Raw genomic sequence first — 1129027 nt, 5'->3', positions numbered from 1 at the left:
AGCTGTAAATAAATGTACTGTAGCATTTGTACATGTGTGTGTATATCTCCCTTTGCTGTATATATGTAAAATATGGTTGTATATATAATTGTCTGACTCTGTGAGTCTTCTCACATGGCACTTCCCAGGTTGCTATAGACCCCGTGTCCCTCCTGTCCCGCCAGCTGAGCGGAGTCTGCTGTCAAACACCAAGGCGTGACACGTGTAGTCCGTCAGCCTGCCCACGCTAACCCAAAGACCAGCTAGCCAAAGAAAAATAGCGTTAAAAGCTTCTTCCACACGTTGGCCTCTTATTTCTGATGTTTAAAAACTGGAGTGGGGGGTGTTGAGATAAACTGAATGAAATAATACTTGCTTCTCTCTAACACAAAGCAACAGATAAAGAGTTTACTGCCAAATCCAAGGCTAGATTGTGCGTTGCCTTCGGGCCCACTCTGTGAAATTTGAGTGAGATGTCAGGTGACTGCTGGAGTTGGCACCAGGGACTGAAACAGAACTGGTACCCCCCACCCCTACATCGGGGTGAACAGTGGAGCCCGTCCACAAAGCTAAAGGGAGCCCCCACATCCTCTCAAGACTCAGAGAGTTCTCATAATGCTGTTTAGTGATCTATGTGACCAGTGGCCGATACAGCCACAGTGATTCAACATGTTCTTGCACTGACCTTGACTCTGGACACTAGACAAAGTGAGATGATGGTCCGTCAAGTGTCCAGAGTCATCACAGCTTCAGGGAATTTAGAGTTATCCTATAGATGACGCTCTTAAAATCTAATCCATTAAAAATCTTGCAATTTAAAAGACAGGGTTTTAAACTAACAAAAGACCAAAACTGTATCGTTATCTGTCAGAATTACAGGCAGATGTATCAATCCTATGTTTCTTCATTAGCCAGCTCCAGCACCCATGTGTTTGACCCCCAACCTTATTTATTATTGTACAGACTGAGCAAAAGTGAGAATGGATTTGCTTTTTTTATTGTAATGCAACATCTGTAGAGAGATAACTTATTATGTCTGGCTTCCAGGGGAGATTTTCTTAGGTTGTCTGGACAGAGACTGATAACCCAATTCAGCAACTGTTGTTGGAAGAAAAGCAAAAACAAATGTGTCTTTTCAGGGTGGTTGTTGTATTATACACACTAATTCAGTGTTTTATCTGTGGTGTGCAATCATTTTATTGGGAGGACTAAAGATGTTTTCTGTATGTCTGGTGTGGCACAAGGAAAATCAGGGTAGGAATTTTTCATTCTCATGTCTACCTGGGAGAGTGTCAGTCAGACCGCAGGTCACTGGGTAGTGCTCTGTGGACTGGACAGTTTCATCGCTGCCATTACGTCATGCACACCATGCTGGATGACCTTTTACGTACTGGTAAGATCATCAGTGGAGCTTAGTTGGCTCCACACTGTTCCTGCTCCAGCGATGGGCACCCGGGATGAATGGCATTGTTTCCCAAGGAGCATCTTTGCTTAGCACGCACTGGGAATCACCTGAAGACCTTGTTAAAATGCTCTGATCCAGGCAGTCTGGGTGGACCTGACATTCTGTATTTCTAATGAGCCCAAGGGATGCAGGTTGCTGGCCTCAAGGACACACTTTGAGAAATAAGGACCCAGGGAATGCTGAAAACTGAATAAAATGATGTGATTGTGTTTCTCACCCCCTTTCTCTTCCAGCTAACCTGACTTTTCAATTTTATGCACATACTAATCACATCACCTCTGCTAACCACAAGACGCGTCTTTAAAATAAAGGAAAAGGGAGTGGAGAAAAATGATGCAGCGAGCTTTGTTTGTCAAAATACAATGCCACAGTATTTTATTCATTGTTATCTTGCCGATGGAAATAAAATATTTGCATTTAAATATTATATTTATACCTCATGTATATTCTTACCTCAATTGTTGGTATCAATCATCAGTTGTAAATAATTGCCAAGGCAGATAAATTTATATACATTAAATATTTCCTATTTTCTATAAAATACATGTGGGTTCTCATGATTCATTCTGTCAGTAGAAAGCGTGCTTCATGAGGAAGACTTCTCTAGAAGACAGTTTTCCATGAGGTTAGCTCCTTCGGCTCCAAACACAAAGATGTCAACAGACAATTGACAGGTTAGATGTTCGGTGTCAGAGCTGGAGAGATGACTCAGTGTTAAGAGCACTTGCTGCTCTTCCAGAGGACCTGGGTTTGGTTCCCAGCACCCACACAGTGGCTCTCAACTGCCTGTACCTCCTTTTCCAGGTGACCCAGTTCTCACCTCTGGCCTCCAGAGGCACACGCACACAACAGACACATGTACTTTAAAAAAGGAGATCTGGGAAGAGTTGGGGGAGGAGATAGAGTACGATTTAAAAAAAAATCAGAATATATGGTATGAAAAAATTAACAAAAATTATTAAAATAATATAAATTAATCTTTAAATACTAGGTATCTTGGGTCTAAGGCATTAAAGTAACATAGATGTCATTGTTCTTTAATCTGAAGTTTGTTTGTTTTTGAGACAGGATTTCTCTGCATCCCCTGTCTTAGAACTTGCTTTGTAGACCAGGCTGACCTTGAACTCAGAGACCCTGCCTGCCTCTGCCTCCCTAGTGCTGGGATTAAAGTCGTGGGATACCACTACTCAGCTTAATCTGGAGGTTATAAAACAAATTTGTTTTATTTTAATCAAGTAGTAAACTCATTAGTTATGTTTTACTTTTGTTAACTGGACAAGAAATGAAGCATACATAGTCACTAGCAACTCTGAACCTTGTACCTGTTCCTTCTATAAATACGTACATACATACATACATACATACATACATACATACATACATACATGAATATTCTTAGCTAAGTCAGCAGGCACTTCAGCCTGATTTACAGGTTTCTTTATTTATTGGTATTTATTTTTAAATTAATGCATATGTGTGTGCCTGCATAGTTTATGTGCAGATTCCTGTGAGGGCCTGTGTGCATTGGGACCTCTGGGACTGGAGTTACAGACAGTTGTGAACCACCCAATGTGGGTGCTGAAATGTGAACCTAGGTCCTCTGCAAGAGCGGTAAGCACTCTTAACCACCGAGCCATGTCTCCGGTCCCTCTACTACAAGCCACAGCAGGTTGATGACACAGAGCCCATGAGAAGAACTGACCCCACCCCTGCTGCGACCCTCCATAGGCACACATTACTCAGAGGTTCCGCTCCCATCAGCAAGGAAGAATTCAGCAGCCCGTTTTTGTCTTCCAAGTGGGAAATGGTAACACAGACTGCATCCTCACTCTCGCAACCACAGGGCACAAATGTTTCTTGGGAAGCACAGGTCACAATGTTAGTTCTAACCTCATTCTAACCCTGAAGCCCTGAGGCATGGAACTGTTGGTCTTTGGATATTTGGTCACCAACAACCATGAGTTCTCAGGGACCTAATGCAAAGGGTAAAAAGAGGACCCCCTCCCCAGGCCACGAATGCGTGCTGTTGTGCTAACAAGAGGAATAAAAGCCACCGTTGAATCCTGGCGCTGTTGGAAAGCCGTGGATCACGTGCAGCTCCCATCAGATAATCCCAGCCACCACGCCTCGTCAGAGATTACCTCACATCCTCCCGGCACACAGTTGATGCTCCCTTCCCAGTACTGTTACTGAAAATGTGAGGGAGTCTCAAACGAGACTCACCACACGTTACTGGAGAAATCTGGGTCCCCTCCAGGACTCTCAGTCTTCATAATAAAAGAATTTAAGAATGAATGCAAAAGGTCGCTTGAGGATACTTTAGAAAAACCCCAAGGAGGCAGCTATAAATCTCAGCAGCTGCCCACGGCCCTCCCCCCCTCCCGCCCTGGGGTTTAGGGGGGTTGGAGGTTGGAAGGTGAGAAGATGGAGGGAAAAAAATAAAAAAGAGAAAGAGCCATGCCTTTCTAAAGCTGGCTTGGAGGTCAGCCACTTGGCATGTGGTGGGGAAGAAGCTTTAGAGAAAAAGCAAACAAACAAACAAACAACAAAAGCGCCCGAGAAGGCGCATCTAGGCTCTGGCAGCTTCTGAAGAGAAAGTTACAGTTTTCTGAGAGGCAAGCAGCCCCAAGAGAGCCCCGTGGTGGCTCTGGAGGACTGTGCTGAGGCTGGGAGTTCTTGGTAAGGAAAGTACAGTATCTCATTAAGCGATAATGATCCCTCCTATCGGTTTAGCATGGCCAAAGGGGGTCCTGCTTTCTGGGGGAGAGTCCCTTAGCCAGGTGACTGACTCGCCCAACTAGAATGCCAGGCCCCTGCCAGGCCAGAGATTTCATTCTGTTTACTGAAAGGAGATATCTCTCCCGATTGGCCTCTGACGCCTTCACACACCTGTGGCTCTAAAGGACGTTGGGTGGCAGAAAGCGCCGGTTCACCAGCACTGAACGGGAGTGGAACTGTCTACAACCGGAGATAAAAACCAGCCAGGTAGGGCAGGTACCCCAAAGCAGCAATTCCAAAAATAACCTTGCAGCAGGCCAGGAGCACCAGAACAGAGTTGTGGTTCCCTGGTTGTGGTGGTATTATGTTCCCCAAAATATTGTACACCCTAATAAACTTATCTGGGGTCAGAGAACAGAAAAGCCACTAGATACTTAGGCTAGAAAATGATGGCACTCACGCCTTTAATCTTTGCATTCCAGAGGCAGAAATCCCTCCGGATCTCTGTGAGTTCAAGGCCACATTGGAAACAGCCAGGCATGGTGACTCACGCCTTTAATCCCAGAAAGCGAGCCTTTAATGCCAGGGAGTGAGGGCAGAAAGCAGAAAGTTAAATAAGGTGTGAAGACCAGAAACTAGAAACATTTGGCTGGTTTAGCTTTTAGGCTTCTAGCAGCAGTTCAGCTGAGATTCATTCTGGATGAGGACTCAGAGGCCTCCAGTCTGAGGAAACAGGATCAGCTGAGGAACTGGCAAGGTGAGGAAGCTGTGGCTTGTTCTGCTTCTCTGATTTTCCAGCATTCACCCCAATAACTGGCCTCAGGTTTGATTTTATTAATAAGACCTTCTAAGAGTCATGCTACACCTGGTCTCTTGTGACCTCTTATGCCTACCTGGAAGTGATGTGTGAGGAGGTGACCTACTTAGAGGAGACACCTGGACACCTGTGGCTGGGCCAACTGGACTGACCGGCTCATCCTCCTCCCTAGTTTCTGCCGTAAGTCTTTAAAAAAGCTCCCAGACCGACAACTCAATGGTCCCTCGTCCTGCATCCCTGGGGCCCTGCTCTCTGCCAGCTCTTTCCCTCTTTAGTCCCCACCTACTGATCTGTAACAAACATCTCCTTAAAACTTACCCTCTGTGGTCTGTGAATTTCATTCTTCAAATTAGCGAGACAAGACCCTGAAGGCCACTGACTCAATGAAAGTTTTGCGAATGTGAGCAGCCAGCACCCTAATTCTTGACTTAACACCCATCTGAGGCAAGAGCAAAGGTCTCTACCAAACTCAAAGACACCCCACATTTCCCATGCCAGGACACGCGCATACAGACAGACATAGCACAGAGACGGTCGCGCACCACCGATGCTCATTATTTTTTGAGATTGTGTTTGCAAATGCTCTGCAAACCTTGGATTACTGAGTATCAAGCCTGTTCTGAAGGGAAACACGGGGCGGAATTCCTACGAGTCTCTGGTCATATGTGTCAACCCATCAATGGCTAACCTTGTTTTACTGTGTTTCTAATAAGACATTATTTGCTGTGGATATCACTCTATATAAATAAAACACTGATTGGCCAGTGGCCAGGCAGGAAGTACAGGCGGGACAAGGAGAGAGGAGAATTCCTGGAAGTGGAAGGCTGAGAGGGAGAGACCTGCCAGCCACCGCCATGACAAGCAAGATGTAAGGTACTGGTAAGCCACGAGCCACGTGGCAACTTATAGATTAATAGAAATGGGTTAATTTAAGATAGAAGTAGATAACAAGAAGCCTGCCACGGCCATACAGTTTATAAGTAACATAAGTGTCTGAGTGATTATTTTATACGTGGGTTGTGGGACTGCAGGGCTTGGTGGGACCTGGAGGGAAATTCTCCAGCTACAATTATTTAATATATATCCTTTGTGTACTGACTGTATCTGCAGGGTTTCTTTATTATAAAGCAATGGCCAAGAAAAACTGGCCCTGACCAATGAGCTAATGGGACTGTAAAATTCATGGGATGTGGGTAACCTAGCAGATCAAATCCAGTGCTTCACCATGCTGGGAGACAGCTGCCCTGGTACCCTCACCGTCAGCCCCTAGTCCAGCAACAGTGCTCCTCTCTTCCCCGTCCCTTCCCCCGCCCCCCTTCTTCCCATGCCTTTTGTGTCTGTGTGGTGGTTAGAATAGGTACGTATGGCCCGCATAGACTCCTGTGTTTGAGTGCTTGGCCCATAGGGAGTGGCACCATTAGGAGGTGTGGCTTGTTGGAGGAAGTGTGTCACTGCGGAGGCGGGCTGTGAGGTTTATGAGTTCGAGTCTGGCCAGTGGGACACAGACTGTTTCTGCTGCCTGTGGATCAAGATGTAGAACTCTCAGCTCCTCCTGCACCATGTCTGCCTGCACCCCACCATGATAATGGACTAAACCTCTGAAACTGTTACCTAGCCCCATTATACGAGTTAAAACAGTCATGGTGTCTTTTCACAGCATAGAAACCCTGACTAAGACAGTCTAGTTGGCTGGGTGCTTTGTTGTGGTTTGTCCTGTCTTGTTTTTAGGACAGACCAAGTAGCACCCCAGTCTGGCCTTGTACTTGTGATTCTCCTGCCTTGACCTCTTAAATTCTGCAGATACAGGCTGGGCGGTAGTGGCACACACCTTTCATCCCAGCACTTGGGAGGCAGAGGCAGGTGGATCTCTGTGAGTTCAAGGCCAGCCTGGTCTACAGATTGAGTTCCAGGACAGGCTACACAGAGAAACCCTGTCTCGAAAAAGAAAAAAGAAAAAAAAAAAAAAAACTCTGCAGACACAGGTGCATACCCCCACACCTCCTTACTACGCTTCCTCAACTTGATACTGTCATCTTCTGAACTGAAATCTGGCTGCTCTTCCACATTTTCCACGGCTCTCTCGTCCACAGTAGATGTTGCTTCTGGAGCAGCCTTGCTTCACAGGTTAGCAAACCTCTTCTTTTGTTGTCTGTGCTCGAGTGTTGATTTATTAACACTGAACTTGTGGCCCACAGCACCTGGACTCTAGTCTGTAGGGATGCTTATCTAATATGCATAGTTTTCCATCTAAGGCACATTATAACCTTCTTGCATGTAGCAACATCAGACAGCACTTTAGATGTGTTGGTCGCTGATATTACCAACAAAAAAAAATTGGGGTGGGGGAAGAACAGCATTAAATAGAACGCATTTATACCATGAAACCTAAAAACCAGAAGACCCATAAAAAGCAGGCAGAGCATGAGTGTTTGGGCTGACTTGTGTGTGTTTGTGTGCTACTGTGTGAGTGCCCACGTGTGGCTGCTGGAGGTTGGACTCAAATCTGTATGCCTGCATGGCAAAAACTTCACCATGCGCACTTCCTCCTCAGCTTGGGTGAGGAGCTTTTTGACACTCTGGGGGTCGCTGTGAATGTCCATGAAAGCACTATTAAGGAACTATAAGACCGCTTTAGCAAGCAAAGCCCGCGGATAACGAGAATGCTTCCTGTGAGGTTTCTGACCACCTAGAGGTGGGGGTGATGACTAGGAAGGCGGGGACAGGATATCTTACCTGTGTCAGAGCAATCTGGAGCCAAGACACAGAAGTGAACACACACTTGCTTTAATGGTAGATATTTAAACTGGACTAAAAGAAATGCCTCCGACTGCCATGCCCACCTGTGCAGGAACAGGGGCATGAAGCCCCACCCATCCCGGCCAGGATTTTTCCCCCCTGTGGTCACTGGAGAGACTGTAGATGATGCTGTCCATCTCTCATTGCCTGCCTTCCCTGCACTGATACTAATCCACAGTAACCTCTGTCCCTTTGCTTTAGGACATGCTATTTTCTCTTATTCTCCATTTGATGGGGAGTAAGTGTATAAGTTTATAATTTCATCTAACCAACCTAAGGGAAGGCACTTTCAAAACCAAAACAGTGCCCTTAATGCCCAAAACTACAAAGCACCGTATCTGGGTGCTGCCCGATCCAGGGTGGCTGAGCACTGGCCAAAAGGAGGACATTGACGTGGTCCCCAAGAACACAGCCCAAACAAGCATGGAACAGGCAATTGCCAGGATCGCTGCTCCCTCCTCTGAGCATACAGGTCTGTGAGAGTGCACTCTCTGTGAATCTGAGTGGACCGCAGTGTGGCCAGATGCACCAGAAGAGTCGGTGAGGTAGAGGGCCCTCCCCAATGTGGCTAGGCATCACCCAATCAGGTGAAGGCTCAAACAGTAAAAACAAATGAGGAGGACTTTGCCCTTGCACTTCTCTCACTGCTTGAGCTGGGACAGTTCACGTCTTCTCCTGCTTTGGGCTCGGGTTTCATAACAGCAGCCTCCATCAACCCTTCAGACTTGGGCTGGGCCCCAACACCAGCAACCCTATGTCTTCAGCTTGCACATCATGAATTGTGGGCCTTTTTCAGCTTCCATAACTCCATGAATTAATATAATATAGACCCAAAATGCATACTTATATAATGTCTGACTGTTAATATTGCCTACATAATAACGGCAATGATATATAATTAGTTATATATCATATAAATATACCAAACACACACACACACACACACACACACACACACACACCCCTTTTATTGGTTCTGTCTCTACACAGGTCTGAAATTCAAGAGCATGACCAGCATGCAAGACTGGAGATATGTCGCTTGGCTCATTTGGATAGTGCCATTGAATCCTTCCCTGTCCATGCACTTAGTGCTATAGTGGTAACCATACCATTCTTTCCTGCCTCTGTAACTTGAAACTGACCTGTCCACCCTGGTGGTCACTCATTCCCATGTATTCCTTAAGGTCCTACTCAGCCATTTCTCCCATGACCTTTCCTGATATTCCCCATCATATACACTTGCTTCTTTTTATACTTTTTTTAAAACTTACATTTATTTGCTTATTTAAAGTGAGAGAGTGTGTGTGTATGCTCCTTCACTACTATGCATGTGCATACATGTATACCCCCTGTGGCGGTCAGAACTTGCACAAGTCAGTTCTCTCCTTCCACCATGTGGGTCTCAAGTGCTTTTACCCAAGGTCCTAAAAATCCCTTTATTGTAGGAAACATAACACATTTACCTATGTGTCAATAACTCCCGTTTGATCCCAACGCCAAGGACTTGGACGGTGCTTTCCCTGGCTTCCCCACACTGTGTGGAGCATTTTCTGATGCATCACTCATCTGTATGTCCAAATGAATCAGGCACGTGACCACGCATAAAGATGACAGGTGTCATAAACACACTTATGGAGTGTGTCCGGTCCAAAGGAAACTCCATCTCCCCAAATCCAAAAGGCAGAAGGGACATATGGCTCCTTGTGCTGCCTATTAGCATATCAAAGCCCATACCAGCCTCCAGGCTCCCTCAGTATCACAAGTACATGTTACACATTCAAAGTCCATGCTATTACACTTTTGAAGGCGGGGCTGGGGGTGGGGGGCTGGGAGGGAGCAGGAGGAGGAATGAGAGGGAATCTGTGGTTGGTATGTAAAATGAATAAAACGAATTTCTTTTAATTTAAAAAAAGTCCATGCTACCAGCCTAGTTCTTCTCTCTCTCTCTCTCTCTCTCTCTCTCTCTCTCTCTCTCTCTCTCTCCCTCTCTCTCCCTCTCTCTCCCTCTTCGCCTCCTCTGCTTCTGCTTCTCTCATGGCTAGGTCCAGCCCAGGCTGAGTTCAATCTACTTCTTTCTCTCTCTGCTCTGGACTCTTCCAGATCTCTCTCTCTCTCTCTCTCTCTCTCTCTCTCTCTCTCTCTCTCTCTCTCCCTCCCTCCCTCCCCTCTCTCTCTCTCTCTCTCTCTCTCTCTCTCTCTCTCTCTCTCTCTCTCTCTCTCTCTCTCTCTCTCCTATCTACCTTCTCCTTAACCATACTATGGAGCAGTCATGTTGTCGGTTTATATATAGGAAAACTGCAGAAGACTCTAGAACCAAGAAAATAACTTATATTTTGAGTTTTGATGACTTCAACACAACCCAATAGTGCAAAGACTAGAGAATTAGTTGGTATTCCAAAAAGCTAACTGGGCTGTTTCTAAAATTTTCAAGTACCGAAAACTTGTTTTCAACAAATAGGAGCCTAAAGTTAATTCATTCATTGAGAAATATCCATGGAGGAGTTGGGGATTTAGTTCAGTGGTAGAGTGCTTACCTAGCAAATGCAAGGCCCTGGGTTCAATCCTCAGCTCCAGAAAAAAAAGAAATATTCATGGAAAGCATGTGAGACACCAAACTTAGGTGTTCGGTAATCTTATCAAATTTACTGTCTGTATTAGTTATTTTCACTACTGTGATATGTAGATGGAAGTTTTCCTATGTTCTGCCCAGTCCTGCAGGCACTTGGTCCCTGCACACAGAGGCTTATATTAATTACAGACTGTATAGGCTTCTTGCTAGCTAGCTCTTTCATTTTAAATTAACCCATTTCTATTAGTCTATGTGTTGTCATGTGGCCATAGTGTTAGCGATCTGCTGGCATCTTGTTGCTCCTTGAGCAGCAGGCTAGCATCTCTCCTGACTCTACCTTTCCTCATCTCCATCTTCAGTTTGGATGTACGGCCTAACCTTATTCTGCCTCACCATTGGCCAAACAGCTTTATTTATCAACCAATGAGAGCAACACATATTCACAGAGTACAGAAAGACATCCCACAGCAGTGATAAACACCATGACCAACAATTTGGGAAAGAGGGGATTTATCTGGCTCATACTTCCATGGTAGTGCATTGTCAAGACAAGTCAGGGCAGGAACCTGGAGGCAGGAACTGAAGCAGAAGTCATGGAGAAGAAAACACTGCTTACTGGCTAGCTCCTCATGGCTCACTCATCCTGCTTTGGTACAGCACCCAGGACCACCAGCTCCAGGGTGCCACCGCTCACAGTGGGCTGAGCAATCCCACATCAATCACTGCTCAAGGAAACATCCCCACAGACTTGCCTACAGGCCAATCTGATGGAGGCACATTCTCGGTTGAGTTTCCCTCTTGCCAGATGACCCTCACTTGTGGTAAATTGACAAAAAGTAGAAACTACAATGGAATAAAAATAAATCTAACCGGCACTTTGTCTAATGAGAAAATGGCCAAGAAGCAATAAAAATAACTAATGAGATAAAGACAGAGGAAAGAAACAGGCAGTGCAAAGTTTGGCAGTTACAGACTGGGCAAGCAGGAGGGGGGTGTAGTAGGGACCTAGTCAGCATGTCTGTTACCTCAGTATTCATCCTTCATCACACTGGAGATGCTAAAACTGCATGAAAGGGAGTTGTCATTTAATCAATGTGCTGAGTACCCATCCCTTGTGGGAAAAAGAAAAGGACATACAGCAGCTCAGGGAAATAGCTGCTCTGAAAACTGTCCTTGCCAATGCCAGATGGCTACGTCCTCTGGCCAATCAGAAAGCAGGCTAAGCCATGACGATGTTAGGAGCCTGCCTGCCCCAGACCTTAGCAGGCAATTATTCTGTCTAACGACAAAAGAGCAAGCCCCTGGCTATCTCTCTTTCAGAAGCTAAACCCTCTCAGAACTCTGCTGATGCTTTGGGCGTTCACACACACACATTTCCCACTGACCAGCTTTGATATTTTCATCTCTTACCTGAAACATCGGGAAGTTCCACCTAAGATAACACATGTGACCAGGAAAACGGGGTCTCCTCTTGGGTTCCTAGTCTCGTTAATAAAAGAGCTTAAGAAAGGGTTCAGAAGGAAGCTCAAGAACAATTTAATTAGAATTACCAAACAAAAACACCCCAGTCAGTCCGTAAATCTCAGCACAGCCCGGAGAAGAAAGCCTGTCTTTTTAGCGAGGCAGGCTTGAGAGCTTAAGACCAGCAAGCAGCTACATGGCAAAGGAAGGGAGCGTTGGAGAAAGAGTGAGGAATCCAAAATGTCAAGGCTTTGCCCAGTATTGAGAGAGGGAAGGAGGAAGAGAGGGAGAAGATTACATTTTTTCTGAGTTAGTATTCACACAAGCTCAGACTTAACAGAAACACGCAGTAATTCTGTAAGCAGTCCACTGAGGCCAACTTTCTAGAAAGGAAGAGTACATTATCTCAGCAAAGGGATAATTATTCCTCCCATCGCCTTAGTAAGGCTTAAGGTGTATCGGCTTTCCCAAGCAATGGTCTACACCAGGCAGCTCACCAGCCCCGCTGGATTAAGGGGGAAAGACAATGATATGGTAACAGGATTCGACATTCTGAGAAGAGAAGGTACACCATGTGGGACAGAATTAATGTCTGCTCACAGAGCCCCCACACTGACCTAGTTAATCCCCCCCATCTCAATACTCACAGCCTGCCCTGTCTTAGAACTGACCTCAGGCTATGATTGGTTACCAGCAGTTGGAGGGAAGGGCCCTAAGGAACCCAAGCCCACATGGATCTCAGGCCCAAGAACACCTTGTCTTCAGAATATGAGGTTGACCAGTTCACCTTTGGAGAAGACTGGGTTTCACCTGTTTATCAGAGGGGTGTGGCTCACCTGACACAGATAATCACACAATGGGCCAGCATTGACTCATTTCCCTACATCTGGGTTATCTCACAGGAAACAGCACCACATTGTTTCCTGCAGGCGGGCATGATTGAGGCACCAGTCCCTCCAAAGTCCCTGGGAAGTGGGTGGTGCATATGGGTGTGGCTTGCCTGCTTTCCCTCTTGGGGGTCCCCTATTTTCAGCACGGCTGGACAAGGTTTCTCTGGAGTGTCCCTGTCTTCTGTGGCTCTCTCTTGCTGTGACGAACACTGGGACCAAAAGCAAGTTACAGAGAAAAGGGTTTAATCCATCTTACAGGCTACAGCCCATCATCCAGGGAAGCCAAGGCAGGAATTCAAGGCAGGAGCTGGAAGCAGAAAACACAGAGGGGCTCTGCTCACTGGCTGGCTCCCTCTGCCCTGCTCAGACAGCCGAGGCCCCCTGCCTAGGGACAGGACCTCCCACAGTGAGCTGGGTCCTCTCTACATCAATTAGCAATCAAGAAAATGCCCCACAAACATACCCATGGCCAATCTGTGGAGGCTGTTCTTCTGAGGTCCCCTCTTCCCAGGAGTGACAATCAGCCATCGGTCCCTCTGATCTAGAATGCCTTCCCCATCCCAGTCAGTATCAATCATCCCACCTGCCGAAAAGCTGACTGATGACATTTTAATATGAATGAGCTGCTCCGCTATCTATTTGCATAATTAAGCCTTTTTTCCCTTTGCAGGGAATCAGGGCCTTTGTCTCCTGAGACTTGGGTTTCTGGCATCTGCAGGTAACTAGGAACTATTTTCAGGATGAAGAGAAACCTGAAATTACAGCAAAGCATAAAAGAGCCTCAACCTATAAAGCAAGATGACCTTGTCTTCCATGCTATCTGGGGTGGGTGGGTCGGTTTCTATGCCCCCTACCCTGCCACACCCCAGAACTCCTATTTCCACGGAGGCCTGGAAAAGCTGTACTTTTCCAGAACACTCCAGGACGGAGAGTTTTTGCCTTGATATCAGAAGAGCACTTCCTGGAAGCCTCCTCCCACCCGACCCTTCCTTCTTTTTTTTTTGAGACAGGGTTTCTCTGTGTAGCTTTGCGCCTTTCCTGGAACTCACTTGATAGTCCAGGCTGGCCTCGAACTCACAGAGATCCGCCTGGCTCTGCCTCCCAAGTGCTGGGATTAAAGGCGTGCACCACCACCGCCCGGCGACCCCTCCTTCAAATGTATTAGTTTTATCATCCCTATAAGCACCCAGCAGAAATAACCTATGGGGAGGAGAGATTTTTATTTTTATTTTTGGCTCTAAAGTTTCAGTCCATCATGGCTGGGGCGGGGTGCCTAAGTCATTCACCTCAGGGTGGAGCGGAAGCTGAGCAGGAGGAAGAGGCCAGGATTACACTCAGTTCAAAGGGCACGCCCCGACTTCAGCCAGGACCCACCTTCCGCAGTTCCCCCAGTCCTCAATAGTCCATTCAGTCACCGAGCCCATCAGTGAATTAAATTGTTCATTAGGCTAGCGCCCAGGGAACACAGCCAGAACTCAGAAACACACCCAGAAGTGTTTCACTAGTCCACCAGGTGTTTCTCAGTCCACTCAAGGTCACAATTACGATTAACAAGAGAATGTTACTGATCTCTCCCATCCCTCTTGCCTTAAAGCTGCCCAGACCTCCTCTTTTCACATAGGAGCATCTTGACGCCTTTGCTGTGCGAAGTCCTATCTGCTTAAGGACTTGAGGGGTCTGCTCTGCCTCAGTCCTAGGGACACAACCCTGTCAAGTTGTTTTCGCCAGAGGGAGACCAAGGACATGCCTGTTCCCTGGGCCAACAGGACACCCACCCCCACAGCAACTTGGGGGTGGCACATCCCCAGCTTTCCGTCAGTTTTGAGGAGTTCTGGGATAAACTCTGCAGTATTTATACCCAGCCTCTGTCTAAAGGAATAGAAACACCCAACCAGCTCTGCAGTCTCTCAAAGGCATGCAGGTGTCAGCTGCAGGGCGACCACTTGGAAGGCTGAGAAACTATTTTGATTTTCCCCATGAATCCCAAGGTCTATTAGGGCCCCACCCCTGTCCAGTCCTGGCACACTAGCCGCGGTCCTGGCCTCAGCTTGATGCAAAGCAGACGCCCAGCAGGGGACTTGGACACACACCGGCTCCGGAGGGATTTTAAACAGCAGCTCACCCCACGGGCTCCTGCATGGTGGACCTCACTGGGAAGGGGTGGGGGACCTGCTTTCCCAGGGAAGACAGGAGAACACGCTGTAATTCCGGTTCAAGGATCTGGGAGTGTAAAACAAACAGCGTCTCTAGTTCCCACATTCCAAAGTCAAGACGTTATGCAGAGATTGAAAATAGGCTGTTCAAGGTGACATTGCAGCTCTGCGCCGAGGAAGAGTCTCTGGGGCTAAAAGTTCTGGTCCCGTGGAGGGAAACTGACCACAACCGCACGCACTGAGGCGTCGTTGGATGTATGAGCACATGGCAGACGACCAAATCCATCATCTCCACATCCCTATAATTTAAACATACACGTAATTTATGCATTAATTCAATACCACTCCTGTTGTGTTTTAAAGAATAAATTGAGGCACAGGAAAAAAAAAAAAGCCTCTCCTGAAATTACCCGCCCAGGACAGAACCCCTGGCAACTGAATCTTCTGCTGCTCATTGAGAAGGAGGCTGCTCTCCAGAGGGGCCGTGACAACCACCCAGAGTAAATGTCCTGGAGTTTTCTTGCTGAGGCAGGAGCCAGGGTCCTCGACAGAACAAACCGCTAAGTGTAATTTGCAGATAATCTCCATAATGAAGGTACTGCAAACTTGAGACCCGCAAAGCAAGCTCCTTGAGGAACTCAGGTTTTACAGAGGGGTGGGGTGGGGCAGCTGAGAGAGAATGGCTTCTGTGTGCCTCAACCTTTAGGCAAGCCAATTCTGCAGAGCACCCTCCCACCTCCAGGCTCCAAGCCACCTGGTGGCACGTCTGGGTGTGGCTAGTCTTAAGACTTTTTTCTACGTCCCCATCTGAACAGCTGTCAACGGCGATGCCCCGAGGTTCCCAATTGTTTCTCTGGAGGTTATCAACCCCTAGTGGGAGGGGTTGATTAAGAGGCCACTGAGAACTCTACGTTTCTGGGTCTCCAGCCACATCTTGCGTCTTTGTAAGAAGATGAAACACTAAGAACAAGTTCAAAGGTGGCGATAACAGCCATGCCTGAGGGTGGGAGGCCTGCCATGAAGAATGTGCCGAGATTCTGAGAATGTACAGAGAACGGCACAACAAGAAAACAGTAATACAAAGATTTTTTTTAAAAAATCTATTCAGTACAGAGTAAAGAGAAGAGGGAGGCCAACGCTGATCATGCCATTAGGAAGCGGAGAAGAGACAAACAATTCCTTGCTTCTATGAGCTATAACCCTCTCCATCTTAAAAATGTGTGAAAATCCTGTGCAACTGTAACAAGTAGAGGCTCCCAGTCTCAGGATGAGTTAGGATGATGGGGCGCACCTGGCCTGGCTGGAGGAAGGGGAGTCCTCAGCCCACAAAGGGCCTCATCCTCTGAACCCTCAGGAGTCCTCCATTCGGGGCTTTGGCAACTTGGTTACAAAGACTATTAGTTAGACCCCAGGGCACGATGGTTTCAAAACACAACAGCTATTATTATTTAATGCCCCCGCCTCAGGCCAGGCTGGTAACTTGCTTTTAATATTAGAATGTGGCAGAAAGACCCAACAGTGACTGACTGCCCAGGGTGGAAATGAACTTTTGATAGGTTCTCAGCCATGGACTTACAAAGTCACGTGATTCATTCAAGCTTAATACTTTGAAGCAGTTGCCAAGCTAATTTCCAAAGTCTTGGTGCTATCTCATGCTCCTGCCAGCTAAGCCTGAGGATTCCAGTTCCTCACTTCCCTCCTCAACACTGACATTCACCATCATCACTTTCTGAAGGACGCCCACGTTAGCGGGTGTGAGTTGTTATTTCAATACCACGTGCAGTTTTAATTTTTTTTTAATGTTTATTTAATGTGTATGTGTATGCTTGGGTGGATGTCTGTGGCCCGTGTGTGTGTGTGTGTGTGTGTGTGTGTGTGTGTGTGTGTGTGTGTGTGTGTGTGTGGACTGTGTTTAACACTTCTTTGTTATAGACTGTCAGAAGACTGTGGCCGCTGGAAAGGCTCTACCAAGCAGTGCTGGGGTGAAGTGCCCAGCCTTGTTCTGCTCCGCGGCAGGTTCTGCCCAGGCTTGGAACTGGCCTCTCTGGACACTGTCTTCCTCTTTAAGCTCCTACCCTAATTAAGGAAGAGGAACTTCGGAAATCCATTTTCTTCTCCAACTGGCCAGAATTGGGGTACTCGGACACCCTCAAACTTAGGCACCTCCAGAGGCAGGACGGGGACCAAGCAGAAGAATACTGCCACTTTAACGTGTGTGCGGAATGGCTTCCACTTCAGAACTACTGAAAGCTGGTTCTGTAAACGATGAAGATAGACAGCAGCAGTCCTGAGAGCAAAGGAAAGAGCAGCTTGGAGGTGAATGCTGGGAAAGAGGGAGCCTGGCAATGGCTGCCAGGGCCTGCTCCCCTGTCTGGAGTCCTCTCTGAGGAGCAGGAAGCGTCAAGCATCCCTCCGCCCTACCTCACCGAGCTCTATTCTGTGTTTCCCACAGCAACCATCTGGGAGCGTTTCCCTCCAGAGAGAGGCAACGTGAGTGAGCATTATTCCAGGACTGTTTCCTCCTCACAGCCACCGGTGCGGAGTGGCAGATTAGAGGGTCAGGGAAAGGGGTTAGGAAAAGAAAGATCAATGATACAGCCCCCCTCCATAGGGCTTCTGGGTTACTGAGAGCATTGCCTGCTCCAACCCTCCTCCAATGCCTCCCTGAGGCACTTCGTAAACACCCCTTGGGTGGGGTTGGTAGGCAGGACCGCAGGAAGGCCATACATAACGATAAACAGCAATCATTTTCAGCTATAGTGTATGTTTGCAAGACTGCACATGCTCAAAAATAAGAGTCCTACATGAAGGTAGAGTCTTCAAGAGTGGGCATCCAAGGGCACAGGAGCTGCCTGCTGAATCCCCGTGACACCACCAACCCCGCACTCCGGCTATCTCCAAAGAGCTTATGCTCAGAGCAGCATTATGCAAATTAAAACCATGGTAGCTGTTCTGATTGGTACATTAACACCTCTGAAATTTAGATTAAGGAAGGTCACACGAAGTGGCAAAATTCACCGGGGAGTCTTTTCTCATTATTGTTTAATGCGGCCATTCTAAAAATTGCTTTCCCATAATCACCCACCTCTGCAGGAGCTGTTCTTGGCAGCATGCTACGTACAGTTTCTAAGCAGCCAGCAACCTCACAAAAGCCGTGTGTGTGTGTGTGTGTGTGTGTGTGTGTGTGTTCCTTTTAAAGGACAAGCTATAAAAGATCTGTTCTCAAACATTCTCTCTAGAAGCAAATGGAGTGAACTCCAAGACTGAGCTGGCACATGTAGCTTTGAAAGGAGTCATTTAAAGGGGGCACTTGCCTTAAGAGTTAGTTAACATAAGATGTGCATTTATCAATAAAGATAAGAAATGATTTACCAACAAAGAAAGCAGGTGGGTCTTTAAAGTTCCTAAGAACTAAAAAAAAAAAAAAAAAAGATTTATTATTTTTATTTTACATATAGGAGTGTTTGCCCGAGTGAATGTGTACCACATGCATGCAGTGCCCACAGAGGCCAGAAGAGGGCATCAGATCCCCCTGGAACTAGAGTTACAGGGGGTGTGTGTGTGCTAGGAACCAAGCCAGGTCCCTGTGCAAGAGCAGTGAAGTGCTCTTAACCACTGAGCCATCTCTCCAGTCCCTCCTAAGACAGGAGAAAAGTTAGAGGACGCAGGTAGCTAGGAAGCTGTGTTTGAGCAGCTTGCAGATGGAGAAGGAAGTCAACTCCACCACAGGCACTTTAGCCCCCAAGTGGGGAACCGGACTCAGGAGAAGTTTGAAGACTCGGTTCCACTACTTCATATTTCATAGATTCCTGTTTCTCCTAAAGCCTCGAGGAGATTAAAGAATTGTGGCTACATAAGATCACCTTTTCTCCACAGAATTAAAGTATTTTAAAATATAGAGGTGGTAAAAAGGCTGGCTGGTACATTAAACTGCCAAGTTCAGCAAAATGGTCGTATAATGTTCTAATTCTTTCCGTGGCAGGAACTCAGCCTCCTGACAAACGATGCCATAAAGAAATCCAGAGCTCCTGTGTTTATTTAATGGGTTGGGAAAATGAAGAAAGAAAGGAAGAAAGAAAGAAAGGAAGGAAGGAAGGAAGGAAGGAAGGAAGGAAGGAAGAAAGAAAGAAAGAAAGAAAGAAAGAAAGAAAGAAAGAAAGAAAGAAAGAAAGAAAGGAAGGAAGGAAGAAAGAAAGAAAGAAAGGAAGAAAGAAAGAAAGAGAAAGAAAGGACTCCTCCAGCATGCCGGGCGGCAAATAACTGTGGAAGGTAACAGCGACCAGAACAATGAGCAGGAAAGTGAAAGCTGGCCTTGGGCAGCTGTGTTTTATTCTATTTCTTATATTCCAAGAAGAGCATGCAAATGAAGGTCACACCACATGTGCCGGCTTTTCCAAGAATTTGGTTCTCTCTCTCCCTCCCTCCCTCCCTTCTCTCTTCTCTCTTCTCCTCTCTCTCTCTCTCTCTCTCTCTGTGTTCTTCCCTGCTGTTGTGTGTAACAAGACTTTTTCTGGGGAGACTCAACACATGTCCACTCACCCCAGATGCGGAGCCCATGACAGACCAAAGTGTGGACACCACCGAAGTCCAACCTTGAGAACCAGTGAGTTTTATTGGGGCTATTACAGGAATATGGGTGAGGGGTCACTTACAGGAGCAGAAATGACCCAAAGACAGCTGCATCACCAAAGCCCACCCCAGCATGGTGACAGCTCACAACGCTGGGGACCTGAAGCACACTGCACAGCCTGCAGGTGACCCACCAAGGTGGAGAGCGTCCTTTCCAGGTGCCTCAGTTGGTCTAAACCTCTTCCAGGCAGCTGGTCTGTTCTCAAGAGTCTTTTTCTTTCTCCAGCTTTGTTTGTCTGAGTCTTCTTTGTGGCTCGGCTTGTCCGGAGTCTTTTGGGCGGTTGTGTTTCATTAATCTTGGAGGGACCCTTAATTGCTTACTCTGGTAGGGAGGGGCCTAGTGAATCTAGTCAGTTTCAGGGACTGCCTGAAGCTATTTTGAGTTGTTTACCTTCCTGCCTAAGGCTCCCCCTGCTGGACGGAATGCTTCGATCATTTCTCTAACAGAGAAAACTGTTAAGACGTCACCTACCTTTCTCCTTCCCTCCTGAATTAGTTATTTTCTCATTGCTGTGACAGATTCCTCCCTGACAGAGGACTCGGGAGGAAGGATTTATTCTGCCTGCCTCAGGGTGTCAGAGGACTTGTTTGTATTTATAACTGTGCTGGCTAGTTTTACGTCAACATGACATCAACTATAGTCATTTGAGAGGAGGGGAGGAAGGAACCTCAACTGAGAAAATGCCTCTATGAGATCAGGCTGTAGGCAGACAAACCTGGAAGACATTTTCTCTTATATATATATGGAGGGAGGGGGGTTTCGAGACAGGGTTTCTCTGTGTAGTTTTGGTGCCTGTCCTGGAGCTAACTCTGTAGACCAGGCTGGCCTCAAACTCGAAGAGATCTTGGTTCTGCCTCCCAAGTGCTGGGGTTAAAGGAGTGTGCCCCCGCTGCCCAGCTTGGAATGCATTTTCTTAAACAGTGATTGATGGAGGAGGGCCCAGTCCATTGTGGTGGTGCCGCCCCTGGGCTGGTGGTCCTGGGTTCTGTAAGAAAGTAGGCTGAGCAAGCCAGGTGGAGCAAGCCAGGAAGCAGCACCCCTCCATAGCCTCTGCGTCAGCTCCTGCCTCCAGGTTCGTGCCTTGCTTGAGTTCCTGTCCTGACTTTCCTCAATGGATGTGACTTGGGATATGTAAACCAAATAAACCCTTTCCTCCTCAAGTTACGTTGGTCGTGATGTTTCATCACAGCAATAGTGACTCCAATAAGACAATCACTGTGTCAGAACTGCATCACTGTGTCAGAACTGCATCACTGTATCAGAACTGCATCACTGTATCAGAACTGTGTCACTGTATCAGAACTGCATCACTGTGTCAGAACTGCATCACTGTATCAGAACTGCATCACTGTATCAGAACTGCATCACTGTATCAGAACTGCATCACTGTATCAGAACTGCATCACTGTATCAGAACTGCATCACTGTATCAGAACTGTGTCACTGTATCAGAACTGCATCACTGTATCAGAACTGCATCACTGTATCAGAACTGCATCACTGTATCAGAACTGTGTCACTGTATCAGAACTGCATCACTGTGTCAGAACTGCATCACTGTATCAGAACTGCATCACTGTGTCAGAACTGCATCACTGTGTCAGAACTGTGTCACTGTATCAGAACTGCATCACTGTGTCAGAACTGCATCACTGTATCATCAGAACTGCATCACTGTATCAGAACTGCATCACTGTAGTATCAGAACTGCATCACTGTATCAGAACTGCATCACTGTATCATCAGAACTACATCACTGTAGTATCAGAACTGCATCACTGTAGTATCAGAACTGCATCACTGTAGTATCAGAACTGCATCACTGTGTCAGAACTGCATCACTGTATCAGAACTGCATCACTGTATCAGAACTTCATCACTGTGTCAGAACTGCATCACTGTATCAGAACTGCATCACTGTGTCAGAACTGCATCACTGTATCAGAACTGCATCACTGTAGTATCAGAACTACATCACTGTGTCAGAACTGCATCACTGTAGTATCAGAACTGCATCACTGTAGTATCAGAACTGCAGTCTGATAAAGATCACGATGGTGGGACACTACGGTGGAGACTGTGCACATTACAGCAGGTGAGCAAGCTGTAAGTGAAGTCAGAGCCAGTGCGGTGAGTACCCCTTCAGAGGCCCGCTCCTAGTGGCCTGCTCTGCCAGCTGGGCCCCACAACCTCTCAACAGGGCACCACCTGCTAGGAAACACGCCATCAAAACACGAGTTGGGGAGAAGTTCAATTAGTACCATATAAAAAGCTGTTCTTTGTGCAAGAAGAAAAGGCAAACACTACAGATTGGTGCCTTATGTGATATGTCCGTTGTAATCAGTGCCGTGACGTATAATGTGGCTAAGAATAAAGACTCTGCACTCTGCCTCCCCCAGAAGCCAAATCCTTTGCCAATCTTCATTTTGGTGTCCATGGTCCCTTCAACCCTGATCTTTCCCATGCCATATGTATCTCTACAGCTAGACTTTCTCACTCAATGATGCTCCAAAGGATTCCTGACTAACTGGTTTGGCTGTGATTAATTTTTTTTAACGGCTGAAGATACTATGTAGTAAAAATTGATTAAATTATTTCTCTGTGGGAACTATTATTCAACTATGAATAAATAATGCTGATAAAAGTATCACATGTATTCTTATGACATTATATTGCTATGTATTTTTAAAATTATTTTACTTTTTTGGTTTTTTTTGGGGGGGGGCAAGGGGAGAAGGCTGATACAGAATCTCCTGTAGCCCAGGCTAGCCCTGAGCTCACTTGCAGGAACTGAGAACGACCTTGAACTTCTGATCCTCCTGCCTCCACTTCCCAGCTGCTGGGCTGACATGTGCTGGTGGTGCTGTTGGTTTACAGATTTCTTCTTTTAATTTACCCAACTGTCTGGCACTAGATCTCCGAACCCTAGCCCTTCACCCTTTCCTCTACACAGAAAGGTGAGTGACATCTTCAGTGTGTACACGGATGCCACATCCCAGAATTCCACTTGAGGCGTTGCACATCAAATATCGCCTGAGTCTGCAGCTCTGAGTTTCTGCCTGGAAGTTTGTTGTGTTTTCTTTTCATTCTTAAGGTTTGAAAAGTTTCCCAGACTAGCATCGGTGACTGTGCTGTTGTCTCATCCCTTCTGCTTGGAACTTCATGAATGGTTTCACTCTGCACGGTGGGATTGTTCTTGATGCTGGAGACATTTTCTTACTCTTTCAGCTTAACAGTCACTTAACCTCATCATTCCCCTTTCCCTGGATCTTCTTTCATATTTGTTTATTCGAGAAGTAGTCTCAGAAAGAGTCAAACCATAATCCTCTCTCCTGGTGGTCTCAGCTTTTTTCTCTCTTGAGCTGTTACCTAGACTGTTAATTCCGGTTTCAAAAGAGACTTTCTTCAATCCATTTACTAGCATTTCTTTGTTGTTCTTGGTTTTGAGACAGGGTCTCATTATGCAGCTTGGAACTCTTTATGCAGACCAGGCTGGCCTCAGACTCACATTTCTGCCTGCCTCGGCCTCCAAAGTGTAGGATTAAAGGTGTGTGCCACCAAGTCTGGCTGTTTATTAGTATTTTTCAGTGCAATTATCTGTCAATAATCAATTATCATTGTATCAATGTTTTGAATATTTGTTAATTACTCTTGGATGTTTCTCAGTTTGGTTCAGGTGTAACCAAGCCATCTAAGATCTTGCCAGATTGCTCCCCCTGGCTTCCATCTCAGACAACTAGGCCTTGCTGGACACTGAGGCCAGGTGCACATGTTGGATCCCTTCAGATGGATAGGTGCTTTCCAGGGTGGTCTGCATAGATTTTAGGGTCTGCAAGGTCACAAATGTTTTTGTACTAATGTTGACAAATTATACGATGTTTCCATCATTTTGAAATCTACTCTAATGATTTTTTTAAAAAGTAGGTAAACTGCTGCTTCTTTAGTATGAATCAAGGCAGCTTCGTGCAAACTTATCAACTGTTACCGTGTCCTTCACTGTCGCATACTGAGAAAGTGAAGAATTAAAGACTCAGCTTCACTGAAAAGGTCACTGTTCTAAAATGCAAAGCTGGCCTCCCTCTCCAGCACAGTGGTAGCCAGGTTGCTCTAAGATCACCCTCTGTCCGAGTTAGGGTTTCTATTGCTGTGAAGAGATACCACGACCATGGCAACTCTTATAAAGGAGAAACATTTAATTAAGATGACTTACATTTTCAGAGGTTCAGTCCATTATCATCATGGTGCAGTATGCAGGCAGACATGGTGCTGGAGAAGGAGCTGAGAGTTTTACCTGTTGACTCACAGGCAACAGGAAGTGGTCTTTTTCACTGTGTGTGGCTCAGGCATATATGAGACCTCAAAGCCCTTCTCCACGGTGACACACTTCCTCCAACAAGGCCACACCTCCTCATAGTGCCATTCCCTTTGGGGGCCATTTTCTTTCAAACCACCACACCTTCCCTGTAATAAGCCAACTCTTGACTTTGGAGAAAGAAAAGAGGATGGAAATGATAGCACGTGTAATACGCACCAGCACTTTTACAAAAGCTGTAACTGAGGCAGAGGAGAGACACCCACCCCACCCCCAACTGTCAAAAAGAAAGGGATGCTCTGGACCCACCGCCCGGCCTGATGGCATGCCAGCTGTTCTGAACAAGTCCCTTCTTCTCTCATGTCGTGGTATGTGTGTCTGTGTGTGTGTGTGTGTGTCTGTCTGTCTGTCTGTCTCACTGAGTTTCATCAGGGCTGCTTGCATGAGCGCAGGTGGGAGGTTGTGACTGAAGCTTGGTTACACCACTGAAGGCCATGACAGTCCTTCCTCCGGTCACCACTGTCAACACCCCATTGGGAGGTGGGGTGTCTCACCCCCTTCCATGATGAAACAGTGAGGTGCCCAATCTTAAGGGTAACCACAGAAATGAGTCAAAAGTCCTCGCTCTAAGAAACAGGAAATCTGGATTTTTGTGCTAGGAAGTAAGCTCAGGTCCCTGGAAGAGCAGTGCATGCTCTTCAACACTGTTCCATCTCTCCAGCAACACAGCTAAGGTGAAACGCAAAGGCACACAGTGATTTCATGAAATATTCTAATTTTGCCTCTGACATGTCCCTGTGATTTGGGAAGCTTTGATGGTGATTTCCGAGCCTGCTGCTGAAATCACCACCAGGCACTGGCCTGGCTTCCACCTGAGGAAGCACTGGCCTGCCTCAAGGCAAGCGTGTGATACCTGGGTCAGGCCCTGTGCCTGTGGGCTGCCGCCCATCCACGGTTATCCATGTCACACTGCAGCAGTGTAAGGAAGGCATTCTATACTGGCCCATCAGATGTCATTAGAAATCAAAAGTCCAAAGAGAAGATGTCCTTAATTTTGGGACAGCTACAGAGGGACGTTCATTCAGCCAATGGACACTGGAGAGAATGCATGGGCAGGGATCACAGTACCTCGAAGCTGCCCTGCCTGGGAGTTGAGAGGCATACCGTGGGAACATTTGCTTTCCCGCCTCCTAGTGGTATGGGATGAAGTGCTTATCGTGGTTTTTGTTGTTGTTGTTTTAATTGCCCATCTGGTAAATAATTTACCTTATAAATCTGCTGTTTACAACCTCTTAGAAATGGCTGAGGTTGTCTCTCCTCTCCTGGTAAGTCAGTTGGCCGTCTTCCCTGGACCACAGACCTTTGAACAATCACTACTGAATCGAGGAGGTTGTGGGGCCTGAGTCCCAGTCGCCTGGCTTGGAGAACTTGCTGGCCATGAATGCAGCCCCCCCACAGCAGGAGTGCTGGAGTGTTCCTACTCGGTTCCCAGCTCCCCACCCGCCTGTACTGAACCTTCTGCATGGTATTAATATCTCCAGACCCCAGTTTTCTTGTGTGTAAAATGGGGATAAAACACCTTTTGAAACAGGGTGTGACAAATGCTTGCTGCTATCCAGTTCCAAGCACTTGGGTACAGTCTCTTAGCTTACAGCACTCATGCTCCAAGAAGACAAAATTCCAGCTCTCTGTCCAGTGTTTGAGGAAGCTTACCACCATACCTGTCAACAACAGTAAATAAAGGTGACATATGACCTAGTGAAATGGAAAAAGACAGTTCTGGTATTTATAACCATGAAACAAAGTTTTGCAATTGTGCTTTAAACTTCCCAAACAAGCTCTGTATTTAACCCCAATTTTTGAAAATTAAGATTTTTCTTTTTAAATAAATGCTTTAGCTGACTTTCTGCTTTCTTTCTGAAGGGGCTCACCCAGGAGCAGAAACTACTCCAGAAGGTCATGAGAATTTGAAATTGAGGAAAAGCTGCCTCAGCGTTAGCTGAGGGTAAATATCTTTGTGTCACACACAGAGAAAGAAGCCGCTGGGCCTATAGATGATGAAGCCTGGCCTTGGAAAAAAAAGCCACGAGAGTCTCTGTACACAAGCACCACACGCGGCTGTCATTGGACGGCTGGGATTGCTGTGTCTGAGTCTAGCACTTCCTCCTACCCACACAAACAGAGCACAGGCATTTCTCGAAATACCATGCTTTATTTGTGAGATGAAGCTTTCAGACATACATGATGCCTCAGCCTGATTTTGAGACATAAGTCAACACTGGGGTTCTGCAAAATGGAATTTAGGATAGAACCAGTGATTTCACATTAAATTACATCAACTTCATTAGGAGATACAAAAAGATTAATTAGGGTTAATTAATCAGTCCTATATGACAATAGATGGCCATTTAAAAATCTTTCTTTCTTTCTTTTGTTATTGTTGGTTTTTGTTTGTTTGTTTGTTTCTGAGACAGGGTTTTTGTATGTAGCCCTGGCTATCCTGGAAGTAACACTGTAGACCAGGCTGGCCTCGAACTCAGAGATCCACCTTTCTCTGCCTCCTGAAATGCTGGGATTAAAGATGTGGGCTACCACTGCCCTGCCAAATATCTGTTTGTTTTTTGACAGACTTTATAAACTGTAAGTATGACCTGTTAAGAGGAAATCAAAACATCAAAATGATGAATTCAAGGCTGGGAAGCAGAGACCAAAGGTGTTGGTAGACCAGGCAACCGACATACTAAAGAGTCTCTGTGAATTGGATCTGTTTTGTCGATGTTTATTGAATAGATAACTTGAAAGTAATTACTCTTAATACACAGTGCTCCTAGTTTACTTTCAAAAGCAACTTGTGAAGAAAAGGATTCTCTTACTTACATGTCCTAGACACACTCCATCACTGAAAGAAGCCAGGGCAAGAACTCAGGCAGGAACCTGGAGGCAGGATCTGAAGCAGAGACCATGGAAGAACGCTGCTGACTCCTTGACTTGCTCAGCCTGCTTTCTTGGACAAGCTGCCCAGGGGTGGGAGGCACCACCTACAGTGACCAGGGCCTCCCACATCAATTGTTAATCAAGGAATGCCCCCACAGCCTTGCCTATAGACCAATCTGATGGAGGCATTTTCTCAACTGAGGCTCCCACTTCCCAGGTGACTCTAGCCTATGCCAAGTTGACAAAAAGCTATTCAGCACAACACTATTTTATTTTATTACTATTTTTATTTGTTTTGCCTGTAGGCATGATTGTGTACCAAGTGTACATCTGGTACCCATGGATACCAAAAGAAGTCATCAGATCCCCTGGAACTTGATGAACTACCAAGTGGGTGCTGGGAATTAAACTTGGATCCTCTGTAAGAGCAGAACCACTGAACCAGCTCTCTAGCCCCACACAGCACCATTTTAAAGAACCGTGTTTTGCTGAATGTCTACTGAGAAGATGACTAAATATCACACTGTATATAAATTATCTAGCACCACTGCTAACCAAGGCTTTTCAAATGTGTCTAAATTGGCTAGGGAAGGACATTATGTTTGATAACTCTAGCATCTTGCACACATTAATTATGTGTTAATTATTTGTTGAATGAACTAATTAAGGTCAGTGTGTTATTACGGTTATTTTTATTATATTTTAATTCTCAAAAAACTGCAGTCCACGAGGATCTGTTAAAATGAAATAAATATTCTAACATCATTTTTAAATGACTGAGACAGAAGCTAAAGACATTTTACAGCCTGGAGGTGGTCACCATGAACACCATTACCATCATAAATATTGTTAATGCGATGTCAAATTGGCAAAATGCCAGTAAGAATCCCACTGGGCCCCAGGTAATTTGGGGAGGAGAGGAAAAGCAGCTACCTGACCTGTAATTAAAGAACCACCTGTAATATATTTCTATGTTCTGCTCGTTAAGTATTCATTTACATAAGGTATGTTTATCGAGTGATTAATAAACCTCCTACAGAGTAACATGACAAACAAGATCAAGATCTTGCTTTGGAGAACCTTATCTAATGGAAAAAAATCAACCAGGCAAGTCCCAGTAGGGTGTTCTGTAAGGTTTCCAGATAAGCGGACTGGAGGGAGAGAGGACACTTTATGTAGTGAGTCAGGTCTGCTCACTGAAGTCATCAAAGACAGAAATGACCTCTAGCACACAGAGAGGACTGGAGAAGTCTAACCAAAGTATCCGAAGGGAGAAACTGCTGTAAGCATGAAATGAAGTGTGTGTGTGTGTGTGTGTGTGTGTGTGTGTATGTGTGTGTATGTGTATGTGTGTATGTGTGTGTATGTATGTGTGTGTATGTGTGTATGTGTGTGTGTGTGTGTGTGTGTGTGTGTGTGTGTGTGTGTGTGTGTGTGTGTGTGCGCGTGCTAGAAAGAAGCACTGCAGTGAAGACAAGCTGTCGAATTTTGCGCTGAAGCAGCTCTGAGGTTGCCAAGTCAACCGGGGAAAGAGAGGGGTGCTCGGAGGGAAAACGTAACCAACATTCCTGTGTTCACACCCACCAGCCGTGGCTAGATAGGCAGTCTAGGAGATACATACCATGCCTATCAGTTCCTTTTCTCTGTTGCTGTGATAAAACACCATGACCAAAAGCAACTGTCTTAGTTAGAACTTCTTTTGCCGCAAAGAGACACCATGACCACAGCAGTTCTTATAAAGGAAAACCTTTGATCGGTGGCTTGCAGTTTCAGAGGTTTACTCCATTATCATCATGGTGGACATGGAGTCGTGCAGGCAGACATGGTGCTGGAGAAGTAGCTGAGAGTGGAGAAGGAGCTGCATCTTGATCCCACAGGCAACAGGAAGTGAACTGAGACACTGGGTGTGGCTTGAGCATATATGAGACCACAAAGTCTGCCCCCACAGTGACAGGCTTCCTCCAACAAGGCCACACCTACTCCAGCAAAGCCACACCTCCTAATAATGCCACTCCCTAGGAGCTTCTGGAGGTACTTACATTCAAATTACCACAGCAATTTAGGGAAGAGTTTATTCTGGCTTATGGTTCCAGAGGAATGCAAGTCCACCATGGTGAGTAGGCATGGCAGCAGGCAGCAGGCAGCAGGCGGGGAGGCAAGAGCAGGGAGCCGAGAGTGCACACCTTAACTGCATGTGTGAGACAAGCCGGTGAACTGGAAGTGTGTGACACTTCAAACTCCCAAAGCCTGCCTCTACTAACAAACTTCCTCCAGCAAGGCCACACCTCCTAAATGTCCCTCAAAATAGTGCCATCAACTGGGGACCGAGTGTTCAAATGCCTGAGTTCAGGGGGCCCATTGCTCATCCAAACTACCATGCCCAAGTAACACACGTGTGTTTTGAAGTTGGTGCTGGCATGATCCCAGCACTTGCAGAGTTGACCCAGAGGGTTGCTCCAGGACAGCCTGGGCTATATAGCAAGTACCAGACCAGGCTGAGCTACAGGGTCAGCCTCTGTCTCAAAATATTCAAGGTTGGAGAAGCCAGGACGACATGGACGTTTTGGCTTCCATGGTAATCCCACCCTCAGAGAGGCTGCTCTAATGGGCCTGAGGACTTTCAAAACCTCAGGGTGACTGGACTGTGTTACCAAGGTTGGAGCCCGCTGGTCATAATCAACTCCATCTCTTCATAGACAAAAGCAGTGCCCAGGTGAAAAGATGTCTTGCTCCAGGTTATAAAGCCACCTTGCAGGTAGAGCTAGCAATTCCAAGATCCCTATCAGATTTGGGACTGCCTCTGCTACATGAGAGCCTGATCCTTCCGCACTCCAAGTCCTCTACTTCCACATGTAGGAGTGGGCAGAATCCTTTCTTTTCAAGAGTGTTTTCCTGGGGCTGGGATTGTGGCTCAGTTGAAAGCGGGCTTACTAAGAATGCAAGAACCCTCAGTGCCCAGCACCACAGACACCAGGTGTGGCCATTTATGTTTGTGATCCCAGCTCTTGGAAGGTACAGACAGGACGATCAGAAGTTCAAGGCCATCCTCTGCTACATAGTGGTTCAATACCAGTCTAGGATACGTGAGACCTTGTCTCAGACAGAAAACAACAAAAACTTTGTGGTTGGGGATTTAGCTCGGTAAATAGTGGAGCATTTGCAAAACGAGTAACAAGCATAAGGTTTGAGATTCAGTCCAGCACTAGGGGGAAAACACGCACGCACGCACGCACGCACGCACGCACGCACACACGCACTCGCACACGGAGAGCTTGTTCTGTCGTTCTGACTTCCTGGATGCTCTTGAATATCTTCCTGAAAGATTTGTCTGTACTCTGGCTTCCTCACCTTCTTACACAGACAGAATCAGCTCTTGCTCATCTTCCATAGGGCCCCATGGGTCTCAGAGAACAAGCTGCCAGAACTACTCCGACAGCTCCTTGCCAGCCATCCTGCCAGCCCACAGGCGCTGCCACCGTCTCCCTAGGCACTTCATTAGAGACCAAAGTCACCTGCATCTTGACACACCCAGGCTCCGAAACCTGTGGGTGCCACTCTGTTCAGGATCCCCCAGAGCGGACCCCTCACCCGCTTTCCTGCTTCGTCCCTGGTCTTCCTTCTTCTCTGGTGGAATCATGTGTCTCCAGGCCTGCTGGAATCGTGCAGCTCAGCTTCCAGTCTGACAGGATGACTAATCTGCACTGTGCTTGTGACGGTGGGTTGGTAAGACAGGCAGGGATAAATTAAAGTCATTTTATCATGATACCAATAACAATAAAAGCTGCTTGATTTATCATCTTGTCTACATGCTCATCTTAACTGTCAATCTTTCTCTAATTTTATGCCCATTACTCTCCTTTCTGGCTTAGCACTTCTGCCCCACCCCCACTCCCAACCCCATCCCCCCACCTCCATTCCCATCCCCACCCCACCCCCACTCTGTCTATTGAAACATTTCTATTTGAGGCCTTGGGACTATTTATCAGGGATTCATGACAGCCTGTAGTTTAAAGGGGGAAACAGGTTATAAAGCCTTTGTGTCCTAAACATAGCATGATGGCCTTGAACACTGTACACTTTGCTGGCTAGTAACTTGGACGTGATTAGCCAAAGCTTTGAGTCACTTGCAGTGAAATTTCACTATGTGAAATGCTTTAGGCGACATTGTGCTCAAAGCTGTGCTTAGACAGCAGCCAAAGGAACAGAATTTTCCACACTCATCAATTCTAGGGATTTATTAAGGGGAAGAGGGGGTGTTTCTATTGAAAATAGTTTATACAAAATAAATGAGGTCATTTACTGTTAAATTGTTTTACCATAAAATAGGCATATTAGAAGACTGTGCTAAACTCAGAAACTCCACTAAAGGTTTTGGAAATACATGAAAAATGAATCTGTAGGCCGGGTGGTGGTGGCGCACGCCTTTAATCCCAGCACTTGGGAGGCAGAGGCCGGCGGATCTCTGTGAGTTCAGGGCCAGCCTGGTCTACAAAGCGAGTTCCAGGAAAGGCACAAAGCTACACAGAGAAACCCTGTCTCAAAAAACCAAAAAAAAAAAAGAATCTGTAACTATTTACCAACTAAATAACAAATAGACAAATTGTAATGTCTGTCTGTGTCATTAGACTGTTTCAGAAGAGCAGATGGCCCAATACACAAACAGAGAAGCATTTTCTCCCGAATGGTCTTCGGGATTCTACCAATAAAACATTTGTATAATTAAACAAAATAACACAACAAAATCATTTAGTATCACAAAGTAAAGGTAAGAACTGAGGTTTCAGTTTTACTAGGGAGTCTATCTATGAACGTGTCTATGAAAAGTCACAGATAAAATAACTAATGCTCCAGGGTAAATAAACCATTTTGACAGTAACAGACTTTGTTTTGCAATATTATGCTCTAAATATTGAGTTATCAACAAATCTGAAACATGTTGAGAATAAGTGGAATTAGTCTAGAAAACACTATGTCGGAGTGTAATATAGGCTTTTCATCACTGTGATGAAATAACAGTCCCCCTCCCCGCCAGAAAACCCCAAACACCTTTAGGAGGGAAGCTATCTCCTTAGCCTAAGACTTTGGACTTTTGCTCAGTGTTGGGACTATTAAAGATAATGAGGGGCTGGAGAGATGGCTCAGTGGTTAAGAGCACTGGCTGATCTTCCAGAGGATCTGGGTTCAGTTCCCAGCACCCACATGGTGATTGGTAACCATCTGTAACTTCAGTTCCAGAAAATATGACGCCCTCTTCTGGCCCTCATGGACACTGCATACACATGGTGCACAGACATACATGTAGGCAAAACACTCAAAAAACACACACAAAAAAATATAATCTCAAAAAACAAAAAAGGACAATAGAGAGCTTTTGGATGCATGTATTTTGTGCTCCGAGATGGCCACGAGCCTATAGGAGCCATGGGTAGAATGTAATCGTTTGAACGGAAAAGCTTCCCATAGGCTCCTGTGTTTGAACACTTGGTGTCCAGCGGATGGCCCTGTTTGAGAGATTTTGGAGACAGTAGGAGGTTGAAGTAGGTTACTAGGGGCAAGCCTTGAGTCTGGATAGCCTCGTCAGCATGTCGTACAGCAAGAGGCCTGTGCCAGATGCCAAGACCTTGACATCGCGCTTCTTGGCAGACGTTTGAGCTAAATGAACGCCTATCCTTTATGAGTGGTCTAGTTTGAAGTACTCAGTCATCACAGTAGAAAAGGAGGGCAGCCCCACTGGCCAGAAAGGCCTGCTCCCTAGCCCGTCTCTGCTTGCCCCCACCCCAAGTCCCCAGGTCTGAAATGAGAGGCTCCTTACCTCCTCCATCTGCCCGTGGCTGGCATGCTCTGAAGTTCTGCTGGACACAATGTTCCCATGATGCCCTCATTCGGCTGAAAGGTTTTGAGGTGTCCTTTCTCCTCTTCCTAAGAACTTGGCCGTTCTCTTCTTCTCCTCTTTGGCTTTTTGTCTGTGTTGTTTTCTCGGATCTCACCTCCTGTGGTCATCTGAACATCCCTATTGCTCTGGTCACCTCTTGGGTGCCTTAGCTAACTTGTTAATACTTTTTACTTTATTACATTAAAAAAAAAGTCTCAGGCTAGCCTTGACCTCCCAGTTCTCCTCCTGTCTCAGCCTTTCAAGTACTAGATTATAAGCACAAGCTACCATGCCTGACAAAGAATTTCATTTAAAAAAAAAAAATCCATGCCCGGTGGTGTTGGTGCACACCTTTAATCCCAGCACTCAGGAGGCAGAGCCAGGCGGATGTCTGTGAGTTCGAGGCCAGCCTGGTCTACAGAGTGAGATCCAGGACAGGCACCAAAACTACACAGAGAAATCCTGTCGCGAAAAAAAAAAATCCACTAGCAATCTACAGCCGCATGATTATGGCTGAATATAAAGATGCACAAAGATTGATTATAACGCTTCATCAAGAAACAGAATTACTTTTCTTTATACTCAAGGAATAGAGTAAATGATGCAGCAAGAAAATTGTTTTTAAATGATATTTATTATTGAACTAATCAATGGGAAATTGGCCCAACAAACAAAACAGTTTTGAGCTATTCTAACAATATTTTCCATAACTATTAAATTTTGACTCTTGAAAACTAATGACAGAAAAATGAATAAAGAAAATGTATACCTACTTGTAACATGATCTGACTACATAAAATACAACACATGGGAACTGTCAGTGGTGTCTCTGTATTATATTAGACATGATCATTTTCTTTACATATAGTTTTTCTCTTTTAAATTTTTACAATTAATATATATTACTCTGTAATCAAGAAAAATAGAGACATAAAATAAACTATTGATTCTATAGCATTTGATTTCAATAACAAGTCCAGTTGTATAAAGAACATCACAGCAAAAGCTGGTTGTTGATGAGGAAAACGATACCGCGTCACAAGATGAAGTATGACATGGTAATGAGTTATGCATTGTGACCCTGCGTCAACAGGGTAGCTATGCTGCTCTGACTGGCTTATCTTGCCTGTCTGGGATCGGCTTATCTCTAAGACCACTCAGGTGTAGCAAGAAAACGTCCCCATGTGAGACTCAGTAAGACTTAGGGTAGAGGGTGTTGAAGGAGAAGACCCAATTAGCCCTTTCAATACATGTCAGTAGTGTGGTCGGTGTCAAAGCTCCAAGTGGGACTAACTCAAAGCTCATGCCCAGGTGCTCAGAGCACAGAGTGTCTCTCAGCGACCACAAAGACAGATGTCCGGCGTCTTCACACCGGGTTGCTCTTGGATCTGCTATGAAGTTTGAAAACTATTGTGTCAAAGCATTGACAGCGTATCCTGAAGAATGCAACAGAGTCATTCTTCACAGGCTGAGTGAGAGTTCATCTTTCTTCATGTGGGAAAGGTCATTTCATTCATTCCAAGGTCTGCTCAAAGATAAAAGAATGTTCAATCAAATCACTCATGTTGCTCATTAAAAAAGAAGAGAAAAAAATATCCCTCCTTTCTCTTCCCTAGAACGGCTGCAATGTTCTGCATTCCACAGTCAGTTTCAAAGAGGCCAGCAGCTCATGACTCATCTTGATTTTTTTCGAACATTATCAAAAAAAATCTCCAATGTGCAGGCTCTCAAAGGAGAGCCAGTAAGAGAGAACCCTCAAGGATCTGTGGTTTAGAGGACACTTCAAAAACATTCACAAAAAAATGTAAATTTCCATAATGTGCTCTCTAAGTATATTCATAAATTAATATTAGCAGCATTTGATAAAAACAGTGCTCTTAAAAGGACTGTTTTAGCCTAGGATCTCTTGGCCATCTCTACTATATATTATTCCATCATTGCCTTGTGAAAATGAATCAGGGAAAGTCACAGCTCTTAGGTATTAACTTGGCAATTGAGAGACTGTTACTTCCAAAAGCATGTAAAATTTAAAAATGGGCACAGACACATTTTTATCTGTGTTCCTAATGTTGTTCTTCCAAATCTGTCCAGGTAGTTATCGCTGTTACAGCTACCATGTCTCCTGCCTTCTGTACAGGGATACTGTAGAAACTGTGCTGGGTACAGTTGCATAATCGCCCCCAAAGAGAGCAGATTCAGGTACTAGTTACCTTACCAATACTTTATAGTCACCAATGCCTGTCACAAAACCTCTCCCATCTGTAATAAAAAGGTTTTCTAGAATCCAAATGTGTGTAATGTGGCTTCACAACATTAAGCAAACAGCCAGGCAGACGTTCACACTACTTATAACTTCTCCTGCCTTTCCTGGAGTAGTAAAAAATAAGAGAGAGAGAAATAATAAAAGCAAAAACCAGAAATGCAACAAAGACTAATAAAGACTTCCGAGTGTGGAAAAAGCTGCATTCGGTGCACACGGTGTATTCCTCTGGACAAAATCTCCCCTGTGCTTCAGAACCCAGGAAGCCATTGTTGTCGATAATTTTCCTATAATGTCTCATAGATGGTTTGGGCTCAAACTGATTGGCCGCGTATCGATAAAATCCAAACTTCGGAGCTGAACGATCATTAAGCGAATAAGCAAAGTAGCCACAGAGGTTGATTCCGTCCAACACGTAGGCTAGGGAAACAAAGGGTAGGGAAGGATTTACTGAATATTTTATACACAACTCTGCTGTGGGATGTTCTGTATGGCAAATGTGTTGCTCTGATTGGTCAATAAATAAATCACTGATTGGCCAGTGGCCAGGCAGGAAGTATAGGCGGGACAAGGAGGAGAATAAAGCTGGGAAGTGGAAGGCTGAGGAGAGAGAGGCACTGCCAGCCGCCACCATGACAAACAGCATGTGAAGATGTCGGTAAGCCACAAGCCACGTGGCAAGGTATAGATTAATAGAAATGGATTAATTTAAGCTGTAAGAACAGTTAGCAAGAAGCCTGGTATGGTCATACAGTTTGTAAGCAATATAAGTCTCTGTGTGTTTACTTGGTTGGGTCTGAGCAGCTGTGGGACTGGCAGGTGAGAGAGATTTGTCCTGACTGTGGGCCAGGCAGGAAAACTCTAGCTACACAACTCAGCCTTTTTATACAGCCTTGGTGGATAAAGAAAAGCCTCAATACGATTCAATAAAACTTCACACTCATCAGAGTTCACTGGAAAAAGGTTTTCACATAAGAACAAATAGGCAGATATCAAGGCAATATGGAAGTTCACTACAGAGTTAGTTTTACACAATAAACCTATGGTTGGTTTATTTTTAATGCATCAAGGAAATAAAATGGCTGTGGGGGCAGCTGCATCATCGCATCATTGTGTCACACAATAGGTGTGACATATCTATCAACAGATGAAAGTATAGAAGAATTGTGGCACACGTACGTGGTGGGATTCTGTTCAACCATGGGGAACGAAAGGATGTTGTCTGCAGGAAAATGAATGCAGAGAGATCGGTATGTTAAGCAAAATAACTGAGACTCGGGCAAGCATTGTCCATTTTTCTCTCATGCTCATACGTGACAGACACAGATACATACATACACACACAGAGACACGCACACAGACATGCTCGTACACACACAGAGAGAGGACACGGAAGCAGTTACAGGATTATGAGTGCTGAGGAAGAGGTCTAAATTGAGGAGCAGGGAGAACAAGAAAGTAACGGAGAGAAAGGAGCAAAGGAGAGCAGTTTCCTCACACATGAAGAATATACACACACACACATATGAGGTGTCCTGGTACTCTGGTCCTTACAATCTTCTGTGATTTTCCCACAGCCTTAGGTGTGGGAATTGCGCTGTGGATGTATTCATTGAGGCTGAGCACCCCACAGTCATTTGTTCTAAACATGACAGCAAAGCTGTACCCATGAAATCTTAACAACATGGCTGCCTGAACAAGACCTGCACAATAACACCACGAGCTGACGCCCCAGCTTGGATGGGGATGTCTCACAAGGCCCACCCCTAGATGAAGAGCTACAGGCAATCAATGGCTACCGAGGAAGAATCGGTTCCCCTGCCCTAAGAAGCCTCCTGACAAATCCAGTTCCAAGTGGTCAGCCCTAAATACATGTACATGCCAGCAACATTAAATGGGCTTGGTAGTGTGCACATGTGCGTGCGCATGCATATGTGTGTGTGTGTGTGTGTGTGTGTGTGTGTGTGTGTGTGTGTGTGAACAATAACAAAGAAGAAGTTATAGAATTTGAGAGGGAGTAGGGGATACAGAAAGAGTTAGAAGGGAAAGTGGGGGACAGAAAGGTACAAATACAGTAGTCATACAAAAATAAACAATTTAAAAAGTTTAAATGTGACAAGAATGAAGGCATTCTACAATGACACCACCCATGTGAACAAAAATCTCATAAGGAACTCCGTTATTTTGTGTGCTCACAAAAAGTAATTTTAAAAACTAGGAAAGAAAAAATTTAAAAGAAGAGCTAAAAAGAAGAGAAGGAAGGAAGGAAGGGAGGGAGGGAGGAAGGGAGGGAGGGAGGGAGGGAGGGAGGGAGGGAGGGAGGAAGGAAGGAAGGAAGGAAGGAAGGAAGGAAGGAAGGAAGGAAGGAAGGAAGGAAGGAAGGAAGGAAGGAAGAGCAGATGTGGCGTCCTCGGAGGCCGAAGACAAGAGGCTAGGCTTTGATTAACCTCAGGGCAGTGCTAAGGACTCCGTTTCACCACAGCGAAGATGCTGTCTTTAGTTCTACTTGAGGATGGGGAGAGTTTCCCTCTCCATCAGGAACCACCCGCTCTGATGGTGATGGCGTTTCTGGGAGCAGGGGCAGAGAAGGCTCACCTTTCAGGGCCTCGTTCACGTAATTCTCAACATAATACATCCTCAGTGCGTCCTGCTCGACGTGGGGATCGTCATCGACGCCGTTGGCTGTCACGTACACAGGGAGGTCTCCGTACTTGAACCTCAGCCAGCTGAGCACTTTGCGCAGCCCCCAAGGCACCACGGCCACCTGACTGGGAGAGTTGAGCCACGTGATGTCGGTCATCTCCTGTACCTCCAGGTAATCGTTGTATTTTATCGGATCCTCCCTTTCCCAGTCCACAAGGATGGTGGTGTAATGGCTCACCGCCAGGAAGTCAAAGGAACCCTGGATTAGCTTTTCTTCGTCTTCCGTGAAGTAAGGCAAGAGGAAATTGTTTTTTTGGTTCAGCCAGTCTCTCATCACACGTGGATAATCTCCGGAGCCGAAAATGGGCTCTGCCAGCCAGCCAATATCAAATTCCAAAACTCTCTCGGCCACTTCTTTGTCCTTTTGGGAGAAAGGGCAGGCGGGTTCTATCCAGTCGGCCTGCAAGGCAATGGATATTTTGCCTTTCTGAGCCGCCCTAAACTTCTCATCGTACAGGCGCCAAGCCAAGGCATGCGCTTTCAGGAGGTGGTGCCCGGCACGGTAGGTCATGTTCCGTGTGTTGGGCTCGTTTATGGTAATCCAGAACTTGACCCAGTGGCCCAGCTCTTTAAAGCACAGACTGGCATAGTCTGCAAACGCCAGGGCGGTGTGCGGGTTCTCCCAGGCCCCATGTTTGGCCAGGGCATGCGGCAGGCCTTGGTGCAGGGCCGCTGGTTGCCACAGGGCCACCACGGGGGTGACGTTGGCGTGCATCAGCTCGCTGATGACGCAGCGGTAGAAGTGCAGAACTGTGCGGTTGACTTGGGTCTGGTTACCCAGGGGCAAGATCAGGGCCCAGTCCAGGGAGAAGCGAAAGTGGGTGACATGCATTTCTCGAAGTAAGGCTATCTGAGGTCGGATGGCGGAGAAATCAACACAATAGGGTTTTCTCTTCTTGGCTACAACCCCGTCCACTTTAATAAGCCTCTTACTGTGATGCACATCCCACAGGTAGATGTTTGGGTCGGTAAACTGAGAGAGAGTGGTGTCCACCTACAAAGAGCCAAGCAACTGTTACCTACCTGGGCAGGACCCAAAAAGCTCAGGTAATAATTTCAACGTTAGCAAGCAAGAGATGCACAGTTAGGGTTTCATCCAGTTGAACGCTTAAACTGTTGTTTATGAGAAAGAAAACATTAACCCACCTCCCTTTCTAAATGCATGTGCATATTACCATAGTTCTTGCCAATTCAAACCCTTATATTAAGATAGGTTTTTAAGTCTGAATTTTGTCTCTTCAGATAACAGACACTAGTGATTTCTATACACGGGAAGTCTGTGAAATACAAGCAGAGAATTTTTATTTATTTATTTATTTATTTGTTTATTTATTTATTGGTTTTTCAAGACAGGGTTTCTCCGTGTAGCTTTGTGCATTTCCTGGAACTCACAGGAAAACTCACAGGCTGGCCTTGAACTCACAGAGATCCGCCTGGCTCTGCCTCCCGAGTGCTGGGATTAAAGGCATGCAAAAAATTTATGTAGCCCAGCCTGATTTCTCCTGCCTCAGCCTCTTGAATGCGGCAATTACAGGTATGTATCCCTGCAACTAGCATGGATGTTTTGCTTTTATTATAAGAAGCCACTGATGATATAAGGCTGCTCTTTATTTGTGTTTAAAGGTGTATTTATTTTTTGCTTTATACGTATGGGGGTTTGCCTGCAAGTGTGTCTGTGTACCACATGCATGCATTGCCCATAGTGGCCAGAAGAGGGCATCAGATCCCCTGGAACTGGAGTTGTGGATTGTTGTAAGCGGTCATGTAGGTTCTGGGAATCAAATCAGGCCCCCCTGCAAGAGCAGCCAGTGCTCTTAACCACTGAGCCATCTCTCCAGCCCTAAGACTGCTTTTTAACAACAAAAACAAATTTGTTTAAAAAAAAGGAAAAGAAGAAAATTTGCTTATAAGTAGGTTAAAGTCAGAAAACGAAGTGGCATGCATTACTAAACCGTGCTTGTATTGAGGCTTGCTCTGGGTGCCAAATACGTGTAACCACTGCCTTTTGCTGGTTTGAAAGACAACTGAAAAACTTAGATAACACAAGGTGATGATTAAAAAGTCCGAGAGAAAGTATGCAAAGAAGCAGTATTGCCATTGACCCACAGGGGTAATTTCTAAGTAGTTTTAGGTTTTGAGTTTTCTAAATTATCTTTTCTGTAACAACATTAACAATAACTTCTCTCAGCCATGAGATATGTTAGCCTCCAAATCGAAAATCGTCTCTAGGAAAAGCACGCTAAGTGTGAGAACAGCATCATAAAATCTTGGGGCTTGCACAGAAAGGAAAAACCCACCCGGCCCTGGCAACCAGCGTAAGCAGGGGTTTGCTCGGAAATAATTCTCTGAGGACAGGGGCCTTCATCTGACCTGCCTATAAGAGCAGGGCTTGGATGAACCCTGGACTTGAATCTGTGGCAGAGGCTCTGTCAGATGTCAGCATGCGGTTCTCCAGGGGCGGGGCAGGGCCAGCGCTGGGTGGATAAAGGAGAGCGATAAACAGCCTCCAGTCTGAGGGAAACTACCTTTCTGGAGACTGGATCCGAGGCTCACCCACCAGCTTCTCCCACAATGAGGGAATGTGTCAGAAGCCCCCTTCCACCGCTGAATGCCCACAAATGCTTCACAGTTTCAGTTTCACGAGAGAAAATATTCACTTGCATGCTCTTTTGCTGTTCAGTCTTCAGAGCGTGAGACAACTCTTTTGGATTATTTTTGTTCAGCTCTGAATGGGCTATATTCACAACTTCTCTCCCAGAATCATCCCAGAATAACAGTTTCTATTCAGTCTAACTAAAAACAAATACGAAAGACCCTGGTGGTGGGATCAGTTCTCCAAAATATGGGAGACTTAGAAATGAGTGTTTAGGCAAAAGTCCATCTAACTTACAGTCATTTATTAACTTAGGTTTTACTCAAAAGTGGAAAAAAAAATCTGTGAGGAGGGATGGGTACAAAATATGTATTTAATTTGTTACTGATGAAGTTTCTCCTCACAGGGGCATACAGCAAAGAAGCTCCATGTTGTATGTAACCTATTGTATGTAACCTGTTAGTGGCGATAGGCAAACAAAGTCATGGTGAGCTGAGTCCCTGGGTCTAAGCAAAGTGACAGCCCTGTAAATGCACCCAGCAGCAAACTTCCAGCGGGTCAGGTCGTATGTAGCTAGGGGGGATATTTTTAAAGTCATTTGGGTGAAAGGTATGCCTCAATTCTTGAGTTTGAAGGGAAAAGAGATACTTCAGTGGTTTAAAAAAAATCACTTCTCAAAGTTTCTTGGTGCAGTGGACAGCGGTTAATGCAGAAACTCACAACTCATGGACCATCTGGGACAGGTAGAAAGCTTGCAAGAGCAGAGTTTGGGGAGGATCAGAGGTACCCAGCATCTTCCAGCCACGACAGGGATGCACTCATGAACTCACAGCCACTGTGCTGTCTTCACAGAATCCAACCAGTCAACATCTTAGCATAAAATTTAAAAAGCACCCACTCCTGAGAAGTGATGGGTAGATGATGGTGTCTAGGGGAGGGAGAGTCCACTTTCTCTAAGGGGGTAACCATGTTCCAGTGGATGGCCCTGCACCAGGATCACACAGGTATAAATCGGGGTCAATGCCTCTGTAAAGAGGGGGGAGGGTGTGACGTTTGGGGATTTGGGGAGGTATGGATGGATCTGGAAGAAGTTAGGGGTATAGTAGGAGGTAAATATGATCAAAATGCACTGTATAGAATTCTCAAAGAATTCACAAAAATATGCTAAAAAAAAACACTTCTCGAGACATTAATATAACACTGTAAAAGTGCTGGGCACCACTTGTCAAGAAGATGCCCAGCTTGTGCTGAGAGAACAGAGAACATCTTGTCTCTGTCAGCCAGGGAGGTGCCTTGAGAGGAGCATGGACACCATAACGGAAAGCCAGCAGTGTGGGCAGAGAGAAGCAAGTGCTAGCTGGAGCCCTGTTCCCACCAGGGAGCTTCCAGAACGTTCACAAGCACAGCAGCATTCAGAGTGACTTTATGTTGGGTTCACAGAGGACACAAGGGGCTTGAACTTGTAGAGGGACAGACACCCTGAGTGGATGATCTCAAAGGACAGTATAACGTGAGAAAAGGGTTTGGGGACATTCTGGTCCATAATTAATGGACCTCATTGTTTGGGGGCCTGTGATGAGCTGGCACCCCACAGTGAGGGGCACAGAGTATGACAGATGCTCATGTCCTGGTTAAATGGGGGGAAAAGGAAGAGGAAGTGGTGGAGGTCCCACTGTTCTCTTCTAGGACATGTCCTCTGTGACCTAAAGACCTCTCCTAACAGTCCCCACACCTCAGTCTTCAACCAGCTGCCCATAGCACCAAGCTGGAAAGCAAAACCCTAACGAGAAGCCCTGTGGAGCCACTCCAGGCCCATCAAACGTTGGCCGATTGTCTTTTGAAGGTGAAGAGGGGATTTAAGTCCAAAATCACCTCTAGAATGAGCTACGTAGTCTAAAAGCCAAAAGAACAACGTACAGCAGCAGAGACAGAAATGCATCAAGGATATACTATGTACTTCCTAACAAAAGAAAGAATTTCGATGTCTATAAGAAAACAAAAATCTATTTCAGTAAGGAAGCTTCTCCTTGGGCCTGAGCATTCTTCCAAATGTTTCTTCTGAAGATACAACTTGTAGGAAGTGGCTAGCATAGCGGTTCTCAACCTGTGTGTAGTGATCCCTTTGGGGGTCGAATGATCTTTCCACAGGGAAAAAAAAAACACAGATAAGACCATTGGAAAACACAGATATTTCCATAACAATTCATAACAGTAGCAAAATTACAGTTACGAAGTAGCAACAAAAATAATTCTGTGGTTGGGGGGTCACCACAGAGTGAGGAACTGTGTTAAAGGGTCGCAGCATAGGAAGGTTGAGGACCACGGGGCTAAAAGAATCCAACATGCTAAACCTGGAGATCTGACTATAGACTCTGAACTTTTGTCTTGATCACTAGGGTGACCCAGCAACTTGCACAAGGTTTTGTACACAATCGGCAACCAGTAACTGCCTACATAGTGTATTCAGTCAAACCATAAGAAATATGTCCCTTTAAAAATGGAGAAACTAAAGGCAGTTTTGAGGACTAGCTACACAGTTGGTACTCAATAAATACTAAGTGGTCATTTAGAAGTATCCCAGTGCTACCAATAAGCCACTGAAGCAGTGGTTTGCTATCTTGAGGTGTTTTCTACGAGCCAGGAGCGGGACATGAACAGGGAAGAGGGATCTGCTAAATGTTCCAGCCTCATTCTCAGCAGCTTCCCTGAGGTTCTCTGGACTTCCATGCTGTATCTTATTTAAGAAAAACTTAGACTGGGTGGCGGTGGCGCATGCCTTTAATCCCAGCCCTCGGGAGGCAGAGCCAGGCGGATCTCTGTGAGTTGGAGGCCAGCCTGGTCTACAGAGCGAGATCCAGGACATGAACCAAAACTACACAGAGAAACCCTGTCTCAAAAAACAAACAAACAGGCCGGGCGGTGGTGGCGCACGCCTTTAATCCCAGCACTCGGGAGGCAGAGCCAGGCGGATCTCTATGAGTTCGAGGCCAGCCTGGGCTACCAAGTGAGTACCAGGAAAGGCGCAAAGCTACACAGAGAAACCCTGTCTCGAAAAACCAAAAAAAAAAACCAACCAAACAAACAAACAAACAAACAAAACAAAAGAAAGAAAGAAAAACTTGACTTCTTAAACAGAAATGTCAACCATAACACTAAAGGCCTTATCTTTGTATTGTCTCAACAGACCTTAAATTTTTGGACCTAATGGAAAGTGCAAGACAAAGATGTTTGAAGAGTGAAGCATTCAGGACTATGTGCTTCACATGCTCACTAGGGAACCCTCTTTGGCTCAATGTCCAGACCCTGTGCCATGGCAAGAGCCTGGTGAGGATGTGCTACCCACTGGCAAGAGGCTTACTGATATTGCGGTGGGTTTTGTCAGCTGACTTACTTGAACATAGTTGTCAACAACTCCCCAAGCAAAGCCACAGGGAAACGTCCCTTCTAGGGCTTGGTTCTCAGGTAAAGGAGGGAAGCCATTGTTCTCTATCAGCTTTTGGTAGAACAAGGCCGAAGACTTCGGCAACAGCTCCTTGTCCTGACTCAGAAAGTCGACGTAGAAGAGTCCACGTCGGATGCTGTAGCCCCTGTGCCACTCGAAACCATCCATGAGGGACCATGCGGTGTAGCCAATGACGTTGACCCCATCCAGCCTGATGGCTGCAGAGGGAAGAGAGGACAAGAGCAGTGTCATCTTCCACTGGGCTTTGTGTGACTCAAGAGCGTGTGAAGGGTTTTCCACCAAAAGAAACAAAACAAGGGCTGGAGAAACGGTTGCTCTTTCAAAAGACCCAGGTTTGGTTTCCAGCACCCGCACGGTGGCTCACAACGGTAACTCCAGTCCCAGGGGGTCTGATGCCTTCTTCTGTGGGCATTGAATGCCTGTGGTGCACATACACACATGCAAGCAAACATTCGCACACATAAAATAAAAATAAATAAAATCTCGGAAAAAAATTAAAAGAAAGAAACAAGTCAGGTTAATGCTTCTTGTGTGGTAAACAACTTTTTTCCTTGTTCACAAATGGCTCTCATTAAATCTAGATAACTCTACCAATCAGTGTCTTCATAGACAGTTTCACCTCCACAGTAGCAGACAGTTTCGCACTCCCAGAGGTGCTAGGATGTCTTGTTCTCCCTAACCTGGGCACTGGACATTGTGACTCGTGTATTTTTCTTATTTCTGTACTATGGACAGAACCAAGGGTCTTGGGGTGCCAGGCACACACTCTATACCTGACCCACTTCTTCAATCTTTAACCCTCAACCTACTAATTTATCCAGATCATATGAATATTCCTCTTGCTTTGAAAAGCATTTTATTGTTGATAATGGTGGTTATAAGTGATCAGTATACATTGTATAAATGTATGGAAATTTCAAATAAAAAAAGAAAAAGCGTTTTATTCAGCTGAAACAAATGAACTAGAAACATGTACAGAGAGCTAGATAGCCTGTGATTTGTAATATTATATTTTATAATCTAACAATGTAAATGAGAAACTGTGAGTCAACTAATTTCAAGTATTAATCCTGTTTTGTTCTTTTATCAACAAATTATCAAAGTTCCTTTTATGGGACTTTGAAAATTAAGTTTCTGAAGGGCCCAAATGAGAGAGGTGATACATAAATACGTTCTTGCTACTGCTCAAATTATCTACACTGTGACAAAAATCATATGTCTACATTTTGCAGATAGTCTTTAAAGGTGTGTGTATGTATAGTATGTGTGTGTGTGTTGTATTGTGTGGTTTGTGTGTGTCGTGTATCTATAATGTGTGGTGTGTATGTGTGTGGTATGTTTGTGATGTATGTGTGTGTGTTGTATGTGTTGTGTGTGTGGTGTTTGTAAGTGTGTGGTGTATGTGTGGTGTGTTTGTGTGTGTGATATGTGTGGTGTGTGTGGTGTATTGTGTGTGGTGTGTGTGTGTATGATATGTGTGGTGTGTGTGTGTGATGTGTTTGTTTGTGTATGTGCTCTGTGTGTGGTGTGGTATGTGTGTGTGATGTGTATGGGGGAAACTGAATTTTGGCAGGAAACAGAAATTTTACTTGAAAGCGCACCTTTTAAGGTTTCCATTATGAACTTCTTGAGGTAATACATGTACTTGGCATCATCTCTTTTGGTGGTCCCTGAGACAAACCAACCATTTTCCACAATAAATATTGGAGGGTGGTTATATTCCAGATCTATCCAAGACAGGAGCTGCCTCAGGCTGGGAGATTCCAATTGTCGGAACTTCATGTGAGGGTCCAACAGTTGAAAACTCAGGGTTGGTCCAAAGGAAAGAGCGAAAAAGTCAGCGGTGCCTCTGATGAACTTCTTCTCAGATTCGGTAAACTCGGGCAGAAGAGAGGAGAGGTTGCTCTTCATGCTCTCTGGGTAGTCCCCGTCGATAAATATGGGTTTGGCAAACCAGCCTAGCACAAAGTCGAGAGACTTCTGGCATTCTCGGATGTTATGGTCAGTCATTCTTCGTGGACTGATCCAGTGGGAACTTAAGGCAATAGACACCTGGCCTCCCTGAGAGGGGCGGAAAGAGGTATTGTAGAGATGCCAGATTTTGGCATGAGCCTATGGAGAGAAACACACAGTGAATTTCTCCCTGATTGTGAGGAGACATGCAACGCTTACTGGATTTCCCAGCCCCGCTGATACCTCACTTCCATAGGGCCTAACACAGTGACAAGTCCACAGTACAGCCATCAGCTACAGCCAGCAAGTCATTTCAAGGAAGGTCACCCTGCAGAGAACTGCCACCATGGTCACAGAGATTTCCAGTGTGTTCTAGCAGCCAATGGAAATATGTAAAGTTGTTTGTTGTATTGAGTGTATAATTATGATTCACATTGGAAAAATTAATAAAATAAGAATGTGCTATAATATCTTACTGGTAAGTTATCTTTGGATTATGTACTTTTCAATTAATGGGCTTGATCAAAAGAACCAAGATCCCATCTGTGGCCATACCAGGAATTTCTAAATAGGATTATATGTTTTATCCTAAGAGACTGGGAGTTTCCAAATGGACTCCAACTGTTTGAGTCAATCGACTGTTCCTCATCTGTCTCTCACTGCCAGAATCCTAACACATGCTCTCACAATCTCTGTTTTTCCCGATGAATCAGCCCCACAAATTGAAAGATGAGCCTTGGTGTCCTGGCGCATCCTCCAGAGTGCTGAGACAATGCCGGCATCTTGAAGTGCAGGAGACAAGCCAGGAGCAAGAGACAACTAAATAGAGCTGTGAGGCCAGGGGCCGGGCAGACTCGGCCGGGAGCCCCTTGAACTGCTGCTTCACACAGCCAACTGCGCTTCCAGAAAACGCTGCCGGCTCCTGATAGCTCGTTTCTTTCTTTTTCACTTAACACTGAAGCTAATCTGGGTGTTATTCCCTCCTTACCTTTGAACTCCTTGACTAATTCTTCCTATTCTCCTACAAACACAAGGGCTATTTGTCAACCTTTTATGCCCCCCACACACACACATTTGGAAAACCCTACTCCCATTTGCTGCTGACTCTTCGTAGTTTCCAGAATGACTGATCCAATTTTCCTCTCACCACATGAGCCAGAGGATCTTCTGCTCACCACTCCAAAGATCCCTTTCATTTTCCTCCAGTGTTCTTCTGGTTTGTCTCAGCACAGGCACCCAATGGTCTCATCACCCACCTTCCAAGTTCAGCGAACCATTCAATGAAGTCAATTTGTTTCTATCTCTCGGGTTGACCTTCTTTAACAATATTCCTCATTTCACTGAGTGCAATATTTCAGTGATCTGAAGTAGCCGTCTATAAGCTAAGAAAAAATAAAAACTAAACTGTTGACCAAAGCAACAATGGCTTTGGCCTGTATGGCTGGAGAGTGCTAAGACAGTCCCTCCTCATCGCTGCTTGCTCAGTGTTAACTCTTCACAACTTCCTGTCCATCGCCACACTTGCCCTCCCTTCCCTGTTGACAAGGAAACCTCATGACCATCTGAGCAGTAAATAGAAAAGCCAGTGAGCAGGCTGTGCTCATCCTCAGGAGGCGAGACAGGATGCTCCTACCTTGGCCCAGATTGCGACCTTTGAACACTGGTGTCCTGAATCTAATAGGCATTTATCCACAGAACAGGGCGGAACTGGAAGAGCTACTCGGGAGGATGAAACCGAAGCACCACACTGTCCAGGCCTGCCTGGGCAGTAGAGCAAGGCCTGTCTCCACACCTTTACAAAGCGGGAGCGGGAGGGGAAGACAGAGGGCAGGCACACTGAGGATACAGCTCAGTGGTAGTGCCTTACCAGCACATAAAGGCCCTCAGTTTCATCTGGGAGAGAAACAAACAACACCAAAGAAGAAAATGAACCCCCTTTCATGCAAGAACAGAGTCTGATCCAAAAAGATGTTTTCTAGCGCAGAGAGTCGGGACACAAAGGACACGCACATGGTTGTGTGACTCCGTTTTCGAGCCTCCAGACCAGTGTCTAGGGGTTGCCTGTGGAGGGTGAGGACCCATGAGGAGTCACGGGAAGTTTTGTAGGATAGTGGGAGGATTTGTCACATGGATGGGCATTGCTCCGGTTGGCTTCTATGTCGCAGTGACAAAATACCAACCAAAAGCCACTTAGGGAAGGAAAGGGTTTATTGGCTCTCGGGTCCATTATTGAGGGAAACCAAGGCAGAAACAGAAGCAGAGAGCCCAGAGGAACTTTCTGGCTTGCTCAGTTAGCTTTTTGATAGAACCCAGACATACCTGCACAGAGACGCACTGGGCACTGGGCCCTCTTACATCAATGAAAAAATGCCACACAGATGTGCCCACGGGTCACTCTGATGGAAGCAATCCCCCAACTGAAGCTTCCGAGGGGTATTAAGTTGACAAACAAGATTATCCACCACACATGGAGTTGCCAAAACTCATCAGATTGTGAGTAAAATATTAAAGATTTAGAAGGAAACAGATTGTGAACATATTACTAGTCAGAAAGATACTCAGAGTTGTACATTAGCCAGGATTTATGTGACAAGAAACATCAATTTTTCTCTGAAACATAAACTCAAATCTGCAACTATGGGGATAATTTATTACTTTTTTAAAAAAAATCCATTATTTTGTTTTTAGTTACAAGAGTCTCAACACTCATTCATTTGTGCAACAAATATACTCTGCACTTTGCTGAGTGTCTTTTCATGGAGCTTATATCCCAGGGAGGAGATGGACAGTGAGAGGAGGGTTAGCAGATGGCAGGATGGGGAGGGGGCAGTTAGATTGGAAGGGTTGGCAGGGCGTCCTTTGAGGAGAGGCACAGCCAATAAAAAGTGAGAGACATTAACTACAAGGGTCGGGGATGACGGCATCCAGGCGGAGTTGACCAGTCGTCTAAGGGAATGGACTCGGACTGCCCTAATTCTGCACCCTTCCAAGCCTCATCACCACAGACAAACTTAGGTACCAGCTCTGCTTACCTATTTCTCGCTTCTGTTTAAAATAAGGAGAGCGGGCCAGAGAGATGGCTAAGTCGCTAAAGGCTAGGCTCATAACCCAAAATATAAAATAGGGATAGCAATTTTCCATTCCCATCCTTAGGAGAATTGAGGAAGTTGATACTGGTGGAATATGCCTAGCCCCCAACACCCCAACTCTGAAATGCTCTGAAATTTATTGGAGACTCAATTTGTTGAGACCCAACACAACCACGGCAGGTGACAAAGCCCATCAGCCCTCACTTCAGGGTTCTCAGTCGAAAGGCAGATACCCTGTAAAAACTGACCATGTAAGTGTCTGCCTGAGGAAATACACTGCACACAACATATAAATGAATCTTGTGTTGACTTGGGTCCAAACCCAAGACATCTCATTGTGTATATGAAAACGTCACAAAGTCCAGGATCTGAAAGACTTCTTCTCTCAGACTCGTGGGATGAGGCTTACTCAGTCTTTACCTGGATGGCTGCAGTTGTGACTGTCACCTAGTAAGCACCATGTGCTTATCCTTCGACTGCGGTCATAATGTCATTTGGTTTAGGATGATGAAAGATGACTGGATATGAGGTGGAGAATGGGGAGGCAACCGGGGACCCAACAAACCAGTTAGGCAGCTCCTGTAATAATGATAGCGCCAGGCAAGAGATGATGGCAGTTTGGACCACTGGTCCAGGTGAAACGTGATGATAGACAGGGCATACTGACAAGCGGCCAGACTTCAGTTATCACCGACGGTGGAATCAGTGTAGCAGACTGATGTACTGGATGCTACCCGTGGATGTAAGAGAGGAAAGGAATCGCAAAGGAAACCCCAAATCAAGGAGACCAGATTCTCTTCAAGCCACAGAACCCTGTCTCAAGGAGGATGCCGGGGAGAAAACCAGACGTCTAAAAGTAAAGGTAAAAAAAGTCCCAGCTGATGTTAGCACTCATTCTAACACATCTCGGGGACCACACTCAATGGGTCACTTTGTTGGGACTCTTCCTTAGATTTAAAAATAAAAATTAAAACGGAATCATTCTTAAAAGATTAATTTAATCCTATGAAAACTAATTTAAAATCTTAATTAAATTAACTGAGACCAACAGTGAAAGAATTGAAATGCAGCCCATAAACAGAAAATAATTCGGATACCTGTGTGTGTCACTCTGCATCCAAGAGTGGTGGTGTAAGGTCCAGAGGGAGCTTCTTAAGAAGACGAACAATTGAAACATTTTAAGGGAACATAGGGTTGTTTTTTGGTTTTGGTTTTGGTTTTCAGTTTTTTTCCCTCTTTGGCATCCTTTACCTCAACTTCCAGAGCCATGACACGTTTGGGGACGTTCTCAAGGTCACTGCTGTGCTGAGTGAGTTACACGAGCTAGCTGACTGGCCTGATGCCCATGTTTATAGACCAAATTATCCTCTTATCTGTATCAGCACAATTCTGTGGATTATAAACTACCTCCTTAACAGAATTTCAATCAGTCTCCCACAAAACACTCATCTAATGATTTCCCCAGAATAACCTTCTGTATTTTCCATCCACAATACAGTCAGCCGTCTCCACACAGGGTTCCTTAAAAGTTGCCCAGAGCCAAACCTGACACTCGGGTAGACAGACAGAATAGAATCCTGGCACCTAGGATGACTTCCTTGCCTTTACTGAGGACCTGTGTGTGTGTGTGTGTGTGTGTGTGTGTGTGTGTGTGTGTGTGTGTGTGTGTGGTGTATGTTGGTGTGTATGTGTGTGTGGTGTGTGTTGGTGTGTGTGTGGTGTGTGTGTAGTGTGTGGGGGGTGTGTGTGGTGTGTATGTGTATGTGTGTGTGTGTGTGTGTGTGGTGTGGTATGTGGTGTGTGTGGTGTGATGTGTGTGTATGTGTGTGGTGTGTGTGTGTGGTGTGTATGTGTGTGTGTGTGTGTGTGTGTGTGTGTGTGTGTATGTGTGTGTGTACTAGTGTGTATCTAGTATCATTCCTCAGGAATTTTTGATCTTGTTTTTTGAGACAGTGTCTGTCATTGGCCTGGAACCCACCAATTAAGCTAGGGTGGCTGGGTTTGTGACCCCGGGGGCCAGCCTGTCTGCTTTTTCAGTGCTGAGATCACAAGAGCATGAACTGTGACCTTTTCTTTTTCCACGTGGGTTCTACAGACCAAACTCAAGAAAGCCCCTTGCTAACTCCAGCACCCCTCAGCCTTCTGCTTAGGGCTCTGTTCAGTCACTTCTTTTTGTTGCTATGATAAAGATACCAACACCCGACTTGTGGAGGAAAGAGTTTATTTGGCTTACATATCCCTATCACAGTCCATCATCGAGGGAAACTAACCAAATGATACTCACCTACAGACAACTGTGTAGAGTGTTGGCCAGTTCATGGGGTCAGACACATGTATAAAACAGTCACACATGGGACAGGTGTCTCAGTTTGCTTCTGCGGCTGTAACAAAACAACTTGTGGGGAGAAGGGTTTCTTTCGGCTTATCCCTCCGGTCACACTCCATCACTGAGGGAACTCAGGGCAGTAACTCCAGCAGGAACTGAAGCAGAGACCATGGAGGAATGTGGCTTACTGGCTTGTCCCCCGATCCCCCACCCCCGCCAGCTTGTTCTGTCTACCTCATTACACAACCCAGGACCACTTGTCCAGGGGAACACTGCTGGCCGTGGGCTGGACCACCCCACATTCATCCTTAATCAAGAGGACACACCGCAGAACTGCCTACAGGCCAGTCTCATGGGGGTATGTTATCAGTTGAAGTTCCCTCTTCTCAGATGACTCTTCACATGTCAAGGTGACAGGAAACCACTCGGGATAGCATTTTCAAGGATGTGAACCAAGGACGTGACTAATATCTATTGTCTCTCCTAGAGGAACACAGACATTTCTAATGCTCTCCTGTTTCTCTGATTTCTCTGACTCTTGTGTAATGAGTACATATTGCTCATCACGTGGGGGAAAAAAGCATTTTCAAGCCCTGGATTTCCAAGTTTATAGAATTTCCACTACAAGTTCCCCACTGCTCTGTTTCTCTACCCTGATGCTCATCTATCCTGATTGGTTAGCTGTTTTCAATTTCTCGCTAGCTGGAAGCCTTGGATCGTATGACTAATTAAATCCTTGCCATTCAGCAATTATTGATTTGCTGATCTCCTCTTCCTGCACCTTTCAGGCAGCCCCAACTCTCACAAATGTGAAAACAAGACGGTTTCATACATCTTAACCTTCTAATGCCTGAAAAATATTATAGCTAGAAATGCTTGATTTGTTCTCAGAATTCCTAAATCATCAACACCGGAAGGTTTAGTGTGGAGGTTCTCAATCTGTGGGTCGCGACCCCCTTGGGGTCAAATGTCAGATATTCTGCACACCAGACTTTTACATCACGACTCATAACAGTAGCAAAATTACAGCTATGGAGTAGCAATGAAATAATGTCATGGTTGGGCATCACCACAACACGAGGAGCTGTATTAAAGGGTCGCAGCATGAGGAAGGTTGAGAACCACGGCTCTAGTGATTACTGTTTCTTGCCTATCAAGTGGTCTCGTTGATAATTGCTCTTTTTGACTGGGTTTTATTTCACCCAGTCACCTGGAGCCCTCAAAAGCAACATAAGATCATAGCGTTTAAGTCAAACAGCGGGGCTCTCTTCTCGAGCCTCCACCACCTTTTAGAGAAGACATGTTGGGAGCAAAAAAATCTTTACATCTTCTGTATTAGTTTCATGATCAGAAACTATAGATCGAAGATATATAGATTTAAGAATGTACCCAGTATGCTGTGAAAATGATGCTACCCACATAATCAGCATAAAGGATTAACAGTTTGTGGAAATAAATTTACAATAGAGACTCTGGGAGCAGAATATGAAAAGGTGTTTGCTTGCTTATATATTTCAAAATGTTGTTTTTGTTTTGTTTTGTTGCACACAGGCTCTTACTATGTAGCCTTGGCTGTCCTGGAACTCCCTCTGTAGACCAGGCTGGCCGGAAACTCCCAGGGATCCACCTGCCTCTGCCTCCCAAGTGCTGGGATGAAAGGTGTGTGCGCTACCACACCTGGCATGAAAAGTTTTCAATATGAAGTGATGTGGATTTGACAGGAGTACCAAGAGACGAGCTGAAATTCTGACATGATAATCAAAGTCTCAATACCATCTGCTGCAGAAAACGTGTGAACCGCTGGAAGCTGGGACGGTTTTTCTTCCCAAAATGTAGACACTGCTACAGTCCTGACCAAGATGACAGCTGGAGGACTTCTGAGAGGTGGCTCGAAGCCCAGGGTGGAAGGAACATCGCTCCCATGCCCACCATCAGGCGTTGCTTGGGAGGCAGGTTGGGCTCCAGCAAACAACATCTGGCTTCCCGTGCCTGATGCAGGATGCTGTTGTCTGGGACAAATGTGGCTCTGCTCCACAAGTCTCATCCTCTGTGCACCAGTCCTGACATTTTCACGGTAATTACTAAGGAGGAGTGTGTATGTGTGTGGGTGAGGCTGTGTGTGCACACTCCCATGTGGTATGTGGTAAGCGTGTCTGCTTGTAGGAGAAAGACACTGTTTCACATACATGGAAGTAACATCCTGAAGTCAGGTCCTCGAAGCCCTTTTTCAGTCCTGTATCCTCATAAAGCCCATCTTTTCCTCCAGCTGATTCCAGACCAGGTGCAGCCAATGCATATATTTGCATATATTTGCATATTTACTTGTAGTTCTCCCGTTTGGTTAAAGGCGGGCTCCAGCAAGGCACCATAATCATAACGAAAGCCAGGGTAGGTTTTTAAATCAAGTTGTAGCTTTGGAATTTTGTCACTTGAAGTCATCTTGTCTTAGTTTTGCTGAGTGGGGTATGTAAAAGGTCTTTTTCACTCGCTTCAAAATTCTTTAAAGGAAGCCAGGCATGATGGTACACATCTTTAAGCCCAGCACTCAGGAGGCAAAGACAGTGGATCTTTGTGAGTTGGAGGTCAGCCTGGTCTACATGGGGAATTCCAGGACAGCCAGAGCTATATATACATATCTTCAAAGGAGGGAAAAGAAATTTCATAGCTCACATTAGGCAAGCACATCAGTAAATCTTTTGACTAAGATTTGTGCCTCAGTATTTATCTGTGCAGAACTTGACAACATCTGTTACATTCTACTTGATACTAAATCACATTGCTACAAAAATCCTTTCGGGGCTGGAGAGGTGGCTCTGTGGTTAAGCCGCTCTTTCGGAGGGCGTGGGTTCAGTTCCCCGCACCCACATGGTAGCTTACAAGCATCTGTAACTCCAGTTCCAGGGAGCACAGCGCCCTCTTCTGGCCTCCTCAAGTACTGCCTGCATGTGATGCACAGACATACATGCAGGCAAAACCCACATACATAAAAATAAATAACTTAAAATAAACCACTCCCAAATCACTGATGTTAGATTGTTAATAAAATATCCCAGCTCATGGCCAGAATTGTCACTGGGTTAGATAGCAAGCCCACTGTCATTACTGGAGACATGGAGGAGTGCCAATATTCCTGTTTGTACCTCTATTTTTCTAATACCAGGCAACCATGAACCAGAGGGAACCATACCAGAGAAACGTGAAGGAAGAGCGAGGGAAGCACACGGTTAGATGAAGAATGGAGGCAAGACCATGAGCCCTGAAATAAATACCATCTCAAGGTCAGCAAAGGCCACTCGCAGACCGTCTGTCAAACAGGATCTCTCACGTCACCGCCTATCACTATCATCGCCCGTGACATTCTGGAACACTTTCATCAAACAGCTCCTTTGCGCTTTCAGCAATGCTGAGGCAAGTGTTTCTCCACTGTCTACGCCGTCCTTTCTCACCAGGTTCTCCTGCGTTGAATCACCTGAGCAGTCCCACTCTCCCTGCGCCTTCCTGGTGATCAGCCCATAGGCTCACTTGTTTTTTAAATAACTCACTTCCACTGACAGGCGAGGGGGAAAGAATGAGATGTGGATGTATTTCTCCATCAACAGACAGGGTAAGGTTACAGAAAAAGGTGATGTGACTTACGGATTCGTGACCAGTAAAAAGCAACCTGTCTGCCCTCCCACCCTCTTCCCGATTACCTATTTGTGGCAGAATGTTACTCAGGCCACAGGCTATGGAGCCATACCAAGGGTGGCCTTGATGACGCTGACCACTGAAGTAGACAGAAAAACATGACATCGTACAATGATAGTGGCGCTGTTCCTGGGACCTTCTGTGTTCTCTAAGCAAGAGGAGTGACCGGCGGCGTCAACAAACACCGCCAACATGAATCATAAAGAACATTAGAATGTGACAGGTGCTTCGAGGGGGAGGAGGGAGGGGGAGAGAAGGAGGAGGGAGGGGGAGAGGAGGAGGTGGGGAGGAAGAAGAGGAGGGGAAGGAAGAGGAGGAAGAGGAAAAGGAGGGGGAGAGGGAGGAGGGAGAAGAAGAGAAAGGCGAGGGGGGAGGAGGAAAAGGATGGGGGAGGAGGAAGAACACAAAGACCTGGGGTGCCAAAGAGGGGAGCTAACTTTTTAGAGACGTGTGCTTTTGTTTTGTTTTGTCTAGGGGTGGGGGTTGTCTGGTGGTGCTCACCAGGCTTTGTTTTCCATCTGTTGCTATGACGTGGTTTTAACGTCTTTATTTGTACCTCTGCCGCGGAGACTCCACATGTACCCCTACCAGCAGCATCTCCATCACTCTCCATTTTCCACAAGGTCATGTCCACCTTCAGGGATTTTAAATTCCCTCACCCACGGCAAATAGCACCTCTGGAGAATCAGAGCACAAGACTGGCCAGGCAGGCCCGCTCTGAGGCCTCAGCCCCAGACACAGGCCATCCTGCTGCCCCGTGTCCAGACCCAGGAAAAGTGTTCCTCACAACCTGCCTTTGTGATCGGAAATAATTCCCAAGGGTTATTTTTATCCTTAATTTAAAAAAAAATTGCTGATGTCCTTGGTCTTTGCCCAGATTCATTTTCAAACACTTATCCAGTGGTTTTAATATCAGCACATGAGCCTCTTGGCTTCACAGTGTTGAATGGTGGTAACATACATAAAGTTGGCTTCTAATTGGGGGGTTCACAAGAACCCTCAGATTGTATTTTCGGGAGCCATTGTCGTCCCAGAGGAGTCTGGGGTTTGTTTTCTTTTTAAAAGCAGGTCCTGTTGAGTCTTCTCTTCAGAAGCCGAGACAGCAAGCCCATGAAACTTTCTGCCGAGTTTCACCAGCGGCACCTGTAAGTTTCATGTTGCCTGGTCTCCCAGAAGCGCCCCCTCCTCCACCTCCCTGGAAATAATCTCCTCCACTTCCTGTTAGGCTGAGATGCTGGGAGAAACTGTTTTAAACGGGAGGTCAGGATTTGTCTGGTGGAGAATGCGAGCACAAAATTAAGGTTATAAAGCTGGTAGTCTGACAGGAGAAGATATTCTAAAGAGAGACACCCTTGCTCCTCCCCTGGGCGACTGGACTATTAAAACAATGGTCCTCAAAGAAATAAATCCCAGCTCCCAGGAATTCAGCCTTGGAAGGAGGAAAGTGAAGCACTGGTACCAGCCAGAGGGGAGCTTGCCTTTCTGGGGGAGATTTCACAGCTTTGACGACTCATTAACATATGCAAATTTCTGGGTTTTTTGTTTTTTCATCTTTTCCATGAAATTGTAACGCTCCTGCAGAAAAGAGAGAGAGAAAGGTAGGCATCTTTCTGTCTCTGTTTGGGCCAAAGTGTAAATATGTCCACTTTCCATTATCACCTGGCTTCCTAATATCTGTGAAGATGCACTGGCTTTATGAAACTGAATGCCTCTCTGTACCAAGGTCTCTGGTTCTGCCCATGGCTAGAGAAGCAGGGTGAGGCAGGGAGACTGGTTCAAGAAGAGAGAAGAAAACAAGACACCTCCCCCCAAACACAACAGCAGGATCCTTGGAGTGGCTAAAGGGCTGAGTGGGGGACCAGAGGCAGGAGGGAGGCCAAATGGTACGGTGAGAGCAGGACAGCGGCTTCCTCTGCCTTTCCCTGGCACACAAGGGACATGTCAAGCATGAAAAGAAAGAAAAAGAATGCACATTTGAGCTCTACAACCCAGTGTGCTTCTATGGACCTGCCTCCCTTTGGATGTGGTCTCTAGTCATCAAAGACAGCAAGTCTCTAGGAGTCTGCATCCATTCCAAACCCATCAGCTCCAAGAGTGGCCTCACAACTGGCATTAGGCCATGCAGCAGCCATCAGACACCCTGAAGGATCACAGAATACTGGGCACTTAAAGGATGACAATCTTCCACTTAAAAGATTTTATTTAATTTTATGTGTACGAGTGTATGCCTGCATGTATGTATGTGCACCACATACATGCAGTTCCAGAGGATGCCAGAAGGTGGCGTCAGATCCCCCGAGAACTGGAGTTGCAACAGTTGTGAGCTGCCATGTGGGTCCTCTTGGGTCCTCTGTAAGAGCAGCCATCTTAATCACAGAACCACCTCTCCAGCCCCAAACTTCTTAATTTTAAAAGGAAGTAAATGTAGAGCTGATAGTCATAGACCCAGGAGCAAAACGCAATGTGGTAGTTAAAAAGAACGCGTTGGTACCAAAGAAAAGACCATTGGAGGCCAACACAAATGAACAGGATAAGCCTGGCAAGTTCGCCTCAAATGATTTGAGAGTACTGAAGTGCGCCTCTAGCAACACGGTAGTTAAATGTCTCTATGTCATAACTTTATAGTTGATAAACCTTTGTGTGCTGTGGTTGGGCTTAGAAAGAAGAAACGCAGGATAGATACAACATAGTACAGTTTCTGTTTAAAGTGTGGTGTTCTGAAGGCAGTCAATGGCTAAACAAAAACTTGACGGTTGCTTCTTAATGACAAAGACTGCAAGAAATTTGAAACACTAAGGGGAGGGTTTCACTTGAAAAGGTGACTCACGCTGTCCCACAGGGTGTACTCACAGCTATATTTCCCTTTCACTGTTTGTAGTCAGACATGAAAACTCACAAGACATTATTCTGAAAACACGGAAATGTTCCAAAGCTTGACTCAAAATGAGTTCTACAACTGGAATGCTATAAATGTTATGACTAGCCAAATTAATTTTTAAAGTGATGGTTAAAAAACACCTATTTCCTTTTTATTTTTATGGCAGTAATATACGTTTATACTTTAAAAAGACAAATACTGGGGCTGGAGCGATGACTCAGCAGTTAAGAGCACTGGCGGTGTGTACAGAGGACCTAAGTTCAATTCCCAGCACCCACGTGTGTTGTGGAATAATCTTTTTTGGAGACTGTGAAGATATATCATTCCAATTGGTTTAATAAAAAACTAAATGGCCAATAGCTAGTCAGGATTTTCAGGCGCACAGGATGCTAGAAAGAAGAGAGGAGATGCCAAAGGATGCAGACTGAGCAGGATGGGCACTACCCAGATGAGGTAATAAGGCCATGAGGCAGAAAGTGAATTAATAGAAATGGGTTAAATTAAGTTATAAGAGCTAGTGGGACAAGCCTAAGCTATCGACTGAGCTTTCATAATTAATAAAACGTCTCCATGTGGTTATTTGGGAGCTGGCTGGCAGGACAGAAAAATCCACCCACACACATGGCAGCTCACAATTGCCTGTAACTCCAGTTCCAGGGGATCTAACATACCCCCTTTTGGTCTCGGTAGGCACTGCATGTACATGGTGCATATACAGACATATAAGCAAACATACACAGACATAAAGTAAAAATAAATCTTTAAAAATGTCAAATATAATCCTGAGAAATCTAGATGAAAAACTACAGTCCTCCTCACTCCCTTTCTCCCTAGCTCTCCTCCTCCGCAGAGGAAAACCCTCGCTGTGCAATCCTGACTTTCTATTTTTAATTTACACTGCTCACACTCGCTTGTTGTGGACAGTATCCACTGGCTTCCTGTTTCACGGAAGCTAACAGTTTAGCCCTCTTATCCTGACAAATTAGCCTTGCAAGGTTTTGGTTTCACTGCCATCCAGTGCAGACTTGTGCTACCATTGGAACTGTTAGTCACAGACGAGTGTGTTGGATCCCCTGGAACTGGAGTTACAGACAATTGTGAGCTGCCATGTGTGTGGGTGGATTTTTCTGTCCTGCCAGATGTGGCACAGAAGCCCGTCCTCCTAAGTTTTGTTTTCTCTGAAGTTAGTAGCCACACGGCTTTCTCATTTGCCTGGTCTTCGCTGTGCCTGTGGCTCACTGGTCTTACTATTCCCAGCATCCTTCCAGTATAAACTCCCCCGGCTCACATCCACCTGGAGACACACGTCAGGAATCTTCCTCCTTTCTTCCTGCTCTGGCTCTTCTACATCTTCAACACAGCTCGCCTCCCGGCCAGAACGTCATCATTACATTCCAGGCTTAAACATGGTCTGTGCACACTGTTTTCTTCCTTTTTTTCATGATTTTACATGGAAGCTATTGTCTAGACCAGTGGCTCTCAACCTTCCTAACGCTGCGACCTTTAATACAGTTCCTCATGTTGTGGTGACCCCCCCCAACCATAACATTATTTTCATTGCTACTCCATAACTGTAATTTTGTTACTGTTATGGATCGTAATGTAAATATCTGATATGTGACCCATGTGGGGGTCTAGACCCCCAGGTTGAGAATCACTGCTCTAGAACGTTCCTGAGACAGGACTCATGGAAGAGATTTTTTTTGTTGATGTGGTGGTGGTTTCTGTTGTCTACCTGAGAATTTCTGTATTTTACCCTCATGAGTAATTGATAGTGTAACACGAATTGCTAAATCATCTTATTAATAAAAAACAAACAAACACGGAGCCAGATATTGGGGTGAAAGCTGAAAGATCAGAGGAATACAACAAGCCAGCCACAAGTTCTTACAGCTAGAAAATCCTCAGCCCAAGAGAAAGCTACTTCCTGTATACAGCACCTATGTGCCTTTCTGTGCCCTGCCATCTTACTTCCTCTCTCTGCCTAGCTACATCACTTCCTGTTTCTGCCCAGCTCTATCACTTCCTGTCTGTCTGTACAGCCCTCCAGACATCTATGGTTAACTAGTGCTGGGATTAAAGTGTGTGCCACCACTCCTGGCTCTGTTCCCAGTGTGGCCTTGAACTCACAGAGATCCGGATGAATCTCTGCCTGACCTCTATGTTTAATACAGTGGCTGGCTTTTCCCTGTGATCCCCAGACAAGCTTTATTTGTTAGAGCACAAACAAAATATCACCACATGATAGTATAGGTAAGTTCTAGGTTGGAAATAATTTTATTGATTGATTGATTGATTGATTGATTGATTGATTGATTGGCTTTTCAAGACAGGGTTTCTCTGTGTAGCCCTGGCTGTCCCGGAACTCGCTTAGTAAACCAGGCTGGCCTCGAACTCACAGAGATCCACCAGCCTCTGCCTTCCAAGTGCTGAGATTGCGGGCATGTACCACCACTGCCCGGCTGGAAATAAATTTCATTGGGATGGCACTGCTCACTGGTCTTTGTGGTGGCCATGAAAATATGTCACCTGGCCTCCTGCCATAAGGAGCACTTGCCCAACGGCACCAGCTGCTGCATCATTGGGGGCACTGCTGCAGCTGTGCTGTGGCTGTGTTTCTCATTGGCTGTTCCCAAATGGCAGACAGGAAATTTGCCACGGCAAGCCACAAGTCTGAACCCATGGTCCTCATGTGTTGTGGGATATCTGTACACTGGGTAAAGGTGTATTTGCTGTGATTGGTGTAATAAAGAGCTGAAGGGCCAATAGCTAGGCAGGAGATATAGGCAGGATTTCAGGGCAGAGAAAGGAAGAGGAGGAGAATCTAGGTGCACAGGAGACACAGAGAGGAAACAGGAGGTGCAAGATGGAAGAGAGATAATGCCACGTGATAGAATATAGATTAATATAAATGGATTAATTTGTTATAAGAGCTAGTTAGGAACAAGCCTAAGCTATAGTCTGAGCTTTCAAAATTAATAAAAAGTCTCCGTGTCATTATTTGGGAGCTGGCTAGAGGGACAGAGAAAGACTCTTTACACTCAAGAGAGGAAACTCCTGAGAGTTTGGACACTGACGGGCATGCTCCAGTGTGTGCTTCAAGGACAGACAGCCTTAGGGCACACCACACACTCTCTACTCCACCAGCTGAATGGTCCCTCCCTCCTAGCCAGAGACCTGCTGGAGAGAAACAAACCATTTCAACACGTTGAGATTTTATCAGACACTGACCTAGTTTCCTTCTTTGCTGCTGTGATAAAACACAGACCAAAAGCAACTTGGGGAAGGAAAGGGTGGGTTTATTTGGCTGACACATCACAGTCTATCATGGAGGGAAGTCAAGCCAGGAACCTCAAGGCAGGAACTGAAGCAGAGACCACAGAGGAACACTGCTGACTGGCTTTACACCCCTCCTCCACCCCTGGCTCACTGGGATACCTTTCTTCTACAGCCCAGGACCAGTTGCATTGGGATGGTACCGCCCAGAGTGGGCTGGGCCCTCCCACATCATTAGCAATCAAGAAAATGCCCCACAGACGTGCCCACAGGCCAATCTGATGGAGACAATTCTTCATCTAAGACTCTCTCTTCCCAAGTGTGTAGGTTTGCTACTGCAAGTTGACCCAAATCAACCCACACTAATGGGGAGTGCAGTATTTGGAGGGGAGAGATGGGAAGACTGACTTTACTCTTGGATCTGCATGTCAGGTGGGGTTCCTGGGAAAAGAAAGGACACCCCAGTCAGAGAACTGTGAAGGGTCCAGGGTTATTCACAAATGACTCTACAGCAGAGACACAAAACACTGTCGGGGGCCAGCTCCTCCCTTCTCACAGTAGACCACAGGCAGCATTCAAACAAAAGCCAGTGTTTCAACAGCTAGTAAAGAATATTCCACTAAATTCGTGTAACACTACTCCTTATGCTGATCCAGAAATGTTCCTACATTTCTATTATTTTCAGTTAAAAAAAAAATAACCTTCCACCTATGGGAATCTCTGTCTCGATGGCATTTAGTAAGATTGTGAATTCAAAGATAAATTCCCACAGGAGACAATGGGCACAGTCTGGCTTAACAGCAATGCACGGGGAGTGGAGGGCCTGCGAGGATTTTAGCTGACTATAGACTAATCCAAGCCTCAGTGAGGCGGCAGCCAAAACTACCAATGCGGTCTTGTAGGACAGGAACAGACAGCTGCGTGTTCTGTGCATCTGGACCACGGCTCTGCTCTGTACAGCAAATGTGGCAAGAAGCCTTGAAGATACCCAGGCCCCATCCCTCCGGCTTCTGGTCCTTTCCCATCCATGGTTTCCAAATACTGAGCCTTGAATGCACTGTCCTCTTTGGCTTGCTAGTCCGGACTGTGAGAAGCTGCCTCACAGACCTCCACCACGAGCTATTTCCATACAAAAAGTGTTACAGGAGCCCAGCTGTGCCCATCCCAGGACACACCGCCTGGGGCTCTTCTCTCTGCTGCTGAGTATTTCCCACCCAATAGACACTGCGTGGCTCAGAAAGCCCACAGCAGCCTCCACAGAGAGCCCGGCTGCCCGTGCTCTCCCCTAACCACTCCCTCCCACCCTCCAGACCTGGCTCGGCTCCCCTTGATGCCTACTATCGTCAGTACTTATTTCTTCTAAGGCCTTCGAGTGTTCTAGTGTGACTGCCTGACAGTTGTTACTTCCCCCGATTAATCTGTAGGCGAGGTAGGACAGGAGCCTTCCCTTGTCCCTCTCTGTCACTTTAAACCCCTGCCATACTGCACCCAGCCCCTCCCAGAGTGAAGGGTGAAGTGGAGGAAAAACGTGCCTGTTGTCCTGTGTCAGGTAATACAGGCTTGGACATGTGGCCCAGTTCAGGAAGAGATGCCAAGCCCCCCATGTAACTGCACCTCCCAAGACCCCATGTTACATACAATGGAAGACCAGGGATCTTCCGGGCATATCAGACAGTGAGAAAGAGCCATGCTGTGAGCGGCGGTTTGACTTCAGGAAGAGCACTTACTAAAAGGTCACTCCCTTCTACCCCTACCTCCTGGCAAGCAAGGCCTTCCAGTGTGTAGAGAAGCACATGGCATCCCGGGAGATCTTAGGACAATAAGTGGGGAAAGGGCTGAAGGGGGAGGGCCTGGGATTGGGATCAGAGAGAAGTGGAACCAAGGGTGGGGATAGAGTGTCCCCACAGACTCTACAAGGGCCTCTTGCCCACTGAGGCTGTGGAGGCACCACCCTACAGAGAGAGCCATAAGCCTGCAGAAAGCGCTATAAATGCACACTGGCACCAGGAGTCTGTCCTCTGCTGGGGCCTGTGCTGATTCCATGCCCCATCTCCAGCATCCATCACATCCTCTCCTGGAGCACTATGGGGAGGGGTGGAGCCAGACAACACAGACCGCCTTTTCTGCCTAGATCACGAGGCCCATCCAGCATTTACATTTGTGCCCCACACCTTCCTGCTGCTGCTGTGAGCTCTGGGGGAAAAGTCCGTAAGAGTCACGGTCCCAGCATCTAGAAGCAGACTTTTAGCACACAGGGGAAAGACTCCGGAAGCACACACTGCCTTTTCAAATATTTAGAAGCTGTTGCCCCTGTCCATTTTCCGTTGCTATAACAATATCATGGTCTAGGGAATTTTTAAAAGAAAAGTTACTTCTCACGGTTCAGAAGACTAAGAAGGCCGAGGTCAAGGAGCTGCATACAGCCTTCCCAATGCATCATGGGACTCAGGGCCCCATGTGGCCAGAGACCATACTCAGCAGGGACAGCAAGCAGAGGACAAACTCTGTTTTGCAACAGAGCCAATCTCGGGATGCCTCATCCACTCCACCAGCAACGCATAAAAAGCCTCCCCCAGGCTCCATCTACTGCAGCAGCAATTAATTCTCAACCCGAGTTTTGGAGGGCGACAAGCATTCACCCCACAGCAGCTGCCCTGTGCAAACATGATTTATTTTATTCTTTGAGAGACAACCAGGGACTGAGCTCTGCAGGTGTCGATTCAAAACAAAAGATGAAACCCAGAGTCAAATTGAGAGGTGCGGAGGTAACACTGAGAGATTCTGGCAGAAGTGAGAGGACCCCCAGAGGGTTCATCCTGGGAGGAAATTTGATGTGGATTTCCCAGACCCTTCCCAACACTACCATTCTATTTGGCAACTAAAAAGGCGCTTATTGACACGAAAATAAGTTTGATAGAAGCACTACATTTAAAGTCTATGTCCCTTAGTGCATTCAGCTTGAAAAGTGTACTAGGCCAGAGCTGTGCTGTTTCGTGGATGATATTCTGACAGCCATACATCAAACAGTCTACTCGGACTCTGGCCACACACTTCACCAAATACTTGGGTTTTCTGTAGCCCTCCGTCACATTGTATCAGTCAAACTAGGACCAGCAAGACACTTGCTAATACATTTTATATGAGGATAGATCGTTTCAGAGATCCAAAGAAGTAAAATTCTATTAAAATAACCTCCAGAAAGACTTCATTCTGTTTTAAGTTCCAAGTTAAGAAGTTAAGTGAGGGTCTGGAGAGGTGGCTCAACAGAGAACCTAGTGCTCTTGCAGAGGGCCCGGGTTCGATTCCCAGCACCTACATAGTAGTTTACTTCCATCCATGACTCCAGTTCGAGGGTATCTGACACCCTCTTCTGACTTCTGGGGGCACCAGTCATGTGTGTGACCACATACATACAAGCAGGCAAAACACTCGTACACATAAAATAAAATAAATACATCTTTAAAAAAATAGAAATATTACATACAGATTATCACCTCAAAGAGTCATAACTGTGAGAAAGGTCTCTCCGTCTGTCTGTCTGCCCAACTCACAAATTGTGGCCATGGCGTTAAGTCTTTAAAAGGTGAGTAAGAATGTATCCCAAGACACAGCATTAACTAACATCACACCAGAAGCACTCGACGTGGCACAGGAGCACATGAAAAGCACACTGTGTGCCCACGTAAGTGTGTGGTAGAAGGATAACTCCGGGGGCATTTCTGCAGAGGGCGCAGGTCTCAGAGCGTGCAATAATTAAGGGCACTGCTGCTCCTGCGCTCTACCTCACCCCCTCCCAGCAGGCATGCATTCCAGTCTCACCCTTCACCTAAATGCTTCAGAAACAGTATTCAGGGAAATAAAGCACCTTTCCCACAGACTAATTATGACGAACTGTGGGGCACAACACTGGCATTTTTAAAAACGATGAGTTAACTTATGTCCTGAGTGCAGAGACGCCATGGCTGACTACAGATCAGCTAACTACAGCTCCGCTCACTGTGCCCAGAACATGGACACTGACATTTACTCCGCAGTTTTCATTTCCTCTTTCTCTCCACCTCAAAGCAACTGACACTTGAACGATTTGTCTTTACTACTTTTGAATTATGTAAATGTGGGAGTGGGGGGTTATCACCCATGCCTGAGGAGGCTAGAGGCATTGGATCCTCTGGAGCTGGAGTTGCAAGTGGTTGTGAGTTACCCAGTGTGGGTGCTGGGAACCCAACGTGACTGATCTTCTGCACGAGCAGCGTGTGCTCTCAACCACTAAGCATCTCCCCAGCCCCGCCATCGCCATTTCAAGAACATCAGTATGATTTGGAAATCATTTCACTGGTTCTTTTCCTTGGCCTTGACTTTAACCTCCAGAGAACATTGTGTTTAATCAGGTATGCATCGAGATGCAAGTCAAGTGCCTTGAGAGGCAGTTTAACTGTTTCTGATTTAAGTGCACACTGAATTCACCATGTTCTATAAAATACCCAGTTGATACTTCCAAAAGCATTTTTTTTTTTTTCCAAGACAGGGTTTCTCTGTGTAGCTTTGCGCCTCTCCTGGAACTCACTTGGTAGCCCAGGCTGGCCTCGAACTCACAGAGATCCGCCTGGCTCTGCCTCCCGAGTGCTGGGATTAAAGGCGTGCGCCACCACCGCCCGGCCCCAAAAGCATTTTTATAAGAGGGAAATTCCTGAAGTGTGGCTTGGAAGTACACATTGTGTATCATTTGAATGCGTGCACGTTAATTACTTGGGGGATGAAAATTCAACTAGATGGCAAAGTTTTCTGCAATATATACCCAAGTTAACACAGACTTCACTACTCACCCCGTTCTGAAAACATCTTTGTGATGCAAACTTCTGGTAGCTTCTCACCAGAAGTGGTTATGAAGGAGCCACAGGGCAATGACCTTTAGCAGCTCGCTCTGACTGCCAGATTTTACCTGCTTAGTGTAGTTTCAGATTAGGCTTGGTTTCCCCCATCCCACCAGAAGGTGGCTACTAGACAGACACACAGACACAAGGCACAGCTTCCCCAAGAGCAAAGTTATAAAAGCAAAGCTAAGCCACTGACTAGCTGGAATGCAACTCCAGCACCCATCAAGAGCAAATTAGGTTGTTTTTTGTTTTTAAGATTTTTTTTCATTTATTTGTGTGTGATCTTACTGAGGTTATGTGCATCATGATCATAACCCCACAGGAGCCCACAGAGGCCATAAGAGGGCTTCAGATGGCCTAGAACTGGAGTTACAGGCCATTGTGAGCTTCCCTGTGGGTGCTGGGAACTGAACCTCGGTCCTCTGCGAGAGCAGTAAGCATTCACCCCACAGAGCCATCTCTCCAGCCCCAGGTTGACATTTAAGAAAGAAGCAGATGAAGGGAACAAGATTTTCCTGCTTAAGAAATTGATCAGCAATTGGGGGGTTGGGGTGGGGGGAGAGGTGAATTAAACACAGAGACTGTGGTAAGAGGCACCAGAGCATCATGGAAGAAAAGAACGATGTTCAAGTGTGAGGCCCAAGGGGTATGCAAACTGGTTCTTAGGGAGTGGGCAGGATTCTAGACAGCAGGGATTTGTGCCTTTCACACACAACGATGCTCCTTCAGAATACACCCATCAGGCCACATGGCAAGGAGCAAAGGATTAAGCCAGGGCACTACTGAGGCAAAATCCCAGGGTAGCCTGAGCCCCAGTCATATCATAGATAAAGATCAGTGGTGCAGTGCTTGTCTAGAAAGTTCAAGGTTCTGGAGCCAATCCCCAGTGAGACATATGGAGAGGTGAGAGGAAGGGAGGGAAGGAGCAGGGACAGGGAAGGGAAGAGTTAAAACTGGGGCCCGACCAATTGGAAGAGCAGAGTACCACAACACACATGGTGTGGTAGTTTGAATGTAATTGGCCTCCATAATCTCATAGGGAGTGGCACTGTTAGTAGGTGTGGCTTTGTGGAAGCGGGTGTGGCCTTACTGGAGGAAGTATGTCACTGTGGGGGGGGCGGGCTTTGAGGTTTCCCATGCTCAGGATACCGCCCAGTGTCTCAGTTCGACTTCCTGTTGCCTGCAAGATGTAGGACTCTCAGCTCCTGCACCAAGTCTGCCTTCACACTGCCATGCTCCCCACCATGATGATAATGGTGAACTGTAAGCGAACCACCCCAATTAAATGTTCTCTTTATAAGAGTTGCCATGGTCATGGTGTCGCTTCACAGCGACAGAAACCCGAACTGAGGCAGATGGGGAAATGGGAGTTTGGTCTCGGGCATGTTGCTTGTGACTGCCTTGCCTACTAGCTAAGTAGACAAGACTATCAGAGTCAGATGCTCAGAGAAGTCCCAGCTGGAGACTGAATCTGGCTGCGTGGGATTGCGGGGCTGGGGGCGTCCCAAGACTCACACGGAGGGCTTCTCCATGGGAGGCCCCAAGACGGAGCTCTGGGTCTTCTACCAGGCACAGTGGAGGTGAAAGGAACGTCCAGGGTATCAAGAAAAGACGCACGGGAGAACGGGTGTGCTGGCTGCTTTTATGCCAACTTGGCACAAACTAGAGTCATCAAAGAGATGAAACCCCAACTGAGAAAATGCCTCTCTAAGATCAGGTTGTAGACAAGCCTGTGGGCATTTTCTTATTTGGTGACTGACAAAGGAGGGTTCAGCCCACTCTAGGTAGTGCCACCCCTGGGTTGGTGGTCCTGGATGCCATCAGAAAGCAGGCTGAGCAAGCCATGAGCAGAAGGTCAGTCAGCAGCACCCCCCACCATGGCCTCTACATCAGTTCCTATCTCTAAGCTCCTGCCCCGACTTCCCTGGATGATGGACTACAAGCTGAAACAAACCCTTTCCTCCTCAGGTTGCTGTTGGTCCTGTGTTTCATTCATCACAGCAATAGAAACCATGAGGCGGTGGGGGATCTGAGCTCAAGAGTTGATCCAAGAAAGTAAGGGCAATGGTTTAGAAATAGGCTGTGGTAGATCAGCCAAGATGTGAGCTTCGATACCAAGACATGTAAGAAATCCACTCTGAATGAGGAAGGGTACCTTCGACCTGATTCTGGACCTCTCGGAAATCCATAGGCATAACAGAATCTCAGAGGCACCCTCGGGTTTGACTTCCCAACTACAGACTTTGGGGTGGGGGGGCGCGGTTATCAAGAGCCTTATCTCAAGAGCCATGAAAACTGAGATGTCTGACTGCCAGCAGAGGAAGAAAGCTTATCCTGTTGTAGAATTCAGACGAGCAAAGTAGCCAGCCAGCTCCATGCTCTGCAGGGAGCCCCTTCCTTCATCCCATCCCACCCCACCCCACCCCACCCCACCCCTTCCTTCATCCCATCCCACCCCACCCCACCCCACCCCACCCCAAACCATGTCCAAAGTCCAAGTTCGCACCAGGAACCTGAAAAATAATTTGCAGAGACCTCCACTATGAGCAGGGCCTCCAAACTTGCAGGAAGTTTGCCCAGACTCAGGCTCAAGTCATCAGAAGGGGATTTAAATCCCTATGAGGTGGAGATCCCAGCCTCCAAAGCCCACCTGGAGATTAGAGGAAGCCCAGGGAGAGATGTTGGCTCACCATATCCTTTCCCAGCATTCCACTCTGAAATGCAAATTAATACTCCAAGGGCTCAGGGCCCCTAACTCTTCCCCAAACCATCAGTATCTAAACCGAAAGTTCCTATTACCAAAATATGCGCATTTTAACTTTTTCAGATATAGTAACCCCTCCATCATACAAACACCGAGAAACAGCCCCCAAAGCTCAATAAAATCATCCTACACAATGGCATGCATTTGCGACCCCTCACTTCTAAATAAGGTAACAGGATGACTAAATTCTAAACCCAAAGGAATTAAAAAATAAAATTAATATTTTACAGTAACTGGGGTTTCATGTGTGACATCAGCAAAAATGAGCCACGTGCCTGTGGGTTACTGATTTCTCATGGCTACAAAGTCCACTGCATTTCTGCAAAGGACAGTTAGTGTTTGGCAACCTTTTTGTGTAATTCCTCAAAAACACAACTGCAAAGTTAACCACAGGACTGACAGGGAGCAGGAGAGAGTGTTTATGCCATCCTTCATGTTATAAATGATCATTAGCCCCAGAGTAACAGTTACCCACTTGCACAGACACAGAGTTTATTGTATGTTCTCTAAAAACTAGAGTTTGCATGATTTAAATTATAAGGAGTGAGTCTTAAGCTGGACACTAAGCTACTTCTGGCGTGGACTGATAATTTGTTTTTTTTTTTTTTTTCTTCAAAAGGTGGTACAGTCGTCGGTCCCGTGTCTCCCGCCCCCCGCCTTAGTTTTTGTAGACCAGTCTGTCCACTGAGCTGATCTGGTTCAGGGCTTGTTGGTTCCCTGGTTCCCTTAAAAGATGAGCATATTGACAACACTTAGGAATCTCTATTCTAAAAGTGCCAGTATAAAAAGATACACACCTACACGAAACCAAGATCACAGGCAAACCCAGATTTTGTAAAGCTGGTTTACAATGTCATTTAGCCAATATGACATGACCTGCAGCTCATAGCAAGGCGTCAACTCAACAGGCCAGCACTGTTCTGCCTCAACTGTCTAAGAAGCGTACTTTAGAGGGGTTTGATTTGTTTTGTTTTGTTTTTAATATGAGAAAGTATTACTTTCTTGCTAACAGAAACTTTCATGTGTTTGGTCGGTTTTTGTTATATTTGTTCTAAAAACAGGATTTCATTTCGTAGCCCACACTGTCTAGAATTCACTGTATGGCCAGACTGGTCTGGAGCGCATGGCAATTCTCCTGCCTCTGCCTTCACAATGCAGATTATGGCTGAGTGCCACCATTCCTGGCTTGGGTTGTTTTTTGTTGTTTGGTTGTTTGTTTGTTTGTTTGTTTGTTTTTGAGTGGAAGATTTGTATAGACATTTTAGTAAGGATGGGTTTAGAAATGTAAGATCTTATCCATGGCTGTTTTATGTTAATTCAAATAATCCCTTTAAGTCTTTGGAAAATAGCTCTTAAAAATGAGTACCGATATGATTGGCAGTTTACAGTATTCAGCAAACACATGAAAAGATCTTTTAGCTCCACCAGTAACGAAATGTGAGTTTTAAAATGACAAAACTATAGCCGGGTGGTGGTGGCACTCGCCTTTAAATTGAAAGTGTTTAGAACAGGCCTGGCTTAGAGGGGTAATGTGCGTGTCGGGTTAAAAAGTGTTCAGAACTAACCTTTAGCTTCAGGGTATTCAGAACCGCTGGCTAAACCTGGTAACTACTTCACCTGTGAGGAATGCCTTCAACTAGAGACAGCACTGTGACAACACAGGATGTTGGTGAAACCACAAGCTGTAGTGAGTTGGTCCTGTGTTTCTGTGCCCATCTTTCACTGTGTAAAGGACGTCTTCAGTCCCATGGTAATTACTATGGTGGAGGCAAGCCAGTCCCTATCCTACCCTGCCTCAGAAGGGACCTCTAAACACAGCTTAAGCCCAAACAGCTCAGGAATGAGGTTTCGACACCTTTGCACTAGATGCAAAGTAACCTGTGGCACTAGCAAGACGGATTTTACTGGATTAACACGAAGTTCTTGCAGGGTGCAATCAATGTCAGTCTACAGTTTGTGGACAAACGCGTTGCTTTCGCCCACCCTCTTTATTCTGTCCCCGCAGCTACTTCTAACAAATCTTCCCCGCCCTTATTTCTAGAAACGTCGTAACACCCAGGGAAAGGCACTGGCTTATTTGCTCACTAAAGAGAGTCCTGTGTCCTTTTCTAGGGGCCCTAACACGCGCGTGCGCGCGGACCGCCAGATTTCCCTCCAGTTTCTAACTCCACTTCTAAGGGGGAGCCCCGGAGCTGCCGAGGGGCGTCTCCCTGCGAGGTGTAGGTCCTGAGTGATCTCGTAATGGGGTACAAGTGTGGCTTCCTGGAAGTGGCCCTGGTACTCCTGAGGCCCTCTGTCCCCCAAGGTGGCCCCCTGCCTGGCCCCTCGCACTCACCAGAAGCAGGTTGTGCGCAACGAGGTACCCGAGCCTGGAACTGCCCCGCACACCCGGGGCCAGGCGCCCCGTGGCGTACCCGTGCCAGGCCACCACGTACGGGTTGTCAATGGTGATCCAGTACTTGACCTGGCCACCGAAGTGGCGAAAGCAGAGCTCGGCATAATCCCTGAAGTGGTCGGCCAGGGCACGATTGGCCCAGCCGCCATAGGCGTCCTGCAGGCGCTGCGGCAGGTCCCAGTGGTACAGGGTGACCACCGGCTGCACGCCCAGCTCCCGCAGCCGCTCCAGCAGCCGCCGGTAGTAGCGCAGCCCCTCGCGGTTGGGGGCGCCCGCGGTGCCATTGGGGAGCACCCGCGCCCACGAGATGGAGAAGCGATAGTGGGTGACCCCTAGCTCACGCAGCCCCTCCGTGTCGCGGTAGACGTTGTTGTAACTGTCGCTGGCCACATCTCCAGTGGAGGGTAGAGGAGGCGACGGGGCACCCGACGGCGCCACAGCGATCGGGAAGTCGCCTGGGGTGACCGGGGGGTGATGGGTGAACGTGTCCCAGATAGACGCGCCTTTACCGTGCTGCCGCCAGCCGCCCTCGGTCTGGTAGGCGGCGCTGCCCACCGCCCAGAGGAAGCCGTCGGGGAAGGTGTCGTGGAGGAGGCCGGCGGCCTCTGGGGCGGGAGGGCGCGCGAAGCGAGCCCAGGTCTGCGCGCCCTGACCTGGCTCAGCGCGCAGGCACCCGGCCCGCAGGGCGAGCAGCAGCAGCAGATGCAACGACAGCAGACGGAGCAGCAGCAGCAGCCGCGGCAGGCGGCGAGGAGGGGCGCGGGCTGGCATGCTGCGGGAGCGGGGAGGGCACCGCGCAGCGCCCCTTTATGTCCGCGCCCGGCCGCCCGCCCCCCGCGGTGCCCACCCCCGCTCCTGCCGCCCGGCGGCGGACAATGATTACCCAGAGCAGGCGCCGCCCCCCCCCCCGGCCTGGTAAGGGGGGGCGAGACAGGGGCTCAAACAGCCAAGGTGCCGGAGAGATCACCACTGATGTCCTCGGGGACGTCGGAGAACAAGCACCTGCTGCGCCCAGCTCGGGGAGCAGTGCATCCCACAGCCCACAGCGTGCATCCCGCATCCCACAATCCCATGTCCTCCATCCTGGGATGTTCCCACGTCGCCCACTCCCCCACACCCACGCCCTTTACCTTCCCGGGACTAGTGTTCGTGAAGGACAGAGGCGGCTGCCCAACTTTACAGGACGTTTAGAGCCACAGGGGAAACGCCTGCTTTCCCCTTTCCCCCATTCTGAGCTTTCTACCCAGGGGAAGCTTCTTGATGACATCCCTGGAGAGCTTTGCCAGTGTCTGAACACAGCGGGAAGGCTGAGTGGGGAATTCAGGTTGGAACTTTGCCGGGTCTGAGAGAGTTCTGGCAGTGGCCTTCTGATGAGGGAGTTCTCCATCCTATCAGAGAAGGCAAGAGTTGGCCCTGCCTCAGACTCCAGCCTGGGAAGCCTTCAAGAGCACACAGTGGGGCTAAGATTTCCGGGTTGAATGGGGCTTCTGTTCTTCTCCCCTCCCCTGCCCTCCCCTCTCATTCCCTCTCCTTCCCTACTCTCCCCTCCCCTGCCCTCCCCTGTTATCCCCTCTCCTCCCCTGCTCTCCCCTCCCCTCCCCTGCCCTCCCCTCTCTGTTACCCTTTAACCCTTTAAGTCATCAGTGTTTCTTAATTAGACACTCCCCCACCCCGGATTCTCTGGGGGAATTTGTAGTGATGGCTTGTTTTCTGAAAGAAAGAAAAACTCCAAACCACTCAGATTTCAACTGCCACGACACTGAATCCCACTTATTATCCTTTGTCATCCTTCTTACCACTATCCACGTTTTTTAGCTTCCAGCCCTGACTTAACAAATGGGGTCTCTGTACAAGACCGCTGGGTGGGAGACCTCTACCCCACCACACACACACACACACACACACACACACATTGTGGAGGGGAAGTTAGCCCAAACATTCCCATGCCTAGAATGAAACAGAGTCAGCACATTGTTTCCAGTTCTCTCAAACAGAAGTTTCAAGCCACAGAACCCATTGTATGTCTCTCTGTATGTGTGCATACATCATATACATGTGCATCCATGTGATTTGTGAACAATGTTGTTTGTTGCGGAGCTCAAAGGACAAAATGTACACTAAGGTGAGTCCATAATGGGAAGCCGAGAAAAATGAAGGATCCCACCATCCTCTTCAGTAAGTTACAACTCAGCCTCTGCCACCCGCCCACAGAGGGATGAGTAACATCCTTGCAGAGTACAGGAGCTCTGGGAGTGATGTCTTCGGAATTTCATACAAATTGAAAGTCAGTGAAGTTGCAAGTGTTACAGTTGGCGATGTTACAGTGTGTCTCAGTGAACTCATTCCCGTATTTCATGAAATAGTCTCAGCCCCAGCTAGCATACATTATCACCATTAGTGAGATGAAGCCACCAGACAGGAACAAAGACACTGCTATTCTGTTCAGCATGGCATTTCGATACCTCAATAAATGTAAAATTAACAAACAATGATGCCTGAGCAATTAAAAAAATCACTCCCTTCCCACTCATTGTCTCTTTCCCGGAGATTAAGCAGCACACACGTCTGCCTGCAGCATTGAGGGCGCCTTCTAGACCTGAGGCTTCGTGAATCGTAAGGAAAACAGTTGGGGCTGGATGTCTGCTTACTTTCTGATGTTTAGTCTGTGTGCTCAGAGCAGACTCCATCTATTCTTTTTGTTTGTTTTTTTTTAAAAAAATCTTTTACCAACAATACAAGAAAGAAAAGGGAATTTCTCTTATTGGAGTTGTTAAAAGGATGATTAAATGCTTCCCATTTGAAATTCATCTGCAAGAGAGACATGCGATGTGAATATACTAGACGGACCCCAAGGCTACCAAACTCGATAGCAGGGCTCCCAGATCACAGTTAATTCAACCCAACAAAAGTGATTCCATGGTAATAAAACTTGATTTCCAGAACTTTCTTTTAAATTTTTTTTTCAGATTTATTTTTACTTTATGTATGTGTTTGCCTGCATGTATGTATGTGTACCACATGTGTTCAGTACCCACAGAGGCCAGAAGATGGCATCCAACCCTCGGAGCTACAGTTACAGCTGGCTATGAGCTGTGTGGGTGCTGGGAACTGAACCCGGTCCTCTGTAAGAGCGACAAGCGTCCATCACTGCTGAGTCATCTCTCCAATCCTCGATTTCCAGGACTTTCTGTTTATTGAGGTTCTGCTTGTGGTTAGTGAGTTCAGGACTCCCACAGTATGAGTAAAGACTCCTGTATTCCTTCTCACATTTGAGGGGCTAGATGGGGTAAAGTAAAACATGAAGTAAATAAATCACTAATTCAGAGAAGTACCAGAAACCCCAGGATAAAGTGTATTTTCTGTTTAGGAGACAAGAATATAAAAATGGAGGCATGATCATACTATTTATTTATTTATTTATTATTGCAAACATGTAGGCTTCAAATGCCCTGCAAGCTGAAATACTGCAAGAGACCGTTTCTCTTCTCTGATGTGAAGAAAATGTTGCAACCACAGCCAAGGAAAAGATGCAGTAAATTTTGCTTATTGACTTTGGTCATGGTGCTGAGATTGTTTTCAACAGGCAAACTGAGGCCAGCAGGGGATGGAGAGATGGCTCAACAGTTAAATTGCTTGCTTCACAAGTTCAAGGACCTGAGTTTGCATCCCTAAAAGCCCTACAGAAATGTCTAGTGGGCGTGATGGCCTGCGTGTAATTCCAGCCCAGGGCAAGCTGGATAGCAAGACTATGCATGTCTGGGAGCTCTGGGCTTCATTGAGAAGTCCTGCCTCAATGGATAAGGTGGGAGAGCAATGGAGGATGACATCCTGAGAATATCCTCATGCATACATACATATCACGCAACACACTCATGAAACTGGAAAATGAGATCAACAATCTGATCATCTTTTTCTCCATCATCTCCATCTCTTTATCCCCTCTCCTCAGACCTGTTCTCCTGTGCGCACCTAGGACCACAGGGACCTGCCTCTACAGCCAATGGAGCAGAAGGATTTTTCTTGATTCTCGTACACCCAAGCACAATGTCATCCTCATACGCTCTCAGTTCACCAGTCACCGACCTTCATCCTCCATGGGAATGCATTTCTATCCACAGCAGCAAGCTCATGGCATCAAGGTGGGAAGTAATGCGACTGAGAGGTTCTCGGAGACATCAAGGCAGCACATCCCTGCTGTGGGATGTTCTGTATGCCAAGTGTGTTGCTGATTGGTCAATAAATAAATCACTGATTGGCCAGTGGCCAGGCAGGAAGTGTAGGCAGGACAAGCAGGAGAATAAAGCTGGGAAGTGGAAGGCTGAGTCAGAGAGACACTGCCAGCCACCACAATGAGAAACAGCATGTGAAGATGCCGGTAAGCCACAAGCCACGTGGCAAGGTACAGATTAATGGAAATGGATTAATTTAAGCTGTAAGAACAGTTAGTAAGAAGCCTGCCACAGTCATACAGTTTGTAACCAATATAAGTCTCTGTGTTTACTTGGTCGGGTCTGAGCGGCTGTGGGACTGGCAGGTGAGAGGGATTTGCCCTGACTGTGGGCCAGACAGGAAAACTCTAGCTACAAATGCGCCCAACGTGGTGGCAAGAGTTTCCACCTAAAAACTGAGAAAAAAGATTCTAAAACGGAGCTAAAAACAGTTCCTAATTGTCTCTCTCAAACGAGCGGCAGCTGCCGGTTTGAGCTACTGGCAGGTGAGAGAGATTTGTCCTGACTGTGGGCCAGGAAGGAAAACTCTAGCTACACATCCCTGCTCTCAAAGGCAATATGGAACCAGAAAACCAGGATCAAGTTCAAAATAAGCTGTTTAATTTGCTAGGTGTCAATAAATGACAGCGAGAATTTAAGAGAAAAGAGAAATTGCCCTGTTTTAAGTTTTTCAGTAGAGACAACAATAAATAGCCCGTCAATTAATTTGGCAGTAGTATACAGAATTAGCTGAAAGAGAAGATGCCAGAATCTGAAGGATCACCCGGAAAGAAGCCATAGAAACTGGACAATGAAGTAAGTATGCCTCGTGCCTAGCATGGTGAAAACGCAAAGGTGAGGATGGAAGAAACACAGGAATGTTACCTGAATACGGGAGCCTGGAGAGGACAGAAGACCGAGAACCACTTAACTGGAGGGGGAAAAAAAGGATAGACCCATAACTACACTTAAGTACATAAAGTATGGTTCATTTGGAAAAAGATGAATTCAATGTTAAGTAGGGTGTGAAGTGTTTGTCAAGGACACCCATTGAGATATACAATCAAAGCTCAAGGTATAGACTGAAGAAGTGGACAAGGAATTTTGACTCTAAGATATAGGATGAAATGACTGTAGTATTGTTTCTCAACAACTAAAAGCCAAGGGCTGAACGCTGGTCTATGTCTCTGTCTGAGGAGATGAATGAGATGACAGGCAGTGAGCTGGCTTCTTTCCCCATCAACTTGACCCATCACGTCATCTGGAAAAAGAGACTCTCAGTGGAGAAAATGCCTCTATAAGATTGGCCTGTGGTCAAGCCAGTGGGGCATTTTCTTGATTAATGATTGATGTGAGAGGCCCCAGCCCACTGTGGGTGATATCACCCATGGGAAGGTGGTCCTGGGTTGTATAAGAAAGCAGGCTGAGCAAGCCACGAGGAGCAAGCCAGTAGGCAGCACCCCTCCATGGCCTCTGCATCAGCTCCTGCCTCCCGCCCCTGCCCTGCTTCAGTTCCTGTCCTGACTTCCCTCAGTGATATGACCTGAGAGTTGTAAGCAGAAATAAACCCTTTCAAAGAAACAGCTTCCTCCCCAAGTTTCTTTTGGACATGGTGTTTAATCATGGCAATAGAAACCCTGACTTTGACAGATGAGAAACATCTGTCAAACAAACAAACAAACAAATAAATAAATGAATAAAAGAATAAATGAATGAATGAATGAATAAGTGAGTGAGTGAGTGGAAAAAAAATGAATGAATGAATGAATAAACAAACAAACAAACAAATAAATAAATAAAGCTCAGAGAAGGACCAGGAACCCCAGGATGAAGGGTTTTTGCAGCTTAGGAGATCACAATGGGGGAACAAACAAACAAACATAGTTACACTTGTTGAGGAAGTGCAGTTGATCTAGAGATTAGCTCTTTTGGTGACTTTGGGGACAGACTTTTATCAATTGTGGTGGAATGAAGCCAGGCCAAATTGCAAGGCGTTAATGAGAATCTACAGGAGGCAAGAAAATACTGTCCACAGAATATAGTCTTCTGAGAGGTTGGAAGTGGAAGAAAGAGCAAATATGTCACTTGGGGAGCTACAGAATGCAGAAAAACATTCCGGATGATAAACTTGCTATATATTTGTGTGCAGATACAGGAGGGCGAAGGAGAAGACGATCTGAGGCTTTCGGGAGAATCACGAAACAAAACAGCATGGCAACACCAGCTGTGGCCCAGAGTAGCTCACTGTGGACTTTTAAAGCCCCTTGGAAATACCAAAAGGACCAGAAAACCAGGCGTGCACAGCTGGAATGCACAACACAGGGTAATGAGCACACTGGGAGGTGAACAAAAGGCTGAGCTGAGAACAACAGAGAAGAGCTTTGAGAAAGTTCAAGGCAGTTGCAAATGACTTCTCGGGAGGGTGACGCTGCAGGGTTTCCCAGAGCAGAAGCAGATTGCAGGACTCATTAGAAAAATCTCAAGAAAAAAAAATATGAAAGAAAAAAAAAGTGTAAAATCAGAGAGCTGGTGACCTTTACTAAGCCTTCAGCACTCTTTGACATTCCAGCTTGTGTTAAGGGACACACACAAATGTCAATAGGTCTTGGTCCAAAGTGCAGAAGGCTCCTCCTAGAAGGAGAAGAGTCAGTGAGTCCGAAAAAAGAAGCTGACATGGCTAATTTCCTTCATAGTTTGTGAAGCTGACTGAAGCATCGCTGAGCAGCAAGACCCAGGCTTCAGTGCCTCATTTTAAAATCGTTGGTTTGGAACTGGAGAGATGGCTCACATGGAAGTTCACAACCATCTGTAACTCCAATTCCAGAGGATGCAACACCCTCTTCTGGCCTCCACAGGCACCGCACGCACATGGTACACATACACACATACAGACAAACACTCATCCATGTAAAATAAAAACAAATCTTAAAAATACTAAAATTATCAGTCTGTATAAACCAATTTACCTCAACTCCCTTACTCAGCTGTTTCAGGTCCTCTATATGTGCTGTTTAAAATCCACTATTTTGTAGGCTCAGTGAGATAATAATACAGCCATATTTCTTGTGCCATTAAACAACAGATTTGCTGTTTCCTCAGATATAATTGGTGCCTTGATGATTAGGATTAAGGCCAATAGTTCATGATTTAAACAGTCTAATGAACATCCAGGTCATAGGCTTTTTCTTTGGGCTACCAGCTCACAAAAAAAATGACAGAGAGACTTATTATTAATTATAAAAGCTCAGCCTATAGCTTAGGCTTGTCCCATTAGCTGTTGTTTTTGTTGTTGCTGTTGTTGTTGTTGTTTTGTTTTGTTTTGAGAGAGTGTTTCTCTGTGTAGTTTTGGTGCCTGTCCTGGATCTCACTCTATAGACCAGGCTGGCCTTGAACTCACAGAGATCTGCCTGGCTCTGCCTCCTGAGTGCTGGGATTAAAGGCGTGCATCACCACTGCCCAGCTCCCACTAGCTCTTGTAACTTAAATTAACCCATTTCTATTCATCTATGTGTTGGCATGTGACTTGTGGCTTTTACCTCTCCTCCTGCATGTCTTGTTCCTTCTCCATCCAGCTGGTGACTCCCCCTTTTTTCTTCCCCGAGTCCTCTCTACCCCCAGAAGTCTTGCCTGACTTCTTCCTGCCTAGCTATTGGCCATTCAGCTCTTTATTAAACCAATCACAGTGACACATGTAGGCAAACTTTTCTGTCTAGATCGCCGGCCAGCTCTGTCCCATCAGCCGCTCCCCAAATAACAACACAGAGCCCTAATTTTAATTATAAATGCTCGGCCTATAGCTTAGGCTTGTTTTTAGCTAGCTCGTATAACTTAAAATAACCCATTTCTATTCATGTATGGGCTGCCCTGAGGCTCAGTTACCTAATGTGTGTACTTCCCATCCTGCTCACTCTGCATCTCATGGTGTCTCCTCTGACTCCGCCCTTTTCTCCCCCAGCATTCTCTCTGCCCTGAAAATCCTGCCTAGCCATCGGCCAATCAGCTTTTTATTGAAAAGTCTTTACAGTGTACAGAAGGATTATTCTACAGCAGACACATCTTCACACAGTGTAAAGGAATGTCCTGCAACACACCCATCAGGCCCTTTCTCATAATTATCATCCTGTGCCTGCCACACCTTTGAAACTGGTACCCTGGGTCATCTGGGCATTGGCTGGAACAGAAAATGAATTAGCTGTTTGGAGTGTGTTTGCTTGGCAGACATAGTATGTTTTCTATGGCCTAAGTCTTACGTATCTAGCTTTGGGGTTCCGGTTCGGTTGTCTTCATTGTTTATTGTCCCCATCACTTCACCTTGACCCTCTTTTAGCTCTCTCCTGACATCCTTCTGAGAGCCAGCTTCTCCTTGATTTCACCTGAGAGAGTGAGCCATGTGTTTAAACTACTGCATCTGCCATGCATTTTGCCTGGAACATTTCAAGCCTCCATTAAAGCCAAAGGATTTGATTGGCAAGCACACACAGAAGTTACAGGAGAACATCACTTGGGTACAAAGATCCAAAACATCCAACATGATCAGCAAGAGATGATAGAAGCTGTACAAAAGAGTCTAGGAAATTATAGAAAGAAAACTGTATTCCTGGAATAGAAATGGTGAAAAAAAAATACAGGAAAAATACAATGTTGAAAACAGCTCTGGGGAGATAAGTAGTAATTTAGTGTGTGTGAAAATGTGGGAAGGGAATCCTTTTTTAAAAAAAAAAAGGAAAATGAGCTGGGCAGTGGTGGCACAGGAAAAATAAAAAATAAAAATATAAATAAATAAATAAATGAAAATGGTTGCTCATTAAGAAAAAACTAAAAAGACAAAACTGGATTCCAAATTCACATGCCAATAAAGCATCTCTAATAGACTAGAGAAGCAAAAATTTAAATGCAACAAAGTAACAGGGAAAGAGTGGCATGCTTTTATAATCTTTTGGTTATAAAATCCTTTCTGAGTATCAGAAACAACCTGGAAATCCTAATTATAATTCAAGTGAGTGATAGTTAAAGGTGCTGCTAAGAGCGCTGGATACAGAACGGGCGGCAGTTATGTGGAAAAGGTTGACATCCACGACCATAACTAGTTCTGCTAAATAAACAAACTCATTGTGTAACTCATCAAAAGACACAGACAGGCGAGGCCCACAGGGAAAAAAAAGAAGGAAACAAACCCATAAATACAGCAAAACGGACCTACTAAGATCATAGAAACTGTTAGAGAGATGCCATGATTCATCCCAAGATGAAAACCTTAGAAAGCACAAAGGTGGAGTCAAGGGAGACACCGAGGTGATGGACCGGGTAAAATTTATCAGGGAAAGAAATTAAACAAGATTCACTCACGAAACAGAACCAAGTAGATGCTGCTGCTAATCCCACTGTCGTTGTTTGCAGTCTGCCCAAGGGCCGTGAGAACCAACCACAAACCAAACCAAACCACGCCCTAGGGCTTGTCACCCCAATACCATTGGCTGAATGGATCAAATTCTCACAATAATGGAACCAAGCAAGGACTGACGTGTAGTGTTAGATACAGGGAGACACGCACATACGTGAAAGCTGCAATTCTAAATCCGACCCCTTTAGGGGAGAGTAATTTGCCCTTATTTAGAAAAGTTCACATGTTCATGCCTTATGATCCAGAAGCGTTTCTTACCACGGCAATTGCAGCAGCCCATGAATAAGGATGTGTGTGCACAAATGTCCTGCCTGTGACAAAAACAAAAAACCCCCATTGTCCACCAGTAATGAAAATTACATCAATTATGTTCAAACTCAGATTCTTAATGATCCCTGTGGTGGAAGACAGGCCACATGCTTACCTCTGAGGCATGGAATTGGGAGTGAATTTTTTCCTTTTTCCTATTGTTTTTACTTTATGAATTATTCCGATTTTTTACACCTCAGGAGAAAACAAAACAAGAAAAGCAGGTGGGGGAGGGGCTCATATGGGATGAACTGCTCTAAGTGCCAGGAGGTGCAGACACCAGCAGAAATCAATGCTGTACAAGACTGTAGCCAGTGGCTCTTCTGCTTTTCTCTTTACCAACTCCGTTTTCAGAGAGAAGATGTGGGAAAAAAGAGAGAAAAACAAAAACAAACTAAAAACAAAACAAAACAAAACCAGAATCTCAAACACATTCTTCATTCCTTTTAATTTTTGTAAGTTTTATTTTCTGCATGTGTATGTTCATCAGCAGCATGCCTGGTTCCTGTGGAGGCCAGAAGAGGGTGCCAGATTCCCTGGAACTGGAGTTACAGATGGTTATAAGCTGCCATGTGGTGCTAGGAACCAAACCCAGGTCCTCTGTGAGAGCAGCTAGTGTTCTTAACAGCTGAGCCCTCTCTCCAGCTTTTATGTTCCTTTTAAAAAGATTCTAAAATCATTTTTAAGTGTGTGTTGCGAGGGGGGTATGTGTGTACACATGAGTGCAGGAGCCCACAGAAGCCAAAGGTATCAGATTCCCTGGAGCTGGAGCTACAGCCTTATGTGGGTACTAGAAACCTCTGTAAAAGCAGTATGTGTTCTAAACCTCTGAGCCATCCAACCCCACAAATCTACATTCTTTTGTTTGTTTGGTTGGTTTGGTTTTTGGTTTTTATTTCTATGTGTAGTCCTGGCGAGTCCTGGAACTCCCTCTGTAGACCAGGCTGGTCTCAAAGTCAGAGATCTGCCTGCCTCTCGAATGCTGGGATTAAAGGTAGCATCACCACTTCCCAGTTTAGGAATCCACATTTTTTTTGAGACAGGGTTTCTCTGTGTAGCTTTGTAGACCAGGCTGGCCTCGAACTCACAGAGATCTGCCCCGGCCAGCAGGGTCTCAACAGGGGCGACCCACCTGCGGGAGATGAAAGGGACAGGAGACACAAAGGAAGACAGCAAGACAGGGTTCTGATCAAGCTGCAAATTTTATTCTCCTCAGCAAGGTTTATATAGCATGGGATGGGGAGGGGGCAGGAAGGAGGGAAGGGGTGCAGGACATGCAGGACATTCAGGACGTGCAGCTGAGAGGGGACGTGCAGGTCATGAAGCTGCAGGATGTTGTGCTAGGTGATAAGGTCACTGGTCAGGGCCCATTATTCTGTTGCTATGCTACCTGACTGCGGGATGTTCTTTATCTTTGAGGGCATCTGGTTTAGGGCCTGTGGCTTGTTTTCTGGCCTAGCTAGTACTTTTCCATGGTTCATGTTTGGTCCCTGACAGAGATCCACCTGCCTCTGACTCCCATAGCCTGAATATGTCCTATGACGGAAAGACAGTTGTCATTCAGTGTCACTATGTCTGTAGAACATGCTTCCTGTCTTAGCCCAGATTATCTGCATCTCAATTGAGGAATTGCCCCCATTAGATTGACCTGTGGGAATGTCTGTGGGGCATTTTCTTGATCATTGATGTGACAGGGCCCAGCCCACCATGGGCAGTGTCATCGATAGGCAGGCAGTCCTGAACTGTGTAAGAGAAGTGAGCCAGGGAACCAGCCAGAAAGCAGCCTCCCCATGGTCTCTAAGTGCCTGCCTTGATGTCCCTCACGGATGGACTGTGATCCGTAAGCTAAAATAAACGCTTTCATGTCTGAAGCTGGTTTATCACGATGACAGAAATCCAACTTCATTCTGTCCCAAGAGCCACGCAAAGCCTCTACCTTAGGGTGGAAATCCCCTGTGCTTTGTAAGAAGCCAGTGCCAATCTTACTCCACAAAGTGTCCAGGGACATTGGGATAGTAACGAACGAGGGACACTCCTCTGTAAGTGTACTGAGGACGGCAGTGTGACTCAGCTTATGCTCACACTTCTTATAAAACCCGTTCTTCCAATTCTCCTTCTTCCAGCATCTCAGCACTGGAGGAGCACCTTGGAGGAAAGCGCTCCCCTGCCCTGGGGATGGTCTCAGCTGATATCAACTGTAAATCTCCAGGGTGCAATACTGAGGCCCGGAGAAGTGTAAAGACTGGCCAACCTGAAAAGCAGACATGGAGAAGAAAGTCTGAAGTATTATTCACACACAGTCTATAGTAAACTGGTAAAGCCCCTTGAAGGGAGCTCACAGCAATGACCCAGAGAGGCTAACCTGGGGCTCTACCCCACTCTAGGGTAGGTAAGTCCATGGCCAAAGTCCTAAGGGAACATTGGTATGCCAGAAGACGGGGACAGCCTGGCCTGAGCTGGAAAACCTTCACAACAAGCAGGCCAACACCAGGAATGTATTGAACATTCTATAGTGCAGTGATAGTAGGCAAAGTGATGACCATGCCCTCATCCCTGAGACCTGTGCTCGCCCAGTTACAACCTGAACTTCCCATCTCTCCCTGGGGAAACACAAGTGACTTCATTTCTGCTGCTATAACAAAATAATTTACAGAGAAATTTCTTACAGTGTGTGTGTGTGTGTGCGTGAAAGTCCGAAGCTGAGACGCCACATTGGATGAGCGGCATCTTACAGGTGGGGATTCTGCAGAGTCCCAGTGACATGCCCGGGAGAGACAGGACAAGAATGCCAGAAAGGTCTTGTTATGAACCACTCCTGAGAGAACTCCACTAGTCTCCTAACCCCTGGATGGATCCGTCATGACTGAGTCACCTCTCAAAGGTCCCAGATCCAAATATTATTAGCATAATACTATTTACAGGATCATGTCTCCATCTTGAATTCTGGGAGGCAAGCATTCATGACAGCCAAGACAAAGGGTACCACAGCGGTTGCACATGGCAGCCCTTCCTTCCACTGGTTTGTGGAATAAAACCAGAGTACAGAGAACAAGCGAGCTGACTAAAGAATCGAGTCTATAATTTTAAAAAAACAAAAACTAAGCAACTTAAGATACACTCAGTAATTATTAAAAGCCCTCACAAGTTTATATATTGAGTTAGTTAACTGGCAGAACTCTGAAGATTCAGACCCATGGATTTGCCACCGTGGTTCCACAGTGAGATACCAAACTGTCCATAGAGACTTTTAATTAATTTTGCCTACCCTGTATTAAAACTGGTGATGTGGAAAATCTCTGTTTGGCTTGGGTTTTTCTCCCAGATGTTTGTAATTGTGTGGTTATGACCTCTGTGTTTGACAACTTAGTTTCTAAAGGAACTATCCAGCATGTCCATTGTCAAGCATGACATTGACTATATAACAATATTTTCCCACTAATGCAAATTCGGATGATGTGGGTGTATAAAATCTGATATATGTGTATACCAGATATTAATGTAGATTTTCTAGTCTCTGATACAGACCCCACTTGAAATCAAACTGTCAAATTAATAGTTTTGAAGGTTTCCTCAAATATTTAAATGAGTATAGGAGACAAAGAATACATATGAAAAAAGCCACTAATTGATCTTTATAAATATTTAGCAGGGGCTGGAGGGATAGCTCAGCCGTTAAAGCCTAGGCTCACAACCAAAAATAAATATTTAGAAGATGAACTAAGAGTTCAATATAAGTTGCACTCCACATGAAAAAGGATATGAGTGAAATTTGCCACTATTAACGCAATATTACAGACAGCTCTAAGTGCAGGCCAGTAGTTCTCTTTCTGTAAAGCCTATCATTTATACATACATTCATTCATTTATTCGCACGGTAAGTATTTACAGAAACCTGCTGTGTGCCTGACAAATGAGAGAGCTGCAGGTTGTTTCTTCTCAAAGCACAGACTAGTCTCCCAAGAACACCTTGCTGACCTCTCTCCTCCCTCGGGAGTAATTCCCTGTGGATGTCTGTGAAGCGATGGAGATCTAGATGGTCCTTTGCTCATCTGTATTTCACCATGTCTGTGGCTGAGTTTCCACTTGTCCTTTTGAAGCCTGTCCCAATCCTTTGTTCCCAATCCTTTGTTATTCAGCTTTCTGTTACTATAAGCAGCCATCTGAGAAAAATCAACGTCTGCTCCAGTCGCAGAAATGTTGGTGTGTAGAGGGTGAAATCCCCACTTAATTCTGAGGCTTACAAGGGTGATTTGACTGAGAATGTCCCACACAGGCTCGGGGATTTGGATACTTGGTTTCCAGTTGGTGGCGTTGTTTTGGGGGAGGGGTGCAGCCTTGCTGGAGGACGAACAGCTATTTGAAGGCCAAAAGGAAACATATAAAAACACTAACAGCACCCCCTCTGAGTGATTACAAGTCATTTAATTATTTTCCTTGTTCTTTTTATAGTTTTCAAAGTTTCTGGATTATCAATTTTGTAATGAAGCCACATACGAAGGTAATTAAGACCATCTGTACCATGTTTTCGAGCTAGGCTGGCAGCAACTTCTGTGCGTTCCCAGCAGAAGCCAGAGAGCAGAATCAGAGAGAGACCATAGGGCCAAGATGGTGTTGTTAGCATTACAGAGCTGATCCTAAAGAACAGCTCCCAGACAACGCAGGAGCGGCTGGGGTTCTACCGTTATTTTAGTTCACCAAGAGTGGAGGGCACGGAGCCAAACTGATTCTGGTTGTCTAATGAAATTCAAGATTTGCAAAGTTCATTTTAGAGGGGAAATCTGTAAGCTGCACATTGCATCAACAGTTTCGGAACTAACTGAACTCATGTGGGGAGCACCTGAGGAGCCATCACAGCCAATGAAGACATCTGCCTAGTGAGAAAGTCAGCCAGAGGTAAAAAGACATCAGACCGAGTTACAGAGAGAATATAGAGCACCTCTGTGGAAAGATGAATAGTGTGTGCGTGCTAATGAGCAGTTTATCCTCACTGCATTTGCTAGAAGCATTCTTCGTCAACAGGAGCCTCCTGGAGCATAAAAAGCAAAGAGAAGCCAGTTCATGCTTGGGGTAACAGCAGAGTCCATGAATATGTGGTAACTCTGAAGTTACTTTGAAATTAGAAGCCGTCCATATCATCTATTCAAATTAGATTCAAGTAGATTCGCTTTATGCCTTCCCCGGGAAATAAGCTCCAAGAAGTCAAGCTGGTGATCTGTGAAAACACATCATACACAAGAAATAGTAATAACACATCGACACTATGTGAGTGTGCCTCTCAAGGTCTAGAATGACATGGATAGATGTGTGGACATTGAGCTGTGCGGGACAGAATGGAGTTGGTCCCACAGAATGAGAAAGAACACAACTGAGTCCAAGGCAATCATATAGACAGATATTTTTCAGACATGGGTGAGAAAAGAATTGGTCTTTTGTACTTTATAATCTGTTAAAATCACTATCTAAGCTACTGCGTGGAAAGTCACTTGCGGAAATAAAAATACAAAGAAACTGAAACCCACTTTGCTAAAAGCAGTTTCTTCAGATACACGAAACTGTAGTGATGATCACTCTATGCACGCAGCTCCAGCAGCTCCTATCCCAAGCACATTGCCTTAACTTGTTCCTCAGAGATGAAGACCCCATTTGACTGTACTTCCCTTTTTATCATGCTTTGCATGTACTGCCTAGAACACGCGCTCCCCCCCCCACACACACACACAGCTGAAGGCTTGTGGCAGCCTGCATTAAAAAGGGGCGGGACAAGAGAGGCTGAAGAGGCAATCACTACCTTGCAGAGGACCCGGGATTCAGTTCCCAGCACCCATAGAGCAGCTCACAGCCATCCACAGCTCCAGTTCCAGGGGATCTGACACCCTCTTCTGACGTTTGAGGGCACTGCACACATGTAGTGCACAGATACATGGAGGCAAACACTCCAACACATAAAATAAAATAAATAATTTAAAAAAACTGTTGGCACCTTTTCCATCAGTGAAGATAACTGTTAGTATTTTTTTAGCAATAAAGAGATTTAAATAGGAAATGTCATTCTACATATAGACATGCTGCTTATTCATTTGCTTTTTAAAAAGGTGCACTAGCCGGGCGGTGGTGGTACATGACTTTAATCCCAACACTTGGGAGGCAGAGGCAGGTGGATCTCTGTGAGTTTGAGGCCAGCCTGGTCTACAAAGTGAGTTCCAGGAAAGGTGCAAAGCTACACAGAGAAACACTGTCTCAAAAAAACGAAATAAAATAAAATAAAAAATAAAAGGTGCACTAGAAAACCTAAAACTTGGTGTACTGCCTTATCCTGATTGGACTTCATTATGAGCATCTGGAGCTGAACTTGCAAGACTCCAAGGGACTGGGTTGCAAACTAAGAAATGATGCGATCAAAAGACCTGCGGAGAGGAAGTAGTGGCCTGGGGAGGAACTGTACGTGCTGATCTCTGTTTCAAAGTAGTTTCTAAAGAGGAAAGGTCACCCCATGTTTTAATTCTATTTACTACTCATTAAACCCTTGATACAAACCATTTCTGGTATGTGTAACTTTGTGTCTGCAGAATACGCCTCCGGCAACGCTGATGAGGAATCAAGACTCAGTGCAAATGAGAATGTGCATTAGTTTGTTCCAGACCACCTAGTGGCTGGTGACAAAGTTAGTATTTAGTATTCCTGGCACCAGAACCCCTGGAACTGGAGTTACAGATGGTTGTGAGCCAACACGTGGTTCTGCGAACCAAACCCAGGTCCTCCGCAAGAGCAACAAATGCTCTTGTTCACTGAGCCTTCTCTCCAGTCCAGTGCTGACAGTTTTGAGTTAGTCACACAGGTCCAACTGAAACTGAACAAAATGCTTTGCCGGGATGTAGCTCAGTGGTAGAGCACTTGTTAGCGTGCTCCATATTCATTCCCAGCCCTGCAAGGAAACCAGCATGGTCACCCTCTGCCTTCCTGTCTCAGCTTTCATACCAAAAACAACAGTCCATTTTGCAGCTTATTTTATACCATGATTTCCTGGTTGTTTTTTTTTTTTTCCTTTTGTTCAAACACAGAGTACAGTGTTTAAATGTTATCTATGTATTGCTGTTTGGCTTTGGGTTTGTTGTTGGGACAAGACCTTAGGTAGCCCAGGCTGTCCCACACTCACAACATAGCTCAGTATGATTTTAAACTCATAATCCTCCTACCTCCACCTCCCAAGTGCTGATATCGCAGGATGTACCATTTAATGTCCTTACCCCAGGAAGGTTGCAATGTGCTTATGGAGAAAATGTACACGTTCATTCAAGCATGGATTCAAGTGCTGTTTGTTGTGAGCTCAGTGTTAATAATCAATAATGCAAATTAGATAAGGTTTATCTTAAGAGAAATACACCAACAGCAGGGTTGCATATTGTTTGATCGATACTGTGTCCAGAGGCCTCATGGGAACCTAGTCCTGGATTGCATCCAAGATTGGCAGTGCTTGCTGATGTAGTGTTTTCGGTGCCTTTACAGACCAAAGCTTCCTCAGAGAATGAGATCTGGGGCATTTTGTCCTCGATGAGTAATTAATATCAAGTAATTTGTGTAGTAAGCTTTCAGATCATGGTGTGTATTTGGGGCCTCTAGGGAAGCCTTTAACATGTTCAGCGGACACCTGTTGAGTGGCCACTAAACCGAGCAATAGAGTTCTAGCCTGGGACTCAGCTCCCAGCCACTGCCACTCCCTTGGCTGTCCCATCACAGAGGTACAGAGCTCTAACCCATTGAGTTCCCACTCGGCACTGATGTCTTCTTTCTTAGACCGTCTCCTCTCCCCACTGGTTGTTAATTATATACTGGTGCCTGCTTTACCATTAAAAGCTAAGAATAGGGGCTGGAGAGATGGCTCAGCGGTTAAGAGCTCTGGCTGCTCTTCCAGAGGACCTAGGGTTCAGTTCCCAGCACCCACAAGGCAGCTCACAGCTGTCTATAATTCCAGTTCAAAGCTTCTGACACCCTCACACAGACATACATGCAGGCAAAACACCAACGAATTAAAAAAAAAAAAAGGTAATAACAAGGAATCCTATGTGTCCCTCCAGCCCCTGTGACACTTCTAGGCTAGCGTTCTCTCTCTCTGGTGTGGCCTTTTCCATTCTTCACTTCACTCAAGGCGATGACTATTTTCTGTTCACGTTTTATTCAGTCAGTGAAGATTTGTTATATTGAGCATAGTCATGGTATCTTGAAGGGTAAAAGTAGACACGTTCCTCTTCTGAAAAGCCTTGAGACTCATGAGTGAATCAGATGTTATTCAAACAAGGCCTCGAATAAATGAATCCACAAAAGCCGTGGTAAGTGTCAGGGAGGTGACTTGGTCGAGTTTATGGGATCTGACTGTCCTGAAGAAGGAATGTTGAGCTAAATCAATCATTCCACCAGCGTCAAGTTCAGCTGTCAATCACGATGAAACCTCCAATCAGGCAGGGGGTTATTTAATCACTGAATGAATATTCATCGCCCAAATCAATGTTAGAATAAGTGAGCAAAGGGCAGAAGTATGTTAAAAAGAGGAAAAGGCAACTCGGGGCCCTTTGAACAGAGGGAGAGCAAGGGAAGGAAATGAGGACAGAGTCACTGACAAGACAGACCACAAGTGTGTCTCTGACCACCTCTGGGATTTGTCTCTTCATTCAGAGACACACATCAGAGCAGAGGGCAGCTGGGAGCTGGCAAAACCATATTTGGGTTCAGCATAGAGTGAGGTGGAGGGCTGGGCAGATCCGGGGCCTGGGGGCAACAGAGGCGCTAGCTGGAGTCCACCTCACATTGATGTCACCTGAAGGAGGGAAGTGACAGGCTGGGGGGCATTTACAAGATGAAAGGTTGGCAAGATGACGGACTAAGAGGTGTAGAGGAGGACCACCCGGTGTCCACTTTGTGTCAATTAGATGGATGCTGGGGCAATTCTCAGGGAAAACCAAGGCCACACAGTCTGCCTTGATGAACCAGAATTGACTGGGGCCACAGCGGATTTGAGGGACCCTTGAGATGGTCAGTGTGAAGAGAGTTGCAGCATGGGTTTGGGACTCAATAGAAACCTGATGCCGAGAGAGCAAGTTGGAACTCTCCACGTGAATTTTCATTGATCCCAGGAGCGGGCCTAGGGTTGGTGCTTCCTAAACATTTGAACCAACGAGCAGGAGGCAACCTATAAGTGCTTGTGGCTTTATGGTAACTAGAAACCAATTAATAGACACATCGTAAGAGCCTTCTAAAGTGTTAATCCTCCACGGGAATTAGCTCTGCAGATAATCAAGTACTGTTTGATTGTCTTTGGAACGGTCATGTTCTTTTATGTTGTAGTTTATCTTAATTATATTTCTTGGATTTTCACAGTTTCTAGTATTATGTGAGGTGAAAACTATGCCAAAGATAGAGTCTCTTTTATCTCATATCATTTTACTTTGCCGTTTAAGCACTCAAAGCAAATCTTTTTCCAGGAATTAACTTTTTTTCTCTCTATTCTTTAGGCACATTGTACTTTTCTGCCTCAAATTATAAAGTCTCATTTTCTTGTGTTCATAAATCATATTTAGGCTCATATAGGATCAGAAAGCACAGATTCACACAGAAGATCTGGAGCAAGACGCCAACCCTTAGCAAATGCTTATCAAATATAATTAAATTGAAGAATCACAGGCATGGGTTCCATTACTTTGGTGGGGTTTTTTGTTGTTTTGTTTTTGTTTTTTTGTATGCTGTTTGTTATTTTTTTTTTTTTTTTTTTTTTAGGTTTTTCGAGACAGGGTTTCTCTGTGTAGCTTTGCGCCTTTCCTGGAACTCGCTTTGGAGACCAGGCTGGCCTTGAACTCACAGAGATCCGCCTGGCTCTGCCTCCCGAGTGCTGGGATTAAAGGCGTGCGCCACCACCGCCCGGCTGTTTGTTATTTTTGTGTTTTGAGGGTCTCACGAGGTAGCCCTGGCTGGCCTGAAATTCACTCTGTAGACCAGTCTGGCTGCAAACACATAGAGACTCACCTGCCTCTGCCTCCCTAGTGTAGAGATTAGAGGTGTGTGCCGCTAGCCTGGCTTTCCATTTACCTTTCTATTCCTCTGTATCTCTGTACAAAACTCCATCTCCTCTCATAAGCGCTCTAGTGGTTTTAGACATTTTTTCTTAGCGTAAGTTCTTTTGAAGTACATGTATTTGTTTGACGCAGACATAATGTTTTAAATTGAAATAGAATTATATGACATCATCTCCTCTTCACCCCGCCTCCAGCCCCTCCTAGCTATCTTCCTTCTAACCCCTCCCACACCCTCCAAGTCGATAGCCTCTTTTTCTTGTTACACACAACACACACACACACGCACACACACACACACACACACACACACACACAGACAGAGACAGAGAGACACAGAGAGAGAGCTCAGACTTTTTGGTATTCTGGCTCTTACAATTTTCCTAGGAGGTGGATGTATTCTTAACTGATATAAATGGAGACAGGGTATGTATCTTTCTTTACACTGCTGTAAGAGAAGCTGAGCCTAGGTAATTTACAATGAGTAGGGGTTTTGAAGTTGGAAAGCCCAAGCTAACGGGCACGCAGTTGGTGAGGACCCGCTTGTTACATCATCCCATGAGAGACGGAGGAGGGTACGTGCTTGCCTACATCCGTAAGTGAGCGATTGCTTGGACATGCAGCCTCCAGCCCTTTCCTACCTGCCGTCCATCCATTCATGAGGGGAGACTTCTTGTGACCCATTCTCATTGTCTGTTGGGCTCCACCTCCCAACGTGGTGGTGTTGGGATTGAGATTCCAGCCCAGGAATTAAAGGGGGCACGTTCACCCCACAGCACTCCTCCTGTTTCTTGCTCTTTCACTCAGCAGCAGTTTAAGGCACATCGGTGCCACCATATGAAAACTGAACCTGTTCTTTTGATTCTGGCTTAATCCTCGCTGGTTGTTGGTCCCTCGCCTGTCTACCACTCCCAGTGACAAATGTCAGAGAGCCAGCTTGCACCACACATACCCTGCAATCCATACTGGTGTACGATCCCCTCATGGCCGAGCAATGAGAACTTCCTCAGGAACACTCCACATAGGACAGCCAAGAAGGCCATGGAGTTGGTGTCCACACAGGTGGGCTGAGAACTGTCATTGCCTCTGGGCTAGCTGGACTCGTCTGAGAAGAAAGAACATCAATTAAGGAATTGCCTCCGTTAACTGGCCTGTAGGCAAGTCTGTGGGGCATTGTCTTGATCAATGATTGACATGGGCAGGCCCAGCCCACTGTGGGAGGTGCTGCCCTGGGCAGGTGGTCCTGGACCTGTAAGAAAGCAGGCTGGGCAAGCCATGAGGAGCAAGCCGGAAAGCGGTGTTCCTCCACGGCCTCTGTGTCAGGTTCCTTCCTGTCTTGAGTTCCTGCCCTGATTTCCCTCAAAGATGGACTGTCTCAGGGAAATAGAACCAAATTAAACTCTCCCCTCCTCCAGTTGGTTTTGGTCAGTATTTCAGTACAGCAACAGGAAACCAAACAATTCTCTCTCCGTCAATAGGGCAGGAGAGAACCTACCCACCCTCACCCAAGGGGGCACCTACCCCACCCCCACCCTCACCCAGAGGAGGGCACCTACCCTACCCCCACCCTCACCCAGAGGAGGGCACCTACCCTACCCCCACCCTCACCCAGAGGAGGGCACCTACCCCACCCCCACCCTCACCCAGAGGAGGGCACCTACCCTACCCCCACCCTCACCCAGAGGAGGGCACCTACCCTACCCCCACCCTCACCCAGAGGAGGGCACCTACCCTACCCCCACCCTCACCCAGAGGAGGGCACCTACCCACCCCCACCCTCACCCAGAGGAGGGCACCTACCCCACCCCCACCCTCACCCAGAGGAGGGCACCTACCCCACCCCCACCCTCACCCAGAGGAGGGCACCTACCCTACCCCCACCCTCACCCAGAGGAGGGCACCTACCCTACCCCCACGCTCACCCAGAGGAGACTTCCTCTAGACCTTTGATAACATTTCAAGTAATAATTCAAGGTTAATTTTCATTTATTTATGAGTCTCACTATCTCACATGTCGGTCAGCCCCCAAGAGCTCTTTTCTGTGATGGGCCTCTCTCTGTGGCTCGTTTTTTTCCTTTAGATATTTTTCTGCTGATGCCAGAAATTCCTTTTATGTTTCAGACATTAGCCTCTTTTCAGATTTAGGCATTGCAAATATATCACCCCTTTGTCTTACCATAATCTATTAGACCCCAAATGCATTCTATTAATTTTATTTACTTAGTAATTCCAGGTTTTAAAATTTTGATTAGCTTGGCCAAGAATCAAAGATATATGTTTTTATGTGTGTTCCTGCTCTTTAATTAAATCAGCTAATATCATTTCTTCCAGGGTGGCCTGGCATGTATGAAGCATCCACCACTACCATTTCCGTTTGCTGTCAGCATATGTAACATAACCGTTTTCTTCTGAAATTGTTTGTATTGCCGTAAGATACATCTGAACAACTGAGGCTGGGGTCACTGTGTCTTCCTTATCAGCAAGATGGTTCAGAGGCATCTAATGACATTATTAGAGACAAGAAAAATCAAGCAACGCATGGACATGTATTCGCTTCGGGAGCTGGAGCTGACTTTCGGGAAGACCGACTGTCCTGAAGCACGCTTCCAGCCTCCTAGGAGTGATGTCCCCCCACTCTCTCACTTCCCGTCACTTTACGATGACTCGAGAGTTAAATTCATCAGAAAAGGTGATAATTCAGTCTTTGGGAACAGCCTGTCACCAAGGAGAGAGGTGCCCATGAGAAGTTGGCCTCCTCGGGGAAGAAGTTCTCTGTCCTCCTTAGGAAAGACAGACAAGTCCTCTGTGGCCCAGGCTTCCCTCTGTGTCTTACAAAGCCCACGATCATGACAGGGTAGGGACATGCCCGGCAGAGGGTGACACCCTATACCTGGGCTCCCGTGGACCATGGCCACAGTGACACCCTATACCTGTGCTCCTGTGGACCACGGCCACAGTGACACCCTATACCTGTGCTCCTGTGGACCACGGCCACAGTGACACCCTGTGCCTGTGCTCCTGTGGACCATGGCCACAGTGACACCCTGTGCCTGTGCTCCTGTGGACCATGGCCACAGTGACACCCTGTACCTGTGTTCCTGTGCACCATGGCCACAGTGACACCCTGTACCTGTGCTTCTGTGGACTGTGGCAGCAGCAGCAGGGACACCCAGGCCTTTTGCTATGACACAGCTCCTCAGGACAATTTAGGCATAGCACAGAATTTCTCTTTTTCTAATGCTTTCTTACAAAAAGCTACTTCAACCAACTAAATTATCTAAAACATGAATTGTTTGTGAGCCCAGGAAGCTATTTTCTACCTAGATTTCTTATTTCTATAATTAATGGAACATTTTCACTAACGTTTCAGGCTTTGAGTATCATAGGATTTGGAAACATTTGCGGATACATAATAGGGTAGTTGGGGTTGGAACTTAAGACTAAACACAAAAATCATTTCGAGAGACAAGATAGCTGTAATGTGAAGGTCATTTGACAACAGTGTGGGAGGCTGAGTTAGACGCTAGTGGGTTAATTCGGACTAACTCAACAAAGATTCGTGGAGTGGACTTTCCCACTCACGGTGTCGTGTTGCCATTCCACCCACCCTCCCCCCACACAGAAAGAAACTACACTGAACGGTTTAAGTGGAATATTGTCTACTGTTGCTTTAAAATTATTTTAAGGTTTATTTTATTTTATGTGCATGAGTATTTTGCCTGCATGTGTGTATGTGCACCATGTGTGTGCAGAACCCGTGGAAACCAGAAGAGGGCATCAGATCACCCTGAAACTGGGGTTACAGGTAGTTGTAAGCTACCGTATGGGTGCTGGAAACTGAACCCAGGTCCTCTACCAGGGCAATAAATGCTCTTAACTACTGAACCATCTCTCCAGGGCCCTGTTTATGCTTCTAAAATTATTTCCAATGCTTTTGTTTTCCACAATAGAAAACTGTTAAGTGTAGATGTAACCAACCTTCTTATTAAATAAGAAACATAGAACCAATGCAAAGAAGAAAGCCAAGAGGTCAGAGCTAAGAGCTAAAACCTTACCCTTCCTCCTGCGGTGGTCCTACCTCTCCGAACCAGAGCTACTTTCTGTGTTAAAGTCCTTATATAGAATTTCTGTTCTGTCTTCTCATTGGTTGTAAACCCAACCACATGACTGCCTCAACACGGCCTGTCTGTATAGACCTCCAGGTTTTCCATGATTGGTATTGAGATTAAAGGCATGTGTATCCAATACTGGCTGTATCCCTGAACACACAGAGACTTACCTAGCTCTGCCTACCAAGTGCTGGGATTGCAAGCGTACGCCACCACTGCCCTGCTTTCCTATGGCTTGCTAATAGCTCTGATCCCGGGCAACTTTATTTATTAACATACAAATAACATTTTAATACAAATAGAATATCACCATAGTTAAGAATCAAGATTTGTAGGGAAAAAAGTTTCAGTGTTAACTGTGGTCTTTGTTTCACTATGTGAAGATATTTTCCTAAGCCAGGTGGTGGTAGTGTACCCCTTTAATCCCAGCACTCAGGAGGCAGAGGCAGGTGGATCTCTGTGAGTTTGAGGCCAGCCTGCTCTACAGAGTGAGTTCCAGGACAGTCAAGGATACACAGAGAAACCCTGTCTGTGGGGGGCAGACGTTTTCTTAGTATTTTGTAAACTTCAGCCATTTATTGTTGACTGCTAGGTCCATATATATAGACATATATAGATATATAGATAGATAGATATATGTTTAACTACTTTATTATAAGACCAACCATCTAAAGCATCTAGAAGAAATTAAAATTAAATCGAAGTCCCAAAGTCAACACTTTAGCCATTCTCCTAGAGATGTTCTGCAAACAGCTTCAGGGCAGTTTTGCGCTGTGTGACTCGGGGACAGCTGAGATTAAAAAGATGCATTCTGTGTGTATTTAATGTAAACTCCTTGCTGCCTTTTTGGCCTGTTTTTATTCTACACATGGAATCCCACACTAAAAGAGGCTAGGCTAAAAGATCCTCACCCTGGGTTCACAAACAGAACTGAGCCTCTGGAATCAAAGTGCTTTCCTTGTTTATAATAATAATAATAATAATAATAATAATAATAATAATGTCATGAACAATACAAAGCATTTCTAGCTTCTTTTATGATATGATCCCAACACATCATTCATATCACAAAGCTTGAAACTTAACCAGCAGCTTAATTGTACCACCCACTGTCCCACGAGTTCAACAGAGTGATTCCTTTTAGAACAAAATGCTTTTACTCGAAGGAACAGGTATGTGGAGGAACGCTGGAGCATTTTTTGTAAGTAATCACTATTTCATTAATTTACATTTTTTATACTTGCTGCTGTTGGCCTGGTTTGCAGCTAAATGCTTGGTGTCTGGGGACAATAAAAGGCTTGACAACTTGGGACAAGCCTGACCTTGACTCCTCCCAGCTCCTCTCACTCCCTCTGGCAACAGCCCGGGGGGGGGGGGGGGGGTCTATTCTATCCTGTCCCATCGTCCAGGGCTGCTCCACAAAGTTCCTTCCACCCTTTACAGACATTTCTCCTACATCTAGTGAACACTATCATATTGAAGTCTGTGTAGAGGGAGTGAGTCCTCCCAGGCTTCTAAACAAGCTCAGTACTTCCTGAGAGGGACTGGCAGCCTGCAGGGGTGGAGGGACCAGGCCACCGGCCCATGAGGTTTAACATTCAAGGGTGTGTCCATGCCCCATGCAGATTCTGCATTTGTGTGGCCTGAAGAATCCAGGCCTTAAATCCTATGCCCAGGCTCCTGCTCCTGCCCTGCACCTTTACTTCCTCTTCTCACTTTGAAACGCCTGCCTGCCCGCCTACCCGCCCCGCCCGATGTCAGTTTGAAGGCAGCAGTAGTAGACAAGGACCCTGACATTGATCACCCTGGACATGATGCTGTTGAGCTGGCAGACCTCTCTGCCGAATAAAGTGAAGATTGCCGCTTGGACTCCATTCGGGATTTTGCATAGAGGTCTCCCCTAAAACATTAGGAAATAATTGATTTGTTTATTTATTTTTTAAAAATCTTTTAAAATGTTTTTATTAACACCTATCCTGGTTAATTTTTGTTAACTTGACATAAGTTAGAGCTGATCGGGAAGAAGAATCTTGATTGAGAAAATGCTTCTATAAGATTGGCCCGTAGGCAAGTCTGTGGGACATTTTCTTGATTATTGATGGATGTAGTAGGGCTCAGCCCACTGTGGGTGGTGCCATCCCTGGGCAGATGGTCCTGGGTGGTTTAAGAAAACAGGCTGAGCAAACCATGAGGAACAAGCCAGTAAGCAGTGTTCCTCCATGAGCCGGGCTTCAGTTCCTGCCTTGAATTCCTGTCCTGACTTCCCTTTGTAGCTAGAGTTTTCCTGCCTGGCCCACAGTCAGGACAAATCTCTATCACCTGCCAGTCCCACAGCCGCTCAGACCCAACCAAGTAAACACAGAGACTTACATTGCTTACAAACTGTATGGCCATGGCAGGCTTCTTGCTAACTGTTCTTACAGCTTAAATTAATCCATTTCTATTAATCTATACCTTGCCACATGGCTCGTGGCTTACCGACATCTTCACATGCTGTTTGTCATCGTGGCAGCTGGCAGTGTCTCTGACTCAGCCTTCCACTTCCCAACTTTATTCTCCTCCTTGTCCCGCCTATACTTCCTGCCTGGCCACTGGCCAATCAGTGATTTATTTATTGACCAATCAGCAACACACTTGACATACAGACCATCCCACAGCATCCCTTAGTGATGGACTGTAACATATAAGCAGAAATAAACACAAAACAAACCTTCACAACTGACACATAGACCTGGCCATCCCGGGAGCCTGGCTGCTTTATAAACTAGGTAGGAAGCCCCACTGATCAAAAGCAATTGAACCGATTATAAATTATCGGTGCTGGAGCAATGGCTCAGCAGTTGAGAGCACTTGTTGCTCTCACAGAGGACCCAAATTTAATAACCAGCGTACAGGTGTTGGTCACAACCACCTGCAACTCCATTTCTAAGGAATCCATCCCCACTCCTTTTTTTCTGGTCTCCAGGGGCACCAGGCACACACATGGTGTACGTACATACATGCAGGCAAAACACCCATACACATAAAATAAATAAATATGAAAAAATTAATTATTTTTACTGTTACCACTCTAGGTAACAGTCTCAATTTTGTTAGTGTTTTCTCTGCTTTTGAACACATATGGGATACATCTATCTCTAGATGAATTTATGCACTCAGACATCAAAAGATGTTTCTGTTTTTGCCTGACGAAAATGAAACATAAATACAATCAAGCATGGAAAAAAAAACAGAACAAAATCAAAAGCTCCAATTTGAACGTTTTATATTTGCACCACTTAAACAGCTTAGGCTGGATGTCTCTGATGTTGGCCAGTCCCTGGTTCTGGAGGTAAGTGTCACTGTGCTTCCACAGTGGCCGGACTGCATGTGCTGTGCCTGGCTAGCAACACCGAGCACGTGGCAGGCTTCGTTCTGTGAGATCTGGACTCTTGACAAGCACTCAGAAACTCACTAAGCATCAGGACAAATGTACTTAATTCTCTAAGTGCCTTGATGAAATGAGGCCCAGTGGCTTTGATCTTATAATTATAGCAGCCAAGAACACATTTTTAATATTCTGAATCAAATTTTCTCTGGTGTCATAGGCAGAAAAGAGTCCTTTCCAAAGAATAAAAAGAAACCATCTGCTCATGTGGGAAAACTACATGATGACCCTCTTGGGGGTAGGGATTGGTGGAGATGATCTTCTTGCGGGGTAGGGACTGGTGGAGATGACCCTCTTGGGAGTAAGAATTGGTGGGGATGACCTTCTTGGGGGGTAGGGATTGGTGGGGATAACCTTCTTGGGGGGTAGGGATTGGTGGGGATAACCTTCTTGGGGGGTAGGGATTGGTGGAGATGACCCTCTTGGGAGTAAGAATTGGTGGGGATGACCTTCTTGGGGGGTAGGGATTGGTGGGGATAACCTTCTTGGGGGGTAGGGATTGGTGGAGATGACCCTCTTGGGAGTAAGAATTGGTGGGGATGACCCTTTTGGGGGGTAGGGATTGGTAGGGATGACCCTCTTGGGGGGTACAGATTGGTGGGGATGACCCTCTTGGGGGGTAGGGATTGGTGGAGATGACCCTCTTGAGGGGTTTGGGGATTGGTGGGGATGGACCTGTTGGGAGGAGTAAGGATTAGCGGGGATGACTGTCAGGGGTAGGGATTGCTGGGGAATGACCCTCTTGGGTGTGGGGATTGGTGGGGATGACCCTCTTAGGTAGTATATAGGGAGTGGTAGGAATGACCCTAATAGGTGGGAGATAGTAATTGGTGGGAATGACCCTTTGGGGTGTGGATAGGGATTGGTGGGATGACCTTTTTGGGGTGTGGGTAGGGATTCAAAGAGTTAGTTGTTAAAGGCTCTGTGTAGGAATAGACTGTCTTCCCCAAAGTCCTTTCCACACTGCTTGATCTCATTGGCCAACAGCACAGGTGGTATTATTTATCTCAACAGGATTCAGAACACAGCTCTCTGCCTTGTGTTCTGTTCACTGTCCCAGTGAGCCATAATCCATTTTTTCCTTTGAAATAGAACTAATGGGGGGGGGGGGTTTGTAATTGTTTATCTAGAAATAAGTTGTAATTATTTGGCCTACAATGTCTTCTCCCCAGATGCTTATGCAGAATTCAATATTTTATATATTTTTATTTATTTTGGGGGGAATTTCATACAATATATTTTGATAATATTCTTTCCTCTCCCCTATACTTTCTCAGATCCTTCCTACCTCCCTACCCACCAACTTCATGTTCTTTCTCTCTCTTAAAAAACAGCAGATCCAAAGCCAAGATAAAACCAACACACACACACACACACACACACACACACACCATGAAGTCGGCTTGTGTTGGTCAACGACTCCTGGGCACTCCTGGAGTGTGGTTGACATACCCAGTGTCACTCCGTTGGAAAAAACTGATCTCCCGCCTCCCAGAAGCTATCATCAGCAGGCAGCTTCTAGGCTAGGGGTGGGACTTGCTGGCTTGCATTGTGAAGTTCTTATGGTTGCTGTCACAGGCCCTGGGAGTTCATATGTGCACCAGCCCTGTGGTGTATGGAAGACGCTGCTTCCTTGCGGCTGTCCACCATCCAGCTCCTCTTCCACACCGATGGCTAAGCTTTGGGGGAAGGGATGTGATACCAACAAGCCATCCAGGGCTGAGGAGCACTCAGTATTTAGTAGGCAGGTGCAGAGACCCATAGGAGAGGAAGGAACATTAGACAGGACTCAACCTCCCCACCTCATGGGACGGGATATAAGCACCAAGATGGCCGCACACCGTAAGAGAAGAACAGGGGCAAGGGACAAGCTGCACACAGGAGAGGAAGTGTATGCTCCAGCCACAGCTCGGTGTCCTGCATCTACACTTCTCATAGAGTAAAGCTCAGATCATCCACATTTCAAATCATGTCAGCCATATCCAAGTGTATAACATAAACACTACACATTTAAATTTTAAAGATTTTTTTATTTTATGTGTGTGTGTGTGTGTGTGTGTGTGTGTGTGTGTGTGTGTTGACCATGGAGGCAAGAAGGAGGCTTCATATTCCCCTGGCGCTGGAGCTATAGGAGGTTGTGAGCCATCCAACATGGGTGCTGGGATCTGAGTCTGGATCCTCTAGAAGAACAGAAAGCACTCCTAACCACTGAGCCATCATCTCTCCAGCCCCAAATTTTAGAATTGCAATGCTTAACATTGGATACTAATAAATATTATCCAAAGCTTATTTTATCAGAGAAATGGCCTCCAAGTGTTCCTACATAATCATCTTGATTAACTGGGAAAAACTGAGTGCTGGAGGGAGAGAGACAGAGACAGAGAGAACAGGGAGGAGGAAGCAGAGAATGCAAAGAGAACATCTTGTAAACCACTAGTCTGTTGTCAGGGTTAGAACTGATGGGTGTTCATACGCAAAGGTAATTAAATCTACACACAGATCTGATGCCCTGTTCAGTAATTAATTAAAAACAGATCACAGACATAAATGTCAAGTACAGAACTGTAAAACTCACAGAAGATACCACAGGGGAAAAGATCTAAGTGACTGTGGGCTTGGCGATGACTGGCTAGGTCAGCACTAAAGGCAAGTTCCCTGGAAGACATAGTTAGCAAACTGGATTGCAGGAGAATTAGAAACTTCTGTTCTATGAAAGGCATTGTCAACAGAGGAGAAGACACACCGCAAACTTAGAGACAGTATTTGCATATCTAAGTGCCTGATGAAGGACGACGATTAACCAAACTATAAGACTTTTCAAAATTCGACGATTAAAAAAAAACAGGCCAGCCTGGACTACCAAGTGAGTTCCAGGAAAGGCGCAAAGCTACACAGAGAAACCCTGTCTCAAAAAACCAAAAAAAAAAAAAAAAAAAAAAAAAAAAAAAAAAAAAAAAAAAAAACAAATCGACTGAACAGACACTTTACCAAAGTAAAGATAGAAAACGAGCGCAAGAGTGCAGGAGAGATGGCTCAGCAGTTATGATGATCACTTGCTGCTCTTGCAGAGGACCCAGGTTCGATTCCCAGCACCCACATCAAATAGTTCACAACAGCCTGTAACTCTAGTTGCGGGGGAACACAGCGCCCTCTCCTGGTCTCCATGGGTACTGCATGTACACAGTACACATATAGACAGGCAGGCACTTACACATAAAATAAAGCATTTTTTTTGTTTGTTTGTTCTTTGTTTTTTGGTTTTTGTTTTTTGTTTTTCGAGACAGGGTTTCTCTGTGTAGCTTTGCGCCTTTCCTGGAACTCACTTGGTAGCCCAGGCTGGCCTCGAACTCACAGAGATCCGCCTAGCTCTGCCTCCCAAGTGCTGGGATTAAAGGCGTGTGCCACCACCGCCCGGCTAAAATAAACCATTTTTAAAAGTAAGCGAAACACGTGAGAAGATACCCATCATATCGCCAGTGTTGGCAGGAGCTGCCACTTGACGGTGCCGGCCATACAGCCCAGATCCTCACTCGTGCCCCAGAAAGGATGACAAAATGTGAAGCCAGGTTAGTGTTTATTAGGAAAATGAAGGCACACACAGACAGAATAATACTTGTTTTTTCTTTCTTTTTTTTTATTATTAAGAAATTTGCTGTTCATTTTACATACCAACCACAGGTGCCCCTCCCCTCCCTCCTCCTGCCTCCCAGCCTTCCCCCCCACCCCAGCCCCCATTCCCACCACCTCCAAGGCAAAGACTCCCGTGAGAAGTCAGCAGAGCCTGGCACATTCAGTTGGGGCAGGTCCAAGCCTCTCCCCCTGCACCGAGGCTGTGTGAGGTGTCCCACCGTAGGCACTGGGCTCCAAAAAGCCCGCTCATGCAGCAGGGACGGATCCTGATCCCACTGCCGGGGGCCCCTTAAGCAGGAATAATACACGTTATTAAGGCAGTGTCGATGACTTAATGGCTGCCACACATGTGAGTTTGTGGGGTTTGCACTGACATCGTTTAAAGGGTGAAATTTATAACTACCTGAAAGTAAGTGAAGTTTTAAAATTAAGTAAAAGGTGAGCTCGTTACTTACTTCTCTCACGTTAACGAACTTCCCCCTGTAGGCAAAACTACAGTGGGATTATAACGCGCAATGTTCAGGTTTACAAGTGAGACTGGAGTGCTGATGGAGTTAAAACCACAGGTCACAAACCCTCAGCACAATTCATCGGGTGTTTTAATATTCTCATTTAAGATGCCTCTCAGAAGAGGGACCACAGTCTCCGCCAGACAGTTTTGTACAGGCTTGGTCGTCTGTGCCGAAATTCTTGACTTTCAGCCAGTAAGAAGCATAAACCAGATCCCGGGGCATGAGGGCCTCTTGGACTCTTTTTCCTTCCCGTGTTTCCTCCATTTTCCTGTCTTTCCATCTTGGCTGAATACGCCATTAAAGACCTGCAAATTAAAACAGTAAGAGGGAGTGGGCGAGATGGCTCAATAGTGACCGGAGGACCCACGCCGGGCTGCCAGCACCTACGTCAGGTAGCTCACAGCCGCCTGTAACTCCAGCTCCCGGGAGTCGGGGGTCCCACACCCTCTGCTGGACCCCCAGGGCACCAGAGCACACATACACATACCCGCACACAGACACACACATCAACGTCTTTGAAACCGTAAGAGACCCTTACCCATCTGTCTGAGTGGTAAAAATCCAAACCCAGGAGCCGGTGGCAGTGAACCCGCTGAGGCTGTGAGCTGTGGGAGCAGGGCAACAGCGGACTGACCTGACTCATGGCTCCCTGCACCCCAGGGCCCAGCGCAAACTAGGCCAGTGTATCTCTTGCTTTCCGGCTAGACCCAGAGCCCCTGCAGAATGAGCAAACCCAGAAAACAAACTTCTTTCGGTCCGGAGCAAGGGCCTGGGATAGCTCATTGTTCAAAGCTCTGACTGTGTTATTCACCGTAGTACTCAGTGGTGAACAAGGGCGCGTGGAGGGCTCTGAGGGCAGCCTAGCTATGGCGTGTGACAGAGTAACTGTGGCACATGTCCTTGCACATTAGTCAAAAGTCATACCACATGTCACTCCAAGAGTGAAGGCCAGTGTAAAACATGGACTGTGAATGATGATAATGTCAGTGCAAATTAGACTCTCCTGGGTGTGCTGCTGTGGTGGGGGACGTTGGTGATGGAGGAGGCCACACACTCACGGGTCCAGGAGACAAATGGAAAGTCTATTTCTCAATCTCACTGTAAGTCTCAAACTCTTCTAAAGTCTACTTTTAAAGATTTGTCTATTTTTATTGTGCGTGTGTGAGTGTTTTGCCTGCGTGTATGTCTTGCCCCACGTGTGTTTCCTGGTGCCTGCAGAAGAGGGCGTCGGATCCCCTGGAACTGGAGTTCAAGGCAGTTGTGAGCCGCCGTGTGGGTGCTGGGAACCGAACCCGGGTCCTCTGCAAGAGCAGCCAGTGCTCTTACCCAGGGAGCCATTTCTCCAGCCCCTATGTCTACATTTAAAAAGTAAGAAAACAGGGCAAATATTCTTGTGCAGTATTTCACCCTGGCTCTCTTCAACTTCTTTGCAGCTAAATCCCTCCTTGCGGCTCTCCTGCCTCGGCCTTCGGGGCCCCACTACCCCCCCCCACCCTCCCTACCCCCCCACTATCCCCCCTCCTGCTCTCACCTTCTCCTTTCAAAAATTCTTATTCTGTCTTCTGTTGACCCGCTGTCGGCCCTCAAATGTTCTCCTCAGCCAGCTCCCCTCCAAGCTTGCTCCCTGAAGGGAATGTACTCACTCAGTATCCCATCACAGTGGCCCTGGTGCCAAGGATTCCCGGGCTGGCCACTCAGCTCTGAACTATCACTAGAGTCGACAACAAAATGTCTGCCAGATGTTGTTCGAGGGACACCTGAGGTGGCCATATCTCAAGCTCATGGCTGTCTCCTCAAAATTTGCATCTGTTCCTGTTGAGAAATTATTGCTGGCTGCCCCCAGGCCTGAGGCTGTCTCCGCCTTTTCTGCCCTCCACATCCAATCTGCCGCCGAGTTCTGCGGATTCTTCAATTTGTGTCTTACACCTGAACCTCCCTGTCAACACTCAGGCCCCTTCTGTCTTTGATTGGGGACTTTGGCTGACATGTCTTAGCGCCATCGGGACTCTGGCCTCTCTCCCCTTCATCCCGACTCCAGCCTGTGACTAAGTCTGTCTTCAGGGCATCCTTCTGTGTCTGTGAGTCTGTCTTCAGAGCATCCTTCTGTGTCTGTGCGTCTGTCTTCAGAGCATCCTTCTGTGTCTGTGCGTCTGTCTTCAGAGCATCCTTCTGTGTCTGTGAGTCTGTCTTCAGAGCATCCTTCTGTGTCTGTGAGTCTGTCTTCAGGGCATCCTTCTGTGTCTGTGAGTCTGTCTTCAGAGCATCCTTCTGTGTCTGTGCGTCTGTCTTCAGAGCATCCTTCTGTGTCTGTGCGTCTGTCTTCAGAGCATCCTTCTGTGTCTGTGAGTCTGTCTTCAGGGCATCCTTCTGTGTCTGTGCGTCTGTCTTCAGAGCATCCTTCTGTGTCTGTGAGTCTGTCTTCAGGGCATCCTTCTGTGTCTGTGCGTCTGTCTTCAGAGCATCCTTCTGTGTCTGTGCGTCTGTCTTCAGACCCAGCACTTTGCCTTGTCGCCCACAAGCTCCCTTCTTCCTTTCAGACCCCTCGCTCGGGCCTCTGGTTTGGCTTCTAAATCACACTGCCTTAAATAATTTCTAGCCATCCTCTCACCTGCAGCTGCACCCCCTCAGCTAGATTTTAATGCAGAGTAAGCAGTCGTGGGTTCTCTGGAAAACTCACAGATACAATGGGCCCCAGCCCACAAGCTCCCTCGGGGCCCTGACAGCATTCTTTTGCTTCTCTGGGGCTGTAAGGAACCATGCAGGCAGCACTCTACCACGAGTTAATGAGGATGGAGCCAATGTGAAATCACAGAACTAATCAGGCTAGACGAGGCCGGTGGCCATATTGATTGCTGGTCGCCTCTCCCTGCTCATTGGCTTTTAGCTGGCTGCAATGGCTCTGTTTAGATTTCTACAACTGTTTTCTCCCCACGCACCGCGTTTAAGCCTAACCTTTCTAATGCGTGCATGCCTCCCAACCCCCATTCTCCTCCTTTGCTCCGCCACCGTCCCCTCCCACAGCTAGTCGCTGCCAGCAGGCTTAATGTCACATAATTGTATTATTGGCTTCAATTTTCCCAAACCCCAGCTTATTAGCTATGACATCTGCACTACACACTGAAAACCTGTATTACCTTTAAAAACGTATATGTGGTCTTGGATATAAAAATATGTCTACCTGTCTATTCTAAAGACCTTCCTTCTACACAGATAGCTTGAATACAAGAGGAATAGATCAAGCAAATCCCAGTTCAATGGCTGTATTTTAAGTAATTATCACTGTAATAAAGGCTCTGGTCTCCCAGCTAGCTTTCATTTTATTAACCTGAACATGTATATTTGTATACATCTCTTCATCTATACAGGCAAGCCCTTGTTCCGTGAAGACAGATCAAATGAGGCTCTTGGCTTCATCCCACTGGACATCTGAACTAGCAAGCTCGGGTACTCCTGAGTTGTGCAGCCACCCAGACACACAATTCAGACATGACACCAGTCGGAGAAAGGTAAAGGTGACTCCCACGGCCACCACACCCCTTGGGTTTGGCTGTAGTTTAAACCTCTCCAGGTAACCTGAGTTAGTCCACCTTTGATGGGCAGTGGAGTTTCAGAGCAGAATGTCATGCATCGTGGGGCTTCGGTAAATTTGCCAGTTTCTCGCATCTCCACTTCAGGCAGTTAGAACCAGGGAGTCACCGGGGCTTCTCTTGCGGAGGGAGAAGGACATCTGTGCACATGTCATGCTGGGCTTGCTCAGAGTTCTGGCTGCAGCCACCCTGGAGCCAGGGAGCACGTGGCACCGTGTCTGGATGTGAGCAGCAAACTCGTTTCAACCCTCCTGGCCCCGCACAATGATCCAGCTCCCTTCAGCCATCTCTGCCCTGGGCACCCACAGTGCAATTATTTGTTAAAAGCATTTCCCCTCTCACCACTGTGTGCCCATGGCTGTTGGCATCCAACCAGCTCTACAGTGTTCTATCAGCTTCTCTCTTCTGGGTCCCTTCATGTTCACCCCTTAACGTACATCTGTCCTGCTCGACCTCAGGACATTGTGGTGTCACTTGCAAATGTGACTGCTCCTAAACCCATAGCTGTGGCTCACTGTTCCATGGATTTGTATATTTAAAAATGCATCCAACCTTGTCTTTTACCGGTGAACTGCCCGACCTCCTCTTCAGAACCACACTGGGCTTCCCAGCTGCCACCTTTGGACTTTCTGATGAATCATCCCTGTCCCTGGCTTGTCCTGGAGCGTAGTGAGGAGGGAGAAAGCTGTGGAGTGATTGGATCAGCCAATTTGTTTTAGCTCCCCGGTTGGTTGCTGGCCTGATTCTCTCTGTGCCCCTTTGAGAGCTTCAAAAGTCACCATCCTGCTTCATGTCCACATGCCTATACCCCCTCCCACACATGAACAAATGTGAACGCCATAGTTAGTCTCAGAGAGTTAAAGGACTCCCAGAAGTTGCTAGACTCTCTCCTCAGCCCCCTGCCTCTCTAGTCCCTCCTCCACTCATGAGGTCCCTGAGCAGCTTCTAACTGCAGCAGGTGGCAATAACGGTGGGCGACACTCTTCAGTTTTGTGCTTTCCTTGGTTGAAGGCAATGTCTATATCCTCCCTTTCGAGGACAGTGGCTCCTGATATTCTTTCGGAGCATTCCTTATCCAGGACTTAGGGGGTTCCAATAGTTCCCCTATCCCCATCCTGTGGATGGCAGTGTTCTGAAAGACCCAACAAAGAGAGACATTGTGGTCGTGTTTCCCAAACCTGTGGGTCTCAGAACCCATTACCACCAGAAAGTTTTGAAGACACCAAGGGATTTTGATTAGGTAAGTTAGGTTTGCAGGTATTTACTCTATTTGCCATTTCAACTCAAGACAGGGCAGGAGTAGACATCACACATGGGCCCAGCCACGCAGCCTTTCTCTCACCGTATTTAGGCACTGCCAGGCTGAATGAAACCACATCAGCAACACAAATCAGCACTGTGCCCCAGTGAGGCCACTTCCTTCGAGGAAGCCTGTCATCCTCCTGTAGAGTGGTGGCATGTTACCCCTTCCAAGTTAGAAGTGCCAGCAATGGATTTTGACAGGATGGGCTGTATTCTGAGGTAGGTTGGCCTTACTCACTCATGGGGCCTCAGGCATCAGTCCTCTTGGACCCCCAAGTGTCTGCTTCATGTTCTCCTGTCCCAGGCAACCCATCAGCCTGTGTTACATTGAAGAGCCCCATTGACAGCAAAGGAGCCATGATGCGATTCTCCGGCATCTCACATGCCTCCAGCCTCCTAAACGGCGGGGAGAGCAGAGCCATAGAACCATCGACTACCAGCATGGCTGAGCCGCCAGTTTAGATAGGGCCCCTGGCATAGATGGGAGACGCGCTGCAAGGCACAGTTTCCGTGTTCAAACAGAACATCCTGTAGTGCTCTGTCCTCTCTCGGAAGAGTACATGTTCCAGGGGCAGGCGTAGGAGCAGGGCACCCTCACTCGCCTCAGATCCCTGCACTCTGAGCTCTCTGAGTGAGCAGGGGCTGGCATGTAAGGGATCAGTATCTACTGGTGGGCATGACAAGAGACCCGGCAAACTTTCAGCACTCCGCCACCAGGGCAGCCTGGGTTCCTTATGCCAAGATGCCAGACACGAAAACAGGATCACTTTTTTGACACAGGCAACAGACACCAGTCAGCAGAAAGGGATCAAGTTGCTGTTATCAGTAGAGGCAAGAAGCAATGTGTTTGGCATCCAATTGAGCCACGTGAGCATCTCCAATTGCCAGTCTTTGCCAACGGACAGTACGTGGGTAAGTTCATGTCCTGCTTGGGGTTCTGTCAACTTGGTACAAGCTAGAGTTATCTGGGAAGAGGACCCACAATTGAGAAAATGTCTTCGTCAGACTGGCCTTGGCAAGTATGGAGGGCATTTTCTGGATCAATGATTGATGGGGGAGGGCCCAGTCCACTGTAGATGCTGCCATCCCTGGGCAGGTGGTCCTGGGTGGTATAAGAAAGCAAACTGAACAAGCCGTGAGGAGCAAGCTAGTAAGCAGCATCCATCTTAGTCGGGGTTTCTTTTGCTGTGATGAGACACCATGACCACGCCAACTCTTATAAAGGAAAACATTTCATTGGGGCTGGCTTACAGTTTTAGAGGTTTAGTCATTATAGTCATGACAAGAAGCGTGGCGGCATGCAGGCAGACATGGTGCTGGAGAAGGAGCTGAGAGTTCTACCTCTGAATCCACAGAGCTCTACATCTGAATCCAAAAGGAGACTGTGTCCCACAGTGGCCAGACTTGAGCATCTGAGACCTCAAAGCCTGCCCTAGTGACATACTTCCTCCAACAAGGCCACACCTACTCCAACAAGGCCACACTTTCTAACAGTGCCACTCCCTTTGGGCCAAGCATTCAAACACATGAGTCTATGGGGGTCATACCTACTCAAACCACCACAGCATCCCTCCACAGCATCTGCTTCAGTTCCTGCCTCCTGAATTCTGCTTTGAATTCCTGGGCTGACTTCCTTCCAGGATGGATTCTGATGTGTGAATCAAATTAACCCTTCCCCACCCCACCCCAGGTCACTTTGGCCAGGGTCCTTATCACAAAAACAGAAACTGAGTTAGGACAGTGTAACACCCACAGCCCAAGAAGCAAATCCAAGGGAGGAGTCGCCTCCCCTGGGTGGAGGCCTGGGCTGTCCCTGGGTTTGCCAGTTGGAACAGCAGAGGTGCCAGCTGGGGCTCACGGTAGGTGGGACAAGAACAAGAAATAAGAGCATTGCAGCAGCAGGGCCCATGAGCCTCCATTACATCCCCTTCAGTTTTCTCCAGGAAAAAAGACTCACTCTTTTCCTGGAGAAATCAGGAGGCAGGAACTGAAGCAGATGCTGTGGAGGGATGCTGTGGTGGTTTGAGTAGGTATGGCCCCCATAGACTCATGTGTTTGAATGCTTGGCCCAAAGGGAGTGGCACCATTAGAAAAAGGCTCCAAAAGATGGAGCTGAAACAGCTGGAGAGTGCTATCCATCAGGGATGGAAGGACGGCCACTCACTTTCTAGGAATGTGACTGGCTGATACTTCTTAGCTGGCATAACCCTTAAGAATGATTTTGGCTGGGCTGACAAAATGGCTCAGCTGGCAAAGGAGCTTGCTGCCAAGCCCAACAACCTGAGTTCGATTCCTGGGACCCATATGGTGAAAGGAGAGAAATTACTTCTAAAAGTCGTCTCCTGACCTTCACATGTGCTCTCTGGCACACACACACACACACACACACACACACACACACACACACACACACACACTGACTGACTTCGTCTGAAGAATACTGCTTCACTCACGATCCTGCCTCTTTTCTGAAGCAGTTCAAATCTTATGACAGATCAACATGGGGACAAGCCTGTGGCCAGCCCAGCTTCGGGACCCCACATGGGCTGGCTGTCAGATCTCTCCCTCTTTCTGTCCTGCTTCCTTCCCTCATCCTAAGAGTGCTGTCTTGTAGCTTCCCTGGGCACATGTTCCCATCTCATGTCTCCTCGCCAGGAGAGTCCACTTTGTACAGGCATCTCAGTCTCAGGGGACCAGCTGCAAGATGAGTCAACCCCGCCCTGCCTTGCAGACCTCATTCCAGCCGGGGAGGCACTGGGGCCCCTGTGAGCCTCAGACGCTCACTTACCTGAAAAGGCATTAGCTAACACCCACTGGACACTCTCTGCTACTTCTATCATAGGTTGAAAAGGTTTCATTGTGGAGCTAGAGAGATGGCTCAGGGGTTAAGAGCACTGGCAGCTCTTCCAGAGGTCCTGAGTTCAGTTCCCAGCAACAACATGGTGGCTCACAACTATCTGTAACTCATTTCAGGGCATCTGAGGCCCTCTTCTGGCCCCCAAGGGTACTGCATACACATGATACATATATACACATGCAGGGGGAAAAAACACCTATACACACAAAAATAAATGAATAAAAATTAAAGATCCCATTAACAAATAAGATGTGGATGGAGAGGAGCCTCTCACTGTAGCTTTACTGTAGACTTTTGGGAGGTTGGGTTTGAAATCCTGGGAGATACTAAGGTGGAGAGGTCAACAAAGCAACGGGTTCTGTAGCCTGGGCTAGCCTTGAATTCTCTCTGTGGCCCAGGCTGGCCTTGAATTCTCTCTGTAGCCCAGGTTAGCCTTGAATTCTCTCTGTGGCCCAGGCTGGCCTTGAATTCTCCCTGTGGCCCAGCATGGCCTTGAACCTGTGACTTTCCTGACTCAGTCTTCTGGGTAGCTGGGACTACGGTGATGCACCACCATGCCTGGCTTTTCCTTGATTCTGACTCATGTAAAAGACGCTGAATTCCGTGTGCTACTAATACTTTAAGATTAAATCATCACCTCCTTCCTCCCTTCCCATTTTCCTTAGTGAGATAAAAATGTTATTTTAAGTGACATACCTAAATAAGTTAAAAATTAATTTGGGGAAATGACTCCAGAATTCCAGGAATCAGTGAAGCCGACAAACCACATGCACAGCCCAGGTGACCTTTATGTTTTTTCCAACTGATGGTCCAGATGGTGAGTTTTTCCCAGGGTCATACTTTGCGGGATGTCTGCATGATTGTTTTTCCAAACTTGGGAAAGAGAAAAGATACATATTTCCTTAAAATAATAAAACCCAACGTCTTCAGTTAAAAGTGAGACCTGCCCTTGCTGTGAGAGCTAGTCACTGTGTATTTGCCTCGATTTTTTTTTATTTTTATTTTATGTGTACGGGTGTTTTGCTTGCAGGTATGTATGGGCACCATGTGCACTCAGAGCCTACAGAGGCCGGAAGGGGACGTCAGATCCATCCCCTGAAACTGGAGTTATAGACAGTTTGTGAGCTGCGATGTGGTTGCTGGGAATTGAACTGAGGACCTCTGAGGACCTCTTAACCCCTGAGCCACCTGTCCTGCCCCATCACCTGGGTATATTTAAGGTGACATGAGAGTCCTTGTATCATCAGGGAGTGAACCAAATGGCACACAAGAGACCTGAACCCAGTCCCCAGCGCTCCCTTCAGTGTGTGACCCACGTTACAAACCTCCCTGTCAGTTGCTCACTTGTGGGTAAAAGGATTAGGCTAACCGGTGACCGCAGGCTTCTCTGTATCGTTACTTCCTTGTGGTTTCATATTTCCATGTAGGCTTAGGCATTGCCCATGACAACGGTCCTCAAGGACTGCCGGGTTAAAAAATCACTGGCAGTGGCTGCCGATCCTTGAGTTACTTGCTTGAACATCTGGATTTGGTCTGGAAAGAGTCCTGCAGAGTGGCGTGCACCACATGTTTTCTAGGTGATGCTGACGCAGGTGATCCACCAACCAGAGCTGAGAGATGCTCTGGGGCACAGTGGGTACCAAAGACACATCACTGGATGACTGTCAGTTCTTACACCCACACCCTGCTTCACCTCATCGAGGTTACCGTATGTCCCTGAGTGCGAGTCTTCAAAATGATCTCTTTTTAGGCTTTAGAAACACACATCTTCCCCGTGTATTGATGGTGAGAGTCGTGGATGACTTTGGTTTGCTGTTTGCTGGTCCAGTTTTCCTTATACTATCAAGTGCTAGAAAAATAAAGTGGATTTTTTTCTTTTTATATTTGTGTGTGTGTGTGAGTGTGTGTGTGAGTGTTGTGTGAGTGTTGTGAGTGTGTGTGAGTGTGTGAGTGTATGTGTGAGTGTTGTGTGAGTGTGTGTGAGTGTGTGAGTGTATGTGTGTGAGTGTGTGTGTGAGTGAGTGTGTGTGTGAGTGTGTGAGTGAGTGTGTGAGTGTGAGCGTGTGTGTGTGTGTGTGTGTGTGTGTGTGTGTGTGTGTGTGTGTGGTGAACACCACAGCAAATGTGTGGAGGTCAGAGAACAGTTTGCAGGCATCACTTCTCTCGTCCACCATGTGGGTTCAAGGACTGAACTCGGGTCGTCAGACTTGGAAGCAAGGCCATCTACTGCCGGACCATCTCACTGGCGCCTAAGCTGGATTTCAGGAGTTAAATAGCTAAATTTTGCCTTATCTCTCATTCTTTATGATTACTGAGGAGTCACTCGAGTGTGGCTGTTGTGTGTTTATTTGTTTTGATTTCAGGTAACACTTCAGCCGGAAGCAGACAGAAGCGAGCGTTTTTTTGTTTCTGTGGCCTCTGTCTCCCAAGCGCTGGGTCTGCAGGTGTGCCCCACCACACCCAGCGGCGTGAGAAGAGAGATTTCCATTGTTTAATCGCTTGTTCTTTCTATGTTTGCAGCCCAAGCAAACCATAAAGCTGCTGCCTCCTCCCCTCCTCCTCTCTACCCTCCCCTCCCCCCTTCCCCTCCCCGCTTCCTCTTCCTTAAGAATGGATGTGAAGGGTCAGGGAAATGAGCGGGATGGAGATGCATGATGTGAAAGCCACAAGAATAAATAAAAAGGAGAAAAAAAAAAAAGAAAGAACAGGCATACTTAACTTCCAGGGTCTCCTTTCCCTCAGAACAGAAGCCTGGAGCCTGAGCACAGCCAATGAGGCCATGATTCGAGGCCCCCACCAGACCCCTCTGCCCCCTGTCAATGCCCAGCTTCTTGTGACAGCGCCGTGTCCCTGAGCATCTTGAAATGTGTTCCTCCTTCATTAAAGACACTTTTCCCTAAGCGCCTCCTCAGGCCCTTGGCTGGCAGCTGGCACCCCCACCTTGAGTTCACTACTGAGGTTCCTCAGTTCACGGCACAGGCCTGTTCACATACTCTTACGGACCCCAGGCATTTCCTTCACGGTGTGTTCAGAGTTCTGGGCAGTGGGTGTGCACTGATTTGGTTGTTGCCTTCATGTCTATCTCCCCACATCACAGTGAGCCTCGAGAGACTGGGGGCCATATGTGTTTAGCCTCCTGCAGGCATCCGGCCTTCACATGAGGCCTGCCTGGCAAAGTGAGGCAAAGAACTGTGCCATCAACAGGTGGCCACAGTGAACTTTCACTGTGGTCATGTGCAAGCGTCTGAGCGTCGAAGGGAAACCAGCGAGGTTGTAAGTACAGAAGGAGCGCAGGCAGGGATGTGAAAGCCAGCCTGGGAACATCTTACTGTTATGCCCAGATCACGGGGACCCCCAAAGACCACCACGGAGACTAAATCCCACATGTAAAAGCAAAGAACCTTTATTTCAAGCTCCGGAGCTTGGTCCCTCGGTCTGTCCGACACAGCAGTGAGAGCAGAGAGCCCCAAGCTCAGGTGGGGCAGAGTTTTTATCATAGCAGAGGTTGGGGTGAGGGCATTTCCAGAGTTCAGGACCCTGATTGGCTGACAATTGTCTGGGGGTATCTGTAAAACAAAAAATAGGTGTGTGCTAGACTCAAGGTCATCTGGCCACCTTATCTAATGGCTGGAATGTTTGGGATGTCAGGTACTTCCTCATCCCTGGGTGGTATCAGCTTAAGGCTTTTTCTGGATCTGGGTGTTGCCTGCCAGTAAGCCTGTCACAGAAGCTGTGTCTAGGCCCCTAAGCCCCACACTTACCTCTGTCGATAGAGGGTTTTCTATCACCATGACTAATAAATAGACTCTTTCACATAGAGACACTAGTCACATCTGGCTCTCTGTTGCAGATGGAGTTCTACAGTCTCTAGTCTTGACTTCTCCATCCTAACTCAACACTGCCCAGTTTTCTCCAAAGCTCGACATCCTCTGGCCATCTGCATCCCTTCTAACCACTTGCCCTTCCAACTCTAACCCTACCACATCCACACAAGCAAATCTCACCCCTAAACTTGTCACAATTCCTGGACCTGGTGAAACAATCACATAGAGACATTTTTAATACCACCATTCGCAGGCTTAATCCCCAAAGATTCCAGAAGGAAACTGTAGTCTGGTCTTAAGAGATAAAACACGCCGGGCGGTAGTGGCGCACGCCTTTAATCCCAGCACTCGGGAGGCAGAGCCAGGCGGATCTCTGTGAGTTCGAGGCCAGCCTGGGCTACCAAGTGAGTTCCAGGAAAGGCACAAAGCTACACAGAGACATCCTGTCTCGAAAAACCAAAAAAAAAAAAAAAAAAAAAAAAAAAGAGATAAAACACACCATCCAGGCGAGGCTTAGTGCTAACATCCATGATGTTTTGCTGGGGATATCAAACCCAATAAATGTGGAGTGAGGTCCTAGACTTAGATAGCATTCACAGATTGGCTTGGAGTTGCCGACACATCTTCCCAGCACTCTTCATCTGCTTCTCCTAACCCAGCAATTCTAACTTCCGAAGGAAAAACCTCAGTATACCAGAGGTGTGGTTTCAACCCCACATTTATTGTAGCATTGCTCACAACAGCCAGGACCTGGAATGGGCTAAGAATCCATCGACATATGAGTAAAGAAAACAGACAGATGCCCTATGGAATACTGTTTTAGAAAGAAGACTATTGTGCAGCTGGAGAGATGGCTCAGTGGTTAAGGGCACTGGCTACTCTTCCAGAGGACCCGGGTTCAATTCCCAGCACCCACATGGTAGATTACAACCCTCTGTAACTCCAGTTCCAGGCAATCTGACACCCTCTTCTGGCCTCTGTGGACATTACACCCATGTGGTGCTCATATAGACATGCAGGCAACACACTCATACACGTAAAATAAAAATAAAATTAAAAGAGAGAAAGGAATTCTGCCCTTTGTGACAATGTGGGTTAACATGGAGGGGTTAGATTGAAATGGAAAAGCCAGGAAAAATCAGTACCATATGCTCTTACCGTGCAGGGCTCTGACCATGGTAGGTTCACAGAAGTAGAGAGTAGAATGGTGCTACCAGCAGGTGAGGGAGGTGTGTACCCAGCATAGGGCACACATTTTTCAGTTAGGCAGGAGGAATAAGCTTATTGACCTCATGTTTAGGATGGTAACTGTAACAAATCATGAGTTGCATGTTGTTGTGGGTCAATCTTTTTATACAATGTGAAGATGTGTGTCTGCTAAAGCACCTTCAGATTGCTTTAATAAAGAGCTGAATGGCCAATAGAGAGGATAGGTGGGACTTCCAGGGAGAGAGAGGAACTTGGGAAGAATCTGAGGCGTGCGGGAATAGGGCAGTGGGGGGTGGGGCTGGACATTCAGTATATGGAGGAGAGGTAACAAACCACATGACAGAATATAGATTAATATAAATGGGTTAATTTAAGTCATAAGAGCTAGTTGGGAACAAGTCTAAGCTAAGGCCAAGCTTTCATAATTAATAAGAAATCTCCTTGTCATTTGATTTGGGAACTGGAAGTCCAAAGAAAGTCTGACTACAACATGTTCCTATAGACTCTCCTACCCCTCAAAAAATGAAAGAAGGGAGCCTTGAGTGTTCTTGCCACTAAAGGGTCTTCTAAATTGTTTTGTTTAATACTCAAAGTCTAATAAATACGTCTGCATATTATAAAACACTACCCAAATGCTTTCTGAATTCAAAATTAAGGCTAATACTAAAAGAATCTGGTAATTCTTTCTGGAACATTGGCTGAACACTGGTTACTCTTCTAAAAGCTGGAGATGCCTAGAAGCAAGCCGATGAGATGCCTACCCAACCAGCAATGCTTTCTGATAGGCAAAACAAATCCCTTTTGGAGGAGTCTGCTTACATGCTCAAATCTGGGGCAGACATGAACCTATCAATGGGAAAAGAATTTCTTGAGATAGTTTATCCTTAAGCTAACACACACACACACACACACACACACACACACACACACACAGCACACATGCACACACACAGCACACAACATACACATACACACACTCACACACACAGCACACATTTCCTCTAAAAACAAGAAACATTTTTAAAGTGTAATTTTCTCACTTCTTTGTGCCTCTAGATGAAAAGAAACAACAGACTGTAGACTCAAGGGAACTCGTAAGATTTCTAGACCATCTATGCAGCAGTTTGAGTAAGAATGTCCCCCCGAGGCTCAGATGTTTGAACACTTGGTCTCCAGTAGGTGGCGCTGTTTGGGGGAGGTTTAGGAGCTATAGCCTCATTGGAGGAGGTATGTCACTGGAGAGTTTATGACTCCGTGCCACTTCCCACTGACTCTCTGCGTTGTGCTTGTGACAGAGGGTGTAAGCTCTCAGCACCCTACTGCTGCTGACACACTGCCCCGTCTCCCTGCCACAAAGGACCATAGGCCAAATCAACTCTTTTTTTCTACAAGGTGCCTTGGTTTGGTGTTTTAGCACCGCAACAGAAAAGTAACCGGTATAACTTGCCGTTCACATACATGATGCAAGCCACCTCCCTGCCGCATTTTTCTATGTTCAGAATTCACAAAGGCACCTACTTTGTCTTGTTATTGGGAATAACGTGTTACCATTTCTAACATGCCCAGGATGCACCTGGTGCGCGCACGTGCATACACACACACACACACACACACACACACACACACACACACACACACACACACACCAACCTCTGAAACCCTTAGTATTTCTCTTCTCCTGTTACTGTTGAATCCTATTTGATTTTTTACTCATCAAGGGGCCTTAGTTGCCTTTCTGTCTTCCCTGAACTTCACAATCGCTTCCAATTTAATCTCCACCGTGAATTTAATTAAAGTTCTGTTAGCAGCTACCTCTTGTAGACCATTAATGAAGCCGCTGGGTCAAATGTAATAAAAGTCCCTGGAGCAGACGTCAGACGTTCTATTAATAACTGTTTGCTTCTCTTTGTCTGTGCTCAGACTGTACGGCCGCTCCCCCCAACTTCCTCACTGGGAAAATAAAAATGAATAAAGCGCCTGAGAAAGCTGTGGCAAGGACCCCGGAACCACACCACGGCATCAAGGCAGAAACTTGCTTCTGCTAGGGAGGAAAAAAAGAATAGTTGACATCAGTAAGGAATTTTCCAGAGAACAAAGAGAGGTTTCCAATACTAAAATCAACAAACCTGGTGGGCTGGATTTAGATATCATTCTGATCATATATACCATCTGTAAGTAGGGAGGGACTCATGGGTCTTAGGGCCCAATTTCTAACTCTAATCAGATCCTCTGCAGCCTTGGTACTCAGAGTACGGTGACCTGGAAGTCTGTCAGAAAAATGGAATCAGGGTTCCTACTCAAGAATTTGCATTTTAATATGATAATTTATGTATTTTTTAAAGATTAAGAATCATTATCTTAGCTGATCAACTTACAGCTGATCTGAGAACCAGTAGGTAAATAAACCCATGGTGTGTGTGTGTGTGTACATATATGCGAATGTGTTTGTGTATGTGTGTGCATATGTGTGTATGCGTGCGTGTATGTGAGGGGGTATGTGTTTATGTGGGGATATGTGTGTTTATGTGTGTGTATGTATGTGTATATGTATATGTGTATGTAGGTGTGTGCACATGTATGTGTATGTATGTATATATGTATATTGTATGTGGGGATATGTGTATGTGTGTATGAGTGTGTGCTTCTGTGTGTGTATGTATATGTGTATATGTGCATGTATATACATGCGCACATGTGTGTATATGTGTTCGTATGCCTGTGTATTGTGTGCCTGTGTATGTGGGTATGTGTTTATGTGTGTGTTGCATGTGTGTGCATATGTTTATATGTTTATGTAATGTGTATATGTATGTGTGGTGTGTGTGTGTAAATGTGTATGTGCAGAAGATGTACATGTATGGGAGGGGAAGAGTGTGTCCAGGTACAGAGTCTCCAAATCTCAGAAGCAGAATGAACTTTTTAAGAGATTGTTGTAGAAATGAGGGGCGTGCTCATGTTCTCCTGGGTTCTCCCTCACTCACAGATTGTTGTAGAAATGAGGGGCGTGCTCATGTTCTTCTGGCTTCTCCCTCACTCACAGATTGTTCTAGTCTAGAAATGAGGGGAGCGCTCATGTTCTCCTGGGTTCTCCCTCACTCACAGATTGTTGTAGAAATGAAGGGAGCGCTCATGTTCTTCGGGGTTCTCCCTCACTCACTTTGACCTTGACAGAGCCCCCTGATTCTTTGCTCCCCTTTGATCTGTGCACTTGGTTTCCCGCTCGGTTTCTAACTCTTACCTGGGAACTGGACACTGGGAGGCCACAGGATTAATGTTTAATCCCAACTGCAAGATGGTTTTTGTACAAGTAGATGTTTGCGCCACAGCCAGGGCCTGTGGGAGGAGGCGACTTACACGGAGACCCGGCATTCCAGGGCTTGTGAGTTCAACTGTCACTGAGGGTCAGAGTGCGGTCTGGGCTCACCTGCGGCTCCAGTTTCTGCACAGCTGTCTGAAAATCAGACAGAGATAAAAACCAAAGGTGCCATGTTTGCATGAGTCAGCTGGAAAGAGGTCCAGCGGCAGTCTCCTCCATTCTTCAACACGTCCAGGTTGGTCCCTGCAGGGAGCCCAACCACAGATGTTCCCTTCAAAATCCTTCAAAAGTACACATGGTCTTCAATTTAAAACAAAAAAAGTACTAATTAAAAATCATTGTATGTTTCCTAACCAAATTAGAGTCTTCCCCATGAACAGAGCCCACGTCTCTTACACCATTAGAGCCACCAAGGAGCTGTGTGTCTAGATGCGCAGACTCCCTGAGCTTCTGGCTCCTCTGCTATGGAGTGGAAATAATAACTGAAGAATTTAAAAGAAACAAAAGGGTAAGCACAAAGTCAGCTCCATAAAGACCACCGAGTTCTCTGCCGCCAAGTCAGATGAGCCTACAGCCCACACACATCCCCCCACCCCCTTCCCCCCACCCCGCTCCCGTCTCTCCATATCAAAGGAAGGAGGCCAGGACAGGGCTGCCCCCACAACAAAACAGGAGGCCTGGTTCCCCTGGCACCCATCAGTTGGTTCCTCTTTACCTTTAACAATGTGTGCGTGTGTGTGTGTGTGTGTGTGTGTGTGTGTGTGTGTGTGTGTGTGTGTAAGCCTGGGAAAATGACTGCAGCAGAGTGACGTAATGAAAAGTGAAAAACACAACACGTTTTCACCTCCTTGTTTCCTGGAATGGAAGCAGTTTCTCTCCGAGGCTTGAGTTCTCTCCTGTGAGACAGGAGCCTTGAGCATCATGGGGGTGGGGGGGTGGGGGGGTGGGAGGGGGAGACGGTGGGATGCAGATAAGATCCCCAATATACACAGTAACGTGAATGAAACAGAAGATAATTAGATGCTTCTGAAATACCTATGTGTCTTCTAAAAAACGGGAGAAAATGCCAGTCGAATGCAGCTGACAGATTGTATCTTGTTGCCTAGCACCAGCCTGGAGTGACTAGGTGTTGCTAGGCAACCCATCCTCCTGGGCTTGGTGATGCAGCAAACACTAGACAGATGCTTTACCTCCGTTGCCCTGCAGCCCTCACGATGTTCTCATCTGCAAGATTCACACCTGATTAATGTCTCCTAGGGACTTTTTTTTCCCATTCAGATAGGGTGCTGCAGGATTACCCGTGCTCAGGCAAGCCTGGCTGCTTAACTGAAGAAAACCTCACAGAAAAAAAACCAAATGGTCCTCTGAAGACTAACCTGCCATGCTGAGATGGGAGCCTGGGCTCCAGAGTGGAGGGCAGGAATCTGAATCATTTCTCCCAGAAGTTACCAAATGGCCATCGGCGCACCAAAGGCAGGTTAGCCTGGTACTTATTAGACTGCCCTGAGCCAGAATGCAGTGTGACCAGGTTCATTGTCATTGCCCTAAACTATTTGGGGGAGACAGGTGTTCCTCTCCAGCAGGGAGCTTCCTGTATCTGATGATGAGGTGTCTGGGTTCAGAGGAAGAGCCCAAGGTAAAGAGAAATGACTGATGACGCCCTCCTCTTATGCAAGGAATTTCAGAATAAGAGGAAAAAACACAATTTTTATTCTGCCTTCCTTCTGTGGATTCCTGTTTGCTTACCACAAAGTCTAGTGTGGATGTGAGGGTCTATCTAGCCAGGCTTTGTACTAACTCTGACTTTCCAAGAAGCTCTAGTGATAAAAAGATACAACCACATCAAACTAACATTGGTGGTGTGCAAGAGAGAGACATGCTCGGCTTGGAGCAGGTGGCAGGTGTGTGGGCGATTCCTGGGTTACCCGGCGGCCATTTTCATTCTGACCAGGCCATGCCTGTGTCTCCCCTCCTGCTTCCCTGCTGTTCACAAGCTCTCTACGCATTCCCACAACCTCATGCTTCAAGTTAGTGTGCCGCTTTAGGGAGAGCTGCAGAGCCCAAGGGGAGAGAGAGCTTCTCATGCCAGAAGCTCAGTGGCCAAAGAAATGAAACTCTATTCGGATCAACTCCAATTGTTCATTGAGGGTTCCTGCCAGCTGGTGGGAAGAAAAGTCGTTACTGCCCTGGAACCCGGGGGGGGGGGGGGGGGGGGGGCTCCTGAGAACCTGGGAAGAAGAGTCTTTATGTTAGCCAGCTCTCCATCACCATGACAAAGCACTTGATTTTATTTTTTATTCTTGCCTCCTACATTCAGGGTTTTCCGTCAGTCCCTGCTCGGGGACCTGTGGTGACATGTATAACATGACAGAGTGTGGTAGAAGAGGCTGTTCACCTCATGAGATCGGAAAGGAAATGGCCGGGACATGTCCCAGCGACCTACCTTCCTTCTACTGGGCATCACCTCCTAAAGGCTCCACTACCCTCCAGCTGCCTGTCAGCTTGAGGCTGAGCCTTCAACACACGGCCCTTGGGGAGCATTGGAAGTCCACGCTACCGCCACCCCAGCTCCCGGCTATGCTGGAGCTGGGCGGTTCTCTCCTCCTCACCCTCTCTACTCCTTGAAGCTCCCGCCTTCGGTCCCACAGACGAGGTACTGAGCCCCGAGGCCTCAAGCCCCCGTCAGCCATTTCCATGTCCATCAAGGCCGGTGGAACTCCTCCATTTTCTGATCCCCCGTGTCCAACCCCAAGCAGTATTAAGTTGTGGTTTTCTTGTTTCAGATTTCCAAAATGAGTCAGAAGCAACGTCCTCGGCTGCTTCTTCTTCTTCTAGTCCTGGAAAATGCCTGAGCAAAGAGAACTGTCAGTTGGTCTGTAACTGCAGAGAACTACAACTGTCAGTCTCAAACTCCTAAAAAACAAAAAACAAAAAACCGTAATTCCCCCTCCCCCAGGCTCTTCTATGCTGTCCTGGCCAGCCTGGAACTCCCTATGAACACAGGGCTAGCCTATGTAGTGAGTTCCAGGGAAGCCAGAGTTACATGGTAAGACCCTAAGTCAAGAAGAAGAAGGAAGCCAGGCGGTGGTGGCGCACGCCTTTAATCCCAGCACTCGGGAGGCAGAGCCAAGCAGATCTCTCTGAGTTCGAGGCCAGCCTGGGCTACAGAGTGAGTTCCAGGAAAGGCACCAAAGCTACACAGAGAGACCCTGTCTCGAAAAATCAAAAGAGAGAGAGAGAGAGAGAGAGAGAGAGAGAGAGAGAGAGAGAGAGAGAGAGAGAGGAAGAAGAAGAAGAAGAAGAAGAAGAAGAAGAAGAAGAAGAAGAAGAAGAAGAAGAAGAAGAAGAAGAAGAAGAAAGAGGAGGAAGAAGTCTTCTGACACATGCTGTAAAACAGACATGCTAAGTAAAATCAATCACGTGACTCCCTGACAGCAGGTACCTAGTGAAGTCCAGTTCGTAAGAACAGAACCTGCATTGGTGGTACCAGGAGCTGGGGTAGGGAACTGTCAATGGCTATAGAATTTCAATTTTACAAGTTAAACACCCTGCATAAGAACGAGGCGTTGTCCTCACAAAACCAGCACATCGGTCTTCTTCTACTGTCCTGTCCACCTGTCCCCCTGTCCCTCCCACTACAACCCATCTCTGCAGGCAGGGGAGTGACCATGACTATTTGAGGCAAGATGTGACACGTGTGCAAACAGAGGCACAAAGAAAGCCTGAGGAGTCCCGGGGGAAGTGTGGTTCAACCCAGCAAGAAAGACTGGGATGGAGTCCTTTCCTTGCACAAGCCTGAGACTCCCGCACACACGGTCCCTCTCCAGAACCCAAGATTGCTCTGATTTTCAGATCCCCTGGGGACTGGGGCTGCGTGAGTTATTTGTCTCTCTGCTGGCACAAAACACCTGCTCAAAGCAGTTTAAGGAAAGCAACGTTTGTTTGGGCTCACAGTCGGAGGGCAACATCCATCTGCAGGAAGGCACAGCAGTGGGGGCTCGGTGCGTCTGCTCACACTGTCAGGAAGCAGAGAGAGGCGACTTCCGGTGTTCAACTTTCTTCATGTTCAACCTCAGTCAAACCTCTCTGCAAATGCCCTCACAGCCACGTCCAAAGGTAGGTCTCCTCAGAGACTCTAAGCAGGTGAAGCAGTCACTAAAGATTAACCAGGGACCGGGGTGGGGGAAGGGGGGAGGGGGGAGTGAGGAGCTGATTTCTACGTGTCTGAAAATGACCCACATATCTGCTGTCTCCCCAAAGACTGCAGAGTGACCCTAGACCCAGGACTAAGGTCCCATCAATGCATGTACTCAGCATTCCCAACAGCAGGTAAAGCGAGATCTAGTCCAAACATTCAGCCCACTAACTGGTCAGAACCCCCCTGGACCAATGCCAACGTCTGGCTCCCACCCAGTTTCCTGCTGGGGCAGGGCCCAGACAGCTGTATCTAAGAGCTGGGCAGCTCCAGGTTCAAGCTGGGTGGTCTGATCCATTGCCAGCAGCAGGCTAGAGGCAGACTTACTCACGGGCTCAGTCTGTGTGCAGAAAACAGGACACAGTTAAAAAATGAATGAACTGACCACAAAGTGTGGATTCCCCCCGAATGTTTGGAAGAAGAACGGTCCCTAGGCTGGCCATTTGGCCTGGGACTTGGTGCTTAGAGATGGAGGGGACAGAGGGAGTTAGGTTCAAGCTCCTGTGCTCCCAGGTGTGGGAGCAGAACCTCAGGGAGACACCTGGTACAGACGATGTTTTTCCAACGCTTATGGCCACCTTGAGTAAGAAGTAAATTTTACATCTTAAATATTCTACTAGTTTGTTTTATGTTGTGATAGAACAGTGACCAAAACAACATGAGGAGGAGAGAATTTGTTTCATCTTAGACTTACAAGTCACAGGTCATCATCTGGGGAACTCAAGGCAGGAACCTGGAGGCAGTAACTGAAGCAGAGGCCGTGGAGGGGTGCTGCTCACTGGCTTGCTCCTCACGGCTTGCTCAGCCTGCTTTCTTAGACAACCCAGGACCACCAGCCCAGGGGTGGCACCAAATCCACATCAAACATTAATCAAGAAAATGCATCAAAAACTTGCCTACAGGCCAATCTGATGACAACATCTTTTCAAGTGGGGTTTCTTCTTCCCAGATGACTCCAACCTGTGTCAAGTCGACAAAAAAAAAAAAAAAAAAGATATTCACATATAATTGAAATTAACAACTCATAAAATGACACATGCTTAGAATGTAGAATGTGCTCTGATGGTCTCACTTCTGGGTTAACCTGTTGTTCTCTTAAACACTGGTTGTAATCCACTCAGTTTAGTTTTTAAGAAGCCACCCCTAAGTCATAACCCATGGTTTGAAAAGCATTAACTTAAACCTACCTGAAGGAGATGTTGGGTTTTCTGGGAGACGGAATGCAAAGAAGTCCACCATTTCAGATTCCAGGTCATGGCATTGCCCAACTCTCCAAGGGATTGCCTATAGAAGCGGAAGTCTGTAGACCCAGACCTCAGAATCTCGAGGCTCAGCCGGCTAGTTCAAGTGTTCTCGCCAAGCTAGAGTGACCAAATCCTCAGCCTCTAAAGGCCTCCACTCACCCACTCAGAAAACACATGTGGGGCACCTACGATGTATGCCAGGTTCTGGAGCTGGTTCTGGGAAGGATGGAAGAGACAGATGGGACAGTGGAGGCCACAGACCCACCTCTCAGAAGGGACCATATTGGTTTGGGCATTTGGGGCTACAAGTAGCAGAAGATTCGCACCAAAATTATTTAATTTTTTAAATTAAATTATCAATTATTTAAAGAAGAGCACTGATCCTCTTGTACTGTGGACTGAGGCTGGGGAGTTCCAAGGAGGCTTCTGCAACAACTGAACCACAAGGGCTCTTCTGATATCCCCGTCGCCTCAGCATGCTGGCTACCTGTGACTACGGCCTCTATGGTAGCTCCGGGAAACATGCTTCTCAAAGCTGAACCTGGAAACATTGAAGCATCCTCCCTCCCTCCCTCCCTCCCTCTCTCCCTCTCTCCCTCTCTCCCTCCCTTCCTTCCTTCCTTCCTTCCTTCCTTCCTTCCTTCCTTCCTTCCTTCTTCCTGTTTTTATTTCAGACAGGATCTCACAATGTAGCTCAGACGGACCTTGAACTCTTGCGATCCTTCTGCCTCAGCCTCCCAAGTGCTAGGATTGTAGGTGTGCACCACCACCTCCGCCACGTGCCTCTTTTGGAGGGAAGAAAGTGAACTGAGCTAGGTGTGGTGGCCACACTTGTCACCTCGGCTCCCAAGTTTGACACTAGTCTCCTCTGGCAAGACGTACAGGACGTGTGTATACTAAAGGCGAGGCATATGATACTGGAAATGTGAGGAGTTGCTTCCTCTGGCAACCGTAGCCCGAGTTCACACGGCTTCATGCCAGGGAGGAAGTGACAGTTATTATGATAAAATGGGTGAGAGGCCTGTATTAGTTGTCTTTCTGTTTAAAAAAAGGTGATATTTTATTTGTATTAAAATGTTATTTGTATGTTAATAAATAAAGTTGCCTGGGGGTCAGAGCTATTAGCAAGCCATAGGAAAGCAGGGCAGTGGTGGCGTACACTTGTAATCCCAGCACTTGGTAGGCAGAGCTAGGTAAGTCTCTGTGTGTTCAGGGATACAGCCAGTATTGGATACACATGCCTTTAATCTCAATACCAATCATGGAAAACCTGGAGGTCTATACAGACAGGCCGTGAGGAGGCGGTCATGTGGTTGGGTTTACAACCAATGAGAAGGCAGAACAGGAACTCTATATAAAGACTTTAACACAGGGGTAACTCTGGTTCGGAGAGGTAGGACCACTGCGGGGAGGAAGGGTAAGGTTTTAGCTCTTAGCTCTGACCTCTTGGCTTTCTTCTTTGCATTGGTTCTGTGATTCTTATTTAATAAGAAGGTTGGTTACATCTACGGTGGGGGGGGGGTGGAAACAAGGAAAACCTGCTTGAACATGGGCAGTAATTTTGTCAGTTTCCAAATTCACCAAGAATAAAGCAACTTAGACTCAAGTAACGGCAATAAAATAGTTTATAAGACAATTAAAATGTATTGAGGTCCCAGCTTGCGGTAAAAGTGAAATTCAGGTGACTCCAGCGAACTTGGGGACCCAGACTCCAAAGATTTTGACTTACTGAAAGACTTCAGAGCCCCAGGCAGAACGATTGTGAGAGTTTACTGCATTCTGGCCCCATGGAGATCCGTGCTGGACAGGACAGGTGTGGCCTCTGCCTCCACAGAGCCAAGAACCTTGCTCTAGGACAGTGGTTTTCAACCTTCCTAATGCTGTGACACTTTAGTAAGGTTCCTCATGGTGTGGGGACCCCCCACCACACACACACACACACCATAAAACCATTTTCTTAGCTACTTTGTAACTGTGATTTTGCCACTGTTAAAAAATGCAACATAATGGGCTAGAGAGATGGCTCAGAGGTTAAGAGCACCGATTGCTCTTGCAGAGGTCCTGAGTTCAATTCCCAGCACCCACATGGTGGCTCACAACCATCTGTAATGAAATCTGGCACCCTCTTCCATATACATAATAAATAAATAAATCTTTTAAAAAAATGCAACATAAATATCTGTGTTTTCCAATGGTCTTAAGTGACCCCCTGTGAAAGGACTGCTTGACCCTGGAGGGGGTCGAGACCCACAGGTTGAGAACCAATGCTCTAGGACCTTGAGAGGGGCCAAGATGCTAGAAGCATCCCACTTGGACAAAGCCAGGCCTCGGAATCAAGGCCAAATCTACCTGAGCACCTTGGTGTTTGCCCTCAGGCTGCCCCCTGTCCTCCACAGATGGCATCCCAGGGGACAGAGGGGGTAAGAGGAACACAGAGGTGATTCCCTGCCATTTCCAAAAGCATGGACTGCTCGGCAGCTTTGCATCCCACACACCTCACAAGGAGAGATTCCTCCTCCCTCCCACGCTGCGGCTGCTGCTGCTGCTGCTGCTGCTGCTGCTGCTGCTGCTGCTGCTGCAGGCTGCGGCCCAGAAGAGAGGAAAAACACGGCAAAGCCATTTTGAGAAAGATCGTTCAGAAGTCCTCGTGTGAGACCCTCCAGGAACACTCGAGCAGACTTGGGGACAGGAGAAGGCAAGAGATAATGAATTGCGCGCTACTGGGGTGCTGTGGCCCCCAGTAGTGCCACTGGCAAGTGAGTGTTCAGAGCCTTAAGCTGCACAAGACAGGCATTTACCCCAAGTCGTCAACCGCTTCATTTTGGGATGTCACCACGTCCAGTTTTAACCACGACAATACCATGTGCATGCAGGCTGCCGCTACGGCTGCTGCCGCTGCCGCCTCCTCCTCCCTCTCCTCCTCCTTCTCCTCCTCCTCTTCCTGCCAGGAACTCACTATGTAGATCAGGCTACCCTTGAACTCATAGGGACTTGACAGCCTCTGCCTCCCAAGAGCTGGGATTAAATGTGTCCTTCCGGCTTCTTTGTTAATCTTATCTTCCTAAATTTACTTCCAATAGTTTAAAGCATTTTTAATTATCCTAATGCAAATAGTTTTTATAGAACCCTTTAAATTAAATGACAAAAATAAAACATGAAAATTCCTTTGGATAAGACAAGCTCCACATTCATAAACACTATACCACAACAAACCAGAAATATAACAAGAGGGCCCTAGGAACTGAATGCAGCCAACCCTTCTTAGGTTTTATCTAATAAGCTGATTGAGTCTTCGCCTTGTCCCTTGCTGCTGGCATCTTCCAGCTGATTAGAGGCAATTTTTTGAGCCACAGAATGGTACATTAGGTACAAGTTTCCCCAGGAGCGACAGACACAGAGACCGAAGTAGAAAGCACATCACTTGCTGGTGTTTAACAAGGAGGAAAATTAAAACAGAATTTTCTAATTCTTCCCCGAAGTACAGGTTGTGCAAAACACGGTTATGTGTCTCTCCCACAAACTGAGACCTTTCTTAGCACAGCGATCGAGCCGGGCCCCGTGTGTCAGGCAAGCGCACCAGGCCAAGCCTCCGGGCCCTTAGACTGGACTTCCTCATCATTTCACTTCCAATCTCCTCTTCCCCACTTATTTTATTTCCTCCTGTTTCACCCTATAAATGTCTCTGGGCGTTTTGGCTGTTTGATTTTTCTCGAGCTCAGTGTACTCTCAGGTATAAAATAGTCAAAGTGGCTATAAAACATACATTTTTTATTTTGTATCAGCACAATGTTGCGCATTTTACGGGTGAATAGGGAAGCGTCCCCACCTTCCCTTCCTCCCAGAGGCCGGGTGGTTCTCAGGTGCTCCAGCTCCAGCTGAACCTTGGGTTTTTCTTTTGGCAACAGCATTCCTTTTTCATCCTCCACAACCAACGTCCTGCACCTCCTCCTCCTCCTCCTCCTCCTCCTCCTCCTCCTCCTCTGTCTTTCTATAAACCGGCATGTCTGATGCCACATCACGTGCTCTCCCCGCTTTATTCCAGAATATCTGAATAGGGAAAAGGCCAGCGTCTGGAGAGAGGGCTCGGTGATTAAGAGCACTGGCTGCTCTTGCAGAGAACCCAGCTTCAGTTCCCAGCACCCACATGGTGGCTCCCAACCGACTGTAACTCCAGTGCCAGGAGAACCAGCGCCCTCTTCTGGCCTCCGTGGGCACTGCACACACTATGCACAGATACACATGAACGCAGACCATCCAATCATGTTACTTTTCAGCTAGAGAGTTAAATAAAGACATTTTTCAAGCTGACCTACAGAGATGTTTGGTGACGCACCACCACACAGATGTCTAAATCAGTGTTCACATGCAGCCTGTGCTCTTAATCAGTACTCCCCTGCCTCTCACTTAGCCCAAAGCAGACCATGATTTGAGGAAGCCAGAGCCACTTCAGAGTGATCCTTTCACAGACACAGGCCTGCAGCCTGGGATGCCCTGGATCAGTCAGGAAGCTTACTGAGCACAGCAATGGAGATGACTGCGACCTCCAAAGGATAGCCAACCCCTCTTGAATGTTAGATGCTTAATCCTCCACTGACTCGCTATCCCAAGCAGGCAGCCTGGGTACCGTGTGCAGCAAAAGCAGGTGAGGGAAGAGATTTGTAATGTCGGGTCATGAAATGTCCCTGACGTCACGCAGGGAGGTTAACACGGGAGGGTGAGCAGAGCCTCTGTATTAGACGGAAGGAGCGTGTTCCCAAGAGACAGGGCACTTCAGCAGGGATGTTGTCCCCATGTGACCTTTTATCGGCAGCAGGAGTATTTCTCACCCCAGAGCTGAGGCTATCGGGTGAGAAATCCAGGATGCCTGCTCTTTGCTGTGGTGTCGCACTTCATGTCTGGTGCTTTATCTATTCAACGCACCGTGTCAGAGAGACCAGGTTTCCTTCATATCCACGTGGGCCAAGTGGCTCAGAGGAGGTGGCGCCAGCTTCTGTTCTGAGAAGGGCAGCATGGTGGCCTTAAGTCAATCCTGGCAACTCCTTCCCCCTTCCGCTGTGCCAGGATTTGCCTGTCCCTACCAAAACTCAAGTTGAAAACCTCATCCCCAGAGATGTGTGCTAGTGTATTTCGATGACAGGACTTCAAAGAAGTGACTGGGTCCCAGGGCTCTGCCCTCCCTGAGGGATCTGTGGACCGATGGATTGTGAGTAACTATCACAGCACCTGTCTTTGTCAAGAAGTGAGCTTCCCCCGTCCCCTTGTCCTCTGGTGTTCCATGATACCCTCACTACGCCGTGGCCCTGCCTGCTCACGGCACTGTACCTCCAGAACCATGAGTGAGAGAAATCCCTGTTCTTTATAAATTACCCAGTCCTTGGTATTCAGTTACAGCAACAGAAACTGTCTAAGACACAGTGTGAAGCTTGGGCGGGAACAGCTCTGTCTCCCAGTGGAAACAGAACGAGAGAAGGGACACTGCCGCCGCTGGGCATCGCCGTGTCTCTCGGGTCTGGACCCTGGCAGCCGTCTTAGCACCAGGCTAGCTGCCACACCAAGGACCGCAGAGCGGTGAAGGCGGGAAAGGAAAGGAAACCGAACTGAACCCCGGAAGAGGCCGTGAACTTCTAAGCAGCCCAGAATCTGGCCATAACGCTTAAGAGCACTCAACTGTATTATTTTAAACTATTTTTTGTTTTTGTTTGTTTGTTTGTTTCCTGTTACCTGCAGACTAAAGCGTCCTGTCTGATTTTATCCTCATTTCTGAAGTTGGAGAAGCACCCGATACAGCAGCATGGTGAGCAGTCTGGCCTAGCTTTGCCCATTTGTGGCGAGGAGGGTTTGGGGCACACGGTTGACGGCGTCATTGGCAGATTGTTTTTTTGATATCTCTAGCATTCTAGAGTTGGCCCCAATGTTGTCACCGAGACTTACCCCCCTGCCTGTGGGTGCTCTGCCACACACGGATCCATTTCTTCCCACACTCCACTCCCCAGGCCCGCATGGCTTTCAGGATTGATCAGCCAACCCCTAGTGGGGTCATAAATGTGTTTAAGGTATGACTCTCTGAAAGTCACTCCCAAACAGAGTAAAGATGACTAAACCCCAAAGACTCGGGCATCCCCGTGGACTCTCTGTGCTTCTCTGCAACATCAGCCCCCTGTGAGCAATTAGGAGAGCTCCCCCATGCTCTGAATCCCCAGTGCCGCCCGCTCACCGCCACGCCCAAGGCTTTCTAGCAACCCCACGGTGGCCTTCCAGCCACAGTTATTCCGGCCTCTTCTTAGCCATCTACTCTCTGGGCGCCAGGGTCCCTGAAACCAGCTTCTCTTCAAGGCCTCTGAGGACCGTGTCTGCTTCCCGACATCCTGGCTCTCAGCACAAGGAAGAACAGCGGGCTGTGGCGTTCGCCTCCCTGAGCCATTCCTGCGCCCAAGTCCCAAGGGTACCACGTGAACCGCAGATGCAGCTCATACACCCCTCCACACTCTCATGGTCGCGAGCTGTGAGCCTGCTTTGGTCACTGTGGCCACACTCTAGTTTCTCTTCTTTGATTCTGGACCTTCTCCCTCCCTCCCTCCCTCCCTCCTTTCCTTCCTTCCTTCCTTCCTTAGTGCCAGAAATCTGATCCAGTTGAGATGTCAACATCCCCAGCTGGAAGACTGCCCTATCCAGGCCCCAGCACCTGAAGGGAGCCGCTTCACCAAGCTACGTCTGCCCTGCTTCAGTCCAAGCCTAGGCTGGTCGTTCAGGGGAAGACGGGAGGACACCAGAGTTCTCTTCCACAGCTGGGCCTGCACTTGCAGATCATCTGTGCCTGAGGAATCACACGTCTCTGTTTCCATGGCAATGGGAAAGCCTTGGGACAAGAAGTGCAGAATGTGGTCAGGAAGCCAGACACTGACAGGCTGGTTCTGAGGGCTTTGACGGTAGGTGAGGTAGGGGGAGGCAGTGAGAGTCACTGGACATTTGCATGTGACTCACCACCCTGCTTCCTCTCTGGAATGGAGGTGTGATGGCTTCGTCCATCTCATACCAGAGGCAAGTCTGAGGATGAAACCGTCTTGCAGGAGATGGAAACGCAGGACGCTACAAGGGTCTTGCATTCTTGGCACTCCGTGGAGCCACTTGGCTTGGAAATCACCACCTCTGTGGGAGATTATCTTGGATGCATTAATTCATACAGGAAGACCAGCCCACTGTGGGTGGCACCATCCCCTAGCTGGAATCCTGGACACTAGGAGAAAGGGAGCTGAGAAGCAGTGTGCACTCATTCATCTCTTCTTTCTGATGTGACAGGAAGGTGTGATGTGATGTGATCAGCTGCCCTGGGCTCCTGACACCACCACAGTGAACTGTACCCTTAAGCTATGAGCCAGAATGAGTCTTTTCTTCCTTAAGTTGCTTATCACCACAACAGAGATCAATACTGTGCTATGAGTGCCTCGCCCTGTGCTGATAAGCAAGGTGAATTTATGACCTAGAAAATGAAACAACTGAAATAAAAATATCTACTGGCCAATAAGGTGACCGTAAGTTTGGGCTGAGGAGATAGGCTAGGAAGTAGATACTTGCTGCACAAACCAGAGGACCTGAGTTAGATCCCCAGCACCCCAAAGAGAGCCAGCGTCAATGGTACACACCTGTAATCCCAGCACTGAGGAGGCAGAGACAGACAGATCCCTCCAGCGTGCACATGCATGGGCTCTCTCTCTCTCTCTCTCTCTCTCTCTCTCTCTCTCTCTCTCTCTCGTCTTTTGTCTTGCACAAGTCACAGGTTTCTCCCATTCCTTCTGTGGTGGTTTGAATGGGAAATGTTCCCCCACAGGCTGTGGAGTTTGAATACTCAATCCCCTGTTGGTGATGCTGTTTGGGGAGATCATGGAGCTGTGGCCTTGCTGGACAAGTAAGTCACTGGAGAAGGGTTCTTAAGTTTCAAAGCCTTACACCATTCCCAGTTTGCTCTCTCTGCTTCGTGCATCCTGCTCCAGCCACCACGTCTCCCCTCGATGACAGACGTGTGCCCCTCTGGGACTGCAAGCCGAAGTAAACTCCTTCTTCCATAAGCTGCCTCGGCCATGGTGTTTTGTTACAGGAACAGAAAAGTAATGAAAACACCATCCAATTTAGAGAGAAGTTATTTTGCCATAAAACCCCATCTTTACCCTATTGTTTGTTCATGACGATTAAGGTTTATGAAACAATGTTTAAGCTGATAGTGAGAAATCACGAAACACGGCTAATCTCAGTTAAGGGATAATATATGCATTTCATTTGATGGGAATTGTTTCATAGATAATTAGCTTAAATGAACTCACCGATTTCCTTTTCTTCTTCCTGCCTAAAACTGAGTCACTCATTTTATACTTGCCGCACAAATTCTAGTTGAAGTCTGGATGCTTGGAGGAGGCTATTATTTCCTACTCAGTGCCTGCCACCGTTATTTTAACAATCTCAAATCAAATAAAAACATGCACCAAACAGACGCAAAACCTAAGTCAATGTGATATTTACTTCTTCCAGACTGGTGTAGAGACAAGAGCAAACCATGTCTCTTTGCAGATGTCTCTAATCAACTATTACATTTCCCCCCAGCTTCACAATTCTGAGTACTGACCTCAGACTGATGTGGGCTGACATCCTGGGTAACAGCTGTTTGCCATCCCTGGTGTGTGGGGGGGAGGGAGAGGGTTGTGGGCACACGTGTGTGCGCGCATTGTGTGTGTGGATTGTGCATGTGCATTGTGTGTGTATGTGTGAATTGTGTGTGTGTGCATTGTATGTATTGTGTGTGCATTATGTGTGTACATCCGTGCATTAAACTATATGTATTCACACATATACACGCATGTATGTATATATACATATATATAGTCATTAAACTATAAGTCACTAAACTGTAGCTTTTAAAGCAGAGGAATGAAAACACAGCCCTGTAGTGTTAGTCAGGGTTCTCTAAAGGAACAGAACTGACAGAAAGCATATATCCATGTATATGGGGTTCATTAGATGAGATTATCGCATATAATCCAGGTGGTTCAACAGTGTCTGTCTCACACTGGAGAGGCCGGTAGTCGCTCAAGAGCCTCGCTCTCCAAAAGCCCTCCTGTCATACTTCAGCCCTTGCTGTAGCTTTTCATTTGTCCTGACTGCCAAGAAGCTGTGCGTTTTTAAGCCAAGCTAATTGGCATTTGGCACCGCCTCGGCCTCCAGCCATCGAATGAGACAGCTAATCATTTCTGATGTATCAGGTGCCTGTCGCGGGGCAGGTCAAAGGTCCAACCGCACTTGATGTTCATCCTGAGGCAATGAGCCTCACCCCCACCCCCAGTCCTCAGAGCACTGCTAGGAAGGTTCTCAGAGGGACAGCATGCCTCTGGTACAGGAACTGCCTTTGCACCTATAACTCATGCACCACACTCTCTGCAGATGTGTGCTGACATGCGCCAAAACTGGAGATTAGAGCAGTGAGTCCGGTCCCGCTCCATCCCCACTCCCTGTCGTCTGGAATGCTGGCTTCCTGTCTATTTGTTATTCTTAATAAGAAATCACTCATGAGAAAGAATAAATACCAAGTCTCTCCCCTTGGGGTGACTTTAGCACTCCTTTAATTTGACAAATAAAGCAGTTAGCAATCCAGAAGAGAATTTAACGGCTCCGACTCACCCATCCACGTCACTGGTTCCTAACAGCATTCATCATTCCATGGCTTTCTGGAAGTGTTTATAAGCCTTGAGTTGTTATCATCTCTCAAGGGTCACCTTGCTTTCTAAACTCACAAACATCATTGCAGACAGGAAACGGATTGTAAACACAGGAAGAGTGGGTCAGAAGCAGGATTTAGAACTCTTGGGGCACCTTGTGCATAGACCTGGAAAGAGGTGTGGTGGCAACTGGAGGTGTCCTGAGAATGCTCTACAATGCTGCTATCATCCAGGTGACGCGTGGCTTGTTTCTAGCCAGCTTTTCTTAACTAATTATCCCATCTACCTTTTGCCTCTGGGCTTTTCCCTTTTCTTACTTCTCTATATCTTACTTTGACTTTTACTCCGTGGCTGGGTGGCTAGGTGGCTAGGTGGCTGGGTGGCTGGCCCTGGTGTCCTCCTTCTTTTCTCTTACTCCTCCTTTCCTCAAATGTCTCCTTCTATTTATTCTCTCTGCCCATCAGCCCCACCTATCCTTTCTCCTGCCTCGTTATTGGCCATTCAGCTCTTTATTAGACCACCAGGTGTTTTAGACAGGCACGGTAACACAGCTTCACAGAGCTAAACAAACACAACATAAACAAAAGTAACACAACTTAAAATATAATGTTCTACCACATTGATGTATTCTGACCCCCTCACTGTCTCCTGGTACAGTGTTACCAGAACACAGACTTGGGAAACCTTGGTTCTTCTTGGACAGCATGGAAGATGTTCTCGAGGGAAAGCACAGCTATGCAAATCACGAAAGATCAGCCAATGCAGTAGGAGAATGAGGGTGAGAAACACGCTGAGCAAAAGGAGCAAGCGGAGGAAGGTAGTGTGTGAGTGCAACGCTGGTGTGCTGTGAGGGAGGGCTGCTCCACGCCACAGGTCAGGGGAGGCTCCAGGGACACAAAAGAAGCCTGGCCCGTGAGTGGTGGAGATGATGGAGCACCGAGAAGACAGGAGAGCCATGCTGTGGGTGCTGGGGAAACAGCGAGAAGCAAAAACAGAATAGCAAATATGAGCCACTTTCTCAAGAGCTTTGGTTAGGGAAGGAATGGATTCCACTGTCTACACACATAGGGTTGTCTGCATGTATGCATGAGCATCACATGCATGCAGTACTTATGGAGGCCAGAGGAGGGCGTCAGTTCCCATGGAACTGTCGTGATAGTTGGCTGAGAACTACCCCGTGTGCTGAAACACCAAACTTCGGTCCCTTGCAAAAGCATCAGGTGCCTTTAGCTGCTGAGCCATCTCTCCAGCCCTGTGGTCTTGATTCTTTAACACAGTCAGAAGGGCAAAACAATAGCAACTTCTCATTATTGTAGAATTCGGTTTTTAAAAACACAATTCACAGGCTCAGTTACCAGTTTCCACTTTCCAAGAAAATCGATTTTAGAGTTTGAACTTGGCTCTTACCGGCTCAATAAAAGTGAATTTTATGATGCTACAAAATGTGTGCGAGGTAAGCCAAGTGTGCACACTGCTTTTACCAGTCAGAGAAGCTGAAGAAGGAGCGGCATGTGCTGAAAGCCGAGAGCCGCATTAGCGTGCCGCGTTTTCATCACGACCAGCTCTCCTGGTCCCAGGGGTCGTGGAATGACAGAAATTAAGCAAAGTAAATGACGGTGTCCTTCTTGAGTTTGAGCTCTGCACAGACCATTGGGGTCCACCGCCAGAGGCACTAACCGGAAGGGTCCCCAGAAAGAGCGACAGAGTAGCTGGAGACAGGATTGTTTTGGTGACAGTTATGACTCCAGGGGAGCTGGCTGTGTGGGTCGTCACATGCTGTCAGAGCGAAAGTGAGCGAACAGAAAGTATCCTGTGTCCTGGGCTTTGATTCTCTCCTCGGGCCTCTCACAGTTGGCTCACATCAGGCTCTTCACCCGGTTAAGTACATGTAAAGTTAACCTATTCATTTTTAAAAATTGTTTCAAAAATATTGGCAGACAACAGAGTAAAAATAGTCCCCATTATGCTACCATTTCAGAAACTACCACATAGAGGCAGATGTGCAAATCTCCCAGGTACCCCACAGAGACCATTTAGGAAATAAATCTATTGTTTTATTTATATTTACAATTAAGTTATTTATAAGTTTCCTTAGTAGACATCTAAAATATTCTAACAAACATTAAAAAGAAAACTAGACACCAACTTTTTTTTTTTTAAACAGGGTCTCACTATATAGACCAGGCTGGCCAGGAACTATGTAGCCCTGGCTGGCCTGGAACTCACTATGTAGACAAGGATGGCCTCAAACTCATGGAGTTCTACTGTGTCTGCCTTACGAGTGCTGTGTAAGACGAATCTTAAAAGGCCTTATTAATACAAAAAAAAACCTGGAGCCAGATATTGGGGTGAAAATTGAGAGACCAGAGGAATAGGACAAGCCACAGCCAACCTCACCTCACTAACTCCTCAGCCTCCATCGAGAGCTACTTTCTGTATCCTCACGCCTGTGTGCCTTTCTGTCCCTGCCATCTTACTTCCTCTCTCCACCCAGCTACATCACTTCCTCTTTCTGCCCAGCTCTATCACTTCCTGTCTATCTGTACAGACCTCCAGACCTCTATGGTTAACTAGTGCTGGAATTAAAGGCGTGTGCTACCACTGCCTGGCTCTGTTCCCAGTGTGGCCTTGAACTCACAGAGATCCAGATGAATCTCTGCCTCCTGAATGCTAGGATTAAAGGCGTGTGCCACCATGCCTGGCCTCTATGTTTAATATAGTGGCTGGCTTTGTCCTCTCATCTCCATGCAAGCTTTATCTGTTAGAGCACAAATAGAATATCACCACAGTGCTGGAGTTAAAGGTGTGTTTTAACAGTTCCACATCAGTAGTCAAACCTGGGTTTTTTGGCTAATTTACTCTTTTATTTGACATGTCTAAATATCTTTCTAGAAAATTCTATAGATTGTTTCTCTATGCAGATGATTGCACCATTTTCTGTAATACGAATCAAATCATCTATTCCTCCATGACATTAATGATGATTATTTACATTTATCTGCTTCAGTGTTGTGCTAACCTACCCCACAGCAATGATCAACCTTGCAAATGAGTGTCTATCACACCAGGAAAGTGGGAAGGAGATCCCAACCTGAAGTCACTGCTCAGTCTCCCCAACCCCAAATCCAGCATCCCTTCTCCATCCCTTTGCCCTCCCATCAACGTTATCGATGGATGCCCACCTTCTCCTTCTCCCCCTCCTCCTCCTCCTCCTCCCCCTCCTCTTCCTCCTCCCCCTCCTCCTCCTCCTCCTCTTCTTGCTGTGTTGTTTTGTTTCGTTTTATTGATTTTTTGAGATAGGATTTCTCTGTATCCTTGGCTGGCCTGAAACTCACAGAGATCCTCCTGCCTCTGCCTCCCGGGTGCTGGGATTAAAGGCGTGCGCCACCGCCGCCAGGCGGCTTTCCTTCTTGGAAGCCTTTCTGTGACTGCGCCATCTCCTTGCTGTCTTCCTCTTCACACCTAAGACTTCTTAATCAGCTCTGTATTCACTCTCAACTACCTGTCGGAGGTCTCGCGAGAGCCAGCACTGCTAGGCACTCGGAACCCGGCAGCGATGAAACACAAAGTCCCACTCGTCAGACTGTGTTTACTAGTACAGAGAGGGGTCAGACTGTGTTTACTAGTACAGAGAGGGGTCAGACTGTGTTTACTAGTACAGAGAGGGGTCAGACTGTGTTTACTAGTACAGAGAGGGGTCAGACTGTGTTTACTAGTACAGAGAGGGGTCAGACTGTGTTTACTAGTACAGAGAGGGGTCAGACTAAGTTTACTAGTATAGAGGGCTCAGGTGGCCAACGCGTAAAGCAACAAGAAAACTAAAGTAGGCCACAGGAGAGGGTGCTGGGGGGAGGGGAAGGGGTTCTCTGTGGGGTGTTGGTATTGGGATGGGGATCTGCACAAGCCAATAGATGGAGCCCTGGAAACGTCAAGAGAAGCACATCCCATGCATCTGCATTGTGGTTTACATTTTAAAAGGTCCACGAAGGTCATGTGCGGAAAGATTTTGTCCCCAGCTAAGGGGATCAGGAGGTGGTGGGGGCCTTCAGGAGGTAGGTCATTGGGCATGCCTTCCTTCTTCAACCTTTCTTCTCTATGTTGATCCCTCACACTCGCCCCAGACATTTCATCACAGCTACAGAAAGCGGAATAGAGATGTCAAGTAGTAAGTGCGGGTGCTCTGAGGAGTACTCCCATGTTCGGAACAAGAGGACATGCACCGCATGAGCTTAGTAAGGGGGATGGGGCAGCCGGAGAGGAGACAGAGCAGTCTGTGGGGAGGTGGGGGGAGGGGCCCCTCCATAGTGACACCGTCAGCCAGGACAATTGTGGCTGAACGACGGTAAGCAGGGTGTTGTAGGACATGTGCACACTGTGCGAAGATGCATTGCTGTGATTGGTGTAATAACAAGCTGAACGGCCAATAGCTAGGCAGGAGAGTACAGGCGGGACTGCTGGGCAGAGAGAGAGAGCTCTGGGAAGAAGAAGGGTGGAGTCACCAGCCAGACATGGAGGAAGCAGGATGGACAGTATGGAGGTGAGGTAACGAGCCTTGTGGAAGAACATAGATTAAAAAATGTGTTAATTTAAGTTATAAGAAGTCGTTAGGAACAAGCCTAAGCTAAGGCCAAGCTTTCATAGTTAATAATAAGTCTCTGTGTTGTGATTTGTGAACTGGCCGCCCAAAGAAAACTCCGACGACAGAGGGGTGAGAAGACTTGGTCCACAGAGTTGCTTGAAGCCCCAAATGTAAGGTGTAAAGGAGGGGAAGGGTCACTTGCATCCTTTGGTGACTCACTGACTTCAGGATGTGGAAGGATCCGTGAGTGTCTTCCCCTTTTCCACTTACACATCTGCGAGGAATGATTCTATTGGATTTCGGGATTGACACACCACGCGGGAGCTGACGATGTGAAATTAATACAGAAACTCCTCTTGGAAGCGCTTTTCAGGTTCCCAGTAGTCTACCTCAAGTATAGCACGCTTTTGACAATGCCACCTTGAAGCTTCACCCACATTGGTTAGAGAGGTTTGAAAGAAAAGGTTGAAAGCATGGGATTTGGCATCCAACCGGCCTGGGTTCCCACCCGGGACACTTGTGTCCTCCTGTGTCTGTGTTTACATCCTGCCGCCCTTCCCGTCTGGCTGTTTTCCGTTGCTGTGATAAAACACTTCAACTTGAGGGAGAAAAGGGCTTCTGCTGTGTCACAGTCCATCACGGAGGAAAGTCGAGGCAGGAACCTGGAGGCAGGAACCTGGAGGCAGGAACTGTGGCAGAGCCCCTGGAGGCGTGCTGTTTACTAGCTTGCGCGGTTTCCTTTCTTATACAGCTCAGAACCACCTGCCTAGGGGTGGCATCGCCCACAGAGAGCTGGGCCTTCCCACATCAGTCAGCAATCATGAAAATGCCCCCTAGACAAGGTCACCCGCCAAACTGACTGAGGCAGTTCCCCAGCGAGGTCCCCTCTCCCCAGATGTGTCCAGCTGAAAATGAAGCTAAGACAGCCCCAGAGTACAGGCTACAATCTAAGACCCTTGGGAGATGATTAAGCACCGAGAGAAGACTGTCATGAACAGGATTAGTGCCCTTATTTTATTTTTTAAAAAAATCAGTGCAAACCTATCCCTCATTCTATGTGAGGACAAGCTAAGGAGGTGCCAGGATGAACCTGAAGGCAAAGCTCTACCAGAAACCAAATCTGCCAGGGCCATGAGACTGGGCTCCGTGACTATTACTCATAAGCACCTGCTCCACCTTATTTTGATCTAGTAGCCTGAATGGACTAAAATATTACATCATGGGGCTTAGAAGTGAAGTGTCCCCCAACATGTTTCATGGATTCAAGGCCTGGTCCCTTATACAAGCAGTGTCCTGAGAAAGAGCTGGAGAAGTGTTTGGATAAGGCGGTCTCTAGCCTTTATCAATGGATTTTTTTTTCTACTGGATTTAAATGTAAATAGAGGGCTGGGGAGAGGGTTCAGGTAAGTGCTTGATGAGCAAGCTTGAGGATCTGAGTTCAATCCCAGGACCTACGTAAAATCCATGCATGGCAGCATATACCCATGATGCCAGTGCTGGGGAAACAAAGTCAGAAGGACCCCTGGGGAATCACCGACTCATCAGTTCAGGCAGTTGATGAGCTCCAGGTTCCGTGAGAAATCCTGGCTCAAACACCAAAGCCAGCAAGATGACTCAGCTGAGGCACTTGCTTCCATGACTCATGGCGTGAGTTCGACTCCCAGGCTTGCATGCTGGAGAGGCGTGTTAATTCTGAGATCCACGTGAGAGAAACCAATTCCACCATTTTGAGCCAAATTTGATGCAAGCTTTAAGTAAATACTGGCCAAGACGGACTTTGTCAGGACCACTCCCTGGAATTCCCAGATGAGCGGCCCCGAGACGCATGTTGTAGGGCTTTTTATGGACAAACCCTGATCCATGCAGGTGGGGCTTACCAACTCTCCCATCGGACAGTGGCAAAAGGCAAAGCTTGGTTGGAGGAGGCAGGTCTTGGGAGATGCGCCTTTGAATGGAGTCCTGCTCCGGCTCCTTCCTGTCTGTTCCTGTCTCCACCTCCTAGCTGCCATGAGGCGGGCAGCTCTGCTTTGCCTCGCTCTCAACCTCCTGCATCACCAAAGGCCCACAGCCATGGTGCCAGACTGCTGCCATGAGCCAAAATCAATCTTTCCTCCTTCTTCAATACTGATGCGAAGGTGAACTTGGTAAAGATTACTGTGGGGGGTGACCCAAAAGTTCCAGGAAAGCCGTTCCTGCCGCCCAGGCTTCCTCTGCAAGTCTGATTGCCTCAGAGAATTTTAGTGAGTGTGGAGCGGTGGCGGCAAAGTTCCAAGGCCAGAGCCAAACTGGAGCTACCTGTGGCCCTCCTAATGGATGTTTCCTTTCCTCCTCTGCACATGCCCTAGCACATCTGTGACCATCAGGTAAATCCCTTGGGGTGGACAAACAGATACTCAGGCCCCACAAACCAAAGGCTCCGGGGACCATCTGAGAGTTTCTAGGCCTGTAGGGTACGTTTCCCTCTTGCTTTATAACCCGCCCACTTAACATTTCCACCGATGTGTTTCAAAGTGCCTCGCCTGTTGACCTTGCTCTCTTACCAGAAGGACTTTAAAGACTTCGCAGCTTGGAACATGGACTTTGAAGTGACCTAAATCTGTGTCCCCAGGCCACAGTCACTCACATTTAGCTCCAGAATAAATTATCTTTTATACCTGTTTCTTTCACCTACAGAGGATTCCATGATTTAACACGGATAAGATGCCTGAGACAATGGCCGGGACTCAGTCAAGCCCAGTGCAATTGTTTTTTGTTTTTGTGCTGAGGTCACTACTCCCCGTGACCCACGCTCTCCTTTACACACCACGTACTCAAGAACAAAATGCAGGTTTTCCAACAAGTAAACGCAAGTCTCTAGGGGCTCTGTCAGTCAGGTCATGGTGATCTCGTTGGTCACCAAGGCAGTAAAAGGACTTATTATTTGAAAACAAAAAAACTATTACAAATCTTCATTGCAAGCTGTCCTTAGAAAGCCAACGTGTCTAAACCTGGATCCCTCATATTTAAAACAGGAATTTTATGGCATAGACCTCAGGATACTTGGCAGACTTTAAATAGAATAACATATACGAACGTTAGCTCACTGCCAGACAGCAGCTACTGTTACTGAGAAGCGGGGCGGGCGGGCGGGGGCTTTCTGAGCCTTGGGGTAGTGTCGAGGTATCAAAAAGAAAAGCAATCGACCACAGATTTCTAACCGATCCATCAGCCATTTGAGACAAACAAAATTTCAAAAGCCGCTTTCAAAATAATGAAGTCTCTGGTTGCTAGGAGAGGGGTGCAGCCCAAGACCCGATGAGAACAGTGTGCAGAGGGGTGGGGTGTATCCAATCCTGATTGAATGCCTTTTCTCAAAGGTCACCTTAGTCATCACCTCAGACCCCAGGGCAGAGCGTGTTGTGAGCCCATTTCCAACTGTCTGACTTGGGTCCTTAAGAGCAGAACAAAACCATTAATGTTTAATATTTAAACAAAAACTTTCCGTCATAAATCACCTTACAGCCAGTGAGGATTATTAAAACATGATGGATAGGGCCTTTCTTTAAAGCCTGAATTTTAATGGCTGAGATAGAAATCAGAATGAAAACTAAACGTAGCTCACTAGAAATTGTTCCGTCTGCCAATCCCAGCCCTGGGGAGCTTTCCGGCTCCTGTAGGAGTAGAGACAGCCTTTCTAGCCCCAGCCTCTTTCCTTTTTATCCAGCTTGGAAGGATGTGCCCAGGAAGGATTCTGAGAGCTTCCCGTGAGGCACACCAGCAGATTCCCTTGGCCTGGAGCCCCTGAAGAAGCCCCCAGCCTCAACTTACCTTCCAGGCTGGCAGGGCCTTGGGACACCTAACCCTAACAGGCAAAGCTAAAGCCAGGTACAGGGTGCCAGTCACCTAGAATCAAGCCCATTTTGATGGCTGCTCACTTCAGAGCTTTGTGAATTTGGCTGTTACTATTTCCTAGTGAGGCCGGCGGGGTCACCCCCTGCAGGGTGACAGAGAACAAGGATGGGCGCCTGGACAGGAGAGTCAGAGCCTGGACCATGACAGCTCTGCCACCTGTCCTCAATATGCTGTTGACACGAGGAACAGTGTAAGCAGAAGAAGAGATTTATTCAGTGTGTTGGAACTGTGTGGAACCTCTTCCGGGAGACATGTTCCTCCTCTGGCTGAGACGCAGCTCCAGCTTCCTTCAGCAGGAGACTCCTGGGGGATTCCAGTTCCTGGAGGCTGGGGGGGGGGGGCATTGTTAGAGTCCCAGAGCCTCAGATGTTCTCTTTAGAATATCTCCCTCCTGCTGGGACAGTTGTCAGGGGAGTGGGGTGACCCAGAGCCCTCCCACAGCTGTAGTGCTCAGGCCTGAGCTGGAGTGGCCGGCCAACTAGAGAAATCAAAACTGGGTAGCTACACCCATGTCAATGAAGTGAGCTAGAAAGCTGTAAGCTGGGATGCAAGATCCCTTTGATAACAATAATCAAAGCATGTTCTATCCCCAGCCATCCTGGTGGTGCATGCCTGTAATGCTACCGCTGAGAAGGCTGAGGCAGGAAAGTCACAAGTTTGATCTAGCCTGGACTACATAAGACACTGTCTAAATTAAAAAAACAAAAACAAAAAAAGTTTACACACACATATACAATTTTATACACATATAAATATATATATATTTTTAAAATATAAACTACAGATAGATGATAAGTTAGGTAAGGGACTAATATGAAGACAACAATACTGACCTTGCTCTGCCATAGTGAAATACAGTCTGGGGGGTGTTGTTGGGGTGAACCAACTACACCCAAAAACTCCCTCCAGAACACTGGTAAACAAGAAAAACCTTCAACAGCCTGGGAGTAGTTGTTATCCTGGCTCACACCTGTTTTCCTGGCTCACACCTGTTTTCCTGGCTCACACTTGTTATCCTGGCTCACACTTGTTATCCTGGCTCACACTTGTTATCCTGGCACTAGAGAAGCAGAGGCAGAGACACCAGAAGTTGAAGGTCATCCTCAGCTACATAACAAGTTTGAGGCCAACCTGGGCTACATGAGACCTGCCTCGAGCCCTCAACCCTCAAAAGAAAAAAAAAAAATCTATCTTTGACACCTGCAAATAGAATACAGTGACAAAATCCCTGGCCGTGAAGCCATGTAAAGATGCCATATGGCAACTCAAAGTGAGGTACAGGGTGGCTGTTCTGGTGGACGTTCCACCTCAGTCCCCTCCTCCATCTCTCCCCAAACCCTGCCCTATCTCAAGCCCACCAAATACCACTCCTCCCCCAGAGATGCTCAAGACCAGCTGGGCAGTGGTGGCGCACGCCTTTAATCCCAGCACTCGGGAGGCAGAGCCAGGCAGATCTCTGTGAGTTCGAGGCCAGCCTGGTCTACAGAGCGAGATCCAGGACAGGCACCAAAACTACACAGAGAAACCCTGTCTCGAAAAACCAAAAAAAAAAAAAAAAGATGCTCAAGACCACTCCCACAGGTTATTTAAACTGCACCCCAGAAAACAGACATGTGGTTTTTTGGTCTCTCTTCTCTGCCTCCTCTCAAGGGGGTCAGAAAAATCATCCAGGAATGCTTTACCCATTAAACCGGGGCTTTTTCTAATTCAGTCTGATTTGGTCTGATTTGGATTGCTGCGTCAGCAGAGGGGCTTATGGGGCACAGGAACTTTTCAGTGGCCTCTTAAAATGGACAAGGACACTTACCTTTTTTTTTTTTTCCAGGAGGAATGGAGGGAAAACAGTCTGGCAGGCTTGTTTAGAACTAACTAGAATGCTTTGCAATAAGGGGTCCCACCTTGGAACAGAGTTAGGACATAAAGTCATGGGCGGTCACCTCCGAGTGATTTTTATTTTCTTGTTTACCTCACTTGTCCAGCTCAAGAAAAAAAGAAGGTATGGGAAACAGAAGGGTGTGACTAACTCTTGTAAACCTTCAACGTGTGTGAGTTCAGGACTAAGCATGTTGAGCCTGTCATGCTGTGAGAAAACCTATTCTAACTCACTAGAGAGTAAGAAACCTGTGAAAGAACCCCCAGACACCCACACATGTACACACACACCATAAAGCGCAACCCCAACACAACCTCCCACACTTACACACACACACACACCAGCACCCCCCACACATACACTCAATCATCCACATATACCCCACACACACACCACGCACACCCCTCAATACCAGCCCTCCCACTCCCTCAACACATACACATGCACTGCCTCCCAGAATCCCTACCCCCCCCCCCGACATACATATATACCCAAATACCCACACCCATACCTCAGCCTCAGCCAGAACCAACCAGCGATGGTGACTCTCCAGCTCAGTGGGTCAGGTGGCAACAGCCACGAACCAACCCTGAGCACACAGGAGGTGGTTGAGCAGGATGTTAGACACCAGCTAACACATCAGCCAAGACCTTTTACAACCTCTACAAAAGGTTGAAGCCGGGCGGTGGTGGCGCACGCCTTTAATCCCAGCACTCGGGAGGCAGAAGCAGGCGGATCTCTGTGAGTTCGAGGCCAGCCTGGTCTACAGAGCAAGATCCAGGAAAAGGCGCAAAGCTACACAGAGAAACCCTGTCTCAAAAAACCAAAAAAAAAAAAAAAAAAAAAAGGTTGAGAGATTAGCAGCATTAACATCAAGGCACTGTGGAGGGGCCCCAAAACAGCTTGACCACACAGCAGCCATGACAGGTTTAGGGGCCTAGACACAGCTTCTGTGACAGGCTTACTGGCAGGCAACACCCAGATCCAGGAAAAGCCTCCAGCTGATACCACCCACAGACCCACCCAGGGGTGAGGAAGTACCTGACATCCCAAACATTCCAACCATTAGATAAGGTGGCCAGATGTCCTTACTTTTTGTTTTACAGATACCCCCTAGACAATTATCAGCCAATCAGGATCCTGGACCCTGGAAATGCCCTCACCCCAACCTCTGCTATGATAAAAATCCCACCCTGCCTGGCCTCAGGGCTCTCTGCTCTCACCGCTGTGTTGGACAGACAGAGGGACCAAGCTCTGGGCATAATAGGCACCAATTGTCTCCCAGTCCCAGCACCTAGGTAGGAGCGTTACCATCTATGTTCCAGAGACCCCCAAAAAATCACCACGAAGACCGAATCCCATATGTGAAAGCAAAGAGCCTTTATTTTCAAGCTCGGAGCTTGGACTCTGTCCAATGAAGCAGTGAGAGCAGAGATCCCCAAGCCCAGGCAGAGGTTGGGGGTATAGGGAATGTTTGGAATGTCAGGTATTTCCCCTTAGATGCAGGCCCCACTGGGGGCGGGGTGGGGGGGTCAGCTTACAGCTTTTCCTGGGTCCAGGTGTTGCCTGTCAGAAGCTGTGTCTGGGTCTCTAAGCCTGTCATGGCAGCTGTGTGGTCCAACTGTTTTGGCCCCCCACAACAACATGACACTAGGTACTCATTCTGGGCAGCCTTTGCTCTGATTTGTCTAGAATCATCAAGAGAAGCCATCTTATGCTCACACTTCTGCCAGTCCATTCCTTAGTATTCGTGTTGCTATGACCAGATACCTGACAGGAAGTAGAGAGAGGGAGGGAAGGAGGGAGGGTTTATTTTGGCTCATGGTCTGAAGGGGTAGGGTCTATCATGGTGTGGAAGGTGTGACTCCCGGCCAGCAGAAGAGTGAAGCCGGGACTCCAGACCTCCTTCCGTGTTGGAGGACCAAGAGGCAGAGAGCCAGCGGGAAGATGAGCCAGGCCACAGAGCCTCAAAGCCCACCTCCAGTGACCAACTTTCCCTCTTGAAGGGTCCATAACCTTCCAGAACAGCACTGCCAACAGGGGACTGGATGTTCAAATGTATCAATCTACAGAGGACATTTCACATCAAATAACAACAGCCTGTTACCAAATGTCTGGGGGAAGGTATAGCAATTTATTTTATCGCTTTATTAAAAATAATACTTGGAAATAAATATTAGGAAATAAACCTGAGAGATTCACAGAGCAACCAAGACACGATCCTGCCTCTCTCCACTTCCAGGATCAAAATGGCCATGCAACCTCTCGGCCCTTCCTCTTCCTCCTCCGTGTGTCCTTCTATCTCCCTCTGAGTCCTCCAGGAAACTTGATGGTCTACCCTGGCCAGCTGGATGTGGACTCTGCTCTCTGAACCGAAGTTGGACTCTATTGGTGGTCTCGGAGCAATCAATACAAACAGATCCAACAGAAAGGAAAGAAGAAAATGATCTGAGTTGCAAGAACAGAGGGAGTGCATCCCAATGCCATCTTCTAGGTGCCCAGCAATGCCACCCACAGACGGTGGAAACAGTAAGAGGCAAGGCCACTATTAGAGACATTGGGCCTAACAGACCACACGCAAAGCATTTTTCATTTTATATCAAGAGACAAATTCACTAAAAGGCAGAGACAGAGGCAGAAATGAGATTGGTTTGAATAGCTGAGGCTATCACAAGGAATACATCAAATAGACTTTGTTATGTGTTCAATATATTTCCTTCCCGAATATGAAGTACATTAGTAATCTTCCAATGGGGAAAACAAATTATAATGGTATCTTGAAGTGGGTGGAAAGTGTTCTCACCGGGAAAACACAGGATGTTTCTCTTATTGAGGCATGATGTTCGGGACTCAGGTAATTCCCCAAGTTCAAAGTTGTGCTATAGAAACCCTGATTAAAACAGAAGTCTCCCACGTTGTATAATAAGACTGGGAAACAAGATGAGCTAATAATTGGGGGGGGTTTCTTTTGAGACAATTTGGGTTTCCTATCACAAGAACTGAGCAGGTACAGGCCCTGCCTAAACTAATTAGATTTTGTAGCGTATGTGGTAAATAATTAAGAAATAACAAGTGTTTTTTGTAGAAATCGTAACTTCTGATCCTTATCAGTTGCTAAACTTTAAATGTTAAATCACAGATGCCCCCCCACACACATCTAGAAGCCGTGCTCAAATCTAAACCACTGTGAGGACTGGCTCGGTGCAGTTGAAAGAATTCCTGACTGGAAATGATGTGACCTGGGAAGTTCTCTGGGGTTGACTCTGGCGTCCTGTCGGACGGAGGATGTTAGTCATTGCTGCATTCTTGCTTTTTGGTTGGGTTTCCGTCGGCTTGGGGTTGCATTTTGGTTTTTTAGTTGTTCTCCGTGTTCAGAAGCTCTGACGGGCTGCAGGCAGGTAGTAATTGTTAGTTAGTGTGACTCCCCTACAGAGCCCTTCGGAAGTAAAATGTAGACCTCCAGCGCTACACAGTAATAAAAATAAAAGCCAAGTTTATTAACTTGCTGGGCACGGAAGTGCGTGCCTTAAAGGTGACTGAAGGGGGATACTGATTGGTCGGCTGTGCTTACAACAAAAGAACTGAAGCTGGGCAATGTAAAGAGGACATTTCCTTAGCTCACACGTTCAGAGGCCAAGAGTGTGAACAGCATGGGGTGGCTTCGGAAAGGCCCCTCTACTCGCCGCCTGCATCGCACTGTGACAAATGGCTTCGTGGCAGAAGAATGTGTGTGTGAGTGTGTGTGTGTGGCGGGGGGATTACGGTTTCAAGCCACTACACCTAGCATGAAACTCCATTCATGACAAGCAAATGCCTTGGATAATTTGTGTCCTCTTACTGGAATCTTCCAGCTCTCCTCTGCAAATGTAAAATGTACCTCAGATATTAAAGGGGGTGGGCTCAGAAATTGTGACCAGTGACAAAAGTCTGATGTTGTGTGATGTTTTGTTTGTGACAAATAAAGCTTACCTGGAGATCAGAGAAGCAGAGCAGTCAGCCCCTAGAGACCTCTTACCTCTATGAAATCTCAGACTGAATCGGGAGAGATCCTGTCTCTATGAATCCTCAGACCGAATGAGTGCTGAGATCCTGTTTCCACCCACCTTATATTCCTGTCTCCATGTCCCCAGAGCTGGGATTAAAGGTGTAAGCTTCCCAAGTGCTGGGATCAAAGGCTTGAGATCCCAAGTGCTTGTAATAGCCAATACGAGAATGCCCCCAAACAGTGGCTCAACTGTGCTCCCCAAACAGTGGCTCGATTGTGCTCCCCAAACAGTGGCTAGACTGCACTCCCCAAACAGTGGCTCGACTGTGTTCACCAAACAGTGGCTAGACTGTGCTCCCCAAACAGTGGCTAGACTGTACTCCCCAAACAGTGGTTAGACTGTGCTCCCCAAACAGTCACTGGACTGTGCTCCCCAAACAGTGGCTAGACTGTGCTCTTTGGGAAGAGTGATGAGAAAAGCAAAGTCTGTCTACATTCAGGACACTTTTTTTTTTTCAAACATTTTCCACGTGCAGCTGACTAATCCACAGGCCTGGACACAGCAGATACTAAGAGCTGAGACTGTGAGAACACAGCTCAGGTGTTCAGCTGGCTTCCACTGTTCTGCCCTGGCTCTGCCTGGTGTTCACCCTTCTTCCTGAATCCCACTTGTCTTAATCACTGTTTCATAGCTGTGATGAAACACTATGACCAAGGCAACTTTTTAAAAAAAAAATGCCTTTAGCCAGGGGCTTGCTTACAGCTGCAGAGGATAAGTCCGTGGTCATCATGGCAGGGAGCATCGTGGCGGGAAGCATCGTGGCAGGCAGGCAGGCATGGTGCTGGGGCACTAGCTGAGAGTGCACATCCTAATCTACAGGCAGCAGGCAGAGGCAGGTGGTGGAGGGAGACTGCGCCTGACATGTACTTCTGAAACTTCAAAGTCCACCCCCAGTGAGTGACACACCTCCTTCAACAAGGCCACACCCCTAATCCTTCCCAAGCAGTTCTACTAGCTGGAGACTAAGCATTCGGACACACGGGGGCCATTCTCATCCAAACCACCACACCACTCTTTCCAGTACAGAGCTAAACATTAAACTGTGGACTACTCTGTGGAAAGCAGAACAAGAGTGTAGCTGTGAACTACAGTCTGAGGAGCGAGAGGCAGAGGTTAAAATACTTGCTTGTGACTCTATCAGACAGTGGTGACCGAATTCTCGGCAGGTTTCGGGGACAACAGACAGAGCTTTCCTAACAGAGTACGTGAGCAAGAAAGGAGAGAGCGACCTCGGAGTCTGGAGGAAAAGGATGCAGCAGTGGAAAGTGAGAAGGACCGAAAGAAAACGAGTCTGGGGGCAAGCAATAGTACTGAGGACATCTGGTTGAGCGGGAGGGAAGAGTGGGAAGGCAGAGAGGAGCGCTGAAACCTAAGGAGGACACCGAGAGCAGCAGTTTGATTTGCAGGGTCTGGGCAGGGGGCACTGATCATTGAAACAACAGGAGTTCTGGGCTCCTGCCAATGCTCCCTTCTGCAGAGTCAGAGGCTAAATGGACTCATTCACTCCCATGGATCCCCTGTAGTTCTCTCCTGAGAATAGTGCCAAACCTGCCCAGGGTCTCAGACATTTGTGGCCATTTGGATGACAAGGCATTAGCCGGCATGTCTGCCCCACAACACCTGCTCCCAGATGGAAAGCATTTGCTTTGCACATGCACACGGTTTACGTAAGCGAGATATCCCATGAGTCTTCTCAAAGTGTTCCCAGAGCAGGAAACACGGGAGAGGCACAAAGTCCGAGGAAAACAAGAAACCCACCACCTCCAAGTCCAGAGCAGAGCACTGGCTATAAAACAACCATTCTCTCCCCTTTCCAAGAGTAATTCAATGTCTTTCAAAACCATTGGTGAATATTTGCCCAGCTGTGGTACAGGGAGCCCTGCCTGTGTGTTCAGAATCACGAGAGATCTGCAAAACCCCTGTATGGTGATATTTTATTTGTATTAAAATGTTATTTGTATGTTAATAAATAAAGTTGCCCAGGGTCAGAGCTATTAGCAAGCCATAGGAAAGCAGGGCAGTGGTGGCGTATGCTTGTAATCCCAGCACTTGGTAGGCAGAGCTAGGTAAGTCTCTGTGTGTTCAGGGAAATAGCCAGTATTGGATACACATGCCTTTAATCTCAATACCAACCATAGAAAACCTGGAGGTCTATACAGGCAGGCTGTGACGAGGCAGTCATGTGGTTGGGTTTGCAACCAATGAGAAGGCAGAACAGAAACTCTATATAAAGACTTTAACACAGGAAGTGGTTCTGGTTTGGAGAGGTAGGACCACCGCAGGAGGAAGGGTAAGGTTTTAGCTCTTAGCTCTGACCTCTTGGCTTTCTTCTTTGCATTGGTTCTGTGTTTCTTATTTAATAAGACGGTTGGTTACATCTACAGCCCTGGAGATACCTAGCTACATGGCTCTCCTCTCAGAAGGCATTGCAGTCTGTAGAGGGCTCAAGGCAGAAGGTTCTTGAGTCCCAGAATGACATTCATTTCCCCACAGCCTGACATGTCCCCTCACTCACCACCCACACTGCTCTTCTCCATCTTCAGCACACCCCGTGTTATCCACAAATGCGTTTGACTGCCACACACAATGGAAATGTGACCATTGGGGGTTTAAGCCGTAAGGACAGTCCCAGTTTCTGTAGTGAGGGAATGGAGGAAGACAGTCTCAAGGTTTGTGCTAATCCTCAACTATACAAATTAGATCTCAGCCTTCTTCAGCCTTCTTGAGTATCCAGAGCATGTGGAACTTTCCTCTTTGAACCTAGAACCTCATGGTGACAAGATGGCTACCACAGTCCTGGTACCACACATTCATTCACTCCAGTGTCCCCAGAGAAAAGAAAGGGGGAAAAAGGGGGGTGTGGTGGGACTTTGGTTCCATCAGGGAAAATGTTTCCCCAGAATTAAGACTTTTCTTTATATCTTACCACCCTAGTTAGAACCATGGTTCCCTCTAGCTGCAAGGAAGTCTGGGAAAGACGGTGTCCGGTAAAAGGGAAACAAACCTGACTTGACTGGGCTAACAGATGACAGAGTTGACAAAAACCACTTTGGAAGTTGGAGGAAAGGGTTAGGAAAGAGGTCATTGGACACACGCAACCAACACCCTCCAAAACTCAAACCAGACTCACTGTCCCTCGGGGGTCAGAAGCCACCTGGGTGGCTCTGCTCCCCTCAGCCGTGGACGGCTGGGGTGCCCAAACTCACGTAGGCTCTGCTCCACATGCCTGTCTGTGGTGTGACACTGTTCCTGGGAAGATATGAGCCAAAGTCTACTCGCTCCAGACAGGGAACCCATGACAGACCCAAGGACGGGACACCACCAAAGTCTAACTTGGTGAGCCAATGAGTTTCACTGGGGCTGTTCACAGGACTCTGGGTGAGGGGTCGCTTAGAGAAGCAGAAATGATTCAAAGGCAGCTGTGCCATCAGAGCCCACCTCACAAAGCTGGGAACCTGGTGCACACTGCACAGCCTGCAGCCGGCTTGACAGGTTGGAGGGTGTCCTTTCCAAGTGGCCCAACTGGTCTGAGCCTTTTCCAGGGAGCTTGGCTGGTGTCTGCTCCTTCCAGGCTGCTCCTCTTCTCTGGGAGTGACAGCAGTCTTCACTACCCATACACTCTTGGGAAGGGAGGGGCCTGGTGAGTCTGGTCAGTTTCAGGGACTTCCTGAAGCTATTGTGAGTTGTTTACTTCCTGTCTTAAGGAGCTTCCCTGCAGCAGAGGGTGTCCCCACCCCTTAGAGCATCCTGCTGTTCACCTCCCTGTAAACACACTGTCATAAAATACCCTGCTGCTTCACCTCCCTTGGCCCACGTATCCTGTCTTAAAGAGCTTCCCTCCACGATGGAAGGAAACTGAAACCTAACACCTTGCAGTGAGGGTGACAGTCACTGTCCTCACAGCCTAGGACAATGGTCTGGTGCAGGAAGGCAGGAAGAAGCCCATCCTCAATCACAGTGAGGGCCTTCCTGCTCTGGTGCATTGCATTGGCCCGCCATGTGGTCACCCCAAATCAAGGCTGAAGAAGTATGCCTGTGGAAGGAGGTGAATTCTCAGGACACAGGATGTGGGTGCAGGGAAAAGGGAAGCCCCAGTCCGCTGCAGCTCCCCGATTGTTCCCTTCCCCCCTCCACTCTCTGTGCCCGCCCCACCTCATGCCCTCCACTCCCCCCTTGTCTCCTTGTTGATCCCACACAGGCCTCTACATCGCTGCCCCTCCTGTCTGAGCTCACTGCGGGGTATGCAGAAATCTTGGTGTGGAGGAAGGCACTGGGACATGTCCAGAACTGCCCTCCACATTGCCAGCCCCAGGGGCATCACTCTGTCCCTACAGTGTGCAGGAGACACGAGGGTGAGCTGCGACCTCAAGCCTCATCATCTGGAGGCGCGGTCTGGCTGTGGACGGCCACAGGGACTTTGCAGAGTTCACTCCAGCCCCGAGTCTGTCCAGACTCACTTGGGCTATGTGCGGCTCTCTGAAAACAGGAGTTGGAAGCCAAGCTTTGAATCTTACCCACGCTTCATTCCTCCTCAGTGCACTTGTCAAAGGAGAACATTTTCATGAGGAAGATGTCTTTGGCAGGATCTGTGGGCTTTTCTGTTCTTCAAACAAGCCGATAGTGAATGCAGCCCCAATACAACCTTGTCACCCTTTGCTGACCTGAACAATTGCTAAGCAATGTTTTCTCTATGAATGCAATGTGTGTGTGTGTGTGTGTGTATGACACAGCTCTCATTCCTGCCTCCTGTTCACCTTCAGTTCTTCTTGCTATCACCCCACCCAGCCACTAACTAGCAAAGGGAACAGGCTTTTAAAGGCCTTCATCACAAGCTCATATCTCAGACCTGCCAATCCCACCCAGTCAGGGTCAGAGGACCTGGGTTCCAGGTCCAGCTCCCCCTGCACCTTCGCATCCTCACCAGCATGTAGACTAGGAAGGAGAGAGAGGTCCTCACCAGCCACAGCTCACTGGAGCAGGACCTCTTCCCACCTCCCAACAGCTTGTTTGCTGAGCAGCTGTTGAGAGCTAGGAAGCCCCCAACATCAATCCTTGCTGTGATCAATTCGCCCTAAGGCAGAGTGTGTCTGCAACTCCGTGTCCTTAGACAGCCATGGTTATGAGATGGGCCTTCTAGCAAACAAGAGGACAAAGTCAACAGTCCTTTCTTTTCTTTTCTTTCTTTCTTATTTATTTATTTGGGCTTTTTGAAACAGGGTTTCTCTGTGTAGCTTTGGCGCCTTTCCTGGATCTCACTGTGTAGCCCAGGCTGGCCTCGAACTCACAGAGATCTGCCTGGCTCTGTCTCCCGAGTGCTGGGATTAAAAGCATGCACCACCACCACCCAGCCAACTGTCCTTTCATTTGAGAGCTGGAGCTGTTCTGGGACGTGGTGGAAGTGCAAAGACTGTCGGGATCTTCTCTGTGGGGTTAACACCAAAGAAAAGGAAAGAATATTCAACAAGAGATAATCGGTGCAAGGGGCTGAATCGTACCCCGCTCCCTCACCACGAATTCCTGAGTTAAAACCCTAACCCTGGGGCTGAAGATATGGCTGAGTCGGTATAAAGTGCTTGCCATGGAAGCATGAGGACCCAAGTTTGGATCCCCAGTGGGGGGCGGGAGGACAGGTGTAGCAGTAAAAGCCTATAATGCCAGCACTGGGGAGGTAGAGACGAGAGTTCTGGTGGTTGATTGCTGGCCAGTCCGTCTAGCTGAACTGGCATACTCCAGCTTCAGTGCACAGGAGGAAGATACCCAACGTGGACCACTGGCCTGCACGTGTGAGTGCATATCATACACACACACACACACACACACACGATAGGACCTTACAATGGAATAAGTGACCCAATAAAAAAAGATACCCGGAAGCTTTGCTTTGGTCTCCATGTGACGCCACAGAGTAGGTGTGGCCATCTGGAAGCCAGAAAGAAACCTTTCCCAGGGAACTAAGTCAGCCAGCCTCGAGCTTGGACTGCCTAGCCTCCAGGCCCGTGAGAAATTAAATACCTGGACTGGTGTTTTGATACCTAGAGCAGGCTGGGATGCCCTGTACTGTGGATGGTGTGACCGAGAGGAGAGGATGTAGTCACAGGAAAAGCCTCAATGACCCCCCCCACACACACACACACAATGTGTAGACAAGGACTGTGAGCCCAGTGTTTGGTAGGTGAAGGAAGAAGAATCAGGAGTTAGAGGCCAGCCTGGTCTATGTAATGAGACCTTGTCCCAGATAAAAACAAAACAGGAAAAAAGCAGAGAAAAACAACGTCATCCTAACTCCTAGGACCAGGGAGTACGTCAGATCAGGAAACCGAGAACCATGAAGGCAGGCAGTGGAATTCAGTCTGCCAAGGGCCTTACCTAAAATAAGACTGTGGTCGACAATCCAGGTGCACCCAGTGCAATCTCTGAGGCTTCCGTGTGTGGACCAGGGAGGGAGAAGGGAGGCTAGGGTTGTGCATCGACAGAAGCGGCTCTCTCAAGACGGAAGGGGGCCAAGAGCCAAGAAACGTGGACAGACTCTGGAATGCAGCCCTGCCCACATCAGTGCTAGCCTAGTGAGACACCCAGAATTCCAGCGCCCCCCCAACCCCTCAATGATGTTTTTTTTTTTTTTAGTGGCGCTCTTGACTCCAAGGAAAAGTCACAACACAAGACAGAATCCACTAACAAGAGTTTCATCAAGACAGAGAGAAAGGGATAGATGGGATCAGGTCTGTGGAAGGACACGTGCAAAAAAGTGAGCGGGGAAACATGGAGCCCACTTTATATAAAGGCCAGGACGCACCTGCGCACACAGGCCCACATGGCCATTTCACGCATGCGCATAGATCACGTGGTCACGTCCACACAGCTGTGTGACCATGTAACCATGGGTCACGCAGAACGTATGACCCGGAAATGACTAGGCAGAGATGACTAAGTGTCCCGCCGGGTATGCACGACCATGGGGGCGTGGTTGGAATTCCTATCACTCAACGCCCCCCCTAAACCCCTCAGCCCCCCCCAACCCTCCCCCAGCCTGGAGCTTCGAGTTGATATATTTGGGCTGTGTTGAGCCACTGGATTTTATTACAGCATGAACTGACTTGCTATCAGTGTTTGGTGGTGCGCCATGGAGAGTCATCGAAGAGACACAATGTGTAGCCTTGACCGCTGATCTTACTCCCAGATGTCCTGTACCCTTCCCCCATCCTTACAGGACTTACTGAGACCGACAGAGAAGACCAGCTATGCTAAAGTCATTCCCTCCAGGATTAATTGGTGAAACTGAATCTCTCTCCCTCATTCTATCAGATGACTCAGATGGGTCACTTCAGGCTAATGCTCTTTCCTCCAAAATAAGGTTATCATTGAAAAGACAATCATTTCATGGATGCCCTGAGGGTAATTTTGAGAGCAAATCTTACTTCATGGTGATTTTCTTTTCTGCAGTAATTATAGCATAAAGCGAATAGAAAGGCTGGGGACGCCCCCTCCCAAACTCCTCCTTGTCCCTCCTCCTCTGGCCACCACGCTGCCTTTCTTGCTCTGTGCCTACTGAGTTCCCATGATACCTTTATTTTAGCAGTGCCTCTGACCGGGGTATCATGGCTTCTCCTCTCAGGAAGCTGTAGCTCCTCTGGCTCTGTCATATCTTTGTCTCAGCCACTCAGATAGCAAAGCTGTATGTCCTGTGTGTCTCCAGGAGAGAAGGGGTCACCACCTGACATCATGAGATTGTCCCCAGATCTGTTCAATATCTACTCTTGTGCAGCAAAAATGGCTTGCAGCTTTCTCTCAAGAGAAAACAGTCTTGATTTCATTTCAAGGGGTGTCCTGTGGTCAATCAGCTGTCCAAAGCTATTCTCCAACTTGTCAGTCTGCGTTGTGTAAGAGCCATTTATGAATGAAAGAGACAGGATGCTGGGGACAGCGTGTTCTTTCTCGTAGATACTATTTATTTATGTTCTAGGCACTTGACAACACTATTTCACTCATTCCTTACAACCCCATACAGATATGGAATTGAAGTTGGAGTTCAAACAGGAGAGATGATTTGTGCATAAAAGCACTTGGAAGGTAGGTGGTGCCTGAAGAATGACCCACCTCCCCCCACCAAGACTATGCTCTGGCCTATTCTCTCTCTCTCTCTCTCTCTCTCTCTCTCTCTCTCTCTCTCTCTCTCTCTCTCTCTCACACACACACACACACACACACACACACACATACACACTTGCATGTATATTTGCACACATACATCATTTATGTGCACACACACAAGCCTTTGGTTAGTAAATAGCGGAGTCAGGATTCATATTCAAACCTTCCCAAGCCTATTCACATTGGATGATACACGTGTGGTGTGCTATGTGTGGCACCTAAGGAGAAGAAAAAAGAAATTATATGGCCCCCAGCATCTTACACTTATTGCACATAGTATTGAGCCCCGTATGCTCCATGTATCCTCAATCGAACTACACTAAATTGCCTTTTGTACACTGAAAAGAGCCCTATGCTGGAATCCTGTGGAAGAAGGATGTTGTGATAAACATATCTGTTAGGACCTGGGGCACTAAGAGCAGGATCTCTGTGGCTTAAGTATCTAGATTCAAATCGTTCCTCTGCTGCTTGTTTACTGTGTGATCTTGGGCTAGCCACTTAGCCTCTCTGAGGCATGTTTCTTCATCCATAATCGGGGGCAATATCATCTAGCTCACGGGGCTGTTGTGAGGTGTTGTGGAGGACTGTTCTCCGGGCCAAACTGCTGCCACCTTCAGGAATTCTGCCGGGCCTGCTCACAGAAGAGCATTGTACCCTGTTGACTGTTGGCCTTCCCTCATGGATAGGGAGGGTCATGGACCTCACCTGAGTATACGCCCGCCCCTTCCAGCCAGTTGTATATGCTTCTTCCTAATTGCACACGGTCTTGTGGAAGGGGCTAGAGGACACAGGTGGAGAAGGATGGGGGGACGGGAGGGGGGGGATGGTTGATCACCCAGCCACGGGGAAGCCACCGTCCCTTAAGGTTACCCCTTACCCTTGGATCTGTAAGTGAGCCCAATAAACTCATGGATTCCAGCCTGAACTGTAATGAGTCCTGCCTCAGTTTGCCTTTGAGACCTCAGAAGGAATGTGTAGTGGGTAGCCATTCCAGCTTTGATCTGGAAGTTCCAACCCCCATTGAGACTTCAGCAACTGTCACGCCTACAAGGCGGGGCCAAGGGAGGTGCCTGGAGACCTGAGATCTGTTCTGGGACCCTGAACGGTGGAGGTGGGCCAAGCAGAGCTCCAGAGAACACCGCTGGACTGCAATACACCTTCCCCAGACCCCGGGACCTACCTATCCCTTAATTTGTAAGTTACGCCACTAAATAAATCTCCTTTTAACTAGGTGGAGTGGCCTTAATAATTTCATCAATAGGAATGAAAGGTGGTGTTTCTGTCTCCCCTAGAGAAGGAATTTTAGCAGCAATACCTCTTAACAAACATTAGCTATTGGCATCACAAGAGTATGATCAAATTCTATGCTTGGGGGTGGGGGGGGTGGCAGCTGAGGCTGGGGCTGGGATGGAGAGAACAAGGAGGAAAGCTGAGGCAGGAGCATGACAGAGTTTATAGGACATAGCTGTTTATCATGGTGCCCTAGACCATTTCACTTCCCATCTTCACAGGACTCCAGAGAGCAAGGCTGGAACAACTTCCACACCACCCTCCCCGCCTCTCCCACCTGTAGGGGCGTGAGACAAAGATGCCTGTGCTGGCCTTCCATAGTTCTCCGAAATGCCTCCTGAGCAAGATGAAGAAGACAAGGTAGCCATGGGAAGGGCAGGCAGAGAGAGCCCTGAAAACAACTGGGTTTGTGGTCCAGTGACGTGAAAACCTGGGAGGCTGGAATGCCGGCCTGGGAGCTGGTGCTAAGGAAGACTGTACAATACGGCGGCTTCCTCCCCTTTCCCGGAGCAAAGCCCAGCACAAACAGCAACGTGCGCGTCCGTTCCTGCGGCTCCCTTACCACCTGCCACACACTGAGCAGCCTAGAAGAGCAGTTCTAGAGGGCAGAGGCCCAGAGTGGTGGTGTCCCAGGGGCCCACTCCACGGCAGCTCCAGGGAAAGGGCCTCCTCGCCTCTCCTCAGTTCCGACAGTTGGTGGTGCCACGCATGCGCCTCTGGCTCTGTCTTCTCTTACCGCTAGGACCCTGGATCAGCAGCGCCCTTAATCCACTCCAGCCTCATCTTCATGAAACGCATCAGCAAAGACAGTTTCCAGATAAACTCCCGGTCTTTCACGTCTGCACCATTGTGATTTAACCAGTTGTAATTATGCAGACTTACAAGGAATGAGGTCATGTTATAATAGTTGTGTACAATTTAAAATTATTTAATCAAACTAACCGGCGTCTCCTCACGTACTTATTAAGATAATAACATTTGAAATTTAAACTCTTCGTTTTAAAGAGGGAAGCAGTTCATCGCTATTAACGATAGCCACCACACGGGGCAATGGATCTCAAACTTCATTATTTTATTTTTTTGTTTTGTTTTGTTTTTCGAGACAGGGTTTCTCTGTGTAGCTTCGTGCCTTTCCTGGAACTCGCTTTGGAGGCCAGGCTGGCCTCGAACTCACAGAGATCCACCTGGCTCTGCCTCCTGAGTGCTGGGATTAAAGGCGTGCGCCACCACCGCCTGGCCATTATTTTATTTTATGTGTCTGGGAATTTTACCTCCATGTATGTATGTCTGTATACTACATGCATGCAATGCCACTGGAGGCCAAAAGAGGGCACCAAATCACCGGGGGCTGGAGCTGCAGGTGGTTGTGAATGGCTATGTGGACGACCTTCTCTTGACGTTCAGCCAGTGCTCTGAACTGTGGAGGTCCCTCTCCAACTCCAACTTACTCCTTCTCTCTAACTGCAGCTTTGAACCATGAACCAGTATCTTCCCGTCAGCCCCCAAGCAAGGCAGGCAACGTTAGGGGCAAATTCCTATATTAACCTTCAAAGTGGGTTTTCCTTTTTCTCAGCTAAAACTTTTTGGAGAAAACTGAGCAGTTTTTTGTTTTTCGAGACAGGGTTTCTCCGCGTAGTTTTGGTGCCTGTCCTGGATCTCACTCTGTAGACCAGGCTAGCCTCGAACTCACAGAGATCCGCCTGGTTCTGCCTCCCGAGTGCTGGGATTAAAGACGTGCATCACCACCGCCCGGCTTCTGTCATCTTCATATATGAGCTGGGCATGCCCAAGTGTTCCCAGCCACCATTTTAACCTTTCAAATATGATTTTGAGTTGTACATGCCCCCAAATGTGTCCAGCATCATTCCCCCTTGAACTATGACTTTTAACCGGGTATGCTCAAGAATGAACTCACTCATAAAGGACTTTCCTATAAGAACACATAGTTGCCTCAACAACATTTCCCTTTCCTTTGTCAAGGGTCAGGGGACATTCTTTTGGAAGTAACTCTCATGTTCCTTACCTCACAAGCTAGTTTTTCTCTGTTTCTTGGCTACCGCCAAGGTGTGAACCCTCTCCACTGAATTACATTCCTTTACCCCCTTACCTTCCAGCATCCGGTGACCACCATTCTACTCTCTTTAGAGTCCACATGTAAGTGAAAACATGTTCTAAGTGTTCCATAGTGGAGCAGTTACCCAGCATGCAGAAGGCCCAGGGTCCATCCCCAGCACTACACAAATGTAAAGAAACAAAAGTGAACAGCATTCACTGTTTTTGTGCCTAGCTTATTTCATTTGGCATGATATCCTCCAGGTTCATTCGTGTCATTGCAGATGATGATGGAATTGCCCTCGTTTGTAGGTGAATAGTCTTCCATTTTGCTTCTACACAATGCTTTCTTTGCCCACCCCTCTGCTCATCAGTGAAGTTGGGTCTGTGTCTTGACTACAATAAATGATGTCTCAATGAACGTCAGACTGCAGATCTCTCACCAGCATTCTTAGTTAATTCCCCAAGTAATACCACATTCTCAAGTACCCCTGGATTTTAGAGGGGCACTGTCTTAGTCAGGGTTTCTATTGCTGTGTAGAGACACCACAACAACTCTTATACAGGAAAACATTTAACTGAGGCTGGCTTACAGTTTCAGAGGTTCAGTCCACTATCATCACAGCGGGACGTGGTGGCAGCAGGCAGACATGGTGCTGGAGAAGAAGCTGAAAGTTCTACATCTTGATCTGCAGGTAACAGGAAGTGAACTGACACTGGGCATAACTTGAGCATTGGAGACCTGAAAACCCACCCCTACAGTGACACACTTCCTCCAACAAGGCCACGCCTACTCCAGCAAAGCCACGCTTCCTAGTAGTGCCATTCCATGAGAGCTTATGGGGACCAGCTACATTCAAACTACCACAGACACCACTAAACACAACACAAACAAGCACATAAGAAGCAGCAGGGATCTCCAGCTGCCACCTGCCCCTTTACAAACCAGGCCCAAGAGGGGACAAGGTGGCACAGGAGATGGAGAAAGCCTGGAACACAAACGGAGTCTTCAATAACCTGGGCACAGTGAGGGAAAAGGTGGAACGGCCATCGACGACACCTATGTCCCAGCGAGGGAAGTGCACCCTGAATTCAGAGAAAGGGGGTAAGACCACTGGTGGGACTGGCCATGAGAAGTTCCTAATGGTGGCACTTCATCCGTGGTTGGCCATTCCTTCAGTCTCTCCATTCCCGTGCTAAGCAAATGCCTAGTGCTGAGAAGTTAACACCATTGAGAACAGTTCTGCCCGATCCAAGGTCAGCTCTGTCTCTGTGACCTCACTCCATAGCTAGAGGGGAGAAGAGACAGGAACATTCAAACAATCCCAACTGAGCCAGCTGCCTAAAGTGCAAATGTTAAAAAGTGAGCATGAGAGGGACTGCAGAGAGGACTCAGAAGTCAAGAGCACTGGCTGCTCTTGCAAAGGACCTGGATTCCATTCGCAGCACCCACATGGCGACTCACAACCATCTGTAACTCCGGTTTCAGGGCATCTGCTGACCTCTCCTGGCCTCCAACAGCACTGCATGCATGTGGTGCACAGACACACATGCAGGCACACACTCAAACACAAAACAAAAATAAATAAACATAAAAAAGAAAAGTAGTCATTTGATGCAGAAGTTTGTGGGACTTGAGCCTGGCAATGAGACAAGCCACTTATAGAGTTTCTATAAGAAATTCCCTTCTCTCTGCATGAGAAGCTGCTCTTCCTTCAAGATCAGTGTGGTGCTCTGTCTGTTGGTGCATGTCCCTCACTAGAGCATGCGCCCTCCAGGGCAGGCCACCTCCTTATCTCGGACTGCTCCCTTGGCAAATTCTGGAGGTATATGGAGTGCAGAGCAAGCCAGAGGCTTGTACCTAGGAAGACCATCTTTTATAAAAGATGTTTGACAGCCAATGAAATGTCAGCAGAGATGACGTCATTCTCCAGGAAAGGTGACATCATCCTCCAGCAGAAGCTTCAGATTACATGACCTGTCACATTCTTTTCTCCCTCTGTCCTGTTAACCACCCACATCAAATGATGGTTTTCTCCATCAGCCTGAGTTCCAGAGAGAGAAGGTGTAGGGCAGAGCTCTCAAATGACCCATCAAGTACAAGTTACATTTGTTAGAATGCTGGGGTCTTAGTTAGGGTTGCCATTGCTGTGATAAACACCATGACCAAAGCAGCCTGGGGAGGAAAGAATTTACTAGGTTTCCACATCACTGTTCATCACAGAAGTAAGTGAGGACAGGAACTCACACAGGGCAGGAACCTGGAGGCAGGAGCTGATGCAGAGGCCATGGAGGGGTGCTGCTTACTGGCTTGTTCCCCATGGCTTGCTCAGCCTGCTTTTTTTTTTTTTTTTTTTTTTGGTTTTTTTGTTTTTCGAGACAGGGTTTCTCTGTGTAGCTTTGCGCCTTTCTTGGAACTCACTTGGTAGCCCAGGCTGGTCTCGAACTCACAGAGATCTGCCTGGCTCTGCCTCCCGAGTGCTGGGATTAAAGGCGTGTGCCACCACCACCCGGCTCAGCCTGCTTTCTTATAGAACCCAGGACCACCAGCCCAGGGATGCACCACCTGCAATCGGCTGGGCCCTCCCCCATCAATCACTAATTAAGAAAATGCCCCACAGTCTTGCCTACAGCCTAAATTATGGAGGAATTTTCTTAATTGAGGTTCTCTCCTCTCAGATGACTCTAGCTTGTACCAAGTTGACATAAAACTAGCCAGCTGGCCTGCACTTTCAGGCCTGACTCCACGGCCTTCGTCAGAACACACCTCTCCCAGCTCTCTCTGGAACAGAATTAAGAAACGGTCTGTGCTGTGACTAGACAACGTCAGTTTATGGTTCCTGGATTCCCCATGTTCCCGGTCACAAATGCTACAATGAACCAACTCACATAATGTGGAACTTCCCACCATCTCTAAAGGTTGTAAAGAGTCAGATCTTTCCTTTGTTCAGGGAATTCAGTCCTCAAGGGGATGTGCTGGGCCTGATGCTTTGAAGGGTGCGCTCTGAAGAGGCCCCTCTGCCCTCCTTCCCCATCATCACTTTCATGGCAGCCCCCCCATCCAAGCCGCCATTTTTTTTTTCTGTTTCCTTATTGTTTTTATTTTGTATGTGTGTAGTTGGGTTTCAAACCCAGGGCCTGAAACACACTAGGCAAGAGTTTTAATATTGACCTGTACTCCAAGCCCTTTATGGTTTCTTTTTTTTTTTATGCCGAATGCCATTTATTGAAGGAGGGAAGGGGTCTTAAATACAGGCTTACAGCACAAAGAGAGAACCCCAGAAGGCAGAAGTTCGCTACCGATGTTTTACAATCTTGCATCTAAACTGTTAACACCATTATGCAGGATATACAGACAAGGAACTTCCCTTAAGCATTCAGGAGGGTGAAACCAGGGAGGGAATTAGCATAGGGAGGACATCAAGGTCAAGGTCAGCAAGCAAGGCAACAGTTACCCAAAATGGGGGCCGTGGGAGCCCGTTCTCGGGTTCCCCGTGGCTTTACCCAGCAGGACCGCATAGAGGATGATTAGGACCAGGGCCTGAGTGCAGGTGTCTGAGATGGTCTGCACTTGGCTGTGCTGGGGGGGAGATCTTTTGCTCCACCCCTTGGTGTCTATAAAAACCCTGGGGCAGAGACAGTCGGGCCGTTGGAAAAGGTTCTAGGCCCTCTCGAGGCTATCCTTTATTTTCTATCTGTTTATCTCCGCAAGATTCTCCACAATAAATCTTTCTATCTAATATTTCCTGCTGCTCCCACTCAAGAAAACTCTGGGGAACTGTGGGGGTGGTGGGTAAACACCCCACAGGGGGCCAGGGCCCTACAGGTCCCCCTTTTACTAGAAAATGAGCTTCTGATTTAGGTTGCGTGGGAAGTCCACAGGTCACCTTACCTGTTATGGAGACGCCTGCCCAGGCCACACAGGCGCTCTGTCTTAGGTTGGTGAGCGCCCCCCAGGAATTACCCGTCTTTGAATACTCATTGTCATATGGGCTCAATTGTGTGTGAGCTGCAGAGTTAACTGCTGCCAAAGATCTCAAGTGGCACTGGGCTTGCAATCTGTGTGTTCAACACAGAAAAGACCAACAGAAGTCCTAACCCATCCATAGCCTAAAGGCAACTGAGCCATTCCCTTCCTTAACGAGCCTTCTGCAAATTGGAGTCCTTGTAAGATGGTATCCCAAAAGCAAATGGAACTTGAGTTTATAAATTTATAATTTTCAAAGCCAATCGAAATGTATATAACTATTGAATTAAATTTATCATGCCCAATAGAATGAAAGATTAATTAACTGTGGTAGCTACTTTTGCTGCCAGGGTCTCCACTGTGCTAGCTGTAGTAAGCAATTATGAGATGGTAATCCCAGAAACTGTGGCAGTGGTGGCCACCTCTCAAGCCACCATTTTTAATTATTGTACTACCAGGTGTTGTCTAGCCTGTCTTCTCCCATCATACATACTTGCTTTGGTCCCCACTAGGACTGTGGAACAGCTAATGTGTTCTTGTTCTTTGCCAGTCTTTCCTTCTAGACCTAGAATGCGAGTGAGGTCAGAGGTCACAGGCTCAGTCACCTGTGTATCTTCAGCACTAGCATGGGACAGGCACAAGGCAGAACTGAGATGACCGCTCTAGGTCTAGGCCAAAGGGTGTCCAAGACAGAGGTAAAAGCAGACAGGCTTAAGGAACAAATCCCGCCAAGCACCACAATCAGAGAGAGGGAAAGGAGGAGCTGGCGAAGAGGACTAAGAAGAAAAAGGAAGAGAAACGGAGCATTGAGAGACAGAGCTTCAAACAGAAGAGCAGAGAGCCAGGGGTGAGGAGATGCTGTCCTGTGGGAAATGCCACAGAGATGCTCTACAGGACGAGGGTCACAGAGGTCACCACTGACTTTGGAAAGGACAGATTAGTGCCCTGATGTAGGCTAAAGGAACAGAGAGGCCACACAGATGGCACCAGTAGCTTTTCTGCTTCAAACTCTTCAAGATAAAGGAAGGAATCCAGGCAATGGGAGAGGAGGGTGGGTGAAGAAAGCTGCTGGGTCTCGTGGTGTTCCTACAACCTGAACCAGCCGAGAGCTGCTCAGCATTGTGGGAGCTTCAGGGGAGATCAGTAAACATGGTGCCTGTGCTCAAGGCTAAGATCTGCACCATAGCTAATTGATCCCATGTCCAGGTGAGCAGTTTCTGAGCTTGGGCCACCTGTTCCAGGACACTCTTGTAAGACAAAGAAGAAAATGTGCCATCAGGGAGCTATGTCTTTGACCAGCCCAGCAAGTCTCAGTCACTCCAACCAGGACAACATGGGTGGTGTTTCCTTATCTAAGCCCTGCTTGCATCTCTACCCAGTTTAATGGAGAACAATAAAGTCACCAGAACAAAATATTCCTTTTTAAAAAACCCCTCCTATGGATCCGTCAGCCCTCTGACAGTCTGGAAAGTTCTGGATGCCTGTGCACACTGAGACACTGAAGGCAGAGGTGAACTTCTGGAAGGCAGCAGCAGCGTGGCAGGGGTGAAGCCCTAACTGGCTTCTCTCCCTTAGCTGATGAACCTCCTGCCTCTGAGGAAATACTTCAGTCATTTTTCTCCAAACAGCCTAGAATTAGTCATTTCTTCCCATTTAAGATGATATACTATTAAAGCAATCTCTTGAGTAGTTACTGAAATTATCCAAATAGCACCAGATAGAAGTGTGATAACACATTATCCATGTGTTCCTTAGCAACCGAAGAATATAGGCACTCTTAGAAATTACAGTAAAAAAGTGAGGCGACAGCTTTCATTTGAAACTGGTTTTACAATGATCCCTGAAAGCAATCAGTAAATCTCAGTAATGAATAAGGTAATAGCAACAAGATTAACTTCAATTACGTATTTAGACTCTGTGCCCAAGTTCTTAAACAAGCCTGAGCCCAGAAATGAACAGCAGTTCCCCATCTTTCTAGATGATTCTAGTTGAGCCAGAATCAGAGCTCTTTGATTTTTGAGCAGGAGAGAAGTCTGTTTGTCTTAATCCTTCTTCTCAGGACCCTCATCTCAAGTTCTTCTGTTCACAGAGGCTTTCTTACCATGTTCACCACCACCACTACCCTCTGTCTTAGTCAGGGTTCTACTGCTGTATAGAGACACCATGATCACGGCAACTTTTCTTAGAAAAGGAAACATTTAATTGGGGGCTGGCTTACAGTTCCAGAGGTTTAATTTAGTCCATTATTCCAGGAAGCACGTGGCCTGCAGGCACACGTGGTGCTGGAGAAGGAGCTGAGAGGTCTACATCTTGATCTGCAAGCAACAGGAAGTGAACTGTGTCCCACACTGGGCACAGCTTGAGCATATGAGTCCTCAAAGCCCACCCCCACAATGACACACCTCCACCAACAAGGCCACACCTCCTAATAATGCCACTCCCTATAGGCCAAGCATTCAAACACATGAATCTATGGGGCCCATACCTACTCAAACTGCCACACTCTGCATCATTGTGCAGCTGCCCCCAGATGGTAGAGGTGAGGATCTAGTATGCCTGACTTCAGAAGGTCATAGTCACCTTCACCAATGCTGGTTAAGGGCCAATCTTTGGGAGGGGTTTATCTCCACCACATGTTTTATCAGTAGCACCCTAGGTCCAAAGGGAAGACTGCAGAGTTATGCATGATGGATAAATAGTTCAAAGCTCACGCCTCATTGGTGGGGTACTAGGAGTGGCAAGTGTGTGAGCATGCGCATATGGGTCTATTCTCTGTGCTGGACACTGACCTTGCTGCATTCTTCTCTACTCTGAATACCCTAGCAAAGCAAAAGTTCATACATTTTCACTTTGGATTAATTATACACAGATCATGGAGGACTATACTTCCAGGAAGTCCTGCACACTCTCCCTGCATCTTACCCAACACAGCAGGAAGTCACAGTCAAAAAACCAACATTGCTGCAACCTATAGACTGTGAGGATCTCTCCAGCTAAATATGCACACACCAGACAGAGCTCAGAATTCCTCCTGGACCACAAATTAGTGTGGGGACTTATGGAAGCTGGTGTTAGAAGGGGCCGTGGTCTTCGTCCATCTAACTCCAGGACTTGTGGAGCTGTGGGCATAGATGGTGGCTCTATCCCCAAACCAAGATGTACTCTACAGTGGAAACAGGATAACAGATCAATCAGCCAGACATCTGTCTAGTTTCTTCACACATGGAGGAAAAGCTAGAAGGGCAGGCATGAGTGCCACCATCAAAGACTTGAGAGGGGAAAGGATGGTGGTTCCTAGTTCATCCCTAATTACTCTTTTGGTGGGAGCAAAGGTCAGATCAGTTGTGAGGAATGACTGTGGGTTGTGCTGTGTGTCCCCCACTGTTACAAATAATTTCCACAGTTTTAGTTTGATCTGCAGGATCTTCATTGACAGGACCAACAGTTAGCTCTACCTACTCAGCTCCCAAGATGGGGTTCAATGCTGATATGCACCTAAGATTGCTGCGATGTGTCAGATCCTTATGTGCTTCCAATATACAATGATTGGTCATGGTGAGAAGGTTGTATCAAGTAACTTTCATGTCTAAAGCTATAGCTGCATTACATATCTCAGGAGAGAATCTATACTGGTTTCTATGAGCCTAGTGCAAGGAAGGGTATGGGCCTCTGTCTGTCTGCTGTCTGCCTCTCTCTCTCTCTCTCTCTCTCTCTCTCTCTCTCTCTCTCTCTCTCTCTCTCTCTCTCTCTCAAGTAAGAGCCAATGTGTTGCATCCAAACCACTTACTAGGAGGAAAGAAGCATGAAGCTGGATCAACCTTTGTTGAGGGTAGCAAGTTATGTTTCTTTTACTAAGAAACCAGAATTTCAGCAGTTGTGAGTGTAGCCATCAAGAAAGGGTTCCTCAGCAGATTTAGGCCGTGGTTCAAGCCACCCTACCATTATTTAAATCATATAACAGCAGACTGGATGGTGTAGAAGTATCAGAGGAGACCCAGTGCAGTGGACAGAAAGCCCAATGCCCCCACCCCCTGGCTCTCCATCCTGAAAGCAAGCCAGTTCTGGCTACTGGTCCTCAATAGAAGTTTAACATCTTGCTAGGGAAAATTGAGTTGAATGCAACCCACTTTCCCATCCTGATTTCAGTCCACCAAACTGTTGAATTGAACACTCACATCAACACTTGCTTGTAAACTGCTAATGCCACACAGGAAAGTCTGTCTTAGTAGAAGAAGAAGACACAGGCATAACTGGTGCTAATTTTATGACCCTAGCTCTGCCGCTTCCAGGCTCCCCTAAACCCATGCCCATGGCTCTGAGGGGAGTCTAGTATGTCTAGATATCAGAAGATAAAGCATTGGCCTTATGTAAGGGTGAATCAGGTGGCTGTGTGGTCACCATCCAGAAGCGAATACCTACAGCACCACAAGACCCCGGGGGCTGGGGGTAAGATGGAGATGAAGGGTAATTATCCTGGTGGGCAGGATGTTGAGTGGTACATCCAGTCACCCACTCCATGCAGAAGGAGAAAAGGGCTCGGGAACAAATCCATAATGACTCATCAGACTGCCTGCTCAGAGACTTGGAAAGAACAGATGACATCGAAGCCTGGGTGAAGACACGTGGGTGGCTGTTTCAGAATGAGCATGGAGCACGAACGTGTCTACAGCCCACGTACATGCCTGACAGACCCATCGGTGATGGAGGACATTTGTGATCGTCAGGTAGGGAGAAGCATACTTGGTGCCTTGCCAGTCAGCTGAGCAGGACTGGGACATGCTGCACATGTGGCCTCCTCTTTTAACACCTTCATTCATTATAGCGGCTCCTGAACAACCAATATCCAAAACAGAAGCCAACACCGAGCCCCCCAATATGGCATGGCCCTCCAAGGTATCTAGTCACTATCACAAGAGGAGCCATGCTTTGATGTCACAGGAAGGGCATGCGTTCTCCTCTCCTCTCTCAACACTTTTGGACATTTACCCCTCTTAGAAGCACGGAAAGCTTTCTTCATCCTCTGCTCCTCTCATCTGGAAATGTGTACGTGCATTTCAACCAAATATTTTTAAAAGGAACCATCAATGGCCTCTATTTTAATCAAATATTTCTATGAGAAAAAAAACTCAACAACTACATTGTCTCTCTCTATTTTCAAGGTTTCATCAAATGTCAGTACTGCAAAGTCAAAAGCTGTCTTTTGATACAGAACATAAATTTTTAATTAAAGTGAGAGTACCATCAAAAATTTCTGTGCAATTCAATACATTCCAAGGTGAAAACAGAGTAATCCAAAATTAAATTATAAAAACAGTTTGAGATATCATTGTCTAGTTTGTTCTGTGTTTTCTTTAAAGGGGCATTTAAGATCTATTTGTAAACTGTTTTCTCAGTAATTACAATTCACCAAAAGTTTCATGAGAATAAAGTTTTTCATGTGTCATCCTTCAAATAAAGGAATCAAAAATGCCAAGTAATTGTGAACAAAATCCAGAAAGTTCAATGTCACTGTAACACAAAGCCATCCCTCAAAGGCACAGATGTAACCAAACACTAGCTCATAGTTCGAAGCAGAGATGCAGTGCATCCATTTTTGATTAATGCGGAAAAAAAAATGTAATAGTCACAAAAGTTTTATAGCTCAATTACTATAATTGTGATCATGTATAAGCATTAACATTGTAACATCCACAGCTTCTATTTCAATTAGCAAAGCATTACAACTTAATTGGATGAAGCAATATAGTATGTGTGTCTGACAACCCATTCTGTTCATGCTCCGTATGTTTTCCATTAGTAAGAGTCATTGTAGGGCTGGAGAGATGGCTCAGCAGTTAGGAGCACTGGCTGCTCTTCCAGAGGACCGGGGTTCAGTTCCCAGCACCCACATGGTGGCTCACAACCACCTGTAACGCCAGTTCCAGGGGATCTGACGACCTCGTCTGGTCTCTGCCAGCAATGCACACACATGGTGCACTTACACACAGGCAGGCAAAGCACCACACATGTAAATTAAAAATAAAATCGTAAAGAAATAAAGTAAAATAACAAACATTTCTCTTGCCACAATACTTAGACCCACTAAAATTGCTATCGTCATTATCACAGTAAAAATAAATGATTTCACCTCTGATGTTAAATAATGGTCCCTTCACGACAGGGAACTTCAGGAAGCTTTCCTTTGGTGTCATGGAATGGATGGTGAGTCTGATGTTTTGGAATGAGCCAACTTCTTGAAGCTCTGATGACGGTGACATGAAAACGTCTTTGTTTTTCTCTTTGTTAGAGTCTTTTACTAATGGCATGAACATTATCAGCCCAGACCACCCTGGGAATGAGGCAGAAGTGTACCCATCGCTCCACTCTACAAATGACCAAGACATTTGGGATCGACAAGGAGAAAAGTTGAATCTGGAGGAAATTTGATCTGATGAAAAGTTGTTACCAGTCAAGTGATGGAGTGGAGGCTCGTCTTGTGACTAGAGGTAAAAACGTCATCTTCAGACAGGATCTTCTCAAAATGCTCATTTCTGAAGCCAATACTGATGCTTCTTCATGAATTCCCTGTCTCTTGTCTTTATTGATTCCTATTAGCACGATGGGTCCCATGATGGGCAATAAATATTGACAAACACTTAGGGACAAGGTTTTTGTTTTGTTTGTGTGTGTGTGTGTGTGTGTGGTGTGTGTGTGTGTGTGTGTGTGTGTGTGTGTGTGTGTGTGTGTGTGTGTGTGGTGTGTGTGTGTGGTGTGGTGTGTGGGTGTGTGTGGTGTGTGTGTGGTGTGGTGTGTGTGTGTGTGTGTAGGTGTGTGTGTGGTGTGGTGTGGGGGGTGTGTGTGGTGTGTGTGTGTGTGTGTGGTGTGTGTGTGTGTGTGTGTGGTGTGTGTATGTGTGGTGTGTGGGTATGCAAGTGTGTGTGTGTGTGTGTGTGTGTGTGTGTGTGTGTGTGTGTGTGTGTGTGTGCATGTCTATGTGGAGGCTAGATCCCACTGTCAGATGTCTTCATCAATCACGGTCTATCTTTATTGTGAAGACAGACCCTCCAGCAAACCTAGAGCTCTCACTGATTCAGCTGTGCTGCCTGGCCGGCAACCCCGGGCATGTTCCTCTCCCGCCTCCCTAGCACTGGGATTACAGACAGGTGTGTGCCACCGTGCTCTGCTTCATAAAGGAGGGCTGGGGCTCCTAAGTCAGGTCTCCATGCCTGGAGAGAAAGCATTTTACCAACTGAGCCGTGCCCCAGACCCCGGCATGCGGCCCCTGAAAGAAAACCTCTCATTTACTTCCAACATGATTGCATCTGTAGGTGGGTTCTGTCTGGTTGCTTCCCGGTTAAAGGACTCTGCCATGCATCGAACGGCACACACTGAGGCCGGAGAATGATGGAAGCTGGAAACAGCACAGAATCCTTCTATGCCTACGCTAATTACTAATAGCATTTTAAATGAAAAATCAAAAACAGAGGGCAAACCGGCCCAGCTATCCACACAACCATCTGAAGTAAGACTGAGCCCAGGGAACTCTATCACCCTAGCAATGAACAGCCTACCAAGGCCGGCTTGTCTGTCGCCATCTGAAGACACTGGTTGCCCTAAAGAGGGCAGACAGACTACACAGTGCCTCCTGAAATGTGACCACCCATCCCCGTGGTCTTCCTGGAGCTCTAGTGAGGATGTCTGGGCTGCTGTGTACTTTTGATCATATCACTCCAGGTTGCAGCCACAGTCGTGGGAAATAACCGTAACCGCCAGGGCTGCCCTAGGCTGTCTTACTGACCTACCGATCTCCTTTCCTCGGGTTTCTGGGGTCCGACTACCCTAAGTTTCACTTACCAAGCCCGAACGGCTTCCCCCACACATTCAGCTCTTCCCAGGCCACGTCTGGCTCTTCCCCATCGGCAGATGGCTCTTTCAAGAGTGATTGGTACTTGCTGACAGTCAAGCGTCACGATCAACACGTCAGCGCTCTTCTCTCCTCTCAGGGACACAGCTCCAGTCCCTGTAAACGGCACCTGTTTGTTTAGAATTCACTCTTTTCCCTGTTGGTCCCAGCCCACCCTTCCTGTCACGACAGTTTCCTGGGGCTTCTAAGTCTACACGGCATTATTGTGGTCATCATCCATGTAGTCATGTAAAATCGTCTAAGGCCAGAGGTGTTTCTAGTTGTTGGCTCTTGTTAGAGCTGGAAGCCCATGCGTCATCTCTTTCTTCAGCCTCGTGTGAGAAACTTTTTTTTGTGGTGAGAGCAACATAGCACACATGTCCACTGACCCCAAAAGGGAGCCCAAGACACAAGAGTAACGATTGCACTGAAGTCCAGCTTGGTGAACCAGTGAGTTTTTATAGGGATGCTAACAGGGGGATGGGGAGAGGCGGCTAATGGGGGGAGAGGCGGCTAACAGGGGGAGAGGCGGTTAATGAGGGGAGCGACTAATGGGGGGGTGGCTAACAGGGGGAGAGGCGGCTAGCAGGGGCAGGGGAGCAGAGCTGACTCAAAAGCAACTGCATCACCAAAAAGTCCACCCCAGCACAGGTGGTGACCCACAAAAGCATCCCTTGAGCACTCTGTGACTTGCAGACAGCTCCACAGGTCAGAGTCTCCTCCAGGCAGCAGCCTGCTCCTCCCAAACTGTAGACTGTTTCTACAAAGCTGGGGAGGGGCCTTGGAGAGCCTTGCAGGCTTCAGCTTTTCCAGACACAAGACCTTTGTTTACCTCTTGAGCCTAAGAGCCTCCCCTGCCCTGGGAGAGTCCCCCTATGCCCTGGGCCAGCTCCCCTGCCCTGGGAGAGTCCCCCTATGCCCTGGGCCAGCTCCCCTGCCCTGGAAGAGCCTTCCCTGCCCTGGGAGAGCTCCCCATTGCCCTGGGAGAGCCACCCCCCTTCCCTGGGAGAGCCCCCCTGCCCTGGGAGAGCCCCTACTGCCCTGGGAAAGCCCCTCTATGCCCTGGGAGAGCCCCCCTGCCCTGTCCATCAAATGTTTCAATTTGGAGGAAGCTGCCATCCACAACGTTTGTTTCTTCAGAGGGTCCCAGAAGCCACTGGTCCATAGCAAATGTTACACCAATGTCTTTGTGATAAACAAAGTTACTGTGCATGCCTTCAGTTCTCAAGCATCCAAAATCAGAAATAGTTTCTATTTCTCCCCAATAAATGCTAATTTCGAACTACTGGAATGTAGTTGGCCAGTCTCCAATCAACTGCAGCAGGAGTTCTCAACCTGTGGGTCTCAAAAATAGATATTTACATTGTGGTTCATATAGTAGCAAAATTACAGATACGAAGTAGCAACAAAAATAATTTTATGGTTGGGGGGTCACCAAACATGAAGAACTGAATTAAAGGGTCGCAGCATTGGGAAGGTTGAGACCCACTAAACAACATTCTCCCTAATCTATGGAGCGAGGTTTTAACCAATAGCCTACCTGGACCCCACCCTTAAAATTAATCATGTGATTGGATCAACTTCTCTGTGCCTTGGTAGGGGAACTTGGAACAAATAACATCCACCTCATAGAAAATCAAATGAGTCAGTCTGTCTGTGTCTCAAACAGGAAGTCTCCAGCAGACGCTAAATATTATTATTCATGCCACTAAGTTGTTGCTGATCTTAGACTCCAGTGTTTTAGTTTCCAATGATGTTGAATTTCTTTTTAACAACAAAGATATGTTAAGGTAACGGGGCAAAAGAGCCAGATCTAGAATATGGAGGCAACATTAGCAAAATTCCGGGACGAGGGCCAACAGAGCAGCAGCCGCACCAGCGTTTTATCCCTATTAAAAGGCCTGCTAATCTACAAAGGGAACCTGTGGACAGCTCAGAAAGCAGCCATAGGTCAGGGCTCAGAGCTAACGGTTACTTGGTGATGGGGACACCCTCCCACCCTACCCCCCTCACCTGGTCCCTGGACTCAATAGTTAGGAAGGTATGGTAAAGAACAAACAAATCAAAGAGCAGGGGGAGGAGGTTTTTTTAACTGGTCTAAAATGAGAATTTTAATCATCACTTTTCCGGCATGCTATTTCTCCAAGATAGAAAGGATTGTCTAAGTGTTGTGATGCCAAAAACCTAGTACCAAAGGTTTTGACATACACAGTGAGAAAAATGTGCAAGAAGCAGGCATGGCTTTCCAGACACAGAACTAGAAGTGTGAGGAATCAGATTATTAGAACAAGAGAGTGCCTTTGGGTTGTCTCGCTCATTTCCTACACTCACGTTTGAGGAAACTGAGTCCCAGATTTCCTTCAAGTCCCTCTTCTTGCTTTGAGCAGCCAGTGATGTTTCCATCAGGGCAGTGGTTGTCAGCTTTCCTAAGGCTGCGACCCTTTAATGCAGTTCTTCATGGTATGGTGACCGCACCATAACATTATTTTAGTTGTTACTTCATAGTTGAAATTTTGTTACTGTTATGAACTGTAAATGTGAATATGTGTGTTTTCCAATGGCCTTTGGTGACCCCTATGAAAGGGTTGTTGGATCCCAAAGGGGTCATGACCCAGAGGTTGAGAATCACTGCATTAGACCAAAGGTACATTCTTGCATAACGCTATTTAATCCTTAGTGGAGAGAAAGCCTCTGCAAGCTCCGGGAAAGAAAAGATTCAGTACTTCAGCCAAACGTGGTGGTGTACACCTTCAGTCCTCGCTCTGAGGAGGCAAAGGCAGGAGGATCTCTGGGAGCTCAGTGCCAACTTGGTCTACAGAGCCAGTTCCAGAACAACCAGGGCTACACAGAGAGACCCTGTCTTAAAAAAAAAATACATAACTACAAATTAACACATAGAACAGGATGGAGAAAACTCTTCCTTCCCAATATGGCTGATTCAAAAAGCAATGGTTTCGGGGTTGGGGATTTAGCCCAGTGGTAGAGCGCTTGCCTAGCAGGCAGAAAGCCCTGGGTTCAGTCCTCAGCTCTGAAGAAAAAAAAAAAAAAGCAATGGTTTCTAGAACATTCAGTTGTAAACAGATCAGTATGTCCCGGACATTCCTCACCAGGCATGTTTTTACTCCTCACCAGATTAACAACTAAGAACACTAAAAGATTTAATGTCAGCCGGGCTGTGGTGGCGCAAGTCTGATCCCAGCACTCGGGAGGCAGAGGCAGGCGGATCTCTGTGAGTTTGAGGCCAGCCTGGTCTACAAAGCCAGTTCCAGGGCAGCTAGGACTGTTACACAGAGAAATCCTGTCTCAAAAAATCAAAAATATAAAAGAAAAAAACATTTAATGTCTTTCTTTCTTTTTTTTTTCAGAGCTGAGGACCGAACCCAGGGCCTTGCACTTGCTAGGCAAGCGCTCTACCACTGAGCTAAATCCCCAACCCCATTTAATGTCTTTTTTAAAGCCATGGCCATTTAAAATAATCTATTTTTTTCATAGGGGGCTTAGATTATGATGGGTGAGTAGATGGGTGGGCATGTATTTAAAATTATTTAAATTCTCCTATAGCATTTGAATTAAGAGCATGACCCACAGAGCCAGATAATCTAAGCTTAAATTTATAATTCCATAATTGGCTTGCCATGTCTCCTGAGCACAGTATTTAATATCTATACATCCACAGCTCCACATCTATAAAATATAAGAAATTTAGCTTCACTTGCAATCCTTGACATCAAGTGAGTTACTGCACACACAGCCTGCAGAATGTTTTCTGTCCAATAACTATGTAATTAAATCTCACGTCATTCAAACAGCAGCCACTATGATCTGAGAAAATGCTGAAATAAACCTTCCACACACCTAGGCACAGAGCAGGATCGCTAAGGTCCAGACTGGCTTGTTTCACAAGATCTTGTTTCACAAGAGTCCTCGTGAGTATATCTGTTCTTCGCGCACAGGTGAGAAGTCACAGCTAGACATCTTCCTCCAGATGTCAGGCCCAGAAGCACGTGAGACAGTTTCCACAGCACAGCCAGTCTCTTCCACATCAGGCAGTCTTTCTGCACTCGTGGAGACGGCAAACACAGACAGCAACACAAGAGCCGAATAAGAGGGCCCGAGAGAAGCAGCAGGTCGGTGTGCTACGAGGGGACACATTAATGAGGCAATATGAGAAAAGGCAAGCGTCACTTTCGGGAGGGGAAGCCATTGATGTTTACATAAAGATAGGAGAAACTTACACAACCCAACCACTACACTCGGTGTCACAGTCAAGGGTACCTTGAGGTTCCATGGGCCTTTGCAGGCCCCTCTGAATTCTGGGAATCCTCCTGAACTCTCAGGTAATACACAGATCACCCCGCCGCCCTGCCTGGCTCTTCCTGCCATGGAGGCTGTGCGTCCCCTAAACTGTCGACTCATTCCTTCAACGATTTTTAATGCCAATTTATTCCGCAGTCTGTGCAGCAATTTATGGCTGAGTAGGAGGCAGAGAAAAGTGAAGCAGGCTGAGTAAGTTTTCCCAGAACTCCCTTTGATTAGCTGAGACTGGCTGGGCAAGGCTCAGGGAAGGCTTTATTTATTTTATTTATTTTGTTGCTGTTGCTGCTGCACGGCTTTTGAGACAGGTCTTGCCATGCATTCCAGGCCATCCCGAAACTTACAATCCTCCTGCTTCAACCTCCAGAGTGCTAGATGACAGATGTGTGCCAACATGCCCGCTCTGATGGTTTGAATGAGAATGTCCCTATGGGGTCATATTAGAATGCCTGGTCTCCAGTTAGTGGACCGTTTGGGGAATGCTTAGGTGTGGCCTTGATGGAGTAGGTGTGGCTTTGCTGGGTAAAATGGGTTACTGGGATGAGTTTTGAGGTTTTAAAAGCCCACAGTGGGCCTAATCTCTCTCTTTCTCTCTGCCTCTTACAGGACCTGTAGATCAGATGTAAGCTCTCAGCTACTGCTCCAGCTCCATGCCTGCCAGCCTGCTTCCATGCTTCCTGCCATGATGGTTATGGATTCACCCTTTGAAACTGTGAAACTGTAAGCAAGTCCCCAGCCAGGTGCTTTCTCTTATAAGTTGCCTTGGTCATGGTGTCTTTTCACAGCGATAGAACAGTGACTAAGACACCCATGTCCCCATGCAGGCTTTAAAATTCATGATGAAATGAATGATTTTCTTTCCATAGTCCATTGGAGAAATAAGAATCGTCTCCAAAGCTATTTTGTAGAATTAACCCACTGAGGATGGCACATCAAGGTCTCCACGAGCACCAGCTGCCATGAGCTCTGCCCTTCCCCTGCCATGATCACCAGCACTGAGACTTGTCAAAACATGATGTCATCATGAATAGACTAGAGCAGCTGAAGATCCAGGAGGGAGAATGGTGTTCCCAGAGGCTATAGACAAGGAGGGTGGTGTTCTTGGAGGCTATGGACGGGGCCACAAGATCTGGACCCATAGGTAGCACGCTGAGCCTTAGCTTGGAGAAGAGACATCTTTTCTCGTATGACACAAGAAGAAGGGGTGTAGCTGGGCAATGGTGGTGCACGCCTTTAATCCCAGCACTGGGGAGGCTGAGGCAGGTGGATCTCTGTGAATTCGAGGCCAGCATGTTCTACAGAGTGAGATCCAGGACAGGCACCAAAACTACACAGAGAAACCCTGTCTCGAAAAACAAAACAAAAAGAAGGGGTGTAATACTTCAGATAAACAAGTCTGAAGACAGTATAAGGAAGAAACCAAGGGGATTCTTCTACGATTGTTACTTAGCATACATGCGTAAGACTGTGGCCACAGAAAGATAATACTAAGATGCAGCCATTATAGCGCATTCAGCTAGATCAAGTTAAACATATAGTTCCATTGTTAGTTACATTGTTTATTGGTTACTTGGTATTCTTCTCACTAATTCTTTCTTCGTACTAATTGTTGTGGTATAAGATAGGAAGAGCCTTAATTCTTTTTTTTAATATTTTTATTATTATTTATTTATGTATACATGTGTATGTATCTGTATATGTGCATGTACCTGAGGTTAGGGCCATCCTCTGGAGCTGGAGTTACAAGCAGCTGTAAGCTGCCTGATGTGGGTGCTGAGAATCAAACTCAAATGCTCTGCAAGAGCAATACATGTTCTTAACCAAATTCCTCTGCAAGAGCAATACATGTTCTTAACCAAATTCCTCTGCAAGAGCAATCCATGTTCTTAACCTCTGGGCTATCTCTCCAGCTCCTCCCCCACTTTTTTTTAAAATGGTTTATCAAGATAGAGTTTCTCTGTGCAGCATCCTGGAACTCACTCTGTAGACCAGGCTGACCTTGAACTCAGAGATCCACTTGTCTCTGCCTCCTGAGTCCTGGGATTAAAAGTGTGTGTTATTATATCCAGCTAAGAGCTTTAACTGTTTTTTGTTTTTTGGGTTTTGTTTGTTTGTTTGTTTTGTTGTTGTTTTCATTTTTGTTTTTATTTTGTTTTGGTTTTTTTTTTTTTTTGTTTGTTTGTTTTTTGGTTTTTCGAGACAGGGTTTCCATGTGTAGTTTTGGTTCCTGTCCTGGATCTCACTCTGTAGCCCAGGCTGGCCTCGAACTCACAGAGATCCACCTGCCTCTGCCTCCCAAGTGCTGGGATTAAAGGCGTGCACCACCACCACCCGGCAACTCTTTTTTCAAATGATGGTGATGATGATGAGGATGAGGAGGAAGGTCCCAAAAGCCAGCTAAAAGAGCCAGAGCCAGCCCCTGCTCCCACTGGTAGGAGCATACACAACTGTAACATACATGCAGAAGGCCTAGGTCAGTCCCACGCAGACTCCCTGGTTGTCGGTTCAGGCTCTTGAGCCCCTGTGAGCCCAGGTTAGGTGATCCTGTGGGTTTCTTAGTGTCCTTGACCCTCTGGCTCCTACAATCCTTCTTCCCCCTTTTCTTCAGGATTCCAGGAGCTCCGTCTGTGACCGTCAGTTGCTGGATGAAGCCTCTCTGATGACCACTGGGCTAGGTACCAGTCCATGAGTACAGCAGACTATTGTTAGGCATCACCACCTTGACATTTAATTCTTAAACCCAGGTCAAAGGATGAACTACCAGCTACATGACCCTCCCCTTCACAGTGAGCAAGACAGGAGGGGAAAGCTGTTGGTTTTGTAAAAATGGGAGAGTGCCAGGTTTCAGACTTCCAAAATTACTTCTAATGAGCTCTCTACCAAATCAAGTGAGCTTCTCCGAGCCCCACAAATGAGCGGTGGTGGGTCAAGGTCTGGGTCTCAGGATTCTCCCTCTGCCGTGGAAAGAAGGGCAGGCTATCCAGAAGGAGGGCGGGCAGTGGGTGTTTCTGACTCACAGCTGCTCGGTGCCCTGCATCCTTCCTCACATCCCTCTCTGGGGCCTTCAAGCTGCCCTGCTCCTGAGCCACACCTGTAACGGGCCAATGGGCTCAAGAAAGTAGACAGCAGTGATGAGATACCCCAGGCCTGCATTACCATCCTGGGCCTTTGTAAAACAAGCTTAGAAAAAATAGTGCTGGAAAACTGGCCCTCTGCCTTTGTCCCTCTAGGAGTCGATTGCTTCTGTGGGGGAAAAGATGTATTAAAATGACAAGGAGCACACTTGACTTGGCCCCCGCGATGGCCAGTCAGGCATCCGTGCAGACAAGGCGTGGGAGGAGAATGATGCTCCCGTAGGAAGAACCTGACCCCAGGGCAGTAAAACCAGAGAGAATCTTGCTTGGAATTACCAAGGTCACTGACACCCACGAAGAACACTCAGCTGCCTCCTACTCTCTTCATAAACTAATCTAGCTCTTCTTAAGCTTTGATGAAAAAGTTGTCTTCCTCGTGATGGATGGTCAAGCCTCATCCTTTTTTTTTTTTTTTTTTTTTTTGGTTTTTCGAGACAGGGTTTCTCTGTGTAGCTTTGCGCCTTTCCTGGAACTCACTTGGTAGCCCAGGCTGGCCTCGAACTCACAGCGATCCGCCTGGCTCTGCCTCCCGAGTGCTGGGATTAAAGGCGTGCGCCACCACCGCCCGGCCAAGCCTCATCCTTTATACCTGCAGTGGGATGACACTTTTCCCCAGTGAAAAGACCCTCCGTAGCTTGGACAACACCTTGTCCCGTGTCCTCCTCTCCCTGGGCTCTGAAAGCTCCACAGCTAGTAGCTACAAGTAGAGGGCTATTCTCCCAGCCGGTGCAGGGCCCTTGTGGTGGTCTGAATAGCAATGGACCCCATGGGCTCTTATATTTGAACACTTGGTCATTAGGGAGTGATGCTGCCTGACAGGGTTAGGAGGTGTGGGCTTGTTGGAGTAGGTGTGTCTGTGTGTGTGTGTGTGAATGTATGTGTGCAAGAGTGGATTGTGTGAATGTGTATGAGTGTGTCAGTGTGTATGTGTATATGTGTATGAGTATATGTGTGTATATTTGTGAGTATATGTGTATGAGTGTATGTGTGTGCATGTATGTGAGTGTGAGTGTATGTGTGTGTTGTGTGTGAGTGGATGTGTGAATGTGTGTATATGCATATGTGTATGTGTGTGTTGTGTATGAGTGTATGTGTGAATGTGTGTATATGCATGTATGTATGTGTGAATGTGTGTATATATGTGTGAGTATGTGTGTTTTATGTGTGTGTGTAAATGTGTGTGTATATGTGTGAGTGTGTGTGTGTGTGTGTGTGTGTGTGTGTGTGTGTGTGTGTGTAGGCACATCACTATGTCTTCTTCAGTCACTCTTTACTGTGTTTATGAGACAGTCTCTCATGGAGCCTGAGTTCACTGACTCAGCCAATAGTTGGCCAGTGAGTCTTCTCCTCAGGGTTAGGACTACAGGGGCTGCTTGGCAATGCCCGGTGTCTTTACATGGAGCTGTGATCCAAACTCAGTTCCTCATGCTTACACGGCAAGCACCTGACCACCTGACCCATCTCACAACACCCCAAAACGTGTTAAATAAAAAGAGAAAACAGCAGCCTGCCAGTGGGGAGACGCCATTGAACAACCGACCAGATCAGACATATTAAGACATGTCAACAGCATCTGCCTCTTGAGCTGATGGACAGAAAAGGTCACGGTAGTTTGGTGGTATCTTGTCAGAAACTCATAGTTTTGATCTAACCACAAGGCAATATCTAAAAGCCTAAACTGGGGGATATTTCTCAAAATAATTGACTAGGCACTTTAAAACCGCCAAGCCTGGGACACAGAGGAAGGCTGAGATATTAGCTGATACTGTCAAACACAGGGAACATGACCACTGAGAGAAAACTGGGGCTTGGGGTTGAACTCTGGCCTAGAAAAAAGGACCTTAACTGGAGAAGGAAATTGTACTATAAATATTATATCAATATCAGATTTCCCACTTTCCATAACTATTCTATAGATATATTAAGTAATTAATATTAGGGGATTGCCATAAAGAATTTGTGTAAAATAGCTGTTAATTTTTTTTTTTTTTTTTTTTTGGTTTTTCGAGACAGGGTTTCTCTGTGTAGCTTTGCGCCTGTCCTGGAACTCACTTGGTAGCCCAGGCTGGCCTTGAACTCACAGAGATCCGTCTGGCTCTGCCTCCCGAGTGCTGGGATTAAAGGCGTGCGCCACCACCGCCCGGCTAATTTTTTAAATCTTTTCTGAAAGTCTAAAATTGCTTTGAAATGAAAGTAAGAAAAATGTTGAAGTTGGGCAGTGGTGGCGCACGCCTTTAATCCCAGCACTCAGGAGGCAGAGGCAGGTGGATCTTTGTGAGTTCGAGCCCAGCCTGGTCTACAGAGACAGCCAGGGCTACACAGAGAAACCCTGTCAAAATAAAAAAAGAGGGAGGAGGAGGAAGTGTTGAATATAATTTGGGTTTCTTAGTTGAGGTGATTGCTAACTATTATGAGACATTCAACCATTACAGCAGAGTCAAAGGGTATAGTGGCCTAAAGAATAAACTTTCCTCCCATGCATGATGCCCTGGGCCAGATTGTCAGGGCAACTGTCTTCCAAACACACACACACACACACACACACACACACACACACACACACAAATAAGTAATAAATAAATAAATGTAATTAATTTTTTTACATTTATTCCTGCAAACTGCTCTAATTATGTGCCCAATCTGGGAGATACTTTCATGAAAATTTTTGGAATTGGTGACTGCTGGGCCCTGTGTGGTATAAAGTCATTAATCAAAGCTCAGATGTGACACAGGCCTGTGGTCTGGAGTTAGGGGAGAGAGAGAGAGAGACAGACAGACAGACAGACACACACACACACACACACACACAGTTGTATTCTGAGCCAGGGCACAGATGTGCCTTGTCACCTCTCACTGAGGACACGTTCTCGGGAACATCTGGGCTAAAAGGAGGAGTTTGGTTCTGTTACAGGTCTCTTTCCTCAGCTCATGTCCTCTTGCCAAGTGAGGATTAAAATCCGAGGTCTTAGCTACGCTTTTCCCTGACCCAGGAAATGAACATGATGACCTTAGCATTGTGGTTTTTCCTTTTTCTCTGATTCTAGAAGCAGGGGACTTCCCCTCCTCCTTGCAAAGCCAGTTTACTATTGAAGAGGAATCTGCTGTGTTATGTCAACAGTTTCTGCTCATTTTTAGAACTTGGGGTTCTGTAGTTTCACATTGTTTTTATAACACACATTTTTATTGGAACAGGAATATTCACAACACACTCCTGCACGCTTCTGTTCCCAGGTATAACAACCCGGCCTCTACTCCCCTTGTTCTGAAGCACTCCATTATAAGAACTCCAGTCATCGGTCTGGAGAGATGACGTCTCAGTGAAGAGCCCTGGCTGCCACATGATGGCTCCTGACCACCTGTAACACCGATTCCACAGGACCCAACGCCCTCTTCTTGGTCTCCACGGGCAGTGCATGCACATGGTACACATACATACATGCAGAAAAACACTCATACATATAAGATAGAAAATACAAATCTTTTTTTTTTTTTTGGTTTTTCGAGACAGGGTTTCTCTGTGTAGCTTTGCGCCTTTCCTGGATCTCTCGCGCTGTAGACCAGGCTGGCCTCGAACTCACAGAGATCCGCCTGCCTCTGCCTCCCGAGTGCTGGGATTAAAGGCATGCGCCACCACCACCTGGCTGAAAATACAAATCTTAAAAAACAAACCCACTGAGCCAGGTGGTGGTGGCGGTGGCGCATGCCTTTAATCCCAGCACTCGGGAGGCAGAGCCAGGCGGATCTCTGTGAGTTTGAGGCCAGCCTGGGCTACAGAGTGAGTTCCAGGAAAGGCTCCAAAGCTACACAGAGAAACCTTGTCTCAAAAAAACAAACAAGAAAGAAAGAATGAAAGAAAGAAAGAAAGAAAGAAAGAAAGAAAGAAACCCCACTAAACTGACCCAACTGCCTGAAATGCACCTGCTCATCTCTTGACATGTCAATATAATATAACCTGCAGATCACATTTCATCTGCCCCAAGAAGCCCTTTCTTTGAGCCTGGTTAACCCCACAAATCCTAGTGCTTACACATATGGTACTTATTATTACAGTAAGTGTCCCTATGAGATTCCTGAGGTCTGGAACCATTATTTACTTTCTGGGCCTCCTTAACATATAGCACATATCAAGTGATTCAGATATTAAATCGCTACATGAACATTCTATTACTGTTGTCTTTTTTTAAAGACAGGATCTCACTATGCAGCCCTGGCTGACCTAGAACTATGTAGAGTAGGCTAGCCATGAACTCACAGAGATCTGCCTGCCTCTGCCTCCCCAGTGTTGGGATTAAAGGAGTCAGACCCAAGGACAGGAAGGCACGCTCCCCAGATGAGGTTCGGGTGACATCACGGAAACTTAACTGGGGTAGGGGAGGGGGGCAGGTGTGAACAGTGCTTTCTGGTAGAAGGAAGAGAGGAGGGGTGAGTTTTCATCCAAGTCACGAAGAGCCCAAGAAAACCAAGGAAGGGCCGAAGGACCTGTTATGGGTCTTGGCTTCTGAGGTTTTAGCCCATCATATGCCAAAGCATGTGGTAGCTCACACCAGAACAAAACAGCCAGGAAGCAGAGAGAGAGGATAATCCTATGATGCCAAGCTGGTGGGTCTCTTTCTTCCCCCTTCTACAGTATCTGGTCCCCCTGCCTGTGAGATGCCACCGCCCACACCCTCTCTGAGTTAAATTCCCTCACAGACACGCCCAGAGGTGTGCTTTTCCGATTTCTTGGGCAGCTTCTCAGTCTAATCAAGTTGTCAATCAAAAGTTACTGTCGTGGAGGGAGAGGCGTGGGGGCGGGGCAGACCTGGGAGGACCTCAGAGGCAGGCCAGTCGGTGGAGGAGAAGAAAACAGCTAGTCGCTGAAGGATCTTGATAGACTCCTCCAGAGACAGTGGTACTGGATGATTAGTTTGGCATCTTGACTGGGGGAAAAAGCCTGTGGAAGTCGAGGTGGGCAGGAGGTGTGGGTCTGGCCTGGGAAAGGGGAGGAAGTCTCACGTCTGGTGGAGATCTCTGTGGCAGACAGGCCTTGGAGAAGAAGCAGGTACACCACTGAGTGTGAGCAGGACTGGAGAGTGAGGGACCGAGAGGGAAGAGCTCCCGGGTTCCCCAGCTCCCCGGCTCCCCGGCTCCCCGGCTCCCCGGCTCCCCGGCTCCCCGGCTCCCGGCTCCCAGGTCCAGGCTGAGTGCCAGGCTGGCCGGGAGGCAGGCACCAGCAGAGATTCATGTTAATCAAAACTAAACTCCACACTTGCACCCCCTCCTTCCCATCATCACGTGACCTCCCTCTTGCACTAAAATTAGTGTGTTTAACATGAGCTTAGGAACCTGGGTCTTGACACTGACATCCAAAGAAAGATACAAAAAGTATCTTCCTAGCAAAGAAATGGAGTCATTCCGGGAGACCTAGAATAGAGGGAGCGTCTACAGGCCCAGTTTTTTAATTATCATACAAAAATATTAGGTTTTGCCGGGCGGTGGTGGCGCACGCCTTTAATCCCAGCACTCGGGAGGCAGAGGCCAGCCTGGGCTACCAAGTGAGTTCCAGGAAAGGCGCAAAGCTACACAGAGAAACCCTGTCTCGAAAAACCAAAAAAAAAAAAAATTAGGTTTCAGTTTGTCATTTTCAAACAAAATCTGCTTGGGTTGATCTTCCTTCCCCACTTTCTCTCTCCCCTCTTCCCCTGCTTCCTCCCCTCCCCCCTGCTCTCTCCCCTCCCCCCTGCTTCCTCCCCTCCCCGCTCTCTCCCCTGTGGGAGCCCGTTCTCGGGTTCCTCGTGGCTTTACCCAGCAGGTCTGCATAGAGGATGATTAGACCACGGGCCTGAGTGCAGGTGTCTGGGATGGTCTGCACTTGGCTGTGCTGGGGGAGGAGGTCTTTTGCTCCACCCCCTGGCGTCTCTATAAAAACCCTGGGGCAGAGACAGTCAGGGCCTGTTGGAATAGGTTCCAGGCCCTCTCGAGGCTATCCTTTATTCTCTATCTGTTTATCTCCATGATATTCTCCGCAATAAATCCTTCTATCTAATATTTCCTGCTGCTCGCACTCAAGAAAACTCTGGGGAACTGTGGGGGTGTTTGGGTAAACGCCCCACAGAATGGCGCCATGAACAGGGACTAAAGAAAAAAGAAAAAAAAAGAGACTAAAGAAAAAAAGGGGGACTAAAAAAAGGGGGACTAAAGACAAATGAACAGGGACTAAAGACAAAGTAATAGGGACTAAAGATAAAGGAAAATAATAGTTTTTTTTTTTTTTTTTTTTTTTTTTTTGGTTTTTCGAGACAGGGTTTCTCTGTGTAGCTTTGCGCCTTTCCTGGATCTCGCGCTGTAGACCAGGCTGGCCTCGAACTCACAGAGATCCGCCTGGCTCTGCCTCCCGAGTGCTGGGATTAAAGGCGTGCGCCACCACCGCCCGGCTGAAAATAATAGTTTTATTACAGAGTTTTTGGCGAAAGTGCTGAGTTCAGCCCTGCCAGTGGATAAGGCATGCCGGTGTTATGGGAAATATATATATTTTTATATATATTGAGAGGCAGGGGTTTTATCCTCGAGAGAAAAGGAAAGCGGACTGGAAGGATGTCTGATGCTGCAGCGAAATTCTCTTCTGTCAAAATTTTCTATCTTCTATCCCTTTCTCAATTTCTATCTGAAAAATAAGTATAAGGCATAGGGTAGTAATATAGTATAGGAAAAACTTAGAAGTGTAAGATTGTGTAGGAAAAAATAAGTAAGGCAACTAGACAGAAAAACTCTCCAATTTTCTAACTTTGGGGGCTATGAATGCAAACTGGGAAAAAAAAATCTTTTTTTGGGCTTTTTGGGTAGTAAAAAAGCTCTTTGAGCTTATGGGGAAGAAAAAGTTTCCAATGGAAGCTTTTGACAGCTGAAATGTCCAAGCGGCAGGAGAAAGTGATTTCTCCCTGAGGCAAAAATGGGGGTGTAAAAAGCCAAAGTTTAAAGTTGGGGAAAGTTGGTCTTTCTCCTGGGGGAAAAAAAACTTTCTCAAACTATAAAGCTTTTCTTGGAAAATTTGGGGGGAAAAACTCTCTAAAAAGCCTTCATCTTTCTCAAAAGCTCTCAAACTTAAAAACTAAAGCCTTTCAGAATTCACTCTCAGAAGGACAAAAATTAGAATCACCTGAAGATATTAGTATGGGGACCACCTGTGATTAGCTTTAAGGGAAAACAACAAACCTCTTAAGACAGCAAAACCTCTCTAAGTTCTCTTTCAAGCTTTAAAAATCCTCCCTGCAATGCAGGAGGCAGGGACAAGTTCCTAAAAACCTCTTCTAAGCTCTGTCTCTTCAAGCCAGTAAAAGACAGTGGGTCAGTACCCTGAGGGAAATGCTTGGGAGAGTGTGGGTAAAGAGCTATGGAGAGCCGAAACTTTACCTGAGAAAAGCAAAAAAGCCAAGCTTTTCAGTTACAGCCCAGCTGAGGCATCAAGGGTTTTGTTTCTGAGTGAGCGTCTTTGAAAAGGTGCTCCTAATCTTCCTAACGCAAAGATCCCCTGAAGCATTGTATCCTTGCTTCTTTCCAAAAACCCAGAGGCGACTGGCCAGCGTCTCTGAGTTGGAGTGCATTTCGGGGATACTAGGGTTCCTGCAGTTGTAAACTTCCCGGAGCACAGAGCTGAGGCAGGAAGGTGCAGGACCCAGGGGAAGATTGCTAATGAACAAACAAAACTAAAGCCAGTGGGAACGGCACAGTTGTCTGCTTTCCTACAAGTCCCGGGTTGATAGATCCACAACTGCAAAAAGACATCTGAGAAAAACTTTCCTATCAGAGTAAGGACCTTTCTGGGAAAACAGTAAAGCTGAACTGTGTCTGAAGCAGTTGTGCTGCTGAGTCAGAATGCTGTCTGGGGAAAGAGCCCAGCCAGGGCAGAACAGAACTATCCAGGAGTAAAGCTTTCTTTTCTGTCAGAGAAAGCACCTCTTTGAGAAAAGCTTTGTTTCAACTGACTCCCTGAGATGAGGGAGTGTGGCCCTAAGGGGTGATTGCCTCTGGCATAAGCTCTGCCCTTGAGCACCCGGACAAATGCAACCCACTGGGGGACTGGGTCAGGTGAAGGCCTAATAAGTCAAAAAAATCTGTCTTAATGTGAGTTTAGAGATGGCAAAAACCTCCCTTGTTAGATTTTCAGTCTGTACGTAAACCACACAGACCCCGAAAACAAACGGACAAAAAAACCCTACCTTCAGCAGCAGGGAAAGCCACCACTGTATTGTTGGAAACTGTTTCTGGGGTAGAGGGGATAAACTGAGACCAAATTGGATACTGTCAGGGAGAAAGACTCTGAAGAAACAGAGGGGACAGAATCCTCCCCAGAAAATATATGACCTGTGAAAGCTGCTAGAATTTGAGGCAGATTCGGGGGGAGAAAAAAATCCCCTACCTCCAAAGGCAGCTAGCAGAGGTACAGAGCTGCAGACAGATACCTGAAGCTCTGCATCTGGGGAAGGAAGGAACAAGCAAAATGAGATAGATCAGTGGGAGAAAATCTCTGAAGGAGCTATGGAAAAGCTGTTGTACGTGATCTTGTTTTTCACTGACTGGCTAAGACAAACACAAGCCCCGAGGAAAGTTGCTATCAGAAATGCCAGCCTCAATGCCGGCTAATGAGGCAGGTGCAGTTCTGATTTGGGGGCCAGTGGCAAAAGGAGAGACACCTGTTAAAGCCAGCTAAGGAGAGACCAGAACCCTCCCAATGTCCCATAATTGAAAATGTAAAATGCTTGTTCAAATCTCTCGTTGTAAAAGCAAAAAACTTTGTTCAAACCTCCGGGGCAAGAATTTGTAAGCAAGTCTGGTAAAAGAACCAGTTGACTCTCAGACCCAAAAAGAACTATGGGAAATGACTGATATAAGGGAAATGATATAAAGGACTGATTTAAGGGACTGAAATGGGACAGATATAAGGGAAATGCATTCTGGGAAAGGTAGTTTTTCCGCTAAAGATGGCGACATTGCCCTGAAACACGTTTGTCAGCTCGAAAATACGTTCATGGTAAACTTAAAATACAGCTTTTAAAAGAATAAGGAGGAAAATCATCTAAGAGTTTAAGTGTCAGTTCCATTGGAAAAATTGAAAGGATATGGAACTAGGTGCTTCGCGGTTTGGGGCTCCATTGGTAAAATGCCTTATTTACCCTAATAGCTTTGCAAAGTTTTTACGGTAGCTAGATGACAGAAAGCTACCTATAAGAGCAAACAAGCCACTTTAAAATCCTTAAAACAAGAGAAAGCAGTCTATACACTGAACGTTGTCTTAGATATGAAGAAACTTATGTGAAATTAAAAATTATTTACGTCTTGAACAAACAGCCTGCAACGAGTGATTCCTTTGCAAATCTAATTAAGGGGATAAGAAACAGGCATTCAAAAAGAAATGACTGCTTTATAGATGGGAAACAAACTTTAGATAATCTAGCTGTTTTACAAAAGAGTTGCTTCACCTGAAAGTTCCTTATAAAAAAAATCAATGCTAAGTATTACAGCTGCTAATAACATCAGGAGTAAAAGCTAATGAAGTGAAAATACTAAATACAGTTCGGAGCTGTGCTACTTGTGACTTTACTAGCTCCTTTAGAAAAATACTTTATATCACCTAATAGCTGTGCAGTGTTTGGCGAAGAGCTTTACAGCAGCTAAATATGGTAATTTCACCCTCAGTGTGTAGTGAAGTTTTTCCATAGAACAAACCAAAAGTACTGCTGTAATAGAAACGTTTGTCTGAATTGAAGCACTTAGGGGAACTACTATGAATTTGGGTGAAGGGACAGCCTCTAGTTAAAAACCGTTTACCGCTGACAGTGCATCTCTGCCGGTTCCGGAACGGCTTGAGAGAACTGGCAACTTTGGAGTGTGGCGTCATCCCGGGAAGGTTACAGTCCCCTAGCAACTATCACAATTCTATAACAACAACACTCACTAAATCCCAGTGCTTTATAACAACGCTGACTATAAACTCTAAAATTTAGAAATGGTGTACATAATTCCTGTCTAGTTAAGAGAATCTTTCTAATAGAGATAGTGATAATAATTAAGAGTAAGAAGTAGAAAAAGATGAAAATAAGATATGTGAGTTTGTAAAAATTCTCTTGTTAGATCTGTTAAGAAATCTTTAGGTGTTTGCTAAGTTAAATATATGCTAATGGTAGCCCTATATAAGTTTGTAAAATAGATCTATAAAGTTCCTTTAAGAATATAAGCTTGCAAGAAATATCTAAGGTAGTCTTAAGACATGTAGTAATAAGCTTGTAAGAAGTAGAGATGCTAGTTGTAAATGTAAGTTTAAATAAGAAATAAGATGGAATGAATATAAATATATAAGTAATAAGAAATATATTTGCTAAAGTAGTTCTATAGTTTCCTTAAAGAGTATAAATAGTAGATGATAATATGTTATATGTAAGTTTGTAAAAACATGTAAATGTTGAATGTGAGTCTAAATGCTTTCCAAAAAAAAGTTATATGTGAGTTTGTAAAAAAGTGTAAATGTTAAGTGTGAGTCTATTCTTAATGTATATGGTTGAAAGAACCTGAGACACAGAAGGAAGTGTCCTAGTAGACTACAAAGCAGGCAGTCTGAGCAGTTTTCAAAAGCTCCAGAAGCCGCTAAGAAGCTAAGAATGGCGGACGCCAGAACCAGCACAACAAGGCATCCGCAGCTGAGATCCGTGGAAAATCAACGCAACACAAAAAACCTGAGTTAACAGCAAAAATGGTGCAGTTTAAAATATTACTATAACTAAAAAGGTCTCTGGCTTGAGAATAAAAGTTGCAGAGATGCTTGTTTGAATGAAAATTGTCAAAAGTTTTGGTTGTAAATCGTCTCTTCATATTTGGAAGTGAAAGCCTGATACCAGAATTTATTTCTTGTTTGAACTTTTTGAACTTAAAATGAGAAAATTACAAAATGATTTTTGTTATGGATTTCTTCATATTTGGAAGGCTAGTACCAGAATTTATCATTTGAATTTTGGGACTTAAGAAATGAAATGAACAGTAGAGATTTCATTGCACTGGGACAATTTTGAGTTTACTTATAGTGATGACCTAGGAACTGTTTTCTGGAATTGGGTTAAAAATGGAACTGTTTAAATGAAGAAATTTATTATTTCTACCTAGAATCAAGATGCAGTTTTGTGTATGCATATATGCTTTATTAATTGGTGATTCATGAATTGTTTTGTGGAACTGTTTATGTAAAAATGGAATTACTTACGGAACTGGTTTTGTGTTATAAATGGAACTGTTTAAATGGAAAAGTTTGGGTTTTCTAACTAGGCTTGAGATTTTGCTTAAATTATAAAGAAAAGGGGGAGAGTTAATATTTCTTAGTCTAATTTCAAAAGTTGTTTGAGTGGATTAATGTCATGTTTTGTTAGTAAGAAATGCAAATGGGGTATACTAAGAGACTACTTTTAAAGTGTGTAAAGAGTTTTATTAAGAAACTGCTTTTGGATGTTTTGCTAAAAGTTTTCAAAGTGTCAATGGTTAGATTGAAAATATTGCTTTTCAATATGGGTTTGTAGGAGTTGTATAAGTTTGGGTTCCTCTAACTAGGTTTGAGATTTTGTTTAAAAAATTATAAAGAAAAGGAGGAGTTATGAGGTTGAATTATGTTTGCAGAAATTATATTTACCCTATTGATATTAATGCACCCTGGTTTTGTGGAGTTAAGAAATATTTAAGTTTGATGTGAATACATCGAAGTTTTTCCTATGTTCTGTTAGCAAGGAAATTCAAATGATTAAGAGTTTAAGTTGTAAGACGGAGAAAATTGCTAACTATATATAGCACCATATATGCTAATTCAAATGGTTCTGTTAAGAGTTTGCTTTGAGTTATAAGATTGAGGAAATTGTGAGTATGTATAGCAATATTTATGTTAACCTGTTAATGGTAATGATGAAGCTAAGGGATTCTTTAAGTTTGTAGTCGCCTTAAGAGTTTTTGGTTTAGAAAGGGCTTGAGGCCGCTAAGACTGCTATAGTCACCTTGGACCTAATTCAAAAGAGAAATGCCTTCTTTATCATCCTCTACTCCCATATTGAGAGGTATAACAGCTATGGAGATTGCTGTAAGCCATTAATAGTTATTTTTTTTATATATTAAGAAAGGGGGACCTGTGGGAGCCCGTTCTCGGGTTCCTCGTGGCTTTACCCAGCAGGTCCGTATAGAGGATGATTAGGACCACGGGCCTGAGTGCAGGTGTCTGAGATGGTCTGCACTTGGCTGTGCTGGGGGAGGAGGTCTTTTGCTCCACCCCTTGGCGTCTCTATAAAAACCCTGGGGCAGAGATAGTTGGGGCCCGTTGGAATAGGTTCCAGGCCCTCTCGAGGCTATCCTTTATTTTCTATCTGTTTATCTCCGCGATATTCTCCGCAATAAATCCTTCTATCTAATATTTCCTGCTGCTCGCACTCAAGAAAACTCTGGGGAACTGTGGGGGTGGTTGGGTAAACGCCCCACACTCCCCTCTCCCCCCTGCTTCCCCCCCTCCCCCCTGCTTCCCCCCCCTCCCCCCCTGCTTCCCCCCCCTCCCCCCTGCTTCCCCCCCTCCCCCCTGCTTCCCCCCCTCCCCCCTGCTTCCCCCCCTCCCCCGCCTTCTCCCCTCCCCCGGCTTCCCCCCCCTCCCCCGCTTTCTCCCCTCCCCCCCCCCCGCTTTCTCCCCTCCCCCACTCTTTTCTTCTTTCCTACCTTGACATCCCATGAGCGCTTTCGCCCTCCTCCCTCACCCAACACCTCTCTTTCCCATCTCCTGGCTGCCCTTCTGCTTCCGTGGTCTGTACCCACACTCACGCCTATCTATACTCATGCATACAAATATTAAAAGTTCGGACAGACACGAGAGGGGTCACATGTGTTTTGTTCTGAGCTTGGGTCTCCTTGCTTCACATAACACTTTACAGATCACCCGTTTCCCTGAAAATTTCATGGCCTTCCGTTTCTCTACAGCTGAATACAATCCCAGTGTAAATGAACCACAATTTCATTGTCCGTTTATCTGCTGACATCTAGGCCGATCCCACTTCCCGGCTATGGTGAACAGAGCCGCACAGAACACGGGTGTGCAAAGGACTCTGTGGTGGGATGCAGACTCCTGTGCTAAACCCAGTTCTTTCAGCTTTCAACAAGACGGATCTTTCAGACCCCATTCTCTTCTGCCAGATGTAAATATAACAAACCAGCTGTCTTGAGATAACCGGGGCCCAGGTCCCCTTCCCCCCAGAGAAGGACTGTCTTACAGTATAATTTGCATATGCTGTAGCTCTGGTCTTGGGCTCCCATCCATAAGGATAGCCTCGGACTGTGGGGAAGAAATTGGGCTTTGCTCTTCTCTACCAAACTATAAATAAATCCATTTTCCTTTATCGATTTCTATTTCCTAACTTATTTCTAAATGTGGGGAACCCATATGTCGTGTATGTATGTGCCGGTAACGAGTAGACAGGAAGCTGTGGGGGATTCCGCAGAAAGAGCGGCAGCCTGGGCAGAGTGGACAGAGCGGCTGACTCAGTCTGGATAGCCCATGGGTGAGAGTCACGAGGTGTGTGTTACTCCTCTACGGCTTTGTAACAATTCGTCCTAAAAGCCAGTGACTTAAGACAATGGTTTACTTCCTCACAGTTTGTGTAAGTCGGGAGTCCGGCACAACTTACAGAGTCCTGCTTCTGACTTCCACCAGGCTGTGGCTGAGGGCCCAGCTGCTCCCTCGTCTGAAGGATCAGGCAGATGGGTCCACTCCAAGTTCCGTCTAGGTTTATCTCGTAGTCTCCGGGGCTTATCTGGTAGTCCGCTTGGGCTGTGGCTACTCTCTCTTCCTGGAAGATCTCCTCAGAGGAACACTGCTTCCTGGCTTACAGTCCAGGCCCACCTGCCCAGGGACGGCATGGCCCACAGTGCTGTGCTCTTCTACGATAATTAACAAGAAAATGCCCCCCCCCCCCCATGCCCACAGGCCAATCTGATGGAGGCAGTTCCTCAGCTCAGAGTCCCTCTTGCGGGGTATGCCTAGGTCTGTGTCCTCGCCAGCACGTGCACAAAGACTTTCCAAGTTGAACACAACCAACAGAGTCGCGAAGAAATGTACAACTCAGGAAATTAAGACAAATTCCTAAATAACTTGCTTGAAGCTGAAAAGCAGGAGACAGAAGTCAGAACTCCACAGCCGGGGAAGCTCAGCTGCTGTGGGTTGAGGCAGATCTTGTCTGTCTGTCTGTCTGCTCTTGTCAAAGTTCTGCCCTTGAGTCCCCGAGCCTTTGATGTGGCTCTGGTTTGTGTCCCAACTGTGTCACATCCTCGCCGGGAGCAGCAAACCCCACTGCCCTGGAGAGCTCTCTTGTACCCCTGCCGGCCCCGTTGGGGTCTGGTGTCTGAAGAAGGCGAGCCTTCCCTCAGGCAGCAGAAGTAGCCGAACTCGGGGGGGGGGGGGGGGGGGGGGGGGGGGGGGGGGGGCAGGATGGCAGCCAGCCAGAGAATCAGCCCTGCATTTGAAGTGCTCTGAGTCGTCTTCTCTCTGCCTTTAGCCTTCGAGGAGGGAGTGGTCCATTTTCTCCGTGGCTGAGGGATTCCTTCCTTTGGCCGCACTCAGGAAATCATCTCTTTTGTAGCACGAATCTTAACAGGTCTTATTAATAAAATCAAACCTGGAGCCAGGTATTGGGGTGAATGCTGGAAGATCAGAGAAACAGAACAAGCCACAGCTTCCTCACCTCGCCAGTTTCTCAGCTGATCTTGTTTCCTCAGACTGGAAGCCTCTGAGTCCTCATCCAAATGGATCTCAGCCAAACTGCTGCTCAAAAGCCTAAAAGCTTAACCAGCCAAAAGCTTCTAGTTTCTGCTCTTCACGCCTTAAATACCTTTCTGCTTTCTGCCATCACTTCCTGGGATTAAAGGCGTGATCATGCCTGGCTGTTTCCAGTGTAGCTTTGAACTCACAGAGATCCAGGTGGATCTCTGCCTCTGGAATGCTAGGATTAAAGGTGTGAGTGCCACCATTTTCTAGCCTCTGTATCTGGTGGCTGTTCTGTTCTCTGACCCCAGATAAGTTTATTAGGGTGCACAATATTTTGGGGAACACATATCACGACACTCTTTTATTTCTTTTTTCTTCTTCTTTCATTCAGTCCTGTACACAGTAACGAAGCTGATGAGCCTATGTATCTGGGATAATCCAGGTTTCTAGAAACATATTTAAAGATACCCTTGAAGGGTGAGATTTGACTTTCATGGTGAGTTGTGACTTCTTCCCTTGTCTATGCAATGTCTAAAGTCCCAGCTTCTAGGTGTGAATGTGTGTATCCCCCAAATTCAGGCCTTAAATCTTACCCCACAATATGATGGTCGTAGAAGTGAGGACTTTGCGATGTGAGTTATTAATGATGTCCGTATAAAAGATATCTCAGAGAACTCCTTTACTCTGGCACCATACAAAGAGATAGTGTGTGAGCCAGAAAGTGGGTCCCCACCAGACAACCAATCCATTGTCACCTGAAACTGAGACTTTCAAGCCTCCACAACTGAAAAAGACTGTAACAGAAGTGTGTTACAGTCACTCGATTGGTCGGGCAGCCCAAAGGACTCAGACCCTATTAGACAGAGCTGGGCACGCAGTGCAGTAGCAGAGACTGTGTCTAGGATTGCTTGGTTTTTCCCAGGGATATTAATAATAGTAATAATAATACAATAATAATAAAATAAGAAATTTAATCAGTTGGGTATGGTGTTGTATGCCTTTAATCCCATGGGAGGCAGAGCTAAGCAGATCTCTGTGAGTTTGAGGCCCATCTGGGCTACATAGAGAGATCTTGTCTCAAAAAACAAAAAGAACAAAGAAATGTCATGAGTGCTGTTGGACATTCTGAGAAGGGACAGGAAGAGGGGCAGCAAGAGGACAGAGACAGAGCTCCAAGGAGAAATTTGAGTTTGTAGAAAACTGGATCCTCACCAGCTGTATGGGGGAAAGTGGCAGAATTCAGGCTGAAAACCAAGTGGCCCCAGATGGTGTTTGGGAAAGAGCAACAGTAAAGTCATCCTGGAATTCAGAGATGTACAAATGTCCGTGTGTCCTTCTTTCGCCTTTAAACTAATTTTAAGCAATTGTACAAACTAACGTATGTATTTATTATTGTTATTGGGCCCATAATGGCGTCATGGATGACATAAACGTCTTGGAGTGATAGAACACAACAACTGACCGTTAAAGAAGCTCACTGAGGAGAGGGGATCACAGAAGGCAATTTCAGTCAAGAAAGCCCTGGGATAGGAGAAACGGCTCCGACGTCATGGGCGTAAGTGACGCGAACACTTGGGGGCAAAGGGTCTGAAGCCCGTCTAAGCTTCCACTGTCCTGCTCTGAGTCACTTAAAGCCCACAGCGAAAAGTCACCTCTGGACTTCCTGTCTACGACACTTGACCTGTCTATGGTGTACCCAGTTTGTCATAAAGTCTCCAGGGAAGAAGGAGAGGGCAGAAGCTCAATTCCTGTCTGTCTCCTTCCAGAGGAGAGCACCCACACATCACACTGGGAAGCAACGGCCTGAAGTTCCCTCCTTTTTCCATGTACAGTCTGGGAACACTGAGTGGATGATATCCGCTTCTTAATGATTCATCTGCTATGAGAACCGAGGGGCTTTACACACACACACACACACACACACACACACACACACACACACACACACACACGACACACATACACCCCCACACACACCACACACATACACCCCCACACACACCACACACACACACACACACACAACACACACACACACTTGAGTCCTGGCTTTAAAGCCCTGAATAGCCTGAGATTAGGAACCATCTGTAAAATGATTCAGGAACCATTTGTAGACAGAAAGGAGAAAACTCTGAACTTTGAGGCCAGAAAACACCCATTCTGCACTACCAGAACACTCCCCCACACACAGGTATACACACACACACACACACACACACACACACACACACACACAGGTGCCACGCAGGTGTGAATACACAGGCGCCCCACCCAGCACTTTCGCATCACAGTGAGATGCTGCCGGAGAAAATGGGTCCAAGTTTTTGATTCTGACATGTTGGCCATCATGAGATTCCCAGACATGACCTAGAATTGGGTGGGTTTTTATTTATTCTATGCAAGTTTACTGACTGCTCCACATTTGTCCACAGTGATCCTAGGAACAGAAAATCAGGCCTTTACATGCATATTTCATGAGTAGATAGTGGTGTGCCTTATAATTAGTCTCTAAATCAGACCATTTCACACACTTATGGTATTTTCTTTGCTTATTCAGTCAATCAAAAAGATAGCAAGAGAGCCCTTTGTTATTGAAAGGGCACGTTCTTAGCCTCTGTTGCATGGTGAGGAAGATAAACGTAAATAAAAACACGACTACTTTTGCATTCATAGACCGCTCTTTGTTAAAGTGCATCCCAGATTCAGGAGACAGGAGAAGATGACAAAGGTGTTTCTAAATATATAAGGATAACAAAACACCATAGAAGAGTTTGATGATGTGGAGAGAAGCTGAAGAATCAATAATGTACTCATGACATTTAAATGCCAAAATCATCTTTCACCTAAATAAGAAAATTGGACTTTAATGAAAGTCACAAAATAATTACTAACAAAGGGCTACATATGAGTCCAGTATATTTTTCTCATTGGCTCAAGAAACACACCGTAAACAGTGTTCTAGGTACAAAGGAACGAACAATAAACAGAAAAATAAAACCGCATACATTCACGCATGCATACACAATCATTACGGAGTGCCTTCAAGACGGCTGATCATGGTGTAAGGGACATGAAGTAGAGAAGGCGTGGTCTTCATCTGCCTTCACGGAGGATGAGGTGCCAAGAGATAAAAGCCAGACTTCAAGCAGTGGCCACTTAAACAAGAACAGGATAAACTTCGGGTACATGAGACTAACCCAGAACGCCAAAGTCCTGTCCCAGAGCAAGTTCTGAAGACACGGATTAGAGGAATGCAGGCAAGCGGCCCTAGGAGACCGGAGACCGGAGACCAGAGACCGGAGGGGTGTGCCTGCGGGCAGGGCCAGGTCGGGATGAAGCCGGAGAGGAGGGCGACCGAGCACAAGCCAACTTTGCATCCTTGACTCTTCCCAGAAGTCTTCTGATGCGAACTGAAATCTCCAGCTCACTGATTAAACAAAACAAACACGCAAACAAATACAGGGTGGGTGCTGAAGGCTTCAGTCCTCACTAGTCACATACCCTGTAGGTAAGAACTTACCCTGTCGCTAAAATGAATCTGTTCCCCCAAGTCTTTAAAGACCTGCAGGGGCAGAGACAACGTTGCAGACATTTCAGTAGCTCCTCTTGTACAGCCAGCAGAGGCGGAAGTAAGTGTCACGGCCACAGGCTAGTCACTGTCACATTTTTGACATTTTTGTGGTTTTTGTTGGCAATACCACTGTTTAAAATGGCCCCAGGCACCTCGGCGGAAGAGAAGAGAGTATTGTTAAGACGTTTGGGAGGACCAGATCCAAACAATGGCTTCCGGACATGACAGGACCACTGCGCTCCTGAACCCACAGCTGTGGTTACCTGCAAAGGGCCTGGACAACGCCAAGGTACTCAACATTCTAGCCTGGACTGGAGAGGGATTAATGAGCCCCCCACTCCTAACTGACTGGCTATTGATAGCTGGCTTCTTGGGGAGGGAGAATCAGTTTTCTCTAAGGGTATGACCCCTGCTAGTCAAGCGTGCTCCTGTGAATGGCCCCACACCCAGTAGTACCACGGAACAAAAAGCAAAGGAGGACACAGGTATTTGGGGAGGCAGTGTAGGCAGGTGGGGGTGGTTCTGGGAGAAGTTAGTGGGAGGGGTTGGGGATGAGGATGAGCAAAATACACTGCACGAAGTTCTCAAAGATTAACCAAAAATATTTTTAAATGTCCCCCAACCACAGTGCCTCGTGCTTCTAAGTGCAAGAAAGTTAGGGTGTGCCTAGTGGAGGTAAAGTGTGTGTTCTAGAAGCTTCATTCAGGAATGAGTGGCAGTGCCATTGGCCTGAAGTTCAACCTTAATGAATCAGTAACATGTATTAAATAAGGAGTCTTATAGAGAAAGACTCAAGTAAATGGAGGCTCACGGGAACGGAGTCTAGCCGTGGTGGAGGTTATACCTGGAGGGTCACGGGATGGAATCTAGCCGTGGTGGAGGTTATACCTGGAGGGTCACAGCAAGTTTAAAAAACATTGAGTGCCAAGGTGTCGATAACAGAGTATTCTTGCCAGATTCAGAGCCATACGGGCTGAGGATGCAATTCACTGGTAGAGTGCTTGCCTAACGTGCATAAGGGCCTCGAGGAAGGGTCAGAAATCTTTTTTGGGTCTTTGCTCCAGGTCTTGGCTCTCTGCAGGCCACCTGAAAGGAAATGTGCTACTGTCCATTTATAAATACACCAGACGGTGATTCTCTACAATGCACTATTTTCAAGTATCTGACTAAAACAGAAAAGTCACTTTTATTTAAAAATCAAAAGAATACGAGCCTGCTGCACTGGTTGGAACTGGTTGCTTCTTCTGTCTTTCAACTCCATCAGAAGTCTGCCAACCTCACGGGCAGTTTCTAGTGTGCTCAGATATGGTCTCCGCTTCACAGAGCAGCAGCCTTGCTCAGTAGTCACAGTTCAGGTTCATTGTTTACCAAAAAAAAAAAAAAAAAAAAAAGCCATTGCCGTTCAGGCTGTGCTGGGATCCGATGCAGGCAAGAACGTGACTTTTCCCTGGTACCAGAAGACCGAGAGGAACAAATCCTACCGGTTCACAGCAGCAATGGCTGAACTGAATTCAGGAGGAGTATAGTCCTTAAGTTATCCTTCCCTCCTGGGAGCTGGAGACATGGCTCAACGGGTAAGAGCACTGGCTGCTCTTCCAGAGGTCCTGAGTTCGATTCCCAGCAACCACATGGTGGCTCACAGCCATCCATAATGAGATCTAGTGCCCTCTTCTGGCCTGCAGGCATACGTGTAGGCAGAATAAATAAATAAGCCTTTAGTATAAAAGAGCGCTGGCTAGTCTTCTAAAGAACCTGGGATCGGGTCCCTTCACCTTCATGGCTGCTCACAAGCATCTGTAACTCCAGTTCCTCGGTCTCTGACACCCTCTTCTGGCCTCCCTAGGAACTGCATGCACATGGTACACATAAACATGCACATAAAAAATCTTTATAAATTAAAAAATAAGAATCTTGCCCTCCAGGGTTAATCTAAATTATGCTGAATAATTTTTTTTTCTTTTTTCAGCATGTGACGCACCTTTGCCATGCAAACCCAGTGATACAGAAGCGAAACTGTGTGTCTGAGTGTGAGTGGTAGACATGAAGAAACCGCTTCAGGAAGAGGAGAGACGTGCATGCACAGCATGCACTATAATCTCATGCTTTCATAAATTTAAGCTTCTTACTTAACCAGGCAGTGGTGGCGCACACCTTTAATCCCAGCACTCAGGAGGCAGAGGCAGGTGGATCTCTGGTGAGTTCGAGGCCAGCCTGGTCTACAGAGCGAGATCCAGGACAGCCAGGGCTACACAGAGAAACCCTGTCTCAAAAAACCAAAATTACAATCATAACAATAAGCTTAGGGTTCTTACTTTAGCGTCAGCTTCTGCCATATCTCTCCTCAGCAGAGACATTCGAAAGTGCTGGCTGGGAACCCATGCTCCCTTGAGCCGTTACAAGCCAATTTCTCTGCATTAAGATCCCTATGGAGGAGAGGGGAGGTGGGGGGAGGAACTGGGGGGAATGGAGGGAGGGGAAACTTCAGCCGAGATGTAATATGTGGGGGAAGAATACATTTTAAAAAGATTTAAGGAGAAAACTCAGGCATGGTAGTGCATGCCTATAACCCACATACTTGGGAGGCCTGAAGCAGGAGAACCACACATCTGACGTGTGGAACACACATTGAGATTTCACCTGAAAAACCAACAGGAATTGGAAAACTCATTATTGTAAAGATCCCAGTACTCTTATGTTAATTAATACCTAGGTCGATGTAAGGCTTTTAATCACCAAATAAAATAAAAGGCCATAAATGTATGCATATATATTTTTTAAAACCTGCTGGGAATGTACCTAGAAATATAAAAAGATAATCATGCCATGACCAGTAGAAAATGTACATTCTGGATACCAAGGTAGCATTAAATACATCATGGCCTCCCGGAACAAACACACACACCAACAAATTTTATTTAATCAGTTTAATATTTCCAGTACACTAAAAGATGACTTAAAATCAAAGTGTGTATGTGTTCCCCAAAAGACCTGTGAGGATTCACTCACAAAAGGGAACCATCATGCTCCCCTGCTGGCAGGGTCACCCCACTTTTTGAGGGCCTCGATTCCAGCAATACCTGTAATCACTTATTCGTTACTGGCTACCGACCATGAGTTAGCTCATGAAAGAGTTAAACCCTGAGTAAGATGTTGGTTACACAGAATACATTGTCTTTGTTTAAGCCAACAAAGTGGGGGTTTTCTAGGATCAAATTTGCCATTTCACATATAAGGACCCGGGACAGAGAAAAGTGTTGTATATTTTCAGCGTCTCAAGCCATCACTATGGAAAGACCCAAATGCAGAATATTCCGGATTGATCTAGCTTTATTGGTTTGCCAACAATTCATCTCATGGATACTGTTTCAAATTTGAACATTATAGTCTAAGATTCTAACAATTATCCTTTTGTTTTTGCCACAGAGTCTCACTATGTAGCCCTGGCTGTCCTGGACTCACTCTGTAGACCAGGCTGGCCTCGAACCCACAGAGATACGCACACTGGTCTCTGCCTCCCAAGTGCTAGGGTTAAAGGTGTGCGCCACTACACCTGGCTAATAATTCTGCTTTTGACCCACTGGGAACGGACTTGATTTCCAGCCTGCACCTTGTCATGGTTTGGTTGTTGGAATATGATGGTCTCTCTTAGTCTTCAACTTTACTGGACTAAGAGCTAAGCCATTGGCAACACCTGTGTGTGTGTGTGTGTGTGTGTGTGTGTGTGTGTGTGTGTGTGTGTGTGTTGGGGGGCAGGGGTTCTTGATAAGGTTATTTGAAGGCGGGACCCACCCTGAATGTGGGCGGGACCTTCTGAGGGACAGGCTCTGTTACCTGCTCGACTTCCTGTGTGTGTCCTGCATCTGCTCTGCCGTCTCCGCTACTTGCAGGGATAACACTGTTGCATGCCTTCTTCCCTGACGTGGAACTCAGCTTCTTCAGCCTTCCAGCATGGACCCAACACCAGTGGCTCCCCATGAAGCCTCCAGGCCTTCAGCACCAGATTGGGACTGCTGAAGCACTTAGTCTTGGGGACTGAGAAACTACTGGCATTTCTAGTGTGAAGACAGCCATTATTGGACTACCCGGACTATACAATGGAAGGCAGTCTAATAACCCCCTTTCAATATATCCATTCTCTGTTCTGTTCCTAATACATGGAGGAGAGCACAGAACCCCCTCCCCCCCAAAAAAATCACAAAAACCTAAGCCTAACTAAAGCTACAACTTTAAAGAACTATGTGTTTTCTTCATGCCAGACTCTTTAAAACGGATTGAGAAGTTTCAAAAGCAGTGTCAATATTAAAGCTATACCCACATCAATTATCCCTATTAAGACCCGAGCTGTTCTTACCACACATGTATTATTTATGATCAGAGCATTCATCCTCCAGCTCCTCAGAGATCAGACACCAGTCACTATTTGTGTAATGTTGACAACAGATCTAATCATGCTCTAATAGGTAGCCCAACAGAGCTCGGGGACTAACGACGCCGCTTTTCTAGAAGCCGAGGGTGTCTACCTGACTTTACAGAATGCCAGTTCAATGCTCACAGCTGTAACTGCCGAAGTGTCAACGTATTGACTGGTGGTCACTCATTCATCTGATCTGAGGAGACCTCTCTCTGAGAGCCACGGTGCCAGCTAGAGACAGGCACGTGTCCATATATGACAGAATAACCCGCCTCAGGGTCTTGGAAACACCCTCATCGCTTCCCATGCAGCCTGCAGCTCAGCACAGGTTGCTACCGGGCCCCTCCCCAGCAGCCTTAGCAACACCGAGGTCTGCATTGTTGAATTTGATTGAATCTGCATAATTTGAATCTGTTCATACGTGCTCAGTATCTCTTGAGTTCCAGCATCAGATGACATCCTCTTTATATGTAAATATATTTAGGAGCAAATGAAATGCCACTTCTCAATTTTCAACTAAGCATATTCAGTTTTTAATTAAATTTCTCAGAATGGTTTGTCAACCTTGGCATTTACACAAAGAACATAGATAATTATATGAAGATTCTTAAGAGATTTGTTCAGTGTGTGTCAAGTTAAGAAGCACAATACCAGAGAAAGGGCAAAATGGAAGCACTAATATCTTATTCATACCGCGGGAACAAGACACAGTGGGAAACAGGCGTGCTCCTTGGACCAGGTAGGTGAGGGGGCGAGGAAAGCGTGACATCCCGCTGCGAAGATGGAGGGCCCTGAGCAGTACCGGGGGCCGAGCAGACCGGAGTGGAAGGGAACGGGAGAGAGCAGTCACCGGGACCCCACACGTGAAGCCACAGCATGTATCGATCTTTCTCTTTGATAGAAATGGCTCCTTTGTTATGGATATAGACCAGACAGAAAAATCCTGTCTTGAGTACCAGATTCAGTTTCCCCAGCTTCTTCTCACAGATTGAGGGTGCACATGAAAGGTAAAATGCTGTTCTTGCTAGACAGGTTTTGATATACATATATGATGTAAAGTGAGCCACAAATCACAAAGTAACTAATACAGCCAGTACCTCACCTAGTCAGTGTGTGTGTGTGTGTGTGTGTGTGTGTGTGTGTGTGTGTGTGTGTGTGTAACAGTTCTTGGCCATGTCACAATCCAACATTACGTACATGTTCCATGCTGTATGTTAGAGCTTCAAGGCACATTCATCAACCATAACTGACTTTTGCCCCCTACTCCCAGGACCCATAGCCCCCTAAATTTCCCCCCTGCCTCCTGGCACTTGGAAACAGACATTCTGCTGTCTGTTCACCTAAGGTCGACTCTCTCACATTGCACACGGAAGTGAGATCATGTCCTGTTTGACTCCATGTCTGGCTTATTACACTTCTGTTCATGTCCCCAGGTCAATCACTGCTGTCAGCACAGGCAAGGGTTCCATGCTGTTGAAAGCCACTAACAGCCCATCATGTATCTGCTGCATTTTCTTTATCCGTCCATCTGCTGGTGGACATGCAGGTGCCCTCCAGATCTTGGTTGCTATCAATAATGCTGTATTGAGCATGGGAATATCCAGAAACCTCTTCAAGAATTCATTTGCTATGTATGAGTACCCAGGAGTAGTATTTCTGAATCAGAGTAGTTTTACCTTTTTTAAAATTTTTATTATTTTTATGTTTTTGAGGACTCTATATATTGTTTTTTTCATCATGGCTATAGCACCTTACACTCCCATCTCTCTACAACCTCATCAACTCATCTTTGACTCTCTAGTAACAGCCATCCTCAGAGGTATGAGGTGGGCACAACTATGTATTTTGATTGGCATTTCCCTCGAGACTAGTCCAAGCCTCTTTTTCTGGCTTGTTGCTCGTTCCTTTTCCTTTACTTACTTTAAAAATTTTTTAAAAAATATCTGTTTTATTTTATGTGTATGTTTTTTGTCTGACTATAAGTATGTGCACCACGTGTGTGCAGTGCTCTCACAGGCCAGAAGGGGCATCATATCCCCTGGTACTGGAGTCACAGGTAATTGTGAACCACAATGTGGGTGCTGGTAAGAGCAGCCAGTACTGTTAACTATGGAGCCATCTCTCCAGCCCTGTGTTGCCCATTCTTATATCATCTTTTAAGAATTGTCTCTTCAAGTCCTTTGCCCATTTTTAGTTGGAGTGTTTCTTTGCTGAGTTTTTTTAGTTATATTGTAGCTAGAGTTTTCCAGCCTGACCCACAATCAGGACAAATCTCTCTCACCTGCCAGTCCCACAGCTGCTCAGACCCAACCAAGTAAACACAGAGACTTATATTGGTTACAAACTGTATGGCCGTGGCAGGCTTCTTGCTAACTGTTCTTACAGCTTAAATTAATCCATTTCTATAAATCTATACCTTGCCACGTGGCTCGTGGCTTACCGGCATCTTCACATGCTGTTTGTCATGGTGGCGGCTGGCAGTGTCTCTCTGACTCAGCCTTCCACTTCCCAGCTTTATTCTCCTCCTTGTCCCGCCTATACTTCCTGCCTGGCCATGGGCCAATCAGTGATTTATTTACCAACCAATCAGAGCAACACATTTGCCACACAGACCATCCCACAGCATTATATTTTTCTAATACTAACTTAACATTAGTTTGAAAATACTTTCTCGTGTTCTGTGGGTTCTTCTGCTGTCTCCATGGCTGCGTCAGTCTTTGTAGATCGACACAGCCTACTTGACCGTTTTCGTTTTTATTTCCCATACTGTGGGAAAACAGTCATGACCAAGACCCCTGAAAAGACTTTCCCATCTTGTCAGGAGCACCAGTTTCAAGTCTTACATTGGAGAGCATTTAATCCACTTCCAGTTTGTGTGTGTGTGTGTGTGTGTGTGTGTGTGTGTGTGTGTTATGATATTTTGTTGGTGTTCTGACAAATAAAGCTTGCCTGAAAGATCAGAGAAGCAGAGCAGCAGCCACTAAAGAGACTACTTACCTCTAGGAATCCCCAGACTGAGAGGGCACGAGATCCTGTCTCTGCTGGCCTTATATACCTCTCTCCATCTCCCTAGTGCCGGGACTAAAGGTGTGTGCCACCACTGCCTGGCCTCTATGGTTAACTAGTGGCTAACTCCACCCTCTGATCTCCAGGCAAGCTTTATTTGTCAAAACACAAACAAAATATCACACGTGTGTGTGTGTGTGTGTGTGTGTGTGTATGTGTGTGTGAGAGAGAAAGAGAGAGAGAGAGGAGAGAGAGAGAGAGAGAGAGGGAGGAGAGAGAGAGAGAGAGAGAGAGAGAGAGAGAGAGAGAGAGAGAGAGAGAGAGAGAGGAGAGGGGGGGGAGGGAGAGGTGGGGGGAGACCTGGGTCCCATTTCATTCTTCTTCATGAGGACATCTGGCTTTCCGAACACCATTTTCAAAGGAAGGTATTCTTTTCCTGTTGTGTTCTTACACCTTCATGGAGACCAGACAGTAGGCCTGTGGGTTTGTTTCCAGGCTCAATCCTCTTCCATCGACACGTTTCTGCTTTGGCACCACATTATTCCGATGACTAATACACTTGGAGATGAGGATGGGCACTTCCTTCAGCTGCGTTCTTCTTGTCCGAGCTCTGACTAAGGAGCCATGAACGCACATACCACCTTCCCCTTCCCCTCTGCCTCCACCCTACAGTTTGGCAGCACCTACGTGTTTAAAGGGCACTGCCGTGTGGAAGGCTCACAAGAGCCACCTACACGCTGTCGCTTCCACTCGGCCTCCACAGGAAGACATGGCTGCCTTCCCTCAGGTAATGCTTGCTTACAAGTGTCCCGAATCTGAGTGCCTTTTATACTGTGACTCGCAGTGCAGTAGATAATAACACTTGTCTCTTTTTTATCCATAGGCCTCTCTCTCCTCAGGACAAAGAGTTGGGCCAAGCCCTCATCACATGAGAAAAACCGTAAGCTGTTTTCAGAATGTCTCTTTTCTTCTAGAAGCCAAGGAGTGGGGATGGTGGGCCAGGGGTGGGGCAATTGGCTCTTCCTAATGCACTGGGCACTGAGCTCCTGCAGGCTGCCCCTCCGCCCAATGCCAGCACAGCGTATGCACAGATAGAGCTGTGTCCAAACTTAGGTACTCCTCGTTCATCCTTTCTCTTCCGTGTCTCATTTCAGTGCATCCAGTCTATAAACAGAAGTACATGGAACTTACAAAACATATATTCTCAAACAAAGCAGGATTCGTTTTGCATGTTGGACTTAATCAAAGTAACCCAGACTGATTTCTCTGACTCGATGTTCTGGAATGCAGGTTCATTCACGGTCACTGTTTTTGAGAACAAGGCTCCTTTGGACATTCTCTTACATATCATGATACTTTATTGCAAGAGTGGAGTCTATACCTTGAAGCGAGTTACTCTATCACTTTACATGTAACTTTATGGTATGTCCTCCTGTTGGGTCAGGCTGGCTCGGCTCATATACATTCTTTCAAGGTTCATCCACGTTGCAGCATGAATCAGGCCCTCGTTCCTTTGGATTGTAATTGTGGTGGTTTGAAGGAGAATGACCCCACAGGCTCACATGTTTGCAGTGCAGAATCCTGCCAGGCACCTTTCCTGTGTTTGTGTGCTGTTGTTGCTTTGTGACAGGCTCTCTGTATGTAACCCTGGTTGGCCTGGAACTAGGCAAATAAACTAAGCCAGACGAGGCTAACATCGAACTTGCGGCAATCCTTCTGCCTCTGACCCCTAAGAGCAGGGATTCCAAGCATGAGTCACAAGGCCCAGTCCTCCTTGCATGGATGTCACCATCTGGAATTTCCCACACTGCCTTTGGTCATAATGGTATCATGACTTCCATGATGGCTTGAGGCGCATTGTTGATGTCCCTCTAGTCTACAGAATCTCAAAGGTTTGCTAGGACTCACCTGTGACATAACCTGGAGCCAGCAGCTTATTTTTAGGAACACCATACCTTACTGATTCCAGTGAGATTATCCAAGCTTTATTTTCCTCTCCCTCCAGTTTTGGTGACTTTTTTTTTTTTTAAAGAAAAATTGTCATTTCACTAAAGTTTTCAAATTAAGTGATGTAAAGTTGTGACTTTCTTGTTTCTGCTTCTCTGCATGCGTCTCCTTTGTTAAGACAACCTGTACCTTCCGTGTGTTTTTTTCTCAATCTGATCACGCTCTCCATATGTGTATCTAATATCTATAGGTTCTTTGGAAAGAACTATTTTCCCGTCTGTCTAGTGTGCCTTTGTTTCCAATTCCTTTGGTTTTTGTCCCCAATGCTTCTTCTCTTTCTAAATGATTGCCCTAATTTTTTGTTTTCCAACATCTCAGTTGCTTAACTATTAATTTTCAGCCTTGTTTCCTTTATATGTAATGTGTTTAATGTTATAGCATCTTTCCCAAGGATGGCTTTCGTCCCAACCGTAACAAATGTCAAATACTTGTCATTTCTCAGTTTATTATTGACATCTCCCCTTGTGACACAGTCTCTCCATCTCTGCAGGGACATGTAACTATCTCTGTGACAGGGCTGTCAGAATATACAACATTTTTCATGGAAGTCCTTCTAACTTTGTTGAGAACTGTTTTATGAGCCAATAGTACATCATTTTTTGTGTGCTTGAGAAATATGTGCATTATCAGGGCTAGCAAATTGGCTCAGCAGGTAAAGGTACTTGCCTCTAAGCTTGATGATCTGAGTTTGATCCCTAGAATCTACATGAGTCTTGGAAGTTGTCCTCTGATCCACAAATACATGGTGACATGTAAGCTCGCTCTCTCTCTCTCTCTCTCTCTCTCTCTCTCTCTCTCTCTCTCTCTCTCTCTCTCTCTCTCTCTCCCCAAATGCCAAGGAAAATGTGCATTATCTAAGTTTGGTACCCATCATATTTACTATTAAATGTTAGTATTCTTAATCTTTGCTACAGTGTTTAACTAGATAATAGAAAGGAACCCAACTCACATTTCCATTTTAAATGCTTAGCCTCTACTCCCTTCTCCCATCCTCTCCTCTCTCTACAGTCTCTACTCCCTTCTCCCATCCTCTCCTCTCTACAGTCTCTACTCCCTTCTCTCATCCTCTCCTCTCTACAGTCTCTACTCCCTTCTCTCATCCTCTCCTCTCTCTACAGTCTCTACTCCCTTCTCTCATCCTCTCCTCTCTCTACAGTCTCTACTCCCTTCTCCCATCCTCTCCTCTCTCTACAGTCTCTACTCCCTTCTCCCATCCTCTCCTCTCTCTACAGTCTCTACTCCCTTCTCCCATCCTCTCCTCTCTCTACAGTCTCTACTCCCTTCTCCCATCCTCTCCTCTCTCTACAGTCTCTACTCCCTTCTCCCATCCTCTCCTCTCTACAGTCTCTACTCCCTTCTCCCATCCTCTCCTCTCTACAGTCTCTACTCCCTTCTCCCATCCTCTCCTCTCTACAGTCTCTACTCCCTTCTCTCATCCTCTCCTCTCTCTACAGTCTCTACTCCCTTCTGCCATCCTCTCCTCTCTACAGTCTCTACTCCCTTCTCCCATCCTCTCCTCTCTCTACAGTCTCTACTCCCTTCTCCCATCCTCTCCTCTCTACAGTCTCTACTCCCTTCTCTCATCCTCTCCTCTCTACAGTCTCTACTCCCTTCTCTCATCCTCTCCTCTCTCTACAGTCTCTACTCCCTTCTCCCATCCTCTCCTCTCTACAGTCTCTACTCCCTTCTCTCATCCTCTCCTCTCTACAGTCTCTACTCCCTTCTCTCATCCTCTCCTCTCTCTACAGTCTCTACTCCCTTCTCTCATCCTCTCCTCTCTCTACAGTCTCTACTCCCTTCTCCCATCCTCTCCTCTCTCCACAGTCTCTACTCCCTTCTCCCATCCTCTCCTCTCTCTACAGTCTCTACTCCCTTCTCCCATCCTCTCCTCTCTCTACAGTCTCTACTCCCTTCTCCCATCCTCTCCTCTCTCTACAGTCTCTACTCCCTTCTCCCATCCTCTCCTCTCTACAGTCTCTACTCCCTTCTCCCATCCTCTCCTCTCTACAGTCTCTACTCCCTTCTCCCATCCTCTCCTCTCTACAGTCTCTACTCCCTTCTCTCATCCTCTCCTCTCTCTACAGTCTCTACTCCCTTCTGCCATCCTCTCCTCTCTACAGTCTCTACTCCCTTCTCCCATCCTCTCCTCTCTCTACAGTCTCTACTCCCTTCTCCCATCCTCTCCTCTCTACAGTCTCTACTCCCTTCTCTCATCCTCTCCTCTCTACAGTCTCTACTCCCTTCTCTCATCCTCTCCTCTCTCTACAGTCTCTACTCCCTTCTCCCATCCTCTCCTCTCTAGTCTCTACTCCCTTCTCTCATCCTCTCCTCTCTCTACAGTCTCTACTCCCTTCTCCCATCCTCTCCTCTCTACAGTCTCTACTCCCTTCTCCCATCCTCTCCTCTCTCTACAGTCTCTACTCCCTTCTCCCATCCTCTCCTCTCTACAGTCTCTACTCCCTTCTCCCATCTTCTTCTCTCTACAGTCTCTACTCCCTTCTCTCATCCTCTCCTCTCTACAGTCTCTACTCCCTTCTCTCATCCTCTCCTCTCTACAGTCTCTACTCCCTTCTCTCACACCTTCCCCGCTCACCGAGGCTCTTCTTAGCCACCCTTTTCCTCCTCCTCTCACATCTTCTCCACGTGTGAGACCCGCTGGGTTTACCTGGGCTTGCTTGCAGGACAGCAAGTGGGAAGTCAGTCAGTGGAGCATGGGCACTTACTCGTGGCTACACCACTGATAAAAATGACATTTTCAGCTAGCTCGTGGTGATGCACGCCTTTAATCCCAGCACTCGGGAGGCAGAGCCAGGCGGATCTCTGTGAGTTCGAGGCCAGCCTGGTCTACAGAGTGAATTCCAGGAAAGGCACAAAGCTACACAGAGAAACCCTGTCTCGAGGGGAAAAAAAAGAAAAGAAAGAAAAATACCTCTATCAGGTTGCCTATTTGCTAGTCTGTGAGGTGTTTTCTTGATTACTAGTTGATAAAGATGGGGCCCAACCCACTGTGGGTAGTGCCATCCCTGGGCAGGTGGTCCTGGGTTGTTAAAAAAAAAAAAGCATGCTGAGTAAGCTATGGGGAGCAAGCCAGTGAGCAGTACTCCTCTATGTCTCTGCTTCAGTTCCTGTCTCCAGGTTCCTGCCCTGGCTTCCTTCAGTGTTGGACTGTGATAGGGACGTGTAAGCCAAATAAGTCCGCTCTAAGTGGCTTTTGGTCAGTGTTTCTTCACAGCAGTGAAAACCTAACTGGGACATCCAGCAACCATTCACTTCCAGTCATCTCTCGGGCTCTCACGGGCTCCTTGTCCATCGTGAGTAAATGCGGACAGGTAACCAGAGCATTAGAGAGTTCACGGGCGCAATGGCTCTGTCATGTCCAGAGGACATCCTGGTACTGCACATCCACCCCATTCTCTGGCTCTACTCCTGTCTTCTATGATGTTCATGGAGCCTTGGAGGGGACGACAGAGACGCCCACCCAGGGCATTCCAGCGTCACTTTCTGGCGCTCTGGCTTTTGCAGTAAGAAGCTTTTCTGGTGGAGGATGAGTGCAGCACTAACCTCACACATTTTGATGCCAGGCTTCCTGGTTCTCTTCGTTACCCACCCCTTTTCGTGTTGAAGCTACTTTATTCATGCACGGACAGAATGAGCTATAGCCCCAGGGAAATGAACCCTTTATTCTAAGTGATAATGCTGTATTTATAAATATAAATATTGTATATTTAAGTATTTATAAACATAAATACTATAAATGCTGATGCTTTGTCTCCAGAACACCTGCTTTCCGTTTGTAACTCTATTTTTCTTCTTGTTATTTGCTATGTGTATTTCCTTCCTTTGCTTTTCAATCTTCTCCTTGAACACAGTACCCCTGGATGGTGTTTTATTTATACAACAGCTTTGTGTAGCTTTAGTTTAAAAGGTAAAACATGAAGATATGGTACTCGTTCAAAGTCTGCACCCTTCTATCCTCCAAATACAGATTGAGATCCAGGAAAGGCGCAAAACTACACAGAGAAACCCTGTCTCGAAAAATAAATAAATAAATAAATAAAATATGAAGCTCTGTTTGTGGCGGGAGGTGCCAGGACTGTTTCTGGGCACACTGACAAAGTAAACAAGGTCAGGAGAATTATAACATAATGAGTACTACGTCTCAAGTGGGAAAAACACCAAGAAAAAGGGAAAAGAGACAGCCAGGGATATTTAAAGGAACAATAAGAAGCCTTTTAGAGTTGAGGCCCATTTTTGTGTGTGTGTCTATTTTCTTTTTGTTTTTTGAGACTGGGTCTTATAATGTAGCCCTGGCTGGCCTCGAACTCACCAAGATCTGCCTGCCTCTGCCTCCCAAGTGTTGGGACTAGATGAGTGCTTCACTATGCCCAGCCTGCTTTTGGTTTGTTTGTTTGTTTGTTTGTTGAGACAGTGTTTCTCCGCGTAGCCTTGGCTCTCCTGGAACTCACTCTGCAGACCAGGCTGGCCTGGAACTCAGAGATCAACCTGCCTCTGCCTCCCAGGTGCTGAGATCAAAGGCATGCACTACTCACTGTGTTTTTCAAAGGGAATTTTCCTTGGCATAAAATACTTCACTCCCGGTATCAACGAGAGAGAATCACCAATACATTGTGGACACCTTTGGCAATGCAAACCCAGGGCCTTCCTTTTTCACAAAGTAAACTTGAACATGACGACTGTAACAAATGGTAAGAGGCGAAGATACAAACACATTTCAGTAATTTTGAAACCAAATTGTATCCAAACCAAATACAACTTACATCACAAACATTTCCGATTAAGAACATGAGTGGGACACCCTTAACCCTCACCCAAGGTTCCCAGGCCTTTCTGCAAGCACATCCTCAGGCCCACTGAATTCCCCCCTCAGGCTCTGGTCCCTCCTTCTTCCTGTACCAATGGGCAGGTCATGCCGCATCTAGTTTTTCTTTTCCTGTGTATTGTGCTTTTGACCTTTTTATGTTTCTCGTCCTTCTTTTCTGTCTTCTCATTTCTACCTTCTTCTTGGAGTCCAAATTGCCTGCCAGTTGACAGGTCTTAGTCTTTTGATCTGAAGTGCTGGGGGTCAATTGTGAGGCAGGTGGAAGGGTGGGCCTTCGTTACCTACCAGGGTTTAGTGAGCCGACCACTGGGGGATATACAGACCTAAAGACTCTCCCTTTAGGAAGAGGGGTTCCCTGCTTTGAAGTGATGCTCCTCTTCCAGTAGGCAGAGGAAAAAAGAGAAAAAGCCCAAGACATTTGAGGCCACAGCAAAAGCAAATGCAATTGGTTTGGCCATGGTTGGAATTAAAACCAAGAACACACTTTCCCGTGTTTCCATGGTATGAAGGCAGTGCAGTGCCTCTTGGTGACTGCAGAGATGCGTTTGGGGGTGGAGAATGTGCGCCATGTTTTGATGGTGGAGATGACGATGTCTTTTGCCTGGTGGCAAAAGTGGAGGAAAGCTGTTTGTCCTCCTGGAAGCCTCTTTAATAAAGAGGACAATGAGTTCCTCTGACAGAAACATAACGCACAACCCCTGGCCTTGCTGGAGACCCACTCCGAGGCCTTGGGGAGGAAGCATTAGTCTTGGTAGAGTTCTAGGAGAAGTCCCCGGGGGTGTGATGAGAACTAGAGAGAAAGTGGCCTCTTTCCTGGCCTTGACCACCTTCTAATTGAGTGTGACCTCAACCAGGACCTCTGGTACCATCTAAGTCCAGGATGGGAAAGAGAACTGAGCACTGAAGACAAAGAAATCTGAGAGGCGGATCGGGCAGCATGGTGAGGCGTGGGAAAGGATGTAAGACTTTACCATCTTTGAAAGTCTACAACGTATTTGACTGGGGAGGGCAATCTTTTTTTTTTTTTTTTTTTTTTTTGGTTTCCAGTCAGGTCTATAGTTTTTAATCTAAGTTTTAAAACTCTAACAAAAATTACTACTGGCTCCATAACGATCTGGAGGCAGCTGCGGCAGCAATGGAGGAAGTTTGTTTTGGGGGTCTTGCTCATGGTATTTGCCACACAGATTAGAGATTAATTAGAGCGATTAGGGCAGAAGACAGGCGTCAAGTGGGAAGGAAGATGTGACCGTATACTTCCACTAACACGTGTACCGGTGTCAGTACAATAACGAAAACGTTTATGTCTTGGTTACCGTTACAAAGGCCTTTGAACCAAGGCTGCCTTGGTTCATCTCCTAACGCTGCTGCCAACTCGAGAGTTAATGCTTCTTTCTTCTCAGGTGAGCACTTACAAGGTGAAATTCCTTTGTTCACACTGCACACATGCAGGCTGCCTGCCAGGACTCTCCTATTCAAGCAGAGGGTGACAGGCAATAAAATGTGAAATTTACACCATCTACTCAGAGGGGGTGAGTCTATGGAGGAAAAAGTCAAAACTGGAAAGAGTAACAGGAATGTGGTTTTAAGTAAAAGTCAGGGAAAGGGCTGCTGGGTCAGACGAGAGCATGACATCTCCTGGTATTTTAGAGGGATGTTGAACACGTTTGTGAGGAGGCAGAGCGTGCGGAAGAGAACAGGAGAGGATGAAATCAGAGACATCACAGAGGCCAGATGGCAGGTCTCTACAGCGCACTGTAGGTACCCTGGCTTTCATTCTAGTGCTGATGTGCTAGGAGATTTTAAGCAGAGCAGCGCTGGCTCCTATGTGGAGAGGCTGGAGAAGAACGGGCCAGGGCCCCTGAGTCTTAACACAACTGACTCCATGATGGAAGTACCATTCAGGCTGTAAAACTCAGCATGTACACAGAACCACCTGCCAAAACTAAAACACCTATTCCATCCAAGTCCATAGCTCTGGGAAAGTCTCTAAATGTACTAACCTTGCTTTTTGGCTTCTGTAGTTCCGCTTCTAGCTAACTGCTCATTAACTGAAGTATGTCAACCCAGGACATGGTTTTTGTGCTTAGAAGCTCACCCTAAGAAAGGCTCAGGGCTACACTGGGATCCTGAACACCCAGTGTAGTTGCCGGCTGGCTAATACAGACTTAAACCCATGTCTTAGCAGTCTTCTCCAGTGAATATCCCCCAACAGAGACAAGCAGAAGGCAAGGCGCTTCTGCAGTGACCTGTGTTGGGCTCAACTGTGTCCACTCAAGTACACAGACTCCTCTGTCCAATCTCTCCAGGTTCTGGAGGGAACATTAGAGTCGAATGAAACCAGGAATCCACATGTGTCGGCTTAAGCTCCTCATGTTAAGATCTGGGAATAGGCTCATTCCAACTGAGGCCACGTGACTTCCTTTCATAATGGTTTAGCGGCCCTCTGCTAATGTTAACTCCATCCTGCTTGGTCAGGTGCCTTCTCTTACGGCTCATACCCAACAAGGCATCAGAGAATGCATCAGGCACCTGCGGCCTCTACATTTAATGACTACCCCGATCCAACTGCTTTTGCTACATCCATCTTCTCCCCAGTCCACTGAGGCCACTCCAGTCATTTGTTACCCGTATTAGCACAGCAGCCCCCTGAATGAATCTTCCGGCCTCCGTTCTTCTTTCAGTCTGTCCTGATCACAACTGTCAGAGGGTCCTCTGCATAGGACTACTTTGCTTCCTCTTTCAAGAATAAGGCCTCCCTCGTCCTTCTGGTGGCCAAGGCCACGTCAGCGCTGTGGCTGGGGCTCAGGGAGTACACAGCTCTCCCTCCTTTACTGCGCTCTAGTCACAGTGACCATCTTGGAAAACAGCCACACTTTCCTTCCAGCACTTCAGTGCCCAGTATGTTCTTATATGTATGCAATCTGTTGGCACTGGAGAGTTGGCCTTTTTTTTTTTTTTTTTGAGACAGAGTCTCATCATGTGGCCCTGGCTGCCCTGGAACTCCTATGTAGAGCAGGCTAGCCTTGAAATCAGAGACCCAACCTGCCTCTGCCTCCCAAGTACTGGAATTAAAGTATACGTGCCACCATGCCTGGCTGAATCTGAGAAGTTATGTAACTTGGTCAAGGTTATTTACATGCCTGAGCAGCAGAAAAACTTGCAGCACGTTTTGGGTATTCACCTAGGACGCCCCTGCCCCCACCTCCCACTTGACCTGGGAACACCAGAAAAATTTCTCAAGCAATTCGATTTTAGCCAGGCGTGGTGGTACACATCTTTAATCCCAGCACTCGGAGGCACGGGTTGGGGGATCTCTGACTTTGAGGTCAACCCGGTCTACATAGTGAGTTCCATGACAGCCAGGGTCACCACGGAAAACCCTGCCTCAGAAGAGGGGGTGCCCGTGGCGGCCAGAGAGGGTGCTGTTTCGTGGACACAGGACTTAACATGATTTGCTCCTTCCCATGCTCTGAGCTCTCTTTGTAGCTCGTTCTTTCTCTAACAATCATTTCTGTGAGGTCTTTTCCAGAACCCAAGTCCTGCAATTCCCTGAGGACGAACATCTCAACTAAACCCGTCCCTGATGCTGTCTTTCCTTATTCTGCCCCTTTAGGGGGGAGGAGGTAAAGGGGGTAGGAAGGACCCGGATGTCAGGTTGGGGTGACTATTCACAGCCCCTGCAATGGTTCATTTCCGCCCCTTACTCATCTTCTGAGAATGACAGGTCTACCCAGACCTGCCATCTGCAATACCCAGAGCACTGTGGGAGAGACTGGCTCCTGGTCGCATGAAGCAGCTGGCAGTTTCAATTTGGGTTTCACAATGGTCTCACGCAAGGTGGCGGGGCACATCTGGGGGAACCTCTGGACTCAGCTTCTGCATCACTCCACCCACGCCCGGAGACCCATCTCAACGCTTCCCTTAAGCGAATTCAGCAGACAACTGCAAGTGAGGAATGCGGCTGCGGCTCCCCTTGGCGAGTTCTCGCTCCCAGATCAACTCTCCCTCCATTTGAAGGATGGAGAAAAGATAAGTGATTCACCAAAGGCCCTCTCAATCTTTATCATTGTCACAGGGGATGTGAACCGAGTCCTTACATGGACTTTTCATGGTGGTGACATTTTCAGATTTCCTTTCCAAGCTTGTGCCACCTATTGCTTTGGGGGTTCACTTGGTTCAGGTCCAAGTAACTTGGCAAATATTCTTCCTCATTTGTGACATCATCTTAAGGCTGCTTCTTTAATAGAATATACAATTTTCGGCTTCTTTTAGCTCTTTTGTTTTCAAGGGCTGCAGTGACGTGGAAAGTAAAGCCAAGTTTACTTTGAAAGCCTTAAACGATTAAGTCTTCTACGTAGGTCCCTTTCCCAGAAGACTGGAAGAATGAAAGTATGGCCACAGTGATGGCAGATGGAATCGATTTGGGCAGGAAGAGAGGTCGCTGGAACCCAAACTAATGGGTGGAGAGTCCCGCAGTGTGAGTTAGGAGGTCACTTCTGGAAAAGACACTGTGAAGCCGAGTCGACTTTTGGTTCTGTGAAGGGCTTTCAAAAGTCACTTTCAGTTGTAGCTGTAGTGTGAACCACTCAAGCCCCGAAAAGGATCTTCTTCGTTGTTGGTTTTTGTCTGTTTGTGGGGTGGGTATTTTGTAGGGGACAGGTTCGCACTATGCTGCTCTGGCTGGCCTGGCACCATCTATATAGACCAAGCTGGTCTCCAAGTCACAGAGAGCAGTCCAGGCCTCCCTGGGTGCTGAGATTAAAGGCATGCACATCATACCTGGCCTGAAAGGATAAGCTTAATGAGTCACATAGGGGTTTGAATGAGATGTCCCCAACAGTCTCAGGCATTTGAATATCTGGTCCCCAGTTGACGGTGCTGTTTGGGGAGGTCTAGGAGGTGTGGCCTTGTTGGAGGAAGTAGGTCTCTAGGGGTAGGATTTGGAAACAAAGGCTTGCACCATCTCCAGTTTATGCTCTCCACTCTGTGCCTGTGGTTCAAGTGAGAGCCTTTGGCTTCAGCTGCCATGTCCACTGTTTGCTGCCACACTTCCCACCATGATGGTCTCTTATTTGTCTGGAGCCATAAGCCAAATCAACAGATGTAGGTCGTAAGCAGACAGTGAAGATGAAGCTTGGATAAGAACACAGACAGGCTATATAATAAACAGGAAATAAAGCAAGTAACAGGCCAGACTAACTATAGTCTGGGTAATGTGCAATTGTTCGGGGTTTGAAAAAATACCAGGGGTGGATGGATACCAGAACACAGCAACATAGTTTAGGTATCACTTACCTTTGGCACAAATACTCTCAGTTATATGTCAAGATGTCAACCCAACTGAATTTGGAATAGCCTAAAGACATGCCTCTAGGCATGTTTGTGAGGGCATTTCCAGAGAGGCTTAAAGAGGAGGCTCAACCCGGACTGTGAGCCTGAGTCACCCACTGAATGAAGAACCAGAGAGCAAGCTGAGCACCAACACTGATCTCTCCACTTCCTCCTGTGGACTGATGTGCCCAGCTGCCTCACAGTCCCACTGCCACAGCCAGGGGTTCGCTTCCTGCCAACTGCGCAGTAACCCCTCCCATCTTTACACTGTATCCGTCAAGTCCTTTGTCATAGCGACTAGAAAAGCAATGATCCACGTTTCTATCTTTTCTTTTCTGTTAAGTGCTCTAAGGACTATTACCCTCTTGTCTGGAAGTGGACAGCATCACTGGATCAAGGATCCCACCACTGAGTTTATGACACATGCTTTGACAGCACAATCTCAAAGGTAAAACACAAATTTCAAGATAAAGGCATTTTCTGTGAAAATTTAAGACAAATTGCGCTAAAGATTTTGAAAAATCTGCGTAAAATAGAGATGCAAACAGGCATGGGGATGACACACATGAATGTTTTGATTTTAAAATGACGTGAGAACGGGGAGTGGCTATAAGCACTAGGTGCACTTTTTAACATTGCTCATATTACTAAAAGTAAGTTCTTAAAAACAGACAAGCAGAGGAATTGTAGCTTTCCATAGATATTCTATTTGCTAAAGGTGAGTTTACCCTCTCCAACAGACAGGGACAAACTTGGTCATTCCACAGTCACTGTGACATCTGCACACAGGAAATGTTCACTAAGCAAAAGAACCATAGTTTGTTAAATGTTCCCGAGAAGATTTTATTGCTCACCTATAGGGACTGGGGAGAACAAGGAGGGCAGACTTTGTACACACTATAACAAAGAACGAAATGCTAACATCCTTTAAATTGGAGAACAAGACTATGCTTATTATACTATTCCTGGTTATGTGAACTATTCTAACTGAAAACAATTATATTAACAAAGTGCAATCTTAGGGACATTTGCAAACAGCTCAGTGGTGGTGGCACACGCCTTTAATTCCAACACTGAGGAGGCAGAGGCAGGTGGATCTCTGTGAGATCGAGGCCAGCCTAGTCTACAAAGCGAGTTCCAGGACAGCCAAGGCTACACAGAGAAACCTGTCTCAAAAAAGAAAAATGTTCAGAAACAATCCTATACTATATTATTTCACAGAAAACTACAGATGGATCTCCCAATTACATTCATTCTAGACGACCCAATCCTGGAATACACCAATCCTGGAATAAGAACATAGGAAATTATAATGTTTCTGAACTTGACATGCACGTATGAACAGTGACATCTTCACAAACTGAATCTAACAGCTGATAGAACTGGTTAATTTGACAAGGGTTACACGTGCAGTTTACTAATGGAATTCATTATGTTAAATTACAGTTTTAGAGGGCAGCTTGATACTCTGTCCATTTCTACTACTATTTTCAAACTAATACTAGTAGGTTCATCCCTGGGCCAGTGAGCTCAGCCACGGCTCTTGGCCAAATGTACAGCATCAGTGACACCATGGATTAATCTGACTCTCAAACCTCCTCAGAGAAGCTTCTCTGTGTAGTGAATGGCAGTTGATAGAGAAAATGCAGAGCGTAACTGTCTATGGAGTGCTCTGTCACAGTGAGACACTGTACACCCCCACAACCATCCCCTGGGGGCAAGCACGAAGACTTCCAGTCTTAAGTAGTTTATATATGGAAGGCCATTTCTAAAGCTATCACCTGGATCTTCAAAATGGAAGTTAGCAAGCAGTTTGTCTGAAAAAGGACTAAGATTAGCTAAGAATCATCAAGGTATTTTTAAAATCAAAACTGAAACAATTCTTCTAGTAAGTATAAAAACACATAAAACTCAAATCCAGGCCGGGCAGTGGTGGCGCACGCCTTTAATCCCAGCACTTGGGAGGCAGAGCCAGGTGGATCTCTGTGAGTTCAAGGCCAGCCTGGGCTACCAAGTGAGTCCCAGGAAAGGCGCAAAGCTACAGAGAAACCCTGTCTCGAAAAAACCAAAAAAAAAAAAAAAAAAAAACTCAAATCCAAGTGGATCAAAGACCTCAACACAAATTCAGCTACACTGAACCTAACAGAGGAGAAAGTGGGAAGTAGCCTAGAAAGCATCGGCACGGAGATCACTTCCTAAATATAATACACTGAGAGCAACACTTAATAAATGGGACCTCCTGAAACTGAGAAGCTTCTATAATGTGAAGGACACTGTCACTAAGACAAAACAACAGCCTACAGAATGGGAAAAGACCTTCAACAGACCCACATCTGACAGAGGGCTCATCTCCAAAATATATAAAGAACTCAAGAAACTAGACAGCAAAATACCAAACAATCCAACCAAAAAATGGGCTACAGAGCTAAACAGAGAATTCTCAACAGAAGAATCTCAAATGGCTGAAAGACATTTAAGGAATTGCTCAACATTCTTAGTCATCAGGGAAATGTAAATCAAAATGTCTCTGAGATACCATCTTACACCTGTCAGAATGGCTATGATCAAAAACACTGAAGACAGCTTATATTGGAGAGGATGTGGAGCAAGGGGAACAATCCTACTGTTGGTGGGAATGCAAACTTGTACAGCTACTGTGGAAATCAGTATGGCAGTTTCTCAGAAAATTGGGAATCCATTTTCCTCAAGACCCAGCTATACCACTCTTGGGCATATACCCAAGGAATGCTCAATCTTACCACAAGGACACATGCTCAACTATGTTCATAGCAGCATTATTCGTAATAGCAACACCCTGGAAACAACCTAGATGCCCCTCAACTAAAGAATGGATAAAGGAAATGTAGTACATATACACAATGGAGTATTATTCAGCTGTAAAAAACAATGGCATCATGAAATTTGCAGGCAAATGGATGGAACTAGAAAATATCATCCTGAGTGAGTAACCCAGACTCAGAAGAACAAACATGGTATTTACTCACTCATAAGTGCATACTAGATATAAAGCAAAGGATAGCCAGACTGAAACCCACAGCTCCAGAGAAGCTAGCCAATAAGGAGGACCCTAAGAGGGATATACAGATCACCTTGGAAAAGGGGAAACAGAGATCTCCATGAATAAACTGAGGATGGAGGGGGGCAACAGAGGGAAGGGGATGGGGAATGAGAACATGAGGGAACAGGGTGGTCAAGCTGAGGGAGGGATGGAGTGGGAGAACAAAGAAAGAGATATCTTGATAGAGGGAGACATTATGGGGTAAGGGAGAAGCTGGTACTAGGGAAATTCCCAGGACTCCACAAGGATGACCCCAGATTAGACTATTAGCAATAGTGGTGAGGGTGCCTGAACTGGCCTACCCTGGTAAACAGACTGGTGAATACCCTAACTGTCATCATAGAGCCTTCATCCAGTAACTGATGGGAGCAGATGCAGAGACCAAGCACCAGGCTAAGCTCTGGGAATCCAGTCGAAGGGAAGGAAGGATTCTATGAAAAAGAGGCATCAGGATCAAGATGGGGAAACCTAGAGACAACTGAACCAAATTCATAGGAACTCACAGACTTTAGACTGACAGCTGTGGAGCTTGCATGGGAGCGGACTAGACCCTCTGCATACAGGAGACAGTTGTGTAGCTGGGTCTGTTTGAGGGGTCCCTGGCAGTGTGACCAGGATCTATCCCTGGTGCATGAGCTGGCTTTCTGGATCCCATTACCTATGGTTGGAGAGCTTGCTCAGCCTTGAGGCAGGGGGAGGGGCTGAGTGCTGCCTCAACTAAATGTACCAGCCTTTGATGTCCCCCCATGGGAGAACTTACCCTCTTGGAGGAAGGGATGAAAGGGGGATCTGTGGTTGGTATGTAAAACAAATTAAAACAATTTTTAACTAAAAAAAAATAAAAGAAAGAAAAAACAGTACAATAAAATATTATGTAAAAAAAAACAAACCACCACATAGATGTAGGAAGGTAGTGTTGACATAAGCGTGAAGAGACCAATGACCTAAGTTCAGAAACAGATTGAGGTGGAGGGAAGATGCAGTTCCTGATCTGTGTCATTTCTTACTACAGTGACATGCATCATGCAAAAATAGTCCAGAAATTAAGTAACAATGTAGAGTCAAAGTATCAGAAGAAAATAGGAAGGTATTTTCAACATCTTATAATAAACATGAAACAAGAAGTCAGATGAAATATGAACACCACTGAGTTGCTAGTGACAAGATGGAGCCGGGCCTGGAAGTGCCGAGTTATACTAAGGGACTTTGGAGGATGCAGGAAGACTTCAAACTCAAGGTTTGCCTGGAAAGCAGTGAGTCCAGGGCTAATCTAGACAACACAGTCCATTTTATTTTTCAAAATAGAGTAAAGATGGGGATTGGGTTGGGGATGTAGTTCAGTAGTAGTACACTTACTTACTTCAGCATGCAGACTGATCCCCAACATCTCAAAAAAAACCAAAAAGTTTAAAAGTAAACATTTCTATAGTGTGTGATTAAAAAAAAATTCTATCCTGGAAGAAAATTTAGTATGTAAAGAACCCCAGGAAGGTGATGCACTCACACAGCATATGTACAAACCCAAAATACACTATCTTTTAAAATAGGAAATGAAGCCGGGCGGTGGTGGCGCACGTCTTTAATCCTAGCACTCGGGAGGCAGAGCCAGGCGGATCTCTGTGAGTTCGAGGCCAGCCTGGTCTCCAAAGCGAGTTCCAGGAAAGGCGCAAAGCTACACAGAGAAACCCTGTCTCGAAAAACCAAAAAAAAAAAAAAAAAAAAAAAAAAAAAAAAAAAAAAAAAAAAGGAAATGAAACATCACAAGTTGTGGTGATCTGAATTATACTGCCCCCATAGTCTCATATGTTTGAATGCTTGGTCCCCAGCTGGTGGAACTGTTTGAGAAGGATTAGAAGGTTTGGCCTTGATGGAGGAGGTGTGTCACTGGGAACAGGCTTTGAGGGTCAAAAGCCCACACCATTCCCAGCTCTCTACCTACTGCTTGTGGATCAGATGTAAGCTCTCAGCTGCTGCTCCAATGCCATGCCTGCCTGTCTGTGGCCATGCTTCCTGACATGATGATCATGGACTTACCCTCTGAAACTGTAGCCTCCAATTAACTCATTTTTCTGTAAGTTGCCTTAGTCATGGTGTCTCTTCACAGAAAATAAGGTATGACTAAGGAAGAAATAAGCTATGACTAAAATCAAAACCCATTCTCAAAAAAAAACAATAATTAAAGAACAACAAACAAAAAACCAGGTGGTGGTGGCGCACACCTTTAATCCCAGCACTCCGGAGGCAGAGCCAGGAGGATCTCTGTGAGTTCAGGGCCAGCCTGGTCTACAGAGTGAGATCCAGGACAGGCACCAAAACTACACAGAGAAACCCTGTCTCGAAAAAAAAAAAAAAAGAAAAAAAAGAAAAAAGGACTCAGGGAAAGTAGACAAACAGGAAATATAGACAACACAGAAAATGAATTTTTTAAAAATTTGAAAACACTGGACAACGCTGCTTCACTTGTAGCGATGAGAATGAACAATGAATATCTGTGTCACAGAATTAGCAAAAACCAAAGCCAGTATCGGGCTTTTTCAAAAGCAATATATAATTACTTCAAGGGGTCTCTCCACGCCCCTGCACAGGACCAGCACAAGAGCCACAGGCATTATTCCATGCAGGGACCTGGCTGCAACAGTGAATGCCACAACAGCACAGTGACAATAACCCTGGCCTGCCTGTGCCACACCATGTAGTTTCTACAAGGGACGAGTCACACGAGCGTGCGCTGACAAGAGTATGAAGGCAAAAGCTGTAGACAGATAGGTTTTGCTGGGCATACTGGAGCACACCTTTAATCCCAGTTCTGGGAGGCAGAGGCAGGCAGATCTCTCTGAGTTCGAGGTCTACAGAGTGAGTTCCAAGACAACCAGGGCTGTTACACAGAGAAACTCTGTCTTGAAGAATCAAAAACAAGGGCTGGAGAGATGGCTCAGCCGTTAAAGGCTAGGCTCACAACCAAAAATATAAGAATCAAAAACAAAACAAACAACAACAACAAAAGAAATACAGGTACTGAGTATGGCTTAGGTCTAAAAACAAATAGATACGAATAAAAACAAGCACCCCAATCTTCATCTCAGGAGTTATTTCCTTACTTTCCTTTGAGTTGCCTCTGAGTTTGTTTTTTAAAGTTTGACTGGCTTCTACTCAATGTGCACAGCTTTGCCATTTGAATAATGGCACTAAAGAACTTGGTTCTAGCAATTTCTATTTGCAAACTTCTGAAGACAATCTTGAGGCAGTTAAGCTGCTCCTTATATACGACAGCTATCTAACGGCACTGCCCAACTCTGTCCCTCAACATCCCAGTCCCATCTCTCTCTCTCTCTCTCTCTCTCTCTCTCTCTCTCTCTCTCTCTCTCTCTCTCTCTCTCTCCCACAGTGGCGCCTCCGCCTCACACTCCCGTTCTTCTGTTCCAGAAGCTGCTGCTGCTCCTTTGGTAGCTTAGCCTCAAAGCCCCACACAGTGCTCTTCTCCTACACCCCTTCTCCAATTAAATTTGCTTCAGTCACGCTGCTCTCCATTCCCAAACGAACAAAGCCACTAATGTTCAGATGCTATGTTATGGCTTAGATGTCAAATGTCCTCAACATGCCCATGTGTCCCAACACATGGTCTACGGCTGCTGGCAGTGCTTTGGACTCTTTGGGGGGGAGGAGGAGAGTGACCTAGGGGACATGACTCAGAATGAGGATAGGAAGGAGGTTTGAAATTTATAACCAGGCTCTGCTTCCTGTTCTGCCCAGATGCAGAGTCCTAGCTGAATGTTCTACTATCAGAGAGCCATATTCCCTGCCATGATGGACTTGGGAGTCTCTCAAACTGTGAGCCAGGAGATAGACAGACAAACAAAAACTACTTCCTCCCCTACATTGCTTTCATCAGACTTCCTGTCAGAGACATGAGACAAGTTACCAATACAGGTCATTGGTATCAAGAAGTAGGGCCATTGCTTCACAACCTGACCATGTAGTTCATAGTATCTTGGAAATGGTCTGCAGGGGAAATGTTGAAGAGGTTGGAGCTACACGCTAGAGAAACCCTAGAATGCTGTAAGAAGATAAACAGATGCACAAATGGGCCACTCTGGTGGGGCCTCAAAAGATCAGCACGCCAAACGAACAAGACAGCACAGGCCCCAGCCCAGCAAGTTCAGAGATGGAACCGTCTATAGCAGTGGTTCTCAACCTGTGAGTCTCCGCCCCTTTGGGGGTCAAATGACCCTTTCACTGGGGTCACGTAAGACCACTGGAAAACATCGATATTTATATTATGATTCATAACAGTACCAAAATTACGGTCATGAGTAGCAATGAAAATAATTTTATGGTTGAGGGATCATCACAACGTAAGGAACTGTATTAAAGGAACTGCATTAGGAAGGTTGAGAACCACTGCTCTAGAGGAACTGAGTTAGAGGGTATTCATGTTCATTACAGCAAAGAATGTGACTGTATTCTGCTCATGTCCTGGAACTGTGACCGTGGCTGAATTAAAAAAGCCATAGACTGAGCCGCTTGGCAGAAGAAATCTTAAGACAGAGTAACAGAAAGTCTACAACGTGGTTACTACTCATTCACGCTTAAGTTAGATCACAAAGACATGAAAATGGTGTAATTTGCTAGGGAAAGGTTTACAGCCACTGTTAAAGTTGTAGACAGGAAGACATAACAATGGAGCTGTAACTGCAAAGAAACTGATGCCATTAAAGAAACACTGCGCTGGTTAAGGCCTCACCCAACAAAGGCTCCTCCAGCCTCCCCTATTGGAACACTGCCTGTGGTTAGCCAGTTAGGCAGTTGCTCGCTGACTGCCACAGAAAGGGACTAGGCTACATCTGAAGCCAGGAGAACTTGGTGCTATTATCTACATGGTGCTGGTTTTACAGGTGAAGAATGAGTGAAGAGGTCATGGAAGCTTGTGCCAGTCTCAGAAAGGCACCAAGGGTGGACATCACGTGGGAGGACCTGATTCTTTGCAAGGAAGCCAAGAGATCCAGAGAAGCTAGACTTGCAGGGGAGACCCAACAGCATGAGCACTCAGTGAGGAAAACAACAGGTTCCAAGCGGAGAGGTCAATGTGCTGCAGGTGAGAGCCGGGAGCCACCAAAGCACATGTCGGGGACAACCGTAGGGCTTGGGGTTGACCTGCTGCTGTGTCTAAGGTCTTGCTATGTCCCACTTCTCCTGAGATGCTGACTCTGCTCCCTCATGTGCTGTGTGCATGTTAAGTTGGATTTTCACTTCTTCAGGACTCAGTTCTGAGAGACTGGCCCGATTCTCAGAAGAGACTTTGAACTTTTGTTCAGTATTGGAACTGTGAAACTATGGGGACTTTGGAAGCTGGATATTGCATTGAGGACCATAAACCTAAGCAGGCACAAGTAGGAAGTTATGGTTTGGATATTAATTGTGGGCCATAGACTCATGTTTAAACATCTGGCCCCCAGCTGTTTGCTTGGTTTGGGGAACTGGTGGCCTTTGGGAGGTGAGGCCTAGCTAAAGGAACTGGCTCTCTGGGGCTAGAGGGCCTTGAAAAACCAACTGCCCAACCTGCTTCCTGTCTCACCAAGGTATCTCCAGAGATCTCAGTAAAGAGTCTCAAGACTCCCTTCACCATGACGGTGTCTGCTGCTCTGAGCTCCTCACCCCAGTGCAGGTATATGCTCTTACATCCCAAATACACTCTTCCTCCCCAAGCTGCTGCTGTCAGGCATAGAGTAACGCAAAAGTAACCAACACACCGAGCATGCGTACACAGGGACTATTGCACACAATAGTGGTGAACAGCTCAACTGTTAGGAACTTCCCACCTGTGGTGAAGGTGGCAAACGCAACAGTGTGTGAACCTACAGGAAGTCAAACATCTACTGTAACCTACAGGGAAACCACTAAAGAACACAACCAAATATAAATTAAAAAACGACTGCAAGAGATCAAAGAAAACAGAAGCATTTTATAGAGCTAAAAGGTCTAAGATGATGAAGGACAGATGGAGGAGAGAAACCCGAGTTAATAGTTCATAACTAATGCAAAGGATTCCTCCTCTTTAGAGGATCAGTTAGAGGACAGGCCCCCACATCAGCAAGTGCCATCGATACACACATTCAACCTGAGGATGCAAACACAAGAAACAAACAGCAGCCAGAGCAGACTGCCTCAGCACCAGGTCCCGACAGCTAGCACACTCGTAGGCCCAAGATACCCTAGAGTTACAGATCCCAGTCGGCACACAGCAGCTCCAGCCTCACTTCTGAATAACTCAACTATTTAAGTCTACGTAAGTGGCTTCTTCCCAAATCGCTTCTTCACAGCATTTTTCACAATTTTTCTTTCTTTCTTTTTTTAAAGATTGATTATGTATACAGTGTTCTGCCTGCATGTATGCCTGCAGGCCAGAAGAGGGCACCAGATCTCATTACGGATGTTGTGAGCCACCATGTGGGTGCTGGGAATTGAACTCAGGACCTCTGGAAGAGCAGCTAATGCTCTTAACCACTGAGCCATCTCTCCAGCCCTCCAAAGAATCTTTTTTTTTTGGTTTTTTGAGAGAGGGTTTCTCTGTGTAGCTTGGGAGCCTTTCCTGGAACTCACTCTGTAGCCCAGGCTGGCCTTGACCTCAGAGAGATCCACCTGCCTCTGCCTCCCGAGTGCTGGGATTAAAGGCATGCACCTCTACCACCCGGCACAACTTTTCTTTTTTAACACACTTACTCCCAAAACAACATAAATACCACAAAGGCAGGGGACTAGTCTGTCTTGATCAAACTTCAACTTCATCCTGAATAAAAACTGAGTGACTGGCATGCAATAGGTTCATAATGTTTACTGAATAAATAAGCTGTCTAGCAACTTATTTTCATAGCACTTAGTTTCAAAATTTACATTATTTCTTAGTTCTGTAATTCTTTAACTTAGGTTTTAGTAAAATTTCTGGCAGCCAAGATATTGCATGAAAAGTTTAAACATAAAGTTTAGAAAAATGTCACAGAGGAACAAAGACTCCAAAATTAAAAATCACAAAACATGACTTTCTCTGGTAAATATATATTGAGTCACATAAAAATATAATTACATGAGCTTTTATGTTTATTTAACTTCACAGAAAACCCAAAACTGTCTGAAAATTGGTTATCTAAGAACCATTCATTCGTTATGGTAACATAATACTATGTGGTAGAGAGATGCCTACATTAAACACATCATTAAACCCCCAATAGTCTTCCAGTAGGCAAAAGGAACTCTTGTAAGAAGAAGACACAGTCATTTAAGCTTTCATGTCAAGTACAGTTCTACAGCATGTTTCTAACTCACACACAGTGGAGAGCACTGAATCCGCTTAGTGTTGTACATAACAAGCAAAGCTCACCTGGAAGTCAACAGATCCCACAGGCTGCGGGTTACAATGAGCTACACAGGTCCTCGATGTCAGATATTCTCAAAGGGAGTATGATCACTGCAGTGTGCTAACAACTGTTGGCAAATAATGTCGTATACACACCTAGCTTTACTGTAAAGTATGTGGCTCTCCAAATATTAGTGCATGAAGTGTTAATATTTAAACATATAGTAAGTCCCTAAGATGAAGATTCAGGACAAAAACTTTGATCATTATTGCACCTATTTCTCTACACAAAAATGAAAACTTTAGATCATAATCCTCCCAAAAAGTGAACAGACACGTTAAAAAATTACAGACTTATTGGCAAAGAACACAAACGAAATCTACAATGACCGTGTTTTGTCATGAATCGATGCACAGCATTAATGTGCAATGAAATTTGGTGAACGATGATCATGCAAATAAAAATCCTCCATAATAATTTTTGTATGTTTTATAAAATGGCTTTAAAGATATATTTCCATAAATATTTCCAATGCAGTTTAGTTGATGACAAAAATACAAAGCTATCCTTTATTATCTGTGGCATAGATTTAAAAACATGCTTTTGTACTGTTGAAATTGAAACAGCATTGTTTCGAGAGCCGAGCTAAGGAAACACTGAAACTCCCAAGTATCATAATCCAATGTGAGCTGCCCACAGACAGCAGCCTCCCGTCCCCATTGGTGTCAGTACTGTTCAACACTGAAAGATTAAGACACAATTCACACGTCTTTTTAAAAATAAAGTGTTTCATAAACATAAGGAGATATTTAAAAGAAAAATAATCACATCATCTGCGATACATACAGAAAAATAGCAAAGTGTTGTTTTCTAAAATAGTCACTTCTTTATTGCATCCCCAATCTACTATAGCCAATTCTGGAAACACACCTTAAACATGAAGGTATACTCTATGAAAATGCTCTGTATCTGATATAGTAAACCTGGTAACTTAGAATGTGGTTTTCTCTTCTGTTGTTAACAATGTGCAAAAACAACTCAGCACCCATAAAAGTAAATTCAGGTGAGCATAAGATGGTAACCAATACATTTCGGTTCAAAACGCAGTTCATACAACTACATAACCCATTTTTAGACTTTGCAGATAAAATGACAACAGAACAGATCTCTAAGATGAACTCAGGCAAATTTCCTTTTCTCCTGCTCTGGATGCAGTGGACTCAGTGTCAGCAGAGTGTGACACCTACAGTGTCAGCCCACACCAGATGTCACTGCCACCCCCACCCCAACCTCCCACCAAACAAGTTTTTTTGGCTCCAAAATAAAGTACAATTATAAACTCTTGATGAAAAACTATGTTAAGGGGTCATCTATCATATACTATGGCTAAGTATGAATTTACAGAAAAAGCACATCTCATGATCAGCAATTTTTTTCATGAACATGCAACTCACTATAAAATACAAAACACTTGGCTTTCAAGAACAGATTTATAAAGATACACTGCATCAATAAAATTTTTTGTTTCTGATTAACTTTACATGGTTATGGAGAGAACTTTTCTAATGTGTATACATCAGATTTTATATTATAGTGTAATAATTTGCATTTTCTGAACATAATGTTCAAGAAGTAGTATCTATACACAATAACATTCTAGACTATTAAAAGCCCATCAAATTACAGAATTTTATTGATACAGTAGATTAATATAAACTGAAAAAAAGATGATAGAATGGAATAAAGAATTTAGTACATTATTTTATAACACACTCTTTAAAATTAAAATATTTTAAATCTCTTTCTTAAAATTTTCATTGCCATGAAAGGCCAGAAAATTCTGGGACCAATACTGAGGTGTAAAGTCATCAAATAACTCGAGGACTGTTCCACAATCTGCGTGGTGTCCTCCCGACAGGCGCTGCTCTAGTGTACAGGCAGAGAGGCTCTAGCACCTCTCCAGACGAAGGGTGCCCTGGGTAAACACAGCTGGGATACAAACAGGGGAAGAGACTATTTAATGCCAACAAAGAGTGACATCAGGAAAATGACACCATTGTTGAAAAGCAAATTTCACAGTAAAGTTGCAGAGAATACAAACACAAACACTGACTGACCAGTGCTCGAGATCCGTCCTAACAGATGCTCTTCAGATGAACAGGTCCCGTGAGCAGTGGGCCTGTCAGTTTAAAGCCGCAGACAGAAGCTATACAAGCACTTCAGAAGTCAGAATGGGGCAGGGTTATTTACACGCTTCTTCTTTCATATGTCTACACAGCCATCCCACATGAAACCTTCACAAGACTCGGCAGTCAATGCTATCACCATGTGAATGGCCGACACATGTGACCACAAACTCATGGCCATCAAAGGTCCAACTGTCCACACTTTGGCAGTCCCGTTTTGTGCATCAAAGGCTTTATTTAGCCTCATACTTGACAAAAAATGTTTTTTTTATTTTTTTCCCCAAAGCTTTCACAATGAAAGTCAATGACATGTGTTCATCGTCTCTCTCGTTTGGAACTTCTCCGTCGTAGCTGAAGAGAAAAGTCAATAGATAACTAATGTGAGCATATTCACATTTACCATAGTAACAACCATTGCTTTTTACACAATGTTTATTCCTGCACGTTTCTGAATTTCTTCCCCTAAACCTGTCTCCTCCTTTCTTCCTATCTTCAGGTACTTAGGCTTGTATGATATCTGGACAAGCCCACAACAATTACTCTCAGATTCATCATCTCTCTCCTTACTTTCTGCGGCAAAGAAAATACTTGACTCTTGGACAGAAGTTGGTGAGTTTGGCTCCCAACCGCTGCAGACACATCTACACAACCTCAAGTTCAAACATACTACCATTTACTGGCAAGGTCTAGAGGAAGCCTAAAACTCTGATTCAAAAACAAGGTCAGGAGCTGGGTAGTGATGGCACACGCCTTTAATCTCAGCACTCGAGATTCGTGGCCAGCCTGGTCTACAGAGGGAGATCCAGGACAGCCAGGACACAGAGAAACCCTGTCTTGAAAAAAAACAAACAAAGAAAAAAAAAAAAACATAGAAAACCCCCAACAAGGTCAGTCTAAAACAGCGTAAGTAAAAGGCACAGGGGGTAACTGACTCGACCTCCTGCACGGTTAGCTGTTCCCCATTACTATGGATGATGATTCAGTCTTACTTTCAAATCCCTCTCCTCAGTCTTTATGAAACAAAGCAGACCAGCTCTGAGACACTTTAGAGCAATTCATATCAACGCACCTTGGGCAGATGGGATGCTGAACACACTCAAGAGAATCAACCCACAGAGGCCAGCTCTGGGAATGTGGGAACTGACCAAACTCAAGTTTCCCAAATGAAGAAAACTGACTGAACTGACCTAAAGTTCTGTGTCCATGTGTCAAGAAAACAGTCCCTCTGTGTATTAATTCCCTCTTTCTCCAGTGAGAAATACGCAGTAACTAGCAACACCATTTGTTATCTAAAAGAAGAAAGTCCCTGTAAAGCACCAGCTCCTACTTCTGTAGAAGCAGCACCCAGGGCCAAAGCCAGTTGACACTTCAATCCCAAGGCTGATTTTACTTCAAGATTCAGTTTTATTCTGTGTGGTTTTCTTCTGGTTTCTATCGTTAGACTCAAAACAGAAACATCAAAAACATCTGTGAAATACAAATAAACAGTTCGTGGATCCCAGTGCCTGGACTGGCAACACGACGCCGCTACACTCCTGGGACCACTCAGCACTCAGCTGACAGGTTCACTGGACATCACAACACCTATCGTTCTCATGGAAGTTCAAGCACCCCTCAAATTTGTTTCTTCCGTTATTTAAGCTGGTAAGTGAGTAACATAAAACTAATGAGCAAAAGCATGAATATCTAGAGTTAGAGCCAACAGCAAGTGCTAAATGGAGCTGACTGAAATACTTCCTGGCTCTCTTTTTGCATCTGTAACCCCCCCACACACACACACAACACTCCAATAAGCACGTACATTTCCTGCAGAGATGTCCTCCTCTTCTGCTCCTTCCTGTGCAGTGTCATCACTGACAGGAGAGCTGGCCTGAAGGACATCCATTTCTTCACTCGAGTCATTTTCTTTAGTAGCTGTCTGTTTGGAGCGTCCTACACGGCTAAAGCAAAACACACCAAATAAAACGAGAATGCCAACCCTAGGTTGTGGATTAACTCACTGGAAGAAATGGTTTAAATGACCCATGAATTCTTGTCATTTTATCCTCAATTATGTCATAAGAGATGAATTTCCATCTTGACTCTCAAGCATTGCTCTGAGAATCTTACAAAGATTATAGAAAAGGAAGGAAGGTGTGGCCAAGACTGTTACCACAAAGGACTTCACCACAGCCTGAAGCTGATGCCTACTCCATCTCTCCTCCTCATCACAGAACATCTGTCCCACTAAGCCACTCAGGGCGGCATCCTCTGAGTAGAGAACTGGGCACTTTTCCTCTTACCTCCTTAGATTGTACAGAGAGGAATCTGAACCCATCACTCCTCCCCACCATTCATTCCTACCTCTGGGTTCTTCTTACAAAGTGACCCTTGAAAAACACAGAACAGGTAGTATCACTCCAACAAACCCCTGCACTAAACCAATAACCCTGGAAATTCCTTCACATTGTCCCGGCCTACATGTCTATTCCTGACAGTTACAATCCAGTAAATCTCTTGCCTTTTCCAGTTTCTTGGATTTACCAATTTTTTCACACTTCAGAAACTTTAACTATAGTATTCTCTGAATGGTCTTTTCCCTACTCTCTCCTCTTCTGTTTTATATCTATATACTATGTGTTAACATATGTGTGCTTCAGTGCACTTGTGGAAGTCAAAGGATACTTGAGGGAGTTGGTTCTCACCTACCATGTGAGAACTGGAGATTGAACTCAGACAGGCAGGCTTGGCAGCAAGTGTATTTACCACTGAGCCATCCCATCATCCCACCCCATCCCACCTCACCCCATCCCATTTCACTTCATCTCATCTCATCTCACCTCACCCCACCCCATCCCATCCCATCCCACCTCACTCCATTCTATCCCATCTCATCCCATCCTATCCCACCTCACCTCACCCCATCCCACCTCACCTCACCCCATCCCATCCCATCTCACCTCATCTCATCTCTCTCTCCTAGTATTTTCATGTAATCAATTCACTGTCACATTCCAAAAAGAAAACTTTCCGAACTCCCAAATCCTTCTTAGGATTTGTCTGTATTAGAATATTAGAATATTCTCTTCTAAGGCTCTAATATTTTCAGGACACATATCAGAGTTATAGTTCCACATTCCTATATGACTACTTAGTGTCTGCCTGCCCACTGGAGAGAACGTCTCAAGAGAATAAAAACTCTTGTCTGTTCCGTGCTACCATACAGAATTACATGGATGATGATTATAATGTTTTTCAATTATATTACAGCTAGAACACAAAATACAGACAAATTATAACACATTATTACTCCAGCTCTGAAAAAGAACTGTCCAGAAGTGTAAGGTAAAACAAAAAGCCTCCTTCTGTACTGATTTTGTAAGATACAGTTAGGTTTTGAATGTTCACAGAACACAGGGTTATAAAATTTGAAGGGACATCACAACCATTTGAGCCCTTAACTTTATGATGTCCGCATTAAAAAAAAAAAAAAGTAAGTTATAAGGGTGAGAAATTGAAAAGTGTTATCTGACTGGTTTTGCTCTTTGGACCAAACACATTTTGGAAGCAGTCACAATAATACACTTACCTTTACTTGTAAGGTTACAGAAAACTTACATGGAAGAAAGCAGGAAGCACTGACTGATACTCAGGCAGCTTTTCCTCTTCCTGTGGAACACACAGGAACAGGAAAAACTCTATGATACCCAAGCATTTAGCTAAGACGTGCTGGAAGCTCTGAAAAGTCAAGCAAAAGATCAGGTCTTGGTAGACTTATTACCAAGACTGTAATTATGTTTGATTTTGAAGGTATCCAACAGTGAACTCCAATTTCAGTGCCAATTTTTCAATAAAGTTTTAATTATGCAAAAAAAAAAAGTCCAAGTACTGGGTACAGTTACATACTGAGCGTGCTCAGGAACAGAGATGACACTTCTGGCTAACAGGACATGATACTCTGGTTCTACTTTCATAACAGAGGACAGCCCTGCCTGGTTCGCAGCCGACAGTGCTGGTGCTCACATTATGGTGGTGACTTTGAGTAGATTCACTGCTCTCTCTCGTGAATGTGCAAGTGCCAACTACCTTAAAGCTTAAGAACAACCTGCAGTCATTTCTATGGACAGAATTTAAGAAAAGTGCTGCCTATTGCTTTATACGAGTTCAAAGGATGAAAACCAAGGTGTAGTACCATTTCTTTTTCTCCAAATGGAAACGCTGATGAGAGAAATGATTAAGAAAAATCATAGTCTGCAGCAATGAGGAAACCTGGCTGATGCATAGTGATTATTGAAAAGTATGTTTTTATACCATAAGTCCATATAACTAACTATTCAGCATTTGTTTATGATTTCTCTAGACCTATAAAAATGTACAACTATTAACTGGGCCATTAATCCCCTAGGTAAGTTTATAAAAATATCTTACCTAGTATAATGGGACAAAATATTTGGAATTTAAATACGGCAATAATTATGCTTATAAATTTATGATTTTTGCAAAATACTTTGAAATTGGTTTGAAGTTTAATATTATTTACAACTTACACATTTTTTTTGGGTTGTGATGGTGATGGCGTTTTTGATGGTCTTCCTCGTCCTTTCTGTGGTGTGGACTGTGTGGATTCAACTGCACTAGTTTCAGGAGATTCTGCTCTGCTTTGGGGAAGACCCAAATGTGGATAGCATCAAATTATGATTTACACTGTGGTAAGTATATTCACTGCATCGATGGCCACACGCAGTTTAGGGTCACACATACTCACCTCTGGTGTGCTCTCTTCGATGTCCGGTGCTGTTTGCTTTTTGACTTCTGCTCTGGGTTTCCAATTTGTCTTTCTTCTTCCTCCTCTTCGTCTACCACAGGAGGGACAGTTTTTTTCTTGTTTCCTTTTTTGGATGTTTTCACTGATGGCTCTTCCTTTGACGACCCTCCACCAGGTTTTGGCGGCCTGCCTCGTTTGCCCTTTTTGGGGGGGCTGTTCTGCTCATCCTCGTTTTCGAGGAGCTCCTCTTTGTGCCTCTTCTCCTCAGGCCACTGCTGCTCGTCTGACTCCGAAGCCACGTGGCCTCTCTTCCGACCTCGCTGACTGCTTTTAGGTTTCTGTTCCTGTACCAGCTTAGTCAGCTCATCCATCCCTAACTTCTCTTCCGGGTCTGGGACAGATGCTTTTTTCCGACTTCTAGGCTTCTCCAACTCAGACTGGAGGGAGGAGGATCACAATTTTTAAAATTAAGTTTTGAAAAATAAAACTTTAGGGCTCAGGGTGTGGTTCATAGAAAACTTCTTGCCTAGCATGTGCAAGGCCCTGGGCTGAAGCGCCAGCGTGCCAAGCAAACACACTGTTAGCATTCTGAATGTGATAACTCCTAAACCTCTGCGATCTACTTTGGTCACGACTATCTATCGAGATGTGCAGCTCTAAACAGACTGCAACCACAACTCTGTACTGCTTTTCTCATATTTAGTGTGCAGACTCAAGGCCTCATCAGGTCACCTAGGCTGGCATCAAACTCTCTTCTCATGTTAGAGTTCAGAGTGGCTGGGATGACAAACATGTGCAACTTCACCAGGCTATTCACTGGAACTTGATTTTTAAAAGTCCTTGGAGTAAGAGTAGAATTCCATTTAAAACAACACTTTGTATTTGTTCCTGGAGAACTTGATGCAGTGTATTTTGATCACACTCACCCCCACTCCTCCAAGATCCCTCCAACTTCCTAATTCTTAAAAACCCAAACTCTAGTTTGTGCTGCCCATACACTCCTAGGTATGGGCTACCTGCTGGTATGCAACCCACAAGTCTTTATTCTTAAATTTAGGATGCAGAGCTTCAAAGGGAGCCGTCGTCTCAATCAGTACTTTATTATATGTGTGCCTCTTAGTTAAGATGAGCACCTCAACTCAGTCACTAGGTAGACAGGTGACCCTCAAGCACCTGTCCTGAGTGTGCTCGCCTAGCTGTGATTAGACCACACACACGGTGGGGGTGTGATATAAAGTAACCATGTGCTCTGTGTGTCTATGATGTCGTAAAGAACTATTTTTATTTTCTAAATGGAGGCTACAGGATACACTAAAAACCCAGAACATCTCTGAGCCAGAGACCTTCTTTCCAGATTTAACTAATTCAAAACAGAACAGTATAAAAAACAAAGAAACAGCCGGGCGGTGGTGGCGCACGCCTTTAATCCCAGCACTCGGGAGGCAGAGGCAGGCGGATCTCTGTGAGTTCGAGGCCAGCCTGGACTACCAAGTGAGTTCCAGGAAAGGCGCAAAGCTACACAGAGAAACCCTGTCTCGAAAAACCAAAAAAAAAAACCAAAACAAAACAAAAACAAAACAAAACAAAACAAAAAACAACAAAAAAAACCAAAAAAAAAAAAACCAAAGAAACAAAAAAGACCAAGGTTTTCAAATTTAAAATAAAATCTTACTTTATCTTCAGAGAATTTATGTATTAATGAGAAAATGGAGACTGAGAAAATTCTTTAGAGACTTAAGAATGAGAGGGTATATGAACACTTAGAGGTACGACTTAACTTCCACAAAGTCTGTGCAAATTTATACTCTTAAAATTTTCAACAGAAAGAGGGGCTGGAAAGACAGCTCTGTGGTTAAGAGCACTGGCTGCTTTTCCAGAGGATCAAGGTTCAATTCCCAGCACCCACATGGCAGCTCACAACCATCTGTGACTCCAGTTCTAGAAGAATTCAATGCCCTCTTCCAGCCTCTGTGGGCACCAGGCACACATGTGATGTAAAACACCCAAACACATAAAATAAATACTAGTAAGTAAAATTTTATTGTTTAAAAAAAAAAAAATCAACAAAAGCTGTAACTTGGAGGAAGTGACTGAGCGGGTGAAGTGCTCATCTCAACTGCTCCTTAGCACTTCATAGAGTCGGGCGTGGTTGCACTCAGCAGCAATCCAGTATGCACAAGGGGAGGCATCAGAAGCCCAAGGTCATCCATCACTGGCTACATACTGAGTTCAAAGCCAGAATGGGGGATGTTAGACTCCATTGCAAAAAGAAAAGCCCCCCAGGGGATGTTTCTTGGTATTATTTCTTCTGTCTGGATTGTTTTCTGGGAAACCTAGTACTTTACCTATATTCATGTACTCTTTTAAAGATATTTAACCTTTATTTTCTTTTTGGTATTGTCTGAGTTTGTAGCCCTCGTGTGTTGCAGACTTTATATCCCAATGTGAGATGAGGTTTTGAGGGTATAATCTGAAGGAGGGGAGTCAGGAAGATAGAATCCCCTCTTCCTTCTAGGAACTTAATTTCTAAGATTATAGACTCTCCACCCTAGGAAATAGTGTCTAGGGGCTGTGGCAGCAGTACACTATATCTCACTGGCCACAGCTAAACAGATCTGTGTCTTGTTGGGCCGGTGCTGGTTATACTGTGCCTTTTCAATTGTCCACTAATTTTTCCACATTGGGGAAAAAAATTTTAAAAAAATCACTAAAATTTTATTACATATTCACTTGGGAGAAAACTATCACCATTCCAACCTTTTCTTTCTCACAGAAGAACACACAACATTCTGAGTCTGCCAAGTCTCTTGGTTGTGAGATTTCCCACACAAGTGCTCTCTACTTCTTTTAGATTCTGTTTCAGACTGTTACTATGATGAACAGAATCCATCTGATGTGTAGCAAACTCACCAGAGAGAAGTGAGCTATATGCATGAACACAGACATACATGGACACCATATGTATGTTTTCGTTCTTTCTACATCTTCCTTTCCAGTGCTGGGGATCAAACTTGGGGCCTTGTACAGGATAGACAAGCACAAACTACAGCCCTAGCCCTGCTTGTTGCTGTTGTTGTTGTTGTGTGTGTGTGTGTGTGTGTGTGTGTGTGTGTGTGTGTGTGTGTGTAAGAGAGAGAGAGAGAGAGAGAGAGAGAGAGAGAGAGAGCGCGAGACAGCCTCCCTGTGGTATTCAGCGTGGCCTGGAGCTCACTATAAAGCCAGGACTGGTCTCACACTTAGAATACCCTTGTCTCTGCTACCAAAAGAAAGAAATCATGAGCTGATCAATCACTCTGTTTTTAAGCATGATTACAGAAATTTTCCTGATTAAGACGTAGAATTAAAAAATATAAATATTTTTGCCGGGCGGTGGTGGTGCACGCCTTTAATCCCAGCACTTGGGAGGCAGAGGCAGGCGGATCTCTGTGAGTTCGAGGCCAGCCTGGTCTACAAAGCGAGTTCCAGGAAAGGCGCAAAGCTACACAGAGAAACCCTGTCTCGAAAAAAAAAAAAAAAGAAAAAAAGAAAAAAAGAAAAAAAAATATATAAATATTTTTACTAACTTAAGTATTATCTCTAGAAACCCAGCAATAGGACTCCTTTCTTTTACTGATCCTACATTTCTCTAAGTTATCAAATTTTAATTCTACTTGGGTAAAACTTTTAAAACTGTGTAAAGGTGTTTTTTGCCTGCATGCATATCTGTGCACTGCACATGTCTGGTGCTATGGAGGTAAGAAGGGGACTTTGGATGCCCTGGTACTGCAGTTAAAGACATTGCTGGGGATCAAACCTGGGGCGTCGGGAAGAACACCCAAGCACTGTTAACTGCTGAGCCAGCCCGCTGGGTAAAACTTGGCTAGATAAATTAAAGAAACTCGAAAATACTGGAAATATGCCAGTGGGAGACAAGAAGGGCAAATACAATTCCAAAGAAAGCAAAAGTAACTATTTTATTGATAACTCCCATCTCTGCTTCTGAATTAGAGTCAGACATACTTGTTTTACGGTCACTATTGCTCAACAGCATGAATCATTGTAACAATGACACAGCATCAACAATTTATTTGGGCTAATTCATTTATTCAGTTAATGAATAATAACTCATTATTATTAGGCTGACAAGCCTAAACTATCCAGTTCACAGACAAGAAAACGAATTCAGAAAGCTCAGTCAGTTATTCAAGAAATGGTCAGAGCTCAGGGGCGTGGACTTGCCTAGGCTCAGTGTGCTGGGCTCTGCTGATTCCCCATGGGAGACCTTGATTTCGGGGATGTTGTGGGGTGGCTTGGGAAAGAGGGCTGGGGGTGGGAGGAGGGAGGAGGGAAGAGGGAGGGGGCTGTGGATAGTATGTGGAGTGAGTAGAAAATTTCTTAATAAAGAAAAATGAAAAAAAAAACCAAAGAAAAGGTCAGAGCTCAGCTGGGGAGCCGAGGGCCCAGGCACCACAGACCCACCGGGCTGCACTGGAGCATCAATTCTGATCTCACCAAATTTCACCCAATCTGTCTGTCTTCAAGTAACATTTACAAGTGACAGCCACTTGTATTAATATTTAAAAACTTAACAAGGACTTTCTAAAAGGAAGAGGTAGACTTTGGGACCTCATTCCACTCTCTTTTCCTAAGGCCATGACTAAAACACTGTTTAAAAAGAAAAACGAACAATTCTGAATATGGAACTAACATGTTTGACTCTAAAGACAAAGAATTAAGATTATTTACCCAAAGACAAGAATCACATAAACTCAAACTAAACTATAATATCACATTTGAAACTAAAATTACAAAAAGCATATCACATCCCAAATTTGACTTTGATTGTAATATCCGGCTAAAGAGCAAAACCGACTAAAACTATGACTATTAACAGCATCACACACTCAACCAAGAATCTCACCCTTACAAGATCAGGGTCGTCTCTCTTGTCACTTTTTTTTCCTGGCAAAGGTGAAGATATTGTATACTCTTCATTTTCACTGTGATCCATTTCAGAGCTATCAAGCCTTTGAAGAGAGACATCTGCAATTATTTCTACAATCAAATAACCTTAAAAGCCTTCTATGATTGTTTCATTGTATAGATTTATAACTTCATAAGCAAAGACTTCATTCATTTTAAAGATAATTTTTCCTATTGTATTTAGTTCCAAATCAGTAAGCAATGTAGCCCATTTAATGAATTAAGGAAATAAATAATAAATTCATTTTACCATATGATGTTTTGAAAACTAGATTCCATCTTGGAGCAGCAGCTCGGACACTGAAACCTGCTGTTTTATGTCCAGCTGGCCCACGTGGTGCAGCTTAAGCCTGCCCTGTCCTCTCCTTACCCCACCTTCACTTCCTCTGCAGCAACAACATGCAAAGTCATCACATTCCCTATCTGACTCCCCGCCTGTCACCACGCGTAAGCAAATTTTACTTAGTGTGGAAACCTGTGCAGGGCTCAGAGCAGGCACTTAACAGACTTGCTGAATGAAGTAAAGCAAATGCTCTTGTGCTCTTAGAAAGTTCTAGCTTTCTGCATCAACTTTATCTACGTATCCCAGCACTCGGGAGGCAGAGGCAGGAGGATCGCTGTGAGTTAAAGGCCAGCCTGGTCACAACAGCGAATTTCAGGATAGCCAGGCCTACAAAGAGAGACCCTGTCTCAAAACAAACAAACCAATCTGTTTACAAACTGCTAAACTCATAAATCTCAAGCTCTGGCCAACAAGAAGGTACATTTTTACAAGAAAAAGAAAAAAGAAGAATCCTTGTTTATGGTGGTATTTTATTTGTACTGAAATGTGATTTTAATTGTATGTTAATAAATAAAGTTGCCTGGGTGTCAGAGCTATTACAGCCATAGCAAGAGCGTGGTGGTGGTGGCGCACGCCTTTAATCCCAGCATTTGGTGGACAGAGCTAGGTAGATCTCTGTGTGTTCAAGGATACAGCCAGCATTGGAGACACACGCCTTTAATCTCAATCCCAACCATAGAAGACCTAGAGGTCTATACAGACAGGCAGTGACGAGGCAGTTATGTGTTTGGGTTTGCAATCAATGAGAAGGCAGAACAGAAAGACTATATAAAGACAAACACACAGGAAGTAGGTCTCTTTCAGAGAGGTCTCTTGGCTTAAGAGGCTAGCTGCAGGGTAAGGCTCTTAGCTCTGATCTCTTGGCTTTCTTCTTTGCATTGGTTCTGTGTTTCTTATTTAATAAGACGGTTGGTTACATCTACACTTGTTAAAACTACTTTTTAAACAAACAACTAAGTTTATATATATATATATATATATATATATATATATATGCATAGTAAAAAGAAATTCAAATAGTATAAAATACACACCCCATGTTAAGTTATTATGAACATTATTAAGATGATCTATGTTTTCCCAAAAAGTTTCTACTGGGTGCAAACCAATGTGATTATGAAGCCATTCCAAAGTAAAGGCCCTGCAACTCTGCTCTACACAACTGATCTCATGCACTGACTCCCATCAGAGTGCAGACCTAATGGGTAATACATTTTTTTTAAAAAGCCAACAAAACACTTTTCGTTTACTTTGCATGTGCATGTGCATTCAAGCACCGCATGCAACCGTGTGGAGGACAGAGAACACCCCAAGGAAGCTGGTTCTCCTCTTCTACCAGCTTCTACCAGGTCAGTCCCAGGGACCAAACTCAGGGTATCAGTCTTGGTAGAAAGTGCCTTTACACACGAGCCAACCCTCTGGCCCCTGAATTCTATGTGTATGCATGCTTTGCCTGCATGTATGTCTATACATTACATGCACACAGCGCCTGCAGAGGGCAGAAAAGGGTGTTGGATCCCCAAATCTGGTGTTACAGATGGTTGTGAGCCACTATGTGTGTTCTGGGAACTGAACTGGAGTCCTCTACAATAGCATCCAGTGCTCTTAACCGCTCAGCCATCTCTCCATCCCTGATCATTATTTCTAGTGATTCAGGTATTCCACTGTATGAATGAACCGTAAGTGAACAACTAACCATAAAGTGGTATGAACAATGAGGTCAAATATTTACTGTGTGTACTAGCAGAGATCACTCCAGTAAGCTTACACATGAAAAGCTAAGTATTTCCTCCTCGTCAGTAACTACCAACTCATCTCTATTCAGTGGCATCAAATATTATAGCTGCATTACTCTACATCTTACAGCCTTGTTGGAATCAAACACAAAACGTGACATCTCTTGTGCACTTGCCTCCCTTTTATTCTTCCAGGAGAGCTTGGATTTGAACTGCTGCTTGCATTGCTCACAGTTTCCATTCTTGATGATTTGCTCTGAGACTGTTTGCCTGCTGATGAAAGCGGCTTATTAACTGCTCCTAGAACATTGGCTGTTTTAGGCTGAAACGAGAAATATGTAACTCTTCCTATTTAATTAAAAGAAACTCAAATATCAAGAACTCATAGCAACAACTTCAACATGTTTACACACAAATTACAAAAAATTTATCTATCCTTAAGCAAAATAAAGATGATGAACTGAACTATTACTTATACAAATTAAAACCCTGTAACAGTGCATGTCTACAACTCTAGCACTTAGGAGGCTGAGGAAGGACCACTAACTCAAAGCTAGCCTGGGCTACCTAGCACGGTCATTTCAGAACAAACAGCAAACCCCCAAAGACAACAGAGCAACTGAGTTTTAATTATTTGTAGGAAAAGGTTTCCACTGTAAGACAACAAATGAAATATAGACCAATCATGAAAAAAAGCCTTGCTATGGAAGGATGTAAGACACTGTCTTTAAGATTTGTATCTAGACTGGTATAAGATGTCTATAGGATAAAGGTCTTCATAGTTTTGCTATCAGCTTTTTTTTTTTTTTAAGTGCATCTTAGTTGGCATCTACATAGTAAGAACAATTAATTCTTTAATCAACAAATGGAAGATAGCTAATTATATTTCCTACCTTGAGACACAAAAATTATTTAAGAAATAAAACAGCACAATTAGGCCAATAATCACACTAAAATTAACTAGCACATAGATACTAAAACAATTCTCAAAACATACTTTTCCAGGAGTGAAAAATGATTTCATTTCTGGAGGCAGGTAATTTTTGGTGTTACTGAAATTCTGAAAGCAAGAGAAAAAGCAGTCAGTGAGCACCGAGACAGCTCTGTGAGAGACAAGAGCCAAGCAAGTTCCTGTTTGTTTCAATTAGTCAGTCCAAACATGAAATTTCGGGCTGTGGTTCTGACAGACTAACCTCATAGCGTTTCCAATAGCAAATGTGCCGGACAACACACATTCCTGCACAGCACTCAAGAGATGAAGCCACACAGTCCCTGGCTCTGCTGCTCATATCAAAGTGAATGCTTACAAAAGAGACAAGCCCTTTAACTTTATGGAAACCCACAAGGCCATTTGAAATCTCAAAGAGGACGATGTGCTTTCCACCTGTCACTCAATCAGCGCAGAGGAGAGTCTCTGGCAGGGCCTGCGTAGCACTGTACTGGGACATGGTTGGTGAATACTCTTGCAGCGCTCCCAGAGCCTTGGGCCTATCGAAATGCCTGTGCTCTCTGTGTTTCCTCATACCACCTTCTAAGACCTCATCCAGGGCTTGCAACTTCAGACTCTACAGATCAGCATTCCAATTTCCATTCTGGATCAAAGGCTATTAATTCACAAATTCTCTGGCAAAGTTTTGCCTGTGCTTTTGGCATGGCTTCAGACTTTGAAATAAACTCTAGATCACCCCATCGTGGCCTCCACTCTGGTCCACACCTGGTCTAGAGTCACATTCTGAGCCTGGTGCCCTTCCCATAGTGCTGGTAGCGGGGCAGCTCTTACTACTGATCCCCCTTGTCTTCCCACAGCCCAGTGAGGAGCACACACTTCATTTCACCTCCCACCAACAAATTCTAAAGTAACTACCTTGTCAGGCTGGGTGAAAAACCGAGCTGGTAGCACTGGGTCTTTAGGAGACTCCAAACTGTATGTAGTGCTCTTCGACATGATGATGTTCATGGCAACATCACACACAGTGTATAATTTCTGAAATGGTATTTTTTTAGTTAGTTATTAAGATTGGCATCTTAGACTCTGTTAATTAGGGGTAATTCTAGAACATGTATTTAGATCAAACAGTAAACTAATGAAAGCAGCCTTCAGGATAAATATTGTGGCTTATATTACTGTGTATATTAGTACAAGATCAACAACATGATTCAGCATTAGAATTACTACTAAATTAACACTAGTATTGGTATAATAATTCTATGTTAGCAATGATCACTAATAGAAAAACTAATACTGTTTAAAATGTTAAAGAAGTTGTACCCTATACCAAAATATTTAAATCAGCATGGCATCAAAATACTTATCGTGAATTACATACTTCATTCATTTTTGTATCATCTGGTCCTTGAGCATCTTTGGTCTGTTTAATATTTTCTACCATCTTTCTGATAAATGCATGGCTGTTGTTTTCATTTTTAGCCATCAGTATCTCCAGAACAAACCAAAGACATCTAAGAACACAAAACGAAAAAATACAAAAAAGAAGAAAACAATCTTTTGTTAAATACAGATACAGTGATTCCCAATATTAACATAATGGACATTCTGTAATTCCAGAAGAGGAAAAAAATTTGAAAGCAGCAGCTACAAAGTCAAAATGAAATAGCAGGAAAAAGCCCAAGTTACACACAGCAGTATAATCTACTACAATAGGTCAGCAATGCAGATGTGAGCTCAGAATCTCGGCAGAGTCTACATGAGGGGTTAAAGAAAACACAGAAATGGGAAGGATGGAACCACTGAACTCTGTGCTGTGACAGTGGAGAAAGGCTGGCCATACAACACTGAGGTGACTCGGGCCCTAGGGGACGCTTCAACAGGACACCTAAGCCAGTGGTCAGGAACAGGCGGGCAAATGAGAAAGGCAGGCAAGGCTGACACCCGTCCACACTGCATCTGCTGACTGAGGAAAAAACAACTTAAATGCCCCTCTCCATAAGAAAGGAACGGAATTACGGTTGATCTATAAAGGAGGGCAATAACAGAAAAGGGAACTAACTGTCCAGAGAAAATGCGATCACCCAGGCTGTGCTCCACGAATGAAGACAGCCAGGCAATCAAGGAAGGGAACTAACTGTCAAGTGCATTTCTAAGGTAGTCCACTTGTTCAAAAGCCAGTGCTCTCAGAGAAAGAAAGGCAGCCAGGGTTCCTCGTTACTGATAATCACTCTAACATAGGATTCATTTTCAGAGATAGCATCTCAGAAAGAGATATGGCAAATAAAAAAGACACTGGATTTCCCCCTTTGTCACAGTAAGCTAATGGTAATTTAATTTTATTTTCCTGCAATATCTTAAATAACTATATTTCTATGAATCAAGAAACTAACCATTTTTACTAGTGTATTTACATACTAAATTAACTGATTCAAAATCACAGTAGTCACCTTTTATTATAACAGAACTGAGCCCCGGGTGGTCTCAGGTTTACTCTAGGAATTACGCTGGTCTTAAAATGTCTCTCGGTGTCATATTCCCCTATTCTCTCTACACAGGCAGTAAGTAATCTTTACTCTACTCAGAGAGCAGTAATGAAGTTATAACCAAGACTACTCCCCTGGTTGTGAAATGTGGCCTATTAGGAAGAAACTACTCTTTCTTTTTATAGAGACAGCTACTGCAAAGATAAATGTGCTCACTACCTGGTGAGGAGATTACCTACAATTAGAAGGAAATGAAAGATGAGAATGGGAAGAGAAAAGCCCGGGTGCATCATTATTGCAGTAGAAAAGCAGCGCCGCAGCCACAGAGAAACAACCCAAGTTTGGTAGTGCAAGGGACATTTTTGGAAATTAGGTGAGAAATGCAACGTGAAGAGATGAAAAAACAGATGACTAGAAAGTGACTAAATGAAACACATACCAACTCTAATCATTACCCCATCAGCAGCGGCAGGAAGGAGGTAAAACAACATTCAGAAAGTAGGAAAATGGGATGAAAAGTCTTACTCTTTCACATCTTTAAGTTGTTCAATATCCTGTACTTTGACATAATCTGGGTCATGTGCCAAAAGGTGAATTGTATATGGAACAACATACTCTGGTAGAAGAGACAATAATTTTTCTGAAAAACAAAAAACAAAACAAAACAAAAATAATAAAAGGAAGACAAAAAGCAAACAAAAGCATCCAGGTTAGAAAGATCAATCTCATGCTCTTTTGTCTATCTCCTCCACCCCAGCGATTTACCACACTATGGCTGGCAGAGCAACACACTCGGGTACCCTGTGCCGAGACGCGGAGAGCAGTTTAAAACGCCCAGTCACACGCCAGGTACTGAGCAACGAGGACCAAGAGTTCAGTTTTCAAATGCACACGGAAAGAGTGAGCCACACAAACTATTTAAGACTGAGATGTAAGATCTTTTCTTCCTTATGCTAAAGGCAATTGTGTGTTGGTATTCTCTGACAAGCTATCCAAGTGGACATAAGGACAGAAGTAATGGTGGGTTTTTAACAGAAGGACCATACAAAAGAACAGAGCTCCTAGGACAGTGTAAATAACAAACAACTTTTCAGTTTAAATCCAAGTATCTTATCTGTTGACTGAGAATAGCAAATTATATTGTAGAGGTCAGAAAGGCATGCAAACTGTATTTGGGAAACAGTATACAAAAAGACTTGGACTCAGTCTTCTAATTCCATTTTAGCCAGATGTTCAACCAGGAGTATAATGCATGCCAGTAAGTATCAGACTGTCTTTGAAGAGTTTCTGTGTGGATGGCCAAGAACAAGCATGAGAGAAAAAAACAGCAAGGCTCAAATTTCAGTGATATTTAAGTTAAATTAAATACTTACAGAGTGCTTACTACGTTGTATCCATACAATATAAAAATATAAAGATAATAAGACCAGATAAGGCACTCACACTAGATGTGTGATGGAAGTGAGATGGAAGCTATGGGGAAAGTACCTAAAATAAGAACAGCTACTGTTGCTGATGACTCCTCTGGCCATTTATTTTATGCTAGGTGCTTCATACACATCATTTTTCAGTCCATGTAACAACCACAACCAGTGAGTATAATTATATCAAATTTACAAACAAGCCAACTAGGCCATGAACTACATAACCTGGCCAAACACAGCCCATAAACTGCAGAGGTGGGATGTGACTTCACAGCCTTCACTTTTTCCAAGGTGAGAAAAAAGAGAAAGAGGATCATAGTGGCCAACTGACCACTAAAACTGTATCTCAAATGACTCAAAGGGGTAAACTCTTATCTATTTCCCAGCTCTGTCGTCTAGAAGACAAGTGATTTCCAGAGCTCAGAACAGAGTAGGGAGAGGCAGGCTGCACAAAACTTCAAGTAACCTTGCACACTGAGCATAGGCACATAGGAGGGAACAGCAGTGGTAAGTAAACATGGCAGAATTTAAACTTGAGCTGAGTATAAATATGAACAGCCATCGGTGCGTCAATGTGATTCGTGAGCAGTTGAGAACCTACATGTATTTCAACCTACAAGGAAGGGATGACTGGTCTGTTCTGAAGGGTAGTGTACAGTATGGTAGGGTAGGAGGGCAAGGGAGGGACAGAAGCAAGGCATTTACAACAGGGTGTGAACTCAGAGTATCTACAAACATCCATGTCAAGTACAGCTGCTAGGAGAGCAGGTGACATCTGGAAGAAGGGCCAACACGTGCACAAAGACTGACTCTCATCGGCTGTGGATACCTGGGAGGTGCTGATGCGTGCTGTGTGGTAAGGCACAGAAGTGCAGGGCACACCAACTGCTCTGGGAGGCACAGGAGCACAGGGAAGGCAGGCACACAAGCACCCGACATGAATGTGAGCTACACGTAGAAAAAGACCCAAGGCAGTGCTGACACAGCACACATAAACATGCAAACCCGACTGTTTTCCTGAGACCGCCAGTGTCAGACTTACTTTTCTGTTCATTTCACTATTTACACAGAAAATGAAACTCAAATACTCATGCATTTATACATATATATTTAAATATAGTAAGTGAAAAGTAGCTCTTGAAAGATGCTGGCGTTTTAAAGAAGTCTACACCTGTATAATAAAGAACAGTTGTAAGGTGTTTTGCTCTATGAGACCGCAACTGGCAGACTGGAAGTTGCATTTTGCGCCACCCAGGCACTCACCACTAACAGCGGCATGCTGTTTCAGGTACTCCCGCCTCACAGTGATATTCTTCACGAGGCACTGTCTAGCATGAGCTCTTCTCTCCTTCACCGGGTCTTTGGCACAAAGTGCACAGATAGCCATATACTCAAGTGGAAGTCGTAATCGAGAAAGTCCTTTGTGAAGTTTCTGAGCAAACACCTGCCTGACTTGATAGCACTCATCCTGTAAAGATAAAATTATTCCAGGTATTATCTACAAAGCAGTAAGAAGTTACAACTCTTGATATGACTAAGTTGATACACACCCCGAGTCAGCATTCGTAACAGGGTGTGACTCCACCTCAAGGCTGCAGTATTCAACTGGACCCAACAGCTGCCAATTACATTGTTAGACAATAAATACACTCTTAGAACAGATGAAACCAGTACACGTTCTCCAACTTAACTGAGTATGATTAAAACAACACTAATAAAGAAAGAGGCTGAGCATACAGCTCAGCACAGCACTGGCATCTTAGGCAGACTACCTGATGACCTTACGACTTGCTTCACCCAACCCATCTCTCTCCGCAAACTCCTCCTTGTTCTTTAGGGCGACTCATCTTCCTTCTTCAAAGCTGCATATAACCTGGATCCTGCGCTGGCCTATGCTCTGAGCACTCTGCAGATCTTTAGCACAGATCGAGGCTGGTTAAGGTGTCTACCTTATTCATTTGTTGGTTCCTCAAAGACAGGAACAATGTCTTTAAGACAGGAACAATGCTTTATGCACCCTTGTATCTAGGACTAGCACAGTAACCAGCACACAGTGGATCAGAATTATTCCTCCTCCTCCTCCTCCTCCTTAATTTTTTTTTAATGTATTTATTTTAGGTGCACTGGCATTTTTGCCTGCATGCATGTCTATGTGAGGGTGTCACATCTTGGGAGTTACATATAGTTGTGAGCTACCATGCGGGTGCTGGGAATAGAACCCTGGTTCTCTGGAAGGGCAGTCAGAGCTCTTGAACCACTGAGCCACCCCTCCAGTCCCCAGAATTTCTTCTACAAAGGAAACAGGTCCAATTTGTTTCCATGCATACAGACACTTTCAAATTATACCCTCTCAACTTTGTGTTGTCTTAGTACTACAACTTTAGGTACCTCATTTCTTCACAGTCTAAGTCATTTATAGTCCTGCACTGATCTTTACTATCCCTCTATAGCACAGGGATTGATCTAGACAAGAGCTCGACACTAGCTGGGCTCTCCCTGCAGCACTTGGACATTTTCTGATTTTGTTCTTTCAGAGTTTTATTTTTATGTGCATATATGTTTTGCATGCATGTATGTAATGTGCATCAAGTGGGTACCTGGTGCCTGTGGAGGTCAGAAGTGGGAGTAAGGTCCCCTGAAACTGGAGTTACAGACAGTTGTGCGCCTCCATGTGGGTGCTGGGAACCAAACGTAGGTCTTCTGGAAGAGGAGCCAGTGCTCTTGCTGGGTGAGCCTTCTTGTCAGCCCCAACACTTCGTTTCTGGGTTTGTTGTTCTTGTTTTTGACACAAGGCCTCAATGTCCTACCACTTGAGGCTCCTTAATGCTGAGACTATATATAGGCAGGTACCCTTATGCCTGGTTAATGCAGCTGGGGTAGGGGCGTGTCATATGCCAGTCTTTAAGCTCTTATGGTATGTATTCCCTTTCATTTACTTTCATTTTCAGTAGATCTACTACTTTAAAAAAGTATTCAAGTGTCCACAGAAATTCCGTCTTTCTACTATCACACTCAATAGCTATCCTTCATCAGAACTAGTGAGGAACAAATACATACATCTATCATGAAAATATCCAATTTACTACCAACTTCATAATCAAAGTCAACTTATTTTAAACATATTCATCAGTGTGAGACCATTCTTTAAAAAGGACCCCACCCACTCAGACACCCCACCCTCTTACTGAGACACACTTTTAATAACAGTTCTGTCCCTCTCACCAACAGCTCAGCATTTAATAACCTGATGCAAACTTGTCACAAAGCCAGCTTATCAATCACTTCAAAACTACCAGCCTTCAGTTATTAATAACAGAAGACTGTTAGCTCATAGACAAGGAGCTAAGGATTAACCACAGAAGAGACAAACTGAATGCAGAGGGTGTCTCAAGAGGTGCCACTACTAAGGGATTGAGGTCTCACAAACTTAAGATGGGTACCTTACTCACATGAAAATGTACAATACAGAATAGCAATACAGTTTTACCAACAACAAACTCTCACTTATACTTTCATAACTATGGTCATAAAAAATAACTGGTTAAGAATAAGAAAAAAATTACACATTTTTTTGCCTCATAATATAAAGTTGGAGTCCAAGCTAGTTCACTGCTACAAACTTGATTTAGTCTTCCCATACCTCGGTCTACTCTCAGAGGCCTTCTGAACACAAACTATTCTCAGAACTTCTTTAGCACCTCAGAAGTAGTTGAGCTACTCCGTGTACCTCATTGTATTATCAACACTTATCTGTGCTTTCTATTCTAAGAGGCTGTTAGCTTTTGGACGACTGCAATCATGACTTATTCAGCCTTGCATTTCTAGTATCTAGAACAATATATAGCTCAAAATAACACAAGGTACATTTTTTCATGAACTGAATTTCAAATTCTAAATACCTAAGCAATTATGAACTGTGTTGTCATATTATTCAGTCTTTATCTATTCCTGCACATTTAATGTCTGTTCAAATATACAACAATACTACATTTTTAAAACTTTTATATGTATTAGTGTTTTGCCATGGGAGGTTTGGGGTCCCCTGGAACTGGAGTTACAGACAGTTGTGAGCTGCCATGTGGGTGCCGGGACTTGAACCAAGGTCCTCTGAAGAGCGCCGGGCCATCTCTGTAGCCCCACACCAATACTTCTTTCACAGAGGCCCAACTCCAGGAAGCAAATAAAGCACATGCGCAGAGAAGGTGACCGCACGGACAGAGAAGGCGACCGCACGGACAGAGAAGGCGAATGCACGCACAGGCTGAGGCTGTATGTGGCAGGGTGAGACTAAAATCTGCAGGGGTTCCAACACAGAGACTGCATCCAGCAAGGAAAACTGGGCAAATCTTGTGGGAAAGATCACACCTGAGCCTTCCTGTAATAGGTGAATGCCGGTGTGTGCAGATGGAAGGAGGAGAGGAAAACAAGCAACAGAACACAGGATAAATAAAAGTGCTCGCTTCCACTGAAATGAAGGTGATGAATGGTGCTTTCCTGATGCTGCGGCCCTTTAGCACAGTTCTTCATGCTGTGGTGACCCCCCCCCCCCCACCGTATCTTAGTTGCTACTTCGTAACTACAATTTTGCAATCATCATGAATCGTAATGCAAACAGCTGTGTTTTCCAATGGCTGTGCCCCACAGGTTGAGAACCACAACTGTAGAGGCAGCATTAAAGATGTCCAAGTGTGTGTTTAGATCCGAACAGTAGAAGAGGGAGGCTCCAATGTCAGGTCATAAAACACGCGTGTGTCCCCCCCCCCCACACCCCACCCCATTTCAAGCACATATGGGCTCTTAAATGTGTTTGACCAGGAGAATAACAGGATGAGAACTGTGGTTAGGGACATGTATCCAACAATGGACAAGGTCTCCGAACAACAGTCTTGGTGAGAGACTGTTAGGAGCGTGGCAGAGTGTAGCAGCAGGACAGTTACCGCATACCAGAAGGCAGCTCTGAGCATCAAGGCTTCTGCAACAAGTGGGAAAATACGCAAGGAGGCGGCTTAGGCTAGGTCTTAGATTCACTGATGCGTGTGTTTATGTATTCTCACTTTTAAAGATTTATTTTATTTAAAAAATTTATTTTGAATACTTCTACCTTGAAATTGTGTACTCTATGTCTTCAAAAATGAAAAGCCAGGATCATAGCTTTATAAAATATTGGTAATAGTTGTTCCTCCTTATTCACAGATTCCGTATTTAGGAATCTGCCTGATCCTTTATTTGTAATCCAAAATCAACACCTGCATCAATGATAGAGTCATTAGCGAACAGATGTGCAGGGCATCCCACACAGAAGGAGCCTGCTGTGCCCATCCCTAGAGAGAAGGTCAGCCTCGTCTCCGTGGTCTACTTGGTGACACACTGTACCCATGCTCTTCTTGTTGGTGACCGACATTTAAACAGCTCCCAACAAGTGATGAAATGCCGCAGCCTCAGCACAGGACCACACTGTGCCTTACAGAGAAAAATGCATGTGCTACAGTAAAGCCTCACTGAGGAATGAGCGGTGGTGCGTTTGCTAAAGAGCTGTGCACATAAATGAGGTGTTCTTAAGCAGATACACAGAGAACAAGGCTGTACACTGACCAGAGTCTTAAAGCAAGTTCCCTGTATCTCCTTGCGGAGCAACAGTTCAGTCAGTGCAAGGCTCACTCAGTGCTTGTGGGAAGTGCAGACTAGAACAATGGTGTAGTTACACACTGTGCTGCACAGGAAACCAAATGCCAATTTTAGACTGTGCGGTGTTTCTCATGACAACATTCAAGGCTCTGAAGCTACTGCAGCAATCTCTTCCTGTGCCCAAGAGCACACAATGACATCCCCACGAGCCGCTGCCCTTACATTGATGGCCAGTGCGCAGAGCTGGTACTGCTCCAATGTGATGATCTCGTGGTAGCAGGGCTCCTGTGCCAACTTCACAATGGCACTCCCAGCAGCGAGTCTCAGGCGTGACATATCCGGTTTACTAGAAGAGAGCAAACCGATGTGAACAAGACTTCTATGTGCAGGGTGGGGGACCATTCTCACCCCACTCATCTAATGCTTAAGACAACCCTCTGTAAGAAGAAAGCAGACAGTCCTAGGCTCTGAACACTCACCACCTCCTCAGAATGCATACTCTGAAATCCTAGGCCAAAGCAGTGCTCCAAAGGAGTTTCCTGGAAGGGCATGAGGTCGAGAGGGCAGAACCCTCAGGACTTACAAAGAGGATGGGGCATGGAGCTTGTTTGTACTTGCTGCCATATGGGGTCACAGCAATCAGTCTACACACAGCACAGAACTCTCACAACTACTGCACCAAACATACAACAAGAATCATGAGGGGGCTGGAGAGACGGCTCAGTGGTTAGGAGCACTTGGCTGCTCTTCCAGAGGACCTGGGTTTAATCCCCAGCACGCACATGGCAGTTCACAACTGTCTATAACTCCTGTTCCTGGGGGTTCAACACTCTCACACAGACATACATGCAGGCAAAACACCAATGTACATAAAATACAAATAAATAATTAAAAAAAAAGAATCATGAAAGCAGGTGGAGTAGCTCACATACTACCATAGGCATACACAAGTGAAATAGTTCACAATAAAGCAACTGATAAATGGTAGATCTGAATCTGAATGTGTGTCGTCTGCCTGCAGCCTGTCAGTGTTCTTAACTTCTTAAGTATAGCCAGGAATAACATAAGCAACTACGTACAAAACAATGTAATTAATAAACCGTATTAGTTCCAAAGATTTTCTCTGCCAGGCTGAGCTAACCAATGCAAATTTATCTCAAATGCGGCATGAATTTTAAATCAAAACAGTTTTATATGTAATAGACATGTCTAAATTATTAAAGAAAAGCAACAAATTAGAATAAAAATGGTAAACTCATCAACTGTCTATAGTACTAAGTTTTCTTTTTATTATTTCACTTCGGAAATATGTACTGTTAAATTCTCGGCACAGTGGACACTATGAATAAAACATACAAGGAGAACAGATTGGGGTGGAAGTGGTGGCTCAGTGTTAATAGTGTTTGCCTAGCATGCGAAGTCCTAGGTCTGATGTCCAGTACTATCAAAGTGGAGAGTGAGATTGGGGGGTGGGCTGGAAGAAGAGAATGAATATGGAAAGGTAGAAGGCAGCTGACACTCACCGTCTGGTTTTTTCATTAAAGAACTTAGATGTATTAAGGAGGGAAATTATTCTATTTTTAGATTGCTAAGAAGTGTCTGTCACTAAACAGCATCTGAAACCAACTCTACATTTATCTAATGCTGATAAAAATAATCCCTACTATCATCCATGTTCCTATATGCTATGTAATGCTGGGAATACTTCAAATACCCTAACGTATTTAACTGTACTACAGTGGTACACTAAGTTGGTGTGTGGGGCACTGAGAAGCTGAAGTAACTTGGTAAAGTTCAGCCAACTAGAAAGTGCTAAGAGCCAAGGTTTGAATCTGCCTGGAGTATATAGTTTCAGGATCTGAATCTGAGTTTCAATCACAGTACAGTCAGGTAGCCCTTAAAACACAAAATCAATACTTCAGTCCCCCATAGAAAAATGGCATCATTTTTGCATGGATCCCCACATACCTTCATTCAGCTCTGGATTACAATGTGAACAGCGGCTACGCTGCATGGTGCAGGAAATGGTAAGGGAAGTCCATGCACTCTCAACACAGAGAAAATAATTGCTTTCTGGGTATTTTAGATTCACAGGTAGCTAATTCCACAGATGTGGACTTAAGAACAGGGAGCACTAAATTATGTTTGATCATACAAACAAAAACAGTGTGTGCATTTTAAAGGACATGCATCAAGCATATTTTTAAATTTTTTTGTTTTCTGCATTCTAGAAACAGATTCACTAACTTGTTTTTTCCTGTGAGACACTAGCAAACCTGTCAAACATTAGTTCTAGATCTCCGCACTAGCAGTTATACATGGACTGTGACAGAAAGCAAGAATCTACCACTTAAAATACTTGCAGTGTCTAGATGGCAGAACCCTATCAGACATGTGATATTATATTATCCATATTATATTATTATATTGCAATAACCACCATGTAAAAGCATATTACAATAAAACACATGAATACCTACAAAATAATACTAATTATCTTTTTTTTCCCAACTTTGAGTCAGGGTTTCTCTGTGTAGTTTTGATGCCTGTCCTGGATCTCGCTCTGTAGCCCAGGCTGGCCTTGAACTCACAGAGATCCGCCTGGCTCTGCCTCCCGAGTGCTGGGATTAAAGGCGTGCACCACCACCGCCCAGCCTAATTATCTTTTAAAAAAGAAATTCTAACATATAACAGTTACACCAGGAGTTGAAGTATTACACAACCCAGATATCTGGAGACAATAACTACATACCTAATTTTCCCCTGTTCTGTCAAGTCTCCATCACTATGCAGTATGGTTGTTAGTAATCTGAGGGTAGAAGTTCCTGATTTACTGTGGTTATTTTTCATTCCAAGTAGCCATCGAACCATCATTTTAATAGCCTGAATCTATTAAAAAAAATTGACCAATAAGCATTGTTATGTTTAAAGAATTTCCACATCAACTTTAAAAACTAGAAAAAGGAGGGAGCATCTTAAGAAAAGACAAAATGAATTACTCCTTTCTATGTACAGGAAGATAACAGTGTTTTAAGTCAGAGTTGTTTCAACCTCCAGGAAAGTGGTAAACAAAACAAAACAAAAAACAAAAAACCAAACCCATTTCCCTAAAGATGAGTTCTTTTGTTGCTGTTCTTGAATGTTTCCAAAGCATGCACCTTATTCTTTAGGACCAGAATTAGAATCATGCTAACTCCCCTAAACAGAAAGAGTTCCCAACTGCCTGTCTAAGAATGGACATCACTTTCATACACTTTATGATGATGAAGCATGTGAGTACTTCTGCACTTATGACAGTCTTTGACATACCTTTCTGTATTGTTTTTTTGACATATCTCAACTTTCAAAAAAACAAAGGAAACAATAACTGAGCTTGAAGAGTGCCAGCACACAGCAGTCCCAAAGATCCCTTTCCTGGGTACCTGGTGAGCACACACTCGGGCCCAAATGGCCTGTCTTCTCATCCAGTGTTGCCTCTATGATACAGGACTGCTGCTTAAGACTAATGCTGAGACCCAAATGCAGCCAGTATCACCCAGTGATCGAACCACAGATGTAAAGGAAGGGCTACTCTACAAGTGTGCAGACAAATCGGAATCTGAGGCTGCGACAATATGCTATAGCATGATTCAAGATACGGAGCACAGACAAATACACACAAAGAGAAAGATGGCAGGAAAGACAATGTGCGAGTGAGCCCAGAAGAGCGGTAAGAAATGCCAAGAAAAACATGTCAACATTCAGTTTATTTGCTCCTAACTTTTAAACCTTCACAAATACACTGAAATAAAGTTGACATTTACCACATGACTTTAACAAACCAATGCTCTGTATTTTAGTGACAAGTAATTCCTTATTTATAAACCCAAATTCAAGAATTATTAAATGTTTTTTAAAATAAAAACTTTGATTAAATCCCAAGGAAAAGATAATTTTAAAACCTGGATTAGCATCATTACTAAACAGAAGTACATCCAAGAGATAACACTAGTTAGTCCATTAAAAGGCTAATTTCTAAGAAGCAGAAATATGGAAGCAGATTTCAAATCTTTTCCCCTCATCCTAAGTTACATGCTACTGCCCAGAAGGCCCTGGGATGCACGTCACTGTCCTACAATCTCGCAACACATGAAAGAAACACTGTACCACAATAAAGGCAAATTCTCGACCTTAATAGCCACCCACATCTATTACTTGATAAAGTGAGTGTACTAAGAAAAACAAATCTATGTATGTTACTCACTTTGACCATCGTCTCAGGAGACACTTCTTCATCTGGAACCCAAAGCTTAGTTGTCTTTTTTCCTGGTAGCTAGACAAAAGGTGGAAACATTAAAACGTAAGCATGAATTCTTATGTTCAATTAATATTTTCTGAATAAGAGAAGAGCAGGTGAGTCACTCACCTGCCAGGTGAACTATCCCACTCCCTGGACTCTGTCCCCAAACTCATCACACAGCCTTGCCCTTGCCCTCCCACCTCATCACCCCCGCCTCTGATGGGCACTGCCCCTAACCAACCCCAGCAGACTTCCACTCCTGAGATACAAGCAACACCAGTCAGAACAGAGACCCCTGCTACAACAAAGGCCAAGCCAACCACCAGAAGAGCTGCTCCCAACCTGGACAGAGACTCCTCACTGGATCAGAGGTCATGCCAGTTGCCAGAAATCCACGTCACAAAGACTAGAAGACCAAAGAAGAAACAGAAACTAAGGAGCAAAACACCCATCCAACAAAGACAAACTACAAATCAATCATCGCAAACCCAGATGCCTAACTGCCAAAAACAGCCAGGGCAAATATGTCTCCAACAGAGCCCAGAGATCCTATGACAGTAAGACCTGAAAATTCCAGCACAGCCAAAGCATAAGAAACAACCGTAAAACCAACTTAATTAAGATGACAGAGGTCCAGCCGGGCGGTGGTGGCGCACGTCTTTAATCCCAGCACTCGGGAGGCAGAGCCAGGCGGATCTCTGTGAGTTTGAGGCCAGCCTGGGCTACCAAGTGAGTTCCAGGAGAGGCGCAAAGCTACACAGAGAAACCCTGTCTCGAAAACCAAAAAAAAAAAAAAAAAGATGACAGAGGTCCTTAAAGAGGAAATAAAAAACTCCCTTCAAGAAATTGAGAAAAAAGACAACCCAAAAATTGGAGGAAATCAATAAACACCTTAATGCCAAGAAAACCAAGAAAAACAAGCAGGTAAAGGAAACTATTCAAGACCTGAAAATCAAAATAGAAGCAATAAAGAAAATACAAATGAGAAAATTCTGGAAATAGAAAATCTGGGTAAGAGAACAGGAACTACAGACGCAGGCATAACCAACAGAAGACAAGAGATGGAAGAGAGAATCTCAGGTGTTGAGACACAATAGAAAAAATAAATTCATTGGTCAAAGAAAATGTGCAATCTAAAAAATTCCTAACACAAAACATCCAGGAAATCTGAGACACTATGAAAAGATCAAACCTAAGAATAATAGGAATAGAAGAAGGAGAAGAATCCTGACTCAAAAACCCAGAAAATAATCTGGGCATTGGTGGCACAATCCCAGCATGTAGGGGGCAGAGGCAGGTGGATCTCTGTGAGTTAGAGGCCAGCCTGGTCTACAAAGAGAGTTTCAGGACAGCTAGAGCTGTTACATAGAGAAACCCTGTCTTGAAAAACAAAAACAAACAAACAAACAAAAAATTCCAGAAAATATATTCAACAAAATCATAGAAGAAAGTTTTATTAACCTAGAAGGGCATGCCTATAGAGGCACAAGAAGCTTACAGAACTCCAAATAGATCGGACCAGAAAAAAAAAGTCCCCGTGCCATAAAACATAAACACAGAATAAAGAAAGAATATTAGACGCTGCAAAGGATAAAGGCCAAATAACACATACATGCAGGCCTTTCAGAATTATACCTAAGTTCTCAACTGAGACTCTAAAAGCAGAAGAACTTCAACTTGCAGACTCTAAGAGACCACAGATGCCAGCCCAGACTACTATACCCAGCAAAACTTTCAATCACCATAGATGGGAAAACAAAATATTCCATGATAAAGTCAAATTTAAACAACAGCTATCCACAATTCCAGCCCTGAAACCAGGTACTAGAGGGAATACACCAGCCCAAGGAAGTTTACTACACCTACAAAAACCACAGGCAATATATAATCTCACACCAGCAAAATCCAAAGGGACTGTTGCTAGAGTTTTCCTGTCTTGCCCACAGTCAGGACAAATCTCTGTCACCTGCCAGTCCCATAGCCGCTCAGACCCAACCAAGTAAACACAGAGAATTATATTGCTTACAAACTGTATGGCCGTGGCAGGCTTCTTGCTAACTGTTCTTATAGCTTAAATTAATCCATTTCCATAAATCTATACCTTGCCACGTGGCTCGTGGCTTACCGGCACCTTCACATGCTGCTTGTCATGGTGGTGGCTGGCAGTCTCTCCCTCCACCTTCCTGTTCTCTCAATTCTCCTCCCTGTTAGTCCCGCCTATACCTCCTGCCTGGCCACTGGCCAATCAGTGTTTTATTTATTGACCAATCAGAGCAATTTGACATACACACCATCCCACAGCAAGGGACACATACACACACACACACACACACACACACACACACACACACACACACCACACCACACCACACCACACCACCACCAAAACAACAGGAATTAACAATTACTGGTCATTAATGTCTCTCGATATCTAGGGACTCAATTCACCAATAAAAAGGCATAGGCTAACAGAATGGATACGAAAACAGAATCCATCCTTCTGCCGCATACAAGAAACACACCTCAACACTAAAGATAGACATTACCTCAGAGTAAAGGGTTGGAAAAAGATTTTCCAATCAAATGGACCTAAGAAGCAAGTAGCTATTCTAATATCGAACAAAATGGACATCAAACCAAAGTTAATCAAAAGAGATAGAGAAGGACATTTCATACTCACTAAAGAAAAAAATCCACCAAGATGACATCTTAATTCTGAACATCTATGCCCCAAATGCAAGGGCACACACATGTGTAAAAGAAACATTACTAAAGCTTAAATCACACATCAAGTCCCATATATTAATAGTGGGAGACTTCAACACCCACTCCCACCAGTGGAGAGGTCTGCTAGACAGAAACTAAACAGGAAAAAAAATGGAACTAACAGACATTATAAATCAAATGGACCTAATATAAATCTACAGAACAGTTCACCCCAACACAAAAAAAAATATACCTTCTTCTCAGTACCTCATGGAACCTTCTCCAAAATTGACCACATACTCAGTCAGTTGCAAAGCAAGTCTCAACAGATACAAGAAAATTGAAACAATCCCCTGTACTTCTCAGACCACCACGGAGTAAAGCTGGAATTCAACAACAACAAAAACAACAGAAAGCCTACAAACTCATGAAAACTGAAGTCTCTACTGAATGACCACTGGATCCAGAAAGAAATAAAGAAATTAAACACTTCCTAGAATTCAATGAAAATGAATGCACAACACACCCAAACTTATGGGACACAATGAAAGAAGTACTAAGAGGGATGTTTAGAGCACTAATTGCCTTCATAAGGAATTTGGAGAAATCTCACACTACCAACTTAACAGCACACCTAAAAGCTCTAAAACAAAAAGTAACAAACATATCCAAGAAGAAATGATCAAACTCAGGGCTAAAACCAATAAAATGAAACAAAGAGAACAAAACAAAGAATCAATTAACAAAGAGTTGGTTCTTTGAGAAAAATCAACAAAACAGACAAATCTTTACTCAAATTTATTAAAAGACAGAAAATGTACGAATGAACAAAATGAAGATTGAGAAGGGGAACATAACAGACACTGAGAAAAATCCAAAGAATCATTAAGTCATACTTCAAAAACCTGTACTCCACAAAATTGGAAAATCTGAAAGAAATGGACACTTTTCTCCATAGATACCACTTACCAAAGTAAAGTCAAGATTATATAGACAATTTAAATAGACCTATAACCCCTAAGGAAATAGAAGCAGTAATTAAAAGTCTCCCAACCAAAAAAAAAATATATATATATCAATCAATCAATCAATCAATCACTGGGCCAATGATTTCAGCACAGAATTCTACCAGAATTTCAAAGCGCTAATACCAATAGCCCTCAAATTGTTCCACACACTAGAAATAGAAGAGATATCGCCAAATTCACAATAGCCACAAATAATATAAAATATCTTGGTCTAATGCTAACCAAGCAAGTGAAAGACCTGTATGACAAGAACTTCAAGTCTTTGAAGAAAGAAATTGGAGAAGATAACAGAAGATGGAAAGATCTCCCATGCTCATGGATCGGTAGTATTAACATAATAAAAATGGCCATCTTACCAAAAGCAATCTACAGATTCAATACAATCCCCATCAAAATTCCAACACAATATTTCACAGACCTCGAAAGAACAATACTCAATTTTATATGGAAAAAAAAAAAAAAACCCAGGATAGCTAAAACAATCCTGCATAATAAAGGAACTTCTAGAGGTATCACCATCCCTGACTTCAAGCTCTACTGTAGAGCTATAGTAAAAAAAAAAAAAAAAAAAAAAAAAAGCTTGGTATTGTCGTAAAAACAGACACGTGGATCAATGGAATCAAGTCGAAGACCAAGAAGAAAATCCACATACCTATGGACACTTGATTTCTGACAAAGAAGCCAAAATTATACAATGGGGAAAAAAAGAAAGCATCTTCAACAAAAGATGCTGGTATAACTGGATGTCGGCATGTAGAAGAATGTAAATAGATCCATATCTATCACCCTGTACAAAACTCAAGTCCAAGTGGATCAAAGGCCTAAACATAAAACCAGATACACTGAACCTAATAGAAGAGAAAATGAGGAATAATCTTGAACACATTGGCACAGCAGACAACTTCCTGAACAGAATACCAATCTTTTAGAGGCACTAAGATCAACAATTACTAAATGGGACCTCATTAAACTGAAAACCTTCTATAACACAAAGGACACCATCAAAAGGGCAAAATGGCGGGCTACAAGAATGGGAAAAGATCTTCACCAACCCCACAACCTACACATGGCTCATCTCCGAAAGAACTCAAGAAACTAGACATCAATAAACCAAATAATACAATTAAAAAATAGGTACAGATCTAACAGAATCTCAACAGAAGAATCGCAAATGGCTAAGAAACACTTAAAGAAATGTTCACCATCCTTAGCCATCAGGGAAACGCAGATCACACTGAAGCTGAGATTCCATCTGACACCTGTCAGAATGGCCAAGATGAAAAACACAAGTGACAGCTCATGCTATTAAGGATGTGGAGCAATAGGAACACTTCTCCACTGCTGGTGGGAGTGGAAACTTGTACAGACACTTTGAAAGTCAATATGGTGGTTTTTCAGAAAATTGGGAATCAATCAACCTCAAGACCCAGCGATATCACTCCTGGGCATATACCCAAAGGACGTTCTACCATTCCACAAGGACACTTGTTCAACTATGTTCATAGCAGCTTTATTCATAATAGTCAGAAACTGCAAACAACCTAGATGTATTTCCCTCAACTGAAGAATAGATAAAGAAAATTTCGTACATTTACACAATAGAGTATTACTCAGCTGTTAAAAACAATAACATCATGAAATTTACTGGCAAATGGATGGACCTAGAAAAGATCATCCTGAGTGAGGTAACCCAGACCCAGAAAGAAAACGTGGTATGTACTCACTAATAAGTGGATATTAGCTGTTTAGCAAAAGATAACCATGCTGCAATCCTCAGACTCAGAGAAGCTAAGTAACAAGGAGGGCTCAAGGCGGGGATGCATGACTCTCACTGTGAAGGGGAAATAGAACAGACATTGCTGTTGAATGGATGGGGGAGGGGTCTGGGTAGGGTATGTGTGGAACAGGAGGGATCAGGTACGGGGAGGATCGAGGGAGAGAGTTCTGGGAGAGACTACTGGAATCTGGGGTCATCTCTGGGAACAGCTAGAAATATAGTGCAATGGGAACTCTCAGGAATCTGAGGGTGACCCTAGCTAAGACTCCTAGCTATGGGGTGACAGAGTCTGAATTGATCATCACCTGTAACAAACAAGACGTCCAGTGGAGGGACTAGAACACCAACCCACCCACAAAACCTCGGACCTACAATTTGTCCTGCCTACAAGATGTGCTGGGGTAAATGTGGCTGAGGGAGTGGCCAACCAATAACTGGTCCAGCTTGACACCCATATCATGAGAGTAAGCTCACCCCTGAAACTGCTTGGAGGGCCAGGGCTCAGAGGTGAGATAGCCCAGAGAGAGGCGAGATAGCCCAGAGATCCAGGACACAACCATACTCAACTGGCAAAAAAAAAAAGTCAATAAAATGATTCCTAATGATGTTTTGATATACTCATAGATTGGTGCCTAGCCCAATGGTCATCAGAGAGGCTTCACCCAGCAACTTATGGAACAGATGCAGAGACCCCAGCCAAACATTAGGTGGAGCTCAGGGAAAACTGTGGAAGAGGGGAGGAAAGATTGCAGAGGCCAGATGGGTCAAGGACACCACAAGAAAACCCACAGATCAACTGACCTGGGTTCACAGGGGCTCACAGAGACTGCAGTGAAACCCAGGAAGCCTGCCTGGGACTGACCTAAGCCCCCTGCATGTATGTTACAGTTGTGTAGCATGATCTTCTTGTGGGACTCCCAAAAGTGGGAGCAGGGGCTGGCTCTGACCTTTAGGACTGTTTCCTCCTACCTACAACTTGATATACCATGGCTGGCTGATATCCATGGAAGCTTATCCTCTTCTGAAGAGAAACGGAGGAAGAGGAGGAGTGGATGGGGGTAGGGTTGGGCTGGGAAAAGAGAAAGGAGGGGAAACTTCGGTAGGGATGTAAAAATAAAAAACCAAATATAAAAAAAATTACTGAATAAAAAAAAGATTTTACCTTCCTAACAATAACAGACAACATTTATGATTCATCTAACCCCATTTACTAAATAGCCCTGAAAGCAAAATTCTCACCAGCACCTGGCTGGGGCATTTGAATATCCTTTGGAGGTGTGGGCTAATCTATTCTGTAGACTCTTTTAAAAGATTGATGAGTTCATTATTTAGCAAGCAAAGACAAGGATAAAACCCCAGCATTAAGAAGAGTGTGTGCATTTGTGTATATGCTGCACTTGAGTATCGAGAGGCAGGGAGTCAACCCTGAATGCTGTCCAACTTGTTATTAGACACAAGGTCTCTCTCCATGGGACCTGGGCCTCACTGACTTAACAAGGTCTACTGGCTAGCAAGCTCCAGGGTCTACCTATGTCCCGAGTAGCTAGCTCTGGGATCACACCAGCTCTGTGACCGTGAACACAAACCAACACACTTGGTTGCCATGTGAGTCTGTGTTAGACTCTGCTCTCCAAGCTGTGCAGTGAGTATTCACTGAGCTCTCTCACCAGATCCAAAAAATGTAGTTTTAAACAAGAGGAAAGATACTTTAAAAAAATCTTAGCCAGGCTTTGTGGCATAAGTCTGTAATTCAGCTCATCAAAAGACTGAGACAAGAGAATCACAAGTTTAAGGCCTGCTCCGGACATAGTAGTTTAAGACCAGCCTGGACAACTCAGTGAAATAAGATGCCAAAAAAGAAAAAAAAAGGGGGGGGGGAGACGTAGATTAGTGGGGCAGTGCTTTCATGACATGGGTATGTAGGTTCAACTCCAACTGCAAAAGTCAAAATCTTTTTTTGTTTTGTTTTTTCAAGACTGGGCTTCTCTGCGTGTAGCCCTGGCTGTCCTGGATCTCACTCTGTAGACCAGACTGGCCTTGAACTCAGAGATCCACTTGCCTTTGTCTCCTGAGTGCTGAGATTAAAGGTGTGAGCCACCACAGACACAGACACACACACAGACACCACAACACAGAGGGGCAGCAGAAAGAGCAGAATCATAGAATTCTGGAAAATACAAAAGGTATGGTACAATGTTAACACAGTTTAAGGGCTTTACTTTCTGAAAGGCAGATTCAACATACGCAAAAGAGAAAAGAAAAACAGTTGGATTACTTCCTTTCAGCACAACCATATTAACCCTGAGGTACGATGCAGGTACTGTGACATGTGAATTTACAAAGGCAGTCAGTACGTAAGATGGTCAAGAGTTGACGCCATCCTGGAACAACTGATATCTTACTTTCATCAACAAACCAGAAAGTGAGGATTTCAGGGCTGGTGAGATGTCTCAAGGGGGTCAAGGCTGGATTCGATCCCGGGAACCAAGTGGTCGAAGCAGAGAACCAATTTGCTCCAGCTGTTCTCTGACCTCCACAGGCACACCGTGGCATGTGTGCATAACCCCCCCCCCCCCCGTGTTGTTACATAAATAAATGTAAACAATTTGTTTCTCAAAGAAAAGAAAGAAAAGAGGAAGTAAGTATCAGCTCAGGTAAGGCCCAGGCAATGTGACAGATAACCCCCAACACCCAGAAAAGCGAACTTCCAGAACCAGAGAGTCAGTGGTTGGTAAGTGTCTCAACACATGGCACTGAGACCAGGAGAAGGGAGTCCCGTTAGGTTCACTCTGATGAAATTTCTAGACCAAGCATGTTAAGAGGAACCCCAGGGCTCAAGACTGTATCTTCGAAGAAGCAAGAATCAAATCACTGCCAGTTTCTCAGTCGCAGAATTGGATGACAAAAGGCAGTGCTCTAAACCCTCCGTGCTGAGGGACTGAGTTCTACTGCTCAAGGGGCAATACCAGAACTCAAGCCTCAAGGTTTGCAAACTGGAATATAGTTTCAAATACTTAACTAAAGATAAAGTATACTATGATACTCAACTTACAAGATAATTCAATCTCCATCAGTAATTACAAATCTGAGAACTTAAAACAGATTATAAACTAGGTCGACAGAGGACAGCAAGATGTTAAGCTTTAACTATGATCACAGCAGCCACAAGAAAAGTCACTGCTGTGGCAGAATGAGATCTACATGGTGGAAAAGCAGGTGGACAGAAACGACAAACCAGACACGGGTTTCATTGTGGTACGGACACAAGCAGGACACTAACGTACATCCTTTCTATCACTACTATATAAAATCTGTTCATTTATGCAGCTATAATTAAACAATTAACTAAAAGACCATTTTTCAAAAAAGAGTTTAAAAGCTGTAAGCAGAAGACCTGAGGGTATATACCTTTTAAAACCTGCAAGATGAAACCGAAATAAAATATTCAAATTTAGGAAAAACTTCACAAATAATTAAAAATAGAGCAGTTTTTGCAAGAAATGGATATAAAGTCAGAACACAGACTATAGTATCTAATGTCTAGAGAGCACAGTATTCTACGGTAGTAGAGAAAACTACGGTGTGCTAACGACAGACTCTCATGGGTGAACAAAGGGATGACGAGGAGAAGGTAAGACTCCATCAACTGTGAAGGGAAAGCAGATGGTCCCCAGGAGGACACAAAGGGTGGGAGGTTCCTCTGGGGTGGAAACTCAAAACTAGTTCTAGACGGACTAAAAATGTACCAGAAGGCAAGCCTCAGGCTCAAACCATGGGGACTATTTATGACACTGGGGCAGAGTAAGCTTCTTACAGAGGATGTGAAAATAACAAGAAAGATCAACCAATTCAAAGAACAACACAAGGAGAGTGAAAACGTGCATTTTAAATAAGACCTTCAGACTATTCTGAACATGTACCCACTACAGGAAAGATGACGAACATGCAGAGGACATTGTGAGCAGTTGCAGAAACAGAAAGAGAGCAGCATGAATGGTAAGGAGGAGCAAAGGGACAGCAGGGACAAAGGCAATGCAGAGGAAGAGTGTAACTTTGTATCTATGAGGCGGGCAGCAGGTCAGCCATCTGATAATGAGGTCCGGTAGCCAACAGCAGCAGTAACCGAGAACCGTACAGCAGTGGACCCAGAGGTAAGGACATCTGCACAGGGCACAGGACAGAATTGTTGCAAGACTCCAGAACAAACAAGATTAAAGAAGCATGCTAGTCAGACATGTGTGAAATGAGGATGAGGAGATTAATATGAAATAATTTTTTCTAGATTGAGGAACAAACTCCAAATTCAGAAAAGTGGGTATCCAAAACAGGAAGGAAATAGAAAGTAAGGATTACTGTGTAATAAAGCCATGCATGAACAGTATTATTACATACAAGGGGGATAAGTGTAACATCCTTACATTTGTCCATATCTTATATGACATAAAACAGGACAAATTGTTAGGTTAACGGTGGCATGAAGGAATTTAATCTCTGACAAGACAGAACTAGATTATTTTTAACAATTTTCCTACTGGAACAATTAGAAAGAGTAGACCAAATGGTTATTTAAAGTCAGTATGCAAGCAATAATGAAGAATTACCAAAGCAGTAACAATCAGCAGGGCAGATGCTCAGACGAAGGAATACATCAAAAGAACTGAGTCTGGCACCAAGGTTACTTTTCTGACTAAGGTGATTTCTTGTTCTACGAGTGGAAGAAGAGGCGGCTGAGAGGTCCACCAATCCTGTCATCATGTCACAGGCCGTAAGGGAAAAATTGGGAATCATGGACCCAGTAAGTAACAGAGGCCTTAATGAGTATCTGAGAGATTAGGGAGCTCCCAAACAAATGAACCCTAGAGACAAAGAAAAGACAGCAACCTACCAGTAACTGAAGCCAAGGATAGGTGAAGTTCAATGGTACCAGCACACATGAGCTCCTGGGTTATATTCCCAGCACCAGAAAAACAAAACTATCAATCAAAAAAGTCTGGAGCCCAGTTTCCAACTCGACCAAAATGGCCTGACAAAAGTTTAACTATTTGCCAGGATCGAGAGTAAATCTTCATCGCCAAATATAAATTCTGAGAACCTCAAATGATCTCTACTTTTCATATTAAAAAGTCAGCCAGGCTAGGATATGCTCAGTGGCAAAGTGCTTGCCCCACGAGATCTAGGTTCACTCTGCAGTATCCCCCTCCACCCCCACAAAAGAACTGTCAGGTACGGTGGTCTACAACTTTAATTCCAGCACTCAAGAGGCACAAACAGCAGACTTCTGTGAGTTCAAGCCCAACTTGTCCATATCGCCAGTTACAAGCCAGCCAGGGCTACACAGTAACACCCTATCTGTCTCCTCCCCAAAAGTCTACCACTGAATCAAAACTTCATGTTCTTATATAATTTCATTTCATGGAAAACTGAAATAGCCACAATTGGGTATTAATTCACAACTCCCAAGAGGGTCTACTTCAGATCAAATGCCTGCGTTCAAACAAGATGTGCCAATGTCACTGTATTTCCGATGAAACCTTAAATGAAAGCAACCAAGTACAAGTGTCATGATGCATTCCACCTCTCTTTACTATAAACGACATGTAGAACACTACGAAGATAACCAATCTAAAAATGGAGCTCACCCGGTCATTCATGAGAAGGTCCTTCACAATGAAAGTTGCTACCAAAGACTTCAGAGGAGCAGCAAACTGATCAGGTGCAAGAAGAGCAATATGACCAATAGTGACCAGTGGTGTTATAAGGTGTTCCAGGTTGCTTGGATCTAGGCTCTTATGTAGAGGCTGAAAATGAAGGATAGGAAATATATTCAGTTCTCTACAGACACAACAAATAAAACTGCTCCTGTTTTTCACCTTTGAATTATGAACACTACAGAAGTTTAGATCCTGCGTAAGCAGCAACTCAAGCTTAAGTGTAGACTTCTATAATTAACCTATGTTTAGACGACATTAAGTTTAAACATTTTCAGTTCTGCCCAGCTCACATTTTATAAGTAAAAGAGCATTTCAGCATCAATCTTATTACATAGCATATCACTTATGACCATGTATACGAATGTGAAAGATTGCTAGGGCTAATCAATACCCACTCCTCCTTCCGAAGCATAAAGAAGATTCCACCTTGCAGCTTCATCTGCAGTTGGAGGAGGACATGTAAGATCTGGTCAAGGAAGTGGGAATGAAAAGGAGGTAGGCCACACTGGCTCACAATGAGTGTCTCTCCAGGTACACGCTGTACTTACTTGACTTAAGTCCGGCAGGCAGGACTCCAGGAGGAACACAATGAACCACTAGTCAGAAAGAATATGTGCCCCTAAGCCTTTTGAACACCAAAATCCAATGTTCAGTAGCAAAACAAAGCTTTCCTATGTATAGCTAACTGAATTTTGGGTGTCTTGAAAAATTATACCATCAAATACTAAATTCCCTAATAAGACTATTTTTCATTTGATTTAAAACCAAACCATCAATAAGTATCTTATTACAACAAAACAATGTCATACTCATTTTTAGAATGATAACTGAAAAGTGTTGTTAAACTTTAAAAATGAGAAGAGTGACTAAACTGTGCCATCATTAAGCGTCAAGGGGACGGACACACAAAATGTGTGATTGCTACATCCTTACATGTGTATGAATAAAGTACCTCTGGAAAGTCCATTACAACAACTGACAACACTCAGTGATCTGCAGAAAGTAAACACCTGGCTAGAACAGGAAGAGGGTACACAGCAGAAGCACCAATGCTTCATTTGAATAAAAATACGAGGACTTGGGAACTGGCTCAGTGGGCAAAGTGCTTAACGCACCAACATCAACAACTGAGTATGGACCCTGTGATTACAATGCTGTGGGGGCAGGGACAGCAGCAGCCCTGAGGGTATCTGGAGAGCTAGTCTAGCTGAATGAACGAGCTCCAGATTCAGGAAAAGACCCTGTGTCAAAAGTCAGAGTGCAAAGCAATTGAGGATGACATGCAGTGTTGACCTGTGGTCTCTACAAGCATGGCCTACACATATGCACACATGTAAACACACAGGAACACATACAAAAAGCAAATGTAGGTTCTATGTTCTAACACTGAACATCAACTATTACAAACTTGACAAGCATTTTAACTATGATTTTCCAACACACATGGGCAATACGAGGTTTCAGCAAGCAAACAGGAATGTTTGCTAACTTGACCTTTTGCTATTCCTGGTCATTTCTCTCCATGCTTCCACTGTGTCCATACCTAAGTATCACTTTGCTGATCACATTATAAACAACAACATGGTGGCATAAATATACTGTCAGTTATTTTATTACTACTAATTGATAATTTTCCACAATACATTAATGAAATTATTTTTGACAAAAGAAAAATTAATGGCCAGATCATGGAATACTGGCAACTGCAAAAAGGCTAGTGACCACTAGGAAGAATTCTCTCAGAAAGCCAGCAAACCTTCCGCATTATGGTAAGGGCAATGCAGCAAACATCTTTACAAAGCCAAGTTTATCAGTATTTTCTCGCAGTGACCATCACTAAAGGAAAAAAAAAGATTAATAAAAACAAATTTTCCTGTAAGTCAACACTAACTAATGAAGTCATCTGTATAAGTAAAAAGAGACATCCCCAAATGAATACAAATTAAGGTAAGTTACTTGCCATATAAACCAAAGTGCTATTTGGAAGATGCAGAATGTAACCTATTCGGGAATTTTAACATGATACATGAAAATATGATAAAATAACCATAAAAGTTTGTACCTCAGGGATAAAATGTCAAAATATTTATGGTAGGAGGTTTAGTATGATCTCCAAAATGCTTTGACTTCCATTCAAAGCTCCAGACATAAAATTATAAATCATTTTTTTTTACAGACTTTTCTGCTAGCTTCTGTTTTAATAATAACGTTAGACTATTCTCATACTTGGCTGCAATAAAACACCTACTCAAGGTGAAAGTTAATTAACGTGTAGAGAAAATAGGAAGAAACATTAAAAATATACTTTTATGTTAGCAGGGTTAGCTCCGTCATTCAATCTAAACTTGTTTACATGACCATCGGGACCAATTTACATTGGGAATTCAAACTGTTAAACCTGTGAACTGACAGGGTAAGTTCATTACATACTGTCATTGACTGTGATTATATACAATCATCACACCATGAAAACTCTCCAAAAATCAATACATCTAGCAGTGTCAAAAAGTATCATGCAGTGTTTGACTTTTGAAGTAGCCTTAAACCTATGGAAAACTAGTTTTCCTATTTTAACTACTGTTGATGTTGATTTTACTGATTCAAATCCTGATAATACACAATATGATACATCTCCAATTGAGAATATTCTGCAAAATCAGTATTTTTTAATGAATTAAAATTTTTTCATTACCTCAAATATCTGTGCAAACTGGGTCTCTTTACTAGAGAATATGGCATGAATACAATGGATGGCATATTTGGCCTGACGAGGTGGTCCTTTTTTGGATTTGTGATGCAACACAGGAAGCAAGGCTCTAAAAAAACAGGAAAGAAAAGCAATAAACTCAAAAAAAGGATAATTTATGTTTATACCCACAGATTAGTACTATCTCAACCAAGGTTGGAGAAGCTTCTGTGTGTAGCGGGAATAGGTAATACTGAAACTCATAATTTGTCAAACAAGTGACTGCTGAGTGCTCAGTCTCAAACAGGACATCTAGATCACCCTCTCTAAGGCTCAGTGGACAGTGCAGAGGAAGGAGGGGGCAAAGGGAATGAAATATGGTCTTCCAGACATGACATGTCTGTTGTGTCCATGGAGCCACAGCAGGGGTGGTTACCTGCCTAAGACTGAACTCATCCACATCCTAGCACTGGGAGAAAGAGACTCTCAAAGGTCCTCCCCCTCCCCAAGTAGCCATAGACAGTCAGTAAACGGTTGCCAGTGATGTATCATCCTCTTCAGTGGTTGCAGTCACTGATAAGTTGTCTTTGTCAAGTACACAACACAACCCATGTTCATTTCAGGGAAGAGGGACCAGACACTCTAAATGAGCTAAAAGTAGGCAGTGGCTGGGGCACTGCACTTAGGAAACACATCCAAGCTCAGCTATCAGCCACCTCCATGCTGACCAATTCCCTTCTGGGCAGATTGGGATAATCCACTCAGCCCCCGCCCCCTGCAAACCAAATGAGGTCACGCCCCCACTATTCACAGGGAAAGGACTACAGTGAGGTGGCTCTGGCAGACATCCCAGAACTGTCTAGTAGAACAAGAAGCCATTCCAACATGTTGTGAGGTTCCCTGTGTCTCTCATTTTACTAGACTTTGGTGTATTCACCCACACTTGCTCACTTTCCCACTGCTGGTGAGGTCTTTTCCCTTTCCACCTGTACTTCACCCCAGTGGATGTTTAGTACGATCTGCCTTTATCTTACTGTTCTTAGAAATAGAATTCTAGATTTTTTACTTTTTGTTCTCTTATACTTATGTGTGGTATTTTTCATTATTGAGCAATCTTCTTTCCTTTTTCTGTTCCTTCCTCTTCACCATCACATTACTTCCCACTTTTTTTTCCTTTTTTTAACTGAAAATTTTTTTCATGCAATATACTTTGATCATATCATTCCCACCCAACTTTATGGTTTTTTTTCCTCTCTCTTTAAAAAAATAAGCAACATACACACAAATGGAGACCTAAATACACAAGCGGAAGAGCAGCCAGACAAGAAGACCCACATGAAGCAGAAAAGTCTATCCAAAAGCACCAATGACTTGATTTTGTCTTGGCCGCCTTCTGGGCACGGGGCCTAGCTGTCCTGGAACGTGCTAGGGTAGATCAGGCTAACCGCAAACTCAGAGGTCTGGCCGTGTCTGCCTCCCACGTGTCACCATGACCGGCTGCTTCTTTCCTTTCAGTTGGCTCTGCTTCTGTTCTACTTGCTCCCTTTCCTTGGCTCCTTCCTCAACCCACTCAACTGCTAGTCTACATCTGTTTAATGATTTAGCCCCATTGCACACTCCTGCCAGCTGTGCCATCTTCAACTGTATGTCACTGATGGCTGGTGTAGCTGCTCTAACAGCAATTTGCTTTGGCCTCTCTGAGCAGTGTTAGGGAGTGAGCCTTAGGGAGCAAGCTGCTCACTAAGTAGGTCCCCAGGTTACAAGAGAGCCAGAATAACAGATATGTCTATCCTAACTCAGAAACAGGAAACCTAAAAAAGCAAGAGTCCTCAAAAAGATCATAACCCCTCCACTGAATTCAAGGATACTAAGATGAGTAAATACTGGATGAAGAATTCCAAAGTTTACTTGCAGACATTATCAATGACTTCTAAGAGGATATAACCTGGTGAATGAAGTTATGCAATCAGTGGGGGGCATGAAAAAGAAAGCCAGCAAAATGGATAAGAAAGCCAGTAATATGGAAGAGAAAGCCAAAAAGGAAACTGGAATTCTGGGCAGGAGGAAGAGGGTTAGAAATGTAAGAAATGAAAAGCCCAGGAATCAGTCAAGCAGTGGTGGTGCACGCCTTTAATCCCAGCACTCGGGAGGCAGAGCCAGGTGGATCTCTGTGAGTTCGAGGCCAGCCTGGGCTACAGAGTGAGTTCCAGGAGAGGCTCCAAAGCTACACAGAGAAACCCTGTCTTGAAACACCAAAAAAAGAAAAAAAAAAAAAAAAAAGAAAGAAAGAAAGATAAAAGAAAAGCCCAGGAATCAAATAATAACAACGAACAGAAAACATCACCACTAGACTAAGTCACACAGATCAAAGAACACAAGAGACTGTGAAAAGGCCAGAAAAACACTATATTCAGACATTCAAAAGAAAACAAGTAAATAAATGATCCTGACAATAACTTCCAAGAGATCAAGATGCCAAACTTAAGGGTCCATGCAGAAGTCAATACAAAGTAAAGGCAGAGAGAATCTATTCAGTAAACTTGTAGACTATTTCCCAAACCTAACAAAATGGGCATCCAAGCCCAAGAGAGATTTAAAACCTCAAACAGACATGACCAGAGAAGAACCTCTTCAGGACACACCACAGTCAAGACATAGCAAGGGTAAAACAAAGATGATACAGTTGAAGCATTAGGAGGAAAACACCCACCCACAAATACAAACACACAGGAATTCTTCAGAGCACCCCACAGAGTCCCTGAAAGCCAGGGCAGTGGATCCATGTATTTTACTGCCAAACAGATTCCTAGATCCAGCAAAGGTATCTTTCAAAATACCTTTGGAAATAAGGATGGTCCAAAACAAGCATGAACTAAAGCAATACCTCATCACCAACCCAGCTGCAGTGTCGTCATTTCACAGAACTGAAACCTTCCCTCCTGGAGGGAGGGGAGAGGGAGGCTGGGGCTAGAACTCAGAAAACTTACAAAGATGGGAACCTAACGAAACCCAGCAGCTCAGTAAGGTCAGAAGATGTACACTCCTGAGAGCTCTCCACAGAGCTGAAAAGCAGGGGACATTATAGAGAAGACTCCCCAGCGGTCCGACACGAAGAAGGGGCAGGAAGCTCCAGGCATACTTTTATCAGTTGTCTCCCATGCTGGCTTTGGCGAGGCAACTGCCTTTGAATCACTGGAGCGCCTATAAATAACCTCTCAGCCACACTCCTATAGATAACCCTAATATATTCAATGGTTCACCAAGTTAAACTTGGGTGGAATTTATTTTTTCTGTCTATCACTGATGTCCTACCTGAGGTAAATAGACAAACATTCACATATCTCAAGGAAAACTCACACAATAGTACTGGGGGAAAAAAAACCCCCAAAAAAAAACCAAAAAACAAAAAAACCCTGAGGAACACGGTACACAGAAAAGGAAGTCTCAATCAAGAAAGCAGAGAAAACCAATTTCATGAGCGGAAAAATGCAGAGAGACAACCTGGGAAGCAATCTATCACACTCAACATGTAAGCCCTCAGCACCTAAAACTACTGTAGGGAAGAGATAAAGAAATGAACATTGATCCAACCAATTAGAAAAATAACCAAGGGCTGGAGATATGGCTCAGAGGTTAAGACTGCTCCTCCAGAGGTCCTGAGTTCGTTCGTTAGTTCGTTCGTTCGTTCGTTAGTTAGTTAGTTAGTAAGAAAGAAAGGAGGGAGGGAGGGAGGGAGGGAGGGAGGGAGGGAGGGAGGGAGGAAGGAAGGAAGGAAGGAAGGAAGGAAGGAAGGAAGGAAGGAAGGAAGGAAGGAAGAAAACCAAAAAAGTTCAGGAATTAGCAAACCTCTCTCATTGACCAAATTGCAAATGTTGTTAACGCTGCAATTTGAAGACATAGACTAGCTGACTGATAAAAAATAGCTATCTGCTGTATCCAAGAAGCATACTTCAATCGCACACACTCGCAGACTCAAGAGTGAACGGAAGCAAATCTGGCCCGCATCACTATTCAGAAAAGTACTAAAGCAAACCTGAAGGCAACTTAGTCACAGGAGAATCTTTAAGTGGCAAAAGCGTCCACTGGGAAAGGGCCAGTCTCTTCAACTGTACAGGAAAACCTGGGTTTCCTCAGCATGCGGAAAAATCTCACTCTCAACAAAAGGGGATCAAAGCCCTTAATGTAAGATGTTGAAAGTTCTAGAGGGAAGCAGCTTCGAGATCCAGGCATAGGCTAGGACTATTAACAGCTCAGGAAATAATCCCAAGAATCAAGAAATGTGATTGCATAAAATGTAAGGCCTAATATCCAACAAAGGAAACAACTAACAGTGATAGTATACAGAATGGGAAAATTTACTAGCTAGGTATCCAATAGGAAACTGCTATTTAAAATTTATAAAGTATCCCAAAACTTAAAATACCCAACAAACAAAGATCTCCACCCCCAAAATGAATCAGTGATGGCCAAATTAATGGAATAGACATTTACCAAAATAAGATTTAAAAAAAAAAAAAACCAAAAAACACTTGGAAAAGTGCTCAAACCCCTTAGTCATCAGAAAAATGCAAAGTAAAATTACAGTGTGGTGATATGAAAGAAAATGGCCTCCAAAGGGAGTGGCACTATTAGGAGTGTAGCCTTGTTGGAGGAAGTGTGTCACTGTGGAGGTCACGCCCAGTGAGAAAGACCACTTCCTGTTGCCTGCAAATCAAGATGGAGGACTCTCGACTGCTTCTCCAACACCATGTCTGCCTGCAGGCCACCATGTCACCTCATGATGATAATGGACTAAACCTCTGAAAATGTGAGCCACCCCAATGAACTGTTTTCCTGTATAAGAGTTGCCGTGGTCATGGTGTCTCTTCACAGCATTAGAAACCCTGACTGTGACACACCGAGACTCCGTCTCATCAAGAAACAACACGTGCTGTCAAGGGTGTCTGAGACATGGACCTTAACCTGGCTGGTGGTGTGGGAACTCAAGGGCTGCTACGGGAATCAGTAAGCAGTTTTCTCAAAAAATCAAAAGTACAACTACCAACTGATCCTGTTCTATCTCTCTCTCCTGGGTATATACCAGAAGGAATCTTAAGTATGTCATAGAAGCATTTGCAAATTCATTTTACTACTACACTACTCATGATAGCCAAGATGCTCAACAAGAGTTCACAGTGGACCAAAAAAAAAAAAAAAGTTTGTTAAGGAATGGGCAAATCTAAGCAAGGTAAAAGAAGATACGTACTTTTCATACATATATGTGCGCAAGTATGTGTAATAAAACCCATTATCTTGCATGCTAACTAAAAAAGTCAGTAAGAAAAAAAAATAAGGCTAGGCGGTGGTGGTGCATGCCTTTAATCCCAGCACTAGGGAGGCAGAGCCAAGTGGGTCTCTGTGAATTTCTACAGCGTGAGATCCAGGACAGGCACAAAATTACACAGAGAAACCCTGCCCCCCTCCCCAAAAAAAAGAAAAAAAAAAAAAGAAAGAAGAAGAAAATAGAAACTATTCCCAAAGGTATAGCTCCATGGATAATCGAATCAAGCCTAAATTCAAATCACAGATTTGCTACTTGCTGCTATGACCTAGAACTATTTGCCTATCTGGATGTTAGACTCCTCACTCACAATAATAACCACATTCTGTTATCAGGTGAACGTACAATACATGGTATATAGTTACACACAGTTCACTCTGCTCTCTGATCTGATTTGTGTAGCAAGAGCATCATCCCATAGAGAAACACACATCATGAACTCATTTAAACAATAGTGTTACTTATTCTTATCAAAAAAGACTACTGTTATAAAATCCTGGTAGGTTTTTTGCTCTTTAGATTGATTTCATGTGTTTGACTGTTCGTCTGCATGTTTGTATGTATAACGTGCATGCCTAGTGCCCACGGAGAGGGTATCAGACTCCCTGGAACTGGAGTTACAGATGGTTGTGAGTAAACATGTGGGTGCTAGGAACCAAACTCAGGTCCTTTACAAGAACAGCCAATGTTCTTAACAGCCATCATCTCTCCAGCCCCCAATTTTGGTAGGTTTGGATTACCACTGAAATAATACCTCTGTGCTATTTACCAATGGCTTCTTCACTTCACTTCAGTTCACATGTCCAGAACAGAAGAGCAAGTTACACCTCCCTCTAAAAGTTACTTAATGTGGACTGAAGAAAAAGGCTACAGGCCAATTCTGAAGAAGCATCCAACACTGACCACAACTCCCTGGAAGGGTAGTTCTTAGCCAGAAGTGAAACCAATCACCTGTAACATCAGGACCACACATGGATCTTCCCTCCAGAAACTGGGGAGAAAGATGTGCAAGAAACAAATGATGACAGAAAGAATGAAGATATATTCTGTTGGGAGATTACAGACTCTTGAACACTGCCAGCACTTAATAGAAACTCTCTACAGCCAATCCAGGAACTACCATGAAATGGTTTTTAAGTCTTTAAGCAACACTGAAGCATCACAAAGATATACCATGCTTATCTTCTATTTTATAAATCTAAAATACCAACCGATGCTTTCTCACAAAAAAAGAAGTCTACATTCTAGTACAAATAACACACAATTTTCCTCAAAACTCAATTACTACAGAACTCAAGAGACAGTATATCCAAAGTATTTATTAGAAAAAGCCCAACTCACGATCTGATGTGTGGGAAATCCTCTTCAATTTTGCTCCCTGTGTTTTTGAAAATCTGTAGGGCAGCTTCTGCTACCTTTTCATCATCCATCTTCAGACAAGCCAGAAGGGATTCAAATGTTTCAGCAGAATGAAATGAGATGGGATGTGTAAAAGAGAGGACCTACAAAGGGTTTATAAACGTCATCTGTAAAATCTCTTCGTGTTTGTAATATACACCTAAAGTACATATTAGAAATAACACTAATCAATAATCCAAGATTAACTACGCTATGTTCCTCTGTGGAATGTCAATATATTTCTAGTCAAAATAATTTGGACATTGATTGATGATTATTTTTTTCATAACAAGGGCATGAGAAATAGGAACATATAGAAAATAAAACAAAACATCTCTTTTTTTTATAAATAACCATTAAAAGAGACTAGGTAAGAATTATTTTTAAAGTAAATTAGGAAATGTATACTTACCAGATCATAAAACGCACTATAAGTACCACAGCCAAATCAACATTTAAAAAAAAGCAGTAGAGAAAATCATCAAACAAAAAGATAAAGCAACAAGATCAGCATTTTTAAGAACCTAGACACAGACAATAATAGACTTTCAAGAAGGCAACAGCATGCAGCTCAGCTTGCATGCCTAGCAGGCACACAGCCTGGGTTTGATCCCCACACTGCATGGAGCTGAAACTGGCGGTGCATGACTGTGATTCCATCATCAGGGAGTGGACATACGAGGATAAGACCGTCAAGGCTATCCTCAACTATCTGCAATGTTACATGAGAGAGACCCTGTCTCAAACACAAAAACTACAAACAAAACACTGCAACTGAACTGGGCCTAGTGGTTTACATGTTTGATTCCAGCATTCAAAAGGCAGGCAGATCTCTGAGTTTGAAGCTAGCCAGCTCTACATAGTGAGAGCTCTTAAAACAAAACAAAACAAACAAAAACAGGCAACAGAAAAGTAATCATCCTGAGAAAGCCACGTATCTATAATGAGAAAATCATATCAAACACTCCTTTATAAATTCTTTCAAAATAATAGGTTGTGTTTAAATTAAAAAAACAAACAAACAACAAAAAAAAACCCTCTGGACATCTGTGTGTCTGTCTGTATGTGAAGTGTGCATATATATAAGTGTGCTCATCTGTCTGTGAGCATGAAGTGCTCAGAGGTCACTTTGGGTCTCTTTTTCTATCACTCCCAACCTTTGTTTGTTCAGATGAGGTCCCCCACTGACTCTGCAGCTCACAGGGCCAGCTGGTGGAGGCTCTTACACTGAGTTGAAGGCAGACACCCACCATCCTGGGGTCCACACTCGGGTCCTCCTGCTCACAGAGCAGGTACTTCAACCACTGAGCCATCTTCTCAGCCCCATTACAGGATTAGAGTGGAGAATAATAGAGTTCAAATACAGAATGTAGAAATACTAAATAACAACAACAACAAAACTGTAGTGTCATAGTTCAAAGGTTTATAAATGATCAAAATAAACAATGTTATTAGAGATATATACAAAGATGCAAATAAGAAAGCTAAAAGTTCAATAAAACAAATAGAAATTTCAGGGAAATACATGATAGATTTGATTGCAGGGATAAAAATCACTCAGAAAATATAGCATTTTAAATAATCAACGTAATTTGAGTAAACACAGTTTATGGTTTCATATGGTTGAATATAAAACGTAGGTAACTGGGGGTGCACTTCTGATTCCTGATGCTGTAAGATAAGCAGCTATAGTTTGTACCAGTCAGAGATACACAGCAGTGAGGCCCTGCCTTGAAAACACACACACACACACACACACACACACACACACACACACACACACACATACACACACACAACACAACCAAACAACACAAGCCAGTTGTCTAATAAGAAACAGGTTTAGACAAGCATTTACCTTCAGCAGCTCAAGGCCTGCCCTAATAGCTTGGTCAGTTGGGACACCCTCATCCTCATCGTCTGCTGTTCCATCTATTGACTTATTCACTTGCTTGATAAGAGCACTAGAGTATGACAAGAAAACAAAAGGGCGATTTCTTTCAACTGTAATATGTTAGCAGTATCTGAGAAAAGTTCCTAAATATTAAATAACTACACAGTGTATAATATTTTATATGGTTGTTAGCCAAACATTATTGTAAAACAAATCACAGGAAAATATCTTTTCAAAATCAGTTCTTTTCCTTCACCCATTCAAATGAAACCAAAAAGTTACTTGATTTGCCCTTTTTGAATGCCATCTGTACCTTTATTAGTGTCTTTTCCAGAGAAGGCCTAGCATCAAACATACGATTTTTTTTTTTTTTTTGGTCTAAAATACATGTCAATCAAAGATCAGCATTAAGTACTCTAAAAATGCAACATGGATTTGTGTCAGACAAAAGATCCAAGAGTTAGAAACCACAGTCCTGCTGCTAAAACTGAAACAGATGAAAAAAAACCTTATGAAAGAGAACACCAGACAAAGAACAGCAATGTTTTCCAGTTTTAGAGAGAGGCTGATCTTATTGCAAATGAACTTTAGTAATTCACTGATAATGAGTTAAAGCAATCAATCACACCACTGGGCAGTTGATTTTTACAAATTTCAAGTAATAAAGTAACAGTATGGACATAAAACATACCAAAATAAAAATTTATGCAATACTTCTCGAAATATTTAGTAGAGCTGTTTCTTCAAAAAATATTTTATGCTGAAACTTAGCACCAATCAAGGAATGAAGTGCGTCTGTCTAATTTTCTTACCTACAATTCTGGCTAACAAGATGGCTCAGGGTTTATGGGCCCTTACCACCTAGCCTGACGGCCTGAGCTTGATTCACAGGACCCACACAGTAGGAAAGACCCGATCCTGCAAGTTGTCCTGACTTCCAAACGTGGGTCTTCACATGTGCACCACTCTATGCACATACACATACACAACCATGCACACATTAAAAACATTTATTTCTATCAAGTGTTCCCATTTATTTAGTTTTCCTAGTGTTTCCTATTTCCATAAAACAAGTTTTTCCTATTCTCATATGAATTTTTTCCAATTACCCAAATGAAAATCTCCAACCTAAATCTTATTCCCAACAGTACCAAGATTCCTCTGTACAGTAGGAACATTAAAAAATTTAACTTTTATTTTCTTCTGTAACAATGGGAAGGAAGGCCACAAGCGAGTGAACACACACGTTAACAGTATCAGCTAACTAGGACTGCAAAGAGAATCCTGAGAGAAAATGAAGCTCCTTCTCTGTGGCCGCTAAGAACGGACGGAGCTCTGTGACAGAAAGCAGCGGCAGAACACGAGCTAATCACTCACACACGCACACGGCCAGAAAGATAAACAATCGGAAAACTACCTCAAAAGCTATTTAAGAATTCGATGAGGAACAAATGAAAAGACAGCATCAAACATAATAAAATGCACTCCGTATGTTAGCCTAAGAGATTAACCAGAGAATTCAGCAAGGTGACACAAACAAAGCTCTCAGAACAGTGATTTTTTCTCTATCAGCAAAAGTCAGCTAAAAAGCACATAGGGGAAATGTATTCACACTGAGAAGCCAAAACACACAAGTAACTAGGAATACAAGTCACACAAAGAACCCTCATGTCCTTGGGGAAAGGAAAGTCTGAATCCATGTACACTCCTGCCCATCTTATCATCAGGTACTACCTACCATTCACCCATCTATAAAATGCAGAGACTGAGAAGGCCCTGGTCCAGAGTCTGATGGCCTGAGGGGACTAATGTAGCCTCTCTTTGGTGGCTCTGCAGCCACTTCCTGAGTCCAATTTAACATCCAAGCCATTGTCCTGTACCTGTCAGGCAGTTCCCATTCCATAAAGTTACCACTGTTTAGAATTCTCCCACATAGATTATAAGCAGAATCTGCTACTTCTTGCTGCCATTTATGCGCTAACATACCTTCTGGATCACTGCTAAGTTCCTGATTGCTGAAACCAAGGGCCCACTCTTGGTCATCAGTCTGTCAGCTCATACCATATACCTTATTTGTGAAAAGTTTCACCATTTTTTAAGTTTTAGAATTCTGCAACAACTTGGTCTTCTTACATCTCTCTGATTTCCCTACTGTAAAAAGGTTTCCATATCTGTCTATAATAGTTTTCATTTTCTACTTAATTTTAGCGTATTAGTCAGTTCTCATAATTTCATTTTAAACTCAATGTCATTTGATTTAAAAAAAAAAAAATGTAGCCAGGTGTGGTGGTTTATTCCAGTGATCCTAGCACTTGGAAGGTAGAAACAGGAAGATCAGGAGTTCAAGGTCACCCACAGCTACAAGGTTAATTCAAGGACAACCTGAGCTACATGAGAACCTATCTAAATAAGGATACGATAGACAGAAAGAGACAGAAAAGAAGGGGAGGAAGGAGGAAGGAGAGGAAGGAAGGAAAGAAATTTTGTCATGTCCAACTAATAATTACATGTTGTCTTTCTCATCTACTTAAAAACAGGCCCTTTTTATTCTCTTCAAGGTTCCAGGATTCATTTTCTGCACTTGAAACCTTGTACTCTGACTCCTTATCTCATATGTGTAGCCAGGAAGCAGTCTCTTAGGGATGCTCTTTGAAAACCTTCCTCAAATATGTTCTTTCTTTCCCATCACACTAGCATCTATGCACAGGCGCCACAACCAAGCCTTAAGGAAGCTCTCTCTTCTCCCCTCCTCCACTCACCACCTCAGCCTGTGGTTTCCAAAGACTAAGGGTGTAAATCAAGAGCCCCAAAGCTCAGTGGTAATAGCAGTCCATATCTGATCCCGGGAACAAAGCACTCACACCTCTCCAGTCTATAACGGAACAGACAGCAGTTACTTTCAAAACACCCACACCCTATCTAGGGAGTTTGGCTTATGATAATCTCAATTCCTACAATACTCTTTCTTCCCTATCTGTAAAAGCAAAGTCTTACCTACGCTCCCTTCTTAGGTAAACTCGTACCTCCTCCCAGAGATAGCGTTTTGAGCTCTCTGAAGTAAATAATGAAGTGAAAGCAGAGTGAGAAGCAAGAAAAGCGGCCCAGCTGAATATGAACGACACAAGCTGTCTGCACAAACACAGCACAGATGACTGCACATACAAACACAGATAAGAAGCTGGTGTGGTGCCTGGGACTGACCTACGACATGCATGACTGGAAAACACAAAGAAACCTTAATATTTTTAAGGACAAATACCTGATAGACTCAGTATCTATGTGTACAGGTGCTATCCTCTCCAAAAGAAACTTGATCATTTCCAAGAAAGGATTTGTAGGCTGTTTAGGGTTGCCCAACTTCTTAGTTATTTCACGCTGAAATGCAGATTTGTAAATTATTAAAAGAATATATTTAAACACAGTGTAACTTGAAAATGTTAAGAACCTCTAACATTCTGAAGTATTGGTGCTGGAAAACACAAATCAAGAGGAGCTAAGTAAGTAACAAAAATCAGATTAAGAATTGAGCACATTCTAAGTAAATAAGATGTACATTATCATTAACATTCTAAGCAAATAAGATGTCCATTATTATTAACAACCTAAGTAAATAAGATGTACAATATCCAATATGACAAAGAAAAAACTGAACAGGTATTTTAAGTAAAAACAAGGTTAGATCCTTATCTCATGTCATACATCAAAAATAGTTCAAAAGAATAAAAATGTAAGAGTAAAACCAGAGGTGGAGACAAACCACCAAGCAAAACTAACAGAGAGAACTAGATACTAAATTCCTGGGTGTCACTCTGAAGACTCTCATTCAGCCTATCTGGGAAAGCATCATGAATCATCCTTTTTTAAAATATGTATCAAGATATATGAGTAAAAAACACTAATAAATATTTCTAAGATGTCTTAGTGTCTTTCCCATTATGATAAAATACCCTGATAAAAACAACTTAAGGGAGGGAGAATTTATTTTGGCTAATAGTTCCCAAGTTTTGTCGATCACAGCAAACTGAGCTAGAAGGAGCTAGTCACACCACATCCGTCCTCAGTTCTTTCTCCATCTTCCAGGATGCCCTGCCTGGGGACTGGGCCACCCACAAGTGGGTAGATCTCTCTACCTAAAATAATCAAGATAATTCCTCACACACACGTCCAGAGACCGTATTATGGGTCCAGCTGATAACTAACACTATTGTAACTTGCAACTGAATAGAATTTCATAATTAGACACCAAAAGCAAAACCCATGAGGTGTACATTTTATCCACAGCTAGGCAAAAATAGAAATCATGACATAAAAAGGGTATCGCCAACAAAACAAAAGGGCAAAATACAGCTGACAGAAAATGATTTGCAACTTAACAATGACATACTACAGCCAGGAGGTGGTGGCACACACCTTTAATCCCAGCCCTCAGGAAGCACAGCCAGGTGGATCTCTGTGAGTTCCAGGCCAGCCTGGTCTACAAAGTGAGTTCCAGGACAGGCACCAAAACAACACAGAGAAACCCCGTCTCAAAAAAAAAACACAAAACAAACAAAAACAAAACAAAAATAAAAATAATAAAAGACATATTAAAAACTAACCAGTTCTAAGATACAGAAAAATATTTTATATAAATAAAGATTATAAACATTCAACTCACAAAAGAAATACAAACGGTTAAAAACAACTTGGAGAAAGGCAGTCAGAAACCAAGCAACTAAAAAACACAACTCCTATCAAAATAACTTTGTTTTTACTTGGGTTCTGCTCCTAACAATGAGTGGACAGCATATGATTGAGAAATACATGTTAAAGGCATTAAAAATGTACCTTTAACCCCATGTAATTAGAATCTGTAGGAATGGAGATGTAAAAATATTCAGCAATGAAAGTGTTACCCAGCAGAGCCAGAGGCATGGGTATGAAACTATAGTCTCTGTTTCCTTAGGACACTAAGGCAGGAGCATATGCTCCGGTCTAGTCCTGGCAGCAAGACCCCACTCTAAAAGAAAGAGAGAGAAAGGGGGGTGGGGAAGCCCCGAGGGCTAATGTCCAGTAAGCTGCAGTGCACACACAAATGGCATGCTATGAACTATGAAATTTAACACTATAAAAAATGGATGAGCCGGGCTTGGTGGCACACACCTTTAATCCCAGCACTCCAGAGGCAGAAGCAGGCAGATCTCTGAGTTTGAAGGTAGCCTGGTCTACATAGCAAGTTCCAGAACAGCCAGGGCTGTCACAGAAAGAAACCCTGTCTCAAAAAAACCAAAACCAAAACAAACCAACCCTAATGAAAATGAAATGTGTAAAATTCATTTATAACATGATCTCATTCTCCCCATTCCCCACTTACCACACAGCCTTCAGCCTGCTTGCAGGAGCATGTGGGGCTAACAAGGGTTTCCAGCTGTTTCCGTATTTTCTCATCATCTTCCAACACTTGTGTGAATTTCTTCATGAAATCCTGCGCCTTACCAGGATCTGGCAAATTTCCTTAAAATGAAATGAAGTTTCATAATTTCTCAAATTGATTTTTTTAAAAAGGGTACTTTCTATTTTGTGATTCTAATCAATAATCCTTATCTACAAACTGCCCTTAGTTTAACAAATTGTGAAGCATCATTTATAGTCAAAATCTGGGAGAGAAATCTGCTTGGAGAAAATATGAAGAAGTCTCTGAGTGAAGCCACGTCTGCAGACGAAGAGAAGTTTGTTCTAAAGGGTCCCTTACAGTATTGTAAGACACTAAGTGTCAGCCTAAGTAGAACCATCTGTTCCTCAGACGCTGCTCACACTGTCCCTCAGGAGTCCCCAGGAGGCCAGTTCATTACGTCTTGTGTTCCCCGATTATCCACAAAGATATGCAGCACAGGCTGCTGACAGACACTGTGCAGACCACTCCCGGTGTGTGTGACTGCTAGCTTAAGTCACTCTCTGCAAAAACCTCCACAGCATTCTGCTAACACGTGCCCCACAGCTCTCACAGCTAAGGAAATGCTGACTTTAACTGGTTTTGTTTTTCCTGGCTGTTTAACTGCTTGGAAAAACACTAGACTAGGGTAACTAATAAAAGAAATTATAAATATCTGTAATGACAGCAAATTTATTCTTTAAATTAACACACAATTCTGAAAACCTTTAAGTCTTGGCAAAAATAACTAACCACTAATTGTGGTAATGATACCACAATCACATTAAACACTAATCATATTAAACACTTGCTACATTGCCTTTTCATGCCTCTCTATATAAGAAAAAAACTACCATAAATAAAGGCAGGCCTGGCTTTTAATCCCAGCACTTGGGAGGCAGAGGCAGATGAATTTCTGAGTTCAAGGCCAGTCTGGTCTACAATGTAACTCAAGGCCAGTCAGAGCTCTATACTGAGATCCTGTCTCAAAAATAAATATATAAACATGATGACTTACAAAAGACAAATATCTGCATAATCATCTTAAAACAGTAAGATTTAGACAGAGAAGCACTTGGGGACAAGCTTTTAAAAGTTCTAGTGTAGAACTTTCACAAATTATGTTCCAAAGATTATTAGCACTTCACTGGAATTTAAAAGTACTGAGGATTTAATATTGTTGTTATATAATTTTAGAAAATGACATTTAAGAGGCCCTTTAATCATAGACAGGCATCATATTAAAGGCCTATTCTTTAGAAAAATTTAAAAAAGGGTGGTACTAGAGAAAGAGAAAACAGCACCAAAAAACAAAACACACAAACAAAACCCCAGCATTTTATCAATGCAGAGGAATCCTTTCTCTCCCTGTCTCTCACTGTGAACACCTTCAGGACACTACCACTCCTGGAAACAGAACCTAGAAAAGCCTGCAGTGATCTGATAGACACTGAAAAAGAAACGGAGAAGACAACAAAGAATGAGGTCCTCCAGAGGACAGCACCCACGGCCAGCCGCAGAGGACAAGCCTGGATGCTGGTGAGCCCCAGGAAAGGGCCGCTGAGACTGCTCTACTCTCAGTGGCACCCTAGTTCTGAACGCTCTCTTCCAACCGGAATTTAAGTGAGCAACCAAGGTACAGTCACTAAGGTACTGTTCTCTAGTGCCCTGGTGTTCGTTCGAATGCAGCTGCAGTGTGTAGCTCAGCCCACGACCTCTTCGTTATCGCCAAGTGAAGTGTGGCACACTCACTCAGGCAGGTGTTCCCGATGATTTTGTCAACAAGTGCACAGACTCAGTGTCAACAGTCAGCTCGGGGTACGACAATTCTCAAAAATAAACGCACACACTACTTCTCAAGCTTTCTCATGTAAAACACTAAAGAAAGTTTTAAATTCTGGATAGCACACAGAATAAAAAAAATCAGGGAGAAAAAGGAAAACTGAACTGTCTGGTGTGTATCAAGCAAAAATACTTTAATAATTTACCACAATCTAACAAAATTTAAATTACATAAAACCTTCAATTAACTTTTAAACTTAAAGATTCAAAACAACTTACTTGTAATGACCATCACTTTAGAAAATATGGCCTTCACACTGGCATCTGTCTGTAAATCACATACAAAAATGCACAATTAAAATCCCTAAGAAGAAACCCACAGGCGCCTTCAACAACGCTCCCACATTAGTATCTTTCTTTAGCTCTCTCTAAATCCTAGATAATTGGGTGGAGGGAAAAGTACAGAAGCCATGTGACCAGGTAGGAAGAGGAGCTCCACAGTGAGTCTTCAAAGCAGGCACGTTTGTTTGAGTCAGTCAACACCTGATCTAAGCTCCGAACACACTGCCTGGATCCTATTCCGACTGCAATGGCTCCTAAAATCCAGACTAAGGCTATCCATGTGAATACAAGAACATGCCATACTTCAGTAACACTTTTGTGCATTTACACCCCAGTTAATGAATAAAAAGTTGGGTAACAAAGAGAAGAACTTTCCAAGGCTTCTGGCTGCACTGTAGCACTGAAGCCCATGCCTACTGACAGCAGAAGCCACTGAAGAATTATTGAAGAAAACAGATCCCAACAGGTTCAATGTACTCAGTGACCATAGGAAAAAGGTTAAATTACATTCAATAAAAAAATATGGCATGGCAGTGCACGCCTTTAATCCCAGCTCTCAAGAAGCTGAAACAGGTGGATATCTGTGAGTTCCAAGCCAGTTCAATCTACATGTCCAGTTTCAGGCCAGCAAAGGCTACCTAGTGAGACTACCCAGTGAGACTCTAACTCCAAAAAAAAAAAAAGGGCCTGATGGTGGTGGTAGTGGTGGAGGTGGCACATGCCTTTGATCCCAGCACCCTGGAGGCAGAGGCAGACAGATCTCTGTGAGTTCGAGGCCAGCCTGGACTACAAAGTGAGATCCAGGACAGGCGCAAAACTACACAGAGAAACCCTCTCTTGAAAAACCAAAAAAAAAAAAAAAAAAGTTTATTTAAAAATCAGAAACAAAAAACCTTTCAAATGTAAACTTCAACTATGCAAACAATTCCTTAGTAAAATTCTGTAGTTTTTAAAATCTTCACATCACAAAAGTTTTCAAAAAAAGTGAGAAACAGACTGTTGAGAAACAGCAGCTGAGAAACAGCACTGATCCCCTCACTCCTGTCCTAGCCCAGGAGTGCATGTGACGGAGGAGGTCAAAGAAGACAACTGTGAGCTATAATAAAGAACAAACTGATTTGGGTCCCCTGAATGTAATTTAAAATGATCAGATACACTTTCTAGATTAATATATTTCACAAGTAATGTTTTCAGAAAGGGAGGGGACTTAGAATCATTCTAAATGCCCCTAATTAAAATATGTCTTTACTGGATGAGTATCACAATTTCAGGGACTCGGAAGATACTCCAGTTAGCAAACTGCTTGCTGTGCAAGTACCAGAACCTGAATTTCATCCCTCGAACCCACAGAAAAAGCTAGGCTTGATGGCACACGCTAGTAGGCCCAGTGCTAGGTGGGAGACGGAGACAGGGACAGCCAGGGCTCAATGGCCATCCAGCCCAAGCTACCTGGCAATTTCCAGATCAATCAGAGGCCCTGTCTCAAAACAAAACAAAACTCACAAAAGAACAAAAACATAGACAGCACTGAGAAAAACACTTGAGACTGTTCTCAAGCCTATACACACACACACACACACACACACACACACACACACACACACACACACCACCACCACCACCACAGAATAAAAATCACCACAATATTCATTCTAAGTAAACTTATATAAAGACATTAAGCTATAGTTATGGTAATGATTATACAAACTTTCTAAAAGTTTTTCTTTAAAACTTAACTTACTTTTGGTTGTTTAATTAAATCAAGCAAATCCTTTACTTGATGTCGGAGTAAATTTTGACATTTCCACATTTCATTTAATGCTCTGAAAAACACAAAAACATACAAAACAGGATAAAAGTCCTTTCCGAATATTCCAACTATTTCATTTTAATAAAAGAGTGTGGGAGGTAAAAAAACAGGACGGGAGAAATGAGGTCAAATTCACAGATGAAATAACCGGCAACCCAGAGGCGAAGACTCAAATATAAGAGCAGCGGCAAGGACGTTAGGCAGGGATTTTTGATGCTGCATTGGCTTTGTGGAAAGATAGATTAAGTGGGGCCTATTTGTAAGTTAAAGGTAGGGCTGACAAGACTGTAAAATGGAGAAATGAAGAACTGACAAAACGTCTTGTAAAAGGTGCTGATAAGATGGAATCTAGGGGAAGCAGAAGAGTGAGACCCATGAGAAAAAGGGTGTATGTGTCTGTGAAGTATTTATCCCATTATGTGTCAACTCCAAACTGAAATTATCTATTGTTATGAATATATCTCCCTAATAACTACATTGTTAGAGCTTCCGCGCCACATTATTTCTAAGGAAATTTTACTAAAAAGTATTTTTCATCAGTTTACTTTGTGTGCATGTATGTACACAAATATGTATGTATGTTCATGTGTGCAGAGGTCAGAAGACAAGCTCAAGGGTCATTCTTCGGGCACCTTCCTCCTTCTGTTTGAGACAGGGCCTCTCACTGGCCAGTGAGCTGGGCGAGCACCTCTCATCTCTACACTGCGGTGCACCAGGCCTTTTCTGAGTTCTGGGAACCTAAACTCAAGCCTCACAACTGCAGAGCAATGGCCAAACTGAGGTGCTCCCCTGATGGAGCCATCTCCTAAGCCCACCACTTGTTTCCAGTGGCCTGCGCTTCCAATCCCAATCAGCTTTCTTACATGTACACCTGACAAATGTATCAATTAGCTAATATTTCTGTCCTAGTGTTCATAAGATAGAAAGATATTAGAATACTTTAATGTCGGGAGGTAGAGGCAGGCTGATCTCTGTGAGTTCGAGGCCAGCCTGAGCTACAGAGTGAGTTCCAGAAAGGAGCCAAAGCTATACAAAGAAACCCTGTCTTGAAAAACAAAACAAAACGCAAAAAAGAAAACTTTAATGTTTTTCCTATTTTTTATGTGTTATCTGACAATATTAATTTCCCTCCCACAGAGGCATGACATCAACCAGTCACAACAATGGGTAATGAAGGTGCAGGAGAGGGTTCCGGGACACCTGCAAGAATGTCCATGGCTGCAGTTTACGTCCCAGCCCACACGCTCCCTACTTCCTCCTTCTAAAGCCACATTCCCATAATCCTCGGTTCTTTAGATTTACAGAAATATTTGAAACTGTTTTTGCTTCTTGAACACAATTCCTTCTTTCTAAACCTGCCTTTCTCTAAAATAAAAATAAATATACAGACAGACTCATATTCTTTTTTTTTTTTTTTTGGTTTTTGAGACAGGGTTTCTCTGTGTAGCTTTGCGCCTTTCCTGGAACTCACGTGGTAGCCCAGGCTGGCCTTGAACTCACAGAGATCCGCTTGGCTCCCCCTCCCGAGTGCTGGGATTAAAGGCGTGCGCCACCGCCGCCCGGCTTCAGACTCATATTCTTAAGTACTTTCATATAGAATCTCTGAGTGCTACTTCTGGATTCTTACTTGAAAGCATCTTCATTAATTTACTCTTAGGTGGTATACGGTCAAGGCCAGACTGAGACTTCTAATTGGCATGTGTTCTAGGAGGACACATGTCAATCATGTCATCCACTCAAACAGGCTGTCAACTGCACCAAAGGAGGAGGAGGAGGAGCAACTCAACGGAAGTGAACCAACAGTTTGAGAACACACTCCAACCCGGGAAAAACTTCCAACATAATAAAGGAGAGAAAACAGCAGTATATATGCCACTACTTATCGTCAGCACGGACTTCAAATCCTGGCTGTCTTACTACTTCCTGAGCATCAAATCCAGCTCTGTATGGCTGCATCTATCTGTCTTAAACGCACTCTGTCTGTCCACTGCTCCCTTTCAGTTGCAGTGTAAGAGCAGAGACAAGGCGCACACACATTCTGGCACTCCAAACCACAACTCCACATAAAAGAACAGGAGCGCATGGAACTATGGCAATGAGACACAAGTCCATTAAAAATTTCAAGTATCCTTAGACTTCCAACTTCAGAGCGCTTACTCCTTTATAGCTCTAATTATATTTACTGGAATATCATGAGCCTAAATTTCTAAACCTACAGGAAATCTCCAGGCCTTAATATGATTCAGTTAGATGAGAAGTATCTCTACTATAGATAGAATGCCAACTCCCTTCCCAGACATCCAAAGGTTCTTTCTGAATGACACCTGGGAATAAAAATGTATCTGTAAGGCTTGCCCTAATGCTAACCTACAACACCATGTTGAGGACAAACTGTAGAAATTTGTACTCTACTGCACTACAGAATAATTTAAATTAGTACCGTGTTAAGAGTAGGAAGATAGTATTTTCATAATGTGGACCTTTTTAACACCTGGGGGGTGGGGGGAATAGGTATATCACCTTTCTTGAAATGCCATCAACATGAAAATCTAGAGAGAAAGAAAAATCAAATCCTTAATGGTTTCATGCCAAGTAGCTCTAGCCAGCTTTAACTGTTTTTGTATCTGCTTAATCAAATGTTGGTGACAGACCTTTCTAAAAAGAAAAAGAAATAGCCCAGTAATTTATTGTGTCTTGAACCTTTAAACAATGCCTGATTATTAAAACGTTTACATTACTTAAGGTTTATCCCCCACACCCATTCTATACACTCCAAGACAGAAGAAAGAGCACATGACACTGGAGACCTACTTCACAGCATTCAAGTCCAGTGTAGCATACAAGTAATACAAGCACTTCATCCGTTCCGTCGTTTCCAAATTGTGAGGAACCATGTACTGAGCAAAGATCCGCTCAACAAGCAACCTGTAAAAGAGAAGCTCTTTAAGTGTTCTAAGTTTGCAGTTAGAATTATACAAACTGTACAAATCACCAATTAGTAAGTCTCTCTGTCAAGAGCGGAGAAGAAATGTATGTCCCTCTAAGAGGGTCCAAAGGAAGGACTTGGCTCTGTATGTCTGCAACAATCCTACAGGTTGTAAACTGTGTATCAAAGACTACATGTCCATATCTGTACAGGAAAGTTAAAAAAAACCACACCAGGCCCCTCTAAAGATCCAAATATCATTTTTTATGAGTTAAAGCTACAGATTCCTTTGATTTTCATCACTATGAACCAAGGTCGTTGTGAAACAAGGCACAGCTGACCTAAAAGCACAGAGAGAGATAGGCCAGGAGCTGCTGTGGCCCTGCCCAGCTCCTGCACACACTAGGGCAACACTCACTGCCACTGTGTCCAGACTCCCGGACGGGCACAGAGATGTCTTATCAAATCAGAATAGGAATCTGTGCACTGGTGCCACACACTCAAGGGTAAAAACTGACTTAACAAAAGCACTCCCTAAAACACTTCATAACATTTTAGCACAGTCTATGGCAGTAGCTCTTAACCTGTGGGTCATGACCTTGGGGGGGGAGGGCGCGAACAACCCTTTCACAGAGGTCGCTTAAGACCACCAGAAAACACATTACAATTCATAACAGTACCAAAGTCATAGTTATGAAGTAGCAACAAAATAATTTTATGGTTGGCATCACCACAACATGAGGAACTGTATTAAAGCACCACAGCATTAGGAGGGTTGAGAACCACTGTTCTATGGCTTCTTTTTCAAGTGGCTTGCTACAGACATACACATGTGGATACACTACCAACTTGTTAACTCAGATTCTAAACAGAACTGAGGGATCTAAGGGCTAACTGGCTCTTATTGATATGAGAACCATCTACTTTTAGGGCGATAACATCTTTTTTTAGAAATTTACAAACTGCTTTTATTCTCGAATGGGAAGAGAGATCCCACTGCCTCTGCCTCCCAAGTGCTGGGACTAAAGGCGTGCGCCACCACTGCCCAGCTTTGAGTGGGACTTAAAACTTCCAAATGATTTTCATTTGAACTATGTTTAAAAATTTAACAGCCGGGAAGTAGTGGCACACGACTTTAATCTTAGCACTTAGGAGGCAGAGGCAGGAGGATCTCCGAGTTTGAGGCCAGCATGGTCTACAGAGCAAGTTCCAGGACAGCCAGGAATACAGAGAAACCCTGTCTTGAATATCAAACAAAACATCCTTCTAATGTGTTTTTCTATAAAACAAAACTTTAAATTATAACAGCTATATTCCTACTTTTAGATATTCTCCTGTAAAAAGTTAAATGTATGAAAACAAATGAGAAAGTTCTAGTCATCCAGTATGTTACCTATGCAGGACTGCTTCATCTGTGGCTTTGCTGGCAAGAAAACTATGCATCTCATTTGCCATGTACTAAGACAGGAGGGTATTTAAAGCCATAAAGAAAATACAAAGAATATGTAGCATCCACAACTTACCAAATCACTGAAAAGCGCGTCTGCACGTGGGCCCCGACTTACCGATCATCGATGCTGTTCTGGTAATAGATGTGGAGCAGCTTGTCCTTCACCCAGGAGATCTGCTTTGCAGCGTCTTTGCCAGCTGCCGACTGTAAAGCATATTTCTTATAAATCTGGGCAAGTCCCATCATGGCTTCTTTTCGTACTCTCCACTTAAACAAAAACAGATAAAGTTCTCTTTATAAGGAAAAATGTTTCCATTACTGGAGGGCATAGTGGCGCACACCTTTAAACCCCGCCCTTGAAAGGCAGAGGCAGGCCAATCTCTGAGAGGTCAAGGCTGGCCTGGTCTACACAGTGAGTTCTAGAACAGCCAGAGCTACAGTGAAATACTGTCTCAAAAAAAACGAAACAAATGAAAAAAGCAAAAGCTTCTATTACATAAATGCATTAGAATAGCTTGCTGGTTCATCTTCATCATCAACCCCAATAGATTTAGACTTGCAAAGAAACAAACTAGGCACATTTATGAAGAGGATTTCCAGGCACATTTAACATAATTCTTCTTTATGTGAGCAGAAGCATCCCATAGAGTAGGGACCCTGACTGAAGAAAAAGAAAGCCAACTCAGCATCAGTATTCAACTCCTCATTTTACACCCTAATTTATCCGGACCTCAGATATTTTCAATTTATAATTTATTTAGGAAAAAAAAGTATTTTCAAATGTAATACTATTAAACTTCAAGTATTAAAAATAAAACTCCGCTGGGTCTGTTGTTATACATCTTTAATCCTAGCACTCATGAGGCAGACAAGCAGAGCTCTGTGAGTTCAAGTCCAGCCTAGTCTATATAGTGAGTTCCAGGACATCCAGGACTATTAGAGAGACTATCTCAAAAATAGAATTTAACAACAAACAAACACAAGACAAAGCCACCGGGATTTACCTACTCTCCTACTTACCCGCTTGTCCAATGTTCGCTCTCTCACAAAATGAAGTAAGTGATCATTGACAAGAAGAATATCCTTCTTAGCAGCTGTTACTATAGACACAATAACATCGTGTCTAATAGCTTCCTCAGGGTCATGGGATCTCACCTTAAGATACTCTGAAAGGCAATAGTTTCTTATTAAAATGGAAACTTTAATAATTATCATATTGTATAACAGGAATTGCTAAAGTCTTATTAATAAAAAAAAATGGAGCCAGATATTGGGGTGAAAGTTGAAATATCAGAGAAACACAACAAGCCAGCCACATTCTTGCCTCTACAAAATCCTCAGCCTCAAGAGAGAGACTTCCTGTTTACTCACGCCTTTCTGTGCCCTGCCATCTTACTTCCTTCCTAGTGCTAGAATTAAAGACCTGTGCCACCATGCCTGGCTCTGTTCCCAGTGTGGCCTTGAACTCACACATACGGATGGTTCTCTGTCTCCCGAATGCTAGGATTAAAGGTGTGTGCTACTACTGCCTGACCTCTATCTATGTTTAATATAGTGGCTGGCTTTGTCTTTTGATCCCCAGGCAAGCTTCACTGGGGTACACAATATATCACCACAATATTGCTTTAGAAAATTAGAAAGGCCTTCGCAAATCAACAGAGCAAAAGCAAACTGTGGGAATAGTTTATTTGTGCTCTAGCAAATAAAGCTTGCCTGAAAATCAGAAGGTGGAGCTAGCCACTAGTTAACCATAGAGGTCTGTACAGACAGACAGGAAGTGATAGAGCTGGGTTGGGAGAGGAAGTGATAAGGCGGGGTGGAGAGAGGAGCTCGCTCTCTTTCAGCAGCGGAGGATTTCTTAGGAGTAAGAACTAGTGGCTTGCTGATCTGCCTCTCTGATCTTTCAGCTTTTACCCCAATATCTGGCTTTGGGTTTTTTATTAATAAGCCCGTTTAGCAATTCATGCTACAGGAAACCCTATGTAGAATGTTCAATATTCAAGAAAATGAAGAGCAAGGGAAGGAAGGAGGGAAGAAGCAAGGCTGGCTTCCTCACAAACTAAATGTCATGTACAACTGAAGAGTGAAAGTCTGCTCCATTTCCAGGGCAGGAAAGTTGACAAGGCTGTCTCTAACTCATTAAGCTAGTCATATACATTAACAGATGTATTACTGTTAAGGATGTCGTTATCATTTTCTATATCAATGAATTAAAATATTCAACTCAGCTGGTGTTACTGGGAAATAATGTGTATTATCGTTTCTATGCTGTAATTAGTGAAACTCTGAATATGGTTACTAAAGGAATAAAGCTAAGATTCTGGCTGACAGGACCTTGTTTCCATGTGATCCAACTGAAGTACAAGTATCTAAATTAAGAATCTGGAAAACAACTCATCACAGTAAGAAAGTCTTAGCAGTTACAGACCAAATGCTTACACCTAGCACTTTTTCAAATGGCTTTCTGTTTAGTGTACACACACTATTACTCATGAGCACATGGCTATGAATTACCAAGATTTCTGAGGAAAGAAACTAACGTATAAAAACAAACAAAAGCAAATAAATGGTGAAAAAGAAGTTAATTTTTTTAAAAGAAAAACCCTCCCCACCAAAACAAACATTAACAGTTTCAGAAAATACTGCATCCGTAATACAAGAAAAGGATGTGACAAGTCCCCTTCCCAAAAGAATATCCACAGAGAGAGGAGTGGGGATGGGAGAGCAGGAAGTGAAAGAAAAACATAGACACCCCCCCCCCCCCCCGACACACACACACACACACACGGCAGAGGGCCAAGGAGTAAAGAAGCTAGATAACCCCAGGAGCACCACAGTACAGCAGCTATAAAGAGGTGATCCAGATGTAAGTAGGAAGACAGAAGGTCCAAGTAAGCTGTCTCTATAAAAAAGGGATGACACTGGCTTAAAAACAAAACAAACGAAAAACAGGCTGTTAAAAATCTGACTGACAGACTCCTCTTCCAGAGGTCCCGAGTTCAATTCCCAGCAACCACATGGTGGCTCACAACCACCTGTAATGAGATCTGGTGCCCTCTTCTGACCTGGTGTCATACATGCTGTATACAAAATAAACAAATAAGTCTTAAAAAAAAAAAAGGAAAGAAAAATAAAAATGAAATGAAAAAAATCTGACTGACAATAAATAATTCAATATACTTGGAAGGATTACTGTGACAAGCTACTGTTTAAAATACTACAGATGGATATAATTTATGGTGTTCTTCAGAAGGAGAAACTCGGAAGGAATAGAAGGCTTTAAGGAGCACTGATAAGCAAAAGCAGCCTGAAATGTACAACTTGGGACTTACATAAATAACTGTTTAATGCAAAAGAATAGAGTGAGAAAACAGAGCAAGAAAAATGAGAACAAAGAAAAATTATGAGACACAAGGGAAGGAAATAGGCAATAAAAAAAACTTAATAAAGACAGAACTCCATCTAAGTCACATGATTCCAATGAGATGCTTTCCACAGGACAACACTAAGTCAGCCACACACAGGTAACAAATGAGCAGATGACTATAAAACCACAACACCACACAGACCAAACTCAAGAGCAGCCCAGGAGAGCTGCTGCAAGGAGGGTTCTGCAGGACTTACCGTTCGCGCGCTTGCCTAGCTCCTAAGCACTTCAGTAAACGCTAACATTTGTACAAAAGACATGCATGCTATTAGAGTAACCTTCATTTCATGAACTATCTCATAATCTAAAAAATTAAATAGGTATATGGTATTCTTATTACTTCAAAATTTGGAAGTGAAATACTTAATGCTTATACAGAGTTTAAGTTATCTCCATTAACTATGGTTAACTTAGTTTAGAGTTAAATGACTTTCACTAAGTTCTTAAAGTATAGAGCATTAGCATTTTCAAAATTTTCAAAGTCAAGACCCATTCAAACTCAAATATGTGAGAATGTGCACAGCTATTCTTAAACAAAAGAACTACTTTAATTCATGAAGTTACTTCCAAAAAACTGCTTCTAGTGTGCACAAGGAACTACATGGTAAAAATCGTCGCTTCAGAAAGTAAGTTCCATGATGATGAATGGAAAGAGAAGACAGCTACCAGAAACACCTAAAAGAAAGGGTTTCACTACAAAGCTTATTTTTTTTCCCACTGAAGAGCATCCAGAAATATGTGCTATTACCTGTTAAATCCTTTGCTAAATCAGGATGGTTCATGAGACAATGGCTAGCAAATTTCACACATTCCAGGCGTATTGGCACATGGATATCATTAAACCTGATAAAAGATTAAAAAGAGTACTCTAAAACAATCAAAATGGACAAATTTAATCTATACTCAATTTGTATTTATTTCTCTTATTCATTAATAAATGTTTACATGAAAATCCAAAGTGGGGCCTGGGAAGATAATGGGATTGGTAAAGTGCTTGGTAAAGGATTTGTGTTGAATTCCCAGCATCTGCATAAAAAGATGGGTGTGGTGGCACACCCTTTTGACCCCACAACTGAGCAAGTAGAAGTGCCTGTCCAGCCAGCCCAGCCCAGTCTCCAAGCTCAGGTACTGCTGGGGTACCCTAGCTCAGGCACTGCTGCAGTACTCACCATCAAGTAGATGTCAGCCTCTGAAGGATGACATCCAAGGCAAACATCGGGCCTCCATGTGCACAAGCACATATCCACGGGTCTACTCGCATGCATGCAGACACATACACATACTAAAGAAAACGCAAAGTCTAACAAGACTAACAGTTTGGGGCCATACATAAACTAGAGCAATCTCAGTCAGGTCCTCTTAGGACTGTAAAATTCTAGGGAGGCTCTGTTTTCCACTGGAATAATAGTAACAAATGTTTTCCCATCAGTACTGTATTTCAAATGTGTCTGTTGAGTAAGTGTCAAAGTATGTCTGCATATGTCATGTTTTATAAATATACGTGTGCATATGTTTATATTTCAGAGAAACACTTCAATTTCATATCATGTCTGAGAAGAGATTTCCTTGAAATGTTTTTTCCTAATTATAGGACATAAATTAACATGTGGCAAATCTTACACTGTGTTAGTTTTATCCTATGATTCTAAACTGTATCAAAAAATTGTTCTTATCCAATTAGCCATCAGAATTATCTCATTTCTAACTAATAACAAGGCCATCTTTTTTTTTTTTTTTTGGTTTTTCGAGACAGGGTTTCTCTGTGGAGCTTTGGAGCCTGTTCTGGAACTCGCTCTGTAGCCCAGGCTGGCCTCGAACTCACAGAGATCCGCCTGCCTCTGCCTCTGCCTCCCGAGTGCTGGGATCAAAGGCGTGCACCACCACCCGGTTAACAAGGCCATCTTTATACTCTATCTACAATTTATCTATAAAAACTAAGCACTCAAAGAGTGCTTTCCTACGATTTAGATATTCTTCATGTTTTTTTTTTTTTTTTTTTTATGTCAATTAGCAGGAACCTTTCACTCCTAACCTTAGAAACTGGTAGTCAAAGTTTGACACATGACTGTATTGGGTATTGGGATTTGAATTTCTTAGCAAAACTATCTAATAGACAGCACTGTATTCCTCCATTAGCATGCACATGACATCTAATTGCCCTTCAATTAGCAATGTTCAACATCTATACACAGCAGCTCATCCAAGACTTTTCAATTTGGCTTAAGTGTCAGTAACACTAGAGCCAAGGGTTTCCAGTCTATAAGTCTGTGTCTTACTTCTGTAAAATCAAAAGGCTCAAGTATTTTTATCGCTCAACACCGAAAGAAACAACATCTAGGGCCGGCAGACAGCTCAGCAGGTAAAAACACCTGAAGATCTAATCCCTGGACTCCATGAAAGTATAAAGATGAAGCTGAGGACGGAGCTCAACAGTAGTGGGACTGCCAAGCACGCACAAGACTCTGGTTCAATCCTCAGTAGCCCTCGCACCCCTCAAAGCAGTATGTTTTTAAAAGAAGACATGTTTTCAAAGCCAGCAGCAGCACATTACTTAAGTTGTTCTCATCAGGAAAAACCATTTACTCTAGGAAGTACAACACTCTCTCATGGCCCTGGTAAGGCGTGTTTTGAATCCAGGTGTCCAACATTGCAACACTCACCATTTCTTAAACAAGCCTGTAACTTACCATCATTGTATGTAACTAAATCTGTTAAAATACTTTCAGCTCCTCTAGTTTGATGGGCACTTGTTTTTGTCGTTTGGTTTTGTTTGAGACCAGGTCCCAGCTGACCTAGAACTCACTATGTAGAACAGGCTGGTGTCTGCCTGTCTCCCTAGTGCAGGGATTAAAGGTGTGCATCACCACACGGGCTTTAGAGGCTTTTTTGTTTCTTCCCTTTTGTGGTGGTAAGAATCGAACCGTGGGCCTTACACATGCGAGGTTAGTGTTCTACCATGGACCTCCATTCCCAGACCAGATGCAGTGATATTTAATTTGGTGAGAAGTTTGATGTCCTTAAATTAAAAGCAGCAGCTGCAGTGGATCAGAAAGGGAATACGTGTTGACAGCAGGATTTTCCAGGAGAGTGTGTTACCTGGATGGCCTGGCTAATCTAATTCCTAATTCGAAAGTACAGCAAGTGCCTACACAACCACTTCAGTGCCAGCACATGCACAGCAACAGTCGATCTTGGACTCTTCTTGCTGGCAATTCAATGCCATCCTAGTTCTTGAAGGTGCACGGAGATATTTGCAAAACAAATTTCCTATGGAGACGTCTTAAGATGTATCCCTTTCAACTACACATAACTAGCTGTACACTGACCATATATTTTTTTTTTAATTATAAAGTGGAGGTGATGACACACGCCTTTAATCCCAGAACTTGGGAGGCAGAGGCAGATGGAGCTCTGTGAGTTCAAGGTCAGTCTGGTCTACAAAGCGAGTTCCAGGACAGCCAGGGCTACATAGAGAAACCCTCTTAAGAAAGAAAGAAAAGGAAGGGAAAGGGAAAAGGAGAAAGGGAAGGGAAAAAGGGAGGGAGGGAGGAGCGAGCGAGCAAGCGAGCTGTATTTGATAGAACACACTTAAAGGATGGAGCCTGAGCACTGGAGAGGCTAAGGCAGGAGAAGCAAACACTCTGGACCAAGGGAAAGGAAGGAAGAAGGGAGGCTGGGTGCACCAGGCTGGTCCAAACACTCTCAAGAGGTCTGCCTGCCTCTGCTTGGAGTGCTGGAAAGATGGACACCACCACGTTCAGCTCTACGTCATCTGTTGCTAATTTCATCAGTATCCTTACCTATCCAGTAGAGCCAAACAATCCAATTAGATACGGCTTTGGGGGAGGGACTGCATCACTGCAAGCTGCACTTTCAGTTGCTTCTATTATTATTTTATGGTTGTAACAAAAACCATGAGTTAGCTTTTAAAATGTACCATCTTTCAAAAAAAAAAAATCACCAAAGACAAAATAAAATGAAAAGATAAAAGAAAATTTTAAACACGACAGTTATAATCAACACTGAAAACTACAAAATGAAAAATCCTTTCTTTCTTTTTTTTTTTTTTTTTTTTTTTTGTTTTTTTCTTTCTTTATTTTTGAATCAGTGTTTCATGTAAGGCCAGGCTGGTGCAAAGACTGGCCTTCAGCTTCTGATCCTTCTGCCTTACTTACTGGTTTATGGGGTGCTAGGAACCCCTACCTAGGGCCTTGGACACACTAGGTCAGCACTGTACCAACTGAGTTATATTCCCAACCCCAAAACCCTTTATTATGACTTAAGAACATAGCTTAAATGTGTGCAGAATTTTAAAAAAACAATAGAAATAGATATAAACACATATTTCTTACAAACAAAAAAACCAAAATCATATACCTGCCCAAGTAGCACTGCCAGAGTGGTTTATTTTGAGAGGCCAGTTCTGAATCCTTTGCCCCAAACATTTTTGCTAGAAGTTTAACAACCTGGAGGCGTTCTTCATTATCATTGCTCTAAAACAAAGCACAATTTGTTTAAACTTCAAAGTAAACACTGAAAACGTGACCTATTCCTAGGATTTCCAGGCCTCTCTAATTTACCAAAAAACTTCTATGAACCCAGATGGTGATGTGTGTAACAATACTCAGAAAATGTTTCACAAAATGGAATGTTACAATAAATGCTTTAATCACCTCAAGTCACATTAAAGCAGTACTGTGATGGGAAAACGTGTCTCAAGATTCCTACTAACTACTGAAAAAGCCTCTGCTACAATTAAGGTTCTTTTCTAGTCAGAGTCAATTTAAAGACCTACTAAGGACTCTTGAAAAGAGATGGCTGTTAAGAGCAGCCACTGTACAAACATCAGCTTCCTAAAGGAAGTTCGACAGTGTGACGAAGCGCTGAGCACGCCGCAAGCACACTTCTGCTTTATCCACTGTGTGACAGGTGTCCTCCAGGTGAAAACACAGTTTTATTGTTGAGTTTGTTACCAACAAATGACCAACTCCAATGCTAGACTTCCAAAGAGAGTGCAACAATCAGGCCTATCAAACAGGACCAAATTCAAGGTGCTATGGGTGTCGCTACATAAGGATTTCTTACATTTTACAACAGTGCCTCGGGCTAGCCTTCAAGAGCCCCCAACATATGGCCTATGTCTTTTTGGTCCGTGTTTATCTGCTCCACAAATGGAGGTCTAAGTAGAGCCTTGCATGACATACACTCTGCCCTTCAAATGTTCCCAGCTCTGACTTCTCTTTTGCTGCTGTCTGCATCTCTTCTGATCTCACAGCATCTAGTCTCTTGTTTAACAGCGCTCACTGTCCCTCGCCCTCCCATACTACATGCTAAATTGGCTGAAAGCAGGGATAAGAGTTTACTTATTTTGATATTTCTCATAGGGTACAGGGAAATGCAATTAGGGTTTTCTAGAGAAAACCACATTAACTAATAAGTAATTAGAAACGTTGGTTGTCTGGCCTAATCAAAATTACTAATCACATTTAAAAGGCAATAGGAAGGCCACTTAATCAAAGGGCTCACTTAAGAAATATACCAAAAATACACTCTAGACTAAAACAAGAACAAGTTACTGGTTATTTAGTGACCATATAATACCAATATAAACTGCATGCTTTATTTTGGTTTTGAAAGTAATAGATCAAAATTTTTAGAAATAAGAAAATGCTACATGAAAATCTACTTTTCTGGGTTATGTACCAGGATCCATCAAAAACTAGAAATTATAACTAGCTGTATTTAATCTTGTAATGAGTTGGGAGAGAAACCATACTCCCCAAGTCTTCAAATAAAACTCAATTTGTAGCATCATTTAATGTCAGGGTAATAGAGACATGCTAACAAATTTCAGATGTTTTCCTACAGAGAGAAAACTTAAAGCACAGGTAGCTATGTAACACAAGAGAGACAGAGCAGGCCATCCAGACAACGAGGTCAGCTCTTTTAATGCCCAATCAAGAGGTCAAAGAGAGGGCTACAAACTGTGTTTGAAAACAGAAGCTTTAGCTTGCCTCAAAAGTTAACCTAAGCCCAGATCCATCCTAGAAAATATGCGGAGGATGATGTCATACTGCTGTTCGTTTTGTAAGTGGGAGTTATTAAACTGGCAGACATCATGCCACACACCAGAGATCCAGAGAGAGACAAACCCATGAACGAACAATAACAACATTCCTTCTCCTGTTGTCTTCAGTAAGGCGAGGATAAGAATTAAAAGGCAACAGCAATGCTCTTTGTTGAACCTGTTGGCAGCTGTATTTTTACAGTAGTTACCTTTAACTTAAACTCAAGCTGGGGTAGGACAGAGAGTAGCAAGTGGCTGTCAATGTTGTAGAGTTCCAGAATCAAATCAAAGACATGCTCAGACAAGTCACTGATAGACGTTTTCCCAAGCATCAGAACCTGGTTAAAAAACTGTTAAGAAAATCTGTCATTAAAAGAAATGCCACAGACAAACTGTCTGAAGTTTTGATTATTAGTCAATTAAATTTTTTATTGTTATAAATGAAGTCAAACAAGCACACAGAAACATTTCTACATGAGAAACTACTCCCACCTAAAACAGAGAATTCATCTTGTAGACAATGACGCAGATAATCTGTATTGACTCACTGATGATCAACATCAGCAAACACCTTATATTTTGTTCCTCCACTAAAATACTCAACTATATCCTAACTGTGATATTTTTGGGTCAACTCAAATGGTAAAATGTTATTTTTGGTTTTATCCTCAAAGAAGTTTTCAGAGAAGACTGTGAATCCAGAGTAGAAGTAGGGATATTAGTGTCCATATGGGCAAGCACCATGCAAAGGCAGAGAGAACTGAGCTCCTCCTTCCTTTCTAGAAATAGGGTAACCTCCCTCTCCTGCCTATGAACATCAGAACTCCAGGTTCTTCAGGCTCTGGTTACAAAGATTTGCACTAGCAACACTCATCTGTGTTCTCAGGCCTCTGGATTTGGACAGAGAGTTAAATCATCAGCTTCCCTGGCTCTCAAGCTTCTATCATGGGACTTCTTCAACCTCCAAAATAGTATGAGCCAATTCTAGTAAATTTTCTCATATGTGTTCATGTATACATACGCACACACACACCCTCACACACACTTTATCAGTTTTGATTCTCTTAAGAAGCCTAAGAAAATGATTTAATCACATCATTACATAAATTCCTTAATGACAAGAGATCATATCTTGTTTACATTAGCATAAGGAAAATTGCAGCATTTAAAATCGAGCTTTCTTATACCTTCAGAGCAGCGCCTACTCTATTTTTCAACTGCACAGATTTATATTTTCATTATAAAATGTCTTTCTAATCCTTTTCATCTTCCTGTGCATTCTGATAAATGATGTGTACACTTATAAAGTTTACAACACTAATTAAAATCCAACCAAGAATAAATACAACAGGCTTTTAACTTCCAAATCAAACCAATCATCACACTACAACTCAAAAGAGCAAATATACCAAGCATAATGACCAAATTCCTTTATATTTAAAATCTTCCAAAAATGAATCCAGGTGTGGTGGTGCATGCCTTTAGTCCCAGCACTTTGGAGACAGCAACAGAGGGAGGCAGATCTCTTCGAGTTCAAGGCCAGCCAGGTCTACATAGCAAGTTCCAGGCCAGCCAGAGACTCTGTCTCAAAAACTTAAAATAAATAAAAACTTCTCAAAATGTGTAAAATTGACCCAGAATATATCTCACACATTCTTAGCAGCTTCCTATGTCTTCTCAGAGAAAGAGTCAAGGATCTGTATCACACAAGGTGCTCTGATTGCTTGCCTCTGCCAATTAACATATAACTTGGCTTCTTTTGTACTTCCATATTGAAGGTACAATGACTAAGACCTCACACCTCCTTGGCTTACTTCAAGCTCTTGGCAGTTATAAATGAATACTATGAACAGTGCAGACTGCCCAACCCAAGAAAGAAGGCCATGGGGAAAGAAAGGAGAAAATCGAATACACTGTATGACATTCCCTGGGGGGTTTGAATAAGAATGACCCTATAGGCTCACACACATGAACCAAGAGTCACCAGGGACTGAAACCCTTTAAAAGATTAGAAAGACTAGGAGGTGTGGCCTTGTTGGAAATTTGTCACTGGGGTGAGCTTAGAGGTTAAAAAACCCAAGCCAGGCCCTGTGGCCCTCTGCCTGGTGCCTGGGGATCAGGATGGAGCTCTCAGCTACTTCACCAGCACCATGCCTGCCATGCCTGCTGCCATGATTCCCAAAATGGTAGTAACGGACTATCCCTCTGAAACTGTAAGCCAGCACCAATTAATGCTTTTTTATAGGAGTTCTCGTGGTCATGGTGTCTCTTCACAGAAATTTAACAATGACTAAGACATTACCAAAGAACGAAAACTTTTTTTTTAAAGGACAAATTTCTGTCCTTTATTTATTGGTTTTCTAAAACAACTTGGTTTTTTTTCCTACTCATCAATTTTGTGGAAAAGAAACAAAGATATCAAGATACTAAATTCTTCAGGTTAAATTTTATTATCCTTAAAATTTGTAGTTATAAATTTTTCTCCTGTTCATAAAAAAAAAAAAAAAAAAAAAAGTAAGGAGGCTGGAGAGATGGCTCAGTGGTTAAGAACACTGGCTGCTCTTCCAGAGGACCTGGGTTCAATTCCCAGCACCCACATGGCAGCTCACCAATGACTTTTGAATCCAATCCCTGGGGATCTGATGCACTCTCCGACCTTTGGGGGTACTCACTGCATACATGTGATGCACAGATATACATATGGGCAAAACACTTACATAAACAAAATAATAAAATTAAATTTAAAACCACTGAATTAAAATCCCTCAATCTACCTTTTCCTTAATAAAGAACAATAATCCTCTGCCAGTCTGGCCACCCCATTGGTCAAACTATCACTACCTTCCCTACTAGCCTGGAAAAAAACTTGCAAACTAGAAGGGGGGGATGTGTCTCACACATTCCATCAAAAACATTAAAAAATGCAGCATAGACTCCCCATGAGGCCTTACCTTCTTGTAGGAGGGAATGGGAGATGGGTTGAGGAGGGGGAGGCTGGAGGGGCAGGAGGAGGGAAGAGGGGGATCTGTGACTGGTATGTAAAATGAATAAAAATAAAAATACAAAAAATGCAACACACAGATGAGAATATATCTAGAGAAAATATACATACAGACATACATACATATATATGGACAGAACAAAGGAAAAAGAAGAAACAGAGGGAGAGATTTCTTCAGTGTTCATGTATGTAGGAACAGCACATAAAAAGCAGACCTCAGCTTGTTAGTGTGCACAAGAGCATACATCACACCGTGAAAGGAGGTCAGCAGGACCATCACCACCTCTGCTGCTCCTGTCAGTGCTGCGTGAAGAAGGTAAGTAGTGTCACTTCACCTAATCCTACCACTGCACCCGTCTGCTACTATCATATATGTATGTATGTATATGTATGTATGTATGTATGTGTACACGTACACACACACACACACACACACACACACACACACACACACACACACACACAAAACGCTATTCGGTTCGTTCCAAAGTGATTCCACATGTAAGTACACAAAACTCAAGTGGAAAGTAAGATTTATAAGGGGCTGACTTAGAGGGGAAGGGCAAAAGCAACTGCCAATGATGTCATTACTGAGCCTCAAATAAAGCAAGGAATAAAAACAAAGGAAAACATAATCATGGAGGGCTGAAGATGGCTCGGTGGACAAAGTGTATGCTGAGCAAGCCTGAGGAGCTAGACCTGACTATCCAGCACCCATGGGTGCACTGGCATGCATCTATAATCCAGTGATAGGGAAGTGGAAATGGAAGAGTCCTGGTGGCCAACTGCCAGCCAGTCTAACACAACTGTCATTCTCCAGGTCCTTTGAGAAAGCCTGCCTTGAAAATAAGTAAATAAGTCATCTTTAAAAGCTGGAGAGCTATACAAGATGATCTCCAACATCAATCTCTGCCTCTACGTGTGCACACACCATGCACACTAACATCCACACGGGTGGGCACATACACATGTATACAACACAATCTACATCTGTGCACATGTATAGATATGCACACACGCTCTCTAAATAAATAAATGGAATGGCCATTCAAGATAAAAAGAGAAAACAATGGACAAGGTTCCAGAAATAAGTACGTTACTGAAAATATGCTGGGGCAATGCACTAGTCTACTGCCTTTGCCCACTCCCAAACTCTAAAGAGCACAACAAAACTACGGACATGGGGGAAAGGGGGTCACTTAGTTCTATAGGCAAGAACAGCAGGAAATTAATGTAAGTGTCAGAGGAGTGTTTCTTCATCCATTTATCTGGGATTGCTGAAAACATTCCCTTGGGCCTTTTTTCCTTCCTTATCTAACATTGCGTTTTCAAACACACCCTCAAGTTCAAAGACCAGTATAATCATCTTAAATCATGCAGTTCCAGTAAACATTGTTTTACTCACTTTTCTTTCTTTAATTGCTCAGTCAAATATTTATTTTCCTAAATCTTAGAAAAAGGCATCAAAATAAGGTAAGTGTTCTTCTGAAACACATCTGACTTGAGGCAGAGTTCACCCTGTGTGCTAGACTGGGTGTGCAAATCTTCACTCAGAACCACTTCAAACAAGCAAAGGCCAGAGATGACTAGAAAGCCTGAATCTGGGTCTTCATACCAGGAGGGCCACGAGTCAATAATGACAAACTCAATTCAACCAATGAATGTCAAGCAATACCCAAGTGTCAAGACTGCAGAAACCAAATTTGGAACCTGCTGACAACCCTGGAGCTCTTAAGGTAAGTCACAGCATTAATCTTCCAGATTTTGAAAGTTCACTTCAAAATAAATTTTGTTTCTAAACCAAAAATTTTGTTTGAAATCAAAAACAAAGGCAGGATTTACCAAGGCTCTGTCTTATGGTGTGCTTTATCAGGACGTCACTTCATAGCATCTTTATAACCTGACCTTAAATTTTTACGTACTACAAAACAATTCTCTTCTAATAAACTCAGAATAATGAAATACATACAAACAAAAGACTGTCTCCCTTTGCTCAAGCAGACAGATTACATCCTTCAAGCTGCTGAGGGAGGGTGAGAGCAGAAGGCAAGGGGGAAGAACTGTTACACAAGTCCGGCTACCATTAACAAGAGGCAGCACCATTCACGTCAGTGTGGCGTGGATGGTGGCCCTGCAGTGACACACCTCAAAGAGCTGTGGAGAGGAAATCAAACTCCTATGAACGACGGAGCTAAGAACGACTTCTTCTAAGACCAATATGAGATGGTCGATATAAGTGGCCAAAGCTGGGGCAATATTCAAAAGGGTTCATCTCACCGCCAATCTCCCTCTTCCTCAGAAAAAGCACGTTTACATAAACCTCCCTCAGGGCTGACAATGTGTAAGTAACTTCCACCAAACTGCTATGGCAGTCAAACTTGTCTACAATTTCTACCTCCTGATAGTGGTTCCTATTATTAATTTAATTAAAGATTAATTTAATCTCCAAAAAGATGTAAGCAACTTCCCTGAATAGCAGAAAGTGCCATATGTTTTATCTAATTACCTTTAACTCCATTGCTAATATTAGAAACTATATTTTGCTAACCCCTCCCCTCCAAAAAGCTATTATCTCTAGGAACTTCAAAGAAGCAAATAAAGGCACAAACAAGAGAGCTAGCATTCCCAAAAACATTAAGCAAAAGTAACTAAGAAAGGAGAGAAAGGAAATGAAACTGTCACTGGGAAAACAGCAATAGCAACGTAAGTAGTGTGGGCTACTTGCTGAGATTTGCTTCCAACAGTCTTTAAAATTTCACTTAATCCTTCTAAAACCAAGTGCGAAACTTACATTGGTAATATATGGTTCAATAGCTTGAGCAGTCCTCTTCAGCAAAGCCTTTGCCAAGTCATATGCTTGCTTGTTTAAGTTCTGGAAAACACAAACAGTTATCTGAATTGCATACATACATATGCATATTGTGTGTGTGTGTGTATATATATATATATATATATATATATATATATATATATACACACATACATAAATACACATATTTACAAAGCTAACTAGCTACATTTGTCTGCAATGGTGGAATCTCGTATGTGCTGGGCTTACAGAACTCTCCCACTGAATTATAACCCTAGTCCTGTACCTCAACTATGAAAAGCAAAATATTATTTGTATTTTAAAAGCCTCTTGAATAAATAGAATGAGAGAGCTATCCATAAAAGAAAAAAAGTAAACTCACTTTTCTTAGAACAGTCTGGCCTACTGGATCACAAATTCTCTTTTCCAAGCAAAAAGAACTATATTCTTTTCAGATTTTGTTCATAACAGATTAACCATACAGAAATGGTCAATGAATGTTTACTAGATAAAGGAAGTATTTAGTGATCCTAAATATCATCCCCAATTCAAGTATGTTCAGGTGGATACAAATATAGACCACAACATCAAAAGACATCTTAGAGTTACGGCTCAGGGGTAACAACAGTTTCTGATCTTTCAGAAAACCCAAGTTCCCAACACCCACATCAGTCAGCTCAGAACTCTCTTAACTCCAGCACCAGGGACATGGGTGCCCTTTTCTGGGACACGGACTGACGGACAGACAGACAGACACACAGACACAGAAACACACACAAACTGTGAATGTGTTGCTCTGATTGGTTAATAAATAAAGTGCTGAGTGGCCAGTAGCTAAGCAAAAAGTATAGCAGAGAAGAGAATTCTGCGAACAGGAAGGCTGAGTGAGGAGATGCTGCCAGCTGCTGCCATGAGTACCAACATGTAAGATACTGGTAAGCCACGAGCCATGTGGCAAGGTATAGGTTTATAGAAATGGGTTAATTTAAGATATAAGAACAGCTGGCTAGAAGCCTGAGCCATGAGGCCAAACAGTTTAAATAATATAAGCGTCCGTGTGTTTATTTTATAAGTGGGCTATGGGACTAACAGGGCTTGGCGGGACCCGGAGAGAAACTCTCCAGCTATACACACACACACACACACACACACACACACACACACACACACACACACACACACACACACACACACACACTTTTTAATGCAGCTTGAGCTTAATTTTAAAGTTAGATCTTTAGCTGTAATGTTTCTATACAATTTGGAATAATGATTTTATTTTTCATATGGGTAGTCAACTACCTTAACACAACTATAGTCCAATATCTCCCATTGACTTACAACACACTCTAAGCTTCTAAAATAACTGTGCATTCCATTACCTCCAGATACCCTTTTGTCCATTACTGCCTAATTATAGGAGAAAGACATGGGGAAAAGTCTTAATAGCAAGTCCCCACTTTCTCTACTCTTCTTCAAAATTACTTGGCCACTGGCCCCTTTGTGTGAATTTTAGATCCTATTTGTTAAATCAGCTGCTCTATTTATTATGGATCCATATGCAGAAAACTGAAGTCCCACACTGTCTTATACTCTACAAACAGCAAATCTCTCAACATATTCCGCCTTCTACTGTGTTTTGTCACCGACTACAATGGTTTGACACAAAAGTAGTGCATAAACTCTAAGGTCATGGGCTAAGCTGCTAAGTATATCAAATCTCTGTTAAAGTTACAAATGAAAACTTGTTATACTAACTGATTTGTATCTTTTTTCTGATTTTTCTGTATACTATGTTGTACTTCTCTGGACAATATCACTTACAAATAATTTTAGGGCTTTTTATCTTTCTAATCTTTTTACTTTTTGCCTAGTTTTATATACTAAGACCCCTAGTAGAATCATGATTAGAAACAACATACCTGTTGTTATTCAAAATTGAAGCAGCATTTTTCACATTTCTGATTCCATAGAGAATATTTCAGTATATTAAAGCTGCTTTTTATTTCAAACTGATTAAAAGCTTTTATGGTGAGTTACAATGATTTTTGTTCCTAGTCATAACTATTGGAAGTCTTTTCTTTGGCATGTTACTAATAATTATTCTATCATTACCATTTTGTAATGTTAGTCTGTCTTTGCGTATCTAAAACAAAGCCAATTTGGTCTTTATCAATATAACTTTCCGCCACTCTGGAAGCTGTTGACTGTTCTAGTGGGTTAGCTATGGCTAGTTTCCCCAGGAGACAATGCCTGTTTCACTGGCTCGCTCTCTCCTCACACACTGTGCTAACAGGCTGTGTGGTACCTCTCCCTCTCCTATGCTCTGGAACTCTGGTGACTATATAGTAGACTATTTGCCCCATGACTAGTCAATGGATGTCTCTCCAAGGTCGGCTTAGGTTCTTTTATTGCTTAAACACTTTGCTGCTGCTGCTGACTTACACTCTGAGTAGAGTTTTAAGAGTCAACTAATTTTTATTGCTTAGGGCACTGGGCAGATAATATTTTTCTGAGAATTAGTTTATTCTAATTTCAAATGTATTCACAGAGATTATTATTCATGTAACTGTCCTTTAATGGCCTTTGTATTTCTTGCTCATTTTAACTGTATATTGATATCATCACCCTTTCTTTGATTCAATTTGCTGTTTGTCTATTTACTATATTTTTCAAAATATGAATGTGCATTTTCAAGCAATGTCACTGTTTCCTATTTCATTTCTACTCAACTGCTTTTATTTTACTTGTATATTTTATTCTGATAGTTTTATGACTTCTTACACCAGACAGCTGTCATCATAATTTATCAAATTGATGATGCTTGACATTAAGCTTGTAGTATTGTGTTCCAAACACTCAGTATTTCTACAAATCCTTGGTCTGACTTATAATCACTAGGAAGCACCTTAAAATGACCCAATAAATAGTGACTGTTTCATTCTCTTCATAATTCATTAATTTTTGCTTTACCTACTTTACCGGATAAACCCTGTCTTTATCCAATAAAGACTACATGTGGGCTCAAGATAAAGACCAGGGGTCTGGAGAGATGACTCAGTGGTTAAAAGCACTGACTGCTCTTTCAAAGGAGCCAGGTTCAGCTCCCAGCACCCACATGACAGCTCACAACTGTCTACGCCAGTCCCAGTGGACCCGACAACCATGACAAAACACCAGTGGACATCAATTTAAAGTAAATAAAGTGTGTCTGTCCAACAGGGGAGACAGCTTGGGTTAGACCTCCAGCACTCTATAACTGGGTATGGTGACACACACCTGTAATCCCGGAAGACCTCAAGAGGTTGAGACAGGAGGATCAAAACCTCAAGGTTATAGTCAGTTACAAAATGAGTCTGAAGTCAGTCTGGAATACATGAGCTCCTGCTTCAAAAGCCTACTCTGTATACTATTTTGTGTGGGTGTATGCACATACATGTTCTAGACAGGAGGGAGTGTATACACATATGTACGCACATGCATGACGGAGGCAGAGGACAGCCTGGGGTGTCACTCCTTAGACACCGATCATCTTTTTTCTTCTCCTCTTTCTTTCTTTTTTTTCCTTCAGTAGGCTAGGGTAACTGATTCATCTGGCACCAACTCCCCAGCACTCAGATTACAACTCACAAGACTACACAGGGCTTTACTTGGGTTTGGGGGATCAAATTTAGGTCCACAATCAGATTATCAACGGAGCTATGTCCCTGCCACTAATATTAATATAAAGTAACCTGTCATGTCTTTTTCAGAATTGTCCAAATCAGCCTTTTCCATGGCTATATTATAACTGTTTGTCTTCTTATCATCAACAAACTGGACTAATCTTCAGCTCAATGTGACAACCTATGTTATGTGGTAAACTCAGTAGTCTACATCACTGCCAAGCTTCCTTCTCTTAATCCTTATAAGTTTAAGAACACACTTCAGGCCACATTCAACTAGCCCCATGATTAGATTTCACTCCTAGTAAGCTTTTCTCCTAATTTTATTTTTATATGGCCACCTACTGTGGACTTTTTTTGTTGGTGTTTTTGTTGTTGTTGTTTTGTTTTGTTTTGTTTCTCGAGACAGGGTTTCTCTGTGTAGCTTTGGAGCCTGTCCTGGAACTCTCTCTGTAGACCAGGCTGACCTCGAACTCAGAGCTCTACCTGTCTCTGCCTCCTGAGTGCTGGGATTAAAGGCGTGTGTCACCAGCGTTCAGCTGACTATGGTTTCCACTCTTATTTTTACTCTATTTGTCTAGAGAGTGTGTGGTGCGCACACACAGGCCACAGCAAGCACAGGATGGCCAAAGGACAACTTCCAGCGAGGATTCTCTCCTGGGGACCCCAGGGGTCACACTCCAGGTCACCAAGCTTTGATCACTGACCATTTCAATGACCTTAACTCTCTGTAGATGCCTTGAATTAACTGAAATATACTCCATCTTTAGTCTGTTTAGATTTGTTTGCGTGACTTCAACTTCAAGTGTTATTCAGTACCATAGCATTCACTAAGCTATAAAGAACTACAATTATATAAAATGGATGACAACAGAAATTGCCCCCAAATTGTTCCATCTACGTTAAGCAGGCTAAGCCAAGGATTAAACTGTAAGGAGCTAACAAGATGAGCTCAGCTGCTCTCACAGAGAAGAGGTCAGATCCCAGCATTCTTGTTTCTACACGTGTCTGTGCAGTGGGCCAAGGAACACACAGGCCTCGGAAGTATCCATTTGTATACACTGTTATTTCAGTGGCTCTATGAAGTACACTCAGGATCTCACACACACAAGGCAACCTAGCTACCCCTGAACTACACCCTCCATAAATAGTGCCTATTTATTTCCCCTGACAAATGGACTTTCTCATGACAATAGTCTGGAGAGACAGAGGTCTAGGATTCCCTGGCAGTCACCTGCCGAGTGCAGACAACAAGCTGGTACTTAACCTGTGTCTGGAAAAGCCCTTTCTCCCAGGTATTGGCATGGATGTGGGTTCCTGAGGGCTAACTAAGAATCTGGGGAGCCTGCTTCATCAACTCTTGAAAGCCTTCCTAAGATGCCCTACGGTAGAGTTCTTGACACTGGCCCTCCTCCCTCATTAGAGAGCGAAGAGCTTGAGACAACAGACCAAGCTCCTGGTGGCCTGCCTCAAACAAACAGGTTGGGGCCCTACCCTTTAGGCAAAGGAGGTGCTAGGAGCCTCAGGAAGGGGTGCAATGTGCCTGGGGGCGTGTACAATATGCCTCACTGGAGTCTACTCTACTTCCTGCCTCCCTTCTCACGGTTGTTATTTATCAATGACAGGTATATAGCTGAACTGGCAGAATTAGCAAGAGGCAAACCAGACACCTGCATAGCAACAGAATAGATGGAGGCAATCAGAGCCCACATCAACACCTCCGTTTTTTCATTTAATAAATACAGCATCTGAATTTTTGAGGTCTAATGCTAATTTACTGTTGAGCCTGCTTACTCTTACTTAGCATTAATAGATTTCCAATGTTTTAAATTTTTAGATTAAGAGTTCATTTCTGCCAGTGGCGGTGGTGGCGCACGCCTTTAACCCCAGCACTTGGGAGGCAGAACCAGGAGGATCTGTGTGAGTTCCAGGCCAGCCTGGTCTACAAAGCAAGTTCCAGGACAGCGAGGACTGCTACACAGAGAAACACTGTCTCAAACCACCAACCCCCCGCCCCCGAAAAAAATCCAAAAATGGGGTTAATTTCCAATGAAGGATTATTTGTGCCAATGTTATGTAACTGTAGACTAAGACAATATAATGCTACAGCGTCCTTAAATTTAAATAGAAAAAAATTAAATAAGTGTTTGTTTATATTGGTAATTCCTAGGTTCCTCTTTTGAAATCCAACCCCTTCTCAATCATACAACTGCCATTCCAACTACTTACCGGAGTCAGAGACTCCCCAGGGTCAAAGCACACACACACACACACACACAGGTGAAATGCACACTCCTCCTGGTTGACAGCACTCAGGTGAAAACCAGTGGTCTCTAACCTCTGTCTCTACATCCGTCCAGTCTTTCAACTGATCCCAGCTGGTTCCCTGTGCCAGCACATGGTCCTGTAACAGTATTTAAGCAGCTAGGACTCACTGCTGTAGAAAGTGGCGGTTTGGGCAGGAGAAAAGCAAAGCTAGGACCTCTCTAAGGTGTGCTGAGGGGAAGGTTTTTATTGTAGGTAGGAAGGAAAGCACAGGCAGAGGCATCTGGAAGAGTCCAGAGCAGAGAGACAAAGTAGTAGACTGAACATAGTCGGCAGCCTGGACCAGGCCATGAGAGGAGGGAAGAGGAGCACGAGAGGAGAGAGAGAGAGAGTCAAGAGAGCACACGGCCAAAACGTGGGATTGCATAGGAGTGGGAAGGCCATGAGCCGAGCACGTTCAGGGTGGAGGCAGGGTGAGAAGAGTCAGAACATCAGTCGGCATGTGCTTTGGTATGCTAGTAGGCACCACAGACTGCCATGGGTCCCAAACGTCTTTGGACCTGACATTGTAAAATGCACCCTACACAAAACTCATTGACCACAAATATTTTTATCGTATGAGTTAAATCCATTAATTATTCACTTAATTGGAGACTAAGAAATGCGATGAGTTTGTTATACCTTAAACAGTAAGTATTTTAATATCAAGAGTCTACAAAACTAAGATTAAAGCAGGATAAATTCTATTTACAACATAAGCATAAATTTTGAATATTCACTTAACAGGGTTTAGACACATTTCACATACCTTATGGGCAGGTACCAGATTTACTAAAACTGTATCTAAGAGCTCCTGAGATACTGTATCACCTTCACAAATGATAGAGCTCATGAGGTCCACCATATGCATATGAACTTTCTGATTGTGGCCATTGCTGAAATCCAAAACAGTTATTTTATTTCAAATGTATCTGAGATAGATATATGATACTAGTAAACATTATACTTTATAAAAAGGGTGAGATAAAACTATATTACTGTCAAGCTTCTTTCTCTCTGCTCTTATGGTAATAAAAATTAATTTTTAAACTAAGCCTGGTGGTGGTGGCACACACCTTCAATTTGAGCACTCGGGAGGCTGAGGCAAGCAGATTTCTGAGTTCAAGGCCAGCCTGGTCTACAGAGTGAGTTCCAGGACAGCTGGGTCTACACGGAGAAACCCTGTCTCAAAAAACCAAAAAAAAAAAACACCAAGGTGGAAAAAACTACACTAAATTATTTGCCCATAATTTTAGCATCTCACAACCAAAGTAGTTAAATGAAATGCAATCTCAGTTTCATCTTAAATTTGGACAAAGTATTTTGAAATGCTATTCAGTTTTATAGATACACAAAAATTTCAAACAATCACATATATTAAAAAGTCAATATGAGCTGGAAGAGGTGGTACAAAGCTTTAATCCTAGCATTTGGGAGGCAGAAGCAAGCTGATCTCTGTGAATTCAACACCATCCTGGTCTACAGTTAATTCCAAGACAGCCAGGGCTACACAGACTATGTCAACAACAACAACAAAAGTCAATATAGTATGTAAACAAGTAATAATACCAAAAAAATTAGTCTAATTTGCTCTTCTAACCAATAAATACATAACAATAAGTTCTATCCATTTAGAACTATATAGAGAATAAATGTAAGTTAATTTATAATCTTAAGCCACTATCACAACAATTTATGTGGATCCAGTGTAAACTGAAAATCTTTACAATTAAGAAGTGTTAGCCGGGCGGTGGTGGCGCACGCCTTTAATCCCAGCACTCGGGAGGCAGAGCCAGGCGGATCTCTGTGAGTTCGAGGCCAGCCTGGGCTACCAAGTGAGTTCCAGGAAAGGCGCAAAGCTACACAGAGAAACCCTGTCTCGAAAAACCAAAAAAAAAAAAAAAGAAGAAGTGTTACTTATTTGAAGATGAACTTACTTTATAACTGAGAATAATGTTCTGTATAGTTGAGTAAAGATTTCATTGCTATCTTCTAACTCAAAGCATATGTTGTATGACTTAACCCATGCAATGTTCTAAAAGAAAGAAGTAAAAGGGAAAAAGCAAATATTTTAGTTGCTAAAGTATACAAGAACAAACACTAAATTTAAGTATTATCTCAAGTTATAATATATTGCTTACCTCAAGTAAATAAAAATACCTATTGAACTGGGGGCTCTTTGTATCTTCCAGTCCCTTTAATTGCCTCGTTATGAACATAAATATATCCTTTAAAGAAACAGAGTTGTGCTTAGATGATGGGCACTGAATGGACACACACGTTACACTAGCAGGACTAACCACGGCTACTCACCAGCTTTGTAAGCACAGAGGGGTAAAGTGTAGTAAAGAACAAAAAGAAAGGCAGGTGTTTACAGTACAACTTTACATAAAGATCCTGGTCCATGAAAACCATGGTGCACTTGCTATCCTTCATAGGAAATCATTACATAGATCATATAACGTTAATATACAAAAAGAAAATGTTCATCAAACAGCAAATTAAACAAATAGGCTCAAAAAGTGAGTCAAATAAAATCCATGCTACTATTAGAATAAAGGAATTGCAATAACTGAGAGCTGAGGACTCCCTTCAAAAAGCACTATACATGAAACAACACAATTACATAGCAAGAAACAATTTAGGAAACATAAAATCCTCAAATTCCCAAGTAACAACACAATACATCACTATAGAAGCTCAGACATTTGAGAAGGAGAAATTGAAGTCAGTTTGTCTAGCTTCTTAATCATCATTACATTGGAGTCAATTGCTTCCCCAAATCATTTCTCAATCTCTCCTTATCCTTATTTTAGCCTTTTTTTTTTTTTTTTAATATTTCCCTTTGTACCTACCTGGGTCTTTAAAGACAGACAAAAAAATTCACTTTCAGTTAAATTTTCCTGAGTTTCAGTTTTTGAAAACTGCGAAAAGACTTAAAAAACTAATAGTAAAAACTAATTCCTCAAAGGAATTTTGTTACCAATCAATAACAAAGACATTCCTCTATAAGTAAAATAATATACATTTGAAAAGGCAAAAATATTATATGCAAATGACTTGAGTCGTGTTTCAAGAAAAGCACTATAAAAAGTACATCCTTGAAAACTGGCTGCTTTGATAGTACTAATGTATAAAACAATCTCCATTAATGAGCTTTTCAGACAATCTCCCTCTATTGTCTGAAAGAGAGTACTTGGCATACTAGATCTCTCAGAAGTTGGAAATAACTGTCGCTTCACTCCTAACTCATAACAAGCCAAATGTCCAATCAGGGTTTGTTCACGACAGTAACAACCTGAGACTGAAAGGGAAATTTTTCTATTCTGTAATATTAACCAACGTGGCACTAATACAGACAAAAATATGGCCTTGGAGCTAGTCATAATTAAAAACTACCCCACAAATATTTAAAAAGCATCCTTAAAAACACAGTGATTCTTCAGTTCTATCCCCAAGACAGAAAAAGGAGGTATGTAAAATGAGACCAAAAGATTGATTCTAGAGACAGAGAAGCAGACCGACTGTTTTAGTGTTTCGGATAGTCCACACAGGCCTTTATTTATCTCCTCTACTGGATAGTCCTCTCCTAACTGTCCTGATACAGAGAACAGATCTATACCTGTTCTTTCAGGATTCCTTTTCACCACTCCTAAGCCTGCAGCTAGGTCACTTCTCAGTTGTTTACACCAACTGAGAGGTCCACAAGAGAGGTAAATTAAGTTGCACAGTGGTGCTCTTTATAGTTCTTGTTGAGAGAACGTCAACAAAACACCTGGTAAGGAAAAGCCTTGGCTTCCACCACACAAAATATCATTCTCTAACCCATTCAAGTATCATGCAATCCAGAGGAAAAGTAACTACACAGCCAGTTCACATGACCTACTACTCTAAGTCTGACACTTAACCCGAATTTACTGACCAATAATACTGTCCTCTACTTCCCTCGTGTTGATATTCCTTGTAATACTACCATCCCAAACCAGACTGGGGATGCTGCCCAGTTGGTAGAGGTGGTCAAGGGTCAAGAAGAAATTACAGAAGCCCGAGGTCCGTGTCTGATTTGAGTGTTATTGCTTTCCCTTAACCCTGCACTCAGTTCATTGAAAAATAACTAACAATACCATTTCTTAAGTGAAGCAAACTCTCTACTACTTTTTCTTACAATGGATAAATAATCATACTAAGGAAAGTAATTTTCTGACCAATAGTTCCAAAATCATTTACATGACTTGTCACACAGTCACTTGGTATCTTTTGAACAGCTTTCATTCAGGTTTCTAGTAGTGCTATCTTTGAAATAATGAACATGGTCTTTATTATAAATTTTCAAAAGGAAAAGGAGCATCCCAAAATCATAATGGAAAACCACAGCATCATGGTTTTATAATATGAAAACTACAGCATTCACTGTATAAGCCAAAGTTCCCAGAAAAAAAGCCTTGGTGGTGCTGGACATTCTACAGAGTGACTGCCGTAACAAAAGTCCTGTGGCGATGGCATGGCTGCGTGCTGCAGGTCTACAGACAAATCATCTTGGGTTCTCTTCAGCCCTCCTCATAACCCTTCATGTCCAGACCTCCGAGTCTGACCTAACAACCTTGTGCTTCTGGAATATGTGAATGGACTATATGCTTCCACCAAGCCAAAGGCTCTATGACATAGGCCTGTAGCAGAGATGTCTCCACACTGCTGTAATCCATCTACCTGGTGTTTCCACCAATGTATTAAAGAGGCCTTGACTCATGACTTCTATTGTTCTGTTACTATAGACACCTCATGAAACTGTTACCACCTGGAGAATGTGATATTTTGGATAACCTAAACCCATGTTCTTGGGCCAAAGTCATTCATATTTGGCTCCAGAATAAAATATGAATTCATTTCTTCTGAGGTTAAGAGCTGGTGTGTGTGTGTGCGCGCGCCTGCAACTGTCTTAATCTGCTTACTCTGGAAATGAGAAGTTGTATTTCAAAAGTTAAGTGTCACAGGAAACAGAAGTTTAATAATAAAGATTGATCCAGCCAATAGAGCAGAATTCAAAGAAATTACTTAACTATTTCATTCAATTTAATGCAAAGAAAAGTGTCAATGTGGCAGTGCTTCCCATCAGTACTTGCCTTTAGTTTATCAGGAGATGTGTAAGGAGCCTCAGGAGCATAAATCCTGAAAATATCAGCAAGGCAGCAAGCTACCAGTAAACGAACATCTTTATCAGGGTGTTTGAGGAAAAAGTCAGAAGCAAGATGTAAAGCTAGGTTCAGGTAAAGTTCCTTTTCCTCTTCAGAGTCTTGATCCATGTCCATGAACGTTTTTACAACCATCTATACACAAACAAAGATCATCAAATAGTCAGATGTTTCCTGTAAACCAGTCATGTCAGATGAAAGAGACAGTACTTACGAAAGTTCACTCAAATACACTTTCATCAGAACAGATTAGAGTGAGATCCTTCTACAAGGGGAGGGTGAACAATCTTGAAAATATAACTCAAGTATAAAGTATTTTTAACCAAGAACGGTAGCACATGCCTGTCATCCCAAGTCTCAGAAGGATAAGGCAGGAGGAAAATGATTTCAAGTTTAGTTTGGGCTACAAAGCAAAACCCAAAAAGAATATATATATATGTGTGTGTGTGTGTATATGTATACACACTTAACTTTAGCAGTGGGTCTCAACCTTCCTAACGCTTCAACCCTTTAATACAGTTCCTATGTTGTGGTGACCCCAACCATAAAATTATTTCATTGCTACTTCACAACTGTAATTTTGCTACTGTTATGAATTGTAATGTAAATATTTGTGTTTTCCAAGGGTTTTAGGCAACCCCTGTGAAAGGTTCATGTGACCCACAAAGGGGTCACAACCCATGGATTGAGAACCACTGGTTTAAAGCAAGTATTTGTCATTTGTCCATATCTTTAAATTTCAAATTCCCCCTATGCTGTGGCCATTATTCAAGGTCTATATCTGTGGAGATTTGTTGTCTCACTTGTACAAGTATAGTAAGAGTTCTATAGTGCTTAAAAATCACATCCCTTTCTCCTTTTTTCTAATAGTCCTAATCCTAAGAAAACCCTAGTATGAACATTTCAGTTTCCATGTGTTACGGTTAATCTTCACTATCAACCTGACTGGATTCGGACCACATGGAAACATACCTCTAGCAGTGTCTATGAGACTATTTCCTACAGACATAAGACCCATTGCTGAGTGTGGGTGGCCTGGGCTCCTGACTAAATGAAAAGGAAAAACAGTATAGAGCTATATTCATCTCCCTGCTTCCTAAGTGTGGAAGCAATGTGACCAACTGCCTCACATTCCTGTTTCCAGGCATTCCCTTGCTATAATGGACTGTACCCTCAAGCTGAGCCCCAAATAAACTCTCTTTTCCTAAAATTGCTTTTGCCGAGTATTTTGCTATAGCAACAATATATCATTTTAGCCACTAACCCACACAAGCTGTGACTTTTCTATTTCAGCCTCTCCACAAGACTATGAAAGCAGAGTCAAGAAGGAATGTCTGGGGCTTAAGGCCGGCTCTACAATCCCAGCATGTGCTGCTCCTCCCGAGCTCCCACATGAGGTAGCTCACAATCACCTGCAACTCCAAAGCCTAAGGATCCAACGCCCTCTTCTGGCCTCTGTGGGCACTGCATTCTCATGTGTGCTCATGCTCAGCTTAGAGACACACATAATTTAAAAAATTAAAACAACAACACTTGTTTTAAAGGATTTCAAAGATGTATTCGTAAGCAAAAATGCATCCTTCAGTTACCATGAAGTGATTCAGTACAGCATAGGTAAAAAAAATATTTCTGGGCCACAGTAAAAGAAAATACAACATGGACATCATTGGTTCAATGAGATAACCCACGTATGTGTTACACAGAAACAGGTTGCAAGAAACAGATCTGTCTTCATAATTATTTTTATAAAAGAGGTATTGAAACCAAATTAAATAAGAATTTATAGAGCTTAAATTCTATAACATTTTCTCTAACTTTAGTATTAGTAGAAATGATTCTCTAAAGCTGTCCTATCCTTACTTCAAATAAAACTCAACAAAATGTATTCTTTCTTCAAATGAGAATCAAGAAAATTGTAGAACCTGAAAGAACACACTTCACTCTCACTCCGACAAAAAGGTAGCCACACAGCATCCACTAGGTGGTGCTACACATACTAAATGCTGAACAGGGCCACTGAGCATCACAGCCTGTGGTTTCCACTTGCTGGAGGCCTGGAGTTCTGCAGTAAAAAATGCTTTATTTACACTGAACACATGGAGCAGTCGTGGGGACAATGCTGTTAGCAACCCTCTGCTTCGCCATGCCCAATGCCAAATCCAACAGAACAACATGGACAAACTGTACTATTCTCAAAATGTAAGCTCTCAACACCTTTGTACCTATAAAAAGACACAGGAGGGGATAAAGAGTTAGGTGCATAGAACTAATTATTTTTCCTAACAATCTCTTGAAACAAGAATGGGAAATGAAGTGTATTTTAATAAAATGGTATAGGAAAACCCAGAAATTATATAACAATGACAACCTATATGTTAACAAATTATAATTTATAAAGCTTATATAGGTATTTATAAATAGCAAAAAGTATTATCATCCAAAATTAAATCTATTTTCTATTTCTTTGAGGAGGAGGAGGAGGAGGAAGAGGAGGAGGATGCTAAAAATCACAAAGGCAGGTGTAAATACAGACAACGATGAAAATGTGCATTAGCCAGCTTGCTGATGCTATAAGCAACTGACAATAAAAGCACATTACACAACACTGAACGTGAAGACAATGAAACACTCCAATTTGCTGAGCCCAGATAACAGCAATTTTTCACTATTGTGTACTCAAATAGTGTTGAAAATCCCATTAACAACGATCACTAATCCCAGCATTCAAGAGGCTTAGGCAGGATTATAAATTCAGGCCAGCTTGGGCTACATATGGAGTTCCAGGCCAGCCTGAGCTACACAGCAAGAATGGCCTCAAAAGGGGAAGGGGGGCCCTAAATTATAACTCAGATGAGACCTCTAAATTTTAGATATATCTGAGACAATAGTATGCATAAAAGTTACTAAGTGTTAACCAGCTTGTATGTGTATGCTGTCTTCATAACACTTTTTCCACAAGCATGACAGATAAGTAAATATCATTTCTAGGATAAACCTGAGACAATAAATGTATTGGTTTCACAAAACTTCAACAGGTCAAGAAAAGATAAATACATAAAAGAGTAAACACTTCATACATAAAAAGAGTTGAGCTTGGCTCTACTGAATGAGACAGACACAAGTTCCTATTAGACTGAGCTTGTCAGGAAGTGGATGGGTATCTTATCTGTGATAAGGTACCTTTTCTTTCAGTACTATATTTCTGACAGCTAAATTCTAATAGCTGAAGGAAAAGTAAACAATATCCAGACCTCATGTGAAGTTTATGGTAGTATTAGCATCACTTACATGTGCATACACCACACAGCAACCTAACATATCACTGTTTTGTAAGGTTTTCTGGACCTTCAGTGATGAAGAAAAGTTTTCCAACACTGACAATCAGAATACAGATCAGTAAACATTACAGAATGTACATGTTGAAATACTACATATGACCCACTAATAAGTATAATTTTATATTTTGCATCAGTTCAAAGAAATGAGTATTATACAAGACAAATGTCTAGATAATACAGAAGGGAAAAAAGCGCTCAAGTTAAAAGTGATCTTGTGGGGTAGGGGATTTAGCTCAGCGGTAGAGCGCTTGCCTAGCAAGCGCAAGGCCCTGGGTTCAGTCCTCAGCTCTGAAAAAAAAAAAAAAAAGAAAGAGAAAGAAAGAGAGAGGGGGGGTGGGGGTGGGGAGAGAGAGAGGGAGAGAGAGAAAGAGAGAGAGGGAGGGAGGGAGGGGAGAGAGAGAAAGAAAGAAAGAAAGAAAGAAAGAAAGAAAGAAAGAAAGAAAGAAAGAAAGAAAGAAAGAAAGAAAGAAAGAAAGAAAAGAAAGAAAGAAAAGTGATCTTGAGCAACTGGTCAACCAGGTTCACATGTACCTTGTCTGTTAATGCTACTTTAAACATGGTAACAGTCTCAGGGACCGTTAATGCACTAAATAAAAAGGTGAAGCATTATTCAAACATAATCTAAGAGGCCCTGGTCAAGGAGAATGCCTCACGCAATGGTAAGCATCCATCGTGGTTTGTTACTGTGTGCCAGAAGCAGAGAAAACCGCTATCAGTCAAGCTCTGACTACTCTAAAACTAAGCTACCAGGAGGTGACCTACAGCCGAGGACTCCTAGAAATACCTAAAATTCCTTTTCCCATACTTGAAGAGTTGTGGGGGCAGGTGACTTCAGTGAGCATCAAGTGGACAGGATGAAAATATCATGGGACACATATGTGCCAATCACTCTCCCGGTAGCAGTAGGGTCCCACTGTTCCTTACCTGCCCTACTCCTACAAACTCACGCTCTGCCATTGGTTGCCTTTAATTTTTTTTACCCTAGCAAAGCAAGTTGCATGGCCCTGCAGGACGACCCCCAGGAAAGCCCCCACTGCCCGGCTGTCGGAGCCACACACTGTTCACATACCTTTAAGCGCCTCACCATCTCCTCTTTAGAGATTTTATCGGAGATCTCCTTGACACCAGGAGGGTAAGTAATCTTCCCATCGTTGGTCCGTGTCTTCGAATGAGCCATGATGGAAATGTCTGTACCCCTAAAGCAAGAAAAGTATTAGGTACAAGTAAAAACAGACATGTACTATAATAAATATAAAAGATAAGTTGTTCCTCCACAATTTGTAATTGCCTCCGAATTTAGTCATCGAATGAAAACTACTTTACTGAACATTTCCCAAAATTACTGAGGAAAACAAATTTATTTCCATTCGTAGCAAGCTGTATAATTTGTACTAACTCTCACCAACAAAACACACACAATAGAAAAAAATAACCAAAATAAATGTTTAAAGTGGGGGACAGAAATGAGGGTGACTATGATCAAACTAAGTTGTATGAAATTCTCCGAGAATACAAATATATTATTTAATAAAAAAAAGTATCATAAATGATTCAGATAAAAAAAATCTAGGAAAAGCAAGAACCCAGAGAATTGAACATTACAGCTTCTACCTCTCTGGTCTCTGAAGTTCTCTGCCAACACCGAGAAAACCAGAATTCGGCTCCAGTGTCCACATGCGACAAAAGGGACACAATATCTACACCCGTCAAGAGACTCTCCTGAAATTAATATGGACTTCTCCCCTAGCCCCTCACCCCACCTGAGGAAGAGAATCACTTACAACAGCAAGAGGGGTCTGACCAGAGACCAATCTGGTCCCCCAGAAACCAGAGAAGGCAACAGAGTGAAGCAGGAACGGACAGAGGGCGGGAGCCGCTGACTTTGGTCATGACCCTGCACACGGTCCTGAGACCCTCAGAACACAAGCCCATCCACAGCAGCCAAGTGGTAAGAATCCCAAGAACCCAACATAAGCAAATTCAAGTTCTGTCTGCGAGAAAGCATCTTCATCCTAGGCACAGAAGAAACTCAAGCACAGTGTTTCTAAGAGAGCATGAAGTCAAAAATAGGCAAGCACCTGAGGAGACAGGGTATCCTTCTTATAACAACAACAAAAAAAAAAAAAAAAAAAAAAAAAGGTATCAAACAAAACCAGAATCCTTCAGTTTTTTTTTTTTTTTTTTTTTTTGGGTTTTGTGAGACAGGGTTTCTGTGTAGCTTTGCGCCTTTCCTGAAACTCACTTTGTAAACCAGGCTGGCCTCTGCCTCCCGAGTGCTGGGATTAAAGGCGTGCACCACCACCGCCCGGCTCCTTCAGCTATTATTACATTTATGGAAATCATAAAATAACTAGACTTACGAACTTAAATAAAAGACAATTTTGAAAATCTGTAAGGAATAATTATAAAAACAAAAGCTCGAGCATGCAAACAGAGCAGCAAATAAAAGGTCAACAGACAAGTTCATTTGCAGATAGTAAAAATATTAGAATTAAGAAAAAAGAAATTATCACTGTGAGTTTGAGGCCAGCATGGTCTACAAAGTGAGTTCCAGGAAAGACGTAAAACTACATAGAGAAACCCTGTCTCAAAAAACCAAAAAAAAAAAAAAAAAAAAAAAAGAAAAAAGAAATTATCCAGGGCATAACACAGAAACATGAAAGTAAAATACAGAGGAAGGGTGAGTCTATCTTATGACTCACAGAAGAGTGAACAGTCCACATAACTGCATAAGTATCCTAAGACAGCAACTGAAATTCAAGAAACCAAAGACAATAAATTCAAAATAATAGGGATAATAAATCAAGAAAATAAAATCTCAACACACTCAGGTCATATTAATATATGCTTGTGCACACACATACATACAAACAAACGTGTGTACGGAACAAAAAACAAAGGAAAAGGGTATGAGAGGTGGGGCATGGAAAAGGTACCAGTAGGTAGCTGGAGGAAGCAGGAGGGGAGGAGAGAGAGGGAATTCTATTTCAGTTAAACATTTTTAAAGAGAGCAAACTCTCAAAGCCAACATACTCACTGCCTTGAAAAGAAGCGCATTTGAAAACAAACAGGTAGCAACAACATAAGCCAAGAGACAATAAACCTCATCTTCAATATGCAAACCTAAAGTTTAAATCTAAGGAATGTGACTGACAAGAACAGGTGAAATAAGGACACATTAGTCAAAAAAAGTTTGATAGGTGTCTGCATGGGCATATGTGTAAAGCACTCAGGACACTGGTTAGCACATGTTAAATACTTTGTGCATATATAATACATGTGATCAACTGAAGAGTAATATAAAGGAGACAGAGGCAGGTGGATCTCTTGTGAGCTTTAGGCCAGCCAGTGCTATATAGTAAAACTCGTTTGTGTGAGGTTTTAAAATGTACACAGAAGATTTTGTAAGTAAAATATTAGAAAAATAATTCTCTAGAAAACCAAGCAAAAGAAAGTACAATCTAAATATCACACACACACACACACACACACACACACACACACACACACACACACAGTCACAAGGCTCCAGGGTTCACTTCTTTGTATGTGTTCAAGAGAAACAAACACATGTCTAGTGTAAGACATATACTCAAACATTCACAGCAAACACATGTCTATCAACTGTGGTATAGTCATACAACAAAAATACAATTATGGAGTCAATCAATTATTGCTTCAAACAATAAGGTAGATTAGCCGTAGAGTTAACTAAAGGATATCAAACACAAAACCCCACAGATACATGCTTATATAAAAATTCTAAACCAAAGAGACAAACCTCTACAGTGTTAAAGCAGTAGTCAAGTCAGAAAATACCTGTAAAACACCTATCTGATCAGTGACTTGTAAAACTAGCATTATATATATATTAAAAAAAGAACTTGGGGGTGGAGAGAAGGCTCAGAGGTTAAGAGCACTGATTGCTCTTCCAGAGGTCCTGAGTTCAATTCCCAGCAACCACATGGTGGCTCACAACCATCTGTAATGAGATCTGGTGCCCTCTTCTGACCTGTAGTCATACATGCTGTATACAAAATAAATAAATAAACAAATCAATCAATCAATCAATCAAAAAAAAAAAAAAAAAGAACTCGCCAAAGGACACTATGAATATCCAATTATACTGACTGGAAAGGAGGGCTTTACAAGCTGGGTAGAAGCCTGATGCAAGGGAAACTTGCATGAGTCTACAAAGACGGCCTCAGCTAAGACTCCTGGCAGCAGTGGATGCACAGCCTGAACTGGCCATCCCGAGATCGGATTAGTGACGGCTACTACTATGGTTGTCATCGAAGAGCCTTCATTCAGTGACTGATGGAGGCAGATTCAGAGACCCACAGCCCAGAGCTCGGGGAGTCCTGCTGAAGAGGGAGGAAGGATCATAGGAGCCAGGCGGGTCGGGCCATCACAGGAAAACCCACAGAAACAGCTAGTCTGGCTCACGGGAACTCAGAGTCTGAAGCAATGAGCAGGGAGCTGCATGGGACCAACCTAGGCCCTTTGCACATATGACAGTGTGTACCTTGGTCTATCTGTGGGACTCCTGGCAATAGGAGCAGGGGATGGGAGAGCTGGGTAGAGGGAAGCTAAGAGATTTTGAATTAATTTCCCTCCGCTTTTGGAGTATTGTTCTTATCATCAACATATCTAGATTTTTCCACTGTGTTTCTTGGTTCGGAGATGCTTTCCTTGGCGGCTGTCCCTAGTAATTTGGCTGGCTCTTGGGAACCTATTCCTCATTCTGGATTGCCTTGTCCAGCCTGCACACAGGAGAATCTCGGTGCTTGATCTTCCAGCACTTGTGATATATAAATGCCTTACTGATACCCATGGGAGGCCTGCCCCTTTCTGAGTGAATGTGGAAGAGGAGTGGATGGGGTGGGGTGGAGAGGACCGGATGAACGGGAGGAGAGGAGAAAGGGAAGGGGAGGCTGCAGTCGGGCTGTAAAATAAATAAATTAAATTGAAAAATACAACAGAGTGACCAAAGAAACAAACATGCTGGAAAGCACAGAAGCAACAGGTAAGTGCAGGCAAATTTAAGATTCAGCAGTATTTCTCTTCTCTAAGAGCGAAACTAAACCTCAATCATACTCCAGACAAATGACCGAATGAAATGACAGTGGCAGTCATGTGGGCAGGGTGTGAAGAAGCTTATCTGTCAGACATTACTGTTGTAGAGCCGCAGTAAAATAATTCTGGCACTTTCTCATTAAAATGAAAAAACAAGTATTTAACCAGAGCCAGTAAACACATTATCAGACATTCTCTAAGAAAAATGAAAACTTACATTTATAGAAAATATCCCCAAACTGAAGGCATTCTAAATGTGGTTTTCTTTTCTTTTTTTTTTTTTGGGGGGGGGGGTCAAGACAGGGTTTTCTGTGTAGTTTTGGTGCCTGTCCTGGAACTCACTCTGCAGACCAGGCTGGCTCTGCCTCCCAAGTGCGTCACCACCGCCCGGCTCCAAATGTTTTTTGCTCAGTGAAAACTGATATTAAAAGAATGCTGATACATGCAATAATTTAACAGTCCCTATGCAGTCAGGCGCAAAGGGTTGGTTATACATGGTATGGTTTGTTTTGTTTAACAGTCTTGAAATGATAAAAACCTAGAAACAGAAAGCAGGTGAGCAGCTTCCAGGAAACAAAGTGGAGGAGCGAGGAAAGAGGCAACTGTGTCTATCTACTGAAGCTCTGCAGCAGTGGTTCTCAACCTGGGAGCTGGGACCTCTCTGGGGTCGTCAAGACCATCAGAAAACACAGGTATTTACATTACAATTCCTAACAGCAGCAACATTACAGCTAAGAAGTAGCAGCAAAAATCATTTTTTGGTTGAGGGTCACTACAACATGAGCAACTGTATTAAGAGGTCCCAACATTAGGAAAGCTGAAAGCCAATGCTCTATAGGATTCAGGCACACAGAACTACACAGATACTGCAAAGAATGTTGAGCAAAAACTTAGAAATAAGGGAACCAGAGACATGGTTCAGGCGTTAAAAGCACTGGTTGCTCTTCTAGGACTCAAGTTCAACTCCTAGCACCTACATAACAGCTCACTATTTGCTTTAATTCTAGTTCCAAGGAATTTGATGTCCTCTTCTGGTCTCTGCAAGCACTACCCACAAAAATTATTTACATACTACATACATGCAGGCAAAAACACCCAAACACATAAACTAAAAACAAAAAATTCACTGGGGGTGGTAGTCCACAACTTTAATCCCAGCATTTGGGAGGAAGAGGCAGGCAGATCTCTGAGCCAATCTGGTCTACAGATTGAGTTCCAGGACAGTCAGGGCTATACAAAGAAACCCTGTCTCAAAAACAAAAACAAATTCAAGAGTAAATTATGTGAAATCCATACCCATGTCAACTTCTTGGTTTTGCTATAGTTACATAAGTGTGCAGGGGACAGATGCATGATGGGTTCAAAATATTATTTTTGCAACTTTCTGTGTTTTGTTTTGGTTTTTGGTTTTTCAATTTGCTCTGTAAATCCAGAATGGCCTCTAACTCAAGAGATTCTCCTACCTCTGCCTCCTCAGTGCTGGGATTAAAAACCACCACCTGGATAATTTTGCGTTTATAATTATTCCAAAATGAAAGTTTTTCAAATGAAAAAAAGTAACCTTTAGTCACATAAACAACAGAAGTTTAAAAACACAATCTACAGACAGAAAAGCACAAAGGAAAGATGCCCTTTCCTGAAGCCTGAGAAATTATGAAAACTCTAAGTATCTGAAAAGATACTGAAATCATGAAATAAAGAACTAAAAGTCAGAAACACTGCGAAAATACATCTTCCCGCACAGATGAATCAGTCAATGACATCATCAAATTCAGCTCTGGTTCTGAACTGAGGATGCAGCTCCGTAAGTGGAGCCTGGGTTCAATCAAGGAGGACCTGTGGCTGGGGGTAGAGACATGACAGCTGGGCACAGGGGACACTCCTGTAATCCTAGACACAGAGGATCAGGAGTTCAAGACTAGTCTGATAGGTAGCAATTTCCAGGCCAGCCTGAGCTATGTGAGGCTTTGTATTAACAAAAAAAAAAAAAAAAGAGCAAACAAAAACCATGAAGGTATGTATACATTTAGAGTGTGTGTGTGTGTGTGTGTGTGTGTGTGTGTGTGTGTGCAGCCTTACAAACAGACCAAGCGACACAACTGTCACTGTCACACACACACACACACACACACACACACACACACACACACACAATAACAAAGGAAGAGATCATGATTTCAAGAGAGAGTAAAGGTAGAGGCTGGGGTGTCAATTGGGAGATAGGAAAAAAAGAAAAAGGGGGAGAATGATCTAATCATATTTTAATTTATTTAACATTTTTTTGTTTATTTTACATACTAACCACAGTTTCCCCTCCCTCCTCTCCTCCTGTTCCTTCCCCACCCACCTTCCATATACCTCCCTCGCCATCCGCTCCTCCGGCTCCATTCAGAAAGGGGCTTGAACAAAGCACAGCACATCAAGGTGAGGCAGTGCTGGGCGAAGTAATCCAGCATGGGGACCAGGTTCCCAAAAGTTAGCTAAGCACCAGGGACAGTCCTGATTCCACTGCTAGCAGCCTTACAAACAGACCAAGCTACACAACTGTCACACACACACACACACACACAGCCTAGGTCGGTCCTATGCAGGCTCCCTAACTGTTGGTCCAGAGTCCGTGTGCTCCCACGAGCTCAGGCCAGCTGTCTCTGTGGGCTTCCCCTGGCTCCTACAATCCCTCCTCCCTTTCTTCAGGACTCCCAGAGCTCGGCCCAGTACTTGGCTGTGGATCTACTCCCATCAGTTACTGGATAAAGGCTCTCTGCTGACAATTAGGGTAGTCACCAATCTGATTACAGGAGATGACTAGTTCAGGCAATTCCTCCACTATTGCTAGGAGTCTTAGTTGGAGTCATCCTAGGGCTGGAAGGATAGCTTAGTGGTTAGAAGTGCTAGCTGTTCTTCCAGAGGACCCAGGTTCAATTCCCAGCACTCACATGACAGATTACAATCATCTGTAACTCACATATGTATGACAAATATATATATAAAGGTAAAACTCATATTTTAATTTTTAAAAATTAACTACAATATGAAAAAGGTCAAAACAGGAAGGAGACAGAAAAGGGACAAAGAAGAATGGAGGGAAAGACTGGAAGGGAAGGAGGAGGAGGAGGAGGAGGAAAGGGGAAAAAGAGGGAAAAGAGGCTGAGGCCAAAAAAAAAAGTTGGAAAATTTATTCTAGAAATACACATAAAAGGCCTCAAATACCAAGACATTAAAGGAATTAAAGATAGTGAATGGACTTGGTCCTACCAAATATTCAAAGCCAATACAAAGCTAAAGTAAATTAGACAATGTGGTATTGGTAAGGGGAAAGAGATCCAATGTAGCGTAAGAGAAGGCCTAACAGATTCAAGGAGCCCGAGAGATGGCTCAGAGGTTAAGAGTACCGACTGCTCTTCCAGAGGTCCTGAGTTCAATTCCCAGCACCCACATGGTGGCTCACAACCATCTGTAATGAGATCTGGTGCCCTCTTCTGTATACATAATAAATAAATCTAAAAAAAAAAAAACAGATTCAAAAACATGAAACTTATGTGAAAACAGTGACAAGATAATACAGTACCAGCCGGTAAGGACAGAACAGAAAGTATTGCTGTTCCCATACTTCACACAAACAGCAGATGAATTCTGGGTAGATGAAATCCAGGTATCAAACCCCAATGTAAAAGCCTTTAGAAGGAGATGATAGAATAAGCACTGTTTGCCAAGATCCAAGCTCATAGGTGTGCTCCTTTACACAAACAACAGAGTCACCAAAGGGGAGCATATCTAAATGCAGCAGGCGTCACAAATCTGCACTACCAGAGTCAGCACAGAGGAGCTGTGTAGACAAGTGTAGACAGCACAGAATGCACGTAGCCATGTACTCAAGTTACTGTGCACCTGCTTTTTGCATAATATATCAGCAGTAACTGTAGGAGAAATGAGTTAAAATGAACCTCACTCAGAGTCTACCAAGAGAAACACATAACCCTAAATAACTAAACCACAGTCGATTTTTAAATCGTCCTAACAGAAACAGCAAACACGAAGCCTAGAGAAAGGATTTAAGCAAACAGAATCTATAAAGGTATGAGAGGATGGTATAACTGAGAAAAAGACTGGCAAGGTTCAGAATTTATCACTGAAGCGGGGGGGGGGGGGGGGGGGGGGGGGGGGGGGGCGCACAGGACTATGACCCATGGAAAATGCAGGTGAAAGAAAAGGGAGCTAAAAAAGAAAAGGTAAGAGCCAACAAGGGGGCAGGTTTCTGAGCTTGCACTGAGTCTATTCTCAAGAGCGAGACACACTTACCACTCCCTACCACTAAACAAACTCCATGAACCTGAAAGGTCTAAGTGTACATGTTCTCTTTCTCGGACCTCCACTTGGCAGAGCTGTGTTCCTCCCCCAATACCCAGTCACATTCTGAGCCTATACAAACGGCATTTATCACACTGTACTCACTATACTTCTTTCTCCCCTCGATATTAACTCCTTAAGACAAGCACAGGTATCACTGCATGCTACTGTTATTATATATCACAGGCATTACCAATGTAAGTACTCAGAAAGTACTTGCTGAATGAATGACAACTATTTTGAGAAACTATAATTATAATAAACTGTACAGAGTAGACAAGGAAAGAAACCAAACAGAACCATATTCTCAACCTTCCTAATGCTGGGACCCTTTAATAAAACCCCTCATGTTATAGTTGCCCCCAACTAAAAAATTATTTTTAGATCTGTAATTTTGCTACTGTTATGAACCATAATGTAAAATATCTGTTTTCCAATGATCTTAGGCAACCCTTGTGAAAGGGTCATTTGACCCCCAAAGGGATCACAACCCACAGATTGAGAACCGCTGAAACAGAGTGAAACCAGTTAGGAAATAATGATAAAGACACAACCACAGCCGGGCGGTGGTGGCGCACGCCTTTAATCCCAGCACTCGGGAGGCAGAGCCAGGCGGATCTCTGCGAGTTCGAGGCCAGCCTGGACTACCAAGTGAGTTCCAGGAAAGGCGCAAAGCTACACAGAGAAACCCTGTCTCGAAAAACCAAAAAAAAAAAAAAAAAAAAAAAGACACAACCACAAACACACCTGCACAAACACACATACTTGCACACAAGAAGGGAGAAGAGGGAAGACAGATGAAGGGAGAGGGGAGGGAGTGATGGAGGGAGGACAGACCACGTGAACTCCAGCACAGTGGCAGGCAGGTGACAGAAGGAAGGTTGTCACAAGGCCAGGGTCAGCCTTGTCTGTGCAGCAAACTCCAGGCCAGCCAGAAGTAAGACTGTCTCAAAAGATGGGGTTGGAATGAGCTGAGATTCCAAGACTGAACTCTGAGGAGATAAATATACTGATTGATGGGGAGAAATCAAGAAAGAACGTCAAGAAGCATAACAGACACAAACGCCTGGAGACAAGGATATCTGAAGACAGGGTGACACACGGTGGTGAGTACTTCAGTGAAGACACACAAAATGACCTCAGCAAATACTGCCTTGAACTTGGATGATATTTTTAAAAAATGTTCTTGGAAGATAAAACCAAATTACAAGGCAAATAAAAAGGTGGAAAGGAAGCAGAAAGGAAACAAGACGGAAGAGAGAATGTAGGAAACGGGATCTACACCTGCTGGGGGAAATGAGATAGACATGCTCCTCCCGACTGACAGACCCAAGGGGATCTGCTAGGGCTCATCCCAACAGAATTTCAACTATTCACCTGATAAACATAAAACAAAAGTGAAGAGTAACTGCTTTACAAAGAATTTATATAAAAATGTACCCTACTAGAGCTATTTTATATACAATACATACTAGGAAACAATGTACTAATTTACTAACTTTCTTCTCTGTTTCGAAACACAAATTTTAACTGTGGGTGACGGTACATGCCTATGGTCCCAGGACTTAGGAAGCGGAGGAAGGAAGATTAGAGCTCAAGGCCAGTCTGGGCTACATAGTGAGGCTATCTCCAAAAGATGAACAATAAATTAGTAAAAACCAAATTTAAAAAAATACAAACTTTGTGGGCTGGAGAGTATAGTTGGCTGTTTTATTATTCTTTACTCTTTTAGGAGTCCACCACACAGCTCCCAATTAAATATAAATGAAGACTTATTCTTTCTTATGAATGTCCAGCCTTAGCTTGGCTTGTTTCTAGTCGGCTTTTCTAACTTAAATTATCCTGTCCATCTTTGGCCTCTGGGCTTTTTACCTTTCTCTACTTCTGTGTACTCCGTGGCTGTGTTGTGTAGCTGGGTGGCTGGCCCTGATGTCCTCCTCCTCTTTTCATTCCTTCTTCCTCTCCTTCCAGATTTCCCTTCTTATTCATTCTCTCTGTCGGCCAGCCCCACCTATCCTTTCTCCTGCCTTGCTATTGGCTGTTCAGCTCTTTATCAGACCATCAGGTGTCTTAGGCAGACAAAGCAACACGGCTTCACAGAGTTAAACAAATGCAACATAAAAGAGTGAAACACATTTTTGCATCATTAAACAAATATTCCCCAGCATAAACAAATGTAACACATCTTAAAATAATATCCTACAACAGGAGCGTTGGTTCAGCGTTAATAACACTTGTTGCTCTTGCTGGGTTGCATTCCCTGCACCCACATGGTGGCTCACAACCATCACTAACTCCAGTTCCTAGGGATCTGATGCCCTCTTCTAGGCTCCTCGAGCACCGCATGCATGTGGTGCACATACACACATGCCAGCAAAACATTCATACACACTTTTTTAAATTGTGCTGAAAAGTGGCTCAGTGGTTCAGAGTACTAGCTGCTCTTACAGAGGACCTGGGTTCATTTCTCATTACCTACTAAACAGCTCACAACCAACTGTAACTCCAGTTCCAGGGGATCTGATGCCTCTCTTCTGACCCTTGAAGGTACAGCACACATGTGGTGTACATACATACATGCAGGCAAAACACCCATATGCATAAAATAAAAATAAGTATAAAAAAATCTCAACTGAATTTATAGTAAAAAGATGACAACCTGGGATTCTCCTACTTTTCGTGGATGATTTGAAAGGTTCAGAAAGCACTTAAATTTAAAAATTATATGTATGTTGTTGCATTTACATTTTGTGTCTGGTATAAACAATAGATATAAGGAAATAATCTAAATAGTATAATCTTTGTAAAACTCAGTTATTTAAAAGAAACATGTATTTTATTTTTAAAGCCAGGTGTGGCAGCAAACACCTTTAATCCCGGCACTGGGGAAGCAGAGGCAGGAGAATCTCTGTGAATTCCAGGACAGCCAGAGCTACACAGTGAGATCCTGTCCCAACATACACACACACACACACACACACACACACACACACACACACAATAAGTGTACTTTGTTTTTAAAAAGTAGTTTTATTAATACTTAGAGAATTTCATACAATGTATTTTGTTTGTTTATTTGTTTTTCAAGACAGGGTTTCTTGTGTAGTTTTGGTGCCTGTCCTGGATCTCGCTCTGTAGACCAGGCTGACCTCAAACTCACAGAGATCCACCTGACTCTGCCTCCTAAGTGCTGGGATTAAAGGCGTGCACCACCGCTGCCCAGCTCATACAATGTATTTTGGTCATAGCCACATCCCTCCTCTTCACCTCCCAATCCATCCAAGTTTGAGTTTTGTGGGGGTTTTGTTTGTTTGTCTGTTTGTTTTTGTCTTTTCTTTTTTAAACCCATGGAGTCCAAGGTGTGCTGCCCAACAACTCAGAACAGGGCCTTGCCCTCAGTATGGTTGGCCTACTAGGGTAATACCATTAAGAAAACTGACTCTTCTCTCCCAGGAGCTATCACATGTCACAAGGTCCTCAGCTATGGTGGGATTTTGTGCCCATCTCAATTGCTGTGAGTTCATACATGCAACTGCCCCCACTGTGTCCACAGGACACTGTTTCCTTGAAGCTATCCACTTCCTGTGGCTCTAAAAATCGCTCCTGCCCCCTCTTCCTCAAAGATCTCTGAGCCTTAGGGATAGAAGTGTGATAGGCATAGTCTATTTAGGGCTGAGCACTCTACCATCTACAAGAAACATTTGTCCCTTTTACAAACACACCAATAGTCCTAAGAAGAAGGAGGGGAAATCAATTTAATCATTAATTCTTGACTCAAGATATATAAGATCTTTCCACTGGATGAAACAGAAAAATAACACTGAGAGGAATCAAGAGCAAGATAACAGCTTATTTTTTTTCAGAAGATTTAGTTAGAAATGAATCATGACATTTTAATGATTTTTCTTAATGAGTCACAATGTTTCATTTAGTTCACTATTACTGAATCAAAACAAGCTACTACTAGAATCCCTACATGGTCGTGTTTATTAAGAGATGTTTTTCCTCCTGGGATTTCAACTCCAGGTTTAAGGCAGAATTAGGACAACTATAGAGTTTGTAAAGACTCTAAACCAAAGTCTTCCCCAACACTGTACATCTGAGAACCAGCAGGTGGCACACTCATTAAAAGACAATCCATATAGCAATTAAACAGAATGAGAAATTGGGCTTATTCTTGTCAAGGACAATGGAAAAATCTAATAAGAGAAACTCCTAACGGGGGAAAAAAAGACAAATAAATGAAGCTATTCTCCCCTAAATACATAACTTTCCAGCAACATTTATTTATATTCCAAGTGTTTAAACAAAAGGCTGTTTCCGCACAGTGGAAACTCAGCTAGCATCAAATTCAAACAGCACAAGCGTTGTCAGAACTCCTTAAGGCTTCTATGACGACAGTGTTAGCATCATCCCTCATTATTGAAAGAGGATTACTTCCCAGTGTCAGGAGTATGTGCAATGCCCTGTCTGATGAAGAGAGAAAACCCACCACTATCACACACCTGGTTTTAATTCATTCTTTTCAGGGAAAACATGTTCATTTACTGATAATTCTTATTAATAAAGTAGAGTTGTTCCCTCTGTATTGGTGCACATTCGTAACTCAATTAAATGTTCTGTTTTACTTCTGTGCCGTGTGCAGACTTAACATTATTCTCAAAGCAATACAGCTTTAACAAATCTTTACTTAACGTATTCACTGTATTAGGAAACAAAGTCATCTAGACATCAAAAAAAAAAGGATAATGTACAAAGTCTATGTGTACATATTTGGTCATTTTAAGTAAGGGACCTGAACATCTGCAGATTCTGGAATCCAACAGGATTCTGGAACCAATCCAACAGACCCTGGGAAATGGCTGCAGTTTCCAATAGTTCTTTTAGAAAAGAGACCAATTTTTGAGTTTGTGTTTTGTTAATGTTATATTTTAAAAAGGCATGGTCATTATCTCATATTCATCTTTTTTAAAAAGTCGGGCATGGCACACGCCTTTGGTCCCAGCAGAGGTAGATGGATCTATGTGAGTTTGAGGTCAGCCGGGTCTACCCAGTTCAAGAACAACCAAGACTACATAATGGGACCTGGTCTCAAAAACAGTGTTCCATTAAATCTCATTAGAGGTCGTATGTTTTATATAAACAGGGCAAACCTCTGTCATTTACTGAGAGCCATTCATTTCTCTAGTCACAGAGTAAAATTTCTGAACCTCTCTACTATCACATCTCAGGCAGACATTCTTGCACCCCTTCTCTTAGTAGACGACTCCACTGAGAATATGGAAGCTCAAGAGGAACTTCCTTAGCCTCCTATCACCAAATCAAATGTCTAGACACATTTGCACCCATCTTCTACCGTTCCCAGAAAGGAACAAGCCCACTGTGGAGCCCACTGTGGTGCCCACTGTGGAGCCCAGGCTCGTAGGCTCTGCAGCTGCCTGAGAGCGTCCCTCAAGTTCTCTTGTCTCTCCACAACCTATCCTACTCTATCTACTAGGTCCCTTCAACCTATCCTACTCTATCTATCTACTATACTAGGTCCCTTCAACCTATCCTACTCTATCTATCTACTATACTAGGTCTCTTCAACCTATCCTACTCTATCTACTATACTAGGTCCCTTCAACCTATCCTACTCTATCTACTAGGTCTCTTCAGTATTAAACACTGCTCTTCGAAGAAGGCAGGCAGGCGTGTTCACAGAAGGAAAGACAAACAGCACATGTGCTTAGACTACATTTCTCATACTGTTCCAATACAGCTTCTCAAATCCACTAAAATCAGCTGTAATGTTTTCACCATCATCATCATTGTGGCAAACTGCAGAAAGGGCAACCATTTCCCTCTCTACAAACATGCAATGTGACTTGCTTTTCCCATCAAGAAGTAAGGATGGGGAACTGGAGAGATGGCTCAATGATTAAAGAGCACTGGCTGATCTTCCACAGGACCTAGGTTCAAGTCCCAGCACCCACATGGCAGCTCACAAATGTCTGTAACTCCAGCTGCAGGGGGTCTGACACCTTCACACAGATATACATGCAGGCAAAACACCAATGCACATAAAATAATAAAAAAAAATTAAGAAGTAAGGATGGACTAAGGGCATAGCTCAGTGGAGCATCTGCCTACCATGACTGAGGTCTTTGGGTTTGATCCATAGTACCACCAAGTTAAGAAAGGTTTCTAGCCTTGAATCTAAATCTGACCAGGGTTTTACCTAACCTGACCAGAAAATGGCAAACTCAATAAGGTCCTTGGTGTTGAGTTTACTAGCCTCGGGTTCTGGACAGTTGAGTGAGCCTACAATATCCCTTTGTAATTATCCATTAATTAAATGAGACTAGAGAGCCAAGCATGGAGAAATATATCTGTATCCAAACAAGGTAGACAAACTAGGGAGTTCAAGGTCATCCTCAGCTACATACCAAGTTTGAAGACAGCTTGTTGGCTATATGAGACCCCATTTCAAAATACCAAAATTAAAAAACATATAAAGAAAGGAGCCAGTTAATCTACACATGGTCATCCAAAAGTCAGCCCTAGGCAAACCACCAAGAAATCACATATACATACCTACCTGGAGAAGCCTTACCCAGATCAGCAGAGCAACCCTGATCATCCAACTCTGTCCAAACACAAACTGTCAATCTGTAGAACTGGAACTGGGAATTAAGGCATGGGTGATGTGCTGCACAGCCCAAGTTGAAGGAAGTCACAGGTTTCTAAGTTACTAAATCAAATGAAACACTTTCTGACCCTTACGTACTCCATGTGAGCAATATGTCATAGAGCTGATCAGAGCTTCCTTCTTGAGACACTACTTTCCTTACATCTCTAGTAACTTTTACTTTTTACTGATTTTTTTTCTCCTACTTTACTGGTCACACTTAGCCCCTTTACTTCCTTCCCTGCTACCCAGCTTCTTTTTGTATGGCAGCTTTCTCTGAGATTGGAACATTCTGAGATTGAAACATTCCATCTCCCAGGGAAGCTCCTCAATACAAAAGTAAACTATTCCAATTAGCTTCAGGAAGTCCCTGAAACTGCCCAGATTGACTAGGCCTCTCCCCGCTAGAGTGAACAATAAAGACCACTGAGAGTCACTCTCAGACAAGATAAGCTGCAAAGAAAAAAAGACTGAGACCCGAACAGCTGCCTGTAAAAAGCAGAAAACAGCCAAGCTACATGGAAGAGGTCTAGATCAACTGAGCCACCTGGAAAAGGATACCCTTCAACATAATGAGCTGCCTGAAGGCTGTGCAGCATGCTCCAGATTCCCAGTTTTTATGAGCTGTTACCCATGTTGAATGGGTTTTGATGATACAGCTGTCTTTGGGTCTTTTCTGTTCCTCTAAGTAACCCCTCGCCCTCAGTTCATTAAGTAGCCCCAATAAAACTCATTGGTGCCGGGCGGTGGTGGCGCACGCCTTTAATCCCAGCACTCGGGAGGCAGAGCCAGGCGGATCTCTGTGAGTTCGAGGCCAGCCTGGTCTCCAAAGCGAGTTCCAGGAAAGGCGCAAAGCTACACAGAGAAACCCTGTCTAGAAAAACCAAAAAAAAAAAAAAAAAAAAAAAAACTCATTGGTTCACCAATGTAGACTTTGGTGGTATCCATATTTGGTCTGTCATGAGTTCCCTATCTGGGATGAGTAGATGTGTATGTTGAGTCTCCCCAGAAGTCTGTCCTGCAACACTCTAAATATCAACAGTCTACCAGTGCTTAATTCATCTACTCTGCTCTTTTGACTGTACAAATTTCTCTCCCATGGTGACAAGCTTTGTTATTAAACCCTCGAAACAATGAAGAAAACAGATCAAGTTATCTTCTCTGACTACAGAGCCCATGCATACAATAGCCTCCTTAATTCTGACATTTGGATAGTCAATGACATGGAGAATTAAGAGACCTGAACTAATCAATAGTCTCCAAACTTTCTCCTTCCCCACAAAGTTCTCATTTTGTCTTCTCAGTGTTACCTTTGTGTATCTTACTTCTATCTCCCAGAAAACTAGAAATGATCCTTGGCAATTTCTTTTCAATATTGAAAGTTAATAATCAAGTCATATAAATGCTACCTACAAAGCAAACTAAACCCACCACCCTTACTTAGCCGTCACTTCATCACAAACTAGTCTGAGCTACCTCCGATTCATTATTCACATAGCAGCTAGAAGACCTTAGTATGCCAACATCTTCCTATCACTTCCTTATTGAAATTTTTACACAGTTCTGTTACCAGAATATGTTCCAAATATACCAGTCTGAATGCTTTGTCATTACACTCTAGTCACAAGTCGATCCCTTAAAGGTGCCAAACCAAGACCTTTCTCTCTGGGGATATGCTATCCTGCTGCATGGAGAAACTTCTCATTGGTCCTCATGCCTGGCTAGCACTGATTTTTCAAGTCTTTTAGGTTGCCTGGCTAACTCTGATTTTTTTAAGTCTCATAGGCCAATGAAGAAAGCTGCCCCAAATCTGAATCTAAAGTAAAACTCTACATGTTCTCCTACCACTCCTGTGTGACTCTTTCAAATCCCAAAAAAGTATTAATTCTCTAATGTCTGTTTCACAAGCCAAGAGCCTGAGAAGAGACTCAACCATACTTTTCCTGAGCAGGAAAAACCATCAAGAAACAGTCCTTGAAATTGTATATGCTAGTACATGCCTGTAATCCAAGCACTTGAGAGCTAGAAGTAGGAAGATGAGCAGTCAAAGGCCAGCCCCCACTTCAATTCATAGTGAATTCAAAGACAACCCAGGCTATCTGAGACTCTGTCTTGAAAAGAGAAAAAGAAATTACAATGGAGCATGGGGCACAGGGGTCGCACACAAACCCACAGGGTATTAAGCAACAGGGAAATCTAGCTATGGAAGCATGGTGGTTGGTGACTGTGCACTCTACTACAAAGAGCAAGCTCAAAGGCTCTGAACCCATGACCATCAATTTCTAGGCCTTAAGAGGTGCCTCCCTGTCATCTGTCGTTTGCTGCCAGGCAGAATAATAGTCTGGGCAGCTGCTGATTTTCCAGCTTGTTCCAATTAAGCAGCTATGGCTAGGGAAAGTCTGAAAGCACTAAGAGACCCACAGCAGGCAGAAAGCTTGGTTCCTTCGGTTCCATACACACATACCCCACACCACTCTAGTTGAGAGCTCAATGCTGTTTGCTTCCCCAATAAAGAGATACCCTTCAGTTTAGATATTTGCTGAAGGGGAGGGGGGAGTGTCTCTCAAACTAGTAGTACCCAGACAACAGGCTGTAAAGCTCACTGTAGCTGGTAACAGCTACCAGTACACACACAAAAAAAGGGAAATGTCTAAAGTGAATGCATCCCAGGCTCTTACTGATCTGGGTCCACAGTCATCATAAACAGCTTGTATAGAGAATGCAAATAACTACAGCAGAACTCAATGACAACCTACTGGCAATGGCTAACTTTACCCTCTTCAAGACTGGAGAGATGGCTCAGTGGTTAAGAACACTGGCTTCTCTTCCAGAGGACCTGGGTTCAATCCCCAGTATTCACATGGCAGCTCATAACTGTCTGTAACTCCAGTTCCAGGGGTTCCAATGCCCTCTTCTGGCCTCTGTGGGCACTGTATGCATGTGGTACACAGACATGCAGGCAAAACATTCATGCATGTGAAATTGGAAAAAAAAAAAAATGAAGACTATCTTACCCTCTTCAACTAGCAGGTTCCAGTATTATGGCTCCAAGAAGAACCTCCCCTAATTCTTTATCTTCTTTTTCTGTTTGTGTTTTGGTACTTTTTTTCCTTTTTACTGTTACTTTTTAGTACTATTTTTATCTTACTCTTTAAAATCTTAATGTTTTTATTTTTTCTCACAGCTTTACTTTTGTGTTGGCTGAATATGAAGTTATGATAAAAGAGAATGCAAAGTCTTGCAAATGCTAAGGAAAAATTCTTCAAAGAAAGAGCTTGAACTTAGAGGACCAAGTAGAATGTAATGAATCAAAACTAAGCATTCATTCAAAGAAAAGACTGTGAAGAAGGAAAATTTGTCGTAACACATAGATGGTAGGCAGGACAAACGAACAATAACTGACAATGAAATTTCCTTGAAATGAAGTTCAAGGAAAGGATGCTGTCTCTGATCAAGTAACCAGACTAATCAAGGAAGCTAGGCCTGCTGTGCTAGGGTAAATGGAAGAACAGCTAAGCTGAGATTCAACCTGCTCAACACAATCATGTATTTGCAGGAAATGGTTTGCTGTTTTCCAATGTCCACTCAGGAAGGATAGTAAAAGAGAAGCTAATATGAGCATCAGAAGCAACAATGGTGGCTCAATCAATGTTAGTATGCACTCACAGGTGGCAGATTCCTAAGATATATATTTAATATACTTTTGTTAAATTACAATTAAGAGAATCTAAATAGCCGGGCGGTGGTGGCTCATGTCTTTAATCCCAGCATTTGGGAGGCAGAGCCAGGCGGATCTCTGTGAGTTCGAGGCCAGCCTGGTCTACAAAGCTAGATCCAGAACAGGTACCAAAACTACACAGAGAAACCCTGTTTCAAAACAAAACAAAACAAAAAAAGATCATCTAGGAGTTGACATTAGTGGAGACTGGGACGGTGTTGCTCGAGAGTGAGCAGTTCCTGACGGAGCTGACCAGGCTCTTCCAGAAGTGCAGCGGGTTCATCACCCTGAAGAAGTATGATGGTCGCACCAAACCTACTCCACGGAAGAGTTCTGTGGAGGGCTCCGAGCCTACAGAAAACAAGTATCTGTTGAGAGCCACAGATGGGAAAAGGAAAATCAGCACTGTGGTGAGTTCCAAAGAAGTGAGTAAGTTTCAGATGGCCTATTCAAACCTACTGAGAGCTAATAGGGATGGGCTGAAGAAGAGGGACAAGAAGAACAAGAGTAAGAAGACCAAGTCAGCACAGTGACAGCCGTGGCCATTAGCAACAGCTGAAGGGCAGTTTCCTGTGCTTGCTGCTTTTGGTGCCCTCTGATGTAACTGTTTTCATGGAAGGGTCAGTCGTCAAGAGAGAAGGGTTGGCCGATCATAGGGTAGTTGTGGTAAGAAGCCTGTTTGTCTTAGATCTTCCCCGTATGGCTGCATATTCTTAGATTCCAGCCTTAAAGAGTCTAGTCATCTCTGAAGAGCTGTGCGTCATTAACTCCATCCACACTAGCTGTTTCTTTGCCTACCCTGTTTCTACAGTTGTTGTTTTTGTTTGTTGTTGTTGTTGTTTTTGCTTTGTCTTTGAGAATACTGTAATAGAAATCTGACAGTTTTATTAAAAGTCATGTTATCCTAAAAAAAAAGATAATCTAAATAGTTTTTGTCTCTTCTCTTCTCTATCTCTTTATATATATATTTACATATATGCTAATTGGTATGGAGGGCAAAAAAGAAATAATAATCCATGTCCATTTAGAACCTCAGACAGACATGACCAGAAATATGCCTTCCCATGTCATATTATACTGAAGAGCCAGGAGTGCAGAAAGGTACACAAGAAGCATGTCAAGTTACTTACAAAGGCAAACTTAACAGAGTATCAGCAGACCTGTCAATAGAAACTCTAAAGGTCAGGAAAGCATGGATTGATGAATTGCAAGTCAAGTCACAATATAACTACCAACCAAGATTTACAACATCTGACAAAGTTACCCCTTAGGCAAAAGGTAAAAGGAAGATCTTCCATAAAAGCATAAGAAAGAAAGGAAGAAAGAGAGGGAGGGAGGGAGGGAGGGAAGGAGGGAAGGAAGGAAGGAAGGAAGGAAGGAAGGAAGGAAGGAATTTATGCCCATTAAACTAGCATAGCAGAAGATACTCTAAGGAATGCCACACTTAGAAAAACAGATAAGATAAATAGAGTCATGATGCAGAGGTCCAAGAAAACACTGAAGGAAGACCCCAGATTCAAACAGTATACAAGAGCAAAGAGCGTTTATTTACCAGCATATGTGGGGTCATTCACCTGTACAAAATGGCAATGACCTGGGACAAAGGCGTGCAGGTCTTTTTAAGCACAGCTAGGGGGATTTCACGAAGAGTTCATTTAAAACATGACTAGTTAAACAAGCAGCAGTTACATTCATATATTTTTAATTGGCTGAAGTTTTAGTTTTTCTGTCTTTGGGCATACTGAAGCCAGTCCAGGCCTGTTTCAGAGGGTTACAGAACTGTCCTTTTTGGTCTGTCTTGTGATACTGTGGAAGCTGGCTCAGGCCCTCTATGTGCTTCCCTCCTGGTCTCTCTAATGTTGGGGGGCGTGTTGACAATGGCCCTTCATTGGAAAAAAACTTGTTTGCTCTTAAAAAAAATAAAACCTAGATCCGGCTGTAAAATGGGGAAAATTTAGACCTCTCAATGAAAGCCCAGGAAAGAAGTAACCTCTCTACAAGAATGAGAATTAGGAAAAGAATTAATTCCATTAACTTAGTAAACCAACAAGCCCCTAAGATGAAGAGGGGAAAAAAAATCTTTCAATAACAGCCATAAATGTAACCATTGTCTTAACTCTCTAAGACACAGGAAGGCAGAACAGACAAAAAAAAAAAAAAAAAAAAAAAAAAAACCAAAAAAAAAAAAGAAAGAGAGAGAGAAGAGAAAGAAAAGCCAGAAGCCAACTGTTTGTTGGCTACAAGAAACTCATTTCACTGACCAAGACACACATAGACTAAAAGTAACCACAAAGACGTTTAAGGAGATATCTAAAAAGGAATGAGAATAAACTATACAAAATTATAGGAATAATAATTAAAACCAACTGATACCCAGTGATTACAATTGCAAATTACCTACCACTCAACTATAACTAAAAGAGCTGAGTAAACAGTTGTTCTTAAGTATTTTTCAGAGATCTAATTCATTTTTTTTTCAGATTTTTGTCCAGAATTTCTTGTTTTGCATAGGGATCAAGCATTTGGTGTGCTACAGGAATTTAGCAGTGGCTTTGGCTTCTGCCCACTAGATACCAGTAGCACTTTCACATCACTACCACTCTGAGTTGTGAAAACCTAAAGTGTCCCCTCCTAAGCAAAATCACCCCAGATTGAGCACTAATGTTCTAGGTCAGCTCTTAAACAGATGCATAGCAATACAATGACTTCTAATGACACACCACTATACCAGTGCCTCGTTCAACCCATATCAGAAAAGCTTTGTCTTGCATTAGATGGCAACTAACAGAGAAACTCACAACTGGACAATGTGTAAAGAATGAGAGATTTGAGCATGCAGCCCTAAATCAGATGCCTCTATCAAATTCCTCCTCTCAAGGCTCAGGGATCTATGTGGAACAGGAGTGGAAAGATTGTAAGAGCCAGATGATGAACAGCCACCCCAAAAAAAGTTTATGTAGGAAACCCATCAATGGTCTATAGAAGGTCTATCTAGACATGTGAAAGAGTATATAAAGTTTGCATACATAGGAACAGTGTACTTTTTCAGAGATAATCCATAGCTTATATATATTCTCTAGAAAGTTCATGATCCCCAAATGAAAAGTTAAGGATCATGTTCAATTTGTTTTTATTTTTTTATATGTCATTATTATGTATGCAGTATGTACGTGTACACACACACACACACACACACACACACACACACACACACACACAAGTCAGAGGACAACTCTTTAGGAGTCTATTCTCTCCTTCCACCAACGGGTTCTAGGAATCCGCACGGTAAGCACTTTTTTGGTGTTTTGCTTGTTTGTTTGTTTGTTTGAGATCTCTGTGTAGTTTTGGTGCCTGTCCTGGATCTCACTCTGTAGACCAGGCTGGCCTCGAACTCACAGAGATCCACCTGGCTCTGCCTCCTGAGTGCTGGAATTAAAGGTGTGCGCCACCACTGCCTGGCCAGTAAGCACTTTTAACTGTGGCCCAGGAATGTGTTGTTTTGTGTGTTACTATTTAAAGTTATAAAGAGCAACACTGCTGTGGAATAATCCTCTTGTACACTGTAAGTATTTATTACTGTCATTGATTAATAAGCTGACAAGCCAGTAGCTGGGCAGGAAGTTAGGTGGGAAGGCCAAACTGAGAATGATGGGAAGGAGGGCAGAGTCAGGAGTTGCCAGCTAGATGCAGAGGAAGCAAGATGAGAATACAATACTGAGAAAAGGTACCAAGCTACGTGGCTAAGCATAGGTAAGAATTATGGATTAATTTAAGTGTAAGAGCTAGCTAGTGATAAGCCTGAGCTACTGGCTAAGCATTTGTAAGTAATTTTAAACCTCCAAGTCAATTATTTGGGAAGCGGCTGCTGGGTTATTTGGGAATCACTGGCAAGACAGAGAAAAGCCTCTGATTACACAATACCAATAAACTCCCTTTCTGAGCTACTTGCCTTCCAAATACTCACTTAGAATTGATTACACTTTTATCATTGCCTTACTTTATACTTCTTTTTTTCCCCCTCTTTTTGGAATACCACATATAGTCCTTGAATTTGCTGAAAGTTCTTTTGGGGAAAGCAACTTTTAATTATTTCCTCTGTGAATAAAATGGACAGCCAAGAGAAGGTCAATGACTCATCTAGCATACAAAAGCTCCTGAACAGCAGAATGAGAACTATACCCTATCTGCTGCTTATGTTGTGCATGACTAGAAACAAGAATAGTAGTTCCCAACTTCTGGCTTTATAGATTTCAAAATAAAATATAAAGCACTTTAAATAGATAACTAATAATCTAACAAGCTTCAAAGATCTTAAAATAAGTAAGACAGAAATATCAACTATAAGGTCAACATCATCTACAAGTTAAAAAATAAGAGTTTTTTCCTGACAACTGAGTTTTTACTGAACTCCTATGGGCATAAAACAAAAACCTGCACTATACTAGAATTAAGCATAGGAGTTCATTTTATTCACTCATTTTTATATCTTAATGCAAGCCAAAGTACAATTCAGACTATTCAAGTCATGCAGCAATGTGTAGCAACATAAGATACCCAAAGGCCAGTGATCACAAGGTATGGTTAATCTAGGGTATGTAACTCTGCAGAAGAAGGCTTCTTCAAACTCACTTCACTCATGAAGCTCATTTCTAACCAAAACCTGGTTAACAATGCCCAGTGCTTGTCTGAGTGAAGAGCAGTTCAATGAACACACTCCTTGTATGTCAAGAAGGTACTCAGTGAATATTCTGAAAACTATTCATCTGTCAGATATTCAAATGCAATTATAACCTTTCTTAAGGGGGGAGATAGTGTATAATAGTTAAAATTTTTTAATTTAAAAAATATTTTTATTGTAAAATGAGAAAAATCTGGCATCAACAAGGCTATAGCTTCATGAAATGTAGAATATTATTACTGTGGAATACAGTATACAACCATTACACAGGTGTATATCTGGCCAGTGAAATGACTTACAGGGTAAAGGCTCTTGGCGACAAGGTTGGTGACCTGATTTTCCTACACAGTAGGAGAACCTACTTTCCCCCAAGTTGTCCTCTGACCTCATGTGTCCCCACACACATAATACATATACACAAATAGAATAAATAACTGTAAGAAGAAACTTTTTTTAAAAAGAAGTTGTGCTGGCATAGCCAATATACTGTGATCTGCGCTTAAATGTATGTGTAATATATGAATAATATGAATACAAGACGGCATTTTCTATAAAGCAAGCACCACCAATACAAATCAAAACAACAAAATAAAACATGCTAGGGGTCAGTTAAGACGGCTCAGCAGGCAAAGGCACTTGCAATCAGGCCTGACAATAGGAGTTCGCTCCTTAGAACACACATAGTAGATGGAGAGAAATAACTCCCACAATTTGTCCTCTGACTTCCACAAGCATGTAGTATCTCACTATACAAATACATACACACAAAATAAATGAATGGGTTTTTTTTTTTTTTTTTTTTTTTTTTTGGTTTTTCGAGACAGGGTTTCTCTGTGTAGCTTTGCGCCTCTCCTGGAACTCACTTGGTAGCCCAGGCTGGCCTCGAACTCACAGAGATCCGCCTGGCTCTGCCTCCCGAGTGCTGGGATTAAAGGCGTGCGCCACCACCGCCCGGCATGAATGGGTTTTTAAAACTGTGTTAAGCACATTAATCCCAGCACTCTCAAGGCAGAGTAAATTCAAGGCCTATCTCTATGAATTCAAGGCCAGCCCAGTCTAAAGAGTTCCAGGTCAACCAGGGCTACATAGTGAGAACGCCTCTTAAAAAAAAAAAAAAAAAAACTATAAATACATACAAAATCAATCACTGCACATAAAAACAAGTATAATTTGGAAACAAAAAAAAACTAAAATAAAATAAAATACTAAACAACTTTAACATGGATAATGGAAGAGGAGAGTGATCAGAAAGGCCTTTGTGCTTATGTCAATTTTGTTGTTTTGTTTTGAGACAGGGTTTCTCTGTGTAGCTCTGGCTGTATTAGAACTCACTCTGAACCAGGGTAGCCTTGAACTCAGAGATTTGCCTGCCTCTCCCTCCCCAGTGCTGGGACTAAAGGCATGTGCTACCACAGCCCAGCTTTAGTGTCAATTTTTTTAACAGTGAGAATGCCAAAGGTAACAGTTTCTTTAAAGAAAAAGGACTTTGTTGACTGTAGGTAACTTTCCTACCAAAAGAAAAAGAAAACATGGTGGACAAATGCAAAGAACCATTTTAAAGCATGCAAGTAAACACAGAAGACAGACATGGTAGACAAAAGCAAAGGTAGCCCCTAAAATTCTAGCATTTTGGAGGCTGAGGCAGAAGGATGGTAGGTTTGATGCTAGTCTGGGCTACACAGAAAATTCTGAGCCACCTTAGGCTACTCAGCAAGATTTTGTCTTAAAAGGCCAAGAAAAGGAAAAAATAAACTAGAAGCCAACAACAAAAATCAGGTACCTATATTCTTTTCGTAACATTTATTTTCAAATATGTGTCTATGTGTCTCGATATGTGCATTTAAGTACAATGCCCAAGGAGGCCAGAAGAGGCTATTCAACCCAGAGAGATGCAGTTACAGTCAGTTGTGAGCTGCCTAATGTGGGTGCTGGGAACTGAACTCAGGTCTGCTTCAAAAGCAGTATGCACTCTTAACCACTGAGCCTCGGTGCCTCTGTGTGTGTGTGTGTGTGTGTGTGTGTGTGTGTGTGTGTGTGTGTGTGTGTGTGTGTGTATTATGATATATTTATGCATGTATCATATATATTTATGCATATATCATGTTTATGTATATATAATTTTTTTGTTTTGTTTTGAGACAGGGTAGTCCTGGCTGTCCCAGAATTTGTTCTGTAGCCCAGGCTGGCATCAAACTCAGAAATCCGCTTGGCTCTGCCTCCCAAGTGCTTGGATTAAAGGTGTGTGCCACCACCTCCTGGCTAATGCCTGTATTCTTAACAGACCAAGCAGCTTTTAAAACACAAAGAAGAGCTGGAGAGAATGACTCAGTCAGTAAAGTGCTCATCTTGAAAACTAAGTATGTGAGTTTGTGCTCCAGAACCTGTGACACACACACACACACACACACACACACACACACACACACACACACGTAATCCTAGTGTTGGGGAAGTGGAAATAAGAGGATCCCTAGGACTCTCTGGCCAGCCAGGCAGCCTAGCTTAAGATTCCATCCAGAAATGATTAGGATTCAAGCCACAAGCAAAGTGATTCAAATTTATGTAAACTATTAAACATGAAAATTAATCAACCTAATTTATGTCAGATACAAACATCATACAAATTTTGGGGGTGTTTTTTGTTTTTCATTGTCTCACAGTACAAGTTTAAAATATCTTTCCCACTACTGATAGATTATACACTAGAAAAACTAGAGGTTATAATTAACAAATCTGATTAATTTTTAGAGCACAGCTTCTTAAGCTATGGATCACAAGTCCCATTTGGGGTCATGTAATTGAATATGAGGGTTGTAAAAACTCTGGCAGTACTCAAATGTTACTTAGCACATAATGACCAAAATCAGATAGGTGTACAATGACTATACAACATAAATAAGACCAATTCTGCACTACACAACTTCATGCAGCCTTGGTTCTAAACACACAGCACTGTATGTAAGATCACATGACACACCACCACCACCACCACACAGCACCTGGGCCCAGCTCTGAGAGGTGTGCAGTAGACTGTGCTGTTTTCACTGGACACGCAGTCTTCTGTTCTTATAGAACTTAGTGGTGTAGTTACTATTTCCTACTGTCATTCCTCTGCATGTCAATAAGAACTCATCTTCAGACTGTACTGCGTTAGCATGCGAGATTATAAAAACAGCCCTTCTGAGTTGCTAACTTGAGTTTCATTATGAAAGTGTTAACTACGGAGCTGGAAAACTGGCTTAGTCAGCTGAACAAGCATGAGGACCTGGTCTGGATCCCCAGTGCTCATGTCAGAGCTGAATGTGTCAATGCTGTCTGTAACCCCAGCTGGAAGAGGAGACAAAGGCGAACCCCTGGAACTCATTGACCAGCCAGTCTAATCATATCAGTGAGCTCCAGGCTTAATGAAATACATATCTCAAAAATAAGATGGAATTACCAAGGAGGACATCCAACACCAGCCTCTGACTCACCAACATACACACACAAACACAGGCACAAAGGCACACAGGCACGCACTACAACACACACAATGGCCAAAACAACAACAAAAATTATATTTTGGCTTGTGATTAAGACAGAAATTCCAACAATTTCTAAAACAGCCCTAAGCATGCATCTGCCATTCCGTACTACATATTTAGGTGAAGGCTATTCTCAGCATTGATGACTATTAAATTAAAATAGATTGCTGAAAAATGTTGAAATGTTTAATTTTGCAGTATCAAATACTCAGCCAAGATTCAATTTGTTTTGTTTTTTAAGACAGGGTTTCTCTGTGTAGCTTTGCGCCTTTTCTGGAATTCACTCTGTAGCCCAGGCTGGCCTCGAACTCACAGAGATCCACCTGGTTCTGCCTCCCAAGTTACTGGGATTAAAGGCATTCGCCACCACCGCCCGGCCAAGACTCAATTTTTATGTTTTAAAAAAAGGTCTATTTTGCTAGTATGCAGATGTATTATTTTCTTTGATAAATGGTAAAATTATATGAATACCAAAAATTGTTTTAAAATAAATTTCTTTATAATTATCAATAAATAGCTGGGCGGTGGTGGCACATGTCTTTAGTCCCAGCATCCAAGGAGGCAGAGGCAGGTGAATCTCTGAGTTCAAGGCCAGTCTGGTCTACAGAGTGAGTTCCAAGACAGTCAGGACTACACAGAGAAACCCTGTCTTGAAAAATGAAAAAAAAAAATTATATATAAATATATATAATTATCAATAAATATTATAATTGTACATCTGCCTTTACATCTATACCCTAGGTCAAATAAGCATTTCTCAGGCAAGATGGGGTCATGAGTAGAAAAAGTTTTAAGAAACTCAGATTTACAGAACCCAGAGCCCTTGCTGAACCTTTTCAAACAAGCAATCTAAGATTCACAAAAATTGATGACCATCTCTATACAACGCATGTCTTAACAAATTCAAAAAGACCCAAACCTTAACCCACCCTATCTTCCTAACTAAAATGCAATTTAATTAATAAATCAAAAAGACATACCCTGAACTGGGCAGCGGTGGCGCACACCTTTAATCCCAGCACTCAGCAGGCAGAGCCAGGCAGATCTCTCTGAGTTCGAGGCCAGCCTGGTCTACAAAGGGAGATCCAGGAAAGGTGCAAAGCTACACAGAGAAACCCTGTCTCAAAAATCCCCCCACACACACACACACACAAAAAGAGAGAGATACCCTATGTTAAATGTAAAAGGCAAACAAATCATAAAATAATTCTAACTGGAGAGATGGTACAGCAGTGAAGAGCACTGGGACCCAGGATCAGTCCACCCCCACACGGCAGCTCTCAGCCATCTGTAACTCCAGTTCCAGGGGACCCGAGCAACATCCTCTTTTGGTCTCTGTAGACACCAGGCACACATGTGATGTACAGATATTGAATCAAAACACCCATACACATAAAACAAAATAATTTTAAAATTAGCATATTACATATAAAACACAGGAATAAGAGACAGTCATACACTTAGAAACTCTTGGAGTGTAAAACATTCATATTGAAAAGAAGAGAGGTTCCAAACAAGCAGTAAAAATGCCAAGAGTTAAAATTAAATAGGCTGCATAAAAGCAGCCGAAAGAATGGACAAGTCTCTAAAGTGGATGATCAATAGAAAAGAAAGAAAGAACACTGGGAATAAAACGGAGACTGCTGCACTAGAAACTAAAGAATTTAAAGAGGAAAAAATAGTACTTCAAACCAGGAGTCGGTATCTTTTTTTTTTTTAAAGAAAAAGATCACATAGCACAGGTTTTTTTCTGGAGCTCATATCTTCTTTCATAACTACACATCTCAACCAGACAATATGAATGAATATGTTTCAATATAATTTTATTAGCAAAAAAGCAGACACCCTGAAGGCTCTCTTTCCCCCTACCCCTCTTGGTTTTTTGAGACAAGGCTTCTCTGTATAACAGCCTTGGCTGTCCTGGATCTCGCTCTGTAGACCAGGCTGGCCTGGAACTCACAGAGATCCACCTGCCTCTGCCTCCCAAGTGCTGGGATTAAAGGCATGTGCCACCATGCCTGGCTGAAGACTCTTAATTTATGTCAATAAATTTGATATCTGTGACATAATTTCCTAGAAAAACTTAAGTAACAAAAACTACTCAAGATGAGAAAATAAAGTCTTGAATATCACTGAAAACTTAAATCTTCCCACAAAGAAACACTAGGCTCACAGAAATTTCCAAAAATTCAAAGAAGAAAACTGTTTCATTTCATTTGAACAAAAAAGAAACAAAGGGCTGGAGAGATGGCTCAGCGGTTAAGAGCATTGACTGCTCTTCCAGAGGTCCTGAGTTCAATTCCCAGCACCCACATGGTGACTCATAATCATCTAAGATGAGATCTGATGCCCTCTTCTGGCCTGCAGGCAAAATGCAGACACAGCACTATATATAATAAATAAATAAATCTTTAACAACAACAACAAAAAGAAATAAAAGCAAAACTTTTCCTTGTTTAAAAGCTAACAAAAATATTTCAAATCTATATAAAGAAAATTATAACATTTTACTAAACAGCATTAAATAAAATCTCAATGATTAAAGAGATGCTGTGTTCGTATCTAAAGATGTTTAGTATTAAAAATGTCCGTCCTCCTCTCAAAACATCCCCAGATCTATACAGATATCAAGGGACCTCAAAGAGCTTCCAAATTATCTAGCACCTCAAAGCACCCCAAATATAAATTCAAGGCCCCTTAAAGATATTTTCATTTATATGAGCAAACAGCCAAGATTCCCTGTAGTGACTCACTGCCTTAATAACTATAGCTTATTCTGGTCTTGCTATCTATCTGGGAATATACATGGCATATACACACAAAGATTTTTAAATAGTAGTGTGTGGAACAACTTCACATCATATACAAACATTCACTGTGGAAAAAATAAAGGTTTAATCTAAGATACACATACACACACACACACACACACACACACACACACACACACACACACACACACACACACACACACACCCTCTCAGAGGAAAACAGGTTTAAATCTTGATGACTTTGCATTAATTAGGCAGTGCAAACAGTTCCCAGCTATGACAGCAAAAAGATGAACAAAAATAAACTGATTAAAATTTGTATGAAAAAGAATTCCATCAAAAATGAGAAAAACAATTTGCAGAATGGAGGAAATTTTATACAAATCATGTACCCAATAAGGAACTTGCCTGTCCCTAAATTGTAATAAAGAACTATTACAATTTAATGATTAAAGAGACAATCTAACTTTGAAAAGGAAGAGTGGGGCTGGAGAGATGGCTCAGCAGTTCAGACTTAAGAGCACTTGCAGCCCTTCCAAAGGACCATAGTTTCCCAGCATCTATACTGGGCATGTCACAAACCGCCTGTAACTCCAGCTCCACGGGATTGGATACCTTCAGCTGGCCTCCATGGGCACCTGCACACAGACATACACATAAATAAAAATAAATCTTTACAAGCTGGAGAGTTGGTTCAGGGGGTTAAAAGAGTTGGCTGCTCTTCCAGAGGTCCTGAGTTCAATTTCCCCACATGGTAGATCAAAACCATCTATAATGAGATCTGGCTCCCTCTTCTGGCCTACAAGCATGCATGCAGGCAGACTGTTGTATACATAATTAATTAATTAATTAATTAATTAATCTTAGAGAAATAAATAAATAAATCTTTACGAGATGTTCAAAGATCCTGGTACTCAGGAGACAGAGACAGGAAAATCTAAACCACTGAATGTACACTTCAGTGTATTATATGGCAAGTGAGTGAGTCATAACTAAATAAAGCTGTTTCTAAAAACCCATGCAGAGTCAGGGATACAGCCTAGTGGTCAGTATTTAATTAACATGTACAAAGCCATAGGCTCGATTCCTAGCACTGCCAAAAAATAATACACAGACTAGGGAGGGGGAGGGGGAGGGGGATGGGCATGCATACATCTCACTCCTGTGTATTTCCCAGGAGACTCCAAGTCAGTACAATACAGAGACACTTGCACATCGGTGTTCACTGAAGCTCTACTTATTATAGCTAACTTACATGACCAACCAAGGTGTCCAACAAAGGGATTGATGAAAAATATGTGGCCCACCATTGGCTAATTGTGTTTCTCAGTTGGTGAACTGTTCGGGAAGGATTAGAAGGTGTGGCTTTGTTGGAGAAGGTCTATCACTGGGGGTGGGCTTTGAGGTTTCAAAAGCCCAAGCCAGGCCCTGTCTCTAGGTCTCTCTGCCTATGCTCCCCACCACCTCTGCCTACAACATACAGATCAGATCAAAGATTTTAGCTACTGCTCCAGTACCCAGTCTGCCTGCCTGCCTGCCATCATAATCCTGTCCATGATAGTCATGAAATAGCCCTATACACTGTAACTAACTCTCCAATTAAATGCTTTCTCCTCTAAGCCGCCTTGGTCATGGTGTCTCTTTCACAGCAATAGAACATTAAGACACAGAGGTACCATGTCCAATGAATTTACATAATGAAAAAATTTTAAAGCATATACTAGAGATACTGTGTAGCTATAGATATATATCCAGTGTGATTTGACTGCTATAATGAACAGCATGTACCAGAGCAAGTCCAAACTCCAGGAGTCTGAATGCCCTTGGGAAACCACAGAGCGAAATCTTAAAGACTACCAACAGAACACGCTGTGCAGGCACATGCACAGAAGTGGAGGGAGCATGACAGACCAACCATCTCAGACACCACAACTCAGAAATCCTTCTCAGAGTAACAGAAGACCCTGCTAGAGAATAAAGCAGATTATCAAAAACCTTGGCTGCTCAGATGTCTTTTTTTTTTCCCCTTAGAAACTTTGGAAAGGTTTTAAGGGGTGGGGGGTGTAAAATGATCAAATGTCTCTCACAATAACTGTCTTGACAGTATCCTAAATGATAGAGTAGAAGAGGTAATACAGAGTTGGAAGGCTAGTTAGGAAGCTACTAAACTAATGTTGTGGTTGGGGGTCAGCACAACATGAAGAACTGTATTAAGGGGTCACAGCATTAGGAAGGTTGAGAACCACTGCTTTAGTATCTCAGGCACCCTGTCTCCTCAAATATAAGGAAATAATGAAAGTATTACAGGATTATTATAAGAATTTAGTCATAAATAAAAAGTACAAATTAATTAAGCTGCTAAAGTAATTTAATAATGGAATTATTTTATTAGAAATGATAAAGACTTTGACTAAACCAAGAGCAGCAAGCCTAAAGAGGAAGAGATGGTCTAAGGCATACATAGAAAGAGAAGAAAAGGGAGTGAGAGTCACAAGTGAAACTTGAGGAGCTGACTCTGGAGCAAACACCACGGGATCCACGGATGTTCCTCGGAGAGTGCAGGAAGGGGAGGGAAAGAGAAAATACTATGGGTTCATTCTCCAAGCCGAAATGCCCTGATGTAGCAATTTCACATTAGTAAAATAAAACATTATTACATTAGGGAATTTAATCATATTTTTTTTACTATTTTTTAAAAACTACCACTTAATAAAGATTTAATTAAAAAGCTACTACTTCAAAAAAAAATTTTAAACTACTACTCATTAAAAACTTAGATGGGGGCAGTGGTGGTGCACGCCTTTAATCCCAGTAACTCGAGAGGCAGAAGCAGGCGGATCTCTCTGAGTTCAAGGCCAGCCTGGTCTACAAAGCAAGTTCCAGGAAAGGCGCAAAGCTACACAGAGAAACCCTGTCTCGGAAAACCAAAATAAAAAAATAAAAAAACAAAGGAAAAAAAAAGAAAAAAAAAAACTTAGATGGGGGCTGGAGAGATGGTTCAGTGGTTAAGAGCACTGACCTGCTCTTCCAAAGGTTCTGAGTTCAATTCCCAGCAATCGCATAGTGGCTCACAACCACCTGTAATGAGATCTGGTGCCCTCTTCTGGCCTGCAGGGGCACATGCAGGTAGAATACTGTATTCGTAATAAATACATCTTAAAAAAAAAAAAAAACTTAGATGGCACTAAAAGGGTAACAATTTTGGGTTCACTTAAACTTTTCAATAAGGAAGAGGTTTTAAAAGGTTTAGATAAGTCAGGTAATGGTGCACGCCTTTAATCCCAGCACTGGGAAGACAGAAGCAGGAGGATCTCTAGGTTCAATGCCAGCCTTGTCTACAGAGCTAAACCCTGTCTCGAAAATAACATACTGAGCACTTAGTCCCAGCTCACAATTCTAAACATTTAATATAAACTAATCCACTGAGCACCCTCTTTTCTAGACAGAGACATGGATTTGCTGTTTGTCCTAAGCTCAGTAGCTACTAAAGGCAGAACAAGACTTAGTAAGGTTCCAGAGCCCGTGTATTTAACAACTGAACAAGAACTTTGGGCCAGGCATTGTGGCACATGCCTTTAAATCCCAGCACTCAGGAGGATCTCTGTGAGTTCAAGGCCAGCCTGGTCTACATAGTGAGTTCCAGAACAGCCAAGACTACACAGAGAGACCCTGTCTTAGGGGGAGGGGGGAAAAACATTATATTTAAAGGTGCAGGGGTGTGTAGGTGGGTGTGTGTGTGTATGTGTGTGTGTGTGCAGCAACTTATTCAAATGTAGAGTTTACATTAACATTAACTAAAAGAAAAAAATTTTAACTAACAATTTAGTATAGTGATTCTCTACCTGTGTATCACAACCACTCTGGAGATCAAATTACCCTTTCACAGGGGTTGCATATCACATATTTACATCACGATTCTTTACAGTCATTAAGAAACAACAAAAATAATTGTATGGTTGGGGGTCACAACATGAAGAACTTTATTAAGGGGTCACAGCATTAGGAAGGTTAACAACCACTGCTTTATTAACTTAGGCACCCTGTCTCCTCAAATATAAGGAAATAATGAAAGTATTACAGGATTATTGTAAGAATTTAGTCATAAAAAGTACATGAGTAATTCTTTTTTGTTGCTGTTGTTTTGGTTTTTTATTTTTCGAGACAGGTTTTCTCTGTATAGTATTGATGCCTGTCGTGGAGCTCCCTCTGTTGACCAGGCTGGCCTCGAACTCACAAAAGATCCACCTGATTCTTCCTCCCTAGTACTGGAATTAAAGGCATGTGCCACCACTGCTCAACACATGAGTAATTCTTATTACTCTTATAATAAATGATGCTTCCCATGTTGATGTGGAGTATTTGTTTAACTATGTAAAGATGTGTTGCATTTGCTTATGTTGTGGAATATTTAACTATGTAAAAATGTGTTGCATTTGTTTATGTTGAGGAATATTTGTTTAACTATGTAAAGACGTGTTGAATTTGTTTAATTATGTAAAGCTGTGTTGCTGTTTTACCTTGCCTGCCTAAGGGACCTGATTGCAGAACATTCATAATGAATAAAGGCAAAAAGCCACAAAGCAAAAACGTACATGAAGAAAAACAGGTTAAATTAAGTTGAGAGCTAGTGAGACAAGCCTAAGCTAAGGCTGAGCATTCATAACTAATAATAAGTCTCCATATTTGGAAGTTGGTTGGCAGCCCAAAGAAAATGCCAACTGCAAATGGCGCCCAACCTGGGGCCCAAACTGAATTTCCACATAGAGCCTAAGAAAGCTGAAAAAGAAAAGAAAAAAACAATAACCAGATACAGCTCCTTTGAGAGGTACTACTGTGCCAGGCAGCGGTAGCGTACGCCTTTAATCCCAGCACTGGGAGGTAGAGCCAGGTGCATCTCTGCAAGTTCGAGGCCAGCCTAATCTACAGAGCAAGATCCAGGCACCAAAACTACACAGAGAAACCCTGTCTAAACAAACAAACAAACAAACAAACAAACAAAAGGCTCAGCTGAGATCCATTTGGGAGAGGTTTCAGAAGCCTACAGCCTGCAGTCTGAGGAAACAAGATCAGCTGAGGAGTTGCCAAGTGAGCAAAACACAACCTGAGAACGCCCAGCCACTGAACAAGATCACCAGAAACCTTTCCTTTTTTTTTTTTTTAAAGATTTACTTATTTATTATGTATATAGTGTTCTGCCTGCATATATGCCTCCAGGCCAGAAGAGGGCACCAGATCTCATTATAGATGGTTGTGAGCTACCATGTGGTTGCTGGGAATTGAACTCAGGACCTCTGCAAGACCAGTCAGTACTCTTAACCTCTGAGCCATCTCTCCAGCCCCTGGATCACCAGAATCATAAGCCCACCCTACACCGACTGGGAACAGGCAAGGCCCCATCTCCAGTCCAGCAGACCAGGTCTCTAGCCCCTAGGCCCCAGCCATCAGAGCCCCAGGGACCAGACAGCTTCCTTTCCCTGCTCCCTCACCAAAAAAAACCAGTCCCTGTGAACCCAACAACCACTGGAGCCATAAGCCCACCCTACACCAATTGGGAACAACGCTGAGACAGAACCCACTAACACTGATTGGACTAAGCTGCTCCCGGAGAAACAGAGCCCAACAGCACCAATTCGACCAAGAACTCGCAGTGGACCAAGACTATCAATTAGAAGAACAAGAGAGGCACCTTCAGACACAGACACTGCCTACACCGAGCAGAGGAAGAGATGAGTAGACAACAGTGCAAAAATACAGGCAACAACATAAAGACCTATGGCAACATCAGAACCTAGTGATTCTACACCTGCAAGACCTGAACATACCAAGGCAGAAGAAGCAGAAGAAATCAATCCTAAAAATGACTTTAAGCCTGGTGGTGGTGGTGGTGGTGGTGGTGGTGGTGGTGATGGCGGCGGCGGCGGCGGCGGCGGCGGCGGCGGCGGCGCACGCCTTTAATCCCAGCACTCTGGAGGCAGAGCCAGGTGGATCTCTGTGAGTTCGAGGCCAGCCTGGGCTACAGAGTGAGTTCCAGGAAAGGTGCAAAGCTACACAGAGAAACTATGTCTCGAAAAAACAAAACAAAACAAAAAAAGACTTTAAGATGATAGAGGCCCTTAAGGAGGAAATGAAAAACTCCCTTAAAGAGTAAATAAAAAAATCCCTTAAAGAAATGGAAGAGGGCTGGAGAGATGGCTCAGAGGTTAAGAGCACTGGCTGTTCTTCCAGAGGTCCTGAGTTCAATTCCCAGCAACCACATGATGGCTCACAACCATCTACAATGAGATCTGGTGCCCTCTTCTGGCCTGCAGGTCGAATACTTACTGTATACATAATAAATAAATCTTTTTTTAAAAAAAAGAAAGAAATGGAAGAAAAAACAAACAAAAAATTAGAAGAAATCAAAGAAAGCCAAGAAGAAGTAAGTAAACTGATGAAGGAAACAGTTCAAGATTTGAAAATTGAAATGGAGACAATAAAGAAAACACAAACTGAGAGAATGCTGGAAACAGAAATTCTGAGTAAACAAACAGGAACTACAGATGCAAGCATAACCAACCGAATGCAAGAGCTAGAACAGAGAATCTCTGATGTTGAAGACACAATAGAGAAAATAGATTCGTCTGTCAAAGAAAACAGTGAAGCCAAAAAAGTTGTAACACAAAACGTCCAAGAAATTTGGGACACCATGAAAAGACCAAACCTAAGAATAATAGGGATAGAAGAAGGAGAAGAAAGGCACAGAAAATATATTCAACAAAATCACAGAAGAAAACTTTCTTTTTTTTTTTAAGATTTATTTATTTATTATGTATACAGTGTTCTGTCTGCACACATCCCTGCAGGCCAGAAGAGGGCACCAGATCTCATTATGGATGGTTGTGAGCCACCATGTGGTTGCTGGGAATTGAACTCAGGACCTCTGGAAGAACAGCCAGTGCTCCTAACCACTGAGCCATCTCTCCAGCCCCAGAAGAAAACTTTCTTAACCTAAAGAAAGAAATACCTATGAAGATACAAGAAGCTTACAGAACACCAAATAGACTGGATCAAAAAAAAAAAAAAAGTCCCCTCACCACATAATAATCAAAACACTAAACATACAGAACAAAGAAAAAAATATTAAAAGCTGCAAAGGAAAAAGACCAAGTAACATATAAAGGGAGACAGACCCATCAGAATAACACCAGATTTCTCAATAGAGACTATGAAAGCTAGAAGGTCCTGGACAAATGTTATGCAGACACTAAGAGACCACGGAAGCCAACCCAGACTATTATACCCAACAAAACTCTCAATCACCATAGACAGAGTAAACAAAATATTCCATGATAAAACCAGATTTAAACAATACCTATCCACAAATCCAGCTCTACAAAAAGCACTAGAAGGAAAAATCCAGCCTAAGGAAATTAAACACACCCATGAAAACTCAGGCAACAAATAATCCCACACAAATACCAAAGAAGGAAACACAACACTACCACAAAAAAAATAACAGGAATTCGAGGCCAGCCTAGACTACCAAGTGAGTTCCAGGAAAGGCGCAAAGCTACACAGAGAAACCCTGTCTCGAAAAAAAAAAAAAAAAAAAAAAAAAAACAGGAATTAACAATCACTGGTCATTAATATCCATCAATATCAATGGTCTCAACTCACCTATAAGAAGACACAGGCGCCAGGCGGTGGTGGTACATGCCTTTAAGCCCAGCACTCGGGAGGCAGAGGCAAGTGGATCTCTGTGAGTTCGAAGCCAGCCTGGTCTACAGAGCAAGATTCAGGAAAGGCGCAAAACTACACAGAGAAACCCTGTCTCGAAAAAAAACCAAAAAGAGAAGAAAAAAAAAAAAAAAAAGACGACACACGCTAACAGGATCCATCCTTCTGCTGCATACAAGAAACACACCTAAACTTCAAAGACAGACACTACCTCAGAGTAAAAGGCTGGGAAAAGGCTTTCCAATCAAATGGACCTAAGAAGCAAGCTGGTGTAGCTATCCTAATATCTAATAAAATAGAATTCAAACTAAAATCAATCGAAAGAAATCAGGAAGGACATTACAAATTTATCACAGGAAAATCTACCAAGATGAAGTCTCGATTCTGAACATTTATGCCCCAAATACAAAGGCACCTACATTTAAAAGTAACATCACTAAAGCTTAAATTGCACATCAAACCCCACACACTAGTAGTGGGAGATTTCAACACACCACTCTCACCAATGGACAGATCTACCATACTGAAACTTAACAGAGAAATAAAGGACCTAACAGATGTTACGACTCAAATGGACTTAATAGATATCTATAGAAAATTCCACCCTAACACAAAAGAATATACCTTCTTCTTAGCACCCCATGGAACCTTCTCAAAATTTGACCACATGCTCGGTCACAAAGCAAATCTCAACAGATACAAAAACATTGGAATTACCTCCTGTATCTTATCAGACCACCATGCCTTAAAGTTAAGATTTCAACAACAACAAAAACTATAGAAAGCCTACAATCTCACAGAAACTGAATAATGCCCACCTGAAGCACCAATGGGTTAATGAAGAAATAAAGAAAGAAATCAAAGATTTCCTAGAATTCAACAAAAATGAAAGTACAACATACCCAAACTTATGGGACACTATGAAAGCAGTGCTAAGAGGAAAATTCATAGCACTAAATGCACACATAAAGAAGATGGAGAAATCTCATACCAATGACTTAACAGCACAACTGAAAGCTCTAGAACAAAAAGAAACAAACTCACCCAGGAGGAATAGATGCCAAGAAATAATCAAATTGAGGGCTGAAATCAATGAAACAGAAACAAAAAGAACAATACAAAGAATCAATGAAACAAAGAGTTGTTTCTTTGAAAAAAATCAACAAGAAAGACAAACCCATAGCCAAATTAACCAAAAGGCAAAGAGGGAGCATCCAAATTAACAAAATCAGAAATGAAAAGGGAGACATAACAACAGACAAGGAGGAAATCGAGAGAATCATCAGGTCATATTTCAAAAACCTATACTCCACAAAATTGGAAAATCTGAAAGAAATGGACAATTTTCTCCATAGATACTACATATCAAAGTTAAATCAAGACCAGGTAAACTATTTAAATAGACCAATAACCCCTAAAGAAATAGAAACAGTCATTAAAAGTCTCCCAACCAAAAAAAGCCCAGGACCAGATGGTTTCAGTGCAGAATTCTACCAGATTTTCAAAGAAGAGCTAATTCTAATACTCTTCAAATTGTTCCACACGATAGAAACAAAAGGAACATTACCAAACTCTTTTTATGAGGCTACAGTTACCCTGATACCCAAACCACACAAAGATGCAACAAAGAAAGAGAACTACAGACCAATCACCCTCATGAACATTGATGCAAAAATACTCAAAATATTGGCAAACCGAATCCAACAACACATCAAAAAAATTATCCACCATGACCAAGTAGGTTTCATCCCAGGGATGCAAGGATGGTTCAACATATGAAAATCTGTCAATGTAATATACCATATAAACAAACTGAAAGAAAAAAAACCATATGATCATCTCATTAGATGCTGAAAAAGACTCTGACAAAATCCAACACCCCTTCATGATAAAGGTCTTAGAGAGATCAGGAATATAAGAAACATACCTAAACATAAATAATAAAGGCAATTTACAGGAAGCCAAGAGCCAACATCAAACTAAACTGAGAGAAACTCAAAGCGATTCCACTAAAATCAGGAACAAGACAAGGCTGTCCACTCTCCCCATATTTATTCAATATAGTACATGAAGTTCTAGCTAGAGCAGTAAGACAACAAAAGGAGATCAAGGGGATACAAATTGGAAAGGAAGAAGTCAAACTTATACTATTTGCAGATGATATGATAGTATACATAAGTGGCCCCAAAAATTCTACTAGAGAACTCCTACAGCTGATAAACTCCTTCAGTAAGGTGGCAGGATACAAGATTAACTCAAAAAAATCAGTAGCCCTCCTATACACATATGATAATAGGACTGAGAAAGAAATCAGAGAAACATCACCCTTTACAATAGCCACAAATAATATAAAATACCTTGGGGTAACACTAACTAAACAAGTGAAGGACCTGTATGATAAGAACTTTAAGTCTCTAAAAAAAGAAACTGAAGAAGATATCAGAAAATGGAAAGATCTCCCATGCTCATGGATAGGCAGGATTAACATAGTAAAAATGGCAATCTTAGCCGGGCGGTGGTGGCGCACGCCTTTAATCCCAGCACTCGGGAGGCAGAGCCAGGCGGATCTCTGTGAGTTCGAGGTCAGCCTGGGCTACCAAGTGAGTTCCAGGAAAGGCGCAAAGCTACACAGAGAAACCCTGTCTCGAAAAATCAAAAAAAAAAAAAAAAAAAAGGCAATCTTACCAAAAGCAATCTACAGATTCAATGCAATCCCCATCAAAATCCCAACACAATTCTTCACAGACTTAGAAAGAACAATACTCAACTTCATTTGGAAAAACAAAAAACCCAGGATAGCTAAAAGAATCCTATATAATAAAGCAACCTCTGGAGGCATCACCATCCCTAACCTCAAGCTCTACTATAGAGCTATAGTAATAAAAAACAGCCTGGTACTGTCATAAAAACCAACATATGGACCAATGGAATAAAATTGAAGACACTGACATTAATCCACACACCTATAAATACCTGATTTTTGACAAAGAAGCCAAAACTATACAATGGAAAAAAGAAAGTATCTTCAACAAATGGTGCTGGCATAACTGGATATCAACATGTAAAAGATTACAAATAGATCCATATCTGTCACCATGCACAAAACTCAAGTCCAAGTGGATCAAAGACCTCAACATAAATCCAGTTACACTGAACTTGATAGAAGAGAAAGTAGGAAGTATTCTTGAATGCACTGGCACAGGAGACCACTTCCTAAATATCACACCAGTAGCACAGACATTGAGCACAACAATTAATAAATGGGACCTCTTGAAACTGAGAAGCTTGTGTCAATAAGACACAATAAGATGGTCAATAAGACAAAAAGACAGCCTACAGAATGGGAAAAGACCTTCACCAACCCCACATCTGACAGAGGACTGGTCTCCAAAGTATATAAAGAACTCAAGAAACTAGACATCAAAATACTGAACAATCCAATTAAAAAATGGGCTAAAGAGCTAAACAGAGAATTCTCAAAAGAAGAATCTTAACTTTAAAATGGAATTCAGAAAATGTATTGAATTGAGGGAGAGGTTATGCTCTTATTTCCACAGGAAATGCAAGGCTGTGGATTCCTTCAAAATTAATAGAGACCAGATTTGACTGGGGGAGACCCCCTGAAAATCTTGGCTACAGACATAAAGAAATAAACCTAGAAAAACTGCAAGACAGGTGACATATATGCGGATCTCTTGACATGAGAACAGCTCTGAGAATAGATGAGACATAAGTCTTGTTTGTTACAGAGTCCTTATGACTTATTATTACATGCCATCCTTACACATGGCATGGATAGAGGTTTGGTTATACAGTCCAAACAAACGTATAAAGTTCACAGATGTCTTTTACTGGCTCAAACAAACAAACAAACAAAAATCATCTTTGGCTGGCTTGTGTACAACACACAGTCCATATTGTGTTAATGCAGATACGGATATTACCTTTGAAAGTTTGTGTGTTTTCAGAGAAAGGGGACCAGACACCAATGAAAACGGGTGGCCCAGGTGATCTAGCCTCTCAGAGTACCTCTGCTGCAGTTTCCTCAGAGTTCTACATTCAAAACAACTTCAAGGCTGCTGGCTGAGATGGTCCAGCCTCACAGACTATTGTAGCCAGGACTTCAGATAAGCCTTACACTTCCCATTACACAGAGAATGGACAGCAAATGTTATAACTAGTTTTCTCAGGACTTGACCATTATCTCCATTCTCTCAGGGCCCCCTGCGGATGCTGTCATCCCCAGACAACAGGAAGCAGTCTAGAGTACACAATGCCCACATTCCTAAGAGGTGGGATGGGTGGTTTTTGGTCATTTGGTCAGTTATAAATGCTTGTCTTCCAGTTGTGTAGCCTGGTCTGTTTGTGGAGCCCCTAGCAGTGAGATCAGGAACTGTCCCTGGCACATGAGCTAGCTTTATGAAACATATTCCCTATGGTGGGATGCCTGGCTCAGCCTCGATGCATTGAGGAGGAACTTAGTCCTGCCTCAACTTAATATGCCACACGTTGTTGACTCCTATGGATGGCCTGATCCATTCTGAGTGGATGGAGGGGGTAGAAAGGAGGTGGGGAAAGGGAACATGTAGATGTAGCCAACCATCTTATCAAATAAGAAACACAGAACCAATGCAAAGAAGAAAGTCAAGAGGTCAGAGCTAAGAGCTAAAACCTTACCCTTCCTCCTGCGGTGGTCCTACCTCTCCGAAAGAGAGCTACTTCCTGTGTTAAAGTCTTTATAAAGACTTTCGGTTCTGCCTTCTCACTGGTTGTAAACCCAACCACATGACTGCCTCGTCACTGCCTGTCTGTACAGACCTCCAGGTCTTCTATGGTTGGTATTGAGATTAAAGGCATGTGTCTCCAATGCTGGCTGTATCCCTGAACACACAGAGATCTACCTAGCTCTGCCTACCAAGTGCTGGGATTAAAGGCATGGACCACCACCACCCGGCTTTCCTATGGCTTGCTAATAGCTCTGACCCCTGGGCAACTTTATTTATTAACATACAAATAATATTTTAGTACAAAATAAAATATCACCATAGGAACAGAAGGAGAGGAAGGGGAAACTGGTTGGTATGCAAAATAAATTTTAAAAAGTTTCAAGAAAAAATGTTTGTCTTTGTTTGGAGGATACAGGAATATAGGATAAAAAGACAACTATTCATCTCAAATATTTCACATTGCTGTGGATTTTTGTATACTGATAGAAATTTAAGGTTATTTTTATTATACTGTATATATGTTTCTATTCTTGTTTAAGGTATTGTACCTATGCAGCTCATTTTAATATGCAATATAAAGTTCTAGTCCTTGAAAGTTATTATTTCAAACTGTTTAGAATAATTAAAAAATGTAGGTTAGTAGTTAGGCATCTATAACAATCAAACTTGTAGTCATGTTAGGTATGTTTTCAAGCCTAAACAGATATATTTGAGATAAATAGATGACCTTCAAATGCTTCAGAGACCTACAGAATACGGCATTTAAGATGGTTAATACTTCCTAAGAGGATGATGGGCATAGAATAACCTCCATGTGGACTTGATTTTCACTGTGGCAAAGCTAGTCATTTGGGCAGGAAACTGCCCATCCTCAAAGCACAAGTGACCCTGGCATCAATGCTGCAGTAGCATTTTCCTTTCTGAAAAGATCTTACCCAAAGCATTGCACATTAATTTAAAATTAACTTGTAAAAACTCTAATGTAATTGTCTGCCTTAAGCAAACAAACCTCCCCCCAAAAATCAGAATGTCTACCAGATTTACCTAGAAGAAGAGTTTAATTGCTAACAGCTATACCTGTGCACTAATTTAGTCTGTACTTTTCAGGGCTAACAATGTAAGTAAACACTGTTGTATTAGGTACAATTAACTTGAGAATGGATATTAGCTTGTACTGGTTAGTTCACTCATGATCTGTTTATATATTCCAGGCATGCACCACTACTCCAGGCTTTCATTCTCATTCTAACTGCCAGCTTTGCTTCCTGAGTCACTGAGAGCTATAGATCACATCATCTATCACATATGTATGCTATGATCACATATATCTCCTCACACAAGAAAGGGTCAGCACTTCCAAATAAAACCACCACTGCATTGATAACCCTTTCTTCCTCTAGGGTATTACTCCAGAAAACCATAAATTTCTATCTTCATCATTTGTTTTCCTTTATCAGCTTATTTCTACCTGCATATATTTCTTCCACCTTTTTTTTTTTCTTCCTATTCTCACAACTTAAGACTCCTGTTAATCTAGATCCTAATCACAGCTGGGGCTATGGCTCTGTGGTAACTCTTGCCTAGCATCCCCAGTATGGGGTGGAGGAGAGCGTTCAGGAGGGTGCTCTCTTGGCTCCTAAGGAAGGGATGCTGCAATAGTGTCACTAAACTGTAAACGGAGACCACCACCACCTTGCCTTCAATCAACCAACTACCTAGAGACACTGGCTTGCCACTGCACAAGAAGACTGACAAATACCGTCTGGACTGCAGACGCTCCTCTAGAATGCATTGACATTCCGTGTACTGTAATTAAAGTAGTATTCAAGAATACGTCTGAGTCACCTCACCACACGAGAAACCACAAACAGCTGGAATACCTGCCAAAGACAGAGGGACTGGGGAATGACAGTGGAAGAAGGTAATTATAGATGACAATAACCACATAACTAGCTGCAGAAATAACTGAGTATTTCTGCTTTAGTTTAATACAAAAGTATGTATATATTAACCAAATTACAGTTTTATCTCCCTTTCTATATATCCACCTACTAACACCTAACCTCATGGTACGAAATTTAAGTTACAAAACAGTGAGTATTCATTGTGACTTATGTAAAGAGAAACTATTTTAAAACTGGAGAGCATAACTTTAAGCTTGTGTGCTATCTGAACAAACATCTGTATAATGCACAGCAAAGGTGTAATTAAAAGGACAGACTATGAATGACAATATCAATGTCTTTAGATGGTAACTACATTTCTCCAAATTCTTTTCTCTGCATGGCTATGGGTTAGGGATGGCCTCAAAGAAATTCCTGAGACAGAAAGTGATGAAGTAGCCATGCTTCTGTTCAGAAGATAACAAAAAAGATCAGAAACTGTCACCATCTAGGTCTCTGGTTCGCCTGGCTCACCTGGGCCCGCAGGTCTTTTAGCTTCTGTCAGATCTCCTTTGGTTCCCTCAAACAGTACTGAGACATCTGTGTCCACCTTCAAAGCAAAGTGTGTTCCGCCTATTATGGGTTCAAATCTCAAAGTTACAGGTTTGGGCTAATGGCTCAGCCCATTTCCATGACTTGCAAGTCCACCTTGCAGATTCTAGTTAGCTCTCCTCAGCTTCATGTCTACGTTCCCTTCCAAAATGTCAGTCCTACACACTTCAAGCACCAGCAGACTGAGCAGAGAGAATGAATTCTATCTAATAAAGGTAAATAAATCAATCCCCCACCTAATCACAACAATTCCTTCTCTGACCAGACTCAAATTGGCAAAGAAGAGACTACAGCTGTGAATCAGGCTACTCTCTACAGCACATACACTGCCTATCTCCAGCTACTATACCTCGTGCCCACATAACCTTGGACATGTGCTCATTTCCTGTTATCAGCAAAACTATCTGAGGACTTAAGTTTAAAGACAACAAACAAACCAACACTACGGTTCAAAGGTATTTATTTCTTAGAAGAACAAGTTCCAATTTTTAAATGTACCTTCTTCACCAATGGGATGGCCCAGCAGGTGTGGAATACACACACACACACAATCTATCTATCTGTCTGTCTGTCTTTTTTTTTTTTTTTTTTTTTTTTTTTTTGGTTTTTCGAGACAGGGTTTCTCTGTGTAGCTTTGCGCCTTTCCTGGATCTCACTCTGTAGCCCAGGCTGGCCTCGAACTCACAGAGATCCGCCTGGCTCTGCCTCCCGAGTGCTGGGATTAAAGGCGTGCGCCACCACCGCCCGGCTTGTCTTTTTTGAATATAGTTATAACTATGCCTAATGGCTGACTTGTGTTGATTTGTGGCACTGTATACAGAAATAAGGGTGTACAGAAATCCTAGGATGTTTATTAGGCCTTGGTCATTTGGCTTAATAAATCCAGAAACCACTTGGTGGAAGGAAAAAGTACTCCTACAAGTTGTCCTCTGACTCTCACATATATGCCAGTGTGTGTGCGCACGTGCACACACAAGCAAATAAATGTGGTAGTCTGAATGTAATTGGCCCCCATAAGCTCCGAGGAAGTGGCACTAATTAGGAGGTATCTTTGTTGGAGTAGGTGTGGCCTTGCTGGAAGAAATGTGTCACTGTGGGGGCGGACTTTGAGGTCTTCTTTGCTCAAGCTTTACTCGGTGTTACACGCTCAGTTGACTTCCTGTTGCCTGCCAATCAAGATGTAGGACTCTCAGCTCCTTCTCCAGCACCATGTCTGCCTGCCTGCTGCCATGTCCCACCACAGTGATAATGGACTAAACCTCTGAACTATAGGCCACCCTATTTCTTTTTTATAAGAGTTGCCGTGGTTATGGTGTCTCTTAACAGCAATAGAAAAACCAACTAAGACAGTAAATAAATGTTAGAAGGTTTTAATATACTCTTCTCACAAGTGATTTACTCCAACACAATGGAGTGATTACTGTCCACAATCTAAAAGAATTAAAACTTATCAAACTTTAATATATGTGTTTGATGATACTAATGTCTCCCCTTATATCTGTGCTAACAATACAAAACAAATCCATTTAAAGAAATATGTACCAAGCTGAAGAGATGGCTCAGAGGTTAAGAGCACTGGCTGCTCTTACAGAGGTCGTGAGTTCAATTCCCAGCAACCACATGGTGGCTCACAACCATCCATAATGAGATCTGGTGCCCTCTTCTGGCCTGCAAGCATACATGCAGGCAGAACACAGTGTATATAATTAATTAATTAATTAATTAATAAGTCTTAAAAAAAGATTTATAAAAACATATATACCATCTCTAAAACTCGCTCACTTAGTTCCCTCTTAAATACACTGTAATATCTCTATAGTTAGAGCAGTCCATAAACTTAGTGGGCAACGACCCTGAAGGATCTTATGTATGGTCCTCTGGACTTGAGCTAGTCCTGGCTAACCATTTTAAAGATAAGCATAAAACCACCCTATCAAGTTTGAAACAGAAACCACTCAGATAAATATTTACATTTTAGTGATTTTTTTCCTCATAGTACAAATACCAAAAGAATTAAAAATAAATTTTTAAACATGAAAAGTGCTGCCTTTTCCCTGTGTCATCTAGTAACATCATGTGTAAGTCTGCTATGTATGTGGTGCCTTAGTCATGTATGTGGTGCTGTAGACATGCAGCTGCCCCTTTCACCAGACATCTCTGAGTGCTATATATCTACTATATTACCTGTGCAGACCAAGAATGTGCAAGAAAGTGATAGTGAGTTTGTATCATGTTCTAAAAACACACAACCCTAAAACATGCTGCATATAAAATCAGCAATGGTTTTCAAGACATACTCTTACTATAAATGAATCTGTAAAAAGTTCTCTGGATATGGTAGTACAGCACCCATTCAACTCATTAAATTAGCCTTTCCCACTCAATTGTAGTCTAAAAAAAATATTTTTAAGGGAAATCTGAAAGCAGAAGCAAGCAAGCCTGAGAAAGAAAACAGCAGAGGTTTGAGCACCGGAAGAAAAGAAAGATGGGGCGGTTCACCAGGTTCACCTGTGTACAACCAGCTTTTCCTGCAAGTTCTTTGCAGAGTCTGCAGCAGTATAGGACAGCTGCGATTCAAGTGGAAAACCACCTTGTTCTGGAAGCACAACTACAATGTAGCAAATTACAAGGTAAAATTCAAAATGGTCAGAGCCACAAGGACAGCATTAATTTAAAAATCCCTCCGAGTTCTTCACTGATCCTTGAACCTCACACACCATGGGATCTCAGGGAGCCCCCCAAAGAGCAACAAAGGCTCAGGAAAGCACTAGCTCAGCTCCACTGCAGAACAGAGGAGCTGGTCAGGTGAGCAAGGCCGAGTGGATGGCCAGGCTTCCTAGACACCTATAGAAAGTAGAGCCAAACAGCCAGCCGCTAAGTGTAGTCCTAACTCTATTCAGAACAGGAAGACCGAGGGGACTGGGAGATGTCTCAGAGGTTGAGGTCATGTACTGCTCTTGCGGAGGACCCAAGCTCAGTTCCCTGCACTCCCTCAGACCGCTCACAAGCTCCTGTCATTCCAGGGCATCCAGGGCAGCTGATGCTCTCCCTTGGCCTCTGAAGGAAGTCATATGATCATACACACTCACACACATAATTAAAAATAAATGTTTCAAAGAGGAAGAGAATTTAGAGATACATATGATCCAAAGTCCACTCTACAATTAGACCTCTCTAAACATGAAAAGAAACAACTGTAACCCAATGGTAAATGAGAGGATGGCAGCCAACAGAGAAAGACTGTTTCGAATAACCTTGGTGAGGAACTTGACAAGGCTTTTAAAGCAGCTGTTATTAATACATTCAGTGCATAGAGAAAAGCACGGCCACAATCAAGCATCTCAGTAGACAGAGTGTTTAATGAAATACAGAAACGAAAAGGTACATTATTTGAAAATGGCCTTAACGGCACACAAGAAATAACACAAAAAAGTTACGTAAATGACGAAACAGCAGAAATTACTCAAACTGAAAAATTGAGGGAAAAATTTTATACATTTAAAAGATAACTGTAGGACAGCACACAACATGAATCCTGGAAAGAACAATAAAAGTGAATAGGGTAGGAAAGGTGTTTTCTAAGTAATGGTTACAACGTCTCAAACTTGAAGAATATCAATTACAAATCAAGTTCAGCAAACTCCAAATTGAATATTAAATACATATCAGATTGTTTAAAACTGAATGGAAACCTGAAAAAAAATCTTTTACACTATTAAGTTACAATTATACAACCAGAAAAACAATCAAAACAAAAAACTAGAAAAATAAGAGTAAACTATGTAATCACTTAAAAGCTGTTGTTGCAGAATGTACATCATTAAAATGTACATTCTGCAACAACATTTAAGAGTATTTCCTTGGGTGTGCTGGCTAGAGGCCAGCCTATTCTCCATAGCATGGTCCAGGCCAACCAGAGCTACACAGTGCCCTGTATTTAAAAAAATAAAATAAAATAAATGTTGACAAGAAATGACTCAAATACAAGATAAAGAAAACTTGAATAACAAATATGTAATTACTTACAAGAGTCTTTAAATCTGCCAAGCAGTGGTGGCGCACGCCTTTAATCCCAGCACTCGGGAGGCAGAGCCAGACGGATCTCCGTGAGTTCGAGGCCAGCCTGGTCTACAGAGTGAGTTCCAGGACAGGCACCAAAACTACACAGAGAAACCCTGTCTTGAAAAACAAACAAACAAAACAAATCTCTCTTAACTCTTTAAAAGGAAACTACTTAAAGAAAGTCACATGTAAATAGCACAAAGGCTGAACGTAGTCCTACTGTGAGGGTTTTGATAGGCAGTGACCCAGCTGAGAGTCAACGGTGAGCAGGGACTTCCTAGAGCACCACTACAAAATTATAGGGCAGAGCTTAGAAAGCCACCAGAGGAAGGTGTGAACAGCACTCAGCAGGCGGAAGCCAGAAGACCACTTTGAGCTCATGGCCATCCACACCACCTGAGATACTGCCTTAAAGAGAGTAGGAAAGGAGACGGAAGGGAGGAGTCCACCAACAGGCTAGGCATGCAGCTCAGTGGCGAGTGCTTTGCCCAGCATGTGCAAAGGCCCAGTTAGCTCCCCAATGGTTCCATTCTCTCATGAAGACACAGCCAAACTAAGTTAGCTAGGTCTGTAGTCAATGGAAAACTGGAGGAGCCTTCGACTCCTAACCCAGGAGTCTCCCGTCCTCCCTAAGCATATATGAAACAGCAGCAGTACAACCTGCTAGGAAACAAGCAAAGGAAAATCTCAAACGTTTCTAATTAGTAGCAACTGCTTTCCTTGGAATGACCACTGATAACCAATACACAAGTCATGATTTTTCTTTTATAATCTGTTAGCAAGAATAGAGCTTTCTTGCTACACAAACCAATGCTGGTACTGTGTACAAGGTGGCTACAAAAGAGCGCAAATTACCAGGAGGCAGGGATTACTAGGACCATGAAAGAGGCTGACTACCAAATTCAGTGATGTTAGGGAGGCAGTTATACCTATATCTACTAATCAACACAACCACACTCAGTGCCCCCAAAGACTTACTTTGTTAGAAACTGACAAAACTGACTTTAAAATATATGCTGAAACACAAGAAAACTAGAGTGGTGATAAAATGTTAAGAGGATTCATGTGGTGTGATTTATATTATTTGTGGTGTGTGTGTGTGTGTGTGTCACAGAGCAGGAGAGGGAAGAAGAAAGAACGAGTTCACATGCATGCAAGTGCCTAGGGAAGCACTAAGGGGTCACTGAAGGGGTCATCATCGGATTCCCTGGAGCTGGAGTTACAAGACAGTAGTGACTTTAATCCCAGCACTCGGGAGGCAGAGCAAGGCGGATCTCTGTGAGTTCGAGGTTAGCCTGAGCTACAGAGTGAGTTCCAGGAAAGGCACAAAGCTACACAGAGAAACCCTGTCTCGAAAAAACAAAAAACAAAACAAAACAAAAAAGCAAGACAGTAGTGAGCCGCCTGACAGGAGTGCTGGGAACCAAACTCTAGCCGTCTAAAATAGCAGTAAGCACCCTGAACTGCTGAGCCGTTCCCCACCCTCAGCCAATTTTAAAGCTCACTATATAGCTAGCCACCTATCAATTTGAAACTAGAGACAGGAGAACCTCCAAGTTTGAGGCTAGCCTGGTCCACACAGCAAGTTCCAGGCCATCTAGGGCTACATAGAGCAACCCTGTCTCAAAACAAAACAAAACAAACCTCTCCATATAATGCCACAGTAATCCAGATAATCTGATTCCTTCATAGAACAAAAAAACGAATAAAATTCAAATAGAGAGGCCACAAAGAAACACATGTAAGGTTCAAATATTTAGGGGAAGGGGACAAAGGCGACCGACCGACCGACCGAGTACAGGAAAGCTAACAATGGTGCTGGAATGAAGACGCCTTGCTTTTCTTTTAATGAATCTTAACCCCCTAGTCCCACCCTCCCTCCCTCCCCACCACACACACACACACACACACACACACACACACACACACACACACACACACACACACAGAGTTTGAAGTGGACCAAATCTCTGTATGGAAAGACTGCATTTTGGATCTTGAGTGGTGTCCAAAGGCCTACGTGATCCCCAAGTGTTAGTGGAACCTATCAAAGGTGCTGCCCATCGGAAGGTCTTCAAGTCACTGGGTAGTCCCTCAAAAGGGCCAGGCCATGGGACTCCAGGTCCTTCCCTCCCCCTCACACTCCAGCCACACCCCATCCACCAGCAATGGCTACCAGACCACAGAGAGGAACCTCCAAATACACAGACGGCAGCTGAAGAAGGACATAAATACAACATCAAGCTCACGAATACATTAATAATTATTTTTACTTTTATTGAGGTGTAATCAAATGCAACCCAATTCTTTTTTTTTTTTAAAGATGTATTTATTTGTTATGTATACAGAAGAGGGCGCCAGATCTCATTACAGAAGGTTGTGAGCCACCATGTGGGTGCTGGGAATTGAACTCAGGACCTCTGGAAGAGCAGTCAGTGCTCTTAACCTCTGAGCCATCTCTCCAGCCTCGCAACCCAATTCTTTACTGCTAATTATCTCACTTATTTGGTATAGTAAAGGAAACACAACTAAGAATCTTCTACACAAAAAAGTAGTGTGACACACGCCTTTAATCCCAGCACTCAGGAGGCAGAGGCAGGCGGATCTCTGTGAGTTCAAGGCCAGTCTGGGCTAGAGTAAGACCCAGGAAAGGCGCAAAGCTACACAGAGAAACCCTGTCTGGGGGGGTGGGGGGGGGGGGACAGTTAACACAGCAATTTTGTTTTGGTTTGGTTTTTTTGAGACAGGGTCTCTCTGTGTAACACTCCTGGCTGTTCTGGAACTCATACTGTGTACACCAGGCTGGCCTTGAACTCATAGATTCACCTGCCTTGGCCTACCAAGTGCTGGGATTAAAGGTGTGGACCACCACCCACCATCCAATACAGCAACTTTTTATTTTTGTTTTCTGTTTTGTTTTGTTTCTCCGTGTAACAGTCCTAGCTGTCCTGGAACTCACTTTGTAGACCAGGCTGGCTTCGAACCGCCTGCTTCCCTTGTGCTGGGATTAAAGGTGGCAAAGCAATTTTTTAACAAATAAAAAAATGTGAAGAAAACTTCTACCACAGGTTGAGAGTGGTGGTGCACATCTTTAATTCCAGCACTTGGAAGGCAGAGGCAGGTGGATCTCCATTAGTTCAATGCCAACCTACTCTAGACAGTGAGTTTCCAGAAAGTCAGAGCTACATAGCGAGAACCTGTCTCCAAAAAAAAAAAAAAAAGGAAAGGAAAGAAGGGAAGGAGGGAGGGAGGGAGGGAGAGAAATTCTACCAAAACAAACACAGTAACTGTCAGTAACTATGTGACTACCTAACGATCATTACCAATGTCAGTATCAAAGCTACCCAAGCTGAAGGATGGGGGTACGTAACTATAGGAGACAGAAGCAGGTGCACTGCTGCAGATTAGAGGCCAGTCTGTCTAAATATCAATCAAGCTCTAAGCCATCCAGGGCTACATGGAAAAATTGTCAATAATAATAATAATAATAAATATAAATAAATAACTCTAGGGCAAGGAAGCACAAACATCCTAAATAACATGAAGTGTGGAAGTTCCCACTGACACAAGTAATACATGAGAAGAAAGCTCTGTCCATTGCCTAAGTAAGAGTGAAATCACAAAAACCTGACCATCTGAAGTCAATGTTAAGTAATATGCTCAACTTTAGATGTGTGCACAAGCAGAAATGAGCACCGGGCAGTCAGCCGAAAGACGCATGGGAAGATACAGCCAGCACAGGGTCTACCATAGTGAGGGGGCTACAACAGCTCAGTGATCGGGGGGCTTAAGGACGCTAGAAGGAACCAGAAGGAGTAAATGTGGCGCCATGCTCATGTAAGGATTCTCAACCAGAGGAATGAGCGACTCAAATATGTGCTCAGAAGGACTGAGAACAACGTCACACAGGGAGTGACACTGCGGTAGGGAGGCCACCGAGACGACAAATGCAGGGCAGTGAGCAAGCAACCTTTTCTTTTTAGCAGACATGAAGGTACAGGGGGAGGCCTGAAATGTCCAAAAGAGCCATGCACACAAAGAGAGAGGAAAATGAGAAACACGCTGCTCAGAAAATATAAAAATGACTCAAGCACAAGAAACAATGCTCAGGTTCATGCACCAGGAAAATGTAAGTTAAAATACAGGCGATACTGTTTTTCATCTGTCAGACTGACAAAGTTCCTGAAAGGTTGATTATGTACTGTTAGAACACTACAGAGAAACAAGTATTTTCACAGATACAACAGTGTTACAAGGGTGTTTATGAAGTACAACATGACACTATGTAAATTTTATCTGTTGCATTCTGGCTCAGCAATTCCATGGCTAGGAACCTGCACTACCAACAAACCTTCACTTGTACAAAATAATAGCAATTTTATAAGAGTAAAAACTGGAAACAATCAATAAGCTAGTCAAAGTATGGCATAAAAATGAACACTGTAGTTGTCCAGAGGGAGAGAAGTACTTTATATACAAGTAAGGGGAGATCTCCAGGGTATATTTTTCAAAATAAAAGGCAGAGAAGTTAATGGTTCCCAGTATTAGGTAAAAAACGAGAGAAGACTAAGGTGGGATATATCTGTACGCAGCTGTTATTACTAAAAGATCATTAACAGAGAGACAGCTCAGTGGTTAAAAGCACTTGCTGCTCTTCAGAGGACCTGAGTTCGGTTCCAGCACCAAGATTGAGGGGCTTACAACCCCCTCAATCTAATACCACCTCTGGCCTCCACAGGTACCTGCTTCTCGTGTACACATACTACATACAGATACATACACACACACACCCCTAACATGCAGTTAAAAATAATAATTCTTTAAAAAAAATAAAGAAATCATTAACATGTACAAATTATATAGGCACCTGGAAATGACACACATGAAAAGAAAAAGGCTGCCTTTTACATATGGGTGTGGTTTCCTAAAACCTGCTGGGAGAGATGGAAGAAACGGAGGATCAGGATGACAGCCACTCCGGTTCCCCACCTGAGTGTGAAAGCAGTCACCCAGGACAACAGATGTTGGGGGTCTGTTACTGACCTGAAGCGAACACTGGGAAAACGGTAGAGAAAAGGAAGGAAACTGAGTTTGGAAACATTACACCAGAGACAGCACATCCAAAAGTCCACTAGAAAAAGGGCATTTGGAAGAAGCCACAGGATGCAATTAATGGAGGGAGACAAAGGGAAATGTGTATAAGAACCCAATTAATTTAGGAATTACTTCTCCTATAAAAAGCCAATTAACCTGGGGTGAAACCAAACCTCAAGAGCATAAACTAAAAGGCAAGTTCTCAGTCCCAAGAATGCAGGTGGCTCCTCTTCTTAAAGACAGCAAGCACTCACTTAAAGCTTGGTGAAAACACTTACTTGCCCAGGTCCACAGTAAACTAGAAACATCTAAGGTGGGTGGAGCTGCCAGAGGCAATCTTTTAAAACAACATAAGGGGAAATTAAGACCCGTCTTCAAGTGGTCATCACCGGGACCAAAAGGCCCATCTCTGCAGGACCTGACTGATGCCTGACCAAATGTCTCTCTTTGACAAGAGTCTTTCATGACTCCTACACAGAATAACATGTTCACCTTGGTCAGATTCCTTCCTGTCGCTGAATATGCATTCCATATTCTACCTTGTTTTATGATTTTCTTTTTTCGGTTTTACAAGACAGGGTTTCTCCGTGTAGTTCTGGTGCCTGTCCTAGATCTCGCTCTGTAGCCCAGGCTGGCTTCAAACTCACAGAGATCCGCCTGGCTCTGCCTCCCGAGTGCTGGGATTAAAGGCATGAGCCACCTCTGGCCAGCGTTTTATGATTTTCTTAACAGCCCCTTTTGCAATGAATATATATGTGGGGGGGCATATATTTTTATTACAAGAATATTTTCCATCTTTCTATCTCTAGCCAGAACTGAGAGCAATTTTCTCCAACAATAAAACATGCAAACATCCATTCATCTTCCATAAAGTGATGTAGTTAGACCTTTTATCACCAATAGTCTCTCTGCAAGCAGTTTGGTTATTTCTGTTTGATTGAAACAGGGTATTATATGGAGCTAACAGTGGATTCAAACTCCCAATTTTCTTGCCTCAGCACTGCCAAGTGCTGGGATATACAGACATGCACTGCAATACCTGCCACCCCACAAAAAGTCACAAGAACGTTTGACTTCGTCCTTACCTAATTGTCCCCACTCTAAACATTGTCCTGACTCATCCCAAAAACTAATGGCATAAGGAGTAACGGAAAGTAATGCCTCCTAGCTTTGGAGTTCCTTTGTAACAAGATGTTCCAAAACCAGGCTGTGGTGACGGTTATATGGACCTTTAAAGATACTGGAAAACAATGAATGATATATTTCCAGTAGGCAAAATCATATGATATGTGAATTATACCTCAGTAAAGCTGTTTTTAAAAATGAGTTATCTGTTATTATTCTTAGTTACAGATGGTAAAAAATTGAGATTTTTCAAAACTGAGTGATTTGCACATGGCTAGTTAGTAACAGAAACAGGACACAAACTCTAGCAGTCCTGACTTGAAGTTAAATGAGTAACAGTCAAGCTCCTGATGCTGTCCTCAATCATTAAGCAACTTATCAAATGCTTAAATATGCTATAATTGTTCAATCCTTCAGTTTAGTTGGTTTGGAGACTTTTGTTTTTGTTGTTTTGAAACAGGTTCCTTGTGTAGCCCTGGCTGTCCTGGAACTCGCTCTGTAGACCAGGCTGGCCTCAAACTCATAGAGATCCACCTGCCTCTGCCTCCCGAGTGCTGGGACTAAAGGCGTGCGCCACCACACTGGGCTGGATGTTCAGTCTTAAATGCTAGAACTTTGAGAGACTATGAAGACCTGATCTAATCATGACACATCATCAAGCTGGGGAGGAAAAGTCAAAAGAAAGGTGCTGAAAATAAAGAAGAGACTCCCCAAAAGATCCAGTGTAAGGCTGTGAAGCACCACTACCGGTTTGGTTTCCATGACTTAAGTTGTGGGGATGCCTAATTCAGCCAAGAGTGAATACAAGCCTACCAGGCCAATTCTGCACAGACAGGGGTGTCTCAAGCTTGGCACACCTGACATTTTTAGGCTAGGTAACTTTTTGTGGTAGGAAGATGTTATAAGTACAGAATGTTCAGCAGACACCATGGCAGCCTCTACCCAGTAGCAGCAAACCTATCCTGTCCCCTATTTGTAGTAACTAAATTCAGACACTGTAAAATGTCTTCAGAGTAGGACGAACTACTGAGGGCCAAAATCATCCCTTTGAAAACCATAGCCTAGACTAGGGATAAACATGACCAAGGTACCAGCATTTGATAGTGATGTGTACACATATGAAAAGTAGAGACAAGAGTATTTTAAATCAACCATCTCCTAGGCTAAAACAAACAAACAAACTTGCCCCCCCCAACACACACACACACACACACACACACACACACACACACACACACACACACACACACTTTTTTAAGTGAAATTGGGGCTGCCAGATTGCTTGGTAGGTAAGTGTTTGCCATAAAAGCTGAATGTGATGGCTTGTATCTCTAACCCCAGCACTCCTGTAGGGAGATGGTGGAGACAAGCTGGCTGCAAGCTCAAGGGTACAGTGCAGCAGCACAAACAGAAAGAGCCTGCCTTAGCTGCTGCTGGTGGTCCACACCTTCAGTCCCAACACTCAGGAGGCAGAAACAAGCACATCTCTGAGTTGGAGGCCAGCCTGGTCTACAGAGTTACTTCCAGGACAGCCAGGGTTGTTACACAGAGAAACCTTGTCTTGAAAAAAAAAAAAAAACCAGATCCTGCCTTAAACACAAGGTGGAAAGTGAAAACCCACTCCTGAACACTTGTATGTCCCTGACCTACACCACTCACACTGTGGCACACATGCACCTGCACACACCTGCACCCGCAGGGGAGGAGGGGATGGGAATACACTCTGCAGGAACTGAACAGAAGCCAAAGCTTTTACAGACATACCAACGTCCCACGGTTTCTACACACTTCAGCATAAGAGGCAGAAATTTACAGTGAGGTCCTAGTAAGGACTAGGAACCAGAACCAACGGATGCTGACAACTGCTACCATTACTGCTCTGACGGAAACTCAGTTTCTCTTCTAAGAAAGTTAAGCCCTCAAATTTGGAAAAGCAAGGTCCAGATTGTCACCCATGCCATGGCAGAGTAATGACTCAAATGACAGTCTGAGTAGACGTAACAACACTTGAAGGTGGGGAGTGAGTGACGGGACAGTGCAGAGCAGCTGACTCTACACAGAATGCATCTCTCCTGGCTCCCACATCCCCACCCTTCCTCTGGGCTTACAACACCTCAGCCTGACTCTTCGCTGTTCAAAGCCTAGCACAGCAGCCTTTTCCTTCAGAACATCAATCCCCCTCAAGGTGCCACTATCTCCAAATCTTATTCCTCTTCAAAAGTCCAAAAGTCTCACCTTTCTTTCTCAGATACCTTAGTTCCCAGGTAAGGAGGAAGAGTCAGCAAGTAAATTAAACTACTGCAGTGACTTCCCAGTAATGAGCACAGAGACAATGTTTATACTCTCTTAGAAGTGGGAACTCAAAATAAGACAGGTGCGGGGCCTTCATTAGGATTTCTATTGCTGCAATGAAACACCATGACCAAAAAGCAGGTCAGAGAGGAAAGGGCTTATATGGCTTACACTTCCACATTGCTGTTCATCACCAAAGGAGTCAGGACAAGAACTCAAGTAGGGCAGGAACCTGGAGGCAGGAGCTGATGCAAAGGCCAAGGAGGGGTGCTGCTTACTGGCTTGCTCCCCATGGCTTACTTAGTCTACTTTCTTATAGAACCCAGGACCACCTGCCCAGAAATGGCCCCACCCACAACGGGCTGGACCCTCCCCCATCAACCACTAATTAAGAAAATGCCTTACGGTGGATCTTATGGAAGCATTTTCACAATTAAGTTCCTTCCTTTCAGATACCTCTAGTTTGTGTGTCAAGTTGACATAGAGCAGCCAGCACATGTGGCACTTCAAATTGGCAATAACAAAATGTTGAATAAAGCTCCAATGATGTCTAGTCCTTGCTGACTAGTATTACTCAGGTATGATATGCACTTGAATAAAATACTCTATCTTCGATTCTGGTGATATCTATATGGCAGTATGGAAAGAACTCTTTAGCAGAAAGGGGGAAGTGTCTTTGTTTCTTGTTTGTTTTTCAAGACAAGGTTTCTCTGTGTAGCTCTGGCTGTCCTGGAACTCACTCTGCAGACCAGGATGGCTTCAATCACAAGAGATCCGCCTGCTTCTGCCTCCTGAGTGCTGGGATTAAAGGCGTTCGTCACCACCGCCCGTCAAGAGTTTCTCTAGAAATATTTTAAAGTGAATATTCTGGCATTTGTTAGCAATGGGTTACTTTTCCAAAAGAACTATAATTTTTATTTTCAGTTTTCTGTACCACTAGAAGGACTTGGTTCTTCTTTACATGCATAACTTTTTAGCTTAAAATATACAATTCTTTTTTACTGCATTTACTTTACTGTGTGTGTACACACATGTCTATGTGGAGATCAGAGGACAACTTGCCAGCGTTGGTTCTTCCTCCATGGGTCCCAGAGGTGGTTGTCAAGCTTGGCTACAAGTGCCTTTCTTTACCGACTGAGCCATCTCACCAGCACCGACCTCCACCCCAACCAGTCTCCAGTCTGAAGGCCAGCTAACTAGAACTGCCTGAATCTCAGTAAGAGACATACTTCGGAATACGGACGTTTCCTAAAACCACCTCTGCCACACAACAGGAGGGAGGAAAACACACACTTTGCTGCCTCCAACTCTCTTTCCCTTTCAGGGCCCTCACCATTGGCTACAGGACACTGCTGAGACTGTAACATCTCGTGGTCATTATTTACAGTCCCTAGTCTTGGCCTATTTCCCTCTGCTACAGGAACAGCAACCTCACCTCATCCATGCAGCAGGGATGCTACTCCACTCAGCTCTCATCACTTCGGTACAGGTCTGCAACCCTCATTCCCTACTGCTACAGGTCAGGTATCATTCTGTTTGCTCTATCATCCCTAGAATGGGATGTACACCAAGTGGGTATTTATACATTTTCAATGAATCAGTTCACAGCATTCTCTTCAAAAAGAGGTGCAGCAGAGCAGAGGAGTCCTTTCAGACCTAAAAGATGTCTCAAAATAGCTTCCTGCTTTGCTCAGTTTGTCCTCCACACTTTTTCAGTTTTATGAAACTCAACCAAGACAAGCTGCTTACTATTCATGTGTAATCATTAAAGTGCAATAACTATTATAGATATTTTTAGATACCTCAGATTGATGGCTTTAAAGCATTAACTTTTTATGCACTACGCTTTATCATCTTAATTTTCTCATGGCACATAACAATCTGTGCCAGTAAAAACAGTAACTCTCAATGTTGCAAGCTTATTAATTTTGAACTAATTAGTGAGAAAGGATTATAAAGTATATTCCAAGTACTGAGGGAAATGGTGACAATCAGGTGGCTCATGAAAGAGTAATGAGAAGAAAGGGCTCACTCTCCAAGGTGTCAGGACCGCAAAGCACTTGGCAGCTTTTAAGTAAACTTAGAAAACAGCGGCAGAGCATGCTGGCTCCCACCTGTAATTCGAGCACTCAGGGGGCTGAGATGGGAGGGTTGATTCCTGAATTTGAGGACAGCCTGGGCTACAGAGTGAGAGAGTGTCTCAAAAAACCAAAGGCTAACATTCTTGGGAAATCACTCGCTTTATTTTTAAACGACATTACTTCTGGAATCTTTAACAACGCCAAGCAGGAATACACAAAACATAAAACGTGTGTTGTAAATGGCAGTGAGAGACGACTTGGGTCGCATAACTGAGTTTGTTTGAGTACGAGTACACTGTGTGTGTGTATAAACAATATGTGTGTGTGTGTGTGTGTGTATAAACAATATACTTATATACACCATAGTCACAAAACAAGCTCAATACTAACTTTTTCAAATCAGTTTGGCTTACAAGTTTAAAAACTGTTATTCACATAGAAAGACAGACAAATAAATATCAAACAGTGTCAAATAACCAAAGAGCAAGCAGTTTCAGGGCACAGAGGCTGCAAGACAGTCATCTTCGGAGAGCAGCTAGGTGGACTGAATCCTGCCTGCATAGCAGTTCTTAAAGCTGCAGTCTAAAACAGACAGCTAACTTTGAAGCTTTACGTCCATGGCTGAATGAGTGAAAGTGAGAGCAGGATGGAGACTAAGGTGTTCTATCCCGATGACTGCAGTTCCAGCTAAGTCCGAAACGAAGCCACACAGACCACCAGGGAACTTCTTGGCTTCCGAAGCTCTAGGACTGCTCACTCCCCCACTTGGTATGACTGTGACCCTGCTAATTTCAGGTACATTATAATCTGAACCTAATTTCTCATCCATTAAAAAGGCTGGCAACCATCCCCAAGTTTCTCTAATTTTCTACCACCTACAAAGGAAACATAAATTTCTGCTTTTATAGTGTTATATATAGTATGTGTCACCTACGACTCTGTAACCCATCAGAGTGAGCTCTCCTCTTAATGCTAAGCAAATGTGATCCAAGAGGTAGCATGGTGGGAGCCGAAGGGCAGTCTCGAAATGTGCCGAGGGAAATGAGGAAAAAAACAGCCCCACATCACCCCCTTCTCCTCAAAGTTTAGGCAACCCACCACCTCTCTGTTCACCTGAGCAAGACCTGTCTAAAACAAGGTGTCACTTTTCTTAGACTCAGCGAGTGACTGACAAAGCTTAGTCCTCAGAATATTCTGTCAAACAAAGCTCAGAACTTCAGGATAAACGTAAATGAAAACAGTGATCATCAAACAGCCTGGTCCTCAGACTGTTCTGTCAAACAAAGCTACAGAACTTCAGGATAAACTTAAACATGAACACAGCATCCTATGACAAGAATCACCATCACCACACAATCTCCTGTAACTGAGGAGAAAAGGAGGGGACCAAAGCCGGGGGTTGCAGGCAACTGCAAGCGTTAACAAAAGCTGCAGTAAAAGCAAAGTTAATCACGAGCCTTCATTAAAACTACAACCAAAAGACAAAGTTCTTTTAAAAAGAAAGCAAGCAAAAAGACCAGCATTACCTTCTCATCAGGGGCGCTTCAAACAGAACCCAGCTAAGAGGAAAACATCTGTGCCTTAAGGGAAAAAAGTTACTACTTTAGTAGTAACTTCAACACATCTTTTCTATATTTATATATATATATATTATATATAGAGAGAGACACATTTGTAAATTTACATCATATGCAAATGTAAGTTCAAAGAAATAACGTTTTGATTCAAGATGTGTTTTATGAGCTGGGTGTGGTAGTGTAATCCCAGCGTATCAGGTCAGGAGCACCGCCAGTTCCAGGTTACTCTGGGCTACCATAGGGAGTATAAAACCCCCAAAAAGTGTTTTATTTTATACTTAAGTTCTGAGAATAAATTTATCTTATTAATCTTATGTGCCATGTAACTTTTACCTCCAAATTCACCGCTGGAAATCCAGTTCGGTTCTATGCTGTCACCATGAGGTGGAAGATTAACTGTTCCACAGTGACCTGCCATACCACACAAGTATTCATTTTACTGTCCCGAAACACTCACATCTGACATGACTTCTGCACAGCTAAGAGATGAAACCCGAGTGTGTGCTATTCTACTTGACTTCTACGAGAGTTAACACAGAAAACTCTTATCTACATGTGTTGGGAACAATGCTTACACTGCCATTCAAGATTTCAGTCACGATTTAGCTACAGTCCACCTCGTACATCTAAACACACATGGCTGGTTAAGGGTTATTAGTGAGGTAGACAGGACTCCCCAACTCTCTCAGGGCCCCAGACCAACCTTCAAAATGAAACACTACATTCAAAGCTTCCACAACTACTCAACAGAGAGACCGCTCCTAGGAGCCAGTACTGCCACCCATCAGTTCCTAACACAAGTATCAGAGGAGCGTTCTTTGAGATCAAAAAGGGGGGGTGGGGGTGGGGGGAGGAGACTGTTAACTCTTGGTCAGGTTCCTGAGGATGGAGCGGGTGGCTCACTCCTCTTTCAAACCCCTCCGGAGCTCACACCGGAATAGCACGCAGCTCCGAAGAGCAGGTGCTGAATTTCGGGGTTCAGAGTCAGCCCTGCAAACACCTGTCGGCTGCAGGGTCCATGCCTGCTACTACGTGCAAACAGCAGTCTTTAACGTACAGGGCAAAAAAAAAAAAAAAAAAACCGAAACAAAACAAAAAGCAGACCCACACAGCCACCGCCGCCGCCGCGGGCTTCTCCCGAACGGCAAACTTTTCAAGTGTCAGTGGAATAACGGTGCAGAGGCGGGCGAGCCCGCACCGCTCGCCCTCCGCACCGCCGTGGGGCTGCACCCGCGCTCGCCCAAGGACTGACTCGCCCGCCCGCCCGCCCGCCCGCTCGCCCGCCCGGCTCGCCGCGGCTCCCCGACTCCCGAGCAGCGCGGCAAGCCAGCGCGCCTCCCCTCGGGCAGCCGGAAGGGGGAAGCCAGCCGCGCGGGGGGCTTCTCGACGGGAGGCGGGGGAGGGGGAGGGGCGCGGCCGCGGCCCCCGCAAAGGTCACTCCCGGGCGGCCGGCGCCAGCGGCGGCCCGAGGCCTCCCCCGCCCCCCGGCCCCGGCCCCCGGCCCCCGGCCCCCGGCCCCCGCCGCGGCCCCGCGAGGACACCGGGACACGCGAGGCTCGGCGGGCGGCGGCTCCACGCGCGCACGCCCCGCTGGAAAATGGAGCGTGGAGCGCCGAGGCGGGGAAGGGGCGCTCCCTTTCCGTTACCCGAGTCGCTCCTACCTCCGGCTGCCCGGCTCCTACACGCCTCGCGCTCCGCCGCTCTCGGGGATCCGCCGCCCTCGCCGCCGCCGCCGCCGCCGCCGCCGCCGCATCCAATCGCCTCCTCCTCCCCCCCCCCCCTCCCCTTCCGCAGCCAGTCCAGGCCGTTCCTCCTCCTCGCCGCTTCAAAATGGCGCCAAGAGCTGCTCCGCGGCTGCTCCAATCGAACCGCGGCGGACGGCGCCCGGGGGGCAAGGCAGAGCGGCGCGTGGGCCCCCAGCGCCCCCTGCCGGCCGGCCGCCGGGCCGCGCGGCGGGCCGCCCAGGCAGGCGCGCGCGCGCGCGCAGGCGCCCCTTGACCCGCGCGCCGGGCTCCGCCCCCGCCAACCCGCCCCGCCCCCCCCGCCCGCCCAGCGGCGCGCACGCGCAGGCGCCGGCCGCCGGCGCCGCCGTCTCCCTGGCAGCAGAGGGATGGGCAGCTGTCATTTGCGTCGTCAGCCTTGACACGGCCTCCCAGGCTTTGGCGGGAAATGTGTAGATTGCCGTAGGCCGCTGGCTTTTGCCTTTTTTCTTTTTTCTTTTCTTTTTTTTTGGTTTTTCGAGACAGGGTTTCTCCGTGTAACAGCCCTCAGCCCTGACTGTCCTGGAACTCGCTCTGTAACCAAGGCTGGCCTCGAACCCACAGAGATCCACCTGCCTCTGCCTCCCGAGTGCTGGGATTGAAGGTGTGCGCCACCACCGCCCGACTTTTCTTTCCTTTTTTTTTTTTTTGACAGAGTCTCCCTATGCAGCCCTGTGTTCACCAGGCTGGCCTTGAACTCACTGTGTAGACTAGGCTGGCCTCAAGTTCAGAGATCTAACTGCCTCTGCGTCCCTAGTACTGGCGTGTGTCCTATGCCCCGCTTTTTTTTTTTTTCCTGGGAAAAAAAAAGTATAAAGTATTTTATTTGAGAATAGGGTCTCATATGCAGCCCTGACTGGCCTGGAATTCACTATGTAACCCAGGCTGGCCTCAAGCCTCCTGGCACTACCCCCCGAGTGTTTAAAGGCATGTGCCACCACTCCTGGCTTTTTTTGTTGTTGTTTAGTTAGACAGAGTCTCACTATGTAGCCCTGGCTGCTCTGGAACTCACAGAGCCCCACCTGCCTCTGCCTCCCAAATGCTGGAATTAAAGGTGTGTGCCACCTTGTGTGATATTTTAAACGCTGGGATGCAGCACGGATCTTGTGCTGTATAAACGAAGTGAGCATTAATGTCTACTTGGCTCCTTACTAGGTGGCTGACCTAGGGATCCAGTGTTCAACCTGTAACAAAGCATCTCATTGCTCACAGAACTCCCCTTATTGGGGAGGAATGTGATGTGAAGGCCACAAGGATGGCATCCAGAAAATGAGTTTTGTCCACCCCACCCCCCTTGCCACTTGTGGCCTCCCTGCCAGAGCTGACCAGAGACGTGCTCTCTTTTTGCTTTGCTGGAGCGCATCCCTGCAGTGAGCACCAGCTCCCTGCCAGAGTGTCTGGTACTAGGACTGTGTTGGAGGGTGAGTTTCGACAATGAACAAACAAAAGGTGAATTAGTAGTGTATACTAGGATATTTATCATTCAAAACAAAGCATAGGCAACACAGCGTTATAAGCCAAGGTTATTGTGCTAGGAAAGAAGAGCCATAAATCCTGGCAGGTCAAGCTCCTCCAGACACTCACACCTATTCATTTCCTCTGCAGTGGGTTCCCTAGGGCAGCTCTGCTTGTCCTCACCATCCACTCTTTTGACAGGCAGAACTACAGGCTTCTACCCATTTTACACATCCACTAAGCCTGGAGAAGTTCCCTATACACCTTCAAAGTTTCCCCTCGAGGACAGAATAGGAGACCCATGTAAGTCTAAAAACACTCTGGCTCTTTGACTTGGCATGGTGCCACACACCTTTAATCTCAGTGCTTGGGAGGCAGAGGCAGGTGGATCTCTGTGAGTTCAAGGCCAGCGTGGTCTACATAGGACAGTAAGACCCTGCCTCAAAAAAAAAAAAAAGTCGCCGGGCGGTGGTGGCGCACGCCTTTAATCCCAGCACTCAGGAGGCAGAGCCAGGCGGATCTCTGTGAGTTCGAGGCCGGCCTGGGCTACCAAGTGAGTCCCAGGAAAGGCGCAAAGCTACACAGAGAAACCCTGTCTCGAAAAACAAAAACAAAAAAAAAAAGTCTAGCTCTTTGTTATTTTCTTTCCTCTCAATTCTGAACCCCCTAAAGACACAAACCAAAGGCCGGGCAGTGGTGTCGCACACCTTTAATCCCAGCACTCAGGAGGCAGAGCCAGGCGGATCTCTGTGAGTTCAAGGCCAGCCTGGTCTACAGAGTGAGATCCAGGAAAGGCACCAGAACTACACAGAGAAACCCTGTCCCGAAAAATCAAAAAAAGAAAAAAAAAGACACAAACCAAGTAAGTTTCTTAGGAGCAGCAGAATGAGAGCAAGAATGTTGAAACTACTCACTGCCATGATCCCTGTTGTTTATACACAACAGGCGCTCAGCACAGAACGAGTGCTCAGTAAATAGTCCTGTTTGGGGTGCAACTGGTTAAGAATGTTGTTTTTCATTTCACATGTGCGCGGGGTAGGGCCTCGAAAGTTTTAGAGTCACTTTCTGAGGTGTTGCCAGTTTTAATGCCAGGCATTAATCAGTTTTCAACACTGTGCCAAAATACTTGATGAAGAGAGATGGTTTATTTTGGTTCATGACTTCCAAGGTTTCCGTCTACGGTTGGCTGGCTTCTTCTTTCTGAGCCTGGGTGAAACAGAGCATCATGGTAAAGCAGGTCACCTCCTGGCAGCCAGAAAGCAGCTAGAGAGACATCTCTGAATACAGTTTACACTTCAGAGCCTGGCCCCTGTGCCTCCCGAGTGCTGGGATTAAAGGTGTGCGCCACCACTGCCCGGCCCTCTTTCCAATCCTGATGACTCAGGTTCAGGTGAATAATCCAGAATAATCTCCCTACTCTAAAATAATCTGATAAGAAAACTTTATTCAATCTTTAACTGTGATGTCCCCTCACATATTAAAAGGTTCTACATGAGTATCTTTGGGAGACATCATTCTGCCAAACACATCATGCCAATTTTGGTTATCTAGCTATTTTTGATGGGGTCCAAAACTAAGGTTAGAGAGATTAGGAAGTTGGAAGATACCAGGTCTACCCTAAATAGACCTCCACTGTGCTATTGCATTTTGAATGCAGCCTATACATACTATAATTGATTTCTCAACAGCAGAACATTTACTAACATCACAAAGCAGGCTGGGCTTTGGGAAACGAGGAGACCAACCTAACGCAAGGCATGTCCCAAAGGCCAGTCAAATGATCCCCGACAGTCTGCGGCAGGACTTAAATTCCCAGGAGACCATGAAAGGATGCCACACTTATTATGTGCAGTCCCAGAAAGTGGGTGTAAACTGCAGGGAGTGGGAGAATGACAGATTCCACCTGGAGACTTCTGCAGACTCTGTGTACCTTTTCTTCCCATGATACAAAAATTATACGTACAGTTAAAGTAATCAAGAATACAGTATGTGCTAAAGAAAAACAAAAGCCAGGCCCAGGGAGGCAGCTCAGTAGATGACAGCATTGGTTACTCTTGCGGGGTTGCATTCCCTGCACCCACATGGTGGCTCACAACCATCAGTAACTCCAGTTCCAAGAGATCTGACACCCCCTTCTAGGCTCCTTGAGTACCGCATGCATGTGGTGCCCATACACACATGCCAGCAAAACACATTTTTTTAAATTGCACTGGAAAGATGGCTCAGTGGTTAAAAGCACTGGCTGCTCTTACAAAGAAAGGACCTGGGTTCAATTCCCAGCACCCACATGGTGACTCACAGCTGCCTCTAACGCCAGTTCCAGGGGATCTGCTGCCCTCTTCTGGTCACTGCAGATACAGAAAAGAAAAATAAATAGAACTTTAAAGAAAAAAAAAAAGCAAACCAAGAAAACCAAATAGGTTCCCCCTGTCTCTATAGCCATTCATACTTTACAGATTTTCTTCAATGTCTGGAATATCTCAAACGATTTTCTTAATTCTACATTTTCATTTGCTGCTTTGATTCTATAATCATAACCTCAGGGGGTCCCCTCTCATGAAACACACACACACACACACACACACACACACACACACACACACACACCAAAGACAAGCAAGTGAGAGGTAGAATTGTCTGGAGAAAGAAGTTCAGTGACAGGGAATGGATGGAAGAGGTTAATGTATGAAACTATGAAATAAATTTTATTTTATTTTATTTTAAGGATATATCTATTTTTACGTGTGTAAGTGTTCACCTGCATGTATGTTCATGCACCACACACAAACTTGGTGCCTGTGGAGGCCAGAAAAGCACATCAGATCCCTGGAACTGGAGTTACAGATGGTTGTGGTACCTCATGGGTACTGGGAAAGATTCCCAGATCCTCTGCAAAAGCAGCCAGTGCTCTTAACCACTGAGCCATCTCTCCAGCCCAGAAATAAAAACGTAAAACCAATTACCTTACCTAAAGGAAATAAGAGAGTGTTAATTCTGATCCAAACATGAGGACTCATGGCCCAGGATTGCCTCAATCAGGTTGCCCTCAATACCACATTTGGGTTTTTGGTTTTGTTTCTAGTTTTTGGGGTTTTGTTGTTGTTTTGTTTGGTTTGGTTTTTGTTGTTGTTGTTGTTTTTGTTTTGAGACAGGGTCTCATTATGTAGTCTTGGCTGGCTTGAAACTCATTCTGTAGACCAGGTTGGGAACGCATACAGATCTGCCTGCCTCTGCCTCCCAAGTGTTGGGATTAAAGGCACGTGTACCACACTGGCCAATAACCACATTTCAGCATAGAAATGGTTACATGCAATTTAGTGTGTGTGTGTGTGTGTGTGTGTGTGTGTGTGTGTGTGTGTGTGTGTTGGGTGTACTTACCCATGTGTGCATATGGAGGGGAATGTCGGGTGTCTTCACCTATCATTGCTCCACACACATTTTTCTGAGACAAGGTCTCTCACTGGAGTGGAGCTCACTGCTTTGGCTAGACTGACTGGCCAGTGAGCCCGCAGGATCTGCCTGTCTTGATCCTCTAGTGCCGATGGTACAGAAACATACTGCTATGTCCAGCTCTCATGGTGATGAAAGGGGTGGAATTAAAATTACAGAACACAAAACCAGAAATAAAAGTATTTTTCCAGACATTCATGGGGAACTGCAGGAAGGCGGATCACAGCAAAGGTGAGAATCTCTGTTCTGTGTCTCAGATTGCATATGATGCAGTCCTTAGCTCTTTGGCAGTTTGCTAAGTAGCTACGTTCCAAAGGTTTTCCTTGATAATTGAAAGGATGTTAGCTCAGAGATAGAGAAAGGCCTGAATGGCTACTAGGGGACTAAATGGAGCCCAAGATAGCCTTGGTCTAGATTTGCAGCATTCCAAGTATGTATCATCACAACGTCATGGTCAGTCACCCTTTTAGAATCTCTCTCTTTTTTTAAAACAGAATCTGACTTGGTAGCCCTGGCTGGCTTAGAACTTGCTATGTAGATCAGCCTGGCCTGGAACTCATAGAGTTCTGCCTGCCTCTGCCTCTTGAATACTGGGATTAAGGGAGGGGTGTCACCATACCCAACCCCCTTTTAGAATCTTTAACACATGCATTGTTTGTTGTTTTTTCTTTTCTTTCTTTTTCTTTTTTTCTGGGAACATGAGTTCACAATGTAGATGTGGGTAAGTCAGATGGAGTATATAAAACAAGATAGTCAACAATGTGAGCACTACCTAAAGTAGATTGAATCAAATATATAATACATTTACAAGTGTTTCTTAAGTGCTCGGGATTGAGAACCCATCATTTATGAATATAGATTACAGCAACGGAGTCTTCTGAAATACGCTGCAGTAGTTCTGAAAATCTCAGTAACAGATTGTACAAAATGACACATCAAACTGCTATATATTGTGAATGGTGATAGGTTGTAGCAGCCAGGATTCTATAGCATCACAGAACCTATGTAATGAATGTGTGTGTGTGTGTGTGTGTGTGTGTGTGTGTGTGTGTGTGTGTGTAAAGGGGGGATTTATTGGAATGACTTCCAGGCTGCAGTCCAACTAATCCAACAATGGCTGGCTGTGAACGAAAGCCCAAGACCCCAGTAGCTGCTCAGCCCCACAAGGCTAGGCATCTCAGCGGGTCTTCTGTACGTGCTGGAATCCCAGAGAAGTAGGCTCCAGTGCCAGTGAAGGGATGGATGGGCTAGCAAGGCGAGGGCAAGCAGAAGAGCAAACCTCTCTTTCTTCTGTCTTCGGTTTCCAGCAGAAGGTACAGCCCAGATTAAAGGTGTGTCTTCCCTCTTCAAGATCCAATTAAAGGCCTGTGTCTTCCTGCCTCAAGATCCAGATCAAAGGTCCAGACTAGAACTGGATTCACCCACTTCAAACTAAGCAGAAAATCTCTTATAGGTATGCCCTCCATTTTAGGATTGTAGTTCATGACAGATCCAGTCAAGTTGACAACCAAGAATAGTCATCACGTCAGTAGTGGTGGTGCATGCCTTTAATTCCAACACTCAGGAGGCAGAGGCAGGAGGATCTCTGTGAGTTTGAGGCCAGCCTGGTCTACAGAGTGAGTTCTAGTACAGCCAGGGCTACATAGAGAAACCCTGTTTTTTAAAAAAAAACACACAAAAGAAAGAGAGAATGAGAGAGGGAGATGTGGGGGACCAGCCCCCACCTTTTACAGGGTTCCTATGAGGAGGAGAGAGGAATAAGGAATGATAGAATGATAGGCCTAGCTGACAACGAGGAAAGACAGAAACACAGGGTAGCTTTGGGAGGACCTGGATCAATATCCATCAGCCCAGAATGTTATTCAAAAGGGCTTTTCATAACAATGCCAAGGGGTGAGGCAAAAGACCTCCCCCTGCTAGATACAGCCAAGTGCAGACCCTTCCAAACACCTGGTACCCAGGCCCGTGGTCCAAGCATCCTCTTATGCAGTCCTGCTGGGTAAAGCAAGCTCAGATCTCACTAGGAAACCTCTGTGGGCTCCAACGGGGTGGGGTGGGGGCGGGGGGGGGGGGGGGGGGGGGGGAAGGGATAGCCATCATAGATGTGATCTCTGACAACTACACCAGAAGCTTTGTTTATAAGGGCGTTTTTATTCAGAGGATGCTCTCAGCTCCCAGTGCTCCATAGTAAGCATAAGCTGAGCATAAACTGAAGAGGGTTGCACATATACTTTTATGAATATCAAATATGTTACAAGATGTCAGTGGAGAGTGGAATGGGTGGCTCGGAGGTAGAGGCCTTGCTTGCCACACTTGAGGTCTTAGTTTCAAGTCTCAGCACTGAAGAAAAAAAAAATTCAGTGGCTGTTAAAGGAGTATGAACAGTCTGGCATGTTTCCAGCTGCTGCGGGATGATGGGATGTAGGGGGGTGTTAGGGGTACAGAGGTATCAATGTGCCAAAGAAACAATAGGTTTGGTGTTGCCTTCCAGAAAACTCCACCAGATTCTTCACAACCGAAGCGTAGAGATGGGGATCAAACACAAGCAGGGCAAGGACACTGGTTGTAGCTTTGCATTGCTTCATGAAGTCCGTGGGTTTTCTCTCTTTTAGATAATGGCCTTTCTCTGCCACCCCCACCTCTTCACTCTGACCTGTCTATAGCATCCTCACTCTCAACAAGTGTCAACTGTCACTGGCCCCTCACTCAAGTCCCCTTCTAGGGCTCTTTATGACACTTGCCTCTTGAGACCTCACTCTGCTTGGGGACTCTTTGGATCCTCTCCTCTCTGGGCAGAGACGTTGTCTAGATGTGTGTCCCTCCCTTCATATTCAAAACTTAATCACCAGTTGACAATACTAAGGGTGATGAACTTTATTGTGGAGCCCACCTGAGTGAGTCTAGGCAGCTCAGGAAAGAAGTGTGGGGCCTGATTGAGGACCTGAGTTCAAGCGCCAGAAGCCGTGATAGGAATCTGGATGAGGTGGCAACATCTGTAATCCTGGCAGTCCTACAGCAAGATGGGCCATTCAGACAGGAGAATGAGCCAGAAGCTTACAGGCCAGCCAGCCTAGAACACATGGTGGAACAGTGAAACAAGAGAAAGCCTGCACCAGAGCAAGGCGGAAGGAGAGAACCAACTCCTGAAAAGTTGTCCTCTGACCTTTCCACAAGTGCCATGGAATGCACACACACACACACACACACACACACACACACACACACACACACACACACACACTGAATTTAAGAGAGGGTGCTGCTGTTTTCTCAGTCTGTCATGTGAAGAGACACACCTAGAATATGCAGTCTATGTTCCAGAAGATGCCCTCACTAAACAACAAATACACTGACTCACCTTGGACTCTCTACCCTCCCCCCGCCAGAAGTATGGAAATAAAAAAAGAAAGGCATTTTACCAGCCTAAATGGACTAACACAAGAAGTACACACAAGCTTCACCTTTCAAATTTTTTTTTTTTCTTTTTCCGAGACAGGGTTTCTCTGTGTGCTTTGCGCCGTTCCTGGATCTCGCTCTGTAGACCAGGCTGGCCTCGAATCACAAAGATCCGCCTGCCTCTGCCTCCCGAGTGCTGGGATTAAAGGCGTGCACCACCACCGCCCGGCCACCTTTGAAATTTTACTTGGGATGGCAGGATGGCTCAGTGAATAAAGACACTTGCTGCTAAGCTGGACAACCTGAGTTCAATCCCCAGGACCCACATATGTGACAGAATACTGGCCTGGAGGTATGGCAGTAGAAAACTGCCAGCCTATCATGTACAAGGTGCTGGGTTCAACCCCTAGCAACGCAGGAGAGAGAGAGAGAGAGAGAGAGAGAGAGAGAGAGAGAGAGAGAGAGAGAGAGAGAGAGAATATTTCTTCTATTTAACCTTTCATCCCATCTCTAAATCCAAACAAATAATACACTATCAAGATGTAAAGTATTACAATGATATGATATCACCGTGAATGACGGAAAAAAAAAAAGATCATATTTCTTAGTGTGGGGGCATGGTGATCCCAGCAAGAGAATCGGGAATTCCATGAGTCTCCTTGCTCACAGGAAGTTTGAAGTTAGCCTGGGCTCCAGCCTCTTCTTGCTTCCCTGAGCACCAGACATGCACATTGTGCACATTTATACATGCAGGTAAAACAGTCACACGTGTAAAATAAAATAAGTACTTATTAAAGAAAAAAAAAGATGCATAACCCGAAGTTAAACACGAGGAAACAAAGGTTGCAGTGAAAATTTCAGGAAGACTCAGCAAGGGGAAAGATAGATTGTGAGCCCTCTGGGTCACAATGGTGTTAAGTATTCTGATGTAAATATCCTACCTTGTGGTTTTTAACTATTATACTTATAAATTAAGACATTATTGTGCTGTAGTCAAGAATTATTCACATATGAAGAGACTGCCGATTTCCTTGTAGAGACTCAAATGAAACATGGCGGGGGGGGGCGGTGGAGAGGGGCAGGCTAATGGTAGTGGGAAAGAGGGGAAAAAAGGTCGATAATTGAAGTTAGTCATTGTTTGGTTGATATTTATTTTTAATTCAATACACATTTATATAACAATGTTTTTCTTACCTGGCAGTAAGATCCTTTATAATTTTCCCCCCAAGTGACACCTCTCTGTTACAGGGTTCTGCGGTGCAGGCTCTCTATCCTTCCACAGAAGTTCAGGAGCTCAAAATTATACTTGGTAGCGTTTCTTAGAAACCACAGCCACCCAACTCTGCTATACAAAATGTTTTTTTCTTTGAAATGTAGGTTGATTTTTTCTGTCTCCTAAAAAGAACCAGAAAACCGTTCACTCTCTGCGAGGGGCTTAAGCATCCACCTGGAGGCGCCAAACACTATTCCTTCGGAGGAGAACGCCAGAGATGGTCGCTTTTTTCGGTCAAAGTTAGTGTGTCTTTAAATAACGTCCCCACTCCAGGGCGGGGAACCAACCTGCACCTACGTTGATTGCCAAATCAGCGCATACGTCACGCAAGGGACTCTGGAAGACCGAGTCTTGGTGCCACGAGGTAAACTAGCATGGCAGGGAACGCTGGACTTCAATTCCCACAATGCCCGGCGCAAGCCCCGCGGCTCTGCATGGGAAATCTGAGCGGCGGCCATCTTGCGTATGGAGCTGCTCCAGCCCCGCGTCTCTCCTGCTCGGCTTTGTAGCTGCCTCTCGGACGGTCTTTCGCTCCCTCGGAGGTTCGTGTCTTTGCGGGAGTTTTGTTTTGTTTTGCTTTAGGGGGTGGGTGGGCGTACACGCAGAGCTGCGGTGAGCAGACGCCCCGGTGTAGTTGGGGGAGGTGCTTCCGGTGTCGTCTGAGGCGAACGGCTCAAGTGTTCACTCGCGGCTTTGGCCCGACTCCTTCGTTTAACTGTGAGCGTGGACGCCCGAAGAGAACCTTTCAGCCTCGGGGGCCCCCGCAGATTCTAGACGGGACCTTGTCGTTTTCCTTAAGGACGGAGAAGCTGGGGGGCGGCAGGCCGGGCCGCTTGCCTGGCGGTCAGGAGGCCTTGAGGCGCAGCTAGGAGGCTGGCCGTGTCAGTGCACCCTTCGCTCTTCCTCGGCGATCTCGATGTTTGAATGGGGAGACGGGAACATGTGACTGAGGTGGGGGCTGTTTCCGGGAGAATGGCTTCCTCCACTGTTGGACTCTGCTAATGGCCTGTCTGCTTTCTTCTCTGGTTTGTGGGGTTTGGGTTTTGAGTCCAAGAGTGGCCCGAGTGAAGTACGGGATTTTTGGTTTCTTAAGGGTTCAAAGAAATTTAAAGAGACGCGAAGGTGTGTTTTGTTTTGTTCTGTAGACATAATCTCACTCTGTAAGTCAGGACGCTCTGGAACCCAACTGTGTAGTCAGTCTATACTGGCCTGAAGTCGCCTATTGATAGGATTACAGGTTTGAGCCACTGCCTGTCAAGAGAAGTGTAGTTTTAATTAATTTATTGACGGGTCTTGTGCACTGCAGACTGACCTTGAACTTAACTATGTAGTCCAGGCTGGTCTTGAACTTCTGATCTTCCTTCTCCCAAATGCTAGCATTTTTAAGTTAGAGAAACTGCTAAAAAAGATGAATGCTTTGATTTTGACGAGTTTTCTGATTATTTTTCCTAAGCATAATTTGTATCCTCAAACTCTTATTTTTTTCTTTTAAATAATTGCACTCAATTTGGAACTGCTTTATACTACTTGGAGGAAAAAGGTTCACAAAGACTGATTTAGTTCATCTCGTATCGATGCTAAAGACAGATGATGGAAGTATGGAAACTGAAGCCCGTATTCCAAAAAGACAGTGATTTTAAACAGGAAGGGATTCATGATACAGTGTACCTTAGCCAGTTTAGAAACAAATGCCAGTGATATATCTGTACACACACATGTAGATACATGAGATATGGACTCAGGTTTCCAAACGTAGGTCCTTAAACTCTGGAATGGATTGTTTAAAGACAGGACTGTTAGCACGGACCTGTAATCTCAACTACTCAGGAGGATGGACAGGTAAGACCTCACTGAACTCTACACAGAGAATTCAAGGCCACACTTGTCAACTTAGTGAGACACTGTCTCAGCAGGAAAAAGGTGTTCATTTAGCATGCATGAGGTCATAAGTTCATCTTCTGCACCTCCAAAAAATGAGGTGCACATATATTTTTAAATGATACTAACTTCAGTGAGACTCCTCCTGTAAATTATTATGAATTAAAATAAGTACTTAAAATAGGTGGTTATAAAATTACACTTTGACTTTGGTTATTAAATGCTTATGTCACAAAATCTTTTTTCTCACACTCCTTCCTTATGAAAAAGCTTTTTTTTAAATTTTTAAAAATATGATCTAATAATTGTGTGCTTTACTCCTCAGATGCCCTATAGTGAAATTGAAGCTAAGTTTTTGGGACCTGGAAAAGAACTAACAAGGGAACCATGCTCTAAAAAATTGAAGTCAGCTGCAGATGATTGTGTTTTGTCCCATCGAGGTGGTCCTGAAAGTCACAGACTCCAAGAGAAAACCAGAAATAATAGGATCCCTGTGGCCACCATTAACTTCAGAAGGCGAATTTGTCCTGAGGAAGACAAAACCAGAACTACAGATGTGTTGAAGCCTTTGTACAAGGAGATGCCTGGTGATAAACTAGGTGGTGTTGAATCCATTGGTTCGAAAGCTTTGCAGGATGGAAAGCCTTCATCACTCTCCAAGGATGACGAAATCTATAGCACAAGTAAAGCATTCATAGGCCCCATTTACAAACCCCCTGAAAAAAAGAAATGCCGAGAAAGGAAGCATGAGACGGACAGTTTCAGTAGTGTAGATGACAAAAGAAGACGAGAAGAAAAACAGAAATTTATCTCCAAAAAATTGGAGATTGACACGGAATTATCCCAGTTTTACAAAGAAATTGAAGAGCTGGAAAATGAAAATGATGCTTCACAAGGCAGTTGTAAGGTACCAGAGCCTTCCCCGGAACAAACTATTCCTTATGACCAGGCCTATGGTACCTTAAAGTCAGAGGAAGAGAGTAAAGACCTCAGTGACGCTCTTCAGTCACATTGTGGTTACCAGCAGTACTTGGAGAATGAACCAGGCAGACATCCCTGTGATGAACAAGTGATGCCTCCGTTTTGTGATACTTCATTCTCTTCCTTCGGGCCTGAATGGCAGTCAGTACATCCTTTTGTCATACCCCATGGTCCTCCTCTTCCCAGTTTTAATTATCATTTTAATATTCCAAGATTCAATGGCCCACTAAATCCACCACCAAATATTTTCCATGGGCAAGATGACTCTCAGATGCAGAACGGGTGTTACGTAGATAGTTATCAGGATAGCTGGAACTGTTTAACTTTTGATCAGAACGATGAGTATGCTCATTATGGTGTGACTAGCAGTACTGTTCAGCCCTTCAGAAATGGCTACAGTGTGCAGGAGGAAAGTGTGAGGGATGGTTTCTGTGAAATCAGAGAGTGCTGGAGAGAGCCTCTTCTGGGAGAGCGCAATGGAGCAGACAGGTTGGTGAGCCAGTGGTTTCCAGAGGAGAAGCTAAACAAACTGCAGAAATTACTTATTCTTCTGCGAGGCCTCCCTGGGTCTGGAAAAACAACATTGTCTCGGTAAGTAAAGGATACCAAGAGAATACTTGATGATTCCTTACTTAAATGAGTGGTCAGTGCTAAACACTCTCATGTTTCTAGTAGAAAATTTATCCACTGTGTTTGGGAGTGACATCTGACTGGAAATGCTTTAAAAGATGTATTCTAGTGGAAAAGGGAGAATTGCTGTATGTATATTTAGTTTCTTATACGAGCTTTAAAAGTAAACTCTAAGTAAAACGGCAACAAGCAATGCTACTTAAGAATTGCGTAGCCGGTATAAGTCAGCTATTCAAGAAAAGCTGGACTCGGCACTAGGAAATCTGGGCTTTGGTACTTTTTCACTCTGCTGTTGGGCAAGTTTTGCTGCTTGTTAATGGAATGAGGAATATTTATTTTCTTAGAATTTATTGAGCATTATGCCATGTTCGTACCTAATTAGGATAGCGATTTTTTTCTTTTAAGGTTTATTTTTATTTTGCGTGCATTGGTGTTTTGTTTGGTGAGGGTGTCAGAGCACTTGGAGCTGGATTACAGATAGCTTTGAGCTGCCATGTGGGTGCTGGGAATTGAACCCAGGTCCTTTGGAAGAGCAGCCAGTGCTCTTAACCGCTGAGCCATCCCTCCAGCCTGGGATAGTGATTTAAAAATATATATATATTTTATGTGTATGGTAGTTTTGTTTACATGTGTATCTGTGCACTACTTCCAGGAGGCCAGAAAAGTTCCCCTGGAACTGGAGTTACAGTTGTGAGCCACCATGTGAGTGCTGGGAATTGAACCCGGGTCCTCTGCAAGAGCAGCCAGTGTAGTGCTCCTAGCCACTGAGCCATCTTTCCATCCCTGTGGGACTGAATTGCTATTTAGTTTTAAATTTTTACTGTGTTGAATTGAGCACTCTGATTAGTGGTGTTAGAACTGGTGGTGTTTTTTTGTTACAAAATATTTCAGATTTCTAATTTTCTTTACAATTTAAAGACAGCATTGTCACAGTTTGCTCAAATGTGGAAAATAACTCAAACTATAAATTTCTTGTAGTTTATATAGGAAAGGTTAAAAAAATAGTATCTTTGTGTGAAGACTAGTATCTGAAGAATTTACAGATACTTATATTTATTTGTAATATGACCTAAATAAATAAAATTTCTTTAGACAACAACAGAAATTCAGTTTATAGTATAGATTTCCAAGCAAGTTAAGCTGTTTTAGTTTGATGATTCATGTTTTTGTGAAGGTTTTGTAGAGAATATGAAGTTGAGACTCAGAAGAGTGAAGTTGTCTTACAGTGTTCTGGAATTAGCCTTTATCAGAGAAAACAGATAGTTGAGACTTGGAAATTGGTTGAAGTAGGTCTACTAGTTAGAACTGAATATTGAAAAAGAAAAGAAAATTAGGACAACAGGTTGGAGAATGTTGGAATGGAACTCAATAGAATTTCAAGAAGGCCTGAGAGATTAGGTAGAGGTGATTATGTCTGTGGGTATTTGCTTGAGGAGAAGGTGGAACATTTGAGACTGGAAGGATGCAGCAAGATCTCAGATTCAAGGCCAGTCTGGGTTAGGGACCAAGTTGTGGGCTAGCCTGGGCAACATAGAGAACCAGTCCCCTAAGCGGGTGCTTAGTAACAAGGGCCGTTTGTGTCAGTTTTCAGTTTAGAGAGTACTTTGACATAGGAAAGTTTGGGGAGCTGGGTTGTTTTCATTTTATAGGCGCAAAGCCTAGAGGAAATAGTTGAGGTTAACAGAAACTACTATTAAAAACCAAACCCCTTCCTCCCCCAGAACCGAAAATAAGAGATCAAAATGGTAATGTGCTTTCCCCATGTTTTCATTTTTAAAGGCTTTAAATTTTTATTTATCTGTCTGTCTGCTGTATTTACGTGTGCATGCCTCGGTGTCCCGCCGTCATTTCTAGTACCTCCTACATACATACTTTATGTGTGATTCCTCACTTCAGGGAGCTTGATTAAAGAGCTAGGAAAACACACACAAACACACAGGAACACCTCTTTAGATTGACGGACATTGTTTAATGAAGACAGCCTCCCCTTTTTGTTGTGATTTTTGTTTTGTTTGTTTGTTTGGTTTGATTTTGGTTTTTTTGGGACAGGGTTTCTATGTAGCCCTAGCTGTCCTAGAACTCACTATAGGCTAGGCTGGTATTGAACTCACTGCCTCCCAAGTGCTAGGACTAAAGGTCCACCACCAGCCTGGCTTGACTCCTTTACTTTTAAGTCTCTAACCCCTGAGTTATTTGGCATCGAATATAAAACCATATACAACTTCATAGAGGTGTTAGCTTTCACAACAAGGTTTGAAGAAAGGAAAGAATACAGAATTGTTGGATCAGAACCCTGCTGATCTGGAGAAGTAAATTAGCTTCCCTTTGCTAATGAGCCCCACTCCTAGTTTAGTCCTTATTTCACCACCTCCACACTACCTGTGTGCATTGTTAGTTTGCTCCTGTTGGCGTGCAGTGGCTTCTTTAAAGGTTGCTTTAGATGCCTCCTGTTTGTTTTGAGATACTGGCTTACTATAGTAGCCTGAGCTAGTCTGGAACTTACTGTGTGGTCCAGCATGTCCCGGAACCCACTGAGGAGCTCTGGCTGTTCTGTGACTCATGCTTTCTGGTGCCTCGGCTCCCCAAGTGTTGGGATTGTAGGCATATGCCATTACTTTTGAGGCTTTTCTTTCTCTTGTGCATCCTTAGTAGTTTCTGAATTTATATAGCTTTTACCTTTACTGCTTTGTGTTCAGTATAAGCTATACAAGACAGCATTATCTTTTTGTTCATTAACAGTTGACCTAAGCCATTTTAGTTATAAGAAGGCAAGAGTTAGTTGTTTCTGGGAAACTCTACCAACCATTTGGGGCTTTTTTGGTTTTGGTTTTGGTTTGTTTGTTTGTTTGTTTGTTTGTTTTGGTTTTTCCAGACATAGTTTCTCTGTGTAGTTTTGGTGACTGTCCTGGATCTCTCTCTGTAGACCAGACTCGAACTCACAGAGATCCGCTTGGCTCTGCCTCTCAAGTGCTGGGATTAAAGGCATGCACCACCACCACCACCACCACCACCACCACCACCATTTGTTAATTTTTATTATTTATTATTATTTGTTTTTTTTGGGGGGGGTGTGCTGGGGATAGAACCTGACTTGTGCATCCTATGCAAGTATTCTCCCACTTAACTTCATCCCCTAACCCCTAGGGTTTGTTTGTTTGTTTGTTTGGTGTTTTTTGTTTTGTTTTTTGTTTGTTTGTTTGTTTGGTTTTTTTTTTTTTTTTTTGAGATAGGGTCTTTCTAGAAAACGAAGGCTTGCCTGAAATTTGCCGTGTAGCAGAGGCTGGCCTCAAACATAGGATCATCTGGGTGACGGATTACACGCTTGAATCACTACTACACTTGGCTTGCTGCTAGCTTTTTTTTTTTTTTTTTAAGATTTATTTATTTATATGTATACAGTGTTCTGCCTGCATATACAACTGCAGGCCAGAAGAGGGATTATCAAAGATAAAGGGAGGTTGAGACATTTTTAACAGTTTGTAGTCCACATTTGGAGACTCATCCTTGCTTAGTTAGCAAGGGATATGATTTCTCTGATTAGACAACTGCCTGGGCCATAGCTTAAATCATCCAAATGGTCTCATATCTGTGCTAAAATATTTTAAGGTAAATTATAACAGTTATGTTGGATATAGTATATACTTTATATTTCAAATTTATTCAGTATTGTGAGCAGAGAACCAAGCTTGGCAACAGCAGCTGTAATTTGTTCAGTGTCTATATACAGAGCTACTACTCTGAGAGGAGGTATTAATAATTATACAAATGAGGATATAGAATGGTTTAGTAAGCTTATGACATGCCATCTCCAGAACTAGAACTTTAGATTTCTAGAGGTAACTTCAGAACTTGCCTGTTTTTTTCTAAAACCATGTAGTCTCCAACATGATACATGCCCTAGACATTTACTGATGGCTTCATTCATTTATTCAAGGTCTCAGTACGTAGTACAGGGTGTACTAAAACTTGTGAATTTCCTGCTTGCACCACCATATCTAGCTTTTGCTGAGGATTCTAAGGCAAGAGACTTTGCAGTTGTCCCTTGGTTCTTGAGTGAGTTGGTTGTGGGCTCCTGTACAGGTATCAAACTCCTTTGATACTTAAGTCCCTTGAATAAAAGGGTATCACATTTGTATATTTCTTATACATATATTCCCACATGTGTATTTAAATGATCTCTGGATTCCTTAAAATACCAATGCAATGTAAACGCTGCATATTTAGTTGCTGTACTGTGAACTGGTATTTTAGAGCAGTTGGGAAAATGTGCTGCAATGGTAAGAGGATATAATTGACAGTAGATGAGAAAAATGTAAAACTCTGCCTTCTGTCATTCAAAAAGTAACTACTAGATGGATAAAGGACTAAAGTAAAATATATATATATATATATATATATATATATAGAGAGAGAGAGAGAGAGAGAGAGAGAGAGAGAGAGAGAGAGAGAGAGAGAGAGAGAGAGAGAGAGAGAGAGAAGGTGGCTGGAGAGATGGCTCAGTGGTTAAGAGCACTGGCTGCTCTTCCAGAGGTACTGAGTTCAATTCCCAGCAACCACATAGTGGTTCACAGCCATCTATAGTGGGATCTGATGCCGTCTTCTGGCTTAAAGGTATACATGCAGTTAGAGCCCTCATACACATAAAATAAATAAACCTTTAAAAAATACCTTGAAGAAATATCGTAATTTGGGCTAACAAGATGATGGCACCTGCCGTCAAACCTGATGACCAGAATTTGATCCCTGGAACCCACATGCCATGTGTGCCCTCACAACACACACACACACACACACACACACACACACACACACACACACGAAATAACTGTTGCTAAAGAGTAAAGAGCTGCTAAAAATACCTAATAATTTACCATCTAGGAAATTAAAACAAAACAAAAACAACAACAACAACAAAAACGTTTGGTGTTAACTTTTTTTTTTTTTTTTTTTTTTGGTTTTTGATTATGTTTTTTCCAGACAAGTGTAGCCCTGGCTACCCTGGAACTCACTCTAGATCCTCCTGCCTCTGCCTCCCAAGTGCTGGGATTAAAGGTGGTCGTCACCACCTCCTGGCTGGTGCTAACATTTTTATTTAAACCATTTAGTGTGGTAAGTGCTGTACATGTAACTTTCTGAGGAAAGGGGGACTTGGGGTTAAATATTTGAGATGAAGTGATTATCCTGTGTGGGCTCAGTATAATCACAAAGCTCCTTTTTTAGATTTATTTATTTATTTATTTATTTATTTATTATGTATACAGTGTTCTGCCTGCATGTGTCCTTGCAGGCCAGAAGGGGGCACCACATCTCATTATAGATGGTTGTGATCCACCATGTGGTTGCTGGGAATTGAACTCAGGACCTCTGGAAGAGTAGTCAGTCAGTACTCTTAACCGCTGAGCCATCTCTCCAGCACCCACAAAGCTTCTTAATAAGAAGGTGGCAGGAAGGAAAGTCACAGATATAAACACAAGAAGCAGGGGTCAGAGAGGAGAGAAGACTCCACATTGCCCACTTTGTACTAATGGTCAAAGGTCCCACAAACCAAGATAGTGAGTGTGCCTAACCTAGAAACTAGAAAAGACAAGACAGCACTCTAGAGCACAGAGAAAGACAGATTGACCTTCAGAACCGCAAGATAAGAAGTTCTGGTTGTTTTCAGATCATTTGTTACAGTAACTATAGGAATTAAAAGCACTGTTTGAAGTGATGGAAGAGATTTTTTTTCCTACCTTTCTTTGGAAGAGAGTGGTCTTAGTTGAACTCAGTAGGAGATACTTGTTTCTGGTCTTAAGTTCTTTATGTGTTACCTGAGAAAATAAGGTAGATGCTCCAAAGTGCTTGAGTATGGCCATTCTGCGTTAGGGTCTCAGCCTGTGCCAGGTTCACTTAGATTGTTTGTTTTGGCTGTTTGGAATACTAGACCTATCTGGCCTAGAACTTACTGTGTAGATCTCATGGCTGCCCTGGAACCCAGAGATCCACCTTAAAAGCTAGTAACCAAATCTATTCAGAAGCCTCTCGGGGAAGAGACTGTACAGGATCATTACAGGCCACTGGTTTGGGAGGCAGAGGTATCCCTTGCCCAGCACTGAGAATTTGATTTCATGACCCTTGTTTGCTGCTGCATAGTCAGCTTCACTAGCAGAACTGCTGTATTTATTTTCTTTCCTGGACTTGTTTAATACCAGATTGTCAGGGTTTTGAGAATTGAATGAGATCATAGAGATGTGTGAGTCATGGTAAGTTCTCAAAAGATAGCTCTTTTGAGAAACTGTGACTCAAATGGCCACTGATAGTGTTTAATTAGTTGTTTGATTTACTTAGTTCCAAGATACTAATATTTTGAGAATCCATCTAGAAGACTTGATGAGATAATTCAAGTATAAGAATTTTGAAAATACTGTTCTTTTGGTTCAGATGCTTGATAGAGTATCCCATTCCCCTAGGTTGATAAGCTCTTTTTTAATTTCCTGAAGTGAAGCTTCATACCTGAGATAGTTGTGGAGTTTGAAAAGGATGCATGCACACTTCCTGCTGTCTGGGAAGAAAATGTCTCAAGTCAGCCTCAACTGTTACTCATTATGATTTATGTATTTAAGAAGGTCTTCAGGGCTGGGCAGTGGCGGCGCACACCTTAATCCCAGCACTTGGCAGGCAGATCTCTGTGAGTTCCAGCCTGGTCTACAAAGCAAGCGCCAGGACAGCCAGGACTGTTGCACAGAGAAACCCTGTCTTGAAAAAACAAAAACAAAACAGAAAAAATGTATGTGTTAAGTGTTTTGCCTGTGTCTGCATGCCTGGTGCCTTTGGAGATCAGAAAGAGGCATTGGATTCCCTCCATAGTTGTCAGCTGGGTGCTGGGAATTGAACCTGAGCCTTCTGCAAGAGCAGTCAGTGATCTTAACCACTGAGCCATCTCTATCGCCCCAACATTTAGCTTTAAAAATTGTTTTCCTGGCTGGAGAGATGGCTCAGGTTCAGAGCACTGGGCTGCTCTTCCAAAGGTCCTGAGTTCAATTCCCAGTAACCACATGGTGGCTCACAACCATCTATAATGAGATCTGATGCCTTCTTCTGACCTGCAGGAATACATGCAGGCAGAACACTGTATACATAATAAATAAATCTTTAAAAAAAAATTTAAAAAAATAATAATTTCAAAAAAATTGTTTTCCATTCACAAAAAAAGGATTAAAAATCTTTTGTAGTTTTTTTGAAATCAGCCTTTCTAGACTAACATACAAACTAATCAATTACATTGTGGCATTTCATGAATTATTGTTCACTCCCCGCCCCCACCCCACCTGGCTTCCTTTCTTCCTCAGCTAATTCTCCTGCTTTCTCTCACATGTGGTATGTTACCTTTATTTCTCTCCCTCCCTTAGCATCTCTGTCCTCTCATGATCCTTTTCTGCTTTTCTGAGCTAGAAACAGCACATAGATAAATACACATAATTGAAGCATTTTTTTATATCTCAAGTTATCTACTTAAGCAAATATAGATATGTCAGCTATAGTTCAGAAAAAACTGTAAAAATTGAAATCCGGCACTGCGGTGGCACACGCCTTTTATCCCAGCACTTGAGAGGCAGAGGCAGGTGGATCTCTGTGAGTTCAAGAGCTACAGATGAATTCCAGGAAAGGTTCCAGAGCTACACAGAGAAACCCTGTCTTGACAAACCAAAAAAACAAAAACAAAAAAATACTTGAAATCCAACTCTATTTCCTCCAAAGAAATACATAGACAACACAAACCTTAACTTCCATTTAGTTTATTTAATGTAATTTGCTGTAATTCTGCTATAACTTACTACAAAATCCACTATAATTCAAATTTAAAGTTTGCCACTTTGATACATGATACTATTTTTATTATAAGGTCTTAAAAACTGTGGGCGGAGCAAAGGCATTTGTCATGTTAATAGTTGAAGTCCTCCCTACTACTTTTTGGTAGGAGGTACTCTTGACTCATCCTAGGACTGGATTGTTTTACTCTTCAGTTACTTCTACCAACTACCCCTTCCACCTCCTTCACATGGTCCCATGTTCCCTGGTTGTTGATTGAGAGGGAAGAGTGAGACTGCAGGATGTTTTCTGTAGGGTCCAAATCCTTGTCTCACCCCCAGTCTCGCTGCTGATGGAAATTCTCTTGATAGTCGGAACTTTCATGACTGCAGACGGCTTTTCTTATCATCACTCCTTAAACAATGTGGTGGACATGGCTGTTTACACTGTATTAGGTAATATAAGTAATCCAAAAATGGTTTAAAGTATGTGTAAGATGTATGTAGTTCATATGCAAATATCACACAGTTATATACTCAGGGCTTGAGCATGTTTGTTTGTTTGTTTGTTTTGGGGTGTTTTTCGAGACAGGGTTTCCTCTGTTAGTTTTGATGCCTGTCCTGGATCTGGCTCTGTAGACCAGGCTGGCCGCGAACTCACAGAGATCCGCCTGGCTCTGCCTCCTGATATGTAAAGTAAATTACTTGTACAGGCCAAGGTAAGTGTAGTGGATTTGGTTTCCTTTTGTTTGTTTGTTGTTTATGAAAAATACTGTGGTTGAATAGCCAAGAACTTTAGAACTGGTAGTCTAGGATTCTGAATTCTTTTCAGCTTCTGTTGTTTGTCTTTCTGTCCACGTATCCCCACTTACTGTATATCGTAAGATGGCATCATTTTTTTTTCAAAGCAGAGCTTACTTGTTACTGATCTGATCTGAGACATTTTTATTTAGTATTCAGGGATTAATTTCATGTAACAATCTCTAAAGTTTGTTATACTTTGGCAGAGCACGGGTTGTTTGCAATCTTATGTCTTAGGCTATTTCTTACTCTCACGTGTGGATCTTCTATGTTTGTGCTTAATGGAAATGAGTTTGTAAAAGCTGTTTTGGATCAAATATGTTTCTCCTAGATGGATCTCTTACTTAATCTTACCTGGTTTTTAGATTACTTGTACCAGAGAGAGACAGTTTAGGTATTCAGTACCAATTCACACAAAGTTAAAACATGCATAATTGTTAGCTGATGTTATTTGGGAAGCAATGCATGGTGTTTTAAAGTCACAATGCAAATGCTGGTCTAGAGTTTTCATATTTGTCGTTGGATAGAGTGAAGTTTGAAGTGATGTTTAGAATCTGGACAGTCTGAAAGGATTGGCTCCTTTACTGTTCTGCCTGCAGTGGCCTTAAGGAGTCAACGCCAGGTGTCCATTGCTAGCTTGTCATAGACCTTATGATTTCTTTTGTTAACAGAATTCTGCTTGGTCAGAGTCGCGATGGCATCGTGTTCAGCACTGATGACTATTTTCATCATCAAGATGGGTACAGGTACAATGTTAATCAACTTGGTGATGCCCATGACTGGAACCAGAGCAGAGGTTTGTTTTGGGCCAAGGCTCCTGGGATGGAGTATTTGACCTTGAGTCGTACCTGGGTTTTATTTTAACTTAGACTTTTACCGCTGAATGACTTTAACAGACTGTTAATAACCCAGAGTCCCAATTTCTTATGTAAGACATGATAGTAATTATATTTGCCCTCTCGGGTAAAGTTTGTAAGAATCAGTGAACTTAGATAAAATGGGATGGCCTGTAGAAAATGTAAGCTGATAAAATACAGGTGGGGGACATTTCAATATGCTTCCTGGTTTTGCACCTTATAACTAATTCATAGAACTATTATACCTGAAAGCTGTTTCCACCTTGTATAATGCTGATGTCCTTAAATCTTAAACAATGCCTGTGTTAGTTTTCCTCATTGATATTATGAGAACCCTGTCAAATACTTCAATTTTAGAAGACATGGGTCAGTTTCTTTCCATTGTAAATAGTGGTCTCAATCCTGATAATCCATTTGAATCATATAGGGATGCCCTCACCTTTAAAAAAGAGATTCTGCTTCAGTTTGGTTTAGAATGAGGCCTAAAAACTGGACCTTTAAAAAAAAATTTTTTTTAAGATTTATTTATTTATTGTGTATTCAGTGTTCTTCCTGCATGCCAGAAGAGGGCACCAGATCTCATTATGAATGGTTGTGAGCCACCATGTGGTTGCTGGAAATTGAACTCAGGTCCTCTGGAAGAACAGCTAGTGCTCTTAACCTCTGAGCCATCTCTCCAGCCCCTAAAATAAATATTTTCATTAAAAATTTTTATGATTTACTTGGATGTAGATCCCTGGAACTGGAATTGCAGACAGTTCTGAGCCACCACATGGGTGCAGGGAATTGAACCTGCATCCCTGAAGAACAATCAGTGCTCCTAACAGCTGAGCTATCTCTCTAGCCCCAGGTTTTTTTGTGTTTGTTTTTGTTTTTAATCCTCTAAATGATTATAATTTGGGATAGATCTAGAACTATCTAAAAAATACATGTGCTATAAGTTACTTTTAAAAACCTACTTTTGGCCTGACAAGATGGCTCAGTGAGTAAGGCATTAACTAGGTTCTAGGATCTGCCTGCCCTAAACATATCTGTATTTGGTACTTCCTTGTTGCTGAGACCCAATACCCAGCAAGAAGCAACTTAAAGAAGGGCTTGTTAGCTGGGCGGTGATGGTGCATGCCTTTAATCCCAGCACTCGGGAGGCAGAGTCAGGCGGATCTTTGTGAGTTTGAGGCCAGCCTGGACTACAGAACGAGATCCAGGAAAGGCACAAAGCTACACAAAGAAACCCTGTCTCAACGCCCCCCAAAAAAGAAGAAGGGCTTGTTTGGGCTCACAGTTTAAGAAGGGATACCTGGCAGGGAAGGCATGACAGGAACGTGAGTGATGCAGCTGGTCATATCATTATCATCATCATCATCATCGTATCTGCTGTCAGGAAGTAGAGGACCCCTTTCCTCCAGCCATGCCCCCACCTCTCACAGGTACCTCAACCTTCCAAAACAGTGTTACAGTCATTAGGGGATTGATTGTTTGAACATGTGAGTCCATGGGGGGCATTCCCCTTTCATACCATAAACAGGTGCGTCCAGTCCTTTGACATTGCAACCCAACCCTGTGCTCTGCAAAGTTCACTCTTGAGAACTGTTGAGCCTGGTTACAAAAAAAAAAGTTGCGGAAAGTAAATCTCATGATGTTTTAAGTGAGTTTACAATTTTGTGGTGGGCCACAAATCATGACAATTCTCTGCCACACGTGGCCTATGAAATGCAGGTTGGACATGCCTCATTACATTATATTGAATTTAGTAGTTTGAATCCTGTATATCGAGAAAATTTCCATCTTTGCATTCAACTGATCATTTTTCAGAAGTTAATTTTCTTGTCTGCTATCCCTGAGGTATACATACACTGCTGTCATTAACAAATGGCTCTCTGTGACAGTGACTCTTCCCTCGGGGTCAAGGAATGACATTGCAATAAAGAGAGTTTAGAATTACAGTTGCATTCCCTTCAGTCACACATTTGAGAATCATGATTCTAAGAAATCCACAAAAATCAGCTGAACTGTGGTATTGAGCTACTTGACAAAGGAAATTTTACTTGTGGGTAGTGCCTTTCTTTCTTTCTTTTTCAAAAGCATCACTTAAAAAGTTTTTTCTTTCCTTTTTTTTTTCTTTGAGATTATCACCATTCCACTCATGACTACCAGAAATTACCCAAGGAATCCCACTCCACATAGGCCTAATTCTCCTTACATGACAAAAAAATTGTCCCCCCTTTCAGTTCTTTTCCAAATTAATGAACTCATAGACCCAAATATCCTCATCACATCAGCAACCCTTTCGGTCCTTACTGGAGCATGAAATGAACTCAGCTAGACACAAACACAAAAGAATTACAGCATATTCATCTATTACCCATATGGGATAAGTACTTTCTGCTCTCCCCTACACCCTCTCCCTCACACTTCTAAAGTTGTGTATGTGTATCCTCCTCACAGTTTCATTCTTCATTATGCTCCACACCTGTTCATTTATGTCAGTCAACTCCATGTCACTTACAGGAAACAAAACACCAGTCATACTACCTGTCAATCATACTACCTGTCATCTCCCTAACTCTCCTTTCTGGGGGAAGCCGCCTTCCACTAACAGGGTTTCCACCCAGTGAATTATTATCACTGAACTACTGAAAAATAACAACTTCCCTTAGTCACACTAATAGCAGTTACAGCCCTAATCAACTTACCTTCTATACACGCCTAATTTTCTCCACCTCACTAACCACCTTTCCAACCAATAATCACTCGAAAATATTTATCCACCAAACAAATCTAAAAAACAACCTTGCTATTTCCCCATTAGTAATTCTAAGTATATTTACCGTACCACTCTCTCTGTAGCCCTGGCTGTCCTGGAACTCTCTCTGTAGACCAGGCTGACCTTGAACTCATTGAGATCCACCTGCTGCTCCCTCCCAAGTGCTGGGATTAAAGTCATGCACCACCATGCCCAACTTTCTTTTCCATTTTTATTTAGTGTGTGTGTGTGTGTGTGTGTGTGTGTGTGTGTGTGTGTGTGTGTGTGAGAGAGAGAGAGAAAGAGAGAGAGAGAGAGAGAGAGAGAGAGCGAGAGAGCGAGAACGAGAGCAGGTGAACATGTGCTCGGTGTGTGTGGAGAGCAAAGAACAACTTTTTTTCAAGAGTGATCTCTCCTTCCATCTTGTTTTGAGGCAGGATCTCTCTTGTATCTGTTGCTGCACTCTACTCCAGGCTAGCTGGACTGGAAGGTTTAGACGCGTTTTCCTGTTTCCGCCTCCATCTTGCTGTAAGAGTTGTGGAATTGTAGATGTGTACCATTGCCCCTGCTTTTTAACATAGCTTCCAGGGAATGGGCTCAGGTTTCAGGCTTGCATGGCAAGCGCTTATCTGTCTGAGCCATCTCTCACATCATATTTATATTACAGAAAAACTGTTTTGACCTATAAAAGATCTTACTTATTGCCTCAGTGTTGTGTTACACTTTTCATGTAAAAATTTCCTTCTGTGTAAGTAAATCTCTGCTTCTTGTACTTTGCTCTTTATCACCTTTATTTCCTGTTAATGAAATTTGGGTCTAGACTGAAAACTTCATTAGTTGTAAGTGGACAAAATACTCCAAGATGTGTTTTTGTAGTTTGTTGGGGTTGGTTTGTTTGTTTTGTTAAAACCAGCATCCAGTTCAGAACATATCTTGTATTTTATCTATTTCATGGCACTTACTGAAGAGCTACTACAGTTTTCATTTTAAATGCAAAGATGTATTGTATTTCTTAATATCAAATATTTAAATTTTACTTATATGTTTTTATTTCAGCAAAACAAGCTATTGATCAGGGGAGATCTCCAGTTATAATAGACAACACTAATACACAAGCCTGGGAAATGAAACCATATGTGGAAATGGTAAGTAATTGACGTGCAAGTTTTTGTCTTTTTATTTTTTATTTATTTTTTTTTTAATTTTTTTTTCTTTTTTCTTTTTTTAGTTTTTCAGCAGGGTTTCTCTGTGTAGTTTTGGTGCCTGTCCTGGATCTTGCTCTGTAGACCAGGCTGGCCTTGAACTCACAGAGATCCACCTGGCTCTGCCTCCCAAGTGCTAGGATTAAAGGCATGCGCTACTGCCGCCTGGCTTGTCTTTTTATTCTTAACAGATTTTCATATTCTGAAATTTTGGTCTATTTGTCTTTATTATTAAGATATTTTCCCTTGTTTTCTAAATAGTTTTGTTGGGGGTTTTTTTAGCTTAAAAATTGGGAATGGTGTTTATGATGGTTGAATGTGCCCTTCTTAGTTACTCCTGGACTTGAAGATAATAATTGGAATTCATCCAGTTATATAGTCTTAACATTTTCCTAAGCCACATTTTGCCAAGAAGCATTTTTCTTGGTTGAGCGGCCTTCCTGTTGTCAGATGAAACACCTGTCTGTATGCCTTCTCCTTAAGCATGTTCTCTGGATTTGTCTTCTCCCTCCCCTGTGTAGGCCATAGGAAAAGGATACAGAGTAGAGTTTCATGAACCGGAAACTTGGTGGAAGTTTGATCCTGAAGAATTAGAAAAGTAAGAGCCTCTTTTTTATTGAATCCTTGTCTTGTTTCTTTGATTTGTCTTTGTGTGTTTGGTTTCTTTCTGGCTTTGATTGACGTCTTTGTTGGGAGCAGGGACTATTTTTTTTTAAGAGGAACAAGTTTTTGAAGAGCTTTGCCTTGTCAAAATTGTATTAACTATCTTTTACTAAACGTGCTTGGTGCTTTGTCTTAATGTGAATTCTTTTGTTAAGTTTATTGACTGGTAGTGTGCATTAGAGCGTCTCCCTCCCCTCCACCATCTCTGTCCCTGTTGTAGGTCCCGTCATCAGCTTTGTACCTGGTGTTTTCACCTTGCTCTGACTTTTCCCTCTTCCCATAATTCTGTCCCAAGAGTCTTGGGATCCAGGATTTGGGAATTCTTTTTTCACTTTTTCTAGGGTGGTAACATGCATTTAGCTTGTTTTATTATCCCATCGGAGTCTGGGCAATATGTCATTTCAGACATCTTAACATTTCTCCTGCAAATTACAACCAGTCATTTTAAAGAAGAAAGAGTCTGCTGCGTGCTCTAGTTCTGTGAATGGGTCGTTTCCTGCCCAGGAAGACTAAGGGTTTGTGGGGTTGTTCTGGGTTGTTTGGAGGTTTGGCTTTGTTTGGGTTTTTTTTTTCGTTTGTTGTTTGTTTTTGTTTTACTCACATTGGGAAAATAAGTCCAGAGTTTCATATACACTAGGCAAGTACTCTTGAGAGCTTTCTAGATTTCAGACTGAGAGTCTTGTGAGAGACTGGATCAGGACTGGGAGCCTGGCTCCTCGTTTGTGTTTGCCAGTGTCCTGCTCGTCACGTCCCTGCTTGTCTGGTCCCTCCTTACTTTCCCTGTTTGGATTCACTCCCTTTTAGTAACAATTTTATTGAAGTATAATTCGTATAGCTTACAGTTGACCCATTTCAAATAGACTTTCCCTGTTTGGATTCACTCCCTTTTAGTAACAGTTTTATTGAGGTATAATTCACCTAGCTTACAGTTGACCCATTTCAAATAGACAATTCAGTTTTGTTTTTTTTTTTCCAGAGCTGAGGGCCAAACCCAGGGCCTTGTGCTTGCTAGGCAAGCGCTCTACTACTGAGCTAAATCCCCAACCCCGACAATTAAGTATTTTTTAGTATGTTCATAGAATTATATAAATATCACCTCCCCTTTTATCTTGCATCAAAGTTTGCCCCTTTCTGCTTCCAACTGTTAGTGTTTATTTTCTGGTACTGTTGAAGGAGCCCTAATATGCACACAGTAAACACATTATTCTGCCGTTAGCCATATCCCCGCCTTCAGGCTATTATTCTGTGTATGGGGCCCAAATCATTTGTTTCCCCAACTTTCATTCCTTTGACTACTCTCTATGTGATTTGTGTGCTATCCCCTGATAATAGTATCTGACTGGCGTTGTTTGCTACCAAACTGGGTATGTTACACTCAAGGTGGAAGAGTGGAAATTTAAAAGTAAAGATAGTTGAATGGTGGCATATAAATGTCTGAGTGATTAAACTGTCCTATACTTATGGCTTCATTTATGTTTGAGATACTGTTGTGACTTAATAATTTGGTTTTTTTGTTTGTTTGTTTGCTTGCTTTGTTCTGTTCTCACTATGTAGCTCTGGCTGTCTTAGAACTCACTGTGTAGACCAGGCTGGCCTCAAACACACAGTGATCCACCTACTTCTGCCTCCAAAGTGCTGGGATTAAAGATGTACACCAGCATGGCCAAGAAAATAATTTCTTAATATAAGTTAACAGCCCACTGTATTTTAACTGATATGTAGCATAATTTGAATTTTGGAAGAATTGGGTAGAATCAAATCACTGATTTTGGCATCTTTTGGGTTTGGTCATATTTTACTGACTTTTTTAAGTTTTATTTTTTTGTGCTGGGGATTGACCCCAGGGTTTCAAGCATGCCACACTAGTGGGCTAACACTGGTAAATTCCCCTAGCCCATTTGTTACCCTTTTTTTTTTTTTTTTTTTTTTGGTTTTTCGAGACAGGGTTTCTCTGTAGCTTTAGTGCCTGTCCTGGGAACTCACTCTGTAGACCAGGCTGGCCTCGAACTCACAGAGATCCGCCTGACTCTGCCTCTTGAGTGCTGGGATTAAAGGTGTGCGCCACTACCGACTTCTTACCAATTTTTAACCTTGGATCTGTTTTATTTTTTTCTTCCGTCTCTATTGTTGTTGTTCTTAAACCATGAGTGTAAAACATCAGATTAGAAAAATAGATGTGTCTGTATGGCTTATTTCTAGGAAAAATGAGTTAGTAAAGCAAGAACAATACTACGAATGTAAAGCCTGTTCCTGTGTGTTGTCTTGGAGTCTCACAGAGTCAGAGTCATATTGTAGGAAACTCTGAGAGTAAATAAACTGTCCAAAGGCCTGAGTGTCAAGAACTGTTTTTAAATCACTTTTCTTGTCCAAAACTCACATAAAGAAAATTACAGGAAGAGTGAGGCTTGGTGGCACATGCCTGTAATCCCATCACTAGGGAGACTAAATCTGAACAAGGACTTTGCATGGCACACGTACTTAGCTGTCCCTCAGCTGCTCGTCACAGTTCAGTTTTTGCTGTTGTTTTTGTTGTTGTTGTTGTTGGACCTGATAGTCTCTTACTGTCTATGTTTTTTGGAAACTTTGCTATGTAGTTTTCTTGTCTTAATATCATGGCTTAATGTTGCCTTTTTTTCAACTTACATATGCATTATAAATAAAGTCATGTATTATATATTCTTTATATCTAATTTTTCAATTAACAACCTATTGTATTTCTAATAATAAGGTACTGGTAATATGAAATTTTAAAATGCAATAGGAAAAACTGGGCATGGTGGTGCACGCCTTTAATCCCTGCACTTGGGAGACAGAGACAGGCAGAACTCTGTGAATTCTCAATGCCAGCCTGGTCTGCAGAGTGAATTCCAGGGCAGCCAGAGAGATCCTGTCTCAAAAAACCCAATAATAATAAATAGACCCTGTCTCAAAAAACCAATAATAATAAATACAAGAGGAAGTGTCATAAAGTAACTGATAAATAATTTTCATTTTTGGTAAGTCCTGGGAAATCCATTCATTTCTTTGTATTAATTAAAAAAATTTCCCTTTTAAAATGTTTAAAGAAATTTCATGTGATATATTTTGATCATATTCTTTTCTGTCCCTCAATTCCTCCCAGATTCCACTCTCCAACTTCATGTTCTTTCTCTTTAAGGAAACAACTTCTGTTTTGCTGTATACCTAATGTTTTCAATGAGCCATTCTCTGTAAGAAGCTGTAATTACTTAACTGTGTCCTCTGAAAATAGCAAGTATCAGTTTTCTTGAAGAATGAACAGTGTGTCTTCTCATGTTGGTGAAATACCATTTAGACCTTATACTGTTACTGTAAAATAACTGAATCTCTAAACTTATGCTTTCTAAAAAAAAAAAAAAGAAAGAAAGAAAAGATGTAAAATCCTTTTCTTTTTTTGGTAGGAGGAATAAACATGGTGTGTCTCGGAAGAAGATTGCTCAGATGTTGGATCGTTATGAATTTCAAATGTCCATCTCTATTGTGATGAATTCAGTGGAACCACCACAGAAAAGCATACAAAGACCCCTCCCTCTCCCGGGGGAGCCGAGGTGGGGAGGCCCTGTAGACTCACACAGTCAAGCTGCTATCACAGATAGCTCTTAAGTTGACTGGGTTAGCTGACAGTGCTGAGTACTTTAGAGCAAAGTAGTGAGCCTGTCTTGAATTTGAATAGCTTCAAATAAAAAGAAAACCACTTTGTGCTGCCCCACAAGGGCGTTCCCTACAGTTGTTTAGATCCGAAAGTACAAATAAAAGTCGCATAAAATTGTATTTTAAATGTTTTTATAATCTTTTGTGATAATGCTTTTGGTTATTATGAATAGTAGAATGAAAAGGGAACTAGGATTTTTTTCTAAAATTCAATTTTAAACTAATCTATTTTAAATACTGTTGAACTGCTTTTTTAATAGTTCATACTTTAAATTTTCATAAAAATCAACGTTTTCCCTTTATTACCCTAAATATACAGAAACACCAGCTTTTTATACAATACTTTATAGTTGGTTCCTTTAATTTGGCATGCTAGTGAATTATGTTTCAGCAAATTCATAAGTGTGACAAAATTAGCGCTAAGCCATAATTAGCATCTCACTTAGTTCAAACAGAATTTCCCAGCAAATGTTAGTCAGTAGGTGTATTAATCATCTTGTGGGTCATATATTTACATTCAGATCCCTTCCTTTCTGGGGGACAAAGGTGGGAAGCTCTCTGCTTTCTAGGCTCACATAATCAAAGGAGATATCCGTCTTAGGCCATCTCCCTACTCCTTCCTACTTGGAGTTCTAGGAAGGCTAGAGGCAAAGCAAGTCATAGAGTTTAAAAAGCCTGTCAGACAGTTCTGATAATGGTTCAGCTTTTTTGCTGCTGTTAAATTTGATGCAATATAATTCTGATATAAAAATACTTTGGAGAATTGCTTAGCATTGGTAAAGAACATTTGTCTTGTGCAGTTTTATTTCTCTTGGTTCTAATTCTTACCGTGGAGCCGTGTTTCACTGAGTAGCTTCCTCTATTAGATTATATTCTTTTCTTGGATTTTTAAAACTTAGATGTATTACTTCATTTCAGAGTCTTGTAATTCATTTCCATCGTCAAACACTGCTTTTCCTAGTCTGTTCCTATTGAGCAGTACAAGTAACTCCACCACTTCTTACTAGAATACCTACCTAGTTTCCAGTGTTGTATAGAAAGTGTTTCTTTACTCTCTGGTTTATTTTTCTAAGAAAAATTGCAGCTAGTTAAAATGTAATTTCAAAAAATTAATTTATCACGATCCTGTGTATGCTTTGCATGTTAATATGTCATGACCCTTAATTTTTTTACTAAATAGCCCATTTTAAATCATGTAATCTTGGTGTGTTATTTTAAAACCTTCAAGTTGTGAGACTGAAAACTAGATAAAGGATTGTCAGCCAGGTCTTTTAGTTTAGTCACGTCGCCGTTGCTAAGATTGTGACTGCTGCTGTTGTTGGCTTGCACTTTTCTTTCGTGCTGTTAATATTTGAGTAGATCCTGACTTCTATCTTCTTACTTTGTTTAACACATGTGTGTTTGTATGTATTTGTTCATGCTAACTAAACATGTAGTAGGAATATGCTAACACATGTTCTGTGTGTAGGTGTATCTATATATGTATACAGACATTATACATATCTTTTTAACATAAGATTGCTTTTTAATTTGGATTTGTGTTTTCCAGTATATTATTTAAATGAACACAGTTTGGAAACCATACTAAAAAGTTAAACTTAGGGATAGGTGAAGTAACTTTTAGATATGCTGTGTCCTTAAGAAACTTTACTTAGTGTAAAGAAACCCTGTCTCGAAAAACCAAAAAGTGGAAGAAGGAAAAAAAAAAAGGAAGATATTATTTACGACTGGAGAGGTGACTCAGCGGTTAAGAGCAAGGGCTCTTCCAGAGGACCCCATTTGATTCCCAGCACCCATAAAAGGTGGCTCTTGACCACCTGTCACTCCAGTTCCAGGGACACCAACACCACTAGCCTTTGCTTGCACCTATCCTCACGCACGCACATAGACTCCACGTGCACACGTGATCTAAGGAGCTTCATTTAAGCTGCAATGCAGGCGGATCTCTGTGAGTTTGAGGCCAGCCTGGCTGGCCTACAGAGTGAGTTCCAGGACAGCCCAAGCTACACAGAGAAACCCTGTCTTGAAAAACCAAAAAAATAAAAATAAAAAAGGAGAGGCTTCATTTGGAGTCACAGTGCCATGAGTCTCTGCTCATGGATAATAAGCTCTTAGTTATCCAACTGTGTTTTTTGACAGAATAGAGGATTGCCTTTCGGAGGTATAGACTATGAATAAGTACATTTCTAGGTTTCTTTTACAGACTCAACTTTATCTTCTTGTATTTCTGAATAATAACAATCATTCAGAGATCATTAATCATTGCTGTGTAATTTTTAAAATTATAAACTCTCTTGGAGGAAGGGAAATCTACATTCTCAAAGACTTTTGTTTTGTTTTGTTTTGTTTTTTGAGACAGGGTTCCTCTTTGTAGCCCTAGCTGTCCTGGATCTCACTTTCTAGACCAGGCTGGCCTCGAACTCAGAGATCTCCTGCCTCTGCCTCCCGGCTGCTGGGATTAAAGGCGTGCGCCACCAGCGCCTGGCCTCTCAAAGACTTTTTAAAGGTAGAAAATTACTGAATTCTTCAAAGCATTGTGCCTCATTTTTTAAAGAAGAATAACAATAATGAGTGACTATGACATGAAAGATACTAATATCAAATAATTATTGGATGCTAAAAGCTAATAAAAATGTAAAATTTACCTGTTAGTTGTTTTAGCCTTTTTTCCATTTATTTGGATGTAGTTTTAATGCCCCTAATGCCACACCTCACTGTAGTGTGGTTTCCGTTGGAAAGAACTGAGTAGCCGTTTGCTGCTGTATTTAAGATGTGTCACAGCTTGTGTTCTAATTCTGTAAGAACAAATTAGAGTTATTTTGGGTTTTGTTTTGTTTTTAGCCTTTGAGTAAAACTGACTACCTAACTGATAAGCACATTTATGATTATCTTTGTTATAACCTGTTAGTAAAGCTCTCAAGTTGAACTTGGGCGCTGCTTTTCAGGTGGGACATTTTATTTCCATTATTCTCCCCTTTAAAGAAAACATTGTTTCATATATTTATGTTTAAAAGTAAAATTATAAAATAAAGTCATTGGGTTTGTTGTTGAAGTGACAATTGATTCAGGTACTTGAAGTTTGCTTATCTCTAATGTAGATTATTGAACTTTCTAGATTTACATATGGATTCATAATTTCAAATGAAATTTAATAGTGTCTAAATTTTTTTGAAGTGTTCATATTTTATTCAAATTTTTTATTACAAACTTGTCAGAAACTAATTTTCTAAGTAAAGGTAAATGACATGAACAGTGTGTTGTTACCATTGAAATGTTGGAGATGTACCAGTAGTTGTTGTTGCTGTCATTAGTAGTGCCTTAGAACTGTGTGTTTACCTCTGAGTCCATTGGTGTGTAAGTGTGTGCTGACATGAATCCTCTAACTGAGAAGGGCTAAAACTATAACATGTTAATCTACACTCCACATGCAGTCATACATTACACTAGAGCTGTGGAAAAGAATTAGTTTCATTTTGGTACTATGATCATTCAGAAGAGATAATTCAGTGATTGTATAAAGGGTAGATTGCTAGTAATTTTAGAGTTAAGTTTTATGGGTTGCATAATTTATGAACATTTTTTCTTGTTTTATTTTATTTTTTTTCTCCCTTTTTTCAGAGCTGAGGACCAAACCCAGGACCTTGCACTTGCTAGGCACTGAGCTAAATCCCCAACCTTGAATATTTTTTCTACTAAAATTATTAGCTATATTTTTGTAAGTTTACTGTGAAAGAGAAACTAAATTAGGTGATTGACAAATATTCTGCTGGAGATGGCTTTACAGAATAATATTGACATGCTAGGCATGCCTTTAATCCCAGCACCAACAGAGAGAGGCCAGCAGATAGCTTTGAGTTCAAGGCTAGACTGGTCTACATAGCAAGTTCCAGTGAGACTATGTCTCAAAAAACAAATAACAATTTTTATTTTGTGTTTAAAATAAGGTACCATTAAAACAATGCCTTCTAGCTGCCTTTAATCCCAGCACTCGAGAGGCCGAGGCAGGTGGATCTCTGTGAGTTCGAAGCCAGCCTGGTCTACAGAGCAAGTTCCAGGACAGGTTTCAAAGCTACACAGAGAAACCCTGTCTTGAAAAACCAAAAAAAAAAAAAAAAAAAAAAAAAACCAACAAAAACAAAACAAAAAATAATTGCTTCTTTATATATGAGCCAGATTTTTTTCTTTAAACTGTCCTCAAGGTAGCAAGGAGTTAAGATTTGTTGAAAAAGATTGTAGAAGAGCCATTAGTAATGATCTGTGTCTATTTTGTTCTTTTTTTTGTTTAGTAAAGCAATAGTTAGATTGATTTCAGTTAGTGTATTCAGATTGTCATGTTTTGTTTTATGTGTGTGACCATTTTGCCTTCATGCATGTGCACCAATGCATGCAATATCTGAGAATGGCAGAAGAGGGCGTTCTCTGGAGTGGAACTGGACTCACAGACAGTTATGAGCAGCCAGCCTTGTGGGAGCAGCCAGTGCTCTTAACCACTGAACCATTTCTCTGACTTCCAAATTGTTTAACCTAAAATATTTTCACAGTTTTGCGCTTTGTAAATTTCAGAGGAAACATTGATAGGTATATAAGTATTGATTGAGTGCCTCTAAACTATAAAAACTTGTGACGGTGTCTAGATATAGTGAATGGAATATGTGTGTAAATGATGATTTAGAACAATCTCTCTGTGGAAAATTCTTAACTACATTGTCACGGTCAGGTTATGCTCAGGAAAAAGGGGACATTGTGTCACAAATAACTCTTAGTGTTTGTTTGGGTTTTTTTTTTTTTTGTTTTTTGCATTTTTTAAATCATGCCAGTATGTGTATGCATGCACACTTACGTGTCCCTGTGGCATTGCACTTATGAGGAGGTCAGAGAACAGCGGACAGCTTGGAAGAATTGGTTCTCTCTTCCATCATGTGTGAGTGTCTAGGATCAAACTCAGGTAGTTGGCTTTGTTGGCAACTGTTTTTACCCACTTGCAAGCCCACAAGATAATTCTTGGGAAAAAGATCAACAGTAAAGAGAATGATTCTTACCCTTTCTTTAAAAAAACACCAGACATTGTTTGCTGTAGCCCATGCTGGCTTCAAACTCATTGTGTAGCTGAGGATGACCTAAACTCCAGGTCCTTCCTGCTGCCCCCTCCCAAGTGCTGATGTTACAGGCAAGTAACCACCATTCTTCCTTGGGTTGGTAAATTTTAACTGATGTTTTTTAGACATTTAATGGAAGGTTTAGTCATTTATATTAGGAATAATCTGGTTTTCTCTAAAGGTTTCTTACTAGTAATCCTTTCACATTTCAGGTATAGTATTGTAATGATTATATACATAATACACCTCTCAGTACATGGTTTGTTAACTCCAATAATCTGCATTAAAAATATTTGGGTTGGGGATTTAGCTCAGTGGTAGAGCGCTTGAGGCCCTGGGGTCAATCCTCAACTCCAAATAAATAAATAAATAAATAGATTATGTAGTTTGGACACAGCTGTAGTATAGGCGCTAATCGTAGAACCAGACAGAACCACATTAACCAGCATTACACCTGTTGGTGGTAACTGAAGACTTGGTGTTGAGGGTATTGGTCTAGCTCTCTTTTTTGGGCTTTTAGAGACAGGGTTTCTCTGTGTAGCCTTGAGTGTACTGGAACTTGCTCTGTAGACCACACTGGCCTTGAACTCAGATCTGACTGCCTCTGCTTCCCAAGTGCTAGGATTAGCCATGGTCTAGCTCTTAATAATTCTTTTTCTTGCTTGTTTTTAAGTTCAAACACATTTTGTAAACTAATGGGAAGATTGAAAAGTGTTAGAGAAGTTCCTAGGTTGTTCTCTCAATTGTATTTATGGTTAAAACTGTTTACATTTAGTAGAGCTTGTTAAACGGCTGGGGCTTTAGGGGGTGGGTATTGTAGTCTTATTTGTATTTTCATATGAGAAATCTAAAATTAAAGTTTTACTCTTACGGTTAATGAATTCATCCATGGCTATTAATTATGAGTATACCATCTTCAGTTGTCATTCTGAACTCTGTTTTTATTGTTTGGTTTTTGTATATCAAAATGAAAGAAAATTTGTTTAGGAAAGGCTTGTAGGTTCTTCCATGTAGTTTTAGTGTCTGGAGCTCACTCTGTAGACCAGGCTGGCCTCAAACTCACAGAGATCCGCCTGGCTCTGCCTCCCGAGTGCTGGGATCAAAGGCGTGCACTACCGCTGCCCGGCTCTTCTTTTTCTTAGTGGTCTTAGAAGTCATGTTTCTTTTCATTCCTGTGGTCTTTCTGTGTGTGCTTTCCTTTTCCTCTGCTTTCTGCTCAGCAGTCCTCCTGTAACCACATGACATTCTTAGTGAGGATGATGGGTAAGTGCCCGGCAAAACCAGGTAACTGCTTTTTCCTTCCTGTGTTCCACTGAACTCAGTGTCTGCATGAACTTCGCCTGTGGCACACCTCAGCAGTTACTCTCTTGGCCCTATGGGTTGGTACAATTTTGATGTGAAATGGTTATTTGAAAGGCTTGTTTAAACAAAAATCCACTGTTGTGATACTCATTGGTTGAGATTCTCATAAACGTGGTGTAATAATTCGATGTATGGATTTTAAGGGGAAAATTTTCAGTAACTGAATTACAACACTGGGAGATTTCACTGATGGACTGTAGTTAAAGGCTAATGTTGCATAGACAAGTGTTACAGAGAGGTAAGCTGCCTCCAGAGCTGCAAGCCTTAGCTTACTAACATTTGTGTAAAGACCACTGTCGGTTTAATGTCTATCAGTGTTGAGCCGTAGTCCTAATGGGCTTCTATAAAAAGGAACAAGATTCTTCAGTCCAACGGTTCTGTATATTTCTCTATAAGGGATGGAAAATCCAGATCTAGGGAGGCCTGTAGCCCGTATTATCACAATCCTCTTTTCCATTTAGATTTTTTTTCAAGGCAGAGAAATTCCGGTGAAGAATTGAATGCATCTTTACAGTACTTTTCACAGGACTAGAAGCTATATTGAGGTTTCATTCAAGTTGAGTGATGAAATCTGTAAGTAGTTATTTAGAATTCAGTTTTTGAAAAGTCAAGATTGAAAATAGAGAAATTTATATCATTTAATGTTTAAATGTTTTATACAAGTTATATATTGATATAAAAATGTTCATATTTGCTGTTGTGCTTTAGTACTTAACATTTATTTTAAGAATTTCTCATTTTAATTCACATTTGAAATGTATAATATTCAATAAATGTATTATTGATTTACATAATTGGGTTTTTTATTCATGCTTAATTTTCAGACAGTATCTCCTAAAATAGATTAGCATTTTTATACATGGTCTTATTTATTTTTCTGTTATGCCTGCTTACTCTCTTAGCTGTATCAACTGTGGGTGTTGTGGAAATTGCATCCACTCTCCTTTTGAATGCTTTAAGTTTTCCAAAATTAAAGAATAGAGGAGGCAGTTCAAGTTTGCTTTATAAATCACACAATTAAATTATAAGGAAAATATTTATACAGTGGAGAATTCTTTTGAGTATTTGACTTTGTTTTAACTAGAAAAATTAATGAACTGGGTCTCGCTTGTTTTTTCTTTTTCTTTTTTTTTTTGGTTTTTCGAGGCAGGGTTTCTCTGTGTAGCTTGCACCTTTCCTGGAACTCACTTGGTAGTCCAGGCTGGCCTCGAACTCACAGAGATCTGCCTGGCTCTGCCTCCCGAGTGCTGTCGCTTGTTTTTTCTTAATTGCTTAAGAGCAGTTTGTGTTAGTTTTGTGTCATTCATTGACAACAGTTGAGATTTGGCTTTGAGTAGGAAAGGCCAGTGAAAGAAGAGGTGGTATTGGCTTATGGCTGGATTATGGTTACTTTTATCAGGAAACTGGAAAGCAGTGCATGTTGTGTTCTTGGGAAATAGTGAATTATAACACTGGCTACAGATCAAATGCAAGCATAGAAATGGGCTAACACTTTTAAATCATTCAAAGTCTGAGAAATGATAGCCTTAAAATTCTAAGGAGCCGGGCGGTGGTGGTGCACGCCTTTAATCCCAGCACTTGGGAGGCAGAGGCAGCCAGATCTCTGTGAGTTCGAGGCCAGCCTGGTCTACAGAGTGAGTTCCAGGACAGGCTCCAAAGCTACACAGAGAAACCCTGTCTCGAAAAACCAAAAGAAAAAAGAATGTTAAAATTCTAAGGAACAATATCTAAGGGTAGTTGTTGAAAATGGTATATCTCCCACTCACCCACCTGCCTTTCCATTTGCTGTTCAGAAACCAGCAGATACTGGAATGACATAAGGAAGCTTGTCGTAATGTCAAGAATTTCCATGCCTCAGACGCTTGGATCTCGTTCCCTTTGTATCTGTGGCATCTGTACGGCTTTGTTTTCTAATAGAAGTCAATAAATATGAATGAGATCTAGGCCCCAGGCTTCTCCCTAAAACAATCAGATAGGAGGAAACATTGATCAAATAGAGCAGCTTTACAGGGAGTTTGTTGTGTAATCAGTCACATTTGATACTGCATGGTGTGTCTGGTGTCATACCAGAGCCTCTTCTCCTGATTGATGTTACTAGGAGTCTCTAGAGGTGTTCATGAGCTATGATGAAGGCTTAGAATACCAGTGAGGAGAGTGATGTTGTTGCTTTTGATTATGTCTTTCAGGTCATTTCTGGTTTTTAGCACTTCCTAGACAAATCTGAAAAACATCCAGGTACTTGTTATTTTAATCTTAAGTGATCCACCAAAAAGGTCATGAGCACTTTCAGAAGTTCTTCAAAGGACTATGGACTGTGATCCTCAGTATAAATTTCAAAACATTCCCTCTACCCCCACCTCCCCCAGAATCCCAGACATGAAGTTTGAACATAAACTTGTGTGACATTGAAGGGTGGGTGTTTTCCAGTGCATGCGTGTACATAATTATCTTTAAAACACATATAATTAGTTTATTATTTAACTGATTCAAGCTAGTGAATCCCAGTTTAACTTTTTTTGGGGAGGGGAGGGAGTCGTTATTTTATTGTTTTAGACGATTTTCAAAATGTTCGTGAGATGCGATTTTAGTAGCCAACGAATACTGTATTACTAAGAGTCATTGGTCTGAGGCCCCCCCCCCCCCCCCCGTTTATCCTGTGTGCACTCCTTTTCAGTGGAGGGGACTAAGGCCTCAGTACTGCAGGTTGTCCCTGGCCTGTCAGCGACCGCAGGTGTCCCGGGTCTTACTCCTCTCTGCCTTCAACCTCACTTGTCCTGAGATTTTCCCTTCAACAATTAGACACAGTCAGGTTTCTGTTGAGGCTTTTGTTTTTCTTGGTATAATTCACTTACATCTAACCCTCATAAACAGTCTGTACTTAATGTCTTATCTCCTCGTTTCTCACTGACTGTATTCAGCCCATTCCTACTCTTTCATTTTATTTGATTGACTTAGAAGTCTCCGGAGTGTTCATTTGTGTGGGTAAATCCTGTTTGGCTGGTTTGTAGCATCTGAGTTTTGAACCTTTTCATTAAAGTGCTTAGCCTTAGTTGGGCCGGCTCAGCAGGTGAAGCACTTTCTGCCCAAGCCTGAAGGCCTCAGTTCCGTTTCCAGGACCTGTCTAAAAGCGGAAGAGACCAACTCGGCTCTGTTGTTCTCTGTTCTCCACATGTGTGCTGTGCCAGAGCCTACCCACCTCCACTATAATACAAACAGTTGGAGCTTGAGAGAGGGGGCTCAGCAGTTAGAAGAGCTTGGTACTCATCGGAAGATGAGAATGCGGTTCCCAGCACCCACATCAGGTGGCTCACACCCACCTCTTACTCCAGCTCCAGGGGACTGGACGACTTCTGGCCTTCACCAGTCCACACACAGTTACACACACCAATGAAAACTAGAAACTGTGTGTTTCCCACGGATTATGCGCTTCTTTGACATTGTGGTTTCTGTTCACGATGGCTGTGTTTCTTACTCTCCTTTGCTGCTGGCTATTGCTCTTACTCTTTTCAAATTCCTTGCATTTCAGTTCTAGACAGTGTCTATTCTTTTTTTTTTTTTAATGTATTTATTTATTATGTATACAGTGCACATATCCCTGCAGGCCAGAAGAGGGCACCAGATCACATTACAGATGGTTGTGAGCCACCATATGGTTGCTGGGAATTGAACTCAGGACCTTTGGAAGAGCACGCAGTGCTCTTAACCTCTGAGCCATCTCTGCAGCCCCGACAGTGTCTATTCTTACTCTTAGCTTCTCCAGTGATCTCAGTAGTTCTCGTTTGGATGGAGTGGCCTCCCCCTTTTCTTTGCCGCCCTATAATTTTATCTACACAGCAACTAGTTTAGTCTAAGTATGTGTGGAGGGGCGGGGGGCTTGGAGCTGTGACTCAGTAGTAATGTATATTTACCTACATATTAATTAAAACTCTTCTTCGGTTCTACATAATCTGGCTCTTGGCATTTTTTAGCATCATTTTAAAGCAGTCTTCATTACAACATTACTGTCCATCTGTACTGTTCTTTTTGGACGTGTTCAACTTGTCTCTGCTTGAAGCACTAGCTGTCTCTCTGCTTGGGACGCTCATCTCTACTCTTCCCATGGCTATAGCTTCCTCAGCATTGAATTGTAATCCACAGGGAGACCTTCCGGGACCCATTCCAGAATAAAATGACCCACCCCCTTTCTCTTTACACTGTCCTCTCGTCATAATACTCTTAAATATTATTTAGTTTTGAAATAGCTTTTCACTATGTAGCCCTGGCTGGCCTAGAACTTGCTATGTAGAACAGGTTGTCCTAGAACTCACGGGGATCTGCCTGTTTCTGCCTCTAAAGTGCTGGTGTTCAAGAACTTGTTTAGTTCATAGCTGTATCCACAGAAATCTAAAACAGTGCTTATAGTGTGGGATGAACAATATTGGCCCCAAATATATTTTCTTATACCTGTCTTTTGACCTCTGGTTTGTACTGAATTATCCAACTTTTCCTTTTTTAATCCTGAAAGGCTCCTGTAAACCTGTGGTCTCTCTAAATCTTTTTCTCCAGGATTTCCTGGAATAATGTGTAGATTTTCCTTCCACTGGTTTTTGCAAACGAAAAACTTGAAGTCTTCTTTGATATTTAATTTTCACTTTCAGTCCATCAAAAGGGATTTGTGAATTTTGCCACCTAAAACATCTCTTGACTCTGTTTTTAAACAGCCAGCGTTCCACGGGTTTTATAAAGGGAACACGACGAAGAGACATTACCAGCAGCCCCCGTGTCTCTTCCCTGCCAGAAGTCTCTTCATAATATGATAAAAACATAATTGTGTTTAAAACTTCAGTTGTTTCTCCGTTGTTCTTAGGACAATCTGTTAACTAGAATGTGGTAATTAAGATACTGGATTATGTCATCCTGCTTTCTCATTCAGTGCAAACCTTATGTCTTACTTCTCCTTTCCTTTACTATCCCTTGAATGTACTGGCCTGTCTCCTCTTTCTGAAAGTTTCTGTGCACACATTCCCCTTCCATACTCGTGTGTACAGTCCAGAGTTGGTGAGTCCGAAAGTATATCAAGTGTATATTCTTATATACACTTCTTCCTTCACTTGCCTGTGATCAATACCACCAAACTGTCAGTTACTTTTAACGCTATGAGACAAAAGGTTGTATCTGTCTTGCCCTCCCATTGCATGATCAGCTAGCATGTTGGCTGGAAAACGTGTTATTCAGTATTCAGATAATAGGTGAAAATAAGTTGTTCTACCTTATTCCAATTTGTTTGGGGCTGAAATGTGATTTCCTAAGTGCGTACATTGAAATTCTAGCCTCTAGTGCTCAGAATGTGCCTGCATTTGTAGATAGCATCATAAGTAACTAAGACCATGTCCTTCAAAGAGAACAGGCAATTGATTCACAGACTCACTCAAAGGGCTGAGCATATGAAAACACCAGAGGAAGGTGGTCAGGTCGTTTACAAGCAAGAGCAGTATTGTAGCTAGAGTTTTCCTGCCTGGCCCACAGTCAGGACAAATCTCTCTCACCTGCCAGTCCCACAGCCTCTCAGACCCAACCAAGTAAACACAGAGACTTATATTGTTTACAAACTGTATGGCCATGGCAGGCTTCTTGCTAATTGTTCTTACAGCTTAAATTAATCCATTTCTATAAATCTATACCTTGCCACATGGCTCGTGGCTTACCGGCATCTTCACATGCTGTTTGTCATCGTGGTGGCTGGCAGTGTCTCTCTGACTCAGCCTTCCACTTCCCAGCTTTATTCTCCTCCTTGTCCCGCCTATACTTCCTGCCTGGCCACTAGCCAATCAGTGATTTATTTATTGACCAATTAGCAACACACTTGACATACAGACCATCCCACAGCACAGTATGTTCTCTTAACCATTGGGCCATCTCTTCAGACCCCAAATTATATTCTTAGGTTTTGTAGAAAATAAGTGAACTCAATGGGTGGTGGTGATACACGCCTTTAATCTCAGTGCATGGAAGACAGAGGCAGGTGGTTACCAGTGAGTTTGAGGCCAGCCTGGTCTGCAGAGAGAATTCCAGGATAGCCAGGGATACACAGAGAAACTCTGTCTTAAAAACCAAAAAAGAGCCGGGCGGTGGTGGCGCACGCCTTTAATCCCAGCACTCGGGAGGCAGAGCCAGGCGGATCTCTGTGAGTTCGAGGCCAGCCTGGGCTACCAAGTGAGTTCCAGGAAAGGCACAAAGCTACACAGAGAAACCCTGTCTCGAAAAACCAAAAAAAAAAAAAAAAAAAAAAACAAAAACAAAAAAGAAAAGAAATACACTCATAAGTGATAACTTTGGCTATTTAGCTGGACCTTTTGAGCCAGGGCTATCTGTAAGAGAGGGGAGAATAGTGGGGGATAGAGAATAGAGAGAACACGGTGTGAGAAGCGGATCAGAGAGAGAACAGTGAGACTAGCAGGGTTATAGGAAGAATAAGTAGCTGGGGGGAGGGAAGCCTGTGATCTGGAGGGAGGTAAGAAGGGCCTACTAGCATGAACTTTGAAATGTGAAACAGGCACTGTGATACTGAGGGAGCCTGGAAGCCAGGATGTGCTTTAATTTGTCATAGGTAAGGGAAATGACTCTTTTTAGTAGACAGGAACAAGTTTCACAAGTTCCTGAGGAATGCTGGCTTTAATCTACAGAAATCCTCCTCTAGTCCAGGTTGAACCCATTTCTGGACATTTGGATTGCTTTTTGGAGTTTGAGGAATTGGAGTTTCCTTTGGACCTGACACTTGTACCCTGTGGGATCAGGGGATGAAATTCAGATTGTCCAGTTGGTGGCAGGCACTGTTAACTGATCTCCTGAGTCAGATGCCAGCTCCTTAAATGAAAATTCTAAGGAAAATATTAATGGTGTGGCCTTACGTCTTTTAGTTACTTACAGTAAAATGTGATAGAGGTAAGTTGAGGAAGGACTTGTTAAGCCCAAAAGAACTGAGACATGGAAGATTTCGAAAAATAATCAGACCATATTTGAGAAATTACAAAGAACATTCTGGAAACAACAGCAGGTTGTGGCTAGATACTTGTTTACTAAAGAGATTAGCTGATACTTGGTTTGTGAATCTGAACAGCCGTGTTAGCAGAAACTAGTGAAAGAATAGAGAAGGACTTATATTAGTAGGATTGCTGCCAGCTGAAGCCTAAGGGTCAGTTATGAGACAAAATAAAGCATGTCTTTGAGAGTTCAGTGACTCCAGCAGATGGGTCTAGAGAGCTAGCTGTGAGTATGTGGTGATATTCTTCAATAACAGAAGGGAAGAAGGATCAAGAACATGTCATCCAGGCCACCATTATTACCACAGGATCCTTGTTATAAGTTAGGCCACTCCCTGTGTGGAAGAGGGTTTGTTACTGCCCTGGCCACAGTTGCCTCTCAGTAGACCAGATAATATAGTGTGGAACCAAGAAAGATTTTCCTTCCTTCTTTCTAAACAGACTTGCTAAGGAGCCTAGGCTGGCCTCAAACTTAGCCAGCATCAGTCTCCCAAGTCCTAGGTTTATGGGTGTTATCCATTATACCTTGCTCAAAGAGGGTTGAAAAATCTGAGGGCTAAGGGTGTAACTCAGTTGATAATGCTTGCCTAGCGTGCCCAAGGCCCCAGGTTCAGTCCCCGTTGTACTGGGCTGTGGTGGTGGATGGAGTCCCAGCATTCTAGAGGTGGATCAGAAGAAGCTCGGGGCCATTCTTAGCTACATAGCCTAGGTTACAAAGGCCTGTCTCGAAACCGTCACCACCATAAACCATCTAATGGCGTTTGTCTCACCAGATTGCAGGACTTACTGTGGCCTGCCATCATCTGATTCTTGCTTTTGGAATGGGAATGTCTCTCCCATGTTTATCTCACCATTGGAATTTTGGAAGGAGATAATTTTTCACAGCCTCATAGCAGGAGGAGAATTCTGCCTTGGGATGAATCATGAGTCCAGCCATACCTGATTTTAATGGCATTTAGATGAGATTTTGGATGTAAAAGTTGATAAAATGGGTCAAAATTTGGGAGCTATTTGGATAGAGTCCTATGCATTTTGCATGGAAGAAAGACAAATTTTATTGGGCAGAGTGTTGTATGCTAGATGGTGTCCAACCTTAACCTCATTTCCTACATGGAGGGCCTAATCCCTGTGCTTAGACGGTGACTGCGTGTGGAAAGCCTTTGAAGAGAGGATAAATCAGAGGCGCTCGCTGGCCTGGAACGCAGCATTTAGGCTAGGCTGGCTGGCCAGTGAGCCCCAGGAAGAACTGTCTCCCTCTCTCCAGCACATACCAGGTTTTTGGTTGGGTTTTTTTTTTTTTGTACACACACACACACACACACACACACACACACACACACACACACACAGGGTCCTGGATGTGGAACTCAAGTATCTTTGTGCTTATAAAGCATCTGAGTCATCTTTCCAGCCCTAAATTCAGTTTTTAAAATGTCACTTCAGTGTTTCTAGACTTGCATGAACTTCGGAACACATTGTACATACAGTGGTGGGAACAGAGAAAAGGGCAGGTTCTTACACGTGACTGTTGTAAGAACCTGATGGCTCTCAGATGTGGAGGAGTCTGTTTTCAGTATAGCAACTGTTTCGTCTTTGTCTTCGTATCCTTTGGGTCTGGCTCAGTGCTGACATGCATCCCCTGGATAAACACATTAGTGAGTAACTCCTCAGCAGTGACACACAGGTGGTGAGTTGAGGGAAGAAATAAGAGAACGTGCCCTGGGAGTCGTTTAACCAAAAGGAGTCCAGATTTGAATTCTCTGCTGCTTGTCTTCATCTCCCTCACAAAGGGCGTCACGCTGTGTGTCCTGAACAGCACAGAAAGCATCGTGTGGAGCATATGGGAGGTTTTACGGAATTTTTATCTATTTATTTATTTATTTTGGTTTTTCAGGGCAGGGTTTCTCTGTATGGCTTTAGTGCCTGTACTGGAACTTGCTCTGTAGACCAGGCTGGCCTTGAACTCACAGAGATCCACCTGGCTCTGCCTCCTGAGTGCTGGGATCAAAGGCGTGCGCCACCACCGCCCAGCTCAGAAAATTTTGTTTGTTTTTTGAGGCAGAGTTTCTCTGTGTAGCTTTGGAGCCTATCCTGGAACTCACTCTGTAGACCAAGCTGGCCTCAATCTCGAGTGCTGGGATTAAAGGCGTGCACCACCAACCACCACCTGGCACTTTACAGAAATCTTTAACAGAGTTTTACAACAGATTAAGTCACTGGCTGCAACTGCCCCAGATGACAAACATCATTGTTTATCAACCATTAATCTATACATTTCAACATTTAAGGTAGTTTATGAAGTTACTTTTCAAGCAAATGATACACGTGCATTGTTCTGTGTCAGGAGCATGGAAGAATACATAATTTAAAATTACAGCTATGTATTAGTTTAGGTTGTATAGGTTGACTACATGGGAAATCCAAGGCAATTAAGGTTGATTGTTACCTTGTTCTGGTAAAGGCTTGTTAAAAACAGGCTGAGTACACACTAGGATAGCAGCCTTAAGTGACTTCATGGTGTATTATTAACTCTGACTGTGAGGTCCAGCTAGAGTTCCAGTCTGTTAGAATTTAAGAAAGCTTTTCATAATATTGCATCACTACAGCATGTAGTAAACAATACCTGTGGTTTGCTTTGTTTTGTTTTATCTTGGAGATCAAACCCAGAGCCTCATGCATGCCAGGCAAATACTACCACAGAAGTACATCTCTAAGTCTTGATAGTTTGATGTAAGAGTGAACAGTTTCCTACCTGCAGTCATTTCTCAGGCCAACATGGAGAAGTAACAGTAATATACAGGTGTCCCGTGTTTCACCGTGCAGCACTTCAGTGCCTTCCACAGATTCTGCATCTTGTATGAGTTGAGCAAGGCTATTTGTCTTTTTTTTTTTTTAAACAAACTATATGAGCTCACTTTTTGCAGGGGATGGGGACGTTGTTTGGTTTTGGTTTTTCAAGACAGGGTTTCTTTGTGTAGCCTTGGAACTCATTGTATAGACTAGGTTGGTCTCAGAGATCCACCTGCCTCTGTCTCCCAAGTGCTGAGATTAAAGGTGAGCGCCACCCCTACCCCCTTTTTTTGATGTGGTTTTTTGAGACAGGGTTTCTTTGTGTAACTTCCCTAGTTGTCCTGGACCTTGCTCTGTTAGACCAGGCTGGCCTTGGAACTCAGAGATCCACTTACCTCCACTTCCCAAGTGCTGGGATTAAAGGCATGCGCCACCACCACCTGGCTCACAATTTGATATTCTTAACAGTATTTTAAGCCTCTGTTAAGGTGATAGGTAAACCATGATCTTGGATGATGCTACCACCAGCGGTTTGTGGTACCTTGACCTGTGCCCAGATAAGATGTTAAGCATGCTGGTGAATGTGTACATTCTGAGCCCACCAAGCTTCTGTTCTTTTGCCAGCTTTTTCTTCAGCCTCCCTCCATCCTTGGAATCAGGCTAATTCACCCCAACAGTGATCTGCTTCAGTGTTCTAGTGAAAGGAAAGTCTCTCACTTTCTATTAAATGTTAAAACTAATGGCCCCAAGAAGGCAGAGTGAGTGAAAGCACTTGCTGCTCCTCTGCAGACCTGAGTTTCAGCCCCTAGGGCCCACACAGTGAGACCAAGCTGTGCTCTGACCTCTATACCTGCACGATGGCATGACCCTCCACACGCACGCGCGCACACACACGCACACACGCACATGCACACGTGCTCAAGTAGTCACAAATAATTGTTATAAAGTGAGAGATAAGACAGGGATGCTTCAAGCTGAGATAGACCAAAAGCTAGTCCTCCTGTGCTGAGCAATCAGCCAGGACTTGAATGCAAAACAAAAGATGTTTTTGAGTTTTAAGGTATTTTATGTGTATGAATGTTTTGCCTGCATGTATGTCAGTGTGCCTGAAGAGAACATCGGATCCCCTGGCACTGGAGTTAGAGTCGTTAAGCTATCATGGTTGGGAGTTGAACCCAGCTCCTCTCTGGAAGAGCAGCCAGTACTCTTAACCTCTGAACCATCTCTCCAGCCCCTCAGAATAAAAGTTCTTGAAGAAAATTGCAAAGTGGTACTCCAGTGTACTCATGAATTTTAAGAAGTAGACTTTCTGATGATAAAATGTGTTATGGATAGATCAAACTAGCCAGAACATGCCTTTGAGCGATGGCCCTGGCATGCTTCAGTTCTTCAAAAGCCAAGGGAAGTGAGGTAGCTACAGATGGAAAGTCTGAAGCCAGCAGAGGTCGTTCATACGGCTAGAGGAAGACACGATCTCTAACAGAAGTGCAGACACAGAAGCAGATGTTGGCACAGAAGCTGTAGCACATCATTCAGAAAACCTAGCTAAGGAGTTATGAGGAAGAGGCCATGTAGAACTTGGATGCTATTGAAGACCCAGGGAATTGATGATGGTGGCCACAAGAAATAGCTTCCACTGTAAAATAAGATGTTTTCTATTGGAGGAGGATACAGCCATTGAGAAGCCCCGGCTTCAGAACTGCCACGACAAGCTAAATGTGTCATTAGGGTCGATGCGACTGGTGACTTACAGTGAACCTGGTGCTTGCTTACTAAGTTCAGAAGTCCGAGGGCCATTAGTCACCCGAAAGCTACCCTGTCTGTGTTGAACCAATGGGTCAGCACAGCCTTGACTACAGCACATCTGGTTATAGTCCAGTACCCAGACCTGCTGAGGAAAAGCACTCCTTGCCTATAAACCTGGTCGGTCGTCCATGAGAGCCACGTTCTCGTGCCTGCTCAGAATCCATTCTAGAGCACAAGAGTCGAGGAGTAATTCAGCTTTGGAGTCTGACTCAAAGGGGCATACTGAGGGCTCTAGCTGCAGTAGTGAGCCCTTTGGGGCATCTGTCAAACCACAAAGGTGGAAGGACTCATCACTTGTAATTCACAGGAGAACAGAATTCACAGGTGGATTTCTGTCTTCCCGAATGACTGAGCAGTTAGACATCGGGGCAGACCAACTACAGAAGTGATGGGGTAGAGACTGACCACAATCTCACTGCAAAAATCAACAGTGGGGCCTGCAGGTGCTTCCTGTAGATTCCCTGAGAGATCTGTCCCTCAAGAAATAGGAGTATTGGTAAAACGACAGCAAACAATTTAGAATATTGTATCAATTTAGATGGTAAGGAGGCCCTCGAGAGGATAGATTTCAATTTTGAACTACATCATGTGAACAGAATGCTGTCAAACAGCATTGCATATTAAACGGCAGAGTCAATCAATGCAGACACTTTATCATTTTAAGACATTGACACAGATCCCACAACCACCAGCAGCCAGTACCCTGGTCAGTCAGCTGCTGATCAGTATCAGGCAGTACTGTCAACAGCAAAAACAGAAGTTGTTCTAAGTGTAGATGATCTTTACTAAGTTTTTTTAAGTCATGAAATACTCTCAATTGATATACATTAAACAACAACATCATTATGTCCTTGAAGATTAGCCCTCACAGCAGAACCCAGGCACAAAAATGAACTGGTATAGTGTAAACAGGATAGACTGCTATGCAGTATAATTATGTCTTATGTATATGGCAAAACCAAACGTTGGTGTGACTTGCTCTCTTGGAAAGGTACAGACAGAATCAAACCTCAGGAGCTCTGAGACGGATGTCACCGCGAGTGTTCACCAGACATGCATAAGAGGGCGCCAGATCTCCCTCCAGATGGTTGTGAGCCACCATGTGGGTGCTGGGAATTGAACGTAGGACCTCTGGAAGAGCAGCCAGTGCTCTTACCCACTGAGCCATCTCTCCAGCCCCCATGATTACTTTTTAGTGCTTGAAATGCACTGACTGGACAAAGAGAAACTAGGTAGACATGCTGTGAAAAGCCCAGAAGAGTAACATTTGATTTCTTTCATTATATTTATCATAGTTACTTATCAAAGTTGGGGACTGACCAATAGGATAATTCAATTTCTAATACATGTACATTTTTTGAAAAGTTTTGTTTTTATTTTATGTATATGAGTGTTTTGCCTGCCTGTATGTAAATGCATAACATACACATGCTACCTGTGTAGGCCAGAAGAGGGCATGGGATCCCCTGGAACTGGAGTTACAGGCCATTGTGAGCTACAGTGCAGGTGCAGGGAACTGAACCAAAGTTCTCTGAACGAGCAAGTTCTCTTAACTGCTGCACCATCCCTCCGGCCCCTATGTGTCCCTTTTTATGAATACTGGCAAGGTTTTTTTCACCTATGTTGTATGGATTCTTAGTAGGGTTCAATAAAATTGCTATCTTGTTTGAGGTTGGAAAGTTCATATGCCTAATTGTTTATAATTTAGTATGATAGAAAGAAAAATTACCTAGGCTGTCGCTTGTGTTACAAAGTATTTTGTTGCAGCTTTTGTGGACTGTGGGTTTGATTTACCAATGAGTAGTAGGTAATGGTTAATAAGCCTATTTGTGACAAAGTGGTAGGATTTGTTTCATGAGAATGGTCTATTGAGCAAACCATACAAGTTCTTAAAAAAATTTTTAAAGCAAGGTTTTGTTTTGGTTTGGTTTTTTGAGACAGGGTTTCTCTGTGTAGTTTTGGTGCCTGTCCTGGATCTTGCTCTGTAGACCAGGCTGACCTCGAACTCACAGAAATCCACCTGGCTCTGCCTCCCAAGTGCTGGGATTAAAGGCATGCTCCACCATGGCCTGGCTAAGCAAAGTTTTGTTTTAAAGTCAAATTTTGTATGTCATTCTCTTTAAAAAAAAAAAAAAAAAAAAAAATGCCGTGTGGTGGCGGCACATGCCTTTTAATGCCAGCACTCAGAAGGTAGAGGCAGGTGGATCTCTGTGAGTTTGAGGCCAGCCTGGTCTACAGAGCGAGTGAGTTCCAGGACAGGCAGGGCTACACAGAGCCTACCTTGGGGTCAGGGGGTGGAGGGGACTTAAAAAATAAAACTTACTGAAAATAGTAAGCCCTCTTTTCCTGTCTCTTGTTTTCATGGAGGACCACCACACACACACAGAGTACATAATGTTCTGTGTGATGCTCATGTACCCATGTGAAATTGCTAGTTAATTGCAGCCTGGGCTCCTGGGAGTGAGTCATTCCAGAAAGGAACATCAGATTGAGCAGACGCAGGCTCTTTTTCTATAAACAGCTCCGGAAGTGACACAGTTGTCAGAGATTCGTAGACAGGTGAGCAAGCGTGTGCAGGAGGGGCAGGGGAGGTGTTCGTAAGGTACCAGAACGTAATCGCTATCAGCCCGGTCACTTCTTAAAATTAACTCTGCTCTGAGTGTCTTAGGATGTGCCAGTGTTCTTGTTTTCCTCGTAGATTCTCATACTCAGAAGTAGAAAAAATATTTAGAAACGGTTTATAGAAACATGGCTTTATTTGCTCAGGTGTGGTGTATACATTTGCAGTCCTGTATTTGAGAGGTGGAATTAATAGAATTGTAAGTTTGAGACCAGCTTGAGCTACACAGGGAGACCTTGTCTCAAAAAAAAAAAAATCTTATTAGTAGGCAGGATACATATGGCATTCAGTAGAGAAAGGAAAGCTTATCAGTTTTTATTAGTCATTAAGATCTTACAAGCAAAATGTGGATCTGTTCTTGTAGTATAGAATTGATACAGAACTCTCTCAAGAGAGAGACAGAGACAGAGAGAGAGTATGTACATGCAGATGTGTAGTTCTGCAAACATGCAGATGTGTAGTTCTGTGAATTAACTCCAGGGCTCATGCATGCTAATGACACACTCTACCACTGAGCTACATCCCCAGCACATGAAGAAATGTATGTGTGTGAATTCATCTATTTTGGAAGCTAGGTAGACTTGCTGAAAACACAGAGCTCAGAGTGGATCCTCAGGCCTGAAGCTCTGGTGGGCGTCTGTCTAAGGCAGCCAGAGTAAAAAGATTAACACCAAATGTGCTGGGGAAACCTAAGCTGAGAAAATACAGGAAGAGGGCATGAGAGACAGTCTGAGGTCAGGAACCAAGCTGGAGTTGAACGAGGTTGGATGGAGCAAAGAATGAGTCTTCCATGAGTGCTCTGGGACTCTTGCAGGCTTGCTTTATTTGGCTGTACACTGTGGTTTTATGGTAAGGATTTAATTACTGTATTTTTAAATTAGTATTATTTTTAATTATGTGCATTATGTCAGTGAGAATATGTGCACATGTGTGCAAGTGCCTGCAGAGTTTGGAGATGTTGGGTTCCCCCGGTGCTGGAGTTACAGGAGCCTGTGACCTGACTGATGGGGTGCTGAGAACTGAACTAGGATCCTCTGATAGAGGGAAAGGCTCTCATCTATTGAGCTCTCTCTAGGACCTTTCTTTTTCCTTCCTTCCTTCCTTTCTTCCTTCCTTCCTCACTGTCTCATGTAGTCCAGGCTGGTCCCATACTCACTGTGTAGCTGAGAATAACCTTGATCACCTGATCCTCCTGCCTTCATCTCCTGAATACTGACCCTGCAGGTATGCACCAAGACACCCGGCCTTGGAGGGATAATTTTTAGATTGGACCTTCCTTCTGTCTTGATTGTCCTTGACAGACATGGAGCTTGATAGGAAGTCAGCACAGGAAAATTCCCTCAATTTATTCTGACTCTAGTTGTAAAAGCTTAGCAGAGGTGTAGAGATTGAATCCATATGCCAAAAACAGGGAAGAACACAGTAAGTCTAGACTGAGTTGAAACTGTGGGGAAATGGCTCAGGGCCCAGGAAGAGGGAGCCTAGTAACTCTGCCTTCGTGGTTTGTTTCTGTAGAGTCTCACTATGTAACCCAGACTCCCTGGAACTTAATGTATAGCCCACAGTTGCCTTGAACTTGTGGTGATCCTCCTGCCTCAGCCTCCTGAGTGCTGGGATTACAGGCGTTGACTACGTTGGCTAAGAATTAATACTGTAGAAGAGTAGTGGGTGGAAGCTGAAATTTGTGAGCAGAAACGAAACAAAACAAAACGAGAAAACCTTTTTCCTGGTTGGAAGAATGTGAACCGTAGTGAAGAGACGGTGAAAGTTTGTTTTGTGCACAAATATATAGCAGCAGAATTATGTTGCCACTATTTAATGGATGGATAATTAACAGATAGAGGGGAAAGTGAAATGTCAGGTTCAGGGGAAGGATTTCCACCAGAATTGATGACTAAGCTTCATCTCCAAATGGGATTTAGGATTTAGCAAGTGGACAAGAATATAGAAAAAGGTACAGGCAGTGGCAACTGAATGATCAGAACCTTAGTGACAGGAGCTCAGAATTATTCATGCTACAGTAGTTCTTGAGTTCTGGGTGGTAGAGATGTAGCAGTATGCAAAATAAACAGTATTTGCCCTTTCCCCTGCTATAGAGCAGTAAGTCACGTGGTCTGCCACGAAGGGTGGTAAAGCAGTGTGAATATGAGCACAAAGGCAAAACTTAAGGAAATGACCGACCGGGCAGTGGTGGTGCCCGCCATAATTCCAGCACTCAGGAGGCAGAGCCAGGTGGATCTCTGTGAGTTCGAGGCCAGCCTGGTCTACAGAGCAAGATCCAGGACCAGCTCCAAACGACACAGAGAAACCCTGTCTCAAAAAACAAAAAAGAAAAAAAAACAAAAAAGAAATGACCACCACTTTACTTGGAGTGACTGACGCATCTGAGCAGAAACTTGAGAGCAAATTGCAGAGAGCAGTGCAGGAGCAGGGGCAGCATCCTGCAAGTAAGGGTCCTGATGAGACTGGTGTGGACAAGGAAACCAGTTCGTTTGTGGAGTCAAGTCAGGCTAGGGCAGAGTGGCCGAAAAGAAGCCAGTCGAACAAGTAATGAGATAATATGAGGCCTCAAAAATTATTGAAGGAATATGGGCCTTTACCTTGCTTGAGAAGGAATGCCATTGGGGAGTTCTGAGCAAAGAGATGAGATCACTGCCTTCAGCGAAGCAAGAATGCAGGCAGGACTAAGAACTTTTGCAGTAACTCATGTAATGTAACTGTGACTTAAGTCCAGAGTTGGAGGCTAGGGGGATGGCCCAGCCGGGAAGAACAGACACTTGCTGCACATACGTAAGGTGCTTAGTTCAGATCCCCAGAACCCATGTAAAAAGCCAGGTATGGTCATGTGCACCAGTAATCATGAATTATTGTAGCTTGCTGCCTGCTGGCCTAGCTCCAGCTTCAGTGAGAGACTGTCTCAAGGTAGTATGGTGAGAGAGAGAGGGGAGGACACCAGTGTCCACTGGATTCTGTACTTGTGCACAACCACACACGTACATATATGCCACACTCATACACAAACAATTTTTAAAGACTGGTAGAATGAAATTAAGAGGTAGAAGTCCAGTCGGGCAGTGGTGGCGCACGCCTTTAATCCCAGCACTTAGGAGGCAGAGGCTATCAGATCTCTTGAGTTCAAGGCCAGCCTGGTCTACAGAGTGAGTTCCAGGACAGCCAGAGCTACACAGGAAAACCCTGTTATCGAAGGACCAAAAGGAAAAAGGTGGAAGTGTGAGAAGAGGGGACATGTTATTGAATGAGACAAATAATAGGTATGAACAATAGCGAATTTGGGGTCACTGTGGTAGACGTGTTCGGAAGGAGGACACATTTGGGAAGAAAAACATAGTTTGGGACATGTCAAGCTTGAGGTACATTCTAGACATCCAGATGCACGTGCTGAATATGTTGTGTGTTCATAGTTCAGAGAAGGCTGAGCTGGAAATACAAATGGGTATGTGAGGACAAGACAGGAGCATACTAATGGACATATCAGTAGGGGGCAGCAGTGAGCCTCAGCCCCTTCCGCTTAGTTTAAAGTCCGCCAGAACTGACAGAAGAGGCTTTACTTCCCAAAGCTTGGGAACTCCCCTTAGAGGTTCTGTTTGTCCCCATTTGAGAGATCAGGTCAAGAGCCAGACCGCGGGAACCACCTAGGAAGTCCTTGAGACCTCCGGCAGAAGTGAGGCATGGTCTTCTGTTTTAAATGGGCATTTCTAAGTCTAGTTGAGAGTGGTTTCTTAAAATTCCCTAGGGACTAGAGATGTAACTCAGTCAATAGAGGGCCTGTCTGTCATGTGCACAGCCCCACCTACAAAGCCAGCGCTACACAAAACTGGGGGCGGTGCGTGCCTGTAATCCCTCACTTGGAGTACAAAGGCAGGAAGATCAGAAGTTCACAGTCACCCTTGGCCACATAGCAAGTTTGAGGCCAGCCTGAGTTACCTAAGAACTTGCCTTTAAAAAAATCCACCCATGGTAGTCTAGTTAAAGGACACTGAAAGTGAGTTACTAGAAAAAAAGATTAAAATACAAGCCATACACGAAACTGTAAAACACTTTACCCAGCACACATAAAGTCACTGTCAAATTCTATAATGATTTTTTTAAGCAGTGCAACCACAACTCCTGGATCTTGAAAACAAGTAGCAAACTCTTCACATGTTAACATCTGTATGGAAGCAATTTAAGTTGCCCTGTTAGCACCTCTGGATAGCTTCCCAATTGGGAGGCTAAACACATCAGTACTGCAGAACAGCCTGAGATATGGAGGCAACCTATCAGCACTGGTTTGGCAGTTGCATAAGATTAAGGGGGGGGGGGGGGGTAACTCTAATCAGTACATGTATCTGGGCATTTTAGTAGTGTGGTTTCCTGTTTATCTGCTCGTACTCCGCTTTGAGGGGTATTTAGTGTACTTCTGATCTTGGTCAGGTATGACTAACTTCAGCGACTTCATGTTTATTCAAATTGATTATTTGTCTCAATTTTGGTGCCTGTAAAGATCTCAAGGTACTGGGGTGAGATATCTCTCAGGTAGAGTGGTTTCTGTCACCTAGTGTTCAGGTCCTGTGACAGAGAGCCAGCTCTTAGTTTTCAACTGTCCAGCATGTAGGTTAGGAGAAACTAAACGTGGCAGGGTGTGGCCCGTACCTTTCAGCTAGCACATGGGTTACACAGTGAGTTCAAGGCCAGCTTGGTGGTCCTCTCAGTAATAGGGTTTATCTAGATTGTGCACGCCCCTGAACTGACTTCTCAGTACTGGAAAAGAAAACAGGCAAACTGAAAGCTTCATAGCATGGGAATTGGTGCGACCGTTAGTGGAATCCTTAGTACTTTGCCTGTAAGTACTCTGCCCCGGTCCTGAGAGCGCCACCATCCCCTGGTAGCTGTTCCTGTTTCCTTCTGTTAAAAAGCACCAGCATGAAAGGCGGGCTTCTCCTCACTTTCTGTTCCCCTTTCTATTTTAGAAGACATGAGGTTTAAGAAATGGGTTCGCCCATCTGCCAAGGGCGTCGGGGCCCCAAGCGTGCTGCTCCTTTTCCCTGTTTGTCTCCGAGAAAGAAGTAGGAGTCCTCTTCAATTGCTTTGCCCTCCCCACACTCCCTAGCCCAGCATGGGCTGCCTCGCCGTGTCGTGGAATACCCCGAGAGGAGCTGGCAGATTCAAGAGGTATCGTGAACTGAGTGAGGAGCCTGACAAGATGGCTCTTAGGAATTCGGTGGTGTTTCTGCTTATTAACCCAGCCCTTTGGTACAGTGAACAAGTGTCTGACGTTCTCACCACAGCAGTCTATAGACATGTCACAAGGGAAGTCACAAGGGGTAGCTGGCATATGCCTCTCTGGAAAGGTAATACCAAGATTATCTAACAGCATAGGGGCCTGTCTGCCAGCCAGCACATCTGTTCTCTTCCTGGCTGCTTCGTTCACAACTCCAGGGAGGCTGCAGGTGCTACAGCTAACTACACAAGGACACGGGAGTCAGTGGTCAGCAGTGACAGCCTCAGGTTTGCCTCAGCAGAGCCAGACACGATCCTTTTGAGAGCCTGGGGGACCAGCCTCCAGCAGCGCAGGGCTCAGGGGGAAGCCATGGAGTCGGCGAGTTCTATGGCTTTTTTATCTGAGGGGTTAGGGGAAAAGACACACACTCTCTTGATAGTTTCCTTCTTTATTCTTCTGTGTTCTATATTCTCTTCTCTCTCTCCAGAAACAACCCTTCTGTCTCTTGCTGTTTTCCTTCTTCTCTCTTGATGCTCTCCTCCTAACTCTCATTCTTGATGCCTTCCTTCTGACCCATTTTAACTCTCTCCAACTCTATCTCTGTTCTTTCCCTTACAGCTTATATACCCCAGCAAAATCTTTCAGGCAGTATAAAATTACAGTGTGCTTACATTCTGTTTTGTAAGTGAATGATTACAGTGAAAACAGCATGTTTTCCAGATCCCTTACATGATTAAACATTTAAGTATTGCAGGTGAAAAACATTATCCCAAGAACCCACATACATTCATTCATACCCAAGCAACTTGTTATAGGTTAACCATGTGGGCAAGCAAGGTATCCTTCTCAGTCAGGACTTTACTGGCAGGCTGTATTTTGCAGTTACAAAGAAAGGGCCAAATACTTTATTACTTATCTTGAAAGGTAATCTTATAAGGAGTCTTAAAGGAATCACAAACCTAAACTTTTATATATGAAAATCAGCTCTACTTTAAATCTTTAGGGTACATACCCACTCATCCATAGTTTTTTTTTTATATGAGGAGGTTGAAGGCAGAAATGGGTATGAGGAATTAATTATCACCTTTGGTCATCAACCAATGCTAGCAAGAAAAGTGCGTCAGCTAGTAATAATTGGGCTGCTTTGTTCTTGTTCCCTGACCTTAAAGAGTTCTTCACTCAACGCTGTGCCTTTCTAAAACTTTAGATTATCTTCTTGGGTTTTTCACCTCAAAGCTATTTGATGAAAACATCTTAGACTAACTTTTAAGTAATTTTCAGAGCTTTGTTTCAGCTATGTTGCACCCCAAAACCTGAAAACATCTCCCAACATTAAGGTTAAAAGAATTTAAGCTAACTGGGCTACTGCGACTCAACTGTTTTTCTTAATCATTAACCTAAGCCACAATTGATGGCTCTTCAATAGAAACTCATGTGTTCTAGCTGTGTGACACTTCCTTATAATTATTTTTATTCATCAAAACTCTGTATAAACTAACATTATTATTATCAATTAGATATTACAGCTTAGGAAGAAATCATCTTCATAATAATCCACAAGTAAAAATGCCCAGTAGAACGGGATGTTTCCGTGAGTTAAACGCACTACATTACAGGCAGTTGGGATCTCCCCCACACCCATTCACACCATGCCAGATACCAGAGAAAGAGCAGCAGCAGCAGAAGCCAAAGACATTCCGGGGTCTGGGGTCTCAGGGCCTCGCCTATCCGAGAGTGACCCATCAGAGAGTTCCCTCCTGGTGGGCTGACACCTTGAGCCTCAGTGGCCACCAGCACCTTTGAGATGTCCGTCCTTTGGGGTTTATATTTGAGTTAGAGGGCAGCTCTGTTGCTGCCAAGACCCACTAGTTTCTGCAGGTCTGGGTGAGAGGAAGAGTGCAGGCTAGCTATGGGAAACTCAAGGGGACAGAGGCATGGCTCGAGAAGCATGCTTTGGAGGGGTGTAAGGGAGGGTCGATAGCATGAAGAGTAACCAGTCAGGGTGCAGCTTGGTTACTATACTAGAAAAGGACTCCGAGGGCTCTTTGGAGTCCCAGTCTTTCCCCTGTTAGTTGAAGGGTCTGTAGAAATTCTGAAGGACTGGGCTACGTAATTAGAAAGGAGGAGGCTCCATCTGCCTAATGATAAGTATTTCAGTTTTGGGTCGTTTTTTGTTGTGTTTTGGTTTTTTGTGGGGTTTGTTTGGTTTTTGGTTTTTTTAAGACAAGATTTCTCTGTGTAGCCCTGACTGTCCTGGAACTCACGCTGTAGACTAGGCTAGCCTCGAACTCAAAGATCTCTCTGCCTCTGCCTACCGTGTGCTAGGATTAAAGGAGTGTGCCACCACTACCCAGCTTTTGCTTTCTTTCTTCCTCCCTTTCTTTCTTTTTTTTAAAAAGATTTATTTATTTATTTGTTTGTTTGTTTGTTTATTTATTTATTTATTTATTGCGTATACAGCATGTATGACTGCAGGCCAGAAGAGGGTACAAGTCCTGAGGTAGATGATATACTTCCAATGATTGCTGTTTGGTCAAAACATTTTAATGATAATGTTAAAATACTTAATAGAGAATATAAAAAAAATTAAATACTTCATGTATATATCTGAAGAAATTTTCATCAATCTGAAAGAGATGCAATAATTTGAGTAAATCAGTAATCAACTGTATATTTCACAATATAATTTGATTATATATACATATATATTTACTATGTATATATTTTTGATTATATATGCATATCTATTTTACTATGTATATATATATTTGATTTCTCAAAATTCAAGCCTACATGCTTGCTTTCTATTACATGAACCAATTCATGATGGATAAAATCCTTCAGATGCACCAATACCTGTGTTTCAGGAATTACAATAGAAAAATATTCATGATAGGAAATTAGTTTAAAGATTTGTTTTAAATGTATATCATTTGAGGTTGCATGCATCTTCATGTCCTTATCTGTTATCCATTTGGCACTTTCTTGAAGTATTGTCTTCTAAGGTTATTATCCAGTGATGCCACATAATGTAATAACAGTGAGATTTATATTAATTTTTTTCTGCTCTGTGTGTGTGTGTGTGTGTGTGTGTGTATATGTGTGTGTGTGTGTGTGTGTGTGTGTGTGTGTGTGTGTGTGTGTAATGTAGGCCATGACAGAAATGTTGAGAATAGAATATAACTTTATGGGGTCTACTTTTATCCATCTTCATATGGTGATCAAGATGAGGTCACAGCCTTGCACAACACGGACATTTCTAACAGAGCAATCTCATTGGTGCTCAAATAAGATTAGTTGAAACATTAAATGAGTAAAATATTGTCGTTTTGGGTTGTAAACATGCTTTATTGAAATACAATGGAAAATAGGAGAAATTAAATAATAAATCTTATTTGCAAATGAAAAAAAAGATTTATTTATTTGTTTGTTTATTTATTTATTTATTTATTTATTTATTTATTGCGTATGCAGCATGTATGACTGCAGGCCAGAAGAGGGCACCAGATCTCGTTACAGATGGTTGTGAGCCACCATGTGCTTGCTGGGAATCGAACTCAGGACCTCTGGAAGAATAGTCAGTGTTCTTAACCTCTGAGCCATCTCTCCAGCCCATCTTTCTTTTAGTGATTTATTTTATGTGCATTGATTTTTTGCCTGAATGTGTGTCTGTGTGAAGGTGTCAAGTCCCCTGGAACTAGAGCTACAGACAGTCGTGAGCTACCATGTGGGTGCTGGGAACGGAATCTGTGTCCTCTGGAAGAGCAACCAGTGCTCTAACTGCTGAGCAGTCTCTCCAGCCCTGGTATTTCAGTATTCTTACAGGTCAGGACCACATGGTAGTTCTTTGATGTCTGGGATGCTTATATTCTTGAGTATCCACTGCTGTTCCTGGCTCCTTTATATATCTAAAAATTATATGTATATTTTTCCCTCCTAATTCTTGGCTGGAGCAAGTGGAGTCTCAGAGAACTGAGACGACAGTAGCTGATATGAGTGAATAGTGCCCCTCTCACCGACCGAAGGTAAGAATTACACCTTTAACCTTTCATGGGTCCGGGAATAGAGGATGGCTTCATACTTGTAATGTTAATGATTAATAGATGTATTTCTATGTCTCCCAGTTTTAACGGCAACTGGAACAAAAGTGTCGGGGGCAAATGGACTTGGTTGATGCTGTGGTCAGACATATTAGTGGTAGGGCTGAGGTCCCGAAGGTCACAGCTGGGCAGAGTGATTACATGGGAAACCCAGGGGGATTGCCTAAGTCAGTGTCTTTAGAGAACAAGAGAATTCAGTTTATTCATTTCTAGGGTTAGGAGCTAAGAGACCTCGGAAAGGAAATGAAGGGACAGTCACAGAGGAAGGCACAAACTATTGTGGCAAATAGTGCAAAGAATCTGATAGTTTGAGCCACTTGATGCTTTATATCCACTTAAAGGAATTATATCCACTTAAAGGCCTCAAGCAAGTGTTGAATGCAGAAACGACAGGGACAGTATTGGGGGTGAAAATTGTATGAAAACTTAATACAGATATGTTGAAAATGGAGGTGGGTCCTTAGGAAACAAACAAGATGGTATCATCGATAATTACTCTAAGGTAAGAACTAAAGGCAAGAGAATATTGTGGAGACGTCACACTAAAATTTGAGCAAGGGGAGAGAGGACACTAGATGGCAAGTGGCTAACTGCAGTGAGCCAAGTTCAATCCTTGCCGGGTGTAGCAGAGGAGCAGTGACAGCGACCCTTCCATCACAGTCAAAGCAGGAGACGCTGTTCTCGTGAGGCCACAGGTGCGCGGCTTTCACAGGCTGCTGCCCGAGTCATGACGTTGGCATCGTGCTGTGCTGACTAGGGTGGTGTGGGAAAGAGAAGACAGACAGACAGAAAGCTGAGATCGAGTTGTGCAGACTCGTGGCTGGAAAAACCACATCTCCCTGAAAGCTCAATGCGTTTACTGTAGAGTGAACAGAGGATCGGTTACTGCATTCAGCTGGGCAAGCAGCGGCACTTACTACTACAGCTAGACACCGAGACAGGTTGTCTAATTCAGCAGGGGGAGTCTCGTAGGGGCGCAGTCTTTAGGCAGTAAACATCCAGGAGAAGAAAGCTAATGTGGACCTTTTCTTTCTTTCTCTTTCTTTCTTTCTTTCTTTCTTTCTTTCTTTCTTTCTTTCTTTCTTTCCTTCTTTCCTTCTTTCTTTCTTTTTTTGTTTGTTTTTGTTTTTGTGTAGCCTTGGCTGTACTAGAACTCAATCTGTAGACCAGGCTGGCCTCGAACTCACACATATCCACCTGCCTCTACCTCCCAAGTGCTGGGATGAAAGATGTGCTCCACCACTGCCCAGCCCATGATGCTATTTTTTTTTTTTATAGATATCAATACTAAACATTATTGCTTCTGTTTGGTAGTATGTGACAGGCTACAGAACTGGGCTATTAGTGCTAAATGTGTAGGGCATCTCCTTCAGGGCTCATCGACAGGAAAGGGAAGTCCTCAGAGTTGAACCCACTCACTCCTAGAGCCAGTGGGAGGGTGAAGACTTAGAGCCTCCAGGACGCCTGCCTTTCATTCTTCCCATGCCTGAATCTTGCCACTGAGTATCATATGAAGTAATGGTTGGTAGACTTTTTTTTTTTTTTTTTTTTTTTGCTGAATGTCGTTTATTGAAGAAGGGAGGAGGTCTTAAATACAGGCTTACAGCACAATGGGAGAACCCCAGAGGGCAGAAGTTTGCTACCATGTTTTACAATCTTGCATCTAAGCTGTTAACGCCCATTATGCAGTATATAAGCATTCAGGAGGGTGGAACCCGGCAGGGAATTAGCATAGGGAGGATATCAATATCAGCAAGCAAGGCAACAGTTACCCAAAGGGGGGCGGAGGCAGGACCCTACATGGTTGGTAGGCTTTAATGATTCACCAGTGTCAACCTGCCTGGAAAGAGAAATTCATGGGGGCTCTAAGGCAGTTATGTGAAGGTTGATTTTCTTTACATGTTAAAAACATGGAACATGATTGAAAATAGACTCACTGTTAGCCACTTGGTTTTGTACCTACATTTTACATAAGAAACCTTGACATGAAACTTCTTTATAATTTGGCTTTTGAAGGGCCAGGGAACTCACCCAACTCATCAACACCCAGAAACTATTAATGTTGTAATATTTTATAAGTGGTTTTGTTGAATGTATGTGGTGATACTGGCTGCTGATAAAGCCCACGGAAGACGAAGGCCATGAACATAGCATTCACAGGGTGTTTTTATTTTCTACAATTGGGAGCCGGCTTGCTGTGTGTGTAGCTCAGCAGTCCTGGAGCATCTCTAATACCAAAATCGCAACAGCAGCAGCAGCAGCAGCAGCACTGCACAGCTCCACATGTGTGCCTTCATAAAGTACACGGAGACAAGAAGAAGTCAACGCTGGAACACCGGACGACCAGGAAACAAGTGTGGACCACCTCTGCAAAAAAAAAGAAAAGGAAAGGAAAAAACCTAAAGAAAATGACACTGTCTGATTTCCATGGCCAGTGACTTCAGCCTTTGAACTTAGAAGATACGTAAAGCTACTGGCCAGATCCAGGAAGTCAGCTGGCCCAGCACAGACGTCAGTTTCAAGATCATGTCCCTGGTATGTATGTGCTAGGGTCTTTGTATGAAACAAACGGCCAAATCTGCTAACAGGAAAAGAAAATACAAACCAGATGTATGGCCGTGTGGTGATGGCGCACGCCTCTAATCCCAGCGCTCGGGAGGCAGAGGCAGGCAGGTTTCTGAGTTTGAGACCAGCCTGGTCTACAGAGTGAGTTCCAGGACACCCAGGGCTACACAGAGAAACCTTGTCTCAAAAATAGCCAACCAAACAACAACAACAAAACCCAGATGTATTCTGAAGCGTGACTTAAAGCTGTGTTGCTCCATCTGTGCCATGAGAGAGGAGGAAATAAAAAACAGCAGTGTACTGAGCAGCTTCTGCAAATGGAGATGCTCCATCTGAGCATTGCTGGGGGCTGGAAGAAGTCAGTCAGGTGTGATTGACACGTGAACAAGATGACCAAACACCCCAGGAGCACGCTGTGGAAGAGCTGTTGGCCTGCTGTATCTTTAACACACCAACCTGTGTGTAAGTTCTCTACCAACAGTCTAAATAATATGCAAGAGGGGGGCAAAAGTTCTTACTTTTCTGGGTCTGGGTTACCTCACTCAGGGTGTTTTTCTTCTAGTTTCTTCTATTTACCTGTAAATTTCATGATTTCATGTTTTGAATGACTGAGTAGTACACCATTGTGTAAAAATGTCCTGCATTTTCTTTATCCATTCTTCTGTTGAGGGACATCTTGGTTGTTTCCAGTTTTGGTTGTTATGAATAGAGCAGCAGTGAACATGGATGAGCATGTGTCTTTGTGGTAGGATGAAGCATCCTTTTGGTATATGCCCAAGAGTGATATGTCTAGGTCTTGAGGTAGATTGATTGCCATCTAGCTGAGGAACCACCACACTGATTTCTATCGTGGCTATACAAGTTTGCACTCCCTCCAGCAATGGATGACTGTTCCCCTTATTCCACATCCTCACCACCATGAGCTGTTATTTCTTTTATGCGTCTTAGCCATTCTGACAGGTATGAGATCCCAAAATAGTTTTGATTTGTATTTCTCTGATGACTACGGATGTTGAACATTTCTTTAGTGTTCCTCAGCCATTTGAGTTTCCTCTTTTGAGAATTCTGTTTAGATCTGCACCCCATTTTTAATTGGGTTATTTGTTGTTTTGTATGTGTATTAGATATTAGCCTTCTGTCAGATGTGTAGTTGGTAAAACTCTTTTCCCGTTCAGTAGCCTGACACTTTATCTGAATGCTGATGTCCTTCGCTTTGCAGAAGCCTTTCAGTTTCATGGAGTCCCATTTATTACTTGTTGAACTTGGTACCTGTGTTAATGGTGTTCTATTCAGAAAGTCTTTTCTTGTGCCATTGAATTTAAGGTTATTCCCCTGCTGTGCTGGCTAGCCTCATGTTAATTTGACACAAACTAGAGTTACCAGGAAGGAGGGAACCTCACTTGAGAAAATGCCTCCATAAGATCTATAAGGCATTTTCTCAATTAGTCATTGATGGGGGAGGGCCCAGCCCATTGTGGGTGGGGCCATCCCTGGGCTGGTGGTCCTGGCTCCTATAAGAAAGCAGACTAAGTAAGCCATAGGAGCAAGCCAGTAAGCAGCACCCCTCCATGGCCTCTGCATCAGCTCCTGCCTCCAGGTTCCTGCCCTGTTTGAGTTCCTGTCCTGACTTCCTTCCTTCCAGGATGAACAGTGATATGGAAATGTAAGCTGAATAAACCCTTTCCTCCCCAACTTGCTTTTTGGTCATGGTGTTTCATTGCAGCAACAGATACCCTAACTAGACACCCACTTTCTCTTCTATCAGGTTTAGTATATCTGGTTTTATGCTGGGATCGGTCTTTGATCCATTTGGAGTTGAGTTTTTGCAGGGTGGTAAGTGTGAATCTATTGAATTCTACATGACCAGCACCATTTGTTGAAGGTGCTGTCTTTTTTCCCAGTGTGTATTTCTGGCTTCTTTATCAAAAATCAGGTGTCCATGGGTGTGTGGATTTACATCTGGGTCTTTTTTTTTTTTTTTCTTTTATGAACTCTGAGGTATGACTGATATCCCTGGGAAGCTTCTCATTTTCTATAGAAGATGCTACATGCTCTGCACACCAAGTCCCTGTGGAATACCTTTCAAATCCCCTTCTATTGGAGGCAGGTTAGTACAGTGGCCTCCCTGTCCTATGTACTTTTTGTCATAGTGTGTGGTAGAAGTCCAAGTTGGGACAGCTCCTTAGAGAAGAGTAAAAGATTCAATCAAAAAGTTTGAAAATAGACCAGGCAGCGGTGGCACACGCCTTTAATCCCAGCACTTGGGAGGCAGAGCAAAGCGGATCTCCGTGAGTTCGAGGCCAGCCTGGTCTACAGAGTGAGATCCAGGACAGGCACCAAAACTACACAGAGAAACCCTGTCAAAAAAACAAAAACAGCCAGGCGGTGGTGGCGCACGCCTTTAATCCCAGCACTGGGAGGCAGAGCCAGGCGGATCTCTGTGAGTTCGAGGCCAGCCTGGGCTACCAAGTGAGTTCCAGGAAAGGCGCAAAGCTACACAGAGAAACCCTGTCTCGAAAAAACAAAAAAAAAAAACCAAAAAACAAACAAACAAAAGTTTGAAATAGTTGATTGTTGGAGTCCAGTTCCAGTGGGGTTCAGGTCCCAAAGAGGAGGTGTGGAGTTGGTGAGGGAAGGAGACAATACAACCTGAGGTGAATCACGGTGGCTGCCCATCTATTGAAAATAGCCTACACCTTATATACTCTATAATTGCATTATAGTTTAACCACAAGGAATTTTGAAATCATACTTAATGATTCCCGGATGAAAGCGGCCATCAGCCTCGTTACAGTATTTTTCATGAAGCAGAAAACAATAAGTTGCGCTAGAATCTGAGTGCCTACTGTCCTCTGAGGTTCAGTGACTCACCAGGTACCCTTTTACATTTCCTCCTGCACGGTCTCAGCCCTCGTCAGGAGGTGTCCTGAGAAACAGACCCATAGGAGCGATTTCCGCTCTTCAAGGGGCATGACGTGGTGTTTGTAACATGTAGCACAACATGGACAACAACACACACTGAGCTGTTTCCTGATTGCACTCCTTCGTGCCTTAGTCTCAGGACCTGTCGCCCTCCTACGCTCCCAGAAGGGAAGGTCCTGACATCTTACTGTTTCCATTATACACACCATTCTGAGCCCTTCAGTCTATGCTCCTGTATATGGCAGAGGCGGGGCAAGGCAGTCTAATTTCTTAACAAAATCTGCTCCCCGTGGGGCAGACCTGATTGACTTTAATCCAGTAAGCCACCAATCCTGGGCACTATTCTATACCTCTTAAATGAACTCTTGCCCTGAATGGCCTCAGGCTTTAGATCTGGGTCCATTTTTTCTCTTGATTGTGTGTTTTTCGTCGCTGGGACCAGCTGTGCCCAGTTATTTAACTTCTCTATTCTTGGTATAATCAGGGGGGCACAATGGGGATTCTTGTGTGGGGAGTAAGAAGATTTATCACGCTATATGGTTCCACAGTAGTGGAGAATTTTCCAAAGAATTGTTAGTTTAAGGAGACTGCCGTTGTATTCTACATTTTCACCTTCAACCAAAGCCCACACAAAATTTCCCAAAAGAGGAGGCAGAAGGGAACTCCCATAACACATAGTGAGAATCGTTAAAAATGAAAGTAAAAAGGTGCTGGAGGATTGTGACCTGCAATGTCGTGATGCTGGAACTTGGTCAAGCAGCAGTGGTCACCCTGTCAGCCGTACAGTTGATGATAAACACTGAATGCAGATAAACAAACAAACAAACAAAAACCAAAAAAACCGACATGGAGCTACTGGAAACAGCCAGAAAGTCTCTCTCCTGGTCCGAAAGCAAACTCTTTATGGTACAACAGTGGTGATACATTTAAAGTGACAGTACATTGAAGACAGTCTCACGTACATCAAAGACCTAGAAATGTCAGCAAGTTCCCAGCGAATAAGATTATTGTCGATCAGATGGCTAAGTTTTATGTTAGCTTTTTTTTTTTTTTTCTTTTTTTTTTTTTTTTTTTGGTTTTTCGAGACAGGGTTTCTCTGTGTAGTTTTGCGCCTGTCCTGGAACTCACTCGGTAGCCCAGGCTGGCCTCGAACTCACAGAGATCCGCCTGGCTCTGCCTCCCGAGTGCTGGGATTAAAGGCGTGCGCCACCACCGCCCGGCCTTTATGTTAGCTTTTTAATAATGTTAAAATAAGGACTACAAGGACCATGGCCACTGGTAAGTTGTCCTTACCCAAGTGAATAATTCTCCGTGCTCATGCAGGAAACTGTAATAATACAGTGGATCACAAAGAGAAAGAAGGGCTGGAGAGATGGCTCAGTGGTTAAGATCACTGGCTGCTCTTCCAAAGGACCCACGTTCAATTCCCAGCAACCACATGGTGACTCACAACCATCTATAGTGGGATCTGATGCCCTCTTCTGGCATAAAGTCATACATGCAGATAGAGCACTCATATACATAAAATAAATAAATAAATCTTAAAAAGGAAAAAAAAAACAAGAAAAAAGGCAGGGAAGGAGGAAGGTGTTTGGGGAAGAAAGGATTTGGCAGGAGTGGAAGGGAGAGAAGAGGGATGGATAGGTGTGGATATGGTCAAAGGACTTGCGTGAGTTTGGAACTGTAAATCAATAAATAAAAATTTTAAGATGCATTTTCTTTTTACTGTTGCTTTCTTTTGCACTGATGGTGGGTCTTAGAAATTAGAAATAGCATTTGTTTGTTTGTTTGTTTTCGAGAAGTTTCTCTGTGTAGTTTTGGTGCCTGTCCTGGATCTCGCTCTTGTAGCCCAGGCTGGCCTCGAACTCACAGAGATCCGCCTGGCTCTGCCTCCGGAGTGCTGGGTTAAAGGCGTGCAACACCACCTCCCAGCTAGAAATAACAAAAATCTAAGCATAGGCAATGTTAACAGTTTTTAGGCCGTCTACTTTTGGACATTTTTTATAGCTTGAGAACATGATACTTCTGAATCGTATGTTCGGGAAGGCCTGGAAGTACAATTGCTAGGTTTATCATTTATTTTGAGGTAGAGTTTCATGTGTCTCAGACTGGCCATGAATTTGCTGTGTAACTAAGGATGACCCCGAATCCTAGTCCATCAGCTTCTCCTTCACAGTCCTAGGGTTACAGGGTTGTCTGCAGATTGACTCTGGTACTCAAGCATGCTGGTAGGCATTTTGTCACTGAGCTATAGCCCCAGCTAGTTGCTGAATTATTAAGACAACAGCTATGACAAGTCAAATGCCACTGTGCTGCTATTCCCTGTTCCGTGCTTCCCAGTGTCCACACAAAGCTCTTCGCAGCTCTGCCCAGTCTTTGCTTCCTGCTGGAGCAGTCTGTCAGCCAGAAGTGGGAGTTTAGGGACTGGTCAGTCCTTTTTGCGTCGACACTCACTACCAAAGCTTTGGCCTTCCGCATTCCCAGAAACAGCCAGGAACTGCCCCAGCCCTCATCCCTACCCTTCCTTATAAGCTTTGCGGCTTGCTGACTGTCTGCCCCACTGTTACCCCAGTTGCCCAATGTGTGTGTCTTGTAGTGTGTTCAGCAAATGCCTCTTGCCCTGTTCTCAAGCTAGTCCTAATGGAAGCAAGCCAGCTTTGTGTGGTGGCGTACTCCTTTAATCCTGGACGGGGCAGGCAGAGGCCGGCAGATCTCTGTGAGTTCCAAGTCAGCCTGGTCTACAGAGTGAGTTCTAGGCCAGCCAAGGCAACATAGTGAGATCCTATCCCAAAACAACAGCAAAAAGAGGCAATGGATGGACCTAGAAAGGTTGAAACAACCATAATTATTGAGAATAAGGTCTTTCTGCTGCCTCTTGTGCTCATGCTGAGATGTACTCTGTTGTTTGGGGGACCAACGCCAACACAGGCAGCATTAGATGGGGCTCCAATGAGCTAGGAACAACATGAAGCCCTCTTACTGAGATGTTCTGGGTTTTTCTTGATTACCTACCAGTTCTTGTAGCGCTCTGACTTGTTTTTGGAGTCCTGCAGCTGCTGGTTCTGAGAGACCTACCAGTTGCTGCTGTGGGGGAATGGCATTTTGGGGCTTGTCACTCCTCCATATGGTTTCCTGGAATGTTGCTTTTCTAGCTTATAACATTTGCCAAACTTTCTTACTAATGCTATTAGACTTAGAAGTTTGTATACTCAGAAAGTTATGCCATCCCCCAGAATGACATTTTTTTTCTTCTTTTCCATTTAGTTCACTGAAAAAATTAATTTAAGAATTCAGGGATCATGATATTACCAAACACTTGATTGACATGTATCAGGCTTTGGGTTAGGTCCCAACCACTGTAGGAAAAGCACTGAGCTAAATCCCCAACCCCTGAAATAAATTTTATAGTGATCCTGACCACAACTAATTTAACAATTGCTTTAACACCTCATCTTTAGTGAGATAAACCACATCATTATCCTATCAGTTATGACTAATGTAGACAGATTTGGGGATAAACTCATTGACTCCTTGTAAACACACAGTTCTAAACACTAGGAGCTAAAAGTTATAACAGAAAGCAGCCATCTAGCTGGGAACATTTGATGTGCCATTGATATCTGTCAATATTATATAGAAGAGGAGGAAAGATTCAGTCGTATGTCCTGTCAGTTAAATGGATGTCATTTAAGGCACATTTAAGGCACAATTAATAAGTCTGTATAGCTATTCCGCAAGAAGGAAACGTTACCCCCATTTTATAAAGAAGACACATTTATGTGTGATCCTGTCTGCCAGCAGATTACTGAACCAGTGCCCAGGCTGACCTGGGCTATCCCAACTGTAGTCATTCCACAAAGCTGAAAGAGTGTTTCTTTTTCTTTTTCTTTTTTAATGCTAACTGTTTGTATTCACATAGAGACACAATGTAATCTCTGAGCCCACTATATGGAGAAAGGAAAAAAGCTAGAATTCTATGCATTTCTACACAAGGGCCTAGCACCCCCCAACCTCCAGCAGAGCCAAGGAGGTCAGAGGGCTTTTCTTCTTTCCCACAGAGCACGGTGGCGGTGTTAAATACACAGTTTGAGACAAGGAAGGGTAAAAATGAATTTAGGAGAGAATAGTGGAAATTCTTTTGCTGTCGTATTTTGCTAAGCTATTTCCCCCAAATAGATTGAGAATCATACTGTTGAGAAGAGAGCACGAGAGGGATTGGGGAAGAGAGGGAAATGACTGCAACTTGCTCCCAGAGACTGGAGAAAACCGAAAAAGAAAAAAAAGAAAATTAAAAAAATAAACAGGGGAGTTTTGTCCATGCTAGTCATGCCCTCCCTTGTCCTCCTCTCCTTCCTCCCCTTCATCATCATCTTCTTCGCCTTCATCTTCATCCCCTTATCAATAACATCCGAGCCTTCCTCCTCCTCTCCTCCTTCATCATCCATATCAGGACCCAAATAGTACTGCAGGGGGGTTGGCCAAATATCTCTGCTGACCTAACTCTGCACCTGCATCACAGTGGTCGGTGAACTGGTAAAGCAGCTCTCCAGCTCTTCAGGCTGCCTCTTCCTGGGGCCCTATTTTGCATTTGACTTGAGTGTTTTGTCAGATCCTTTCCAGATTTCCATTTGATTTCAGTGGACTTTGAAGATGGGTCACCACTCTCATTCAGATAAAATTCTTTGGGGAGAACGTTATTTTCAAAGTAAGGATTTTCATGGAAATAAAAATCTATTCTGTAACCTGACTTAATGTCTTCCAATTCTGTCACTTCAGCTCTGGTTAAGTAATGCAGAGTCTCTTCATCTTCCTCCCCAAGCAGTGCAGACACTGTGGATGGTTGACAAATGTTGTTACCCAACATTTTGGGATTTTGGCGGTCAATTCTGACCTCCTCTGAAAAAAATGGTTGGCGGAGTTTGTTTCATTTTTGTTCTGCTTTCAGAATGTCCTCGCTGGCTCGTGATTAAGTATTTCATGTTGTACTTCGCCCCTGTGTTCACTTCTTCTTCTGTTCTTCTCCTCCCTTCGCAGGCCGGGAGAGGCTGACTTGTCCTCCAGCTTCCGACAGAAGCCCATTTGGGTTTCTTGGGCTGAGGCGGGAGCGCAGATTGCCCTTTTGGGGCCATGGCAGGAGGGGAGGCCAGGAGCCAGAGCCCACAGGGCTGATGCTCGCAGCAGGAAGAAACTCACAGGAACTGGAGCTTTTCTAATCTGCACGCTCTTTGATCTCCGGTTGGAAAGGGCGCACACTGGAGATGCTGGCGCATCGCGTTCTGCAGGAGGAGACGGCGTGTCTGCCCTCTCCCCTCGTTACTCTTTCTCGTGGAATCATGACTTACCATGCCTTTGCATTTGTTCTCCCTTCCCCTGCTTTTCTCCATAGTCAGTTTGGGCTTCACCATCTGGATGCTCTCCCCTTAGTGTCCTGGTCAAGTTCCCTTGATCAGGTTAGCTCGCCTCTGAGAAACATCCCTCCTAGTTCTTGAGAAGTACATTGTGCTCCTGCCCACAGGCTTGGCTTCTGAGCCATCATCTAGTCTTACTCACCACAGATGTGTTTCCCTTGCTTATTTCTTGTTTCTTCCTTCCTTTCAAGGCTTCAGTCCGTGCCTTTAGCTCTCCCGACTTCCTGCTTATGACTCACTCTTACTTAGTGAGGCTTTTCTTTCCTAACAGGACCATTCATCCTCAAGTGAATCAGCACAAATGAGATCAGGTTTTACAAGCCTTGATACAGCTCTGATGAGCCTCTTACACTGTATAGATCTATGTTCCTGATGAAAATGCATCTACTGATCAGCTACATCAGGGTGAATGCATTCCAATGGAAGTGACCACCACCGCCACCACAGCTCTTACGTCACAGAACCCTTACAAGGTTGCTGGTTTAGGGGTGTTTCCAGAAGGCCTGGCTCACTAGAAAAAGGACAGGAACTCCAAAGAGCATCAGTGGATTCAGGGTGTGGTAGCTCACACCTCTAAACCCAGCACCTGGGACGCTGAGGCAAGGATTATTGCTGAGAATTTAAGGCTAGCCTGGGCTACTGAGCACGCACTGTCACTGTCTCAAAAGTGTCATCGACAAAGAATTGGTACACATCTCTGCCACACTTCGATTTTCACGTACCTTGCACCATATTCTGTGTTCATCCAGATTCCAATCCTTACAGACCCCTTTGATAACACCATAGTAAAACGCTTCAGTAAGTTGCCCGATGTTCCAGATTTAGAGCTGGGTTTTGTTTGCCTGTTGTTTTTGAGCAACCGCCTTCTTTCCTGAGCCCTGTGGGTGTTTCTCCACAGGCATGGTGGGTTAGTATCATCGATCATGTCCTCAGTTTATTCAGAATAAAGCCTACGCAGGACCCTGTGAATATAGGCATGTGTTCCACCACCAACTACATCCACACCTGACTGTTACCATTTACCATTTATTTTCTTTAAAAATAATTGTCCTAGTTAGGGTTACTGTTGCTGTGATAAAATACCATGGGCAAAGCAACTTGGGGAGGAAAGGGTGTATTTGGTTCCCTTCCACATCCTGTTCATCCTCGAAGGAAGTCAGGGCAGGAACCTGGAGACAGGAGCTGATGCAGAGGCCATGGAGGGGTGCTGCTTACTGGCACACTCTTCATGGCTTGTTTATCTTGTTTTCTTATAGAACCCAGGGCCACCAGCCCATGGATGGCACTACCCACAATGGGCTGGGCTCTCTACCATCAACCACTAATTAAGAAAATGCCCTGAATGCTTGCCTACAGCCAGATCTTATGGAGGCTGTGGTAGTTTGAATGTAATTGGCTCCCATAAGCTCATAGGCAGTAGCACTATTAGGAGGTGTGGCTTTGTTGGAACAGATGTTGCCTTGTTGGAGGAAGTGTGTCACTGTGGAGACGGGCTTTGAGGTCTCTTTTACTCAAGCTTCCCTCAGTATGACACAGAGACCACTTCCTATTGCCTGCAAGCCAAAGATGTAGGATACTCACCTACTTTTCCAGCACCATGTCTGCCTGCACACCACCATGCAAACCTCTGAACTGTAAGTCTCCTCAATTAAATGTCTCCCTTTATAAGAGTTGCTGTAGCCGGGCATGGTGACACACACCTTTAATCTCAGCACTTGGGAGGCTTTCAGTGGATTTCAGTGAGTTTGGGGCCAGCCTAGTCTACAAAGCAAGTTCCAGGACAGCCAGAGCTATTACACAGAGAAACCATGTCTTGAAAAAAAAAAGTTACCATGGTCATGATATTTCTTTTTTTTGTTTGTTTGGTTTTGGTATTTTTGAGACAGTGTTTTTCTCTGTAGTTTTGGTGCCTGTCCTGGAACTCGCCCTGTAGACCAAGCTGGCCCCGAACTCACAGAGATCTGCCTGCCTGTGCCTCCTGAGTGCTGAGATTAAAGGAATGCGCTACCACCGCCTGGCTTTAATTAATTATTTCATGTATGCGTGTTACCTGCATCCAATATATGTATTACATGTATGCCTGCTGCCTTCAGAGGCCAGAAGAGGGCATTTGATCCCCTGAAACGAGTTACAGCCGGTTGTGAGCCACCATGTGGGTGCTGGGAACCAAACCTGGATCCTCTGAGAGCAGTGCTCTTAACCAGTGAGCCATCTCTTCAGTCCCATCACCCATTTCTGTTGTTCTCCTTCTAGTGGGTTTTCTGTGCTCTCATTGGTGCCTTGTCTCTGACTCTAACCATTCACTGTGGGAGGGGGAAAACTAGCCTTTATGGGAAAACTTAGAAAGTTCACTAAACCATCAAAAAGGACCAAATACTGTCCTTAGCATCAACTTTCGGGAGTGTCACCCTTTGGACATGAGACATGATGTCATCTGTAAAGTTTACCGCTGAGAACTGTGCAGTTGAGTTACAGAAAATAGAATCACACACTCAAAAATCTCACAGTGGTTTGAGTAAGTTTGCAGTTTTGTGTTGGTCTCCATTCATAACTATTCTGGGATGCCTGCAGCTCATGGGCCATAGGTTGGACATGCCCAGCAGTATCAAGTATTGTCTTCACTTACAGCAGAGCTATGTGTAAACAGATTTTTCTTTGGGCCACCAGCTCACAAAAAAAAGACATGAAGACTTTTTTTTTTTTTTTTTTTTTTTTTTTTGGTTTTTCGAGACAGGGTTTCTCTGTGTAGCTTTGCGCCTCTCCTGGAACTCACTTGGTAGCCCAGGCTGGCCTCGAACTCACAGAGATCCGCCTGGCTCTGCCTCCCGAGTGCTGGGATTAAAGGCGTGCGCCACCACCGCCCGGCTGAAGACTTATTATTAATAATGAAAGCTCGGCATATAGCTTAGGCTTGTCCCACTAGCTCTTATAACTTAACCCATTTCTATTAATCTGTGCTTTGCCTGGTGGCTTTTTACCTCTCTTCCATCTTTCACCTCCTGTGTTCTTTCCTGTGTCCTCTGGCATATCTCCTGCATCTAGATCTGTCCCTTCTCTCTATCTGCCCAGAAGTCCTGTCTAACCTCTTCACTTCTGCTGTGAGGGGTGAGAGTCCTGTTTCTCTCTTGGGAGTGATATCTTGTCACTGTGCATCATAGAATGGTTAGCATACTGGCTTCAATACCATATGTCATAACACACTGCCAGTCACTGTGACCACCAAAAATGCCTTCACACATTTCCAGCGCCTCACATAGTAGTGGCATCGCCTCTGGCTAGGGTCGCCGCTTGCCAGACAAGTCCAAATACGTCACCAAATCCTGGACTCAGAGTGTTCATTAGTAAGTACTACATATAATGTGATGGGACAACTTAATTGTCAACCCCATTATCTAAATAACCCAGTCATTAAAACCACTACAAAATCTGCCATACTGAGGCTATTCCAGCAATTTTTTTTTTTTTTTTTTTTTGGCAAGATTTCTTTGTGTAGTTTTGGAGCCTGTCCTGGAACTCACTCTGTAGACCAGGCTGGCCTCGAACTCACAGAGATCCACCTGGCTCTTCCTCCCAAGTGCTGGGATTAAAGGCGTGCGCCACCGCCACCCTACTCTAGCCATTTCTTATCTTTCAAATCTAAAGTATTATTAAATGTGTTTCATTCTAAGAAAACTGTTGTTGAGGTTCTAAACAGGATTATAATAAATGCATCAATTCCTTTAAGATGTAAAGTATCACAAAATACAACATTTTTCTGTACACATGGAACATTTTCTTCAGTATAAATACTAGGTTTTCATAAAATTGTTGGCTTACGAGATGTGTGTGTGCATGTGGGTTTTAACTTCCTCAGTGTGTACTAATATTTAGAGGAGTGGATTTAAGATCTCATTAAAAGTGATTGTAAGGCGTGCTGAGGCTGAAATCTATAGATCCTGAGAATGAAGATTTGAAGACAAGGCCACGGCTAAACTTCTGAAGTTCATTGTCAGGACTGTGATGGTTCAGGAGGGGAACACAGACAGTGCATACAGGATCCTGAACAGAATCCTCACCACCGGTGGGCAGGCTGACATCTTGAAGCAATGATGATGCTCCTGTAAGAAGCCTTGCCTCCCCCACCAGCGGGAGAGCTATGAAACATGCCCAGGGTTCTACAACATGGGAATGCCTGGGAAGATTAACTTTAGATACAAAACAACAGGACAGATCCATGGCTGGGTTGCTAAGGCCTGTGGATAGAAGGCCCCCATTCATTTTATGTCCAAGTCTTCTTTATCCAACAACAATTTCTGTTACCTTTCTCTACAATAAACCCAGTCACATGTGAACAAGAAAAAGAAAGTGGATGTAAATACAGTAAAAAGTACACAGGCACTCTTATACTAATGAGTTTTGCACAGTGATATTTTCGAGTGTGCTAATATTACATAAACTAAGTCATGCATTTTGCTTGTTCTTTATATTTCAGAGGGAGAGTTTTGAAGAAAAGTGGGTACAGGTTTGACAAACCCAAACAGAAGAGAAACAGAAAAGGAAAGAAAAGGAACAGCAGTTTCAGTGGGAACTCCCCTGCAGCCTTAGGTCACCTTGCACCAGGAGGTCAGGGCCCGTCTCAGAGTGAGGGGGAAGGTTTCCAGGAGACCAAGAGGGACCCGGGACATCGCTTTGCTGGCGGCCTGCAGAATGAAGCAGCAGCGGATTGTGTAGATGGCTCTGAAGAGCAGAGCTGGAGAGACAGGGAGAACTCTAACAGTTTCCAAAATGTTGTGTCTGCAGTTGAGTTGGACCACACACCTAAGAACTGCTTCCCCGAGGAGGAAGAGGAGGGGGAGGAGGAGGGGGAGGGCCTGTTTCTAACTTTACCATCGGCACCAAGTGAAGGTTCTGCCTGTCGTCACACAAGCACTCAGCATCGTCCTTGTGTAGTGAAGGATGGCCGCGCGGACGTGAGGGCGGAAAGCCAGGTGAGAAATAGACGTAACTCAGCCGTAGACACGCAGGACACAGTTGCTAAAACTCCACGTCCATTTATGCCGAAGACAGAAACGGCAGGTCAGAGTTGCCCTGATGAGTTTGCTCCACATCGTCAGAGTGGAACCCGAATGTCGGAGGAAATGTTACGCGAGGAGCATGGAGTTAGAAGCGATCACTGGGCTTTTTTTACAGTTTGTTTGTTTGATGAAGAATTAGAGAGAAAGTCTGAGAGTCAGCCATATTTTGGTGGTTGGCCCCAGGGACCCCATAAGTTTGTGTGTGAACAGAGACCCAAGAAAGACAGATCTCGGAGACTGACCCGTCCTGACAGTGAGGAACAGTGCATTAAGTTGATTTCCACTCCTGAAGGAGCAACAGGCTCGGGAAGCGGCCCAGAAACGCCAATGAAGAAGCAACCAGGAGATTTGTCCCCTAAAGCTGAAATGGTGGATTTACCCAGAAACCCAGAAACAGATATCTCCGGCACCCGTGACCCCCATCCCAACTCCCCAGAGCACCCCTTAGAACCAACAAAGGGTATACAAGGGGTGCAGAGGAGGATTTGCAATTTGTTACCAAACTTTAAGTTACTGGGACAGACTCCTATCAACCCAGAAACAAAGGAGAAATGTGACCTCTTAACAGAAAATCATGGGCTGAACACTTTTTTATCAGGGGAAGATATTTCCAAAATAATCAATAAAGACGAGACAAAGCCAAAAATGATGGTCTTTGACTGTCATCTGCCACGGTTTTACCTTGACTCTCCTCCAAGTATTGTCCAGCAGTCTCGCTCCTACCGTCTGTCATTTAACAGAGTAGGGTGTGCTGTGTATGTTTACAAAAACCCTGTTCCTTCTCTCTTGCTACATTATCTGTCTAGCTTTTGCGTGCTATCTTTTAACGACAGAAGAGCACTTTTGACATTCGAGTCTCAGGAAAGCCTGGCTAGGACACTAGCCGACGGAGGGTTTATTCCCTCGGACGAACTAAGTGGCCAGCCTGCTGCTCATTGCTCTTTGCGGATTTCCTCCGATACTCAGTTTTTAAACGAGAGGCTGGATGAAGAGCTGAAGACATGCGGAGCCTGGGAGCCGGTGCACTGCTTGGCAGCTGAGGACAGCCAGGACTTAATAAGCAGGACCCGTCGGAGCTGTGGGCCATTATCACAGAGCTGCTTGCCTTCCACCCAGCCAAACGTGGATCTCGCAGAGTCCCAATAGGTAAATTGGTTTATTTATGAAAAATAGAAGTCCAAGCTCAGCATGGTGATGCACACCTTTAATCCCAGCACTGGGGAGGCAGAAGCAGGCAGATCTCTGAGTTGGAGGCCAGCCTGGTCTACAAAGAGAGTTCTAAGAAAGCCAGGGCTGTTATACGGAGAAACCCTGTCCTGAAAAGACAAAAACAAACAAAGAACCAAAAGTCTAGTTTAACATATGCAAACACGTTCCGTCGTGGGGCCTCTCCTGTGTTAGTGACATCATGTAGTGTTGATCTGATGAATCACTGCAGCAGTGAGAGTGAAGACCCGTGGTGAACAGTGCTTGACTTAGCAAGCTGCCATCCCCTGCAGCGAGTCCTTGTAAATGTCTGAGTCCCGTGCTGGAGAGATGGCACAGCAGTTAAAAGCATTTGCTGCTCTTGCCGTGGACCCAGGTTGGGTTCCCAGTACCCATATGATGACTCACAACCATCTACTTCTCCAGGTCCAAGGGGTCTGACGCCCCCTTCTGGCCTCCATGGGTACCAGGCATAGATGTAATATACATACGCACATTTTTGTTGTTGTTTATTGCGTTGATATGTAGGAGTGTTTTGTCTGCATGTGTGTCTGTGCACCGTGTGTGTGCCTGGTGCCCACCGAGTGGGTGCTGAGAACCAAACTCAGAGCACTATGTGTTCATCACTGCTGAGCCATCTCTCCCGCCCCTAGATAACATTTCTGTAAAAATAAAATGGGGGGGGGGGTTGTTTTCATGAAAATTAGAAAAAAAAAGCAGGATGGTGGTGGTGCACATCTGTAATCCCAGCACTCTGGGGGCAGAGGCAGGTGGGTCTCTGTGAGTTTGAGGCCAACTGGTCTAGAGTGAGTTCCAGGACAGGCAGAGATACACAGAGAAACCCTGTCTTGAAAAACCAAAAAAAGAAAAAAACGATAAGAAGAATCTGTGTCTGTACATGCACATTTTATTTCAGTTAGTCCTGAGAGAAGCTTGCATTTGATGCTCTAGGTGTACCGAAGGCCGTGCACTCTGAGGTGGCCGTTTAGGAGAGTCATTCACAAAACGTGTACGTTTTGTGTCCATCCCTCAATTGGGTTAGACTCCTATTTGCTTGACTTGAAAGCATCTCGTCCATGGCTGGTGTCCTCCTTTGGTCCACAGTGGGAATCGCTGTTCCTGAGGGCTGGGCACCTTCTGCAGGTAGCTGGTGGAGGACGGCCTGGCCTGTTACACAGTAGACGCTAATAATAGTGCATGGCCGTTTCTTTGGTTTGGTTTGTTGTTGGTTGGTTTTCTCTGTGTAGCCCTGGCTGTCCTGGATCTTGCTCCATAGGCCAGGCTGGACTCAAACTCACAGAGATCCTCCTGCCTGTCCCTCCTGATTAAAGGTGTACACCACTGCCGCCTGGCTTTTTTTAAAATTATTATTATTAATTAATAGTGATGTAAGTGAAGCTGGAGGCACTCTAGGGCACATTTTGGAATTAGTAGTAAAATTTAAGTTTAAAGATAAAATGTAGAGCTGTTGCTTAAGGGTAGCAGGTATTTCTTACAAGCACATTTGTGTCTAAAACCAAATGTACATTTTTATAAGCTACTTTTTTGTTTTGGAGATGAGGTCTTGCCTTGTAGACCGGTGTCACCTCAAATGTGTAACAATATTCCTGCCCCAGTCTCTCATGGGCTGGGATTATGTTCTTGTACCACCATGCTCTGCTCTCTGGTATAAACATATTTCTCTCCTTAGTCCTTGGGGAGGCCATGTTGTCATTCACGCACACACAGAGAGCAGTGCTTAACATGTTCGGACTGACAGTGTGCTTGTAATGTTTCTTTTGACATTTGAGGACTGCCTGCACAGGAGAATTAATCCTTTTATGTGTCTCAATTATCATTTCTAGAAAAGGCGGCAGAAGAATCTTGGTAAAATTGAAAATCCTGTGAGCTGTAAGTACTTCTTGTTGCAGAGACCTCAATATGGTCAGGAGGAAATGAGTGTTGACATCGCCTGGTTGTAATAGCGCAGATGTACTGCAGTTGAAGAGTTGTTACCATAGCAACCCTGTCTGCTATTGCGTGTTCAATGCTTCTCCACAATCGCACATCTTTCTGTGAACTACAACAAAGCTTGGATTGTTGCTCCCAAGATTTGTTCCCCATTTCATTAGTTAGAATGCATTTCCGAGCATCCTGTCGACAGTGTGTGAGATCCCACACACATGCCACTGGTATGTGACCAGAGCCAGGAGTTAGGGCTGTAGGTGATGCGTAAATATTGTACATTAGCAGATGCTCTAAGGAAAGAGATAGCACAGATAGACACTTGTGTCACATGCTGTACTTGACATCGAGAGTGACATTGAAACAAGCATGTGACGCTCTCCTTGGAATCGACGTTATGAAGTAAATACATCTGCTGGGACTGTCAGCGTGTGCATGTCTGTGCCCAATAAGAATGGATCGCACGTGTGTTTGGCATGGCTTCTCTTCATTAATGCATTTCTAAGGGTAATCTGTTTGATCTCAGTGAGAAATGCGTGTGCTCAGTAGAAACGGTTTCCTTTTCGCCTGCTTCTGCTGGAAGACAGCAGTGTGCTCAGGAGGAATGGAGAGATCTGGAGAGACCTGGAGTAGGAGAAGACTGCTAACAGACTGTGCAGACTCGAGAAAGGGATCAGACTTCTGTATTGTTCCTCGGTGGACTGCTTTGCCTCTCATTAGACATGGTTCCACATATTAAGAGGAAAGCAGTAAGACCCTCCCAGCCCTCCCGTGCTTTGTATGACAGATCACAATTCAGGAATGTTCTCCCTCAGCTGTGTGAGGTGGTCCTAGCGTGGCTCAGGAGGTCCCTGTGCAGGTAACGTGCAGCGAGCTCGGCTGAGTCTCTCTCCATGCTGGACGTGAATATCTGTGTTGAGGACATGCTGTGTATGTTCTTTCCGTTTTAAAGTCACCGCCCCTGCTCCAGCGCTCTTCATGGCTCTGGCCTTCCCACCAACAGCCTGGTTCCGATCCTTTTTTTTTTTAAAGATTTATTTATTTATTATGTATACAGAAGAGGGCGCCAGATCTCATTACAGATGGTTGTGAGCCACCATGTGGGTGCTGGGAATTGAACTCAGGACCTCTGGAAGAGCAGTTGGTGCTCTTAACCTCTGAGCCATCTCTCCAGCCCACCCCGATTCTTTTTTTTTTTTTAAGATTTATTTATTTATTATGTATACAGTGTCCTGCATGTATCCCTGCAGGCCAGAGAGGGCACCAGATCTCATTACAGATGGTTGTGAGCCACTATGTGGGTGCTGGGAATTGAACTCAGGACCTCTGGAAGAGCAGCCTGTGCTCCTAACCTCTGAGCCATCTCTCCAGCCCTTGTTCTAATTCTTCATCTCATCTCACCTGAGCACTCCCCGAGGCCTGTAACGACGTGTGTAACTACAAAAGAGCCTTCCCTTTTGGTTTGTCAGAATGTGCTGACAAATGGAAATGTCGGAAGAGGCAGGTAGGAGGGGACCAGCCGCTGGGCTGTAAAGTCGCAGGGCTCTCTCTGCCTACTTCACAGCAGTCCTTTGTAGAGGCTGAGGGAGGCCGAGGGCGTGTTCCCGTGTGCCTGTCCTCCAGCTGCTGCCTGCTTTGTGACCCGAAAAACTTCATCTCTTTACAGCCTCAGTTGTTTTATGTGTAAAAGTAAGTTGACAATCTCACTTTCTAGTGGAGATTTTAAAAGGGGATTAAATGAAGTAATGTGTGTAAAGTACTTAGAATGGTGCCTGAAAAGCACTGGGCTCTTATCACGGGTTCATCTGCCCGCTCTCAACACCTCCCTGGGCAAAGCCCTCTGGCAAAATAGACCTCGTGTGATCCTGGGAGAGGAAAATATTGAGCTAGGAAACTTGCTTACAAATTTGCATAAATTCTTGTAATGCTCATTAATAACGTTTGTACTGTGAAGTGCTGTACCTCAGGGACTGAGAACAGGAGGTAGATGGGATGGGCAGAAGCAGGCAGAGGGGACTGAAGGGACAGTGGGGATCCTAGATGCTAGAAGAGTGACCAGGGTAGCAAAGAGGACCTGGGAACAGACTCTTTCCTGCAGCCTTGTGTCTGGACGTGTCTGGGGGTGTGCTTGTTTGCAGCGGAGATCTCTGCTTCCTGCCTGCTGCTGCTGACAATCCTCATCAATGAGGAAAGCCAGGATACCCAGTGCTGACCCTCAGAGGTCCTCGCAGCGAGTGCCTACTGGACGCCAGCACTGGCGTGGATAATCACCCCAGGTGTTGCTCTTGATAAGTTGTGTCAATTAAAAAAAAAAGGGGGGGCATAACAGTTGGGACACTGCACGGCCTGATGCCACAAATTTTGTCACAGCCTAATTTGGCAGAGGAAAATGAGGCACAGAAAACTCTTGAGTTACTCCAAGATCAGGATGGTAGCCTATATGCAAGCACTGGACTGTGGCCACAACCCTAGAATTCTGAAATCCCAAAGGACTCTAAAATCCAAATGTCATTTTGTTTATCCAATCTTTAAAAATGGTGAAATAGACAATAAACTGATTACCTTAGCCATTCTTTTAAAAAATATTTACTTATTTTATGTGTGTGTGCATGAGTGTATGTAAGTGCATAAAGGAGCTTGTGGGAACCTGAAGAGGCATCAGATCCCTTGAACTGGAGTTACAGACAGTTGTGAGCCACAGTGTAGATACTGGGAACCGAACCCTGGCCCTCCACAAGAGCAGAAGGTGCTCTAAACCTCCGAGCCTTCTCCACAGCCCCACCGTCGCCATTCACAAGTGTGTTTTAGTTTATTCTTCGCACACCCACCGTCACGACCACCACCTCCAGGACTGCCTTCAGTCTGTGAGGCCCCGCTGTCCCCATCCAACCCTAGCTGCCCATCCTGGCCTTCACCCCGGCATCCGCTTCCGGTCTTTGAATTAAGTGTGACATTAAAATTAACTTGTCAGTAAGTCTGACCTAAACAGACAGGACATGCATTTTATTTCTTACTTACTCACTTGGCATGTCGTCTTTAAGTATTTGTACATCTCACTGCAGAAATAGTGTGTTTTCATTGCCATGCCCCTCCTCCACTCAGAATACAAAGCAATATTTGTTCCTGTATTCTATTATATCAACAAACATTTTATGAGTTCTCAGACTATCTGACCTCCAGGCATTTGCTTAGAGATCATAGGACCTTTAATATAACTAGAGGTTATTATTGGTATTTTATTCTGTTTTGATATAGTTGTACTTAAAATAGAAAAATATAATTTTTGAAGAAATGTGATTGTCCACTTCCTCACAATTCAACATGCAGACATTTGCTTAACCCCACTGCCTTCAGAAAAGGCCCTTCCTGCTGGCGGCGGCGGCAGCCCACACCTTTAGTCCCAGCACTTGGGAGGCAGCGGCAGGCAGATCTCTATGAGTTCGAGGCCAGCCTGGTTTACAGGAGAGGCACCAAAACTACACAGAGAAACCCTGTCTCAAAAAACCAAACCAAACAAAACAAAAAGGCCCTTCCTTTGCAGCCTCCTGTCTGACCTTCTCCAAGGAATGGGTGTGTGTGTGTGTGTGTGTGTGTGTGTGTGTGTGTGTGTGTGTGTGTGTTTCTATTGCTGGGAGAGGTGGGGTGCACAGCCACACCTCCAGCCCTCAGCCCTGTTCTTTACTGGACTCTGAACTTACCTCCAATCTAAGCTCCACCCACAGCCCCACGCCTGCCAGTGCCTGGACATATGGGTTCTGCTGGATGAATTTTGGCCCTCTCTAACTTAGGGCACTTTTGATCAAATCAATCAGCATTTGACCTCTTGCTATCTAGTTTCTGGGATCCTGTTGTTATCACCCCTCCCCAGCTTCTGTTTAAAGTGATAACAAAACACCCAGGGCCTCCAGAGGAACCCCGAAGCAGCCTCCTTTGCACTTCAACGAGGCGGCAAGGAAGGGCAGAAGTGGAAGTTGGCCTTCAACCTGCCATCTCTAGTGGGCATCGATCACTCTTCCGAGTAGCTCGGGGCCTCCTCTGCGGTCGCCTTGTGCAGCTTTGAGTTTTTATTACTAGAATGAAGGTCTAGAGAAGAGCCTGAGTTGGTGGTGTCTTTTTGTACTCTGAAGTCCCACAAGGCCAGGAAAACCAAAGGTCGTTCCCAGAGCCCTATCGGGCCAGGGCACAGGACTCTGGCAGCACAGACCTGCCTCCTGCTCAGGGGGCTGACGGATTCTCCTGTCTGTCCTTGTTCCCTTCCTGCAGTCTTGTTTGGAGACAGGGTTTCATTAAGTTCCCCAGGCAGTCATTGAACTTCCAGTGCTCCTGTCTCAGCCTCCCAACTAGCTACGACTAAATGTGTGGAATTCAATTTAAACTAGCCCTGTGGTCCCCTAACCTCCCCTGCCTCCTACAGCTTCCCAGAGTCATCTAGAAGAGGAATGAGGGAGAGTCAGGAGGGAGGCAGAATTAGGAGGAGGGTTAGACAGCCAGCCGGGGAGGAGACGGGCATCCGGAAAATTCTTTCTTTGGTGCCTTAACAGCAAAACATTCGTGGCTTTCTAGTGAACGCGTTAGAAGCTACTCCACTGTAGCTGTGCCTAAGGATAACATTGGAAATCTTTAACAGTGGGCATGTTAAAGCCCCCACCAGTCTGAACCGTCTTCATGGTTTAATGCTTCCAGCTCTCTGGCCGCAGCCTTATGCTGGGGTCCACACTGCTGCAGCTATCCCCACATTTATCACCTTCTCATTTCCAGAAAGCTTTAGGAAAACGCGCTAGGACCACTCCCTCCGTGGGTATCTTCCTCAAACGTGTGCAGTCACACCAGCTGTCCTTGTGCCTGTGGCAGACATCAGGTGCTACTGAACCGGGAGATGCAGCCCTTACCTCTGTGGAGGTGTCTGACAGCAAGGGAGTGAGATACGGTGCTGGGGTGTGCGCACGCTGGGCATGCCATGGTGCTGTGGGTCCCTGGAACCCCGTAAGCTCACATAAGAGTGAGTGGGGGTGGGACATGCTGGAGAGGGGGTGGGGCCAGGTAGGACGTCCGTCCATCTGTATCAGGCTTGTACAGAGGATTTGTGTGCCCAGCTTCTCTTTTGCACTGTACTTCTTGTTTTTCTCTGCATCTTTTTTGTTAGTTTGTTTGTTTTGTTTTTTGAGACAGGATTTCTCTGTGTAACAACCCTAGCTGTACTAGAACTTTCTCTGTAGGCCAGGCTGGCCTCGAACTCAGAGATCCACCTGCCTCTGCCTCCTGAGTGCTGGTGTTAAAGGCGTGCGCCACCATACCTGGCTTGTATTTTTAACTCATTTGTGTGTGTGTGTGTGTGTGTGTGTGTGTGTGTGTGTGTGTGTGTGTGTGTCTGAGTATATGTATGCCACACATACTGAGGTGCCCTTGGAGGCTAGAAGGGCCTTAGATCCTGTTGCTAAAATTCCTTCCCTAGGGGCAGCATAAGCAACATCTATTCCTCCTCTTAATATCCTAACAACAGACTGAGGCACAACTCCACCAAAGTTCATTCTGGAGACCCAGTGAGTTTATCGGACTTTCTTTTTTTTTTTTTTTTTTTTTTTTTTTGGTTTTTCCGAGACAAGGTTTCTCTGTGTAGTTTTGTGCATTTCCTGGATCTCACTCAGTAGACCAGGCTGGCCTCGAACTCACAGAGATCCGCCTGGCTCTGCCTCCCGAGTGCTGGGATTAAAGGTGTGCGCCACCACCGCCCGGCCTTTATCGGACTTTCTTACAGAGAACAGATGAGTGGTTTCCTGCTGGGTGTGAGTGCAACTTCCCTAAAAGGCCACACAGGAAGTGTTCACCCAGCAGCAATTAGGGCTTTCCCATAGCCACACAGATGCTGAGGTCCACACTGCTGCAGCTATCCCTGCATTTATCACCTTCTCATTTCCAGAAAGCTTTAGGAAAACGCGCTAGGACCACTCCCTCCGTGGCCTGTGTGTCCTCCAGCCCCTCCCCAAGGGTGCATGTTGTTAGGGCAGAGTTGCATACAACAGGTGTTAGGGGGATAAATACACAGGTGAGTGTCTCATGACTCTCCCCACCCCTCTATTGGGGATATAAACAGTCAACACTACCAGCTGGAATTTTTGCAAGCTGGAACAGCTGAATACCTCAAGATAGGGGCTGTTTGGCACAGAGAATAGTCCTGCACGACAGATCCCCTGGAACTAGTGTTAAAGGTGCTTGTGAGCCACCTGATGTGGGTGCTAGGAGCCAAAATCCAGGCCTCTGGAAGAGCAGCAAGTGCGCTTAACCCTTGAGCCGTCTCTCCATCCCTGTGTGTGTGTGTGTGTGTGCAGGTGCATGCCTGTGGGACATCAGGTGTCTTGTGCTCCCTGTCTTATCCCTTGAAGACAGGGTTTCTCACTGAAGCTGTAGCTGCTGGGCCGCTTGGTGAATGAGCTCCGTGAGCCACCTGTCTCCAGGCCTCTCAACACCAGGGGTGCAGCGTGTGCAGCCATGCCCCTCTTTACACGGGGGTTGGGAAATTGAACTCATGCCCTCGTGCTTGCTCACAAAGCACTCCGGAGCCATCTCCTCAGCCCTCCATGTGTGTTTTGGTGCCAGTTTGTACTATCCACATGCTCCATGGACAGAGGAGAATGTGAATGAGAAAAGCCGTGTTTGTAAATGTGTGCTGAGGGTGTGCTCAGTGTGTGGGAAGTCCCAGGTTCACTTCCCCACATGTGAGCTCCGTCAGGGACCTTTAGACACTAAAGGTGTCATTCGTCACTCTATGACAAATGTATCTTCCCTGTTCCTCACTCTTCCCTCAACATTCACAGATGCCCTTGCAGTAGTCCTAAGAAGGACCAAGGAAGCATGCTTCGTGCTGGGAGGGGAATTCCCGGGGAGAGCAGCCTGCCTCGCTCCTACACCCCAACCCAGGGGAAGCCCAAAGCTAGTGAGGCAGCTCCCCTCCCTGCTTGCATAGCCCCCTCCTAACGCTGGTCGGGAAATCTCTGGTCTTTAGATTCTAAGTCTCAGAAGGACATCATTTCTTTCCCCACGCTTCCTTTTCATAATGTCCATACCTTAAGTGCCAAACATAAAATGTTTTTTATTTTACAATAAATGTAGCCAAACTCACCAGTATCTCGGATTTTCTAGGATGCAAGTTTTGAACACTGTTTCGTTCCGAAAACCAGGATCATCCTATTGGTTCTATAGGGAAATACTGGAGAGTCACAACCGGTGCCTACCAATGGGTGCCGCCAGCTCCTGCAACTTGAACTTGATTTTGTGCAAATGGTCCCAGGACAGTCTCCCCTGCTGTGTGGCAGCAGAGAGGCATCTATGCAGCCTCCCAAGTCCACCGGGACCTAAGGAGCAAGAAGAGACTTCAAGTTGCATAAAGCTTTCTAAGGATAGTTTTGACAGGCCGATAAAGGTACTAAGAAACCGTCCAGCATCCTGGAGGAGTGCGCCCCAGTCCTTGGGACGCCAGCCAGGTACTGGTACACAGGCAGAGGGGGAGACAATGGCCTTTTCTGTTACAGCTCAGATGTGCCTGTCACATTCTTTAATCGCCAACGGAAACTATTTACTTTCAAGGTCTAGGCCTGTCTGAAGTGAGACGAGGCAGAGCTGTAGCAGAGGGTTGGGCTTCCACTGTGGCTGCAGGGAAACCTCCCACTGTGTCCCCGGGCCGGGCCCCTTCCCTCGGGAAGGACAGCGGAAGACAGTGGGAGGCAGGAGGGAGCGCGGAGGGGGCTGCGTCACCCGGCACCCACGCTTCCCGGGCTGTCAGTCTCCCTGCACCCCGGCCTCGCAGGTAGAGACGCCCCCTCCCGCGGTTCCCGCGGCTGGGAAGGAGGGGCTGGGCTCCGAGCGCCCGCCCCTCCATCTATCACATGGCCGGAGAGTCACAAAAACAACAGCTTTGGCCAAGACCGTGACTTCAGGAAGGGAACCCAGGGCCCTCGCCGCCAGCCCCCTCCCCATGGAGGACAGTTTTCTGGAATCGTTTGGGAGGCTGAGCCTCCACCAGCGGCAGCAGCAGCAGCAGCAGCCGCCTCCTCGGCCGCCGCCCGCGCGGGGGCCACCTCCGCGTCGCCACAGCTTTAGGAAACACCTCTACCTCCTGCGCGGCCTCCCGGGCTCGGGGAAAACCACGCTGGCCAGGTAATGACAGCGGCCTGGCGCCCACGCGCGCCCCTGCCCCGAGCGGCTCCGCGCGCCGCCCCTGCCCTTGCCCCGCGCGCGCCCGGGAGCTTTGGCGCTCGCCGGCCCGGGAGGATGGACCTCGCTCGGCGCGGCGCCTTGCGCAAAGCCCCAGACGCCACCGGCCCTTGCCCGCTGCGCCCGGCCTGGTGCCCGCCGGGGCCGAGGTCGCCTTCGCCCCCGCAAGCCCCGGGTCGGGGAGGCCCGCGGCGGGGACTGCTCTTCGGGAAAACCTGGTGGCGACTGCAGAGAAACCCGCTCCCCGCCCGCTGGCGCGCAGGCAGCCGCCACGGTGCGTCAACAGGCGCTGTCACCGGAGCGAGTTCGGGGGGGTCCGGGACGGGGTCGGGAGGGTGGGGGTGGGTGGGGGAGAGCGCGGCGCTGGCCGGGGCCGGGGCCCGCTTTGAGATCTGGTGGATCGGCGCAGCCTGCGTCTGCTTTGGCGGCTGCGAAGGCGCACAGGTGCTCTGGGGAGGGGGGCCGGGGGTGCTGGCGGCGCCTCTCCGCGGGCGGGCGGGCGCCCAGATTCGTTCACTCGCGAATTGCGTAAGCGGCCCTTGCCGGTACCGGGTCAGCGAGAACCGCGCGGGCTTGCTGCCTGCTGCACCTTGCTAGGCCCAGCGCTCCAGCCTGAACGCCCTCCACTCCCTGCCCTGCGCTTGGTGTTCCAGCAACGTTGGACGGTTTCTCTCCTTGCTGTGCTTTATGACGCTGGCCCTCCTGCCTGGCTTGCCACCCTTTGCCCGACTGATGTCACTAGCCTTTAAAAACCGGTTCTGTTACCTCCCCTCGCAGCTGCCTCACTCTGCCGCTGAAGCCGCTCTGCTCCGCGCCTTGGCTCCTGTTCTCAGCGCCTTGGCTCCAGTTTACATCTCTGTGACTGCGCTTAGTTTTGCACAGGATTGTTTTTCCTTCCGTGAGATACTTGAAGATAGGGGCCATGTCTTAACCCTCCATCGACATTGTCTGGCACACATTAGTCGATAGAAGCAGTCACTTGCCACCCGTGAGCTTTCCATCTCATCAGATAAGGCTAGCCGTAGGACCCTGGAACCGCTGAAGAATCAAGGTGGCCTGCGGTCACATGCTGATTTCCATGGCATCAGGTAGTGATCGCAGGGGGAGGGCCTGAGTCTTGGATGGGGAAACTGAGGCGGCCGATAAGGTGCTGACATTTACCGTTGGGGTTCTAGTTGGTTTGTGGAGCAGAAGCATCCAGCCAACTGCTGAATACCTTTGCAAATTGAAGGGATAGGTGACTTGCGAAGGCCACACTGGTACCCCTCCCTAAGACACACTTCTGTAGGTCCTTTCCAGAGGCTCCTGGCGGTGGCAGGGTGGTGTGGTGTGGAGAGCCTCCTTGGAAAACCCGGCACAGTTGGTTTTTTTTTTGTGATACAGCAATTCACGGTGGGTACATGTGTTACCAAACGTTTCCAGGATGCCGAATCTTGTTCAATTTCACTTTCACTTTGCCAGTCATACGTAAACCATCACACACTGAAAGTCAGGACAGGAAGTTACTCCTATGGCTCTGTCAGCTCTAGCCGTGTTGGGAAAGGAAGTAGAAGTAGTGTGAGGATGAGAAGACTGCAAAGCCAGGGCCTTGGCTGGGGTGGGCTCTAAGGTTCCTCTCTGTCTCTAATTTTCTATACTTTTAAGATTTTAATTCCTCATGACATTTGACTAAGCTGAAGACACTGGACAAGAGCACATTTCATTAAACACCTGGAGAGACAGATGTGGTGAGCATCTCATTAAACACCCCGTAGAGACAGATGTGGTGAGCGCTGGCCGGAACAAGGGAAGCCTGCTGTACATCTATCTACCTCATCACTAGCCAGCTGCTGTCTTAGCAGTCCTTAGGCCTCTCTGCGGCTGCTAAGGGGTGATTAAGTTAGAGGGTTTCATGGGGATCCTTCTCTTAGCTTCCTGTTGCCAGACCTGAAAGTGATGGCCTCAGGGTTCCTTCCTATCCAAGCTCACTCACTGGGTCTCACACCTCCAGAAGCCCTCCTCTTCAGTCGGGACACCGACTCTTCCTGCCTTAGAGGGGGTTGTGAAGATGGAATCAGTGAGGATGCCCTCTGAACCGTTAAGGTGGTAGCTATATAAATTTCAGGAGGTGTAGGTAGGAACATGAAAGGCTGTTGAAATGAACTCTGAGTTACCAAGGCAAAGCCTGGCTGTGCCCTGGAGGAAGCATGCTGTGGACTGGGAGGCCCGGGGGCTGGGTACTGTCAGCCTTGGGGCTCAGGAGTCTTTGCATGCTTCTAGATGGATTTATATAAAGTTCAGTGGGGTTGGATGTAGCCCAGAGCAAGTAAGAATGGGTCAGGAAGTCACAGCCTGGCTTCTTCCAACCATGTTTCCCAGGGTAGGAATGGGGGAGAGGAGAATGGAAGACTGTTTTAAATACACTTGTGTAGAAAAATAGAAAACTGTAAGGTTATTATGTATTTGCTAGATTCTGAGAGTCTTTTTCTCTCTGTTTCCCACATTTTCTATAATGAACATGTATTTCTTAAATCAGACTAATAAAACTTGTCAACATTGGAGGAAGTTAGTGTCTGCAAATATGGGCTTATCTTTTCATGCTTAACTTTTATATCTCATCTGACTAAATAACTAATAAAAATCTCTTTTAAAAATAGGATCTGTTTTGTCTTTCAAGTCAATGTTATATTCTAGAATATTCACCTATGTCTTTTCATATGTCCAAGTGGCTGGGATATAGAAAGTATCTTTCTGAATTCGTTGGATTTCCTTTAAAAAAAAAAAAAAGTTGGATTTTTCTTTTGTTTTTTGTGGTTTTTTTTTTGTTTTTGTTTTTTTGTTTTTGTTTTTTGTTTTTGTTTTTGAGACAGGGTTTCTCTGTGTAACTACTATGGCTGTCCTGGAATTCACTTTGTAAACCAGGCTGGCCTCGAACTCACAGAGATCTGCCTGCCTCTGCCTCCTGAGTGCTGGGATTAAAGACCTGCCGCCACCACTGCCTGGCTTAAGTTGGATTTTATCGGATTTAAAAATGTACCCGCATCGTAGTACTCCAGCCAGCGCGCTCTCTAAATCTACGTTCGTACCTGCATTCAGTTAAGTGTCATCTGGGGACGGGTGGTCGTTCCTGACTGGGAGTTCAGTTCCGGGAACTCATCCTGAGGAAATGCTTGGACAAGCGTGCAGACACAGAAGAATGTTCATCAGAGACTTCTGTGTGGCAGAAAAAAATGCAAGACAACCTAAGTATCATGTATGAAATATTAATTAAATAGTAAATATAAGAATAGATTGGTTTATGAGTCACTGATCGAAACAGAGATGTATATTTGACCTATAAATGTATTCTTTCCTGTCTTAAAGACACACACAGGTCTGAGCATCTAGCTCAGTGGATATTTTGCCCGGCATGCACAAAGCCCTGCATTCAATCCCTGGCATGGCAGAACCCAGCTGTGGCGATGCCCATCTGTGATCCCAGCTCTCGGGAAGTAGAGGCAGGAGGATCAGGAGTGTAAGGTCATCTTTGGCTACATAGTGAGTTCAAGACCAGCCTGGGATGTGTGAGATCCTGTCTCAAAAATGAAAAACCAAATAAGAAGGAAGGTACACACAGTCACACATACCCCATTTTGTGCTCAAAGAAAGAGGTCTGTATAGATTCTTAGAAGAAGAAAAAAAAACCGTGTGAGGAGATAAGTACCCACCCATAGGTGTTGACTTTTAGTAGAGGGATCATGGACTTTCTCCGACTTGTCTTCTAGTTTTCAGCAACAATTATATGTTGCTTGGTAACTTAAAGAAAAACATCTTAAAGATACCTGTGTATGATGGTTTTGCCTTCATGTACGTGTGTTTACCACACGTGTGCCCGATGCTCAGAGAAGTCAGAAGCCACAACACCTTCCAGCTCTTGAGTTACAGAGGGTTGAGGGCCATTCTGTGGGTGCTGGGAATCAAACGTGGGCCCTCTGAAGAGCACCAAGGACCCTTGACCTCTGAGCCACCTCTCCAGCCTGCTTGGTAACTTTTAAAAGGAAAAAAAAAACAAGGCCCAGTAGAGCAAAAGTTTTGTTTCATGACCTGGCTGACTGACGATGTCATTCTGTCAACGAGAGTCTTTCATGGGTTAATTTCCCGTTGGACGTATGCTAGGAAACTCACTCATGAGGAGATGAACTTTGAACAACAATGACATTTTTTTCTTGATTCTTTAACTCCTGAGTTTCTTCTCTAGTAACACGAGCTAACACTCACAAATACACTCATTGTGAGGATGACAAACAGCTTAGTGAACAGACGCCGTGGGATGTGTGAGTACCCGCTATGGCCAATATTAGTCAACCAATAATCGGTGGTAACCGGGTTCCCTTGCTTACTGAGACTTAGACTCACTAAGGCTACAGAAGGTGCCTATTTCAGATAACCAGTGGGAACAAGTAACAGTCAGCAATCAGTTCTGTCCTGTAGGCAAGTAGGGTGCAATGGAACAGTACCTTGGCGCTGATAGCCTTCAAGGCTAAGGGAGCCTGTGCAGAGGGTCAAAGTCAGTTAAGGACAGAGTCCTCTCCACATGGAGGTGGTTCTTGTCTTGGCCTTGAAGAGGAGGCAGAGTGGAGATGGAAAAGAGCCCGTTGATCTGCTGGCTTAGCTAAAGGGGAGCTTTCATAGCAGCGCATTCACTGGTTAGGTAGGCCCAGGGCTAGATCTGGAGATGACTGAACGTTGGATGTGGGGCCCAAGAGAAGACTCAGCAGATGAAGGGCTGGCTGTGTAGGCCCGACTGCCTGGGTTCAATCCCCAGAGCCCACAGAAACGTGGCGGGAAAGAGCTGACTCTACAGGGTCGTCTTCTGCCCACCACAGTCTCTGTGTTCACCATGCCGCACGTACGGCTCACACACACGTAATAAAAATCATTTTGAAAAGTTGGGTGGGGAGGTAGAGCTCCAGTCCTGAGACCCTTTTGCTCTTGGCCTTGTGGTCCAGGACTGGTGGCGTGACCCAGCCATCTGATTCTGCACCTGTCTCTTCCCCCAGCCTCAGCAACAGATCTGTGGATGAGCCTTGGGCATTTCTTGTTGTGTGTGCCTGTGCGTGCGTGCGTGCATGGTGGGAGGAGGGGTTTAAACGTCTCTGTTGTGGTTATTTTCACCTCTTTAGAGGGTTCAGACCAGTACACATGCGGCGATTTTCACTGTATTTCTTTCTGTTTTCAATTACCCCAAACAGAAGCTGTGCCCCCTCGGCAGTAACGCCTTCTCTCTCCTCTATCCCTGCAACCTTTGAGTTACTTGGTGTCTCCATGTTCTTGCTTGTCTAAGTACGTCATGTACGTAGGTCTTGAGTGTCTGTCCTTTGTCTCACTTAGCATATGTTTCAAGGTTCATGCTTGCACCAAATATGAGAACGCCATAATTTTTATGTCTGAATAAAATATTCCATTGTGTGGTTATACAGCTAACGTGCCTTTGTGAAATGCAATAGGAGTCTCTTTATTCGCTTGTTTGTTCGAGTGGCCTTGTTTGAAAAATTAAACGTCTCCGTTCTGTCGGTTCCCTGGAATGGTTTTGTTTCTGTTTTTGTTTCGCATCTTTCCCTTTACCAGTCAAAGCCAGATCTGGCCCCCTCACTGTGGTACATGCTGGTCCCTTTGCAACCTTCTTCCATTCGGCACCAACACAAATGACTCCTAACGTGTATTCAGTTAGGCTCAAAGGATGCTACCTAGTGGCGGTCCTTCCTCCTCATTCACACCTCCAGATACGTGTCAACACATGGAAGGATGCTCTTCTAATAAGACCCAATGATAGACGGAGGGGAGTGGGGGAGAAAGGCATGCTAACAGTAGACTACAGGGGCACTGAGAACAGAGACCAGTTTATAGATGAGATATTGGCTCTCCTAAACAACAGGAAGACCAGGACAGAAGTTTACAGCAGTCCATTCTTTGCATATCAAAATACAGTAGTGGGCAGCTGACATCTCAGCTCTCTGGTCATCTAGGCCACCTTGGAAAATGATAACTAGTGTTTCAGATTTCTCATGGTTTTCCTAACTAGGGTCCTTGCATCTCTTCCCTCTGGAGGTTTGGTGAGTCCAGACTAACTGCTTTATGCATTTGATAAGGAGTAGGAGTTCACAGTACCATGCGGGTTTATAATCACTCGCTGAAAAGCATGTGAGGGAAGGTGGCCTCCACTCTACAGGAACCTCCTCACCATGTTTCCTGGCACTGCTGGGACCATGGGGGAAGACCCAGCTAATGTGGCATGTAGTGCTGCAGGTGTGCTTGGAGAATTGGGTGTGATGTTGTGTAATGATTTGGAAGGAAGTAGGAGTGGAGGAAGAAATGAGAGAGAGAGAGAATATTTTTATAGGAAAAGCGAAGGAGGTGCCCAAGAAGCTCCCGTAGTGTTCATTCTAACTCAAGCCCAAGACTCGAAGCTCTGCCGAGGAAATACCTTGATCAAGGCTGCAGGGCTGGGGCCACTGCCACCGCTGTTTTTCAATACCTTAAATCTAGGGCCCCAGCCATGACAGGCAAGCCTTACTACCAAAAACCTACCTACATCGCCAGGCCTGAACCAGAGCCCGGGAAGTGGGAGGGGCCTGATAAAAGAGTCTGATGAAACACCAATCCAAAGCGGTAGAAAGCCCTTCAGGCCCTGTTAGAGGTCTAAATTCACCTGGATTGCAAGTCTGGGGTAAGGAAGCTACATTTTCCTACTGTCAGTATTAATGAGATGTTCCTCCCAATTAAAGACATTACCAAGGAATTTCTTACTTTTGCTAATGCATTCATTGTACTGGGAGATGATTTTTAGATCTTCAGTGTTTGTGTTTATACTGAGTATGGTGTACCAGAGAGGAATGTCAACTCCCAAGTTGCTAAATCGGCTCCTTTGACAGGATGTTTATGATTCAACTTACTTCCTTGGTGCTCCAGTGAAATCAGTATAAAAGGGTGCCTTTCCAGGGCCATTTGGACTCTAACAAATACAATAAGACATTATTTTTTTTAAGATGTATTTATTTATTATGCACACAGTGTTCTGCAGGAGTGTATGCCTGCAGGCTAGAAGAGGGCACCAGATCTCCTACAGATGGTTGTGAGCCACCATATGGGTGCTGGGAATTGAACTCAGGACCTCTGGAAGAACAGCCAGTGTTCTTAACCTCTGAGCCATCCCTCCAGCCCCAAAGGCATTATGTTTTGGTCCCTTCAAGTCATCTAAAATCTACCTAATCCTGTGGGACTGGGGAGGCAGTGTGAGGGACAAATGAGCTTGATTTCTAACTGTTCTTTCATAAGGCTTTGTGTTGCATCTTGCACATGGCTGGGGGAGAAAGCTTTCTGCTGTATCAAGGTAAGACTCTGGGAGACTTGGAGAAGGACTCAGCACACGGTGAAGAGGTGCTCCTAAGATGTATTCATTTTTATTTTATGTGTATGTTTGCCTGCATGTAAGTATGTGCACCATATGCATGCAGTGCCCACAGAGGCCAGAGGAGGGCGCTGGATCCCCTGGAACTGGAGTTACAGATGGTTGTGAGCCACCCATGTGGGTGCTGGGAACTGAACCCTGGTCCTCTGCAAGAGCAGATAGTGCTCTTCACTGCTGAGCTGTCTTTCTAACCCCAACCTTGTGGTTTTTATTTCATACATGGAAACGTTATGTGATGGTGAGCTCATGGGGGTGGGGACTATTCAGAGACAAATGTACCTCCACCCACTTCCCAAAGTTACCGGGCACCCTGTGGAAGTGTGATTGTAGAGTTGGGAGGGGAGGAGGGTTTTTCTGCTATCTAAGGAGACCCTGCAGTGTTTTTAGCTTGTACTGGATTCTCTTTTCATAAATAGATGCCCCCGCTACACACACATGTTTTTTACTAGAATGTGAGTTTCATGAGATATAAGTTCTTTTTTTTTTTGAGACAGGTTTCTCTGTGTAACAGCCCTGACTGTCCTGGAACTCACTGTGTAGACCAGGCTGGCCTGGAACTCAGAGATCCACCTGCCTCTGCCTCCAGAGTGCTGGGATTAAAGGCGAGTGCCACCGCCAGGCCTGATGTAAATTCTTTGAGTCAGGAACCATATCTAAGCTAGGTGTGTTACATACCTGTAATCCCAGCACTTGTTGAGGCTGAGGCAGGAGGATTGCTGTAAAGTCAAGGCCAGCCTGGATTGCATAGTGAGACCCTGTCTCAACAAAGAAACTCTATTTTCTGTCCTGCCTCTGAAAAAAGTCCTGCATCTTGTAGGCATTCACTAGAGAGTTGACCAGTGGATCTGTTAACCAAAGGCGCCACTGGAAATGTCCCCGGAGACTCAGCTCAGATGCTAACGTGGCTTTTGAGAAAAGAAGGAAGCAAAGAGGAAGTTGCTCACATGAGCAGACATGTGAGAGAATGAGTGTGCAATGTAGAGAATCCACAGTGTGAAGAACAGGCTACGCCACTCGCCCCAGATGCCGTCCGATGCACGAAAACATTGGCTATGCCAGCCCCTGTATTTGGTATTTATATTAAAAATAGACTTAAAAATTAAGATCACAGGTGTGGCTACTGCTGCCTGTAAACAGCAGCCAAGCAAGAGCCTTGAGTGGCCATCTGCCTGGACAGCTGCCCTCTAGGCTGCCCCTGACCTATGACATCTGGGAAGAATACAGGCCAGAACTCCGAGTCTTGACTTTAGTTCCCGATTCCTTTCCCCGGTTCTGAGAATGAGCAGACATGGTTGAGGAACCGGGCACAGACACGGGGAGCCGGTCCCTTCGTGAGATGGCAGGCTGTCCACACGAGAGCTAGCGAGAAGAGCTTGTCTAGAGTTAAGTGGTGAGGACCTCGTGGGGGACTGTTACCAGAGTTCCCGCGGCCTTTGTGGCCCGGTGACACAGTCGAGGTTTCTCAGGGAGTGGAAGGGCCGCTTTTCTAATGACATAGTGATAAACAGATGGGGCGAGGGGTACGGTGGCGACAGGTGCCCGAGGTCAGGGCTCAGCCCTGACGTGGGGCGGGCAACAGCAGACCTCAGGAAGCTGCCCGTGTGCTGCACAGTGTTCCTCCCTGCTCTAGGCTGCTGGGTGCTGCTGGGTAGAATACACCTCCCTCCCAGGCCTCTTTGGAGGCTGACCTTGAGAACGGTATCATACAGTGGGGACCTTATAAAAAAGAGTTTGGACAGTTATGGCTAAAGAACACTGCATTCAAGACCCCCCCCCCCCCAATCCCTCAGCGCTGGAGGGATGGCTGAGCGGTTAAGAGCAGTGGCAAGCAGTGGCTGCTCTTCCAGAGGACCTGGGTTCAATTCCCAGCACCCACATGGCAGCTCACACCTTTCAGGGTTGCTGACACCCTCACACAGACATACAGCCAGGCAAAGCACCAATGCAAGCTACACAGAGAAACCCTGTCTCGAAAAAACCAAAAAAAAAAAAAAAAAAAAGACAAAAATTGCCAGGCGGTGGTGACGCACGCCTTTAATCCCAGCACTCGGGAGGCAGAGCCAGGTGGATCTCTGTGAGTTCGAGGCCAGCCTGGGCTACCAAGTGAGTCCCAGGAAAGGCACAAAGCTACACAGAGAAACCCTGTCTCGAAAAACCAAAAAAAAAAGACATAAATTGTAGCTGAGCAGTGATGGCACATGTCTTTAATCCCAGCACTCAGGAGGCAGAGGCAGGCGGATCTCTGTGAGTTCGAGGCCAGCCTGGTCTACAGAGTGAGTTCCAGGACAGAGCGACACAGAGAAACCCTGTCTCAAAAAAACGAAAAAATAAACTACATAAATAGATAGATAGACAGACAGACAGACAGACAGATAGATAGATAGATAGATAGATGATAAATAAAAAGTACCTTTGTGGGGGGAGAGGAAGAGCATACGTGTGTGCGTGTTTTAAAAGGGTTCTCAGGTAAACTTGGAGCTTTACAGCTGTCTGGATGCAGAAAACCATGCAGTAACGCAGAAACAGATGCGAGAGCGAATGGGGGTGTGTGACAGAGACTGCGCAATGCCTGTGACATGTGACACCTCTGAAGACTCAGCAGTGACAGTGCGGGTGGACGTGGCAGCCTGTGGTTAGCTAGAGCTGCAGTTTCAAGGGCCCTGCCTCTTCCGGTGCTGCAGAACAGATGTGAAGGCCGGAGCTGCAGGGGTGCTGACAGCCCCTGAGAGGTGGCTGCCCAGGGGTGGGTGGAGCGGGCGGAGGAGACGTGTGACCAAGGTTCAGTGATGGACTTTAACACAGTCATATTCGGGGCTGGAGGTTGCTCAGCGGTTAGAGCACCGGCTGCTGTGGTGGAGAGAAGAGCTGGGTTCATTCCCAGCACCCACATAAACATCTGTAACTCCAGTTCCAGGGGATCTGAAGCCCTCTTCAAGTACCAGGCAGAAGCATGGTGCCTAGACACACACACACAGGCACTCACATATACACATCAATTGTTGTTTTTTAATTAAGGAAGTGTAATGAACCCAGAATGGTAACTGCAGGCTGACACATGCTAGACCATGGCTGCCTGTCGCCAACATGGGAGACAATGAGATACGTTCTCCGGGTGTCAGAAGAGCTCAGAGTGTGCAGTGCCACTCAGCCTGCTTCTCTCTAGACCTGAGGTCAAATCTGGCAGTACCACTTGGAAACTCTGAACCCTGGCCAGTTATTTAATCTTTCAATTGGTAGTTTCGCTTTCTGTAACCGGAGGAACTATTATTTACTTCAGAAAAGTGTTACAAAGGTTAAGGAGAGATCATATACGCCGAGGCCCCTGTTTCCTGCTGACCGCTCTGGAGGAGTTACTGGAACCATCATGGAGCAAGAAGGAGAGGTGTTCTTAGTTGACATTGTTCAGACACACTTCTGCATCAAAATAAACTAAAAGTATCCATTTTATAAGGAAATGTTCTCAACCACTGGACATAATAAACTATTAGAAAAGGAGGCAAGACGATGTGAAGCAGACATAGGAAGGAAACAAGTCCAAGGACAGCCCCAGTTACATGCAGTCCTCTGGGATGGTGCAGAAAGTATGTCAGGATGATGGGAAAGGATGAACTTAGGCAACAGTGTAGGACAACCAGGGTCCTAGGTAGAAAATTACTCAAGTCAGAGCCTTAACCAGAACTACATATAAGCAAAATTTCAGATGGGCTGAGGAGGAAAATGTAACTATAGACATGTTGACATTATCTTGGGGTGAGAAAGACTGTTCTAATGTAGCATCAAAGGCATGGATTTGAAAATAAAAGATGCTGTATGTGGCTAAGAGTGCATTTATGAAGATTTAAACTTTATAATCTAGAGATTACTGTAAACAAAGTTAAAAAACAGTTGTTCTATAGGGAATTGAAATTCAGTAAGATAACCTCCCGATAAGGAGCTACACACCAGAGGAGATCCCTGTGAGTAAGTGTAAACTACTATGCATTGAAATGTCGTAGAAGCCCAGTGGTGGCACACACCTTTAATCCCAGCACTCAGGAGGCAGAAGCAGATGGATCTCTGTGGGTTCGAGGCCAGCCTGGTCTACACAGAGAAACAGAGTGAGTTCCAGGACAACCAGGGCTACACAGAGAAACCTTGTCTCAAAAAACAAAAACAAAAAACCAACCCCCCCCCCCAAAAAAAAGCCATAGAAGAATATTTCACGGGGTGAGACACAGTTTGCTATGGAAAAAAAAACTGTTGGTGAAAACTTGGTATGGTTTATATCTCACTCCTGTTTTTTTTTTTTTTTTTTTTTTTTTTTGGTTTTTCGAGACAGGGTTTCTCTGTGTAGCTTTGTGCCTTTTCCTGGAACTCACCTGGTAGCCCAGGCTGGCCTCGAACTCACAGAGATCCGCCTGGCTCTGCCTCCCGAGTGCTGGGATTAAAGGCGTGCGCCACCACCGCCCGGCTCACTCCTGTTTTTATACAAAAAGAGGAAATAAAAAAATGAGTCTGGGTATCCAGGCACACGCCTTGGGAGGCCCTTGTCGGGCACTTGGGAGGCAGGGGCTGATCTCTCCAAGTTTCAGGCCAGTCAGGGCTACCTAGTGAGACTCTGTCCCAGCAAACAAATAAATGAGTTTATAAACAAGCAAATAAACTTTGGGCTCGGTAATGGCACTTTGCCACCAAGCCTTAGGGACCTAGTTTGGTCCTGGAACCCGCATGGTGGAGGGAGAGAAGCTGTCCTCTGACCTCACTGGCACACGTACACACATAACTAATAAATGAAGAGACAACCAAAAGGAATAACGTTATACATACTGGAAAGAAAACCGAGTGTTAGGAATTATTTTTAGATGGAGAAATACAGGAACCTATCCTTATTTATTTATTTATTTATTTATTTATTTATTTATTTATTTGGACTTTAATGTTTCAATGTGTATCTTTGCTAATTAGGATAAAGGAGTTTTTATAAACAGAGACAGAGGAGCCAGCTTGACGGGTACCACTAGCTAAACCTGGGACAGTTGGATCATCCGAAAGAACAATAAGACTGAGTGCAGCGGTGCATGCCTGTAATCCTAGCATTTGGGAGGCCTTTAGGCCTGTCAGAGTTCTACAGCAAACCCGTTCTGTAGCACGGGCTGGGCTTAGTGGTACCTCTGCCATCCCAGCGCTTGATTATGGATCCAGAAGTAGTGTGAGCTACACAGATGGATGGAAATAAATAAATAAGGTAAAGATTATGAAAAGAGGACCAAGAAGACTCCTTATAAAACAATTCTAGCCGGGTGCTGGTGGTGCACACCTTTAATCCCAGCACTCGGGAGGCCAAGGCAGGCGGATCTCAGTAAGTTCGAGGCCAGCCTGGTCTACAGAGTGAGTTCCAGGACAGCCAGAGAAACCTGTCCCAGAAAACTACACCAAACCAAAAGAACAACAAAATTCTACCTAGAAAATATGGAAAGAATTTCAAATGATTCCATGATCCCCATGGAAGACTTGCGGGATCTCTAAAGTGTAGATTGCCCAGGAAAGGCTGCCGGAAACCGGGACAGTCATGTGGTCTGGGTTTCCGCTCATACATCAGTATCGCTAAGTAAGCCAGTGAGCTGATTTGGCAGTGATTTTAGCTGGGTGTCTGCATGAGCACAAAAGGCAGGGTGTCACTGAGATCAGGAAGCACACCTCTCCTCCACACCACCCTTCCAAAAATGTTTAGTCTGGACCCAGTCCTGAGCAAACCACCGGAGACTCATCTGGACTCTTCCAAACGGAAATCCATAGAGACAGGAGGACATTTAGATGAAAGACACCAATGAGACATAATTATCAAATGTGATACTTGAATGAAAAATATTTCGGGAACTATAAGAAAAAATTTTTTTTAAAGATTTATTTATTTATGTGTACAGAAGAGGGCGCCAGATCTCATTACAGATGGTTATGAGCCACCATGTGGTTGCTGGGAATTGAACTCAGGACCTCTGGAAGAGCAGTCAAGTGCTCTTAACCTCTGAGCCATCTCTCCAGCCCCGAAAAATTTTTTAAATATTTAAATATAAAATGAATTAAAATAATTTTAAATTATGAGACTATGAGAGGAAATTTTGAAATCTTTGTAACATAAATTCAAGTAATCTATTGGAGGTGGGGGCTGATACGACGTTTCTCTATGTAACAGTCCTGGCTGTCCTGGAACTCGCTCTGTAGCCCAGGCTGGCCTCAAATTCACAGAGATCCTCCTGCCTCTGCCTCCCAAGTGCTGGGATAAAGGCCTGTGCCACCAGCCACCACCGCCTAGTGACTTTATAGTTCGTCTTTTTTTTTTTCAAAGATTTATTTATTTATATGAGTACTTTATTTGCACATATGCCTGTATGACAGAAGAGGGCACCAGATCTCATTTTCCATGGTTGTGAGCCACCATGTGGTTGCCAGGATTTGAACTCAGGACCTCTGGAAGATCAGGAAGTGCTCTTAACTGCTGAGCCGTCTCTCCAGCCCTGACTTTATAGCTCTTGATGGTTAAATAATGCTGGGAGAATAAGTTTTGACATACAGATCAGTGTCCGAGTCTCTCATTTTGGGGATTGGGGGCGGGGCAGCGAGGAGGGGAGGCTATGCGGAAGTAATCGTCTTTCTATTTTCTCCCTTCTCTTCTATTTTCGCTTTCTCAATTTCCCTCTTGCATGAGGCTCCTGACCGCCATAGAGAAAGCTAGGGCTGCGGCCCTTCCCTGGTCTCCCGAAGCCGATGGAATGGTATTTATTGCTCCCACTTAAGTTTTACAGTCTAAGCACTGTCCCTCAATCACTTCTGCTCAGCTAGGGTTTTTTACTGTTTTGAATTTTCAACATGTTGCTGTGGCTCTTGGTACTAATTTGACATTTGGGTAAAAGTAAGAAGAAAACAAAAATGTAAAAGGGACAGACCAAAGGGGGAAACCCCCGGGTGCCACACAGGGGACACGCACTGGCTGGCCTCTCTGCTAGTTTGCGGGCAGTTGTGCTCTGAGTAAAACATCGCAATCAAAAAGGACCGTGATTTTATGTTTTCCGGAAGTGATTAAGAGGCAAACAAAATGTGAACACCATGTCTTAAAGTCTATTTAGAGAAAACGTTAGAAACTGAAACTTCTGTCTGTAGTAAAACCTCGAAGAGGTTCCACAAGGAAAGAACAACTCACCTCCGCAAGGCTCCAGAGCTCCGTGTCCAGCATTTCTTTTTTTTTTTTTTTTTTTTTTTAAGATTTATTTATTTATTATGTATACAGCGTGTATGACTGCAGGCCAGAAGAGGGCACCAGATCTCATTACAGATGGTTGTGAGCCACCATGTGGTTGCTGGGAATTGAACTCAGGACCTCTAGAAGAGCAGTCAGTGCTCTTAACCTCTGAGCCATCTCGTGTCCAGCATTTCTAATGATTGGCCACACTGGAGCTGCGGACTCTTTGCTCCTATTTATTTACCCTGGGCTTGCTGCCCCCGCCTCCTCTCACCCCCTCGCATGTGAGGTAAAAGTTTCCTCAGCCCTCGAGGTCCAAGCCAAATGCTATCTCTTTTGCAATGTTTCCCTTGCCAAATGTTGATGTTTCTGACCCAGATTCTCTTTGTGTTTTGCTGGTACAGCCTTGCCTCCATGTACCACACAAACTGGGTAGGAGGCCTGGCCCCAAGTCAGCTCGTCCATTCCTGAAAGTGACTCCTTTATTTATTTCTGTGCCTTAACACTTCATGTAACACTTGGCGTCTGATAATTGGCCATCAGGGTTTAATAGGTTGGCTAATTGATATTAGTCCTTTGATATTGAAATTTATTATCCCAGGGCTGGAGAGATGGCTCAGGGCCCTTGCTGCTCTTGCAGAGGACCTGGGCTTGATTCCCAGCACCTGCATAGTGGTCCGTAACCGTAAGTGCAGCTCCAGGAGATCTGATGCCCTCTTCTGGCCTCCATGGGCACATGCAGGTGGTGCACACGGAAATAAATAAAAATAAACAACAACAAAATGAAATACATTCCTCCATTTCCTCACGAGTCTACCAAGGATAGTTGGTTACTGTTAAAAATCAAGCTAGCCGCTGGACTACCCGTGTACCATCAACCACAGCCTGTAACGAAGTGCGTTTACTCTGTCGTTCGTGCCAACTCCGCTGCCGCACCTTCTGAAGAACTCAGGCAGAGGTGCTTTCGTGCTGGTTCTGGAGTGTGGATTTACCGACATTTCAAAGTGTTGGCTCTTACTCTGTTCCCTCTCTCACATGCACCGCAACACCCCCAAAAGCCCCATATTCCCACTGCCGTCAGTCTGGGCGGGGTAAGCGATCACTAACAGATTAACAATGCGCCTCACATTGGTCAAGCATCTCTCCCTTCACAAAGTGCTTCCCCTCAGTCCTCAGGATCGTCCTCTGTGTTTTAGGATTGAGAGAACAAGTGGAGACAGACGAGTTCATATGGCTGCAGTGGAAGCCAGAGGCTGGAACCCAGCTCCGCGGCTCCGCGTTCTCGCTGGGTTAAAATAGTCCTAATCCCAGCACTCGGGGGGCAGAGGCAGGAGGATCTCTGAGTTCAAGGCCGGCCTGGTCTACAGAGCGAGATCCAGGACAGCCAGGGCTCCACAGAGAAACCCTGTCTTGAAAAACAAAACAAAACAAAAAGGAGGTGGGGGATAAATTACCTCGATCGCTACCAAGAACAAAACCGAAAAGGCACTGGTGCCCCTGCCTGCTTTTGTTGGTATCTCCCACCCTGCCACCCCCGCGCAGCTGCTGGAGGAGTGGTTTCCCGTCACCGGCAGAAGCCCTTGGGCTGCTGCCGAGCACTGCCAGATGATCAGCTTCTGCATTTTTATTTTTTTTTTTTTGTTTTAAAGGAGGCACAGCGGTTCAGCCCTGACCTCATCACTATTTGATTTAATAGAACCTGTCCCCAAATGTAATGCAACCCCAAGTCGAAACCTCTCCTTTGAAATTCTTTCCTGCAGAACTGACTCCCCCTTTCTGTGTCACGCAAAGGCGCTCTCTGTGACGTTGTCGTTTCCTGTGACATTTTCGTATTTAGACCCGCGTGGTAGAGCTCAAGAGGGCGCAGGGACGCTATTGGGTTCACCTCTCTCCTTCTCTTGTGCTTTCTCCGTTGGTTTAGGTATTGTTAGAACTCAGAGGGTAGCTCACACACATCTCCTTTATCCACATTTCATACCTCAGCGAGAACTAGTTGCTCAGATGGGTCCTTACAGAGATCAGAGCTCCGAGGAATGGGACCCAGGACAGGTAAGAGTTTAGGGGCTAAGGGAAGGGCTGCAGTGTGGGGCATGATGCCCGTGGGGCGGTCCGGGAGGGCACTGGTGTGCCTTGGAGAGGAGTGGCCCTGGTAACTGATGACGTCACCATGGCTTCAGCTTTGCTCTGAGTGTCAGTCAGTCCTGGATGCTGCAGGAGGCAGTGGCCGTGACCAGTGACCTCTTACTTTCAAGGGTTGGCAACGTGCACAGCGGCCTCTCAGGCTTCTGCCTCCCGTTGAGGAGTAATGACTTTCTGAGATGATTGGTTCTCCTCCTAAGTGGAGCAGAAAATTCAAAATGTGGAGATCTCAGAACTATAACCTGCTCGCTGGTAAAGATGGAAAGGAACCATTCTCCCACGACCAAGTGTAACGGGGAAATCCCTTTTCCGTTTCTCCACTTTGCAGACAGCTGCAGCGGGACTTTCCCAGGGCCCTGATTTTCAGCACCGATGATTTTTTCTTCAGGGAAGATGGTGCCTATGAGTTCAACCCGGACTTCTTGGAGGAAGCGCATGAGTGGAACCAGAAGAGAGGTGACAAATTCCCCTCCAAACTCCCAGGAGTCCCTTGTTGTGCATGTAGATTGTAGCAGCTGCTTCTTTTGTTGTTGTTTGGTTTTTGTGTTTTTTTGAGACAGGGTGTAGCTTTGCGCCTTTTCCTGGAACTCACTCTGTAGCCCAGGCTGGCCTCGAACTCACAGAGATCCGCCTGGCTCTGCCTCTCGAGTGCTGGGATTAAAGGCGTGCGCCACCACCGCCCGGCTGTTGTTTTGTTTTTTGAGACAGGGTTTCTCTGTGTAGTTTTGGTGCCTGTCCTGGATCTCGCTCTGTAGACCAGGCTGGCCTCGAACTCACATAGATCCACCTGGCTCTGCCTGCTGAGTGCTGGGACTAAAGGTGTGCGCCACCACCGCCTGGCGTCTTGTAGCAGCTTCAAAATGAGTACATTTCATGGAAGGGGCTTTAAGCAAAGCTCTGCCATTTCCCACCCAAGCAGGATGGAGGGGCTTGACTCTGTAGTAGATTCCAGCCGAAGGAAACCCCTGATGGTTCTGCACTAGGGGGCGTTTAACTGTGCGGGGGAAGGCCTCCCGCAGAGGAGGTGACCCAGTGTGGATGATGCTCGCTCTGGTGACGGCTGCGTGGTGCTCACTCTTGTGTTGCATTGTGTTACAGCGAGAAAAGCAATGCAGAATGGCATATCCCCCATTATTATTGATAACACCAACCTGCACGCCTGGGAAATGAAGCCCTATGCCGTCATGGTAGGAAGAAGTATCATTCTGAATTCTCAGTTTGGGGCGTTCTGTGAGAAAGTGGAAACCTGTGTTCTTTCCTCTTTTTCTGGTCCTCCATGATTTCACATTCACTAGGGGTAGATCTCACAGGGAGCAGGTAAAGCTGTTTTAGGGTCTCTCTGCTGTTGGGTTGCTGAGGGGCTACCGTACCTCAGAGGGTCGTCCATAAATGGCCTGAGTTCTTGGTAGATCTCGATCTCTCTCTCTCTCTCTCTCTCTCTCTCTCTCTCTCTCTCTCTCTCTCTCTCTCTCTCCTCTCCTCTCCTCTCCTCTCCTCTCCTCTCCTCTCCTCTCCTCTCCTCTCCTCTCCTCTCCTTCCCTCCTCCTTTCTGTTTTTTTTTTTGAGACAGGATCTCTCTACATAGCCCCGGTTATCCTAGATCTTACTAGGTATACTGGGCTGGCCTCAAAGTCGTGGAGATATCCTTACTAGATTCTCCATTTTGGCTATTTTCTGTTCAGGGGAGCACCCACTGATACTTGCAGGGAGTTACAGACTAGAGAATGGACCAGCAGGGCCATGGGTCCCAGTGAGCCAGGTCTACCTGTGGTAGGCTGGGGATTTCAGTACTCTGTTGCTGAGAGTTCCAGGGCAACAGAATTTCTTAGTCTATGAACAGATTGCCCCCGTGACCCTTTAAGGCAATAGAATACAAATAGCAACACACACCTCCGCTCCAGTCTGATCTTTCCAGACACTGTTTGTATCTTATGCTATCAAGTTTTCATTTCCAAACCAAGCAGAGCAGGAGGCAGACAGCTTCTTGAGTTGTTATAGGTGGTCCCAGAGTGCTGGGAAGTCTCCTCCATGGGACTCAAGGCAGCTTAGCATTAGGATTCTTCCACATTTAGGCAAAACAGCAGACAGACAGCTGTTACTTACTGATGCTTTTCTGTCAGTTCTCCTCAGGCCCAGGGTGGAGAACTTAGGTGCATCTAAACCATGTATTTCAGTTCACATTCAAGGCCCCAGGGGACGAGCAGGGCCATGAAGAGCGATGCATGCAGGCACAGCCCAAAGCAGCTAAGGAGCGTCTGGCAGTGGCTTCCGGAAGTCATTGCACTTCTCAGTTTGGACATTAGCCACCCAGCGCTGTCAGTGGGACCCAGTCACTAGCTGTTCTTAAGACACGGTGGTTGAATCCTTTCCTGAATGGAACTGACTATCCAAAAGATGGAGAGGGAACTTGAATTTTTAAATGTATTCATCAGTTGATAAATAATAATCTTACACACTCACGGAGTACAGTGGGCTGCTTTGGTGGATGTATTCATGACTGACTCTGGGAACTTAAGTTATCTGTCACCACAAACACCATTTTTGTGTGTGATGAGAACACTCAGAATTCTCTGCTGGCTGTCTGGATTTGCATACTGTTGACTGTAAGCCCCTCTGGCGAACTAACGCATGCTGCCCCGTTATGAGGGAGCCCCTCGGCTTAGCTCATTTAGTTCCATTTTATAACACATTGCATACTAGTGGTGACAGAAAACTGTCGGAACGAGGCGGTCAGCTCATGAGTGCAAAGAACGTTTAGAGGTTTACACGAGAGACTTACCAACTTTCTAAACTCACAGAAATGGGGCCGAGGGCATTGGGCCAAGCTCTGCAGATCTGCAGGGAGAGCTGCGTTTGCAGGAAACACTATATAAATATGTGGAGATCACTTTGATTTCATAAGCTATGTGACACTCTCAGGTATAAACCAAGGCGGGAGGAAGGAAATCCATGATAATCATGGAAGTCACCTTAGGAATTCTCCAGTCCCAGTGTTTGGGACATTTCCTCATGAGTTCAGTGGTCTGTCCTAAGATGTTCAGATCCATACTGGATAGAACTGATAAGCTTTATCAGTGGGACATATAACACAACGTGAGGGGCTCGCTGTGGGGACAAAATGCAGTAGATAGACTCAGGGCCTGGATGACTTATAAAACAGGGGGGAGGCATTTGGACGAGACTGTGGTGAATGCTGAGTGGAGCGTGAACATTCCCAAGCATACATGCCATGTCTTCAATGTTTTATGTACTTTTGAAAAATCAGGCACTTGAGAATAACTATGAAGTTATATTCCGAGAACCCGACACTCGCTGGAAATTCAACGTTCAAGAGTTAGCAAGGTATCGCTTTGTTTTCCTAGTTCCTCATCCTGTATCCTGCCACTTTCAGGTATTTCAGACCGAACAAAAGCATCTTTTCAGGCTGGAAACGGACTGTAGTTTTCAGGCCAGAAATGGTAATTCTTCGAAACTGATAAGTTTGGAACTATTAATGTGAAGACTTTAGATTTGAGTCTGATGTCTCATATAATGCTAAATGCTAATCCTTGGCTTGAACTTGGTCCTTCAGAAGGACATACTTAACTTTGTGCATTAGTGAGCACTTAAAGCACTTCCTCTGCATGCGATGCACAGATCAGCAGTGCTTCTGCGGCAGACTAAAGCAAGAGCTTTGAATGTTAAGCAGAGCGTGGCTCGTTCAGGCTACAAGTGCTGCTTTGATTGACACAGCAACACATGTCCAAATAATACTAACTTGGTTTATAATGCATGGCTTCTGATAGCCACACCCTGTGTCACCTGATGCCAGTGACCCGGTAGAAGCAGAGTCTCTCCAAAGTGAGTCTGTGGTCACCCCCTTGATTGCCTGGTTGTTAAATATGACATGGGTCGTGAACTCTGTTCTGTAATTGAAATCTTGGCAATTGAACTTAAGATTGGTTTAGTAAGCATCATTTAATGGTATCGGAGACCAGCTGATCCAAACTGGTAATAGATGTATGCATGTCATCAACAGGCACATCACTAAATCCATGAGCAGTTATATCTTACGGTGTTTGGTCACTGTCAATATCACCAGAAACAACGCCTTTCTGAAACTAACCCCGGGCTTGTCTCGGGGTGTACAGGGAGGGCGGCCTGACAGCCACAGAGCTGGGGAGGCAGGCACCTCAACAACAGGACGCATGCTTTTCCCAGGTGTCCCGAGGCAGAGCAGCCGCCATGCAGTGCAGGATTTGCAGTGTAAGTTGCTTGTTGTGATGGCTTGCCTTAACTAAGCATTTGTGGGGTTTTTCTTCTATGTAGAAGAAACATCCATGGAGTCCCAAGAGAAAAAATACACCGAATGAAAGAACGGTATGAACACGATGTTACCTTTCACAGTGTCCTTCACGCAGAAAAGCCAAGCAGAGCCAACAGGAACCAGGACAGGAACAGCACACCTTCCAGCGGCCCCGGGTACTGGAGCACCTGCACAGAGCTCCCCAGCCGAAGAGCTCACGGCGGCTTCTCCAACGAGAGCTTCAGAAGGGGCGGCTGTCACCACGGGTATTAGCGGTCTGTGCACAGCCCCTGCAGAATTTTCCTAAAGAAGTTTCTACTTCCATTTTTGGAGTTTATTCTTTGTCCAGTTTTAGCCAGAGCTCTAATTCCAGTGTAAATAGCCAAGCCCAGAAGTTTCTGAACAGAGGTCATATATTCATTATCTCCAACAAGCAATGTCAGATGCTGGGGATTCTGTGGCGGGCTCAAGGGTCTTTCTCTAGGGAAGGAGTTTTGAAACTGAAATCCAAGATCATCAATTAGCTGCAGAGTCATAAACAAGGTGTTACTAGTACATTTCTATGGGCTACAGTACCACCGTCTTTGCCGGATCCATCTTCTCCATAGAGCTGGAGTGAGGGAGGGAGGCAGAGGCGGAGGCAGGAAGCAGCTTACTGCCATTGCTGCTCTGATAGTCTGTGTCCAGAGACCAGAGCCATCACTGTAATGGCTTTTACACTTAATGCACAGAAGGGAATGTTGTCCTTTAAAGTAACATTAGGGGACTTCCTCCCTTATTTTAATAATGTGTCACTGTTAAACATGCCTGTGAATTCTTAGGAACAAAGGCAACTAAGCAGAACCCGTACCATTACAGTCAGACCCTGCGCTCAGCAGCAGTGGCCGCAGGACAGACCCCTCCCTCCGGCTCTCCGTCTAATGTTAGTGTAAATAAACCTGCTTTCGCAAATCTGATCGTCAACTGATTTCTAAAATGATACCTATAGTGTGTGATTGGTTAGCAGCTCCAATGTTTAGGAGTGCAAAGCAATGAGGCAGCCAGGGTGTGGGTCACACAAGGAAATGCGAAAGTCACACTCACTGAGTGAGACGAGTGGGCTCTTTCATGTGGTGTTGAGACAGTGAGGTGTGGAATGCCCCTCCGATCAGTTATGAATTTATGAGTCCAAATTAAATCCCAGCAGGCTGGAATCAGATTCATTTGGTACGAGACCATGACAAGACCATGTGGGATGTGTGCTCTATTTATTTTTTGGCCAACAGCTTCTTTTTAACGTTTTGTGAAATATTATTTTAAGTGTCTTATATAATGGTGCTTTTATGGTTATTAAAATTGTATATGGTATTGCATTTATATTGGGTTTGCCATTTAATTTATTTTTGGCTTAACAACAAAACATTTACCAAAACCCAAGGACTTCAACCATAAAATAACCTTTGCATATAGCATAAGCTTATTCATGAATCATCGTTAATAACTAGGGTTATTCAGAAGGGACCGCTGTCACCACGGGTATTAGCGGTCTGTGCACAGCCCCTGCAGAATTTTCCTAAAGAAGTTTCTACTTCCATTTTTGGTGTTTATTCTTTGTCCAGTTTTAGCCAGAGTTCTAATTCCAGTGTAAATAGCCAAGCCCAGAAGTTTCTAGGTGGAATGAAGTCTGCACATTAAAAGGCTGACTTGCCGTTCCATTATCAACGCTGTTGAAAACCACTCAACATCTTCATGATAATAAGCAACACACTTCCTTAGCATTTTCAAAACTAGTGTCTTAGCTATAACAGGATGCCCAGCTGATGAACATGATAGTACCTGGTACAAATCTGCCATTCTAACTTTGCCAAATTCTAGTTTAGCATAGCACACAGCAGTCCTGTACCAATCCACTCGGTTTTCCTACCTGCCAGGCCCAGGTAACTGTGGGTGTCATAGCCTGTGTGCTATGCAGTCGCTATGCAGAGCGACTTTGGAATGGATGGCTTCATGCATTAGGTTGGCAGAGGGGACAAGTGTTGGAGAGCCCAAATGGAATCTCCTGCTTTTGGTTCCACAGGCGCACCCAAAGGGCCAGAGTCACATTCCCTGGTGTGGCTGGCTAGCTTCAGAGCAGGCAGGTTAGCTGTCTGAGCCGAGGCCGATGGCCACAGCAAAAGGCTTCAGGCTGTGGACCCAGAGTTTTCTCAGGGCTCTCAGTCTCCGCCCAGCTGTGTCTCTGCCCCCTCTGACAGGGCGACCCAGATACTTGGTGTGGAAGCATACACCAACTGACTAAGTCCCACCAAGCTTATCTCAGAACACAGCTGGGCAGACACCACCGAGCTGGCCCTGCAGAAGCACTCCGGTCTTTTCATTTCCTACGGCTTCTGACTTCTGGGCCCTCTGAACTGCTCACTGACTTGCATCATTTGTCAAGCTAGTGGAGTGCCCTGTAACCCAGAGGTTCTCCGTAAGACAAACAACACCGAGCCCTTGGCCGTTATCCCTGGTCACGCGGTGGACCCTGCTGGCTTTACTCGGTGTCACTCTAAGAAGGAAACATGCACACAGGCTGAAGCTTCATGCAGCGTGGATTTTTGTGGTCTACATGAAAGTGTCTGTCTAGGTGGCCTGAGAGAGGATAAAGAGGGTAATAGCATTTTTGATAGGATTCACAAGAAAAAAGGTTAACTTTCAGCCAGGCGGTGGTGGCACACACCTTTAGTCCCAGCACTCAGGAGGCAGAGGCAAGTGGATCTCTGAGTTCAAGGCCAGCCTGGGCTACAGAGCTTGTTCCAGGACAGCCAGGGCTACACAGTGTCTTAGTGTTTACTATTCCCGTGAGGAGACACCATGACCAACCCTGTCTCAAATGAACAAATGAACAAAAAGGTTAAATTTTATAAATAACATAATCCTGTTCACATAAGACTCGTTTACTCTGCTCTAGGTTGGGTCTACAGAACCATGATTAGGACAGGAAGACCAAATTATTTTATGAACAAAACTTAAATCACTAATAGAGTAGACAGAACACTTTAAGGCAGAAACTCGGTGAGAGCATCTGCCTGTAGACAGTGCTGTGGTCGGGAAGGCACTACACAGCAGGCCGCCTCGATCTTGCCGTGTAGTGAAGGATGACCTGGAACTCCTAATGGTCTCTCTACTCCGTGCTGGGATGACAGGTGCGCATCATTCGGCCTGACGGCATTTCCAGCTGGATAATTTAATTTGAGAGATTATAGTAAGGAGTGACTTTGAAGGTTCCTATAGCCAACAAGGATGAAAAATCTGCCAGAAGTAAACACTCCCGTCATGTCTGCTTATCCCGACAGAATGGACTCAAGCAGAACTAACCGCATTTCATAGGAGTTACCCACAAAAAAAAAAACCTTAAAAACAGAAACCAACTACAACAAATTAACTAGTAAAGTGATGGTACTTAGAGACCTTAGTCAGTGAAACAAGTGAAAAGCAAAGGTGTGTTTATTTTGCATGTAAAATAATGCTTGTAGTGTTCAAATCTAATCATAAAGATTTAAAACCTTTTGAATTAGTTAACATCTGGCCAGCGTTAGACAACTGAATAGTTACACAGGTAGAGAAGCAGGCAGAACATTTGTAAACAAACACTTCTGGAATGTGCTGCTGTTATTTGTGTCTTGCCACACAAACGTGTAGTTTGGAACTGTTCACACTTTACAGACTGGGAGGCTAAGACTCAACAGCTAGTTTTCCATCACGCTCATGGCAGCCTCTGCAATCCCCGAGACAGACTCCTTCCTGGACCTGGGTCCTGCATGCTAGCCTGGCCTCTGTGCTGGCTGGGGGCTCTCTTGTCCTTGGGGCACAGAGGTCCTTGCAGAGTCTCCAGGAAATACCTGTTGACTTCCTTCTGGTGAGCCAGGTACAAGGGCTTGGGTATTGAGCAAGGCAAGCTCTTCATCAGCCACCGAATCATGTTCCAGAAGAGAAGCGCCACTGGCCTTCTGAGACGGCGCCTTCCTCTGAGGGAGACGGGGCTCTCTTTCCTCCCTAGGTGTTGCACATTTGGTACCACGACTCCGTGGTGGCTGAAAAGCCTTCTGTGCAGCTGGAGAGACAAAGGTACAGATGGGACTGACCGGGGGAGGTAAGGGCAGCCGACTCAGGAAATCCAAGGCTCTTCTCTTCCTGCAGGTTTTTGGGTCCTCACTCTCTCTGTCCCCGTCACAAGACTTTGATGCCATCTGGGCCAAGTGAGTCAGGGGTGCAGACTTCTCTTTTGGTGTGCAATGTGATAAAGGACTTGGATAGCTTTGCTCACTGTTAGGTGAAAACCGCTACAAAACATAAAAAAGGAGCCTATCATTGTATGTACTTGTATGTAAACAAAACAAAACTTAACTTTTCATTAAAAAACACAAACAGAGGACACATTCTTTCTTATCCAATTGCTGAAGGATAGATGATATCAAAAACATTCACGCTGTTGTTCCCATCCCACAGGAAATAATTTCACACAAGAGCATCTAAAAATGACTAGAAAAGGAAAAAGAAGAGATCCTAATACAAGATTTAAAAAAAAAAAACAACAAAAAAGCATGGCATCGTTTATGCTTTAACTTTCCGAAAGCCTTACAAAGCTGTAAGCGTCAGGCTACCAGAATCACCGAGAACACACCCTGCCCAATTACTCCTACTTGCTCTTCTTCTGAACATTGGTTTATTCTGCGTGTGTACATGTTGTGCACGTGTGTGGGTGTGCACGCGAGCATTCACATGCTCCAGCACACCTGTGGAGGTCAGGGGACCACCTGTGGGAGTCGGTGCTCCACTCCACAGGTGGGTCACAGAGCGCAATCATCAGGCGGAGCCACAAGCACCTTTACCTGCAGGGCACAGCGGCCTGCCTGGAGTTTTAGCCCCTTTCTCTCTCTCTGTCTCTGTTTCTCTCTCTGTCTCTCCGTCTCTCTCTCTCCCTCTCCCTCCGTCTCTCTCTCTCCCCTCTAGTCCCCAGTCACTGACAAGCGTTTAGCGTCTTCCTTGGCCAGTCTGACTAACAGCTCTCGTGTGCGCAGTGAGGACTGCTTACTGAGGGAGGGTGCTGGGCCGTGCCACCTGCCCAGCCAGCCCTGGCAACCAGACACCTACATGATTTAATGAGCCATCTGAGCTTGAACCACTGCAGCAGCCTCAAATGGTGTTCGGGCAGCTCTTCTAGCAACAGGAACAGGCAAAAGGCTTTTCAACCACCCGAACGTGGACTACCAACAATGTAGTTTGCCCCCAGAGTTTTACATTCACACTTCAACAAATAAGTTAGTTTCCACATACAGCAGCTACAGCAAGCTAGCCACAGTTAAATGCAGTTTAGTTACACCCCGTGCTCACCAGGACACCTGTTACTTCCCAGCATGACTTCTCAGACTACAACTTACCGCCAACCGGCCTCCTGTAGCAAGGAGCTCCGGAGGAGGGCAGGTGGAGGCCGCCTGAGCGGAGGCTTTAGTCGGGGTGGACCACTGGGGACTGTCTCCATGAAGCAGATGGGAAAGCTTCTTTTCTGCCTCCTTGTAAAATGTGTCGATATTCTAAGAGAATAATTGGAAAAGCTGTGTCCTGAGTTGCTAATTCACACATGGATGTTCTCGGAAAGTATTTTCTTTCAGAAATAAAACATTCAGAACAAAAGAATGAGTCACATTTTTGTTTGTTTGTTGTTTAGCTAGGGTCTGGTGCTCACTCTGTAGAGGAGGCTGGTACTCACGTTCTGGAATCGCAGGCGTGGGGAGACACTGAAAATTCCATAGCAACTGTCAAGCACTCACATCAGTGAGGGCTGAGGGGGGGAGGGAGGGAGTGAGCACCTGTGCTCATGTGTGGAAACCCTGGGCTGAAGGTGCTCTCCAGACACCTGTGTTCCTGCTTCCTACTCTCTAATCTCACCTCGATAGCCTGCTTCATTCTGTTGAGTCTGTCCTGAAAGTAGGCCTCCTTTGGACTGGCCGAGAGTATGGAAAAGCCCCCGGCAAACAGAGCCGGCATTCCTGATCTGGACTCTGGACGCCACTGGAGGTTGCTTGCAGCGATCAGCACACGTGGCTGTATGTCTTCACTCGGGTCTGTCCCAAACTTGACCACTACTAGATTAAGGCATTCATCTGACAGGTAGACCACAGGAGCAAGACCTAGAACAACAAGAGAGTCAACGTTCTCTTTACAGTTGCTAGGACAATGATCTACTTGTTTGTCCTCGTAGATAAAAATCCCTGCGTTTACAGAAAACAGCATTTCCAGAATGACCCATTGCTGAAGGTGTTAGAAGTTCAGTGGCCAACATTCCGAGGCCACGGGGCAGCAGATACACCGATACACTGCTGCTGAGAGTGGATCTGATGCATCCTTCTGGGGAAAAACGTGGCACTGCCTAGCAAGACGCCTGTGTGCATCTTACTTCCCACCAGCACTCTTATTTCTACAGTCCACTCTGAAGACAGATGCCGCCCAATAACAGTAAAATACACGGGCACCAGGGTCATGCTGACAGCTGCACCCAGTCACTCAGGTGGGACTGTCTGCAATTATAAAACGCTGGAAGCAAGCCCTATCAGCTCCCACACCGGAGTAGCTGGGTTGCACCCACACAACGGTTTTCCAGGCAGCTGTGAAAAGAATGAAGAAAATCCCAAGACAGTGCTAACTGGGAAAAGCACACCAGAAAGACTCCAGTGTCACCTGCAGAACAGGAAGGAGACAGAGAAAACACACACTTCCTTTTTTTTTTTTTTTTTTTGAGCCAAGAAATGAGGAAGGCTGAACAAGAAACCAAACAGGTGAGGCCTGGAGGGGCAAAGGAGGACCAGACTCAGGGTAGCTGCCCAGGAGGGAAACATGCTTCTCCCGAGTGCAGCTTTCTGTGTGGCTCTGACTCTTAGCTTTACGATCGCTTCCCACTTGGAACTAGAGTTAATACAGGACTGCGGCAGGGAACACAGATGAACCGGCAGCAACGTGTGCTGCCAAAAAGCAAAGATGTGCTCAGAAAGTGGAGGTGGCTTGTGGAGAGCTATGGTTGGCTTGGGATGCACTAGACCAGTCTCCCCTCCCCTGGACCTGGGCAGGGACAGGGATGCACTAGGCCAGTCTCTCCCCTACTTTCTTGGGTACTTCTTTCCTGCCTTTTTGAATCTATGCAGATGTCTACCTGTCCATCAGCTCCTGCACTTGTGGTCCTAAGTCCTTTCGCCTGTCCCTTGCTGGCTAAGGCTTGTCTCATCACAGAGTCTGGACAGCAGGTGTCACGTGCTGACTGCCCAGTGTCAATCTTTACTTTCTTAGCTTCTTCAGCACAGTGTGCTTTCATCTGAAAACTAGTCTCCTGATGATTCTAACAACTGCTTTTCTTTTCCTTCTCTTTGAATAAGACACACATAAAGGAACCACACCCACCATCTCTATTCCTCTGCTTCCTTTTCTACTCAGTCAGCCAGTCCCTCTCTTCAAGGAAAGGGCTCTTCCACGATGCCAAACCCAACTACCAAGTCTTGCTCCTCACCTCACACCAGTGCTTCACACAGGCTTCACCACACACAGAGCACTGCTTCTTTTCTATCTGCCCCATCCCTGAATATCCAAGTGTCAAACTGAGTCCTCTGTCTCTTCTTAGTCCCCTCAGAGCGACCTCATTCAGTCTCCTGGCTTTGCATCTCACTGGTGTACCAATGGTCGTGATCTCATTCAGTCTCCTGGCTTTGCATCTCACTGGTGTACCAATGGTCGTGATCTCATTCAGTCTCCTGGCTTTGCATCTCTCTGGTGTACCGATGGTCGTGACCTCATTCAGTCTCCTGGCTTTGCATCTCACCAGTACTGATGGCACTAAAATTGTATCTTCAGCTCTGACCACTGCCCCAAGCAGATGTCTGTAAACACAGCTGTCCATCTACCACATCTCCTCAGAAGTCTCATGTGGCTGTGACTCCACTTGCAAACCATGTTCCCCATGGGTTGTTTTCAAGTTCTTGCTCTTCAGCCAGTGGCAATTCCAGTCTTCCATAGCCTGGACACCGCACTTTCCTTCGCCTTCAGAGTGTAACCAGGGTCTAGTGCTCGCCACGCCCATGGTTTTTGTCTGGTTCCTCAACCTCCCCTGCCTAGATTCTCACCATGGCTTCCTCCTGGAGTCGTTTGTACTCATGCCCTCTATATCCAATTTCCAATGTAATCGTTCAGGTAACATGAGAAAAGGTCAAAGCCTGTCCTTCCTCTACTTGAAACCTTCCCATGACCTCCCATCAGCCTTTAAGTAAAAGTTAAAATACATACAAGGGAGCCAGCAACACGGCTCAACAGGTAACGGCGACTGCTGTGCAAGCCTGACGTCTGAGTCCAGCATCAAGGAGGACAGAAAGAACCATCTCCATAAAGTTGTCTCGTCCTCTGACCTCTGCACGTGTGTGTGTGTGTGTGTGTGTGTGTGTGTGTGTGTGTGTGTGTGTCCCCGACACACCCTGGCTCTTCCCTGCCTCTCCTTCCTCCACCAAAGTTTACAGGCCCGGCCTTCCTGGGCAGCTGTCCCGGGTCACGTGCTTCCCTCTCAGCTTCTTCGGGTCCAACACAAGTGTCAATGAGGTCTCTTCTGAAGGCTCTTCTTCTGCCCTCACCCCTTCCTTCCCTCGGGGACTCACATCGTTTTCTTTGTCCAGAGTCGCCCCCGCCCACCAGAGCACTCCTGGGAAGGGGTCCTTAGCGGCTGCGCACCTGGCATGCAACGATCACTCAAGAAATACTGACGGAATGCAAACAAGCCGTCCACCCTCTATCACAGTGAAAGTGTGCAGACACAGCGTGACCCGATGACAGGGACGGACACAGCAATGTGGCCTAACAGTCAGAGAAAAGCCCACATCAATAAGCACAGCAGGGAAGGAGGGAGGAAAAGGGGAAGGGAGGCTCAGCAAGCAGAGACACACAGAACATAGCCATAAGGAACCCCCCACCCCCCAAAACAAGGAACTTCCTACAGTTGTCACAAGTGACTCTGCTCTGGAGCTTCAGGCCACAGTCACTACAAAGCCTCTGGACTGGAGATAACAAGCAGATCCGTAAGATGGAAAGGGGCCGGCAGGACAAAGAAGCGGACAGCACAGTGGGCCAGATCCACGCCCGAGAAACGACCAAGATGCACACAGTGTGCGCAGAAAGAAGGTGAAGGACACAGAGGCCGCTGCAGTCATAATGGATTGACAGGAAATACAATGAAAAGAGCCAAATGAAAGCACAAATATGCCCTGTCACACAAGACAACTGGCACTCCTGAGGCGGGCGGGCGGGGCTCCTAAGGAGGAGACAGGCAGGCGCAGAGACATGAGCACTGAGTGTGCCGCGGAAGGAGAACTCTCAGAAGCTGTGTCGGGGCTGAGAAAGGCTTAGCTGAGGGCGCTTTCTCTTCCGGGGCCTTCAAAACAAAACACCAATACAACAGAAAGGCTAGTGAGCTGCCAGAGAAGGGCGGGATGGGAAACTGAGGAAAGAGCCTGTCCCTCACCATGCACTCCTTTGTTGTTGTTGTTTGTGGGTTTTTTGTTTCTCGAGACAGGGTTTCTCTGTGTAGCTTTGGAGCCTGTCCTGGAATTAGCTCTGTAGCCCAGGCTGGCCTCAGCCTCCCGAGGGCTGGGACTAAAGGCGTGCGGCATGCACTGCTTTAAGAGTGGGAAACAGTGCCCTGTTCCTACAGCATCCCGTCCCAGAGGGGACGGGTGTGGGGGACGCTGTTAGGTGCTGAGCAGTCCAGGAGGAACGGAAGTCGGACAGAGAGCGCTGGTTTGGGAGAGACTGGGCCACTGCTCCTGTTAGGAGGGTCTCTCACAGGCTACACTTGACCAGCCACACGAAGGCACCAGAAGCCACCGTGGCTGTCCGGGGAACAGTGAGTGCAGCCTCAGAGACTGCAACCAGGCCATGTCACATGGCTGGAGTGCAGCGGGAGAGCTAGGAGCTGAGGGTCTGGATACAACAACCGACGAAGAAGTGGAAGGCTGTGCAGCCCCCACAGAGATGGCGGCTGGACTCTGACATGTGCGCAGCACTTCTGTGGGAAAGGAGACAGCCTCGTAGATAAACACACAATAAAACAGGGAGGGACCGAGTTCACGGTAAAACACCTGCCTAGCACTGTGAGTCTTCAGTCTGATCCCCAGAGTTACAAAACAACAAACAAGTAAGAGAAAAGAATCCAGCCAAGATGTTGGAGAATACTAAAAGCTGAACAGATTGGAGGTTTAAGTGTTCCACTAATATAATTATTTGATCATAGTTACTAAAAACAAAAACAAAACAAAACAACAAAAACTCTACAAAGTTCAACAGCACAGAACAGAATATAATCCTTCTCCTTAAATACTATCAAATTGCTTTTTATTAAGAAAAGAGGCCGGGCGGTGGTGGCGCACACCTTTAATCCCAGCACTCGGGAGGCAGAGGCAGGCAGATCTCTGTGAGTTCGAGGCCAGCCTGGTCTACAGAGCGAGATCCAGGACAGGCTCCAAAGCTACACAGAGAAACCCTGTCTCGGAAAACAAAACAAAACAAAACAAACAAACAAAAAAAAGAAACGAAAACAAAAGACAAAACAAAACAAAAAACCCAGAAAAGCAAAGAGGCTAACGGCCAACAGGATGGCCCTGAGGGTAAAGGAACTCTGCCATCAAGCCTGCTGACCTGAGTTTGATCTCTGGGCCCCCTGGAGGAAGAGAGCAGACTCCTATAGGTTGTTCCCTGACCCCCACATTCTGCTGGCACACCCACACATACACAGAAACACACATACGCGACCACGAAGGTCACTTTCACAGCCCTACACAGCGTATCAGCGTAGCCCCACTAGTTATTAAAGCTTGACAGGCAATGGTCTTCGAGAGAATCAACAAAAGACTACGCTAAACACACTGCACATTACCTGTTGTTTTTACAACAGAGACCACAACTCCTACAAGGTCCACTTCAGAACAAGGAGGCCGAAAGGGCGGCTCTAACAATCTGCTGAAGCGAAGGGGCTCCCTGGGCTGGTACACCTGGGCTAGGGTTTCACTGGCAGCCTGCGGGAAACAGAACAGTCAGCGTGCGGAGGCTCTGGGAAGCGCTATGCATGTCTCAAGACAGAAGTGTGTAAGGAGAGGTGCAGACCGGCAGGTGCTGATACTGAGTTCTTCTCGTAGCTGTTAACTGGACGCCAACTCGTTCCAGTTTACTTCTAGATTTCGATACTGCAAGATGGTAGATCCTGTATCTCTTTCCTTCTGTTAACAGGGACTGTAGGTCTGAAGACGGACGCCAGATACTCAACAGAGCTGTTCAGAGAGAGGACATGACAGGCACACTGGTGAAGCCAAGGTTTCTCCTGCTCCGTCGGTGCTCACAGCCCATTAACTCACTTGATATACATGAATTGATATTTCACTTGTCATTTGTAAGCTTTTTTGTTTGTTTGTTTTTCAAGACAGGGTTTCTCTGTGTAGCTTTGGAGGCTGTCCTGGATCTCGCTCTGTAGTCCAGGCTGGCCTCGAACTCACAGAGATCCACCTGCCTTTGCCTCCCAAGGTGTGTGCCACCACGCAGCATAAGCTCACTTTTTAACTTAACAAAATTGATCAAACAAAACAAAACCCGAACTTTGCATACTCACATGATGTTTCCTCTCCCTTGTAGCTTGTCACACGCAGCTTCCACACAGGTGCAACATCCCTTGCCAGGCCCTCCTCCTGCTCAGCGGCCTCCAAGGCCTTCCGGAACTCGGACTGGATCTGGGCTTGTTTCTTATCGTTCAACCTTTGTCTGTGGTTGTTCAAGGCTCTCAGCTGCTCTTCACTGAAACAACCCTGTGACCACTGAAAACATCAGAGGGCAGCCACAACGGCAATCCCGCCTACCCCAACTGGGCTGCCTTATGTGAGAAGAAATGCACCAGACTGGACCCAGCTGAGGGTGTGTGCCGATCATTCATTTGATCACACCAGGCTCTTCGGGACCTCACACTGCCTGTGCCCTTGTGACAGACCCCGAACACTTAGTGTTCTTTAACCACAACCGCACGCCTACACTTCAAATGGCTGACATGAACGGACACTGACAGAACCACGGATGTTTCCTGGCAAATGCCCTAATTCACTTGATCTTCCCAAGCATGCCATGACTTGTGTGCTATTGTCGTTTCCACACATGAGCTGATGAAAGTGAGGCACAGGGGGTCAGTAACTGCACAGGTGACACGGGAGGGGCTGCCTCAATGGCTTTTATCCTTATCTCCCGTGGAAGAAATTTAATTTAATAATTTAACTTAATAATTCATCTTTGGAAGAGCAGATACAATTTTTGAAGTTTTTTGTATGTTCATGTATCTATGTGTGCATGTAGAGCTGTAGTTACAGGTGGTTGTGAAACGCCAACCACGGTGCTGGGAACGCAATTCGGGTCCTCTACAAGGCTCTGAGCATTCTTAACCACTAAGCCATCTCTCCAGACAGAATTTTGCTGTGTCTCCCAGGCACATATCTTGCCATCCTGCTTCTCGGTCCCCAGAGTTCTTGGAACACAAAATGTGGCACACAGCTGGCTAAAAATACACACACACACACACACACACACACACACACACACACACACACACACATTCATATTTATTTTGGGTGTGTAGAGGTCAGAAGAAAACTGGAAGGAGTTGATTCTCTCCTTCCAACACATGGGTCCCAGGGACTGAACCCAGGCTGTCGGGGTTGGCGGCAAGAGCCTTTGCCCCCTGAGCCATCTCTCTGGTCTTTTGCCTGGCATTTTAAACCATGTTATTTTAATACATGAAACTCATTAACTTTTTATTCTCTATTTGATACAGAATCAGAAACTTGCCACAGGAGTCATCTTGGAAGATGTAGCAGCATTTCCACAGGGGCTTGCTATAACGGCCAGCGTGAGTACAGCTTCCCACAGCGCTGGGGACTGAAGCTTGTCCCCGGCTCCTCCTCACCTCAAGGTGCTCCGGGTCTGACGCACTCTGCACTGCTGCATAGAGCTCCGCACCATCCTGCAGAGCATGGACCTGCTGCCTGGTGAGTGCACGGGGCGGCACGCACCGCTGTGCTGTGTCTTCTGGGAGGAAGGAAGCAGCTTTGATTGGCTAAACCCAGACCTTAGGAGCGAAACTACAAAGTCAAGCAAAAATACCCAGAGGAGAGAGAACAGGCAATCAAAGGCCACCAAGAGCAGTGGGATGGCCCAGCTGGTGATGGTCCCAGTTACCAAGCCTACCAACCTGGTCCGATCCCCAGAGCCCACGAGGCAGGAGGGAGCTGACCGTAAGTTGTGCTGTGACATGCACACACAATCAATGAATGAATGGAATACAAAAATATTTTAAAAACCACCTATCTACTAAAAGTTTCCTTGTTTAAAAAAAAAGAGAGAGAGAAAAGAAACTGGCACATTCTGGGTTACAACGTCATACACAGGTTTATGGAAATAGATTAATTTGTAACTTGTAATTTAAATAACTTATTTCTCATATTGATTTACTTACTCAGGAAAACTATAATCTGGTGATAATTTTAAATAAATAAGATAGTGGAAATCCAATCTTTGTTTTAAAAATTTGCTTGAGTATGTGATGTGTGTTTCTATGAAGGGATGACACTTGTGTGGAGTGCCACGAAGGCCACAAGAATCCTGGGATCCCTGGAGATGAACTATCTCTGGTTGTGGGTGCTGGGAACTGAGCTCAGGTCTTCTGCAAGAACAGGAAGGGCTCTTAGTTACCGAGTCATCTCTCCAGCTCCCTAATCTTTCTACAGATACACATATATTACACCTACAAAAGAATTCTGAGGAAATACACGAAAACAAAATCTTAAGCAACACAAAAGTGATTGGAAAAGGGAACTTTAAGTCATTTATATGTAAAGATCGATGTGTGGGAACGAGCCCTACCTAATTCCTGGAGTTTTGTTCCTCAGACACTCCCAACTTCAATGACACATGCTGGTGCACAGCGGGACAGACTCTGGGGAAGAAGTGTAGCAGGGACCCAGAGGACACTAGTCTGGCTGGCTCCTCTGGGCCACCCTTGTCCTCACACCAGAATTCCCTAGATACTGAAACCCAGCTTATGAATTCATGCCTGGGGGGCAGGCCTGCACCCCAGCTACTCCGGAGGCCGAGGCAGGAGGATCAGAAGTTGAAGGACTGCCTGAGCTAGAGTACAAGGCCAGGTTCAACAACTTTGTAAGATCCTGCCTCTAAATGAAAGCGCATGCACGAGCAACAGAGACAGACAGAGACAGAGAGAGAGAGACAGAGACAGAGACAGACAGAGAGGGAGAGAGAGAGAGAGAGAGAGAGAGAGAGAGAGAGAGAGAGAGAGAGAGAGAGAGAGAAAACTTATTTAGGGACCCTGAAAAACGCTGTCCCCTTTCACTGTCTCCGACAATTACCTAACAGCTCAGTTCTCAAAGAAGCAGTGACAGCCAGGGTCAGTTCAATTTTCATTTCTGCATGTGTGTGATATTTTGTAGGTTAAAAAATCAGATGCAGAATTAAAAAAGCATCAATTACTAATAAGAATTCACGCAGTTATAAGCCGTTGTGAGAAACAACAATTTGTAACCTGAAGCCCACTTTACCTTCACGGTCTTTAAACTCTGCCTGGATTTTGGTGAACAAGGCCTCCAGTTTCTTCTGCTGGGCCCCTGCAAACCTCACTGCCTCCTTCTCCTCTTCCCTCTCGTTACGAAATATGTACAACCCAGACGCCGTCTTCTCCACCCACTGACAATGTATTGAGAACAGGAAGGAACATTCAGATTCTCGCCAAAGAAAGAAACCACACAGTAAGCTTCAAAACGCGCCCTACCTGTAGAGGGTACACTCTCTGAATGACGACATCCACACAGCCAACGCTTCCTCCGTCACAGAACAGTGAGGACAAGGGCAGAGGGAAAGGCCTGGGGTCGCGAAAGAACCCCAGCTTGCTGTGCCAGCGAGCGGGCCGTGTGCTGTTGGCGGAAATCTGCACGAGTTCAAGAGCAGCAGTTAAAGACATACTGATTCTACTCTACAACTCTGGATCTTTTGGGATGGTTTGAGAATATTCACTTGAGCTGGCAGTGGTGGCGCACGCCTTTAATCCCAGCACTCAGGAGGCAGAGGCAGGTGGATCTCTGTGAGTTCAAGGCCAGCCTGGTCTACAAAGTGAGTTCTAGGACGGCCAGGGCTACACAGAGAAACCCTGTCTTGAAAAACAAAAAAAATTCATTTGTGTGTGTGTAAGGGGTGGTGATAAAAAGGTGGTTCAGCAGTTAAGAGCATCTGCTGCTTCTGCAGAGGGCCTGGTTCAGTTCCCGGAACCCACATGATGGCTCACAGCTCCGGTTCCAGGGGATCCAGTTTCCTCTTCTGGCCTCTGAGGGAACTGCATGCATATGGTGCACAGGCAGGCAAAACACTCATACTCAGAAAATAAACTTTTTAAAAAATTCACTTTTAAATATCTCATAATGATGACTGGTTAAGAAAAAAGTGAGTAAGTAGAAAAACTATACAAAAGGGAAAATACTTCAACATATACTTCTCAAGAATGTTTCTACTGTAGCTTGGGTGTACCACAGAGCACTTGCCTAACATGTGCAGGATCTGATCCCCTAGCAACACACACACACACACACACATACACACACACACACGTGTGCACACACTCACTTCTGCCACAAAACATAAATGTTTAGGTTAGCGGGTGGGAGAGGGCCCCGTTGGAAAGGCGCTTGCCCTGGCCGCATGAGGATCTGAGTTTTAGCTCCAGAACCACTGACAAGGCTGGGAGTGGAGGCAGGCACTTGGAATCCCAGTGCCAGGAGAGGAGACAGGAGCACAGGTACCTAACTCGATTCTGAAACAAGACTGACTCCTATTCAGTAACTGTAACTGCATTTAGCTCAAGAAATAGCTCTGCCTCCCCTAGCCAGTGAAAACTCTTAGAAAAATTTGCTTCCTATATTACCAGTACTTTGTCAAGAGATGCTATCCTTTATGTCAAAAGTAAACAGATTTCAGTTAATTGCCTCTCCAGACTATACCGGACTCACAGGCTGGTTCTTGCCCAGATGTGCAGTTTAATTTACCTTTAGCCTAAGAGAGTCCGGGGCTTCCAGAGGTGCACAGGCATCAGGAGAGCCCACCAGCTCTGCCCCGTAGGTAATGATCTTCTGACCCACGGTCAGTCTCCCGCTCTTCACAAGAGCCACAAGTGGAGGGTCTAGCTGGGCCTTGATGGCATACCATCCATCTGTGAGTTCAATCGTGTCTAGGCTCTTGGGATCGGCACCACTGGTTTTACTGCCGGAGGTCACAGATGCACTTGTGCTTGGTGACATGATGTCAGAAACACAGAGAACGAGTGTTTTTGTGGCCGTGTCATCCCTCTCCAGGATCTTCTTTAGAGCCGATCTGCTGCTGTTGTCAATTTCCACATCATACCTGAAGATGAAACGGAAATGCTGGTTTTAGGAAGTGTGCCCCTGGGGTCTCACTGTACACAAAGCTACTGAATACTTGAGAAGTGGTTAGCTCACCGGGCTGGAGACACAACATGGCAGTTAAGAGCTTGTGGCACTGCCACGAGGACCAGAGTTCAGGTCCTAGCACCCACACAACAAGCTGGTGTAGAGCACGTGCCTGGAACCCCAGCTCTGAGGTAGCTGGAGACAGGGGGATCGTCGGGGATTGCTGGCTTCCAGACTAGCCAAGGTTCAGGGAGACCCCACCTCAAAGGACCAGGCAGAGCATGCGAGTGGAGGGCACCAGATGCCTTCTTCTGCCTCAGGCATACATACAGGAAGACGCATCTACACATGCATATGAGTGCATGGGTATACCCAGGTGCACTCACAAATAAATGAATAAATATTTTTAAAAATGAGTTCATCAAGCCAGGCATGGTGGTGTACATCTTTAGTCCCAGCACTCAGGAGGCAGAGGCAGGCCATTCTCTGAGCTCAAGGTCAGCCTGGTCTACACAGTGAGTTCCAGGACAGCCAGTACTGTTACACATAGAAACCCTGTTGCAAAAAAAAGCCAATATATATTTCATCAAAGAAATACTGAAAAGATAATTTTAAGAATTAAGCTAGAAGGCAGGCAATGGTGGTACAAACCTTTAATCTCAGCACTTGGGAAGCAGAGGCAGGTGGATCTCTGAGTTCAAGGCCAGCCTGGTCTATAGAGTGAGTTCCAGGACAGCCAGGGCTACACAGAGAAAGCCTATCTTAAAAAACCAAAAGAAGCCGGGCGGTGGTGGCGCATGCCTTTAATCCCAGCACTCGGGAGGCAGAGCCAGGCGGATCTCTGTGAGTTCGAGGCCAGCCTGGACTACCAAGTGAGTCCCAGGAAAGGCACAAAGCTACACAGAGAAACCCTGTCTCGAAAAACCAAAAAAAAAAAAAAAAAAAAAACCAAAAGAAGCCGGGCGGTGGTGGCGCACGCCTTTAGTCCCAGCACTCGGGAGGCAGAGGCAGGCGGATCTTTGTAAGTTCGAGGCCAGCCTGGTCTACAGCGCGAGATCCAGGAAAGGCGCAAAGCTACACAGAGAAACCCTGTCTCGAAAAAACCAAAAAAAAAAAAACAAAAGAAAAAAAAATGTAGCTAGACATACTGGTTTTTTTTTGTTTTTTTGTTTTTGGTTTTTCAAGACAGGGTTTCTCTGTGTAGCTTTGGTGCCTGTCCTGGATCTCACTCTGTAGACCAGGCTGGCCTGGAACTCAGAGATCCACCTGGCTCTGCCTGCCGAGTGCTGGGATTAAAGGTGTGTGCCACCACCGCCCAGCGACCTACTGTTTTTTATCGTTAAAATGAGAATACTGAAGACAAGAATGTTTTATTAACAATCTTTAAATACTGGATCAAATTAGTAATTCCCATGTCAAGAGGTCAAAGAGAGCATGGGAGAAGGGGGAAATCGAGGCATATGAACAGTTTCCTTAAGTGGGGCTGTCACTCACAACTGGTTCATGCGCCATCTTTGAGATGGAAGTCACAGGCTGCACAGGAACCTGCAGACTGCACGCACCGTCACTTTAACTTGCCTGTATTTTAGCTGAAGCAGCACTCTCTCTGGGTTTAGGCATCTGTTCGCAAATTCCTTAGGAAAAGCAAACTCCATAGCCGCCAGTTTCCACACAATCCACCTGTAGTGATTGGAGACCCAGGCGCTCGAGAGCAGCTGTGGATCCACACCTGGAGTGTCACACAGAGCCCTGCACCAAGAAACATACGAGACAATAAAACACAGAATCCTGTCGGACTCCACAGCCATCGCCTCTTCTTCTGCAAAACCATGCAGGAAGCTTTTGGGAGGATACACCGGGAAGCAATGTTGTACAACTCAGCTGCTGATGTCTAAGTGCCGAGACTTGCTAATTATGTACCGATACTGAAATATTTCTGTTTACATTTCAGTGCTTTGTTTTTTTTAAATTTTTTCACTTCTTAAAAAACAAACATTTTATTGATTCGTTGTGGATTTCACATCCTGGATCCTGGTCCCACTCATAATGCTCATGCATTTACGTGTCATCCCTGTGCAGGGCCACACTCATCTCGGTACCGTCCCAATTTCAGTGTATGTGCTGCCAAGCAGGCACTAGTGCTTGTCCTCTTACCGTGTGTTACCGCCACGTGAAAGAGGAAAGGACACAAGTGGGGCTACCACAAGGAAAACGCACAGTGAACTACTTCTACTATAATGTATGAAAGTATAGCCGATTTAAAAAACCAAAAAACACACTTCATTAAGTCTCAGGATAAATCACATTCAATTTTCAAAAGATTTCAAAAGAATGTTTAGTGAATCAAAATACACTTTAAAAGATTCCTGATTTAAAAAAAAAATGACTAGTGACTTTTTAGCTTCAGAGCCATAGGAAAGACAGGAGAGAGGAAACAGGGCTGGAGAGATGACTCAGTGGGTAAGAGGATCTGAGTTCAAGTCCCAGCACCCACATGGTGGCTCACAACCATCTGTAATGAGATCTGATGCCCTCTTCTGGCACAAAGGCATACATGTAGATAGAGCACATTAAAAAAGAGAAAGAGAGAGAGAGAGAGAGAGAGAGAGAGAGAGAGGGAGGGAGGGAGGGAGGGAGGGAGGGAGGGAGGGAGGAAGACAGAACAGGCAAAGGTTAACAGAAACCCTCTTTCTGCACACAGCACCTATAAAATTCTTCTTTTCCAGCCTTCCCATCATTGGAGGGGATCAGCCATCCACCGTCTGCCAACTGAACGCCCTTTCCAGAACACAGATCTTCTTTACCAAAATAATCCTGAAGGTCAAACTGAAAATACTCAGCGTTTTTGCTGTTAATGTTTATGCACTCTTTAGACACGCCATACATGTAGAGCTGTACAAAACAAACAATAGAAAAATGTGGTAATAAATAAATAAAAATCAAATACAGTCCTAGAATATAAACTGAATTTATCCAGACCTTTTCACTTAAATACTAAAATAGTCATTATAAAGCTATTAACTGGTCCAGGAGTATAGCTCATTGATAAAGTATGTGCTTAGCATGTGAAAAGCACTGGCTGTGAAACACACACACACACACACACACACACACACACACACACACACACACACACACACACGGACGGACCCGAACCCCCTCTGCACTAGAAGTATAATGTTTATAAACAGCTCATGTATCTAGAGGTGCTCTCCCTTTTCATCTCCTCTCCTATCTCCCTCCTGCTAGATCGACCACCTGCAGGGGCGGGCTGCGCTTCTTCAACAGTCCCTCCATAGAGTAAACTGAGTGCAGCACAGGTCAGCATGGCCCCTGCACCGGCACACATGCAAATTCACCAAGAGCTCCGTGGTTTCAGCCCACTGTGTTGTACAAAGGACACGTGCTAGTGATTTCTCCGAAAGGCAAGGGAGGGGAGGTGCAGGGCACTGCAGGAGCTTCCTCTCAGCCCGCACGCCCGCCCAACCCCGTGTCTGTCCCTCAGGCAGAGCGGCTCTGACCCCTCTCTGTGCTCCAGTGGGAAAAATGATGGTGCATTTCTCAAAGGGGCTGTGAGGCTGAAGGCAGCCGTCACCGAGACATCTGAGGTGACAGAGCTTCAGTCCACACCGTTAGCACCACTGCTGCTACTTTCGGCCTTCTACTCTGGAATATTCCACAAACAGTAGTGTCTTCACTAGACTCAAACATCAGCACCTCTAGAAACCGCAGGGCTATCAGTCACTCACACTTTAAATCAGGGCTGATTCGACTCCTCCAACACCTAGCTCAGAGCACTTACACCACCAAAGCAAGAAAGATCTGAAGCACCACCAGCAGTTTTGAAACACAGATGACTTTGGTGAGGGTAAGACATGCCTGGCAGAGGCCAGGGAGGCCACTGTAGGCTGATGAGGAAGCAGAATCGCTTTTCATTTGCTCAGCAGTGATTTGTTCATTCTCCACACAAGACAATTTGCAGATCCTAGCTAACGGCAGGTGGTTTCCCTTTTGCTGTAAAAGATGTTAGCATCACAGCGTACCTGCTTATGAGAACACGCAGAAGGAACCCGGCCTCCTACTGCGGCCTGCAGAGAGATCCGAGGCGGGGTGGATGATTTTGTAAGATACAGACTGCCTGGCTGGGGACAGAGATGGTGCCTTCCTTTCTCTTTAATTCGCATATTCTGTAGGTCTCTGGCATTCTGGAGGCTTGTCATTAAATCTGTTAAAGGACAGTTTGCAAAAGTGAAATGGATGCAAAGTTTAAAGGGCACAGCCTGGCTGGGCAGTGGCAGCGCATGTCTTTAATCCCAGCAATTGGGAGGTAGAAGCGGGTGGATCTCTGCAAGTTCGAGGCCAGCCTGGTCTACAGAGCTGGTTCCAGGACAGCAAAGGTAACACAAAGAAACTGGGTCTCCAAAAACCAAATAAACAAACAAACAAACAAATAATAAGCTCCAGCCAGTCACAGAGGTCTTGGACTATGTACCTAATGGTCCTTTTATTTGGGGGGACAGGTCTCACTCAAGCCTACGCTAGCACTGAGCTCCCAGCACTCTTCCTGTCCCAGCGTCCTGACACCGGGTCTATACGCCAGCTGCACGAAGTTGTTCTTTTTTTGAGACAGTGTCTTGCTGTGTAGCCCAGGACAGCCTGGAACTCCCAGTGCTCCTGACTTAAGACTCTCGAGTGGTGGCGTTACAGGTGTGAGGACACTTCATGCCTGGTTTTGCACCACTATTATGTTTGTCTGGTGTGTGCGTGGCGTGTGCACACATGCGCACACGCACACATGCAGTGAAGGCCACAGGTTAATAGGGAGTGTCTTAACCCGTCGCTCTCCACTTTGAGACAAGGTCCCTCACGGTTGCAGAGCTCACCCATTTGACCAGGCTGGCCAGAGAGCGCCAGGAATCCTCCTGTTTCAGCCCCACTTCAGCACCAGAAGCACACATGTGTGCCACCACATCTGGATTTTATATGGGCACTAGAAATCTGAACTTAGTCCTCCTCATACTTGCACGGCAAGCACTGCATCCACTGAACCCGCCTCCTACCTCCTGACTTTTGTTTAAAAAAAATAAACAAAATAGAAGAAAACAAGGAAGCCTGTGAGTAGTTATTTTGAAAGAAACCATGAGAACAATTTGAACCTAACCTTTGGATTCAGAAAACCTGAGATGTTAAAAAAGTTTCTGAACTGACTAATCACCATAAAAGGGATGAAGTGCTCAGGAAACATTAACAGGAGAACTAGCTAATGTAGTGGTTCTCAACCTGTGGGTCACGACTCCTTTCCAAGGCCTCCTAAGACCAACAGAAAACACAGATGTTTATATTACGATTCATAACGGTAGCAAAGTTACAGTTAGGAGGTAGCAACGAAATTCACTTTACAGTTGGTCACCACATATGAGGAACTGACTGTACTGAAGGGTCGCAGCACTGGGAAGGTTGGAACCACGGCTCTAACCGAAAGGTGAGACCCAGGACTAGCAGACGGCCCAGCAGGTAAAAGTGCACCCGCACAAGCCAGCCGACCTGAGTTCAAATCCCAGAATGCACAGCAGAGGAGCGAACAACTGCCCACAGCTGTTCTCTGGCCACCACATGTGCACTGTGGCTCTTGTACCTGCACACACACAGGATCCAAGATTTAACAACTCAGGACAAAACCAGGTCAAACAAATGCCCTCGGTACCTAAAGGCTCCTCGTCACACTCTGTGAAGGGTCTAGTGGCCTCCTGACGGAAGCTGCCCTTGTCAATCAGACGGACGCCACTGTCACGCACATCTTCCCTGTCTCCGTCTCTGCTCTTCTGGTTCTTTCTCTCTGAATTAATGTTCTTGCTCTTACAATGTTCATCTCTGTGCAACTGCGATTTCATCTTGAAAGGTGGGATGAAGACTTTGGCGGATCTGCCGGTGACTGAGCATCGTGTCCTTTCATCTCTAGTGGCAGAGACTGCGTGAGTCAGCGGGAGTGAAACCATAGCACTGCCTGAAGATTTCTCCAAAGCCGGCCGCCCAGAAGGCTGCCCTTTAGACGGAAGTCCTTGAGCAGGAGCGGGAAAATGTACACTCTGCATTTCGTGCCTTTCTTCACTTGAGCTGCATTGGAGAGAGAGTCAAGTCTGCCTGTTTGTCAGGAAACGCGTGCGTGCGTGTGGTGAGCCTGTGCACTGTGCACTCTCAGCGTGTGTCCCTCCCGCTCTGCACAGCACTCTCCTCTTCCTGCCTCCATCCGCCTGTGTGTGTGTGTGTGTGTGGGGGGGGGTGCCTGCTAGTAATTCAGTCTTCCAGTTTCCAATCCAGCCTCTCTCTTTTCTCTCCTCCAGCTATCTATACATGTTCTAGCACACATTTCTAATTCATTCTAAATGAATCAGAGCTTAACATGAAAAAACAAAAATCACCCTTTTCCTAAATTATACTAAAATTAAAAAAAAAAAATTACATATCTTACCAGAAGGGTGCACAGGTAACCGGCTCTAGAGACACATGGTGCGTGAACAATCTTCTGTCTTTTATTGTGCCTAAAAAACCCCACTCTACAGTATTAGTGAAAGGTAGAAGGTTTTAGATGCCATTCGTTTATTACATATTACTATAAATGTTCATGAAATTTTGATAGACATTGAAGTTTCCAATGCACATTACGGATATTTAATAAGTAATTATTGAATACACTTCATTTGCAAACTAATTACTATAAACCAGATGATCTGCATTTCAAACCTCAGAGAAATCAGCTTTAAACCTAGTACAGTGGTGCTAGCAATCATTACAGTTAGCTAACGGCCAGCGGTAGTATCAACTCTAACGTTTAGATTTATGAAGGTTCAGAAGCAAAGCTTCAGACAGTATTCTTTCTAATATGTAATTTAGAGCTATTAGACCTCCAGTTTGTACACAAATTGGGGATTAGCCGAATAAACTAGGATAGAGTCACACCATCCAGAATGCAACTATGTATCCATGTAAATAAATAGGAAAGACATTTACATAGTCAGTCATCAAGCGGCATTCCATCTAGCTTTGCAGAGTGGCAGTATCGTAGTCAGTGAGGTTTATCTGAGGCATGATCATAGCTAATTGAAAACTTGAAATATAGTTGGCACTGGCAACTCCATATTTCTCTAAGGAGACTGTCAAACAACAACAACAACAACAACAAAAACAGCATTACCCCCAAAAAAGCAAACAAAGTACAATAATGCAGACAGATGTTATTAAAGACTGCCTACAAGAATAAATTGAAAACCACTGAGAAGAGGTGGGGAGATTGGAAAACAGATTGGAGTGTGCCTGGGGTAGATTTAAGACTCCTCCAAGTCCACCTTTCCACAGAACTTACGAATGAGGTATGCCAATGTTTTGTTTGTTCATATGTAAGATTAAAGACTAACAAAAGTGGGGTTGGAGAGACAGCTCAGCACTGCCTGTACTCGCAGAGAGAGGACCAGGGTTCAGTTCCCACCACCTACACGGTGACTCACAACTGTCTCCAGTTACAGGGGATCTGATGCCCTCTTTTGACCTCTACACACACCAGGCACACACACGGTGCACATACATACATACAGGCAAAACGCCCATACAATTAGCGACAAAAAACAAAACAAACCAGCAAAAAAGCAAAGGAACCCCCCCCCCACCCCAGAAAATCCTAAAGCTGGAAACAAGTGAACTTAACCTAACTATCAGTTCTGCACATGCAGAATTATCCTGACTGACATCTGAACACAGCACAATGACAATACATCTTTACGGACTTAAAAGGACAAAAATGGCAAAGAATTCTGAGGTCTCCATATATGTATGTTGGGAATTTGAAACTATTATGTCTATTCTGTGGGAAGGCGTGTATCAAGGGTGGTCTAAGGAACAGAGGGCGAGTGCCCACATTGCTCTTAAAAGGACCTGCTATCAGCACTGTGTCTGTTCACTGTCCAAGACCCTCTGCACTGCTGGTATACCTTCCTACAGACGCCCGTCTATCTCAGGTCCATTTTCAGTTGGGCTGAGACTCAGCACCTACTTTTTCTGGCCAGAGCATTACCATGGGCACCTGAGAGAATGAGAAGAAACCAGTTACTCAGACTTCGTCTTTCTAGAACTGATTCTACTCGTTAGTGTGTGTGTGTGTGCCCGTGCACACGTGCCCGTGTGTGACGGTGTGCGGGTGAAGGTGACAGGACAACTTTTGGAGGTCAGTCTGTCCTAAAATGTGAGTCACGGGGATTGAACTCATGTCTTCACCAGCGGAACAATTTCACCAGCCCAAGGTTTTTTCAAACAAATGAAATAAGGTCATGACTACAAGGAGGACAGCGACAGTATTTTTGCCTGAGGTAAAACTGAGCTTTCAGCCAACAAGGAGAATTTAGGGAAGTTTGTATCTGGTTCTGTACATTTCCTAATAAGTAAGACTTTTCAGACTAAGAAGTAATGTCACTGACAACAGTGGATAATGTTGGGGGATAAAAGTTGTCAACTTGGAGCTGGGAAGTTGACGCATGGGTGCTGATGCTCTCTCACAGGACCTTGAGTTCAGTTCCCAGCACACAACTAAAGGGAACCTGATGGCCTCCACCTCCAGGGAACCTGATGGCCCTGGCCTCCTCAGGCACTGCAGTCATATGCACAGACGGACTCCTGCACGGGTACACACACACACCACACACATACACACACACATACACACACACACCACACACACACACACCACACACACACACACAAAATAAATGATTTTTGTTGAAAAAAGAAGAGGAGAAAAAAACAACTGTATGCAGTGAGTTGAAAGATGAGTCAAATCAGGACTAAAAAATGCCCACCTCGATGGGCAGTGATGACACACGCCTTTAATCTCAGCACTCAGGAGGCAAAGCCAGGTGATCTCTATGAGTTTGAGGCCAGCCTGGTCTACAGAGTGAGTTCCAGGAGAGGCTCCAAAGCTACAGAGAAACCCTGACTCCAAAAACTAAGGAAAAAAAAAAAAAGCCCACCTCATTTGGTAGCTGGGATGTGACTTAAAAAGACTGCCTTGGCCGGGCGGTGGTGGCGCACGCCTTTAATCCCAGCACTCGGGAGGCAGAGGCAGGTGGATCTCTGTGAGTTTGAGGCCAGCCTGGTCTCCAAAGCGAGTACCAGGAAAGGCGCAAAGCTACACAGAGACACCCTGTCTTGAAAAAACCAAAAAATAAAAAAATAAAAATTAAAAAAAAAAAAGACTGCCTTTGACAAACTGCTGTGAGTCACTTCACAGTTTCCTTACGTTTAAAGTCACTATCTCGTAAGCAGCCTACCCTTGACAATTAGCGCTTTCTCGGTGCCCTACTAGGCATCATGGACGAACCATCCATGGAACAAATGAGGCGAACGAATGTGTAACATGAAAGCACTCTGTAGACACGAGAACTACGAGTGAGTTTAAGAGTAACATCAGAGCACGTGTTGAGGGGAAAGATATGAATAAAAACAAATTTACCATCTGGAGCACTTTTTGAAGGCTTTAAGGATTTTCTTCTATTTTCTATTATCCTGTCAAATTCATTTAACAAACTTCTTTTAATTGGGGGTTGTCCTAAAAAGAAAATTCCATACATGTTTGTGATTATGCCAGTTTTACGTTTTAAAAGCCTAGCTTTCACTTTTTAAAACTAAAAGTACTGACTCATACATGTTAAGCAATGAAGAAGAAACCAAACCCCACAGTTTAAGTCTTGTTAAATTTGCTCACAGAGTGAACCTGTAGACTACTTGGTGAAGTGACCCTGTGTCTGGCAGGGAGGCTTGGCGTGTCGTGAGCTGACTTCCAGCCCCCCCCCCCCCCCCCCACGCCACAGGATGGCGCTAGAGAAGAAGACAGATGGGGGCTCTGAGGCTCTGAGGCCGCAGCTTGTTTCAATCCTCCTCAAGGGGGGACGTTAGTTTTGACATCTGTCCTGACTGCGGTGTCAGCTGACTCCATACTTAAGATTCCTTCTAGTCTCAGACACGACCAAAAACGCACATTTCGGATTAACCGAGTAGTGTCACCATGTCATTAGATACGTTCTTAAAAGAGAAATTAGAACACTGTCCAATGGCATGACCTGGAGTTGGGGGCCCGCTGGGAAGATGGCTCAGTGGTTAAGAGCACTGTCTGCTCTTCCAGAAGACCCAGGTTCAATTCCCAGCACCCACATGGCAGCTTGCTACCCTTTGTAACACCAGCTCTCAGGGATCCACTCTTTTGACGGGCACCAGGCATGTACATGGTGTATTGATATATATGCAAGAAAAACACCCATATACATAAAATAAGGAGTTTTGAAAGAGAATAGGGCATTATTTATTAATACAACTGCTTTTAGAGTATTTCTGAGGGAAGCAAGCAAACACTAAGTTCTGCATAGATAAGTAATGTGTCAGGTTCAATGTTAAGTAACTTATTTTAAATTTTGTGATTTAAAAAATTTAATCAATTAATGGATGGATGTTTTTGAGGCTGACCTTGAACTTAAGGCAATCCTCCTGTTCAGGTTCCTGAATGCTGGGATTACGGTTACTATCAAATATCAAACCTGGCAGTACTAAGCACAACTGTGTCTTTACAATTCTTGTGAGAGGTAGTAACTACACTTTACGGAGAGGGACACAGGCTCAGAGAGATGAGGTGACGTGAGGGTACCGTAACTAAGCAGTACTCAGAACTCAGGAAGTCACAGGGTTAGTCTAGAAACCAGCTCCTAACTGCCACTCACGGGAAATGGTAACATTACACCAGCTTTGTGGAAAATCAGACGTCTTAACATCATTTCTCAACTAACTACTAGCAATCTCTAAAAATACACTAAAGATCCTTAAAATATGACCTGTTGGTACAGACAGTGCAAAATCACTGTCCTCCAAACTCTACAGAGAAAAAAAAAGGTCTTTATAAACACTGTAGCCCATGAGACGACGGAGGCCGGAACCCTTGAGCCCAGACCAGCAGAGCACAGAAGAAGTGAATCCTTACCAACTGCACCATCAGCCGCTCCTCTTCTTTTCCTAGCTCTCGGATTTAACAGAGCCTCGTTCCGGGGGCAGGTAAGCGAAGAGAATCTGGCATGACTTGGTTCAGAATCCGTCAGATCATCATCCTCCATAAAAGCTTTGGCAATCTCTACCGCTTCTGTTTCAAAACAGTTCTCTGGCTCTTTAGCAGAAGTAGAGCTGACCGGAACATCACAAAAAGCTTCCATTTGACTGGTTTCTGTTTTTACATTCTGAGGTAAGGTTTGTTCTTTTTCCAGGAGATAAGCCTTCTTAAGGGACACTCTGGTTCCTAATGCCGACTGTGTGTCTTGCTTAAACTGAGAGAGTTGGGGAGAAACTTCAACAGACTGAGTAGTGTCTAAAGAACCAATTTCTTTATAGTTATTTGGTAAACTGAATTTATCATCGTAGTTTTTCTGCAATTTAGAGGTTACAGGGTATTCTGGGGTTCTCCTTCCAACACAACGTTGAGGAAGTATTTTTGATACATCTGCAGAAGTAGGTGGATGCTGGAGAGTATGTTCAGTCCTGATCAAGTCAAATTCCTCTAACATTCCCTTAACTTTGTGTAAGGCACTTTCTGAAACTGTGACCCGTTTCCCACCTGCTGTACTAAATCCAGAGAATACAGATGAATTGACATTGTTTGGGAAGGGTTTTGGGAGTGATGATACAGCCTCGGGGTGATGCACCCCGGAGTTTTCTCTTCTCCCAGAGTGGTCCAGAGACACCACGGAAGGTGACTGCTCAGCACCACCATCCACCTTGGAGAGCACTTGTCTCGCCTTGTCTAAAGAAGCATTTGATACCTGTACAGTTTTTCCACTTGCAGTGCTAAAAACCCCGCAACTGCCTGAAGCACAGGCTGCCCGGGGAAGCTCCCTTACAGATTTACATCTATCCCAAGCTCCCAAATTAACAGGAGGTATTTGAGCTCTCTCCAGTCCACACACACTTTGCTTATGCTGTAAAATTTGTTCATTGTGGGTACAAACAAAAGTCTTAGGTGAGTCATCATCTAAAAAGCTAGAACATATAAACTCCTCTGAATTATCCAATGCTAATTTAGGACAGCTTGTCTGGCAAGAATCTGGTTTACTCTTTGTGTTTTGTTTAATTGTTTTATTGCAGTTATCTGTGAGTATCTCTTTCACTGTTCTTACGGTCTCTTGCGAATGAGCTGTAATGACCACAGGTGGGCTTAGTTTACAGCTCCTTGAATCTGGAGGAGCCCAGTCAACGGCTGCATTTTTATTTGCACATGGTGAAGAGTCAGTCTCAAGTTTCGGAACACAGATATCTTCATTTACAGTTTGTGGGTATGTACTTACTTCTTTTGTAGCAGACACACTGGGGAAAATGGCATTGTCCTCAGCTCTCTTCATGTCTGGCTGAGTATCAGAATCAATGTTGTTTTTTGAGAGATATCCCGAGTCATCACGCCTGTTATCACAATGACAAAAACTAGAATGGGCTGGACAGCTGTGACACACGCTAGGGTCACCAAAGAGAGCTGAAGGTCGATTTTCAGAGACACGACTTGTACCAACTTCATTTCTGATACTGTCGAAAGGATGCTCACACAAGGCGTTTCCAGCATAGCCTTCAGTGTGCTCCTTTACACATTCAACTCCGGCAGCATTTCTTTTTTCAAGCTTATCACCCAGTCCTTCTCTGAGCCATTTTCTGCCTTTGGATAGAGAAGACTCAGTGACACAGGCTTCTCCACCGTGTCCTGTATCACACGCCAGCACAGCATCTTCGGTGACTGAGTGGGACAACCGACTCACGCAGCAGGCTGTAGGACTTTTTTCTACTTCACTGTCTGTGTTTCCATGAGCCTCAGCTTTAGAAGAGGTCCCATCTGATGTTCTGAGATCTGCAGTCTGCCTACACAGATGATCACTCTGCGTGGGTAGCACGGCAGCCTCCTCAGAGACAGAGCTCTTCTCCTGCATTTCTTCTTCACACTTTGAGGCAGGTATTTCAATTCTCTCACATGCTAATGTAAGCCCTTCTTTGGAGCTCTCTCTGTCCTTCAAGGGTTGTGATCCTTGATGACTAAAACTGGTGGTTTTCCTAACATACTGTGTCTCATCAAAAAGGTTTTTCACTTTGTCCAAAGATTCTTGTGTAATTCTGACTTTTTTCCCACTAGCTGTATGAAAACCCAATGGAGTAGGTTCTCTGATACTTTCTATTTCACATTCAGGATGCTGCTGGAGAGTTGGTAGTTGACTGACAGTCCCAACTGGGAAACGCTCTTCAAATACCTTTTTAATACTGGTAGTTTCCTTGGGACATGAAATATCCATTTTGCTTTTATTTTTGCCACAATGAAATTTAGAATTCAAAGAATCTGAAAAGATGATCAATTCTTCTGTTTCTTGATTAAAAATATACAGACTTTTATTCAATGACTCCTCGGAGACTCTGATATTTTTCCCACTTGCAGTCTGGAAGGATATATTAAAATCTTTTATACTCTGTTCCCTCTTTCCTGAAGGTAATTGTTCTTTATCTGAAGATTGAATAGAGCACGTCTCCTCGGCTTTCATGACTTCCAAACATGTTAAATCTGATATGCATTCCTTAATCTGAGTGTTTGTCTCCCTCACATACTGGGTACAGGACTCAGGACACTTACTGCACTCATCAGCAGCACGTGGTAAGTCACTGTCATCTTTACGAATATGAACTGTGCCACCTGTACTGGACGTCCTACCCTCAGAGTGCTCAACTTTATAAGCACTTCTCTGAGAACCAGGAGAGCTGTTATCGTCACATTTTGTATCTCTTGCATCATTTTCGGGGTTTTTGTCAACAGAAACACCAGTGGTCATTTCAGCATTATTTTGTAATGTCACTTGGCACTTCCTAGTCTTCCCATCAAAACTTTTATCATTGTTTTGTTTCTGTATCTTTAACACTGAAGCATCAGAATCATGATGTGCAATTGAAGAGAAAGCTCTGGGGTCTGCTTTGGCAGACGTCTCCTCACTGATATTTTCAATGTCACGGAAGAGGTTCACAGCTTTCTGCAGAGCCTCACTAGACACACTAAGCTTTGTGCCACGAGCAGAGTGAAATCCCCCACCCGCCATTTCATTTATATTCGTTAAGAAACGAGAGGTACTCTTGTTACCACTGCCTTTCAACAGGCGAGGGAAGCTTTGTCTACCTCCAACAGAACCTCTACATTTCCTGCTGTGATTGGTCTGACCTACAGAGGAGGAGGAGGGAGCCCCTGTGAGACGAAGATCAACATCTCCCCACTCCTCAGAAGCTGTTCGCATGGCAACCATCTGGTTTCCAGGCACTTCAGGTGTATTACTCTGTGCTACATGGCTTGGCTTTCTGAACTGTGTGAATTCAAACTGACTTCCTGATTCTTCCAAGATAGTAGAAAGTTCTGTAATTTCTGCCTTTTGGCTGGGCGTTAAATTGTGATTTGAATGAAAATCTTGCTTTGAAGATAACACCTGAGGTGATGTGTGAGTATCTTCACCAGAACCAGATGCCCAACTCTGAGAATGCGCAGACACGGCAGTAACTGGCTGCGGATCGAACGTATAAGGTTCACTCAGTCTCTTCTGGTTGGCTAATGGTCCAGCATTCACATCAACACAAGTTAAACTAGTGGGATACTGCTCTTCAATGTCTTTGAAGAACATTTTGCTTTTCTTGATATTATGTTCTGAAAGTTTTATTTCTTTATTGGAAGCTGTTCTGAAGTTACCTCCAAAACTATGGCTAAAAACTGGATCCAAGAATCCTGACCATTTGTCTGTACACTCGTCGGTCCCATCTGATTTCACATCCAAGGAAGAATTCAACTTTAAATCCTTGTCTGCAGCTCCTTTCAGATGCTGCTCTGTGGTACTTCTACTCTTCTCTGAACAAACATGGACCGGAGTTGCGGAGCCTGAGGCTTCTGTAATCAAGGCATGGACTGTTTGCTCATCACCTATGTCTCCATCTACTGCTGTGGGAGCGTCCCTGAGGCCAGGCCCGTTTGCACAGCTGAGATCTTCTTCCTGCAGTTCTGCGGTACTTCCTAGAGCAGTCTTATTACTTTCATGAGTTACTTGAAAGGCAAAATTACTCTCATTGTCTGGGAAAAGTTCAGAACTTATATTGACTGCTACTTGTGAAATAAAAAGCGCTTCTTCTCGGTCCTTTCTTATGACTGCCAGATTGGTATTGTGACTGAACTGAGACCTCACTGGAGGGGACGCTTCTGTTACATATTTTCCAGGTGGCAGAAGCTCTGGGGTTTTACAATTTTCACTTAGGAAGCATATTTTATTTTCCCCCGAGGGGACATGTTTGCTTAAGTCACTATTATCTTCCCAACTCTCACCCTGCAGCTTCTCTGGCATGTCCCACGACACTCTTCCTCTAGACACCACAACTGGCTGTGACAGAGGCACCTTCAAGCTGGGCGTTCCTTCCAGAGACCTTGTGCTGCTGTGGCCACCAGCAGGGTCTTCCTGTAATGCAGAGCTAATGCTGCTGGGATGCACTGCTGCTGCACCTGCTGCACCTGCTGCACCTGCTGCACCTGCTGCACCCGCTGCAGGACGACATGCTGACACCAGGACGCTTTCTTTTCCATCTGAAACTTCGGGGCTCTTTTGATCATCTTCACACTGTTTTTCTGGCACGCACGACAGACAGTCAGTTTCCAGGGCTGTACACGGCCACAGGTTTTCTCCACTGACCACCACTGCTTTGCCATTGAGATCCTGAGCTATCAACACGTTAGTGTAACTACTTTCTGTATCGGAAGCAGTCACAAAGGAGTGGGTCAAGGACAAAGACGGCTCTTCAGAGTCATCCTGCAAACAGCTTCCTTTGACAGAAGCATCTGATAAACCTAAACATAAGAACACAGAGTGACAGAACGGGTTAAAGAACTACTAATGGCACACACTCAACACTTTTACCAGGTTAAAGTGTTTAAAGTAGGAAGCACAAGATGAGCAAGAGCGATAAACAGACTCAACACAGAACCCCACAGTTACCAGTTTGAAGTTACTGAGTTTCCAGATGAAGGGGCTGAGAGGCTTGCTCAGTCAGTAAAGTGCCTGCCTGAATTCAGACCCCTAGTACCCACAGGTACCCACAGAAAAAGCGGGGTGTGGCAGTGTGAGTCTGTCAACCCCAGTGCAGTAGGATGGGGAACAGAGGCAGGCAGGCAGGTCCCTGGAGCGCAAACAGCTCTCGAGTCCTCTAGACCACCAGCCCACTCACCAAGCCATTTACATTTTCTCGTAGGGAGATAAAACTGACTCTGGGTGGTGGGCGTGAGGGGTGGAGTGGAGTCAACAGATCTCCCTTATGTTCCCCAGGTTGTCCTTGAATTCCTACGTTCAAATGATCCTCCTGCTTCAACTTCCCAAGTAAACACCATTTTTAGTTATCCCATTTGTATATAATAAATACTTTTAAGCAGGAGCTAAGTGGTCAGGTTCCTAACGTATATGGATAGAAAGCTGACTCAGGAGCCATGAAGCAGGACACAGACGTGCATGTCTGTGGTCCCAACTACTTGGGAGCCTAAGGCAGGAGGATTAGCCAAGCTCAAAGCCAGCATAGAGCACAAAATGGGGACGGATGGCACGATGGCTCAGTGGGCACAGGCACGTGCCCTGAAGCCTGAGGATCCGAGGACCCACATGGCAGGTCAGACACAAGCTGTCCACTGACCTCCACACATGCGCCCTGTGCCACGCATACGCCCCCCCCACAGATACACAACAAATACTAAAACAAACAAAGCTGATGATACACACAGGGCAAAAGGATCCAACAAGTTTGATCGACACATTTCCAAACCCTGAACCCAGTCTCAACCATAATGTATATAAGCACTGTCTGAGATTAACACCAGGCCTACAAGACTACAGAGAGAAAGCAGGTATTTCTTTTTAAAAAAAATTTCAAAAATCACATATTCAAATAAGAGAACTTAATCTCATCCATAAAACTATATACATGCTAGAAGAAAAAAAGAGGAGTACCTGAATCTGCATTTGTAAACGTGAATGGAGCTTCCAACGCACTTGCTTCGAACTGAGCTGAGGGGGTAGTGAGTTCTGCCTGTCTGCCAGCCTGCACTGCTTTTCCTTGATGAGGTGCACCATCGCTCACAGAGTAAATAAACCTTCTCCTTTTACTTTTGAGAGTGGATATTAGGCCCGAGTTTTTCACTGCTGCAGATGTGTGAGTGACAGGCGTTGGCCAGCTCCCGGTGTCGACCGGACCAGGACACAAAGAATCCCCTCTCTCTGAGCACACAGCACGCAGTCCCGAGAGGCCTGCAGAGGCTCCGGGTTCTTCTGTAACGGCCGAGATGGTCGCACTCTCTGAGGAAACAGTGCCCGGAGACTGGTCAAGCGGCCCTCTCATCTGGAATACAGACTTCCTGACACTCTGAAAGAGGCAGGCTGCTTGACCAGTTCCAGACTCTGCCTGCTCCCCTGCAGTGCGGTCCTCCTGTGATTCAAGACGCTGTCCGTGTTCCTCACCTCCCAGAGTTTTCTCACTGAACATCTTTTCTGGTTCCGGAAAACTAGAACCATGAGGCAAAGAGTTTTCTGAAGTAAGAGAGTCAATACCTTCTTTCTTCATATCTATGAAGTCCTTTTCTGAATTATTTTGGTTACAAGAAGAAATAGGAAGTGGAGGTTTTTCTCCCGGCTGGGTTCCAGTTAGACCAGAGAGGGCTAGCTGAGACCACCCACTGTCTGAGGACTGCACAGCTGCCTGGCAGAGCTCCTCACTTTGGCTGTCAAAGGGCTTCTGGTGCGTCACATCAGGGGCTAAGGGGCCACTATTGCGTGGTTCAATTTCAAGTGCAAATGACTGTGTTTCCTCAGCTCGTCTTCTGGCTTCTTCACTGAACTCACCAGTTCCTACTTCACTGAAGATGTTCTTCCTGGTCTTGCCCAGTCTCATTTTTTGTAGATTTCTGGTTCTGTGCTTAGGAAAACATAAGGAGAAACTATCTTCTTCAGAAGTATATGCAGCTGCCTCCCCATCTTCTAGAACATTTGGCACTGGCTTTCTGAGGCAGTCTTTGAAGCTGTTTGTTTTGCCAGATGAATCCCCTAACATTTTCTCCAATCCTGTTACAATTCAAAACAAAAGCACATTATAACATTTATAATGCAACCATATTCTTTATATTATCACACAATTCTTCTCAGAGATGATTCATATTAAATAATACACAATTCTGCAGTCAGGGGTTATTCTGAATGCCAGCTCTTTTTCTGGTAAGTCACTCTTCTAAAACCCGATCCCAGTGTGCCGACAGTCTTTACTCAGACTCCAATCTCTAATACATCTTTTGTCAGATCTACACAACTAAGGGTCACCTCTGAGAGTGCTATGTCTTCAATTTAATATTCTGAGAATGATCATCTCAGATGTAGCCAATCGACTCTGTATTACTACAGCTAGGAATAAAATCTATGAAGCTAGTTTCTATCTTCTGTAGCCATTGTCAGAGGTCAGAAAGGAAAGCAGTGGCATTTCTCCGAAGAAAAGAACAACGGCATCCATTACGATCAGTAGCTCAACTGAACAGAAATACTTACTGTGACTGAAAGCTTCCCCCTGGGTTTTGTTTTGGCTGTCAGTCACGGAGGGAACTGATCTATCATTCTTTTTCAGACTTTCATTGGGGTTGGAAAAGTGGCTTTTCAAAACCTGCTGAAATTATTTTCAAAATCATTAATTAGTATAACCCTTTCATTGCACTTATATGTGCATGTTACCAAACAGAAAGGCAGAAAAATTTTGTAGGAAGAAATTACATATGAGATCAGGTTTAGAAACATTCTCAAAAGCTTAGGAAAACTATAAATTGTAGTTTTAAAAAACCCAGGACAGCTGGGGCATAGAGACACACACATCTAATCCTAGCACTGGGGAAGCAGAGGCAGGAGGATTACAAGTTTGAGGCCGGAATGATTTATATGACCAGTTTCAGGGTAACCAGGGCTGCAGAGCAAAAGCCATCTCAAAAAAGCCGAAGACAAAACTAAAAACAAACCCAAACCAAAACAACAACAACAAACAGCAGCTGATGGCTAGTGGGGAAGGGGTCATCTGGGTGGAGGGTATGGCCACTGGCAGGCTGCCCATCCTCCACTGCGTGCGTGTCCCACACCCATGTGCATCCAGGGGCACTAACTGGATTCAGGGCATCATTTTAAAACGAAAGAAAAAGAATACATGAAGTTGGGAGTGGGTCATGCTGGGGAGGATCATGGAGGAAGAGAAGGTGAATATGATCAAAATATATACATGTATGGCCACCTCAGAGAATAAAAAAAAAAATTTTTTTTTTTTGAGACAAGGTTTCTCTGTGTAGCCCTGGCTGTATGTATATATATATATATATATATACACATGTACACGTACACGTACACATACACACACACACACACACACACCCCTTAAAGCATTAAAAAAAACAAGCACAGGTATTCTGAATGAGGAATGTCATGAGCATCACCAGGCTGACCCTGACTTACAGCAGGAGAGTCTTCAGGAAACACAGTTCCTCGTGCTTCCTCATCTCGGGCTGTAAAAGAGAAATTCAATTTAGCTGTACTATATTACATATTGTACAACCACAATTAACAGACAGACTTCCTTCTTTTTGGAAACAACCCCGCCCACAGGCACTCTTTGGTAAGTACCACATCTGAAACAAAATGAAGTGAACAAAGCCAGCAATGAGGAAGGCCAGCCTGGACTGACCTGTCTGTCACACTGCGTTTTAATGCCACATGCAAGGTGGTAAAAATGGTGGCTTGGTAAGAACTGGTGGTTTGGTGATACATGCTTTATGGTAATATTCTCTACAATGGCAGATGAAAGACCTGTACGGCTGTGACTTCAAGGCTGCCCTAGGAAACTTTACCCTCTATAGACAATGATACAGCCTACAGGCATAATTAACGTGAATTACTTCTTAGCTTTCAGACTTTTTACTTTATTATTTCACATAAGCAACAAAAGAAAGTCTAAACACTTCTGGCTAAAGGGATCAAAGTGAAATGTTATTTGGCTAGAATCACCCAAGCTCAGTCGAGGGCTGGCAAGATGGCTCAGAGGGTGAAGGCACTTGCTGCCAAGCCTGACTGTTACCTAAGCTCGATCCCTGGAACCTGTATGGTAGAAGAAGAGAACCGATCCTGAAAACCATCCTCTGACCTCCACACCAGGGCTGGGGCACTAGCACATGAGCATATTCTACACACACAGAACAAAAACTTAAAATACTCAAGAGGTATGGTTGAGTATAAACTAATTGGAGGAGCACCACAGTGTCTTGTGAATGAGCACATCTACATAACACGGCTACATACTGTGATTAAACATGCGCACGACGTAATCACAGAGATGACACAGTGCTAAAATACAAGAGGACTCTGTCGGCATTTTAGACAAAAACGGAAGAAAAATATTCTGAACTACAGACACATCAGCACACGGTAACGTCTGAGTTATCTTTCACGTTTACTTACTTTTTAAACCTTTGTTTTTATTTTATGTATGTGGGTGTTTTGTCTGCATGTATGTTCCTGCACCACATGCAGACAGGAGTCTGTGGAAGCCAGAGGAGGACATCAGATCCCTTGGAGCTAGAGCTATTTTATTTTCTGAGACAGGGTTTCTCTGTGTAGCCCTGGCTATCCTGAAACTTGCCCTGTAGACTAGGCTGGCCTTGAATTCAGAGATCCGCCTCCCTCTGCCTCCAGTGCTGGGATTAAAGGCGTGCGCCACCACCGCCTGCCTGGCTTGGAGTTGGAATCATTGTGGACAGTTGTGGGCCACCACACAGGAGCTGAGAACTGAACCAGGGTCTCTGTAAGATAGCAAATGCTGGTAACCACTGAGCCGTCTCTCCAGCCCTCCCATGTTTTCTTTCTAACACGAGGTTAGCGATGACAACTCAGCCTCAGCGCCCTCTTCCTGTACAGTACACATCTGCCCATTACCTATGAGCACAGTGGAACTGAGGGTTGGTGGTGTAGCTAACGAACTTGACCAAGACATATCAGGATCCACCTCAACTCCAAGACTTTCGGAAATAGGTTTGGGTGTCTGAGCCTACAAAGAAAGACAACAGTTTAATTTACAGAACACTGATGATTTTTTTTTTCATTCATATTTTACTTATCACTAATGCCTCTGTGAGACAGTATGCTAAGTGCAGATCTGCAACTCTCAAGTTAAAGTTAACTCTCGCCGGGCGGTGGTGGCGCATGCGTTCAATCCCAGCACTCGGGAGGCAGAGGCAGGCGGATCTCGGTGAGTTCGAGGCCAGCCTGGACTACAGAGCGAGTTCCAGGACAGGCACCAAAACTACACAGAGAAACCAAAACCCTGTCTCGAAAAACCAAAAATAAATAAATAAAGTTAGCTCTCACATTCTCAACTTACATACTGTAAGTAATCCAAGCAGAACATTTACCTCCTCAATTTTTGGTGTAGAAAATAAACTTCCACGCACCACTGCAGGTGAAAAAACAGGAACTTGTTAGACTTTCATTAACATTTCTATAACCTACAAAAACCAGGGGCTGAAGCACTGAAGAGCACTGGCTGCTCTTGCAGAGGACCTGAGCTCCCGGCACCTACCACCGGTGGCTCACAATCACCTGTAACTCCAGGTCCAGGGCATCTAATGCTCACCTCCATAGTAGAATATTGTAAGGTGTGTTACTTTTGTGTAGGTTGCATTTGTTTAACTCTGTGTTACTACTGTGTCTGTCTAAAACACCCAATGGTCTAATAAAGAGCTGAACGGCCAGTAGAGAGGCAGGAGAAAGGATGGGGGGTGGGGGGGGCTGGCAGGCAGAGAGAATATATAGGGGGAGAAGTCCGGGAGAAGAAAAGAAGAAGTGGCCAGAGAAGGAGGAGGACTCCAGGGGCCAGCCACCCAGCTACCTAGCAAGCCACAGAGTAAGAGTAAGATTTACAGACGTCAGATAACGGGAAAAGCCCAGAGGCTAAAGGGAGACAGGATAATTTAAAGTTAAGGAAAGCTGGCTAGAAATAAGCCAAGCTACGGCTGGGCATTTGTAATTAAGAATAAGCCTCCGTGTGTAGTTTATTTGGGAGCTGTGTGGCAGACAACAACAGACTTCTGGCCTCTGGACACCAGGCATGCATGTGGTGTACATACATACCCACAGGCAAAATACTCACACAGACAATTTAAAAGCAGACAATAAAAACAAGAGCCTCTGCTGTGCTCGTACCTGGCTTTTCTCGTGGTGGCACAACCTGTGTACATCGCAGAGGAAGAGGGCTAGACGGAATAAAACAATGGCCGCAGGTTAAAAGGACCGCAGCAGTAGCAGAGAGGTCATCTGCAGTGCATCCTAGTGCTGTAGGGTTTTGGAGACAAGGGCTTGTTATGTAGCCCAGGCTGGCCTTCACCATGACCCAGCTGCCTCAGCCTCCCTAGGGCTAGGATTTTAAGAGTAGGTTACCAGGCCTGGCTCAAAGTAAATGTTTCTACCATAAAAACTACTCAGTTGAGGAATTTATTATGTATTATTTAAAAACAAGTTCTTCCGGGAGTTACTCAGCCAAAGCGATCTGGATGACAGCTTATTTCTGTGAAATAAACACATGCAAGAAAATGTTTTGTTTAAACACATTTTAGTAAGAGTTGAGCATGATGGTTCACGACAGAATCCCCAGCCTCGTGGGAGGCTAAGGCTGAAAAATTTTGAGTGCAAAGCCAGCCTGGACTGAAGTGTGAGACCAGGCCTTGCAAACAAACAAATACAACATGTATGTCTATTAAGTATTTATAAAGTATATCCCAGGGTCATCATACCTTTCACTGAGACAAGACCTCAGAGGCGGACTGGCAACGTCAAGCATGGGGTCCATTTTGGCCTTCGTTCTGCGGTGATTTTTATGTTTACTACTTGCAACGATCTTCCCTGAAACAGTAAAAGAACCCAGTGAGGGTGTGGACACTGTGGATTTTGAACTTTTACTTTTTGAACTTAAGAACAAAAAAGAATGTATAGGGAGCTGACACCTCCTACAGAAATGCATCTCAAGAGATAATGTGCACCCTACGCTATGGCACCATGGAAGGGAAAAATAAAGAGAGACACTGAATGGACCGTATCACCCTGGGAGAAACTTTCCTCATTCCATTTCAGACTCCTGAGTAAAAGTGGGAAAACGAGGCCTTCATGACTGCAACTCCCCCTCCTCCCTCCTCTTCGGTGCTGGAGACTGAAACTAGGGCTTTCCAGTGATAAACATGGGGTGGGGTGGGGGCTGGGGCTGGCGGGATGGCTCAGTGGTTAAGAGCACTGGCTGCTCCTCCAGAGGACCCAGGTTCAGTTCCCAGCACCCACATGGCAGCTCACACCTGTCTGTAACTCCAGTTCCAGGGGATCCGACTCCCTCACACAGACATACATGCAGGCAAAGCACCAATGCACGTAAAATAAAAATAAATTATCAAATGATAAACATGTACACTACCAAACTATCCCGCTCTCCTGATGGCTTCATCTGACTTGGCTGGTAAGACGCTATTCCTGCACATTCCACTTTTGTTTGTATCCAACCATTTGACTACTCTGAAAAAATGCTGTTTGTCTCTCTTCCTCTATCCCCTCCCTCCTTTTGGGGTTGCAGCCCTGGCTGTCTTGGAACTTGCTCTGTGAGCTTCTTGAGGTAGAAATTCCATCCTTTTACTATATCCATAGCAATTACAACAACACCTGACATGCTCACTGAGCATACCATGAGGTAGTAGTATAAAGCAAAGTGCATACTATGTCAAGCAATAAATATTCCGCAGACTGGATAAGTGTACAACCTTTACTAAACACGTGCTTACGAACACCTGGCACCTAGGTCAGAGAAACTGCTGTCAAATTAAAATACTCACAAGAAATTGATCTAAAGAAATCTCCATCCTATTATAACTTGCAAAAATATAGCTTAGTCAACATCAACAAATCACAGGCTTTTTTAAATATCAAAGTCATAGGGGGCTGGAGAGATGGCTCAGAGGTTAAGAGCACTGACTGCTCTTTCAGAGGTCCTAAGTTCAATTCCCAGCACCCACAAGGTGGCTCACAACCATCTATAATGAGATCTGGTGCCCTCTTCCAACTTGCAGTCATACATGCTGTATACTAAATAAATAAATCTTTAAAAAAAAAAAATCAAAGTCATAATTCAGAAAAATCTTAGTTTATTTACTAATACTTAGCACATTAATCATAGGAGGAAAGAAAAGAAGCATTGATTAAATACCGAAATTCTTTCAATGACTCCAAACCTATCACATATTATTTCCACCATCTCCACTCTTCAGTCAGACTGATTAGCACAACGCAACTCAGTTTGTCACAGAGCTGTGATTTACACACAACTTTGCCTGAAGTCCTGCCTCGCACCCCTCCATCACACTGCATGATTGGCCCAAGTTTAACCTGTAACTAACTAATTTTTCCTTCTTTTTGAGACAGGGTCTCCCTATCATGTAGCTCTGGCTGTCGTTAAGCTTTGTATGTAACCCAGGCTAGTCTTGAACTCAGAGATCCACCTGATTCTGCCTCCCAAGTGCTGGGATTAAAGGCGTGCGCCACCACATCTGGCTATAGTTACCTAATTCTCTGAAAGGCGACTGGTCCAGTGGTAGGGTTTGACCTTGCTCTTTGAATATTATCGGAGTTGAAGCCAACTGATGGTAAGAGGTCTTCCTCTGTGGTGTTTTAAACAGCTGTGGTTCATAATTGTGGGGCTTATATTCATATTCTTCTGGAGGTTCAAAATTATATGGTGGGGCCTCTGAAGAGAGTTCTTCAAACCAATTGAGGCTTATTGGTCCTAAATCTGCAAGAAAAGCAAAAATCGCACCTTAGTCTTCTTCAATGACACAGAGACACTCATGAGCAATGAAGACCAAGGTAAAGAAGAGGGCTGGTGGAGCTGACTCCACTCATGCTGTGCCTGACCACCTGAGACAGGGTCGGACCCACACACTCGGAAGCTGTTTCTCGCCCTGTGTGCACAAACGCACACATGCACACACACACGCAAAATCGATAAAAAAAAAACTGCCAAAGAGGTGCAAAGATCACAGTAAAGAATAAAGGAGAGGACATGGTTGTACTCACAGGTTATTCTAGCTCCCAGCAGGTCTGAGGCAGGAGGACTACAAGTTTGAAAACAGCCCAGGCTACATGCTGAGCTCAGCAGGTAAAGGTGCTTGCCGCCAAGCCTGGAGGCCTCAGCAGGTAAAGGCGCTTGCCGCCAAGCCTGGAGGCCTCAGCTCACGACCAGAACCCACACGGTGGGAGCAGAGAACTGGCTCTTGCACGTTGTCCTCTGATGGCGCCATCAGTCTGTCTCCACCACAAAGTAAGTTTAGAGACATAAGAAACAAAACAAGGGGCTGATGAGGTGGCTCAGAGGTTAAGAGCACTGGCTGTTCTTGCAGAGGTTTTGAGTTCAAGTCCCAGCAACCACATGTTGGCTCAAAACCATCTATAATGAGATCTGGTGTCCTCTTCTGGCCTGCAGGCATACATGCAGGCAGAACACTGTACATAATAAATAAATAAATCTTAAAAAAAAAAAAAAAACCGCCGGGCGGTGGTTGGCGCACGCCTTTAATCCCAGCACTCGGGAGGCAGAGCCAGGCGGATCTCTGTGAGTTCGAGGCCAGCCTGGACTACCAAGTGAGTTCCAGGAAAGGCGCAAAGCTACACAGAGAAACCCTGTCTCGAAAAACCAAAAAAAAAAAAAAAAAAAAAAAAAAAAAAGAAGAGGAAACTGGGTATGGTAGTCCATGCCTTTAATCCCAGCACTCGGGAGGCAGAGACAGCCAAATCTCTGAGTTTAAGGCCAGCTTGGTCTACAGAGCAAGTTCTAGAACAGCCAGGGCTACACAGAGAAACCCTGTCTCAAAGAGCAAAGGAAAAAAAAGAAAAAAAGAAAGACTCCATAATCTATATCAGACCAAATACAGAAAACAAAAAAGAAAAAGAAAAACAAGAATTGTGACTGTGGATTACTTGAAGGCTCATTAAGCAAGATCATTAATCTACTCTTTTGAAAGTACAGTAACACATTAATTTCAAAAAAGTTACAAGGAGATAGAATTTAGTTATATTACCTTTTTTTTACTTTCTTAATAATAATAATTCAGGAAAAAAAGAACAAAACTATTCACAGTAAGCATGTACTCCATAGGTTAAAAAACAATGATTTTGAAGACTCTGTCAGCATGACAGACCTCTTTATGAGCATGGGCTAAAGAGACACTTTCAAGTATGAAGAAGACTCTTACACGGCCCGCCCACCCTCCACAGCAGTGTCTCATGTTTCAGGAGGACTCAATAGGTTCAATGCATGTTCACAATTAGAAGACGATGTCCCCGCCTTTCTCAGTGTCAACACCTGTATCAGCAGAACAAGGATAAGGTGTGTAAACAACCGGTGGTGCATCTCCATGACCGAAGGCAGTGGATCCAACCAGTGAGCTTTCCTACCAACCCACCACCTCAAAAAAAAAGCTAGTGAGCTTTCCTACCAACCCAAGGGGGAAATGCCAGGGACTCACTGATAAAGTAAAAATGAACTGCATGAAGCTTATGTTTAAATCTTGTTCCTCAGTGTATATGACGTGTGTGTGTGTGTGTGTGTGTGTGTGTGTGTGTGTGTGTGTGTGTACAACTGTGCAGAGCTGCTTCTGTCCTACCTTCATGTACTACATTAGGCCGATGTAGCACACGCCTTTACCCACTGACGGGACCAAGCTTAATTCTTTAGCACACCCTTCCAATATTTCCTGAGAAACAACAGGCATACAGCATTTCTGGAGATGGAAGTGTAACAGAAAAGCACTTGTGATGAGCTGTGAGCAGAACTCGTACACTTTTCACAAAGGCCATCTTTTCCTTGGAAGGACAGCCAGACCAACCAGGTGTTCCGATCTGAAGAGTTTGGTAGTCATTTTCTCCAGAATGCAGTGAGCTCATCATAGGAAAGAAAAGTTAGCTGCTAATGATGGAAATGTGAGTTTTCAAAATGAAATCAACCATTTCTAGGGACTCACAGTGGCTGATTTCTTCCCAACTTCAAAAGATTCATTGGATCAGATCAGTTGCAATATTAATGGATGTGACTTTCTTTTTCAAGCACTCTGTCAGTACTCAACTTACACTATCTAATTCAGAGCCAGGTGTGGCTACTCATGCTGCAATCCCAATATGCAGGATGATCACTGCAAGTTTGAAACCAGCCTCATCTACACAGCAAGTTTTAAATCAGCCACGGTTACCTAGCAAGATGATGTCCTTCAAACATCAATGGGGACAAATGGGACTGGAGAAACGGCTCAGTGGTTGTTTACTGCTCTTGCAGAGGACCCAAATTCAGTACATAGTACCCACATCAAGCCTCTCACAACCACCTGTAACTCCATCCCCAGGGCATCTGATGCCCTCTTCTGGCCTCTGCAGGCACCTGTACACAGAGGCATACACACACACACACACACACACACACACACACACACACACACACAGAGATGTGGTTTAAAATAATAAAAAATAAATCTTAAAAGAAGGTCTGACGACTGTTCATCAGTAGCATCATCAATGCTTCTGACTTGCTGGTAGCACTTTGAAAACAATTTTTTTTTTTTGAAAACACTGTAAGTCACAGTGTTAATCTCCCATCTGTGTAGGTATTCTACACCACCTGGCTGGCCAGGAAAAGGACTACATGAACTAGATCTATGACTCCACAAACTGTTTACAGCACAAAGAAAACTGTCAAGTCCTGAGTTGTTTCATTGTTCAACGCAGAGAGAGTCTGGCCTTGAGCTCTCCGTGCCTTCAACCTCAGAGCTTCCTGCCTGCCTCGACCCCCCACGTGGGGAGACTACAGGCATCTGCTAATACCGGGTTTAAGTGATGCTGAACAACAAAGCCAGGGACGCAGATGCTAGGCAAGTATTCTCCTACCCGAGCCACATCCCAGCGTCACTCTCGTCCCCCACTTTTAAAAAACATTAGGTCTAGACTCTGTAGCTCAGGCCATCCTAGAATTCCCAATGTAGCCCAAGCTGGTTCTGAATTCATATTTAATGCCCCTGGCTCAGTCTTCTACATCAAGTTCCCTGGGATTATAAACGTGAGCCATCACACCTGGCTGAAGTATTTGTTTGTTTTTCTGAGACAGGGTCTTTCTATGTAGTCCTGGCTGTCCTTTATCTTCTATGTAGACCAGGCTGGCCTCAAACTCACAGAGCTCCACCTGCCTCTGCCTCCCAAGTGCTGTTTTTGTTTCAATTTTTTTTTAAAGCAAGCACCCACCTTTGACTTCATTAAAAACATTTTCTCGATGTTACTTAATTTACCAAGTTTTATAAAAACTCGCCAATACCTGCTGTGCTGCATCGCGCCTGAAAAATTTCAAAAAAAGTTGGTCTCCTTCTGTATTCAATGGGCATTCTCTCTACGGTATGTTCTCCGATGCTTGGTAAAGAAGTCTGCAAAAAGAGAAAGTAAAATACACTTCACGGGCTTGCTTTCTCGGTGACAGGCTGAGTTTGTCCAACCACACTACCTTAGGCCCATCTTCTGGGACAAGAACAGAACTCACCATGAGGACGGGGACAGTTTAGATTTGTGCTTTAAACCAAGTGGCTACTAGACATCCTAGGCACCAGAGAGTCCTTAATAGTAATTAACCACGTTCGCTTGGTAACGGAGCTGAGCTGACACGGGCACGTTAGGTAATCCAGGAACCGCAGAACAGAGCGCTGCGGCGGCCTCCAGGGACGCGCCCGATCCCTGTGGGAGGGACGCCCGCGGGCTGCAAGGAGCTGGGCGGAACCGGACCGGGGCGGGCGGAACCGGGCCGGGGCGGGGCGGGCGGCGGCGGCCCGGGGCGAGGTCAGCGCCTCCTCCGGGATGTCAGGTGTGTCCCCCACGGCCCCTGCGACCCCGCAGCGAGCGCCCGCGTGTACCTGGCCCCGCCGACCCCGCCGCTCCGCTGCAGTCGCTGACAGACGCTGAGCCGGCTCGCTTCACCGGCTCGCGCGAAAAGCCCGCCGCTCTCTGCCCCGTGACGTCATGAGTCGGCGACGCGCGGACGCGGCGCGAGCGCCGCCCGGAAGTCGGAGGCCCCGGTCCGTCGGTCGGTCCTCGCGGTCGCCACGCGGGTCCGAGCGCTCGCCCGTCCGGAGCCACCCGGGGTCCCCGGCACCTTCTCTACCCGTCGAGCTCATGTTGGTCTCGGCGTCCGGGGGACAGCACGTGGGTGGGTCGCCTGTGGCTTCTTCTTTCCTTCCCGATGTGGGTTGCGAAGGGACTCTGGCCATCTCTGGCATGGCGCACATGTGGCTCCGGCAGGCCCTGCCCTGCGCCCCCATTCCCTCTGCCTTGCTGAAAACCGTTAGATCGCATCCCTAAAGCTAGCCACCAAGGTCTGTTCCCTTATTCGGCCGCTTCCTCCTCCTGAGGCTGACGACCAAAGTCCAGATATCAGAAGCCCCCTTCGGCTGCCCTAATTAACGTGCTCAATCAAAATCAAACATCTCATCCTAACACGGGGTTTCCCCTTTTACCCTTATAAACTGCCGTTTGCCTCTGGGTCACGTCTGTCTCCGGGACAAATATCCCTCCCCCTTCTTCCTCGTCCTCTGTCTCCTGTCTTTGTCTCTTATTCCCTACCTTTTGTCCCTCTGGGGTAAATAAATCTCCTTTGTGCTGAGTACTTGGTTATGGGGTGTGCTAAGCCGATACCCGTCTCTTACATATTGAAATTTTGTTTATAGTTCACTTTATCTTCCTGGTCTGCTTAGAGATGCATATCCTTGGCATTCTGTTTACAATTTAATATCATTTCGGGACTTCAAAGATGGACTTTGGAGGGGTTCACTGGATCTCTTTGCCCCTTTTCCCAGTCACGCCTCTCTCTGCTTTCCACTTTTAATTTGGCTGATAGAGGGCAGGTGGCAGGACCTGGCTTGGGACACAAGTTGTGACCCCCGCCCCCAGGATGGATAACAGTTCTGCAATATTAGTACTCCTTTCTGTGGGCGTAGGGGTATCTTTTACAATTTTAGGATACAATCACTATGTTTTGTGAGACTTTGGGAAACCAAGCTAGAAAGCTGAAACATAACCTCACCTCCGAGTTTACAGGGTAACTAGCTGTGAGCCTCATGGCTTACTTTGGGTTTAATGTGTGAACCTTAGAAAGCCTTCAGTGGGATTCGGCAAGTGAGATCTTAGGGCCTTGCTGCTTCCAGAACACACGTAAGCAGTAAAAGGCCTTCTTGGATTAGAAAAAGAATGACATGGGTTGGGGAATATGCCTCAATAGTAGAGATTTGCAAGGCCCTGGGTTAGATACTCAGCACTGCCGTAAAGACTCCTGGAAAAGTCAGCTTGGTTCATTGGTATCATTTTTGTCTGGTAATCAGTAATCCTCAGTTGTAGCAGGAAGCCTCACTAATGTAAAAACAAACAAAAAACCTAAAACTTTTCATATAGGTCTAGTTAGCAAAAAAGAGGCATGAGTGGTATTATCTAATATTAAACTACTACTTACTAAATGTTTCTTACAATACTATAAAGTGTTTAGTATTGTCCAATGGGTAAAAACTCAGTTAACTAGCCCGGTAATAGTCCCAAGTTGGAATTTGAATCCATTTGACTTCATATACTTACCTTGTGAAATCTGCATTGACCCTATAAATAAGTATTAGGGCTGGAGAGACTGCTGAGCAGTTAAGGGCACTGGCTGCTTCTCCAGAGGTCCTGAGTTCAGTTCCCAGCAACCACATGGTGGCTCATAACCATCTATAATGGGAACTGATGCCCTCTTCTGGAGTGGAGGTGTACATGCAGACAAAGCTCTCATACATAAAATACATAAACATATTAATAAATTCCTACTTAGAGCCAGGTGGTGGTGGTGCATACCTGAGGCAGAGGTAGGTGAATCTCTGAGTTCAAGGCCAGCCTGGTCTATAGAGAGAATTCCAGGATGGCCAGGGCTACATAGAGAAACCCTGTCTCAAAACAAAACAAAATACTCTTTAGAAAAAAAAGTGCTTTCTTCCCTGGGGAAGCTGGAGGAGAGAGATGTCTCACTAAGATGGAGTACTTGGAATAATGAGAACCAGTAATACATTTCACCTTCTGAAAGATGTTTCATTATCACACACTCCTGACCCTCACCAGCTTATAACTATGTTCCTTGTTCTTGGTACAAGGAACCTCTAGTCTAATATACTCTATATCTTGAGTTCAGTTGCTCAGCTTGTTTACTACCAAACATTATAGGGTTCAATTCACTAATTGTTTCTAAGTTATCATTTTCATAAAAATGTATAATGTGCACCACATCTCCATGCTCATATACATTGTGAATAATGAATACAAGTCACATAGCATAGTCTCCTTCACATGGTTACCTTCTATGTATAGGTGTATGATAGAGAGTACTAAATCTATTCTCTTAGCAAATCTCTGATGTAGTACAGTAATGTGTGAATGGGAATCCCTAGGAAAAGGCTGTGTCTACAAAGGCTGTTGATTAAAACTCATTGATTGTGGAGAGTTTGGAATGTTGCAGGTCCAGAGCCTAATTAAAATTTATCTCATGCTGTCTTTAGTTCACAAGAGATGTATTCTTTGCCCACTTCTGTGGTGTGGGACCTAATGTCCTAATGAACAAATGAAAAAAAAAAAAACCATTGAAATGTATTAACAAAACTGTACCAACCAAAGGTCCAAGAATGGTATCAGATAGCACCTGAGGCTTGTAGCTGAGATCTCTCCCTGTCTGTAACCCATCTCTCTGTTAACAATGTTTTTGTTGTTGTTATTGTTTGTTTTTTGGTTGTGAGCCTAGCCTTTAATGGCTGAGCCATCTCTCCATCCCCATCAATGTGTTTTTAAAAATGCCTTAATTTGGGCTGGAGAGATGGCTCAGAGGTTAAGAGGACCAACTGCTCTTCCAGAGGTCCTGAGTTCAATTCCCAGCACCCACATGGAGGCTCACAACCATCTGTAATGAGTGGCACCCTCTTCTGTATAGATAATAAATAAATAATTCTAAAAAAAGACTTAATTTATGACTTTTTTTTGGTTTATGACTTTCTTTGTGCTATAACTATAGATACTTCATGAAACTGCCTCCATATTGGAACATAGAATTTGGGGTAACCTAAATCTGTGTTTCTGGGCCATGATGACTCAAATTTGCCTCCCGAATAAACTGACTCTTGTTTGTTTTGAGGTGAGAGCTGTGTTTTTACATCTACAGTTAGTAACTGTAGTCCTCATACTGTGCTTGAGAGTTCTAGACTCGCTCAACTACAGTCCTCATACTGTACTTGAGAGTTCTAGACTCGCTCATCTATAGTCCTCATGCTGTGCTTGAGAGTTCTAGACTCGCTCATCTACAGTCCTCATACTGTGCTTGAGAGTTCTAGACTCGCTCATCTATAGTCCTCATACTGTGCTTGAGAGTTCTAGACTCATTCATCCCACTTAATTGCGCCTTCATGCCTTTTGACCAATACCCACCCCCCACTGGTGATTGTGTATTTGAGTTCCTTAGATTTTATATATGAGATCACGTAATAAATTTTTTCTGTCTAGCTTATTACACTTAACATAATGCCCTTCAGGTTCATCCAGAACAAAAACAAGCAAGCAAGCAAAACCGTCTGGATGTGCAGCCAGGCTGGTCTCAAACTTATGAGTCTCCTGCCTCAGCCTTCCAAGTTCTGAGATTACAGGACCTGTAGCACCATAGCTGCTTCCTCTTTTTTTGTTTAATGACTAAATGAAATTCCTAGATATGACCATTTCTTTACTTATCTGTCACCTGAATCCTAGTTTGACTCTTGGATGAACATGGAGCACAGAATCTCTTAACTTCTGGATTTCACTTTCTTTTGAGCATGCATACAAATAGTGGGATTGGTAGGTCATCTGTAGTTGTAACTTCTTTTAAAGATTTGCTTATATATTTTTTAAATTGTGTGTATATATCTGTGTGTATGTATGTGAATGCCAGTTACAGTCCAAAGAGGGTGTCAGATCTGCTGGAGCTAGTTACAGGTGTTTGTGAGCCACCCAATGTGGGTGCTGGGAATTGAAGTTGGCAAGAGCACTATGCATTCTTAGTCACGGAGCTGACTCACCTGCCCTCCTATTTTTAATTCCTGAGGAAGTCCTGTGTTGTTTTCCATAATACTTATACTAATTTACATTCCCACCTACCAATACCAGATCAACAAAATAGTCACCAAGAGAATCCATGAATGAAATAACTAATTAAAGCTCCTGCTGGAGAAGACAGAAATGAAAAACAGCCTTGAGGAAAAAAAAAAGTGGAGAACTGCAAATTGAAAAGGTAGGAAAACAATTAGTAGTCACATGGCTAGCTCCCTCTTTCAATTAAGGAGCTAAGGGGGCAGCTCTCTGGAATAAATGAAGAAACCTGGGTGAACCCGAACCAGATCTACAAGGAGGAAGAGACAGGTAGGGGGTGGGGAGCAAAACAGGAACACAAACTCCAGGAGGAAACTACCCCAATGGAGGGCTTTGTCAAAGTTCCTTACAGTTTCCACCAAGGCTATGGGAGCACACTGCCTTTGAGCCACCCTGGCCTCTGGAGACACTGTAAACAGCAAGACTGGAGGCAAAACATGGGTCCTCCTGTTTTCCTAGCCAGGCCAGGGCCTACCATACCAGCAAGTGCCTCTGAGTCCTGCATGTACCCTTACAAGAGGGCTCAGCTTCAGGCCATTCTCACCCAGATGAACCCCAACCTGAGTCTACGGCTATGCAAGGCCAACACTAAGGACGTGGCTGTACAGGTGAGCCTTCGGGTGGACAAGTCGGTGCAGTGCTCACTGGGGCCTCAGACCCTCTACAGCAGCTCCCTCTGGGACAGAACCAGCCTCAGGAAGCCCACAGAAGCTTACTGGAGGAGAGCCTTGATCCAGCTGCCCAAGGATGAGGAACACAGAGAAAGCCAAGAGCTTGCGGGATGTGCAGAGGCCAGACCACATACACCGAAGCCAGATGGTGACAAGCAGGAGAACCTCCCACAGCTGAAGGAAGTCGGGGAGGAAGATGCCCCCAGCCCTAGGAAAAGCAAGCTGGTATGTGGAAAGTCACAGGCCACCTGGGAAGCCCAGCTTCCAGCAGGGCGAGGCTTCTCTCCACTTAAGCCCTCAGCAGCACCATCCTCCCCACTTCATTCCCAGAGCAGTGTTAACTGGCTCATTTCTACCTTATCTCTGGCGAGGAAGGTGGAGTTCTGGAAGCATGTACTTTGTCTACATGGTCTGGATGTTTTTCAAGTTGTGGTAAGATAGGGTGTGGATCCTCACTTAGAAGTCTTGTCACTTCTGCCCGGGATGATGAGGGGACAGTGAGCTTCAAGTGTGCAAAAGGTGAACCTGGATTTTTATGTTGGGAGATGGTGGGAAATGGACTGAAAACATTATCCTTGAGCAAGCCCGGAAGCTAAATGAACAGAGCTGCATAAAGGGTAGCTGAAAGCAAGGCCCAGGAAGTCAGTTGTTTCATTTAGGCTATCAGTTAGGAAATGAGGATCTAGACCCCATCCCACCCCACCCCCATAGTAATAGACTCCCGTTTCTCTTTATTTTCAGTTTTTGGAACCAAAGTACGGCTATTTTCACTGTAAAGACTGTAAGACCAGATGGGAGAGTGCTTATGTGTGGTGCATCTCTGGGACCAATAAAGTAAGCAAACGTGGGGGAGGGGCACTGAGGCCTGAAAGGCGCCTGTGTTAGCGGGAGAGCTGGGTTTCCGCTCCTTCACCTTGGCATCCTTGCTGACTGGCAGCAATGATGAGTTTTATACTGACATTCCTACTTAGTGTGAATGTCAATGAATAAGTAAATAAATGGACTACCAGGAGTGGTAACATAGAAGCCCGTAACTGCAGCACTTGGGAGGGGAAGGATCAGGTTCGAGACCAGCTTAGGCTACATTAAAAAGACCCTCACACACATCTCAAAAACAAACAAGCTGGACATGGTGGCGCACACCTTCAATCCCAGCACTCGGGAGGCAGAGGCAGGCAGATCTGTGAGTTCGAGGCCAGCCTGGTCTACAGAGAGAGAGTTCCAGGAGAGCCAGAGCTACACAGTGAGACCCCATCTCGAAACAAAACAAGACAAAATCCTCTCCAGTGTGTAGTAAATAGTCTAAAAATCCCGTTTCCAGTTGGACCTAGTGATTCTCTAGGTGACAGTTTGTGCCTTAAATACTGTTATAAACTTAATTTCCTACTTACATATTTCTTGTCATGGGTAAATTTGGGTGTCCTCATCTACTCTAGAAAGCTCCCCTATTTTTTCCCCCTGTCAACTTAGGCTGTTCTTAACATTGTTTATTGATGGAGTTCTTTGCATTTTTCACTTCCTGTATAAGTATAAATTATAAATTAAAAGTATAAATTACTTTGAACTAACAGTGTCTTTTGGTCACATTTATTTATTTATTTATTTATTTATTTATTTATTTATTTATTTATTTATTTATTTATTGAGACCAAGTCTCACTATGTAGCCCTGGCTGGCCTGGAACCCACAGAGCTTTCCTGGTTTCTCCCTCCCAATGCTGGCATTAAGGGTGTGTGCCACTGTGCCAAGACGGTGGAAGGTTATTTTTAAGGGTTTCATCATCTCTGCAGATGTCAAATCTGGCATTTTCTGTCAAGACGTTAAACTTCTTGCTAAAAACTGCTGATAATGTCTTTTAAACTCATTATCAGGCTATTTTTGTATTGGTGTCTATTGACTACTTTCAATATAGTCATTTTTTTTTTTTTACTAGTCCTTGGAAACCTAGCCATTTTCCTTTCTTTTGTTTTCCTTGAGTTAGGGTCTCATGAAGCCCGGGTCGGTCTCAAACTTGCTATATAACTAGTGAGGATGATCTTGAACTTTTTGTTTGTTTTTGACAGAGTGTCTCTATGTAGCCCTGGCTGGCCTGGAATTTCCTATGTAGACCAGGCTGGCCTCGAACTCTCAGACCCTGCCCCTACCTTCTGAGTGCTGGGACACTGTGCCCTGCTTCTTTTCTTGAAGTGTAATTTTTGTTCTTGCCCACTGGCTAGACTCCACAAAGCCTGTCCTGTGGAAAAGTTTGTCCTCCACACCTGTGCCTGTGGCAGCAAGAGAGACAGCTCTTTACAGTGTGGGGCTTGGTCTATGCTCTGAGCAGCCACCCCTCAGCCCCTGGACAGGAGGAGAGCCAGCCTGAGGGCGGCAGGGGGAGAGCCAGCCTGAGGGCAGCAGGGGGAGAGCCAGCCTGAGGGCGGCAGGGGGAGACCCAGCCTGAGGGCGGCAGGAGCTTTCACTGTTTTATTTAAATTGCTTGTTACCTTTTGAGGCAGGGCCTCAGGTAGCACAGGCTGGTCTTGAACTTCTGATTCTCCTGTTTCATCCTCTCGCTGCAGGGATTATGGGTGTGTGTCTTCACACCTGGTTAGAATTTAAAACCAAGTTAACTTCCCATCCCTTTCTTGCCAGAAGGAAAACTCTGGGCTGGATTCAGATCCTCCCGAAGTATTGGGGTACAAAGAGCAGGTTAGAGAACTCACTTCAAGAAGTACATTCTGGAGCTGGGTGTGGTGGCACAGGCCTGCAACCCCAGCGCTTGGGAAGTAGAGGCAGGCAGATCTCAATTTAAAGGCCAGTCTGGGCTACATTAGATTTTATCTCACAAAACACGGGCAGCCCCTCCTGCTGTACCGGGGTTCTGTGATAAAACTCCTTTCTCAAACTTGAAACAACAAATGAGTGTATTCCGATTGGAGTGCAGTGTGGTGGTAGGTTCAATGGTGCCCATGGCTTGGAAGCAGTGCAGAAATGACCCAGAAGTGGGGCATTAACCTATCTAACAGACCATACCCTGGTGCCCAAATAAGACTAAAGCAGTGGTTCTCAACCTGTGGGTCGAGACCCTTTGGATGTCAAATGACTCCTTCATGGGTCACCTAAGGCCTTCAGAAAACACAGATATTTACATTACGAGTCATAACAGTAGTAAAAATTACAGTTATGAAGTAGCAATGAAAATAATTTTATGACTGGGTAGTGGTGGTGGTGGCGGGGGTGGCGGAGGCACATGCCTTTAATCCCGGCACTCTGGAGGCCGAGGCAGGTGGATCTCTGTGAGTTTGAGGCCAGCCTGGTCTACAGAGTAAGTTCCAGGTTAGGCTCCAAAGCTATACAGAGAAACACTGTCTCAAAAATAAAAACAAAAATTTATTGTTAGGGGTCACCACAACACGAGGAACTGTAGCGAAGGGTCGCAGCATTAGGAAGATTTAGAACCACCACTTTAAATAACAGAAAGACTAGGCATGGTGGCATTTAGAGGCAGAGGAAAGTTCATCTCTGCAAGTTTGAAGCTAGCTCGGTCTACATAGCAAGTTCAGGCCAGCCAGGGTTACGTAGTGGAGACCCTTTCTCAATAAAAAAAGGAATCTGAGACGTTGCTAAGTAAACCAGGGAGAAAACGTACAGGAGACAGTGAGCGATGCCTGGAAAGTAGATGATGCTGATGGGTAGCCATAAGGAACCAAATTCAAGTGGAAATTAGACATTTCAGGGCAAAGTGACTGGGACAAAAGGAGGAATTGGCTTGCACACTGAACAAAACTAGTTACAGCTACTTCCTATGGAGTACCTACTGTGGCTCTTTGTGTGTTGCTGAATAGTCATCAGAACTATAGAAAAAGTAATGCTCTCTCAATTTTACAAGTGAGGAAAATGGAAAATAACTGATGGAACTCACAGAGCTTAAAACCTCAAAGTATGGGGCTGGTGGGTAGGCTCATTGGTTAAGAGGACCGGGTTTGAGTCCTAGCACCTACATGGTGACTCACAGCCATCTGTAGCTCCAGTTGCAAGGGATCCAATGCCCCCTTCTGGCCTCCTCTGGGCAGTGCATGTACATGGTACACAGACATATGCGGGGGGCAAACAAAACAAACAGCAACAAAAAAGGAAAAAATCCCTCAAGGGTAGAGGTTACATACAAGACAAGGAAGTACCAAACTGAAGGAACACATTGTATCAAAAGAACTGGGGGCTAGGCTGGAGAGGAGGTGCAGCAGTTAAGAGCTAACCCATTCCAGCACCCATATGGCAGAGAACAACAACCTGTAATTCCAGTTCTAAGAGATCTTGCGCCCTCTTTTGACCTCTATGGGCACTGCATACACTCCGTGTACATACAAACACTCATACACAAAATTTTAAGCAAAAAACAAACAATAAGCAAATTATATTAAAAAAAAAACCTGCAGCAATTGGGAACCTAGGAAATGAATGCACATACCAGCTTGTATTAAAAAGACCAATTTCTCTTTAGGTTTATTTCAAACAACTCTGTTGCAAGTGCCAAAAGAAATTTAATCCTTACCGAGTGGAAGCAATCCAGTGTCAGGTAAGCGCACAGAATGCTTTGATTGTCTGCCATGTTTCCATTTGTCTGAGTGGAGCCTCCATCACAAAGCGTGATCTTACAGACCTGGTTCTTGGCATGGGGTTACTAGATCTTCTGTATGTGTGAAAGCTCAGAGTATTCTAGGAAAAGGAATAAAAACATAAATTCCTTTTTTTTTTTTTTTTTTTTGGAGAGAAAGAGGAAGAAGATGATCCACTGTTGTAAGTTTCCTTGTGTCAGCCAGGCATGAGCCGTCGTGGATACAGTCATGACACTGGGAGGCTAAAGCCGCAGATTCAGGAGTTCGAGGCTAGTCTGGGCTTCTTGACGCTCTGTCTGAACAGCCAAAACAAAACCAGAAAGCTGCCTCTTAGTGTGTCACTGTGGAGAGTGTCTTTAGAACGTCTGACTTTGGACGGTTAACCACCCTAATGCTGGGCTGTTTCGAATGTTTCATGGCATGGCTTAACCTTTGTGAAGGTATTGTTCCCATTCTGCAAGCCACAATGCCTAGTTCAAGTAAGGTTTGACAGGCTGCCAGAAGTCATATTTATAGGTTAAATCTTGATTGAACTTCATGGTGTCTTCAATGTTTGGAAAGTCTCTGAGTTAGATGAGATTTTGACTTTCTATTTTTTATTTTATTTTTTTGAGTTTGGGTGTAGGGTTGTGTGGAATCTGAAACTGTGGAAAGGAGAGCTGTCTTAGTTCAACATCAATGATTGTTGTAGTCAGGAAGTTTTTTGTGGGGTGGAGAGAAGGTTCAGTGGTTAAAAGCACTTGCTTGCTGCTCTTCCAGAGGACCAGAGTTTGGTTCCCAGCACCCACATTGGTTGCCTTACAGCTGCCTGTAAATCCAGATCCTCTGCCCTCTTTTGGCCTCTATGGGCACCCACAGGCATATGTGTATATACGCACACACAGATACACACACATACACATAAATAAAATTAAGTAAATCTTTCTTTTAAAGGTTACTGTGAGGGGAGAGCATACTAGGGGTTGAATCCAAGGTCTTGGTACAAGGTGGGCAAGCGCTCTGCCATTCAGCTAGATCCTCATCCCAAGAGCAGATTCCTGCACTTCTGATAGGTTCTTTTATGGTTGACTCCTGGGGCTGGAGGTAGGTAGATCATACCCAAGGCAGCAGTGGTCATAGCAGTGTGTGTGTGTGTGTGTGTGTGTGTGTGTGTGTGTGTGTGTGTGTGTGTGTGTGTGTAAGGTTGTATGGGTGGGGGCAGGTCACCACATCAAAGGTTTTCGAATTTTGGAAAACGGGCAGTGGTGGCGCATGCCTTTAGTCCCAGCACTTGGCAGGCAGAGACAGGTGGATCTCTGTGAGTTCGAGGCCAGCCTGGTCTACAGAGCGAGATCCAGGACAGGAAGCAAAACTACACAGAGAAACCCTGTCTCGAAAAACCAAAAAAAAAAAAAAAATTGGAAAATGAAATGACCTAGTGACAGTGGTTACAAGAAATCCATGGAGCCGGGCGGTGGTGGCGCACGCCTTTAATCCCAGCACTTGGCAGGCAGAGCCAGGTGGATCTCTGTGAGTTCGAGGCCAGCCTGGACTACCAAGTGAGTTCCAGGAAAGGTGCAAAGCAACACAGAGAAACCCTGTCTCGAAAAACCAAAACAAAACAAAAAACAAGAAATCCATGGAAACAAGGATCGTCAACAATCTGTAATTGAAAATACTGAAAGAAAAATGTCCCCCTCCCCTTTGGATCTTAGAATAGGAAGATGGACAAAAGTTGCTGATATTGATGCATGTGTGTTGGACCAGGGCACACTGATTGAAGTGAACTTTTTCCTCAGCCATATGATAAGTTAAAATTATACAGAGAAGTAAAAGACTTTGAGCTCACTTTGACTTGATGGTATCGAGGCTGGTAACGCTGCAAACTGGATCAGAAGATTTGGACCTATGAGAAGACAGTGGGCTTAACAAGTTGGGTATTAAGGGCAGGAGGCTGACCTGTGGTTATGGGTGATATGTGGTTATCCTTACTGTTCTTGCAGAGGACCCAGGTTCAGTTCCTAGCAGTCATATGGAGCAGCTCACAACCATCTGTAACTCCAGTTCCCAGGGGTCTGCTGCCTCTGGCCTCCACATGCTCCTGCACACATGAGGTACATATAAACTCACACAGGCACGTGCACATACACGTAAAATAAACATATTTTAATAATTTAAATATTAGATGCATAACAATTCTTTTTTTGGGGTGGGGGTGGGTGGATAGGGGCAGGCTCCCTCTATATTGCCCTGGTTATCCTGGAACTCACTATGTAGACCAGGCTGGCTTCCAACTCTGCAGAGATCCTCCTGCCTCTAGCTCTGTGTGCTAGAGTTAAAGGCATGAGCACTCAGGCTGCATGAGAATTCGTATTTATTTATTTATTTATTTATTTATTTATTTATTTTTATATGTATGAGTTCATGGAGATGGGAAGAGGGGATTGGATTCCCCTAGGACTGAAGTTATGGATGGTTATGAGCCTCCATGTTGGTGCTGGGAATAGAACCCAGGTCCTCTGGAAGAGCAGTCAATGCTCTTAAACCACGAAGCCATCACTTTAGCCCCTGCATAAGAATTCTTAATGGTCTCAAGATGAAATTTTACAACTAGTAGCAAACACTGACAGCTTTAGATTAACTCTGAGAGCTGTCAAATCGTGGGCTGAACAGCACGGCATAACACCCATTCCGATATATTAGGTTTCCTCCATGGTGTTCTCTGGGCTGTGAGCAAGAACTTGCCAGTTTTATCCAAATACAATTGCATCTTGTACAGATATTTTTCTTGGTATTTTATGAATGGTATGGTTTTTAATTATATTACAATAAAATTGTAGACACTGAGAAAAACGTGTGAAGGTCAGAGGACAACTGTCTCCGCCTACCATCCATTCTGGGGATCGATCTCTGGTCATCAGGATTTGTGGCAAGTGCCTTTGCCCGCTGAGCCATCTCATCGGCCCATTTTCTGTTTCTAATTATTAACTCAACTTCTTCCTAATTTTCTGTCAAACTAATCAATGAATGGATTTTTCTCTTCTCAAATTTTCATTTAAAAGTAACTTGGATCCCAGCACTCGGGAGGCAGAGGCAGGCAGATCTCTGTGACTTGGAGGCCAGCCTGGTCTACAGAGCGAGTTCTAATACAGCCAGGGATACATAGAGAGACAATTCAAAAAACAAAACGAGCCGGGCGGTGGTGGCGCACGCCTTTAATCCCAGCACTCGGGAGGCAGAGCCAGGCGGATCTCTGTGAGTTCGAGGCCAGCCTGGACTACCAAGTGAGTTCCAGGAGAGGCGCAAAGCTACACAGAGAAACCCTGTCTCGAAAAACCAAAAAAAAAAAAAAAAAAAAAAAAAAAAAAAACAACGAACTTTGAGATCTTTGTTGGAAATATTGGACTCTTTTCCCTCAACATAGTAAGCATTGCTGTTCATTGGTTTTTGAGATGATTTCACTCCATAGTCAAAGCTGGTGTGGAGCTCACTATATAGCCTTGGTTTACCTTGAATTCATGGAAGTCCTCCTGCCTCAGACTCCCAAGTTCTGGATTATAGGTGTGAGCTACCACACCCAGCAAGGATAGTTATTCTTTTTTGTTGTTGTTGATTTTTTTGGTTGTTTTTTTGTTTGTTTGTTTGTTTTGAGACAGCGTTTCACTGTGTAGCTCTGACTGTCCTGGAACTCACTCTGTAGACCAGGCTGGCCTGGAACTCACAGAGATCTACCTGCCTCTGAGTATGTTGTTCTGTCTCTTCATATGCATATTTATTTGTTTGTTTGTTTGTTTGTGACAGGGTTTCTCTGTAGACTTGGCTGTCCTGGAACTTACTCTGCAGACCAGGCTGGCCTTGAACTCACAGAGATCCACTTGCCTCTGCCTCCCAAGTGCTGGGATTAAAGGTGTGCACCACCACTGCCCAGTTAGAAGACATATCTTAAAGCTTTTATTTTTTAAAGCAATCCCTCAGTTAGGTTCACTTACATTTCTGTGTTTTCTACATAATGCCCTGGCTGTCTTCCATTGCCTTTAAGATCTGTTCTAGGGGCCTGGAGAGATGGCTCAGAGGTTAAGAGCACTGGCTGCTCTTCCAAAGGTCCTGAATTCAATTCCTAGCAACCACATGGTGGCTTACAACCATCTGTAATGAGATCTGGTGCCCTCTTCTGGCCTGCAGGGATACATCCAGGCAGAACACTGTTTACAAAATAAATAAATGTTTAAAAAAAAAAAAAAAAGATCTGTTCAGCTTTTCTAGCTGTCCAGGAGGCTTGGTGAGTATTATTTATTCCACTACAGAGAGAAGTAGAGCTCTAGCTTTACAATAACCTCATTTGGTCTGACCCTTCCTTCCTTCCTTCCTTCCTTCCTTCCTTCCTTTCTTTTCTATTTTTTTCGAGACAGAGTTTCTCTGTGTAGTTTTGGTGCCTGTCCTGGATCTCGCTCTGGAGTCCAGGCTGGCCTCGAACTCACAGAGATCCACCTGGCTCGGCCTCCTGAGTGCTGGGATTAAAGGCGTGTGCCGCAACGCCTGGCGTGGCTTTTTCTTTCATAAAGAAGGGGGATAATTCAGTGAATTAATCTACCTGAGGTACTTGGAACGGTGCCAGCCAAGCACAACCCCATCTAGGGAATCATTTGTAAGGAAGGACGCCCCTTCACTAGAGGAGGGAGGATGTGGCTGTTGTCTGATGTTCAGTGAATTGAACTGAAAACTCCTGTCTGGAAAATGCAAGCGCTAGCTCTCCTCCATCTGCAGAAGATAAACCTTGCCTTGTTCTGTGAGGCAGAAGGTGGATCGGATGCCTGGAAGGTTGGCACTGACTGGGAAGGTGTGCCGGGACAGTGTGCCAGCCTCCTTAGGATTGGCTCTCACTGGAGGGTGTGGCTTTAAATATCAGTGAGAATGGTACATATCCAGGAAGAAAAGACTTTAGCTTCCTGGACCAGCAAGAGGGGTCAGCAGGCAAAGGAGCCTGACCTGATTCCAAGGACCCACAATGACGGAAGGGGGAAGAACCTGGTTCCGCTGACCTCCACACTCAAGTCATACCACATCCCACCCCCCCCCACCCCCACACTAAATGAATAATGTAAAACTCAATGGCGGAACACCCATGGATCTTATATATAATGTGTACTCATCAGAGGCGACCTTAGCTTCCCCAGAAGGTCCTTCCTTCCCCGTTGTGACAAGAGTTCAGACTGTGTCCAGTCTTTGTCAGCACGTCCCCTGGGGAGTCAAGTAACCCCGGTTGAGACCGCAGCTCTCCCGTCTTTTAATTAAATGATCACTGCACACGGCCTCTCATCCCCACTGGTTTCAGATACATAAAACTACACAGAGACTCTCTAAGAAACCCCCTTCACCAGATTTGATTGTTGTCTGGGTTGGCATGGTGATGTTCTCTTGAATGGCCTCTGTGATCACTCCAGTGGCATCTGAAGGGAGGCGGACTAGGCTTGCTGCAGGACTCGGAGGAGGGCGCAGCTATGGCTGGAGGGGGGGAAAGGAGTATTATCCGTTGGGGGGCCACACTTGGAACACTAATTGATCATTTACTGTCCTAACTTTGCCTCCCAAAGACCTGCTCAAAATCCTGTTGTTCCTGTCCTCAGAGGAAAAGACACATTGATATCAGGAGGCCACATCGCCAGGAACTTTGTGGTCGCTGCAAAGACAAGAGATTCTCCTGTAGCAACGTTTACATCCTGTGACAGCAGCTGTGGCGTCTGGTTTATAGACTTGGCAGTGGTGTGGGCCCCTGCGCAAGTCGGCTCTGACTGGACAATGGAGAACGGTGTAAGCTTTTGTATTTGGGGTAGGTTGGAAACAGTTGTACAATGTGAATAGAATAAAATAAACGCATGTGATCTAGACCACGAGAAACACATTAATGGGTGATTCCTGGGTAGAAACAGCACTATCATCATACTGGAAATGGTAGCTACTGACAGGAATAAGGAGGAGAAAAAGCCAGGTGTGGTGGCTCACGTCTTTAATCCCAGCCCTTGAGATTCAAGGCCAGTCTGTCTACATAGTGATACGCAGTCTCAAAAAAGGAGGAGGAAGTAGAGGAGGGCGAGGGAGGAGAAAAAGGCAGGTGGATCTGTGAGTTCAAGGCCATCCCAGTCTGCAGAGTGAGTTCCAGGACAGCCATGGCCACACACAGAAACCCTGTCTCCAATACCAAACCAAACCAAACAACTAAGATTTTTTTAAAGTGGCCAACATATTTTTGGGGCAGGGTTTCTGGCTGGCCCCAACCTCATAGTGGTCTGCCTGCCTCTGCCTACATAGTGCTGGGATTAAATGTGTGACCAACTTGGTTGAGCTCGGTATTGCAGTCAATAGGAACGCAGCGACAGGGGCAAGGTCCTCACTTCCCACTGTGCATAATTCTAGCAACACCCAGCATGTGCTAGACAGTGCTGTACCTCACCACAGCACCCTTTTTGTTTTTAAGACAAGGCCTCCTTTCGTCCCGGGTGGGCTCTGACTCTTTCTACTGCTGGGATTTGCAGTTTGCCTTTCTTCCTCCTCCTCCTCCCTCAGGGTATCACTAACATCCCCTAGGGAAGGAGCTGGAGGCAGAGAGGTCATGGAGCAGAGCTAGGATTTGAAGTTGGGCTGACCAGGACTTACTCCCTGATTGTAATGACTGTGTTTATGTTTTCTCTCGAAGATGAGGGGCGTTGAGAGGGGGTGGGTTTGACTCAAGGGAACAGTGAGAGCAAGGGTCCTAAGGGGATGGTGTGCACTCACCACACACATTCCAGGGCCAATGTGGGGCACAGGGCTGAAGAGGACCAAAGTCAGAGCACAAGAGGCTATGAGAAGATTTCAACAGGACAGTGACATGAGGCGTTTTACTTAAAAAGCTCACGATTGTGAGGCAAAACTCGGGAGACTGGCTGGGAAGTGAACAGACCCATGTGCAGAATGACACCTTGGGCAAAATTGGTCGCTATGGCCAGGTGGTGGTGGTGCACACCTTTAATCCCAGCAGTCTGGAGGAGGCAGAGATAGGTGGGTCTTTGAGCTTGAGGCCAGCCTGATCTACAGACTGAGTTCTAAGACAGCCAGGACTACACAGAAAAACCCTGTCTTGGGGGAAAAAAAATGGTAGCTATGGAGCTAGAGAAGGAGTCTATAAATCCGGATAATGTTTGGAAATGTCCAAGAGTTGGCAGTGGGTGATGGAGGAAAAAGAAGGTGATCCTGAGATGCCTGCTTTGAGCTGTGGAGGTGGATGACATCGAGACTTATACCAGTTGGCAAGCACATGGACCACACTATCTAGCTTCAGTCCTGGCTTTAGTAGTTAAGGGATGTGTGATCATGGATAAATCACTTGGTCTCTGTGTCTCAGTTTTTCTATTGTTATGCCCAGATCTCGGAGACCCCCAAAAGACCACCATGGAGATCGAATTCTGCATGTAAAAGCAAAGAACCTTTACTTTCAGGTTCCGGGGCTTGGTCTGTCTGTCGCACACAGGGTGAGAGCGGAGAGCCCTGAGCTCAGGTGGGATGGGGTTTTTATCATAGCAGAGGTTGGGGTGAGGGGATTTCCAGGGTCCAGGACACTGATTGGCTGACAATTGTCTAGGGGTATCTGTAAAACAAAAAACAGGTGTGTGCTAGACTCAAGGGCATCTGGCCACCTTATCTAATGGCTGGAATGTTTGGGATGTCAGGTACTTCCTCACCCCTGGGTGGGTCCCTGGGTGGTATCAGCTTAAGGCTTTTCCTGGATCTGGGTGTTGCCTGCCAGTAAGCCTGTCACAGAAGCTGTGTCAGGGCCCCTAAGCCTGTCATGGCAGCTGTGTGGTCAAGCTGGTTTTGGGCCCTCCACACCATCTATAAAATGAAGTTAATAGTTCCCGTCTCTTGGTGGCATGAATGCAAAAGGAGCCGATATTGGTGTAATTATTAAGGCCACTCCACATAGTTAAAAAATTTATTTAATGGCATAACTTACAAATTAAGGGATAGGTAGGTCGCGGGGTCTGGGGAAGGTGTATCACAGTCCAGCGGTGTTCTCTGGAGCTCTGCTTGGTCCACCTCCACTATCCAGGGGTCCCGGAACAGAGCGAGCGCCCGCCGCCGCCGATCCAGATCTTGGGTCCCCAGGCGCCTCCCTTGGCCCCGCCTTGTAGGCGTGACGGTTGCCGAAGTCTCAATGGGGGTTGGAACTTCCAGATCAAAGCTGGAATGGCTACCCACTACAAGCCAATGCATCACTTGTTTTGTGTTGCTATAACAAAATAGCCGAACCTGCGTACTTTATAAAACACAGAGGTTTATTTGGCTCTCCTATGTGGAAGCAGAAAGTTTAAGACCAGGGAGGTAAGCCTGCGTGGCGGCTTCTCATGAAGCTGTTTCTGGCTACACTACAACACCTTGAGTGCCGTTTGTAGGAGCCATGAAGGAGAATGGCCGGCATTGCAAGGGGGAGAGACTGTTGTGAGACATTGCTTTGGCAAGGCGACTGTCACCATAGTGAACACACTCCCTGGGGACCAACTCAGCCCTAGGGGATGGCACTGACCTCCTCTGTGCATGGTGCCTCCTGACTAAATAATGCATCACTTAGCCCACTTAAAAATTTTAACCCTCGCTGGCGGCGGTGGTGGCACACACCTTTAATCCCAGCACTTGGGAGGCAGAGCCAGGCGGATCTCTGTGAGTTCGAGGCCAGCCTGGTCTACAGAGCAAGATCCAGGACAGGCACCAAAACTACACAGAGAAACCCTGTCTCGGAAAAAAAAAAAACAACCCCCCCAAAAATTTTAACTTTTAGGGCCAGGGCCAGAGGGTGGTGGCACACGCCTTTAATCCCAGCACTTGGAAGCAGAGGCAGGCGGATGTCTGTGAGTTCAAGGCCAGCCTGGTCTACAGAGTGAGTTCCAGGACTGCCAGGGCTACACAGAGAAACTCTGTCTCCAAAAACAAAGAAACAAAAGAAATGTTTTAACCTTTACTTATATTTTATATAGTCTCCCTGCAGAAATGTCTACAGACCACATGCATGCAGTGCCTGCGCAGGCCAGGAGAGGGCGTCAGGTCCCCTTGAACTGGAGTTAGAGATGGCTGTGAGCTCTAAGAAGTTGGTGTCTGGAACTGAACTCTGGTCCTCTGGAAGAGCAGCTGATGTTCTTAACTGCTGAGATAATTTCTCTAGCTTCTTAAATGTTTTAGCCTTCAATTTTATCTTCTGCATAGACGTTTTGCCTGCATGTATGTATATATATATGCCATGTGAGTGCCTGGTGCCTGTAGAGGCCAGAAGAGGGCATCAGATCCCTTGGGGCTGGAATTATGAATGGCTGTGAGCCACAGTGTGGGTGCTGGGAACCAAACCCAAGTCTGTTTAACCACTAAGTGTCTCTTTAGCCCTACGTCTTATTTTGGTGGATCCTTTTAATGGGATAGAGTGAGTTTCTGTCTTCAACATATTAAGTTTGAAGGATCTGAGATATCCACCCAAGCAGAAGCTGTCTGTGGGCTGATTTATGTGCTCAGAGATATAAATGAGAGAAATAGTATTTGGAGTCATGAGTGTGGATGGGATCACCTAAGAAAGCACATCACAGAATCCTGGGGTACACCAGTGTTTACTGCAAGAAGCCTAAAATTTTAATGTCCCAGGGGTCATCTGGTGACCACGGATGAAGGTTCTGATTCAGGAGGCCTGGGGTCTGTGACACTGCAAATCTAGCATGTTCCCAGAGGCTCTCAGTGCCATGGGGACCCTCCAGCCCGTCACTGAGCAACAGCACAGAGATGGAAGAGGCACGGGGAAGGGAAGAAAGCAGAGATGAGGTCATTTCAGGAGTGGTGTAGACAAAGGCGAGGTGGACTGGGCAGTGTGGAGCCCACAGCGAACCTGGAGAGCTCAGTGGGCGGTACACGCAGACTGGGACCAGAGGCAGAGTGGGGAGCGGGGCTCACACACTCTCTAAAACTTGTGGTTTAGAGAAGAGAAACTTTTTTTTCTGGTGGCTTTAGAAGGGCATTTTGGGGGCACGGAAGCACCACCCTCATTGAATCAGTTATTTTTTATTTTTATTTTTATTTTTTTCGAGACAGGGTTTCTTTCTGTGTAGTTTTGCGCCTTTCCTGGATCTCTCTCTGTAGACCAGGCTGGCCTCGAACTCACAAAGATCTGCCTGGCTCTGCCTCCCGAGTGCTGGAACTAAAGGCATGCGCCACCACCAGCCCGGCCTGAATCATTTATATGTGTGGTATCTGTGTGTGTGGGAATTACAGGTGTGACCTACCATTCCAAGCTTTGATTTTACTCTTTGGTCAAGAAGAGATGATTGCCAGTTACAGTCTTGGGTTTGGAGAGATGGCTCAGTGGTTAGACCTCATGTCGGTTTGTAGAGGACCTGAGTTCAAGTCCCAGCACTTGTGTCTAGTGGCTCACAAACCGCCTGAAGTACAGCCCTAGGGGGACCAGACACCTCTGGTTTCTGCAGGTACATATAATCAGGGGCAACATTCCCACGCACAGGCACGCAAAGCACACAGAATTAAAAATTAAAAAGTAAGTCCGGGCAGGGATGGCGCACTACTTTAATCCCAGCACTCAGGAGGGAGGCAGAGCCAGCTGGATCTCTGAGTTCGAGGCCAGCCTGGTCTGCAGAGGGAGTTCCAGGACAGTCTCCAAAGCTACACAGAGAAACCCTGTCTTGAAAAAAAAATTTAAAAAAAAAGAGGTGGACAGGGACCAGAGAGATGGCTCAGCAGGTCAGAGTCCTTGCTGCTCTTCCAGAGCACCAGAGTATTATTACTAGCAACCATATGGTACTCACAACCAAACTGTAACTCCCATGCCCTCTTCTGGCTCCCACAGGCAACTGCATGTACATGGTACATATACATACCCACATACATACAAACAAACATACATATTCAGGCACACACACATGTAAAATAATAAGTCGATATATCTATAAAGAAGAGTCATGTTCTTATTTGGTGCCTACTTCCAAGAAGATTGTACTTCTGTCTGGATTCAGGGGCCATGCCCTGTACATGTGCAGTGTGGGTCATTCATGTCAATCACAGAATACAAGTACACAGTACACCTCACAGCCATGTGCAAAACTACAGGTATGTGTCAAAGGCAAATATTTTAATTAACTAGAAATAAAATCCATGATCAACATGTATTTTGTCTTTTTTTTTTTTTAGTCTAAAGGCAATTCTGAACAGAATTATCAATCAAGATTACATCACAAAAACTTAAAATGTATTTACACAGTGAATAAGTTACATAGGTAAACTCTGAATATGCTCTGGATGCGCAACAGATTCACATGCCCACATGGAACACTCGACAGCGTTGGGTTAGAAACTTTAAGAATGGCCCTTTACACATATATTACAAATGAAAGATGACATTATTCTTCAAGTGGCGACTCATGTCTTCCCTTTAGGACTCTACTTCTAGCTATCTAAATGGCTACTAAAAGATGCATGCATGGCGGATGAAAGGACTCGGGATTCATGTGAATAATTGGTTTTTCTACAAAACGGCAAAGTGAATTCAGACGAACACTCATTCTTCTGTAGTATAAATTACGCTCATTAAAGCAACCTTCTTGTAAAAAGCAGCCTAGATCCTTTAAAAGAATCCATCTGGATCATTCCTGGTGCAGAGAGATCCAGGGTTTTCAGAAACAGTAGCCTAGCAACGTAAGAAAGGTACTCCATAGCAGCCTCGTTTAGATACAGTGTACATTAAATTGCAGTCCATTTACAATTCCTTTTTCAAGCACACAGGCTGTCAGCTTTTGACCGTCTTACAGGTTTTCTGTGGCCAGCTTCATTCTGCCTGCACCCTTTCCAACCCACTGAAAAAACAACAAACAAAATCCCACAAAAAAGGGAAGAAAACCAGGAGAAAGGGAACGAATGTACAAGTCTTAGAATATAAATTTCTTTTTCATGTGAAGAAAAACATTGCACTTTTGCCAATCTAAAACTCTTTCCAGAAAGGACAGTATCGTTCAGCGTGGTCAGCTTTGGTAATGCAACGGAAGTCATTTCTTCAGTAGTGGGTTGCATCTGCCCAGTGAAGGACAGCCGCACGGCGTGACGGGTGGTGGAGTCTGTCTCAGAAGGTCCTAGGCTGCTTCTGTGTGGACAGTATTGCTACACATTGGAAGCTGGGTAATCTTCTTTAGAAAGAGTCCGACAGGTAACAAGAGGGAGAACACTCTGTCCAAGCCTTGCGAAGGCTGAGAAGACACTGAATGTCGTCGCCCCAGCATGGCAGCATGGGCTTGGGAACCATGGGGGCCGGGAGGCTCCTGTCAGAGGCTAGTGCCAGAAGCACTGGAGTCTGGGAGAAAGGCAGTGAGAACCCGGTAGCTCTGGGCTCTGCGGATCATGTCTCGGATCTCCATGTTCAGTTCCATCAGCTTGGTGCAGATTTCAGTCAGGCTCTGGTTAGAACCCACCAAGGCATAAGTACCCGTTTGTCCCAGAGTTTGGTGACGGAAGTAAATATTCAGTAGTGTCTGGACTTCGTCGTCAGAACTGCTTCCAAAGATGTCATTGGGCCACAGGCTTCTGTGGTGGAGAGGGAACAGAGGAGATTAGAGGCACCCAGTTGGGAGGTATGAGTCTTGGTTAGTATAAACATATACTTAAACCTTTTACTGAGATGTTATCACAGCATTTGATAGGTTCATCTAAAGCACATAACTCCTTGGGTTCTAGTTTATTTAGAGTTGTCCAAATATTGCTATAATCAGTTTTAGAATGTTGGTTATTATTGATAAAAATACCAGAGTGGAATACGATGCTCTTTTAAAACTTGTTTTTTTTTTTTTTTTTTTTTTGGTTTTTCGAGACAGGGTTTCTCTGTGTAGCTTTGCGCCTGTCCTGGAACTCACTTGGTAGCCCGGGCTGGCCTCGAACTCACAGAGATCCGCCTGGCTCTGCCTCCCGAGTGCTGGGATTAAAGGCGTGCGCCACCACCGCCCGGCTTAAAACTTGTTTTACTGGTCAGCTGGGCTAAGGTCCCCTACTGTTTCTATCCACCTGCTCCCCGCCACTGCCCACCAGTGACCACATATTTAGCCTCTCCTTCTTGGCAAAGGGTCTTTGAATTATAAGAACCCCAGAAACTCCCCAGCTAAGACTCATAGCAATGGTGGAGAGGGTGCTTGAACTAGCCTTCCCCTGCATTCAGATTGGTATCTACCCTAATTGTCATCATAGAACCTACATCCAGTGACTGATGGAAGCAGATACAGAGATCCACAGCCAAGCACTTGGCCAAGATCCTGGAGTCCAGTTGAAGAGAGGGAGGAAAGATTATGGGAGCAAGGGGGGGGGGTCAGGATCATGATGGGGAAAACCACAGAAATAGCTGACCCAAGCTCATGGACTCTGGACTGACAGCTGGGGAGCCTGCATGGGACCGCACTAGGCCCTCTGAATGTGGGTGAAAGTTGCATGGCTTGATGTGTTTGTGGGTCCCCTGGCAATGGGACCAGGAATTATCCCGGGCACATGAACTGGCTTTTTAGAGCCCATTCCCTATGGTGCGATGCCTTACTCAACCTTGATGCGGAGGGTGGGGGGGAGTGGGGGGGTGGCTAGATCTGGCCCCAACTTGGTATGCCAGCCTGTGTGAACTACCCAGTGGAGGCCTTACCCTCTATGAGGAGGGGATGGGGGTGGGATTGGGGAAGGTGGGGGGGGGGTAGCGAGAGGGAACGGGGATTGGTATGTAAAAGGAAAGAAAAAATGTTTTAAATAAAAAAATTATAAAAAAACCTCCAAAAGAACAAAAACAAAAAACTTGTTTTATATGTACATGTGCTTGTATGAATTTATGTGCACCACATGTGTGCAGTGCTCACAGAGACCAGAAGAGGGCATCGGCTCCCCTGGAATTGGAGTTACAGGTGGTTGTGAGCTGCCATGTGGGTGCTGGGAACTGAACCTGGGTCCTCTGGAAGAGCAGCCAGTGCTTGTAACCACTGAGCTCTGAATCTGATACTCTTATTTGCTATAGCCATCTTATTCTGATGTATGTGAAGACTATCTAAAACAACCCCCAAATGTACATTCCATTTAGTTTGAAATTATGTGGGGGTACATTGTGAAGTTCTTCAACTTTCACAACCAAAGCCAATACGTGTAACATGCAAGCTCCAGGCTGGTGGGTAAGCCTTCGGGTGCTGTAGAAACCTCGGAGGAGACAGGTAAGATGTCTAGATATTCCAACCTTGGCAAGTGTGTCCCTAGGCAGCCCAGGGTCAGGACTACACTTGTATTTCCCATCACCATCCCTGGGAGGAAGATCAGAGCCACCTGCACTCCTTGATCTGTCGCAGGGCCTTGCCAAGTTCATTGTTCTTTAGACACTCCAGCATGGACTGGATGGCTGCCTCAGTGGATGTGAAGGTCGGCTCTGACCATGCTCCCTCGATGTAAAGCGGGTCCGTGGCGATGGCCGCAGTAGCCTCTTTTAGGTTCCTCTTCAGGTCACTCAGTTCTCTGGACATGTTCAGCAGCTGTTTAAAACAAATGCCATGTATTTAGGTACAGGCTGGCATGACCTTTTCAAAGAAATTTAGTCATGAGGGTCTGGTTACGCAGAAGTTTAATATCTGTATAAATAAAGGGAGCTGGGTATGGTGGTACATGCCTGTAATCCGGGCACTTGGAAGTATGAGGCAGGAGGCTCACCAGGAGTTTGAGGCCAGCCTGGGCTACCCAGTGAGACCTTGCCTCAAAACAGACAAAACTGAACAACAACAAAACCCCCACCGACCTACATGGCATATATCAAGGACTGGGTTGTCAGAAGCATTGAATCACTTTGCCTCAGCAGCTGGGATGCTCTCCTCAGAAGAGAGACATCATTTAAAATGTTTCCCATTTGGGCTGGGGATGTAGCTCAGTGTTAGGGCTTGCCTTGTATGCACATGGCCCTGGGTTCAATCTCAGTCCTTCCAGCTCCTGTTTAACTAGAAAGGACATCATAAAGAAAGAGGTAGGGCTGGGCGGTGGTGTCGCACGCCTTTAGTCCCAGCACTAGGGAGGCAGAGGCAGGCGGATCTCTGTGAGTTCGAGGCCAGCCTGGTCTATAGAGCGAGTTCCAGGACAGACTCCAAAGCTACACAGAGAAACCCTGTCTGGGAAAAAAAAAAGAAAGAAAACAAACAAAAACTAAACAGAGTAAAAATAATAATAGGTATAAACAAAAGTTATTCATTTCCACTTGATATTTTTAGACAGACGTTAACTGTGGGTAACTGTGTGTAATGTCTCTCCCGCTGAACTCATACAGAAGCATTAATCTTAGTCTTTTTATCGTTTTACATGTATTTTTTTGTGTGTATGTGTTTGAATGTGTGTATGCCACAGTGCATATGTAGAAGTTAGAGGACAGCTTTTCGGAGCTGGCTCTTTTCCTTCCACCAGGGGACCTGGAGATTGAATTTAGGTTTTTGGGCTTGGCGGCAAGCACCTTTATCTGCTGCCAAAATCCCTTTGTCTTTTAATTTTAATTTTTTTTTACTCTCCGTCTAGACGTGGCTGTCCTGGAACTCATTATGTAGACTAGGCTGGCCTCAAACTCAGAGATCCTCCTGCCTCTGCTTGGGGGTTAAAGGTGTGTACCAGTACGGCCTAATCTGCAGTCTTATGTTAATGGTATTAAGAGGGTGGATGTGCTTGTCTCTTTGGAAAATAAGATTAGATTGAACCTTAGGGTAGGGTGGGGCCCATGGAATCCTGGTGGCTTTATAAGGTCAGGGGAGCTAGAAACAGACACAGACAGAGTTATCCTGGGCTCCATGCTGTGAGGCAGCCAGTACCTTCAACACATCTTTTGGACTTCCAGCTTCCACAAAAAAACCCGAGAGCTAAGTAGACCTTCTTTTCTTTATAGAGGATGTGGCCCTTTCTGTTACTGTGCCTGACCGTGTGGAGGACCTTTTGGGACTGGTTAGAAGGGAGAGGACGGAAGTGTTTGGAGCAGCTGGCTACTGTCAGCACCGCAGACAGTCAGGGTGAGGGCTCAGGGAACCAGAACGCGGCTGGGGATGTGGACCGTGAAGGCCGTGCAAACGTGGTTTCCGGTGGCGATGAGGACTCTCTTGGGAACTGGAGTAAAGGCCATCCTTGTTACCTTGTGGCCAAGAGTCTGGCTTCCTTGTGTCCCTGTCCAGAGGCATCCTGGAAGGCCGAACTTCCCAGTGACCAACTGGTCTGTCTGGCAACAGAGCTCTCCAAACAGGAAAGCATCCAGGCTGCTGCATGGCTACTCCTGACGGCTTACAGTCAAATGAGAGAGCAAAGGGATGGTTTGAAGGCTGAGCTTCTCAAAAGGGGAACAGAGCACCTTAGGCAGAGGAGGAACCACCAGGGTCTAAAGAGGAAAGGCTGGCCACAAAAGCCCCTGGTCAAGAACATGACAGTGGACAGACGGATGTTGCTGGTGTTGAATCCTGGCAATAAAAGGGATGGCTGGAGGGGATCCCAGAAAGGAGCCCCAATGCAGACTGGGGAATCTGGCTTGCTGGCAAAGAGATCCTCGACCTCAGTCATGATTCCCACGGCCCCGGATGCAGCGCCTGTAAACCTCAGACCATGGCAGCGTTCCTGTACGGGAGATTTTGCAGGCCGGAAGAACTTCGTTACGAAGTCTCAGCAGCCCTCACCACAGCTAAAGAGGAAACCGTGGGAGGCCAGGCCGAAGGCTGCCTTCAGGTGGGAGTCTCTGAGGAAACGACCTGATGAGGTGATACCTCATGGAGCTGTGGAAGTGAAGCCATACTGGAGATCCTGGGAGAAAAGCAGTGATACCAGTGTCCTCCAACACCAGGCAGAGAAAGCTGCAAACAGTGTGACACACAGGCCTCTGAAAGCCGAGAACGTCAGCTTGCAATCTTCAGTAGCAGCTGTGAGGGTGGAGCCCAACAGAGCCTGGAGACTCCTTTCTAGACGTCAGGAAACACCTGGATCTCCCCCAGAGGTAGAGTCACTACAGAGAGCCCACACAGAGGCAAGGCCGAGCAGAAATGTCCAGACAGAGCTGAGCCCCAGAGCCCCCTCCAGCGCAATGCCAACTGGAGTTACAGGGGTAGGGCTGCCATCGAAACACCCGGAGCTACAGAGCTCCCAGCATGGAAAGGCCAGCCTGGGAGAGCTGCCGAAAGGACTCCAGCCTGTGAGGACCGAAGCAAGGGCTGAGGCCAGCAAAGCCCCGCAGCAGAGAAGGTGACGTGGAGGTTTGGGATGAGACATTTGCCCCATTGGTTTTGTTTAGGCCTCGCTATCCTGTCCCTTCCTTTAGAGACAGGAACGTTTGTTTATGCTGTGTTTGTCCCACACCCGGATCTCTTAGAAGAGTAACTTGTTTTGTGCTCCAGGCTCACGGCCACAGGAGGTTGACAGGTGTCTCTGGTGAGCCTTGTGAACCAATGCTGCCGTGAGTTAAGACAACCTAGGACAATTGGATGGAATTTTTGTGTGGGAGAAGTCAGCCAGGAGTGGACTGCCGTGGTTTGTTCCCTGAACTCATGAAGGCCTTTCTTCCTCTAAATCTTGCACTAATGGCAGTGAGAGGACAGAAACTTGATCAGACTGTGGTGTCTAGAAATGGACCTTTGAGAAGTGATTAAAATCATCGGAGTGGAGCCCTAAGGACGGAGTCCCATGACATTGTTGGGGAGGGAGAAGAGTCTATGTGCAGAGACACAAGGCTTCCCATTAAGGTGGGACACTGCCAGCCCCAGTGACATCCTGTTTGGATTCCTAGCTCCTCAGTCTGTGAACTAAATAAATTTCTCTTTACAGAGTGGCTGGCTTCAAATCTCTTGTTATGCTACTGAAAAGCTGACTAGTGTCTGTGTCTGTGTGTAAGACAGTCTCGTTTGCTGTTTTTCCTGCTGTAAGACTGTAATACCCATGTTACAAGTTTACTTTAAATTGGGCAGTGGTGGCGCACGCCTTTAATCCCAGCACTTGGGGGGCAGAGCCAGGCGGATCTCTGAGTTCGAGGCCAGCCTGGGGTACTACAGGTTTCAGGAAAGGCACAAAGCTAGACAGAGAAACACTGTCCAAAAAAAAAAAAAAAAAAAAAAAAAAAAAAAAAGAAAAGAAAAGGAGTTTACTTTAAAGATTAAATGAAATTATCTATAGACTATCTAGTGAAGTTTGGTATATAAGTACTCAAATGTAATTGTCAAATAAAGGGCCCTGTTTTTGTTCTGCTTGTTTTGAGACAGCCTGACTGTCCTAGAACTCACTGTGTAGACAGGCTGGTCTCTAACGCACAGAGTCTCCTGTCTCCTCTGTTTCCCCAAGTGTTAGATTAAAGGTGTGCACTACCATGCCCATATTATGGGCCCGTTCTCCCCCCCTCCCCCTAGACAGGGTTTCTCTGTGTAGCTTTGCGCCTTTCCTGGAACTCACTTTGTAGACCAGGCTGGCCTCAAACTCACAGAGATACACCTGCTTCTGCCTCCTGAGTACTGAGTGTTGGGATTAAAGGCGTGCGCCACCACCGCCCGGCGGGCCCTGTTTTTAACAGTAAAGGATCTCTATTTTCTCTATGCCACAGAAAAGATGGGAGATACAAATGTTTTTGTTTTTGAGATATCTTACATAGCCAGCGCAGAGGCTGGGTATGGTGGAACAAGCCTTTGATCATAGCCTTGAGGTAGAGGCAGGTGGAAAGTCAGTGTTATACCGAGACCCTGTGTCAAAAGAACCCCCCCAAACAGTCTGGGCTGGCCTTGAACCCACTGAACAGTCAAGGATGACCTGGAACTTTCCATCTTTCCTCCAACTCTGAGAAATGGGGTTTTAGGCATATACCAGCACACTCAGTTTTAGGAAGTGCTGTGGATTAAGTCTAGAGTGCTAGGCAAGCACTCTAGCAGTGGAGTCACACCCCCTAAGTCCCGGAAGATAGAATGCTAAGGAGGAAAAGGATTAATACCGTAAGGGAATTTGGTATTAATGCCTCAGAAAGACTTCTGCCCACGCAGTGGCTGTACCCAGAAAGTTTACTCAGAGTCTAAACTTTCATGTGGAGGGGTGACTATCCCTTCATTTCCACACAGCACACACTTCCCTTTCTAATGGGCACAAGTGGCCTCATTTGCATGTGTGGGTCTATTCATTTAGCTATGATCCCTTCAAATGTACAGTGTTGATTTTCCAAAATGGGTTGAACTGTGGTCAGATTTAAAGCCGGCTCAGACCAGCTGTTGCGGTTAGCTGATAGCCATCTACGTGAGGGCGACAGCAGCTATCTGGAGAGAACCTGTGGGGATCAAAGGCTACAGACTCTGGACAATCCTGATGTAAGGTTGTGCTGGCTATGTGACTCTCTCCTCTCGTTTGTTTGTTTTGTTTTTTGTTTTTTTTGGAGACAGAGTTTCTCTGCGTAACTTTGGCTGTCCTGGAACTCAACTCTGTAGACCAGGCTGGCCTTGAACGCAGAGATCTGCCTGCGTCTGCCTCCTGAGTGCTGGGATTAAAGGCGTGCACCACCGCCCTTCTAAGTTTATTATTTTTTAAGACCCACTGAGTCTACTCGGTCCTGCCAGTATGTGCGTGGGTCACTGGATCATGCATAGCCTTACCTCTCAGGGGCAGAATCCTTGAAGAAACCTCACTGTTTCTCTCCCAGCTCAGCTAGGCTGCGACTTTACGACCACCTCCCCCCCCCTCCCCACTCCCCCGGCTCCATGCTGGGATTGTGAGTGGCTTGTGTTCAGGTGTTGTGCCTGCTGCACTCACTAGTCTCAAGGTGATGTCTGCCCTCCCACATCAAAGATCTAATCACCTAGTGCCAAGTGGGCTTAGGCACTGAAGCATCGTAATTGTCTGGCCAGCTCTGGTGAGGATTTTCTGAGGGACTAGAATGGCTGGTCTCCGACAAAGTGTCACGCCAGTTTGCGTGCTGGAGTCGTGGGCAAGATCCACTGGGCCTTGGCTTTGGGTATCTGGGGGCAGGTTATATATAGTAGCACCTTCTGCGGGAGGCTGGGGGTTATATGGTTGTACACGGGCAGGTTGTAGTTGCAGATCCTATTGGGGGCCAGGGAGCTGCAGCCCCTCAGCTGAGGAACTGCATGCTACCATCGGTGACTATGGGAACCATGATGGCAGACCCTTAATTGATAGAGAAGTGACTACTGTCCTCCAGAGCAGGGTGACTTGCAGGTCAAGATGGTGCGGGGCAGCCCTAGGGGTCCTGCAGTGGGTGGGGCTTCCTCTGGAGTATGGACACTGTGAACTCCAGGCCTGTGAAGATGGCAGGGGTCTCCACAACACCTGCAGGTGCTGCTGGGCTAAAATTAACCTGTCAGCCCTTGCCTAAGGACAGATACTTTCTGAGACACTGGAGGCTGTTCCTGTTAGATGAGCACCCACGTTTCCACCTCCCTAAACAAGTCTGGTTGACCCAACTGCACTGGATGGGAGGTATGCAGGCAGGAAGTACATCAGGATGCATGCTTGCCCCTGATTGGACAAAGGCAGGAAGTACGGAACCCCCGTGAGTTTGCTTTTATAAGTACCTGGCCAAGGTAGGCCATGGTCATTCTCTGTGAATCCTGGGTATGAACTTGACCAGTGTACATCTTCCTGGCCAGTATTTAATAAAGCTTGCTTTAATTGGATAATTGAGGCATTATCCTTGCAAATCTCAGGTTTAATGATGTCTGCAGCAGTGGTGTGATGTGGTGGGCGGGTGCCTCCTGGTCATGTCTTCCTCACATGGGGGAAGCCTTCCTGCATCCGAGTTGATCCACTCTGGATATAACCTGGATGTGGGGAGGATGAGTGGCCTTGTCTCTCTCTGCAGGTTTCCACTCTAGCTTTTCTTTCCTTGAGGCAGTATGTTGGTTCATTGTTCGGGTCCTTTTAAGCATTAGACACTTCTAGATAATCTAGCTACAATTGCTTTTTAAATATGGACCATGGTATACACACTGCATTTGCACATTTTTCCTCTTTTTAGGCATTTGTTTATTCTAGCAATAGAAACTGACTGCATTTACTTCTCTCTCTCTCTCCTACTACCATGTTGTTGTATTTATGATGAAGATGGTTCTTGTTTTTATTTTATTTTTTATTTTATTTTTTTGAGTAGGGTTTCTCTGTAGCTTTGGCTGCCTTAGAACTCATTCTGTAGACCAGGCTGGCCTGGAACTCACAGAGATCGGCCTGCCTCTGCCTCCTGAGTGCTGGGATTAAAGGCGTGCACCGCCACCGCCCGGGCCAAAGATGGTTCTTTTCTGAGTATTTGGCCCCATTGCTCACCCTTGCCCTGTAAGACTGCTCAGGACAGCTTTCAGACTCCCATCCTCACCCTTAGTAAGTCAGACAAGGTCCCCTGCGCTGCCCCAGTGCACACTGCCACCCTTTTTCACTCTCATGCCTAGGAAAACCGGTGCCCACTGGAAGCAGTGTGCTCAAGTGATTTTAATTTTTGCATTTAGATGCACTAAAGCATCCTGACGCTGAAGTGGGGAACAGAAGACCACCAGACCCTGAGACATTTCTTTCTTACCGTAGGATAAGGGCAAATGTGAAAGGCTACGTGCTAAGGAGGGCTCTTCTCAAAGGATGACCCATCAGGGTGAGGCAAAGGATGGCACCCGGGTGTAACTGTAGGGCTGGGGGGAAACTGCCTCCAAATGTGAGGCTGCCTTACCCTCTTCACCTTGGTTGTGGCCCTGCTCTAGAAAACCATTCAAAGTTGAAAATAGAAATATATTTCTTTCTCACTGGTGCTTGAACAAAATAGTAATTATATGCAAAAAAAACCCAAAACCCCAAACCAAACAAAAACAACTAACCCAATTTGTACCATTATAAGGAGGGTGGAGGATGGAAAACAAAAAACCCAAACCCAAACAGTAACTTTAAAGACGCCATGTGGTTTCTGTGGCGAGCCGGGCTGGGGGACTCACCTCTGGTACGGAGCTCACTTCGTGCACCTGCCCGATGAGCTTGCAGTAGGACTGATAGAGCAGCAGCAGCTGGAAATGCAGCTTGTATAGTCTCTGGCAGAGCTCCAGCTGCTACAGAGAGGGGGCGCAGGGGAGGACAGCTGTTAAAGCTCATTTTGTCAAACTCGTGAGAAGTGACACACACACACACACCGGTTCTTTAAAATGCAAGGAGCCTTAGCTATCTGTTTACACTCTAAACAAAACAAAACCAGACCCACTCCGTAACATCCGTGACACCCTCATGGTATACTACAGAATATCATTTCTCTACAATGAAGTATGACTAATTAGAATCAGCTAGAAAAAAGGATGGAGGGAACCACATTTCCGTTGCATTTGCCAACGAAAGACCTATAAATTACGGCTGAGTAGTTAATGTTTATAAGCTACAAACTGCCTTTGAACAGCCAAGAATCCTTTTTCATTAAAGGGAAAGCCGACAGGCAAAACACTAACTAGTTCTAGGTGTTAAGTTTGTAAGTTGAACTGCTGCTGGGGAAACAGCTGTGTAAGTCTGGGCTGCCGTCGAGGGGGCAGCCACTCCTGAAGGCAGAAATACAAGCCACACAGTGATGAGAGAGAAGCCCCGTCATCCCACCACCAATGTTCACAGCACTCTGAGCGGTCGTCTCCACACAGGCCATCTTACGTCAACAATGGGCTGGCTCCCATGGTGTATGGGGCCTTACAGAGGAGGGGGAGAGCCTCAGTAGTCGCCAGTGGAAGCGATTTACACCTGGTGTGAACCAGGCAACCCAACGCTCCACTGCTGGGTTTAGAAGAGGCTCCCTCAGACAGGGTCAAGGGGACCTTGTGCCGTCTAAGGAGCTACACAGAACTCATCTCAGAATTGAGAGAGTTGAGGAGACTTCCCAAATCGGGTGAAGGAGATAGATCACAAGAGTTTTAAGTTTTCTGGAGTATATTTTGTTTATCACAGACATGTCTTTTGATTCTGATTTTTAAGTTACTAAAATTGATGCATATATATAAATACATATACATACATACACATATATATATATATTTCATGCTAAGCTAAGCTCCCCTTTTCCCCAACTTTCCTCCTTCTAGGAGAAAACCAATTCTATTTAGATGATATTTTTTTCCTTTTTCAAAGTATTGGCAAAATAGCTTTAGAATGGAGAATTAGTTCACTAATTAACGAGGTCTTTGGTTGTTTCAATAAAATTCCTTATGATAACTTAAACATTTTTAAAAATGGGAACCCTATAAAATTTGATATGAGATGCATCTGCCAGGATCTTGCAAATTAATAAAAAAAAGTGTTTAAAAATAATGTTATCTTCCCAATTTAGGGTGAAACCTAGCCATGAAAACTCTTGACTTTCCTAAATGCCAAGCGATGGTATTTGTTGTTTAAAAATTTCCATGGAGAGAATGAGAATTCACAGCAATGTAGGTTTCTGTTTTGGGGAGAAAGCATCCCAGAGAACTACCAATAAGCTGCCACATCTCAATCTACCAAAGAAAAGAAAAGAAAAACAAAAAAGGGAACACATGCTAAGAGATACAACAGTTCACGGTAAAAATAAGGCTCATGATGGGGTCCATGCCTCCGTGGACAAAGAATACGGAAGAAAAAGTTAACTTACTGCAAGAGATTCCATTTGCTACGCAGCAAGCATGGCGCGGGAAAGACAGGAAAGGAAAGAGAGGACAGGGTCAGTGTGGCATGCAACAGAAAGCGTGGCCCTCTTCCGGGAGCAGAGCTGCCGCAGGGTTAGCTTTGCTGGCCCAGACCCGGCCAGCGGCTGCCAGTGTCGTACCCGTTCAACATGCACAGCGGTCTGGTGGAAAAACAAGCTTTAGTGGGCAACGTCATTGGAAAACATGGCTTTTAGTCCTTGGGATTCTCGGATTAGTTGGTTTAGATTTTCTCTGCGTCCACCCGGGAGACTAGAAGTTACCTCTTTTTTTTTCCTCTCGTCCTGACAATTTGAGTGCATTAAGGTGAATAGCAAGTGAACATGATAAGCTATGAGGGCAGCTGAGCAATCTGAAGAACTGTCCCCTGGTGGCAATTACGGTGTCACTTATTTCCTTTAGTTTGGATTGCCTTTCAGACTGGGCATATGTATAGACGATTTTAAAACATTGTGTATATGTGGGTATGCGGACCCGAGTGCTGGTGCCCTTGGAGACCAGAGGCACTGGATTCTCCCAAGAGCTGGAGTTGCAGGCAGCTGTGAATCACCTAATTTGGGTGCTGGGAACTAAATCCAGGCCTTCTGCAAGAGCAGGGCACGCTCTCAACCACTGAGATCTCTCCAGCCCTCAGATCGAGAACATGTAATAGGCTGCTAGACGGTCTCAAAGGAGTAGACATTGTATACTCTCAAACAAATATGCAGTGTAAGTATTCCCATGTATTTTATTTTTTATGATCACGATTTCTTCACAGGTACTTGCCAATATGTCACAAGGTCTGCGAGAGGCACATGTCCTGCAATGGTGTGAGCATCCATTGTCACACTTACAAACCAAAAAAAAAAAAAAATCCTTCTAATTATTTTTATCTGCTAAATCATTCCTAAAAGACAATCTAAAACTGGTTATTAACTGAAGATATTGAAAATTTACAAAACGGGCCATGTTCAGCTATGGCTACTGTTTCTTAAATGTCACCAATGACACTTTAACTATAGAACCAGTTTGTGGAAAATTTTGGTAGGTGGGAAGGGGCACCACAACTTGAAGAAAATGTTTAAAAATTTTCAAAATCTACCAGGCAGTGGTGGCGCACACCTTTAATCCCAGCACTCAGGAGGCAGAGGCAGGTGGATCTCTGTGAGTTCAAGGCCAGCCTGATCTACAGATTGAGCTCCAGGACAGGCTCCAAAGCTACACAGAGAAACCCTGTCTCGAAAAACCAAACCAAACCAAACCAATCAAAATCTGTTTGTTTAAACCAGGCCTTGTGGAGCACAGCTGCAGTTTCACACTTTGGAGGCTAAAGCAAGATGATGGGGGAGTTTGGGGCCAACCTGGCTTTATAGGAAGTCCCTGCCTCAGCCCTACCCCGAACACCAGCTTGGTCAATTTCAATCATTGAGTCCATAGATCTCGGTTCTGAACTTTCAAAGTATTTAAGCACTACCTCACTCCCTTACGAATCCTTGGCAAGGAAAATTCTTAAAAGCAAACAAAAAACCCAAACAACTTTTGGGCTGTCAGTTTAATACAGTGTCCTTAAACACATGGTCCAGTGAATAACAAAACTGTCAGCTTGCCACTGCGGCCTACAGATGCTACTGAAGGAGCATTTAGACCCCCCCCCACCCCCCACCCCCCACCCCCCCATGCCTCTGATTCCTGGTCTCCCTTTCTCTCACCTGCCATCAATATCACATGAGAGCGATGTGTGTGGTCACTGTAAATTTACTGAGAAACTTTTTTTGGGATCCTGGTCATGTTTCTCTCTTCCTTAAAGTCTGTGTTGTACATTGTATGGCCAGGCACTTACAAGTCTCTAGATGTCTACAAGCTTTGTTATTAGGTGCTAACACATAGTGTACTATCACATTAGGCACACAAGAACAGGTTTGTTTATTTTTTATTTTTGGGTTTTTGAGACAGGGTTTCTCTGTGTAGCCCTAGATGTCCTAGAATTCACTCTGTAGAGCAGGCGGGCCTCAAATTAGAGATCGGCTTGCTGAGTTCTGGGACTAAAGGTGTGCACCACCACCACCTGGCCATAGGGCCAGTTTTTAAAAATTACTTTTAATATTGTGTGTGTGTGTGTGTGTGTGTGTGTGTGTGTGTGTATGTGCATGCACATGGGCACATGCTTGTGGAGGCCAGAGGCATTGGATCCCCTGGAGCTGGGGTTACAGGCAGCTGTCAGCCACCTGATATGGATGCTGAGAGCTGAACTCAGATCTTCTGCATAAGCAGCCAATACTCTTAACCACTGAGCCATCTCTCCAGCCCTGCACAGGGCCAGCAGTGAAGACTACTGGGAATTTATCAGATAGGAACATGTTTAGTAAGCACAGAAGCAGGGCAGTGCTGCTGATGTGGACTTTATTTTTCTGTCCTGAGTTGATGTAAGTGCTGGGTAAATGATATAGTTCTAAGTGAAGATCAATATTGTTCTCATTTACAACACAAGGCCATAATCCAAGGACCTCATCAAGACAGTGAAGTTGTCTCTGGTCAGTAAAGGCAAATGAACTTTCTTTGCTAGCTCGGGCTTGTTCCTGAGGAATGTCACCGAATTCCTCCCACTCAGCTCTTAGGGCACAATTGTGTGTTTCTTGGGTGATGGCCAACTTTGATGAGACTAGTAACTGATGTTCCTCCTGAGGGCTCCTTTTCAGGTGGGCGAGGGGCAGCTTCCTTGGCTTTTGTCATCTGGAATTCCTTCAATAGGCCACAGACCAGAACCTCATTTGTATTTAGGGTTTTAAAAAGAGTACAACTGCCTTTCTAAGGGGCTGTCTTGTGGGAAATGATAATGCTTGCTTTCATTTTGGGCTTGGGTTTTCTTTATAGCCAGGTTTTAAACAATAATCCCACTAGAAGTCTTTGCACCTTGAATCTCAGCACTTGGAAGACAGAGGCAGGCAGACCTCTAATTTGAGGCCAGCCTGGTCTACAGCCTGTCCAGTTCCAGGACAGCCAGGGCTACCCAGAGAAACTGTCTCAGGAAAAAAAAAAAAAAAACCCAAAAAACAAAGCAAGAACAAAAAAACAAAACAAAAAAGTAAATGTACCTGTTTGTCTCAGGCAATTTAAGATTCTTTTGACCATGGCTGTGGGAATGTCATTGCTTTTTGTGGTCCCAAGGATTTTAGAAAATTTCCTAAAGTCTTTTGATGTAAGCTTGTCTTAGAAATGTGTTATCTGGACTGGCTGGGTGGGGGTGGGTTGGGTCCTAGCGGAGGAGGATAGACAAGAAGCAGACTCCAAGAACCAACCCTGAACAACCGAGGAGCAGGAAGTCTGAAAACTGCAGACTTACAGTGGTAGATGCCTGTAAGCCCATCACTCTGGGAGGCCGAGGCAGGAGGATTGCTGAAAGTTTGAAGTCAGCCTCAGACTTGAGATTTTAGTCCCCCTGCCTCTGGACCCCGAGTGATGGAATTACAGGTATGCATAACTATGCCTGGCTTACTCTCTCATACCCCATGGTTGAAAGTCACATGTATAAAGTTTAGATTCTGTGTAGAAGGTAACCCCGCTACTGATAGTGTCTTTATAGCATGTGAGTGTATTCAATTTAAGCAGGTAGGAACGTCGCTCACTCACCTCTTAACACTATTTGGGTTTGGGACAGTGACAGCTACCACTCTTCCTGCCTCCCTCCTGTTGTTTTTTCTTTGTGAAGTGCTGGGGATTGAACTCAAGGCTTTGCACATGCTAGGCAGTCTCTGCCAACAAGCTACATCTCCAGTTGACAACCACTATATTTTGTTTGTTGAAAAAAAAATTGCTTTTGGACCATGTTCATGAATATCCTTAAAGCCAGAAACCTGAAAGCCTGTGATACAGGTAACACACCTTCAGGTTTTTTTTTTTTTTTTTTTTTACTATTTTTAAGAAAACTGTAAATAGCCAAGGGGTGGTGGTGCATTTAATGCCAGCGCTCAGGAGGCAGAGGCAGGCGGATCTCTGAGTTCAAGGACAGCCAGGGCTACACAGAGAAACCCTGTCTCAAGAACACCAAAACCAAACAAACTGTAAACAAATCCTAGCAGACACATCTTTAGCCAGTATGGGAGAGAAGATTGGTTTTGGAAGACAGACAGATGGACCATGTCTGAAGGCTGAGGTTAGTGGGTTTCAACTCACTGGGGAACAGTGTGGTTCAACATTTAACTTGTTCAGCTTGTATAAGCGCATGGTTGGGGGGCGGGGGGGGGGGGCCCTCTCATTCCTGTACTGTACAGGGGCAGGAAAAACAGCCCACGGGGTGTTTTTGCAGAAAGGTGAAACACACAAGTGCTGAATCTAAATCACTGTGCTCGAATCCAGAGTCAGAAATTCATTCTGAATGTGAGTATGTCAACCAAAACACATTCCAACAAACGAGGCATCTTCGGCTCTGGGGGTGGGGTGGGGAGGGGGACGGGATGGGGACAGACTTCTGCAGAACCGGAGAAAGGAGCTGTATTAACTGCTCTACAGGTTGGAGGCTGAAAACAGCCTGCAGAGACCAGAGCTGGCCCACTTGGCTTCCTGACCTAAGTTTATGTGAACGTCAACCACCAGGGGGAGCCACTCCAGAACGAGGGGCCTGTGGGAACCAGTCTTTAGTAAGTGCAGATTGCAAACTGTGGAAAGGATTTTCTGTCTCGACAGGTGAAGGGAAAAACTCCCCCACAGTACGTGCATGTGAACAGAAACGATCTTGGAAGACAAAAGCAAACCGCTCACCCCGTCTTCTGCGCTGTTTAGCGTGTGCTGTACCTTACCCTAGAGAACTGTTCATACAAGCGCCAGGCAGCCCAAACCGTTAACTGGCCTAAGACTCCAAAATTATTACATACATGAGATTAAAAGCATCTTCCTCAGACAGCCGGCGGCTGCCCAAGTTCCCTGGTGACCACTAATGTGTCCACAAACCGGCAGGAAAGCTGAAACTCCAAACTAGTGCTGGTTGGGGGAAGAACTAGTTGGTTTTACTAGCAGGCTGAAGGTATTAGACTAGATGCTACTTTCCCCCCATTTTTTTCTGAACCCCACAATCAATCATCGCTTCTAGGTATTCTAGGTAGCTTCATTATTTCTGCAGATTCCTGAAAAAACCACCCTACACATTTCAGTGTATGCTGGGAGTCACTCTCTGGTTTTTGTTTGTTTGTTTGTTTTCTGTGTGTGTGTGTTGCCTCTAAGAGTAGGCTACGGACAACTTGGAGAGATGGAATATGGCATTTACAGCTTGCCACTGAGCTGCTCTCAAATGCACAGTGGAAAATTCCATATTTCAGAGGGATGTCACTGTGCTGGTGAGTGTTTTTGTTTTTCAACTCGACACAGACCAGAGTCGCCTGAAAGGAGGGACCCCTCAACTGAGGAGTTGCCTACAACTGATTGGCCAGTGGACATGTCTGTAGGGAATTTTCTTGATTGATATGTGACGGCCCAGCTCACCGTGAGTGGTGCCATCCCTGGGTGGGTGTTTCGTCCTGGGTTGTATGAAAAGGCAGGTGAAGCAAGTCAGTAAGCAGCATTCCACATGTCTCTGTTTCCGTTCCTACCTCCAGGGTCCTGCCCTGGCTTCCCTCAGTGATGGGACTACAAGATGTAAGGGGAACTCACTCATAAGTGGATACTAGATATAAAGCAAAGGACAATTAGACTGCAACCCACAGATTCAGGGAGGCTACCTAGCAGGGGGGACCCCAGGATGACTGTGGCTTATAATAAGTTTTGATTTTACTCAATCACTGGGCAAGCTTAGGTGAAACATTTCACTATTAGATAAGAATTTGTACTCTATCAAGCTGATGAAAGAAAATACTGGCCATACTTTCAGGAGGGGAGGCTAAAATCTTTTTAGATTATGGATTAGCCTATAGAAAAATGTCTGTCATAAATCAAACAGTGAAGGGGAAGATGAATGGGAATCTCACTTACACAACTTAAGTAAAACAGCTCTCTGAACAGATGAAGATAGGTTTCCTCTGTATCCCAGAATCTAATCAATATTTATATGTATATTTCAGCTATTATTTGGCTTGAAAGGGCTTATTGGGAAATGTTATCATTTATACTATTTTCTACAGAGAAATATTTTACTGTTTAAAATAATATAATAATAATCATAATCATAATCATAATCATAAAGATGTAAGGTGAAATCAACCCTCTCTCCCCAAGTTGCTTTTAGTCACGGTGTTCATCATAGCAAGAGAAGCAGGTTAGGACGGCTGTAAAGGGCCAAATGAGGTCATATTGATGTAGTACCTAAAAGCATTACCCCCCATTTCTAGTCTCAAGCCTTTACCGTGTGCCTAGAGTTTCCGCTTTGAACTGGAGTGACCGAAGATGGACTCCATCTTTTCATCTTTGTTTAGTAAAAGACACAAGGAAAGAGACGAGGATGAAACCATGTGCCACACAACCATGGTTCAGTTAAGGGAGGTCACGGACACGGTGGCTCTTCCCTGATGTGACGTCACGGGCCACATGAGGACCTCCTTAGTGCGTGTGAGTAAACTCTGTGATGTTCCCACAAAGGACTTCTCAGGGTGGCCCGTGAGTGTGGAAGCAAAGAGTTCAGGTGGTGGAGGAGGACGTGAGTGCAAAAGATGAGTGCAAACCAAGACCCAGAGGCTTAAGAGGGAAGACTTGTGGAGGGCGGGGAGAAGCGAAATAACCAAGTTAGGATCTTTGGAGCGTAGGCTGGTGTAACCATAACCTCCACTTATCTGTAGGGCTAGCCAGGGAACCCTCACTCAATGCCGGAGATTTGCTTTCCACCTTTATTCCTAGAGAGTCTGTGATGCATTAATGCACTTTCCCAGCTGAGTCCTCCTCACGGGTGCGATAGGATTTGGTAACCGACAACTATTTTCTTACACTATATACAAGCCACACTACAAACTGGGAGGCTTGTGCTGATTCTAAGTTCTAACCCGGTGACTGTTTTTGGGCCTGACTTTGGCCAGCAAGGTCAAGTAACAGGATAATTAACTTGGATCAGGAGTGGGTTCTTAGGTGGTCATAAAAATGTGAAACTTAGTAAGATTTTGTTTTTTAAAAATATCCAAGCTGGGGCTGGAGAGATGGCACAGTCGTTAAGCACACTGGCTGCTCTTCCAGAGGACCCAGGTTCAATTCCCAGCACCTACATAGCAGCTCATAACCGTCTGAAACTCCAGTTCCAGAGGATCTGACACCCTCACATAGACATACATATAGCCAAAACACCAACATACATGTAATAAGTCTTTAAAATAAAAAATCCAAGCTGGGTATGGTGGCACATGCCTTTAATCCCAGCACTCAGGGGGCAGGCAGCTTTCTGTGAGTTTGAGGCCAACAGGTCAACACAGCAAATTTTAGGAAAGTCAGGGGTACATAGGTGGATCCTATTTAAAAAAAAATAAAGAAGAAAAGAAAAAATTGTGCTTTTGGTCCTTGCTAAGTGCATATAGTGTCCAGTGAAAATCAGGGTATTTAGATCAACTGAAGCAGGACATCTCATGCACGCACGCACGCATGCACGTTGATGGAAATGCTAGGGGACTCTGTGATTCTGAACTCCACATCTGAGTAAGCATTGCTATGAAGGAGTTACCCTGAAGCAAGCACCGTGATGCACCTATCTTAAAAGTCTCTGGAAACAGCTGGGTGGTGGTGGCGCACACCTTTACTCCTAGCCCTTGGGAGGCAGAGGTAGGTGGGTCTCTGTGAGTTCAAGGCCATCCTGGTCTACAGAGCAAGTTCCAGGACAGCCAGGGCTACACAGAGAAACCTTGTCTCAAAAAACAAAACAGAAGTCTAGAAACTGCAGAGTGAAATACAAACGTATTTTCAAAAAGAGCAGAAACTGCCTTCAATAACCCTGTCTAGACATTTCTCAGCCTTATGGTTGCTATTTTTCCAATCCTTATTCACTTCTCTTGGGGCTCTGGAGAAACAGTGTGCTTAACGACTGCGCCATCTCTCCAGCCCCAGCTTGGATATTTTTAAAAAATAAAATATTGCTAAGTTTCACATTTTTATGGCCACCTAAGAGGACCCACTCCTGATCCAGGTTAATTATCCTGTTACTTGACCCTGCTGGCCAAAATCAGGCCAGAAAACAGTTACTGGATTAGAACAGCATTCTAAACTTGCTTGGTGACAGTGACCAAATTGGTCTTGAATTATTGGCGTTAGGCTGAAAATTTTCACCCCAAACCTTACTGGGCTCTTTATATATTAATAAAGCCTGGTGTTTGTTTATTTATTTATTTATTTATTTTGAGACAGGGTTTCTCTGTTTAACAGTCCTGGCTGTCCTGGAACTTGCTTTGTAGCCCAGGCTGGCCTCGATCTCACAGAGATCCACCTGCCTCTGCCTCCCGAGTGCTGGGATTAAAGGCGTGTGCCATCACCACCCAGCTAAGGCCTGTTTTCTTTCACAGGAGGGTGTGTAACAGGAAATGTCTTCTCAGTAAGACCGGATGCCAAGATGACACTTCATCCACACGGACTGGGTAGTGACCTCCTGGCTTCCCTTCCCTTGTGCCCTCTTGCCTACTTAAGCTTGTCCGTATGGTACGCGCAGCATGGCGATGCTTAGCCCTGCTGCTTAACTTGCTGGTTGTTTATACCATCGCCGTGAAGCGGCTGGCCCTCCCAGCCAGACTTCTGCCAATGTCTGCAGAGGCTCCTGGGGCTTGCCTTTATGTCTGCACTCTGGTCCTACAGCCTCTCTTCAGTTTTTAGAACATCATGCTCCCTTCTGCCCCAGGACCTTTACACAAGCCTTTCCCACTTCCCCAGTTACCTCTAGTTCACATTTGAGATCTCTTTCTGCCTCCTACACCAACCAAGAATATTTTCTAGAGCTACCTGCTGTGTATGCTCATGCACACTTTTTTTTTCCTTTTCTGTTCTTAAAGCCACTTACCACAGGCTGTGCCCCATGATGTCTTGATTGATATCTATCTCCCTGACAGCGTCAGGAGGGCAGAGACTTGGTGGGAACCCTAGGAACCAAACAGGAGGCCCTTCACACCTAACTGCAGAGTGAGTAGTTTTATCTCACTCTTCTCGACTTCCTTCATAACATAACATGTATGTCATCAGCTCTTGACATACGGCACGCACTTACGCTGTTCGAAATGGGAAACTCTGTCTTGCAGTGTTTGGTAAGAAAACAACAGACACATTTCCTTTACTTGATGGTTCAGTGAAGGAACTGAGCAGTCCAGCAAGTGATTTTACATTCTGGATTAAGAACAGGCTTATCAGGAAGTGATTAGCATGGTTAAAACAGCACCAGGCAGGAAGGTTAATTTTATGTCTCTATTTTTCCAGAAAGGAGAAAACGGAAGTCCCCCAGTGCCATCAACACACAGCCGTGCATGGTATGGATGCATGCCTTCCTCTATTGGGTTCACGTGAGTGTGGAAGATGGCTCCTTCCACCTCTTCCTCCCTCAATTCCATGCTGCCTGTGAGGATCAAACCCGCACAGAGCCAGACCACAGGAGAGATGTGGCCTCTCCAGGAGTTCATTACCTTTTCTTCCGAATCCCCGGGCTGGCAGGTGATCACTCCGTCTCTCGAGCCGCCTGCGAATGTTGCCTTACAGTTGGCAAGCCACTGGTCATCAGAAAAAGAGAGACAGGACATGGGTAGAGCCACAGGCGTCCCGAGAACATTTAAACCACAGCGTCTGGCAGGAAAACCCAATCATGCTTCTAACAAGGCTACACAGAATTCTGCGAATGACTTTTAGGAAAGGGTCCTCTTTGAAAGGTTAAAGACAGGGGTTGGGGATTTAGCTCAGTGGTAGAGCGCTTGCCTAGCAAGCACAAGGCTCTGGGTTCAGTCCTCAGCTCCGGGAAAAAAAAAAAAAAAAAAAAAAAAAGGCTAAAGATTGAAACTATAATACCTGCACAGGTTCCATAATGGCCATTAAAAAATACATTTTTTTAAAGCAAAAAAAATTCTCCTTTAGATTTACTTATTTTTATTTTCTGTGTATGTGTGTTTGCCTGCATGTACGTATGTGCATGCCTGTGGGCCAGAAGCGGGTGATAGATCCCTTGGAATTAGATTGACCGATGGTTGTGAGCCATCATGTGGGTGCTGGAAATAAACCAGTGTTCTAAACTGCTAAGCCCTCTCTCCTGCCCTTTAAAACGTAACTTCGTGACCAGATGTGGTGGCACATGCCTTTAATCCTCTTTGAATTTGAGACCAGCCTGGTCTATATAGCAAGCTCCAAGGCCAGGCAGGGCTACGTAGTGAGAGACCCTGCCTGAGAAAACCCTCCCCAAAAACATAATCTCAAGAATGTAATATATTGCCTTGGAGAATGTTTTTACCAGATCATTCTTATTTATGTATGAATGAAAATGATTACTCTATGGTTAGAAACATTTCCTTTGGCTGAGATTAGGAGATGGGACCAACACTTCTCACAGGTGGGGTGATTCTGGCTTTACCGCGTACCCACTTCCCTGTTAGGATCAGGAGGCTGCCACGGGGCAGGTCCCTGCCGCTGGAAGAAAGACTGCTACAGCAGCAGCTTAACCACCGTGATGGGTGCACTTGGGCGTCAGCATCTGGGGTAGTGAGCAACGCAGATGTGAAATGGGACCTTCGGGCACAATACAGTGAGCCCTGAAATCCACATCAGACACCAACAGGCTAGTCCGCTCTACCAGCCAGAGGGAGAGGATTGCTTTCCAGCTGAGAAGCTGGGAAATAAAGGTCGGTAGACAGCCACAGAAATACAACACAGGGGAGTTATGGTGTAGCCTCAAAGCTCCTGAGAGATAAGGATAATAACGAGGAAAACCTCCGACCCCGTAAGCCGTCGGACATGCAGAGTGGACTCGGGAAATGATGGCTTCTATGACCGTGCTAACTCACATCTTCACAGTGATTTGCAAACGAGCTACCATCAGATGGCCACTGAGAGGTAGGAACCGAGCTTTGATTTGAACTCAAGTCGATCTGCCTTCAAAAGCCATGTTCTTTTTTATATAGTGCCTGGCAAATTTTGTAGGGGGCCATAGATACAAGCAGGTGTGATATGCATTCACCTTGGCATATTTTTACTACCGACTCCCCGAGTTCTCTGGGCCTCTACCTGTCAGAAAGCAGGTATGGCTTCTAGATCTAGGATGGAGGGGGATAAAGTAAAGAGTAACAGCTAGGGCCGATTAAAGCCAGGACAGGGGGAAGAAGCTCCTCACAGTGGTGGGGAGCGGGGAGGAGGTGACACCCACCACAAACAGATCTGAGGGAGGCGACACTGGAGGGAGTGTGCTGGCTTTCTGTCATCTTGACACAAACGTAGACATATCTGGGAAGAGGGAGTCTCAGTTGAGAAACCCACTCCATCGGATTGGCCCGCAGGCAAGTCTATGGGGCCATTTTCTTAATTAAAGACTGATGGGGGAGGGCCCAGTCCACTGTGGGCGGGCGGTGTCGTCCCTAGGCAGGAGGTCCGAGTGATATAAGAAAGCAGGCTGAGCAGCCATGGAACGCAAGGCAGTAAGCAGTGTTCCTCCTCGGCTTATGCTTCAGCTCTTGCTTCCAGGTGCCTGCCCTGATTTCCCCTCATGATGGACTGTGACCTCTAAGATCCTCTAATCTTTTGTCATGGGATAGAAACCTAACTAGGACAGGGGATGAATTCAAAGTTTGGATAAAAGAAAAACGTTCTACTGCATATTAAGGAACATAACAAGCAGATAAAAAGGTATGTGCTGGTTTCTTTTCTTTTCTCCCAGCCCCCCCCCCCCCCCCCCCCCCCCCGCCCCCAGACAGGGTTTTTCTGTGTAGCCCTGGCTGTCCTAGAACTTGCTCTATAGACCAGGCTGGCCTTGAACTCACAGAGATCCACCTGCCTCTGCCTCCCGAGTGCTGGGATTAAAGGCGTGCATCACCACCGCCCGGCTTGTGCTGGTTTCTTGGTGGGGACACTGGGGGATAAAGCTGAATATTGCTCTTTCTTTGGTTCTATTTGAGCTTCTTGGCCTTTTGACCAAGGTCATGTGCATTTGACAATAACCAAGGTCATACGCTGTTCTGTTGCTATTAGATAGGAGCTACAATCCCGACAGAGCCCACGCAGTTATTCACCACCCCCAGGACCTCTCCCGGCTGGGCTCTCTCTGCCGCAGCTGAACGGCGGCGCGCGCATGCGCACACGGGCTTACCGAGAGTGTCGCCTCTTTCCTGTTGTTGTACGTGTCCAGGTACTCCTGCAGTTCCAACACACTGAACTTCAGCTTGTCCAGGAGCCCACAGGAAAGGAGCTAAAGACAGGAACAGGTGGCTTTAAAGGCCGACGGGAACACCAAGAGCAAGGCCTAGCTACACAGACACAAAAGACGTAGAGGTAGGTGGCTAATTTGGCTTCCCTTTGGCTACAGCTGGAACCGATACTAGCTTGGAACGCAAGCCTTCCACTGGAAACCTACAGTAAGATGTGACATCCACCTTATGCATGACTCCATTATCAGTAATATTTCATGTTTCGTTATGGAAGACAGACCTCCAAAGAGATCTGCGAACTGATTTTGTATTTAACTTGCATTTTAAATGATTTAAGATGGGATTATTTTTCATATTGTATTCCTTGCTGAGAGGCCAATCAGGCTGTTGGAAAGGCCTGACTTTGCAGAAATAAAATTTCAAGGCATTTCAAGGGGAGCCAGTCTGTGAGCCTGAGAGCTTGGGAGGCTGTGTCTGGAAAAGAGAAATTCAAGGCAGAGCTTCATTAGGTTATACACACTGGTAGTTACCCAGCCTATGTGATGGTTCTGGATGGGAGGTGGGAAGAAATGAAGGTCATGAATAACCCCTGCCCTAAAAGCGCTGGCTAGTGTTGCAAAGTTCGCTTCATAAAATCACGACCTGATAGTCAGTTACAGACTTCCCGATGACCTCTCTGAGGGTCATACAGTCATATGCACAGTTGGCAGAGTTGGAGTCACTCGGGAGTGGGGCCGAGGACAGGGAAGGCACACAGAGGTAGACTGTTCCTAATTCTCTGAAGTGCCTTGGCCTGGGCTGGCAATGTTCACTAATTACTCCACAGACCCAGAGGCCTTCAGGAGGCATGTCACAACCCTACGCTGCTCACAGCTTTGGAGGTGTCTTTAAAACGGACCAATGAAATGACCTGAGTTCAATCCCTGGAAGCCATGGTGGAAGGAGAGAATCAAGTCCCTCTGACCTCCACCCATGAGCATGTGTGCCACCTCATGTGCACACACACACACACACACACACACACACACACACTATAATAATAAATCCCATACAAACACGCTACCCCACCAGAGCAGGGCAAGGATACTTACAGTCTCGGCATCCACGAACAGTGTAGGGCATTCAGAGCAGGAGGTGAGCATCTGGGAAGAGCTGACAAATTTGGACCCGATTCCCCGGAGGTTATCTCCAAGGTAACTGGCTGCATCACAGGTTAGGAAGCAGAACCTCTTTTGAATATTCTGCAAGGCAGGAGAAGGATCGATCATTCACAAAGGCCAAGCTCAACTTGTACACTGGAAAATAGCTATAATTATAATTTTTTTTGTGTATGGGGCAGGACTTTAAAATAATTTGGGGCTTGGTGGTACAAACCTGTAATCAAGTACTTGGGAGGCAGAGGATCAGGAATTTGAGGCCAGCCTGTGTTACATGAGGAGATGTCTCAAAAAAAAAAAAAGCAAAAAGTGGGACTGGAGAGACGGCTCAGCAGTTGAGAGCATGCATGCTGCTCTTGCAGAGAACCAAGTTTGATTCCTAGTTCACATGTTGGAAAGTTCACAACCTCTTAGACTCCCAGATCCAGGGGGTCCAGAGGGAACAAATCTCAACATAATAAGAACTATGTGTGACAGACCCACAGGCAACATTATCCTAATGGAGAAAAACTCAAAGCAATTCCAGGAAAGTCGGGAAGGAGACAGGGCTGCCACATGTCCCCATTCCTCTTCAATGCAGTGCTTAAAGCACTAGCCAGAGCAATATGACAAAAGAAGATAATTAAAGGGAGACAAATAGGAAAAGAATTGTCAGACTATCCCTATTTGAAGATGATGTGATAAGCCAGGTAGTGGTGGCGCACGTCTTTAATCCCGGCACTTGGGAGGCAGAGCTGGGTTTGTTTTTTTTTTTTTGAGTTCAAGGCCAGCTGGGCTAAAGAGTGAATTCCGAAACAGCCAGGACTAGACAGAGAAACCCTGTCTTGAAAAAAAAAAAACAAACCAAAAGATAGATAGAGATGGATGGATAGATAGACCGACAGAGAAGAAATGCCAGAAATTCTACCAGAAAACTGGAAATGATCAACACTTTTGATCAAATTTTGAACAAACAAATCCTAAAAAGACCTCAGATAGCAAATGCAATCTTGAGCAAAAGAACAGTGCTACAGTCCAGATGTTGAGCTGCATCACAGAGCAATGCTACAGTCCAGATGTTGAGCTGCATCACAGAGCTACAGTCATAGAAACAGACAAGTAGATCAGTGGAACAAAACAGAAAACCCAAACATGAGTACATGTAACCACGGCCATGTGATATTTGACAGAGAGGTCAAAAATACACACCGGGAAAAGACAGCCTCTTCAAGAAATGCTGCTGGAAAAACTAGATGTCCACATGCAGAAGAATGAAATTAGACCCATGTCTACCACCCTGCACCAAAACCCAACTCCAAATGGACCAACGACATTACTGTAGAACCTGACAGGCTGGAAGTGCTAGAAGGAGATACGGCAGTGCCCTACAGGACACAGCTCCAGGAAAGGCCTTTCTGGATAGGATGGTATCTGCTCAGGGACTACAACAGTTGGCAAACACAACCTCACAAAACTCAAAAGCTTCTGTACAGCTAAGGAAGCAACTGAGTGGAAAGGGAGGCCACACAGAACGGGAGAGAATCTTTGCCAGCTGCATATCTGATAGAAGATTAATATTCAGTGTATACAAAGAACTAAAACCAAACAAACCAGAGTCAAGGAAAAAAATGACCCAATTATTAAAAAAGGGCTATGGATCTGAATGGAGAGGTTTTTGCTATTTTGGTTTCTTTCTTCAAGACAGAGTTTCTCTGTGTAGCCCTGGCTGTCCTAGAACTCACTCTGTAGACCAGCGTGGTCTCAAACTCAGAGATCTGCCTGCCTCTGCCTCCGGAGTGCTGGGATTAAAGGTGTGCGCCACCGCTGCCCGGCTGAATGGAGAGTTCTTAAAGAGAAACAAAAAATGGCTAAAAAACATCTTAAGTGTTCAACATCCTTTGTAATTAGAGGAATACAAATTAAAACTGCCTTGATAGTTCATCTTACTCGACCTAGAATGGCAAAAGTCAAGAAAACAAAGGACCACGAACGCTGGCGAGGAAAGGGGGCCGTCTCTGTAGTGGGACTGCAAACTGGTGCAGCCACGCCAGAGATCGACGTGGAGGATTTTCAGGAAGCTGAAAACAGACCTGCCTGCCGTATGACCCAGCTATATCACCCTGCGGCGTGTGCCCAAGGAACCGACGGCATCCTTCTCCAGAAATTCTTGCTCAGCTACGTTCATTGCCGACCTAGTCACACTAGCTGGGGAATGTGACCTAAATGGTCTTCAACTGATGAATGAATAATGAAAATGTGGTACATATACACTATTCAGGGGTGTGTGTGTGTGTGTGTGTGTGTGTGTGTGTGTGTACACAATTAAAGAGAGGTCATGAAGTTGAGAAGGAGTGGAGGGCATGGGTAGGACTGAAATACATCAGTCCTTGTGGTGGTTTGAACTGGAATGGCCCCGACAGGCTCCTAGATTTGAATGCTTGGTCACTAGGGAGTGGCACTACTAGGAAGTGTGGCCTTGTTGGAAGAAGTGCATCACTGGGGGCAGGCTTTGAGGTTTCAAATGCTTAAACCAGGCCCAGTTTCTCACTCCTTTCCTGCTGCCTGCCGACCAAAATGTAGAACTCTCGGCTCCTTCTCCAGCACCGTGTCTACCTGCATGCCACCACGCTTCCCACCATGATGACAGTGGACTAAACCTCTGGACTGTAATCCAGCCCCAATTAAATGCTTTCCTTTATAAGAGTTGCTGTGGTCATGGTGTCTCTTCACAGCAATAGAAACCCTAACTAAAGTCGGGAGGTGGTGGCGCACGCCTTTAATCCCAGCGCTTGGGAGGCAGAGCTAGGTGGATCTCTGTGAGTTCGAGGCCAGCCTGGTCTACAGAGCGAGTTCCAGGACAGGCTCCAAAGCTACACAGAGAAACCCTGTCTCGAAACCCCCCACCACCAAAAAAAAAAACCCAGACAACAAAAAAACCTCTAAAATAGTACTTACGTATTTAATTCTCAAAAAATAATAAGATAAATGTTAAAAAGGAAAAAGGTTGTCTCGTTCTGTAGTCCCAGGGTAGCCTGAAACTCATTTTATAGCCTAAGCTATGCCCAGTCTTGCCACAACCAGCCTGCCTCTGCCTCCCAAGGGCCGGGATTATGGTCGTGAGCCACCTTGCCTGGTATTAATAGAAACATTTTTAACCATTATGAAAACAGTCAGTGTGTGTCCTAAGGAAGAGGAGAGGGGCTCAGAGGCGCTGGAGTAGCCTGGCTGAAGATCTCCTTAATGGCCCCAATGCCACACGTGCTTGCCAGGGTTCTGTCAACTCGACACACCCTACAGTCATTCTCGAAGAGGGAACCTCCATTGAGAAAACGCCCCCACTAGACTGGCCTCTGGGCAAGGATATGGGACGTTTTCTTGATTAACAACAGATGAGGGAAGGTCCAGACCCGTGTGGGTGGTGCCAACCCTGGGCAGGTTGTCCTGGGTTACATAAAAGAGCAAGCTAAGCAAGTCACAGGGGGCAAGCCGGTCAACCGTGTTCCCCCAGGGTCTCTACTTCAGTTCCTGCCTTGGCTTTCCTCAAGATGGGCTGTAAGCTGTAAGCCAAATTAACCATTTCCTCCCCAGGTTGCTTTTGGTCATGGTGTTTTATCACAGGAATAGAAACCCTAACTAGAAGGTCAACAGAATGTGGCTTATCCCACTTACACAGTCCTTTCATGGCAGCCAACCTGAAATCCCTAGAGTTCAGCCTCCTCATAAGGTTGAAGCAATAAAGGCTGAGTAGGAACAGAAGGTAGAGGAACTAGTCTCCAGAGGAGAAAATAACTAAACAGCCTTTGAGGGACAGCAGCCCCTTCGGAAGCCCACGTCGTTGGCTGTCTTCAGGGCGCTCCCCAAAGCCGTACCTTAAACAGAGAGGAGAACACGTGAAATGTGTACACAGCACAGGAGCCGTCTGAGTCACACATGAGCTGGTTAATGTGGCTGCGCCAGGCCTCCTCGGCATCATCGCAGGCGGCGGGCTGAAAGGCAGCAAGGATGGCCGAGAAGAAGGGCGAGGGAGGGGGAGACACACCCCTGTCACCGTCTCCAAAGCTGGAAGACATGGAAACCACTGCATCAAAATGTGACCACCTCTTGTAGCCAGCTGTACAAATTCTACACCTGAGTGTCAGCCTGCTGAGGTGGCCGAGTGGGTCCTTTATTCCTGTCAAGGGCCCTCTGGGGAACTGGCTTTCACCAGAGGCCTCTGAGATCTTTTGGTTCTAAGGAAATAGTCGTTTTACCTCTTGCATTTCTATAATTCCTCTTTTCTTTTGGTTGGGGGGTGGTGGTTTGAGACAGGGTCTTGCTATATAGTCCTGGCTGGCTTGGAACTCACTATGTAGACCAGGCTTGCCCTAAACTCATGGAAATTCACCTGTCTCTGACTCCTGAGTGCTGGGATCAAAGGTGTTCACCTCCATGCCTGACTGATTCCTAATTCTTTTGCATAAGTTTATATCTCTCTTACCCCTAGCAAGCCCTTGCTCTCCCAGGGGCCAGGCCTGAAACCAAACATCTGTTCCCAGCTCACCATTACCATTCTTTTACACTTGGCATTCAGATAAACTCTACTTCAACTTTGGATTCTCCCAACTTGTCCCTGATGCAGACAGACAATGAATGTGTGTGCTCAGAATGCCAAGGGAAGGGGAGGGCAGGGCGGGAACGAGAGGAGGAGGAGGAGGAGGAGGAGGAGGAGGAGGAGGAGGAGGAGGAGGAGGAGGAGGCAGAGTGAGGAGGACGGACTGGCAGGAAGGCAGGAAGAGTGATGTGAAAAGCCCCAGTCTTTTCAGGGTGTTCCCTCGGCGTTTTCTTTGGATGGTTAGACGTTCTCTATCTAGCCACAGGCTTTTACTTAGCTCTCATTTTTTAACATCCACAAACATAAGTGTAGCACCTCAATTTTCTTCTAAAGTAGAGTCAAAGAGCGTCATAATTTGTGTACGGCTCCTGCGCTGTGTACACATAATTATTGCAGACGCTGAGTTGATGTAAAGTATGGTGTTTTCATCTATCCCACCTTCCCTTTGTGTTTCTGGAAGTCACTATGGCTAGAGGCGTCGGCCACTACGCTGCAGGACACTCATTTGAAGAGCAGTCATTTAGCCTGGAAAGAACCCCTTGTTCGTGTCTTTCAGCTCTAAATGGAAGGAATTCATTTTTAAGCTTTGTTCACGTCTTGCTTAGCTTTAAAGCTTCATATCCCCAGGGTCTTTTTTTTTTTTTTTTTCATGTTGCTTTGCATGTTGCTCTGTGGTCCTATAAATTCCTGCATGGGCATCCTTTCTCGGTCCCATGGAAAGCCTTACATGGGGTTGGATGATTGCCAGGTTCCACGTTAGGAAATCTCCACAGTATGAGTATGAGGATGTGTAGCTTTACATTCAAGCTAGTAAGCAGCGTGAATGCCACACAGCATGCCCCGCATATGCACGCCACCCATCTCGCCAAGGGCTGCCTTGCCTTGCAAGAGTGTACTGGTCCAGGCCCCGGGTGCCCTTCTCTTCTGCCTCCGTCATATCCAGGCTGAAGCTGTCACTGCATTCAAAAGCTGCTGGGAGCTCATTGATGGAACTCGAAAGATCATCTTCGTGCACGGTGGTGTCCTCCTCTTCGGGGACAGCTTCCGCCTGCAGGGACAGAATTTGAAACCCCAATGTATAAGAATATGTAAGTAGAAAACAGGATTCACTGAAGCAGAAATAGAATCCTGAAAGGGACGGAAATGGGGACCTTTATTTTCTAGAACAGCATTCAGAAATTCTCTGAAGTATCCCTTCTCTACTGTCTTCCTTCCGGTCCCTCCCGTAATCATCCCCAAGGAGCTCTGTAGATTATCACATTTGATCTGTGTCTGTGGTCTACACATGCTAGCTTCGATATGGTCAGAGAAAGACCTCCCTCCCTCCCTCGTCTAGCTTCCATGTTTACAGCTTAGCAACCTCTGCTTCACGTGCAAAGTATTTGCTCAATGTCAGGTTGGCCACTGGGGTGGGATGTGGAAGAGAAGCTATTGCCTTGGTATTCGTAAGAACTCAGCACCTCCAGAATAGCTGGTGTGTGTGTGTGTGTGTGTGTGTGTGTGTGTGTGTGTGTGTGTGTGTGTGTGTGTATGTGTGTGCTCATGCCTGGACCTGGGCCCGGAGGCCTGCCTCACGGGACCACTGTAGTTTTCAAAACCAGAAAGAAGCCAGACACAGATAAACTTTGATTGTCCAGCCCCAGCCTTAGAGACAGGCACGCACATCCAGGCCTATTCTCCAGTAGGACATCCCTCTTCCAATAACGGCTAGACTGTGGAAGCATTGGTGCATGGCACAGAAGAATCTGTAGTGTGCCCTCTGGGGTGACAGGCTTTCTCGTACAGAAGGCACGCCACCACTCACCTGTGTGTGTGCTTTCCTGTCGCTACCCTCTCAGGGCAGTGGCTGAGCTGAGAGTGTGACTCTTCCCTCACCTCAGTGCCATCACTAAACAGTAACGAGGGACCGCTCCAGGGCAGCGGATCTTGGGTTGGTGGGAGGCAGGGAAGAGATACAGAGAGTCTAATGGGAAAAAGAGAGGCTGGGCTTGAGCTGAGGCCAAGGAGGAAGTCAACTGGAGAACAGACTGTTCTGTGAGAGGAAGGAAGGCCACTGGACCACACATCAGAACAGCAGAGGAAGGAAACACATGTACGTGGTGCTGTGAGTCATCTTAAAACAAAAACAAAATCAAGCTGAAATGGAAGTGTCTGGGAATGAGACCCTTACCATGGGTTATCATCTGGCTAATGGTTTATAGTATTCCGAATTTAGGATTAATGAGGAGAAATTAGCCAGAATGTCAGAGCTGTATTAGACAGGACAGGTCATGTCTCTGAAGATGCCGAGTTCTTACAGATGAATCTTTGTTTTCTCTAGCATCGTAAGTATATCAAATACTACAGAAATTTTGGTCATGGGAAAACAGATGTCTTTAGAAATAAGATCTAATGTTTTCTTGATAGAATTAGATTGTTTTTCTTAAGAGAAATCAATTAATCAATCTATCTACCTACATCTCTACTAGCATTTACAAGAAAAATGGAAAGAATGTACTCATGCCTAGAAATAGCACATCATATATATTTTATGATGTTTTCCCAAAAAATTTAACTTAAAGTGTTTTAACCTTAGGATTCTAGTATTTTTGACTGTAGAACAAGATTTTTTGGGGGGTGGGGAGGTTTTTTTTGACCAAAAAAAGGGGGGGCATTTCTATCTTCCAGAATCCTAATTATAGTCCTTATTCCCCCCCCTCCCCGAGACAGGGTTTCTCTGTAACTTTGCGCCTTTCCTGGATCTCGCTCTGTAGACCAGGCTGGCCTCGAACTCACAGAGATCTGCCTGGCTCTGCCTCCCGAGTGCTGGGATTAAAGGTGTGTGCCACCACCGCCTGGCTATTCTCCCTTTTGAGTTGGGGCAATTTTAGAAAAAATTTTTATTTAAGCTCGAATATTTTTAGTTAATTGCACCTAAGTGGTTGCTGTTGGTTTAGAGCATTTGGGGAGTTCTTCATTTCAGATCTGTTTTTAGTGTATTTAGTGTATTGTAAAATTATATAGAAAGTGTTATAGTTTTCCTTTAGAAGTAACACACACACACACACACACACACACACACACACACACACACACACACACATACACACACTGTTTTCTTTTCAAAGTTGCAAAAACATGGCCAAAATGAGGATCAGGAATGACTAATTCTAGCCTAGCTGTGATAGACTATTTTGGTATTTCTTTTTTTTTTTTAAAAGATTTATTTATTTATTATGTATACAGAAGAGGGTGCCAGATCTCATTACCGATGGTTGTGAGCCACCATGTGGGTGCTGGGAATTGAACTCAGAACCTCTGGAAGAGCAGTCAGTGTTCTTAACCGCTGAGCCATCTCTCCAGCCCCCTGGTATTTCTAATTATGAAGAAATAAAGTTTTATACTAAAGGGCATATGTGGATTATAACATACAAGTGGATGGTTTTATGGACAGGATATTTTCTGTGAATTTGGACAAAATAAACCTTAAATAAAATATCCATAGACCCTTTTGTTTTAAAGCCAACCTTTTAAGATAAGGAAATTATATGCATTAATAAAATATCCATAGACCCTTTTGTTTTAAAGCCAACCTTTTAAGATAAGGAAATTATATGCATTAGGAAACTCTTCTCCTCGGGGAGTCTAGCTAGGAGAGGTTTATGCAAATCTGGCATAATTCTGTGTGATTGACACTAAATATTCCTATCATGTGCCAAAAGGCAAGCATGGAATCAATGAGCAAATTGTATAATTGGTTCCTACACAAGAAAAAATTCCCCCCAGTGCATGCACCTCCTACACCTCACTTAGCGTATTGTTTCATAAAAGCGCCACACTCTCCCAGTCACAACGATCTCTCTCCACCACTTGGTTTCGCCATCAGTCAGAAGTCAAGTATGTCATTTTATAAAGGCCTCAGGCCAAATCTCTCAACCAAAGGGGAGTCGACTCAAGTCTGTGAGCATAAAAAAAACTTCAAAGCCCTGGGGCAGGTGCACAAGCCTCAATCATTTCACTAAAATCCTAGGAGGAAAGTCCCCCCAACTCTGAACCTCCCTCCTCTAAGAATTCTTAACTAGGAATTTGTTTCTTTTTCCCACTCACTTAAGGAAACTACAATAAAAATTCCCCAAATCGCTTCACCTTTGACCCCTCTGAAATCTGCAGGTTGTTCATATCAGGCAAAGAAGCCTCGAAGCTTGCCATTCTGGTGTTGAAGGAATGGGGGTCGGCGGGGGTGGAGTCACAGGCGGTGGTGAGCAGTTCCATAGGGTTGGCCTCCTCGGAGGGAGAGAGGTTCATGATCTGTTTGGAAAGCAATGGGAAGAAAACATAACATGATGTTCCTATCAAAAGAACACAAAGCATTACTCTGCAGGTGTTGGTTGACAGGTATGACTCTTCCAAGTTCTACACGACATTGTTATTGGACCATGAACATAGCAGTGGGCAACCCCGTAGGAATGTGGCCTCGTGGCACCATCTGCCACCTACGGAGAAGAGGTCACTTAGACTCCCCCTGAGAGTTCAGATTTCAATTCAGCAGCCATAGAAAGTGTATTTAGCTGGAAACAAAACTCCTGAATTAATTACCAAAAACGCAAAACAAAACCCGAGGCTTCCCACTTCTCCAGTGGGAGCGTCCCTACTTACAAGGTCTGAATGTTCCAGGATCTGGCTGGCTGTGAGGTCCTCCTCCTCGGATGACTCATCTGAATCCTCATGGTTCATTTTATTCAGGCTGGGAGTACTTCTCGAGAGCTGGCGCTCCTCCAGGATCTGCATGTCACACTTGTCCAGACTGTCCAGGGAACGCCTGCGCACTCCCCAGTTGAAGTTGTCCATACTCTCTCCCTGAAATCACACCACAGTCGGCTTTTCACGCCCCAGCCCTCTGGCACTCCTGCCATCACACGGTCAGTCCCAGCTCAGAAAAGAACGTGGTCAGCATCAGCTAACTCTCACGTCCTCACCTGCTTTGGTACCCAGACTTCAGTTTACCAACGAGAGGAGACAAAAAGGCAGACCTTTTCTGTAAATGTGTGTTATCTCATGGGTACAAGTGGTGGCACTCTTCTCTTTGGTATATGGGTTTTTTTTTTTTTTTTTTTAATTTTTTGAAACAGGGTCTCACTGTATAGCCTTGGATGGCCTGGAACTCACTTTTGTAGATCAGACTGGCCTCGAACTCACAGAGATCCACCTGTCTCTTTCTCTCTCCCAAGTGCTGAGATTAAAGGCATGCACCACCACACCCAGCAGGTAATGTATATATTTTTAAAAGTTGATTTTGGTAAACCCTAGAAAATTATTGTGTTTTCAAAAATCTGTCTAAAAAAGGAGACTATTAATATTAAAATAACTTTAAAATTAGTGTACACTCCCTTCTCCCACCAGCCCTGTTTAGTAGAGTTTTCAGAAGGAGAAACAAGTTTGCTCGAAGCACATTCCAGAATTCCTTGGCTATTAAGTAGAAGAGCATTAGGTAAACATCCCAGACTGTCTGCCACAGCAGATTCCACAGATAAAATGCAGAGTTAAAGGCTTGTGAGAGCCAGACAACATTTTGGCGGGCCATGCACTACGCTGAAGCTGCATCCTGGCTTTTGCTTAAGGCTCAGCTTTCCAATCATCCCAAGCTGGGAAGTGGTTAAATTTCTTGCCTTTGCATCAAAGACTTCCTGCTGGCTTACCCATTCTGACTTACTGAGAACAGGCCTAGCTGGACATGGGAGTGTTAAAGCCTGGAGTTCTACCTCAGATCTCTACAAAGCATCAGCTATTAAATAGGTCTGTTTGGCTAACATAAGTCTTTTTTTTTTTTTCTGCAGAAATGAATATGGGATTTGGTTTTCTGTCTCATAAAACAGGGCTGAAGGAAGGTATCCACCCTGATGATGCACAAATTGTCATCTGAGTGAGAATTAGCATTCCACCTCGAGAAGCAGTCATCTGAAACGCGGCCTGACAGTTGCTAAAGTAAAGCGATGCTTCCGAGGAGAGGTCAGCAGACAGCGGAGAAACCCGAGAGCCGCGAGTGAGCCTTACGTGAGGTGAGCGGGAGGCTGATTTCTCCTCCCTGCCCAAGTCTCTTGTTCCTGACTCCAGATAAGACGGGCCTGTCCGTGTCAAAGTCCTCAGTGTGACAGTCCTCAGTGTAACAGACCTGTCCTCAGTGTGACAGACCTCAGTGTGACTGTCCTCAGTGTGACAGTCCTCAGTGTGACAGACCTGTCTTCAGTGTGACAGACCTCAGTGTGACAGTCCTCAGTGTGACAGACCTCAGTGTGACAGTCCTCAGTGTGACAGACCTCAGTGTGAAAGATCTCAGTGTGACAGTCCTCAGTGTGACAGACCTCCATGTCACAGTCCTCAGTGTGACAGTCCTCAGTGTGACAGACCTCAGTGTCACAGTCCTCAGTGTGACAGTCCTCAGTGTGACAGACCTCAGTGTGACAGACCTCAGTGTGACAGTCCTCAGTGTGACAGACCTCAGTGTGACAGACCTCAGTGTGACAGTCCTCAGTGTGACAGACCTCAGTGTGACAGTCCTCAGTGCGACAGACCTCAGTGTGACAGACCTCAGTGTGACAGTCCTCAGTGTGACAGACCTCAGTGTGACAGACCTCAGTGTGACAGTCCTCAGTGTGACAGACCTCAGTGTGACAGACCTCAGTGTCACAGTCCTCAGTGTGACAGACCTCAGTGTGACAGACCTCAGTGTCACAGACCTGTCCTCAGTGTGACAGACCTCAGTGTGACAGTCCTCAGTGTGACAGTCCTCAGTGTGACAGACCTGTCTTCAGTGTGACAGACCTCAGTGTGACAGTCCTCAGTGTGACAGACCTCAGTGTGACAGTCCTCAGTGTGACAGACCTCAGTGTGAAAGATCTCAGTGTGACAGTCCTCAGTGTGACAGACCTCCATGTCACAGTCCTCAGTGTGACAGTCTTCAGTGTGACAGACCTCAGTGTCACAGTCCTCAGTGTGACAGTCCTCAGTGTGACAGACCTCAGTGTGACAGACCTCAGTGTGACAGTCCTCAGTGTGACAGACCTCAGTGTGACAGACCTCAGTGTGACAGTCCTCAGTGTGACAGACCTCAGTGTGACAGTCCTCAGTGCGACAGACCTCAGTGTGACAGACCTCAGTGTGACAGTCCTCAGTGTGACAGACCTCAGTGTGACAGACCTCAGTGTCACAGTCCTCAGTGTGAAAGATCTCAGTGTGACAGACCTCAGTGTCACAGTCCTCAGTGTGACAGACCTCAGTGTGACAGACCTGTCCTCAGTGTGACAGACCTCAGTGTGACAGTCCTCAGTGTGACAGACCTCAGTGTGAGAGTCCTCAGTGTGACAGACCTCAGTGTGACAGACCTCAGTGTGACAGACCTCAGTGTGAGAGTCCTCAGTGTGACAGACCTCAGTGTCACAGACCTCAGTGTGACAGTCCTCAGTGTGACAGACCTCAGTGTGACAGTCCTCAGTGTGACAGACCTCAGTTTGACAGTCCTCAGTGTGACAGACCTGTCCTCAGTGTGACAGGCCTCAGTGTGACAGTCCTCAGTGTGACAGACCTCCATGTCACAGTCCTCAGTGTGACAGTCCTCAGTGTGACAGACCTCAGTGTGAGAGTCCTCAGTGTGACAGACCTCAGTGTCACAGACCTGTCCTCAGTGTGACAGACCTCAGTGTGACAGTCCTCAGTGTGACAGTCCTAAGTGTGACAGACCTCAGTGTGACAGACCTCAGTGTGACAGTCCTCATTGTGACAGACCTCAGTGTGACAGACCTCAGTGTGACAGTCCTCAGTGTGACAGACCTCAGTGTGACAGTCCTCAGTGTGACAGACCTCACTGTGACAGTCCTCAGTGTGACAGACCTGTCCTCAGTGTGACAGGCCTCAGTGTGACAGTCCTCAGTGTGACAGACCTCAGTGTGACAGACCTCAGTGTCACAGACCTCAGTGTCACAGTTCTCAGTGTGACAGACCTCAGTGCGACAGATTTCAGTGCGACAGACCTCAGTGTGACAGTCCTCAGTGTGACAGACCTCAGTGTGACAGACCTCAGTGTGACAGACCTCAGTGTGACAGTCCTCAGTGTGACAGTCCTGTCCTCAGTGTGACAGTCCTCAGTGTGACAGACCTCAGTGTGACAGTCCTCAGTCTGACAGTCCTCAGTGTGACAGACCTCCATGTCACAGTCCTCAGTGTGACAGTCCTCAGTGTGACAGACCTCAGTGTGACAGTCCTCAGTGTGACAGTCCTCAGTGTGACAGACCTCAGTGTGACAGACCTCAGTGTGACAGTCCTCAGTGTGACAGACCTCAGTGTGACAGTCCTCAGTGCGACAGACCTCAGTGTGACAGACCTCAGTGTGACAGTCCTCAGTGTGACAGACCTCAGTGTGACAGACCTCAGTGTGACAGTCCTCAGTGTGACAGACCTCAGTGTGACAGACCTCAGTGTCACAGTTCTCAGTGTGACAGACCTCAGTGTGACAGACCTCAGTGTGACAGTCCTCAGTGTGACAGACCTCAGTGTGACAGTCCTCAGTGTGACAGTCCTCAGTGTGACAGTCCTCAGTGTGACAGTCCTCAGTGTGACAGACCTGTCCTCAGTGTGACAGACCTCAGTGTGACAGTCCTCAGTGTGACAGACCTCAGTGTGACAGACCTCAGTGTGACAGACCTCAGTGTGACAGTCCTCAGTGTGACAGTCCTGTCCTCAGTGTGACAGACCTCAGTGTGACAGACCTCAGTGTGACAGACCTCCATGTCACAGTCCTCAGTGTGACAGTCCTCAGTGTGACAGACCTCAGTGTGACAGTCCTCAGTGTGACAGTCCTCAGTGTGACAGACCTCAGTGTGACAGACCTCAGTGTGACAGTCCTCAGTGTGACAGACCTCAGTGTGACAGTCCTCAGTGCGACAGACCTCAGTGTGACAGACCTCAGTGTGACAGTCCTCAGTGTGACAGACCTCAGTGTGACAGACCTCAGTGTGACAGTCCTCAGTGTGACAGTCCTCAGTGTGACAGACCTGTCCTCAGTGTGACAGACCTCAGTGTGACAGTCCTCAGTGTGACAGTCCTCAGTGTGACAGTCCTCAGTGTGACAGACCTGTCCTCAGTGTGACAGACCTCAGTGTGACGGATCTCAGTGTGACAGACCTCAGTGTGACAGACCTCAGTGTCACAGTCCTCAGTGTGACAGACCTCAGTGTGACAGTCCTCAGTGTGACAGACCTCAGTGTGACAGACCTCAGTGTGACAGTCCTCAGTGTGACAGTCCTCAGTGTGACAGACCTGTCCTCAGTGTGACAGACCTCAGTGTGACAGTCCTCAGTGTGACAGACCTCAGTGTGACGGATCTCAGTGTGACAGTCCTCAGTGTGACAGACCTCAGTGTCACAGTTCTCAGTGTGACAGACCTCAGTGTGACAGACCTCAGTGTGACAGTCCTCAGTGTGACAGACCTCAGTGTGACAGTCCTCAGTGTGACAGTCCTCAGTGTGACAGTCCTCAGTGTGACAGACCTGTCCTCAGTGTGACAGACCTCAGTGTGACAGTCCTCAGTGTGACAGACCTCAGTGTGACGGATCTCAGTGTGACAGACCTCAGTGTGACAGACCTCAGTGTCACAGTCCTCAGTGTGAGAGTCCTCAGTGTGACAGACCTCAGTGTGACAGTCCTCAGTGTGACAGACCTCAGTGTAAGAGTCCTCAGTGTGACAGACCTCAGTGTGACAGACCTCAGTGTGACAGACCTCAGTGTGAGAGTCCTCAGTGTGACAGACCTCAGTGTGACAGACCTCAGTGTGACAGTCCTCAGTGTGACAGACCTGTCCTCAGTGTGACAGGCCTCAGTGTGACAGTCCTCAGTGTGACAGACCTCCATGTCACAGTCCTCAGTGTGACAGTCCTCAGTGTGACAGACCTCAGTGTCACAGTCCTCAGTGTGACAGACCTCAGTGTGACAGACCTCAGTGTGACAGACCTCAGTGTGACAGTCCTCAGTGTGACAGATCTCTCCTAAACAGGTGTTGACTGAGTTTATCCCAGGTCTGCTTTGGCTATTTGTGGGGAAAAGCAATAGGAAGACTCCTAAGCACATCACCCCAGATAGAGAAACTGTAACTGTCATCTGTCCCTGTTATGGTACTTTCAGGATTTATTTATTTATTATTATTATTATTATTTTCAGACAGGGTTTCTCTGCGTCGTTCTGGCTGTCCTGGATCTCGATCTGTAGACCAGGCTGGTCTTGAACTCAGAAATCCCCCTGCCTCTGCCTCCCGAGTGCTGGGATTAAAGGTGTGCATCACCACTGTCGCTGGGTTTCTTTATTTTTATTTTATGCACATTAGTGTTTGCCTGCAAGTGTGTATGTGTGTGCGCCCCACGTGTGTGCAGTGCCCACAGAGGCCAGAGGAGGACATCGGGTCCCTGAAAGTGAAGTTATGATGGCTGTGAGCTGCTTGGTGCTGGGAACTGAACCTGGGTCTCTATTCATGCTTCTGTGCTACACGGGTTGGATTTCCCTAGTTTGAAGTATTCCAAAGTCTCAAATTTTTGAGCACTGTCACGGAGCTCCCAAATAAAAAATTCCATGGTACAGATCACAGTCAAAACCCAGGACCCCTAAAAATGATGTATAAAATTATCTTTAGGCTAAATGCAGAGGAAATAAAAGTGAATTTAGCATTTAGACTTAGGTCTCATCCTCAGGAAACTGTATATATTATGTGTATGCAAATATTCCAAAATAAATAAATAAGTAAATAAACAAAACTCCTCAAATCCGGAACCCTTCTAGTCCCAGGCGTTCTAGATAAGGAAACTCAACCTGTACCTGTCCCCCACAGAGGGATATGATAAATTACCACTAATAATGTAGCTTTATTCTTCCTGGTGGGAACAGTTAATTCCTTGGCTTAAAGAAACTACTGTAAGTCAGAATATGAAAAAAAAATGCACTCGGGAGGCAGAGCCAGGAACATCTCTGTGAGTTCAAGGCCAGCCTGGTCTACAAATCGAGTTCCAGGACAGGCACCAAAGCTACACAGAGAAACCCTGTCCCGAAAAAAAAAAAAAAAAAAAAAACCCAAACAAACAGAAGAATGTATAAGACCAAAAAGTCTTGAAAGAAAAGAAAAATGTAATTTGTGAAGAAAGGAACAAGAACGAAGAGAGGTGAACACAGAGAAGGAGAAGACCCTGGGGGAAATATTTAAACATAAAACACGTCACCAAATTTCCTGTACCAAATGGACGGGCGTGTTGGGCAGGGTCTCATAAGCAACAGCTCTGGAGGTCGCCTCCGTTGATCCTAAGCCTGAAGCTTCACAGCGTATCTAAGGTAAGAGGCTGCCACACTGGGCATGGATGCTCATGTTGATATGGGGGACCCCCGACCTGGTGACAACCCGAGCCCCCTGTGCGTGAGAACTGGGGGGCACAGATAATAGCCGTCTCAATAGAGGATGTAACGGCTCCATTCCAGTCAAAGGTGTTGAAATGATCTCCCTGGTAGTAACTGAGGGGTTGAGATGGAGCAACCCTTACCTAGTCTAGCCCCAGGTAAGGTCCATGGTGGAAAGGCTATGGGTGTAGCTAAGAGGTGGAACATGTGCTTAGCACTGTTAACAGTTCCTGGGTCGGATTTCTAGCACACACAACAAAATTCTACTGTGAAAGTCAGCCCAGATTCATTATTTTAATTTATTTTTATTTTATGTGTATAACTGTTTTGTCTACATATGAGCCTGTGTGTCATGTGTGTGCTGTTCTGGCAGAGGCAAGAAGAGGGTGTAAGGTCCCCTGGAACTGGAGTTAGGGCAGTGAACCGCCAAGTAGGTGTGCTGGGAACTGAACCTGGGCCCTCTGCAAGAACAGCCTGTGTTCTTAACCACTGAGCCATCTTTCTAGCCCGGAGCCCAGCTTTCTCAGCATGGCACAAAATACACTCAGTGAGGGCCACCCATCCTGTCCCTCTACCAGATGTCCAATTATACCTTATGTCACAAATGAAGTTAAAAGCCAAAACCCTGTTTATTTATGATGCCAGGTTATGTATATAAAAACGCAGAGTGTGGCTAACTGTTTCAGACAGACTGTTTGCACATACAGTCATCAAACTTAAACGTAACACCCAGAGTTTATATTGAGGTAGCAGAATATTCACAAATACCCCAGAAATGTCAAAAATGATATTTTTGAAATTATTTCAAATAAAACCCTGTTAAAATTATTGTTGTTGTTATTATTGGAGTGCTGGGGACTGAAGCAGGTCTCTGTGTAAAGCTCTACCATTGAGCTTTACCCCTAGCCAAAAAAAATTGTCATCAAATATATTTCTCCAAATGAGGCTACTTAGAGTGAGTCCTAGAGTGACAGGGTCATGGGTCAGCTTGCTTAAGATGCTGTCGATTTGGCCGGGCAGTGGTGGCGCACGCCTTTAATCCCAGCACTCGGGAGGCAGAGCCAGGCGGATCTCTGTGAGTTCGAGGCCAGCCTGGGCTACCAAGTGAGTCCCAGGAAAGGCGCAAAGCTACACAGAGAAACCCTGTCTCGAAAAACAAAACAAAAAAAAAAAAAAAAAAACAAAAAAAAAAAGATGCTGTCAATTTAGGTCAGGGGTCAGGGCATGATCATCATCAGCCCTGCCCTTTTCTGGAAGGACACTGGTTTGGATGATAATTTATCTATTGCCAGACAGAGACAGCTAGCTTTGGAATCTTAGAAAAGGAAGTGGGTTTTGCTTGTTTGTTTTGTTTTGTTTTTCTGGTAGTGCTGGGGATGGAACCCAGGCCTCATTCACGCTAAGTAGGCATTCTACCACTTAGGTACATCCTTAGCCTGATCTCACTTGCTACAGAATGACAACACTCATCCAGAGTGTAACTGTCTCATCAGGAACAGGAGGGTGCCTGCCTATCTGTAGATCAAAGACTTGTCTCCTCTCAAGAGATACAACCGTGCCACTTCCAGAACTAAGGATAATAAAGCCTTTTCATATCTTAGAATATATTTCCATACTAGAGCAGCCAAGGGGAACAAAACAAAAGGAAAAAACCCTATCACACACACTTACACACAAGTCGGCATACATGTGCTGGAGGGGATGCGGGGGAGGGGGAGGGGGAGCGCGCATGTTGTTATGTAACTATGCCAGGATACAGTCTGCCAGTGCACCCGAATTAAGAATAACAGCGTCTTACCTGAAGTTCCTGGGGAGCAGTTTGAATGGACAGAAAAACAAACAAAAGGTCTATTTAAAATGATTGTATAAAACACTCCAGCACATTTTAGTTTTCACACAGCAACAATAGTGTTCACAGCACATTCTTCAGTAGACACAACTTAAAAAAAAAATGGAGGGAAGTATGTACAAACTCCAGTGAGAAAGTCAACATTCAGCACTAGAGTTTCCACACATCTTCCTGGAAGATGACGAGGCTGGAGCGACATCGTGAGCCCCACTTTCAGAAACAGCCCCCCACTTCAATGACAATGTTGTCCTCTTTAATACCTGTTTATTTAGAATGCCTGAATACTTGCTGATGGGAAATTGCTTAAATGTCATGGGAGAGAGGAGAGGGTCGGAAAGGGGCGCCAGCTGACCCCACTCACTAAAAGTGTTGCGGTTATGATCTCTCTACCTCAGATGTGAAATTAGTAGCGCAGAGAAAGCACCTTTCAAAGATTCCACCAACTTTGAGGGCAAGAGCCCTTAGGAAGTCTTTATTCAGGTCCCAGAGCTATTAATGGCAAGGGATAGACAACAACAACAACAACAAAAAACACAACTTGGGTTTTTGTTGTTGTTTGTTTTGGAAACCCTGTTTTGATGAAGAAGCCAGAATATGCTTACATTACCCTTATTATCACTAGCGATTTGCCACTGGTGGGCTTGTCCGGCCGACTGGTGCGGAGAACACCAGCTGTGTGCCTGACACCACTCCACACTCTGTGCCCGCCATCTGACTCCTCACGCTGGCTCCACAGGCAGGTTTCATTGTACCCATTGGACCAAGGGGCAGACCTAACATTCAAGATGACGCTCGGATGCTTCCATGGTACTGTGCTGCCCACATCACATTTTACTTTAATTTTAGTTCGGAAACTGCAAAACATTCTCAGGGGTTTATCTCTTTGTTTTGGAGACTGGGGTTCCCTGTGTTGACCAAGCTGACTTTGAGCTCCTGGGCTCAAGAGTACCTCCAAGTACCTGGAACTACAGATGTGCACCACTTTGTTTGGATACGTTTTTCTTATTCTCTGAAGCTCCTTACACGAATATTAATCTTTAGAAATATCTATTCCATTTTATGTGTATGGAGTGTTTTGCCTGCATGTATGTATGTGCACCATGCCCGTGCAGTGCCTGCAGAGGCCAGAAGAGGGCGCAGGATTCCCCCTGGGATTGGTGTTACAGATGGTTGTGGGCTGCCCGGTAGGTGATGGGAACTGAACTTGGGTCCTCTAAAGAGCAGCCTGTACTATTAACTGCTGAGGCCTCTAACATCTTAATGTTAGATGACAAAATAACAAATGTGATTTCCGTTGTCAGTTGCTGTTGGCTAGGACAACAGAGACAATGACAGATGAGGTCTGGTATTCATTATTTACTGTTCTCGGAAAACATTAGGTTTTTCTGTTTGTCTTTCTCAGGGCTGGGATGGAACCCAGGGAGTCAAGCCTATCAGACTGTTAGACAAGTGTTCCGCCACTGAGCCAGCAGTTCTGGAACTATGTTTTCATTCCCCTGTCCTAGACTGAAACAGGAAAAGGGCGGCTCTCTTGATGTCAGTTTTTCCCCTCCCTAGTTTAACTTCCAGAATTCAGAGGGTGCCAGGCTTGAACCCTAGCCTAAGAACAACTTTCAGTCAGTGGCTGGCTGGGGGAGCCCTTGGCCTTGGCTGATCACTCAGCTCTGGCTCAGACGTTTCAGAAGAACTCAAGACTGAAGTGCTTTGTGTTATCATTTGGAAACAATCTTCATCGCGTTTAGTGAATTCCTTCTTGGTCACTAATTATGGTTATCTGGATCCCCTGCAATCCTCTTAATTGGTCTGAGAACAGTTTAGGATGAAAATTAAGCATTCATTTGAAGCTTGCCTTGCAGTCAGTTCCTCTTTCTTTTCTTTTTTTTCTTCTCCCCCCCACCCCCAAGCTGAGGACGGAACCCAGGGTCTTGCCAAACGCTCTATCACTGAGCTAAATCCCCAAACCCAGTTCCTCTTTCTTTCTTTCTTTCTTTCTTTCTTTCTTTCTTTCTTTCTTTCTTTCTTTCTCTCTCTCTCTCTCTCTCTCTCTCTCTCTCTCTCTCTCTCTCTCTTTCTTTCTTTCTTTCTTTCTTTGAGACAGGGTTTCTCTGTGTAGCCCTGACTGTCCTGGAACTCACTCTATAGACCAGGCTGGCCTCGAACTCACAGCGATCTGCCTGCCTCTGCTTTCCCAGTGCTGAGATTGAAGGTGTGCACCACAATTCCCAGCAGTACTTTATTTTTACTGTTTTTTTTTTCTTTCTTTTGGTGGAGTCAGTGATGGAGAAACAGCCCAGGGCCCTGAGCATAGTAGACAAAAATCCTCTAGCAACAGTGCCAGCCTCAGCCAGTGCTTTTAGGTCTGGGTTTGCTCAGTGTATTAGCTAGGGAAATAATGATTATTCTATGTACCTGCTTCTCTCCTGCTGGGACAGACATCTAGGGCAGATGTGGCCCTGGGAAGTCCACAGAAGACAGCACTTTGGCCCTAACTAGACACAGGTGGGTTTACCAGTAGTCCCATTCTTTCAGGAAGCCACCCAGACTCCTGTTTTCCCATAAGATTACAGTTAAGTTAGGAGGCACCCATCTGTTGTAGGCTAGAGTAAACTTTGACTTGGGGCCTCTACTTTTAACTGTAAGAGCGGAAGAAAGCCCTTCGGAATGGAAAGTGCATTTCATTAACTAGGGACGGACCAGTGCAGCATTAGGAGACACAATCTCACTCAGTCGGTGGAGTTTTCATTCCCTGAAGGCAAAACACTGCCTCTCCCAGGGAACATGCCCTGAGCTGTACAAATGAAGGTGATTCGCTTCCTCCTCCCAGACCTCAGATAGCAGAAGAGCATCTTATTACCATGTTAGCCATTCCAAACAAACAGATCTGTACATGCCTGCCAGGACTTGAATTCAGCTGCTCCAGAGGTCTGGAATGTTGACCACCAACTAACCCAAGGCAGGGCAAAGACGGCAGATCTCTGCCTCTGTCTCATGCTTTATATTTTATTCCAGGCTCTAATGCTTTCATCAAACACAGCACAAGAATGCAGGAGCCCTCAGGCTCTGATCCCATGGGGTGGCCATCGAGCTTTGAAGCACCTTGATCATAGCAGCTTTACATTTGGAATGAAATGTTTAGCATATTTTGCCCAGATCCCAGTGAACAGGCCTAGAAATGATGCGTTCCTGTGATTAAATAAGATAAAAATCCCCCTCGGACTACACACACAGTCTGTGTAGTTATTACAACTCAGATTTTTCCCGCTTACGACTAAGCTGGCAGCTCTTGCTGCGAGCCCAGACAGGAAGGGTGGGGTGACTTCTGCAAAAGTGAAGCAGCCGTGCTTTGGAGAAGTTGATTCCAAACAGAGTTTACAGTTTCCCAACTAGAGACCTTGCTATAGAGAGTGGCCAGTCGGGAAAGCGACACTGTTTTGTTAGCCCAGGACAAGCCGAGAGGGTGACTGCGACAGAGAATACACCGTACCTCTCCGTCCTCCAGTTCCACGTCCAGGAAATCGAAGTCCCGGAAGACTCGGAACTGCTGCTCACTGTTGGTGTCGTCCATGTTCTCCTGCTCCCGGGCGCCGTCCTCGGATGACACCAGGCTCGTCTGATGCTCTGGCAGATCCAGGTCCCCACACGAGGAAAAAATCACCTAGGAACCAAAGGAGCCCTCTTTTGAGAAACTCACCTCCCTTTGGGTGTTTGTACAACGAGTGATGGCCACTGGCTCCCTGGAGGACTGTGTCTCCAGTACACACCTAATTCCTTAAGTGGGTATTTTTAGAATGTTCTTCTATTATTTATGTTGGACAGGTGCCTTCGGATTAAACTCGCTGCAGTTTACACTTACACTACAAAAGCATTCTAGAGTTGAATGGCTATCTCAGTGCGGATGGTGAGATACTGTGTGTGTGTCTTTGTGTGTGTGTGTGTGTGTGTGTGTGTGTGTGTGTGTGTGTGTGTGTGTGTAACAACTAAGCATGTGTTCACAGCCGAACTGGAGCAACTAAAATTTTCCACTCTTCTTGAGCTGAGGTTAGAAATTATGTACCTTCACACGTCAAATGTACATAAATAATATTTTAAGGATGACGTCAAGCTATGTTATTATAAAACGAACCTCGGGAACAAAGGCTTTAACCCTTTGAGAGATAAACCAGAGACTGGGAAGGATTAGCAAAGAGAAGCCAAATTCCTATGTGTAGGTTCTTTTTAGTTAGACATTCTATTTTTTAATTAGTTAATCAACTTCTTAAGACAGAGTCTCACTGTGTTTCCTGGCTGGCCTGGAACTTTCCATATAGACCAAGGTGTCCTTAAACTCAGAGATCTGCCTGCCTCTGCCTCCCAAGTGCTGGAATTAACAGAGAGTATGACTCAGTGGCAGAGCATTTGCCTCATATACAGAGTGTCCAGGTTCAAGCCCCAGCAAAACCAGAGGAGAAAGAAAAAAAGAAAGAAAGGGGAGAGAGAGAGAGAGAGAGAGAGAGAGAGAGAGAGAGAGAGGGAGGGAGGGAGGGAGGGAGGGAGGGAGGGAGGGAGGGAGAAAGAAAGAAAGAAAGAAAGAAAGAAAGAAAGAAAGAAAGAAAGAAAGAAAGAAAGAAAGAAAAAGTGCTGGGATTAAAGGCGTGCACCACCATGCCCAGCTATTGAGACATTTTAATAGATCTTTAAAAAATGGTTGGTTCATTCTGTCTTTGTTTTTTTGAGATAAGGTCTCATTATGTCTCTCAGGCTGCCCTAGAACTCTTTATGTAGCCCAGGCTGGCCTCCATTCAGGAGGGTCCTCTCGCCTCAGCCTCCGGGTTACTAAGTTTACAGGTGTAAATCACCATGCCTGGTTTAATAGAACTTCGAAGAACTAATAAACAGCAAATGTTTTGTTAGCCACTGTCTGTTGAATACAGATATAAAATCAAATCAAAAGCTTTCTTTTGTGAACTGAGGTACCCAGGGGAAAAGGGGGGGACACAACTGTGTTGAAGATTCTACAAGAATGAATGGCCACTGGGCAGCGGTGGCACACGCCTTTAATCCCAGCACTTGGGAGGCAGAGGCAGGTGGATCTCTGTGAGTCTGAAGCCAGCCTGGGCTACAGAGTGAGTTCCAGGACAACCAGAGCTGTTACACAGAGAAACCCTGTCTTGAAAAATCAAAAAGAACCAAAAAACAAAAGAAACAGAAAATCAAAAACAAAACTAAAAACAGAAACAACACCCCACCCCCACCCCCCAAAAAATGAATGACCAATTAGGACTTCATTATTGTGGAGAACTGGAATACTAATGATCCAGAGCTAAAATCATCTTGGGCTATTTTTAGTACTCTTACTGACCATTCTTTGCTTACCTTTGAGTCTGACCCAACATCCATTTGATTTAATAAGTAAAACCTGCGGGTGGTGGTGTCGCACACCTTTAATCCCAGCACTCGGGAGGCAGAGGCAGGCGGATCTCTATGAGTTCGAGGCCAGCCTGGTCTACGGAGTGAGTTCCAGGATTGGCTCCAAAGCTACACAGAGAAACCCTGTCTCGAAAAAACAAAACACAAAAAACAAAATGAAACAACAAAAAAAGTAAAATCTTTGAAATACATTCTTAGCAGGATACTTGCTTCCACCAATCCAAGCTAAGAATGTCATCAGATGTCGTCCAGCAGCAAGGATTCCCCTGCTTGATGTCGCCCGCCTGCTTTCCCCACCAGTGCATGTGGTAAATGTCATGATTTATGAGAAAAGTTCCGTGGTGGAACACGACATTCGGGTCAACCTGAGTCTGTGCTCCCAGGCCACAGTCACTAAAATGTGGCTCAAGGGCTCAAGAATAAAGTGGCTTAACTCTTTTGAGGGGAGAGCTATATTCTGTGTTGACACTTGATATAACCATTATAACATTCCCCTGTTCCTTTAAAGTGGGCAAGTTATTGTAAGAACAGAAATATAACAAATACCTTTCCAGGTTAAAAAGAGTGAATGGGGATTGAATGTAGTATTTTTTTTTCTCTAGTGTGTAAAAATAATCCTATGTTTTGGACTGCATAGATAAAACATCTCAGATCTGAAAAATCCAAAATCTTAAAATGTTTTAAAACTAGCCAGGTAATGGTGGCACACGCCTTTAATCCCAGCATTCTGGGAGGTAGAAGCAGGTGGATCTCTGTGAGTTCGAGGCCAGCCTGGTCAACAAAGAGAGTTCCAGGATAGCTAGGGCTGTTACACAGAGAAGCCCTGTCTCGGGGGAAGAAAAGAAAAAGAAAAAAAAAACTCACTATGTAGACCAGGCTGGCCTTGAACTCAGAGATCCTCTTGCCTCTACCTCCCGAGGGCTGGGACTTAAAGCATATGCCACCATGTCTGGCTTAAATCTGAAACTTTTAAAGTGATGAAATGCTCCAAATGTTCAAATTTTGGAGAAGTCTAGATTTTGAGGGGTGATCACTGGGTCAAGTGTACCCCAGTTCTCCAAAATCTAAGATACACTCAAGTTGGAAGCACCTGGTCCCAAGCATTTCAGATAGGGAGCATGTCACCTGTTTCCCATGAACTGTGTGCAACATGACACACCCTCGTGAACAGGAATCACAAATGAGCGTGTAAGATAAATCAAACGGAGGGCTGTGGAGTCTTCCGCTCAAGTCCGGTTTCCCCCACGGACACATCTTTCCTGGTGAGCGCTGCTTAAGGATTGGAATGGACTACAGGCAAACTTTTGTGGCCAGGAAATCTGAGGGTGCTCAGTGTGAACTTAGAGGAAAAGTGCTGCCCTGAACAACACCACTGGAGCAGAGATAAACCATCCGATCATGAAGTCACACGACAAAGGTGACTTAAACAGAAGCCCTGTTAGCTGGTGCTTTCCCAGTTGACATGTTGGCAAGCTTTATGGGCCGCTAATATTTTACCTGCTCGTGAGGAGCAGACATAGTCTGGGCCATTAAAACACAGCTTCACAGAGAAATCTGCGCTGATTCTAAATTTCTTAGTTCGCTATTTCTTTTTAAATGAAGCCTAAAGATACTGTAATACACAAAAATAGACATGGAATCCAGGCCCTGAGGTTTTCAACAGTTTTTTTTCTAAAAATATGCTCACCATACATAATTTGAATTTGCTGAAATTGCTTTCAGAAATTTGCTTCTGCACGTCAGTCATCTCTTCATCTAAAAGCCTGAAGGCATTTTCTTTTCTACCTATAACACCAGTGAAAGTTTAAATGTCATCATTCTGATAAATACTTGGTTGTTTTTTCGTTTTTCAAGACAGGATTTCTCTGTGTAGCCTTGATTGTCCTGGAACTCCCTCTGTAGACCAGGCTGGCCTTGAACTCACAGAGATCAGCCTGCCTCTGCCTCGCCAGGGCTGGGGCTAAAGGCGTGTACCGCCATTGCCCGGCTTTGATAAATATTTATAATGTTTCGTTTTTTCCATTGTAATGTAACTAGCAAGCAGACTATAACATTTTTAGTAAACTTTGGCCAATACATCCTTATTTTCATGTTATTTTATGCAAGTAAAATGGTGACATCATAATGCAATGAGTGGGCAGTGGGCAAAACTATATTCAAGAGGAATTGGAGGAATGTGCCCATATATCACAGAGATGCGGCAGACACCATCATGTATGTGGTGGTATAGTCTGGGCATGTTTACATAAACAAACAGAGGTCTGAACACAGCTGTTTTCGAAGGCGAACTGGAGCAAAGGGCAGTGAAATCCTTCCTTGTCTGCACTAAAATTACAATTCATGGGGTGAGAAGGGGGAAACACAGGGGCTGAATGTAATGGTGGCAATTGGACTTGTCATTCACAGTAGAATCTTCAAGGTCAATGTCAGAACAGACCAAAGGCAAAAGCAATATGATACCAAGATGACCACGGCACACAGAAGAACTTACAGATGGGTTTTTGCTCAGTCCAACCTCTTGGCCACACAGAGAAAGGACGTGAACCAACTTCTCTTTTGTTCTTTTCTGGAAACAAAAAACACAGGTAAGGTTTTCATTCTGAGGCCCCATGAGCCAATCTGCCTTCACACTACAGGTCCTAGCTACAAAGAGTGAATGGTAATGCTTAAAATGTAGCCCCAAATAGTTGAGATATAAAACACACAGGCTTGGCACAAACAAGAATGTAAAATAACTTATTGATAATTGTAAAATAACAATAGCGTATTCAAATACTATTTTTACATGCTGAGTTAACTATCCTCATTAGAGTTATTAATTTTGTGATGAAGTGCCATGACCAAAGCAGCCTGGGGAGGAAAGGGTTTATTTGGCTGACGCTTCCACATCGTTGTTCATCACTGAAGGAAGTCAGGACAGGAACTCAAACAGGGCAGGAACCTGGAAGCAGGAGCTGATGCAGAGGCCATGGAGGGGTGCTGCTTACTGGCTTGCTCCCCATGGCTTGCTTGGCCTGCTTTCTTATAGAACTCAGGGCCACCAGCCTAGTGGTGTTCCTACCCACAGTGTGCGGGGTCCTCTCCCATCAATCACTAATTAAGAGAACGTCCTAGAGGTTTGCCTGCAGCCTGATCTTTTGGAGGTGTTCTCTCAATCAGGTCCCTTTCTCTCTGATGACACCAGTGTGTGTCGAATTGACATCACACTATCCAGCACAGTTACACAGATTGTTATTAGGTTTGGCTAGATGGCCCAACTGGAAAGATGCGTGCCGTCAAGCCCGGCTCTGTGAGCAGTGGGATCCCTGAACCCACACGGTGGAAAGAGAGAACTGACTTTACAAACTGTCCCATCACCTCCATAAACATGGTGTGGTTGGCGTGCGCTGTGGCGTATTCCCAATCCCTCAAATAAATACATAAAGTTGAAAGTGGAAACTTCGTTTTTTTGAGGTACTAAGGAGTAAGTCCAGGGCTGCAATGCATGCTGGGCAAATGTTCTTAACACAGAGATGCATCCCTAGCCTTCTTCTTATTTATCTATTTTTAAATTAAAACAACTTTTATTTTGTGTGTCTGGGTGTTTTGCCTGCATGCATGTCTGTGCACCACATGTGTGCTGTACCTATGGAGGCCAGAAAAGGGCTTCAGATCCCCTGTAACTGGAGTTACTGATGATTGTGAGCTGGCATGTGAGTGCTAGGTCCTCTACAGGACACAGTGCTCTTAACTGCTGAGCCATCTCTCCAGCCCTATATTATTTATTTTAAAGTGACTATTAACTAAAACAAGGCTCTCTCCATGTTTGAACTGTCCAGGGCTGCCCTGTTACCCAGGGTGGGTGTGTGCCTCTATGAGAATCAGTTCCTTGGCCCTTCAGTGGCCATCCGTGGGCTCTCTAGAGATCTCTTCTTGTACGTTATAACTTTTAGTTCCAGAGAGGCTTGGCTTTTCTTCCATCAGAAAGAGATGTATTTTGTTACAGAACAAGCCTTTTCCGGCTCCAATGAGAATATTCTCACTGTTAGTTATTCATGAGCCATGGCAAAGTTAGAATTAAGTTAGGTTTAAATCCCTTTGTTTTTCTTCATGAACCTCCGTTTGCAGCCTCTTATGTATGACAAGACTCTTCTAGAACCAACCACATTTCCTAACAAGGTAATGAGGGTTTCAGAACGAAAAGAAATACGGTGACTGTGACCTAGAGATGTTGACATAGTTAAGATCCAGTCATAAAATAATCCTGCAAATTCTCCTTTATCTGATTTTGGTTTGTTAGATGGAAACTTCTAGAAGCTGCTATTTATGTTAAGATCTTCCTCCTCTTCTTCCTCCTCCTTTTTTTGAGAGTCTCTGTATGTAGCCCTAGATGTCCTGGAACTACATGGACCAGGCTGACCTCGAACTCACAGAGATCCACCTGCCTCTGCCTCCCCTCTGCTGGGATTAAAGGTGTGTGCCACCACATCCAGTTTAAGATTTCCTTTCTTTATGGAACTTGGTTCACTGTATCTTTCATCCCAAATTATAGAATTACTCAACGTGGGATCACTTCACAGCCAGACAGGAGGGCTGTGCTGCTGAAGGATGGCAGATCTCAGTTATTTCTCCAGCCTTAGTTTCATTCGCCAGCTCTGAGGTGAAACCAGTGAAGCAGCAAGGCCCAGGACAGAACCGTCCTCATCTCTTTCCCAACCACGACTGCAGCCACCAGCCACTGCCGTGTACCACTAGGCTCTGGGCTGGCCTTCCAGTCCTGGAGATGACGGTGAGGTGTGAGGTGTGCAGACACAGTCCTGGGCTTGCTCAGTACCCACCTAGCCCGCTTCTAATAATCCAGGCTTTCTTTCTATCCTGGGAAGGTCTCCTCTTTGCCACCTTCAAACACTGTGCAAGAGCCTCTTCTAGGCTGGAGAGGTGGCTCAGTGGTTAACAGCACTGGTTGCTCTTACAGAGAGAGGACCTGCGTTCAGTTCCCAGCACCCACATGGCAGCTCACAACCATCTGTAAGTCTAATTCCAGGGAATCTGGCATCTTCTTCTGGCTTCCACAGGCACTGCGTGCACATGGTACGTACGTACGTACGTACACACACACACACACACACACACACACACACACAAACACGTATACACATGGAATAAAAATAAATCAATCTAACAAAAAGCTCCTTTTCCAGAACCACTGTGGATGTCAGAAGAGGGTGAGTAGTCTCCATCCTGAAATCATCAGACCCCGAAGCCATGAAAATCGGGAGCCACTAGAATTTGCTGTTGCTTCCTATGGAGCTAACAGGGGGCCAAGACCTTGGGAAGGGAAGGCGGGGCGGTAATTAGGAGTGTTGTGGGATAACCTCTGTAGGCTGTGAATACATTTTATTACCATTGGTTAATAAAGAAGCTGCCTTGGCCTATAGCAAGGCAGGATAGAGCCAGGTGGGGAAATCCAAGCAGAGGTACTGAGAGAAGAAGGGCAGAGTTGGGAGAGATGCCAGAGAGCCGCTAGAGCAACAAGATGTACCAAAGAACAGGTAATGCCAAAAGCCACGTGGCAAAATATGGATGAATAGAAACGGGTTAATTCAAGTTATAGAGCCAGTTAGTAATACGCCTGAGCAATAGGCCAAACAGTTTGTAATTAGTATTAAGCCTCTGAGAGATCATTTTAAAAGCGGCTGCAGGACTGGGTGGGACAGAAAAGCCTCCGTTTACAAAGGAGAGAGAGAGAGTCTAACGCTCTGAATCCTAACATCTGGGATGCAGATGTTAACAGCTGGGGTGCAGCTGTGCTTAGAGCCAAGATGGATGCTGCTGCCATTTTGATCTTTAGGTTTTTTTTTATCAAAAGCCCACGCCACGCTAAAGGCTTAGTCACCAGCCTGCAGTGCTGTTGGGAGACGGTGGGCTCTTTAGGAGGTGGAGTCTAGTGGGAGGAAGTTTTGTCACTGGAGGTGAGCTCTTGGAGGGGACAGTGGGACTCCCACCCCTTCCCCTCTTGCTCTTTGCTTCCTGGCTGTCATGAATGAACAAGCCTCCTCCATCATGGTGTGCCGTGCCGTCACGGGCCCAGCGGCAGGGCCGAGTGGCCATGAACTGCAGCCTCACGAGCCAACGCAAGTCGTTATGAGCCTGCAGGTATTTTGACTCATTTACCCAGAACTCATTAACATGGATGACTTAATAAATTCCTTTTCCGCTGAAGGTAACTTTTCAGTGGGCGCCCGGCACGTGTCACTAAAACACTAGAGAGAAATGCAGGGTTTTTACCTGGCGGCCGTGTGGCACCAGGGCTGCGATGGTTGGCCGAGGGCCTGCGTCCAGTCTTAGGCTCTGATAACTAACCGCAGAATTCTGGCAGTTCCTCCCGCCCTGTTCTGTTTCGTCTACTGCTGTCAACTCGGCTTCAAGCTTACGCTCTGAGGGGAACCTCCAGAAGGCCCTTTGAGTGTGTGGCCGTAGCCAGTCTTTATTGGACATGGTATTTGGAGGACTCATTTGGACATGGTAGGGGGACAAGGGCCAGGACTGCCTTACACGAATTCGAAGAGCTGCCACATGAAAGGAAGCTCAGATTTGTGTCCCAAGCCACAGGGGACACAGAAGCAATGGCTGAAGAGGCAAGAGTCAGACAACCAAACACAGCGGGGTGTTCCCACTAAAGGGATTGCCCTTTCAATGCGGAGAGACCCCACGGCTGGAGGCGCCAGGGTCTACATGGCAGCGTTACTGGGGGGTGGTGGTGAATGGCAGAGTTTAGTTTCACAGAGGGACCTATACCTGAGAATACTGGGGTCTTTTCCAGCTCACAGGAACAAGGACATTGGAGTTAGAGCCCGAGGAGGTGGACGACGCACTCCGGGTGACGGCCATTGCCCTCGGCTTCCCATCCCGTCCAGAGGAGTTCTGCAGTTCGTCATATCGTCTCCCGATGATCGGCGTCTGGAGAAAGGACAGTGCAGAGGCACTATTAATCCACCCTCACACTTCTACAGTATCTGGAACTGTTCAGCCCAGAAGAAATGAAAAACTGATCACGCACGTGGTTAGAACCAGAACCAGATCAGACAGAGAGACTCAGTGTCATGTGCAGGCTCTTTTTCCTGGTCGGTGTACGTTCTGAGCCATTTGCACACCGAATATCTCCCCACCCTGGTTGTCAGCAAGAAACCAATGCCATGGCTTCTTCATTAGACTTTAGATCAGCGGTTCTCAATCAGAGCGTCATGACCCCCTCACCAAACCTCTATCTCTAAAAATATTTACGTTATGATTCATAACAGTAGCAAAATTACGGTTATGAAATAATAAGGAAGTTAATGTTACGGCGGGGGTCACCACAGCATGAGGAACTGTGTTGAAGGGTCGCAGCGTTAGGGAGGTTGAGAACCTCTGCTCTAGATGTTAGTGATGAAGACTTGTAAAACGTGAGGCCAGCTGAGTCAGTTTTCAGATGTTTAAGCTTGAAAGGACCTCTCTCACCCCCGCTCCTCCTGCCTCCTCTTCTCGCCCCTACCCCCGTCTCTCTCTCTGTAGCCCTGGCCTCCCTGCCTTGAACTTGCTCTGTAGACCAGGCTGGCTTCGGATTGTAGCCTAGTTCCTGCGTGCTGAGAGTGTATACTGCTTTCATCACGCCAAACTTGCAATAACTTCTCGTAATAAAAGATGAAAATTCATTTCCTTCTCTCCAGTCTCTAGCTGTCAATCTTTATGCACTCTCAATTACTGACAATTTTATCTAAATTATTTCCATCATTTCAACTATTCAACTGGATGAGGTCACGGCCAAGGCGTTATGCAGTACTTTATGAAGTTCACTTTCTGAGACTCCTACAGTATGTGGTCAGGCAGGGGGTGCTTTTAAAATTCTGCCTCCAGGGAGGTCTCACAGACGCCAACTTGAGATCTCTGAAATGGCAGAAAGTGACCAGAACCTTCTGAACCTAGACTATAGGTCTGGAGCAGCTCTGGGTCCCTGTGGGCTGAGGGATGCGTCTAACTGGATAATGCTTTCTCTGTTTTTGGATCAAAAGAAACTCAAGTCAAAGACTTAGAAATGGCCCCTCCCCAAGAAAAACGTTGAATTAATGTATTTGTTTAAAAGATTTATTTATTTGTATTTTATGTGCATTGGTGTTTTGCCTGCATGTATGTCTGTGTGAGGGTGTCAGGTTCCCTGGAATTGGAGCTATAGTCAATTGTGAGCTGCCATGTAGGTGCTGGGAATTGAACCCAGGTCCTCTGCAAGAACAGCCAGTGCTCCTAACCGCTGAGTCATCTCTCCAGCCCCCAAAAGTTGTTTTTTTTTTCTTTTGTTTATTTGAGACAGGTTTCTCTGTGTAGTCATGGCTGTCCTGGAACTTGCTGTGTAGACCAGGCTGGCCTTGAACTCACAGAGATCTGCCTGCCTCTGCCTCCTGAGTGCTGGGATTAAATGCCTGTGCCACCACCGCCCAGAATTAATATCTTAATATCATTTTCACATCTTGAATGTGGAAGAGGTAAAGGTTAATGAAGCATCAGTTCCTCCCCTCCCTTCTCAACTCTCATTTATTTGTGTGATACATGTACGGAAGTGTGAGCATGCACGTACCTGCGTCCGGCAGGTGGAGGCCAGAAAGGGGTGTTGGGTGGGAGGGTGGCCTTCTGTCTCTTTCTACCTCATTTCCTGAGACTGGAGACTCGCCATTTTGTGTAGCATGCCCTATGAGTTCTCAGTGTCTACCTTTTCCCACCCTGCAGTGGTGGAATTATGGACACACACAGCTATACCAGGCTTTTTACATGGGTGCTGGGGGTCTGAACTCTGGTCCTTGTGTCTGGAGAGCGGGGCGCTCTTACCCCCTGAGCCATCTCCAGCCTGTGGTTTCCATTTTTGATAATTCCCAATTGAGAGCCCTATACTCATGCATTGTTAAAAGAATGGAACCTAATTTAGACTTTAGAGGTCTTCATTTAAAACAAATGTAAGTCTTCCTCTCTCTAGGCAACCGCTTTCCCCCCTGGCCACCATATACTCAGGCTACAGTTCACTGAAAGAGCCACAGTAGGTCAGCACCTCTGAGATGTCGAAGTGGAAGTCCAGAGTCTTGCCCGGCAGCTCCTTGGAGGCACTGGTCCACACCCGGTGGAGCTCTATCTTGGAGAGGTCACTGTGTTGGTACGAAGGCAGCACCAGACTGGCCGATCGAGAAACGACCAGCTTCAAGATATTCAACGCTTCCCTCCAGTGAATGCTCTGTTGGCGATAAACATCCAAGGGTTAGACGTCAGTCCGCGTTTTTGAGGGACAGCGCTCACTACCAAACCATCTCCTGACTGGTCAGAATTCCCTGACTTAACACACAGTCTGTAGTGAGGAAAAGACTAATGACTGACAAAGAGCATTTACGAGAGAAGCGAACCACATTGTGGGGATACGCAAGTAACCAGATCCGCCGTGGCCATATTCACGTCACAGAGCTAAAGACCACAGGGCATTAGTTTTGCTAAGGAGCCATCTTAAGTTGTCAAAAGATAAAAGCTTCACGTCCATGTTAGACTATTGATCATTTACAGGCAGATTTCCCGGACCGCCAGGGTCCTGTCTCCTTGGTCCTACTGTTTCTCTGGGTGTCCTGATCTCATTCCTCTTCATATCACATCCTGCTCATCAACTGATGCAGGGATAGGGTGCCCTTCCCACCTCTCCCCGCACCCCTCCCTTCCAATAATCTGGTCCCTGTTTACTTCCCAGGCTTGTAACTCAGCCGGTCTTGCTTAGACCATTTCAATAATTCTTTCAAAAAGGTGTATTTATAGTTTTTGTGTGTGTATGTGTGTTAGTGTGTTTGTGCATGTGCCTGTGTTACTTTGAAGGCCAGAAAAGGACAGTGGATTCGCCTGGAAATGGGGTTACAGGCAGTTTTGAGCTACCGTGTAGGTGATGGGAACTGAAATTTTGGTCCTCTGAAAGATCAGCCAGTACTCTTAACCCCTGAGCCATCTCTCCAGTCCCTAGAGTGAGCCTCTTAATACCCTAAGGAAATAGGCCATGTGCCATGGGTGCTCCTGTTAGCTAACTTGTGATTGAACACACACTGAGGACACATCTCCCCTGTGAGTGCTAACCCGTGACTGAACACACACTGAGTAGACAGTTCTCCTGTGAGTGCTAACCCGTGACTGAACACACACTGAGTACACATCTCGCCTGTGAGTGCTAACCCGTGACTGAACACACACTGAGTACACATCTCCCCTGTGAGTGCTAACCCGTGACTGAACACACACTGAGCACACAATTCTCATTAGCCCTTGAAAAATGAATGGGAGGAAAAGAAAACTCTGGAAATTAAATTTAACATTAAATAATTTCTGGAAAACAGTGTCTAAAATTTACACCCTACACCTTTGTCAATGTAATTAACCAGAGAAAAATCCAGGGTTTGCCCTTGAAATCTGGGACGCACCAAGTGCACCCCCAAGAAGAAAGGATTATGAAGCCAAGGACTGCAGAGAAGCAGATTCCTCTGCTGTTGAGTGTGGCTGAGGGCTGACCCACAGAGGAACATGGACTCCCTTCTGTCTGTGGTTGCACGTAACAGATTAGCTACCAGGCTCCAGAAATCGCTTTGTTTTCCTGATGTAGTCTCAGAACAGGGCTTTATGAGGCGGTCTGTGGGTCTCTGCTGACGTGCTCTGCTGGGCAGGTTGCTGGGCCAGGGAAACAAAGGCAATACCCCGGAGCCCCGGAGCCCCGGAGCCAGGTCTAAGTGCGACCTCCAAGTCTACTAGCTGACATCTTGGCCCTGACCCTTGTTGGTTTGTGTGTGTGTATAAATTTTAATTAATTAATTAATTTTTTTTTTTTTTTGGTTTTTCGAGACAGGGTTTCTCTGTGTAGCTTTGTACCTTTCCTGGAACTCACTCTGTAGACCAGGCTGGCCTCGAACTCACAGAGATCCGCCTGGCTCTGCCTCCCGAGTGCTGGGATTAAAGGCATGCACCACCACCGCCTGGCATAAATTTTAATTTTAATTAATTAGTTTATTGGGACAGGGTCTGGGTTGTCCTGGAACTCATTATGTAGATCAGGCTATCCTCTAACTCACAGATATCCACCTGCCTCTGCCTCTGCCTCCTGAGTGTTGGGATTAAAGGTGTGTGCCACCATGTCTGGGCTGTTTTCATTTTTATTAATATGTTTAGGGACTGCTTGTTATAGAAATATTACAATATTACAGAAACAGAGGCAGACATAACAAACTTTTATGTTCTTATCATTTATTCACATTTTGTCATTTTTCTTCATTGATCCCTCTAGTTTTTTTTGGTTGGTTGTTGGGTTAAGTTTCTAAATTCCAAAGTAAAGATCTGGCCTGGAACTGTACGTGCACACACCTTCTTTCTCCCTTCTCCATCTTTGAAATAAGACACCAGCACAGGCCCTTCCCCCCAACTTCCCAGCCAGGGATGTGCTTGGAACACTCAGCCTGTGTGCCAATGAGGCAGCTATGTCCCTGAAGCAAGGAATGTGTTAAGGTCTCTTTCTGTCCTTCTCCTACAAACGCCACTCAGGGTGTGACCAACTAGCGCGCTTGCCTGTCTGCGACATGTCATGGATATAGAGGAATGAATGTGGGGCTGGATGCCAGATGGCCTTACACCCGAGGGCAAGCCACAGGTAAGCCTCTTCGGTGTCTCCTGGATACCTCTGACGAGTGAGTGAGTCTGTCCAAACACTCACCTGCACATATTTTTCAATGGTCTTCAGGACTTCCACGTTGAACTGCTTGACAGGAACAATGGAAAGGTCCATGTAACTGAGCAGACTGTAGATGACCTGGAGGAGCGGTTGCTGCATGCTGGGGAGGCCTTTCTCCAGCAACTGCAGGAGGCAAAGTGCAGCCAGTCAGTTGGTCCCTCTGTCCCTCTTCCCCAGAGAAGTACCAGGCTTTCCCACAACCCTATCATTGCAGCATGCTTATGGGGGCAAACAAAACCCTATTTTTTGTTTGTTTGGAAGAGGCCTCACTATTCTGCACTGGCTGGCCTCAAACTCACAGACATCCTCCTGTCTCTGCCTCTCAAGTGCTGGGATTACAGGCGTGCTCAACCACTCCAGGCTAAAAGCCTAATTAATGAGTAAAAAGTAGTGAAGGCAATTCAAGAGCTCCGAAATCGTAAGCATAAAGTTTAAATAGTGAAAGAACAGAAAATAAACCTTGATGGGAAAACTATGGGACACTATCAAAATTACAAATTTAAAGATATAATTTACCAAATTGGCAAAGGTTAGAAATTGAGAGTATTCACTGTTGGTTAATGAGTATTAATTTTAATGTTGGGCATGAATATTTCACATATCATTAGAGATGTCAATTGGATAATTTAGCAATGGAGATCAAGAAAGCTAAAGAGGTCTACAACTCCTTTGTGTGTTTTGATTTTTGTTTTTGAGACACTGTTTCACTGTGTAGTCCAGGTTAGACCCAAACTTTCCATAAACAGGTGAGAGCACTGATACACAGGTGAACACCACCATGCCTATTCAAAGTTCAAAGCTTTGGAAACGAGAACCATACTTCCAGGAACATACCCCAAACCAGAAATAAACACTTTGAACACGTATAATTTTGCCATGGCTTTTGCTATATGGTTAAAAATATCATACGTGAAACAAAAGAAGGCTCTAATGAGGGATGATTCAATTGACAGAATAGTTTTTTTTTGTTTTGTTTTGAGACAGGATCCCACCATCTAACTCTGGCTGGTTGGAACTTGCTATGTTGATCAGGTTGGCCTCAAACTCACTTTGGATTTCCAAGTTCTGGGATTAAAGCTGTGTGATACCACACTCACTTTACAATGGCATTTTAAACATGGTAGATAATATTAAGTAGAAGACAACACACACACACAATTATCTATATAACAGATAATGCTAAAACAATGTTAAGAGCACTTCTGTACAAATAATACCATTTTTTAAAAAAGCTTTATTTATTTATTTAATGTGCACTGGTGTTCTGCCTGCGTGTATGTCTGTGTGAGGGTGTCAGATCCCCTGGAACTGGAGTTATAGACAGTTGTGAGCTGCCATGTGGGTGCTGGGAACTGAACCTGGGTCCTCTGGAAGAGCAGCCAGTGCTCTTAACTGCTGAGCTATCTCTCCAGCCCCCAAATAATATAATTTTAATATCATTTTTCTAAAACAATCTTCTTCCAAATTTTGTGTTTGCATACTGCCTTTATAGCAGAAAAAGAAATTGATATTATCCAAAGGAAAACTAAAATAATGAGAAACTAAGTATGATAGGCATCATGATAGAAGTTCATTGTTCTAGCCAGAGAGACGGCTTAGAGGACAAGAGCAAAGGCTATCCTTGTAGAAGGTCTGAGTTCAGCTCCAACCCACACAGGGGCTTGCAGCCACCCGTAGCTCCAGACTCAAGGGATTTGCTGCCATCTCTTGAAACAAGTTATTTCCATATTTATTTATTTTATTTTTATTTATTTATTTATTTTGGTTTTTTCGAGACAGGGTTTCTCTGTGTAGCTTTGCGCCTTTTCCTGGAACTCACTTGGTAGCCCAGGCTGCCATATTTATTTTTATGTATGGGTGTGTTTGCCTGAGTGTAAGTCTATATACCACATGCATGCGGTGCCTGCAGAGGCCAGGAAAGAGTGTCGGATCACTTGGAACTGGAGTTAGGTTATGAGCAGCCATCTAGGTGCTGAGAATCAAACTTTGACCCTGAGCACCCCTCCATTCTCCATAAAGCTTAAAAAAATTGTGTGTATGAGTGTATGAGTGTGCCCATGTTGAATTTATGTGCATATATATAGGTGCTATGAAGCTAAAAGATAATATCAAGGGCTGGAGGGTGGGCTCAGCAGCTAGAAGTACTGACTGCTCTTCCAGAGGACCTGGGTCCAGTCCCCAGCACCTACATGGTGGCTCACAACTGTCCTTATCTGTAATTTCAGAGCATCTTATGGCCTCTGCAGGTACTTCATACAAAGGGTGCACTTACATACACGCAGGCAAAATACCTTTAACACATAAAAATGAAAAAGAATAATTTTAAAAAGCTTTTTTTAAAAAAAGTTCACTGTTTGCTGGTTGATGGTGGTTCATGCCTTTAATTCCAGCACTCTGGAGGCAGATGGCGGATCTCTGTGAGTTCGAGGCCAGCCTGGTCCACAAAGCAAGTTCCAAGATAGCCAGAGCTGTTACACAGAGAAACCCTGTCTTGAAACCCCCCTCCCCCGCCAAAATATCACTGTTCAAATTCATTTCAAAGAGCTGACAGGAACGATTCAAATAGATGTTGAACTCCCACATCAAATGACTGGGCAGGTCACATACAAGGAAGCAGAGAGCTGAACAAACCTATTGTACAGGAAAATGACTATGTCGACTAGAAAGGAAACAGACAAACAAAACAAGGACACACACCAAGAAAACAGTGTGAAAGTGTAAGCAGAACAGAACGTGAAAGGACAAACGGAATAGCGAAACTTAGTTGGGACCTGGGAAAACAAGTGTACTGACACACCGTTTGCAGTAATGTAAACTAGAAAAACCTTCGTAAAGACCAATGTGGAAGAACTAAGTAACAACCACATGTCCTCATCCTTAGATGATGGACTTCTACTTTAGGAAATGGGATCATATGATACAATTTTGTAAAATTATTTTTTTATTTTTTTCCAGACAGGGTTTCTCTGTGTAGCCCTGGCTATCCTGGAACTCACTCTGTAGATCAGGTTGGCCTCGAACTCACAGAGATCCACCTGCTTCTGCCTCCCAGTTGCTGGGATTAAAGGGGTGTGCCACTACCACCTGGTTATTTATTTATTTATTTATTTATTTATTTATTTATTTATTTATTAATACAAAGCGACCATCCGGGACTGGAGGGAGCTCGTGGTTAAGAACGCACACTGCTCTTGCAGAGGGACCAGAGTCTGTTTCCTAGAACCCGTGTTAGACAGCTCACCACACCTGCAACTCCAGCTCCGGGTTTCCAATGCCTTTTCTGACCTCTGTAGGTACTATACTCACCTGCACCCCATCATAATTAAAAAAAAAAAATCTTGGTAAAAAGTCAACGACTACTTGACACGTTACCAAATATCACTTGATAGTGTATAATGTGCTAACAGGGCCGTTTGCAACATAAACAAACCATACACACGTAAGCATCAAAATACAAAAGACTCACACTCATGTGTAAGGCAGCGCACCAAGTAAAATACTGAGCAAGCAGAGCAGGTTCAGAGGGGCCTGAGCACAGCCACACGGGTCTGTGTGTACACATGGCCAAGACCTGGACGAGCGAGCGAGAGAAGCTGAACAGAAGTCAATAACTCCATAGGGCAGGAAACCAGTGTGTTGTGGGCTACTGGAATCACACGGTGACCCTCCAGACTGTCAATGAAGTTTATCTTGAAGCAGGGGGCAGAGCCAGCAACCAGCTGACTGAAATTAGTCAGAGACAAGCCAGCAATTTGGACAGAGAAGACACACAGGAAGAAAAGGGAGGGGACTAGAGTTTGGGCTTCCTTTTGGTTCTGGGATGAGGGAAGAGACGCATCCCTTGTGGTGTCTCCGGCTGAAAAGCAGGTCAGCCGGTTGCTTCTCGGCTTCTAGCAGGTTTTCACCCCCACATCTGACTTCCGAGTCTTTGTTGGTAAATAGAACGATACTTAATTTAAGCCTACATGTGGTGATGGTGGCTGAGTGGCTGGTGGCGTGTTGACTGTGGGGCCGAGGGGCCGCAGACGATAATTATAATACCAGTAGATTTATGGGCAGCTGGTGAGCGGACACAAAAACATCACCAGTGAGTTCATAATAGCACGTTTTGCTGACAGTTTTGAGATAAGGGCTGAGCAGAATAAATTATGCATCTATTAAATTGTTTTTCGGATTTATTTTTTATGTGTGAATGTTTTGCATGTATGTATGTATATGCATATTATATTACATGTCTGGTACACATGAGGTCAGAAGAGGGTATCAGATCCCCTGGAACTGGGGTTACAGACAGGTGTGAGCTGCCACGTGGGTGCTGGGAATTGAACCTGGGTCCTCTGCAAGAGCAGCCTGTGCTACTAACCACGGAGGCATCTCTCCAGCTCCAGATTTTTTTTCCCTTTGGAAGACAGAATACTATTCCACTGTATGTACACACCACATCCAATTTGTACTTTGAAAACCTCTATGGTGAATGTTCTAGACAAAGTCTCCTGTGTGGTCATCTCACTCATTATCTCTTAGGACTGGAGTGGCATGTCCTCTGCTTTTGTAGCAGGGTGTTTTTATTGGTTCTTCTCGTACTTTCTGGGTGCTGAGGGAAGGGTGTCTTTCCTTGCAGGGAAAGATACGACCATGGGATTATCAGAAGCAATGAGGGCACTTGATCGAGTGTTGAATTAGCCAATGAACTCTTGGCTGTTGACAGTCTGGCATGGTCCATACACCACTCATCCATATTGTAAGTCAAAACCTTGTTGGATCAATGATAAGTGTCAGATGGGTGGGGCACCCTCTGTTAGGTTGATACTTTTGGTCTTATAGAGTCCTTGAAAAAAAAAAAACGATGTTTCAAGCGACCTGGAACTAGATAATTACATCAAGAATAATTACGGAAGGCTGTTCTCTTTTCTTTGGGGACAACCTTAACAAGAGTTGGGAAGAGCATATCTCAGAAGGAAAAGAAACATTGAAAAGGCTGGAGGAAGTTCACTGTTATCAGTCTTTTGCTCAGAGAACGACCTGTGTATCAAATACTGGAGGTGCTCTCCATGCCCTCTGTTGCCCGGTGAAACACTATGAATGTCTTACATCCATGTTACCGAAGTCAGAGTAGGGCTCGAGAGGGATGTGCTAGAAACACATTTGTATGGCATGTTTCTGGTTTCACAGACAAATAGGCAATGATAAAGACTTTATTTTAAGATTATACTTTGTTAATTAGTTTAGAACAATCCACGATGAACACATCTAGCCATGTAGTAACTCCTTGGTAAGATCTGAACCCCACCTCTACCCCCTCCACCTCTCAAGTGCTGCGATTAAAGATGTGCACTGCCGCTGGGGGGTGGTGGCGCACGCCTTTAATCCCAGCACTCGGGAGGCAGAGCCAGGCGGATCTCTGTGAGTTCGAGGCCAGCCTGGGCTACCAAGTGAGTTCCAGGAAAGGCGCAAAGCTACACAGAGAAACCCTGTCTCGAAAAACCAAAAAAAAAAAAAAAGGATGTGCACTGCCATGCCAAGTTAGGATCAAGTTTATCTCAGCCATACTCTGATGAGTATAAGCAGAGTGAGTAGGGGGTAAACTTTGGAGGCAACTGGATCTAGAGCTAGTTACCTTTAAGTTAGAGCTCATCAGTTAACTGAGCCAAGCCTCAGCTTCTTACCCAGTCACTGGTATGTTGGGAGGATTTCAAAGGAATCCATTAGCATTTGTGATAACACATGGTAGACAGTCAATGTCAAAGCTCCATAAACATGTGAACCTCGGATGCTGACATCAATGTTATCCTGAGCGTCATCGCTTACCTCTGCCAGGTAGGTGACCATGTTCAAGGTGATGTCGGCGTAGGCCTCATGCAGGTAGCGACAGACCACATTGACCCACGTGGCACAGTCCCTTGTGTAGCTGTGCGTTTTGTAAAGGGTCATGACGTGAGCCAGATTGGAAAGTTTAGGGTTTTTTTCTTCCAAGCAAACCTTTGAAGATAAACGGGCCAATTAGAGCATTCTGATGGACAGGAAGAAATGTTAGTAAATATCCTAAGTCCTAATAGGCTGGAACACAGCCCCATATAATTTTTGGTAGCCACAGAAATACTTTGTTTAGTAATTAGTTGATACACTTCCCCACTTGCTTTGCTTTCTTTAATTGTTATTGTGTGAACATGTACGTGTGTGAGCAGTTGAGTGCCAGGCAGGGCATGTGGGGATCAGAGAACAGCCGGCTCTCTCCTTCCATCATGCGGGTTCTGGAGATGGAGGTGGGCAGGCTTCGTGACAAGCACCTTCTCCTGCTGAGCCAGCTCTCCAGCTCCCACTGGCCTCTCTGTCTGTCTGTTTGTGTCTCTTTCTCTGTCTTTTTTTTTTTTACACCCCACCCCTACCCCCCGAGACATGGTTTATGTGTGTAGTCTGTCCTGGAACTCACTCTGTAGACCAGGCTGAGGTCACAGAAATCCACCTGCCTCTGCCTCCCAAGTGCTGGGATGGGATTAAAGGTACGCACCACCACACCCAGCCTGCTTGCTTTCTTAATAATGAAGGGAAAAAAAAAGCCAGTTTTCAATTTGTCACAGCCACTTAGAGATTTCCATTATGAGTGGTAGCAACTTTCGAGACAACCACTGCCTTCTCCAAACTGGCCATTTCCATTTGGCCCCGGGACTTCCTAATGGATCTGTTGCATATGGAACCCTAATGCATACCTGAGCAATCCTTTCAGCTATATCCTTACAGAACTGATTGGGATTTTCAAAATGCTGGATCAGCTGGGGCAGGAGACACAAGACATTCAGTGGAAATCCTGGAGGAGAGAAGACACAATGGCAATGGCTGAGTACGGGACGTTGTGACTGGTAACAGCGGGAAGGCGTACACAGAGTTTGTTTTGTTCCAAGGTGATTCGAAAATGGTCTTTTTGTTGTTGTTTTTGAGACAGGGTCTCACGTAGACCAGAATGATCTTTAACATGAGCAAGGATGACCTTGAATTTCTGACCCTCCTGCCTCCATTTCTTGAGTTCTGGGATTATAGGGATGTCCCACCACACCTGGTTGTGTGTGGTGCTGGGGATTGAGTCTACAGCTTTGTATAAGCCAGGCACACGCTTTATCCACTGAGCTACGTCACCAGCCCCCAAGGAGCTTTGGGAAGGAGGGTAAGTATGATCAGCTAAAGGAAAAAAAAATGATAAAAATGACATCAGTTACAAAGAGGCCACTGAACTTACACTTGCGATTTCAACAGAGTAGTCACCTGTTTGTGGCAACGGTGACTCGTACAGATTTTATTGACTGAACTGAACTGAAGTACTAGTTTAAGATGGTTTAAGTATAAAAATGTAAGCTGGATGTGGTGGCGCACACCTTTAATCCCAGCACTTGGGAGGCTGAGGCAGACAGATCTTTGTAAGTTCAAGGCCAGCCTGGTCTACATAGTGAATTCTAGGCAAGAAAACAAAGAAAGGCAACCCCCACACACTCCTGCAAAACCAAACCAAACCAAACAAATCCCAAAAGATTTGGGAATTAGGAAAGAAATGTACAAGAGCAAGGACTAAGTTGACAGTCTTTGCAATTTGACCTAGAAATCATTCATATCCATATGTATATGTGTATACACACACAAATATATCTATATAAATTGCTGCCCCTTTTATTCGATCGCCAGTGTCTAATACTGTAGATACAGACACATAGTATAATCTTATTTCTCTAAGGCTGAATGCAGCCACCATCAGGGCTACAAGGATGCGTGATGCTGGCCTTACCGATGGCTTGCGACGAGTCCACCATGGGCACTTTGGACACTGACGTCAGCAAGCTGAAAAGGTGCAGGGTCAGGTCTGTGGTGGTGAGAGAGGTGAAGCCCTTCAGGAGCAGCTGCTGTAACCCCGAGAAGTCAGCCCACTGGAGCTGCCCTTGGAGTTTCTCCAGCTTTTCTCGGTTCTCGGCTTTATCCAGTGGCATATGGGCCAGCAGTCGGTTCAAGAGCCTCAAGGCCATGAGGTATTCAAACTCAAAGTCAGACTCCATCAGGGCCACCGTGACCCAGAAGATGGTGGCCAGCAGGTTGGTGGGATGGTTTACGTGGGACGGGTCTGTGAGACTGTCCTTCAGGGAGGAATTGCTTCTGGTTTTTGAGGAAAGACCTTGTTGGGTACAAGCTTGGATTCTGTCCAGCGTGGCGCTTCGAGGCGGGTCAGAGGATCGGTCAACCACACCAAACTTCTTGGGCACCGAGAAGCTCCTTTGGTGCCGGCTCCGCTCTGCAGTTGTGGTATTGCCGCTGGGAGTCCCGGGGTTGACGTTCAGCTGACCAGTGCTCTTCCTGCTCGCGGTCAGTTTGCTGCTGGAGTTCAGATCTGGTGACGAAGAACTGGGTATAAACAGAGGTGAAGTCAGCAGAGAGCCAGCATGCGCCACTGAAGAGCTGGTGCTTTTGTCTTCTGAGAAACAGCCAAGCAGGACCACTCCTCAGAGAACACCGCTTAGTCTACGACCATAGCACCCTGAACACGCCTCGGTAGCTAAGCAGGGCCAGAGCTGGCTAGAACTTGGATGGGGGACTTTCTACTTATGTGTCTTTTATTCTTAACTCAAAGCTATGAAAAATAAACCTTAGCAAGAACAATCTCCAAAAACCAAAAAATAATACTAACTTTCATTTATTGAAAGTCTAAAACCCCAGCAATTTAGTGACCTTTCATTTGTATCCTATTTGAATTTGGATGGGAATAACCATAAAATAAAATATACCAACAAGTACAAAGTTTATCTCCTTTTAACTTAGAACAGAAAGTTATCAAGAAGGAAAAAGGTAAGTGCACAGGGCAAAGGAAATGCTTTTGCACTTATCAAATTTGATTGTTTCCCCTTCTGAGACAGGGTCTCACTATGCAGCCCTGGCTGACTCAGAACTCACTATGTTGACCAGGCTGGCCTTGAACTTAGAGAGAACTGTCTTTTAACTCTATTCATACCGAAAGGGTCAAACTCTTTGTCAGCCTTCCTTCCTTCCTCCTCTCCCACTCCCTCTCTCATAGAGTCTGGCTATGCATCCTGGCTGGCCTCAGACTCATAATTCTCTTATGGCCTCAGCCTCAGTGCTAGGATTACAGGTATGAGCCTCCATACTCAGCTTTACCTATTACACCTTTACAGATTGAGAGATATGGGTTCAAACGATTTATGATTGCAGTGTTAGTGATCACATCAAAGGTATAAAAAATGTTCAAGTTATAAAATAATAAAATATTAGCCAGGTGGTGCTGCTGCACGTCTCTAATTCCAGCACTCAGGAGGCAGAGGCAGGCAGATCTCTGTGAGTTTGAGGCCAGCCTGGTCCACAGAGTGAGTTCTAGGACAGACAGAACTACACAGAGAAATAAATAAAATAATGTCTATGGGGTTAGACAGATTGCTCAGTGGTTAAGGGCACTGACTGGCTGCCTTTGCAGCAGACCTGAATTTGATCCCTAGCATCCAGATGGCAGCTCACCTGTAACTCCAGCTCCAGGGGATTCAACTTCTCTAGCCTCTTCCAGGATCAGTACTCACAAGCACATACCCCCACCACACACATACTTAAAATAATAAAATTAATCTTAAATAAAGTAAGGTTCAAAAGGATGAAAGGTAAATTTACTGACTTAGTTTCAAGAACAAGTTTAACCACAGAATCATGGGATCACAAATAATTTGAAATGAGTTAGTAAACAAGAATATAGCCATACTCTAAAGGCTATTAAAGTATTTACTTACTTAAGCCGGCTTCCATTCTAGCTGCTTTTATAGGTGTAGTTTGGATGAACTCTACATATTCATTTAGTTTCTGCTTCCCAATGTAATAAATAGACCATTATTATGTATTATTTAAAAATGTTTGAGGATTTAGGTGCTAAAAAGAAGGCTCAGCAGTTAAGAGCATGTATTGCTCTTACAGAACACATCTGAGTTTGGTTCCTAGCACCCATTTTGGACAGCTCATAACTGTTCCTAACTCTATTTCCAGGAGATCGGATATGCTCTTCTGGCCTACACACACACACACACACACTTAAAAAAATCACACTTAGAGACATACGCCTTTCCCCCTCCACTCAGGAGGCAGAGGCAGGCAGATCTCTGTGAATGAGTCAGCCTGCTCTACAGAGTGAATCCCAGACTAGCCCACAGTGTCTTCTTCTCTTAAAAATTATTTTTATTTTATATGTATGAGAGTTTTGCTTGCATGTATGTATTGTACTGCATGCATTCCTGGTGCCTGCAGAGGCTAGACCTGTGTGTTATGATCCTCTAGAAATGGAGTTACAGGTGATCATGAGCACTCCCATGGTGGTGCTGAGACCAAGTTTAAAAAAAAAAAAAATATATATATATATATATATATATATATATATATATATATATATATATAATGAAAACATATGTATATTGCAATGCCCTCCTGCCTTTTTTAAATTTAAGGAAATAATACAGGGCTGGAAAGATGGCTCAGTGGTTAAGAATACTTATTGCCCTTGCAGAGATCGGGGTTCGGTTCCCAATACCTACATGGTGGCTCACAACCACCTGTAACTCCCAGGCACTCAGGTGGTGCACATTTATACACATAAAAAAAATATTCCTAATAAAAGAAGATACCAAATATACCCTTTAGGTCCTAAGTAGATTTCAAAACCTACATCTATTCTTTGTACTCTGGCCACCATGCGGCACAATAAATTTTGTACCCAGATTCTCACCGAGATAACACTGTGAAGAGGTCACTGTTCTTCAGGCAGTCGGACAAGTTGTCAACGGCGGCTTCCAAGGTCAGGAGCGCTTCCATCACATATCCCTGCAAAGCACACAGAGCCCACTCGGAGCTGCTAACCTCCTGAGGGTGAGTTTGCCTAGCACAAACTCTCTTCCAACCACGACAGGACTTCTGAACTCTAGACAATCATGATGGCATTCATTTACAAAGTCTAAGATCCCGTTATAAGGCTCGCTTGGGAAACCCCACAGCATAGAGGTTAGCAGAGAGCCATCAGGATTTACTTCCCCAAGTCTGACAGCTTTAGGAGGGTTAAAAACACAACAGAGCAGCAGGGGCGGGGTGGGGCGGGGTGGGGTGGTGAGAAGTCCCCTGCTGAGGGGAAGGGCAGGCTACTGAAATGTAGGGGTGACAATGTGTGGAAGCCATGGGCAAGGTGAGGTGTGGGGAGAACCGTGCCTCTGTGATATTTTACTCGAACTTCTGCTGGATGGAAGGGAGAGAGACAGAGTGTGTTTCACAGGGGAAAGGGGGGCTGGCCTTAGTCTCACAGTCACTCAGTGGCCCCAAGGCTCTGAGCTCTACCTATGGGGTCTCTCCAGCAGTGAGTCTCTCTCCATCCTGTTTCCAGATCTCCTTACAGCCCTGGGAGTCATCCGCACCGGGAAGGGCAGAAGTTGGCCCACATACAGTGGGGATCCCTGCTCCGGCTCTGGCTGGACATACTGAGTATAATTAAGTCCTCAGCAGAGGACAGAAAGACCCAAAACAACACAAAAGTACCCCAAATAATACAAACTAACCCACCACCACCTGCCACATAAAACCACCAAACAGACAGACACGAGGAGCCATCAAGAGATTTTCGTATGTTCATGTCACCCAATGTGGTCCTGTCTGTGGAGTCTGCAGAACAATCCCCTGGAGTGACTTGGAAATAACAAGGGCTAACTTCTAAAATCTGTTTTTATGTGTGGTTCTGAGGGTTAAAGCCAGCCAGCTTCTATGGACTCCAGCAGAGTGCTATGCCATGGAGGGGTACTCACGTGGTCCCTCCCTCCCATACCTGAATCTCGTCACCGTGCTCTCCGATCACCTCCACCAATCTCGACAGGAGGTCAGACAACGCATGCGCTGACAGGGGTTGTTTGAGGGCCCGGAAGATCTGGAAGGATCGGCCTGCGTAGTGCCTGGATGAGCTCGCCAGGGCTGTCTGCAGGGCGACCTCACTCAAATGCTGCTCCAGATGGAAGCCTACAGCCAGAAGAACAGTGGACGGACAGGTCAGCCTGGGTGCTTCACGCTGGTGAGCTCAAGTCATGAGGAGGGTTAGAACCAGCTAACAGCATCCACCACCCATGCCACACACACACCCCGTGGTGATGCTCACTTTAAAACCAGCCATTTTCAGCTGAGAACAGTGACACAGACCGGGTGACCCTGCCTCAGAAACAAACAAACAGGGTGTGTATCTAGCTTAGGAACAGAGGGTTTGCCTAACATGTGCAAGGCCTTGGGCACTGTGAAACTTAAAAATAAACATAAAGGCCTGGAGGGATGGTTCATCGGCTAAGAGCACTGGCTGCTCTTTCCAGAGGACTTGGGTTCAGTTCCCAGCACCCTCATGGTGGCTCAAAACCACCTGTAACTCCAGCTCCAGGGATATGATGCCCTCTTCTGACCTCCACAGGTACTGCACACACATGGTGCACATAAAATGTCCAGGCAACACAGCCAGCCACATAAAATTTAAAAATAAAGGAAAACAATATATAAACCAACAGACAAGTGAACAATAGAACTTTAAGTCATTTCAAAGCCTAAAACAAACTTAGTATGAATCATGGGACTTGTAGGAAGAGGCAGAGGCTTCGATGCAGGATAATCTTGGTTTTAAATCAGAGGGTTTGTGATTCCATAAGAGCCCCAGTCCTTCTCTTTGACTTGTGAGTAGCGGGCTGTATCTCACAGTGATGTGACAAGAATTAAAGAACACAGTGTCTGGCAAACAACCCATCTGCACAAATGGATTATTTAACACACTTCTTTTCCTTTATCTTCTTCTTCTATAGTTCTTTTTCTTTTTTTCTTTATTTTCATTTTTGGGTGTATGCTGATGTACACGTGTGTACAGGTACACATGCACGCATGTGGAGGTGACATGGTGATGCCAGGTCTTTTCCTCAGTGGCTGTCTCTCTCTTTACTTTTGGAGAAAGTGTCTCTCACGGAACCTGGAGTCTGCGCATTTCAGCTATACTGGTTGGCCAGTGAGCTCTGGAGATCCCCCTGCCCCAGTGCTGGGGTTACAGGTGTGTGCCTGCTGGACATCCAAACTCAGGTCTTCATGCGTTCGCAGCAAGCATACTGACTGGGCTATTTCTTCAGCCCCTGGACTCCTTTTTATAGAATGCTTTCCTTCCTTCCCTCCTGGCCCCCCTTCCTCTTTCCCTCCCTCCCTCCCTCGCTCCTTCCCTCCCTCCCTCCCTCCCTCCCTCCCTCCCTCCCTCCCTTCTGTTGAGAAAGGGTCTCACACTGTAGCTCAGGTTGGCCTGGAACTCACTATGTAGTAGGCTGGCCTTGAACTTGAAACAGTTTTCCTGCCTCAGACTGCCAGGATTATAGGATAAGCTACCAAGCCTGGCTTACTTCTTTTTAAAAAGAGGTTTTGTTAGAAATACATTTTTAAAGTAGAGGAAAGGTAGGGCTGCATCTAACTAGCTCTAAAGACACCCAAGACCTGGTGCCGAAGACTCTGTTCTGTTCTATCAGTATACAGATCCCGAAATGCAGACACTTCAGGGAAGGCAATGAACGTTACCTGACCCTTGTCCTGAAAGCAAGATCTCAGGCAGGAGAAAACCGTCTGACCAGGCGAGAAAGAAAATGCAGTATAAAGCACACGATTACTTGGGGTCATTAAATTGTACGACTGTGGTTCCTCTTTTCAGGGAGACAGACAATAGAAGACCCAATGAAAATAGTAATTTTTAATTTTTTATGGCCCCGGAGGCCTTTTGACATATCTGGATGTCACATGAACATGGACAAAAAGGACTAAGTCTTACTGCTCTTAGCTGCAGTTTGGAAATGTATGGTGTGTCGTACATCACACTTGTGTAGTGAGCGCCACAAGAGAAGACTGCTGTGAGAGGGATTTGGGGAAACAGGACAAAGTACCTGATTTGGAGTCTTTAAATACAGATACAACATGACGTAGGAAATTAGAAAGCTGCTCCGCGCTCTTCGAGTTCTGGTTTTTGGGTGTGATGTCTTCGTGGCACCAAAGTGGACCGAATGCCCTAAAATAAAACAAACCGATGTTAAACACATGACTGTCATTTTGTGTTAAAAGACACACTAGGAGGTTCTAACTCCACAGATAAAATGTATCTTTAAAAATATTTTATTATTTTTAATTATGTTTAGGAATGTGTGTATCTGCATATGGGTATATGTCATAAGTGCAGTGCTCACAGAATCCAGAAGAGGGCATCAGATCTCTGGATATAGAGTTACAGATAGTTGTGAGCCACCTGATACTGGTGATGGGAACTAAACTTGTATGTTCTGGAAGAGCAGCTGGTGCTTTTAATTGCTGAGCCATCTCTCTAGCCCCACATATATATTTTAAACTTTACTAATTAACCCTGATTTGTAGGGATTTGCTTTTGATGTTTTTATCTTGTTTTTTTTTTTTTTTTAATTTTTTCGAGACAGGGTTTCTCTGTGTAGTTTTGGTGCTTGTCCTGGAACTCACTCTGTGGACCAGGCTGGCCTCGAACTCACAGAGATCTGCCTGGCTCTGCCTCCCGAGTGCTGGGATTAAAGGTGTGCGCCACCGCTGCCTGGCTGATGTTATTTTTTTTTAATTAGTTACAATTAATTAATTATTGTGCATGAGTGTGATGTGAGCATGTGGGTGTGCATGAGTGTGATGTGAGCATGTGGGTGTGCATGAGTGTGATGTGAGCATGTGGGTGTGCATGCGTGTGATGTGAGCATGTGGGTGTGCATGCGTGTGATGTGAGCATGTGGAGGTGAGAGGAGAGCCTGCTCTTTCTTTCCACCTTTATGGGGCCCCAGGGATTGAACTCGTGTCGCCAGACTTTCCAGGTAAGTGCTTTTCCTGCTGAGCCGTCTCACCAGCCCTAACGCCATTGTTTTAAATTTACTTACAACAATTAAAATCTCCTAGTTCAGGCCAGCAAGATGCTCATCAGGTAAGGCATGTGCTGCCAAGCCCAAGGATCGGACTGTGATCCCTGGGACCCACATGGTGGGAGGAGAGAACTGATTCTGGCTGGTTGTCCTCTGACCTCCACATGCACACCGCGGCAGGCACTCTCCTCCACCGGGAAATAAATAAGCAAGTGTAAAGTATTCTATTTCAAAAGAATGGTGCATCAGAGAAATGCAAATCAAAACGACTCTGAGATACCACCTTACACCTGTCAGAATGGCCATGATCAAAAACACTAATGACAGTCAATATTGGAAAGGATGTGGAGCAAAGGGAACACTCCTCCTCCACCGTCGGTGGAGATGCAAACTTGTACAACCACTGTGGAAATCAGTATGGCGGTTTCTCAGAAAATTGGGAATAGATCTACCTCAAGACCCAGCCATACCACTCTTGAGCAAATACCCAAGGAACGCTCAGTCATACATACCACAAAGATACACGCTCAACTATGTTCATAGCAGCACTATCTGTCATAGCCAGAACCTGGAAACAACCTAGATGCCCGTCAACCGAAGATCAGATTATGAAAAGGTGGTACATAGCCACAATGGAGTAGTACTGCTCCGCAGAGAAAAACAATGACAGCATGAAATTTGCAGGCAAATGGATGGAACCCTAGGATGACTGTGGCTTATAATAAGTTTTGGTTTTACTCCATTACTGGGCAAGCCTCAAACATTTCACTATTAGGATAAGAACTTATACTGTATCAAGCTGATAATAAATAAATAAATAAATAAATAAATAAATAAATAAATAAATAATAAAAATGGTAAAAGAAAAAAACAAAACAAAACGGGGCCTGGCGTACTGTAGGCACTACGCTCTGTTTGGGGAGTGACATCAGATGTTGAGTTCACCAAGATGAAAGTTTCTTGTTGTTGTTGTTGTTCAGAGTCACATTATGAAGGTGTGAGACACCTCGGGACCAACAGAAAATGACTTCTATTATCTAAACTTGCATTTTAACAGTAAGGATGGGCTGGAGGGGCTGGAGAGATGGCTCAGTGGTTAGAGCACTGGCTGCTCTTCCAGAGGACCTGGGTTCAGTTCCCAGCACCCACATGGTGGCTACCCACATCTGTAGCTCCAGTTCCGGGGCTCCGACACTTTCTTCTGTCTCCACAGGCACTATACAGACACAGTGCACCTACACACATGTGCAGGTAAAATACTCAAATAAATAAAATTTAAAAAAGTTTCTTTTTAAAGAACGGGATGGTGTCAGAGGAGGTAACTGCCAGCATGCGGTACTGTCAGACTCCTAGTGGCAGCAGTCACTGTTAACGGCTGTGAGCTGAGCGTGCATGAGCCCCTGAGAAAGGACGGCCTGACTCCAGATCATCAGTAGACAGGCTTTTACACAACACTGGCCCTCTAGGCACCGGGAATTCTGAAGCCTTAACGATTACCGGGGAGAATCAGAAGACCCGAGAAAACAGGACCATTTGCAGTTAGCCTCGACTCTGACGCCCGACTAAATGGATTCTTTCCCATTGTGCTTCCCATCCTTCTCGGGAATGCTTCTGATTCTGGAGCAGATGAGCAAATGGTCTCCAAGCAGGTGCCCTGGGCGGACTGTGGCGAATGTCCTTGGTCTTCAGAGTGAAGTTCATGGCTAAATTCAGAACTTCCAGAACCTGGCAGCTCTGGAGATGACAGAAGTCGGTCTCACGGTGGGCCGCTACCGTCTGCTGCGTCACCTTGTCGTTACAACCCGAACCTCCCTGCCGATCCGTCATCTGGTCGATGAGGTATGAGAGACCCTCTCACAGCATCTGCCCTCGACTCCAGTCAATGTAAATCAGAAGGAAAGAGGACTTCTTCCGAACACCACGGTAATTTCCCAGCTGTGTGGTTTGAAGGGCTGGCGCTTTTACAAAGCAGCGGCCTGACTCCCCGCCCCCATTACCTGGTGGTCAGAAACTCGATGAGCTTGTTGGCCTTCTCGTCTGTTTCCGCGGCTGTGTCCACATCTTCTACCTCCTGGGTCATCTGTGGGAGGTTCCCGCTGCTGCCGCCTAGACTGATGCTGGAGGATGTGGAACTGGAGCTCAGGCCGGAGTCCGGCACTGGGGACGACTGGTCCTCTCTCAGGAAGTCAAAGCCACCTGGTGGGAGGAGAAGGCAGTGAAGGATGGGCTCGGGTGCCAGCAAGCTTGACGAGGTTTGGAGGCGAGCACACGTGAGTGTGACATTAAAGACACTCGATTTGGGCTATGGTTATGAGTCATCACTTTCCTTTGCTTATGGCCTTGGAGGCACTGCTGTGCACACCCGTGTGTACCCGGGGGCCATGGAGAGATATGCTGTGTTCCACACTGGGGTTTGACTAGATGCTGTGGTAGAAGGGAGGTACATGGGTGTGTTAGGCACATATTAGCCAGGCCAGCAAACAGCCCAACTATAAAAGGTCAATCACCCACTGCACCAGCAGCAGATTAGTCCCAAGTAATGGATAATTTGAACATTTAAAATGACTCCTTTAAAAAACACTAGTTACTCAATGGCTGATGGGTAAGTTATATTTAATGTTTTTGAGTAGATGTGGCTATGAGCTTGGCTAATTTAAGTGTGTATTTAATATGTGTGTGCACATATGTACATATGAACATACAATGTATACACACATATATGTATTTGGTGCTTAAGATTAGACCCAGGGCCTCATGCATGCTAAGTGTGTGTTTTATCATTGATCTATGCTCTAACCATGTATTAGCATATTTTAATATGCTATATGCATGATATTCAAAGAACTGTAATATAAGAAAATATTGTTTTCTTTCACTACATATTTGTTTAACACTGTACATCTCTAGTTATACTGTAGTTTGAAAATGTATACATGTAACCATCTCCCTTTCCTCTGTTTTTGGAATTTGTGTTCCATCAGATTCCAATAAAACACAGACAGTCACTCAGTAAACTGAAAACCCCTTCATGGGAGCAAGGAGGCACAAGAGAGACACCCAGCACACTGGCCATGTCCTGCTCAGGCAGGGGCACAGTCACCTTGTCCCACATCCTCATCCTTCAGTGTTCTAGGCCAGCGCTCTTGACCAATGAGCATTTTATGTCGGTCCCTCAGTAGGAACATACTCACTGGGGGCAGCAGTAAAAAGAATGATGAATTATTTAAAATGCACTTTAAATACTCAACCATGAGAAGGCTTTTTAGAGGCATGTTCACGTGAAACGGTGTTACTTTCTTATGCAGAAAAGTCAGACCTGATAGCACAAGAGGAGTGAGCGTGGGCTCGCTGCCTCCCCCAGTCATCTCCCACTGGTGACACTGTCACATCCACCTCTCACCTGTGTAGAGATACTCTGGCTGGTAGGCTGGCTGCATGGTCAGTGTCTTGGCTTCCCCCATCTCCCGGGTCTGCAGGAGCACAGAGGCAACGGCGTGAAAGTTGCTGTTACAAGAGAGGGCGATGAGGAGGTGAAGGAGCAGCTTTTTGCTGTGCTCGAAGACTTCAGGCCGATAATGGTCCAAACCTGGAACAGAGGGCCCAATCTCTTACATAAACGAACGCTAAAGCTCCTGGAGACTCCGGGGAGATGGAAGACTCCGGGATGCCGGCAGGAATGCACGGTGGGAGAAGCGTTAGTGGTCTCTGGGTTGCCAACATGAAGAAGTTGGGCTTAGGGAAAATAAAAAGCCTTGTGACTGAAATGTTGGCATAAAGTGTTGACAGGAGGCCTTTTCTCGATCTCTCTGTAGTATTTAACGTGGTTCACATTCTTTCTTCTAGATGTGTCCTCTTCCCTGGATCTGTGTTTGTGAGCTCTGCCCTGCTCGGCAGTGCAAGTTGCCTTTGAGTTTGAGACCTTCCATCAGCCACTGAGTGCTGGGATCACAGATGTGTGCCACCACACCAGGCTTAAAGGATCTACATTTTATTTCTCTCTTTCCAACTTAACTGATGTTCTAGATGGTTCCTCTTCCACTTTTTGCCTGTCATGTGGACATCTAAAGCAAGGGGCTTCGCCTGCCACAGTCCCTGTTATGTCTCTCTTTGCTGTGATCAACGTCATGGCTTTCCATTTGTCCCATTGGCTGAGGACCCCCCCTGCCCCTAATAAGCCCAGACTATTTGGGGTGTCTTTACAGATGCATCATGAGTATATTTAGATTACAGACACATCAGTGTTAAGCTATGACTGATCACCCGGAACAATACATATTACAGAGTAGAAAGGTATAATGAAAAAGGAAAGGGCTGATTTCAGAATTGAAGTTAAGCTATGTGCGAGGAAGGACATGTCTACATGTTCATCATCCTGTTGGTTAGCATTCCCCTTAGAGCCCATCTTACCTAAGAAGACAGCGTGAAGTAACAATGGAAGATGAAGAGCCCAGTCTTCTCTCACACTGTGATCCACCACCATCTCAGTCATAAATATCACAGCAATATTGCACCTGACCCACAAAATGGAGAAATGAATGCAGTTTTTATAAAGGATGAAAATACACCAGCAGTTCAAGTCACAATTAAACGCAACTAAGATTCACTGAAAAATTATATAAAGGTACTTATTCAAGAGAGAAATTATTTTAAAAAGATTTATTTAATTTTACTGTGTGTATATGTGAGTGCCTAATTGTGTACCATGCACACGCAGTGCCTGTCGAGGCCAGAAGAGGGCACTGGGTCCCCCTGGAGCTGGAGCTACAGGTGGTTGGGAGCTGCTATGTGGGTACTGGGAATGGAACCCAGGTCCTCTGCAAGAGCAGCCAGTGCTCTTAACTGCTGAACCAGCTCTCCAGCCCCCCCACCTCCAGATAGCACAGCACAGAGCCCCACTACAAGAAACATCTGTTAAGCTTATCACAGAATGGTAAGCCTTCTAGCAACGAGAGCTGAAGAAAAAGGAGACATTGAAGAGGAGTCCATCTCTTCAAGTTGTATGCAGTCTAACAAGCATCACTGAATTAGTTTCAAGTTTATATCAAGGAAGAACTCAAAGGGTCACAGGCTGATGTTTTACTAAACTCAGCTAATATTCTAGGAGCTGGTTGTAAAGTCAGGGAGGCCCCACTGATTTAAAAAGGGACCTCCTTTAGTGAGACCAGGCCAAAGTCCCTCATCTCCCTGGTAGAGAAGTCCAGTCGAAGCAAAGCGCTCATTTCCCTCTGCCTACACATGCCGCTCACCTGTGCAGTGGCCCGCGTGGAGTGATGGTCTCTGGCAGGTAGTCGACCAAGGGGGCCCAGCATCCTCCAGTGCATGGCATGGGTAAGGGCTGTGGCTGCTTGGCCTCCGTAATAGTTAACAACCAGCTCGTGTAGGGAGAGATTGGATCATCTGGAGGATGAGAAAGACAGGCTGCTTTATTTTCTGGGGAAAAATGACTTGTGAGCACCGTAGTTGGTGTTTTTAGAAAGCATCTTGAAGATGTGTGCTTGTCAAAACAACAACTTACTAAGCGTGACTCACATCATCAAATGAGTTAGAATTAGTTGACTATGTAATTATTTGATTAATTATTACTTGATGATTTATAGTTATTCACTATAGAGCAAAGAAAAATACAGATTTAAAAATGTTCAGTCATGATTCTTGTGAATGGGAAATGTCTTCAATCTTCCCCATTGCACAGAAATGAAGTTCTTTTTAAAAATATATCTATATACATATATATCTATACACACACACACACACACACACACACACACACACACACACACATATATATATATATATATAAAATTTATTTTTATTTTATGTGTACTGGTGTTTTGCCTGCATGTATGTCTGTGTGAGGGTGTCAGATTGTGGAGTTACAGACAGTTGTGAGCTGCTATGTGGGTGCTGGGAATTGAACACGGGTCCTCTGGAAGAGCAGTCAGTGCTCTTGACCACTGAGCCCCCGAAATGCGGTTCTTACGTCTAGTTAGCTCAGAGCAAGAGCCTGAGAGCCATCCTGCATGTCCTTTCATCCCACAACCAGCTCACAGTCACACGACAACAGTAATAAAAACACAAGGGATCGACACAGGCAGGCTCCATGTCAGGCTCTGTCCGACGTACATTGCAACTTAAGAGTGTAATTGGAGTATTTACTGCTATCCCTACTTTATACGAGGACATTGACATGCCAACATGTTCAGAGAGACATGCCTCCCAAACACACACCTTGCATCTGGCCACTCGTGTCCAGCTCTGTCTCTGTGTCTAGTCTGCCCTCCCCTGTCACCACGGCTCGTTACTGTTGTCTCGCTTCTAGTCTCAACCTGTACTCACCCTGTGTTCCGCAGAGAAGCCAGAGCCGTCCTTTGGAAACTTTGGCCATGTGTCTGTCCTTGCTCAACACTCTCCAGAGGTTCCCTTCACACTCAGAAGGAAGCCCACAACCCACACAACGACCTTAGAATCTTTACAAGGCTACCACATTCCTCTTAGGGCTACCTGCCTCCCGTTGCCCACTGCTCACTCCATCTCAGTCATGATGACTTCCTTTCTCTGCTGTGCATGATTAGGTAAGGCTGGCTCCAGGCTCAGGAATTCATTTCTACTGTTCCCCTGACTGGAATGTTCTAGACTCTCTTCTTTACCTCACTCTGTAGGAAGTACATCATGCTTTTTGATTTGGCTGTTTTGAGAAATCGAAAGAAATGATGCGAGGGTGTTTTTCTGACCACGAGGTGTTATCATGCTTTGTTTGACAGGGATCACTAGACCGTCTTGTGGACGACAGCATTCAAGTCAGTACCATGCTTACCAAGCCAATTCCTGCAAGGCAGGGCAATATTCTACCCCAGTCTACAGCCTGCATCCTGAATACAGGGACACACTTCAGAGGATCGACTGCCTGAGGTACAGTACTTCCCTTCACGTGCATCTCACCGTCACAGAGAAGTGCGTGTTGTCACACCATGTTTTCACGTTCTGGGGCAGTTGTCAGAATGCTGTGTAACCTCTTCAAGACTCAATTCAGTAGTTTTGGTGCCTGTCCCGGATCTCGCTCTCTAGACCAGGCTGGCCTTGAACTCACAGAGATCCACCTGGCTCTGCCTCTCAAGTGCTGGGATTAAAGGCATGTACCACTACTGCCCTTTTATTTATTTAAGATTTTTAAAATTTATTTTTATTTCATGTGCATTGATGCTTTGCCTGCATGCATGTCTGTGTGAGGGTGCCAGATCTCTTGGAAATGGACTTACAGACAGTTATGAGCTACCATGTGGGTGCTGGGAATTGAACCCAGGTCCTGTGTAAAAGCAGCCAGTGCTCTTAACTACTGAGCCATCTCTCCAGCCCCTATTTATTTTTATTTATATGTGTGTGTATGCCTGCCTGAACATACGTCTTTGCACCACATGTGTGCAGTTGCCCAAAGAGGCCAGAAGAAGGCACCAGATCCCCCTGGAAATGGAGTTACAGAGGATTATTAGCTGCTAGTATGATGCTGGGAATTGAATCTACTTCTGTTTCTCCAGAGGACCCAGGTTCAATTCCCAGCATCCACATGGCCTTTCACAGTAATCTATAACTCCAGTTCCAGGGGAGCTAACACTCTCTTCTGGCCTCTATGGGTACTGCACACACGTGGTGTATAGACATGCATGCTGGGAAAACACTCATAATGCAAACAATTAGAAATATAACAGTTCTTTAAGAAAGTTCTATAGCACAGACTTGTATCACTGGAGTGTACTTTGTTTCTAGAATTTCTTCAACTCCTAGACAATTTATATTTATACTGACTATATCTACAGAAGCTGTTGAGGCCTCAGACAAAAGCTATGAGTGCATTAATCTTTCTGGTTTATCCAGCTGCTCAAGGCTTAAGGAAATTCTGGTACAAAGCCATCCCCCAGCTTAGCAAGGGTTTCTGAGACTATGCTATGGGGAGTTTCAGTGGGAGATCATACCTTAGCCTGGGACTGTAGATGTACAAGGTTGAAAACTTAAAGTCACGTCCAAGACATTTCCTTTCTTTAAAAAACATTTCTTTAATCAAATTATTTATTTGTTTTTATTAAGTTTGTGTGTGCTCAAGGTGTCCAGAAAAGGGGTTGGATCCCTCCGAGCTAGAGCTGCAGGCCGTTGTGAGTTACCACGTGGGTGCTGGGAACCGAACCCAGGTCCTCGGTAAGAGCGGCCAGTGCTCTTCAGTGTTAAGCCATCTCTCCAGCCCCCAACAATCTTTTCTTTCTTTCTTTTTTAAAAGATTTATTTATTTATTATGTATACAGTGTTCTGCCTGTATGTCTGCCTGCAGGCCAGAAGAGGGCACCAGATTGCATTACAGACAGTTGTGAGTCACCATGGGGTTGCTGGGAATTGAACTCAGGACCTCTGGAAGAGCAGTCTGTGCTCTTAACTGCTGAGCCATCTCTCCAGCCCCCCAACAATCTTTTCAAAGAGCTAATTTCTTACTAGGGTTTCCTCCAACTTGGCATCACCATGGAAAACGCCAAGAATACAGAAGCACAGGACTGGGTAGGCTCTTTGGCCTTTAATAAATGATGAAGACCCTCTCCGATCTAACCCTGTGCAGCTGGAACCCCGCAGCCTTGGGCACTCACTTTTATCTTCATCATACGACCCTCCAGAGCTGTTGCTGTATCTTGACTCCAGGCGAGTGTGAGCTCGGATCACATTGCTAAACCTTCAAAAACAAAACACAGCCAAGAAACAGTGACACGTGTGAATGTGCTCTTGCCCAAAAGCAGGTTCTCCAATTTAGTGGTTGACTTTTTCCTTTTTTTTTTTTTTGGTGTGTGTGTCTTAGTTCTAATGATGGTAATTTTCTTTTTTCCTTCTTCTTCCTCCTCCTCTTTCTTTAGATGGGGCCTTACTGGCTGGCCTGGAACTCCCCATGTAGACCAGGTTGGCCTTGAACTGACAGAGATTCACTTGTTTCTGCCTCCTGAGTGCTGGGATTGTAGGCCAATGCCACCTGAGTTGCTATGTTTTTCTTAAAGGACTATTACAGACATTATACCCGAAACAGTTCCCTTTCAGTTGGGAGGGCCAGGGTCCCCTCTTGCATATAGTAAAAAACCCAAACCTTGGGAGAATAATGAAACTTTAGGATAGCGTTGTGCTCCAACCGCACAATCTAACATCTGTTTCAGAATGAAGATGAGCATGATGCTAAATGTCGCAGACAGGACAGGCTTGCCAGTTGGGCAAACCTGCTGAGCGGCTGAGCAAGGGCAGACACAAAGAAGCAGAAATGCATGCAGCAGTTTCATGAACAATCCAGGGCTGTGAACAAGTTAAAGCTTCCCTCAAAATACTCAGAGAATTTTCAGGAGCGTTAGAGTTGTGAGAGAATGTAATCATATGATTGGAAGGACTTTTCATCTGTTTCTCTTGTGGATTGTTCAGTTAAGGGAAAAGAGCTGGGCTACACTAATGTCACATGCACTGTCTCAATTTGCCTCTCATTTTTGACATAAGTATTATTCACCTTACGAATGGGGAAACTGAGGCTTAATGAGGCTAAACAACTTGTCTGGTGTCAGCCTTAGGGAGGTGACAGTACAAGGGCATGTCCATGCCATGATACTTCTGAGTGGGCAGAAACGGAATTTAAGACTGAGTGGGTGTCTGAGGTGACAGACACCCCAAGGATTCTGATATGATTCGAAAATCAGAATATTGCAATGTGCCTGGTAAATATGTACAATTACTATGTGTCATTGTGTGACTCAGTCCTTAATCACTATTTCTACGGCTGTGACCAAGATGTTTACCCCGAGAACTCCACAAATGACAAAAGAGACTAATAGAAAATATTTTATGCTTTTAAGAAAGTATATTTTTAACTTAGTTTTTATGGTGTGGGTGTTTGCCTGCCAATTGTGTATGTGCACCATGTTCACGCAGTGCCAGTGGAGGCCAGAAGAGGGCGCCAGATACTCAGGAACTGGAGTTACAGATGGTTGTGACCAACCATGTGGGTGCTAGGAATTGAACCCCGATCTCCCACAATAGCAGTGTGTGTTCTTAACCACTGAGCCAGCTCTCCAGCCCAGTTTTATGCTTAGATAGAGATCTGTAGGATGCCTGGCTTCTAGATGCCCAAAGCATTTAAATTAGACCATGCTCATCATTCTGACACAGGTGTGTGGCTCAGTGGAAATATGGCAAAGTATTGTATTTATATTAAATAAAATTTTATGGTGTTAGGAATGGAACCCAGGCCCTTATATGTGCTAGGCAGGAATTCAACCACTGAGGTACATCCCAGCCCCAAATTGGTGTGTCTATTTATTTTACATAAAAGATTCACAGATGATTCCATCCACGTCTTTTTATGTAACCAAAGCAAAGAGCCAAGGCGATGCACAAACATCAGAAAACTCGAGCTGACATAGATGTGTTTCCCTACACGACTGATTGGGCTTTTTGTGCTAGGTAACACGGGATGTAGATGCCCTCAGAGGATGTGGCCTGTCTTAGTTAGGTTTCTATTGCTGTGATAAAGACCACAATCAAAAGCAACTTGGGGAGGAAAGGGTTTATTTTGCTTAGATATTCTGGGTTGTAGTCTATCATCGATGGAAACCAGAGAAGGAACTCAAGGCAGGATCCTGGGGTCAGGAACTGAAGCAGAAGCCATGGAGTAATGCTGTTTACTAGCTGGCTCTCCGTGGCTTGTTCAACCTGCTTTCTTATAGAACTCAGGACCACCTGCCTAGGGATGGCACCACCCACAGTGGGCTGGATCCTCCCACATCAAGAATTAATCAAGTGAACGCTCCACAAATTGGCATAAGGTAAATCTGATGGAAGCACGTTCTCAGTTGAGAGTCCCTCTTCTGACAAAACCCAGCCAGCACATGGAGGAACGGTAAGATTTTAGGAAAAAGAACTGGACACATTCCAGGGAAGGGCGACCGTGTGGTCGTTGTGGAGGTACCAGCCACAAAGCTGCCTCAGGGATTTGTATCTGCTGAGGTGTCCCAGTGCAGCACACAACAGTGCCTGGCTTTATTCTTAGGTATCTGCGAAAGTTGCTTTTCTCCTCAGCCTGTTGTCAGTTATAGTCCTCAGTGACTCCCTCCTCCACTGTCCCACCTTTTGGGACACTGCTCTGGGAATTTACAGAACAGAAGGTTCAGGGCACAGGAGTTTCATAAGAGCCAGGCCACAGAACAGTCTAAGCTGGACTGGATCATCGAAAGTCAGAAAAATGACAAAATGTGATCTTCCCCAGAAGCTCCGTAGTCGTGATTATACTGATAAAGCAGTGGTCTAAACAGCGTACACTGAGCCCAGACATCATTTGGCAAGGGATTAAAAAGCAGGCTGATGAGCCGGGCGGTGGTGGCGCACGCCTTTAATCCCAGCACTCGGGAGGCAGAGCCAGGCGGATCTCTGTGAGTTCGAGGCCAGTCTGGGCTACCGAGTGAGTTCCAGGAGAGGCGCAAAGCTACACAGAGAAACCCTGTCTTGAAAAACCAAAAAAAAAAAAAAAAAGCAGGCTGATGAAAGAAGGCCACATCTGGAGACTTCCATTTTTGCGGAAATGGGGTGTGTTGCCCAGCACCCATGGCTACTGATGAACAGTGGTATACAGTAAGTAGGGTTTGAAAACTTCTCAGGAGGCCCTGGGGATAGGTATCACACACTAGATGGTATTCTCATCTCCTTTATGAGACAGATCTAAAGGGCTCTTAGATAATGTTTATGAAGCCAAGACAAAGCAGAGACAAGTCCCTTTGAGACTGGGGAATACTGGAACCATAATGTAGCCTTAAACTCATGGCAATCCACTGCCTCAGCTTCCTCAGACTGGGATTACAAGGTACTCCAAGGACGATGTCTCTAACAGTGCTATTTGATCTTTATCTTACACAGATAACTGGCTTCTCAATGCTAAAGGCCATCACCAAAATCCCTAGGCAGGACACTAATGGTATAAAAATGACTTTATAACAAGATGTTAATATATAAAAACAGAGAGGCTTTCTATCAAAAGAAGATGGGAAACTCAGGCTACAAAACACATGATTAAAATTTTATGTAGTAGGGCCAGAGTAGGGCTCAGTGGTTCCGGAAGACCTCAGGTTTTTGTTTTGTGTTTTTTTGAGACTGGGTTTCACTGTCCTGGAGATCACTCTGTAGACCAGGCTGGCCTTAAACTCACAGAGGGAGGGTGGGAAGGAGAGGGAACAAATGTACACATATGCTTCTGTTAGGATATGATGTAGCCAGTTGGGGCCTATGCCAAAGCCCACAGTGTGCTGTTTAGAATACCAGCTCCTAGAACTAACTAAACCTCTTCCCTTAGGAGTTAGCCTGTCTCAGGATTTGCTACAGTAACAAAAGCCGATTATACAATGTTGCTGCAGAGAATTTACCTCAAGACATTTTAAAAAATCATGCAATAATTAGGTTTGAAAGCTTCACATGCCAAGTCTCCCCTAATTTCAAATGGTCTATGCCCACTAGCAGAACAATGTTTTTTTTTAAAATTCCACAAAGATTTACTTATGTTTATTTTCTGCAGATGAGTGTTTGCCTGTATGTATGTGCATGCAGTACCCATGGAGGCCAGAAGAGGACGCTGGATCACCCAGAACTGGAGTTACAGATGGTTGTGAGCTGCCATGTGTGTGCTTGTGACAGAACTTGGGTCTTCTGAAGCACACAGCTGGTGCTCTTAACCACTGGCCATCTCTTCCACCTCCGTCCAGTGGTTTTTAATGATGCCCAAGTATAAGTGGAACTCAGCCACCAGAACACTGTCTTTCTCTCTGATGCAGGATGCATCTTTAGGGATACATCGGGCAGGGTTGGGAAGTCAGTCTGTGTTCCTAAGCATAAAGATGGGCTTCAGTTTGCGTGAATTTAGGAAACTTCGCTAACGCGTGTAGATACCTTTGCTGAAAGTTAGAACGGACCGTCAGCCAAATGCGTGCACTGACCTGTCATCAGACTCTTTCAGGATCTTGCTCTCCTCGGGGTCTGGGAAACTGTCTTGACCCGCGACTACGGTGTTACTGCTCGAGGTGGTTCCTGCAGAAAGGATTAGGAGGCATCAGAGACAGAGCATGCCGAGGGGGGCAGGCTCAAGTCGTAGGTAGTTCAGGAAAGGATTCCCTGTAAAATCCCCTGCTTAACAGTCTTCATATCTTCCGTACCGTCTCAGAAGTCCACAGCATCGAGTTCTAGACCCCTGCTTTGGCCAAACCTGATTCCTTCTTCCTCATAAAATGAGGGTGTAACATTCTTAGAAGTTTCTAGTCTCAGGTCATGGCCTTATAAAGAGGTGGGTCTGCTGCAGCTAGGCCAGAATTTCTTTTATCACTGCCACTTTAGACACTGCTACCCAGCCCAGGCTGGCCTTCAGTTAATGACCCTGCTTCCTCTGCTCCTCCAGCACTGGGATCACAGGCAGGCGCCACTGTATCATGCTCTGTTAGTGTTTCTGGGTCCAGGAATTATTCAACTAATGGTATGTAAGGAAAGCTAAATAGCTTTCTGACCCCTAGGCTAGTGTCTCTCTGAAAACAAACAAACAAACAAACAAAAACAAAACTCAAAAAACAAAGGACTTCACTAAGAAGTAGGATCAAGAGAGAGCCCAAGAGAGTAAGAGAAGTCAGTGTTGAAGATAGACTCGGTATTAAGTTAACTGAAGGGAAGCCTCAGGAAACTGAGGGAAGTAGTATATATTTCATGAAATGAACAGATACTAATTGAGAGAAAGAAATGACACACTGTGAGCATCTGTTATTCAGAATTCATGGGGTCAGGAATGTTTCTGATTTTAGCTCTTTTGGATTTGTGTTCGCATGACGGAACTGTCTTAGGGGTGAGACACAAATCTAAGCACGAAATTCAATTCTGTTTTATGTGTCCTTTATACACAGTGTTTAAAGATAATTTTTTGTTTGTTTATTTGTTTTTCGAGACAGGGTTTCACTGTGTAGTTTTGGTGCCTGGTCCTGGATCTCACTCTGTAGTCCAGGCTGGCCTCGAACTCATAGAGATCTGCCTGGCTCTGCCTCCCAAGTGCTGGGATTAAAGGTGTGTGCCACCACCACTCTGCTTTAAAGGTAATTTTATATCATGTTTTTAACAATAAGAAACAACGACTTGGGGCAGGAGGGATGGTTCAGTAGTTAGGACCACTTTCTGTTCTTGCAGAGGATCTGGGTTTGGTTCCAGCACCCACATGGCAGGTCACAACCATCCTTACCTCCAGTTTCGGGATCTAATGCCCTCTTCTGGCCTCCAAGGGCACTGAGTGCACATGGTACACATACACATACATAGGTGATATAAACAATAAAAATAATAAATCTTAAAAATAATGAGAAAAGTTTGTACACACTGAACTTTCATATTGGGTGGTCATGCCAGTACTCAAAAAATTTCAGATTTCTGAGCACTTTGGATTTCATGGAATGTTCTAGTCAATCCTGAGAGAATATTAGCAAAGAGAATCCATTATGGTATACACAAAGTTCAGAACCAAGATTCCTAAGTGACTGCAGTGTCCCGGTTGGGATCCATTTAAAGTAAAATAGGTTCTGTGGTAGGGAAGCCACTGGGTCACTGATTCATGATTATCCTTACCGAGTCTTTTGTTAATCCAATTACAATGTGCTGAGGGTCTCGGAGAGAACTTTTGTTTTGTTTTGTTTTGTTTCGTTTTGTTTTGTTTTTCGAGACAGGGTTTCTCTGTGTAGTTTTGGTGCCTGTCCTGGATCTCACTCTGTAGACCAGGCTGGCCTCGAACTCACAGAGATCCAACTGGCTCCACCTGCCGAGTGCTGGGATTAAAGGCATGTGCCACCGCTGCCTGGCCTTCGGAGAGCTATTCTTAAGCAATCTCTTAAATGAACACATTGCCAGGAAAATGAATAGTAAGACCTACTCAAACCTGTTCAGTGCGCTGCCTGACAAGATGTGTGCCCAGGTGGCCTGTCCCTACCTGAAGCAGCGGCTGAGGCCTTGCTGCTGGCTGTGAATCGATAGAAAGGCGGATTGTCACAGTGCTGGACGATGGGGTTCACTGGCTCTGTCTGCTGCAGCTCAAAGAGAAGTTCTTCCATAGTCTGGATGGTGTTGTTCCGGCACAAGTATATTGCCACCTTTTTGATCTAGGAAGAAGAAGATAAAGGAGGATGTACTTACTCTCAGAGCTCTCTGCTAGAGAATCACTCATCTCGAAACACACTGGCAACTGTTAATCGGACAACTAACCTTTGCTGTCCTGGGGTGATCTTAGTGTTGGGGTTAAAACCTCACTACACAGGTCCTGCGGGCCGCAAGAATATATTACAGAGATTCAGCTGGACATTAAAGCATCCAGTTTTTAATACTTTAGCTGTCTTCAGCTATGAAATTCTTGTGTGCCCAAATACTAAAGACCATTTTAGCAAACAGCTAAGCTTCTCAGACACTGTTCCACCAGGTACGAACTCCCCCGCTGAGCCTAGGAGACCAGCAGGCTGTAGATGCACAGCTTTGTTTCCTGTGCAAATGAAGTGCAGACTATCCCCTTTCTCCAGGCCTAGGGTCATGGCGGAGAGATTGACTGAGGACAATAGGGCTTTTTACATAACCAGGTGCAGTAAGGACTGGAGCGGAATTCCAGGGGAGACATAGAACACGTGGCCAGAGAGAGGAGAGGAAGACAGAGGTTCTGTAGAAGGTAAAGCAGATCTCTTGTAGAGTGTATCTGGGCCAGGGGTAAGGAGCCAGGATATAGATGGAGGAGGAAGGAACAGAGGACGAAGATGAGGTCAAAAGCATAGGAGCTAACTAAAACTATGAGGACAGGAAAACTGGGCACAGAGAGGAGCCGAGTGTGAGGACAGGGCTGAAGCTGTATAGATAGAATTTTGTCATAGAGGAATAAAGTTTACAGACTAAAGAGCATAGTGTTCGTAGATTCCTTTTCCACAGATACTCCACGCCATATGTAGCATCTTTCCAGGACTCTGGGAGGAATTTTCTCAGGGCAGGAACTTGGGAAAATTCTGCTATCCATCACACAAGTACATTCATTAGTAGCTCAATTTTTAAACCATTACTCTTAGGGTGAACTAAGTCAATTTAAGCCAAAAACATTTCAAGATTTCTCTGGCATCTGGTGGCACAAGGTACTTCTATGACAAAAATGATTTTATTGTGTCTACTCTGGGAAAATCACTGCTTTTTTTTTTTAAACTAAAAATGGAGTACAGTCTCCTCCTGTGGTGGTTTGGATGAGAACCATAGTCTCGTAGGTTTGAATGTTTGGTCCCCAGTTGGTGGAACTGTTTGAGAAGGATTAGGAGGTGTGGCTTTGTTGGAGGAGGTGTGTCACTAGGGGTGGGCTTTGAGGTTTCAATGCCAGGACCGTGTCTCCCCCTTTTTCTTCCTGCTGCCTGTGGATCTGGTTGTAAAGCTCTCAGCTACTGCTCCAGCACCACATCGGTCTACTTCCTGCCATGATGATCACGGGCTAACCCTCTGAAACTGTAAGCAAGTCCCCAGTTAAATGCCTTCTTTATGAGAGTTGCCCTGGTCATGCCGTCTCTTCACAGCAACAGCACGGTAACCAGGACAACTCCCACCTTCTTTGTCACTCGAAACAAATAAGTTCTAGTTGTCTGTGAAGTCCTCGGTTTTAAAAACAACAAGATTAATGTGTCATACAAGTGCAGGCCTCAATGTCTAACCCTACGGCCATGTGCGCAGCAGGGCCAAAGCAGTTCAGAACAACAGGGAGTCAGAAACTCACAGAAACACACAGAGAAGCCAAGTGAGTCTGTGAGAAACTGACGTTGTTCTGCTGATCCACCATCCACGGGTACAAACAGCATATACCATAAAGATGTCTCTGCTTTGTTTTCTCTCCTATCACCTACTATTGGAAAGACAAATCTAGTTGGGGCTGGAGAGATGGATCACTGTTTAAGAGCACTGGATGCTTTTGGGGGAAGATCAGAGTTCAATTCCCAGCACCCACATAGTGGCTCACAACCATCTGTAACTCCAGTTCTAGGGGATTCAATGCCCTCTTCTGGCCTCCATTAGTACTGCATGCACACTCTGTGCACATACACGCATGCAGGTAAACTCTCATCCACCTAAAATAAAAATAAATAAATCTTTCTTTTCTTTTCTTTTCTTTCTTTCTTTTTTTTTTCTGGAGCTGAGGATCAAACCCAGGGCCTTGTGCTTGCTAGGCAAGTGCTCTACCACTGAGCTAAATCCCCAACCCCTAAATAAATCTTAAAAGAAGAAGAAGAAGGAGAGGGAGAAGAAGAGGAAGAGGAAGAAGAAGATCCCAGGTCTGCTGTCTTTTAATTTTGTTTCAATAATGTCAAGATGCAAACCAGGAGCATTTTTTTTTTTTTGTTAGTAATGATGTCATCTTTTACATTTAGCTTCTTTTGTATTGCTGCTGTTTATAAAGGAAGCTTTGATAACTGTCAGAAAAATCATCCTTAGTTCACAGGTCTCTGTATCCTGTAACTTAATCTGAGGGGTGACAGGTGCCCCTGACAGTAGCACCTGAAGCTCGTGTTGGAGGGAAGGAAGGAAGAGCTTTCCTGTATCACCTGGATGAGCCCCTTCAAGGGATCTGCAGGATTTGGAAACCAGACCTGTGTTATAGCAGGATCCAAGAGTATTTGTTGCAAACAGCAGGGGGAGCCCCAGCAGGAAAGAGCAGTCCTGGACGTTACTCACATAGGGCAGGAGGACGGTGTCGCTGCTGACCCCGCACAGACTGATGAGGAACTGGAGCGTGATTCTCAGGTTGTTACTCCATTTCTCGTTGTTGGCCAGCGCATTCCAAGCATTTTCCATTTCTGGTCCCGGGACTTCATCGCCATACTAACACAAACGAGAGAAAGTGGCCAGCATGAGCGTGTGCAGAACGCAAGTTGGTTTGAAGGTTATGATTGGTTAAAATCATTAGGAGGGGAAAAGGAACATTCAATAAAAAAAATACCATTTTTGGGGGTGGAGAGCAATTTATAATACATAGATCTGTTACATGAAGTACCTATATAAGCATTTTTTTAAAACGATAGGCCATTTTCCCCCAAAACACATGATATCTGTCTATCTATCTGTCTATCTATCTATCTATCTATCTATCTATCTATCTATCTGTCTGTCTGTCTATCTATCTGTCTATCTATCTACCTACCTACTTATCTATATATCATCTATTTGTCTATCTATGTATCTGTGTATCTATCTATCTATGTATCTATCTATCTATCTATGTATCTATCTATCATGTATGTATGTATGTATGTATGTATGTATGAATGTATCTATCTATCTAAAATTTGCATCACAACCCCCCCATTCTTCAGTTGCAGTGCTGGGCATGTGAACCCTGGGCTTTTTGCATACAATACAAGAGTTCTACTCCAAGAGACATCCCCAGTTCTCATCATAACGCTTTTTTTAATTAAAAAAAAAATTTTTTTTTGAGACAGGTTTGTGTGTGTGTGAGTGTGTGTGTGAGTGTGTGTAACAGCTCTAGTTGTCCTGGAACTCCCTCTGTAGACCAGAATGGCCATGAACTCACAGAGATCCGCCTGCCTCTGCGACCCAAGTGCTGGGATTAAAGGTGTTCGACACCATTGCCTGGCTTCCACAACCATTTTTTTTTTTTTTTTTTTTTTTTTGGTTTTTCGAGACAGGGTTTCTCTGTGTAGCTTTGCGCCTTTCCTGGAACTCACTTGGTAGCCCAGGCTGGCCTCGAACTCACAAAGATCCGCCTGGCTCTGCCTCCCGAGTGCTGGGATTAAAGGCATGCGCCACCACCGCCCGGCTCATAACCATTTTTTAAATGCACCAGACACATTATTTTTATTTTCTTATTTTTTTAAAGCAAATGATGGTGGCCAGGTTTACCAGCTCCTCTGAACCCACACTTACCTACTTACACAATGATTGTTAACTCACAAAATTATCAGACTAGAAAATAGGAATAGAATCCAGGTCCCCTGCGGGCGCAACTGAACCAGGAGTGTGTTACATGAATGCAGTATTATCTTTCTTTACTAAATACTGAAAAAACAGGAAGTTTATCCTAGCAACATCATAAACACCTTTTTCTTTTTTAAAACATGTCTCGGCCAGGTGGTAGTGGCGCACGCCTTTAATCCCAGCACTCGGGAGGCAGAGCCAGGCGGATCTCTGTGAGTTCGAGGCCAGCCTGGTCTCCAAAGCAAGTTCCAGGAAAGGCGCAAAGCTACACAGAGAAACCCTGTCTCGAAAAAACCAAAAAAAAAAAAAAAAAAAAAGTCTCATGTAGCCCGGGCTGGCCTCAAACTCACTATGTAGCCAAGGATGGTCTTGCCCTCTAGACTCTCCATGTCTGGTATTATAAATATTTGTAAGTAGAGAGTTCAAGGGCATTCAGTGTACTGGTAAAAGTCATTTTGTTGGGTTTGTGGCAAAGGTCTTGTGAGGCCAGGGCTCTGCTACTGGTGGAATCGTGCTAATTGAGTTACCTTGGCTGTCATGTACATGAGGTTATTCAGGACCAGTGACGTGGCCTCTGGAGAGCCCCAGCCATTCCCTTTTAGCCCATGAGAGGTGGTCACTTCTCCTTCCCGGTCCTTGACCTCGTCCTCAGGGCTGCTGGGACTTGACCCTGGGAGTAGGAGTCTGCTGTCCACCAGTTCAATGTTGTGTAGCCATGGTAGCAGGTAGGTGAGCATGATCTGTCGTCCATTTGGGTGTGTCGTGGGGAATCTCTGGCTCACCTCTGAAGAGACAGGGCAAAGGAGAGCGACACGTTACTCTCTAAAACAAACTCAACAGGAACACCAATGTACTGATCCAACAGCAGTTTGCACTTACTAAAAGGATTGCCAAATATAATAGCTATCCAGGATTGTAACATCACAAAAGTAAGGCTCACCCCGATCCCCTGTGTACAGGAAAGTGTCTCAGGGGCAGGCCAGGCTGGTAGAAAGCCTCACAAGTTCAAACACACTGTTAGTGGAAAAGGAGTAACAAAGTGTACAGAGTAAGGAACTGGGGGTGGAGTCAGCGGGACATGTGGTGAATCCCATCTCCGCCATATCCTGACTGCGTGGGCGGCTGTGTGCTCAGCCACTTAGGTGACCTCTCTGCTCTTCCCTCTGCTGCTCAGGAAAATAAGAGCAATCCCCTACGCCTGGCCTCACAATGCACAGCTGCCAGGGACAGAGACCCCAGCAGTGAGTGGGAAACACCGCACAGATGTGGTGCTGTGTAGCTGAAGAACCGCAGTGCAGAGGACAAGCTGGGTAAGGGTAAGGTGGGCAGAGGCAGGGGTGGCTGAGGAGGATTGGGGCTAAGGCACATGGGGTGCAGGTGGAAGATGAGGTGCATTCTGGGACACAGTCTGCCTCCTGGTAAGGTGTCACATGAATTTAGGCAGCAAAAGCACCTTTTCAGACCCGATTCTTACAAAAGTTATTCGTGACAATTGCTAGGACAAGTTTTTGGTTTTTTTTTTTTTTTTTTTTTTTTTGGTTTTTCGAGACAGGGTTTCTCTGTGTAGCTTTGCGCCTTTCCTGGAACTCGCTTTGGAGACCAGGCTGGCCTCGAACTCACAGAGATCCGCCTGGCTCTGCCTCCCGAGTGCTGGGATTAAAGGCGTGCGCCACCACCGCCCGGCCCAAGTTTTTGGTTTTTTTTGAGACAGGGTTTCTCTGTGTAGTTTTGGTGCCTGTCCTGTATTTCGCTCTGTAGACCAAGCTGGCCTCGAACTCAGAGTTCCGCCTGGCTCTGCCTCCTGAGTGCTGGGATTAAAGGCTTGCATCACTGCCGTCTGGCGACAAGTTATTTTTTTTAAAACAACACTATAATAATATAAAATATAATAAGACTATATCATTTCTAATATCATTACCAATCAAGTAAGTAATTAAGAGCTATTTTAAGTATATTTTTCCATATAATATAATTTCTTTGGGATATACATACATACTATACTATATATACACACACATATAATATTTATGTTTTTTATATATATGTATATATGTATATTTACTGACCTAAGAATCTTTTGCATTTGTCAAGTACACATTCATAGTTACATTGCTTTAACTAATAATGTTATTTAAAAATATTCTTGAGCTGAGTGGTGGTGGCACACGCCTTTAATCCCAGTACTTAGGAGGCAGAGGCAGGTGGATCTCAGTGAGTTCGAAGCCTGCCTGGTCTACAAAGTGAGTTCCAGGACTGACAGGACTGTTATACAGAAAAACCCTGTCTCTAAAAATAAAAAACAAAAACCAAACAAACAAAGTTTCTTGAGGGGGCTGGAGAGATGGCTCAGTGGTTAAGCGCACTGGCTGCTCTTCCAGAGGACCTGGGTTTAAGTCCCGGCATCCACAGGGCAGCTCCTAACTATTTGTAACTCCGGTCCCAGGGGATCTGACGCCCTCTTCTGGCCTCCATCAGCACTACGCTCACACACAACCAGGCAAACACATAAAATACTCATGAATTTGCTTCCATACGTAGCTAGGTTGAGCCCTTAGCGATTCTGACCCACAAACTTAGCACTGATGTCCGACACTAAAACTACAATAGGCTCAAAAAAGGAAAACTGCTTAGAGCGGGAGACATGGGGACATACGTCACGGCTGACGCCTGGACGGTACCTGAGAAGAGGGGAAGAGTAAGCTCGGGGTACATCCGGGCCAGTTCACAGGACAGGAGGGCTAGAGACATGCTGTAGAGAGGAGGCAGCGGCCCGTGCGTTCCATACAGAATGCTGCCAGGTCTTTGTTCAGCCACTTTCTTGGAGTGCACAAAAAGCTTTGCTTCAAGGATCTGTGAGGAGTTAAGAAACAAGCTAAGAAAATGTTACCTGCATACCTCAGGAATATTTACATTTAACCAAGATTGGTAATACCGTGACAAATTGGTTTATCTTCATAAAGAATCATTTAACTACTGTGTCTGGAGGACACGGCATACATGCTTCCTCACTCTTCACATGACACACAGAAACGAATAAATGTGTTCTGAGTTCAAGGATGGAACTTTTGCACATGGGCGAATGATACATGCCTGCATGAGCTGCATGGAGACTTCGTAAATCTCTCTGTTGGTGTCAGAGGCCTTGAAGAGAACAAGGTTCAGCAGGGTCACTATGTCAAAGGGATAGTTCCTGGGAAAAAAATAGTAAAACACACGGCATAGTGATAAGACAGACTGGCTGGTACACTAGACAGACCGTCGCCTCTCGAAAGTCTAGGGGGGGAGCACATCTTTAATTCCAGCACTTGGGAGGCAGAGGCAGGTGGATCTCTGCGAGTTTGAGGCCAGCCTGCTCTACAGAGTGAGTTCCAGGACAGCCAGAGCTACACAGAGAAACTCTGTCTCAAAAAACAAAATAAAACAATCCAACCAAAAAGGCTAGGTGGCACATTCACTTGGGTCCTTTCAACTGACACTGCCCTGTCTTTTTTGGAAAGACTCCTTTATTTGTGGATTTTTATGTGTATCTGAGTATATGTAAGTAAATCATATTCAAGTGCCCAAGGAGCTCAGGAGCATCCAATCACCTGGAGCTGGAGTTACAGAAGGCTGTGAACTCCATGACGTGGGTGCTGCGTACTGGATTTGGGTTGTCTGCAACGGTAGTACATGCTCTTAATTGTGGAGGTGTAGTAGCACCGTCTCTACAGGAAGCTTTTGGAGTATAAACCCCAACTGTACTCTAGTCTTTCCCCTTTCCTAAATCATATGCTCTCTCTCTCAGTTTATACAACTCGGGGAGCTTAACTAGCTATGGCATCATCACACTTACTAAGGTGTAGTGCCCAACAGCTTCATGGACTCGCTTGTTATATAATAAGGATGGTGGTTTTAGAAGCATAATCTTTGGGTTGGTGTGTGGCTCAGTGGTGGAGGGCATTTTTAGCATGCTTGAGGCCCTGGGTTCAAAACAGCACGTTTCCAAATAAGTGTAATATTCAGACTCCTCCTTTCTGATTTCTTTCTGAAGTTTTGAGCAGAGGGGATTTAAACAGTTCTGTGTTTCCTGGGTTTGATTTGGTGGGCAGCTGGTTAATGGGCTCACAGTTAACATGATCAGGACACTTGTCCACATGCTTTTAATTCCTTCAGTGTATCGTCTACATTATTTTCAAATTCTGATCTCACACTTCACTGTGACTGTCTGGGTACTTCAAACACTGTGAGAACCATCTCCTGATCAAATGGAATTAGCGATATCATGGAAACTCCTGGGCTCTCACAGGATCCACTCTGAAGATAATTACCCAGCAGTCAGTCACCCGTTCCTCTCACATCGTGGAGAGCAAGCGTTACCATGATTGCCACTAACCACTAATTCTGACAATTCGTACCTGTTTCCACACACGGTTGCTATGGCTTTGAAGCAGCCGGACGCAAGTTGGTAGGAACCTGTGTAGCATCGGTCGATGGCCCAATTAAAAAGGTTTATTTGGTCAGGATTAAGTTCCAGTAACAAGATGACAACTTCACAGCCAAGCTGATGAACCTGGGGACATGGAATAAGTCGGTTATTCCTGGTTCATGAGAAAACAGTCCAGCGAAATACATGGTTAATATATCTGAACAGAAGCGAGTGAGAGTGCTCTCTGGGGTTGATCTTTATACCACACACTTTTCCTTAAGGGGACACAATGGAGTGATGCCCGCCAGGATGCAGACTCCATCCTACTCCAGGAAGGTAACACAGACTGCCACGGTGGAGACTCCATTCCCCTCAGAAGGGAATACTGCCTGCCTCTTTCTGAAGTCATCTTCTTGGCAGTTGCAATCAGGTCAAAATGGAAGGCTTATGTATTTGTTATATCAATAGCTTGAGTTTGAAATGCCCCTACAGGCTCATGTTTTGAATGTTCCAGCTGGGAGGACTATTTGAGGCTGTGGAGCTTTTAGCAGGTGGGGCCTGGCCGGCAGAAGTCTGTGGCTAGGTGTGGGTCTTTGAAGGTTATACCTAATCCCGGTTTTTGTCTGGCTCTCTCTGCCTGCTTCCAAGTCGACATCACAGGAGTAGTCTTAGTGGCATACTCTGGTGGCCATGCCTTTCTCACAGGACAATAATTTCTTTTTCTTCCTTAAAGTGTTTCTGTTTGTCATTTTGTCACAGGAACGGAAAAGTTACTAATGCAATGTTCATTATTATTAAAAATTTCCCCTAGTTAATTTCTGTCCTATTTTTTTTCTGAGTTGGTTATTTCTTTTACTAACTTTTTGTGATAAATAGGTCATAGGTTACCAGTCCTTTATACATTTATATTTTTTTAATACATTTCATTTCAAGGAAGGCTTTATTTACAAATCACTAACTTAATATTTTCATTATGTTTCACTTAAAGAGGCTTTCTAGTTGTCATGGTTATTTACTTTGACTTACTGGCTATCTGGAAGTATGTATTTTTTAAAAGATTAATTTCAATTACACGTGTGTCCGTCTCTCTGTGCGTCTGTGTACGTGCATATGGGTGATGGAGGAGGCCAGAGGAGGATACTGGATTCCGTGGGGCGGGAGTTCCAGGTGGTGGTAAGCTGCCCAACGTGGCCAGTGGGAACTGAAGTCAGGTCCTCTGCAAGAGCAGCCAGCCCTGTTCAGTGCGGAACCACCTCTCTCCAGCTTCCGGGGAGTACATTTTAATTATATTTAATTACTCATTACTAGTTTAATGATACTGAAACTAAAGAATGTAGTTTGTATTCAAATTACGTGAACTGTTTTGGGACTCACTTTATGATTCAGTTTGTGGTCAGTTTGGGTAAACAATGCTGAACTTTTGGGCCCGGCACGTCACAGCACGATGTACCTAAGTAAACATCTGAACTCATGCAGCTGTGGGGGAAAGGGGGTATGTGTACCTTGCTTACGTTGCAGAAACTCAATCCATGAAGAACCTCAAAAATGCTGAAAAGCAATACATTTCTGACTCATACTTACTCGTAAATCCTGACAGGCCAGAATATTGTCGAGCCACTTATACAGATAGCCATCCGGAGAGAGGCCGACATTGTCAAAAACAGGGCCACAGCATAGCACTGCGGACATGGCCTGGAATTAGAAACGGTAACACCTTGAGACGGAACCTGGAGCACCAAACAGAGCCGGTACCCAACTGGCTTCAAAGAACTCGGCAGGCAGATCTGGGGGCTGCCTTTGTTTTATCTCAGAAAGTCTCACTGTTTAGCCCAGCTTAGCCTTGAACTTGCAATCCTCCTGCCTCAGCTGCCCCAGTGTTGGGGTCACAGGCGGGCACCACCGTGCCTGGATTGATGGCAGTTCTTTAGTAACAGCTGTTCCTCCAGGGTTTTGAAAGTATGCCTTAGCAGAGTCAATAAAAATTCCTCAACCAGATTTCAATTTTAAAAATAAAAGTTAAAAAGCTATAGCTTCGGGGACATATGCATTTGTGATTGTAATGCATTTTGTAAAGAAAGAATAAAACAAAATGACTATTTTACAATAACTCAAATCAAATTTCTTTCAGTTGTTTCCAGTTAGTTAATTCTGCTTAAAGGTAAAGCTAGCTGTTTGTATTTTGCATAGTACTAAAATACTTGTCATCCTTGATCCAAAGTTAAAAAAAATCGAGAATATAAACTTTAGATCCTTCAGGGGAGGACGGTAGGGGATGGTGGGAGTAAGAAGAGGAGATTTTGACTAACCTGTGCTTGGCAGGACAACTGACTGGCAGGGCAGCCATGTATAGGCACCCCATGAGTTGCACCCAAGCATCAGCTGATAACTTATGGTGCAGACGCCAGCTGATACAGTTACAATGACAGCTGACAGTAACTCCTCTAAAGGACACTAGGCTGCAAGACCGGACAACAGTTTGAATGAGAAATGACCCTCCACAGGCTAACATAGTCCAACACTTGGTCCTCAAGGGGGTGGCACTGTTGGTTGATTATGTTTTCCCCCCTCTTAGGTTGGAAGTTAATTAGTAACATTTAGTAACCTCAGGGGTAAACAGGCAAAATTGTTCTGTTCACACAGAAGAAACACTGGATAAAAGCAGTAACTTGACAACGTTTTGCAATTGTGAGCCCAACTGAAGTGCTTATGCATTTGCACACGTCTTCAGTTACGCATTTGGAATTACTGCATTTATATTGACATGTGTGTGCACATATCCATTTTTATTATATCTGTATGTATATTTTATTGTATTATATTGACTATTTTAGCTATTTTTAAGGCATGGCTGCTGGCTTCAGAAAGGAGACCCCCAATGCTGCGAACCCACCTTTAAGGCACAGTACTGGTATCTGGTGATCTGGTGGTTCCTGTCACTGTACCGATCCAGAGGTGTGAACATGATGCTGAAGGGCCCCGCCCACTGGCTGAACAAGATGAAGAGGTGATGCCTCAGGCTTTGCTGGGGGAAGAGAAACCTCCTGTGGTGAACTAGAGAGAGCAACAGAGAACCAGGGTCGGTTAGACGGAACACAATCGTAGCACCATTGAACGTTATTCTCAAGTTGTGGGGGAAGGAAAAAGTTCCACTTTTCCTAAAGTTTTTTTAAAAAAAGTTTTAAATCGTGTGTATATATGTTTTTCCGTGGGTAGGTAGGTGTACATGAGTGCAGGTGCCCACAGAGGCCAGAAGAAAGTGTTGGAGCATCTAAAACTGGAGTTCACGTGGATGCGGGCTGCCTGATACAGGTGCTGGGGCCAAACTTGCCAGAGCAGTACTGAGCCAATCTCTCCATCCCTGAGGACTGACTGTTCCTTCCTGTAAGTCAGCTGAAACTGGGGCTAGAACCTGGGGCTTTGCGCATGCTCAGCACATGCTCTCCCAGTGAGCGACACCACCAGCCCCCTAACTCCTGTTTTCCTTAGCTGCAGAAGGTTGGCTTTTCAAATACATTGTAACACAAGCCTCCTTTCTGTGTGTGTACCCTTCACACTCAAAGTAGGAGGAGAGATAGACACCATGACCTGCAGACACTCTAACTCAGTGGTTCTCAGCCTTCCTAACACTGTGACCCTTTAATACCGTCCTTCATGCTGTGCTGACCCCCAACCATAAAATCATTTTGTTGCTACTTCATCACTGTGATTTTGCTGTTGTTATGAATCATAATGTATATATCAAATATACAAGATATCCAATACTTGACCCCAAAGCGACCATGACCCACAGGTTGAGAATCACTGCTGTAATTGATCTTTCCACTTAACTTTTGTGTATATAGAATGAATTCTTGTGACCACCGCTCCCTGTTATTAGGGAGAACATAGTGGAATATAATATATGCTATTTCAAAAACATGTACTTCACATTACTGAAGAAGTTAAGTTTAAATTGTAGTTTAAGGCCCTTAAAGATGAGGTGGACCAATACAGTTAATAACAACATCAAAACAACAAAAGACACATTAGCTGAGGTTTTTTTTTTTTGAAGGGAGGGAGAGGAGTTTTCGAGACAGGGTTTCTCTGTGTAGCTTTGCGCCTTTCCTGGGTCTCACTCTGTAGACCAGGCTGGCCTGGAACTCACAGAGATCCGCCTGGCTCTGCCTCCCGAGTGCTGGGATTAAAGGTGTGTGCCACCACCGCCCGGCTCTGAGTAACTTTTATACCAAGTCAACCATCTACTTTGTTTCACATGCCTCTGTCAGAATAAAAACGCTTCACATCTATGTGTCCTGTGAGCTAGCCTTTGCCCGACGTAATGGTTAAACCAAATATAAAAGGTATTCCATGCTACAGAATCCTAGTTACTGTTCTGATTGAAGGAAGGGGGCTGAAGTTGGGTCAGGGAGGCAACAGGAGAAAATGAAGCCTGTGGGAAGGCTTCCTCTGAATTCCTTCCGTCAAAACACTGTCAGTTCATTTGGGGACCAGGACCAAAGCCAAGACAAAAGTGATATGCCCAATAACAAACGTGATTCTGACGGTTCCCTGGTGGCTCCGCTAGGTTGAGGTGACCTTGTCTCACGTGTATTTTCAGTGTCTCAGAATAAACAAAGAAACCACCTTAGACCTATATGCAGACCGTCAGGAACAGGAAAGAGCAGTCATGAGGAACGCAAACGCTTTCCCCAGCCCGAAGGTAACGGGAAATGATGGATTACCTGGGACACACTGAATCAAGTTGGCAACCATGGCGCTAAAATGCGCTCGGATGTCTTTGAGAATTTCAACTTCTTTGTCATTTTCAGCTTCTAAGAGCATGCGGGTCAAGTCCACGTACTCCAAGAACAGCGCTCCCAGGGCCAAGGTGTCCCGCTCCAGGGCTCCGTTGGTGCTGGAAGAAGGGAGGGACGCCTTTAGACAGGTTACACAGCAGGGCAGATGCCTCCTGAAGACAACGCAAACGGTTGACATTCACACGGCAGATATGGTCTTTATGTGCACCGTGAGCGGAGTACGGAAAAAGAGGGGCAGCTGAACAAAACCTTTGTCCGAGTAATACATTTAAAGAACGAGAAGCAGCAGAGGCTTCGGCAGGAGGAGGTGAGTTCAGTATTTGATCCCACCTGTCACTTATCACCCCAGCGTCCGCCAGCAGTTCGAATATCCTCAGCAGCTGGAGCCTCAGCAGGTCTCTCCGTTCTCGGCGTTTCTTGTTCTGCGTAGGAAGAGGCAACGTCACTCACGGTCAAGGATACCGCAGCGCGAACTTTAGGGTGTAATTCGGTATTTTCAAGTCTTCTACCTAAGAGGGATGCCTCGTTCCCTCCTCCTCGTCAGGAGAGACAAGGCCAGCTATCACAGGAAAACACCGTAAGTAAGCAGGAAGAATATACGAGGTGGGAATGTTGAGTAGTGCGCCTCGTGTCCAGAGGTGCCAGTGTCTGGAGTGACTAGAGAGGACAGAGGATTTTGTCAATCTCCACCGAGTCTGCCCAGTGAGCACACACTGTTCTTCAGGCTGCTAAATTTCTGCTACTTCTTAAAACAAACAAACAAACAAAACCCAAAAAAACCAACTTATATTTGTGTATGAGTGTTTTGCCTATTTGTATATCTGTGTACCCGGTGTGTGCGGTGCCCATGGAAGCCAGAAGAGGGCGTCAGATTCCCTGGAACTGAAGGTATAGAAGGTTGTGAGCGACCTGGGCCCTCTGGAAGAGCATCCAGTGCTCTCAGAAGCCGAGCTGTGTCCTTAGCCCCAGATTTCTGCTGTTTCTTGTATCACATCTATGGAAAGCTTCTTTTTCAATCTTACTATTTTTCAATCTTGGTGCATTGTAAGTAAATTCTGGGATGGATTCATTCTGGGGAAAATAACATTGAGGAATATATCATAAGCTAAATGAGACATAGTATTCTTGGTCATCGATTCCTGGGTTTTGCTGTTGTTGTTTTGTTTGTTTGTTTGTTTTTCCAGACAAGGTCTCTGTGTAGCCCTGGCCATCTTGGAACTCACTCTGTAGCCCAGGCTGGCCTGGAACTCACAGAGATCCGCCTGCCTCTGTCTCCCAAGTGCTGGGATTAAAGGTGTGCGCCACCACACCTGGCTCTGGTTTGTCAATAATGATGACAACAAAACCAAGTGAACTAAAAACCAAAATTAAATTTTGACTTAAACTTTTGTAAAAGAATAGAAACACATCTACATGTTATGCATTTGTGCATTTAGAAAAGAAAATTCTTTGAACTCTGAATTACTTTAACTATTGAAAATTAGTGAAAATGACAAAATTCAATGTACTAGGTTCATGTTAGAAGCAGGATGGGGTGTTTGTGTTCTTTAGGGGATGATAAAGGGGACCTGAGGTTCACCACTGTCCAAATGAGTCAGACCTTCATGATGGGACTCCAAACCTTACCTCTGGCCTCCTCTCCAGAGCCTCCTTCATTAACGGATGGAGTTCTTCGACCAATTCTCTACAGAGGGAAAAGATTGTCGTTGATATGAAACTCATCACCAACATATCCATTCCAGCATAAATGACATAATTATGTCACTCGGCTACCATTCAAAAATTCCCGTGACATCTCTGTGGGGGTTACTCTATACAGACGATATCTACCTCTGCACTGCACATATGGATTGGAGAACACCCTATCTGAACAATGAAACAGCATTTCCCAAGTCCTTACTAAATCCAGGGCACTTCAGGACTGGCTATGAAATTGAAAACGAATAAAGTTGAGTCTCTGTCCTTAAAAAAACCTTTTGGTCCAATCAAAAGGAAACAGTGAGTTGATATTGAACTACCTTGGGGACCCACACTCAGGAGACTGACACATAATGGATTTAAAACATGAAACCTCTATGTCAGAGCCAAGCTTACACTTGCATTATATGATAGACACAAATTATAGCAGGAGATAAAATAGTGCAGTTTTCATTAAAACCTTTCATGTGCAGTAAAAATATATTGATTAATATATATCTTATTAATTTCTCTGTGTTATATATGTATTATATGTATACACCTATACATTATATGTATTTTATATGTGTATTATGTTATACATATGTATGCATTATACACACCCACAAACACACACATATATATGTATGTATCTCACCTGCCCTCTCAAGTCTCCAATTATTGTTTGTTCTGTTATGAATTGTCTTTTTTGGGAAATTATTTATGAATTTCTGTGTTAAAACAGACACAAGATGTAGCTTGCAGCTAGACAAGTTTGGAAGCTGCATGCTTTCCTCGTGGATACTTTCTCACCCTCCAGGGTATCAGAAAGGCTGTGAGAATCCACAGCACTCTGCACTGAGAGAAAAATCTGAGGCTTAGTCTCCATCGCTCAGATAAAGACAGAATTCCTTTATCAAAGAGTCCCATTTAATAATGTATAATGTTAATGACATTAAAATAGAATATCAAAGGATATTATACTGGTGTAATGATATGGTAACACTAATAATATTAATATTAATAATTGTTAATAACCCTCTCCTACTTATCAGTTATTTACCAAATATTTTCCTATGTGAATATATATATCTAATATATCCTCTTAGCAAATTATGGGGCCGATTCCATTACATCACATCGGTTTAAAATTAAAAAAATTTGATTTTACTTCTATGTATCTGGGGTATAGGCTGCACACCACATGCATGCAGTACCTGTGGAGGCCAGAAGAGGGCGCTGGGAGTCGAACCTAGGTCCTCTGTAAGGGCAGCCAGTGCTCTTAACTAACACTGGGCTCTTGGTCCAGAAGCTCAGCTTGTTTTATTAGAGAGATTTTTATTAGAGTTGTTGTCCTAATCTTGCAGCTGGGCAAACTGAGGCTCACAGAGCTTTTCCAACTCCTGTGGCTGGTTAGCTGGAGGGCAGCGTCTACCTCCAGGAATACAGAGGGCAAGCTCTGCTCAGGGCCTTGGCAGTTCTTTGGGAAAGATCACTGACTGATTTCAGGAACTGTGAGTTATCTTTGTAAAGCTAACCTAACTAATTAATAACTGGCTAAATGCTGGTTAATTGGTGCTCTAGTAATGAGAGCTTGTGATTTTTACTTATTGTTCAGGGTGAGATGCTTGAAGAGTCCTCTTTTCTAACTGCATGGGAGCTTTTGTTTAATGAATGTTACCTTCCTTCTGATTTGTCTGTGTCTCGGCTAATCACCAGAACTGGTGTGCATCAACATTTCATGATGTCTCTTTCAGAAGGTTTGACACTGCCCCAAGTATCTGACCGTAAGATGACAAAGTTGGCTTGACTGAGGTACAGAACAAGCTTTACAGAAAGATGGTTCGTGCTAACTGAGTCTGCCCAGTGGGTTCCACTCATGTGCCACCTTTGAGTCTGTGGTAGGAATGGCAGGAAACCACACACTATCTTTCTTTTGGGTTGCAGCCTCGCAAAGTCTGGCTAACTGGGGATGGATGGGGAGTTATCTTCACTTACATTTACCTAAGACAAAGCTTGGCAAGGGAGATAAAATCTGAGAGATAAAATCAAAGCTGCAAAAGGAAGTCTGCTTACCTTCAAACAATGGCGTGAAGGACATCATGCACAGCCCATCAACATTCCAGACGCCAGCTGGCATCTGTCACCCCCAAGCTTGAGTTAAGAGATAAGTGTAACCGCGGCAGCATGCATGATTTAGAAGAACGTACTGTGGCAACCATACCTGAAAACAAGGGAATTTGTTCTTCCGAATCCTAGAACAAGCGACTCTGTGATCTCGATGCTCTCCAGCCTCATCAAAGGCACCAGCTGCTTCAGCAGGACGCCCACTGACGGTGTGCCGATGGCCTGAAACAAGGTGACTTGACGTGACAAAGAGAACATGTAACCGAATGATAGTAGTCTCAAGTGGCTGAGTGACATCCCAAGGCACTGCCATCACTAAGGAAAACAACCCACATATTTAATGCAGTACAATTTAAGTATTTCCTACCTGGGATCCAAGTCCTTAAGAAAAATCTGCCCTGTTCTTTTAAACTAGTTAAGTCAACAAAACTATCTTTAACAAAATCATTGGCTAAAGTTGTGGTTTTCTGGCATTCAGGCCGTGAAGAGGGAAAGAGGGCAAGGAGGAGACAAGCCCAACCTCGAGGCGCTGATAAATGCAAGGTTCCCTAGAGCAAGCTTCCCGATCTTCTAGTCTTCCATTCCACCCTCACAGGGGAGCATTAAATTATTCACAGAGCCACTTAATGGGATCTGGAAATGTGTCGGAAGAAAATCCGATTCCCTGCTTTCCCAGATGGCGGGTGCGGTGCCTCTTGCACTGGGAACGCTAGACAAGTGAGCTATAAAAAAAACCTTACAGAAGAATTCCTCTGAAGCATGTCATGTCACCTTGTTATCGTAGCTCACTGTACCATCGGGGGTCGTGGCCATGATCTCTGGAGTGGACGCTCGTAAGTGTCCTGGGCTCATAATACTGGGTTTGGCAACTCCAAAACAGAGAATGAGGTAATTTCTCCACAAGGTAACGTAGTTGTCTCCGCTGCCCACGGTGCTGGTTTTCTTGGCATTGATTGGGCTGCTACAGACAGAGAGAAAAACAGAGGAAGAACTAAATTCCCCATTTTATTGTTTGATTTTTAGTTATTTTATTTTTAATCGTGTGTGTGTGTGTGTGTGTGTGTGTGTGTGTGTGTGTACACACGAGTGTCAGTGCCTATGGAGACCAGAAGAGGGCATCAGATACCTTGGAGCTGGAGTTACAAAGGGTTGTGAGCCGTTCGACCCACTTAAGGTGGGTGCTGGAACTGAACTTCGGTCCTCTGCAAGATCAGTGTGAACAGCTTAACCACTGAGCCGTCTCTCCAGCCCTATTTCTTGATTTTGAATATGAATTCTTGGAGCGCTAGTTGAGATAGGATCTCACGCTATAGGCCTGGCTGGCCTTGAACTGTGGCAACCCTTCCACGTCAGTCTCCTGAGTGCTAGGATTGTAGGCATAGACGACCAACCCGGGCTGTAAATATCACTTGCTAAATGAAGACCGTTAGGAGGGCTCCAACGATTAGGCAGCTGTCCGTCAAGGATGAGAGGATGGACAGAAGAATTTTAAAGGTCTCTGTATTAAGAGTCAATGGGCTGGAAAGATAGTTCAGCGGTTAAGAGCACTGGCTGTTCTTCCAGAGGTCCTGAGTTCAATTCTCAGCAACCACATGGTGGCTCATGACCATCTGTAATGAGATCTATTGCCCCTTCTGGTTTACAGGCATACATGCTGACAGAACACTGTATACATAATAAATAAATAAATCTTAAAAAGAAAGAGTCAAGCTTCCTATACTAGTATACAAAGTCATACAGGTTATCAAAGCAAAAGAAAAACCAACCCTTGCTCTAGAGAGGGTATTTTTTTTTAATCTCTAATATACATTAAGAGTTCTAGAGGAGGAAATTAAAAAATCAGAGAAGATTGTGATAGTCCAACCTCTTACAGGAAGTGAAGATTTGAGAGAAGTAATAATAAAGCCAGGGAAACACACGGACACCTTACTTTGGGTCCACCAGCGGCATCACGGACTGCAGCCGGGTGAAGGCGTAAGGCCAGGCATAGCTGAGGGCCGTGGGACAGTGTTTCGGCAAGTTCTCCTGGCGCAGGAAGCTGAAGAGGCAGAGGACCCAGGGGTCTTTGACAGACTGTGCCAAGATCCAGACGTGGGAAGGGCTCTTCACGTCGTAATGGCTGTTCACCAGGACGGCGTTCCATTCCACCAGCCACTGTAGGTCCACGTTGTGGGTCAGTGGTAGTGTTGCCTGTGGGCAAAGAAGCAGGTGGTCAACGGGAGACAGGCAGGCTCAGCCACAGTGCCTGTCCTGACCTCCGAGGCCATGGGCCAGCTTTGGATCTGCAGCACCCATCCTACACCCATCACATACAATGCCTGCGTGAGACCCTCGGCCGGTCTGCAGTAAGTGTGAAGTTCAATGCTTATGGTAATTTTTTTTTTTTTTTTTTTTTTTGGTTTTTCGAGACAGGGTTTCTCTGTGTAGCTTTGCGCCTTTCCTGGAACTCGCTTTGGAGACCAGGCTGGCCTCGAACTCACAGAGATCCGCCTGTCTCTGCCTCCCGAGTGCTGGGATTAAAGGCGTGCGCCACCACCGCCCGGCGGTAATTTATTTTTTATTGCTGGTTTTTAACCAACATGGTCCCACTAGGTAGTTCTTATTGGTCTGAAACTTGCTGTGTAGACTAGGCTGGCCTTGAGCTCAGAGAGATCTGCCTGCCTCTGATTCCCAAGTGCTGGGATTAAAGGTCTGTACCACCATGCCCAGCTGCAGTCATATTTTTAAGTTTTGATGTCATATAAACACTGTGTGTGAGTACACAGAAGCTGTTCCACAAACATTTGTGTGACAATACATGATATTAGTTCATTTAAACTTTACCACAGATTTATAATTTTTTTAAATTTATTTTTATTTTATGTATATGAATGTTAGACCTGCATGCATGTGTGTGTACCACATCTGTGCCTGCTGCCTGTGGCAGCCAGAAGAGGGCAATGGATTTCTAGGCACTAGAGTTACAGATGGTTGTGAGCCACCATGTGGGTGCTGAGAATCCAAACTCTGGTCTTCTTGAAGAACAAGTGTTCTTAACCACTGAGCAATCTCTCCAGTCCCACATTTACAATTTTAAAATCCTGAAGAATTATTCAAATGTGGATTCCTAAGTGTAGATTCATTCCTGTGTTTTGTTTGTGTGGATGTGTACATGGTGTTTTTTATCTTTATTTAGAATGAAGCATCTTGCCTATGATTTGGAGAGACAGCCAACTATGGTGATATTTTATTTGTATTAAAATGTTATTTGTATGTTAATAAATAAAGTTGCCTGGGGGTCAGAGCTATTAGCAAGCCATAGGAAAGCAGGGCAGTGGTGGCGTATGCTTGTAATCCCAGCACTTGGTAGGCAGAGCTAGGTAAGTCTCTGTGTGTTCAGGGATACAGCCATTATTGGATACACATGCCTTTAATTTCAATACCAATCATAGAAAACCTGGAGGCCTATACAGACAGGCCGTGAGGAGGCGGTCATGTGGTTGGGTTTACAACCAATGAGAAGGCAGAACAGAAATTCTATATAAGGACTTTAACACAGAAAGTAGCTCTGGTTCGGAGAGGTAGGACCACTGCAGGAGGAAGGGTAAGGTTTTAGCTCTTAGCTCTGACCTCTTGGCTTTCTTCTTTGCATTGGTTCTGTGTTTCTTATTTAATAAGAAGTTTGGTTACATCTACAGCCAACAGTGGCCCTTTTCTGAAGAGCATTCTTCACATGATTTTTGAGATGAGAGACCTACTTAATCTTCTACTCTATGCTATCAACCCAATGTAATTCAAAACTCCTTTAAAGATAAAGATATGTATATATTGATAAGTTCCTACATTTTATTCTCTTTTAAGTATCCACATTAATATTTAGGCAATACCAATTTTTAATTTATTTATTTTTATGTGCATTGGTGTTTTGCCATGGGTTGTTGTTAGGTCCCCTGGAACTGAAATTACAGGCAGTTGTGAGCTGCTATGGGGGTGCTGGGAACTGAACTCCAGTCCCCTGGAAGATCAGTCAATGCTCTTAACCACTGAGCCATCTCTCCAGCCCTGGCAATACCAATTTTTAAATAACATATCTATTGTTCCAAGGGTGGGGAAGCCTACCTTTTTGGGAGGCCTTTATAAAGTGATGTTTCATCTGTTGGGGCCATGAACTCCCCTGGATAAATGCTACAGATCTGGCCTTCATATATTTATTGCTGGGCTAGAGGGGGTGGAACTGGACCTTTAGAGGGAGAGGAATGAGACCCTGTCAAGTGCTCTGCCTAAAACCTGTGTTCTGGGGAAATCACTGAATCCAGACTGTCTGCCTCCTTCACTTGTGACTAAGTGATTGTAACTGATCTCTCCTAATATTGATTTGTGAATCACATGATACAGTGGACGTAGAGACACAATGCTGGCACCCTTTCCTCTTCCGAAGTTCAGGAGGCTGACCTGGTGACTCCTGCTTAAGATTTGATTCTAGCAAATATAGAAGGAAATCATGTATGTGGTGATATTGTGTTCCCCAATATATTATGCACCCTAATAAACTTATCTGGGGCCAGAGGACAGGGCCAGCCACTAGATAGACATAGAATCCAGAAAATGGTAGCACATGCCTTTAATCCTAGCATTTCAGAGGCAGAGATCCATAATTGCATCCAGTGAGTTCAAGGCCACACTGGAAATAGAGCCAGGCATGGTGGCACACACCTTTAACCACAGCACTTGAGATCTCATGTCTTTTCTTGGGAAAGACACATGCCTTTAATTCCAGGACTTGAGATCTCATGCCTTGCTTGGGAAAGACACACATCTTTAATCCCAGGAAGTGATGGCAGAAAGGTATATAAGGCATGAGGACCAGGAACTAGAGGCTTTTTAGCTTTTAGGCTTCTAGCAGCAGTTCAGCTGAGATCCATTCGGGTGAGAACTCAGAAGCTTTCAGTCTGAGGAAACAGGATCAGCTGAGGAGTTGGCCAGGTGAGGTTGGCTGTGGCTTGTTCTGCTTCTCTGATCTTTCAGCATTCACCCCCATACCTGTCTATGATTATTTCATTTATAAGGACATTTAGCAATTCGGCTACACATGTGAATAGACGTAATGGTTATCTGCAGAAGAGGAAATAGGCATGTCTAAGAATGACCAGTCCATCTCATGTTCAAATAACTGTAACGTAAGAGAATGCATGCTTCTTTACTCTGGTTGTTCTGGTCTGCAGTACCTGGCTGGTGGTTTTAGTAATTATCATAATTATTATTGCCCAAAACTAGCACTTTATGTTCAGTGTCAGGGAAGGCTATAAAAAGCTCACAGATTCCCTCCAACAGTGCAGTCATTTGCATATGTGGGAGGTATCTGTGCCAGGCATGAACTATATGTGTTCTCCAGGCACCCCCAGGTTCCCCTGCCTATCCATGGAGCTGAAATGGACCCAGGTTCATTCACTGTACTTTTCTGTTTTGAGATGGACATGTAAAGTTAGCTTTGATGCTAACTATAGAAATGCTCAGGGCATTGAAAACCACCATGATGCATTTCCAATGAAGACAGTATTTGTAGAGCAGGTAGAGCTCTGCTGGAGTCTGGGCCAAGAAAGGGCACAGGTGAACTCTTCAGTATGACTGTGGGTGTCCATCCCTCATAGCAACGGGAGGAGCAAACTCAATGCCCTGTGCGCGATCAACAAGTGTGAGCTAATCCCCAGTCTGCACAATCAACAAGTGTGAGCTAACCCCCAGCCCTGTCCTCTTAATATTTTTGCGTTCTAATAACTGTGAGGGTCAAAGGCAATAAAAATGGAACCATCTTGCAAACTATCAAGTAACGCATAAGTAGGATTTACATGTTGAGACTACTGTAATATAAAATGTTAAGTACAAAATGAAACAAAGATTAAATGTTAAAGACAATAATTAAGGCAAGTTAATTTTTATAAGAATCCAGAGTAAGCTGGGTGGTGGTGGCACATGCCTTTAATGCCAGCACTCAGGAGGCAGAGGCAGGCGGATCTTTGTGAGTTCGAGACCAGCCTGGTCTACAGAACGAGACCCAGGAAAGGCGCAAAACTACACAGAGAAACCCCGTCCAGAGTAATTTTTCTTGAATTTGAAGTTTTAAAAAACTATTAACTGTATTTCAAAGGCTCAAATTTTCTTGGAATTTTTTTCCAGACCTGTCCTGTGCAATTATCTGAAAAGCTAATCTTGTTTCCCTAGTTATTGTGCCTCAAGTTACTAGTCTGCTAAGAACCTTATGCTTCCACACACAGTTGTGTTTTAGAGACAGGCTCAGAACTTACATCTGACAACAGATAGCATTTGGGACCACATGTTTACTTACCGAATCTGAAACTGCCACATGAATGAAACTTTCAAGAATGGAAGAACTTAGTTGATCCATGACATCAATCATCGGCCTGTCGTCGTCCTGTACAAAGGAGAAGTCAGTTACACCCCTGGGAAATACGTGTTTCCCTCCTGTCCCGCAGCCTTCAGCCCAGGACGTGGAGCAGAGCAGCCTGCCAGATAGCGATAAAGGTTTTCTCAGAGAGATGTGAGTATCACTAAAGGCAAGGCAGGAACTAAAACCCCGTGGTCCTGAGGATACATAGGCTTACAATTCCTGTGCAAGATAATTAAAGCTCCAGTTTCAAAGATTCGCACTTACTCCAGAGTCGAAATAGCAGGGTTGTATATTGGTCACAGAGGCAGGCATTCATGCCTCTGTGATAAGCTTAAGGAACAGAAACCCTGCAGGAACATGCCTTGCTGGGACACTAAAATGCTCCTTATTTGAGGTCACTGGCTCACCAGGATAACTGAGAACGTGGACTGACTGTTAGTCTCCAAGAAAACATATTATAGACAGACCCCCACATCCTGTACACCCCACAGACTGCGCAACTCTGCCTTTTATCTCGGGAGGACATGTTTTCCCATCATCATTGAAATTAAGCTGTTTGGTTTGGCATCATGATGTTTTAAAGAAGATGTGTTACTTTTTCTTGTCTATTCTCTGGTGTATATGCAGCATCTTCTTAATTAGATGTATGTTGAACACTGAGACAAATGTTACTAAATTAATTAATTAACCCTAACGAAATTAATCTTAAAATTCTTAGTAAAGTAGGATCATTCAGTAAATTAGAAATGGTCTCTTGAGTCACTGTCAGAATACATGATTTGCCTCCAGTAGATTAAGAATGTTACTATGCCCATGAAATTGCAACAATATGGTCACATAATGACAATACCAGTTGGTAGTCCAATGTGGGTGGGGGCAGTCCCACAAGCCCCCACCCCCTAGATGGACAGCCACAGGCAGCTAATGGCTGTTGAGAAAGAATTAGTCTTCTCCATGGACAAGCCTCCGACAGGTTATCTGATCCTAAGCGGCGAGCCCTAAACACACATCTGTATGAGCAACACCAAATGGACTCAGCAGGTTGTATTTATACATAATATATATGCAACAGTAATAGTTAAAGAGGAGCCAAGGAAATCAAGGAGGGCATGGAAGGGGTTGAAGAGGGGAGAGCTTTGTGTGGAAATGATATAAATGCCGTATGAAATGCTCAAAAAAGTTTTAAAAAAAGGCTATTATGGTGGCTGCAGAGATGGCTCAGGAGAGGACCGGGGTTCGGTTCCCAACACCCCCAGGGCAGCTCACAACTGTCTGCAACTCCAGTTCCAGCAGGTTGAATGACTTCTTCTGGCTTTCAAGGACCCTGCATGCACATGGTACACATAGATGCAGGGAAAAATACCCAAACACATGAAATAACAATAAATAAAACCTTAAAAAACAGTTAACAGGATTTTAAAAAGAATTCTATTATAGCCTGGGAATGGTGGTGCATGCCTTTAATCCCAGAGTTTAGGAGGCTGAGGCAGACAGAGCTCTGTGAGTTCAAGGCCTGCTGGGTCCACTGAGTTCCAGACCCTGCCTCAAAACAAAATAAAGAAAAAAAAAAAAGCCGATACCCAATTAAAACCCAACAATGTATCAACAATGAAGTCTTGATGCTACATATGTTGCATATAGGCAATAGCAATGTGTTACTTCTAATTTTTAATGGAAAGCTGTTGAAGGGAATAACCAGGAGACTTCCTGAGAACGTGCCATACCTCAGGCTGACCCAGGGCATGGAAGAGAGCTCGGATCTCCTTGAGTATCAGCACGGAGAGCTTTCGCGTGGCCACCTGGAAGCTGCAGAGCAGGACAAGAGCAAAGCCTTCCACAGCGTGGAGGACGCTGCAGTGCGGACCACGCTCCGACGGCATCCTGTGGCTGGAGCCGTTGGGAATGAGCTGCCGTGCAAGAAAACATTCCAAGTTTAGCCAAATAACAAGGGAAGGCATACAGCTTTTCCGCACATTAGACTTTGCAATATTAAAATAAATGTAACAGCTTAGACAGAGTGTGTGAATTGATTATTATTCATGAAATATCCTAATTCCCTTTCTCTTTTCAGATCAAGGGGTGCTTTGTGATAACTCCAGCCATCTGTTATTGCTGATGAGAAATGACTGTTCAAAGGCTGTTCATAGTGAAGAAACGAATATTGCTTCTGGCCACACCATTTGGGATTATGCGATCAAAGCGGTCTAATTTGTTTTCACTGAAGTTTTCTATGGACAAAAGATACAATTGAGCTGGATTTTTAAAGACTTTTACTTTTTGCTGAGATTTGCTTACACACACACACACACACACACACACACACACACACACACACACACACACATTTGGGGGGTACTGGTGTATATGTGTACTGGGAATATTGAACCTAGGGCGTCTTATAGAAGACGTTCTCTACTTCCAGTGACAGCTCACGCCCAAAGCTGGAGTTTTTTCAGAATTGAATTTAGGTTCTCTTGGGGTGAGGGGTTATCACTGTTTTTTTATTTGTATTTATTTTTAAAAACTTTAAAGATATTTTTATTCGTTTTTAATTGCATGAATATACCTGTGCGTGTGTGTATGTGTGTGTGTGTGGGGGGTATGTGCACACGGGTGCAGGTTGAGTCCAGCAGAGGGCATCAGATCCTCTGGAACTGGAATGAACAGGCCATTGTGAGCTCCCTGAGAGAGCACTTAACTGGGGTCCTCTGGGAGACCAGCGTGCACACTTCACTGCGGCTACCTCTCTCTCCCCTTTACCTGCTTCTTTGAGACAGGCTCTCACTATGATCTCAGACTAGCCTAGAATTTATGATCCTCTGATCCCTGCCTCCCAAGTGATGGGATTAGAGGTGAGAGCCAGCACACTCATTTACATTTTCACAGGGAGGAATCTAATCCGAGCTTTGCACATCTACATGACGGGTTCTGGGAGTGCCCAAACTGCAATCACATGACCCTCTTGCAAAGACAGATGCCACCTCGGTTTCCTTTTTCAAAGCTTTTGAGGTTACTGTTTTTCAATCAGTTGTCCTCTGTGCATGTAGCACACGGGGACCTGAATGCCACCCTCACTGTTCGCTGGGTGTGGCTATGCTGTCCAGAGTCTACACAGGCCTCAGAGCCACTGATGAGCCTTTCCATCCAGAACCAGAGTTATCGGGATGGCCAAGGTCAGCTCACCATGTGCACTGAGAACCTGGTCCTCTTCAATGCACTTTCCAGACTGCTGGCATTCATTTCTACCATTCATTATCAAGAAACCGTAAGACTGTGTTTTCATCTCTGAGGATGCAGAATAAAGTGACACGTACCTTGCTGACTAGAAAAAACAACCTGGTAGACAGCAAACTGTGGGCTCTATCCTTATCTGTCTTGATGCCCACAGCCCTGCCCGGTTCTAACTCTCATCCTCCAATCACAGCCCTGTCCGGTTCTAACTCTCATCCTCCAATCATTTGTCCTTATTTTTAAAGACTTATTTTATTTTCAGGATGTGTATGGGTGTGTCCACAAGACTATGGGTGCTCATTTAGGCCAGAGGTGTCGAATCGCCTAGAATTGGAGTTATAGGAAGTTGCAAGCCATCTGACATGGGTCCTGGGAATTGAACTTGGCTGCTCTGAAAGAGCAGTATGCACTCTTACTTACTATTTACTTATTATTTATTATGTATACAGTGTTCTGTCTGCATATATGCCTGCAGGCCAGAAGAAGGCACCAGATCTCATTACAGATGGTTGTGAGCCACCATGTGGGTGCTGGGAATTGAACTCAGGACCCCTGGAAGGGCAGTTAGTGCTCTTAACCGCTGAGCCATCTCTCCAGCTTTGCAGGATGCACTCTTAATCTCTAAGCCATCTCTCCAGTACACTGACCATTAGTTCTTATAAACAAATGTGTGATCATAATTCTTTGAGGGGAAAAAAACCCGCACACAATTTCTGCTCCTTACATACTCCTTGTTGGAGTTAACAAGTCCGGCCTTATGGCAGAGCACATTCTGAGTTCTTGGTCACAATGTGGCTGGGGGAAGAACTAAGGGCTAGATTCAGAGGCAGTAGGAAGGACTCTGAAGGTTTCCTAAGTTGCCGTGTTTGTGTGTGTGTGTGCATATGTGTGTGTGTGAGGTGTATGTGTGTGTTGTGTGTATGTGTGGTGTATGTGTGTGGTGTGTGTATAGTGTGTGTGTGATGTGTGTTGTGTGTATGTGTGGTGTATGTGTGTGATATGTGTATGGTATGTGTGTGTGTATGGTGTGTGTGTGTGGTGTACGTGTGTGGTGTGCATGTGTGGTGTGCGAGTGTGGTGTATGTGTGGTGTGTGTGTGGTGTGTGTATGGTGTGTGTGTGTGGTGTGTGTGGTGTGTATGTGTGTGTGTGTATCGTGTGTGTGTGTGTGTGGTGTGTGTGTGGTGTGCGAGTGTGGTGTATGTGTGGTGTGTGTCTGGTGGGTGTGTGTGGTGTGTATGTGTGTGTGTGTATCGTGTGTGTGTGTGTGTGTGTGTGTGGTGTGCGAGTGTGGTGTATGTGTGGTGTGTGTGGTGTGTATGTGTGTGTGTGTATCGTGTGTGTGTGTGTGTGTGTGTGTGTGTGTGTGTGTATTGTGTGTGTGGTGTGCGTGTGTGGTGTGCATGTGTGGTGTACGAGTGTGGTGTATGTGTGGTGTGTGTGTGGTGTGTGTGTGTGTGTGTGTGGTGTGTGTGTTGTGTGTGTGGTGTGTGTGGTGTGTGTGCTGTGTGTGTGTGGTGTGTGTGTATGTGTGCATGACATCACAGTGTGCACGTGGAGGGAATCACCTCTGAGTTTCTGATCTTGTTGGCTTGTTCATAGACTCTTCCTTGCGTTTGGATGACCAGTTTCCACTGGGTGAGCAGCTGCAGGAGCAACTTGAGGGAGGAATCGAGGAGGGTGTGATGCATGTCGTTGACTTCCCGGAGCAGGAAGTTAGTGAAACCGAAGAGCACGTCTTCCCGCCAGTCGCAGAAGTCAACCAGCAGTCCCTGAAGAGAGTTCTGCGCGATGTGCCGCAGTTCATCGTCCATGTGAATGGAGAGCCTGGGAAAAGACGGAACGAGATGGCCACCTTCAGTTTTCTTCTAGGTGGAAGACAGGATATGCAATCCTCTACTTCTACTGGGGGCTGAAAATGAGTCTCCCCTAATTCTTAAGGAATGGCTTAAATGCATACTTTTTAAAAAGTTTAATTTTACATTTACTTAGGAGTTTCAAAAGTATCAATTCCCCTGGAGTCTGCGTGAGCCACTCCCAATATTACCATCTTAAAAAAGATTTTTATTGTCATTGTTATTAGTATTGTTTGGGACAGGGTCTCACTGTATAGCACAGGCTAACCTGGAACTCACCATGTAGACCAGGCAGGCCTAGAACTCATAGAGATCTTCCTATCTCTGCCTCCTGAATACTGAGATTAAAGGTGTGCACCACCATGCCTGGCTTTATTTTTATTTTATGTGTATGAGTGTTTTATCTGCATGTATCATGTTGTGTGCCTGGTACAGGCAGAGACCAGAGGAGGACATTGGATCCTGTGGAATTGGAGTTGCAGATGGTTGTGACCTGCTGTGTGGGTGTTAGGAATTGATGCCAGGTCCTCGGGAAGAGCAACAGGTATTTTTAACCACTGAGCCATCTCTCCAGCCTCTCTCTAAATAGTTTCAAGTTATCTTTGTTGTTCGTAGTTTGAACTTACTAGCTTGAAAAAAAAAAAAGAAGAAAGAAAAATAAAAAACACTCATTGAGTCCTTTTTTTTTTTTTTTTTTTTGAGAGACAGGGTTTCTCTGTGTAGCCCTGGCTGTCCTGGAACTTACTTTGTAGACCAGGCTGGCCTCAGACTCACAGAGATCCACCTGCCTCTGCCTCCCAGTGCTGGGATTAAAGGTGTGCACAACCACCACCTGGCCTTTTTCTTGTTTTAAGTTTTTAATTTTAATTTATTACATTTATAGCTGTTTATTTTCCAAGACATTTGGGATCATAATCTTCCACATTTTCAGGAAGTATAATAATGTAACATTGGGAATTAGCATTAACTGAAAAATGTTATCAATGGTAAAGATACTGGATTGAATTGTGTCACACATAAGTCTCATGTGTTGACACCCACCTCTCTGCTTTATAAAGCAGACCTTATTTGGAGTTAGGGCCACTGTAGAAATAATTACATAAGGACAGGGTAGTATGGGAGTAGGCTGGGACCCTGATCCAGGAGGACTGACTGCCGACCCCTGCAACAGGGCTGGAGAGAGACAAATGCCAGAGGAGTGCCATGTGAAGGTAGAACAGAACAGGGGTCTCGGTGATGCTTCCACAAGCCAGGCAATGCCAAAAACCGCCAGGAAGCCACCAGAGGTGAGGTGAGAGGCCCCGAGCAAACACTCTCTCCCAGTGCTCACAGGAAAACAACACTACCTACACCTCAGTTTTGAACTCGCAGTCCCCTGACCCGAGAGATCACCAGAGGCTCTTCTTTCAATGCCCAGCTTGTGGTACGTTCTTGCAATTGCTCTGGCAGAGCAACCCAGTTCTGGAAGGAGGCAGCGCCCGGAGCAAGAGCTGTGCCGCACTTTGCTCAGAGGAAGCCATTAAGCGTCAATACCTTGAGTTTTCTCAAGGACAGCAATTCAGTCCTCCTCTACAGCACGGACACAAACAACCTGCAATCTGCAATCTGTCTTAACTTCAAGCCCACAGTGCACAGGAGCCCCAGGATGGGGTAGTCTTTGCTATTCTGGGTGGCCATGCCCCTTGAAATGATGTTATTTCCATGTTTCACCACAGGAGTTAAGTCTTGAATACTAAGCAAATAAGTGCAGTTGACCCCGCCCCCACTTTCCAAGAGTGTCTGATGCATTAGCTAAAAGACAACAGAGTTACAAAGAATCAACCCCGTGAAGAAGTCTGATTTGACTTGAGGACTCAAGAAAAATTCTTTAGGAAACAGATCTCTCTGCTGGGGGTTTTTGAACAGTTTCAGGTACATGTACTACAATAATTAAAGCACCAAATAAAAGCACCGAGGGGGGTGGGATAAGAAATCTCCTCAGGGACTTAGCCATGAAACAGACCAAAAGAAACCAACACTGCAACATCAGTGGGGCTGTCCCCCCAGGCGGCTGGCATCAGGGGCGCTGGCAGGGCCTGGCACTGGTCCAGCAGCTCATGTAAACAAGCAAACAAGAGGATGCTTCCCACGGGCCACATGAGCCAATGCAAGATGCCCCAGGCTCTATCTGCAGTGATCTAGAGCCAGTAATCGGCGAGAGTCCCCAGGGCACACGCTTCTTGCACAAGGGTAGAGCTGGACCAATAGAGACGCATTGAGGGGGCGGCTGGGACAAAGCTGACCTTTGGTTATCAGATCAGACAAATGACTCACAGCACAAACCTCCTTACCAAGGCAAGCTCCAGAGTCTCATCAATTAGCTAAGCGCTTGTAACAATTCGGTTATTTGGGTGTGTTTCAAATTGATGAACCATAACCTGAAGGAAAAGCTCAGTTGGCAGAAACAGTCCCATCTAAATTAAGAAGGGATAAATAAAAATATTATTAGGCTGAGGCAAGAAAGCGGTGGCCTGGCAACACCATCCCGAGCTGGGAAGGGAAGCGGGGCGGCTGCGGGGCAGGCTGCTGGTCGGCTCCAGTTTACCAGAGGCCATGGAAGTTTTGTCTGGGGGACCGTTATAGAGAGGACTTCCATCAGTTTGCTGTGTGTTGAACTTCGTTTCAGTTCAAACAGGTATTGAGGCAGCACACACAGTTGGACCTAGTCTTCCTGTTGAACTTTTCTCTGCACACCATGCTCACAAATGAAATGGAGGGAGTGGTTAATACACCTCAGATACCACAGAAGGTTACCGGAGGAGTAGCATTACCTCAGATGCATCCACAAACTAATAAAAACACTAGATAGAAGATGCTTTTCAATTTTCACATAGAAACAGTGATGCTCAGTCTCAGGGAAGTTCTGTAAATGTAAGCAACCAAATCTTAAATTTTTTTTAAGTAACAAAAAAATTACGTGTGTAGATGCTCTGACTGCATGTATATCTGTGGACCCAGTGCCTGCAGAGGCCAGGAGAAGGCACTAGATCCCACGGAATTGGATTTACAGAGAGTGGTGAGCTGCTGTGTGGGTGCTGGGAACTGAACCCAGGTCCCCTGGAAAGGCAGCCAGTGCTCTTAACTGCTGAGCCATCTCTCCAGCCCTGGTTTTAATTTCCTAACACACAGTCTCCTTGTCTGAAATCAGGAATGAGGCTGTAGCCGTCTTACCTGGAAACATACAAAACCAGTGTATAACACGGAGTGTATCATGCAAGACTGGAGACTCACTGAAAATGATGGCCGCCGTCAGGGAGCTTCCCGTGTGTAAGTGCTATGCTACGTGATCTCCATGCATTATTTAATTCTCACAGCCCTATGAGGTGGGTGTCACACGAATAAACTCAAGTTTTTGATAAATACTGAATATCAAATCCCTAGTGCGCATATGGATCGGAGACTATGACAGGTGACAGCCATCTTGGACAGTCAGGGACACTGTCTTTCTGTGGTCTAAGGAGGTGGGTGAGTGAGGAAAAATGGGGAGAAGCAAGCTCCCGCCTAGGATGTGGAGATTCCTTGGGGTACCCCTCCAGCCAGTCCAGGCAGGCTCTATCCTTGGGGGTACCTCTCCAGCCAGTCCAGGCAGGCTCTATCCTTGGGGGTACCTGCCAGCCAATACAGGCAGGCTCTATCCTTGGGGTACCCCTCCAGCAGATCCAGGCAGGCTCCGTGCTAAGACAGGAACATAGAACCCCTTGGGGTTTGACCATGATGTCAGGACAATCACCACAGCCTCCAGGAAGCCCACTGGGTAAGATTTCTCAGATTCAGCCATTATTTAATTGGTTGAACAGTACATATCAAGTCAGAAATTTGGTAGCTTGGAGAAGGTCTGCCAACTTCATTTCACACACAGTCTGTCTGTGGTTTGTGTGTCTGCAGTATTTAGCTATTACCCGAGGTGCTGGCATGGCCGGCCTCCAGCAGCCACGTGGAACACGTCCTTGAAACCTCTTCCTGGGAGCTGAACCGGTAAGGGATGGGAGCCTGAACAAACACTGGTCTTGCTTTTCCAGTTATGAAGAACACCGAATTTTCTGGTGAAAATGCACTATAGAGTAAGTGTGAAGCATCCCGTACCCTCCTCTGGCCAGGCTGTACTACTGCAGCAGGTCACCTTAACACAACCTTGACTGGACTTTGGGGTGCAGAGTAATGGGAGTCTCCTGTGTGGCAGCTGAAATGCACATTTCTTGTGAGGGGATCACAACACCTTCCTCTCTCGACTTCTGGGGGCTTCTGAAGCGCCTCATTTTCTCAGGGCACAGAGGAGCCCGTGTACAGGTTACAGGCTCTTCACTCCCCTCCGAGAATACCTTCTGACTTCCTTTTGAAGCTTACAAAAAAAGCCCTTTTCACAGGCTTCCAATACAGTCCGGTCATTTTTCTTGAACTTTCGAGAATATTTATTTTGCTCTTTTCCCCTCTGAAAAACAGTACTCACGGCTTTGGGCTTTATAAGAATGTACACAATAATAAACAGGGCGCTATAAATAGCCCAGACATTCCAACTATGTCTAACAGTTCCCTCCCCGCACGTCTGGCACCACGGTCTGCAGATTCCAGCATCACCGGATTAGGCTGTCAAGGTGATTTCAGAGGTCAAGAGCCTTCTGCGCAGACCCACAGCAAAGCAGTGCTAGACATTCTCCCAGAATGCCCCCACGTTATCTAAAAAGCCTGGCATTTCAAAGGCTTTAGTGCAGGCCATTACCAGCCGCATCTCTGAATACGGCCAGTGTCCCTCCCACCCTAACTGATAACTGGCTCTTTCCCACAGACTTCCCTCTGACTAACCGGGGTGTTGACGCCTCAGCATTACTTAGCCCTCTCAAAGGTCCTGAGAGACAAACAGCAACCTTCCAAGATTATCAAACTTTTACCCAGGGAGAAAGGGCATGTTGGGGGTTTAAATGATTTGTCTAGATCACACAGGCCGTAAAACAGCAAGTAGGGATACCAAGCTCAAACTTTCTAGAAAATCCTGTCATCTTTCCATTCTTCCCATCCTGCTTCCTCTGTCAGCCATCTTGTTCTCTGGTGGACCATGTGGCTGTTGGTGGGGGCCTTAGCTATTGATTCCTCAGGGTCCTGATCCCTGAGCCCCCCTGACCCCCCTCCATGTCCTGACTTCCTGTTGTCAACCTCTCTACTGTGGTCCACAGCAAACTGGCAGGCAACTCCTTCGTGTTTCTGGGCCATTCTGGAATTTGAGACTTTCTTCATTCTCAGTCCCTGCTCTCATCCCAGGAGACCATTTGAGTGGATGACCCTCACAGGATCCCAATCTCTTCATTCCTCACTCTTCTCTTCCCTCAATCAGTGTGTCTGTTACTCACAGTCTGTTCCTCCTGGGTCTCCTCAGAACTGGAAGCTCACCTAATTCAGGTCCCTTTCCCCCTCTTCGCCTCAGCCTCCCTGCTTGCCGGGCCTTAGCAAAGCCGAGGCTGGTAATTGTCTAAACCTTACACAATTTTGGAGGGACTGGGGATTAACTCAGAGCCTTGCACACATGAGGCAAACTCCTTATATTGCATTTTATCCCCAACCCATATCCTTCTTAAAGTAACGCCGAAGCATGGGATAGAAAGAAGAAGAATCCACGGCCTTGAAGCTTGTTCATACAAGCAACACGCAGGCTACGGTGACCGATGAGAGGTAACACACACACACAAGCTAGAACGGAAGAAAGCTTCCTGGGACAGCCAGTCTTGGGAGAGCGGTTTTGAAAGCCACGGATCGTCAGTAGCCTTCACACTCAGCATCGCCTACGTTAGAGCATGGGAAGAGGGTGGGAAGGGGACTGGGCAGTAAAAGCCATTGTGAGAAAGCCAGAGGGTCCTCTCTGTCTGAGACTGCTGGTTTGAGTCCTCTGTTGACGCCCTCTGGCTCTTATGCCACAGGTGGCCTGGAAACAGATGAACTGCACACAACCAAGGTTGCCTCCTTCTCTAGCCTGAGAACCGTGTCCCCTTGGAATCTAAATAAACAAACTGAGGCTCCTATCCCAGGGGACAGAACACCCTCAGGTTTCAGGGTTTCCCTAGGGGGGTAGGCACTAATACTTCTTCTCTGCCACCATTATCAGATTAAGATGCCTCAAACGGCGTTTAAATATTTATATTTAAATATTTACATTTATAGGAGTCTGGGGAGGTGGCTCAATGGGTAAAGTACTGGCTGCTCTTCCAGAGGATCTGGGTTTGATTCAGAGCACCCACATGATTGTAAGCATATGGATGTTTTGCCTACATGTACGACTGGGTACCATGTGGGTGCCAGGTGAATTCAGATAAGGGCCTCAGATCCCCTGGAACTGGAGCTACAGAGGGCTGTGAGATGCCAGGTGGGTGCTGGGAACTGAACCTGAGTCCTCTGCAAGAGTATCATCAGTACTCTTAACCAAGGGCTTACATTTCCAATCCTAAGAGAGTAATTTTTAAGATTACATCTATTGTATATGCATGCATGTGTGGCACATATATGATATGGCATGTGCCTGGAGGTCAGAGGAGAGTGGTCAGGGGTCCGTTCTCTCCTTCTACCATGTAGACCTTCAGGATTGAACTCAGGTTGTCAAGCACCTTCACCCTCCAGGCCATCCTGCTAGCCCCCTAAATGGCTTATTAATGGCGTCACCTGCTGCTAAAATGCCTTCTCTCCAGGCATGTCTATGTCCTTTCATTAATGGTGTTCCTACCTTTTCCCCCCCATTTCCCAATCCAATGATGACTCTTATTCTCCTTCTCACTCCCCGCATCCTAGTGACAATGATTTTGCCTCCTATGCTGATTTTTTTTTTAAATTATAAATAAAAGACACATGTTGTCAACTGGAGTTTCAGATCATAGGAGATGAGGAAGTATCCCAAACTACGAGATACTTTCACTCAATGCAAACAGTTTTTAAGTTATAGTTGGGCTGTGCAGTCATGTGGAGGATGGGAAGAACAACACATGTGATTTTGGGTAGCTTTCAGGATAACCATTGTTAGATTTAGGATCACTGTTTCTGTTGGCCTCATCAGAGAGTCTAGGGACCTTGAACTGAGGGTCAGGCCCCAGATGAACTCTCACAGCGAGGTCACGCCCTTCTCTCTACCTTTCTGAACTGATCTTTCTCCAATGCCTTTCAAGTTTGCCTTTCATTCTCTGGCTTCCTCGGTCCACAGTTGACCCCTCACCCACTGAACTCAAGGGTCTTCCCCGCCATTTGTGCAGACCCATTGGGATGTTAGCAACCCCTTGGGCTTCTGTGTTTGTTTTAAAGCCCTCGAGCATGGAAAAAAGTATCAGACATCTCAAAGAGTTAGAAGTCAGATCTTCGGTCCACACCTGTAGTCCCAGTTACTCAGGAAGTAGAGGCAGGAAGGCTGTAATTTAAGACTAGCCTGGTGACTGAGTGACGTCCTGTCTCAAATTAGAGTTAAAGAGAGGGTCGGGGATGTATCTCAGTAGCAGAGAATGTACCTAGCATGAGTGGTCCCTCGGTTCAAGCCCCATTATTAAAACACAAAAAAACAACTAAGTTCTTCATTCATGTTCACACATAAGACCTAGGACAATACCTTATGAAGGAAATCTCCATCAATTGAAAGCAACCGCTCTATTCTATTTTTTGAATGGTGACAAAAGATTATAATCAATTCTGACTGACCAACATCCAAGACTGTTCTCACCCACCTGGCCAGCAAGTCAATAAGTTCAAGTTTGGACATCCCATCGGGCAGTAGTCGAGGAATTGCAGCGACGCAGGTCCTGAAGAGATCGATTTTTGGCTTTCTTTCACCCCTAGAATTTGAAGACAAAATTGAAGCAAGTCTAAAGATAATGAAAATTAAAAAAACAATACAAAGTGACTAAGTATGCGAACAAAAACCAGTGCCTAATGCAGAGCTTTCAAGTACAGCCTGGTGCCGGTCCCAGTCACTCTCAAATGTTTATCCCTCACAGCTTCATTAGGCCTGCGAGCTTGTAAAAGTCTAGATGTGGGGCTGGAGAAGTGGCTCAGCTGTTTAGAGCACTGGCTGTCCTTGCGGAGGATCCAGGTTTGATTCCCAGCGCCCGCATGGTGGCTCGCAACCATCTGTAACTCCAGTTCCAGGGGACCTGATGCCCTCTTCTAATATCTGCAGGTGCCAAGCACGTATGAGGCGCACACCGGCGCATGCAGGCAAAACACTCACCCACAAATTAAAATGAATAAATCTAATTAAAAATAAAACAAAACAAAAAAAATGTTGCGATGTAGTTCTAAGGTCCAGATCTCTGAAAGCACAGACATCCAGAGCACTTAATCACAAGATGGCCATTCAGTAGGATTTCATGGCGACTAGTTCCCAAGGACTGCTTTTCAATACCTGAATCACAAAAAAGCCTCCTCTTGTTCTCTCCCTCCCTCCCTCCCTCCCTCCCTCCCTCCCTCCCTCCCTCCCTCTTTCTCTCTCTCTCTCTCTCTCTCTCTCTCTCTCTCTCTCTCTCTCTCTCTCTCTCACACACACACACACACACACACACACACACACACACACGATAAAAATAAACAAAAAGAAATGAGTGTAGGGCTGGGGTACATCCCGGTGACCAGTGTCCTCGCCAGGCATGTGTAAGGTCCTGGGTCCCAGCCTAGCACTGTGAAGAAAACACCAAAGAATAGAGTCAAGCCGAGCCCTTGGATATCTGCACAGAAGGAAGAGCAAACACACGTGTGGACCGCCATGGCTAATTTCCTCTCCTTTCCCATGGACCTTCCGTAAGAGCTGCGTGAAGACAGCAGAGAGGAGGGGGGTGCACTGTGGCCTCCAACAGAGACGCCGTCACATGACACCCTCGCTAGCCGCAGTTACGGCAATAACCATGGCTCCTCGGCCCTCGGCACCTGCAGCAGTCAGGTGTCTATGCAGTACCCCTAGCTTGCCTACCAGATGTCTTCAACAGCTGGGATCTTTTTCTTACCTGTCAGAAGACACTCTGCCTAGCCTAAAGTCTAAGGGGGAACTCTGACATCCTTTTTCAATTGATAAAGCAAGCCCAGATTAGAAACTAAATGGATGTGTGGCTTCTTTTATTTTATTTTTATTTTATTTTAATTTTTTTTTTTTTCCAAGACAGGGTTTCTCTGTAGCTTTGGAGCCTGTCCTGGATCTCACTCTGTAGACCAGGCTGGCCTCGAACTCACAGAGATCCGCCTGCCTCTGCCTCCTGAGTACTAGGATTAAAGGCATGTACCACAACCACCCAGCCGGCTTCTTTTTATTAACATGGGCTTTGGTCTATGGGATTTTATGAAGAGCATTTAAATGTCTCCCAAAGGGATATATTTTTTTAAAAAGGAATTTATTAGCAGATGTTAAAATTTATTATTAGTTATCTTATTTATTTATTTAGTTAGTTTGGTTTTTTGAGACAGGGTTTCTCTGTGTAGCCCCAGCTGTCCTGGAACTCTTTCTGTAGACCAGGCTGGCCTCAAACTCACAGAGATCCACCTGCCTCTGCCCCTAAGTGCTTGGATTAAAAGTATGTGCCACCATTGTCAAGCTTTTTATTTTTATTTATTTTTTAAATGTGACACAAAAGAAATGAGTAATGGGGATTAAGCAAAACACTGTGTGCCATGACCCGGTGAACACCCTGCTCAGGGCCCCATGATCCGGTGAACACCCTGCTCAGGGCCCCATGATCCGGTGAACACCCTGCTCAGGGCCCCATGATCCGGTGAACACCCTGCTCAGGGTCGGGGAGAGTGGTGAGTCAGCCTCCAACGCTCCCTCAGGCCAGATGATCTTCTCGTTACCCTCTTCTCCTAAATGTTTGTGTGGTTCCCTGAAGTTTCTCCTTAAAAAAAGGAAGGAAGAGCCGGGCGGTGGTGGCACACGCCTTTAATCCCAGCACTCAGGAGGCAGAGGCAGGAGAATGTCCGTTTGAGGCCAACCTGGTCTACATAGTGAATTCCAAGCCAGCCAGGGCTACACAGAGAAACCCTGTCTTAAACAAACCCACAAAATGCCCTTTTATGGATCGGTAATGAGCTGTGAGCACCATTTTCCAACTTGCCGGCTTAATGGCACTCAAGATATAACTAAAATAGGCCAACCTCAGCTTTGAACTGGCTTTCAGGCAGATGTCGTCAATACATACATTTTACTACCTTAGAACCTGAGTCAAGGAGAAGAGAAGAATGTCCAGTTGGATCCCCAGTTCCTCGAGCCTCCCTGGCGGTACTCACGTGATCATGTCTTCCGGCTCTTTGTTTAGCATCTGGACATTGGTCAGCATCATACATCGTCCCACTTCTTTATCAAGGTGCCTTAGGATGTTGCCTACAGCCTTGCGGACTTGGGAGTAATACAAGGACATTCCTGAAAAACATGCGGTAGTCACACTTTTAACTAAATATATCAAAGAGTCATACCCTGGTCCATCCAACCTCTACAGTACTGCTCTTCCAGGAGGGTCCTCTGCACCTGGGAGTTCCTTGAGCAGAAGGGCTGAGAGTGGTGTCCTTTCTGTCTGTCTGGCTCCAGCTGCCCTGGCATGCACTTTGCAGGTATTCACTAAATAATTTTTCAACTCACTTAATAAGAGTTGTAATACATTTTAAGTGGTTTATTTATGGGAATGCTTTGTCTGCATATATGTATGTGTAGCATGTGTGCAGTACCCGTGGAGGCCAGAAGAGGGCACTGGGTCCTATGTACTACAGTTACAGATAGTTGTGAGCTGCCACGTGGGTGCTGGGAATCCACCCCGCATGCTCTGTAAGAGCAGCCAGTGCTCTTAACCCCTGAGGCAACTCTCCAGTCTCCCTAATTCCAATATTTCAATGAGAAATATTTTCTATAAAAGTTAAAGTAATTAATTTTGCTTTTAAATTTTCAAGCTTCTGATTAACAAGAAAACCCACCAGCATTAATGATTACATGAATAAGTGATAATTCTCACTTGGGGTTAAGAGTTTAATAAATGTATGTTGTTCTCTGAGGGGCATGTGCAGATTCTACAGTAAAATAAACAAATTGACTTCACTTACAAACTTTCAAATGAGGGAAATGTATTGCTCCCATTGAATGTGATATGAGTGTTCTATAGTTAGAAGACAACACACACACACACACACACACACACACACACACACACACACACACACACATATACACACACACCAAACAAAAACGACATCATACTTTAACCAAATAAGTACCAATAGCCAGTTCTCACGCATGAAATCTTTTGAACTCATTGAACACAACAAAACTGACATCACAGTGAAGAGTTCTGCATCTGTTTCTCTCACATCTTTGGAATTTAGGAACTATTTAGCACAGTTTAGAATAGTTTCTAAATCTGAGTACTTAAAAGGGAATAAACAAGTGGAAAAAAAAATCTCTTTGGATTCAGGAAGATAATATCAGAGAGAGAGGAAAAAATTCTCCTGAGGTGTTGGTGGGAATTGGCATGCTTACAATACAAATATACAAATTAGACCATTGTTACTTAAAAAAAAAAAGAAGAAAAAAGAAAGGAAGAAATTTTCTTTCAAAAGTGAATTAATGAACAAATTATAAATAAGATTATTTGCCCAAACACACAGATATCTTGGAAACTTACTGTACAATGTAGGTAACCAATAACCAATATTAGATGTTTACAAGAACCCAGATGAAAGCCAACATTTAAATGGCAAAATATTTACCAGGAAGTCCTAAAGAGTTTAAATGGCTCCAGGGTCAGAACCCAGCAGGAATCCGTCAACACAACAGTGCAGGAATGTCTCACCAGCTACTTGGCAATGATTGGGTGGTTTTTTTTGTTTTTTTCCCCCTGAGTTCCTCTCACTTCCAGCAAGGACCTGACAGTGATTTTCACGACTCCTACCCACCTATCATTTTGGCTTCCTCTTCAGTCAGCGTCTTACTCAAATACGTTTTCTTTACTCTCAGGGTGTTTCCCGACGGGAGCACAGCTCCTGTGACTGGCATGGGCGGCTCACCATCCTTCTGTTGTAAGCTGTCAGCAATCACCAAGAATGCCCGCAAACCGATGTTCATTCTCTGTAAGAGACGCAAGGAAAGACCCAATTAGCTAGAATAACCCGACAGGGTTTATCGAGAGGAAACAGCCAGGAAGATGTTCACCGAATTCGGAGTGCATGTTTGAAGTGGGCACACATCTGTTAAAGGAATGCATGTGTGTGGAGGGGGAATAGCAAAGAGATTGGTACTCATCCTGTGGGCAGCTGCAACCATGGTAAACTGAGTCAGGAAACAGACTCAAATGCTTCACAGAAAGGAACACCATAAGTTTTCATTCAAAGAGAGTGTGAAGATATTGAGTTCCAAATATGAACCACAAAATAAAATTACCTCTGATTATTTATTTAGTTTGAGACAAATGGAATTCATTATGTAGGTCAGACTGGCCTCAACTCCCAGAAACCCACCTGCTTCTGACTCCCAAGCGCTGGGATTAAAGGTGTGTGCCACCACACCCAGCCAACATCTATTATTGATCTCTGATTATAAAGGCCAACAAGTCTGAAGGATATCAAAGCTATGAAAACACATGGGTATGTGAGAAGAAATGCCATTTCTAAAGTCCAGCTAAACCCCAAAGCTGACTCAAGGGAGGACTCAGCCTCTGCTCTCTATCACGTTCTCAGTGGGATAGTGTAAAGGTCTCCTTGCTCTAGATCCCACCCCAGTACATCTAGTCATCATTTTTACCTGACATTTCCCTAGTGACCACCTACAGTGACCATCTTTTCACAGGGTTACTGGTTACTTTGATCTCTTCTTTGATGAAGAGCGTATTTGCTCACTTTAAAAGTATGTTGTTTATTTTCTTATTATCGATTACAAGAGTTCTTTATATATTCTGGAAAGAAGTACTTTGTTGGGGATGTGAAAATATTTTATCCCATGCTTTGACTCTCTACTAACTGCCTTATCAACATGCAAACTTTAAAACACAAACTCAATTTATTAACTTCCTGGGATTTATGATTTCTGTATTCTAGAAAGTTTTGCCCATTCAAGGACCACAAAGGTTTTCTTTCTTTTTTTTCTTTTTTTTTTTTCCTGGAAGACTTACAGTGTTGGGTTTATATTTAGGTTGCACAATCCATTTGAGCTTGTTTTTGCTTACAGTGAACACTGGACTGGAATTTGTCATTTTGCAAGGTAGGCGCCCAGCTGCTCAGCACCACTTAGTGGAAAGACTTTTACTCACTGAATATATTCCCACGGTTGGAAATGAGCCAACCATTCATGTATGGGTCTATCTCTAGGTTCCCCATCCTCACTGGACCCTCTTTATATCGACCCCCATCTTTATACTCATTTGGTGACCATATAGTTTTATTCTAAGTCTTAAAAATCAGGCTATGCTAGTCCAACTTTATTCTTTTACTTCTGAACTATGTTAGTTATTTTAGCAGTCTGATGTTCCATATCAAATTTAAAACCAGCTCGTTGATTTCTATTTTAAAAGAAGCTGTAGGGAATATAAGGCAGATATTATTAAGATGATAATTTAACACACTTAAGTCAATTTGAGGGATAACAGAACTCAACAATGGAACATCTTTTGATTTGCTAGAAAGAGAACTTACCTCTACCTATTCGGAGCTTTGCCTTCTTTCAGTATATTTTTAGTTTGGGATAAAAAAGCGTACAGTAGTGTGCACCTTCTGCCTGCTTTAGTGCTGGCTACTGTGTTTTTCACCAAGAGTGTAAATTGTTTGATTGTTCATGACTAGAATATACAAATACATTACTTGCTTATTTTGTATCCTGCAAACTTCCTAAAGGCATGCAGCAGCTCCAGATCACTTGATATTTTCCTTCTTTTTTAAAAATAAGCGACATCTTTAATTTGTGCTACCATAGTTTTTCTTGTTACAGGGGCTCATGTTGCCCAGGCTAGCCTTGAACTCTCTATGTTACTCCCTGTGTAGACTCCTGATCTTCATGCTTCCATCTCCCAAAGGCTAGGGAATTACAGGTGTGTCCTGACTTACACAGTTTCTTTGCAACTTTCTACAATATTTGCTCATCAGTGAAAACATCTTTATATTTTCATTTCCAGTCTACCAGAACTCTATTTCTTTTTTTTTTTCCTTGCCTCCAGCATTGAATAGGACTTCCAGTTCCATGTTCTTTTAGATCAGGGCAAAGGTGAGAGAAACTGGCAGCCTAGAAGTGCATTTCACAGACATGCCACTTCTCATGATGATGGACACATACGCAGTACATATTCCAGGCCCAAACCAAGTAAGACAGTTACCTAGAAACTCCCTAACTGCTGAGTTGTGCTCGACACACTTGATATTAAGATAGCCCGGTAGGTCTCCGAGCCTTGTTACACAAGCTGATTCCAAAATATTATTTAAGAACCAATATGGAGCCAGGGATGACCAAGAGCTTATAGTCATGCTCAGTAATACAAGTTCAAGGCCAGTGTGAGACCCTGTCTAATAAAACAGTAAACAAATAAGCAGCTCCCCAAAGGCCAATCTGGTTTTGTTCTCTGAGAATCTGTGCCAGGCAGCAGCATTTTCATCCACTGCGTAGTAAGTTCTGTTTCACCGACTGCTGAGTGCCTGTGTCTGAAGGGGATCTCGTATAGGGAGCAGAGAAAGCCTGGGTGAGTGAAATCCTGGGTGAATGTGTGTGTTGATATGAGCCGGCCGGGTCAAAGACCCCAGAGCCTCAGACCCATAGAGGAATGCCAAAGCCTTCCCCCGCTGGGGTGTGGATCAGAAGGAAATGGGAAGGACTTCCTCAGCTGGCTCCGTGAGTATTGACAGTGTGTGCAGAACATGGGTGTCTACTGTAGTTTTCTCCCCATTAGATGTTTACGGCCTGAAGACCGCTCCCCTACAGAGGCTGCTCCTACTGAGAACAGCTAAACCTCTCCCCTTGATCCAGCTACCTCCTTGTTTATCTGGAAGCAATAACCCTGTCTCCTGTGTCCAGCTGCGTTCAACTCTATGTAATAAACACACTGAGCTTCCAGAGGGCTGCGGCTTCTTTAGCCAAGAGCCTAGGCCACCCAAGTCCCAGCCTTCTGTCCGGCATTCCTCTGTGTTTGTCTTTTCTTCATGACCTCACTGTCCCAGGCAGGTCCTTCCCTGGAGACATGCTGATGTGCCAGTCATGTGTGCCCTGTTGGGTTTATAACTGTCAAGTAGCAAGAGGCAAATTCTTCTGTGCCCTACAGGAGGAAGAGACATGGAAGAGAGCTGCCAAGATGGATTCAGTGGCCAAAGGCACTGTGGTGGATTGAGAGAAAACAGCCCCCAAAGGAAGTGGCACTATTGAGAGGTGTGGCCTTGTTGAAGTGGGTGTGGCCTTGAAGGAAGCATGTCGCTGTGGGGGGTGGGCTTTGAGGTCTCTTTGGTTCAAGCTTCGCTCAGTATGACACATAGTCCACTTCCTGTTGCCTTCTGTTTAAGACCTACCCAGTACTATGTCTGCCTGCCCGCCAGGCTCCCCATCATGATGATAATGGACTAAACTTCTGACACTGGAAGCCGCCACCTCAATGAAATGTTGTCCTTTGCAAGAGCTGCTGTGGTCATGGTGTCTGTTCACAGCAATAGAAACCCTAACCAAGACAGGCACCTACTGCCAAACCTGGCAATTTAAGTTTGAGCTTTGTAACCCTCAAGGTGGAAGGAAAGACCTGCATCCCCCAAGTTGCTGTTTGACCTCCATACTCACACCACGACACAAGCATGCACACACACACATATACTAAATAAACCACAATAGATAAAGTGTAATAAAAATAAAGAGACACAGAAGACTCAAATCTTTTTTCCCATTAGATTCTCCATTTAAACCACAATCCCAGTTGCTTTTCACAGACAGGTCAGCCGACAAGCCATTGACCGGCACCCAACATGTTGGCAAGAGTTTCCACCTAAAGCCTGAGAAAAGATTCTAAAATGGAGCTAAAAACAGCTTCCTAATTGTCTCTCTCAAATGAGCGGCAGTTGCCGGTTTGAGCTACTGGTGGGTTCCTAGCGTGCGCTCGACCTGCAGTATGGCGGGAATGAGGCCTCTGCAAGTGGCACATTAAGTTGCGTGGTGGACTTAGCTTTTGCTAGTACAAAACCAAAAAAGAGGTTTCTGGGCTACATGCTGCTTGGATAAAAGCATAGACCCATGATGGCTCCCAGAGCTGGTGTTAAACGTAGCCATGATGGGAAGCTGAGGTGGGCGGAGCAGCAGCCACAGCTGCTGCAGTTTAAGGCAATAGATTCACAATAAGACAGATTCAGATGTAATAGTTTACAATGTGTGTAAAATATACGTAGGCTTAAAAGAGACATAAAAGGTGATATACACAGTTATGGAAACAAATACATAGTTTTAAAAAATAAAGTCTTTAAAGAGACAGTAAAATTAATATAAAAAATAAGCCACATGAAGATGAATATTACACAGAGAATCTGGATTGTGTTGTCTTTGGGATTTTTAACTGCAGAAAAACATTTGATTGTAAAAGATGTTGAGTAAACCAATATGTATATTTTAAAGATACCTTGACTTCAAAATTTGGATATAAGGATGTGTTGCTTTGGAAAGGAGACTCTGCTTTTGTTCCCACAGAAAGCCAGAGGCTATGGACTTGTTCCAGATTAAGATACATCAGGTTTGACCAGCCAAGACCCCCTGAAAGGTCTCTGATGACACCAAGGCCCAGATGATCCAACATCCAGAATGGTTTGAAGGCAACTGGCTCAGACAATACACCCTCATGGACTACTCCATAATCCTAAAATTTTCTTTGTGTCCCCATAAGATACAGCACCCACCTCCAGCAGGAAGTAGTAAGAGAAGCTACACCCAAATTCCCAAATTATATGTAATTTTACTTTGTTAAGGTTAAAACCTTCCTTTTTGAAAAAAAAAAAAGAAGAAAAGGGGAAGTGCTGTGGGATGTTCTGTATGGCAAATGTGTTGCTGATTGGTCAATAAATAAATCATTGATTGGCCAGTGGCCAGGCAGGAAGTATAGGCGGGACAAGGAGGAGAATAAAGCTGGGAAGTGGAAGGCTGAGTCAGAGAGACACTGCCAGCCGCCACAATGACAAATAGCATGTGAAGACGCCGGTAAGCCATGCGCCACGTGGCAAGGTATAGATTAATGGAAATGGATTAATTTAAACTGTAAGAACAGTTAGCAAGAAGCCTGCCACGGCCATACAGTTTGTAACCAATATAAGTCTCTGTGTTTACTTGGTTGGGTCTGAGGCTGTGGGACTGGCAGGTGAGAGAGATTTGTCCTGACTGTGGGCCAGGCAGGAAAACTCTAGCTACAATTGACTGGATGAAGAGTTTGTAGACAGACCCACGGTGGTGAGAACAATGGTGCTTTGCTTGTCTGGGACGGGGTCTTGCTATGCAGGCCAAGGACTGAGATGACAGGTGAGTGTTGCCGTGCCAGCATGGAGGTAACACGAGAGATGTTCATGTCAGACAAGTGTGCTGGCTTGTTTTCTGCCAGCTTAACACAAGCTGGAGTCACTGGAGAAGAGGGAACCTCGATTGAGAAAAATTGTCTTAATTAGTGATTGATGTGGGAGGGTCTAGCCCATGGTAGATGGGGCCATCCCTGGGCTGGTGGTCCTGGGTTCTATTAGAGTACAGACTTAGCAAGCCATGAGGAGCAAGCCAGTAAGCAGCACCCCTCCATGGCCTCTGCATCAGCTCCTTCCTCCAGACTCCTGCCCTGCTTGAGTTCCTGCCCCGACTTCCCTCAGTGAGGGACTATGATGTGGAAGTGTGAGCCAAATAAACCCTTTCCTCCCCAACTTGCTTTTGGTCACGGTGCTTCATGGCAGCAATAGAAACCCTGACTAGGACAAGTAACCCAGGAATTCTGAGAATTGTTCAAATAGTAGATTTATAACTACTGAGAAAATGAAAAAAGATGTTGGGAATGTTGTCCACAAGAGAAGTCTGTTACCCTCCAGCTCTGGGCCTCGATCCGGCCCCTGGCTTTGACTTCCTCCTGACCTGCTGACTGTGACAGCAGAGGCCATCAGCCACAAAGCAGAAACTCCCACATTCTAGTTTCTTGTTCTGTTGGCAGAAATGTGGCAACCAAGAGGATTCAGGGTATGATGGGAAGGGGCAGGGGATGTGGGGCAGCTAAAGAGCTATGCCATGTCCCTGGGCTCTGGACCTCTTTCCTTAAAGACCGGATGAAGGAGCCAGGACATGGCAGTGATGGCAGAGAGAAGCATTCATTGTGCTCCACGGTGTGGGATTTCTTTCCCTTGCCTCTATTTCTTTCTCTTTCTCGCCTTCATGTCCTTTTTAGTTTGTAATATGCTAGTTCTAGTATCATTCTCCTGTGAAGGGAGCTAGAAACACACTTTGTCCATTTTACCAGAATAAAAGCCAAGAGTCAGAAGTAAACGTCACACTAGAAAAGTAGCTGAGCCCGTGACAAGTGGCAAAACCCGCTTTCTGGCTTTTGGTCCAGTGCTCTTTCCATAATCATGCAGAAAAAGAGCCGCAAAGAGGCAGCTTGGCCGGCATGTTTCTACTGGCTGCTGCTGTTTTTAAAAGTTTAAGACTGAACTCCCTTCATTTGCAGAGCCTAGAGCCCCACACGAATGTAACACCTACTGGGGACTCATTTCTACGAGGTGCCTGGCCCTGGAGCTGGGGTGTTGTCATGAAGCGCATTTGTTTCCTGGCTCCCTAAGTTCATTGTGTTGTAGTATTCTCAGCCCTCCCTGCATTTACTCACGGCGTCCCGAAACTAAACTTGCCAATCTTTGTCTTCACGTTCTTTGAGGCAAGAATGATTCCATTTTACCAGAACTGAAGACCACAGCGCATGGCCAGTGGGTCGTCCTGAGTCGGTTCACCTCAATTTTTACTCCTGAAGAAACCGACGCCCAAATCGGAACACAGAGAAAACAGCTCCTGTGTCTTAAGACCCTTGAGAGGTACCGCCCCCCCCACCCCGACTCGAGCCCCCCAGACTTTCAGAGCAAAGGGATGGGCACTGTGAATAAGTGCTCTGTTCACATAGATGAGTCGTTCATACCTCTGGGTTGAGGCTGAAAGCCTTGGCTGGTTTTCCCACGCAAAGAAAGTCAAAAATGATTTCCTTCATTGCAAAGTCCAGACGCTCCTGGGGTGGATGGGGGTGGGGAGTAGAAAACAAACAAAATAAAACATGGAATGCTGAGTTTAACACAAAATGCAAGCAAAAGCTGGCTGCTGAAGGACTGGGGTGCTGCCTGGCTTTCTGGGTCATGGAGTACCCCTGAAGGAAGACCAGACGCAGCAGAACTGCCTGAGGAGCCGCATTCCTTATGCAGTACACAGAATCAGCTCAGTGGCTGAGGCTGGAGACACAGAACCAAATACCAAAAAAACACAACACCTGGGCATCTGCACCAAAAAAGACGGCCTCGATTCTTCCCACTTGTACTGCAAATGTTGATAACTTTTTGATACTCAGCCGAGAAATATATTTGTAATGACGTCGCTGCTATACAGTGACTGTTTCCTTCTGCTCTTTAACTCTGAAAACACCCTCTGGCTCATATATAAAAAAGAGAGCCCGGAGGGAAAAGAATTAAGACATAAGACATACCATTTAAGGTGGAGCCTGGTCATACAAGTTAGAAACTACTAAGACACGACATGTTTATTTTATATACAGTATTCCAGAATAGTCAAAATGCATATACCTTGTGACTACATTTAGAAAATTCATATGAAATTTTTCATCTGCAGGGTTAGCAATGCACTTTCTCTAAGGATTGATATTAAAGAAACCAACCTCTCATGGGCCCAATATAGAGAGAGATGCTACATATAAAACAGCATGCACCAAATCTTACCCTTTATATTAATATCAACTGCACGTCAGCAACATTTGCAAACCTGTAATTTCCTTCCAGCATATAATGTTCCGTGGCATGCTGGGCAAGAATTTCTACCCTCGCTTTACAGGTGGAATGGGCAAGAATTTCTACCCTTGCTTTACAGGTGGAAGATGTCCTTTAGTTTGAGGTGGCAGGTTTGCTGGTGACAAAGCCTGGGTAGGGATGGGACAGTCCCAGGGCCTCTGTAAGTCACAGAGGTCAAAATGGGGGTCAAAGAATGTACTCACCAAGTATTTCCAAAAGAAAAGGGCAGCTGGGTGTGGGGTACATGCCCTTAAGCCCAGCATGTGGGAGGCGGAGACAGGTGGACTGTGAATCTGAGGTCAGCCTGGTCTACAGAGTTAGTCATAGGCCAGTCAGGGTTAAAAAATGAGACACTGTTTCAAAAAGAAATAAATGAAACAGTGGACGTGGGATGCGATTCAGTAGTAGGGTGTACACCTAGCGTGAGTGGGGTCTTGGGTTCAGTCCACCAACCCCTCCCCCAAGGAGAAATCTTATATTTGAATAAGAAGTTACAGCCAAACTAGCTTTAATATTACTGGAATCTCTTTTTAAAGTAAATTAATTCATGTGTAAAGAATGGTTTTCAGCAAAACTGATAAATGCTAATCTCCCTGTGAAATTATTTTCTCCTCACAGAGAAAAATTAGAAAATTACTATTTGCTCTTCAGTTTCACTAGATTGTCTTTTTTTAAAAAAATTAAGTTTCTGCCAAATACCACACCTTTTGCCTCCTTTTAACTTGGAGACTACAGAGCAGAGATCTGGGGAAAGTAGGGAGGAATTACCCAAGAGTCTCTTTTCTGTCAGCGTTGGGACTGACCCAGGATCTTATCTGTGCTATGGCCGTTTTACTGGTGGGCTCTGTGACCTCAGATGAATCACTTCAACTCCACCTCTCGGTTTCTTTCTTAGATGCTGAAGGCACTTGATGTGTTCATCTGACTGTTTGGAAGCAAACGAGCGAGCTGTGTGGGAAAACAATCCCTTTCTAAGAAGTCTGGACACATTACGGATTACTGTGGCCCTTTTTATTTATTACTTCACCTGAAGAAGACTGGCAGAAATGTGTGCATTACCTGGGCAATGAACTGGATAATCTTCACAAAGATGTTCAGAGGCATATCCCTGGGCACCACGCCGCGGGACCCTTTGGGGAAAAGCGTGGTGGTGATGGTTATGAGTCGGCTGGAAGATAAGGGCAGGAAAAAGAGAAAACAAGAGAGATTGGCTGAGATCTAGCTGTCAGGGAGATGGCGCACATTTCATCTTATCAGAGGATTAAAAACACACACACAAAAGCCAAACCCTTTCCATTAGCATAATTACTCTATGAAGACATTCTTTTTTTTTTTTTTTTCTTTTAAAAAACCCAGGGCAGTTGGAAAAGACAGCGGTTTCCCTCCTCACAGTGCCAAACGCTGTCCAGAAGCAGACCTTGTCAGTCCTGGTGGAGGCTAATGCTTTGGCGAAGGCGTCAGAGGCAGCGGGGAAGTTCTGAGGCCTCACGCCTGCAGGAACCATCAGCTCTGAGCATGTTTTAGCTGGGCCGGGGCAGGTAACAACCCAGGAGAACACCCTGTGTAGTGGCCGAGCAATGTGGTTCCAAGCCGGCCGGACGCCAGGGACCCCCTCACCAGAGCATACACTATCCTTACCTCTGAGTTGCAGTGTTGCTTTCACATTTGATTCGAATCATGTAAACCCAGAGTAATCTGTAGAGAGATTCCAAGGCAACTCGAGCCATTTTGGGGTCTTTATTCTGTAACAGAATCCAAAATGTAGGATTACTTGCTGAATGGTGGTCCATGCAGGAGAGTGTTCCCTCAAGAGCTTGGGAAAGGCTGGAAGAGTTGGAGCAGGCACATGCCGTCACCAGGGGCTCCTGGACCATCTACCTTCCAGTGTTCATCAGATAAATAATCCTCGAGGGTTATGACCGTGATGGTGAGACAGGAATACCAGGGGAAGTCCTCTTTGCCAAAATGGAAACTCAAGAGCTCGCCAAACAACTGACAGAATTGCGTAGCATTCACAGAAGACTCAGATGTTGTTCCCATGACAGATGATGTCCTTTACAATACTGCTATTGCTTTGATTTTTCTATCCCCCATTCCATCTGATTATTCTCTAAGGCCTACTGAGACCAGTATGGACTACACACCATAGTAACCTAGACATAGAGAAAATAGCTCCTGTGTCTTAAGGCGGTATGGGAGAGATTTTGTGTTTGTGTCTTCTTAGTTTATTGTACTATTAATAATAAATATTAACATGTCATATTATATCATTATAATAAAATAAATAATAAAATTAATTAATATAAAATTATTATATATTAGTTTATTAGTATGTATTTATATCTGCTCCTATTTAATTTTTTATTGTTCTATTTGTCTACCCAAATAGATAAACTAGTGTATTAGTTTAATTAGTGAAGTCTTATAGTACATTTTAATATCTGGTATATCTATCTTCCACTCTCTACTGCTTTTTAAGTAGGTCAGACCCAGCTATGCTACTCCTGTGTATTTATCCAGAGGACACCAAGTCCTAGCTGACTTAGGCACTGTGACTAGACCTAGTCCCCTCACAGAGACATTTTCACGTCAGTGTTCCACGCAGCATCCGGCAACAGAGAAATGGACAAGGAACACGTGATGCACAAACACAGTAGAGTTCCCTTTCAGTCACAAGGAGGAGTGAGGTGATGCTGTCTGCAGGCAAATGGGTACAGCTGGAGGTGATCCAACTGAGTGGACTAAGCCAGTCCCAGAAAGACAAACGTTTTATGTTCTCGCTCATTTGTGACCCTGAATTTTATACAGTCACGTAGAGTCCAGTATGTGCATATTAAATACAAGTGGAAGTGAAATCATCCATGGGGACAGAGGGAATTGGCAGGAGGGGGAAGGGGAAGGCAGGGGAGGAGGAACAGGGTGTGTGCAGGAATATAACTCAAAATACAGCAGATACCTGTAAGGCAATTGAAAGAAAGAAAGAAATTGCACAAAAGGGGCCAAGGGTGTGGCTTCGCTGCCTAGCATGCGCAACGCTTGAATTCAGTACCTGGTACCGGATTTTAAAAAGCAATAAAAATAACAGATATATTAGTACTTAAAAGCAAAAAAAAAAAAAAAAAAAATTAAGAATTTTTCACACTCTTGCATGCCTACCCTTCTACATAAATGTTGTATGTACCAGTCTAGCTCAGGAAGGGGTGGGGAATCCAACTTTTGAGAAGTACCTTTTTGTATACAAGCTTAAAATAATTTTTTGCCTGTTAGTGATCTGATTTGCACAATGATATGATTCATTAAATGGAGTTGAAACTAATAACGTTACATGTAAGTTTTCCTCTCATTTAACGATGCTACGCACTCTGAGCCCACACCAGCAACTGTCTCCACCACAGTGAGGCCATCTTTTCCCTTACCAAGTTCCTTTCTCAGTGTGCACTGTGCATGGTATCTCATCTGAGATTCTCTCCTATAACAGAGCTCCAACTGTCACTCATGAGGGCTTGCATCATCTCAACCTGTGGGCTGAAATCTCTAATTCCAATGGCTTTTCTCAATGCTTTCTGGTTTATTTCAACCTTTAAAAAAAAGCTTTATGTTCATTCTGTGCACTTAAAAGTTTGCCTGTGTATGTATGTATACCACATTGCAGTACCTGCAGAAACCAGAAGAGGGCACCACATTCCCCAAACTGCAGTTACAAATGGTTGTGAGCTGCCATGTGGGTGCTGGGAACTGAACCCAGGTCCTCTGTAAGAACAGCCAGTGCTCTTAACTTCCGGGTCATCTCTCCAGTCCCTCAACTTTTTAGCAGTCCCTCTGACCTTCTGCCTCTCACTTTTTTTTGGTACAGCTGATTTTCATTGATATTCTTTCATGCCTAAGGCTGTGCTTGGGCTGTGGACATAACTCAGTTTGTAGAATGCTTGAGCAGCATGTAAAAAGCCCTGGGTTCAATATTTGGTACTGCACAAAGCTGGGCATGGTGTGGCATACTCATAATCTGAGCACTAGGAGGTAGAGGCAGGAGGATAAGAAGTATGTTTGGCTCTAGAGGCTAGTGTGGGCTACATGAAACATCGTCTCAAAAAATTAATTAAAAATAGAGATAATGCTTGATATTTCTATTGTTCCTAAGGAGTGAACAGCAATGTGGTTGACCTAAATGTTTATTTGTTCTGCCAATGGAGTGGGTAGCGATAACTGACTGCTTCCATTTCTGGATGCTATCAGTGATTGCTCCAGCTGGCTCCACATCTCTCTTCTAGTCTTCGTACACTTAAATGATACCCTTAAAATACAAGATGTTTAAAAATCATGTTTGTTTTTTAAAGCCCCCCAGAGACTTATGGCAACCCACTGGATAATCCAAATTCAGAGCATGGTACTTGAGGGATATTTCAGGCCTGCCTGGCCAGGGACCACCTTGGTCCCTAACTCAAGGTAAGGTACCTTTCATATCATAGCATCCTTCTGCAATTCTCTAAATGCTTGGATGCTTCCCTAGCAAACTCTACTAGAAAAATCCTGACTGGGCAGCCAGCCCCAGATGCCACCCTCCTACTACATAACCCATCTTTTCCCTCCTCCCAAGGGCCCTGGAGAGGCTCTCGGTGGCCCTGCCGATTCTCCCCATGGTTTTCTGCTCTTTGCAAGTTTCCTGTCAGGTTGCAAGCTCCAGGCAACTCCATTTGCTCATCTTTCCATCCCCAGTGACCACTGTCCAGCAGGTTAGATATGTCTCAAGACCCCAAACAAACAGTGGTCGAACAACTGAGCACAGCGAAGTGTGTCGTAACGTGTGAGGACTGGCCCCTGAGATAGTACGGTGATACGGAGTCTCGTGCGTTTAAATGCACGTCGCAGGCCCAGAGCTCTTTGATTCCAACATGGCATCATTTGAGGGGTTGACAACTCAGAACAAATCGCTCAGCCTTCAATGGACAAATGGCTAGCAAGGGACAGCGGGGACTTCTGCTTTAGTGAGAACCGTCGTCTCAGAGGCTGGAATGTGTGTGGTACATGTTGCTTGGTTACGTCAGACGCTACCCTCAGAGTTTGTTATGGTTAAGTTCCCCCCAAACCCAAGGATTTAAGGCTTAGTGCCCACTGTAGTGTTATTGGGAGCTGGAGCTGCTGGGAGGCAGAGACTTAATGGGCAATTGTAGTTTACTGGGCTCAAGAGGATTGTGGGAACTGAGTCCTTGTTTATCCCCTTGGCAACGGGGTGAGCCATTTTGCCCTGTCACATCCAGGTGTGCTGCTGACTACAGATGTGCAAAGGGCCCCTTGACAGGAATCTCCACAACTATGACTCAAGAGCAAATGTTTTCCCTTTACAAATGGATTACCTCAGGCATCTCGTTAGGCGGTGCAAAGCTATTGATATCTAGTAACTCGGATATTCACAAAAATATACAGAGTAGACAAGTGGTTCTCATTCTACAGATGAGGTAATCAAGAAGGCACAGAGAGGTCAAACGACTTACATGAGGCCACACAGCCAATTAAGGGCAGAGCCAGAATCTGACCGAGGTAGTCTAGCCCCAGTCTAGCCCCAGTGTGAGAATATGCAAATTTCTACGGCAGCCTAAAATAACTCAGCGGCTACACAGCAGTATTGCTGTGACAGTGGATTGCTCTACCTGAAGACAGCCTCTCCTCCTCAGCTGTCTTTGTGTTCCTTTAGGTGTTCAACAGATGTATTCAGGATGAAGTCATGATTGGCATATTCTCGTACCACTAAGTTCAATGTCAAAGGTTTCAGTCTCTAAGTCAAAGGCCATTCCCCTCTTTAGAATCTGTCTCCATTAATTAACCACTAATGAACACGGATGGATTTAGGACGGCTCTGAGGTTTGGTGAGAAAATCATTTAGGACACGAGTGGGCTTTAGTGCAAATCTCCACTGGACCTAATCCGTCACCTTGGCACGCATCAGAGACGGGGCAGCCGAGCTAGTGACATGTTCACCTTTTCACAGTTTGCTTTGAGTTCACTTAAAGCCTTTTGGGATTGATGTCAGCAAACAGCGGCAGCTGGACTCACCAGTGGTACACCCTCTGCCGCTGACCAACGCTTCCCCTGGCCTGTCAGCTGACCCTGTGCATCAAGTCACCTGGCTGCAGTTAAGAGCCTGCAGACTTCTGGGCTGCACCTGCAGACACTGACCAAGGGGAGGCGCTGTTGAGTCTAAGCACACTGGTGACTGACACAGATGGAGAACTGTTTCTTTTTATTTATTATTATTATTATTATTATTATTATTATTATTATTAGTAGTAGTAGTAGTAGTGGTAGTAGCAGTAGTAGTAGTAGTAAAGGGCTCTCCTGCATATACACCTGCAGGCCAGAAGAGGGCACCAGATCTCATTATAGATGGTTGTGAGCCACCATGTGGTTGCTGGGAACTGAACCCAGGACCTCTGGAAGAGCAGTCGGTGCTCTTAACCGCTGAGCCATCTCTCCAGCCTCACAACTGTTTCTTATTAGGTATTCTGGTTTCTCCAACTACAAAGTACCTAATCTTCAACTGAAGACCTATACAGAGTTTCAGAAGAAACTATGCAGGAAAACACCAGCAGTGTGGCCCGGGGCACTGTCATGACCTCATGACAGTGTATATACAGCTTCCACCAGTTACCCAGCTCTTAGTAGATATGCAGTTAATGAGATCTGTGGCTATTGATTATATAATTAAATTAAATATATGTATGTGCACCACATGCTGGAAGTGCTTGCAGAGGCCGCATAAGGATCCCTTGAAGCTGGAGTTACAGATGGGTGTGCACCACCATGTGGGTGCTGGGAACCAGACCTCAGTCCTCTAGAAAAGCAGCCAGTGTTCTTAACCACTGAGCCATCTCAGTAAGGGAATTTCTTGACCTTCAATGTTTTTTTTTTCTCTTCCTTTCCTTTAAAAAAATATCGAGGCTTCACTGGTATATTCTTTTATTGTTATTGCTCAAATAAAGAGAATTTAAAATGACCCCAACTATACAGTTTGGAAGATAAGAAATGAGCATGCAGTAATCACCAGTGCAATGAATGTGACCCTTTAAAAATAAGGCTGACTTTTCAACACATGTCTCCTTCTTTCCAGCTAAGTGTTGTATGACAGACAGGAAGGTAGGCATCAATCGCATACTATGGTGATATTTTATTTGTATTAAAATGTTATTTGTATGTTAATAAATAAAGTTGCCCGGGGGTCAGAGCTATTAGCAAGCCATAGGAAAGCAGGGCAGTGGTGGCATACGCTTGTAATCCCAGCATTTGGTAGGCAGAGCTAGGTAAGTCTCTGTGTGTTCAGGGATACAGCCAGTATTGGATACACATGCCTTTAATCTCAATACCAATCATGGAAAACCTGGAGGTCTGTACAGAGACAGGCCATGACGAGGTGGTCATGTGGTTGGGTTTACAACCAATGAGAAGGCAGGACAGAAATTCTATATAAGGACTTTAACACAGAAAGTAGCTCTGGTTTGGAGAGGTAGGACCACCACAGGAGGAAGGGTAAGGTTTTAGCTCTTAGCTCTGACCTCTTGGCTTTCTTCTTTGCATTGGTTCTGTGTTTTTTCTTTAATAAGAAGGTTGGTTACATCTACAGCATACAGCTCAATATGTCCAGATTCTGACATAAAACACAACAGACAAAAATCACTGACCTGAGTTCCTGAGGGGTGGGTATGTCTCAAAGACAAGGAATTGTAAGTTACCCGTCATGCCGCAGTGGCATCTTGATAAATACGGGTGACTAAGTTAACTAAATATAAATACCAAAGACTTCAGGTACATGCTGCCAAGGCATCTTGCTCCTCTCCATCTCACGAGGAGGACAGACTAAGGCGCTGTCGTTAAATGAGCGGGTTTACTTTGAGAATGTGCAACTGTGTGCATGGTTCTATGGTGGTAGAAAGCAGAAAGGTTTATAAGGCGTGAGGACCAGAAACTAGAAGCATTTGCCTGGTTAAGCATTTTGGCTGGTTAAGCATTCAGGCTTCTAGCAGCAGTTCAGCTGAGAGCCATTGGGACACAGAAGCTTCCAGTCTGAGGAAACAGGACCAGCTGAGGAACTGGCAAGGTGAGATAGCTGTGGCTTGTTCTGGTACTCTGACCTTCCAGCATTTACCCCAATAACTTGCCTCAGGTTTGATTTTATTAATAAGACTCTCTAAGATTCATGCTACATCTGGCGCCCAACGTTCGTGGTATGAATTCATGAAAAAGGTGCTTGTGGGCCCCAGCTCAGGCCCGAGCTACACTCGGCCAGTTGTGGTGGTGCGCACCAGTAGGATTTACTGAAGGAAGCAGAGGCAGGAGGATACCGCATTTGAGGCCGGCCTAGGAGGTTTGCTAAGGAAAAGCTTCAGCCTGGGACCCAGTGACAAACGGTAGTGGGACCATGGAGGCAGTGACTGCTGCTCCACATTGCTGGCTACTTCTCATCGTGTTGGTGACTGCGGTGATGCTGCTACCTGGGACAAAGGGTTTACTACTGCTTGTTCAGAGAAGAATTGCCAGGACCATCGTGTTACAAGAAAGCATTGGCAAAGGTCAGTTTGGAAAAGTTTGGCAAGACAAATTGTGGGGAGAAATTGCTGTGACGATATTCTCTTCTAGGGAAGAACGTTCATGGTTCTGAGAGACAGACATTTATCGGATTGCTCCAAAGCACAGAGGAGGCAAAAAAAAAAAAAAAAAAGTCTGCAGGGAACCATGACCATGCCTAACAGTAACTTTGAAATCTTCAAAAAGAAGACAGGACTCCACAAAGATGATTCCACATGGACTATGATAAAGCCATTAACCTGGTTAACACCAAAGAAAGATCTACGTTGGACTACAAACTGGTCAGGACAATTTTGAGATGACTAGCTGAGATGATCCAGTCTCAAAGACTACTTGAATAAGGACTTGAGATAAACCCTGAACTTTGGCATTATACACAGACTAGATAATGAAGGATATAGTTACCTTTCCTAGAATTTGACAATTAACCTAAAATTTTTCTTTCAGGATAAAGATAACTTCGCCCATACCCAGCAGGAAGCAATTTTAAGAATACGACGCCCACATTCCCAAAGAGGTGGTGCGGGGCGGGTGGTTTTTTGGTCTTTTTAATGGGTTTTGGGTCTGGGATAATTTTCATTGTTTAGGGGGGTTGGTTACAAGTTGTCAAGGGTTAGGAAAAAGGCTAAGCAAAGGAGATTAGATTTAAGGTTCTTGTTTTAAAAAAAAAGAGAAAGAAAGAAAAGAAAAGAAGAAAAAGATAATTACTAGTTTTAAATACTTTACATTGGATTGGATTGTTTTATATTGTATACAAATTATATATATTGAAATTGATATTGTTAGAAAATGCTATATGTATATTTCTAACTGTATTTATACCATTCATTTAACAATGTAATACAATTTTCTGATCCTTGAATGTTATTATTACCAACTATTAGGATATAAAGAAATGAAAGTTAGTAGTTAGACATTACAATAGAACTTGTAGTCATATTAGATATGTTTTAAAAATTGAGCAGATATATTTTAGACAGGTCATCTTCAAACCCTTCAGAGATTTACAGAATATGGCATTTAAAATGTTTTAATAACTTAGAAAATTTTTCTTGTTTGTTATGACTATGAGACATGTCGGCTCCTAGCAGTACCAATCTACTTCAGAGAAAATATGGGCATTGAAGAAACTGCAATTGGAGTTAACTTTCATTGTGGCAAAAGTTAGCCACTGGACAACAAAGTATCCTCGAATCAACAGGAAAAAATGTACAGACAGGACATGAATCAAAGGACTACTGATTCTTGCCAAAACAAGTGTGGTTATGGCTTTATCAAAAGGCATCTTCTGAGGCCAGGACAATATGGCACCATCCCTGAAGTGGCCTTCGCAATTCGGAAAAGGTACAGTGCCCTTTTCTTCGAAGGCAGCTGAACAGGCAGTGGGCCGATGGCTTCTGATGTGCAATGGAACAGCAGCTGAAACAGTTATTCTTGACGAGTAACTAAGCTCATGCCTCTCAATAGTAGAATGGCATTTGATAGAGGGATGTGGAGAAGAACGGGATGCTGAGATGAAGCCACATACACACACAGCCAAGAAGAATGGACAGCTGAATTAAAAAACCATCAACAATTTCCAGAATTTAAAATCCTGAATCATGACATGACATGACACTAGTGGAATTCAGGTGTTTCTGGTACATGGACTGCTCTCACCCAATGTGAGGTTGAACTGTTGACCTTGTGTACATCCTACTTCACAAATGAGTCTGTCAGATATGCTAAGCCTATAGGCTGAAGATGATGCCCCAGCACAGCAGAGAAACCTCAGATGATTGTCCAGGCAGCTGGCTGTTTCTGTCAACTCACAAATTTTTTGGAAATTGCTTGCATGTACTTCTTGTTTTTATTTTTGTTAGCTAATATTATTTCCTTCTTGGGTCTCTGAGGGAGTTGAAGATTAGGTAGTTATAGTTGAAGGTTAGTTAGTTATAGTTGAAGATTAATTAGGATAGAAAGTGAATTAGATACATTTTGGACTTACCAAAATAGGATAGATAATGAAATTATTTTCTCTGAATTTGTCAAATACAAATGGACTAGACATTGTTTAGATATTTATTACTTGTATATATTGTATATAGTTATTGTACTTTTGTATATAGTTTTTCTTTTGTTAGTTATAACCTTTTTCTTTGTTTTCTTTTTATTAAAATAGAAAAGGGGAAATATGGTGGTAGAAAGCAGAAAGGTTTATAAGGCGTGAGGACCAGAAACTAGAAGCATTTGCCTGGTTAAACATTCAGGCTTCTAGCAGCAGTTCAGCTGAGAGCCATTGGGATGAGGACACAGAAGCTTCCAGTCTGAGGAAACAGGACCAGCTGAGGAACTGGCAAGGTGAGATAGCTGTGGCTTGTTCTGGTACTCTGACCTTCCAGCATTTACCCCAATAACTTGCCTCAGGTTTGATTTTATTAATAAGACTCTCTAAGATTCATGCTACATGGTTCCTCTACTTCACGTACGTCAGCACGCACCTTGCCAGCCGAGCTCTGCAGAATACACCAGAGAAAGCTACCAGGCAAACACGGAGGATGCAAATGCTGGGCCACTCACTCCGAAGCATCAGGGGGACAGAGAAGGACTCAGGGGAAGAGACTGTGAAAAGGGTACATTCGAAAGGCTTTGGCACCGTTTGTAATGGAACAGTGTAACAGAAAACACAAAATCCTGAAGCTATTCAAGGTAAAGTCTGCTTTTAAGTCATTTATTTTCTTCAGGCATGTCCTCTCTATGGAGTGTGTAAAGTGGGCGTCAGAATGTGTTTATGCATTAGCAATATTGGAAACAGTCTCATTCAAATCCTTTCTGGGCTCAGATCTAAACATAAATGACAGAACTTTATTCTGCTTGAAGTTCATCAAACACCTTGAACATCTTTTGCCCTTGGGGCAGTGAATTCTAACAATTTACTACCCATACATATAACCTCACATTTACTTGCAAATTTAGAAACAGGCTCTTGTTGCTCTGGCTTGAAGGTTCTATGTAGCCCAGGATGAATATATGATAAATCCTTTTCTAAATTTGTAAATAAAAGAAGACAAGATAAAGATGGGTGTGTGTGTGTGTGTGTGTGTGTGTGTGTGTGTGTGTGTGAAAAGGTGGCAATTCTTTTGCCTCAGTCTCCCCAAAGCTGGGGTCACAGGTGTTCATTATCATATCTGGGTTTCCTTACATTTCTTTATTCTAAAGGTCCTTATTTGTGTGTGTGTGTGTGTGTGTGTGTGTGTGTGTGTGTGTGTGTGTGTGTGTATGTGTGTGTGTGTGTGTGTGTGCAGGTGCTCACAGAGGCTAGAAGAGGGTGGCAGTTCCCCTAGCTTGAGTTACAGGTGGTTATGAGCCACTTGGTGTGGGTTCTGGAAGCAGCCAGTGTTCCTAACCACTGAGCCATCACACCAGGCCCTCCTTGCCTTGATCTTGGCTCTGCCATGTTTCTTGGAGTACAAGACTTCTACAAAATACAGCCTGAAGCTCTTCCTGGATGGAGTCGCTCAGTGCCCATACTTGGCACGGGGCTCTTTCCCTGTGCAGCCCACCCCGAGCACTTCACACCAACAGTGGGCACGTGCAGACCTGGTGTTGGAACTGGAGTCTGGAACATGATTCAGTCTCTGTAGCATTGATCCCACAGGCTCTTCCCAATCTTACTGATGCTTGTTTTAGAACCTTCTAATGGGTGAAATGCCTGTGTAGGGAAGCATGTCTGAGTCTACACTCATGTCCTTCCGGGGAGGTTTATAACCCTTTACTCAGATTTTCTGTGGGCTTTGACAGGAGCTCTAAAGAATATTATGATTGTGAAATAATTCATTTTCAAAGCAAGCTGCTCTGCTGTTTAAAAAACAACTTGGACCATCCCTTCCAAATGGCTCCTTGGACCATAGCAATAAATTACTGTACAAAATATTTTAATTGTAACCCCAGATGCATTAAATATATTCAGAAAGCTGTGTTAGAACCATTCTTCATCATTAAAATAATTCTGTTCTAAGTTCCTTTCTGTTTCTCTGATAAACATGGCCTGAAAGCAGCTTGGGGAAGGAAAATGAGTTTGGCCTCGAATTACAGTTCAGCATCCAGCCAAGGTAGGGACCTGTGGGCAGGAACTGATGCAGAGGCCACGGAGAACACTGTTTGCTGTGGGATATTTGTGCACTGTGTGAAGATGTATTGCTGTGATTGGTGTAATAAAAAGCTGAATGGCCAATAGATAGGCAGGAGGTATAGGCGGGATTTCCAGGGAGAGAAAGGAAGAGGAGGAGAATCTAGGTGCTCAGAAGACACCAGGAGACATGGACAGAAAACAGGACGGGCAGTACAGAGTAAAGGTAACCGAGCCACGTAAAAGAACATAGATGAAAAGATACGGGTTAATTTAAGTTATAAGAACTAGTTAGGAACAGCCTAAGCTAAGGCGGAGCTTTCATAATTAACAGTAAGTCTCCATGTTGTTTTTTTGTGAGCTGGTGGCCCAAAGAAAAATCCGTTCACACTGCTTACTAGCTTGGTCCTCATGGCTTGCTCAGTCTGCTTTCTTATAGAACCCAGGGCCAGCAGCCCAGGGGTGGCCCCGCCCACATCAATCGTTAATCAAGGTAATGCCCCACACATTTGTCCACAGGCCAATCTGATGGGGGCCGTTCAACGGGGGTTCCTTTTCCCCAGGCGACTCTAGTTTCTATCAGTTGACAAAAACTAACCGGCGGCGCGGTTTTGAACAAAATGACCACTTTTTATCTGTAAAAGATATGTTTAAAGTACTAGGATCAGTAACTGCCAAAGCGGACCAAACAGGGAAAGTGGCATTGGGCGGCTCAGATGAATGCCCAAGAGTGGCCACTGTGTAACCGCTGATGACCCTGAAAGGTGGTTCAGTTTGCGCAGTCCATGAACGCCTCATTGGCTGCCCACTGCTATGAGATTTCACTGCCAACTTGAAGGAAATGAAAGATTGCGATCTTGGATTTCACCATCAGCTCTTAGAGCCAGGACACAGTCAGTGCTGAAATCAGGTCCATGTAGATCATTATATAATTACAGTAAATGACAAAATAACATAATTAATCTTAAGTACTTCTCCAAATTGAAATGTCTTGGGGGAAAAAAACCACAAAACACAAAACAACGCAACATGTATAAGCACATGCAAGAATTTTTAGTTATTATTATTTTTTTTTTTTTGGTTTTTCGAGACAGGGTTTCTCTGTGTAGCTTTGAGCCTCTCCTGGAACTCACATGGTAGCCCAGGCTGGCCTCGAACTCACAGAGATCCGCCTGGCTCTGCCTCCCGAGTGCTGGGATTAAAGGCGTGCACCACCACCACCCGGTTAGTTATTTTTTTTTTAATGAAAGGAGCAAACATTGAACCAGAGAAGGAAGCTGAGCCACAGCTTTGGACAACAGGTGAGAATTTGATTTGCACTGGTTTTGTTTTTAAAATAATTTGTAAAGATTCATTTAGTTCAGTTTATGTGCGTAAGTGTTTTGCCTGCATGTACATCTGTGTGCTACTTGTGTGTCTGGCATCCACAGAGGCCAGAGGAGGGTGTCAGATCCCCTGAAACTGGAGTTACAGGTGGTTGTGAGTCACCATGTGGGTGCTGGGAACTGAACCCAGGTCCTCTGCAAGAGCAGCCAATGCTCTTACCTGCTGAACCATCTTTCCAGCTCCTGGTTTTTTTCTTTTTGAAAAATGGCCTTGCTATACATAGTTTAGGCTAGTTTCAACTTTGTGATCCTCCTGCCTCAGTTTCTCCAGCGCTTGGATTATTGGCACGCATTACCATGCCAGAAGTGTCTGATCTTATGTCACAGAGGGTTCTTGTCTACTTGTCCTGTGTCAACTGGTCACTAAAATTGAAAGCATGTCTTTATTTGATTCAAAGGCAATTTTAAAGCTAATTATCATAACTGTATTCATTATAGGCTCCTTGGTCTCAAGGGCTGTGGCTTTACTCATCAGATCACCCAACACCTGCGCTGGCCACCTGGAGAGCAGTGAGCGGCTAGTACACAAACATTCACAGATTGGTAGGAGGCAACACTCTCTGCTAGAACAATCCCTCCACAGAACGGAGCTCTTGTTTCCAAAATATCTACCTAGACCAAAAGGGACAGGTGTCACAGTATATCTGAAATAATTCTGTTTAGGTCAGCTGAGTATAACCATTATTTCATTTTCCTGTCACTTAGATATACATGGCAACAGTTATATACCTAGGTAGATCTGTACAAGGTTGTTTTAATCCTGTCTTCAAAGGGATTCTTTCTAGAGCAGATATATATCTCCCAAATCTGCAGAGATTTCTTTTATTTCTAGGCAGAGGAATCTATTCTTTTAAGAATTTTATTGCGATGTGGTGTGGAGGCCTGCGTCTGTAATACCAGCCCTTTGGGAGGCTGAGGGAGGAGGGCTGTGAATTTGAGGTCAGCCTGGGCAACGTAGTTAAGTCCTTGTTTACAAAAATAAGTAACAGTTCATTGAATTTTTTTTTTAATAAAATATTTTTGTTGTTGTTGAGTTGACAAATACTAACCTTGAGATTGGACAAGCAGTTGTTGAGGAAAACATGCCATCTGTTCAGAAATAGCTGCTTCTGACTGACACAGAGAAGACAGGTCACCAGGGGGTATAAGGCCTGAGAAGAAAGGAGCAGAAGTCACAGGGTGACTGACAATTCAATAACCAGGAAACACACCTTCCCTGCACCCAAGGCTTCATTACCTCCTCTGTGGCCGTGTGGCCCCAAATAAATGCAATGCTGTATAAACACAAGAACTCATAAGTGCTTCCTGATAATGACTGGATAGAATCTTCTAGAACTCTGGCTAGGAATCTACATACAGTAATATGTTTGCTTCATGTACAATGGTACAGAAAGCTGATTCACTAACTCAGTTTTCACTTATGCACTTTTAAAACAAGCTTAGGATCTCAGATCGTACTCTCAGCCACCACAGAAATAAAACAACCATCCTACTCATTCCTTTTGTCAACCTGACACAAATTAGAGTCACGTGGAGAGAGGGACCTCGATGGAGGAACTGCCTCTACCAGATTGGTCTGTGGGCATGTTTCTGGGACATTGTCTTAATTGCTAATTAATACAGGAGGACACAGCCCACTGTGGGCAGGTCCTGGGCTATATAAGAAAAGCAGGCTGAGCAAGCAAGCTACCGTGAGCAAGCCAGTCAGCAGCACTCCTCCATGGCCTCTGCCTCAGTTCCTGCCTCCAGTTCCTGCCCTGGCTTCCGTCCATGATGGATAATAACTCAAGGCAAAGAAACGCTTCTTTCCCCTAAGCTGCTTTTAGTCAGTGGTTTTTTTTTTTTTTTTTCACAGCAACAGAGAAGCAAACTTGAACAGCCCATGAAGGCATACTCAGTTTGAAAACGTTCTTGGCTTTTTCACTCATGAATATCTAGGAGTTTGTCTTAGCAGCAGATACACGTGTTTACTTTCTCCTGCGATCTTCCGGCAATTAAGGGAGATTCCTGAAAGAGCTGTTATGGTCCTGGTAAACACTACCAAGACAAATGCAACCACAGCAGGAATTTGCTCAGGATGGGATAAACAGAGGTGCGACTGTGCTTTTCCTTGCCTAACTGGGCCCCTTTCCCACAGCAACTGGAGAAGACAGCAAAGCTCACGGGCAGCCATCCAAAGAACACGCACCAGCACCCGCGCACGCAGCTCACCATCATTTTGCTTAATAAGTAGCGCACACCTTGAGGGCTGGGGAGATTTAAAGAGAAACACACCTATTTCCTTGGACTAGCAAGAAACAATGGCCAATGGATGGGCTTCTCTGCACTTCAACTCAGCATTTTCTTCTTCACATAAACTTAGTCCTAGAGTACTCTGGACTACTGTGCCCACTGACTACATCTCTAATACCAGTCAATATATGCAAGCAATTCGTCACAATGACCACAGGGTACAGGCAAATGAGCAAAGTTGTCACAGCTACCAGCTGAACAGCTAGGGACCAGCTCAGACCCTGACAAGGATGCCCATGCTCTGGAGACCAGCACAGGCCAGTGCTGCGGCCAGCTCTTTAACCATGGACTTTCCTTACACTGCCATGATTACACCTGGCACACCCCTGGCAGTGTACCAGAGTTTATTTCACCACGCAGCAACTTGAAAAACTGTATATCGCCTCCCCAAGAACTCCGTCCCAATCTTCAGAAACTCTTGGCCTGCAGGCAACTGCCTATACCCCACCTCTCTCTCTTTCTGTGTAAACTTTGATTCTGAGTGTCTAGATCAGAATTAGCTAGTGCAGGCTCACTCCTGGAGGGAGAAGAGAAACCGTTGTTATAAACTTTAGCCTTTAGATTAGAAAAACTTCTCAGAAACTCAAACAAAAACTCAGTTTAGCCAGTCTCTAAAGTAAACGGCCAAGTCCATCGGACTAGAAGGTTCGTCTGAGGTGATGTGGTGTGATCCCCTTATGTTACAGTGATTCATGGGTTTGTGCTAAACGCCAGCTCTGAAGACTGAGACGCTGGGGTAATGCTCCCATGCTTTGCCTGCTTTCAAGTCAATTTCTTCCTAGGAGTTCCAGGCTCTCCCCTTGGGACAGCGCTCAGCTTCTCTCAGGGTTACTAACCAGGGAATGCTTTTTCCGAGAGGAGAGTTCCAACGTGGTGTCGTAGAGGCTCTCCACGAAGTTCCTGAGGCAGGGGACGTTGACTTCATTTTTCACAGCCTACAACAGAGACTCGTGTGAATGTTCTACTCAAGAAACTGTTGGGTGTGCCATCCTAGTTGAAGAAGTTGTTAGAAATAAAAACACAACTCACAGCAGCCACGGGGACGAGGATTTCCACAAAGAGCCCAGCCAAGGCATGCTTGATGTCCTTGTCTTTAACCTCCAGAAAATAATGTGCACATTCCTAGAGAGCAGAAAAAGAGCACAGGAAGGGAACAGGGGTTGAAATGTGCATTTGAATACACCCAATTATCCTGTTCACGGACACATATTCTGAGAGCTATTAGAAGTCATCGTATTCAAGGACTCACATGGGGTCTAAATGTTTGTGAGGACCCCAGTGGACCTTTCCAAGACTTGTTTTCTCTTTGTCTTCCTGTTTCTACTTAAAAAAAAAAAAAAAAAAGAGCACCTGAAAAGACTAAGAGCCACACTTGTAGGCACAGGTCATTGGTTGGTTGGTAGGTCCATCCATCCATCCATCCATCCATCCATCCATCCATCCATCCACCCATCCATTTCCAACCTATTTCTATGCCTTCTTAACCCTCCATGGGGTCCTGGGCCCTTGATCAGCCTACAGCGATCCCAGGAGAGCGGCAGCCAATTCCAATAAATTCCAGTCAGGTTCAACGTCAGACAGCCTCCCTCCTACAAAACTGTTTACATGCGGGCCTGGCGTTCTATTATTATTCCCATCATCTCTTAAGCAAGTCTGGACTGCTTCCCTTCATGCAAGGAAACCTCTGGAACACTTCCCCACTTTGTTTGCCTGCGAAGCTACTGCCTACTAGGGACTCATTCTGGAGGAAGGTTGGCCTGCCAGCCTCTCCCTTGTGTTAGTGACTTCCTGTGGCTTAGATTATCACATAGTTATGCCAATACCAACTCTCATCCTTCATTTTCAATCATTAGTAGGAATACTAGCAAAAGGAATTCCTAAGGTCTTCAGAACAGCACCATACCACCAAATCTCATGCCAGGTTGAATGATCTGTGCCTATGAAGTCTGTGAGACAGACTGACCATGGGGGATGGAGCCTCTGGGTCCTAGGATCCTGGGCCCCCTTTTTACATTATTTTGTACAGGTATATAAGTAATTCCCAAGTGGGTATTCAGGTATATAGATATGTGCATTGCTTTTTTGTTTATTTTTTTGTGAGTGTGGTTTTTGTTTGTTTGTTCTTAGGTAAGGTTTCTCTGTGTAGCCCTGCCTGTCCTGGAACTCACTCTGTAGCCCAGGCTGGCCTCAAACTGAGAGATCCCCCTGCCTCTGCCTGCTGAGTGCGGATATGTGCATTGTTAATTGAGACTGGAACAAGATAATAGTTGAGTTCTGGTGACGTCACCACTTGCAGGTAAGGTAGCTGAGGCTGGAGTGTGGGAGGTGCTAAGGGAGCCTGGCCCAGAATCCAAACCCAGGAAGGTTGACGCACGAGCAGTCATCCCTCCTTCGCCCACCCTATGGGTTAGCTTTATTGAGATATGGTTCTCACACCAATGCAGCTCACTCCTTTAAAGTGTTTAATTCATACTCTTATTCTCTATAGTCATCTTCTGATTCTACAGTCAAACTTACAACTTTTTAATGGACCCGCCCCCAGGAAACTGAACTGTTTGGCTGTCCTTCAATCTTAGCATCCACTCTGGTCCTCTACCTAGGCAACCTAGGACTCCATGACATATTCTGTGGCGGCTCTGCTTACTGTGAACACTGCAGTGACATGGGTTCATGTAGGACGCAGCCTTTTGTGTCTAGTGAAGAACAAGTCTCCATCCTAGGGTTAAAAGCCCTCTTAGAGTAAAGGCAAACGAGACTCATCCTGTTTCTAATCGAATCTGTTTCTCAAGGACTGGGCTGTGCTCCACCTGTAACCTTAACTACACATGGTTCTGTCCTGCCTGTCCCAGGAAAGGCAACCATGCCTTTGTTTCAAAAAGTTGTTTATAACCATCTTGCAGCCCTACCTCTGTTTCAAAAGGTTGTTATGACCACCTTGCAATCATGTCTTTGTTTCAGGAGGTCGTTATGACTAAATTGTTATACTTATGTTCTGCTCCTGTAACCCCACTTATTTTGCCCACCAAACCCCCCATTTGGGAACCAGGTTCTTCCAGTGCACTTGTTATCTGGAACACACCCTCTTGATCAAGTTTTGCCTTGTCCGGGCACTTCTGTTGGAGTGGCGGTCTCTTGTGACCCTGCACTTACCTCTAACAGGACTGCCTTCCCATGTGGCTGTGCTTCTAGCTACTCACATTGGCAGTACAGGAGAATTCCAACTCCCCATGTCCTCACCCATAGCTGCTGTCTCTTTCTGACTGTGGCCTTTGGAACTAGGAAGCCAAAGCTGTAGAGCCTGTATTCCTGATTCAACATCTCAACTCTCTAGTAAGATCAACACCAAATCACGTGACAGCAGCCACAGAGGAACCCCTTTAGAAAGAGCAGTTTCCCTTCCTCTCTTAGGGAAGCTTTCATGCTGCTAAATTCTCATAAGTAACACTATGATGAGCTAGTCGGGTGTATCCGAAGTTAAGACTCCCGCTTATGGTACAGAGGAGACAGATTTCTTCGTCAAAGTCCTTATGCTTGTGAACGCCACTATGGCCAGCACAGCACTGCTGAATAAATGGCCAAAGAATCAGCTATGATTTAATCACAGAGTGATACGTATCAGTGGGTGAAGGAGAAAGGGAAAAGTCAACAACAAGAAATTCCATGGTGAAAAGAAAAAAGAAAAAAAATTCCATGGTGCGGCAACTCCCAAGGTGACTAGAAATTTGAAAAAGGAATTATATTTTGGCGACTTTATTATTTGTTATCAAGGCATTTTGTGACTTACCTAGAAGGTAGAATATATATTCTACCACAGACACTCTTTGAGTTAATAATGGTGTTTTGTACCAATACATTCAACCTAAGTGGAACATATCATAAAGGGAACTTTCTCTTAAACCCCTAATTTTCCACAATAGCAGAGTACACAGCACAGTCCTTGGTGACTGTGTGGCTGACCCGGAAAATGCCATGACTGTCATGGCTCAGCATCACCAGAAGTTTAGACTACATAGTGCCAGCAAGCAAAAGACTCAAGTACAAAATGTGACCTGGGAGTCTGAGGCAGGAGGATTGCAAGTTTGAGGCCAGCCTGGTTAACCAAGAGACAATTAAAAATTTAAAAAGTTCTGGGGTTGTAGTGTAGCGGAGGAGAGTTTACTTAGCTCGAGTGAGGCCCTGGATTCAACCCTCAATACTGCAAACACTCTTTATAATGAGAAATACGGTTTCTATTGCGTGTACATCATGCCGTAGTGCTGAGAAGTCTGAAAGTGCCTGTGTAGGTTTCTCCCATTCCAGCTGCAGTATTTTGCTGGAAGGAACTCCATGAGGTAAACAGCTGTGGCTCAGGGACTTTACCTGCATAAATTGGAGGGACGCCTCGAAGTCCTCCACCGGGTACATCTTAATTCGGAAGAATTTCATCCCCATGATCAAGCTGATGATGCTCTGCACCACGTAGGGGCTCTGCTCTTTGTGCCGCAGCTCCTTCAACTCTGCCATGAACTTCTTCTTGACAGCTGGGAACCTAAGAAAACATAAAAGATCACAGTCAAGAAAGTCGCTATCATCAGGGCCTCCAGCATCCAAGACTGGGCATAGTGATGGGGCCCTCACCTCAGGTGCAGTGCAGTGGCCATCAGACCATAAGGATTTGACAGGGTCCAACTGGCTCCTTTCCTCCCATTGTTCAATAAGATGGTCCACATCCCTTTCCCAGTGTTCAATAAGACGGTCCACATCTCTTTCCCTTTGTCAGTAAGACGGTCCACATCTCTTTTGGACTGAGCTCTATTGCTGTCTAAACCCTCTCATGATGGTTTAGCTCTTAACTCAAGCATACCAGACAGGCAAACACCCCTCCATTTTCTCAGGCTTAGCTACCACCAAAATACTTGCAGGTCCCTAGGGCCCAAAGTGACTGACAGCGGGCATCCGAGTGCAGCTTACGGGATCAGCTATTTCTGACAGTGACCACAAATAATTTTTGGACCTGTATCTCAAATAATGCCTAAAATACCCTAATTTCCATTGCCAGTGTTTTCTGTTGTTCTTGTATAATTTTAGGCTAATGATCATGGAAAAATGTATTTTTAAGTTGAGGGAAATGTCTAGTAATGGGAAAATTGAAATGATATCTGAGAGGAAAGGGTGAAGGCTGGTGCATGCCTGTGACTCCTGCACTCCAGAGGCAGAGGCAAAAAGGAGGAGGATGAGCTTGAGTTTAGCCTGGGCTACATGGCAAGACTGTTTCCAAGAACCAACTGCAGGGATGCATCTCAGTCACACAGCACTAGCCCTGCCTGGCCAAGTCCTGGTTTCCTGGTACCATAGCAACAAAAAAGATAAATAGGAATGAGCTATTACATGCATGGGCTTGTAGGGTATGAGCTGGTGAATGAAGACAGGTACAAAAGGCACATTCCCTGTCCTCTGCTTAAATTATCTGTATTGTTGGAAAAGAAGAGCAATACCAACTACACCTGTCATATCATTAGGGTTTTTAAAAACAAGTCAAGGATATAAAGTTGATTGTTTGGGCCAAGCGTGGTGGTGCACAATTTTAATTGCCACACTCGGGAGGCAGAGGCAGGTGAATATCATGAGTTCGAGACCAGCCTGGTCTACAGAGCGAGTTCCAGGACAGCCAGGGATACACAGTAAGAACCTGTCACAAACAAACAAACAAACAAACAAACAAACAAACAAAGTAAACCAAAGCTAGCTGCATTTCTAGTTCTAACTCAGTCACAGGTTTTTTCAGGCTTTGGTAGACGTAAAAACGTACTTGAAAGTGTAACATCCAGGGTGAAGCTTCCCAGTGGCTGTTCTAAATGGACAGAGGTCACTGAGATGTGTAGATGCTGGTCATGTTGGTACATGGTGTTTTTTATTTGGGAGTTCTTTATAATAAAGTTTCAATAAATAATAATACAAGAATCCACCTTAAGGCCAGGAGGAGAGGACGTGTAGCAAATGTTTCACTTAGGAAGGACAACTGTGCTCGTGAAAGTGAACTTTCAGAGTCTTCTAGTTCAGAACAACTGTCGTCCTGAAGTAGAAACGACAGGACATGTGAGGGGAAGCGGCCCAGGGACGCTCCGCTGGCAGACACTGGAGGAGCCACACAGTGGCCCTCCTGACTCCTTACTGAAGGTTTTCTACATGTTTGCTGCCTGTCTTCTTAGAAGGGCAGTGGAGCAGAAGAGTTCATGGCTACGTGAGGATCTGAACGCATCTTGAGTGAGGGATTCTTTAGAGGGCTGGTGTCATAGCTAAGGGCTCATTCTTGACCTGTGGTGGCATTTTATGGACTTCTAAAAAACATCTACTTTCAAGACAACATTCCAGACTGGCTCATCCTGGCATTTCTGACATTTCTTGAATACTGTGGAAATAAGGGAGGAAATAGTAGCTGTATTATGTTTTACAAGTAAAAAGATCACAGGCATTGTGAAATTTCAGATGAGGATACCAGCAAAGAGTAAAATGTAAATTTTATTAAATTTAGAAAGCTTGATTTGGTGTCAGGTAACAGCTATTTGAGTGGAAACTTAAAAATGTACTCTTAAACGTTTTAAATATAAATTCCAAACTCCAATAACGTCATTCTTTTCTATGTCACATATACATGTCATATATATGTACACATGTATATATACATATGTGTCATATATGACATACATTCATTGAGACGACAATGGTGATCATAGAGGCAAATGGACATCTTAGAGGACTCTATAGCACCTCTGCCACACACAGTCGCTCTTTAATCCTCAGGGCAGCCCGTGAAGGGGACAGCTGTGTCCTTTTCAAATATCAAGACTTCAAAACCTCATAAAGCAGCACAGTTGACGGATGATGGAGCCGGTGTCTGAAGGCTGTGGCTGACCTCAGACCGCTCCTCCTAATCCCTGGGCTACCCAGTAAGGCTAACTCCAGGGTTTTTAAAGTGTGTTCCCTATGTGCCATAGCCTGAAAACTTGCTGAAAATACATTCTCTGACCCCTGCTTAGATTATGGGATTATTATGAGTTGTTTATTCTCTCTCCTTCCCCCACTCCAAAAAAAGTCATACACAAAATGGGTGTGACTGCACTAGGAGACAGGTCTTTGCGGAGGTAAGGTTAGACGAATTGTCTGGGGTGGGCGCTCACTCAATATACCTGGCACGTTTTAAAGACAAGATAACTGGAACGCAGGACAGGTAGATAAGACCACACACAATGAAGACCAGCAAGAAGGGAACTTCTCACAGGGTGACGGCCTCGCACGCCCTTGGTCCCAGCTCTCGGGAGGCAGATCAGAGGCAGGCAGATCTCCATGAGTTCAAGGCCACCCTGGTCTACATGAGCGAGTTCCACAGAGAAACCCTGTCTTGAGAAGAAGGCAATTTCTCTACAGGGAAATCACCCCTGCCAATACCTTGAACTTGATGTCTGCAACTCTAAGGAAATGTCTGTCAGTAAGGCTCCCAAGTAAGGTGTCCTTGTCACAGCATCCCCAGCATACGGATACACCGTGTGGGCAACTGGCTAGCCAGCTGACGCCCACAGCTTGACAGTAGGCTGGCCTGTTTCCTCAACTACCCACACAGTGACTGTGTGGATGAATACAAGGAGACTCTCAAAATTGCATGCTGGCCTGTGGTACCGGTCTATAATCCCAGCTACTCAGGAGGCTGAGGCAGGAAGCCTGGGATACAGAGTGAGTTCCAGGCCAGCCTGGGCAACATAGAGAGACCTTGTTTCAAAAGAAAAAGCCAGCAAGCCAAGCAAACATTAACAACAACATGAGGGCTGGGGTTAGATCAGGGCAGAGTGTTTACATAGCACGCTTGAGGACCTCTAGGTTCAATGGCACTTGTTCACCTAACATACGCAAGGTCCTGGGTTCAAGTCCCACTACCACAGAAAGAAAGAAGGAGAGACAGAAAGAAAGGGGAAAAAAGAGGAAGAGAGATGGGGATGGGGTGTGGGGAGAAAGGCCCCCAACTGGAATGTGTTACAGTTCACTGCTTTCATGTTCTATTTCTGACACCCCTGGCTGGACACAGGTCCACGAGGTCAGGCACACAGTAGGTACAAAGTAACCATGCTGAGTGCATTAGCTGCCTAGGAGTGGTGGTGTCTGTTGACGTGGAGGTGGTTAAGCACAAGCTGTGCACACCCTTGCACACCCACACTGATGATGTCATTGGGCAGAGTCTCATAGAGTGAACATGGTTAGAACATTTTTCAAAGTTGAGATGTTATTAATATCAATTCACTTCTCCTGGTGAACAGAGGCATTTCTCACAGACAAGGCCCACAGTTAAACGTTTAGTCTTTTAATCCTAATCCACAGCTAAAACAAGGTTGCTTACATAATTCAGTACGTCAATACTATAATGAGATATGACTATTTTTTCCTGTGAAAAGTTCCATGTGGCATAAACATGTTATTTTAAGATAAAAGTAACCTGCAAATCTATTTCCATTTAAAATCTATTTTATAATGACTTTTTTTTTTTAAGAAAAATACATTCTATGGTCTTTCCTTTTATACTTCATTTGGTGCCGTATTTAGTATATATAGTAATTAAACAATGACCCAGTTTGTGGTATTCTATGAAACTCACATAAAGATGAGCACCAGCTGTTCTTACAGAAGACCTGGGTTCAATTCCCAGCACCCACATGGAGGATTACAACCATCCATAACTCCAGCTACAGGGGATCCGACACCATCTTTGGCCTCCACATGTATTGCATGCACATAGTACATACACACATGTGCAGGCAAAACACCCATGTACAATAGAAAAAGGAAAGAAAAGAAAAACACATAAAGATAAGCCTTTGCTTTAAAATGTATAGTACATAGGTATGGAAGAAAAGAAAAGAAAACCTGCGGTTCAAATCTATGAATCTTTGAAGCAATCGTGATCTAAACAAACAGTATCAAATTTTAACTCACGTACTTAGAAAATCTATTTTTAACTTAATTTCTCTTTGAAAGAAATTAGGACTATATTTGAGTATCTCAATATCAAAACAGACCTTAAAGCTGGGGATTGCGAGGCATTGCCACTAGTAATGTTAAACACTGGTTCTGCTAAAATAGAGAGACCGAACAGAGCCTAATAACTGAGTCACAAGGGGGAAACGCGGGCTGATATACAGTGTAAAATCAGAATGACGTTATTCAGCTTCATAAAGGGGGTGAGTTCAACACACTGTACCAGCCAACCATGCATCCTTTCCCCTTCCTATAACAAAGAAAGTATACTTCCCCCGCAAAATAATAAAGCAGTGGTGTATGTAGACATACTTCATGGTGTGACATTAAGATTGCACCATTTATCAACAAAGATGGCCTGTTGCCTGGCTGAGGACGTCTCATGGGCTGTCTGAGTTTGTGAATACTTTAAGAGCAGACTGGCCAGAGTATCTTCTCAAGTTATAATTAACTTTGAAACTATGAACACATAACTGATGGGAAAAAAAACTTTAATGAAAGGAAATGTGGAATTTGCCAATGAAATGAGAGAGCTAGAACATAACCAATTTGAGGTATTTCTTACGATCAGCTATAGCGGGTGGTGGTGGTGGTGGCGGCGGCGGCGGCGGCGGCGGCGGCGGCGGCGGCGGCAGCGCACACCTTTAATCCCAGCACTGGGGAGGCAGAGGCAGGTGGATCTCTGTGAGTTCGAGGCCAGCCTGGTCTACAAAGCAAATTTCAGGCCAGTCAGGGCTACACACAGGGAAACCTTATCTTGAAAACCAAACAAAAGCACAGGGTTGCTGCAATCTTTGGATGCCGCCTGGTGCTTAGGTGGGACATTTCCTCCACTCTTTCCTCCTCCTGCCCCTTCTCGTCCCTTCAGCTTTTGAGATAGGTCTCACTCTGTAGCCCAAGCTGGCCTGAAACTTATGTAACCCAGGCTAGCCCCCACCTTGCAGCGACCCTACTGCTCTAGTCGCCTGAGCTTTGGGGCGATGGGCTTGAGCCATCACATGTGGCCTGACACTACTTCTCACCTTGTTCAGAGTCCGCATAACAAGGGTGGTCATTTGACAATATCCGGTGTGATGCATTTTTCATAAAAACTAAGAAGCATAAAATTTTATTTTCATATTATTTTAGCATACTAAACTCTCTAGATTATAGTATGAGAGAATGATGCTAGAATAATCACAAGGAAAAATATTGAGATTATCAGAGTGTGGTGAATCAGCAAATACACATATTAATGCCTTCTTTTAAAAAATCATTTCTAGACTGGGTGGTGGCCTCACATCTCTTTAATCCCAGAACTTGGGAGGTAGAGTCAGGTGGAGCTCAGTGAGTTTGAGGCCAGCCTGGGCTACAGAGTAAGTTCCAGGACAGCCAGTACTGTTGCAGAGAGAAACTTTATCTTGAACCCCCCCTCCAAAAAAAATCATTTATAGGTACACAGGGATTAATTACCAGAGAATTGCAGCTCTATTCAGTTTAATGCCAGTAAATTCACTATGCAATTAAATGGAAATCTTTCTAAGATGCATTATTTCTCCTTTCCTGAGTGACTCACGAACCACAATTATCCTAATAGATTTTTTTTTTTTTTTTAAAGTACGCTCCAGACTCAGGCCCAAGGGCACACAGTGCCGGGGAGGCCAGAAGAAAGCAGCGTATCCCCGGAACTGTAGTTAGAAGCGGCTGTGAGCCAACCACGAGGATGCTGGGAACTGAAGTCAGGTCCTCCAGCTCTTCAGTCCCTCCCTTAATTCTCGTGTATACTTTGTCTGGTTGATTCTGTCAGTATCTGCCTTTGGCCTTGGCACGCGTCCCCCTGTGCCGGTGGCCTGCCCTCCAGAAGTTCCCCTTCACTTTCTTTTTTCTTTTGGTTTTTCGAGACAGGGTTTCTCTGTGTAGCTTTGCGCCTTTCCTGGAACTCACTCTGTAGCCCCCGCTGGCCTCGAACTCACAGAGATCTGCCTGCCTCTGCCTCCTGAGTGCTGGGATTAAAGGCATGTGCCACCACCGCCCGGCTCCCCCTTCACTTTCTAACACTGATGTTTTCCTGTGTTGGAAAACCAACCAGTCATTTGGGTGGGCAGGAAACATGGATCAGAGTGAAACAAAAAAAATCACTGTGAGGCATGTTGTGGGCGGTTCTGTTTTCTGTGGTCTTGTCTTTTAACGGGTGAGGTTTCTGTGTAAGTATTTGAAAATGTTTTGGAGGGGTCAGTGAGAGGGCTTAGGGAATAAAGGTGCTTGCAGCCAAGCCTGATGACCAGAGTTCAATTCTCAGGACCCAATAGTGGAGAGAATCAGCTCTTGCCAATTATCCATGCCCCCTACCTAATAAGAGAATAATGATGATGATGTAAAAAGTTTGTTTTGATAAATTATGTATTTCTATGCTAAGTGAGGCAATCCCCTTTCTCTGGGGTGAGGCAGGGGTGGTGGATATTTTTCTTTTAAATTTATTTTTATTTTACATGCATTGCTGTTTTGCCATGGGTGTCGGGTCCCCTGGAACTGAAATTACAGACAGTTGTGAGCTGCCATGTGGGTGCTGGGAACTGAACCTGGGTCCTCTGGAAGAGCAGTCAGTGCTCTCAACCACTGAACCATCTCTCCAGCCCCGGTTATTTTTTCTTTTTACTGTTCCCTAAACAATGCAACATGTTAACTGGGTAACCTAGAACCCCATGGTACTGGGTACATGGTAATGGGGTTCTAGGTTACCCAGATATGACTTAACTGTATGGAGGAAGAATGGAGCTTATATGTAAAGTCTGTGTGTGCTGTTCACGTGAGGCTTGAGCATCTCAGATTTTGGTATCCATGGGAACAAGGTACCGAAGTTCTCACACCAAAGACAGCTGTATTAAGAGAATGCTAAGCATTTTCCTCTTTAGGTGAGTTGATATGTCTTAAAAGATAATTTTTAACTTAAACCTTTTTACTATTTGAGCATTTCATACACGTATATAACGTGTTTTGATGAAACCCAGCCCCATTCCCTTCCAACTCTCTCCTATCCCCTATTCCGCCCTCCCCCAACTTTTCCTTCCCAACTTTATGTGCTCTTTTAAAAAACCCATTGAGTTCACTTTGCCCTGCCTGTGTGTGAGGGCATGGGCAGACTCTCCAGTCCCACATCTCTGCAGCCATCAATTGCCAGTAGTCCCTCAGGCAGGGGAGGGAGGGCATGAGTCCGTGTCGTCCCTCCCCCTCCCCCCCACTCCTTCCTGGGATTTTGGCTTGCGTGGTCTTACACAGGTCTTATGCATGGAGCCATAGCGGCTGGGAGTTCAGACATAAAACAGCCCTGTCATGTCTAGCCAACACTGTTTCACTGCAGGCAACCATAACCTCTGGCTCTTAACAATCCTTGTTCCTTTCTTCCCTGATGCTTCCTGCACCTTAGAGACAAGGAGTGTGATATAGATGTCTCATTTGGAACTGAGCACCCCACAGTCTCTTACTGTACTTCGATGGACTGTGGATCTCTGTATTAATTGTCATCTACTGCAGAAAGAAGTTTCTTCCATGAGGGTTGAGGGATGCACTAATGTATGGGTATAAAGAATTCCATCTTGCTGGGTGGTGGCACACACCTTTAATCCCGGCACTGGGGAGGCAGAGGCAGGAGGATCTCTGTGAGTTTGAGGCCAGCCTGGTCTATAGTACAAGTTCCAGGACAGCTAGGGCTACACAGAGAAATCTTATCTTGGGAAAAAAAAAAAAAAAGGAATTCCATCTCTTGAAGCTAAAAGTCTTTCTGAGGACTGTGTTTCACCAGGACTGAGGCATCACTTGCTGTAAGCTGTTCACTTGACCTGAATTCATGCCATATCCTTAGCTCATGTTACCTAATCTAGACATTCAGGCTCTTGGCTGACTTGCCTCTGGGTTGTACAAACGAAGGCTGGTGAGTTGGGTGTGACGTCACTTCTGGAATAAGCTTATCACTGCTCACAGTCTAACGGGCTCTGTTCTAGCCTGCTAAGCACCATCCTGGGGCCAGATAAATTTAGCAACCAGAATTTCCCCCTGACTTGTTTCCATGACAATGTCTGGGGCATTTTTAGCTCAGTTGAATTAAGTAAGGTCTGTAGTAAGAGGGACATTGGAGAGTGGAATTTTCCCACTTAGAGATGATAGATTGTAACTATCAGGTCCTGGAAGATACAAAACTAAAACGGGAAGAGCCAATAAACATCTTTGGAATATTTGAGCACAGAAAAAAGTAGTTTGGTCAGGTCCATTCTTTTCTTGGAAGCCGTGGCCTGAGACGCAGGGATGTAGTGGGAATTGGCCCAAAAGCCAAGAAGTAACAGCTCGTTTGGACTTGCTTTGAAGGAGTTCAGTGGCTCTCAGCCCTCCTAATGCTGCGACCATTAATACAGTTCCTCATGTTGTGCTGACCCCCCCAACCATAAAATTATTTTCCTTGCTACTTCATAACTGTAATTTTGCTACTGTTATGAATCACAATCTGATATGTGACCCCTGTGAAAGAGTCATTTGACCACTGAAGGGTCTCGACCCACAGGTTGGGAACCATTGCTCTAGTTGGTTTCAGGATGGGCACGTATACCAAAATCAATGCCAGTTCCCATGCAAACGCTTGTTCAGTTAGGGCACTCCGGGGCTCCGATGTTCCCTTACTTGGCTTGGGCCAGTACTCCGATGACCTCTGCATACAGATCCGCCACAATGTGCATATTGCCAGTGTTGGGACCCAGGTACCTGAGTGAAACAGAAATAGACAAGTTAGGGATCTGGTGCCCAGAAAAAGGCACACAGCTCACTTAGTTTCAAGCACTCAACTTTGTCAGTACCCTAAGGAGAGAAGTCACCTTACCCTTCTCTGTATTTAAAGTGCTTGAAAGCCAGGTTGATAATATCATGTATTAAGCTGTCTATTACAGGATGAAGGGGAATCTGAAAAAAAGAAGATGACATTGAATTTGGAAGGGATTATTAAGTGGCCTGTCAACAACAGTGATTCTACTAATTACATGTGATCCACTGCAGTCAATGAACATGATTCACATTGCCTAGTATTTGGAATTCATAAACCATAAACTCAGACCTTTAAAACTTAATTAGTTTTACAAAGTGTTAACAAAAGAGTGATAATAAATGAATTGCTCACCTGTTTCAAAACTTCTATTAACACTAACGAAAAAATAAAGTCAATGGCGAGGTCCCGTCTCTCCATTAAATAGTCCCGCTGCTGTTCGTCACTACAAAGTTTAAAACATCACAGTAAATGGCACTGAAGTCACATTTAGGGTGAAATACTTCATCAGAAGACTGCTCTCAGCCCCACTGGACCACATCTCTTTCTGTTATGATGAGATCACACATTACCTGCCTAGGAAGGCTGCTTCCGTTTTTACTATGGTTCAATGGACACATACTGCCGGAATATCTGACTTCAAAGATCCCAACCACATAAGCTGAAGTAGCTAGCGATCTGTGGGTCTCTAGTCTCATTCTGTGGACTTTTATATCATTCCCTTACAGCCCAGGAATGCTATTGCTCATAAAATCTGATCCACACATGAGACAGCGCTTCCACGGTGGAGGTGTGTATTCAAAGGATCTTGGGACATAATGTAGCGATGTAATTAACAGAAAGATTACACAAAGGAACCTAAGTCATAAGAAGCTAGTATCATCATCAATGGGAGTGAGACCAAAGGAACAGAGGTAATTCAGCATTGCTTTTCTGTTCCTTCTTGCTGTCCCTTCATCAGTTGGGATTTGATGTCGGGAGGAAGGAATCGAAGCTGGAAGAAAGACCAAAATGAAGCCGGAAGAAGGAGCGGAAGGGAGAGGTGGAGCCGTTTGTACTCATTCAAAAGTTAGGGAGCCCGAAAAGGAATATCAGGGGCAAAAATGCATCATCCCCGTCCCAGTTTCCTGCTTCCTGGGTGCTCTGAAACTCTGAAACCGAATGACACCCTCAGCCTTCAGTGGCGGCTGCTGCAGGGATGGTGGGGTGGAAGGCCTGACTTAAAGCTATGTGTGACTCTTCTACTTGCTAGCTGTGTCTCCACCTACGAAATGGAAATGCAAATAATACAGGTGGAGTGTCCCCGCCCCAAAATGCCAGGGACCAGAGAGTCAGATGTTCTCCGACTTTTTTCTAAACCTGAAACCCACTACGTCTCATGAGTCCCTTCTATATAGCCTGATGGCAATTAGAACTGAGCATACTCCTCTGTTGTCCATGTCTGTGGCGTAAGATCAGCTGTGGAACCATTTTACTTCTGACTTCCTGTCAGCATCAAACATTTTTTTTTTTTTTTTGAGCATTTCAGTTTTGGATTTTTCCAATTAGGGATGGTCAACATTACTTACATGAAGGTTTGGCATGATCAGGCACATACAGTATTTAGTGTAATCTCCTAAGCACATAAAGTGTCCACACTTGTTGAGGATGATAGAATATGCATTCCTTTGGAAGGTATTTTCAAAATAAGCCAAAGGAATTTTAAGCATTCAATGCTTTTGTTTTTAGGCAAGAGAGAGTAAGAAGAGAAGGTGGGATTTAAGATATATATGTATACATGCATACACACACACATATATATACATATATGTATATATATGTATATATATGTGTGTGTGTACACACACACACATACATAAACTTCTGGAAGTGCCTGTGGGAAGTCACATTTGAGTAGGTTGATGAGGTTAAGAAGGGAAGCCATGAAGGAAAACTGTGGTTTCATTTTCCAAGGGAAATCATTTCAGATCGTTTATGAGCAGCCGGCCAGAAGGAAGCCTGCAGACAAATCCATCTGAAAGTCCTTCGAGACCCACTTGAGCTGGATGCTAGAAAGTGGTACTGTAGTCGGGGAATGGACATGGTACAAAGCTGTATTCACAGAGAGGATTCCCCTGTGGAGACTGAAGTATGCGCACACAAGAAGGAGACAGGAAGTTTGAAAGCAGGAGCAAGAAAGCTCTCAAGACAGTCGGCAGCAGCAGAGAGCACTTTCTCCTCAGATGGATGGTAAGAGCCCTTTAAAAGTGGCCGGAGAGTATGGTGGCTCCACCCCACCTGCCTGAAGGGAAAGCTTGACACCCAAGCTTGATTCTGAGAATCCACAGTGGCGCTGACTCCCAAAGCTGTCCTCTGGCCTCCACACAAGGGTATGTACACATGCACTCATACCCCCCACCTCCCCACTCCCCTTCACTCCCCCTCCCCCAGTAATAATAATGACAATGGTGATAATAATAACAAATAAAACTTAGAACTGTTTCAAAAGGAAAAAGAAAACCAAACAAAAGAAAAAAACACTCAAACCTTTTAAAACCTTTTTAAATCTTTGATTTTTATTTAAGAAGGCAAATTATGCTTTCAGATAAAAGAAAAATACTTTTCTAATAATTAATTCAATTTTGAGACCTAGCTGAGGTTCAACTGGTAGGAGCCAGAGGCATCTGATACACACTTTTGGCAGTGAAAGTGTTGCTATTACACTGATCTTAGAAGCCATGACCCAGGGTCAGTTCCTCCCACTCAGCTATTTTCAGTTGCCCAGGCCTCTCCCCGAACTTCCCCTTTTAGTCTCGGCCTCTAAGTCAGGCACTGGAGACTCTCACCCTCTTAGCCTGTTCCCAGGCACAGATTTTTTTTGTATTTTGAATGTAGAAGCCTAGCTAAAACACTACTGAGGTAAACCTAACTGTTTTAATTCTGTGGGCATTTGACCTCAAAACTGACCCTGGTTTCCTGCAAAGAACCAGTGGTGTTTAAAAAACAAACAAAAACAAAAAACAACAACAAACAACAACAACAAACTCCTCACTTTCAGTTCATCAGGAAACCAGCTCACACAGAATCTAGTCTCGGTAACCTAATTCTGACAGGGCAGAGGGAAAAAAGACCAAACTCACTTAGTTCAGTTCTTACAAATGGCTGCAGGGTCCCTGTGGAGAGTCACCCCCCACTCCCATCCCAGGGAGTCTCCCATTCACAAGCCAAATGTCTGACAGAAGTGACTTCATACACTCAGTGCAAACCATTTTCAGACACACGACGGAAATTCTGCCACCAAATTTTAACATATTAAAAAGTTATTCTTGGGCCAGATGGTGGTGGTCCACGCCTTTAATCCCAGCACTCGAGAGGCAGAGACAGGCGGATCTCTCAGTTCAAGGCCAGCCTGATCTACAAAGTGAGTTCCAGGACAGCCAGGGCTGTTACACAGAGAAACCTTGTCTGATAAGAAGTTATTCTTGAAGAAAGACTGCTAAGGGGCTGGAGAGATGGCTCATCAGGTAAGAGCACTGGCTTCTCTTGCAAAGGACCAGGGTTCCCAGCATCCACATGGCAGCTCATAACCATCTGTAACTCCAGTTCCAGGGGATCTGATGCCCTCTTCTGGCCTCTATGGGCACTGCATGTATGTGGTCCCACATGCACACATGTAGGTAAATACTTATATACATAAAATAAAAATCAGAAAATAAACCAAAGGAAAAATTAAAGGGAGGCTGATAGTGGGGACAGGCTTTGTTTTTGGAATCTGAAAACACTGTGGAGTTGGATAGTGGTGAGAGCTGGCAGAGCTGAGACTTTACTGAGAACTCCGAACACACACTTTACGGCAGCGACTGTTACAGGATATAGACAGTGCCACTGGACATTTCTGCAGCTCATCATGCCTGTAAGCCCAGAACTTGGGAGCTTGGAAAAGGAGGTCTGCTGAGTGTACCAGGTTAGCCCAGCTAGAGAGTGAGGCTCTGATTTTGTTTATTTTCTTTTTTAAAATTCCTTCAAAACTTACTCAGCATGAAAAAATTACCCACTGCTTTTTTTTTTTTTTCTTTCGAGACAGGGTTTCTCTGTGTAGCTTTGGAGCCTTTTCTGGAACTCACTCTGTAGCCCAGGCTGGCCTCGAACTCACAAGACATCCACCTGGCTCTGCCTCCCGAGTGCTGGAATTAAAGGCATGCGCCGCCACTGCCCAGCCCCATTGCTTCTTCAAACGAAGTGATAAATATGATTGAATCTTGCAGAAACTCAAGCATTTTTATAAAACTAAGCTGCTGTATTTGGTAAAATTACAGATCTTAAATTAAAAAAAATTTAAACAAAGTTATCAGGTTTATCAAGAAAAACAAAGACAGCTGGGTAGTGGTACATGTCTTTAATCCCAGCACTAGGGAGGCAGAGGCAGGTGGATCTCTGCGAGCTCGAGGCCAGCCTGGTCTACAGAGTGAGTTCCAGGAAAGGCGCAAAGCTACACAGAGAAACCCTGTCTTGAAAAACAAACAAAACAAACAAAAAAAGCAGTAGGCATCTGATTTTCTGATTTTTAGTAGTGAATTTCAAGTTACTATGTTTAAAGGCATTTTTTAAATGTACAATAAACTCACGTGGAGAAATAGATCCACTTTTAACATAGCCTCTTTTTTTAAAAGATTCATTTTTGTTTTAATTATGTGTATGTGTGTAGGTGAGCACAGATGATGAAGGAGAATCTGATTCCCACAGACAGAGGTGGCTGTGGGATGCCTGATGTGGGTCTGGGAACCAGCCCAGGTCCTCTGCAGGAGCAGTACATAACTTCAGATGCCCAGCCATCCCTCCGGCCCAGCATCTGATTATTATTTTTTTAAAAGTTCTAGCAATCATTTTTCAAATCCGTAATTCTTTTCTCTCCTTAGGTGCCTAGGTATAATATATTAACTTCAAACTTAGGGAATGCAATGTCCGCCTAATATTTGGGAGGCACACATTAACTTGAGCCCATGAGAATGTTGTCAGCTGCTGAATGGCTCCGGTGAGTTCCACTTCTCAAACGCACAGGGAAGAGGGATCATAGAGTACCAGACACGGCTCTCAGATGTCAGGAGAAGTCACAGACATGAACTTAACCTCCCCATCTGTACCCTCACACTGAGGTACGGAGAGACGGCCAGCCTCAGGACTGCCGCAGCCGGGACCCTTCTACCGTGGTTCACGAAGCATTCCGGGTTTCCTGGCTAACAGGCTAAAATGTCTGATGGGGTTTCTGAGCCTTCAGTGGCCTGATCTTGGGTATAGACTCAGGGAGTGGGGACTGTAGAGAAAGGAAGTAAACAAGACGGTGACCTGGGGCCTATGTCAGCCTGTCCCAACACATATATAAATCAGGCCCTGTGCATTTCCAACGGTGACAGCTGTCAGTGACAGGGTCCTCCCCATGCCTTTGCTGGGGCTCCTCCTGTGAAGTCAGAGAGGCCTGGGCCCCCATAACCCTCATTTTGATGCGCATTGGGAAGAGAGGGCCTGAGTGAGGCAGGAATGCAACACAGAATCCTGACCCCAAAAGAAAGTACCTTTTGGACTTATTGCTCGTTCTCGGTCTGTATTCGTGCGGTTCATCCTCGATGCCGTTTTGCCTCTTGTACCAATCAAACAGCGTCCGCAGGATGGAAGGCAGGCAGTACTCAGAGAGGGAACTCATGGAGCTGATGACCTTCAGGGAAAGAGAGACGCAGGCCATCAGATGGCTTGCTGGCGAGGCCAGCTCCTGAGACACTGGCTGTTACATAAATAATCAACCATAAGCAGTACGTACCGCCAAGTTTCCTGACACATGCCCAGTCATTTCTTTCTTAAGCTAGCATATTCTGGGGAGCATGGCAGACATTTCTCGTATCATAATAATAATTCTATGGCTCAGACAGCTCATCGCCCCGAGTGCCTTCCATTGCAAGGCTCAGATGTCCCCTGCATTCGAGTTCTTCAGGAAACCACCACCATTATCCACCATCGCCATCTACCATAACAACTGTACTGCTTAGGTCTTCAAAAGTTCCTATAGCGTAAATCAATATAATTCAGTCCTAAATTGTTCAAGTGAAATAAGTAAGCCAAGCTCCCAAACAAATAACCTTCATGACGACAAGAATTAATGGTTTCTACCAATAAGCAATCATTTGAGTTATGCCCCCAATTAGGCTCCAGGTACCAATGAGTAGTAACTTAATTTTATTACTTTAAAGGAAAACATTTAATATATACATTAATATACATATATATATATTGTGAAACCTCAGTAACCTACTTCTTCAGCTAGGCAAGCTGGGTCTAACTTCCTTTTGGAGTGAAGTGGGCTTGGGAGCAGGGTTCCCCACCATCCCCTTCCTTTAGACTGAGCAAACACGGCTTTTTCCTCGGATTCTATTATTCGATACCTTAATCTCCTCCTCTATAACAACAGTTGTAAGCACATACACAAGAGTCACGGGTTAACAGAAGTAAACATAATTAGGACGTTGTATTTAGACCATTCTGTGAATCTGGTTATCAGCCTTTCCAAACAGAAACTAATCTATTCGTTTGAAAAAACCAAAAAGTGACCTTTATCCACCCTGGTTATACCCACAGCCATAATACATTTTCCTGATGTGACTGTCCATATAACAGTAACTGTTTGGAAGAAAGCAAGTCATGGGAAAGACCTCCTAGTTTTTGCTAAAGTTATTCCAACATAAGAAAGAATATTTGGGGGCTGGAGAGATGGCTCAGTGGTTAAGAGCACTGACTGCTCTTCGAGAGGACCCGGGTTCAATTCCCAGAATCCACATGGCAGCTTACAACTATTTATTACTACAGTTCCAGGGAACCCAACACCATGACAAAACACTAATGCACATAAAATTAAAAAATAAGTTAATAAAAAAAAAAAAGAACATTTTGACCAGTTGTTGGTGGTGCACACCTTTAATCCCAGCAGGCAGATCTCTGTGAGTTGGAGGACAGTCTAGTCTACAGAGTGAGTTCCAAGACATCCAGAGCTGTTACACAGAGAAACCCTGTGTCTCTAAAACCCCCCACAAAAGGGAAAGAATATTTGGGTCTGGATAAATAGCTCAGCAGTTAAGAGCACGTGCTACTCTTGCAGAGGACTGGGTTTGGCTCCCAGCACCTACATGTCAGGTCAAAGCAACCTGTAACTCCAGTTCATGGGATCTTATGCCCTCTTCTGGCCACCACCGGCACTGCACACATACGGTCTCACATACACACGCATGCAGGCCAACACTCATACACATAAGATAAAAATAAGTAAGTCTTTAAAAAAATAATGAAAGGGTATTTCTCCAAATTGCCTAAATGCTTTAAATTGGGGTCATACTTTAACTCAGTCGTACTTTAAAATATAAGTAACGATTTAAAAAACAAAATACTTTGATTTGGGAGATAAAAGTAGACTTTCCCACAGAGATAAAATGGACCAGAATTCACAGTCCCTACGGTAGGGTAATGGTCTCAGTTATCCGATTTATAATTAAGTTCCAAATGCACTTGCTATTTCAGTACTTAAAACTGATCTGGGGAGGACCAAGGAGACATGGACACTGGCTGGAGCACGGTTTTTATTCTAGATGGTATCCTGGAACAGTAAAAAGAGGGATCAGGGACAGTCAATTAACTGTAAATAAGGCATATAGGTTGGTTGGTAATAATACACCCATGCTGGTTCCCTCCAACAAATGTGCCGTGGGAATATAAGACGTTAGTTAGCAGCAGAGAAGGCGGCCATGTTGTGCTGTTAGCAGCAGAGGAAGGCGGCCACGTTGTGCTGTTAGCAGCAGAGGAAGGCGGCCACGTTGTGCTGTTAGCAGCAGAGGAAGGCGGCCACGTTGTGCTGTTAGCAGCAGAGAAGGCGGCCATGTTGTGCTATCTGTGCCACTTTTCTATAGACCACAGACCATTCTAAAATAAAGCTTAGTAAAAAACACTTTGGGGGCTGCAGAGATGCCTCAGCAGTTAGGAGCACTGGCTGTTTTTGCAGAGGACCTGGGTTTGATTCCCAGCACCTACCAAGCTGCTCACAACTGTCTGTAAGCAACTCCCATTCCAGGGGATCTGACTCTCTCTTCTAGCCTCTGTGGGCACTGGTCACATGTGCACATACGCACAAGCAAATAAACATTCATATACAACATTTTAAAAGTAAGTAAATTTTAGCCAGCTGTGGTGGCACACGCCTTTAGTCCCAGTACTCAGGAGGCAGAGGTTGGTGGATCTCTGAGTTTGAGGCCAGCCTGGTCTACAGAGCGAGATCCAGGACAGCCAGGGCTACACAGAGAAACTCTGTCTGGAAAAACAGAGAGAGAGAGAGAGAGAAAGGAAATGATAAAACCAATCTCTTTGTGGAGCTCACTGTACTCAGCTGCTTCGTTCAGGTATAATCTGTGCTGCTTAGGGTTTTTAAATTTTGATTTTATTAACTAATTATTATTATTGTTTTGCTAACTTGACACAAGAATGGTCATTTTGGGAAGATGGAACTTCAACTGAGAATTGCCTCTACTAGATCAGCCTGTGGGCTGGTTTGTGGGACATTTTATTGATTAGCGATTGACGTAGGAGCCCCTGGCCCACTATGGGCGAAGTCACCCCTGGGCTAGTGGTCCTGGGTTCTATATTAAAGCAGGCTGAGCAAACCACAGGGAGCCAGCCAGTGAGCAGCGCTCCCCCACGGCCTCTGCATCAGCTCCTGCCTCCAGGTTCCTGCCTCAGCTTCCCTCAATAACAAACTATGATCCAGATGTGTCAGCCGAATAACCCTTTTCTCCCCAAGTTGCCTTGATGATGGTCTTTATCACAGCAACAAAGAAGCAACGTAAGACCCTCACAGTCTCAGGAGAGGGCGCCCACGGGATCCTGTAAACCCCGCTACTCACTGAAGCGGTCCCCACAAAGCCTGTCTCAGTTCAAAAGCATCTGCCAGCACTTTCCGACAGTATCTCAGAGGGGATGACAGGTCAGCGGGGGACGGATGTGCCCTTCTCTCTGTCACTGTCCTTCAGGAGCCAGGCTTTCAATGAGGAAGGGAGGAATCTGCAGAGGCCTGGCCCTCAAAGCCCAGGAAGGGAGGAGGGTCTCGCTGGCTCTTTGGTTACTCGACTCCTCCTTTTACGGGAAGTGGAGCCAATGGCCACATGAATTCCGGCTCTGTACTGCTGCTGAAGGCAGGCAGGCTGGGCACAAGGATGTCCTTGTTGCCTCTGAATAATCACGCTCCTCCACCATCGATGGGCCAGAGACTGGGCAGCAGGTGGAGACGGAGTATACGGAATCACAGACTCGTTTCAAAGGGTGTTTTCTTTCTGGGAGTGCACAGAAGAGGACTAAATGTACTTTGCAAATGTTCTAATATTTGCTTTGGCTTTTTATGGGTAAATAGGCTAAAAGAGACTGTCCATTATGCAGCAGTGAAGAGGGTGGCTTTTCTGAAACATTTCATTATCCTTGCTGAACGCAAAGAGGGGAGCTTCACACATAGACGCTTGAATACTTACTTCATGAGGTCACTCCGTATTTTATAGTAATAAGACAGATTTGTCACGAGTGGTGCCCTTAATGCACAATTTAAAGTCACTCCAGTGATGGCTCAGTTTTGTTGCCAAGCAACACTTGGGGCAGGGTACCTACGGTGTAAATTCTGTAAAATACTGACATTGTAAAATAATCGCACATACAGTGCATTTTACTCAATCATACACTGCACTACTGTTTAGTTATAGTCCTTTTAAGTGGTAACAGGCTTAAAGACTTAATTTAGTACCTTTTTGGGGAAGATTAGTAATCATTTTTTTTCATTTTTAACATCTTGGTTTATTTTATGGATTATATATCATTCTACATGAGTAATTTCAGAAATATCAAATAACACTAATAATGGATATATTCAACATTGGTTATTTTAATTCTTAATTGATTTTTAATTTTCATTTACACATTTTTAAAGACTTAGTAATTTTTTGTATTTTATGTATGTTTGCCTCCATGCATGGATATACACCATGTGCATGCAGTACCCACAGAGGCCAGAAGAGGGCATCGTATCTCCTGGAGATGGAGTTACAGGCAGTTGTGAGCCACCAGATGTGGGTTCTGGGAACTGAACTCAGGTCCTCTGCAAGGGCAGCCTTAATCTTAATCACTGAGGCATCTCTCCAGCCTCTCCATCACTTACATATTTTAAATAGACATTCATGGCACTGTAGAATTACAACGAATGTTGAAACACCGCAATTTCATGTTTCCTTTTAAAGAAAACCGCAAGTGCCCAGGACGCTGTCTCAACTCTAGTATATGTATACATGAGTTTCCTGTTACTAAGAGGTATTTTTTCGCATATTAACAATATAAGGTGCCCAACAGTACAGGACACAGACAACACCTGTAAGAAAACCTAAAAAGAAGTTACTCAGAATGTTTGAGTAAGTTTTCTGGAAATTACAGCATTGAATAACACAAGCAAAGTCAGCCATACTGCATGGCAAACACTTGCAACTGAATGTCTTCAGAACCCAGCAGGAGGTGACTGATCCTTCACTTGGCACATTTTTGTAATTTCCCAAGGGCACTGAGAAGCTCAGAAGGTCTTGGCTTCACATTACAGCTCTACTGCCTGGCACCGTTTCTCTGAAGCAGAGTCGTAAACCTAGGCTGGGAATACTTAATCTCACTGGATTTTAATGAGGACAAAAAATGAGACACTATAAAATGCAGGGCACATAATAAACCTTCCAGAAGGTCAGTTTCATTCCTCCATTTCCAAATATTGAAGTGAAAGTCCAGATGTAAAGCACATCCGATTTCTGCACAAAAAAGGAAGCTATGGAGAAGGTGAGCAACTATGAACCACCCCTCAGACCAGGGTTACTATCTAGAGCGTGTAAAGAGGCACAAACACTCAACACCCGACCCTCAAAACTGCCCGCCAGTCAATAAGCCAATGAACTCCGTTGACACTTCACAGGGGAAGGAAGCCAAACGGGCAGTGAATGTTTTTAAAAGTGTTCACCTCCCAGCTGGAGTGGTTATCTGCCCTTGACACTGGTCTATCAGGGGTGGGGGAGGGGGTCATGAAGCCCAACATCTCCCCAAAGAGCTGTAGGCCATTAGTGGCTGCTGGTGGGGGGGCGGGGTCCCAGTCCTTGGGGGAGTAGTTGTCCTTGCTGGAGTAAATGACACTCCAATCTAGTTCATGCATGCCACTCGTAAAAGAAGTGGGACACAGACACGCAGACAGACAGACACAGTCAGACATGAACCCAGGAAGGAGACTTGTTGGGAGGGAAGGGTTCGGTGAGGATGGGATGGAAGGAAGGAAGGAAGGATAATGGGGGCTGGAATCAAAATAGATGACATACACATATGAACTTGTGAAAGAATTTTTTTTTAAGTGTTCAACATCCTCAGGTCTTGGGGAAATGCAAATTGAAGCGACTCAGAGCTGCCACCACGCTCCAGTCAGGGTGGCCGTCGTCAAGACAGTGAAGGAGGCGAGGATGTGGGAGAGAAGATCACTTCCAGGTGTGAGGAATGTAAACTGCTGCATCCCCGTGGAAACTAAAACCAGCATGTCGTAGAAGGGAGGCGATCCCCGAGGCGGAGGGAGACACATTTTTCTTCAGTGGTATAGCCTCTGGTAAGGAGTCCACGCTCCTGTAAACACCTCCCTCCAACATGCCACACTTCTGTAACTAGCCCTAATGAAGGTCCTAAGTCTTACCCTCTCTCTCCTTCTTTCCTGCTTCCCCTTCCTTCTCTTCCTCCTCCCCCTTCTCTCCTCCCTTTCCTCCTCCTCTCCTCCCCCTTCTCTCCTCCCTTTCCTCCTCCTCTCCTTCTCCTTCCTCCTCCTCTCTCTCTCTTTCTCTCCCTGTCTCTCTCAGACACACACACACACACACACACACACACACACACACACACACGTGTAGAAAGAGGCCAGTTGGGAAGAGGAAAGGGATTAACATGAGTCGGATGGGGAAAAGAGAGGTAATGGTGGGTAAATGTGATCAAAATTTACATAAAGAATACATTATGTGCATGTATGAAAAGGTTGTAATGAAACCAATTATTATATAGCATTAATTAAGAATGGGAGGTGGGGGGGAGGAACATGAACAGAGGAGGGAGGGGAAACTGTGGTTGGTATGTAAAAATAAATGAAGAAATTAATAAAAAAGAAAACATTTTAAAAACTGAAACTAGAACTACCATATGACCCAGCTATTATATACCCAAAACGCTCTCTATACTACCTCAGAGACAGGGAGGGCAAAGTAGCTGAGGTGTCCATCAATGGATGAATGGGCAACGGAAACATGGTCCATACACACAAGGGAAGATGTCCGCCAATGGATGAATGGGCAATGGAAACGTGGTCCATACACACAAGGGAAGATGTCCGTCAATAGATGAATGGGCAATGGAAACGTGGTCCATACACACAATGGAAGATGTCCGTCAATAGATGAATGGGCAATGGAAACATGGTCCATACACACAAGGGAAGATGTCCGCCAATGGATGAATGGGCAATGGAAACATGGTCCATACACACAATGGAAGATGTCCGTCAATAGATGAATGGGCAATGGAAACGTGGTCCATACACACAATGGAAGATGTCCGTCAATAGATGAATGGGCAATGGAAACGTGGTCCATACACACAATGGAAGATGTCCGTCAATAGATGAATGGGCAATGGAAACGTGGTCCATACACACAATGGAAGATGTCCGTCAATGGATGAATGGGCAATGGAAACGTGGTCCATACACACAATGGAAGATGTCCGTCAATAGATGAATGGGCAATGGAAACGTGGTCCATACACACAATGGAAGATGTCCGTCAATGGATGAATGGGCAATGGAAACGTGGTCCATACACACAAGGGAAGATGTCCGTCAATGGATGAATGGGCAATGGAAACGTGGTCCATACACACAATGGAAGATGTCCGTCAATGGATGAATGGGCAATGGAAACGTGGTCCATACACACAATGGAAGATGTCCGTCAATGGATGAATGGGCAATGGAAACGTGGTCCATACACACAAGGGAAGATGTCCGTCAATGGATGAATGGGCAATGGAAACGTGGTCCATACACACAAGGGAAGATGTCCGTCAATGGATGAATGGGTAATGGAAACGTGGTCCATATACGCAATGGATTATGTCCATCAATGGATGAATGGGTAATGGAAATGCAGTCCATATACGCAATGGAATTTCATTCAGTCATGAAGAAAAATGAAATCATGGAACTTGCAGGAAAATGGATGGAACTGGAAGGTACTATAGCGACCAAGGCAACCCAGGCTTCAAAAGACCAGAACTGCATGCTCCCTCTCATGTGTGGACCCAGTTTTAAATTTTTATATACATGCATTCATGTGGAAGTGAGTGTGGGCGGAGGCTCAGAAACTAGAAAGGGGTCTATGCCATGGGGGAAGATGGGCTTTCGGGGACAGGGTGAGGAGGGTAACAGAAGGCGTTTGGAATGAAAGGGAAGGGGGATCACTGTGGGTGGGAGAATACAGTATTAATGGGGGCCAGGGAGACAGAGTAGAGAGAATCAACCAAAAGTATGCATGTATGAAAATGCTATAAAAAGCCTGCTACTTCATATGCTAATGGATACAATGATCCTGATGAGATTATTGGCTGAATGATCAAAGCTGATGGTAGAATTTTGTCCACCAGAGCTAATCAAATGCATTTTAGGGGCAAATGCAGTGGGGAGAGCCTTACTATTACCTGTCCAAGCACCGACTCTCACGGCCTCTTTGAGAATCCAGGGGGGGTTAGCGTATGCTCCCACACTTCTGACTCCAGCATATAAGCACAGTGTCAACCACCTGCCAGCTTCCTGATGCTTGATACAGAGGGGGCTGAGCGACACATGCTTGTCCACCCTTAGACTTATGCGGGAGGTATCGAACCCTGACCCCCAAGTTTCCTTTGGGCTATGACTCACTCCTAAGGCAACAAGAAACAACACTGAGCATCACAGCTAGAGCCGTCATGGAACCAACACCTGTCACCTAGCTAAAGCCTCCTAGTACAGCGTCCATCTCACCCCCAAGTCTCAGTTACCTTCACGACAGCAAATGAAAACCGAACACAACCATTGGCGTTCACTAGTGTAAGCGGGTCTGTGGGAACTTCGCAGGCCTCACCGGATTCTGCTCCCCCCTCCCCCACCGCCCTTTGTCCTTTCTTCAGGATTCTCAGTCTTTCCTGCATCACAGATGCCTCCTCTCCCCACATCACTGTCAGCTCTCTCCTTAGTCCTTGACGTCTGATGTCCATTCTGGCCATACCAGTGACGTCTCTTATCTGACGTATCAGCAGGGACAAAACCCGGACGCCAAACAGTGGCCTTTACTGTAGTTATGTCTGCCGAAGTCTCCAGAGCAAGGGACGCTATTTACTATTCGTCATGGCTTTCCTGGACGGTCTTTCCTCTCCAGGGTCCCACGGTGCTGCCCTGTCCCAGTTAGCTTCCAGCACTTTCTCTCAGCTCCTCTGTGCATCCTTGTGCACAGAGCACAGTGAGACAATTTACCTCTGACAATCACAGTCTGGTTCTGATGTTTGGACTCTCACCTGATGCTCTGGCCAAAGCCCTTTTGGGGAGCAATAAGAGATAAAGAGGAAATGTCTTCCACTCCCCAACAGAGGCTGCTCCAAGCGCTAAGTTGGGTGGGGGGTAGTCCAGTTAATGAAATAGCAGGGAGAATACAATATCTGAATTATAAATTGAACACTCCTGAAGCCCCCAAATCTGAAAATTGTAAAGTGCTGGCATTTGACACCTCAGGTGGAAAAGTGTTACAAATCTGAATTACTAATGCATAAAATCATTTGCATTTTTTGCATAAAATCACCTCGAGGCTATGTATTGAAAATGTATATGCTATATACACAAATTTCATACTTGACTTAGGTCCCATCCCTCTACGTGTATGTAAAAGTCAGGAATCCGAACCCACTGTGGTTTTAAGTATTTTGTGTGAGGGTCATTCAGGCGGCGTTTCAGCGTTTCAGTTTTGTTTGTCCATTGTTAGACCACACACGGGCAACAGTCTAAAGCTAAGGTCAGAGAAAACAGGTGCGCACAGCTGGAAGGTGCACCCAAGAAGAGTGAGTGATTCTTCATCAGCTGTCACGTTTGCGCATGCGCCCCTAGTGAATCCTAGGAAAGCGCTGAGGTTCCCCCAGCGAAGGGGCGTTTCTGAACACGGGCATCCATTTCTCTTCTAACCGTGTCTGGCTGCCACTCACCCAGGTCCATCCTCGTCAGCTGCTGTTTAATTGCAAAATCAAGAAACCACATGCCTGGGGCGTTAAACTAAAAAAAAAAAAAGGATGTTTGGAGGGGCGGGGGAGGAGGCTCGGCAGCTAAGATCAGTCGCTGCCTCCCAGAGGCCCTGAGTTTGGCTCCCAGCACCCACGTTCTGCAGGTCACAACCACGTGCAACTCCAAGTTCTCCCTCTTCTGGAATCCCTGGGCTCCTGCACAGACATGGTATTATTGTACACACTCAGGCACACATGCATACACATACAATGATTTTTTTAAAAAGCCACATCTTTAAAACTAAACAGAATAAGGATGTCTGTTAAATTTGATAACAGAAGAAAGGTGCTTGAAGGTAAAATGGCTAGCCCACAGGTCACAGCACATTCTCCACATATCACAAAGCAGAGCCCATGAGAGGTGCCATGGTCCCGCTCTGGCATGCTGCTCCTTAAGTGTTGCCAATCACGATGAGGGGCAAAAGCCTAGGTGTGCGAGCGAGGAGCAAGTCCCTCAGACCACTTACATGGATTTTTCAACCATGCAAAGTGTTCAACAGCTGTGCAGAGTGGTGCACACCTGGAATCCCGACATTTGCCAAAGGGGTGGGAGTCAGAGGGGGAATTAGAGGTGAGCCCAAGCCACAGAGAAAGACTTGTCTCAGAACATATGTTCTGGGTTTTTCTTTTTGTTTGTTTGTTTTGTTTTGTTTTGTTTTGTCGAGACAGAGTTTCTCTGTATAACAGCCCTGGCTGTCCTGGAACTCACTCTGTAGACCAGGCTGGCCTTGAACTCACTAAGATCCGCCTGCCTCTGCCTCCCGAGGGCTGAAATTAAAGGCGTGCGCCACCACACTTGGCAAGAACATATGTTCAACACACCGATGAACAGTCCCTGCAGCCAAGATTTCCCTCACATCCAACTTCCCTTGAACTCTTAAATCCAATCTACCCCTTTGCTCTTTCTGTACCCCCGATGTCCCTTTATTATGATTAATGCCCCCGATATCCTCGACTATGCCCTGGACAGCGCATCTTCTTAGGCTTCCCCCACAGTTTCTGGCACTCTTTTCCTTGGTGTGTTTTTCTTGGAAAGGCTTTTCCTCCCTGGAGCTCTGTGATGCTGCCCCATCCTGGTCAGCTTCCAGCACTTTAAATCTGAACCCTTTTATGAACGTACACTATGATGCTCTCCTTCATTCCTTTGCTCTCTCTTTCAGATCTGTGTTGAGTGACCATCTTGTCATGTCTCTAGATTCTCCTACCCCCATCTAAAACTAACTTACGGCCTTTCCCACTGCTCGCCCCGTAAACAGTTCCCCTCTGCTTGATGATCCTAATCTACAGAACATGGTCCAGGCTCCTCTGGTGTGACTCCTGCGACCCACTGCAACGGAGCATCCTCCCCGCTTCCCACTGCCGTGACCTCCACTCTCTCTACTCCCTCCCTTCGACAGCTTTATCCATGGGTCACTTGTCGGCCCATCTTCTTCATCTAGATGATGAAGTCACGGCACTTTGATGACTCACTGTGACACTTACCCAATATTCTCATCTCTGAACTTCTGGATAACTCAGACATGTACCTCTAGCTTTCCCATGCTGGACTTCTAAGCATAAGGCACTGTCTTCCTTCTGGGCCTGAGAGTTTCTTGAGGCTAGGACCTCTATCATATCTGTATACATGCACAGGGTCCTAGGTTTTCTGTTGCTGTGATAAACCCTGACCACAACCAGTCTGTGGAGGGAAGGGTTTATTTGGCTCACAGCTCACAGTCCATCATTAAGCAAAGCCAAGGCAGGAACTCACGGCACACCCCTGGAAACATGCACAGATGTAGAGGCCATAGAGGAACGTTATTACTGGCTTATGGTGATATTTTATTTGTACTGAAATGTGATTTTATTTGTTTGTTAATAAATAAAGTTGCCTGGGGTCAGAGCTAATAGCAAGCCATCGCAGAAGCGGGGCAGTGGTGGTGCATGCCTTTAATCCCAGCTCTTGGGAGGCAGAGCTAGGTAGATCTCTGTGTGTTCAAGGAGACAGCCAGCATTGGAGACACACGCCTTTAATCTCAATACCAACCATAGAAGACCTGGAGGTCTGTACAGACAGGCAGTGACGAGGTGGTCATGTAGTTGGGTTTACAACCAATGAGAAGGCAGAACAGAAAGTCTTTATAAAGACAAACACAGGAAGTAGGTCTCTTGGCTGAAAAGGATAGCTGCAGAGTGAAGGGTAAGGCTCTTAGTTCTGACCTCTTGGGCTTTCATCTTTGCATTGGTTCTGTGTTTCTTATTGAATAAGATGGTTACTTCTACATTTGGCGCCCAACGTGGCAAGAATCCATTAAAAACCATTGACTTGGCGGCAGGTCCGGTTTCCCGCCTGGGCGGCCAGCTCCCTAGCTCAGGCCCAGGTCGGCTTGGTCTCAGGGTGGACTGACCGTAGCCCCAAGCGGTTAGCTACAGCTGGAGCTACTTGCTTAAAGCCGGTGCTACAAACAACTCAGGCCTGCCCTGCCGAACAGGGCCCCTGCCTGTAAAGCCAACGCACGTGGTCGGAGCTTAAGGAAGCCGGAGCCAAGGCTTGACTCGGCTCAAGCGGGAACATGTGGCTGGATTTAAGCTTTTAGCCAGAACTTGTGGCTTCTCTCTCTCTCTCTCTCTCTCTCTCTCTCTCTCTCTCTCTCTCTCTCTCTCTCACACACACTCTCTCTCTCTCTCTCTCTCTCTCTCTCTCTCTCGATTCACACTTCAGACACTAGGTGGCTGTTTTGAAATTCTCTCGGATTTCTACTGTTCTACGCAGACTTGGTAAGTCAATTAAGATAGCAGATATTTTAAAGGAAACTATTTAAAAGAGAATTTTTTTCCACATTAAAAAAAATGGGTTTTATGTGAACATTGGAAGAAAATTGGGCTTTGTTTGAAATTTTAGACAGTCTGACAATGGAATAACTATATGAGAAGATTAATGTTGGTCAAATTATGCACTTTATTACTTTTCTTATCCTCATTTTACTATTTAAAAAGATAGTCAATTTAAGTGCCAGGATAAAAGTTTTAGAAAAACCTGTTAAACCTGTTAAAATGAATTATAGAGAAATTCAAATTCAGACAGAAGAAATTAACAGTGAAGTTGTTTCAAGATTGGATCATAAGGTTACAGAAAGAAAGCCTGTTTTCACACAGTCACCCTTGGTTTGTCCAGTAACCGTACAGCAGTTACCTGATCAAGTGAATACACAAAATATTTGGGCTCCAATTGAAATGTTAGATTTACGAAGGTTTAAGGAGGCAATAGTATCTTATGGCATGCATTCCCCATATGTAAAGCACACACACACAAAAAAAGTCTGCAGGGAACTATGACCACACCTAATAGCGACTTTGAAATCTTCAAAAAGATAACAGGATCCCACAATGATGGTTCCACATGAACTATGGTAAAGCCATTAAGCTGATTTACACCACCAAAAGATCAACTTTGGACTACAAACTGTTCAGGACAATTTTGAGATGACTAGCTGAGATGATTCAGCCTGACAGACTACTTGAACAAGGACTTGAAACAAGCCCTGCACTTTCTCATTATGCAGAGACTGGACAAAAGATACAGGACTTGACAATTAACCCAAAACTTTTCTTTTCAGGATTCCTTAAAGATGTCTTCACCCCTAGAAAACAGGAAGTAGGGCTGGAGAGATGGCTCAGAGGTTAAGAGCACCGACTGCTCATCCAGAGGTCCTGAGTTCAATTCCCAGCACCCACATGGTGGCTCACAACCATCTATAATGAGATCTGGCGCCCTCTTCTGTGTACATAATAAATAAATAAAATCTTTAAAAAAAAAAAAAAAGAAGAAAACAGGAAGTAATTTTAAGAAAACGACGCCTACATTCCCAAGAGGTGGGATGAGAGGTTTTTGGTCGTTTAATGAGTTTTGGATATTGTCATTGTTTATGATGGTTGGTTACAAGTTGTTAATTGTTAATGGTCAGGAGAAAAGCTGAACAAGATTCAGAGTTTTTGTTTAAAAAAGAAAAAAGAGAATAATAGGATAAATGGGTAGACCACTGAATCTACACCGAAAAGAAAAAGGGGAAGATATAAAAATGACAAAAGGTAGACCACTGAATCTACACCGAAAAGAAAAAGGGGAAGATATAAAAATGACAAAAGGTAGACCACTGAATCTACACTGAAGAAAAAGGGGAAGATATAAAAATGACAAAAGGTAGATTACTCAATCTATTATGAAAAGAAAAAATACTTTATAAAAAGGAATTACTTGTTTTAAATAGGATAAGTAATGAAATTTTTTGAGTTTATCAAATGTTGCTGGACTGGACATTGTTATATATTAATGGAGTTTTTCAGAATGGAGTCTGAATCTGTCAAATGTTAATGGACTAGACATCGTTAATGTAATCTTGACTGTGTATATTGTATATACTTATTGGATATAATTTTTCTTGTATTAGTCATAAGCTTTTTTTAAATTTTAAACAAAAAAGGGGAAATGTGGTAGTATTGTGTTCCCCAAAATATTGTGCACCCTAATAAACTTATCTGGGGTCAGAGACAGAACAGCCACTAGATACAAAGGCTAGAAAATGGTGACACTCACACCTTTAATCCTAGCATTCCAGAAGTAGAAATCCCTCTGGATCTCTGTGAGTTCAAGGCCACATTGGAAACGGCCAGGCATGGTGACACACGTCTTTAATCCCAGAAATCGAGCCTTTAATCCCAGGGAGTGATGGTAGAAAACAGAAAGATATATAAGGTGTGAGGACCAAAAACTAGAGGCATTTGTCTGGTTAGGCATTTGTCTGGTTAAGCATTTGGCTGGTTAAGCTTTTAGGTTTTGAGCAGCACAGTTCAGCTGAGACCCATTCTGGATGAGGACACAGAGACTTCCAGTCCGAGGAAACAAGATCAGCTGAGAAGTTGGCCAGGTGAGGTAGCTGTGGCTTGTTCTGCATCTGATTTACCAGTATTCACCCCAATACCTGGCTCAGGTTTGATTTTATTAATAAGAACTTTTAAGATTCCTGCTACACTGGCTTGCTCAGCAACCCTTCTTATATGGTCCACCTGCCCAGGGGTGGTACCACCCAAAGTGGGCTGGGCTCTTATGTGAGTTAGCAATCAAGAAAATGCCCACAGGCAGGCCCACTTGGCATTCTGGTGGAGGTGATTCTTCAGTTGAGGCTTTCTCGTCCCAAGTGTGTGAGGCTGACAGCCGAGATTAGCCATCACACACAGCTTGTGTATTCCAGGCACTCTTGAACTAAGTGGAAATTACTTTAAAAGCTGGTTTGCATTGGGTTCTTCTGTCTCTCGTTCTTCCATCAATACTGATTATCTTAAATAATGGTAGTGGTGACCATCCTGTGTATGGCCTCCGTGCCTCTGCTGTAGTTCACGTCTAATCGTCATCACTTCCAAGCTCCCCAATATTCTTCAAAGGTCTCCCACTGCACCTCCACAAACACTGCCTCCCGGCGGCAACGTCAGGCTGTCATTTAGGCCATTTTGATACTGACAAAAGGAGTAAGCCCCAGCCCACGGGCACTGGGGTCTTCCACATCTTAGCCCCCGACCTGTGCAGGCTGACCTCTTTCCTAACATCTGCGGACTGTAGGAAACTTGGAGCATTTCCTTTTCTGGAACTCATGTGATTCTAAGTCCAGGGACCTTCCTACACCTTTTAGGTCTCTTAAAACCATTTCAACAGAGGCTCGCTGACGGCAATGCTGAAGAATCCTGGTCACAGATGTGAAGAAACTGACCAGAAAGGTTCAGGCGATGACTCTTCTATGTGGAAGAGGCCAGTGTTGCTCTGGGCTGTGGCCAGATCAGGGGCAATGCTCCGTGTCTTACGGTTCTGGGCGACCGTCTTACTACTGGTTCACACTTACAGCATCTTTATGGACAGCGTTGGTACAGAATGGGCCTTCCCGAGCTTTCAGTGCTTATGTGTATAGGGAACAGAAGGCTGTAAGAGCCAGTTTATGTCTAGACAATATGGCGCTGATATGGACATCCAGTACGTTAGCTGACACAGGACATGGCCGGGGATGGCTCTGTGTTAGCACAAAACGGCTGACACCAGATGTCTGGGGACCCGAATGACAGTGACGTCATCAGCTGCATAACTATTTTTGGCAGAGTGCCACTTTTGTGTGGCTTCTGTGTGAACACGGCCTTGAGGGCAGAGTCATAGCCTTAGGCAGCCTGCCTGCGTGTGTTTTTCTGTTGCCCAGGTGTGCCAGCATGTGCCTGGGTGCTTGCTGGTGAGGGCCTTCTTCTGGAATGGAAAAATATGTCTTATTGGTCTACAACTCCTCAAAAACCTCTTTAACACCCCAGCCTTTCATTAGCCCTCTTCAGAACACAGCAGACCTGGCAGCAGGGGCCCCCTGGGGGTTCTTTTTGAACTTTGAAGTCTGTATCTCCAGGGCCGCCAGGCGATGTTCCTAACATGGTCCACGGGCCACAGTTTGTGTCATAAAGTTAAAAATGATCTAGTGAATTCCGTGTGGAAGTTTCGATGTAAGCCCAGGTCTGTCTAACTCCACATGGTATTGTGTTTCTACACTGTTGAATGAAACACCTGAATGAAAAAATGCACTGTCATTAAGCCGGATGATTTGGGATAAGCAGGAAGAGCCCAGACCTACCACTCATGAAATGGCAACGCCAAGCACATGGACACGTTCACTAAGTGTCTCTGACCAAACGAGTCATGGTGACAACCACAACCGACATCACGGGGCAGAGGGGTGGGGTCCACTCTCCATCTCATCAGAGTCCAGCTAAACAGCCAAGTCTGCCAGCTCCAGAGCCAAGCAGGGTCACAGCAGCTCAGGAAGCTGGACCTGAGCACCAGCCTGGGACTGAGAACAGTGTCTCTGTAGTATTTGTGGGTGCAATACTGCAGACATCTGAAGCCTGGGGTGTCTCCCCTCTGCCGCAAACATGACGCTCTACAGAAAGTGTGTCCTTTCTGCATGGTCCCCAGACCATAAAACCCTGAGAGTGTCTGAGGCCGTAGGGCAGTAAGCACTATTTGGCTCAAATACAGGCGCCCACTAAAGGGTCTCAAGACACTTTGTCCTGTGCGTCATATACTCCTGAAGTCTGGGTAGCACCACGACACCCATCCTGCTTCCTCCAATGTCCTGCTACGCATCATTCTAGGTGGCTCTAAAGCCCCTCTGAAGTGACAAGGCAAGGGTCTCTCCCTTCTGATGTCACGTGCTCAGTACATGGTGTTGGACGTTGATATCCTTACCTAATATCGACTTTCCTTGCTTTTTTTTTAATATTTTTTTTAAATTTATTATTTTTCCATTGGAGCCTAAGGTTCCATGTTTTTATAATGATGGTTGAGGCAATTTTTCTCTTTCAGAATTGTCAATTCATCCCCCCCAACCCCCGAATTTCTCTCCAGTACTGAGGATCACATCTAGGACATGCCAGGCGAGCACTGTATTCACACTTCTCTTTTTATTAATGGCTATGTTTTACTCTGTAGCTCAGGCTTGCCTCTTGCTTACATCCTCCTGCCTCTGCCTTGCAGGGGCTGGGGTTCCAGATGTGTGCCATGAAGTCTGGCAGGACTGGAAATAACTGGATGAAACCATAAACGAGCTCTAATGTACAGAGTTGGTCGTCACAGACTACAGCTAATTCAGAGGGAGCTGCTTTTTCAGTGGAGTTCCCTGAAAGTCATATTTTCTTGGCCTCTAACTTGTTAGGGAAAAACAAAACGAAACACTGAGGGCCTGCTTATATTCTTCTGGAACTTAATTCAAATCACAGGGTGTCTCCTGAATATCTCTAATGCCCAGCTGGAGATGCCCAGGGCACAAGGTTTTTTTGAGATTCATTAGGCTTTTATTTTATGTGTTGAAGCATTTTGCTGGATGTGTGTTGTGTGCATGCTCTCTGTCACGCAGTGACTTCAGAGGCAAGAAAACACTGTTGCATCCCCAGGAACTGGTTGTCAGCTGTCATGTGGGTGCTAGGAACCAAACCTAGGTCCTCTTAACCTCTGAGCCGTCTCTCCAGACCCTGAGGGTATTACAACCACACACGGATGGCTTTTCCGGCATAACAGTGAGCACCCCTGCCTCCCTGCTTCTTTCGTACGGTGGCTCCTCCTCCCGACCCTAAGCTGCGTCAGATACCAGGGCCTTGCTCACACTGGACAAGCCCTTTGCCGCTGAATCCATCTCCAGCCCCGGCTTTGAAACAAACAGAAAACACACAACACGCGAAGCAGTGTGTCACATACCTGATCAAACTGGGGGTCTTCTCCACGCTGCAGAGATTTCGTCAGTGGCTTTTCCTACAACAACAACAACAACAAAATAACATATACAAAAGTAATTATCGAGGATTATAACACTGTGATAGAAATATCATTATTGTTATAATTTTCTCATTCACTTTTCCCTTTATGGCACAAGTGATGCTTGTTTTTAAATAAGTTAAAAAGTATTCCTCTGCTAGCCTGGCCTTACCCTTCATTGCTGAATGAAGGAGGAAGGCCCAGTCCTGTGTGGACATGTGGACGGTGCTATTCACTGGGCAGGTGGGGGTCTGGGTTAGACACGACAGGTAGCTGAGCGAGCCGTGGGAAACAAGCCAGTAAGCAGTGACGCTCTGTGGCCTCGGCTTCACGTTCTACCATGGCTTCTCTTGACGTTGAACCTGTTCCTTCTCCAAGTCGGTACTGGTCAGTGCTTTCTCACAACAACAGAAGGCTAACCAGTACAGGAGTACAAACAACATGTAAAAGTTATATGAGTGGGGTGTGTGTGTGTGTGTGTTCACATCTGCACACACATAAGTGAATGCATGTATGTCTATAAAATTTGTATTTGGCCAGTATAAATAAATGTCCTCGATAACTTCCTCTACATTTAGCCTATCACACAGACCCATGGCTCCCTCACTTCTCCCGTCATAGAGCTGACATACACACAAAGCTGATGCAAGCCCCATCCCCTGCTCTGGCTGGCCTCGAACTTGTGACAGCCTTCTTGCCACAGGCTCTTGAGCGCTGGCATGACAGATGCCTTTATGGTCTCAGTCCACACCCCTGAGGCTTCCCCAGGAGACTTAGGAATCAACTGCCCTCTCTCATCTGGGGACTATCCACTGTCAAAGGGTGTGCATCTAAATGAAAGAGAACGCTGTGTTCTCATTGGCTAGTAAGCCTTTCTCTTCAGCCTATCCTGTCTGGAACATGTGAATCGGCGAGTGGATCTAGAAATGTAGATGAGAAGGAAGAAGGACAATGAGTGAAACAACAGATTTGGCTCATTGCATAGAAAGGGTCCGTTCTCTGATTAAGTTGGAAAGCACTTCCTGCGTCTGCAAAGCTTACAATGACGTTTTCTTTGTGAAGCCAGCTAAACGCAAACATTAGTAATGATGATACAATGTGAAAACAGGTGGGCAATCAGGTCCCCCAGACATCCTTGGAACAAATGTGGGGAGAGAATCTCAACTTGGGATTTCCCCTATTCATCTGGGACTGAGGGGGTCACTTTGTGCCCAATCTACAGGCTGGGAGGACGGTTGAGCAGCATGTGGTTCCTGCCACGGGGAAAGAGAGTCTGGGAGAAATGTGGTCAGTGATACCCTTTGTGTTATGGATGATGCTCATCATTCAAACATCGGCTCCACCATCACTCCCTCAGGGAAGTCTTTTTGAGCTAGCCTCCAATACCAGTTCCATGCCCCTCCTTTCAAACCTGCAAGGTCCTATTATTCCACACTTTCCATGGCCCAAGGCCACATTACAGAGCAATGTGTGCATGAGTGATGTCCCGAGCCCCTCCCACTTGTCAGGAAGCTCCAGACAGGCAGAAACCTGAACAGTGTCTCTTAGCACTTAAGGGTCCTGGGGAAGGGCAGGGCTTGGTGCCAGTTAGGGGTCTATACTCTCTTCAAATATGAGGCCTTCCTTGTATTTGTGTGTGCATGTGTGAGCTAAAAATTAAATATATATCTATATGTGTATGTATTATTTGCCAAGCGTGGTGGCGCACGCCTTTAATCCTAGTGCTTGGGAGGCAGAGGCAGGTGGATGTCTGTGAGTTCACAGCCAGTCTGGTCTACATATAAGTTCCAGGCCAGTCGGGGCTACAGAGTGAGAGCCTGTCTCAATAAATAAATAAATAGTAAAATTTTATTGGGGAAAACATTGGTAACATTTGCCATTTTAAATGGTCAATTCTGTGCCATTATGGTATTGCCAATCACGTCCTCTGTTAATTTCATGAGCTCTTTTCATGCTGGAAGCTTCTATTTCAACCACCACACACACCGAGACTCCCCAATATGCAAGAGAGTAATTCTTAGTATCTACTGCTTAAAGCCGTACATGATGACGGAGTTGGTGCCATGGCTTCTATGACAGTTTTCTGTGTCTCTGTACTATAGCTACATAAACATTTATTCTATGTAAGTTCAGAAATAGGGAATGCATCAATACACGAGACCCAAGATCAACTCAAAGCAAATGCTGTCGTATGTCAGGAGTCTACACCCACAGTGTGAGTCCCTTCTCTGGCTGGGTTCTGTTGCTGGGAGTAGGTGTGTGTGTGTGTGTGTGTGTGTGTGTGTGTGTGTGTGTGTGTGTGTGTGTCCAGGCCAGCCGTACTCTGAAGCTTCCCACACCCCAGAGAGTCATTTTTTCTTACTACAAATGGTGGAGAGCTCATACCCATGGTGCTTCCTGTGCATACACTTGCATACACAGGAAGGAAGCAACATTCTGCAAACAGACCTAGTCGGTAGGGCGAGTTATTGCCACACACACTACTCAAGGCCATTAGCTAAGAATGTGGGCTTGATGCCTCAGGAAAATAATATACTGAGTTTCCTTCCTTATCTATAAGTACTCAAATATGCTGTCTTAATCATTTTCTTTCAAGACCTGGATTAAATTCACTTTCAAAATTATAGCCCTCTCCTCCCCCCTTTCTGTGTCTATTACTGTGAGGGCTGAAGCTATGTTTTAAGTTTAAATTACTGTGCTTAAGAGATCTATAAAACAGAAGAGCCTCTAACCTGTAAGCCCCACTTGCCCAAGGACAGATAACTTCCTGGAATGCTGGGGGCTGTTAGTCATGTAAGGTGACAAGCCACGTGTTTTCCCTTCTGCAAACAAGCTTGGCTGCCTCAACTGTACGGGATGTGCTTGACCACAGAAAGGTGGAAGGTTTGTAGGCAGGAAGCACATCAGGACATGTGCTTGCCCCTGATTGGATGAAGGTGGAGAGCATGTAGCCTCGTGGGTTTGCCTTTATAAGCCTCTGTAATTTGGCACCATACTCTGGGAATCCTGGGTGTGGACCTGGACAGTGTCCATTGTTCTGGCCAATATTTAATAAAGCTTGCTTCAAATTTGGCTCAACAGTTATGGTAGTGGTCTTACTCCCACCCAGCGGGATCAACATTACCTATTACTTCATACACGGCATTTTTGCAGCTGTTCTGGTCAGCAGTCCCGCTCTCTTGTGGGTGTCTGACTTCCCCGCACCCCTGACACACAGGATTCACCACTTGGGGTGCTACACAAGTGACTGTGTCCCTATGCACCCTGAAGGTGACATTTAAATCTTATAAACATCATCTCTGCATCAGTATGGATTTATCAGTATCAGTGGGTTTAAGAGCAGGCCTGGGAGAAAGAATATTACACTATCTAAACAATGAAGAAAATGGGGGGATGGAGGGATAGAGGAATAAAGGAAGGAAGGGGGACGGAGGGAGGGAAGCAGAGCTAACTAGATTTGGTGAGTTATTAAAAAGAAAGAAAAAGGCACGAAGATGGGAAGGAGATATTGGGAGTTCTGGGAGAATGGGAGGGCATCTGTTGGGGGGTCTGGAGAATGGGAGGGCATCTGTTGGGGGGTCTGGAGAATGGGAGGGCATCTGTTGGGGAGGTCTAGAGAATGGGAGGGCATCCATTGGGGGTCTAGAGAATGGGAGGGCATCCGTCGGGGGTTTAAAGAATGGGAGGGCATCTGTTGGGGGATCTGGAGAATGAGAGGGCATCTGTTGGGGGGTCTGGAGAATGGGAGGGCATCTGTTGGGGGGTCTGGAGAATGGGGGGATCTGGGGAATGAGAGGGGATGTGTTGGGGGGTCTGAGCAAATGGGAGGGGATGTCTTGAGGGGCCTGGGGAATTGGAGGGTATCTGTTGGGGGTCAGGGGAATGGGGGGGTTAGTGAGGGGTCTGGAGAATGAGAAGGGATTGGTAGGGGGTCCAGGGAATGGGAAGGGATTAGTGGGGAGTCCGGGGAATGGGAGAGGATTGGTAGGGGGCCTGGGGAATGGGAGAGAATGTGTTAGGGTGTCTGGGGAATGGGAAGGTATGTGCTGCAGGGTCTGAGGGAATGGGGAGGAATGTGTTAGGGGCTCTGGAGAATTGGAGGGGATTGGTAGGGGGTCTGGGGAATTGAAGGGGATTGGTGGGGGTCTGTGGAATTGGAGGGGATTGGTGGGGGTCTAGGGAATTGGAGGGGATTGGTGGGGGTCTGGGGAATTGGAGGGGATTGGTGGGGGCCTGGGGAATTGGAGGGGATTGATGGGGGTCTGGGGAATTGGAGGGGACTGGTGGGGGTCTAGGGAATTGGAGGGGATTGGTGGGGGTCTGGGGAATTGGAGGGGATTGGTGGGGGCCTGGGGAATTGGAGGGGATTGATGGGGGTCTGGGGAATTGGAGGGGACTGGTGGGGGTCTGGGGAATTGGAGGGGATTAGTGGGGGCCTGGGGAATTGGAGGGGATTGGTGGGGGTCTGGGGAATTGGAGGGGATGTGTTGGGGGGTCTGGAAGAAGTGGGAATTTTAGATGGGCATGATTAAGATATATTGTATACATGTATAAAATGTCAAAGAAAAAAGAAAAATATTCTAAAAAAGAGAAAGAGTCCAAAGCCAACCTGGGTTACATAGTGAGAACCTGTCTCCCAACAAAATAATGAAAAGTATATGAAAGACAGTGCACATTCTATGTCAATACTACATCATTTACACAGGGACCTGAATATCGGTGGAGCTGGTATCTGCAGGGCAGGAGGCTGAACTCTGAAGGACAGCTGTGCCACCCCGTATAATGCTGGAGATAAGGAAGTTCAGAGTGTTTGAAAATGGCCCCAGGGCTAAGACATGCTACTCTAGTCTCACAGTTTATGCTTGAATTCTTTATAATTAAACAAACAACTGAACTACATCTTGACATATCTACTTCTCTTCCTGTTTATTTTTTCTTTTCAATTTAAATCATACAATGCTTCCCTTTTAAAGATGGTTATCAGCCATCTCTAAACTCACTTCAGGAGCGTGTACTTCACTTCCGGTGGAGCTGGCTGTAGACCGGCCCTCCTGTCTCTGTGTGGTGTGGTGATATATTGCTTGTAATCTAAGAAATAAAGCTTGCCTGAAGATCAGAGGTCAGAGCCAGCCACAGAGTTAGCCATAGAGATCAGGCAGTGGTGGCACACGCCTTTAATCCTATCACTGGGAGACAGAGGCAGAGATCTGTCTGGATCTCTGTGAGTTCAAGGCTATGCTGGGCTACACGAGATTAATCCAGTCTAAAGAGAAACATCCAGCACTTGGGATCACACACCTTTAATCCCAGCACTAGGAAGGTTGAGACAGAAAGTGATATGGCTGGGCAGAGAAAGGAATATAAGGCGGGAAGAGACAGGAACTCAGATCTTTTCAGACTCTTGCAGGCTGAGGAGCTGGTGAGTTAAGACGTGGCTTGTTCTGCTTCTCTGATTTTTCAGCTTTCACCCTGATATCTGGCTCTGGTTGTTTTTTCTTTTTTGTTTTGTTTGTTTGTTTGTTTTTTGTTTTGTTTTTGTTTTTCGGTTTTTCAAGACAAGGTTTCTCTGTGTTGTTTTGGTGCCTGTCCTGGATCTCACTCTGTAGCCCAGGCTGGCCTCAAACTCACAGAGATCCGCCTGGCTCTGCCTCCCGAGTGCTGGGATTAAAGGCGTGCGCCACCGCCGCTTGGCAGTTCTGGGTTTTTATTAAGACTGATTAGGATTCATGCAACAGTGTGGGGACACTGCCTGCTGCTCTGCAGCCTGCTGCAGCTCTCCGAAGCCTGCTGCTCTGCAGCCTGCTGCAGCTCTCCGAAATCAGCTCTTCTTCCCTGGAATCCAAGAGCAGGGCTCTCCCAGCCCCCAGGGCAACTAGCCAGGGTCCCAAGGCCTCTGCAGAGGGAAAGGGCGGGCCTCTGCTTGAGCATCTTATTTGCTATGTGATGAAGTTTGCATCTCCACCCTCCCCCTCCCCCACCCCTCCCCCCTTAAGAAAACATACCTCTAATGCTTTGTGTGTCCATATCTTCCTAAAAAGGCCAGAGCGAAGCCACAGACGTCCACCCTATTTTCAAATAATTTCAGTGTGCTCTAGCTACGCGGTCACCTCACAGACTTTTTACACCAAGTACTCTGTAACTCCCAAGAAGAAAGGTGGCCGAACAGGCCAGATCTCAGACAGCTGAAGTCTCAAGAGGCCTGTGGCTCAAAGGCAAGCTCATCTTAAGAATTCAAGGAGCACATTCTGTAAATCATTTTTCCCTTCTGACTTTTCAGTGGGTCCCTCTAATTTCACCTGGGACCCACACAGATTTTAGGAAGCTAGCAGACTCAAATTATACCGTCTTTGGAGCCACACCCATCAGTAGGGGCATGGGGCTCATATGACACTCAGACTGCTGGGTATGTCATCCACCTACATCCTAGTAGGCCCTGGCTATGACAGTAGATGGAGTGACTTGTGAGGGCACGGGACGGGGACCCGAAGCATCCTTGGTAACCCGGAAGGCTCTTCTTATCTTCGCTAAGCTCCAGTTACCATTTAGGTAAAATGGAGGAAGACACAAACAAACAAACCACTTGCAGCGTTGAAAGATGACTGGCAGAGAGTGTTGAATGTCACTCTGTTGGTGGCCTATCAGAGCGCTGCCACCCTCACGGGAATTCCTTTTGGTGCCCTTACTATCTGGATTATGTTGAGACAGACATGTGCCCTCCTGCATAATGTCCAGGATCTAAAACCGAATCCCACATGTTTGCTTGGGATAATGCATAATACCCCTGCTGATACTAAGATCTTAACTTGAACTTCCTCAAATGTTTCCATAACCAAAGAGTTCTATTGTAAAAACAAATGTGGGGTGCTTTATGAAGCGTAAACGTCCTTCCTTCTTTAAAAAAAAAAACAAAAGCAAAAAGCCCACATTACTGGAAATAGTTTAATATTTTTAATAAGTATTTATTCATTTTGGGTTTATGTGTATGAGTGTTTGCCTGCATGCATGTCTGTGCATCGTGTGTGTGCAGTAGAGCTGGAGGTGTAGACAGTTGTGAGCACCATATGGATGCTGAGACTCGAACCTGAGTCCTCTGAGGAACAGCCAGTGCTCCTCACTGTGAGCCATCTCCAGCCCCAAGACATTAATTTGAATTGTTAATTTAGAGGAAATCTAATGGAATGGTGGGGTGATTATTAAAATGACCAAAATCACACTTCAACTAAGTGCTAGACTTTGCAAGTCTTGATTCTTATGTTTTTTTGCTTATAAGGACATGTTTGGTGCACCATTAGCTGAAAGGCTTTGAATATTACAGGCATGGGAAATTCACATCATATAAATTTATATCACACATTATATATGAGTTGTCAAAAATTTCAAAACTAATTTCAGATAGCTTCCCCCTTCTTCACCAGGCAGAGGAGGATGCTGAGTCACGTGCTATCCCATAACCATGGTGACAGAGTGGAGGGCTGGGGACCCAGTTGTTGCAAATCCACCAAAGCATTTAGCCCAGAACTCTGGGCTCCTGACTGTGAGCTGTTTCGGGATGCTGTTTCAGCCTGAACCAAAGAGAAGCAGGGCACAGAATGTTTTCCTGGCTGTCACATTTTTCTCTGTATCTTATTAGTGGCAGCTCTGACTTGATTTTTAAAAACATGGTCTGAATAATAATAATAACCTTTCACCTCAAGCAACTCCCTTGTGACGGGTGGGGTGGGGTGGGGGATGGGCAGCCAGGCACCTGAGGGTGTGAACTGTGTGGAACCTGAGGGTGTGAACTGTCCGCTGCACAGATCATCCCGGCATGCCTCTGTCTGTCCACAGGTAACAGCGAGTATCGTTCTATGACACCCTCAGAAGCTCCTAGTATTAACTACCCAGGACTAGTTAAAATCCTCGGGTGTGTGCTTCAGAGGTAGACACATCTGCTTCCCCCTGAATCCCTGCAGCTAACAGAAAGGAGTTTCTGTAAGGAAAATAACAGACACCGATTTTCACCCAAAGCTTTGGGGGGAATAATTCAAGATCAAGAGAATGATACTGACTGTCCCAAAGAAGTTCAAGACACAGGCAGGCAATTCTCCGCGGGGGTGGGGTGAGGCTATGCCGTGAAGCACGATGGTAGACTATCTGGGTACCTATTTTTTGAAAACCTCCTGAGACGTCTGCCCTATTTGCAGCCGGCTCTGCTCGTGCCAGCGGAGCCTGCCTGTCTGTCAAATTCGACAGCCCCAAGACCAAATCCGTTACCTGAGCAGCGGAGGGGAAACTTCGATTAAATTTGGCTACAAAGTTAATCTTCATTTTAACTGAAGAAGAGAGGGACTCCCAGACACTCTTCTCTTTCTACTGTAGCCACCACGAGACAGGAGCTACGCCCTTCACTCATTCGCTTCTGAATTACATTCTCTGTTGTTGCTGATTCCTATTTTACTGGTCCTGGCTTATTTCTTTACAGCCTCGCTATGTTTAATAAACAGACTTCAGTTCATCTGACTGGATCTCTGCCCGTTTCTTCAGGTCCTTGCTCCACACAGAAGCTCCTCACAGCCTCTATCTTCAGTCTCTCCCTCTTGTCTCTCTCCCGGCCATCATCACCATCTCAGGGTCCTGCTTACTGTACCCCGCCCCCTCTGGCGGCTGTTCCTTCTACTCGGTTTTCCAACGTCTTCTTTTCTCCCCTCTGCTCTTTCTTAATCACTGGGAGCTGGCTTTTCTCTCACCACTAAAAATAGCACCCCAGAGACCCTGGGACATTCCAACATGGTGGCCATTCCCAGGACTTGACTCCCTTGACCTCCAGTTGCACTGTGACGTCCCCGACCGTCCTTTCTTTCCCCTTGAATCACCCACCCCAGACAGCTCTCATTTTTCTCCGTGGCTTTCACAGGCTACTCTTGCCTCTAAAATATTTATACTCTGTAGTGCTGAACCATCTTGAGAAAACCTCCTGGAACATTCCAAGTTTACCTCTCTATACCTAGGAATTGAGTAGAAAGAAATCCCCAAAGGTATCAGGAACATCAAATGGAATATTGTGTGTGAAGAAATGCATTGGATATCTGCATAGATACCAATAAAAATATCTAATAAAATATGAGTCACAGGATTGATGACAATGACGAATAGACATGAATTTTAAGCAGGTTAAAACTGCGATCATGCCAGAGCCAACATCCCTACTGCTGAAGTTATATTGATGACTTTTAGAAATGTCAAAAGTTAAAATGCTGTGTGGAAACATAACCATATTACATCAAAAGAGGAGCATTCAAGACTTTACTAGTTCTATGCATTTATCTGCTTATCTCTTTGTTTATTTTGCTGCTGAGACTGAAGACCGGGGGCTTGTGCATGCCAGGTAAATGCTCTCCTGCTGAGTGGTACCTCTAGTCCCCACAGCTGACAGCACTATAGGTAGTTCTGTATCACACCCCTTTCCGCCAAGACTGGGGTGATCCTAGAAGAGGGGATGAAAAGACTGTGAGAGCCAGAGGGAGTGGACAACTATACTCAAACAGTATTCCTGGATAGGATAGGGCCTTGAACCCAGGAACGCACAGTGGCTGCGACTGTATCTACAAAACATGTACAAGATTGCCAGGTGGTGGTGGTGCTCTCTTTTAATCCCAGCACTCTGGAGGCAGAGGCAGACGGATCTCTGTGAGTCCAAGGCCAGCCTGGTCTACAGAGTGAGTTCCAGGACAGCCAAGACTACACAGAGAAACCCTGTCTGGAAAAACTAAAACAAACAAATAAACAGACAGAAAAACATGTACAAGATCAAGCCCATCAAAATCCCAGCATGGATGGGATGGGGGTGGGGTGGGGGAAGCTCATGAAGTCGAATGCCTGTCTGAGGAACTGTGGGCTGTTGATGGCCACTGGGGGAGGGAGAGTCAGTTTTCTTCAGGGATGCCAGCCCGAGAGGCTGCCCATGTTTCAGTAGTTGGTTCCATGCACATACGCATATTGACAGCTCTGAAAGGGCTCAGTGGGTATTACGTTGACAAAAGAGGAAAAAATGCCCTTGAAGTTGGGAGGGAGACACGGTGGGGAGAAGAGGGGAGGAACTGACGGAGAAGGAATACGAAGTGGATACGACCCAAACATTATATGCATGTTTGAATATTAAATATTTAATAAAATGCTTTTTACAGCACGTGTGTGAGGGTGTGCGCCATGGCATATGAAGGTCAGAGGACACTCTGAGGGAGCTGTATTTCTCCTACTGTACAGGATCTGGAGACCGGACTCGTCTTGCCAGCATTTGGTGGCAATCACCTTTACCTGCTGAGCCATCTTGCTGGCCCTTGAATGAACTTTTATTACTAATTGTTGTCACTCTAAAACACTAAATACTTTCATATGATCTCTTATGTGTGTTAAGAAATGACGCTTCTGTTAGTTCTCAAAAGAGGCACCAACGTCAAAGGCACAGGTAAAAAGGGAAAATCCAGTTTACTGGAACATTCCATCTCACCCCAGGCAGCATGGTCGTCATCAAGAAGAGAAACAATTGTCAGCAGGGATGCTTCAGGGAAAAGGAACCCCCATCCACTGGACAGTGGAGTGTCTACAGTGGGCAAACAGTACGGGGATTCTTCAAAAGGCTAAAAATGTAGCTAGCATGTGATTCATGTATATTGCTCTGGGTAGATACTTGGAGGAATCCAGGTCAGCATACAGCAGAAACACCTACACACGAGTTGATTGTGGCACTATTTACAGTAGCCACAGTACGGACCCCGATTAAACACAGCAACAGACAAAGGTGAAGAAAACCTGGTAGATACTCACAGTGGAGTTTTACTGTTTACATTAATTATAAAGATGCATGGAGGTGTGTTGTACGCACAAAGGTGGATGGAGCTGGAGAGCACCATTGCGTATGCCTTCTCCCATATGTAGACTCTAGATCACACACACACACACACACACACACACACACACACACACACACACACACACACACGGCCTGAAAGCAGAAGGGAACCATTTGAGAAGAGGGAGAGGACCAGTGGGAGGTGGGCAAAGGCAGGAGAGGGTGGCCGGGGGAAATATGATCAAAGCAAGTTATCTATGCATATGAAGGTATTATAATAAAGTTCCCATTTGTTCCATGAATAGAAAAGTAGCACTGTGAATGGTTAAGTAAGGGATGTGAACAGAAAGAACCAGGTTGAAAATAACTTGAGGAATAACGTCTACCACATTTTATATACTCAAAAGGAGGAAACACTGGTAATCTCTCACGGCATCTCTGGGTATGATGGCTCAGTGAGCGAAGGAGCCTGCCTGCTGACCTGAGTGAGTTTGATCTCCAAGACCCACATGGTGGGAAGAGAAAACTGACCCCCATTAGTTCTTCCTGGTCTCCACATGTGTACTCTCTCTCTCTCTCTCTCTCTCTCTCTCTCTCTCTCTCTCTCTCTCACACACACACACACACACACACACACACACACACACACACACTCACACACACACACAGAGGGTGGGGGAGAGGGAGAGGAGAGTGTGTATAGATACCTTCTGAGGGAGAAAGTCACTTTTCTTTGGAAGGGGTGATCACCGGTAGTTGCCTGTTTCTCAGCATCTGACCCCCACACCCATGTGCATATCGGCAACACTAATTCAGCCTAGTGAGTTATTTTAAAAGGACATGAAGTTGAGAGGGAGATGTGTTGGGGGGGGGTCCTAGTAGAAGTTGGAGAGAGGGAGTAGGGGTGGATACGATAAACATACACTGTACACATGTACGAAAATTGCAAAGGATAAATAAAAATATTAGATTACAGCCTTACCCAGGAGGAACTGAATACTACTAAATTGGAATACAAAGTCCTTTGATTTTTTTTTCTGATTTCAAAATACTTTTCACATGGTTTCTTTGCTATAAGTTTCAATCAGACTATGGTGGGGCATTAAATTTCATTTCACTGATGAAAAAATCCTATTTAGGAGCCACAAAGGAAATATTGTTCCACCTGCATGACTCCAGGCATATTCACAATCAGGAAAACAAACTTCAGGTTTAGCCACATGCAGAGAAAAGTGACTCTGTGAGCTCATTTGGAAGAGCATCTCATTCAGCGGCCCAGTGGAATCTTTCCTCAATTATTATCTCTGCTTTTAGTGGCTGGCAATGCTCTGGTTCTGAGTTATGATGTGTCTACAGATTTCCTGGGAATGACTTGAGAGAGAATGAGGCAGGGAAATGCAAGCCTAAAGCGGCTCACTACGGAGCAGCTAGTTCAAAAGCTACTGGTTTAATTACACGTGGAAAAATAAGCCAGTTCCTCATCAAGTATGGTGTAAATATTCCCCATATGACCAGCAGTCCTCTGGTCTCTGTTCTGAACAATAGGACTCGAGGTTTTAGCACTACGCTCAACAGGGAGCTCAATCTAGGTTTTTCTCTGTGTTCTTTCATCAGACATGTTGGAGCAACAGTGGCCTCGGATTAGAGCGAGCTTTGGCTAAAAGGAAGGGACGTAGATTTGAAACCACTGTGCAGAGATCTGAAGGTCATGTCCCTGCTGTTTACACATCCCCAGCCAACAAACACACACTGTTTTCTTAGCACAGAAAGATTGGCAGGAACAGTGGTGCAGGAAAATTGCCCTCTCCCAGGCTTGGCCACCCTGACACATACCAGGGTGAGGTTCGTAAGTCTTTAAAGATGACTGAATTCAACAGGCTGCATGAAGACCTGGCATATAAAGATCTTAACTAGAGGTAGTAATTCTGTCCCTCGGAGCACAAGGATTTCCCAACTCACAAACTCCTTAAATATTTCAGAAGGGCTCCAGATGAAAGGATATGATCTTTATGATGTTTCTGATATCTGGAAGTCTCAGGGCAACACAGGCCATCTGAAGTGGAAATGCAAAACGATGGCTAGATGTTCAGTCTCTGGACTATACGTCTTGAGGAAAGTAAAGCTGATCTATAGAATTATTGTTTGACTGATTGATTGATATTTACTTATTTTAAAGAGTTACTTGTTTTTATTTTGCATGTCAAGGTGTTTTGCCTGCATGTGTGTATGTGCACCATGTGCATGCAATGCCTGTGGAGGCCAGAAGAGGGCACCAGATCCCTTGGACTGGGAGTTACAGAGAGTTGTGAGCTGCCATGTGGGTGCTAGGAATGGAACCCAGGTCTTCTAGAAGATTAGCCAGTGCTTTTGGCTGCTGAGTCATCCCTTCAGCCCTGAGTAGTTGATTTATTTTGGGGGGTGGTGGTGCCGGGGATTAAACCTAGGGCCTTGTACACACTAAGATAATGTTCTATCATTGAATCCCTAGACAAAAAAATGAAAAAAGGTCTGTCTATTGTGAGTATAAATAGCAAACATCTAACCTGGGTCTGTTTCTCTTATCAGGTAGATTCTAGAGTCATCAGAGAAGCGAGGGTAGGTGTGCTTCACTTGCCCAAGGCTTCACTGCTTAGAGCCATAGTCGAGTTTAATGAGAACTGGAAACCCTGGTCCCTGTATAGATTGCTGGTGCTGGGTCAAGGCGTTCTCAGTCCCAGCACGGCCTCCTGCTTGGGTCAGGCCGACATCAAGTTGTCCTTACACCAGCTCTAAAATCAATGCCCAGGAGATGAAGCCTGAGACTAGGCACAGAGGTTTGTCACAGACCCTCCTTCCAGAACCTGGAACTTTAGCATGCTGTAATGCCATCGTTGGAGAACTGTGTGACCTCCCAGAAGCCAGCTGGCTGTGACTGTGGTTCATCCAGGTTCGGTCTTAAGACGTGGCATCCCTCATCACATACACTAGGTGCTGCAATAGTTTGCTATCCTAGACTCTTCAAAGATTTCCTGCTTCAAGAAAATAGTTTGCGTTACTTTCCGTTTATGTTCGGTCTCATTTATTTCTTTGATGTTAGCAAACCAGCTAGGTCATGTTATGCTTTTTTTAAAGCCTCTATTCCAGCTCTGTGGTAACTCAATGAATATCTTAATGAATTATCACAGCTGCCAGCCCACCCCTGAGCTTCCGACAGGGCACAGGGCCAGTATCTGAAAGACCCTGCCCGGGTCTGAGCCAGTGCATTATCATCATGTGAGGGACAGTTAACCAGGCTCAGGCCAACCCCACCTTCACAAAATCTTTCATCGTGAAAGGACTTGCGACTTGGCTCTCTCCATCTTAGTCTTTGCCGAAGGACAAGGTGAACGCTACAGGCTGGCTGCCTTTGAAATCATGTGGATATCTGCCTTTTCTGAGATTCCAGAGTCGAAAACAAAACCACAGCTCTTTCCAGCTCTTTTGTCAAATGAGTTGAGTGTCCTTCCTGTCACGAGTTCTAGGCTCGGGCATTTGCCAGTGCCCCAAATAGTTCCCACTGCCATTCTTTACAGGGACGATGGAAAATCCCAGAGATGCGAGAGTTAAAACGTTGGTTGCACATATTAGGGCGGTGACTACACAGAATAGGGCTACAGCTGGCTGCCTGCTGCTCTCACCCTACAGCAGACAGCACTGGGTCCTGACTAAGTGACTCTGCCAGAAGCATAGGTCACCTGCAGTTCGTGATAGAAAAGTAAGTTTTCTGAACATCAGCCAGACTACAGGAGAGGGATCAGATGCAAGAGCCAGCCTTGGAAAACAGCATTTCTTGAAATTCTGGACTAACTGGAACAACCCATCTTTTCCTATGGTGGGCTACTTGGCGTTTCGGTATGACCCGGCCCTACGCTGTTCCTAGTTGTCTCTGTGCCGGCCTATCCTCAGGAACTCACGACAGTTCTTCTTTGAAGGTCTCTGAAAACCGTCATTGTTGGGGTCACTTCACATCCTGGCTACACTGCTCTGGTCCTTCCTCACTGTTCACACACGTAGTTAGAATGAGGAACGTTGGCCCCCACCCCCACCCCGCCCCACCCCCAGGCTCAGGTGCTCGAGCACTTGGTGCCCAGTAGGTGGCGCTGTTTCGGAAGCCTATGGAACCTTTAGGAGGTACAGTCTTGCTGGAGGAAGTGCATTGCTGTGGGCGGGCTCTGGCAGTTTATGGCCCCGGGCCACTTCCTGTTCACTCTCTCAGCTTCATGTTTGTGGTTGAAGATGTGATCTGTCAGGTTCCTACCCCACGGCCTCCAGCACTATGGAATCTCTCTCTGGATCCACAAGCCTGAACAAAGTCTCTCTTCCTTAAGTTGCTTTTTTTTCAAGATGTTCGCTCACGAACAAAAAGCGTCTAAGACAACATCCGTGCAAACCTTAAGTGCTTTGTTGGAAACATAATGAGAGGGTGGCTGTGTTGTCTTCTGTTGAGAACTTTTATTTGTTGGCCTCTATCGACTCCCAAAACGTAAGTACACAGAGGGCCCTCAAGGAGTTGGTTTGAAATAGTCCTGGCTGTACCCATGTGTCATGGCCAAGTTCAGGGGAAAGAATCTGGCCGGAAGTGGGCAGCCAACTGCTTGCTCAAGGCCTGCACTCTGCCTGAGTACACACCAAGAGAAGTGCGCTGCCTTCCAAAGAAGATGGAGTTAGTTGATCCTAGTGCCCCATCACAACTATGAAGACAGTGACGAGGGCTGAGCGCCTCACGTGCATGCACAAGTATCCCAGGTGCTCCACACGTATCACTGGGCCCCATCAGTCACCCTGGGAATTAGGCACTGACACTCATCCTGCAAATGGGGAAAAGAGGCTGACATTTGCCCAGGACCACACACCCGAAGAGGCAGAATCGAGACTCAAATCAAAATCAGTTTCCCCAAAATAACTTTATATCTTTATATCCGCTCGTATCGTTTATCACTTTGTATCCATCCAATCGATAAAGCTGAAACTGATGAGGCTCCTGGACGGAAAAGCTGAAGGGACTAGTTTTTAAACGGAGTTTGTTGAGAAAGTAATAGCCTGTGACTTCAGTGGCAGGTGCCACATAACCGGAGACCTGTATGTTGTAACAGTAGACATTCTGTGGCGGACAGCCTCTACTGATGGAGTGGAGTGGGGCAGTGACCTTACCCATGAACAAGGAGGCATCCTCAGATGCCCCAAGGCAGTAGACTAAGAATCAATGTCTTTTCTGTGTGGCTTATTGTACAACACTCGACTATAACATAAGAAGGACAGAGAAAGGCCCCCGATTATCAGTGTAGAGGTGAGCAAGATAGTCTTTGAAATACATGGGTTCCCACAAAGGTACTCCTTTTTAGCTACTCTGTTAATGTTTTAGTCACTCATTTCTTGGCATACTCATTCACTCACAAAACACTTACTGGGGATTAAGAGATGACTCAGTGGTTAAGAGCACTGGTTGTTCTTACAGAGGACCAGGGTTCAGTTCTCAGCACCCACATAGTGGCTCACAACCACCTGTAACTCCAGTTCCAGGGGAACTGATGCCCTCGTCTGGCCTCTGAAGGCACCAAACACATGCATGTGGTACACAAGCATGCCATCAGGTAAAATAGTCATACATATAAAATAAAAATAAATAAATCTTTAAAAACAAAACATTTACTACCCACTGTATGCAAAGCATTAAAAACTGGGGCTGTGGGGAGAGAGAGGAGGGCAGAGAGAAGATGTGGAAGACACAGAGACACAGGTGTTGTCTCTCTGTAGGTTCCCAGTGCTTTTTCAACTGGAGATTCCACTCCTGTGAAAATACAATTCATACTATGGTCTGATCTGTACACACCCAAACAAAAACTCCACAAAGCAACACACACTCTTAAAACTGTAATATTCTCTATCCTCCGCCACTGAGGTATTCTAATTCAATGAAGACAATACCCAGCCCAAGAGGATAGTATGGTAGTTCTAATGAGGCATGCATGTGCGTGCATGCGAAGCTGAGAATTCCAGGAGGTTCAGCATTCATAGACGCACGATGGCAGGCAAGACATGGGTTTTTACAGGTGCATGCTGGAAGTAAGGATAGGGCAGAATTGAGAGCTAGATGAATATGAAACGAGGGTTTCAAACAAGATGAATGAGACAAAGGTGTGCTCAGGGAATACTTATCAGAAAGGATCAGAGGGGAGAGATGGTAACATTCCTGTCATTCACCTGTCTGTTCACTTTGGGGGACACTACCCTGCTCTGGGCACTCATGCTCGTACACACAGAGGCTTATTCTTACTTTTATCAGCGTGGGAAGCAAACCAAGAATTCCACAGATCATAAAAGCAGAAAAAAGGACTAAGAGGACCACAGATCTCCCGTGCACTATCCAGAAACGCTGAGTGGAATATATGGATTTTTAAAATGCAGGAATGAGTTGAGAAGACACACAAAGGGCAAGGAATGAGTTGGCATCGTGACTGCCCATGGGGGGCTCTTTGTCTCATTATCCTGGCAGCCTGTCTGCTGTCTACATGAAGATACAGGAAGCTTTGGGCCTCCAGCGGTGGGATACTGGAAATACAAGACCTTGTAGAAACTGTTCTAAAACGAGGACAATCCATTATTTGCAAACTAACTAACCAGGTACAAACCCCACAAAGCCAGGCCTTTGGAAGCTGGTGTCACAGCACAGTCACTTACAGGACAGAAAACACAAGCTTAAGATGACTGAGTGCACAAAAGAGACTTGTGAATGTAAGGAAGGAACAAACTACTGTAAACCGTAGAAATCTTTAAACAGATTCTGCAAGGGAAGGAAAGAGCACTCCTGGGGATTAAAAATATAATTGCTGAAATTACAATTCTTCATAGGAGGCTTAAGTAACATATTAGACAAAGCCCAAGAGAACACAAATGAATTGAAATATAGGTCTGAGGAAATTACTCAGCATACATTCAAGATGAAATATTAGCAGTGATAGAAGAACAGTGAAAAGATACATAATAGAATGCATGAAGAAGTAAAAATATTGGCCAGGCAGTGGTGGCGCACATCTTTAATCCCAGCACATAGGAGGCAGAGGCAGTCACATCTCTGAGCTCAAAGCCAGCCTGATCTACAGAGTGAGTTCCAAGACAGCCAGGCTACACAGAGAAACCTTGACTTAGTGGTGGTGATGGGAGAGGGGGGTCAGAAAACATGTACTAGGAATGGGTAAAGAGGATAATGGATGGTCAAGATTTCCCCAGGCTTGGTGAATGAATGAGTGATATAAGTCTGAATTCAAAAAGCAGACCCTCAAACACAAAAATGCAAATCAATTCACATGCAAACACAGAGGAGTTAATGCACAGAGCTCTGAAGGCAAGGAGAAAACCATAAAAGCAAACAGAACAAAAAGTAAATAATCTACAAAGAAATAAAACAAGAGGCTTTTCAACAGGAACCACAGAGGCAACTGAGTGACACAGAGCTTCAAAGGTCTAGTCTAAAGGTCCAGAGGACAAATGAGTCCACCCAGAATTCTATACCCAGCTGAACTATCACTGATGATTGAGTGGAGACCATGATGCTGAGCTGAGCTGAGCAAGAGCGAGCTCTTCCTCTAACTTTCATGTTTTGAGATAAAAATATAAAAATGACATAGATAACCTCACTTAGCTTGCTGAGCATACAAAAAAGACAAAACAAGGATAACAGTCAACAAGAACAAAGGCAATTAAATGTCCCCATGAAGCATCAAAAAAATAGAATAAAACTATTGACTTTTTCATAAATATTAATGACTCTGACTTGAGCATCTTTTGGGTACAAACAGAAACATTGCTGAACAAGTGAAAGATGCTTATAAAGAATATTAAAGAAAAAGAAAAATTTGATTTCTGTGGGACATTCTTATTTTCCATCTTGTTTCCTCCACTTAGGATAGCTCTTTGGGTACGGAAAAGTCATATACAGAACTTTAATGTTCCTTTCTTGTCCACCATCTATGGAACTGTTACAGACACAGCAGTTCTCTCGGGAGTCATCAGAATTCTTTTCCTCCTCCCCATTGTCCTTCTGCAAGGTTCTCTTCTCTGTAAGTCTTCAGATAGACATCCATCCCCTGCCTTTCATCTACTAGTCTATATTTGAAGTAGAAGTGACACCAGATTGTTTAAGCTGGGCATGATGGTGCATGCTGTAATTCCAGCACTTGAGGAGGGATGGAGGTGTGAGTTCAAGGCAGGTTTGCTACAAATGTAGCTGGAGAACTTGTCTCAAACCAACAACAAAACCCAAAAGAATGTAAAAGGGCAAACAAACACCAAACCAAAAAAAGGTGTTAACTGCTAAATAATCTTTCTTCAGATTTACAGAACTGACCTATCTAGTGACCTTCAAATGTGTGAGAGCTTTTCTTAGTCTTCAGCTCTATGCATCAATTAACACACACGTATGTTTCTGTGAGGTTTAGCCTGAAGAGATGTGATATTCATGTTGGGAAAATAGGACATAGCCCCAGGAGGTCAAATATGTGATATTCCAACCCCAGAATAAAATAAAAACAAAATGTGTGCCCTAGAAGACCCTGCTCAGCGGGTAGCCACACTACCCATGGTGCTTTGCTTTCCCCAGCCACCAGCTGTTGGCTCTCCTGAGTTCCTCCAGATGTAGCTTTGAGGCTGCTAGCTCCTTTGTCATCTCAAGATGCTTGTTTTTGAACAAACATGAGTCCTTCTCACCAGCTCTCTCTGGGCTTAAGGGAAGCAGCTTGGGCCAGGGTCTCATAGACATATGTAGTTTTGAGAGTCTTATCTTTAACGATAAGACCTCCAAATAGAGGGTCGCAGTACCCCCAAGCAATGAATATCTGTACTTATCTATATTCATCTGTCTATTTATCTATCTGCCTATCTATCTATCTATCTATCTATCTATCTATCTATCTATCTCTGTATCTAAAATGCTCATGCTATACAGAGAGCAGGCTGAATAGCATAGAGGAAGAGCCAGTAAACAGCATTCCTCCGTGGCCTCTTCTTCAGTTCCTGTCTCTAGGTTCCTGTCTTTTGGTCCTGCTATGACTTCCACTGTGATGAACTGTGAGCTGTCAGATGAAATAAACCCTTGCCTTCCCAAGTTGCTTTTGGTCATAGTGTCTATCACAACAGGAAATGAAACCAAGACAATAGTGTTTGCTTATCATTTATGTACATCTCCTTGAGTACTTTGAAATCATTTCTAGGTGATTTATAACACCCACTACAGTGTACTGTATTTTTTAGGGACTTGTGACCTCTTCAGTATATGCAGTTACATTTTCCCCTTGGTTTTTTGATCTGAGCTTGGTTGGGTCAACAGACCTGGGACCCATGGATCTAGAGTACCAGTCGTGTTCGGAGCAGAGAAGAATTTAAAAAGAGGTCATTCCGTGGTCCATACTCACCAGAGGCTCTGCCATAATGATGCGAATCTTCCGCTCTGCCTGAGTGGTGAAGTTGACAAATAAACTCTTGAGGACGTACTCTCCTGGTTTGCTGTCTGGGTCCACATTGATGGGCAGCATGGTCGGCGGTCCTTTCTCCCTGTGTGTACCTGAAGCAGGTGGAACCGGCGGCTTGATGTAGCCGTTGCCAACGGGAGAAGCTGGAAAACAGGGTGGATTTTAATGGATGAAAAGAAAGTCATCAATATTCAGGCGGTGTATGTTCATAAACCATAAATGTAAGACTATGAATCACAAAAAGGTCATGTTTCAAATCATAGCCTGGCCTTAGTCTTTAGAAATGGTGTTGGAATTTAAGTGCTCTGATTATGTAATGTTTTTATTACAACCAAATACATCATCCTGTTTACCACATGGATATAGCTGATAAGTTCTTCAACATTTAAGACGTTTGGGGCTTCTTTTTGAATGTTCTAGGCAGGTGGGTCAAGGAGAATTGAAAACGTGATTTCTTCTGTCAGTTTTAACGGTGGGCTCCCTGTCCTCTAGGCTTCACAGTCAAAGAAAATCTTGGACCATTGCTTCCACAAATCTCTACGAACCAATTTTCAAAAGCTCAGCTGGCTGCTGCTCTCCAAAGAGATGCACTTCTACCAAGAAAAGGGCTCGGAAGCTCAATCCTGCAATCCTAGCACTTGGGAGGCTGAGGTGGGAGGATTTCTGTGAGTTCAAGGCTAGCCTGGGCAACATAGGTGAGTTCAAGGACAGCTTGATTTAAAAACATTTGTCTCGCTGGGCGGTGGTGGCGCACGCCTTTAATCCCAGCACTCGGGAGGCAGAGCCAGGCGGATCTCTGTGAGTTCGAGGCCAGCCTGGTCTCCAAAGCGAGTTCCAGGAAAGGCGCAAAGCTACACAGAGAAACCCTGTCTCGAAAAACCAAAAAAAAAAAAAAAAAAATTTGTCTCACCGGGCGGTGGTGGCACATGCCTTTAATCCCAGCACTCAGGAGGCAGAGGCAGGCGGATCTCTGTGAGTTCGAGGCCAGCCTGGGCTACCAAGTGAGTTCCAGGAAAGGCACAAAGCTACACAGAGAAACCCTGTCTCGAAAAACCAAAAAAACACAAAAAAACATTTGTCTCATAAAAGGGGAAGGAGCCTGCCTTTCTACAACCCTTTCTGCATACATCTGTAGAGCAATACATCTCTCAACCCTCATCCGAGAAACTTCTATTTGCTGTAGATGATGATTAACACAGAGACCCACAACAACCCACCGAGAATAAGGAACCACCGAAAGCTCAGCCCCACGCTCCTCCCCACCCCCAAGGCTCAGGGATCATCGCAGAAGAGAAGGCATCAGGAGTTTAAGAGCCAGAGACAGCGGGAGACGACAAGGAAACTGTCTTCAGGATGTAGCTGGGCAGTTGCACAGAGGATTCATGGTTGTAACAGCACGCACAAGACGTGTGCAGGGCCAGCCAGACCAAAGCCCCGCACGCACGCACGGAGAGGGGAGCTGCCGGGAAGGTAGAGGTCTGTGCTCTTTAAGAGTGTAACCACTGGAAAGTCAACCACGCTCCAGTGAAGACCATCCATCCAAGATTTGGGCAGCACAAACTGGCCTCGAAGATTTTGGGTTTGTTTTGGGGGGATACAGAGTTGGGTGGACAGGGAAAGGGGGGGCATCTGGGAAGAGTTAGAGGAGCAAATATGATCCAAACACTTGGTAAGAAACTCAGAGTCCTCAAAGAACTGATCTGAAAAGGGGAAGAGCGCCTCTGTCGACGACATCCAAGGTGAGGATTGAATTTTCCGTTCTCACCACCACCTCACCAAGCTGCAGTGCCTGTGTTGAGTTTTACAAAATGTGCAGAATCCTAGTTACACTGATCCCAAGCAGGGGCAGCCATCGGGGTTCCTGTGGGGGGGGGGGCAGTAGTCTCGATTCAGAGCATAATGGAAAAGTGTTTTATCAGATAGTTACCGAAAATTATTTTGTTTATAAATGCAAATGACCTTCCCTCTCTCTTTGAGACAGGGTTTCTCTGTATAGCCCTGGCTGTCCTGGAACTCACTCTGTAGCCCAGGCTGGCCTCGAACTCAGAGATCCGCCTGCCTCTGCCTCCGGAGTGCTGGGATTAAAGGGGTGCGCCACCACCCGGCAAACAAGGCTGCCAAACTCTTCCTCTCCCCCTATTTGTTTGTTTTGCTTTGCTTTCCTTTTTTGAAAGAGTCTCACTCTACAGTCCAGACTGATCTCAAACTCAAGCCAATCCTCCTGCCTCAACCTCTCAAATGCTGGGATTACAGCTATCTGTAATCATGACTATCTAGGAGATCTGTGAGTTTCTAAGGTGTCAACGATCCCACGAAAAACATAAGATCAAGAGAGTTAAGATAGGATACCAGGAATGAAGAGGACGGGACAGAGGAAAATATGGCCTTTAAAGGGTGCATACAGTTTCGGGTGATTGAGTACAGGCATTAAGGAAAGGAGACATGAGAAAGGAGAAATCCCAGCTCACTGAGAATGCTTATTCTACAGGCGAACATTCCAAGGCAGCTGACGGAGGTCAGCATGAATCACGCCTGCCTGGTCTCCAATGCTCTTGGCATGTGGACACCTTGTGGATGGAGGACACCGCCCAACTGCCGCTCAGAGGGACAACCTATCTGTGCTATCTGCCTACTGTATCAAGGTCACCAAGCTTCAGAACCAGAGACCTGAATGTCAACCCAAACCCTTCATTCGGAAACAAGGCTTTATTCTCTCTGATGTCCCACAGGGCTGAACACATTTCTAGAAGCCAGGAGTAACTGAGTTGATGCAAAACACAATCACAAGATCCTGGGACTAAACCCATAATGATAGGGAAGGGAAGATCAGGACACTGACCCTGGCACACCTCTGGCAAAGTCACGGACAGCTGAAACCTGGGCACCAGAATACCTGTCCCTCCATTTCCAAGCCCAAATCCCTGTCCGCAGCTGTTTATAAAAGAAGTGTCCGCCTGTACTTCCAATCTGGTGTCTTTGTAAGCATAGAGCCCACCCACATGACCAAGCCCACCACCCCGGAGTCAAGGCAGAGAGGGAATGAAGGGAAAGGCCCCTTTTGTTCTGTGTGAGTTCACACAGCTCAGCCTTGGGAGATGGAGGCATGGTAAAGGTCAGAGGTGAGGAACCTTGATCTCAATCCACTCTCATGTTTCAGAAAGTCCTCTTTAGATTACCATCATCAATTCCCAACAAGTACCGCCATTTTTCTAGAAGAAGCTTGACAGGGCGGCTTTTAGTGAAGATGCTCCCCCGTGGGTGCCTGAGTGTGGGAGAATCAGGAAATTTCCATACCTTGGTCATGAACATCGATGCCAACTCCTCCCTAGTTTAAGCCTGGTGTACAAGAGTGTAATTCCAACACTCTGAAGTGGAAGCCGGAAGAACAGAAGTTTGAGGCTAGCCTGGGCTACAGAATACCCCATTTCAAACAACAACAAACAACCAAACCAAACCAAAACACACATAATAATAACATAAAGACCACCCTTATCTAATATTACCATAGATAAAATCACTAGAGCCTCCCATTTGCTTGAATCTACATATTACTAATTTCATTTGTCCAAAAAGAAAGAAGAAAAGCGAAAAAAAAATCTGTTGGTGAGTTTTTAAGTTCACTACAATCTTCTCTTCCACCTCCTTCTCTCTCTCTGGCTTTTGAGACACCATCTCTAGCCAGGGTAGCCACAAGTTCTTCATGTAGCTGAGGATGACCTTGAACTCCTAATCTGCCTACATTACCAACATTTGCAGGATCATCGCAAACACCCCTTACAACCAGTAAGTCAACGACTGTTTTATAATGATGCTGGAAGGAAGGTAAAGGCAGCCTTGGTGTCCCCCGTGAGACCCCCCAGAAGCTGAGAGCGCAGTGGCATGGCAGGAAAGCAGCCGTGACCTCAGCACTTTTCCGTAAGTCAAGTCCACTTCTCACTAGAGACAACCACTTCTCACCCCTGCTCACTCCCTTTCAGGCAGCAAGTACGCAATGGGCACCCGGGTTCCAGGCCCTGCTCTAGATGCTGAGACACGTTGGAGAGGAAGGCCAATAGCTCTTCCTTGTTGTATCTCCTATTTTGTGGCAAAGCAGTTTCATGCACACACCTAGAGACACACAGACCCAGATGGACAGACAGACAGACACAGACACACAGTGTCAGATGACAATTTTGAAACAGAACAGGAAACTGACGTGAAGCCCCGGCCACGAGGGGCAGCCTGAGACGGCCGGCACTCAGCCGTCAGACAGGGTCGGAAGCCATGTGTGTTTGTCTGTGTGTCTAAGAGAGTCCAGACATACTTGGCCACCAGGCTCTGCTCTTCCAGTTCATCCTTTTGGCCTGCCCCATATCTGTGTGGAGATGGGGACCCTGGCAGTCTGTGAAGGACAGGAATCACATGCCCAACAAGTACATGCTTCCCCTTCCTCCATTTATGAAGCACAGGCCTCTGAAAAGACGACCAATCGCCCTGGTTTTCCCTCCAGGATGGACAGAGCACACAGCCACCTTTTCAAAGAATGGGGTGCTCTTTATAAATGCTCCCCCTCCAGAACCAATACTGAGGATCTGAAATACCTGCCCTTCCCCGGTACCCCCAACCTGATAGGTAGCAACCAACCCTCTGAAGCAGGTACACTTCTTAGAAGTGGTGGGCTAATTAACTCAACTACTTTCTAGAGACCAGTGGCCTTCTTTTTCAATTAAGGAGTCTTCAATGTGTAAGAAGTCTGTCCGTGCTTGGAGGAAAGTCAGCCTTCCGTGGGTCTCAGTACTCTGTTCACCTTCATGTGTCAAGGATAGACCCTGTTGTGTCAAGTCTGGGCATCGTTCTTTAGGACTAAGACACTTCTCAATCCCGGGTCTCTCTGTTCCCTGAGACTCACTTTGTTTACCAGCATTACAGGACATTACATAACACATAAGCAAGATGCTGCAGCTGCCGTGAGAACTTGCCGCTCTGCGGAGGGGCGCTAATAAATTGCCCACTAATGTATTTAGGAAGGTGCTTAGGAAATGGAAAGTTGAAAGGTTTTGCAGCTTCTCAATGTGGCCAGAAACTCTGGGAGTCCGAGAAAGCAAACTGTTGAGAAGAACAACCCTCGGCATGCAACAGCAAAAAGTTGTGCTTAGAGTAATTCTGAGCCCTGAGGTGGTGGTGGCGCTCGCCTTTAATCCCAGCACTCGGGAGGCAGATGCAGGCGGATCTCTGTGAGTTCAAGGCCAGCCTGGTCTACAGAGCAAGTTCCAGGACAGACAGACAGAGCTACAGAGAAACCCTGTCTTGAAAAAAAACAAAAACAAAAACAAAAAATCTGAAGATAATACTAAGAAACAGACAGCGTGGGGGACAAGAAAATCAATTCATTTGCACAGCAGGGAAAGGTTGCTTCACAAATATCAGGATATTAGGGGTGGGGGTGAGGTAGGGGGTGGGGGACGGAGCAATGGCGTAGACTAAGCACTGGCTGTCCCTGCAGAGGACCCAGGTTTGATTTCCAACACTTACAGAATTAATACATTCCTCCACTCTCTGAGTTTTCCAGCCACTTTCAAACTGTGTTCCTTCATGCTTAGGGGTCTACAAGAGACCCTTCGGGTAACAGGAATAGTTTTTCCTCCTTCTCCTCCTCCTCCTCCTCCTCCTCCTCCTCCTTTGTTCTCCTTCTGTTTTTTTGAGACAGGGTCTCTCTCTGTAGCCCTGGCTGTCTTGGATCTTGCTCTGTAGACCAGGCTGGCCTTCTTATATCACTTACCCTTTTATTTTCTTAGAGATTTAAAACACTTTTCATTTTAGCGTGGTATAATTAAATGTAGTTACATTTAATATAACTTTTGCTTTCTTTTCTTTTCAAAACAATTTAAAATTTATTTTGGTGTATGTGTGTGTGTGTGTGTGTGTGTGTGTGTGTGTGTGTGTGTGTGTGTGTGTGTGTGTACAGGTACACCTGGAGGCTGGGAGGGGGTGTTGGATCCCCTAGAACTGACGTTATAGACAGTTACGAGTCGCCATGTGGGTGCTGGGAACTGAACCCAGGTCCTCCGTAAGGGCAGCCAGTGCTCTTAACTTCTGAGCCTTCTCTCCAGCCCCACAGCTTCTTCATCTAGTCACAGTCTCTAGCATCGCATCTGTGATTAACAGACACCGCTCTCACCTCGTCTTTGGATATTAACCGGTGTTATCAGACCAAACCCTACAATTCCAGACGGTCTGCTGTGCGTCAGCTGTGCCAGTTGCCTGCAAAAGTTAAAGTCCAGAGTAGGGCATGATGGTGCATACTGACAGCTGCGGCACCTGGGAGACTGAGGCAAGAGGATCACAAGCCTACTGCTGCCACACACACACACACACACACACACACACACACACACACACACACACACACCTAACACACACAGAGGTGTTAAAATCTAGATTTTGATAATAACCATATACTCCCACCTGCCGACCATCAAATTTTCACATATCCCCAGCCTCCCAGGGGCAGTGTGTGGGGGAACCTCCAGACTGGCTCAATCTGGTCCAGAATCCATGTTGACACTCCAGAGGGCCTCGGGCTCATCCTATTCACAACCTATGTTTAACCCACAGACACCACAACAGAGCCAGTCACTCCCATGCCAGAGGACAAATAAGAGGTGGCCCTGGTAAAAACCCAACCCCCAGACCAGCTGGACCCTCAAAAACTTCAGTAACATCGGCTGCTTATGCTGGAGGTGGATAAAGCAGTCTGCTGATGTGGGTTCTGCTCTGGCATAAGCAGGTGTTGGGACTTCAGAAATAATAAAATACGAGCGATTTGGAGGATGAGGTTTTTTACCGACTTACATAGTCGGGCAATTTCTAGAAAGCCTCATACGTCTGCAGGCCATGGAGACCCTGGTGTGTATGAACTCTTGCTCCACAGTGCACTGAGGCTCTAGGGAGCATCCGAAATCTGACTAGTGACAAACCCCAGATGTGTGACTAGTGATGGCACCCTCCCTAGATACACGATGACACACACGTCTCCGCTTCCTTCCACCCCGTCCTCACAAACCATTTCCGTCTGTGGGTACTCCGAGAACGGAGGGAGGAAGCAGTCCAGTCGAGGAAAGTCTGCATCCAGTCACGGCCGTCCCCGTTCCTCTGCCGTCTGGCGTCTTATCTTAGAAAAATGCCCACAACACCCCAGTGACTTCTTTTTCTAACTGTCTGTCATCCGCTAAGATGCAATTACACAGACTTCCCCCCGATTTTCAAAGAAGGCACTGTCACCAGAGCCTGAAAGAATGTCTGCCAAGGCCTGCCAGCAAAGGAAGATGAGGTTACAGTGACATTTCAAGGTCCCTTCCAGCCCTAAGGAGATCAAATAGCCTGCAGGAGGCAGATAATCCTGATTTTCAACTTCCCCTTTCTCTCCAAGACAACCAACAAAAGGCTCATTCATGTGCCTTTCCTCATTTGTTCTCCTTTCTCCCACCACAGGGCCTTGTAGCCCAGGCTAGCCTCATAGCCCAGGCTAGCCTCATAGCCCAAGCTGGCCTTGAACTCCCGATTCTCCTGCCTTCACTTCACGTGCCCTGTAAGTATAAGTAACCCTATACAGGTGTGTGTGCCACGACACTTGGCTTTTACCTGCTATTCTTCAAGAGGCTGGGCAAGATTGTGCTGGAGAGGTGGCTCAGTGGTTAAGAGCACTGGCTGCTCTGCCAGAGGACCTGAGTTCGATTCCCAGCACCCACGTGGCGACTCACAACTGTCTGTAACTCCAGTTCCTGGGGATTCAATGACATGCAAACATCCCCCCACCCCCGTGTGTGTGTGTGTGTGTGTGTGTGTGTGTGTGTGTGTGTGTGTGTGTGTGTGTGTGTGTGTGTATGTGTCTGTGTGTGTGTCTGTGTGTGTGTGTGTGTGTGTGTGTGTTAAAAGGGGTCACTTTTTAAAACTTCCATCATCAAAACTTGGTAACCAACCCCCACCTTCTCTTGAACTAACATGAGTTAATGACAATCTATGCCCTATCCTCTTGACAGACGAAAGCTTTGCAAATACCCCAACCTTCCCGGGTACACCTCTGCCCCTGCTCTTTTTCCATCCACCTTTTAATAAAGACTGGAAACTCCCCATGGTGCAGACAACCACAGGCGGAAGCCTGGTATTCCTGGCTGTAACCTCAAGACTTATTTTAACATTTAAAACTTTACCAAAAACTGTACATCATGTGTGGGTGTCTGTGTTCCACGCTCCCTGTGCTGGTGCAGTCTCTGGCCTACTAGGAGGCAGACAATACAGAACAGTGAGTGTCTGGCCCAGGTCGGAGGGGGATGGGCGAGGTTCTAACACGTGTGGGTGGGGACGGCTCCTTAGGCAGAGGGGATGGCATCAGGGCACGTGCGGGATCTGCTGAGCATCTGCCTTCACCGCATCTCCATGTCCTCTTCCCACCATGCGTCCCCATACATGCCTGGGCTTTGTCCTCACCAGGTGGCTGGAGAGTCCTTAAGAACAGGGATGCCTTGTCCTTGTCATAAGCACTTAGCAATGTGCCTGGCACCGTGAGCTGAAAAACTGTGGTTCTTTTATGTTTGTTGACTTGACTTCATCCAATCTCACAACGTAGAATCTGTGTGGATGAGATCATCAGAGTGGAGGGACTGATTTAAACCCTTAGGTTGGATAACATGGAGGCTTTTCATTTTCCCTGTTAGAACTAGGTCTTGAGTGGCAAGCCAAACACTGGAAACTGTTGGCTATGCAGACTGGGAAGGAGGGTGTGGTCTTCAGTGTCAGAACAGGAATGACGTCATTACAGCAGAGAGCGGGGGCCCGCCTCTGCCCTCATCGAGACTGGGAAGCACTATAGAGAACAGCCACATGCGAAGAGTAATAGGATGTAAGCCTGAGTCTGATGCCATCATAAGGAAAACAAAGAGATGCTGCAGAATTAGGCTCATCCTATGCGTGTGCCAGTCTCTCTGAGTCAACAAATGGAGGGTCACAGGACACTCACAGTTACGTGACAACCAAATAGATGGATTTTTGTCTAAATCCTGATTCAACCCAACTAGCTGCTGAAAAACACACTTGGATGATAAGAAAACATTGAATATGGAATGTGTGTTAGGTGACAGCAAAGCATTGTGGGTAATCTTGTTGGATATAATCATAGCATTATGGGTAGCTAAGAAAACATTTCTGTTTTCTAGAATGGATACTCATTACAGGACTTCAGAGAAATGATGCTTATATTTGATTCAAAATACTTTAATAAAGAAAATCAAGGCTCTAAATAATTTAGTAGGTGACTAAATCTTGATAATTGTCAGATTGGAGTACAACAGTATATAGCATATTATGCAATTATTTCTCCTTTTATATTTGTTTAAACATTTCATAATAAGATGGTTTACAAGTAAACAAAACAAAATGAGACAGAGCAAGCAAAGGGGAAAACACAGGAGCAGGACTTAAGGTGTATACATGTAACTCCAGCATTTAACAGGCTGAGGCAGGAGGATTATAAGTTTGGTATGAGCCTGAACTACAGTCAGGTCCTAGAAAGCCTGGGCTACACAGTGAGTTCCATAGTCCCCTGAGCTACATAGCAATAACCTGTCTCAAAAAAACCAAAACCAAAATGGATAAAGAAAGTCAAAACAAAGTAAGTGTGGTGGTATACACCTTTAGTCCTAGCACTTGGGAGGCAGAGTCAGGGGGTCTCTGAGTTCAAGGCCAGCCTGGTCTACAAAGTGAGTTCTGGGACAGCCAAGGCTACACAGAGGAACCCTGTCTTGAAAACCCAAAACATAAATAAACAAATAAGATATGACTTATTTTTTCAAAAATGTCCTATATCTTATAATAGCGATAACTGAGGGACTCCATGTTAGAAACTTAGTCTGAACAAACTGCTAAATAACAAAACTGGAGTCTAGAATCCTGATTGGCTCACTAAGGGTTCAGCTCCTCTACCATGCTGCAGGACCCAAGCTTCGATGAACAGTGTGGTCTTGGAGCACACACACACAGACATGGCACACACAAACCAGGGCAGGATGTCATTCAGGGCATGCCACACTCATGTTCCAATATGGTTTCCTTACAGAAATATTTTCATCTCTGAATACTAGCAATGTGATTAACAAGTTCATTAAATAAATGACACATGGTCATTAAGGCCCTAGTACACACAAGGCACTCTGTGAAGTTCTACAGAGGTAACGAAGGTAGATTTTAAAAGACAGGCTCAAAGATGTAAAAATTTATGCACGCGAGCACATGATGCTTGCTCTAAGACCACACAGTCAGGTTGAACCACCAATATAAGAGCCCATGAATTTAGGAGATCATTCATTCACTCAACTGTTCATGTATTCAGGCCCACTCTACTCCACGTATTGCCCTGTCCACTGGGGAGCAAGCCAGGCATGGTCCTTACTCTCACATAACCCACAGCGTGCAGGGAGACAGGCACCCCACATATGAACACACAGACATATGGGTACACAAAGCCACCTGCTGGCCAGGGGGCTGTGACTGAGACAGGGGGGGACCCACATCTGTGACTGGGGGATGCCAGTGCTGAGAACCAGAAATAACTGGTAACAGCATGAGGGGGGCTTCTAGGTGAGAAGAGGGGGAGCCTGGAGGTTATAGGAATTACACAATGGGGGAAGGAGAAGTTCTGGCTTCTCCCAGCTCTCCTCTAGTTTTACGGGAGGCTGTTCTAGTCAGCCGCCTCAGTACTCCCTCATGCTAAGTCTGCATCACTCTTTCCGCAGACTCCTGACACATGACGTTTTTTTTTCCTGTCGTCCTAACTAGGCTTCAGTGCCACAGGGCCAAGGAATTTGTTTGATTCCTTTTGCAGCCCACTGTGCAGCACAGGCCGAGGCTGCATACTCAGAACGCGATGGGTATTTGGGGCGTTAAGTGCTAAGGAAGCAATAAGAAGTACAAGGTCATGAGTTATCTCCAGCTTGGACAGCCTACATTCACCTTGCAGGGCGCCCCTCAAGACCAGCAGGAGAGCTATTTCTGCAGCCACACAATGTCTTTCCATATCGAACACCAATGTTCCCGGGAGGGGAATATTGTATGCACATAATTTGCGGCATGTAATTGCAACTGAAAATACAATTCGTGGTGTATTGGGAATGCCTGACTTACTGACTCTTTAAAGCCGAGTTTGTCAGAGTGTGGGCTGTGGCCCATTACTAGATACGGAGCCACGGTGGCTTGTGAGATCACCTGGACTCTGGTGCATCAAGATAGAGACTATGAGAGAGTAGCAGGGAGCACGCAGCCTGCTTTCAGTCTCTGGCTGTGTCTGTGGCAGGCACATGTGTGTTCTGGGTCTGCGTAGAACGAGTTTCTTGCTGTGGGTGGTGGTTTAAAAGACCCCAGATACTGAGGGGACCAGAGCCATTCACAGACAGTAATCCGAGGCCTACCAGAATGGCCAAGTGGCGTTTGGAAGCATCTACTGGATACGTAAATCGAGCTTCAAGGGGCAAGAGAAGAATAATTGGCAGCACATTATGTAGACACATTTTGACAAACAAAAGGCTGCAATTCAAAGTTATGGCAGTGGCTGTGTTAATATAATATGTGCTATCACAGTATATACCTCATACAGGAACAACACATATATCATGTGCATTGCAGTCTGTATTATGTAAGCATACATATGCATACAATAACATGTATGTGCAAATGTACAGGAGAAATGCATATGTACATTACACCACGTATACAACAACAAAATCTACATTCCAGGCATCTATTGCGTGTGATGGGTTTCCAGCGCATTGGATGCCGTAGAAGCTCCACAAACCGGGCTGGGGAGACGGCTCAGTGGTTAAGAGTACTGGCTGCTCTTGCAGAGGACTAAAGTCTGGTTCCCAGCACCACATGGTAGCTTACAACTGTCTGTAACTCCAGGTCCAGGGCAAGGGATCCATTGCCATCATTATGGGCTACTTAGTGTTTCATTTTTATCAACATTGAAGTATTTAAGAAATTTGGTTCATATGACCTTCTTTCTCTCTGGGCACTGAACACACATGTGGTACATACCTACACACATGGACAAAACATTCATATACATAAAATAAAAATAAATAAATCTTTTAAACTATTTTAGGCTCTATTAATTTTTTTAATGTACAATGACTGTCAGATTCACTTAACACTAGACGTTTGTAGTCTAAGTCAGAGCTAAATCTACCAAGTCTCTGAAGTGGACTTGTTGATGGAGAGCCTTTTTAAAAGTTGATTTTGTATATCATGAACAAGAAAGACAGCTGAGCTGGGCCTGGTGTGACACACACCTGTGAGAGCAACAATCCAAGGCTGAGGCAGGAGGCTGGAGAGTCTGAGGCCAAGATGGGCCTACATAGTGAGATTCCGCCCTAAACCAGAACGAAGTGTCGAGTGTGGTAGGTCACGCTTACAATCTTAGAACTGGGGACATGGAGGCAGGATTATTATGAGTTTGGGGTCAGTCCAGGCTACACAGTGAGTACCAGGCTAGCATGGGCCAATGTGTGAAGTGTTTATCTCAAAAAAAGAGAACTAAAACCAAAACAAAACAAAAAACAAGAAAGAAGAGAAAGGAAGGAAGAAAGAAAGAGAGAGAGAGAAAGACAGACAGACAAGAAAGATAGACAAGCCAGGCAAGGATGACCAAAGAAGAGAGGGAGAGTGTGGGGAAAGACCGCACAGCCACACAAGAGGGTCCACCACTCTCTCCACTAACCAGAAACCACAGAGCAGAAACCACAAGCATTTCACACGAGCCTTGTCATGACGCAGTCTTCTAGTGTTTTTGTGAAATACCCGAAACAGTAAGGTTTATCGCTTAATGTATGTGCTTATCACATAAAATTTTCAGAGGAAAAACTCCCCTAACCCATACTCTGTAGACCACAAGATGAAGAGGCCAAATAATGACTAGGGGCAATTTTATCCCTAGAAATGGCAAGCTGTCATATCCAGGTATCTAACAGTGCATTATAGACAGCATTGTGGAATAATTAACAAGTCATTCAGTCTCCCGATCTTAGCAAATAATCCTTAATAAACAAACCGTTCCGCCTCTATTAGAGCAATGTGCTAAGATTTCTCATTTACAAATTAGTGTTTCCTGCTATCATGAGAGAGTTAGACCATATCTGGGGTGCATGTAACTAACTCTATCATGGGACTTTTGTCTCAGTAATCTGGAGCTGTTACGTGATATTTAAAATTTCAGTCTAGGGAGCCTAGAAGATGGCTCATCATATAAAAGTGCCTGATGACCTGAGTTTAATCCCCAGGACCCACATGGTAGCAGAAAGAATTATCCCAAATAAGATCCTGTGACTTCTACACCCTGAAAAGCTGATGTGTGTGTGTGCATACACACAAAAAACAAAACAAAGCAATAAATGTACTTTTTCTTAAAGGCTGCTGAGGCTGGAGGGATGGCTCAGTGGTTAAAAGCACTAGCTGCTCTTTCAAGGACCCAAGTTCAGTTCCCAGCACACATGAGGCTCACAGCCACCTATCTGTAACTCCAGGCATCTGATGTTCTCTTCTGACTGCCTCTGGCACCAAGCACATACATACATGCAGGCAAAACATTCAGACACATAAAATAAAAGAAATAGATACACGTTTAAATCCAAGCTAGAGAGAGCATGTCTGATAAACAAAAGGCAATGGCGTGCAGTCCAGAACCATTTAGTGTTGACCAACACAAACCCTGATTTTAAATTCACCAACAAAAAAAGAGAAGCATTTTATGTTTTAAATGTTGGAGAAGGCTAAGTCAGAAGCACAGGAAACACACTAAATTTAGGATGCTTTCTGTATTTAGAACAAAACAAAGGGATTTATACAAATATTTAGAATATATCAAGCTTAAACCCTACTTCTACTGAAATATCAAATTCTGTAGCATCAACAATTTTCCAAATCCTTACAAGTTGTTCCTCTGGGTCAGCCATTTTCCAGCACAGACATGCAGAACCCTATAGTGAAGTCTGTAAGCACAGAAAAATCCCATCATATCCCAGCTGCTTGTCCATGGAGTCATATGAAAGCAGAACTCTGACCCCTGAGATGTTACGGTTCTAAACAGAAGGCCTAAAGGGCCATGCTCCTGTCTGAACAATCCCATTATAAGTCAGTCCCTATGCCTAGAGAAAAAGGCTCCCCTCCCCCATCCTGACATAGAGAGGAGACCCCTCCCTCTCTCCGTTTGAAAACTGCTTACCACCCCACAAGACAACCCCTTCAAACCTACCCAGACCTTTGATAAGGCTGATCACACAGGATCTTCTCCAACAAGCCGTTGTAATCTCCATGGGCCTGAAGGGGAACCCAAACAGACCAGACACCAACAACACAGTCTATGTTTCAAAGCCAAAAAGCCTCACAATGGCTTCCATGGTCCCACTGCTCATAGCTCCCACAAGGTCCATGGTGTATTTTTAGTCAGGTGAGAAAAACCGACAGTAGAAGGCAAACTAAGAGAGGTCTCCCCTCCAGGGCGGGCTGCTCATGCCAGCTGCACAGTACGACGGCGAGCTCTAACTCAGAGTGCCCGTCTGTCTATATTTAACCACCAGAACATACTATCCTGACAGATTAGCGAAGCCACTCCGGGCACTCCAGGAACATGAGCCCGACCCACGGCGTGTCACAAGAGTCCACGCAAACCAAATACACATGCCACCCCACAGAGTCCACTGGCAGAGCTTGTGCTCCCATGCTGGAGAACTCTAAGGGCAAAGATAAGACATGGTAGGTGATAAACGGTTGCTTTGGGAACCAGAGCCTCTGGGCTACGAGTACAAACAGCTTTGAACAGCTTCTCTTCGTCGTCCGGACAAAACTCAAAGTGGAGAATTCCTACCGGAAGCCAAGAGTCTGTGAGAAACCACACGCCCCAAAGGGAAAACAGAACACTGGACACCTGTTGACTGTAACTTGTAAATTTGAAAAGTGATTGGATTAGAATTTGACGATAATAATAATAAAAAGAAGCTAGTCATTGCCAATATTAAAAAGAAAATGCTGCCTCAAAAGAAACCAGGAACAGGCAAATGAGGGAAGGAGATAACTGATCCTTTTCTTTTGCTTTTGAGACAGAGTGAAACTTGCTATGTAGACCAGGCTGACCTTGAACCCACAGAAATCGGCATGCCTGAGCCTCTTGAGTGCTGGGATTAAAGGCGTGCGCCGCCGCCGCCACCTCCTGGCTGTACAAGCTGATCATTCGGTAGCATTATTCTCTCAGAAGAATTCTATGAGGTCAATGAAAATCTTCTTCCCCAACACAGACACAGCTGTGAAGAGCCGGAAACCCAAGTCATTTTCTATTCCTGACTGGGACTAATTGAATGTTTTTCTTCAGTAATGGAGGCTGGAATGACAAAGCGGCATGGGAGGAGAGGTGCCGGATGAACCGACACATTCCCCAGGGAGGGGAAGAATGTCCAATTACCAAAATGAACACTTACAGTCATCATGGAGAGGCCAACGGCAGCAGAGATGCCCCCTTGTCCCCCTACTTAGAGTATATTTTTACAGAGCTGGCTGTGATGGAAGCATGGTATCCGTAACACTTGAGTAAAGAATCCAAAAACAGTTCTAAGACAACAGCGTGTCTGTGTTCGGGGGTCTGAAGTTGGAGTTTCTTCTTTCTGTTTCTAACTTGAGCATCAGTAAAAATGTGTCCTTTGTAAACCTCATGCCTCTTGTGTTATTTAGTCTAGCAAGTGCCAAGATCTGTAACTCGACTCTCAGAAAACTACCTACAACAGTGGACATATGGGAAAAAAGGTGTTGTGTTTGTTTGTTAGAGGCGGGGTCTCCTGTAGCCATGGAGCCCATAGCCGCGGCACCCAGATGGCCTTGGACTCACTGTATAGCCAATGACGACCGTGAATTCCGGATTCTCCCGCATTTTCTTTTCAAGTGCTACTGTGTCCAGCTTTTTTTGTTGCTGTTTTTTGAGACAAGGTATGTAGCTGAGGTCAGCCTTGAACTCCTGATCTTCCTGCCTCCACTTTCCCGATGCTCAGATTATAGGCATGCAGCAGCAAGCTCAGATTTTTGTTTTTTGAGACTCTGCTTCCATCTCCTGAGCACTGGGGCCAGTGTGCTAAACAATTCCTGGCTTATTTTCCACTCCTTGTATAGATTCCAACCACTGAACAAAATAAACCAAAAAGAGTAGAAAAACGGGCTAATCTCTTTTCTGTGTGTGCCTGAGTGCACATATAAGCGTGAGTGGAGAGGCCAGAGGTCTACGTGGGGTGTCTTCCTTTTTGAGATAAGGCATTGCACTGAACTCAGAGCTCACTCATTAGATTGATGGTATAGCCACTGAGCACTGATTGGCTGGATGGTATAGCCACTGAGCAGTGATTGGCTAGACAGTAGAGCCATTGAGCACTGATTGGCTGGATGGTATAGCCATTGAGCACTGATTGGCCAGACAGGATAGTCATTGAACTCTGATTGGCTAGACAGGATAGCCATTGAGCTCTGACTGGCTAGGCAGGATACCCATTGAGCTCCAGGGATATGCCTGTGTCCAGGTTTTTATTTTGGTGTTGGGAATCTGAACTCGGGTCCTGCTCGCACATTACGGACTGAGCAGAATCATCTGAGCCAATAAGGAGCTACTTTTCATGGTGGAATTAAACTTAATTCGGACCATGTTAGGGTTTCCCATGTAGTATTTGAAGTCTTCATAGCAACCTTAAAAGGGAGGCGACTGCCATCCATGCGATGAAAAAGAATGACAATAAGATGGCTCAGGTCATGCAGATTGTCTCTCATGTCACTACAGTTGTTCATTTTTATTCCAGCACTTTCCTTCCTTCGCGTGAACCACAGCTGCTACACAATGGGAATCTCAGAGGTTTGGGCTCTGTATGAAGAATCAATCTCTTGTTTTAATTTTTTTTTAAAGGCAGAAATGTCACAAAAATAAAACCTATCTTCAGAAAGTGTCTCTACTTGCTTTTTGGGAATGGCCTCATTCTATAACCCAGGCTGCCCTTAACCTCTCAATCCTCCTGTCTCAGCCTCAAGAGGGACAGTATTACAGGCATGTGCTATCGTGTCCAGCAAAAGCAAGTTCTTTGGTGACCTCCTCCACATCTGACCTATGCCAGCTTCCTTTATTCCGCTCCCCTCCCCTCTGTTCCCCTCCCCTTCCCTCCTCCCACATTAGGTTTCAGACTGGCAGTCAGCTCACTGTGTAGCCAAGGATAGACCCTGAATGCCTGATGCTCGCGCCTTGACCTCCTGAGTGCTAAGGTCATAGGTGTGCACTATCACCCCTGTTTGCGTACTGTTGGGGTCGAACCCAGGGCTTCGTGCAACCTAGACAAGCACTCTACCACTTAAGTGACACCCATAGCTCCACACAACCCATCTTCTCCTGTATCAGACAATACTAACAACCCTGGCTTCCAGCTGCAATGTGTGTTGAATTAAGCAACAAACTATGGGTGGAAGTTCACTGGCAGATGAAGAGAACACTGCCTGACATAGCCCATAATGAATAACAACCTAAGCATGTTTTAATAATAATAATAATAATAATAATAATAATAAAGGCGGATCTTGCCAGTTCAAAAACCGTGAAGAATCTTTAATAAGTAATATATGTCTGATGTCCTATTGTTTGGGGATGGATGATATTCTCCACTACATGTAGAAGACAGTGAGACAATTTAGAAAGAACTCTATTTTTAATTATTGTTATACATTGAGATGTTTAGATATTGCGAGGGATGAACATCACGAGTAGAAGAAACTGGGGCTGGAGAGATGGCTCAGTGGTTAAGAGCACTGGTTGTTCTTGCAAAGGACCTGGGTTTGAGTCCTAGCACTGACAGGGTGGCTCACACGCCCTGTAACTCAGGTTCAGGGGACCTAACTCCCTCTTCTGGCCTCTAAGGGTACTGCACACAACCAGGGCACAGATAGACACGCAGGCCACACACCCACATATCTAAAACAAAAATAAGTAAATCTCCAGGGGCTGGAGAGATGGCTCAGTGGTTAGCAGTCCTTGTTGCTCACCCACAGGACCCCAGTTCGATCCCCAGCATTCATACATATTGAGTGGCTCACAACTGCCTGTAACTCCAATTCCAGGGAAGACAACATCCTCTTCTGGATTTCATGGGCACCCACACACATGGTACAAACATACACACATATACATGGATAAAAATAATAAAAATTCCAAGATAAATCTTAAAATAGAAAGGAACTTAAGAAGAGTTGAAGACATTTACTCCCAAGTCATTTATTAATAATTCTACATTAATTCCATATATTTTAAACTATGTTAGTGTAATCTACATTTAACTTAAAAAAATAAATTGGATTGCTGGAGTGTCTAATAGTTCACAGTAACCCTCAAATACTGACAGGATGAACGGCTTTGAAGATCATTGTTTTTCTTTAATCCTTAATCTAATATTCATAAAAAATGTTTTCTTTCCAGCGCGACGGCACGTGCCTGTAACCCTGGCATCAAAGAGGCTGAGGCAAGAGGAGCCTGAGTTCCAGGCTAGCCTGGGCGGTGAGACCCAGTCTCGAAAGGAAGCGTTTCCTTTCTGTTTACAGCAGGGTAGCAAGACTGCAGATACTATTCAGTGCGAATTAAAGTCTTCCACAGGGAAGAAAGTTTCCACATTTACAGGAAGGGGTATGGTCAGGTTCCGGGCCAACAGAGAGAAACATGGAGTCAGAGGAAGTTTGTACTGTCTATTCCCACGGAACTACTTTCACTGACCTTGGCTTGGATTCGCTTCCTCTGCTTATCATAGCTTTCCCACCTATTATATTATGAGAAGCAACAAAATCAGTTAGACATCAGCTTAAGTAATGCCGGAAGGAAAGTCCATATTGAAATAATCCTATTTAAGAAATACTGAATAGATGGGGCAGGGGTCCCACCCCTCCCCGGGGCACTGGGTAGGAGTTAGGCATTATAGAAGTGCGGTCAAACATGGTTGATACCAATAGAGGGATAATAATAAGCTTTTACTGCATATTGCTAGCACTCCTGATGTTTATTATTCCATGAATACACAAAACGGCGGCTTCCTAATTGACAGCAGTTAAACTCTTTCCTGGTGCATGGGCTGTCTTAAGTAGAGGGCTGTCACTCAAACAGCCAGCCAGGCTGCCCTGATGCTGGCACCTGCTGCTTTATGGCCCCGAGGAAGCCACGTGACAATGACAGCTTCAGTACAAACCCCACTCTCAAAGATGCAGCCCCAGCCAGGACTGTTCAAATAACCTGCAGTACCGTACTGGCCTTTTTGCTAAGGAGAAACCTCCGTGAACTCTGGATGACCCCATAGCCTTATCTACCCAGACTAGAAGAGGCGGGACACTTTTCCCATTTCCTTGCAGAGAAACTATAGTGACAGGTGCAAATGGGAGAATGCCATGATTGGTGTAAACAAACGCTTCATTTGCATGAAGGTCTGCAGGGATGGGTAGTAATCCCCCTTCCAGGCTACATTTTGGTCACTTCCTGAGGAGGCTTGGGGTGACTCCCCTGGTGTTACAAAATTAGGTCCAATAAAAATAGACTTATAATCCCACCACTCAGGAAACTACTAGGTATGAGGCTAGCCTGGTCTACATGGTTCCAATGAGTTCCAGGCCAAACACTACACAGTTGTTGCAGAATATTATTCTAAGATGTGTTACATTTGTTTATGCTGTGGAACATTTGTTTAATGATGCAAAGATGGGTTGCATTCTTTTATGCTGCATTTGTTTAACTCTGTGCAGCTGTGTTACTGTGCCTGCCTAAGACACCTGATGGTCTAGTAAAGAGCTGAATGGCCAATAAAGAGGCAGGAGAAAGGATGGGTGGGGCTGGCAGACAGAGAGAATAAATAGGAGGAGAAATCTGGGAAGAGAAGATCAAGAGGGAATAAGAAAACAAGGAGGAGGACACCAGGGGCCAGCCACCCAGCTACACAGCCAGACACTGAGTAAGAAGTAAAGAAAGGTACACAGAAATAGAGAAAGGAAAAAGCCCAGAGGCAAAAGATAGATGGGATAATTTAAGTTAAGAAAAGCCGGCTACAAACAAGCCAAGCTAAGGCCAGGCATTCATAAATAATAGTAATAAGCCTCCGTGTGTTTTATTAGAAGCTGGGGTGGTCGGCCCCCCAAAAGAGTAAAGAGTAAAACAACCAACAACATACAGTGAAATCCTGTCTCAAAAAAAAAAAAAACAAAACAAAAGGTCTTTCCCTCAGTGGTTTTCTCTTCTTTCCCTCCCCCACTCTCTCCTTCCCTCCTCCCCTGCCTTCCTCCTCTTCTTCTTTCCTTTTTATTTTGGTAACCAAGGTCTCCTCTGTAGTTCAAGCTTGTCTTGAATCCACTTTGTAGGCCAGGCTAGCCTCTGAAGTGTCAGAATAATGGGTGTGAGCCCACACCAGGTTTCCCAATGGGCTTTTCTTGACTTTGAGTACAACAGGCCAAGAATAGTGACCCTGAGAGAGCGGGAGAGGCGGGGCCAGCGCAGAAGAGGCGGAGACAGCGCAGAAGAGGCGGAGACAGCGCAGAAGAGGCGGAGCCAGGACAGCAGTGGTGGACTAGCGTCACCGCTGACTGTATGGCAGTGACCGCAGCATGAGCTCTAATGACCACAGGCACCCTGGAGCTTCCCTGCTAAACACCACCAAAGGTTGAGGAATCCTGACTTCCCAGGTCTACCCAAAACCTGGAAGCCTGGGAAACTAAGGTTCTTAGCATTGGAGGTGGGGGTGGGCGGGAGCCACACCGATAGAGGACACCCCCGCTACTGCTCCCACACACTGCGACCATCTTGTTGCTGTCAAATGCCGGGGCACACGAGCTGCCAGGGTCCGGTCAGGCAGCCCCGCGGTGCGGGTGCTGCCTTCCTTACAAGCCAGGCCTCCTGAGCTCGACCGCGGTGTAAAGGCAAAGGTGTCAGTGAGAGGAGGCGCCACGAAATTGCCCTTCAGTCCTCGCACGCAGGCCGTGGCATGTGCGTGCCCACCCCCACACTAAGAATAATTTTGAAAACATTTGTAAAGCTTCCTCAGACTAGTACTTAAGCTTTCCCGATTTCTACCGAGAAAGAGCGACAGGCCTCCATCCAGCGGTTGGTGCCTTCCCCTACACAATCCAAATCCCTAGTGTGAGAAGGTGAATTAACTGAACCGTCATTGTCGTTGTCCTCATTGGCCTTATAAACCCAACATGTCTCTACAGTAGGGTTTTACAGAAGAATCCTAACTGCTCTTACCCCTCATCAGGTCTCTTTTTGCAGCAGAGACCATTACAGGAAGTCACTACGGATAAAAATAATGTAGCAAACGGCTAACCATGGGTGCCCAGCCCCAAAGGATGCACCTACAACACAGTCCCCACACATAAGCCTCGGGGAACATCCCCGGATGATGGTGAGAAAGAGGACCAGGACGCCTGATCTGAGACTGTCTTCTCTACATTCAGGGAAGCCACCGCCATGAAATTTCAACAGCACGGCCCCCTACAGAAGCTCTGCAAAAAAAAGTCAGTCTCTCTCTCTCTCTCTCTCTCTCTCTCTCTCTCTCTCTCTCTCTCTCTCTCTCTCTCTCTTTCCTAGACAGGGTTTCTCTGTGTAGTTTTGTTGCCTGTCCTGGATCTCACTCTGTAGACCAGGCTGGCCTCGAACTCACAGAGATCCGCCTGTCTCTGCCTCCTGAGTGCTGGGATTAAAGATGTACGCCGCCACCACCACCTGGCCAGACAAAATATTTTAAAAGTAATGTTTTAGAACCAATCTCGACCATTAAGTGGTTACATTTAATTTGTCCAATGGCATATATCTTAGTCTTTCTAAAAATGCAGTAGGTACACATATTAAGATATAGACATGAGGGTCTTGAGAGATGGCTTAGTGGTGAAGAGCACTGACTTCCAGAGGACCCAGGTTCAATTCCCAGCACCCACATGGCAGCTCACCACTGTCTGTAACTCCAAGATCTGACACCCTCACACAGACACACATGCAGGCCAAACACCAATGTACTTAAAACGTAAGATAGGGACATGAGCACAACAGTTCATAAGAGATGCTCTGTCAAGAGGACTTAGGGTCTCATTATTCTCCCATGACATAGCCTAGTAGAGAATGCATTCACTCAGTTGAGTTGAGAAAGATTTCAGGGCCAAGAGACCTCCGAGGTTTCTGTAAGGAACCACATGGGTCACATGAGCAAACATCACCTGCAGCCTTGGCTCTGCCCCGTGGAAACCGCAGCAAGGGCAGACAACCCTGGCAAGACAATGCGCCATTGTGCTCCGGAAGACCGGAAGACCAGCCTCTCCACAGACTAAAGACACACACTGACAACAGTCACCACAGGAGCCTCTAGGAAAACACTGGCTTGTGTTGTCACAAGGTGTGTGCCTCTGGACCCACGCCACTGGGAAGGCAGCGTCTTTCGATGAGGTGTGCCACACTCACTAACTCAGACATGATTGTTGATCTAAGAATCAGCCTTTCTCTGGGAAATTTCCAGGTCTGCTAGCCCCAGCCTTGGTGAGGAGACTCAGGAGGGAGTCTATGTTAGCAAGAAGGACAAATGAAACGGGAACATGGAAGTTTCTTTTAAAAATATTTTTTAAATATTAAAATTAGTTTATGCATATGGGTGTTTTGAGGGTATGTCTGTGCACCCCAGGCTTGCAGTGCCCTTGGAAGCCAGAAGAGGGCGTTGGATTCCCTAGAACTAGAGCTACAACCAACGGTTGTGAGGTGCCATATGAGCTCTGGGGATGGAACCCAGGCCCTCTGCAAGAGCAGCCAGTGCTCTTAAGCACTGAGCCATCTCCCCAGCCCCTAGAAACTGCTCCTCAGTTGGGCCCACAAAGTGACTAAAAGCACCGTGAAACACTGGCATCTCTGTTGGCACTGTGTGCTAGTTCTTTGCCTGAAGACACAGACATTAAACAGTGTCCTGAAAAGGTGAAAAGGTGCCTCTTGAGTCCTCTTGGAACCCAGGAATAGCAAACCTTCACAGGGCAAAGCAGCCTCCCCTCAATTCCCCATAAGGACAATTGTCCACCAGGGAGAGATGCACCCTGGAGCAGAAGCCATCATCCCCTCACAGCCACCTGGTCCCTCAAGCAGTGAGAATTTCTTTGGACTGCTTCACAGGACCACAGCAGAAACAGTACGGATGAGAAGGACACCTTCATCTGGACTCCGTCATTTGCATACCCTTGCCCCTTGCCGCAATTCTCCCCCTTCTTAAGCCTATAGCTCAATCCTAAAGACGGCCTGGGGGCTCAGAAGAGGGGGCAGGAAGACTGGAAGAGTCTGAGGGGGTGGACGTCTGTAGTCCAACAGTGTTTGCACACACGAACTCAGAGCAGCTTGGATTGCATGCACGAAAATCCCAGTGTGGATGGATGGGGGAGGGGCTCATGAAGTCCCACGCCTATGTGAGGAGATACTGGCCATAGATGGCTGTGGGGCCTGGGAAAGTAAGTTTTCTTCAGAGATGTGGCCCCTGAGTCACATCTGCCCATGCGCCAGTACATAGTTGCACATATGGGTGGCACTAAATGTACGTCGGGGGTGGAGCCAGGGAGAAGGGGGAGAATACAGATGTTGTTGGGAGGGATAGGGAAGGAATGGGAGAGCAGAGAACGGAGGCATTGCTTGATCCAAATACATAATACACACGCATGAATATTAAACATTTTTAAAAGGGGGTCATTAGGTTCCTTGATCTCTTCCCATGTGGCCACATCGAACAAATCTCCTCGCTCTGCCTTTTTTCATTATCTCCTGGTTTAATCCACACATCAGGATGGGTGACCAAGCCTGGCTGGTTTGTTGGGATTGCTGGAGTCTAGGTTTTTATCCTAAAAATTGGTTACAAAATCACACCGCGCGCTTTTCCTCCCAAACGTTTTCTCTGGTGGTTTCCATCCCTTAGCTCACAGACCTCCCCCAGTTCCGCAGTGTTTGTGTGACTCCAAGTGTGACCTTTCCCAGGCTCCTGTCTTAAGGTCACTGTTTTGGCATGAGGATAGCTGCAGAGCCGTCTCCCTCCAGCCCCAGACGCACCATTTTTAAAGGTTCTGTAAGGGATTGTGAGGGGAGCCGGGTTTGGAAGCTCTGGGTAGCCCGTGGGGGATATTCACTAATAACTGATAATTGGGTCACTATTCTCTCCCCTTGCTGAGGAATGCGTAAGGGGAGTTAAAACAGTTCCCGTTTGAGCAGAGCTGTTTAGCTGCCAAGTTACAGCACACACACAAATGTAATAAAGAGAAGTAAACTAAAAAAAAAAAAAAAAAAAAAAACCGTGCGAGGTTTGCTCCGGCTTTTGCCATACGATTCTCACCTCTGTACAACCTCGCAGAGTCTGTACCTCAAACACTGTCACAAAATCCAGGCACTACACAAAGCCTACGCACTATCCGTGCGTGGATTAACACACAGACGGATGCAAAGTGCCGCAGCCAGCCTTACTCCTCCGCGTGAGCCAAACAAGCTTGCTTAGTTTTTAACCCCCCCAGCAAACTGGGTACAAGCAAGTCCACGGAGCAGGTAAGCAAGATCACGTGACAAACGCGTGTTCCGGAAGGCAGGACGTGCTGCGGAGTTTAGAGGGTACTTCCCAGTGCCCCTTTCAAACAGCCGCCCACAACCGCGGCAGAAAGGGTGTGTGCAAATGACACCCTGGCCACCGTGAAGGGCAAAGCCATCTGTAGGGTTTTCATTTATAATCTCTAACGATGGGCTACCTCTGACGATACGACCAGCTCTGGACGGCCCCTTCCCTGGAGTCTAGGGGGGCACAGTTACGGGGAGGACAAACGTCTCTCGGCATCCAGGGAGGCATCATTTGGACCAGGATTTGCAAATCTGCAGTTCTGGCCGCTCTTTACAGTAGTAGCCCTTTCTTAAAGTGTAAATTCTAATGAAATGTCGCGTCGGTTTTTTCTGTCAGCTTGACACAACCCAAGATTACCTGGGAAGAGAGTCTTAGTAAGGAACCTTCTAGAATAGAGTGGCCTGTGGGCATGTCTGTGGGAGATTTGTCTTGATTGCTAGTTGATATGGGAAGACGCAGCCCATCCTAGGCAGGGGATCCTTGACTGTTTAAGTAGAGGCAACAAATACTGGGAAGGAAGCGAGCGGGTAGGCAAGGATCCATACGTTTATTCTCTCTCTGCTCTTGAGTGTGGACACGAAGCTTCAAGTCCCTGCCTTGACCCCCAAAACAGTGACTAGCACCCCAGAACTGTAATCTAATGGGCCCCTTTCCCCTAAGCTGCTTTTCATCAAGATATTTTATCACAGCAACAGAAATAAAACTAAGACACAGTTAATGCCCATAACTTAGAGCATCACCTTGTACCTCTTTATACAGTTATTTAAAAGGCATCTAGAAAAAAAAATGAGTGTTTAAGAACTGGATACACTGAATCTTGGGAACTATGGTGATCTGAATGAGAATGGCCCCCATAGGCTTATATACATTTGAATGCCTGGTTCCCCAGTTGGTGGAACTATTTGGGAAGGATCTATTAGAGATGTTACATCACTGAAGGGGAGCTTTGAGGTTTCAAGAGCCCTGGCCAGGACAAGCTAGCTCTCTAGAGTCTGTCTCTCCCACCTCTCCGTACCTCTTTCTGCCTCTTGGCTATTGCCTTAAAGATGTGAGCTAGCTGCTGCTGCTCCAGTGCCATGCCTGCCTGCCTGCTGCCATGCTCCCCTCGTGATGGTCACGGACTCACACTCCGAAACCGCAAGCCCCCAATACACTCTCTTTTTCTACAAGTTGCCTTAGTCATGGTGTCTCTTCACAGCAATAGAAAAGTAACTGAGAACCATTCATTCATAGACAGTGACATCCTATGAGGAATTGTGTTCAAAGAGGCTGTATGTGACATCCGGGATGCTATGGAATCTCATAGGCACCACATTTTTTTCCTACACACATAGGCTAGAATTTAACTTACATGTTAGGCTCATTATGAAGTCAATAACAACTATTAATAATGAAATAGAACGAAAGCTCTTGAATGTGGGCTTGATCTCAGTTGTAGTGGGTATAGTAGGCATCTACTGGGAAGGGTGAGTCATGTGATGGAATAGTGTAGAGTTGCACAGAATTTCATCATACTATTCTGAGCAGCAACTTAAAATTTATGAATTGTTTCTGGAAAGTTCTTTTTATATTTCCCAACAGCAGTTAACTATGGTTACTGAAACCATAGGAAATAAGACCGCACATAGGGACACCCCTGTGTCTCACACCCATTAAACCCCGATTCCTCTAAACCAACTTGCTGGTTTTATTTAGAAGCAAATCTGAGTGAGAAATTTACAAAGGGCTGAGTAAAAACTTCAATATTGCTTTTCTGTTAAGTTACATTTTGTCTTTTTGAGACAGGGTCTCATGCAGTTCAGGCTGGCCTTGAGTTCCCATGAAGCCATGGGTGATCCTGAACTTCCAATCTCCTTCTTTCTACCTTCCAAGTGATGGGTTTATAAATGTGTGCCACTATACCCCTAGCTCTTAAGTCTGTTTTTATTATTTTTCAGTATGTATAAGTGTGTGTGTATGTGTGTGTGTGTGTGTGTGTGTGTGTGTGTGTGTTTGCATGTAGGTATGTTTATGTGCCTGCAGGTGCCTGCAGAGGCCAGAGACATGTGGTACCTTAGAGGTGGAGTTCCAGACTGTTACAAGCCACCTAACATGGATGCTTTGACCCGAACTTGGGTCCTCTGGCATAACAGCGAGTGTTCTTAACCACTGAGCCATCTCTCCAGCCTCTGTACCCAGCTTTGTGATTTTGCCTTCAAAGACCTGGTAAAAGAGCCAGGACGGTGGCTTATACCTATGCCTGCATTTGGTTGAAGCAGGAGAATTGCCTCAAGATCAAGGCCAGCTTGGGTTATAGAATAAGTTCTTGGCCAGCTGAGGTTACACGTAAGAGACCCTATCTCTAACAAAGAAACAAACAGCAAAATGCGATTGATAGGGCAAAAGGATGCGGAGCCTCACAGCTTTCTATTGCAGTACGGTCCCCTACTCACCGGCCCTGTTGATCACGATGGTCCATTCAACGGGATTTAGAATCACCGCGCAAACCCAGCCCTGGGCATGCTGGTGAGGGAGTCTCTGGATTAAGTATTAACTGACACGGGCACACCCACCCTAACACTGTTCCCATGGGATCCAGGACTGAATTAAAAGGAGAAAGAGAGGCGAGAACCAGCACTCACCTCTCTGCTCCCCGACTACCTGTCACAAGCAGTTGTCCTGTCCAGCTGTGAGCTAGCACAGGCCCCTCCTTCCGTACATTTCTGTTGTCATAGCGATGACACAAGTCCCTAAGAACCCTGAATCCTGCTGTATTGCTCATTTTTCTGTGGCTGTGATAAAAACACCACAACCAAGGCGACGTACAGCAGGAGGTTTATTGGGGCTTACAGTTCCAGAGGGCAAGAGTCCATCTTAGGCAGGAAGGCACAGCGGCAAGCCACAGGCAGGACTGCGGGAGCAAGAAGCCGAGAGCTCACACCGGAGCGTGAAATGAAAGTAGGCAGGGCTTTTTACTCTCACAGACCATCCCCAGGTACATACCTCCTCCAGCAAGGCCAAACTTACACCTCCCTAAACAGTGCCACCAACTGGTGACCGATAATTCAAATATCTGAGCCTGTGGGGGACACTTCTTGCTCAAACTATCATACGCACCCTGCTCTCAAAGACGGATTCTGTGAAAGAAATCAGCCTGCTTATTTTCCCCCCAACTCTACTGTATTTTGATACAGTCAGACACATGTGGGAAGAGAGATTCCATCACACTGGCATGTGGGCATTTCTTAATTGCAGACTGTGGAGAGAGGGCCCAGCTCACTGTGGGCACTGCCATCCCTATGCAGGTGGTCCTGGGCTGTCAAAAAAAAAAAAAAAAAAAAGCAGGCCGAGCAAGCCAGAGGCGGCAAGCCCCTAACCAGCATTCCCCCACGGCCTCTGCTTGAGTTCCTGCCTTAGCTGCCCTCATGATGGACGGTAGCCTAGAAGCGAAATAAGCCCTTTTCTTCTCAAGTTACTTTTGGTCCGTGCTTTACCACAACAATAGGAAAGCACACTAGGACATTGTATTTTGGGGTGGCTAATGTTTTTTAGAACTGAAAAAAAAAAAGTCTTCTTCAAGTAAGGCTCCAACTGTCTAAAGCAGGGCATCAGGGATTCAACTGCACCCAATAAGGAAACTGTGAACCCCATGGTGGCATGGTCCCATAGATCCATGGTCAATGGCTGTCTCTGTCACTAATTAGTTACAGGACTGTGGAAATGTAACACAGCCTAGGACCTGTCCTGTTTCACCAAGATGATGGACTCAGGTGCAAACCACGGAAAACGGAAATTGTTCAGCATCATTTAGAAGTTGACAGACACCCCTTTGGCTAATCTAGAGAGCTTTACTCAAAGGAGACCTTAGTGTGATGACTCCACAGCTAAGAGCACTGGCTGCTCTAGCAGAAGACCTGGGTTTGATTCCCAGCACCCACAACATTCTGTAACTCCGTTTCCAGGGGATACAACACCCTCTTCTGGCCTCCATGGGCACTGCATGCATGTGGTGCACATACATCCATGCAGGCAAATAATCACAAAACATTTTAAATGAGGAAAAGGGAGGTCTTGTGAGAGCCTGGTGGGCAGGACGACAGCCTCAGTGTCGGTCATAAGCAGAGTCAGGAAAAGACAATTCCCAAATGAAATCCAGACTGTGAATGTCTTTATCACAACAGTAATGACTTTAATATCAAGAAGTCTAGAAACTAATTAGAAAAGCAATTAACGGAAAACTCCATCCGTCCTGTCCGCTCCATCTGCTCCTAGCCACATAGCACTTGACGTGTGGCTAGTGAGACGAAGGAACGGGCCCTGTTGTAATTCATATAAATCCTGATTTGAAATTCATATTTGGTTCAGTTACGTAAGAGGATCTATAAGTAGATTCAGGACAATTTGCATCCGTGTTTCAACTGCAAATTTTATGAACTCTAATGTAGATCAGATGCTTTGGATTAACTTATTCAAGTTCAGGTGTGTTGATGGGGCAAAATAAGTCAGAAATTCTTACACCCAAGGAAGGAATGTAAACTATTTCCTATTCTGATTGCATAGTAAAATGATAATATTTTAGATCTTTAAGTACTGTTGGATAGGACTATTGAAAAGCTTGGCATCACATTTGTGGTTTGTATTACAGGTGCGCTGGATGTACTCTCCTGCAGCACCACACTGTAAAGCTTAGACAGTGGGGAAGGATTCCCATGGCTACACCCAGAAGGCTTTTGTGGAAGAGGTGTCGTATCGTGTGTTTACGAACCGGTAATGCGTGTGACCATATTTATCCACAAGTAAGTGATTAAGCTAGTTTTGTAGCTTTTTGTGTACACATAAGATAGACATGTAAAACGTACATAAAACACAGATATGCACCTTGCCTTCTCTGTGGAAACTCGCTCTTACATTCTTCCACTTTGCCACGGCTTCCACTGCAGTGTTTTATACACAGTGTGTCTTCAACGACGTCTTGTTGATGTATTGAGAGATTTTTAAAATTAGTTCTAATTATGTATAGGTGTGTGCATGTCTACATACGGGCATGTGCATGTGAGGGCAGGTGCTCTTGGGGGCCCGAGGAATTGGCTCCCGGGGAGCTGGGACAGTTGTGAGCTTCTGACAGGGCACTGGGAACTGAGCCTGGGTCCTCTGCAAGAGCAGCAAGTGCTCTTAATCACTGAGCCGTCTCTCCAGCTCCTTGTGGATTTGTTTAACTCTATAAAATTGAAATTTTATAATTTTGCTGTTGGGGATCGAGCTGCGGCCATGTATACTCTAAGCGCATGCTCTGTGACTCAGCTACACCCCCTAGTCACTGTCATTTTTAAAGGTCACATCTATGTAGGAAGAAGAGCTCGAAAAATTGTTCAAACTTCGAACAGTAAAACCGGCAGTCGTCATTTGACCACGGTGACGGCAGAACTGCTGACCATACCTGGAGCTGATCGGTCTCACCTAGTGAACACCCATCTGTAAACTCAGGAGCAATGTGAGTTATCAGGGGGCAAGGCTTGATATTCAGGAACAAAACCAAGCTGGCAAGCACTTGCGTGGTTTCCTGTTGGGTCCCTGCTCCTTCCTGCAGATCCTTTAATTCCCTTCCATCAACTCTCGCCAGCCACCTTCCCACCCCCTCAGCTTCTTCTCAACTACACAGAGTTTTGCTTGACAGGACTTTTCCCTCTACCTTGCCAACCATCTTCCCCATCAAAGGCTGTTTAAAACTCTCGCAGTACCATGAACCCTCTTCCCTTGCTGAATGAAAGCCTGACAGTAATTTTCCCATCCGACCTTACCCTGGGATGAAATGGTTTGGGGCTCCCAAGTTGGAAGGGAGTCTGAATCATTAAACCTGCATTTGCAGGAGAGGGACTGGAAAGCTGCCCTAACTCCTCCACTACACTCTGACCTCCATTCCGGACTGCCGGAAGTCTGTCTACTTGAATGATCCATATTAAGTAGTGTTCTCAGCGGAGACTGAATGCTGGCTTGTCACGGGGACACATTGCCCTGAAATGCTACCATTGATGAACATACACTTAAAAACTGAGCCTCTCCACCCGGCAACATTCACTCAGAGGACTGAGCTTATTCATCCCAGCACAGATGCAAAGTTTCCAATCCAAGATTTATTACGTGTATTAGTTGCATCTCTGCCTCACTTCCTCCCAGGACAACTAATCAAGGGCGGTTATTTGGTAGCTGTGACCAGAGCACCCTGTGGTAGTCTGACACTGCATGGCCAGGCCCTGGCAGACCGAGTTACCATAGCTTCTAGAAGCTTCCTCACATAAAGGTGGGGAGGAGGTTCTGGAGACCTAGCCCCACAGGATGGCATATGACCTGCACGAAAAGACAAACACAGGCTTCCAGTCCTTTCCCAGGAGTGAGTTCTGCAAGGCCACCGGGCTCCAGAAAACACACGGCTGTCCCTAGAGGAGAAAGCGCAAAGAACGGGCCTGACTGGAGCACCAAACCATGTTACCCACAGATACGCGGACAAGACCACCTCGAGCTTGTTTTATAAGATGCTGTCTTCAGGATCCTTCCTGATGCCGTGTGTGTGTGTGTGTGTGTGTGTGTGTGTGTGTGTGTGTGTGTGTGTGTGTGTAGAGCTAAGGCTGATGTTGAATGTCTTCCTTGTTCTCAGTCCACCTTACAGATCGAGTCAGGGTCTCTCAATGAACCTGGGGTGCATCATTTCATCTCGTGTGTCCAGCCAGATTGCTCTGAGCATTGCCGCGCTCTGTCTCCTGCACACTGGAGTCACATGTGGACCACCATACTCATAAAACAGTGGGCTTTTTGTATGGCTTCTGGGGATCCGAACTCAAGTTTCAGGATCGTACCACAGCACTCGGCTTGCTGAGTCGTCTCCCCAGGCCACAGTCATACGTTAAAAAATAATCAAGTCATATGTTAAGATAAAACACAGGCTGGACCCATGGAAGATGCAAACCCCAAGAGCTCCGCTTCCTACGAGGCTTGAATGGGCTCTCCTCCCTCTCTCTCACCATCACTGTGTTCTGGTCCTTGTCTTCACTCTCCCGGGCCGTCCTGGCCATGATTCTCCCCCTCTCTAGTCTTAGCAAGACTTGGAAACAGAGTAGGAATGAGGCCAAGCTGATCAGTGTTTAAAAACCACACGAAGCTCCCAGTGACTGCAGGGTAGACGGGACAAAGCAGGACCCTCTGGCAGGGCCAGCCGTGCTCCTGTTACCAGACCAGACTCTCTCTCTCTCAGGGGCTCCCAGGACCAGGCACGTTCTCCCCTCCAGCGCTTGGTCATACCCTCTCTTCTGCCCTCTCCTGGGCTCTGCAGTCTTCTTCAGATTCAAACACCAGAATTTTTGTTCTCTCTGTAACATCCCCCGTATCTCCTCTTTCATCAAAACCGCCTGCTTGTGAAGCCCACAGAAGGTAGGTGCTGGGCCTGCCCACTCCTTGCGGACTGCACACGGGTTTCATGAAGGAAGAAATGCTCATTCAGGCACGTCCAACTTGCCTAGATGCTTAGGACACATGCACCTTAATTACTGATAAAAATCTTTGGGTTCAGAATTTATTTAGTTTTCTAGGTAGGCAATCAGTTTCTCCAAGTAAATAGAACAGACAACATCCTCCACATGGAGAAGAGACTTTGAAGAGTCCGTAACGAATTAGATTAGCTCAGAGAAAGCTCTCTCCAAGCCTGGTTTTCTCCCAATTTGTCCAAAGTGGTTGAAAGGTTTGAAAGTAAATTAAATCCATGGATTATAAATGACATGTAGGAAAAGTTAATATTTTTACAGAGAACAGTCCTTGATGGTGCCAACTCACTGGAAAACAAACAAAAAGACTATCTCAGAAACGGTCTTTCAAGTCGGCTGATCCTGACACGCGTAAGAGAGTCACTCCCAGTTCTGAGCTTCAGAGACATGCGTCCCCAGGATTCTAGGAGCGTCATGCTGAAGTTCAGCGTGGTGAATCCATGCACAGAAATCAGGCAAGGTGCTCGATTCAGAGGCTGACTTAGTGCTGAGAGTGTGAGGCACAAAGAAGGAACCCCAGAGGTCAGGTGAACCTGTGTCACCCACCGACGACACCACAAAGCCCTCATTCCCGTTCACAGGATTATTTACCTTTCGCAAGAACCGGTGCAGGCGGAAATGTACGAGGGAGTGGAAAAATGGCGGTTGAGTCTCAGTGCTGGTGGACTTGGGTAAACCGTGAGTGATTACCCAACAATGCCACTGGTGCTATAATGGAGGTATACGGGAAGGGTAGGGAAAAGCATGACCCTGGAGGTGACATTTGAACTCACGCGTGAGACAAGAGCATGGTCCAGGTCCCCAAAGCTCATGTTCCAGGTCTATTGGGTAAAGCTCACAGAAAGTGTTAGAACCACGGCCCACACTGATGCTTTGCTAGATGACCGATCCTGCCACCCTGTGACTTCAGCAGGACATGGCGGGACACACCTGCAGTACTGGTGAGGGTCAGGGAGAAGAGCCAGGAGTTTGAGTCCGCCTTGGGCTACGGGGTATAGGTCGACCTCAAAACAACAACAACAACAACAACAGCAAAGCCTCCAAACAAACCGACAAAAAGTCACACCTCAACAACGGCACCGTCTTAGAATTTAGAAGAGAGAGATTCTGTTTTAGACCTCTTCAGATGGCTAAGTTTCTGAAGGTCTAGAACATCTCACCACCAAAACATCCACTATGGAAGGGTGAGTTTCAGACTCTATATTTTCTTGCTAACAGGCCATGAACTCATTGGGAGCTTAGTATTAATCCCTGAGAATAAGTACTGATTCAGTAGCTGAATAACAGCTACCATTCAGCAGTTACAACGGAGTACACCGAACACTTTATAAACACTAACTCATTTAATGGTTATGATTTGTTTTATAGCTATACTTTATAATCATATCATACATTTATAATTATACATAGACATATATCACATGTTTACAAATATATAACATGCTCATTATTTAGACTTTAATATTATATTAAGTTTTTTTTTTTTTTTGAGACAGGGTTTCTCTTACGTAGCTTTGGAGCCTTCCTGGAACTCACTCTATAGCTCAGGCTTGCCTCAATCTGCCTGCCTCTGTTTCCTGAGTGCTGGGATTAAAGGTGTGAGCCACCACTGCCCGGCTATATTAAGTTTTTAAAAAGATTTATTTTTATTTTATGCATGTGAGTATTTTTGCCTGTACATATGTATGTGTACAATGTGCATGCAGTGCCAACAGAGTCCAGAAGAGGACGTCTGATACCTGAAACTACAGTTATAGATAATTGTGAGCCACCCTGTAAGGACTGGGACTCGAACCCTGGTCCTCTGAAAGAACAGCCTGTACTCTTAACTGATGGGCCATCTCTCCAGCCCCTTATATTAACTTTTACCAGAAGCAGAACTTTCTCAGTGTCACATGTGGCTAGAGCAAAGCACATAATTCTAAGTGTTCCAAATCATGTAACAGAAATTCTTGTTTAGCCAAAAAATTAATCAAACAAGCCTAGTAAATTCTTTCCACATTTTATATTACAATAAAAATTAATGGATGTAGCTGGGAGTAAAGGGTTCGCCTAGCATGTACAAAACCCTAGGTTTGATTGAAAAGAATTGTGGAACAGTCATAAGATCATAAAAATAGAAAGAATGACAGAAGAAAAAAAGATAAAGCACATAGCCTCCCCTTCTAGGGAAATACACAAGATTGGGAAGCAGAAGTTGGGGCTCAGGACACAGTTCAGGCGAGTGGATTGGGAGATCTGCATGCACAAGGCCCTGAGTTGGTCCTCAGTGCTGAAAGGAAGAAGAACCAGGCCTCTGAGCACTTTTCCTGCGTGTTAGACCGCTCCTCACACCAGAACACAATGCACAACCTCACTTGTATAATGGGCTTTTCTTGCTCTCGTCACGTGACTCCAGTGGTATCATTTCCCCTGCAGCAGGGCTCGGTGAAGAGTGTGACACAGCTCTGCTTTCAGCAAGAAGGACGAAAAGCAAATCCCCCAAACAGAATGACACTCCTGGCCAACTCCTGGAGACTTCAGATCCCTGCCGACGGGGGTGGGGGGTGGGGGTGGGGGGACGACGACAGAGGCTCAGCCGCAAGGTCGGCCTCCTCGGCAGATCTTTTGGCATCAGTTTAAGGCTGTTCATGAAGAACATTCTTATCTTATGGACCGCGTGTGGGTCCATATCAGAAATGTCAGGAAATCATGAAGCTGACTACATCAGCTGTGTGGTTGCCATTCGAGGTAAAACACCGTCCAATCACAGACTCAAATGGGAAGGGCCGTCCAGGGAACAGCATCCGCAGTTTATCAGTCTCGGGCCTGGGGAACATTTTCATTCTCCTGGCCCAAGGAGTGACAGTCTCTTAGTCATCCCCTAAAGCAAAAGCCTTGTCTGGCAGGACAATATGATGAGTGAGCTCAGTGGGGCAGTTTGATGGCTGTTATTCTGTGCCTGAGGGACATTTGAGTATTGTTGATTGTGTCCTTCGTCAGTAGAGGACACACACTTCATGAACTATTCCATCTTCTGCCCGAGCTCATTTACTACTCAATTAGATAATTATATCTAGTTTTTTACTTTAATTACTCTATCTATCTCTATCTGTCTGTCTGTCTATCTATCCATTCATCCATCACTATCTATCTATCTATCTATCTATCTATCTATCTATCTATCTATCTATCATCTATTTATCTATTTGCATGCCCATGTTCACATGTGCATTTCATGGCTCATGTATGGAGTTCCCAGGACAACTTGTAGGAATTAGTTTTTTCTTTCCACAGTAGGTCCTTGGGATCGAACTCAGGTTGTCTGGCAGGATGGCTCCGTGGTTTGACCCATGGAACCATCTTGTCATGATTTTTCTTGTGGGTGTGAAGATCATCTTATCAAAGAAAACAAGCTGCAATTAACATACATTAACATCCATCATAGATATAATATGACACGACATGACATGCTATGACATGATAGGAAGCAGAGAGAGGTCTACTTGGGAAGGGGGAGGGGACCAGTGGGAGAGGACAGGAAAGGGCAATGGGGTGATTCTAGTTCCTCTTCTTTGTTTTGACAAAACATCAACCAAAACCAACTTGGGGAAGAAAGCTTGTGCTTCCAAGTTAGACTGCATGGCTGAGGGAACTCGAGGCGGGAACCTGGAGGTGGGAACTGAAGCAGAGACCATGGAGGATGCAGTTGCTGGCTCACTCTCCATCACTTGCTTAACCTCCTTTCTTACACAGCCCAGGACCACCTACCTGCCCAGGGTGGCACCGCCCACGCTCGGCTGGACCCTCCTACCTCAATCATCAACCAGGAGAATGCCCACAAGCCAATCTGACCGAGGCAGTTCTTCAGCTGAGGCTCTCTCTTAGGTATGTCTAGGACTGTGCAAAGCTGACAGAAACTGACCAGTACAGGGGATGAATACGGCCCGAGCACATAATCAAAAACATTGTTATTAAACCCATTATGCTGCACAAGGAATACAATCTAATTAAAAATAAGAAATAAAAGAGACAAGTTTTTACTCTCAACCCGACTCGTGGTGTGATTGCACACATGTATGCGCATTCACACTGAGAATAGCCCCAGGGCCACTAAGCACAGCATGAGGAAAGTAAACCCAGCCCCTCGGTGTGTGGCTACTAAAGACTCAGGAATCTCGTTAGAAAAGCAGCAGGTTAATTTTAGAGGTGCTAAAATGGAAAGGGTACTCTGGGTAAGACCATGTTCACATCCAATTTCTAGGCTTCATTTTTAGAGGAGATTCATTAAAAATCTGATTATCAGAAAGTACAGTTTGAAAAGTAAACTTATTACAACACAAACACACACACACGCCAAACACCATACACCACACACACACACACACACACACACATACACACACACACACACTATACACACAACACACACACCAAACACACATACCACACACCGCACCACACCCACACCCCCACAGCCCCCCCACACACACACCACACACACCACAGAGTAATTGGCCTCCTAATAGGGGCTCACACTCATAACCAGTCAATTGCCTCCAGTTCCGGTTCACAGGTCATCTAGTCACCCAGAACAACTTTCTCCCAATTTTGGTCATTGTAGCAAAGGTGCCGGTGTTAACAAATCAATGTTTCACGCTTGCAACAGTCAACTGCAACCCTTATGGTCTATTCAATATGGTTTATGAAACTGAGTGGTGACCATATGCCAGGCGAGAATCCATTAGCTACATGCCTGTGTATTTCAAAGGCTCTAGAATGCCAGCAATTTTCATAATCCTCATATTTCAAGTTGTAGGGAAGAAAGAAAAGTGCATCTTCAGACCAAGAAGCCAAGACTGCTGCCATCTCACACTGATACAACCCTGTTCAGACTTCCTGAGTTAGACACAGTCACTGTACTGTTTACACGCGTGTGTGTGTGTGTGTGTGTGTGTGTGTGTGTGTGTGTGTGTGTACAATAGAATCTGGCAGGCTGTGCAGGGAGACAGTTTTTCTTTTATTCAGGTTACAGAAAAGCAAGTCAGGCTAGGAAGCTGTGCGGGTCTGAGATTCCACCCCCTTTAAGTTCAATATCCCCCACTAAACCTCTTTCAGCCCAGCGCTCGCAGAGTAGCAGAAATAGCTGATAAATACAATGTCTACACAAGCATCAGTTTTCAGTGGGAGTATTAAAACCACTTCATATTCATAAGCAAGGGACAAAGAGACAGGTTTGTTCTGTCTTCAGAAGGAAGTAAGAGGGAACAGCCAAGGTCTCACACACACACCATACACACATACATACACACATCACACACACTCCACACATATACACACATCATACACAGACCACACACCACACACATACCACACACACACCCCACATACATACACACACCATACACATACCTCACACATACCACACACACACACCACACACCACACACATACTGCACACACCACAAACAGACCACACACACACCATATACATATCACACCACATACATACCACACTCACACACATACACATACACCTCACACATAACACACACACACACACACACACACACACACACACACGAAATAAAAATCCAAGAATTTACTCAGAAGGGGAAGCATTTGATTGATTTGCCTCTTAACTAGCAAACCATTTTATTGATGACCAAGCCCCACCTACATAAATACAAGGTTCAGATGGAACTTTACTAAAGTGTCTCCCTAGTTAATCTAATACCCTACCCTTTCCCTGGCTGCCAAAATACATATTTACTTGTTTACAAAACTATGCTCGAAGAGGTCAGGCTAGTGTGTCTGATGTCCTGGCACGAGGTGTCGGATGGGGATTCGATCATACATTTCCATAGTCTTGCTCTCGTGGCATTGGCCGAGAAACTCGGGGCTTTCAAGGCTGTACTGAACTACTGTGCACTTTGATTAAGAGTGGCAGAAACGGTCCTTTGCATATCAAATTAAGGTTGATAAACAGCACTCTGTGTAGCTCTGAATGCCTTCCTGAAAAAGATTTCAACTCCCTTAAATTGACAGGACAACAGACTCTTAACAGTGCCATGAAAACATTTGCCCAAACGGTGCGGCTGTGGCTTTAACTCCCGTCTGCGGCTTATCAAATGACTGCACAGTAGAAAGGAATTAAGCCAAATCAGACTCATTACAGAGTCGATGCGCTGGTAGAATATAAACTTTCCCTGCTTAGCATCTGGAGTTTTGGGTGACTAACATTTTAAATGCCCGTGCTTGTGTGTTCAATGAAAGAGAGTGACTGGAAGATGATAGGTAAGTGGAGGGATCGTGAAAGTTAACTTACAGAAATATGTAATTTGTTCTGTCTCTTGGTGGCTTGTGCATGCACACACATACACCTCTTTAATCCCCAAGACACACAGAAGAGGAACAGAGCCACTCCAAAATGAAGCATAGCTGCCTTTGAATTTGTCTCGGGGGCAAACGTTTCCCTAAGCGCCGCAGCTGCCTGTGGGCACCCCGTGATCCCAGCCGCTCAGGAGAGTCCGGCGGCGGAAGGGACTCTGAGACACGAGAGTGCAACGCCAGCCTGGTGACAGCAAGCTTCAACCACCCTGTCTCAAAAATGCCACCACCCACACAGACCAAGAAACAAAACATGCAGGTGGAACTTGGTGATTTCAGGACTCAGAAGGCAGAGGCAGAAGGATGGCCACTAGTTTGAGGCCAGCATAGTCTGGGTAGTGAGTTTTGAGCCGGTCAGTGAGGGCTACATAGCAAGAGGCTGCCAAAACAGAGGAAGAAAGGGGCGGGGGCAAAACCAGAAACAAACATGGCGAAGGTGACTTCTTTTCCCAGTGTTCTAGTGTAAGGAATGCCTATCGGAAATGTTTCCGCATCTACTAAGATCTCGGCAAATGTTCCTTTGGGGGTCTATTGCAAAGACCTTCTATTTCTTCTCCTTTAGTCATCCTGCTAGGAGAAATATTTCAAAATGTTCTTACAAAAACCCAGTCCTGTAAACACCAGGCTTCCTTCCAAATGTCCTCTGAAGTGGAGGGTGTGAAAATACACAAAGCTAGCATCAACAGACCTACCAAACACATCCTCCAAAATGATGTTCTTCAAGGCCTGCACTGCACACTGTCTCTGGATCATGGGACATTTCTCCCCGGTTCTGAAAGTCAAGGGGACTTTGGTGTGAATATATCTAAATCCAGGTGTAGTGCATCTGTGATGTTGCCAGAATGGTGCAAGCCTTGTACACACTTGATGGTCAATAAAGAAGTATTGAATAGTGCTTGCCCTGCATGTCTCACACTATGAAATAGCAAGACACATCCATGTAATACCCAAGAAAAACTCATGCTCGAATACAAAGTTTTGTGGTACAACCCAGTAAAGTCGGAAAAGATATTCCTATAGATGTTCCAATATAAAAGACAAGAAAAGATGAATCCCATTGCTCTTCCAAGCCTGAGAGAGCTGGGGTAGACAGATGGCTCAGTGGTTAAGGGCACTGGTTAAGGGCTGCTCTCCCAGTGGACTCAGGTTTGATTCTTAGCATCCTCAAGACAGCTCACAGATGATGCCCCCTCTGGCTGCCTCAGGCACTGCATGCATAGGGTGTATATACATACATGCAGGCAAACACTTACACACAAAAAATAAAAATAAGTAATTCTGAGGCGGAGGGAGACACTCTCTTATGTATATAGCCTACCACTCCAGGATGAAGTAATATGCTTTAAGTAAATAAATAGATTTAAATTGTTGAATGGGATCTATGAAGTAAGAGAGAGTGGTAAGAGAAAATGAGGTTAGCCTGAGTACTGTCTTGCTCCACCAATGCCACCCACGTTTCCAGGAAGTGGCTGTTTGCTATTTTGTACTGGGGTAGAGTGCTCAGATTGGGTAGACACGTCATAGCAACACACTGTGGAAAATTATAGAAATTTCAGAGTTCAGAAAAGAAAGCTAATAAATCCAGAAAATCTTAACACATTTATTAAAAGTCAGGTTGACATCTGAGCTATCTTTTTGCTTTCGTTTTTCAAGACAACATTTCTCTGTGTAGTCCTGGCTGTCCTGGGATTCGCTCTGTAGACCAGGCTGGCCTCAAACTCACAGAGATCTGCCTGCCTCTGCCTCCAGAGTGTTGGGGTTAAAGGCGTGAGGCCACCAGGGCCTGGCTCCTCTGAACTATTTAAGTGACAGATACCAACTTCCATTGCATTTTTAAAAAATTATTAATCCAATTTTTTATGTGTATGGGTGTTTTACCTACATATTTGCCTATGTATCACTTTCACACCTGGAGCCCATGGAAGCCAGAAGAGAATGTTCGATCCCTGGTAACTAGAGTTACAGACGGGTGTGAGCCACCAAGTGGCGCTGGGAATGGAACCCTGGTCCTCTGAAAGAGCAGCCAGTGCCCTTAACCACCGAGCCACCTCTCCAGCCCTACACCACGTTTTTAAAGCCTTAGTCAAAGGTAAGTACTTAACTAAGAACATTATTTATTCACATAAATCTGACCTGAAATGTTATAAAATATATCTTCATGATGCCATATGAATATCTCCTCAGACAGAAATTGTACTTGGGAAGAATTCAATGTCATCAACTTCATCCAGTCACTGGAAAGAGGCTGGGTTGGTTTGGTCGTAACCAACTCATCCAAACGGGTGAGGCAGCTGTAAATGCTGACCAGACCACTGGGGGCTACACCAATAGAAAGCTTTGCACCAGTGAGGGCTGGACAAAGGGACATGAGCAGGTCAGGGAACAGGGGACAGGTCAGGGGTCAGCCCCCTCCAAAGCCAAGGTCCCTCCTCACCAGCTCCAGTTCATAGCTGAGTCCATTGCACACTGAGTATTACAGAAGGCTGAAGAAGGTAGATGTCACTAATCCAACGACCAGGACGTTTGTAACCTCTCCACTCCTTAAACTGTACCCCAAAGCAGATGAATGAGTCATGGGGGTTCAAACGACTTGAGACAGAAGTCTTTTAGAGGGTACTCCTTGTCACTTGAAGCATCCCAACCCTGGCGACTTCCTCAAACATTCTAGACTGATTCCCAACTTGTAAAATTATTCAGGTCATGTCTCTTTACTGCCTCCTACTGTTTGCCTTTCAGACCAGAATTACAATCACCCCCCCCCCTTAACATTTATTTAATTTGTGTGAGTATTTTTCCTGAATGTATATCTGTGCATTATGTGGGCCCAGTGCCCTGGAGGCCAGAAGAAAATGGGGACATTCTTCCTCATGTCAATACTACTGTCAATTAGGAGTCTGCCACTGGCTTCTAAAAAGAAATACAGTCCCCCTCAGAAAAACCTCAGGAATGGAGACAAACGACCATTTTAAAAGAAGCTAAAGCATGCATACATTTTTATTTAATTCATTTAATTTAACTGGAGCTCTAATTTTATATATCTATCCATCTACCTATCTATCTGTCTATCTATCTATCTATCTATCTATCTATCTATCTATTATCTATCTATCTACCATCTATCTATTATCTATCCTATCTATCTATCTATCTATCTATCTATCTATCATCTATCTATCTACAAACATATCAGTATCAAGGCTGGAGCTCAAATCCAGGGTCTCACTAATGCCAGATAAGTACTACACTACTAAGCTACAGTCCCAGCTGCAGAGCCAGCTAAGTATTTGCATATACTTTTCAGAGTAGGAATGAATCAACATAAAAGAAGTAATCTGGTCTGGTGGTGGCGCACACTTTTAATCTCAACACTCGGGAGGCAGAGGCAGGCGGATCTCTGAGTTCGAGGCAGCCCGGTCTACAGAGTGAGTTTTGGAGCAGTCAAGGCTACACAGAGAAACCCTGCCTTGAAAAACCAAAATAAATGGATAAGCAAATAAAGTAATCTTATCACGTGTGTGCATATGTTTGGTGCAAAGATGGGTGTGGATAGACCGCTCTGTAGTATTTGAAAAACAAATGGAGAACACTTGCAGAATGTAGTTTAGGGCTTTCAAAGAGGCCTATCCTAAAGAGAAGGTCTTTTATGGCAACTAAACAGGTGTATGCGTGTGTGTGTGTGTGTGTGTGTGTATGTGTGTGTGTGTGTGAGAGAGAGAGAGACAGAGAGAGAGAGAGAGAGAGAGAGAGAGATTGATTATATACACTTAAGCACACAGGGAGGGAGAGGGAGGGAAGGAGGGGGAGGGAGGGAGAGCCGAAGGCTAAGACTTGGCCGAGGTATTAGCCAATAAAAATTTAAATACCTATAAAACACCAGATTCCCAACAGTGCTCTTGGTCCTATGGTCCTTTTGGCAAGTATAAAAACAATGCAGGGGCTGGAGAGATGGCTCAGCGGTTAAGAGCACTGGCGGCTCTTCCAGAGGACCCGGGTTCAATTCCCAGCACCCACATGGTGGTGGTTCCACAGTCTTCCTGAACTCCAGTCCCAGGGGATTCAACACTCTCTTCTGGCTTCCACAGGCACCAGGCACACACATATATGCAGGCAAAACACTCATTCAAAAATAAAAATACTCTAAAACAAACAAACAAAGAAATAAAACAATAAAGCAATCAGTGTTTCGGTGTTGGGGAAGGGGTGGATGTCACCTAATCAAGTTTCAAATTTTTTTCCCCGTTTGTAAAATGTGGATGATATTTAGCCCATAGCGCTGTGGGAAAGAACAGAGAAACAACCATCTGGGCCCTTTTGCCAAAGGTAGTCTCAGATGACAGCGTCCTTGCATCATTATTAACTTTCACTCTCCAAAGTGTCCCAGTTTGGGATGAATAATTATGTGACTGCCCTATATATAAGCCATTGAGCGTAGTATTCCCCACAGAACGGCAGTGTCTGTTATACTGGGACTGCTCGGGCAGGGTCCGCCTTGATTTAAATGAATCGTGCATTCCAATTCAAAACAAACGACAACAGCTACTGTATAAACTGAGGGTTCGGGCACCTGATGTATAAGGTGAGGATGTGACCTCTTCAAGGTATGGCCGAGGGGAAGGTTTTTATTGTAAGTGTGAGGAAAAGCTCTCTGCCAGATGGAAGGGTCCAGAGTAGAGAGACAAAGGAGTAGACTGAACGTGGTCGGCAGACTGGAGCAGGCCAAGAGAAGTGGGGGGCAGGAGTGGACAAGAAAGGAGAGAGGGCCATGAGACCATATAGCTGAACTAGCAGGGTTATAAGGGAATGAGAAGCTGGGGGTAGGGAAGAAATTTAGGGGAGAGGCTGGTTTAGAAGAGCCAGGATGCCAGCATGGACTCTGTAATGGTTACCTGTGATCCTGAGGAGGCCAGGATGCCAGCATGGACTCTGTAACGGTTACCTGTGATCCTGAGGAGGCCAGGAGGCCAGCATGGACTCTGTAACAGGTACCTGTGATACCGAGGGAGCCAGGAGGCCAGCATGGACTCTGTAATGGGTATCTGTGATACCGAGGGAGCCAGGAGGCCAACATGGACTCTGTAACAGGTACCTGTGATCCTGAGGGAGCTTGGAGACCAGGATGTGCTTTGGTGTGCTAACAGGCACCACAGATAACCATCTGTCCTGAGTTTCCTTTGGACCTGCCAACTACCACCTCCAATTTGTCTCCACAACAAACCCAGCAATAGACTTCTTTCTGCCTGGAAGACATGGATGCTGGTGTGAGGTATTGTTTCTCATGAGGCTATAGATTGCTTCAGCAGAAGTGACCCTGTGGCCTCTGAGGGGATGCCATCATCACACAGCTGTGAGCTACAGGGACGCAGCAGCCTCTCCCCAGCTGAATGCAGACAATAATGCTTGGTCACTCCTCCACTGCAAGGACCGAATGGTGGGGTGTAGCTCAGCTGGCATGAAACCTGAATTCCAACCCAGCACCAGCACCAGTACACACACACACACACACACACACACACACACACACACACAAACACACACACACAAACACACACACACACCCCCCCCACACATACACACACACACACATCCCAAATGTGTCTGTATTTGAATTGTACCTATTGATAGGTTCAGGCAACTCTATTAATATTAATTTTTCACATCTTTAAACCGATTTTATAAAAGGTCTTTCTCATAGTGCCCTGGAGGGTCACCTGCCATATACCTATGCATCATCAGTACGTATGGCTTCACAGCCAATTCGTAGTTGCCCGGGATTTCCTTGGCCTGACAACCAGCATCATCAAGCCCCATTTCTGTGCTGAATGGATTATTTTCTCTCTCTCTCTCTCTCTCTCTCTCTCTCTCTCTCTCTCTCTCTCTCTCTCTCATTCTCTCTTTTAGAATGGGTCTCACACAGATGAAGATAACCTTGAACTCTCTGCCTCTGAAGTGATGGGATCACGAGCGTGAGTCACCACACTTATCAAGTATTTATTAACTCCCTACAACTTGGAAGAACCCTGAAGCTGGTTCTGCTCGTACGTGCAAGTTTCCTTAGAAAAACATTAGTCAACACTGGCGAACACCAACCTCTATGCAAAGAGGTCATTCAGTTCTTCCAGGGTAGTTCACTGTGTGTGGGAAGCCTAAGGACCTGAAAGAGTTAATGAACATAAAGATGTAGTCCTCAGTGGGTAGCAGGACTGGCTAAGTACCACAGGGAGGGTGTGTACTCTGGAAAGAGCCAGGTGATTCTGAATGTCCTTCACTCATCTCATTGGGCCAGTGTTCCCTGGGAGTCATGAGCTGGTTAGCAGCACAAGGGAGTCATTTAGACTTTTCAGACGACGCTCAAGCCCACACACTCACTCTCTCTGTGTAAACTCTCCTACCCTGCGACGCAGCATGAAGCGAACCATTTCAAACTTCTTCTGGAGCTGTCCTAAAGGCCAAAGCAACTTCCCGCCACCGAGACACTCCCAAGTCCATTCCACATGGCTAGAGGGCACACAGTCAAGGAAAGCAGGAGCATTTGGTAGTCGTTGAGACAGAGAAAGGGGAAAAGTTTGAAAGTAAATCCTAACTGTCATCTCTCCATAGTGTTTCCTTGTCCAGGGGTGAAGTAAGTGTTGAGTATTCATCAAATAATCCACTGAGGATGCCAAGGCGAAGGGAAGGAAACTATCTAAGCCACGTTTTAAGTAGGTTCAGAACACAAATGAGCATCAGAATACATTTATATTATTTCAGCATTTATCAAACACTTATGGTGTATGAGATGCCCCCTCCCCCCCAGTGCTCCGTGTCTGAACACCCCATGCCTATGAGGCACCCATTACTTTGGCTTCCTTCTTGCGGATGAGGAAACCGAGTCAGTGCCTAATCCAAGGCCACACAAGCACAGGACTTAGAAGATTGGCAGCAAGCCCCTCTGGCTCTGTAATTTGTGGTGTGAGCCTGCCAGATTATGGGGTGGAGATGTGAACAGCCGGGGATGTGGGAACAAGTTACTGAACCGCAGAAGACAGAGAGGAAAAGAAGAAGAGAGAAGACAGATGATGGGCACGGAGGGCCCTCAGGGGAGGCCCCGGAAGATACTGCCCAGAGGGAGATGGGTAGCGGAGTCTGACATCAGAAGACCAGTGAATAGTCCCAGTGTGGCTGAGAAGCCCACGGGTGGCTGTGGCCATGGACACCCAGGGGCACAGATACAAGTACAGGGAACAGGACAGTTGTGTAAGCAGGTTAAGAAAAAGCCATCAGTGAGGTCTGTATAAGGACATCAGGACGTCAGGACATCAGGACATCAGGATGTCAGACCACTCTAAGCCCCAGCTTCATTCAAACCAAAGGGCAGCCTGACAGGGTGGGTGGAGTGTGTTATGCCAAGGAAGAAGAAAGCGTCAAGGCCACCAGGTAGAAACCAATTCATCTCGCCAGGCAGCGACCAGTGTGCTTAATTGGCTTCTTAATTCTTCTGATGAGACAAAGATATATACAAAATGACATTTCGCCCCACAACGTGCCCTTTCTCTATCAAACGGAAACCTTAACCTGTAAATGCTTATGACGTCATCCTTCCCTCTACTACTGCCCAGGAAAGCAGTCAGCTGCAGCTACAGAGTTTGTTTCATTGCTTTTTAATTGCTGCACTTGTGTAAATAAGCACCACCACATAATTAGGGGGCTGGTCCTCCATTCAGGTATGTGGGCGGGCATCTTTGCCTTGCCAACCTGGGAAGCCAGGCATGCGCAAGCACGCACTTAGCTGCTTGCCCTGGATGCAGCCTTTCAGCCAAGGCTGCGCTCACAGGCGAAGCCCTGGGGCTTCTGTTTCTCCACTCTGTCTTTTGTACAGGCAAATTCCTCTTTCTCTCTCTGCTACTGGAAACATATAAAACTTAGAGATGAGAACTATGCCAGGCTGTACGCAGGTAAGTGTTGTGACAAGCTCCAGAGGGGGAAGGCAGTGAGCATATTTCCCTTTCCTCGTTTAAGAAAGGGGTATAAACCATCCAGACCCGCCCAACTCCCAAGAACATTACCAACTTCATTGTCCTGAAACGAAGGAATCAGGACACGTGGTTGGGGCCGTCTCTTTCACACACCCCACAGCCTGGCAAGTGTTAAGGAACTCAGCAAATCTTTGCTGAATGAACTGGGAGACATTGAAATCGAGTCACAGATACTCTCTAAGTTGAAATGAACAATAATTTTGAACCATTTCCTGGTGTGGGGATACAGGGAAAAATAAGGAGATGAAGCAATTATCTATTCTGTCTAGAGTCATTTGAAGACAGACAAGAAGGTTTGAAAGAAATCCCATCAGGTGCTGTCACAGCGTCATTTTCCATCTAAAGGCATGACAAAAACTCATAGAAGGAAACAGGCTTTGGAATAACCAAATGGAGTTTAAAATCCACAGATTGATATCAAACTTGTGAGGTATTTTTGTTTGTTTGCTTTTGTTTTGTTTTGTTTTGTTTTCCATCGAGACAAACTGCTCTCTACAGTGTCCAGTCTGTCAAATTCTTTTCCCTAATCAAAGGGTAGACAGACAAAGGAAGATTCATCTGTGAGCATGGGGGATACAGAAAATGAACCCAAGTTAAATGATTTATGGCTTCGACAACACAGCAGTATTGCTCCCAAATGGCCTCCCACTTGTACAGAAACACTCCAGACAAGCCCCTGGTGCACAGTGGGGTTCAGTGACCCAGGGAAAATGGCTTCTGGGGATGTCATTCCGAGACGAACCCCCCAAATATCCTCAAGCAGTATTTCACTCTTCTCCAAACAGTCCAGCCCAAGTTCCCCTGCCGAGGTTTGTTTACATAAAAACAATTTTTGGCTCCAGGTCATCAGAGGAGGAGACATCCGTCACCCCTCAAGAGTCCAGGCAGATTAATTCGAATATACCTAATAAAATATGGAAAATAATTTTTAGAAAAAAAATGTAATTTGAAACAGTGAAACATCAGTAAGACCCAGCAGTCTTTTTGTATAAAATAAGTCCAAAAGCTGGTGCCCGGGCAGGCTTTGCTTTTAAACTGTGCAGAAACACACAAGGTATTCCAGAGCACCCGGAGGCCTCGCTCTGATTCCAACCCAGACCCAGGAGGTTGTCTTTTTGAAAGAGTGAATTGATAAAAAAAAAAATTTTTTATATAGGTCAGACACGCAACTTCAGAACCATGATATTCTTACAGTCTAAGGAACCATTTGGGTCAGAACTGTACTTGTTTACATTTCAGAGAAGCATGTTTGGACTAGAGCAATTGGGATCTCCAGAAATGCTAGCGGTAAATAGCATTCTGAACATCGTCCATGGGGACCAGGGAAAGATCAAAAGGATCTGCAGATGAGGCTATGCCTGGCAAGGATGAGCCTTGGGTTTTGGACTCCGAAGTAGTTGTCCTTCTTCAGACAATACCCTAATAAAACAATTCCAAAGTACTCACCACCCTGCCACACCCCTTCGATTAAACTGCACTTCACAAAATATTTAGATAAAGCCTGAACATACCAAATAAACACCAGGCAGGCAGTATAGCCTGGAATGCCGAATCTGCCCTCCCTGGAGTCTGACGGGCCATATCTCTGGAAATTTTAAGCAAACAAAATCTACTATAATTCTACTGCAGCCTTCGAAGTTAAGCAAGGCTAGTTCAGACTCTGACGTTTTGATTTCCACAGCAGATGGAAGGAGAGGGAGAGAGAGAGAGAGAGAGAGAGAGAGAGAGAGAGAGAGAGAGAGAGAGAGAGAGAGAGAGAGAGAGAGAGAGAGAGAGAGAGAAACTTCCTCAGCTCACAAACATATGTGTCCGGTTGAGATCTGATTCCTCCAACCTTAGCAGCACCCAGAAAACAAAACAACAAAAAGCTTGTTTTCTATTACTCACCGTTACTCCAGGATTTCAGTAAATATTTGATACTGATTTCAAAGAAGCCGGAATCCTGCTGGCTGGCCATGTCTGCCGCATACAAAGAAGACTGGAAGCTGCTGTTGGAGGAGCAGGTACCGGGCGTGGAGATGTGCCCTGTCACAGGTTAGTGATGTAAGCGAGGGTCAGAAGCAAAGAGGCACGCTCCTCATTTAAAGGACACCGGGAGAGGGATGCTCAGCCTCTCCTCCTCTTCCTCCTCCTCCTCCGGGGGCCAGGGCTGGCTTCTTATTTGCTGGGTGCCAATCTCCCTTGCAAGCCTTCGGAGGCAGAGGCCTCAGCGGCTTTCATTTCAGAGCTGACATAAGCGGCAATGCCTGCGGCCCCGCCTGCCTCCGGCCGCCCACATGCTCAGCCAGAGCCAGGTACGGCAGCAAGACGTCCCCACCTGCACCGGGAGCTGCTGCCGTGCAGGGGCGGGCAGGCCGTCTGGGCCTCCTGGCTGCCCAGCCTGCAGCCCCCTGCCGAGGGATGGGCAGAAGCCCCGCCCCCAGCCGCTGCCTTTCTCAACCTGAGCACCCACCCAGCCTCCACCTCGCAGCCCCAGCCCCAGGGACCGGGACGAGAAATTGGCCAGCTGCCTGGGGGCTGGCTCCTCGGTGCAGAAAGGTTGGCAGGCGGCGGCCCGGGTGTGCTCGGGCTGCGATTTCCCCCAGTGTCTGTCCCTGAAGACACTCAACTGCGGCACTCTGCGGTAAGCCAGCTGCACGCTTGCATTCGGATGCAGCAGCGTTTGGGGAGGGGTGTGTATGTGTGTGTGTGTGTGGGGGGGGGGGTGGTGAATCCGTCAGCCTCGCTGCAACCGAGAAGCCAGAAGTCTGCCTGGCCTTTCCTCCCCGCTCTGTGATGAGCAGAAGGGAATCTGCATTTTGGGCAATGCAGGCTTTTTTGAGGGGTACCGGAGCTCCAGCGCGTGCGCCGGAAGGGAAGGTACACCAGCTTAACCGGCTTGTCTGTGGAACGCCCGGATTCCACCATGGACCGGGTTCTTCATGCCGTCATTTCTAAGACTCACGCAGCCCAATACAGCTAATTTCATAAGCAGGAGGAAGCCAGGACGCAAAGGCATCAGGATCCTGCCTTCTCCTTCATGAATCCTTGCTATCGTGTCCCGATTCCAGTCAGCTTTGTCTCACGTTATTTTTACGCTCGGTGGGAGGATTAAATAAGAGTATTGTATTTTAATAATGACTGGTTATGCTCTATCAGGGTGACGTTTGACCGTCATCTCGTAAGGCACTGGGTCCTCCTCTCCCTAGTATATTTATGATTGAGAGTTTCCAATAGAATGACTATGTAATAATTATTTAACCCCCCCCCACACACACACACACAAATGTGCAAACTCCACCCCACAACCCAACACGACCAGACTTCCTGGTTTATTAACTCATTTGACAAATGAAAGGAAAGGTGACAATATAATTTTTATATTTTAGGCAAAAAAACTTCCAAAAATGGCACTTCTAGAAACGTCCTGGTTTATCAGCATGTTTTGCAAACCATTCACATTATGGGAAGGCGGGCATTTAATCATTCTCAAACCCAACTCAGCTGGCAGGGTTTTAGCCTCCTGAAGTCTGTCATCAGGCTGAGGTCCTGCTAATTCATATGCATACTTTAGGGATGAGCTCATTTTCTTCTATCAGCTTCAGAGAACGTATGGGCTCTATGCAAAACAGGATCGGAAGGTTTTCCTTCAAAAATATCCATTAATAACTGGGTTGGCACTTTCCCCATGTTACAAGGCAGGGAATGAACAGGCCACAAGGGTACTGAGGAAATGCTACACTGAGTCTCACAAGGTCCCAGTTCCCGCCTGGTACCAGCTCTCTAGCATTGTAGCCTGAGGAAAATGATTAACTTTGCTAACCCTGAGTTCCTCAGCTATATAGCGGGCATAATCAGTGCACCCACTTCCTGTGGTTTTCGGAAAGAATAAATGACCTTATGAGAAAAGGTCAACCCAGTATCCTGCACATAGTACACTATCACATTTTATTACTTACTGAACTAACTTATTATTTTATTCATTGCTTTTATTATACTGAGCTCACTTTTTCTGAGGTAAAACCATTTCTGTGAATTAGAGAGAATGTTGTTTTTGAACACCAATCGTAATTATCGAGGAACAGCAGATTGGGGTCGTTGTAACAAGCAAACACGCTCTTGTATATTGCCACTCTAAATATTTGTTTGTTTGTTTTGAGACAGGGTCTCTCTCTGTCTCTCTGGCTGTCCTGGAACTCACGATGTAGACCAGGCTGGTCTTGAACGCACAGAAGATGCACCTGCCTCTGCCTCTGGAGTGCTGGGATTAAAGGCGTGCGCTACCACATCCAGCCTTAAATATATACATTCTTTTAAATTTTTAATTTGGGACTTGAGAGATGGCCGAGCTGTTCTTCCAGAGGACCCAGGTATAGTCTCCAGTCCCCACGTGGCAGTTCACAACCATCTGTTACTTGGGTTCCAGGGGTGCAATGCCCTCTTCTGGTCCCCACAGGTACTGCATGCGTGGTTTACAGATAAGCACATGGGCAAAACACACCTCAGTACACATAAAGTAGAAAGGAATAAATTGTTTAGAAAAATCCCAGTTGATTTTTTAAAAAGTTTTTAGTGGTACTATGAATATACTACCTAGTCAAGAATTCCACTCATATGTATTTCAAAGGACACTGATGATAAAAACTTAAAGCTATTTAGAAGAAAAAAAATAGCATTTCATTTTCCCTGCAAAGAGTGAATGGGCTGTTTTTATTAGGCCCCAACTATTTATTTTAGTACCTTTAAAGAGGATATATATCGTGCTGGAAAGATGGCTCAGCTGTTAAGAGCATTGATTGCTCTTCGTGAGGACCTGGGGTTCAGCTCCCAGCACCCACATGGCAGCTCACAACTGTCTGTAACTCCAGTTCCAGGGGATCCGACACCTTCACACAGACATACATGCAGGCAGAACACCAGTGTACATAAAATACAAATAAATAAAAATTTTAAAAAGAGGATATCTATCCTAAGTGAGCAGAAGAGGCCTTTGATCCGCTCAAAGGCTGGCGAATCAAAGGGAGTGAAACCTGCTACAAGCTGGGACAGAACTGCCACCCTTTGTCACCTTGCTCTCGGGGAAATGGCTTATTAAAAGACAAAACAAGGGCTGGAGAGATGGCTCAGAGGTTAAGAGCACTGACTGCTCTTCCAGAGGTCCTGAGTTCAACTCCCAGCAACCACATGGTGGCTCACAACCATCTGTAATGAGATCTGGTGCCCTCTTCTGGTCATACATGCTGTATACAAAATAAATAAGTAAATCTTTAAAAAAAAAAAAAAAAAAAAAAAAAAAAAAAAAAAAAAAAAAAAAAAAAGACAAAACAAAAAACTGTAGGCGCCTAGACAAAGGTGCTTTGAAGTAAAACAATGAAATCAGAATGTGTCCCTGGCAGGCTTCCTGACTTCAATTGTCATTTCAGATGACCTCTAGCTGTCTCAGCTCTCATATCCCTAAAAGTGAAGGCTCTCTCGGTCGGTGCTTAGAAGTCTCAGAGACTAGACGGTGACCAGACACTGGGGGCTGAGAGAGATAAGAAGGATGTGGAGGGCGGCCAGCAATGGTGTCAAAGATTGGAATGGGTGGGAGAGTGTGGAGGGGTGGGGTGGGGTGGGAGAGTAGAGGGGTGGGAGAGTGTGGGGGGTGGGGGGAGAATAGAGGGGTGGGAGAGTGTGGAGGGGTGGGGGGGGAGAGTAGAGGGGTGGGAGAATGTGGGGGGGGGGGGGGATGGGGGGGAGAATAGAGGGGTGGGAGAGTGTGGAGGGGTGGGGGAGGAGTAGAGGGGTGGGAGAATGTGGGGGGGGCAGAAAGTAGCCTGAGACACAGGCTAGCCATTGACGAGACCATCTACATTCACCGGACATAAATTCTGTGCTAAAATACACGTTTAAAAATCATATTTAATCCTCACTTCAAACCTGCGAGATGGGGACTATGAGTAGTCCATTTTCTAGATGAGAAAGTTGAGGCTTAAAGGAACCTCAGGTGCGAGTCACAGAGCTGATACAATGGACGTCTGGCTTGTACTGCCATTTGTTGTTAAGTTATTAGCATCATCTCATCACTTTCAGTGGTAACGTGAGATAAGAATCACCTTCCCTAGAGAAAGTTCAGGAAGGGATGTCCAGAACCCCTGATAGTTCACAGCCTAGTCATTGCCCACGTCCTCAGCTTTTTCCTGGATGAAGAATTGCTCCCCTGGGCTTTGCGGCCCCCTGAAGAGCCGAGAGAAAGATGCCACTCTTGTTCACAGTAATCTGATTTGCTGTACAGGTTCTGTCTCTGCGGGGACTCATGACCCAGAGTGGAGTTCAGACGCCTGCAGAGAAAATCCAGCCCCCGGACTCTGCGCTCCACGTCAAGGGTAGAAAGGGCTTTGCCCACCCTGCTGTAGGATGGCATGGGCTGAGGACTCAGTCCAGGGGCACAGTGTCTATCTTACGATGAAGACACAGGTATGGGCAGGCGGAGTGCTGGGCGGCCCCGAAGGAACCAGAGCTCAGTTATGTGAGAGAGAAGGGAGTGATCAATGTGTCCCCAGTGTCCCCACTGAGTGACGGTGCCGGACGAGGGAAGCAGAGGGTACTTGGACTAAATCTCAGAGCGGATGGCACTTGCCGCTCTCCTGCATTCACCCCTGTTACAGCTGCCGGCTTCTCCCCTCCACAACTGCTGTCCCCCAGCACTCGGTCCTCAGGCAGGAAACATGTTCATGGCGAAGTGGACACACTCTTCGTACCTACTGAAGGTTATGTGCTACCTCTAGAGGTAGGTGTGTTAACAGAAGCACAACGAGGGGCCAGCACGTCAGCTCTGCTGGTAGAGGCGACTGTCACCAAGCCTGGTGACCTGAGGATGATCCCTGGGAGCCATGTGGTGGAAGGAGAGAACCAAGTCTCACAGGTTGTTTTCTGATCTACACGCACACACACACACACACACACACACACACACTAAAATAAATGCAAGGAAAGTATAGTGAGTCTGTAGTTTAATTCCTATTTTATTTATGCTTTCCTAGCATTTTGGACAATTTCTTGAGGTTAAAATATGTGGTCTTAAAAAAGTCAACCTGGAGAACAAAGCTTGACCATCTGGATGCTTGCCTACCTCAGAAACCATTACCCAGTGGGTTCCAAGCATCTGGCTGAGTTGACTGGGTTGGGGTGGAGTGTGTTACCTTTCCCTGTGGACAGGTGCAGGTGGGTACCACAATCGGTCACTGTCACAGAGTTAGGCAGAGGAGAGATGCCTCAAAAGCAACCCAAAACACAAAAACACAAAAGCCACCTTATCAGTTTTTGGTCAGCAGGGTCAAATCCAAAGAAGTCTGATGCATGCTATCGTCTCATGATTATACATCATGCAGTTACTGTTCTGAGGGGCCAGCAGCATGGCGCAGTGAGTAAGGACGCTTGCCCCTAAGCCTGGTAACCTGAGATCCAATCCCAGAACCCACAGCGTAGAAGGAAGGAATCAGCTCCTGTAAGTAAGTTGATGCCTGACCTCCAAACATACCCGTAGATCATTAAGTAAATGTATTCTTAAAAAAAAAAAAAATCTGTTCTCAGCAGGGCAGTGGCGGCACACTCCTTTAATCCCAGCACTGGGGAGGCAGAGGCAGGCGGATCTCCAGGTTCAAGGGCAGCCTGGTCTGTAGAGTGAGTTTCATGACAGCCAGGGCTACATATACAGAGAAACCCTATCTTGAAAAACAAACAAACAACCACAAATCTATTCTGAGGCCAATTAAGCTTTGCCTAGATTGAGTTAAAATAGCATGAGCTGATCTCAGTGATGACAAGGTCAGATTTCATTTCCCAGCCCCCCATCATTTTGCAGTACTGGGGATCAAACTCAGGGCCTGGGGTGTGTCGGGCATGCGCTCCACAACTGAACCATATGCCCAAGTCATCATTTTTCTTTACCTGGGGAAGAGAAAAGTCCCACAAAGAGATAGCCTAAGAATCAAGTGTTGGAATAACTGGTAAACTTTTGTCTGACCCATTTTAAATGCAGCGTTTGCTGATCCATCGAGTTAAGAGACTTTAAGTAGGGGAACCTGTGAAAGCATCCGTAGGATGCTACAGGGTCAGGGTCAGGATTGGGGACCTGCCCCTGAGAACCCCAGCTGTCCGGCACAAAGCCTTGCAGAACTTGATTTGTGAGTGTTGAAAACACTGGTTTCATTCCTCCCCACTGTGAATAGTTTTTTTTTTCCCAGTGAACTGAAATACATTTAACTTTTCTGAATGCAACAGAATTTCATTAAGGCAGAGTTTGTTGTTGAGTAGATTCAGACACAAACAAGGAAAATCATGTTTCCTGAAATGGTTTTCATTTTAAAAATAGCAGCAGAGCCCAGTTTGAAATCCCTCTTTACCCAGTTCCTCTGCGAAGGGGTTTTATAGGGAAATGGGCAGCAGGACAAATGAGCTAGATATGGGAGTCATGCACAGGGCAGTCTCTCTCCTCATAAGGCAATAAAGACCCTGAGAAAGGACAGCAGAAGGGAGGGGGAAAGGGCGATCCATCTCATTTCCTGTGAGCACGGGGACCAGCCCTTCATCTGCCCATTGCTGCCCAAGGTGACAAGTGACAGTTATTGAGCACTTAACAGCCTCAGGCTACATTGTATCACAGAGATGAAGCTGAACCGGAGACACAGCGGCTGGGCACCTCTTGGACTGGCCGAGGAGCAGCAATAAAATAAACGAGAACTATGAACCAGCTATCTCAGGCTTCCACCCTGGGAAAGGAGAATTGGGCCTCTCTGCAGACCCTGCTCCAGACACTGAATTAGGACTTAAAAAAAAAAGATATCCAGAATCTACGAATTAGAAACAGGGCGTAGGTAGGGCACCGTGTGCCAAAGTTGAGTCCGTGCTTTTACACACCAGTGTGCTGTCAGCAAAGCTGCCGAGCGTCTCCTCGCCTCAGTTTCCTTGTCTGTCAACTAAAGCAGCTCACGGGGTCCTGCTAGTCAGTGAGCACTTAGGCAAGTGGCAGGTGCAAAATGTCCCTATAAGCCTACAGTCAGAGGAGGAGAAGAGGGGGAACGGGGGTACTGCCTGCTGCGGAGGGAGGGACCCCTGCCCTGCTGTCCCTGATGGCCACTAAGGTAACGTGTGTGTACCAACCTACACCTGTGTGTGTGTAGCTTTTATTTTTAAAAGATTTTAGTTTACATATATATATGTATATATATATATATATGTATATGTGTGTGTGTGTATTTTGTCTGCATATATGTGTATGCATGAGCACTATGTGTGGCTGGTGTCCATGGAGGCCAGAAAAGGGCACTGGATCCTCTGGAACTGTAGTTACACACGGTTGTGAGCTACCATGCGGACGCTGGGAACCGAACTTCTGCCGAAGCAGCCAGTCTCTCCAGTGCCTAGATTTGTCTGTACATTTACTACTTACTTTTGGCAGTTTAGATGAAAACGTGTCCCTCACAGACGCAAGTATTTGAACCCCGGGGTCCCCAGCCGGTGGCAATATTTAGGGAGGCTGTGGAACCTTCAGGAGGTGCAGCCTTGCTGAAGGATGTGCAGCCCCAGAGGGGACTTTGGGGGTGCCTAGCCCCGCCTGCTTCCAGTTCTCTGTTACCTGTTGTGGCTTCAGATGTCATCAGCCAGCTTCTTGCTCCAGCCACCTGCCGCCATGCTGTACCCCTGTCACGGGCACTAACCCCTGGGAACCGTAAGCCAAAATAAACCGTTTCATAAGATGTTTCTGGCCATGGTGTTTTCTCACAGCAACAGAAAGGAACTGATGTGTACTCACACTTCACATACACTGTGACGCCTTCCTTCTGTAAGTGATTGCATGCTTACAGTGCTAGGAACAAAGGCTTTAAAATCAGGAATTAGGAAGTCTTCCTCTGCCTCTCATTTGGACCTGGTGCTACGATCCTGGGCAAATTATTTCTCTAAGACCACCTCACTGTGCCTGTGCTGACATTTGAGTTTTCCATATTTAGAGGTGGGGGTGGGGGAGGACCAGAACAAGAGGTGATATTGAGTGATAAAGTACAGGACTTAATTTCTGGCAACAAGTCCACATTCTCGATGCCTTTTGGATAAGGTAAGTGTTCAAGGCATCCATAAAGGCACACACTGGCTGGCTGGCAGGAGAAGCTGACCCTAGAACCGCAAAATTGGGGGGTTGATAAGAAAGATAAATCAATATTGAAGCAAGCAAGTGGTCTACTGCGAAATGAACAAGGTGATGTGAGAGCGCTCTGTTCGGCTTAGAGGAAATGATAGAACTAGATACCAAGGAACTGCGATAAACCCAGGGTAAGTAGAAATGGCTGAAGCCAGGTTGTCCCCATGGAGCTGAAGGACAGTAGGGCTGAGGGAACTGAACGCGCAGACAGTATCATGCCCCCTGGAACTGACACTTTGAAGAGCCATGTCCACCTCTCTAAGCACTGTGACTTTTTCTTCAGTCTCCACACAGCTTCCTGGTGCTGAACCCCAGACCCCACCTTGTAGGACGGGGGGGGGGGGGGGGGATGGGGGGTGGGGGGGTGTTGAGCTGGAGGAGAGTGGGTTTTAGCCTCTCCACTGTAGGCAGGGTTCAGACGCACTGGAGAGTGTATGTCACTGACAACTTAGCCCTGCAGGACAGAGAGTCCTGGAAGGCATGTTTTCAGAATGGGTGGGACATGGCCAACCTATGTGAGTAACAGTCCCCGCTTTGTGTAGGAGGGTGGGGCCCTCAGAAACTGGACCAGGGAAGGCTGTTCAGCTCAGCGGCTGGTGGGGAGAGAGGTTCCAACTGCCAAGCTCAGCGACACAGTCAGAGGGTCAGGGAGAGTAATGGGCTTTGCAGACAGGCAGGCTGGGTGAGGTCACCAGGAGAAGCCTGAGGAAATGCAGGGAGTGTGTGTGTGTGTGTGTGTGTGTGTGTGTGTGAGCGTGCGCGCGCACGCGCGCGCACGATTCGAGCCCTCAGTGGCATTAACCCGAAGAAAACCTCACTTCAGGGGCAGATCCCACCCTACAAGCTACAGTGATCTACCTACAGATTTGAGCTCCTCTTTCTCTTCTACGAAACGCACAAAATGCTCCCTAGCTGCCCTTTACGTGAAGTTGTTTCTCCATCTCAAAGGAGAGACTGCGGCTGGGAAGGTTGGTACTCCCAGGATGCTAGCACGCGACACTAGGTGTTCCACCAGGGCAAGAGAGCAGAGGGTCCGTTCTCTTCGACACCTTCTGGTCATGGCACCAGCCTGTTGGACTTTCAGTCGAGGGACAGACTGGGGGTGTCCTGCTCTGTAAATGGCCATCCACCAACTCCAGGAATGTGCTAGTGGTTTGCCTGAATTTTCCCCAAATGCCATCCCCGCCCCTGGATAAATACAGGCTGGGTGGGACTGCAGCCCGAGAGATGCTCCACCCTGCCTCCAGACTATTTTCCACCTCCTTTTCTCCCCAATTAGCTCGTTTTTTCCCCCTTTGAAATTCTGTTTAGACACCAGCCTTGCCTATCAACCCGTCTCTCTGCACGTCACTCTTCATATAGCGCATACTGTGTTCGTTAGAACACCCGGTAGCTGAGGACCAAGGTCATGGATGTGGCCTGTGCCTGGACTTTCAGGAGGAAGGTCCCACAGCGAGCCTTTCTCATAATGACATAGTTATTAATCACAAGGTGAGCCTGTGATGAACACAGCAAATCCTCTCTCCATTGGCTTTTCATCTACTGTTACTAATGAGGAAACAGAAGTTACGGAGCCACCGCAATTTTTTCTCTTTTTTTTGAGGGCACGGCAGCAATTTTAGCAGCAATGACTGTTAGTCATGGGATGCCACTCAAATTGGCCCTGAGCCCCAATGTGAGACCAGCGGTGCCCAACGTAGCAGCGTTTGCCACTCTAAAATCCAAGCAACTACAGGCAAGCAGCTAAACACAAGTGGGAAGTTTCAACACCATAGCTTCTTTATCCCAGCATGCCACAGGTATAAAAATTATTAGTGTGCCATTTAGTATTCTTCCTTAGCATTGAATATTTCAAAATACGCTGCGTACTTTGTGGTGCCTGTAAACCACAGTCCAAGAGTACAGCATTCATCAGTGGCTAGTGGCTCCTTTTCTTTGACAGACCAATTCTAGGAGGTTCCTAACAGTTTCTGTACTGTAAACCTTTGCGTGTGGGTGTGTGGGGTGGGGTGGGGTGGTCTGTGGCTGTGTTTGTGTGCATGCACGTGTGTCCTCCTCCACGGACTTCCACTTTATTTTCTGAGACAGGGTCTCTCATTGAACGTGGAGTTCACTGGTTGAGCCTGCTGGCTGGCCACTGAACTCCAGGGATCTGCCCGTCTCTGGCCCTGGAGTGTTGGAGAACGCGGCCGGAGGCAGGGACTGAAGCAGAGACCGTGGAGGAACAAACACTGTTACTGTCTTGCTCAGCTACCTTCCTCGTGTAGTCCAGGCCCACCCACCCACAGACGCAGTGCCCACAGTAGAATGGCCCTCTCACACCCATCAGCAATTAATTAGATGCCCCCACAGATGCCCGCAGGCCAGTGTGATGGAGGCGAGCGTCTCTCCTCCCAAGTATGTCTGGGTTTGTGCCAGGTGGACAAACTTCCTAGCATAGTCACAGGTTCTATGAACTCATTTATAGGAAGTATACAGACGAGGTGAGGGTACCGGGAGAGGGTGTTGACTGGCTGTTGCCAAGGCTACCAGGAAGGGTGTGGGGAATCTGGTTTATAGTCAGGGGGTTTCTTTCTGGGATGATAGAAATGTGCGAGAGCAGAGCAAAGTGGCAGTTGTGTGGCCTCGTGAACACATGATCTGCTGACATGCCACCCTGACATGGACAAGTGTGTAACTTCACCTCACTAAGGTACTTATTTCTGGGGAAGGCTGGTCCCCAGGTGCCTTCTGATTTGCATCCTGCCCTAGGAGGTGCGGCTCCATCTCCACCTAGTGGCAAAAACACCTTGTGTCAGGCTCCAAGACAAAGATGCGTGCCTGCCCCACCACAGAGGAGAACCATGATCTAAAGCCGGGCCAAAGTCCACACCTCCAGCGGGATATCTGTCCCAGGAGAGTCCAGATGTTGAATAACGGCAGCTGTCGGCTGCTCTGGCAGGAGAGCAATGTGGTTTCTGGTGCTGGTCCTGGCGTGGACTCAAAACTCTCTGACACTTTCTGGGGTTGGTTTATCTGTCTGTACAATGGGAACAAGCTTCCCCATCACAGTGTTACCATGAGGCTAATAAAAGACAGCCCAAGAAACACAGCTGGGATGTGGATGTCTTCCTTTCCTTCTAGATGTTTAAGAACAATGGGATCTTACAAACGGCACGCAAGATGGGTTTTTCTTCCAAGAGGGATGCCCTTGCTCCAGACTGTCAGATGGATGAAAGAGATGATGGGTGCTGGAGCAAAGAGGCAGGGGTTGGGGGCTATCATGGGAAGAAGTGGAGGACAGAAGCATCAGGCATAGGGCAGAACTCAGTTCTCTGTCTCCCCAGTGAACTGTGTGCTCTTCACAAGAAAGCGGAACATTGGGCCCCCTCGTTTCTGAATTATCACCATCTAGGGTAGAATACATGTTAGAGTCTAGAACACGCTAGCTGAGAAAGTAATTTTTTTACTTATTTATTTATTTATTTATTTATTTATTTATTTATTATTTATTTATTTATTTATTTATTTATTTATTTATTTATTTATTTATTTATTTATTTATTGGTTTTTCGAGACAAGGTGTCTCTGTGCAGTTTTTGGTGCCTGTCCTGGAACTCGCTCTGTAGACCAGGCTGACCTCAAACTCACAGAGATCCGCCTGGCTCTGCCTCCCGAGTGCTGGGATTAAAGGTGTGCGACACCACCGCCCGGCAAGTAAGTAATTATTAATGTGCAATAAGGTGTAGTTTGCAGGTGAGCCCCAAAGTAGTGGCTACAGCAGCCTTCTTTCTCAATACTCTAAATGCATAAATTATTTTTGTTTTGGGGTGCATCGTTCAAGTGAACTTTCCATAGATCTACAGAAACAATAGAACAGTGAGTTGCTTCGTATAAACCAAATGCTTAAAAAACTGCACAACAGAAAGGGATATGTTATTAAAATATTGACCCAACAGACAGATTTCCGAAGCCAATTTTGAAATCTAAACTTGCCTTAAATGAGGAAGATGGGGCTGTGAAGTTCCAGAATGTTCTCCTGACACTGGAAAGTGGGAAGGCCCAGCCTTACTGGAACAAACCATCTCAAACCATCCAGCTGGGCATTGAAAATAACCCAAATGGATGCTTTCCTTGTCAATCCTCAGCCAGCTAGTTAATGCACCTTCCTGCTACAGGAAGGTCTGAAACATTTTTGAATCTCGTAGACGGAGAGTCTGAGGTAGTGAAAAGTGGTGTCTCTGCACCGTAAGTGTACAGTGCCCGTGGAGGCCGGAAGATGGCATCAGATCCCCCAGAACTGGTTGTGAGCTGCTGTGTGAACACTGCTATGGGAAAACTGGGTCATTTGCAAGAGCAGCCGGTTATCTGAGCCATCTCCCCAGCCCCTGGGTGGTTACTAGTCTTCAACTACAAGTCTGTGGTGTTCTCTGTGGTATCCAGCAGGATGGTGGACAACTAGGGCCATTCTGGAATGGCACCAGCCAAGCCCACCCCCTTTGCACACTGCTCCTACCCAGGTGGCCCTAGGGCTCCTGGCACACAGAAACACTGGGCAAACAGTGAACTGTTTGTATTGTAACCAGGAAAAAACAAACAGCAGCAGCAACAACAAAAATAACTCTCATTTGTGAGGACGTGCAATGCCCAGGCATGCCAGAGGCAACCTAAAACACTGAAACAAGCCTGGCCCCAGGAAGGAAACTCACTTCTTGCTTTATCCCATCACCTACTACCTAGGGAGAGCTCCTGAGTAAAGAAATGTAGGTGTGGGGAAATCTGCAAGAGCATGAGCTCTTTCGATCCATGCGGGCCCTTATCCACAACCTGCGCTTGACTTGGGGGATGCAAAGAACAGCACCTGTAGGATGTCTCAGAACAGGCTCTGTTTGGATAGACTGAGAGGAGGGGCCTTCCAGGGTGGTCCCAAGCTCTTCCATTAAAACATTCGCCCAAATTCCTCTTTGGATTTCATAAAATAAGCCTGTGTCCACAAGCACCAATGTGTACACATATGTGCGTGCGCGCGCGCGCGCGCGCGCGCACACACACACACACACACACACACACACACACACACACACACACACACACGAGAGACAGACTCAGCCCAGAGACTCTTTTCTCATACATTTTAGTTGACAACAATATGTTGTCTAGCGCAGAATAACCAGTTCCGAGGGAGGCTTCCTGAGCCACTGGTACAGGAAAGGTCAAATCCGACTGTCTCCAAGAGCATTTTATGTCTCTCCTACCACAGGAGAGGGAGAGGGAGAGGGAGAGGGAGAGGGAGAGGGAGAGGGAGAGGGAGAGGGAGAGGGAGAGGGAGAGGGAGAGGGAGAGGGAGAGGGAGAGGGACTGTCAAGGGTAACCCTGTGACTGCCAAGGCTGATGTGACAGTTGATCTGCTTACGTTCCAGGTTTCTGAATTGGATGAAATGACCCTTCCCTAGACTGCAAAGGCTATTGTGTGTGCACACAGCCAGAGATCTGGGATGCCTTTCGCACAACATTGGATGCCCTAGAAAACAGATGTGGGGCTGCTGGGGAGGGCAGGCTGGGAGAGGGTGGTGAATTCGGACAGGTCCCAAAAGCAGGGAGGTCAGGGCAGAGGGTGGGCGGCTAGGGCAGAGAGTGGTCCCCACAAAGTTGGCCTGGGCGACTGGATGGGGCCTTCAGTGTAGCCTAGGACCACACAGAAGGAGCTGCTGGGCCCCCCTGGAAACCTCCACGGTGTAAAATGCATGAGCTGTGTTTTGCAAATGGACTTCCATCTGGCTGAGTCCCCAAACAGCTTTCTTTCTCCAACCTGATGAAAGAGACACTTGAAATGGATTTGACCTTTTAAGATCCAGGCAGATGACTGGAAAGGTCTTTGCAGTAAACGAAGCAGCCTGAGGAGCATCCAGTTCAAGAGGGACACAGGAAAGGGCCACAGGCGGCTTTACTCTGATAATATTTCTAACGAGCGTCCCGTCACACAGGGTGGTTAACCCTCTGGCTGCATGCGTGGCGGGGACGTAAATATTAGTTCTGCAACGACACTGGTGCTATTGTGGCCTGTTAGGTGTTCCCACCCATAAGCTGGATGAAGGCAGAGGTTTCACTCTGGTTACAGTGGAGAGGGAGGGAAGGGTGGAGAGCACTAAATATAGCAAATGACCTTCAGGCTCTCTAATAGACGGCTGAGCTCTAGAGAGACACAAGGTCAAACGCACAACAATACTTTATTTCAGAAGACATGGCAAACTGTGTTGTGACCACGCCTCCTTACAAAAACAACAACCGAGAACAATTTAAAAAAAAAACAACAGTAACACCACCACCACAACCAAAGCCACTCCATTCAAAGTAAGATAGCTCTTGGGTTTCTGATGCGTCCATTCACTTCCCAGCACAGGAAATTGTGTGTGTGTTGTTCACTTCCTGACAACTTTCACTGATTTAGTTATTATTAGTTTTTATTAAAACTTCATTGTGAAGGGCTTTCAAATGAAAACTATTATACAGTGAGAACAGTCGGACTTAAATGCCTGTGCATCTCAATGAACTTCTACACAGTCGGAACAGCCCTTCTGAAGCTGCGGGCTTCACGCTGGAGTTGACACTTCCTCTATCGAATCCACTCTTGTGTTTGTTTGTTTGGTTGGTTTTTTTAGTCTCCCTACATTCATATTCTGGGGTCATAAACTCCAGCCTCAGAGGGGCTGGAGAGCTGACTCAGTGGGTAAGAACACTGGCTGCTCTTGCAGAGGACCCAGGTTTGGGTTCGCAGCACCCACATAGTGGTTCATAATTACCCCTTATTCCAGTTCCATGGAATCCGATGCCCTATTCTGGACCCATGGACACCAGGCATGTATGTGGTGCACATACATACATGCAGGGAAAACACTGATACACATAAAATAAAATTATCTAAAAGAAATTTCATCTCCAGAATGTGACAGGAACTGAGAATAGGGTCTTTTAAGGAGCTATTTAAATTAAAATGGAAAGGAAAGCCTTCTTACTGAGACATCTGAAAGCAGGCGTGCTTAGTCAATGAATCTGTAGTCTGCTGTCTGGCACCTCTGGCTAGATGCCAGCTCCACAGAACGAGGCACACAGTAAGTGCCTAGTGACTATACCTAGTGGGTTAATTTCCACAGGACAGAATCGTACATCAAGGAGGTGTTTGAGCTTATGACAATGCCACTGACGAGTGTCTTAATTCTCAGTGGGCAGGTGTCTAGCATACTTCAAAGACCCTTTTTTCTCTCTCTTTTTTTGAGACAGGGTTTCTCTGTGTAGCCCTGGCATTCCTGGATCTCACTCTGTAGACCAGGCTGGCCTCAAACTCATAGAGATCCACCTGCCTCTGCCTCCCGAGTGCTGGGATTTCAGAGTTGAAATGTTATTGATCGGATATACTTTGATGATAAATGACACGGATATTCCTCATAGGAAAGGTTTGTATTAAATTTTTTCTCTCTAAACATTTGTTCTCTTTGAGGATCTGTTGGATTTCTCTAACTTGAATGTAGCAGACATTCATCGCATCTCCTGATACAAGGGCAAAAATAAATTTTAAGTTTATCCAATGTTGTTTTCTTTTAAAATTTTTTTTTTAATTTTAAGTGTGTGTGTGTGTGTGTGTGTGTGTGTGTGTGTGTGTGTGTGCAGTGCCTGTGGAGGCCAGAAGAGGGCATCAGATTCCCTAGAACTGGAGTTGTAGGCTGCTATAAATTGCCTGTGGGTGCTGGGAATTGAACCTGGGTCCTCCAAAGGAGCCGCCAGCGCTCTTAACTGCTGAGCCATCTCTCCAACCCCATAAACTGTTTACTTAAAAACCTCTCCTCTTCATTCTTTTTTTTTTTTTAAAGAGCTGTGCATCCGGCTTCAGCACAGTCTCTTATGTCTGCATACTTCCCAGCATGAGTTCCAAGGGTAGAAGACGGTACCGTCTTAATAAATGCCTGATGATGAATAATTAATAATATTAAAAATTACCATCATCCCCTTATCCTCGCTCCCAAGAGCAGTGGCAGATGGTGAATCTTGGCTGTGCCTGTGGCTGCCCATAGATCTTAAAAGGCGCCAGTGTTCACAGAGCAGCATCTCACAGGAGTCTCGTGTGTTTTATGGTTGTTATTCCAAAGGTTCTTTTTGGCACAGGCTTCACTGACAGATGAGCTTGTATCCCTTCTCAGAGGAATTCAGTTTTCAAACAACAACAACAACAAAAATCCAAGCGAACCAGACAAACTCACAGGCCTGTCCTTGAACGCAGGAGGAGGAGCGGCAGGGCGAGGTTCCCTCTTGCTTTCACACCTTGCGAATGTGAGCTCCAATCCGAATGTCACGACTATAACCTCAGGCTGGAGAGGTCACTCGGTGGTTAAGAGCCCTGGGGGCTCCGCCAGAGGACCCGGGTTCAATTCCCAATACCTACATGGCACTCACAGCCGTCTGCAACTCCAGTTCCAGGGGATCCGACACCCTCTTCTGGCCTCTGCAGGCACTGTACATATTTGGTGCATAGACACATATGCAGACAAAATACCCATATACGTAAAATAATAAACAAAAATTTAATGAATTTTTAATTAAAATGCCACATTCCAAGCACAGTGATGTGTAGGCCGTTAAGCAGCACAAACATTCTCTATAAATACATTTCTTTTTCTTCATCATTCACTTTGGCGGATGTTGAACATTTTACCTGCTCCCATAAACTTTATTTTCAACTTGCTAAAATTCAGTCACTAGCCAAGAGAGACACTATGTACAGATTTGAGATGGCAGCTTCGGCAACCCAACACGTGCCAAGGTTTGCATACAGTACCTGTGTTTTTCTTCTAGCTGTCTCTACAAAATATGTGTCTTCAGGGAAGGCTGTTGCCACTCACAGTGGAACCAAAGAAAATGCTAACATTGGGTGGCAACCAGTCTGAAAAGCTTGCTCATAAAGACAGACGATGATAATCAAACCCATTCATAATGGCAGGAAGCAATGAGCAGTGCTCACGGGCAGACTATGTTGAATGCCTGCTGTCACCTTTCCCACCCAAGTCCCAGGTTTCCAGTGTGGGCATGAAGAGAGCAGGACAAATGTCCCTTTAAAAGGGAGTACCTGCAGACAGTGGATCTGCTTTGCAGGCTCAGTTCATCATCAAACCGGAAGTTCTAGCAAGGCCGATGCTAGACGCTGTGAGAACCGCGGTGGGTAATGCTCCTGGTTTGGCTCAGCGGTTTCAAAACCGTCGCTTGACTCATTTCATAAAACAGCATCTGAAGGAAAGGCGTGCCCTGGCATGTTGCAACGGCCAACATCCGTGTGGTGGAAACCATATCTGATTGGGATTCCAGCGCAACCTCATCAACTAACCAGCTGGAAATCTTGCGCTGGAGAGCAAGTGGGCTGCTGTCCCTGTACGGCAGCTCCTGCCCGTGTGAAAATAGAGCATGAACAATAATATATACCAGTCTGGACTGCAGCTGAGATAGAGGGAGAAAGAGCATGGGGGGACTTTTCATACCCTCTTCACACGATCTGGGCACATTATTCTTATTACATGGATGGAGAGGCTGAGGTTTTGTAAATTCCAGGTCACTCATAATAAATGCTTGCCCGATGAGATGCATTTTTTTATAAGGTGTAATGGTTCCATGACTTATTTGAACCTAATAAAAAAAAGAAAAGTACCTTTGTATTTTTCTCCATGGTTTCCACCATGCTTCCTCTTGCCTTTGCGATGGGCTAGGATGGTCCTTGCCTTTGAATGTCCCTTGCATAATGATTCGCACACAGGTTGGAAACTAGTAGGTAGCAGAGAATAAAACTAACCAACCAAAGAAACAAAAAACAAACAAAACCATAAAAAAAACCCAAAACAAAACAAACAACAACAAAAAAAACCCTTGAGAATCAGAGCCTCAATATTCAGCGGCTTGATCGACAGAGCAGATATGTGTTAAAGACCTTTCATGTGATGGGCGCTTACATCCATGACTGAGCTTAAGCCACACACCATGTCTGTGTTTATGAGTGAGGCACTGTGCCCATTTTAAAGATGAGAAAATTGAAGTTCATCAGTCAGGTTACTGATGAAGGGAGCATGGCTATGGGTGATTTTTTTATTCCAATTCAAGTTTGGCTCAGGACCAGCCTCCTTTTTGTGGTCTCGTCAGTTCTAGCAGATGAACGGAGGCAACAAAAATCACGATCAGGGCCGGGCGGTGGTGGTGCACACCTTTAGTCCCAGCACTCGGGAGGCAGAGGCAGGCAGATCTCTGTGAGTTCGAGGCCAGTCTGGACTACAGAGTGAGTTCCAGGAAAGGTGCAAAGCTACACAGAGAAACTGTGTCTCCAAAAAACAACAACAACCAAAAGCAAAAAACAAAGAAAAAAAAAATAATTCAAAATGACATCTTAATTTTAAAAAAGTCAGTCATAAAACATAACAGCAGAATGATAGAATAAACATCAGAAGATAGCCGGGCGGTGGTGGCGCACGCCTTTAATCCCAGCACTCGGGAGGCAGAGCCAGGCGGATCTCTGTGAGTTCAAGGCCAGCCTGGTCTCCAAAGCGAGTTCCAGGAAAGGCGCAAAGCTACACAGAGAAACCCTGTCTCGAAAAACCAAAAAAAAAAAAAAAAAAAAACATCAGAAGATAACATTCTCTCACCCAGTCCTTGCCTTTGAACCCTTTGCTTAAAATGACTACTACTGACAAAAATATATTTAAAATAATCAACCTCTGAATAGAATATTTCTTTTAAATATAGCAGACAATTAACATCACATCTTTAAAAGTAATTCTGACCAATTTTCCTCCTCTGTGCTCATTAAAATTCTACCCCTCAAGTGCTAAAATTCCACAGGCCTCTGGCTCTCCTTGCGACTTACCACACCCTCCTGAGTCTCACACTGTTTTAATGACATCATCACTCCATACGGTTCTTGGTGATTAACTGTAACTGTTCTAGATACATATTCCATTTCTCCAAATGGGTATTACATCCTTGGAGATATAGGTCCTCTTTATTGATTTTTCTGTGTAACTGAACCCAAGATCTTGATAGTGTTACAATATTGGAGAAAAAAATTTAAAGATTTATTTTTATTTATGTTTATGTGTGTGTTTGTGTGACTGTAAACCAAGAGTGTTTGGGTGCCCACAGACACCAGATGAGAGTGTAGGATTCCCAGGAGCTGGAATTACAGGGGGTCGTGAGCTGTCTGATATGAGTGCTGGGAAGTGGTCTCAGGTCCTCTGGAACCACTGGACTCTGGCCCTCCTAACCACTGAGCCACCTCTCCAGCCCCTGAAGAATTTTTTAAAACGAGGAAAACGCTGCAGAGTGTAAAATGTTGCTGGCATCCTCTTTCTCACATTGTATTTTAAATGACAATTATAAAAATGTCAACGAAGAACTGGCTCCAGGTGGGCACAGATCATTAGGGTGTTGGGCTTCTTTGGTTTAGTCTGGTTTGGGTTTGTACAATACAGTAATGATGAGGTCTCACAGACAATGGGGAGTGTCATCAATGAAAATGTTATCGGTTCTTTTGAAATTAGGGCAGCTGCCCAGAAGACTTTCCTCAGTCCACTGCCTGATATCAGTTAACTGCCTGATATTGCGTTGAGCCTTGTGGGTCCTGGAAGATGCGGTCTTGGCTTCAGAAGTCTATACAGACTAGTAGCAAGACAAGGTCGCTCTCAGCATGATGTGTCTGTAAGTTTCTATAAGAATCACACGCTTTGATAGAACAGAGTCAGATCTGTTAGCCTCCTCAATGGTCTGTGCCCGTGCTTCCCACTGGGTGAGCGTTTTCAGATTTGAGTTTGGACATTTCGTGATGGACAAAGGCCACATTGGCATTTCATAGGCAGGTGGCGGAATTACTTGAGACTCTGCAGGTGTGGAGTTTCCCTGAACAATGAAGAACTGTCCCAGATCCCACCTGACTGTCAACTGATAAAAACTCAAGTCTAAAGATGTTAAGTCTGGAATCCATTTGACAGAGAAAAAAAAAACTGTTTTTGCACAAGACTAATATTCTCTATGTTTCCTCAGAAAGGCTGGGGCTTGTTTTATTTGGGGTGTTAACAGGAATCAGGCGATGGTTTGGAAAGTTATAATACTGAAGGCAATGCCATATCTGCCTGACTTGGTCTGTACCTGCGTCACTGTGCAGTTAGGGAAGCTTTGCAAAAGAGGACATGTCAGCTCATCAGATTGTCTTTCCAGGTACATGCTGGTGTTCTGAGTATTCACTGGGAGAGCTATCCTTATCTGTGGGGCTAGAAAGACGGCTCAGTAGTTAAGAGCACAAGGCTGCTCCTGCAGATCCGGGTCCGGTTCCCAGCACCCACCTGGCCGCTTATTACCATCTGTAATTCCAGTTACAGGGGATCTAACGCCCTCTTGTGGCTTCTGCTGGTACTAATGTATGTGGTGCACAGACACACACTGAGGAACACACACATGTACATTAAGCATTTTTAAAAGGACCTAAGAATATTAAAGAGGAAACTTCATCTTAGGTGAGTACTCTATACACCGATTACTTTGTGGTGTAATTTCAGACTTTAAGGTATACACAGGGAGGTTTCAGTAGGAGCTGAGTCACACAGACATTCATGGAATTATAAGAAGGTCAAGTAAGAGCATGATGGCTGGGTGTACAGTTAGACAAATTATTTGAACAAAAGGTACAACTAAAAACTATTTTATTGAGAAGAAAAGAGCGATGCTAGGTCACAAACATATCAGCAGCTACAATAATTTTAACCCTGCTTTGATGGTCTTATTACGCCTGACTGTTTCTGAAGTAGGGAACATGCTGCTTTTGGAGGCAAATGTAATTTTAATTTTTTCCTTTAACAGAAAACAAAGGATGGCACTGAGTTTAAGAAAGACAACTCCTTCGCCCCAGTGGTCATTTTAAAGGCTTGTTACGTGTGGGTTGGCCGCTCTGAGGATGGACAGCACCCTGGCCCGTTGTCCGTTTCTGAAGTGACACTTGGTTGTCCCTGTGGCTACCAGGTGGAGCCACTCAGCAGGTTCTTCTGTGTAACTAGGTCACTCTGTCACAGAGCCAGCCGCTATGACTCTCACGGATATCCAGGTGACCAGCTTTGATTCACTGTGGTTTCAACTCAACTGTGTAACCCACATTTTCAGAGGAAAGAGGGGGTCTACAAGGGGAGCTTTGGCATACAGAAATAAAGCAGAATTAAGGCCAAGAAACTTATTCCCCCCTGGCCCCTGCTCTGAATATAATTTTTTTATATGATTAAGAATGTATCTCATCAGGCAGTGGTGATGCACACCTTTAATCCCAGCACTCAGGAAGCATAGATAGGTAGATCTCTGAGTTCAAGGCCAGCCTGATCTACATAGTTCCAGAAGAGCTAGGGCTACAAAGAGAAACCCTGTCTTGAACACACACACACACACACACACACACACACACACACACACACACACACACTAAATGTATCTCAAGAGCCTGGAGAGATGCATTTAAGGTCACTGGCTGCTCTTGCAGAGGATCCAGGTTCAATTCCCAGCACCTACATGGCAGTTCACAACCATCTAGTTCCAGGGGAGCTGACACCCTCTTCTGCCCTCTGAGGGCATCAGACGCCTATATGGCACGCAGACATACATGCAGGCAAAACACCCATAAATTACAAAATTTAAGAGAACGTATGTCAGAATGCTCCCATACACCTGGCTAAGGAGGGACGCTGCACGCACCTGGGAGAAAAGCTTGCCAATTCTACGCCACCTTTGAGAGGAGCCAGCAAGAGCCTGAGGATTGGCATTGTGGTGTACCGCCCCTCCTCCCTCCACAGGAAACAGAACTCAGAGAACTTCTGTCAGATAGCAAAACACAACATTTCTTAAGACAAAGGGAATCAGTTCTTTATCAGAATATACCTCGGGAGCTTGAAGGATAAAACAGGATTCAGGCTTTGTCAATACAGTAAGGAGCAATTATAAACTGTAATTTTATCAACAACAGTATCTGCTAGCAGATAGTTTGAGGTGGTTATGACTAAATATGATCCCTTTCCATGTTAATAATATCCCTTAAAAGCTGTAAACTGGGGAGAAAATAGACCCACTTACCAGTTGTGAAAGCAAAGCTCTGAAAAGCCCATACCACCTTTGAAATAGGCCGTTGAAAAAAGACACAAAGGTAACCTCAATGATGCTAGCAAAGGGCCAGCGATTTCCGTGAAAAAACACCACGCACCACTATGCTTTCTTTGCAAGCCCTGGCTAGCGCTCTCATCAAAAATCACATTGCCACTATAAAAATACTGAGTCTGATGCGGTCTCGATGAGCCAGACACACAGCTGTCTGGGGGTCATCTGATTATAAACTATGTTAAAGATGGGGACGTGTACACCCTTTCACCACTTCAGTATTTTACTCTCTGGACAGTGGAAACTCACCAGCAAAGAAACAGGTGTGTTTACCCAGGAAACAGGTCTCTGCCAGAAATCAGGCAACCAGGGCAGGGCTGAGCACCACCCACCCTCCCACAGGCTCCACCCCCTCGCCCCCCCCAAACCCTCCCCGCCCTCCCAAGTCCCCCCCAAACCCCCCCCGCCCCCAGCCCCCCAGCTTCGCAGACACTCTGCAAGGTCAGGGAGTGAAGGGGCAGAGAAGAGGGCAGAGACCGGTCCTTGGGGATGAGAGCGAAGGAAGAGAGAGAGAGAGACAGGAGCCAGGTAGGGCCTGCCTTTCATAAGGGAACTTAGTGAATGCACACAGGGGGTGCTCAGCTGAGGAGGTGCCCTGTCAGGACCCCACAGGCAGGCCAGTACAGATGCCTAAATGCTAACACAGCCCACGGCTGATTCTTATCATCCATCTTCCATTTGATTTCTTTCCTGCAGTAGCTGCTTGGGCGGATTTCAAACACACAGCCAGCAAGCTGCAATGTTGCTGTTTCCTCATGTTTGAACTCCCTTTCTGCGAAAGGAAGAAAAGTCGGTCGGAGGGTGGGGCTGGGTGTGTCACAGCAGAGACGGGCACGGGGTTTGAGCCCCCGCTACCACAAACAACAAAACAAAGACCCCGATAAGCTGCGGGCCCAGCTCCCAGGAGTAATTCTAGTGTCTGTGGTTCGTTTTCGTTTTCCTTAGTTTGGCTATCCTGGGGATATTCTCCACAAACACTCCACCCTCCACGGACGAACTGAGCGGGAATAACTTTTAAGTTCAATATTGTCATAAACCAAAGACAGAAAAAAAAAGCCATTTTGCTTAAAATGTACTTTTTACATTTTTTGGTTTCTTAAAATATTGAAACATCCCACATGAAATTGTTAAGACATTAATAAATTATTAATAAATTAATAAACTGAATTGTAGGGGCTGGGGAGGTGACTCAGGTAAAGCTCTGGCCACTTAACCCGAGCACCCAAGTTCAAACCCTGGGACTCACGTGGTGGAAGGACTAAAGGACTCCCACAAGCTGTCCTCTGACTGCCACCCACAGCCTGTGACTGTACCCCCATCGATAAATAAATGTAATAAAGTCAACCCGTAAAGCTTCTCTATACCTCAGTGGTGCTGGTCGGGACTGCTATACACAGTTACTTCCACAGCCTTTTGGTATTAAGGTTTATTTCTTTTTTTTTTTTTTTTTTTTTTTTTTTGGTTTTTCGAGACAGGGTTTCTCTGTGTAGCTTTGCGCCTTTCCTGGGACTCACTTGGTAGTCCAGGCTGGCCTCGAACTCACAGAGATCCGCCTGGCTCTGCCTCCCGAGTGCTGGGATTAAAGGCGTGAGCCACCACCGCCCGGCAAGGTTTATTTCTAATGAACCATATAAAGATGCACATTTCTCTTCCAACTTAGCTCATCTCTCTGCCACAGAAAGTAAGCACACATTTAGAGATCCGTCTCTAAGTCCGCATCCTTCACCCTTCAGGAGAGGGTTCTCCACAAGGGTTGTCTTTTGCAAGTCATTTGTCCTCTCTTAACCCACCCCTCAGTCTCCTGAAGTCCTCTGCCCCCTGGCACCAGGTTCCCAGTTGTATCCATAGTCTATTTGTTTGACACAGTGAAAACCGGTAATAAACACAGGCCAGGCTCTGAGAGCCAAGTTTCACTGCGGACTTTGCAAGGAACCACCCCTGGACCCTGAAAACCACCAGGATGTCAATGTCAGCAGCATTTGGGATTTGGCCTTGGTTCATATGACCCACCCCCGACTGAAGAGCGCCAAAGTCCACTGCTAAGCCTGGAAGGGCAGGAATGCACTTGGCTGCCTCAGCAGAAAATCCAAGCCCTGGGATGCAGGGGTGGGTGGTGTGTACGGGAGAGCTGTACAAGGAAGAAGGTACACCAGCCCGTTTGCCCAGCTCCAGTGCAGTGAGGCCCGCAAGTCCCTTCCCCAGGAGACTGCAGTCTCTACCTGTGGAGGAAGGCTTCTTTCCTCAAGATCATTTCAGGCTTCTGAGTCTCTCAAGGAATGGGGGTTGGTGGGGGTGGGGGGTGGAGGGGTGGGGTGAACATTCTGGAATGTACAAATCAGGAGCTGCTCACCTCTCCATCAAGTCGTCCTCAAGGCAGAGGGAGTACATCCTATCCACAGCTGTATATAGTGACACCTAGTGGTGGCAGTTGGTACAGACGGAGAGGGATGCTTGAAGCCACAGACCCACCGAAAACCACCCAGCCTGTCTGGAGGTGAATTCCAGACAGTCCTCCAGACAGTCCAGGCTCACTCTCAGTCTGTCCACCTTCTCTATGAGGGACATCATCCTTAAAGGGCTGAATGTCCACTGTGAGGTTTTCCGCTTCCTCTTAGATATGATAACCATACAGAATATGACTGCACGATAAAATTAGATTTTCAGAAAAAAAATTGCTTGATTCTTTCACTTTTCGTTTCAAGGAATGATGAAGTAAGCAAAAATCACAGACATGTCCTTCAGAGACGCCCCACCGGGCGCCCTCCAACCCCTGGGTGGTACCACCCCAAGATGACATTAGTCGTCAGAAGTGAATTCAACCTGGGATTGTCCAGGCGGGCAGAATCACACACCAGCCTCCAAACACAAACAGCAACACCCTCCGCCTGGGAGAGACAGGCGAAGTCCCAGTGACATGCCTCTGTGATCTCGCGGTGACGGTTCCGGGAGACAAGGATGGAAATGCCTGTTAGGGACCAAACAGCACTTTCCCAAAATAGTTTGTATTGAAGGTGCAACCGCGGGAGTGGTGACGTCTTGAGATGGGACCTACGGAAGGTCCCTAGGATTAGGTGAAGTCATGGCGGGGGTGGGGGGAGGGCGGGGTGGTGGTGGTGGTGGTCTCAAAGAGTTAGTGCCCCATAAGGAAGAGCCAGCTGCGATCTTCTCCACGTTTCTCCCTGTGTCATGTGATTAGACAGTGACAAAGTTGCCATCCCTTGAGAATACCTAACTATACCGGCACACTTCACAATGGCCAGGAAGTAAATGTTCATTGTTTAAGCCACCTGGCCTGCGGCACTTTGTTACCACAGCCAAATGATGGCCAATAATAGGAATCACCACTTGGAAGTACTGCTGGTACTCAGCATGGGCCAGGAAAGAGGTTCTTCCCAGAGCCTCTGGGTAAGGACTCAGGTTGGTCAAGACCTTGGTTCTGACTTTGAGCAAAGGGTCAAACTTCCCATGTCATGGAGAGATAATAAGTACATGATGTTGCCAAACAGTCGAAAAGCAGTACAGGCAATTACCAAATTGGGGGAGGGGGTGGATTAAAACATGGACGCACACACACACACACACACACACACACACACACACACACACACACACACCATCTTTTCCTGCGGCTAAACTCACTTCTCTGTCTCAGTTTCTCTCTCCTAATTATTCCCAGGCCCACCCACTCACCACCTCACACCCTCCCCCAGCCGTTCATGTAGGTTTCATCCACTCTCAGCAGTGGAGTCCTGCCCTTCCCTCCAAACACAGGCAATTTCGCCAGATTATTTCTTCACACCAGAGAGTACAGAATTCTGCACCCCAGAAAAATGTTCCTAGCAAGGACATGCTTGCTAGTCCAGGGTGTTAAGGTGGTTTTTTTTGTGTTTTGTTTTGTTTTAAGACAATTGGTTTTTCTTCCTCATAACTAGCTATTTTACATTTGAGGAAATTTTACTCTAACGGTTTTGGGTAAGATGCTCTTTTCTCTGTGAAGTGGCATTTATGGCGGGAGCAGATGGCAGCACAAATGTCACAAGCCGTCTCCACTTGCATATCCGTTGCAATGTGACTTACACTCTCCTAATACCAGGATGAGGAATCTACTTATCTGCTGGAGTCTGAGCTTGCCTGAGTGACTTATATGACCAAAAGGACACAGGCAAAGGCCAGGTAAGGACATAAAGGCTTTCTCTCTTGCTTCTGGGAACCTTGGCTACTACATGGACAAGCCAGCTCAGAGTCTTGAGAGTAGAGACCTGTGGAGACAGGCTTGCTGCCTTCAATGCACATTGGGGGCCTAGGAATGTGAGGAACAGCTTACTGCCTAAGCCAGGTCACACACACCCTCACACACGCGCGCGCGCGCGCACACACACACACACACACACACACACACACACACACACACACACAAGTAGTCTGAGATTGTACTACTGAGGAGAAACGGAAGGATTATCAATGAAAACTTGGACTCGCAAGTCCGTCTGCATTTTAACTTTGAGCTCAGTTTCACACCACTTAGACCAAAATACATCAGGCCCTAAATTTGATTCTGAGTGACTCTTGACTGAGAAGGTCTTCAGGTGGTGCTCCTGGTAGAGGGACAGGCAAAACTTCTCCAAGGGAACACAGCTTTGTCCTTTGTGTAAAGAATTCCCATGAAAAAAATTCCAAGGAAAATAAATAGTTGATGAAAAAAATAAAACCCATCCCTAAGTAGTTATCAAGTTAAATATTCAAGGAAATAAGGACTTATAAAGAGTAACTTTTAGAGGTGCTGGAGCATTGAAGAGAACTCCCTGCTCTTACAGAGGACTGTGTTCTGTTCCCAGCATTCATATGGCACTTCACAACCATATGTAACTCCAGTTCCAGGGGATCTGATGCCCTCTTCTGGCCCCTACAGGTACTGCACACAGGAGGTGCGTATACATACAGGTAGGCAATTTTTTTTTTTGAGTCAGGGTTTCTGTGTGTAGCCCTAGCTGTCCTAGCACTCACTCTGTAGACAAGACTGGCCTTGAACTCACAGAGATCTGCCTGTCTCTGCCTCCCGAGTGCTGGGATAAAAGGTGTTATCCCTTGTTATCACTACTGCTTGGTGAAAGTAATTTTTAAAAGTATAATATGTAAAAGCAATAGAGAGCAGAAATAGACTCACCCTCTCCCCCAAGGGTATTCAATGGTAGAATTATAAGATACAAACTACAAAATAACCATAAATAAAAGACATAGGACCTGAACCAAAAAGATTAGAAATATACAAATACATCAGAAAAAAAGAGACGAATTTCAGTCTTTGAAATTAAAAATAAACAGATGGACCAAAAGACAAATTTAAGAGAGCTCAAAGAAATAATTGATGAACTGAGAGATATTATCTGAGGAAATGACCCAGAATCTAGCCCAGAGAGAAGAGAAGAGGGAGATGGGCCTGCAATTATGAGCTAAGGCAGCTGAGCGGAAAATTCTGACACATCATTTAATTACAGTTCTGGGAGAGCAGGGATGGCATTTGACTTACTGCTTGTGAATTCTGCCAACTGTGCCTATCAATTAAACTGAATTATAAGCAGAGAAAATCCATGCTGAGAAAGGAATGGAAAGAGAGACAGACAGATTCTCAGCGTGCAAGCGGATAAAGGCTTGCTGTTAAGAGAAGAACCAAAGAGACACAGTGTGTTTGAAGGGGATTAGGGGATTTTTTTATTATCTTTTTCTTTTTGGATAAAGAATATTAATGACAGAAACTGATAAGAGAAAAGACCAGAGTTGGGCGAAGCAGATGGTCTGCAGCCTACTGACTACAACCACAGAAATGATAAAGATTTGAGATTTGTTTCGGGAACACGAGGGAGCAGGAAGCTGTCTCAGGTGTGGTCCCATGAGATCCAGATCTCTTAGAGGAGCTGTCACATGAACACACTGCCAGGACTGGTGTTTTTGTCCAGCTTGCGAACCCCGTCTCACCCTGATGTAGAACTTACAGGCCTGGAGATGGTCCACTCAGTCCTGTGGGAGCCGGTAGGGAGAAAGCCATCCGTCCCTGGGTAGGGAAGGCATCCGACTGCCCCGGCACCTGGGCCCATACACACTGCTGGAGCAGAGCTTGTATTTCCTCAAACGGAAGAAAGCTGTGGCCTGAGCGCCTCCCCACCACCACCCCTCCCCACCACCACCCCACCACCCCCGCCACGTGGTGGCGTTCCTGAGCAGAAGCAAGAATAGACTCCAGGTCTCTCTGTTCCCCACGGAATACTGCAACTCTTCAAAAGCGAGTCCCAGTTACAACTGGTGCTCAACAGGAGGATGGAAACCTGCTTTTCACACAAGTTCGCAGTGCTGATTCACTTCCTTAAACCTTCCCGAATCATCCACCGGGACCATCTTTCAACAGGGCCTTCCTTTTCCAACAGAATCAGTTCTCCTAAGCTTGTGTTCATCCTCTAAGTGGCCTACTGCAAAGGGTTTTTATTGGGGAAATAATAGTTACCAGTAAGATTTAAAAAAATAAAATGTCTCGGGGGGCTGGAGAGATGGCTCAATGGTTGAGCGCACTTGTTACTTGCAGAGGACCTGAGTTTGGTTCCCAACACCCACATGGTGGCTCCCAACTGTCTTTAGAGCTTTAGTTGTCAAGGATCCCATGACCTCCATGGACACTATACATACATGGGACACAGACATGCATGAAGGCAAAATACTCATGTGTATAAAATAAATACATCTTTAAAAACAGATAAATTAATTGATTAAATAAAGAGCCTCAGTCATCATTTGAAATGGCCAGGGATGAAGTCCATGGTGTAGGAAGCTCTCCTCGTCATTTGCAGATTAGTGGATCCCAGCCATCCCACTACTACATCTCTGTGTGTGATTATGGTGGCGTCAGAGCTTCTTAAAGATCACTACAGAGGGATGCCGGAACCTCACAATGTGTACTTAATCAGAAATAATTTTATTCAGTTTTGCGCTGCCATGAAACAAGCATCAGGTTGCTGCCAACAAGAGGGACCCAGGAGAACACAGGTTTGTAACCTAACATAGGGGACAGAGTCTTAGCACAGACTTTTCTAAAAGGCAAAATGACTACGTGGGGCTAGAGCGCTTCGGTTGACACCGAACCGGGATTTACTGTCGCATCCTCCCAGGAGTCAGTGGGCTCCCGCTCCCCCAACTGCAGTCAGTTACTCACAGTCAGCGACCTGGGAGTGCGTCCTGAGTAAGAGCCAGATAAAAAGGACAACTGTTGCAGTAAGGAAGGGACACAAACCACCCACCATGAAGGGAAAGAATACAAATGTGCTAAAATCCACACGTTCACCTCGTGCACATGCATGTCTTTACTAACGGACTTCAGAAAACGTGTAACTTCAGTAAAACTTCAAAGTTCAAAAATAATTGGTTTTGGAAGTAAAAGAATTAAGGAAAGGTGTTTTCATTCTAAAACTACTACAAAATATCTTATGTAGTTATATGCTTTCATTTAGTACGGTAAAAATCTACCCTGTCCAAAATACTTGTCATCTCAGGTTGCAGATTTCCTTTTTCCTTTGGCTTGGGTTTTTTGAGACATGGTCTCACTGTGTAGACCAGGCTGACCTAGAACTCACAGAGCACTCCCAAGTGCTCTGGTTAAAGGCGTGTGCCACCACATCATAGGCTCAAGCTGGTAAACCTGGCTCTAGTTTTAGGTTTCTTAAAGAGTTACTAGTGCAGGGTGGTGGTGGTGGCGGCGGCGGCGGCGGCAGCAGCAGCAGCAGCAGCAGCAGCAGCAGCAGCAGCGGCGCACGCCTTCATTCCCAGCACTGGGGAGGCAGAGCTAGGCGAACCTATGTGAATTCGAGGCCAGCCTGGTCCACAGAGCGAGATCTAGGACAGGCACCAAAATCACACAGAGAAACCCTGTCTCAAAAACAAAACAAAACAAAACAGTCACTAGCATTTCCAATGTCTGACAGTGTTGTGTCAAAGTGTGTGTAACACATGGTTATGTGCACACCCATCTCTGCTATTCCTGGAACAAAGGACAAATTGGATTCAAGGATTCCTGTCAAACTGTACTATTTTACAGCCGATTAATTTTCTAAAAAAAGATTTCTAGAAAGTGCCTTGAAGTAATAAGAGAATTTCAAACCAGATTTCAGGCTCTAGATGACCTCACTCAGCATTGAGCTTCCTGGCTCTGTTCCTTCACCTGCAAATGTCATGGTTTCAATTGTCTCCGCAGCTGAAGAAAATCCCATTGTGTACGCGAACCACATTTTCACCATCCCTTCTTCAGCTGATGGACATCTAGGCTGTTTCCATATCCTAGCTATTTGTAAACAGAGCGCAATGGCTGTGTCTCTGTGGTAGAAAAGAGTCCTTTGGGGAAATGCCCAAGAGTAGTATAGTACGGTGGCTCTCTTTCTAGTTTTCCTTCTGAGGAACCGCCACACCAGATCACTCTACCAGTCGAAACTCTAGCATGGAGCAGGAGGGGATTCATGAGTTCGCACCCCACACGTGAATGCTAGGGACAGACAGTCAAGGGCTTCTAGGGAAGAAGGCCAGTTTTACTTAAGGGTGCGGCTCCTGGTCAGTCAGTCACACTCTACTGATAGTCCCACACCCAGGAGTATATGGGCATCACAACTAGGAATTGATGGGTTATAGAAATGCATACATAAATAAAAAGACACCAAGTTAAAGGGGTAGGAAAGGGGGGTGGATTTGAGAGGAGTAGGGGGAGGAATGAGGAGTGAATATGATCAAAATATGCTGTGTGAAATAGTCCAAGATTTAATAAAAATGTTTAGAAAAGAAGTGTAGGCGTACTACGTGGTGTGCTGGCTAGTTCTTACGTCAACTTGACACCAGCTAGGGCCATCTGGGAAGAAGAGCTCTTAACTAAGGAAATGCTCCCGTTGGATTGGCCTGCAAACAAATCTGTGGGGCATTTTCTTGATTAATAATTAAGTGGGAGAGCCCAGCCTACTGTGGGTGGGGCCATCCCTGGGCAGGTGGTCCTGGGTTCTATAAGAAAGCAGGCTGAGCAGCCGTGAGGAGCAAGCCAGTAAGCAGCACCCCTCAGCGGCCTCTGCGTCAGCTCCTGTCTCTAAGGTCCTCCTGCTTGAGTTCCTGCTCTGGCTTCCCTCAGTGATGGACTATTACCTGGAATAATAGGTATAAGCTGAAATAAACCCTTCCCTTCCCAAGTTGTGGATGGTCAGGGTGTTTCATCACAGTGATAGAAACCAGAAGACACTCAGAAAACTCACATCCTCCAAAAATAATAAAATAAAATAAAAAAAGACAGGATCTGCTAAAAAAAAAAAAAAAACCAAAAATACTTCAGAATCTCAATGTCATAAATGTTTTTTATTCATTAAAAAAAAGAATGAGCCCAGCACTTGGGAGGCAGAGCCAGGCGGATCTCTGTGAGTTTGAGGCCAGCCTGGTCTCCAAAGCGAGTTCCAGGAAAGGCACAAAGCTACACAGAGAAACCCTGTCTCGAAAAAAAAAAAAAAAAAAAAAAAAAAAAAGAATGAGGAACCCTAAAAAAATGACAAGAAAATTAAAAAATGTCAGGCCTCCCAGAGAAGAGCTCAGACTTGCTTCTTTCTGTGTCCGTCCGTGTGTCCCCTCTGCCCCATGCTTCCTGCTGTCTGTCCCCTTCCTTCTGGGTAAGGTTACATTTCCAGTCCATTCTCTGATCGTCTTGTCTACTTGATTTCTTACCCCAGACGCGGTTCTGCCACAGGCAATTTGGATTTTCCTTCATGCCAACAGCCCTCACTGTGTGCTCAGCCCACACACCCGAGCAACGTGTAGGTCACCAAGTAAAGTGACTTAGCCTGTCCTCATGTCATCTGGGGACTCTGAGTGGAGTTAAGACTTGCCCGAGGCCAGCCGGTCAGCGGTGATAGATCTACGTTTCTTTTGGTTTCTAACACACGTGCTCTGTACCCACCATTCATCTAACAAACTCGAGGTGCCGACCACGTGGCAAGCCCCGGGCTAAGTACCCATTATATGCTGTTCAACACATAACACAAAACAGAAATGACCCCTTGTCTCCTGTCTGGTGGGTTTTAAGAAACCTACGTCTTACAAAATGGCCTTGAAGCCACGGGAGGAAGACACAGACACCAGTGGCCCTCGCTGGGGATTTCCAGCGTAAAGTCCCCTAGAATATAACACAATGCAAGAGGGCCACAAAAACTTGGCCAAACACATGATCCTCATCCAACAACTTCCTCCTGACTTCTATTTGTGGCCATGATGGATGCTTGTTTTCACCCTGTGTGGGTCTGGTTTGGCAGATGGGTGGATCAGGGGCATTTTCCCTTAGAAGCCTTACTTAGCTAATAAGGGTCAACTAAGTGAGTGTCCAGTGTCCTGACCCGGAGCCTTTTACTATTAAACCGTTCATATGGCTGTCATTCAGAAGTCCTTCTGAGAAGCTGAGGAAAAGTCATTTGCCAAAATCCCCGCTCAGGCCTGGAGAGAGGGCTCAGTGGGTAAGACCACTTACTGATCTTGCAGAGGATCTGGATTTGATTCCCAGCCCCCACAGGACAACTCACAGCCATCTGTAACCCCAGTGTGGGGATTCTCCATCCTCTTCTGGCTTCCACAAGCACTGCACACACTCGGTGCACAGACATACATGTAGGCAAACACTCACATACACAAAAAACCACAAACTCCCTGTATACAAATACATTCATGAGAGTATCATCAGAGTATCATAAATGACTCAGAGGTGCAGGTAACTGGCTAAGCATATCAATGCACAGGGGAATATCTCACCGTTGACTATCATGGCTCTCCTTTTTTTACTGTAAATACAGAAAAAGGTACATGCATATCTATCCATTCAGCATTAAGGATGCTGGCATACTCAGAGATCAGCAACCATTTAACTTCAAGGACAGCTTGGATAGAAAGGTCTGGACAAGTCCAAGGTGGAGACTAGGTTGAACGGTACAATCCTAGCCATATCTGCCTTCAGGGGCTGTTAGGAGGATTAGGTGCACGGAAGGAGGCTGATAAGAGTTACTTACAATTCTCGTACAGACATGTCGTGTCCCATTTACAGGACAAGATTCAATCACTCATTCGCGTCTTTCCCTTTCATTAACATGTTTATTGGATCCTGTCTGGAAACCAGGCACTATCTTAAATGGTTTTTTTTTTTTTTTTGGAGGGGGAGGGTTGAGACTGGGTCTCTCTGCAGAGCCCTTGGCTGTCTTGGAACTCACTGTGTTGACCAGGCTGACCTCGAACACAGGAAGTCACCTACCTCTGCCACCAGAGTGCTGGGATTAGAGGTGTGCACCACTGAGCCCGGCTTACTGTTGTTATTAAGGAGCAGATGAGGTATTTCTCACCCCTGAAGCACTCTCTGTCCAGCAAGGCAGACAGGGAAGTAGCTTTTTTTATCAAGGGCTACATACGCTGCTGGGACGTGTTTGGAAAGGGACCAGATGCAGCCTGGAGGGCAACACAGCTTCCCAGAAGGTCTCACACCAAGCTGAGTCCGGGAGGAGCCTTGACATTATTCAGACAAGGAGGGCCGGAGCGGGGAGGGAGCAGGTCTATTCCAGCTAGTTGCCCCTCCCCCCACCCCTCCCTCCCCACAGAGGTGACTGAAGGCACCCGATGGCTAGTGGTCATGGTATGTTGCTTTGGGTGCCTGCTGAGAATTCAGAATGCCTGGGTTGCTGGGCTGAGTCCGGGCCAGGGCTTCACCAGGCAGAATGATTACCTGTGTATGTCTACACATCCACTCACCACCGAGTACAAATGCAGCTCTCTGCCGCTCTTGGGTCAGGCCTTTGTGAGATGGTGTCACACATGAACTAGACCAAGACACAGCTGTGCCTCTCCAGCTGTTAGCATCCCCCCCACTCCGCCCCCCAAAAAACAAATATTGCTCTGTGCATAAGACTGAATTATAATAAGAATTCCATCCGTGTTTCAACAGGCTTTGTGACCAAAAAAATGTGGATGCCGGTTCTGTGTGGGAGGTGACATTTTGTTGACATATGAAGCAACTTCGTGAGATAAGACAGGCAATACCGGACAAATCACCGCACTGGGGAGGGAGCGATTGAGGGATTACATGCTGCTTGATATTTACTTGATATTTTCATAGCTTTTGTTTCTCACAAAAAGAATCACAAACATAGTATGATACATGAAATGCCAAACGGTGAGAAATTCCCGTTACCAGTGGCACAGAATGAGGGGTGTGATTCAAGAAAGGGGCCCGGAGTAGAACCGTATTAAACACTCACATCCACCCTTGTTAGAAGCCTGAACCGTTCTTGCCATTTCAATTTTTACATTTAATAAGTCAACCTCTTGGCAGATCGGAGCACTGGACACAGAACAGCTTTTAAGGTCCTGATACCTGTATCCTGCCAGCCAGGTGTCAGGGGTGAAGCAAATCATGATGACAATTTTTGAAACATCGTGAGAAGAGATTTTAAGACGATTTCTCATTCTTTGCAAACAAATGCGTTAAGATTGGTTCCTCTAGGCCCGTCTTCCACGGAAGACAGCAGTCGCGCATACACGGCATCCTCCCATTCGGGTGACAGCGTTTGAGTCTCAGCCTGTGGAAACATAACTGCATGCAAAGGGCGGGGCCTTAAGGCGTGGGAGGGAAGGGGATGCTGAAACCCTCCTTTCAATTTTCAGTTCATGATCTCCACACCTAACATTTAAGATATCGCCACGAATGCGCACACGCTGACAACGTGGCTGTGAGCTGTCAGATCAGAGCTGTCTGGAGATTCTCGCAGAACTTTTAAAAGGATTCAGAGTTGCCAACGAGCATCAGCTCAAGAGACAGAGGGTTACACTTCTCGTTTTGCTCCAAATTTACCGAACAACTGGAGTCCACCAGCGGCATGAAAGCGGCCTGCTGCCGCCTTGCTCAGTTTATCAAGGATGTTATGGGGGCCTGACGGCAACTTTAGGATGCTTAAAGCAGTTTATTTTAGAAAGACACACAGAAATGCCAACAGCTCCCGAGACAGAATCCGCCCAATGTCTATTATTACCAAATACAAAGAACCCAAGATGAAAGACTCCCAGAGGGCCTTGCGCTCTCCCCCGCCTGTCTCAGCAGCGCCCCCCACTGGCTGCAGAGCTGCAGTCTAGGCAGCATGGCATGGTGCAGGGGAACTGAAGGGAAAGGTAGTAGAGGCTAGCTCGGATATGAGGTTGGAGGCTGCTGTAGTCAGAGACCGGCACGGTGAGCTGTGAGGAGTGCAGACAGGCTGCCCCGGCACTGGGAGCCGAAGTTGGGGTAGAGGAATACAGGGGATCTGCGGCCCCGGGGAGAGGGGGCAAGACTCAAACGGAAATTAATGCGTTTGAAATCACCTCCATACACGGGGCATCGAGGAAAAATTAGATACACAGGCCCAAGGGAGATACACTCCAAGAAAAATGTCTGAGAGCACCCAAAGGCATTATGACCGTGGGGCTGCTTTGGATGGCCTTTGCCTGCACACAGTCAGCCAGCAAAGACTGGGAAAGGGGGCCTGTCTTCTCTCTTTTCTTCCAACTTATTTGTTTGTTTGTTTATCTATTTAATCCATCTATTTATTTCTTTATTTATCTATCTATTTATATACCTGTCTGTCAATCAATCTATCTATCATCTATCTATTATCTATCCATCTATCTATCTGTCTCTCATCTATCTATCTATCGTGGTACGAGGTATTAGACCAAGGAGGTCACACATGGTAGGCAAATACTTTCCCATTGAACTGAACTCCCTATATAGTGTGTTCCTCTATAGAATCTCTCTAAGATGCCCTGGATGGCTTTGAACTTGTAATCTTCCTGCCTCAGCCTCCTCAGTAGCTGAAGGTACAGGCGTGCATTACCATGCCCTAGCACCAACAAATGAACACAAGACAAACAAATAAAAAAGGTGAGCCCATTCACAGGGACAAAGCTATTGTCTAGAGACCAACCTCAAATACTGGGCGTGGATTTGGCAAAGGCTTTAAAACACTGTCTTAAATGTGGTCAGCAGGGCTGACAAAGATGGGTCAGAAGATACAGGCATGTGCCACCAAGTCTGCCAGCCCGAGTTCAATCCTGGAACCCACAAGGAGAAGGAGAGAACCAACTCCCACAAGTGGTCCTCTGACCCTTCATGTGTGTATTGAAATACATGTGCCTCCCCCGAAACAAAATAAACATTAAAAACAATTAATATGCTCAGCAGGCTGAAGAAGAACAAAAACAACTAAGTAAATAAAATCAAGAAAATAGTTATATCAACAAAGAGAAATAAATAAAATAAAACCAATCAGAAATTACAGAACACAATAACTGAATTAAAAGATTTTACTACAGGGTTCAATAGTACATTGAAACATAAGAAAGACTCAACAAACTTGGGTCTAATGCACAAGAACAAAAAAATCATAAAAGAAAAGTGAACAGAACCTGTTGTATGATGTTTTGTTTGTGTTCTGACAAATAAAGCTTGCTTAGAGATCAGAGGGTGGAGCTAGCCCCTAGTTAACCATAGAGGGCAGGCAGTGGTGGCACACACCTTTAATCCTAACACTTGGGAAGAGGAAGCAGGAAGATCAGGAGTTCAAGGCCATCCTGGGCTACACAAGATTGAACCAGTCTAAAAGGGAAACAGAGTAGCAGATGCCTTTAATCTCAGCACTGGGGAGGTGGAGACAGGAATATAAGGCCGGTAGAGACAGGATCTTGTGCCCCCCTCTCCCCAATTCGGTCTGAGGATTTGTAAGAAAGGTAAGAAGTTTCTAGTGGCTGCTGCTCTGCTTCTCTGATCTTTCAGCTTTCACCCTGATATCTTACTCTGGGTTTTTATTTGTTAAGACTAATTAGGATCATGCTTCAAGAATCTAAGAAATTTTATAGAATCTTATCAAGAGGACTAACATATTCCACAAGAAAAACTTCTCAACATCGAGGAGAAACATAGAACGACAAATAAAAGGGTCTCAGCAACCCTGAGTCCACACACACACACACACACACACACACACACACACACACACACACACACAGTAGCATAGACCAGAGGAGCCTCTCTCTGTAGAGGTTCATAACAGCTAAAGTGCTGATAAGTAGCTATTGAGTGCTCAGTCCTAAATGAGACGTTCACCTCACTCCTGCAAGACTCAGGGAACAGCATGGGAAAAAATGTAACAGTCAGAGGACGAGGAGAAGTCAGGTCTCTCAGACATGACGCAGCTGTCACACTCTGATTACTTGCATCAGACCCGAGCAGGACTAGACCCACCCCCATCCCTTCACGGATGGAAGAGGGACTCCCAAGGCTCCACCCCTCCCTGGGGATTTATAGGCAGTTATAGTTGCTGGGTGTGGGGGTACATTTTCTTCAATGGTGCAGCCACTGGGAAGCTTCACATGTTTCTGTAAATAACCCCTCACCCCTGTGATGTAAATAACCCTACTCAAACTCAGTGGGTCACCAAAAAAAAAAAAAAAATTAATCAGTTATTAAATAAAATAAAGCCATGTCAGCAGAAAGGGGACTGGCTGGGAAGAGGAAGACAACCATATAGGGTGAGGGGGACGAGAGAGCAATGGGGGAGGGGGGTATGATTAAAATATACTGTGCCCTTGTATGACACTGTCAAAAAGTCAGAAAAACAATACAACAAAGTATGCGCTATTCCAGGATGAACAAAAACCAAGGAACCTACCCCAAAGCATGCTGTAGAAAAGGATAAACAAAATGATGTCAGAGGGTAAGTCAATCCCACATGAAAATGGAAATACCTTCAATAAAGATAAAGCATGGACAAACTCAAAATTCTGTATTATTGCCATTTTTGTTTATAACTTCACTCTTATATGATTTAAAAAATAAAGGCATTATTATTACTATGAACCTGTGTTATGGGTATATTAAATATTTATATAATGTTACATATAATAATATTAATATTTTATACAATGATATATAATATTAATAACAATTTTAAGTTATTTTTTAAAATGTATTTTATGCATGTTGGTGTTTTGTCTATATGGTTGCATGTATGTCACATGCATGCCTGGTGCCCACAAAGACAAGGAGGCCAGTGAGGCCCCTGTGACTGGAGTTACAGATGTTTGTGGACCACCATGTGGGTGCTGAAAATCAAACCCAGGTCTTCTGCAAGAGCAGTGAGTGCTCTTAACTGCTGAGCCAGCTCTCCAACCTCATCAATATCACAATCTGGGTAGGGATGCGAAGACCACACCTTTGCATGTGAGTGCACAGTCAGTTTTAAGTAGATGATTATAACCCAGAGCGGATGACATAATCCCCATGGTAACCACAAAGAAACAGCACATACACAAAAGGGAGCAAATAGGGAGCCCCAACTTGTCACTATAAAAAAGCGACTAAACAGATGGGGAAGGAGGAGGGGAAACCATAGGCTTACAAAAAATGACCAACGGCAATAGGAAGCCTTTCCACTGGTAACTGCTTTACACGTAAATGGCTTAAACTCCCTACTCAGGAGACACAGATCGGCTATTGGACTTTAAACACCGACAGAATGCAACTACATCCTGGAATGGAGGAACTCATTGTAGACAGAATTCTGGACAGACAGGTGGAAAGTGAAAGAATGGAAAAAGATGTTTTGTGCAAACAGTTTCTAAGAGAGGAGGGAAATCTACATGAAAACAGGCTGTAAGTTGGAAAAAAAAGGGACATAATGGTAAAAGGTTCATTTCACCTAGAAAATGTAACAGTGATAAATATATATGCTCCAATCATCCAGATCTTAAAAATAGGAGGCAAACTTTGAAACGAGGGAGGGAGAAACAGAAGGTTCCAGATATAGTAATAGCAGATGTTAGTACTTCTGAGCGAGTTCTAGGCCATTGCTTGACACATAGTAGACACGCCAAAATTTTTTGCAGAATAAATTAATAAATGATCTAGTGTGCATTTATGAATCATAACCATGGGAAGAAAAGTACAGGCAAACCCTAACAAAAAAGTTACAAATATTATAAACAGAAAATGAAGACTGAGTTAGGCAAGGTGATCTCTGCCAGTGAATGACAGTCAGGAGAAATGGACATTTTTTGTTTGTTTGTGTGTTTGTTTGTTTTCAAGACAGGGTTTCTCTGGGTAGCTTTGGAACCTGTCCTGAAACTTGCTCTGTAGACCAGGCTGGCCTCAAACTCACAGAGATCTGCCTGGCTCTGCCTCCCGGGTGCTGGGATTAAGGGCATGCACTGCCACCACCTGGTGAAATAGACATTTCTAAAGGTGTTCAATAGGATGAACAGGACATATTTCACTTTACAATTGTAATGTGTGATTCACAGGCTACTTGGTAGATCCATGCACTGCTATACAGCATCAATAACTTAAATGTGAGGTAACCCAGGTATCAACCACTGCAGTGGGAAGTATAGTGGTGGGGTACTGTGGATGATTTAACTGAAGGCATAGTGAAAGCCATGCTCTTAGTGTTCTCAAGGAAAAATCAACTGAGGTTCACTTTGCTGAGTGTTGCCTAGCTTCATCAAAGACAAAGTGGCTATGAGCAGAAATGATGCTTATGCTGGCTTGGGCCATAGGATCTTTCCAGTTCACCTGAGTCACCCTTGGAAACCTGAGCATGAACAAACAAATGTTCATAACACTGGGATGCTAGGCTAGAGAAGACGGGCCAGTACAGCGAGATTCCCAGAGCCTTTGCAAGGGGCCTTGACAACATCACTTTTGGCAGATAAACCTGGGCGCTTGGAGGAGGCTGTTGACGGGGAAATGGCAGATTAAATCCTTCTGTGGACTCACTGGCATTGCTGTAACAAGTATTATTTTGCATGTGCAAACATGGCAGGCTCCAAACATGATCAGACACCAAGAATCTGGCCAAAAAAAAAGTCCTGAGAGAGGATGGGAGTGGGATTGGGAGTGGATGGGGTGAAGGCTTTCCCACAGCAGTGTCTTTACACAAGGACCTTCTCAAGCCCAGTGCTTAGGACCACAGCAAACTTTTATTTATCTCCTTTCTTGTTCTTCAGCAAACAGAAAGATAAGATTTTCATTTTACTGATAATGAAACCAAAGGACAGAGTTCATGTGATTAGGAGACTTTGTCTCTCAGATGCAAGAGATTTTATTCTTTCTGATAATTTTAAGCCTTGTTGATTTTTTCACATTGTCACATACTTTATTAAATTTATTTTTAAATCTCATATACATATCCTGCATTTATTCCTGCCCTTCCATTCCTCCCATTTCTCCCTCCCAAATGCATAACCTCTTTTTAATTATTATTGTTAGACACACACATATGAATAAACAAGTAAATACAACCGGCTGGGTCCATTGCTCACATTGAAGCATTGCTCATATCGAGGCGTTGCTCATATGTGCATGTTTTTAGAAGTGACTACTTGGGATTGGATAACCAATTAGGGGGCTCCTATCTAGAGAAGACTCATTCTCCCTTTCTCAGCAGCCACTAATGGCCCATAGCCCATAATCCAGGAATGGGACCCTATCCATAGTGTCATGTTAATCAATATCATCATCACTCAGGTCTTGTTTAGGCTCTAGCTGATGTAAAATGCACATAATTAAATAATTAGGTTACTCTCTATGTATGTACTTTGGAATTCTATTGATTGCCACAACTGCTGTCTTCCATATGATGAATACTAGGTAAATTCTCCTTAAAGAAACGAGTAAGATAGAAAATTAAACAGTAGAAGCACACTTTGTATTCATCCAAAAAGCTTACAAGTGAACCTATTCCTTTATTCTGAATCCATAAATAGAAATACAACATCTGGGAATGGGCAGTAAGCTAGGGAGCTGTGATGAGTCCGGAAGGATTGGGTCAAAGGTCAGTTTACTGATTTTCATAAAGTGAAAGTGAACCACTCACAGTCATACCATCAATTACAGAACTTGGACGACAAGGTCCAGGCTCTAGAGTCACTTCCAAAAATGTGGCTCACTTTGTAGGGACATCTCTAATACGAAAAGATTTAAAAATATTTTTTAGGAATTTTTATGGATATGAGTGTTTTGCCTACATGCATGTCTGTGTGCCATGTGTACAGAGCCTGTGAAGTCAGGAGAGGGTGTATGATCCCTTGGAACTGGAATTATGGACGGTTGTGAGCTACCATGTGGGTGCTGGGAATCGAACCTGGTTCCTCTGAATCACTAAGCAAACAATCTGTAGTATAAACAATCCATCATCACATACCTCAACAAGTGAGTGTTCTTAACCACTGAGGTATCTCTCAAGATTTTTTAAAAGACAGAAAAAAAAACACTATTTAATATTTATTGCTAATTACATATTTCTCATCACCCAGAGCAGATCCCAGACCTACAGAAAATGATGCCACCTCACTTGGACTTAAAAATGGTACCACACCTCAAATGATTAATATACAAATGCAGATTTGATTATGGACATGAGAAGTTGGGAAGGCTAGCCTTGCCAGGAATAGGTGTGGGAGGAAGTGCTATTAAATATTTAACAGCACTGATGTACAATAGGTGTACTTGTGCCAACACATAAAGTCCTTGCCCCAAGGAGTTGTGTCAGCCATGAGGCTGGTTCATCTGGAAATGCGTGTTATGGTGCTTCACTGGGTAAACAGTCCGTCTCATACCTCAATGGGTTATCATTTCCATAAGCTTTCTTAGCACTAAGACATCACACTTAATTATTTGCACAAGCGTTTTGTGTACTTGTGGCCACATTAATCGTTTTCAGAGTTTCACCTTTTCTTCCCACCCACATTGTCAAGCATCCTTCCTTCCGCTTTAATCTTCTAGATGACCACACAGCACAATCCCGCAATGGCAGCATCCATGATGACGCCAGCAAGGAGGAAATTCATTGGAAAGCTTTGCTTTTGTGATTCTGTATAAGAAACTGTCAGATGATTTGGGGCAGTGTTATACGTAGGAACTGGATTAATCAGGAAGGAACACATTTCAAAACACATTAGGTAATTTGATTTGATGTCTGATAAGCTGATACCAGCTATATCCAGGGTGCAGGAGGAGGAGAAATGGAAACATGATGCTGCCTTGGACAGATAAATATTTTTCTTAGCTCAGATGTCCTGGAAAGGATATTGCATTTATCACTTACATAAATCTGCACAGGGCTTAAATAGCCGATAAAAAGCTACTATGAAGCAGGCAGCCGTGAAGGGACAACAGCCCAAATAATAAGGGTCTGGAGAAAGGGAAATATTGTAACAAAAACATGCGATCAGTCACCAACAGCCCTGTGAACGTTATCAACGAAGGGACCACCACAGAAAGCCATAACTGGTCAAACTGACTGTGGGCGGGGTCCAGCCCCAGCCGACGCATCTCTACCAAGACCCCAATACCTAAGCCTCAGGGACCATAATGGAAGAGCCAGACAACTGGGAGGTCGGCTGGGGGTAATGTCTTCTACTTGTGACAGAGAAGCTGTACCCGTGAGAGCTTAACAATACGGCCGCCTACACAAGACCCGCACCAGGGCAGCACCTGTAGACATGAGGTCTCAGAAGGTCCGCCCTACTCCTGGATGAGGAGTTACAGGGAAATAACGGCTGCTGAGATGGGGAATCAGTCTTCTTCAGGGAAAAGCCCTGATGGGTTATCAACCCCCAAAGGTCAGTCCTAAGCATATGTATATGCCAGGGATATTAATTAAGCTCAATAGGTTTGTGTGTGTGTGTATATAAGTATATAACTGTATAAAAATAATAATTATAGAAGAAGTCATTGATTTGAGAGGAAATGAGGGGGGTCACAGAAGGCATTGGGGGGGAGGGATGAAAATGATGTAAATACAGTACTTTTATGAAATTCACAAAAGATTTAAAAATTAAATTTAAAAAGGCCACAGGAAAAATAATTCATTCATCCACTCACTCATTCATTCACGTGATGTATGGACTCTGTCTTCAAAGGCTTGGAGCATCAGTGGAAAATGGTGATAGCAATGCATGGGTGCGGAATTGGATGCCTCAAGAGCATGATGTGTAGAGGCATCCATGTCTATGAGAGAACAGGGGTGACAGATTATCTGGGAGTGAGACTGTAAAGGACAGTTTGAATTGTCAGAGGAGAACAAGGGCAGATGAAGCAGGATGCCTTTGTGAGGACAGGACATCAGGGAAGGCAGCAGCTGGGATCCAGTGGGGCTTGACCAACACTGAAAGAAGGGGGAGGAACAGAAGCCTTCCCTCTAAGCATGGGCCCCCTGGAAAGGCTCACAGGGCTCAACTTAGAGCCAAGGGACTTAAGCATGAGAGAGGCACAATCCAAAACACGGAGACAACTCACACTTCCAGGACAGAACCCACCAGCGGCCCAGAACTATTTGACCCTGGCAGCAGGGGGCGGCAGGGGGGCGGCAGGGGGTGGCAGGGGGCGGCAGGGGGCGGCAGGGGGCGGGCCTTAGAAAAGCTCAGGTTTGTGATTGGCTCTTGTTTCCATCACACTTCAGAAGGAAGAACTTAAGGCTGTGGCTCTCAACCTGTGGGTCGCGACCCCTTTGGGGGTCCAATGACCCTTTCAGAGGGGTTGCCTAAGACCATCAGAAAACCCAGATATTTACATTATGATTCATAACAGCAAGAAAATTACAGTTACGAGGTAGCAATGAAAATAATTTGATGGTTGGGGATCACCACAACATGAAGCACTGTATTAAAAGGCCGCAGCACTAGGAAGGTCGGGAACCGCTGGCTTGAGGCATGGAGACAAACTCCTGGCTTCTGTTAACACACGGGTAGAAAGAGGATAGAGTTTGATACAGCTGTTGGGGGCGGGGTGGCATCTGCATTTCCTGAGCACACTGTGAGAAGCCTGCATGATGACTGGAGATTGAAAAATAACTCATTTCTATTCAAAAAGCTACAGGGCTGGAGGGAGAACGCAGTTAAGAGCATATCCTGCTCCACTAGAGGACCCACATCAGGCAGCTTACACCTACCTGTAACTCTAGGTCCAGGGGATCCTCTGCAGCTACCTATTCTCATGTGCACATACCAACCCCCAAGTAAACATAACCAAAAATAATAAAAGCATATTTTTAAGAATGCTAATGCTTAAGGTAGGGAGATAACATAAGCATAAATAAAAATTACTAGAAAGAATAGGTGTATATATGTATTTCTTTACACAGTAGAGTTGGCATGCTCTTGAAATCTTCCCAGTCATTTTTTTCATAAAATATATTATTTATACAAGATTTACAAGTGCATAATATCAATAGCAATATACTTAGTAATGACTCTAATCAGTTTCTGATTTTCTGTGATTAAATTTTCTTTCAATAAGGGTATAGACATACATTGAGTTGGATTAAAAAAAAGGTACCCTCACTACGTCACACTGTCCATATTAATCCTCGAACCTCACAAAGCACTCTGAATGCTAAAAATACGAAACAATGTAGAAATCTGGTAAGTTAGCATGCTCCACTGGCCCGAGTCTGTCCACAGCGGTTGGGAGACTGAGAGAGAGGCTCACCGGCTTCGCCCAGAACACACTTTGTCTTTCCCAGCTCAGAGGGTCAGTGAGCCTGCTCAGGTGAAATCAGCTGTCCTTAACAAGACATCCTCTTGAGGCAGGCGGATTCTGAGTCTTAACCCTCAGTGGTGGCGTGTGCTGACCAGCTTTACTGACAGGGCTTCTGACATGGTGTGTGATCCCTGTCAGGAGGTCTGGGTAACAGGATGGTGGGTTAGCTGGATCTCCAGTCGCAAGGCCGTCCTGGGGCTCTGTTGGTAGTCCATTTTTTGGATGTGTAAAGGAGAGAACATGGTGTTGACATTGTATAGGAAAAGCCTCCCCAGACTACAGTTTCTCTAGAAAGACCCACTCTACCAGAACCACACTGAAACTATTAAAAAAAAAAAAAGATAGATGAAGCTCCATTTGTACCCCAGTGCACATGACTTACATATTTACATATATATATATACACACACACACACACACACACACACACACACATACACACGTATTTATTTATTTCACACCAGTCACAGGCTGCTGGTTCTCATGTCCTCTCAGGATGACCACAGGCTTAAAGGAAGCAATCTCGGACGGACTTTGATGAGCCCTTTGATTGGATTTGGGAGATCAATGACAGGTCTGATGAAAACAAAGAGCATGTACGTCCAGGCACCAGGAAAAGCAGAGCTGCCGCCCAGAAGATGAAAGTGAGACACTGAGGATTGTGTAAAGACATCTGAAACACCCGTCGTGACCCGCAGAGACCGCAGCACACTCACAGAGCACACACCAAGAAATCTCAAACAGGAAGGTGACTGACAGGGCTTTTCAGAAACAGGATGTCTAGCCGGCCACAGCGACACATGCCTGCAATCCCGGTATTAAGGAGGCCGACACACGAGGGCCAAGAGTTCGAGGCCATCCTAAGCTACATAGTAAGACCCTGTCTCCAGATGAAACCAGAATGAACAACAGGATGTGGTTGGTGGTGTACACCTTTAATCCTAGCACCCAGGAGGCAGAGGTAGTAGGGTCTCTATGAGTTCAAGACCAGCCTGACCTATATAGAGAGTCCCAAACTATCTAGGGTTACATAGTAGAACCTTATTTAAACAAAACAACAACAAAAACTCAATAAGCAAGCAAGCAATCAGTATTACTATTATATAGAAGTTGCTTTTAGCCGGGCGGTGGTGGCGCATGCCTTTAATCCCAGCACTCGGGAGGCAGAGGCAGGCAGATCTCTGTGAATTTGAGGTCAGCCTGGTCTACAGATCGAGTTCCAGGATAGCCAGTACTGCACAGAGAAACCCTGTCTCAAGGGGAAAAAAAAAGCCTCTTTGTTAAAAGAGCAATGAATACAGATGGAAATTTTTCCTCTGTCATTGAAAAGTGGGCACTTTGCAAGAGAGAGCTCCTTCTGTGCTCCTGCGGGTTACCAGATTTCAGTCAGCCCTACCAAAAGATGCTGCCTTAGTATTTTGTATGGTCTTCAGTTTTAAAAGCTATCCTCCTGAAAGGCTTTTATTTCTCCAGTTTTACTGGAGAAAATGTGAATATTAATAAATTATATTAATATTTGGAAAAGTGGAAGAGAACGCATTTGTAAACAAGTATCTAAACTTCCTAAGTTCCGGAATTTGAAGATAAAAGGGCAATGCTTACTTTGGTTTGGTTTGGCGTACCGTAGTGGAGGCTGGGAAGGCCAGCGCAGACTGCTCAGCCTCTTTGTCCTTCCATACCGCACCCCCAAATGTTAGCTGGGAGATTTTGCTCTCCTGGGCGATATAAAAATCAGTCAAGCTTCCACTCCATGCCTGTAGACAGTTTCAGGCTGGACCCCATGATTTCTGCGCTTTTCAGGGCACCGTCCAACGTCTGCTAATGCTCTCCTTGTCCTACTCAGCCATTGGTGGGTTCGTGCCTCACTGTCTTTTCCAGTGGAGTCAGAAGTGAAATTCAAACTCTTCCCTTGATTTCTGTGAACAAAACTCAACCATAAAAGTGTCAACCTGCAGATTTCCTGGCTATCTCAAGAGAGTCAGTGTTAATATACTCAGTAAAAGCAACTTTTGTTATTGTTTTCCGAGAAAGGGTTTCTCTGTGTAGTCCTGGCTGTCCTGGAACTCGCTCTGTAGACCAGGCTGGCCTCAAACTCAGAGATCTGCCTGCCTCTGCCTCCCGAGTGCTGGGATTAAAGATGTGTGCCACCACTGCCTGGCTGATTGACGATTAGAGATCTAGTCACGTTGTGTGTAGGGAAATGATACTTTTTAAATTTTAACTATTAAAATACATGGCCGACAGTCTTTTGGTTATACATTTTTGAACGTGGAAATAAAAATAACTTAAAATTGTTGGTGAAGGTGAACTTGAAACTAGGAAGTTATAATGTTTTTATGCCCTGTATTAAATTTTCTTCCTTAACATTCACCAGGTCATTCTGCGAGATATGCGTGAGTTTCCTCAGGGAGATAAGAGTCATGATGCTCAGTCAGCAAGAACCACGATCTAAGGCTCGTCTTTTCCCTCCAGAGACGTGTTTATAGGAGCCTAGTTGGCTCCTTCTGTCTCTGAGGAGAACCATGTTTTCTCCAGTCCAAACCCTTTCTCTCTCACATGATGCGGTTTTCTTCAAAGAAATACACATTTTTCCCTCAGAAGAACAGGCTGACAAACGAGACCATCTGAGATCTGGATGCCACTACCCATGAGTCTTCCTCCAGTGCATGCGCCCTCCAGGGTCTGGGCGACAGTGAGGGGTACAGGGGCGTTTAGTCAGGGTACGGTGACGCCTGGACCTACGAGAGAAGTGTGGGTGCCTTTCACTCTTTCCTTTCCTGCCCACAGAAATGTCCCAGGTGTCCTCACCGGGTCTCTGTGAGAAGCTTGTGACAGATGGACCCTGGCAGAGCCCGAGGCAAGCTGCCCGTCTGATACAGGGGAGGCTCAAGAACGACCTTCTCTGAGAATATTTTCACAATTCATTGTGCTTCCTGCCAAGGGAGCTGTTTGCTTGCACGCATTTTCCAACCCACAACCCGTCAGTGACTTTCTGCAACGAAAGTCATAAAAATCAGTAAATCCTCAAGACTCAAAGTCACACCTGTAGGATTAGTAAGTAAGTAGGAGGACCCAAGGCCCAGGGAGCATCCTGGGGAAGGCGGTGGAAGAACTGTAAATCATGTGACCACGACACCTGCTGGGACATAGTGTCCTTTAGATGAGACACAGAAGCTCATGAAATATCAACAACATGGTCACCCAAACAAGACGCATAGAGACAGTACCAGTTTACATGGCAACATGGACGGCAGAAACTTCACAGGGCCCCACTCCTCCACGAAGAGCTATAGGCAGTCAAGGGCTGCTGAGAGAGAGAATCTATTTTCAGTGGGGACGGACGAGTCTCCTGAGAGGCTACCCAGCCCCAAGTGGTCAGCCCCAAACACCTGTACATATGGGCAACACTAAATGGGCTCAGTGGGTTGTGTGTGTGTGTGTGTGTAGTAACTACAGGAAAAGGTCATACATGTGAGAGGGAGTGGAGGGGCTCTGGGCGAGCTGAAGGGGAGAAGGAGGGATGAAAATGATGTATGCACACCCCTCTATGAACCTCTCAAAAAATAAATTAAAATAAAAAAATAATGTCTCTTGGGGAGGTGCCACATGTCTTACTGACTTTGAAAAATGACCATGACAAATGGCTAAAACAGCTGTTGGTGTCCAGACTTGGCAAGATCCCAGGTTGAAGATTCCAAGGAGCTTTAAAAAAAAAAAAAGTGGACCATTTTCCCAAAATCAAATTAAGATAATTTAGAACATAATTTAATTCAGAATATATTTATATATTATTATGTTAAATGTGTTATATATTACAATAATATTATATGATAACATTTTATTATTATAATAATATATAATTTAGAGTATAATAATTTAAAATATAATAATTTAGTGGAGTGTTTCTACAGTTTGTATGCCTCTTCCCAAACCCATGTTGAAGTTTGATTTTGAGGGTGTGGCAATAAAAGGCCTCAGCTAACTCCAGTGGACACACCTGTCATGCCAGCCTGTGGGACTGAGAGCAGATCCTGTCTCAGCGTTGAAGCAAAATGCACCAGCAGACACTGGCGGACAGAAGCAGCGGCCCTGGGGATGGACTAATGCTGCTGTTTTGAGTATGGGTCAGTAAGAGAGGGTCTCTCTCCTCTCCCTCTTCTTCTTCCCATTCCCCATTTTTTGATAAGACAACTACTTAATCACATTGCTTAAACACTAACAGGAGAAACGCTGCCACTCTGGATAAAATTCATGGCATTTCACATTTTTATAATTTTATTTAAAATCCTAAAATACTCCACAGTCCTATTACACAGTGTTTAAACAGATCTTACGAACCAGCCCATTCAGTAATGAGTAGCATGCAGCAATGTGGTCCATTGAGATTATAATTACAGTGTAGAGGAGATTAAGGGTTTATAAACACTGTGGTTCAGGGAAGGGGCAGAATTCCAGTTGACTGACTAATGTGGATTTTGTGTAGCCCTTTTACACATTAATGCATTTCATGGTGTTTTAAATCCTAAACTTCCACACTGAAAAGAACTTAAGATCATAAATATGTAACTCGACGTGAGCTCCAGACCGAGCAGTGGACTTAGGAACACTTCCACCTCCCTCCTCACGTTCTATTTTCACAGACAATGGTAGCAACCTTCACTGCTGCTGTGTGTGGGGATTGGTTGCATGTGTTAGGAACGCTCGTCTCTCCTGCCCAGTAACAGCACAGGGAGGTTTGGTCACTGTGACAAGCAGTGTGGTCGGTCACACAGGTCACAGGGAGCAGAAAACCACACAGGGCCCAGCCCCTATCACCCCTCCCGCTTTCCTGCGAGACCCCCCCAGACTCAGGCATTTGTAATCCACGTCTTTGCTGTTTTGCAGGGCTGATGACCCAACCACACCCTTTCTCCCTCTCGCTTCGTCCAATCTCGTGTTAGAGTATGCGTTTCTGGAATGCCTGGGAATGTTCAGAAGAACCTTTGAAAGAGATGTATTCACAAAAAGCATCAGTTCCAGGCACTGATCCCTCCCTTGCTAGGTGACATCTAGGAAGCTTCCCATTTGCTCCAGGCAAGCACAGACACAGGTCCATATCTGCTGATTATCTTGCTGCTATGTCAACAGACCTGTGGCAATAAAACACTTCATCTAGTCCCTCCTGGGGGAGGCAACCATGAATGTGGGTGAGACAGCCACATTATCTTATTTCTATTGTGTTTTTAAAAAATGTTCCCTGGCTGCCTGTGACAGAATTTGATCATTTGGAAAAAAACAAAACAAAACAAACAAATAAAAACAACAACAACTGGAAGCTGGAGAGATGGCCCAGCACTTAAGAGCACTGACTGCTTTTTGTACAGGATCTGGGTTCAGTTTCTACACCCATATGAGAGCAGCAATCATCTGACTCCAATTCCAAGGGATCTGACGCCCTCTTCTGGCCTCCTCAGGCACTGCATGCACATGACAGACACATGCAGACAAAAATACTCATATACATAAAAGAAAACAATTAATTTTTTTAAATTTCCTATAAAGAGTTGTAGAACTTTGTTTCTAGGGGTGGAACAATGACCTTGCGAAGAAGAGGCAGGGCCTCTTAGACCTGATACAATGTTCCTTGAAAGGCGTTCTTCGGGTTTTGTTGAACAGAGACTGTCTCTCTTTCCTGTATCCTCCCATTTACCTTCAAGTGTACATTTTTGATACTTGAAATCTAAAACTAATGCCTCAGGAGATGGAAAGACGGCTCAGTGGTCGAGAGCACTGGCTGCTCTTCCAAAAGACCCTTGCTCAGTTCCCAGCACCTACGTGGCGGCTCACAGCCATCTCTGACGCCCTCTGCTGGCCTCCACGGGCACTGCATGCATGTGGTGCACAGACAAGTACAAGCCCTCCCCCAGACATAAAAGAAAATAAATAAATCTTGGGGGGAAAAGAATGCGAATGGAAAGGTGTACAGGAGAGTTCAGACCACATTATCTGCAAAGCAACAAACAAACGAACAGTGTTTGGGTCAGACCCAGCTGAGGCCGTGAATTCAGAACCATAAATGCAGGTCTATACGTACATGTTTCCAGAGAGCTGCATTATGTCATCTACATAAACACACAGACACACACCACAAGGAAGGTGACATCAAAGTGAGCCATGAGTTGGAAGTTTTCTGCTTGTACTTGCTCCCAGTCAGTTTGTATAAGTATAAAAATATTTCCCCTTGCTTAGATACAAATAAGTGATAAATAAAAGATATCATAGTATCGGCATTTTGTTTTTCCTTCAAAGTTCCAGGTAGAAGAGCATCATTAAATTTGATTTTTTTGAATGAGTGAAAATATAAAACAAAGCCAAGCCTTGATTCCCTTAATACATTTGACACTAAATAAATTTTGCTAACTAAGTAGAGTGGCTTTCTAAAGAAGCCATTGGACCAGATAGGCAGGGTGTGGCTGGTGGAGAGGTGATGACTTGGAGTATGACACACATCACATGTAGTTTTTCCCCTGGTCTGACAACTTCAGCAGCATGTAAGCACCTCCACAAGGGAGGCGCGGTGGTGGGGGATGTGGGAACAGTGTGTAAGCACCTCCACAAGGGAGGCACCATGGTGGGTACTGTAGGGACAGTGTGTAAGCACCTCCACAAGGCAGGCGCTGTGGTGGGTGCTGTAGGGACAGTGTGTAAGCACCTCCACAAGGCAGGCGCTGTGGTGGGTGCTGTGGGGATAGTGTGTAAGCACCTCCACAAGGCAGGCGGGGTGGCGGGGGTGTGAGGACAGTGTGTAAGCACCTCCACAAGGCAGGCGGGGTGGCGGGGGTGTGGGGACAGCTGCTGTCGTCACAGCCCGTGACCACTGAGCCTGAAATGACTGAGCACAATCCCAGGAAATGCTCTTGTGACGGTAACTGTTTATAAAGGGCCCGGCCAAACTCCCCATTGTCCCCAGAGATGCCACTGAAATGCCACCCAGCTCACCACTCTGTGGGGTGCCGAGGAGACAAAAATACAACAGAGGACACAGCTCAGGGGAACACCCCACAGCAGAAGTGGGACCAGAACTGTTGCAGATGGCAGAGTATTTGAGTGAACACAGGACAGGACCCAGCTCTTATTAAGTTTTATCTATGGAACCAACTTCTATACTAAGCTTCTAGGTAAATCCACATGGTATTCTAGCCTGAGTTTTGATTTAGCTCATGACCATTACATGAGGCCTGCTATACAACTTCCCATGGGTGGTGCCACATTAACATTCAAAATGCTTCGTAGTCAGGAATATTTTGGATCTGAAGTTTTGGATTAAGGATGTTCCATTTGGAGCTGGGTGTGGTGGCACACACCTTTAATCCCAGCACTCGGGAGGCAAAGGAAGGTGGGTCTCTGTGAGTTTGAGGCCAGCCTGGTCTACACAGTGAGTTCAGGTTAGCCAGGGCCACATAGTGAGACCTTGTCTCAAAACAAAACAAATAAACAACAACAACAAAAGCCGTTCAGCTTGCCCGTCTCCACAGTCCTCCGGGCAGAGGCTCTGAGGAGAGCCTGTCTGCATGCCCACCCCTCACAGTCCCCTGGGCAGAGTGGCTACTCACCATAAGAGCCTTCAGGAAGCATCTCATTGCTATACTCCGCACACCTACCCTGTTTCTTAAAACAAACCTCCCACAGCAAGAGATGTGATAAAGTAGTTTTACGTGAGAAATGCCAAATGCTTATGATTTGTGTGTGTGTGTGTTGAACTGTGGATTTGAAAGAAAATATAACTTGGAAATGGTTTCTGATTTTTGGAGACAGGATCTTGTTACACAGTCCAAGCTAGCCTCGAACTTGCAATCCTTCTGCCTCTGCATCTCCAGTCCTGGGATTAGAGGCATGCATTACCACATCTGGCTAGGAATTGAATTTTAACTTAAAAATGACAGGTGGTGTCAGTCAACATGCCGGCACATCGGTCTAGTGAGTACTACCCAGGTTCTTCCTTCCTGTGAGCTGTGCAGGCTCCTCCCTCCTGTGAGCTGTGCAGGCTCCTCCCTCCTGTGAGCTGTGCAGGCTCCTCCCTCCTGTGAGCTGTGCAGGCTCCTCCCTCCTGGGAGCTGTGCAGGCTCCTCCCTCCTGGGAGCTGTAAAGTCCTCATCATAAGCAACGGAGAAGTACCTGGGGCTGTTTCCCCCCAGCAGATGGCTCCTTGCTTTTAGGACATACAACTGTAAAATCATTAGGGTATTTTAACATCCAGCTGATTAAGACAAACTTTGCTTAAAAGCTCCTGAGTGAGCAGCCCATCACACCAGGTCTGGAGTCACCCCATCTCCCAGGTGAGGCTTTGAGGCTCATTTTCAGCCAAAGGCCCACCGGCCTGAGTGTTCAGCTCAGCCGCTCCCTTTGCTCTCTTTCATTGAGTCAGGTCTGTGGCTGGGGTCTCTGCTGCACAAGCTCTTTCAGATTTGGGGAGCAAATGACCTTTCGTCTTTTATGGGGACAGAGGCTCTTCATGCCTTGCATACTATGACCCAAATGCCTCACCGAACAACCGACAGGGGCGGTCTCTTCTGGCTCACAGTCTCAGGAAGTTCAGTCTGTGGTTGTTATCACCAAATGTGTAATGGATGCCATTGAAGGCATCTTATACGGTCCTTACACCTTATCTTAATACAGTCCTTGTTTTGGTATCATCTCCGTTTCCAAAGCAGTTTCACACAAACACCAAGTTAACAGTATCGCAGCCAAGAGGTGACCAGCATAAAGGAGATGAAAAGATGGCAGAGGAAGAATTCGAGGTGAGTACAGAAGGTGGGTGGGTAGAATTGGACCTTCTAGCCCACAAAAAGAACAGAGAAGTGGGCAGAAGGACTGTGTGTGTGTGTGTGTGTGTGTGCGCGCGCGCACCTGCATATGTGTGTGTTTACATCTGTGTGTCTCTGCATCTCTGTGTGTGTCTACATCTGTGTGTGTCTACATCTGTGTGTGTGTTAGCATCCGTGTGTGTGAGTGTGTGTGTGTGTGTGTGTGTGTGTGTGTGTGTGTGTGAGTGAGCAGAGATGAGGAGAGACACACACAGATGTAGACAAACACACAGATGCGCACACACACACAGAAACAGCCTTCTGGATAGAGGCAGAGCAGAGGCAGGTCGTCAGGAGGAGTCATTACCCTCTGAGTCCACCGCACCTTTGCGGGAGGCATACACACTAGGTGCCGGCTGCTGTGACAGACACCAGGCAGACCCTAGTTAATGAGACCTGATAATCTCTGAGTCCCCAGCTTGCGGGAGACTGACAAGGGAAACAGACCATGACAGTACCGTGAGACAGACACTGGAGATGGAGAAGTCCAAAGACTGGGCCCACCGGGGACAGGGGTCAGAGGGAGGCAGAGCTGCGTAGGCAGGACCTGGGTCCAGGGGCACGTGCCTAACCCTGGTGAAGCAAGCATGGAGGGCTGACATTTGAGACTGGTGAAGCCTGGGAAAACACGGGAGGGCATGGGCTGGAGACAGGGCTGGGGCTGCGGTCAGGAGACAGGTTGATATTTCTTTCTTTTTTTAATTAAATTTTTTCATTTAGTTTACATACCGACCACAGTTTCCCCTCCCTCTTCTCCTCCTGTTCCCTCCTCCCACCTTCCATCTATTCCCCGCCCTCATCCGCTCCTCCTCCAGTTCCATTCAGAAAGCATAAGGCCTCCCATGGGAGTCAACAAAGCATGGAACATCAAGTTGAGGCAGGACCAAGCTCCTCCCCCTGCACCAAGGCTGGGTCAGGCAACCCAGCATGAGGAATAGGTTCCCAAAAACCAGCCCAAGTGCCACGGACAGTCCCGATCCCACCACTAGGAGCCCCACAAACAGACCCAGCTACACAACTGTCACACACACACACACACACACACACACACACACACACACACACAGCCTAGGTGGGTCCCATGCAGGCTCCCTAACTGTTGGTCCAGTGTCCGTGAGCTCCCACAAGCTCAGGTCAGCTGTCTCTGTGGGTTCCCACCATGACCTTGACCCCCCTGGCTCGTACAATCCCTCTCTTTGACGGGATTCCCAGAGCTCGGCCCTGCGCTTGGCTGTGGAGCTCTGCATCTGCCTCCCATCAGTTACTGGATGAAAGCTCTCTGCTGACAATCAGGCACTCTCGCCATTATTGCTAGGAGTCTCAGCTGGGGTCATCCTTGTGAGTTCCTGGGAGTCTCCCTGGCACCAGGTTTCTCGGAGAAAACAAGATATTTCATGACAAAGATGTTTCCTATACTTCTTGTTGGGTTTGAACTGTATCTACTAGAGTGAGTACCCTCACATTCCCCAGAGAGTCATTAAGAAATAAAACAAACAGATTTGCCTTTTGGATAGATAACGGCCTGCAGGTGAAAAGTAAGAGGGGAGCTAGACCCCTGAAGGTTTATCTCCCATTTGATGGAAGAGCTACATTGATAGTTTGTGAATGAATGAATGCATGACATGAGCCAATCCACTGTGAAGCCCGGGATGGGAGATGTGAGCCTGTAGGTGGAGACACAAGTTGGCTTTGGGAGCGTGGGAGTGTTGAGGAGTGCTGACTGGGACACGTGTGTTCTCAAGTCTTGCTTCTCAGTAGACAAACAGTCTCAGCAGCCAGCAACGGAGGTCGCTGGAATGTAGTAGGAAAGGCTGCAATGCTGCATGCAGTCCGAGGCGTCCAACCCCAGCCCCGATTCTGCCATTTATTAGCTGCGGAAGACATCTTCACTCTCCAACCCTCAAGCCCCGCCCCCTCTACGATGTGGGTTGTTTCTGTGTGAGTGCGTAGCAGCACACACTAGGAGTAGCTGCCACAACCAGTGTGTGCTTCTGTGTGCAGCTGGCCTATAGGCATCGTGCCAGGGTGGACAGCCAACAAAACTTCTAAGTCACCCAGTGTCGGGGAGCCGTTGGTGCAAGCCACAGGACAGTGGAGCCACAGACGAACTGAGAGGAATGGAGAGACCGTAGCCAGTGTGCTCAGACTCTGGGCAGGTAACTCTAACTTGTCCCGGTACCTAGGTGGCGGGGGTGGGGGTGGGGACAGAGTCCTGATGCCGAACCCACAGAAGGACCTATGGGCAGAGACAGGCAGGAACAAGCTGGGTCCAGTGGCACAGACCTGTGATCCCAGATGCTCGGAAGGCTGAGACAGGAGGATTACAGATTCAAGGCAGGCCTGGCCTACAGTGATATCGAGGCCGGACTGGTCAACTTAGTGGACCTTGTCTCAAAATGCAAAGCAAAAAGAGGGGGCTGGAAGGATGGATCAGCAGTTAAGTTCTTCCAGAGGACCCAAATTCAGTTCCTAGCACCTACGTCAGAGGCTTACCATCTTCTGTAACCCAAGTTCCAGAGGAGCTGAGACCTTCTCTGGCCTCCACTGGCATCTGCCCGCATGCATACAAGACACACACACATCCACACACACAAGCAAGCATGCACACACATGCACACACACAGGCATGCACACACACACATGCACACGCACATACACACAAATAAAAAAATAAAAATCTTTTTAAAAAGTTTTAAAGAAGGCTGGAGCTACAGCTCAGTGGTAGGGTACTTGCCAGAGCTTGCATGAGGCACTCAAACCTTGGAACTGCAAACATCACTGATCAAAACCAAAACCAAAACACCAAAACAAAGAGCACAGGGCCAGAAAGAAGACTATAGGAGGCCCCAGTGGCCTCTGAGGCACTGGTGGCACACATAGGCAGCTGAGGACACCGTCTAGACCACAGCTCCTCAGGCTTCGGGTCAGGGGACGGTACGGAAAGGCAGGGACCATGGCTGTTGGCCTAAGGTGCTCTAAGCCTCTGGAGCGGAGGCTGTGTTGGGGACAGTGAAGAAAGTAGAATGGATGGTGGCGTGTGGAAATCCAGGTCTGACAACGAACGAACGAACAGAAGCAGAGAGGGAAAAGGGCAGGTGACTGTAGAGGAAACGAGTGCAGACCAAGCCCCTCCCTTCCTCATTGCCCTGGATTTCAGGAAAGCAAGGCCAGCCTGAGTACTTGGTTCCTGTCCACCATGACCACAGAAACTCTTATAAAGGAAATGATTCAATTAGGGCTGGCTTACAGTTTCAAAGGTTTAGTCTATTGTCATCATGGCGGAGAGCATGCCAGGCAGACATGGTGATGGAGAAGGAGCTTGAGAATTCTACATCCAGGTCCACAGGCAGCAGGAAGAGAGAAGAGCCACGGGGCCTGACTTGGGCTCTTGAAACCTCCAAGCCCACCCCCCAGTGACACACTTCCTCCAACAAGGCCACACCTTCTAATCCTTTCAAATAGGGCCACTCCCTAAGCATCCAAACATAGGATCCTATGGGGGCATTCTTATTCAAACCACCATAGCACTAGACATACATGAAGGCAAACCAGTCATACCCAAAAAATAAAGATAAAAGAAATGTAACTTTGGTTTGTGACCTGGTGCCCCTAGTTCCCCAAATCATTTCCCAATTAACTGCCTGTATCAGCATGAAGCATCAGTATAGGGAAGTCAGGATAATAATATTGGACTGAATTATTCTCTCATTTTCTAACATAACAGAGCCAGCCCTCAGCATTGCCACTAATCTATTCTACATTTTAAAAAACCCTGCAAAATAAATAAAACAATCAATGACAACAAAAATGTCATATCCAGTTTTCCCTAGAAATTCCAGTGAAACAATTCCTTTAGCTCAGCGGTTACTTCGACAACGCATCAGTTCGCTACAATTCCAATTTGCATGAAATCAAAGTCATCCTAAATGCAAACTGCCGAACTCCCTTCACTCCATTGGGTGAACAGTTAGGGGTCCCCATGACAGGTGTGTTCCACTCTCTACATATCCGTACGTAACAAACTCACTGAAGGACACCAAAGGCCAACGCCGGGATCCCTTATCAAGACTGAGATTCATGTTTCTCCTGTCACTACATTTTCCCAACCCCATTGTTGAACTGAGCAGGGCCGGGACTAGAAACGCTCTCAGGCTCTGGCGCAGGGTTGGAATTTGAAGCATGCACCGAGAACTTACTGCTGTTGATTTGTGGTGCACACAAAACGTCAGCCTCACTCAACAATCCAATCTTGGGCAGGAAACGCTACACAGAATTCTTAGGGTTGCGAGCAAAGCAGTACCACAAACCCATGGATGCTAACAAGTCAAAACAGCCCAGCTGCCTGTCCGCAACAGATCCTGGAAGGACCCACAGCCAATCAGAGCAAAGGAAAAAGACATGGTGCTCTGAGATGCAGAAACAGTTCGAACTCTCCAAGAAAATAATTGAAAGATGGTTCTGACTCCTTCAGGCCAGGCTTGTTTGGTACTTCCAGCCCTCATAAGTGCCCAAGTTAGTTTCAATTTGATTGTATTCGTTACATAATTTTTGTTTCATTTTTAACAGAGAAGCATGAATTCAAACAGTTCCTACCTGGGAATATGGATGGTCTCTTTTTGGGGCGCCTCAGATGAAAAGGTTCCAAGTTTCTGATGTTTCTTTGAAGCTTTCCTTTAATATGATTTCCGATGGGAAGTTCAGGTGGCAGGCTGCTCCGTCTCAGTGACTTAAACTCATTTTGAGATGAATTTAGCTTGCTCTTTGTTCTGGAATATAAATTGCTGTCATCAACGGCCATTGTAGTAGATTCATTGGAGAGTCTGAACCAAACTCACGGAAGCCCAACCCGGCGGCAGCCAGAGCCGCCTCCTGCCCCAGCTCCCCAGACTGGCGGTTCTCATGCTTGGCCCGACACTTGTTTGGGAAGCTGAACAAGTTGGTGGGCGGGGACTTGAACAGGTGTAGAATTACTAAGTAACTCCTCCCTCTACAGTTAATAGCACAGATGTGGGGGGTGGAGGGATGGGGGTGTGTCCAGAATAAATCGTTAGGTACTGGAAACCAGGGAATCAGAACAGATGCCACACACAGTCTGCGTGCTCTGGCGAATGAGGGTAAAAGTGGTTAAGTGTGAGATTTCGGTTTTATTGGGGTCCTGCTGTAAAAGCAAACATGAGTGAGTATAAATACCGATGCAAATTGCCAGTCTATTATCATTTCCCAGGAATTCCAGTTTAGGGGAATTATTTTTACACTTCTATCATTGCGATTCAAGCTAACTACACACTCAGACGCATCCTCCTTGGTTCATATTTGGCCGGCTGCCAACTTGAGGTTGGCTGGAAGAGGGAGATGAGAGATCAGCAGCCGTGACCAGGAAGGAACCGGTTGTGGGTGTGCTCGGTCCCGGCACTGCCGGGAAGCCTGGATTGCCCTGACCCACCCTCCCATCCTGTGCTCCACCTGGCAGATGGCTTCTCCAGAAGTTCAGGAAGCCAGACTGGAGAGCCAGAGGTCTAGAAAACAGGCTGCGACCCCAGCAGTGGTGGCCTTCATTCAGCAGACCGCAGAGAAATGTTGTTTGCCGGTCCTGCCTGGCTTCCCACTAAAACGCTCACAGGGGTTGGTGGTCTGAGAATCCAGTTTCCTGCTGGCCATTGTCACACTTTTTTTCCCTTTCCAGATTTCCAGTTCCTCTGTCCTTTGCTCCCTTCTCCTATCGCTCTTTTTACGTTGTGATGTCCTGCACTCTTTTCTCGGTGCAGAAATCTTTAGTCTGTAATCTATCCTCCTTAGCCAGGTCCTAGGGCTGTGTCCATCAGCAATCTGTGTGTATACACACACACACACACACACACACACACATGCTCACACACACACTCTCTCACACACACATACACACACAACTCTTTCTCTCTCACATACACACATACTCTCTCACACACATACACTCTCTCACACACACATACACTCTCTCTCACACACACACACACACACACACACACACACACACACACACACACACACACACGCACGCACACACACCCCTCTCACGCTGTTCTGGCTGCCATGCAGTGTGAGTCAAAAGATGAAGTAATTGCTCTCTCTCTCTCTCTCTCTCTCTCTCTCTCTCTCTCTCTCTCCTTCTGAACTGTGTCAGGGATCAGTAGACACAAGTATCACAAAAGGATCTGATGATTCAGAGATCCCTACTTGTACTGGGTGCTTGAACGCCAGGTCAGTTGTATTACTAGTTAGAAGTTGGGTTCCGGGGTTTCTTTACCTAACCCAGGACACACGCACTACCACTCTGACAGAAGCTTAGTGCATTCTCTTCATTCTCCTTATGCCCTTTTTGGAAATAGGTCTTCAAACTGTGACAGCTTTTCTGAAGAGAAATCTATTTCCCCCAAGTCCGTGAGGATTACAGTTGCTATTTTGACCTAGCGACTGGATCTGTGAGATCATTATTTTGTTAGCCAGTTCTGAAAACTGCCTACATGGCATCCCACCTAGGACTCAGAACTACTTTGTCAAATTGAAATGTAGCCTGAGCATCAAGGGCTGGGGTTATGGCTCAGTGGCAGAGTACTTGCCTGCATGCACAAAGTCCTAGGGGCACACCAGCACTGCTGGGGGAGGGGGAGGGAGGGACCTGCTGGGGGAGGGGCACGGAAGGAAAGCATCCTCAGACCTTGCCATAGTGATCTGATACAGAAAACAAAGGGGAGGGGTTCTCTCTCTCTCTCTCTTTCTCTCTCTCAACAGGGTTTCTCTGTGTAGCTTTGGTGCCTGTCCTGGATCTCAATCTGTAGACCAGGCTGGCCTCGAACTCAGAGATCCACCTGCCTCTGCTTCCCCAGTGCTGGGATTAAAGGCGTGGGCCACCACCAACCGGCGAGGGGTTTTCTCTTAAAGGGGCCTTTACATAAGATGATGCCAGGACGCCTAACACTCATACCCCAAACACCAAGAAGAATGTTTAATTTCTAAATTACGTAGTGAAGTGGAGTCTTAGGGTACAAAGGGTTGAAAATTAGCATGGAAACATAGTAACAAACAAGCTCAGTGTGTTCAGACTACTCTGCAACTCACAGTATTTCCGGGAGGCTAAATGTGAACGTACCTGGGGATGAAACCAAAGAGTCTAGGAAAGGGAGTCCATCCCATGTGCATCAAGGGCTGCTGTGTGTGCATGCAATTTGCCTGCATCTTTAAGATGCAGATAGATGGTCAGTATACAGGCATCTGGACCACATCACAAGAGCCACTGTGTACTGCGGGCTTGACTCTAGCCATGCCCTGCACTAAGCCTTTGGCATGTACTGGCATCTCACTGGTTCCCCCAGTGACCTGTTTATAGATGGGCACCACCCGAGACACAGAGTCTAACATTCCAGAGCTGCAGGGAGAAGATTTGAACTTCTTCAGGATCACATAACTGTGCTCGCATCCGGCATAGTTAGATGCACCTGGTGCTAATGAGCATTGAAAGGCTCTCTACAGTTTCCTAGGACAATTCTTGGTTCAAAGCAGATTCTCACAGCTGCAACAGCCAGCAGGTCTGAGGTAGGACTGGCTCAGCTAACTAAACTGCTCTGGGAGAAAAGAAGCCAAGTGAGGCAAGCCAAGGTAGCATTGAGATCGGTACTGGTGTTGGTTGGAAAGTATTTTCCGTAATAGCAATAGTTCTGTGAAAAAAGCATTCGCGGCCGGGCGGTGGTGGCGCACGCCTTTAATCCCAGCACTCGGGAGGCAGAGCCAGGAGGATCTCTGTGAGTTCGAGGCCAGCCTGGTCTCCAAAGCGAGTTCCAGGAAAGGCGCAAAGCTACACAGAGAAACCCTGTCTCGAAAAACCAAAAAAAAAAAAAAAAAAAAAAAGAAAAAAGCATTCGCATTAAAATGTGCTTTAAAATAAAATTACATTTTCCCAAGGTTGAAAGTCTTAGACACAATAATGATTCAAGGAAAAGAGGTAAGTAAGATGGCTTGGCGGTTAAGAGCACTTGTTGCTCTGGCAGACGACCCAGGTCTGGTCCCCAGCACCGGCATGGCAGCTCACAACTCCAGTTACAAAGGATGCCTTCTTCTGACCTTCATGGGCACCAGTGTGCACATGGTGTGCACACAGACACGCAGGTAAAACACTCATCTATAAAATAAAACAAGTGTATCTAATGGAAGAAAAGGAAGCCATGTTTTGGGGTGGGGGCATGGGGAAGGTTGGAGGGAAGGGAGAAAGGGGGAAATGATGTAATTATAGTACACATAAGAAACTGAAAAATGAGCCGGGCGGTGGTGGTGCACACCTTTAATCCCAGCACTCGGGAGGCAGAGCCAGGCGGATCTCTGTGAGTTGGAGGCCAGCCTAGTCTACAGAGTGAGATCTAGGAAAGGTACCAAAACTACACAGAGAAACCCTGTCTCGAAAAAAGAAAAAAAAAAAACAAACAAAAAACCAAAAAGAAAGAAAGAAAAAGAAAAAAAGAAATTTAAAAATGAATTTAATTTAAAATGAAATTATTAAAGTACTAACAAAAGTGTTATCCTATTCCTGAGGTATCCTAGGTGTCTTGATTCTCTAAAAATTTACAGAATGGAGGAGAGGGATATAGGGATTCATAAGATACCACATGCAATTTCTTTCCTGCCCAAGTCATTTCCCCTTAAAGGGAATACAAACAGACAGAAATCTTATTCAATCAATACAATTTTTGTTTTGTTTTGTTTCGAGACAGGGTTTCTCTGTGGAGCTTTGGAGCCTGGAACTCACTCTGTAGATCAGGCTGGCCTCGAACTCACAGAGTTCTGCCTGTCTCTGCCTCCCGAGTGCTGGGATTAAAGGTGTGTGTCACCACTGCCTGGCTCAATCAATACAATTTCTTAAGGGGGAAGCGACTACATCTTGAATTTACTATCATGACATTTTTAGGGCATTGTAAACAAAAATATTTTTATTTATTCAAAACTGAAATTAAATCTGTGAATACATCACACACACATACATACACACAAGTGATCCTTTGAAATATTTAAATTGGCTGCTATGAATGGCACTCAGCCAACGGAAATTCAGCTTGGTTTATTTCAATGCAAATATTCCCCAGTCATGATGTTAAGTCTGACTTTTCTTTTTATACCAAGAGGCAAAAGTGAAATTTCACCTTGTTTTGTTTTGTGCTTTTGTTTTCCAGTGTCAGCAACAGAGACTAGGACCTTGTGCTTGTTAGACAAGCTCTCTACCAGTGTGCCCAATCAATCCCTTTATTCATTTATTTTCTCAGGCTCTGGGCTGAAGGAAACCCGAATAATTATAAATTACTAATTGTAATTATAAATAAATACTTATAAATATTAAATTGGATATTTTTATTATAATGACCATTATATTATAAGCATCTCCATAATTCTATAAATGGAATAAATTGATCTTTTTTGAATGATCCTAATTCCTATCCATGAAGATGCTGTGTATTTTATGTATTAAATGTCTCGGCCATCCATTCCTGCGAGCAGTTTACTCTTCCCAGCTTAGACAGCACGTAGACGGCACTTCCTGGGCCTGCAGTCATGAATTCCTGGGGAGTTCTGGCAGCTTTTAAATAACATTCCTGAATTATTTGGCTCTGTGTGAAAAAGCTGTAACTACTGAAAAATGATACTTCACAACCGTAACCTCCTCTCTCACCTCCTTCTAGAATCAGTCCCCATAGTGCTAACGCACATCTGCAAATATTTCTCATTTTTTTTCTAGCTCTTCATTGAATTTTTTAAACAGAGAGAATAGTGAATATGAGAATAGTGAAAAATCACCTAGTCACAAGTCTCCCCTGAGTTCTTTCTACAGACATCACCAGCTACCTCTTGGGACCAGCACAAAGACAATTTGCCCAAGGTATTATCCATGTTGTGATGTAGCTGGAGTTTTCCTGCCTGGCCCACAGTCAGGACAAATCTTTGTCACCCGCCAGTCCCACAGCTGCTCAGACCCAACCAAGTAAACACAGAGACTTACATTGCTTACAAACTGTATGGCCGTGGCAGGCTTCTTGTTATCTACTTCTTCTATCTTCTATTAATCTATAAGTTGCCACGTGGCTCATGGCTTACTGGCATCTTCACATGCTATTTGTCATCATGGCGGCTGGCAGTGTCTCTCTGACTCAGCCTTCCACTTCCCAGCTTTATTCTCCTCCTTGTCCCGCCTATACTTCCTGCCTGGCCACTGGCCAATCAGTGATTTATTTATTGACCAATCAGCAACACACTTGACATACAGACCATGCCACAGCATTGTGATTATGGCCAAAGATATCTTTTCTCAGTTCCTAAAAATGTAATGACGACGGGGTTGGAGAGACGGCTCAGTGGTTCAGAGGTTCAGAGTGCTTGCTGCCCTTGCAGAGGACCTGGGTTCTGTTCCCAGTGCGCATGTCAGATGACTCATAACCACCGTAACTCCAATTTCAAGGGATCCAGTGCCTATGGCCTTCATGGGTACTAATATGCACATAACACCACATGCCCACATACATTGTGGGATATTTGTACACTATTTGAAGGTGTATTTGCTGTGATTGGTGTAATAAAAAGCGGAACGGCCAATAGCTAGGCAGGAGGTATAGGCGGGACTTCTGGCCAGAGAGAGGAAGTAGGAGGAGATAATCGAGGCAGAGAGGAGATGCCAGTGAGACATGGGATGGGAGTGGGGGGTGGGGAGGGGAAGGTCAGACATACAGAATGAAAGAAAGGAGCAGGGCACATGATGTTTTCCTCTGGCCTCTGAATACACACTTCAGAGTGCACACCTGCACACACATGTGTACATACCACACACACAGAAACATGTGCACATACCACGTGCTTACACACAAAAATATTTTGTGATTGCATCAGCACAGAATACATGTATGAATAACATATTCCTGCCATTGCTTCCCAAACACAGGACTGTTATGGACATAACACTTGGGCCACATGAGACGGCACAGAGCACCTGCAGATGGTGTAATGCCTAGGGAAGGGTGTATGGAGACTAATCTAAAAACTATGCTGTTTTTTTATAAGGGACCCGAGCAGCTTTGGGTTTGGGAGCTAATTTCCCGAGGGATAACCATGTGGTAGGTAATCCCACATATACAATGGGGCCTTTCATTAAGCAAAATACAGACACTGGCAAAATGTGGTATTGAGTGATTCCAGAGAAGAGAGGGGCTGGCAGAGAAATAATCATGTGGACTCCATGTTTAATGTATATATATATTAAATATATATTAAACACTTTATTTATATGTCTGCATAAAATTACATATATATTAAATGTTTTATTTATATGTCTCTCTGTGTGTATGTTATGTGTATGGGTGCCCACAGAAGCCAAAAGAGGGTGCCGGATGCCCTGAAGCTGCCATTACAGGTAGATGTGAGCTACCTACACAGGTGCTGGGAACCCAATTTGTGTCCTCTGGAAGAGCAGCAAGTGCTCTTAACCACCAAGACACCTCTCCAACCCTTATAATATATGTTTTAAACAGCAGCAGCATTTGGACGTGTAGAAAATAACTACTTTTAAAATTATTCCATTCTAAAAAGCTGCCTCTGGTCTCTTAAAACAAATTGGTAATTCTTAAAGAAATATAAAAAGACAATAAAAAAAATTTGGTTCCAGTCAGTAACCCTTCTCTTGAGATAAACCATCTTCGTTTATCTGAGAACCTGAAGGTAGTCCGCCAAGGCCCACTGTCACTCAGGTTTCTAATGCCATGCACAGAGAGCCTTTAAAAACGACCCCAGAACCAGTTCTTACTGACATGCAGCCCAACTTATTTGCATCTGCATTTTTCCCCCTTCATTCAATTTTGCAAGTTTCAGCAAAATGGCAGGAACTGTCTGGCCTTTTCTCAAGCTAAGGAAAGGTCTAAGGGGATACTTTTTTTTTTAAAGCAGGGGAGGTTGCGGAGATCCTTTTAAAAACCAGGGATAACATAAACAAACCTTAATTTACCCCAGGTCCATCACATGGACCTGGCCAGGAGAAGACCAATAGTTTGTGTCTATTTTTCTACTGAGCAGTTGGAACTGAGATTTGCACCCCCAAAGCGACTAAAGATTTTGAGATATTTTTGTTCCAGTGAAATTATTAGTCTGGGGAAAGGTGGTTCCCCAAACCAGAGTGGTGAGTCACAATGTCACCGAGCTGGCTGGAGCATCAGGAGCCCCGTCGTCAGGGTGATTGTCACTGAAGAGTTCAACTTCCTGCCCTCCCCAGCCGTCTGCACAGGGGTGGTGATTTCTGCATCCTAGTGCATTCTCTGTTTCTGGGCTGAAGGTCAGTGTGTTCCTAAGTTCCGCTTTCAGACTGCAGCACCTGAGTTCCTGGATTTCTGACTTGACAGAAATGCAGAAATGCACCACTGTTTGCCAGGTGACAGAAACCGGGGGCTTGGGGTGACTCTCACCAAATAGGGCCATGTTTACTTCTTAGTCTTTTGTTTACTTCTTAGTCTTTTGGCGGGTGTCCCCTGCCCTCTCTGGAGAGACTTCTGACTCCCCACAGGCCCGACCTCTATGACTTGAGTTCCTTTTAGACATTCCATCTTTGACCGGGCTCCTTGATCTGCCATACCTTAGTAAGCCACCCCTGCTAACTTCTTTCCTGCTTAAAAACGCATTTCCACATTGGGCAGGACGCCTCTGATGTGCTGATGAAGGTGCGCTGGCCAGGCCAGAGTCAAAGGCTGACGCGAGCGCTCCATGTCTCTTCATAAGCCATGACCACGGTTTTATCAAAGCTTAGCATCCCTTATGCATTTATGGGTTGTGACAAGGGGAACCTGTCAATCCTGAACTTCAGCAAAGAACTCAGTAATGCTTCAGGAGACGTCTTTCATATTACCCCCATTTGGGTTAATTTTCTGCATTTTAAAATGATTTTTATTCAGACTTAAACATGTAAACTTCCACATTTTGGCTCTAGATGGATACACAGATCCTTGCTTAGCAGACCCAAGTCATTAAAGGATCTGGTGTCTTGATTTTATGATCCCGAGCATGGAAGCCAGTTCATTTCTCCATCAATGCCTTGCTGGAGTCTAGTAAGTGATGGTTGGAACGTTCAGATGAGGGGTGTCACCGGCATATAAAACATGTAATAACAGCATAGACACACACAAGTGCTAGGTGGTTGTGTCTGGCAGCTTAAATGGTACCTTTCTCGTTACTTTATACATCTTTATCTGATTGGTGGTTGGTGTTCATAATCAGGATACTCAACAAAGGAGCCTCCCCAGCCTGATGGAAGGACATGGATAGAAAACCTGTGGATGCAGCCCGGCCGGAGGAGACCAGTGAAAGAGACCATACACCCACATGAGAAATTGTTATTAATGGCAGGCAAGCCTTCCTTTAATGTCAAAGTCTAAAACATATCATTCCCTTCCTTTTATACTTGGGTTTCCGATGGCTTCTAGACTCTCTGTTTGCTTCTGTCTCCCCTTCCCCTGGTTCCTAACCACTGCACACAGAGCATCCACTAGGTCCCCCTTCTGTTCAACTAGAGGGAGCCGAAGAAGCACTGGGAAACTGGGAAACTGGGATGACCTTGCAGATTCCTTGCTGCTTGTTAAGTGATGAAAAGAGAACCATCTGGCCTGGTGGTGGCAGCGGCACACGCCTTTAATCCCAGCACTCAGGAGGCAGAGGCAGGTGGATCTCTGTGAGTTTGAGGCCAGCCTGGTCAACAGAGCGAGTTCCAGGACAGCCAGAGCTATATAGAGAAGCCCTGTCTGGAAACAACAAGCAAACAAAATAAGAAAGAAAGAAAAGGAAAAAGCACCATCATTTTATTTTTGCCTCTGTCCAGAATTAAATGCCATGTTGGAGTCTGAACAGGCCATGCACTGTGCAGGATGGTGGTGTGTGGTCCATCCCTCTGCCTATTCCTGAATCCCACATCAAGCGACTTGATCGAAACTGGCAACCCTCCTTCCAAGAAGGAGGGCCTTACTGAATACTCACCTTCAGTTCTCTCAGAACCCTTATCTCAGGTGAGTCCACCTACCCATCTATTCTTTTTCCCTTTTCTAGACAAAATACAGAATTTATCTTACGTCATATCCTAGAAGCCAGGGAAGATTAGTACCAAACCATGTAAATCAAGCCAGTATTTTTCCACTCTTTTAAAACAAAACCATTAATGCATATTAGAAATTTACAGTGAATAATTGAGATAAGAACCTACAGCAACTCTAGAAGCAGAGATATTGCTGGTTCTTGTACCCTAGTCAAAATGCCTTGCACCCCACTAATATCTTGTACTGTTGATCATAGTTGGACCACAATGTAAGAGAAGAGCTACTTTTATGGTAGCTAGACTGAAAACATCCACATTTAAGATAATTTAGCAGTCTTAACATTTATTCTCTTTTGATTTTAAGAGAAGCACATGTTTTGGTTTATCAGAATATCTGGGAATCACAATAAAGTCAAGAAAGAAAAAGGAAGCAGGAAAATACATCTCACAGCCTTACCAACAAAGGCGAGCACTGTTGACGTTTTGACATCTCTGGTTTCCCACCGCACTGTGCCTGGTGTTCTGTTACGCACCCAACTCCGACCCCAGAGCCAGTCCTCAACCCAGGAGGAGCTGCCACCCTGTGAAGTGTCTCACGTGGCTGGAAGAAGCCAATGGCGCTGCTGCCATCATTCCCTGAGTGAGATAATCGAGAAGGGATGTGTGGGGGGTCAAAAACACGGAGAGAAGGGAGTGAGGCGGATCTCCGTGGTGGAGTGTTTACCTGGGATGCTTGAGGCCCTGGGCTTGACCCCTCCAGCACCACAAAATGAATAAAATATTAATAAAAATTAAATTAGATGTTAATTATTCTAATTTAGGAGGAGGAGGCAAATGGATATGGAAGACACTATGAAAATTGGGGTAGATGTCTTTCCCCCAAAGGGACAATGGATCTCAAGACCTGGGAATCGTGACTGAAGGAATGGCGGCCATTACATTTATCTCCTCTTGACCTCATCTCTCTCTGTTCATTATTCATTTGCTTGTTTAAAGATAGGGTTTCACTATGTAGCCTAGGCAGGCCTGGAACTGACTATGTGGTCCGGGGTGTCTCTTCCTCCCGAGTACAGGGAATACAGGAGCACACTCAGCTAACCTATTCTCCCATTTAAAAGAGAAACCTGTCACCTAGATTCTTATGCTAAAATGGACTGCTTGGTAAATATTATCATTAAGATGTTTTTAAACATTATGTGGAGCCAAAACCTCCAAACAGTGAGTGTACTTGTTCAAGTTTTGTCTGCCTTCTAACAGCCACAGAGAGAGGTTTCACCAAAGGTCTCCAGTCAGTACTTAATTCACCATTATTTTTGCTGTGGTATGTTTTATTTTGTTTGAGACACGGTCTTGCTATATAACCTTAGCTGGTGACCTGGAGCTTGTCATGTAGACCTGGCTGGCCTCAAACTCAGAGATCCACCTGCCTCTGCCTTCACAAGTGCTGCGATTAAAGGCGACCACCGTGGTGGCACACGCCTTTAATCCCAGCACTCGGGAGGCAGAGCCAGGTGGATCTCTGTGAGTTTGAGGTCAGCCTGGGCTACAGAGTGAGTTCCAGGACAGGCACCAAAACTACACAGAGAAACCCTGTCTAAAAAAAAAACAAAGAAAGAAAGAAAGAAAGAAAGAAGGAAGGAAGGAAGGAAGGAAGGAAGGAAGGAAGGAAGGAAGGAAGGGAGGAAGAAAGGAAGGAAGGAAGGAAGGAAGGAAGGAAGGAAGGAAGGAAGGAAGGCGAGCACCACCATGTCCAGCCAACTCATCATTCTTAAACAACAGTGTGACTGTGAATGTCCTAGTCTCAGACACATGCCTGTGTGAAAAATATACGGAAAACTCTGTAAACTGAAGCCAGTCAAAAAAAGATCTCTAGACTCCAGCAGTCCCAAACCTAACCTGCGTAACTTTGCCTAAACATTTCCCCAATGGAGATGAATACAAGACTTTCTTCACTTTCTCTTTTCTTGTGTAGCGATCCCCACTATCCTTCAGCTCAGCGGTTTTCAACCTCCCTAACGCTGCGACCCTTTAATACAGTTCCTCATGTGTGGTGACCCCCAGCCATAAAATTATTTCATTGCTACTTCATAACTGTAACTTTGCTACTAAATGAATCATAATGTAAATATCTGATAAGCGACTCGGGGGAGTCACAACCCACAGGTTGAGAACTACCGCTTTAGTGCTTCTTCAGATCCAACATTTGCAAACAGCTTCATCTTCCTAGTAGCCACTTGAACATTGCTGGGGGAGCTAACCATAGGCTTTAAGGTGTGCCTTAAATTCTTGCATTCTGTTTTTTGGGTTCCCAGTCCTTACAGGTCACTTAATGCATAACCAACCACCCTCACCCCTGGTCAGGTGGATTTAGGACAATGACCTCACACCATTTCAGATGAGGCTCAGGAGTCCCACACAACCCAGAGAGCTGGCTATGGAATTTACACTGGTGGATAAAGACGTTTCTCCTCACTCCCCTGAATCCACTGTTGCAAGCAGGCTCGTGAAGTCACGATACAATGTATGTTTTTCTACCAATCGTCCTACTCCGAGCTGGCAGATGCCTAAAAATCAACAAGGTTCTCATTAAGTCAGTAATCAGTCTGCTCGACACAAACCTGTGTTTTTCTGGTTGTTGAACAAGTTTGTCCACAAAGGATCAACTCTTACACCACCCCTAGGAAATGTTATCCCATTAGGGAGGTCAGTTTTTTTCCACCGATGGGTGCTCGTGGCTTTATTTTAGCCTTTGCAAGGACGCAGAGGCTGATGCGTCATTTCCTAAACACTACCCTGTGGTTTCCCAGTTTTCCACCACGATTCTTGTCAAAATCCCTGGGCTCGAGGTCTTACATGTTTTCGTCAGGCTTTTGTTTACTATTAGAGTTAGCTGCCCTTTCTAACTTGAGAGATAATTCTTCAGAAATGTATGGTAGTGGGACAATTGGAAATTCTTAAAAATTGGGGAACTTTGAAAAGTCTAGTGGGCTGGAAATAGGGCTCAGTGGTTAAGGGCACATACTCCTCATCCAGAGGACCTGTGTTCAATTCCCAGCACCCTGCAACTCCATCTCTAGGAGACCTGATGCACTGCTCTGTTCTGTCCTCTGTAGACACCTGCACTCACACACACATCCCCACATACACACTCACACACACATCTACACACACACACACATCCCCCCACATACACATCTACACACACACACTCACATACATATCCTCACATACACCCTTTACACATCCCCACATAGACACTCACACACACACACACACACACACACACACACACACACACACATCCCCACATACACACTCATACACACATCCCTATATACACACTCACACACATACATATATAGGCTTTCACACACATACTCACATAGGCACTCACACATATACCCACATAGGCACTCACACACAAATCACATAATTAAAAATAAATCTTCATAAATGCCTTTAAAAGAGTCAAATTATCGTATTTGTCAAATGTTCAAAATGTTTATTCTTCAGGAACTGGAGATGTGCTCAATGGAACAGCACTTGTCCAGCATGTATGAGGCCCTAGCTTTACTTCTCAGCAACGCAATAAATAAATAAGTTAACTAACTAATTAAGAGGAATCGTTTCCAAATATTTTAACTGAGTCACAGAATATTTAGCTTTTACCGATTTCAGGAGAGGCAGATGAGAAATATAATTCATTAAATAGTTTTAAATTTTCTCTGCATTCTATGTCAGCCATATCTAATACAAAAGTTCCTTGCCCCGTTTGGAAGGCAACACATCCCATAATATATAGAGGGGCACAGGAAGCTTCTCTTCCCTAGAAAATGCCTGTGATTTAATTTCTACTTCACAACTTTGAAATAGCTGGGCGGTGGTGGTGCTCGCCTTTAATCCCAGCACTTGAGAGGCAGAGGCAGGCAGATGTCTGTGAGTTCGAGGCCAGCCTGCTCTACAAATCAAATTCGAGGACAGCCTGGACTGTTACACAGAGAAATCCTGTCTTGAAAAACCAAAAGCCAAAACCAAGCCACTCACACAAAAATGAAAACAAACAAGCAGACAAACAAACACTTTAAAATAACCCTGCTGGATGTGCACATTTAAAAGAAAAAGGATGCTGCAATTTCAACTTGAGTAGAGGCCAACAAGCCTGGTGGGTCGAGCACACTAGACCCAGGTGTTAGAGCTTCTGGGGGGTCAATGTGACTTCATCAATACGGGAAGATGCAGGGGGGCTCTGGGTACTTAGGACTGTTGTTCATCTTCCCTTCATAGCTCGTCATTGTCAAAAGTCTTCCTTGGCCTGGAGAGACGGCTCAGCACTAAACAGCACTGACTGCTCCTGCAGAGGACGCGGTTTCAGTCCCCAGCCGTGACGTGGCCGCTCGTAACCATCCATCATTCCTGTTTCAGAGGATTCGAGCTTTCTTCCGGCCTCCGTAGGCACTGCACACACATGATGCACATACATACACGCAGGGAAAACATCCATACACATTAAAAAAACAAAAACAAAAAACAAAAAAAACAGTCTTGACGTGGACCCAAGGCTGTCATTGTCTCTTTTTTTAAGAGCATGTGTTGTATGGCTTTTGGTTTATGCTGGTTTTGTCCACATATTTTACAATTACTCCCCACCCCAACACGATCTCATTCTGTAGCCTAGGCTGTGCTGGGCTCATTATTTAGGCCCACATTGGCCTCAAACCCATAGCAATCCCCCTGCCTCAACCTCTCAAGTACTGGGATTACAGGCATGAGCCACCATGACTCACACAAACACTTTATTTTCTAAAAAAAAAAGTTATTTTTATTATTTTTGATTACACATTGGGTGTGCGGCTGTGTAGTGTATGCATGTGAATGCAGTGCCCACAGAGGCCAGCAGAGGGCATCAAATGCCCTGGATCTGGAGTTACAGATGGTTGTGAGCTGCCCAGGGTGAGTGCTGGGAACTGACCTCAGGATCTCTGGAGGAACAGACAGTACTGTCACCCTCTGAGTCATCTTTCTAGTTCCACAAATACCTCTCCTGATGCAAGTTTTCATACAATATTTCATATTACTCATTAGCAGAGTTGAGGTCAACACGCGCATACACACACACACACACACACACACACACACACACACACTCACCATAGCTGTATCTACTTTTGTCTATGTTTACGTAACCTTGGATTTTTAAATAGGCATTATTAATTAGTTAATGGCTAAAGTTAGTTGACCTTTATCATTCTCAAAATTTTAATACACATAATTCTCAAGTCCATGTTAGTGCCTAAGACACATGCTCTTGTATGCAGCTACCCAGCAGGGCACCTGGGCACTCTGGGCCCCCAGATTTAACCTATGCAGAACTGGAATCTTCAGGACCTCTCAGTTGCTGGCATTTTCTTGGTCCCCTGCGTTTTTGATTTGGGAAATCACCCGACACCCCCTCCCATGCCTACGCTATATATCCACAGCCAGATGCCAGCGATTACCACTCTTAGAATTCATAACGTCCTCCATCCGGGCACCCTCCTCCCAACACAAGGCTCCTTTAGCCTCTGCCTGGATTGGTCAACAGTTTTTGTTCTGCTCTGCCTCTCTGTCAGGCATGTCCGTGCCCAATGCCAGTGTGAAACAGCAATCCCTGAAAGGCAAGGGCAAGCCCATTCTGTGCTAGTAGAGAAGAACGGCTCCCCACAGCGGAGCCTACGGCAGGGCCAGCTCCATCCCTCAGCTCCCTGGAGCCAAGCACTTCCTCCGGGCCCCTTTGCTTCTCACACTCATTTCTCCACAGTGATGAACCGGACTGCAGGTGCAGACCCTCACGAGCTCCCATCTGCTGCTGCTGCCTGGCTTCCCACCCCACCTCTTCCTGGAGTCCAGCTCACTCCCTCCTCGTTCCCAGCCCTCCGCCTTCCCTGTTGGGCCCCACCCCCCACTTCCCAGCTCTCATGAAGAAGCATTTCTGGCTCTGCTGCGGCCCTGCCTCACGCTGTACAGCCCTGTGTCCTGAGACTGTTTTCCTGTACAATTTAAAGTCATCTGCTTGTCATTGTCCCTTGCTGGGATTTCTTACTGGCTCTTGTGTCCCTAGAGTTTGGTTCAGCTCCTGGTATTCAGCAGGTGTTCAGTACATGTTTGCTGGAGGCACATCCCTCTGACCAGAGGTGCATGTACAGGGAATAAAGGGAGGCACAAGAGAACAGCGTCTTCAGAGTCCTGGAAAATTCTAGAAACAGGATGAGACTTTAGGAGCTGTCTTCACAGACTTAAGCGTAAGTACCTAGCTAGTTGGCATCCTCAGAAGACTGACAGCTGGTGGAAGGGTTCAAAACCCGCTGAAACATGTAGGTCAAAGGCTGACCAGCGAGGAGAAGCCGGGACACTTCACTCTAACCCCCAAAGGCTGATCTTGATTCACAAAAGGCTCTGAGGTGAATTCCAACAACAGCTTTGGTCATGTTTCAAAAGGAGTTCAAAGTGCTTTTGTTTTTTTTAAATTCCTACTTCAGAGGAAAAATAAAAGAGGAAAAACAACAGGAAGTGGACATTTCTAGGCCCTGGATACTGACAGTAGCTTTGGACAAGGACAACAGCCCACGCCAAGGGGAAAGTAAAGGAGAGGATGCGACCTTCAGCAGCAGGAGGAAGGGGCAGCAGGTGGGATGGGATGCTTATGGCCATCCACGCTTGCTGACTGCCACTGCGTGCTGGCTACACCCCCCCTCCCAGCCCCCTGCACCCCCCTTCCGCCCTGTGACCTCCTGTGTGCCACAGGAGTCTGGAGCCTGCAGAGGTAGGAACAGGCCACCACAGGGCTGTGATTCCGTGCTTCTCAGTGCAGCACTCGCTGGGTTCTTCCTGTGTCTGCCTCAGGGCTGAGAAGCAGGGTAGGGAAAGAGGCGGGGTTCCCAAGTGTGGGGAATTCACAGCGTCAGGGATGAAGGAGCATGACCCGGTAAGAGCAGGCAGCCGGCTGGCCTGGTTACACAGAGGACAGCCGTGGAGAACCTTGATCAAGAAAAGGAGTGGGTAGGAAGAGATCAAATGTCTGTCCATCACGTATGTGCTGTGGCGAGTTCGGTGAGGAAGGCCACACTGGAATAAAACGGATAAATACAACCTGTGCCAAGAGGACTGAGGCTTGGCCCTGAGTGTCGCCAGCAAAGCACCAGTCCACCGCTCTCAAGTTCACAGGGTTATCTCCGTGTCACTCTGTCTACAGACAATAAATATCTCAGAGTGATGACTTAAAATTATGGACAACTCACGTAGCTCCTAAACAGCTATAAAACTTAAAATTTAAAAACCCTAAAACATTCAAATCAAACGGTAAGAAGTACCAAGGTTTCAGGAGGAAAACAGTACAGTTTCCTTTAAAAACTCTCTGGGGATGGATTTGTTTCTGCTACAAAGTTTTCTAATTTGTTTTTTGCTTGTTTTTTGTTTTGATTTTTGTTTTTGGAGACAGGGTTTCTTTGTGGAGCCCTGGCTATCCTGGAACTAGCTCTGTGGACCAGGCTGGCCTCGAACTCAGAGATCCGCCTGCCTCTGCCTCCTGAGTGCTGAGATTAAAGGGGCGCCCTACCACTACCTGGCGAGTTTTCTAACATGTAACCAACCAACTCATGATATAATTAGAAGGAAGAACCAAACAGTCCAGGCTTTGGTTTGCTACATAAGACATCTTGTTAACAATGTTGTCCCATATTTAGACTTTAGAGTCTAAAGTAACAGGGTCTCCTTCCCTGAGCCCTGGAAATCAGCCCAGTGAGGTGGACTCCGCCCAGGGGTAGGATTCCCACAGCCGGCCAGTTGCAGGCCTCCGAGTTAATTAATTAATTAATTAAATGAGATAACCTCCAGCGAGTTCAGCTAGCCTGACCTGGGGCATTGATAAGCTGAGGCCATTTCATATTTCCTCCTCTTTCAAATTTGATATCGGACGGAAGGGAATAAGCCCAGAACAGAAGCTCATAATGCAGGGTGGGTCAGAAAACCGTTGCTTTATCTGACCTCTCCGAGAATGCTTAGGCAACACTGATAAAATTAAAAAAAAAAAATGCCAATTTATAAGCAGCAATGCATAGAGTCTCCCAGGAGACCGGCGTCAATAGACACACAGTACGAAGACGCACATGGCAGCATTGAGGACTCCACCTTCCAGCAGGAGGCTGCGTTAGACAGACAGACTAGGGAACCTGAAACTGGAAGATCGGTTTTGGTGCTGTTAGCCGCGTGGTAGGGAGTGAGCACCTCAGCCTCTCCAGGGTTCTGTCTTCCTTATTAAAGGGTTGGCGACAGCGTCAATACACAGGAAGTGGGGGTGGGGTGGGTGAAAGGATTCTGGTGAAAGTCCCTGGATCCAGGGCTTGGCAAGGAGGCATCTTGATAAACAAAGACTTGCAGGGAACTTTACAGGTAACTCCAGGAAGGGAGGAGGGAGAGAGAGAGAGACAGACAGAGAGAGAGAGACAGAGAGAGAGACAGAGAGGGAGAGACAGAGAGAGAGAGACAGAGACAGAGAGAGAGACACACACAGACAGAGAGACAGAGAGAGAAAGAGAGAGAGACACAGACAGAGAGACAGAGAGAGAGAGAGAGAGAGAGATGGCTCAGTGGTTAAGAACACTGACTGCTCTTCCAGAGGACCTGGGCTGAGTTCCCAACACCCACATGGCAGCTTACAACTGCCTGTAACTCCAGTTTCAGGGGATCCTACATCCTCACACACACTTACATGCAGGCAAAACATCAATGCACATGAAATAAAAATAAAAAGTTATTTAAAAAAACATTCCTCACTTAACATGAAGGAGTTCTATAAGGTTATTTTGAATTCCCAGCTTTTCCTTGTGGTGTGTGTGTGTGTGTGTGTGTGTGTATAATGCTATGTACATATATGTATATACATATATATGCATGTATATATACAGGCATACATACAGTTTGTCTATATGCCCCCATGTATGTTTATATGTAGATGTAAACACTCCCATCTTAGTATAATTCCAGGATTTAAGAGGTCACTGACTTCCATGAGTATCTAATGTTAACCTCACTTGCACATCCCTGTCTGCTCTGTTTCCTGCTGGCTCCACCACACCCTTTCCCAGGACAAGACCCAGGAAGCTGCAGGTGGGCTGATGAAGCCACCCTGGACGCTCACATTTGCGCCAATGGCAAGCTCTCAGGCCCTGCTCTGAAAACAGAAACAAGTGACTGTCTTTTCCCAGTGTAGTTAGTCCCAGGAAAAGTGTAGAGACTTGGTGGAACCATGGTGCCCAGTGAGGCGTGTGGTCACCTGTGACTCCCAGTGAGCCAAAGAATGGCACTGGACCTCCACTTCACCGGGAGCCTTGGCTTCGAGCTGGAGGAATGTGCTGCGGCTCCTTTAAGGCAGGTGCCCTGAACCCTACCTGACTCAACACATTTGATTTACTCCTCTTGTGTCAACACCAGCTAACCTCTGTCTCTGGAGGAAGAAAAGAAAGAGATGTATGTGAAAGTGTTTTGCTGGCTGCTTATGTCTTGGCCAGCAGAGAGGGTCTCTCAGCCAGAATGGCAGAGACAGGCCACATCCCACCAGAACGTGGTCCCTTTAACTTCATGTTCCTGTGGTTTGGGGTTAAGAAAGCAGGTGGAGTGAAAAAGAGGAGGTTGGAAAGTTACTTGAAACTCTTTTATTTTGGGGGTTGGGTGGGGTTCTGCAAATAGCAAGCTGTGAAATTTCGAATTTTTTTGCCTCCAGATTCTGCGTAGCAAAAAGTGTGAAATCTGTGGTCCTAACAATGAACACGCAAAAATAGATAAATAAATGAAAATATTAGATTTCAGAAGTAAACTAAGCGAATTAAAGAAAGGCTTTAGGATTGTAAAGAGATAGGGAATCCAAAGGTAACAGGAAAGATTTGAAGGACAAAATAAATTAAGAAGCATAGGACTCTAAGTTGAGTGGAGCTCATGGGGATGATGAGTTTAGGAGCTTGCTCTTTAATTAGGAATGTGTGTGTGTGTGTGTGTGTGTGTGTGTGTGTGTGTGTGTGTGTGTGTGTCTGCTTCCCATAGAGTCCAGAACAAGGTGCCAGATCCCCTGGAGCTGGAGTTACGGACAGTTATGAACTATTCAGTGAGGGTGCTGGGAACTGAACTCAGGTCCTCTGCAAGAACAAACATGCTCTTAACTGCTGAGTTCTCTCTCCAGCCCCAGAGCTGGCTCTTTAAAACAACAATTAAAAAAAATCAAAACTGTCAAATGCTAAGGTTCAACTGAGGGAAAATGTGACATCAGGAATAAAGGAGGCAGCCACACTGGTGGCCAGCCATGATTACGTGTGGACTGCAGTTAACACACTTGAAACCAAGCCAACCACATCAACAATGGCATGAGAAGCTGGTATCCAAGCAACTGAAGGAACTCTAGCTAGGTCACCATTGCTTTGATGAAACACCATTACAAAGCAGTCTGGGAGGAGGGGTTTATTTCAGCTTACATTTCCATGTAGTAGTCCATCACTGAGGGAAGTCAGAGCAGGAACCTGGGGGCAGGAGCAGATTCAAAGGCCATGGAGTGGTGCTGCTTACTGGCTTGCTCCCCATGGCTTGCTCAGTCTGCTTTCTTATAAAACGCAGGACCACCAGCCCAGGGAAGGTCCCAGCCACATCAACCGCTAATTAAGAGAATGCCTTTCAGGCTTGCCGACAGCCAGATCTTAAGGAGACATTTTCTTAATTGAGGCTCCCTCCTCTCAGAGGACTTCAGCTTGTGTCAAGTTGACATAAAACTGGCTAGCATAAACTCCAATATCTCAACATGCCAATCACTAGAAAAGTGTATCAATCATTAAACAGCAGGACAATTTCTCATAAATCACTAGTGCAAATCATTGTGTGAACCATGGCCAAAAAAAAAAAAAAAAAAAGAAAGAAAGAAAAAGAAAAAAGGATGTTGTTGCTTCTATATTCTCCAAGTTGTTCTGAAGAAGTGAAAAAGACAGATTCTCAAATCATTCCCCCAAACAAGCAAGGGTGTGTGTGTGTGTGTGTGTGTGTGTGTGTGTGTGTGTGTGTGTGTGTATGCACATGTGTTGGGGACAGATCTAACAACCTGATCCTGCTTGGAAGTGCAGATGCCAGTAACCTGGTTTGTTATTTTAACTGCTGTTTCCCGGCAGTCTCCTGTTCCCTCAAGCTGTCAGCCATCTCTAGTCACATCTTCAATCGAAATTTTGAGTCGGGGCTCTCCCCTCCACATGCGTAGTCCTACCAGGCTACATAGATGGGTGAGAGAGTTCACAGGATGAAGCTTGGCAGGCAAATGGAACCTCCAGAAAAGTCAGGGAGCAGACAGGATGCCTGCCCTGCTCAAGAGTAAGCTTTCAGTGTCCAGTTTTTTTCTTTTCTCTGGAGGTATCTCTGGGAGCTATCGTGGGTCTATGCTTTCATCCAATCAGCGTGTAGCCCAGAAACCTCTTTTTTCGTTTTGTACTAGCAAAGTCTAAATCCACCATGAAGCTTAATGTGCCACTTGCAGAGGCCTCATTCCCGCCATACTGCAGGTCGAGCGCGCACATTAGGAACCCACCAGTAGCTCAAACTGGCAGCTGCCGCTCATTTGAGAGAGACAATTAAGAACTGGTTTTGGCTCCGTTTTAGAATCTTTTTTCTCAGTTTTGAGGTGGAAACTCTTGCCACCACGTTGGGCGCCATTTGTAGCTTGAGTTTTCCTGCCTGACCCACAGTCAGGATAAATCTCTCTCACCTGCCAGTCCCACAGCTGCTCAGACCCAACCAAGTAAACACAGAGACTTATATTGCTTACAAACTGTGTGGCTGTGGCAGGCTTCTTGCTAACTGTTCTTACAGCTTAAATTAATCCATTTCTATTAATCTATACCTTGCCACGTGGCTTGTGGCTTACTGGCATCTTCACATGCTGTTTGTCATCGTGGCGGCTGGCAGTGTCTCTGACTCAGCCTTCCACTTCCCAGCTTTATTCTCCTCTTTGTCCCACCTATACTTCCTGCCTGGCCACTGGCCAATCAGTGATTTATTTATTGACCAATCAGAGCAACACATTTGACATAGAGACCATCCCACAGCACACAATCATCTGTAACTCCAGGTCCAGGAGATCTTATGCCCTCTTCTGGCCTCCACAGGCACTGCACACATAGGGTACACATACATGCATGCAGACAAACACATTCACAACAATCTAAATGACAGAAAAGCTCTTGGCTCATTTCAAAGTGAATCACAAAGGCTTCAGGTGCTGTGTGAAATTGAGAGACAATTACTTCATTTCTGAAATATTAATAGAGAAGAATAAAAACCGGACTTCAAAGAATGGATAGGATTGATATTGAGAAACATGAAGAGAACATTTTGAAAGCATCAATACTGGGAAACAAGGGATAGAGGTCGGAAACCCTCAGGCAGCTTCAACTGTCCTTTATATGCTTTTGATATTTAGTACTTGCTTGTTCCTTTTTAATTAAAACAATTATGAGTGTTTGCCTGGTGGATATATGTGCACTATGTGCATGCAGTACCTGCAGAGGCCAGAAGAGGGCATTAGATCCCCTGGGACTGGAATTACAGATAGTTGTGAGCTGCTATGTGAGTGCTGGGACTCTAATCCAGGTCCTCTGCAAGAGCAGCCAGTGCTCTTAACTCTGAGCCATCTTTCCAACACCACCCCCCACCCCGCCTGCCTCTTTTTTAATAGCAATAAAGAAAACAGTATGTCTTTAGTTATCAAAGGACTCGAAAGTTTTGGTTTTTTGAGACAGGGTCTCTCTGTGTAGCCCCGACGGTCCTGGAATGTACTGTGCAGAACAGGCTAGCTTCAAACTCACAAAGATTCACCTGCCTCTGCCTCCTGAGTGCGTCTATTAAATGTGTGCATTACCACACCCAGCTAGGATTTGGTCATAACTAGATACAGCAGAACTCAAAGGAACAGCTCCCAAGAAGCCAGGTGTGAAAAAACAAACAAACAAACAAACAAAAATCACAAAACCACTAGCTGCTACTAAAGTCACCGTGACTGCAGCCACCGGTTGCTTAGTATAAGAAACAGGCGTAGCTAGAGCAAAGAACGACTTTGCAAATGCTTCTCTGTAATAGCTGCTCAGAAGTTCCCTTTCTACCACTTCCTCCGTGACATGTCGTAACCTCCCCTACGCAGCAGAGGTCCGGTCTGGCTTTGGAATGAAGCCAGGTCAACTGCAACCCACTAGACAGAGCTTTGCATGTGCAAAGGCCAAGGATTCCTAGACTCACCTGCCACCCAAGCGTCCATGTGCGAGCAAAGCCATGGAGCAAGATGTGAAGACGCAGAGTCTTTGGACTCCAGCATGACTGGGTGGGGGCTGGAGTAAAGAAGATGCTTGTTAACTGAATTCTTTACAAATTTCCCCCTTGGCAGTGGCATTGGTGATGCAGGAGGATGGGGATCTTAGTCTGTTTCATACATTGGCATATCTCAAGCATCTGGAACAGACTACAGGGGATACTCAGTCACTGGGATGAGTAAGCAAATGGCATAATCTTCAAATCCCCACACTAAGTGGGGTGAGGATGCCAATCCTGACACTCAGAGGTTCTCTGACGACTGAGGAAGGGTTGCAGCATGGACACAGGTGGCCTGGGGCTCATGCCGGGTCACTTCAGGGCCACCACCTTCCCTGTGGGCTCTGCTTGCCTTGGACTGAGGCTTTATTAGCAGGCTCAGGTTACCCTGGATTCCTAAGATTCCCTCTAGTCTGCCAATTGGGGTGCTCCGTAGGTTGTTCATTTGTGGGGCCTCCCTGAGCCACTGGGTTTCATTTACATTCAGTTTCCTCAACAACCCTGTGTGATTTGTGTTAAACACTGAATTCCACATTACCCTAGTGGATGCTTTTTCTACAGTTAGCAAAGTTGAAAGTGTTAGGCATTTGTGATCTCTCCCCCATTAAACATGTATGCACATATATATTACATATAACACCTATAGTCTCCAATATAGAAAACCAAATGCCCCTGCACCGTAACTGAACATAAGTCATTTCCAGTCTTCATCTGTGACACTGAGAACAAGTGCCAGGCGCGTGCATATACCCCATACTCTTTGATCGATTGGTCTTTGTTTCTATGTCTGCATTAAAAACAAACAAACAAAGCCGGGCGGTGGTGGCGCACGCCTTTAATCCAAGCACTCGGGAGGCAGAGCCAGGCGGATCTCTGGGAGTTCGAGGCCAGCCGGGGCTACCAAGTGAGTCCCAGGAAAGGCGCAAAGCTACACAGAGAAACCCTGTCTCGAAAAACCAAAAAAAAAAAAAAAAAAAAAAAAAAAAAAAAAAACAAAACAAAAAAAAAAAAAAACAAAAAAAAAAAAAAAACAAAACAAACAAACAAACAAACAAAACAACAGGATAGATTTGAAGTATATTTGATAGAGTTGGAGAGATGGCTCAGCAGCTCAGCTAAGAAGAGCACTGGATTTTCTTGCAGAGGACCAGGGTCCAGCTCTCAGCACCCACGTGGCAGCTCACAACCATTTGTAACTCCAGTTCCCGGGGATCTGGCGCCCTCTCCTGGCTTCCTTGGGCTTTGCACACATGTAGTCCACACACATGCATGAAAGTGAAACTCATATACATGAAACAAATAAGATCTTTAAAAAAATACATTTTGATACCCGAGACAGTAATATCCCTCATTACAGGTCTTTGAACATGCTCTATGGAATTTTTTGATTGACATTTTGTTCTGTGTTTTTGGTGCTTTTTGTAAGAATTTTAGGTGCAGCTTATAAAACTCTGCACTCACGCACCAGCACGGAGCCTCTGGAGACTGGCTGGAGCTTTAAAATCATTGTGGTAAAGATTGACTCTGATCTTCAACCTCCCCATCCAAGAATACAACATCAGTCTTCTTTTATGGGCACCTTGGGTTGGGCTTTCCGTAAGACTTTGTTTCTTTTTTGTTTTTGTTTTTCAAGACAGGGTTTCTCTGTGTAGCCCTGGCTGTCCTAGAACTAGCACTGTAGACTAGGCTGGCCTCGAACTCACAGAAATCCACCTGCCGCTGCCTCCTCAGTGCTGGGATTAAAGGCGTGGGCCACCACTGCCCGGCTTCAGCAAGGCTTGTTCCTCACAGATCTTGAATATTTTTAGACTGATTCATCTTTGGTATTTGTGGGTGGCCTTTGTGTTCCCCATTATTGTCAGGGGGCTTATTTGTTTGTGTTGACCGGGGATCTGGCAGTTGGAGTGTGCAGCATCTCCTAACCCTTGGCTGCTTCTTCTCACTGTTGAACACAGACACTGAGTATCTGGTGAGATCATCCCGACTGACCCTTCAGGCACTTTGTACTGCTCACTCACACTTTCCTCAGTTGAGACTTGAGAGAGGCTCCCAGAGGGAAGGGCATCAATCATCTTAGGTCTCCTAGCGCACCACTGTAAGATCGGATCCATCTGGTCTCCTAGCGCACCCCTGTAAGATCGGATCCATCTGGTCTCCTAGCGCACCCCTGTAAGATCGGATCCATCTGGTCTCCTAGCGCACCACTGTAAGATCGGATCCATCTGGTCTCCTAGCGCACCACTGTAAGATCGGATCCATCTGGCCTCCTAGCGCACCACTGTAAGGTCGGATCCATCTGGTCTCCTAGCGCACCACTGTAAGATCGGATCCATCTGGTCTCCTAGCGCACCACTGTAAGATCGGATCCATCTCGTCTCCTAGCGCACCACTGTAAGATCGGATCCATCTCGTCTCCTAGCGCACCACTGTAAGATCGGATCCATCTGGTCTCCTAGCGCACCACTGTAAGATCAGATCCATTTGGCCCCGTTTTCAGACAGGAAATGAAAGCGACAAAGCATTTTCTCCTCAAGTTTTAGTAAGCGATGCTGTGTCCATCCCAAGTCCTTCTGACTCGGAAGCCAATGCGCTAATGTTTTCCTACCTGTTTCCTGCTGCGCCTCCCTGACATGCTATGGAACCCAGGCCTTGAAGTGTAAACACAGCTAAGCCAGGGGGGCCGTACCAGGCAGGGTTCCTCTGGAAACCCAGGAGTTGTGCACACAGTTCACCTCCATACCCAGTGAGGCCCGGGGGGCCCCTGCAGTCGGTTCATGTCCCCACACATCTCAGCGCCTCGCCATCCTCTAACCCTGGCCGCTGTGGACAGCCTCTGGCCTGCCCTTCCCTGACCCTTGCCCAGCCTCTTACTGTACCGTGATCTTCTGTTCCAGAAATCCGATGTTATCGCTGCTGTGCTTAGAAAACTGTCACCGCCCACTGCGATGGAAATAAAATCAGTTCTTTCCATGGCCCGTCTGGCTCTGCAACCTCACTCATGATATTGCTCTACATGTATCATATGGTGAATATTATTATTGTCATAGTTTAGCTCATGCTGGCCTCAAACTCACAAGCATCCTGCATCAGCTTTTTTTTTTTTTTTTTTAAAGTACTGGGGTTACAAGTATGTGCCAAATACCTGGCTCATAAAATTTACCACGGTCTGTATCAATTTTCTCCTACAAAAAAAATCTACTCAAAACAGCTATTTGTTCCTCTTTTTTTGCCTTTATTTTACTTCAGCTTTGGATATGAGGAGAAATGAGACCATTTTTTGTTTTCCAAGACAGGGTTTCTCTGTGTAGTTTTGGTACCTGTTCTGGATCTTGCTCTGTAGACCAGGCTGGCCTTGAACTCACAGAGATCCACCTGGCTCTGCCTCCCGAGTGCTGGGATTAAAGGCATGCACCACCACCTCCCGGCTTGTTTTGAGGGTTTTTTTTTTTTTGTTGTTGTTGTTGTTTGTTTTGTTTTTTATTTTTTTATTTCAGGGCTGAGGACCGAACCCAGGGCCTTGCGCTTGCCAGGCGAGCGCTCTACCACTGAGCTAAATCCCCAAGCCCTTGTTTTGAGGTTTTAAGATCACATCATTTGCAACAAGAAAGCTTCCTCTATCAGCATTGAGTCCAGATTTTAAGCTTTGTATTAACATTAAAAAAAAACCAAACAAACCTGTGTTGTTATTTAAATGGATTTATTACTTCAGCTTATGATACAAATCACCTGATAATATTTATTTACATGGATTGTAATGAGAAATTAAATGTTCAAGACTGGCTAAATTTGTGGTTTATCTGGTTTATTTGGTTGCAATCTGCTCTAACTCCCTAAAATGATGCTTAAGATCCAAGCTTGAGTCTTTCACATCCAAGTCTTTGCTAAAACCCAAATCCCAGAGGCTGGAGAAGGTAGTCGGGTTATAAAGCTGTATCATATACCTTCAAATAAGCCTGCTGAAGACAAGGCAGCACATAGTTAAAGAAATACTGCTTTAAATACTCCTTTTAGTTTTTGAGATTATATGGTTCTATCAGTTCCCCCTTCCTTGTCCTCCTTCCAAATCTTCCCATATACCACTCTTCTCTCATTTTCAAGTTCATGGCCTCTTTTTTTCATTAGTTGTTGCTGCATACATGTATGTATATGTATATACATGAACACTTTATAAAGGCCTTCTTCAGGGTACAGTGAATACAGACAACAGCGTTCCTCGAGCGCCCTCTGGTGTTCCGTTCATATCTTTCCAGTCATAACTGTCTGCATCTATATCCATTTGGAAATGTGTATTGTGGGAGACCACTAATGTATCTAAAGAGGAATGCATCAAAGAAACCTGTGGCTTCCACAGCTCACAACCAGCCTGGATGCTAATTATGCCCAAACACAGAACTGGATCCTGTGGCATGTGGGGTAAATGCCGGGGCACAAGAAGGAAATCTCTGGAACTCTATGCAGGGCTTATTTTGTGGGAAATTTCCACGAGAAGCCACAGGTGATTGATAACAGCTGAATATTTAAGGGAAACACACTATCATTAAACTTAATTTATCGTTTAAAAAGTTGAATAGCTGGGTGTGGACACACACACACACACACACACATACACACACACACCCCTCTAATTCCCATGGGAGGCCGAGGAACGAGGCTCCAGGCTGCTTTGGACACAGATTAGACTGACTGTAGACTTCCTATGTAGGAGTCAAACAAACTGGAAGTATTAAAGAGTTCACCGAAATCCAGCAAAATTTCTAAAACACAGGACAAAAGTATGTAAACTATATTTAGTAATAAACACACACACACACACACACACACACACACACACACACACACACACACACACACACACACACACACACACACCCCACAGAAGCAAAAGAAAAAAATACAATGGGTACAAATGTATCAAGCAAATAAGACTCACATGAGTTGGGTGGGAACAGAAAGGGGAAGGGATCCGGGCAGAGTTCAGGGAGGGGGTGTGAATGCACTTAAAACACATTGTAGGCCGGCTGGTGAGGTGGCTCAGAGGTTAAGAGCACTGGCTGCTCTTCCAGAAGAGCCAGGTTCGGTTCCCAGCAACCACCCGGCATCTCACAACCATCTGAACTCCAGCTCCAGGGATCTGACGCCCTCTTCTGGCCTTTATGGGCACTGAACGGCCTTGTTTTCAAATTCTCCTAACGGATCAGTCTCTAAACCGACATTTGCATCCCTGAAAAGCCCACCCGCTGCCTCTCGATGCTCCATCCTCCAGGCTGCATGCTAGAAGGAGCTCCCACAACCCCTTCCTTCCCATTGTCAGTTATGAAATCTACAATTTATGGAATCTGGTCCAGCTGCCTAGCAACAGGAAGAGGGTTTGAAAACCAGGAAAACCACACACGAGCCTCTGAGGCAGCATAAGGAGGAGGGCTGGGGACTGGCCACCAGGGAATGCTGAGGGGCCTACAGAGATAAGACTGTACTCAATATAAATTCCCAAACGGAGACATCAAAACAAGGAGTGTTCTAGAATTTTCCCCAAACAAAACTCTGTAATTACAGTCTCAAGAGTGTCACGTGGCTAAGAAGCCATAAATAGACCTTCAAGGACAAATAAACAAGAAATTCTTTACTCCCGAGTGTCTACTCAGGTCAGCGGGTTTGGCCCCACCCATGCCTGTCGGGGAAGGGTGTAGTCTGGCTGGGAGTCAGAGGGGCTGTAGTCACACAGGTGAGGGCCTGCGGCAGGTTAACTCAGTCGGGACCCCACCACCGGGCCTGCCGTGCTTCCCACTTGCAGACATCAGTCAAGAGTAGAGAGGAACGGGGTAAGCAGGGACAGCCACCAGAAAGGCACCGGAGACTTTTCTCTCTGTTGGAGATTGGAGTTTACGGCTGCCATAGTATCCCATGAGTGAGAAGCCAGCAGAGCTAAAGACAAGGAGGCCTGTCCCGGCACCAGGCCCAGCCCCGGCCGCTTTATGGAGGCTCAGACCACAAATGCAGAATTCAGAAAAAAAACGGAATCAGCCAAGGAGAGTAAGTTTCGATTTCATTTTCTTCCTCAATCCTCAGGAGTGTGGCCAGACTAACTAGAGCACTCATTAAAAAGGAGACACAGGAAAGGCCATCGGTTTCCATTAACGGGCCTTCCTGGTGCTTGAAACGGTTCATTCATCGTTCAAAGTGCATTGTACCAGAGCACCTACTAGGAACCCTGCTCCAAGCCTTGAGGTTACCATAGTGAGAAAGACAGGTGAGGTCCTGACAGTCCAGCTGTGGGCACACACAGACCAAAAAGTCGAAACTAGTAAAGAGATACGAAATCGAAATGCCCAGAGAAAACCCGAATGGCATGCCAGCAAGCAACTACTTCAGGGTGGATACAGGAGAGGCATCTCTGAGGAGTGAATTATATACAGAGAAGGCGTAGGGGTTCCCAGAGAAGATGGCGGAGAGGTCAGTAAGGTCAGGTTAGGACAGACAAGAGGGGGTCTTACCGAGCTATGGAGGGAAGGGTGAACAGGGTGCTGGGTGAACAGGGCACGAGGATCCGCAGCAACACTACAACCAGCAGGCTGCCGCCACCTACCAGAAACCCAACACCTGACTGCCATAGGCTACATAGCAAGTTTTGTGGCTAGCCTGGGCTACATGTCTCAAAACAACAACAAAAGAAAACCAGCCCCCAAACACTCAGATTCTAAGCCCTATGAGGTTCAGTTCTGTTCTTGTTTGCTGTCTGTTGCTGAGATAAAATCCCCACAAAAATCAACTCGGTGAGGAAGGGCTTTGCTTGGCTTTCGGGTTACAATGTATAATCCAGGGACGCCAGGGCAGGAACTTGAGTAGAGACCCGGAGGAGCACGGCTTCTTGGCTTGCTTCCTCTGATTTGCTACCCAGGACGGCACCGCCCAGAGTGGGCGGGGCCCTCCCACATCAATCATGAATCAAGAAAATGCATCCCGCAGACATGCCCACAGGCCAATCTGATGGAGGCAATTTCTCAACTGAGGTTCCCCCTTCCAGGTGTGATAAATGAACAACCAACACCAGCCAACACCATTTCTGTAGCCAAGCTAACTGGATACACACTGAAATGTTTCTAACTTTATAAGCGCGCGCTGCAGTATCCACACTGGAAGTTGGTTTATCAACACTCTTTGCCTTTTGTTTTCTTCTCTGCTACTTATTCGATGTCAAGGGGGTTCGATGCCCAAAAGAGAGGTCAATTAGTGTCAGCCATTGACTGTCCCTTTTACTGAAAATGATGTTCCCTGAGGAAACTTGAAGCCATTGGCTTAAAGAAAGTTTAGTGGTGTTCCTGAATGTCAACGATCCTGACAACACCCACTTTCCCGTGGTGACAAGAGGCAGCCTGGGGTCTGACTGACATTCAATCCTCCTGGTGAGCCTTGAGGATGGCACCTGTGCCCAAGCCAAGAACGCTTGCACTTTCTGCTTTTATTCATACAGTTATCTTCTGAGGCTGCACAACACTCACAGCTAAGGCCCTGGAACATTCCATCTTGTGGACCCACGAGCAGAGTCGCTGGAGGTGACTCTTTTCTTGCGTCTGAATTCATGAAGATGTTCTTTCTGAGCTGGCCCAGTCCTGAATCATCACTGTCCCCGCCCGCCCCCCATCATCGTGACTGTTTGAACCCCCCAACACTGCAGCCACCTTCTCCATTGGCAGTTAATACGTCTGCTCCCACTCGGAGGGGGGGAAAGGGGGAATGTTCTCATGTGCTTTAGTCGACAGTCACACTCAGCTGTCAAGTCTGAGCAGGGACAGAGGGAAGAGTTCACAATTCATCTCATTTTGAGGTGGGACAACAAATGTTACCCAAGAAACCTGTTCCTAGAGGAGAAAAAACAAGAAGGAAAGAAAAAGGAGCACTTGCCCAAGACATTAATCAGATTTTCTAACGTGTGTCTACTTGGAGAGACCCTCTGTAAAAGTATGCCCTTACTTCCTTCCAAAACTTCCTTTTAAAACAGCCTTTGGGGACAGCATGATGGCGCAAGCCTTTGATCCCAGCACTCAGGAGGCAGAGGCAGGCAGATCTCCTGAGTTCAAGGCCAGCCTGGTCTCCAGAGTTCCAGGACAACCAGGACTGTTACACAGAGGAACCCTGTCTTGAAAAACAAAATACCTAAAAAACAACCACCTCAAACAGCCTTTTGGGACAGGAGAGATGCCTCAGTGCTTAAGACATTGCACTTGTGAGGACCCTAACTCAGCTTCCAATCCCCATTTTAGATGACTCACAATAGCCTGTAACTCCAGCTTCACGGGATCCAACACCCACACTCACTTGTACATACTTTCCCCACATAATTAAAAATAAAGTAATAAGCTGGGCAGTGGTGGCGCATGCTTTTAATCCCAGCACTCGGGAGGCAGAGGCAGGTAGATCTCTGTGAGTTCGAGGCCAGCCTGGTCTACAGAGTGAGATCCAGGACAGGCTCCAAAGCTACACAGAGAAACTTTGTCTCCAAAACAAAAAAAAACAAATAAATAAATAAAATAAAAAATAAAAGTATTCCTTTAATCTGCGTTATTCAGAATAATTTGAACCTATATTTTAACAAATCAATGTGAAATAATTAAATGTTGGTGTAACAGACTAAAGAATATAGAGGTGTTTAGCCGACATCCAAAGTAATGAGCAAATGTTTGCTCTCCTTGTGGTCAGCTCTGGGAAGAGAAAATGGGAAAGCACTCCTGTGGAGTCTCTTGGTTGGGTGCCGATGGATGGATTGTCTATGAAGCTGTGATTTCCAACCATGTCATGCAGGTAGAATTCTAAATAATTTAGAAAATTTCTCAAGGGCAAGGACATGAGTGTATGTATGCATGCATGCATGCATACATTTGTGTGTACATGTACACATATATTGTATATACATACATTGTGTGTGTGTGCATACATGTGTGCCTATATGTGTGTGGGTATGTGTCTGTGTGCAGGTATGTATATGTGTATGTGTTTGAGTTTGTGTTTATGTATGTGTGCCTACATGTGTGTGTGCATACATGTGTACACGCATGTGTGTGTCTGGATCTGCATGTATGTGTGTGTATACTGGGGTGTGTGTGTCTACATGTATGCGTACATGCACATGTATGTATATGTGGGTGCATGTATGTGTGACTATGCACATACATTAAGTTGAAATAGCAGATCTAATTTTTCTACATCACTAATGGGGAAATAATTTTCTTTAATTTGGAAGGAAACATGAAATTGTAAGATATCATCTTAGAAGAAGCTGAAAACAGAATTTTTGTTTATTTTTGAAGAAGAGTCCATTATGTATCCTGTTCTGTGTCTGAGGCTGGCCTGGAACTCTGGAGCCAAGATAGCCTTGAATGGTTTGTCTGTCTCATGGGCGCTGGGACTCTAGGGCAGCGCTATCATGCTAGCTAAGAACATCGTCTTTGAGCGTAGAAAGACAAGTGCTTTTCTTTTAGGCAGAAAGAGGTTCCTCTGTGAGGGAAACATCCAGGGGAAGATACAACCGTGTGATAGTGGAGCTCCGTCTTCGGGGCTCTGGTCAGTCAAATTCACACTAGTAGGAGATGAGACCCTGGAGAGGATGAAGTTAACGGAGCTAGAACACATTGAACCCACAATGCTCCGGGTCGGCACCTGGCTGGTGCACTTGCCTGGGACATTTCTATGGCCACAGCGGACCCTGTGAGGTGGGGGTGGGGGAATTGTTTCAATTTGCAGAGCCAGTTTGCCTGAACAGCCTCAAACCAAACCAACAAAAAACAACTGTGACTTTGTTTGCTTTGTATGGTACTGAATCTATCTGGTCACTCAATAATGCCTATTTTAGGGAAAAAAATCGTATCTACTTAAGCCTCTGCAAGAAACAAAATTTCCCAATATGTCATCATCGGTAAGTATTTATAGCTCAGTTACTTAACACAACACAGTTATAAGAAAAGCCTCTGAAGCAACTTTGGGTTCTAAGACTTCCTTGCATTGGGAAAATGGGGAAAATGTGAAGAGTGGATCGATGATGTAACTAAGTGGTAGATGCAGAAATCAAGGCTCTTAGGAATAATAATTACACATGGGTCAGAAGGACTTTGCATCTGGATCTTGTCTAAAGTGAATGAGAGTGGAAATGGACAGCCTACCGTGGGCACGTGAGGTGGGAGTGGAGGATGCTGCAGAATGAACCTTAGGAAAGATGGCCAAACACCAGGTCCAGGGAGGAGAGGGTCCAGCCTGCCCCAGGGGCCTCACTTCTGTCAGATACTATTTCTTGACTTCATACAGAGAACCCACATGGCTCTATGGTCACACACTGACAGAAATCAAAGTTCTCTTGTTTCCCAATCATGGTTTACAAATCCCCCAGAGGGAAGACTCAGTTGTTCTGAAAGGAGCCAGAAGTTTAACTCTGAGTGGATGATCAACAATGTGATTGGCTTAGCTTGGGCTAGCCCTCCTGTCACAGCCTCAAGACCTAAAGACTATGTCATGAGAGGAAGCTGAGCATGAAGAGTGTGAAGTGAAAACAGATATGACCACAGCAGCTCTTACTTGGGAGGGTCTACAAGGGCCCTGTGCTTTATGTGCTATTGTCCTGATGAATCAGTCTAACCATCATGCCATATAGGTGGGTACTGTTGGACCCATTTCACAGAGCACAGAAGAGCTGACCGTCTTCTGCAGTCATACGACTAGATAGATGTACAGCTGGAATCGGATTCCAGAGTCCAAGAGCTTTCCCCTCCCACTAAGACATCTATTCAAATGCAGCAGCAGGGGTAGGGGCGCTTATTATGCTGACTGCATGTAAACTCATTAAGGATAGAAAATAAACACCACATAGATTTCCAGTTTCAAATTTGCCACCCATGCAGACATTACTAATTGATCACAGGGTCCTGGATTCCCAGCTCAGTACTTCCATCAGTTGAAACTTGACTGTATCAAGCATAGTCAAGATATGCCTTCTTTAGTTCTCCATCAAACCTGGTCGTTTCCCTATGGCTTGGGTGCTTGTGTTTGGTGATCAAGGTAGAAAACAAAGAACTATTAACACTCTGAACTAGGCAGGGCGTGGAGTCTAACTATCACCATCACTTCATGAACTTTTGTTTTGTTTGTTGAGACAGGGTTTCTCTGTGTAGCCCAGGCTGGCCTCAAACTCACAGATATACACCTGCCTCAGCCCCCCAAGTGCTGGGATTAAAGGTGTGTGCCACCACGATCAGGGTACTTTGTGAACTTTTACTAGCATGATTGATTTGAAAAGTTATGGAATTCTCCAAGAGACCTGGTGTGTATAACTAGGCCAACAATTTATTCCACAGGTGACGCTTTCCTAGATTTCTCTTATCCACTGAGCTGAAGGAATCATTCGTGGTAAAAGGTATGAGACCATGTGTGGCGAAGGCGGGAAAGCAAGGGTGGAGCAAAGGTTGGTGAAAAGCTTCCTGAAAGGACACGTGCACCGTCAAGCTTCAGCGGGGAGAAAGCAGGAACTCTGAACACAGCAAAATCGACCAAGGCTACTCAATCAATCCAGAACACAGAGACTTCCAGGGATCTCTTGCTCAAGGTTAGTAGTATTCTCCTTAAATGAACGTGTGTATTATTTACTTAACCCTAAACATGAATTCTGGTACCATGTGATCAGGGCTTTTAAATAAATAATAAAAAATATAAGAATTTGGAAAAAATGTAATAAAATCTGTCCTCTTGGACCTACACTTGAGGTTGAAAGTAAATATAAATTTTATGAAGTCAATAGAATCCAGAATTTCAGCTCAGTATAATGGTTTACATCTGTAATCCTAGAACCTGGGAGGTTGAGGCAGGAAGACCACAAGTTTGAGGTTAGCCTGGACTACCTAGTGAGAGGTTGTCTCAAAAGCACCACCCCAAACTGGGTGTGGTATCACAGGATTTGAATCCTAGCTCTTAGAAGGCAGAGGCAGATGGACCTCTGTGTGTTTGAGGTCTGGCTGGTCTACAGAATGAATTCCAGGCCACTCAAGGGCTACTTAGTGAGCTCCTGTCTCAAATTTTAATAAATTAGTTAATTAAAAAAAATCACCACCCCAAACACAACAAATCTTTAAAAAACCATGTTGGCAATACCACTGTGTCAGCTAATAAAGATCTGTTAGTAATATCTGTTCAAACTCTTCATAACGACATCTCAAACAACCTCCTACCTCCTCAAGATAATAAAAACCACAAGGAAGAATCAAACTATTTTCTCACTTATTTTTCTATTTTGGCTCACACAGACCTCACACTTTCTTTGTAGCTGAGGTTGGCCTTGAACTCCTTCTCCTGTCCCCACCTCCCAAGGGCGGGCTTGCAGGTGTGTCTCAGTTACCACACTGGGCTCTCTAGAAGCATTTAAACTTCATTTCTGTGACAGGCACAATTTGTTATTTTACTACAGAATTCACACTCAGCAGATATACTTTTTGATGTGCCATCTTCTCTCTGTCTTTTGAACGGTCACACTTGACACTGCTGGCCACCTGTCTCCACTCAGCCTCATGACTCCTGTCTTTTGTGGTGACATCATCTCAGAGATAGATAGATACCTCTCGGTAGATATTGGACTTCTTATATACTGAACTCTAAGATAATTTCTGCTTTCATTTTTAATTATGTCTGTGTCTGTGCGTGTGTAATATTTAGTAGGTATGTGTACATGTGAGTGCAGATGCCCGAGGAGTCCAGAAGAGGGAGCTGGATCCCCTGGAGCTGGAATCACAGGCAGTTAGTTGTGAGTTGTCCAGCGTGGGTACTGGGAGCCAAACTCAGGTCCTCTGGAAAAACAGTACTCACTCTTAACTGCTGAGCCCTCTCTCCAGCCTGAATCATTTCCATCCTTAAACCACTACACGTGTGACCCTTTGTTGGTGGCATCGGGAAAGAGACTCATCACCTTTCTTCAGTAAACACCATGCTGGTCCACAAATCACATGTTCCATCATCATAGCTTAGAAACCCAACCGAACCTCACCAAAGCTGACTCTTCATAAAGTGGAACTAAGGATGAAGCTTTCCTAAATGAAAATGTTGATCCCAGACACAGGACTGCAGAGTCTCCCAGATACACTGGTTTTTACACTTCTGTATTCAGTAACGTCTTACTCTCTTTGAAAAAAGCTTTGGACTGATTTATCACCATTGCCCGTTTCAAATCAGTCTCACACTCTTCATCTCACTGCCCCTCCTGTGCCCCAGAAGTCCAGATGTGGTCCTCTCTGCCTCTCAAATCTCCACTCCCGGATTTCTGTACCCAGGTTACCTCCTTCCTCACGTCCAGTACCCTCCACCTTCCATCATCCTCGGACTTTTATTTGGCACAGGTCACCCATGAAATTCTCAGGAAAGAGGCTGTGGGTAGGTGGCACTGTCTTGTGTTTCAGAAAACACACCCGAAGAGACCAGAGCCCTTGTCTTCTCACGGTGGCGTCTCTTGAGTCTCATAGCTTATCTGCTGCTAACTCCATGAGGACTGGGGAGAGACTATCTTTCTAGGATTCACATCTCTGTATCTACCTGGTATGATGGAGTTCCTTGCAGAAACTGGTAAGTTCCATCACATCAGCGTGTCACGTGGGTGCTATTTCCGTCTTTCTCTCTGGTCTCGGTCACAGTGTGAAGTCAAGTTCTCAGTTCTTTGGTTCGCTGCCCACTGAGTCGCAGTTACAAACCTGTTATCATCCATGTGTGTGTTGGACTAACCTAACATACATCAGGGCTTTCCTGAGAATCAAGTGAACTCACACATGCAACACCCTCAGAGACTTTTATGATTGTAAGAATTTTGTTTTAAAGATGTATTTTCTGTCTATGAGTCTTGGCCTGCGTGTGTGTATGTGCACCAGGTATATGCATGATACCTGAAAAGGTCAGAAAAGGGTGTAGGTAACTCACCGATGGTTGTGAGCTGCCTCGTAGGTGTTGGGAACCAAATTTGCCATCTCTCCAGCCCAGAGGAATTTTCTTTAAAAAATCTTCACGCATGAACATTCGTGCCCTTTGGTAGGACAATGGCTGGTAATGTGTAGGCTTTGGCCTCAAGCTGTGGGTTTTGTGACAGTTTTACTTAGCTCTGTTGCCCTGGGCTCAGTCTAACATAGTTCTGAGTATTAAAAAGCTTTCACTTATATAAGGAGTTAATATCTGTATCCATCACATTAGTAAACGCTTAATGAATATGAGTTTTAATTAGGCCCCAACAAATCTCCACTATATGTTGGGGAACCTATGACATGGGGATAGTTCTCCACCACCCACTGAGAGAATCCCTGGGAAGCCTGGCTCTCCCCACTGAGGTTAAAGATGGAGAAAGGCCAGTGCTTACAGCCAGGTACAAGCCCCTTCAGTGAGAAGTCACTCCAGTGGCACCCACAGAGCTGCAGAGGGCTTCTGTGCCCATCATCATGAAGCGACTTCCAATTTCCAGCCTCCAAGGTCACCAGGAGCCTGTTCTAAAGTCCCCAGCCTAATACCCAGGACTGCCAACTTTTACACTGCGTTTTCCCCTCAACACAGGGACTTCACACACTTAAGGCATTGTCGGCGAGCGTCGGTTACCCAGCATTCCGGGACAGGACCTTCTCTGTGGCAACGGTGGCACCTGCTGCCTCAGCCTCCGACTGCAGTCATCTACTGAGAACACTCTTCCTGGGGCCTTCTACACTGTGTTCTCAGGGAGTCACAGAGGGAAGCCAGAGAACATTGTTGCCCTTCCTAGGAAGGGATGTGCGAAGCTGTGAGCTCATGCCATTGCTCTGGGCCAGGGCCAACCACCAGTTACGTGCCAGATACAAGGAAAAGGCATTGCACAGCCCGAGGAAAGGAGCCGGTGCACCTGTACTCTGCCTGGTGCCTACGGAGGCCCCAGTGGGCAGTGGGCCCGCAGAAACAGTGGATAATGCATCAAACCAACAGAATCGTGAAGCGGGACCAGGGAGATGGTTCAGCAAGGAAAGGTACTTGAACTCAGCCGATGACTTGAGCTCAATTCTCAGGACCCATATTGAATATTATTCTCTTTGTCACATGTACATGTGCTAAACTACAGAATTCTGTACAAGGACCGACCCAGCGGCCTTACAACCCCCCCACCCCTTCCCGCCACACACACACTGCTGTCCTCCACTCCTTCACTGTTCAATTTCAGTCTAGGCTGCTGGGTGGTTAACACAAGGCTTTACAGTTCTTTAAAGATGCGCCAGGGTCCTACACCCAAGAACATGGGAACACGTCACTTGGTGTGGCAGAAAACATTCTTCTGAGACTAAGGGTGTTGCAAAGGGAGAGGTTGCTCGGGATGATTTTGAGTGTGTCCTAACTGAAATCACAAAGGTCCTGATCTTGTAAAAAGAAGCGGGGTGGGTGGGAGTCAGAGGGCCGTTGTAGCTGTGTAAGCAGAGGTCAGAGCGAAGCCACGAGGGGTCCAGAACACAGGCTGTCACCCGGAGCCAAGGGAGTCAAGGAAAGGGCTTTTGCTTAGGGCGTTTAGAGGGACCCCAATCAGGCCGACCAAGTTTGACCTCCCAAACTTAAAAGGAGCAGCTCTGTTGTTTGACACCGTTTGTCACAGGAGCCACAGTGAATTAATGCCCCCAGGGTAGTTACGCAAGGCACCGAGTACTGCCTGTACAAAGCCAAACGTAATTATAGCGGATTTCAAAACCGCTCCAAACATTTAGCAGTTCTTAACCCATGGACTGTCACAAATGAGAGCATCATCATACGTAAGAGCCAACCTCCCCCCCCCCCCCCCATCAGTTACTAAGGAATTTAAAAACGACCCGATCTCAGGAGGCAGGCGGTTTAAATTCCATCACTTGGCCCTTGTTCTGTGAGTTCCTTCCTCTTCATTTTTCTGTATTTACATCATTCTTCTATTTTACTAGGTCAAAGTTTGAGGTCTAAAATTATCTCTCCGCAGAGCCACGCCAGGTCGGGAGAAAGTTCGTCTACGGCATGCAGCTCCCGGAAGTCTCCGGGGACCACTAGGTTAAGCAGCTCTGAAGGCTGCTGGATTCCAGGGCGGAGTCTGAATCCCAGGGTGAGACATGTTCTCACTCCCAAAGCGATGGACTTCAGACAGCCTGGCTTCCTCCCGGGCCAGAGTGCTCTCTCTCTTTGTCAGGGACGTCAGTCACAGAGTAGAGCCCTCACAGCCCCTCCAGGGGCACAAACAAGGATCAGGGTGCGGGCCTGCCTGGCTCAGTGGAGAGTGCCACTTCACTCCTCTGAGGGAAGAGAGCTTCAGAATAAAGAGTCATAACCGGCCGGCTGTCTCTGTGACAGAGGACTCTCCTCACAACAGACCCTCCCCCCACTTTTAAAAAAATCTTTTATTCTTAAATATTATACGTGGAGTGTTTATCTTGCATGCATGTATGTGTACCATGTGCATGCCCTGGAACTGGAGTTACAGACAGTTGTGAGCTGCCATGTGGGTGCTGGAACTGAACCCAGGGCCTTTGCAAGAGCATTAAGTGCTCTTAACCACTGAGCCATCTCTCCAGCCCCCGTTCCTTTGTGTTATTTTGGCAGATTTTAAGTATGTTTCTTTCCTCATGAGAAATCATCTATGATTTGACTTTTCATGTAGATGAAAATTCAGCCTCCCTGCACTTTGAGAGGCTGAGGCAGGAGGATTATTGCTCAGTTTGAAGTCAGGAATGGCTTACACAGCAGCCCTTCTCTTAAAAAAAAAAAAAAAGTGGAGTTACTTGATAGGCACTTAAGACTAAATATGAATCCAGGTCCCTGCCTCACCCCCAAAAGTGAGTGCACACACACTCACACACAATTAACTGTGGTCTCTAGTCCTTTTCTGAGCTGGCTCAAGTCTGTCTAGGAATCATCCAATCTTTTATCTGAGACCCTGGAGGATACTGCCAGGGCAGCCATTAACACCACTACTACCTCAGGAGGTTGTCTCCTTTGCTGGTGTCCACTTTTTTTTTTTTAAAGGAAAAATTATAAGGAGGATGCATTGTCCATGTTACATTTTCCTGATGCTGTGGACTTAGCGTCAATCAGTCTTTACACATGAAACCTTCAGATGCCCGATACTCTACACAATTGTCTTCTTAGATGATAAAATTAACGTAACGGAGTAATATATGCAATTTTGAATTAAATTACTTAGATTAATGGATACATTTTACACCCTTCCATTCACCCCTGCAAGCAACACAGCGTTAAACAGAAATGTAGGCACAGGTCATGTGTAAGCCAAACTCTTTTTCTCTCAAACAGAAGTACAATCTAATCACCAGTAATGAAGCGTAGGCGATAAAGCCTGCTGTGAAAGTCGTAACCATCATATAAAGTTTCATAGAAGTGAAGCTTGGAGAGAGGAGGAAAAACAGTTTTAGGCTGCCTGTCAGAATAAAGCAAAGCCATAGAAACCAATAGTGATGTCTTTATTTCAAGTCAAGACTGAGAAACAGGACAGCGTGGCATGGGGGATCTATAGAAGGGGAGCTGGGCTGGGGAATAACTGTCAGGGGTCTGAGATTCGCAAAACTCATTTACAGGTTGTCCCTATGCTGTAGGGAGGAGAAAGTCTCCACAAGCAAAGAAGGGCCCAGCAAAAAACGCACCATACGCCGGGCGGTGGTGGCGCACGCCTTTAATCCCAGCACTCGGGAGGCAGAGCCAGGCGGATCTCTGTGAGTTCGAGGCCAGCCTGGGCTACCAAGTGAGTTACAGGAAAGGCGCAAAGCTACACAGAGAAACCCTGTCTCGAAAAACCAAAAAAAAAAAAAAAAAAAAAAAAAACCAAAAAAAAAAAAAAAAAAAAAAAAACGCACCATGCAGTTGTATGCTTATGGTGATATTTTATTTTGTACTAAAATGTTATTTGTATGTTAATAAATAAAGTTGCCCAGGGGTCAGAGCTATTAGCAAGCCATAGGAAAGCCGGGCGGTGGTGGTGTACACTTATAATCCCAGCACTTGGTAGGCAGAGCTAGGTAAGTCTCTGTGTGTTCAGGGATACAGCCAGCATTGGAGACACATGCCTTTAATCTCAATACCAACCATAGAAGACCTGGAGGTCTATACAGACTGGCAGTGACGAGGCGGTCATGTGGTTGGGTTTACAACCAACGAGAAGGCAGAACAGAAAGTCTATATAAAGACTTTAACACAGGAAGTAGCTCTCTTTCGGAGAGGTAGGACCACCGCAGGAGGAAGGGTAAGGTTTTAGCTCTTAGCTCTGACCTCTTGGCTTTCTTCTTTGCACTGGTTCTGTGTTTCTTATTTAGTAAGACAGTTGGTTACATCTACATATGCTGCTATCTGTGGAGAGCCGGGTCACACCTATTGACACAGTCTCCTCTGTTAGTCTATGTGGGGGGCATGATGTTCCCCAGTCTACGAAGAGACAGTGGTGCTCAGGGTCCTGGAAATGCCCCTGGAAATCTCACTGTCGCTCTGCATTATTGATACAGAAATTGTGTCTCGGGCAGGACAGTGACTGGGCTAGAGGTGCCCACGGCCTTCCCTGTAACAGTCTCTTCTCATGGTACTTGGCTTTGAAAACATTTTTATGTCAATTCTTACTTTTAGATAAATCACTCTTTATTTAAATCTTGAAAATTTTGTTTTATTTTTTAAATGGTGTGTGGGTGTGTGTGTTTATCTGTGAGTGTGTGTGTGTGTGTGTGTGTGTGTGTGTGTGTGTGGTATGTGCATATAAATGTTAGTGCCTGCTGATGCCACAAGAAGGCGCTGGATCCCCTGGACCTGGAGCTAGAGTTACAGGCAGTTACGAGTTGCCCTTTGTTTAATTCTACAAATGACGGTACGCAACACATCCTTTAAAAAGTGTCCTCTTAGCCGGGCGGTGGTGGCGCACGCCTTTAATCCCAGCACTCAGGAGGCAGAGGCAGGCGGATCTTCGTGAGTTCGAGGCCAGCCTGGTCTACAGAACAAGATCCAGGAAAGGTGCAAAGCTACACAGAGAAACCCTGTCTCGAAAAACCCAAAAAAAAAAAAAAAAAAAAAAAAAGTGTCCTCTTACTTTTATATTTTAATAGTTCAGGAGACTTGGCGAGAAATCCAGGTCCAGGCAGACTCACCCTCCTGTGCGGACACTCTGTGGTGCAACACTGATCTGCCACACCCTCATCAGGACACGGAAACATGATGATCAACCACGTATGATGGAATGGAGATTTAGCAACGTGTGTGCAGCCTGAAGGCTGCCCGTCCCACGGAGGCTCCGGAGCCGAGGTGCGCTCGGCTCGCTGCCCTACGCCAAGTCTCCATTAATGTTTAAGTGTGATAAGGGCTGCGAAGCTGCTCTGTTTCATCCCCTTTCACGTCACCTCCGCTCAACTCTGAGTTCTGTCTTAAGGAAATGAGCTGCCGTGTCTGACAGCGACCGCCAGGCACTGAGAGGAGGCTCTTAGCCTCGCATGGGCACGGCGCCACTCCCACCCCAGCTCAGTGTGCGCACGCACGCGTCGTCGGGGCCAGGCACTCGGAGGCATTTAGCTGCCTGCCCGTTTTGCAAACATTCAGATGTTTGTTCGAGGACGCCACTGAACTGCCCGTTCCCAGTGAGTTCCTGTATTAGTAGTTACCCTTCTGCTGCTGTGGTAAAACACCATGACCTAAAGCACGAAGGAAAAATGGGTAGATGTTGGCTCACAGTTCCAGAGAGCAGGTCCATAATGCTGGGGGCAGCAGGGTAACGCAGCCAACACAGGAAGCTGGCTGATCACATCTTTTTCCATGCACAAGAAGCAGGGAGAGGGAATTGGAAGTGTGGTGGGGCTATAAACCCTCAAAACCCACCCGCAGTGATCTACATCCATCCTCTAGCAAGGCTCCACCCCCTAAACCTTCCATAACCTTCCCAAACAGCGCCACCTACTGGCACCAAGTGTTTAAATACCCAAGTCTATGGGTGGTATTTCTCACCACACCAGCGTAGCTCCTAAAGAGAAATTCAGTAGTGAAGACAGCTATTCCGCAATACTGCCCAGCATTGCTGAGGCCTCTCCATATTGACCTGTCTCAAGTAACACAAAGGCAGACAGACCTCTGCAAATCTTCGTCAGGGCTCCACATCACGGCACCAGCCTGCCTTACACATGGCTATAGGCATACAAATGGACAGCCAGAATACCACATTAAATCGAGGAACATTTAAAAACAGTAGCAGGCACCATTTGTAACGTGATATCCAAGTGGGAACCGCAAGTGCCATTTCTCCAGTGTTTGCCTATCGCTGTTTCTGAAATTCCCCGCATCCGTCATCTTGTAAGAATGAGAACACAAGGGCCCAAAGATGCAGAACCAGTCAGGAATGCATGACTTGGCTCTGAGGGAAGAAACGTCCATTTGAAAGCTCAGTGGGAGAAAGGGAGGTGGCGTCCGAAGTGGACAGAGAGAGTAGTGACAGAGGTGTCTGGGTGGAGGCTGAGGGGCCCCGAGAGGCATGGATGATGGGACATGCTTCAGACACAAAGCTCCAGAACCTATGGGACACACAGAAATGAGCATGTGTGTGTGAACGCACACATGTGCGCACAGAGACATATGCAAACATACGGCTCAACTGAAGGCTTCACAATGCTACACTTAGCCTTGGAAGCACAAAGCACTCATATTTTTTCTTCATGTCTGCTCCATTCTACATCTGTCTCATTAAAATCGATGACTAGGCCCCTAACTGTAAGTCACCATACATGTGGATGACGCTGTGTTCAGAGACATCCAGATTTCTCTTTATGGGATTAACTCTACTAGCCGAATTACAGATTATACCTCTGTATCTTCTTCTGGAAGAATGATTTTATACTCTATAAGTTATTTCTATATGGAAAATTAAAAAGACAGTTTCTTCAAATACTTACTTACGAACAATTTATATCAGTAGCAAACAATTTTCCAAACAAAAGGAGATGAGTAGAAATATAAAAAGTTAAGTGACTTGGGAGAAACTTGTGGGACTTTGAGTGCGATCCCTCCCCTCATTTATATGTTTATGAGCCTGTATAACTGGATTGACCCAAACCTGGGCTCAGGCCACATAGAGTTGGGGAGAAATACCATCTCCTGCCCCTCATATGCTGACATGTGGAGCGTAATGTCCCAGGTTGAGTGTGGTGGGGTCCTAGGTACCCAGTAGTTTATTTGAAAGCAGGAAGTTCTTTTGGGAGTGAACAAAAGTTGACCAGACCAGATGGAAAAAAGGGCAGAGGTGCCTGTACATGGATGATCCTGCACTGGGAGGAGACAGGACCGGAGGGATTTCATCTAGCCCCAGGGCCTCGGGCAATCAAGGGATGTTGCTTTCAGAATTTAAAGTGGCCTCTAGAACCTTCCCCACAGCAGGTGGTGGCGGTGCTGGGAAACGGCTCACAGACTATGTGGGTGACATCAGATAGCATGTCACTAAAATTGAAGTGGTGCAGCCTGATGCTGAGGGTAGGGGCAGCGACATGGACCCCTTGAGAAGCCAATGCATCCTGGGAGAGCCAGCAAGGCTTTGATTGGCAGTAGGCTGCGCGGGGAGACACAGGTCACTTCTTTGTAGCCTTCCCGAATTGCAATAGACATGAATCCACCTGTCCTTGGCTATGGCCACAGAGGGCCAGGCCCAGCAGGATGTGCCAGGGACAGTATCAGCATCTCTTCCCCACAGGAGCCCAGGGAATTCCCCCGCTCAGGCTACAGTAGCTGGAGCAGGAACATAGCCACACAGGAGGCCAGGCCATCAGACTTGGGCACTTTTTTTTTTTTTTCTGGCAAGAATATCATAGAAAACCTGTTATTTTCCTTTTGGGGAGCAGCAGTTTGTGGCTTTCGGAAACAAGATGCAAGGACAACTTTCCAGACTTCCTAAGATGTTTGCTGTGTTGTGGAAAGGAGCAGCAACATCTGGGCCATCTGTGGGTCTTGCCCCTTAACAGGGAGCGTGCACATCAGGGCTGACCTCAGGGCCGGGTAGCGGGAGCATTAGGATTAGAGTCCTGTGTGTTGAACAGGGGTGATGATTGTCCTCACAAACTGCACACTCTAACTTCTTCCCCCTGGCCCCCACCCATCACTAACTTATTGACAATTGTTTTGGTAGAGTTATGAACAAAACATTGTGCTGATACAGGGGAGACCCAGTGGTTAGGGAATGACTAAAGAGAAATATATAAAAAACCTTGAGCAATACGCCCAGAAGTGTGTTTAAGGATGGCAAGTAGAAAGAATTAGAGGAATGGGTTCATTCTCAAGACAACTTTCTTCTGCCCCAAACGAGATGAGGAGGTGAACTTAAACTGCTTGTCATTGTCACATCTTGAGAGACAAGACCAGAGGGCAGAAAGCTCACAGAGGGCGGACGAGACAGGGGGACAGGGGCATGGGCAGTCCTGGTGAAATGAACAGTTGCAGCAGGTGTTTCACTCAGTGTTTTGAAATCTATGTGGCGTGTCAATCTGTGTCGTACAAGAGCAGCCGACACCAATGAGATCCTTTGGTGTGACCGGGAAGGGAAAGGAGGTGGCGGTGTCTCTGAAGTCTGCCTTCAAGGATCTAAGGAAGCTTCAACTTTGCCACAGGAAACAGGTGCAGAGAGGGAGCAGTAAGTCTGCACTGTGCAAGAGAATTCGGAGAAAAGTGGGACACTCACAGTTTCAGAGCAGCAGGGTTCTGGGGGAGCCGGGCATGGAGGGAACAATGCACTGAAGGACTGTGCCTCGTCATCTGCCTGATTTCTAACAAACCCACAATCCCATCCTTCTCAGATCTGCCCTTCAGTAAATCTCTGCCCCAGAACATCCTCCATTCCCACCAGCTCTCTTCAGAGGCATCTCCTGCTTCTTGTCTGTAGACGGCGTACCTCACAAGTGGCAGACACACCAAGGAGCAAAAAAAAAAAAACGATCTCTGCCTGCATGTTCCATGTTTCACAAATGACAGTAATAAGCTGCCAAAGCTGGCGAGTCTCACCAAAGACAGTCAGCTCCAACACTGTGGGAATCGGGGAGAATTTGGCAGGAGGACAAAGCAGGGAAGAGTGTGGAGGCCAGAGCCCAGTGGCCAAGAAAGCTGAGCGCAAAGGCAAAAAAGTCTGGGCTCAGGGGTAAGAAACTTGGACGCGATCCTCAGCTCCTCTATTGGGACTGTGAGCTCAGGCCATTCACGCCTCTCTGAGCCTTAGCCTCTGCAATTAGTAAAGCTGGTGGTGGCGAGGGAGGGGGGGAAGCACATCACTCAAGGGTGACATGCGCTCACCTCCCAAGAACGCAGGGTAGATCAACTAATGTCAACCTTTACACTGATGAAAGAGTCCATTTCTCCGAGGCTGGTCTCCAGAGCTGACGTGGATGGGCTGGGGCGGGGGGGGGGGGGGGGTAGGATGAGCGGGTTGTGTGTGCCCATCCCCCCGCCCCCGCTCCGTTCCATTCTCATGCACTGTTTAAACAAGTGCCATGCTATGTACGGGTGGAATGAGAAGGGCTGAGTGTCCTTACATGACCTCCCGGCACCTCCCACAAGTGTGAGCGAGGGTGAGGGGGTGAGTGATGGAGAGAGAAGGCTTACACTGTCACTCTGCACAGACATGCAAGCCTTAAACAGCATGTCTATCATGGCCCGCAGCTTGCCCACCAGTTCCCGTCATATACAGTTTTGCACGCTCACCCTGCTTACCAGTGTGAGTGAGTGTTTGTCTGTCTGGTGCCCCCCTCCAACGTGTACATTATGGCTCTGGTCTATCGGAACCCAACCATTCACTCACACTCTCTCCTCCCCCAAAGCTGCAAACTTAGCAAAAGCAGTATTTTAAAAAGGCTTGAGTCTCTCACATTTAAGAATGTGCTCTTGGAACCTTTCAGTCAAGTCACAGTTTTGAAGGGGTGGGAGGTCCAACAAGGCAACCGCCACGAGGGCTTCCTACTTGGAGACGCCCCGAGTCTGCAAGGCAGGGACTCAGTGTGTGACTTCAGCCTGGAGACACCCTGAGTCTTCGAGGAAGGGACTCAGTGTGTGACTTCAGCTTGGAGACACCCCAAGTCTGTGAGGCAGGGACTCAGTGTGTGACTTCAGCCTGGAGACACCCCGAGTCTGCAAGGCAGGGACTCAGTGTGTGACTTCAGCCTGGAGACACCCCGAGTCTGTGATACAGGGACTCAGTGTGTGACTTCAGCCTGGAGACACCCCGAGTCTTCGAGGAAGGGACTCAGTGTGTGACTTCAGCCTGGAGACACCCCGAGTCTGCGAGGCAGGGACTCAGTGTGTGACTTCAGCCTGGAGACACCCTGAGTCTGCAAGGCAGGGACTCAGTGTGTGACTTCAGCTTGGAGACACCCCGAGTCTGCGAGGCAGGGTCTCAGAGTGTGAATTCAGCTTGGAGACACCCCGAGTCTGCAAGGCAGGGACTCAGTGTGTGACTTCAGCTTGGAGACACCCCAAGTCTGCGAGGCAGGGTCTCAGAGTGTGAATTCAGCTTGGAGACACCCCGAGTCTGCAAGGCAGGGTCTCAGAGTGTAAATTCAGCCAGCACAGATGTGTTATGTTTTGGAAGGACTTGGGATGGTGTGACGTGTACAGTTTTCTTTCTTTCCATGTTCTCCCAAGCACAGGTCTGGACAGTTATCAAAGCAAGTAGGAGCACTGCCTCAGGCCCCGGGAAGCTTGCGGTTCACTCCACTGCATTCACTCCCTGCATGTGCGCTGTGTGTTTTAGGCTATGATGGTCTCTGACTTTTCATGCGTGACAACGTGTAGAACCAAGACAGCTATGCACATGAATTAACAACACACAGTATGAAGGCGCTTAGACTCGAGGCTGATAACTGATATATGAATTGGAAAAAATCACTTAATATTTCTGGGGGCCTCAGTTTCTCACTCTGTAAGACGATAGAACACACCCAGGAGGCTGTGTCAGGATTAACTGCATTAGGGTGTGCAGGGCACGAGAACATTAGTTATTAATTACTGTTATTCTAGCTAGTGAGAGGATACGGCTTTAGCATGTCAGCAGGGCACACACAGCGGAGACGCAGCCTCGCCTCCTGCTCTCCCTCAGCAGCCAGCTCCATTCCCACTGTGGAGAATAGCACACAAGCTCTTCTGTCCTCGCCCCAAAGCAACATCCCTACAACCAGTGGATGTATCACTTATGAAAAGATCTTTGCCTCCTTTATATTATTTGGACCGTGTTAGACAGCGGATATCCCTGGAGGTGCTATTTGGAAATGGCAGAACCTTTAAGAAGTGGGGACCGGCGGTAGGTCTTCAGGTCACTGGGGAGCGTGGAACTCTGTTTCCTTCCTTAATTGCTCTTTGACTTCCTGGACCTGGGGTGAACAGCACCTTTCCCAAAACTCTCTTAAGTCACAAGGCCAGCTAACCACACTTCCATACTTGAGTCAAAGCAAACCTTTCCTCTGTCAGTAACTTGATAGCCTCAAGACATTTGTTACAGAGACAGAAAAGTGACAAGAATACTGTGTACGTTCTCAGCGAACCACTCCCCACCCACAGGAGACCCCTATAACAATGCGTCTCTGGGTCCTACAGTACCTGACACATGGAGTTTGCTCAGTGTCTGTGGAGCGAGCAGAAAGAGGAACAGTGGGGGTTAGAATGAACATCTCAGAGACGTGAGAACATAGCACAGTCCGGCTGGTGTGTGACGGAGACTGCGGGAAGTAAGAAGCATGCATTGCGAGGTGGATACCAGGCTGGGGCAGAGGACTTACAGGAAGTCAGAGAAAGCTTCTGCCCTGGTCAAAACAATGAAGCCAAGCGGTGGCTTTAATCCAAGCACTCAGGAGGAAGAGGCAGATGGAGCTCTGTGAGTTCGAGGCCAGCCTGGTATAGAGAGTGAGTTCCAAGACAGCTAGGACTGTTACACAGAGAAAACAAAACAACCAGTCAACAAAGGAACAAAACCACTGAGAGCCTAAACCATACCTCTGGGCTGGCTGTGGGAGGGAAAGAGGGTCAGTTCAAAGAAGCCGCTGCAGAGGAAGAGGACGCAAGTTGGTGATATCACAGGGGCAAGAAGTCACCCTGGGTGCACAATGACTCTCAGAGGAGTCTGTGGGCAAAGACTACAAGTCTTCTTCATAAAAACTCAGTTCTGCTCATGACTCAGTTCTCGAGTACCTTATTTCCCATTTATAAAAGGAGTACAGTACATGTATATTCCAGAAAATTTAGAATGGGTAGGAAAGCACAAAAGAAGCTAAAATTACTCATCATCTGGCCATCCTGAGACGACTGTTTTCACACGCTGCTGACTTACACGCATCCCCCCCCTCGCTGTCTACACCTATATCTAATAACGTTGGTGTACTCCTGTGCCGTCGATACAGCCCAACTGTAGAAACAGTCACACATTATAGAACCATTCACGAATAACACTGACCATATTTAAATAAGGATGAAAACCTCCACCAAACAGTGAACACATTCAAATAAATGCTGCTAACTAGTTTTCCCTTTTTAAAAGATTTACTTTAAAATAAATATGTGCCTGTGTCCATGTGTGGGGATGTGCGTATGGCCCACAGAGGCCAGAAGAAATGGCCAGATGCCCTGGAGTAACAGGCCACTGTGAGCAACCCAGTGTGGGTGCTGGGACCCACACATGAGTCCTCGGCAAGAGCTACACGTGTGTGCTCTTACCACAGAGCCACCTCTTCAGCCCCGAAATTGCTCATTTTGAATGTCGGTGTGATCATCGTTGTTGTCGTGACTTACATTTGTTGCTTTGCCTGGTCTTTAGCTTCTTGCCAGTGCAAATACCTGCTGGGGAAACCCTCACACACTAAGTTCTTCAGTACTGCTAACTACCTCCCAGCTCAGACGCCTGCAAGTGCATCCCCCTCACACACAAAGTTCTTCAGCACTGCTAACTACCTCCCAGCTCAGACGCCTGCAAGTGCATCCCCCTCACACACAAAGTTCTTCAGCACTGCTAACTACCTCCCAGCTCAGACGCCTGCAAGTACATCCCCCCCCCCAATACACACACATACAAAGTTCTTCAGCACTGCTAACTACCTCCCAGCTCAGGCGCCTGCAAGTGCACCCCCCCAACACGCTTCCTCATTTACAGCTCTTACAGCCTGTTTCTCTATAACCGAGAGAGGCTGCATCACCTTACACCCCCCTCCCCAACAGTGCAGGAATTCTGGCCCTGAAACTAGGCCAGAATCAAGACTAATCATTAATGAAAAAAACAAAACAAAAAGACACCAATTTGATAAGATGCTACCTTCATCTTACTCAGTTTTCATTCCTTCAGCTGCTAAAAGGCATGAGGGTTTTGTTTTTTTCATACCAGCTCTTTTTTTTTTAAACCTTTTTTTTTTTGGTTTTTCGAGACAGGGTTTCTCTGTGTAGCTTTGCGCCTTTTCCTGGAACTCACTTGGTAGCCCAGGCTGGCCTCGAACTCACAGAGATCCGCCTGGCTCTGCCTCCCGAGTGCTGGGATTAAAGGCGTGCACCACCACCGCCCGGCACCTTTTTTTTTTTTAAAGATGTATTTATTATGTACATAGTGTTCTGCCTGCAGGCCAGAAGAGGGCACCAGATCTCATTACAAATGGTTGTGAGCCACCATGTGGTTGCTGGGAATTGAACTCAGGACCTCTGGAAGAGCAGCCAGTGCTCTTAACCTCTGAGCCATCTCTCCAGCCCCTCATACCAGCTCTTCACCTTCCTTTTTTCGGAACACCATCATGTCTTTGATCTTACCTCTTGACCACTGTTGTATTAGGATGGTTGGTGGTTTGAAGGTGGCCCCGTGGTCTCTGGCATTTGAATACTACATCCCCAGTCATTGGCAGTGCTTGGGGACAGTTTAGGAGGTGTGGCCTCCTGGAGGAAGTGTGTCACCGGGTTGGGCTTTGAGAGCTTAAAGCTTCATCCCACTCTCTGCTTTGTGCTTGTGGTTCAAGATGTGAGCCCCCAGCTGCCTGCCCAGCTGCCACGCCTTTGTCTAACCATATGGACTCCGGCTCTCTGGAGTCACCAGCCCAACTTTCTTTTCTTTTTTTTTTTGTTTTTGTTTTTCGAGACAGGGTTTCTCTGTGTAGCTTTGCGCCTTTCCTGGAACTCACTTGGTAGCCCAGGCTGGCCTCGAACTCACAGAGATCCGCCTGCCTCTGCCTCCCGAGTGCTGGGATCCAACTTTCTTTTCTAAGTTGCCTTGGTCAGGGTGTTCGGTCACAGCAACAGGGAAGCAATAAAGACAGAAGTTAAGGGGTTTTAATCCGTGTGAGACTTACGTACACACCAACCCAATATTAACTACATCTTTGTTGCCGGTGTATCATTATTATTTTTTATATTTTATTGAATTTCTCGTACTCAGAAATTACATGCAGTCACCTTTATCCTTCTCTTTTGTATTTTCCCCTTGGTTTGTGCCTTGGCGTCCCTCCCACACACTAAGTTTGCTTTTCATGGCTCTTATTGTATTGATCTTTATGGCTTTGTGTTCTGCTTCAACACTCAGAATCCAATTGAATTACTCGCGTGCATGATATGACGAAGTGGACAGACAATGGAAGACGCTCCCTGCTCACAGGAGCTTGTAAACATCGATCTGTGTCCATCTGTGAAAACTGGAGAGTGGAGAAACTGGGGCATGTATTTAGAGCTAGTAGAGAGGCGTGTTCACATTCTGTTGCAAGATAATGCATTCCTGGACAATTATAACTCAGGATAGCATGTGACAGAAACTGGGAGCTTTACTTCCCCACTAAAGCAATTCTCCCAGGAATTAAAAAAAAATAGTCACATCTTTTTCTCCAATTGTTGAAATCTGGTGACTTTGAATAGCAGACATTTCACGGAGCCAAGAGCCAGGGAAGGCCACTGGGGATGTTGGCTGGGAAACGGGGCCAGTGCCTACTAGAGAGGCTGTATCTGCTGTGTGTGGGACTTTCTTTCCACCCCACTCTGCTCTGACAGGAAGAGAATTCAGTACTGGGGGCATTTCAGCACACAGGGCAAATGATTAAATAGAGTCATTAATATAAAGACAACAAGAAGGGAAAATGGGGAAAGAGGTTTAAGTGGGGGGGGGGAGGGAGAGGGTGGAGCAGAGGAAAGGGTGGGTTGAGGACACCTAACCCTAAGGATGTTTGACAAAGTCATATTGGAACCTATGATGTATAAGCTTCCATGTATACACACACATATGTATATGTACATATTATATTATATTATATATGAATTTAATTAGAGTTAGCCTAGATCGGGAATAGGGCTCTTCCCAGAAGCCACGGGTTTGGCAAATAAAAATCCCAGTCTAGGTGTATGATATTTCCCTGTGCTGGCTAATTTTTATGTTAACTCAGCACAAGCTCAGGTCATCTAGGAAAAGGGACCTCAATGAAGAAAATGTCACCATAGGATCGGCCTATAGGCAAGTCTGTAGGGCCTTTTCTTGACTGATGATTGATATGAGAGGGTCCATGTCACTGTGGTTGGTGCCACCTCTGGGTAGGTGGCCTGGGTGCTATAGAAAGGCCGGCTGAACAAGCCATGGGAGTATATTGGTAATCGGCACTCCTCCATGGCCTCTGCATCAATCCTGCCTCAGGTAAAACAAATCCTCTCCTCCCTAAGTTGTTTGGGTCACGGGATTTTATCACCGCAATATTAAGACACTCCCATCTGGTTGCTGGTCAGGTGTTTTCTGGAGATGCAGGCCATGTCATCGCTCTTGGCTGCTGTGCAGGCTCAGGTTTTTGTCAGCTTGACACACTAGGGTCATTTGGAAAGAGGGACCCTCAACTGAGAAGAACCCTTCCATCTGAACTGGCCCATAAGCAAGTCTGTGGGGGCATTTTCCTGATTCATGGCTGATGTAGGAGGGCCCAGCCCACTGTGAGTGTGGCCATTCCTGGGCAGGGGGTCCTGAGTGCTGTAAGAAAGCAGGCTGTGTGAGCCACGAGAAGCGTGCGAGTAGTCAGCATTCCCCCACGGCCTCTGCATCAGTCTCCCCCCCGCCCCCCCCAACCCCCCACCCCGCCCCTTGTAGCCTTAGGTAAGGTCACTCAGTCCTCTGATATTTTTTAAGAGCCTTCATTGTTAAGTATTGGTTCCGTGATACTGAATGCAGTCACACAACCACCATGACCACCCATCCACAGAAGCCATCTTTCAAACCGGAAGCTCTGCACCCATTAACTGAGCCCCGACTACCTTATCCCCATGCCCGGCGGCCGCCAACTAACTCTCCTCCCCTAGGACTTCCCCTGCCCTCTTGTGAGTGGAATCATGAGCACCTGCTCTCTGCAATGACTTACTTCACTTACAGAACATGTTATGGAAAGGCGGCTCAGTGGTTAAGAGCACATGCTACTCTTCCCGAGGACCTGAGTTCGATTTCCAGAACCATATCAGCTAGCTCACGGTCTGCAGCTCCAGCTCTAGGTGATAGAAGCACAGGAATTCACGTGCACATCCCCACACAGAGAGAGACACATATCTATACATATAATTTAAAATAAAAATAAAAGCTTTTTAAAATTCTCATGATATGGCATGCATCAACTGATCCCCCTTTCTTTAAGGCGAAGTAAGACTCCATTGTACATGTGTACCATATTGCATTGACTCATTCATCCCCGGACAAACGCATGTTGTTTCTACCTTCCTGGTGTGAACAGCACTCCTGAGAATGTGGGCATTTAACTATCTCTCCACATCCTTGCTTCTGGTTTTTTTCATTTCAGCTGCAGAACCAGGGATAGAATTGCTGGTTCCTAACGTAGTTCTATTTTTAATTTTTGAGGAACTGTCAGACAGGTTTCCATAGCATTTGAAATTCCTAAGAGCACAGGGTTCAATGTTTCTACTTCCTCCCCACATCCTTCTTGGATTCTAAGCCGATTGGTTTGCTAGGTCGCTAGGGGGTAAGGACACTAGGTGCTGAGACATCATGGACAGCAAGACAGACCCTGCCTGCACTCAAGAAGCCTGTGATCCACAAGGAACAGGGACAGAGAATGGTCAGTCTGGTGTGTGTGTGTGTGTGTGTGTGTGTGTGTGTGTGTGTGTGTGTGTGTGTTTTATTTATTTTGTTTTAGTTTGTTTTGAGACAGATTCTCACTATGCAGCCTTGGTTGTCCTGGAACTCACTATGTGGACCAGGCTGGTCTTCAGTTCTTAGAGGTCACCTGTCTCTGCCTCCAGAGTGCTGGGATTAAAGGTGTGTGCCACCATGCCCAGTTCTGACGTATTTTTTAATGTACTGTTATAAGTGATTTATATCCAGGCTTGTGGCACAGGCCTGTAATCCAGCACTAGGGAAACTGAGGCAAGAGAATCAAGAGTTCCAGGCCGGCCTACGCTGTGTAGCACGGTGAGACTGCTAGAAATGATAACATTTCGGTTATTTGCCTTGTAACACGCCCACGGGAAAATGTACGACGATATCATGGCTTACACTCTGCTTCGACTGGGTGATTCTCCTCTACAGCTCCCGCCAGCGGAGCACAGCTGGTACTTTCCCCCTAAGAAATTATCATTTGAATTATGTCAACAAAACAGTCTATTTTTCTTTATATAAATTGCTGTGCACACAGAAAAATCTGACATCATAGTCTTATATTATTTGAAATCACGTTTGTTTCTCACTGACTGGTCCTGAAGTGTCACTCCAACATTTAAGTGATGGATGAAGTTGTTCATGTTTAGTTACGTTACTTCACGCATTTTAAAATGAAATCTGATCTGTTCATGGGAACCCTTTTCACTGAACACTAAAATCTGCTGTTACAGTATATATACCACTTCAGAGAGTCCATTACACAATGATTTCATTACTTTTTAGAACTTTTAAAACTTAAGTAAGGGACTGACAGTCAAAACTAGTTTCCAGCAGGAATTGGCTCCAAACCAAGAGCAAAGGAATTGCTCGTGTGTGTGTGTGTGTGTGTGTGTGTGTGTGTGTGTGTGTGTGTATCTGTCTGTCTAACTATATATGTGAACAAAGACAATCACCCACATCAATTGCAACTTTCTTAGCAAATGAGATATATTAATATTAAATGGGATTCTAATTTTATTTTAAGAATTTAATTTACATGTATATATGTGTGTCTGTGTGTAGGTCTGTACACATACATGCAGGTGCCATTGGAGCCCCGCTCCCAATCAATAGAAACAGAAATGAGAAATTCGATGGATACAGAAAGGTTAGAAATGTTGTCAAGTTAGAAAAGCTAGTCCGAGAGCTGAGACTTGGTCCTGGGTCCTACGATGTCAACGTAGGATGGACTGGGACCAATTTCACATGCAAAAAAAACCCCAAATCCCCCCCAACTCCCCCCCCAAAAAAAGTCACTTGAAATTCTCCCTATTGTGTGGTGGAAAAACCAATAATAGCAGCACTTGAGATTCGGAGGTAGAAGAAGTTCAAAGTCATCATCGGCTACCTAGTGAGTCCGGGGCCAGCCTGGGCTATATGAGACCTTGTCTCAAAAGCAAAGCAAAACAACAAAACCAAACAAAAACCAAACCACACACACACAAGATTTCTAGTAAATCTACTCACGCATTTCCTATCTAGCTGGGTTCTCTTAGCCAGGCACCTATTCCCACCTAGACTTGCCTTTCTTCTGCATGCTGCGTGCTGTTTATAAACACTTCCGTATTGTACAGGAATGCACTTGAGAAAAGAGCAAGCAGGCTGGGTGTGGTGGCCCATACCTGTAATCCCAGCCCTTGGGAGGGGGATGAACAACTCTAGATCAGTTATACAGAAGTTTAAGGCCAGCCTGGGCTTCCTAAGACTTTGTCTCAAAAATAAATAAATAAAATAAATAAATAAATAAAATAAAAGCACAGATAAACAATTTGAGAATAATTTTCAGCCAACTGAGATTTACTTTCTATGTTTTAAAAATCCAAATATACACACGTATATCTCTAGGTACACATCTATCCATAAATTAAACTCACAGACAGACAGGTGCATACATTCTATGCAAGCATTCATACTACTCATGATCTGTGATCTATTTAGCCCTTAGGTAGTCTGGAAGAATCCTATCAGCACAGAGATGTTTAAACACTATGCATGCATGCCCATGGTGAGGACTCCTCACAGGCAGCGGTGGGGGGTCAGGGAGAGGGGGGAATTAAGTTTCAGGGCTCGCTATCACATGGAGATCCCAGATTCCTCTCCCACCGTAAGGCTAGTTCTTATTATCTAACTTAGCTTCAGGTTTCTCCTGTGTCTCAATTCCATTTGTTACTTAATCTGCAGTCAATTAAACCACACTTAAGCTAAAGGCCTGGGTATATTTGTAGATCTATGTGCAACTGTCAGTTCTGGCCATGATTAGAGACATTGTTCTCAGCAAACCGTATCTTCCCCATAGCTACACTTTATTTAGCGCAGATAAAGACTCCAGCACAAGTTATCGGAGGGATTCTAGATGCCTCTTAAACATCTGAAATACAAGAGAAGGCTTTACCACCATGCTTAAGACAAATGCTCGTATCAGAGAAATGTGTCTTAGCTGCTGTATATCACCACAGGATTCTAAACACGGGACGTGAGGGGCATTTGTTGACATTTCACTTGATGTTCAGATTTTTGCTTACTCCTCCAAACAATAGATCAAGATTCAAGCTTCTGATTCAGAAACAACTGCAAACTATTTAAACATAGTCAGGCTGCTTCCTAAAATAGATTTCTCCATCTGACTGGCCACAGAGGGTCCCTGTAGATTTGTCCGTATCAGCAAGGGGGAAAATGAGTCTAGCTCAGAGTTAAAATTTCAAATGAGCTTCCATTTTGCTAGCACACAGAGTTCCTTAATATGCGATTAACAGACGAAAATGTTAAACTCACTCAGCAATGTGTTTGTAGGGGAAGAGAGAGAGGGAGGACTGTTATAATCTCATTTAAAACCTAAGGATTGGGGGAGGGGACTGGAGAGATGGCTCAGCGGCTAAGAGCACCGGCTGCTCTTCCTAGAGGACCCGGGTTCAATTCCCAGCACCCACATGGCAGTTCACAACTGTCCTTAACTACAGTGCCAGGAGACCCAACACCCTTCCACAGTCAAAACAAAATACCAGTGCACATTAAAAATAAAAAACCCATGGATAAGAACAGATGCAGCTGACTGGCACTTAGTATGATTTTAGATATTTTAGATAACCTAGGGACTTGTGTATTCTATCACTGAGCCACATACCAAGACCTTTAAACACATCTTTTTTTATTTCATTTTTTATTTTACATACATTGGTGTTTTACCTCTTGGGCCCCTGGAACTGGTGTTACAGACAGTTGTGAGCTGCCATGTGGGTGCTGGGAATTGAACCCAGGTCCTCTAGGAAGAGCAGCCAGTGCTCTTAACCACTGAGCCATGTCTCCAGTCCCCTTTTAACACATCTTTAATCCTATTAATGAGAGCCACTCAGGCTAAGACTCTCACAGGGGTCTAGGAGTCTCAAGGTCACCCTTGATCTATGGTGTAATGCACCCCCACCCCAGGCTTATGCTATTTACGTGGAGAAAGGGAACGGATGTTGCAGAATTTTATCCACCCTGACATAACTCTGAGGACAGCATGTAATTAAACAGAAAGGTTAGCGCACAGACAATATTTTTTTGAGCTTCTGAAACGTCAATTAAGAACATCAGTTTCTCAAACTAATTGTCCTAAAAATCTCTTCTGACTCCCATGGTTATTTCTGCTGATACTCTCGCCCAGTTCCCTAACAGAGACCCGAGATGCTTTCTGTGTTAACTGCCATTTTCTTCCCTGTATATCAGTTCCCTGAATTTTCAACTGAGAGTTTTCCCTCACTCTCTGTTGTTAGCATTTGGCTCCTGGCACACAGTGCTAACCGCCTCCCTGGTCCTTTTTATCCTCACTAAACAAGGAGTGGATTTTAAAGACCGTCAAGTATCTGTCCTGGAACTGTTATCAGTGGCACGGCCCACCCTGGAGTTTCCCAGACGTGCCCAGCTGCATGCTAAGGGCAAGCCGCTTACATCCCGATGCCATCAGAGGGCTGTGTTTCAGATCCCAAAGGAACCCAGCTGCCCTGAGGTGGGTTATCCCGCAAGGCATTGACAAACTCTCCTACCTGGAATGCAGACGGAGCATGCGCTTCAAAAATTTCTTGGGTAACTCCAGGTTGCAGAATTTCTGTGATCACCAAAAGATATTCCAGACCCTCTGACTTCACTTGGGAGCCTGATGCAGACATCGCCTTGAAGCCTGCTTGTCTTGCTGGTGTTAATTTTTGAAAAATACTGGATTTCACTTGTTGGCCTACAATCTGCCTTCGTAGTGATCGGCTCTCTTTAAGTTCCGGCGTCAGTGCGACGCGTGCAGGTCCCCAAGCCTACTGACCGCCCAGGTCTCTTCATCCTGTGGAATCTCTCCCTGGGATCTCTGAGTTCCCTTCTCCGAGTAGCTCATCAGCAATTCAAATGTAACCTGACCAAGATTGTTGTCTAAGACTCAGCAGGACTTTCCTGTGAGGCTGCTCAACCCTGTCACCTGACTCCCGTCCACTCTCCTAGTCTTGCCCTTCTGGCCAAGGAGCCTCGGCCTCACTGAGGGGAAATTTTTGTTGAAGGCTCTAGAACACTCTTAAGCAACTCACTAGTCTTCTGGAAGCCATAAAAGATGAGCTAAGGCTCCAGCCTTCTGATTCCTTAGCTCTGCCCTAGCACCCTGGGACACAAAGTCAGCACAGGCCCACGGTTAAGGGGCGGGACTGTACTGCCCTTCCCCCCCCCCCCCCCCACTTACCTGCCCACACTGCTATGCCATTACCTGAAAAGAGTAACAGTTGATCCCGCTTTACCTTTGATAAAGAATAAAGATAACTAGGACTGGACTTTGTGCCTTGTGCCTGTTATCCCAGCTTGGGAGGCTGAGGCAGGTGGATTGCTATGAGTCTGAGGCTAGCCTGGGCTACAGGGCACCTTCCTAGCCACTTTGGATTATGGACCATCCAAAGCAAAATGACGTACTGCACAATATTTAAACGTTGGGTGAATATATTCTTAAAAAGTGACACCCCCCAGAAGCTCCCAGCACCTCGGAACAGCTCTGACAGACTGAAAGTGGACACAATTGGTACAGAAATCTGCGTACGATGACTGGCACACCTGAATGTGCCTCTTGTTTCTCAGGCTGGAAGAGAAGTCTCGTGCAGATGAGGGGGTTCTGCAGGAAGGTCTAGAAGAGGGGACACTCGTCCTCTGTGAACCTAGATCAGAGGTGACATGATGTGGCTAGCCCCAAATGATAGAAAATGGATCCCTACTTCCTACGGGCAAATCCACTTTGAACTTACCCTTGGCACCGAGTTCACTCTGCACGCTTCTGGTCCTCATGTCCTTACAGGGACTTTTAATGATAGCCAGGATCTCAGGCTCCATTGATCCCTTTGTTTCACAGGCGAGAACACAGATACACATCATCTGGCCACTCTCTCATCAAGACCAGAGCCAGGCAGGAAGTACAAGGTGGTCCAGAGGCCAGCCTCGACACCCAGACATTCTAGTATCTAAAAGTTGTCGTGTTCTATGAAATTTCTCATCTCAATAGGCATTTTCACCCTCTCTAGTCCTAGTTCAAATTAGCAAGGCCCTCATCTTTGAAAGCTTTTTTATTTTATTTTTTTTTCATTTATTTTTATTCTGTGTATGGGTGTTTTGCCTGAATGTACGTATGTCTGTGTGCTTGTGCACTATGTGTGTGCAGTTCCCACAGAGGCCAGTAGAGGGCATCAGATCCTCTGGCACTGCAGTTATAGACAGCTGTGAACTGCTATGTGGGTGCTGGAAACTGAACCTGGGTCCTCTGCCAGTCCGGTCACAAGTGATCTTAATTACTGAGTCATCTCTCCAGCCCCCTTGTCAGTATTTTTTTTGTCTCATGTCACCTCCTTGAGCCACATACACATTTCCTTACTCTTTGCATATCTACTACCTGCCAGAAGGGACTTCTAGCCAGGATGGAATTTGAGAATGTAGGCTGCCCATTTCTTTATCGTATTTTATTTTATTTTTCTTATTTCCTGCCCCAAAGTAGCCAGATTCACACTGCTCATAAGAACTTAGAAGTCTCAACACAGCATCTTTTCTTTATAGTATTTTAAAACACAGTCTTCTGGGCTGACTCAGTCACCTCGGTTTCTTGGGTCCAACCTGGAACTGTCACTTCTGTGCACAATTGAATGGATTTGGTTTTCTCGGTGAGGCTGGCCCTCTTTCCCTTCAACAGATCTTGCTGGACTGACTCCTGTTTCCTAGAGGGGGTAGCCCAGCCTCCTGATGTGACTCCAGCACCTGATGAATGCAACTCTGCTTCAATCCCTCACTCGAATTCTGTGTCATGGTGTTTCCTGTTTGCATCCTGTTGACCTCCTCGTTTTTTTTTTTTTGTTTGTTTGTTTTTTTCTCCCTGAGACAGGGTTTCTCTGTGTAGCCCTGGCTATCTTGGAACTCGCTCTGTAGACCAGGCTGGCCTTTGAACTCACAGAGATCAGCCTGCCTCTGCCTATTGAGTGCTGGGATTAAAGGCGTGTGCCACTACCGCCCGGCACCCTCCTCGCTTTTATTTTCAAAGTTTTACACTTATCTTTCTCTTTGGATTCACTTCTCTTTTGACTCAAAGTCATCCCAAAGTTTCTGTCTCTAATCTTCCCGCTGTTCCCATTCTGCAGCACATGGTATTTTTGCTTCACAGGACATTTGGGTAGCGGTCTGTCTGGCACTTGCTTGCTTTGGCACATTTTATGTGAGAAAAACATAATCTCAGCTGGACACGGTAGCATACACCTGTAAGCCCAGCCCTAAGAATTCAGAAGCAGGAGGATCACAGTCTGAGGCCAGCCTGGGCTATGTGGTGAGACCCTCTGCAAATGCAAAGGGCTGAAAATGTAGGTCAATGGTGGATTGCCTGCACGGCATGCTCAAGGCCCTGGGTTCAATCTCTAACTCCGAAGAGAAAAAAAAAAAATAAAACAAAAGCACTATAAACATTCTGGGAAACATTCCTAAGCTTAGGACACATAGTAGGAAATCTAAGATCTACACCTCCCCATAGAACAGAAATGATGTCACTATAGGTGTGCCGATGGCTGAAACGTGACCTCGGTTCAGTTGGGTTCTGAACAAGGAGCTAGATATCAGCTTCCTGGTCTAGTCGCCTGCCACTCCATCTCAGTGGGTAATACAGTCCCAGATGCTACATCTCACTTTGCAGCAGGTCCTCCCAGCTAACAGGAAGTCTCTAGCCACATCTCACCCCAAGCACAACTGACCATTTGTTTGGAAACATGACTGTGATTCTACGTGTGTGTGCCTGACATTTGGAACCAACATATTTCCATAGCTTCCTGAGTGGTTCACACTCACATTCCCATAGCTTGGGCTTTCCAAGAAATTAAGAAATTAGGATTGTACCATTCCCCTGAAAGGCTTCCTGGAATCCCAGCTATTGGCTTCAACGAATAGCCTCCATGTGTAAAGACTACCGTTATTAGCAAATACACATTGTGACGAATGATTGGGAAATCAGAATGGTCCAGGACTTTCACATTCATGGGCAAGGTGAACTTCAGAGGATTTGTGCCATGTAACCCACAGGATTTGAAATTCTCTGGAGAGTGGCCCAAGTGCTGGAGTAGAGGAGTAAAAAGGATGCTTGCCAACTAAAGCAGGAGTTCCCCTTTCTATCAGCTGTCAGGCCTATTAACTGCAGGTGTAGGACTGACAGGCATATAGGTCAGTACCGAGAGTTCCAGCTGCCAATGGAGTCTTGTAGAAGCAGCCAGATCTCTGTCATGCTGGCCCTTCCACAACTCCGCTGAGGCCACCGTGTAGAGTGGATGTCATCACCTGAACTGGAGTTTGCTCAGACTGCTTGAACAGTATGGAACTAGACAAGCTCCTGTTACCCACACAGCCCATCCGGGCACTCCCTCCTCCACCACCAAACTGATGCTTTCCCTCATACTGCTTTCCAACTGCCTGTCTAGGAACTTAATGTGTAATTTTATTTTTAATTATGTGTCTGTCTGTCTGTCTTTCTGTCTGTCTGTGTGGGTATGTGCATGTGAGTGCAGTTGCATGAGGAGACCAGAAAAGGGCACCAGATCCTCTGGAGCTGGAGTTACCAGGGGAGTGGGGGTTGTAAGGCTCCTGACATGGGTGCTGGGAACTAAATCCCGGTCCTCTGCAAGAACAGCCAGTGCTCTTAACCAATGAGCCATCTCTCTAGCTCCATAATTATTTGTTTTTGTTTATTAAGACTCTTAGTTTTGAAATACTATTTAAAATGCTTAAATATCTAAAAATATTTTTGTTGTCATGATAGACTTTCATATATTTTAGCAGTGCCTATGAAAATATAGTTATAGGCATAGTTTTAAAATATTTCAGGATACTTGTGATAGTATAACTATCTAACACTATGCTTGGTGACATGTCTTTTTAAGGATGATGCAAGTGCATTAATTAATTTTGTCTGAATATAGTAATCATAAGTCCATTCCCTATTCCCCTAGGAGAATTTCTTTATAAGGCATTTCCAATAAAGAAATAAGCCATCCCATACATCCCTTATTTCTAAAATGTAGTTGGAGAAATACTATTAATATCTTTAACAGACTTCACAGAATATAAGAAAGTAACAGTTCCAAAATTTCTATTTCGTGCATGTATGGAGATATGTAAGAGAGTGTTTGTGTGTGTGTGTGTGTGTGTGTGTGTGTGTAAGAGAGAGAGAGAGAGAGACAGAGACAGAGACAGAGACAGAGAGAGACACGCACATACATACAGAGAGAGACAGAGAGAGTGACTGAGCATGGCCACCAAGCCCCAGGAATCTTCCTGTTTCTGCTTCCCCAGCCCTGGGACTACATACAACACACGCCCCCATGCCTGCTAGCTACTTCATGTGAGTTCTGGGGACTGAACCCATGACCTCATGCTTGTTGGGGGCAAGCCCTTTACCAACCGAGCCATCTTTCCCTGGTCTAAACTTCTTTGAACAAGACCCACAGTAGATAACAACTGCAACCATTAGAACCTCTACCCACACGGGCATTATATGTGTGTATAAAAAGATACTTTTAAAATTAATTTTGTTATGTTGGCATACAAAGTGATGGGTTTCATTATGCCACTCTATACATGTGAAAACTTGTTTTTGCAAACTAATTGACACAATAAACACTTCATATTTCTAGTTTAGTCTTCTTAATTGTTTCAGCTGACCTTGACTCACAAAACTAATTTTCTGATCCATTGGTGACTTAACTCTGAAGAGTCTCAAGAATGAAACGTGGGGGTTGGAGAGATGACTCAATGGTTAAGAGCGCTGGCTGCTCTTCCAGAGGACCTGGGTTCTATTCAGCTCCTACACAGCAGCTCACAACCATCCGTAACCCCAGTTCCAGAGGGTCTGACGCCCTCTTCTGGCCTCTATGGGCACTGCACACATGTGGTGCACAGACACACGGGCAGGCAAACCACCTACATACATAAAGTAAGTAAATAAATAATAACATTTTAAAAAGAATGAAAACGTGGACTCTGGAGCTCACAACTTTTTTCTGATTCTGGAAGTGGCAGGTTACTCAGAGGCACTGACTGGGCTGGCAGACTATCGGCCCCTCTGGGGTCTCTGGTGGCCAAGAGAAGCACCAAAGTAGTGTAGGGTACACTTACCCTGTTTTCTAGGAACAATGGCCTCCTGACAAATGACTTTGCAAGTTACTCATTAAAAACTTGGCTTTGCAAAGTTTGTTCTTGGTCTGGTAACCACTGTCAAATTTCCTGTTTACACTGGACTTGGCGTGTGAGGTTACTGTCTCCACTGAAAAGCACTTCAGAAAAGAAAAACTGAATTTAAGCAAAAACCCAGATTCCCGGCATCAGTTAAAGGTACACTCTTGCCAAAGACACAGAACACGAAGTGACAGCCGGTGAAGCAGGAGAGCCTCCTGCATTTAATGGCCTTTTGCTGATAATAAATCATGAAGAAATTAATTTTCAAATAATCCTTTGGTACACATAGAACTTGATCATTTCTTTTTTTTTTTTTAAAGTGAAAGCAAATTGGCCCATGAAGGAGATGGGTTTGCTTGTGCATCTGGCACAGCGTAATACAAAGTCATACTAATCTGATATTTACATTCTGACTGGCAGAAAGGAAAATTTAAAAGTCCTCACCTGCAGTAATGAAACCACTGTTTCTATAAGGGTCGAAATCTTTGCACATGCTGTAAAAACACACGACTCATAACATATAATAGCTTCAAATCCAAGTTGAGGTATTCCAGGCAGCGTTTATTGGTACTGTCCGTCACAATGACGCAGCCAGAACCAAGGGCCCACAGCGTGCTCAGAACCTAGGCTGCCGTGAAGTCCACACAAGCCAGCATGCCCAAAGCATCAGATGACGCCTTCTGCATTTGGTTTTGAATTAAATGTTGGCCATCGTATGTTCAGAAACTTTTTACTGTTGGCAAATCTTCTGTAGCCTGCACGTTCAATTCTGGGACCCTCATATGGAGTTATGACCCACAGTGTGAGGAGCTCCGTGTTTGTGGAGAAGTGAGTGGGCCCTGTGATCAGCGCATATTCTAAGAGTGCGAGGCCTTGAGGTCCAAAGGAACTCACACTCGTCTTGAATTACCATACAGCGTGAAGGTTATCTTTGAAGGTAGTTGCCCCAGTACTGGAATATTCCCACAAAACCAGAAGTCTGCTTGTGGGAACGCACCTAATACAGATTATCTGGAAAAGAGGCCCTCAAAATGACCCAGTGGTGAAGAACGCTTGCTGCTCTTCCCGAGGACCCCGAGCCTCGTTCCCAAGAACCCACATTGAGAGGTTTACCATCACCTGGAATTCTGCTTCCAGGATGTCTGATGGCCTCCATAGGCACTGCCCTCCCCACCCCCAAAGAAACCTTTAAAACAAACAAACAGGTTATTTGGAAGTGAAATCACCAAGCTGTGGGCATGCAAATTAGCTTTAGTAAACAGCAGTTATTTGTCAGCAGTCAGCTTTCACGTCCCTGTGGATACGATGCTGGGCTGGTTGCAGCAAGGCAGCACTAAGTGACTTTGCATGCCTCAGGTTACTGTGTCCTGGGACACATCCTGCTGGCACGGCAATCCCACTGTCATCCTTATTGTCACTCACGGGAAAAGTATTTACTGGTCACGTGGGCTCACATACAACACACTTCGGTGGACTAAAATGTCATTATGGAAATACCACAGGAAAGATTTTCTGTCTTCTTTCCCCAAACATGATTAACTCGGATAAAAGTCTAATGTATCCCCAAATGAGAAATTCTGTGAATTATTCAGGTTTTTTTTTTCTAACTTAATAAATTTTCTTCACTGAGCAAGAAGATAACAAACCAAATAAGTATAGCGCATGTGGGGGGAGCAGAAAGTGAGCCTGACATTTTCCCTAGCTTCTGGATTCAAATATTATGTTTCTAATTATAGAGCCACAGTGGGGCTGTTTGAGGTTGAAATGTAAAATGAGTGAGAAGAAATTGTTTCCTGCGTGAAGTCGAGTTGGATCATTTTCTGAAGGGAAATATCATTGGTCTTTTGTTCCCTATCAAGATACAAAACATGATGCCTTTACCCTTAGCGATTTGGGTTTCCAGGTAGTCACATTAGAAATGAAGAAACACAATACGGGGCCCGGTGCCGATAAGTCAGCATAGCCTCGCTGATTAGAGAATCTTCCTGGGGTAATTGCCAGACTCATTAAGATGTCACTTACACACATGAGCACCCCGAACATCTTTCTCTGACACTGTCCTCCCCGCAGGTCTCATTAAAACATTATAGTTAACTCACGTGTGATGATATGGATGACTACGGCAGATGCAGTGGCATTGTCTAAGTGGATACATTTTCCTGACTGTCAAGAGTGGTACCCAGGGATGCACACGGCTCTCGCTCTGGCCTCGACTTTTCATGGCATCTAAATGGCTTGCCCACACAGAGCACTGTCCACACACTCTCTTTGCCCTTTACGAAAAGCCTATGAAGCAGGCGTAGTAACTTCTATTTTGTAAATGACCAAACAAAACCACCCACACGTGCCAGGTTTTGGTCAGGAGCTGGGGGTGAGATTAGTGACCGAGCACAGGAATTGTCTGTTCAGGTTCTGCTATTGGGCAGTGAAGTTCCTCTGCCCCCATTGCTGGCCTCCTCACCCCACACTTAGCTTTTTTTTTTTTTTTTGTTACTGGGACACAAGCTGGAGTCATCTGGGTGGAGGAAACCTCAGTGAAGGAAATGCCTCCATCCTATTGGCATGCAGGCAAGTCTGTGGGCGCATTTTCTTGATGAATGACGGGTGTGGGAAGACCCAGTCCACGGTGAGCAGTGCCACTCCTGGCCCAGTGAGCCTGGGATGTTGCTTTTGGTCATGGTGTTTCCTCACAGCAACAGAAATGGAGCTGACACAGAACTCTGGAGAAGAGTAGGTGCCCAGGAACTAATCTCAATGTGTCTGCGATGCCCCGCACTGACCGAACTCTGCCTCCAAACAAACGCTTGTGCTGGTGGACAGGAAGCAGAGAGACAGCCTCCCCTCACCACTCTCAAAGCTGAGTCCAACTGGGAAGAGATCTTTTGTGTTTGTTTTTCGAGACAGTCCTGGCTGTCCTGGAACTCAATCTGTAGACCAGGCTGGCCTTGAACTCAGAGATTCCCCGGCCTCTGCCTCCTGAGCACTGGGGTTAAAGGTGAACGCCAGCACTGGCTGGCCTGGGAAGAGATTTTATACTGTAAATCCCAGGGCAGCTTCACTGACAGGTGAGGGAGGCAGAGAAGACATTTGGCATGATCCCATACGCTCCTGTGGGACAAAATAGATGGAGCTTAATAAGAACGCAGAACTGGGTACCGTAAACAAACCTAAAATGGGAAAGAATGGCTTGTAATTATCCTGAGAACACTTTGAGTTCTGAAAAAAAGCAACTACATCTCTCTAGTCCGGAACGACCCAGGTTTACCTAAATCACCTGGTTTAAATCTGCTGAGCAAGCGGTTTTATCAAACAACTGTCCTGTCTCCAGGTGACCGGCAGGGTGGGGAAAAAAGGAAGACTGGGCACTTCTGCCGGAGAACTGGAAAGTGGGGCAAACATTCAGTGCCGTCACAAGCACACCGCGTCACCCGGCTGAAACGCTTTAACAAAACAGCAAGTCCTCACACTACCAAAGCCAAGGCTGCACACCCGCACTGAAATTTTAACCGAGCAAGCCACAGATGTTTAGTTCCTCACATGCTAAAATGCGTCTGCTCATAATACTGAAAAAGCAGGAGACAGAATAAACACTACAGGAGGTGCAATCAAATATGGACAGACTGTTCTTGTTCCATCAAAGAATTAATCAATTGCAAAGAGATAAAAATGACTCATTCCATTGTTAGTGTGTCTCAGGAAAGATGACTTCCTCAGGGGTTCATACATGCACCAAGCCTCAAGTAGTTTAATTCATGGCCAGTACTTTATACCTGACATACGCCTGACTCTCTATATATTCAAAACTCTCTCTGTGCATGAAAATCGCATGATTATCTGAGTAATGATGTGAACGCTTCAACACTCTCGATTACCTGCTCCACGGCCTCTGCTTCAGTTCCTGCCTTGGTTTCTCCGGGTGATGGACTATAATCTGTAAGCTAAAATAAACCTTTCCCACCTGTGAAGGTTTGAGTACTATGGCCCGCATAGACTCGAGTGTGTGTATGAACGCTTGGCCCATAGGGAGTGGCGCTATTAGTAGGTATGGCCTTGTTAGGGTAGGTGTGGCCTCGTGGGAGAAAGTGTGTCACTGTGCAGGCAGGCTTTCAGGTCATATATTGCTCAAGCTATACCCAGTGTGACACACAGTCTCGGCTGCCTGTGAATCAAGATGTAGAACTCTTGGCTCCTTCTCCAGTACCGTGTCTGCCTGCACAGTACCATGTTCCACCATAATGATAACGGACTGAACCTCTGAAACTGTAAGCCACCCACAATTTAATGTTTTCCTTTATAAGAGTTGTCACAGTTATGGTGTCTCTTCACAGCAATAGAAACCCTAACTAAGACACCATCCCACCCCCAATTTTCTTTGGGCCATCGTCTTCTCACAGCAGAAGAATCAAATCAGGACAATGTGTGTTCAAGTAAAATAGAGCTCCCTTTGCACAGAGCCTCAAACAAGCTAATGCATTTGCAAAAGTCCAGAAACTTCACTCAAGTTCACATATAAGACTCATGAGAAGCTGGGCAGTGGTGGCGCACGCCTTTAACCCCAGCACTCGGGAGGCAGAGGCAGGCGGATCTTTGTGAGTTTGAGGTCAGCCTGGTCAACAAAGCAAGTTCCAGCAAGTAGCAGCCAGGACTGTTACACAGAGAAACCCTGTCTTGAAAAGCCAAAAAAAAAAAAAAAAAAAAAAAAAAAAAAAAAAAAAAAAAGACGACTCATGAGTGGATGCAAGAATTCAAAAGCTCAGCAGAATTCAGTCAATGAACACCAATGGGAAACTAAATTACCAAGGATCCCCCTCTTAGGATAGAGCCTTCTCTATAGCACTGACTTTAAGATGAATAAAATAATCTCCAAATTGAATACTGCTTGCTTTTATTCCCCTTTCCTGGAACACAGCATTGGCTCAGTTCTTCACTGGTGGTGTGTGGTCCACTAAAGAACAGCACTCAGGCTCTCACGACCTAACTGGATGGGAAATGGGCTCACTCAAGACTCTGTTTGATTTTGATATACACTATTTTAGACAAGCCACTTAAAAAGATCCATTATTCTATTTTTATGTAGATGGATGTGTATGTATGTCTGTGTGAGTGTGTGCTGTGTGTGTGTGCAGGTGGCCTTGGAGGCCAGAAGAGGGCATTAGATCCCCCTGGAGCTAGAGTTACAGGCAGTTGTGAGCTGCCATGTGGGTGCTGGGAACCCAACTCCTATCCTACAGAAGAGCAGGAAGTCTCTCAACTGCTGAGCTGTCTCTCCAGTCCTGAGACTCATTCTTTTTTAAAATGGAGGCTTTGTTGTATTTATTTGTTGTTCAATCACCCAATGACAATACTCATATGGAACCCACGGCCTGAATAAAAATGAAATGAATGTGGATCTCACCCAGGATCCAAGAGAACGCAGGAGTCTAAATTTTTGCACCTGTGAGGTGTGCTTTTGGATTTTGGAACACTGAGGTGTACCTGGACGAACTATCCAGAGTTGTAGCTAACATAGTGGGTGTATGCATCCTCTTGAGCCACAGCAATAAAGAGCTATTCACCAAGGTGGGTTTGGCCATTCATAAGCAGCTTAGTTTCTTTCCCGAACCTTAAGCCCAGGTCGGAGTGGACAGCCTAAATCTTCCTCAAATCCACGATTTCTTGGATTCACTCTGTGCTAGTAAGCTAAGGGATCTGGGTTTACAACTTCCTTCTGTCCCTTCCCCGCTGTGGGACTGAGGGACAGGCAGCCACTCAAACTTCTTCCAGAATTGAGTAAAATTTGATCAGAGTCAAAAGAGACACTGAAGAGGAGGGTGGGGTAGGGTTGTGCTCCTCACGTTTTGGAGTCCTTTGAGACGCTAATGAAGACACTGGTCAGGGAGGCGTCCAGCTGGTACTGGCCGTCACTCTGGACTGCGGGGCTGAGGCGCTGTGCTGGTGTGAGAAGGGAGTGGGCTATAGGTAGGGCTCCTGTTCCGGCTGCCTCCTGATCTACGGTTTTCATTGCACAGCCCCAGCTGGGAGCTCAGAAGGCCGGGCCAGCCCCGGCTGTCTTCTGCTAAGTAGGGATGAAACACAGGTACAATTTCTCCTCAACACAGCTAGTACTACTGTGTGGACTGAAGGATGAAGTTCTCATTTCTGTTAGCTAACGGTTCAAGGAAAAGCACATAGTATAACATGTTTGTGTGTCACTGGCATTTCTGATAAATACCCTGACAGTTTAACGAACACTCTGGAGAAACTAAAACACGAGGCAGCTGCTCATCCAATTTGCACTAGCCAGTAAGTGGTGGTGAGCATCAACGCTGGAAGCTTTTATGGTTATTGATGGCTTATTTAAATAGACTCCTGCACTCCCCTGGGCCCATAACCACTTCTGCGGAGGAATCAGGCTCTTAGAAAGCCAAGATGGGGAAGTCATGTTAGGAGACGAGTGCTCTGTGGTACCTAAACCATAATGGCCCTGATCAGCATCCATGATGTAAGAGGGCAGTGACCCTTCCTTATGGCTTCCACCCAATTAGCCATAGAATACTTTGCCGTACTAACATCATCCTTGAAGGAAAAAGATCTTTTACGTTAGTTATGCAGTCTCAGGGAAACGTAACAGTTGTGATGACCACAGGAAATATGCATCCATGTCCTCGCTGGGAGAGAAAAAAAGCATAATAGGAAAAGTTTCAGAGCCAAGAGGCTGGCAGAGTAGAACTGGTGGCCTAGGCTTCCCTTTGGGGGAAGAGGGGAAGGAAAGAGAGAGGGTTGAAATGGCACTCATGCTGGTCAGGAGAAAGGGATGCTGGATGGAGAGTGAATTCCATGGCTAGTGAGTTCAACGTGCTCAGCCATGGGGCAACGGAAAGAGTAAAACTATTTGTGGCTAGAGAAGGACGGTTCTCATTCATTTAAAATGTGTACAGTTGTGGATTATATTGATGATGTATACACAGGCACATATTACATTTATATCTTGCAGGAGTTTGGGGGCAAGGTGGAGACAGACTCAGATAAAACAAAGTTAAGCTGGGCGGTGGTGCACACATTTAATCCCAGCACTCAGGAGGCAGAGACGGGTGGATCTCTGTAAGTTTGAGGCCAGCCTGGTCTACAAAGCAAATTATAGGACAGTCAGGGCCATTAGACCAAGAAACCCTATCTTGAAAAACAAACAAACCCAAGACCAAAAACAACAACAACAACAAAGTCTTGCCCACCTAAAAACAGAAGAATACCAATTAGTTAGGACATGGTTGAAGAGCTGTGATCTGCTTTTGGAGAAGCTGGGTATCAAAAGCGATGTATATATTTGTTCACGGGCTGCTGTCTAGCTAGAAGATCCAAGCTGGAATAAGTCTCGTTAGTATCACACTGAGCTGGCACAGAGGACAGGCTGCTTCTGAACGTCTCTTTGGCAACCCAAGTTTGGCTACCTAGTTGCTTATTAGACTCTGAATCCGGGGAAAGTCAATAGAGGAGACGTTGGAACTAGTCCATTTGTGAGCAGTTCCCAAGACTGATGGGGGGTTTTAAATGGTCATGCAGTTTGGGTACCATCCGTGGGCTTCGATTTCCTTTGGTAACTTTGTTCCCAGGAGAAGCACTCTTCAAGAGCCAGCTGTAGAAATGTTAATTATAAGATGGGGGGCAGGGTGCTGGCCTTCTTAATGGCACATAGCAGATGGGCTTGGTTTTAAGAGGCAGTGGGTGGGGCTGTGTATCTCACGACATTCATCCATCATTAGACACTGAGCAGGAAAAGCCCATTTGTACTTCCCTCTCAGAGCCATTGGGAACTCTGGGACTCCATGTAGTCCATACAAACAGTGGGAGACTTATGATCTGGGGAGAGGGGAGACCCCAGTGCAGAGGTCTCACTTAGGCAGAAGCCAAACTTGTGCTACTAGAAAACTCCATGAGGAACACAAAACATTTGGTGTTAAGATGGATACAGGCCTACCTTGTTACTGAGAAGTGATTATTTTTATAATTACTTATTTTTTATACTTTTCATTATTATTTTAGTTTACGTGTGTGTATGTGGGTATGCCTGAGTGTATGTATGTACAATTCGTGTACAGGAGCCCAGAGAGCTCAGAAGAGGTGACAGTGCCTCTTTGTTCCAGGACTGTGAACCACCATGTGGGTGCTGGGAAATGAACCCAGATTGTCTGGAAGACCACTAAGCACATTTAACCAATAGGCCATCTCTGCAGCCCCAGAGTGGCCATTATAGTGTCTCAAACATGAGAAGGACAGCCTGATGACAGTCTGCCTAAAATAATCTATGTAATAATTTGCTATCGTGGAAAGATATCTGGGATAAATTTTGCTGGGAAAAAAGCAGCTTATAAAATAACATTGAATGGACCTATTTTTGTAAATATTGTATCAAAATTTGGAAAAATAGTATGGGAATAAAAACTCAAAAATCAATTATGTGTAGAAAATAGGTTTATGGATGTTTTGTTTTTTCAAGACTGGGTTTCTCTGTGTAGCTTTTGGATTCCGTCCTGGAACTCACTTTGTAGACCAGGCTGGCCTCGAACTCACAGAGATATGGATGGTTTTTACTTTCTTCTATTTGGTTACCTGGATCTTCAAATGTTCCTTCATTGAGCATACATTCCTTACATAAGCAAACATTCTGGAAATGTTTTAGCACTGACAGCTGAAAAGATAGCCCTGTGTATAAAGCACTTGCTAGGCAAGAATGAAGGCCAGAGTCTGGATCCCTTGAACCCATGTTAAGACTGGGTGGGGGTGGTAACTAGTCCGTAGTTCTAGCCCATGGAGTGCAGAGATGGGATCCCAGAGCAAGCCGGGAAGCTAGATTAACCACATCATCAAGCTCTGGGCTCAGCCGAGAGATCCTTTCTCAATGAATAAATAAGGTTGAGAGCGACTGAGGAATGCTCCTGACTCCACCCTTGGGTCTCTACATGCGCTTGGCACACACACTCACCCCCATGCACCCATACAGGCATGAACACACATACATGTATGCACATCACACATATACCTAAAAATGCATTAAATTTCATTTTAAAAAAAAAATTGAAATCGTATTGATTAGCAGTCACTTACTGATTGGGGACTTCTGAGAATTAAAGAGTAATGTAAAAATGGATTTCTCAAAATTCCCAAGTGCCTTAAGATTTCTTTAAGGAAAGGCCAGGGGGCACAGTGGTGACTTCACCGGCTCCAGGATATCTGCAAGAACGTTTAAGATCTGCTGGGTACTTGGAGCTGTGGAGTCTGTTAGTAAAGACACTGTTTAGTTATCTCTTCAGTAGACACTGGAGGCCGCATTTGGTCCTCTTGCTACTGAAGAGGAAAACAAATTTAGAATTCAAAGGCTGGCAAACAAAGATGACAGCTCCTAGTCTTGGCACGTGAGTCCTGAATGGAAGTGTTCCTCTTGTTCTACTTTCGGGGGATTTAATTCCACCGCTGTATGAGTGGGCGCAGCCTCCTGCAGGGAATGAAGAGTGCTCTGCTCCCCTTCCCTTAAAAGCGCCTTGTTTTCCCCTGCCTCCCACGCTCATCCAATTGTTCACGTGAGAAGAGATGGGTTTCTGGGGAAGAGAGTTCTAAGATGGACTTGAAAAGGTAGGCAAGGGAGTTGGGCGTGTGTGTGGCGCTGAAGGGCGAGAGGTGGCTTGCCTTGACAGTGGACAGGGCTGGACTGAAGCCGTGAGAGGAAACATCTTCAACACTCACTAGAGCATTATACAAGAGCGATTCCCAAATCAGTAGGAGCAGTGGACACGCCAGTGCATTGGATACCTGATGCAAATGACCGCACAGACGTAGAACCAACCTGCCAGGAAGAAACCAGGAACCCACAGACCAGACAAGGAGGCCCACGCGCAGTTCTGCCTAGTGCTAAAATGACAGTTCTTAGGTTATGCTGGGCTCTTTCTCCGACTCCCTCACTGGCTGTCAGGGTGACTTTGGGAAAATACTTGACCTGCTTGTTCTTCAGTTCCCTGATCTGTAAGACAGAGACAGTAACTGGCCACATCACACAGGGGGATTCAACGATCTGAACAGGAAATGCAAAGCCCTTGGGGCGATGCCAACCACACAGCCATCCACAGACATTGATTGTCTCTCACGCTGTGCACAAGGGGACAGCTAGTCCAGATCCGTGTGAGTCACAGACCTTTTTATTCCCCGAACACCCAATATCATCACCCTCTGTATCCACAGGGAACTGGACCCTCAGGGATACCAAAATTCAAGGATGCTTAAGCCTCTTCAATCCAGTGGTGTAGATTTGCATAGACTTACATGCATTTTGCTGTACACACATCTAGAGAAGATATATAGTACCCAAGGTGAACACTAATAAATATCAATAGCTGTATCACTGCTTGGGGCCCAGTTTCTTAAACTGTGAGTCACAAAAAAGTCATCCACAGTAAAAAGGCTAACTGAACGCACAGCAAGCAAAAGTGAATCCAAAAGCAAACCTGTGCAAGTCTGAGGTGTTTCCAGCAGCATTCGCCCACATTGTGTCACGTGACTTCACTCTGATGTTGTCAGTGAACGTACAACATGCTCGGCATGGCACATGCCATCACCACCCGCCAAGGGGCAAAGCCCGAAACATCTCCACTCCAGTTCAAGACTGCAGCACATTGTCAGTTGTGGTGTTCCCACTGAACATGCGAGGCCTTTTGTTCTTATAGAAATAAAATGGTTTAACTATGGGAAACAAAGACTTTTTAATAGTTTCCTACCATCATCCCCCACCAAGCCCCTATCCCATTAGTGTACCTTTGGACTATGCTCTTAGATGACTGATTTTTAAAATCGCTGCTTGTGTTGCTGTCTTGAGCTTCATTAAAAAAAAAAAAAGAAAGCAAGAAAGAAAGGAAAGAAAAGAAAAAGGAAATCATTAAAGAATTTTGGCCTAAGATTAAAACAGAATTTCCAACCATTTCTAAAATGGCCCTAACACACTTCTACCATTTTATACTACATATTTATGAGAAGCAATACTGTCAGTATTGATGATCAGTCAAAATATCGACCAACTCTGAAAAATACTGAGGATGCACAGTGCTCCATAGTACCTAATATTCAGCCATGATTTAATTCTTTGTCAAAACAAACTAGCAGATCCACTTATTAGTGTGTAAGTTTGCTGTCCTCTTCAATAAATAGTAAAATTATGTGTGCATTAAAATGGTTTTAAAATAAACTTATTTATTATTAGTAAATGCTTCATTTTCATACCTATTTCATATACCTACTACGGTGGTTTGAATAAGAACAGTCCCCCTAGGGTCAGATCTTTGAATGCTTAGTCACCAAGGAGTGGCACTGTTTGAGAAGGATTAGGAGAATTAGGAGGTGTGGCCTTGTTCAAGTAGGTGTGGCCTTGTGGGAGGAAGTGTGCTATTGGGGGTGGACTCTGAGGTTTCAAAAGCTCTGCTAAACTTATCCTCTCTCTCTCTCTCTCTCTCTCTCTCTCTCTCTCTCTCTCTCTCTCTCTCTCTCTCTCTCTCAGCCTGAGCATCAGGATGTGGCACTCAGCTCCAGTGCCATGCCTGCCACCATGCTCCCCACCATGATGGTAAGAGACTAAACCTCTGACACCGTGAGTAAGACCCCAATTAAATGTTTCTTTTGTAAGAGTTGCCTTGGTCGTGGTGTTTCTTCACAGCAGTAGGAGAGTAATGAAGACACCTCTGTACCCAGGATCAAGTAAAAGTTTCTTGGCTGACAAGACACTGCAAGTGGAAAATACTTAAGAAACTTACATGCACACAGACTTACATGCACATGGGGGTGGAATCATCCACTGGAGTACAGACAACCTACCAGTGACTACACCCCCCTCCCAAAATGACTCCCTGTCCCTCAGAACCAATCAACTGCAAATATCTCCATGCTGGAGTTTTGAGCATCTTGATGTTCTAAGGGTCTTGTATAGCAAGCACAACAGCAGTGAGTTCATGCTTCGTTAGTTTGTGATAGACCTACATGTCATGCATCCTTTTCATTCTGATGGTTTACCCATGGGGATCTTTATTATACAAATACACACTTCCTAGCTTTCCCGGTATAAACACTGCACACCTGACGACCATGGTCGTTAAGGACCAAGAGTAGCATGGCTGGACCATCTGGCATGATGACTCAGATATAATTAATGTTTACTGAATGAGTACATCCATCAGACCCCAAGGTAGGTGTTTCTGCTTCTTCTAGAGAGCATTCTATGTATCTATGGGACTAATTCATTAGTTAACCATTAAAATTAAAACCCCCATGTGTTAACTATGAGTTTTAGTTTCTGTATCCTGATATTCTGACATCTCAGGGCCTTGATAACTAATCAGATCCCACCCCACCTCCTTCAGTAGCACTTATATTATGGGCTACTATAACCCAGGTACTGAGCCCCCAGGCATAGTCCCTCTCCAGACTGCCTGCTGAAATGATTCAAGGCTCCTCCCACCCTCCTACCCTGCCTCTCCTCTTCCTGCCCACACTACCCTCCCTCCCTCTGCTGCCTGGCCTGGTGTTTCTGTGTGTGGAAGCCCTGGTAACTGTGTCAAGCTCAGCTTCTAAGAGAATGGGAGTAATAAAAAAATCTCACTCAATGACAACCATTTCTGTGTTTCTTATTACACCAGAGTAAAACAGACCTGAGAGTTCAGAACATCCCCCACATTGTGGAGTTAGTTTTCTGTCATTGCACCCTCGACATTCAGTGAGCAAGTTTTACATTTGTAATTGCCATTAGTTTGCCTCGGGTTAACAATAGTTAACAAAGGCAGTTATGCTTCAGTTTTATTGGCAGACAACTAAAAAGATTCAATTAAAATTATTTCCTGTTAGATAAATGGCTCAGCCCTGGTCTCTCTTCACCACACTACAATTTAACTGTGCCGCCTGTAACTGAGGTTACTCTGTGATGACCTCCTGCCCACTCCAATTATCCTCCCCTCAGCGGGCACCTGCATGTATCCTAGAAACCCAGGAGTGCAGTGTGCGTCCAGGCCCTGCTGTCCCTGGGAAGGAAGCAGGTGTATCTTTGCAGGCCCAGCTGTGACGGATGTGGACTGGGGTTCTCTGCGCCATGCGCATTCACTGCAGATCCCGGGGCTGCTTCTGAGCTGGCATGTTGATGTCATTGCCCATCTTCCTATAACTGGTCTAGAAGTGCTTTCTGCTTGAGCAGGCAGCAGGGAGGAAGCTGAACCACCAACAGATGGTCTATACTGTGCCCCAAGACTGGCCTTCCTTCCTTCTCCTTCCTCTCTCTCCATCCCTCCCTCCATGTCCTTCCTACCTTCCTTCTCTCTTTTCGTTCCTCCCTTTCCTCTGAAACACATCAAACTACATGCATAGCCCTTTCTGGCATGAAAACACAAGGTGGGCACATGTTCTCAGCACTGCACGTCCAGGGAAGGCCGCAGCACCGACTCCTGCTTCAGCGGCCCAACTGGAGAAAAGAGACAGGATTCCTCTGTTTGTTACACAATACGTTGGCTGCACAAAATGAAAACACACCAAACTGGACTACGCATAGAGTTCAAGTAAGCAGCGAGTTCAGATCACACAAACGGGCCCAGATAGAGAACACAAATCCCTCCCATGGAAAATAATAAAAGTACTGAAATTTAATCTACCATGAACTAGTTTTGTAACGCCATCAAATACTCTGAACAGGGACTCTGCAGATCCGATGTCTTCAAATCTGAAGACAACTGGAAGTGTTTCCACGCCTCCCATGAGGTGTTCAAGCTCACTCATTCTCTCCATGATCACTGAGCATCACTGTCCCGAGTGGTTGCCATCTGGGACAGGACAGGACACAGAAAGGCTTTGCCTTCCCAGAGCCTACCGCCCAACGATCAGATCAGCGTAAGTCACTGAGGTTTCATCCACACTTAAGCGTACGTGAAAAACCGTGTATGTTTTAAGACTGATGATCTCGTAAGGGCAATGATAATTTGACAAGAGTGGCAGCACACACATGTCCGTTAGCTCAGCCACAGCTGCCCATTTTGTCCTCACTGTTACCGAGACGTATGTCATGGGATTCCATCCTCTGGGCACACCACGGCAGTGCTACCTTGAAACGAGAGCAATTGTGATTACTCACAGTAGACCGGCACAAGATGGAGCCCACTAACATTCCCTTGTGGAGGGTGCAGGCTGCATTAGTCTGCAAGAGGTCCACCCTTCCCCAGGATCCGTCAGCAGGTAGTTGCTGGGGCGGAGGGGGGGGGGGAAGGAGGGGGAGAGTGGGTGGGCGATATTCTTCTCCAGTGAAGCAGGCACCTGTGAGTTGTTACACTCTTGCAAGTAACCCCAATTAAACTCAGGTTCACCCAACTAGACTTGGGTGGGATTGTTTCTGTGGTTTGTTCCTGGTGCCCTATCTGGGGTGAGCAGATATTCATTCACATTTCCCCAGGGAAAGTTAATGCAACAATGTATCATTTAAGTTGTTATAACAAGGATCATATATGACTTGGCACTGCAAGATGTAACTATGTATGCCCCAAGGCGTGGAAGAGACATAAACAGCGGATTACTAAAGGAAAGGTTTCTCTTTGATTGGCATTTTCAGAGTGTTTTGCAAAGCAAGATATAAATGCTCCACCAGACTGAAGAAAGACACTGATGGAGCTGTTACAGTCTGTTACTAGGTTCATGCATATACATCGTCTGTCCATCACTGGCCAAGCAGAGATGAGAAGAGGGAACCGCGCCTCGATTCGGGAATAGCCTCCAACAGATGGGCCGGTGGGCATGTCTGTGGGGGCATTTTCTTGATCGCTAATTGGTAGAGGAGAGCCCATCCACTGTGGGAAGTACCAGCCCCCGGCTTGTGGTACTGAGTTTTGTAAGAAAGCTGGTTGAGCAGGAGCCAGAGGCAGCAAGCCAGTAAGCAGTGTTTTTATGCAGTCCCTGCTTCAACTCCTGCCTCCAGACTCACATCTAGGCTCCCCCCAGTGACGAACCATAACCTGTGTCCTAGTTGGCTTTCTGTTGCTGAGATAAACATCAGGACCAAAAGTAACTTGGGAGAGAATAGGGCTTGGTTCCATCATCAAGGGAAATCAGGAGCTCAGGACTGGAACCTGGAGGCAGGAACTAACGCAGAGAGCCACAGAAGAATGCTGCTCAGTGGTTTGCTCTCTGTGGCTGCTTTCCGACACCACCCAGGACCTGCCTGGGTACGGCACCATACACAAAGAGCTGGGCTCTCCCTCATCAATCAAGAAAATGCCCCACGGATGTGTCCATGGGCCAGTCTGATGGAGGCGATTCCTCAGTTGACATTCCCTCTTTCCAGATGACTCTAGCTTGTGTCTAGTTGACAAAATCCAACCAGCACCAGCACGCACAACCTGTAAACCAAATGAACCCTTTCCTCCCCAAGGTGCTATGGGTCAGAGTGAGTGTCCTATCACAGCAATGGGAAAAGCGACTGGGACATCACGGCATGAGACTCCAAACCACAGGAAACTGCTGTGCTCTAGACATACAGTGTCAGGAGCGGCATGCCACAAAACTGTCCAGATTTTCACTTTCTCATATGGCATAAAAATAACACCGAGCCTCCCAGCTGATGATATTTTAGAGGTGGTGAAATATGATTAAAAAAAAAATAAAACAAGATGGATTGTTGTTTACTGAGAAGTTTAAGGGATCGAGTGAAAGGCTGTTGGTTTGAGATGCTTGTAAGTTCGTGACATCTTTGCACGAGATTCTTTTAGGAAACTGAAAAGTGTCGCTAATTCCACACAGTCTCACAGGTCACTGGTCATTCAGACGCTTAGTCCAAACATGTTTTTGGCGTGTCTTCCATTCTGTGTGACAACGACCGAACTGCATGATCTACTTCCCCTGGTATTCGATGCTCCAAGTTAGAAGCAAGAGATGGGAATATGGGGGCCTGTGCTAGACACTCAAACCTTACTGCTGCTGGAGAGGGTGGGGTGAAGTCACTGCACAGTATACACACAGACTCCGAGAGTCTAAATATTTAGGGTGAAAGCAGTCAACGAGGAGGGAGATGTTTCCAGGTAGCAGGCTCAAAACCGAATTTGTTTCCTTTTAAACTTAGTACTGTGAAACCTTTCTGAACCAATGAGAGTTGAAAACCAAGCCAAGAACGCTCGCGTGCACGCAGACACACACACACACACACACACACACACACACACACGCACACGCACACGCACACGCACACGCACACGCACACGCACACACACACACACACACACACACACACACGCGAACACACACACACCCTTGGGAAAAGAAATTCCATAAACATGGCTGTAAATAATCAGAGACTTCATTTTCTCGGGCGTACCGGGCCACAGCTGTGACATCGGTGTTAATGCTGTTCCGTCAAATGACAAGCGCCTGGGTGTAAAAGCACGTATCAAATGAGGAAGAGGTGTGTTACCACATTCATGGCCGAGACAACAGGTATAGCGGTGTCTGCAGGGCAGGCATATTTCAGCAGTGTTGACAACAGACCACCACGCCGATGAGGCATGCCCCACTGTGGGGAGAAGGCCTGCTTCCCATCCCTAGAGCACCACATCCATTCCTTTTTGGTCAGTACTAGGGAATTCGGGGAGTCCCTGTATTAATACCCTCCCCCCCGCCCCCCAATTCATTTCAGCCTTTCCTTTTAAGTACGCCAGCCTCTGTTAGGAATTCTCTGACAGGTGGGACAGTGGGACACGTGAGTCATCGTGAACACCGCAGGGGCCGTGTTGCTGCCAATCAGCAAGGTGTGCTCCCATGTGAGAACTAAAATAGCCTCAGATGACAGAGGGAGTGGAGATGGCTCCTTAAGCACCAAGCAAGTGGGGAGGGATGCTTGAAAAGGCAAAGGCTTCACATCTCTAGACACCCAAAATCAGAACTACAGGATGGAGTTGGGGGCACCAAGTAGCTCAGAGAGAAAAAACATTCTATGAAGAAGTCTGATGTGTCAGCCAGGAGATGACACACGTTTCAGTTCCCCCCTGTATTATAACAAGGCAACTGACTCTCACAAACCGGGAGACATCACAGCGCAGTGGCAGGGAGTCAAGCAGACCCAGGTTCAAGCCCTGCCTGGATCACTCACTTGCCATGTGCTTTTTAGAAATTATCCAAAATAAAATCAAGTCAGCTGGACATGGTGACAGATGCCTATAATTCTACCCCTTAGGAGAAGGCAGGGGGACCAGAGGGAGTTCAAGGGCAGCCTGAGCTATGTAGGAAGACAACACAGGAAAGGTAATGATGCTGCATTAGAGTGATAAAGAACAAAAAATACACCTGGTGAGTGCCTGATACACAACTAAGGAAACTTCCTTAAAGGAGCTTTTGCAAGACACAAGGTGGTGGGGTGTAGGGTAAACTATAAGGACCCAAACACGATGTCCCTGGCTAAGGAGACTGTAAAGTCTTACAGTCTGAAAGTGTTGTGATAAGAAGAGTGTACACATGAAAATCTGTGTGTGGCCAGGAAAGTGTTATAATCAGAGAGAATTAGACATATTTGTTAAAATCTACTAATTGCAAAACCAAGCAGTAGCTAAATGTTCCTAGTGCTGCCTAGCCATCTTATCATAGGCCTGTTCCTGCAGTCCTGGCTACGTCATTTTTTAAGTGTTTTTTTTTTTCTAATATCTAGCTGTTTTTATTTCACGTGAATGGATGTTTTGCCTACATGTATAGGCACCATGTCATGCAGTACTCATGCAGGTCAGAGGAGGGCGTGGGATCCCCTAGAACTGCAGTTACAGATAGTTGGGAGCTGCCATGTGGGTGCTGGGAGTCAAACCCAGGTCCTCTGCAAGAGCAGTCAGTGCTCTGAACCCCTGAGCCAGCTCTCCATCTCTCTTCATCAGCACAGGTCAAGTCTAACTGCCATCATTATTCTACGTCACAGAAAGTCTTGTAAATCATGTTTACCCTATCCATCTTACTTTGATAGTTGGAACTTTTGGCTATGTTCAAATGGACATACGTATTCTGTATTCTTTGTTTTCCTTTCTCACCCTGAGAAGTGAATCAAAACTTTATCACTTTTTTTCTTCCGTTTCACAGCACCTGTCCTAATATTAAAGACAAGCCCATGCGAACCAATGAGCAATAAAATGTTAAATGCCTATCACACTTAGCTGGCCGGTTTTGCTCAACGACTCTGGGATCTCTGATTAGAAAGTAAAATAGGTTTAAAATGTGAAGCCTTTAAAGCACAGATCTTGATGAAGACTGTTTTACAGGCCACTGGTTAAACCCGGTTTATCCTGGGGCACTGTGGCCAAGCAAAAGCCACCAACCAGGTTGAACTGTAGATGCGACTGCAGAAAGCCTCCTCCCCCGGGGAGAGTCCCACAGAGCAATTTCCTTTTGCAACCTTCCAAGTGAGCAGGGCTGCTCGTGTGGGAAAGCGCACGGGTCCGCTGCGCTCCAGCTCAGCGCATGGAGAGTAAGTAGGTGTACAGGGCAGTGTGCCACGGGTCCCTCCAGAGACTCGGGGACCAGGGGATCCATCAAACTGTCCGCACCTAACTTTGTCCGGGAGCAAACCCTCCTTGAAAACACAACGAGGCAGGAGCAGCACGTAGCGTGGGGAACGCCGTCAGCTGCTGGCGAGACGGCCCTCCTCCCCCACCTCTTCCTCGGAGGGAAGCGACCCGACGGTGCGGCCCCGCCCAGCCCCACCCACCGGCTCCACAAAGCCACTGCCCAGGCGCGCGGGTCTCCCGGGGCGAGGGGGTGGTGGTGTGGTGTGTGTGTGTGGGGGGTTGGAAGGTTGAGCAGAGCTGGTACCTTAGGAAGAGGCCGCGATGCCAGAGCCCGGGGACACCCGCAGCATCGCACTGCCGCCGCCAGCTGCTCCACCCGGGTCCGCCGAATTGCGCCCTCCCCGCTGCCCGGCCGCGCCGCGCTCCGCCGCTGCGCCCGCTCCGCTGCCCGGCGACCGCCACTGTCAAGTGCAGCCCCGCCCCCGGCGCCGGCCCAGGCGCCGGCTCATTGGCTGCGGGAGTGGCTGGCCCCGCCCCTCGGGGGCGGGCCCTCTCCAGGGGCGCGCTGGAGGGTGGGGACCCAAGCTGGGCGAGGCTTCCTGCGGGCACCAGGAGCTTCTGCTTTGCCAACCCAGAAATAGACAGCTCCAAAGAAAGGCGAGAGAGGAAGCGTCTTCTCCAGGGCGAGGGCCGTGGCTCCGCGGGACGGGCTCCCTGGGGTGGAATACTGAAATCGTAGCTAGCGTCTGGCTGGGGGCTGGGCGGTTTTGTTGGCTTGCCTTTTAAACAAACTTGAAATCTCTCTCACACACCTCGTCTCCTTCATCCTATGAAGAAGCTAAAGCAACTTTAAACAACCTGCCCGGCCAAGGTCACTGAGGTGGTGGTTCTGTTTTAGACTTAGTCGCACGGAGATTGTTCTCACGTAACGATGTCCTGTCTAGCGAGCGGTTAATTGAAACTCCATAGCGATCCAAGTAGATCAGAGGCTGGGCCGGGGGGGGGGGGGGGGGGGGGGGGGGGGGGGGGGGGGGTAGGGTGGGCACGGAATTGGGAATGCTTGCTAGTGAATAGGCTTTATTTGGGAGAGGTATGAGCACGCTGCATTTTTTTTCCCCCAGTGGCCCTGGACATCTGATTCTTGACAGTGTTATAAGGCCCCTGGATTGTACATTTTAAGTAGTGAATTTTAGGTGATAGGTGAGTTATCTCTCAATAAAACGGTCATAAAATGTATTGAGTTGATAGCGTTCAGTAAAACCCACACGGATCCATAGAGTGTGTTACAACTTTATCCACTGTGGGCAGAAATTATGATTTATGTGCCGGCATCCAAACAAGCGCCAGTGACTTACCTCCAACAGGGCAAGGATTCAAGTGTGTCTCAGTCTTCAGAGAGTGCCCAGTCTGGGGGTGGGGTGGGGTGCCCCTAATGAAAGGAGGTGACAATTACTGTCAGGAAAGAAGCCAAGTACCTGACCCAGAGAACCGAGACCAAAGAAAGGCTCCGGGTCCAGTGATGGCGGGCCTGGGATATGTGCAGTGTTGAACAGGGGCGGTAGCTAAGCATGAGGGGCGTGGCGCAGCTGGACAGCCCCGGGACAGAACAGAGATGGCCTGGGAGCTCAGTTCAAGACAGGTAGCTTATTAAGGAGTAAACCTGGTGCTCCTTCTGGGTTTCCCTACCCCTGCATAGCGTGTGATGTCGGTAGTAGGCCTGATTTAAACCCATTTCATCACCTGTATCGGATCAAGGGAAGCGCCCTCTGTAAGGTTTCAACCACACAGAGTACAAGCAGTTTTCCGAGTTCATACGTGAGATAGGGCACCTGTTTCTACTGCCAGGTGCTCACATCTGCTTCTTTGCTTTCACGGCTTCGAACCCCCCTTTAAACGCAGGACTTGTACTGTGTTCTGACAGCCTCATTTTTCTCTCTTCACTTGTTCTTCCTGTTCCCCATCCTCTCCGGGGTTAGGGGGACATCCAATACAGTTTTATCATAAAACAGGAAGTTCATTTCTCCACACTAACGGACTACAGTGCTGACATGCATTAAGAAATTTAGAAACTAATTGGCCCATATTGCCTGCCTGCTCCCGAGCTTTGGGACAACTGCAAAACCACTAGAGGATTACGTCAACACTTTCCGAGCTGTTAACAAGCTATGGACTGCATCTAAATCTAAATGCTTGAAATCTAACTTAGTCTTGGTCTAAGAAACCACAGTGCTAACATGTTAGCAGTAAGTAGTCTAAATATTTGGGAGAGAAAAAAATGGTTAGTAAATGTGGGATCTCTAATCTCTAAGATTAAACTCCCAGTTGGTCATTTTTTTCCTGTTTACTTTCTCTTTCAGGGATCATTAGATATTAGGCAAACACACTACAGTGAGCCACATTCCCAGTCTCCCCGTCCCTTTTCAATACCTCTTCTTAGGCCTATGCTTTTTAAAAAAATTTTCTTTCACAAGAATATAGCAAACAGCATTACAATTGTCTGTCTCTAAGTTTCTGTGCAGAAGTCTGAGGGACTCCAAGAGAATGGAGGCAAATTAATCTCCCTGGAGTCCAAAGCCCAGAAAAAAAAAAAAAAAAAAAAAAAAAAAAAAAAAAAAAAAACAAGGAAAAGGCTGCAGCTATTTCTCTTGCAGGAGCAGATGCTGTCTCACCCCAGGGAGTTATGGGTTGGAAGAAATGAGATAATAAGACTATACAGAGATAACAAAACTACACAAGCTACTCTGTGAATGTTATCAAATAGGATCAGTGATAGCCATATAGATCTGTAAATAAACAAATTCATCTCACTCCTAGAACCAAGCGCCAACGTACCGAATACACTTTTCTCACTCTGTTCAGAGGACATTAATTTGAACAAAAAGACTGACCTAATTGAGCCCCACATGGTAGCCTGTGGGAACCAGAAAGGCTGCTGCTGGGTCGGGTCAGCTGTCAGCTGGGCCCACAGCCGTGGCTGTCCGGCCTTCTGCAGCAGGCTTCCTCCTCTCCAATGTCACAGCCAGAGTTATGGGCACAAGCATCTGCTCTCCCTTACTGTGCTTATGGGATTTGTGTCTGTAGATGAAAAGTCAAGCAAAGACAGGACCTATGAGGCAACCAAACCCTGACATGCTACTTTCAGCCCACTCGCTGGGGTTCCTCACTGTTCTAGGAAAACCAATTCACCTTGCAGACAGGAATCACCCCAGCACATAGGTGTAATCTGATGGAAAAAAAAATACACTCAGATGTGTAAATGTGAAGCGATGAAGTTTTAGAATTAAAAATAAGCAACAGCGCACACTCTCTTTCAACAATTAATGGTTGAAATTATGAAATTATATTATGAATGAACTCTCTCCTGGCTGAAATAAGACTGCACGGTTCTGTCTGGGGTGACTTGGAGAGCACTCTGGTGTAGAGGGATGCAGAGCTGATGGGACAACATGGACGAGGCCAAACGTCTGTGAACCAGAGGAGAGACCATTCCACATTGAATAAATGGCACCAGAAAAGTCACAGCACGTAAAGGTGTACATCGGTGTCAGAGAAGAGAGAACTGAGTTCATGAGGAGACACTCGGAGACAAGCCTGAAATACACACTGCTGTTAACCTCACCCACTTACCTCTGCTTTTGTATATTTTCCTATTTATGCCATGGGAAACCAGATACAGAGTTTAGAGAGACCAGACACAGGCTTGAAGTATCCAAGCAATTACTACAGAGAAAATGAAAATTAACCATTTTCATATTATGTGAAGGAAAGGGAAGAGTAATATGCAATTATTCAGAATCTCCAATAAAGAGGCTTTTCTGTGAACAAAAAGAATAGATATCCCAAAGGCAGCTACTGCTGTGACATGTGACTGGGAACACAGTCAAAACGGTAGACTAGGATGACAGCTCTTGCCTTTCTTGTGGAAGACTTTGGAGCAATTACTCACCAAAGCTGATGATTGTGGCTCTGGTCACCTTAGACCAGTGGTTCTCAACCTGAGGGTTGTGACCACTTTGGGATCACATATCAGAGATCCTGCATATCAGATATTTACATTATGATTCATAACAGTAGCAACATTGCAGTTATGAAGTAGCAACAAAGTAATTTTATGTTTGAGGGTCAGCACAACATGAGGAACTGTATGAAAGGGTCACAGCACCAGGAAGGCTGAGAACCAGTGCCTTAGAGGATGATAGAAGAAAGCACATCCCACAGATGTGTGTTTGTAAGGTTAACATGAGATCATCTGTAAGATGAATGGTTTGAAGGCGTTTCTTGATGTATCTAGACATCTCTTAAAAAGGAATTTTAGTTATGTTTCTATTTGCTCCTTTTGTTTACTTATGTGACTAGCACCACCGTTTTTATCAAGCTGACATATATTTGGGAAGAAGGAATTTCAGCTGGGGAATCGTCTCCATCATATCGCCTGTGAATACCTACGTGGCGTTTTCTTGATCCCTGATAGGTGGGCCCAGGCCACTGTGGGCAATACCATCCCTGGGAATGTGGGCCTGGGCTGTATAAGAAAGGGAGCTGGGAAGTTGGAGAGATGGCTCAGGGGTTAAGAGCATTGTCTGATCTTTCAGAGAACTAGAGTTTAATTCCCAGCAACCACATGATGGCTCACAACCATCTGTAATGAGATTTGATGCCCTCTTCTGGCCAGCAGGGATACATGCAGACAGAACCCTGTATACATAATAAATCTTTTTTTAAAAAAAGTTACAGGTGCATAGTCTGTGCCTGTCTGTTTTCTGTGGCAATCACAGAAAACTACAGGTAATTTAGGGAGAACCCAGACATGTTTGACTAATGGTTCTGGATGCTGGAAGTCTCAGAGTATGACTCTACGGTTTCCTTGCTTTTGGGAAGCCTCGTCACTGCTCCCTAACTTAGTGGAAGGACAAAAAAGGAGAGAGAGAGAGAGAGAGAGAGAGAGAGAGAGAGAGAGAGAGAGAGAGAGAGAGAGAGAGCTGAAGAAGCCCCACTTTGGTGAAAATGAACTCACTTCTCTGAGGACAGGAATGATCCATCCTCAGGACCCTTTAGGCTCCACATATCAATTCTTCTACACTAGGAGTTGTCAGAGTTTGAATACGTAAAGTTGTCAACCACCACCACCCCTCACAACAGGTTCCCAGTTTGAATGGTTAGTCCCTAGCTGGTGATGCTATTTTGGGAAATTGTGGATACCTCAGGAAGCAAGACTGAGCTGATGGAGGTGGGCCACAATGGGCAGGTCCTATGGGGAATATTGTCCCTGTCCCCTCTGGAAGATGATGAAGTGAAAAGAGAGGTGATGCTCTCCTCTGCCTTACACTTATGCTTCTGTGATGTCCTGATCAAACATGGGGAGCAGATAACCGTGGCTGGGTCCTCTGAAACCTGGAGGTTCAATAAATCCTTCCTTCAGCCAGTTGTTTCTGTCTGGCTCTCTGGTCACAGTGATGAACGTAATTAATATGGGAATGGGGGTTCGAACACGAACGTTGTGGGAGACGCAGTCAAAGCATGCTGCAGTCCCAGTTAGCCGGTCCTCCCTCCCCAAAGCAGCCGTACAGAGACTTCTGTTCCTTCCAACAGGTTGTTTCTTCCTTTTCCAGGGCTCACATACGTGAGTGAGAATGAACCTCAGTGACTCTTAGCTGTTCTCCTGGTAGAGAAGGAAACACCAGAAAATGAGCAGACCTGTGACCTGTTTCAGGGAGTGCACAGTAATCAGCTGTTTCCTGTGCATTGGCAGCTGGATTCAGACACTTGTCTAGACTCGGGTTTCGTGTCTAGGAAAAGCACTGCTCATATTCCTCCACTGGGAAAAGCTGCTTGCTCCTCTTTATGTATTTCAGGAACTGTAGATGTACAGTGCCCAGGTCTATCAATGAATAAAGACTTGCAAAGTGGCAACCTTCCATTTCTGCCATTCATTGCAGCTTCACTTTCTTACTTGAATTACTTGTAAAATGGTTCACGTGTTCTAATTCAGTGTTTGATTTCCTGGTGCTACGGTTTGTATAGTTAAGACAAAGCAAACACTTCTATTTTCCTTTATTTACTAGTTTCAAAAATAGTTATTGTCCTAACTGTCCCGGGAAGCTCACATGTCACCACTTTCATTAATAGTGTCATGTAGCCGTGAGCTTAAAGGTGTTGACAAGTTCAGGGTTAAGAAGGCTCCTTCACTTCTAACACAAAACACAGGATATTTCCATACCACCCTAATTTCTGCTTCCAATCTCAAGGCTGAGGATCACCCAAACAACCCCGAGTTTTGGTAACTCATTAGAAGGATTCACACAACTGCCTGAAACCCATTATATCTGTGGATACATATAATGCAGCACAACATGATTGGGAAAGGCCCAGAGAAGCAGCGGGTAGGAGTCTGGGTGGGTTCCTTGTGCACGGTTTCTGTTTGACTTTTCCCAGGGGGTCATGCATGTTGTAGCTTCTCATGAGCTCCCTCCCTTCCAATCTTCCCTTCTTCCTTTACCCCCCCCCCCATTTTTTTCCATATAAGACCAAAGGCCCCGCTTTATGGTCTAAGCTAACCCTTAATTCCTTTCCAGAAGGTCCATCTCCAGATACTGCTATTTCTGTGTTAGAATATGAATTTTAGTAATACACAAACATTTCATTTGCTAATGGACTTCAAAGACAGGAAACAGGTGATGATCAACTCCCCAAGAATTTATATTTGAAAATTTATATGTATGTATTTGTTTTCCTAGGATGAGTTTTCACTCTCATTAAAATTCAAAAGAGATCAGTGACCCAAATTTTTAGAATCCATGTCACAAACTATGAGCTCTTTCAGAAACAGCACGTGTCTGGTTTCCACTTTTGATATGTAAAAGGACATGGGTGGGGTGGGCCGAACGCTTTTCTTTTCTTAGGAAATATGAAAACAAGGATGACTTTAAAAGAGACAAGCTTTCTTTCCCCTTTTTCTCTTTTGGTTTGATTTTCATGGGAATTTGAACTTGAGAAGCAACCCCAAGTGTGCATGCCATGCGAAGATTAGGCCAGCTATAGACACAGGAGTCTGATAGGAGCAGAGTGTGGCTCTTAGAAACAGTACTTGGGGCCAAATGGAAGTCTTACATCAAGATAGGACAAGAATTTCCACTTCTAAAGTCTCCCATGGGTGATGGAGGGGTGGTACAGAGGTGAAGGGCACTTGCTGCTTTTCCAGAGGACCTGAGTTAGGTTTTCAACACTGGCAACAGGATGTTCACAACTGCTTCTAACTCCAGCTTCAAGGGATCTGCTGCCCTCTTCTGGCCTTTGTGGGCACCTACAGAGAGAGAGAGAGAGAGAGAGAGAGAGAGAGAGAGAGAGAGAGAGAGAGAGAGAGAGAGAGAGAGGGAGAGAGGGAGGGGGAGAGAAATAAAAACAATTAAAAAAACTCTAATGGCCATATGGCCTTTATCTACTTAATATATTAACGATTTCTTTTAAAAGGTGCCATTTCAGGGATACAATAGAGTTAGATGCCCTAATATTGACAGTTAACCTGATGGTTGGTAGACTGTCCCAGGACAGGTTTACAGTTGGTGAAGTATTCAGCTGCCTCTCACCATGGTAGCTAGCTCTGAAAGTTCAGTTTTCATTACTGTCTGGCATTTCCAGCATTCACTGGGCTCACAGACACATGATTCCTGGCAGACCCACACAGATGCGGCATTTTCAGATCTAGGATGTGAAGCACTCTGCACTCGTGACTCAGATGCAGAACTTGGCTTCACTGAGCGGCGAGACCTGTAGGAAATTAATCCCCAGGAACATTGGAAACTGGCAGACCAGCCCCTGGAACTCTGCTGATAATGAAAACTTAAGGTTGTGTTTGCTGCCTGGCATGTATATTGACTATAGGTGTTATTGATTGGTATGTATATTGACTAGGGCCCTTGGAGAGACAAATCACAGGTAACATCCTGCACAGATGAAAAAGGGGACAGCAGGCAGGCCTTCCCACATGTGTCTGCACACTGTGCAGGGCTCTAGCACCTGAATTTCTCCCTTTATCAATGTGCAGTCATGTTAGGCTAAACTCTGTCTCTTTGAAGACGGAGCCATGCAGCACCACTTATATGCTCAGAGGGAAAGTTTCCACCCTGGATGGGCTTTAGGAGTTGAGAATGTACAGCCCAGGTCTTCATAAGCACCGTTGGGCAGGATTGTCTCTGGCCTTTCTCTTGCACACAGCTCCTCTTTGCCATCCAGCAGTCCAGGTTGGTTGGCCTTTTGATGCTTCAAAAATTACTCCAAGGGGGAAGCTGCATGTGATTGGGGTTGTCTTCATCTATGGGATCTTACACATTTCTTGAGATTGACTTAAGAATTTTATTCAATTTCTCCCTATGGACTATGTTGTTCTACACAGTCTATTTCTGTGTTTGTATTCTCAAAACAACACCTCCCAACTTGTGCGGTTAGAAGCACTAAATAGTTCATAGATATGGCCTACATTGGCTCATATATTTGAGTGTTTGGTTCCCAGTTGGTGGAACTGTTTGGGAAGGATTTGGAGGTGTGACCTTGCTGGAGGAGTTGTGTGTCACTGGGGGCCAGATGTGAGGTTTCAAAAGATTCCCCCTATGCCCAGTGTCTCTTTCTCTCTGCCTCCTACTTGCAGATTGAGATGTGAGCTACTGCTTCAACGCCACGCCTGCCTGCCTGCCTACCTGCTGCCATGCTCCCCATCGTGATGACCTTAACCCTCTGGTGTGAGCGTCCAGTACATGTTTTCTTTTATAAGTTCTCTTGGCCATAGTGTTTTATTATGGCAATAGAAAACTAAGACATATAGTTTCTGATTTGAGGTCATGGCTTAAAAATCTCTCCTAGCTGGGCGGTGGTGGCACACGCCTTTAATCCCAGCACTCGGGAGGCAGAGCCAGGAGGATCTCTGTGAGTTCGAGGCCAGCCTGGGCTACCAAGTGAGTTCCAGGAAAGGCGCAAAGCTACACAGAGAAACCCTGTCTCGAAAAACCAAAAAAAAAAAAAAAAAAAAATCTCTCCTAGCCCCACAATAATTGTAAGTGTGGAATTTATAGGAATATACTGAAACTATACCCAAATTACAAGTTTCAATGTATCACAGAATCGACAAATGAGTTCTGATGAATTAGAAGATGTTGCTTAATGAGTTGTTGGAAATAAACAAAGGAATAAAGGGCCAGGGATGCAGCTCAGTGGTGCAGCACCTGTCTAGGATGCATGAGGACCTGGGATCAACTGCCAGTACTAGACTAAAGAAACAGAAAATCCTCAGTATCTCCTCTTGGGAGGGAAAAGAGTCAATTTTGGATTCAATCATAGTTCAGAAGAAAGGTGGTGGTGTGTGATAGAAGGCAAGTCAACAGCATCCTGATTGTCATGAATTGGATTAACATATTAACAAGTCAATTATAATCTATTTATACATCAGAGCATGAATTTAAAATCTAAGAGCAACGCATAATTTTCAAAAAGGGAGTCTTATTTCCTCTAAAAGTTAAAAAAAAAAAAAAAAGGAAATTTTAAAAATCACACTGCGCCGGGCGGTGGTGGTGCACGCCTTTAATCCCAGCACTCAGGAGGCAGAGCCAGGCGGATCTCTGTGAGTTCGAGGCCAGCCTGGGCTACCAAGTGAGTCCCCGGAAAGGCGCAAAGCTACACAGAGAAACCCTGTCTCGAAAAACCAAAAAAAAAAACCAAAAAACAAAAAACAAAAAACCACACTGTATCTAAAGCAGTGGTTCTCAACCTGTGGGTCATGACCCTCTGAGGTTGCACGACCCTTTCACAGGGGTCACATATCAAATATCCTGCATATCAGATATTTACATTATGAGTCATAACAGTAGTGAAACTACAGTTATAAAGTAGCAACAAAATAATTTTATGTTTGGAGGGGGGGTCACCACAACATTAGGAACTGTATTAAAGGGTAGCAGCATCAGGAAGTTGAGAACCACTGATCTAAAGTGGTATAGATATGCTCCTCCAGTATTTTAAGATTCCAAGGAATAGCTGGGTGAGGTGGTGCACACCTTTAATCCTAGTATTCAGGAGGCAGAGTAATCAGGTATTTGTGAGTTCAAGGTCAGCCTGGTCTACATAGTAAAATCCTGTCTCAAAAATTATTTTCCAAGGAACCTTGAAATTATATTTATACTTTTACTTATTATGTTTTTCATTATTTATAACTCATTCTTCATAGATTTTTTTCTATTTTTGCTTTTTAAACCATTATTTTATTGAATATTCATCCATGTGTTTGGGTCTAACCCACCTCATACTCTTTCCTCTCCAATTCTTCCTCTACCCCTTCACTATTTTTACCTCCCAATTCCATGTGCTCTTTTTCTGATGCTCATCGAGCGCACTTCAGGCTGTCTGTATGTACACAAATGTAGGACCATCTACTGGTGCATGGGCAGACTCTCAGCCTGCAGCCCTGCAGAAAACTGACTCTCCATCCCCAGGCAGCCTTCAATTGCCAATAACTGATAGGATCATCATGAGCCTTGTACAGGTCCTGTGCATGCGGTCACAGCCACTGTGCATGTGGTCACACCCACTGTGCATGAGGTCACAGCCACTGTGCATGTGGTCACAGCCACTGTGCATGAGGTCACAGCCACTGTGCATGAGGTCACAGCTACTGTGCATGCGGTCACAGTCACTGTGCATGTGGTCACGGCCACTGTGTATGCGGTCACAGCCACTGTGCATGTGGTCACGGCCACTGTGCATGAGGTCACAGCCACTGTGCATGTGGTCACAGTCACTGTGCATGAGGTCACAGCCACTGTGCATGAGGTCACAGCCACTGTGCATGCGGTCACAGCCACTGTACATGTGGTCACAGCCACTGTACATGTGGTCACAGCCACTGTACATGTGGTCACAGCCACTGTGCATGTGGTCACAGCCACTGTGCATGAGGTCACAGCCACTGCGCATGTGGTCACAGCTACTGTGCATGTGGTCACAGCTACTGTGAGTTCACACGCAGCTCCACTGTCATGCCTGGCAAGTACCGTTTCTCTACAGACGACTTCCCCTGGCTCTTAAAGCCTCCCTCCCTCTCTGCCTCCCCTCCCTCCCTTCCTCTCTCCCTTCTCCCTTCCCTCCCTCCTCCCCTCCCTCCTCCCCTCCTTCCCTTCCTTCCATTCTTCTCCCCTTTCTTATTCTGAGACAGAGTTTCTCTGCATAGCCCTGGCTGTCTTGGATCTCGCTCTGTAGACCAGATTGGCCTCAAGTTCATAGAGATCCACCTGCCTCTGCCTCCTGAGTTCTGGGATTAAAGGCCAACCTGGCCTACAGAGCAAGTTCCAGGGCAGCTAGGACTGCACAGAGATACCCTGTCTTGAAAATCAACAACAACAAAAACAAAACAAAAAAGTTATCAATGAATGATGTGCATTAATTTTTATGGTGTTTTCTTAGACCTATTTGCTGTGGGATGGTCTGTATGACAAATGTGTTGCTGATTAGTCAATAAATAAAACACTGATTGGCCATTGGCTAGGCAGGAAATGTAGGCGGGACAAGGAGGAGAATAAAGCTGGGAAGTGGAAGGCTGAGTCAGAGAGACACTGCCAGCCGCCACGATGAGAAACAGCATGTGAAGATGCTGGTAAGCCACGAGCCATGTGGCAAGGTATAGATTAATGGAAATGGATTAATTTAAGCTGTAAGAACAGTTAGCAAGAAGTCTGCCACGGTCATACAGTTTGTAACCAATATAAGTCTCTGTGTTTACTTGGTCGGGTTTGAGAGGCTGTGGGACTGGCAGGTGAGAGAGATTTGTTCTGACTGTGGGCCAGGCAGGAAAACTCCAGCAAAAAATGGCGTCCAACGTGGGGCAAGAGTTTCCACCTAAAAACTGAGAAAAAAGATTCTAAAACGGAACTAAAAACAGTTCCTAATTGTCTCTCTCAAATGAGCGGCAGCTGCTGGTTTGAGCTACTGGTGGGTTCCTAGTATGCACGCTCGACCAGCGGTATGGTGGGAATGAGGCCTCTACAAGTGGCACATTAAGCTGCGTGGTAGATTTAGCCTTTACTAGTACAAAACAAAAACTGGGCTACACACTGCTTGGATAAAAACATAGACCCACGATAGCTCCCAGAGCTGGTGGTAAAGTACCACGGCCATGTTGGGAAGCTGAGGTGGGCAGAGCCAGCAGCCACAGCTGCTGCAGTTTAAAACAAGAGATTCAGAATAAGACAGATTCAGATGTAATAGTTTACAATGTGTGTAAAATATACGTAGGCTTAAAAGAGGCAAAAAAGGTGATATATACAGTTATAAAAACAAATACATAGTTTTAAAAAATAAAGTCTTTAAAGAGACAATAAAGTTAATATAAAAAATAAGCCACGTAAAAATAAATATTACACAGAGAATCTGGATTGTGTTGTCTTTGGGATTTTTAACTGCAAAAAACCATTTGATTGTAAAAGCTGTTGAGTTATGCCAAAATGTATATTTTAAAGGTACCTTGACTTCAAAATTTGGATGTAAAGATGTGTTACTTTGGAAAGGAGACTCTGCTTTTGTTCCCACAGAAAGCCAAAGGGTATGGATTTGTTACAGATTAAGATACATCAGGTTTGACCAGCCAAGACCCCCTGAAAGGTCTTCGATGACACCATGGCCCAGATGATCCAACATCCAGAACGATTTGAAGGCAACTAGCTCAGACGATACACCCTCACGGACTACTCCATGATCCTAAAATTTTCTTTGTGTCCCCATAAGATACAGCGCCCCCCTCCAGCAGGAAGTAGTAAGAGAAGCTACGCCCAAATTCCCAAATTATATGTAATTTTACTTTGTTAAGCTTAAAACCTTCCTTTTTAAAGAAAAAAAAAAGGGGGAGGGAAGTGCTGTGGGATGTTCTGTATGTCAAGTGTGTTGCCGATTAGTCAATAAATAAATCACTGATTGGCCATTGGCTAGGCAGGAAGTGTAGGCGGGACAAGGAGGAGAATAAAGCTGGGAAGTAGAAGGCTGAGTCAGAGAGACACTGTCAGCCGCCATCAGGACAAGGAAGATGTAAAGTACCGGTAAGCCACGAGCCACGTGGCAAGGTATAGATTAATGGAAGTGGATTAATTTAAGCTATAAGAACAGTTAGCAAGAAGCCTGCCACGGCCATACAGTTTGTAACCAATATAAGTCTCTGTGTTTACTTGGTCGGGTCTGAGCTGCTGTGGGACTGGTGGGTGACCAGAGATTTGTCCTGACTGTGGGCCAGGCAGGAAAACTCCAGCAAAACCTATTAGATTAACTGTTCTGGAATTATTTATTTCTTGTGATCTCTTGAGATATTTATCATTGTCTTCTGACTGAAGTATTCATTCAAATATTTTCTGTAGATCTGGCTTAGTGGTCATAAATGCATTTAGTCTGTTTTTATCATGGAACATTATTTCTCCCTCAATTTTAATAGCTAGTTCTCCTGGGTATAAAAGTATGGGTTGACATTTGTGGTCATTCAGAACTTGTAACGCATCTTTCCAGGTCATTCTATCTTAAACTTTCTGTCACACAATCAGGTGCTATTCTGATGGACCTAAGTGACCTGAGCTTTCTATCATAGCTTTTAATATCCTTTTTAAAATTCTTGCTTTTAGTATTTTAACTATAACATGTCACAGGAGCTTCTTTTTTGATTATATTTGGGGTTCTGTAAGGATTCTTGTGCCTGGATAAGCATATTTTTCCTTAGACTTGGGTGGTTTTATTGAAAATATTCTCCGTGTCTTTGCTATAACATTCTTCTCCTTCTATACCCATAATCCGAAAGTTAGGTCTTCTCGTGGAATCTGCTCATATTTCTTTTAAAGCCTATTGCTGACCTTTAGTGATTATTCCAGCTCCTCCTCCTTGTCTCCCATCCCCGATTCTCTTTTTTCTACATGGCCCGTTCTGTGCTGAGGATTCCCAGTGAGCTTTTAGTTCGGATTAGCTGAGTTTTTCATTTCCAGTGTAGTGTATCGGTTTGGGTTTTCGTCAGCAGTTCTTTCTTTAGTCTTTGTATCTTGCATTGACGTCTTTATTTCATTCAACTTTTCACTTTTAGGCTCTTGGAGTAAATCTGTGCCTTCTTTGAATTATTGAACATACTTATAATCTTTCCCAAGCTGTTTTCATTAGGAGCCGTCGGTGTGGGATCGGGGACGGCTGGTGGAGAAGACATGTTTGTCTTGGCACATCTGGAATTAGAACACTGAGTTTTCCTTTCTTTTGTATATTTTTTAGTTTTAAAATTCAAGTCCTCTTTGACTTTCTTTCAGTGGTGTTTGCAATGTTCAGGAGAGGACCAAGTCCTAGTAGGGTTGAGGAGTAACTTCTCCGTGTGGCACTAGTACTGTGGGCCAGAGGCTCTCTCTCAAGTCTTTCTCTGAGAGTCGGGTATTGCCCGGTGCTAACTAGAGCTTCCTGCCTGCTTGAGCTGTGGACTTCTGCATTAGCCTGTGGGCCTTACCCTGGGTCAGATCTGGTTCCCATTCTGGGAGACAGGGAATTTCCAAAGCACCTACAGGCCTGACTCAGAGCTAATCCAGCGCCCCTCTACCTGCATTTATGCACCACCGTATTATCATTGCCTTAAAAAAAAACTATATGTATGCTGCCACCTGGGGCCATGATGAAGTCTGGGCCCAAGCTGCTGCCATGTCTGGGTCTGTGATCCTACTGCAGTCGGGGTCTGTGTTGATGTCTGTGGCCGGTGTTGCCACCCAAAGCCACACAGATGCCCAGGGTCTGGGCCACCACCTCTGGCCATGTTGGTGTCCGAGAGCCACGCTGCCACCCAGGGCCATGGTGATGTCCGGGCCCCAAGCTGCTACTGAGGGTCATGTTTGGGTCAGTGGTCCTACTGCAGCCGGGGTCCGTGTTGATGTCTGTGGCCCGTGGTACCAAAGGGGGCCATGTGAACCATGCATGTTGAAATCCTAGGGCCTTAATGAGCTGCTGCTGCTCCACACAGAAGAGCTGGCCCCGATGGCCCTGGCCCTGGAAGAGCTGGTCCCATCCCTCACCACGGGCAGAGAAGAGCTGACTCAGATGGTTTCGGGAGAGTTGTCTCTGCCCCTCTACTGAGGGGAGGCCGTCCCAGCGGAGGCCCAAACTGACCTACCGCCCAGGCTCACAACCAGAGCTTTGAGCTGGCCCACTCCAACAACCACCCCATCTATGACGTGGTGGGGCAGGGACTCGTCCTTTGGAACCGTAGCCACAGGATCTCCACGACTCGGGCCAATAGCCGGATATCCGAGAATTTTGGTGAGGGTCCAGTATTGATGGTGTACCAAAAGCCAGAGGCCTTGAATCAGGCCAACAACTCATTACAAGTAACATTTGCAAGTAAAACTGCTTGGACAAAAGGGTGAACTGTGGGACACCCCACAGCTCCCAGTGCCACTAAGACAATGAAGAGGTGACGGAGAGGCGTGACGGACGGAGGAGCAAAGTGGTTTGTATTTGTTTTTTTTTTGTTTTTTTTTTTTTAAATTTATTTTAATTTATTTTGCAATACAATTCAGTTCTACATATCGGTCACGGATTCCCTTGTTCTCCCCCCTCCCGTCCCCCTCACCTTCCCCCCAACGCCCCCCCCCCCCATTCCCATCTCCTCCAGGGCAAAGCCTTCCCCACAGACTGAGGTCAACCTGGTAGACTCAGTCCAGGTAGGTCTAGTCCCCTCCTCCCAGGCCAAGCCAAACAATCCTGCATAGGCCCCAGGTTTCAAACAGCAGAAGCAAAGTGCTAGAGAGGCCCACAGAAATCCACAAAGATACCCACACAACAGACTGCCGGCAATGGTCGAGAGACAGCCCGAACTGACCTACTCTGGTGATGGGATGGCCAAACACCCTAATTGTTGTGCTAGAAACCTCATCCAACTACTGAGGGATCTGGATGCAGAGATCCATGACTAGGCCCTGGGTGGATCTCTGTATTTGTTTTTTTTTTTTTTTTTTTTTTTTTTTTTTTTTTTTTTAAGATTTATTTATTTATTATGTATACAGCATGTATGACCAGAAGAGGGAGCCAGATCTCATTAGGTGGTTGTGAGCCACCATGTGGTTGCTGGGAATTGAACTCAGGACCTCTGGAAGAGCAGTCAGTGCTCTTAACCTCTGAGCCATCTCTCCAGCCCCTGTATTTGTTTTTTAATTAATGTTTTTATTTTCTTTTCAGTGGGGGGATGCTGCAAGGGTAAAGGGCGGATATGGAGGGATGGGAAGTAAGTGGGATTGGGGCGCATGATGTGAAATTCTCCAAGAATCAATAAAAAAAATCATGTTAGAAAACCATTACGTAAACGCATGTGTGGTAGTTACATGAACAGGAGTGCAGGGGCCCGCAGGGGTCAGAGATTTGGGGTTCTCTGAAGCTGGAGTTACCAGCAGCTGTGAACCTCCTGGGGTGGGCACCGGGAACAGAACTCGGGGCTGTTGCAAGAGCAGTACACAGTATTAACCACTGAGCCGCCTCTCCAACCCCCATCATCATCTTGTAGTAATGAGGGCTTTGTTTTGTTTTTGGTAATTTCCCCCAGAACCTTCTTGGAAGACTTAAATTTAATAATAAGGACTAATAAGAAACGAAAGACATACTTGTTGAAATGAAAATGAAACCCAGTGGGAATGGTCACACATGTAGGGATGTGTAGAGATGGTACACCACGGCATCTTAGTCACATGACTGATGAGAAGGGGAAATCCGTGTAGAAGTAAATGTGAACAGCAGTCCTCACGAACCTAATCAAAAATGTAAAGTTTCTCCTAAGGGCTCGGGTGCTAACCCAGGCAATCGGGGCTTTTTAGGGTTTAAACACAGCACAGATTACACTGACTGGGGTCTCTAAAGACATCTTGCCCTGAAAGGAGTTTCCCTTCTCCATGGGTCCTGCCGTTCTCTTGTCCTGGCATCTACCCGCCTGCGCCTTCTCATAGACACGCACATTAGAGTCAGAAGGTAAGACCCACTTACGAGAGGGAACGTGCGGCCTTCATCTTCCTGAGTCCAGAACATCATCATCTTGTTTCTCTGGAAAATACCTAAAAATGAACTTACTATATAGTCAGAGGACAATGACACTACACTCCTTTCTTTCTTTCTTTCTTTCTTTCTTTCTTTCTTTCTTTCTTTCTTTCTTTCTTTCTTTCTTTCTTTCTTTTCTTTTCTCTCTCTCTCTCTCCCTCCCTCCCTCCCTCCCTCCCTCCCTTCCTTCCTTCTTTCTTCCTTTCTGAGACAGGGTTTCTCAATGTAGCTCTGGCTGTCCTGGAACTTGCTCTGTAGACCAGGCTGACCTTGAACTCAGAGATCCACCTACCTCTGCCTCCTGAGAGTTGGGATTAAAATTCACACCACCCAGTCCACTAAGCTAATTTATAAGAGCTCCTCCAGAAACATTAAGTAAAGGAAATGCCATTAACTTTTGATTTATTTCCATACCAGTCAGTATGTCCAGTATCTACCCACTAAGACACAGACTTTTAGCTGTGCAAAATCCACAGGTAAGCTACTCAAGTTTATATTATTTTTAAAAGAATCTTTTAAATTTTTATTTTATGTGTATGAGTGCCTGCCTGCATGTATGTACGTATGTTCATGGAAAAGGCTGGCATATCTTGGTAGTCACTGCAGAGGATAAAGAGGAGGTGGAGTTTTGGAAAGCGGGGAGTGGGGGAACCAGGGTTTGATTCCCAGCACCCACATGGCTGCTCTCAAATATCCAGTTCTAGAGATCCAACACCCTCTTGTGGCCTTCACAAAACCAGGCATGCATGAGGTGCACAGAGAAACAGACAGAGAATGAGGAGGTGCTGGTGAAGCATCAGGAAAGATACCTTCACACTTAACACAAGTCCACCATCAAAACCGTGATCCCCGATTCTAACCCCACGTCCCGGGGCTCTGGGGTAGGGCCCTGGATCCTGATTTTCCTCAGGTTTCAGTTGGTGCTGCTGTGGCTGACTCCTCCAACTGGAGTTTGAAGAGCAAGGCACCCCAGATTCCTCACCCTAACTCGGTCTTCTTCGACTCAGCACCCTAATCGTGTCCCTCTCTTTCAACTCAGGGTGAGAAACAGAGTCTCCCAAAGTGGCTGAAATCTTGGCGTTGATGGTCAGTGTCCATCTCAACAGCTGGTAGAGAAGGTCCCTTCTGGTTTCTAGTAGCTTCAGGCATTTGTGGGCTTGTGGCGGCATCCTGACAGCCTCTGCCTCTTTTCATGGCCGAATTCCCCATACAGTCATGTCTGTCCATGTTCCCTCTCCTTGTATCCATCAGCTGTAGTGGTCAACATGACAACCTTACTTCTCCTTGGTTACTTGTGCAAGGGCTTTATGTTTCAACAGGGTGCCAATTACAGGTGCCAGGGGTTAAGGCTCAGGCAGGTATGCTTTGGAGAAGGAGCAGCATCAAGACCTAACATTATATGTTCGTGGTTTGGAAAGATGAAACATACCATTAAAATAACTAGGAGATGGGAGGCTGGAGAGATGGCTCAGTGGTTAGAGCCCTGGCTGCTCTTGCAGAGGACCAGGGTTTGATTCCCAGCACCCACATGGCTGCTCTCAAATATCCAGTTCTAGGGATCCAACACCCTCTTGTGGCCTTCACAAAACCAGGCATGCACGAGGTGCACAGACATACATGTGGGCAAGCCACTGACACACATAAAGTTAAATGAAACTTAAAAATATGTGTGAAATCGTAGCAGTAGGTCAAACCTGTGTTTACCTAGATTCCTTCTTCTGCAGGAGGATTCCAGTTTTCCCGGCACCATTTGGTGAAGAGGTTGTTTTTCTTTTCCTCTGATGTATTTTTTAAAAGCATTTTTGTTGTCAAAAACAGACATAGGAAACTAGCATGCTGTCTGTTTTAGTCATAGAATGCCCATTGGCGGGGTTGGGGATTTAACTCAGTGGTAGAGCGTTTGCCTAGCAAGCGCAAGGCCCTGGATTTGGTCCTCAGCTCCGAGGGGGAGAAAAAAAGAATGTCCATTGGCAACCCCTGGCTTGCAAAAATGGATGAATGTCACCAAGCCATCCATATGTGAGGCTGCAGCATTCCCTCCAAGGACTCGAAGCATGCTTCCACAGGAAGCTCTAAGTTGCTGTCAAATGTAGACCACACACTAACTTACTGTTTCATGTTGTATTCACAAGTGCTTATGGATGGAACCTGACAGTTACGTTTTGGGGACTGGAGCACAGCTTTCTGGGAATTCTTTGGTCACTGACTGGATGGGTTGGGTAGTTCTATCCTGAACCATCTTATCCCAGCTCACTGTGGAGTCCCACCAGGATCACACGTAGAGAAACAGGATAAAAAAGAAACTAAGAAGAAAAAGCATTAGCCAGTAATGAATAAAACTAGTAAATAGAATGAGAAGAAAGTATGTAGGGGAATGTGAAAAACATTAAAAATTTAAAGCAAGATAAGAGTATAAATACTGCCAAAATTGCAGTAGAAAGAGTAAAATGGGGTCACAAGGAATAGAGTAAAAAAGTCCAAGACAGCTACACTGTGGACAGCCGGAGCCTGCGCAGCATGGGGCAGAGTCAGCTGAACTTGTGGGCTCTTCTTGCCTTTCCACGGTTATTCTGTCCTTGAGTCTCTAATGGGCGGGAGCTTGGTGTCTGGCTGGCTGGCTTCACCGCAGCCACTTTTCTTCTCGGCCCACTAGAGGCCTCTGCTGGCTGTACTTAACTTTGCAGTCTGTGTTAGGCTGGCAAGCACGCTCTCCTGAAACCGCCAAAGCATCCTCCGGGTGGCTAATGTTTTAGCCTGGAGATGGCTGCCCCGTAAGTGCAGAGTAAGCATGGGAGGCAACCACAACGCCAGGGGGTGGCCTGTCCTTGTACTTTCAGGACCCTCTCACCAACCAGTGTTGACCACCCTGGTGGAGGGAGACAGCTGCAGATATCAACACACTGCTGGAGCTTCAGAGTTTCCCAGATCTATGGCCTTGGCTCAGAAATGGCAAACTTCAGGGTTATTCTCAGTCATGAGATCTGATCTCAGCCAAGGAGGGCTTCCCCGTGTGTTTCCCAGTGGAGCCTCATCCTCTGCAGGCTTTGGCTCCCAACAACCTGCTCTTCTGGTCACAGCTGACTTCTAGGGTGTCCCTCACCCTGGGGCTGTGACAGGTCAAACTGACCCTCCCTGACTCGGGGTTCTTTGAGAGGGACTTTATACCTATCTGCATCTTCATCACTGGTCTCTGGCCTGGGGCTTTTATTTTAAAATTAAGAGTTTTTGCCAGGTGGCAGCGGCGAATGTCTTTAATTACATCACTTATAAGGCTGACACAGGCATATCTCTGTGAGTTTGAGGACAGCCAGGGCTACACAGAGAACCTCTGTCTTGAAAAACCAAAAAATTAAAAAAAAAAGATAGCCAGGAAGTGGTGGCATGAAGTATTTATCTAATTATTCTTTATCAATAAAAACTTGGGAGTCACACATTAGGGTAAGAACCTGAATGATCAGAGAAGCAGTGGAGAAGTGACCATTGACGACCTTCTCTCTTTCTCGCCCCCATCCAAAAAGACCAAGATTCTCTCTAAGCCCCTCCCTACTACTTCCTGTGTCTCTATCTGTTCTCAGTCCTCCAAAACCTCTATGGCTAATTTTGGTCAGCTAGTAGCTAGCTCCGCCCCCTGACTCAAAGCAAACTTTATCGTTAGTCTTGAGAGCATCAGAATGCAATCAAATATTCCACAACAGTGGTGCACACCACTTTAATCCCAGCACTCGGGAGGCAGAGGCAGGCAGATCTCTGTGAGTTCAAGGCCAGCCTGGTCTACAGAGTGAGTTCCAGGACAGCCAGGGCTACACAGAGAAGTTCTGTCTCAAAAAACAAAAAACCCAAAATTAAAATAAAATAAAAAAATAAAAAATAGTTTCCTAGCCTGTTAAAAAGTAATATAGGTCTTAAACCAGTTGATTAAATATGTTACTGTGTATCACCATTTTTATTTTGAGACAGAGTCTTTCTGTGTACCTCAGGCTGGACTCAAACCCATGGCAATCCCCCTGCCTCAGCTTCCCCAGTGCTGGGATTATACAAGTGAACCATCACACACAGCCATAAGTATAGCAGACTCTCAGTGAGGGGATAGAAATGTACACAAAACAGTGGAATAATTTGTCAATGAAGTTCATAAACGACCATCAGGGTCTGTGGGTACAGTGCTTGCCTGTGGAGGTGGTTTGAATGAAAATGCCCCGATAGGCTCATAGGTTTGGCTGCTCAGTCCCCAGCTGGTAGAACTGCTTGGGAAAGATTAGGAGGTGTGGCCTTGTTAAAGGAGGTGTGTCACCGAGGGCAAGCTCTGCGATTTCAAAACCCCCCACGATCCCCAGTGTCTCTCCCTCTCTACCTTCTACTTGCAGAACAAGATGTGAGTTCTCAGCTGTTCCTGCCCCTGTACCTTTCCTCTACCTTGGACTCTAACCCTGTGGAACCCAGCTAAACACTTTCTTTCATAAGTTGCCATGGTCATGGTGTTTTGTCACAGCAAGAGAAGAGTAACTAAGATAGTATGTTCAGGGCCCTGGGTTCAATCCTCAGCACCGAGAAAACAAAGATGGACAGGATCTTACAAATTACCCAGGCTGGCCTGGAACTCACGATCCACCTGCCTCTGCTTCCCAAGCAGCTTTGACGGCTTTAATTTTTCCTGAAGAGTGTGTGATAGCTTAAGGAAATTAATAATTAATAATTGTATAACTTGATGTCAATGTTTACATGCTTAGCACTTGGCACAGTCTGTGTATGTTTGGTTACGATTTATTTTTATTTTATGTGTATGAGTGTTTTCCTAAATGTACATACATTCAACACATGTATGCTTGGCACCCACAGAGGCCAGAAGAGGACACCAGATCCCTTGGAACTTTAGTTACAGATGGTTGTGAGCCACCATGTGGGTGCTGGGAACTGGACTCTGGTCCTCTGTAAGAGCAGCCGGTGTTCTTAACTGCTGAGCTGTCTCTCCAGCCCCTTAGCATGTGATTTCATCAAAGTACACATAAGAGGGCTGGCCAGGAAGAGAACAGGATGTGTTTACCTAATGCAGTTTCAAGGAAATTCAGTTACCACAGACGGGAGCAGCTCAAGGAGATTTTTCTCAGTTCTATGGTAGGTTGAACTGAAGCTGCATTTTCTTTTGACGCTGGATTTCATTGTCCCAAATGTGTTTTGCCTGCAGCAGGGGATCCTGATTCCCATCACAACACTGACTCAAACTTCATTGCTGTAGTCGCTCAAATACGGAGAATTGATAAGCAGTAAAAGTGTTCCTGGATGGGGCTGGAGAGATGGCTCAGTGGTTAAGACTGCATAGTACTCTTCCAGAGGATCTGAGTTTGATTTCCAACACCCACATCAAGTGGCTCACAACCGCTGGTAAGTCTAGTCCAGGGGATCTGATTCCTTTGGAATCCACAGGTGCTCACACATATGTGGCATATGTTCCCACATACACATTAAAAAAAAAAAGGAAAACGCGGTGCTACTGGTCCTCTGGCAGTCTAGACATAACTTCTATCATGACTGGTTGGGACTTAGGTAGTGTCGCCGTGGGTTGGCATGGAGGTTTTAGAGGACTTCAGTTCCAGGCTCTGCACCTTCATAGTGTGTTCTAGCTGTCCTCAGTTTCTTCCCTTGTAATCTGTCCGTCCTGTATGGGCTTTGTGGGGAAACAGCCTGGCGATCCTTCCAATGATGTGTTGTGAGTAGACATGTTTCAGCCAGTTTACAAAATTTAGGGAGCATTTCCTTAGAACTTGGGCATCTTTTCTCCCCAAATCACTGAAAAGAACAGCCTCATTTTGGTTCTGAAAGGAAGGTCAGTGGGCGTTCTAGTCTCTGTCACAGGAGTCGAGGCTCAGATGTACAGAAAGAGGCCTTTTCCAGCCTCACCCCACAGAGGCCAGGCTTGGCCAGCCAGATGTAAGCCAGATGTTGGTTTGGAATGGAGAATGAGTTAAAAGAGAAAACAGCCTAGAAGTCAAAGACTTAGCTAACTGTGCCCACAGCCCTGGTCTCCCAGCCCTTGTCTGCCCACAGGGAGTGACAAGCTTATAAGAAAGCTTGGCACAAATAAAGATTTAAGTGTATGCCTTCGTCAGATTTAGCGCATGTGGTCTGGCTTTGTTGTTTTAGTTCAAAGATTATTTACCAACGGAAAGAACATTTTGAAAAACTGGAGATATTGATGGTGATTCCCCCCGTCTTTGTGCTTCCAGGAATTCCCTCCACGCTTGTAATGGCGTGGATTGCTTTAAAATAAATAAATAAATAAAGCCAGCTTCCTCCAGGGTTCCCTGAGCCCTGAGGGAAGGGATTTGGTGGAGACATCCCGTTTAGGACCGAGTATTCCAGGGTCTCTCACTCTCTGCACATTGTCCAGCTGTGGGTCTCTGCATTAGGAGCGAGTATTCCAGGGTCTCTCACTCTCTGCACATTGTCCAGCTGTCTCTGCATTTGTTCCCGTCTGCGGCAGGAGGGAGCGTCCCTGGCGATGGCCGAGCAAGGCACTGATCTATGAGTGCAGCAGAATGCCATTAGGGGTCGTTCTGTTGCTTTACTCCCTTAGCAAAACAGTAGCATTGGGTTTTCCCCTTGGTACCTGGCCTATTGAGTCTCAGGTTCTTGGCCACCCAAGCAATGTTGGAGACGGGTTCCCTCCCATGGAGCGGGCCTTAAATCCAATTAGAGAGTGGTTGGTGACTCCCACAAGCTCTGTGCCACTACTGCGCTAACACATCTTGCATGCAGGTCACCCCTGTAGACCGCAGGGTTTGTAGGTGGCTTGGTGTTTACCTTTCTTTCCAGAACCCTGAACACTAGTCACTGGGGGCAAAGGCTCTAGGTATCAGTCCAGCTTCTCCATGTTTAATGAAAGGGAGACATAAAGAGCGTAAGAGCCAGAAGGGATGGAGGATACCAAGGATACAAGGCCTTCTACACACAGCAGGACTGGTGCATGCATGAATTCACAGAGGCTGTGGCAGCATCTGCAGGACCTGCGTAGATCTCAGCCAGATGGGGTCCCAGTGCTGAGAGTGGAACTGGACACAGACCCCCATCCCTAACCCAGAAGCTCTCTTGGATTGATAACCACTTGAAAAGGAAAAACTATTTTCTTCAACAGTGTCACTGGGTATACAAATCACTCTTAAGACCAGGTCCTATTCCCAGCGGTAGATGGCCAACACAAAATGAACTCAATGGCGTTTTTGGAGGGTTTTGTTTTGTTTGTTTGTTTGTTGTTTGGCCATTTTTTTTTTTTACCCTACAGGTCTTTTGCTTATGTGTTATGGTTTCCGATTTTGTCTTTTTATTGGGGTTCTGTGCCTGCCAATGTGTGTGTCTCTGCATCTGTATGTGTTTCTTGTGGTTTTTCTTCAGTTCTTATTTGTTTTTAATCTTATTTTGTTAGTTTTTTTCTTCCTTTCTTCTTTAGATATGTTTGTTTTCTAACGAGAGAGAGCAAGAAAAGCTGTGGATGTGGGTAAGTGGGGAGCCAGGAAGGGTCTGGGAGGAGCTAGGGACTGGGACTATAATCAGAATATATTGTACGAAAAAAATCTACTTTCAATAAGAAATCAAATAAAACCAGATTCCAAGTTAACCTAAATAGCTTAAAAATAAAAGGATAGCTTCATTTTTTGGCTTAGAAATAAACATTATCAGGATTAAATTTGCTATTTGTATCAACAGGATGTCTGACAAAAGACTACGTTAGTAAGAAACACACAAAGGGAGGCTTGGTGATAATTTCCTTACTCACTAGGGTGAGAGGTTAGGCAAGCAGAAACTCCTTCAATATTTTGCTTTCCTCTCTTCTTTCCTCCTACATCTCTCCCTTCCTCCACCCCTTTCTCTCCCTTCCCTCTCTCCCTCCATTCCTCTTTTCTTCCACCCCCCACCCTGCCCCCAAATGCTAGCCCAGGCTAGTCTTCAGTTTGTGGTCCCCTGCCTCAGTCTCCAAGTGCTGAACTCTGTCTTAGTTACTCTTCTATTGCCATGACAAACATCCTGACCGAGGCAACCTATGAAGGAAAGTGTTTAATCGGAGGCTCGCGGTTCTACAGGGCTGGAGTCCATGAGCATCATGACAGGCAGACATGATGCTGGAGCGGGAGCTGAGCGCTCACATCTGCTCCACACGCAGAGGGAAGAGAGAGGAGGACCAGCTTCCAACGGGCTTTTGAAATCTCACACCTCCCCATCCTTCCCCAACAGTTCCACCAACTGGAAACCGAGCACAGGAGCCCATGGGGCCATTCTCACCCGAACCACTGTCGGTCATTCCCGGCAATGTGACGGCGCATGTCCAGTTATGCCCTCCTATATCCATCATCAATCAAGAGAACACCACACAGACATACCCACAGGCCAGTCTGATGGGGGCAATTCTTCAGGTGCGATTCCTTCTTCCCAAGTGTTTGACTTGTGTTCCTGGCCAGGCTGGTGTCAAGTTGACAAGAACTAACCAGACAGCCTGTGACCCAAACGAAAGCGTTTTAGAAACTGGTGGGTGTGAACAGCCCTGTGGGTAAAAATAATTGAGGCCCGCGAATGAACTAAAAATGACATAAACAAACTTCGTTTTCTTTCTAGACTACCATCCGAGGCTCCCGTGGACTTTTGGGGCTGTGTTCACCCCTCGAGGGACGATGCCCTCAACCCAGACGGCGTGTTCAGAGAGATGCTTCCGTGTGGTTTCTGCCAAGGGACTCCACAGGAAGGGAAGGGAGGGGATGAAATTCACTTACTGTTTCATGCTTTGGCGACGGGAAGAACAGAAAGGTAATTCGTGTCCGGTGAGACACAGCGCTGGGTGTTGCTGCTTATCTGGAGAAACACCCTCAGCTGTTAGCAACCCCACCCACATGCTCTGTCAAGCTCGAAGCAGCACACAGACAAACGCAAAATAGAAATTTACTCAGAGTAGTCTTCCCCCCTTATATAAACTTTCAGTATAAAAATGTCCCGGTCCTCATAAACAGTTTTCACTTGCAAAAAAAACAAATCCAAAGTTTCTGACCTTTGTGTGTGGAAATGGGAGTTTGTGTAACTAAGCAAATGGTCCCAGGTCAGCGCAGTCTCCTTGAGTTTCTTTTTAACTCTCCTTGTCTCTGCGTTAAATGAAAAGAGGACTTACCCGTAATAGAAATACTGTCTTAAAGTACTTGGAAATTATAACTGTTGGGTGCCTGGTTTTTCTCTGCTCCCTGGGCAACTTTAGTTAAAGCATCTAAGATCTCAGCTTTTCTGGGCTTAAACAGAAGCTTAATAGAAGTCAGGTGGTGGCTGGTTTTAGGCTCCCACAGCATGCCTCCTGCTGGTCATAAACTGGTGTGGAGAACCACATGAGAAGCTGCTATTCCATCAGCCTGCGGAAGCTGTCAGGAGCATCGACAAGAGGTTGACGGTTCATTTGCTACCGCAGGGGCAAGGAAAAAGATGTTCATTCTGCGTCACGACGGCCGCACGGGAGTAAGATGTCATGGATGTCCTTACTTACGGACAGCGCCCCTCGGTGTAAGAGAAGGCCGCTGCAGTGTCTACATGTGGGCGCTCGTGGGTAGACAGCAGTGACGGTTACCCGGAGAGCCACCACATGTCAGCCTACATGGATTCACTTGTGCATGCTGGGCCTGGGCAGGTGCAGAGGGGAGGCTTTGGGTGCAATTCTCAGCTTGGTCGACGGGTCACAGACCCGTCACCAGAATGCAGCGTCAACAGCCATTCATTCCACAGGTGCTGAAAGGGTGGCTGCTGGCCGAGATGGAAACTGTCTCAGACGCTGTCTTCCCCAAACTGTACCTTGTGTTAGGTAGTACCCTCAAAGTCCCGTGATCCAAAACCACTACGGGGAACCTGGCTTCATTATATTGTCCCCAAGGCTATTCTGTTCAGCACTCCAAGTTTAGGTGAGGAGTCATCGGTCCACACGATGGAGGTAGATACACTTTTCTTTTTAACTTTGAAAATCGATTTCCTCCGATACTTGTGCAGCAACTGTTTCAACTTGTCCTTAAAGAAGGAGGTGGTGAGAGTGTAGAGGATGGGGTTCAAGGCGCTGTTCACCGGAAGGAAGAAAACCACTATCCAGGAAGTGATGGTACCTGAGGAGGGAAACCGAGTGTGAACAGGGAGAGAAAGAGGCTCCTCCCTCTTTGCCTCCCCAGACCCAGTCCCCCAGTCTCGTCCCCAGAAAGCCGGCTTCAACGTTCCTCCTCCGTCTCCTGTGGATCCCGCAGACCACCCCCTCCTCACCTCCTGTCCCCCACTAGTCACTGTATCCCAGTCCCCAACTCCAGCAGGCACCGTCTGCCAAACCACAGGCCATGCCTGACACAAACCCAGGCAGGCTGCAGGCAGACCTTCTGCCTCTTTCTGTCCCCCCCCCCCTCCCCGACCCAGCCCCCAGTCTCATCCCCGGCTCTTCAGCAGAACACCTGTGGCAGCCTTCCCTGCCCCATACTACCATCTCCTGTGGACCTCACAGATCTCCCCCTTCTAACCTTCCTCCCCCCACTTGCTGCTCTGTCCCAGACCCCAACCCCAGCAGGTATCCGCTGCTGAGCCAAGGGCCACTTCTCTCGGGGCAGCAAGTAGGCTGAAGGCAGACCTACACCTAGACTACTGCTCCCGAGACCCTCTTCCTGCAGTCTCATCCCCAGCTCTCTAGCAGGAAGCCTGCTGAGGTCTCCCTTTCCTCTTTTACCCAACCCCAAAGGATCACAAAGACCTTTCCCTCCAACCTTCCTTTCCCCAACTCATCTCTGTACCCCAACCTCAAACACCAGCAGGCAGTTCCTGTGAACACACGAGCTGAGCAGGCCAGGGAAACAGCCATCACATTCTCTGAAATGCAGAGCGGAAACAGAAACCAAGGAACAAAAACTCCCAGCCAACAAAGACAAATCCCCAAATCAGCACCTAGACCTATAATCATCCCAAACCCAGGTGCCTAGACACCAGTGTAAAAACACAATCAGTAACAGCCAGGGCAATATATCTCCACCAGAACCCAGCTATCCTAACACAGCAAGCCCTGAATACTCCAAAATAGTTGAAGCATAGGAAAAAGACCTTTAAGGAGCCTTTATTAATATGATAGGGGTCCCTAAGGAGGAAACAAATAAATCCCTTAAATAATAAAGGAAATTACAAACAGGCGGTGGAGGAAATGAATAAAATGTTTCAGACCTGGAAGTGGAACTAGAATCAGCAAAGAAAACCCAAACTGTCAGAATTCTGAAAATGAAAAATTTAGGAATTCAAAGAGGAACTATAGAGGCAAGCTTCACTATCAGAATGCAAGAGATGGGAGCGAGAATTTCAGGCACCGAAGACACAATAGAAGAATTGTATCTGTCAAAGGAAATGTTAAATCTAAAAATTTCCTGCCACACAACACCCAGGAAATCTGGGACACTATGAAAAGATCAAACTAGAATACTAGTTAGAAACCCAGCTCAAAGGCCCAGAAAATGTCTTCAGCAAAATCATAGAAGAAAAATTTCCTAACCTAAAGGAGATGTCTACAGACATACAAGAAGCTTAGAGAATACCAAATAGATTGGACCAGAAAAGAAAGTCCTCCCACCACATAATGATCAAAGCACTAAACATATAAAAGAAAGAAAGAATATTAAAAGCTGCAAGGGAAAAACCAAGTGGTATGCAAAGGCAGAGCGATTAGAATTACACCTGACTTCTCAATAGAGACTCTAAAAGCCAGAAGGACCTGTATATATGTACTTTAGACTCTAAGAGACCACAGATGACAGCCTAGACTACTATACCCAACAAAACTTTCAATCACCATAGGTGGAGAAAGTAAGACATTTTGTGCAAAGTCAATTTATCTACAAATCCAGCCCTACAGAAAGTGCTAGAAAGAAAACTCCAATCCAAGGAGGCTAGCTACACCCGTGAAAACACAGGAAATAAATAATATCACACCAGCAAAATCAAAAGAAGGGAAAAACACGCACATACCCCACTCCATCTCATCCCCCACACCACTACCAACAACAAAATAACAGTAATTGACAATCATTGGTCATTGATATCTCTCAATATCAATGATCCCAATTCCCCAATAAAAAGACAAAGATGTACAGAATGGATGTGAAAACGTGATCCATCCTTCTGCTGCATCCAAGAAACACACTTCAACATCAAGGATAGACACCACCTCACGGTAAAGGATTGGAAAAAGATATTCTAAGCAAATGGACCTAAAACATAAGCTGGATAACAAAATAGACTTCAGAACTAATCAAAAGAGATAGGAAAGGCTACTACATTCTCGTCAAAGGAAAAATGCACCAAGATGACGTTTCAATTCTTTTTTTTTTTTGGTTTTTCGAGACAGGGTTTCTCTGTGTAGCTTTGCGCCTTTCCTGGGACTCACTCTGTAGTCCAGGCTGACCTCAAACTCACAGAGATCCGCCTGGCTCTGCCTCCCTAGTGCTGGGATTAAAGGCGTGCGCCACCACCGCCTGGCTGACGTTTCAATTCTTAACACCTATACTGCAAACACAATGGTATTCACTTTTTGTAAAATAAATACTACAGCTTAAATCACATATTGACCCTCACACACGGATAGTGGGAGACTTCAATAGCCCACTCTCACCAACAGACAGGTCATCCAGACAAAAACTAAACAGACAAATACTGGACCTAACAGACATTATGACTCAAGTGGACCTAACAGATTTCTACAGAACTTTTCACTCAAACTCAAAAGAATATACCTTCTTCACTGCACCTCATGGAACTTTCTCCAAAACTGACCACATACTCAGACACAAAGCAAGCCTCAACAGACACATGAACAGTTGAATAACTCCCTGCATCCTATCTGACTATCACGGATTAAAGCTGGATATCAACAGCAACAGAAAGCTTACAAATTCATGGAACCTGAACAACTCTCTACTGAATGAAAAATGAGCCAAGACAGAAATAAAGAAATGAAAGACTTTCTAGAATTCAATGAAAATGAATGCACAGCACACCCTAACTTATGGGACACAGTAAAAAGTGATGCTAAGAAGAATGTTTGCAGCACTGTGTACTTACATAAAAGAATTTGGACAGATCTCATGCTAGCAACTTAACAGCACACCTGAAAGCTCTACAACAAAAAGAACTAAGCACACCAAGAAGAGGAGATGGCAAGAAATAATCAACCCGAGGGCTGAAACCAATAAAACAGACGTAAGGAAAACGATACAAAGAATCAATGAAACAAAGAGTTGGTTCTTTAAGAAAATCAACAAGATAGACAAACCCTTATTCAAACTAATCAGAAGGCAGAGAGGATATCCAAATTAACAAAATCAGAAATGAAAAGAGGGACATGGCAACAGACATTAAGGAAATCCAGAGAATCATAAAGACCTACTTTAAAAACCTGTATTCCACCAAATTGGAAAATCGAAAAGAAATAAACAATTTTTCTCAATAAGTACCACTCAACTAAGTTAAATCAAGATGAGATAAACAATTTAAATAGACCTATAACTGTTAGTGAAATAGAAGCAGTCATTAGAATTCTCTCAACAAGCCGGGTGGTGGTGGCTCATGCCTTTAATCCCAGCATCGGGAGGCAGAGGCAGGTGGATCTCTGTGAGCTCAAGGCCAGCCTGGTCTACAGAGTGAGTTCCAGGAAAGGTGCAAAGCTACACAGAGAAACCCTGTCTCAAGAAAAAAATTCTCCCAACAAAACAAAACAAAACAAATAACAAACCCAACAAACAAACAAAACAAAACAAAACAAAACAAAAAAACACCCCAAAGCCCAAGGCCAGGTTTTTTTTTAAAGATTTATTTATTTATCATGTATATAGTGTTCTGCCTGCATATATGCCTGCATGCCAGAAGAGGACACCATATCCCATTATAGGTGGTTGTGAGCCACCATGTGGTTGCTGAGAGTTGAACTCAGGACCTCTGGAAGAGCACTCAGGGCTTTTAACCTCTAAACCACCCCTTCAACCCCAAGGCCAGATGGTTTTAGCACAGAATTTTACCAGAATTTCAAAGAAGAGTTAATGCCAATACTCCTCAAATTATTCCACAAAATAGAAACAGAAGGAACATTGCCCATTTCATCTTATGAGGCCACAGTCACTCTGATACCCAAACCACATAAAGACTAAACAAAGAAAATTTCAGACCAATTTCCCTTATGAACATAGATGTAAAAATACTCAACAAAACATTTGCAAACTGAATACAAGAACACATCAAAAAGATCATCCACCATGATCAAGTAGGCTTCACCCCAGAGATGTAGGGATGGTTCAATATACAAAAATCAATGAATGTAATCCACCATATAAACAAAAAAAGAAAAAAAACCTCCACATGATTGTTTCATTAGATGCAGAAAAGGTATTTGAAAAAATCCAACACCCTGTCATGATAAAAGTCCTGGAGAGATCAGGGATACAAGGGACATACCTAAACATAATAAAGCCAATTTACAGCAAGCCTCTAGCCAACATCAAATTAAATAGAGAGAAACTCAAAGCAATTCCACTAAAATCAGGAACAAGACAAGGCTGTCCACTCTCCCCATATCTATTCAATATACTGCTTGAAGTTGTAGCTAGAGCAATAAAACAAATGAAGGCAATCAAGGGGATACAAATTGGAAAGGAAGAAGTTAAATTACCTTTATTTGCAGATGATATGATAGTATACATAAGTGACCCTAAAATTTCCACTGGGCAACTCAGCTGATAAACACCTTCAACAAAGTTACTGGATACAAGATTAAATAATAATAAAAAAATCAGTAGCCCTTCTATATACAAACGACAAATGGACTGAGAAAGAAATCATGGAATTAGGATTTCACAATAGCCTAAAATAACATAAGATGAATAGCCTTGAACTCATTGACACAGGAGAATGTGAACAGAATATCAATAGCATAGGCACTAAGATCAACAATTAATAAATGGGATGTCACAAAACTGAAAAACTTCTGTAAGGCAAAGGACACCATCATTCAGACAAAGCAGCTGCCTACAGAAGGGGAAAGAGCTTCACCAACTCCACATCCCTTAGAGGACTGATATCCAACACATAGGAAGAACTCAATAAACTAGACATCAAAAAACTAAATAATCCAATTTTTTAAACGCAGAACAGATCTAAACAGAGAATTCTCAGTAGAGGAATCTCAAATGTCTGAGAAACACTTAGAAAAATGTTTAACGTCCTTAGCCATAAGGGAAATGCAAATCAAAACAACTTTGAGATTCCATCTTACACTTGTCAGAATGTCTATGATTAAAAGCACAAGTGACAGCTCATGCTGGTGAGGATGTGAAGCAAGGGGAACACTCCTCCACTGCTGGTAGGAGTGCAAACTTGTACAGCCGTTATGGAAATCAATATGGCAGTTCCTCAGAAAGTTGGGAATCAATCTACCTCAAGACCCAGCTATACCACTCTTAGGTATATACCCAAGGGAGGCTCCATCCTACCACAAGGGTACTTGCTCAGCCATATTCATTTCAGCTTTATTCATAGCAGCCAGAAACTGGAAACAACCTAGATGTCCCTCAACAGAAGAATGGATAAAGAAAATGTAGTACATTTACACAGTGGAATATTGCTCAGCAGTTTAAAAAGTGACAGCATGAAATTTGCAGGCAAATAGATGGAACTAGAAAAAAAAATCATAACCCAGACCCAGAAAGACAAATATAGTATGTATTCACTTATATGGGGATATTAGCTCTTAAGTAAATGACAACCATGCTATAATCCACAGACCCAGAGAGGTTAGGTAAAGAGGAGGGGTCTATGTGGGGGAAGGGGGGGCACATGGATCTCCCTGGAAGGGGAAAATAGAACAGATTTTATGGGCAGACCAGGGGTGAGTGAGGATGGGGGGATCAGGTTGGGGGATGAGATGGGGTGGAGGGAGGAAATGCAGAGAGAGACTGCTGGAATTGGGAGGCATTTGGGGGATAGTGTGTAAACCTAGTGTAGTGGAAACGTCCCGGACTCTATGAAGGTGGTCCTAATGAAGACTCCTAGCAATGGGGGTTACAGAGTCTTAACTAGCCATCTCTTGTAGCCAGGCTAGACTTCCAGTGGCAGGACTGGATTGCATTCAGTTGAGTTGTTTGCCACGGGGGTCCCATGGATATCCCCAAACAACCCAGGCTGTTGCTAAGACCAAAGGTTGCTCTCTGCAAACTGACAGCGTGGCCCCATTGTCAAGGAGAATACCCACACAACTCATTGAACATGGAGAAGTCAAGCGGGTACCTACTTGGAACCTTCACCCCTATGTTCTGGTCTCTTTGGTGTGGGAAGGGACTCTGCAAGCTACTGAAACAAAAACGTGGACACCAACCCAGCCATAAAACCTTTGACCTACAATCTGTCCTGCCTGCAAAATATGCTAGAGCAGTGGTGGTGTTGAACTTGTGGGAGTAGCCAATCAATGTCTGATTTGACTTAAGGCCCACTCCTCAAGAAGGAACCCATATGGACACTGCTTGGGTAACCAACACTATCAGTAAAAAACAAAACAAAACAAAACAAACAAACACATGGAAGAAAACAAAAAGGAAAGGAAAAGAAAGAGAAATTGTTTTTGCAGTGCTGGAGACAGAATTCAGGGCAAGTGGAGGATATATCCACAGACTGAGGCCATGGACTTAAGTAGATATAAAATTCCCATAACACATTGCAGCTGCTGTTGTATTTAATGGATGCTGCCTAATATATTAAAGGGGTTATGGATTCAAGGTTTTATTGTTTGTGTTTTAGTCATTGACTAAATTTGGGTTCTTGTAAGACAAAAACAGGAATAAATTCTCTGAAAGTATTTTGCAAACTATTATTTCTATACAAAGGTGCTTTTATTGTTTTTATTGCCTTAATTTTTTAAAAAAGGCTTTATTACAAAAAACCTCACAAATTAAAAAAAGGCACATACTGAAATTAATTCGATCTGAAATCTGTACATCTTAACGAACTGCTATAGTTATAATAAACTTCCTGGATCTATGGAGTTTTGCAATGGAGTTTACACTTTCAGTATTGAATGTATTTTATGCACTTATCCACCATCAAAAATGAAAATTCCATGTGCCAAAGTGCCAGTGTCTCTGACTATGACTGGGTTTGCTTTCAGGAAGTAAATTCAGTTGAGGTTTGCAGTATGGGTTCTGTTCTCAGCTGTCCACTGCTTGTTTGAGAGGAATTGGACACATGAGGAGAGACCCTGGGATGAGAACACAGAGGAACACACATGTGGGGACCTAGCGAAAAGGTGGCTGTGTTTAAGGCAGCCATCTTTAAGACAATATGAGAGGCCTTGGGCAAAACAAAACCTGAAGATACTTTGACCTTGTCTATCCTGGACCAGTGAAGTCTCCCGAGTGCTCCGCCCTGACCTTCCAGGATCCTCAATTCCATATCTTACATGGCTTACATGCATGCGTGATGTGAAGGTTAAGCCAGGGTGACTGTTCCTGGTGTGCCACGTTACAGTGGGGTGTCTGCAGACCTCACGTAACTGCACAAGCCCGAGGAAAAGAGTTCTTCATAAGCTGCTCATCACGTGTGCCTCGGGGCTTTCCATGTTCTGGGCTGTCACATGACTAAGACATAATTCCCACCCTGATCAGTTCTTCAGGTGGATGAACTTATAGGCTGTGGGTGGCTCCCAGCAGCCGTGATCTATAGACCTTAGAAAGGGCTTCAGGTAAAATCCAAACCAATGAAATGGGGTTTTCTCTGAGAGGTAGGATTGTGTGCTGGGTTGGGGTGTTTCCATGAGTCACAGAGCTCTTCAAAGCCTGATATGTTTCATGGTGAGGACTATGAACAGGGCTGCTGGTTCTATCTGGGTATGAGCATCTGAATCATGGGGAATTTGGCAGAATATTTTGCGCATGCTTTGCCCCCAGGAACCAATGTAGAGGTTCCGGTGGAACCAGGGAATCTACGTATCCATGTATCTATCTAAATAAGTGCCTATGTATGTACATACGTACATACGTACCTATCTATCTATCTATCTATCTATCTATCTATCTATCTATCTATCTATCTATCTATCTATCTATCTTTGTATCTTAGCTATGACCCACTAGCTAGTTCAGGTAGAAGCAAGATACTTAAACTGATTTTCTATCTTGCTTCAATTTTTTTTTTATTCTTCCTCACTGGACTGCACCACTGTCCACTGCCCACCATAGAATATTAATTATAAAACACTGTGGTGGGAGTGTTAATTCTTCAAATTGATGCCATAGATACTGATGGAGAATTTACCACATGGAAGGCACTCTCCCAACTCTGGCCTTGTCAAACAAAGGGCCCAAGAAGGTACAGTGTACCTGGGGATGAGGAAGGGCTGACCTGTATAAGGTACAGTGTACCTGGGATGAGGAAGGACTGACCTGTATGAGGTACAGTGTACCTGGGATGAGGAAGGGCTGACCTGTATGAGGTACAGCGTACCTGGGATGAGGAAGGACTGACCTGGTACCTCCACTTGAAGGAGAGACAGGATTTTAACGACAAACACTGGAATCCAGCAGATGGCATCTGAGAACACGATAAAGAAGAAGCGGTTTGCCACGGCCACCTCCTTCCCAATGTGGTTCCTCACTTCTGAAGTCTGGAGGGCTGTTTTCTGAATGGAGCAGAACATGGCAACATAGGAAGACACGATGATGAGGAAAGCCAGCAAGTTCACACCTGTTGGGAAGAACACACTTGTTTTACATCTCAGGCAGGAAGTTGGCAGAGGTGCATCAGTTACGTGGCTGTTCACACGGGCCTGGCACCGGTGTTTCCCGGAAGTACCCTCCTCTGTGTGCTCGGAGGTGTGTGGCTGAGCTTCCCAAGTTTAGGAAATAAAATCAAGAACTGGGTTTTGATTAGCCCTAAAAAGGGATTTCAAAGGTGTAAGTTCTTTATGAAGAGTGAGGCCTGGAAATTCCGATCTGGAATACCAGGAAACAAGACTGCTTTTCTTTTTTTCTTCTTCTCTCTTTCTCTCTCCTGAGACAAGGTCACAGTATGCAGCCCTGGGTGGCCTTGAACTCATAGACATCTGCTTGTCTCTGCCTCCTGAGTGCTGGAATTAAAGGTGTGTACCACCGTGATTGGCAAGACTGCTCTTCTAGAGCATGAAAAACACACTCTTGTGTTCTCTCTCTCTCAGTCACCCACTCACTCTCTCTTACACACACACACACACACACACACACACACACACACACACACACACGGTTTTGTTTTTAGTTCCTGAACTGATAACCCTTAAGGTACTGCTGTAATTATAGTGCATGTCTTAGTTCCTGGTACACATGAATAACAGAATCTTAGAATTTGTCATAAATATAATTGCCTCAGAAGCATTATTCTTTATGTTTTGGCCCTTCAATAAATGTAACACATAAAGCAAAAATGCATTTTTTGTTTACTTTTGCTTAGGTTGCTCACAGTAATTTGAACTATTGTGGTTTAGAACCCTTTAAACTCAATTTAGAAGAGAAATAAAAATGTTAAAAATACAACTAAATGAATCACTGTTTGGGGGCCAGATAGTTTCACAGATATCCCCTGTAACATTGATTTCTTGGTCCTCTAGCTCACTTTATTCTTGCTGTAATAAAAAGGAAATCCAAAACAGTGATTATCAAATTCTTTTTAATAAGCATAAAATTTGCATATGTTTCCAGAGCTGCTAAAAACATTCTTAGTCTGAATTTAGACTGTGTGGAAGACTAGTAATGGCAGGGAAAATGGTTTAAATTCCACGTTATTTTTATCCACAGCATTTTTGATTCCGTGGACCCTCACCACATTGTGGGACAATAGAATTTTACAACCCTGGTTTGTCTGAGGTCTCTCGTCAGAAAGTGTAGCTTGGCATAAAGTAAAAGGATGCTGTGGCAGGTGCATAACCCTTTTCAGCAGAGTCTCATGCCTTAGCTGTAAAACACAGTCACTTTCAACTTCTTAAGCACTTCTCCTGGGCCTGGCTCTTGGCTTTGGGTCTCTGACCCCACTGTCTTTTCCTGGAACATATCCCACCATCCTCTGTCTTCACCTGGCTGTGCCTCCTCATCCTGGGGCTCCATTTCTCCTTCAAAGGCGTCCCTGGTCCTCAGATGTGGGGCCCCTAGGATATCCTCTACTCTTTGCCCACGGTGCTTGCTGGCCTGTGCTATGAGGATGCATCTGAACGTCAGTATCTCTCTTTCTATTCTCAATGTCTGTGAGGGCTGGGGCTGGTGTATCTTTCGTTCTCAATATTGTGTACAGCTCATAGAAGGTGCACAATAAATCCTTGACCCTGCAAGTAGACTGTAGCGGGTATGTGCATGTGGGTGCATGTGTTTACACAGGAACATACATGAAGGTCTCTGTGAGGTCCACGTGTGAGAGAAGTTGGGAAGAAGAGAGCCCAGAGGAAGCACAGACAGGCTACAGTATCCTGGAAGGGACATAATTATGAACACGAGGCTACCAAACAAAAGTGGTGTCTGAGGAGAATTACCAGACACCATGGTAACGGTGTAAATAAAGAGCTTTGTTTTTCAGAAAAGCAGAAGGACTGGATGGAGAAATGGAAACAGAGGTTAGGGCCACCCTAGGATGAGTTTTAAGTCGCCCGTTTGTACTTGACCTTGAAGGTAGTTGGGGGCATGATGGTTTCAGCTTAGAGGGAAGCAGTTGTTTTCATAGCCAGGACAGTGCTAACAGGGCTGGTGAAGAGATGAACGTGAGGCTGGGGTAGGGGCCCAGGACAGACTGTGGTGTCAGAGGCAGCAGGAGGCAGTGAGGACACCATGCAGAGGCAAGGTCTCAGACTAAGGCAACAGCCGTGCGCAGAGACACGAGGCAGAGGGACGTTATTCTTAAAGAGAGCATCAGAGGGGCTGGAGAGATGGCTCAGAGGTTAAGAGCACTGGCTGTTCTTCCAGAGGTCCTGAGTTCAAATCCCAGCAACCACATGGTGGCTCACAACCATCTATGGTGAGACCTGGTACCCTCTTATGGCATGTAGTCATACATTGCAGGCAGAACACTGTATACATAATAAGAAGTAAATTTAAAAAAAAAGAACTAAGGATCTGACACTTGAGACCCTTGAAAGCTGAAGCCCCGGATGACACTCACACACACACACACACACACACACACACACACACACAAAAAAAAAAAGAGCATCAGAGAGCTTGCTGATGAGGAGGATGGAGGAGCAAGAGGGGAATGAAATGTTTTAGCTAAAAAAAAAAAAAAAAAAGAGGCCGTGGGAACAGCCCTCATTCTACGCAGGACTAAGAAGTGTTACACAGTAATAAAAAAATTAATGTTGAGGTTGAAGTCTGTCAATCACTTATAACAGAAGATATAAGACCATCATTTCAAAGAGGAAAAAATGGGGAATTAAGAAAACTGAAAAGAATTTGGATCAAGTGGCCTCAAGAGCTGTGTTTACAAAAGGCAATAGACCTGCCGGTGTTTAGATAACCTGTTTGTGAGCTTCTAGAATTTTATTAATATTTATTTAAGTTATAACTAAATTTAAAAATTATTTTAAAAGGAGTTTGAGTAATTTGGTAGGGTTTCAGAACTGGACACTAATTTAAAATGTTTCTAGTTCATACTCACTATGAATCTCACAAAGAGAATTCAGGGATGATTTTTTTTTTTAAAATCATCCAAAGGTTCTGAGAGTATGTCTTTGTTTTCCACAATAAAAAATTTAATATAAATCACCTACAAATGCACGCCAAGAACTTTGCTTTCTGGATGGACAGATCCATATCTGATGGCTTGTGTCACTTCTAGAAAGATGGTGGCGTCGTTCTGGGAAATGAAAAATAGTATTTACCTAGGAAAATCCCAAGGGAGTACCCTCTACTTCCAAAATCTTCCGCTTGGTCGTAATGAAGTGGGAAGCAGACTCCATTTTTCCCATAAAAGTTGCCAAAATAATCCTCGCTGGTGAAGGGAACGGCTGCTATGAGAAGTCCCACCCCCCAGATGCTGGCGAGGGCCACGGCAGTCTGGCGCTTGCCCAGGCGCAGGTTACTGAAGGGGAATACGATGACCAGGAACTTCTCCAGGGTCAGGAATGTCAGCAGCAGCACCGAGACCTCCGTGGACAGCGTGGCCAGGAAGCCCAGGAGGCGGCAGGGTACACTCTCCTTCCACAGCAGCGCGTACTTCTGATACTGCCCTCGGTACTTGATGTCAAAAACGCCCACGAAGAACAGGTACACCCCCATCAGACAGTCGGCACCTGCGGGAACCCAAGCAGCCCACGTGCTCAGCATCTCTCTTTACATTTTCCTAGATTCTTCTTCCCATATTAAATGATCCGAACTACCTACTAGACTACCAGCCAGCCAGTGGACCTGATTTGTTTTCTAGTTTAAAGAGCAGAAAAGGTAACATTTTCCAAGGGCTGGTACTTAAATAGAAATGTATACTACTTGTATAGTTAATAAAATATTCTAGACTAACATGAATATCTAGCCCTCCTTCCTCGACAACTGGTGGTGGAGGTGGATGGGAATCTGAGCTTCTGTAATTGAAATTAATAATAAATTAAATTAGTAATAATAAAAGTTAAAAATATTAGTTTACAAATCTCAAAACTTATTCCATTTTCCATCCCTCACTCACTGGCCTGTGATTTCATTTCTAAGACATGATCCCTAGGGCTGTGTTTCATGCGAAGAGCCTGTAACCTAAAATCACAAGGAGCAGTCGAGTCATAGCTAGAAAATATTTGCCCACCAAAGCTAATTTGGATTGAAGGGTATTTGTTGAATATACAATCCTGTATATAATATATACACAAAATTTTATGTGTATATATACATACATATACAATATATAATATATACACACATATCAGCTCATAGAAGACAGTCTATTTATACAAGACACATACTTACAACAAAGGATTTTGATGGACATAGCGTGAGTGGTATTCTCAGCCTTAATAAGAGATCTCACGGCAATGACAAGGACATTCCCCACGCTGGTAATGAAAGCTATAACCCAGACAGACACTCTGAGGATACTGTTAGCCAAGAGGTCCTCAGATGAAGAAATGCCGTCAGTCGAGGGCATACAGATTCGGACATGGGGTACATAGGAGCAGTATCGGAAGGTTTTCAGATAACTGAAGCCAAAAGAGAAAGAGGAAGAGTCATTTGACAGCAGTGATTGAGGGGCTCCTACCGGACCTAGGGCGGGAAGTAGGGGCTGCCACTTTGCTAGTTGGTTTATTATTGTGACGTATTATTATTTTTAGGTAATCTGTTAGTCTAGGTGGTGCTGCTAGGAAGACTAGCACCGTATGGACCTAGACTTCAGAAGCGTGTGGCTGTGTCTGCTGAGAGTCAAGGGTGTGGGAGACTGTAGAGACCCGAAGTCACGGGGGCTCTACTGTGGGGCCTTATTGGATGTAGTATTCTATTCTCACTGGGTATTCTAAAAAGCAGATCACCGTCACAAAACTGATCTCTAGCCAACATCCCAGGCTTTCACTGTAAGGAGCCTACGACTCACAAAAAAATATTCTCAATGAACATTGAGTATCTATCTAGCCTTCTCCTTGTGCTGGCAAGAGGGGAGAGTCTGAGACCAGGGAAACTGAGTCATTCTGGAGCTGGGAGGGGAAGCAGTCCCTTAAACACAGGGTTTGGATCAGAGTTCTTGGAAGGATTTAAATTCTAGAGGGGAATGAAGGCTTGTTTGGGGTCAATGCGTTTGTAGTCTGGGCATGGGGAATCTCGAGGGTGGGATGGGCCAGCCCACCCCAAACTTGTATGTTTAGATTTTCTCCCGTGGCATCCACTGCATTTGTACTGGGCCTTAAAGTTCACTACTTTAATCTCCCCCGCTCCCAGCTGAATATAGTCTTACCATCTCCTAATTCAGTTTCCACACCAGCAATTAGATGATCCCATGATACTATGTGGGCCCCTCTTAAGATTGTATGTCTGGGTGTCCTTAGCTGCCTGGCCTCCTTCTACCCAAACACAGTGGCCTTCTAACCCCACACAAGCCAGGCCCATCCCCTTCCCAGAGCCTTGACTCTGCTTTTCCTCTGGATGTACTCAGGTTGTCTCAAGTGCCGCATGACTGACCATCCAGAGGCATCATCTATCTCTTTACTTTGTTCCATGGATCTCCACGGAATTTAATAGGCATTTACTTATTGGATCAATTACTCCGTTTTGAAAGCTAAATCCAAGTTCTCTGGCACATTCTTCTCTCTCCACTATGCACTCAGCATCTCTCTGTGCCTGTTGGATACCAACGACCCAACAAACATTTCTCAGATCAGCAAGAAGATGATGGATTGTTGAATGCTGGGTGTGTTGGAGACATATAAGGCAAATTCTACCCCGAGTGGTGTATAGTTCAGCTTCCTAGCAGTTGGCATCCAATTAAAGGAGTTTGGCATCTGACTTTATTGGCTTCTTTTCCTACCCTGTACTCCTGGCATGAACTTGACCCTTTGGTCCTTGTAGGATTCCATTATGCTCATGGTCTTCAGAAAGAGCCCTCCCTGTTGGTCCTCCCACTGTAACCAGGGGCAGGAGGAAGGGAGGGGGTGAGGAGGCAGGGGTGTTTCAACAATTAAAGGCCAAGGAAGGGAAGAAGAGCAGACCCCTTGGTGGGGGTGTAGCTAAGCTAGCTCGTTTTCTGATTGTTGTTGGTCCCTCCATGACCTTGACTTTGGCATTCACAAAAGCAGCTTCACTGAATTCTGAAAAGGCTGGAGTTCCCTATTCTGTGAAAAACTCACCCTCCACCTGCAAGCAAGTAAAGGGGAGCCTCATGAATTATTTATCTAACGGTGCCACAGGGAGAGGAAGGAACAAGAGCACGCGGATACGCACTGGACACCTGTCTTTGAGGCACCAGGCCTGCACAGACAGAACCAAAGTGTCCCCCCCAATGCACCTGAATTCACATCAACACTCTCCTCGACTGGCTGCACCCAACTTGGGATCTTACATCGATTTCTCCCTAGTTTTGTGGATGACAACAGTTAATTTTGAAATTAGGAACATATAGATTATATATACAGTTGATAAAGAAATGATCATGTTAAAAAAACACATATATGAAACACAACTTACACAGTGCACTTTAGTCATATATATTCAAGTGACTTTAACAGAACTACGATAAAGATTCATTACCTCCATTTTGCAGTGCACTTTTAATAAGAGAAACAACACCTGGAATCTACAAAGCCCCAATCTTAGAGCAGCCGACTGCTCCCTCATGTGAAGTGAATTAATGATTCCAGGTCTCCTGAGTACCCTTTAGCCAGTGCTTCATCTGGTGTAATGTGTGGCACTCTGGTACCCTGAGCTCTTTCTTAGTGGGCCTCAATTGGATAAACATCGTGTTTCCAGAGAGAAGGGTCATTCATGTCGGCACATCATTATATTGAACTCTATTTGAACAGGGACCAAAGGTGAGAAAATTAAAACGTTCTCAGTAGGAAAGAAGACGTCTGTTGCATACAAACACAGTTCAGTGACAATCAGACAGTTGAGCATGAGAATGTTTGAATTAATTCATCATGCTTTCTTTTCCCTCTATTCCTTCAAATATACATACATGTGAGAAAGGTTCTTCAGGGGCTGGAACATGCCTGTGTTTATGTTTGGAATCTCTATCCTTTCCAGGTCTCTGGAAAATATATATAATAGGTTTAATGTTTTTAGGGTTACACTTTGAAATCATTTCTTTCTTTCTTCTTCTTTTTTTGGTGACATCTCAAATTTGATGCTTTGAAATTTTATGTTACCTATTCAAATATGAATAAAAATTTCATAGTAGACATTCTGAGAAAATTATCATTAATATAAAAATCTGTAAGTTGGAGCTTTCATACCACTTAAATGCAGAATTATGTTCTAATACAACACTTTGGTGTTATATATTGGAATGGCAAGGGGCTGGGAGAGTGTGGCTCAGTGGTTGCATGCTTGCCCAGCAAACAAAGGTTCTGGCTTCCATCCCCAGAAATGGTAAACAAAGAAACAAACAAACAAATATACTCCATAGCTCAAATGGCAGTGGTGTCTGATGTGAGCATAACGTTATCTTTATACTTTGATACTTTAAACTTTGCCATGGAAGTTCAAGGGGTTCATTCCATAGTACTGCTAACAGAAAACACCATTAAAGTGAGGCCACTGGGAATCAGGTGTGAATATTCATTTTCCTCTGGCCTACGTGTCTTTAGAGCAGAACCACTGAGGCAGTGGGAAGAGGCATCAGTCAACTGTTCAGGACCATCATTTACTCAGACCCCAAGGGAAGAATCTTGTTATCTGCCCAGGCTCTTTAACACATTTTCAAAGGGCTCCAGCAGGCATTGGAAAATTCTGAAATCATCCAGGAGTTTCTAAAACTTTGGATCTCCGAGTCCTTCAGGACATTGTGAAGGAAGAGCCACAGACTTCTCCGGGGACAAACAGGGAAAAGTTGCCCTCAAAAACCAGGCTTTTACCCTGTTGCTTTCAGCTGATCCGAATGAAGATTTTGCAACATGGTTTTGAGTTTTTCTCGGCCCAGTGATTCCTTCACAGAGGAATCTCCTTGCTCGCTAGACCAGAATTAGAACTTGAAGAGATACTGATACTATAGAATCATTATGTGACCTTTGGGAAAACACCCCGAGATCCTTCTAAAAGCCCTCCCCTCCCACTTCATCTCTTCTCCAGCTTTCTCCATCACTTATCACCACTGACATTTTGCATGGACTGTGCGGCTACTACGATGCAGAGGCCATTATGTCCTGTGTGTAAGACAGTGTGGGATGTATGAGTCGATGTCCAGGGTGAACTGTGTGTACCAGCGAGTCTTAGAAACAGAAATTAGACAATAAATAAACGAGAGCACAGAGAGAGGAATGGGGACCTCACCGCTACTACTTTTGGAAAGGGACCCTATGGTGGCTGGATAGTCTCCCGTTTGGAAACGTGTGCAGTGAACCTAGAACCTTACCGTTCAAGTTCTCTGCCACTGAGCTACATTCCCCAGCACTTTAAATATCTTCCTACATAGGACTGCTCTGCACAAGAAATTGAGTATTTATAGTATTTATAATGTATTTATAATGAAATATGATAGTATTGTCCATCTGGAGAAGAATCATGTCCATAGTCTAAAGTCTGTTGTTAAGTTTAAATATAACAGGTTAGGGCTGGAGAGTTGGCTCAGTGATTAAGAGCACTGGCTGCTCTTCCAGAGGACCCAGATTTACTTCCCAGCACCCACATGGTGGCTCACAGCCATCTCTGATTCCAGTTCCAGAGATCTGATGCCTTCCCCTGGCCTCCAAAGCCACTGGCATGCATGTCCACATACCTATCCCCACCATGAATAAATTAATAAATCTTTGGAAAAATTACAATAATATATTATAGACTTTGGTTGTTTACACTCTAGCTTTCTAAGGGCAAAGATCATGCTGCCCATCAGCCGATACTCACTAATATTGGCTAAAAAAATCGTTAAATCTTTTGTTAATTTCTAGTAGAAATCTATTTAACAAAAGGAAATGTGATGGTGATGATTAGTACTTGGAAGGAGCTTGGTGTGTTGATGTGCACAGACCAGCAACTTTGGCTCGTGAGAGGTGGAGGCAGGAGGATTAGAAGTTCAAGGTCATCCTCAGCTGCACAGTAAGCTTGAGGCTAGCCTGGGCTATGGGAGACCCTGTCTTAGAAAATCAAACAAACAAACAAAAGCCCTACATCTCAAACAAGCAAAACAAAACAAAAACATCAGTCTTTGGAGTCAAAGAAAACAATGTTTTAGGCTGAAATAGGAAATATAACATGGTTTCTGGTCACAACAAAGCAACTTAAGTCAACAGATGGTCACCTAGGAGAAAGAAACGACAGAATTGGAAGGGTAATTGGCAGAATTCTTGGTACCAACAGAGCCCAAGTTGGTTGAAGCTGCAAAATACCAAACAACACCAACTGTTTGAATGTTCACCTCTGTGGGATCTTTTTTTCATTTATTAAAAAGTAAAGACCAATTTTTATTATATAATTTCTCCAGGGAGAGGTGACAGAGGAAAAGAAGGAAGTCTTAGAGAACTTATTTTTGCCAATCTTTTCCAAAACGAAATTATTACACATTTAACTCCTTGTGAAGATCATGGGATTAGATTTTCCCTTCAAGTCCAGTTCCCAGGATGGGTGCATATGTAGCTTCAAACACAGATAGAAGCAGCACAATTGAGTGGCCATAACAGCAACTTTGCTATGAATTAGTTCATGGCAGACAGTGGACAGTGATAGTCAGGTTTTCCTGGGGACGTCTCATGGGGACTCCTGCTCCGGCATGAGAAACACCCACTTAGTATCAAATATGTCGCTAAGCAAGACAGCCTCGCTGTAGTGATCGCTGGCATAATCAGAGAGCTTTACTTACAGAGACTGAAGTTGTCTGAGACTTCCGAACTGGTTCTTGTGGACATACAGAAGAGGGTTGGACGACAGGTTCCTTTTTTATCATTAGAGGAAGGGGGAGGGGATAAGTATGGCCGTTATTATTATTTTGGAAGGCTAAGATGTTGCCAGTTAAATCTGATGATGAGGCAGGGAACTTACAGTTTCTGAAGAAGATTCAGGTTGCTGAAAACGTGAGCTGGTAGTTTTGTTATCATATTGCTAGACAGGTCCCTGTTGACGACAGTGAAAACCAGAAACAGTTACAATGGGGATAAATGGCTTGGCCATCTCTCCCCACAGTTTACATCTTCCCAGTTGATGCAAGAGAAAATATGGGTCCAGTTCAACCAGGCTGCGAACTGGTGACATCCCAAGAGTCAGCCGAGGGTTTTTTTTTTCTATCACTGGCAGACCATGTGGTATCATGCTCATCCTGTTCCTGTCTGGAATTTCCTCTCACCCCTTTGCAAATACATTCTGGCTCTGAGACCCCTGATTAATTTCCTGTTTGGCACACACTCTGCTCACATCTATCACCCACATGTCTGTGATTCCCACTTATTCCACATATGCTTGTCTAGCTGATCTTTTTGAGGTCAAGACTTGCGTCTTCTATTTATTTTGCATTCCATCTAAATGAGTGGTAGCTACTCAGCATCTCCTCAGACAATCTTGAGTGGATAAAGTTATATATTTTAAATATTTTCCCCCACCTTGTTCCTGGGGATGGAGCCTAGGACCTCATGCATGCTGATCAATTGCTCTGCCACTGAGCTGCATCCCCTGGTGGTTTAGTTATATTTTATAGTTCTATTTTGCACAAGAAATTGATATTTCTGATGAAATATGATACCATTGTCTGGTCTAGAAAGAGTCGTAGGGTAGTGACTCTAGAGACTATGGCAAAGAGATCTGTTGCAACTGGAGAGTCTGAAACATCTTTCTAAGAGATGGTGTTAAAGACGAAACCTGTGTACAATTATCTAATTAAGCATAAAGTAAAACATCTTTTAAAAATGTGTATGGGTGTTTTGCCTGTATGTGTGCATACCATGTAGGTATAGCACTAACGACCACCAGGAGAGGGCATCAGATGCCCCGGAACTGGAGTTCCAGACAGTTGTGAGCAACCATGTGGATGCTGGGAACCCAACACCAGCCCTCTGGAAGAACAGCCAGTGCTCTTAACTGCTGAGTCATCTCTCCAGCCCCAAAGTATAAGATCTTAACTATTCTTGAGATCTTGATAGATATGGGCAAGCTAGAAATGGCTATCGAGGTTTTTCCCTAAGGAAGTTGATTTATGGTAACAGTCAGGGTTATGGTTTGGATGTGGTCTCCTTCCGTGGTTCAGGTAGGAGAGGTGTGGTCTTTAGTGTTGAGGTGTGGATTCTTCAAAAGGAAGGCCCTCGTGAGGAGTAGCTAGGCCCCTGTGTGCACACCCTCAGAAAATACTGAGGTAGTTTTGTGAGATTCCCGGTAGCTCCTGCGTGAATTAAAAAGGAGGGGAGTCTGACTCCTGAATACCTCTTTCACTTCCGGTCTCACCATGTGACCCCCTCTGCACATCCTCATCATATTTTCACCAGAGGCTGAATTGATGGATCTGACTGACAGGTCTTGGACTTCTAGCCTTTAAAACTGGGTTAAACAAACCTCTTTTCTCCATAAAGCACCCAGCCTCGGCTATGTTGTGAGAGGGACAGAAAATGGACAAATACAACTATAATACAAGGAAGAAACAAAATAAGGAAAGATGAATGACAAGGGGCGGAGCCATCAGTCTTGGTTATGGAAATTAGGAATCGCCTGGATTGGATTTTAGATTTAGTAAAGGAAGGGCAACTTTTAAGGTGAGTAGAGTAGAGCTTGACTAGAGAAACCCATGCTTGGGATTGGACATTGTCTTCAGGAACCCACAAATGACTCAGCATGGGTGAAAGACAAAACATGCAGGAGCTGTAGAGGAAATGCACCCAGAAGGGTCCCGGGTCACAGGAGGTGAGGGCCACACACAAGCTTCAAGGCCTTACTTCCCAGAGTGCACACACACACACACACACACACACACACACACACACACACACACACGTGTGCACACGCTACAAGCCACTCGCCATCCCAAGCATCTGCCTCTGGTTTCTGTATGCCACATCCACATTCCTTCCCCAGACCTGACCAGGAACAGCCCCCAAGAGACCTACTGCTGAACAAGTTGTCTGCAGGAGTTTGACACAGAATGAGTTTTCAGTTCAAGAACAAAACATTATCTATACAAATCACTTTAAACATTTCTGGATTTTAATTATGATACCCATTCATTTCATGGATTTATTATAATTATTTTAAAAATGCCTTTTTTGAGTTATTAGCCCCAGTCCTACAGAGCCAGGCATAAAGAATGGAGGAAGGGTTAAGACATCAATGACCCTTTTAACGTCCCAATCAGCAGGATGAGGTCTTTATCCTACTTACCACTGTGTATCACATCACAGATTTAATTTTAACTTCCAATGATTCAGTTATGTGGGCAGCAATAAATTCACAGCTAAACAGAGGTTTTCCAAAGTCTTAAAGCTATAAAACATGTATTTGGACAGAGAGTTATGTGAGGTGTCTGAAAACTTTTCCATGAGCCTGTCCTCACTGTAGACCTGTCTCCTTGCCTTACCAGCTACAGAAGTCATGACCTCTTGGGGCTACGAAGAGCAGCCATCCCTCTGACCAGAAATAATCAGCCAACAACATATCAATCATGTCTCGCTTCATCCGTCATCCATTGAGAGTTAACCATACCGGCCATTAGAGAAACATCATCCACGTGTTTAAAAGACCAGTCCCCAACACACATTTATATGAAATTGACCCAGGGAGAATAGGCAGAGAAAGCGGGGCAGGCTGCCTCCCTGTCAGTCCCAGCATAGGATTTTAATATGCTCTTGACTTCAGGATCGTGAGGGTTTCCTAATTGGGTTTTAATATCTAATAGCCTACAGAAGTTTGATTGTTCCAAGTAGAAATACAGTCTCCCTCGTCATTTAGATTAATAATCTTGGTAGAAAGCAATCACATTCTTCCCAGTAGAACATGCTACTTACAGTTCTCCTAAATTTTTTAAGGAAGAAAATGTCTTCTCTGGAACAAACTCAATTTGATTTCTAGGCAGAAACCTGTAAAACATGGTGAGAGTTAGTTTGCTGTGGCAATCAGCTCCTGCTGGGAGACGCCACTGCTGGGGGGGGGGGGGGGCTTTTAATAAGCCTCCTTTGGGGACTCAACAGGAGCTGGGCAAGACTTTCCCCCAGGAAAATCATACCCATGTCTCTTAGGAAGCTCTGCTGGGCCCAGTGTGGTCTGTGAAGTCACATTGGTTTGGTTTCTGATCATTTTTATAAGTGTCTCTTTTTAAATTCTGTTCCTGTTTCTCACTAGTCACACATTTAATCAGCAAGCATTGCTGCGTGCTTACTATCTCCGGAAAACTGCAATTACGACGCACACAAACTACTGTGTTTCTTAGCTTGCTAATGCAAATGTGCCAATTGGCCAATTCATCTGCCCTTTCCCGCCCCCAGGGCAGGCACAATCAGCAATCAGAATCGCCAGTCAGAATTTTTGGCCAATCGAAATGCATTAGATTGCTCCCACTTTCTTGGGCTTGCGGTGTACCTAGCTTGATGAGTACTAGCCACTTGCAGGTGAAGGATTTCATTTCCCCCACCCCCTTTCCCTATTGAACTTTCACATCAAGGCTGGAAACAAAACAGTACTTTGAAATCCATGGTCAGCGTTTTCCTTGACTGTCCCCATCTACAGGGCTCCTCTCGTACTTACAGAACCGTGAGCGAGTCGCACGTAAGGAAGGTGGAGTTCGTTAGGTACTTTATTTCATTGTTTGCCAGATCCCTGAAAGTCACAGAGGGAAAACACTTCAAATACCTTTGGATAAACCATCACTTAGGGGTGCTTTTCATTGATAGAATAGTTCTGAATTTTATCTTTCCTTCCTTTTTTTTTCTTTTTGTCATATATCTTTCCTAATTTTGTGAGATTTCTATAATTAGTATTATGTTTCCTTTTTCTTTCCAACTGATGCTAAAACTTAATTAAAAAACAAAAAACACCAAAAAAAAAAAAAAAAAAGAAAAAGAAAATAACAGCCGGGCGGTGGTGGCGCACGCCTTTAATCCCAGCACTCGGGAGGCAGAGCCAGGCGGATCTCTGTGAGTTCGAGGCCAGCCTGGGCTACCAAGTGAGTTCCAGGACAGGCTCCAAAGCTACAGAGAAACCCTGTCTTGGGGGAAAAAACAACAGAAAGAAAGAAAGAAAGAAAGAAAGAAAGAAAGAAAGAAAGAAAGAAAGAAAGAAAGAAAGAAAGAAAGAAAGAAAGAAAGAACAAAGGGAAGGAGGAGTCCCTCTGGGCTGGACACTATGCTGTTATCTATAAATTGTGGTTTTAATGACTCTCAGGCATGTGAATCTCTGGTACCTTTGGTGGCTATTTGGGGAGGACTAGGAGGTGTGCTCTTGCTGGTCCGTCTGCCCCCTGTCTGTTCTGTCGTTTCCCGGTGTGTAAATGAACGTGTTCAACTCCTAAGCATTTCTGTGACTGCATCTCATGGATCCCAGGTTGGCCTCAGACTCTGTGGAACTGAGACTGGCCTTGAACTCCCGATCCCCTCCTTTGCCACCTTACATGTAGTGGTACTAGAATATTACACCCTTCTAGTCCCCTCACGTAGCCTGCTGCTGGCCTTGAACAGGCTATGGAGCTGAGGAAGCCTTGATCTCCTGATCCTTCTGCTTCTTGCCTCCTGAGTGATGGAATTGCAGGTGTGAGCTACCAAAACCTATGACTAATTTTGATGAGTTTTATTCTCATAGTTTTCTGTTGTTTTTAATAATGGCACACTTATATAAAACCTCTATCGCTTACAGGCCTTTTAGTGAAAAATAAATAAATAAATACACACATGGAAATTAGAGTCAGCCAATCAACACAAACGCACCTGTGAATGTGAGAGCTGAGATACTGACATTTTATCGATTTAGGGGGACCCAGTCACCTAACTTGACCACGAGAAGAGCTGTGGAGGTGATGTATGTTTTTGATGACTGACAGCCTTGGATTGCTGTAGAAACTCAGGGAGGTGTATGTGGCAGGAATATGGGTGGTGCTGAAGTCCTGAAACTCTTAAGCAGGTAGTAGTGGCTTAGTGCACCTATGTAGCAAGGGTTTCCTGATCACCGATCATGTGGTGGGCGTGGTCTCAGTCCTGTGGGGGGCGGTGGAAACACATAAGCATCCTCTGAGGCTGACCAGTGTGTGGAGACAGCATCCTGGAGGTGATATTTCAGTGGACATTGGGAGGGATGAGGAAGAAAGCCTTTCGAAGCTTTGAGAAGCCCATGAGCCTAGTGATGGGTTTAGAATTGTGGTTTTCTACGTCTGGACAGAAGGGCATGTAGAGGAAAGTGGGGTTAAAAAGAGCAGATGGGCAAGGGATGGCCAATGCCAAGGGAAATAGGTAAGGGATAATAAAGAAGCTTGTTCCGTAAAGTACGCTTTTTTGCATAGCACACATACGGTGCCTAAAATGTCCCTTCTCAGCATTGGTTGTTGTCCATCAGTCTGGTCAGAACAAGCAAGAGAAGACAAAAGGAGTTCAAGTGGACTCATGAGACTCAGCGGGTGTTAAAAGAAAGAGCAGAAAACCCTGCTGTCAGGGGACGACCGCGTGATGGTACAGGTTGGTGGCCAAGGCTGAACATGACCTTACGCGGTTGGGGACACTCCAGGGACTTTCTTGTTCATTTTAGGTTTTTGTTGTTGTTTTGTTTGTTTGTTTGTTTTTTGAGACAGGGTTTCTCTGTGTAGGTTTGGTGCCTGTCCTGGATCTCACTCTGTAGACCAGGCTGGCCTCGAACTCACAGAGATCCGCCTGGCTCTGCCTCCTGAGTGCTGGGATTAAAGGCGTGCGCCACCACCACCTGGCCCTCATTTTAGTTTTTAAAGGTTTATTTTTATGTAACCTGTAGGAGTGTCTTGCCTGTGTTCATGTCTGTGTGGCACAGATCCAGTGCCTGAAGAGTACAGAAGAGGGCATCAGATTTCCTGGAACTGGAGTTACGGGTGATTGTGAGCAGCTATGTGTGTGTGTGCTGACACTTGAACCTATGACCTCTGGAAGAGCAGCCAGTGCTCTTAACCACTGAGCCATCTCTCCAGGCGCCCCTTTTTTGTTTTCTTTTAGAGACAGAAAGCTCACTATGTAAGCCAGGCTTGGCTTACATTTTCAGTCTTCCTGTCTCAACCTCCTAAGTGCTGTGTTACAGCCAACCTCAAAAGGTATTTTCTCATTTTATTTCACAAGGTTGTGTAAGGTCACTTTTATGCAAGTGTATAATGTACTTTGAGCACACCCACCCAATCCCCTGCTACCTCCCCTCTCCTCACGGGTGTTTAAAAACAGCAAGTGACAATAATATTTTGGTTTGGGGGAGACACGTTAGATGGATTTTAAAGATAATTCTGAACTAAATTTATGGCTAGCCTCCTTAATCCTAGCATACAACAAATTCAGTCCTTAACAAATACTCACATCCAGTTAAGTAGAGGCATCTGGGCACACAGACGTTCAGGAAGGGCTTCTAGTTGGTTACTCACCATGGACCTCCACACAGAGAAAATGGCAATTAGACACAAAATGCTTAAGCCACATCAAAGAGAGTAGTTTTGCTCTTCTCCAGTTTTGAAAATTGTCTTCTCTAATTTATATTTTAGAATAAAGTCTTCATATGTAACTACACTTTCCAAATCATGCCTAAGTGTGTGTATGGCCAGGGGCAGGTGCTGGCAGTCTGTGGCTGTGTGTACAGCGTGCATCCTAAGAAAATTATCACTCACTTTAATTTTATGAGGTAAAGCGAAAGCAAGCAGCAGACAATAACTGTGAAGTTCATGATCGTTTTCCTTGTATACCGCAAGCTTGTTATGATTTCCAGCACCATTAGTTCTCAAGATGTTTTCTCAGGGATACATTAATCATTTATAGCATTAAAAAACCATCCTGGAAACTGCATTAAATCTAAGATGTGACAGTTAGGGGAATTATCGAGAGCAAACAGTTCATGAACATGCTAAGATACATGATTAATTTAGGATACCGCGGTCCCTTTGATAAATGGACCAGTCACGGTGTTGCATCACCCAGTGGAAAGGAACAAAGAAACCCCCACCCCCGCCCCCGCCTGCCAATCATCCCAGGATATTAACAGTGCAAGCACAATTATGGAAACATCTCTGTCTGTAGGGCCTAGATTTGGGATTTTCATTCGTTGTCTCTGAGAAAAAGCGTATTTCTTCTAGTGAGAGTGGGAGGCTGCTGGAAAGATGGCTCAGTGGTTAAGAGCACTATCTGCTCCTGCAGAGGACCTGGTTCAGTTGCCAGCATCAATATGGCCGCTCGCAAACGCCTGGAACTCTAGGTCCAGGGATCTAACGCCCTCTTCTGGCCTCCCTGGGCACTGCATAAACATGACGCACAAACAGGCGGGCAAAATACTCATAGGCACGAAACTGAAAGTGAACAGATCTTCTAAAAACGGAGTTGGAACTGTATTCTGTGGTGGTATTGTGTTCCCCAAAATATTGTGCACCTTAATAAACTTATCTGGGGTCAGAGAACAGACAGCCACTAGATACAGAGGCTAGAAAATGGTGGCACTCACGCCTTTAATCCTAGCATTCCAGAGAGAGAAATCCCTCTGGATCTCTGTGAGTTCAAGGCCACAATGGAAACAGCCAGGCATGTGACAGATGCCTTTAATCCCAGAAAGCAGCCTTTAATCCCAGGGAGTGGTGGTAGAAAGCAGAAAGGTATATAAGGCGTGAGGACCAGAAACTAGAAGCATTTTGGCTGGTTAAGCATTTAGGTGGTTTTGAGCAGCACAGTTCAGCTGAGAGCCATTGGGATGAGGACTCAGAGACTTCCAGTCTGAGGAAACAGGATCAGCTGAGAAGTTGGCCAGGTGAGGTTAGCTGTGGCTTGTTCTGGTACTCTGACCTTCCAGCATTTACCCCAATAACTGGCCTCGGGTTTGATCTTATTAATAAGAACTTCTAAGATTCATGCTACAGTGTTCCTGTGAGATCCTGTTATATTTCATTCAGTTTAACTGGGATGTTGGGAAATAAAAGCAGCTCTTTGTTCAACCACTGCAAACAGAAACGTGACTTGGGGCTTTAGGAGATGACAGAGGATGAACGCGGAGCAGGCCGCTTAGGCTGCAATCGGCCCACCTGTTGCCTTTGACTTAGCAACAGTAACTACGGCCTGATGTTCAGCAAGGATGGGCTTGACGCTTTCGGTTTGCAGCTTTTTCTCAAAGGCTTCTGCTTCGAAGGCAGGGGTACTGAAAGAGAGATGGATACTTACAAGAAAAACAAGGAGTTTAATCCAGTAAAGGACCTCGGTGAGACTCTGGTGATCGGATTGTCGTCTAAAATTCTGACAAGACACATCAAAATGTTTCCAATGTTAGAGACATTCCTGAAATCAGTCCAGGGAAAATATAAGGGACGATGAGAACCTGCCTCTCCCAACGCCTGGCCCACTCCTGCCTCAGGGGGCCTGGGCGTCTTTTCCTTCATTCTCGGAGGGGGAGGGCACTGTTTTCTCCAAGGTCCTGCAGCTCTTCTCCTAGCGCTCACACAAAGTTGGAACTGATCTCTCTCTCTCTCTGCACCCACCTGACAAACACTGACTGACTGAAATGGCCTCCACAAACACCTGCCTGCGGTGGGCTGGATGAAGGGGGATTCTCATAGTCCCCCTCAAAATAACGTAACATAACAACATGACATGACATGACATGACATGACATGACATGACATGACATGACATGACATGACATGACATGACATGACATAACATAACATAACATAACATAACATAACATAACAGCTATGACTGGTCACCTCTAAACGGTAGAGGGGAATCGTATGTCTTCATTATAGAGAAGAAATAACACATGAGTGAAGAGACCGAAGTGTTGAATCAGATTTAAACATCACCCAGTGTTTGCAGACGTTGGAACTGCACACAGTACCTGCTACTACAAACAACTTTAATGCTTTTATGTATCAGTTAGACAAATTAGAAAATGCATTTCCTTAATGACTGGTTAGATGGGTAACGCTGTGGGATGTTCTGTATGTCAAATGTGTTGCTCTGATTGGTTAATAAATAAAACACTGATTGGCCAGTAGCCAGGCAGGAGGAAGTATAGGCAGGACAAAGAGGAGAGAATTCTGGGAAGTGGAAGGCTGAGTCAGAGAGAGACATGGCCAGCTGCTGCCATGACAAGCAGCATGTGAAGATGCCGGTAAGCCACGAGCCACATGGCAAGGTATAGATTTATAGAAATGGGTTAATTTAAGATATAAGAACAGTTAGCAAGAAGCCTGCCACGGCCATACAGTTTGTAAGCAATATAAGTCTCTGTGTTTACTTGGTTGGGTCTGAGCGGCTGTGGGACTGGCGGGCGAGAGAGATTTGTCCTGACTGTGGACCAGGCAGGAAAACTCTAGCTACAGGGTCATCTTTTTCATGTGCTAATTTTTGATTTAAAAAAAATCTATGATTTTTTTCTTTTACTTAAAAATACTGGTATGAATTCTTTGCGAATTTCATACAATGTGTTTTGATCATATTCATCCCCCTCCTCCAACTCCTCTCAGATCCACCTCCCCCGTCCCAACCTACCCAAACTTTATGTCGTTTTAAAAACATCTTCTGAGTCCGGAATGTGCTGTTCCTATACTCTCGTGTGGGACTGTCCACAGGAGCGTGGCGGACCTACCGACAGTCACACCCTTAAAGAAAGCCCGCTCTCCCTCTCATAGCACCTGTCAGTCACCGACAGCTCCTCAGTGGGGTGGGACTTCCTGCCCACCTCCCCCTTCCATGCTGGGGTATATTGTCTGGCTTTGCCCCCTCCCTTTCCTCATTTTTTCTCTCTTTCCTTCCTCCTTTCCTTCCAACGGGGATGCATTTTTTGAGGAATAAAGATGACAACATGAAACAAGCATCGACAAGCAGTGCAGTTCTTTAACAGATGCTATCTCGTGCCCTTCAAAAGGAGTAAATGGCCGGGCGGTGGTGGCGCACGCCTTTAATCCCAGCACTCGGGAGGCAGAGTCAGGCGGATCTCTGTGAGTTCGAGGCCAGCCTGGGCTACCAAGTGAGTTCCAGGAAAGGCGCAAAGCTACACAGAGAAACCCTGTCTCGAAAAACCAAAAAAAAAAAAAGGAGTAAATGATAGTACAATTCTTAGAAAATCACATTTTTAAAATGGATTTTTGTTTTAGGTATATGGGTGTTTTTCCTGGATGCCTGGTGTCCACAGAAGCTGGAAGTGGGTATCAGATCCCCTGGAACTGGAGTTAGAGACAGGTGTGAGCCACCATGTGGGTGCTGGAAACTGATTCCAGCTCCTCTGCAAGAGCAGCCAGTGCCCTTAACCACTGAGCCATCTCTCCAGCCCTGAAATCACACAACTTTAATCTCACAACTAAATGATGCACTCAAGGAGGTCTGTGTAGATGAGCAAATGGACATGAACACATTTGTAAGGGGCCTTGTGGGAGGAAGAGAAAACACATTGTATAGTGACAAATCACTGTTTGGAACTATATTTAGACAGCAAAAGGAAATAGTGGCCTTTGACACCAGGTGCCGCCTTGTATTCTCAGAAATCCATGGCACGGAGGATCAGGAGCAGACAGTTACAAGAGCACCTACTTACTATGTCACAGGAACTCTGCCCTGGACACTTCATATTTGTTATGTGATGATGCTCATATCAGTCCTTGTAAAGAAGGGGTCATTAAGGCAAAGGCCTGGCATGATGAGGAAGTTGGCTGGATCATTAAGCCTAGGACCAGGCTCACACTTGGTCTAGTGGAACCAAAGCCCTGAACTTTCCACAAGCCAGGCCAATCTGCAGACCGTGAACAAGGCAACACAGAACCTTCTGTGGTTCTTTGCTTATTGTGTCAAGGAAAACACAAGCAGCTGATAAGAGATGCTTGGGGATAGAGCTGTTGGCTTAATGGGAAAGTGAGGAAATGGTAGGTGTTACTGGATTCTCCAACCTTTCTCCAGATGCCCTGAGGATCAGAGCAAGCCCCGAACCTCTTGCCTCCTAACTCAGAGGTTTCTAACAAAGGGGCAATTCTTCCCTCCCAGGGGCACCTGGCAACATCTGGAGATACTTTTCTGTTGTCATAACTCTTAGAGAGAAGTTGCATTGCTGACATCAAATGAGCAGAGGCCTCCTGCAATGCACGGGGCACACTGTCTTCTCCGCTTTGAGCAAAGAATTACAGAAACCAAGATGTCAATAGTGCTGGGGTCGAGGACTTTCTGTTCTTGGTGACATTGGATGGCTGCCTGGCTTGGCAAGGCTGCCATTGGGTGCTGAGGCTCCCCTGTAATAACAAGGCCAGATTTCTTTTCCATGCAACCATCGCCTGACCTACTCATGTCTGAATTCCTTGGGCAAAATGCATCAGATTATATGTGAGTCAGAAACATAATAGACCAGAGACATCCCAGTCTGGAAACTATCCAAGCATTATTGTAAATCATTAAGACTATGAGCATTTGGAGGAGAGAGAAGAGCCAAGATACTTACAGCCAAGTGAGCTGATGCAAGTCTTTGAATATCCCAGGCCTAAGAGCTGTAATGCAGTTATGGCTGAGGTATCTACAAACAATACGGGTGAGTTCATTAGGCAAACTCCACACCTCAGTCAGCCACATACAATTAGACCGGTTCGGTGTTGTAGTCTGGGTATCTGCTTCTGCAAGCATGTTCTGAATGAGCCGAAGCACGAGCTGGAAGGACCAGGGGGTACCCAGAAACACAAGTCCAGGCTGGGTCACACTATGACCCGGGCAAGCAACGTGGCCAAGAACAATATTGGTGGATATTCCATTAGGTTGGAGTAGAAAGAAAGATAACTAAATATGTTGAGCAGTTCTTACTTCTAGCCTTTTTTGGTCATATTCTCAGTACGTTACTATTTTAAGAAGTATATATCCAGTGAGCAATGGTATGGGAAAAATAAAATACTGAGATGCTAAGGAAGTGATCTATCAGCAAGAAGACAATATTAGAGAGAGAAACTTTGCATGATTAATTATTCTTGTACAATGAGAAATTTAGGCCCTTTTTTTTTTTTTTTTTTTTTTTTTTTTTTTGGTGTTGGTTCAGGAGCTCAAACTCAGGGCCTCTCATCTCATGTTAGGCAAATGCTCTGAGCTACATCCCCAGCCCTAACACGAATACCTTGTAGTCTTTTAAGAGTTCTTCCATTTCCCCATCCCACCCCATTCTACCTTTGTGGTCTTTTCTTCAAATGATACCCATAATATACTAATGAAGGAGTTACTCACAGGATCTGCAGATTATACAATCCAAAAAATGCTTTCCTGGATATGTGTGTGATGCAGTTGTGCTGGAGGTATCTGTGGGAACAAGACGGGAAAGTCACGTGATTGCGGTACACCAGTCAGGTGATTGCAGCATACAGGCTTCAAGCTTAAATTGCGGTGTAATGACTTTTCCCCTTTTTTCCACCTAAAGGCAGTGGGTGAAACTGGATTCCAAAGCACAGAGCTTTATTCATATGTTGCCGGGAGGCATGGGAGCTACAAGACAAGACAAGGCAGGTAACGAGGGTTGGCCGCCTGCGACCTGGACCACTGAGGTCTGGTCGTGTGTGTGTGTGTGTGTGTGTGTGTGTGTGTGTGTGTGTGTGTGTGTGTGTGTATGTGTGTGTGTGTGTGTGTATGTGTGTGTGTGTGTGTGTGTGTGTGTGTGTGTGTGTGTGTGTGTGGTGCATCTAGTCATCTTTTATTCAGTCAGGAGCTCTAGCAACCCTCTTTCCTAGCTGGTCTCTATGGGAGACCGAGGAGCACCAGGCTGAGCCTTTAGTTCCGCAATTTTCTTCATTGTGTTCTCAGGAACAAAGGAGGGGCCCTTTGAGTCCTTTCTAGATGTAAAGCAAGAAGCAAACAAATCAGGGATGTGCTCAGGGTCCCAGCAGCTGCCGAACTCTGGCTGCTATGCTGTGTCAACTTTCAGGTCTATGAGTCACAAAACTTGAAAATACAGAATTGATTCGATAGTAGCAGTAACAGCACTGTTGAGGGATCCACGGGAAGAACACTCACTTTCGGTCCTCATCACGCAATGGGACGTTAGCCCTGAATCCGTACGTTCTAAAGCAGGCTGGGGCAGGAAGCAGCCATACTGATAGCGACAACTACATAAGTGGGTTTTGTTTTGCATAATGTGCGTGTGTGTGTGTGTGTGTGTGTGTGTGTGTGTGTGTGTGTGTGTGTGATGCTGAGGATTGAACCCAGGGCCTTGTGCAGGCCAGGCAAGTGCTTTACGTCAGTACTATGCTGCTAACCCCTACATTATCTATGGCTTTGGTGTCTCTCTTTTCCGTTTGAATGGACACTTACAATATTACACAAGGCTGTGCTAATTGTTACAGCTTTCTACTGTAAAACCATGGGCAGAACATGCGTGTGTGTTTGGTGTCTAACTAGACTTTGAATTTTATTCTGGTGCAATTATTCCCTGTCAGAGCTTCCCAACTGTGGTAGTTTGAATGTAAATGGCCCCCATAAGCTCATAGAGAGTGGCACTATTGGGAGGCGTGGCCTTGTTGAAGTAGGTGTGGCCTTATTGAAGGAAGTGTGTCTCTGTGGGTCTCTTTTTAGGGTCTCTTTTGCTTAAGCTTCGCTCAGTGTCAGACACTTCCCATGGCCATCTGATCAAGATGTAACCAGCATCATGTCTGCCTGCATGCCGCCAGGCTCCTGCCATGACGGTAATGGAGTAAACCTCTGAAACTGTAAGCGAGCCCCCCTCCCCCAATTAAACGTTTTCCTTATAAGAGTTGCTGTGGTCACGGTGTCTCTTCACAACAGTAGAAACTCTAACTAAGACACCAACCTTTCCTTAGAGTCATGAGTGTGTTACGAAAATGACTAGAGTTGACTGTCTTTATGTCTCCAAGGCAGCAGGATGGAAATTCAAGACTGGCTTCTGGTTTATTAGCCATCCTCGGCGCAAAAACCAACCACACTTCCACGCACACCCCCACTCAGAAAACATTGCTGATCCAGGGCACCTGCATCATACCTCTGCCCACCTACAAAGCACCAATCCCAACGCTGCAAAAAAACCTTGAGAGGAAGTGAGCACGTGTATCCTAACCCCTCCCTTTGACCCCAAACGTCTTCTTGCTTCTTGCACTGTGTCTGTGGGGAGACACACGCAGCAGAAATCCCTTTGGGACTTATGATTCTGTTATGAATAGGACAGACGGACACAGAGCAGCATCTGTCTGAATGTTAGAGGAGTGTCTAAAGATAATGAAAGTGGACGTGGTGAATTAGATTGCGATACAAAGGAAAACAATACAAGTGTATGAGATGCTAGTGAAGGCCCACTGAAGTTTCTCTTCAATATAAAATCCACTACTCAGTTAGGCCAGTTCCAGTTTATTTGAGATGATTTTTAATCCAAGGGCGCAACACATGCTTTTCCTCCTTAGTGAAGAGATGGGCGCCATTGCAAATTGTGACTGTGATGTGCTTTCATATTAGAAGACAAAGGAAAGAGACATTAAGACCGAGGGCCTGTTCGATTCCTCCTCCACATGCTGCTGGTCTCCCCTCACCAACATCACTTAAGAATCCAGTTTCTTAAATAATGGAGAGCCCCGAGTCTTAGATCTGTTGGCTATTGCTGCGGAGAGACTGCAAGTCTCAGATCTCAAGTCCCAGGCGGGGACTGCCGAACTTAAGCTCTCTCCTCGGGGTCTACTTTCTTTTTCCAGAAGAGCCATTTAGAGAATGTGAGAATGGAAACATGACAGTCTGGCAAGCGGTGCCTCTTTCTACTCCAAACCGAGACACGAGTCCATTAAATGTATCTCACACTGAACAGCTTGTCTCAGAACAGTTTCCTGGATCATGAATCTCAGCTCTTTCAGCTATCAGAGACTTCTCATGCGAAACACCAGGGCCTTATGTACCAAAATAAAGCAAATAAATACCTTAGTGACACGTGTGTTCATAAGCTATTTTTAAAGGTGACATTGTGCATGTTAGAGCCAGGCAGACACCTTTAATTATGCTTCATTGCCAATGATTGATTGCATTTAACAAGAACTCAGGGTAAGAAGAAATACCTAATTTTTATAAGGTTTGTGTTACAATGAGGAGGAGGATCGCTGTTGGTTTCCATGGCAGTGATGATAAAACGTTAGAGTCAACCCCATAAATTGTTTTTTATTTCTCTGAAAGGTCATTGCAAACTACTTTTTCTTCTTCTTCAACTTTAGAAAATCCTGGTGCTTTAAGAGGTTATTAAGATAACAAAACTGATCCACAGTAAAAGAAAATTTACATTCCTTGAGCAATGTTCATACATCTGGCAATTAAAATTAAATTTTGATATAGGAATTTTTTTCTCTTCGTGTCAGAATGACCGTAACTCTACCTTGGGGACTTAGAGAGGTCTAGACTGGAGACTCAGTGGACAGGAAGTTCTGCGCTGTCTTGGGGCGACACACTGATACACAGTAGTGGTCTCAGCAAGGAGAGTTAGTCTCTACCTTTTGGGCCCTGAGGAAATTTGGGAGCTGAATTATGCAGCGATTCCCACATTCTTCCTTCCAGTGGTTACCAGCTGTCTCAAGTAGGGATGTGGACAGCAAATGAGGAAGGACTTGGCTAGAGATGTCCAATGTTAGGTCTCCTGTCTGAACGTGCTAATGATCTCCCTGCCTCCCTGGGTACTCATCTTTCTCCTCAAACAGGGGACAAAAGGCACAGGATGGAATCATGCCTGGGACAAGACTGGATGTCTCAGTAACTCTGGAACAAACTGACCAATTTCTCTCCATCCCTAGGTTTTCATTGTGATAGTTAAGCGCCTCCATGTTCATCAGAAGCCTCGGCCTCTGGTTGTGATTCTTCCACTAGCTAATGATAGGTCTTAACTGAGTCCCTTAACCTCTGTACACTTCAGCTGGCTCACGTCTAAGGTGGTCTAATTAGAAATTCTTACAACTTCTATGATACCTGATAATAGAATTTGTTAGAGTTTGGGTCCTAAATGTCCCCCGAAGGCTCAAGTGTTCAAGGCTTGCATCTCAGCTAGGTGCTGTTGGGAGGAGCCCAACCACAAGAGATGGGGACCAGAGGGAGGTCTTCAGGCCACTGGGGGCACCACCTTGAAGAGAAGGGTGGGGGCCCAGCTTCTCTCTCCTCCTCATTCTCATCTGTTTCCTGGTAAGGAGGTTCCTTTGTCTCGCCCCATGATTCCAGGACAGGGCCTGCACCCAAACCTCCCACACTGTGATCGAATGATACCTTTCCTCTTTGTAAACTGATTGTCTCAGGTATAAGTGGCGGAAAGACAAAAACCTTGCCATTCTTCCTGTGAGTGACTGCTGTTAAATTGCTTCTCTGGTGAATGGCGTGAACGCCGTGAGCACGGCATTGATTGACAGAAGGAACATGTGACTTTAAGAATGACTAAGATGTAGGAGCTTTGTGGTTCTGATTTCCTCTCTAGAGGACTCTTGAAGCCTAGGACTAATGTGTAGCTAAGCCAGGGTGACACTGACAGTACGATCACACTCTAGGACGGAGCAGAAGGAACTGACTATGTCTCGGGTTGCAGAGAAAATAACCAGGGCAGGTGAGAGGGCACCACACATCCACACCATCCACACACAGCTCCACTAGGTGCCCTCTTCCAGGGATTTGTCTTGCTTGAGGGGCCCTGTCTTTAATTTCATGAATGTGGAATCACTGATGGTATTTCCAGAGACTTCTCTTTTATGCTAGGTATTGAAGGATAAAACAAGAAAACATTTGGGCCAAGGACCCGACATGTGCAACACCCCTTTGCTGATATTGTTACTAGACCTCTTGGAAGGTGTGGCATCTTCAGAGACCCAGAGGAATTCGGCTTGGAAGGACTGGTAGACAATCACCCAAGCTACAAATGGCTAATGAGGGCTGGAGAGATGGTACAAGCCCAGCTGCCCTTCCAGAGGACTCTTTTTCAGTCCCAGCACCTAAGGGTAGCTCACAACCGTCCAGGTCTCAGCTATTGTTTCTCTTGGATGCTAGAAGCACGTGGTCTCTTTCTTTCTCACTGAATACTATTTATATTTTATTTACACACTAGTTATTGATGTAGTCTCTCCTCAAATCTACTAATCATCATCATCATCATCATGTTTTTGCTGCTATTATCCTGGGATTCAGGCTGTTCCCTGTCATTACACATTTTAAACACAAGGACTATTCTTGCCTATGCTTTCACTTTTTTTCCAAATTAAAAAGCACATCCAGGCCCTCTGATCCTGCAATGTCATTCTCAAATAACATTAAGGAGAGACTTGAAACTATGTATTGAGATCTTGTACCTCAAGTCCAAATCAGCCCTCTGAGAATGGTTCAGTGAAACCATCCTCTAAACTACGAAATGAAAACACACCCTCCTTTCCAGTGCTTTACTTCTTAATCTTAAGTTTAGGACCAGATTTAGCAACACATATAAAAACTATTTGATTTTGTTCTCGGATCAAAAGTGCCTTAAAACATCACCAGAGTTTCCTCATAAATCTAGTATTTATAGTTACTTACATCTTTTTGAGTTCTGTGAATTTGCTGAAAACTTTGACTGGAAGACTGTGGATTTTATTTTTCTTAAGAGATCTGAAATAAAAATCAAAACAATTTTTTGTTACTTTGGAACAAGCTTTCATGTGTCCCATTATGCAGCCCAGGCTAGCCCAGGCTTATCTTGATCTCTATCCTCTCTCCTTAGCCAGTTGGTATAACACAGATAGGGTGTGATGATTTCACTGTCTCTATTAATTTCTGGAGAAGTAAACAAAACATAAGAACAAAGACTACAGAAGATCCCAACCACCTCGGCCATGTGTGATGAGCACATGACTACAGAAGATCCCAACCATCTCAGACATGTCCAGTGAGCACATGACTACAGAAGATCCCAACCATCTCAGACATGTCCAGTGAGCACATGACTACAGAAGATCTCAACCATCTTAGACATGTCCAGTGAGCACATGACTACAGAAGATCCCAACCATCTTGGACATGCCCAATGAAGGCAGGACTACAGATTCCTGGCCTTAAATTTCTTTCTGCAAAATTCAGGAAAGTTTGCATGATCTAGAACAGCTAGCTTTGTGGATCTTTCTATCTTTCCTTGAAGTTTTAGAAGGATTGTCAGCTTTAAAAATGAGATGACATAAGCCTGCTCCCTTTTCTTCAGCAGCAGGGCCGTAGCAGTAACAGTACATAAGTCAGAGCACAATGGACAAGCACTCCAGGCCACAGACAGACATCATGAGGTGAATATTAACCAGGTTCATCTAGGAGATCATATTTAAAGTGTATTTTTCTGTGGAGGAAGCAGATCAACCTCACTGGTGACTGGTTTTAGAAGTAGTTCCAGGGGCTGAAGAGATGGCTCAGTTCTGAAGAGCACTGACTACTCTTGCAGAGGACCCAGGTGTGATTCCTAGTATCCACACAGTGGCTCACAACCGTCTGTAGCTCTGGTTTCAGGGTCTCTGACACCCTCTTCTGCCCAGTGTGGGTACTGCACACATGTGGTGCACATCCATCCATCCATGCAGGCAACACTCATATACATAAAATACAAATAAGTAAATCTTATAAGAAGTCCTTTCACACATTTGCTTATTGTATTATTTATAATTTGTCATTATGGCACTACAGGGGTTTCAGTGTTTTTTTTGTGAGAGTTTAGGTATAAAGATGTGGCGCATACTCACAGTAATGTCACGTTGCTGGAAACCTTTGGCACGACTTTTAAGTCAGCTTGTACGCATTCCAGCTCGTTTTCTCTACAGGAACAGTGCTGTGGATACTGGCTGAGAACTAGGGAGAAAAGACAAAAAAGTTATACCAGAAAAAAACAAAAACAAACAAACAAAAAACCCAATCATGTTTATTTATGGCAACAACTGACAATTTTCTCTTTTATCAACTACATAACAATTTATGTCTATTATTGGGCTCCTTGAGCCCTTCATAAAAGCAAATAAGAATTCTCTCCAAATCGAGTTCATCTCATCTCTAGCTTCTTCCCACAGTCATCTTAAAGACATTCAACATTTCACAGAGCAGAAAGAAACCACAGGTGTAAACAAATAAAATCAGACCAAGCACTGAGACAAGATAAAGTTCTGTTCAGTGAAAAGCATCGTTTGTTGGAGTAAATCTCCATGGTGATGGCTGGACCAACTCAATCCGATAGCATGAAGCAGTTGCTAAATGAATGTCACGTGGGATACGTGACAGAGGAGCAGAGAGAGAGAGGCAGAAGATTTTAATAGGATCTTTAATTTCTCCACTGACCCTACGGACATTGGATTTGATGCAGTTAAGAAAGTGAAAGTTAATTTTTATTTATATTATGATTATTATAATTAATTAGTGAACTGTTTTGACACAGGGTCTTGCTATGTAGTACATTACCTTCTACCTTGACCAGCTGAATGATGGTATTCAAGACATGTGCCATGGTGTGGATGCAGCCTGTTGCTGTTACGCGCTGAACTGTGAGTATACATTCTTTCTAATTGCCCGTCCGTCTTTGCATCCCATTTAAAGTGCATTCAGCTGCATTTTGGCAGCAAAGCCACCACAGCTATTACTGGATCCCCAGTTCATACAGGAGATGCTTTCAGTATATAATGTTTTAGATGTTATTATGTGTTCTACATGGTAACTGGCTCAACCCAATAAAGGTAGCATTACTATGTTTTGTTTAATGTTTATTGACATCAAGAATATTACAGCTGTATTATTAGAGCAGAGGTTGTAATCAGAAAGTACTTGGCAATAAAAGAGTTTCATACAGTCAAGCTGGGTACGCTGCTTGAAGCAGAGACATGATGGGGCTCAGTGGCTACAAGTGCTGGCTGATCTTGTAGAGGTCCTGGGTTCAGTTCCCAGAACCCACATGGTGGCTCACAACCATTTGTAACTCCATTTCTAGGTGATGTGATGCCCTCTTCTGGCCTCCTCAGGCACTACGCATGCATATGATGCATATACATGCATGCAGGCAAAATATACACATAAAAAATAAAAGTAAATAAATCTTTAAGAAGGCAGAAATGTGGGTCTTTCTCCACCCTCTCTGTCTTGCAAAACAGTCATGCCACCACCCTCTTCTGTGGATGGCCCTGAAAGGCCCTTCCCATCTCCATCCACCTCACTCATCAAGACATTCCTTGGGCTCAGATTTGTAGCCTTTGTCCGCCCTGGATGCTATAATAATTGGCATTGTCTTTGTTCTTCCTGCTCAGCTGGCACAGTGATGTTTTGGGCCCAGATCCCTCTTGATTGGGAATCTGTCTTGTGTCTGGCAGGGCTCTGTGGTGCCCCTGCCCGGCCTTTACAACCTAACTGCCCCCAGCTACCATCCCACCCATCCGAGAATTCTGACAGTCACGGCCAGGCATGGTGTTCCCAGCTAAGACTTTCTTCTCTCAACCACTCTGCATCTGAAGGGGCCATTTTTAAGCATCTTGTCCTGATCCTCTTTGCTACTAAAAACTAAAACACAAAAACAAAGACCCAACCCAGTCAAACACACAGAAAAGCCATAACTTGGGTGATTTCCCACTGTGTGTGAATCGAGCTCCCAAACAAGACATATTAGAAAGAGACTGTTAGAATTTTCAGTTCTATTTCTTACTAATCTTGTTTCTAAATTAGATTTTTCTGTGTCGTTTTGTTTTTTCAAGCAGTGAAAAGTTTTTAGAAGCGTTTCGACAAAGCAGAACTTTAGTTTTGATAAGGGGACGCACTCAGAAGAGCAAGCTCACCGGGCAGGAAGTACGCTAGTTTCTCTTCCCAAGCAGACTGTGGCTCTCCCTGGGGTCCTGACCTCAAGGTCTGTCGTGATTGGCTAGTTTTTAAATAATTGGCACACACACACACACACACACACACACACACACACACACACACACCACAAACATTAACTCCACAATGTTTCAGGGCCTTTGTGTAAACAAAGGTTTTTCAGGGTGTGCATGGGGGGGGGGAGGAGAGGGGGGCGAGATTAAGACATTTGCATCCAAAGAGGGACAGATAAAAAGATTTGAATTCCCGGTCATAAACAGTGTTATAGTACTTGGCAGCGAAGACTCATTTAGTGGCATTGACATTTCCTCCTCATCTTCTAAACAGTTTTTCTTCAAACTCAGTGAGATGTAGGCTCCTTTCTTCTACCCTGTCTTGGAGTAAGAGACAATGGCAGTGCGGGGCACCTGTTCAGTAGTAGCTGACTCAGGAAGCCCGAGTTTGGCCCCTGGGACAAAGAGTGAACTATCATATCTATTTCACCAGCAGGGGTGAGCTCTGCCCCGCCCCGCTCCGTGGGTGGCCCCTTGGCTGGGAGATGGACCTGGAGGTCTGCCCCAGGCCCGGATGACCAGAAGGCGTTTCCTCTTAAGAAGCCTTCATGGCTACATTAACATTCCATCTCCGGAGAGAATCCAGAACTCTCTAGGAGTCAGGTCAGAGATCAGAGCTCCCCAAACACTTTTGTTTCTCTGGCTTCTGGCAAGGACGAAGCCGCCAAGGACTCATGAGGTCCAAGGACATTTCTGGCTTTTAGCCAAGAAAGAAACTGGTCACTTTTCTCTGGGGTCTTTACCCTAAACTGCCTAGCCAATTTTTACCTCCAGTCATAAAATATTTACTTTATTTTGTGTGTATGTGTGTGTGTGTGTGTGTGTGTGTGTGTGTGTGTGTGTGTCTGAATGGATCTATGTGCCCCACCTGTGTGTAGTGTCATAGAGGCCAGAAGAGGGTATCAGATCACCTTAGTCACAGATGGTTGTGAGCTACCATGTGGGTACTGGGAACTGAACCCAGGTCCTCTGCAAGAGCAGCCAGTGCTCTAACCACTGAGCCATCTCCTCAGTCCCAATTTCTCTTTTCTCTTTTGATATGTGGACTCATTACACAGGCCAGGTTGGCTTTGAACTCAGGACCCTCCTGCCTCAGATTCCTGATTGCTGGGGTTACAAGTGCATGCCACTGTATATGGCTTAATTTCGTTTTTATAGATTATGTACTAATGCATAAGTGTAGGAGTTATGAACTAGTATTATAAAGTGCATACTGCAGTCTTTCTCAGGGATGGGATGGGGATTGTTTTCAGGGCCCTCATGGATACCTAAATTCACAGATGCTCAAGTCCCTTCTAAAAGTGATGCGGTATTTGCATACAACTTACATACAAATCCCTGCATCTTTTCATGTATCTGTAGAGGCTTCATGACACTGATTATAACATAAATGCTGATGATATAGTTGTTACACTATATACATATTTTATATTATTACATGGTTATAACAGTATATAACAACATAGAATAATATACATTAATATTAATGACTAGAAAATTTGCTGTACAAGTTCAGCACAGATATAGTTTTTATGAGACTATTTCTGATTTGTTAGTTGAATGCACAGTTATGTAACCCTAAGTAAGAGGACTGACTGTACACTGTTAGTATAGAGTTTTGTTGTTGCTGTTTATTTGTTTGCTTGTTTTTGAGACAGGGTCCCACTATGTAGTAGTCTTGGTTAGCCTGGAACTCACAGAGATTACCTCCTTCTGCCTCCCAGAGTGCTGGGATTAAAGGTGTGCACAACCATGCCCAATGTTAGTATAGTATTTAAAATATACACATTACACACATAAATGAAGTTTATGTGTAATAACATGTATCAAGCTATATATTCCTCTACACATGTGTACACACACACATACACACACACACACACACACATCCAACCCTACGAGCAATACTGAGGCCAGTCTCCGCGGTGAGTGCCCCAAGTGCTGGAGGGGAATGCTGCAGCCTCCTGAGTTCAGCTCCGCCCTCCCAGGTCATGCTGTAGAATCTCAGCACACCTGCATAAAGGCATTGTGCAACCTGCGTCGGCCAACTGCCTGCAGATCTTACTGGCCTTGTTTACCTGCCAATCCTGTTACCTCTTCTATCTCCATCCAGGGACTTCACAGCCACCTCAGTGCATTGCTTGGGAGAATATTCCCACTCCTGGCAGAGCCCTCATTTCTTACAGTGGTCTTCCATGCCGCCCTGTGCAGCCTGGAATCACCATGGCTTAGTGAGAATGTCTTTCCAGATACACATGAGCTATTTGTGAGTTGGGGACACACCTTAATCAGTACTGTACTTCCTGTGTCTGGAACATAGTATGAGCTCTTTGTTGAAAAAAAAAAATCAAAGGAAATAGAAGCTTGTTATTAGTCACCATTATTGATTATCTATTCCTATGATTGGTACAGAGACACAAGAAATGAGCATGCATGGAGATGGATCTATTGTTCCATTTTTTTCTCAGGCCCTTAGGCAGACAGGAGAATGGTTACCAGTGAAACACATTGAAATGAAATTGACCTTCTGAAGATAACTGAGCCACTACAGCAGTCCCCCCTTATCCACAGGGGACACATTCCAAGACGCCCAGTGGATGCTTGAAACCAGAGATAACACCAAATCCTGTATTAACTGTTTTCCCTATTGAAAAAGTTCAATTTATAAATCAGGCCAGTGAGATTAAGAGTAACTAATTACTTAATAGAAAAATCATAACAGTATACCACGACCAATGTTACGTGAATGCGGTCTGTCTGTCTTAAGGCATCACCATCATCGTTATCATGAGCCAGAGTCCCAGCTCCTCAAATGTTCATATACTGTTTGGGGACTGCAGGTGACTGCAGTTCTTTGAAACTATTGACAGCAAAACCTTAGATAAGAGGGGACTGCTGTTCCCGGATAAATCCACGCACCACAATTACGTTTTTTGCAAAGCGGATACCGTCTTTGAACCAACACCACTTACAGCACTCCTGTGTTAATGTCACTTTATTGACATTTCCATGGACTGTGCCAAATATGGTCGCCCATCCACTAGTGTCACCTGTGGGGTGGTGATTGATACGCATCAGTTAGTCTAGAAATCAGATAGCATACCACAAAAACAAAAGTATAAAAATGTCACGAAATCAAACCAAGAAAACCCAAAGACCTGCTCAAGCAACAGAATGATTTTTTTTTTTAAAAAAATACGAAGATAGTAAGAGAGAGTTAAACAGACCTCTGTGGGCATTTCCCGCTTCACTTACAAGGATTTCAGATGTGTGCTTCACAACACATATAACGCAAAATTATTTTATGTAATCGTAAATGTCTTGGTAAACAGTACCTCTTTCTAATACTGATATTTTGAATCTTTGACTTGATTTCGGGGATTTCACAAGACTACTGCACTCTGCACATCACTTTGCCATGTGAAGCTGGGAGGGACTTGTGGAATGGGGTACTGAGTTTGATAAAATCGGAACTTTCTTGTTTTGCTTTGCTGCTGGGGGTTGAACCCAGACCTCACACACTCTCAGCACGAGCTGTATCACTCCTTGCCAGATTTTATTTTTAAATAAAGCAGAAACCAAAATACCTTTTAATAAAGACTGTTGAATCCTATTGAGAGAAAAAACAGTGCCTTGGTTTCTCATGCTTTAATGTCAATTTGTCATTTGCTGTTATAATATTCTTATTTGATATTTCTTTTATATTAGAAAAAATACGTACAAACAATTTATTTATATACATCTTTACAAAAAAAAGGGGCCTATTCTGAAGCATCCTTAATTGAGCATGTGCTATAAAAATGGTAAGATTTGAATTGTAATAGAGGGCACCAAAGTCCACACGAATCAAAAAGTAAATTCATGTGGCAGTTGCGTGCTCCTTTGATCCCTGATATCTATAATTTATCTTTATGCCTTTTTCATATCCTGAATGGTGCTTTTGGGATATCTTTAATTGCGTTATGAGCTATTCCATGTGCATTGTTCAGTTTGGGTGGTAGCTAAAGCAGAGCCTGGCCGTTTCTCAGGTCAAAGCTCACATCTGCCAAGAGGCGGGAAAGTAACACTCAGGAGCGGGAGATGTACCCGCAGGGATGCCTGCACAGCCCCCCTTGAGGGGGAGGGCCACCTAACTGCGCCTTTTTTTGTCTTAGTTATTCTGGATTGAACCTAGTACCTCCTGCATGCTAGGCAAGCATTCTCCCTCTGAGCTGCATCCCGCATCTCCGAACTGAGTGTGAAGGAAGGGGCAGGCAGGAGCGCTCTGTGGAAAGGGGTTGGAATTGTTTCCCATCCAAGGGAAGGGTGCCGGAGTACCCAGGCCCAGACAGCCGCTTGGCCCGCCAGGATGCGGGATGCGGTCGCCCCACTCAGATGCTGGTTGGCCAGTGCTGAAGAGGGCTGGCCCTGTGTGGGAGACTAGGAAGGTCTGAGTTCCCGCGTTGACCATGACTAACTTCACATATCAACCTCTCTGCCATCAGTTCTCCTCACAGGAAAATAGGCAGATTAGATCAGGCAAGACACAGGGTCTCAACACAGCCCTCAACTTGACCTGGGGGATGCCGAGTAATGAACTGTGTAGCCTCTTCTCACTTTATGCTTGATGACTCTGCTCAAATCACGTTGCTTTTGCAAGAAGGACCCCATTTCACCTTATTTCAGCCAGCCCCGGGGCCTTTTATTTTCTATGCCTGGAATTCCATGATTCCAGAACATTATCCTTCCTTCCTTCCTTCCTTCCTTCCTTCCTTCCTTCCTTCCTTCCTTCCTTCCTTCCTTCCTTTTTTCTTTCATCTTGTTCTCAATTCAAGTCAATTAAAGAAAAGTATCCTATGATTCTGTCCTTAAAGTGGATTTCCAAGATGATTTTTTTTTTTTTTTTTGTCTTTTTATTTGTTTGCAATTCATGGTCCTTGTCCCTCTGGATGTGCTCAGTTATCTGTGCACAGTGTTATTGTTTTCTTAGTTCTTGTTGTCCCATGAGCCCAAGGTCCTTGTTTTCTCCTAATTCACTTTGAGCTCACTGTGTCTCAGTGATGTGCAGAGGTCCTGACACTCAGGGTCATTCTGCACAATCAATTAATTCTCTAGGCGAGCCCAATGGCCGCTTATGGATATTCTTAAAGCCGAACAAAGCTATTGGCCACAAGGAAGCCTCTTAAAGTTGAATTATGAGAAGCAGAGCAGAATTTAGAGGGCCATTTCAATTTTTATGAGACCATCTTTCTGACTTTAGCAAGCTCTGTATCCTAAAATTCAGGTCATTTGCCTGAACACAAGGGCAGTGGTTATCAGACCCACTCCTCCCAGCTCATGACCCTCGCTCACTGGCTGACCCAGAGTTTTGGGGGACACAGGTGGTGAGGTAGGTGTGTGGAGCACAGTAGGGGGCGGGACTCACCACAGCTGTCCTCGTCGGCACCGTTCCCACAATCATCCACGCCATCACAGTGAAAGGCTCGTGGCAAGCACTTGGTGAGATTCCCACAAGGAAAATACCCTTTTGGGCACAGCGGAGCCACCATACTGCCATCAGCCATTACGAAGTCTGCATGAGAGATGAGATAGGGCATGTAAGAGAAACCACATGTGAACGCAGCTGGGCCTTGCTGGTGCTGTCCTGTTCAATGTGACAAGAACTCCACGAGGCTGATTCGTCTGGTGTCGTTCTCAGAGCATCAGTATGGAACAACACTGTCAGTTACCACAGCGGAACCTCACACTGGCTATACCATGGGGGAGATGGAGACCCATTTTGACTTTTCATTTCAGGGAGGTGAATGCAAAGAAAGCCAAATGTGTGGCTCCACTATTGATTGAATGGAGTCGGGGAGGTGTCTACTGCTGGAGACGGAAGGGTAAAGCCCTGCTTAAATAGAGACAAAGACACTGATTCATGCAGCTATTAATCTTTTCATAAGAAGGATTTAAGGTGACTTACTACATATGCAGAAGGACCATTTAAATGGGAGCTTGAGAGAGTGCCTAACCTTCATTAAAATAAGGGGTGACAGCCCAACAGTGACCTCTCATATTAGGGAGTTACTGAGTACCAGCACTCTGCTGGGTAGTTATCTCAGTTTCTCCTTCACTCCCCCTAGAGCAGTGCTTCTCAGCCTTTCTGGTGGTGCTGTGACCCTTTAATACAGCTCCTCACGCTGTGATGACCCCCTCAACCATACAATTATTTTTTTTTTTGCCACTTCATAACTATAATTTCGCTTCTGTTATGAATCGTAATGTAAATATCTGTGTTTCCTGATGGTCTTAGGTGACACCCCCCCAGTGAAAGGGTCGTTTGACCTCCAGAGGGGTCTCGACCCACGTGTTGAGAACCACTGCCCTAGCGTGTGGCTGGTGTTATATTTCTCTGCATGTCTTAGCGGATGGTAAACTCAGCACCTCGTCTGGGGTTGTCACCTGGGTGACTTAGCTAAAGTCTGGTTCCACCTTCTGGGTCCAGAGGCTACTGACGACCACTATGCTGGGAGGGACTCGATCCATCCTGGAATCTGCTTTTCACATTAAAAATGACCATCTTGGGCAGAGGGCATAACTAACACGAACAAGCATTGAACCCAAGTCCAGTACAGACAGGAAGTCCGGTGACCACTTGCAAGGTACTTGTCAGGGAGCAGGGTCCACACGGCAATCCCAGCCATTTAGAGCGAACAAACATGCATTCAAGTTGAAGAGCCTACTTTCCGGAGAAGATAGACATCCTTTTTATACATCGGCTAATAAAACGGTGGAAGTCTTGAGGTCAAGTTGAAACTTCACCAATTTCTGAGAATTTTGTACCACGTGCTTTTGATTACATGCATCCCCTCCCCTGACTCCTTCCGGATTCTCCCTCCCTTCCCGCCCCACCTCTGTGTCCTCTCTTTCATTTAAACCCATCAAGTCCCGTTTGTGCTGACCATGTGCCCCTGGGAGACTTCAAGGGAGGGGCGATAGAAGGAAATGGTAGAAAGGGTGATGGGGGCGGGGAGGGGAGGGGGATGAATAGTGGAGGAAGGCTTAAACGGGGTGAGGGGTAGGAGGGCAGGGTAGAGGAGGGAGCACAGGGAGGGAGCACTAACACTTGAAGGCCTTTCGGAAGAGTCTATAGAAACCTACTATCAAAATACGTATGTACACACATATAAAGAGTTAAATGGTCCACCCTATAACAGCAGTGGCGCCCCCACTCCACACAACAGGTTAACAAATAAAAAGTCCAATGCTGGAGACTTCACAAACTTAAAGAGCAAGCAGACTCCAAAGTCGCTACCGTTATTATGACTTGTTGAAGGTGTTGGCCAAGTGTTCCCAATGATGATGTCCCCATGCTGATCAGGAAGACATTTGGGTGAGTGAATAGGCATCAGCTGGACTTGCCGTCATGAGCATCACCTACTGTGTGCAGGGCATTTCCTCATTATCTCATCGAATGTTGAAGGCAATGGAGTCACTGGTATTGTGATCATTATGTAAAGATGCTTTTATGGCAGTCTGGGGAAACACCACACCCATTTGGCCTTCCAGGAGATGCTGCCTTGCACAGAGATGCACCTCACAAATGTTCTGGAGACTTTCCTGGTGCTCCTTGTTTACAAAGATGCATTTATAAACAGGCAGGTGGGGACCCAGTCTGTCTGACTCAGTGCGCACGCACTAAGCTTCCAAGACTGTCGTTGGAGAGGACAGTTGCAGTTGGTGAGCTTTAAGCTTGTGAGTCGCTCTGACCCTGGAGATGGAGCAAGTGAACAAAAGCAGGGCAGCTGGTCTTCCCCAGGGACAGTGACATCATGGAGCACTCTTGGAGTGCTCCCAGATGTGCCTTCTGGAACTTTCCTGATCGAGGAGGCCAATCTAGAGTGTGACCCAAGGTTGTCGGCTGGGAGTGGGGATGGGGGTGTGGGAGGGAGGGGCAGAAGAGGTGGAGGAGAGAGGCTGACCGCAAGTGACTCCAGCTGTTAATTACATCTGTCAGGAGTTTCCCATTCTGTGGTGGCTTCTTCCTGGGGCATTTCAAGCATGAACAGGGTATAGAAAGAAAATAATGACTGAACTCAAATCCTTCCTCTCTGTCTGCTGTCTCTTTCGTGTCTGGTATTACTTGGGGCTCAATTAACTTTTAAAAAAATAAATTCCCACTTATTGAGGTTGAAAAAGGAAAGAGCCCCTTTCAAAATTTAACCTTCCTGAAGTTGCAGGCTCCTATTTCAGTTCTGATGGAATAAAACCCAGTGTTCTGCATATCCTACTTGTCATTCTGTCCCATAATCATGAAATTTAAATAATAATTACGAGCCCCTGCTGAGTTTGGCACCTCCTGAAGGGACCCACTGGCCGTCTGTGGGAGGTGTATTCTGCAGTCTGTGGCTCCTGTCATCTGCAGAAGTAGAGCGAGGCAGTTGATTGAAATTCAGGCGTGATAAAAGTGGAGGCTGCCAACTTCAAAGCAAACTTTGTAGCTTCCAGAAGTTTCCATGGAGCCCCTTTGGCCAAACTCACTGTGGAGGGGAGATCTGGGCTTGTGAAAGGGAAGTGCTGTCAGGGTCCCTGCTCTCTCCAGTCTGGACTCCAGGCGTGGCTGTGCACAGGCATCACACACTGGTTCTGCGGCTGCTTTTTGCAGGCAGTTGGACTGGTGCCCAAGGGCGCTCTTGGTTTCCAGTCAACACCTTTCCTGGGTGACTGAGAGGTGATGTTCGAGAAGGCTCTTGTATGTTTTCCATGTAAGAACCATTAGAGACAGTCAGGCCCCTGTCCTGATTATTTGACAACAGCAGTCCTCAATGGAACTGAGGAAATACCTGAGTGAGGTTCTTCTCCGGAAGAACCAGCCTGCCTCCATCTTGGGCTTGAAAGCCATCTTACAGTAAAGACAAACTAGGTTCATTTCTCTTTATGATTAAACCTGTTTCTCAAGCATTGGGCTATATGCCCCACCTGTAACCTTAACTACACATGGTTCTGCACTGCCTGCTCCAGGAATGGCAATCACGGCTTTGTTTCAAAGACTTGTTTAGAACCACCTTGCAACCCTACCTTTGTTTCAAGAGCTTATACGACCCCCTGTGACTTCCTCGTGATGCCCACCTTGCAGGCATGTCTTTGTTTCAGGAAGGACTAACTTGCTACACTTATGTTCTGCTCCTGTAACCCCGCCGATTATGTCTGCCAAATCCCTCATTTGGAACCCCTTCCCTTGAGCTACAAAACCTTGTCTTCCTCACATCCAAGGCGGACCTCTGGAACCCCGCCTTAGGGGGTGGCAGCCCACGCACACAAATAAAAAAGCTTGCTGAAATTAATTGCTTGCTTTAATTAGTCTGGCCTCGATGATGTGGATCTGTGGTCTTCCTCCTCCCAACTTTGGGATCAACACTCTCCCCACACCAGTGGCACAGAGGACATTCCACAGAGGTGACTGGCTGAGGTCATTTCCTAGGTAACCTGAATGGTGCTGCTCACCTCCGTGAGGATGACACTGTCACCGAGGGAGTTCATGGAGCTGCAGGGATACAGCAGCCATCGCAGACAAAGCCTCTGCCACGCATTTGAGAGCTGATTATTGGAACACCCAGGAAATGTTAACTGGTTGCCAGTCAACAAGACAGGCACTGCTGTCCCCTCTGGGCGCTCCCTCTGAGCAGAGACAGCAGCACTCTGGGCAGCTCCCACTCGGTGGGTACACGTCCTGGAAGCCGCCCTATTCCTGGGACGTTTCAGCACATCTCTAAAAGCACTGTTTAGAGTCCAGACTGACCACAAACTCACAATTCTCCTGCCTCAGCCTCGTGGGTCACTGTGCCTACCTGGTTGTGTTCTGGTGTTTAAATTTTCCATCTCGTTCAGTGTGATTGGAGAGTCTGCTTTCTTTCTGAATGCTGCACTCAGAGAATGCCCAGTGGGTGGGTGAAGGGCAGAGGAGCATGGCAGAGTGCAAAGGCGACAGACTAGAGAAACCCCCAACACGGTGACGCTAGGGCCCCGTCTCATCTCTTGCTCCTCAGGTTCTGAGTCGTGGATTTCCCTGTCTCATAGAACTTTCACTGGCTGTTCTTCCCCTGAGCAGGATTCATCCAGATCCCACTACCATCAATTCACAAATTCACCAGCACCTGGGGCTCCTGCCATGCACCTGGTCGGGATGCACCTTGCACAAATATGGGGTGCCCCTTACATAGAATGCCTGTGCTGAGCCATTTGAAGGTTAAATGGTCATGGACCAGAGTCAGGGATGATGCTTGACAATGCCTGAAGGATGATGGTTTCCACACTTGCTCCCATTTGGAATATTCCTTTACACTGTGTGACTATATGTCACTGTGATTGGTTTAATAAAAAAGCTGGATGGCCAGTAGCTAGGCAGGATCTTCAGGGCAGAGAGAATGCTGGGGAGAAGGGCAGAGTCGGAGAAGATGCCATGAGATGCAGAGCAAGCAGGATGGGAAGTGAGTACATGAGGCAAGCAAGCCTTGGGGCAGCACATAGATTAATAGGAAATGGGTAATTTAAGTTATAAGAGCTAGTTAAGAAACAAGCCGGGCGGCGGCGGCGGCGGCGGCGGCGGCGGCGGCGGCGGTGGCGGCGCACGCCTTTAATCCCAGCACTCGGGAGGCAGAGCCAGGCGGATCTCTGTGAGTTCGAGGCCAGCCTGGGCTACCAAGTGAGTTCCAGGAAAGGCACAAAGCTACACAGAGAAACCCTGTCTCGAAAAACAACAACAACAACAACAACAACAACAACAACAACAACAAAACCAAAAAAACAAACAAACAAAAAAACAAAAACAAAAGAAAGAAAGAAACAAGCTTAAATTATCAGCCAAGCATTTATAATTACTATTAACTCTCTGTGTGGTTATTTGGGAAGCTGCTGGTGGGACAGAAAAGTCTGCCTACACTCCCAAGTCTATATGCTGCCTCAACATTTCAAATCACTCTACATTAATTATAGCATTTCTTTCCTGTGTTTTCAATATCTTTTCCTTGTCATGGCTTCCCCTCAATCCTCTGTCACATTAGTCTTACTCAGTCAGTTCTCAGAGGTGGGATGTAGCTTAGAGAGCTCATCTAGTGAGATCCAGGTTCAGTCTCCAGTATCACACCACATGTGCACACACACACACACACACACACACACACACACACACACACACACGCACACACCCCTAAACAAACCAGAAAAACCATCAGATCTCATCTTCAAAACAAGTAAGCAAACAAACCAGTCCAAATCCTATTCTATCCAGTTGCCTCTGGGGCCAAGACACAGTCTTCCCCCCTTTACAACGACATTTCTCAGAAGAATCACAAAAGCCAATGTCTCCATGGCCTCCTGCCCTTCTGTCTTCAACCCACTGCTTCTACTGCTGGCCTGTGGCTCCAGGGGAGTCTTCATCAAGACCAGTAATGTGTGTCTGCCTGCTGTTCCTCCTCCTTTCTCTTCCCCCTCAGGTCCCATCCCGTCCCTCCCCCTTTCTCCCCCATCCCTCCCCCTTTCTCCCCCATCCCTCCCCCTTTCTCCCCCATCCCTCCCCCTTTCTCCCCCGTCCCTCCCCCTTTCTCCCCCGTCCCTCCCTCTTTCTCCCTTGTCCCTCCCCCTTTTTCCCCCGTCCCTCCCCCTTTCTCTCCCGTCCCTCCCCCTTTCTCTCCCATCCCTCCCTCTTTCTCTCCCATCCCTCCCTCTTTCTCCCCCATCCCTCCCCCTTTCTCTCCCATCCCTCCCCCTTTCTCCCCCGTCCCTCCCCCTTTCTCTCCCGTCCCTCCCCCTTTCTCCCCCATCCCTCCCCCTTTCTCTCCCATCCCTCCCTCTTTCTCCCCCATCCCTCCCCCTTTCTCTCCCATCCCTCCCTCTTTCTCCCCCATCCCTCCCCCTTTCTCTCCCATCCCTCCCTCTTTCTCCCCCGTCCCTCCCCCTTTCTCTCCCATCCCTCCCTCTTTCTCCCCCGTCCCTCCCCCTTTCTCCCCCGTCCCTCCCCCTTTCTCCCCCATCCCTCCCTCTTTCTCCCCCCCCATCTCTCCCTTTTTCTCCTTTATAAGATAAAGTCTCACTGTGTAGCCCTGGCTAGCCTCAAACTTACTCTCTAGACCAGACTGACTTTAAACTCACAGAGATCCTCCTGCCTCTGCCTCCCAGGTGCTGGGATTAAAGATGTGCGCCTAATGTCCTTTCCTGCTACCCGTTTGGTCCCCTGGAGTGTCCGACAAATTCCTCCACCGTCATCAGGCGGGATGCTTCCTTCCCTGGCTCTGTGGTCCCTCACTGCTCAGCTCTACTTCCTCTCCCAGAGTCCCCTCCTGTTCCCTTATCACTTGCTCTTTTTTTGTGTTGTTGTTTGTTTTTAATTGAAAAAAGAATTTCGGGGCCTGGGCAGCATCCCCAAGGTCACGTGACAGGCATGAGGCCAGAGTTTTCTAGGTTTTTGAAAGTCTTTGAACAACAAATCAAAGAATTTACCAGAACTTGCAAAGATGATTTATATTTTAGCCTTTTAAGGGGTTCTCTAAAATCTGTTTCCTTACATTTCATACTGATTTATTAGAAAGATAGTATTCTATTTTCAACAATGAGAAAGACTCTCCCTAGAGACGACAAGTTCATCCTTCCAAAGGACAGCTTTGGCTTTCCGAGACACTAACATGCATGCTGGGGGCGGAGCGAGCAGAGGGGCTTGTGGGAAGGTCCTTCCCGACAGCCGCAGGGCTTCGGAACACAGTGTTTGGAAAGCTGTGTGAGAAAACAGTCTGGAAACGCGGCTGGGATGCTCGGGGAGGTCAGGCCTCTTGCTATAACTCAGGCGTATCATCTCCCCATTTGTCACTTGTCTGGGGCTTTGCTTACAGGAGGGGCTTCAGGGGTAAAACTCCTGGACCCTGGCATTCAGATGACTCCGCAAACTGAAAATAAAGGCAATCGACTTGCTTTCGGTCTGTGCGATCATGACTTGCTTCATGGTGGGTTTCCGAAGTCAGCGATGCTTACTCCTACTGGCTCAGTGTTACACCGGACTCTAAGCCAATGGAGGTTACAAGAGAGTGAAACAGTAACAAAACCCAGAAAGGGGTGTGTTACAATTGTTGCTCTTTATGGATGAGGACTGTGCTGGAAAAATCTAATAATGAGAAACGCAAGGTTTCCTCCCACAGCCAGCTGTATATGAACAGCGAACAATTCGAAAGTAAAATGACTAACACAATGATCTTTTACGTCATCAACAGCCTCCTACTTAACCCAAAACATGTACAAAGTATTTATGTAAAATATATGCTATGGTTGAGAAAACCAATGATGTCAGTAGTGGAACATGACAGAGGGTGAGCAGAGAGAATTTAAGGGCTGGAAGACAGAGAGAAGGCCTGCAAACGCTGTCTCCAGGGCATATAACTCAGTCGTTGCAAAGATGGTCTCACGGCAGCTGTGGCTGACTGCCCTGGGCCTGCACAAGACTGGGCCTGTCAACAGTCAATCATGGAATGGGGCGGGGCTCCTGGGGGCCCTTCCTCTCCCCGCTGAACTGTTGGTGATGGACAGATTTTAGGGTAGGGAGGGTCATTGTTTCTAGTTATGTATCCAACGTGATCCACCAGGCTCCACCAGATAGTTCCAAAGGCGTGGTCACACGGCGGACTTGGGTTAAAATTAGTGGCCATGAGACCAAAGAAAATGGCATGAAAGTGATAAAGGGACCTGCGGAGAGGAGAGGGCGCCAGATGCCTGCAGCTGGAGTTACAGATGGTTGTGAGCCACCATGGAGGTGTTGGGAGCGGAACCCAGGGTCTCTGGACGAGTAGCAAGTGCTCTTAAGCCCCAAGCCTCCCCTCCAGCCCTCCTTATAATTTAAAAACAATAGTACACAGTTCGGGGAGGCTATGAGGTCGAGCAAGCGCTCACACTGCTGGGAATTCTCACGAGAGCACCTGCTTTGGGAAAGAGCGTCTCAGCATCAGCGGAACCTGAAGCTTCCTGAAGGGAAGTCACACACTGTACGATTCAGGCTCTGGTTTGAGTCCAAAGAAATGCTGCCTGGAGACATCCCCATCTACTTCACCAGAACATTCTCAGAAGCATCACTCACCGTGGTCCCCAACTGGCAACGACCTAAATGTCTTCGAAAGAGCTGTGAAAGACAGGGACAGGGTCCCTCAATGACATACTATACGGTCTGGGGAAGGAACCAGAGGAAGTGAGAAAGCTTTCTCAGGTCCAGCAGAACCACTGGCAAACCTCCTTCACTTTTTCTAGCTTTCTTGCAGGAAAACATTCCTGGAAGTGTGCCTTTTTTGGTGGAAAGATACGCGGTTTTAGCATGCACCATTCTTCTCACTGGAAATACATTTTTTTTTCCTTTTCCACTTCCTCTTTATTTGACATTCATCTCTGAAGTCACTTCTGGGAAAACCTTCCCAAGCCCCCCAAGACCACCCCAGATCATGAGCTTCCCTCACAAACACCTGGAACACCCTTCCATCTTTCCATGGTGATCCTTACAGCCCTGGATTCTAATTGTTTCCCCCCCCACACACACACACAGTACACCACACCTTGTTTGGTGGAAAGGAATTAATTATTCATTTTGACTGTTCCTGTGACAAGGAAGCTTCTCGATTTCTGGCACATGGCGCATATCTCAGAAGCTGTCATCTGCCGGTAAAATATTCAGGAATAGGAAGGGGCATTTCTGCAAGCCAGGAACACACACACACACAGTTGGCACACACGAGGAGGCTGACCCATTCCGGTGTTAGTGAACCCCTGTGCTGTTAGGGAGCACACCTTATCTTTCCCCGGAGATGATTTTAGCTTTGATTACAGTAAGAGCAGCATTTGAAAATGGAAAGGAGGAAGCGGTCATCAAGGAAATGGCTTCAGTAAGGAAGTCCAGCTTTCGGTGAACTCTGCAGAGGCCTGATCCTGCCTGTGAGGAGGTTTACATTAAGACGCTCTCATCTCCTCTGCACCCGGAAGTCACTCCTCTGAGTCCCTCCGACAGAGTGGAAGAGAACCTAGAGCTTCCACGGTTTAAGATATCTCACGCGCTTACATAAAAGGGATTTGGGCATAGAGACATCTCCGGCAGGAGAGACACTGTTCTCGGTCTCTGTGGTTGAGACAGAAGGACTCAGAGAAACAGTGAGTGGGAGAAATGGGTTGGAGATGTAGCTCAATGTCAGAGAGTGGACAGAGCCCTGGGTTCAAACCCGGCCCCTCTTCCCCCTATAAAATAAGAGTTGGAGTAAAAGCAGTGAACCACCAGATGTTCTCCATCTAAGCCGCAATCAAACAAAACGTAGATAAGAATGACAGGTGAATGACAAAGAGACTCAGGTCCCAGGGTGGAAAGCCCATTTTTGCTGCCATTTGTTATGACATAATTAATGTCTTCTATAGGACGGGATGGTAATTAACATTAAGATTGTAGGTAAACTTGCATATTCAAATTTTGAATTATGCTATCTGCTAAGAGGTTGTACATTGATTGTTAGTGTGGGATTAACAACTCCTCTGCCAAATAGTTACTGTGTCCCTATCATCTCCAAATTAAAAACTAAAAAGCCTTACTAGTAGAATTAATGTGATAAATGATCCAGGTGGATTCAATTAGCCATCCAGATACACACAGATTGTACAATGAAAATTATTATATTTTTCTTTTTAAAAAAATGACTTGGGGGTGAAGAGATGGCTCAGTAGTTAAGGGCATTGTCTGCTCTTTCAGAAGACCTGAGCGACCTCCAGCGCCCACATTTTGGCTCACAACCCTCTGTAACTCCAAATACATGAGATCTGGCGCCATCTCCTGGCCTCTGTGGGCACTGCATGCATGTGGCGCATATCCCGGCAAAACACCCATATGCATAAAATAAATTTAAAAATTTAAATATTTCGACATGCTCCTACACATCAGAAGGGTGATCTCTGAGATCAACAGAACCACCTCGTTCGCGTGCAGTATCTCAGGCCCCTCCACACCTACTACGTCTTTTGGCTCTGGCACCCACGGGTCTGTTTCTTTAACTTCATTACTGGTAGTTAGTAGTACCTTAGTGATGATTCCAGCGCTGTGGTGACTGAGCATTTGGCATTTGATATGCTGAGAGCCAAAGCAAGAGTCAGGACTATGACCTCACATTGATCAGCCTAAATCAGCTTCCGTATCAGAGTGCCACCTCGTCTCTCCAGCCCCTCGTCCCAGGAACAGCTCTTCACTCAGTGACTTCCCAGCTCGGCTGTGTGTACCCTCTCATGTTTCCGTCTTGATACAGCACAGACTTCGCAATCAAAATTAAGAGCACTGGCTGCTCTTGCAGAGGTCCTGGTTCAGATCCCAACACCCCATGGTGGCTCACAACCATCTTTAACTCTAGTTCTGGGGGATCTGGTGCCCTCTTCTGGCCTTTGTGGGCACTGCATGCATGAAGTGTCTTCTGACTTCCGGGAAAGCACCCCACCCCACTGTGGGAAAATCCCACGTATGCTTCCATACCCGGCCCCATGAAAGTCTGCCACTGTTGGTATGATCAGAGTCTGGGCCAATGATAGCTGGAGAAGTCTGAATGCAGCTGGGCCAGCAGAGGCTGGTACCGGGCCCCTGAGTGGGCCAGGAGAGAACCACTGTGACCCGAAGTTGTAATCTCAATAAAACCCTTTGCTCATAGCCAACAGGAAAGCAATGGGGGGAGGGGAGTCTGTAAATAGGACATGGGTTTAGGCCTGGATCATCCATGAGACAAAAATACCTGAAATATTAAAATGAGCTGCCTGTGTGGATACACCCATGAGCCCACTCGTAGAGGGTCAAGAGCAGGAAGACAGTTTCTCCAACCTCACACTCAAATCCAGGGCCAAACACAGGGAGAACTTACGTTGGAGGACTAGGGTATAAAACAGTGGTGGCGCACGCCTTTAATCCCAGCACTCGGGAGGCAGAGCCAGGCGGATCTCTGTGAGTTCGAGGCCAGCCTGGTCTCCAAAGCGATTACCAGGAAAGGCGCAAAGCTACACAGAGAAACCCTGTCTTGAAAAAACCAAAAAATAAAATAAATAAAATAAAATAAAATAAAAAGAAGCAGTTTAAAATCTATATCCTTAAAAAGCCTCAGTAAACAGAGGCTGGGGAGATGGGTCAGTGGTTAAGAGCACTGGTTGCTCTTCCAGAGGATGTGAGTTCGATTCCCAGCACCTGATTGGCAGCTCACAGCCATTTGTAGCTCCTGTTCCAGGGAATCTGATTCCATTTTCTGGTCTCCATGGGCACTGTACACATAGGGTGTACATACATGCATTCAGGCAGAACAGATGCCCGGTACCTAAAGATGCCAGAAGTTGGCAACATATCCCCTAGAACTGGAGTTACAGAGGGTTATGAGCCACCGCGTCGGTGTTGGAAACTGGAATCCAGGGTCCTTGGCAAGAGCAACCAGTTCCAATGTACATATACACATAGCTGTGTACTAATCTTAGAAAGCTAATGATTGCATACTATTTCCTGCTGATTAAGGCAAGTATTTTTCAGTTAAGTGAATTAATTTTCTATAGCGCAAATTAATGCATCTTTACAATACATGTGTCAAGAAGGATTCTAGATTGTCCTTGGTTGATTTAGACTAAATCTGTAGACAAACTTAATCAAACTTCGTTTTCAGCGCTTCCTAGTTTTCAGGATTGTGGACAAATCAAGAGCTAAGATATGATGTTCATTTGGCTCTGTTTGGGTTTTGTGTCCCAGTCTCAGCCCACACAAGCTCAGGGATGACTGTCGATCAGGCCAGGACGCAAGGGGACAGCCACAAACGCCAGGAAGGGAAGTAGAGCTGAACCGGAAGCAGGAAGCTAGAGGAAGCCCGTGGGGAGGAAGCTCAGCAAAGACTGAGTGGTGAGAGGCCAGGAATGTTGAAGCGGGGTCTTGCTGAAAGGGATGGGTCCCCAAGTGGAAATGCAGACGCAGATGTGAACGACCTTGATGGAGCAGCCCCGGGAGTCAGGCTGGATGTGGCAGGGTCCGCAGGGAGCGGAGAAATGGGGCAAGACAGGGGGGAAACACCGACATGGAAAACCGGGAAGATTTCAGAGGAAGGAGACCAGGCAGAAAAGAGAGCTCAGCTGGGGTGGAGACATGATAGGAGGAGGGGCACACAGGCGAGCAGAGGGGAAGTGCACAGGAAGTGAACCCACGAAGCAGTGACTTCCCCAAATCACCGACAGGCCATGGTGACCTGTGGTCATACCACCATGCTGTGGACAGCAGCAGTGCCCTTCGGCTTTGGTTATTTCTATCAATCTCCTTTCCTCGAGTCTCCTCAGCCTCCAGCAACCAGTGCTGTACATCCAAGGAGATTCTCTTAACTTTTTTTTTTTTTTGTTTTTCGAGACAGGGTTTCTCTGTGTAGCTTTGCGCCTTTCCTGGAACTCGCTTTGGAGACCAGGCTGGCCTCGAACTCACAGAGATCCGCCTGGCTCTGCCTCCCGAGTGCTGGGATTAAAGGCGTGTGCCACCAGCGCCCGGCGATTCTCTTAACTTTTACATCGGAGAATGTGCATTATTTCTCTCTGTGTGGAAGATAGGTGCTCACACACTCCAAGCATGAGGAGACGAGAAAGACAGGGAAATTCAAATGACCCTGTTTTGCTTGGTGCGCTCTGGAGCCATCACACTGGGTCCTGCTGATGTGCACAATCAATGCACGCCCGTAAAAAGTAAAGGGCTTTTAGAGGATTTGGCTGTAAAGAAATCAAAAGTATGTGCGAAATATTTGTTTATTCTGATTTGAACATCGCATCATAGGCACATAGAGAGAGATACAGCACATGATCCCCCCTCCCTTAAATGGATACAAGTTTTACAAGCCAATTAAAAAGGTGAAGTAAAAATGAAAGCAAAAAGGAAAACACAACAAAATCAGAACATTCCTACTTAGGAGTAGGAGCGAAGGGAGCGGGCATCACCAGGACGGAGCCACGTCAGGGGTCAGTGGGCAGGAGGAGGACCAGAGAATAAAGGAGGGCCAGAATTCTATCAGTTGTCATTGAACACGTTTTAACGGCCCTTTTCTTCACAACATGGCTAATTTCTCAACTGCAGTGTTTTTCTAGCGTTAACCGTTCAAATGCCTATTTATCATGTGAATGCAAAATCAATTGTTTTGGGGGGACATTTTATACAAAGACCCGCCAAGATTCCCTCCCCTGGAAGTATAGCCATGAGAAATTAATGCCCTGTGAATTAAACACACAGAAAAAAACATTTTTTTTTAATTTTCACATAATTATCCCTGTACCTCCACTAGTCTATCTTGTGTAAGACAAGCACATTGATTCTGCTTAGTTAGCAAGTTCCACATTTACTGAATAAGGAAAACATGAAGTTTGGCAATCCTGGCTCATTCTAAAAGCTCCATGCCTTTATTTTTACATAACTACTTTACCCCCAAATAATTCGTTGTTAGTTGAGTTTTACTTGAGACAGCATTTTTCAAAATTTAGAAAGCATGCAGGGTTTTGCTTTTTTGTTTATTTTTTTCAGCATTAGCTTGCTTGCCGCGTCCCTGTTTTGTGTTTGGGATTCAGGTGGAAGGTGTTTTGAAAGTCTTTGCTACAGCTGGCCATGCTCCTTCACCGTGAGGGAGCACCTGAGCGGGGCGCACCTGAGCGAGGCACGCAGCAGAGTCAGTACTCTGGAAGTAACACACCCGAGAATGCTTTGACTTTGGGGTCCCAGCTTACCCACCCCAAACAGACACTGTTTTTGCCTCAAGCAGGCAAATTTATTTTTCCATTAATGGCGAGAAAGAATTTCAAGAAGATTGGCTTGAAGTACAATTGATTTTCACAGCTAGGCACAGCATGGGTGCAATTGTGTGAAATTAAAATGTGCTTGGAGAAGCTTTTCTGTAGTCTCAGCGCCCAAGTTAAAAGAACCCTTGGTTTGGAAGGCACCCCTCAAGGCCTAGCTGCAACTTGGCCACTAGGGGGCACTCAAACCCTGCTCACCGCAAAATGCCGCCGGGGCTCTGCTTTGCGTTATCACTTTCACTGACGAGTAGGGAACGATTTTAGGACATGGCCGTTGGTAGTTATCAAGTAGGAGTCTCCGTACTTGATACTTTAATTTTCTACAGAGGCGCACTGTTTGAGCTTGAAACACTGTCCCTATTCATTCATTAAAATTCCTTTTAAGGTGGTTTGGGTCAGGTTAGCCATAAACCAGAGTGAAATAATTAATGATAAAGTGCACATCATGATAGATGCCTGGAGACTGCTGGCTAAGACAACCTAAGTTGTTGGTTAAGACAGTAAATATAATTTACTTTTTGAGCACTCGAGTGATCGTGGTCCAAAGAGAAAAACGGTCGTGTAGTTTAAACTGCTCATTATAAAAAGTGATCACAAACTTAACTCAGGAAAGCAATTTTTATTCTGAGGGAAAAAAAGTAATGGTCTTCATTTGGTTATAATAAAGAGCCTCACTGTTTTAAATGTCAGGAATTGAATGAGAAAATACAAGAGCTTTAGCAATTATAAAACAAATAATTACAGTTTCGTAAGACGCCAGTATTGACTAGCACGTCGCACTTCTAAAGCCACTCACGGTAAACATAAAGGTTGAAGACGTGGAAAAGTAATGCAAACTTAGAAAATAAAATGTATCAGAGAATTATAATTAATCAATAAACGTTTATCAGGTTTGAGGTATAAATCTAAAATGAGGCCCCCAGAAATAATCCAAAATGATCTGTTTTAAATTTCTTCTCTGTCCCGCTACTTTTCCGAGCCGATCGCTGCAGTAAACTATTAGCCCTAACGTTAGAGCAGCTTTGGGGTCAGCACACCCAAGCGCAGGAAGATGAGTGAGGGCGTTGGTGATCATTAAGTTCTGGGCATCGAGGGAGGGCTTGTTAGAGAGTGCAGGGGCCTTCTCCTCACTCTTCCCTTCTTGACCATCCTCCTAAACTGAATGGGGACAGAACACGGCCTTCTGAATTGAGATCTTCAACCAAATCAGACCCCTGTTTCTAAAGCCGTGGTTTCCTGAAAGCTGAATTTATTGTTTCTCATTAGAGAACAGATTTCCATGTAAGAGAGGTTAAAACACAAAATCCAAAGCCGTGCTGTGTACACTGGGGTAGGGCCTTTTACACGCAATGTGAAACAAAATTTTAGTGTCATTACAAATTCAAAATAAGACTGAAATATTTAAAAATCTGTTGGTAGTTGTCCTTAAATACTGCATTTTATGCTCAGAAATTGTGTCTGTGCTCTTAAGCAGTACATTTTACTTAAAGATGAAAACCGTTCACTCGGAATTTGTTTAATTAAACTGAGTAGTAAAAAAAGAGTTTTTTTTCAGGAATTTCAAATTCTAATATTTATTCTCAAAAGTTTGAAAGAAAAACTATGAATTAACTGAATACATTTTGAGCCAAAGTAATAATGAGTTCACTGCCATGGGAGTGGATGTTAAGTGTATAACTTTGTGGAAAATTAGATGTTTACTTCAACTTGAAACAGTTTAGCTGTTCCTAGCTCTAAAAGCCTGAAACTACTGATTAGGAGGTGAGCACTTTACATCAGTTTTCCAAGTCTCAGAACAGGTAAAAAAGTTATGTAAGAATACACATTTTTATATTTTAATAACTACTTTACATAGGTGAACTCTTAAGGAGGCTTTTTTTTTATTTGCTTGTGGTTTGCAGTCCCTAGTTTAGATGAACAGAATCAAACAAACAGATATACAACACACTAAAAAAAAAGCAACCCAGCCACTAACAATTGATTACATGCATTTTATAGGCATATTTCAACAGGTTGGATTTATACAAAACCATCTTTCAGTTTACAAATTTACCCTTCTCTCAGAAGGAAATACTAAAATACATTTTTTTCTCTGCTATAATTGGTATGTCAACATTGATTTTTAAAATACAGCTCATCTTGAGTTCTAACAACATGAAAAGTCAAGTTTCTGGTAAGGCATGTTGCATTCGGAAATTGCGAGGCTGTGCGGAGCTTCAGGCTCCTCATAATGATCATTTCTGTGGGATGCACATTGGAGTGTCTGTTTTTCAAACCCTGCATTGAGTCTATTGCAAACATCACAGAACGATTTTCTAATCTTTGGGAATCGTAGTCGTGTAAAGTGAGAAAGCAGCAGCCTTACCTTTGACCCCCGTCAGAACGATGATCTGAAGTAGGAGCCACATAGCAATCAATCTGAGCGAGAGAGGCGCCGCCGGAATCAGAGGACAGAGCGGTAGGCTTGCAGCAGCTGCGTTCTTCGACGTGTCCTCCTTGCTCCTTGGAAGGAGTTCTGATAGAGTCTGGTGCCTCCCATGTGTCTGAGCATGCTCAGCTGAAACCTCCCTGGCATGAAGGGACACCGACGCTTGTCACTGGGGAGCCTGTTGGGTTTTTTCCCCCCTGTCCTTACATTTTGTTTGTTTCACTTTATTTTAAACGTAGAGTTGTGTTCCTGGCCAGCACGTCCATCCTGGTGTAAAAGGGTGGTGTAAATAGCACTTTAGCCTTATTAGATAACCAATATTTTAATAGCTTGATGTTTTTCTTCGAAGCCCCTGGAGCAACTCGTACCCATTCTTAATCTGAACATATGTACGGATCCCAAAGTGTGAAGCAATATAGATCTACCAAGAACGGACTGGGAACGCTTTAGAAGCAGTTTTTATACACGATGCAAATGAGAGAAAACTCCTTGCTAACACATACATGAAGGACACCAGGGTCCGTGCTGAGAGGTTTTCAAGTGACATTCAGACAGATGGTAAGGGTTCCAAGTGTGGCCTTGTGTTCATCAGGTGAAACAGCCACCGAATACTTTAAACTTTGCTCCGTTTCCTCATAACCACGGTCGAGTTTTAAAGCACAGAGCTCCCCGCTTAAACTCAAGTCTGGGTCTCACACCCACTCAATGCCACTGTGGCGTCTTTCTCGCTCACACCCCAAAGCAGCTTTTTAAACAGCGGGCTTCGTGTAAGCTCCGAGTGTAATCCTAAATGATGTTCCAGAAAGACAAGCAGGATTTCCTTGGCAGAGTATAGATTCTTTATTTTTTTCACTAACTGGAAACGGTCTGTGGAGAAGGGCTGAAGCGCGGATGAGAGCAGACAGTTTGGGAAAGGACGCAACCCCTGCTCGCAGCAGCAGCCACTGGCCGTCGGCAGGTGGGGCCCGACGGCCTCACTCTCTTTCCCTGCAGCCTGTGATTGACTAAGAACTCAAACAGAATTTGAGACACAAAATATTTTATTTATCACACAATCAAGTCAGATCTTGAGCCTTTTAAGAAGTGAGCTACATTCCTTTCGACACTCTCTCGGTACGTTGAAGTCCAGGCTCTTCTGACTTTCAGACAAAAGGAAAAAGCATCAGAGTCAAACATGAAAAGAAGTGTGTGAAAGTTTTTCTGATGCTTAAAGAAACTTTTTTTGCTGTTGTTCACTGAACTTGAGGTCTTTGAAGATAAAACAAAACGAAAACAACAGCAAAAAAACAAAAAACAAACAAAACAAAACCAATCACTTAAAAAAACAACAAAAAGACTCACTGTGCTGATGAGATCACTTCGGATTCGTGTACTGATGGACGCTGAGAGTCGGGTGTTAAAACTTAAAGCATAAATCTTAAAATAAAGTACCATTAATTGGCCATCACAAGGCTATTTGAAGTTTAAATATAGCCTCTACCAAAAAAAATGTATCTTTGGGGAAAGAAAAAGGTGTCTAAACTTCAAAGACTCTGGTTTAGAATTCTGCATTAATGCTAAGTCCAAACTTAATAATAACTGAATTTGCAAAAGCCATTTCACCTGTATCAGGCTGTTCAGAGGTAATCTTTGAGATGCTGACATAGGAAGATGCTGAATTCAGTAATTATGAATAATAATTAGGAACACCGTCAGCTCATTCCTGGCGTGGGAAGGCAGGCAATGCATTTTACCTCTGATGTGTCGTGGGTACCTGACCTGCAACTGCAGAGGCTGAAATGCACACAGGGACACCATATATGTGTGTAAGCAGGGGCGAACGAATCCAACTTCTCCTTAAAGGCACACTTTGCAAGCGGGTTCCAGGGGGGTGCTTCACGCAGAGCTAGAATGGAGGACTTGGCAAATTGCTTCAGAGAAGTACACAAGGGCCTTAGTGATCTTCACTACAACTGCCTCACCCCCACCCAGCCCCTCTATACATGACATACTATCCAGGGCAATTTAACCAGGTTCTTACTAATTGCAGGGAGTTTGTGTGCTGAAATTTGAGGTACCTGGTTCTGTCTGGATAAGGGGTGCAGACTGCCAGTCTCTACCAGAGTGACCTGTATAGACATTATAGAGATCACTGTAAATATAACACTCAATCCTCTTCCTTTGAGGACACTTCACTAATCAGACAAAAGAGTTGCCCTGTGATATTTGAACACATGCAAGTGATGTCTTTTGATCACCTTTCCTAGTCCTTCATTAGTCTTTCTTTTTATTTGTTCTTTGAGAATTTGGTGCAGTGTATTTTTGATCATGTCCACCCCCTTACACCAGCTCCTCCCAGACACACCTCCCTTCTCTACTTAGAAACCAACGTTGTGTCCTCTTTTCTTTTCCTTCCTTCCTTCTTTCCTTCCTTCCTCCCTTCCTTTCTTTCTTCCTTCCTTCCTTCCTTCCTTCCTTCCCTCCCTCCCTCCCTTCCTTCCTTTCTTTCTTTTTCTAGACAGGGTTTCTCTGTGTAGCCCTGGCTGTCCTGGAACTCGCTCTGTAGACCAGGCTGGCCTTGAACTCAGAAATCTACCTGCCTCTGCCTCCCGAGTCTGTAGTGGCTTTTTTTTTTTAATATGTCCATATTGCTGTTTGTGGTAGTTTGAGTAAAATGGCCCCCATAGGCCCACAGGGAGTGGCACTATTAGGAGGTGTGGCCTTGTTGGAGTAGGTGTGGCCTAATTGGAGAAAGCGTGTCACTGGACATGGGCTTTGAGGTTTCAGATGCTCAAGCCAGGCCCAGTGTCACTTTCTCTTCCCGCTGTCTGCCAATCTGGATGTGGAACTCTCGGCTACCTCTCCAGCACCATGTCTGCCTGCCCTCTGCCACGCTTCTCACTGTGACAATAATGGACTTACACCTCTGAACTGTGAGCCAGCCTCAATTATATGTGTTGCTGTGGTCATGGTGTCTCTTCACAGTAATAAAACACTAAGACACTGTTCATCATCAAAGGAAATCTGGACAGGAACCCAAACAGGGCAGGAACCTGGAGGCAGGAGCTGATAAAGAGGCCATGGAGGGGTGCTGCTTACTGGCTTGCTCCTCATGGCTTGCTCGGCCTGCTTTCTTACAGATCCCAGGACCACCAGCCCAGGGATGGCACCACCACAATGGGCTGGGCCCTCCCCAGTCCATCACTGATTAAGAAAATGCCTGATAGCTGGATCTTACAGAGGCGTTTTTCTCAACTGAGGGGTAACTTCCAGATACCTCTGGTTTGTGTGTCAAGTTGACAGAGAGCAGCCAGCACAGTGGCCATCACTGGGGCACAGCCAGGGCCACATCCTTAAAAAACTGTCTTCTTTCTTTCTCCCAGTATCTTTCAATTGCCGATAGTTGTCCGACTTGGTGTCCAGCTCCTGTCTCCACGTGGGATTTTATCTGACTTCTCTGTGACTTATTAACACCCCATGATCTTTGTGGGCCGCATCTTCTTTATCCATGCACCTGTTGGTGAGTGTCTAGGCTGAATCCCACCTTAGCTGTTGGGAAGAACATAGACGCGGGTATATCTCTGTAGTAATCTGACCTCAGTTCTTTCGAGTCTTTCCTCAGGAAGGGGGGCGGGTAGTGTGCTGCTTGGTTTAGACAATTTGCTGAACCATTTGGTAGCAGCTCAGACGAAAAGGGCAAGTCAGGAGGAAGATGGCCGCCTTCTTCTCCACTGGCCTTTTCTTTCTCTCTCCATGCTCTTTTGATTTGCTCTGCTCCTTTTGAGTCTTTGGCTGGTATCAGAACCATATTTCCAGGCTTCCGCCACTGACTGGGGATCAGTGGCTCTCCAGGAACCTGCCAGGTTCTCTCTCTCTCTCTCTCTCTCTCTCTCTCTCTCTCTCTCTCTCTCTCTCTCTCTCTCTTGGCCTGCCTCTGCCTCCTGAGAGCTAGGATTAAAGGTGTGCATCACCTCGTGTTTCTTTTCTTGATGACGTGATAGTTCAGGATCTCAGTGTGGTTTTGATTTGCATCTTCCTGGTGCCTGAAAGATACCGAGCACTTTCTCAGATATTTGATGACCACTAAATACACTATTTGCTGCTTTAGTTTCAGATTAACCAAACTTCAGTTTAATTTTGGGAGAATGTGACCAGGCAGGCTGCTTTCCTCTTCTGTTGGTCAGCAAGGAGTTCCACGCAGTCCAAGTGTCCGTTCTAGAGAGACCGAAACCGCAACGTTCTGGCATATTAGATCGCTTTTCAGCCTGGAGACACGGCTCAGTGGTTAAGAGCACTGGCTGCTCTTACAGAGGACCTGAGTTCGATTCCCAGCACCTACATGCTGGCTCACAACCATCTGTAACTCCAGTCCCAGGGGATCTGATATGGCCTCTAACCTCTGCAGCCATTAGACACACACATAGTGCACACACATGAATGCAGGATAAACACTCACAGACATAAATTAAATAAATCTAAAACCAAACAAAAATAAAATTAAAAAACGAGGATATCTTTTCACATCGTTAGTGGAAGGTAAATTCTCCCCCTGCATCTGAATCAAAAAATTTTAAATCAAGAATAAAACTTACCTAACTGTGCTCAGAAAACCTTGATTTTAATATCATTTCAGAACTGCTTGATGGCTTCATTGTTGGTTAGCTATAATATTCACTAGCTTGCCAAACTGTGTTTTTAATCAAGGTATTTACTAAATTTCCTGTTAGAGTCAGTGTTCTATGGCTGTGAAGAGACACCATGACCTAAGCAATTTTTATAAAAGAAAGCATTTAATTATTTTGTTTGTTAAGCCAGGCAGTGGTGGTGCACACCTTTTCTTTTCTTTCTTTCTTTTTTTAAATTTTTGTTTTGTTTTGTTTTTTGTTTTTCAAGACAGGGTTTCTCTGTGTAGTACTTGCTGTTCTGGATCTCACTCTGTAGACCAGGCTGGCCTCGAACTCACAGAGATCCACCTGGCTCTGCCTCCTGAGTGTTGGCACATGCCTTTGATTCCAGCACTCAGGGGGCAGAGTCAGGCAGATCTCTGTGAGTTTGAGGCCAGCCTGGTCTATAGAGAGAGTTCCAGGATAGCTAGGGCTATGTAGAGAAACCCTCTCTTGAAACACCCCCTGCTGTGGGATGGTCTGTATGTTAAATTGCTCTGATTGGTCAATAAATAAAACACTGATTGGCCAGTGGCCAGGCAGGAAGTATAGGCGGGACTAACAGAGAGAACAGGAAGGCAGAAGGAGTCACTGTCAGCTGCCGCCATGACAAACAGCATGTGAAGATGCCAGTAAGCCATAAGCCACGTGGCAAGGTATAGATTTATGGAAATGGATTAATTTAAGTTGTAAGAACAGTTAGCAAGAAGCCTGCCATGGCCATACATTTTGTAAGCAATATAAGTCTTTGTGTTTACTTGGTTGGGTCTGAGCGGCTGTGGGACTGGCGGGTGACAGAGATTTGTCCTGACTGTGGGCAAGGCAGGAAAACTCTAGCTACAACTCTTCCCCCCCCCCCAAAAAAAAAGAAAAAAGAAAGAAAGGAAGAGGTTTAGTCCATTGTCATCATGGTGCGGAGCATGGCAGCATGTGTAGTACTGGGGGGGAGAGACAGAGAAACAGAAACAGAGACAGTGAGGCAGACACAGAGAGAGACAGAGAGGAAGGGAAACTGGGTCTGCCATCGGCACTTGAAGCCTCAAAGCCACCCCCAGTGACACTCTTCCTCCACAAGGTCACACCTCCTAATCCTGCTAAGCGCTTCACACAGTTGCCCTGCCTGTGACCAAGCATTCAAACACATGAGCCCAGGGAGGGTATTCTCACTCAAGCCGCCACACTCCCACTGTACCCGAGGATGGCAGAGACATAGAAACACCTTTCCTCTCTACAGATCTGTTGTGGGATATTTGTACCCCGTGTGAAGATGTGTCATCGTGAGTGGTTTAATAAAAAGCTGAACCACCAACAGCTAGGCAGGAGAGGTTAGGTGGGACTTCCGGGCAGAGAGAGGAACTTGGGATGGATCTAGGCATGCAGGGGACTCCAGCGAGACAGACACCTAGGAAGTCAGACTTACAGCAAGGAGGAGAGGTACCGAGCCACACAGCAGAACATAGATTAATATGAAGGGGTTAATTTAAGTCTTTTTTTTTATTTTTTATTTTTTTTTAATTTTTTTTAATTTTTTTTTAATTTAAGTCTTAAGAGCTAGTTGGGAACAAACCTAAGCTAAGGCCAAGCTTTCATAATTAATAATAAGTCTCCGTGTCATTATTTGGGGGCTGGAGGTCCAAAAGAGTCCAACGAGAAAGACTACTCTAAGATTCTACTGATTTTTATACATAAATTCAATCCATTACCAGTTTAATGTCATTTTCTGTTTGTAGGGTAAAGAACATCTTGATATCCCATGCATAATTACATAAATAGGTAAGACTTTTCCTCAAAAAGATGAATTTATATAATAACAAACACTAGAAATCAGAGCCTACAGCAGCAAGCCAAGAGTGACACTATTCTCCAGGGTAATTTACTTATCATAAGTTGTTATGGGAAAAACCTAAGTAATTCTGCTGTAAAAGCATAGTATCTGTGATTATAATTATGTGTTAGCTTCTCAAGGTGGGGTCATGAATTAATTCATTAGTCACTAATACTGGTGTTTTATAGAACCCTCTTAGAAGTGACCACAGACTCACTGGCACCCCTCAGGCAGAAGAAATGCCGAATCACATGGTCCCATCAGCCTTTTGTGTCCCCTAGTTGAGCAAATCAGTCACCTACTCTTGTATAGTCAAGAAAATCTGAGCGCACACCGTGCTGTCCTAAATCTAAAATAGTTTAAGTCAGGCTCCATTTCTCCAGAGCTGTCACTATTGGCAAGAGCTGCTACCAGGACCACAGAGCCAGAGCCAAAACTGTTACCCAGGCATCCAAAGGTATCTCTGTGTATCCCTGGCTGTCCTGGAACTCACTCTGTAGACCAGGCTGGCCTCAAACTCACAGAGATCTGCCTGCCTCTGCCTCCTGAGTGCTGGGATTAAAGGTGTGTGCCACCACCGCCCGGCTGTAGGTTAGGTATTCTAAAAGGCCTTTGTACTTCAAGACAACAACATCTGTATTAAGGAAACTGAATTGCCTTTCTAGAGACTTCAAAACAAGGAATTTAAGTCTACAGGGAAAGAAAGACAAAAAAAAAAAATGCTGTAATGTTAACAGAGCACAGTAACAGATGTAAAAGCTTAGGTGGCGTGATAAGTAGGTGGGACACTAGAATTGCGTTTTCCAGCCCTCAAGTCACTGGCAGGTTCTGAGAGCTGACCCACAGCCCCTCTCCCGAAAGGTGGAGACTGCAGCAGCGGCCACAGGAAATGCAAACTCTCTGGGAAAACACTCTCACGTTAGCCGGCCATGTTTTACTCACATCTTAATGTCAGACAAATATTAGCTCATTGTCGAATGTCAGTTAAACACACGTGGGTCAGAATCAACAGAAACAACAAAAACACATTTGTGCCCTGAACACATCAGTTACTGAGACGATCAGTTCTCGAGTATTAAATGCCTTAGAAGGAGGCCTAGATGGAATCACAGGAAGAGGAAGAAATAACCCACCCTGCAAAAGAACCACAGAGAGTTTGGAGAGGTGGCTCAGCAGTTAAGAACACTGGCTGCTCTTCCAGGGGATGCCGGTTCAATTCCAGCACCCACATGGGAGCTCAGACTTGTAACTGCAGCTCTAGGGAACCTGATGCCCCCTTCTGGCCTCTGTGGGTACTGCACATGCATGGTGCACAGACATACAGACAGGCAAGCACTCATACATGAAAAGTAAAAATAAGTAAATCTTTAAAAAAGAACCACAGAGACAGTATATTTCTGAGACTTAAGAACTCAATCAATAGACCATGCAGTTTGGAGAGAAAAAAATGTAAATTTTCAATAGCTAGTTAATCAAAGTGCCTAAGGGAGAAATCAATTAAAATAAAGAAGAGATAATATTGGAGAAGCTTAGAGTGTCTAGAACCAATAAAACACAAGGGTTTGTGAATACACACACAATTAGGTAGGTCAAATAAACGTAAGTACACCGGGAGACATTTGGTTTTGAAATTCTGGCTTTGTAAAAAGATAGATGTTTAGGAAGGCCCAAAGTCTCACGTGTGCAGTCTTGTCAATAACACCATTGGACGTCAGAATAAATGTGGTGACATTCAAAGTTCTGAGAGAAAGTAACAGGGAACTAAAAATTGTGTACCTAGAACTGTTTTTATTAAATTTATTTTTGTTTTTTAATTATGTGTATATGTGTGTCTGTGCATGTGGGTGCAGGTAACTGGGGAGGCCAGGAGAGGGCAGTAGATCCTCTGGAGCTGGAGTTACAGATGGTTGTGAGCTTGCCCAACATGGATGCTGGGGGTCAGTCTTGAGTTCTCCGGAAGAGCAGAGTGCACTCTTAACTACTGAGTCCTCTGTCCCGCCTCCTAGCACTATCTCTTAAGAAAAGTCAAAGTAAAATTAAGCACAAGATTCATATACAGACAGGACCTTCAATGAACTGCCAAGAAAGGAGCCATCTGTTTGAATTACGTGGGCTAACACATGAGTCCTGTTTGTCTAACTTCATTGAGGACTGAAGTAATGTCAGGTTTCTGGACATACACAAAGTCACATTGAACATTAGTGAACTTGAAACACGGAACACACCAAAGTCACAGGGAACATTCCTGAACTTGAATCTAGTCAACCCCGATGGGTGTTAGGCAACCCGAAGGATCATGACCAAGGCAGAGATGTTTGTTGCCCTAAAGCCACTAAGAACTTGATGTCACTGTGGTTGGGACTGCCATTGAAAACCTGGTCATGGCTCATGCCTGGAACCATTGGTCCAATCCATCCTTACTATTTCAGGGAAAACACAGACAATCGCCTAGCTTAGGAGAGTGCACCACCATGATGGCTAATTTTCATCGTTAACTGGACTGAAGTTAGAGTCACACAGGAGGCAGATCCCTGGGGTGTCTGTGAGGACATCTCTAGATGGGCTTGACTATGAAGATAAAGGCCAGGACACGGGACGTGCTCCAAGGAAATTTCAGGCACAGAGGTGAGTCAGTTCAGGAGATGGGCTGCGTGTGCTGCAGGCAGAACCGGAGGGGCAGGGCCACAGGTGGGGTGGGGGGGGGGAGTGGGCCAGGGCCATGGGGGGGAGACAGGGTCACGGGGGGTGGGGGGGGCAGGGCCACCAAGGCAGTTGGAGCCCATATGCTGTTGCCACAGGCTGCTAATGTTATGCATGGTGTAGTAGGTTTGGTGTTTTTCCTGGTGAGTTTTGATATGGCTTTGATCATAGTTTTTCTTGGTATTCTCAACACCACCCCATTCATTCCTTTTGGGCTAGGAATATTTACTGTGACCTGTTGTATATGAGATGTAACTTGTTTGATTATATAAAAGCTCACAGTTGTGAGTCCTAGCTTTGAGTACAAAGAAATACTTTTCGGACTTTTTTTTTTTTTTTTTGAGACAGGGTTTCTCTGTGTAGCCGTGGCTGTCCTGGAACTCACTCTGTAGACCAGGCTGGCCTTGAACTCACAGAGACCCTCCTGCCTCTGCCTCCCGAGTGCTGGGATTAAAGTCGTGCGCCACCACTGCCTGGAAGATTATTTTTTTTTAAAACAGTGTAGGAACTGTGAAAGACTATGAACCAAACACATTTTACCTTATGAGATAGCTGTGAACCATTGAGGACCAGAGGCAGAACATTTAAAGGGAGATGTTTGGTTGTCATGACAACAAGGGAAGGGAGGGGGCATGTGTTGACCAGCCTTCTTTCCTAGTTTGATGGCATTTAGAATCCTGTAGGAGGCAAAGCTCTGGGTGTGCCCACGAGGGCGTTTAACAAAGCTTTAGTGGAGGTGGGAAAACTCATTCTGAATGTGGGTGTCCCACTCCATGGGCAGCAGTCCCAAACAATCAAAAGGAGGAAGTGGACTGAGCTCCAGCATTCATCTCTCCTCACTGTCTTACTGTGGGCATAATGGGAGCCGCTGCCTCGCACCCCGACCTCCGTGTTTCTCTACTCTGAATCCTGTTCTCTGAATCCACGAGCCAAAATCAGCCGGCCTTCGGCAAACCGCTTCTGTTGGGCATTTTGTTACAGAAACAGAAAAGTAACTCATGTATGCTACACAGATGGAATCAGTTAATGTAGCTAGAGTTTTCCTGCCTGGCCCACAGTCAGGACAAATCTCTCTCACCTGCCAGTCCCACAGCTGCTCAAACCCGACCAAGTAAACACAGAGACTTATATTGGTTACAATCTGTATGGCCGTGGCAGGCTTCTTGCTAACTGTTCTTATAGCTTAAATTAATCCATTTCCATAAATCTATACCTTGCCACGTGGCTCGTGGCTTACCGACATCTTCACATGCTGTTTGTCATCGTGGCGGCTGGCAGTGTCTCTCTGACTCAGCCTTCTACTTCCCAGCTTTATTCTCCTCCTTGTCCTGCCTATACTTCCTGCCTGGCCACTACTGGCCAATCAGTGTTTTATTTACCAACCAATCAGAGCAACACATTTGCCATACAGAACATCCCACAGCAAGTTAACATATGAATGTAACTTTCCTTATAGGCATTTTATTCTCTTATTTTTTGACAAATGGGATTTTACTAAATTCAAAATATTCTGAATGTCAAGTAAGACAATTAGCATATATTATTATAAAAAATATTTGCCTGCTATACATCCAATAGATGGATAACTTCCAGAACATGTAAAGAAATAGGAAAGTAAAGCCAACGTAAAAGACCTAATTAATGAAAGGGGAAGTGAGCAAGTATGAACGTCAATAAATGTATGAAAAATATTCAGTATCAGATCAAAACTTCATTAAGATTCCATGTACCCTCCGTCAAAAAGACTGTTATTAGGGACGTAAATGACTATAAATGCGGCAAGGATGTGGGGAAAGAGGAACAGCATTCTTGCTGATGTGAGTGAAAACTGGGGCCCAGTCACTATGAAGATTCCTCAGAAAACAGAGCTAGTGTATGATTCAGAATTTTCTTCTAATAGCTACTGTAGGATATGTTTACACCCAAATTTCTTGAAATAAATTATCCAAGAATTAATTCCAGAGCTAACATTCCTTTTGTTACTCACAGAAGGATTCCTGAAATATTAACTAAATTCTTTCTCTTTTGGAATTAACAAACTGCAACTGAATTTAAATGCACACCTAGTCGACAGCCGCTGTTTTCCGGTGCACACGTTTTACAGTCTCTGGGTGACTCAGTTTAAAGCGTCAGGTAACAAAATGAATTAGAGCTTTACCAGCTGGCCGTTTCAAACTTCAAGCCAGTGCTGGGTCAACACCGAATGTGCCCTTCCAGAGACCAGCACGAGTATGGTGAGGCTGTGATCTTTGATTTAAAGTGAACAGTCACAAAGCATTTTTTATCTACATTCTTTTTAAATTCATGATGTCAGCCCTTCCTTCTCATAAGATCATAAAAATCAGAAGCTTGGTTGGACCCCCAGAATCTGTCGACTCAGTCTGAATGCTGCAGACGGTCACCAATCTCCCTGTATCATATATTGCCTTTTGCTTGAGTCAAAACACAAGTTTATGCTCCTCCTTTTTTGTTTCTGGTCCTCCCTGGAACTCAGGGGACTCCTAAAACAAAGAGCTAGGGAAGCTGTCTTTACTTACACTCCTGAGCCTAGGAGACGGGCCTGTAATGAATGAAGGTTTCCAGGCTTCTGCAGCTCTGTGCGTTCAAAGTGCCAGCTCTCTGCTCCAGCCACTGCCACACCACCCCTGAAAACACACTGCATTTTTTTAATGTTTCAGGGTTTTGCTATTCATCTGTTAGTTAACTAAGCCTTTAAAAAATGCGGATTTTCAAGTGTGTAACATCGTATAAACTTTAGCATGAAATTACTTGTGTGACTTTATCTTCCATGCACAGTATTCTGTGTTCTTTTCTCAACTCGTTTTTTTTTTTTGGTTATGCCCAAATGGAGCCCACGTGTGCTAATCACATGTAATGAAGACTCGTTAAACAGGAGTTTGATCCTGACTGTACACAGCCAGAGAACCTTGCGTGCTCTGGAACTTCAGTGATTTCTAAATAAGGCCTCTAACGACACATCCTGCCACGTAACAACTGAGTGGCTTTGAATTTGTCATTGTTTTTCCCACTGGCTTTTTTGTTTTGTTTAAAGTATTTAAGGACCTGAGTTCGGGTCCTCTGCAAGAGCAAGATCTGCTCTTCACTGGCATTGCATAATTTGAATCTAACAGATATTGATTTCAGGCTCCCCACAGAGGCATCTCTGCAGCCCCACCAGTTCTTTTAATATACCGAATATAGCAAAAATACATTCTATGCAACAGTGGGGCTTATATACACGTTTAAACAGCTTTATTGAATTACAGGTTATACACAACTAAATGCATATTTGCATAACGATCAATTTTGTGTTTTCTTTTATTTTCGGCAAGATGAGTCAAGACTAACTTCCTGTATCTGGTTCTTCGCTCACTCCAGCAGCTGCTGTTGAAAAGGCTTTCATTGCCTCGTTGAATTATCCTGAAGGCTTCGTCACAAAGTCAATCGAGCACGTGTGTGTCTAAGTCTACCTCCTGAATCTGTGTTCTGGGCTATCGATTTATCGTCTATCATTTTGCCACGACTGCGACTGTGTTTACCACTGCAGCTTCATGGTAAGTCTGTAAGTCGGCTGCTCCAAGACCTTAAGGTTGCTTCTTGGTCAAAGCTGTCTGGGCTGTTCGTGTTCCCGCCACATTAACTCAATTTCTGTATGTGCTGTTGCTCTTACCAAGCATGGCATCTATGGAGAAACAAATCGGGGGGTTTATTTTCATGTTGGATCTTCTGATTGACAGACGGACGTGGTAGTAGTGTCTATTCATTTCCTCTTTTTAATTTTCACGGTGCTCTGTGGTGTGCCCTGCACAGACCTTGTACATATTTGTTTAAAATTATCCTTAAATACAGCATTCTTTAAGATGTTAAAAGATTTATATATTTTTAAAAATTTAAAGTAAAATTGATTTATTATTGTGTGTGACTGTGTGTGTGTGTTCATGTGAGCACGTGTGTGTTGTGGGTATAGACGTCAGAGGACTATCTTGAGGAGTGAACCCTCTCCTTCCATCATCTGGGGACCCGACTCAGCTTGTTAGGCTTGGGAGTAAACGCATATGCCCGCCACATCATCTCACTGGCCCAGTTATACATATCTTTTACATTTATTTCTGAGTTCTTACTACTGGAATATCAAAATTCAATTATGTTTGCATACTGATGCCATATATAGACACTCTGCTGAGCACTCCGCAATTGGGGTGGCTTTTTGTAACCCTTATAGATTCTAATGGTGGAGCATCAGTCTGTCTGCAAAGTCAGCAATGTTTCTCTGTCGGACTTTTATATTCTTCTTGCCTTGTCACATAGATGAGTCACAGTACTGTGCTGGACTGAGTGACGAGGGTGGGCAGGGTGCCTCTTCTTATCTGCAGGGGAAGCATTCACCCTGGGCCACAGGAGCCACAAGAGTGGGCAGGGTGCCTGTTCTCACCCACGGGGGAAGCATTCACCCTGGGCCACAGGAGCCACAAGACTGGGCATGTATGCCTGTTCTCACCCACGGGGGAAGCGTTCACCCTGTGCCACAGGAGCCACAAGAGTGGGCATGTATGCCTGTTCTCACCCACGGGGGAAGCGTTCACCCTGCGCCACAAATGCTGCCGTGAGCCTTTTGTTCATGTCCTTTGTTGAGTGAAGAGTTGCCTTCTACACCAACTTTATTAAAAGCTTTAACAAATACCTTCAATAAATGCTGGACTTTTTTTTTTTTCAAACATGTGCTTTTTATATCAAGCTCAAAGGATCTTGTACTTTGTTCTTGCTATCTAAAATTCTTTTCAGGCTATCTGTTTTTCTCCCAAAGATGACAGGCTAAAACAATTTTTTTGATTAAGACTGAGTGGGAGAAGAAGACCATAAATCCACCTGGGGCTGTCCACCCTGGGCAGGGAGGAGAAAACATGGCCTGCCCAGTGCCCCAGAGATCAGGCACTATTATGGAGAGCAAATATATGGTGGGATATGGAAGATAGATAGATAGATAGATAGATAGATAGATAGATAGATAGATAGATAGATGGTAGATAGATAGATGATAGATAGATAGATGATAGATAGATAGATAGATAGATAGATAGATAGATAGATAGGTTCATGTCCTGTGGAGAGAGGCAGATCTGAAGAGGTAAAGGCGCTGAGGAGCTGGCTCCAACCCTTCATCTGCCATACAGTGATGTGGCTGAGGAGGAGAGAACCCCCACTGCCCCTCTCAGCCTTTGGCAGAGCTGGCCCTGAGGTCATGAGGTCAGGAGATCTGTCCCTGTCTCTCATCAGCTGCAGCACTTGGGAGAGTGGGCCTTGCACCTCACCAGTGTGGGTAAGCTGGTTCTGAGGGAATGAGAACAGGAGATCCAGCCCCGCCCCTTGTTGCCTACTGCATAGGGCGAGCTAGCCTGGGCAATGCTGGAGAGCTCACCCTGGTGATGAGATGAAGGAGAACTGGTGGGCTGACCAACGCAGCAACCACTCAGGCCCAGACCCAGGGCTGTGAGTTGACCCATCCCAACATCCACCCCATCTGTGATCTGCTGGAGTACTTGAAGGGGCTGGTCCTGCAGGACCTCCAAAGCTGCAGGATCTCCATGACACAGGACCACAACAGGATATCCGAGAGGAGTCCCGGTGAGGGCCCAGTGTCAGCAGTGTAGCAGAAACCAGAGGCCTCGAACCAGACCAATGCTCATTGCAATGAACACTTGCAAGTGAAGATGTGTGGACGAAAGGGAATACTGTGTGACTCACTGGGTCACACTACAGCTTCCACAATGAGATCTTTCTTTTTTATTTTCTTCTAAATTTTATTTTATTTTATCTTGGAGGGGAAGGTTACAAGGGCAGAGGGTGGATATAAAGGGGTGGGATTGAGATGCATGATGTGAAATCCACAAAGAATCAATAAAAAGTTAGAAAAAAATTAACTTCTTATACACACACACACACACACACACACACATCAGCTTTCACAAGTCTTTGCTATCTTCTTTCTTTTGTTGTTTTAAACAGTTTTATCTTGTTTTAGGGAGTAGAATATGTGTTTAAAAATTCATTTATTTTATGTGTCAGAATGTATGACCACGTTTATGTCTATGTATCACATATGTGCAGTACCCGCAGAGGCCAGAAGAGGGCATTAGATCCCCCGGAACTGGAGTTCCAGATGGTTGTGGGCTCTATGGGGGCTGGGAACTGAACCTGGGTCCTCTGCAAGAACAGGTGTTCCGAACCACTGAACCATCTCTCCAGCCCTATAATGTGGGCTTTTACTCTCGTAGTTCTTTTTAAGACATCCCTTTTGCCACTGTTTTTAAGCAATTTGATTATAATGTGCTTTGGAACAGCTTTCTCCATCTTGCTTGACCCTGAAGTCTGTTGACCTTCTTGGATTTATTCATTACATTTATAAAAGTTAGAAACCATTTTTCAAATATAATGATTATTAAGGATTGTAAACTAATACAGGTTGGCAAGAAGTAAAAAAACAGCAATATGAAAATCTCAGAGTGGAGCGGGTTCAGGGGTTTATTTTTAGAGACCTGCTGACGTTTTCTCTTTCAGTGTGTCGTATATATCAAACAGCCAGGGAAATGTCTAGAACACATTTACTCTCAAGACTGAGTTGTGATAACGCGATATGATCACGGGATACAGTGGGGTGGGGACCGTGGACAATACCCTGAAGTGTGCTCGCTACAGCTGGAGCGCACTGTCATCGACCTAAGCAAACCTGAGAATGAGTGCATATGATCAAGCGAACGGGCGACGCTTCTCTCCTCAGCTGAACATCGCGAGCACTGACGTGCATCTTCATCACTGTGGCTTTCCTTGGGATGGCTCGCCTGCTCGGAGAGCATGCCCCACGGGAACGCTGATCCACGCCGAGCTCCTGATCAAGGGTCACGGCTGCGCTTACCTGTGGTCTTTCTGCCTGGTTGAGGAGCCTGCCTGCAGTTCTGAAGCAGGATGCAGGATGCTTCCTCTGCTACAGCGAGGGCAGGCCCTGCCCCAGGACTCCGCCCTCCCCGGGATTCCACACCTTCGCTTTCTTCTCCTCAGCCAGCCACTTCCTCCTTTCCCCTTCCATCTATCCTTCTACCCGCCAGAGCCAGTTTGAATCGGCCTCACTTGAGTGTCTAATAACAGTGTAAAAGAAAAAGTATTCTTTTCTCACATAAAATGATTCAAAGAGGCGATTGTCCAGGGCCGGATCAGCAGCCACACGTGCCACCAAGAACTCACTCCTCAAGAGGAGGAGGGGCGCGGAGCCCTGCAGGGCTGCAAATCGGGAGTCAGTTGCTAGGAGAGGGGGTCGGGCTGTTGCAGCGTCTATCCGCAATAGGAGAACCTCCCTTTGGTTCCCTGTATTCTGACCACATTCAGACATGCGGGCACTGCATTACGTCCGCTGGACTTCTCCTGGTCTCACCCGTGCTGCATGTGATTACTGGAAATCACAGTCCCCAAAGTCAACCAGAAAGTGAAGGGAGGGTTTGCTACGTTTGGAAAGACTCCCTGTGTCTCTCAGGCCAGCCTCGAACTCGAGATCTTGCTTGGGCCTCCCAGGTGCTGGCATCGCAGTCTGTGTTACCACGCCTGGCGGTGCTGGGTTTCCAGCTCCTTACAGAGCTCTCACATCGCAGGATTTCAGCGGCAGTTGCCTTGTCTAATAATCTCGCCCAAAGCCCAGATTTGCAGCATGTCACAAGATATTGAAATAGTCACCACCCCAGCACCTGCAAAATAATCTTCCCAGTGAGTCGCACAAGCCAACTGATTTGCATTTGGCTTCTCCAAATTTCTCCAGAATTCCTTTGGCCCTGAGACATCATGACAACCATGTTTCGTGATACAGCGAAGCCTTTAACTGTTTTACATATACAGATTTCTGCAATTCTGGTAAAATAATTTCATAAACTGCAAATAGGATTTGAAGAAACACGAAAAACCACATTTATAATTTTTTTTTTCTCTCATTTTAGCTTAAAGGTCTGAATGCTGAATAAGTTGGCTGAACGCAGTCAACAAGAAAACTTTCTGGGGCGCCCGGAGCAGAGGACACGCCCCGCCCCTTGGCGTTCGTGCCGTGTTTTCTGGCTTTTTCTGGGGGGTTCTAATTCAGTTCTTTTCAGTACGCCAAACTGTGAGCTCATGACATGACCACACGTTGCACAGTGTTTGTTGGAAAAACATATTGGAGCACGCTGGACTTTGACAGACTTCCAGTCCTCGGGCAAAACTGGACCCTCCCGGGCCTGGTCCGTCTGATTCTTGGCAAATGTCCTCTATATATGGGTTTGGTAATAGTTTCTACAGCCACCAACTGCGATTTTATTTCTGGAACTATTGCACTTGAGGAAGGATTACGGGTGTGTGTGGGGACTCATTAAAGGCTGGTGTGACAACCTTCAGGTAATAAGTCACCTGACACTCCACAGCTAAGGCAGGTGTCACCTAACCCCTGGCCTCTTCTGGGTCAAAATGGGGCTTTCCCTCCGTTTTCTTTCTTCCTCCTCGCGCTAAGCTGAGCGCATGGAAGACCCTCCGTAAACATCTGCTAGCTGAGTGGACGTTTACCATTCTTCATTTCTGTTCACCTCGAATCATCTTTTTTTTTCATTTTCTTTGTATTTTGCTTTTCCAATATTGAAATGAATAAACCATATGACACAATGGGATTAAATTCAAAGAGCTTAATTAGTGAAAGTATTCATAATTCTTTGCTAGTCCACAAGTAAACTGATAAATTTTAATGTCTTCAAGTTCTCCAGAAATAGCCTATTTTTAATTCTTGATTAATTATTCTCTTTAATATTTAAAGTCCATGATAGAAAAATATTTCCTTCTATTCCTTATAATTAAACGAAGAAGAACATTTCTTTTACTTCCCTTATAATTACTCAATATCATTAATTTAAAAGTACCAAAAGGGGCTGGAGAGATGGTTCAGTGGTTAGAGCACTGGTTTCTGTTCCCAGCACCCACATGGCAGCTCACAACCATCTGTAACTCCAGTTCCAGGGATTCTGATGCCCTCTTCTGGTCTCCAAAGGCACTGCACAAATGTAACACATAATGTAAGCATTATTTTAAATATTTAGAGTAGGTCCTTGGGGAGCAAGGAGGATGAGGGAATTCCAGCTCCTGACAGAATACTAAGAATCTCCAACTGGCCAGCACTGTTTTATTGGGAGGAACTGGTTATCAGGACAGGGTGCGGTGCTGGTGGGCTTACCGTGGAGCGAATGGATGGTACTCCATGTATGTTACCTCTTCATGCTGGCCAGCACCTTCATGTCTGTGTAGGACCCTGGTCAATTTGAATCCAGATTTCGGGGAAATCAAAATTCACATAGTTGTTCTCATCCAAAGCTTGAGTCATCATGAGCAGTGAGTTTGGAAAGGAAAACAACTCCAAAGAGAAAGATCTCGAAGTATCATCCACCAGTGGTCCTAAATCCAAAGGGCAAGACACTAACGGTGGAGGAGAGGATTCCATTGCCACCAAGTGCAGGGGTGGCTTTTTGTTGACAATCCCATCAAGTGGCCAAATCCAGCACCTGGAGTGGGCAATTTCAAGGCTAACAAAGAGCTCATATGCCGGGTGGAGAATCCCTGTGTTCAGATTGTACCTATGGCCATCAGCAGGTTGGCTCAGTCATTGGAGCTGGCTCACACTGTGACAATGTGCTGCTCCTCCCAGCAGAGGTGGAGTGGCCAGTGTGTTCTCAACACCCACTGCAACTGAAAGTTCACTGACCAGCTTTGTGGTGATATTGTGTCCCCCAATATATTGTGCATCCTAATAAACTTATCTGGGGTCAGAGAACAGAACAGCCACTAGATACAGAGGCTAGAAAATGATGGCACTCACTCCTTTAATCCTAGCATTCCAGAGGCAGAGATCCGCCTGGATCTCTGAGTTCAAGGCCACACTGGAAACAGCCAGGCATAGTGACTCATGCCTTTAATCCCAGGGAGTGATGGCAGAAAGCAGAAAGACATACAAGGCGTGAAGACCATAAACTAGAAGCATTTGGTTGGTTAAGTATTCAGGCTTTCCAGAAGCAGTTCAGCTGAGATTCATTTGGATGAGGACTCAGAGGCTTCCAGTCTGAGGAAACAGGATCAGCTGAGGAACTGGCGAGGTGAGGTAGCTGTGGCTTGTTGTGCATCTCTGATCTTCCAGCATTCACCCCAATACCTGTCTTCAGGTTTGATTTTATTAATAAGACTCGTTAAGATTCCTGCTACATAGCTTGACTTTCCTGATGTGATTTGCAGCATAACAAACTGAGAAAAATTCCTTCAGTCTTGTGCCGGCCACTGAGAGGACTGAGCAGACACCATGACAGGCTGCTCAGTCTTCGCTCAGAGACCAGGCCTCAATTTCAGTTGAGACTGGACAGGCAGTTCTTGAGGAGGAACCATGAACAAAGGACAACCAATCTCCAACACCCCAGACAACAAGGACAAGGAGGCCTGGTGGCCTAAGCCATAAACAGCTCAAGGTGATAATCAAATAATGATGAAGCCTGGAACTTGTCCAAGTCTGCCCCCAAATGGGAAAACTGTAGCCCTGTCCAGCCCCTGACTAGATCCTAGCCAACTAGAAGTTACTAACACGATTGCCACTCGCATAAGCCAATCACATCTAAAGCGACTTAACTGCTCTAGGACCTCCCCTTGGCTGTGCTTAAAAGGAGCCCACACAGCCCTCTCAGGGTCATCACCATCTTGCCTTTGTGTGGGATGGCAGGTCGCAGCATGCTGGGATAATAAACGCTCTTGCTGATTGTGTACATGGATGAGAGTCTTTTGCAGGGCTTCCCCAGGACCCTAACAACCACACCTTCACTCTCTACGCTGATTTTAATTGTATACTGACTATGGAAACACATGTACGGAACGTGTCAGAGCTCAGCCGGCCTGGCGTCCTAGGGAACAAAATCAGAAAACTAACTGCTGACGCTGGGGAACGGTGTCACTCCATTACACTGGATGTAGCTTACCATCCACAGGAACCCCTGCCAAGGAGACTGGAAATCACATCCAGACGACCACCCTTGACTTCAGCACAATGAACCATCACCCCACTTGGACGATAGAGGAAACCTGTCCAGTTTACTGTGGCTTGTGCTGAGGTATGATACCCAGATTACAGCAACATACAGGGTATGGAAGAGTAAATTTAGAGAGCAATGGTATTTCTACTTAATCTAGTCTTTAAAACTAAACAGTTTGACCTTAGCTAGAAGTTGCTCCAGTTAGACCCAGCCAGTGATCCATCTCAGTTTTTCACTTTCTATTCCCCTTGAACACGGAGCACAATGGAATCAGCACAATTTTCCCTAGAGTGGAAGTGTAAAGGAAGCCAGCTATGGAGGACATTGCTTCCCATGCATTCTTTGGAGTTTGGAGCTGGGACCACTGTGGTAGAATAGAATTTGGCCTCTTATCAGCTCACAGAGATCCCAGAGGCTGTGTCTGATGTAGTTTCTTGGGAGGTTCTAAGATTATAAAATATAGACAAAATAAGCTTCCCCAGAGTCCTGGGCTTCTTAGAAAGATAAGAGAGCTGGATGGAGGGGAGGATGTACTGGGATCCTTGCCAGAGGAAATTGCTCATCTTTAGTAGTTACAGACCCGAGTCTGACAACCAATTGCCCACTCTTTCTAGAGGCAGTGGTCACGTACCAAGCTCACATGCCCAGACTTTAAAGAGAACTTAATTGTTTAGCTTACATAAGTGTGGTAATTTGATTCTAATTGGTCCCCATAAGCTCATAGGGAGTGGCACTATTAGGAGGTATGGCTTTGTTGGAGTAGGTGTGGCCTTGATGGAGGAAATGTGCCACTATGGAGGTGGCCTTTGAGATCTCATATATGCTCAAGCCATGCCCAGTCTTTCAGACCACCTCCCGTTGCCTGCAAGACAGCTCTGTCTCCAGCACTGTGTCTGCCTGTATGCTATAATGTCCCCCCATGATGATAATGGACTGAACCTCTGAACTATAAGCCACCCCCATTAAATGCTTTCCTTTATAAGAGTTGCCATGGTCATGATGTCTCTTCATAGCAGTACAAACCCTAACTAAGACAATAGGAGAGCATAAGAGAACTGTACTGCACAGTCTTGCCCTTTGAGCCAACTCTGTCCGGGAAGCATCACTCAGGAGCATCGAGGAGTGGCCCTTCATTTATTTTCTACTTCGAACTGTTAAGGGAAGGCCTTAAACAATGTGCCTGTCACAGTTTGCTTCTCTGTCACTGTGACAAGATGAAGGCAACTCGGGAGGAAACAGTTCATTTTGCTTACATGTTACAGGTGTTACAGTCCATCATGAGGGAAGTCAAGGTAAGACCTCTAAGCAGAGACTGAAGCAGAGGCCGTGCAGGAACGCTGCGTACTGGCTTACTCTCCGTAGCTTGCTTGGCTAGTTTTCTTATATAACCTGAGATGACCTCCCTGCAGTAGGCACTATCCATAGTGATCTGGGCAGTCACGTGGTTGGGTTTACAACCAATGAGAAGGCAGAACAGAAAGTCTTTATAAAGACAGACACACAGGAAGTAGCTCTCTTTCGGAGAGGAGAGGTAGGACAGCAGCGGCAGGAAGGACGGTTGGTTACATCTACATCTGGCACCTAACGTTCGTGGTACAAATTCATGAAAAAGCTGCTTGCCTTGCGGGCTCCTGCTCAGACCCGAGCTACCCTCAGTCAGTTGTGGTGAAGCACACTGGTTGGATTTACTGAAGGAGGGAGAGGCAGGAGGATCCCAAGTTTGAGGCCAGCCTAGGAGGCTTGCTAAGGAAAAGCTTCGACCTGGGCCCAGCCACAAATGGTGGTGGGACCATGGAGGCAGTGACTGCTGCTCCAAGTTGCTGGCTTCTTCTCATCGTGTTGGTGACTGCGGTGATGCTGCTACCTGGGACAAAGGGCTTACTACTGCTTGTTCAGAGAAGAATTGCCAGGACCATCATGTTACAAGAAAACATCAGCAAAGGTCAGTTTGGAAAAGTTTGGCAAGACAAATGGTGGGGAGAAATTGCTGTGAAGATTTTCTCTTCTAGGGAAGAATGTTCATGGTTCCAAGAGACAGACATTTATCAGACTGTGACTGCTCCAAACCACAGAGGAGGCACAAAAAAAGAAAAATCTACAGGGAACCATGATCACACCTAACAGCGACTTTGAAATCTTCAAAAAGACAAGATCCCACAATGACAATTCCACATGGACTACGGTAAAGCCATTAAGCTGATTAACACCACCAAAAGATTGACTTTGGACTACAAGCTGTTCAGGACAATTTTGAGATGACTAGCTGAGATGATTCAGCCTGACAGACTACTTGTACAAGGACTTGAAACAAGCCCTGTACTTTCTCATTATGCAGCGACTAGACAAATAATACAGGACTTGACAATTAACCCAAAAATTTTCTTTTCAAGATTCCCTAAAGATATCTTCACCCCTAGAAAGCAAAAAGAAAAAGAGAATAAGATATGAGATAGATCACTGAATCTACTCTGAGAAAAAAGATAAAGAAATAATAGGATAAATAGGTAGATCACTGAATCTACACTGAAGAAAAAGGAGAAGATATAAAAATGACAAAAGGCAGACTGCTGAATGTATTATGAAAAGAAAAAAGAGAGAATATGGTTATGATAAGATAAAAAGGGAGACTATGGAATCTACTTTTAAAAAGGAACTACTTGTTTTAAATAAGATAAGTAATGAAAATTTTTTGGTCTGAGTTTATCAGATGTTACTGGACTGGACATTGTTAATATATATAATCGAGTTTTTTGCCTGAATCTGTCAAATGTTAATGGACTAGACATTGTTAATGTAATCTTGACTTATTGGATATAATTTTTCTTGTATTAGTTATAAGCTTTTTAAAATTTTAGACAAAAAAGGGGGAAATGTGGTGGTATTGTATTCCCCAAAATATTGTGCACCCTAATACATTTATCTGGGGTCAGAGAACAGAACAGCCACTAGATACAGAGGCTAGAAAATGGTGGCACCCACACCTTTAATCCTAGCACTCCAGAGGTAGAAATCCCTCTGGATCTCTGTGAGTTCAAGGTCACAGTGGAAACAGCCAGGAATGGTGACATACGCCTTTAATCCCAGAAAGTGAGCCTTTAATCCCAGGGAGTGGTGGTAGAAAGCAGAAAGGTATATAAGGCGTGAGGACCAGAAACTAGAAGCATTTGGCCTGGTTAAGCATTTGGCTGGTTAAGCTTTTAGGTTTTGAGCAGCACAGTTCAGCTGAGAGCCATTCGGATATGAGGACACAGAGGCTTCCAGTCTGAGGAAACAAGACCCGCTGAGAAGTTGGTCAGGTGAGGTAGCTGTGGCTTGTTCTGTCTCTCTGATCTTCCAGCATTTCACCCCAATACCTGGCTACAGGTTTGATTTTATTTTTAAGAACTTTTAAGACTCCTGCCTCAATCTGGGCCTCCCATACCAATCTTCAGTCAAGAAAAAGACCCACAGGTGGTCTGATGGAGGCAATTCCTCAGGTGAGGCCCCATTTCCCTCCTCTTGAGTTGGGTCAAGTTTGTTCCAAGTCAACCAAATCTAAGCATCACATCACGACTCATGTTTCAAACCCTTATCTTTGTCTGTTTATGTAGACGGCAATGTATTATGGATTTATAAAGACTGTGTTGTGCATTTCTGCCAACAGAAGACTCATGGCCATTTAGATTTTCAAAAATCTGATAGTGATCTGATAGACACTCTTCTGTTTTATAACCTTATATGCTAATTTGCTTAAAATTTTGTCAACAAATAGCGAAACTGTTCAGTTGAATGGAAAGTTAGATACGCATTTCTTTTAGGAAAAACATAAGCCAAAAGTTTCCCTACAGCTCTTCATATGCATCCTCCCTCCAGCGACAGCCTGATCTTGACAGCGTCATGGGCCCTGGAGGTCGAGTGTTCCTGCAATTTGTTTGGAATCGTGAAAGTCAAGCTTTGCACATAGTTAGAGTACGCCACTGGGCTTTTTGTTTGGTTTGGTTCCGTTTTAATCAGTCACACCAGAGCTCATTGTCTCTTGTTAAAAGGTCGCACCAATTAGTGTAAATAGTGAAATATGATTGTTTGTTGAAACAACTGACAAAGCAATGCTCTACGGCACCAAGCTAGAACCCCGTTGACTTTGTTTCTTGGCTCCCTTGAAGGAAAACACCAGAAGCCAGTCTTTGAGGGGTGTGGGGAGACTGAGGACTTCCTACACCAAAGGTGCTCTAACCTGAGGGAAATGGAACATTGTAGTCAAAAGCACTTTTTCTCCATTTCCACAAATTGAAGATACACAAAAGCATAAATCCTAGCCGATAAACTTGTCAAATAAATCAATTACACAGGAACATATTTATATATGCCTATAAAATGCTACACTGATATGGATTTATTATGTAATAAATTATAATAACTTTCAAAATTCCTCCTAGCTTTGTTCAATAAATGAATGAGAACTGTATTATATAACGAACATTTCCAGATTTTTTAATGATGCACTATGGCTCTATTTTTTAAAGGTTGTTTTTAAAAATGTGTATTTGTGTCTTGCTTGCATATACATCTGTGCACCACGTGGATGCAGTGCCCAAGGAGGACAGAAGAGGGCGTAGGAATCCCTGGAACTGGAGTTGTAGATAGTTGTGAGCAGCCCTGTGGGAGTTGGGGTTTGAACCTGGGTTTTCTGTAAGAGGAGCCGATTCAACCCTCCAGGCCCCACTGTGGCTTTATAATCTGGCTTGCTTTGTACATCTTTCTGTTCTTGCACATTTTTGTCTGGGCACAATTTCTCAGCACTGTTGAACTACACACACTTGTCCTAAGACGGAACACTGGATCCAGACAAACCAGTCCAGTACCACTGCTTTGAATGCTGTCTTGCTTTTGCTAGTAGTTGGTAGTGCAGTTATGGGAAAGAGGAGCCTTGTATAGAAGCCACTGGCAATCTGATGGAATTTACATGAGATGTGCATGTCTCATTTGGTGATCCTTTAGTTCATGTCATTGCCTTTAAGATCAGAGAATTTAAGTGTGTGCTTTTCATCTCACAGTTTTGGGGCACTGGCCTAAGTAATCTTCCGAAATGAGGAGGCCCACAGAGCAAGCACATTCTACATATTATCCTGAGAATTACTGCTTTTTAAAAAATTTTCAGGGTTTTTTTTTTGTCATTTTTTCCTAAGTGAATGTCTTAATTAAAAATATACCACTAAGATAGAATTTGAGCTCTTGCATGTGAGTTCAAATTCAGGATTTTGTTTGAAGTCGAGTCCACGTTCACAACGGGCAATTCTATAAGGAACTAAGGAAGAGAAGGCAGGTAAAGTCATAATCATTCTAGAATGTGTAACTGCCATAAAACCATTGCAGATGCCGCTGGAGTTTACCAAGAGATAAATTTCCTCCTTTTCTGTCTCTGGTGGCTTTTCAGTTGATTTTTTTTATGAAAAGAATTTATTACAACTCTACCTAGAAAAAAAACCCATCAAATCATCCATCATTTAAAAAATGTTAACTTTCAAAGAGAGAGAAACAGCTTAGGGAAATATCCCCATTCTGAACACGTGGCAAGAATCAAAACCAGTTGTGTCCTAATTGAGTAAAGCTTAATTATGACGAGAAAGGGCTCTCTCCTGTGTTATCCTACAATTGCCTGTCCTTGAGCTGTCTTCACTGGGTTCATATCCTAATCTGTGAAGCGCAACAGAAAACGTCACACTCTTCTTTGTGCAGCTGACCCATTTCCATAAAGCAGATAAGTCTCGCTGTGAGACCTGTGCACACGGTGAGACACAGTCCTGTCTCAGAGGGATGCATCCATCCCAGCTCTGTGCCTCTGCCTCTCGCTGCCTCTGCGTTGCCATCAAGATCGCTGTGTTAGTGTTTTTTCTACACTCGAGCCATCCGGGGGAGGGACTCTTAGTTGAGACATGCCTCCATCAGATTCACTTGTAAGCAAGCCTGTGGGGGCGTTTTCTTGAGTAGTGACTAACTGGGGAGTGGAATAGCCTACTTTGGGCCCTGCCACCCCTGGGCTGGTGGTCTGGGTCATATAAAAAAGCAGGCTGAGCAAGACGCACAGAGCAATCCAGTAAGTAGCTTTCCTCCGGGACCTCTGCTTGAGTTCCTGCCTTGGTTTCCCTCAATGATGGACTGTAATCCATAAGCCAAATGAACCCTCTCCTCTCCAAGTTGCTTTTGGTCCAGTGTTCACCACAGCAAGAGAAAGAACACTAGGGCAGTTACTGAATACACATCAGCTTTTGTCTGTTCTGTTTCCTGCATCAATGGAAGCATGCATTCCCTCTGTGAATAGCCTCCCTGCTCAGTATCATGTCAGCAACACTCGTCCACAGGACATGCAGGAAATCCCACATTGTAGCCACTGGTTTCCACCCAAGACAGTGTCAAGATCTATCCATCACTCATCACAGATGACCATCTGGTTTGGTCAGCCCATTGCTGCTGAGTACAGCGACGTAAGGATGCCTCTTATGAGGTCATCTGTGTGCGTCAGTTGGGAGTGGGCTCAGGCGTGGAAGCATAGGAACACAGGTGTCTGCCGGTCCAGCTCTACAGACATTGACAAGCCTCTCCAGAGACTGTCTTTTCTCTTCCACTCTTGGGGTTCGTCCAGAGCTTGTTTGTGGGGCATCATGTCTGTCCACTTCCCAGGTCCTGCTGAAACATGGGTCTGCTCTTCTTAGTACTGCATAAGCTGGCAATCACTCAGCTTTTTCCCTTGTTTATCATAAGCTTTCAGAGTTGATGGTTTGTTGTTGTTAAATGCCTGGAAATGGCCATGGGGTTTGGGGAGACAAGGAAGACAAGTGCCATCAAACAGCTGTCTCAAATATGTCGCTCCCAATCCATTTTAACCTGGGCACATGATGCTGCTGTTTGCCTGTTTGCACTGCTTGCTTAGGATCTAGTTCCACGGTGGTGTTGCGGGCTTAGGGAGAGACTGATGTATTCAACAGGACTCTTGATCTTGGTATAACTGTAACTTCTTTTTCTGAAGGTTGGAGTGAATTTACATTCTTTTGAAAAAGACTAAGTTCTTTTTCTTTAAAAAAAAAAAACTTTTTATGTACATGGGTGTTTTGTCCTAAGCATGTATGCACACTGTATATGTAGTACCCACAGAGGCCAGGAGAGGGCACTGGATCCCCCAGAACTGGAGTTAGAGATGGTTGTGAGCTATGGGTACTGAGAACTGAACCCAGGTCCTCTCAAGCACATCCAGAGCTCTTAACCACTGAGCCATCTCTCCAACCCCAAATTTGCATGCTTTAATAATGTATGAATGTTCTAAAGGGCAAGACTACCCAGCTTCTGCCTTTTCTCTCACTGACTTGGGCTCTAAGTAGCACCTGATATTTATTTTAATTTGAATAGCTTTTTACTATTTTTCTAAAGATGTGCTCCCTTCCTGCAAGCTGTGGAGTGTTGGAATTTCTCTAGTGAACTGAATTCACCCAGATCCACTTTATTTAATTTAAAATTGCTCGAGCCCATTTGGGTGGTGGAAACACACTGTCCACTGAGTCCACTTCTAGACATCTGGGGGCTCATTTGTGTAACGGGTTTTCTCTGTCCCACCAGTCAGCTCCCATATCATCTTCTTGTTAATTATGAAAGCTCAGCCTTTAGCTTATGTTTGTTTATAACTAGCTTTAATTTTTTTTAACTTAAATTAACCCATTTCCATTCATCTATGTGCTGCCCTGAGGCTCATTTACCTCATCTACATACTGTCCATTCTGCTTTCCTGCTTCCTCTGTGTCTGGCTGGCTGATCCCCAGCTGGCTGGCCCTTGGCAGGCTGGCCCCTTTCTCTCTGCCCACCAGCCCTGCCTATCCCTCTCCTGCCTAGCTATTGGCCATTTAGCTTTTTATTAGACCAATCAGGTGCTTTAGGCAGGCAAAACAACACATCGTTACATCATTAAACAAATGTAGCATAAATAAATGCAACACATCTTTCCATAGTTAAACAATTATTCTGCAACACAAACAAATGTAACACATCTTTACTTAGTTAAACAAATATTCTTTTCCACAACACATTTGTCCCCTAGGTGTTCCTTGGTCCTGCTGCTTGGATCAGTGGAGGTCTGGTCCTTCCTCTCCTTTTCATTTATTTCTCTTAAGCATTTTAAACCCAGGAGACAGGAAAAGGAGGTCCTGTGAGAAGCTTTCAGCATGACAAATGATGACGTAAGAATAAAACATTAGCCATCTATTCCCTGGAACTTCCATTAGCCTCTTTTCCTCTTGGGTACAACCATGCGCTAGGCCACCCCATTACTTCTTCCGTCTCTAGATCTGGGCTCCCCATCTCCTAGCCTTCTTCTAACCCACCAGCTCTTCTTTTCCCCAGCCTGGCTATTCCTGAAGGCCACCTTCCGAGGACCAACATTAGTCCACCTGTGTTTAACACATTGCTGTTTTCTCTGCATTAATTCTACTAAGAACTTTTAAATTTGTGGTTGTTGTTATTGTTGCTGCCTCTCTAGGCATTACCCCCTTTTGTGTATTTTCTGCTCTATTTCTCATTAATCTACTGATGGTCTGATGTTTCTTACCTGTTAATGTTTTTTTTCATTTAAATATTCTCAAATTTAAAAAAATTGCAAGTAACAGCTGTTTTCTCTATAATAAGCATAAGTTTCTCAGGAAATTTACTCACTCATGAAAGGATCCATAAATCTTTCAAAATAATATTATATACATGGCTTCAAGCTACAAAACAGAACTTCAAATCTCATTCTAGGTATGGCAGAATAAATGTCCTATAATTGAGTTTACTTATCTTTTGTTTATCTTGGTAATCAATACCCTTATCTCTTCCCATACACAGTTCTATAGATAATCAAAGCCTGAGCTCTCCAAGGAAAAAACAAGGACATTTGCTTGAAAGATTAGCTGTCCATTTCTTCATTTAATTTTGAATCTCATTCTGTAGAATTTGAAAATCACCTTATTCTAAAACTGTTCGTTCACAGTCAAGTCCTCGGTTTGTCTTTTAGGAAGTTTGTCTTGTCGGTCACTATGACTCCGAGGAGAGGAAGTAGATTTGCAGAGTGTGACATTCAGAGGTTTCCTGGCTTTTAAGAATTCTCTGCAGCCACAGTCATTACAGATTAATAAGAAGGGCTAGAGAGACGGCTCAGTGGCTGAGAGCCCTTGTTTATCTTCCAGAGGATCTGGGTTTGGTTCCCAGCACCCACATGGTGGATCACAAGCACCTGTAGTTTTAGGGGATCCATTTCTCTCTTCTGGCCCCTGTGGGCCCTGCATGCACCTGGTACATATGCAGGCATGCAGGCAAACACTCATACACATAAAACAAAAATAAATAAATGAATCTTCAAAAACTCCACAAGTTAATAATAAATGCCCAGAACATCTATTATTTTCTCCAATATACATGCAGAGAATTGCTCGTTATAGAAAATGTGATTCTAGAATGGTATAAAAAGCCACACTGTAGAGAATCAATATTCTAAATATAATAAAGGTAACAAGTGTATTTTATAAATACGAGTCAAATAAAATCGAAACAAAGTGGTTGCGAGAGCTAGGATTAGAAGAAAAAGTAAAGAAATTTTGTATCACTAAACTCTACAGTTGTCTGTCTGTCAAGGGTTAATGTCTTCCTATTGGTCATAGCCAGCTGCTGGGAATAAGAAGGCTTTGTCTGCCTTAAGCCACGTGACCAGTTTTGACTCTGTCATGTAAGTGCTGTGAGGGAGAGAGAGACTTTAGCAAAGAGAAGCCAGGACACCATGAGACCCTTTGTAGATTTACTCTAAGGTTGACAGTTGGACAAATGGGATTCGGTGCCGTGCTGACGAACTTGGCAGAAAGCTGGTCCATGCAGGTTCATCTGGGGTCCTCACATCTCTGAGGATGAAGATACTCTCTCTCTCTGCTCACAGGCAGGGCACCTCTGGGAAGCAGGCTTTGGTGACCTGCTTCAGGGCCGAAGGGGAGGGGAAGATAGGGACCTTCCTACCTCTGCTGTGTCCTCAACTGCAAGCATGGCCCTCGGGACGAGATGCTCCGTCCCGGTTGATTCCCACAGGAATGAACCATGAGACCGATTAGTGAACAGTGTGCTTGTGGACTCTCTGAGGCGCTGGCAAGGCCACGGTGAGCCCCGAAGACTTGGATATAGTTTCAGAGTGTACATTTCAGACATGCTTGTGGAGGTCAGGAGATGAAGGTCAAGTGGAAGACGGAGGTGAAAACATGGCACAGAGATGGTGTTGGGAAGCACAACACAGTTTTCTCAATGACACCCCGAATTTTCAGAACGTAAGAGCCTTGGCAGTGGATAGACCGCTTCCCTGGAGGCCACAAAAAATTAAACACATTTTTCTTTCTCCTACTTCAATTTACAAAGGCTAATTATCTTATTAAGAATTCTCCTTGATCAATGCATGTGTAAAGAAGAAAAATGCTTTCATAGCGTTTGCTTAGTGAGGCCATACTAGCCTGTGGGAAGATGAATAGAAGAGTGACTAGCATCCTTATTAGGGACAAAGGCGTTCATTGGTTCTCGACCCAAGGCAAAGTATGCTGAGATGGGAAAATAAGGACTACCCAGCAGTCACCTCTGCAAAGAAGGGATAGGAGGAGTACGGCTACCGTTTGAGATAAGTAACCATGGAAACAGGGCATCAGCAGAAGAGAAACGGGAACCACGGAGGACTCAGAGACCTTGGACCACCGCGGAGGAAGAGAAGCAGAATAGATGTCTTTGGCCACTGTGGTGTCATGGCTAGATGAGGGGAAAGGCTGATCGGGAATGAGAGTCCCAGCAAACGAGCTGCTGGAAAGTTCCACAGTCTTACAGACCTGCTGCCAGGTTAGATAATCAAAGGGAGACCTGTCCAGCAGCCTTGCTTTGGAAAAGGATGCCATCCTGTCATAGGCTCTAGTGAGAGGTCAGCCTGGCACATCTGGGAAGAGGGAATCTCAGCTGAGGAACTGCCTCCATCAGTCTCGCCTGTGGGTGTGTCTGGGGGGGCATCTTCTTGATGGCTAATCGATATGGGTGGGCCCAGCCCCAGTCCACTGTGGGCGGTGTTGTCCCTACACAGGTTAGACCTGGCCGCATCAGAAAAGTAGGTGAGCAACCCAGAGCAAGCACACAAGCAAGAAGTGTTCCTCCAAGGTCTCTGCTTCAGTTTCTGCTCTAGATTCCTGCCTCGGCTTCCCTCAGTGACGCACTGTATATGACTTGTAAGATGAAATAACCCCGTCCCTCTGCAAGATTTTGGTCCATAGTGTTTATCACCACAATAGAAAAGCTAACTAGAACACATATCATCTCCCAGTGACCAGAGGACACTATAGCCAGGAGCTGTCTTGAGAAGGGAGCAGTTATCTGAACGTGGGCAGATGTAGAAGCCGGAAACCTCTGCATATTTCCATCTCTGGGGCTCCATAAGCGTTTCACTGCAGAAGTCATGGGGGAGGGGCCTCCTAGTCCTAACTTGGCCCCAGCACAGTGACTATAACTGAAGCCTCTTAGGTTTGCACCTTAGGGGATGGGGGCTGTGACATGAAGAAAAACGGAGGTACCACCACTGAGAATCAGATCTGGGCTCTTGCCCCCCAAGATCAAGGCAACGATGACTGTGTGTGGAGTGTGCCATGGCCAGGAATGGAGAGGCAGGTGACCTGTTGTTCCCTTTAACCCTACCCCCACCACACACCCTGCACCATGCTCATGCATTTATTACCGACGGGCAGGGAAGGAGGAAAACCCATCGCTCTCATTGCTGCCCTGTCCACAAGGTGTGCAGAGAGCATTCTGAGAGCCTCTGGGGCTTCGTCTGTTGTCCTTCCTGGGCATGCACAGCTGTCAGTGAGGGCGGCTGTGGGGGCTGGGAGATGTGGGGGCGGGTGAATCAGGAGTAACTTTGTCTGTAGCCAGTGTCCTGCTTCCGGCAGACGCTCATACCAGAATGGTGCAGACTGTCACAGCTCCTTCCGTATCTCACCTATAGTTTCCCTGAACAGCCACTCCCACACAGAACCGGTGCTGCCCGCACTCCCCGCTGTCTGTCACGCGTGGGTCTGTGGTGCTGACCCTTCCCTCTGCCGTCTCTCCCACGTGGGTGTGTGGTGCTGGCCTGTTAGGACATAGATGCTTTGGTCCCTGCCCACTGCTGCGACTGCCACTTCTGGGATTCTCTTCCCAACAATGCAGCTAGAACCTACAGTGTTGGAAGGAGCTCCCCACTGCCCAGCAGGGGTCGGTCTGCTGTGGGATGTCTTTCTGCATGCTGTGAATATGTGTTGCTTTGATTGGTTGATAAATAAAACGGTTGATTGGCAGTAGCCAGGCAGGAAGTATAGGTGGGATAAGCAGGGAGGAGAATTCTGGGAAGAGGAAGGAAGGAGTCAGGAGTCACCAGCCAGACACAGAGGAAGCAAGATGACAAGGCAGAATTGAGAAAAGGTACCAAGCCAAATGGCTAAACATAGATAAGAATTATGGGTTAATTTAAGTGTAAGATCTAGTCAGTAATAAGTCTGAGCTAATGGCCAAGCAGTTATAATTAATATAAGCCTCTGTTTACTTGGGGGACACGAGTGGGAGAGATTTGTCCTGACTGCTGGCTGGCCGGGACACAGGAAAACTTCCAGCTACAGGGGTCACCTCTCCCTCTGTAGGAGTAGCCACACAGTGAGCACCCCACACTCATCATTTTCCCCATCACAGCCACCTGAAAGGTTAGTATCTTCTCATTCATACATGGCCTCTGAAGAAGGTGGGTGTCTCCATCTCCTACTTAGAACACATTGTAGCTAAACTCATTAGTCAGAGTCAAATAAGCTCCAGGGAGACTCTACTTTGGTGTACAGACAGAATCAAAGTGAACATCGCATCAAAACTAAGACACATTCAGGAGTCAGCCACCCTCCAAGGAGGTCACCATATAAATATGGTAGGAATCTTTTCCCCACCCAATGCAAACCTCAACACAAGAACACAAAAAAGGTGCAAAAAAAGACCTAGGTAACATGATGACTTCAAAAGAACATAGCTCTCTAGGATTAAAGTTTTTAAAAATGGCTGGAAAGATGTGTCATGGTTAAGAGCACTTGCTGCTCTTCCAGAGGGCCCCTATCAGGGAGCTCAGAGTGTTCTGTAACTCCAGCCCCAGGGAATCCAACATCCTCTTCTGGCCTCCACAGATACCCCAACACACAGCGTGAGTTCACAGAAATATAGACACAGACACATGAATAAGTTTTGAGGTCTACAAGAGGCTATTTCGCACAGACTGATTTTGTGCCCTTCCCTGTGTCTCCCACTTCCTTCCACCACAAGAAACAATAAACCGACATTTCTACCTCTTCTTCCACCCCTTTACCCCTCTTTTCTCTTCCTCTCCCCCCAACTCCTCACCCTTCCCCCCACCCCCTCACCCTTCCTACCGATTCAGAAGTTAGAGCAGAGGACAGCATCTATGTGTGTTTCCTCACTACAAGGTCTTTCTGGTGGAGTAGGGGTAGGGCAGCTCAGCTGTGGGAGCACGTCTTATTGCCTACAGCAAAGACCATGCAACCGATGCCCCAGCCCTTCTATAATCTCATTTTAATTCTGGTTCTTTTAGGGATTGTGTGAAGATTTTTCTGGCACAAGGGTATCTTACCAAGCAACTGGGAGCCAAGAACTATCCCAAGGTCGCACCATGCAGCAAACCTCAAACAAAACATCTATTGGGGAGAAACACAAGGTGGCGGCTGCCTCTGGATGGGAGGAGAAACAGCAGAGGGTGGGTGAAGGGGAGGGCTTTTATGGGGTTCTTGAGCATGTGAGCTGGTAGAGAGATATAGCACAGCTGGTTATTTTTTGGCCAATCATACTGAGTCACAGGGGCCCGGATTTCCAAGCCTCAGGGGCTCCAGGTCAAGCCAGGAGGCAGGGTGTTTCTCCCTTGGCCTTAGTCCCTGCAGACTGTATTATATTCTCTAGCTCCACTGCCATTTAGGGCACCTCCCCATGCTCATGGCAGACCTCCTTTGTCAAGGAGACTTACCATTCCATATCACATATGGGGAGATTGGTGTCCTAGAAACCCCCCCCACACACACACACACAACACACACAGATATGCCTCATTTGCAAATCATTTTACTCATGGCAGGGACAGTGCAACTATTAATGCAGTAAGGAAGCATGCTAGTCCATTCTACACGGGGAAGGGTACGGGAGAAGGAGGAGCCGTGCCGACAAGGTCATCCTCTGAGGACATGTAGAGGGACAAGAGTCAAGAGTGACAAGAGGGGCTGGCGTGATGACGGCTCAGCTGCTAATGTGCTTCTTGGGCAACGAGAATGTGAGTCCAGGGCCCAGCACCCACAGAGTCCAGCTGTGGCAGTGCACATCTGTAACCCCAGCCCTAGGGATACAGAGACAGGTGGGTCCTCAGGGCTCCCCGGCAGGGCAGTCACACTGAACGGTGAGCTCCTAGTCCACTGAACAATGCCGCCTTATAAAATAAGGTAGAGACAGACAGGGAAAGCATGCCTTTGACTCGCAGCCCCCTCTCCCCCCCCCATGCACATGCAGTGCAGGAGAGACACCCACCCACACAAGTTGTAGCGGGGGAGGTCAGATCTGCAAGCCCGGTCACTGACGCTTCCACCATAGAAATCGATGTCTAGCTGGCATCCATCTTTGGGAACTTTCAATTGGGTTCATGTTTTCGTGGAGAAGCTGCAAACATGAAATTAAAGGGAAAAAATAAAACGCCCTCTGTACTTTCTGAAGAGCGCCCCGTGTTAAGTGTGTTACAGGGGGATGAATATGTCCCCACTGGCAAGAGCAAACACTTGGAGAATAAAGAAATCAAGACTCTACAGGGAAGGAGGAAATTGCGACTGAAGACATACAAATAGCTGAAATGTTTAACAGTTAAAGAGGGAATTTTAGTCCAGGTAGATGAGATATAGCCATTTTCCCTAAAGACCATTACAAAAATCTCAACCTACTGATAGGAAAAGAAACCTAAACACAAAACAGCTGTAATTGGACTCACTTAGCAAATATAACATTTAGCTGACATGAAATGAGAATTTCCTGTGAAATTATTGCACATCCTTTCCTTGCTGAAGTTGGATGATACCCTAAGGTTGTTTGCTTTGAGTTTTTTCATAATGTCTTATAATGATGATGAATTCGGTTTGATGTCTGATTACATAAAGTAAAATTTGCCAGAAACACACTAAAATCTAAGTGTAAGATAACGTTCTGTTTCAGAATAGAGAACTTGTGTTCTGAGCATTTATCTGGAGGTTCTGGCCAGGGAGTGCAGCTACATGTGAATGGTTAACTAGAGACCTCAGTTCTGGAGGATGTGCGGGCTGTGCTGAGGAAGGAAGGGGACACCCACCAAGGCAGTCAGAGCAACTCTGGCCATCAGTGGGGTGACAGATGCCACAGCCAGATTGCCCTCACATCCTAGAATGCACTTTGAACAGGTTTTGCCATTAACTGAGTAGGAACAAAGGAAACAGAGAATTGATCACATCCTGGAGTAATGCTTAACATATAGATGGTACACACTTTTTCTTCTTTCATCTCTAGAGATGCAAATATGTATCTGCACACGTATTTATTTTGTGTGTGGATGCATGTGTGGTGTATGTGCATGTGTGTGCAGGTGCGTGTGCACAGAGGCCAGAGGAGGAAGCTGGGTGTCCTGTGACATCATTCCCTGGCTTGTCCCTTTGAGACAGGATCTTTCACTGAACCTGGGGCTCGGTTGGCATCCTCAGGCCCAGTGAGCCTTCCGTTTCTGTCTACCACAGCTCTGGGGTTACAGGTGCGTGTGCATGGGGCACAGCCAGCATTGTATGGGGGCGCTGGGAGCTGCACTCCAAGGCATCTCTCCAGCCCCTTCAACACAGCATTTGAATTGTAAACACTCATGAGAGCCACCTAAGTCCCACCGCCTTCACAGAATCTTCTAGGCTTCTCCAAGGCCCTCTATCCTTTCTTCTGGATGTGTTCATTCAGTGAAATATTATTGACCATCTATGGTGACTAATAGCTCTCCCAAACAGTAAGGTCAAAAATAGGACTAGTTAGGGGAGACTGTAGAAGAAATGGTGAGGACTGTGCTTCCTCCAGCTTGTCAGGCTTTGCTCGGAAGGCTTTTGTATGTCCTAACTCTCTGGTTCCCCACCGCATTGTGAGGGACGTACCATGTCCATTGTAGAGAACATGAAATGGAGACGGGGGAGTTACCCACTATTACAGAGTTAGTTGATGGCAGAATCTGATTGAAACCAGGCCTCTCTGATCCTCAAGCTTTCAGCTGCCTGTTAATCCCATGCTTTGTGATTGGGTTTCTTGATCTCAAGAATACAAGCATAATACTCTCCATTCGCCCTATTTAATTTATACAGTTATCACAAGATTCAAATAAAAGGAGAGATTTGGAAATGTTTAAAGAATTAAATTGACCTTAGTAATATATAAAATATTCCTTATTGTAATGCCCACGGATTGCTTTGTGTGGACTGATTCAGTTCCCAGGAGGGCATTCTATGATAGCTCGTAAGGTCGTAATTTTATGTGACCGTAAGACCCCATGCAGGCCCGACTCTGTCTGATCTCATATGGCGTCCACAAATCTGTCCCACGGTGAAGGCTCCAGGTCAGGAACTGACCCCAGCCTGTGTCTCATTATGCTGCTTTCTTCATGGGCTTTGATCTCTGAAGTCACGTGGGGCCAGGCCACGCTAGGGGCCCAGAGGGCTAGACGTGGCCGTTCCTTTCTCTGGTCTCTGCCTCAGCCTTGGTCCTGAGGTTGTGCCCTTGGCCTCACCTCCACTTCTGCCTTGTGGAGACACCATTTCCCCTTCTTTCCAAAAAATGAACAGATGACAGAGATGTTCCAGGAAACCCCTTCTAAGAAGGCATCCTTCTGCCCTTAATATATAAAGAATGTGCTCCATTTCTTCAACTCCCTGTGGCCTCTGTGGTCGTCTGGGATCACAGCCCATCACCTCCAGAAGTCCTTTCCATTCTGTTCATCTCTAATTTGCAAATTTGTTTGGTTTTTGTTTGTTTTTCCCTCAGCTGAAGATCCATTAACTTAAACCCTTCTAGATTGACTGAAGGTTAGCTCTCCTGGTTTCTCTTACTAAATCTGAGTCTGGTTTATTGTATGTACACGTGGCTGTTCTTGCCACAGATCTGGTCACTCACTCTGGAAGCCATGGGCTAAGACTGACCAGGCAACATGCCAACCCTCGACAGAACCCTGTTTTCTATGCCGACACATCCAATTTAAAACAGTGTGGTTAATGTTCTGAACGTGGGAATGAGATGCCTTTCATTTTGTTGACCCATCACTTGGCCAAACCACTGACATCAGGATTCTGTCTATGAGCAGAGTTTTACCAACTCACTAGAGAGTCAGTGGTCAATGGGAAACTTGGGAGATTCTGGCAATGAGCAGGTGGGTAAAATTCTTCAGGTTATAACTCCACAGAAAAATGAGATCACCACTTTCTCCTATTAGGTTCCATATATATATATAAAATTTTAAAGTTAAATCAGCATCCACAACCCATGCAAATTCTGAATTACTAAAACGTAAAATCATTTGGTGACTCAAGAAAGGAAATTATGGTGCTGCCATGTAATTTTTACATGAAGACATCTCAAATCTCTTTTCATGATGGATGCAAACAAGGAGACCTTAGAAATCATCTAGTTCAATTTATGAGACAAAGGAGGGTCCTAAGACTTCTTCTACCCACATCCCGTTGCTACTTAGAGAGGCCAGAATACACGACTCAGTCCCCTGGCTCTGTATGCATTGAACTAACAGTTTGATGCCAACTGAGATTTGTGCATACGGGACGTACTTTGATAAATCAAATAGATATCTATGTGATTCATGCTCAGCAGTTCAGCCGGGGTAATGGAAAGCACATTTTACTCCAGCTCACGGGCCTCTCTGAAGTTCGTTGTCTTGGGGATAGAACAACAGACAGGAGGGTCTTTTTAGATGCCATAAAACATCTTTAGGATGCCACAAGCAGAGACTGAGACTTCAGTAGCAGAAGTGTATCCCTGTGTGAACTCCCACAAAGGTGGGTTTAAAGACCACGCAAGGCATTCAAAAGCCCACTCAGTCTGTGTCATACAAATATGAAGGAAAAAAACCCACATTTTCCATGAAATTCTCTGAGAAGGAAATCCTCAGGCTTGAAACATGGAAAGTGCATCAACTTCGACCTGCAACAGACTTATCAGTAGTCCAATAGAAATGCTGACGCACAATATAAAATTTGATTGCCTCCAAATATCTTCTATGAGACCTGAAATACATTTTGTATATTTATTTTAGGACTGTGGCTTTCTCCATTTCAATACAATTGAGAAGAACATGAAAATTTGTCTTATTTGTTCAACACCAAATGCATTAAATTAGTTCCTGAGATTTTTCCATGATAATCTAATATATTTCTGTATCAGCATTTGACTGGAAATAAAGAAAAAGGACTCAATTGAAACCAATGGAAATTGCTAGTATTTGTCAAGGACAGGGTGGCGGCTTCTCCAGATACAATTTGCTCCTTTTTTACTGTGAAAAATGAAACAATAATTTAAGCCACAAATCTTTTCCTAAAGAAAATGTGGAAGGGATCCAAATTAGAGTTAATTTATACAAAGTAGAGCTTTAAAAAAAAAATTGGAACTGGTGTGGTGGTGCACACCTTTAATCCCAGCACTTGGGAGGCACAGGCAGGTGCATTTCTGTGAGTTTGAGGCCAGCCTGGTCTACTGAGTGAGTTCCAGGACAGCCAGGGCTACACAGTGAGACCCTGTCTCAAAAACAAAAAAACAAGCAAATGAACCAAAACCAAGAAAACAAACTAAAGAAGAATAAAAATAAACCTTTTTAAATATTAAAAAAAAGAAACCAGAGTGCATTTCGTGTTCATAATATATTGATAACAATTTCAAATAGAATTTTTGGAAGAGAAACAACTTATTCTAAGGTATTTTTGAACTTTTTATAGGGTTATTTATTTTTTTTTTTTGGTGGTGTTGTTTTTGGTGTTTCGTTTTTCAAGACAGGGTTTTTCTGTGTAGTCCTGACTGTCCAGGAATTCACTTTGTAGACGAGGCTGGCCTAACTCATCACAGAGATTTGCCTGCCTCTGTCTCCCAAGTGCTGGGATTAAAGGCATGTCCACCATAGCCTGGCTACAGTTAACATTTTAAGTAATTAGTTGTTTTATTTTTACTTTATTGTTTTGCAAATTCATCTGACATATTTACTGAAAAATACTTAAGAATTTCCACAAACTAATTTCCCTAATTAAGAACCTTTACATAAACTGCTCCAAACTCCTGAGGCTGCAGGGCCACATCTTGCTTAGTGCAGGGTCTCGGGCATGTTTTCCCTGCTGTGGGCTTTCTTTGGAATGGTTCTATAGTTTAATAGCCATGGCTAAGTCTCAGAAGGATTGATGCTGCACTTATCTTTGGAACTAAGCTGACTGACAGATTATGTTGGGGGGCCAGGCCACACAGCCATATTCGTACTTACTTTTCTGAACTACTGATCAAGGTTAAGTATGTCTCTGGCACAGGTTGAGGGGGAGGGGCTGAGAGTGTTAAGATTCTCCAGGAGTCAACAGGCTAACAGGGGCAGAAACACAGGTAACGATTAAACAGTATATTAAGGGATACATGATGGAAATGTGGCACCCTCTGGGGGAGTGTGGGCAGGACAGGCAGGAATGACGTCATTGAAGATGGGGAGGGGAAGATGGTCCTAGCTGGCTCTCTGTTGCTGTGGTAAACACCATGACCAAAAGCAACTTGGGGTTTATTTCAGTTTTCACCTCCAGGTCCCAACCTATCCGTGAGGGAAGTCAGGGCAGGAACTCAAACAGAAACTGAGGAAGAAACCATGATGGAAGGCTGGTCATTAGCTCCTGACTCAAGCTCAGCACATTTTCTTAGGCAGCCCGCCTGCCGAGGGCTGGTGCCAGCCGCAGTGGGCTGGACACTCCCATGTCAATTAGCAACCAAGACGATCCTTCCCAGACATGGCTGCAGGCCAGTGTGATCTGGAAATCCCTCAGTTCCTTCTTCCCAGTGGACTCTGGATGTGTGAAGTTGACAACAAAAAGGAACCAGGACAGAGAATATTCCAGTAGGAGGGTGGAGCAAGGTGGGCAGTTTGGATTCACTGGGTAGGTCTGCATGGGAGACAGGTAGGGATGGGCATTAAGGAACCTTATGTATCCCTGAGGGACACTGGACTTTGTGCCAAGGGCCAAGAGAAACCCATAAATAATTTATGTCAGGGTAGGTGTTTAATCATTGAGAATGCAGGTTGGTAGCAGTGAGGGATGGATTCTGAACGGTCCAGGTTGTAGTTAACTAAGTCATGTAAGGGTATGTGGTGGGCCGGGAAACTACAGGCAACCTGTGAATCAAACAGCAATGTCACAGTGTCATAACCAAGTCACACCTGATATACAAAGCATAATGAGAAAATGAGGCCATCCCTTCACACATCCTGTCCACGGACTGGGCAAGGACAGGTGCATGAAACTATATATCCATTGGTCTGTCATTCTCTCTGCCTTGCCCTTAGACAGAGGAACCTCCAAAACAGCCAGGCAGTTTTACAAGAGGCAGGCGGAAACCCAGTTCCAAAGCCCTGACATTGGGCTTCAGGAAAGAACCGAGCCCAGTCTTTTTTTTTTTTCTTTTCCTTTTAATATGGAAAGTACACATAATAAACTAGATAATGATTTCCTGAAGACTTTAAGATAAATTTTAAATATATGTGCCATAGAGATTTGAAAAATAAGATATTTTTAGTTCACTTCCAAACATTTTCTCTTGAAAACAAAAAGTGAAGGAGACAGTATTATACTCTCTTAAACTCTCTGAGCCCAGTCTTGAGAGGCACATGCGCAAGGTTGACCCATGCAGCCTCAGCAGCCCAGCCTGCCCTGAGGCCACCCACCACTGTTGTCCCCTCACTAAATAGAGAAAGCTGCTTTCAGTACACCAGATGTCTGAGACTGTCACATGCACCCCCCAGTTCAGATTCAATCCTGTCCCTCAAGACCACTGGGTGGCACTGTGGAACACGGGTCTGAATTTAGCTATTTTCACAGTCTGGTAAACACTTTGTATCTGCTTCCCACTGCCTCCCCTCCCGACTTGTTTTCAAGTAAGAAAGGCCACTTACTTCCCAAGTGGGTTCCCCACTCCGGTTATTTCATACTGGGTGGAGAGGCTGAGTTAAAACAGTAACAACAGAATTTTTTTTCTTTTTAAAGTTAAATCACTAAGGATGCAGCTGCCTCCAAATAATTCGTTTCTCTAAGATTAGACACGTGGTTAAAGAGTTCTGTGAGGCACAGGTATGGAATAGTTGAGCAATAGCCATTCCATCACCACACAAAAAAAGATAAACAAAGGAAATAAAGGGGCTGGAGAGACGGTTCAGTGGTTAAATACTGCTCTTCCAGAGGACCTGGGTTCTGTTCCCAGCACCCACATGGCAGCTCACAACCATCTGTAACTCCAGCTCCAGGTGATCCAATACCATCTTCTGTACTCCACAGGCAACAGGCATGCGTGTAGTGTACAGACATACATGAAGGCAAAGCACCCATATCGTAGGCAGACTTTTCTGTTCCACCTTCCAGTTCCCAAATAACCACATGGGGACTTCTTATTAATTATGAAAGTGCTTTTAGCTAGTTCTTATAGCTTGAATTAACCCATTTCTATTCATCTATGTGCTGCCTCGAGGCTTGTTTACCTCATCTAGATACTGCCCATTCTGCTCTCTCTGTATCTCAGGGCATCTCTGCATCTCCATCCTTCTTCCCAGCATCCTCTCTTCCCAGAAAATCCTGCCTAGCTATTGGGCATTCAGCTTTTTAATTAAACCAATCTGAGTGACAAATCTTTACAGTGCACAAAAGGATTATTCCACAACACCATACACATAAAAAATTAAAACTAAAAATTAAAAAATAACAAGGCGTTTTGCTAAGAACATGCATTCTGGCTTTGTGCTTTCAACTGGCTATATTTCTTTTTCTGTTTTCTTTTTCCTGACCTTAGCCGATGAAGTCTCCCAACGGCTAGGGATTAGTACCTCATTTACTTATTTTGTGTTGCTCCAGCAGGTCAATATTACTACTATGAGCTTATGTTTTTACTTCTCATTTTCCTAACTTCTATGCCTGCTCTAAGCATATGCTTGCTCATTTCTTTCTTCCCAAATCCATTTATACACATAGAACTCTGAAGCTGCCCATGTGCAATGTCCTTCTTATGAAAAAGGTGTGAAGCAGAAAACACACACTCTGAGCATTCTCTCAGGAGGAACAAATAACGTACAACATCCTTTAAAGGTTTGTTTTCAGGTTGCCTTGTCTTGATGGGTACTTGAGAACAAAGGCATATCTGTATTACTTTGAATTTGCCTCTTTGGACGTGTGCACACACATTTTCCCTTTAATTGCCAGAAGCTTGGGCTTCTTACCTTGGTCAGGATCAGGTTAGCTCCTTGCCATGGCTTCTGGACAATAACGCATTTAACTCAGAATTTAATTTGACTATAAAAACATATTATCTCCCTCTCTTGACTTAACATAAGCCAGCTATCCATTTTTAGGCTGCTTTTGCTATCCAATCTTCCATTTGGGAAACATTATACTGTGTGTTTTCTCATTTCAAACAACCACAGGTTTTTGTTTTTATAGAACAATAGAACTACAGTGCAGTCTGCCTCCACCTCAACTAATTTTGGCTATTTTAAAGAAAGCGTGAATCCTAGCCCAGAACCCAGCTTCATCCAGGTCATGTGTGCAAAACTTCGAGCTCTGGTCATGGCAGATTGGCCCTGAGCTCCACTGGGGCCAGAGAACTCCACAGGGGCAGCCTGGGCGGCAGCAGCAGCTGGGAGGGCTGTGGAGCTGAGGGGAGCAGGCAGACCCAAGAGCATCTTTCTGGATGGAACCATCAGAGCAGCCTCTATCCGTCCTGCTTCCTGAGGGACTCAGGGCAGATTCCTCCCCTTCCAGCTGCATCTCCTGGATGCCTGGGGCTTTGCTTTGCTTTCAAGACACCAATCCCTGTGAGACACCCATGCTCTCTACATTGGCTCCCCTGCACCACTTAAAAGATCTGAAAACTCCTAGCCAAAGTTTCAAACAGACCCTCAGAAATGCTCGAAGGGTAAGCAAGTTTTACAAAAGTTCGAGCCAAAGATAGTTGCTATATAGGCCGTACAATAGATTGGTTTTTTGAAAATTCAAAACATGCTGCAGAATTTTATGTAAGAGCCCATTGTTTCATCATTAATTTTTATCTCTAGCAAAATGTTGATGTAATTAATTCTACAAGGGTTATGAAGGAAAGGGCTTTGGGCTGCTACTGTTGTATTAATTAGGGTTTTCCAAAGAAACTGTGTGTGTGTGTGTGTGTGTGTGTGTGTGTGTGTGTGTGTGTGTGTGATAAGATTTATGGTGAGGAATTGCCAATCGTGTTTATGAAGGCTCAGAAGGTCCACCATATCCTGTCTACAAACTAGAGACCAAGGAAAGTCAATGGTGGTGAATTCCAGTCTGAGAGCAAACACCTTAGACTCAAGAGCTCAGACGGCTAAGTCCTGGTTCGAGTCAGGATGAGGCAGAGGTCCTAGCTCACATAAGCTAGCAGAGAGAACTCTCCAGTTCCTGCAGTTTCTTGTCATTCTCAGGCCATTGGTGAGTTGGATGATGACCATTGGCACTGTGGAGGAAACCTACCTAACTAGCCAACGAATTCAAGTGCTGAGACCTTCCATAAATACTCAGACATACTTCAAAATCCATGTATATATATATATAATATATATATAATATATATATATTATATATATATATTCATATCATTCCATAAGTTCTGTGACTCTAGAGAACCCTGATTAATACACCTTCCCAAAAGTAAAGCCCACAGATGATGTTTTCTTTAGAAAACAATGTTTAAACACTATGACATGAAGTCAATTCATCTTATGTAATATTGTAAAGAAATGAGAACACAGAAACACAAAATTCAATATGTCCCCATCTACACGTATTCTATCTGTGCATATTCATAATAAAATAGAAGACATACTAACGACTCAGTCCCAGGTAACAATCACACCACTCTAACTGGTCACAGGGTTACAGCTCGTATTTTTCTGTTACCATCTCCCACTACCCAGTCCGTATTTCCCTTGTCTTCAGAAATCACCACAGTTGGTCATGGAGAGTTAACCTCCATTCCAGACGGGTCTGAGCAATCCTGATTATTGCACACATTCCTTCTCTCTGTCCTCCATCCCCTCCCCCCTCCAATATCTCACCTTGTGTTCTAGGCTCATGCCGGCCTTGACTTGGGCTGTGTAGCTCCCAAGGCCTCAAACTCATGGCTAACACTCCTGCCTCAGCCTCCTGGTTACTAGGACTACAGGAGGGTGCCATCTTGTCTGGCTTCTCCTACGCGTCTCTTCCTCTCCCGGTATTCCAGGCACACCAGGTTCCTTCTTGTTCCTCAAACACGCCAAGCATGACCTACCTCAGAGTCGGGCTCTATAGACCTTCTTGTCAGAGGCCGGCACTGTCAAGTCCCTGTCACCTCTGTGGTTTTGTTCAGAGGTCTCCTTAATAAAAATCATGTCACATATGGTTCCTGCCCATTCACTTTCACTTCGTTCTGGTTTAATTTTCCTGTAGCATTTAACTCCTTCTGACTTCCTATAGTATACTTTATGACCAGTCTCTCCTGCATTCCTGTTAGCTGTTTTGTTCAGAGATGTGTAATACAATAGTCAATAAATATATCCCACTGAATTAATCTATTCGTAGGCTATCCTCCTTCTTAGGGACTCAAGATACAACTTCATGAACATCTGCTCTGTGTCGAAAGATTCACTCACACCCCTAGACTTGATGTTGACACCACCAGACAAAACAGCACTTGCGTTTTTCGAACATGCAACACACACACCAAGAAATTTAAGGTAAATCTCTCAAGCCTCTGAGTTAATTACCAACGCATCAGCCTTTCAAGACAATGAAGGTGTTAAATTAGCACTTTGTAATTATCAATAGTGAATTTGAATTGATTGATTTACATATCTTAGGCCTTTATAACCAAATAGCTGGAGACGACAAGGCACATTTTGGTGCATCTTGATTTGACTTTCAATTACTTTTGCAAACAACACTGGTCTATTACCTACTCTGTGTGAGCCTGGGAAGAGTAGAAACCTGTAGCAAGAATGAGTCTTCCCAGCACACTCTGGGTGCACAGTGTAGAGCAAGTCATTGAATCTTCCTGGTTGTCTGCTTCTTTATCTTTAAAACTACCAAAGCAGAACATTATGCAAATGCAAGCATTGCAATGAGAGAATTGGCTATGTGCACAGATGGTTACAAAGCTCAAGGAAAAATAAGAAACACCAGAGATGTGGAAGGAGGAAGTCAATGTGTGCGTTTTTCTGAATGAAGAGTCTATTTATAAATCCGGCCCCCAGTGTCCTCTGTTCTGAAATAGGGAAGATCCAGGGAAGCGGGTCTCTGTAAGGAGTATTGGCTGTCAGCAAGATAAATTAAAGGCAGGTCCTCTGAACAGCCAGGATGATTCTGCACATTCTTCGAGAGTTCATTACCTTTTCTCATAACTAGAACCAGGCAGTGTGAAGTTCTTTTAAAGGTAGCAGTAATAAATTTAAAATGTAACTCCACTCTGTAGTGGAAACAAAAGCAGGAGGATGCAGGGAGCGGAAGGACAGACAGGTCACCTGAAGTCAGACGCAAATCTCTCTCCCTGCCAACCTAACCCAAAAAGGCCGGGGTGTCTCAGCTTTGCCGGCAACAGAGGAACGTTGTGGGACAGTCCAAAGACGTCACTTAAGCCACGACCACTGCAAGTAGGGAGGACTCCTGACTGTTTAAACTAGTGATGGTTACTGGAGAGGCGGCTCAGGGGTTAAGAGGACTGGCTGCTCTTGCAGGGGCCCCAGGTTTGGATAACAAAACCCATGTGGTGACTCACAACCATCTGTAAGGCCAGTTTGAGGGGACACCCTCACCTGGCCTCTGTGTGCATCATGCATGCAGGCGGTGTCCACACATACGCTCAGGCATACACACAAGCAAATAAATACTTAAAAACAAAAACAACAAAAAAAAACCCTACCTTCTCTGAAGGTAACTACGCCTTGTGTGTAGAGACTCAAACTACTGGATATTGACAGGATTCAGTTATAGCCCTGGATCGTGTGATGCCTTGGTTTTTCCAAAACAACAAATCAAGTGCCCACTAGACACACATTGTAATAGATACTTGTTATGCTTTTCATTTTTCTGGCCATTGGACCTGTTAAGTTGAAAAACTTCCTACTTCATAAGTTTCCATTGGAAGCTAGCCTCCTGCTGTGGAAACTGAAAACCCCAAGTTGACATCCTTTTTACCCAGGTAGATTGGGCATGAGTAGGTGACCTCAAACCGACTCACCAACCAAAAGCATCAGTTTCAAATGTGGAATCAAGATCCACACAGATGAAGAGGTAGGAGCCGTGGAGCATCGTCTCTGGAGGCAGGGGGCAAAGGGAACCACCACACTGGGTTCCCGTCCCAGAGCACGCAGTAGTGCTCAGGCATCCCTGGTCCACTGATGGTGCAATGGTGTGCTCACCATCTCCTCTTGGAAGGACAGGAGGAGGTGATGGTGTTTGCTTTAAGCCTTTCTCAGTTTTGCCTATTTTTCCAAACCTGTTTTCTTTAGTTGATTGACAGTGATTCAATATCTTCTCTATAACATCTCCTTTCTCATTTCCTTTCTTCTCTCTCTCCCCCTTTCTTCCTTTTCCTTTATCTTCTCTCCTTTCTGCTGTCTCCCCTCTCTTCATCATCTTCTGACTCTTTACCTTCTCCCTCTCCTCCCCAAATGAGCTGGAGACACACCACAACAGGCATGGTTGCTGGTACCACATTTTAAAGAAAATCACACAATCTGAGATTATCTATCTGGGTTACAACCGAAGGCAGTGACATGCCAACCAGTATGAACACTGTATTTCTCAATAATCAAAAAACCAAAATATTGGTCCTGGAAAAGTGGCTCATAGGTTATGAGCACTGGCTACTCTTCCTGAGGACCTGAGTTCAATTCCCAGCACCCACACAACAACTCACAAGCATCTGTAACTCCAGTTCTGGAATATTTGATGCCCTCTTCTGGCCTCTGCAGGCACCAGGCACACACATAGTATACACACACACCTTAAAAATAATAATTGACAAAACACACAAATATTACCAGTATTTGTATGTGATGAAGTACCAGCTGAGGTGGGGCTTTGGAGGGCCACACTGCCCGTCATGGAAGACTGTGAAAGTCATAAAGCCTCTCAAACAAGGGCATGTGAGTGGCAGAGCAGGCCTGGCCTTTTCTAGTGAATCCCAAATGGGAAACGTAAATCCAGAAGCTGTAAGCTATTAACACATCCTGTCTTCTTTGGCTCAGTAGCTGCAGAAGTTATGATCTAATTTCTCAGACTTGATACATAGATTCTGGGTGAGAATTCTAGTTTTATGCTGGTGTGGCCCTTGTACCTATATATCCAGTTTCTCAGTAACTTAAGAAATAGAATTCCAGGCTTATTCCTAAATAACCAGCTATCATTGCGTTAAAAACACAGGTGTTCTTTGTGTGCTAAAAATAGCTCCTGCCACTCACAACAGCAACAACTATAAAATATTCGCCAGCCATGAAGTTACATTAAAAGAAATTCTAAAACTATTAATTTGGACCGAAAATCGATGAAGCCATCACCAAATTACTAATACTATAAGGGTCCGTGGTGGTATTGTGTTCCCTAAAATATTGTGTACCCTAATAAACTTATCTGGGGTCAGAGAACAGAACAGCCACTAGATACAAAGGCTAGAAAATGGTGGAACCCACACCTTTAATCCTAGCATTCCAGAGGTAGAAATCCCTCTGGATCTCTGTGAGTTCATGGCCATACTGGAAACAGCCAGGCATGGTGACACACACCTTTAATCCCAGAAAGCGAGCCTTTAATCCCAGGGAGTGGTAGTAGAAAGCAGAAAGGTATATATGGCGTGAGGACCAGAAACTAGAAGCATTTTGGCTGGTTAAGCTTTTAGGTTTTGAGCAGCACAGTTCAGCTGAGAGCCATTGGGATATGAGGACACAGAGGCTTCCAGTCTGAGGAAACAGGATCAGCTGAGAAGTTGGCCAGGTGAGGTTAGCTGTGGCTTGTTCTGTCTCTCTGATCTTCCAGAGTTCACCCCAATAACTGGCCTCAGGTTTGATTTTATTAATAAGACTCTCTAAGATTCCTGCTACAAGGGTCAAAGCTTTGAGTAAGAACAAAGCAATCTGAGATTACAAGAGAGGGTGAAGGAGGAGACTAGAGATGTATCACCCAAGCTTTTACTTGCATCAGCCTGAAATCGAGGTTTCCTATCTACTGAAGCTATAGCTGGGCATTTTAAAGAGACAGGACACCCTGGAAGGCAAAACCAACACATTCTGAGTTCGCTTACCTTTGTACGAATCACCAGAGTTTAACATCATCGTGGCACAGAGGAAATGTGAGAAATTTTAACCAAAGGAGAACAATGTTCATATGCTTGTACACCACTGAATAGTAAGCAGAAAGTACTGGAAATGGATTTGGAAGTGGAAGTGTTGTGTGGTATTTTGGTTGCATTCAGACAAAGTTTGCACTGAGTCAGAAGGGCGGAGCTAGCCACTAGCTGACCAAAATTATCCATAGAGGTCTTGGAGGACTGAGGACAGATAAGAGACAGGAAGTAGTAAGGTGGCCTGAGACAGGATCTCAGACCTTTTGGATTGAGGAACAGATGCACAAATAAGCAAGATGGAGAGATGCCATACTGAGAAAAGTCATCAAGCCACGTGGCAAAGTATAGATAAGAAATATGAGCTAATTTAAAATTAACCCATAGAGTTACCTAGTAACAAACCTGAGCTACTGGTCAAACATTTATAACTAGCATTAAGCCTCTGTGTAGTTACTTGGGAGCAGCTTGCGGGACAGAAACTTCTGCCTACATGGAAGAAAAGAACAAGATTTTAGGCTTGATTCAATATGTCAGTTCAAGCATACTGATTGACCTTAGTGGTACCTGAATGGTTTGGAGGTTTCTAAAATCAGGAAGTTGAGCATTTCATAAACCAAAGGGGATTTGAACATGAAAAATCACCTGAGCTGAGTCACACAGGACTGACTTAGACTAGTAGGGTAGTCACAGCTGTTTCTAGTCATTTCAAAGATCTAAATTATCTTGAGTAAAAGGGAAAACCAGGAACTGCAGAGAAATAATACAGTAATGATATCCTATGAAATTCAGTGACTGTCACCCTGGAAACCCCAGAGACCCACGCTCCTTTATCAACTCACTCTCAGAGAACCCTAGGGCATTATCTATCACCAGCTGGGCTGAAAGTAAATTTATCATTAATTGCAGAGCCTTCAGGAATTACCCCCAAAAGATATGTGAACTGCAGGAACTGGTTTCTGTAGAACTGGACTTAATTGGGGTGACACGGAAGAGCAATAGTAAATGAAAATCCTCCCCGTGTACAGAAATTTCAATTAGTTTTCCTCAAAGGATCTCCAATGAATCCTTGACTCTACTTCTAATGGCCCTTTTGGGAAACCGACCCATGGAATGAAGTAGGAAGCCCGGTGACAAGGGCGCCGGGAAGAGTGATGCGGGTGGAATATTTGAAAAGGTCAAAGTGTAAAAGCTTGAGTTCCACATCTGTGCTTCCCCAAGAGCCCTGAAGCCCAGGGAGTGTGCTGAATCAGGGAGGCAAATGGCTGATTTTGTGAATGTCAGTCAAATCTGTTCCCCAGTCTTTCCAAGATGTTCTCAGTGGCTTCCCAGCAAAGAGACCATGATGACAGAGGTGTAACTTTGACACCGGTTCCAGTAATGTTTTCCTTTTTTATTAACTGTTCATGTTTAGCCCCCCTTTGGTTTGTAAGATTCCCATCTTATTGATTCCAGAAACCTCCAGGCTGTTCAGGCAGTAAGGCCAATCAATACACTTGAGCTGGTACATTAAATCAAGCTTACAATTTCATTCTTTTCTCTAAGCCTTCCGCCTTCAGACACATTTACAACACTTCCTAGTGCTTTACAGTGGTGTTGACTTTGCCTTCCGGAGTGCCATGGCTCTTTGAAATGTCTGACTATAGCTTCCATAGTTGAGAAACCTCGAGTTTTGGTTAGTACAAACAGAGACTTGGCAGTATGTCTCAGGACTCTTCCCATACTTGCCCCTCCATCTATTGAGTGGAAAATGGTGCTGTCATCTGATCTTTTCATGTCCCTTGGCCAGTAATCAAATGGACAACAAAAACCAAGGCAGGGTTTGGGAACTGTTAGGTGACATAGTTGATGCTAATTGGTGATAGTAGAGTTGATACCCTAATTGTCCAGAGAGGAGTTTCATCTCCATGCTGGGTTTTGTGGATGGGCTCATGCAGTATGTATATATTTCTTTTGTAGACCACATCTTCACTGAATGATACATATTTTTTTCAAATTATTATACAGATCTACTCCATACCTTTAAACTAAGAAAGAATACTCATGTAAGAACTCTATTCGTGTTGTTTCCAGTGTTTGAACAGATGTGGAAAATGCTTCCTGAAATGTCTCCTTGGGAACATGACTCTCTCTCTCTTTAGACACAAAGAATGAATGAGTTGGTTTCAGAATGTTTAAGCGTATAGCTTGTGGGAGTCTCACGTTACCTTTGGGAATGAATTTAAAGACATCCTGGGAGTGGGGGTGTGATGAAGAGGCCAGTTTGCCCATCAGAAATCAACTCTAAAGATACTGTTATTCCCTCAGTCTCTTCAGAGATAGCAAAACCCAGGAGTGTCTCTCGTATGGAGCTCTTAGTGTCACCAACACCTCATCAAAAGTAGTCACTCGATGACTGACTAGGATATACTTCTAAATTTAGGGTCTTGGTTGGTAGCTGCGTGCCTTGGTAAATTCTGCTCCAGCATGTTCTATTGGTTGAACCTTAAAGAAAGAGTTTCTTTATTTCAAGCACACTTGTCCAGAAGTTTCGTCCCCAGGTCTGGAGATGAGAAGAACTAGTAACATCTGAACATTTAATTCCTGGGGCTATTATTCATTTGGATATCACTACATAAACATAAGACTGTTCTCCCTGTGAGCCTGATGTTTAGGAAGCAAACGTGGTGTAGAGAACAGAGCATAAACTCTGGGGTTCACAGCCCTGTGTCTGATTCTTAGCTGTCTCACTAAGAGCTGAAATGGTTGAAGTGGATTACTCAACTTGTTCATGATCATCTGTGTAATGAGACTATGTGTAGCTTTTTCCTAGACTAAGTCTAGGGAGTAATATAAAACCAGCAGTGCCAGGCAGTGGTGGCGCACACCTTTAATCCCAGCACTCGGGAGGCAGAGGCAGGCGGATCTCTGTGAGTCCGAGGCCAGCCTGGTCTACAGAGCGAGATCAGGACAGGCATCAAAACTACCCAGAAAAACCCTGTCTCGAAAAACAAACAAACAAACCCCAGCAGAATAACCATCTTATGATAGGTCTATTGAAAGACAAATACACAAAAAGGAAATGCATTTGTCTGGGGTTGGAGAGATGACTCAGCAGTTATGAGTTCTTCGCTGCTCTTACAGGGGGCCAGGGTTCAGTTCCCAGTACCCATGTGGCAGCTCACAACTGTCCATAACTCCAGTTCCAGGGGATCTGATGCCCTCTTCTGACCTCTGTGGGCATGACACGCATGTAGTGCACATACATATATGCAGGCAAACACTCATACCCATAAAAATATGCATTTGTCCAGGATGCAAAATCAACACACAGAAGTTACTTGTGTTTCTGTAAAATAATGAAGAATGAGAGGGAAGGAAAAACTAAGCAAATATTTTTGTCTCTAGTAGCAGTGAAAAGAATGACATACTCAGTGATTAAGTTAACCAAGATCTGAAGGATTTGTACAACAAAAGCTAAAAAAAAAAGTGCTGAAAGAGATTGCCAAATAGCAAGGCAGCCCTGGCTCTCGGGTAGGTGTTCACAGTACAATGCAATGTCAACACTGTCTTACAATCTATGGATTCAATTAAATTATTATCAAAAGCAGCATGACAATTTTACAGAAATAAAAAATGGGCTTAGAATCTGTAAGGAATCTCAAAGGTCCTTAAATAGCCAATAATCTGAAAAAACCAAGATCATAATTGAAGGATTCACACTTCCTGAGTTCAAAACTTACTGCAAAGGTAGAGCCATTAAAACAGTGTCATCATGGCGTAAAGACAGACCTAGGGGAAGAGGTTGGAGAGCTTAGAACTAGCCCTCAGGATTTATGGTCAAATCATGTTTGGCAAGTCGACTAGGAAAATTCAGTGGAGAAGAGCTTTATATCAGTAAATGAGGGGAAAACTAGACACCCACAGGCCAAAGAACAAAATTAGACCCTGACTCACATGCTATAGAAAATCAACTCTATAGTGACCGATCATACTGTAAGGATAAAAGCTGAAACTGTAGACCTCGGCAAAGTCGAACTAAGGGGAGCACAGAAGAGAGGCTGTGGATAAAACATGGGCTGGGGAGGTGTCAGTCACAGAATTCAAATGTTCAGTATCGAGAAATAGCTATTGTATGATAGAGTGACTATAGTTAACAATGTATGAAATATTTAAATATTTTTAAACAAAACAATTTAAATTGTTCTTAGTACACCAAAAAAAAAAATGTCAGCACTTGAAGTAACATTTAGTTTAGCTTGCTTGATTTAACTATTAAACATTAAGTATGTATCTCAAAACATAATTATATATATATAATATCTATATTAGCTTATATACCTGTCAATATTAAAAGAAAATGGAGAAAACTTTTCCTGATATGGACTTGGCAATGACATCACAAAAATCACAGGAAAGGAAATAAACAGACAAATTAGACTTCATGAAAATTAAAAGTGTCTGTGCACCAAAAAAATCATTAACAGTGTAAAAAGCAAACCATTGATAATAAGAACTATTATAAGGTCATACATCTTAGAGGAGATTAAAAATCAATAATATATACATAACAGCTCTTTCTCAACAAGAGAAAAGCTGATATCTCAATTATAAACAAACAAATGACTTCAATAAACATTTTTCCAAAGAAGATAAACAAATAATCAATAGCCATTCAAAAAGCTACTCAATGTCACTGGCCATGAGGACAATAACAAAGCCAAAGGAGATACCATCCCATGACCATTAAGGTGGTTATTATCAAAGAGAAAAAAGGAACAATCATTGGAGAGGAAGTGGAGAAACAGAAACCCTTCCACACCATTCATGGGAAGATAAAATGGTGTAATAACTACGGAAAATTAAATTACAAGATGCTCCCCCAAAGCCACACATGGGTTCCTAATTTTCCTAGTCTGCTTTCTGTTGCTTTGATAGAACACCCTGACCAAAAGCAACCGGGGAGAAGGGGTTCCTTTGGCTTCCACTTCTAGGTCAGAATTCACCACCTAGGGAAGCCAGGCAGGAACCAAGAGAGCTTGAAGCAGGAAGCAGAAGCCGCGGAGGAAGGCTGCTTCCTGGTTCGCTCCTTCGGGCTTCTCAGCAACCTTCCCCACATGGTCTGGTCGGCCAGCATGAGGATGGCTCTGGCCACCGTGGGGTGGACGCTCACAGACGTGGCCAGAGGCAATCCATCCACGCCGGCAAGTCTTTCCTTTATTCCACCTTCCCCGTGTCTCAGTTCCCTTTCTGTTGCTGTGCTAAAACCTCGCCATCAGAGCAACTTACAGAAGGAAGGGTTGGTCTGGGCTTTTCTGGTGGCGGCTGGGAGGCGTGGCAACAGGAGCAGGAAGCTGAGACAGCCCAAAGCAGAGAGAACAAACCGGAAGTGGCCGTGAGGCTTAAACTCTCCAAGCCCACCTCCAGTGACGTACTTCCTCTGGCAAGACCACACTTTCTAACCGACCCCCCCCCCCCCAAACAGTGCCACCCACTGGGGATCAAGTATGGAAGCATTGGAGCCTATGAGGGGTCAGTTCCAATGAAACCACCACAGCCTCTCAATGCCACTGGTTCCAACTGTCCCTTGTCACAGGATGAGAACTGTCTTGGTTGACTTGTTTAATGCTACATTGGGTGAAGAGTGAGGAATAAATGACAGTTGTCAAGGACTTAGTGTCAATCAGACCATTTATGGCCAATTCTAAGCAACTAGGATGTTTAGAAGGGGTGGCCCACCTGGAAAAATACATACCCCCAGTTCTAAGTGTGTGCTTTACTTAATAAACTCCAATTACTGACTGGGAAGCCTAAGGCTGGTGATGCTATGAACACGTGGTCACGAAGACAGTTGTGCCTCAAGATTCTCTAATACACTTGTGGTAGTGAATGAAAAAATAAACAAGAAGGAAAAGACATGATTGCTCCTAGGTATGGTGGAGGAGAAAGTTTATTGTAGCTAAAAGGGAGCGCATAGCCACAGGCAGAGACATCTGGGAGAGTCCAGGGTGGACATGACCACGTAGGGAAGAGATGGGGGAGGGAAAAAGAGAGAGGAAAGAGGGGGGCCAGATGCAGCAGCTAGGAGGCCCCAAAGTGGAGGGGTAACCAAAATGGCTGAATCATATAGAAAGGGCAGCCCAGCCCTCTGGGGCTGGAGAGTTCAGGGTAGAGGGTGGGATATGCCAGCCAGGAGGACCCTGTAACAGGTAGAGACTGAGGGATGCTGGGAGAACCTGGCAGCCAGGTTCGTTTTGACATGTTAAATAGACTCCTCTGCCATTTGTCCCAGCGTTTGAGACTTGACAGTAGAATCTTCTAGTGGGAATTGTGTGTGCAAAGCCAGTTTCTACATTGCCATTATCAAGGCATTTCTTTGGATTTAGCATCTGCCGACATGAAACTGTGAATGAAAAAGTACTGGTACTCTGTTCCTCCTACAGACACAGCAGCCTAAGAGGAAGGACTCTTGGCCACGCCCGCCCAGAGTGGCTTTCCTATCCTGCTGAGTGGGTCCGAGTCAAGTGACAGTCTTCTGTTTTCATCTGGACACAGTAGACTGTTTGGAAGTACTCTTTCGTCCTATACGTCAATAGGATGGAGAAGACTGTGGTTGTTTCCATTTCTGTTTTCAAGGTTATAATTGCTTCACTGACGAGTAGGTCTGCAGAGCTCATCAGAAACCGTCTTCCCGGGAATGTGTGTGGCAAGATTGGACCCTCGGAGAAGTGATTTCCAAGCCACTCCTTGTTAACGTCAACAGCTTCCTCCTCCCCGCTTCCCAGCTGCTTACACACAGTGCGTTTCTGTGATTCTCTACCTTCCAGATGGCTCAGCCTCTCTTGATCTTCACCGTGCGAACGAAAATTACTTCACTTAAGTAGCTACCGTAGAAATAATTGGCTTCCCCCAGCACTTCCTTCCAGCTAAGCTCCCCACAGTGCACGCGAGAGAGGAAATTCAGACCCCAGGGTGACATTGGTTTTATTTGAGTTTGGAGTGAAATAAAACTCCGTAGATTTCACAGAAGAGAAGCGAATGGCCCCCGAGGGTCTGTGAAGCGCGTTTCACCAGACAAGCTCAGAATGCAAAGCAAATAGTTTTGTGAGACAGAATCAGCTCACAGACGAGCAAAGGGAACGGTTGGAAAGAGGTTCTATAGTCCCAGCAATACCCTGCTTTCTTGTCTTTTTGTCTGTGAATTTACAGTTAAATAAATTCAGTAGTCTTATGCAAATGAGATAATTGTTATAGATAACGTGTTTTCTAGCATCAGTTATAAATACTGAAACCACTATGAGATTTGACTGCAGAACATGGAGAAACCAGGCTGGTACAGAGCAGGAGGCTGGCTCCCTGATGCCTAATTTAATAGTGCTGAGATGCATTATAGACTGGGTGGGTATTTAGCTTACTCAGTCACAGATGCATGCCAGGCAGGATATGCCCATTCATGCAACAGTAGTATAACTATTAGTGGGTGTTACCAAGTGCTTCCCAAATAGATTGAAGGCCTGTGTCACAGGAGGTAACCCATGTTTGTTCTTGCAATCCAGCCCCAAATCCTGTGGCTAGCTTGCCAGGGTATAGTGGCTCCATGTTTGGCCATGCATGGAGGTGAATAATCAGATATCAATATCATTTCCTCAAAGGCTCAGAGAACACAGCAGAGGAGGAGTCCCAGAGCCAGGAGAAGGGATGGAATGTTGTGTGACTATTTCCTCCGACTTGAAGCACTTCTTCTTGGAGGGAGGAGGGGGTTCCTAAAGCTCTCAGAACTTAGGAGACTCGGGAAGCTTGAGACACTGACAAGACTCATGCGTTTTCCTTGGGGTTCCATGAGCCACCAGCAGCTGCTTTGGGAGAGGACGCTTCCTGGTGGAACTGCCTGAATGCTTTGCAAGGAGCTCAAAGGCGATGGCTGACAGTCGTTGGCTGTGCTTGGGGGTGAAGGGGGAACATTTGATGATCCAGATGCCTTTGAGTCACCCATGTGCCTGTAATACCCCCTCACCCAAGTTCTTGTAAGCAACCCCATACTTCTTTATCTCACCAGGTCAGACTTGGGCAGAATAATGTCTTTGCTCTGACAGAGGGGCACCATGTAGGATGACAGAAAAACCTCATGTCTCCCTAGGAAAGCTCACACAGCATCTTCCCGTGTCTCATTTGGAAAACAGGGACAGCAATAGTATCTCCCTCACAGAGGAGTGTAGATTCAGTGATGCAATGTGTGTGATGAACTGGATGTGTGGCTGGAAGCACATCCTGGCAACAGCTTTGTTGTTACTGTCCTGGGTACCAATCCAGCTCTGGTGCCTTTGGTATGGCAGGTTAGGCGCTGCTGTTAAACACTAGCTTGCTTAAGTTTCCTTTCCCCGGCTAAGAGGGGTGTTCTGTGCTCTAACAACATCTTGTCTCACCTTTCTAAGACGTTCACCATTGTGCGTGGGTGTGTTGCCACAGTGCACACGTGGAGGTCGGAGGACAGCCTGTAGGAGTTGATTCTCTACTTCTATCACATGGATCCCAGGGATCAGACTTCGTGTTGTGACAGTTATGAAACCTCCTTGGGGCTCTCTTACCTTTGGTTGTAGATGCAGACAAGATATGACACCTAGATCTCTGTCTGGAGCTGAATCATGAAGCTTGAATAGGAAGTTGTACCATGGATGCAAGAGACAGCTCCCTCCAGTCATGGACAGGTTCCTCCTCATACTACATTTTATAATGTTGCTAAAAAGTTCCCACAGATTCTGAACAAGGAAAATGGAATGCTAGCCTCATTTATGAAAGAGAAAGGCAAACAATAGACAAATCAAATTGAATCCAGCAATCTATGTGTGTGTGTGTGTGTGTGTGTGTGTGTGTGTGTGTGTGTGTGTGTGTGTGTGTTGTGTATGTGGTGTGTGTGTTGTGTATATGGTGGTAGTGGTGGTGGTGGTGTGTGTGTCGTCTGGCAAGATAACCCAGTGGGTAAGGTGATGGCTGCCAAGCCTGGTAACCTGAATTTGATCTCCATATGGTGGAAGAAAGGAAGGAGAGAATCGGCTATTAATTATCATCTCATCTCCACATGTGCCCCATGTCCCCCACAAATAAATAGAAGATAAAATTACACACACATACGTGTTATCGTTTTAGGGTCACCCTAGAAACTGAAGTGCTGCTTTAAAGGCAGAGGACATTACATAACTCTGCAAACCAATCCATTAAGAGAAACATCAGTGTTCTCACCAGAGGCCTAACTAAACATACTCAGGAAAACTCAGCGCCTTTTATGAAGAAGTATTGGTACATTTGCACAAGAAATAAAAAAAAAAACTTCAATCTAAAAATCATTTCCAAACACTATCACTAATAGTGGTACTGCTAAAATTTTAGAAGCCTTTTCACTTATAGCTAGGAACAAGTTAAGGCCATTGTTGTCTTTTCAATGACGAATTGATGGTCTAAGGAAAATAATTAAAGATACACACACATTCCTTCTCCCCCTTTTCGTCTCAGTTCTCTGAGAATTCTGTACAGTGTTTTTTGAGTGTCTTCACCTCCTTCTCCAGCCCCTCTCAGATCCACCCTCCCCTCTCTACCCACTCAACTTTGTGTTTATATCAAGTACATTTTCCGCTGCCCATCTGCTCTTGGCTGTGTGGCTTTCCACTGAGTATGGTTAAACTACCACTGGCCACACCGTCCTCTCCCAGTGTGTCACTTGCCCACATCTCTTAGTTGTGGGAGGGACTTTGTGTCCATCTCCCCTTGCCATGTAGAATTGTCTGGCTTCAGCTTGCACAGGTCTTGCTGTGGGATGGTCTGTATGTGTTCTGATTGGTCAATAAATAAAACAGTGATTGGCCAGTGGCCAGGCAGGAAGCATAGGTGGGACTAACAGGAGAGCTGAGAGAACAGGAAGGCGTAGGGAGACACTGCCAGCCGCTGCCATGACAAGAAGCATGTGAAGATGCTGGTAAGCCACGAGCCATGTGGCAAGGTATAGATTTATAGAAATGGATTAATTTAAGATATAAGAACAGTTAGCAAGAAGCCTGAGCCATTAGGCCAAACAGTTTAAATAATATAAGTGCCTGTGTGTTTATTTTATAAGTGGGCTGTTGGACTGCTGGGGCTTGGTAGGACCTGGAGAGAAAACTCTCCAGCTACACTGTTACAGCTACTGTGAGCTCGTGTGCACAGCTGCCCAGATGTGCCCAGAAAATAGTTTCCTTGTAGTCAGTCACCACCTCTCACAGTCTTTCTGTGCCTCCTTCCACAGTGATTTCTGAGCCTTAGGAGGAAGAGGAGGAATATAGACATCCCATTAAGGGCTGAGTGCTCTCTCACTCCGTGAACCCTGGCCAGTTGTTAGTTACTAGCTACCAGAAGAAGAGGTGTCTCTGATGAGGGTTAGAAAGTTAGAAAGGGGGCTGGAGAGATGGCTCAACAGTTAAGAGTGCTGGCTACTCTTCTAGAGGTCCTGAGTTCAATTCCCGGCATTCACACGGTGGCTTACAACCATCTGTAATGGAATCCAGTGCCTTATTCGGGTAGACAGACATACATGCAGACAAAATACCAATATACATAAAATATATAACTAAATAAATCTAGGAAATCCAATTTCCCACAGGTTGTATTAATTATTTTTCTGTTGCTGTGATAAAACACTAGGCAACTTACAAAACAAAATGTTTAATTGGGCTTATGGTTCCAGAGGGTTAGCGTTCAGATGGAATGACGGCATGGTGGCAGGAACAGCTTAGAGCTCATCCTTAACAGCAAGCAGGAGGCAGAGAGACACACAGGAGGCCACACCTCCTAACCCTTCCCAAATAGTTCCACCAAATAGTTCAAACATAAGGGCCTAGGAAGGCCATTCTCATTCAAAGCACAACAATGATGGAGTTTATGATAGTCAAAAATGTTTTTAAAATGATAATAAAAAGAATTTCATGAAAATTGTGTAGGACCATTGTGTAGTTACAGATAGGACTGTATTTAAAGGCAGTAAAGGTGTCCTGCACAAATAAGAAATATGCTTTGTTCATCAAAGAAAGATTCAATACCATAAAAACTTCGGTTTCATTCAAATAGATCTATAAATTTGAAATACAGCCAATAAAAACCCCAAAGTGTAAGCTGATTATAAAATATGTGGGAAGAAAGAAATGGAATGGCAACAGCCAAGAAATTCTCAAACAGGAAGTCAGGAGGAGGGCGGGAGAGGTGGTCCAGTGGTTAAGAGTTCACACCACTCTTGCAGAGGACCTGAGCTCAGGTCCCAGCACCCACATCAAGTAGCCCACAGATGCCTGTCACCCCAGCTTCAGGGGACTCAGAAACCTCTAACTCCTGCAGACTCCTGCTTACACATGCATGCACCCACTCAGAGACACACATGTACATATCATTAAAATGATCATTTTTAAAACTTTAGAGACAACTCAGGGGGACTTGTTCTTCATAAACCACAGCTGCAGTGAAGCAGGAAGTGAGAAGCAGGAAGAAAGGAAGCAAAAGCAGACCCCAGAACCATCCGTGTAGACACACAGGAGGAAGACGCAGGGCCAGGCAGAGGTGGGGACAGGGACAAGGCACAGTATACTGGGGAACTTGTTACTCCTGTGTAAAAGGTGACGTTGTTGCTGTGTCTGACGCACAACTCAGAATTAACCTCAGCTAGATGAAAATTTTGAGATTGAAAGAAAATAAGATAATTTTAAAGACAACATTGGGGTGTTCCATTTTGACTTTGGGGTAGGGACAAACAAACAAACAAAAACCCAAAGGCTAATACAGTTAGATTGCCTAAGAATAAAGCAGTCTCATTAATGGGAGTGAAATCATCGATAGAAGTAAGAAGGCAGTGTTGCTGGGGTCATCTCCTGGTCCTGCCTGGCCCATGGTCAGGACAAATTTCTCTCACCCGCCAATCCCGCAGCTGCTCGGACCCAAATAAACACACAGATGCTTATGTTATTTATAAGCTGTATGGTCGTGTGGCTCAGGCTTCTTGCTATCTAGTTCTTATATCTTAAATTAACCCATTTCTGTAAATCTAAACCTTGCCACGTGGCTCGTGGCTTACCGGTACTTTACATCCTGCTCCTCATGGCGGCGGTTGGCAGCATCTCCTCCTCAGCCTTCCACTTCCCAGCATTCTCCTCTCTCCTTATCCCACCTACACTAAACTTCCTGCCTGGCTACTGGCCAATCTCCAGCAAGGCAACTCACAAACTATACCCTCATAGCACACATAATGGAAGGAATTCCATCCATACTATAAAATATTTCTTATGAACTTGTTGGTTGTAACTTAGAATGGTTAGTATAGTGTTACTTTACAAAAGGGGAAGTAACCCACATGGTTTTGGAAATGGAAAATGGAAAAGATGGACTGTGGGCCCTGGCCCCCCACTGTGAGTGGCTGCTGCCTTGCTTGCTGACTTGACCGGATGTCCTCCCTATGCTGATTCCCTGCCGGCTTCCTTCTTCCTGAATGCTCACTGGAGGTTCTTTGTTTGTGTATCCTGCATTTGGTGTAAACAGCTTAGATGCAAGAATGTAGAATATTGGGTAGCGAACTTCTGCCCTCCGGGGATCCTCCATTGTGCTGTAAGCCTGTATTTAAGGTTTCCTCCCTTCTTCAATAGACGGCATTCAGCATTCTGCTGGGGCGAATGACCCACTGTCTTTTGTCTCTTATTTTTTAATCCACAGGCCCTCGCTCGGACATGGTAAATGGGTTGTGGGCGTTACCGCAACAATGGTCAATTGCTTGTGATGGTTAATCTTGATATTTTGATGTGGGCTCACTTTTAGTGACTGAGCCAGCTCTCCAGCCCAGGCATAACTAATCTGAGTTGTTAACATGACTGCATCTGGATAAAATGCGAGCCACTGTGCATTCCTGTGAGAGATTTTCTTGCTCAGATTATGTGAAGTAAGATGAACCCTCAATCTAGGTGACACCTTCTGGTGGCTGCCCACATAGAAAGGGCTGTTTTTTGCCTGCTTGCCCACACTCTTGCTGGTGGATTCATCTATACTGTCACTGAGACATTCCTTTGCCAGCATTAGAGTCAACGTCTGTCTTCTGGATTCCAAGGTAGACTGAAGACCAGCAGCTGCCCAGGGATCCTGCAGGCCTCCACAAGCCAGATCCATCAGCTCTGCTCTTTTAGAGAACCTTGACTTATGCCAAGCCACAGTGAAAAGGACTGGACAATACCTGACATTGGTAAGTGCCATAAAATGTTACTGTGAGTAGAGAGTGCCTCAGTGGACCTTAGTGATGTTGGCTCGGCCTGGGCCACAGGGTGAAGGAGGTGAAGAGCGATGGGTATTGAGGCAGCTTGTAGGGGTCCCGGGCCAGCATGTGGTGGAGGCCACGGCTGTGAGGCAGGAAGGGATGCCTGAGTCTCCATATAGCTGCGCTGCAGACTAACTGCTCTCAGGTCAAAGTGAAGTGGGAAAGAGAGGATCACCCACAGAGGACAGCAGCACCCGGGGCCTGCAGAGCAGGGGCACAGGAGGGCTCCGCTTAGTGAAGGAGACCCACAGCAGGCTGTTCCCTGCAGGGGAGGAAGCCTGAGAGAGGCCTGGCAGGGGCCAGGGTCGGGATCAAGGCAGTCAGAACCTGCAGGCCCAGGCAGAAGAGCCTGAGGGACTATTACTCTGCCAGACAAAGGGAGCATCGTCAGAAGTCTGAGGTCGGAGGCAGCGAGGCTCTGGAGGTGGTCCCTTGACCTGCAGGCCACAGTCCCAACCATGCAGTGCCTATTAAAGAAAAAACAAGCTTTGAGCTTTCTGGGGGCACTTCCTATGGACCCCAATACGTAAATACAGTGAGTCCCCAGAAGTCCCAATTCCCAACAAAACAGTGGCAAACTCTACCCCCTCTCCCCCTTTTTTTTTGATTTTTTTCAAGACATGGTTTCTCTGTGTCATTTTGGTGCCTGTCCTGGAATTCACTCTGTAGACTAGGCTGGCCTTGAACTCACAGAGATCTTCCTGGCTCTGCCTCCTGAGTGCTGGGATTAAAGGCGTGCGCCACCACCGTCCAGCCTCTATCCTTTTAAAAGCAATGAGGGCCTCTAGTCATGTACATCCGTAGGCAGAGCACATGCCGTCTAGGGTGATGTCACCGTAACACAGACACCCCTGACCATCATCCCTCTTTGCACCAAGAAGCACACACTGTGCAGTACCACCTTGGGGAGTACACCGGTGGTGACCGCATCCTTGGCTGGAGGGTGAAGCCCTGCGTTGTTGACCTTGGATCAGGCAATGGAACCTTCTAGAACAACAGGCTGTATTGAGCCACAGATATTCTATGCACGGAGAGGAGAGGATATACTTTCCTTTGGGTTCAGTAGTAGAGAATAAGTCTTGTTCCATGAGTCGTCAGACAGGAAGGAAGAAGAAGATGACGTGGTATAGTTAGTTGTAGGTGATTGTGACGTACAATCCTCCATGTGGGTACAGGAAATTGAATGCCAGTCCTTTGAAACAGCAGCAAGTGCTTATAAGGGGAGAGCCATCACTTCAGCCCACAAGAATAATAACCTTTGCCTTCTTAGAACTTCCTGGCTTCAGAGTTCAAAGCATAAGAAAAAAAACCTTGCTGGAGATCTCCTTTAATGACTTTTGTCTGATCTGTGTAGGTGTGTTTGTACATACCTAGCCTCCAAGGCCTTCGAGAGAGGCTTGGGGTGGCTGGAGAGTTACAGATTTTTATTCTCAGTTGATCAAAGCAGAAACACAACGAAGCCCCTCTTCCGTGCGTGTGTGTGTGTGCGTGTGTGTGTGTGTGTGTGTGTGTGTGTGTGTGTGTGTGTGTGTTTCAGCATATCAATGAAGCACTCTGCGTGAGTGGTGAATGGTAAACCATGTCACTCCGGCTGATGACAGTGATGGTGTTTCGGGGACGGCAGAATATAGAGTTGTTTACTGCTGTATGCCTCTTAAATGTCAGTGCCTTTGAAAAGCTCTTGTGTGGCAAAGTCACGCTGCATATTAATCAGTGTTCCTTGGCTGAGCACTGAGCAGCCTGCATCAAAAGACCCAGAGAGTTGGGTTGTCGGACTGATTCCCTACTTATCTGGGAGCTGCTGAGATGATGTTCCGGAATTTGCATTTTTTAGCAAGCTCTCCAGGCAATTTTCTGACATTTTCTTTCTAAATGATTTTAAGTACCCTTAAAGAGGCAGCATTTTGTGACCCACTCATTCGGAAGTCTCTAAACAGGGTGTTGAAATCTGCCATTCACAGGGCCTGAGAGATGGTTGGTGGGTGGAAAGGCACCTGCTGCACAAGCCTGGTGACCTGAAATTGGTGGAAGGAGAGAGCCAGCTTCATGAAGTTGTCCTCTGACCTCCAAGGGCACGGCACGGCATGTGTGCTCACATTGTACATCAAACATGCATGCATCATCAATAATAATTTTAAATGCAGTTCTCAGAGATACAACTTTATAGCATTCCCCGAAATAGTTTGCAAAGAGTGACCCAGCGTGACTAGTGACCACACGTCCCACAGTAATATCCCCCTTTCATCCACAATCTGCTGTTCCTTTTTAGGCCACCAGCCTCGGCCATTTTCCATATTGTGTATTGCAGCTGCCCCACACCTGTGTTTGAAGCTGGCTGATCCCACCTGTTTCTTGCCCTTTTGACAGTGTATAAACTAAAACTCAATCACTCAGCTGGAAAGTGGGGGAAAGGCTCAGAGGCAGCCCCTCTGCCCCCATCTGTTGGGTTCTGAAATGCTCTCACTGTTCTTGTTCTTAACTCTCTAAATATCCCCACTCAGCACCCAGCCATCCTCTGATTGGAATTCACGCCCCCAAGAGAGAAACTTCTCTTTCAAATGCTATGGAAACCAGCCTCAACCTCCCAGGCACTGCGACCCCTGCTCAACTCCACAGTGAACAAGAGACTGGAGGCTCAGCTAGGGACCAGCCATGCCTTCTTACAAATACCGGGAGCTGACGCCCATTGGCTAAGTTTGGTTCAGGGCAGCTGATCCCAAGTATCGTGTCTTTTGTGAGACTAATTAAGTGGGCCAGACGTGGGGCGGGGCAGCTCTGTCTGAGCTGTGGCGTGGAATTTTGATGCTTCTGTCCGTTGTGAGGAGAGACCTGCATTTTACAAGAGACTACATTCTTAAGATAGCAGGATAACCCACCTAGCTGTGGATATATTCACTGAACTCCAGTCCCCAGCAAGTCTTGTGATACGTTTGCCTAACTCACATTCATACAGACCAATTAAGAAGTGTTTATTGATGGGCTGGAGAGATTGCTCCATGGTTAAACACACAAGTTGATCTTGCAGAGGACCTGAGTTTGATTTCCAACACATACATGGTGACTCACAACCATCTGTAACTCCAGTTCTGAGGGATCTGATGCCCTCTTCTGACCTCCATGGACACTGAACATATATGGTATACATCCATACATACAGACAGACATAACACTAATACACATGAAATAAAAACATGTAAAACCTTAAAAAAATAAGTATTTATTGAGTACCAAGTGGTAAGCATTATGCAAAATACTGGTAATGTGTCACTAAATTAAGACAGGATACCTAACCTCCTGTTCTGTTTATATTCCAGAATAGGAAAGCAAAGATACATAAAATCTATCACAGATATAGCTCAGAGATATGTCTGAGTTAACTTTTCTATTGCTGTGATAAAACACCACAACCAAAGCAACTTATAAAGTGTTTAATTGGGCTTATGGTTCCAGAGGGTTAGAGTCCATCATGGCGGCAGCAAGCAGCAGGCATGTTGGCTGGAGAGGCAGTGGGAGCTCACATCTCGAACCAAGCAAATGGAGAACAAACAGATATACAGGAATGGTGCAAGTCTTCTGAAACCTTAATGCCCGCCTTGAGGACATGCCTCCTCTAACACAACCACACCTCCTCCAACAAAGCCATGCCTCCTAATCCTTTCCAAACAGTTCCACCAACTGGGGATTGAGAATTCAAACATAGGAGCCTACAAGGTTCATGTTAATTCAAATCACCACAAGTGCTAAGAAAAAAAAGTTATGGAGTGTCCAACTTGGTTGTTCACCAAATCAGCCCATGACAATAACTGAAGTATAATTGTTCCAGAGTAGAGTTCTCAAAGTGGGATTAGGTAATTGGAAGGTATAGACAGTAAAGGAGGAAAATCTCACCTTAAGTGGCATCATTGTAAATGACTGGGACTCAAGCTCCATGGAATAATGGCGACTTCATTGCATGTGCTTTAGAATGTTCATTTAAGTCACAGAAGACTGCAGCATCCACCCATCACTCCTGTCCCTATAGGTAAAGGGTTTCTCCGATTTGGTTCTAGGCTTAGATATGTGCTATGATTGTTCTCTGGACTGCACCACCAGCCCAGCTAGGGGCAACTGAGATGCCTAGAGCCAGAAAACAACAGAGGGCAACGTGGCCTGTCCACTCCTGCATGAAGCTAGTACCACGGCAATGGCTGAAGAGAAAGGTGAGCTGGGGATACATAAAATGAAGCAAGATGGAGATGAGATGGGATGACTTTATATAAGCTGGCAAAGTAGGTCATTAGCTTCCATGTTCTCCTCATCAAGCATCAACACTTCCTTCCATCAAAACCAAAACAACAATAGTAAAAATAAGACCCTATGGCATACCATGACCAAAGCAACTTGGGGAGAAAAGGGTTTATTTCAGCTTATACTTCCAGGTTAACAACAGTTCATCACTAAGGGAAGTCACCACACAGGGCAAGGACTTGGAGGCAGGAGCTGATGCAGAGGCCATGGAGGGGTGCTGTTTATTGGCTTGTTCAGCCTGCTTTTGTATACAACCCAGGACTACCTGCCTGAGGATGGCACCACCCACAGTAGCCGGGCCCTCCCCCATCAATTGTTAATTAAGAAAATGCTCTACAGCCAGGCATTTTCTCAATGGAGGCTCCCTCCTTTTCAGATGACTCTGGCTTGTGTCAAGTTGACGTAAAACCAGCCAGGATAACGTACCGCCACAAAGATTACTGTCTCACCGTGGACCCAGAAACATGGAGCCAGCTCTCTGAAACAGTGTGCCCAAACACCTCCCTCCTTCTTGAAGTGGTTTTTGTAGGGAATTTTTTTGGTCACAGTGATTCAGCCACAGTAGGTCACACTTGGTCAAATCAGTCTTTAAACAATAGTTTTCCCATCTGTTCTGGGCAAAAGTTAAGCGTCATGTTGGAACAATGACAGAGGAGTAAACAAGATTCGTTGAGGAGACACATTCTGAGCATATTAATGGGCTCAGCGCTGTGGACAACATTGGATTCGGGCCTAACATATTGTTTATTCTATGTCCTCAATTAATATATACTCTCTCAAAGAAGGAGATAAGAAAATGGACACATTCACTGCAGGAGGTAAGCACTGTGGCAGCGAAAGGCAGAGTGCTGAAGGGTCCTGAGGATCAAAGAGAAGTTGGCAGGGTAAGTGCCCCGGCCAGCGGGGTGTCAACGGGGGCGACCCACCTGCGGGAGAGAATGAAAGGGACGGGGAGACACGAAGGAAGACAGCAAGACAGGGTTCTGATCAAGCTGCAAATTTTATTCTCCTCAGCAAGGCTTATATAGCATGGGAGGGGTGGGGACAGGAAGGAGGGAAGGGGTGCAGGACGTGCAGCTGAGGGGAGACGTGCAGGTCGTGAGGCTGCAGGATGTTGTGCTAGGTGGTAAGGTCACTGGTCAGGGCCCATTGTTCTGTTGCTATGCTACCTGACCTACCTGACTGCGGGATGTTCTTTATCTTTGGGGGCATCTGGTTTAGGGCCTGTGGCTTGTTCTCTGGCCTAGCTAGTACTTTTCCATGGTTCATGTTTGGTCCCTGACAGGTAAGGAGAACATGGGCATGGGTATTCAAGAGAACTTGGCCCTTGGCAAAGAAGAACAGAATTCACTGTGATTGGCACCCAAAGAATGAAGCAGTGGACAGATGAATCAGGCCTAGGTTAGAATAATATTTACAGTCCAGGTTGTAAAGGAGACTTTCTCTGCTAGGTCCTGGGGGAGCCATTGATGGTTTTTAGAAAGATTTCTTTGGTGAGTGTACACCAGTGTGGTTGAACACAGAGTGTGATATGCAGGATTATGATTGTAGACCAGGAGGAAGTTGAGTGTCTGGACAGACAAGCAGAATGCAGGGGGCTTGCTTCAGTTACCTATTGAGGTATAAAACACTCTAAGATGTATCAGCTTATAACATCAATTGGCTATTTCTTTTTTGTGATGGGCAGGTCCTTCTGTGTGATGCTTTCAAGTGGGACGGTGGGATACTCAGAAGGTTTAAAGCTGTTTCATCCACATGGCTGGTATCCGGCACAGGCCACTAGCCAGGAACTCAGCTTGGGTTTTTGCCCAGATGTCTCAGTTCTCCATATGCATGCCTCCAGGAGGCTACTTGGGCTTCCTGGAAAGCATGGTGCTGATTTTCAAAATGGCAAATTCTGAGAGTATAAGCACCCGCGAGCAAATGCATAGAGAATCTTTCCATTTGCCACACATGCTAATGTCTTGTTGGCCAAATGTAGATAGATGGTCAGTCCTACAGGGGGACCAGGTAGGGTGTGAATGCCAGAAGACGCAGTTCACAAGGGCCACCAAAGTCTGTGCTGGGGATGGAGAGGAAACTGGTGACGGAACGCTTCAGTTTGTGTCAACTTGACTGAGTTTGTGAGGCATTCCTTTAAAAAAAAAAAAAGAATGGGTGTTTAATATTGCATGCAGGTAAAATGTTTCTTAAAGGTTTATTTATTTTTATTTTATGTGTATGAGGATCTGCCTGCATCTATGCTGTGTACCATGTATGTATATGCAGTCCAGCAGAAGCCAGAAGAGGGCATCAGATCCCACTGGAGTTCCAGATAGTTGTGGGCCACTATATGAGCGCTGGGAACCGAACCCAGGTCCTCTGCAGGAGCAGCTAGTGCTCTAACCACTGAGCCATCTCTCCAGCCCCTGTGAGAGTGTTTCTGGAACTGAAAGACTCAGTGAGGTAGAATGCCTTCTTCAGTATGAGTGAATTCCATCCAATCTGTTGAAGAACTGAATTAAAGCAAATTCCTAAAATAAGGGAAGTTTTGCTTTCCCTGATAGACTATATTAAAATTGGGCCATCAGCCTTCTGCCTTTGAGTGTGAACTCTAATTAGAATTTACATGGTTGGAATTTACATGGATGGGCTAGTTTAAGCACCCCAGGCTTAAACTAGACCATCAGCTCTCCTGGGTCTCTTTAACCTCCATAATTATATGAACCGATTGCTGATAATAAAACTACATAATAGTGTACCAATTCCCAATAATAAAGCTGCATGCACTATGGTGCACATGGACGGACACACACGAGTCTAACTTTGAGCCCCTCTTCTTGGTTCTGCTCCTGGTGTTCACCCACTGCTCCAGGCTGCTCTGTAGAGTCTCCAGGGTTGACATTTGGCTGGCCTTTCCACAGATGTGAACAGGAAGTGGATGGGTTGGGGACTGTGGGTGGGACGATATTGCCTGAAAGACAGGCATACCACTATAAAAATATCAGTGTCTATCTTATACCCTGTCTTCCCAAAATATTGAGCTAAGATCTAATATTAATTTTGAAGAAATGGATGTCACTATTTAGCGATTTTTGAAAAAGAGACCTTGACTGAAAATCTATAGGCATTATGTCACTTTGTGGCTTGAAATTCTGAAGTGTGAAAGTGAAGTCAGGTTGAGGGAAGAAAGCCAGAACGGAGACAGTTACAGGGTCAAGGTGCTTCTGCTTAACAGGACCGAACATGGCCTCTGCCGCCATAATGAATGTGACTTCTGAGCTCCAGCTAATTGGTCTCTGTGATCCCTCGATTCTCTCAGGGTGACCAAATGCCTAGATAAGATGTTAATATCTGCATGCTGCAAAAACACTTCAAATACAATCTGCCTTGCTACCCAAAGAGAGGCCCAAGTAATCTTCTGCCCCAGCTCCAGGCCTGTGCCCCTTCCATACATCTGTAGAAGGGGGGCAGTCGTGGAAACCTCCCCATGTATGTCCTGGGAGAGTGAAGTAATACATGGAATAGTGTTAAAACAGTTGTATGTGTAACTGAAATTCTTTGTAAAAATGATTACATAAAATTTATGATGTTTTAAATTAAAATAGAATTACATCACTTCCCCTCTCCATTTTCTCTCTCTGTTCCTTCCCAGCATCCATCCATCACATTCCTCCCATGACTCCCCACTCTCAAGTTGTTAGCCTCTTTTTTATATTTGTTTTACACACACACACACACACACACACACACACACACACACACACACATGTATAACCTGTTAAGTCCATTTCTGCTGCTTGTTTATATATGGTCTTAACACTGACCACTCTGCATTGGGTCTTAACACTGACCACTCTGCATTGGACAACCAGTACGGGGCCTGTATGCTCTAGAAGTATATTGCAGAGAGAATGAATGTGTTATCCTTTCCAAAGTCGTGTACGTCTTAAAAACAGCTCCTCCATGGATGACAGGGCTAAACCAAAGCAGTGTTGTTGAGCAGTGGCCTGATCCTGCTCCGCCCCCGGGACTGAGGCGGGGAGGAGGGGGGAGCTGAGACCAGTGATCTCTTGGGTCACTTGACGGCCGGTGAGGTTGACTGAAGCGTTCTCTCATGAGTGTCCTCCACCGTCTGTGACAGAAACCCTCCTCACATCTTCATCCTCAGATCCATTCCTCTGGCCCAAGCTTTCCCTCTGGAAGTCTCAGTCACCTTTGGTGACAAAGCCGTACGCCTGATGCAGAGTCCTGGAGGTATGATGGGTAGTGGGAACCTCCTCCATCTTTCAAGATGCCCACCCTTCTATCTTGAGTTGGGATCTCTTTGAATGTGTTTCATGCTATTCCGTATAGAGTGCCCTTTTCTCTCCAAGGAGACCAGACTGCCTTTCACGAGCTTGAGAAGAACCATTCCTGGAGGCTTTTACCCTTTCCAACAGCAAAATACTCCTGGCCCTGGTGACGGAGTAAAGATGACTGTCACCAATCCCACCCAGCTTTGTCCACGCCCCCCATTTTCACAGCTACAATTAGTAGTAATTGGACACAGAGACTCAAGAAAACTTGTCATGGAATGGCTATCTCAGGAAAGGTGTCTACCATGCCAGAGTAATGACTCAGTCGTTAAGAGCACTGGCTGCTCTTCCAGAGGATCCAAGTTCAGTTCTCAGCACCTACTTGGTAGCTCACAACCATCTGTAATTCCAGCTCCAGGGAATTTGGTGCCTCTGGCCTCCACAGGCACCTGCACCTATGTGCACATACCAGCACCTACACATAATCAAAAATAATAAAAACCTTAAAAAGAGAAGATGTCTAACCTCTCGGTGGTACCCAAGAGCAAATCACATCTGTTCACATGTGTTTAAACCCTGTGACATGACTCACCATCAGCAAGTCCTATGAAGTTCAACAGGTAGGAGGCCATTGACGAAAGTCTGTCTCCCTACTCCAAATTTCTATGTAAGGAGCAGTATCTAAAGTAGTGTATAAAGGAGCTGGAACTTGGTGTAAGAGTACCTTTTGGAACAGATAGTCTTATTCAAGGCAGTCCCAGGAAGCCAGCTGCTCAGACCACACCCAACCCAAATGGAATCAATGCCTTGCTGTAACCCAGCATGCTGTCTGTCTCTGTGTCTTACTTCCTCTGGTCCCTGGACTGCCCACATGGCAGCATAAAACTCTCAGACATCTGGTTCTGACGTCTCTCGATTTCTTAACTGTGCTCAAATGAATTCTATTTAAATTTATCAGAAGGTTTTCTTTTAACACTAAAGGAACATTGCATTCAAACCCACCCCAATATATATATATATATATATATATATATATATATATATATAAAATGATCATATATATAATTTCCAAGGTCTAGTTTTTTGTTTTTGTTTTTTGTTTGGTTTGGTTTTGGGGATTTTCAAGACAGGGCTTCTCTGTGTAGCCTTTGCTGTCCTGAAACTTGCTCCATAGACCAGGCTGACTTTGAACTCACAGAGATCCTGCCTCTGCCCCTGGGATTAAAGCATACACCAGTACACCCAGATTCCAAGGTCTAGTTTTATAAAATAGAAAAAGAAAAGAGATTTGTGTTTGTAAATACACAGCAAGGTGTTGTGATTCAATACTGCAGAGAGCAAAATTCCCTACTGCTGTTTGACTTACGGTAGGGGTAGACAGAGCCACCCTTTGTCACTAGTAAGAGGTTTAGATTGGTGTCAGAAGATACTGAAATATTAAAGTTAACACCTAATTCCCCAATAGCAAATCCTCAGTTTAATGTAAGGTTGCCATTTCCCCCCTGTAGCTAGAGTTTTCCTTCCTGGCCCACAGTCAGGACAAATCTCTGACACCTGCCAGTCCCACAGCTGCTCAGACCCAACCAAGTAAACACAAAGACTTATATTGGTTACAAACTGTATGGCCGTGGCAGGCTTCTTGCTAACTGTTCTTGTATCTTAAATTAATCCATTTCTATAAATCTATACCTTGCCACGTGGCTCGTGGCTTACCGGCATCTTCACATGCTGCTTGTCATGGCGGCAGCTGGCAGTGTCTTTCCCCTCAGCCTTCCACTTCCCAGAATTCTCCTCTCTCCTTGTCCCGCCTATACTTCCTGCCTGGCCACTGGCCAATCAGTGTTTTATTTATACAAAACGATATCCACAGCACCCCCCACTGGGTTGAAGAGTGAAGATGTTTACTTAAACATTAGTTTAGTCATTCTGGACTACTATAACATGTTACTGTAGGCTGGGTGGTACAAAAAACAAAAAATTCTCAGTTCTTGATATTGAAAAATTGAACTGAGGGTTTCTGGATGGCCGGGTTTTTGTGAGGCACCCGTTTGGGTGATCTCCTTGTACCTCACATTGTAGAAAGAGCGAGGAAATTCTCTGAAGTCTCTTTCATAAGAACACTGACCCCATTCACAGTGGCTTCTGGCCCATGACCTCATTTCCTGTCATTCATAAGATTTAATCATCTAACATCATTGACTGGACATGGGATTTTGACATAAGAATTTGGTTGGGAAGGGCAACACCAATATTCAGATCATTATAAACATCTAAATACATGTTCATCACATGATATGGAATTAGAATCACCAGCAAATACCAAAACACACATTTCCCCATCTGGACAAAATTAGGAGAAACTGTAGGAAGTGCAAAGTACATCAGGTGTCCATTCCCCTCACAGAGGCTCTACTCTACCTTCCTTAATGGAAAAATATGATCAGAATACCATCTCCTGAGAACAGAAGACAGTGGCCAGGTTTCCCAGAAAAGGTAGGAGAAACAGTTATTTGCATTTAGAACTCATGATCTAATCTCACTTTCTGAATATACGCCTGACATGAAAGATACAGCTTTGGTTCCAACATCATTATAAATCCTTTTCCTTGAAAATGCGTACAGCATCTTCCTGGTTGTATTTTGAGTGTTCCTGGCACGATCCAAGTATCTCCTCCAACCTCCTGCCCGTGAGGTAGGAACCTTATGTTTCCATTTACCTGCTGTTTCTTTTCTGCAAAGCTTTCTGAAGCTTGGCCCCTCAGAACCAGAGAGTAACAAAGATGAAAATTGTTACCATCGATCACTTTTAGATAAAGCAGAACCTCTTCGAGCCTCCCAGGATCGATTTGTTCTCCCGCATCTCCGAGAAAGCAGCAGGAAGGAGTCAGAATCGAGGCAGGGGAGCGGATCGATACAAAATGAAGGCACATTCTGTGAATGTGATCATGTGTTGAGAAGCAGGATGCTCCCTGAACTAGTTCATTCTGGTAACTTGCTTATTGGGCCTTATTAACAGCTCCCTAGGTGGGCCATAAAATTCAGATTTTCCACTTAAATGTACATTTCTATCCCCATGTAGAGAATTTAGCTGTCATGTGTCACATCGTTTCTATGATTCAGACTCTGTCAGCGTGTCTCTCGACAGCAGGCGGAAGAGGCCGTTGTCTGCACAGCATCCCGAGGCTTAGCTAGAGCTCTCAGAAGACAGAGCAGAGAGCGAGAATGCAATGCCATCAGTCAGGTCACGTTATTGGATTGCTGCTACTTGTTTCCACCAAGAGAAAGCTATGCCCCATCTGTAACTTTGTGACTGGAGTTTTAGGCGAAGAGCCTGGGCGCTGGAAGCCCCAATAGGCTGCGCTTCGCCCGCTCTCCCCCACCCACCAATTACAGATGGTGAAAAGCAGAGAAAGGGACGTATGCAAAGTGGCCACACTGGGAAGAGGAGCAACTGTTTCTGCAGAACTACGGCCACAGGGTTTCGGTTTAAAGAGCTGGCAAGGGGTAGACTTCATTCCTCAGTTCTGCCTGGTTGCGACGACGTCTCACCCTCTCTGACTCCTCCTGCCTCAGCTCAGGATCTGTCCTGCAGGGCGATCTGAGGGGCTCTCAGAACTGTGTGAAATCTCTCCAGGGCAGCAAGCGCCTCCTCCCCTGGCTGTTGCCAGGCCTTCATGCCTTTCCTCATCGTAGCATGAGATGCCCAGAGGAAATTTTAATTCTTTGGGGGTCCTCAAAAGTATGACGGCAGAAGGGAGGGGTACAGGTGTGTCCCTTCAGAATCTCTCTGCTCCTGCCAGGATGGTCACAGTTCTCTTCTTTCTGTTTTTAGCCCTCAACTTTGAGGAGTTTCGGTGATATATTTCACCTTGTATGAAAATTCTTAAAATGGGTCATTCCCTGAAATCAATATTATAAATGGATTACAGGTTGGAGCCAAGATGAGGAGCCCCTTAGCGTGTGTTAAGTGAGCGTGAACAAGAACCTCTTTCTTTATAACCTTTTGGCTTTAGTACTTTTGGAAGGGCCAGCACAAGCATCCAATCACCCTTTACATGTATGACATGACTTTTCTCTCTCCTGGTGAGACTTAACAACTCAGCACATTTTCTATTACAGAGAGTGAGCTAACCCAGAGTCTGGATGCAATCATTGGGAGGGCTGTGCTCTTCTGTAATTTCATCATGAAAAGAGGGTCAAATGTAAGATCTTTGACAAACATACATCGCTGTCATTTTCTGTTTTTCAACCTTAGTAAAAATCATACACATACGATTAAAATATATTACATATCATAAATATATTTATAGTATATTATATAATAAAATCACATATATGATTTTTATTAGGGAAATACACGCACATATGGAATTTGGATGTATATTATTTATATATATTTTGCTTAGCCTAAAGTCTTTATCCTTAAAGGAGAAAATTTTTTTAACTTTATTTTCTTAAATTTTTATTTGGTTTAGATGTATGTAATGAGGACTAACGAAAGACAAAGGCATGAAAACAAGACTCGACGGGAAAGGTTAAACTTGCAGACGTGCAAAAACAGAACACTAGTACTTTTCAGTCGCATGGCTAATCAGAAGTGCTTCTGGAAGCGAATGTGAACAGCAGTCTCCACAGAACGCAATCAAGGATTCCAAGTTTCTCATAAGTGGTCAGATCCTAATCCAATCAATCATGACTCTTTCAGTTTTAAATACAGTGCAGAGGAAAATGACTAAGATTGAATTATAGGGTAATTTTCTGCTGAAAGTAATTCCTCCCCCAAGTTTCTGGGCATCTGCCCCCCTCACTCCCACATAGACACACACATATAAAAATAGAAGCTAGAGATAGATCTGCAGGAGAGAAACCACAGGGTGATTGGTTATCTTTCTGAACCCAAGTGGCCTCACTGAATATGATATTTTGCAGTTCCATCCATTTTCCTGCAGATTGCATGATTTCATTTTTCTTTATGGTTGGATAAAATCCCATCGCATGTATAGACCGCATTTCCATTATCCATCCATCATTTGATGGACAGCCAGGCTGGCTTTATTTCCTTGCTACTATGACAGGAGCAGCAGTGAACAGTGAACATGGATGAGAAGTGTCTCTGGTGGGATGTACAGTTCTTTGGCTAGACTGATGGAGTGGTACTGGCCATTTGATAATCCCAGTTTAGTTTATTGAGGGCCTTCTGCACGAATTTCCACAACGGCTTTACATCCCATCGGCAGGAGGAAGTGTTCTCTTTCCCCACACATCCCGTTAGCAGGAGGAAGTTTTCTCTTTCCCCACACATCCCATCAGCAGGAGGAAGTATTCTCTTTCCCCACACATCCCATCAGCAGGAGGAAGTGTTCTCTTTCCCCACACACCCTCCAGCATTTGTTATCATGTTTTCTTGGTGAATGATGGAAATGCAGGGTTGTGGAACAAATTTTAAAATATGTATTGGGCGTTGGTGTTTCCTCTTTTGAGAACTCTGAATTCAGCAACCAGGTCCACTTGTCATTTGGATTATTTTCTTGTTGCTCAGCTCTTTGAGTTCTTTGTGTATTCTAGGTGTCTATCGGATGTGCAGCCAGTAAAGAGTTTTTTCCCATTCAAACAGCTTCACTCAATTAACCATTTCCTTTCCTGAATAGATTTTTTATTTTATCAGGGGTGTATGTCTCATTTGTTGACCATT

General features: G+C 45.0%; 10 protein-coding genes, 4 long non-coding RNA genes and 3 pseudogenes across 38 annotated transcripts; 10 read left to right on the top strand and 7 right to left on the bottom strand.

The window, feature by feature from the left end:
- Positions 1-33218: 33218 nt before the first annotated feature.
- On the bottom strand, positions 33219-71922 carry Kl (klotho). The gene is made up of 5 exons (XM_052754618.1): positions 70798-71922; positions 45217-45727; positions 43544-43812; positions 37452-38553; positions 33219-35276 (listed from the first exon to the last, which is right to left on the bottom strand). The coding sequence occupies exons 1-5, from the start codon at positions 71626-71628 to the stop codon at positions 34939-34941; spliced, it is 3051 nt and encodes a 1016-aa protein (XP_052610578.1). The 5' UTR covers positions 71629-71922; the 3' UTR covers positions 33219-34938.
- A 47754-nt stretch (positions 71923-119676) lies between these two features.
- LOC128120657 (uncharacterized) lies at positions 119677-121816 on the top strand. Its single transcript, XR_008221924.1, has 3 exons — positions 119677-120083; positions 120924-121259; positions 121390-121816. It is a non-coding gene; the product is annotated as an uncharacterized LOC128120657 (long non-coding RNA).
- A 46970-nt stretch (positions 121817-168786) lies between these two features.
- Positions 168787-175907, bottom strand: LOC128120513 (uncharacterized). Of its 2 annotated transcripts, none has more exons than XR_008221890.1 (3): positions 175750-175907; positions 175330-175610; positions 168787-171591 (listed from the first exon to the last, which is right to left on the bottom strand). It is a non-coding gene; the product is annotated as an uncharacterized LOC128120513 (long non-coding RNA). The 2 variants fall into 2 exon arrangements; XR_008221889.1 differs by having other exon boundaries at positions 175710-175905.
- Positions 175491-183084, top strand: LOC128120514 (uncharacterized). Of its 3 annotated transcripts, XR_008221892.1 has the most exons (4): positions 175501-175601; positions 175927-175980; positions 176395-176508; positions 182154-183084. It is a non-coding gene; the product is annotated as an uncharacterized LOC128120514 (long non-coding RNA). The 3 variants fall into 3 exon arrangements; XR_008221891.1 differs by lacking the exon at positions 175927-175980 and having other exon boundaries at positions 175491-175601; XR_008221893.1 differs by lacking the exons at positions 175501-175601; positions 175927-175980 and adding an exon at positions 176032-176275.
- A 45038-nt stretch (positions 183085-228122) lies between these two features.
- On the bottom strand, positions 228123-385775 carry Pds5b (PDS5 cohesin associated factor B). Of its 5 annotated transcripts, none has more exons than XM_052754599.1 (35): positions 385645-385775; positions 323100-323226; positions 318624-318827; positions 315645-315731; positions 315441-315538; positions 314273-314399; positions 307517-307597; positions 301934-302074; positions 300035-300150; positions 296406-296500; positions 293251-293396; positions 292346-292497; positions 290666-290779; positions 287786-287867; positions 285982-286030; positions 283864-284003; positions 281770-281885; positions 278475-278580; positions 276560-276720; positions 269905-270028; positions 267141-267299; positions 255955-256023; positions 254464-254600; positions 251934-252057; positions 247350-247554; positions 245188-245302; positions 243558-243690; positions 243095-243214; positions 242228-242290; positions 241407-241552; positions 239090-239195; positions 234190-234626; positions 233972-234082; positions 231247-231385; positions 228123-229796 (listed from the first exon to the last, which is right to left on the bottom strand). In XM_052754599.1, exons 2-35 carry the CDS (start codon positions 323205-323207, stop codon positions 229761-229763), a joined length of 4347 nt encoding a protein of 1448 aa, XP_052610559.1. In that variant the 5' UTR covers positions 323208-323226; positions 385645-385775; the 3' UTR covers positions 228123-229760. The 5 variants fall into 5 exon arrangements, with proteins under 5 accessions (XP_052610559.1, XP_052610560.1, XP_052610561.1 ...); XM_052754600.1 differs by having other exon boundaries at positions 233972-234079; XM_052754601.1 differs by having other exon boundaries at positions 239096-239195.
- On the top strand, positions 323919-342594 carry LOC128120567 (signal recognition particle 14 kDa protein-like). The gene is made up of 2 exons (XM_052754727.1): positions 323919-323978; positions 342030-342594. Exons 1-2 carry the CDS (start codon positions 323919-323921, stop codon positions 342372-342374), a joined length of 405 nt encoding a protein of 134 aa, XP_052610687.1. The 3' UTR covers positions 342375-342594.
- Positions 385776-395734: 9959 nt separating the features above from the next.
- LOC128120508 (NEDD4-binding protein 2-like 2) lies at positions 395735-491070 on the top strand. Of its 6 annotated transcripts, XR_008221888.1 has the most exons (10): positions 395892-396268; positions 397521-398767; positions 408066-408190; positions 412051-412139; positions 412718-412794; positions 416279-416425; positions 461909-463637; positions 465542-465587; positions 490413-490540; positions 490959-491070. XR_008221888.1 is itself a non-coding variant. In XM_052754606.1 (8 exons), exons 2-7 carry the CDS (start codon positions 397521-397523, stop codon positions 463635-463637), a joined length of 3414 nt encoding a protein of 1137 aa, XP_052610566.1. In that variant the 5' UTR covers positions 395735-395859; the 3' UTR covers positions 465542-468207. The 6 variants fall into 6 exon arrangements, 5 of the variants coding, with proteins under 5 accessions (XP_052610566.1, XP_052610565.1, XP_052610568.1 ...); XM_052754606.1 differs by lacking the exons at positions 395892-396268; positions 490413-490540; positions 490959-491070 and adding an exon at positions 395735-395859 and having other exon boundaries at positions 465542-468207; XM_052754605.1 differs by lacking the exons at positions 490413-490540; positions 490959-491070 and having other exon boundaries at positions 395893-396268; positions 465542-468207.
- Positions 453113-460119, bottom strand: LOC128120509 (protein SET-like; annotated as a pseudogene).
- LOC128120716 (28S ribosomal protein S21, mitochondrial-like) lies at positions 460030-461902 on the top strand (annotated as a pseudogene).
- Positions 473017-496271, top strand: N4bp2l1 (NEDD4 binding protein 2 like 1). 6 transcript variants are annotated; one of them, XM_052754612.1, is made up of 5 exons: positions 473019-473792; positions 490959-491086; positions 491729-491817; positions 494022-494088; positions 494939-495096. In XM_052754612.1, exons 1-5 carry the CDS (start codon positions 473611-473613, stop codon positions 494980-494982), a joined length of 510 nt encoding a protein of 169 aa, XP_052610572.1. In that variant the 5' UTR covers positions 473019-473610; the 3' UTR covers positions 494983-495096. The 6 variants fall into 6 exon arrangements, with proteins under 6 accessions (XP_052610573.1, XP_052610572.1, XP_052610571.1 ...); XM_052754611.1 differs by having other exon boundaries at positions 493896-494088; XM_052754610.1 differs by lacking the exon at positions 494022-494088 and adding an exon at positions 493896-493972 and having other exon boundaries at positions 473037-473792; positions 494939-496271.
- A 2091-nt stretch (positions 496272-498362) lies between these two features.
- Positions 498363-543555, bottom strand: Brca2 (BRCA2 DNA repair associated). 4 transcript variants are annotated; one of them, XM_052754595.1, is made up of 27 exons: positions 540137-543555; positions 539918-540023; positions 536129-536356; positions 534324-534432; positions 533737-533786; positions 532947-532987; positions 532471-532582; positions 530998-531047; positions 530056-530170; positions 528475-529581; positions 522429-527327; positions 520914-521009; positions 517887-517956; positions 517122-517531; positions 515461-515642; positions 514122-514309; positions 512996-513166; positions 511037-511391; positions 509773-509928; positions 509543-509687; positions 507895-508016; positions 506560-506752; positions 506061-506224; positions 505834-505972; positions 500823-501064; positions 500315-500467; positions 498363-499216 (listed from the first exon to the last, which is right to left on the bottom strand). In XM_052754595.1, the coding sequence occupies exons 1-27, from the start codon at positions 540137-540139 to the stop codon at positions 498698-498700; spliced, it is 10125 nt and encodes a 3374-aa protein (XP_052610555.1). In that variant the 5' UTR covers positions 540140-543555; the 3' UTR covers positions 498363-498697. The 4 variants fall into 4 exon arrangements, with proteins under 4 accessions (XP_052610555.1, XP_052610557.1, XP_052610556.1 ...); XM_052754597.1 differs by having other exon boundaries at positions 507895-508013; XM_052754596.1 differs by having other exon boundaries at positions 530056-530167; positions 540137-543554.
- Positions 518455-518568, top strand: LOC128121132 (uncharacterized; annotated as a pseudogene).
- A 1332-nt stretch (positions 543556-544887) lies between the features above and the next one.
- On the top strand, positions 544888-555903 carry Zar1l (zygote arrest 1 like). The gene is made up of 4 exons (XM_052754616.1): positions 544888-545666; positions 546183-546275; positions 549922-549996; positions 555607-555903. Exons 1-4 carry the CDS (start codon positions 545094-545096, stop codon positions 555736-555738), a joined length of 873 nt encoding a protein of 290 aa, XP_052610576.1. The 5' UTR covers positions 544888-545093; the 3' UTR covers positions 555739-555903.
- A 5075-nt stretch (positions 555904-560978) lies between these two features.
- Positions 560979-964143, bottom strand: Fry (FRY microtubule binding protein). 4 transcript variants are annotated; one of them, XM_052754591.1, is made up of 63 exons: positions 964010-964143; positions 881565-881737; positions 774566-774765; positions 754256-754309; positions 736158-736297; positions 730963-731053; positions 730669-730748; positions 730473-730553; positions 721185-721353; positions 717855-717947; positions 717662-717760; positions 715583-715684; positions 702105-702208; positions 701526-701634; positions 699593-699679; positions 692400-692571; positions 690747-690879; positions 688205-688312; positions 680193-680451; positions 677119-677301; positions 675332-675418; positions 670940-671199; positions 669781-669970; positions 669107-669231; positions 666832-666889; positions 665536-665627; positions 665131-665303; positions 663300-663460; positions 661991-662101; positions 660399-660553; positions 659095-659194; positions 658683-658854; positions 656532-656788; positions 654745-654891; positions 651995-652163; positions 649980-650070; positions 645624-645706; positions 642246-642396; positions 641407-641510; positions 640400-640585; positions 638997-639195; positions 636019-636140; positions 633906-634093; positions 632826-632920; positions 629850-630457; positions 628786-628883; positions 627887-628057; positions 622061-622201; positions 619391-619570; positions 617113-617274; positions 612827-612901; positions 608414-608584; positions 596313-596513; positions 595803-595964; positions 592559-592725; positions 590956-591145; positions 587042-587191; positions 585893-585991; positions 583236-583319; positions 573648-573665; positions 571990-572100; positions 564362-564564; positions 560979-562606 (listed from the first exon to the last, which is right to left on the bottom strand). In XM_052754591.1, exons 3-63 carry the CDS (start codon positions 774683-774685, stop codon positions 562348-562350), a joined length of 8910 nt encoding a protein of 2969 aa, XP_052610551.1. In that variant the 5' UTR covers positions 774686-774765; positions 881565-881737; positions 964010-964143; the 3' UTR covers positions 560979-562347. The 4 variants fall into 4 exon arrangements, with proteins under 4 accessions (XP_052610551.1, XP_052610552.1, XP_052610549.1 ...); XM_052754592.1 differs by lacking the exon at positions 881565-881737 and having other exon boundaries at positions 964010-964140; XM_052754589.1 differs by lacking the exons at positions 881565-881737; positions 964010-964143 and adding an exon at positions 823073-823565.
- Positions 596474-601986, top strand: LOC128120505 (uncharacterized). The gene is made up of 3 exons (XR_008221887.1): positions 596474-596575; positions 596786-597712; positions 601863-601986. It is a non-coding gene; the product is annotated as an uncharacterized LOC128120505 (long non-coding RNA).
- On the top strand, positions 823428-846889 carry LOC128120504 (uncharacterized). The gene is made up of 3 exons (XM_052754593.1): positions 823428-823808; positions 844197-844437; positions 846225-846889. The coding sequence occupies exons 1-3, from the start codon at positions 823428-823430 to the stop codon at positions 846410-846412; spliced, it is 810 nt and encodes a 269-aa protein (XP_052610553.1). The 3' UTR covers positions 846413-846889.
- Positions 964144-989666: 25523 nt separating the features above from the next.
- Positions 989667-1052732, bottom strand: Rxfp2 (relaxin family peptide receptor 2). 2 transcript variants are annotated; one of them, XM_052754587.1, is made up of 18 exons: positions 1052525-1052732; positions 1035776-1035922; positions 1033344-1033421; positions 1028215-1028320; positions 1027031-1027102; positions 1021742-1021813; positions 1020978-1021049; positions 1017716-1017787; positions 1015880-1015951; positions 1013112-1013183; positions 1012376-1012447; positions 1009437-1009508; positions 1009258-1009329; positions 1006423-1006494; positions 1003731-1003960; positions 1002659-1003069; positions 999289-999507; positions 989667-990872 (listed from the first exon to the last, which is right to left on the bottom strand). In XM_052754587.1, exons 1-18 carry the CDS (start codon positions 1052565-1052567, stop codon positions 990634-990636), a joined length of 2193 nt encoding a protein of 730 aa, XP_052610547.1. In that variant the 5' UTR covers positions 1052568-1052732; the 3' UTR covers positions 989667-990633. The 2 variants fall into 2 exon arrangements, with proteins under 2 accessions (XP_052610547.1, XP_052610548.1); XM_052754588.1 differs by lacking the exon at positions 1009258-1009329.
- Between the last annotated feature and the right edge of the window lie 76295 nt (positions 1052733-1129027).

The sequence above is a fragment of the Peromyscus californicus genome, unplaced genomic scaffold, assembly GCF_007827085.1.
Source record: "Peromyscus californicus insignis strain IS unplaced genomic scaffold, ASM782708v3 Scaffold_2__1_contigs__length_46816999, whole genome shotgun sequence".
NCBI classification, from domain to species: domain Eukaryota; kingdom Metazoa; phylum Chordata; class Mammalia; order Rodentia; family Cricetidae; genus Peromyscus; species Peromyscus californicus.
Note: the sequence above shows the minus strand (reverse complement) of the source record. Positions and strands in the feature narration are given on the sequence as shown.

Excerpts from the sequence above, each read along its gene's own strand:
- Rxfp2 (XM_052754587.1), bottom strand. The coding sequence starts at position 1,052,567 with ATGTGGCTCCTACTTCAGATCATCGTTCTGACGGGGGTCAAAG. Across the intron at positions 1,033,422-1,035,775 it reads TGCCGACGAGGACAGCTGTG|GTGACACTAGTGGATGGGCG; the intron begins GTGAGTCCCGCC and ends ACCACCCCACAG. Across the intron at positions 1,006,495-1,009,257 it reads CTCAGACAACTTCAGTCTCT|AGACCTGGAAAGGATAGAGA; the intron begins GTAAGTAAAGCT and ends TATATTTTCCAG.
- Zar1l (XM_052754616.1), top strand. The coding sequence starts at position 545,094 with ATGGAGGGCTTTGTCAAAGTTCCTTACAGTTTCCACCAAGGCTATGGG. Across the intron at positions 546,276-549,921 it reads GCATCTCTGGGACCAATAAA|GTTTATTTCAAACAACTCTG; the intron begins GTAAGCAAACGT and ends ATTTCTCTTTAG. Across the intron at positions 549,997-555,606 it reads TGGAAGCAATCCAGTGTCAG|ACCTGCTCAAAATCCTGTTG; the intron begins GTAAGCGCACAG and ends TGCCTCCCAAAG.
- Kl (XM_052754618.1), bottom strand. The coding sequence starts at position 71,628 with ATGCCAGCCCGCGCCCCTCCTCGCCGCCTGCCGCGGCTGCTGCTGCTG. Across the intron at positions 45,728-70,797 it reads TTGCGCACAACCTGCTTCTG|GCTCATGCCAAAATCTGGCA; the intron begins GTGAGTGCGAGG and ends TTCTCTCCATAG. Across the intron at positions 38,554-43,543 it reads TTGTTGACAACTATGTTCAA|GTGGACACCACTCTCTCTCA; the intron begins GTAAGTCAGCTG and ends GGCTCTTTGTAG.
- Brca2 (XM_052754595.1), bottom strand. Across the intron at positions 533,787-534,323 it reads AGGTCTTGTCTCAGTGAAAG|CCCTCTTCCTCTGCGATGTA; the intron begins GTATGATGACCC and ends TATTCCGTCTAG. Across the intron at positions 506,225-506,559 it reads CAAGGGAGAGGAAACATCAT|CTCTGTTGAGTATCTGGCGT; the intron begins GTGAGTATGCAA and ends CTCTCTGAACAG.
- Fry (XM_052754589.1), bottom strand. The coding sequence starts at position 823,142 with ATGGCCAGCCAGCAGGATTCCGGCTTCTTTGAAATCAGTATCAAATAT. Across the intron at positions 654,892-656,531 it reads TCATGTACATGACAGCCAAG|TATGGCGATGAAGTCCCGGG; the intron begins GTAACTCAATTA and ends CGTTTGTGTTAG. Across the intron at positions 630,458-632,825 it reads CTCTTCACAGTGTTATCTCG|TTCTTCGTCACCAGATCTGA; the intron begins GTGAGAATCTGG and ends GTTTATACCCAG.
- LOC128120508 (XM_052754605.1), top strand. The coding sequence starts at position 396,242 with ATGGGGAGACGGGAACATGTGACTGAG. Across the intron at positions 412,795-416,278 it reads GATCCTGAAGAATTAGAAAA|GAGGAATAAACATGGTGTGT; the intron begins GTAAGAGCCTCT and ends TTTTTTTGGTAG. Across the intron at positions 416,426-461,908 it reads CCTCTCCCGGGGGAGCCGAG|AGGGAGAGTTTTGAAGAAAA; the intron begins GTGGGGAGGCCC and ends TTTATATTTCAG.
- LOC128120567 (XM_052754727.1), top strand. The coding sequence starts at position 323,919 with ATGACCCTGCACACGGTCCTGAGACCCTCAGAACACAAGCCCATCCAC. Across the intron at positions 323,979-342,029 it reads CCATCCACAGCAGCCAAGTG|GAGTTGACATTAGTGGAGAC; the intron begins GTAAGAATCCCA and ends AAGATCATCTAG.
- Pds5b (XM_052754599.1), bottom strand. The coding sequence starts at position 323,207 with ATGGCTCATTCGAAGACACGGACCAACGATGGGAAGATTACTTACCCT. Across the intron at positions 278,581-281,769 it reads ATAGATACTGAGTCTATCAG|TGCTCTTATCAAGCAAGTGA; the intron begins GTATTTGTCCTT and ends GTCATACTCTAG. Across the intron at positions 234,083-234,189 it reads TCGAAGAGAGCACACCAGAG|CAGAGCAGAATCTCCTGAAA; the intron begins GTGAGTATGTGT and ends TCTTCCCCAAAG.
- N4bp2l1 (XM_052754610.1), top strand. The coding sequence starts at position 473,611 with ATGGAGGACAGTTTTCTGGAATCGTTTGGGAGGCTGAGCCTCCACCAG. Across the intron at positions 491,087-491,728 it reads TGAGTGGAACCAGAAGAGAG|CGAGAAAAGCAATGCAGAAT; the intron begins GTGACAAATTCC and ends ATTGTGTTACAG. Across the intron at positions 493,973-494,938 it reads AACGTTCAAGAGTTAGCAAG|AAGAAACATCCATGGAGTCC; the intron begins GTATCGCTTTGT and ends TCTTCTATGTAG.
- LOC128120504 (XM_052754593.1), top strand. The coding sequence starts at position 823,428 with ATGCCTGCGGCCCCGCCTGCCTCCGGCCGCCCACATGCTCAGCCAGAG. Across the intron at positions 823,809-844,196 it reads CTCAACTGCGGCACTCTGCG|AAAACAAAGGATGGCACTGA; the intron begins GTAAGCCAGCTG and ends TTCCTTTAACAG. Across the intron at positions 844,438-846,224 it reads TGACTCTCACGGATATCCAG|TAGCTGCTTGGGCGGATTTC; the intron begins GTGACCAGCTTT and ends TCTTTCCTGCAG.